The sequence below is a fragment of the Lissotriton helveticus genome, chromosome 12 (assembly GCF_964261635.1).
Source record: "Lissotriton helveticus chromosome 12, aLisHel1.1, whole genome shotgun sequence".
Taxonomy (NCBI): Eukaryota; Metazoa; Chordata; class Amphibia; order Caudata; family Salamandridae; genus Lissotriton; species Lissotriton helveticus.
Genome location: NC_136073.1, coordinates 309,547,687 through 310,701,119, shown reverse-complemented (window position 1 = coordinate 310,701,119; position 1,153,433 = coordinate 309,547,687). Strand labels below are relative to the sequence as shown.

At 44.2% G+C, this 1,153,433-nt stretch overlaps 2 protein-coding genes across 2 annotated transcripts; both read right to left on the bottom strand.

Annotated features, from left to right (window-relative positions):
* Positions 1-58,541: 58,541 nt before the first annotated feature.
* GCSH (glycine cleavage system protein H) lies at positions 58,542-180,572 on the bottom strand. Its single transcript, XM_078670465.1, has 5 exons — positions 180,265-180,572; positions 137,041-137,120; positions 79,229-79,292; positions 63,589-63,720; positions 58,542-59,314 (listed from the first exon to the last, which is right to left on the bottom strand). Exons 1-5 carry the CDS (start codon positions 180,446-180,448, stop codon positions 59,217-59,219), a joined length of 558 nt encoding a protein of 185 aa, XP_078526591.1. The 5' UTR covers positions 180,449-180,572; the 3' UTR covers positions 58,542-59,216.
* A 109,467-nt stretch (positions 180,573-290,039) lies between these two features.
* On the bottom strand, positions 290,040-1,139,733 carry LOC144798021 (polycystin-1-like protein 2). The gene is made up of 43 exons (XM_078668807.1): positions 1,139,343-1,139,733; positions 1,093,046-1,093,210; positions 1,051,432-1,051,617; positions 1,046,920-1,047,030; positions 1,045,110-1,045,254; positions 1,016,273-1,016,508; positions 1,011,402-1,011,806; positions 993,064-993,159; positions 949,529-949,563; positions 944,928-945,054; positions 915,955-916,162; positions 915,567-915,684; positions 907,234-907,375; positions 898,869-899,063; positions 820,376-820,521; positions 795,545-795,727; positions 790,227-790,352; positions 765,393-765,575; positions 727,728-727,852; positions 701,124-701,250; positions 694,246-694,377; positions 685,337-685,562; positions 664,426-664,619; positions 633,526-633,756; positions 622,855-622,956; positions 620,901-621,079; positions 602,374-602,520; positions 594,880-595,079; positions 501,639-501,862; positions 495,959-496,175; positions 445,883-446,111; positions 436,579-436,807; positions 391,926-392,022; positions 382,032-382,172; positions 369,439-369,624; positions 363,143-363,470; positions 362,256-362,389; positions 344,082-344,209; positions 329,794-329,954; positions 328,093-328,303; positions 320,077-320,178; positions 304,304-304,435; positions 290,040-290,497 (listed from the first exon to the last, which is right to left on the bottom strand). The coding sequence occupies exons 1-43, from the start codon at positions 1,139,731-1,139,733 to the stop codon at positions 290,363-290,365; spliced, it is 7,515 nt and encodes a 2,504-aa protein (XP_078524933.1). The 3' UTR covers positions 290,040-290,362.
* Between the last annotated feature and the right edge of the window lie 13,700 nt (positions 1,139,734-1,153,433).

Genomic DNA, 1,153,433 nt, shown 5'->3' with positions numbered 1-1,153,433 from the left:
ACTGTAACATTGGTACAAATACATATTGCTTTTTCATTTTTATAAAGAATATACAAGTTTGGATACATCTTTTCATATATTTAATAGATTTTCATAGAAGTCTAAAATAAAATGTTCCCCAGATATCATTAATGTACCAAGCTTGCTGCTTTTTTAAATTTTTTTATTAACTTTATTTAGCAGTTTAATGAAAAACAACATAGAGCAAGGCACTGAGCTGATTTAACATGGCATCTTGGTTACATACGTACAAAACATCTTCATTAAACGTTATTTGAGCATAGTAGTAATATTGCGATAGCACATCCAGCATTGTTAACACTGTAAAGGCCCAGCTTCGGTGTTATTGCTCAATCCCCTTGCATCAGCCCATCTGCACCCCACAACCCTCTACCCAGGAATGAAGCGTGCCCGACTGCTCGCATTGTGGTAAGTGTGGTAAGGTTCTAAGCATACTCCATCAATATTTTTTTTTTAAAACACATTCGCTTATCCCACTCCAGTCAGAACCAGGCCTTGTTCCCGCTGCGAGGGGTGGTCCTGCTGCTGTGCCGCAAGGTCCCTGTACTCCCTGTAGGGGCCCCAGATGTCTCTTGGTCTGGAGGTTGGGGGGGGCAGTGTCTGCATACTGCTTGCTCCTATTAGAGCAGGACGCCAAGCTTTGGAGCCAACTCTGCCTCGTGGGTGCCCTCCCAACTCCCCAGTGTATTGCTACTTCTCTTTTGGCCAATAGCAAGGCTATAGCGGCCAATCGTCTAACCTTAAGAAGGAGCTGAACAACATACCCCGAGTGCAATCTCGGGGAGTGGGTTGATCTGGAACTAAATAATCTTGCTTAATGTGTGATGAACCTCCACCCAATATGCCTGTATGCGTGGGCACGTCCAGGCCAGATGGGCGAAATCAGCCTGGGGGGATTGACATCTCCGACATTGGTGTGGTCTATTGGGGTCTATCTTGTGTGCTCTGTCAGGGGTGACATACATTCGTCATAGAAACTTGAAGTGGATCAGCCTGTGTCTAGTGTTTATGAAGACAGTTTTGGTCTCCTGGCAGCATGCCGCCCATTGTTCATCAGATATCTGGTTGCCTAGATCTGCCTCTCATGCACTCCGCACTCTGCTATCATCAACCGGGATCAACTCTGCACATGCTTTATAAAGTTGTGAAATCAAGTGAACCCCCCTGCTACTACCTATAGTCATTGTAAGTGATGGGAAAGAAAGAGGTTCCAGAGGGAAGTCGGGGAATCTGGCCCGTAGGGGCGATCGAAGCCTGGCAAGGACAAATCTATCCATGAACGTGGCATCTGGAAAAATGGACGCGTTTTCTGCGTCAAATATATGGCCCACAGGGAAAAAAATCTCCCAGCTTGGCAATGTTGAATTTGTTTGCGCAGGTCTTCTATATAAGCTTTCCCCCCGTTATCGGTAGTAGCTTAGTGTTGGGGAGTGGCATGTCTGAGGAATACACGATCTGGGTGTTCGTGAGTCACCCCAACTGTGCCCATGCCCAGCTAGTTGTGGAGACCGTCTGGATATCTGTACGGTCTCGCGGGATACCGACAGGCAATACAGCGGCCAGCGTGTCGGGTAGGACAAAGTCAGACTCCGGCTTCAGAAAAGTAATCCTGGCATCCGGATGGTACCAGGCCTGCACAAAGCTGCACTGCGCCACTAGGTAGTGTAGCCGTAAATCAGGAACACCGTACCCACCCCTGGCGTAAGGCAGCGTCATGACTTGCCACCGAACTCTGGGTGTCCTAGCGCCCCAGACCAGTCTGATCAACTGGGTACTGGGTGCGCTAAAAAATTTATTTGTAAGGGGAATCGGGATATTGTGAAATAAGAATATAAGAACTTTGGTAGGATTATCATTTTAATTAGGGCTATTCGTCCCGCCATGGAAAGTGGGAGTTTCAGCCAACGGTCAATTTGTGTCTCGAGTTTGGAAATAGCCACGCTATAATTGCGACTAATAATTTGGTCCACCTCAAGGTGTATGTGCACCCCAAATACTTCACGGAGTCTGAACACCACTCACGTGGAAATTCCATTGTCCATTGGGTCGTGCAGTTTGTGAAAGGAAAAATAACAGATTTATGCCAATTAATCCCTAGCCCAGAATGAGTACCAAAGGGCAGAATTTCTCTTATAAGGGGCTCTAAATTAGTCTGAGGATCATGGACATAAAAGATCGTATCGTCCGCATAAAGGGGGACCAGCAGCAGCCCCGTACGGAATCGCAGGGCTCTGTGAAGATGTTTCTCCTGGAAGTGCCTCACTAGTGGGTTCATTGCCAGTATGAACAACAGGGGGGACAACGGGCACCCCTGCCTGGTACCCCGGGACAGGGAAAAGGGCTCAGATAGGGTGCAATTAAGTCGGAGTCTGGTAGTGGGCTGACTACATAACAGGGCTGTGGTAGCTATAAAACCCTGTGGCATACCCATTCGCTGCATTACAGACAGAAAAAAGGGCCATTCCAGGGAGTCAAAGGCCTTCTCCATGTCTAGCAGGATGGCAGCAGCGGGGGTGTCCGGATCTACTCTATGTATGGTGTTAAACAGTGTACGGAGGTTGAATGCTGTGGAGCGGTGGGGTATAAAACCCGACTGAGCTGGTGATACTATGGATTCCATAAGGAGCGATAGACGGCATGCTAATGCCTTGGCCAGGATTTTATAGTCAAAATTGAGGAGGGACAAGGGACGATAAGAGCCACACAGCAACGGGTCTTTCCCGGGTTTAGGAAGTAATATAATCACTGCCTCGCGGAGCGTAGGCGGGAGGACCTGCTTTTCCAAGGCTTCAGCATACATATCCAACCAATGAGGCATCAAGATTTCCTTGTATGCCTTGTAAAATTCCCCAGTAAACCCATCAAGCCCGGGGGCAGTAGAAGTGTTCAAGGAGGAGATGGGTTCATCTATGCTCTCCGCCGTGATGGGGATCGCCAAGAAGTCCTGCATAAATTTCTCTAAGTAGACAAGAGCTACTTCTGCTAAATAGGCCTCTTGAGCTGTACGGTCCTGCCCCAACCTGGTGGAGTACAGCGTCTTAAAATAAGTGAGAAATTCTTGCTGTATGCCCACTGGGTCAGTGATGTGTTGTTCCGCCTGTGACTGCAGCTCAGTGATGTAGGTTTTCGTGAAAGGGGTCTAACCATTTGTGCTAGAAGCGGTCCCTCTCTCCATATACCCTAGGATTGTGGTATTTCCCCATGTATAGAATTTCCCTCTCCGCCGTTTCCCTGTATTCCAAAAGTAAAGCTGCCCTCTTCTCGCTGTGGGTTGGGTCTGTGGCCGTCATCTTTGCAGCGTCTAGGGCACCAATCTTGCCCTCCACATGCGTCAGAGTACTACGGATAGCACTCCAGAGCTTTTGGCCATGCACACGCCCCTAATGTAAGCCTTAAAGCCCTCCCATAATACTGCCTCCGTGTCCACCGACCCAGTATTAAGCGTAAAGTAGTCTTCAATCGCGTCCTGGACCTCTTTCCTAAAAACCTCATCTTCTAGTGCTCGGTGGGGGAACCTCCACTGCCTCTCAAAGCCCCCGGGCGTGGGATCATCGGGGAGAGCAGCACTGGGGAGTGGTCCGAGTATGTTCTGGGTAGCGTTTGGATTCTATGGAACCATCTGGAAATGTCTGGGGTAGCCAACCAATAATCCAGTCTGGTCCAGGTGTCATGGGAAATGGCATAATGGGTGTAGGTGGTGTGGCAGGGGTCACGCATCGGGCCGATGTCTAGGAGGGAGAAGTGTTCAATGATTGAGTACAGAGTCTTACATGCTCGGGGCTTGGGATCTGGGGCCCTAGAGGTACTGTCAGTGGGTAGGTGCAGGGTAATATTGAAGTCACCGCCTAAAAGATGTGGTATGGGCCGAGCTGTAGCAGTTTGGATAGCAGCCTATCATAAAAATCAGGGGAATCAGTATTCGGGCCATATATACAAACCAATGCTATACTGTGACTTAGCAACATTCCCACCACTATCACATACCTGCCGTCGGGGTCATGGATGACAGAGTGACATTTAAAAGAGAGTCTCTTGTGTATAAGGATGGCTGTGCCTCTGGCGTAGTTGCTGTAGTTCGCAAACAATCTATTCGGGCCCCAGGAAGCATCAAACCTGGATTGATCACTGGTGGGAAGGTGCGTCTCCTGTAAAAAGGCCACATCTACCCTGTGCCTGAGCAAATAATGAACAATCTCACGTTTTTTCCAGGTATCATTTAAACCGGAACATTCCATGTCGCTAATATGACACTCGATGGGCCTGAATTATAACCTAACTGTGCCATCCAGAAAAAGAAAATGTTATGGACAAGAGTAACCAAGCACAATACCCAGATAGACTGGACACAAACAGAGGATTCACAGCATCAGTACAATGCAAAACGAACAATATCCCTCCCCGCTCCCCCCACCCAGCCTTCCCGCCCTTCCGGAGAGGCAATACCAACATTCCAAGAACTTGTAATAGTACCGATGGCCTTTTAAAAATAACCAACAATAAAACCAAAGCAGACAGGAGCTCTACTAAGAAGCTCCGGGGCTCGGGATCACTACTCAGTGAAAATCCCTACCTAAGCCCCTTCACCCAGTCCACGGATCGGCACCTTTACAACGGTATTCCCCCCCCTCCCTAGAAATACCAACGGAGTTCGGCTAAACCCCAGGGATCGACCCATAGCCTCTTACCTGGCGCCTGCTGGTCTCCTCGTCGCTGCTGCTCTGCTGTTGTCTGAGCCTGTGTTGCCACGGTGCCGCAGTCATCTGCCGATGTGCGAGGGGGTGCTGAGGGTGTTGCTCTCTCCGCTGGTGCTGCCTTCTTGACTATGCGAGGGCCCCGGGATCGTTCCTGTCTCGTGTCCCCGGCCCTGGGAAATAAGTGAGGTCCTGCCTTCTCTGGCGGATGTTGTTGTGCGGCACGTCGTCTTGTGGCGGTGGTCTGGTTTAGCGTTCCTGATCCCGGATCCGAAGCTCGGTGCTGCTGCCCTCGGTGGTGCCCCGTTCTCCGTCTCTGTGGCGACGCTGACTCTGCCGAGCCTGGCTGTGCTGGCTGTGGCGCTTTGATTGCCCCGCGAAGGGCGGTGAACGCTCTTCCCTCCGTCCGTACAATATTTGCTCCTGTGAGGTAGTTGATCCAGGCGACGGCGGCGAGTGGAGCTGGATACGGGCACCCTGCCCCCCTGAGTCTGTGGTCCCGGATGTCCTCCCCTGCCTCCTTTGTTTCACGGGGAGCATTTAGAGGTGAGCCAACCGGCCTGGGCAATCGGGTTTTTGGACCCCTGTATCCTCTGGAGGGCTGAGCTGCTGGGCCAGGAGGACCTGGTCGCTACTTGGAGCTGGCTTCCCTGATCGCCCTTTGGTGTTTTTGTCTGGTTCTTGGCTGATCTTCACTCGGCACCCCACGCCGACTGTATGCTCTGGTCCAGCTGGGATTGTCAGCTGATGCGCTGCTACACGCTGGTTCTTTGAGACTTTGATGTCGCTCATGGAGCAGCTGGTTCTTTGGGTTCTAATTGTCTGCTTCTGTCTGGTGGTTACCGATGAGATTGTTACCTGTCTTTCTCTCAGGGGCATGTACGCATCTGACACTGTATTCTGGAGGCCTTGGTGGATATGCCATTGAAAGGGGACCCCTGAGCCTGAATTTCTGCTGAATCTACGCGAGACTTGCCTGTCTCCGACGGGGCTGTTGTGTTCAGTGTCCACGTCTGTAGCTGTTCCCTATATATTTTTCACTGCATTGTGTTCCTAGCCTTGAGAGGGAAGGAGATGGAGTTGTTTCCTGGTCGTCCTTTTTCCATCTCTCCCTGGCCATTCATTTTATTACATTGAGCTCACTTTGGATTTGTCAGAGTCTCCATTTTGTCTCCATGTTGTCCCTCTGCTGTTGTTGTTGTAGCTCCATTAGACATGAAAATAAAAATAGGACTCTCCAATCTGCCCCACACTGGTGGCCATATTGAGAATGACATTCTCCCCTCCCCACTCGTAATGAGCTTTCTGAGTCTATTGACCTGTCGGGCCCACTTCTACTACTACTCTTTACTGTTAATTGCACTTCCTTCTATTTTACTCCATATTTTACTGCTAATAACCTGTAAATCTTTTTATCTATCTACTGTCTAGCTATACTGCTTATATTTTTATGTTTACACAGTTTGACCCATGCTCTTTACACTTTGTTTTTACTTTATATGTGGTTTAATCGACTTGTCTCTATTCACATCCAGTATTCCTCTCCTTTTGCACTTTTCTTCTATTCTACCTCAAATTCTACTGTCAATTACCTGTGAATTTATTTATTTTTCCATTGCCTAGTTCTACTGCTTATATATGTATATTTACATGGTCTGACTCTTGTTCTTTACACTTTATTTTCACTGTATATGTGGTTTTATCGATTTGCTTTTATTCCCATTATCTATTCCTCTCATCGTGCACTTCTCTTCTATTTTTACCTCTAATTTTTTCTGTTAATTACATGTGAATTTACTTATTTATTTATCCATTGCCCAGTTCTACTGCTTATATATGTATGCTTACATGGTGTGACCCATGCTTTTTACCCTTTGTTTTCACTGTTTATGTGGTTTAATCGACTTGTTTTTATTCCCTTTCACTATTCCTCTTTTCTTGCCTCCCCTCACACTTTTTATGTGACTCTTTTCATTTTATGCTTACGCCTTTGAATGTTCCACCTCTAATGTTAAATTGTTACTGCTTTAGCCTACCCTAACTTTACCCCCCCTTTCTTATGCCCACACCTCATACCCCGGTTTCCTACTGTTTACGCAGATTATACCTTTCTGTTTTCTATTTCCATTCACTCTTCCTCTCACCTCCGCCCTCGATTGTTGAATCTCCAATCTCTAAAATTGGCCCTAAATCCTGGTCCATCCTTTACCCCCCCATCTCTCCAAACATGGTAAAAAAAACTTCAAACATAAACTTCTTTCTCTTCATCAAGAAACTTTATTTGCCGACAGTTACAATAGCCTCACCTCCTCCACTATCACCAACTACATCTTCTTCACTAAACGCTCATCCAAATGGAAAAGCATATTTCTCCGACACCTTCCTATCACTAACTCCCGCAACATTCCATATGGTACGAAACTCTCCACCTCCCCCTCTTCCACCTTTCCTGGTGAAATAGACATTTCATTATTCAAATCTGGAAACATACTTATTCAAGCATCAGAAAAACACCTATATATTTTTGAACACCACTTTAGCTCACTATCTCAGAACCTCACTCCTACCCTGAACCCCTACCTCCAGCACCCCAACACCTAGATGTCTTGCTACCCCCGCACCCCCAAGTCCCCCTCTCTCCTCCCCCTGATACACCCACCTCTTTCCCTAACCATCCTGTCTATACCCAAGCTCAATCGTCTATGCTTGCCCTCAATGCGATAATCAATAATGACACCCCCTACCCTCAATCCCAAACATTGACTACCTCCCTTACATCCGCACCCTCCTCAGACTCTCTCACTTCCCCCTTTGCCTCCCATACCCTCCCCCTGTCTTCCACTCTCTCCATGCAACCCCCTCTTCTCCCTTGCCCCCTCACCCCCAGACCCATGCACTCCTTCCGCCGGACTTTTCTAGCCCTCTTGAAATTCATCTCCTCCGCCCCCATACTCTGGCATCCCCTCTAACCCACAAGTCTATAGACTCTATTGTTTGCCCTTCGCCCTGTGATCCACCCCTGAACTCTTCTCCTCCTTCTCTCACCTCTTATGACTCTTCCTTAACTCCACAAGCCTCCCAATCTTACCCTCCCCCATTATCACCTTCTCACGATCGACGAGTCACCATACCCCTCTCCCCTCCTTGTTTCTGCACTATAATGCCCCCAGCTGCACATAATCCACTACCTTCTCTTGTAACTTCCACACTCACCCCCCCACGGCTCACCCTACCTCCCCTTTGCCTCCCCAGCCAACTCCATCACACACTCCCCCTATCACTCCCCTGATACCCATTATACCGCCCTACATGCTCCCTCTTCCTCATGCCCTTACCAACACTAACATACACCCAAGAATCCCAATATCTAACCCCCCTCTCCGACTACTCTCCCCCTCTGTAACTCCCCTCTCACCCCCCCCAAGTTTCCCCCCTCCCTCTCGTCAATCACCCTCTCCCATTAAAAGGTGACACCTCTCACCTCCTGAACCCAGTTGACCACCTACATTCCTCACTCCTTATTCAATCACTCCTTAATATCGAACTACACCTCTCGACCCTTGTATTAGAACTCCCCTCCCTCAGAAGTGATGTCTCTCTCCTCTCCAGGAACTACTCTCTGGATCTCACCCACCCCACTGTCTCCCCACATAATTTCAATGTGCCAGATTTCATAGCGCCTCTCATTTCCCCCTCATTCACCTCTCCTTCTGTTGTTCCTAACAATAATATTCCGCACAGCCCACCCCTCCATCAGACCAACCAGCCCTCTCCAGACCCTCTAAAACTCACCAATTTTTTCGCCCCTTACACCACTACGTTGACCTCCCCCTCTCTTCATACTTCCTGCCCAGTGTCCTTGGGAATTAACATGACCACGACCTCCCCCGTTTCTCCCTTGATTGACAATCCCAGCCCACTCTGCCCTCCACCCTCCTCTATCCATCCATCCCCACGTGACCCCCATGACCCCCCTGATCACCTCAATACCCCACCTCCCCCCACCTCTCTTGTGATCCCCCAACCCCTCACTCTGCCATCCCAGTTCTTCTGGGAACAAGCAGATACCCCCTCTACCCTTCATCACCTAGGCCCCCGCAACAACTAACATCTATCCCCCTATGTCCCTCCACCTTATTCACCGACATCCTACCCCTCAGCTGCATGCTGATTAACTGCAGATCTGCCTACTGCCATGCTACGGAATTAGTGGAAACCATTCTCAGCGAAAGTATCGATATGCTTTCTTAACAGAAACATGGCTCAACCCCCACTCCACCTCCATCCTTGATAGGCTCACCCCTCCTGGTTATTCCATCCTTAAGAAAGATAGAATTGATCAAGTTGGAGGAGGCCTTGCCATAATCTTGAAAGACGAACTAAAACTTGTGCAGGTTCATCCCCAATACCCAGCCTCCTTCGAATATCTCTTTGCTGATCTTACCACTCCTGGTTCCCCTACTATCCGCCTACATACCATCTACCACCCCCCCGGTAATCCTATCCACTTCGCCGAGGAACTATCTGACCTCATCATCCAAGCATCGCTCTCCAACTCCAGGAATCTCTTCCTTGGGGACTATAATATTCACTGGAATAAAACCAAAGACCCTGCTGCTAACCTCTTTAAAGAGACCATGGACATCAGTGACTTGTCTCAACTCTGCCAATCTCCTACTCACTCTAAGGGTGCAACCCTTGATGCCATTATCTCTAGTAAAGATCTGGCCTCCCTCTCCAAGATCATTCCCGTTGACTGGTCTGACCACCACCTTATCCTCTTCATCAGAAATAGCTCTATTACTCATCCAACCCCAAGCTGCAGAATACAAATGAAACAAACTTGTAATCTTCACCTCATTCCTCCTGGCGAGCTGGATTCTATAATTAAATCTCGTTTGTCACTCCCCCCTCTCTCCCATAGCACCACTGACCTAACTGATCATTACAACAATTCCATCCTCAAAGCCCTTGACCAAATTGCCTCAACTAAACTTAAACCAATAAAAAGCATCCCATCCAAATCCTGGTTGAACTCTGACCCAAATAACTAAAGACGTGCCCTCAGGCAGTCTGAACGTGCCTGGAGGAATCAACCTTCCTCTTCCAACTTGACAATCCTCAGAAATGCCAGAGCCAACAACAAAAAGCACATCTTCAATAAAAAAGCCTCCTTCCTTTGTTCCCAACTTGATAAGGCTAGAAACCGCCCCAGAGAACTGTTTAACATTGTCAAAAAACAAACCTCCTCAGGCCCTCCAAAACTATTAGCTACCGTCAAAAGATGTGAAAAGATTGCTAGCTTCTTCTCAAATAAAGCCAACAAGATCGAACTATCTTTCTCCACCCCTCCAACACATACCCCACCTCCCCTCTGCCAACACACCCCCCTAGCACTCCAACGGTACCTCGGCCCACCTCCCTCCCCTCACCTAACCCCCCTCAAGCCTCCCTCTCTCTACCCCAGGCTGACACCAATCCCATCATCCTCCTACCTAAAAACAATGCCTCTTGGAGTGAATTTTGCCGTATTTCTGAACACGATGTTCTCAAAATCATCTCCAAACTCAAACCCTCCTCACATACCAAAGATCCTCTTGCCGCTAACTTGGTTCAGGAACTTAAGAACATCATTGCCCCTCTTTGGACCAACATTATCAACTCCTCCCTAGTTTCTGGCAGTGTTCCCGCTTCCCTCCAACTTGGCCAAATCACCCCTATCCTCAAAAACTCAACAGTGGACCCTAATGACTTAAACAACCTTCCCTTCCTTTCCAAAGCCCTTGAAAAATGTGTTCTGTCACAATTGGATAATCATATTGTTACATTCAATCTCCTTGACGCTTTCCAATCTGGTTTTAGAAAGGGATGCAGCACGGAAACTGCGATGCTCAACATTACCGATGACATTCACCGCTCTCTGGACAGAGGCGAATCCTCCCTCCTCATCCTCCTTGACCTCTCCGCGGCATTTGATACTGTTAATCATTTCACCCTTCTGAAAACTCTCAAAGACCGCTTCGGTTTCAATGGCACTGCCCTCAAATGGTTCACCTCCTATCTCCACAATAGAACCCAACAAATTAAACTGAATGGTTGCCTCTCCAAACCACAACCTGTCTCTCTGGGTGTCCCACAAGGCTCTATCCTCTCTCCTACTCCTTTTAACCTCTTCATGGAACCTCTCACTACTATTCTCAAACAAGCTAAAATCAGCTACCACCTCTATGCCGATAACACGCAATTATACTACAAAATCAAATCACACGACATCTTATATCTTAATGATGCCTTGACCAAAATTCAAACCTGGTTCCATTTTAACCACCTCAAACTAAATCCCCCCAAAAAACTGAAATCATCCTTTTTGCTCCCAAAAACAACCCTCTGCCTATCCAACACTGGATTGACGATATCAAAGCACTTAATTGCGCTCTCACCACTTTCAACTCTGTCAAATCACTTGGCATCAGCGTCGACCAGAATCTCAATCTTATCCCACATACTAAAAACGCGGCCAAAGGTGCCCTCTTCACTATACATCACCTAAAAAAAATCAAACCCTTTATTACAACTGATGACTTTAAAACCATTGTTCAATCACTTGTCCTTTCCAGAATTGACTATGGCAATGCCACCCTTGCTGGCACCCCCAAAGTCCATCTTGCCTCGATTAAATCTGTCTTCAACCTGGCGGCCAGGCTTATCTCTGACAGTAAGCGTTATGAACACATCTCCCCGGTCCTCAAAAATCTCAAATGGCTCCCAATCGAAGGCAGATCTACCTACAAGATTGAGTGTATCACTCACAAAGCCATTCACCAAAACACCCCCTCATACCTTTCTGACAAACTCCAAAAAGCAGGGTGTACTAGATCTCTGAGGAGCACCAACGCCCTTGTCCTAATCACCCCTCAGACCAAAAAGAAAAAGGCTCAATCATGTTCTTTCTCAGGGAATGCCCCATCTATTTGGAATTCTCTTCCCAAAGACCTTCGCTGCAACCCTTCCTACCCACTTTTCAAGAAAAACCTCAAGCTACTGCTTCTCAGCAAAAATTGGGGTCCTTAATTCCTATTGATCCATCGGTCCATCTACCCTTTGCTGTCCTCTACACTCTCCCTTCCAATACCTTTCCTACTCTCGCTTTTTTAGAAAAACCTCATGCTGCTGCTTCTTAACTAATATTGGGGTCCCTAATTCCTATTGTACTATCTGTCCACTTACTCGTGGCAGTCCTCTACAATCCCTCTTCCTACCATTCTCCCTACTCTCGCTCTCCTTTCTCCCTCTAACTAACTAATCTACTTATTTTTTTCATCAGCCCTCTTCTCCTTTACTTGTTCTCTTAATTTACTCTTTCTTTTTCTAATACACTTGGAGGACTTTATCCTCTAGTCCATGTTAAAAAATTTGCCATTTACTGACTTTCTTTTTCATGATGTGTTAAGTACCCTGTAAAGCGCTCTGATACTCTTGGGTCCAATAGTGCTATATCAAACATTTTAAATAAATAAATAAATAAAATAAATAAATACGACCTTTTGGGTGTACACCAAAGTGGGGGTGCATCGGCTTTCAACAGTAGATTTCCAAATGTGAGGCGTAGTATCAGGTATCGAAAGCCCAGCAATCAGCCATGCCCAGAGTTTGAAAACAAGTCCACACTTGCCGAAGAACCACTGTGCGGTGGTGAAGCAGTGTCTGTCTCAGCTGGGCGTTTGTTGTTGAGTTTATAGTTGCGACAGAATTCCTGCACTTCTGTAGGAGTGTCAAAAATTCGAACACGACCACTTACCTCCACTCTCAGCCTGGCGGGATAAAGCATGCCATACTTCAGTCCTAATTGTTTTTGTGCAGCTTTGACCACTAAGTATTTCCTCCTTGCGTCTTGGACCATGGTCTTAAAGTCTGGATATAGCGACAGTCTTGAGCCCTGCCAGGAGAGTTTGCCTCGTTCACGAGCCAGCCGCAGTGCAGTGTCTCTTTTGCGAAAGTTCATTATTAGCGAAATGATGAGCCTGGGTGGGCACCCTGGGTTGGGGCGGGGGCCTAAAGACCTGTGGGCGCGCTCCACCACAAAGCCAGGAGTAAAAGCTTCTTTACCAAACAGGTCAGTGAGGATCATCTCCACTAAATTATCCATGCGCCCTGAAGCAGTGGACTCCGGCACACCCACCAGGCGGATAATATTGCGATGACTTGGCACTTCCAAATCTTCGTTCGTAGCAACCTCTTGTAGTATCCGTTCCATGCGGTCTATTTTTTTCACTGCCTGCGCCATTCCATCTTCTAGGTCTGATGTACGGGACTCAACGATATCCAGTTGGCGATCGTGCACCTGGAGTTTCACGGCAAGATCCGCTATGTGTTTGTCTAAGGAGTCGAAGCGGACATCCAGAGCCTTGAACCCCACTCTCATTTCCAATAGCAACGGGTGCAAGTGGTTTGGGTCATCCGTGGGAGCATTAGGAGGGTGCCCACCGTCCGCCATGTCGCCTAGTTGGTCTCTAGAAGATTCCCCTCGTTTCTCAAAGGGGAGGACGCGCTGTTTAGGGTCTCTGCAGCCCATGCCGCAGCCACTCGGGCTGGTGGACTTGTGAAGACAGGAGATAGTTTAGGGCGATAAGCAAACTGTTATACAATGCCAGGGAAGCCCCCCTTAGATGTTGCAGGGCCTAGAGTCTCTCCGCCGCTGCTCGCTGCTTTGCCTTACCGCAATATGTGGGGGCCGAGGAGGTAGTGTATCAGACTGGTGGTGTCCCTCGCCACCGCGGGCCCCAAGTTGACAGAGGGGGGCAGCGGCTTGATCATGCCACCCAGTCCAGCGGATCACGGCACAAGGCAACAGGCGATTGCCCCCAGTGAGCAGGGGCTCCAGGCGCCGGGGGGAGGAGGTGCTGTGTGCAAGCCAAAGCGCTGGGGCTCCGCTGAGAGGTGCCGCCAAGTCCCGGGTGCACCGCGGTATGTACAGTCTTACCGCACCGTCCCCCTGCCGCCAGCCAGGATCGTTGCGGCCGCCATCTTGCCCCGGACGCTCCGGACAGGATCTGCTCAATCCGATGTTTGTTCACCCCCGCCATGGCTTCTGGGACCCCCGCCGAGGTCATCCGCACCATCTGCAGGGTTTCACCAAACTTTCCCGGAGTTTGTAGCCTCATGGATGTCCGGGTTGATGGAGAGTGGGTGCAAGTGATGGGAGAGCTTCAGCGCCGCGCGGCCATCCCGTATGCCGCGTAGCCACGCCCCCCCACCATGCTTGCTGCTTATTCCTGAATGAGACCTTCTCCACACCAGCCGTTGTCCCCTCCTCTTGCAGCAGCAAATCCGCAAACCAATTTTTTTTGGACCACCAGTTCCTCAGCACCAATAGCTTTTCTATCCTCAGTCCTCTCCTATCAAGGACCAAGACCTTTTTCTAGCCAGCAAACTACAGGATACTGGCAGAATATTTTGTCTGCTACCCAATACCATACCATGCCATGTCAATGGCAGACATTTACCCAAATCTTTTTCACACTTCAACATCAATTTTACTAATTTCTTCATCCTTATTTGTAATCATTACAATATCAGTATGGAAGCAGAAAACGTATAAAATATGACATAAAATAAATAAAAACTTTACACAAATATGCAAGCCTGAATTTACAGCACTACTATTAACCCTAAACCGTAATCCCTAAACCCAAAAGCCTAAAACACTACCTCTTCCTCAACCCTAAGCCCTAAAGCCTAAAACACGACCATATACTACTTCCTCAACCCTAAACCCTAATCCCTAAAACACCACCCCCCACTACACTCCCTATCAACTACCTTAAACCCTAAAACACTATGGGCCCCCTTAGGATGTTGGCGGATAGCCTCCGCCACCCTGGCGGAGGCAATCCGCCCGACAAGCACTCTCGTTTTCCCCTCCGCCAGATTAGGATGGCGGAGGGGACAGCGGCGGAGGGGACAGCGGCGGACGGAAAGACCGTCCGCCGCTTTACCGCCGCGGTAATAGATTAATATGGTGGCGGTGTCCAATGGACACCGCCAACCATATTACAATGGCAAAAAGTAGAGGCCTTTCCGCGGCGGCAATGCCGCCACGGAAAGGCAGGTGGAGATTGCTGCGGGGGCCCCCTGCAGGGCCCCCAGGTTGCCACCACTGTCGGGGGGCACATGGGGGGTACCTATGGTACCCCCCACATTTGCATATGCAAAGCGGCAGGCACCGCGCGGTGCCTGCCGCTTTACATATGCAAATGCAAAAAAGCATTTTTAACATTGTGGCGGCGGTGCAGAGTGCACCGCCCGCCACAATGCTAAAACTACAGTATGTGCCCGCCACTGTGGCGGGCACATCCTAATTCCCCCCACGGGACCCCCGCCCTTATGGCGGGCGGTCCCGTTCTACGATAGGGTGGCGGGCGGACAATGTCCGCCCGTCATCCTAATGGAGCCCTATGAGTCCAGCGTCGTCCTTACCTGTCTCTTGTCGTGGTTCCAGCGCTGTCTCCCGTCGTCTGTGTCCCGGCCCACGACCTTCCCGGGGCCCGTCCCAGCACACGATCTGTCCATTGCATGCGCTCTAAAAGCATGCATTGTCAAAGCGCATGCGATGTAATGGCGTGCGTAGTGAAGTGAACGCACCCGTCGTAACGTCGCGTACGTTGTGACGGCACACGATGTAAACGCATGCGTTGTAACACATGCGTTGATGGTTGTCTCCCCGTTCTCTAACATTCTCGCAGTGAAGGACACAAATACTATTCAAAAATAGAATTATACCTTAATATGACTAACATCACTGCAAAAATATTGAGGAACAGAACATAGACGATAAAAATATTGTTTTTAGGTATATCATATTGTTTTTAAAAATAATGTCATATTGTTTACTTTAATACAGTTGTGTTTAATCGTTTTTTAAATTATATTAATACATTAGTCATGCAATTTCAATATTAATGTAATTGTATATTTTTTTAATGATACTTTGACATTTCTATTGTGCAATTAAAATTGTATTCAATTGCTAATTAGTTATTTTTTATTTTCAATTTTTTAAGTTAAATACTCAATTGGTGATTATTTATGCAAACTGCTTATTTGTTAAGTGTGTTGTCATTTTTTATTTATATTTTATTTTTATGGTTCAATTAATAATCTAAAATTTTGTTGCATGTTGGGACCGGGTCGGAAGTTATTGAAATTATAATTTAAATTTTTTATATTTCATGTTAAAAATTGTTTTTTTAATTGTTTAATTATTTGTTATGTAATTTATTTGTATTATTTTAATTGTTAATTTACTGCCAAGTGTATTTATTAAAAACAATGTTATACTTAAGTTTGATTTTAATTAAATGTATTTTTTTTAATTCCTATATTGGGTATTAAGAACTTATAATTTTGGGGAAGGACTGTGGGTTTTTTCACGTTGTATGGAAGGAAGCGTATTTTAAACGTATTTGCTTGGTTTTCTATTTGTTAGATTTCTATTTTTTATGTATTTAATTTATTTATTTATAGGTTATGTATTTTTTATTTTGAATAATTGTATGTTATGTATTGAAATGTGTTCAAAAATCGTTAGATGTTGGTATGGTACATGTAACCATTTCCAAGTTCATTACTTTTTGTTTTCACTTACTTTGAAGAGAGAACGGTAAGCCTAACCCCTCCAAAGTTCAACATTTTCCCTATTTTTGTGTAGACTTGAGTGGGAATAGTAAATTGAACCCCTCCAGAGTCTACACTTTCTCTGTTTTTGCTAACGTTTGAGTGGGAATATTACATTTGACCCTCCAAAAGAACACTATTTCTACTTTTAATAAAACTGGAGTTAGATTAGTAAAGCGGAGTCCTTTGGTGGTGGTGTTTACCGTCAATTGTTGTAATTTTTTTTAATGTTTTTTTTAATGTATATATTTTTGAGAAAATGTAACTATTTAATTTAGATTTTTCTTTTACATTGATGTTTTTAGTTTATTGCGAGGTGTTAACATATTTTAATGCTTAAGAGTATTGTAACTTAAATTATAAATATTGAATTTTTATATATTTCACAGTATTAATTAAAACTTTATTATATTTAATTAGGTTATATATGTTGAATTTTAAAGTATAAGTTATTTTTAATATACTTAAAGCATTGTATATATTGTTTTCTATATTTTTGAAGGAAACAATATATGTATATATTTTATCATTCATTAAAACTATTAATTATATTTGTGTACAGTAATTAAAAAAAGACTTCTAATGCTATATATATATGAAACATTTTGATATACTTATTTTCAGGAAATTCTTTTCCCTCAAATTGTTGACAATATTTTGGTAGTTGACATTCAAAATATGTTAACTTTTGACACAATATTGTGGTGTGTAACAATGCTGTACACAATATTGTCATCCAGCTATTCTCTGCATAGAATATGAGATGAACTGACAATTCGCCATAGTCGGTAATACCACAACTCTTATAGTGAGCTTACATGTCATTATTAAAAGGCACCAACAGGAAGTGGCTACCTAATTACCTACAACAAACAAAAGCTATATTACCAGTAAAGAGCATAAAATCAAGTCTTTCATCATCCCATATGGTACTGCCTTAAACATAGAAAAAAACACTGCTAAAATGAACACTTTCCAACTATTAGTTCTAAAAATATATACTTACAAAAGAAACATTTTTTAAAGAATTTGTATCCACAATACATTGAAGTAAGGACAGTCCTAGTGGAGTTAAGGGTTAAAGGGCAGCGGGTATTAGTATAGGGTTAAGATTAGGGGGTTTGGTTAGTAATTAGGGGTAAGAACACTGGGGTTATGGTTAAGGGTTTGGGAATATAGAGTTTAAAGTATATGGCTACTGGGTTATGGAATATGAGTATAGAGTTGAGAGTTAATAGTTTGGAAATATGGTTCAGGTTATGGGGCTAAGGGTTGGGGTATAGAGTTAAAGGTATAAGGCTCAGTCAGGGTTTACAATTTGAGGATTAGGGATTTGCTGTACAGTGGTCATGAGAGTTTAAATACAATGTGCATGATAGATGCATGGGTGGAGGTTGGAGCTTTGTATACTGGGTGAATAATAAAACAATGGTTTGGGGTATAGGGTTAAAGAAATAGGATTGAGGGTATTAGATATAAAGGTTAGGGGTATGTGGGTTTAGTTACAAAGTTATAGTTACAGTTAAGGACACAAGGTTGAGTGGGGAGGTAAAGGGCTAACTGTAATGATTGCATTTTTAGTGTCACCGTCGGAAACATGTTTGAGGTGTTAATGTTTGCACCCACTTCAGTTACTTAATGAAATCCTTGATACAACAATGTATGTAATCGATGTTCAATTGTGTGCAGTCTCTCCAATTATTGTTCCACACAACTTTGAATACAGCATAAACAGTTCACCATAAAGGTAGCCTTTATGGTTAAACTGTTTTATGTTGTGTGCAGAACAATAAATGGAGAGACTGCACACAACTGAACATCAATTATATACATTGCCTAATCACAGATTTCATTAAGTGAACTGTGTGTGTGCTTTGGTGCTTTTTCTGCAATTTATCAGGACTTCCTACACAGTATTCACACTCTAGGTGGCTGGGGGCAGTCACAATCAGCACCCCTAAATGGACTACCTGAATTTTCTCTTTATCAAGAACTTTCGGGAACACCTATGTATATACGCTTAAGATTAATACTCCAGACATAATTTGGTTACTGATGTGCCGACAAAAAGCTTAGCCACTTTAGTGTTCTTGTTTACTGTTAATTATTATTGCAGTAAGTTTTGAAATTGCTGTTGAAAATTAAAAACAGAGGGGCTGATGGGGGTCGGGCGAGCGTTCGACTGCCATCGTTGTGGAAACGGGACTGGCCGACAGGTAGTCGGCAGTTCCGCCTGCCAAATTATGATCTGACCGCCGTGGAGGCAGTCAGAAACATGTCTCTTTGCATTGGGGCTTGTTCTGTGGCACAGAAAAGGGCTGCAGAACAAGCTGCAATGCCAAAAGACATGTTTGTAAACATCCCTGCACCCTGTAGCAGGCACCATGCAAGGATGGTTAGGCGAGCACCACAGGTGCCCCCCACGGACCATAGTGGAGGACCACAGGGGACAAGGGCCCTGCTAGGGGCCTCAAAAGAGTATTTCCGCCAGCATTTTCATGTCGGGAGAACCAACGTAAAATGGCTGGCAGAAAGGTGAATCGTAATTCCCCTACATTGTGAGGAATGCGATCCGACCAACCGCCTAACGGGCTCCTTGAGCCAGTCGAGAGTTGTTGGTCGGTCCCTGGGGCAATGCGGTCTGGCTGACTACATAGTACAAAGTGTTGCTTTTCAGAGTAACACTGCACCTAATTTATTCTGATAGTGCCCACTATAATTTCAAATTGATGTGTGTTACAAATTGGTGCTATTTCCAAGTTAAAAAAAAGCAAGTTAGCAAGGTACAATCACCACGGTTCTGGATGAACAATTTCAGCAGTGCATCTCCCATCAAGAGAGGCCAAAAGCAGCCTGCCTTTCTCCAAGCTGACCTATTTCATGACAAACAACTAAAAGCATTGCTCTAAAATCAAGTCATGCACTCTAAACTTTGCTTGACAATGGATAAGCACTTCATCAGGATAATGCTATAATATACTTGCCAGCACTTTCCCAAAAAGCTTCTCCACCCCTTTCAACAACCAATTTGACCACCACCTGCTTGCTAGCATTTAGATTTCTTTTTTGAATACAGGTGCCTAGATTTCATTTAGCCAAAAAAGGGCTAAATTGTAAATAGCAGCTGTTCCGCTAAATAGGCGGCATTTATTTTTTAGTTTACACTTCAGACACATTTTTAATTATGTTTATTTTCGTTAAAATTAATTTAATTGTGCAGATTTTTTTCATTGTGTTCCAAATTCAAAGTAAATATATAAAATAAATCTATATCATTATTCAATATAAAAATATTTTATTTATTTCAGAGTTAAATACATATTTGAGATGGAGATTGCCGCATAGTGAAGTACAGAGAAAAATAAACTTTATTTAACTTGAAAATAAATGTTAAAAATATTTATTTTAAATATTATGGTACATTGATTTTGCATACGTATTCTGAATGTAGAATAAACTAAAAGTGCTACAGTGCTAGTAAATCTGAATTGAAACATCAATGTAAATATATTCAATTAAATGATTGCCTGAAGTTTAAGTTAAAAAATAAATTCCAATCTAAAAAGAAATATTTGTATTGTGCCTTAATAAATATTCAAAGTGAATTTTAGAATAAAATAAAATAATGTAATTTTTTTATTAACATGTATTGGCACTTTTTTAAATTCAAAATCATTGTGATGCAATATGTACTATTTTTCATATATTTTTATCATTAATTTAAATGTATTTACATTTTTAACCATTTTAAATAATTTAATTTAGCATGGTTTTCTATGAGGTTTTATTTTAAGTTCCTACCTCCATTATGTATATGGGAGGGTGTTACAATACCAGTGGTTTGCCACGTCTAGTGCCGGACTTAGTATTTTTGTTGTTGTCAAACTTCTGTTTATTAAAGGTTTTACTTTCAACATACAACAAGGCTATAAGCCTTCATAATTCTCCCACTGCCCCCTGCGCTAAAGAGAACAGTTTCTTACGTAGCAGGAGTTACAATCATATAACGCTCATCTCAAGCCCATTTTGTACCTGTAGATCGAAATTACAACTTTATAACACAACCCCCCACCTCTCTTGTGGTGGAGAAGCCCTAATTGTCCATTTTACTATCCTCTGGGAGTGTCCTGATTGTGGAGTAATCTCCTCCCTTGTGGCCTCAAGGCCGCCCCCCTGCCCCCCAATAGTAGATATTTTCCGGGAACCCTCCCAATAACTACCTAAAATTGGAACAAGTGTAGACTCCTCAGTGTGGGGGGGCATAGCGGCAGCCCTGTTGTGAGATAGGACACCAGTGGGCCCCATTTATACTCAAAATTCGTATAGTCATCGTGAAAAATATCAGACATTAGTTCCATCGAGAGTATCTTCCAAAGGCGTGAGTGCCACTGTGCCAGCACTGGGGCCTCCTTCCTCTTCCATGCGGCCGCTACTGCCTTCTTTGCTGCAGCTATGCACACCCACATGATTGCTTTATCTGCCCTTGTTTGGTGTTCAAAGGTTGCATCTCGAAGGCCAAGAATAGTCGCGTCCATAGAGCAGAGCATGGGATATCCCAATATCTCTTTATTGTGGGCTAAGATCTCTTCCCACATTGGTTTAATGATTGGGCAATCCCACCAAATGTGGCGAAAGTCCCCTAGTAGGCCAGAACCCCGCCAGCAAAGGTCGGAGGACTGTGGAAAATCAGCTTAAGTTTGGTGGGAACTAGGTGCCAATCGAACAATATTTTGTGGTGGGCTTCACTCAGGTCTAGTGAGTGATTGTGCTTGGCGATGTCAGACGATAGGTGTGTCTACTCCCCCTCCCTCACCTCCCTTCCCAATGTCTGGGCCTAGAAATGGATATATCTTGAGGCTTCGGGGCTACTGACTTAGAGATCAATAGCTTGTACAGGAACGAGATTACCCCTTTCATGGAGCCTTCCCTCCTCACAAATGCTTCTATCGGTGTTAACTCCCACGCTGCCGCCTCCCTCACCCTCGGATGAAGTGCCCAATGTTTACGCTCGAGGTAGTGGAAGTGTTCTGAGGGAGCAACTTGAAAGTCCAGTTGGCAGTTTTCAAACGTGAGGATGTCATGATTGTGGAATAAATCAGAGAGGATCAAGCATCCCCCTTCCCTCCAAGCATCAAATGGACCGGCCTGCAGGCCCAGTGGGAATTCAGGATTGAAATGTATTGGGGTGTATGGTGACGGGAAAGTGGTTCAGCCCTGACCGGGTGTGACTTCATCCCAAACCCTGAGGGTGGTCCGGGTGGGAGTGCTGAGGTATGCGTTGAGGGGTCTGTCCGAATTGGGTTTCCACACAACATCCCAGATTGTCCTGCCCACAATGGCTCGGCCCATGTGAAGCCAATGTTTGTCCGATTCCCTCAAAGACCATTCCGCCACCACTCGTAGCTGGGCCCCTCATAATATAACCCTAAATCTTGGAGTGCAACACCCCCCTCAGCCCTTGGCCTCCTTAATACATGAAAGGGTAAATGCGCTCTCCCATTTTGCCAAATATAGCTTATGATGATTGAGTGAACCCCTGGTAGGAACACTTTCACAAATGCGAATGGGAGTGCCTGAAAAAGGTATTGCAGTTTCGAGAGGATGGTCATTTTGATTTTGTTTATGCATCCCAACCAGGACAGGAACAGAGGCTTCAAACGTTTCAGCTCAAGTTGCACTTGTGATAGTAGTGGTGGGAAATTGGCCTTAAAAAGGCCCTCTAGTCTGGGGGTGATCTGGATTCCTAGGTATTGAAGCTTATGTTTAGCCCAAGTGAAGGGTGTCTCCCCCTGCACAGATAGCTTTTCTCTATCTGATAGTGTTAGGTTTAGAACACATGATTTCGCCAAATTGACTCAGAAACCCGCGACCGCTTCAAAGATCTCCAGCTCCTTCTGCAGAGCTCATAATGAGGATCTGGGATAGGTGAGGGTCAATAGGATGTCATCCGCAAACAACGAAACCTTGTGTTCTTCCCCCCAAATCTAATCCCATGGATGTCTGGGGAAGCCCATAGCCGAATCGCCAGCGGTTCGATACTCAGAGCAAATAACAGGGGGGACAGTGGGCACCCCTGTCGGGTGCCGCAACTGGGCTCAAATGGCCTAGAGGACCCTCCGTTGACCTGCACCCTCGAGCTGGGGCACGCGTAGTTAGCTGTAATCATATTAATAAAGGCATCCCCAAAGCCTAGGCTCTTCAGAGTGAGGAAGAGAAAGTGCCAATCCACCCTATCGAAGGCCTTTCTGCATCAAGACCAACCAGCACCACCGGCACCCTGAACTTGTTCACCATCCTGCGGATGTAGTCATGTACTTGCCTTCCTTTTATGAATCCAGATTGGGCAGGGTGAATGATATCTGGCATAAGGTTCACTAGGCGGGATGCCAATATGTCCGAGTAGAGTTTGGTATCCAGGTTCAGGAGGGCAATTGGTCTATATGCCGCGCACTGTTGAGGGTCTTTCCCTGGCTTGTGAATTATGGCAATCAGGGCCTCTGCCATAGAGGGTGCCACCTTTTGCCCTGTCGCTATTTTATTAAAAACACAGTCAGATGGGAAATCATTTCTGATGCGTAGGTCTTGTAAAAATGCACTGTTAGACCATCCGTCCCTGGCGATTTGTGGGGCTTTAGTGATGAGATTGCCAGCCTCACCTCCTCCTAGGAGATCAAGGCATCCAGCTGATCCCTAGACGCTGCTGAGATTTTTGGGAGCTCAAGTGCTGCCAGGAAATCCATCTGGGCTGGGATTTCGGGAGTGGTGGGGGGGAGGGTTGCCCTCTAAAGCTTTTGGTAGAAATTCCCAAAAATATTTGCATTCCCCATGTCATCATGCTCTATCACCCCGTTCTCTGTCCTGATTCCCCCAATGCGTTCCTGTTCCCTTTTTTCCTGCAGTTGTCGTGCCAAATGTGTGCCTACTTTATTTCCCTGAAAAGGAAAAACAAGAGAACCCTACTCACTATGGAACCAGGGTGCTTAAGTATTTATAAGCAAAACAGTGGTTCCTGTGGAACATATACTTAATAATGATTGAAAAGGGTAAGCGAAAATTGCATGTAGCCAGGGGTTACAGCTGATGTCAAAGAGAAAGGAACACGCATACACTGAATCTGTTTTTCTGTAGTTGTATTTATAAAGTAAATTAGAAGAGAATATTCAAAATGTATAAACATAGGAAAAAATTATTTACAGTTGTGTATGGTGTCCCAAGTGAAATATGAACCTAAATAACATAAGTGACGTTATGTGACAATATTTACAAGGTTTCAAAGGCTTTTTGTTTTCAAAAGCGACCAAGTTTCCATATTTTTCAAATACATAGTCCCTATACAATGATAGAGTACAATTTCAATGGTTCGCTTTTCCTTTTTCTGTCGACGGCGTTTCGGCCCTATTTTGGGTGTAGGGTCTCTTGAGGACCTACAATGTTAGGGACAACTAGGGAAACAAGGAATAGGTTTTTAGAATTTGGCCCATATTGAGGCTCAATTGCTGTATTCGGAGTTGTATAGAAGTATACCTGGATGGAGAATTGCTGAGGTACAGTGGGGTGATGTGTAACCCGTGTTTGAAGTGGAAAGAAGGTACTCACTAGGAAACTCAGCCGGGTTCTGTTTGAGAAGAAAAGATAGTTGTATTAATATTTTTTCTCATGGGAAGGGGGTGGTGGGGGAGAGACCATATTTTATAAATAACTAAAACGCTTTAAGGATATTAGAAACTTACCCTTAGTGAGGGTGCTGACTTAGCAATCCAAATTAATTGTAGCTCAGTGGCTCCTTTCTCTGCTTCAAGGTTTAGAATTCTATGGAAGGATTAATTGGTATAAAGGCGCTTACTACTGCGTAGGGCAAGGTGTAAAATATAAGTCAAAGTTAACTGCTTTATTGCTTACCAGCAGTTGCTGATATTTATTCGAAATTGCGGGTGCTCCCTGGCAGTATACGTCAGCAATCGTGGTGATTTCTTCTGAAAAGAAACCAGGGACGGTAATTAGTTTTTAATTCTGTTCCGATCAAATGGGTTTGGTCAGTGTCCAAAATGGTATTAAAGCACCCTCCAGCGACCATAGTTGAAGAAAATTACTTTTTACCTTTTAAAACGAACAAGGGGATTAGACCGCTTCCGTCAGTCCTTTCTGGTACAGTGTCAGCGCCTACGAGTGCTTGGGCCGAATATATGTCGTCTTCCAGTACCGGTTGGAAGTGCCGCAAGTGCCGCGTACAAGAGGTTGCCGCATCATAATTGAAATGGGAGCACGTATAACGTATTGCGTTACCGCACATGGGAATAGTGGAATTTGCATGATTGGGGCTAATAATATTACAGTGAATCAATAAAATAATTAAATACGAGAACATTTATAACAATAATAATTTTGGAGATTAAAAGAAAAGGAAAAAAGACTCCCATGCTTTTGGGAGGGAGAGTTTGTGCAGGGCTCCATGATAGTGTTGTATTCCAGGGATAGTAAGGCTACAGGCTAGAAGTAGCCTCGCGACCAGCTGCATTTCAAGCTCATTTATTATTTTACTTTACGAAGGGAGAGAAGCATGTCACACCGTATTATTTAATATGGTGATGTCTTAAACAAAACTACTTGCCAGTGCGTTGTCATTGTGTCATGGCAGGCTGACTGTAAAATCGCAGCATACTGTATGACGGAGCCTTAACATGTGATGTTACATTATCGTAGCTAGATGCAGGCAAGGTGTCTATTTAGCACATATTTTGAATTTATGTTTTATATTCTATATTCCATGGATGGAGGTAGGGCATAGCGTGTTGCAACCACCGAACTATTTACCAATGTGCAATCTTGGTGTCATTGCTTGTTAATTAGCAGGTGCAGCATACTTTATGAAAGGGGACTTAACATGTATTTCTACATTTCCAGAGCCATTTACAAGTATGTAGTCGTGATGATTTTGACAGAATTATTTACCAGTGTACAGACATTTAGTTAGAAAAACGGAGTCAGTGTATGCAGTCCTGCCAAGTATCACGCATCAGACGTGACACTAGAGCTTTTCAATGCGGTGGTCCGCATCACCACACTGAAATGCAAAATCACGCATTATACCGCCTACTCTGCTGACAAGCAGAGCGGTGCTATAACGCATGACTGAGCTGCAGTCAGTGATACTCCCGTAGGCTAGAGGGCTGTCTCTAGATCTTCCCCGCAGCTCTACTCTGCTTGCTGCAATGTTTTTATTGTGGTGAGAACCCCCCGCCCCGGAGTCCCGAGTTTGCATGCGCATTACTGCCATCGACCTTACAGGAGTCAGTGCTCATGGTTGGCTATGTGAGCGCATCGGAGACAGACACAGTCTAAGGTGGGGGATGAGTCACAGGTTCCCCATTGCGCTGCTGCCCGCAGTGCGAGCAGGCAGCATTTTATAAAGTTTTTGCTGCACTTTAGGCTGAGCCGTAATTCTGAACTGCGCAGCACCCTGGGAGCCCGCTTCAAGCTGTTTGACGCTATTGCGCTGGGGATCTTGAGGATTGTCACGATTTTCGTGCCACTCCGGGACAGCCGGGCCCAGGCAACGCCGGCCGCAGCTGAATTGTCTTTGTTAATAGAGTAGGAGGCGCTGATCAAAGCTGCGCAGGAAGATGGGATCTCGCCAGCCCACTGACTGAACCCCTTGACCCCAGGCCTATCTGTGCTTTACTCGAGTGATGCACCTGGCAGGCCTCATGATTAGCCGGCGAAGCAGTGCAGCAATAAAGGAGCAGAGCTTGCTGGCATCTGACTTCCTCAGGCCGGATCCGATACCAGCTTGCTGCCGCAGCACGTGCAGTTGGGCTCAGCTGCCACAAGAAGTCATTGGTCATCAGAATGAAGTAAGTACCAGAGAGAGAGAGTGCCGGTATGTTTTAAAATTAAGACTTCTGTGCCATATGTGTGTTTTTAGACAGCCTGCATGACACGCATTGGTGCAAGTACTCTTAGGTAAAGGTGGTGACATACCAGTGAACCATGGCCAGGGCTGACGGCCGTGCAACTATTTATGAATATTACTGCTCACTCTCTCAAAAAGTTTATTTTTTAGATAATACAGCTTACAGACGGGCTCTGAACTAGGCTATGTGTACTTCAGTGAGCCTCTCCTCCTGAGGCTTGCCCTGCCCCCCCCTCTCCCTGTCCCCCCCTCCCTCCGATGCCTTACTGCGTCGTATGGTAACGGCTTAGAATAGCAATAACATGTATTCTCAGCCTCAGGTAAATAATAAATAATGAGCGGGGCTGCGCACCCTGCTATAATCCGCAAATTGATTTTTATTAAACTGCTCATTGTGTCTTTTTGAAATAAAGTACAGTCTGTGTCCGCGTTGTGACCCCTATGGGTGTAATTTCTCATATTTATGTTTCCCTCGTTCTAATTGCATGGTTTTGCTTTGCAGAAAAAGTGTCACTCATAGTTTTTGACATGTCACCCATATTTACGCTGAAATTATGAAAATGTCACACAAAGCAATCTGAAACCTTGGCAGCTATGTGTATGCGTGTTCCTTTCTCTTTGACATCACCTGTAACTCCTGGCTACATGCGATTTTCGCTTTGCCTTTTCAATCATTATTAAGTATATATTCCATAGGAACCACTGTTTTGCTTAAAAATACATTATTTTCCTGCGCATATGCGCTCAGGCGCATCCTCAGTAAAGTGAACTTCACTCTGTTGGTATAGATTTCGCTGAGTTTCCCCTTTAGCGCACTTATCTGACGCTTCAAAGGTCGCATGGGGTTCTTTTTAAATTCACCTTCTGTGGTTCTCAGCGTAGCCTCGAGCTCTAGCCTTTCTTTTGCTCTCAGTTTATTCAGAGCGGAGAGCATAGAGATACATTTACCCAGCACCACCGCTTTGAATGCATCCGTTATTCAGATGTGACGTGGCTGTCATTCAATCGGAAATAATCCTTGATCACTGCCCTTAACTCGTCCCTTATCCTATCCCGGGTAAAGAAACCGGGAAGTACCATCTAGTTTTTCCCAGCCTCTTCCCTCCCCACTGAAGGCTTACCCTGACCGGGCTGTGATCTGACAGTGTGAGGGGAAGAATTTTGGCTTCTTGAAGTATCCCCTGCAACCCTTGGGAGACAAAGATATAGTCCAACCTGGAAAAGGTCTGATGACGTGAGAATAATACGTAAAGTCTTTCGTGTCTGGGTGAATGATCGTCCAGGCGTCCAGAAGGCCCAACCCCTGGAATGTATGTTTCAGTGTTTTAGGGAAACTTTCTCCTGTAGATCTATGGGGGTGGGTACTATCTTCTGACGGGATCCAAGTAAGATTAAAGACCCCCATTAGAAGTACCGTTCCTTCAGCAAACCCCCCTATCGAATCCATTAATAAGCTCATGAAGGCTGCCTGACCTGTTTTGGGGACATATGTTGATACAAAGGTGACCGTTCTCCCCCTAAGTTTACCTCTCACCATCACCACCCTTCCCCTCCTATCTGCTTTTATCCCTACTGGTTGGAATTGTATATTGTTATGGAGCAACAACGCCACCCCATTGCGTTTTGTGCTGGCTGAGGATCTATATATAAGAGAGTAGTTTTTGTGTCATAGCAGTAACTCACCCTGTCTCTTTAGGTGTGTCTCCTGAAGTGGCACTACATCGATCTGATAGTCTGCAAAACACTTCAAAATCTTTTGTCGTTTTAAAGGGGAGTTCAGAGCTTTCACGTTCCAGGTTGCATTCGATATCATCGATCTGACTCGCTGACCTGACCTGCTTGTAGTCCCCCCTGGTGCGACTCTACCCCTTGTCCCCACTGTCTACGCTTCGGGTGCCTCATCTCACCGACCCCAACGCTCCCCCTGTTATCGCAAAGGATTCTTTTGATCCCCTTACTACACCCGCTTCTCCACCACCCTAAACCCCCCAGTGAAAACATGTAAACAAACAACAAAGAAGTTAAACCTGGTTAGCGGGTCCCCCTGAAGTCCCGCCAAGGTGGCACTCCATGTTACAAGCATGTTGGCTGGGGAATCGGCCCAAGCCCGTCGCCCAGCTGTCTCTAGATCAAAAACAACGTATCTTTTTCCTGATAGGTAGTCGGTTTGCTTGGAAAACGCCAGCATTCCTTCGTGATGACATTCTGTCACTGTCAAAGCTCGAGGGACCAGTCCATCTATATTCGTGGAAACCTCAGGCTTCCAATGCCTTGGGCTTCGGTTCACTGTCCCCTTTGTAGCAAACCCTATTTCTCCTGGTCACCAGGGCTTAAGTCTTCGTTTGGTGACCCTTGGATATCACTTTCCATTGTGGTGCTTTCATCCGTGTAGACTCTCGTGAAGTCGTAGGCCCCGGGCCCCATTCTCTTTAGGAACTGGTAAACCCAAAAGCTCCAGGCCTTCCCTGAGTTCCAAGACGTGGTGTTGCTTGTTCTGGAATTTGAAGGCTAGCCCAAATGGATAGGTCCAACGATACCTCACCTGTTCAGCCCTCAGTTTTTCTGTAAGTATCCGAAAGGAGTGCCTGAACAGTAGGGTCACCTGAGCCAGGTCTTGGAATAGTGAGCACGTGAAGCCCTAGAAGGAGATCGTATCTTTCTGCCTTGACTCCTGTAGCATCGCCTCCTTGACCTTAAATGAGTGCAATTTTACTAGAATGGCTCAGGTAAGTCTTCTCTCTCCAGTTGCGGCTGACCCATACTTGTGTGCCCTTTCTATTTTAATCCTCATCTCGGCCAGAGGATTTCTGCAAATAGTCCTTCAACGAAGGCCTCAAGGTCGGGCCCCTCCACCCCCTCCTCCAGGTCCCTGATGCAGATATTGTCTCTCCTTGACCGGTTTTCCAGGTCTTCATTCTTTAATAGGACCATCTGGAACTGTGTATGAAGACTGAACGTTTTTGTGGACAACCGTCACTCTCTTATCCAGTTTGTGCGTCTGCGTCTCCAGCAACGTGCCCCAATTGAGTACCCATCCTGTTGGAGCGCAGTCATCTTTTCTGAGAGGTCCACCTTCAGTTGTTCCATAGAGGCCTGGAGGGCTCCTTTTAACTCTGTGCGCAGCTCCATTTTAAATTATTTCAGTGAAGCCAACAAGTCTTCCTTGGTCAGTGCCATGCTGGCTCCGGCGTTCCACTGCTCAGGTACCCATTTCTTCTCTGCTGGAGTGAAGAATTGGGAAACTTTAGTTGTGGCCTTTTTTGGTGGCATAGATGCACTTTCCTGTCCCCCGCTGCTTGCTTGGGCGCCTGAGCCTTGTAGCGCTGCTCCGTTGGTAGCCCCTTTTTACACCTTTGCACTCCTCTGGCGTGGGAGAGAATTAACTCCACGTGCCAGATGTACCTAGTGGCGGCCATCTTAGAGTCAGGCATTGGCCATCGCTCTGGTTCCTCCTTGCATCAGGTCTACCCTTTGCTCCACTGGAATCCCAGGGGCCTCTGTTTGTGACCTCTCCCTTATCGGGTTCCTCCCGGGCCTCCAGAGCTTAAGTTTCCCCCTTTTGGTGCAGGGGCTGTCATCTTAAGATCGGGCGCCCCAAGGAGGGAGTCCGCTCCATACCTCCTGCTGTCAACTTGCCTATGACTTCACCACACTAGCCTTGCGGAGCGCAGACAATCACATCTCAGCTTATGGGCTATGCACTCACCCCCTCCGGCTCTCCAGTAATCAGCCCTCCATGGCAGACGAGAGCCCGGGGCATCCAACTCCATGTCCCATCCGAGACTGCACAGTCGTGTGAGCCAGTAAGTCCATCTGCTGGCAGCCGATTTACCGCATAATGCCCCTCCAATGTCGTCCCAGCTCCGTTCTGGGCAGCGCCCTGCCACTCTCGTCCGTCGTTCAGACGCAGTGGCTTCAGGGGTTTGACGCCATTTTGATCACCTTGGACGCGTCAGCAAAACTGGTGCAAAACGCTGAAATCCCTGTGAGAAAAACACTTACAATGGGCTACCGCAGTTCCCCACCTTGTCCGGCACCGTTTCCTGCTTCTCTGTTACGTTGGAGCTCCAGAGCAGCTCCCGACAGCAGGCTGGCAGCAGAGCCAGATTGGTTCACGATTGACCGGCCATATTGCTTGGCCATGCCCCCCCTATTTATTTTTTTTATAGTAACTTACACTCTGACTTTGTAAATACCTAAAGCAGTAAACTATTTCAAAAGTGTAAGCTACTTTTGTGAATCGGGCCCAGAACATGTGATCTGAACTGACGAACCCTCAACAAATGCCCATTTAATGCAAGGTACAGAACTAGACTCACCCATAAAAATCAATGAGTTGTAGGTTGAGAAATCCAACAGCGTATATTCTTTCCAGCCGGTCTACCCCTATTGGTAGTTGTGAGAAGTTGGCTTGGTATATGATGTCCACTAATTAAAGTGGGCACCTTGCATCAGTCCAAACAACCCTTATGGTGATTTAAGAGGTCAAAGATAACCTTAGAAAGCAATCCAAGTGGTAGCTGTGGAGAGCAGCCTTCAGGCTTAGTCTTGAAGGAATGGTAAGCAGCTTGTTTTACCAGAATGCAATCTTATTGTAGTGGTTAAATGAAAGGAGAACCACACTGTAGTTTTAAAAATATGTATTTATTATTATAGCACACCTTAAATACCTTACAGTATCTGCTATACACAGATTAACACAAGGAACACAATACTGTCGCATAGAAACAATCATAAGAAGCACTAATACACAGTGGACTCCAGGGGGAAACCAAACCATATACTAAAATAGTGGTATAAGAACCACGAGTCAAGACAGTGTCTGGAGGATGTAGAATCGCTGGGACCCCCTAGTGAGGGACCCTACAGAACACGGATGCAGTGTGAGAACATGACCGCGTGCTACGTACAATTCAATGGGTGAATCGCAGTTTTAGTGTTTAAGGACCCTGCCCAGTAGATTACGAGGAAACCCTTTGGAACATAGAAGGTTGGAGAGCCACCCCACCTGTGGAAACCTAATTACCAGAATTACCTATCCCTGGGGAGCCGGGCGAATAGGGCTGAAGTGGCGTCGGAAACCGCCATCGTTCTCAATGGTAGTCTTCAAAGAAATGCCACTGCTGGAAAGAGGAAAAGTGTCCGGTGGAACCCACAGGTGGATTCTTGATGGCAGGAACCTGAAAGCAGAGGGGACTGAGTCTGGGTCACTCAGGAGTGACCAGGGGCTCGGTAGATGAATGCCCACTGATCTCAGGTGCTTCAGGTGTGAAGAGGGAGACCTTGACTCTTCAGCCAAGGGGACCAGGAGATGTCGAGGAGAACCAGGAGATGGATACGAGCTGTCCCACAAAGGTTGTTGGGTGCCGAGAGGTCAGTGTCCAGTGGGAGCACCAACAACTCTTGGCAGCGGCAACCCACGAAGGTCAAGGACGGTAACGGTCTGGCCCAGCAAGAACCAGGAGACTCACCACAGCAAGGGGAGTCAGGGCAGGCCTGGGGCAAGCAGGGGAGCCCAAGAAAAGCAGTGTTGTCCCTCAAATGAACCCATAAGCTGAAGGAACAGGGCTCGCTAGGGCACCTCTAGCAGTTTCACAAAACGAGGCCGAAGTCCTTTGTACAAAATGTGCGCAGAGGTTGGGGCTATCTATAGCCCAATGCACTAAGGGGGTATATTAACAACAGCTGCCGTGCTTAGCGATAATTATATTATCGCAGGCTATCTCTGGTATTTATCGCCCTGGTAGCGTGTAATTAACAACGCGTTACTCCAGGGTGAAAAAAATTCCAGAGATAGCGAGGCTATTGCCCTTTTGCAGGGAACATTGCTGTTTTTTCAGTGATGTTCCCTGCAAAAGGGCGATAACCTTGCTGATACGACCCACAGGGTCGTATCAGCATTATTCACCCCCTATGTTAGGGATGGCTAAGTCAGGATTTTAGCAGAAAGATTTTGGTGAAAACTGCTGTTTTCGCCAAAATCAAATGTGTGCTAAAATCATGTGGGCTGCCTTGTAAATATCGTGATGTAAATATCAGCGATATTTGCAAGGTAGTCCATCTGGGGTACGCCCAGCAATGCCCACTTTGCATCTCATTGGAGATGCAAAGGGAGGCATTGGGAAAAAGGGTGCTAACATGCGATTTTGCATGTTAGCATCCTCTTGTCAATAGGGGGCTGGTTTTATCTCTGCTTTTTTGGCTTTGTAAGCCAAAAAAGCGGAGATGAAGCCCTTGTAAATATGCCCCTTAGTTGGGGAACACCAACAAGCATATGAACTTGGAAATGTACATGGTGCGCAGAGGTTCGGGTTATGTAGTCCCCACAAGGGATACTGGCCTCAAACTCTGTGAGAAGGCAGCTCGACCTCAAGGAACATAGGAACCCACCTCCTGTGTTGCTGGAGTCTGCAGGAGCTCAGGATCAGCAGACCGGTCAGTTGCGTTACAGTGCCTGCAAAAGCAGGGGAGTGATTCCTTCACTCCAAGGCAGATACTTCAGTTGTCCTTGATGCCTCATAGGACCTGCACAGAACCTGTGGTGCACGGGCACAGACTAGGCTTTGGATGGAGAGGGAGACGAAGTCAGGCCCAGTCGAATGTCAGAGTGTCCAGACGGTCGAAGGCTAGTGGTTTCTGGTTCAGAATCTTGTCCACATCGAATCTAGGGTCCTACAGCCAGGTAAGCCCTTTTCTACCCACGGGAGAGGGTTGGGCAGATTCTGGGGAGCCTCCCAGGGGAAGGTCAGGACAGTAGAGATGTTACTCCCATGTCCTTTGTCCAGTTTCGTGCCAGAGCAGGAGCCAACAGCTCCCAGGACTGGTTTGAACTGGACTATGCATATGGACACCAAATGTGCCCCTCATGCAGACTTTCAGGCACTTTGGAAGTGCACCCACCCAGCTCCAATACACTAAATAATGTCTGGGAGGTGGTCACACCTCCCTGAGACAGGATGCCTATTGTGCTGCCGTCCTCTGCTTGAACTTGGCTCAGCAGCAGGAGGGCAGAAATGTGTCTCTGGCCAGCAGCAACTATTTTGTGCTGTCTGGGTCGAGAAGCCTGGTACCGGGAAGACCGGAGGCCCCACAAAGCTTGCTTCTGAAGGGTGGAATAATATTTCCCACACCGGTTACCGGTGTGGGAGGTATGAATCCAAGGTGTTTGATACCAAACATGACATGGTTTTTTGTAGCCGGTTTAGAGATAGCATTTCACGCAAGCATATAATGCACCTCTACCTATATGTCCGGCGGCGTCACCAACAACCCAGGAGAATGGTCTCCGAAGGCTGCAGGGGCACCCTCTCACATAAACCCAGCACCCTGCCTTCAGGATTGTCAAGGCCTGCTATAGGGGTGACATAGGTTTTAGGTGTAGTGACCTATAGATATAGTAAACCTATATATAAAGTAAGTGGTGCATGCACCATCTTACACAGGCTGCAATGGCAAGCCTGTAGTTCCATTTTGCATGGCGTCATGAGTGGCATAATACATGCTTCAGCCCATGGGAGGCCTCTGGGGTACCTATGCCTTGTGTACGTGTATACCATATACTAGGGACTGACAAGGGTACCCGAGTATTCAATCTGGAGTGTACCTAAGTACAAATAAACAACAAAAGAGAGGTTCATATAAATATCAAAAGAACCACTGAAAGGAGCAAAGTACTGGGGGAACACATACCCAATTTGGGTGGTATAGAAGGCCCTCACACACTGACCTGGTCAGTGTCATGCTTCATCATCGGGCCCCACAAAAGAGGCCGAGTGCCTCTTTCGTGTGCTGCGACGCCAGGAGACTGCGGAGCTGGTTGTGTGTAAAAGGGCGTGCAGTGAGTTATATAGATAAAAAGTGCCTAAAGGGTATCAAAAAATTAATTTTAATGTGTGATCCCTAAGACACAGATAAAAAGAAGAAATATGTGTCTGAATAGGTTGCCAAAGGTAATGGTTTGGTTAATTCAGATTTCTATTTAAGTCAGTCAACATGCTTCTGCCGTTAAATGGTTTTAGTTTACCTAGGCATTCGTCAGGACTAGTTAAACCCCGGCGGTATGGACTCTCTAATCATCCACTCTGACCTGGGGACGTGAAAGTGAAAAAGTCAAAAAGGTGATAAAGTGCATAAAAAAGTGAGGAAGAGCAAATGGCTCATTCCAAAAAAAACCTCCAGGTTCAGGAGTGTATCTGCACCTGTGAATAAAGAAGTACAGACAAACACAAAGAGGACATACATACAATTAATCATTTGTATAGGTCATAGCGTTTGTCCAAGGTGCTCCATAGTTGTGGCATAGATCGTGGTCTCAGTTAGATACTAATGTTAACACCATCCATATAGCCCTGCAGGGATATTACCACTAACTGGGGTTGGTGACGTGGAGAATCTTGTGCCTATAACAAAATAGTGAGGCTAGAAAGGGTTAAAAACATGGTAAAACACTCCATGGGAGGGATCAATGGACCAAAGGTCTGTGACCCCACCGCGAAAGTCAAGAGTATTAAGCACATCTCACTTTATAGAATGGCGCTAATTGCACCATGGGTCTCGGGAGGGGGGTTGAAGCATACCTGGCACATCCTGAAAAAATGAAAAACGAAGGTTATTTTGCACGCGATCAGATTGTACTTAGCTCGATCGTGTTGCAGTTGGTACTGTTAGAAGGATCAGCACTCACGCCCTCAACGCCTTCAGCCCGCTTCTGCCACCTAGCATACCCTCTGGACCGGACCCCGACGATGGGAAGCGGGGCCGGTCACTGATTGATAAGCGTTTACTCGCTCGGAAACGCTCTTCCGGGTGGGCGTGTCCCAAACCAGAATGAGGCTTGGGGCGCGCCGGCCCAGGGGAACTGGGCGTGTTGTGCCTCGGAACGAGGCTTAGTTCCCCTACGTGGTATGTTGCCATAGTAGCGCAATTCTCCGGCGGTATGCTTTCTTTTCTAGCAACACGATGCTTCGTGCATTGTAAATGTTAGGAACAGGACGTGTTGCACGGATGGGGGAGCGACAGTATGGGCGTTTCTGTTTAAGGAACACCGATCGATGGGTGATGGGTTAGTTGGATTACAAGGACTGATCAGAGGAGTTATGAATTAACTTCAGAGGGGTTGTAACTTAATCAATATTAACTAGGAAAGGTTCGGGCGGTTGGGCCAATGCAACTCAGAGGGGCCAGGAATGGGAAGATAGATTTTGATCAAGAACAGTATTTGCACTGGTATTTATTATTTAACAAGCTGTTAGAATAATATTACAAATATAAAGATAATTTGAAGTGACAGTTTTTTCATCATCTGAATTACCCCAGGACAGTATTCCATGGGATGTCATCATTTAAACCTGCCGTATTTGTACCTGAACGGTACACCCAGCGCTGCTCCTTCTCAAAGAGTCTCCTAGTGATGTTCATTGTACCAATAACTAATTCGATAATGGTCCATCTCATGTCGTTGGTGGTGTGGTTGTGGTCCAAGAAGTGGCGACTAAGTTTAGTTGTTACCTTTTTGCACCGGATGTTACTTCGGTGCTCGCAGATACGCTGTTTTACCTTGCGTGTAGTCATCCCCACATATCGTAAACCGCAAGGGCAAGTGATTAAATACACCACATTCATAGAGTTACAATTAGTGTGTGTGACCTGGGTCCAGATTTTTCCTTCCTCCAATGAAAGTGTTTTTGAGGCCTCCGTGAGGTGACACACACTGCAATCCGAACATGGGTAATGGCCCGTTACTTTTGGTAAACCCCAAGCAGCCGTTACTGTCGGGAAATCCAGTGGAGTTTTTTCTTTGGGCAGGGTATGGACAAGAGCATCCTTCAGACTGCGGCCCTTTTTGAAAGAGAAAAGTGGTTTTTCCCAATCTTCCTTGGAAGATTTTATTATGCTCCAATGTTTATTTATTGTCTTTTTCATGTAATTAGACAAGCTGTTGAAGGTCGTGACACAAGTGAGAGGGATTGTTGCCTGGATCTTGGTTCTTTCTTCCAGTAAGGACTCCCTTGGCTGGTTCCTTGCTCTCTTGAACCCTTTGTTTAGGATTGATGTCGGATATCCTCTCTCCCTCAGTTTGGCGGTCAGGTCAGAGGATTGTTCTTTGAAATCAGTAATCGTACTACAATTTCTTCTCAGTCTGAGAAATTGCCCGTAAGGAAGATTCTCTTTAAGGGGGCGTGGGTGGAAGCTGCTGAACTCTAATAGATTGTTCTTGGCTGTCGGTTTGTGATGAGTCTTCGTGCTCAAACATGTACCTGATATAGAGATCACCACGTCCAGGAAGACAATGTCTGTTTTGCTCGTGGTGTGAGTGAACCTCAGGTTATTATCAAGAGTGTTAATCCATACTAAGAAAGACTCAAGTTCACTGTCACTTCCTGTCCAAAGCAACAGGACGTCGTCAATATAACATTTCCATAGTAATATTGACTGGGAGAAGTTCGTGGATGGTGGCAAGATATGCTTGGCCTCAAAATCGGCCACAGAGAGTCCAGCCACGCTTGGGGCAAACAACGTCCTGTTGCTTTGGACAGGAAGTGACAGTGAACTTGAGTCTTTCTTAGTATGGATTAACACTCTTGATAATAACCTGAGGTTCACTCACACCACGAGCAAAACAGACATTGCCTTCCTGGACGTGGTGATCTCTATATCAGGTACATGTTTGAGCACGAAGACTCATCACAAACCGACAGCAAAGAACAATCTATTAGAGTTCAGCAGTTTCCACCCACGCCCCCTTAAAGAGAATCTTCCTTACGGGCAATTTCTCAGACTGAGAAGAAATTGTAGTACGATTACTGATTTCAAAGAACAATCCTCTGACCTGACCGCCAAACTGAGGGAGAGAGGATATCCGACATCAATCCTAAACAAAGGGTTCAAGAGAGCAAGGAACCAGCCAAGGGAGTCCTTACTGGAAGAAAGAACCAAGATCCAGGCAACAATCCCTCTCACTTGTGTCACGACCTTCAACAGCTTGTCTAATTACATGAAAAAGACAATAAATAAACATTGGAGCATAATAAAATCTTCCAAGGAAGATTGGGAAAAACCACTTTTCTCTTTCAAAAAGGGCCGCAGTCTGAAGGATGCTCTTGTCCATACCCGGCCCAAAGAAAAAACTCCACTGGATTTCCCGACAGTAACGGCTGCTTGGGGTTTACCAAAAGTAACGGGCCATTACCCATGTTCGGATTGCAGTGTGTGTCACCTCACGGAGGCCTCAAAAACACTTTCATTGGAGGAAGGAAAAATCTGGACCCAGGTCACACACACTAATTGTAACTCTATGAATGTGGTGTATTTAATCACTTGCCCTTGCGGTTTACGATATGTGGGAATGACTACACGCAAGGTAAAACAGCGTATCTGCGTGCACCGAAGTAACATCCGGTGCAAAAAGGTAACTACTAAACTTAGTCGCCACTTCTTGGACCACAACCACACCACCAACGACATGAGATGGACCATTATCGAATTAGTTATTGGTAAAATGAACATCACTAGGAGACTCTTTGAGAAGGAGCAGCGCTGGGTGTACCGTTTAGGTACAAATACGGCAGGTTTAAATGATGACATCCCGTGGAATACTGTCCTGGGGTAATTCAGATGATGAAAAAACTGTCACTTCAAATTATCTTTATATTTGTAATATTATTCTAACAGCTTGTTAAATAATAAATACCAGTGCAAATACTGTTCTTGATCAAAATCTATCTTCCCATTCCTGGCCCCTCTGAGTTGCATTGGCCCAACCGCCCGAACCTTTCCTAGTTAATATTGATTAAGTTACAACCCCTCTGAAGTTAATTCATAACTCCTCTGATCAGTCCTTGTAATCCAACTAACCCATCACCCATCGATCGGTGTTCCTTAAACAGAAACGCCCATACTGTCGCTCCCCCATCCGTGCAACACGTCCTGTTCCTAACATTTACAATGCACGAAGCATCGTGTTGCTAGAAAAGAAAGCATACCGCCGGAGAATTGCGCTACTATGGCAACATACCACGTGTGGGAACCAAGCCTCGTTCCGAGGCACAACACGCCCAGTTCCCCTGGGCCGGCGCGCCCCAAGCCTCATTCTGGTTTGGGACACGCCCACCCGGAAGAGCGTTTCCGAGCGAGTAAACGCTTATCAATCAGTGACTGGCCCCGCTCCCCATCGTCGGGGTCCGGTCCAGAGGGTATGCTAGGTGGCAGAAGCGGGCTGAAGGCGTTGAGGGCGTGAGTGCTGATCCTTCTAACAGTACCAACTTCAACACGATCGAGCGAAGTACAATCTGATCGCGTGCAAAATAACCTTTGTTTTTCATTTTTTCAGGATGTGCCAGGTACGCTTCAACCCCCCTCCCGAGACCCATGGTGCAATTAGCGCCATTCTATAAAGTGAGATGTGCTTAATACTCTTGACTTTCGCAGTGGGGTCACAGACCTTTGGTCCATTGATCCCTCCCATGGAGTGTTTTACCATGTTTTTAACCCTTTCTAGCCTCACTATTTTGTTATAGGCAAAAGATTCTCCACGTCACCAACCCCAGTTAGTGGTAATATCCCTGCAGGGCTATATGGATGGTGTTAACATTAGTATCTAACTGAGACCACGATCTATGCCACAACTATGGAGCACCTTGGACAAACGCTATGACCTATACAAATGATTAATTGTATGTATGTCCTCTTTGTGTTTGTCTGTACTTCTTTATTCACAGGTGCAGATACACTCCTGAACCTGGAGTTTTTTTGGAATGAGCCATTTGCTCTTCCTCACTTTTTTATGCACTTTATCACCTTTTTGACTTTTTCACTTTCACGTCCCCAGGTCAGGGTGGATGATTAGAGAGTCCAGACCGCCGGGGTTTAACTAGTCCTGACGAATGCCTAGGTAAACTAAAACCATTTAACGGCAGAAACATGTTGACTGACTTAAATAGAAATCTGAATTAACCAAACCATTACCTTTGGCAACCTATTCAGACACATATTTCTTCTTTTTATCTGTGTCTTAGGGATCACACATTAAAATTAGTTTTTTGATACCCTTTAGGCACTTTTTATCTATATAACTCACTGCACGCCCTTTTATACACAACCAGCTCCGCAGTCTCCTGGCGTCGCAGCACACGAAAGAGGCACTCGGCCTCTTTTGTGGGGCCCGATGATGAAGCATGACACTGACCAGGTCAGTGTGTGAGGGCCTTCTATACCACCCAAATTGGGTAGGTGTTCCCCCAGTACTTTGCTCCTTTCTGTGTTTCTTTTGATATTTATATGAACCTCTCTTTTGTTGTTTATTTGTATAAAACCGGGGACTAAGAGAGAGTTCCTTATATCTCCCTGCCTCTACCATTGTTGTTTTGTGTACCTAAGTACGTCATAACATTTTAGGGAGGAAGCAGAGATACTGGGATCGATCCCAGTCAGACTAGTCAAAAACAGTAACATCAATCAAAAAGTGGGGGTAACCATAAGAAGCAGATCCTGCTGTCCTACAATAATCCATTTTGTGTCAGAATAGTCTCTCGTTTCATTTCCCCTCTCCTCCTTAACAGAATATTTACTCAATGCGACAAAGTCACAAAGATCAGACTCCATCTTAGTTGATGGAGATCGCCATCTTCCCTCACTTAGACAATGGCAGCAGCCATATTCCCTGAATCATGCAGAATCAGTCATGTCTGCCTTCAAACCCCAATGTCACCAGACCATATCTTTTTAGGAACTGTGATAGTGTCAAGTTCTTTAATTAATGACATAGATACCATATCTCATATGACAGTCGTCTGGGCCAAAGTCTAGTCTTCACCATGTGAGGGTCAAATAAGAACACATACACACATAACCAAAATAATGTAGTCTGCATTGACTTCCTTTTGCTTCATGTGTTCATAAAGAAATGTCTGGGATGCATAATCTATGTCAGACATTCCTAAACTCAGGTCAGAAATTCCAATTTCTGATCAGGTTTAGGATATAAAGGACTGACACCTGACAAGAGAGGCACCTTCGCCCAGATTATCACCTGAGATTCTGCCAGAGATGGTCGCACCTGCTATTCTCTCAGAGATGGTCTCACCTGCTGCAGTGCACTTCACACTTGGCAGAGGATACACCTTGCCTGAAGTGATAACGCCAAGTCCTGGAGGAAGACAGAGCGACTGCTACCACAGTGGGTGTTTCCCCTTCGCAGGGAACACGTTCTTCATGCCTTCGCTGATAAAGACAGCCTTTGCTGTAAACAAGGTACACAGTGTGTCTCTTTTCTCTAAGAAACTCTAAATCGCAAGTTGCTCTGACTTTCATGCTCGCATGGGATAGCGTAAAAAACAAGGCATTAGGGTGTTAGACTCTAGATATTCTTTTAAATTACATTTTAAAAATGCTGGAAACGTTCCTTTTATTCATAATGTGTCTTGTTGCTGTTTTTATAATATTTTGAGTAGTTTTAGATGTGCTAAGAAACAGACTGTTCCTGTACAAATAAATATGTTTAATTTAAAAATTTTCATTTTTCTTAGTAGTGTGTGCGATATTATGAATAATGAAATATGGTTGTTGCTGTTTCCATGGTGCTCCTGATCCCTTTTATGGGATTGTAAGTAACCCACAAGCAATGCTTCTATGTCCATTACACATTTAATAGCATTTTGCGGGGCAACAGTCACTTGGCTTTCACAATAATCACTGGTGCATTGAACTAAGTTCACCGGTGACATCTGTGGGTGGGAAAGGACACCTTGGAGAGTTACGCAAAAGTCGCATCTTACACAACAAATGTACAGAACTGGAATAAGATCACTCATCTGCGGTCATCAGTGTAATCTTGGGTCCATGTAGTTGTTCCCATTTCTGTATCTTCCTCTTAAGTATTTAAGGCAAAAATCGAGAAGACTAGGTTTGTCACATTTTATGAAGCCAGGTTGTATCTGCTGCCTATTTTGCATCTCTGTCACTTACTGCTTGCAAAGATGTAGGTTTTTCTACACATCTAGGATGTCATTTCTTTTGTCTCCAATTTCTCCAGTAAGGTGCGGAGTTTTTATGTAAAACTGTGATGCAGTCCACTGCAGTGTTCATTTTCACACCTCTAGAGTCCGTAAAGCATAATGTATTAGCATCTAGTATCGTCAGTTTCAATGGGAATAACAGCATTTATCTGAGTTACAGGGCTCTCCATTTGTGCTTACGCTCTAAGGTGGCCCTTCTTTGCTATTGTACCACAGACATATACCTGGGAACTGGAGTTCCAAGCTATTGTTTACATGTATTGGTCTAGACTGACATGCTCCGTGTACCACATTATTTAGGTCCCCAAAGCTCAGCATTCACCAGGACCCTTTACTCATGAAGAATTGGAGACCTGTTAGTGTCAGCTGTGATTTAAGCCACTCCTTCAGAAACATGCTATGGCCTTCTATTTTCTTTGGCAATTCTACTAATCAGCACATTATTTGGTCTTTGTGAGAAGCTGGCCTGGTATATGTCCACTAATGTAAGTGGGCACCTTATACCAGTCCAGACAAACCTTATCGTAATTTAAGAGGTCTTAGACAACCTTAGATCGCTCTTTAAGCTGTAGTAGTGGAGAGCAGCCTTCAGGATTAGTCCAGAAGGAGTGTAAAGCAGCTTGCTTTACCAAAATGCAATCTTATAGTATAAAGTGAAAAAAAGTATTTATAAAAATATGTATTTATTATATAATACTGTCTAATACATAGAAATATCTACTACCTGGAGATATGCACAATACACACAATACTTCAGAAAAGAAACAGTAAATTGCACGAAATACACAGTGGACACAGTGGGGGACCAAACCATATACTAAGAAAGTGGTATAAGAACCACGACTCTGGTCAAGACAAGGTCAAGAAGAGGTAGAAGTGCTGGGGACCCAAGGATTAACCCGAGGGGACTAGACAGGGACCACACGGAAAGTGTGTGCAGTGTGGGAACACGACTGCGTGCTCGGTACAACTTTACGTGTAAGTCGCGGTTCGATTTTTAAAGATTAAGGATCCTTCCCAGTGGACCCTAAAGAAATCTCATGGAAGACAGATGGTTGGAGAGCCATCCCACCCGTGGATATATATCCTAGTACCCATGTAATCTATACCAGGGAAGTCGGATGCATACGTGTGAAGTGGTGTCTGGAACCGCCGTCAAACCCAATGGAGAACTTCAGGAAAGTGCTGCTGCTGGAAGAGGAGAAAATGTCCGATGGAATCCCAAGCTGGAACCAATTTGAGAGGTACCTGCAGGCAGAGGGGATAGAGTCTATGTCACTCAGGAGTGACCAGGAGACTTGGAAGACGAATGCCCTTCGATGTTGGGTGTTACAGGATGGATGCCGATGACCTTGACTCTGCAGCTGAGAGGACCAGGCAACGCCGAGGAGGACCAGGAGCTGTGGATGAGCTGTCCCACGAAGAATGTCGAATGCTGAGGGGTCGGTGTCCAGCAGGAGCACCAACAAGCCTTGGCAAATGCAACTAACATAGGAATCAAAGAAGGAACAACGCCGGAACCAGCAAGGTTCAAGAGACTCACCAAAAGCAGGTGAGCCAGGGCCGGCCCCAAGCAATCGGGGAAGCCGAAAAGAAACAAGTGTGACCCTCAAGTGGACCCACAAGCTGGAGGCACTGGAGTCACAAGAAGACCTCAAGCAGCTCACCAAAAGATGCAGGGCACTGTGCACAACGATGCGGTGTGGCTGAAGATTCGGTACTCTGGAGATGGTCGAGGTGGGGCTACTTGGAGCCCGAAGATCTTCTTGGAAAGAAGCCAAAAACCTTTGCAACTGCAAGTTGGATGCAGTTCACAGGGGTTCTGTTATTGCAACCCCACAAGGGGTACTGGCCTCAAACTTGGTGAGGGGGCAGAGCAGGCCTCGGGAGCTGTGGAAAACAACCACCTGTGTTGCAGAGCCCAGGGAGTCCGGGGGAGCTCAGGATCTGCAGACCAGTCGATTTAGTTGCGGTGCCTGCATATGCAGGGGAGTGACTCCTTCACTCCAAGGGAGATTTCTTCAAGTGTCGTTGATGCTTCACAGGCCTTGGAAATGTTCTGTATGACACACAAGCACAGGTGATGCAGCAGACTGGAAGGGAGACAAAGTCGGGCCCAAACAAAGTCCAGAGCACCCAGACGGTAGAAGTGCAGTGGTGTCTGATCTGAATCTTATCCCACGACGAATCTACGGACCTGCACCCAGGTAAACCCTTAAGTACCCTGGGGAAAGGGTTGGGCAGATTCAGGGGACCCTCCAAGGGGAGGGTCTGGACAGGGGGAGGTTACTCCCATGCCCTTTGTCCAGTTTCATGCCAGAGCGGGAGCCAACGGCTCCCAGGACTGGTTTGAACTGTACTATGCACAGTGACACCAAATGTGACCCATATGCAGACTGAGTGGTGCTGGCAAGTGCACCCACCCCATCCCAATACACTAAATCCTGTTTGGGAGGTGGTCGCACCTCCCTCTGACAGGATGCCTATTGTTCTGCCTTCTCCTGCTCGAGCTTGACTCTGCACAAAAATTTTCTGCCCTCCTGCTGCTAACGTTCGTGAACTACCTTTCGGTGGTGTTGGGCAATGTTCTCATTGGTGGTATGTAAAAACATTGCATGGGATAAAGGATTTATGTAAAAAGTGATGACCATAATGTTGGTAACAGTACATTGTGTCAATCAGTTGTGTTCTCTAACATTTCAATGCTTGAAAATGTAGCAGATTATAAATCGGACAACATTATTTACAGTTTCAAAATCCCAATCAGCAGAAAATGTACTGGAGGTAAGGATATCATTTAAAGTCATTTTAAATAGACAAGATATGTTCAAAGGTTTTGTAGGACCAAATACATCACATGAAACTCTGTCTCAAACTATACCATCAGGAATTGGAACAACTGTAATGTTCATGAAGGACATGTCTCTTTGTTCACAATGAGATGACGTATGAGGTTTCAGGGCCAAGTTCACATTTGATACTGCAGAGCGTTCTGGGAGATAATTTCCATTCAGGAGTAAGCAAATGACAGTCACTAGGCCAATTCAGAACAGAAGAAACAATATTCCTGTTATTATCCAGAGCTGTAGCCATGGTGAGACCAGGTAAGTCTTTTTCCAGAAAAAAGTAAAAATCATGAAGTTGTTGTTTACAGGAAACTGGAGCAGGCGTTGTTTGAGGTTCACTGGGATCAAGAGAAAAGGTATCAAAAATCGATGAAGGAGCCAGATGCAGTTTGATCTATCTTTGGTAGCTCAGCAGGTTTTGTTGAACTGGCAGATATCCCTGGTAGAGGCATATTTATGTAGATATCGGTGGTAGGCCAAATTAATATTTGTCTTTCATTTGTGTTTTAGTGTTTTGTTTCAAAAGGAACAAGTTCCATTTCATTGTTGTAAAGTCAATCATTTTGTATTGGTGACACTTCAAATGTTATGAGCCTTTCTGCCTGAATTTCCTGTATGGTAGCGCGAGGAGCAAGTCGGCTACCCAGGAGCCCACGAGGCCTACTATTCAGCATCAGCCACATAGTGAGGTTTGATTAGCTCAATGGAGACATGTCTCTTTTCTTTTTTGCTGGCAAGAGGTGGAAGAAGTACTGATCCTTCGACGGCCAGGGACAGGTACAGGCTTTCTGTATGATGGTCCAAATTCTTTCTTGTTCACATTCTTTTCTAGGACCAGATCCCCGATTTTTAGGATCCAGGCAGGTCTTGCCATGACTGATTTGACTTCCCCCAGTGGCGGTGCATTTTACTTGCACGTTACTTTGTAGTGCCAAGAATTCATTGAGATCCTGTAAAACAGCCAAACGTTTTTTGATGTCAAATGGTTTTTCATCTGCCACTGTGGTTTCATAATAAAGATCAGGTAGCCACATTCTCATCCCAAAAAGGACTTTCGTAAGGAGTGACACCTCCAAGGGAACTTCTTGGCATACTATTTTCTCTGTTCTTTTGTTATTCATTATTATCCCATTCTTCCTTACAAGAATCAGGTGCCTGCTTGGTGTTATCTTTATCAGGACCACCCATGAGTTGGGTTTTTGTTGCTCTAGCTCCCAAACTAACTCTACCTAATTTGGCATAGTTCTCCTCGATCATTTTACGTAATTCATGTTCCTTTTGTAAAGGAGTGAAATCCCTCATGCGTTTGCGTACTGCCACTGCTGCTGCCTACCTTTTTAGGTCGAGCCTAGCGCAGCACGCATGCGCTGATCTAGGTAAAACGACCTCTTGGAATCAATCTGGACTTCCGGCCTAAGGCTTGCCGTTACAAGCAACATGAGCACGCGCACCACTCGCAGGACGCTGTAGCTGCATTCCTCGCTCGTGTTGCTCGTAACCGCAAGGCTTAGGTCGTAAGTCCAGAGGACACTGCAGCGCTTTCACTCCATCACGCCGACGTCAGTAAAGTCCAGTTATAGCACTGTGCTCCTGGAGATCATGTAAGAGAGAGGTGTCCCTTGTCTATTGCTCCTAGAGTTGTACGAGGTCGTGTGTGGCAGGGAAGTGGTGTATTTCCTTTTTAATGCAGATCTTTTTAGTCTGAAGGTGCGGAACTTTCTAGCCATATATATATATATATATATATATATAAACGGTCAGCAAAAAGAGACGCACAATCTTTCACTAAAGGCAGCCGCATACAGTAAAAACAGACACTCTGGAAAACATCTTCTCGGAAATGACACCCCATGTCACAAATATTCAAAACAGCCTCTCTCGCCAAAGAAGTCATCAATGCGATCAGAGTCGTAGAAGAAGCACAACACCCGCCAGACATCTAGCAACACATACATAAAACAATCATTGGCATAACCAATAGTTCTCGCCTTTGGGACCTTATAAGTAAACCGGTCCGGTCCTCGGATGCTTGATTCCGTTCTGGGAAGGACATGGCTTTTGTAGTTCGGACTGGACTGTTCCCATGGGGCAACAGGGTCAGAGCTGATTTGCATATCGCCATTGTCTAACCCAGGGTGGTTTGGAGTGCAAAAAAACGATGGATTTGGGCCCAGATCTTTTGACTGGGGGAGTGTGTGGCATTGATCCACATTCAGTCCATCACTTGTTGTTTTTGCAATTGCCGCCCTAAGTGCGCTGGGGATGCCCAGACGTGGGTCCCAGGCACTCCACACCACTTGGAGTCAAGCTAGCCGGGCTGAAGAGAGGTGTTACCTCGAAACCGGTCCGGTCCTCGGATGCTTGATTCCGTTCTGGGAAGGACATGGCTTTTGTAGTTCGGACTGGACTGTTCCCATGGGGCAACAGGGTCAGAGCTGATTTGCATATCGCCATTGTCTAACCCAGGGTGGTGTGGAGTGCAAAAAAACGATGGATTTGGGCCCAGATCTTTTGACTGGGGGAGTGTGTGGCATTGATCCACATTCAGTCCATCACTTGTTGTTTTTGCAATTGCCGCCCTAAGTGCGCTGGGGATGCCCAGACGTGGGTCCCAGGCACTCCACACCACTTGGAGTCAAGCTAGCCGGGCTGAAGAGAGGTGTTACCTCGAAACCGGTCCGGTCCTCGGATGCTTGATTCCGTTCTGGGAAGGACATGGCTTTTGTAGTTCGGACTGGACTGTTCCCATGGGGCAACAGGGTCAGAGCTGATTTGCATATCGCCATTGTCTAACCCAGGGTGGTGTGGAGTGCAAAAAAACGATGGATTTGGGCCCAGATCTTTTGACTGGGGGAGTGTGTGGCATTGATCCACATTCAGTCCATCACTTGTTGTTTTTGCAATTGCCGCCCTAAGTGCGCTGGGGATGCCCAGACGTGGGTCCCAGGCACTCCACACCACTTGGAGTCAAGCTAGCCGGGCTGAAGAGAGGTGTCACCTCGAAACCGGTCCGGTCCTCGGATGCTTGATTCCGTTCTGGGAAGGACATGGCTTTTGTAGTTCGGACTGGACTGTTCCCATGGGGCAACAGGGTCAGAGCTGATTTGCATATCGCCATTGTCTAACCCAGGGTGGTGTGGAGTGCAAAAAAACGATGGATTTGGGCCCAGATCTTTTGACTGGGGGAGTGTGTGGCATTGATCCACATTCAGTCCATCACTTGTTGTTTTTACAAATATTCAAAACAGCCTCTCTCGCCAAAGAAGTCATCAATGCGATCAGAGTCGTAGAAGAAGCACAACACCCGCCAGACATCTAGCAACACATACATAAAACAATCATTGGCATAACCAATAGTTCTCGCCTTTGGGACCTTATAAGTATTTAGTTATGCAGCAAGTCACAAAGGCGAGACCTCTTGGCTATGCCAATGCTTGTTCTGTTTGCTAATATAATAGTTGATACCTGGGCAAAATTACCTAACAATTACATCCTCATGTTCAGAGCAGGTTCTGCTCCATACTCATTCTGTATTTGTCTTAATACATTTGGTATTACTGCTATTGAAGGGATACCATGAGTTCTGATATATATGGCAGCAAAAACTGTACCCCAAGAGGCATAATCCTCTAGCTGGGGAGCTATCCCCATTGGCAGGCAAATTGTTAGCATTCTATGTTTTTCTTGAGGGCTTGCATGTGAAAACACCGCCTCAAACTGTTATTTTCTGAGCTATCCAGAATGGCATTTGTGCAAGTCTAGTGGGCATTTTACCCATAACTGCGTGTAGCGTTTGTAGAGTTATTTTAGTTGTAGATCCCTGAATTTGTCCTGTAGGTGTAGCCCTTGCTGGCTGAAGTGTGAGTGTTCTGATCACAAATTGTGTCAGGTTTCTGTAAAGTTTTATTATCTCTTTGTGAAGTAGACGTAAATCTGCTACTGGTATTGTGTCAATGTCTGGATGCGGTGTGTAAGCCGCTAAGACTGGCCAAGTTGCTCCATCTCTTCCGAGCGGACAGAGTCTCACTTTTTCTTGTGTGTGGGAGGGCACCTTTAAACCAGTGTATGTGCTCCTGGTAGGTGAGCGGAATTTAAATGTCCTCATACAGACAGTATTCATCTGGTGTTTCATCTTCTGTGAAAGAATAAAATGTATTTGTGTGTGCATCCGCTGGTAGGAATTTAACCCATGAATAGAATACCTCTGTTCTGTATGATTTGTGTGCTTCAATCATGAAAGTTACTCTCCCACCCCTAGCTGTGACTCCATAGTCAGCTAGTTTTAAAGTAAGGGCAGTTCTGACATTTTCTAAAATGTTTATTTCACCTTCTTGTTCTCTTTCCACTACTGCGTTCGCTGGAGCAGCGGCGTCTTCGTCAGCCATTATTGAGAAAGGAGATGTTTCAAGGAAACGGAGATAAGGTTTTGTGCACAACAGGGAACTATTTGTCCTTCAATACATAGGATATTCCTACTTTGTGGGTATATGCAAGTAGGGATTTCTGAGACCAGCACGACTGAACTACTCAGATTTCAACGTTATATAAGTACCAAACCAACGTTGGCGGTGCCATGTCGTATAGCGAATATGCTACTTACCAGTATGCATCTGTTTTTGGCATGTAGGGCTGCTGACATTCATATCTGTTGCATAGATTGCCGCCTAGTGTTGGGCCCGGATGATTGCACATTGTTGTCCTGGAAGAGTCTTCGAAGTATCACGAGATAGGTGGCTCCTCCCCTGGACTACAGTGCGCATGGGCATCGACTCCATCCCCAGATTGTTTTTAGCCATTGTGGCAAAGATGGAGTGTAACACTGTGAGTGATGACCATGCTAAGAGTAAGTGTAAGTGCTGCAGCCGCTACAGGCGCCGGGGAGGAGGGCGGGCGATATGAATGTCAGCAGCCCTACATGCCAAGAACAGATGCATACTGGGAAGTAGCATATTCGGTTTGAGGCATGTGGGCTGCTGAATTCATATCTGTTGCATAGAATACATAGCAGTCCCTCCATTAGCGGCGGCCGCCTGTGCCAGCTGCAGCAGTTTGAAAAAGTGTTTTTAGAACAGCCTGCCCTACAGCTGCCTGCTGTTTGGAGTGCACATCTACACAGTAGTGTTTTGTAAATGTGTGTGTGATAGACCATGTGGCTGTTCTACAAATGTCTTCTAAAGGAATATTTCCAAGGAAAGCCATGGAGGCCCCCAACTTGCGGGTGGAGTGTGCCTTTGGGGGGATTGTTAAAGTGCGCTTTGCTTTTTGATAGCAAATTTGAATACACTTAACGATCCACCTGGCTATACCTGCTTTGGAAATGGGGTTGGCTTTGTGTTGTGCTGAAAAGGCAACAAAGAGTTGTTTCGTCTTCCTAAAATCTTTGGTCCTATCAATGTAATACATTAAAGCTCTTTTGACGTCGAGAGTGTGGAGCATTCTCTCCGCCACCGACTCAGGATTTTGGAAGAACACAGGCAGTTCAATAGTCTGATTGATATGGAACTGTGAAACCACCTTTGGAAGAAATTTAGGGTTAGTGCGCAGCACCACCCGGTTGGAGGGAATTTGTATGAATGGCTCTTGGATAGTTAGTGCCTGGAGTTCACTAACTCGTCGCAGAGATGTAATTGCTATCAGGGAAGTCACTTTCCATGTTAAGAACTGAATCTCGCATGAATGTAGAGGCTCAAAAGGTGGACCCATCAGTCGGGTGAGGACCACATTAAGGTTCCATTCAGTAGCTGGTGGGGTCCGGGGAGGAATGACTCGTTTGAGTCCTTCCAGAAAGGCTTTAATGGCAGGCACTCTGAAAAGTGAGAGATGCTGCCTGTTTTGGAGATAAGCTGCTATGGTGGATAAATGTATCTGCCTGGAAGCATATGCCAGATTGCATTTGTAAAGATGTAACAGATAACAAATGATGTTGTGCGTAGACGCGTCAAGCGGATTGATGTTGTGGTCTGCACAATAAATTACAAACCGCTTCCATTTTGCCGCATAGCATGCTCTTGTGGTGGGCTTTCTTGCCTCCCGTATGATATCCATGCAGTCGGGAGGCAAGTTGAGGTAGCCAAATTCTAAGACCTCAGGAGCCAGATCGCCAGGTTGAGCTGTTGCGGATCCGGGTGCTGAATGTCGCCATGGCTCTGCCTCAAAAGCCTGGGAGTGAGGCGCAGCCTTTGATGCTATACCACGGAAAGTTCTAAAAACGTGGTGTACCATGGTTGGCGTGCCCACGTTGGAGCAACCAGGATGAGCGTCATCGAGTGTTGCTTCAGCTTGCGTGCCACCAGCGGTATTAGAGGTGCTGGGGGAAAAGCGTATGCAAATTTGCCTGACCAGTTCATCCATATCGCATTGCCCTGCGACTGTGGGTGCGGGAACCTGGCGGCAAAGCTTTGGCATTTGGATGACCCCACTGCTGAAAGTACGGGTGGAGTACTGATGGATGTATCTCCCACTCGTGCATTTGGTGGCTGTGCCTGCTGAGCAGGTCCACCATCTGATTGTCCTTGCCTGGGTGGTGTTTCGCCATGAGGAAGATGTTCCTGTGAATGGCCCACTTCCACATGCTCTGAGCCAGATGAGACAACTGTGGAGAGTGTGCACCTCCCTGCTTCTGAATGTAGTACATGGCCATCATGTTGTCCGTCCGGATCAACACGACCTTGTTGCACAGATGTACCTTGAATGCCTTCATTGCCATGAAGATTGCCATCAGCTCTAGGTGGTTGATGTGCATCTTCTTTTGCTGCGTTGTCCATAGTCCCTGCACTGTGTAGTGGAGTACATGAGCTCCCCAACCCTGAAGAGATGCGTCCGTTGTTAGGATGATCTGTGGCACAGGCTCCTGGAACGGTCAGCCCTTGCAAAGGTTGTGTGGATTCCACCAATGTAGAGAGTTGTATGCACGACCGGTCACCAACACTAGGTCTTTTAACTGTCCGTGAGCCTGATTCCACCGACGTGCTAAGCACTCCTGAAGCGGACGCATATGTAGTCTCGCGTGCGGGACTATGAAGATGCAGGAGGCCATCATGCCTATCAACTGCATGAACACTCGTGCTGGAAGCGAGTTTTGCGGTCTGAATTTCTGTATCAGCAATTGAATGCTGTTGATCCTCACTGAATTTGGCTGTGCTTTGGCTGCCAGAGTGTTTATTGTTGCGCCCAGATACTGCCGCACGTGGGCGGGCTGAAGGTGTGACTTTGGGTAATTCAGGGAGAATCCCAGATCGTGAAGAAGGTGAATGATGTGGGACATGTTGGCGGCGCACTGCTGGGCCGACTGTGCTTGGACAAGCCAGTCGTCCAGATAAGGGTAGACGTGAACGTGTTGTCTCCTGAGGTGTGCAGCCACTGTCGCTAGGCGGTTTGTGAACACCCTGGGCGATATTGTTACTCCGAAAGGGAGGACTTTGAATTGGTAATGCTGATTTTGAATGGTGAATCTGAGGTATTTTCTGTGTGACGGATGTAGCGGAATGTGAAAATATGCATCCTTTAGATCTAATGTGGCGAGGAAATCTCCCTGACTGAGCAACGGAAGAACCTGCTGCAGTGTTAGCATGTGAAAGTGTTCTGATAGAATGTACTGGTTTAGGGGTCTGAGGTCCAGTATGGGTCTGAGGGACCCGTCTTTTTTTGGGATTAAGAAGTACAGGGAGTACACTCCTGTGCCCCTTTCTTCCACCGGCACGAGCTCGATTGCCCCTTTTTGCAGCATGACGAGTACCTCCTGCTGCAATAAGTGCAAATGCTCTGTGGACATAGGACGGTGTTTTGGGGGGTATGTTGGGTGGAGTGGATGTTAACTCCAGACAATAACCGTACTGGATAAGCTTTATGACCCACCTGTCTGTGGTGATGGATTTCCAGACCGGCAGGAACTGTTGGAGTCTCCCCCCGACCGGTGTTGTATGGTCGGAGGGCAGTGACAAGACGTCACTGTTTATTGGCGGCGGAGGATCGGGAGCTGTTGTTTCCACGACCTCTGCCTTTGGCGCTGTTTCCGCGATAGCCACCTCTACTTTGTTTGGTGTACGTGTTTTGCGCGCCACCCTTATTGTACTGTGTTTGCTGGGACATCTGGCCTCTGGAAACACCTCTATTGCCTGAGCGACTAAAAGAACCACCCCTGAACTGCTGCGACTGGAGAGCCCCCATAGACTTCGCAGTTTCAGTGTCCTTTTTGATTTTTTCTAGGGTGGTGTCCACCTCAGGTCCAAATAAGTGATCAGGGTTTACAGGCTGATTTAGGATGGTGGTTTGTATCTCCGGCTTGAACCCGGAGATTCTCAGCCAGGCCTGCCGCCGTAACATTACACTGGTATTAATGGCCCTGGCCGGGGTGTCTGCTGCGTCCAGTGCGCACTTAATAGAAGCATTTGAGATGAGCTTCCCTTCCTGTATGAGCATCTCTGCTGCCTCTTTATATTCATCTGGCAAGTGTTGTAACAGGGTCCCAAGTGTATCGTAATGTGCCCTGTCATATCTGGCTAAGAGTGCCTGAGTGTTTGAAATGCGCCAGATATTGGCCGCTTGAGCCGCCACCCGTTTCCCTGATGCTTCTAGCACTTTAGATTCCTTGTCAGAGGGAGGAGCATCACCAGTAGTTTGTGAGTTTGCCCTCTTCCGGGCATTGGAAACAACCCGAGAGTCCAACGGCAACTGGCCCTTGATGTAGGTAGGGTCCCCAGGCGCCGGCTTGTACTTCTTCTCAATCCTGGGGTTTATAACCCTGGCCCTTGTGGGCTCCTTAAAAATATCTGCAGCATGTTTTAGGACACCCTTTAGCATTGGCAGAGTCTTTACAGTCCTCTCAGAGGTGAAAAAGGTGTCAAACAAAAAATCCACCTCAAAAGGGTCAGCATGGAGCTGGACATCATGATTATTGGCTGCCCTTTCGATAAGCGCATTAAATGCCGCTGAGTCCTCAGTAGGCGATGTTTTCACGTTATACACCTGAGTGTCTGGGGCAGTTTGTGGATCGCCTGGGTCAGCAGCATCTACCCATGTGTCATGTTGATCCTCCGGATCAGTGTTGGCAGGGTAGTTGTACTTATCATAGTCACCTTCCCCAGCCTCCACATCTGAGTAAGTGGGCGAGATAGGAGCAGTGTCCTGTCCTTGTGGAGCTATCAGTTCGACAAGAACGGGTGAAGCCGTGGAATCCTTCTTCTTTAATGGAATTGTGTAGGACTCCATAGGCTTTGCCGGGAAGATTTTCCGTTTGTAAATAGAAAGTTTACCCGTGTCGGCGTCGAATTGTTCCGACTGCTCCTCAAGCAGGGGTTGTCGATGCTTTGTGCCCACAACGGCAGGTGTAGGCTTCGGCCCCGTAGACACCTTCATGGACGCCTCGACGACCGCCTTAGGTGCGAAGGCCTTCGGCACCACTTTTGGTGGCAGCGTAAACTGAATGGGCGCCGGTGACTTTTGAGGTTTGGTGGCAGGCTTCGGCGTCGGAGTATCCTTCGGACCGACAGCGGAAGCTTTCTCCTTAATGCGTTTCAACGATTCCAACACCTGCTTCGAGAAGGAGGCGGACGGCTGCGTCGACTCGACTGGCTCCTTCGACTCGAGGGTTGTATTGCTTTTGGCCTTGTCCGGCCGACGCGCAGGATCGACAAGTTTTTGAGGTCTGAGTCCTTTGTGTCGACGGCCTTTGGTGCCGATTTCTTCGGGTCGACGACCTTGACCAGTGTTTTCGGTGTCCCAGTCTTTGGCTCGACACCCTTTAGCGACCTCACCGGGTCGATAACCTTTTTAAGCTTTGTCGGCGCCGATAGTTCAGAAGACTTCGAGCCGACCAAAGCAACACGCACTTTCGGTTTCGATGGCGCCTCTAGTGCTTTCGGTTGTGTAGACCCCGAAGCTTTCTCTTTCGGTTTCGATTTCACCATTTGTGGCTCGTTAGAAGTGTCCAAAGCCGGGCCTGGAGGCGAGGCTGTAGAACCCAGTGTAAGATCTTGGGTAAGGCCATGTTGGGCATAGCTCCTCGCTTGAGCTATCTTCCATGGCCCCATAGGCCTCATCGTCGTCTCCTACCTCGTCGACGACTTCTTCAGTATCGAGCATTTCAACATCAGCGTCGTAGCTGGAGTCGATCTCCACTGCTGGATTGGACATCGGCTCTTGATCTTCCTGCTCGTCTGCCTCTTGTTATGTTATGTTATGTTATTTATTTTCTTCTATAGCGCACGGCCACTCCGAAGAGCATCCCGGCGCTTTGGCAAAGAGAACTATATGCAGAGTAACAACACTACAACTAAAAGCTGAAAGAGAAAAAAGAAAAGAAACCAAAAAAAGAGCCAAGTCTTTAATTCCTTCCTAAAGGCAAGGAGGTTACTTGCCCTTCGTAACGCCTTCTTCCTCCTCGGTATCGAAAATGTTCACCGGGTCAGGTGCCGTCTGCTGGGCCTCCTGGCGCGCTGCGCGCCTAAGTCGAATCGTCTTCTTGGAGCGGAAACGAGAACAAGCCATACAGTCGGCTTCATCGTGATCCGGCGACAGGCACTTGTTGCACACCGGGTGGACGTCGATGTGAGGATACTTCGAGTTGCACACGGGGCACCTTTTGAACGGATAAGACCTCTGGCATCGAGCGGGCCTACAGCGCCGAAGAGCCACGCGACTCCTCTGGATGGTCCGACTCGGGAACTGAGCTGGAACAGAACTGGGCACCGATCGCAAGACAATACCGACGATATAGTAAAGGCCTTTGGGCCAAAAAGAAAGGTTTCTATTGATTCCGAACTGGAGTGATCAAATAAGCATCCGAACCCAATGGCGGAAAAAAACAATCTGGGGATGGAGTCGATGCCCATGCGCACTGTAGTCCAGGGGAGGAGCCACCTATCTCGTGATACTTCGAAGACTCTTCCAGGACAACAATGTGCAATCATCCGGACCCAACACTAGGCGGCAATCTATACAACAGATATGAATTCAGCAGCCCACATGCCTCAAACCTCCTATAAACCTACATCGGATCTGAACGTTTAGACAACATAGACTGTGGGATTGGTGTCCAGACTGATTCCAGACACCCCCGCTGGGTATGTTTGCCTGTAAACAAGCTAGCTCACAGTGCCTCTGTAAACTCCTCTTACTGAGGAGAGAATAGTTCTTGGAAACTATCGAACATGACAACTCTGTCCCATCAGGGATTGTTGAAACAGTACAGTACTTTTTGCTCAGTCACTCGTGCTCATTTGGTCTCAGGGAGATAGATACACGGAATAAACGGTGGGGATGTTTTCAATAAGCATTTATTGAACCAGCGGCAATGTAGTGTAAAATAGGTGTGCTAAACAGCAACCATAAGACAGAAACCAATATAAATGATTATAAGCATCAACAGAGTAAAAGGATGGTAGATTCTTACCATAGTGCTAAAACAATGAATACAGGCAGGCATATAAATACAGGACAGTAATAATGTGTACTCCAAAGATGCAACCCTAACTAGCTGTACCTACGTGTACCTAGCATGTATGCAGGTGTCGAGCAAAGAATGCCCCTAGGCTGAAGCCAACCCCTTTACCTTAAGTGAGAGACTCTGGGGCCCAGTCTTTATCTCGAGATGGACACCCCGATAGGGATGTCAGACCACTGCGAGCTAGAGTGTCTGCGTACAGGAACCTCAACGTCGTGCGGCCGTGTGTCAGCATGGGAGTCCTTTTTCTCCTATCCCTGACGCAGCAATGATATGGTGTTTATATGCCCAAAGAGGCACCGTCAGGGGATCTACCTTGCTGTGTTATGTCGGACTAGGATGACGGAAGAAATGGCCCTTATAAATAGTTACTATGAAGACAATGGCAGTCCTGCTGAGATTCCAAGAATCCCCATGCATAATGAATGAGGCTAGTTTTCAGAGAAAACCCCACGTCATTTAAGCAGTACCCCAGCTAGGTAAAAGGTCAGTACCAAGAACCGTTATGTAGTGTAATGGCAGGGCAGGGAAATGAGGTGAAAGGTTTAGTTACTACCTAAGCCTATATCGGGGTACCTGTATGAAACATAACATGGTTGCTTACTAATCCATTTTGCTTCTATTCATATGCAAACATTCAGAACCGCTGCTGCAGGTGGCCCAGGGCAACAGCAGTCACCCCATGACTCCTTTGAAGCCCCTTTCTAAGCCACAGTGCTGCAACTCTGCCTCAATTCAACAATTTTGATGCACAAACAGGTCTGACAGAGGCCCAACATGCTCAGGGTACACAAGGTTGGGTTGAGTTACTGCTCTGTTCCCCGCTAATCAGCTATCATCTGTTTGGTCAGGGTCCATGGAATGTGTACTGCCCTCAGTTACAGCGTGACATCTGTCTAGCTTCCATTGTCGCCCTCTTGGGTGTTGCTCCTCAATCCCATTCGGTTCAATCTACTACCAGCTCCTGGTGTTGCATATCTCTCATTTTTAACAGGACTGAGGGGTCTACTGTTTGCAGTTTCATATTTTTACCTGGAGGTTGTCTGGATGTCATTGGATTAGGATGTACTCGGGGCAAAGGCTTACAGACCAGAGTTCGACAGCATAAATTGTTGGCTACTCCTCCAAGGGCTCGAACTTTGATTATACGAATGACCTCTACAAGAACTACCACATTTTTAGCCCATCTCACGTGGTTACAGGTTCCGCTCACTTTGCTGTGCCAAACCTCCTTTGCTCAGCAGTATTCATGCATAAGAATAGCATTACAACACTTACCCGAATAATGGCTTATTATTATTTTTTTGCATACAAACAGGAAAATAATATCACCGTAGTGATCATTCTCAGGAGGAATCAATACACTAGAGTTTCTTGGATACATCACAAATGTGGGGGGGTGTAGGTGCAGGAGTGTCAGCATCACAGTTGGAGTGGGGTTCAGGACAAGGATGCACTCATAGCGCTGAAATAAACATCAGCATGCTTTTAGATTGTGCACACACCATTAAACATACACCTGATTCACAGACAACTGTGTACTTTCAGGCAGGGCATTCAACACAGAAGGTGGAAGCCAACTAGGCTCACATATACATCTGTGTCATTTAACAGAACCACAACCAGCAGTATGTAGATCGAGCGCTTGGAGCTGGTATGCTCTCCATGGTAGCAGCAGGCTGAAGAAAGTGGGCTCAGGTTGTCCTTAGGGAATCTTTGGTATGGCTGAGCAACGGACAAACTCCCAATCTATGCAGGCTTAGGTTTGCTCACAAAAAAGACCTTGGGACCCTTCAACTCAGCATTGGTTCAATAAGGCAAGCACTGCACACAAGCCAGCACTCTTCTCCTTCAGATGCAGCAGCAATTTATCTTCATATTGGAGTATAGTTTGTACTCTGGAAGTGAGACAGGCAAAGATTCTGCATCTTATGCCAACCTTCCATGACAGAACTGTGGAAAGCTCTTTGAAGAAGAAAGGGAACCGTGAATGAGCACAGAGTATAAACTTGCACACAGTGCTAGTGCCACTGGTCTGCAACCAAGTGTCCAGCAAAAATACTTTTGGTGGGGGTGGAGTTTCACAGGGAGATATTAGGAGAGAGCGCTTTCTTTTCATGTGTGCTACAGCTCCAAGGCAATGAACCACATTGGAGTAGTCAATCTCAATTTGTATTGCAGATACTGGTTTTGCCTCTTAACTGTTCAGGTGTTCTTTTAGTCAGGCCACGAAGTGGTCTGCAAGGATTAGTCGTGTCCATGCTCAGTTACCAAGAAAAGATCATTACTGCTTCATTCACTGGATATGAATCAGAGCTCCAATAGATGCACTTGTCTTAATGATTCTGCCGGGAGGGAGGATGTGAGGAGCAGTGAACGGGGACATATGGCAGAACAGGACAGCCTTAGAGGTTCTATCCAACCAAGTGAGGCTCAAGCTTGGGGTGGGGAGCAGCGTGCATGTAGACAAGCTCTTTCATGCACACAATGTAAAATCAAAGGGCCCATTCATGACACACTATGAGGATTAATTAGGAAGCACAAGTAAGCAGTCTCCGCAGAGGAATTCGTTAAAAAGGTCTGCATCCAACTACTACAATAAACGGGCACTATCAGTAGTGTCATGGCTTGGGAGTCAGCCATTTTAAAGGGAGTCAACCTTTTTAAAAGAAGTCCCACTCTAGGTGTACCCCATCAACCAAAAGAGACTAGTACTGATAGTGATCAGCATAAATTGAGTGTAGAGCACTTGCAGAAGCTTGGGAGACAGGTCTCCTGAATAAGAAAACTTCCCAGTTATGCCAGAAGGGCAAATTTAGGATCTGTTCAGAACATGGTACAGGGCCATTGACCTTCACCTCTACAGTACTATTTTAAATGTTTCTGCCTTTGGGAATCATGCACTGCTCAATTACGTTGGCCTTTAAAAATAAAAGGAGTCAAATTCTGTTTAGGGAGGAGTAGGTCTTATTGCTTTAATGATTACACATTGTGAAAAGCACTACAAGACGAAACGTCAACAGCCTTTTTAAAATTAAATACTGTTACTTTCTTTTCCGTCATCAGATAACAGCTTTCATAAATAGCAGCAGCTGAAGCAGTTCAAACCAAAACAATGATGCTGTGCAAACTAAACACAACCATCACAGTAAATGGTAATGGGGAGGCCGAACTATTTCAGCCATTGAACTATTCCAGCGATCAAACAGTCCTTTCCGTGTAATTTTGTACAGTACTCTATAGTATCCAAAAAGAAAAAAACAGCCACCAGTCACCATCGGTCTACTAAAATTAAGGCAATTGTATTTTAGTGTTACTTTTAAGAACAAAATATTAATAACCAAGGTATTTAACATTAAGAGTTGAAAATGTCATAATTAGACACAGTAGTCTAAAATCCACACTATCAAAAAGGCGTGCGAAGTGCCAGCCTCTCAGGTATAATCAATTCTCTCCGCAGAGAAGTTTGGTCCTCTTACCAAAAACATTACAGATGTATTTTCATTTGTCTTCAAATCACACTATGTGATATGCAGCTTTCAGAACTTCTGTACATTATTTTTTGACGAACTACACACAGCTAAGTGCTTCAAAGATTTTAGTTTAAAATGTCCAAGATTTTGATCAGTCGTCAATAGACTTTATATATTTCTCATATGCGTCTTCGCTCAGCAGGTCGTCAAGTTCAGAAGGGTTCTCCACAGTCATCTTTATTAACCAACCTACAATGAAGAGTTGAAGTGTTAAATAAAAATAGAAGTTTGTGTTCATAAGAGTTCTAAAAGTAGCAGTTCTTTTATAGCAATTATAAACATAGTTGTAAGCCCCAGGGCATTTCAAAACATGTCAAATGAACGGAATGATAAAAGTAGATAAAGAGCATGCTTTTCAATTTGCAGTATATAAATATAAATAAATATAGTGGCCACATGTTAAAACAGGGGTGTGGAATTCCTATAGCCCGAAGCCCTGTAGATATTGTTTGGGGTCAAAGACAACAGGTTTTCATGCAAATTTGGCACTTGGGATAAATAGACCCAACCCCTGTAGCACAAAACCTTTGGCAGTTTACAGTACCACATTTTGAATCAGGGAATGGCACTATGCGCAGTAAAGAGAACATGTGTCTCTATATGTTAATGCAGCTCAAGCTTGTATTTATGCTTCATTAATGCAAAGCCTCTATTATTAGGGTGAGGCTGTAAGGAAATGTTGTAAGCTTGGACTGCCCTACTGACAGTAGTTTGAGTATAAAAATGAGTACACACGTTTCCAAAGTTTAATATGAGGCTATGTATAATGTTCCTAGAATGCTCTCTGATTAGATGCAAATAGTTGCAGAAGCTTGGAAGCAAGATTGAAGAATTTCTGATTACAAATAAAATGTTCATAAATAAATGCAACAAGGAAAAAAAATGTTTTCCTAAACAACTGCAACATTTTAGGTACCATTTCTTTGGAGTATCATATAGTAAAATGTGTTGCTGCATGCTAGTATTTCCAAAACAAATTCATAATGGAACATCAGTGTAATCAGTTCAACAAGATTATGGGAAACATGAAAATAAACAAGTATTGGCAATTAGCCTTTTCGTTTTGCTAATGTGGGTCTTGTTTTGAAATGGTTTTGTAAAACCTTATTGTTGGAGCTACCGGGGCCTCACCATTATTACAAACATTAGCAAAAATATATTTGTGGTTCCAAAAACACGGATTGTCACAGTAGTTCCTTGCACTGAACATAACTACTTTCATTGTAAGTTTTTTTCTTAAATCACGTAATGCAGATGTGTTTTAAATGTATGATTTTATTACAAAAATCTAATAGAGCTTGTTTTGAATTCATTTGTGTGCGGATGTGCTTCTTGTGACAGAGCAAAATGCCAGCAGATCCGTCGATAATTAAAAAAAAAAATGCCAGACCTTATTAGGGGCCCAATTCTTAAAGAAAGTCACAAAGGTGCACCCATGGTATATACCCTTGCATTAGTGTACACTTACATCTTTAATGAAGAAATTACGAAAGTAGGAAGTCATACTCCTAGAAAATATTTGTCAACTGCATTTTAGCATGAGCAAATATGCATGTGTAAATTTGTTAATGCTAAAATCTGTTGAGCGTTTACAAGTACACTTTCGCTCCAACTACCTTCTACCCAAGCCTGGAAGTGTTACTTCTGCCCTCGTTAGGAGTACATTTCCAACATTTCTCAGTACGGGAAAAGATTAGAGAACAGCTGGTGAAAACTACTAAAACATGCAAGTTAGTAGGCTTGCACACCTCAAAAGGCATTTCGCCCCTGTAACTGTTGCTCATCGCTACCTCCAGCCCCAGTATGTAGATCTGCGGAAAGGTGGCAAAGTAAGGGAATTGCTAGTATTCAAACTCCACTATAGTTTGAGCCCTGGCATAATCAGAGAGGCCATTCTTGAAGTTCTTATATATATTGAGATTGTTGTAAAAATTTGTCGCCGCACTTGGAGGCACCAAAGAAAAAAGTGGATTATTTTTAAAGGACAAGTAAAATTATGAAACAACCTGTCCCACGGATAAGGAGATATATAAAACATTTAAAAGACCTTGAACAATTAAAAAATGGTTGCATATCAAGTACACAAATGTTAGACCTATGAAATATTGTATGAAAATCTTCAGACCATCGCTGGATTTTAAGTTTTGTTCAGTCCCAGGTTTATCTGTCATTCATTATTTAAACCAAACATGCAGAATAGGTCCGATATGCTATTTGGCACTAAATATATATTGTTGAATACATATGGGAACCAAACAAAATAAACACTGAACAAGATCAGAAGAACCTCAGCCAAGCAATTTTGAATTATATGAACTGTTCCTTGCTAAACACTACTATCTACAGTTTTAAAAGATGTTGCTTCGCATGTAATGGACCCTCTATCCCCCTCAAAAAAAGAAGGCTAGGACATTGTGTAGGCAAACTAAGAACAAGGATTTTCTATAAAAACAAAACCTGAGCTGTTTCTTTGTATGTGAAATTAGCATAAAAACAAATATTGATTATGCTGTTACTCATTCCAAGTTTCTCCAGCTAGGCTTAACATTTTGAAGCAAAAATTCTTCTAGCAGGAAGAACTAGGGCTTGAGGACCTCACCAATATTGTATATGAACCCCAGGGCACACAAGACATTTACTGTAGATGTTTCTGAGTGAGAATAAGTTAAGGCGCTTTGAATGGCCAGCAAGAGGATGAAAATACTTATGCAGACCCTGAAACCGTTCAAGTAATAAATGCTCAAAATATAAAGTATATTCCAGCAACTTGTTCTGGGGATGAGCAAAAAGCAAAGTACAGATCAGTAGGATTGGATTATTTGAAAATTTGAAGTGCCGATTTAACAAGTACGTCCATCAGCTCTTTGTGACCACTCTCCGCACCCATATATGTAACTGGTCTGGAACAGGCCCAAACTTTTTTGTTTAAAATATGGAAGTATTTAACACCTCTCATTGCTAGAGACATGCAGAAAGTCAAGTCCGTTACAAAGAGTATTGGAAAAACATGCTGATTAAAAAAAAAAAAAAAAAAAAAGGATTCACTGTTGGAAATACAGCCCTATTGAGACTCCACAAAACGTGTGGCATACAGAAAGAAGATGATGAGAACATGTAGTCATTACAGGAGTGGAGAAAAGAAAATAATGTAACAACCCCTCGAGTAAGATGGGTTACTGAAGTCTGCAGTAGTGTACAGAAACGTCAACAATTTAATTTGAAAAGAAGATATTCCAGATATATTATGTTATTTCATGGTCTAGGATGAAAACTCTAACCTTTCTAACCCATACTTCCCAGCAGCAACCAGGTGAAATCATGGGATTCAGTAAGAACTCGCCCCATCAGAAAAATTCGACCTCAGCTTCCAAAATACAGACCCTTAAAGTTTAGAGAGCCCGTCCCTTCACTTACAAAAACTTCCGTATGAGCACTGGTCCAGTATTACACCTATTCCATCAACACAATGCGGTCTTAACCCGTTTTTTAGGGGGGACGGGGAGACACCAGTGTCAGGGTTTCCCTTAGCCTCAGACTTGAGATCCCAGCTTTAATAATTAAATCAATGCCTTCACTACGGTAAGATATTTAGGCTTATTTTTGGTACACCTAGGACCAATGTTATAGAAAATCTAGCGCGTAGCAGCTATCAAAATATTTGGGTATTCATTTGGGAGCAAATCATCACCAGAAGGTGCTGAATCCTCAGGTATTGTTAACTGCCTGTAAATGAGTTGTGTTATTCTTTGGAAATAAAGCAATGACTAAGGTGCCAATATTCCTCATCGACTGTTCCTAGATGGGCTTATTGCAATTTTATTAAATACTCCTTCTACAACTGCTTCTTTGCCAACAAAAGAAGTTTTAGATTGCCAAAACCTAGCTGAAATCTGCAGAAAATTTTTGAATTTAAAACCAACATTTATCGGGGTAGGGTGAATGGCGAGGTACTGGAAAAATAATGAAGACTAGACTCCCAGGCTTCAATAAATGCTAAGCACTTCTGGATTTCCTCGGATCTCTGCAAATAGTTTAACACGCCAAATTACGGGAGACTCTTCTGAAAGAAGACCTGGAGATGTGTTGCCACGTAGCTGAAGATGCTCCCAGCTGACAAGATAGCCTTGGAGGTGGGCAGGGCCTACATTGTAAATGGCACCAATAAGACACTGCTGACCCAAACATCAAAAAAAGAAGGCAAAGTAACGGGACCCAGTTTTGTCATTTCAGACACAGAGGTTCTAGTTTCTGATATAAACGTTCAAGTCATGTCACTCAAGTCATGACTTAAAAAAAAAATGTATATAAAAAATTATTGGGCATTAAGGACAGTTCATGCAGTTATGTTTCTCGAAGTATTTCTCAAGCGAATCCATGCACCAAATTTAGCAATGATTCATTCAGTGCGGCCACAATCTGAATATTAATTTTTAGTTACATAGAAGAAAGCAGAAGGATTTTACCGTCTTCGTAGCAGGATTTGTTGACTAGGCCTGGAGTTTCTTCTAGGGCTTTGTTAATTTCCGTAACTTCACCTGTAAGGGGTGAGTAGAGTTCACTAGCAGCCTTCACACTTTCCAATGCACCAAACTCATCTAAGTGGGAAGTAAAATACACAGATTTTTATTAACAAACCACCTGCTACAAAATGCAAAATAATGAAAGGAAACATTAAAAGTGTTTAAAAGAGGTATCAAGCTGAGCTTTTGTTCACTTTTTGTAGAATGCATGCTCCCGCAGTGTTCTATGCAATCAATATTACCACCACCATTGGTACTTAAGAAGTATGAAGGCTAAAATATACTCATCCAGTGTATATATTTAAACAGATAAATATTTCCCACCCTGACTAGGCAAAATACAATTGTAATTAGTTGGCTGACTTAGAGAGGAAATTACTTTGCCTTCTAAAGTCAAGACTGGCAAACATGTCACAAATTACCAATCTCAAAACTGTTGAAAATTAGGATGGGTGGCACAGATTTATAGATTCCTACCTTAGAACAGATACCCCAGCAATAGCAAACCCGCAGGTGGGTCTGCGAACAAAGATCAGACCAGAAAGTCACGGAGAACAGAAAGGTCAAAGAAGCTGTATCTCCGGACTTGACTGTCAAGGCAATTATGCTTAGTAAAAGTGTGCAGCGAGGCCCACGTGGCTGCCTGACAGATGTCTTGCAGGGGGACACCAAGTCCCAATGCAGTAGTAGCTGCTGTCGCCCTGGTAGACTGGGCGCGCAATCCCGTTGGAGGTTCCTGTTTAGCCAGAGAATAACAGGCCTTGATACACAGGACCAGCGGGAGATAGTCCTCTTGTGTACAGCCTGGCCATTCTTGGTGCCCACGTAGCCAACAAAGAGCTGGTCATCCACCCGGAACTGTTCTGTGCGATTGAGATAAAAGGAGAGCGCACGTTTTGGGTCCAGACGGTGGAGCCTCTCTTCCCCTCTGGAAGGGTGCGGAGGTGGAAATAAAGTGGGCAAGGTGATAGTTTGCCTGATGTGGAAGGCAGTGACAACCTTTGGCAAGAAGGAAGGACGAGTGCAAAGCACAACCTTGTCCGGATGGACCGACAGAAAAGGAGGCTTACAGGAAAGTGCCTGGCGGAGGTGATGGCAACCAGTAAAGCAATCTTCAAAGTCAATAAATGAAGAGGACCGCTGTGAAGCGGCTCAAAGGGAACGCACATCAAATAGGTAAGAACCAGATTCAAGTCCCACTGAGGCATTACAAACGGAATAGGAGGGAAGAAGTGAGTCACGCCTTTGAGCAATCTACGCCTTCGAGATCATCTGCAGCGTACCCCAGGGCTCCTCCCTCAACCCAACGCTGTTCAACATATACATGGCTCCCCTCGCCTAAGTCGCCCGTCAGCACCACCTTAACATCATCTCCTACACAGATGACACCCAGCTGATCATCTCCCTTACCAAAGACCCTCACACCGCCAAAACCAACCTCCACGAAGGAATGAAGGCCATCGCCGAATGGATGAGGAACAGCCGACTGAAGCTGAACTCGGACAAGACGGAGGTCCTCATCCTCGGCTCCACCCCTTCAGCCTGGGATGACTAATGGTGGACGAAATCACTGGGAACAGCACCGACACACACTGACCACGCACGCAACCTGGGGGTCATCCTCGACTCCACCCTCTCCATGACCAAACAGGTCAACGCCGTCTCCTCATCCTGCTTCAACACCCTACGGATGCTCCGCAGGATCTTCAAGTGGATCCCCACCGAAACAAGAACAGTAACCCAGGCCCTCGTCTCCAGTAGGCTGGACTACAAAATGCCCTCTACGCAGGAACATCAAACAAGCTCCTGAGACAGCTGCAACACATCCAGAACGCCTCTGCACGACTGATCCTCGACATCACCCGCCGCAGCCACATCACACCCCCAACTGAGGGACCTACACTGGCTACCCGTCAACAAGAGGATAACATTCAAGCTCCTCATCCACGCGCCCAAGGCCCTCCACAACGCCGGGTCAGCGTACCTCAACAAACGACTCAGCTTCTACGCTCCTACCCGCAAGCTCCGCTCCGCCGCCCTCGCCACAGTGTCGCGCATCCAAAGAACAACCGCCAGTGGCACATCTCCCCCCCTCCGCCGCCAAGACCTGGAACACCCTCCCAACCAACCTACGGCAGACCCAAGACCTCTTGGCCTTCAGACGACTTCTCAAGACCTGGCTCTTTAATCAGTAGCAGCACCCCCCCTCCCCAAGCGCCTTGAGACCCTCACGGGTATGTAGCGCGCTTAACAAATGTCCTGATTGATTGATTACTTACCACAGGGGACTTGAAAAGAGGGCTGATCAGGGAGTCTGAGAAAGGCTGAAATAGCAGAAAGATATCCCGTAATAGTGCCCAGAGCAGAGCCCTGCTGGGGCAGAGAAAGACGGAACAAAAGGACTTCTGAAAGAGAGGCAGAAAGGTAATCCACAGCCGTTGCTGTGCACCATGCCACAATTTTTTTCCACTTGCAGGCGTATACCGTTTTAGTGGAGGGACACCTGGCTGCCAGAATGATATCACAGACTTCAGAAGGCAAGTTAAAAGGAATCAACTGTCGCTGCTCAATCTCCACGGATGTAGGTGGAGGCTGGACAGGTTCATGTTGAGGACCGTCCCCTGCTGCTGCGACAGAAGATTCTCCGAAAGAGGCAGTCAGATCGGGGGATCCATGCTCATACTGAGTAGCTCGAGATACCAAACTCTTCAAGCCCAGTCCGGAGCCACAAGAATGACTTGGGCCCGGTCGCGCCTGATCTTCTTCAGCACTCTGGGTAGAAGTGGTATAGGCAGAACAGCGTACAATAGACCGCAGCTCCACTCGTTATGAAAAGCGTCACCCTGGCGTTCAAAGAACCGTCCAGGTGTTGAACCGTCAATGAAATGCCTTGACGTTACAGCAATGTCCAGAGGCGCTGAGCCTCTTGACAGATGGTCTACGACCCCACCCCGCCTGGTTTGTTGCAAAACCACATGGCGGTGGTGTTATCTGTGAACACCTGCACGACTCTTTGACAGAGGGAAGGAGTGCTTTCAGTGCAAGTAGAATCACCTGGAGCTCCAGAAGGTTAATATGGAGCCTGGACTCTGCCTGAGACCAGAGGCCTCTGATCTCCGCCTTTCCCATGTGTCCGCCCCATCCCAGGAGGGACGCATCCGTAACCACTGTGTGCTACGGTTGGGGAAGGGAGAGGGATCTGCCACTGACCCAACGCTGGTTTGTGAGCTACCACTGCAACTGCTGGGCAGTGCCCTCCGAGATCTGGACGTACTCGGACAGGTCCCCTTGATGCTGCGCCCACTGGAACTTCAGGTCCCACTGCAGAGCCCGCATATGCCATCTGGCATGATTGGTCTGCAGGAGGCCATGAGGCCCAGCAGCCTCAAGGTCATCCTGACCGAAACCCAGGAAAAGGGCCGAAAGATCGGAATCATAGCCTGAATGTCCCGGACTCACTGTTTGGGAGGATAAACCCAAAACGTCACCGTGTCTAGAACTGCTCCGAAGAAGAGGAGCTTCTGAGAGGGAATCAGGAGCGACTTCTGCACGTTGATGGAGAACCCCAGCAAATGCAGGAGATCGGCCATAGTCTGGAGGTGGGAGACGGCTGCCTGGGGCGAGCCTGCCTTCAACAGCCAGTCGTCGAGATAGGGGAAGACTGAAACCCCAGATCTGCGCAGATGAGCTTCGACCACCGCCATCACTTTCGTGAACACCCGAGGGGCGCTGGTAAGGCCAAAAGGGAAAACGGTGAACTGAAAGTGCTTGTGGCCTACAGTGAACCACAGATAACGCCGTTGGGCCGGCAGGACAGGGATAAGAAAGTAAGCGTCCTGCTAATCCAACGCTACCATCCAGTCTTGCGGGTCTAGGGCAGACTAGACCCGAGCAAGAGTGAGCATCTTAAACTTCTCCTTCTGGAGGAAGCGATTGACATTCTGAAGGTTTAAAATGGGACGCAGGCCCTTGTCCTTTTTCAGAACCAGGAAGTAGTGGAAGTAGCAACCACAACCTACTTCTGGCGTCAAAACGCGCTCAATGGCCCCCTTGGTTAAGAGGGCCCCAACTTTCTGCTGGAGAAGTGCCAAGTGATCCACTGACATGTGGTGGTACTGAGGTGGCATGGCTGGAGGGGTAGTTTCGAAGCGGAGGGAGTAGCACCGGACTATCTGCAGAACACCCCTGTCCGAAGTGATGGTGCGCCAGTGGGGGAGGTGATGGCGAATCCTGCCACCCACTGGCCTCTGGTGGGCCTGAAACACCCAACTATGAAGGTTTGGAGGCAGTGGATGCAGGGGAGGTGGTGGACTGACCCGCCCGCTGGCCCCGTGACCCACCTCTGCTGGTTCCACGTCCGCACTGAGACTGTTACTGCGCAGGCCTGTGGCTCTGATACTAAAGTTTTTGGGCACCCCTTCCTTGGCCACGAAAGGAGTGAAAAGCAGAAGCGGAAGGAGTGCGCTTGGCCAATCTGCCTTGTCGGCAAAATGTGCCATCAAAGGGCATGTCCATCAGAGTGTTCTGGACATCCCCGGAAATGCCAGTAGTCCTCAGCCAGGTGTGGCGGCGTAGCGCCACTGTTGAGGAAATCCGTCTGCCCAGCGAGTCGGCGGTGTCAAGGCTACAACGAATCATGAACTTGGCTGCGTCTCTCCCCTCAGCAATAGCTTGGGAGAGCACCGTCCGGGCCTCCTCCGGACACTTAGGCAGCACATGCGCAACCGTTTCCCATATGGAATAGGAGTAACGGCCCAAGAGGCATGCAGTGTTCACAGACCGCAAGCCTGAACTGGCGGAAGTAAAAATGTTCTTCCTAAATTGCTTCAGTTTCTTGAATTCCCTGTCCAGAGGTGCGGAAGGGATTGCGCTTGGGGACGCAGAGGCTTGGACAACCAAACTCTCAGGGGTAGGGTGTTGGGAGAGGAAAATGGGGTCGCCCAGGGCCGGGAGATGGCGTTGGGCCACGTTCTTATCCACAGGAGCCCCAGCAGCGGCTCCGCAGATGAAGACGCCGGCTGAAGCACTTCTGTCAGGAGGTTAGTCCTGATGGCCACCATAGGGAGCTCGAGGTGGAGAGCCTCGGCCGCCCTACGCAACATCACAGAATATGTACCACCCTCCTCCGTAGCCACGGAACGAGGAGATAGTATGGAGTAGTTTCTTACCGGTAACTCCAGTTCTGTAGTAGGGGTATCTCTGTTATAGTCATAATCTAGTGAATAGTCCCGCTCATGTGCGGGGACCTCGGAGCAATCAAAAATAATCTCTTAAACTGTCTTCTTTGCAGCAGTGCATAGACACTTAAGAGAGAATTAAAGACAGATAATGCAGCCTATACCTGCAAGGCTACACTGTCCAGTACTTCAACTAGAAATGCAAAGGATATTCCACCAATATCACATTTAAACCTGTCTGCCAGGTTTCACCATGGAAAACACCCCCCCTTCCATCACCAAATCCTTGGAATGATAGAGAGGAAGGACAGGACAGACAAGCCCCCATAGGCTGCCATTATGTGGCTTAAAAAGGGATACCGTGCCTTTAAGGAAACTTTCCAGAACTCTCCAGGTATCCTAGAATGCACAGCAACTCCCTCCACTTTCAGTTCTTTTTGGAGGTATGTGCAGCTAGACCTGTAGCATTCATCATCTTATCCTTTTCTCCACTGGGAAGGAGGGCGGGCGCTTATGACTAGAACAGAGATACCCCTACTACAGAACTGGAGTTACAGGTAAGAAACTACTCCTTCTGTAGTAGGGGATCTCTGTGTATAGTCATAATCTAGTGAATAGAATGGCAAGCCCATCCAAAAAACAAGCCGGCGGTGGAGGAAAATGGCAATACCACTACTGTGCAAACAGATTTCTCAATGAAGCCTGCCCAACCTGAGCATCTGCTCTGGCATCAGAGTCCAGACAGTAATGCTTAGCAAAGGTATGGACCGACTTCCAAGTGGCAGCCCTGCAGATTTCTGCAATGGGAACATTAAGAAGCAAAGCTGTTGTAGCCGCTTTGCCCCTGGTGGAATGAGCCTTAGGCTTACCCCCCCCCCAAGGTCTTATTCGCTTTCTGATAACAGAGCTGGATACAAGACACAATCCACCTAGAGATAGATTGCTTCGGAGTAGCCAGACCAGTCCTAACCGACCCATAGTTGACAAACAATTGGTCGGATCTACGAATGTCTTTAGTTTTATCCAGATAGAATTTTAACACCCTTCTGACATCCAGGGAATGAAGAGACCTTTCCGCTGGAGTAGAAGGATTCTGGAAAAAAGTCGGTAAAGTTATAGTCTGATTCACATGAAAATCAGAAATCACCTTGGAAAGGAACTTCGGGTGAGTACGCATAACAACCTTAGCAGCATGAAATACAGTATAAGGTTCCTGGCAACACAATGCCTGAATTTCACTCACCCTGCGGGCCGATGTAATGGCCACGAGGAACACCGCCTTCCAAGACAGGTGCTGCAGCGAAGCCTTATGAATAGGCTCGAAAGGTTCCTTCATCAACCTGGACAGCACCACATTCAGTTCCCATGAAGGCGAAGGAAGCCGAACAGGAGGGAACACCTTCTTCAACCCTTCCAAAAAATCCTTAATCACAGGAATCTGGAAGAAGGATGTCTGCGAAGGGCATTTTCTGCAAGCAGTCAATGCATCCAGATGAACCTTAATGGAATGGAAATTAAGGCCAGACTGAGCTAGATGCAGAAGGTATGGAAGGATAACATCCTCCTTGCAGGTAGTCGGATCATAGTTCTTAGACATGCACCAGATGCAGAATCTCTTCCACTTGTAAGCATAAGAGGTCCTAGTAGACGGCCTCTTAGCCTCCTTTAATATGTCCATGCAATCCTCAGTAAGATTCAAGTGCCCATATTGGACAGGAGCCATGCCGCCAAACTCAACGATGAGAGGTTGGGGTGCACCATCTGCCCCCCGAACTTCGTGAGAAGGTCCGGCCGACACAACAGCCGACGATGAGGCAGGATCGACCGGTGAAGCAGGTCCGTGAACCACCACAGTCTGGGCCATTCCGGAGCAATGAGGATCATCCGCGCCCGGGTTTGGGCCAGCTTGATGAGCACCGCCGGAATCAGGAGAATGGGTGGAAAAGCGTACAGAAAGCTGTTCTACCAGCTGCTCCATAACGCGTTCCCCAGAGTCCCCGGCTGATAATACCTTGAGGCGAAGTTGCGGCATTTGCTGTTTTCGGCGGTGGCGAACAGATCCACGTCTGGAGTGCCCCACATGGCGAAGACGTCGCCTAGCACCTCGTCGTTTATGACCCACTCGTGGTTTTCCTGAAGCAGTCTGCTGAAGGCGTCCGCTTGAACATTCTGCACACCGGGCAGATGAGTCGCCGTTATTGTCAGTCCTCTGGCCAGCAGCCAGTGCCAGATCGCCTGCGCTTCCTGCGACAGTGTGTGCGATGTTGAGCCCCCTGCTTGTTGAGGTAATACATCGTGGTCGTATTGTCCGTTTGTACAAGCAAGGAGTCGGTCTGGAAGGACGGATGAAAGGCCTTCAGCGCCAAGTGAACCGCTCTGAGTTCCAGGAAATTGATGTGATACGTGGACTATGCTGGAGACCACGTTCCCTGGATCTGTAGATGGTCTGAATGCGCTCCCCAACCCTGGAGAGACGCATCCGTCACAATAGTCTGAGTCGGGATTTCCTTGTGGAAAGGCACCCCTCTGAGTAGATTCTCTGCCGAGCACCACCATCTCAGGGACTGCTGGGCATGAAGAGACAACTGGATCCTGTTGTCCCAGCACCCTTTCCTCTGGTCCCATCGATCCTCCAAGCATTCAGTCAGTGGCCTCATGTGCAGGCGCGCATGTGGGGTGAGGAAGATACAAGAGGCCATCGAGGCCAGTAGAGAAGACACCGTCCTCACTGTTGTAGATGGAGCAGCTATGAGAGCCTGAGCCTTCCGAAGGAGTGATAAGCGTCTCTCCTCCGAAGGAGACACGCTTGCTGACAGCGTATTGATGGAGGCTCCCAAGTACTGCAGGCACTGGACCGGAGTCGGAACAGACTTGGACATATTTATGTGCAACTCCAGCCGATTCAGAAGGACGGCCGTCCTGTTGAAGTGCAATAGTGCTTCCTGGAAGGTGGAGGCTTTGATCAACCAGTCGTTCAGGTATGGGTAGACAAACACCTTGTTCTTGCGCAGGTGCGCTGCCACAACTGCCATGCACTTTGAAAATGTCCTGGGTGCAGACTTCAGCCCAAACGGTAGTAAGGTGTACTGATAGTGATTGGCGCCGACAAGGAAGCGCAGGAACTTCCGGTGTTTCCGTGCAATGGGCACATGGAAGTACGTATCTTGCAGATCTATCGCACAAAGCCAGTCTCCCCTTTGCAGCTGAGGGTAAATCTGGTGCAAAGACAGCATGCAAAACTTTTCCCTGCAAATCCACTTGTTTGCTTGCCGCAAGGCCCTTTCCCCTTTGAGACAGAGGGACGTCTTCTATTGCCCTTTTTCTTAACAGGGTGTCGGCCTCCGCCTGGAGCTCACGCAGCTGGAACTGCGAGCCCACCGGTGGAACAGCTGGAGGCGGACTGGTGAACCGAAGACTGTATCCATTGCAAACAATATTCAGCACCCACTTGTCTTGAGCAATGTTTCTCCACTCTGCCAGGTAATGTTGGATGCTTCCCCCCACCGGAGCGGGTAACGGATGGGGGGGAAGAAGCACCTCAGGGCCTAGACCCAGCCGGGCTTTTGGTCGCGGATGATGACTGCTGACCACCTCGGCCCCTCTGGCACTTTTGGAACGGGCGCCGCTGGAACTGTTGTTGCTGCTGCTGTTGTCCAGCCTGCCGACCTTGCCCTCTACCTTGCGCCCCGTACCGTCTCTGGAACGGGCGGAAGGTCTTCTTCTGTTCCTTCGGCTTTTCCAACCCGACCGCCATCAAGGTCTCAGCCTCCGCCTTCATGCGGGCCATGTCCTCGTCCGCATGTTTTCCAAACAGTGTCTCGCCAGAGAAAGGTAGATTGGCAACCCTCTGCTGCGCCTTGGGCTTCAAGGACGTCAGACGCAGCACCTCAGGTTGACCCCATGACAGTACCTGTGGGCTGCCAGGAGGTAGGAGTCCGCAGCAGATCTGATCACTTGGTTGGAGACCACGAGTCCTTCATTCATGATCTCTTGGAAATCCTCCCTGTTGTCCCGGGGAAGGAGTTCCACGAACCGTGTGAGGGACTCCCATAGGGACCGATCATAACGTCACAACAAGGCTGAGGCACTAGCAGCCTTCATAGCCGTGGCGGCCGACCCGCAGACCTTCCTGCCCGCTGAATCCATCCAGCGGCTCCCTTTGTCAGGAGGCACTGTCGATGACAGGGTGGTGGCGTGTTGTTTCCTCGCCGCCGTCACAATCACTGAGTCCGGTGCAGGGTCCAAGCGCAGAAACGCTGGGTCCGAGTCGGGGGCCCGATATTTCCTTTGGAGCCTCGAGGGCGCTGACCTCATCACCGCAGGGCTGAGGAAGAGCTTCATGGCGGGTTCCACCAACCCTGGCACCAACGGCAACAAAGGGCTAGACAACTACTTCTTGTGCAGTGTCTCGAATATGACTGACGTCGAGGGTGTGGGCACCGTGAGTGTGATGCCCACCTTCGCTGGTCCTCGCAGCAATACCTCCTGGAATGAGACAATGTCGTCTATCACACCCTCGTCCAAGGGGAGTCAGACAGGGTCGGTGAATAGTCCCTGGCACTAGACGAATCCGTGTGGCGGGATCTAGACCTGTCCCTGCTATGGCGCCGTCTGGATTGTGTAGACGAGCGATGGCGACTCCTGGACCTCTCTCTCCGTCCGGAGCGAGATCTCGATCTCCGCGGCCTCGGCCGGACCGCGGGCCGGACAGGAGGGCGCTGTGGAGGCCTGACCGAGAGCCTAGGTTGAGAGAGCCCCGTAGGCGGCGTCGGCAAATGCAGCGAGACTGACCTTGGCGGAGCCGGTGGAGGAGGCAGAGTAGGTCGATGAGGCGGCACCGGTGGTGGTGGAGGCGTAGGGGGTGGAGGCAGTGGAGGAGGTGTCTGGGTACGTGGAGGCGGACCCCTTGGTAACGGAGGCGGTGTAGGCAACCTCGGATGGGAGGATGAGTAGACTTGAGAGTACTCCAAGCCCGGACTCTTCCCCACTCTCCTTCTCTGCCTCTTCTGACCAGAAGGTGGTGATCTCGAGGCCCTATCCCTCGTTGACGAGCGACGTCGCGACCGTGGGCTCGCTGAAGTAGAGGACACCGTCCTGGTCCTAGAGCGTCTAGGCTTCTTCATCGACGCTGAACGTCCTTTCAACGTCGATGAGCGCCTCCTGGACGTCGACGAGCACCTGCTCGGCGTCGATGCTCGTCGCTTCGATGTCGACGGTCGGTGCCTCGACGTCTATCTCAGCGTCGATGACTTCCGTCTCGACGCTGATCTTCGTCTCGACGTCATTGAATTACGTGTCGATGGTGACTGGCGGTGTCGCCTCGGCGGCGAGCGCCGGCGACTTGACCCCTCACGAAGTCGATGTGGGCACGACGACGAATCAGTCCTCGACGTCGACCTCGTCGGAGGTCTCGACGTCAGTCCCCTCGACGTCCATCGTCGACAGCGCTTCGACCCAGAGCCCTGGGGAGACGGGGAACAGACTGTGGTCATTCCTTTCGACGCCGACGTCGAGGCTATCGACGACGGAGACCGTGGCGTTTTCTGGCCTTTTCCTTCCTGGGGAGCCCCCCCAAAGGCCTGCGCACGGGCAGAGGAAGGAGCCCCTTCATGCCCAGACCCACCTTGTCCTTGCTGCCTTCTCTGCTCCAAGCCTTGGAGCCTGGTCTTCTCCCTGTCCTTCAGGGTCCTTTTAGGGAACTGGAGGCAAATATCACACTCCTCAGGAACATGGAAAGGCAGGCACAGGATACAAACCCTGTGAGGATCAGATTTTGCCTTTTTCCTGGAGCACTCAGGACATTTATCAAATAAGGCAGGCATATTTGATAAAAGAGTAGCAAAAAACACCAGAAAAACTCCAGCAAAGATAAGAAAAGGCAAAAACAGTTCGAGTGAACACACTCTAACACTTTAAAAGTGCACAAATTGTAGAAATAAACCCAAAAAAGGGAGAGCTTAATGCTCCAGGGTCCTGCTAGCAGGAGCCGGAAAAAAGAACTGAAAGTGGAGGGAGTTGCTGTGCATTCTGGGATACCAGGAGAGTTCGGCACGGTATCCCTTTTTAAGCCACATAATTGCAGCCTATGGGGGCTTGTCTTTCCTGTCCTTCCTCTCTATCATTCCAAAGATTTGGTGAAGGGGGGGGGGGGGGGGGGGAAGTGTTTTTCATGGTGAAACCTGGCAGACAGGTTTAAATGTGATATTGGTGGAATATCCTTTGCATTTCTAGTTGAAGTACTGGACAGTGTAGCCTTGCAGATATAGGCTGCATTATCTGTCTTTAATTCTCTCTTAAGTGTCTATGCGCTGCTGCAAAGAAGACAGCTTAAGAGATTATTTTTTATTGCTCCGGGGTCCCCGCACATGAGCGGGACTATTCACTAGATTACACAGAGATCCCCTACTACAGAAGCCAGGTTCTAGAGTAAATTCCAGGTCACCTGCCTCCTCCATTTCCTCTTCCCAGTCTGGGTTTAACTCGCACTGGGCTGCAAGAGGGTCCTCAGACCCTTCGCAGTCCTACCCGTCCTTCACAACCTGCTGGGCAGTCAGAAAAGGAAGTGGATGGAGAAGGGGGTAGAAATCACCCATCGGCGTCGGGATCTATCGACACCGGTCCAGCCCCCTCCCCACGTCTGGGTGGAAGCCGGGGATGGCGCCGGTCGGGGAGCCAGCCAACGCCGGCAGCAGCGCCGTCAACGGAGGTCGTACCAGACCAACAGACATCGGCTGGGATCCAAGCACGGATCCATGGGGGTCTCTCGACGTCGAGACCGGCGTCGTCGTTGACGCCGGGCCGGAGCCGACGACGAAAAGCGAGGAGCCCCAGTCCGACCCGTGGGGCCCGACGGGCCAAAGACAGATAGGCCTGGAAAGGGCGGGTAGGCCACCCACACCCCCAGCCCTGTTGTGCGACAGGCTAGGGGAAGGCAAAGAGCCACATCGCTTCTTCGAATTTTTGTGCTTTGCCTTACCTGACTCAGAGTGTGAAGTTTTCGGAGACAGGGTCTGGCATTCGGGGCACGACTCGGAGTCGCGGCCGTGCCCCAGACAGTAGAGACACTCACAGTGCGGGTCCGTCACAGACATCATGCGGGGACAAGCCCCGCAAGATTTAAAACCGGGCATCTCTATACACCAGGAGTCAAAGCCTCAAAAAAAGAACAGACAAAAGTCCCCAAAAAGTCAGTCAAAAATTGACTGGGGGTACCGCCCTCTCCGGATCTGCGCTTGCTGGTGCGGAAAAAGAAAGAACTGACATCAGCGCGCGTCTAAGTAGCTCCAGCGACATCATCTTAGCGACTACGACGTCAACGACGTACGCGGAGCCATGGGTCGACACCTACCGATGCACAGGGGTACTGCTGACGAAAGCTTCCTGGATCCGGTCTGACACCTGGGGGTTATTCTAAGGTAAGGAATCTATCACTAACGTGTTTCTTTCAGATTCTAAGAATTGTTTGGGGGGGGTTTGCAAAAGTGGGTGTCTTCAGAGTGTTTTCATTTGACCTTCCTCAGTGTCCCTGAGTTTTCAGCTGAAACTGAATCCTGCATCTGCAAGTCTGGTGTAGTGCTCCAATGGTTTTGTTTTGCCTACCCTAGCAGTGGACAAGCCTGAGAGCAAATTTCTTGTGGACTGGGGTATGCTGTGTCCGTAACAGACATTGCCTAAAGTACCCTCACACGGCTAAATGGAGGCCCACTTCTGTTGGCAGATACTAGTGTTAGACACAAATGATTTTAACCACACCTCTGGGAGACAAAACATACACTAACCTCCTGAAAAATATGCACAGCTCTCATAAATAGAGTCCTTTGGTAACCCATGTAAACGTGTGGTGAGCTACGACATGCAGCCTGTGTGGTGAGCATGATTGGTTTACAAGTTACATGGCAAGGTACACGTGCTTCATGAGTGATGTCCTTCAATATGACACAGAAGCAGGCGATGGGGTTTCACTGCCTTCTAGTTTTCATGTAGCTTTCCAATGCACAGCTCTGTATCCCATCTAAGAATATTTGTGGATTCAACATTCAAGCCCACTGCACGCCTGAGCCTATTGGCAAATAAGGCTCTGACCAAAACCATTCTGCCTGGAGCAGATGAGCTTTTCCCTTCTTGGATTTACTGGCAGGTTATCCACTGCTAGCCAACCTTGAGACCATATGTACTCAACCTGAAGCCTCCTAAGCAAAAAAAGTCTCCGGAAGTCACATGGTCCACACGGTATGTATATGTATATGTATATGTATATATATATATATATATATATATATATATATATATATATATATATATATATATATATATATATATATATATATATATATATATATATATATATATATATATATATATATATATATATATATATATATATATATATATATATATATATATATATATATATATATATATATATATAATATATATATATATATATATATATATATATATATATATATATATATATATATATATATATATATATATATATATATAAGCTCCAAAATCCCAGGAAAATCAATCCTAAAGGAAGGTAGCACACTCAGGGGAGGTTTCACAAAAGATTTAATCAGGAAACCAACAGCAACGACGCGTTTCGCCTTAGGGCTTCGTCAAGTTGTGCCTTAGGGCTTCGTCAAGTTAGGCACAACTTGACGAAGCCCTAAGGCGAAACGCATCGTTGCTGTTGGTTTCCTGATTAAATCTTTTGTGAAACCTCCCCTGAGTGTGCTACCTTCCTTTAGGATTGATTTTCCTGGGATTTTGGAGCTCATTTGTAACTCGGGTACACCCCCGATTTGGCGTGCACCCACTCGTGTGTGCAACTGGCTGGTGTTTGAAATATATATATATATATATATATATATATATATATATATATATATATATATATCCTGTAATCATTTGATACCTGCTCTCAATTTTTTGCAAGAAAGCGTGGAAAACGTTGTGTGCTTCAATGGCCCTGGAATACAGGCACACTTTTGGATTGCTATGGATGCATGTCTGTCCAAATTAACTAGATTACATCAGACATTCTAGGAGAAGACCATATTAATACCCTTCTAGCACGAGAAGGACACTAATGTTTTTTTTTCCTTTCACCTAAATGGGCCAGATCTGTGCTCCTTGTACGTTTCACAGATACTGCTGTCTAAATATACATTATGACCCTGCCTTTAAAGACCAGTTCCCCAGTTACTAATGGGAACCTGTGAGTCAAGTGGGTGCACCAAGTCCTGTCTGTGTCCCCACCGACAAACTTCTCAATCATGCTACACCACTTGAGAAATACAGGTTCCTAAGTTGTTGGACCCCTCCCAGAGAAACCGCTGTTGCTGCTAAGTCCATACCCTGCCATTGTAGTGTATGATCTTGAACACTGACAAGGGAGACAAGCTGGAGCGGAATCTAACCCCACCCGCCCACCTCCCAAATGTATTTGGTGCCCCAAGCACGTTGTACTGACCACTCCATACCTTGGACTCACTTCTGTATTACAACATTGGAAGTTTAAAAAACAGTTCTTGGGAATCTGACCTTTGCCTTTTTGTGGGCTGGAAACCCCAATTTTCTTTTGGAAGGGAGCTTTTTGAGTGTACACATTTTTGCAGATTCACATATGTTTACGCACATCACTTTATAATTAGGGGCGCAGAGAAACCATGGCAAAGAGAAAATGTGTCACAGCAGATCTGATGAGCAGATAGCAGTCTGTCGGAACGGCGAAACTAGTTTAAGACAACTGAGAAGTTGCGATTTGCCCCCTTTAGGAGAACGCTGTCCATGGTAGACTACTCTGTTACTTCGACCGTAGCGTCTTTTAGCTATACACAACACTAGCTTGTTGGCTTTATTGATCATTTTAATTGAACTTCATTGCCTATTTATTTGTGGAGAAAGACAAAAAAAAGCAATAGCTTAGCTGGACGCTTAGCCTGTTGTGTGCACATACAGTCTCATACAGTATCGGAGTTCCAAACCTACTACTATAGCTAGTAGTAATACCTCCTGCCTAAACTCAAATAGCTTTATGGAGTCAACAGTAAAAATGGGGTAACTTTACTTGCTAAACTCTGCTAGTATGGGGCATTTTAACGTTGGCATTTTTTTCTTTTTAAAGAAAGTTTGTGCCATGTACATCTTTTGGACCTCTGGTAGATACAACTTTAAATGATGTCAAGTCACTGTGGTTGGTACATTGAACTGGACAACGAGAATAAAACGGCAAGTCTCTTCCCTTAAAGAAAACAAACATAAGCTATGAAATAACAGTATGCCTGTTACACTGCTAGATTTTTATGGCATACAACCCCAGCTGCTAATCAATTTACCAGTTCTACAGTGTACAAGTACACCAGAATAAAAAATGTTTATAGCCGGTCTTAAACACTTACCCTGTTTATTCAATTTTGTTCCTACTTCAGGAAGGCCACAGTACACCACATCTCCCAATTTTTCCTGAAACGAAAAAGTAGAAGGAAAAAAAAAAAAAGTTGTCAAGCTGTGGGCCAGTTCATTTGTCAACAAGATAAAGAAATGTACAGCCTGCGTGACTTTCCTACATTTTACGAAAACGACATTTCCTTATAGCAAGCCCTAGTTTTCCATCGAGGGTATATTTTTCAGCTCATAAACATTAGAAACTTGGGTCCATGCTTAAGACGCTGTCTGTTGTCCTTGCCCCGCGCCGAAATACGATACGATAATAAGAAATTCTATTAACAGTACTGTCCCATCGACTCTTGCCGGTAAAACTGTCTTTCTACCTGAATTCACGGAGAAGAGGGTAAGGTGCTTATGAACTCAACATTAGAGAGAAAGACCTCTGTAACAGGGGTCGTCTCCAACTATTAAGATATATTAATTAAATGAAACTATTTATATCCACCTATATTCCACATAAATTTGGAGGACACGATTATGACTACTGTCAGGGTTTAAGAATATCACAGTGATATCAGCAGAATGATTTGTATGTAAATGTAAATGTATTTCGATTTATATAGTGCACTAATCACCCAGGGGTCTCAAGGCGCTTGCTTAGGGAACCCGTCCTGGTATTCCCCTGTGAGATACCCCGGCAGGGTATTCACAAGGTGAAAGCCAGGCATCCCGCCGCGAGGGGCCGTAGTGGAGATAAAGCAAGCTATTGCCCAGAGTCGCAGAGTGTGACCCCGTGAGTCGAGTAGGCACCGGAGCGAGAATTGTCAAGTCCGTGGAATTTTTGAGCCCGAGACCCGCCGGGGCGGGGAATCGAAACCTGGTCCACGGCTGATCTCAGCTTCCGGGTCTGCCGCCTCTAACCACTGAGCCACGCTTCTCCACAATATATGTATGTCAACATTTTCATCCATGTCGTTATTAAGATTAGAAAAAAAACTTTGTACATGCCTAACCAGTCAGGTTTTTTTTCTTGTAAGGTGTATACATGCAAATAAAAACGAAATCAAAGAATACATAATTACACTTGAACTACTAATGGTACAGTTCTCTAATCATGAAGCGATTCATAACAAATATCCCATCTGAGATCTTATACGTTACAATATGAACCTAACCCAGTAGACTATTGTCTAGCCCTACACCATTGCACTTTCATAGCTAATTCAAAGGTCAACAGGATGGAGAACTAGTAGTGCACATTACTCTCCTCTCCCACCATGGAATTTTCTTAGGGTACAGTCAAAGACAAAAAAAAATCAGAGATATTTAATCAGATAGAATAATGACTTATCCCACCACTGCGTTTGTCGTAGCATCAGAATCATTACTTCGAAGTGGATTCTTTAGAAACCTCAGAAATTCCTATGTTTTTTCTGAAAGCAGCAATGGCCGTTTTGCTCCGACAATGGTAACTAAAGAATTACTGAAATCCGGGAAAAAAAGAATTCCTAGGAAGGGTTTTTATGACACTATACACAGCTAAGTGTACTTTTTTAGACTGAAGGTGCAAATCAATCATCATGCCAATAAATAAACAAGCATTGGCAAAGTCAATATGGCTTGCTTATAAGCGAGCTAATGTCTTTGGCATTTGGGTGGGGGTGGTGAACGGGAGGGCGGTTTGTCGGTGAATGGGAGGGAGATTGGGGGTAGGTAACAGGGCGTGGTTCTCCCTGCGCCTACAAAACAAGCATTTGACATGCAATAGGTCTCGCAATGTTGAAAGTTAGAGCAATTGGTGTAGTTACTCTACTTAAGAAATGGACGCCGTACCTTCAGAAGCGTTGCTTGTGCATGGTCAGCTGAAATTAGAGCTGATCTGCCCTCCCTTTACTGTGTTGCCCCTGCTTCCCGCCGGGCCAAACATTTATTTTGTTATAGGACTGCAACAGGCAACAGTGCGCCTGCGCCGGGTGTGTAATGCACAAGCACCTACCAAGGGGACTGGTGTTGTGTACTGGCCAGTGTGAGTAAGAACCCAAACCGCCCAAAAAAACAAACAGGCAAGACAGCATTGTGGGTAGTGCTCCTGCTGCTGAGACTTATGAGAAACCCCCTGGTGAATGGTCTGAAAGTGTCAGGCCCCTATATCACTATATTCTTTTTCTGAGATTGATACACTGGACTTTTAGGCTGTTGAATAATACCTGCTACATGTTGCACGTATATTGCCTTTTAATTTAGCGCACCTGGACAAGGGCAGCTGAGAAGATAACATAACAACAGCCCCATCTTTTGAGTGAACGTATTGTAAAATGTAGCAAGTTATTCCAGCCATCTCCAAGTGGATTTGGGGGGCACATTTAATAAGTTTGTAGGAGAAAATCTCGTGTTCCTTAAGGGCAGTTTGCCAGACTGGACAGCCCATGCTCCACTTCGAAAAGCAGCTCTCGCTGGCCCTCTGCAAAGGGGGTTTCTCCTGCGTCTTGCAGTGCCAATCTAGCCTTGCACCTGGAGAATGTTGCCTTTGCAAGCACATTAGATACGTGCTGACTGACGAGACACCGCTCAGGAGTTTACCAATATTTCACAGGCACTGTTTCGTGCCTGCGGTACGAACTGCTAGGTCCTTCCTCAGAGGACACAACTTTGTCCTTGGAGGACGTGATCCTACAAGAAAGAAGATAGCGTTTGCTGAAGTGCTGAAAATGCGAAATATTCATGCCTGCTGCACTACAGCAGAGATCCCCTTCAGCAGGAAAGATTCCTGGCTGCTGTGCTGAGGAAGAGCTGGAGCAGCCGGAAGTAAATTAAAACCACTAGTAGTGATTGTGTGTGTGAGGGCTTTGGTGTCTGGAATTGAGTTTGAGTATGTGCGGTGGGGTGTGCGCTCATTTGTGTGCTTAGGCGTCTACAGGATGTTTGTGTGCGTTTCCTTAGGTGTCTTTGTGGGGAGTCGTGCGTGTTTGGAAGTTTATGGGATGTTCGCATGTGTTTGTGCGAATGCTTGCTACGGTGTCTAGATAGGGAGATCGTGTGAATGTGTTTATTTAGGAAGCGTGTGTGTTTATTTAGGGAGCGTGTGCATGTCTGCTTGAGTTTCTATTTAGCGAGTTAATGGTGATTGTATGCATAGTTCCGTGTTCTTTGTGTGAGCGTGTAAGAGTACTAGTGTGAAAACTGTGACTGTGGGTAGATGGGTGCTGGTGTGTGTGTTCGTAACAAGATGTGCCTAAGTGTATAGGTTGTCAGTGGGAGTTTATTGGGGTTGTGTGTGTAGTGTTTCCTTTTTGTCAGGGGCATGTGTGTAAGTATGCTTGTATGTGTGTAAGGCTGCGGTTAAGGAGGTAGCGCCTCACAGTGATCACTAACAGGTACATTAAGGAAGGCGGTAGCTCCTCAGTCATCACTGACAGACACATTAAGGATTGAGGCGCAAAAGCAGCGCACTCAGTGATGGGCATTGAGACATTTAGGGAGTCATTAGGTTAGCGGGCGGATCGCCACTGCCCGTATGGCGGTGGCGATCCGCCCGGCTAGAATTTACACCCCGCCATATTACCATGGCCGGGGGGGAAAGACCGTCCTCCGGTTTTCCGCCTGGCCGAAGAGTCGATCGGGCAGAAAAGCAGCTAACATGGTGGGGGTGTCTGGGAGACACTGCCATCCATATTAGCATTGCAGCGGGGACATGGCTCGTTGCCACCACAAAAAGGCAGGCGTTTTTCGTCATTGGGGCCAGGGATTCTGGGGGGTGGAGGGTTGCACCTGGGGCTACCTATGGTACTCCCCTGCAGTTCCATGCACAACATGGCAGGCACCGCGTGGTGCATGCCACGTTGTGCATGGAAGTGCACAACATGCCTTCTTGGCATTGTGGCAGGCGGTGCTGAGAGCACCGCCCGCCGCAATGGCAAGAATGCAGGATGCGCCCACCAGTGTAGCGGGCGCATCCTAATGTCACGAACGGGACCCCGCACCAATGGCGGGCGGTACCATTCCACGAAAGTCCGCCCGCCATCCTAATGACCCCTTAGTCTTGAATGGAGGCTTACAGTCAAAACCCTACAGTAGAAATAAGATAACGCAATATGTCATTACCAAAGTAATAAAAAATACATTCATCATAGGTACGAAGCAGCAAAATACTAATAACAGTCGAATACAGACTAGCAGCATTTCTACAGTAAACACTCCAAATGCATACCAAGTTCACACTGTGCATAGGTAATGTTTTCTAAATATAATAAAACACTTAACTACAAAGCACATGGAGTTAAAGTAACTGCAAAATGGACCATATGTACCAACATGACAACTTCTATATAACTCATCGGGAACCCCTAGCTTTACAGGCGAGAAGGGGGAAAACCGTGCGGTAGGTGAAACCGAACTCTACCAAATGAGGGCGCAGAACACGCTAAGTGCACAGGACCCAAAAATGCCCAGGGAGGTGACAATTTACTGCAGCCCTTTAAACATCCCTCCTGCCGATATGGCTTCATTGACAGAAGCTGGAAGGCCAGCAAGTTTTACCTGAGCGGTCCAGAAGGCTCTGTGCATCTGCTCTGCTTAACAGTATTTAAGTTAGTTTCCTGGCAGGCTCCCCTACGCCCACCGCGAGGAAGTACATTAAATACTTTGTTGCTTAATACCAGACAGGGTAACTGTAATGTTTTTACTTTGTCGCCAGACTCAAAGGGTGCTGCCTGCTAATGAACAGAAGAAAACATGTAAAACACAGAAAGGCAGGACCTTTAGCACCAACTGCAAGCTAATTAAACCAGTTGGGCAAGCTGCGCAGAAGAAAACAAAGGCGCCCTGCAGCGAATTTCATTGAAAAGACATACACACCAAACATACAAATGTGTGATGACGGGTATAAAAAGTGACCCCTGACCATGATTCATGCTCTCTTTACCATTTTATTTATTTATTTTTTATTTTGAAGGTTTTTATAGAGCGAGAACAAGATCCTTGCGGATATTAGAGCGCTTTACAGTGATCAAAGCTGATTATACATAATGAATAGCATGACACATTATATATGCAGTAATATGAGGGAAAGAACAAGCATGGGATATAAATACGAATACACAGGAAAAGTCGTAAGGTAGAGAAGCATGGGAGAACAGGACAAAAAACACAGTAAAGTCGTCGAAGAACATAACAGGAGCGTCTCGATTGAATAAAGTCCCGGGCAGGGTAAAGTAGTCAAGTAAATTTGTGCCATTAGAATCGCTTTTACTTCCTTTTTGAAAGAGACGGTAGAGGAATTCTGTCTGGTTTCTGGGGGAAGAGTTTTCCAAATCCTAGGCGCCAACCCGGAGAAGGTTTGTTTATATGTTTTCATTTTATTGAATCTTTGAGGTTTCAAAAAAGTAAGTTGTCTGCACCTCTAGAGGACCTTGAGCCACCAGATATTGTCAATTTCTGTGCGAGGTGATAGGTGCCTTGTGGTGTAAGGCCTTATGTGTCATGCAAGCTATTTTTAGATGAATTCTTGCTTCAACCGGGAGCTAGTTCAGGGATTTTAAATCAGGGGAGATGTGGGAACTTCTTTTCAAGCCAGTGAGGAGTCTTGCTGCAGAGTTTAATGAGGCTCTAAGGGGAGCAGTAATCGCTTATGAAAGGCCGCATAAAGAGACACTTCCATATTCCACACAAAGGGATAACTAGAGCACCATAAGGATTTAGCCTGAGCCAAGCAACGCTCCCACCTGTGCCCACTGTGGCACACTCAAGCCAAAGCATTCCCAAGGAGCCATAAACGAACAAGCAACCATCCTTTCTCCCATGTATACCAACTCAGCTCACTAATCTTAAAATTGATCCCAATAAAGGAAGGCCCCCACTATACTTCTGATATGTAAATTGCCTGAGCTGAGATACATTTTTCACAACAGATGGCACCAAATTGGTTGTCCTTACCTCAATGGATTCCTATACAGTTGCATGCAAATAAGTAATTGTGGTTGTCTTATAGGAAAAACAAATTGGCTCACAAATATGTATTTTGTTTTTCAAACATACCACATCCCCCTACAAGCTCCATAAGGATTTAGCCTGAGCCATATCATGGTTCCACTTGTGCCCACTGTGCCACGTTCCTGGAAACTGCCTCAGAGCTGCTACTAAGGGTTCTTGAGGCCTCCCTTCGACCCTTGACCCTGTTTGCAGGTTAGGCCGCCTGTGTGTGCCTGCCTCTGTGCCCACTGCCGCCGCTCCGTAAGTTTGCCTCCCCACCTTCCCTGCGTGTATTCTTCTGCATTGCACTATATCCTTTGTGTTGACTTGTTGACTGTTTTGTGCCCTTTTAAATTACTCTGTTGCCCCTTTGCTAACTGTTCGTGCCGCTAGCACGCCAAAGACAAGGCAAGTCCGTCCGCGCCTGTCCGCGCCTAGACTGCGCCCAGCGCCAGAACACCTGGCCCCTGTGAACGCCACAATGACCGTGTAGAAAATAACTTCGTGTGTACAGACTGAAGAGCTGCAAATTAGCTTTACCTGAGGACGCTCTGAGTGGCTGTAAGTGGAGCCTTCATGCACACAGTGCAACTTTCTCCAAAAACAGCGGCTAGCTTCTGTCACAGGAAACAACTTTTCTGTGACCTAGGACCAGGCGTGCAAAGCATTGGCTTGCGCATGCATGTAGCCTTGGTACGCCGCTGCTCACAAGGAGTCCAAGTGTGTTAGAAAACACCAGCACTACTTGGGAAAGTGAAAACAAATGGGCTAGAGCGCCTTTCGCAAGACAGTGACATCTACCGTCAGCGACGAGTATTGCATCGTACGGCTCATAGTGAAACTTCAACAGGCACCATGCCTATTGGCATTCCCTATTCGCACCCTCCCAAAACAAATAGAAACTACCAGATTCAAGAATAGGCTATAAAAGTATATCAAGATTATTTACATAATCTATCCAGGCAACTATGCCCCTTGCAGGAGGGATGAGCACAGGCAGAGCTTCCCTGAGAGCGTGGCCATTTAACAAACATCTGTAGCTGAGGGACAGACTGCCACGCCCTTGTGTGGGTGTGAGGCACCAGGGAATATGTGCGGACGCCGGCTAAACCTATGAGCTGTCTCTGGGCAGCAGCAACCGGTGGCTCAGTCGTGCAGCAGCCGGGGCCTGCGCTCACACAGCTTTATTTTGCTTTCCTGTGGCAGTCCTGAGAGATTGCAATCAGAAAAGCTGCAGACCTGGGTGGAAACGTGCAATAGCCAAGGGCTGCCTGATGGCGCAGAGCCAAAGAGAAGGGCGGAGGTAAAACACCCAGGATAATATTGCTCGCTAGAAGAGTTGCTTCTCTTCTTCACATGCATAGGGTCATCTGCAGCTGCTGAAAATGGTATGTGTACTACTGCCTGAGGCGCGTGAATGTACCTGCATGTTTAATGGCTTATGGAACGAAGCCAGGGAAGGACGAGAATCCTTGCTGGTTCTTTGTCATGAGTGATGCAGGATAGGAACAAGCATCCCTACCCTACCAGGTTTACAGGCAGCCATAGAGAAATGCTATATATTGAAGCAGGCCCGGGAGAATGAAGTTGAAAATGCACCCACTGAAACACAAGCTGGGAACAAAGAAAAAATGTATTCCCCTTAAAAACCAAAGTGTAAATCTACAATACTTGGTCCCAGCTCCATTGGAGGAGCAAAAGAGAACAAGTAATAACAAGCATTTGCAATGCAACAGGTCTCGCATTTACGCGGTTTTGCGCTATTGACATTGTAAATGACAATGTCTTTTATGTATGTTTTGGTTTTTGAAACATAAATAAAACGTATTGTCATTTACAATGACAATAGCTTAAACTCGCATAGATGTGAGATCTATTGCATTGCAACTGCTTGTTGTGAATAGTTGGCTCAGAGCAATTTTACAACTTTGTGAGTATTCATAAATATCCTCAATGCTACCTCCTGCACTAAATATGCAGTTAAATTTATAATCAGAGTAATTGTGTGTTTAGCCTGAAAATATATATATATATCATAAAAGGATCTATCTTAATACTGTGGACACCATCTATTGATTCTAACCAGTACACCCATGCATATCCGGCAGACCAATTGTTCCAAGATCAGAGCAGAAAACAATTCAGCTTGTTACATCTCTTAAGCAGAAAATGAGAAGGCAGCACCATCTTATCGCTACCTTTTGTCAGCGCCTGTTTTACAAAAATAACATCCACACAAGTATCCTCAGGCCTACACCTATCTTTCCTCAATACCAAAAGCACATATGGGCAAATCACCAAATCAAACATCTTATCAGCATCTAGTGAAAGTGGCGCTTTTGGTTCTTCCACTCACTGCCTCCCCTGCAATTTCTGGGCAACTAGTCTTCTCAAATTCAATCTGGAGGATCATGGCCTCCAGATGAATTGCGGTACAAAAGGGGGTGGTGATGGACGGAGCATATGAACCAATCAAACACTCACACCCAGTCAACAGATCTGGGTTTAATCCATCCCCGTTCTTTAGCCCACTCTGCCACCCCAGTTCAGACATGGCCATATGCAAATCAGTCTGACCCTGTGCCTCATGGGTACATTCCAGCCCGAACTGCCAAGCCATGCCTTCCCTGGACCGGAATCAAACTTCCTAGGACTAGTTTCTGGCATTTCAGCCGTCTTCAGCCAGGCTTGCTTGAATCCAGTGGCAAAGTGAGCAAGGGACTCACGTCTGAGCATACCCTGCCAGATCTGTTGACTGGGTGTGAGTGTTTGATTGGTTCAGATGCTCCAGATCTATAGCTCAAACTCGTTTTTTCATTTTCTGCAGGTTTCCACATGTGGGAGACTGAGCTCAAAGGTAATATTGTCATTTTGAGTTCTTACACTATTCTTGGGGCCACTGCACTCAGCACCACATCTCTGAAACAAAAAGCTCTGCCTCAGTCATTGCCTGCGTATGATCTATCCGAAAACAGTATAACAATTAATAAAATCAACATAGATTCATGCAATGATGATATTGGTGTTGTACTTGGGCTGTTTCTGTAGGGTAGCTTTGCAATGCTACTACCAGCAATTTGCATATACCGCATTTTGTTTAGGGAGCTTGTTCGATCTCTGCACAGCTTATGCATGAGCGTAGCTTAATAAAACCGTTTCACTATAGATGTGAAAACCACTGTCAGTTGCTTGCGAAATGTATGAAAGAGTATGATTTCAACAGAACACAATACTGTCCTGTAAATGGAACCTAAAGTTTTAGAGGTTTTTGCTAGCATCGACGGCATAGCTGATTAGGGAAGTCTAGTTCAAATATATACCATAAAGATATAAAATATACTTGAAGGTACACAAACATTCGTGCAGCATGTGGATTAAACCAGCACGCTGCATTTCTCAAATAAAAGCCTGTAACAGAATGCACACAGATCACGGCAACTATCTCACTGAACTAGAGCGCGGTTAACCTGCAACCTACAGTCTCCGTGGGATGCTCAACTCACACCTCTATTGCTGTGTTTTCTAGAGCTATTTTCTTACAAGTGCTAAGCCTTGAACGATAGGATACATACATGTAAAGGGATTCAAGAATGTTGTTTACTTTTCAAAAGTCATGGTCCCTCCTACTTGAATCTCTTAAGACCCTCCTTACGACCAACCCTCCGGCAAACTCCTCTGCACCGTTTCTGCCATCCCACTATCTTTTTTTATTTGGGTCTACCGCTAGGACCGTCGATAAGTTAAACACTTGTCTCCCATCCACCTGTCCCTCACTTTAAATCTCATTAGGATAAACTCTTCCAGAAAGCAGCATTGACAAATAGGTCATTAAGGACAGCGTGACCAATGCCAACACAGTGTATTATTGATATCCATGTACCGTCCCTTCACTCTTGGTCACCGTTTCTCACCTGGAGGCACCCGCCGGAGCTCACATTATATCATGGCTCTTCGGAACAGAGATCCAGCCAGGGCGCCGCCATCTTTAGCGACGGAAAGAACGCGTGCATCAACACGCACATCCGGTGTTCTGACAGACACTGCTTCTCGTCAACAAGCTGTTCCACTGTGAAGCGCGTTCACAGACCTGAGTCGGCTCGTGCCCAGGTCTGGATCGGCTCGTGCCCAGCTCTGTCTCCCTTGGGGGGGAGCAAGGCGACTATAAGTCTCGTTGGCGGCAGCGCTTCGCGCTGCAACGCCAGAGAGACCTAAAAAGGAGGGGCAGGACTGACCACTAGCAAACAAGGACTTTAAAAGGACACTGAAACAAACAAATGAAAAACAGGGGATGGCGCTAAGCCCACAAATAGTATATACAAGAGGTCTCGAATGTTCAACCTAAAAAGGACATGGCACGTTTTCAAGTTTGTACTTTTTTTCTACCCAACAGATGCAGGACTCCTTCCATTTCAAGGCACAGAAGCCAAAAGGGTACATGGTTTCCTTCAGAAGTCCCACAAATTCTTTGGGCAGATTTAACTGGACACTTGAAATGTACTCAGAAGCCAGACCACCGAGCAAAGCAGAGAAAGTGCAATATCTTACCAGGTATCCTAGACAGGAGATCTATGGGTTTCTGTTGAGGTTCCTGGAACAGGATAACTATTTGGATAAAACCACTGATGGAGTTCCAACACAGGCAAGATGGAGGAAGTAGTCTAATCACAGAGCAATGCCCCTTCGAGCTGTAATGCATCTCCCATCATTCTCCTCCTCTTCCATCGCCTCCACATTGATCCTGGCTGTTGGAGTTCCCCTGTGTGCATGCAAGTGTCCGGAGTCTCCAGAAACTCCAGGGAAGGAAGATCAACTATGCTGGGTTCTCGCTGGATGGACTCTACCTACAAACAGGGTGAGCAGCACCCAGAGGAGAAACAAGGAGACCCTGCAACAAAAGGCAAGGGGACTGGAAGTGAGCTGCAGTATAGCAGTAGAGTAGTTGCACAACATGACTGCTGGCAGCAGCGCTGGGCCCAGTGTGCAGCATGAAGGAAGGGATTCAAAGCCTTCTGAAGTTTGGTGCTTGGGTTGGGTACCATTGGGGGGTGGGGGGGCCTCGCTGACCGATAGGAATTTGGTCCCCATCAGATGACAGGCACTAGGGTGGCAAGCAGTTTTGTGATGAGGAGAACAATTAATTTATGGCCCAGATTGGCTGATCTGTCCTGTTGGATGTCATCTTGCCATTGGGTCAAAGCTGCCTTGATTATGTGGCCCACAGGAGTGTGTGTATTGGTGCAGCATCTGTTAAAGGACACAGCATTCATGTCATTTGTTTGCCTCAGGTGAGAAGCTTTAAGATGCCCTTTTAGGACACTTACACAGCTTTGAATCACGACATCTACTGTGTATAAGGCGAGCTGACTTCGGGCTGAACCTTTAGGGCCTACTCTGTATGCTTAGTGGGTGGACCTCAGACTTCCCAAAATGCTGGGGTTTCACAGCTTAACAGAACTTGGGTATGCTTTCTGTAGCACCCAGAGTGCATGGCCTTCTAGCAGTTACCCAACCAAAATGAATTAACACAGATCTTTACAGAGAAAATACAGGTCCGGCTTGTGTGCTTTTTGCAGGCCCCCCTTACCCCCTCCCACACACACTTCCCCCCTTCCCCCTTTGGACTACTAGATGCTGGTGTTTGACTATGAAAGTGCACTGGATAGTTCTAACCAGGCCCCAGTGAAAGTGTTCTCTCCCTAAAACTGAGACACATGAATATGTAACCCCAATTGGCAAGGACATCAATCCCCTTATAAGTCCCTGGTAGATGGTACCAGTGGTACATAGGGCATGGGAAGTAAAGGGGTCACCAGAGCCTGAAGCACTGTTTGTGCCACCTTGAGTGGCTCAAATAAATAGAGGACAGCAGTAGTGCCATTGCAGGCTGCAGAAGCTCGAACTCTACTTTGCCTCACCATGTGCGACTTGGTCAAAGCACTATTATTAATATATGCCAGTCACCGCTACGGAAGGCCTCCTGAGCTCAGGATGCAGGGTGCATTATATTAAAGGTATGGACATATAAGTGCAAGCTTATATGCCCCTATAGTAGCCTCTTTCCATTAAGAGCTACTTTAAGTGATCAACGGGTCACAGGATAACGTGCTGGCACCCACGAGGTTGCCAACTCGTTATAGTACCGCAGAAATATGTGAGGTTTAGTATCAAACAACTTGCCTCATCACCCCTGACATGATCCCTGTGTCAAAGTCGATGTGGCATGCACCTAGGTGGCTACCTTATAGGTTACCCACCTGTTGGCCCCAGCCTTTCCTGTGCCCTGGCTGACAGCCCGCAGCTGCTGCAGCCAAGACAGGAATCTTACCCCCTGCCACGAGGTATGAACTCTCCCAGGAGTCAGAAACAGTGGACTGGATGGGACGGAAATCACACCTGCCTCCTTGACAGTATAGCTAGTTAAGTGGCACAGCAAGGTGGTGAGCTTCAAAGCTTTCACTGCCTCGGATATGCATCCAGGCTAACCCCCAGAGGAGGACCCAGCCACCCCCCTTCCTCCAGGCACATTTGCACCCGGGCAGGCAGTAATATTATGAAGTCCGGAGGTATACACCCCCAGATGGCAAACCTGGTCTGAAAAGCCAAGGAAGGTTTCTGCCATTTGTAAAAGTGGCAGACTAGAGGGTTCTGATCAGAAACGGAGACACACCCATGGATGTCGTCACCTCAGGTGCGGATTAGACGCGGGGCTAGTAGCCCACTGGCCACTTGCACCCACACCACTAACGCCCCTAAATCTAGGAGTTAAGGGGCAGCCCTAGCATGAGAACATCAATTCTGATTTGAATTGCAACAGAGGACAAAGAAGAGACCCAAGTCTGCGACTTCAGACCTACACAAAACAAATGTGCGATACTCTGCACCTGTGGCAACCATCCTGATACTGCACAACATCGACTCGTCCCGGACCAAAGACTGGCTCCCCCAGACAAAGGGACCCCTTTGTGTGCCAAAGGCAACCCCAGACTCACTTTGACTAGTGGCACCAGTCCCATGCTGTCCACAGGTAAAAACGCTCCAGAACCAAAGAATCGCTAGCCATCAAGCCCTCAGAAGGATCGCCAAAATGTATATGGTCCAGTGCATTGTGGGAAACTTAGTCCTGACCCCCCAGCAAGTTTCAGGTAGCTACCAATTTACCCCAGGTTTCCGGACATTGAAACTACTTCTTGCTGACCTTACCACTGCTCGTTGGTAGCCAGTCCGGCTGCCACTACCTTTACTCAACACTGCAACACAAGAGCACTCCACCGCACTTTCATCCGACCACTACAGTGGCCCCTTTGTCGACTTTTTGCACCAGTTGCCTCATCAGCACTAAGCGCTAAAACCAGCTCCCACGTGGCTCTGGCTTCAGCACCAAGGACAGCCAGAGCAACTCTGCACCTGGGCCCTACGAGCCGGGTAAAATTGAACTGACTGCCGTATATTGCTCCTGGAACTGGCATTACCTTAACCCCCAGCCGGTTCTACACAACTCGACCTGCAAGTGATCGACTATCACTAGTGCCTTTTACAATTGACCACAATACTAAAGTTTTGCAGTACTGATTTGACAGATTCATTTTTTCCTTCTAAAATTCATAACTCCGGTTATACAAGTCAGTCAGTCAAATTTGCTTTATTCGAGGTAAAAAACTCATAAAAGCATAAAACATTTAAAACCATTACATCCACAATAACAAGTTTTTAAAACATTTACAACCTCAAAAAAAGTTTTTAAAATGATAATGCATCGAGACATCAGTAGTGTTAAAATTCATCAGTAAAACCTAAAATTCATACAGTTATTTAGCCAGTATAAGCACAAGAAAAAGAGCGGGTTCTCATTAGCTGGGAGAGCAGACAATGGCCTAAGTTCATTTCATCAAGCCTACTATTGTACAAGAGATTTCCTTCTGATAGCCCATGCCCAACCCAAGAATTTAGCAACTGCCACAGCAATGATTGGCAAAGAACTAGTGCCGATAATCCTTAGGGCCACATCACTCTCTCTCGTGCCTAGCTGTTTGCACATAGCCCTCAGCCAGACACGTCGAGGGACTGAGTAAGCCCCGCACACAAAGAGTAAATGGGCAATGGTCTCAGTACTGGTTTTGCAGGCTGGGCAGACATGAGAATAACCCTCTACCCATCTTCCGGTTAGTGATCTAATTGGGAGAGACCCCACTCTAAGCTGGAAGTATAGCTTCCTGTCCTGGGGTTTGGTTATAATGTCCCAGTAGGACTCGGGGGTGGCCCAGATACGCCGCCAATATAAAATGTGTCTTAATCTAGCCATGTCTGAAATGGCTTTCCTACCCAACTCGCAACGCAGAGGCTTCATGGGTGTACTTTTAGGGAGGTCGATGAGATTTCGAAGGAATTTGTTCTCGGCCAGCGTTAGTGGTGCTAGATTGCCGTAACCCCAGAGCTCTGTGCCATAAAGCGCCGAGCTAATGGCTTTGGCCTCATATACTTGAAGTGCAGGCGCAATAGGTTTGGTCAGAGACCTTTTGTGTTCGGCACTTATAACACCAGTGTTTTGGCGGAATTTGAGAGCCGCTATTTCTGTGTGTTTCCCCCACTTTGCGCCCTTAGCTATGTGGATACCCAGATAAACAAAGTCCGAAACCATTTCTACCTTTTGGCCATCCATGAAGAAATTCCCTCTGAAGCTGGAATGGGGGTTAAATGTCATGAGCTTCGTTTTGGCTACATTTACTTCAAGCCCATGATCAGTGCAAAAACCCTCGAAGATATTCAAGGCACGCTGCAGGCCGCTGGGGGTTTAAGATAGTATGAGCGTGTCGTCTGCAATTAATAGGATTGGCGTTTTCAAACCATCCAAAGTTGGAGCATCTACAGAAGCAGACAACATACGCTCCACTACTCCATTAATGTAAAGGGAGAAAAGCATCGGGCCAAGGCACAGCATTGGCGTACCCCCTGTTCTACCGGGAACTCGTCAGTTACTTGCCCATGTCTCCCCACTGAATCTTTGCAGAGTTTGACTCATGCAGTCTCATCACTAACGATAGAGTTTCAAGTGGCATACCCATCTCGGCTAGGACTTTCCAAAGCAGGGAGCGAGGGACTAGGTCGAAAGCTGCACGTAAATCTTTAAAGGCAGCATAAAGACTGCCCTTCGCCAACTGCACTGTCTTCCAATGCAGCAGCGTAAACCGAAAGATCTGGTCTGTCGTGCTGGTCAGTTTACGAAAACCTGCTTGATAAGAAGATAGAACATTATTTTCTTCCTCCCAGGTTATGATTTTTGCCAGGGTCATTTTACCTACGACCTTCTGCACTGCGTCTATAAGGCTGATGGGCCTGTAGTTCCCTGGTGAGGTTTTGTCCCCTTTTTTATTTACAGGGATTATTACCGCCCCAGCCAAGACTTTGGTACCGATGCCCCTAGCGCTACTGCATTAGCCAGGTTCAAGATGTACTTGCCCCAGCATGATTTCTCATGGAGAAAAACATCCGCAGGCACCCCGTCTGGACCTGGAGCCTTGCCCCGTGTAACTGAGTCCAAGGCCACTGCTACATCCGCGTTGTTGAAAGGAGGAGCTTGAAATGCAGCAGTGGCCACAGACTCCCTGTTCATGTCCTCCGGACGGCACCTGTATTGGGGCCCGAAGTAGTCCAACCAGCTACTCTGGGAAACATGGTTAGAGGGTGGTTCTGGGACACCCCCTCTTAACAATGTTCCAGAATAATCTGGAGTCTTTGGCAGAACTGGCAGCTTTGAGATCTTGCCAGTGCTGCTCGTCCCATTGCTTCTTGGCTATAGATACACTGGACTTGTACTTCCGCCTTGCTTCCCTAACGGCGGTTAGGTCTTTGCTCTTGATGCCATCCCCAGAGAAGTTCTAGCTGCCCTACATGTAGCGTTGTACCACCCCGCTGCATGTGGTCGACTTTTCTTGCCCGGCTGCGAGCGTACTACCCTGTAGAAATGGCCCTTTATCGAGCTAAAAAATTCACAGTGCAGATTAGGGATCTCTTCCATATCTGTTCTGCTCCCCGATCCAGACTTCAAAATTACTTCCATAGCAGAAGTGGTGAGATCCAGATCTTTGCTGATACTTTGTAGCGCCTCATGGTTAGCCACAATTTGGGGCCACTTAACCCGCCTCATATCGTTCGTTGGGACGATCTCCGCTATCGCTTCTATTATGATATTTTGCCCCTCAAGGTCCCACCCCCACAACAGGTGAGTAATACAAAGGGGGTTGTGATCACTCTCTTGTCTACTGACCACCCTCATGTCTTTCATCAGATGCCAGATCGTTAAGCTGCAGATAACAATCATTCCGGCTTTGCCAACGGCCATTATCAAAGGTGTTTGCCCCTTGCCCATCACTCGGTGTCCTACCATTCAGAGCTCTAAGCCCCCTTTCACTACATAGGGCGTTCATCTGTATTACTTCTGTTGGCCATCTACTCACAGGTTTTAGATCCAGCTTAGGAATCCCCCATTCAGTGTCTGCATCTTCTCCTGATTGCCAGTCTTCTACAGAAAGGGGCTCGAACGTCATATTCATGTCCCCGGCAATTAATATGCTGTTCTCGCTTAGCTGGGCATCGATCAGTTGGTCAAGTGCAGCCAAGACCTGTGATTTCCCCCCCCATCAGGACGTCTTCTATACAGGTTATAAATGTCTAGGGGTTCCCCCGAAGACATACTAAGCCTAATGAGCTGAATGTCATTATTGCCTGTAGGGAGTTCTGTTATCTTGTCAAAGAGTGCCTGCCGAGCCCAAATGGTTAGACCCCCTTTCGGTCTTCCCTTAGGGCCTTTGACGGCCGGGACAAAAAAATTAAGGAAACCCAAGAGATACAAAGGCTCACAGGCCCACATCTCTTGGAAGATACAGACGTCAAAGCCATTTATAAACTACGCCCATTCTGGTAAGTGCATTCTGGAGCCCAATCCCGCAACATTCCACGAGACTATTCTACCCCCAACCCCGCTAGAATCACACCCCAATGCTGCGGTGGCTAGCGGCTGGACCCCTGGGCCACATACGCTTCGCGGATCACAACCTCCTACTGGCTCCTTATTGGCTATGCCAAATTCATTCCTCCCATCTAGGCTGGCCACATCGACTTCTGCCAGGGGAGAGCCTACCGAGCCTGAATGTTCAGCCCCCTCTACCCTTCTACATGTATTTAGGTGGTTCCTACGCTTGGGCCCCTGTTGGACAATTGACAGCTCTCCTGTCCCGCTAAGGGGTAGTCAATCGATGGAATTAAGTCTGGATCTATGTGGCCCATTCCTATTCTCTCTTGGAGGCATAGCTATTGCTAATGAGAAAGGTAATGGGGGGATTTTCCTCAACTGGATGCCCGAATTGGCTGGGGGGCTTGATCTATCCTCCATCTTGAATAAGTTCTCTGCTAAATTATCAGACACCAGGGTTAGTTCAATTACATCATGCGTGGCCCCGGAGTGGCTGACTCTCCTAGCTCTGACAATGTCTTCTCTAATAATCGACCGGCACCCTCTAACATGCCTTAACCAATGGATGGCCTTATTCGTCAAAGAATCTACCCCCTCCCTCATTCCATTGGTTCGTATTTGGCACTTGGGCACATTAGTCTTATATATATAGTGTTCGTTGCAAAAGTACCCGTTGCGTGTAAAGGGTGCTCAGATGGTTCCATACTATGACTTGTTGGTCTTTTAAGGGAGGTTAGAGTAGCATTGAGCAGGGCCCCAGGTGGCATTCCTGGCCCATTCCGTGGTTGCAGCCCTGTGGGTCCCCCCTGGGTCCTCTTGGCGCTGTCATTGTGCCTGCTTGCCACCTTGGATTCAAGGTGTTTGCAGTCTAAGTCGGAGTAGGGGCAGTGCTTGTGAGGATTGCTCCCCCTTCAACCTGAGCAGGCCGGGGCAGCTTAGTGTTTGTGATGCCATTTTTCCTAGCTACTTGTTTAATACCCTGGGCTTTGGTTGGATATGCAGTGAGTATGTTGGGGGAGGGCAAGTGTTGTTGACAAGTGGCACATAAATTGCCATTTGGAATGGTAGTTACATTTAAAATTAATTTTTTCATACCCTCTATCTCATCTCTTAATAGGGAGACCAAGTTGGCCAGATCGCCAATAGCGCTAAAGTTTACAGCTAGTGGCTGGGAACCCTCCATTCCATTCTTAATGGTTTCTCCTTCTGGCTCCTGCTGGATTTCAGCCAAAACTGCAAACCTATTGGCGCATACTATTGGATCGTTGGAAATAACGGGTACAACCTGTGGGTTAACCGCACTCATCTCACTCCCTTCACTTAGGAGCGAGTCACCCCTTCGCCCCTTTGGCCGGCTGTCTTGGCCAAACTGGTCAAGAGCAGCCGCCTTTTGCTTAACACTTGCTCTAAACATTTCGGGGATTACGATAGCTGGACCGGCCACCTCTTGTGCATTAAAATTTGTATCCCCTACCACCTCATCAGTTTGTGGGAGCCCCACGTCAGCAGTTAAAATGTCTTGGCAGTCCTCAATGATAGTGTCAATATTATCGATTATGCAGTTCAGCCCCGCATGGTTAGGCGCTCTCTCTGCTTTCTTCTTTTTGATCTGTTTTTGGCGTTTAGCAGCCTCTGTAGCCCCCCCCCCTCCCTCCATGGATTTGCGCTTGCCCATTTCCACTTCACAACAGGCGAATGAATCCCAAACAGATAGTCAATGGTACGACACGCTGTACCTTTATAGATGATGGGGCAGAACAAGGGGGGCAATAGGGGTGTTAGAGTAGAGGCCCGTCCCCTGTCGTCCCCGGACGGCCAGACGGCCCGCCCTTTGCCCGGGCTTAGCCCGGCGCAGATCCGCACGCGGTCCCGTGACCGGTGGCAGGTGGATGAGTGGGCGGTCCTCCGCTCAGGTGTGCATGGCACGGACTCCTGGGCAATGGAGTCCCGTGCAGTTGGCAACGAGCGCATTCCCGTGTCTGGAAACCCCTCCTGGGGCAGCAGAGAGCTTAGGGCAGCAAAGCGGGACCCATGCCAGCGGGTTCCGTGAGGTCTTAAAGGCTGCCAGTGGTGACGGTCGTTGGGTGGGCGGTCCTCCGCTCAGGTGTGCAGTCCCGTGCAGTTGGCAACAAGCGTATTCCCGTGTATGGAAACCCCTCCTGGGGCGGCAGAGAGCTCAGATGTCAGAGAGCTCAGGGCATCAGGTTGTCTTCATTTTGGTGCCTAACTATATATAAAAATCAGCTTTGTTGTTATAAATTGGTGTCCGATGTGTTTCGAGTCGTGCCAATCACTGATCATCCATGTTGGGACTCTGAAATACTTAACATATATCTCTCTAGAGAAGCCCGACTGCTCTTTGCCACTCTACCAGTACTGAGCTAAGGATTTATTATTGTAAATCGTATTGCCAGAGGGTTACATACGGGAGCCTAACCAGCCTCGCTGCATAACATTCCACTTTTCTACTGCTTGTATAGACACACTGACACTGCACCCAACTTGGCCTTGGCTACACAAGCCACCCATCAGGGTGAAAGTAAGACCAGGTAAGACAGAACCTCAAATCCTGGCTATCAAAAGTACTGAGTGAGGCAATGGATGCTACAATGAGGAAAGCATTATCCTTGGCTTGGTCAGTCCATCCAATCACACACACAGCGATGCAGGGGGTGCAAGAAGGCTGCTGCTAAACCCATTTGGGTGGCAGAGATAGTTGCTGGTCGTTCAAGTTGACCTACTCCTTAAGTGCCTCCCTGAGGGGGAAGAATTTTGTGAACAGGAATGCAGATGGGGAGCACTCAACATCAAGTGCATGTTAAAAGATGCCTCCTGCAACTGATATTCTTCAATACAATAAGATAGGTTTGCATGAGTTGGCAGGTGTCTAAGCCAAAAAGGGTTATAGAACCATTTTTGCATGGGGCTGTCAAACAGAATTATCCTCAGCACCCCAATAAGTGATTAGGCCCACCATAAAGTTGAACAATTGCAGAAAATTAACCAGTAACAAAAGGTTTTATGGAAAGACTCTAAGAACATAAAGGAGGGCATTCTCTCTGTCAAAGCTGAACTCAAGGAAGGAGTTCAATGAAATGAAAAGTGGCTTCTCGGAGCAACATAAGGCACACCTAAAGCTCACACCATCCGTCTGGAGGAATAAATCTTACACAAGAGGACTTGGAAAAAAGGTTGATATATCACAAAATTCGGTTTAGGGTGCCCCATTGGGCATGGATGGTTTAAGCAATAAAATCTAAATACAGGGCATGTCTAAATCGGGGCAACGAGGTCTCCCTAAAAGGGCTGTAAGGAAAAATCAAGAGAAAGCACAAAAACGGTTAGTGATAGCAGAAGATTTGAATTTGGTCATGGCCCCAATCATGGATAAGACACCAGGAGTAACCAGAGCTCAAGTGTTCATTCAGATTGGAGTAAGGAATGGTTAGAAAGCCTGGAGTTAGTTGACCTCTGGAGTTAGAGACCCTATAAAGAGCAAATATTTACACTATTTGGTGCCCCACCACTGGTATATGAGGCTCAACTTCTTTCCTACAGATAAATTTGAAGAGGTGGACAAAAGTCCAATGATGGTCTCAGATTGTGAAACCTTTACAGTTACTCTCTGCTGGCGTGCAGCAGAGGTAACATTTAAGAAGAGGTTGTTGATGGCTAAACACAACTTTGCTTAGCGACAACATAGTCTGCAAGGCTATATTTAAATGCATTATGGACTACCTGGTGCATAAACCAGATGTTTAGATACGAAAGGCAGTCTTCTGGTCTGCCCTGAAGATGGTAGTGAGGTCATTACATACTGGAGGCAGCCCAGCTTAAGGTGGAACTAATTTAGGTTCTGAAGCCGGAAACAGCAAGAAGATGCCAATCATACTTTCTAAACTGAAGCGCACTGAATCAGATTGGGCTGACAACTTACTTGCTAGACTCAGAACAAGTACCATGAGGAGGAAAACAAAGCTGGCAGGCCCTTTGCAACTAAACCAGAGGGAAACAAGCTAGAGACTGCATAGAACTTCAAGATCATGATCATAATTATGCATCAGGTAAATGGAGCAAGCTAAAGTGCTTTCAAAACTTGTCACACCTTTTTATTAATCAGACCAAGCATTGAGGGAGTAAAGGCACTCCTAGGTATCAGAGGTGTTTAACCCCGCAATTTTGTACAAAGAGAGCTCCCAGAAGCATCCATAAGTAAGCAGGAGTTACTGACCATAAATGTCCTCCAAGCCCCTAAAGCATCGGGCCTAGGCTGCTTTCAGCAGGGTTCTGCAGGATATTTAGACACTCACTTTTACAAACTCTAAAAGACCTGATTAATTAAATTGCAGCTACAGAAGTTCTCACCCTATGAATGAGATATAGCAATCCAACTAGTCTACATTGGAATTGAAATTAAGCATCAATCTTTTTAATAGGATACTGGCCACCTGGCTAGATTGGGCTTATGCTCGAACTTATTCTCTAAATCAATCAGGTTTCTACATGTAATCAATGATTCCGAGTACACCCGCTGGTTTGGCTGTGTACTTAGAACCTTTCACCCCTGTCCTGAGTAATTGGTATTTTACATGGGTATGGATCGTAAGTGATTTGTGGCTTGCACGGCGTGCAGTGATAAAGGACATTACGGATTCCAAACTATTTCATTATTAGCAAATTCACCAGTAGGTGCATAATATACCGGTGCACGAAGCTGGGAAACACAAAACCTGCACCCTTTGAGATGTTGGTAAAATCAAATACATCCTACACTCACAAGACCATCCGTCAATATTGCAGTCTTTAACCATCCACCTCGCATACAAAACTACCATCCCATAAACAATGAGAGTCTTATGAATTTACCTAGACGTATACAGTAGGGAGAAATCGGTTCCAGCATAATCTCATGTGACTAGTTCAAGAGAAGGAAGAACTATTTAAAATATTGTATAGACTGCATTACAAATCAGTCCATTATACACCTTGGATTACAACAGTGATCGATTCTGGGGAGTTCTGGCTTGAAGGTTGCTGTGAGAAAAATCCCTTTTTTGTGCGGTCACTCAAATTTGTTGAATTTTGAAGTTCTTTTTTACTCTGCACTCTGGGACACCAATGTCCAGTGCCCAATGTATGTGCTAAGACCCCTTAAAAATGGTTGCAATTGACTAAATCTTAAATGGCCTAACTAGCTATCCAATAAGGCCAGTGTACACAATGTCAAATGCCATGGCATAGAAAGTTAATTATTACCTATTGATCACAGTACTATTGTGCCACCCACTAGCGAAACACCGCAAACATGACTCCAGACTGCCACTGCTGCCTGGCAGCTGCAGTTTAAACCTGTACCCTGGCCTTTCAAAATAACTTCTTTAGGCAGGAGAAAACATTCCTTTTAAATATTAAAATGTCACAGCACTTTGGGCCTTGCATCCCACAGGGTAGAGTGCATGGGATTTAAAAAATGGAACATGTAGAAATAAAAAAAGAACGTATCCTTACAGTAACTAGCACCCAAAAGCTGTAGGAATGTTGGCTGGCCCATAGGGAAACACTTAAGCTGCCACGTGAACTGGTTTGGAGTGACCACAGAAGACGGGCTACTCATTACCCTGGTCACAACTCTGGGTGGGCACAAAGCCTTTACACAAGAGGGAAGAGTTTCTCCAGTTGGATTTAGTGAGTGAGGGGTACTGTTGGATTGCTTGCAGTAAGGCACACAGGAACTGCTGCCAAAGTTGGAAGGGTTATCCTTTTGAACTTTTACCCTAATGGTTGGGAAGGGGCCAGGAGTCACGCTCACCCACAAGCTAGTGCCAGATATCAAGGTGGCACCCCAAGACCCCTTCATCTGGAGCAGAGGAGGTCTCATCTGCTGTTTGAGACCTGTGAGGGAACATGAATGGCTGGACCTGCTCCCACTTGTACCAGGGACAAAGAAGTGGGCTCCAAAGGTCCGTTGGCTGACCTCCTGTGTAAGGCTACAACAAGCTCAAGATACCTTTTTAGGTTTTGCCTGTCGAAAGCTGCGCAAGCAGCGTTTCGCCGAGGCAAAATCTAATGTTAGAACACTATGGGGGACTTGAACACGCCCCTTCTTCCATTGGCTAGCCCCATAAATGGAGGCTAGCCATTGGAAGACATCGTTGTCAATCACTTTTTCCCAGTCAGAACGCGAATCGTGGGCGTTTTTGACTCTTTTTTTAAGTTCCGCCCTCCCTCCCGTTGTCCTGCCTTCTCCCTCACGCCCGCCCATTGTCCGTGCCTCCTCCCTCCCGCCCGCCCACTGTTTGTGTTCGATCCCGTTGTCCTGTCTTCTCCCTCCCACCCGCCCGCTGTCCGTGCCTCCTCCCTCCCGCCCGCCCACTGTCTGTGTTCGATGCTGTGAGGAAGGCCCTGCCAAGCTGCCCAGGTACAGACTCGGCTGTCATAGGGGGGGGCTGTCACAGGGTGGAGGGGATATCGAGAGAAAGGGAGGGCGGTCGTGATGAAGGCAAGGATGGCGAGGAGTGAATGGAGAGCGGTGTAGGGGGTTCGAGTGATACCGGGGCTGGAGGGAGAGCAACGGGGGCGAACACCGACGTTTTAGGTTTATTTAACTTTAATAAGCGCGGCGCACGCTAGGCACACTGTGCTAGTTTTCTACTCTGTGTTTCTCTGACAGAGTCCTGCAGGCAGACTAATGTCTGCAGCCCTCTAGTGATCGCAGCACCGCACTGCCCAGACCGTTTTGCCTCTTCCAGCTCTCTACTTCCCCTGGGGGGGGAACATGCCCGCTGCAGCCCGCCTTTGATCACTCCTCAGGACTCAGTGCGCTCCTCACCGCCCGTGAGCGCTGCCGCCGCCTCTCTGCGCAAGCCCAGTGATGACCAGCATCTTTCACACCCTAGTTTTGGACATGCACTCCACACAGATGACCTCCAGCAACTACCACACCCTTCACAAGCCGCAGGAGCTGCCCACGCTACTGGTGTCTACTGCCATGGACAGCAGCTTCTACACCAACCAGCAGCACTGTGAGGGCGGGGGCTCCCCCGTTTGGGCAGCTGGGCTCCTACCAGTACCACCCCGGCGGTCTGAGCTCCGTACCCTACCCGGCCAAGCCCTACGAGATGGGCTACAGCAGAACTTACATCTCCTACGGACGCTACGGGACGAGCCAGCCCCCGCCAACAACGAGCCAGGTGAGTGCGCCAGGAAGTGCCCGGAGACCTCTGAACTCAAGCCTGAGGCTGGCCCACTCTCACAGGGCCACGGATACCCTGCATTTCTAGTTAAAGAAACTGTTCCAAGCCCCGTGCATGCGCTGCACGTCGGGGTCTGACCCATGCGCTAGATTACGTGTCTGCACTGCACCGTGGCCCCCTTGCCCCAGATCCCAAATGTACTCCCACGCCCCGGAACACCAGAGTACTCTGCGTGTCTGTGCTTCACCCACATTTCCAGACCCCACGCTGATTCAGGACCTCTGTCCGACCCACCCTCCTGTTCCTATGTTTTACTCTCCATCTGTCCGATTTAGCCACCCAGACGGCAGTTCCGTCTGCTTGTTAAATTGGCCTACATTCCCCGAATCCTCTGTAATCGACCCGCCTCCGACATGGTCTGTCTCTGGGCCATTGAGCAGTCATGCTGTAAAGTATTAACTGCGTGCATGTTAAGAGCAATATATCATGCACAAGTTACTGCATTCCAAGCCTGCACTGAATACCTGTAATACCCCTAATCCAGGGTATTCCACATGCCCTTTGTAACTCTGTTACTCCAGCCTTGCCTTTGTTAATCCACTGTCTATTCTGCATGCCTTTGTTAGTTACTCTGTCGCCCGGTATATTTTGCATACCGGTGCTACGCCATCCATGCATATATTATTACCCACCCCCAGTCAAGCAGGCATGACCGTGTCATCCCTCCATGCCTGTTATCCCGACCCGAGTCTATCCCACATGCCTGTGGGGCCCAAGCCATGTCTGTTTCACATGCACAGTCTCACTTTCTGTGCTCACCTCCCCCCGCCCCCTCCAATCAGTCAGCAGGCTTCAGCACGGCCAGGCGGACAAGAGGGAGCCAGAGCTGTGCCGCAGCCTGCTTCAGAGCAGGGGCACTGCTGTCTGTGCCTGTCCTGCTCTTTGCAGCTCCCCTGGCCGTGGACTGGCTCTGGTCTCCGGGGAGAAGGGCAGCTCTGAGGTCTTTCCGTCACCTTTAAGTTTCTAGCAGCGAGGCGCCCTCACGCCTGTTTGTTTTCAGTCTCCTGTCTCCCTCTCCTGCTCCTTCACCCCACTCTCTCTGATGTCACTCCCCCCTCTCAATCAGTCAGTACTTTGCAAAACTAATACACTGTCATTGTTTTCTTGTGATGAACTTAACTGCTGCTGTCACAAGTAATCAGCTCCCTGTATTCCAACCCTTGCCACTGGCCTGCGGCCCCCACTGCTCTCAGAACAGACCTCACTAAAGATCTAGGATCAGCTCCTCCCCGGACCTCCCTGCTTCAGTCTGTGGAGCGGACAAGTTGAAATAGTAAAGGGGTGCGCTGGTTGTGGTGTCTCATGTCCCTCGGCTCTCTCTGCCATTGCCCGCCCTGGCGCTCAGAAGGAAAGCAGCTTTTTTCACCCTCTCTACTTGAGGTAAAGCAGCCAAACTGCATACTCGCAGCAGCTGTGAAATAAACCGTTCTTGCAGGGAAACATTACAAATGCAATAGGTTTCGCCTTTCATTAAGTTAAAGCCATTTGCTTTGCTATACAATACCATCAGCAAAGCAAATGGCTTTAACTTTATCAAAGGCGAGACCTATTGCATTTTCAATGCAATAGTATGTATTGTATATTTTACCTCATGGTTCGCGGAGTGTGGGGCGTAGAGGGGGCGTGCGAGGCCCCGCCGCCTGTTCTCGTTAGGCTCTCACAGTCTTGGCTGTACACTGTAATCATTTTTTTTGTTGCAGTTTTATATAACGCGAACTCCACCCTAAAGTATCGGAGCGCATAACACGAGCACCAGTCACATTACATAAGGACACGTTCCTTTTTAGTAGGGACGGGGAGATTAAGTGATTTGCCCAGAACACAGGATGTTGAGCGGACGCAAAGACTCGAGCCTGGTGGTAGAGGTGTGGCGCAGTGGCCAGGGTGCCCGACTCCGGACCATGGGGTTCAGGGTCCGCTACCCACGACAGGTTAGCCCAGTGAGACTCTGGGCAATAGCTCGCTCAATATTCCCGTGGGCCCCCAGCGCCAGGGCACCTCTCCGGAGGTAGCTGTGCGCTTTACAAATGCTGGTATTTCATTTCTCCAGTTCAAAAGGCGGCAGCTCTGGCCCTTACGCCACCTCAGTGCTACTAGGAGCAGCTCCTCTACTGTGGGGAAAGCCAGCGGGCTGTTATTAAGTCTGTTAGAAGCTTCGTCTAGGAGAGAGTGTGAGAGCCACGGAAGGAGGCTGAGGTGGATCCGTGATCCTATGAGAGAGAGCGACAAAAAAAGCTGAGGTGGATTTAAGTGGTACCCGTGAATAGAGCTAGAGACCTCACTGCTAAAGTCCCGGCGCATTCACATAAAAGAAAACACCACTGTAAGAGGTGCCCTCAGCAGGGAAGCCTACCACTGAATGGGCATACCCTGTCCCTATACAAGCTGCAGGCACTGCGGGAAGCGCTTTAATTTTCGAAACACTCAGGTCAGCACATTCTTATGTGGTGCGAGTCTGGCTTCCAAAATTCCCTCCAGCGCCTAGAGGCGGCCCAGCTAACAACACTCGCTATATTCCTGCTATCTCATATCTTTTATTATGGGTTCTATTCGAACGCCTGTACCATTTACTTAAGCAGCGTGTCGCTTTCTGATGGTATGCTACTTGTAATACCATGAGTTGCCTCTTATAGCAACTTATTACAGCTGAACTCTGAGTCACAAATAAATGCCGGCCTCCGTAGCTGGCACAGGCTGCTAAAAGTGGACCCCTGGGAACAATAAGGCATGTAGATCACACATATGAAGGAACAGAGAGATAGTTAAATGTCTAGACATATAGGCATCAGGACATCAATTGAAGTCATATATATCAAATGTATTACCCAGTCAGTAACATGTTACTAACATAACATAATAACAGTTGGCTTATACCCTGCCAAACCACATTTGACCTATCTTGTCAGAAATTTGCGAACAATTAAGCTATTGACATTGTAAATGACAATGCCATTTATTTATCTGTTTTCAAAACCAACACATAAATAAACAATTTGTCATTTACAATGCCAATAGCTCTAACTTTGTCAAAGGCGAAACCGTTGCATTGTAAATGCTTGTTCCTTAAGTTTCCAGCGGACTAGTACAAACTGGACCGGTAGCTTTCTGGTGACCTTTGCAGGAGTGAGTCTTGACTCCCAAATGCTGTTCATGAGGTCCTGGGAACACTTTTTTCCGACTAACGGGATCTTTAATTGCCACCAGAAAACCTGGGACTTTGTACTTCAAGATCTACAGAGGACCCGGAACAAACAGACAAGCCAATCTGCTCAAGGTGTGACTTGGCTGGGCTGAATAAACAGGACACCCCCATCCCGAGCATCTTAGCAGCACCAATTCCATTTCAGCACGACCGCCGAAAAAAGATATCTGGACTTGTGGAGCCTTTGTCTGACACAGCCCATAGACTTGTCCTGTTGGAGGGCTCTGAGCTATGAAAAGGAGACTAAATCCCAAAATAAAAATCTTGACCAGGTTAAGGAGTCCAAAGTATCTGTCCAGGTAAAGGACTTCGCTGGGCATCAAGTTTCCCAGATCCAAGCTCTTCCCGCCAAACGAAATGGCTTCACCAGCCCCTTGCCCAACACCAATTTTACTTTGTAGTGCCTCCTCAGATACAGCTGGCTCCCTACCCCATTAAAGGATATGGACTTCCAGAAAAAGAAAAAAAAAGAGTAAGCCCCAAGGTAAACCCTCCGACAGGGTCAAACATGGTTGGTGCATCCGAAACACGCTCCATAGGGGTCGGCCTGAAACTGTATCTAGACCTTAGCGTAGTTCTTGATTTTCTGGGCACTCATTTTACTTAACCCTTTTGCTGCGGCGGCAATTCCGCCGCAGCGCTAAGGGGGTGGGGGGGCGCGCGGCGCTCCGACACTGGTGACGGAACCGCTCCGTCACGTCCCTCGGGTGGGCTGTGCTTGTGACGGAGCGGTTCCGTCACGGCCCCGCCGGCTCAATATAACGTGCCACGCAGGCGCAAAATCAGCGCCGCACAGGTGCAGCGAGCGGGCCATGACAGAACCGCTCCGTCATCAGCACATCCCACCCGAGGGGCGTGACGGAGCGGTTCAGTCACCAGCGTGGGAGGGGTTATATCTACGGTTCCCTTATTGGATTTGTCGATTTGGTGTCATTTAATTGATTAAATTATTCTCTATTCTTAGGTTTCACCTGAGACAACACATGTGCGGTTGCTTGCGAGACATTTTGTTAACTTAAGAAGGCTTAGAGCCTGCCCACTGACTACCATTTGTTTCCTTCATAGTTAATCTTATTTTCAGACTCCTGTTTGGTCAGTTTGTCCAGGCCTATTTCTTTCTTCTGCTTTCAGCAGTTTCCTAGGAGTTTGTGTTTTTACATTACTTTCACCCGGTCATTTCCCATGTTTGCTATTAAGTAACCGCTTGTTTAGTTTGTGGAAAAGTGCTATTGTGGTTAATGTTGCCTGATTTATGGGTTATTTTGTGCATGATTAAAATGTTTATGCAAAAAACAGTGTTTTAAATTGGTTTATGCTTGCAGGACTAATGGTTGGATAGAACCTGCTCAGTTGCTTTCGACTCCTTGTTTCCTGTGTTCGTTCCTTTTTCACTTTTCATCTTCTCCACTTCAACCCTTTGGTGCAGCAGAATGCCAAAATTGTAATGAAGCTCCTGCTAGAAGCAGGAGAATTATTACAATTTATATAGGTATAATATAGAAGCACAACGCTTTTCTGACCACCAAAATTAAAGCAGCATGACAACTTGATCGTTAAAATGTTATATAAGTGGGGGAATGTTGAATGAATGTATTTGCACATGACATTTTTATGAGCACACTGCCTCCCTGATTCTTAGGGAGCGGTGATTTATTTCCTGTATTCTGTCAGCTTTCAAAATCTAATAAAATTTTGTTCTGAAAAAAAAAAATGTTATACAAGTGTTTCATAAACAGTCTTGCTACCTGTGACATCAACAGGCAAGAGATTGTTAGTGTCTCTAAATTTTAAAATACATTAATGGCTTTGCGCTATCGTGATTATGTAATCACTTGTTTAGTTTGTAACAAAGTCCTTTAATGGTTCATGTTTCTTGATTTAAAGAATGTATTGGCAATATTAAAATGTTATAGGCAATAACACGGTTTTAAATTGGTTTATGCTTGCACGATTACGAGGTTGGACTGAACATTCTAGATTGAAAATAACATTACTATCATACCATGAAATACGACAGGTCATGCCATACAATAGAATGACAGGCCACTCCATGCCATACCATACAATACAATAACAGGCTATTACCATACAATACAATGCCATTCTAAACTATACAATACAATGAGGCCACAGCATACCATGCCATAGAACACAATGAAGACCACGCCATGCCATGCTATACAACAGGGGACGCTATACCATATGCCAGGCCACTTTATGCCATACCATACCAAGAGCGGCCAAACCATACCATACTATACGACAGACCATGCAATCCCATACATGGACAGGCCATGCAACACCACACCATGACAGGCTACAACATACCATACTATACAATGAAAGGCCAACCCATACTATACCACATTATACAATGATAGGTCATACCACACAATGACAGGCCATATTTACTATACAATGACAAGCCATACCGTACCATGCAATGAGAAGCCATCCCATACAAGGACAAGCCATACCATAAAATACCATACAATGACAGGTCATATGCTATACAATGACAGCCCAAATCATACCATTCTATACAATGCCGTACTAAACTCTTCTATACAATGACATGCCATACCATTCCATATGAGAGAAGACAGGCTTATGCCATACCATTACCTACATAGACTGGCCATACCATAATATACAATGACAGTCCGTACTATACAACGGCATCCCATATCATATCGTACCTCACCGTACCATACAATGACAGGCCACACTATACTATAGAATGGCAGACTATTCCATTCTATACAATGACAGGTCACACCACATCAAGCTGTTAGACCTTACATCCTGGGCGGAGTATTCCCCCAAGCGTTTTGCCTTCACCCCTTCTGTTTTTGTTGGCATTAATACTTTGTGCACTTTACCACTGCTAACCAGTGCTAAAGTGCTTGTACACTAAAACATAGTAAAATGTACTTAAAATTAATTTAATTTACTTGCAAGTCCCTAGTATATGTACTACATATAACAGGCCCTGGAAATTAAATGCTACTAGTGGGCCTGAAGCACTCATTGTACCACCAAGAGAAGCAACCTTTAAAAATAGGTTTTCAGGTCTGCCACTGCAGCCTGTAGTGCAGTTTTAAATTTCCCTTTTAACCTGGCAAAATAAATCTTCTGCCAGGTCTAGCTCTTTTGTTTTAATACTTATTAGTCACTCCTAACGTAGACCCTAAAAACTCATAGGGCAGGGCGCACGGTATTTAAAAAGTAGGACATGTGGGCTTATGTTTTCCATACCCTCAAAGTGAAAAAATTTACATTTGATTTTTACTACTGTAAGGCCTTTCTCTACCACCAACTAATATGGGGCAGCCTTATTACATCTCATATGTGGTAACTTTGGATTGGGAGAAAATAGAGCATGTCATGTTTAGACTCAAATGAAATGTAATTTAAAATTCTCTTTAACGAGGAGCCAAATTTTAGGTTGGGAGCGAGACAGAGTGTTCTACGCACACAAAGGGTGGCACTAGGTAAAAATACTGGACCCTCAGAATAACTCTTCAGAACACTTGTGGGCCTGTGGAAGTTACAGACGAAGGACTGCCCCGCTGGCAAAGGAGTGCTCTGCTGCAAGAAGGACTGCCTTGCTGACTGAGAAGGAATATTAGACTAGCTTACCTTCATACCAGGCTAACCAGAGTGACTTCAAGGGTATTTAAGTGACCACCTGTGTGAACTACAGGGACACAACAAGCCTCAGAGGCCTCCCTGCAACTGCCCAGCTGACCTGCTGAACTGGAACTGCAACTCGACCTGCCTGAGCCCGGCTGCTGGTCTCTGCCTGGAATGAGTCCTGATCTCCAACAGGTACTGAACCCTTGACTGGCATCAGAGTGTGCTCCTCCCTGTCTAAGAATGGGCTCCATCAAATACGATGCAGCGCCAAGCAGGACCTTGCACTTCAGGCCCTCATCAGAACTGCTGCAGCATGACGCAACTAGGTGCAGGACCTCGGATTGTAGCTCCTGATCGGAAAGACGCAACTAGATGCAGGACCTCTCACTGCAACCCTCACAGTTCCTGATCGGAAAGACGCAGTGCGATGCAGGACTTTGCACTGCAGAACTGTGCAGCTCCTGATCAGAACCAACACAGAGCAACAAAAAGCCTTGCATCAAGGACATAATGTACAACTTTCAGTAGGATTAACCTGGTCCCTGGGGCTGGCCCACACTCCATAGTAATCAACCTGAACATGTGACTTTTTCCCGGTCCAACACATCCAGATAAGCACAGTTAGCGCTTTGTGCTTTTAGGCACTATTGTCACTTAAAACTATGAAATTGAACATCTCTGGTTCTACAGATTCGATGTTTGTCGTCCTGATATTTTAATAAAAGCTATTCTATTTTTCTAAATGGCTTGGAATTTCGGTTATGTTTTAGCTTTAGTCCTGTTTGTGTGCTGCATACATACTTTACACAAAGCCTGGCTGCTTAAGATACCAGATGGTTAATTTAGTGACTTTTGTGGTTCACCTTGACCAGTACTATAGGTGTTACCCGAGTGGGGATTCCACCCCCCTAAACCAATAACTATATTTCTTACACAAACAATACAATGACAGGCCATACCATACTGTACAATGACAACCCATACTGTATGTGGCAGGCCATTCCAAACCATACTGTACAAAGACAGGATATACCATATCATACCACAAGCCATTCCATGCAAAGACAGGCTATACCATACAATGACAAGCAATATTCCATACTATACAATTACCGCCCATATCATTCCATACCATACGATACAATGATAGTCCATGTCACACTATACAATGGTAGGCCATACCACACCATACCTATCGATATTACATAAAAAAACCATGATCGACTATACCATACAGTGACCAGTCATACCACACTATACGATGACAGGTCATACCACACTATACAATGACAGGTCATACCACACTATACAATGACAGGTCATACCACACTATACAATGACAGGTCATACCACACTATACAATGGCAGGTCATACCACACTATACAATGGCAGGTCATACCACACTATACAATGACAGGTCATACCACAATATACAATGACAGGTCATACCACAATATACAATGACAGGTCATACCATAATATACAATGACAGGTCATACCACAATAGACAATGACAGGTCATACCACAATAGACAATGACAGGTCATACCACAATAGACAATGACAGGTCATACCATAATATACAATGACAGGTCATACCACACTACACAATGACAGGTCATACCACACTATACAATGACAGGTCATACCACAATATACAATGACAGGTCATACCACAATATACAATGACAGGTCATACCACAATATACAATGACAGGTCATACCACAATAGACAATGACAGGTCATACCACAATAGACAATGACAGGTCATACCACAATATACAATGACAGGTCATACCACACTATACAATGACAGGTCATACCACACTATACAATGACAGGTCATACCACAATATACAATGACAGGTCATACCACAATATACAATGACAGGTCATACCACAATATACAATGACAGGTCATACCACAATATACAATGACAGGTCATACCACAATATACAATGACAGGTCATACCACAATATACAATGACAGGTCATACCACAATAGACAATGACAGGTCATACCACAATAGACAATGACAGGTCATACCACACTATACAATGACAGGTCATACCACACTATACAATGACAGGTCATACCACACTATACAATGACAGGTCATACCACAATATACAATGACAGGTCATACCACAATAGACAATGACAGGTCATACCACAATAGACAATGACAGGTCATACCACACTATACAATGACAGGTCACACAACACTATACAATGACAGGCCACACCACACTATACAATGACAGGCCACACCACACTATACAATGACAGGCCACACCACACTATACAATGACAGGCCACACCACACTATACAATGACAGGCCACACCACACTACACAATTACAGGCCACACCAGGCTAAATAATGATAAGTCATACCTTGCTATACCATAACCAGCCACACCATACTTCACGACAGGCCACCATACTATACTATACAATGACAGGCCATCCCATACTATACAATGTAAGGCCATAACATACAATACAATGACAGGATGGCTATACCATGCAATGACAGGCCGGCCATACCACGCAATGGCAGGCCGGCCATACCATACTATACAGTGGCAGGTTGTACCATACCATACAATACTTATTTATTTATTTCACTTCTAAAGCGCACTGTCACCTGACAGGCATCCTGGTGCTGGCAGACTCATAACAGAAGGAGGATCAAGACTGGTGAAAAAACTAGGACTTCGGGAATAGCCAGGTTTTTAAGCTCCTCCTAAACGGTAGGAGGTCAGTGGTTTGTCTAAGCTCGACCGGAAGAGCACTCCACAGTTTCACTGCCGCCACACCAAATGATCCACCACCTGCTTTGGCTTTCTTAAACCTTGGTATCCTCACCAGTCTAGCCAAAGAGGAACGAATACAATGACAGAAATTAGCATACAATACCATACTATACATTGACAGTCCATACCATATTATACAAAGACAGGACACATCTTACCATACATGGACGGCAAACCATACTACACAAGGACAGGCCATACCACACTATGATAGGCTTTAGCACTCCATACCCTACTACACTATACAATGACAGGCCTTACTATACTATACAATGGTACAATAGGATACAATTACAGGCCACAACATTCAATGACCGGATACACCATTAATTGGCAGGCCATACCATGTTATATAATGCAATACAGTGACAGGCAATACCATACCGTACAATATCAATCCATACCATGCCATACTCTACAATGACGGGACAAACTGACTGTGAGAGACCATACCATTCAATGACAGGTCATACCATTCTATACTATTCAATGACAGACCATACCCCATATACGCTTTCAAACAATACTTCTCTTTTTAAAACAATGACTTCTTGTTTCAGAACATTATTGAGCCTCATGAAAAGCATAACAATAGTTTGCTTTTAGTGGTTTTCTTTTGGACTACACCAAAAGCCTAGAGAGGGCTTAAAGCACGCCCATTACTTACAGCTACTTTGCATTGCTGTCACTTTCACTTGTTTGCTTATTAGGTTACACCTACGACAGTGAATGCAGTCGCTCACAAGATGTTTTGTTAGCTAAACGGAAGCTCCGACCCCACTCATTGCTTACCATTAATTCTCTTCTTCTTGAGCACCACGCTCAGAAGCCCTTAGCAAGAACGGCTTAAGGACAACAGGTGCGCGAAATTCCGTCAGATAACTGGGTAACCATACCCTATTTGGCAAAGTACCGCTTTCTTGGTGATGACAGGGAACCAACATGCTGGCAAAAGTCCCCTGTGAAAGATCTCTACAGGCACTCGATCATCTTATGGATTAAGGATGGGAAACCCAAATAGATAATCTAAAGGTAAATTCATTTCTACAGTACAATCTTACCACACAAACATTGGAAATATAAACAGGCCACCTAAGTCTGAAGCATTTTCTCCCATACACCACTCGACTATGTTGATTTGGGCTATTAACTAAACAAAGTGAAAGGTGGCTGAGTCCTGTTGAGAAACAAATCAAATATATTAGTTAATCTCTGTTTCAGAGCCTCACTAGCGTCACCCCCATTTTCTACCAGGCACACAGAACAGCAAAGCAGACTGTGAGAGAAGGTATTTGCAAGAAGTGGACACATTGGTCTCAAACGATGAGGTGCTTTTAGACGTCCTCGGCTCATGGGGTAAGACAGCTATAGATTCATTCAGACAAGCAAAAAATGTGAAATGCAGAATTTCACCAACAGCATCTCTGAACCCCAAGATAATGCCCGGTGCATACACTAATCAGAGAAACCTTTATATACCTTTCCAAAATCTCCACTTATTCTCAAAACCATACTGAAGTTTAAACCTCACAAAACAAGATTTCTTTTCAGTTTAGACGGACCACACTATTGGTTTTAAGTTTCAGTATGTATCTGCATTTATCCAATAAACAAAAAAAGGTAGTAAACATTAGCTCTGTGAGCTCCATAAAAAGCACAAGTCTGCATTTCCGGGACTTCGGCATAAGCCATTTTCGATGATTTGTACTGCAAAACAATATACTAAAAATGCAGAAACAAGCATTCATCAAACACAAAAATGATTAGATATTCACAAATAAATGTAAAAAACTAATTTTATTGGGAAGGATGGATCTTTTCTAAATTCAATTGAGGGTAGTCATCTCTAAATTCTGTTTGGTGCACTTACACTGCTTCCGCACATCAATTTGAGGATGCAGACAATTTTTAACCTCCAATTTCAAATTCCTTCATATTACAGAACGTTTATATTTAACTGCTTTATTTATATGCAATTTATTAATCTGTTAAGATTATTTAATTTTCTAAACAGTCACAGAAACCCGGAGTAGGCTTTGCGCACCCCCAGGGTTCCCCGAACCACTAGTTAAGAACCACTCCTGTAGATCAAGAACTGCAAGACTTTGCTAAGTGACATCTGGCTACATTGTATTCTAAACACGTTTGCCTTATCTATCAGTATAATTCAGGAGTGCTACACAATTACAGAATCCCTACTGCCAGATGTCTATTTACTTGTTACAAGCATCTCCTCCAGATTTTGGGGGCGGGGGGGGTGAATCTTGTTAAACCATTCCGGTCATCTGAACTGGCTCACTGTTAGAAAGCAAGCAATGGAGAATGATTCATACTGTCAGTGGATTCTCATTGTAAAGGAGAGCTATCGCCCACTTAATCAAAGACCATTTCGAACAATAAGAGAAGTGTTAAATGTGATAAAGGAAGAATAGCATTGGCCTCAGTATTACAGAAAGCTACACAAACCAAAAGAATAAAAATGAAGTGCAACTTGATGTCTGACAGACACAACATATGTGAATGGTCCCACAATGTTACAGGGAATTGTCTAAGAAATGAATAGTGAAGCATTGACCACAGAAACCTCACAACCAAGCTAAGTTGCAGGCCTTCAGACTTCATCAAAAATTAAAAAAGGACACATCAGGCAAATAAAAAGTAAAAAAAAAAAAAGACAGTGCAATTAAGACAAACATGGTAAAAGGTTGTGGCTCATACAAAAATCTATTACAAATTATTTACAGGTAAAAGCTTAGGACCTGTAGTAACCACAACCAATATTGTTTATCCTTTCATGAGTAATAACCGTTCCAAGCCTGCAAATCTAACAGATTCAGAGAACGATTGGAGAGGCGACACCGTCTTTAGCTAATTAATTATTGTGCTTAAGAGAAATCACCTTCCGAATTATTAGGCTAAAATGTGTCCAACAGCTTCACGAACTATGGCAAAAGAAACAGCTCACTGGTTGATTAGATTTCAATAATCGTGGTCAAACTAACAAAAACAGCCCCCCAGCAAGGCTCGTTTAATAGGCCACCAGCCTTACAAAATCACAATTTAACAATACATCTTAGAATACTAGGCAGCAACCTGAAATATTATTGCAAAGTAATGAATTCCAACCAAGCAAATACATTAAAAGCAGACGATAGCACAAGCGAGCAATAAACAATTGTCATCGCAAACAGAAAGAACTTATGATTTGGCATTGACTCACTGTAGACTGAAAAAGTATCCTACTACCACTTTATGACTGCACTGTTTCTAAAGTTAAGAGGATATCAAATGCCACCCTGACACATAGGGCACACCAAGACCAGGCTGTTCCTGCATCTTTGACTTGATAATGTAACCAGTGACATGCAGGCTAAGGCCTCTCTATAAGGGCCACTGAAAGAATGCAATTCAGTAGCTCTTGCACTTTCCACATCATTTTGGATTTGCCACATTTGTAACATAATGCATCATCTTCTGTATAATGTGTAGATGAAAAAACAGAAAGTTCATTCCAACTCAAAAACATCAAGTGTTACTACATATCCGTTACACATGTTGCTGCACAATGACAAGTCACCTTTCCTTGACTACTACACTCAGGTGTAAAACTGCTATTAATGAGGTGAAACCTTTGCCCAGATAGTGTTAAAATTATAACACAAAAATGACAAAATAGTGACAATACAGTCAAAAATGGGCCACATTACGCAGCACACTTTGTCTCTTCGTGCCACACCATTTTGTTAATCCTGCTGCAAAATGTGTTTATGCCCGGACGTATAGACTCCACCAAGCTACGACAATACAAAACAGTTTTTTTATTGATCGAATGCAAAATTGATCGAACCGCCAGCCCCCAACGTGATATTATTGTAGGAATATTAGATTATATGCTCGAAATATGTCCATTCAAGCCTGCCTCTCTTATTATATGTAACATTGACTTACTCTGAAAGCTAGAACACGCAGTGGCAAAGCAAACAGGTTTAGTTTCTACTAGCTTTGACACATTTTCTTTACATGGTGTACAGCAGCGTGAGCTGCTGTGCAACATGGCTTAATAAAAAGGACTATGAAGCAGCCAAAGTCGACAGCGTCATATAGCTTTTTTTTAGATGGAGCTTTCGAGACCTCTTGTATATACTCTATGGGGGTTTTTAGGTCAAGCTTTCAAGACCTCTTGTACATACGCAAGTATATACTTCTATGTGGGTTAACTGCTTTTCATTAGTTTGTTTCAGTGTCCTTTAAAAATCCTTGCTTGCTATTGGTCAATCTTTCCTATTTGTCCCTCATATTCAATTCAGAGGAGCAGTGCCCCAGTACTTGTACCCTTCCGCTTGTCTCATTGTCAACAAGGAGCTAACCCATTAACTCAAATCCAATAATCTGCTTGACCCTACACAGCACGGCTTTAGGCCATGCCACTCCACTTAGACGGCCCTGATAACGGCAAAAAAGGAGATACTGAAAGTGATGGATGGGGGGGGGGGGGGATTAGGGGCAGAGATGTTCTCATTCTCTTAGATTTATCGGCAGCATTTGACACCGTGAACCACACAGTGTTAGTGCAGCCGCTGACGGACATGGGAATTGAGGATACAGCTCTGGCCCTTCTCTCCTCCTTCCTAGAAGCAAGGGAACAAAACTTAAACTGGAATAGTTTACAGTCCGACTCCTTTCATCTCCTGTGCTGAGTACGACAAGGTTCGGCCCGGTCTCCAACGCTTTTTAATATGTATGTCACCCCCTCTGGCCAGACTCATCAGAAAGCATGGCTTCACCTTGGTGTCGTACGCTGATGATTCCCAGCTCGTAATATCTGTGTCTAAACAACCAGAGACAGTCGCCACTAGCTTTCATGCATGTGACAGAAATCATGAGTTGGATGAGACAAAACTTCCTCAAGATAAACACCGACAAGACGGAGGTTCTGGAGTACGGGAAGGGCCTGTCACTGTGGAATAAAACCTGGTGGCCGACAGAGGCAGGCGACTGTCCTTGTCCCACCAAGAAGGTCAGAAACCTAGGAGTGATCCTCGATGATCAGCTCAACTTCTCAGCCCAGGTTAATCGTCTGACCTCTTCCGGTTTCTTCCTACTAAAGTGTCTACAGAAGATTTTCCCTTTCATCCCAGGGGAGCTTAAAAAAAACTATTGTAGTAGAGCTCTTTCTTTCGAAATTAGATTACTGCAACGCGCTCTTTATGGGCATTGATAAGTCTCATCCCAGGAAACTACAATCATTGCAAAACGCTGCGGCACGATTGCTATTAAATATTCCCTTCGGCAGGCATAAGGTCTCTCCACTGGCTCCCTGTCCAGCAACAAGTTACATTCAAGGCCCTCTGTCTGGTGCATAAGGCTCTCTATGGAGAAGGGTCGGTGGAGATCCAGAAGATGTTCTCATGGTACTCTCTAATCAGAACTCTTAGATCTACAAACACGGGCCTCATCCATACACCTAAAATCTGTAGTGTTAGGGGGTGGGGGGTCAGGGCCTATCACACTGTGCAGCCAAGCTATGGAATCAATTGCCTTCTAGCATGCAACTTCAACCCCATTGGTTGATGTTTAGGAAAACGCTGAAAACCTGGCTGTTTCCTCCAAGCTAAACCTTTCGGTTCTACTACTTGGTCTCCTCCCGTTTCACTCCCAGCGCCAAGACACCGCGGCATTTGAGCGCTCTATAAATGACTATCCTATCCTATTGTAGTATCTGTTTAGGGACTACTTTTGTATTACTCCAAGAGCATTTGACCTGAGTGCTTGAAGTTTTCAGTTGCTCTGAGCTCAGACTTTTGTTTATTTAAACAGGGTTGTATTCTTGTTGTCTCCTCGCATCTGCTGAGCCCTACTCCCCCGTGTGCCTGTTGAGGCAAAACTCTCCCTGCTGATCCTCTCCAATCATGCTGACCCCCTCACCCAACCCTGCTTTTTTAGGTCTCGGGACCTATAAGCTGCGAAGCAGCTTCCGGTCCGGAGATTTAATGTTAGTTAGTAGGGCAGTTTAGACCCGCCTCTCAGCTCCGTTCGCTTCCATTGGCTGGCTTCCTAAACAGAGGCCAGCCATTGGAAGAGAAGTGAGTCACTCCAAACAAGCCCCGTCTTTTTCCGGATTTGGGGGCGTACGTTTTGCTGTTCTTTAGCTCGTGACGTCGTCCGTCACTCAGGACAGCAAAACACGCCCCCAAATCCGAAAAATTTCGGAAGCTTTGAGGCAGCCATTTCTGCCCGACCACCGCCGCCGCCAGAAGAAGTCCCGGCGTGGGGATCCCCCCATCGGGTGCTCACCCCGCTGTATATTTCAATTAAAGAGGGAGCCTACCCGCAGCCGCGACCCGGAAGTACAGTGGGCCAGGCAGGAAGCAGACGGGAGGTCTCCCTGTGCTCCTGCTCGGCAAGGAGAAGAAGCCCGTCCCCAGCCGCCGACGACCGGAGAAGCCCAGCAGCCCTGCCCGCGGCAGAGAGGAGCCGCCGCCTCCCCAAACAGCCGGTGAGTTGTAGTTTGCCAGAGGGTGGTTGAAGGCCGGGGTCCGGTCTGAGATGCTGCCCGACGGTCCCGGTGTGTGAAGCCTTTCTGAAGCGTGCTCCCGCGCCTCGCCACACCAGCCCGAAGCCTCCCGGCCACGGCGCCTCTCGCCGCCAGTGACGGTGTGGATGAACAGAAAGGCGGCGACAGCTGCAGCGCTATTGTCTACGGGATTACGTTAATAGTTTATACACCATCAAGCTATTCAAAGACTTTGGGCGGCCGTTCTAAGTGGAACTCAGGAGACGCGAGAGTGACGGTAGTACAGACCGGGTTGTTCTCAGTGGCGGATGGTGAATCAGAAGCTGCTGCGAGGCGGAGTTAGAGTCCAGTCAACTCAGGCCGCCTTGGAGAAAAATCTTTACACCAACACCAGTCCGGTTAACGCAGGCAGTCGGTGTTTAAGGTGACCCACCAGATCAGATAGAAACTGCCTTTTAAACTTCCCTGCCCATCTGTTAGGTTGTAAATCTGAAATGCTAACATCGCGTTCGTCAACGCTCTTGACAGCTGGAGGGAAGGTTGGTAATGAGGGCACACCTGCCAGAAGAACATTGTTAGCTCATGTGGATGTCCCAGGCTGTATATTGTGTTCGAAGGGTCTTTAGTTTTATGGAGCCTCTTTTGCATTCTCTAGATTAGGGGACAGAGTTGGGCGGAGGCAGACTACAGCGCCAGACTGGATGCAGATGTCGGTGTGTTAACTGATTAATAGATTAAGCCCCCCACCTTGGGAGCCACTCAGCAATTATCCTACGAGTCCAGGGACCACGCTCAGGGCCTTCCCTCGTAAAGTACAAGCTCTGTTTACGCAAGCACGCTGGAGTGATTAAGGAACTGTTGAGCGCTAGTGATGTGAAGCGCTAGGCAGCTGTTTGATCGTAGCTTTATGACGCTTAGTAAGAGTTTGCCCTTTGGCGCGTAAAGCAGGAGATGGACGGGGTCGTTATTTTGGTTGAGTAGTGATGCAGTTGAGAATATTTTGTGCCACAGAGCACTGGAGCTGCATACGCGTTTAGTGAAAGGCGATGCAGGTTGGCGGCATTGACGAAGAACTATTGAGCGTTAGTGTGGGGAAGCTATAGGTGTTATTAAACTGTAGTTTTTGTAGTGCATAGCCAGTTTTCTTGGCACAGAGCCTCAGAGCAGATAGCAGAACATAGGTGGGGGCCACAATTTTGATTGCTGCTATGAGTCTTGAATTAGTAGTCCTCCCCTGTTTGGCAGTTATTGGCCTGAAACAGCGTTCAGCAATTATTAGCCTGATATGTGGTGTGATTTGGATGAATTGACAACAAACTGTTGAGCACACGTCACGTTCGTCAACGCTCTTGACAGCTGGAGGGAAGGTTGGTAATGAGGGCACACCTGCCAGAAGGGTAGCATCGATGCCACTGCGGCGAAGGTCACCCGACGCGGCCTCTCCTTCTGTGCCCTCGCCGATCTCGCAAGCCACATCTGCCCTTCCTGTCGGCTTCTTGCTCTCTCTGCCCTGGTTTCCCCCGCCTCTCTCGCTCCCCTTCTGAGCCCCCTGTATGTGTAGCGCTCTCCCCTCCGCCCTTGCTTCCTTCACCCCTCTCTGTCTCGTTCCACTTCTGATCCCGTTTGCACATCTCCCTCCTGCTGCCCTGTTTTCCATCAGACCCTCTATTCCGCTCCACTTCTGACCCTGTGTGTGTGTGTGTGTGTGTGTGTGTGTAAGTCTCCCTCCCCTAGTTTATGTCTCCCCCTCGCTATCTTGCTGCACGCCTGGCCCCCATGCATGTCACTTTATGCTTGTTTCCGTCTCCCCCTCGCTTTCCCCCTCGCTTTTTTCTCCCACTTCTGAACATCTGTGTATCTCTCTCTGCCCTGTCTCTCTCTGCCCTGTCTCTCTCTCCCCTGTCTCTCTCTCCCCTGTCTCTCTCTCCCCTGTCTCTCTCTCCCCTTATGACCTCCATGCGTGTCTCCGCCTCTGCCCTGGTTACCCTCCCACTCCTTATCTCGCTCCACTTCCCTGTGTGTCTCTCCCTGCCCTTGTTTTAAATACATTCTCTCAACGGGTTTACTAAATGGAAAGGGATACAATCTTTATAGCTCATCACACACGCCTCAATGAGGCATGGCACCACTGTCCAGAGCTGCAAGACCAGGTCTAGATTCTCCACGCACAATGCGGTTTCTTCAGATCCATTGCATTCTGCTCATAATGAGTGTGAACCTGAAAGCCTGTCTCCCTCCCATGGCTAGCCTGTCTTAAAGGAACCCCAAATTACTTCATGTCTGTAACACGCTGCATCCTTGCAGGGGTCTCTCGTCACTGTTAGACCATCATGGATGGGGCAAACACGAAGCCAGTGACGATGGGCCCAACCATCAAAGGAGTTCCCGCCTCCCTGCAGGCCAGTGTGCCTCTGCTCATTAATGCGCACTAGAATGTGCCACTCCGGCACGGCGTGGAGCAGGGTTCCAGCTCTCGTGCATGCAGCCCAGCACCATACACAGTAAACAGAAGCCAGTCACATCAATGGCACGGTGGTTGAATGAAGTGCCAGGCCTGCTGAGGAGATCCGAGTGCAAGCAGCAAATCTCAGGATGAAGCCCAGAGAGGCAGATTCAGTCTTTCATCCTTTTGAGATCGTAAAATGAGGCGCCCCCCGGGTACTCCGACCCAATGAAGGTGAGGGGAGTGTGTTATTACGGCATTTATAAAGCTTTTTGTACATATGCTGTGAACTGTAGGGCTGACCTTTAAAGTGTTGTGGCATTATAGAATGAATGCAGCGATGTGCAGAGCTTCAGGAAGGCGTGGAGGTTGTGGTAGCGAGGTGTTTGCATCGCTTGTATGATGTGAAAGGCACTCACTTTAAAGTACATTCGTGTAAGGCAAAGGCCGGTTGTGTTGAAATTGTATACCAGAACTATTAAAATACTGCGGCGGCACGTTTGTTTGATGTAAAGCCCCCCTCCCAAGACTACCAAAGCTGTTTTCAGGCCCTGACGAATGAGACGAGTAAGAGCCGTATTATTGGATAATTGTTGCTCACTGCCAAATGCCATCACATTGTTGTAGATTCCTAATTATACGTTTGTATCTCACCTCCTGACATCCTAGCGCCACCATTTCCTTCTACATTAACGTTTTTCAGTTCAACTGTGCAAATCCAGCATAGAGTTAAATAATTTCAAGCATGTGTTATAAACCCCATCCTTTCATTCACAACCGGGTTGTGTCTGTTGTTGTTATTGTTATTGTGCTGTACCTGTGCTTGATGGTGAAGCTCATGCAACCTGCTTACAGGCTCACTTTCACTGCTCACAGTTCCATGTGCTCCTCGGAGTCTCGTGGTGATCACAAATTGTGACAATAGAGACCGTGTTTGCCATAATAAGACAACCCTTTGGACCCACAACAATGTTATTAACGAGTCTCACGAGCCCTGTAAATAAATGTTGAAACGACACAGGTTGAAAATACAAGAGCGGGGAGGTGGCGGCTCCGGTGCTGGGTGGGCTTGTTGGTACCCCCTGTTCCGTATGTTTCCTTTCCTCATTCCTCATCCTATGCCCCCTGCCCTATTTTGCCCCTGACACCCCCATCAACTCCCCTAAGGAAGAGTTGCTGATTGTGCCTTCTGTCCTTTTATCTAAAGGTTCCTCTGATGTGCCCCCGCACACGAGGGGTTAGGTCAGCTGGTAGAAATTCACAACTTTGCTTGAGGGGGAATGTGGAGGAATTATCATTCCATTGAATCTTTCATTGGATTTGTTAGGAGACCAGGCTGCTGCCTGTCCCGGAGGCTGGAAGGGGGGTGGGGGCTTTTGGAGCCAGTGATAGTAATTAGTGTGCGGAGTGCATTAATGAGGCTTGTAAATGCTTTGTGTAATTTATACAATCTCTATACCCTACATCGCAACATCACCTCCAGAATCAAGCAAGCATCTCCTCAAAACACCAGTTAAACAGAACTCAGCGCCAACCACAACACCACCACCTCACCATACCTCACTACCACCACAGCCTCACTATGGACTACAATAGCATCACTCAACACCACCTCAACATCAAAGCACCACCTCAACTTTAGTGTGTGTGCGTAGCTCTGTGTGTGTGTGTATATACATAGCTCTGTCTGTGTGTGTGTGTGTGTGTGTACATAGCTCTGTCTCTGTGTGTGTGTGTGTGTGTACATAGCTCTGTCTGTGTGTGTGTGTAAGTGGCTCTGTGTGTGTGTGTGTGTGTGTGTGTGTGTGGGGCTCTGTGTGTGTGGCTCTGTGTCCGCGAATACTCTACTACTCTCTAATGCTCACCTATTGCCATTGTAAATGACAATACCATTTATTTATGTTTTTAAAAAAAATGAAAACAAATGTCATGAGCAATGCCAATAGCTCTACCTTTAATAATGCCGAGACCATTGCATTGTAAATGCTTGTCTTCCATTTTCTTAGTAAGCCCCGGTGTTTCAGATGTCAGCAGCTCGCCCTTCCGTTAACTCTGCTTGGTGTCCTCCGGGCCTGCTCCTACGATAGGCTGGTGCCTGCGCCTTTAAATCTTGACTTCAGTGGTCTGGCTTTGTATGACATGATATCCTCTTTCACCCTAAGAGGTACCTCTGTCAGAGCGAGACAGGTCAGGCGTGCTTTTTATAAGCATGTTCTGCTACTGTAGTGCACGTCATGCTAAAAGGCCCTGGAATTTTACTGGTAGAATAAAACTGGATTTCTTCCTCATGTAGTCCATATGCAACAGTAAGCGGGTAGACTTAGCAAATTCCCCTCTAAATACAAGAGGCAAACATTTGGTTCCGCTTTCGGTTTCTTTCACGTAGTTAAAAAAATTGTGCATGCCAAAATAACAAGAACATTAAAACTTAGATAAAACAGATATGAAGGCATGCATTAGCAAGCAAGTCGGGAGTAAAGGAAAGGGAAGTTTAGACAACCCTCAATTTCCTCCTAAAAAGGAAAGTGCATTAGCCAGGACTCCGGTCGCTGCAGCTGAACCTACTAAGCTGCAGGCAGGAGTGATTTGTCGCCGCGCTAAGCGGGGGTTTTGTTCAGAATAAATTGCATGTAAAGATCACAGACTTTTCTAAACCACACAGATGTCTAATCTGTATCCTTTAAAAGCGTCTATCATTTTACTCATACACAAGAACAGCAGAGAGAGTACAGTCTCTCGAGCACAGGTGAAAGTGTTTTTACATTTTATTTTTCAGCTGAAAATCATCCAAGCTACCATTCCAGTGCCTGACATGAACATGTTAAAGTGCCAGACTCTCTGTCTCAGATAACCTGTCTGTCGTCCTCTTCCACTACCCTGCTGCATCCCTTCAGAGAAGTGCTGGTGCACTTCCTTTCATATTAAAGGAAAGCTGATCTCAGTACCTGCAAGTACCACGCCATTTATAGGACTGCCCTTTTTTAGGTCTCGTGTTTGTCAGCGCATGCGCTGCATGCACTGTGTCAGCGAGACTAAAGTAATCTCTATGTTGGGGGAAACTGTGTAATTTGTAATACAGCTTGTGATTCGTTTAACTGTGGCATTGCTGTTTACTTGATTTCTGTTGGCCCTATGGTAACTTCCGTGTAGTCCCAAGGCAGCGGCGCCTAACTACAGTTTCTTTCCACTCACACTTATTGCGTGCAGCCATCTGGTTGGGGGCGTGGCGCCCCTCCTCTCCCACGTTCCGCGCGGCCACTTGTTTTACATTAAGTAATTCTATCAGTTTAGAAAGTTTCCCATACTGCCTCTCGGTATGAAGCATGTCAGAGTGCGTCACTGACTACTCCCGTGTGTTTCCGCCTCTGTTTCACAGGAGATGAGGCGCAGACGCAGTGCTTGGAACGTGAGTGATAATGCATGTGCGTGGAACACACTGGGCATGTTTGTGTTGTTCGTTTCGCGCCGCCCTCTGAAGATGATTCTTGTTATCGCGCATAGCTCAGCTTCTCCTATTCTTAGTTTGCGGCGCTTGCCGAGGGCCGAATCCTTTTAGTATTACTTGCCTGGATGGTGGTCATTGAATCTCCCACCCCGTACCTTAATCTCCCGAACCGATTTTCTATTGCAATCACGGATGTACGCATGATATTCCACAGTGATTTAAACTCTAACGATCTGTGTTAAAATGAAGTGGGCAAGCGACTGCACACTCGCGCGTCTGGCGACAGGCAGTTTCGGAAGAGGAAGCATTTTTAGAATTAAATGAAGGTTTGGGGGCAGAGGAGGTACGTGGAAGATTCTGCACATAGGAGGCGAGCATGCAGCCAGGCTGCTCGGGAGGACACGCCTGGAGGCGTGATCAGCTGTGACTGTTACCTTGTCAGGTCAGAAACTTCAGCAGGCAATGAGGTGAGGCGTCAGGATTTAGAGATGCAGGAGCCGCTCACAAGAGAGCACTGCTACAGCATGCAGAGAGCGCTGGTCTGCCAGCACACGCCTCCTTTGGCCCCCACCACCACCTTTTCCAAAAAGGGGGGCTCGTCAGTGCACACTGGCGCCTGGGTACTGTTCGTCTCCTTGAGGGTCTTGTACATCAACTTCCCCTTCTGCGACAGGCTCCAGTCGGCCTCACGCGGACCTGGCTACTCCCGGGCAGCAAATGTACCCCTGTCTGTCCGGCTCGCAGCAGCGCACCCCTCATCTCAGTGGTTGCTGTGGTTCACACGGACTGTGACTAGGTACAACACTCTGTCTGTCTGGGTTTTTAATGGAGAAAGCTCCACTCTCAATGTTGCCCAAATCTGTATGCGGCAGCGTTAATGTTAATATTGGCTCATTTTAAAGTAACCAAAAAGGATAACACACCTGAAAGCAATGATTTGCTATAGTCAGGCTCTGGTCCTTAACCAAGTGTCCCAGGTAACATGGGGTCATCTAGTAACCTTACTTTTGCTCAGCTCGGACGATAGAAATGATTAACTGCGGCATCTAACGCTTTTGTAAGAAAATTGGATCGTAGTAAAAGAGCACCAAAGCGCGGACCTACCCGCATATTGAGAGAGCACAAATGTATTTTGCTTTGGTGCCGAGCGCTATTAATACTTGTTGTATTTTTGTCGCTGCCATGTTTCACCTCTCAAGTGGTCAGCAAATCGCCTTTGAGTACAAACTGCATGAGCCCTTGCGGTCAGTTCCTGATTCTTTGGGTTCTGCACTTTCTGCTATGTTTCGTGTGTGTGGGGTTTCTTCTTGCTAATTAGCATAAAGAGTGATCCAAGCTCTTGTGAACCTAAGAGCCTCCGATTCTACTTTAATCAGTGTAGCAAGCGCACCGACCCACTGATATATGTTAGGCCGTTCATTTAAATAACCCCCTCACGCCACGCTTATTTTTGCGTCTTTGTCAGGCTTTGTGCGTTTTAGCCTCACATGGAGCGACTGCTGTTCCCAGATAGGTTATTGATGTTTCTGCACAATTTGTGCTTGAAACAATGAGCCCTGTTCTCTTGGGCGGAATACTCCCGGGGTTTAAGGAGGCTCTCCAGGAGGTGTTATGGCCAGCATCCCCCCTGGAATCACACGGTCTCTCGGGGCGAGGGGGGGGAGTGCGGGTGACTTTGTAGGGGATGGGTGGTAGGGGTGCGTTTAAAGCGTCCCATACATAGAATAAAAAAATCCACACATAGTTTGTGATGGTGTTTACAACAGTTTTTTTTTTTTTAAGTATAATTTTACTAAATTGGAATATAGAGAGACCCCACCCCGCCCTGGGTAACATTGCTGTCTTCAGTTTATAACCAAGTAGGAGTTAACATATTTCGAGAGACTTTGACCAAACCCACCATCATAGTTGACACTGCCAGGCCAGTCTTGGCTTCGTGTCTTGGAACATAGCAGGAATCGGAAAGCAACTGGATAATGAGGACTGGCTGAACATATTAGTAAGCATGACACGGTATGCGGACAAGAGACTTGGGCCCTTGAGGATTTTTATGTTGATGGGTTTCGATCCTTCTGCGTGCCCGCCACACTATCAACGTCAGGCAGGGAGAAGGGGGAGGGGGTTAGGTGTACTAATTTTTATTAGAATAAGCAATTTGAAAGTTGAAAATGTTTGTGTACCACTGGTTGCCAAGTTGTGCGAAAATGCCATTTCCTGGGTGGTTGGATGTTTTATTAATTAACTTGTACATTTTTTTTTTCGTTTTTACAAATTATCCTGCCTATCTGATAAGTCAACTGGACTAATTTGTTATCTAATTATTGTGAGGTACCCAGATAGGGGGGGGGGAGAGCAGTCTCTGAATAGGTGATTTTAACATTTCTACTTGCCCTTTCAGAGGTGATCGGGTTGTGAGGTTATGGATTTGCAAGAGGAAAATGTAACATTTTATTCAAACGCAATAAAGATCTGCACTGAACCAGGTGATATCCAAACATTCTACTTTTCAGTTCAGATTATTTTTTAAGGAAGGTGATTTTATTCTGCCAATTTATACAGGGAAGCGATCTACAATAGATTATGTGTTCTCCCCTTATATAGTCCATACTTTCAGGATTCTTCTATTTTTTCCTCCATAATCAGTGACCATTATCCTATTGTTGCTAGTTTAAAATGTCCTTTGTTCAAATCTCAAACGTGCAGTCTTGCCCCTGATCTTCAGTTCTCTCAAATTATAGTATTCGTCACAGATGGGCAATTGCATATCATGTAAAATTCTTCGAGCGCTTAAACACACTAAATCTAGAGGAAAGTGGTGTTCTGTCCATCTGAGGAGGCATTGGTTGGGGAAGTTCTTGAGTTTTAAAGTTCTGTAACCACGCTTCAAGCTTGCTGGCTGCCAGGAAAAAGCAAATGGCAACCCCTTCCCCATTTAAATGTTTTCATGCTTGAGCAGGTTCTTTAAAACAGCAAAAAAAAAAAAAAAGGTTTCCAATGCACCACCCCGCAATGTTGAGGTTAGATATGCTATGGCCACATATAAATCCACTCTAGATAAGCGGGAACAGGAGGTCGGCATGGGAGGATTTGCAAGCCGTTTCTGGACTTAGGGACTCCAGGGCCTTTTTACAAAGTGATGACAATCAGCCAAAAAGTGAATGTCATACCTCCGAAGCAGAGTGGATCTATCACTTCTCTAAAATATTTGGCCAATACTCTCCACCTTACGTTCCAGGTGACCCCTCCCTTCTGTCGAAATTCTAGCACCAAGTAATTCTACTGAAGTTAGCGTAGTAACTAGAGGTCATGTGCAGGAAAGGCGCCAGGGCCAGATTGAGTGCCCGTTGATATTTTCATGCAGAATCCTAATTTTTGGGTAACCCTGCTGACCAAGGTTTATCATGCGGTGATAAGAGGTGATATCCCCAATTCCTGGAAGAAGTTGATTATCGTCCTAATATATAAACAAGCCTTTGCAATGCAATAGGCCTAGCATTATTAAAGTTTGAGCTATTGTTGTTGCATTATTTAGCAATGCCAATAGCTCCAACTTTAATAATGCGAGACCTATTGCATTGCAAATGCTTTGGTTTTTTTTACGACTATCGCTCGGTTGGCTTGCATGCAATTCTAAGGGACTAGTACTATCATTTTATACCTTGATGAACCTAAAAATAAACCTGAGCATCCTGGAGAGCACGGGAAAGAGTGTTACAAACCGAAAGAGGTATCCGTGCGTCTCAAGGGATAGCTAGAACAAACAGCTCTAATTCAGCTGAGAGCTTGCATATATGAGCAAACACCATGTGACCTGATCAATAATTAGTCTGATAAAAAAATAAAGTTGATGAATCTTTTACAAACTTAGGCCCAGATTGTGAGTGTGGGGCTCAAACTGGAAGGACCGAAATCTCCAGACCTGCCTGGTATAATTCCCCACACCAAATTCTGGCAATTACAATTTTTACCGGAATGGGGATTGACTGTATGGACCTGGCAATATTGGGTCCTCTTCTGTGCAGTTTCTGCCGGTTCCAGAGAAAACCACTGACAGTCAGGTGGAAAGTGTCTGTGTGAAGTCACAGGTGGAGTGTAAGGATTTCAGCTCCTAGTTAATGAAACTTCTTAGCTATGGACCTGCAGGGTTTTTCAGGTTGAATGGCGCAAGATATTCTGGTCTAATCCTACTCTTAATGCACCTAAAAGAGAGTGTCGCACTTTACTCACACTTACACTAAATAGAAGGCAGTCTTAGCTACCATGGAGAATATTGGTAAAACAATCAGTTTTCTGTCGTTTTTTAGTGGTGAGTCTGTGGACACAACGCTACCTGTTCTAAAATTAGAGAGGTTCAAGTGAGAGCCTTTCCTTAGCCACTCATTTACTAAAACTCAGATACAATGCATAAAACACACTTGACTACCAAAAACAAACATTTTGTAGTCCCGTTACTGCTGAGGTTATTAAGTGTACAATTTACTAAGGGTGAGGAGACCCCGTGATTGTGAAGAGAAACGGAAATCCAGCCATCATCCATTCATCCACTCATTCCACCTGTCCATCCATCCAGCCAATTACTCTTTCACTTTTCATCCATCCTTTCACTCATTAAGCAATCCATTTTTTCCCTCATCATCCATCCACCTTTTCACACATCAATTCATCCATCCTTTCACTCATTCATCCATGCATGTATGTATGTATCCACCCACCCATTCACTCATCCACCCACCCACCATTTCACTCATCCGTCCATCCTTTCACTCACCATCCCATCCTTTCACGCAGCTATGCAGAAAGAAAAATTATTTATATTAAAAGCAACTTTGCTGTTTTCATTAGGTGACAGTGGACACCTGGAAAATGCAGGAGTTGGCTACTGCGAGAAGTACTAAAAGAACTATTACTATACAGAGGCACCCGATTATGTCATTGGTGGGGAAAGAGTTAAATGTTTGTTGCCCGTGTAATTTTTAACACCCAAACCCCAAATCTGGAGCTTTGCTTCTACACATTTGTTTTTTTTTGTCACCAAAAAAAGCAAAACTATCCACTCAGTTCAACGCCACACAGTTCAACAGCCAACCACATAATTAAACTCCACTACATAATACTACACAACAGAAAAAACATTTCACATAATTACATTCCATAACACACAATCCCCTTCTACATAATTCCAGTACTCAATACCAAATAAATACTATCCACAGAATCCACTGCACACCATGCTACATAATTCCACTAGACAAATTCAATCCACACCACTGAATTCCATGCCAAACAATTCCACAATTAACACTTCCAATCCAAACCACGTAATTCCACTACACACCACATACATACACTCCATAACACATAGGTAAAAAACATTGTCATTTACAGCGCCAATAGCTCCAACTCAACCAAATGCGAAACCTATTGTATTTTCAATGCTTGCTTCTTTAATAAATCTTACACTGCAGCTTGTGCCCCTTTGCAACATGCAAAGAAGAGAAAAAAACAGCGCAGGGGTTGGGAGAAGGCTAGCGACTTGAGGAGGGTGGGGGACAACAGACAGCTGGAGAAGGGTGGGGAAACAACAGACAGCAAGATGAGGGAAATAAACTGAAACTGTAAACTCTATAGGAATGCATGTGAAAAAATCTTAAAAAAACAAGCAGCACCTGCAGTGGTGGAAGTACACCTGCTGCAGGCAGGAAGCTGTACTTGGGCCATACATTCTGGAAAATGTTTATCCAGTCTCATTTGAATAGGATTTGAAAGCTACTTTGTGCTTGAACAAAAGACTAACACTACATACTGGGCAGAAACCTCTTTATGTGATTAAAAAATATATTTATACACTGTATATACACCATTACCTACACAGGGTTGTCGAAGGAATTTAAGGATAACACAATTACTTTGATAGGAGCTTCTACACAACTGTTAATGCCCTCATTTTCAACTTCCAGGATCCTCCATGATGGCAAGAAGATTCCCTCCGGTCCTAGATTCACTGAGATAAGGTTGTTGGATCTCTTCGTGCTGAATTGAGATTTTCATTTCTGCTGGTTTGTTTTTTCCCAGCAGACTTGGCTTCTAAATGGGTCACTTAGGTCTTGCACAAGTATATTGATTTTTGTATCTGCTAAGGATTCTGCAAGGTCTGTTTTTAAATTTGATTTCCCATAAAAACGTATTGCCATGATATGGCCATTAGGGGCCCTACTTCACAGCCTAAATTCAGATCCTAAATTCAGATGATTTCAGATGGTCTTTCATGTTAGGTTGCAGATGCTTTCCTTTTGGTGCAGGTCTTTCAGGACATGGGGCAGCCCCCTCAAAGATGTGTCCTCTTTGTAGCCTCAGATATAGCAAGGATGATACCTGCGTTCTTTGCAAAAAGTAGAAAGCTTAGCACGATTGTCTACTTCATGAAGCAGGCACTGGCATCAGTGTTTAAAGATGTTTACCGCTAGCTTAAGTTACGGATCTGTAATTTGTTATACTCTTACTCTTTATATAATGGTAAATAGTATAGACAAATGTGCCAGGATACTGGTCTGTATTGCTCAATGTTTGAGAAATGTAGTCAGAGGATTAGAGGAGCAGATTTTATCTACGACTAGCAAAGGTATTCAGTGGTAATTAAAGTTCACTAGGAGAACATTTGAGGTCAACCTTGTTGGAGCAAACATCTGTAATTTAGTGGACTCTTTTTCTTGCCCACAAGAAAGTTTGCCATGGCTGCCTGTGCATATTTATTTATATTGGTAGCCAAAACATTTAGACCAGAAATACAGAAGACTAAGAATGTTGACGGTACACAGAGAAAGTGTGGATGGTTAACAAATCTAATAACAAACACTAGAAATGAGGGTCAAAGATGCTGAATAGAAAGACAGACAAATGATCAACATGCCTTTATCTAGTATGATATACAGGAAGGAATGTGTTCTTATAATGAATAAAAGCAGTGTTTGGTGGTAATCACTGTTTTCATGCCAGTTTCAGGAGAGGACTATTCGGGACTGTTCAAGTCCTGGAATGAGATGCTTACTCAGATGACCGGGGGAAGCAAATTCCAGTGTTGATGTTCTTGAGGGAAAAACTAGCAAATTCTAGGTGTGGTACACGGAGGCTTGAGTGAGATTAGGAGAATTTGATTGGTGCATCTTTACAGTGATGGGAGTGTAGCATCTAGCAGACACTCTGGTGACAAGTGAGGAAGAGCCATGAATTAGTATCATTAGTTTGCAGCATCCCTGTTCAGGCAGACAGAGATAAGAGGTTATTAGTGGTGTTTCAGAAAATAAATATGTACACAAAACCCAGAAGCTCTCATGGGATGACTGTGAGAGAAGCTCCTCAATAGCATTTGCCACTAGGTGTGGAGTCTGAAAGTGGGAGCTGGCATCCCCCTCAAGATTGGTAGCACCAATACTTTACAGAACTTTATCATTCAGCAGCCTTGCCAAAAGAGCCGTGCAGCAGAGTTTGAAGTTCTGAATTTCCTTAGACCAAGTCTGTGCAGCACTCAAAACAGTATCCGTTTTGAAAAAATGGTCTTTCTCCAAATTCTTGACCTAGGACTAATGCCAACTCATCTCAAAACATACAATCAGCTCAAACGTGTTTGTCACTCAATACAACTTTGCCTGAAACTTCCATCATCCAGAAAACCAACCACCTACGACTAGTTGAGGCTTAACCAAACTGTGCCTCCACAGTGGTTTATGTAACCTATGGCCAATTTTTCCATATGGCTAATCCTCCACTGGCAGGCTCCTTACTTCTTACTTCCACCTGGGGTTGTACCTTGATACAATTCTAGCTAAAAAGACCAATAAGTACACTTAAATACTTTTGCCCATTTTCAGTTTTATATTGACTTGAATTAGCCCTGGTAATACATTTTTTACTATAGGGCAAGTGCTTTATTTAAAAAAGAAAACAAAAAAGTTGTCTTTTTTATCCGGCCTGCACACATTTTCATTTTCTATCTTTCAATGGTTTATATATAATGGCTCACGCCACTCGATCAAAAAAGTCAAAATCACTTATCCACAGTAGTTACCAAGTGAAGGTATAGAAACCGTACTTCACTGACAGTTTCCGTTTATGGAATAAAGTTAAAATATACCATTATAAAACATGTTATAAAACACACAACAATACATTGACATTTCTAATGCAATGAATAGTTCTGAACTGAAGTAAACTTATATGGTAAATGTGCATACATGGAAATATGCTGAAACAGCAGCAAAGATGTCTTGCATTATATATGTGCGGGAGTTTTTCTTTTCCCATTTTAAATGCATTATAAACTGAGGGTATGCGAATAAAAACTGTGTTTACACTGTCCGCCATCTTGCATCAGTGTCTTAATATACCACGTGACGATATTTTGTAATTTACTAGTTCTAAATCAAGGATCGTGGTTTTCTCTATCATTTGTATAGCGCACAGCCGCTTCCGAAGAAGCGTCCGGACGCTAAATAAACTTGTAGAGCAAAAGAAACACACTTAGCATTCCCTGAACAAGTATGTTTTTAATGATGCCTTGAAAACCTTTTCCACATCTAGATCTCTGAGCTTTAGGGAGCGAATTCCAGTTTTTAGCGGCCAAATAGGCAGAAGACCATCCTCCTAGCCTCTCTTTAGGCACGTAGAGCCCTAATGGGATATTTCTTAAATCTCCTTTGTAGATAGAAAGGTACAGTCTGATGTAGAGCCCCATGGGCAACTGTCAAGGCCTTAAACAATATCTTCTGTTTAACTGGGAGCCAATAAAGAATCAAAGAGTATGCATGCATAAACAGCCACTAAATTCTAATGTAATATGTAATGCTACTGTAAGATAATTCTCAGATGTATTCTATAGTAGAATGTTTCTTCTAGGCTGTTTTCCATTGGTGCATATCCTGAAAGCCATGTACTTGTGTAGAATGTATGAAAGTCTCTATCTAAAGTCTTGTATAAACTCCATATCCCGGAACCCCTATTTCCTACCTTTAGAAGATGAATTCTTGCCAGATTTCATACAGAACTTTACTGAATTCTTAGTACCTTAGGATTGTATGCTTACCCATTAATTTCTTATACAAAATTTCAAACTATTATCCGGTGTCTATCAACCTTGACGAATGTCTCAGTATTGATTATTGAGCTTAATCACAAAATGTATTAGTGGTGTGTCCAATCGGAGAGTATCAAAGTTCGTATCAGGATTACATCGCTCCCCGTCCTAGCCATTGGATTGATTTTGGTATGATCATTGAGACAAGTGTGCAGGCCGACATATGTTAGATTATAGGGAGCTAGTAAATATTTTGTTTAGGATGACTATCTTACACCAGCATTTCTTAACTGTTTAACTTCTGAACACTTCCACAGAATCGTTGCTGGAAGCCCGGGACTCAAGGAATAAGCGACTTCAGCAATTAAAACCTCAATAAAATGCATGAAATCATAGAAACAAGTATACATCAAACAAGTACTTATATTGTGAAATGTTTTTTGTAATTCACAAACAAAAAAAACTACATCGAAATTTTGAATTGGAAGGTTGGGACTTTTCAAAATGTTATTTCTAAAAGAGAAAGCAATATGCTAGACTCTAGAATATCACTATTTTTTGTACTCCAAATGCAGCTTTTCTTTTTGTCTCCGTTTTTAGTGTTTCAATTGAGGCCATAAATCGTCCAAACTGCTGTTTACTATTTATTTATTTATTCAAAGTTTTATATAGCGCGAACAAGATCTTTACAGATATCAGAGCGCTTCACAGAGACAGGGGTAGGGGCAACAGAACTGAACAGACATAATGGGAGCAGTATAATAGTCACTAACATAATAGGATAACAGTAATGTACAGAAAACATACCGATATACAATCAGGTAACAAATAATATAAGACGGCGCAAGTCATTGATCCCGCTACAATAGAATTCAGGTAAACATTGGATGTAGGGATGGCTTATACCAATTTCTTAGGATAGGGAGAACACAGGGTGTGGGCATCGGGAGGGTGATTCAACCACCTAAAGTGTATCATATATTGGTCGGTAGTAGGAGAGTAGCATAGTAGTGTCACAATCAGGTAAGAATATAGTGCCAAGAAACAATCAGGTGAACAATAATACAGAGCGATGCAGAGTCTCTGGTCCAACATCTATAAAGTTCAGGAGATCTTGGCCAGAAGGATGGTTTTCACCTCTTTCTTGAAGAGTGCAGTGGAGGAGATAAGCCTGGTTTCAGGAGGGAGCGCATTCCAGATCCTGGGTGCCATTCCTGAGAAGGAGCGCTTGTATGTTTTTTCTTTCCGGAATATACGAGGTTTCAGGAGTAGATTTTTTGTACTTCTGTTGGATCTCGAACCTTCCGATATAGACAACTTTTGAGCGAGGTAGTTGGGTGCCTTGTGGTGCACGGCCGAGTGTGTCATAACGGCAATTTTTAGCTGTATTCTGGCTTCAAAAGGCAGCCATTTTAGAGATTTTAAGTCTGGGGATATATGCGAATGTTTTCTTGAGCCAGTAATGAGTCTCGCGGCAGCGTTCAGGGAGGCTCTTAGGGGTGCTGTTGTGGATAGCGGGAGTCCGCTGAGGGCCACAATTCCATAGTCTATGCGAGGGATGATTAAAGCTTGTACAGCAGTTTGGAAGTCTTTGGCTGGGAGGAAGGGTTTAAGTTTCCTCAGTGTGTTGATTTGGAAATTAGCTCCTTTTGTGGCTTTGCTAACGTGCTGTTGCATGTTGAGCTTGGCGTCGAGTGTGATGCCTAAGGATTTCGCAGAATCCACGATGGTCGGTTGGACATGGAGTGCTATAGTGCTGCACTATACATGCACTGCTCCCACAAATCAGCTATGGATTCAAACTTAATTGTTTTCCTCCAATTTTAAATTCCTTCACATTTACAGATCATTCAGACATTTTCAATTGTAAAATGGAGTTGTTTTATGGGTCTAGACTTTATCTGTCAATATTATTTAATTTTCTATACAGTCATCACACCCCTCCCCCTTTAGTAGGTATCACGGTCCCCTCACACCTTTCCTAGTATAGGTTAGTACCCAAGTAATCAGCATTTTGAATCTAGCAGGTGAATATAAGGAGTGGTGTTAGGCTTTCTACTGGATACCAGAATTCACAGGATAAATTGTAATAACATGTTAAACACTGGAGTGCAATCTGCAGATCACTTATTAGCAGTTTCAGATAATAAATGCACATATATATATATATATATATATATATATATATATATTATATATACATATATACATACACACAAATATATACACACACAGTGTGTGTAAGCATGTTAATTAAGCAAGTTCTACAGAATAAGGGCAACTTGAACAAGGTTGTCTTCATAAGGCAAGGTACAAACAATCAAGTAGTGATTAGGAATGCTAGCACAGCAGAGTTAGTACCACAAAAAATGGAAAAGATCCAAGTCCACAATGTGCTACACAAGCTATAACCATAAAAAAAGGTTAAATAATTGCCAAGATCAGATAGGCGCTCATATAGATTTGCAGCAATATTGCAGAACTGAAAAGCAAACAAGTCAATACCTGTGCAAAACTGCTGATTCCTACGGTTCCAATCCCATTTTCCACGGATATCCATTCATGCTTGTCTGTGAATTTGCGAGCTATAATGAGAGAATTAGAAACTTTATACTGGTTCAGAGACAGATATATTTGAAGAAAGTGTCTCAATTATACTAGCAATTTATAAAGCACACTTCACAAACCGAATGACTTAGTATGGGTTAATAGGCTATTTAATGTTACTCTTTTAACCACCCTCTAAGTAGTGAAAGTCACCCACCTCTATGAGGATTCACGTTTGTGGCATATGCACATTATCCACAAATCTTCAATTTATTTTTAACCCACTCATCTATCTTATGAGTGTCTTGGTGGTGGGTGGGGAATCACTAACATCACAACTTTCTTGAACGGGATAAATGTTGAATGAAAATCAAAAAAGGCAATAGGCTGAAAACAAATAAAAATCACTTATGAAAACGTATTTCCATATTACCAAAGTATTACTTTCTAGCAAATTTCAGTGTTTCAATTATGCAAACTGCACTAATCGAAAGCAAATAAATGAAACCTGGAAATAGAAAAATATATTTTTTTTAAAATGTCTTTTAACAAGAATGTTTCCATTAAAATAATTTGGTTAAATAACAAAAGAGCATCAAACTATTCACTAGTTTCAAATTAAGTTGTCTGGCGATGGGGCAGTTAGGTTCATAACGCTTAACTGCTGGGCCTTTCCCACCTGTGCGGAGCCCTTTTTTGACCCAGGGTTTGTTGGGTTTCCCTGCAGGGGACCGAAAAATTAGGCAAAATATAGCAGCATTTTGAATTTTGGGGGAAAATAGGAAAAAAGGGCTCCGTATAAAAGTGTGTGTTTTCCCCCTAAAAAAGGCACCAACAGTTTGCTGTGCTAAAGTCACCATCACCTCTCGGTGTCCTACCTTAATACTCGGTCTCTGGTCAGTCACCAACTAGATATTTTTCATCTGCTGGAGTCCGAGCAGCCAGACAACTTATTCTTGACCGAGACCTGGTTAACAGATGACTCTGCGCCCGATATCTTGGCTGCCATCCCCCCCGGTTATTATATACTACAAGCTAACCGTGCCTCCGGCAAAGTCGGAGGGGGGGTTGCTGCTGTCATCAAGCACCCGATCCGCTTCTCTAAAGTGCCTACTACCAGCATCCCCCTGATAGACTGCCTGATACTTAGATTGGAACTGTCAGGGTCCTCTCTTAAATGCGCTCTGATCTACCGACCCCCTCTATCTATGCCCAACTTTCCTGCTCAGTTTGGTGACCTCATTTCTCAGCTCACCATCAACAATTCCAACATTTTGGTTTTGGGCGATTTTAATTATTGGCCTTCGGACACCCACGAATCCCCTAGCTCACTGGCCTTCTCAGACCTCATGTTAGGTCTGAATTGCACTCAGCATATTCATTCGCCCACGCATATAAAAGGGCATATCTTAGATCAGGTGTGGACATCCGGTTTGGATATATCCGCCCCTCTCGTCCTGCCATGCCTATGGTCAGATCATTTTTTAATCACATTTACACTAGGGATACCTAGGCCTACCATCAAGCCTCGAGAGACGAACTTCCTGGCCCGCAATTGGAATAGGTCAGATTTAAATGCTTTTAGCTCTATTCTTAGCTCCTCAGTCCCCCCTATCTTTGATCCACCTATCTCTATTGACACCCAGTCATTACAACTTACCCGTTGGCTTACTTCTGCTGCCGACGTAGTAGCTCCCTTAAAACTAGTCAGAGCCAGACGATGCCATGACGCTCAAAGGTGGTTCACCGAGGACCTGAGAGCTCTCAAATTAGGCCTCCGCCAAGCAGAACGACGATGGCGCCGGGGGTATTCCCTTGAGAACAAGGAGGTATTTTCCTCCTTGCTCAAAAAATATAAAACCGCTATAGCCCTGGCCAAATCTACTTATTTTTCAAATAAAATCATGGACTCCACAAATAAGTCAAAGGACATATTTTCTATTGTAGAAGAACTATCCAACCCAGCTAGACTTACATTAGGGCCACTCCCCTCCCAAACCCTGTGCGATTCCCTGAACGAATTTTTCATTGAGAAAATAGCAAAAATTAAATCCAGTATTGCTGCCCAAACTCAGTCTGTCCACCCTCTAACTACTGAGCTCTCTAAATATTCTAATTCTCACACTCTTACTGTTATTCCTCCTATTTCGACGGTCATTTTCTCCTCGCTTCTGCACAAAATTTCTTCTGGTTCTCCTCGTGATTGCTGCCCCCCCTCGGTCCTTCGAGCAGCCTTCATCTCCTGCCCCGAGCCCCCCTGGCCCTCATAAACAACTCTCTGGCCACCGGGGAAGTTCTGTGTTCCTTTAAACAGGCCGAGGTGGTTGCCATTCTAAAAAAACCCTCGGCAGATCCTTCCATCCTGAGCAATTACCGCCCTATATCCCTCCTCCCCTTCCTCAGCAAAGTCCTGGAATCGCACGTTACTCACACACTCAGCTCCTTCATCGAGGACTCGTGTGTTTTAGATTCTAAGCAGGCAGGGTTCAGACCTGCGCATTCCACGGAGGCTGTCATTCTCTCCGTGATGGATGAACTGCGCAGAGGGGCTGATGTTAACACCCGACAAGCCCTTGTCCTTCTGGATCTATCGGCCGCCTTCGACACGGTCGACCATGGGATCCTGGTCGACCGTGTCGGAGAGGCCGGCATCCGAGGGACCGCTCTCGACTGGGTTCAGTCCTTCCTGACGGAACGACAACAAGCTGTCAGGCTGTCTCAGTTCTCCGCCACCCAGGTTGAGTTGTCCTGTGGTGTCCCCCAGGGCTCCTCACTATCCCCTCTCCTCTTTAATTTGTACTTAGCCCCGTTACTCCGTGCTCTCCGCGGGTTGAGCGTTACCACGTTCAACTACGCGGACGATATTCAATTGATTTTTAACATCGATTCTTCCGAGGACTCTATCTCTACATTCCAAAATACACTCTGCTTCATCAGTAACTGGATGAGCCTAAACCACCTGAAGCTTAACCCCGACAAGACTGAACTGCTTCTTGTCGGGGGAGCCTCCAACCCCTGGCAGCCTTCCATCTGGCCTGCCAGCCTTGGAAACCCTCCCTCTCCAGTCAACTCTGCCAAAAGCCTGGGTGTCATTATTAGTAATGACCTTTCTATGACTCCCCAGATCAGTGCAGTGGTGTCCGCCAGCCACTTCCAACTCAGGAAACTCCGGAAAATCTCCCGCCTACTTACTACCGAAGCGCTCACATTAGCACTCCTGGCGTTAGTGATCAGTCGACTCGACTATGCTAACGCGCTGTACGTCGGCATCCCCGAGTACCAACTGAGAAGACTCCAGCTGATACAGAATCAAGCTGCCCGCCTGATCTACCACCAGCCAAAAGATCAGCATGTCCGCCCACTCTTAAAGAGTCTTCACTGGCTGCCGGTATCCGCCCGCTGCAAATTTAAGTTAGGCTGCACTATCTTCAAGTCCCTCTCTGGCCTAGGTCCCTCCTTTATTTTTTCCCTCCTCCATTCTTATACCCCGTCCCGCAACTTACGTTCATCCCAAATGGCCCTGTTATCCGTCCCCAGGTTCAAGAGGAAAAAACACGGGGGCCTGAGGTTCTCTCTTCAGGCTCCATCCCTCTGGAACTCCCTTCCACTTTCCCTTAGACTTGCACCTTCATACTCTGGTTTCAGATCACTCCTTAAAACCTTCCTCTTCACTATCTCATACCCTTAGATTCTGTTTTTCATCCTTCTTCAGCACGCCCCAGCACAGCGCCAAGAAACCTAATGGTGTTAGCCGCGCTTTACAAATCTTTTTCAAATCAAAATCAAATCAAATTCCCAGCATTCAGGAGCCAGTTTTGGCATTTTCAAAGAGGTAGCCCATGTACTCAACCTACTTCCAGTTTGTGGTGGAAACTAGTGTGACACCCCGGATGATCAAGAAAAGCTATACATTTCCGAAAAGTATACAAAATACTGAATTCAGCAAGGGGTCATATGTTTAGATCACCTACGATTTTCCCAAAGAAACAAACTGTTGAAATAAAGAGATATTGAAAACGAGTCGATAACAGACATTGACAATGTTTTATCTGTAACTTTTAGTCACGATGATCGATTTACAAAAGCAATATACCATTACATCCGCTAGACCCTTCTTGTTGCGAGGAAATATAGGGTTTATGGGTCTTCAAGAACCCATGGTACCCAGAGCCATCAACTGAGCAGCACCGTACAAGGATTGTTCATTGTGTACCAAGTATAGACCAATTCACATGATGAAATATGTAGAGTGAAAAAATGGATATAAAGGAAACAGATGTATTTCTGAAATGGGCACACCATATGGAGTTTAGGAACAGTGATTATTTGTACATCACTGAATTTGTGGGTAACTGTACCAGCATATGCCTTAAACTGCATTTTCAAAAAGCCTTCTTTCTTACACACTGGCATAAATTTGAAAGGCACAAATACAGCAAAATCCATTTGGTAATAACAAATCTTCCACTTGTCTAAGCTCCCACATGTCTTTCGATAAAAACAGTACTTTACTTGTGTGGGTAGGCCTAGTGCCCACCACAGGAAACGGGCCAAAACACAACATGGACATCACATTTTTCCACTGAAAACTGACCCTTTTTTGCTAAGTGGGTCTCAACTCAGCCGGCACCTAGAGAAACATTGCAAACATGCACATTTTTGAAAATTAGACACCTGGGGGAATCTAGGCTGGGGTAACTTGTGTGGTTCTTATCAGTTTTTTTTACCCAGAATCCCTTGCTGACCTGAAACTTTGACAAAAAATAACATTTTCCTCACATTTCTGTGACGAAAATGTGTGGGGAGCAACAATTTCCTATCACCATGAGTTGCAACATATCCCCCGATAAGAATGGTACCCAACTTGTATGGGTGGGTCAGGAGAACATGACAAAAAATACATTAATGTGCTACACTGATAGAGAAGCAATAGGTGTAGCAGCTGCATTAAGGGCTGTGCTGTGGTGCCACCCACAGCAAACCTACGAACCACAAACATTTTTGAAAATTAGACAACCCGGGGATTCCAGGGTGGTGTGTCCTGAAGAAATCCCATAACGTTTTCTTACCCACCCTGCCCTGCAAGCCTCAAACTTTGCCTCAAATCATTAATTTTCCATATATTGTTTGTGATGGAAACACCTGGAATCCGCAGGAATTAAAAAAATGCTACCAACCAGAATTACCACACTTGTGGCAATAAAAACGCTGCGCCACTTGTGTGGCTGGGCCTAGTGCCCACCACAGGAATGAATCAAACTGGGTAAAAAGAAATATAATGGCTCTCCGTGTTCTCTTTGCATGTGTAAGGAGCCCCTAAAATAAGCGCAGGCTGTCACGAGAAGTCCGTGGCATAATAGATCACTCCTCTCCAGTCATTAGCAAGTCACCTCACCGGTGCAAGACAGAGGTGAGAGCGGTGACGTTCTAAACAGCAGCCATCTTTCCCCCTTGGGACAACCACTGACCTAAATTTGATCCATTTGAGCCCTATTTAGGGGTGCAGGGGATTGGTGGCAGCCCCTGCTCCAATGTGTTTTCCCTTATGTCTAGTGTACTTTCTGCCTCCCCCCTGGGAGCAGACTGGGAGTAAGCACCCCCATCCGTCATCCAGAGGGGCAGAACGACTGTATACGCCCTTTCTGGGGTGGGAGGGGTATGGCCAGGCTACTGGTGAGCAGTCTCCACCCTGTGTTTAGTTTTTTTTTTTTTTTTATTATACCCTGGGGTCTCGTGGGATTTCTGCCCCACGGGTGGGGGAGGGGGGGCCAGAATTTGGGGTAATCATCTCATCTCCCCTCGCAGGGGGCGGGGGGACACAAAGACTGCTCCATGTTTATTGGGGGCATGGCCATGTCCTGGTGATAAGATAACTAGATAGATTGATCTCCTACTCCGCCAGTAGGTAGGTATAGTTAGGACCAAAGATTCCATAGGAAAATATTTTTTTGTTTTGCCAATAACTTTGGCACCATTTGACGAATAGTCACGAAATTTTCAAAAAACGTCCGCTCTTTGGTTCAGCTACTGTGTTTGAGGGTGATCCTTAAGCGGGGGCGGAAAAAATGGGGGTCTCAAATTGCATTTTCCCCATGTTCTGTCTGTAGGGATTATTTTTTTTTTTATAAACAACTACAGACTGAACTGCTGAACGGAATTCCACTAATTTTGGCAGAAAACTAGATGTTGGTCCAGAAAAGCGTGCTTTTTGTGATTTTATTTCAGAGATATATATGTTTAAATAATATAGATATCTGGGAGTCCAACAGCTCACTGAAAACCTACTGAAATTTGATTGACTGCCAACACTTCAACCAGGAAGTGTTGGCAGGCATTCTTGGGACTCAGTTGAACAGAGTCCATCAAAACAACGTAAACAAAGAGAAGGGGGCAGGGTAGAAACACCCTGCCTCTTACCTGTCTCTTGGGGGGCCCAAAAAAGCATTATGTTTAAACATTTCAGCGGGATGCGCAGATCTGGCCAAATTTGTTCTGTTAAACGATGTGCGGGGTCCCGGGCTTTGTTCATTATCAGCCCACGAGTGGGTCAGGTCCTGGGGCCATTGTTTTAATAATGGAGGGGGTTGCACAGCCCCCCTTTCTGCGGCTCATTATGCCACGAGTACCACCAGCTCGCCGGGGTTTATATTTTTATAAATGGTAGGGGGCCTCTTGGGCCCCCACAACCTTCGGGACAGCCACCTACCTGGGGCTTTATGTATTAAGAAAGCAGGGGGGTGCAAGGATCTCCCCCGCAGCCCCGTGGTCCGCCACCTCCCCAGGGCTTTAATTTTAAAAAATACGGAGGGCCACACGGACACCCTCTAAACCCCAGGCCCCGCCAGCTCCCCACGGCAAATATTTAAAAAAAGGCCCCTCTCACGGAGCCATAGGTTGCCCTGTGGACCCCCACCCCCCAGGGCCAGCTCCAGAAACGTCCGGGGTTCCCACGCAGGACATTGCAATTTGCTGTGGCTTGGCAGGAGACACCATAGCAAGCTCTGTTCTGTGCAAGCGAGAGCAGAAAATGCTCTTGCACAAATCTGAGCAGAATTGCTTTTGGGGAAAAAGGGAGCTGCATGTTAGCAAAAGCAATGCCGGCTCCCGCAGGACATGGGGAACCAGCATGAACCGCGGGGGCCTTCAGGCTCACCCGCGGTCCCCAACGAAAATGACTTGGTGCCCTGGGTTGGAGCAAGGCACCCAGTAGAGAGGCCAGGCCATGGGGTCCCTGGGGCCAAAATCGGCCCAGGTGGAGGTCGCGTGGCACCCATCGCTTATTGAAACAAGCATTTACAATGCAATAGGTCTCGCATTTGCTAAAGTTTGAGCTATTGGCATTTGTAAATGACACTGCCTTTTATTTATGTGTTGTTTTTTTAAACTGATAAATAAAAGGCATTGTCATTTACAATGCCAATAGCTTAAACTTTTGCAAATGCAACACCTACTCCACTTATCAGTTTAACTTACAGCAATATTATACTAGTTTTTTGCTTCCGCACAAATACAGATAAATTATCATTTTAACTTGCAAAGCTACATATTAACGTGTGCGTGCGGCGCACATCTGTAAACGCACGTTCACCCCAAAGGGTATCTTGGCGCTGAATAACATATTTGTTACTCAACTCAATGGAACTTATTTCATCAACCTCAAAAGGATGACAGGCTTAGTGGACCCGTGGGAATTCGAACCTGTGACTATAAGGTCAAACACAGGCCCAGCCAGTGGATGAATTAGTCCACAAAGCCTTCAGACCCAGACAATGCAACATTCTCTTGAACATGCTCGTTTTAGATTGTCTCTTTAGAAATAAACAAAGAGGTTCGCTACTACATGCTAGCAAACCATTATTCCAGGATAAAGGATTTTAATAACGAGCGATTCGAAATGTAAAGAGATGTTATCCTAGAAAATTATAAAGAGGTCTAACTGACCAAGGAGTGTGCGTCCACCTAATTTGTTCATGGCATGTAGTTAAAGTCACAGATTCAATGCAAAGGGACAAACAGAAGCGCTTGCCTGCGCGGCTTTAATTATATAACAAGCATTTACAATGCAACGGTTTCGCCTTTGTAAAAGTTAGAGCTATTGGCATTGTAAATGACAAATTTTGTATTTATGTTTTGGTTTTGAAAACAGATAAATAAATGGCATTGTCATTTACAATGCCAATAGCTTAACCTCTCACAAATGCGAGACCTATTGCATTTGCACACACACACAGAGCACAAACACACACACAGAGCCACACAAAAACACAGAGCCACACAAACACACACAGAGCCACATAGACAGAGCTACACACACACAGAGCCACCTACACAGAGCCACCCTCACACAGACAGAGCCACCCTCACACAGACAGAGTTGGGGGGGGGGGGACACCTGCACAACGAAGTGGGGTGGGGGCGAAGGACACCAGCACAACCAGGAGGAGCAGGGGCGGGGGGTGACGGACACCAGTACAACCAGGAAGAGCGGGGGGGGGGGGGGACACCAGTACAACCAGGAATAGCGGGTGTGGGGGGTGACGGACACCAGCACAACCAGGATGAGCGGGGGTGGGGGGTGACGGACACCAGCACAACCAGGATGAGCGGGGGTGGGGGGTGACGGACACCAGCACAACCAGGATGAGCGGGGGTGGGGGGTGACGGACACCAGCACAACCTGGAATAGCGGGGTGACATATCTTTTACACGAAGGGGGCCTGAGGCTTTAAGAGCAGTGTGACCGACTGAAGGACAGTGCACAAGCGGCCATTGTTCTGCTGGGAAGCCATCTCCACACTGCTGCCCATCACAACCAGGAAGAGCGGGGGTGGGGGGACACCAGCAGGACACCACACTTGCACCAGGTTTGAAAGCACGGCCCGGCCCTTACAGCAGTCTCAGTAGAAGGGGTGATGTTTTACTTTCCACACCTACCATGATGTATAAAACTAATTCCTAAAGGTAGTCGCTGCTAAAGTAGTTCCTATTTTGTCATTCTATATTGACCTAAGCATCAGAATACTTTACATGAGCCACACATTACATAACACGATTCCAGGTGTGTTAAGGCATGGAGGAGAATGAAGCTATTTGCCCAGAATCACAGGACGTTGAGCTGACGCTGGGACTAGAGCCTGGTTCTCCAACTCCAAGGTCGGTAGCTCAGGCCATTGGGACACTTCTCACCCTATCTGTCTCTGAGGGGACGTGAAGGGTTGCTGGCAGAAGTATTCTTACCCGACCGGCAAAGAACTGCTCTTTGCAGCCACGAAAGCGCTGACATGTTCGCAGCGGACCCAGCCGTAGAGGTAGCTGCGAGGACAGGACACCCGGTGTTCAGAAACAGACAGTGGAAAAAAAAAGACTACCTTCTGAAACTGTTCAGCCGAGTTTATAGCGGCCAAGTTGGAACGGGTATCGTGACACACTCCAGTTTGGCCACCGAACGCTTAGTTAACATCTAGGATTGAACATCATTCTTCATTTTTTAAGTTCCGAGACACTTTCAATACATCTACTACACTCAGTCAAATCCACACGAAATAATGCTGCTTTCACTTTCAGTATTGGCCAAAGAAGGGCACTGTGTGCGTTGCCAATGTGCGTCGCAGTTCAGGTGGAGCAGGCCATTAAACGTGGGGGTATATTTTGAGTGCATGCCGTTCTCACCCCTTCTACCAGAGCCGAAGTAGCACTGTCCTCACGCACGCTGGTCAAAGATTGGGCTCCTAGCCACCGAGACAGCTAGGAAGACACAATGGCTCGGCTTTGGGGTTAGTGCCACTAGTTGATTTCAAAGCATCGTAAAAAAGCCGCGCGGGCCACGAGGGCGTGAACTGTGCTGATCACGGGCCCCTTACGCTCGGTCCTCAGACGCGATAACACTGCCAGTAAATTTCATTTACACTAGGACGCAGTCCTCAAACGCGATAACACTGTCCCAGTAAAAATCATTTACACTAGGACCGATGCCTCCCTGCGTCCCCACCAAGCAACCTGCCCAAATCGCGCCGTACCGGGTTTTTCCTGTTGCATCATGCTACTTGTTTCCCAAGCGGTCGGAGCAGAAGGGAGCCTCTTACCTACTGGGCAACGCACGTGTAGATGCATGAGACAAAAGCTGCAGCCACGTTTCCCTGGTCACAGAGGTACCTCCCAGCCTTCCCATGGAAGTGTGAAAGCAGAGCACGCTGTAAGGTGAGGCTCCGGGGTCTTACCTGCAGCGTTGAGCCGGAGGACCGAGGAGGTCAGCAGCAGTCCGACGAGGACAGCCCCCAGGAGACCCCCGAGGCTCCTGCCTGTACGTCAGCCACGAACAAATCATCAAAACATGCCGTCCCAAAAAAAAAAAAAACATCCGCCCACCGCCAGAATGACGTCTACAAAGGGGCGGGATGAGTAAAAATCGCCGGAACGCCCACGAATCTGCTCGGGGAATGAGTGACTCATCTCTGTTCCAATGGCTAGCCTCCATTTATGGGGCTAATCAATGGAACAGAGAGGCGGGACAAAGCCCCAGACTGTTCTCAAAAGATTTCGCCTGCGCGAACGCTGCTGTGCAGCGGACGCCAGGCGAAACCTAAACGATGCATTAGCAACCGTGTGCAAGAATGAAGACCCTCTCTGCTGGACAGCCAGCTTCTGGTTAATAGCTCATACATGACAAGTTCTACATTTTTTCTAGCCACCCTGTGGAAAAGTAAATTTTGCCATGTTGTATGTGCCTACGTGTTCCCCATATTTTGTTATATGTGCATGATCGATATGCATGTATTCCCCTCTGATCGATTAAAGACGCAATTACAGTTGTGTCCATCTCTAGTATGCCAGTTTCCAGTCTTCGTGAAAGCAACGAATATTAGGCCTATGTAAACCTACGTTGCCACATTTTACAGTGTGCACGTTAATTCATTGAATTGTCCCCGTTTCTAGGCCTCAAAAGGGCCCGGACTCAGATTCAGCTCCTGTCTCCTGAACCCTCTCCAAGGAGCGATACAGCCCCCACCTGCATCCCTGACCCTTAGCTTACTTCCTGCCTCGCAGTGCCCGGCCCGGCCTGGCTCTGCCTCCCAGTCTGCCAAGAGTATGTTATGTTTCTAGTTATCAGTCCAGCCCTCCTCCTCTGCATTCCTAAGCTACTGAATCGCATCAATAGTTTCCGTCATGGTCTAGCCTTTATGTCTCCATGTAAGAGAAATACTGTATTAATATTCATAGAATATTCCTCACACACGCACTACATATAGAATTATGCATGCACCAGTCTTAGAGTCCATTAGCCTTTGCCCTGATAACTTTTGGATTCTATCAACATGTACTCTAAACACCAGATACTAGATATGCCTGGGTACATGTCGCTCTGACACTCCAGACTTTAGTCTCTCCTCTTCTAGCGCAGAAGTCATAGCCCCCAGTTCTCCCTGGTAACACGTCATTGCCCATTTGCGCGCACCACTAGGTTAGAGGTCCCAGCTGCTCAGGTAGCCCCCTCCATGTTTCCGCCCCGTTAATGACATATTCTGTTACGTTTACATCACATGTCTATGTATACGCCCTGTACACGCCTTCTTGTTACATCATTTTGCCCTTATCTTTCGCGACTGTTATGAACCACGCCTACTGCTACGCCTACTGTATTGAATGTAATGTATTTGTTTAACTATAAATATTGTGCACTGTTATTAAAAGTTAGCGCATTATTCCCAGATCCTGCCCCCGGCAGCTGCCATCCTATTCTCGTACAGGCTGTCCTGTTCCTGTCCTTTATGCCTGATTAAAGCCTGTAAACTCCAGCTACCTCGAATTTTGACTCTTATTTATTGAGCTATCTGTTTATATGAGTATCCTGAAAAATAGAACCGGTAATTAATTATTTATTTACCACATAATGGCGCCCGAACAGGAACTTGCCCTTCCCCCACGCGCCGGAGAAGCCACGCAGGCCCCCTGATCCTCTGCAGCCGTGACGGAACCATACCGTGCACGTGCAGATATTTCTGCTTCAAGTATCCCTCAGGCCCACGGAGGAGACTGAGGTTGCGGTCCAGCATCCAGACGAGGCGGTGGAGGAACGCGGCGAGTCCCGACCAGAGCCCAAGCCGAGAGTCCAAGGTCCGAGGTATCCGGAGGCCCACCTGTAACTGAAGTCCGAAGTTCGTAGTCCGTCATCGTAGCCGTCCAGTCCAGTCCGAGGCCTTCCGTTCTTGCTGCCCGGTGAGTACCGTTGCTGGGGTAGTATCTAGACAGGGTCAATTAATTTGTCTCTGGTCCGTGGGTTTGGGTACACAGATCCAACACGAAGTGTCCACCTAGGTGGATGCGGGTCCTGACGTGTCTCTTTATGGGACCGGTAAGTTTCGTACTGTTTTAGCAGTGCATCTAGTCATTCTAGTAAGTTTCTGTTCCAGTAAGTTCTGTTCTCGAGAAAATTCATGTATTCTGTCCGAACCGTTATTTTTTAATGTTATTTCATGTGTTTTCAATGTCGTGGTATGAGTGATTCGTTTTTCAGTTATTATTGTGTTTATTGTGTATTGTATTGTGTCCAGACTCCAGCCTAAATTATGCCTTTGTTCTCGAAATTACGTCAGTTAAGAACTAGAAAAGGTCTGCTCGAGGAAGCAGTTCCTGTCCCGCCTAGGGACAGTCCAGGTCATTTTATGTATCATAAGCATGGCATAAGTGCCATATTATATCTAGACTTATGGGTGGAGTACACCAAGGAATTAGAAGAGAAATATAGATGGCCCATGTCAGGTACATGGGATGCCGAGTGTATCATGCGAGTAGAAGAAGCGTTATGGAAAAAGAAATCCAGACAGTCCCAGAAAGATGCCATCGAGTTATGGCGCAAAGAATCTCATAAAAGAACAGGAAAAGAAATCAGAAAATCAGAATTAAGTAGGGAATCCTCAGAAAGAGCCCAAGAAAGGGAATTAATCGAAGTAGGTGAACGAGTTAAAGCCGAACAGTCAGACAGACAGAGAAATGCCCTTATTAAGGGTATGTATCCTCTTCTTGCCGAGGGCTTGCCGAAAGCAACCCCGGAAGCACCATGTAATTTTACGCCGCCATTAGTTCCGATTAAGCTACGTCACAAACCGACCGCAGCTGATATTTTTCTCTCGTCCTATTTGGACGATACAGTCCCAGAATATGCAAATCCTGTTCCGCCAGCTCCCGTAAATAATGTAATTCCTGTTCCTCCAGCCACCGGGGCACCCGTTACAGCACCTGTTACAGTACCCCCGGTCCAGCCCACAGTACAAGTACCCGCTACATCAGTCACTCTGCCAGCCCGTACGATACCCGTCGACGATTCCAGTTTAGGAGCCGCGGGGGGGGGGGGGGGGGGGGGGAGTCCTCCTTGTACCCCGCCGCAACACAGACGTGTGACATTAATCGAGTTACATGAACGTGCGTTACAGCGTACGCCCAAACCCCAGTCCGTTGCAGATATCAAGCGAGCTCTCACCGAATGCCGTTATGATCCAGTCCCAGGCGACAATGATATGGTCATATATTCATTGCGTGTAAGACGGGTAACCGAATATTTGGACACCCTACCGAATATGAAAGAATATCTAGACAGAATGTATCGTTTCATCCGTACAGGAGTAGATCCAGAAAGTATTGGCGAAGCCATGTCTCAAAGGAAAGCTGAGACTCAGCTCATGCTTTTAAAGTTTCTAATTAATTGTTTAATAAGGGAACAAGATTATCCAGATAAAGATCCGACCGAAATGAAAGTTCTGACAAGGTGGAGTGACCACATAGCCGAGGGAAGACACAAGACACTAGGTAGTATAGAGAGTATGTATAAGAAAATTCGTAGGGAAATAAAGTTACACGAGAAACGAAAAGCATCACAAGTAAGTGAGAAAGAAGACAACTCTTCTACTGAAGAGGTAGACAACGAGAATCCCACCAGAATAGCGTATGTAGGTAGTACTAGACTTCCCGACCGACATTCACGCCTAGATCACAAGAAAGTTGTTCCTCTTCCAGCACCAGAACAAGGTTCTCTTGAGCAAGTATTTCAAGATACCGATCACATTCTGAAATCACGAATCGGTTACAGTGAACTTAATACCATGCATGAACAAGAACTAGCCCGATCAGCAGTCCGATGGATTACTGATTCTACCACTTTTCCAGACGAAATAGTGGCACAAATGTTTCTGAAACTGCCCCCAGCCGAGCAGCGACTGGTGGGTATGTATATGATCCAGCACCTCATTACACTGTATGAGGGACAACATTCTGATCCAGGTCCGTTACATGATGTTCTGAACGAGTTACTCCAGTATAGATGGAAAGGTTTAGGTACCGATTTAATTAGTGTCATTTTAGAACAGCGCCACAAATATAGAACGTTTTTGAATCCGCATTTTGTTCATGTCTCACCTCCAGAAAGTAAATCATTTTACATAGATAGACAGCATCCGTTACGAGAAGTACACCCAGTTAGGACAGCGGGTGGTGAAATGCAACGAGTATTTGTTTACACCCCTATCACAAAGATGGAACTCTTAGAGATGAAGAAATTAATTCCCTGTCACGACAAAGATCCAGCAGGGTTCCATCGAGAATTAAAAGACATGCTCCGTATGGGGGAATACACATATCCAGATATCATTAAAATGTTAAAGGTCCTGTTGCCCGCAGGGGTATATGAGAAACTCAAGGAAAAGGAATGGGAGGTGGGAGAGAAAAAGATTGATTGGACAGCTCTAGAAGCTGAAGATAATATACGAGTACCAGGTACCGGTCTTGGGGACAAGTGTAAAGAATTGCCCGAGTTATTGATACAGGTTTTGCCAAGATTATTAGCCACGAAAAAGGAAGATTGGGATGCAATCTCAGCATGTAAACAGAAACAGGATGAAGACACTAGTGATTTTTATTCTAGATTTGAAAAATGTTTTATTATTAACAGTGGTTTGAAGACAAGTAGCGAGTCGTACCCTCATCTTTTTGTTACCAAACTAGTCGAGAATTCAAGTCCACAAGTTAAAAATCGAGTTTTGAAAGTCGAAAGTACCTGGCAAGCTAATACTCCGTCGCAAATGCTCCAAATGCTCCAGTATCACCAGAATAGAATCAGGGAAGAGCAAGAACACGAAAAGAGACGTATGAAAGACACGAAAATGAAAGTATTAGTTGCACAATCTGTTCCACAAGACAGTCAGAAGAGGGGTCCGAATCAAGCCAGTCATCCTGCAGCTCCCGTTAAAGGGACTTGCAATTATTGTAAACAGCCAGGTCATTTTATAAACGAGTGTGCAGTTCTGAAACACAACATAGCTACTGGTAAGACTAAAGAAAGACCACGTCCGCCTAGGCAAGAACAAGTTTCACAGACTTCTCAGTCACCACAGAATGCACAACAGACAGTTCCAGCACCGCAGCCTATTGCTGCAACACAGCATGTTACACAGCAAATGTACCAGTATGCTCAGTCAGAGTATCCAGAGTATCAACAGTATTCATGAAACAGCCTAGAGAGGGAGGTAGGCTTGCCTCTCATCGAGATACCTGTAGATCAAGAGGGTCCCTATGTACACAGTCAAGTATTAGGGAAAGACAGAAAGTTTCTGATTGATACAGGGGCAAGTAGGACTACTATCAGTCATGACGAGGTTCCAGGGGCTCGGCTCTAAAAATGTTTCCCTTGGATTTTCAGGAAAGCCTATTGTTAATGAAATTTCGAAGCCAGTTTCCCTAGAAGTTGGTCCATTGTCCCGAATTACTGATTTGTTACTTACGAAGTCATGTCCAGAAAATTTGTTAGGCATTAAAACACTGAAAGAATTAGGTGCAGTAATTTGCTGCTCCCCAGAAGGAGTCCGTTTGTTTTTGAGAGACTTTAAAGGTCACTATGTATTACGTGATTTTGATCCAAGGTTACTAAATGTTCCGCAGCATTTATGGGCGCAAGGTCCAACTGATGTAGGCTGTATGCACATCACACCCCATCGTGTGACTCTCAAACAAGGTATAGTTTTGCCACGAATCAGACAGTACAGATTGCCGCCTGAGGCTGTAGCAGCCTTATCCAAAATTATTGACGAGCTTATTGCTCAAGGAGTGGTTGTAGAAACTGACTCCAATGTATGTAATTCTCCTATCATTCCAGTCATGAAACGTACTGATCCAAATGCACCTCCAGTATATCGATTAGTGATTGACCTTCGAGAGCTTAATAAATGTATCATACCCCAGTATCCAGTAGTCCCAGATATTTCTTCCCTATTAACAGCCATTGATTCTGAAGCTACATTTTTCACTGTTATCGACCTCAAGAATGCATTTTTCAGTGTCCCGATTCATCCAGACAGCCAGTACCTTTTCGGTTTTTGTTTACATGGAAGGAGCTATAAATTCACACGAGCTCCTCAAGGTTTCACAGAAAGTCCTAGTATTTACAGTCAAGCACTTAAGAGACAACTAGACAATGTTCACATGCCAACTGACACTGCCCTGCTCCAGTATGTCGATGATCTACTGATCACAGCCCGTTCTGAGCGTGACTGCGAGCGTGCGTCACTTACCGTCCTGTATTTCCTAGCCGAGATGGGGCACAAGGTGTCCCCTTCGAAGCTCCAGTTCTGTGTCCAGCAAGTGATCTACTTAGGCCACTTACTGTCCAAGTGGGGTAGGCAGTTGACACCAGACCGTATCCAGTTAATAGCGAGTCTTCCACAGCCCAAGACACAGAAGGAGGTACGAGCTTTTATTGGCCTTACTTCTTATTGCAGACAATGGATTCCTCAGTACGCATTTCTAGCCAAGCCACTGATACAGTTAACGACACAGGAGGCAGCCGTATCGACTGTCCTCCCTTGGACCCAGGAACATACATTTGTTTTCAATGAATTAAAGAAAGCCTTATGTCAAGCACCCGTTCTAGCAACACCGAACTACAGTAAGCCTTTTACACTTTTTGTCACTGAACGTGATGGTACTGCATTATCTGTTCTCACACAAGATCAAGCCGGACAGTACAAGCCCTGTGCTAATTTCTCGAGCACATTAGATCCAGTAGCCCAGGCTCTGCCTGCGTGCCTCTAGGCAGTTGCAGCCACAGCTCTAGCAATCAGACAAAGTGATTCCATAGTGTTAGGACACTCCCTGACAGTACAAGTTCCACACTCCGTGGAAGTTCTTTTAAACCGAACACAGACTCAGCACTTGACAATCGCACGCTTAACAGGTTATGAACTGACACTGTTCCAGCCACACATAGAAATCAGACGCTGCAACATTTTAAATCCTGCTACACTGTTACCGTCAGTTACTTCAAATCCTGCCACACATGACTGTGTGGAAGTTGTTAACACTATGACTAAGCCAAGACAAGACCTGACAGACATTGCATTACCTAATCCCGACCTGACACTTTATGTGGATGGTTCATGTATAAGAACAAGTACAGGAGAACTAGTAGCCGCGTATGCAGTGACTACTGACACAGAAGTTATAGAAACGCACCGTATTGACACCCTGTCTGCTCAAGCAGCAGAGCTAGTTGCTCTGACCCAAGCCTGCATACGTGCCAAGAACCTGAAAGTAAATATATATACAGATTCACGTTATGCATTCGGAGTCGTACATGACTTTGGAGTACTCTGGCAGGAGAGAGGTTTCATGACTTCTCATGGAACCAAGATTCAGCATGGTCTCCTCATTCAAGCTCTGTTAGATGCAATACATTTACCGACAGCTATCGCTATCATGAAGTGCAAGGCACATACGAAAGTTACTGACATTATTTCCCAAGGTAACGATCTAGCAGATCGAACAGCCAAGCTTACAGCTCAGACTCCAGACATTCCAGTTAACACAACACAGACACTCACTCCAGATCCGACTACTTGTATGACTGTCAAGGACCCTACATAAGATGTCATAGACATACAGTTACATGCTACTCCCGAAGAAATCAAGAAATGGTCCGAACAAGGAGGGGTCCAGACAGATCAAGGATGGGTGACGAAGGGAAAAGCCACATGGTTTCTCCCCGACTCTATGGTTCAAGTCATTATTAATACCGCACATAGTCCAGCACATCTAGGAGAGAAAGCTATGTTAGACAGTATTCAGAACCTTTGGTTCAACAAGCACTTACGAGCTGCAGCCAAGCAGAAAGTCCGTACCTGTATGATATGTTGTCAATTCAATCCAGGTAAAAGTGTCCCGGTGGAACAAGGTGGATTCCAACCTCCTGACCACCCTTTTGAAGTCCTCCAGATGGATTACATTCAGATGGAGCGATGTCGAGGTTTCAAGTATGTCCTCGTAGTTGTATGCGCTTTGTCCCGGTGGACAGAAGCATATCCAGTTCCAGATTACACAGCAGCGACCACTGCCAGGCAGTTGGTTCGTGAATTCTTTCCCCGCTATGGACTCCCTAGGGTCGTGTATTCTGATAACGGCCAGCCATTCTCATCTGAGTTAATGAAACATGTTTCCCTTCTGTTAGGGTACCAGTGGAAGTTCCATTGTGTGCGCCATCCTGAAGCAGCCGGTCTCGTAGAGAGACATAATCAGACCCTGAAAATTCGTATTGCCAAGACATGTAAAGAGAAAGGTGTAGACTGGCTAGTTGCCCTGCCAGTTGCTTTATTCTTCATGAGGATGGTTGCACATTCCAGATCAGGTCTGTCCCCTTATGAGGTCGTATTCGGCCGCCCCCCAAATATGTGGGGTACACCTAGACCCCGAAGTATTACAGATGTTTCCAGTAAAATGTTGACAGATTACCTAGCTTCCTTGATGTCTGCCCTACACTCTTGTCGTTCCCAGGTTGCCGCTGCATTTCCAGACAATACTGAAGTGAAACCGCATGAGGTCATTCCAGGCGACCTCGTCCTTGTAAGGAACTTTGATCGTTCAAGTCCGCTGGAGCCTCGTTGGAAAGAGCCGCGACTTGTCCTCCTGACCACCCGCACGGTCGTGAAGTTGGAAGGCCACAAGGGGTGGGTCCATCTGTCCCATATAAAGAAGTTCCATGGAGTTCGAGAAAAAACATTTTCAAAGAACTGTTCCATTTCTGAAGACTGCCTGAAACCAGACTCTAATCTGAATCCTGAACTGAAAGCTCCTCTGTTAGAGAAAACTCCGCAACAGGAGTATAAATTGAAACTCCGGTCTAGTAAAATAAGTCAGCCAGTTTAATTGTCTAAGTCCCTCTCGGGTGAAACGGTTAGACAGGTCCCTGACATGTATGAGATAGACCCCCATAGTGAGAGAGTTAGTCAAAACTCTATAAGATGTATCGTTTTTCTAAGTTTCCTATTGTTTCTAAGTCTAATGGTTACCTGCACAAGTTATGCATTACATTTATGTTTTCCAAGTTCACATATAAACAAGTTTTCTAATGCTACAGTAGAGCACACATTTAGTGATCTGCCTCCTCACGAGCTATCCTATCGTCTTGCTATGCGAAATAATACATTTATCAGAATGTTACACTATTCACACCAGACCAGCAATGCTACTAATTGTTGGGTGTGTGGTCGACTCCCCCCTTTCCAGACACCGAAGGGAGTTCTGCCACTTTTTCCTTATCCGTTTTCACATAATGGTTCGTGTGGAGCATGGTCCACGCTAACGTCATCCTCAAATGATATGTCCCTTTTGAACAAGACATGTTTTCCAGACAAGCAAGGTCTCTCCCGTAGAACAGGGTTAGATCTAGAAAATGAAGTATATGATTTAGGTAATTATTCTTCGAATTTTATGGTCCTGAATGTTCAGTCTGATACTACTCCAGATTTACCTGCTATTTCAGTACTACCAGTCAAAGGCGAATTATGTGTCAGAAAGAATGGTTCCGCACATGTAGGACATAGTGATTGTACTACTATTGTCGAGTATAGTGACAGTGGGAAATCTATTTTCAAAGCCTCACGTCATTCTTATTTTATTTGTGGTCAGACCGCATATGTTCGTCTGCCCCTCGATTGGGATGGAACATGTTACATTGCCTTCCTACTGCCACCAGTTTTTCTAGCCCCATCTGATTATCACAGAAACACACATCTAGTACACGTCAGACATAGAAGGGAGATCGAGTCCCCAATTGTCGATCAAACTGAAACTACTCTAGAACAATATCAAGACTTTAATAAAGGTTTCTTCTTCTTTATGGCCCTATCCAGAATAGTAAGTTAATACGTAGGTTAACCAGAACCCTTGAAGCAGTAGTAAATGAGACTACTTCTGCTCTAGGTAACTTAACCGAAGAGCAATCTGCTATGAGATTTGTCGTGCTCCAAAATCGTCTCGTTCTTGACGTCATATTGGCCGATAGAGGAGGAGCATGTAGAGTCATCGGATCTAGTTGCTGCATTTTCATTCCTAATAACGCGCCGTCTGTTTATTCAGCTATAACCAGACTTCATAAAATTGCCCATCAGTTACACCAGAATCCAGGCACCTGGACATGGTCCGGTTGGCTCTGGAGTATTATATCTGCCTGGGGATGGAAAGTATTGTAATTTCTAGGTATTGCAGTAATGATCATATTCAGTTGCTGCCTCTGTATACAATGTGGCCCTGCGATTTGCGGCATTTGTGCTACCTCTTGTATTCCTAGTCCTAAGTCCCGTTCCAAGACAATTCGAGACGAGCAAATGATGCTATATGAAATGATAGATGGTATCATGAATATTGATGTTTCCTGATGGAAACGTAGGCCACAAGGAGGGAATGTGGAAAAGTAAATTTTGCCATGTTGTATGTGCCTACGTGTTCCCCATATTTTGTTATATGTGCATGATCGATATGCATGTATTCCCCTCTGATCGATTAAAGACGCAATTACAGTTGTGTCCATCTCTAGTATGCCAGTTTCCAGTCTTCGTGAAAGCAACGAATATTAGGCCTATGTAAACCTACGTTGCCACATTTTACAGTGTGCACGTTAATTCATTGAATTGTCCCTGTTTCTAGGCCTCAAAAGGGTCCGGACTCAGATTCAGCTCCTGTCTCCTGAACCCTCTCCAAGGAGCGATACAGCCCCCACCTGCATCCCTGACCCTTAGCTTACTTCCTGCCTCGCAGTGCCCGGCCCGGCCTGGCTCTGCCTCCCAGTCTGCCAAGAGTATGTTATGTTTCTAGTTATCAGTCCAGCCCTCCTCCTCTGCATTCCTAAGCTACTGAATCGCATCAATAGTTTCCGTCATGGTCTAGCCTTTATGTCTCCATGTAAGAGAAATACTGCACACGCACTACATATAGAATTATGCATGCACCAGTCTTAGAGTCTATTAGCCTTTGCCCTGATAACTTTTGGATTCTATCAACATGTACTCTAAACACCAGATACTAGATATGCCTGGGTACATGTCGCTCTGACACTCCAGACTTTAGTCTCCTCTTCTAGCGCAGAAGTCATAGCCCCCAGTTCTCCCTGGTAACACGTCATTGCCCATTTGCGCGCACCACTAGGTTAGAGGTCCCAGCTGCTCAGGTAGCCCCCTCCATGTTTCCGCCCCGTTAATGACATATTCTGTTACGTTTACATCACATGTCTATGTATACGCCCTGTACACGCCTTCTTGTTACATCATTTTGCCCTTCTCTTTCGCGACTGTTATGAACCACGCCTACTGCTACGCCTACTGTATTGAATGTAATGTATTTGTTTAACTATAAATATTGTGCACTGTTATTAAAAGTTAGCGCATTATTCCCAGATCCTGCCCCCGGCAGCTGCCATCCTATTCCCGTACAGGCTGTCCTGTTCCTGTCCTTTATGCCTGATTAAAGCCTGTAAACTCCAGCTACCTCGAATTTTGACTCTTATTTATTGAGCTATCTGTTTATATGAGTATCCTGAAAAATAGAACCGGTAATTAATTATTTATTTACCACAACCCGACCCCTTAATCCACCCTCCCTTGGTGCTGTAACTGCGTGCCCCCTTTAACCCCACTTAATGGAACGCTGCTCTCCTGGTTTTTTGGGTCTTGACCTGAGAAAATTTATGTGTATATATATATGTATATAGAGATTACTCTAATCACTAGTATATGCAGAGCGGACGCGCGCTGCACCTTTCAGTTAAGTGTGTGTTCTAGGCTGTTTGCTGGGGGCGATTTGCACCATGTTAACCCTGCTAAAGCGTTTTTAATTAAAATTGAAATTTCTAATCACTGTACCTCACCTTGCATTGACCCGCACTGCTCCCCAGTTCACCACGGGCCCTTATCCCGGTTGAAGTGGAGGGAGTACCGGCCACGATATTAGCAAACTTCCCCTCTTCCGGGTTGGAGACCGGAGAGGGCGGAGCCTCGCAACACTACTTAAACTAATGCTTTCTCTACCGCGCAGGGGGCGCGCCAAAGGCAAGCCCGTCTGCGCCCGTCCATGCCCGGCCGGGGCCAGGGGCCATACACTATGCCCGTTTTTTAACATACTCATCACTAGAACTTAAACAATGGCAAGGAGCTGCGGACATTAGCCCTTGTACCTAGGATAGATTAAACTCTCTTGGGATTTACTCGCAGAGGACTCCCCCTCCTGCTCTGTCTCTGGAAACTATCGACCATAAGCCTCCCTCAAACAACAAATGCCTAACAGCTCCACCTTGCCCTACACATTAGGTGGAAAAAGGACTGCTGGTATGTTACCTAAACACGCCCCTCTATGGTGAAACACCAGTATGAGATATTTCACCTGCTGGACACTGTTAAGCCAGACATCCTCCTTCTCTCTGAGACATGGCTGACAGAGGAATCTGGCCCTGACATCCTTGCGGCACTTCCCGACAACTAGCTCATCCTTTAGGCTGATCAACCTAGAGGGAAGGCAGGAGGAGGGGTGGCAGCCATAGTCAATCAGAAACACACATTTACCTCCTTGGTCTCCTTAGGCATCCCCTTAGTCGATAGCCTTTCACTTACATTTGAATCTCAGGACCTCTCATTTATTTGTGTGCTACTCTATAGACCCCCCTCCCAAATACCCTCATTTCCCCAGCTGTAGCCGACAGGATAGCCGAGCTGGTGGTCAATAATTCTCGTGTCTTAATTGTTGGGGATATCAACTACTGGCCCAACGATGTACATGAAAGCCCGTACTCTCTCGAATTTTCAGAACTTTTAATGGAATTGAATTGTATTCAACATATAAAAGTCGCCACCCATATCAGAGGGCATACCCTTGACCAGGTCTGGGCCGCCAACTTGGATAATTCCCACCTACAAGTGGCTCCTTGCACTTGGTCGGACCACCACCTGGTTACCTTTGCCATCCCCTCTGTCCGCTCTGACACCATTTCCCCTCCAGGCAACTTCTTAGTCAAAACTTGGAGCAAGGTGGACTTGGAAGACCTCTGCTCTTTGTTAACTGCCTCGGCCCCTATTGCCTGGGAGGAGTCCCCTCATAATCAAGCGGAAAAAATCAATACTTGGCTGGATGGGGAAAGGTGGAATTGAGGAAAGTTAAAATAAAGAGACCCCATGATGCACAACGCTGGTTCTCAACAGAGTTGAAGGCAAAGAAAATAATTCTTAGGCAAGCAGAACATAAATGGCGACACAATTATTGCCCTAATCTTAGGGCCGCCTTTACGTCTCTATTCAAAGACTATAAAACGTCGATCCTTCAGGCCAAGGCTGAATACTTCTCGTCCAAAATATTAAACTCAGCCAATAAAGCCAAGGAAATCTTCGATAGTGGACGAACTCTCTAAACTTGATAGAGCTATTGCGAAACCCACTCCCTCCCAATCTATGTGCGACTCACTCAACAATTTTTTTATTGAAAAAATAGCTACTATTAAGGCAAGCATCTCTAAACCTACAGACCCTCAGCCTTATTTATGCTGTGACTCAAACATCGCCTCCTTGGAGCACTTTCCTCCTGTCACCAAAGAAACCTTCTTTGGTCTCCTTAAGTTGGCTCTGGCTCCCCTCTCGACAGCTGTCCTTCCTACATCCTCCAAGAAGTGTTCTTACACTGCCCAGATCCTCCCCTATCGCTTGTCAACAACTCTCTCGCGCAAGGGATTGTTCCCGATCTATTGAAGATGGCTGAGGTTGTTCCCATCTTTAAGAAACCTAGCTTAGACCCGCAGGTACCTTGCAACTACCGCCCTATTTCTTTGCTACCCTATTTGAGCAAGGTCATGGAAGCCCATGTCGCCTACAACCTCAGCTCCTTTGTAGAAAGGACCCACTACTTGGACCCTCATCAAGCTGGCTTTAGACCAGAACATTCCACAGAAAATGTTGTCCTGTCAGTTTTGGACGAGTTAAGAAAGGGAGCAGACCAGGTTACCACCCAGGCCCTAGTGCTCCTTGACCTGTCGGCTGCTTTCAACACGGTCAACCATCAGCTTTTGGTCGACCGTGTCGGCAGCGCTGGGCTACAGGGTTTACCACTGAAATGGATCACCTCTTTCCTTAGTAATCACTCCCAATCCGTCCACCTCGCCAACTTCAAGGCAGAACAATTAAAACTGACCTGCGGGGTCCCTCAGGGATTCTCTCTGTCACCCCTTCTTTTCAAACTGTGCATCCTCCCCCTGATCCTTGCCTTGCGTAAGAGAAAGGTTGTGGTGTTTAATTACGCTGATGACCTACAGTACAGGGGTGTGGAATTTTTTGAAATATGTACTTGTCCATGGGACAAGTAGCTTCATAAATCTACATGTCCTGTAACAAAATCCACTTGTCCCTTTGGTGCCATGTAGTGCGCCGTCAAATAATGTCTGCAATCTCTTTATAGAAGACCTCTGATAATAGCCTCTCTGGTTATGTCAGGCTATTACTATATAAGGATTTGAATATTGGAGTTTTTCACCAGCTCTTCTCTAATCTTTTCCCATACTGAGAAAGGTCGGCAATTTACCCCTGACAATGGCAGAAGTAAAGTTTCTTCCATGGCTGGGAAAAATGTTGTTGGAGAAAAAGTGAACTTGTAAACCGTCAACAGATTTCCGCTGGGGCATATTCATATTTGCTCATGCTAAGATGCAATTCACAAATATTTTCTAGGACTACAGTTTCCTGGCCTACTTAAGGAAATTCATGTGAATTCATGAAAAACGTAAATCTGCATTAATACAAAGATACATCAGGGGTGCACTTTTGTGACTTTAAACATTTGAGCCCCTAATTAAATCTGAGTTAACCAAGACCTTGTGTTTTTATTAAAATGCTATCTCTTCCTATCTGTGAGCTGGCTTCATTGTGTGTCACAGCATTCTGCTCTTTTACAAAGTAGTTTTGTTCAGTGCCAGGAATTTCTATGGCAATATGGCCTTTATGAGACCAAATACTAGCAGTCTAGTAAGAACGCGCTGGCATACAGCACCACGCCTCCCTGATAATCCCAAGGTAGAGAAACGAGCATAGTGTAGGCCAAGTGAGTAACCAGAAAATTAAAATACCCACCAAGTTGATCCAAAGTTCTTATGACACCAAGCAAGCGAAAAAAGTGATTGGAATCCTCGCCAGAATAGCTTTCTTGTCTCTTCCATCTAAGCATCTATCCATTCATCCTTTCACCCACTGATATCTAGCATTTCACCTTTACATTGGCACCCATTCATTCTTTTATCCATTAGCCTTTCACCAATCTGTTCGTCCGTCAGTCCATCCGCTCATCCATTTCCAAACCTACCCATCCATCTCCAAACCTATCCATTTCAACCCTCCATCCATCCTTTTGCTCATCCATACACCCTCCCTTTCACTCATCTATCCACCCTTCCTTTCACTCATCCTTCCACCCACCCTTCGACCCATCCATCAATCCATCCTTCCACTCATCCATCCATTTATCCTTTACACTCATCTATCCTTTCGCTCTATAATCCTTACACCCTGTAACCCATCCCCCATCCCGGTCACTCATCCATCCATCCATCTAGCCAGCTACACTTTCACTCACTCATCCTTTCACTCACTCATCCTTTCACCCACACATCCATTCATCCTTTCACATTAATTACGAATCTTTGTCTGCCGAGCTGCAGACAGAAGAGGCCTATCAAGAGCTCCACCTGTACTGTAGCTGCTAAAGTGGAGCGTTCACGAAGCCCCTGTTCAAACCTATCCTGCCATCTCCAAACCTATCGATCTAACGGATCCATCCCGCCTTCCTTTCACTCATCCATCCTTTTGCTCATCCATCCACTCCACACATCCTCCTCTTCACTCCTATTCATCCATCCTTTCACTCATCCATCCATCCACCCATCCATCCTCCTTTTCACTCATCTATCCACCTACCCTTTCACTTCCTCCATTTATGCTTTCGCTCGTCCATCCACCCTTTCACCCGTCCATCTTCCATTTCGCTCATATATCCATCCACCCTTTCACTAATCCCGCCATCCACCTTTACACTCAACTGTCCACCCATCCATCCATAAACCCTTCCACCCAGCCACCCACCCATCCATCCATCCCGCCCACTCAGCCATCTATCCCCACCCACTCAGCCATCTATTCATCTACTCTCTAATCCATTAATCCACCCTTTCAATAAGCCGTCCATCCTTTCACTCATCAATCCACTTTCAACCTATCCATCCACTCACCCATCCCTTCATTCACCCATCCCATCATTCACCCTTGCACTTATCCTACCATTCTTTCAAACATCCATACTTACACCCATCCACTCATTCATCCATGTATCTAACCTTTCACTCCACTCATTCATCCATCTATCCATCCAGCCTTTCACTCATTCATCCATGCATCTATCCATTTACCCTTTCACTCATTAATGTATGCATCTATCATCCACTCTTGCACGCATTCATCCATGCATCTATACATCCACCCTTTCACTTATTCATACATGCATCTATCCATCCACTCTTTCATCCCTGCACCTATCCATCCACCCTTTCACTCATTCATTCATTTATGCATCTAAACATCCACCTTTTCACTCCACTAATTCATCCAACTATCAATCCAGCCTTTCACTTATTCAACCATGCATCTATCCATTCACCCTTTCACTCATTAATTTGTGCATCTATCATCCACTCTTGCACGTATTCATCCATGCATTTATATATCCACCCTTTCACTTATTCATACATGCATCTATCCATCCACCCTTTCACTATTCATCCATGCATCTATTCATCCACCCATTCACTCACTCTCCCACCCACCCTTTCAAGTCCATTATGGGCCTTTGTCTGCAGACTGAAGAGGCCCATCAAAAACTCTACAGCTGCTGTAGTTGCTACAGCGGTGTGTTCACAATGCCCCTGTTGCAGGCACAAAGTGAGATGAGAGGCCTAGTGCAAGGACAGAATTGGGGGTGGCCTTAGGCCTGCATGAAAGCCCATGGGGAAACTAATGAGCTTTAATGTAAACCCTCAATGAAGTAAGATATAAGAGGCCAAGGGGAGCGGGTCAGGGATGTCAGAGAGTGCAGGAGGGTGGAGTGGTGGGGTTAGCAGGTTCAGGCACTGGGTGTAACAAAGTGTACAGGAAACGCAAAGTGGCAAGGAAGGGGTGCATGAGAAGGGAAATCAAAACGAGTTGAAGATGAGCAGGGATATTGGAGCCCTATGAGGCCCAGGAGTGGAGCAGAGAATACAAGGTAGGGGTCATACAGTTCAAGTCAGAGCAAGGGGCCAAGAGGCACAAAAAGCAGCCTCTTACATGCCATTGCTGCGAGTGTACTGGAGCTGCAGAAGCTTGATGTGTCTCTCATGCTTGAAGAAAATAAAAGGACCAGGGGAGGGCCTGGCAGCCACACGAGCTTATCGAGTTGGCTCCAACTTTGAGCTCTGCTTTATCATTTTGTTGTTCTGCTCTGGGGAAATTAAAGTGCAGGCCCCAGCTTTTGCATTGACCCTTTCACTGCCAATAAACTGCTCAGAGCAATTTATTTACTGGCTGTGACCTACAGGGTTGAACAGCTGTATATTGTAGTACTATAAAACTGTCTACTTGTCCTTTGGACAAAATGCAAATTAAAACCTCTTGCCCTTTTAAGAAATCTAGATGTCTCGGGCGTCGGGAGATAGGAATTCCCCACCCCTGCAGCCTACAGCTGATCTTTAACATCGATCCATCAACTTCATCCATCACCAACTTTCAATCTATAATGAACTTCATTAGCAACTGGATGAATGCTAACCAACTTAAACTAATTCCAGATAAAACAGAATTGATTCTGACCGGCGGAGCAGCTAACCTGTGGAATTCCAGCTTCTGGCCCTTATTTCTGGGGAGCTCCGATCAGCAACGATCTTACCATAAAGGTCCAAGTTAGCTCGGTGGTCTCAGCATGCTTTTTCCATCTGCGCAGAATCCGGGAAATCAGCAGATTCCTTTCCACCGAAGCCTTGACCCAAGTGGTTCTCGCCCTGGTCATCTCGCGTATTGATTACGCCAATTCCTTGTACGTAGGCATTCCTGCGTACCAGGCACATCGCTTACAACGGGTCCAGAATCAAGCAGCTAGACTCATTCTGGGACAGCCTAAGCACTCCCATGTGAAGCCACTGCTAAAAAGCCTTCACTGGCTCCCTATTCCTCAACGCTTCCTGTTCAAGCTGGGTTGCACTACACATAAGGCCCTGTCAGGACGCAGCCCTGCTTTTATCGCTTCAAACATTCAGCGGTATCTTCCCTATTGTGATCTACGTTCCGCCAAAAAGAACTTGCTGGTCTCCCACTCCTTCAAACAGAAGAAACACGGTGGCCTCAGATACACGGTCCTGGCGCCCCAATTTTTGAACACCCTCCCTTCCCACTTACGCATGGTAGAATCCTACACTCAATTTAGGAAGTCCCTTAAAACTTGGTTCTTTTCCCACGCCTACAACTGATACTCACCCACTGTCTGGTGCGACGACCGTTCCTGCACACAGTACCAAGAAACCGTTTGGTGAACCTGCGCTTTAGAAATGATTTTTAACATAACATATATGCAGTAGACCTTTGTACTCTCTACCATTCCTATGGGACTCTTAGAGTTTATCCATTTGTATCTCTTCCTTGAGTGACTTTACTACTTGTACATTTGCAATTTTTTCTGTTTGTATCTTTTATGTAACACATGTAATCCTAAGTCCTTATGTTTTGCAACTGGTTTTTATGTAAAGCGCTCTGACACCTTTGGGTAAAGTTTGCGCTATAGAAAAATCGCATTAAATAAATATATTTTAAAAAAACGAGCAGCATGTGAGGTTCAGGTGAGGGGCATGTAACGGGCTCACAGCGGCTCCTTTGTGTTCGGAGGTTCTGAGCGTCCCTAATGCGAACACGGTCACTTGGCAGGGGGTGGGGTCTGGCAACAGGAGTCCGACAAGAAGCTGGGGACAGGTACAGGGAAAAGCACAGGAGGGGTAAGCTTTAAAATACCAGGCACCCGTGTCCCACAGGGTGCGGCTGAAAACCACCCGGTAATTGGAAACCTCGCGAAAGCAGTGTTGGCCAATCAACACTGGCAGAAAAGATGGCCATTAATATCATACACTGAGGAATGAGGCTAGAATCAGGACAAGTTGTCTGACGGGTAAGATGATACCAACAGATCGGGGTGAGCTGGAAGGGGTGAGGAGGAGGGAAGGGGTGATGTTGGTGAGAGAGACTCCCTGCTTGGCAACCATAAGAGGCAAAGAGGCAGAACCCCCTTCCACCAAAATCTGAAAATTGCGCCAAGAGTCTTCCTGAATGCTCCATTGATCTGCAAGCTGCTGGAATTGCATTCTAAGAACAAGCAGCTGGATTCAAGAGGACGGTGGTGTGGATGTGCGCGCGCAGGGTATTTAGATCTTTCTCTATTGGTGCTGAACTGTACAGTCTGCTTCCGGATCACGTGACCGAGCAGGGCCAGTGTGATAGCGGGGGCATTTAGGATTGGTCGAGCCAGTTGCTTGTCAAGCGCATGCCGCACCGAGGAAGTGTAGAGGAAAAAAGTGGAAATTAATGAGCAAGAGGATTTCTGTACTGGATGACGCCACTAGAGTCTGATGCAAAAGTATATGAAAGAGGTAGCTGTGTTTTTATAAGAAAGGCGACTGGCCTCCTAAAATTGCTGGCATGCCAGTAACCAGAGTCCTGTGTGGCTGCAGACCTCAATGGATCGAGTGAAAGAACAAGGGAGAAAGGCAGGTGGGGTGGCTATGGAGACATGACGCGCCTATTTATTTTATTTATAAAGTTTTATATAGTGCGAACAAGATCCCGAAGGATATCACAGCACTTTACAAAAGAAGGAGGGAAGGTTATCACTCACACATACATAAACTCACATATCCACTCACACACCCATACAGCTACTTAGACGCCAACTGACAGACAAATAGAATTCACACAACCAGTAACTCATACATTCACTGAGACACCTAATCACTCATTTATACAGTCAGTCAGTCACGCATCCACTGAATCATCCAAACAAGCACTCATACACCCACTGATTCACCAATACACCTTGTTATATATATATTTAGCACACAAACTTTTTAAAACACTCACAGCCCCTGGATGATGACATCATTGAAGTCATTTAAGATGTCATCATTGATGTCACTGACCAGCTCATGAGTGATGTAATATGTGAGGGCATAAGCAGTGCATTGCGGGCACGAGTTATAGTTAGCTCGCTGGTACTGTATGCGTGAACCCTGAGCCTAACTATAAACGTCCCTGTAACATTTGTTTTTTCAGAGAATATATATATATACACACACACACACATGGGCAATCTGCATCCGGCCCCTGCCCTATTGAGCAGCTTCTATATGCTACTCTACCGCCCCCCCCCCCCCCAATATTTTTATATGCAAAAACAATCCCTAGTGTCCAGTGGGCTCACTGACCTCCCGCTCCCCTCCCCCACCCCCGAGGTAGGGGAGGGAGCAGATTATTGGGTAATTGCCCACATCTGCATCTGCATGCTTTCTGCCCAGGGGTGGGCAGAAAGACTTAAAATGAAATATGCTGGGGGGGGGGGGGGAGCACAAGGGGCTACTCCTCAATCTGCGGTGTCTAATGGGTGGATCCCTGCGTGGGGATCGCTCTCCCGTGGAGAGCTCCAAGTAGAGATCCAACGAGTCGAGGACCCATTAGAAAGGAGAGATTATCCACTTTCCAACAATACCTCTCAGAAGAAGCAGTGCTTGTTTTACTTTCACCATTGTAATGTAATGACGTCCTGCGCACTGATCGTCATTACAAAACAAGCATTTACAATGCAATGGTTTCGCCTTTGGAAAAGTTAGAGCTATTGGCATTGTAAATGACAAAATTTGTATTTATGTGTTGGTTTTGAAGACAGATAAATAAATGGCATTGTCATTTACATTGCCATTAGCTTAATCTCTCGCAAATGTGAGACCTATTGTACCCTACGGACGAGCTCAGCAGATAGCAATTACTACCACACACACACACACACACACACCCAGAGCCACACACACACACACACACACACCCAGAGCCACACACACACACACCCAGAGCCACACACACACACACACACCCAGAGCCACACACACACACACACACCCAGAGCCACACACACACACACACACCCAGAGCCACACACACACACCCAGAGCCACACACACACACACACACCCAGAGCCACACACACACCCAGAGCCACACACACACACACACACCCAGAGCCACACACACACACACACCCAGAGCCACACACACACACCCAGAGCCACACACACACACACCCAGAGCCACACACACACAGAGCCACACACACACAGAGCCACACACACACAGAGCCACACACACACAGAGCCACACACACACAGAGCCACACACACACAGAGCCACACACACACAGAGCCACACACACACAGAGCCACACACACACAGAGCCACACACACACAGAGCCACACACACACAGAGCCACACACACACAGAGCCACACACACACAGAGCCACACACACACAGAGCCACACACACACAGAGCCACACACACACAGAGCCACACACACCCAGAGCCACACACCCAGAGCCACACACCCACCCAGAGCCACACACACCCACCCAGAGCCACACACACCCACCCAGAGCCACACACACCCACCCAGAGCCACACACACCCACCCAGAGCCACACACACCCACCCAGAGCCACACACACCCACCCAGAGCCACACACACACACTCAGGAGAGCAAGCAGAGCGAGGGGGCAGGGAAGCAAGCACAGCCAGGGGGGCAGGGAAGCAAGCACAGCCAGGGGGGCAGGGAAGCAAGCACAGCCAGGGGGGCAGGGAAGCAAGCACAGCCAGGGGGGCAGGGAAGCAAGCACAGCCAGGGGGGCAGGGAAGCAAGCACAGCCAGGGGGGCAGGGAAGCAAGCACAGCCAGGGGGGCAGGGAAGCAAGCACAGCCAGGGGGGCAGGGAAGCAAGCACAGCCAGGGGGGCAGGGAAGCAAGCACAGCCAGGGGGGCAGGGAAGCAAGCACAGCCAGGGGGGCAGGGAAGCAAGCACAGCCAGGGGGGCAGGGAAGCAAGCACAGCCAGGGGGGCAGGGAAGCAAGCACAGCCAGGGGGGCAGGGAAGCAAGGACAGCCAGGGGGCAGGGAAGCAAGGACAGCCAGGGGGGCAGGGAAGCAAGGACAGCCAGGGGGGCAGGGAAGCAAGGACAGCCAGGGGGGCAGGGAAGCAAGCACAGCCATGTTTCCAGTGCTTGGCTATTGTGAACAAACCATTGGTATCCGGCCTGCCACTCAAACGAAAATAACTCCCAGAATACCTTAAATAGCTAATTGAAACCTCAGAAGTAGAAACATTATGTCCTGACTACACGAGAGAGGCTGCAATTGTAACTGCGAGGGACAAATACCTCTGAACTGGGAAGAAGACGGCGTACAACTATAGTAGAGGAATAACAACCTTGTACACTACTGCATACCACTGTGCTTTGGATCCAGGAAAACTACAGGCCCAGGTTTGGACGCTACTTCAGAAATGCCACAGCACAGAAAGAATAACATTACCTAATGTACTTGTGTAATGTAGTTGGTGCTCATGTAAAGCACTCCAATACCTACTTTTGCGGTATTTAAAACTGCCCAAAAATAGAAGCAGGGTTGAAGTCCTGGCAACATGTTACAAATGCAGTTCATTAAAAAACGTTTTTTCTTGTTATTGAGGCCGCAGAAACAGCCAGCCTCGAGGAGCAGCTTCAAGCATGGGGAGTAACTGTGACGGTGAGTAAGCTGTTTTCTGGGCTAGTTCTTTAGATGCTTACCGTGCCGCGGGGACGGGGCTTCGTGATACGAGAATAAAGACTCTTCAATGGACAGAGGCTGGCAATCTATAAGAGCGGCATACATGGCATTGTGTGAGGAGTTGGGCACGAGGTGACTGACTTGGTGAAGTCAGTGAAGGGAGCAGGACTTTGTGGCCATTTGAGGATCGGAAAATCGAACGCCATAAGTGGACTGACTGGGGTTGTAATAGAAGGCTTTCGGTGCTACAAAGGGGAACATACTCAACGGGGCATTGGGTTAAGGAGAAGTGGACTGTTCTATGAAGAAAGCGGGGTTGGGGAGTAGGTGAGACGAGGTTTTCAGGCTGTGGGCTCCCTGGGGCAATTGTTTGACGTTATCGTTAGCGAGAGCGTGACTGAGAAGAGCTGCGCAGAGGAGAGCTGCGGGCAGAGGGAAGGGGGGCCGCGCACGACAACAAACCGAGACCACAGGACACCCAGATGACAAAGACAACAGACACGAAGAACAGTACACAGAGACGACAGGACACGGACAAGACCTACAAAGTAAACAACCAGAAAACAAAGGCAAGCCACGGACATACAAAATGCCGCTTACCTGCTAGCAAATCAAGGAAACTGAAATCGCGCAACCCACCCCTGCAAAATACACGTCCAAAATGGCCAAAACATGCAGAGAAAAAAAAAAACATCCGCCCACCGCCGCATGACGTCCTAAAAGGGGCAGAATGAGAAAAAATCTAAGGAACGCCCACGAATCTGCTCGGAGAATAACGGACAGATCTCTCTTCCAATGGCTAGCCTCCATTTATGGAGCTAGCCAATGGAAGAGACAGGCGGGACAAAGCCCCGCACTGCTAAACAAAAGATTTCGCCTGCGCAGTGGACGCCAGGCGAAACCTAAAAAGAACGCTCAAGTTGCTAAGAAAGTTCTTCCTGAGCAGCCCGAGCCGCAGGAGAAAAAACTAAAACCCTCAGGTGCAAAGCACCAGAGGGCTCCCTCTAACCTCCCCAGTGTTTGGTCTATAGCTGACAGACGCACTGGGGAGGGCATGCAGCCATTGGCAGTACTTAAGGACTTAAACTTCATCATTAGTAAATCATAAAAAGTCCATTTTTGACATCTGTAATATCCAACTCCATTATCCCTTTCAGTCAAATGTAGGAGCTGCAATAATAGGATCAACATTTATTTCACTTTGGTTTCAGAGGATCTGTGGCAAGGCAGCAATACTGCAAGAACCCCTGTTAGAAGGTAGTTCTGACACTACGGGCCGCCCGGATTTTTCCACTTTTTGAGCACCTAATTGTTGAGCTTTTACTGTGGGGTAGCCTCATAATCTGGGACTCAACCACAGTGAACTCATAATGAAGGAGACTGCATGGAGATTTGGCTGGTGTACCCGTGGCTTGACTAGGCCGCTGCGCAGCAGCTAGAGTATGGGACACCGTGCTGGTTACATGCAGACACGGGGGTAGGGGCTGCGCACAGGAGATTCCTAGCGTGCGCAGTCCAGGAGCAGCTACAGAGAGAATGGTGTGGCAGGACTTATGCAGAATTGGGTGGTGACATGGAATAGGCTTTATACCCTGGGAAGGAACAGGCCAGGGAAAGTGAGTGTGTTTTACTGTGTTTTTACTTCATTATTCCCCATAGGGGGGTGTGGGGCCCATGGCTAAAATGACTTCCACAAAGCCTACGGATTCCAGACACGCACGAATGTCCAGTGTAGCAGATGGGAAAATTTGTATCCTGCAAAGTCCAAAGTCATATTTGTGCTGCTTTTGGGTCGTCCGGAAATGTCATATTTCTCCGAGTCCCTGGCTGGGATCTGGCCATGGCAGGTTAGATTAATGACCTTTCTTCCCAGAGCAAGATCTTCCCTTCAAGGAGAAAAGATAGGTGGAGCTAAAGCCAATCCATCAACTGCTGTCGCTGGGTGCCAGGCACCAGTTTGCACCCAGGAGAGAAGGCAGTGAAGGGGGAAGGAGTTGGGTTTCAGAGGCCATGTGGCCAGAGACACTGGACGACTCCATTTTGAACAACCCAGAGGCAGGACAAGAAGGAGGAGGGGGCAGGGAAGTGATGTGTCGCTGTGTGATAGGGGACACAGAGACTTCCTGCGAGCCCCCTACTCAACTTTTAAAAAGTACTTGCACAGGAAGAGAAGCTCTCTCTGGGGTGTGGTCTGCGGAGGCGAAAGGTGCTGGAGCCTGGTGCAATGGGCAGTTGGAAGGAGGAAACCCCTGACTGCCCCCCAGGCCCCTAACAGCGCCAGAAGAAGAGCCCAGGATCGTGGCGCAGAAGAGGAGGCCTCTGCGCAGGGAGAAGAGAGGCGCAGGGAGCACGTGAAAACCGCTCCCTGCAGAATGCACCCTCTTGGAGACCCAGAGGACGAAGGAGAGTGCTCCCAGTGGCTGGGGGACGCCACCAAGAGCGAGAAGACGCGAATATGGGGCAGATCAGACCCCGAGGGGCTGAGATATGGCCCCCGGAAGGTGAGCAACCTTTGACTCCTAAGAAGACAGACGACGAATCGCGTGGGGCTCCGCCGCCGGTCTCAGAGATGCCCCCGGGGTGGGTCAGGTCCTGGGGGCTGCCCCCCAAAGAAGTAAAGCCGGGGTGCGCGACAAGATGCCCCCGCGGGGTGCCAGGAGTCCATCCTGGCGCCCCGCCGAAACCTGCGCTGGGGAGCGCCGTCGCGCTCCCCCTGAAGCGGTGCGGGAGTAGAGGGGCCCGGGAGCCCAACTCCGGGCCCCGAGGTGCCTGGGTGAGGGGGAGCGCCGTCGCGCCCCCCCCGAACGAGTCCGGGGGTCCGGGACCCCATCCCCGGGCCTCGAAGTCAGGAGGAACGTGGGGGGGGGGGGAGGGGAGTGCTGCTGCACTCCCCCGAGGCCAGCGGGAGCCGCGCTGGTCTCCGTGTCTGCCCCCCGGAGCGGGCAGACGAGAACTGAAGGGCCGGCTCCCGTGGTCGCACACAAGGGTGCGGGCCGAGCGGGGAGCCGGTGGGGCAGCCAGGGGTGGGCTCCCTGGACTGCCCTCCAGCATGGAAGGCGGCGGGGGTCCCGGGTGGGACCGGGGCCCCCAAGAAGACGCAAAGGAGGTGTCAGGGGCCCGGGTGGGACCGGGCCCCAGAAAACCGGCAGATCGGCCGGGGGTGGGCTCCCCGAGCCGAATAACTTACCTGGGGGTCCGGGTGGGACCGGACCCCCCACCGAGGGCCCAGGAAGCGGCGAAGCGCCAGCACGGCTCTCCCTGGAGCAGCGGGAGAGCCGCTCATCTAATATGCGGCGCGGCCGATAATGCCTTGCAGGCCAGGACCGGCCTGCAAGGGCAATACAGCGTTTGCTTGGCTCGTGGTGGCCCCAGAAGAACGGGGTCACCGCTATACAGGTGCAAAGGTGCTGGGGGAGCTGCAGGAGAAGCGCAGTCTCCCCCCAGCACGAGCAAAGTCCCACCCCAAGTGTCTTGGGGATTCCAAGGAATCAACCACTCCAGGGCTCGTCTGGCAGTTAACACCTTCTGGGCTGGAACTTTTGTTCTTCAGCTGAGGGTGTTGTGGATAATTGCATCAAGGAGTGAAGGGCTGAGGTGGGGATGTCTAGAAGGGCGGTGAAGAGGTGTAATTGCACTGAACTGCGATTATTAATGGTTATTTCTTGTAGAGGGACTGAATTTCACCTGGTTAATGTGAAGTGCTGGTGCAAGGTGCAAGGTGATGCCATAAGAAAAATGGATTTAAGTGGCTAGACATTCCTGCTAGGGTGTCTGACTGTAGATACTTAAACCTGTGATTTTATCTGTGATGCCTTTAGGGGCTGTAATTGCAATGCATTCTAATGATATCCAAATGTGCCGAGTACTGTCATTCTAAAGTGTGCGTAAACATGTATTCTTGCTGCTGCGCTTAGGTGAAGAACCCCAGACTGTTAGCCCTTAAGATGAAGAGGCGAATACTGTATGGTCAGTAGGAGATGCTCAGTCAGGGTCATGTGTCACCAAGGCAGGTGTAGCCTGTTTAATGCTTGTTGAGGTAACGGGGGGGGTCGCCACTGGGATGGTGCCAGTGCGAGGGCCCTCGCTCCAGGTTAAGACCAATTCACTGCATTGGGGGCAAGATGATGTGCATACATGGGAGTGGTGGTACTAGACCCCACCCTCCCACCCCGCGGGAGGGGTGGAGATGTTATGCAATGTCACAAAGTAATTCCATCAGCTTATGTATATTTGTAAATTGGTGCATAGTATTGAGTGGTGTGTGTGTTTAATAAATGTAGTCTTACTTTTATAAAGCAAAGTACAGACTGGACAATCAATTATTGAGTATTATTTTTGCGCACCTGCAAATGGCGATTACTAGCCCACACCACCTCCCTTGAGTAAGCCTCAGACTGCTCTGCAACGCTACCCTCTGAGAGTCAGGCGCTGCCCTAGGGTGTTTGGTTCCCAGTGAAGGACAAATGTGTCATGTTATTTGTGCAGGCCTCACAGATGCTGCCTCGTTTTCCAACAACCCCAAAGTGCAATGAATAACAGAGCCGGCTGAACAATGTACAGCTATCGACTGGTTTCTCAGGTTCTACTTGCAGCCTGTTGCCTTACCAGATTGATGAAAAAAACTATTTGTTTAATATGTAAACAGGTTAGAACTGCATGTACCCTTTGTTGTGTAACTCTGTACACATGTTTTGAATTTGAAGGAAACTAAAAGCTGTATAATATTACATATAAAAAACTAGACAACAGCTATTTAGGTGTGCTTGAAGCCTCGAATGTTTAGTGCATTTTGCAAGACTTACTTTTTTCTTCGTATTTTCCTCAAACAAATCCCATGTTGTCTAAAATGGCCATATTTATATGACAAACGTTAGTTAAAAGACATCACCTTAAAAACAATTGGAATTTATTTAAAATCAAGACGTTATGAGCAACAGAATCCAATTTATGTCGCACAACATCAGAATTGTAAAAGTGTGTAAAATACAGACTGCAATGACTTTGAACGTTCCCATGTCTTTGGTGGAGATTGTGATAAACAGAAATTCTGTCCTTTAAGTTACTGCTTGGTGTTGGGGGTGACTGAAAGCTAAAGGTTGCCCAGTAATTAATTAAAGAAGCTTCCTACTGAATGATTTCTCTCTCGATATTTCAACCAGGCAGAATGAATGATCTCCCGCACAGTCACAGGTTGCAAACCTGTGCTTTGACAATCAATACTTGTGCAGCAGGTCATGTCTATGCGAATGCCCTTCGACTGTTTTTGCTGGGTTACCTTGGTAAGCCGGTGCCGTGCAACACGGTATTTGTGCCCTGCATTTAGGAGTACAGACCAGTGAAGGTTTTTTTGGTAATGTCTTAACACACTGCCACACCATGCAAGAGCAGCGTGCTTATGCACGCTATATTTGTATGTTTATAAGGGCCAGAATATTCGCTGGTTTCAGTGCAGGAACAGACGAGAAATGTGCATGTACATCTTGATAGCAGATGTCTATGAGAGTAGCATATTATTCTGTGTGGTGCAAGTGCACACACAAAGGAACATTTCTTGAGTTTCAAGTAGTTGTGGGTGAGAAAAGCATTGTGAGAAGTGGGACTTTCAAACTGAGAAGGTTAGAATGTGCAAATTGCACAACTGTGCTGATACATCACGAAAGCCACTAAGGTGCCCAGGAATCGTCCATGAATGTCATGGGAGAGGTCTTCTTTCAGCATCAGAGGGCTTATTTAACACACTTAAGTGGATACCCACCTTTGTGACTGTTAAAACGGATAACTTTAAGAGTGGCCAGAGATCAATATATTCTATTGAATCAATACCATGGGCACAGCAAAATACATTGCTGTGGATTCTTTAGAAAGATGTCCCTGCAAGTGTCTTTGTGGTGATTGGAAAAAGAAATGGACAGCAAGTCGGGTTTGACTATGAAAAGGTATTCAATGTGCTGCTGTTTACTTTCACAAGGAACACATTTATTAAAACAAACAATAATAACTAGGACCTCTTCGGAACCTGATGGATCACTAAAATTGTTGCAGGTGCAAAAGTAAAGACAAGCAATACTTTCAAAAGATTTGAATGCAGATGGCCAAATCAGGAAGGAAAGCATGTGATGATGTGTCGTGAACGTCTGGCAAGAACGCATAGTGTCACTAAGAGCGACCCTTTTGAAACAAGCATTGGAAATGAAATAGGTCTCGCATTAGTTTGAGTTAGAGCTGTTGACATTGTAAATGGCAATGTCTTTTACCAATGTGTTATGGAGTGTATGTATGTGGGGAGTAGTGGAATTATGTGGGTTGGATTGGATTAGTTAGCTGTGTAATTGTGTGACATGGATTTGTGTAGAGGAATTATGTGGCATGGTCTGTTGTGGAATTATGTGGATGGTATTTATATACCATTGAGGATAGTGCAATTATGTGGAGTGGGATTTTGCGTTATGGAGTGTGATTATATGGAATGGTAAGAGTAAGCTCCAGCTCTGAGTGTTTGGGAGTGTAAAATAAAAGAGAGTTAGAGCTATTGGTGGTGTAAATGTTTCTTGCCCATGTGTTATGGAGTGGAATGAATGTATGTGGTTTGTAGTGGAATTATGTGAATTGGATTGGAATGGTTAGTTGTGGTGTTCTGTGGCATGGAAGTGTGTGGTGTGGAATGGATTTGTGCAGTGGAATTATGTGGCATGCTGTGCAGTGGCCAGAAGATCCCAGCACATGTCAGCGGCAAGCGTTTACCTGACTAATCTAGGAAGCATCAGACAGGTCAGTGTGTTAATCAGTGGACAAAGAAGCACGTCAAGGAAGAGTGAAAACTAGGAATGCATTTATACAGCAGCTGCTGTTGGAATCTGTGACAGCTCAACCATGGCTAACCGAGCTCTAAATTGAGGATTACATTTATATTCATTATGTCGCAACAAACAAGCACGTATTCTACAGGACAATGAATAAAAAAATCTAATAGCTTGAGTACCTGCTGCATTTTCATATTGTATATGGAACAAAGTACATTTAGTTGTACGCACATTTGTTTTCTATTTTATGTTGCTCTTATTTTGATGTTCATTGTTAGGTGCTGGGTACCAATGCAGTGTTTCACCCCAACTATATGGAGCATGAAGACTCACAAACCAATTCACCCATTCACAGATTTGACGCCAGTAGTGCACTCATCCTTTCATCCTCCTATGGTCCAGAGAACGAGTGCTGGTAGGTGCCCGATGACGCTAGCATTGAAAGGAGCTTTACAAAATGCACGATAATAATTGAGAATTTGATGCTTCATGCCTTATCGTACGTAACTTCTGTGTATTAGTACTGTTGTGTATTAACCACCTAATTTGTGTTTTGCCCTTACACTTTTAAAATGAGAGCATATATCCTGTGAGAAGAAACAAATACCCACCATAGTGTGTGCCATAGGGAGTTAATTGAAACAGGAGACCCGCGTAAGAATCCTGCTTACTCTAAGTGTACAAATTGTATGACTTTGTGCAGGTCACTATCTCTGCTAGTTTCACAGTTGCCTTACTTGCAAAAATGTTTGCACGCCAACCAGAGCGTCAGTAACATACAGTGCTTCACATCTTCTGTTTATTAGAGAAGGTGCGCACAACACACAAACAAGCAGGGCACATGTGCCTGCGGTGCAATGTGAAGAGAAGGAAGCTGGCATTGCAGGCTGAGCCGTTATAATAATAATAATCCACATTTGTAAAGCGCGAACCATAACCCGTTAGGGTCTCTAGGCGCTGGGGGCCGTCGGGAAGATTAAGCAAGCTATTGCCCAGAGTCACATGGTGCTGGACTAATCTGTCGCCGGCGCCCAGGGATCGAACCGTGATCCCCAAATTCCGGAGTCAGTCACCCTGGCCGCGGCGCCACACCTGTCTGCAGCCAGGTGCCTGCAGCTGCCTATTGACGTGGGGTGGGCTAGGCTGGCAGAGCGTGGGGAGCTAAGAGCACCAAGCATAGAGGTGGGGCCAGGGCCCACGCCACCTCTCCTTTCCCTAGCATGCACACACATACCAACAAGCATGAAGGAGACGTATCATCACCAGGTGACTGTCTATCAACCAGGGACCCCACCATCTAGCATGCTGCAGAGCAGGGGAGGCGGATCAGCTGCTGTGGGGGAGGAAGGGAGGTGGGCAGGTCCGATACCTGCGCAGCGGAGGATCACAGTGGCCACTGTGGCTCTAGAGCTGATCCTGAGAGAGGCTGAGCCCAGACGACGATGAATGTGCGGTCTCCCTAAGCAGGCAGCGGTGCTGGGAGGAGCGTAGAACAGGCAGGCAGTTTTTTGTGGTGGGAGGGAGGGCACTAGAAAGGGAGATGCAGCGCCAAAACGGCAAGTAATAGATAAAGAACAGCGCTCTTGAAACAGGCACCACGCTGACAGTAAAAGTATGTTGCAAGGTGTTTTAACAAGGATTTTGGTCGTGGCTTTACAGTGGGCGTGTTTTATGGGACCGCCAGATCACGCACGCACAGCCAGTCAGGGGCCGGTGTAACCAGTGGTGCGCGCACACCACAGAGAAGAGGGGACGAGGGAGCCTGTTGTCTGTGCCGCGCTAATGCACGTTACAGACACCAGTTGGACTGGGCGAAGCAAAGGCGGGACATGGGCCCGCCTTTGCCCAATTGCGTGCCTCATTTTTTTTTTTAAACACGCTAAAGCCAAGTGAAGCGGGCGAAAGCAAAACCACACGCACGAGCGGGTGGTCAGCTTTCAGAACCCCGTACAAGATGTCTCGTGCTGCACGAGCACTGCAACACTAGGCGCAAGACCTAAAAAGTAGTCAGTGTTTTTCTCTTCCTGGACGAGTTGGTCTGTGCACTAAATTCAGACCTAAAACACCCAGACACACCAAAGGACCGTGTTTAGGGGCTCTTTCTATTATCAATTGTCCAAAATAAGATTTGCCACTTTATCACCTATGGTATCCTGCTTCTCAGGTTACCCAATTATGTCACGGAATGTTAGGGTTATGATGGGTCTCTGAAGTGCGGTTGGGCCAGGCAGACCAGGTCTGAGCATCTATCTACATCTGCTCCTGGTGGGGTCATTTATGTATCCATTCACCGACAATAAACTCTGTCTTAATCAACTGGCGGCGTCTAAGTATTCCTACATGCATCACCACATCACCTCCAACACTCCAACTCTGACTACTTGTTACGTTAACAGTGTTTTAAATGGGCAGGTACCAAGTACATGCATTTTTATTACTTTGAAAGAGAGAGTACCTGGCTTCTCAGTACCTGTGCAATACTTTTAATGGAAAAGTACCGCCACTTCCCAAGAAGTACTCCGGGGTTGCGAGTACCTACATTTTTCTATTTCCATTTAAAGCACTGATTAATAATATCTCCCAGGAATGCTCTCCATGGAATCACACAGGTATAGGATGTGGTCTCACGGCTAGAGCTGCCGGCTTTGGAACTGGGGAACCAGGTTCAAGCCTCTGCGCCAGCTCAATACTCTGTGATTCTGGTTATTGAGCTGGCGCTTAATCTCCCTGCGCCTACCGAAAAATAAATTTGTCCTTGTGTAACGTAACTGGCGCTCATGTAAAGCGCTCCAATACCTTCGGGTCGAGTTCATGCTGTATAAATCTGCAAAAAAACAAAAGAAAACAAAGTACGAAGCTGGCGCTGCATTTAACTAGGCTGTGCGCCTGTGACCTCGGGCTGCGCAGCTGTGCTGAGCCAGAAGCATCTCTAAGAAAACAGAATATCACGTGCAAGAAGTCATAACCCACTGTTTTGCTCCACGCTTACGATGCTGCACTACCGTGGCGCCTTCACGCAAGTGCCCTCACTCTTAACTCCTCCTTAGTGCCTAGGGGCATGCAATGCCTTCAGGTGCCCTTCGAATCTGACCCTCAATGCAGCTGTGCACCTGCGCGCCCCCTCCCCTAAGAACTTCAGAGTAGTTCACTTTCCGTGCCGTGCATGCGAACCTCACCGGAGAGCAGCAGTGGGGAGGTGGAGAAGCCCCTGGCTGCACAGAGGGGCTGGAGAGGCTTTCGAGCAGCTGCGAGGCTTCGCATGGAGAGGGCAAAGGTGGCCGCGGTTCCTGTCCCTTTCCCGCTGTGGCAGCACAGAGTCCTGAGAGCTGCTCTCGCGGTCACCGCTACTTGCGCCGCCATCTTTGTCGTGCACGCGCTTCACAGTCAAGGCAGAGAGTAGACTGAGCGTGCCCAGGGAGTGAGCGTCAGTCTGCGCATGCGCCAACTGCAAATTTGTCCTGCCAGGTTGCGTCTCAGCAGCTATTCACCAGTAGGAGGTTCACATACACCACTGAAATAATTTTAAACCATCGAACCTGTCAACTTTTCAAGCCATAAAATGGGTGTTGTTTGTGTGGTGTTACAAGCACCCTCTCTGCTGGCGTGAGGTTGTTCCCAAGGTGTCAATTTCTAAACTTTATCAACGCAGAACCATTGTTAGAACTAGATTAAAGATTGCTATCCTCCATGCATTCCTGTGTAAATAGAATGGATAGCCGCACATGGACTGGCCGCTACCACTACCAATAATCACTACATCTATTACCCCTTGGGTACGTTTAATAGGAAAAGGAAAATGAGGGGAATGAGAAGTAGAGGATGTGGTTTAAATCGTGATGTCTGTATTTGACCTATTGTGTGATCGTGGGCAAATCTCGTTCTGTTTCAGATACCTTATCCTATTGGTAGTGCCTAGAGGTGGTCCTGTCTGATGTTGGTGCAAAATAAGAATATAAATTTAGAGTCAACACTATTTTAGCCCACCCAGCAGACATAAAGATGAAAAAAGCATGCTCAAGAAGGAAAGTATATGAATCATTAATGAATGGTTGTAATCGAAGATGATGCTGCCGATTCCTTCATCTATGACTTCTCATTGCTCTTATTTGTTTTGTAACAAGAAAGTGAGAAAAACAAACGGGGGTTTCTTCTTAGAAAAGGAGCAATTCTCTATTCCTTTTCCTAGTGGTACTGACGAGCAATTATAGTCCAGCACAGTCACACGTTTGTGGATGAGGCTAGACCAGCTGGCCCCTGAGGCGCACTATAGGCTCTAAGAGTATCATAGCGCACGTGCTAATAAATCACTGCCTCTACACTGGACCTTGTCAGTTTGTCACTCTTGAGGAAGTTGTGCACATGTTAAAATGACCATTCCTATTCGGTTCATAAACTTAATTCGGCTAGTTCGGAACAGCCACAAAAGTACATAAAACTTATAATAAGAACAATATAAACATCTCCCGATGACAGACATAATAATAAAAACATTATTTGGCAAATCCAGGAAAAAAACACATTTTAAAATAGGTAGTCCATCATCACCATACAATCCTTATAGAATTCTAAAATCAAAGGACCAGCTAATACATGAACCTTTTCCTCAAGATAATGACCTTCAAGTTAAAAGAAGCAACATTAAAAGACACAAAGAGTTCATTTAATTCAAGCAAAAAAACTTCAGGGAATCTTTATAAGATCTAATGTCCTGGGCAACAAGAATAGGTTTAAGATAAAAAAAACACATATAGTTCAGATAAAAGTTACAAAATAACAGAAAGTACAACATGCATTGTTTGCGCTGACTATCACATGGGCAAATGGTCATATCTGAGCGACAAGACCTCGTGGTAGAAAAAGTCACCAAATGATACATAATAGCAAATCTGAGTGTTGTCAAAACAAAACGGTGCTGCATATTAGTAACACAGGATAAATAACTTTTACAACTCTCCTCTGGTGCGAGTGACATGTGGAAAGCAACCGTCGATTTCATAATTTCAATGCCCATTCGCTGTAAATACCCCTCTAACCTTGTATATTTCTATCATTTCCCAGTCGGGTTGGCTACCTAATTTGGATGAAAACCTGAAGATCCCTTGAGAATTCCTGCTCATTTTGGCTTTAACATTTAATATCTGTTGAGCCCAAGAACCACTACTCATAAATAAAAAAACAAAATGGCAAAAAAACTTAGCTTTGCATTTGGAGTATTATCAATAAAAAAAGTTCTGCATTTTTTAGGTTTGTGCCCGCAAATCATTGTAAAAGTTTTAGATTTGCTAATCACCATTTTTTAGAAGACATAAACTCCCAAACAGCATTCGTAAATTTCTGTAAACTCGACCAGGGTCCTAGATAGCAAGGCGGCGTCATCAGCGTACAACAACACTGGTATAGAACGCCCGGTGGCACAGTTAGCATCAGTTTGCAAAACCTGCAAAAAATTATCCACCCTATTAGTAAAAAGTGAAACAATAAAGGGGCCAAATTGCAGCCTTGTCGGATGCCCCGCCCCACTTTAAAAGCGGGCGAGCATTCACTCTGGGATCCAAAACAGACATTACTGTATAAATTCTTATAAAGGCATGCGCATAATTGGCCTTGGGACACCAAGGGAAATCAACGATGACCAAAGAATGGAATGGTCAAGGAAATCAAAGGTGCCTCTTAGTTCTGCAAAGCAGAGATAAAGAACACCTGATTTTGATCTGGTGTATTTCCAATCAACAAATCCAGATTGATGCATTTCTAGAGGGTTTCTAAGCCCTTTCTTAAACCAACCTGGACAGGAGTTAAGATCGAATACTCTTGTCCCCATACCTCCAACCTCATCAATAGGATCATGCTCATCACTTTCACCGGGGAATCCAAGAGCGAAATGGGGCGATAATTTATAGGGAATAATTTATCAGCCTTTTTATAGTAAGGTGCAATTATAGAGGTACCCCAGGAAGGTGGGATCATATTGGCAGCGGCTACATTAGACACTCTTGTAAGGATAGGCTTCCATAATTCAGTGACAGATTTGAATGCATCCACCAGCACTCCATCGGTTCCGTATACCCCCCCCCTGCCCCCTTCCAGCACTAGCATGCAAAGCTGAGAGAACCTCGTCAATAGTGATATCCAGTGGAAGGGGTTCCTATCTGTGCATCACCTCAGAATCTTCTACTCCACTGTTCCTATTGCTCTGTTTAAAAAAATCAGAAACATATGCCACCCAAGCATCACAGGAAACAAAGGAACAGAACTTAGGCATGGTGTCATTTTTTAAAAACGGTGCATTGACCGTGTCCCAGAATAACTTATTGTCATTAGTTTATGCGGCTAGGATCAATTTTGTTCACGCCTCTTCCTGAAGTGCTTTTTTCCTTGTGGCAAGGGCCTTTTTATACTGTATATGAAGGGGCCTGATAACCATAATATCACAAGGGGCGCTACATAAAGCCTGTTTCAAACTCCAGGATGCCTGGGAGCAAGCATGATCAAACCATCTCCTACTGTTTTTCCTAGTAATATTTGATAAACGGATCATAAGTAACTTAATTGAACAGGTAATATGATTAAAACTATCCATCAGCAGATTAGAAGTCACATCATCCTGTAAACAGTAATATACTTCAGTAAGATTTCTTGTTACCAGGCGCGCAACACCCATTGGGCTCACCGTTCTTCAGCCCCCCCCCCCGTCGTCTTCTTCAGCCCGGGCTAATTTGACACGCACTGAAATGACTGCGCATCGGAGCTGAGAATGTAATTTTTATGATGCTTTCTGAGAGGCCCAGCAGCCCGAGCCAGCCAGCCTCTTAACAGTTTCAGTGAACCCCCTGCCCCCACCTCTTGTTTTCCTTTTCTGGGCTGAGGTGATATCCTTGCCTGAAGGCAGGGATTTCACCTAAGCTCTTGATGTGTTCAGCATGGGGTGGGAGTGGGAAGATGCAGACAGCAGGGGGAAAGGGATGGCCAGTGCAGGTGATGCTTTTCCTTTGTAAAGTAATTCCTGCTGGCGTCATAGCCCAGGGTTTGCTGTCTGTGCACTTGTATGGATGTGTATTCCATACAAGTGCACAGACAGCAAACCCTGGGCTATGCTGCCAGCAGGAATTAATTTACAAAGGAAAAGCTTCACCTGCACTGGACATCCCTTTCCCCCTGCTGTCTGTGCACTTGTAGGGAATTCACATCCTGGGCGCTGCTCAGCAGATAAATGGTGAACAGGGCCATGGATCTTTCTCTTTTTGCATCCGAGGGCACCAACGACGCAGAAGTAGAGGAGAAACCAGGAAACATTTGACCCACACCTGTCCACACTGTGAGATCTTCGGGAGGGGCTGGATGTCAGGACGCAGTGCTGCTGATCAGCCCAACTCAACTGAATAGTGTCAGAAGAGCAAGCAGCTGTTTTTTTATGCAAGTTTCAGTAACTTTAATGCATTCTTAAGCACAGCATTACCTACTGCTTGCATATCTAGGTTACTCTAAGTGAATGTTGTTTTTGACTTACATACATGGAAACGTCAAAGAGGAGAGTTCCCTCCGAATATGCAAATGTAGTGTAAGTTTGTAGTGTTCATTTTTTGGGGTGCTAGTGGGTAACTCTAGGGTTCAGGGTGGGTGTGGGTTTTAGGGTGCCAGGGTGTAATTTTAATGTTCAGGGTGGGTTACAGATTGGGGTGCCAGGGGGTAATTTTAGGGTTCTGAGTGGGTATGGGTTTTAGGGTGCCAGGGGTAATTTTAGGGTTCAGGCTGGGTTACGGATTGGGGCGCCAGGGGGTAATTTTAGGGATCAGCGCGGGTATGAGTTTTGGTGCTCCAGGGGGGTAATTTTAGGGTTCAGGGTAGTAATGGGTTTTGGTGTGCCAGGGGGTAATTTTAGGGTTCAGGATGGGTATGGGTTTTAGGTGCCAGGAGGGTAATTTAGGGGTTCAGGGTGGGGGTGGGTTTTGGGGTGCCAGGGGTAATTTTAGGCTTCAGGGTGGGTATGGGTTTTGGGGTGCCAGGGGGTAATTTTAGGGTTCAGCGTGGGTATGGTATTTGGTGTGCCAGGGGTAATTTTAGGGTTTAGGGTGGTTGAGGGTTTTGGAGTGCTATGGGGTTAAATTCAAACCCATCGCCGACACCATAAAAAACTATCACTGGTTTACAGTCAAAAATAGGATAAAGTTCAAAGCACTCTGCATAGCCTACAAAGCCGCGCCCAAACAAGGCCCGCGCTTTCTCATTGACCCTTTCACGTTTCATGTCCCCAGTCGATCACTCCGCTCTATGAACAATTTCAACATGACAGTTCCACGCACTAGAACTGTTGCATGGGGTGATCGTAGTTTCCACGTTTCAACGGCAAAACTCTGGAACTCCCTTGATTTAGATGCTAGGTCCGCTCCTACTTTGACCATCTTCAGAAGAAAAATAAAAACATGGCTCTTTAATCAATAAACCAATCCCTCCTTGCACTTTCTGCCTCATCCATAGCGCCTAGACGCCCTCGGGCAATTGTTCGCGCTCAACAAATCACATAAATAAATAAATAAATAATTTTAGGGATCAGTGCGGGTATGGGTTTTGGGGTGCCAGAGGAAATTTTAGGTTTCAGGGTGGGTATGGGTTTTGGGGGGTAAGGGTGTAATTTTAGGGATCAGCGCGAGTATGGGGTTTGGGGTAGGGGGATGATTTCAGGGTTCAGGGTGGTAATGGGTTTTGGGGTGCGAGGGGGTAATTTTAGGGTTGCATGTTTTCTCCGCTTGACTTGAGCATTAATCGATCCTGATTATCTGCCATTTTAGCCCCGCCCCATTGATTAACATTAGTCACGCCCCTTCATTTGCCATGTTAGCCCCCCACAAAATTAAGACCTAGTTGCGCCCCTGCTTCTTACCATTGTTCGTAGCATGCTTTTTGGGTTAATACCTGCCCACTTAATTCACACAACAGTAAGCCTTTTAGGAGTGGTATTATTAATTAGGGAGAATGATTTATATTTCTTAATCCAGAAAAGGAAAGGTAATAAGATGGGGTCATGGTCACTTAATACGGACTGAACAATACTAGGGGTACCACATATACCACTTACAGAAGCAGACACCAGTGCATGGTCAGTGACTGTAGAGACGTTTCTTCTGGTAAAGGATGGAATTTGCTCCCCATTAACATCACATCCACACTTTAATACCTGTAAAGCATACTTAAAAATGATGGAATTCCGTGCATCCCCACATTCTTGTTATGGCAAAAAGGAACGAGGCCCACCCCTTCTTGATTAGTATATCCAATTACAAGTGTTGCAGGTAGAGAGTAAACCTGAATGTTAAAATCGCATTCTCATAATAAAACAAAACAAGTACTAATAGGGCTAATAGGGCGTAGAAAAGCTTCAAGGCCATGATCAAGTGCTTTGGCTACTCTACTGCGTGTAGTGTCAAAAACATTGCTATAAAAATTTACCAGCACCAAATCTTGCCACCACTCCCCCCTCCTACCCCCATAAGAGTTAACCAAAGCGATTGAGTGTGGACTCACCGAAAACGATTTTTTGACAGTTACAGGGAGTTTGCTGGAAATGACCATTCATTTCCCATGTGATGTCCACATTTTTCTTGTGGAAATGTTTTGTGGGCGTAATTCACTCTCTGGACTACCACAAGATTGCTCTGGGCTTTTATTGCTTTCTGTCATTTGCCCATTCCTGTAATCCTGATAGTTTGTGAGGCAGGCTATTATACAAATCACATTAACCGACATGAAGTCACGTGTGGTGCCAGTCTCCTACTCCTACCATCGAACCGTGATTGGAGAACATTAGCCACCCTAGCAATTGTCGGCGTCAGCACATCTGTGGGTGAGAACCTAAATGTGTGGAGGTGCCAACGTTTGACCCAAAATGCAGGTGGCACCCGCAGTTTGCGTGTGACTTGACATGTCTGGAAACTCTGGCGTTCAAGTGTTTTCATTATAAGAAACATCTTTAGAGGTACAAAAAGAGAAATAATTGTTTGAAACTGAAACATTAAAAGCTAGTCATATGTTTTAAGAACATAGTTGGGAGCCCTGAGAAAGTTGACCCTCTTATTTGTTATTAGACCAAAATGAATGAGCTTCAGGCTAAACACTGAGAGTTGACAGCTTGGGGTAGGGAGGGGTGGGTAGCCCAACCATCAGGTGGCAGCTGCAGCTAGAAAACAAGGATTTGCAATGCCAATAGGTTTCACCTTTTGAAAATACTTACTTTGCCAATGAAGTTTGCAAAGCAAAATGCTTTTTGCTGATACAGCACAGCATTTTTAAACAAAAAGAAGGATCATTAAAAAGGTGCTTTGATGTGACCTATGTTGCCCGGTTTGTTATTGTGTCGGCACAAGCATGCGTCACCATTCATGCGCACAGTTACAGAATGATGCGAGGGAGAGAGCAACATTAGGGTGTGCGTGAGGGAAATGCACTTGAAAAGACATACACTCTTGTGGAGTGCTTAAACAAAAAGAAAAAAGAAGTTCCCTGAAATTGTGCAGTGGAAGGACACAAGTAAAAGGAGTATCATCTAGGAGAGGAACAAACATAAGAAGTGGAAGGCAAGCCAACGAATGAGAAGCAACCAAATGAGAGTGACAATAAAGCCAACCAATGGCAAGGAACAAGTGGGATTTAAGCCCACTCTATGTTAATAATATGTTATTCGCAACCAGACAGCTTGTGCTGTCTGGTAGGCTTGACCTAATGAAAGGTTTTCTATATGCTTCAAGTTTTAGGATGCTGCTTTTTTCTTTTTATTATTTCCATAATTCCATTTCTGATAATATGTAATGCAAAGACAATCTCACTGCGCATAAATAACTGCTCCCTATGAATGAACACAAATCACAGCTAGACTATTTCTACAAGTTCATCTATATTGTTCAGGTTTGAATGCCAGATATATATATTTTTTCTTTTTAGTTAAAGAGCAGGTTGACTCCATCTATGAATAAATTATTGCAAAGACATCAGCACTGTGTTGCCTCATTTCATAAGTATATGGGTCATTGCTCAGTAAAACCCTTGGTGGCATTGGTCTTTTTTCAATGCTCTGCTATGGCAGAATCTTCGTCTACATCCAGCTTTGTGGTATTGGCGTCTAATGGGGTCTGCTGGTTTCTGCTCTAGGATCACTACTACTCCATGTATTGGTTGTCTAACACTGTATTTCCATTCCTGATCTTCAATGTAATGCATCAATGCAGTCTGTGGGTTGTAGTCGTAGCTAATTTCAACAAAACCAAAGAGACTGATGAATATGTTACAAACTTACCAAGGCAGCAAAAAGGGCACACTCCAGATAGTTGGGCTCGACAATTTGCAGGCTGTATATGCTTGAATCTTTGGGCTAATATCATGATTTTAAAATTACAAATGCAAACATTCAGTCGCCAATGTCAAGTATTCTGGGGAGACCGCAGCATCCTCTTCCAATTTCTATTGTTTCCACAACTCCACTGGAAGCGTCCAAATGTGACACCAGCAATCCATAGGCAGTTTACACATGAACATCAGGGAGGCACCTGCCAGGTGGTTCGGCTGAATGCAGTAAAACTGGAGCCTGACCAAAACGCGTTTAGCATCTTGGTTTCCAGTTTTTCAGCCTTTATGTGTTTTTCATATGATGGTACGCGGGATTACCAGCTCAATATATCATACTCACCTGGGCCCATAAACATTCACACTTTGAACCGGTAATCCTGTATTTACTTACTGCCGAACAGGATTTAATTTCTTAGGACTTATACCTGTACACCATGACTTACCAAACCTTTGTCACCTATGCTATAAGTCCTTGGGATCAAAGAGGGAGTTAGCATAATAGGTAACAATTTAAAAATGTACCTTTCCTGAAATAATAACAGACTCAAGAGAAGTTTTAAAGACTTTATCTATGCAAGTTTTGTTCAGTCAGCGGCCACAATACAGTGATCATAAATTTTACAAGTAAGAAAATAATCAATAGGACGTAAAGTTTGTAACAAATTATAGCAACACCTATAGACATTGGTACCTTATCTCCTGAGGCGGAAGCCGGGAGAACGCTCGTCATTATTTTAAAAATTGCATTGTGATACTGTGTTTTTACCTGTTCATACCTTTTTCCCTGGGCACTTACTCTGCTGTCACCACGCACTGGGCATCCCCGCGCAGCGGATCTTATCGCTGCCGCGGGTTTACATTCTTCTTGCCGCCATTACCCCTGAGCCCACAGGCCACGTCCCCTACCGTCAGGCCACGACCCCTCCCGCCGATGGTATTTAAAGCGTGCTGAGCACTAGCGCGAGCTAGAGGTTTACTTATCTCCTGAGGCGGAAGCCGGGAGAACGCTCTTCGTTATTTTAAAAATTGCATTGTGATACTGTGTTTTTACCTGTTCATACCCTTTTCCCTGGGCACTTACTCTGCTGTCACCACGCACTGGGCATCCCCGCGCAGCGGATCTTATCGCTGCCGCGGGTTTACATTCTTCTTGCCGCCATTACCCCTGAGCCCACAGGCCACGCCCTCTACCGTCAGGCCACGACCCCTCCCACCGATGGTATTTAAAGCGCGCTGAGCACTAGCGCGAGCTAGAGGTTTACTTATCTCCTGAGGCGGAAGCCGGGAGAACGCTCGTCATTATTTTAAAAATTGCATTGTGATACTGTGTTTTTACCTGTTCATACCCTTTTCCCTGGGCACTTACTCTGCTGTCACCACGCACTGGGCATCCCCGCGCAGCGGATCTTATCGCTGCCGCGGGTTTACATTCTTCTTGCCGTCATTACCCCTGAGCCCACAGGCCACGCCCTCTACCGCCAGGCCACGACCCCTCCCACCTCCCTCTTCGATAAATAATGTGCATCCTCCGGACGCGCAGCGGACGAGCGCAGTGGGCGCGCCTAAGGCAAGCCCGTCTGCGCCCGTCCGCGACCGGTCGGGACCAGGGGCCATGCACTCTACCCCTGCTCTCGTCTATTCCTCAGCCCAGCTGCTTTCTTTGAACGCGATTCGGCCCATTTCTCCCTCCCTGCTTCAGTGTATTGCCGCTTTGGGCATTTCTGCCCCTCTGCCCCCTTTATCTGGCCTCACTCTGCTTACTTCCCTGTCAACTGTTTCTTCCCTTCCTGCCTCTCCTTCCCTTTTTCCACCCACCACGGCTACTGTCTGCCTTCTGAATACTCGATCGGCAGGCAGACACCAGCTTGAGCTTTTTAATTTACCGGACACTGAAGCCCCCGATTTTCTGTTTCTCACAGAGACTTGGTTCTCTGCCAATTCCCTCCCTGATCTATTGTCCACCCTCCCCGACTCTTACTACGCCCTTCGGGCGGACCATTCTGATGGTAAAGCCGGTGGGGGTGTGGCGATGATCACTCGCTCCAATTTTCAGTTTCAGCTTCTTCCCTACCCTCCCATACTTGGTGTTGATTATTTAGTTGCCCGCTCTCTTAATCTTTTGGCCCCCCTTACCATAGTCCTTATGTACCGTCCCCCTCAGAATATGTCCTACTTTGTGCCTGCCTTGCAGGAACTTCTGGCCACGCTTGTGGTCAATAATTCGTCTGTGCTCCTTTCGGGAGACTTTAACTTTTGGCCGGGCGACCCTAGGGAAGATCAGTTCTCTAGGGATTTCTCTGCCACTCTTCATTGCCTCAACTTCCTTCCCCACGTTCACTCCCCTACCCATACTCATGGCCACATTTTAGATCAAATATGGTCGGCCAATCGCACCATCCTTTCCCCCACCATTCTCCCATGCACCTGGTCTGATCACTTTTTGATTTCATTTTCTCTTGAGCTTGGCGCATTAGAGAAACCTCTCTTACCCAAAAATATTTCTGCTCGTTATTGGAATCGGGTCGATGTTAACTCTCTCTGTGCCTCCCTCACTTCCTCTCTCCCTGATCTTTCCAACCTCCCTCTTGACCCCCAAGCAGACGCCGTGAACCGCTGGCTGTCTTCCTCCTGCGACTTGGTCGCCCCCCTCAGGAAAGTCAAGATCTGTCGCCCCCATGATGCTCAAAAGTGGTTCACGGATGAGCTGAAAATTCTTAAATTGGACCTTAGGCGCTCTGAACGCCATTGGAGGCGTAACTATTGCCCTCTCTTGCGAACTAAATACAAATCCCTCCTAGTTAACTATAAGAGGGCCATTCTCTTAGCTAAAACCACCTATTTTTTTGAGAAAATCACATCATCAGCTAATAAGCCCGAAGAGATTTTCTCCATAGTTTGTAACTTAGTCGCTTCTGATAGGGCCAATCTTAATCTTATCCCCTCACAAGCTCTCTGTCTGTCCCTGAATGAGTTTTTCATTGAAAAGATTGTGAAGATCAAATCTAACATTCCCTCAGTATCTTCACCACCTTTTTCTCCTGCTCTTTCCCCGCCTTCTTCCTTTCTTGATCAGTTTCCCCCTATCTCCATGGATTCCTTTTTCGCTCTCCTTCAGAAAGTGAAGTCAGGCTCTCCGGCTGACTGTGCTCCAGATCGCATTCTAAGAGAGCTATTCATCCACTGCCCCGACCCCCCTCTTTCCCTTCTCAACGCCTCTATCTCCTCCGGCCTAGTCCCGAAATTCTTCAAATCAGCTATAGTTTTCCCCATTTTAAAAAAGCCTGGCTTAGACCCCTCCCTTCCATTTAATTTTAGACCCATATCCCATCTCCCATACCTAGGGAAGATCTTGGAGAGTTACATCAAAACCTGTCTCTCTACTTTTATTGAGGACAATCATCTTTTGGCCTCCCACCAAGCGGGATTCCGCCCGGCACACTCTACTGAGTCGGTGGTCCTGTCCGTTCTAGACGAGCTAAAGAGCAAGGCTGATTCCAACCTACCCCAAGCCTTGGTGCTCCTTGATCTGCCCGCTGCGTTTGACACGGTCGATCATTCCATCTTTCTCGGCCGTGTCAGCGCAGCGGGCGTTCGAGGCACTGCCCTCTCTTGGCTCGCCTCTTTTCTCAAAGAACGGACTCAGGCGCTCCATCTTTCTGGCTTTTCTGCCCCCTCCCGCTTGGTCCCTTGTGGGGTCCACCAAGGCTCCTCCCTGTCCCCTCTTCTTTTTAACCTTTATATTCACCCCCTCATTCTCTCTCTCCTTGACATGGGGGTCTCCGTGTATAATTATGCATACGACCTCCAGTTAGTATTTGACCTTTCCTCCCCCTTGGACTCCTTGCCTAAATTCCACTCTACCCTAGTTTTCATCTCTGAGTGGATGAATCATAACCAACTTAAACTCAATCTGGACAAAACGGAGTTGGTCCTGACTGGCTCTACCGTCTCCCCTTGGTCTGCCGCCTTCTGGCCTCCCATCTTTGGCCCCTCGCCAGTACCGGCGGCCTCAGCAAAGACCTTGGGCATTAAAGTCAGTCGGGACCTCTCCATGCATGCCCAGATTAGTTCCGTTGTCTCCTCCTGTTTCCTCTCCCTCGGGATCATCCGGAAAGTGTCCCGTTTCTTTTCTCCTGATGCTCTTAAACTTATTATTTAGGCAATGATTCTCTCCCGTCTTGATTACGAGAATAGCCTCTACGTGGGCATTCCGGCCTACGAATTACGCCGCCTTCAGGCTATTCAGAATCAGGCCGCCCGCCTCATCTATCACCTCCCCAAATTCCACCGTATCACTCCGGTTCTGAAATCCCTCCACTGGCTCCACCATCTGCCAGAGATCCCTTTTCAAGCTGGGATGTCTGGCCGTCATGGCCGGTGCCCGCACTGCCCCGGCATTTATTAATTCCCTCATCAGTCCATATACCCCCAGCCGTGCCCTCCGCTCCTCCACTCAGGCCCTCCTCATTGTTCCTCGTGTCCACAAATCCAAAACTGGAGGTACTAGATTCTCCGTACTGGCCCCTCGCTTTTGGAACAGCCTTCCCCTGTCTATTAGATCTACTCCTGTTTATTCCCACTTCCGTAAGGCCCTTAAGACCTTTCTGTTTTCCCAAGCGTACTCCTGCTGATTCTCGCCTCGGTAGATGTTGTGCTCCTCAGTCCTAAACCTTAGCGCCAGGAAGCCGCTTGGTCACAGTGCGCTCTATTAAGAACTTTTTAACTAACTAACTAACTACCTGGGAAGGGTGAGAAAGGGAAATAGCACAAGGACATACCACATGTATTAGATTTACCTAGAATGGTGTGAGGACCAATCCTGGCCACGGGCTGGGGCAAAGAAAAGGGCTCCTGACTAATCAGGTGCCAACAGGACAGAACAGGTGTACATCAGGACAGGTGTTCTCAGCTAAGTGCAATGCCAGCATCACACCCCTCTCTAGCAATCAGGTACCCCGACTGGGTAAATCCATACTTCTCCCTCAGCACACCCTGATTCTCCTGACAGAGTGCTTCGCCAGAACCTCTGCTCTTGATTCCCCTTTAGCATACATTGGGTCAGTGACAGGTCTGTGACAAGTCGGACAAATTAACTAACCAAGCCTACCTTAGTTATACTATTTTCTGGGCAATGTACCACCCCTGAATGTTGCAAATTCTATGTGTTCCTTTTATTTGATTGGTCAGAAATACGAGGAGAGGTCATCACACCATACTAAGATGAGGTAATTTTCATTGACTTATATTGATCAAGTTCCCGCCCACAATTGATTTTCCCATGCACTTTTATTCCACCCAACAATATTGTTTTCAATCCGTATACATTGTATTTGTTACAGTTCATATTTCTTCCTCGCCTGAGGTCAAATGGTCTGTTTCCCAGGAACATCATGGGTAAGATGAGTATTGGCAGCCATTCAACAACAGTGACTTCAGGGTTTTCTGGGATCAACTGCACAGACGCAGTCTTTCCAATATGGAGTTTATGTCACCCTTCAGGCCCAAATAAGAGCTAATAACAAAGACACAGATGAACATATTAGAATACAAAAACAAATGAATGCACTGTATACCACTTATCTCTACTCTAACTCCATTACTTTATTTTAACTATAGCATTATTAGTTAAGCAGAACAAACAAAGTTTAATTGAAGCAGTAGCAGGTGCTTTATTGTGTGAGACATGAAGCAGCCATCTTGGCACTAGTGCGCAGATGCCAGAAATTCCCACCAGAAGCGAAAGATGTCACAGCACGTAGATGTGTCCGACGCATGCGCAAAAGAGTTCCCGCGGTGGCCATTTTAGGACACTCGGGTTACTGTTAGTAAAAGCACATAGACAAGCTTCTCCATCTTACTAAAAATGTTGTGTAATGCAAATATTAGTAAACAAAACATATTGATTAATTAGTTACATGTTATTTTGAGAAGACTGAGTCCAAGCAAGTTTCTGTATATATGAATTCTTGCTCCATCACATATAAGATACATTGTAAATAAAGGTTACTGACAGGTTTATCTTTCTTCAAGTAACTCACCTTCACTACAGGACTGCATAAATGCCAACCTAAACAAAAATCTTACAGTGTGAGGAGAAGTTGGGCCTTGTAGGGGGCGGGGCCTCATGCAGAGAAGTACCTAAGAGGCACTTCTGAATCCCAGGCCACCTCTTCCCATTCCCCTCCTCCCCAAAAAAACAAAAGCTTGCTGAGGCTGGTGCCGATGTCCTGGGGTGTTTTTACACTCCTTAATGGACGTCAGCTGTTCAAAGCCTAAGAAAACGAGCTGAAAACCACTATTTACAGTAGTTTTCAGCTCATTTTCCCTGCCACCCTGAGATATCGGCTCCTCACTGGGAGACTGTGTGATAGGAGCCGATATTGTGTGCCACATGGTGGCACCGTGTGAGTTGGCAGGTATGGGACTGTAACCAACTGAGTTCTGGGAGTCGCAAGTAGTAGGGCTGAGATCCAGCACGGTATGTAAGGGTCATAGGCTGTGAGATGTTAGGGGACTCTGACTCTACCATTAGGGGAGGTATTTTCTCGCCCTGCCCGCTCACCTGATGTGCCCCACTTGCAGGCTGTCCCAGTGACTGCTCCTCCTGCACACCTGGCAGCTGCTAATCCAGGGGTCCTCGCGTTCCAAGGCTCCTGAATGTTTGCAGGGATGATGCCTACTTTCCAGGTAACTTTTTTACCCCTACAAACCGCCTAGCGACAGCCAATGGAGTTTATTGAGTAGTATAATTGTTAACCGCCAAAGATTATGGATATATAAATACAATTACTCCTGTTGAAAGTAAGAAAATTGGTGAGGCTGCGTAACTGTTCCAGTAACGTAATGTGAATGGGTTGCCTCCATATAGCTGTGTGAGTTCAGACTGTGAGTGGGTGTTTCTAACGGGGAATGTTTGAGGAGTTCAGGCTGAAGTCAGAACACATTTCTCACAGTGCCTATAATAGGCTCCTTGCAGTGCCTTGAAGTGCTCATACTGTCCTTGGCCCTTCTGCAGATCACACAGAGCAATGGATAGGTGTGCCAGTTGTAAATGTAATTCTATGCAGAAGTGTGTGAGGGAGGCATAAGGCTGTCACAATATTGCCAAGGTGAAAGAGGAAGAAAAGGCAGTGCTTAAGGGTGAGTGGGTGTGTTATGTGTGCTGGGGCATGAGGGGAAGGAGATGCAAGAAAGTATGTGCAGGACAAAGTCAAAGGAAGTTGCTGATGGGGAAAGAGATTAGGTGTGAAATATGTAGATGGAGAGTTTCAGAAAGATATCAGGAGAAAAAAAGTTTAAAAGTGTAATCGAGACGCTGCAGTAGAAAGTGGTGTGAAGAGGAAAACTGGAGTGATTCAGAGACTCTGAAGACCATCTGCCCTTAAACAGAACTTAGTAATGTTTAATTCATAAACTACATAAAATATTTAAATTACTTTGTATGTGTTTCTGTGAATGTGCATGTAACTATATGTATATATGTATATATAAAATTTTTGAACACCGGTTCCACCAACCGCCGCTCCGCTTAACCACGGGTGCCTCTTACCGCACAGTGGAGTGCGTAATATTTGTCCAACACTTTAGTCCCTCAGTTCACGGGACTAATTTTCAAAGAAGAGCACTCAAAGTCACTCCAGCGTGGCTAGCCATATTTATTCACAGCTCTGCAGTTTAAACAAGGGTTAAACTGCAGAGCTGTGAATAAATATGGCTAGCCACGCTGGAGTGACTTTGAGTGCTCTTCTTTGAAAATGAGTCCCGTGAACTGAGGGACTAAAGTGTTGGACATGTATACATAAATGTATATATATAAATGTGTGTGTGTGTGTGTATATATTGGTTACACACCAAGATGCATGCAGGCACAATGCAGAGAAAATGGACTCTTAGATACGCTGTAAGTTGCTGGTTAAGATATAGTCTTTATTTAAATTAAATCAACGGTGCAAAGCAGTCATGCGCATTTCGGCGATCCCAGTCGCCTTGATCAGAAGAACGCCAATCAAGTGAATTGAATACATTTAAAAAAGTCCCAGAATACCATGTGATATGGTGTCAGCTGACCAAAAATAGACTTAGTAAAAATACTACCCATATTTTAGATGCTCAAATGCGGGGCACTGGCACCACAAATGTAACATTATAAATAACACATAACAAAGGCGCGTAATAATTGTTCAAATACTTCATCCAGGTTGTATGATCCTGAGTACACCTGGAATGAATAAGTGTGAACAAACAAGATTACAGTACAAATACTTGATATAATTGAGCAACGCACATGTGCAGTCAAAAACATCCACTACATTTAAAATGTATTCTGCAGATGTTAAGTATAACAGCTGAAAACATTGGTTGCCCTGCCTCAAGTTGACAGCCTAAATGTGAAATATATATATATATATATATATACAAAACCAATGCCCACTCAGAGGAAAGAATTAACCCGACATATGCTAGGGCAACACCAGGATTTATTCCAAGTAAATTAAGGCACAAGGCATGCAAAAGAGTCCCAATTGTGCTGGAAACGCCAGGCAGATGCGTTTCAGCATTCCGCTTTCATCAGTGCCGGTTTTAAGTTTCCAAGCAGAGTCTCTGGCTTGGGGACCTGCTAAGAGTCCTGTAATGCTCTCATTGGCTCTTTATTTTGTTCCGTCCCCTGCTCACAGATGTAGTGCATCCTTCATTCCTGATTGGGACCAGAGGCATGCTGGTCAATGGAGTCCAAGCGGCAACCCATACCGTGAGGGGCTGACTAACACTCCTTTTTCTTTACTTTATCACTGGCATCTTTCAGCCCAGCCTAGGTATAACCCCTTTCTCTAAATAGTGCAATTTATTTTTCTCAGCTATCTTGTAATCTGATGGGAAAGAACATGAATTGTTTGGATCTTAACAATTCACCATAGGGAATGCTGTTTATCAGACACTGTGTATGTTGACTGTGCACATGCAGAACAGTGTTGCCTGCCATAGGTTTTCTAAACAGCTTTGTACATAGCTTGTTATGATCAACAAAAACAGTAAGATCTAAAAATGGCACTTCTGTCTTACTAATTTCACTGGTAAATCTCAAGTTCAAATCATTTTCATTCAATATCCTAATGTACTCCTTGGCTTCTAATTGGGTACCTCGCTATACTAAGAACAGATCATCTATATATCTCGCCCATAGGGCAATCTTTCTCACCCATTTTTCATTTGATTCCGCCCAGGCCATATGCTTCTCCCACCAGCCTGTGAACCAGTTTGCATAGCTGGGGGCGAAGCACATGCCCATACCCGTTCCTAGTTTTTGCCAATACAGCTCCCCTGAAAAAAGGAAAATGTTATTTCTAAATCAGAAAGATGCCATCTGTAATAGCATTAGATTATGCTCCTGGAATTTCAACGGTATACTTTTAAAAGAATATTCTAATGCGGCAAGTCCTTTTTCATGTAAGATACTTGTGTATAGAATGGCTATGTCCATGTTGATTAATATAAAGTCCTCTTCCCATTGAATATCCTGTAATCAGTCGTGTCCTGGATAAAAGAGCTTAGATCCTCAACCATACAAGTCCAAATACATCGAGGCCTTCTCTGAGAGACATCCTTTCGATGATACTATTGGACACACTGGTTAGGATAGTTCTCTATCCTTGTGGACTTTGGGCAAATAATAAAATGTGGGTAATACTAGATAGTCCACCTTGATGAACTTGTACTCATTTTCCTCCAAGATTCCTCTGTCCCGCCAGATGTCAAGAAAGTTATAGAAATCCCCATTACTCGCATTGTAGGTCGTCCTATTAATTCGTACATAACTTTACGAGTCACCCAGTAATCGTAGTGCTCCCTCCTGATATTGTTTCTTGTTAAGTAGCAACATGTTGCCGCCTTTGGCTGATGACTTGATTACTATGGTGGCATCTTTTTGTAGTAAGGTAATGGCAGCATGTTCTTCTTTCGTTAAGTTGATATATATATTTATATTACCTACTGGTGGTCGCCAGTAGGTAGTTATGGTTGGAACCTTGATTCCATAGACAGAGCAATTTTTGTTTTGCTAATAACATTGGCGCCCGTTGACAAATCTTCAAGAAGTTTTCAAAACTAGTTTGCCACTCACTTCAACTGTTGTTTTGAAAGTTTTGGGATGATTCATCAAGCTGGGGCTAAGAAAAATGGGGGGGGGGTTCCCAAAAAGTATTTTCCCCACGCAATATCCCCTGGGGATTTTAGACATGACTGCAGCCCGAACCACTGGATGGAATTCCTCTAAATTTGGAAGAAAGCTTGATCTTGATCCAGAAAGATCTCTTTTTGTAATTTGGTGAAATCTGTTCAGTAGTTTCGGAGTTATTAAGGAAAAAATATTTATAGATATCTAGGGACACTGATCCATCACGGATCCACTGCAGTGTAACCACGAATCCACGTGCCACCAGCAATGTCGTGATTGGCTGCCAAGTGCTGGCAGCAATCCTGGTACTTCCAAGAAAAACGTTAAAAAAAGATAAGGGTGCAGGGTAAGAATACCCTGACCCCCTAGGGTTGATGATAGGTTCCCAAAAGTAAAAAAAAACAAAAAAACTGCAAACTAGCAAAACAAAACACAAGTGCAATTTCCTGCGCTTGTCTTTTACGAGACTCTGGGTGGGCCAGGTCCCGGGTAAATGAATTTTATATATACAGGTCGCTTTTGGCCCCAGGGACCCCAGGGACCCCAGTGCCAGAGCCTGGCAGAAAAAATAATAGGAGAGGGACCTTGCAGCCCCCCTGCCCTAGGCTAATTTTGGCCCTGGGCCCGGCCATGTTTTAATGAGAGAGAGGGCTGCACCCCCCTCCTGGAGCCATTATGGGCCTGGGAACCCCATCCCCCCAGGTCCAGCTCCTGCTATGACCTGGGGTGTCCACCCCTGGGACATAGCGGGTACGTTGCCCGTACTGCTGCAAGCAGGGGAAAATGTGTTTGCTCTTGCTTGATGTGAGCAGTTTTAAAGTTCCCACTATGCAAGAGCAAACACTAAGTCCACTTTCAGCTGGGGGGAACATTAAAAATGCTCCTGCAAGCTGGGAGTGGATTTTTCATCTGTTGCTCATCTGTTGCTCTTTTGCCTTTTGTTCTTCTTCACTCTTTGCTCTTCTTTGCTTTCTTCACCTCTTGCTCTTTGCCTTTTATGCTTTTCTCAGACTTTTGCCTCTTACCCCTTTTTCATGCTTTCCTGTCTTTTCCTTTTTTCCTCTGCAGTTTTTGTAATCTCTTCTACCATCTCGTCGGTGCTTCTTTCCTCTTGTGCCCTTGCCATGCTCCTTTTTCCTTACTCCCGCCACCTGATCACCTCCCCTTACCTGTTCCTTCCTGTGGTCCTGCTAAGCCCTATCCACTGGCCCTGCGCTCAGAACCAACTTAATGGCGGCCATAGTGTGGATGGCGCAAGCCTGTCTTCAATCATCTGTGCCTGGACAGTGCCCAGCGCCACGAACCCTGGTCCATCTGCTACCCCGAGGTACTCCGCAGAAACCCTCTGGTCTCTCAACCCTGGATGCCATTCCCCCTCCTGCTGCTGCGCCTCACTACACAGAAGGAGTCTTTGCTTGCACCCAGTGCTGTTTTGTGTGCAGCAACCCTTCCAACATGCTAGCACCACCCACACAAACCCAGCCTATGCACAGCACATCTCTGATCCCCACTAGCATACATGCACTCCGGGACAAATTATCAAGCATGCTCGTTAACACCCACTCTTTCAGCAAATATGCCATGGAAATCTAGGCCAATAATGCCCTGGACCTCCTCTTCTTCAAGAAAATGAGGCTGACCAATGTCTCAGCACCCAACTTCGCCATGGCCATTCTGGGAGGATACAAGATTGGACAACAGGATCTCCAATGCAAACCAGGTGGAGGAATAGCATCATTTTCAAAGAAACCATCAGCTGCACTACAGGCACTGAGAACCCGGCCCCCTTCATGGAGTCCCTACACAAACTGCGAATCTCAGAAATTTCACCCTCAACAGAACCCTCATCTGCTGTCCACCTGGACCCTAAGCAAACTTTACTGACATCATCAAAGATTTTGATGCCCTTCTCTCCATTGATTCCAAAGCCTACATGCACGCAGGTGACCTCAACCTCAAATAAAACCCTGCCACCACCAGCCTGGCCAGTCACAGCTGAAGAGGTATCAGAGAATCAGACTGGCACACAATGCATTAACCAGTCCCAACTTCATCAGCAATTTAAACAGCAACATCAAACAAGACTGCGTTGGCTCCCTGGCACTCCCAAAAACAACCACCAGAAGAGAACCAAGAAGCAGGCTAACTGGTACAGAGGAACTTCGATCAACCAAACAATAATGCAAACAGCTGGAAATAAGTTGGAGAACCAATCACAAAGAAACTGACAAGAACACCTTCAAAGCAGCACTAAGACGCTACCTCCATTATATCAGAGAAACCAAGAAGAAGGCCCTAGCCGAATGCATAGAAAACAGTTCAAATAGCTGTAAAGAAATCTTCGCAATGGTCAAAGATTTCACCTCACCTACAGCATCATCCCTTCCTAAGACCTTTGTGACAACCTTAGAATTCTTTAGCAACAAAATCGAAACTATCAACAGCAAGTTTGACCCTCAACAAAACCACTGCTGCCTCACATTCAGCCTACTCTCAAAAATCCTTGGAAGCACCCTGACTGCAAGCAAAACAATCACCATAGAGGAAACATCAAACATCATGAAAATCATTCACTCTGGGGCTCAGACGGACCATTGCCCCCACCACATCTACAACATGAGTGCTTCTCCCTGATCAGCAAAACACTTACCCACATCCTGAACAACTCCATCACCAAGGCCACGGTCCCTGAGGTCTGTAAACATGCAACATTCCATGCACTACTAAAGAAACCTTCGGCAGACTCCACCCAGCTAGCAAACTACCATCTGATCTCCCTACTACCATACCCAAGTAAGATCATGGAGAAATAAATCAACAAGTGACTTGCCAACCACCTCGACTTACACTAGCTCCTAGAGACCACTCAATCAGGCTTCAGACCCATTCACAGCACCGAGATCGCCCACTTTACAGCAACTGACGACATCAGGATGACCCTCAACCGAGTAGAAACAGCGGCCCTCATCCTGCTTGACCTCTCAGCAGCCTTAGACATGGTCTCCCACTCCACGCTGATCAAAAGAATTCATGAGACAGGCGTCCAGGGCTCTGCTCTCAACTGGATATGCTCCTTCCTCAAGGAAAAAACACAGAAAGTCAGCATGCCACCCTACACATCGGAAGCCAGGAACCTTATCTGAGGAGTGCCCCAAGGATCATCTCTGAACCCCCTCACCAACGACCCCGCCACCCCTCACCAACGACCCCGCCACCGCCAGAGCCAACCTTCACGAAGGGATGAAAGAGGTAGCCGAATGGATGAAGAACAGCCGCCTGAAGCTGAACTCGGAGAAGACGGAAGTCCTCATCCTGGGATCTTCACCCTCCACCTGGGACGACTCCTGGTGGCCCTCCGCCCTAGGCAACGCACCCAAACCAACAGACCACGCACGAAACCTGGGCTTCATCCTGGACTCCTCCCTCTCCATGACCGGACAAGTCAACGCCGTCTCCTCGTCGTGCTTCAACATCCTGCGTATGCTACGTAAGATCTTCCGGTGGATCCCCACCGAGACAAGGAAGACGGTCACCCAGGCCCTCGTCACCAGCCGTCTGGACTACGGCAACGCCCTCTACGCCGGAACCACCGCCAAACTCCAGAAGAGACTCCAGCGGATCCAGAACGCCTCAGCCCGACTCATCCTGGACATCCCCCGGCGCAACCACATCTCCAGACACCTGAAGGACCTGCACTGGCTCCCGGTCAACAAGAGAATCACCTTCCGCCTCCTCACCCACGCACACAAAGCCCTACACAACGAAGGCCCAGGATACCTCAACAACCGCCTCAACTTCTACGCTCCCAAACGCCAGCTTCGATCGACCGGCCACGCCCTCGCCACCGTCCCCCGCATCCGAAGAGCCACCACAGGGGGAAGGTCCTTCTCCTACCTCGCCGCCAAGACCTGGAACTCCCTCCCGACTCACCTCCGCCTGACCCAGGACCACCTCGCCTTCAGGAAGCAGCTCAAGACCTGGCTGTTCGAGCAGTAGCGGACCCCCCCTAGCGCCTTGAGACCCCCAGGGTGAGTAGTGGGCTATATAAATGCTTTGATTGATTGATTGATTGATTGATTCAAGGGATGACTAATGTAAAATTGTATGCTGACAATATTGTTCTTTTCTTAAATCCTAAAAATGAAACCCAAGAGGAAATCACGAGGATTTTCTCTGATTTCCAGGCAATAGGAGGCTATTAAATAAATAAATAAAAAACGGGTATGTGCCTTTTTCTGTGTACGCGCTATTGCTAGGGGCTTTATAAATAGCGCATCTGCTACTTTTGTTGGCTGTTTTTACTCCCTGTCCTGACAAGTTAGCCACTTTAGAGACAGTGTCATCTTAAGTATTTTAGGGGCCCTGGGCAATAAATATTTTAGGGCCACGGTTTGGAACACCTTTCAATCTTATTTCCAATTTTTTTGCTAATTCAAGCCTTATGTTGCTTACCAATATTGAATTATACATTAAAGATTAAGTGACAAAAGTGAGCTAGAGAGATAGTTTACTTTTGCAGTGGGCCCCTTGGAATGTGGGAGCCCTGGGCAACTGCCCACTTTGCCCAGTCATTAAAACATATCTGTTTAGAGGCTGCATCGACTTCTGATAGTAGTGCTGTGGAACCCTATCTCGATCAAACAAATGCAACATAACTATGCATTTGGATTCAGGGTTCGGTAAATGCGATAAACACAGACTTTACTGCATGAATACAATATGTCATGTACAGGTAGAATTTGTTGTCATGTTTGATGTACATATTTTAGTTGTATTACTTTTGAGACATGGGCCTGTTTTATGCTCTGTCCAAACTTCTAAGGACACACGCAATTCCAGAGTAAGTGAGGGCAGAATTAACATGAGCCATATTTACCTGTTCATTTATTATACTTTTTTTTTAATGGAGTTTTATATTGCGCGAAGTAGACAGGAAGGTATCAGAGGGCTTTACATAAGCACCAGTTACTTTACAGACGGACACATTAATTTATGTTAGGCACAGGATGATTAAGAGATTTGCCCCGAATCACAGAATTTTGAGCGCCCCGTCGAGACTTGAACCCGGTTCCCCAGCTCCGAGGTCCACGGCCTTAGCCGTTAGGCAACGTTCTCTCTGAATAGCTCTATTGGTTCCTACCTTCTTCTAAGCAAGGTTGTTCAGATGCTCACCTTCTCCCTTCCAGCAGAATATTCTGTGATAGTGCCAGTCAGCAGATAAGAATACCTTCAAGTAACCCTGTTCATATTACTAAGCTACGCTTGTGGAGCATGCATAGTTTGCTCTACTACGCACTACGCGAATTGCACGTAGCACAGTGCAAAAAGGGGTAGCATAGCGGGCATTTTTTGCTTGCTCGCGGTCCTCAACGTCAAGTTGGCGAACCCGAGCGCGCAAAATCAACATCCTGGTGAGACTTTTTCCTCGTTCGCGATCAGCAACATCAAGTTGCCGATCGCCAGCATGGAAAATAAACCTCCCCGGTGAGATTCTCAACGCGGGGAGGTCAAGTTTCTCATTGAGAGTGGTCGCGTGTGCTCGCGACCGCTCATGATGAGAAACTACTAGTCCGCGCTGAGAAAGCTGCCGCTCGAGTACAAATCTACTCGAGCGTCAGAAAACGACTGCTTGCACTGTGCAAGATGCAGTTTGCAATGATTGCACAGTGCTGACAGGCATCCGGCACTGTGCAATCAGTGCGAACAGCATTTCCCTACCGCACTATGCAGTTAACGTAGGTACGCGTAGCGTGCGTAGTGCAAAGTGCACTTCGCGTAGCTATGCGTAGTGCTACTACGCAAACCACGCCCAGAGTTACCTTTATGGTTAATTTGCCTGCACTGAGGGGAGTTGGGCTGAACTGGAAGGAAAGTGAGGGATTCTTCAGCAAAAAGGAGGCCTCATCAGTTGAAACGGGGCAGTACCCTGACATTTAGATTGCTTCCACTTTTTTACTTTATCTGAAGCTGAACTAAAAGTATTTGTAAAGCGCTCTATGACCAAGCGGTTTCCTGGCGCTGGAAGGATGATAGTATCAGAAGGGAGAGGAAGCCAGGGGATTAGAGGTTAGTAAAAGCTTGGGCATACAGATGGGTTTTAAGCGCCTTACGGAATTGTAGATAAGCAGTGATGGACCTGATGGTGGGGGGGAGACTGTTCCAGAAGCGGGGGGCAAGAATGGAAAATCTGGTGCCGCCGGTTCTGGATTTGCGGAAGCGGGGAATGCAGAGGAGGGCCTGGCTGGAGGAGCGAAGATTGCGGCGAGGGAGATAGTGGGTAATCAAGGAATTAATGAAAGCGGGGGCAGTGCGGTCCCGGGCCTTGAAGACTAGGCATCCCATCTTGAAGAGAGATCTATGTAGGATGGAAAGCCAGTGAAGGGATTTGAGGAGAGGGGTGGTATGGTGGGACTTGGGAAGCCGATGGATAAGGCGGGCGGCCTGGTTCTGGATGGTCTGAAGGCGCCGGAGCTCGTAGGCAGGGATGCCCACGTAAAGGCAATTCCAACCGTGAGAGAGTCATGGCCAAGACAATTATTTTGAGGGCATCAGTGGAGAAGAAACAGGAGATCTTGCGAATAATCCTGAGGGAAAGAAAACAGAGCTAACCTGGGGACGCATGGAGAGGTCCTGACTGATTTTGATACCCAGAGTTCTAACTGTCCCTGAAGGAGCCGGAGGGGGGCCGAAGGTGGAAGGCCAAAAGGCAGACATCCAGGACCTGTTGGCACCACCAGTCAGGACCAGCTCCGTTTTGTCAGGGTTAAGCTTGAGAAATTTTGGTTCATCCAATCAGAAATAAAAATAAGAACAGATTGGAATTTGAGAAGAGAATCAGGGGCAGGGGCGAGGTCAAAAACAAGCTGAAGGTCGTCTGCGTAATTATACACAGAGACCTCCATGTTGAGTAGGGAAATGATGAGGGGGTAGATATAAAGATTAAAAAAAAGAGGGGCAGGGACGGGCCTTGGGGGACCCCACAGGGCACAGACCGGGGGGGGGGGGCAGAGAAACCGGAAAGACGGACGGCCTGCGTTCTGCCCTGGAGGAAAGAGGAGAGCCAAGAGAGGGCGGTGCCCTGGATGCCCGCTGCCCTGACACGGCCGAGGAGGATGGAATGGTCGACCGTGTCAAAGGCAGCGGAAAGATCAAGGAGCACCAATGCCTGGGGAGAATTGGAATCCGCTTGCTCTTCAACTCGTCAAGAACGGAGATGACCACAGATTCGGTCGAGTGGGCTGGAAGAAAGCCAGCTTGTGGGAGGCTAAGAGATGACTTTCCTCTATATAGGTCGACAGGCACGAAGTAATGTGGCTCTCCAGAATCTTACTTAGGTAAGGGAGCAAGGAAATGGGTCTAAAATTAGCAGGAAGGGTGGGGTCAGAACCTGGTTTTTTTAGAATGGGAATGACTGCAGCTGATTTAAACAGTGAGGGAAGTTTACCTTGGTAAATAGATGCGTTGAGGAGGGATAAAGGGGGGGTCGGGCAGCCAGAGAACAGCTCCTGTAAGATACGAGCCGGACCACAGTCAGCATGGGAGCCTGACTTGACCTTCCCAAGAAGGGCAAGGAAGGATTCCTGCGAAATGAGAGGAAAATGGTGACGGGAGGAAAGCAAGGGAGGAAGGGGGCAGCGGGAAGAAGAGAAGATTGCGGGGGGATGTTCCGTTTGATATTAGCAATCTTTTCGAGAAAAAAGTAATTCAGGGAAAGGCAAAGAGATTGGGAAGGGATGGGATTGGGATTAACTCTGTCTGATGCGGCCAGATTATAGACAATGGAGAAAATCTCCTTAGATTTGTTAGCTGCTGACAGAATTTTGCCGGAGAAATATTCCAATTTGGCTGAGAGAATAGCTCTCTTATAGTTTTTAAGAAGAGACCTGTATCGGTCCCTCGGGAGGGGGGCAATAGTTGCGCCTCCACTGGCGCTCTGACTGGCGAAGGGCCAGTTTGAGTGCTTTGAGGTCACCAGAAAACCATTTATTGGCTTCGTGGAGGCGACAAGCCTTGACCACCCTGAGGGGGGCGACCAGGTCGCAGGAAGAGGACAGCCAGTATTTAAGCGTGTTGACTTGAGAATCGAGGGGAAGGTCACATAGCTTGGGGAGAGAAGTTGCCAGGGAGGAGTAGAGGGTGTTAAAATCCACTCGGTTCCAATTCCGTGCTAAGATGTTCTTGGGAAGAGGGGGCCTGTCAACGACTGAGAGATCAATAGAGAAGGAGATGATGGAATGATCCGACCAGGTACAGGGGAGAATGATAGTGGGAGATATGGTTCGACCAGCCAACCATATTTGATCGAGAATATGGCCGTGGACGTGAGTCGGGGCATGAATGTGGGAGGTAAAATTAAAACAACGGAGAGTATCGGAGAAATCTTTGGAGGTCTGATCTTCCCTGGGGTCACCAGGCCAATAGTTGAAGTCACCCAGTAGGAGAACAGACGAATTGTTAATGGCAAGAGTGGCCAGTAAATCTTATAAAGCGGGCACGAAGTGGGGCATGGTTTGGGGGGGTCGGTATAAAAGGACAATAGTAACAGGTTCATTGAGCGGGCAACTAGGAAGTCCACATTAGGTATAGGAGGGTAGACCAAGGGTTGGGATTGGAGGTGAGACCGGATAATCATGGCCACCCCTCCACCAGTTTTCCCGTCAGGGCGATCTGCCCGGAGGGCATAGTAGGACGCAGGTAGTGCGGATAGAACGTCGGGCGCGGAGGCAGTAGAGAACCACGTTTCCGTCAGGAACAGAAAATCAGGGGACTCAGTATCGAGGAGATTAAACAATTCAAGTTGGTGTTTGCCAGCTGAGCGAGTGTTGAGAAGGTAGGCAGTGGCCGAGGAGGGAAAGGGAGAGGGGGGAGTGGAAGGGCAGACCAAGTGAGGAACAGGCTTGGGCTTAAGTGGTAAGATAGTGACAGGAGCGGGGGAAGAGGTCAAAATTCCAAGGGCTGCTATACCCTCCAGCGTAGAAGGACTGACGGACCAATTACCCTGAAGGGCAAGAAGCTGCGCGGAAGTGTACATGAAAAAAGGCGCAGGGTCAGTGGCCCCTGGTCCCGGTCGGTTGCGGACGGGCTCGCATTTGGCGAGCCTTAAGTGCGCCGCCGGCGCGACCGCTGCGCCCGCCCGCTGCGCTTCCGGGGAGGAGGTGCCATTTTTTAGTGATCAGGGTGGGAGGGCCGAGCAAGTAATCTGCTCGCCCTCTCACTCACCCAAGATGGCGGCGATGTTGCACTGAGCAGCGTCGAATCGGCTGCTGTGGCCCCCGCTGCAAGCGCAGGTCTGAACCGGAGGTAGGGGGTGCTCAGGGGGTAGTTTCCAATAAAGTGACACGAAAAAATACAATTTTACAATTTTTTTAAAAGTTTCGTTTTCGTCTTAAAAATTAACCTCTGTTCCCGGCTCACGCCTCAGGAACCATGCAGTCAAACTGCTAGGAACTTTGTCCATTTCATACTCTGACAGATCCTGTGTGGACATCAGGCGCGCCCCTACTCATTTCCCTCAAGCCTGTGAGCAGACCTAGAGGCTTGTCTTGTTCATGGAAATTTGTGGGAGAAGTGCCCGCGATACACACTGTGATTGGTTGATTCACGTCCGAATTTAACCACAAATACTGAATCAGCATCTTAGACTGACTTTTGTATTCTTTGCGCTGTTACAATTTATCAGCTAAGAAGTTCTTCCATTTTTTTTTCTCCTCGGAGATATGTGGGGCACTCAGCGCCCCACTCTACTCCGTAAACCAAGTGAACTCACAGTAGGGGTCCTCTTGTAAGTGTACGTTTGGGGGAGGAAAGGAGGAACGCCTTGGAACAGACTCACTTTCATGGACCACTAATTCAAGCACACAAAATGGCTTCCACCCCAGTGATACTCTTAAGGCCTCAGCTGCCTCTGCCCAAATGTAAGATTTTGCCTGTGGACAGGGTTCTCACCCTGCGTTCAGATATTTTAGTCTAGTATTTGCTCTTCTAAACAACACCACCACCACATGCCCTGCTGACATCTGTGCTCCCTCTGCTGAGCATGGCACTGTAGCACAACTCGTGAGCAGTGCCTGCAGGTGAACTTTGAAACTGGCAGGACAACGGTTCCTGTCCCAGAATTATATTTAATGAGTACAGCGATCAAACTTGCCCTCATCCAACAAGAATGGTTTGTCAGTCTTCTGCAAAGAATAAAAAAAAAACATACAAAAAAAGACCCAATAATTAATATGACATGATCAAGGTTTTCCTGGCGAAGCATTCATGAAGTATTTACTGTCTGCCTAGGGGACCCAGTCCTCCGCAGGGGTGTTTGGGGTCGAGGTGGTCTCCACAAACCATTATATGTGAACAAATAGTGCTCAATCGTGCATTTAGCAGCAGAAGGCCAGTTTAAAGTCAGTTGTAAAAATCTGAGCATGCAGTGTAACTCAGACTGCTGTATTTTTCTCTTCACTTCTACCATACACTTGGCATTTCCCAGCACACAATCAGTTATATCACATGTTGAGCAGTTACTTTGAATGGAAGGATTGGGAAATGATAAGGAAACACGTTGCACACAACCTAAGGCTTTTGACTCCAGCACTACCTTTTGGATTGCAGACACCGCACAGGTCTTAGCAAAAGACATATTCATAATAAGCCATACAAATAATACATACACAGATTTCAGACTTCAGTTTTAGAGTATCTACATTTTCATAAAGCAGACATTTTACTTAGGGTTCCCCGATCTTACAGTCCCAGGCCGTGGAGAGTAAATGTGTATAGACATAGTAATTTCATAAAATGATATGACTTCATGAAATAAACAGCTGAGGGACACTGAATAATAGCGAGATTCACTGCACGCTACGCATGCTCACCAGATATCAGGAACGGTCCCTATATACCAAATGTATTCTTCCTATGACTGCTAGAGATGCCGAGCTCTTAAGATGACATGGAGTGCTGCCTCGTGCCAAGAAGGACCAGCATATTCCAGAGACATCCAACATTTGCCAATAACAGCCTTCCCTTGAATGAGATGGCTCCCCATACCAAAATTGGCCACTCAATGGATGGCCACCAGAGGCAAGGCAGGTCACGAATGGCCACCACTTGCCAGAAATGAATATAGGACCACCGGTGCACAGTCTAAATATCGAGTTTTAAATATCGACCTACAAAAATATTGAGTTGAAAATATCGAAGGTACAGAATATCGAGGTCAAGAATATCGTTGGACAGAATATCGACCCTAAGGTAAGTAATATCGATTTTTTTTATATCGATGTAAGTAATATCGAAGTTAGTAATATCGATAGCATATATATCAATGTAACTAATTTCGATGTTACTAATATCGATATTTGTATTATTGTTATGTATTTTATTATGTATGTGTAATATGTTTTTTGTTAAGTATTTTACTTGTTTTAAATTATATGTGTACTATTTTTATATATTAATAATGTTATTTTTAAGTAAATGTTATGCTTTAGTACCGGAAGGGGGTTGTGGGTTTATAAGGGAATAGGGTGGGAAGTAATTTAAATACACAACGTTTTTTTTTTTTAAGAATTATAAATTAATTGTGTTTATTTTTGTAACGGGTTGTGGGTTTATAGGGGAATTAGGTGGGAAGTAATTTAATTGTAATTAATTAATGATTTATTTTTATTTATTGGTATTGATAATTACTATATTTTAATTAATTATTAATTGACAATTAATTATTTTAATTGATAAATAATTTTTTAATTAGTAATTCATGTTTTTAATTGGTAAATCATTTTTGTAATTGGTAATTAATGTTTTAATTGGCAATTAATATTTTTAATTGGTAATTAATTTTTATTAATTGGAAATTATTTTTAATTATGGGTAATCAATGTTACATAAAAAGTATTATGTGGTATGAAAAATAATGTTATTGTTTAATATTTTTTAATTGTGAATTAATTGTAAATACTTAATATTTTTGTATAATAAAAAATGTTTTATGGTTCAATATTTATTATTTGGTGACTAATATTTATTAATTAATATTTATCGGTATTTATTGTTCATTTATTGTTAATTAATTATTCAATTGTTATTATGTTTTTAATAATTATTAATGGGTATTTGTAAATGATGTAGAGTTATTTAAAAATTAAATAATTTATTATTTTAAATACAAAAATTATTTATAAATATGTTATATTTAAATTCAACGCTATCCAATGTTTTCCCTACTGTTTCACTCTCTGGAGTTGGAATAGTAATTTTTACCCCTACGCTATCCAACACTTTCCCAATTGTAGCACCCTCTGGAGTTGGAATAGTAATTTTTACCCCTACGCTATCCAACGCTTTCCCCACTGTTGCACCCTCTGGAGTTGGAATAGTAATTTTTACCCCTACACTATCCAACACTTTCCCTACTGTTGCCCCCTCTGGAGTTGGAATAGTAATTTTTACCCCTACGCTATCCAATACTTTCGATACTGTAGCACCCTCTGAAGTTGGAATAGTAATTTTTAACCCTACGCTATCCAACGCTTTCCCTACTGTTGCACGCTCTGGAGTTGGAATAGAAATTTTTAACCCTATGCTATCCATTGCTTTCCCTACTGTTGCACCTTCTGGAGTTGGAATAGTAATTTTTACCCCTACGCTATCCAACGTTTTCCCTACTGTTGCATTTTCTGAAGTTGAAATAGTAATTTTAAGTGTTACACTATCCAATGTTATCATTACTGTAGTTGTTTTTGGACTTTGAATAGTAGTTTTATTAATTCAGCTATTTAATATTTTTATTATTATTTTTGATAATGTAGTATATTATTAATTTTAAAAATTATTGAAAGTATATTTAATGTTTTAAATGTATTAAATATAATTATTTACTTTTTATTTATGGTATTGTTTTATGTGTGTAGATGTATTGGTAATTCATAATATGTTTTAATAATTTCTAAGTTAATAAATTAATTATTATAACTTATCATTAAGTAAGTATATAATATATATGTTATGTATATGTTTAATTAATGTTATATTATTGTATATGTAATATTTATTAATTTTAAAAATTATTAAATATTTGTAACTATGTTTATTTGGTTTATAAGTATTATTTACTTTATTTGACACTTTTTTAATTCAAAAAAACCCGAGATTTTTTAATTACGGTATTTTTAACATTGATATTTTGGGTTTGATATTTTTGTACTTACCATGTTGTAGATAGGATGTCGATATACTTGCCTTCGATATTCCAGCGTCGATTTTTCTGTAGGTCGGTATATTGTCTGTCGATATTCTGTCAGTGATCCAGGACCATCACCATATATTAAACAGGACCACCATAACCATAAAGCACTGATGCACAGCATTTTCAGAAATTACGGTCATAAGTGCTACCATTCTTTCAAACATTCAGCACCTACAGTCAATCACAGAAACACTGTCACTCAGGCATCCACCCGGCATAAACGACTGCCCCAAAGGCACACATTCCTAACGCCTTAAGCGAGTGGACTAATTCACAGGTACAGTGGTGTCACAATGAAAGACATCTTCTGCAGTGATGTCACAGCAATATCATATTCCAGACTTTAAGGAGAATGGGTTAATTTTCCCCTCTGTGATAGTTTATGATAGTTTAATATTATGTGTATTAATCTAGGAAGAGCTTTGTTTAGTCACCAAAATAGAAATTGTTTTAAACAAACCATAAACTGCTTTTCCCATCCTGTTTTTTAAATTTAATTGGTAGTAGAATTAAAAGCTTACCTACACGTTTCTACTTAAATTCCTGCCATGACCAACTTTGCCTTTCATTTTTCCATTCTCAATGAAGTGGGTTCGGGGCATAAGATGACAACAAGGCAACAATTGCCTGAGAAATGTTCTACAGAAAGCACTTATAAAGAGGATGATTTAAATATTATGAAATAAGGTGTCAGTAGTGTGGCAGCGACAATACGATGCTTTCCTTGCCTCTTGGTTTTCTTTTCCCATGTCAAAAAACACAAAAGCACACGTTTCAACACATTAGACATGATGAGTTTTGTTAATGTCTTTATGTAACAATACCCATTGAGATGTGACATACTGTAATGTCGGGAAATACTTCACAACTGGTAGACACCACCCACCCACTCATTTATTTATTTACTTATTGCATATAGTGCAGGTGCACTGACAGATATTGATGCTCTTTACTTAGTAACAACAATAGCAGGCATGAAGGTCACCCAACAATAGAATGAGAGGAGGAATGGAAGAATGAACAGAAGAAGACAGGAAGAAGTTAGAAGGTAAAAGAAGAGAAGGAGCAGGATAGTAAGAGATTAGAGCAGGGAGGCACAATGGGAACAGGGTCGCAGGGTAAGAAGGGTGAAGTGAGTGTGCCACACATAATACATACAGTGAGGAATTTTGCCTTCGTTGGTGGGACGATGTGAACCAGGAGGTATGCTTTTGAAGGCAGAAATGACAGAAGCCATTGAGGCAGCAAAATTAACAGCATTCATGTTATCAGTACTTCTGTATGCCATTCAGGTTAGCTTCAACAGTTGCGGTATTCTAGAAGTGATGTACAATTTTTTTAAGAACACCACGGGACTTTGGGCCAGATGTAGGTAGCCTAATACCGGTCGGTAACGGACGAAATTACCAAATTTCGTCTGTTAACGACCGGTATTAGGCTTTTCAGATGTAGTAGGCCAAATTGAAAGATTCGGTCATTTACTGAATCGGTAATTTAAGGAATCGGTAAATTACCGAATTCTTAAAATACCGATTCGGTAAATTACCGAATCCTTAATGTAGGGAGCACTCAAATGAGTGCTTTTCTCATTTCAGGATTCGTTATTTACCACCAACTACAAGGTGGTGGTAAATATCGAAAACCGTTAAAAAAGCAATTTTTTGGCAATTTTTAACAGTGCCATGTGGCAGACATACATGCCTTTAGGGCATGTGTGTGTGCCACATGTGCACCCATGCACTATTCAGGGGTGCAACAGGGTGTCAATGTGACACCCTGCCACCCTTGTAAGTCTTCCCCCTATTACCGATTCGGTATTTACCGAATCGGTAATTCTCATTTATTCCTTTGGCCCATAGGAATGAATAGGAATTACTGAATCGGTAAATACCGAATCAGTAATTACCGAATTTTACCGACTCGGTAACATTTACCAAATTTTTTCCTACATAGCATTTACCGATTCTAAAATACCGAATCGGTAAAATTAGGTATTTTAGAATGGGTAAATGTAGATTACCTACATATGGCCCTTTGTGTTTCCAGAACAGTACTTTAGAGATGGGAATATGCAAACACAACAAGATGAAGGCTTAAGGAAGTCGTGGATATCCTTATGGAGCGTGGATTGATTACAGAATTTCTGCAATGTAAATTTACAGTCCAGAGTTTGAACTATTTGGACCATGAGGTTTGTAAAGACGATGAGATAGCGTAAAAGCTGATAATTTTTTTCACAACACCCAAACCGATTTTGACAACGAAAAGTAAAATGTGCACTTTGCACACGTCTAGAAAAACAACACTGAAACTTAGAAAAGTTAAAGTACCAGCACAGTAAAAGTGTGCTTGGATAGGTGGCAATTGCAAGATTAATCAAATAATGAATTTAACATTTTTATTACCTGATTACCTTATATTTTCAACAACATTCTACCTACTGTCTGTTGTCCCGATGGTGTGGTAGTTAAGCTGTGCCTCAGAGCTCCTGGAGGCGCCGCTGGGGATACTACACCTCCCATCAACCCCTATCTCAGCTCCAGACTATCGCACATAAAAGCGTGCCAGGTTTACCTGTAGGGTGTATCTGCTGTCTGTTGTCCCGACGCTGTGGTGGCCAAGGCCTGCCTCGGTGTTCCTGGAGGCACTGCTGGGGAGACTACACCTCCCATCAACACCTGCCTCAGCTCCTGACTATCTCACATAAAAGCGCGCCACGTTTACCTGGAGGGTGAACCTGCTGTCTGTTGTCCCGATGCTGTGGGGGCAAGCTGTGTCTCGGTGTTCCTGGAGGCACCGCTGGGGGAACTACACCTCACATCAACCCCTGCCTCAGCTTCTGACTATCGCGCCTAAAAGCACGTCATGTTCCCGCAGCACAGGATGTGCCCAGGCAAAGCCCGGGCCAAGGGAGGGCCCATCCACGCCAGTTGGAGCCCGGAGGAGTCTGGGCTGGCCCCCCCTTATGTCACCAATAAAACTACCAGGAGCGGTATGGGTAACAGGAGGTTGAATCAAGCATCCACCTGGGAGGTAACTAATAACTCGTTAGATACCTTTTTGGTTAAACCAACTAATGTTTTAGAAAAAGCGATTGCCCTTACTGAAAGGAGTCTCTCAATGGGGCCCAGAGGGGGTGTGAGAGCGGGCCCTTACTCCCCCCAAGTTTGGAAGCCGCACTCCCACTATCTGTAGAGGACAAACCAGGAAAAGCTTCCCCTCCCTCCCCCTCCCCCTCATCCCCCCGGTTTTGCTCCCCTCTTCCCATTCTATTGAAGAACATCCATCATCGCCGGCTAGTGATTATGCTGCCAAAAGAAAAAGAGGCCCTTGTGAGAAGTTGGCCTGGTATATGATGTCCACTAATAAAAGTGGGCACCTTGCACCAGTCCAAATGACCCTTATGATGTATGAGGTCAAAGATAACCTTTCTAGTGATAGCTGTGGAGAGCACATGCTCGGGGTTTCAGGTTATGCAGTACCCACTAGGAATACTGGCCTCAAACTTGCTGAGAGGGCAGATCAACCTCAGAGGCCTTGGTAACCCACCTCCTGTGTTCCTGAAATCTTCAGAGTCTGCAGGAGTTCAGGAGCAGCAGACCGGTCAGTTGCATTGAGGTGCCTGCAAATGCAGGGGAGGGACTCCTTCACCCTATGAGTGGTCCTTATTGCACCACAGGTCCTGCATGGAGCCTCTATGGAGCAAGGGCACAGACAAAGCTTTATACGGAGAGGGAGATGAAGTCGGGCCCAGTCGAAGTCCAGCGAAGCCCAGCTTTTCCAGATGTTTGAAGGTCAGTGGTTTCTTCTTGAAGAATCTTGTCCACGTAAAATCTAAAGTCTTACAGCCAGGTAAGCCCATTTGTATCCACAGAGAGGGTTGGACAGATTCAGGTAACCCTCCTAGGGGAGGGGCAGGATAGAGGGGAGGTTACTCCCATGTCCTTTGTCCAGTTTCGCGCCAGAGCAGGAGCCAATGGCTCCCAGAACAGGTTTGAGCTGGACTATGCACAGGGGCACCAAATGTGCCCCAGGTGCAGACTTTCAGGCACTCTCAGAGTGCACCCACCCAGCCCCAATACACAAAATCCTGTCTGGGAGGTGGTCACACCTCACTGTGACAGGGTGCCTATTGTGCTGCCTTCCTCTGTTCGAGCTTGGCTCAGCAGCAGGAGGGCAGAAATTGTCTCTGGTCGGCAGCATCCATTTTGGGCTGTCCGGGTCAAGAAGGCTGGCACTGGATATGCCAGTGACCCCACAAAGCTTGCTTCTGAGGGGTGAATCATACCTCCCACACCGTGATTCTGGGCAAATCACTTAATCTCCCCATGCCTAACAAAAATGAATGTGTCATTGTGTAAGCAACTGGTGCTCATGTAAAGCGCTCCAATACCTTTGGGTCGAGTTCATGCTATATAAAACTCCGGGGAAAAAAGTACCCAGGGGACAATGAAAACTTAGGACATCCATGATTGAGGTGCAGTGGGTCCCTCACAGCCATAGGCCCTTTCCTACTCTGCGTGTTGCACCATTGATAGCTGCACCCCAGCCTTTGCCACAAATGGCATCCATGGCTAGTTTATAGGGGCGCTCCAGTGTATCTTTAGCCACTATTTAAGGTCATAGAGCATTGCATTTCAAGCACCAGTTAATTTTCAAAAACAGCCAGATATTTGTTACCTGCTTTTACAGTTATAAAACTGTGTAATCCATGCAGGTGTACCAAAAGAATATAACGTTTTTCACAATGACTCACAAAAATATCAAATGCGGAATATGAACTATTATCATATTGTCAATATAAGTGTCTAAGTGCAGATTTACTCTTCTTATCTCCACGTCTACGTATCTTGCGGATAGGTATGTCAATATTGTCATGACCTTGATATTGACATGTAAACTTTATGTATAAGTAACGTCATAGGAAGGCTCTGTGGAGATCAAGTACACGGCTCTACAGCGCCATTTTGTTTTGAGTTCGAACACAACAGAACCAAGTCCAACATTGAGGGTCAGGAGTAAGTGTGATTGCTGTAGTAGGAGGAACAATATTTAATCCCTAGTAATCTGCTGTGGCCTCCCTGGGGTGAGGCGGCACAGGCGGGGGGGGGGGGGGAGGTATTACAGCTATTGTCACATGCTCACTGGCAGCAAGTGAAAATGTAGGCATTTCTCAGTTCTAACTTAAAAACACTGCAAATGCGTGCTGCCTTTTCCTGCCTATCATAAAGCTGGCAGGATGCCCAGACCCACTGTTGATCCTCTTATACGGCATGTGGGCTATTCCTGTCACGAGGCTGCAATCCAAACATGAAAAATATTGATTCAGCAGAGAAAGGGGGATAAAGATAGTGGCTGGGGTGTTCAGTTAAATGATGATGAACGCAGAATATTACATTCATTGTTTACAAGTTTATCTGTAGTTAGGAGGTGACTTTCTCGGTTTATTCTAGGTCACTCACACATACCAAATTTACATGCTTGTTCTGTAAAAACGTTATGAATTATATATGTGCATCGAGCAAGGCTGAGGTGAGTTGTAGCCGCAGCGTTTTCAAGGGTACAGGAGAAGATCTAATGCGGAAAATGAAAACGAAAACCGGAATCTCAACCAAACACAGAACTCCTTGTCAGAAGTGTAATATCAAAGATATAACGGCGAGCACTAGTATCTTAGTAGAAAGCCGCCGAGAATCATAATAATATCTGCAGAGCTATAGATAGGAGCCACAAATATAGCTCACACATAACATGGCGGTTGGAATAAGGTAACGATGCGCTGACCCCTCACCCTTTCGAGGGTCATGTGCTTGAGCTCAATTTTGATAGAATGCTAACAAACCTAACAAACCTAACAATGCATAGGGATTAAAACATGTTTGTATATTGACAGATCCTTCTCCTGTTGTTTGATACATACACTTGCCCAGGCTTAGGAGTCACCAAATAGTGATTCAAACTATTTTACTACCAGTGAGTGGCAGGCTAGTGACTCCAAGCATAAGTGCAAAACAACCATGGACCAGGATGCGGCCCTGAGTAATTACCAGCGGCTCAGATTAATTCAAGCATTCCATCCATCACTTTTTTTGTGTACTATATGTCACCCTAAGTGGGATGAGTATGCCCAGACACGGGTCCCGTGCACACTGTCTCCCTGGAACCAAGCTGTTCCTGTCTGATGAGCTCATAAGAAGGGCAAAACTGGTCCTGGGCTGCTTGTGTTCTGGCTCTGGGAGGACCTGGTCTGGCGATTCGGGCTGGATTGTTTCCATTGGAGCAGGGTCAAAACTGCTTTGCATACGGCTGGATCCAAACTGAGGTGGCATGGTGTGCTAAATTGCAATGGACTGAGATGCATCCCTGAGTAATTACTAGTCACTGAGATTAATTCAAGTATTCCATTCCTTACTTTTTTTGTATACTCATTATTATTCAGTCAGTTGTCATCAGGCATCTGGTTGTCTACATCTACATTAGTTAGAAAACTGCTCCACACATCGAACATAGTCATTTTGAGTGGATGGGGAGGAACCAGCAATTCTAAATCACACGTTCCACTTGCCCACGCCTCGAACACAATGACACCTATAATCATTTGCATCTCCTGATTCGGGAGACAGCCTGGATCCCACCAAGAACCTAACACCCCAGAGCATCTACTGAAAGAGGTCCCCTGCCACTCATTGCAATGAGATGGTTGTTTATCTTTCCTATTTGTCTTCCACCTTATTTATATCTCAAACTGCCAGGACTCAGTCCAGGACACTGGCATGTGTCAGGGACTCTGGCAGGGACTGGTGCCAGGGAAGACCAGGTAGGCAGAATACTGGGTACAGAGCTGCTCAATTTCACACAGTGAGTCAAAGGAGAAAGTGAATCCTAAGAGGAAGCTCTGTACAAGAGAATAAGAGAGTTAGGGCTCAGAAAGGACAGGCCCTCAAAGGCGATTTAGCATTCAGAAAAACTACACACAGGACCGATATGCAAGACATATATATAAAACAACATTAACAATAAAGAGAATGTGGGGTAAAGCACTCAGGAGCCCCACACGGTAAGACTGAAGCTCAGTAAGTTCCTCACCCACAATTGCTGTTACAGATACTGACTGCAAATACCCACATATAGGATATGCATGCAAAGGCAGGGTCTGCGGAGCTGATATCCATGGTGATGTTATAAATGTAACTCAAAGACAATACTCACAGTGAACAAGAAACACCAACTAGGTAGTCAGCTGTGCCAGGGATTCTGGAGATCAAACAGGAACAAGCAAGACAGTAACAGTAAGGGGGTAGAACTAAACTCACGCATGATAGACAAGGAGCTAGCCAAGAGGAGTGCTTAACAGGAAAGGAAGAAATCACAGGACACACTTGGCAGAAAGCAAGTAACACACATACAAGGTAATTAGAAGCAAGACAGCAGGAATAGAAAGACAGCAAACTAGGAACCAAGGATATGGGAAGAAAGGCCGGGACTGGAAAAGGATATACAGAAGAAGAGGCTACAAGGGTATACTAGAATAGTGCAGGTTCAGGAATCAAGAAAACAAAGTAGCATTGAAGGCAGTGCTGGGGCAGGAACAAGCATTGAGCTAAGGCTCAAGAGTCAAGGTAGCACTGCAGGCAGTGCTCGTTCAGGAACAGGGAATTACTAAAGCACAGGAATCAAGGTAGCACTGCAGGCAGTGCTAATTCAGGCACAAGGAATAGCTATTGATCAGGAATCGCAGTACAAGGATTAACTATAGCTCAGGAATTAAGGAATATCAAAAGCTCAGGAAACAAGGATCTGTCTCACCGGAACACAATTACAATGACCAACCTTGTCCTGAAGGGAGCTGGGGCTTAAAAAAGCTCACAGTAATCACATGCATCAGGTGTGAGCAGGCTAGCAGCAGCCAGCCACAGGTGAGCTGAATTCCTCCACCCATCCCAGGCCTTCAGGGGTGGAGACGAGTGAGAAGGGAATTCTAGGTAATTGAGTGTCAAACATGAGCAGGCTGGCTTCAAGCCTGAGCAGGCTGGCTTTCACAAAACCTGGCATGGATTGGGAATGGATGACAATTTGCAAGTAGAATCCAAATGACTGGAAGTCAGTATATGCATGAAGGGGATGGTCGGGAAGCTTATTAGAACACTGGTGGGCCCCACAAGTCAGCCCCCTGGTGATGAGCACAAGAATGCAGGAAGCATTTCGTGACACAAACAGAGCTACTCCATCTCACATCACAGCAGCTTCTTGGGTATCACAGATGCAGCAGCACATTCTACATTTCATGGCGATGAAAGGCTGCGGCAGTTTCACCCAGAATTGGTGTAATCATTGACAGACATAGAAGGCAGTCTCATTGCCAACATCCAGACATCCTTACAGATGACACATACACAGAGGAAAGACGGACACGGTTACACTATCATGTTTCTGATATCTTAGTGGACACCCACATCAGTTGTTTAGTGACTGAAGCACTGTCAGAATCATTGAATCAAATGGGTGGATATCCTTTCAAATGCACAGAAGCAGGAAAAGTGTTATATTTCCGTTGTCATCAAAGGCATTTGTGAAGTGCAATAGTGTGCTGTGACTGTGGTGTCACAGATGCTGCCATTTGTGATGTCATATGTGATGCAACATGGGATATTTTCCATGTCTTCTGTAATGCACTTTATGAGGCCACGAGTTGCAAACTGGGGATGGTATTGTTACATAGCTTACAACATGTTTGTTTTTGTACCTTTTCCATTTCAAACCTTGACTGTTTTTGAGGGAATCATGTTTTTTATGTTGGTTAGTTGCTAATCATAGTAGACAATCATAATCTCTGTTAAAAGTTTGTTTAAGTGGAATATTTGATGTATTGCCTTCCTCCATGCACTTAGTGCCTGTTGAGAAATGCCTATGGTCATGCTCAGGGTTAGGCTAAAGCATAGGCTTTAGCCACACCTTGCTCCACAACACCTAGAGCAATGTGCACAATCGTCTTTTAATTCCAGTGAGCTATGAACATGCTTTGGGCCGTTCCATGTGCCATTACCCCAGAAGTGGTATTCAAGAGACAAGGTCAATGGCTTTCCTCACCATAGAATAGTTCCAGAGCTGGTCTCCAAAGCAGGCCCCTGTGCACAGTGCTCCTCTGCCAAATACCCAGTAGGTCATACTTAACCCCCCTCACCTTCTCCCAGTGTGGGAATAGTTGTTAGCTGCATAGAGCAGGCTCTAGGTACGGGTCATGGAATTAAGGCGTAGCCTATACCCAGTACCTCTCACCAAACCCCTTAAGCAATGCTCAGTGGGACCTCACTGCAGAGCATTACTTTTGACCATGTCCTTCACTGAGTCATCCAACCATCAGAACCCACAAGGCATGTCCCTTGGGCATGCCCAGCATGCTTTTGGAGCAATGTATGCCCCTCGGCCATATCAGTCTTCCAGCACAGGGAGCCTGTTTGATGGGCTTGCGGCATAAGGCTTACATTTCTCCCTGTGCCCTGCACTGAATTTTTGAGTCTTTCCCTTCTCTTGGACCTTCTTATGCCACTAGCGTGAAAGGAATTTTATGGAGTGGTGCATGGGTCCATTGTCTTACTTCTGACTTTTTGTATTTAGAAACACTAGGTATTTTGCACATCTCTCAGGCATGCCCTAATTGGAGTCTGTTCAGCCTCACAGACTTAAATTAGCAGATAGCCAGAAGAAGCAGCTGCTACTCGGCGGATTGCCTTTCTCTTACCAATGGCACTTCCCTTTCTACCCCTGATCTCAGGTGATAAAAGACAGTAGCACTAACAGAAAGTAGGGAGGGTTTTTAGAGGCCTATTTACATTTTGTAGTGTTTACCTGTGGCCCTGTACATGACACCTTAGCTGTAAGTAGGACACTGTTCATGAGCTAAGGCGAGATAAGGGAATTAACCTGGGCATAATGTGATTTCAGCAACCCATGGCATTATAGTGAATTGCTGCTGGGAAGGCTAGAACCCTCACTCCTAAATTATTTGACTCAATGGTTCTTTGTATGCAGCATGAGAGGTAAAGAGTAAACTCCTTTCACAATATCTACATTTAAGAAAGTCCACATTACCACATAGGAATTCAGGTTGACAGGCAAGTTCAAGTTAGTTTGTTTAATTTAAATCCTGAAACATAAATATACACCAATCTGAGCATTATGGTGTAAAAATACAGAGTAAACAGGATGAACCTGAACCTCCGGAATCTGTTCAGTTTGTATAACAAAAAGAAAACAACTAACTCAATCACCACAACATATGCTATCAAAAGGCAAAAATGCATGTTGGATTCCATCAATATTTCAGGTAAAAACCCTACTAGTCCCTCACTGTCCCTAAACTATCTTGAAGTAAAAATCCTAACCTAAAGAAAGTTTAGCATTTCTCCTTCTCAGGCCACTCTATCTACTAGGGACAATAACTCTTTCTCTCAAATAATGAAACCTTGTCCACCTTCAGTGGGAACACAAGATGCATGCAACATCCCAAAATGCAAGCAAAAATCAAATTTAAACGTTAGCTAGAAAATATATTAGAAATGCAATTGAGGCCTACAGTTGGGCTAAATTAACAATGTACAAGTTACATTATGTGCGCACTTTTAAAACCAGGTAAGATATCCATTCAACATATACTTCAACAATTATAATTCAATCCTACTGTAAATTCAAATAGAGCCCAAACTACTCTTCTCCAATTCCCATGCTCACTGTGCTCTAGAGAGCCTTGAACAGTTTCCTTTTAAAGCCTGCTCTTAAAGCTGCCTTATGATCTGCCAACAGGAACTGTTTCACAAAGTGCGCTTCTTAAAACATCTTAAAACTGAGCCTGACTGGAAACCAAAATTATTAAAATCAGCCCCACCTTGCAACATGCAAGGCAGTGAAGCAACCAAGTCGACTGTCTGCTTTGGGTTTTGGGGAGAGTGGGAAGGGTGGATTTTCCTCCAACAAAGATAATGCCAGAATGGGCAATAGCAGGGGGCCAACCAGCCCTGATGAGCTTCTCTCTCTTGCTGCCCATTGGAAAATACCACAATGTCAACTGACCTGTTCGGCCATGATCTCAAATGCCCCTTTCACCCTTCATGGTTACCCCAGGTGCCTCCAGGGCCTCCCTTGCTAATATCTGGGCCAAACAAAGGGACATATGTACAAGGGGATTGTGCCACTGGAATGCCACTTTTACCGACATTCCGGTGGAGCAATACCTTGCTCCATAATTACAAAGTGGCATAAAGCCACTTTTTGTGGTTTAACCAGCCGCGGTCGGTAGGGGAGTACCTGCTGGGGCGGTGACGTGGGGAGGGGGAGGGGCAGGGTGGGGGTTTGTAATGTATGGATAATGGAGGTTTGCAGGTAAGTAAACATTTAAATAAAGCAAACGAATTTCGTTGTACGCACTGCATTGCATTTGGGGATGCAGTGCACACAACGAAATTCGTTTGATTTATTTATATGTTTACTTATCTGCAAACGTCCATTATCCATACATTACTAACCCCCACCCTGCCCCTCCCCCTCCCCACGTCACCGCCCCGGCATGTACACCCCGACCGACCGCGGATGGGTTTTACGCCGCTTTGTTAACTTGCTACCCTTTCATGCAGGTATATGCGTCAAATGGACGTGCAATTGGTGTTGCTGTGGGTGTTCCACCTCAACCCCCATTGCTTTTGGACGTTGCCTCAGATTAACAAGGATGTGTAAATGTGAGACAGTGTCAAAGTGTAAGGAGTTAGATTGGCGCAACAAGAAGAACTACTTTTATTTCTTCTTGTGTTTGCTCTTTCTATGTGTGTTGCATTCTGCAGCACACATAGAAAGAACAAATTGTCTTTAAAGATTATTTATGTGCAGGAAGTTGTCCCTTCCTACACATAAACAATAATTCCCTGCAACGCAGACACCTTACACCATGGTGCAAGGGTGCCTGTGCTGCAGGAAATCAGCCCTGCAACTCAGACACCCATGCACTATGGTGCAAGTGTGCCTCTGTTGGAGCTCGGCAGCTCTTTTTGGTGCCAGAGCAAGGTAAAACACAGGTATGTGCCGTATTTTTATGAATACGGTACATCCCTAAATGTTTTAAATGACGCAGTGCAGCACTGCAAAATTTACCGCTGCGACATTACCTTGTGAATATACACCTTAGTTTTCATGAACTGCGAAATAGGGAATCAGGGAAACATGACTCATCCAATCTGCTTTAACTTCAGATTCAAATCTGATTTACTAACATTTTGCGCCATGGTTGCACCACTTCTGTGGTGCATTCATGAGGCAAAATGCTAGTAAACATTTATAAAGCCACACAAGGTGCAATTTGTGCTGCCATGCATGGCTTTGTAAAAAAAAGTAACGCAATGCTACACCTTGTGCTGCATTGTGGTCCATTTAATTCTGGGAGGCATTCCAAGGGCAGAACATGGGCTTTCCCATGCATCCACGCATGGATTTCACGCAATACTAGATTTCCAAAAGTTTGTAAACCTAGAAGGCATGAAATCGCTATGCCTCCCAGAGGAGGGAGTAATGAGGAGTAAAAGCTTTTTTTCTGCTTGTTATTTCCTCTTTCCTCAGAGAAAGAGGAAAATGCCTTGAGACAATGTTTTTCTGCAGGAATGTATCCCTTCCTGCACAAAAACAATTCTCCTTGTAATGCAGGTACCCTTGAACTGTGATACAAAGGGTACCTGTGTTGACGCTAGGCTGCCTGAAGTGCGCCAACGCTATGAGAGATCAGAAGTAGTGCCACGTCTTAGTGGGCACAGCACATTTCTGCTCTCTCCCTTTTGCGCAACGCAGCCCAGCAAGTTACCTTGCTACACTGAATTGTGTGGAAAGTCAGTAAATCTGGACTTTAGGTTTGTTTAAGTTGTTCACAAACCCTGTCAATAAATGAATAAAATAATTAGGGGCATATTTATGAAATTATCACCCAACACTCTGCGTGATAGGGTAAAGGGCAGGAATGCGCTCTACTAAACAATATACAGTGCATGTCAGGCATTTTCCAGTGCTGGCACATAATGTGTTGCCTAGAGCCAACGCAGGCACCCGTGCACCATGGTGCAAGGGTGCCTGCGTTGTAAGCAGGAATAGTTTTTTTATTTGGTCAAATTTTTGCAGACTAGCCAAACACAGCCAAAGGTTTTTAGTAATCACAACATGTTATTTGCATAGACTAGTGGTCTCATCCCTTTTTGCGGATCTTCTATTGCAGACGTAGTATACCTGTAATACCCATATTCTAGCTTGCGCATTCCATCCTTTTTATAAGACTAGTTTTTACATTACTAGTTACTTGGAATAAATAAGCGCCATCTTTATCGATGTTATCAGTTGCTTTATATGTATTGCTGAGTTGTGAGGTCACAACGCCTACTGCTAGAGTCGGATCAGATTACTAAGGGTAACTCCCTGCGCACAAATAACAATTCCATAACTTAATTGAATACTCAATCTTTTCCCTAATCCTTTCCTGTGAGCTTTCTTTCTTTGACGGTTTCCAGTCACTGCTGATAAGAAATGATGAATGGTGTTTTGATTTTTAGTGCACTGCCGGAAATTAGACAGCACAGCGGGCGTCCATCTGTATGTTTCCGTGGTCTTTAAATCAGAGGGAGCCAGTTTTGAAAATGATTTACAATAATCTTCTTAACAAATGTGATAGAATTTGCTTGGTGAATTTTAAATTGTTTTGAAAAGTTGTGGAAGAGGAATGCCCTACATTACAATGAATCAATTAACTGGCAACCTATACAAATGTTTGCAGCCCCTCCATTATGTGTGAGGGAACATGGGACTCTGAGGGTAAGGGAGAGTAGCGATCTATAGGTTCCTCTGACTAACCGCTCATGCATGAATGTTGATGGGACTCAATGTCTGATCCATTCCCCTAGCTCTCAGAGGTACAGTGAATCCTATACAGGAACTGGTCAAGTGGAAGTTCAGGTCCCATCCTTTGGTCTTTAGTGATTCTGATTGGCTTCTTGAATGGTGTTCATGTACCACTCTGTTTAACCATTGCCTTGCTCCCACATTGGAGTGATTATGCAACGTAGGATGCTGTAGACTCCATATACATCTGAAATTCTCACCCTACAGACAGGGACGTATTGTCTCTCCTTATCTCTTTGAAAATGAGAGAGCACAAGTTTGAAAAAAATGTATAAGTACGCCATATTTACAAGCACGTAGTTAGTTAACATGTACTTTGCACCAGAGTGTTTATATTTAGGAGTGAAATACACCGAGTGTCTTATATTCAGTGGTGAAATGCATAGAATGTTTAAGTAGAGTAACAATAATCATAACTGTGTGAGACTAATGTAGAAATGTTCGGGATGAATATGAAAACCTCACGTTCTCATGTTAAAGGAATAATGTAAGAGTTGAATGTAACTCTAAAACCCAGTATTTTGTGTAGGCCTCATGGCAATTCACAAGCAAATCTAAACGTGCTGCTAAAATAATGTGAGACAAGGTTGACATGGTTCTTCTAAATGTACTATTGAACTTAGGGTTAAAAGTATATGCTTTATAGATGTGTTATTTTAGAAACGTATGCTAGTTAAGAATGTTTGCTGTTTAAATCAAGTTAACGTTTTAAGAGTGCAGGAACCTGCTGCATGTAAATCAAGTAGGCCAGAACAGATAATGTCATGTAGTTTAAATCGTCATGTGCTCGTTAGAGGAGAGGTCGTGAGGTGTCCAGTATGGAGCTCTGAGAGTGTTTTATGGCATAAGATATGGTGAAGTCTGGAATTTGAGGCCCACTGCAGGACGAGCTGTATGCAGGTGCGAGGGTCCTAATCAGCTCGAATGAAAGGGACTTTGTTCAGTGGCGCCTTGCGCAGGCCTGTAGGAGTTTCCAGGAATTTCAGGGGGTATCAGCGCACTGAAGAAGCCGCCTGGGAACCAAGGCCAACTTTAACGAGGGTCTTCAAGAGTACCATCATGGAGTTTGCCGCGGAAAGATGTACCACGTGAGGGGCGTCCCAAGGGGCGTTTCTATTGGAAATGTGATTTGGTATTAGGGAAAGAGACCCGGGAGGAGAGCAGAGCAGATGATTTTGGGGAGCCTAAGGAAGCGGATGGGTAGGCAGATAGGCTGATCAGGAGAGACCCATTATCAGAGAAGAGACAAAGAGAAGTGCGTGATCTTCTTAGGAAATCACCACGGCTGACACCTAGAGGGTTAAGATCTTGCTAAGTAGGGATGTCATTTAGTGTAGTGTAGGGACAGACTAACCTTAATTTTCTTTTCTGTAATGACTTTGAGGTTGCAACTTGTATCCATTTTAGCAACCCTGATGGTTTTCGAACTTGTACTTATTATTTTGTTCTTCAGACTCAGACTATTCAAAAAGTTCATGTTCATAGTGATACCGATCTACCTCTTGAATCTCATTTTGAGAAGTTTGTATCTTCAGTTATCTTTGACTTTATATTAAATCTTTAAAACTTAATTTTGGTCAGTGGTCATTTAGAGTGGTGTAAGTTCTTAAATTGATTGTTTACTGCGAGATTACCTTTTACTCAAGACAGGTACCAACGATTCAGTCGACAGGAAATGGGATTTGGTAAGATAATTAGTAACCAGTAATCCCGCGTTAGCAGTTGGTAGCAGAGTGAGGATGGTTATCTTCTTGAGGAAGGTAATCTAGAGAGGTTAGTTTACCCCAAGGCCCGAGACGTCGAGAGACGAGCAGCGGAAGAATCGTGTGCCGAAAGGTGCAGACGGTGCGAGAAAAGCAGCAGTATCGGAGAGTGAGTATAAAAAGGGTCATGCGTGAACAGATTGCGGTGTTTTGTGTTGTATTTGTATTGTAATGTCTTGCGGAGTTGAATGCCTGTAGTGTGAATGAGAGAAGGTTGTGAGCGCGCGCAACCTGGTAAACTGGTAACCTGGTAAACGGGTTAACTGGTGAAATCTTAAGTTCAGGCCAGAGCTTAAGTGGTTTTGGGTGTATCGAACATCCAGGGTAGTTGTCGACCATAGTACGGAGGTCACGAGGTACCATTGACCGCCGTGGATCCAAGATAGGGGGAGTGTAAGAGTGAGTGTATGAGTAACGGACGCTGGTCGAAAGTTACTGCGTGTGAGTAACCTATCGGAGAAGGCGATTGTCTGGAAGTAAACGGAAAGACATTTCGCCAAGTTAGGGTGACAACTACAGAAAGACTGTGGGCGTACAGTCAAAGAAAGGTGATCGCTTGGACGGAAGTAATCATTTTTCAGAGTATGAATGGGATGCGTGCATGACCGAGGAGACGAGCTGAGAAAGGAGGGGAACTGCTGCGAAGGGGGACGGGTGACGTCGGCTAGAGCCGCGCTCTGATTGAGCGGTTGGTGTGACGTTAGCTAGAGCCGCGCTCTGGTTGGGCGGCTAGAGTGACGTCGGAGGAAAGCCGCGTACGGATAGGCCAGTTAGTGAGAACGGCGCTGAGATTGGTGGAATATCATCAGGAAGTAAACAAACGCGGAGAAAAGAGAAATCATGAAGTGTTTTAAGTGTTTGAAAGGGATTTTTAAACATAAACGAAGTGAACATTATTACGGGGAAGAGGCTCCCCCAGAGGGTACGCCAGCTCATTATATGGCAACGAATGTGGGGCTGCATACGATATTGTGGATTGGGGCTTGGAATAAGCTTACGGAAGGAAATGAGGAAATGCAGTTCCCGAAGTATGGAACGTTTAAGTTAGAGGTGTTACATCGGCTAAAAGCAACCATGTCCTCATTGAAACCCTCACCTAGACCAACACAGTTTGAGGCTCTTAATGCATGGATTAAGGCTGCACACGACCGAAATTTGAACAGGCGTCAACAAAGGCTGACGCGATCGGTAAGGGCAGTGCGAGATTCCAAATGGGATGAGGAGGAAAAGCGTTGGAGGGTACAGACTATTGAGGTGGAGAAAATGTATCCGATGAGGGAGGTGTCAGGAGGAGGAAACCTCATGGAAGAAGACGAGGAAAGCGAGTCGGAGGACAATCTGATAAACAGATTGTTAATGGATAGACCACCTCCGAGAGTGGGATTGATAGAAGATAGAGGGCTCGCAAGGGAAGATGGGAATGAGATAGAGGGATATACACCACTCCCTATATCGGAATGGACACCTAGCAAAGGCGGAGAAACACCTCCAAACAACACTGTACAGAGTGTAGTGGGAAGGTTTGTGGTGCAGAAAACGCCAACCACAGAAAGGGTTGAGTCTGTGGGATTGCCAGACGCTCTTCAAGTGCCTGTTACCATAGGACCCATAGTTTCGATCTATAATTCTGAGAGAGATAGAGGGGAACAACCAAGGCAATTGGATAGGGAAAGGATTGAGATGGAAAGGAGGAATAATGTGACGAATGCATGGAAACAATTACCAGGTTCGGTAACGTGGAACACCCCATTAGACACAACTGTCGGTCCCAATTCAGAACAGGGAGGTCCGAGAGGACCAATGGATCTAAGGGGACCGCGGCCAAGATCTTTTTCAGAGTTAAGAGCTGATTTGAGGGAATGGGACGGGTCCATAGTATCTCCGAGTAACAGGACAAGAACGGAACCAGAGTGGGAAAGCAGGGGTAACGGGACTGTATCTCATTGTGGGGCCAGCGAAAGCAGTCAGGGCCGGGAAGGCCAAAGTCAAGAGAATAGAGGGGATGCATGTCCTACAAATCAGAGAGAACAGCCGGAACAAAATACTAGGATTGTAGAATGTGAGGAAATGTCCCGTCTCTGGGGGAACGGAGGAGATGAGGCGGTACGGGCTTTCCAGAATAGGTTTAGGTGTCTTCATCATACACTTGGGGAAGACGTTCAACATTGGAGAAAGGAGAACAGCGATAGGTCCCGCCACGCCTCGAATAATCAGGAATCACAGGGAATTAGGGAAGAAAGAGGGAGTAATGGAACATCTTACCCTGCATCCTGTGAAACTAGCCCGGAGGGGGAGAGAGGGGCCAGGAGGCATGAAGGAGTGTTTCACCACCCACCCCGAGAAGATGGAAAGGCATGGGACTTAGAGAGATGGGAACAGGGGAGGACTCCCTATAATTCACCAATACCTAAACGTAGATCTCGGAGCTGGGATGGGAGAGATGCGGATGGAGGAGCTAAATTGAGTGTCTTGAAAGCTGAAATAAAGGCAAAAAGGCTTGATGTTACCAGTTTAAAATCAGATGTTGATGAGATAATAGATGGAACATTGCCTTTGGAAAGGATAGAATTGTATGAACAGGATGAGTTATTGTTCATGGCAAAGGATATTACTAGGAAAGCTAGAGCGTTTCATGAAAAACTGACTGATTTGGCAGACAAGTATGCCGTGGATTTGTCTAGGACAAGGGCATTGCAGAGCAACCACAGATTACAGTACGCAGACCAAGATCTAGATGAGAAGAGAACTACTGGATTAAAAACACACATAAGAGAGCTGGTAACAGGGATAAGAGTGTGGAGAGAACTGGATAAATGGGAAGAAAGGTGGTCAAAAAAGGGCACCGTTAGGCGAAGTACAAATGTGATGACCCCTGAGGGAAGGGTAATGCAGATGGAGGCATTCCCTTTGCGAGAAATATCAAATGGAAATTATGTACATGTGCCCTGGAGTAGAGGAGACTTAGCCGCATTTACCAACTCATTTCCGAAGTTGCGGGACAATCCAGTCGAATGGTATAAGCAGGTAGAGAGGTTCGTTAAAATCTCGAAAGTACTGTGGATAGATTTGAACACGTTGTTTGACATCGTGGTCCCATCTGATCTGTGGACCCCTTGTAAGACTAGTGTCGAATGGCCAAATGCTGAACCATTGAGGGATGTTCGAACAAATGGACCATCTGAGATTGTCATGCGAAAGTATGAAAGGGTAATAGCATGGCTGAAAGATAAGGTACCACCACAGGATATAGATTGGGTAAAAATAGACCGAACAAGGCAGGAACCCAAGGAAACAGTTCACGAGTTTTATGAAAGATTGTTGAAAACATTCAAGCAATACAGTGGACTAGATGTAATGGATCCCAAAGACATAGGGCAGTTCGTGTCAAAGTTTGTCTTGGGGTTGAGACCTGATATTTGTTTGATGATACAGCAACATTTAATCTGTTGGCAGAACAAACCACTAGATGAGATTTTACGATATGCGAGGTACTGCAGTGACGAGATAGATTCTAAAGCCAAGAATCTAAAGGAGAAATTGATGGTGGTGCAAATGCAGTCCGCTGGGAAGGGTGGCCAGCAGAAGCAGGGGATGGGACGAAAACCAAATGGTCAGAACAAAGATAATGAAGAAGGGCAGAGACCTAGGATAGACTTTGCCACTTTAAAGAAAACGACAAAGTGTCATCTGTGTCATCAGGTGGGGCATTGGCGACGCGAGTGTCCCTTTAACCCTGAAAACGGAGAGCTAGAAGTAGAAGAGCAGGTCCAAGAAGACCCAGTGCAAAAAGTGACAGTCCCAAGCAGTAAGGTGGCCAAAGGGGGGACTTCGGCTCCACGGGCCCAATTCCCACAGCCACCGAAGATAGCAGCTGGAGGAAAGGTCTTTAAACAAATGCCTCTGTTTATCAAGGAAGAAAAATGTTATTACATTGATCCATTGACAGGACAACGGGTGAGCAGTGAAGAAGACTGTACCCTCGGGGCAGTTCTAGAAGTGGATCAGAGAGGGCCATTTGTTGAGGCAGAAGTGGCAGGGTGTCCCACTACGTTCTTAGTGGATACTGGGGCTACTCGTTCGACTCTGAGATCAGCGGTAGTTCCAGACTTGCCAATGTCAGGGGAAACAATTCAAGTGGTAGGAGTCGCAAATAAAAGAATGACTAGTCCCTTGACAGAACCAGTGTCTGTGAAAATTGGAAACCACATGAACGAACATCAGTTTGTGGTTTGTGACTCGAGTCCGGTATGTCTGTTAGGAAGGGATTTGTTGTGCAAATTGAACTGCACCATATACTGCACCCCACAAGGAGTGGAGGTACAGACTACCGACGATGATGCTACCTTTAAGGTGGCCAATTCAAAATTCTGTGTAGAACTATATCCTACTCTGACTGTAGAAGATCTTCCACAAGACTTAAGAGATGCAGTGGCGTCAGAGGTGTGGGATTTCACAGGAGAAGATATAGGATTGATTAAAGGGGTAGAACCGGTAAAAATTCTGGTAAAACCAAATGTTGAGTTTCCAAGAACGCCTCAATACAAATTGTCCCAGGAAACGATTGCGGGAATAAAGCCTGTGATCGAGTCAATGATACAGCAGGGAATACTGAAGGAAATCGTGGGCAGTCCTTGTAACTCCCCGATTATGGGTTTGCAGAAACCTAGCGGGAAGTTTAGGATAGTTCAGGATTTACGAAAAATTAACAACATAGTCGTTTCATGTTGTCCCGTGGTACCGAATCCATCAGTAATATTGTTTCAAATACCATGTCAAGCAGAATGGTTCACAGTGATAGATCTTTGTCAGGCTTTCTTTTCAATCCCATTGGATGAAGAGAGCAGGTACCTTTTCGCGTTTAAAATGGAAGATCGCGTTTTAACATGGTGTCGAATCCCACAAGGATTCACAGACAGTCCATCCATATTTAATCAGTTGTTGAAAAAGAATCTTGAGAATCTAGTACTGCCACAGAACTCGGTTCTGGTACAGTACATAGATGACCTACTTGTTGCGTCAGAAACAGAGGAAGCTTGTACAGTAGATTCAATTGCCTTACTGAATCATTTAGCTGAAAATGGACATAAGGTATCTCCGAGCAAGTTGCAGTATTGTCTGACAGAGGTACAGTATCTAGGGCACAGGTTAGAAAAAGGGAAACGTAAGGTGTCCCCAGAAAGGATTGAGGCGATAATGAAAATGAATGCGCCTACAACACAGAGAGAAGTTAGAATGTTCTTAGGAATGGTGGGTTACTGCCGACAGTGGATAGTTAACTTTTCACTGAAAGCAAAGCCCTTACAGAAACTGACGCACAAGGAGGTGAGTGATCCGGTACCATGGGATGAAGAATGTCTGGTGGCGTTTTTACAGCTGAGAGACGATTTATGTCGTGCTCCGGCTCTGGGAATGCCAGATTACGAAAAGTCATTTTCACTCTATTGCTGTGAGAGAGAGGGATGTGCTTTGTCAGTTTTGGCACAGACCCACGGTAATGCCCGTAGACCAGTTGCATATTTTTCGGCTACATTAGATCCAGTAGCCGCAGCGTTGCCCGGATGTCTCAAATCCGTTGCTGCAACGGGTGTCAGCATTGAAAGGAGCGAAAGTATTGTGATGGGACATCCAGTAGTGGTGTATGTACCACATTCAGTTGAATTGTTAATGACCAGGACGAAGACGCAGCATCTGACCAATAGCAGGCTCATGCGTTATGAGCAAGTTATACTTGCCGCAGAAAACGTGACTCTCAGGAGATGCTCTGTCTTGAATCCTGCTACTTTGATGCCATTACCTTCGGTAATAGAAGGCGAAGGATGTGAAGACCACGATTGCCTTGATGTGACTGAACTATGCACGAAACCCAGACCAGATATAGTGGATGAGCCATTGTCTGACCCCGATGAAATTTACTTTGTTGATGGCTCATGTTTAAGAGACGATACTGGTCGGTTGAAAGCAGCTTATGCTGTTTGTACTATTACTGGAGTTGTAGAAGCCGCTTGCCTGGAAGGAGTACATTCCGCACAGGTAGCAGAGATTATTGCCCTAACTCGTGCCTGCATAGCAGGAAATGGAAAGAGAGTCACCATCTACACGGACAGCCAATATGGTTTCGGTGTGGTTCATGATTTCGGGCAGTTGTGGTCTCAGAGGGGTTACATGACTTCCTCTGGTTCGCCCATTCGAAATGGAGAATTTGTGCGATTGCTGATAGAAGCATTACAAGGTCCTGTTGACATCGCAGTAGTGAAGTGTGTAGCTCATACTAAGAATACAGATTTTGTGTCACAAGGTAATAGATATGCTGATGAAGTCGCACGCTATTGTGCGGAACAAAGTTATTCTTTCTCAAAGGTGGAAATAGAAGGTGCAGAAGAAAAGACTGAATTAAGTATGATGTTAGAAACTGTAGACACTTGGGAGGATTTAAGAATAATGCAGGAGAACGCACCTGAAACAGAGAAAAAGGCATGGGAAATAGCAGGCTGTGTGCGAAGTGAAATGGATTTTTGGGTTTCAGCAGATGGGAGAGCTGTGTTACCTGAAGAATTAGCTAATCCCATGGCGAGAGAAATACATGGTCCAGTACATCTAGGAAGGGATGCTATGATGAGAGTTTTTAGGCAGACTTGGTATTGCCCGAAATTCAGAATAGCAGCAGAATCAGTATGTAAGCGATGTGTTACCTGCCAACAACTGAACGTAGGCAAACGAACACCAGTCACACTGAGTCACATTGGGAGGTCGGGGGGGCCTTTCAATAGAATGCAACTAGACTTCATCGAGATGCCAAGAGTCAATCGCCTTCGGTATGTGTTGGTGATTGTATGCGTATTTTCCAGATGGGTTGAAGCGTACCCTACACGTAGGTGCGATACACTCACAGTGGCTAAATTGTTGCTCAGGGAGTTGATACCGCGCTTCGGGGTGCCTGCCTCTTTGGAATCGGACAGAGGAAAACATTTTAACAGCGAAATAGTGAAGATGTTGTGCTCCACACTGAATATCGATCAAAAGCTGCATTGTAGTTATCGACCAGAAGCTTCAGGAATTGTGGAACAAGTGAATGGCACTTTGAAGAATAGATTGGCTAAAGTAGTGGCATCCACATCCTTGAGTTGGCCAGATGCTCTTCCATTGGTGCTCATGAGCATGCGCAGCACGCCTGATAGGAGGACAGGTCTCTCTCCCCACGAGATCCTGATGGGGAGGGCCATGAGACTTCCTACAGTTCCAACTACTGCTCTATTGAATATTACAGATGATCTGATCTTGGATTATTGTAAAGGACTGTCTGACGCCATCCATTCTGTGTCCCTTCAGGTGCATGCGGCTGAAGTTCCAGCAGCGAGGAACCTGTGTCATGACCTGAACCCAGGGGACTGGGTCCTGGTTAAAAAACACGTCCGGAAGAACTGCCTAGATGTTCGCTGGCGTGGGCCCTTTCAGGTAATCCTGATCACGAACACCGCGGTGAAGTGCGGGGGGCTGCCAAATTGGATTCATGCATCCCATACTAGAAGAGTTCCAGCACCTCTAGAAGGAACAGCTCCCATCCCAGACGAAAGCCCGGAAGTGGAAGAAGAGTCGCAAGAAGGGATTGGGGCAGCTGAGGAGGTGTCGGAAGAAGTTGGGAACGCATCGGATTCAGAAGAAGAGCGAAGGCAGGACGGCAGTGAGACAGAAGACGCAACCGAAGGAGAGAGCAGAAGTGAATACGACTCAGACTCAGATCCGTATCGGAGCGACCAAGAACCAAGTGGGAGGACAAGGAATAGGAGAATAAGGCTTGGAGCTGCCACTTGGCCAGCAAGAAGAAGAAGGCTAAGTTTGAGGTCGGCCCAAGAAGAAACGCTTACTCCTATATCCGAAGACTCAGATCCAGAAGAAGATATCCAGGATCAAGCCGAGGAGGGTCTTAGAAGATCAAGTAGGGTGCGAGTGCCTAGCAGAAGATACTCTACTCCCGATTGGACCTACCTCGTTGCAGATGTCTGGGAGACACAGAACAGGGAGGATCAGGGAGGTGGAACTGATCAGAACTGACCCGATCATCACAGTGCAAATAAAGTTTCTACTGCCAGGAGCGGAGACCGAAAGGTTGCTGACACTCAACATCGTTCATCCTGCTCTCCTGAGTGGAATAAGAAAATTGCTTTTAGAGACAGTTGAGTTTCCAGTTTGCTGTTCACGATATCCAATATTGGAGGGAACTCTTCTTCGTTTGGAAATGCTTGAGCGAGTAGTAGAAATGCTAGGAGCGCTTATTGTTGTGGACTAATACCATATTGTGAATGTCTTCAAAGGGGCGCAGAACTGGAAAGGTGAAGAAAGTGATCTTGATTAGAACGGACCCCTTTGTAACTGTGGATGTAGAACTGATAGTACCAGGAGTGGAGATTGAAAAGACATTAACTCTTCATTTTGTTCGTCCCCTGGTCCAGAGTGAAATAAGGAGAATAATCCTAGAGACAGTTGAATTCCCGTGTTGTTGCAAGAATTGTCCAGAACTTGAGGGAATGTTTCTTCGTATGGACATCTATGAGGATGTAGTGTCACTCCTTGAACCATACATAACTTCAGACGAAAATAAGACTGTTGCAAAGAAATTGTAAACTTGTTGCAAGATAACCTAGCGCCGAGTGGAAGAAGAAAAGTGATAGGGGTTTCATTTTAGTGGATGGAGAAGGGCTAGGGTTGTCTGTTTTCTACTGGACTTTGAATTGTTTTGCGGAAATAAATTGTCAAGCTTCCAAGTGTTCCAAGAAAGACATTGCAAGAGAGAAAGACTTTGTTTGAAAAGAAGAGGAAGTGAATGCTGGAAGATAGTCGAAAACTACACTGTTTGAGAACATGGAGGCTGGCAACCCGAACCGCAGGGCAAAATGTATAGCTGTTACATTTTTAGGAGTAGTGGTTTCTCTTATAATTTTAGTGGTAACTGTTTCATTCTTAGCGGGACACGAAGGGGATGGAACCACAGTTAAGGAGGATAAGGGAGTGTCAACACCGAGAACTACCATTATTAAGGAGAAGGGAAACATCAATGAGAAAGACAAAGCGTTGTTAGATGCAGAAGTAAAAAGGTTACACATGGATGAGTCACAGGGGAATTACAAGTCAAATGCTTATGCTAAATTGCTTTATGAATATGTTGATGCCATGGAGGTAAAGGATTGTTATGTCTGTATGCAATTACCAATTTCGGTGGAGGAGGGTATCAAATACCATCATCTCCCGTTGACATATGGGATAACGTGCAGTTTATTGTTAAGTATGTTTTATGGACGAGACGGATTTGAGTATTACTTCTCGAATTTCGACTCGACATTGCCAGAGGTTCCGAATTTCAAGCATTTGAACAAATGGGACTACTACAAAAGCGAAGACAGGTTACACAAATGGTTTATTCCATGGAGAACGTTAGATACTTCACATGCTCGAATAAACAATCTGACTTGTCAAATATCAGAAGTTGAGAAAAAGTTTATAGCACAGGTAGATACTAGATACAGGAAGCAGAAGGTATTGAAGGCATCAGGACAAGGAGAAACAGATTGGACCAAGGAGGAAAGGGCACAACAACGAAAAGGTAGTATTGGTCCAATTGCTTTGGATAAGGAGAAACGGGGGAAACTGTGCATACACAGGAGTTACTCCTATTATGAAAACGTTTATGTAGGACAAGTAAATTGTGAACATGCCTTTCAATTGGAGTACTACTCTAAGAACTTCATGAAAGGGATGCAAGCAATACCAAATGTATATTTTGTATGTGGAAGATATGCCTATGTGAAGTTACCAGATAATTGGTACGGATCATGCTATTTGGCTGTTGTCTTTCCTAAAATATATCATGTTGAGAATTTAGACACGCCTAAGAAAGAAATATCAACTAGATGGAAGCGAGGGCTGGGTGCAGCAGAAGTAGTTGGAGATGTAATAGGTGCTGCATTCCCTTTCTTAGGATTGATAATGAATGACATTAAGATCAGGAGGTTAGCTACAGTCGTAGATAGACTGTCTGCCAGTACTGCAAGATCCTTGATGCTGATAGAAGGGGAGATGCAATCGATTAGGGCAATGGTTCTTCAGAACCGACTTGCTTTAGATGTTCTGTTAGCAAAAGAGGGAGGAGTCTGTAGGGCCTTGAAGGTACAGGAATGCTGTACTTACATTCCAGACAATTCAAAGCCTCTAGAGAAGTATATACAAAACATCACTGCCATACACTACGAAATTGAGGACCTGGCAAAGGTAAATGTGTGGGAAAAAGTAGGTCATGGAATGGGTAAAGTTGGAAGTTGGTTTGCCAACTTAGGAAAGGGTATCGTTTGGTACATATTGAAACCCATCATCATAGTAGTGATTTGTGTAATCACTTTGTGGGGATTGGTGCGTTTGTATCAATGGTATAGAACAAATAGGTTACAGAGAGCTATGAAGAAACAGGAAGAAGAGTTGACAGCGATGCAGGACACTCAATATAAAAGTCTGAAAGCATTAGAGAGTATGAAAAGAAGTGGTACTGTCCTGACTTCACTTTAAAGGTTCTACATTTTTAGTGTCTTGGTGATGATGACCCCTGAAGGTCATCAAAGGGGGGACTGAGAGAGCACAAGTTTGAAAAAAATGTATAAGTACGCCATATTTACAAGCACGTAGTTAGTTAACATGTACTTTGCACCAGAGTGTTTATATTTAGGAGTGAAATACACCGAGTGTCTTATATTCAGTGGTGAAATGCATAGAATGTTTAAGTAGAGTAACAATAATCATAACTGTGTGAGACTAATGTAGAAATGTTCGGGATGAATATGAAAACCTCACGTTCTCATGTTAAAGGAATAATGTAAGAGTTGAATGTAACTCTAAAACCCAGTATTTTGTGTAGGCCTCATGGCAATTCACAAGCAAATCTAAACGTGCTGCTAAAATAATGTGAGACAAGGTTGACATGGTTCTTCTAAATGTACTATTGAACTTAGGGTTAAAAGTATATGCTTTATAGATGTGTTATTTTAGAAACGTATGCTAGTTAAGAATGTTTGCTGTTTAAATCAAGTTAACGTTTTAAGAGTGCAGGAACCTGCTGCATGTAAATCAAGTAGGCCAGAACAGATAATGTCATGTAGTTTAAATCGTCATGTGCTCGTTAGAGGAGAGGTCGTGAGGTGTCCAGTATGGAGCTCTGAGAGTGTTTTATGGCATAAGATATGGTGAAGTCTGGAATTTGAGGCCCACTGCAGGACGAGCTGTATGCAGGTGCGAGGGTCCTAATCAGCTCGAATGAAAGGGACTTTGTTCAGTGGCGCCTTGCGCAGGCCTGTAGGAGTTTCCAGGAATTTCAGGGGGTATCAGCGCACTGAAGAAGCCGCCTGGGAACCAAGGCCAACTTTAACGAGGGTCTTCAAGAGTACCATCATGGAGTTTGCCGCGGAAAGATGTACCACGTGAGGGGCGTCCCAAGGGGCGTTTCTATTGGAAATGTGATTTGGTATTAGGGAAAGAGACCCGGGAGGAGAGCAGAGCAGATGATTTTGGGGAGCCTAAGGAAGCGGATGGGTAGGCAGATAGGCTGATCAGGAGAGACCCATTATCAGAGAAGAGACAAAGAGAAGTGCGTGATCTTCTTAGGAAATCACCACGGCTGACACCTAGAGGGTTAAGATCTTGCTAAGTAGGGATGTCATTTAGTGTAGTGTAGGGACAGACTAACCTTAATTTTCTTTTCTGTAATGACTTTGAGGTTGCAACTTGTATCCATTTTAGCAACCCTGATGGTTTTCGAACTTGTACTTATTATTTTGTTCTTCAGACTCAGACTATTCAAAAAGTTCATGTTCATAGTGATACCGATCTACCTCTTGAATCTCATTTTGAGAAGTTTGTATCTTCAGTTATCTTTGACTTTATATTAAATCTTTAAAACTTAATTTTGGTCAGTGGTCATTTAGAGTGGTGTAAGTTCTTAAATTGATTGTTTACTGCGAGATTACCTTTTACTCAAGACAGGTACCAACGATTCAGTCGACAGGAAATGGGATTTGGTAAGATAATTAGTAACCAGTAATCCCGCGTTAGCAAAAATTCTGTAAGGCGGCATAATCCATTTTGGATGTGTGGAGGCAGGGGCGTAGCTTCAGGGGGTGTTTGGTGTGTTACACCCCGCCCCTAACAAATGTATTCTGTAGTTAATAGTTGGTTACAAGTGCTTTCAGTCAGGTATGGTGAGTTGTCTGTCAGATTTCACCCTAGATGTTTACCTGCACACACAGACAAAAACTCATGCATATACACACACATCTCTCTAATGTCTGCCTTTTTTGGTGTGAAAACAATAGTGTGTCAAGTAACCCTAACAATCCGCACTGCTCTCTCTTTTGCCTGCCTCATAAGCCCTCCTCATGTCCAATTTCTCATGATGTAGTTTAACAAGATTGGCCAGCGTGATTGTTGGGAAAAACGAAGCTCACACCCACCCAATATTATTGATCAATCTACGCCCCTGTGTAGAGGGGGGGTGTGTGCACAGTGGATCAATAAAACAAAGTACAAGTCATTGTAATCCATGGGCGCATGGATTGGCTGTCCAGGGAGGTAGATCTGAAATGTCGAGTATGGCAATTGTTTCCTTCTACTTCCAGTTCAATGTATTTATTTATTTTTACTTGACAAAGTAGAAAATATACAATAAATAAATGTCATGTTCTACAATATTATTTGATACTGCCTAAAGCCTACCAGGAGTTCGATAAATATCAATTGAAAAGTATATGTATTCAAAATACTTCATCCCTGTTCACCTAGGAAACATATGACCCAATTATCAATCCATTACACCTGGCACCGAGGTCCTTTGCCCTGTAGATTTCATTTTCGGTTTCTTGTGTGTTAAGGCATCCTTGCCACCCATTATTTAAAACTAGTTGGTACAAAATCAGTCCAGAGGGGAGACTACCCACAAGGACCCGTTGGGGGTCCAACCGAGCTCTTTGAAGTGACCGGTTTTCGGCCGATTGTGTTACAGATCCGATTTTGCAGCTATGCTGCAAAAATGGCCCTGTAACAAAAACGGCCCCCAGGGGCCCAAAACCGCCCCCCACCCTTGCAGCGCACCAGGGGATTGCCAGGTGCCCGCAACGGCCAGTCCGGCCCTGCTTCCTTTTTGCAAAAGAGTTACACCTCCTTTGAGGTATTGGCAAGATAGTAATGTTTTCAACCAGCTTTTGTCCGCAAAGCATTGATACTTTAGATGCTGATTCGGTATTTGGAAGGGATGCCTACAACTAGCCCCTTCCAGATACTTTAGGAGTCAGTAAAACAATGTGGCATCCTAAAATGCAATTAATACATAAGAAAAATAATTTTAACAGTTTCAAACGCCAAATAGCTGTGTTTGTGTCCAATAAAATGATTACTATATCTGGACCGGAGTATTTAATTTCTATAATAATAATTGTTAAAATATTTTGTGATCTGAAGTTTAAAGCTTTTCATCCATCATGTCTATTTTTTTATTTTCCATGGTGCCTCATTAGTAGCCCTCTTTGTAGAAATGCACCCAGAGCGTAAGATCTTAGTTAATCATCATAGTCTACCCATCAGTTTAAAAATTCAGTGAGCTTAAATTGCTCGCTATTTTAAACTTGCTGTCTCATAGCTCGTAGTGGGAATATTTCCTAAATGACCTAGAAGGAAATCACATTTATAAATAAGAAGCATACTTAACCCTTAGAGTGGGAATGCATACCAATTAATTACAATTAAGCAATAGTGGTTGATCTCAGAGAAAGTGGTCAACATAAAACTTGTCAATGAAAAAATATAATCATCATCAAATCATTTCCTGATCTTGTGCATGACATATACAATCTAATTTACTAGGACTTAGCTCTATCGCAATTCTCCATCTCTGTTAAAACCATAACCAACATGTCCTTATTAATGTATCCAGACGCAGTCTCTTCTTCTTAATTGACACTCTTCATCACCTCCTCTCCAGTTTGAAGTGGCATGTTCAAGACCATATGAGTTTAATATCTCTGAGATCCTTCATTGCATGCCAATTCTGAAATGTTTTGCAAAAGGATATTGTAGCTTAGTGGGTTCCACCAATTTGATCCCAAATGGTTTTATAAATGTTTTGACTACCCATTTTAGACCTTTACTGTGAGTGAGTCTCACCATTCGATTCTTACTCACAGTACATTTTATGGAAATAAGCTGAGAGTGCTAAAGGCTAGTGTCATCTTTTAAGATAATTATGTTGTGGTGCAGTTAGAGGCTCTGAGCGGGTTACAAGTGTAAGCTGAGCATGTGAGACTACTGTCTAGCTCTGCCCAGTGTCTGTGCACAGGTAGCCAGTTGCAGACGGGATGCTTCAGAGATTGGTGCTGACCTGGTGTAGGCCCTTAAAAATAGTGTGGATGTGTAGTGCTTGCTGGAAAGGCTCTGTGCTCATTGCTTTATACCTCATGGGCAAACTCTGTGCCATTGCAATTGTGCCACACCTAGAGATACCAGTCAAGTAGGAATGTTAGGATAAACTTGTACACCGCGTGCAGATCCACTGCCACTTTTGAGATAACTGTTCTCCTTATGGTACTTTAAGAATTGTCATATTTCCCTTACTTAGCCATAACAGATTCCAGACCTTTGTCCCCGGCCCTACTGGACCAAGTAAAGTACTTTTCTCAGGCCAGCATCCAGGTAAGAACAGCAATTAATATTTCTTGGTACTGTTCCTGAGAAAGAAAGAGGCGGGGATGATATCTGCATCTTATAATTAACTGTTCACATTGTACCTGGCCTGAATAAGCCCAAACCCACAGAAAGGCCAGACGTCTGGAGCCAAACACAGGAGGGGCTCTCCTTTGAAGTTTTGATTGGAAAGCATGAGACATCTGTGTTAGTTGTGGATGGGGTTGAGGCTCCCAGGGAAGATTTTTCTATAGACCACTGGAAGTTACCATGTTGTAATTTCCCACAATGCTGTGCAGGAGTCGTGGGGCAGGTGTTGAGTGATGATGTGGCACCCTGGGAATGGCCACGGGTGCTTGGATTCTAGAATTTTCCACCCTCACTTAAAACCCCTGCTTAAGGAAAGACTTTTGAGAAGACGCTGGATCTGGGAGCCACAACAGCGAAAGAATGGCCAGCTGGAAGGAGAAGCCACCTAATGTCAATGCAAGGATGAACTAGAAGGACTTTAACTCCAACTCGCACCCAGGACTTGGATGGCTCTCTCCAAGGCCAGTGGTGCTGGTCCCCTTGTGCCTTCTGAGAAATAGTTGGGGAAAATGCTGGAGTACCCTGGATGGGGGGGATTTCTAGGACTTCCGTTTGTTGACTGGCCCTTGACTCTGCTGACACAGAGATGCCCTTCCAGTAGCCACGAGGATGTGGGACCTGGGAAGAGTGGCAGGGAGGATATTCTACTTGTTGGCAGTAGTAGACACTCTCCAAGTAGGAGAGAGCATCATGAGCCCAGGTAGGAAGACGCCATGTCTAGCAAGGGAGCAGCAAAATCAAGCTCCCTAAAAACATTACCCGTTAGAGGCCAGGCATGCTTGAAGAAAATGCTCTCGGGCGGCTAGAGCTGGCCAGGATGAACCAAAACAAGACAAAATTGTGACCCCTGGGTGTAGGTGCATCCTCCAGTATGTAATTTGTAACTAGGGAGCTGGTGTGCAGGCAACCCCCTCCCCGAGATCACATATGGCCCTGGGGTCCCCAGGGCCTGACACATATAGGAATTGTTCAGTGGGACCCCATCCCCACAGGGTAGAAGAAGACAGATGGGGAGGCAGCAAAGGCACAGCCCCCCAGCTGTGCTGACTGAGGCCAGGGGGGAGACGTCCTTACCTTCTCCCGCCTCTGACTTCAGAGTGCAGGCAGGATGCAAGATGATGCCAACTCTGTCTTGGCACCCACCAGCTGTGCCAATGGTGGGATCCATCGGGCCCCGCCAGAGTGGGCTCCCCACCTGGCCCCAGGAACAGCACGAGCCGGCATATGGCCACTAGAAAATGAAATGGAAAAACGTGCCACAAAGGTACCCCACAGCATTGCAAATTGCAAATAAAGCGTTAATGCCCGGGACCATGAGCACCTCATAAGTTATTGCTGTGGCTCTCGAATTGCATATCTTTTTTAGTGCTGCCCCAGAAAGTGCAGGGACACCAGCAACATTGTTTTTTTGAGTATTTAGGGGGCTACAGGGAATGCAGACTTCCTCCCTAAAAATGTTTCCCTAAAAGTAGGGGGTTAAATTGATGCGCGGGGAGCAGTTTTTCCTTGTTTAACCATTCCTGGAGCTGAATCTTTTCCTCATAGACTATGGAATGTAGGAATCCCTTTTAATTGGTCTTAAAGCTGTAGAGATAGCATGGTTAAAGGAGAAGAAGGACTCTTGCACTCAATTGGTTGTTTAAACATCAGTTATTGGCAATGACAATATTGACATTGCAATGGTATATGCTTTAATCAAGGTTTTGCAAATACTTTCTTGACAACGAATACGTTAACAGTCAATCAACACATGTTTTATTTATGGTTATTGAGATAAATGTAATTGCTTTATTGACAATCTCAAGGTTAACAGTGAGTCTTGACAAGCCTTATTGAATGCTACTATAAGATTGTACAATCCCTAATAATTTCAATGGTGTTCTATTGGATTAGTATGCCATATTTCTACTTTTATCAAAGTGGTAAACCCCCTTAAAAAGTCAGTGGGCCTGCCATATTGATAATGATACCCCCTTATATTGTGATACTGCATCTAGTGCAGGTAGGTGTGGGGGATCTTTTGGGGACGTGAACTGTCATGAAGGTGTCATCAAAGATATTTCCATCTACCTGATTAAATATATTTAATATTGATGCATAGTATTTAGCAGTGTGCACATAATACAACACTTTTCCTTTTTATAAGAAAAAGCACTGACTGGACAATGATTTATTGAGTGCTGTTTGTTGCATACCAGTGAGCTGGGGTACTGGCCCACAACACCTTCCCTGAGAAGGCTTTGGACTGCTCTGGTTCACACCCTGAGAGAGTCGAGTGATAGAATGGGGGTGTTGGTTCCCAGTAAATAGCAAGGTGTGGACCTATTACTTGTGAATGACTCACATCCTTCACAACTAACAACCAATTTTCTTGCAGACAGTTATCAGCAATTTTGATAGATCTAATGTGTTCAAATTATCTTGCTTTCAAAGCTCTTATTGTGGAATCACCAGCTTCCTTTTGCCAAATGCTTCTAGTCCAACATATACAGAATTTTGTATTACAAATATCAAATTGAAATGATACCTTTTTTCTCTGTTTTATTTTTAAATTCAGTAGTTTCATTCTCTGTATCTTTTCATGTTATGTTAAACACATTTATAGAATCCCATTGTTTGATTGGAAGCCAAGTGGTTGAATTGTGTTCAGTCAGTATTAAAACAGCTCAGTCTGTCACTAGGGCTTAATATTGACTTCAAAGTTCTTGCTTTTTGCATTTTATTTTAGCAGAGTCTCAAATTTGTTTTTTTTCCAGCTGTGTATCTACTTACAACAATATTAGGTTGTTCTATATCGACCTCTACACCAAACATTATAGTTGAAGCGTTAAAAGTAATTTCTGTTTGTTTGATACTGCATCATTTTTCAGTAATTACAGTTCAAAATCTGTCAAACTTATCAGACTTTTATTTTTTTTATATTTTTTATTGGCAATTGGAATATTGTACAGGTTGACAGTCGTAACAATTTCACTTATTGACAGGTTGCAATAGTAGCAGGTTACACAGGAATAGTGATCACAAATAATGAGGGGAAAACAATACTTTATTGGCGCATAGATGCACATGTCCAGGTAGGAAATTATATCATATGAAAGACTCCAAATAAATAATCTTTGTTTGGTATACTGGGTCTGTTTCCTATTCGGTGCAGGGTAACCTAATTCTGCATCCTACTCTAGTGGTATGTTGTGATCCGTAGCACTCAGCCAGGTTAGAAATGGGACCCCAAATGTCTTTTGGGAGAGAGGCCACAGGCATCAACTCCCAAAAAGGAGTGATTTGTTCCTGACAGAACGTAACATCAACAATCCAGTCTTTGAGCTTGGGAGGGTGCAGCCTATCCCATTTAATAGAAATCATACGTTTTGGTAATCATAGCAACATAGCCAAAAGTCTGCGAACACCCACAGGCACACTCTTTACTTATCCCAATTAGCCTATCATTACCCCTGGTGCTATTTGTATAATGAGTATCTCGCTAATGGTTTGGAAACTCTACTTCCAATACTCTATTGGCGGGCAGCTCCAGGCAAAGTGTAACAAAGAGGCTTGATCTGTACGACAATTCCAGCATTCCGCGTTCGGCCTAGTGTTCGATGTTATTGATTTATATATTTAAAATTAATTAGCCTGAGCTAATAATTGCGGGACAGTTGTTCTAGCTGCGCGCAGCAGAACTTCCATTCCTCCTGTCGCTTGTGGATGTAGCTCAGTGATCCATTGGTCTCTATGAATTGACCTAGCCACTGGATAATGTGTCTGCATGGAGGAATAGAGCCTAGTGCTAAGTTTTTTAGCTGAAGGATTGGTAAGTATGTTTTCCAGAGTGTGATGAATAGGTGGTGTATTTGGAAATGTGTCATGGGTTTGCCGGCAGACTGCTCGTATGTGTGATGGTACAGCAGTATGTCTGAAACGAAGGGGGAGGTGTATCAGTTGGAGCCGGAGGTTCAAGAAAATCTTCCTTTCTATACAAGTCCACGTATTTTTGATTACCCATCCTCTGAGCTCTCGCTATAGCTCCCTTGTCTTCCAATGGCGGCATTTGTGGATTTTTTGCCAGTTGTATTGAGGGGGCGTAAAGTATCTGCATATTGGCATGTCATCACAAGCCATCCCAGGCCCTTCGTAGTGTTTCTGTAGTGTCGATTATCCGTCAAGGGCGTTTATTTGGACTGTATAGTGCCACTGCCAAGGGGTTTTGCGCAGCTATGTCACCCTCCACCGCTACGTGGGGCTGAAATGGGATTGGATGTATCCAAAATTGCAAATATTGCGCCTGAGTGAAGAAAGCATACAGTTGGAAATCTGCCCCGCCCAACCCACCCTGACATAGTGGGAATGTTAGTGTTTCCCAGGCGATCCTAGCTTGCCCTCCCGCCCACACCAATGATATCAAAAGTGAGTGTACCCTAGCGAAGAAGATTTGGGTGAGTATAAGAGGAACGTTAGCTAATATGTAAAGGTATTTGGGAAGAACAACCATCTTTGCTATCGCTATTCGTCCTGCCAGGGTCAATGGTAGTTCAGCCCAGAATTTGATTTTCCCCTCCAGCCAATTGATAGTATGCCCTGTGTTCATATTCCATAGCTCTTGGACATCCCTGCTCAACCATACCCCCAAATATTTCACACGGCCTTCTGCCCAGCAGAGTGAGTAGTCTATCTCAGACAGTACAGTGTCATCGGTCAGTGGAAACAAAGTGGATTTTTGCCAATTTATTTGTATGCCCAACATGCCCCCAAATCGCGTAAGTTCACGAAGCACCGGTGGCAAGTTGGTGTGAAGCTGTTTAATCTATAAGGTTATGTCATCCGCATATTGTGAAATTATTATCCCTCTAGATGTGAAGCAGAGCCCTCTCGCTGCATGATGTTGTCGCAGCCACGCTGCCAACGGCTCCATTGCGATCGCAAATAGCAGGGGTGAGAGAGGGCACACCTGCCTCCTGTAATTGGAAAGGCCTCAGTGGTCTGTCCGTTGACAAACAGGCGGGCAGTGGGGTCGGTGTACAACAGTCATATCTGTTTCATAAAGGAGAAGTGTGGCTCAATGGTTAGAGCAGGCAGACCTTGATGTAGAACTCTGGCCAGGAACCAGGGTTCGATTCCCACCTCGGCAGGTCTCCGGCTCATTAATTCCCCAGACTGGATATTCTCGCCTCAGTGCCTGTTCTGATCATGGGTCCCACGCTGCAACTCTGGGCAATAGCTTGCTTAGTCTCCACAACGGCCCCAAAAGCGCTGGGATGCCTGGCTGCACCTGGGGGGTGCCCAGGAGTGGACATTTCCCAGGAAAGCCAGAAAGGGTTCCTAAGCGGTATACGGACAGCGCCGGGACACCTCCGGTGGAGGTAGCTGTGCGCTTTACAAGTTCCGACATTTTAAAGAGAGGGCTAAATCCTAATCGTTGTAGAACAAAAAAGAAAAACGACCACTCCAGAGAGTCAAAAGCCTTGGTGGTGTCTAATAGTGCAGCTACTACAGGAATGTGCGGGTCTATTTAGTGTAGTATTGTGAAAAAGGTACGCAAATTGTGAGACGTTGATCTCTCAGGAATGAATCCTGATTGATATGGCCTGGCAATGAGCGTTAGTAGTGGCTGGATCCGGTTTGCCAATAATTTGACATACATTTTATTGTCAGTGTTTATAAGCGTCAACGGACAATATGAATCACACTTGTTCGCGCCTTGTCAGGTTTAAGTTGCAACAGGATAGTCACCTCTCTGAGAGTTGGAGGTAGTCTGCCATTATCTAGGGATTCTTGGTACTTTGCCAGGAGGCGAGGGGCAAGAATGGAAGCATAACTTTTATAGACTGATACTGGCAGACCATCTAGCCCAGGGGCTTTCTCTGGTTGCAAACTTTTAATGACACTAATGACTTCTACGCTGAATGGTTCATCCAGATATGCTCTATGAGCATTACTGAGCCAAAGGAGCTCTACAGAGTAAAATTAGGATTGCATAGTCTCTGCTGGTATGTTGTGCTGCGATGTGTCTAGTTGCGAATAGTATTCTACTATGTGAAAGCATTTTGTCTTGCAGTTCAGTGATGAAATCTGTTGTGTGCAGTGGCCTGAGCCGAGCCGCTAATGTTTTCCCAGGTCTGTCACCCTCCCCATATTTCTTGGCTTGTGCGTTCCTCCCCAAGTATTGAACCTCCCTTTGCACCTCCTCCTCATATTCATTTAGTTTACTTCTAATCTGCGGCAGCAATACATTACCCCGCTGCTAAAATAGTTAAGTTCCAAATCACAAATTTGCGCTTCTAGGGTAGACAAGGTGTGCTGTGTGGCCTGAAGCACCCCAGCTTGGCGAGCAATGCATTTGCCACGAATTACTACCTTGAGGGCCACCCAAAGTGTTGACTGGGAGGACACTGAACCATCATTTACTGCAAAGTATTTTAGGATGTCTCGCTTTATTTGTTCCTTGAATGCGGCGTCTAAGAGGGCATGCGGTGGGAGCCTCCAAGTAAAAGCACATCTGGGCATAGTTTCTACTTGGAAGTAGTTGAGACATGGCCCGTGGTCTGAGAGGGTGCGGGGGAGGTGCCTAATGTCTACTGTCCATGTGGCTATGTCTTTTGATATAAGCCAGAAACCTATATGTGACCAGACTGAGTGGTGTGCAGTTACACATGTGCCTTCCAAGTCGTCCGGATGCCACTCCCTCCAAGTATCCATTAGCTCTCCATCCTTCAGTATCCTGTTAAGTGTAGCGCTGGTGTTGGGGGGTAGTGTGCGCGATGTTCCCTTGCGATCCCGGGAGTTGTCAAGGACGGCATTATGGTCACCTCCCCAAATGATTGTATCACATCCAGTTTTCTGTATTTGAGCCCAGAGGTCAATATAAAAGTCAGGGGGATCTGAGTTGAGACCATATACTGTGACCAATACCACCTCAACATTCCAAGTGTGCCTTCCAGTAGGATATATTTTCCCTCTGGATCAGACCTCATCAAGGTCTGGTTCCAGCCAATCCCTATATGAATTAAAATTGCAGTACCCCTGGCATAATTAGAGTAGGCCGCTAAGTAAATATTCCCCCAGTGCCTGTGTTTAAGCAAGGTGTTTGTCGTGCTAGATACATGTGTTTCTTGTAAGAAACCAATATATATGCGATGTCGGATCAGATAGGATTGCCCCAACCGAACCTTCCTATTCTCATTTAATCCGTTAATGTTCCAGGTTATGCAATTGTATATTGTCATCACATATACTGTACAGTTCCATCCCTGTTTCCCCCTTCACCTGTGCCACAGTGCAACATGCACGTCAACTGTGTTTCTTCACATGTTTGCCATTTTGAATTTAAACTTACAATACCGACCCTTAATACCCCCCACTTCAACCCCCAGACAGGTTGACCTAACATATCCCTCCCGCTATACTATCTTAACAAAGGAAAACAAAAGAAAACTAAGCACCTGGTAACCAAGTGAATACTCAGGAGATCTCCCTGAGGGGGGGGGGGCAACCGGCATACACCCCAGTTTGAGAACCGGGTGGCCGAGGTGTATAATCTATCTATGCAACACGTACAGAGAATTATTTATAACAAGTAACATAGCACTGCGTTCACATAACATATCACTGCGCTAGTGTGTCGTGAAAGTTGAGGGCAAGGTAAAAACACTCACCAAACAGCAGCATAAAATCACCTGGGTACATCTATTAATCATTGTCACTTAGGTTATGGCCTGCACTACGTTGTCTATCAGTGCTTGCCTTCTGTTTCTTTGTCCCACCAATGTGTTTAGCAAACTTAAACGGCGACTTAGCATCTGTGAAAAAGTGTGTGTTCTTGTCGTGTGTGACCTTTAGCTTATCGGGGTAGAGCAGTGCATATGGCACGCCAGTTTGCTGCAGGATCTTCTTGACTTGGGTGAATTCCCGCCTGCCGTCTGGACACCAGGAGTAAAGTCAGGGTAGAATGAAACATTGTTCCCTTTGTAAGAAATTTGACCACGTTCTCTGGCTCCACTGAGTATAGCGTCCCTATCACAGTAGTTTAATATTTTAGCAAGGATTGGTCTGGGTGTTTCGCCTACCGGAGGCCTAGGACCCAATGCCTGTTGGGCCCGTTCCACTATAAACACTGGAGACAATTCTGACCCAAAGACGTCCTTTAACAGTTCCTCCACAAAGGTTTCCATCTTTCCAGTAGCCATGGTCTCGAGCTCATCTAACAGAAGTTTGTGAGTGTCTACTTGGGTCTTGACCTGGTCAAACCGAACATTTAGGCCATTTAGTTTGGAGTCAATAGATTTGAGGCTAGACTTCATTTCTAGTAAGAGACTCCGGAGGTCAGCACCCCGACTCTCAGTGTCATCCAGTGGGCCATGACCCGCGTCTGGGTCACTGTTGGCATCTTCCTAACGTGTTTGTCTTTTATTTTCAAATGTCAGATTTGGTTGCTTTGCATCTGTTTTCCTTCATTTTATTCTCACAATGGTGCTGTTCGAGTAGTGCCAGATAAACTACGGTAACCTTGGACACCCCGACCAACTTGATTCCTATGTACTCTAGCAGCGCTTGAGCACCCTTTACTCACGACGTGGTCTTTGCAACGTTGTAAAGTGGTGCCGAACGAGTGGAGTGCCCTGTCCTCTCCTTTCCTACAGCATGCGTGACCCCAGTTCCAGGGCTAATAGCTATTGTGATCACAGGCGCAGGGTATCACCAGGGTACAGTGGTGTGCCGACCCAGGGGGTGCCACTTTTTCCGTTATGATCCGCTCTTTGTTGACCACCTTTGATGCAAGTGTTCCCAATGCGTTCTATGGGCCAGCCTGGTATTTCAGTAGGATCCCGTGTAGCTCCGCCTTTGTCAGGGCAATTCTGGCCACATGTATTGATGCCACCCTCTGTAACCCAGAGGAAATGTGCCTCCGACCGGGGGGGGGGGGGGGGGATTATCAGCGCCACGTGCACCTCTCCCCACGTGTCAACACAAAGATCCTAATATACTGTGGCAACTCCAACTCCGCTCCTCCTGTGGGAGCGTGGCCTCAGCTACTCCCTGCGATCTGGAGGCGGCACACTCCACTCCCAACCCGTACGTATCACCAACTGAAGGGGGGAGCGGAGCGCTAGTGTCACAACTTGTAGTGTCTACAGAGCGGCCTATTGTGGGTCGTAGTCTTTATTTGAAATGGAAGCGTGGCCTCCCCTGATAAAGCACTTTTGGAGCCTCTTGCCTACGTGGAAGGACAGCGCTCCCCGTCCCAATGCGAGTTACGACTATCCTCAGGGAGCCCGTTCACCAGTGTCTCTCTCCTAGTGGTGATGCACACAGGTCTCCCAGTTGCCGGGTCCAGTATGTCTCAGTAACAGCGCAATTTTACCTTTAATGGCGCTTGCCCTGCACCCTTGACTCGCGGGTCGGCATCGCACCCCAGTCTGCAAGCAAATCCCCCCCCCCCCGGGCTATGGGGGTTATATTGCCAGTGTCCGCCATCTCTGTTTGTGTTTCAGCAGTGCAGCATGTTCTTGAGGCTCAGCTCGCTGTCTCTCGGGCCACACGACCCTGCATATGGTGGCTCAGTCCAGGCCTAGCTAGCTCCCACTACGGTGGCTCTCCTCTTTTGTGGATCGCACAGGTCACTATCAGAGGGGGTCAAATATCTAGTGCTTTCCGCTCTGTCCCTGCCTTTCTTTTTTTCGAGGGTCCGCTAAGGGGCTCCAACTCTGCGCCAGTCCTCCTCATAGCAGGCGGCCGCCCACAGCGATCTTCCGGTCTCTGGGCTACGCAATCAGCGGGGCTCGGGTCCAGGCCCGACTAGACCTGCTCCTCCACTGCAGATGGCGTCCCAATCCGAGCCTTCAGGGTACCACAGATGCGTTTTTTCCGTAGTTTGTCAGGCGCACAGCGCATCAGTGGTTCAAGCAGCGCCAAAAGTGTTCATGTTCTGTCAGTGTATGGCCGGCAGAGCCCTCTCACCGAGCGGCCATCATATCTGAAAGTCATCTTCTTCCTCTTGGCAGCACCTAGAATAGCTAGTGTGGCCAGAGCATCCTTATTATCAGAATTTGGCTCTGTAAATATTGGATGTAAAACTCTGATACTGGTAAACCTTGGTCCATAATACAGAATGCCCTTAATGGGAACCTTATCGATGTTGAAATCAGTCTTATTTAAAAACAATCTCATATTTGCAGATATGTTTAGAACCTGCCAATCAGTAATGCAAACTCTGCTAAAATATCAAAAAAAGTACGCTGCGCCTCGTTATGAAAAATGTGGCCCATATTCACTGATCTGTGTCGAGCTGCAGAAAAAAATGTTGCAAAAAAAACTGGGCAGTTATGAGTCACATCCTAAAGGAATATATCTATTTTATTTTTTGATCTTGGGCCTCTTGCTCCATGGCTGCCATGTATGCAACCCAGTTCTTACAACTTTGAATCTGACCTGTTTGAAATAATAAGGATCTGAAAACCTTAGGAAATACTCATTGGCTTTAGACCTCAAGCATATCTGATATATGGTTGAGCCCCCTAGTCAAAAACATTAGTAATAAAAGGAGACATGTGTTTCCCCTAGCAGCCGAGTAATAGAAACAAAATCAGGAGCAACCATCTTCCCTTCAGAGTCAATCATTTAAAAAAAATTGATGGCCTAGAGAACCACTTAAAGCTGCTATCACTGAATGAAACCGGTGAAAAAATGCATTAGACACAAGTAATGGGATGGATCAAAAACAAACCTAAAAGTGTGGCTAGGATGATCTTTGTCACAATACTGCACCTCCTATAAAGAGGATTAGGTAGTCTACTCCAATAATGCACCATTGTGGAGCACGTTTCCAGCATAGGCTTGTAATTGCCCTTCACTGTATTACCAATCTTATTAGTCATTCTGACTGTCACATATACAGCGTTGGTGACTATATGAAAATCTTTCTAGGCTACATTAGAATTAATAATTATCTGAGTTTTGGAGACATTCAAATAATACCCTGAAATACATCTGCATTGTTGTGCGAGCCATTCTATAATTGCGATGACGATTTCTGAATTAATACAGAAGACTGCAACATCATCGACGTATGTTGCTCCTTTGATTTCATCCCCTTTGGTTTCAACTGATTGGATAACCTTCGTATTTATAATTCGTCTAAGATAGGGTTACAGATATAGAGTGAGCAATAAAGAGGTTATCAGACACCCGTGCTGCATACCCACAGCAATCTTAATCAGATCCAAAATCATTCACTTAGATAGAAGTTTTGCAGGGAGGGGTTCATTTAAAGCCTTTGCACAAATATGATAAACTTCAGACCAAGTGGCATTTGTTTCCTAACTGTCCTTAAGTATCACCAGGAGACCCTATCAAATGCTTTTACGGTATCGCAAAGGATCACACTTACATTCCTTTGTAATACTTCAGCCGGATCAAATAATATTATGGCCATATTTATATGTGCTGTGGTATTATGGCCAGTTATAAAGCGGTTGTGGTGTTCTGATGCTAAACCTTCTATCACTACAGCAAGTCTAGTGGCAAAGATCTTCGAAAAATCCTTGTATGCAGTATGCACCTCCTGTAAATAAGCGATCACGGGCTAATATTCAGCCACCTCTTCCTGGATCACTCTCACTTGCCTCAACTAGGCATTTTCACATTCCATCTGCAAAGCCAGTATGCTATAATAATCAACGGAGGTTCGTCCCCTGGATAAGATTTGCTTAAGATTACTAATAATAACATTTTGTCAGGAGTCAGGGCCAGTGAAGACATTGAAGCAGGCACAGGACTCATCAGGTGTGGAGCTTATGGCAAACATGACAGTAGAAAGTAAAGAGACTATGACCACTGGACTGTTAACTTAGTGACACCTTAGATACTCATGTCCTGGTTACTAGCAAACATCCAGTACACATGTAGCAGAGACAATATTTAAGGCTTTTCTTTACATGAAGTCTGGGCCGGGTGACATTTCATTAGTTGTAGTAGCTCTCTGCTGGAAACCAGTTCCCAGCCATTTCTTGTCTTGCATTTTTGATGTTTGTTCCCTTCTCTTTACCTTGTGTTGGATTTCCCTCCAGCAGAGCCAGCTTTAGGGCAGTGTGACATATCTTTTATGTGCAGAATTCTCCGCCCTGATGTCGGAGTCTCTGCAATCGTAAAATTTAGTCAAATTAAACTCGCAGTTTGTGAATGCCCAAAAAATTATGAACCTTTGTGAATCAAACCCTTAGTGTTCCTTCCTCAGGAAAGATCAGTGAATCTGGGATCTCTTCTACAAGAACCTTATGGCAAGAAGGAAGCCCCAGCCCGATTTTGGTTAAAGATCCAAGATGCATGGAAGCATGTATCTTCACAGTGCTGTGGGCTCATCTTCACATGTATCCAGTGCTAAATTATATTCAAATATTCTGAAGCCCGGTATCTCAGAACTACAACCAATTGATTCCAGTGAATGAGGAGGTCTGGGAAGCATTCGGTTGGTGGATGTTTCTGGAGTGTCTAGAAAGACGACTGTCTCTTCGAATGGAACCCCAAAGGTCTTTAGAACAGAAGCCACTACAATTGAATGTGGTGCATGACTGGACTTGCCTAACCTCAATTGTCTATATTGGACAGTGAAAGATCCTGCAGTTGTAAGGAAGTGAATGCAAGTCTCAATGCATTAATCTCCTTCCTTCGAGAGGTGGATGATCACCACGTCCTAGTGAGATCGGACAATAAGATGGCTGTTACTTATATGAATCACCAGTGTGGGACAAGACATCCTTGGTTGTAATCACTGGCAGCAATAGTTAGGAATATGGTCAGAGAATCACTTACTATCCCTAAAAGCAATCTTCAACGAATGGGAGATTATAGGGGCCAGCTTCCTGAGCAAGATATCGCCTTCTTCTCAGTCAATTGTTCTGACTCAGGAAGTGTTTCCAGCCATATATCACAGGTTTGTGGGTCCATATCTAGACCCTTTTGCAGATCAAGCAAACCATCGCTTACACATATTTTTGTTCCCGGACGTGAATACATGAGATAACGGTGGGGGTGGATACAATGTCAGTAGAGTGGCCTCTGGAGCTGATTTATGCCTTTCCTCCCATTCCAATGATTCACAAGGTTCTGGCATGCCTAAAAGAGTCCAACTGAACCATGATTTTGAATTTGATAGGTAAGCTCTGGCCCAGAAGGTCATGGTTTCTCCTCTTGTAGAGGTTATCCGTTTATCAGAGTTAGAAGATTTCCTTGAATCCCTTCCGTCTAAGTCATCCAGTAAAAACGGTGAGGCCATTGATGCTCTCGGTTTGGAAGAAGAGAAGAAAGAGTTAGAGAGGAAAGGTTTTTCTTCCGATTTTGCAGAAGCATTTAAAAATTCTAGAAAGCAATTGACTTTGAAGTATTACCCACATCATTGGGGTTCTTCTAAAGGTAGTTTAAAACATTCTTTAACTCCATTAGATTGTGAGCCTTTGAAAATCATGGTGTTTTTCTGGAATAGTTTTTAACCTGTTTACCGCAGCAGACATTCCGCCACGGTGCGGGCGTGCTAATGGGTGGACGGGGCTGCTTCGGCCAACGGTTGTGACCAGTAGTGCTCGCGTCAGCACGGAATGGTTAAAATAAACCTAGTTATGTCTGCCCTAAGGCCAGAGTTGTCCGTAATAAAACCTATTAGACTTACTTGGAAACAGTTCACCCTATATATAGCTCCTTTGGATGATATAGTCTTATTACTTAAAACTCTTTAGAGTCACCCATATGAGCCAGTGGAATAAATTGACTTAAAACTTCTGGAGACATTTCTGATGAGAATAACACCAGCTAGACGGATTGGGGAATTAAGAGCAATGACATGTAAACCTCCTTTTCTGGCTCTAGTGGATGATGGCACAGTGTTAAGAACAAGTTATTTTGTATTCCTAAAGTGGCTTCAGTTGAGAATACAAGGCAAGAAATGTTCTTGCCAGTATTTTTTCTAGATCCTTCATCAGAAGAAGAGAAGAAATGGCATTTGTTGAACATAAAAAGGGTTATATTGATATAAATACAAAGAGTGAAAGACTTTTGTTTTACAGATTATTTTCTTGGGAATTTTGGCTTCTCAAAGGACAGAAGCCTTCTAACTTTGGCTTGAGTAGGTGAGTAAGGTCAACAAAGGCTTTGGCCTATTCTTTGTTGTATTCTTCTCTCCCAGAAGGTATCCAGGGTAGATCCGCAGTGAGTCTGACCACTTTATGAGTGGTGGGACAGCCATGTCGGTCACAGAGAATAGTACAGTTGCAACATAGTCTGCTGCAAACACTTTTGTTCAACATTTCAGACTTAAGAAGTGTGGAGAAGTGTGGCTCAATGCTTAGAGTGGCAGACCCTGATGCAGAGGTCTAGCCCAGGACCAGGGTTCAAGTCTCTGCCTCGGCGGGTCTTGAGCTCACAAATTCCAGGGACCTGATAATTCTCGCCTCGGTGCCTATTCCAATCATGGAGTCCCACTCTGCAACTCTGGGCAATAGCTTGCTTAATCTCCACAACGGACCCCACAACGCTAAGGATGCCTGGCCTCCACCTTGGGGGTGCCCAGGAGTGGACACCTCACTGGGAAAGCCAGGATGGGTTCCACAGCGGTATTCGTACATGCGCCTTGAGACCCTTGCGGGTGAGTAGTGCGCTATACAAGTATCAATTTACAATTTACATTTACAAGAAATGTGACACAGACAAAAAGGCTGATGGTGTGGGGATCTTGAAATCATTCAGCCCTATCTTAATCACCTAGGGCCCGATGTAGGTAATCCCAGATTACCGATTCTTAAATACCGAATCATACCGATTCGGTATTTAAGAACTGGCAATCGGGATTTAGGTAATTTTACCGATTTCATTACAGAATCGGTAAAATTCGGTAATTACCGAATCGGTATTCACCGATTCGGTAATTGCCATTCATTCCTATGGGCCTGTAGGCCTGTAGGCCCATAGGAATGAATGTCAATTACCGAATCGGTAAATACCGATTCGGTAATTGGGGGAAACATTGAAGGGTGGCAGGGTGTCACTTTAACACCCTGTTGCACCCCTCAATTGTGCATGGGTGCACATGTTGCAGACATACATGCCCGTAGGGCATGTATGTCTGCAACATGGCACTGTTTAATAAGCAAAAAAAATGCTTTTTAAAGGGTTTTCATTATTTACCACCAACTTCTAGTTGGTGGTAAATAACGAATTCTGAAACCCTTGTAGCACTGAAAACAGTGCTACCTACATCTAAAATTACAGAATCTGTAATTTTACCAATTCGGTATTTTACCGATTCGGTAAAATTACAGAATCGGTAAAATTACCGATTCTGTAAATTAAATGCAACCTACATGTCAATTCCCAAATTACCGACCGGTAATTGGCGACCTACATCGGGCCCCTAATGGCTTCAGATAGATCCTTGGGATGTTACATTAAATGGGTTTATTTTTTAATTATTAGTCGAGGCCCAAGCAATTACATTGGTATTCCTCATAAGTAATGACTGGTATGAGGACAATGGGATGTAGAGGTAATGGCTAAATTACTTATCGTTTATGTTCATTGCTCTTAGTCTTACTAGTATTCCTATCATTAAAAACACGGCGCCCACCCTCCCAAAAGTTTAGGGCCTTTCAGAAATGGACCCTAGTATTCCCAGAGGATGACTGGGATTCATCCCCTTTTTATAGGTTTTGGATGAGAGTTGGGCAGGGATCAGTTTAAAGAATTCTTCCTCCTATTTTTCCTGTCTAGTGGGGGGTTGTTTCCACTTCATACGTAATGACTGGTACGAGTACAAGTAGGACTAAGGGTAATGGAGATTATAGGTAAACATTCGATTCATCATCCAGGAAGCATGTCAGGAAAAGCAAACAAATCCAAAATGAAAAATAGCTAAAATAATAAAGAACAAATATAAGCAAATCCAGGCATCCATCGGAATACAAGGAACTCAACTGATAAAACTGAACAGAAATTAATTAAAATAAAAACACAATCAAGAGACCCAGGCACCCCTCGTGGTTACAATTACAAGGAAACCAATTAAAGAAGAAAAAATAATGAGATGTGAGTTTTTCTACTTCCACTGAAATTGCAGTTTAAATTAAATGTAGAACATGGATGTGAAAATGTCTTAGCCCTGCAACCTAGCTGGACATCAGAGGTCTCTTCTTCTGAGAGAACATGACCATTGACTGATCACCCCTCCACGCATTCTGTTGTGAATTTCTTTTCAATTGATTGTTGACCCTTTTTAGGTTTGGTATGCACCATTCATGGCAAACGTAATCAATTCTTAAAATAATACACACATATTCAGTAAAGGGGTTTTAGGGCCATATGTATCAAGTAAAATTGCATTCGCAAACGCTGAAATTCGCAGAATTTCAGCGTTTGCGAATGCAATTTTACTAAATGGTATGTATTAAGGCAAAATAGGGAATCGCAAAATTTGCGATTCCTTATTTTGCAATTGCATTTAAGGAATCGCAAATTACCACCAACTTCAAGTTGTGGTAATTTGCGATTTCTTTCACAAATGCACTTTTTGGCATTAGTAAAGGTGCCATGTGGCGCACATACATGCCCTTAGGGCATGTATGTGGGCCATATACGCACACATGTAAATTTCAGGGGTGCATCAGGGTGTCCTTATGACACCCTTGCACCCTTGAAATTATTCTCAATATGCGATTCTCAAATTGCGAATCGCAAATTGAGAATAACTTCCCATTCATTAATATGGGCCTCCAGGCCCATAGAAATGAATAGGAAAGTATTCCTTAATTGCGATTCGCAATTTGCTAATCGCAATTAAGGAATATTAAGAAATCCCTAAAAAATGGCTATTTTTTACATACATCCCAATTTGCAATTCTCAAATAGCGATTTCTAAAAAATCGCTATTTGAGAATCTCAAATCAGGATGTTGATACATATGGCCCTTAGACTTTCTACATCGGCAATTGGCTTGTCGATGTGTCATGTCCATTTTAGATCAGCCCATTGATTAGCATACACTTAGAGTAGGTTAGCCCTCTTTAATTATTGGATGTCATTTATGTTTGGATCAACGCATTGAACATGAATTGGCTCTTTAACATCTGGGGGCGTGAGTGAGGGCATTTAGCTTCTTTACTGATTGGTGGAGTGTGCCTCTGGAAGTGGCCGCGGCAATCGCAGAAAGTAGTCCCTTTTCAGCCTTGTTAGCTGCATGGCACAGCGGGGCTGTAGTGAAAAACAACAGTAAAACTAAAACATGTTCAATCTCCCAAATAGACAATACGGGGCTTATTTATAAGCTCCTTACCCCACCGGTACGCCACTTTTAACCCCTTCCACGCTGATGACGAGCTGGGCTCGTCATGGCGTAGCCTCCTCGCACGCTGATGACGAGCCCAGCTCATCACGTAATATGCGCTTTTAAAAATCTCCGCGTACGAGCGGAATTCCGCCCGCACGCATGCGGTTAATATGGGGAAAAGTGACATGCCGGCAGCGCAAGGGGCTTGTAAATGAGCCTTGTCATGTTTTTTTGTTTATTTTAAACAGTAAAAGCCCTCAGCAATTTTTTATTAAGAATTCCCGCCAAAATTCTATTGCAGCCTAAACAGTGCTCCTTGGTCAAACACCTGGAAACACTCATGTTTTTGAATCACCTTAAATAAAATGAACATAATTCTGACCATTAAACAGATTTCTTTCATGGCTTTGACCTTGTGCCTCCCGCTCCTTTTGAGATGTATATTTTTTTAATTATCTTGCCCGGCCCTTTGAGTGTGTGTTTGTGTTTCTGTTTTGGTGTGACTGTTTTGTGCAATACCAATAACTGGTTCTAGCCAGGTACTTGGGCACAGTGTGTGATTTCATTCAGTTCAGTTCTGTGAGCCTTAATGAGGCCTGTGTGTGGGGCCTGCAGGCCACTGTGTTGGCACTGCACACACAGACTGGCAATAAATGCTGCTTCCAGTGCACTCGTCTCTTTCTATGCCGGGCTGCCAATATGCAGGGCTGCACAAGTGACTCCTGACTTTCTAGTGGAGGGAGGGGCGGGATGATATTCAGAAGTGGGCTGGAGCAGCATCTGGTCCACAGCTGCACATACCATCACAGTCCGCCATGGGGCATGCCAGAAGAACTATTTCCTGAGCATTTCTGTGCAATATTTTACTTTTTTATAGAACTTTATTTATTGAGTTTTGACCAAGCATAGTACAGTTCACGTGTGTAGTCAACATACCACCCCATCAGCGTGCTCTGTTACAACAGAATAGTCCACCCCTCGTGTACTCTCAGATATCGATGGCGGAGATCCTGATCTCCAGTGAAATGCTGCATCCATTTTAGCGATGTAGAGCCCTATTGCCACTAGGAGTCGTGTATCGACTACCCCCCATTCGTCCATCAGCCACAGCAGGACTACTTTCGGTTCCGGTTGCACTTGCCAGCTACTTTAGTGAGAGTGTTGCAAATAGTATGCCGTAGTGTTGTATTATTGTATGTAAAAAGGTCCCCTGGTTTGTGTTGCATCTCAGGCAGTGTGGGCCTAGACTGTTATTCATGTTGTTCATTCTTGTGGAGCTATACCATATCTGGTGGAGATATTTTACTTGGATTAGTTGTAATCTCATGGAGATTGCCAATACCCTGGGAGCCATTTTAGCCTCAACCCAGTCTACATTTTTAAGTGTGCATACATCTCTTTTCTAGCGTTTCTGCAGCACCCCCATAGGGTCAGGTGTATTCATCCACAGATGTAGAGTGCACCGCAGTTACAGGTTTACACAGTAAATCAGTCCATACCCTCCATACTTTATATCATGAATTCTTTAATTTTCACTGAAGTAGATTAAAAACAGCCAAGGCGTTTCGTCCACTGCCTGTGGACTTCATCAGGGCGTTGGTGTTGGTTACTCCAATATATCACCAAAACATCACCTCAAACCATGCATTTGCCAGTTGCCAGTTGGTGGTACGTCCCTATGTTTTATAAGGCCCTCATATTTCCAGGATTACTTGGAAGCCCTTATGCAGATATTTATTGATAGAGCTTGAACACCTTGATAAGCATCAGTTCCCGCTCCGTATGTCTACTATGAGCTAGTGGAGGTGCACGCTACGTGGCTCAAAACTTCTGGTCTTTGGATTTTTTGGGGATATTGCGAGGGAGTTGCGGCTGCTATATAGACTCGCTGTTTCATTGTTTTTTTCAGGATCTGGTGTATTGTTTACTGGTGCACGGTATAAAGTGGATATCTGTTTCGTCCCTGTTCGAAGTCTGTTATGCATGCCTTTAGGGATCTGTAACATGGCAGGGTTTACAGTGGGGTAAGAGAGGCCTCTAGAGCATGGCGGAGCTGTAAGTATCTGTAAAATTGTGATATAAGCATGAGCTGTATGTCGGGCAGGTGTTTTAATGCACATAACTCAGCTTGGATATCCATATGATGTCCCATGGTTTGAAGCCCTTTAGTTGAACTCCATGCTTCAACCAATTCATTGCCTATAGTGTTGTTTCAGCTGTCGGTACTCTGTGTCATTTAATCCATTGTAGTGCTTGGTGACTGATCATTATTGATGTTCAGGTCACTTGAGGAAGTGCTAGGTGGGACTAGCCTCCTTTATATGCTGACAAGACATATTTCTGGTATGCGATACACTCTTCCCCCCTGCCCATAAGAATTTCACGATGGCTGCTTGAAGGGTGTTGAAAAGGGTGGGTGGCATGCTATGAGGGTAATTATGCAGTGTGTAGAGGTGTCTTGGGAGGGAAATCATCTTGCACAGGACACCCATAGCTGATATGGTCAGTGGGAGGCTCTCTCATATATCCAAAAGTTCCTTGTCCTGGCTACCAGGGGTGCAATATTGAGGTCCCATGCCTGCTGTGTGGCGAGTGCTATGTGCGTCCCCAGGCATTTGAAATGATGAGTTGCTCAATGTAGGAGAGTGGTGGCCTTTATATCATTGTGTGTGCCTATCAGAGGAATGTAAGTAGATTGGGACCAGTGCATGAATCCCGATGCATCAGCATATATCAGGAGCATGGATATCAGCCTGGGCAGAGAAGCTTTCGGGTTGCTGAGGTAAACTAGAAGGCCTTTGGTTTTAAAGTGATACCCTATCTTTCAGGTCCACTCGCCAGCAAAACCCAATGAGTTGTGCATCTCTCCTCAAATAAACCGGTAGGGGTTCAATGACCAGCGCGAAGAGAAGGGGCGATAAGGGGCCTCCTTGTATGGTACCCTGCTCAATATTAAAACTAGGTGATGTCGCACAGTTTACCCTGACTCTGGCCCATGGTTTACACTAAAGTATTGAGACCGGATCTGCGGAGAAGAGCTCTGAAATGCATATGTTTGTAGAGGCAGAACATAAACTGCCAACAAACAGTCTAAGGCGTTTTCAAAATCTACGGAAACCAAGGCTCTGCGTTCGGCCATTGTGTCAGAGAGTGCTAATATATTATTAAGGCAACACATACAGTGACGAGTACTGCATCCATGCATGAAGCCATTTTGCTTAGGGTGAACCACGGTCATAATTGTCTTTGCTAGCCTGTTTGCAAGCACCTTTGCTAAAATGTTAGTCTTCATGTTAAAAATAGAAATGGGCCTGTTGCAATCCTTTACTTAAGTTTGCCTTTTGACTTTGTACACAAGAGAATGTAAAATGTGATTGGACAGCTGCCAGTCAATATGAGGCTGCAACAAAAAGAAATCACCCTTGTTCAATGATTGTTATAGTCCATTAAAAAGGAAATATAGTGAACAAATAGTTAATATTGAGGATTGTTGTGTTAGAATACCAGCAAATGTATCACACACTTACCCATTTATAGAGCATCTAAGCGCTTTCAGGAACCAGTGGGGGGTTATTTCTTTTTTTTATAATGCCTTTTTGACTTTTAAGACTTCCAGTGATATTATTCACTAGGTTAACTATTTAAAGTCACTAGAGCACAGAGCATCATTGCTGACTGAGTCTGGTTCTTATGTTAAAAATCTTGAAACGTCACATTTGTAGAGATGACATTCTGTGTTCTTCTTCACCAACTGGCCTGCATTTGGTTTAAAATGACTATGACGGACTAAATAACAACTTGTGTAATGCTCTCACTGTGGGGCAAGGTGGTGCACGCTATGTATGAGTAAGCAACACGTCTTAACGAGTTGGCTTTTGTAGCCTAGTATGACCCAGTAGGTAAAGTTTACAACTAAAAGATTATTCATCAGAGAATAATATTCTAGGACACTGTTTTTATTTACTTTCCTTTACAAAAGAGAAATTGCGCTTGATTTTCAATTTGGTTGTCAGTGCTTGTGACTTTTGTAATACACCTGGCTTACTCTTGAATTTCAGGAGTAAGCCAGGGGTAAAACAGTAAGCTATGAGTTCTAACAAGAGTAAGTGTTGCTAACTGTAGTGGCAGCTACCCTATATAAAAAATTATGGGGCGCTCAGACGCTCGACTTACCATATTTTCGGGAGCACGACTGAAGCTGCACTTGTCTTTGCTTTCTATAAGCAGGAAAAAGAAGTACTTCCTTCCTGCTTACAGAACGCAACTCCAATCAATCCCGGAGCTGCTCTCATGCTATGAAAGCAGCTCCAGAATTGGTGGGTCAAAAGGGGGTGGTGATGGACGGGTCAGGGAAGACATGGCTTGGCAGTTCGGGCTGGACTGTTCCCATGAGGCACAGGGTCAGACTGATTTGCATATGGCCATGTCTGAACTGGGGTGGCTGAGTGAGCTAAAGAATGGTGATGGATTAAACCCAGATCAGTTGACTGGGGGTGAGTGTTTGAGTTGCTCAAACGCTCCGTCCATCATCCCCTTTTGTATCGCCCAGAATTGGTGGGAGCAGGCTCACCCAGCACTCATTTTGAGGCTGGCGGCCAATGTCAGCAATCCCCAGGCTGTTTCACAGCCTTTGGATTGCTGGGTCTACAGTGCGCATGTTGGGCTGGCTGTCGCAAGACATGCGCGCTGTAGACCAGTGCTGTCATCCTGTATTTGCTGATTTCAGCCCCACCGCCACCCCCATGCTCTGCATAGCGAGACCAGGTCCAGTGGCCAATAAACAAAATGGCATTGACATGCCATTTTATTTATTTGTGTTTGCCTGCTGAGCTCACAGCAGACGGGGCGATGCTCCTCCGCTCCAAGCGAGGAGTCACCACCCCAACTCACAAATTTTGGGATTTAGGGCCGCTGTTTACAAAAGCCTAAAAGTGCTAATATTTTCTGTTGCATGTTTGTGTAGCTCAGTATGGCCCCACCAGAAACTTGAGCAATATTCTTAACATCACACTGGAACTTCCATTATCTGTATGTGTTGAGATCATATGGCCCAATGAGGCCTCATTGAAACGTTTTTCCATTTGAGAAGTGGGAATGTTTCTTACCAACTTTGCAGTGGCGGCTGCTTCTGAACTCGGGTGGTGGCGGTTGGGAATGAAAAAAATAAATAAAAGTACCTCATTTTTCGCCGCATCTGCTGCATGTCTCTCCTCATCTTCTTTTCTTCTTCCTGGCTGCTTCCTGCAGCTTGCAGCCTGCACTGGAAGCACAGAGGATTCCGACTCTGCCAGCCAATCATGACGCTGCAGGAAATGAGGCGTGATGGGTCTGAGCGCCCTGCTTGGCCGCTCAGTCGGTGCCTGGGGATGCTGGGCATGTTCTCCATGGGTTGTGCAGCACAGCCCCATGGAGAACATGCCAACTACCCATGACTGTTTGGCCGGCCCTGCGGGGCTAGTCAAAGCGTCTTGCGCATGTAGGGAGGAAGTGCAAGCCACTCCTGCTCCCTCTGCGTCAGCCAGCCCCGCCCCACCCGCAGTCACATGGGAAAATAGAATGATAACAACTTCTGGTTATTTTCATTTTATTTCTATTTTCCACTGTTCAACTAGGAGTGGGGCAACACTGCTCCACCCTAGCGGAGGAGCCACCACTGCAACTTTGAGCAGCTTTGTCAATACTGGTGCACATTTGCTTAGTGCAGTTTCACTTATCATGCTCCTCTGTGAGGTTGTATGTGGTGAGCCCTTGTGGTCAGCCGATCTGCTGCATGGGACACTGTGAGGAAGAAGAAAGAAGAGGCTGCAAAAGCTTGAAGTTGTGAATTACCTCCTCGTCCTGTCTCCCCGTCCCATTCCTGATGAAGTGAGCAGCTAGTCTGCTCTACAGAACCCCTACCTAGCTGAGCTGTTGGCACTTCCCCCTAGGATGACGTCACCATCATGTGACTACAAAGGGGGAAGTGCCGGAAGAATCATCCTGTTTTTTTTCATTCTGCAGTCTACGACCGCATTCCTGGATGTGCTGTTTGGAGTCTTCCTGTGTTCTGGTAAGTCTCCATGCTGTTTTATTTTTTATTTGCGGCGGCCTGCTCTAGCGGCCGCCTGTGCTTTATGCGCTGCCGTTTCCCCCGCGCTGGCTCCGTTTTGGGGCTTCTTTGTTTCACGCGGCTCGCGTTAGCGGCCATCTCTGTTTTGGGGGCACTGTTTCACACGCGGCTCGCGTTAGCGGCCGTTTCTGTTGCTTGTGCTTGCTGGTGCTCACCTGGCTTGGGTTGGCCAGCTCCAGCGGCCGTTCCTGGGCATTCTCCGGTCCGTTTTTCGCCCTGCTCTAGCGGGCAGGGGCTTTTCTGTGGAGTTTGGTGTCCTGCATCCTTTAAGGGGGCGATTTTGGCGGCTGGCTGGGCTTCTTATAACGGCCCAGTTTTTTTCTCCTCCCACAGGCGTTCGGGTCCTCCTCTATATCTGGGGTCCTTGTTGGGATGTTTTTTGTCCTTGTTTATGCCTGTTGGGAGTGTTGTTTGGACTTTTTACTTCCGCAATGGATTTGGATGTTTCTTCTTCTGCGACCCCTCTGGATGCCCTGCGCCTCATTATTAATGAGGCTGTGGCTGCTGCTTTCCTGGCTAGGGACGCGGCTGGGCCTCCTCCCGAGGTGCCTCGTGTTTCTTTGGATGCGCAGGCTGCTCCTGTGGAAGACTTTGGTCCTGATGAGGATGAGGGTGTCCGTGGTCGTTTTGTTCAGGGTGCTGAGCTCGCTGAACTGTTTGCCCATGTGAGGTCCAACTTGGATTTTTCTCCTCCTGCGGATGCTGCTGTTGAGGATGACTTTTTTATGCAGTATGTCCAGCCTGCTCCGGATTCTTTGCCTTTGCATGGTGCAGTGCGCAATGTGCTGTCTCACGAATGGAAGGAGGTGGACAAGTCTTCTTTTCCTCGTTTCCTGTCCAGACGTTACCCTCTTGAGGGTTTTGCTGATGAGTTCCCTCAGGCTGTGAAAGTGGACAATTTAATGGCTGGCCTTTCCTCTCAGGGTTTGGTTGTTTCTGAGGACGCCCTTCCTGCAGACGCTGTGGATAAGCGTGTTGAAGGGGTGGTGAAGCGTTCCTATGCTGCTTCTAATTTCTCTGTCCGGGCGGCTGCGTATTCCAACTATATGGTTCAGTCGCTCCTTAAGGACTTCCAGTCTCTGTCCGTTCTGCTGAATGACGGCGAGGATGCCACGCCTCTTCTGTCTTTGATGGAGTTGCAGGTGCGTTACCTGTCGGACATTTCCTTCGACAATTTGGGGGCGGCGGCCGCAGCTTCTGGTGCGTCCATTGCTGCCCGTCGTCATATTTGGATGCGTTCCTGGAAGGTTGACTCTTCCCAGAAGTCGGTTCTCCTTAAGTTGCCTTTTGAGGGTTCAAAGGTGTTCGGTCCTCAGCTGGAAGGGTATGGTCAAGCAGTCTGCTGAGAATCGCAAGCTGGTGGCTCCGGTCCGCCCTCCTTCTCGGGGTCGTGGATTTGGTTACCTTCGCGCTTTTGGGCCTCCTGCTCGTGGCGCTTCTCAGCCCTTTTGTGGCAGGGGTCGTGGCCGGGGGCCCCCTGGAGGTGCCAAGCCCCGGGCCGCTGCCGGTGTTGCCACCCCTGCTTCCTCCTCTTCTCAATGACTGTCTGCCCTTGCCAGTTGGTGGTCGCCTCCAGTCCTTCCGCGCCCAGTGGTTGTCGGTTCCGGATGCCTGGGCAGTTCAGACTGTTTCGGAGGGTTGCCGGATCGAGTTTTCCTCTCCTCCTCCTCCGGGTTTTGTTCAGACTCCCCTGCCGCGTCTTCCTCTGCGCAGGGCTGCTTTGTTGGCAGGCGTGCGACTCCTGTTGGAGAAGAGGGTTATTGTGGCGGTTCCTCCTCTGGAGGGGGGCAGGGGTTGCTATTCTATCCTCTTTCTGGTCTCGAAGAAAGACACTTCGGATCTTCGTCCTGTTTTGGATCTGAAGCGGGTCAATCGATTCGTTGTCCATCATCCGTTCAAGATGGTGACGCTCCAGTCCATCCTGCCTCTGGTCCTGCCGGGGGGTTTCCTGGCGTCCCTGGATCTCATGGATGCCTATCTTCACGTTCCTGTACATCCAGAAGACCAGCGTTTTCTCCGATTTGCTGTGGGGACCCCTCACTATCAGTTCCGGGTGCTCCCTTTCTGCCTTTCCTCGGCGCCCAGGGTGTTCACCAAGCTATTGGCCCCTCTGGTGGGTATCCTTCATTCCAGGGGTCTTCTGGTTTTTCCATACCTGGATGACTGGTTGATTGTCTCTCCTTCTTTTTCACAGGCTCTGTCGGATGTGGACCAGGTGTGTCTTCTGCTGGGGTCCTTTGGGTTCCTTATCAACCACAGGAAGTCCTCCCTGGTGCCCTCCCAGTCCCTGAAGTTCCTGGGGGCTCTCTTTTGCATGGACTTGGACATGGTTTTTCTCTCGCAGGAGCGCCAGTTGACTTTGTTTCGTCACGTTTCCTGGCTTCTGTCCCAGTCCCGGGTGTCTGCCCGTCTCTGGCTGCGGAGTCAGGGGGAGATGGCTTCCACTCTGCATCTCATTCCTTGGTCCAGACTCCATCTGTACCCCCTGTTGCATCATGTCCTGTCACACTGGGATCCTGCCTCCTTAGACTACGAGACTCTGATCCCTGTCACTCCGGGGATTCGGGCGGATCTCCAGTGGTGGTTGTCCCCTCTCTCTCTTTCCCGGGGGTTCGATCTTCTTCCTCCTCAGTCTGTGGTCGTTTTGTCCACGGATGCCAGTGCTCTGGGGTGGGGTGCCGTTCTGGGTGCCTCCAAGGCTCAGGGTCGGTGGTCCAGCTTCGAGTCCCTCCAGTCGTAGAACTGGAAGGAGTTGAGGGCGGTTTGGTTGGCTCTTCTTTGGTTCGCTCCTCTCCTTCGGGGTCAGGCGGTCTCTGTGCAGACCGACAATCAGGTGGTTCGTGCTTATGTGAATCACCAGGGGGGCATGTGTCGTGCCCTGTTTCTCCTTTCCCGGGAGATCGGCCTGTGGGCCGAGTCGAATTTCTTGTCTCTGACGGCGGTCTATCTTCCGGGGAAGGAGAATGGGCCTGCGGACTCTTTGAGCCGGGTGTTCCCGTCCTCGGTGTCCATCTGTCTGTCCCCGGATCTGTTCGATCTGCTTGTCCTCCGGTTCGGCCTTCCATGGCTGGATATATTTGCCTCGGAGGAATCCGCCCTTTTTCCTCGGTTTTGCAGCTATATGGGTGCTATATGGGTGAGAGGGGGGATCCCTCTCGCTTTGACAGTCTTTTTCTGTACAAAGCCTCCTTGGGTCACCTGGCAGAGAAAGAGACCGAAGTTGCCGGTCTGGTTCCTCCTTGGACCTGTCGTCCTTCTGCGGTGCCCGAATGCCCGACAGGTCCAAGGAGGAACCAGACCGGCAACTTCGGTCTCTTTCTCTGCCAGGTGACCCAAGGAGGCTTTGTACAGAAAAAGACTGTCAAAGCGAGAGGGATCCCCCCTCTCACCCATATAGCACCTTAGGGAGTGCTACACATAGCAAAAAATAAACACACTCACTATAATTTAGTCTATTTATTTAATTCACCTTTTACACATACTCACTTGGTCCTGAGGAAAGCCTGTTTCAAATTAAAAAGGCCAGGCTGAAACATGTAGACCACACAGGACACTGGAGGTCATAATCCATACTCCAACGCGTCTGTCTGCCTTTTAATATACCAACAGGGGCCCAGTAAATTAAAATATTGTTTTACCCTCGGGTACTGGGACCACCTGTATGGTTTTTTAATTTTCACCTTCACACTCACTACACTGCACACTCAGCAAGTATACTAGCTCCGCAGTAATCTGGCGTTGAAGCACACCCGGGGCATATTAGGTGTCACTGTGGTGGGCCCGATGATGAAGCATGCCACCAACTAGGTTGGTGGGTGAGGGCTTTCTGAAAAAACCTACTGGTTTGTCGACACACGTACTCCATTGAGTCCCCCTCTATGTAACTTAGCTAGTCCTCTTTGATTTTGACATATAAAAGTGGGGATCCGGACTAGCTTACCTAGTCCTCACTCTCTCCTTTGATTCAATAATCGTTTATGTCTAGACATTTAAAAAAAAATATTTTTCTAGTGGTTTGTAATATTATGTATAATTTTAAACCTCTTACAAATAACAAAATGCTTAAAACCTTTTGAATTTCAAAGACTGTGTCATATTTGTTCAAAGCTTCTATTTCATGGCTCACGTCAGGGGTCCTTTAATGGCTCGCCTAGGACCGTAGGTCTTGGGGCCAAGCCAGAACCACGGCTCAGCGCTAACTAGCCTCTCCCTTTGAATCATGTGGCTTGCAGATCTCCACCCCCACACCAGGCTAATATTTATAAAATAATGAACCACAAGCATCATGTAAGGAGCTCTGTAGGGAGAAAAAAAATTATGCTCTTGTATTGTTTTACATAAGTTAGCATTTGCGGCGCCATTTTATGTACAGGCGCCATTTTGTGTCATGATCAAAACTAATCCTTTGCCATTTCTGAGAAACAGCCTTCTCTAGGTTATGTATCCTTGGAGCTGAGTTTTTCCACACTAATGAATGCACTGTTCTTTTTGGCACATACCTTTCCCACTAAATAGAGACCCTCTCCCACCAGTCTAGCGGTAGGCACCCACAGAACGACCTTGGCACTGAGATAATGTGTGCCTGGTCTGAGAATAGAAACTCATCCTTCTGTACTTCTTTGTTCCAGCTGCATTTGCTTATAGAATTCCATTTTGGGCAGGATTTCCTTGGTTTAGAAATGTTCATAATGTATATCTATGTTGGCTGAAGTCGGTCCCTCCACAGCAATCCTAGGAGGCTTTTCAGACTGGATTCCGCTCAAGTGTACCTGAATAAAATATACTTGGTTTGTATTCTCTACTGTCTGACCGACTCTTCATTTGTATGGAAGGCTGAGAGGTGGTCTTGAGTGACCCGGGTGGCCCTAATCGGGTCACGTCCTTCGGTTGGCGCCCGAAGAGGGACTCCATCGGGTGACCCATCCTCATCCGCGGATGAGTGTGGAGGTCAGGGCCATAGTCGGGTCGGACGGGCGGACCAGGGATCCCTGCACGAGAGAGTCCAGAACTTGCAGCTGCCTCGCCTGTTTGGCCGGTCGTTGCCTTGCCCAGCGGTCATCCTGACTGGGGTCCTGAACGGCGAAACCTTGGAATTGACTGTTTAGTCCGAAGAGTTTGGCAGTGGATAATACATTAGTTTGACCCGTTTGCACCAGGTGAGTTTGTTTTGGTTCTTTGTGGATATGGTACCATTTTGGTTTGTCTTTGGTACGGTCTGAGGACTGATTTTGGTTTGCATTTGGTACAGTTTGAGGACCGATTTGGATACAATGGGTTTGTGAACACTTTGCCTGGCAACATAACGAATTTGACTTACTTGTAAAAATGCAGTGTTCAGTCGCTTTTTGGTTGCTTGTTGTCGTTGCTGTTCTGCTGATGCTCAACTGGAAGAAAGTCATCCAGCACCTCCGGAAGGCCCACCCAAATTTTGATATGTATGTAAAACATGGCCTTGGCCCTATTATGTGTAGTACGTTATGGCACAAATATACCAGGGACAATGCTGGGTTGCAGTGGCCATTGACGGGCACTTTTGATGAACAAAGAATTGGGCTTTTACAGAAAATGTTTGTAAGAAGAAGTAGGCAGTCTATGTTTGATTACCTCAGAACATGGCAAAAAGAGGCTAAACAGAGGTGAATGAAAGCAGAGAAAGAGGCCTGGAAGGGGAGAATGCAAACCATGACTCAGAAGGCTGTAGCGCATGATAAAGAGATACAGGAGATAGGAATTGAATGTGAAGATAGGAGGTTTCGATTTAATAATGATAAATCTTATGTAGCCCAAGAAGAAAAGGATGCTTTTGTGGAAGAATTGCTTGATACTCAACCCTCCGCCCTATGCCCCGCAGACGATTTATCCCGCTCTTTCCCCACAGGCCCAGCTACCCGGTTCTTCTGACTCGGCTGTTTCTGCTTCTGTTACTGTTGATCAGGCTGCCTTGGCCATGGCACCTCCTGTCTTTTCTTTGTCTTCGCTGTCTGTGACAACTATGACTGTTAGCATTCCTGCAATGACCCATCCAGCAGTGATGGTAATGGCCACTACCTCTGTTATCACTCTCATTGTGTTCCTCCATTCCCCGACATTACAGAGCGGTGGGACTCCAGTATGTGGTCCTGAGTATAGAGACTGGATGAAATTTAAGGAACGATTGAGGCGAACGTTGATACGATCTGACATGGGGGAGGCAGAGAAACAGGTAGTGGCTAATCAGACTGCCCAGTCGGCCCGAAACCCCATTTATGGTGTGGAGGATGTGTGGAGTGCGATGAAAGATTATGAGCCTTTTGTACAACACCATGCCCTTAAGCACATGTCGGCTACTCTGATTGGACTTTTGGGAGCAGTGTTTCAATGATGCAGCACCGCAGATTATCTATGATATTAAGGATCATGTATACATTGCTAATATGGCGTCGGTCAAGTTTTTGGTAATATCACGGCGTTGGTTGCTTATTGGAGTAGGCTGCTTGAGAAGAGCCCGACGACAGTATCTCAGTTTTGATGAGGGAGGTCCACCCCGTATATCACTCTGAAATACCAGAGCTGCGAGATCAGTATAAAGATGTTACTAGACCAGGATTAGTGGCCCGTTTCCATGAACAGTGGGTTTATTCTCCATGGAAAAGGAGTGAGGTTTTGTCCCTAAAAACTCAGTTACCTGACCCTAGGAAAAATCCTTCTTTATATTATAAAGAATTGACTGAGGCAGCCTCTCTAACTGTAATGACGCTTGCGGATGTTGAAATGTTCTTTGGTTTGTTGGTGCCGGTTGATATTTGGAGACAAGTACACACACACGATCATATTACGGAATCGGGTGGTAGCTGGGATCAAATTAAAGAATGGGACCAGAAGAGGAAGCCTGTTGAGAAGCCTAAAGCAGAAATACTTGCTTTGCCTGGTCGTATCATTACGTACATGCATTCTCTTATCCTGCCCAGAAAGGTTGATTGGGACAAGCTCTTGGCTTGTCGTCAAAAGAAAGATGAGAGTGTGTCTGATTTTTTCACTCAATTTGAAGGTGCGTTTCTGGATTATAGTGGGCAGTACTTGTCGATTGAAGGTGGTGTGCATTTGTTTGTTAATAGATTTGTTTCAAACCTGCTCCCCGAGATTGCAACTCGATTACAGGCTTCCAAGAGTACCTGGTCCACCTCTTCCCCTTTTGTTATCTTGAATATGGCGTAGTATTATGAGCACAGGGACATTGAGGATAAGGCGGAAAAGAAGCACAAGGATTTAAAGATGAAGGTGTTGTTGCAGCAGGCTTCTCGAGGGAATGGTAGAGGACATGGTGGTTTAGCCCGATAGGGCCAGATCAGTGTGTTGTATTGTAAGGAAGAGGGACACTGGCGCAGCGAGTGCCCTGTGCTTTTGCAGAAGGTAATAGTCCCAAAAGGACGAGGGTCTCGTGGACGGGAATGTGAAGATGGTGGCCAGGACAGCGCTCAGAACGCTGTGGCATCTCAGGGTCGTACTGATCAGAACTACTTTGACGACCCTCAGGGCAAACAGTATTATCATGACGACTACGATACGGATGAGGTGACTGGGATGTCTTACAGCTAGGACAGCCGGGGACCGGGTGAGGGAAGTTTGTTACCTGTAGACTAGCGAGGTCCGTATGTTAGTGCGGATTTGACTAAGGAGTTTTTGGTGGAACAGGTACAACAAACAGCTCTATTTCTCGTTCCTTGGTCCCTGGGGTGACTCTGTGTGGCCATAATAATGTTTTGGTAGGATTTTCTGGTGTACCGGTTGTGAGCCTCATTTTAAAGCCTCTTGCATTGACTATTGGTCCTTTCACTGTGGATTCACCATTCGTATTGACGTCCAATTGTGGAGAGAATTTGATGGGCTTGAACTTGTTAAAGAAATTGCATGCTACAATTTACTGCTCCCCAGACAGCGTTTATATGACGATGGGTCCTGATGTGGTGTGCGCTAAGCAGTGTCTGTCCAGAGAACCGTCCCACCCTGCTGAATTTAAAGATGTGCCACCCACATTGTGGGCAACAGGCGACACAGATGTGAGTTTGTTACAGATATCGCCTGTTTCGATTTGTGTCAAGGAAGGTGCTATTTTACCCCATATTCCTCAGTACAAGATACCGCAGGCGGGTGAGCAAACTTTGATAAAGATTGTGCAGGATTTGATTAAGAAAGGAGTGGTTGAGGAGATGACTGCTAAAGTTTGCATTAGCCCTATCTTTCCCATTCTTAAAAGGATGCCTTCGGCTCCCCTTGAGTACCAAGAAGATGTTTATCATTTTGTGATTGATTTGCATGAAATAAACAAAATAGTGATTCCCCAGTTTCCAATAGTTCCAGATATTACTACTCTCTTGATGATGATTCCTTCTTCTGCTAAATTCTTTTCTGTCTGACTTGAAAAATGCATTCTTCAGTATTCCCATTCATCCTGATAGCAGATATCTGTTCGGGTTCAGCCTCGCCGGAAGAATTTCTAGGTTCTGTCAAGGCTAAACAGAGAGTCTGAGTATCTATAGTCCGTCTGACCCATCCTACCCATCCCTACAAGCACGCAACACTATTTCCCAGAATTCCTTCCCTCTGGGCCCACACATCCACCACCTCTCGACTATACCTTGCTACCACTAGCTCTCTACCTCTGCAGGGGCCCCTGAACCTAGCCTCCTAATCCCATCCCCTCACTCCAATGGAAGGCAGACTGGACAAGATAGCACTCTGCCTACAACAACTTAAGGCAGAAGTTCATAGCCTATTACATATCACTGAGGAACTATCAGCTAACTCCAGACTAAGTTGCTACACTAGGAACGATCACCATCTCCGCATACTCCCAGCTAACTGGTTCCCTTTCCCACACTCCCCATAGTTGGGCCTCCACTCCACACCCTAACAACCCTTCTCGCCCCTCCAGATGTACAGCCTCCTTGTCTGATAGTGATATCCATTCTCTCCCACTTTCATATGATCCAACACATCCCTACACCTTAACAAACCTCCAACAAATTGAATTCATCCCCACGGATCCCTTTAGGGAACCTAGGCCCAACACCAGAAAATTAAATGAGAACAATCTCATGATAGTCACCTCCACACTACCTGCGCCAACGAACACCAACATAAGTCTCAAATGTGGGCTCCTAAACTGTAGATGTAAACATGCTGCGGATATTGCCAACCTCATCCTTGCCCAGGACCTTGACCTCGTAATGCTAGCTGAAACCTGGCTAAATGACTCAGCTGCTCCCATCCTGGACATTTTAGTGACTCCCAACTACGATATCATTAGGTTTGACAGAACAAGTGGAAAAGGAGACGGCATCACATGTTTGCTTCGTTTCAATCTAACAGCGAAAGTACTTCAATGCGACCTCCTGCAGTCTTGTGAACACCTATGCATTGAAGTGACTGGTAGCAACAATCAGTCATGCAAACTTCATACATTCTACCACCCCCCTCGCCACAAACTTTCCTTCACAGGACAGATCATGGACATTATCTCGACTAATGCTGATATCCATGGCTCTCAGATCTTCCTGGTAGATTTCAATCTCCACTGGAACGATGGGAATGATGCGGTGGTCAATAGCCTTAAATCCTTCATACTAGACCTCAATCTAATTCAAATGGTGCACAGACATAATATCGACTCCAAAATATCGTCTGGACAGAATATCGAGTTTTAAATATCGTTTGGAGAAAATATCGACTAGACAGAATATCGACAGCCAAAATATCGTTTTTAAGGTAAGTGAAGTAATATCGACTGTAAATAATATAGACAGTGAAAATATCCAAGTATATAATCTAGATAGTAAAAAATATAGTTTTTTAAATAATATTTAATTATTTATAGTGTGTTTATGTTATAATATGTGTGAAAAGTGTCAATTTATTTTATTATTTTTTTTAATTAATTATTTTTTTAATTATTGTGTAATTTAATTCTGTAGCGGGTTGTGGGTTTATAGGGGAATAGGGTGGGAAGTAATTTAATTATAATTAATTAAATATGTAAATTTATTAATTGGTAGTAATAATTAATTAATTGGTAATTAAATAATATATGTTAATTATTTAAAATTTAATTGGTAATTAATTTTATTTAATTGATTAATTGCTAATTATGTCAATTAAAATAATTTATTTTCTCTAGCGGGTTGTGGGTTTATAGGGGAATAGGGTGGGAAGTAATTTAATTATAATTAATTAAATATGTAAATTTATTAATTGGTAGTAATAATTAATTAATTGGTAATTAAATAATATATGTTAATTATTTAAAATTTAATTGGTAATTAATTTTATTTAATTGATTAATTGCTAATTATGTCAATTAAAATAATTTATTTTCTCTAGCGGGTTGTGGGTTTATAGGGGAATAGGGTGGGAAGTAATTTAATTATAATTAATTAAATATGTAAATTTATTAATTGGTAGTAATAATTAATTAATTGGTAATTAAATAATATATGTTAATTATTTAAAATTTAATTGGTAATTAATTTTATTTAATTGATTAATTGCTAATTATGTCAATTAAAATAATGTATTTTCTCTAGCGGGTTGTGGGTTTATAGGGGAATAGGGTGGGAAGTAATTTAATTATAATTAATTAAATATGTTAATTTAATAATTGGTAGTAATATTTAATTAATTGTTAATTAAAAAATGTTTGTTAATTAATTAAAATGTAATTGGTAATTAATTTTATTTAATTGATTAATTGCTAATTATGTTAAATGAAAGGGGTATTTTTAGGGTTCAGGGTCAGTTTTTAGTTTTTGGGTAAAGGGGTATTTTTAGGGTTCAGGGTCAGTTTTCAGTTTTCGGGTAAAGGGGTATTTTTAGGGTTCAGGGTCAGTTTTCAGTTTTTGGGTAAAGGGGTATTTTTAGGGTTCAGGGTCAGTTTTTAGTTTTTGGGTAAAGGGGTATTTTTAGGGTTCAGGGTCAGTTTTCAGTTTTTGGGTAAAGGGGTATTTTTAGGGTTCAGGGTCAGTTTTCAGTTTTTGGGTAAAGGGGTATTTTTAGGGTTCAGGGTCAGTTTTTAGTTTTTGGGTAAAGGGGTATTTTTAGGGTTCAGGGTCAGTTTTCAGTTTTTGGGTAAAGGGGTATTTTTAGGGTTCAGGGTCAGTTTTCAGTTTTTGGGTCAAGGGGTATTTTTAGGGTTCAGGGTCAGTTTTCAGTTTTTGGGTCAAGGGGTATTTTTAGGGTTCAGGGTCAGTTTTCAGTTTTTGGGTAAAGGGTTATTTTTAGGGTTCAGGGTCAGTTTTTAGTTTTTGGGTAAAGGGGTATTTTTAGGGTTCAGGGTCAGTTTTGGGTTTTTGGGGTACATATACAATATTGCCTATTATTTAATTAAATGTTGTTACTATATATATATGTTTTAAGAAATATGATTAAAAATATATTTTTTTTTACTTTCATTAAATATTTAATTATTAAAAGTTATTTTAAGTATTGTTAATTATATTTTAGTAATTAATTTTTTATATTAATGTAATTAAACATTGTTTTTAGTAAAGTCGATATTTTTTACAACGATATTTTTGTAAACGATATTTTGTAGTCGATATTTTTGTACTTACCTGTTTGTACATACAAACTCGATATTTTTGTAGTAGATATTTTCACCTCGATATTTTGGGTACTCGATATTGTGGTAGTCGATATTCTTTCAGTGATCCAATTCAAATATGTGATTGCCTTACTTATATCAAAAGAGCTACCTTAGATCTTGTCACTGGCAAGCCCAACTCTATCCTTCTGGATTTGATCCTACAGTGTGATTGGTCAGACCACTATTGCATCACCTTCCTCATCCTGGAGTCGGTAAGAGCCAATAGAGCCCAACCTAAGAACCCAAAACAGTTGAAAAGATATCTACGGAACATCAACTCAGAAGATCTGACTGCTCTCTGCAAGAACATCCTGCCCCCTCCCTTGAACATGTCGGATGCCCACGACCTTACGATTCACTACAACCACTGAATGCTCAATGTTCTAGACTAGGTTGCACCACTACAGCTTAAAAGAATATCCTCTAAAATCTCCAAACCGTGGTTCAATGATAGTCTTAATTCCGAATGAAGAAATTTAAGACTTGCAGAAAGGTTGTGGAGATCCTATCCCTCCCTTGAACATCTTTACCATCTGAGATCCCTAAAAAGCATATACAATAAAAGCATCAGACGCTCAAAGGCCACCTTTTTCAGGAATCAGTTAGAGCAAGCAAAACAACGTAAAAAATAACTGTTCGAACTCATCAAGTCCCAAGCTAACAGTCATCCTAATCTTTCGTCACTGGTCAAGGGTCACTGCCGAACTGCGAAGAATTCGCTGATAAGACTACTAAGATTATCATTAGCTAGCTTGTAAAGTGCCTGGTTACTCCATCGGAGTATCCCCGCGCTAGAACATCAAATGAAAAACCCAGCGACAGTCCTGACCTAGTGACCAACCTGCACATATGGCTGATAAAACAATAGAAGGCAGGAATATTACTTCCGTCCACCAGACGGGTGTCGGAAGAGCCACGTTTTTAAATTTTTTCTGAACAGAGACTCCGAAAATTTAAAAAAAACGTATTGATGCTCTGCCCTTGATCACCTGTCGATCAGTCCACTGAACACCCTCCTTCTCCCAGGGTTTGATATCACTGTCCCTGCGCAACACCACCTCCCCAAAAACAACACATCCTGGAGTCTTTTCCAAACTTTGGATGAATGCACTATATGCAAAATACTGTTGACTCTGAAACCTTCCAATCACTACAACGACCCCCTACCATCGAACCTTTTCCTGCGAAGTCAGAACCTCCATACTATCACTTTGGACTACAATCGTCAATGCATCACTTTGGCAAGGTGCTATTCCAGATTGCCTTAAATTGGGTCAAGTTTCCCCACTTCTAAAGAAACCATCTGCTGATCCCACTGACCTTCACAACTTTCACCCAATCTCTAACATCCCCACCTTCGCAAAGCTCCTGGAGAAATGTGTGCTCGCCCAACTCTGTAATCACATCGACCATTTCCAACTCCTGGACCAATGCCAATCTGGTTTCCACCCGGGCCATATTACAGAGTCTGCGCTAACGCACATTGTTGATGATGCGCTAAGAATGTTGGACCATAATGAGTTGTGCCTATTGATCCTTCTAGACCTTTCGTCAGCATTCGATACTGTTAAACACTATAACCTAATTGACCTCCTAGAACACAAGATGGGGTTGTCTGGGCCTGTACTAAGCTGGTTCTCTTCATTCCTGCATAACAGATCCCAAAGCTTCAAGGTGAACCAATCCCTGTTCCATCCTACACCGGTCACTCTGGGGTTCCCCAGGGCTCAGCGCTTTCTCCCATGCTATTCAACCTGTCCATGGAGCCACTGACAGAAATTCTGAAATCATCCAGCATTCACTACCACATGCATGCGGGTGATCCCCAACTATATCTGAAGATTACCTCCACTGAGGACATTCAGACCCTCAACTCAGTCCTTCTTGAAACACAAAGCTGGCTGACACGTAACCACCTGAAGTTAAATGGTCTCAAAACGGAATTCCTCCTAAACTCACCCCACACGCAATCTACGGTCATGGAACAATGGTTGAATCAGCTTACTGCTCTCAACTGCAGACCTCACCTCGTTTATTCGGCAACCTCTCTAGGTATTGTGTTAGACATAAGTTTGAACATGCAGAAGCACATCAGTACCCTCACCGAAGGAGCGAACTTCCAACTCAGCATCCTAATGAAATCAAACCCTATCTCCCTGCTCATGACCTAAAGGTTGCAGTGCAAGCATTAGTGATCTCAAAGCTGGACTATGGTAGCACAACGCTTTGAGGTTTTCCTAGAGTGAAGATGGCTCCTCTTACGGTTGCCATCAATTCTGATGCTAGGCTCATAACTGGCACTAAACAATTCAACCATATTTCTCCGTACTTGTTGGCCCTGAACTGGCTTCCATATGAAGCTCGGATACAGCTAAAAATCGCATGCATGGCACACAAAGCCATCCACTTCAATACCCAGCTATAACTCGCTCAGAAACTGGAGCTCTCTTGTCGTTCAAGAGCCTCCAGAAGTGCCAGCACCCTATTGCTCAAACCACAAAAATTCAAGAAAAAAAAGACCTATAATCGAGCCTTCTCAGGGATAGCTCCGAGGATCTGGAACACCCTTCCCCCCGAAATCAAGATGAACCCTTCAACTGTCCTCTTCAAAAAAGAAGTCAAAGGGTTCCTAATGAAGACATTTCTGCCTCAGTTGGGCTACACCATTTGATATGGGGAGTTTGCAGTGGACTTGTAGCCCTGCTACCTGGTTCACAAGAATTTCAAACTGTATAATACTGTACATTTTTCGCTTTGTTGGCTATGTTTTTGTTTGCTTGTATCCTTTTCTTTATGTATAAACTGTAAAGCGCTCTGATCCCTTGTTGGTCATGTTCGCGCTAAATAAAACTTTTAAAATAAATAAATATAGTCATGCATTGAAAGGTCAGCTGGATTCCTTGTCGCTCCCTACAGGTAATGTATTGCTTCAGTACGTCGATGACTTGCTCATCGCCTCGCATACAGAACACGGTTGCAAGACAGTACAGTCAAATTGTTGCTACATTTAGCTCAACATGACCATAAAGTATCCCTTTCCAAATTTCAGTATTGTCGACAGGAGGTCACCTACTTAGGTCACCTACTGTCGAAGGAGGGTAGGAGATTGACCCCTGAGTGCATCAGTACCATTGTTAAAATGCCTGTCCCGCAAACTCAGAAAGACGTGGGTGCTTTCACTTTTTTTTCCAGATATTTGATGAGTTTTATATAGCACTGGCTAGACCCGTAGGTATCAGAGCACTTTATATGGGGATGGCATATTTACACACGTTACAGCTGTTACATGAAAGAACATTGCAAAGAGAAGAAAACATAATTACTTCTTTTATTAGCTTATTACAAACAGAGACAGGTACTATGGTATCACAGGAGTGGAGGGGGAAAATCACAGAGGAAGGGATGAGATTCAGGACTGGAAGGAGCGGCCAAGGAGAATAGTATGAAGAGGGAACGCAAAAATAGAGAAAGCGAGTCAACAAATCAGTAGGGTCCAGTAGATCAACAAAGTCCAAGGCCAGGCCTCCTACCCTGCTTCAGGGAGCGTTAGGAAGGAAACGGGACAGGAAGAGGGGGCAAATGGAAGCATCCCGGTGAAATAGCAAGGAAGGGGGGGTGAAGAGGTCCAAGAGGTGATCAATAAGGGCGATGACGAGTCTAGGAGGGTACAAGGTGTGGATCGGCGGCCGGATTCAACCTGAGAGTCTGTAGAGACGACAAGATGGCAGATCTGGTCAAGGACCCCAGACATAGTGACAACATGGCAGGAGGACGAGGAGGAAAACAGTCAGTTCAAAAAACCAACAAGGGAACCAACCCCTAAAGCAAGGTTGGCAGGGGACGAGCAGTCATCAGATCTTGCGGGGAAAGGCTGCGGGATGCCGACCATAATCGGGTCGAAGCAGACAGGAGGCTCAGAGTGGGCCCCCAGGTAGCGACCTCGAGAGGGGAAGGCAGCAGCCGGATCAGAAGGGCGGGCAAAATCAGAAGGGAGAAAGGAAAAAACAAGTCCAGGGACAGTGGCGAGCAGCTATTTTGGCACCCTTGATGCTAATCAATCGGGGTGACAGGTACCATGCATCCTAGCTGCGGTCCATAAGATGGAGAAAGGTGATGCCAGGTGGCCGCGGCTCAAATCCGGAGGACGGGCTGCTACCCAATCATTGCCCCCAAAGCATCCAAGGCAGCCCAGCCGGACATCAGCATAGAAGATCAAGGATCCGTCATCAGCAAACCCCCAGTGGTTAATCGGACGATGAAGGGATTGAAGATCGAGGTGAAGGGAATGAGAAAAAAAAGAGTCCAGTCCAGAAGAAAGGCGAGGCCGAGGAGGCTATGAAGGCAGCAGCTGAGACCAGGCGGGCACGCTTCTCAGGGCTCAGAAGGCAGAAGCCAGCTCAGGGTCACCGCGCTGAGTCTAGCTCCATCAACGGAAAATCATCAGTGAGGGGGACGGAAATAACAGCGGGTATATGACAGCAACCGTGTCCCATGTCTGGCTGGGTAGGAGACGGCCGTAGGAAAGAACCCGAGCCGGTCTCCCCTATAGCTAAACGAGTAGCTCCACCGGGCATCTGCCATATTGATCAGGATGTCCGCGGTCAGGACAAGGATCACTGTTCATCCATGAGAATTCGAGACAGAGTCCCAGGAGTTGAAGAAGACAAGGTCTGCTGACCACACAGTGCAGGTGAGCAGAAAGGATCCAATGAGGGGGTGAATTTGTGGGATTTGAGCCAAAAAGGCGATCCCTGGCCGGGAGCTCCCGGATGGAGCTCCTCACCTGTCGGCCATCTTGAAGCCTTCATAGATATCACTTCCTGTTGCAAGCAGTGGACACCTGGCTACTCGTTGCTTATTAAGCCCTTGCTTGTGCTATCACTAAAGGATGTGCATGAACCCTTGCCTTAGACGCCAGAGTGTCAGCAGTCTTTTGAGCAATTAAGAGAAGCGTGGCTCAGTGGTTAGAGGCGGCAGACCCGGAAGCTGAGATCGACCGTGGACCAGGGTTCGATTCCCCGCCTCGACGGGTCTCGGGCTCAAAATTCCACAGACTCGACAATTCTCGCTCTGGTGCCTACTCAACTCACGGGGTCACACTCTGCGACTCTGGGCAATAGCTTGCTTAATCTCCACTACGGCCCCTCGCGGCGGGATGCCTGGCTTTCACCTTGTGGACACCCTGCCGGGGTTTCTCACAGGGGAATACCAGGACGGGTTCCCTAAGCAAGCGCCGGGACGCTTACGGGCAGCTGTGCGCTTTACAAGTCCAGCACATTTACATTTACATTAAAAACTGCACTTTACTCAGCTCCAGTGCTTGGTACCCCTAATTACGCTAAATGCTTCGTATTGTACGTCCATGAGCTGGGTGGTTGTGCGCTTTCTGTTTTAACACATAAATTTGGAGATAAGCAACGTCCGTGTGCTTATTTCTCTGCTGTGCTTGGCCCTGTCGCCCGTGCCCTCCAGAGCTGTCTAAGAACGGTCGCGGCTGTGGCCATCTCAATAAGACAATCGGCGGGACTTGTACTCAATACAGTTATGGTACCCCTTGCTGTGGATACACTTTTGAATAAGACAAGGACACAGCATCTCACCAGTGCACGTCTGACTGGTTACGAGCTAACGCTCTCTCAAAAGCACATTACGATCAAACGCTGTGCCACTCTGAATCCAGCCACGTTACTACCCCTCCCTTCTGAGAATGAGGAGATTGACATACATGATTGTATCTTCCAGACGGAAAAAGACGAAAGGACTGGTAGACCTGACTGATATTCCCTTAGCTGATCCACAAGGGGAACTATATGTTGATGGCTCTTGCTTTACGTTACCAGATGGCACTACAACTGCTGTGTACGCTATTACAACACTGCACACGGTAGTTGAGACATCACAAGTTTCCTATCAGTCAGCCCAAGTTGCAGAGCTAGTCGCCCTTATTCGAGCCTGTGAATTGAGCGAGGGACTGCTCGTTAATATTTATACTGACAGCCTGTATGCCTTTGGGGTCATGCATAATTTTGGGCTACTCTGGCCAGAGAGAGGTATTCTTACTTCCAATGGGACAAGAATACAGCACAGCCCTCTCATATATAGGCTTTTGTCTGCTTTGACACTCTCCGAGAAGTTGGCAATAGTGCAGTGCAGCACCCATTAGAATATTTCTGACGATGTGAGTAAGCGGAACGCTTTTGCAGATCAGACAGCTAAGGAAACAGCACGAACTAAGATGAAAAGAATGTTTGTAGCAGGTTCCACCGGGTGGGTGCCCGAGTTCTCCATGTTTGAGGATACACTTGACAGCGTGAATGAAATACAGAGTGAGGCCACAGTGGAGTAATTAGCGCTGTGGCAAGTAAGTACAGAAAATGTGAATGTTGGATTGACAAATCAGGGAAGCAGAGATGGATGTTGCCAGATGCATGTGTTCTTCATGGATTCACTATGGCTCACGGGCCAGCTCATATCAGTGCTAAGGGTATTTGCAAGTTGTTAGACCCCGTATGGCTGAATGTTAATATTCCAAAGACAGCAGCACATTTAGTGAAATACTGTATGGTGTGCATGATGCACAATCCTGGCAAGGGAACCCCTACACCACCCAGTAACCACCCAATTGAAAATAGCGGCTGATGATCGCCTTTGAACATCGGCTTCGAGGAGGGCGACGCTTCCAGGCCCTGGGTTCCCCATCATCGACTCCCGCACCCGAGGTGAGCCGATCTCCAGAGGGGACATCGAGAGGCGCTACCTGTTTTGCTGCGAGGGGCTCGTCCGACGGGGGTGCCATGTGGTTGCCTGACTCTGCAATGGTGGCGCCTGTGACCCAGCAGCGCTGATAATTCTCGCTGCTCACTGTGTGGACTCCTGGGAACTGGTGTTGTGTGGAGGGCCCTGGGGGTGGCAGCGCGACTTCCACCACGCGCCCCTGCTTGCTGCTGTGAGCGCGTCATATGGCTCTGTCACATGGAACCCATGCCTGATTCTAAGATAGCGCCTACAATACACAGCTACCGCTGTCCCTGCCTGCTCATCAAGTGTGCTTTTACGACTGTTGCTTCGCCTGGGGGGTCTTGTGCTGCGGGCTAATCCTGGAGGGGACAGACATCTTGCACACCATGCTCCCCTGTGCCCTGCCCTAGCCCAGGACCCGCAGCCCTCCCAGACATCGGAGCTCAGGATCGGAGGCCCGAGGCCCGAGGCATGACCCCCCAGCTCTCCCAGACATCGGAGCTCAGGTCTTTCTTCCCTGACCCCTGGTCTCCGGATTGAGCTCCTCATGGATGATGAGGCTGTGACTTTACTGCGGACTGCCTTTCTCCCCCACCCCCGGACTTACTGGCTATGGCAGCCCTCTTCCTGGACTTTCGGACTTGGACCTTTGTGCTCCTCGCCATTTTCTTTTATGACTCGCTTCTTCTTCTACCTTTCTCCTCCGCCATTTTAGTGATCTCTGACCTCCCCCCTCTGTCCTTGCGACCTTTCTATTGTCTCTCCTGTTGCCTCTGACACATTCCTCGCTGTCTTACTTGTTACTATCTGCTTCCCTCTCTCGTTTGTCTCACTTTCCTGCCCTTCTCTGTCCCTCCCTTGGTGCTGTGACTGCATCCCCCCTCCGACCCCACTTAATTGAACTCTGCTTTTCTGTATATAGAGATAACTCTAATCACTAGTATATGCAGTAGACCTTTGTATATCTACCATTCCTACGTGACTCTTAGAGTATATCCAGTCATATCCCTTCCCTATGTATATAGAGATAACTCTAATCACTAGTATATGCAGTAGACTGCTGTGCTCTTTACCATTCCTATGTGACTCTTAGAGTATATCCATTTGTATCCCTTCCCAATGTATATAGAGATAACTCTAATCACTAGTATATGCAGTAGACCTTTGTACTATCTACCATTCCTATGTGACTCTTAGAGTATATCCATTGGTATCTCCTCCTTGTGTGACTTTACATCTTGTACATTTGCATTTTTTTCTGTTTGTATCTTTTATGTAACGCATGTAATCCTAAGTCCTTATGTTTTTCAACTGGTTCTTATGTAAAGCGCTCTGACACCTTCGGGTAAAGTTCGCGCTATAGAAAATCGCAGAAATAAATAAATAAATAAGTAATTTTGCACCTCCCACTTTCCCTTTTGAGGTCCTACAAATGGACTTCATTGAAATGGAAAGGGTCAATAATTTGAAGTATGTGTTGGTGGTTGTCTGTGCGTTCAGTAAATGGGTTAAGGCCTACCCACCAAAGAGAATACAGCAATTGCGACTGCAAAGATACTCCTGAAGGAGTTCTTTCCTCGCTTCGGCTTGCCCCGTTTTATCTTGAGTGATAACAGAAGTGATTTCGATGCCAAGGTTATTCAGTTAGTTTGTGAGGGACTACATATCGGACAGAAGTTTCATGCTGCGAATCATCCCCAGTCAGCAGGTTTGGTTGAGAGTACAATGGTACTCTCAAACTGAAATTGGCGGAGATTCAGGAGACCACCGGGTTACAGTGGCCAGATGCTTTACCACTAGCTCTTTTGTCCACAAGAACAACAGCACATTCTAGGACAGAATTGTCACCCTATGAGGTTGTGTCTGGACGCCCTGCGAATGTCTGGGGCGTCCTGCGACCGCATAGGTTCTCAGAGATTGAGTACTCTTTATTGACCGATTACCTGTGTCAGTTAACTGAAAATGTGCGTTATATTCACCAACAGATCCAAGAGTCGCTTCCACCCATACCAGAGGGGCCTGGTCATAACATCCAGCCGGGGGACTAGGTGTTGCTTCAGACTTTTCAGCTGAAGAAGAGCTTGGAGCCCCGTTGGAAGGGGCCTGAGTTAGTCCTCCTCTCTACCAGGACCGCTGTGAAAGACGCTGGCTGAAAGAATTGGATTAATTCCAGTCACTGCCGCAGAGTACCCTTGCCCTTACCCTATGACCAATGGATGAGGGATGGTATTGGGGATGCTGAGGGAGATGCGCAGCTTATATGGACTCAAACAGATGAGAACGACGATGTACGACAATGTACTAAATGCAGCAGTCCCCCCTGAGATACAAGCAATAAAAGAGCCCCTCTTCGCTGACCCCTCTGTACCTGGAGTTACCAGGTACAATTTGCGCCCTCGGTTGAAGAACGGTGCACCAAAAGAGATGTCAGATTCATTAGGGATGGACTGTGCAAGTCAGGGTGTACTTTGTCATAGTACCAACAGTGTTAGTTAAGGGTGAGGCGAGATTGGTGCATTGTTCTGACATTGGACAAGATAGATCGAACATGTTCCCTTGGAGGGGGTACATTATCCCGTGCGACGTGGGATTCTTTGAAAGCTAGGACTAAACAGCTCCACCGCCGGTGCTCAAGAGCGCCAACATTGATAAAAAATAGGAGCCTGTACCAGTGAGCCTCTGACGGACACTGGGAATTTGTACATTCCTTTTATTGGCAATTTACACCCCCTTGCTCTCTCATTCGCTATGCACCCCTTTGGCAGAATGGATGCCGACAAGGAGCAGTTGGAAAATCCTTTTGTTCGTACACGTGAATTGTGGTCTATGAAGCAAAAACTGCTGTGTGCTGTTCTTGTGTTACTATTGCTGTTAATTTTGGGTGGAGTGTCCTTGGTTTTGGAATGTGATCAGACTACACTATCATGCACTAAACACAAGGTTGTTTCCCAAGTTCGCACAAAATGCACAGACCCGAGTAATATATTTTTGGATATGCATAAAAGATTTTTTGAGACAGGTATAGCTTGTTACCGTACTGAATCTGTTACAAGTTTATGGACTACATACCCATTGTCACTTGTTAATTTTATGTATACTTGCCCAGCCCACTTCATAGAGGTAAGGGGTAAGTTTGGTATAGGATATCCTGGCCCTTGTCTGTATTATCAAAAGCCACGAGGGGAAGGGTACCCGGGGTGTGATAATACCACACATTGTGAAAATATGTATATGGAAGAACAGAATATTACCCTAATGGGCTGGCATTACCAAGAATTGACGGTTACTCAAAAGGCTGGATTTATCTGCTTGTTGCCTGATCATTAATAGTACAGACACATGTTTGTGTGTCAACTGTTCTGCAGTAATACTGTTTACAAATACCATGTCTTTAGCACAAAAGGAAGATCCAAATACCTCCAGAATGAATACTCGATGTGCTCCTGTGGATTATCAAGGCCCAATATATGAACATCCAGGAGTTTATTTTTTGTTCAATGGTACGTACTCATGTTCATAATGGTACAGAGGATGTTGATTTAGGAAGGGTACTTCCCCTAGGTGTACCCTGTAAGTACAGTAAGCCTAATACAAGATGGGTAAAAAGGACGTTGACGGAAGTGTTTTGGGATGGAGTGACAGACTTGGAAGTCAATATTTATAGCAATGGTATCACTTTTGGATATAGTCTTTCTTCTATCATTACCTTTGGTGGTACTGCAATGGCCAGGGGTGAAAGAGCCAGAGATTATTTTGGATGTAAACTGCAGATATTGTCCAACTCCACAGTAGCAGCCTTGCATAATATCAGCACTTAATTGGAAAGTATGTGGATATATTTCGAGCAGACTAGATATGCTGTTGATTTCATTCTAGCTAAGAATGGTGGTTTGTGTAGTGGGAGACCAGTGTGTAGTCGGGATCAATAATATGGAAAATAATGTTAACCAGCACATTTTGGACATCCTGGAAAATGTTAAAGGAATGGAGAGTGGGAATTGGAGTTGGTCACTCTTTGGCGGGTGGGGCTGGATTCTTGAAAAGGTGATCTATTTCATTGTGATTCTGATAGTTTGTTGTATTCTAGTCCAGTATCTTCCTTAATATTGCTCTTATTGCCCCACCATCCTTGCTCCTAAGAAACTATCAATTCATGATACTAATGCCACTAGTGTGAAGGAATGGAAGACCTCATGCAAATAAATGAGGGTATTTTTGCGACTTCCTCCCTCCTTACCATTTAACTCCTCGAAAGCGACACTGATAATATGGTGTGCTGCTAAATCTTTTGCTATTACACCTTTTTTCTTAGCTGATGCTAAAAGGAGGGTACGTAGGAAAAAAGAAATATGCTCTTGTATTGTTTTAAATAAGTTAGCAATCGCTGCACTATTTTATGTACAGGCACCCTTTTGCGTCACGATCTAACCTAATCCTTTGCCATTTTGGAGAAATAACCTTCTCTAGGTTTTGTATCCTTGGAGCTGAGTTTTACTACACTAATGAATGCACTGTTCTTATTAGCGCATACCTTTCCCACTAGATAGAGGCCCTCTCCCACCAGCCTAGTGTTGGGCACCCACAGAACGACCTTGACACTGTGAGAATGTGTGACTGGTCTGAGAATCGAACCTCATCCTACTGTACTTCTTTGTTCCAGCTGCATTTGCTTGTAGAATTCCATTATGGGCGGGTTTCCTTGGTTTAGAAATGTACATAATGTACCCATGCGCTGGCTGAAGTCAGTCCCTCTGCAGCAATCCTAGGAGGCTGGTCAGACTGGACTCCGCTTGAGTGATCCTAAATAAAATATACTTGGTTTGTAATCTCTATTGTCTGACGACTCTTCACTTGTATGGAGGGCTGAGAGGTGGTCGCGAGTGACCCGGGTGGCCTTAATCGGGTCACTTCCTTCAGCTCTTACGTTATCATCAGGTGTCGGGTGTTTAGAGAGTCCTGGCTTTTTAAATAAAATCGATATGCATTCTGGTACTTGTAGTACCTCTGCAATCAAACCCAAGCCAGGGCTTATTGGGATGTGAGCAGAAGTGAACGAAAGAGCTGACCATGTCACTCCTCACAGTGGACAAGTTAACAGGTGTGAATAAACCCACAGTAATGATCTTAGAAAAGATTGTTGAAATTAAAATCTTATTGACAACTGCCCCATTTTACGTCGACCCCCTCAGACAAACTGGACTGCACCACTTTCCATGCTTTCTGCATGTCAATACTTCTAAAGGAGCTGACTATGAGATTAATGTAATTGTAATTGCATTTATATACGCTTGCTACCCCTGACAAAGCATCATAACGCTTTTCTGGCATGTAGCGCGCTACTCCGGAACCCATAAAGGATTAGTGGTGAATTGGTATAGTGAAATATGAAAGTAATTTGAGTGGTGGATATGTTAGTCAAGGGGAACATCCTTTACAACGCAACTTTTACCCCGCACTACCATTACGACGCAGCTATAACAACGGAAGTCGTTACAACGACTTGCGCTGGAGGGCGCTGTAGGATAGGGAATAGTTTAATTTTCTATCCAACACCTTCCCTACTATCCCCGGGAACTGGAGTTGGAATAGAAAATTAAACTATTCCACTATCCAGCGCCCCCCAACGCAAGTCGTTGTAACGACTTGCGTTGTAAAAACTGCGTTGTAATGGCATGCGGAGTAAAAGCATGCGTTGTGATGTCATACATCCGTTAGTCAATTATTTGGATTCAGAAGGATAGTGGAGGGATAGAAGAGGGCAAAAGATATGCATTTATATAGTGCTTGCTACCCCTTGAGGGGTGTTGAATGGCTTTTTCGGCGAGTAGCACGCTACTCCGGAATCCATAAAGGACTAGTGGTGAATTAGTAAAGTGAAAAATTTAATTTAATTGAGAGGTGGACTTATGATGCTATTCCCCGTCCCACCCACTCTTGAAATATTTTAAAAACACCACAACATCATAGTTTACCTCTGATGACAATTTATATTTGTTTATGACAACAGGATATTCACTATGTATATTGCAGGGAACAAAAGATGCAAGGTAGAGAATCTGCTTGAATGACATCAGTTTTAAAATCGTGATTGTAGTACTTCCATAATAACAAAAGTGATAAACTGAATATTCTGCTTTTTACACCCTTTCACTGAAAAAAGGCAGACACAGCTGAACACATAACTAACAATAGCACACACAAAAACATTACAACTGCTTCTTTTCCTCACATGAGCTGGAATGAAATGATCATTTAAATGGACATAGCTCTCTCTATATAAACATCTGTCATTTGCTTGAGTCACTGGATTGGTCTTTGGGTTTGTTCTCAGTTTTTGGAACTACTTCCTTCTTATATTTAACCCCAAAGAAGCTGAAGATCTTCATTAACATCAGATCGACAATCTCTTCCTCTTCAGAGGCCTGGAAAAAGAAGAGTGACAACATTAGACGGATAAGTTCCCTTCAAATTCATATTTTTATTGTGACGGTTTCCCTTCGTAATTTAAACAATAATTAGTCTTATTGTTAGATGTACAGCGGGTTACCTGCAGAGGGTCCATCCTTTACATATCTGTACGCGGCTCTGATTTACACATCTGGCAGCTTTAGCTCCCTTGTAGAGCCCACGCACTCTCTACAGCAGTGGTCTTCAAACTTTTCAATGCCGTGCCCAACCCCCCAGGTGGAAAAAAATCATCGGGCCCCCCTCAGAATTTTCCACAATTATTCTATTAAATTGTACCTATTAAAAGTATGCTCAGTGTGTGGCTGAGGTTTTTGAATAATATCTGGAGTCCCTTCTTTTCTGAGACATACCCCCAGATTAGGAAACAAATGACAAACGATGTTAGTGATGACCCATTAGAGAGCATAATGATTCTTTTGGCCAAAGCCTGGAGCCCCTGGGATCACTTAGGGCCCCCATAGGCCCCCTCCTCCTCCCCAGTTTGAAGACCCCTGCTCTACAGAGAATGGCCTTTTGCTCAGCACCCTTCAGCCATTAGTGGCTGCATCATTCTTCACCTTCATTACCTACTGGCTGACTGTAACTGTCATTCAAGATGCATGGAGTTTTGCCATTGCACAAAGACATAAGCCTTGTCATTGATGTAGCACTGATTTGACTCCACATGGGTAGAAGGTATGCAGAGGCTCTCAAATCTGATTCCCTTGTATTGTATAGCCTTTTTCTGACTTGAAAAAATATGCCATTTTCGGTATACAAAGCAGTAATTGTAAGGATTGGCACGTTTAATATTTCTTTCTTAATATGGCTGATGTTCAAAACGCTCTCCTCATTTCATCGACCCTTGTTAATTCGCCGTTGTATTGCTTGGTGTGCAGTTTAGAAGTGGCACCATGCCTTTTGGAAATCCAGTTTTATTGAAAGTTTGTGATCATAATAAAACAACAGGGTTACACGGCAGAATATCAGGACCTGCCTGGCATTCCTATGGATTCCTATCTTTCACAAACTAAGGGGTATATTATCAAGGGCCAGCGATAAATATCGCAAAGCCCGCTTAGGCTTGCATATTTATCACGGGCTATCTCTGGAATTTATTGCCCGGTTAGCAAGTTATCAACAACGCGCATCACCGAGGTGATAAAAATTCCAGAGATAGTGGGGATATCGCCGTTTTCCATGGTGGAAAACGGCAATATCCTAGATGATAGGGCCTGTGGTCTTAGCCACACAATCCACCCCCCATGTTAGGTATGCCTTAGTCAGAAATGTAACAGACGTTAAATTCCTACGTTAAGGCATACTTAATGCGATTTTATATATCGCTAACCCTCCTTGATAATATCGCGAAGCTGCCTTCGCGATATTATCTCATGTTCTTTTCAAAGTCACGCCTCCTTTGCATCTCATTATCGCTGCGAAGCGAGGTGTGTGAAAAACGGGCGACGAGTCAAGGAATCACACGCTAGCAGCATGTCCTTGATGATAATGCGATTATATTATCGCCGCTTTTCTCCCGAAAACGGGCTCTAAAGCCGTGATAATACTATTGTCGCCCCTTGATGATATGCCCCTGAGCTGGCAACAAATGCCATAGGGATAGCGTGCATTTTGGGGACTCTGGAGAGTGTGTCATCAACAGTCATCAGAAGGGTGGAATTCACTCCACCAGGAGATTCAGCCCATGAAGAGGGGACTGGCGTTTCCGAGACCTGGAGTCCCAGGTTACTTCAGAATATCTTCTTTAGTTATAATTGCTAAATTATGAAACATAGAACTTCTCCCCTCATTTAAGGTCGAGAACTATTTTAAATAACGCCAACCTTTAAAATATTACACTGCTTGCTGCCATAGTACTGGGGATACAAAGAACAGGAAATAACCCAAATTGCCCAGACAGACAGGGATCACTTTATCCTGCAGGGATTCGAACCCGTAACGTGGACGTTTGAAAGAGATATCAGTGACAGATGCTTTAAGGCACTGAGTTATTTTATCAGCATTGAAAGTCAAAAGTCCTTCAGGAACACAAATTAGGAAAGTGGTTTTATACTGCAGAACACAGAAAAGCCGAAAAGCAGATGTTCTAAACAAACCTAAGGTCTGTGTATTGTTAATGGTGGCCATTCATTTTGTTTTCCAGTTTCCAGAGATGGCAGGCTATGACTGTTGACACTTACTTTTGTCGTCTAGCTGGCCCTATTTTACAGATGTATCTGAAAGATGCGCTATCAAGTAACATAGTTTACTTTAGTTATTTGTAAAATGCACACAACAAAACATATAATAAGTTCACAGTGTTGTCTGTGCACCTGTAGTTTTGTCTGGACGAGCATGTGGGCCGGTCCGTGCATTTAAGATGTATGGATGTGTGTGAACATTTATCTTGCCTATATATGCCTCCATTGTTGGCCATCAGCGCATGCCTAATGACAGATTTGGCTTTTTCAATGTTTTTTTAATTTTAGATATCTTCAACTCACTAGATATATTGTTATTTGTAAAGGTTTAGTTACATTGTGATTAACCAGTGGAAACTGACGTGGACCATCACTAATTCACCCGGCTTCTTTGCCCCAGTCCTTACCTAACGCAGCGAATTGGTCATAAAACAGACTCACTGGTATTGAAATTGCTTACCCTTTGAACTCTGCCCACTGGGAGGATAAAAGTAGCTCTTACTTTCCTCCCTATCTTCCTCCTTTGCCTGTACAGATGGCTGGTTCCTTGAAACGTCGCTTTCTGGGGAGCTTGTTTTGCTTCTTCCATCCTATTTTGGCTATGGGTTACTTAACTTTGTGATCTTCTGAAGCAAGCTCATCTGTGTACTCCATGGGATGCCCAACCGTCTCCCACAGCATGAGACATGCTTCTTACAAGGTCTCCCACAGCACGAGACATGCTTCTTGCAAGGTCTCCCACAGCACGAGACATGCTTCTTGCAAGGTCTCCCACAGCATGAGACATGCTTCTTGCAAGGTCTCCCACAGCATGAGACATGCTTCTTGCAAGGTCTCCCACAGCATGAGACATGCTTCTTGCAAGGTCTCCCACAGCACGAGACATGCTTCTTGCAAGGTCTCCCACAGCACGGGACATGCTTCTTGCAAGGTCTCCCACAGCATGAGACATGCTTCTTGCAAGGTCTCCCACAGCATGAGACATGCTTCTTGCAAGGTCTCCCACAGCACGAGACATGCTTCTTGCAAGGTCTCCCACAGCACGAGACATGCTTCTTGCAAGGTCTCCCACAGCACGAGACATGCTTCTTGCAAGGTCTCCCACAGCACGAGACATGCTTCTTGCAAGGTCTCCCACAGCACGAGACATGCTTCTTGCAAGGTCTCCCACAGCACGAGACATGCTTCTTGCAAGGTCTCTCACAGCACGAGACATGCTTCTTGCAAGGTCTCCCACAGCACGAGACATGCTTCTTGCAAGGTCTCCCACAGCACGGGACATGCTTCTTGCAAGGTCTCCCACAGCACGAGACATGCTTCTTACAAGGTCTCCCACAGCACGAGACATGCTTCTTGCAAGGTCTCCCACAGCATGAGACATGCTTCGCAAGGTCTCCCACAGCATGAGACATGCTTCTTGCAAGGTCTCCCACAGCACGAGACATGCTTCTTGCAAAGTCTCCCACAGCATGAGACACGCTTCTTACAAGGTCTCCCACAGCACGAGACATGCTTCTTGCAAGGTCTCCCACAGCACGAGACATGCTTCTTGCAAGGTCTCCCACAGCACGGGACATGCTTCTTGCAAGGTCTCCCACAGCATGAGACATGCTTCTTGCAAGGTCTCCCACAGCATGAGACATGCTTCTTGCAAGGTCTCCCACAGCACGAGACATGCTTCTTGCAAGGTCTCCCACAGCACGAGACATGCTTCTTGCAAGGTCTCCCACAGCACGAGACATGCTTCTTGCAAGGTCTCCCACAGCACAAGACATGCTTCTTGCAAGGTCTCCCACAGCACGAGACATGCTTCTTGCAAGGTCTCCCACAGCACGAGACATGCTTCTTGCAAGGTCTCCCACAGCACGAGACATGCTTCTTGCAAGGTCTCCCACAGCACGGGACATGCTTCTTGCAAGGTCTCCCACAGCACGAGACATGCTTCTTACAAGGTCTCCCACAGCACGAGACATGCTTCTTGCAAGGTCTCCCACAGCATGAGACATGCTTCGCAAGGTCTCCCACAGCATGAGACATGCTTCTTGCAAGGTCTCCCACAGCATGAGACATGCTTCTTGCAAGGTCTCCCACAGCACGAGACATGCTTCTTGCAAGGTCTCCCACAGCACGAGACATGCTTCTTGCAAGGTCTCCCACAGCATGAGACATGCTTCTTGCAAGGTCTCCCACAGCATGAGACATGCTTCTTGCAAGGTCTCCCACAGCACGAGACATGCTTCTTGCAAGGTCTCCCACAGCATGACAAACAGTGAAGGTGGGAGGGTGCACAGCTTTTGATGGATTAGTTCAGGAAAGAAACTACAAAATTCTGGGTGCTCCCCAAAGGGTGGTGTTGTCCGTCTAAACACCAGTAGATATCAATAAAGTTGTGTTTGCAGAACGCTGCAAGTACATCCCCATTTGAGGCACTCCGTTATGGGTCACAAAAAATGTGATTCAATGTTCGATTGCGAATATCATTTATTGAAGTTCAATCCATGTTATTCCTTCTGGAATTTTTAAGCTGATATTGACAACATATCAGAAGACAACGTTAACGTATGAACTTTAAGCTCCAATGCATTTCGGGCATGGGTGCCCTTGGTCACGGAGAGCTGAGGAGGAAGAAAACAAAAACGGGTGTGAGGGACTCGATGGTGTGGACGGGTGGGGGAATATACAAGTGCTATGGGTGCATGGGTTCGGTTGACTAAATAATAAAGTGCTCGATACTAATGTGAGGGTAAAGGGTATGTGAGATAAAGGTTACCGCCAGTGAAGATTAAGTTGAACACAAGTTACCGGTTACTTGATATAATACCGAACTCTTACTTCATAGTTACTGGAAGCGCGCAACGACGCTATCTGCCGGTGGTCCGCTCGCTGTCTCGATTACTAGTGCAAACAACTGTTACTTATGTTAACTAAATGAAAAGTGATGATGGACTCATGCAAAGAGAATGCGTCGGCCATCTTGGAATGACTCGTGGACTAACGTGAAGTATGACAAAAAACGGGTGCACATGGGGTTGGGAACAGGGTGCATGCGGAATAAATGTAGTACAAGGAAACAGTAAAACAGTTAAACAGTACATCATGGATAATTTAAAGGTAACAACTATATTCAGTGCGGTCATTAAGCCCATGAGGCTTCAATGTTTGTAGTAAATAAATCCATTCAAGTTCTCTCTTTAACAATGTTTTGGTGTTATCAATGCCTTCTTTCTTGGATATAATCTCCAAGACTATGAACACCGGCAGATAGCGTTGTTGCGCGCTTCCAGTAACTATGAAGTAAGAGTTCGGTATTATATCATGAGAAAAATTTATTGAACTTCAATAAATGATATTCGCAATCGAACATTGAATCACATTTTTTGTGACCCATAACGGAGTGCCTCAAATGGGGATGTACTTGCAGCGTTCTGCAAACACAACTTTATTGACTCCCACAGCATGAGACATGCTTCTTGCAAGGTCTCCCACAGCATGAGACATGCTTCTTGCAAGGTCTCCCACAGCATGAGACATGCTTCTTGCAAGGTCTCCCACAGCACGAGACATGCTTCTTGCAAGGTTTCCCACAGCATGAGACATGCTTCTTGCAAGCTCTCCCACAGCACGAGACATGCTTCTTGCAAGGTCTCCCACAGCACGAGACATGCTTCTTGCAAGTCTCCCACAGCACGAGACATGCTTCTTGCAAGGTCTCCCACAGCATGAGACATGCTTCTTGCAAGGTCTCCCCCAGCATGAGACATGCTTCTTGCAAGGTCTCCCACAGCACAAGACATGCTTCTTGCAAGGTCTCCCACAGCATGAGACATGCTTCTTGCAAGGTCTCCCACAGCACGAGACATGCTTCTTGCAAGGTCTCCCACAGCACGGGACATGCTTCTTACAAGGTCTCCCACAGCACGAGACATGCTTCTTGCAAGGTCTCCCACAGCATGAGACATGCTTCTTGCAAGGTCTCCCACAGCATGAGACCGGCTTCTTGCAAGGTCTCCCACAGCATGAGACATGCTTCTTGCAAGGTCTCCCACAGCACGAGACACGATTCTTACAAGGTCTCCCACAGCATGAGACGTGCCTCTTGCAAGGTCTCCCACAGCATGAGACATGCTTCTTGCAAGGTCTCCCACAGCACGAGACACGATTCTTACAAGGTCTCCCACAGCATGAGACATGCCTCTTGCAAGGTCTCCCACAGCATGAGACATGCTTCTTGCAAAGTCTCCCACAGCACGAGACATGCTTCTTGCAAGGTCTCCCACAGCACGAGACATACTTCTTGCAAGGTCTCCCACAGCACGAGACATGCTTCTTGCAAGGTCTCCCACAGCACGAGACATGCTTCTTGCAAGGTCTCCCACAGCATGAGACATGCTTCTTGCAAGGTCTCCCACAGCATGAGACACACTTCTTGCAAGGTCTCCCACAGCACGAGACATGCTTCTTGCAAGGTCTCCCACAGCATGAGACATGCTTCTTGCAAAGTCTCCCACAGCACGAGACATGCTTCTTGCAAGGTCTCCCACAGCACGAGACATACTTCTTGCAAGGTCTCCCACAGCACGAGACATGCTTCTTGCAAGGTCTCCCACAGCACGAGACATGCTTCTTGCAAGGTCTCCCACAGCATGAGACATGCTTCTTGCAAGGTCTCCCACAGCATGAGACACACTTCTTACAAGGTCTCCCACAGCACGAGACATGCTTCTTGCAAGGTCTCCCACAGCATGAGACATGCCTCTTGCAAGGTCTCCCACAGCATGAGACGCGCTTCTTGCAAGGTCTCCCACAGCATGAGACACACTTCTTACAAGGTCTCCCACAGCACGAGACATGCTTCTTGCAAGGTCTCCCACAGCACGAGACATGCTTCTTGCCAGGTCTCCCACAGCATGAGACACGCTTCTTACAAGGTCTCTCACAGCATGAGACACGCTTCTTGCAAGGTCTCCCACAGCATGAGACATGCTTCTTGCAAGGTCTCCCACAGCATCAGATGTGCTTCTTGCAAGGTCTCCCACAGCATGAGACCTGCGTCTTGCAAGGTCTCCCACAGCATCAGATGTGCTTCTTGCAAGGTCTCCCACAGCATGAGACCTGCTTCTTGCAAGGTCTCCAACAGCATCAGAAGTGCTTCTTGCAAGGTCTCCGTGCTTCTTGTAAGGTCTCCCACAGCATGAGACCGGCTTATTGCAAGGTCTCCCACAGCATCAGACCTGCTTCTTGCAAGGTCTCCCACAGCACGAGACATGCTTCTTGCAAGGTCTCCATCAGCATCAGACGTGCTTCTTGGAAGGTGTCCCCCAGCATCAGACGTGCTAGTTGCAAGGTCTCTCACAGCATCAGACATGCTTCTTGCAAGGTATCCATGCTTCTTGCTAGGTCTCTGTGCTTCTTGCAAGGTTTCCCAGAGCATCAGACGTGCTTCCTGTAAGTTTCACAGCTCGCTGCTTATGTAAAAAATCTAGACCTCTCAGTGGCAGAGGTTCACAGGGGTATTTCCATCACGATTCTTTGTAACAAAATTAAGAACAACTTTACCAGGGAAGTTCAGGCTTCTCCTCCAAGAATCTTTTTGTACAAGCGTGAACCAAATATTTTTAAAGTGAGGAGGAAAGGTGTTCTGATATTTAAAACAGTGTGCTGTTGGCATGAAGGTGAGTGTGTGTGTGGGGGGTTCGCACACACCTTAAATGTTTCAAACAGCTGATGAATATAGTCATAATTTACAAGTTCTGGACTCACTCAAGGATACTATTAGACAAGTTACACACATCCTCAGGTTATAGCTTCTCCCAGGTGAAATAGGCCTTAACCTGAGGACATTGAAGCTATCTCTCATGTTTCAGGATTGTGACGTGCTCAAACACTTAGGGAGAAACGCTGACTCATCAGTAGAGGATTTGACTTTAGGCAGCAGAGCTATCCTTAAGGTCACAGAATTTAAGAACGGTCTCTCAGGCTACACAGATTTGTTTCCGGTCCAGGGAAGGCATGGCTTGGCAGTTCGGGCTGGACTGTTCCCATGAGACACAGGGTCAGACTGATTTGCATATAGCCATGTCTGAACTGGGGTGGCAGAGTGGGCTAAAGAACGGTGATGGATCAAACCCAGATCTTTTGACTGGGTGTGAGTGTTTGATTGATTCAGATGCTCCGTCCATCACCACCCCCTTTTGTACCGCTTTGGTCGCCATAAGTGTGGCAGGGTATGCTCAGACGTGAGTCCCTTGCTCACTTTGCCACTGGATTCAAGCAAGCCGGGCTGAAGACGGCTGGAATGCCAGAAACCGGTCCTCGGAATCTTGTTTCCGGTCCAGGGAAGGCATGGCTTGGCAGTTCGGGCTGGACTGTTCCCATGAGGCACAGGGTCAGACTGATTTGCATATAGCCATGTCTGAACTGGGGTGGCAGAGTGGGCTAAAGAACGGTGATGGATTAAACCCAGATCTTTTGACTGGGTGTGAGTGTTTGATTGATTCAGATGCTCCGTCCATCACCACCCCCTTTTATACACAGATTTGACAGCACAAGGCATCTGACCGCAGACAAATCCCTCAGGTTACAATGTGTGTAGTATTGTATGACTCATTACACATAACATACACAACATTGATCCACTAAGACAGTTGCACCGGAGTCACCAAGGGGCTAGAAAGTTCTCATTCCGGGACACATTTATGAGGTTTTGCCGTAGATCAGTGCCGCAAGGAATTTAGCTGCTCTGCCCTATGTCAAAAGAAAAGGGCAGGAATGTGCTGTATCTATAAGATATGGTGCATTCCTATCTTTTTCCCCAGCGCCGGCACACAATGAGCTGCTGTGCGCCAATGCAGGCACCCTTGCACCATGGTGTAAGGGTGCCTGCATTGCGGGGCTGATTGATTCTGTGCAGGAAGGGTCACCTTCCTGCACAAAATCAATCAATTCAGGCGATTTCCTCTTTCTATGTGTGCTGCTAGAAAAAGAAAAAAAGTATATAAATTAAAACATTTCTCCTCGCTGCGCCTCCCTAATGCCACCCCTTGGTTGGCGTTAGATTCTTACGCATTCCCTGGTTTACGATTTCTCATAAATCTGGGAATGTGTCAGATTCCATGGGTGTTGTCTGGGAACACCCTTGGAAGCCCCAGGAAATGAAAAGCCATGTAAAGTGACTTTATGTGGCCTTGTAAATATGCTGAGGTACACTGCACCACCGAATGTCAAAAAAGTGAAGTTTCGGTGCGGCAAGAGGCCCTACGAGTCCAGTCACCGAGTTATGTCTGTTCCCCCTCTCGCCCTTACCGTTCACTTGGGTTATTTTTTTTGATGACCTTTTGTAACTAAAGCAAAAGGAGCAAATCTAGTTCTTCCATAGTATATTAATACCCCGCCTTCATGCAAATCTTTCTCAATCCAGCTCTTTTTTTGCATCTCTCCTACCCTATTTCCCTTTCTTTTACTTTTGCCTCCATCTCTCTTTGGATTATTTCTCTTTATTTCTCACTGACTGACTTTGGAGCAGGATTTAAAGATGACTAAATGCATTGTCAGCAGCAAACAGCATGTAACTGACATTTCAATCTCCCCCTTAAAATATTCTTTAGTTTTACAATGTTTCGACCAATGCTGCTGACCTAATGTGCTTGCAAACACACAATCTTTTTTGCTAAATCAACATGTGTGCAGTGTGCAGTACTGTACACACAGTTTGCTAATACAGGCCTATATGTCCTTGAGCTCTTGCCACTGGGAAGGGAGAAAGCTCCGCCCCCCCTCCCCCAGGTAGATCATTGTTGATGGGGGAAGGAGCAAAATGCCATCGACACCCTCTTAAAGTGACAGATATTACTTAATTTGTAACGTCGCAAAGGTCCTATCGTCCAAAAAAAATATGGGTTCGAAACGAGGTGACCCATTCTCAATTTTAATCCTCTCTTGCACCAAAATGGATAATTTTCACCCCTCTAAAACTCTTTAATGCACATTTCCTAAAATGCAAGAAAAGCGAGAATATTAATCTCTAGGAGAAGGGAAATAAATAGATCAGTTCAATCCCACCTTGAAATCCTACTGAAAAAAGGGACGATCATCCTGTCCCAGCGAGAAAACAAATACACTGCAGCTTATTTACAAGCCCCTTGCCCCGCCGGCGAGTCATTTTTAATATGGGAAAAAGTGAAGCACCGGTGGTGCAAGTTGCTTGTAAATAAGCCCCGTTATTTTTATTCTTTTCAGTTTCTTGTCAGGGAGGTGTTTGGGGGACTTTTAGACTAGTGATCAACCGAAACAAGATCAATGAGGTAATTGACTCAATCTCATCCAGGATGCAATGTATTCATTTTAAAAGTCCGCTAATGATAATAAATGTTATCGTTGATCAAAATATTAGATGCTTAGCTTCACTTTCCCATTAACCTAAACATAACATAGATTTTCGTCAGGGAGAGCAACTCAAATCAATTTTGAGTTTCTGGTTCGAACTCAAGTCTTCATTATGTATGTTCAACAAAATCAAGGTGCCAATAGGGGCCTCCAACCTGTCTGTAATAAGAGCTACTTATGATCAATATGAATTATCCCGAGCTACTAATATAATTTGTGCTGTAATAGTGGTTACATCAGACAAGATTACGTTAGTGATTACCCTATGTAAAATTACCAGCAGTGATCACCTCTGCGTCTGGCAGGATTGCCAGCAGTATTGTAAAAAAGGGCTTTGCAATTTCAGAATGCCTTTTCGCGAATAATGCATAACAGCCATAGCTTAAATGCCCCTGGCACCAATGTAATAATATTTAAAATAAGCCTCCCTAATGCCACATGATTTGTCATTCAGATATCAGCTTTATATATATTTTGGAAATTCAAATATCAGTCTTTCAGTTCTGAAAATACACACATTTTCATCTCTAATCTACACTTTCAATGTTAGTATAAATATATGAATTCAGTCAATCAAAGCTTCTAATTTAGTATGCTGGACTGGACACATGAGAGCTACTTACAGATAGCCAGAGAGCTACCAGTAGCTCATGAGCTACTTGTTGGAGAAGCCTACTGCATTTGAGAAGGCCAAGAGCCACCAATAAATGGATGGTTGGCTGCCTCATTCTCCATCGGACAAGCTGGCCATGTTTCAAGACCTTCCTGAGTTAGCGATGTCCTGTGGAGTTTCTGCATGGTAAGAAGACTTAACCAGTCACCTGGATACATCCAGAGTACTGGAGTCTAAATGTCAGTTTTAGCAATGAGGATTGCAGGGTATTATTTCCTCTCGATACAGCTATCAGGCCCCAGTCTGACCTGAGGGCTCTTCTATTGGTGAAGGGTCCTCCAGCACATCATGGACATCAACCTCTGGGTAACATTGTCACAGTCTCTTGCTCCAGTTTGCACATGAAACCTCTTATACACCACAGCCTCTGTCAACAGGCCTCAGACTCTTGGAAACGGGAGGTCCAATCTCAATGTCAGGCAATTCAGTGGAATCATGGCTGGATAGTTATCTTTTCTAAAGGCCTTGACTTGAAACATCAAGAGCCGCAAGTTATCTTGAAGGACAGCATTGAGGCAAGCTGAGGAGTGATTCTAATTCTAATTACTAAATACACACATGGCTTTTGGTAAGTGACATGGGTGAACAGAGCATCCAAAAGAAGGGAATAATTATCAAATATCAGCATCCTCTTTTGAGTTCTTTCCAAATTAATTTGGTGATGGGTTGTTCTTCGAACAGTTAAAAGAACATGGAATGCACAGCCAGACCTTGTAGTCACGATAACTTGATTCGTATAAAGGTAGTGGAGCCAGGTCTAGTGGCTCAGTGGACTAATGCTGCCACTGCAGGGGCCTGTGTTCGACCTCATGATCACAGGTTCAAATCCTGGTTGGTCCACTCAGCCTTTTATCCATCTGAGGTCGATAAAATGAATACCATTGATTTTAGTATCAATAAACATCTGTTATTTAACACCAAGATACCCAAGGGGGAACATGCGCTTTACAAATACACATGTCATGTTATCATCTCCTTGAAGGTAAAAGTATTCAGCCATAGAAACTCAACATTTTTGCTCACTTCAAGAAATGTCTCCTTAGAGAGTCATAAGCACTAATAAGAGCTTGTCTGCTGCACATTTTTCCACCCTTAGATGTGCACTGCTGGGAGGAATGACTGGTTCTGTTCTGCATGTGTAAGTGTCCCGAGGCTAAGAAAATGAATGTTAAGGGATGAAATAGCTTTATTTTGATTAGGCAAATCTTTCGCAGCGGATCTTCAGTGCTGAGAAGCACAGCTAGTCCATTCAGTTGGACGCTTGACACCTCCAGTGCCTCTATTGCTATTTCTGATTCCATCCATTTTGGAGTATTCAATGAGTTCAATGGTGATCAATTTCTACTGCAGTCATAGTTCCCTGGGCCCTCCTCACCAATCAGGGTGGTTTGCATTACCAATATTTTTTTTATTTCCTATTGGTTAATCTGACTATGTTAAACAGTGTGGATGTTCAAGGGATCTCATTGTCCCCTCATCCTTAAAGTTTCAGGTTGACTGAAACTTTAAGGATGATGAGACAATATGGTTAATCCAAGACAATGTTATAGCTTCTCATACATCTAACTCAAATACCCACATGTTATTCAAGAGCTCACATAATATTTCGGTTCAGCCCACGTGATATGACAATTGGTGAGATAAAGACAGGCCCAAGGATGAATCATGCTACAAATTGTGGCGGATGGCTATTCTATCTCCCCAGAAGGATGTGGACGTACACCTTATACAAGCAAGAACTGGTTGCTTTTGCTTCACAGTGCCTTTTACATGATAGTGATAGTTATGGAGGAAGCATTGGAGAGCTCTTCATTTCCTCTCACTCCTTCTATTTGTGTATTTGACTGGTACTGACCATCTCGCTTGCTCATTCTTACTATTAAGCACATTCATAATTTCCATGATCAACATCAACAATAGATAGACAACTGCCACTCTGGCAAGTAGTAAGAAGATAATGAGGTGGATTCCCAATGAGCAGGAAGAGTATTAAGAGAGGAGAAGATTATTTGGATCAGAGATGTGCATTTGGGTTTGCAGTGGGGACTCTCATTGTAAGTAATGTGGTGAAGGAGAATGATTATGCATCAAACCTTTCTATATGGGTTGGGGGTTGAGTCTGTAATGCACATGATGGGGCAACTGTTACACAACTAACATGCAAATTATACCCTTGGGTGTGAGGGCCATTTATTTAGAAATCTAGATAGATGGATGAGATGAGTAAGCTTGCTGGCTCCCTGAACAAGCATGCTATATTGGCCCTCTTGTAATAGCACATATTCAGACAATATTGGTGAGTGGGGAAGTCAGCAATAAAGAGTTTTCTGTATCCAGCTCACTTTGAACATATTAAAAGTAAGCAGAAGATCCAGGTTTTTAACTGAACAGATTCTTCCATTACCCCCCCCCCACCAGCCGTGATCCAGGGTTCTTAGAAGAAACGTTAAAGTTGTTGAGAGAAGAAGATTTAAAATCAATTGTCCATACCACCAACACCAGAGTAATTGATTTGGCACTATTACCTGATAATTCTTTTGTTCCTCACTGAAAGCGACAAGAATGACTGAAATAAATAGATTCAGCACGACGAATGTCATGAAAATGATGCATGAACCAATCAGGAAGGAGCCCAGAATCGGATTATAGTCCAACACCTGAAATGAGAAAACAATGAGAAGGCAGTATTAGAACTGCATACAAAAGCAATCACCTTTGAATATAAATGGTTATTTTCTACTTTCTTAAGGAGACAAATGAAACTGCATTTTCTAGACTTTCTTTCAAATGATAAATGTGATTGTCTGTGGATATTAATTCTGAGGTATCTTGGGTCATCTTCTTTTGAAGTTTATTGTTTGTGCCTGTGGGTATAATGCAACATTTCCTGTACAATAATAATGCTTTTTTGTAAATTCACAGCCAGAACCTAATCCCTGCAAGTGAAGCTCCAGCTCCTACCTGTGACCTATCTTTTTTATTAATACCTTTGCCCCAGGAAGAGCAACCACCCCCCCTAAACCCAATGTTTTTTTACCCCAGGCTCTATTTCTGCTGACTTGTCCTGCATGGTCCCTCCTTAGTTTCTTGTCTGCTTCCTTTTATGGATATTGTCAGAGGTGGCTAGTGACATACTAACTAACCCTAACTGTGGTCCTGGGGTCCCCCTGTGACACTGATAGGGCCAAAAAGCACTTTATAAAAATAATTTTGCAATGGGAACATGATGGAGCAGCAAATCAGTGGCAACATTGGAAAAAAACAAGCACCTGTCGCCCGTGCTCGTTTACAATATAGCCCCAGGGTGGGCCAACTCCCGGTGGCATGCAGGGTTTTTTGTTTTTTATAAAGAGAGGGGCGCACGGAGACCCACTCCTTGGGCTTAATTATGCCCCAGGGACCACCACCTCCCTGGGACTAAATACAAAGAAATGGAGGGCCTTACAGACCCCCCTGGGGTACCACCACCTCTACGGGTCTAGGTTAAATATGGAGCAGAGGCTGCGCGGACTCCTGGGGCCACCACCTCCCCAGGACTTTCTTTTTTTTTAGAAGCAGGGGATCCGCAGCCCCCCCAGCCATTTTTTCCCCCAGGGACTACCACCTCCCCGGGGCATTCCCTTGAAAATCAAAGGAGGAAGGCTACTCTACTAGAGCCATCCATGGCCCTGGAAAGTACCACCACCCAGGGTGCCCACCACCCGGGACATAGCTGTTTGCTTTTGCTGTGCTTTCAGTGGGTGGTAGCTGTCAAAGTGCTCTCGCCTGCTGGAAGCAGAAGTTTTATCTCTTTCACTGCCCGCAGACATGTGGGCAAAGAAAGAGATGAAACGATTGCTCCTGCACGGTGGGAGCTGCCTTTGCAGCAGCTCCCTCCATCCAGCAGCAATCCTGGCTCCTGCAGGAGGTGGGGAGCTGGCTGGGACCACAAGGCCCTTGAGGCTCCCTCTACATTCCCGGGCAAAGAGGCAAAATAAAGTTCCAAAATGAGCAGGAAGAGGCACAATAAAGGTGAGAAACAAACATTAAGAGGTAGAATAAATGTCAGCAACGAGCATTAAGAGGCAAAATAAAAGTGAGAGACAAGCAGCAATTGGCAGAATAAAGGTCAGAAGGGAGCAGAAAGAGGCAGAATAAAGGTGAGAAAAGAGCAGAAAGAAGCAAAATAAAGGTGAGAAATTATCAGAAAGAAGCAAAATGAAGGCGAGAAACCAGCAGAAAGAGGAAAAATAGAGGTCAGACACCAGCACCAAGATGCAAAATAAAGGTGAAAAACGATCAGCAAAAGGCAAAATAAAAGTCAGCAATGAGCAAAAAGAAGCAAACTACAGATGAGAAACAAGCAGAAAGAGGCTAAATAAAAGTCTGAAATAAGCATAAAGAAGCAAAATAAAGGTGAGAAACGAGCAGAAAGGGAAGAATAAAGGTCAGAAATGAGCAGAAAGAGGCAAAATAGAGGTCAGAAACGAGCATCAAAAAGCAGAATAAAGGTCAGCAATTAGCAGAAAGAGGCAGAATAAAGGTCAGAAACAAGCAGCAAGAAGCAAAATAAAGGTGTGAAAAGAGCAGAGGAGGCAAAATAATGATTACTAATGAGCAGAAAGTGGCGAAATAAAAGTTTGAAATGAGCAGAAAGAAGCAGAGTAAAGATCAAAAGGGAGCAGAAAGAGGCAGACCTAAGGCCAGAAATGAGCCAAAAGAGGCAAAATAAAGGTGAGAAATGTGCAGAAACAGGCAAAATAATGGTCAGCAATGAGCAGAAATAGGCAAAATACAGTTGAGAAACAAGCAGAAAGAGGCAAAGTAAAGGTCAGCAATGAGCAGAAAGATGCAAAGAAAGGTGAGAAATGAGCAGAAAGAGGCAGAAAAAAAGTCAGAAGGGAGAAAAAGGAGGCAGAATAGAGGTAAGAAACCAATAGCAAAAGGCAGAATAGAGGTCAGAAACTAGTAGTAAGATGCAAAATAAAGGTCAGGAGTGAGCAGAATGAGGCAATATAATGGACAGAATGAGTAGAAAGAGGCAAGATAGAGGCCTTTCCAGCAGCTCCCTCCATGCAGTAGCAATGCCGGCTCCTGCAGGAGGCGGGGAGCTGGCGGGGACCGCGAGTTCTTGAGGCTCCCTCCACGGTCCTGGGCAAAGAGGCAAAATAAAGGTCAGAAATGAGCAGAAAGAAGCAGAATAAAGGTGAGAAACAAACAGTAAGAGGTAGAATAAAGGTCAGTAATGAACATTAAGAGGCAAAATAAAAGTGATAAACAAGCAGAAAGAAGCAGAATAAAGGTCAGAAGGAAGCAGAAAGAGGCAGAATAAAGGTGAGAAACGAGCAAAAAGAAGCAAAATAAAGGTGAGAAATTATTATAAAGAGGCATAATAAAGGTGAGAAACGAGCAGAAAGAGGCAAAATAGAGGTCAGAAACCAGCACCAAGATGCAAATTAAAAGCGAGAAACGAGCAGAAAGGGAGAACGAGGCTAAATAAAAGTCAGAAATAAGCAGAAAGAGGAAAAATAAAGGTGGAAAACGAGCAGAAAAAGGAGAATAAAGGTCAGAAATGAGCTGAAAGAGACAAACTAGTGGTCAGAAACGAGCAGCCAAAAGCAGAATAAAGGTCAGAAATGAGCAGAAAGAGGCATATAAAGGTCAGCAATGAGCAGAAAGAGGCAAATAAAGGTGAGAAACGACCAGAAAGAGGCAGAATAAAGATCAGAAATGTATTTTCTTCTCCGGCCTTAGGTAAGAAAAATTACATTTTGATTCTTTGTCATAAGAAGTTTCATGTTTCAGTTGTTCATCAAGAATCCGACTCTGATGGTCGTTGGGTTATTGTTAAAATTCTTCTTGATAAAATACCATTAGTTGTTTTTAATGTATAAGGCCCAGTTTCCGTTGATAAAATTATTGGGACTCAGATCTCTGATAAACTACTTTTGATTGATGATGAATATATTGTTTTTGGTGGCGACTGCAATCAAATACATAACCCCATATTGAACAGACACCAGTTCAATTCATCAAAACTAAGATGCGCTCACAGTTTACTTCCACTATACGCCGCAAATCTCTAGTTGATATCTGGAGGCTTTGTCACCCAGATCTCCAAAAATACAGTTTCTAGTCACCCCCACACCAATCACAATCCCAAAGTGACTACCTCTTTTTAAGTAAATCCTTAACTCAACATGTTCTTCAGTCTGTGGTAGGATCTATCTTAATATCAGATCATGCCGCGGTTTATGTTGACTTTGATTTGATATCTTTTACTCCACATGCTGATAGGTGGCGTTTTAATAATTCATTACTTGCTGACCCTAATTTCTCTAGCCAATTCAGCTCTTTTGTCTCTGAGTTTTTCGCTCTTAATTCCACACCAGATTCTTCCCCTGTAATGATCTGGGATTCTTTTAAGGCGGCCACTCGAGGTTTCATAATGAATTTTGTTTCACAAAAGAAAAAATAGTTTTGAAGTACAAACCACTCAATTACTCACTAATATTAAACAACTAGAATATACTTATTACCATTCTAATACTGAGTCTTCTTTAAAAAAATGTATTGATGCGAAGCCCACTTTTAACAAAGTAGCCACGGAAGCCGCTTCCTCCTATCTTTTAAAAAACAGCTCTCGATACTACGGAGGCCAAAATAAAATGGGGAAACTACAGGCTAACTACTTAAAAATAAGGTGAGAAAGAACTAGAATAGAATCTTTGCTGAACCCTGCTGAAATTCATTATTTAAAGACAATGATATCTTAAATGAGTTTGTTTCTTTTTATAAAACTTTATATACTCCAGAGACGAAACCAATTCCATCAGATCTATCCCCTTATTTTCAATCTATTAATTCCCACCATTTCAACATATCGATTTTGATTCAGTGGAATCTCATGTTACTCTAGAAGAAATTATTCAATGCAGTATCTGTATTATGGCGAGGGAAAGCACCTGGACCTGATGGATTTACCGTTGAGTTCTTTGAACACTTTGCTAAACTTCTCCTTCCAAATCTATTACTATTATTTAATTCTTTTATTACAAATGGTTCATCTCACGGCACTTTTCAGGAAGCCATGATATGTTTAATCCCTAAGAATAATAAAGATCCTTCCCTTTGCAAAATGTATCGCCCCATCTCTTTAGTCAATACAGACTATAAGATTTTTGCTAAAATTCTGCCTCTTTGCATTGACCCTATCCGACCTGAACTTAGTGGCCCTGAACAATCTGGATTTGTAAAAGGTTGGTTATTCTCTGACAACTCGAGAGTCTTTTTCAACATTCTTAGTAAGGCTTCTTCCCTAGACTACCCTATTGCCGCGATAGCTTTAGATGCTGAAAAAGCATTTGACAGGATCAGGTGGGATTTTATATTTCATGCTTTAAAATGGATAGGTTTTCCCTACAAACTGATCTCCTTAATTTCTTTACTATACTTGGGACCCAGAGCTTCTATCTTCGTTAATGGTAAAAATTCAGATTATTTTCCTCTCTTTAGGGGAGTGAGACACAGGTGTCCTTTATCACCTTTATCATTCATAGTAGCATTAGAGCCCTTCTTATTTAGACTGGATACTCAGATCTCGGGTTTTCAACTCGAGTCACACCAGGTATGTCTGTTTATGCAGATGACATATTGATCTAATCCTGCAACTTCTCTTCCCTCTTTTGTCCATCAGGTTAATATTTTTTCTCAACTATCAGGCTACTGCCTTAATCCGGATAAATGTGAGGTCTTCTCATTGTGTTGTGCCTTAAGCATTATTTTGTCCATACTTGTTTTTCCTGGCAGCCTTCTAAGCTAAAATACCTGGGCTTGTGGTTCTCCTCGACTATCCAAGAGACTTTAAAACTAAACTTTGATTATATTATAAAGACATTAAATTATTCTTTTGCACGTTGGCACCCCCTTTTCCTCTCTTGATTGGGTCGACTAGATTCAATTAAGATGATGCTTACAACTCTGATTCTTTATATTCTCTCAATGATCCCTGTGCACATTCCCGGATATTATTTTAAGATAATTGATTCGCTTTAAACAAAATTTCTCTGGAAAAGCAAGCCCCCTCAAATAGCCTTGTCCTCCTTAAAAGAAGACAAATCTAGTGGTGGCCTTAAATTCCTTGATTTCAAATCTTATCAATATGCTTTCTCTTTACAACAATCTTCCTGTTGGCTTTCCTTTGACCCCCCCCCCCCAGTATGGATATCTATAGAACAATCTCTTGTCTCTCCTTTTGACTTTCAAGAAACCCTTGCCTTCACTAATAACATATCCTTTTTTTGTCCTCCCGGTATTTCTCATGCTCGTAAAATTCTAGCTCCTCTTCCACCATCTTCTTATCCTTAACTGCTTCTCTCGATCAACAGCCCATTTGGCATAATAAATTACTACGTATAAAAAATCAGACCATTTACTGGAAATCTTAGAGATCAAAAGGGTTGCTTTTCATCTCACAACTCTTAACTAATAACTTTCCCCTATCCTTTACTGATCTTCAAGCCAAATTTTCATTGCCTAATTCGTTAAAATCGCGATATAATCTTTTACTTCCCTCTCTTAATCAATATCTCCTCTCACTATCATCCGCCCCCAAACCTCCTTTGACATGTTCTATACTTTTTCCCATATTAAATACCTCTCCCTCTGCAGCTTCTGTTTATAAGCACGTATTACTACCTTCTGACAGACATAAGTCAAAGACTGAATTGGCATGGGAAAAGGATTTAGCACAATGCTGGCCAACCTCCATCTATGATACATTATGGCTTAAGATTCATAAGACATCAAGGACTGCAAATACTTCTGAAACCCTTTATTTTGTTTATCAACGCCTATTATTTTCTCCTGCAACACTAGCATCCTTCTCACCTAATACTCCATCTACCTGTTGGTCCTGTCCCTGTTCGCATGCTGATTTAAAACATATGCTTTTCGATTGTCCAAGTATTTTTTAGTTTTGGCAATCAGTTTGGTTCCAAATTTTTAAAAATATTTAAGTTAAAACTTCTTTCTCTCTACCTAACATTTTCTTAGGCTCCTTATCACCTCAATGGCCCCAGTCACCATCTAACTTGAAGTTATTGGATCTATTACTAGCAGTAGCTTTACATTTAATAACCTCAAATTGGAAACAAGCAAGCAAAGTCAATTTTAGAGCCTGATGGAATGCCGTGTGTTTTCCTCACAGAATCAATACTAATTATGTCACCCCCAGCCCTATCAATTAAAAGAGATCTTTTATGGCTCCCTTTGACTACATACTTAACCTGGTCCACTTCTTCTACTGTTGTAAATACCTCGGATGATGTCCGGAAATGACCATAAATACACCAAGCTATTTTTATTCTTCTAAATTATTAAGACATTATTGTTTCATACTTATGTCTTTATATTATAATATGTTATTTATTTCCAAAGTGTTTATTATGCTTACAGTGATTAATTCCATATATCGAGTTTCTTCTGATGTTATAGAGTCATAATATATTTTCACCCCTTTTTTCCTCTTCCTTCCCCCTCGTTTCCTTTCCTTCTTCTTCTATCTTTTAAATGTATTCCCTTTCTACAAGGAGCTACAATCCTCAGGTCTGCTCCTCCACTCATGAGCAGACCTGAGGATTGTAGCTCCTTGAACCATAGGATTGTAACCATGGTGATGTTAAGATGATGTTGGATAACCGCACTTAACTACCTAAGCAGCACCGGAGGAAACTTGGAACCCCCAGCTGCATTCTTTTGGATTTGTCCTGATTAGCCACTTTGGCAACAGGACTAGGTTGCCCCCCTTCTTGTCCTGAAGAAGACTCGCCGCGGAGGTTGCAAACTACCCTCGCAGCACAAGTCGAGTCGAAACGTCAACGCCTCTCCATTCTGTAGACCTGTACCGCCTTTCCCAGACTGATCCATAAATATGCATTATATGCAGGATATGTGAATTTACAGATTATATGTAGATTTAAAAAGCGTGCATTGGACAGGCCTTGTCTGACTGGATTATAGTACCAGTTTGTTAAAATATCCGATTATTATTTTTATAATTTTTCCTTTGATTTATACCTTTCTAATTCACCACTACTATCCTTCTTCCTTCTCTCTTCCTTGGCAACCGTTTTACATGTTCTTAAATTGTGTAAATAAATTAAGCATAAGTAATTACTTAATTGCCTTGGCGCTTTTCTACTGTGGTCATTTTGAATGCATGTACTCCTTAAATTGTGAATTGAGTACATATGCTCTCAACAACTGTTTTGGATATGAATTATCAGTATTGTAGCTTACTCACAATACCGAATCTCTCTTCTTGTAATTAATTTATTTCCTAAATTACTGGTTACGGACCATTATTGTATTTTTGTATGGGTAGGTGAGTAGATGTGTGAGTAACTGTATGGGTGAGTGAGTGGGTGTCTGAAGAGCTGTATGAGTGAGTGACTGGGTGTGTAAATGGTTGAATGAGTGAGCAAGTGGCCATTTGAGTGAATGTTTGTTCAAGTGAGTTGGTGTGTGAGTGGCTGTACTGGAGAGTGTGTGTGTGGATGGTTATATGAGAGAGTGAGGAGATGTGAGAGTGCTTGTATGGATGCGTGATTGTGTTTGTAAGTGGTTATCTGGGTGTGTGTGACTGGTTGTATGGGTGTCTTGCAAGACCCTATAGGTGAGTGACTGGGTTTGTGAGTTGCTATATGGGTGAATAAATGGGTGTATGAGTAGCTGTAGGGGTGAGTGTGTGGCTGTGTGAAGTGGCTGTATGAGTAGCTGTATGAGTGAGTGCACAGTTGTGTGAGTGGCTGTATGAGTGAGTAAAAATTTTAAGATTGCATTTTGTAGGTCTTTCTCAGCTGGAGATAACTTTATTAAATTTAATATTGTATCCCAATGCTTTTGTATGGAACAGCCACCCCTGCTACAGTGAAAATTACTTTTAGGACCTTTTCACTGTAAGGACATGTTTAACATTAAACTTTTACGTGTCCTAATTTAAAAAACATACACCCTGCATTTTGGGCAGTAAAGCGTACTTGGAGGGGTGACTTATTAATATGAAAAAAGTAGGTTTATGCCTGTCAAAAAAGGGTTATTTTCACAGGTTGAATTTGTAGTTTTAGGACTGCACAGCTAGGCTAAAAGTGGTATGTCTGCAGTCATGTTTACACTGTCACTGCAGTGGATGGCACAACCAGTGCTGCAGTCCACTTGTGACATTTGGCTTACAAGCCCTGGTTACACCTTGTTACCATATGCTAGGGACATATGGGTAAGTTAAAGTACCAATTAGGGATATGCCAATATCATCACGTTAAGGTTTGTAGGGTGAAAGTGCACAGTGTTCTAAAGTCAGCAAAAACGCGCAAGGCAAAAACCTAGGGGTACACCACGCAAAGGACGGTCATTTCCTACAACTTCCTGTTGCTTGTTCAGAATAGCTTCATTTGTGGAGTAGATGTTAAAATTGTTCACCCCCCGTTCCATCTTATCTTTGCTCAGTGCTTGTCTCATATCGTATTGAGCCTTCAGATGTTATCTTTCTTCATCATTTCTTGAAAGATTGCTGCTATTTACACTCTATGTTATACATAAGTATATAAACATTTCATGTTGACCTTCAGAAAATATTGTAATATTTCCCAACATATACAGGCATCCAAAGAACATTCTTCATCAACCTGATGTTATGTTATGTTATGTCATGGTAATAGGAACTTTTATAGCGCACATTCACAAATGGTTTCTTGGTGCTGGAGGAGGTACTTTCCATAAAGAGTTACTGGTAAGAAGGGTACTGGTCTAACTGTAAGCTTGGGAGAAGAGCCAGGTCTTCAACATCTTCCTAAAATGAAAGAGGGCGGACTCAAGTCTCAATGGGGGTGGAAGAGCGTTCCAGAGTTTGGATCCTAATATTGAGAAGCGTGAGACTCCTGTTCTTTTACGTCTAAAAACTGGGGCCTCTAAGTAGTTCATGTGCATAGATCTTAAAGTACGGTGGGGGATGTACTTATGAATTTTTTATGAAATGTACTTAGGGCCAGTCCCATGCAAGGCTTTAAAAAGAATACAGCCAGCTTTGAACTTGGAGTGTTGCTCCACTGGAAGCCAGTGCAACTCTTTTAGCAGCAGCTTGATGTGACATTGTCTGCCTTGTTGGAATATAATTCTAGCTGCCTGATTTTTTATTAGCTGTAGACAATGTATCTGATTGCTCTGAAGACCTAGGTATATAGAGTTAGCATAATCAATTCTTGACAGAATCAAAGAGATGACAATTTGGATACATGCCTCTCCACTGAAGAATCTTCTAATTTTCCTCAGTTTCCGCAGTTGGAGGAAGCAAGCGGAGGTAACTGCTCCAATCTTCGTGTTCATATTTAGGTTTGAGTCAATATGCATGTGATGTAAAGTCAGAGACACAGCAGATGTTGAAGTAGAGGTTTATTGAGACCCAACAGGGAGGCAAGTTGATCAAACAGCGACCAGGGAATAACTGACTTAACTTCCACACAACACATTCTACAGCAATGACATAGGCACATTCTAGGCAGGGGATGTGCATTATTAAAGGAGAAACTACAACACATCTCCCTTATTATAATAACAAAAACAAAGAAAGGAAACAAAGGAAAACAAAGAATGCAAAACAAGAAAAAGGCAAAAAAAAAAAAAAATCACTTGGGACAGTAATCTCGAAGATACAGGGGAGACCTTCTAACTCTTGTACTTGTGCTGCGGGAGGAAACATTTTGAGGTAAGAAATTGGAAGAAACATTCAGAGGAGAATGACAGGAAGAGGAACTTGTGGAAGGAAAAGATCCGCCAGCAGATCCGCTAGAACCAGATTCCACAATACCATCCCCCTCTGCACACCTCGATAAACGAGACATACTCCAAACATCTCCACCAGCAAGCATAACAACATTTTTCATGACCTTAACAATTCGTCTAGGCCCAAAATACCTTGATTCACCCTTGGGTGACCAAATTGCTTTTTTAATGTAAACAAAATCACCAACTTTCCAGGAAACACTCTTTGCACCTTTTAAGGAATCATGAGTGATAGATAAATCCTTTAGGAAATCGGACATTTCCTGAGAGGTGAACTGAACACCGTTATCCGAAACTAAAATGTCGGGAACACCTTCACAGGTAAAGGCATCTTTTAAAAATTCAATAACATTTCTACTCAAAACAGAATTCCTGCACGAAGCAGATAACCATTTCGATGTGTAATTAACCAGGACAACCACAAATCAGAAGAGAGAGGGTGATCTTAGGGAATGCTTTGAAAATGGATTTTTGTACTTCAGGTGGACAGACATCATTTGGGGAGCCCGAATTTATTACGTTTAGGTACTACAAGAAAAGATCTTGGTCTATGTATGGGAAGGTAGTCAGGCTGTCAGTGATGGTATTTACAACTGATCTATCCATAACTTTTCATTATATATATATATTATATTTTAACTGTAAGTTTTTATGTGTTTTTTAGGAGGATTGGAAGATCTTTATCACTCCTGTCACGTTTATCTCACGGTCCTTGGACCCTTTTGAATCTTGGATGAGAGACACAAAGCACCTGTATGAAAGTAGATTCTTTCACTCTATTTTATAATTTTCGTTGCACCGTTCCCTGCAGAGTATATGCATTTGTACTTTATTCAGCTCCTGTTTTAAATAGAGGATTCCCATATGGAGTATTGATTATGGGCACTAGACCGACATAATCGTTTCAGCTCTATTAACTGAACTTATGTTAAGTATGGACAAGCCATTTTTTGGCGTCCGGTATTTTCACTTCCTTCTTGATCATGGGCACTTGTCCTCATAATTGTTTCATTATCGAACAGTTTTATTACCGAATACTTGCATTGTCATATCCCCTTTAGAGGCGTTTACAGGTTAAAGGCACTAGACCGCTAGTATTTGCTCTTTTGGAATATGAAAAGAACCAGATAAGGGTCAACTAATCTGAAATGATCCTGCATGTAAATGAAAATGTTTTTGTGTGGAAATACATGTGTAAACATTAGAATGTACACTATTCAAAGATGGCGTCTAAACACACAACTCCTTCAGATTTAGTAATGAATGTCAAGAGCAACCATCTTCTATGTTCATGAACATGTCTGTATGTGTATATTATGCTTTACCCTGCAGGGGTTTATTCACGTGTGATCAAGACAAACGATATTGTCGAAACGCGTAGCAAGTTAACTGGGCAATAAATTCTATCTGCTGCAGTATTCCTGAGTGCGTCTTTTGCCTTTTAGTCAAACTGGTTTTTGAATTCATTTTTCGGTCGGCGTGGTCCGCCGAAGTTGAGACGCCACCTGACGCGGGAGGAGATCCCGGAAGGACCTCGCTTTTGTTGTTGAATATATATAAATAATATATGTATTGCAAATGTTCCCAGCCTTTCTTCCGACCACTTCCACCAGGCTGGGTTGGTGCTGACAGGTGGGCGCTGCACCCGCTATTGTATTAAAGTCCTTACATCCTGCGTCCATAAGGCAGAGTCGCACTCAAGATTCAAGGAAACAAAAACTTTATTGACTGATGCGTTTCAACCTAACGGTCTTTGTCAAAGTCACTCCGTAACCCAGAAGTGGCCGTGCTTAAATGCATTTTTAATGAACAAAGAAATCATATGCAAACAATGAAGTCTTCAAATAATAGAAGACACACTCCAGTCACGTGATCGACAGGTTGCATTTTCAGTGTCAATCTTAATTCATCAAATTACCATAATTGATGTAAAATGATATTGCATATATATATGTGACATTTATGGGGGTGTCATGGTTGCAAAACTGATAGTGGCTCACTTAAGCATGCGATGCCACAGCGTGTGCTCAGAGTCAACAAAGCGCTACTGAGTGATTATCCCACTGCCTTTCCAAAAGGAGTCTCAAGGATAATCTTCTGGCCCCAGTCAATCCATTCAATGCAGATCACCATTACCAGAGAACCATCTTGGTGATATCCGGAAGGGATTGAGGAATACGAAGATTAGACCGTATATGTTAATGTGCCCTACCCATGCCTCATAGAGTGCTAGGCGGTCCTCTGTCACCATTCCCCAGTCAAAACCCCAGCGTCACACCTGACCCAGACCACCAATGGTCTATGGCTAGAGCAAATATGAGGGGGGCATAACGGACACCCCTGTCAAGTGCCCCGGCCAACGGAGAATGGAACTGAAAGAGTACAATTGACCCATCCTGTGCACTTGGGTGCAAGTATAGGACCCGTACATACAACAGGAATTTGGGTTCAAGACCATTTTCAACAGAACTCCCACCATAAAAGACAAATAGACCGAACCAAAGGTATTTTTGAAATCAATAAACATTAAAGCAGTAGGGTCCCCCTGTTCGTAAAGATGTGGTTACGCCACCTAGACTCTGCGGTTACAGTGTCTGGTGCTACGATGGCATAACCCCACACTGGTCTGTAGAGACCAAGGGCGGCAGTGCCCTTCGGATTCTACTAGCCAGGATCTTAACGAAATTGTTGAGCTCTGTGTTAATGAAAGATCTTGGTTGATAAGACGTGCATCAGTCGCGGTCAGGTTGGCCTGATTTATGTAACACTACAATGGTGGCCAAGTGGCGTTCTGCGGGGATTTGCCTATTTCTTATTGACTCTTGCTACAAGGGATGGGGGGAGGCAGGAGGAGCTACGAGAGTCAACGGTAGCACTTCCCTGGGTTTCTGTCTTGGCCTTTGAGTTTTACCAGAATTCATATCTTCTAGAGCAAGCCTTATTTCATCTTGTGCAAGAGGTTGCCCAAGCACCTGTCAATCACAATTCTGGTAGAGTGAGATACTTGATAAGTGGTATGGAAGTTTTCAGTAGGGAACTATTGCATGTCTTAAAAGGCATATTGGAAGACGTCACAAATGCAGCTGCAATGTCTGAGGCCTTAGACAGCTATTGACGCAATCATTCAAGAGGCTGTATCTTTCGTCACTATCCGGTATAATAATTTGCCAGATTTATGGCCCCATTCATACTTTCTATGCGCCTAGGCCATCTAGCATTGGCAAGCCTCATCAAGAGATAATTGTCACTGTACCTGTTCGGTGCGGCAACCTTGGCTAGTCTGCTCCAAGGCCATAATACAGCCCTCTAGGTCTATTATGTCAGTATTTCTTCCTCTCCTTGTGCCCCTAAATTGGATCTAGCTTTGTTCTGCAGTGTGGCTTTCCTAGCAGCCTACAATGTACCAGGCGAAGCACACAAGTGTTTATTGAGTGTCAAATTGAGTTGGATTTCCAGAGCCAGAAACTGTGTAAAGTGTCCTTCTATTATTCTTAAGCAATCCTAAAGTACATTGGTGATTTTTTTTCATTGGAATTACATTCCATGATATTCTGAGGGTATTATATCACAATAGTGAAATTGTAATATCAACTTGTACTTATATCAACAACAAACAAATGCTCAAGGTCCTTGGATGTGGCATGAAGAACAGTAATTCTATAACTCCTCGTATGTGCTGACGTTCACAGTATGTAGGCAATCGTTACTGTGGATATAAATGTAGTTTGATATTGTTGACCCCAACAGTATGACACATGATCCATGTGCAGTTATGTTTAAGCTGGTTAGTGTTAGGAACATCAAACATCATTGATGTGGATTCAACAATATTGTGGATTCAATATATGTGCAGTTCAACATCGTTGGCCACAATATTGCAACATATGATCCGTATGCAGTTATGCTTATGTTTTTTGTTGCCCTCCTTGTCACCTCAGATAAGACCCAACCAAATGTAAATCAGCCTCGTCCTCCTCTAGTAGGAACAACTAAGCCTGAACTGTCAAGCAAGGTCTTCTCAGAACTAGAAACCAAGCCACCCAAGACCAGTTTGAACCTATTTGCCCTTTTCAATCAAGTGCAGCTTGGTTCCAGTGACATATTGAGCATGGGAGTCCCATCTTGGTATGCACTCGCCTATTAGGGGCATTCCAAAAAGCACACTGGCAATTGGCCAGGGTAGCATTCCAACCCATCGATTTTTTATGCCTACACTGTCCACCATGCATACTGCACTACAGAACTACGGATCCTTGCCCTTATCAAGGAGGCCACATCATTTGCATTACTTTGCACCTGCTAGACAGACACATCTTGCAACAACCACCACAAGCATACTCGAGCAAGCTCGCATCACACTTATTACAACACACGGGGACCTGAAGAATATTTCTCTTCACCGTCCTAATAACTACGAACGCCCTGAAGACGTTCGTTGCTTAATGAACTAAACACGTTGGCTGGAACTTTCTATTGTAGGATGACATTGAAAATAAAGGATTTATTTGATACAACAAAATAAGTCAACATAATTTATTGAGAATGACACCTGGGTAGTGCATCACTCCTACTTTTGGTGAGCATATATTTTTGTTTATGCTGGTGGGCACAAATTATTATTATGGTGATAAAGACCTGAGACGCTGTTATGTCTTTGTGATGGAAAAGAAGTCCCTTTCCTGTGAAGTCTCTATATCTGCCTTGAACCACTCTAGTGCATTATCTGGGTTAGGTGAAAGTCGTCATCTTGTGTGGGACTAAATGCCTCTATACATTCATCTCTTGCAAGCATCTTCCCATTGGTAAACACATCTCCCAAGAGTGTAGAGATGTGTGAGTTCCATTTTTAAACCTACTGTGCATCAATGTTGTCAGAAGTGAGGGAAATTTTGTTGCTCAAATGTTTCTGGAAACATGGTTCCAGTATTCTAACAGGGTGATTGTTGACTTAGAGAGGGTGGGGGTTTTAGGTTGGTGTCTGGGAGGGAGCCATTAAAGATAGCGCTGAGAGGTGGGGTAGAAGGTTTGTTCCAGAACACCCATGGTTCGTGATGGGTAATAGATTCAGACTAATGATAGGCATAGTAAGTAGGACTGCACAGATGTATCTTTCAATGTTAAGGAAGCGTAAACGTCTCCCTCTTGAAATAAAATGGTTCTTGCTACTCGTGGAGTCTTACCATCCCAGAGGAATGTCAGGAACTTTCTCTAGATCTATTAGGAAGCCTGAATAGTAAAGTTTGTATTGCCATGTTTGCTAATTGTAATAATTGCAGAAATTGGAAAAAACGTATTTTTGTAAGTATTTTTAAAGTAAAGCTTCTTTTATAAATGTATATATCATGCACACAAAAATAGATCGATATAAAAAAATTCAATATGCATTTTATATATTGGTTTTTGTAAAACAGAATTTATTTGATATATTCATATATTCATGCACACAAAAAATTTTCTATATCAAAAAAGTCTGCAACTGTACCTCTTCATAGTTGAATATTCCAAGCTGTAGGCTAACCATTGTCTTAGCAGAATCAAGTACTGTTTTGTAAGAAGAAAGTTTCCAACCAAATATTAAATTTGTCTAGAATAAATAACAAGAGAAGCATGTCAGTAATTGTTAGTAGAAAGTGGTACAAAGCTCTGATTATGGAATTGAATTACAGTAATATTTTCATTGAGGAAAATGTAGAACTTATATTGTTAAATACAAATGCAAAATATCAAAAGTTTGGAAACCTATTTTTAGGTTTCGCCTGCCACAGAGCATGAGCTGCATGTGTTTTTGCTTGTGAAAGATATTATATACAGCAAGGAGCTTTGAGCCCACCCATTGCTTAACATTCGTTGGTTTCACTGGCATTCTTATTTGCTGACTTCTAATCATACAGAGCGGGCTGGCTTCACTTCCTACTCATTCAGCAGGAGCAAGGACTAAGTACTGATTACTTTAGCTTGATTGCTGTCTTTCAGCTGATCACGCAGGGGTTGAGGCACTACTTTTATTTTTTCTTCTTGCCTGTCGTCCTTGATGAAGCTCTTGCCTTATATAGCTATGTTTTACTATGCCACACACACTTCAAAGTAGCCCTTTTCTTCCTATTGAGGAAATATGTTATATTCTTCCGAATGTATTTTCAAGAAGACATGGGCGCAATTGCTTTCTTTATGCAATAGGATTTTTTGCCAAATGCCTTGTTTTTTATTTTTTACACATGGGGAGAGTAAGTGGTTTGCTCAGAATCGCAGGGGTGTTGTGCCAAGACCTAGCAAGCATTGGCAAAGCCAATAGGTCTCGCATTTGAGACTATTGCCTCTGCCTTTGCCTTTTGCTCATGCTGTACAGCATGAGGACTGCCGACTTTGGCAATGATTTGTAGCCATGCTGTATGGCTACTGTGCGGCATGGCCAAAAATAATAAAAAAAGGATTATGATGCATCCAGGACCAATGTACTTAAAAAAAAAACAAAGTGCATTACCCCTGCTTGCATCACAGCCCTTTTTGAAATTAGTTTGAGCCACACTGTAACATCCATGCTGCTGTACGGCAAATCTACAAAACATTGCCAAAGCTGATAGCTCTCATAGGGAGACCTATTTGCTTTTGCAATGATTGATAAGTTAGTAACCAAGTGCACAAAATAGTGCACACAATAATTCTGTGACGTCAGTTGACACATCTGAATAACATCAACAAAGTATCATTATTTCAGTTATTGTGACTAATGAAGTTATATACATTGGTTCCTGTTATGTGGTGAAATAGGTAGTGTCATGAACACTAAGGGCCTGATTATGATGTTGAGTGGAGCCTTTCTGCTTGACACCGTCTCGGATTCGGGATCCAACTGACTTGCGGTTGGCGGTTCCACACAACCATTTACGATGTCTCCGATCACCGCTCAGTCGGACTCCCATTGACTCCTACGGGAGCCCATGTTCCGACAGGCAACATTGCCTCATGTTTCATACGGGTACTCCAATTTAGGCTCAGGTAGTAACCAAACCTCTCATCTATATTTCCCCAACCATTACATAACATAACAGTTATTGGTACTAACCTTTTACCTAGTTACAGTACTGCTTAAAGGAAGTGGGGTTTTCCCTGAAAACTAGCCTCATTCATTATGCATGAGGATTCTTGGAATCTCAGCAAGACTACCATCTCCTGCATAATAACTATGTATAAGGGTCATTCCTGCCTTCATCCTAGTCCAACATGATACAGCAAGGTAGAGACCCTGAGGGTACCACTTTGGGTATATCAACACCATATTGTTGCTAAGGCAGGTAGAGGAGAAAAAGGACTTCCATGCTGACACACTGACGCAAGACGCTGAGGTTCCTGCATGCAGGCACTCCAGCTCGCAGTGGTCTGACATCCCTCACGGGGTGTCCATCTCGAGACCAAGACAGGGTCCCACAGTCTTTCACTTCAGATAATGGGGTTGACTTTATCCTAGAGGGATTCTTGGCTCTACACCTACATACATGCTAGGTACATTTAGATACATCTAGTTTGGGTCGCCTTGTAGAAGTACGCAATATTACTGTCATGTATTTATATACCTGCCTGTATTCATTGTTTTAGCACTATGGTAGGAATCTACCATCCTTTTACTCTGTTGGTGATTATAATCATTTATATTTGCTTCTGTCTTATGGTTGTTTCAGCACACCTATTTTACACTAGAATGACGCTGGTTCAATAAATACTTATTGAAAACATCCCCACTGTTTATTCTGTATATCTCTCTGAGACAAAGTGAGCACGGGTGACTGAGCGAAAAATACTGCACTGTTTCCACAATACCTGATGGGACAGAGTTGTCATGTTCAGTAGTTGCCAAGAACTTTTCTCTCCTTGGTAAGAGGCGTTTACAGTGGCACTGTGAGCTAGCTGGTATACAGTCGAACATACCTGGTGGGGGTGTCTGGAATAAGTCTGGTCAACAAACCCACAGTCTATGTTGTCCAAATGCACAAATCTTATATAGGTGTATAGGAACTACTCGACACTCCCATGGGAAACATTAGTGTCTGCAGAAAACCCTGCACCCTGTCACAGGCCCCCCATTGTGCCTGCCACAGAGTGCACAGTTTTAACCCCTTCAGTGCTGCGCGAATTTCTCTGCAGTGCTGAAGGGTCATAAATCACATTGACTCATGACGGAAATGTTCCGTCATCAGCACCGGAGCACCGATGCTGATGACGGAACCGTTCCGTCATGAGCATGGAAGGGGTTAAAGGGGGGTCCCTTGGGTACCCACATGGCCCCTAACCGGAGGCCTCAGGATGAAAGGGGGCCTGCTAGTAGCCCCCAAAATCCGTTTCCGACAGCCTTTTTGTTTCGGACAGACCGAATTGGTAAGGCTGTTGGAATCCGACATCATAATTGATCGGTCAGAAACGCTGTCTGTAGAGCTGTGCGATTCAGCTCCGACCGACATGGAATCTCCTAGATCCGGTCAGAACTGATTCAGAATGTCCGAGCAGTTTCCCTTCTGACCGTGAACATCATAATCAGTTGGGCGGATTGAATTTCAACTGAGTCGGGCAGATGGGTTCCGACATGGTATTGGGGAATCCGACTGTTAGTCGGAGGCTTTCCAGCCGACATCGTAATCGGCCCCTAAATACGAGTGGTGGCTTGAAGTGGCGGTGCCTAATCCCCTGCCCCAAATTTGACCCAGTAATCTAGAAGCTGAGACAAAGTTTCCTGAGCAGGGTTAGATGGGGGTTCTCCATTCAAGACAATTTTTCAAAGTACAGGGCAAAATGGTCCATAGTCCACCATATTTTCCTGTTGAAATTGGTTAGAATGCAACAGGTTTACAAAGCATTCCAGAAGGGAATCTCCTCAAAATACTGAAATACTCAATAACGTGGCTAGGGCACAAACGAAACAGGTTTGAATTATGAAAAAAATACACGCAGTGGATCTTGTTCTAACTTCAGTGTTAATACATGTTAAGCCAAATACAGGCAGAAAGGGGTAGCCAGCTCCTTGTGTCCTCTTGTGGTATGCTCCAGTCATTCTTCTTCACACTTCCAAAAGAAAATATGAGAGCAGCGCATTAAGACGGGGTGCAAGCTCTTTATCCTCAACACTTTCTCAGAGTCCCAACACAATTTATCCTCAAAGAAAAATGTAAAAATGGAAGGTTGGAAAAACACATTCAAGCAAAATGGGTTGGTTTAAGTTGTATCAAAGCATGAGCGTCTCACTATTACCTCTAGCTCTTCACTTCCTCAGCTGACTGGGAAACTGCTGCCTCTTTCCTTGGTTTTCTCTCCCTGGATTCCCTTATGTTCTTCACGCTCCCTAGCCTGGTCTCAGGCTGTCCTTGCTGCAGACCCCAAAGTCTCTGCAAACTTCCATAGCTTATCTTTTTCACACAGATTTTTCTCTGAAATTGCAGATTGCGCTCCCTGTCCCCAAAACCCGTGCCGATATAATGCTTCATCTGTTTTCACTCTCTTTCCATCCCAACTACTCCCTAGCTTCCCATGCCCCAGCCTCGCTTTACCTTTCCATTTGTCTTTACCCTGGCACTCCAATCACTTTCCTTCCCCTGACTCCCGGATACCCCAGCCTCATCACTTCTAATGATTGTTGTGCTTAGGTTGTGCAACCCCAGCTTCACCGCCCAACACCCATTCCAATGTTCACGCCTTCACCAACCTTTATTACAGGCTTGCTCGCCATTTGGTTTCCAACTATGTCACTTTCACACTATTCTTTCCTGACTTCCCAGATTCTTCCCTGCTGGTGGCCTAATCATCTCAAAATTGCCCGGCTATCTCAACATTCTCCCCAAACACTCTCCCTTTGCCTAATTCTCCAAACATATCCCATTTCCATTGTCCCTATCATTTTCTCACATCGACCCACCACCCCATCTCTAATCAGCAGCTTCTCCCCTTCTTTTGTTTCCCCAGCCCACACAGAGTTCTCTAAAAATATCTCCCTCTTTGGTTTTCACTGTCCCTGCCAGACACTTCCTAATCCCACACACACCTTTCCCTTTCCTCTCTCTTCTACATCCCTGAGTATCATCCTCCTTCTGCTGCAACAACCTTGACTCTTTCCTCCTCGGCATCTATCTATTTCCTTAACTGGTCAGTCTCTTGCACGTCTCCTAGTTTCTCGCCACCACCACATCTGCTTGTCGTTTACCTGCTCCCTCTCCAACAACTATCAACTCCCCTACTGCCCTGGCTTTTCACCTACATCTCTTCCATACACCTCATCTTCTCACCGGCCTGTTACGCAGGAGCCTCTCACCGTACATTTGTGCAGGAATGGCACAATGGATTGGTTTGTGGAACATATTCCTTGCTGGCATCTGCAATGTTGATTTAATGGAGAGACCTCTGGCTGAGATGGACTGTGCAAAATGGCCCGCTAGTGGTGGGACACTGACAGCCCTGGAAAAGCCATGTTCTACAGGTTGAAGAAGTACTTGTGAAATATGGAAACACCATTAATAGTGGCACTGCATAGATGTCAAATTAGCCATGTCACATCTAGCATACAGCCAGGTTCTGAAACTGGGATGGTGCAATGAGCTAAAAAACGGTGTTGGATATAGCCCTGATCTCTTGACTGGGTGAGAGTACTCTGCTTAATTCAGAGACTCTGTCCATCACCACCCCTTGTTGTAAATAATTTTGTCCACCCTAAGCGTGGAAGGGTATACTCAGATGTGAGTCCCTTGCTCATTGCACCATCAGGATTCAAGCAAGCCGGGCCGAAGACGCCTGAAATGGCAGAAACCGGTCCCCGGAAGCTTGTTTCCTTCCCAGTGTAAGAATTGGCTTTTGTAGTCTGGTCTGCCCTGTTCCCATGATGCACTGGGCCAGGGACAGACTAATTTGCATACAGCCAGGTTCTGAAACTGGGATGGTGCAATGAGCTAAAAAACGGTGTTGGATCTAGCCCTGATCTCTTGACTGGGTGAGAGTACTCTGCTTAATTCAGAGACTCTGTCCATCACCACCCCTTGTTGTAAATAATTTTGTCCACCCTAAGCGTGGAAGGGTATACTCAGATGTGAGTCCCTTGCTCATTGCACCATCAGGATTCAAGCAAGCCGGGCCGAAGACGCCTGAAATGGCAGAAACCGGTCCCCGGAAGCTTGTTTCCTTCCCAGTGTAAGAATTGGCTTTTGTAGTCTGGTCTGCCCTGTTCCCATGATGCACTGGGCCAGGGACAGACTAATTTGCATACAGCCAGGTTCTGAAACTGGGATAGTGCAATGAGCTAAAAAACGGTGTTGGATCTAGCCCTGATCTCTTGACTGGGTGAGAGTACTCTGCTTAATTCAGAGACTCTGTCCATCACCACCCCTTGTTGTAAATAATTTTGTCCACCCTAAGCGTGGAAGGGTATACTCAGATGTGAGTCCCTTGCTCATTGCACCATCAGGATTCAAGCAAGCCGGGCCGAAGATGCCTGAAATGGCAGAAACCGGTCCCCGGAAGCTTGTTTCCTTCCCAGTGTAAGAATTGGCTTTTGTAGTCTGGTCTGCCCTGTTCCCATGATGCACTGGGCCAGGGACAGACTAATTTGCATACAGCCAGGTTCTGAAACTGGGATGGTGCAATGAGCTAAAAAACGGTGTTGGATCTAGCCCTGATCTCTTGACTGGGTGAGAGTACTCTGCTTAATTCAGAGACTCTGTCCATCACCACCCCTTGTTGTAAATACATCTAGCACCCAGCTCTTTGGCCATCAACATTTTGGGCCGATCACAACCTGTTCCTATCAATTCAATTCAATTCAAAAGACCTTTATTCGAATTTCATAAAATTCATAAAAGCACATACAATAAAAACAGTCCCAATCTCTATACAAATCTATTTACAGTCATCATGATTCTTAAAATTAGTTACAGCTCTCATAAATCAAATTTTCAGGGGTTTTCCATCATTTTACGTACACGAGTTATCAGTCTCAGGAAAGTGCTAGTGCGAAAAATCAATTTGTCTGTATCCAAAGAAAGCAACATTAAATAAGACTCCCCCAAAGAGAGGGGTCTTCGTTTTCTAAAATATGGTGATAAAAACCATCTAATATACTTTAAATAAAATGTACAGAAGAATAGGAAATGCAAATCATTCTGTGTGCTTATCCCGTCACACAGGCATGGTTTGTAGTGTGATGTCTGAAGATAACCCAGAGGGAAGCCCAATAAAAACTTCACAGAACCCGCCCTTAGGCGGAATAACAACGATCTTTCCCAGTTACTCATGGGGAGAACGAGATAGGATGGAAGTGGTTGCCTATTCAATTAATTCCCCATATAGGTCACAACTGATGATTTAAGTGACTCCTTTCCCATTCTTTCCGAATTATATAGTGCATATAATGCATATTTTACCTCGTTTTTATCTTTAGGCTCTATTCTGGATGGGTCAGAAAAAAGATCTCCCCTGCCCACAGCCCGCAGAGTCTTTAACACTCCCGCAAGCCAAGGGATTGCTAAGCCCTTTTCACATTTGAGACAGTCCTTTATAATATCCTCTGTTAGGGCAGCCGAGTTATTACTCCAGATCCTAAACCAGAATAAAGCCGGTCTTGTCCTAATAAAATCACATGTATACAGGATATTTAGTTCCTTGTGGCAAATAAACTCGGAGGATGAGATTGGGGCACCCAAGGTTTTTCTGCAGAATCGGTTTTCTTCTCGTTGGATGCTAGGATTATTTCCCAAATCCCTAACCTCTGCCCCGTATGTAACTACTGGTATGCACTGTAACTTAAAAATGTTTAAAAATAGCTTTGGTGGCACCTATTTTCTTTGGGCGTGGCAAGCTCAAGAAGGAATTGATGGCTTTTGAAAACTTGCCCGTGGCATGGGCCAAATGCCCACTCCATGAGCCGTTTGCAGCAAAAACCAACCCCAGATACGGGAATGTGCTCACAGATTCTAATTTATCTAATTTTTAACCTGTTCCTATCATAAATGGCTATTTCTGACTGAAACAGCATTTTACATTTTTAGATTTTAGTGCACAAGAACAACGGTTGGGGTAAAAGTAGGGGGATTTATGGCAGGTAAATGGTGAAGAATGCTGAGACGCACAGTCATTTTGCATCATGCATGCTGTTCCCTGTTACCGGTCGTAAAACTCATAATTCCATGTTAATGGTGGGGTGATAATGCACGGATACAGCAATTTCGGGTGTAGATTTACCACTCCAACTTTATTACACAATGTATGATCGACCCTTTGAATTCTGGAAGTGGAAATTTCAGTTTGTTCCCATCTGTAGGTATTGGCCTGCATGTCCCCTCAGTCAGGGGACTGTTGGCTTACAGCCAGGGCTTGCACCAAGTGCCAGACATGCCAGCTGCGGTGATGGACTCTACGGTGGACAGTAAAATAAATCAATGCATGTGACTTGCTAATCCAAACATGAAATTTATTTATAAAAAGGAAAGCTGTTTTACTGAAAGCAACAAGGAGCCAACAAAGAACTACTCACAGCAATGGAATAAGCAAGGAACATGACCAAAATCACAGTGATGAACCCCGAGATGTCGCCCCAGGCTCTCTGCAGCGTTGAAGTGATCATGTTCAGCTTCGGGTTCAGCCTCAGCAGGTGCCAGAGTTTCACGGTGGACAGGAGTACCAGGAAGGCGATGAGATACCCCAGAACTGCGTCCGCAGTGGCCGTTTCATCAAAACTTACACACCTGCAACAACAGCCAAACAATCACCTTCAAAGTCAGATTAAAGCATATATATATATATATATATATATATATATATATATATATATATATATATATATATATATATATATAAAAAATTAAGTTAATCAATTTACTGTATTAGGAACATTTTATCTTAGAAATAAAATTATGTAGTTGAATACTCATATTTCCTGAGTGCGGAGTGCAGTGTGTTCTCGGACTGAAAAACCCCATAGAGGAGCAGGGGGTTAACGGTACCACCACAAGCCCCTTGTTACGTGTACCAAGGTAATCGCGATGGGGACGGTAACAGGAGTTGGTAGCCATGTCATGAGTTTAGATCGCTACAATCATTCCATTTCACCTGGGGGCTTTGCCTACTGAAAGCAGATAAAATCTACAATTGAAAAAACAGGTCAAAATGGTGCATTATTGGGGCAGGCTGGGGGAGGAGGAAATTCTGGTTCCCCTGCTAGTTTTTCATTATTAAGCGTACCCTATTGGTTCACCTCATAATCCCCTGTATTTGTGCCCCTAGCAGACACACAGATGCCAGCTGCACTGATTATTTTGGGGGCGGGCAGGATATCAGTTTAGAATGTGGGACAATCGCAATGAGTTCCTTGTGCTGGACTATAGTTAAAATCTCTTTTACTTTTGTCATTTACAGCTGCCAAAGCTGAGAACCCCTGATTAAAATAAATGTATACGTTTGATCTCAGTGGGTTTTCACCAGGTAATGGGGTTTGGGATGGAAAACACAATGCTACAAGATCAGTTTGAAATGCCATAACATTTATGTACTGAAACTTATCTTTCTGAGTCTGAAAAATGGGAGATTATTGGGCGGAGGATCTGTGTCTGTGAAGCTTATGGGTGGAGATGGTAAGTAACAATGGCAGAAAATCTGCCGGTTGGTTAAATTTTCTGCAGTTGCAAATATAATAAAGGAAACTGAGGTTCTCAGAGGAGGGTTGGGGCGGGGGGGCGGCATTATGAGTGGTGGTAACACCCACAAAGCTGAATCATCTACATTAAATTAAAAAATAATGGTTGCAGAATGTGCGAATTTGAGGTGTGTCTTAAATGCCTCCATTTTCATTTGGTGTAGAGGAAGAAACAGCATCAAGTGCACAAGTTTATTTTATTCAGGCTTGGCTAAGTGCACAAGTATTTTGCTATTTGAGGAATGATTAGGGAAAATACATTTGCACCACAAGATTGTACTTGCAAATGTGTATGCATTGCTTAGTCTCCACAGGCGCGTGACTTAGGTCTAAAGAAGTGTGCCTCAGAATCTTTGATTTTTTGTAAATCTCTGAAAATACTGGGCGCCATTCTGAACATCACAAAAATAGTAACTCTTTGCAATTTACAAGCATATTTTTACACTTTGTCCTCCCACCCCCGCGTGAATCATGCGATTTCAAACTGAACAGTATCAAATAAATAAAGTTAAAGGGGATCAGGATAAAGAGATTTGCACTGACTCATCCTTGTGTTCCTGGTAGTAGTAGATGTCCCGCGCGCCAAGAACTGTTCTTTTCACAAACACCGACAGCGCGCACCAGCTTATGATGATAATGGCCAGTTCCACAAGGTTCCACTTGCTGCGAAAATAGCCCCATTTCAAAGATTTCATTAGCTTCGCCTGTGAACAGAGAATTATCAGTTTTACTTGCATGTGGTGGAGTGCTGAGCGCTCTAATTTTGGAGAACGAGTTTTCCCATAAACCCAGAGACGTCTTACGCCAAAGGGCAAAGTGGACAACTGCCCAGGGACCCCCCCTCCCACGGCTCCCCGGTTAAATGTTTATAGGAGTGTTATAATTTTCATTGTTACATCAAGAATGCCATCTGTGATGTGTGATATCTTTGTAAATATGAGTATACTGCAATTAAGCTACAAGTTAAGAACTGTGAGCATGTGTTTTATTTTTATATTATGTACATCCACCCAGCTGTGATCACTGTATCTTTTCTACAATAGGAGGAGCAGGCTGGTTGCACACTGTATTCCACATAAAATATTGTAGTTGCAAGATAAAATGTATAAATCCAAACAGAAAAATAATTTTGGCTTCATCAATACTTGTTTTCATTTGGTGGCATTAGACTGACAGACGCCAGGCAGATTGAGGCTGCAGCTGATGTTGCATGTCCACTAAGTGGCGCAGTGAGCAAGGGACCCATGTCTGGGCATACCCGTCCCATTTAGGGCGAAAAGTGTTACTGCAATGATGGATTTAACCCATCATGGCATCATTAACTTGTGACTGGGGGTGAATGTTTGCATTGTCCAGCATTCCGTTCATCAATTGTTTCTTTTGCATCTTCAGAAAGCGCAGACTACTTTGTGCGCTGTTCACTGTCTGTGGGTTTTAAGTATTCGTGTATGATTGCAGTGATTTTAGTTTTTAAATCACTTTTATACAGTTCGATGTTGACTTATTACCGTACAAGTAATCCCTGTCAACCCAGTTCCACAAAATCAGTTGAATGTGTTTAATAGGCAACTCATGTCTTTTAAATAAGTGTCTGTGCACAGTGACTTTTTTATTGTGTAGTGCTATACTATAGTGGACGCTGTTTCAGGGAACTTTAAGAGCTGATTCCCATTGGTAATTCCTCATTCTAAGTCTTCTAGGCAGTGCTGCAGCTGTGTCTCTGGTCACAGTGGTTATTCCTCATTCTGAGTCCTCTAGGAAGTGTTGCTAGCTGCTTCTCTGGCCCGAGAGGTAATTCCTCAATCTAAACCCTCTAGACAATGCTGCTAGCTGCTACTCTGGTCCTGTTGGTAATTCCGCATTCCAAGTCTTCCAGAGAGTGATGCTACTCTGGTCCCATCAGTAATTCCTCATTCTAAGTCCTCTAGACAGTGCTGCTAGGTGCTTCTCTCGTCACAGTCGTAATTACTCATTCTAATTCCTCTGGACAGTGCTGCAGCTACTTCTCTGGTGTCATCAGTATTTCCTCATTCCAAGTCCTCTAAGCAGTGCTGCTAGCTGCTTCTCTGACCCCAGTGTAAATCCCTCATTTTCAGTCCTCTACGCAGTGCTGCTAGCTGCTTCTCTGGTCCCATTGGTAATTCCTCATTAGAAGTCCACTAGACAGTGCTGCTATCTGCTTCTCTTGTCCAGATGGTAATTACTCATTCTAAGTCCGATAGACAGTTCTGCTAGCTGCTTCTCTGGCCCAGTTGGTAATTCCTCATTCTAAGTCTTGTAGGCAAGGTACTCGAGCAGTCCTGTGGCAGAGGACTTGCTCGCGGGTGGCATTTGACTTTTGATTTTAAAAATACCTTTGTCTCTCCATCGCTGACTACAAGCAGCCCAGCCCAGCCTCGCCGTCCTGCTGATTACGAGCGCTGGACGCTACTCTCTTTTTAAAAACCCCTCCCAACCTGCCCTGCTGACTCCGCCCACCCTGGTCATCAGCCTATTTAGGCTCCGCCCCCTTTTTCGCCACTGTACTCGAGCAGTCCTGTGGCAGAGGACTTGCTCGCGGGTGGCATTTGACTTTGGATTTTAAAAATACCTTTGTCTCTCCATCGCTGACTACAAGCAGCCCAGCCCAGCCTCGCCGTCCTGCTGATTACGAGCGCTGGACGCTACTCTCTTTTTAAAAACCCCTCCCAACCTGCCCTGCTGACTCCGCCCACCCTGGTCATCAGCCTATTTAGGCTCCGCCCCCTTTTTCGCCACTGTACTCGAGCAGTCCTGTGGCAGAGGACTTGCTCTCGGGTGGCATTTGACTTTTGATTTTAAAAATACCTTTGTCTCTCCATCGCTGACTACAAGCAGCCCAGCCCAGCCTCGCCGTCCTGCTGATTACGAGCGCTGGACGCTACTCTCTTTTTAAAAACCCCTCCCAACCTGCCCTGCTGACTCCGCCCACCCTGGTCATCAGCCTATTTAGGCTCCGCCCCCTTTTTCGCCACTGTACTCGAGCAGTCCTGTGGCAGAGGACTTGCTCGCGGGTGGCATTTGACTTTTGATTTTAAAAATACCTTTGTCTCTCCATCGCTGACTACAAGCAGCCCAGCCCAGCCTCGCCATCCTGCTGATTACGAGCGCTGGACGCTACTCTCTTTTTAAAAACCCCTCCCAACCTGCCCTGCTGACTCCGCCCACCCTGGTCATCAGCCTATTTAGGCTCCGCCCCCTTTTTCGCCACTGTACTCGAGCAGTCCTGTGGCAGAGGACTTGCTCGCGGGTGGCATTTGACTTTTGATTTTAAAAATACCTTTGTCTCTCCATCGCTGACTACAAGCAGCCCAGCCCAGCCTCGCCATCCTGCTGATTACGAGCGCTGGACGCTACTCTCTTTTTAAAAACCCCTCCCAACCTGCCCTGCTGACTCCGCCCACCCTGGTCATCAGCCTATTTAAACATCTCCCCATGCGTCAGCGCAGCGGACGAGCGCAGCGGGCGCGTCGGTGGCGCGCCGGAGTCGCGCCAGAGTTAAGCCCGTCTGCGCCCGTCCGGGGCCGACTGCGGCCTAGGGCTACTACCCCTGGTCGAAAGATCTACTGGACTAGGGAACAACTACTTGGTTTCCGCCCCCACACTGCCTCCTCCTGTATGCACGGGATGATGAGCTGCGACAGGGTATGCCCTCATTGCAGCTTTCGCATGACTACTATGCCGCGGGACACTACGGAGCAGGCACTGTCCTGCGGCCTCCTGAATGTCAGGTCGTTACGTAAACACAGGCTCGATGTGTTCGAGCTGATTACGGAAAAAAAACTTGATTTACTGTTTCTAACTGAAACGTGGTTAGATCAGTTTTCCGACTCTGACATTATTGAAGCTACACCGGAGAATTACTCCTGGGTCAGGCAAGATAGGCCTGAGGGGGTGGGAGGGGGGATTGCGATTATTTTTAAGGACACTTTGGGTTGCTGCTTAGAACGCACGCCGATCATGGAGAGTGAGGCGGGTCTCTTCTCGATTAAAATTAATGGGGCCATGACGCTTAATGGATGTCTGGTATATCGGCCCCCAGGGGCCTGCACTAAGTTTAGGGGGAGCCTGTTAGAAAGCCTCATGGAGTCGACCCTGCGCAGGGATAAATTTCTCCTTTTAGGAGATCTCAACCTGCACCTCAACTGCCCTGAGGCTATCGGGGTTGAGGATTTTGGTCGGGACATGCTTGCCCTGCAACTGGACCTGAAACTTAAGTCGCCTACGCATCGACTGGGACACCTCCTGGACCCGGTCTATGCTAATTGGGAAGGTGTGGAAGTGTCAGGTGTTGAACCCTTTCCCTGGACCGACCACTTCCTGGTGGCATTCTCCATACAGAGTAGAAACTCCAACAAAACCAGCCAGGTACCCGCTAACTATCCTAGGAGGAAGTGGGCCAAATTCTCGGTGGCAGCTTTTAACCAAGCCCTAACTAGGGACGGTTTGCCAGGGGGTGAGGACATAGAAACAGCTGTCCTCAATCTGAATCAGCGCATTACGGCAGCGCTTGACCAGACAGCCCCACTCTGCCGCCCTACTACTACAGGCGCTCGGAAAGATCGCTCAGCTCCTTGGTTCAGTGCTGAGTTGAGACTGACAAAGGCAGACTGTAGGCGGGCAGAAAAAGTCTGGAGGGTGTCTTATGACAACCAGGCCAGGGATCTATTTCTGGAAAAAAGGCGCATTCACCACAGGCTGATAAAAAAGTCTAAGGCAGCCTATTTTGCGGAACAAATTCAGGGGGCGGAAAACTCTGCCAAGGAACTTTTTGGCATCTATAAATCCTTGACGTCGGTGCAGGCATCTACAGAGCCGGAGAGCTGCTCTACGGAGTCTTGTGACCGAATTGCAAACTACTTCTCCGCTAAAGTAGAGAAGATTTATTCAACTTTCCCTATTCGGCCTATAGGGCTGGACCTAGAGGAAGCAATAGGGCACACAGAGACGGCAGGGCATATTACACGCTTTTGCACCCCTCCTCCTGAGGAATTATTAGTGGTGTGCCGCTCTGTAAAAACAGGTTCCCCGTGGGACCCGGTGTCGCCTAAACGCTTGGCAGACAGTCTGGTAGTCCTGGAGCCTTATATAAGGCATATCCTCGGTGTATCTTTCGGGTCAGGGAAGCTGCCGGTCGGATGGAAACAGGCGGTGGTGCTCCCGCTCAGGAAGAAACCACATTTAGGCTTCGAGGTATTAGAAAATCTGAGGCCCATCTCCCTCCTGCCTTTTCTGTCAAAAGTGGCGGAAAAGGTGGTTAATATCCAAATTATGAAGCACGTAGAGGAAAGGGGACTGCTCCATGCGACGCAGTTTGGTTTCAGGCCACGTCATTCCACTGAGTCCGCCCTCCTCATGGCAACGGAACATCTGAGAGAGGGCGTGGATGCAGGCCAAACTATGGCTCTGATCTTGTTGGACCTCAGCGCGGCGTTCGACACTGTAGCACACAACATCTTGCTACAGTGTCTGAACAGAGGTGGCATCTCTGGCACCGCGCTGAGATGGATCCAAGACTTCCTCAATGAGAGAAGTTTTCAAGTCAGGCAGGGAGACTGCTATTCTAGGGGGGTGCCTTTGGGCCAAGGCGTGCCGCAGGGCTCGTCCTTGAGCCCTACCCTTTTTAATTTGTACGTCGCGCCTGTTGCATCGATCGTGGAGAGTCATGGCCTCCAACTAGTCTCTTATGCCGACGACACGCAGCTGGTAATCTCCCTGTCGCAGGCGCCCTGTCTTGCTGCCGATGGCTTCCGTTCGTGTATGAAAGATCTTGCCGAATGGATGGCCAACAATTGCTTGAAGCTGAACGGCAGCAAGACAGAGGTGCTGGTGGTAGGGAGAGCCCAGTCTGCCTGGTCGCCGGCATGGTGGCCCTCCTGCCTTGGCCCCACCCCTACCCCGTGCCTAGAGGCGCGCAATTTGGGGGTGTGGTTTGACGTAGGGCTCACCTTTGGCCCCCAGATTAATCGGGTGGTGGGAGTCTGTTTCGGGATTCTGAAGAAGCTGAGAAAGGTCCTGGACTTACTCCCGCTGGAAGCACGTCAAACCCTGGTTCATGCCCTGGTAACAGCTCGGGCGGACTATGGGAACCTGCTGTACCTGGGAGCGCCAGAAAAAAGCATGGCCCGGCTGCAAGTGCTGCAGAATGCGGCTGCACGGCTGATACTCAGACTGCCAAAAAGGGCGCACTCTAAGGCGGCCCTCCAGCAGCTACACTGGCTCCCTGTAAGGAGAAGAGTGGAGTATAAAGCCCTATGTACCTGTCACCGTATTTTGAATGGCAGGGCACCCGTCCCCCTGACGAATTTGATCGAAGCCTACATACCAACACGGGCACTTAGATCAACAGGGGGTGGCTTACTGAGGACCCCAAGAATCAAGAAGGCCCGCATGGGAGGCAGGTCTTTCAGATATTTGGCGGCAACTTACTGGAACAAACTGCCAACGGACCTGCGTCTGGAACTAGATGAGGCCAGATTCCGGGCAAAATTAAAAACCTATCTTTATAGCAAATAAGGGCCCGTGATGTTTTTGCTCCCTGTCATCTGTCTACTCCCACTCTCAGCGCGTGGACACGCCGGTGTGCGTAAGCGCAGCGCTCAATAAATGTCCCAATAAATAAATAAATAAATAAATAAATAAATGCTGCTAGCTGCTTCTCTGGTCCTGTCAGTAATTCCTCATTCTAAGTTCTCTAAGCAGTGCTGCTAGCCGCTTCTCTGGTAGTAGTGGTGATTCCTCATTCTAAGTCCTCTACATAGTCCTGCTAGCTGCTACTCTGGTCCCATCTATAATTCCTCATTCTTGTCCTCTAGGCTGTGCTGCAGCTGTGTCTCTAGTCACAGTGGTAATTCCTCATTCTTAGTCCTCTAGGCAATGATTCTAGCCGCTTCTCTGGTCACAGTGGTAATTACTAATTCCTAGTCCTCTAAACAATGCTGCAGCTGCTTCTTTGGTCCCAATGGTACTTCCTCATTCTAATTCCATCACCTGCGGCCTTCCGTGTGTATATTCAATGTACACCTGTACAGCTGTGGTCCCCACAAGTGTAGAGTTTGCAGCAAATTGTACACACATGCATGCTGGTCTGGCATCCCTTTGTTTTAACCCATCCTTCAAAGTGCAGAACTCAAATACATATGCAGTATTATCTCCTTGTATTTCTCCTGTTTCTCACACCGTTGCCTCATGTGGTGGTTCTGGAGGTGTAAAATGGAAAAGATGTCTGGGAGGGACCGTGGTGTGGTGCTCGTGATACCTTGGTATAGCCACCCGCCTCCATGGGCAGAAATACAATGCTGGTTCACAAGTGTATCTCGTAGCCGTCCCTGGTGTGCGTTCTATTGGGTGAGATTTTATCATTTTCACGTGACCGGAGTCCTTAACACCTTGCGTGCTGGTGGCGGAACCACTCCGTCACCAGCCACGGACACGCTGTGCTGGTGACGGAGTGGTTCCGTAACGGCCCGGCCGCCGCACCTGCGCGACGCGTTCTATTGAGCCGGCGGGCCGTGACGGAACCACTCCGTCACAAGCACAGCGAGCCCGTGGCTCGTGACGGAGTGGTTCCGTCATGAACATGGCGTCCCCCCCCCCCCCCAGCGCCGCAGCGGAATTACCGCCGCGGCCAAGGGGTTAAAGCAATCAATGACAGAAGAGATTCATAAGTGGTCTGTCATCTGTTTGAACTCATTTTTTATTCCTCCACTCCAAATCAAAACACATGGGTAAAAGACATTGTCATTTAGAATGCCAATAGCTCTAACTCTCGCAAATACGAGAACTATTGCATTCCAAATGCTTGTTCAAGTGCTGGTAAAGGCAGGTTTGTTTTCCGTGCAGTTTCATATAGCACGAACTCGACCCAAAGGTATTGGAACGCTTTACATGGGCTCAAGTTACTTTACCCAAGGACCCATTCATTTTTGGTAGGAATGGGGAAATTAAGTGATTTGCGCAGAACAAGATGTTGAGACGATGCTGAGACTAGAGCCTGGTTCCCCAGTGCCAAAGTCAGAAGCTCTGGCCATTATGCCACATCCTCTCCTCATCCTCTTTATTAATCCACTCAGCTTTCCGCATAAAATACAGATCTGTTCTTTGCATTTGACATATTAACCATCCACACTACTTTGTGGCAAATCAAAAATGCCACTAGACAAAACTCCGATCTCTCTCTCTAACAGGAATTTTAATCACAAGAGTCATCTTGACATTTTGCTGCCTAAAAGCTGGACGCACAAGCAACTCTGCAGCAGGTGCTTTTAAATAATGAGTTATTGGTAAACACAGCCCCCCCCCAAGGGAAGTGCCCCCCCCCCCCCCAGGTCCGTGCCCACTGCAGCCATACCGGTCGCACAGCTCTAAAGCCGACCCTGCTTGCAATTGTAGCTAAAAGTGTTGTATAACAAAGGAAATACAGAGTAGCTGTAGCCACAAGGGATAGCTTGTGTCCCCCTGGTCTCAACATGGGCCCCTACAGGGGCATAAAACAGGCCCCCGCAGCCCCCGCGGTGCGGGCGGCCCTAGCTTCAAAGGGGCCCCCTCGGCACTGCACTCTGGCCGGAGAGCTCCTGATTGAGCCCTGAGGGGGCCCCTCTAAGTACCGTGCAGGGTGGCCCCCTCACTTTTCGTTACGCCAGTGGGCCCCTAAATCGTTCCTCTCCACTTGACCCTGCACTGTTCAGCAGACCCCGCAGTGCTCCTCACCTCTGGTCCCTGGGCTGCTTCCCATCTCATCCCATCTTTTGGAACACTGGCCCTGCACTAATTCCTTCCCCCTTAACCTTATACAAAGCCCTACCCCTTCAGACTCTGTACTGCTCTTCCCTGATAGTCTTAAGGTTGCTCCACCCCAGTTTGATGTTGTTGGTGCACCTGATTTTGATATACTGTAGGGCATCTTCTGGTTAACAGGGCCATCCTGTGACGAGAAAAGAACAGCTTTCTTTAATGATTCCTGCATCACTTGCAATCACAACAATAATAATTCTACACTTTTCCCTTATTTAATGTATCTGCTTCGGGTTTGAGACCTATTGTCACACCATTCACCGGATGGTCCCTTTAATATTTGATAGATTTTAGGTCTAATAAAAATCTATTTTCTGTGCTTGAATCTGTCCAAATATTTGGAGAAGTGTCTTTGGAATAGGAAGATGTTGGAGGGCCAAAGTCCTTTAGGAACCAGATTAATAAAGAGAAAAATCACAAGGTTCCTGCTTCCAGTTGAATATTAAGAATTTCGACATGTGCTCTCTCCTAACAGAGCTATTTTTCCAAAATGTCCCTGATAATTAGGGGCGGTGGGGCCACAATTAGGTAGCTACTGCTCTTTGGGTAATTCTACCCCATTCTGCACCCCTTCGTTTGGGTTGCTATTCTATTCTCTTACCATGATGGAGGCTGGCCTACTTTGGGTATCTAAAGTGCTTGTTGTTGTTATTATTTAAGTGCTAGGTGATGGTGTACTAAGAGTGATTACACATCATGATCAGCTACAGTGAAACTGACCTATGCTGACCTACAGAAAGAGTACTTTGAGATCACAGGTCATTTACAGAGAGGTTCCATGCTTGGTGCATTGCTCTCCAAACTGATGTTTTATTACTGCAAACCTGTGGTGGTCTTTTGCCCTCACTGAGACACCTTTGATTCTGTGTTGTGAATGTCCATTGTAATGTAATGTAATGTAATGTATGTATACTTGTAAAGCGCACTGTTACCTCGTTACGTGGTGTCCTGGCGCTGTATACCGCTGGGGAACCCGTCCTGGCTTTCCCTGTGAGAGGGCACCCCAGGGTGAAGCCAGGCATCCCCGGCATTGCTGGGGCGGTTGTGGAGATTAAGCAAGCTATTGCCCAGAGTTGCAGAGTGGGACCCATGGTTAGCGTATGCACCTAAGCGAGAATTATCGAGTCCGCGGACATTGACCCAAGACCTTGCCGCGTCAGGAATTGAACCCTGGTCCCGGGCCGACCTCTGCTTCAGGGTCTGCCGCTCCTAACCAGTGAGGCACACTTCTCCCTTGTCCCTGTGAGAGGTTGCTGAGGATCAGTGGATATAAAAAAAGGCCCTCAATTGAAGAATCCCATTTTTAGAAAAATCTCTGGAGCTTTACCTGATGTGCAGCTAGTAAGGATTTGGATGCAGCACTAGATTTAGGTAATCCTCAATCCTGGAATGAACCAAAGGGACTCAGGACTCACTTTAAAGTTTTATGGGATGTGTGCATGTTAGTTCCAAGAAGGTTCTTTTTTTGTCCTTTATGACAGGTTTTAGATGAACCAGCACATGTAGGGTAGATTCCCCGGTACAGATGACCTTAAACCAGTGAGTGGCTTCTCCTTGGGGGTATCAAGAGGTCTACCAGATTCTGTGTGTTTCAGTGGTTTGAAATTCTTTTGTTACATCATTGCTGCCCAGAATTATAAGAGTAATCTCTGAAATTGATTAGGAGTATTTTCACATACATATTAATTGTGGATATCTTGGAAACATGATAAGGTTTTACTATTTGGTGGATCGACTAGATCAGTGCTTAATAAACAGGAGCTTTCTATTTCAGGATTTCTAAATAGTGGACTCCTCGCAGTTTTTTTTACTGTGCTACATTGCATTCTAGTCCAAGTCCAAGTTAATTATTTACACTCATTTCAACATATGATCTAATGCACACCAGAGTCACGATTACAGATAATACCTTGTCAAGGGTTGGGCTAATCATTGACTGTTCAACTTATTAACTAACACTTTGCAGGAACATCAGTCTAAGCAAAATCAAGCGTTAATTTTCAAAGTACACTTTAATTGCATTTTTGTGTTGCACAACTTTTTCCTGCCATTGACTGTGTAGGTGTTTGTGAGCTTCCAAGCTGCTTCATTATGTTCTTGAGCATTGGACAGTATACTTTGGCCTACATTTCAGAAATTGGCATAGAAATCTCGTCAGTGAATATTCATCAGGTTCCCGTGTTTTCAGTAGTAGGGATTAAGGCACATTTCCAGTATTATGCAATCCTGAGCAGAAATTACGGAATAAGTAAATACCCTGGGCCTTATTTATGAAGGCCTTGCGCCGCCGGTGCGTCACTTTTAACATGGGAAAAAGTGACGCACCGGCGGCGCAAGGCCTTCATAAATAAATCCCCCTGTACGCGGGTTATGCTGACTGGGTTTTCAATGCAGCATTGACTGTTGATATCCCTTATCCCCAGTTTCAAGGCGTGCAAATTCTGCATGTAGGCTACCTGGCCGCATGCTTTGCGACTGGTTTTTACAGACACTTGCAACTGAATTGAAAATTGCACCCGACTGGAAGTGAGGGATCAAGTGGGATAAATGAGCAGACATCTTAGATCAACTTAAGTATTTCCATGAAACTGCTCCATCATGTGGCTCCATCATCATACTATGGAACTAAATCATTTTATTTTTTTTTGGGAGTTTTTATATAGCGCGAACTAGAACCGAACCGAATCAGTTATCAGAGCGCTTTACATAGCACCAGTTACGTTACAAGAGGACACACTTTCATTTTTTTAGGCACGGGGAGATTAAGTGATTTGCCCAGAATCACAGGGGGTTATTGGCGTCGTTACCGAGACTCGAACCCAGATCCCCAGGTCCGAGGTCGAGCGCCTTAGCCGTTAGGCCAACCTCTCTCCCCTTTAGAGTTTGTATTGTTTTTCTTCCATTGCATTTGCTGGTATATACATTATACCTCCATGCAAGTAAATTACTAAGTAGGTATTTGAAGCCTATTTCCTATTTGGTGGCGTTTTAAGACCCTGTTTCCATTATTTTCTATGTAAGGTGTATACAGTAAATATCAGAGGCCATGTATGTTTCTGGACTTACTCCAAGGCTGGGTTGAAGTACAATTAGCACTGATGTGGGGCCTTTTTAGCTGTAGTAACATTAGATATGCAGCTTGCGAACACCAATGTGTTTACTCTCCTGTCGGAGGGGGTTTATCACATCCCTCACTAAATCCATACTTAACCCTTCATAAGCCCCTCCTTACAGTTCCCTACTCCCTTCCCATTTGGTAGTAATTATTCCTCATTTTCTAGCCACTCCCCCAGATACCGCCGACATTTACTCCTAAAAAGTATACCTAAGTATAAGGAGTTCTCCTCACACGTAGCTGACACCTATGTATAGAAAAGATAGGAGAGGGAGTCAGGTGTCGCTACACATGGGTATGGTAATAGCATTTTCTATTATGTTAGTAGTCCTATTGTAGTACTACTAAACATACTACAATGTGCAGTTTGTGAATAGGCCCCTGAATGCATTACGTTGGAACAATTCTGTAAATCTCATAATCCTCAAACAAAATCTGCCTTATAGGAGAAACTATATCCCACTGATGTGTGTGAATTAATGGAAAACAAAAACTGAGAAACCACTTTGGAGAAAACCAAATTATGATTTTTTTTTAAAGAAAACTCAAAAAAATCGAAAATTGAAGGAAAGATAATTTTAAGGAAAAATCCAATATTGCATTAAACTTGGGTGGAGTTTAGGACTACTGTGAGGTTTTTGTGTTCAGGGATCGGTAATGTTTAGGGTGATGAGGGATTTTTAGGGGTCAGGATTAATTGGGGTTCGGGCATACAAAGGGGGTTGCAGGGTTCAGAGATGGGTAGAGTTTAGATGTGGAAAGGGGTTTCTAGAGTTCAGGGATGAGTAGTTTAGGGTGATGAGGATGTTCTATAGGTCATGGATGTCTGTGGCCTTATTTATGAAAGCCTTGCGCCACCGGTGCGTCACTTTTTCCCATGTTAAAAGTGACGCACCGGTGGCGCAAGGCCTTCATAAATAAGGCCCCTGGTGTTTAAGGGAAGTGAGGGTTTTTTAGGGATCAGGGATGGGTTGAGTTTGCTTGTGCTGAGGTGTTTTAAGGGTATGGGATAGTTGGGGCTTAGACATAGAAAGACGTTTTAATGGTTCAGTAATGGGTGGAGTTAGGGATAGTCAGTGATTTTATGGTTCATGGATGATGGAATTTTGGGGTAGAATGGGCTTTTAGGCTTCAGAGATAAGTGTAGCTTAAACGTGGTGAGGAATTTTAGGGGGCAGGGATTGATGGTGTTTAGAGGTTGTGATGGAGTCAGCGATGGATGGTGTTTATGGATGGTGATGCATCATCAAATTAAAATTATCCAAAGTAACAGTTTGAAAACGTGAACGATATATACATTAAATATTGTCCCCTGAAGTAAAGCAATGAAATAAAGATCTCAGACAAAACTATTCCTGAAAGTAAGATCTTCAAACCATTGCATTTACAAGTTAAAAAAAAGTGTTCAAAAGCCATTCAAAAGTGGAGAGGTGTGGTGCAGCGGCCTTAACGGCTGACTCTGGAATGCGGGCTCCCAGTTTGATCCCAGTGCTGGCAGCGACTCAGTTCAGCACCATGTGACTCTGGGCAATAGCTGACTTAATATCCTTAACAGCCCCTAGCGCCTTGAAACCCTTAAGGGAACGTTATGTTTGCACTTTGCAAATAGGAATTATATTATATTATATTATAATTTCGACCAAAATACAATCTGCAAATAGGGTTCTATGAAAAAATAAACGAAATTCATTCTTAAAATTTCCATTAAACAGTTTAGTTGAAATGGTTCATCAGTAATCATATTCCATGAAATCATTTTTCTATGAAATCACATACAACCATATCCAACACCCTCCAACATATGACCTGATTAAAACTGCACTGATGCGGTTGCAAAAATGATTATACCCAATAAAATCCAACAAATGAGTGTTCAAAATGTATCTGTTGAGATCGTTATTGTCCATTCTGAGTTTGCCCCAAAACACTTCCCGCAACAAATCCACGTGTTGATGCATATCAGGCATTTGTCACCCATTAAATTCCAACAGTTTTTACCTGACAAAATTTATTGGGGGTGAAACTTTATCACACCTGCTAAGTACCCAGTGCAATAAACATCACACCACCTATAATTGCAATTCCTGTGCAAAAATACATTTACACAGGGAGCACAATGTAATGGACCACTTGTAATGAGGCCCACATACTCTAAAATGCATCCAGATACAGCTGGGAACCGGTGCACTTGGTGGACTTGTCAGGGCTATGAAGTATTATACAAATAGAACATTACATTACAATGCACACCTTTTCTAAACATTGAATTAAGGGGCATATTACCAACAACTAGCGATAATTTTTGTCTCTAACTTGTTTAGAGACAAAAATTATCGCCGCACATCGGCGATTTTTATCGCAGATAAACCTTGCTATTAGCAAGGTTTATCGCAAATGCGATAAAAAACGGCCGCAATGCATGAATATCGCTGAAAAGTCAGTGATATTCATGCATTATCGAGCAAATGCTCTTAGCCATGTTATCCACCTCCCATTGGATAACATGGTGAAGAACTGCTCAGGGCAGGTGTTAGCTTTTGGAGATATTCGCGCTTAGCGCGAATATCTCCAAAAGTTGGTAATAGGAGATAGCGATGTTAGCGACTGTTTCCAGTCGCTAACATCTTGGCACGCCCACTTTGCATGTCATTAGTGATAAATATCACTGACATGCAAAGCGGGGCCCAAGATGGTCGCTATCTCCTATTAGCTGTCACTAACTGGTGTTAGCGACAGCTTGGTAATAGGGAGATCATTTTATCTCCGCTTTCTTGGCTTTTAAAGCCAAAAAAGCGGAGATAAACCCCTTGATAATATACCCCCCAATTCCTTGAAACTGATTCCCCTGATAGTTTATCATTAGCAAATGTTTCAGTGTTTTCTATGTGATAGACTTTTCTTTTACCTGCAAGACCATGTAGTAGATGATGAAGAGAAAATAAATTACTTCGGCTGCAACAACAAAGATGTGTAGTCCATCTGTGTAGGGGTAAAGTCGAACACTCTGCAGCTCCGAATGCGTGAAGAAAACCCCTGCATTAGAAAAATTATTTCAGTTTTTAAAATATGTTCACCCCATTTGCCGAAGGTTAAGATATCGGAGGCCAAAAGAAGAGTCTACGATTGTTATCTTCGAGTGCACAATGTTTTAAATAACTTTATGGTGCTCTGCTTGATTTATAGTTTGCATGAGATTCATAATTATATGCATATGCAATTTAAGAGTGGATCATGAATATCGAATAGGAAATATTGTGGAACCTTTATATCAAGAACAAAATATAGAGGACCAAAATATTGAAAGCTAAGTATGTATAGATTTTCTATACTTAACTCCACATTTATGTAACTTTAAAAAATATATATTTATTCGTTTTGCAGTTTCCAAATGAGGCATGATTTCATTCCCTTTAAAAAAAATATAGAATTATTCTATATTTTAAATACCATTCAAATGGGCATAGTAAAGACCCTGCTACATTTCCTTACTAGAAGGCCCAAATAAATACTTAGGGCCTAGTTACGACTTTGGCGATCTGAGACTGCATTTGCAATCTGGCAGTCCCACCCCCACATACCTGGTGGTTCACTCACTGGATTATGATGCTGGCGGAGAGATTGCCGTCAGACCGCTGCAAGACCACCAACAGGATCTCGGGTCCCGGGGCGGCGGCGGTGGGGAAAGCGCCGTTGCAGTTATGACCTGCCTTTCCACCAAGGTCTCAATGGCGGGGACACCGCCATGAAAAGTCAGCAGAAAGGCAGGTATGGGGCCAAAATAAGGGCTCCAGGGCAATTTAGCCAACTGGGACTGTGGCTGGGAGCACAAGTTCTGCCCCTATATGTTTGCACCGTTGTGCGTGCACTGTGTGCCATACACGACATGGTGCATGGCAACAGTGTGCCCGATGTGCGAGAGGCGCTGCACTGTGGCGGCATTTGCTTAAGGCTCTCTCCATGAGCCGTATCATGCAGCTGCCTTGGCACCCCCACTGCAACACCGCCAGCCATGTGGTAAGATAGTAATGTGTCGGTCAGTTGCGGCGTTCTCCAGGCCATCAACCTCCAAATTCAAAATAAGGCCCTTCGTCATGATCGACGGTGAAGTGCATCAAACAGTGCGGTTTAACATGCATTAAAAGAAAATGGGCAACTACCAATTAACCCTAATTCATCCTGTAAAAGTGGATTCCATGTGGCATATTAAGTAATTTAGACCCAAAAACTATTGAGTTGAACAGGTTTACTAATTCATCTTACTAAAGTGATTCCCATATAACATGTAAAACATTTCTAAACTTTTTAAAACGTCTTGCACCTCTCCACCCTTTCGGTGTATAAATATTCTTTAATATAGACAGTATGAAGCTTGTACAGCCATATTTGAAAGTCTGGTGGATCCCCTGAAGTCCAATATCTAATTTTCCCTGAAAAAGCTAGTAGAGTTGCTATATACCACCAACCTTACTGGTTTCTAGACTTTACATCCAGATGTCTAGAACTTTCTAGAAGTACTGACTTAGGGTCCGCACGACCAGGGATCCTAAAATCTCCTCAACACGTTACAACCTTATCCCAGAATCCTCTTAACTTCTGGCAACTCCAGATCATGTGTTCACAGGGTGCCCCCCTGATTACATTCCATTCATGCAGTTTCTTAGGGGGTATGATAACTATCCACAATAAATACACCTGCATGCATTTAAAATGTGCCTCACTCAAGAGCTGGGATTGAAAAAACGGATATTTCTGACCAGTCTCCTGAGCCAAATTCACGCTAACATCCTTTCTCCATTTATTTTGGGCATTATGAAACATTTTATCAACATCACTGTGACAAGTTCGAAGCCTTCTTACCCATTGCCCAACATTCTTTGTTATATATTGGGGATTGTATAGTTCCATCTCTCTTTCCCTTGACTCCTCTATCTGAAGGGGAAGGAACTTTCTTTGGACTTGCAAATATTCCAGTATGTTCTTGACCTGGGCTGAGGATGATCTTGTTTGACCCCGTTCTCAGGATATTAATTCATTATTACTTATCCCATTGCCTACCCTTCCCAAGTTAACTTTTTCCCATCGTCTAGCTCTTTTTTGAAGATCTTGGCAGTATAGGAGTTTGAGAGGCGTTGCAGCATGTATCCCCAGAATATTGAGGTATTTATATGGCTGCTTTTGCTTTTCTTGAATAAAATTATTGTCTTATATATAGATTGGGATTTCTCTGATAAGACATTGGGAGGTTTGGGTAAGGTGGAACCTCTTCCAGCCTTCTTTCTAAATAAAAAGAATCCACTATTGATACCTTACATATATTATGAATCTTGGTATGCATAACCAAGAAAGCAGCCAGATAATACACGGCTCAATCTGGGAACGCCATCCCTGCCTCTTCCCAATGAAGATTTAGCTCCTGCAGACTTAGCAGTGGGTTGGTTTTATTCCAGATGCAGCTAGTAGTTCTGGCATTAATTTTTCAGAAGAATGTGTTTGTTAGGTGCACTGGATTTGTCATGAATAAAAAATGAAACAAAGGCAAAATATGCATTTTGACCATTGCCACCCTACTGACAATTTAGATTGGGAGCTTTTGCTGCATATCCAATTTATCCTCAATCTTCCTTATGAGGGGGATATAGTTTAACCTTTAGAAAGTAGTCAATTTTAATTTTAACACTTATCCCCAGCTACCTAATGGGCTTACTACTGTGGACCTACTGAAATACTTCTGGTAAGTGCTTCACATCGGTATTTAAAAGCAGTAGCATTTCTGCCTTGGCAGTATTTATTGTATATCCGGCCACAGCTTTAAAAGCTCAACAAGTTTTTCAATAACTGCAGGGTCTGGCTGAATGTTTAACACCAAATCATCAGCGAAGAGTTTTAGTCTGGGGGAGCCTACTACTGGTGCTTGGATAGTGTCCTTTCTCCTCAAGGCACAGGCATGGGGTTCAATGAAAGCTGCAAACAATAATGGTTACAATGGGCCTCCATGCTTAGTGCCCTGAGAGATATTTATTGTAGCTGAAGTTTTCCCTTTTTATGCCAGTTGAGCCATGGAGCACTGATATATTTGGGTAATTGCATTGATCAGCATCTACAAATAACACCACAACAGGAATCTAGTTAACCGTATAGTAATTCATGGCTTCAATTAAAAAATATATATTCAAATATAATGGATGGGATGGGACAAACCCATTCAGGTATGCAACTACTAAGCCAGTTTTTACCTCTGGAATTCTCCTAGATAATATCTTCTTAAAGATCTTATAATCTGTGCTAAGTAAAGTGGTGGAGCGGTACGAATGAACCTGGTCTGGATTCTTATCCTTTTAGGAAAGCATGTTAAAATCCCTCTTTTAATGAAGGGGGGGGAGCCCCCCTTTAAGAATGTAATTAAACAGTTCAGTAAGGAGTTTCTTAACATAAGTAATCCTTATTGAGTACCACTCGAAAGGATACCCATCACACAAAGCATTACATCTTGGGAGCTCCTTCAACACCATTACCACCTCTTCTATTTCTATAGGGTGAATAAGCTTGATAGCAGCTTCTGCTGCCAGTAATGGAATTTGGGCTCACGCCAAGAAATGTGTAATATCTTCGTCTGACAGGGTCTCGGCTTTCTTAGTATACTCTACAGAAATGTCCTATAAAAACATACTCAATTCCCTCTCTATCCCCCTCCATTTTTCCTATCCTGGGATTTTCTATTTTGGTGATATTATTCCTGACTGCTCTGGTCCCGGTACCCCACGCCAGCAATTTTACACTAACTCCCCTCCCTTCATATAGCTGTTTGTCGTATGTCTGCACATTTATGATCTCCATCCCAAGTAAAAGAAGCTTGTACGCCTCCAAAATGTTTTACGTGATGCAGAACCCCTATTCTCCAAAAACAAAGTTGAGTCTCAATCTCACAGCAAGTATGACACATAGAGCAGAAAGTGGCAGAGCAGAATGATACAGTTACCTCAGTCTTGATATGGGGAAGAAGGAAGTCCAACCTCTTTCATTCTTATCTCACATCTTCTCACAACATTTCATAAACAGGGGAGTGTTCCATACCTCCTTCTTTGTAGCACCTCTTTACTTCTCTTTCACCCCCATGGCCAGGCTTGTCTTGAACCTTCCAAAGTCTTTTTTCCGAGGGGCCTATGGGCGGGTAGGGGAGCCATTATTGCTCTGGGCTGTTATACGTTCTGCACTAAATCCGGTTCCAGCCCCTCAGCATATCAGAGGTTTGGCTTTCCCTCTGGATGTCTACAATTTCACAAATTTTAGAAGAAAGCAATTGAATGGCAGCCGTAGACCAACGAGGGATGCACTATACAGGGTTGTGCGCTGCCTCTCCTCTCCAATATCTAGCAGTCTCTGTGACTGCTGCTGCCACAGCAACCATGTTGGCGGGAGGAGTGCCCCACTGGGTGAGACCCACTAGGCGGAGTTGCGCATCATCCGACTCTCCAGGGGTTTGACAATTGTTGAAAGCGACAACCACAAATAGGCAACCAGTAATGGAAAACCACCCACATATATGTAACTTGATGATAAATATATCATCAAGGTATGTAGGTGTGGAGTTAAGAACAGTAAATCTATACTTCCTCTCTGTGCACTTAGCTTTCTGTATTCTGGCCCTCGCTGTTTTATCCATGATATTAAGACATTATGATATTCATTTTCTCGCACTTAACATATTTATAGGTATTTGAGTTACAACATACATGTGTCATACTAACACCAACCCATTCCATATTTTTGGCAATTTCATATTGTCCTAAGGTAAAAGCTTTGGGCATCACTTTTTTCCTTCTTTCCTCAAGAACTTTTTGGTATCACTCAATCCCTGAGTTTCTTGCCAGAACCTGCTTGGTTCCCATTTGCACTCATCCACAAAAATTGATCCACCCTCATTTATAAATCCTGCCTTCCACCTGCACTTATCCACTTGGCGCGCAACACACTAATTCAATACTGAATCAGAGGGCTGGTGGAAGCATTTTTGTCATTTTAAGTAGACAGTCACTTTGTGAATCCTTGCCTCTGGCATTAGGCTCACCTTTGCTTCTTGTAAGGCCATCTTGGTGTCCCCTGCTTGTTGCAGAAACAGAAAAGCCTAATCTTATTTCAACAAATAATTGGCTATGGGTCTTCTGAAGAATCCAAAGACCAACTTTCAACATCCATTTTCTTTTAATGCAGGAACTTTGGTGCAGGTGAGAAACTGTCAGTGTACTCAGTTAAGTCTAACTGCCAGACCTCATTCAGGAAAGCCACAGGACAGACATGGGCTCCTAGGTCCCAACCATGGAGGGTTGAGACCAATGTGGCCTGGGGTCTGTCATACTATGACTCTACAAACTGGACCAAGTACAATCCCTTCCACACTTGGCTCTCGCTGTAGTGAGGGAGAGCATTCACATGCGCTTCATGGAGGTAGTGTGGGAGTGATTGAGATCAGAACTCATCAATCAATCAACAGATACATTAGCTTCAATATCCAGCCCAGTGCTTGCCTTTTAATAAAATGAAGGTATTTTTAATCACACAGAAGCAATAAATACTACACATTCCAACTTAGTATACAGGGCACAGAGACCCTGGGTATGATGCACCCTTGTATTGCTATATCTGCCAAGTTCCCTTGCTAATCCCACCCCGGGGACTTTTTGTGGTTGACCTCCTCTCTAAAAGTCAAATAAAATTAAGAATAAGGCTCAGGTGCTCACTCAGTTGACAGTTGTCCCAATTCTTAAGCCCTGCTGGTCCAGCAGATAGATGGTAGTCTTTTCCTCTCTCCTTTATAGTAGGTCTGGAAGCCCATCTGCACTCCTGTAGGTGGGGGATGCTAACAAATGAAGGTAGTCCAAGAAAGCCATGTATTGGCTGCATCTCGGTTTATGTGCCTGCTCAACTTCGTCATGTCCCACAGCAGTCCTAGTGCAGGTACGGTACTCTGTGCAGCAGCTTCCTCTGCCAGTAGGTAGGTTGTGGGCCCCACCCGAGCTGACATAGGTTGCTGCAGCTCCAATCAGGCTGATGCTGGGACTGCAACAGATGCAGCATAGATCGGGCCGATGCAAGGCAGGAAGCACTAATCTATTTCCAAACTCACGTTACAAGCACAATGAAGTGTGAGACTTCTATACCTGGCTGTCATCAGCCCTATTGAAGCAGTAATCACTGATAGACAACAAGGCAGACCTAGAAACTGAAACTGGAAATTAGATTTCCTCTCTCTAGTCACTGGAATGTAGGCAATATTAATCTGCTGTCCTGGAGAACAATCCTCACCCTTTGTCTTGTACTATGCAATGCCAGAGGCACACAAAATGGATGCCACTGGCTTCAGCACTCAGGCTCATACACACACACAAGCTTGCTAGAATGATGTGCTAGACACACTGCACATATGTACCACTCAACATACGTACAGGATACAGAATGAAGATCTAGGCAAACACATAGCAGAGCGTTGGCCTGGTAGGCCTCGGTGAGTTGGGCTGGTAGGCCTCACTCCCAGTGACACAGGTAAAAGGGTTTGGTGACACTATTGATCCTTCCAAAACATTATATGCTGCCTCCACTGTTTTATGCGCTATGCACAGGAAACTAACAGTCCTTCTCCAATTATGAATGCACAATTGGTGCACCCCTTCAGGTCACAGAAAAGTCCAAGACCTTACATAATAAGGGTCAAGCCTAGGAATATGAGCACACACTTGGTTAGCGTTACACCAGGGGTAAAATAAAAGTCAGAATAGCTGAGCAGCACGCTTGGCACCAACTAAGATGGCAGCCTAGCTCAAAGCTCCGTACCGCGGCGGGAAATGCTGCTTTGAATTTCGCGGCTCCTGCCTTGTCTTCGCTCTGAAACAGAGCTTTCCACACATCAGAAAAGCACCCTGAGTGGGTCTGTTCCACTGGTATGGCTTTCTTCCTCTTTTGCTGCGAGGAACATTAATAATTGCAGCAGCAACTAAACGGCCGCCATTTTGGATTCCCTTTGATGGTGTGTTTATTTCCTCAGGCACAATATTTGTGAAGAGTCTTTCACCACTACAAATAACAAGGGGGGGACAGATAGGGGGTGGATTCCTTCTCCCAGGTAATATAAATAAACAGTAAGAATCCACCGGTTTGGGTGAAGTGTTCCCTACTTTGGTTGGGAGCACATAGTGTTTTTAAAATACCCCTCACACACCAAAAGGACCCTTGGTGTCATGCTTCATCATTGGGGTCTTCGCACCCCTCTACGGGATGCCGGTAGCTGCAACCTACGACTATGCGGGAGCACTGATAATGCAGACTATGCGTGGTGCATGTGGGGGTTGGGTGTGAGTATGTGGTAGGGTAGTGTGAGCAAGTGAATGTTTAAAAAGTGCCTGGCTCGTGGGGTAGGTCAGAACTATTTTAATGAGCCCCCGGGCTGGTACTATTAAAAAGGGTGCAGATTGAGGTGATTATGTGATATTAAGCACATCGCCTCTTGGGTGCGTCGACATGTTTCGGAGATCAACTCCTTCTTCAGGACAGGGTGCACCACACCCCACCTTACTCACGTTTTCTTAAGTAAAAAAGTGTATTTACAAAAGAGTGGAGATGTAGTACTATAATGTGCCTACAAATTGAATAAAGTTCTCTGCCAATATGCAATTAACCTGAAAGGAAAAAAGGGAAACAAGAAGACCACAAATGTAGTGCTCCACTCCTCATTGTTGTACATGGTGCAGTGACCTGTAATAAATGTATAAATGGTGTGGGGACACTAGACAAAATTATGTCATGCTACTTGTGCAGGTGACCCTGTAAAAAAGAGGACAAAATACAGTACAAACACACACTTAAACATCAAACACACACTCTAGAGCATTAAGTTCCTTGTGCCCTTAGGACATAACTTTATAGAGTGAGAAAGTCAAGTCATAGAGGATAAGAAAGGCATACTTCTTGTTCTTGGTACAGTGCCTCATGAGCCTCCAAACATTGGGGGTAGCTCTGGCCCAATGGCTCCTGTAAGGGATACATAGTATAACAGTTGTAGGTACTTTCAGGATGGTGAAAAACAATGGCCCCTTCTTTCTATGTGCATTTACTCACGAGTTACAGCAATCGTAACGTCCTTGTTCCCCCGAACGCGGCTCCGCGGTGACTGTGGTTGAGCGCCCTGGAGGGAGTATTTATAGCGATTGAAAACCTCGCTTTGTCAGGTTAATTGGTGATTTAATAGGCGGAAGGGCCTAATATGGGTATTCCGCTTGCCTAGTAGGTCCGGAGTCTTAGTGGCTCTTGCGCTAAAGCTTAGAGTGGCAGTGTCTATGGAACGAGCATGCACGATAGCTAAGTAGTGCCGCACATGCGCGAGATGGAGACGTCTCTCTTGCGTTTCATTAGTTGATGTTCCGGTGACGGTAGGGCAGGTGATCGGGTCCTTTTGGAAACTATCCCGGATAGATTTTCAATGTCGATACCGGCTGCATATTAATTGTTACATGATTATAACACGATAATTATGAGAAGAGGCTTTTAACCATGGGTAGTCCAGGATACCACTGGATAAAAAACAGGTCTACTTTGCTAATAAATACCTGTATGGTAAAAGGCAAAAAATAAAGGGGGTGAGTAATCCCTTATGCCATCCGCAGGTAGTGGTAGTTAATGTAGGACTGTAGATAGAAATACAGGTGATATATCCTGGATAGGTTTTCAATGTAGATACCGGCTGCATATTTATTTTTACACGATTTTCACAAGATGATTATGACAAAAGGATTTTTGATCATGGATAGCCCAGGGAACTACTGGATAAAAAACAACTCTATTTTGTAATAAAGAGCTGTATTCTTGAGTTTATAAAATGTAAATAAGGAAAGGGGTGAATAATCCCTTATGCAATCCACATGCAGTGGTAGTTTAAGTAGGACTGTAGATAGCAATTCAGGTGACATGGCCCCAAGGAATTTCATCATTAAGTCCGTCAATGTGTGTTCCCAGACGGAAAACCCAGCGTTGTTCCTTCTGGAACAGGCCCTTGTCCGTTGGTAGTTATTCAATTATTGTCCATTTGATGTCATTTACACAATGTTGTGCTTCCAAGAAATGCGTTGCCATTTTGGTAGTACCTTTTTTTACACCTGATATTGCTTTTGTGCTCATTCATACGTGTTTTGATGGCTCTGATTGTCATTCCCACGTACTCCAATGCACAAGGGCATGTGATCATGTAAATCACATTTTTGCTGTTACAGGTGGTGAGACTCCTTTGTTCCCATGTTGTTCCGTTTTTTAATGTTAGGTGTGTGCTCTTGCTGGTGAGGTGGCAACTGCTGCAGTTACCGCATGGGAAATGTCCCTGTATCCCATGTAAAGAGGGTGTGGATTGTTGGCACTCTTTTGGGCGAGTGTGGACTAATATGTCCTTGAGATTCCTCCCACGTTTGTGGGCGAACATGGGTTTTTCAAGAGCCAGTTCGCCACAGGTCAGGATTCGCCAGTTTTTATTAATGATTTTGGTGATCTCATTAGAGTGTGTGTTGTATGTTGTCACACACACTTGTCTTTTATGGTCATTGTCTGTTTCCATCTTGTCTTCGAGGAGAGCATCTCGGTTATTGTTCCTTGCCCGTTTCATCGCAGCATCAATTATGGGGTCTGGATATTGCCTTTGTTGTAATTTTTTTTTTAGGTCCTTTGCTTGTGTCTTGAACTGGGCAATGTCGGTGCAATTCCACCTGCGGCGGAGGAATTGGCCATATGGTAAGTTCGTTCGTAGGTGGCGAGGATGGAAACTGTCAAACCTCAGTAAGCAGTTCCTGGCAGTTGGCTTAAAGTGGGTAGTTGTCTTGAGCGTGCCAGCTTCTGGGTAAATGTTCAGATCTAGGAACACTAAGGACTCATTAGACACAGCGCTGGTGAAACAGAGGAAGGCATTCTGAGAGTTGAGCCATGTCATAAAGTCAATAACTGACTGTGAATCACCTTCCCAGATTACAAAGACATCGTCTATGTATCTCCTCCAGATGAGGATTTTGTCTCTGAAGGGGATGGTCAAATTTAGAATCTTATTGGTTTCCAAATGGTGGACGTACAGGCCCGCTATGCTAGGAGCAAAAGTACTGCCCATAATGGTCCCATGGCTTTGGAGGTACAGGGTGGTGTTGTATCTAAAAAAGTTTTAAGTGAGTGCCATTGAAATGCACTCCAGAACCACACTTCTGGGTGTCTGATACTTCCAAGGGTTACTAAATAGTACTTCCTCAATGATTCATTGTGTTTCGTCATGTGGCAGACTGGTATAAAGGCTCTCGACGTCTAAACTGAGCAATAATTGAGTCTTAGGGTCGAAAGGTATGTCCTTCAGTTTAGACGTCGACGTAGCATGACATAATTTTGTCTAGTGACCCCACAACATTTATACATTTTTTACAGGTCACTGCACCATGTACAACAATGAGGAGTGGAGCACTACATTTGTGGTCTTCTTGTTTCCCTTTTTTCCTTTCAGGTTAATTGCATATTGGCAGAGAACTTCATTCAATTTGTAGGCACATTATAGTACTACATCTCCACTGTTTTGTAAATACTCTTTTTTACTTAAGAAAACGTGAGTAAGGTGGGGTGTGGTGCACCCTGTCCTAAAGGAGTTGATCTCCGAAACATGTCGACGCACCCAAGAGGCGATGTGCGTAATATCACATAATCACCTCAATCTGCACCCTTTTTAATAGTACCAGCCCGGGGGCTCATTAAAATAGTTCGGACCTGCCCCAAGAGCCAGGCACTTTTTAAACATTCACTTACTCACACTAGCCCACCACATACTCACACCCAACCCCCACATGCACCACGCATAGTCTACATTATCAGTGCTCCCGAGTAGTCGTAGGTCGCAGCACGCCGCATCCCGTAGAGGGGTGCAAAGACCCCAATGATGAAGCATGACACCAAGGGTCCTTTTGGTGTGTGAGGGGTATTTTAAAAACACTATGTCCTCCCGAGTCTTTCACCACAACATTATGCATTGCTTGTTATTTCATGCATAATTAGTTTTTAACTCCCTTTTTCTTCTTTATTTTTGGACCAGTAGATTTTAGAGGCTGTTCAACTTCACTGAGGATTTTTGTGCAACTATTTTTCTGAGGTACTGCCTTTTCTCTACTCATCTTTTTCAATTATTTCCAGCTGTGATTTATTGAACTACTGTTTTTGATATTCTTGAATAACTTTAATTTGACTAGTGGTTTCTACCTTGAGAAGAATATTTTTGGAGTGTTTTAAAGACTTTATTGTACATGCTGGTGATTCCTTTTGCTCCTGTGGATTTTCTTCTGCCTTTGACTTATGGGTAGGAGTAAGAAACTGCTGCTTACTAACCAGAAATTTACCGCTCATGCTCCTGATTCTGATTCCTCCCATACTAGTTCCTCCATCCATAACACTAGCAGTATGGCGCACTCTGGTTGTTCGCGTTCGGTGACTTCGCCAACCTCTTCAATCAAATTGCAAACACCATCTTCTGCCAATAAGCGTCTTAAACAGGACTCTCCTTCTCCCCTGAAGTCTGTTTCTCCGGCATCTTTGGTCACTGTTTTAGAGGAAATACGTTCTCTACTTCCATTTAGTGAGGAAAAAAATTCCCGTCTGCAAATTCTGGATACTAAATGGTCGTCTATGGAAACCCATATATCCATGGTGGAACAGCATGTTGATAAATTACAGGATAGATCCCTCAAATTTGTCACATTACAAAAGGAGGTCTTCCTGGTAAAAAAAATCTGCTGAAGATCTTGAAAACAGAAGTAGACGCAATAACCTCCACATTTATGGTTTTCCGGAGGGTTTGGAAGTTGATGACCTCGTTCATTTTTTCACTACTTTTCTTCCAAAGCTTCTGATCTTCCTACATTTACAAACTTGAATAGTCAACATGCTCATAGATTAGGTCCGCGCTTGTCTTCTTCATCTGCTCCCTTGAAGCCCCGGGGTGTGATCCTTCTAGTTCTGAAATTTACCAACCTTCTATAAGCCTTATAAGCAGCTAAACTTAAAAAACAGCTTGTTTGGTCTGGGTCTAAATTATTTATCTCCCAGGGCCTTTCTTCAGCAACAGCCAAATGATGGAAGGAATTTCTTGAACTTCATCCTGCTCTACGCACGCTGGGTGCACGCTATGGGTTATTTCACCCATGCCTGTTGAAGGGCACTTTTCAAAACAATACCTCTACCTTTGAAGTTCCGGTAGACCTGAGAAAATGTATCCATTGACACTCCACATCATTGATGGAAACTGCTGGTCCTTCTGTGACTTTTTAACCTTGGTTTTTCTCTTTCTTATTGTAGCCATGCTTGATTTACTTAGATTCCTTCACTTTTTTTTCTTTCAGGTTGTTAAAAATAATAGTCTCATATCTTGTTAACCTTATTCTTTTTCCTTCATATTCTTACAGATTTTCTATATGGAACTTCTTATTTATCCGTTTCCTGCTCGTGTTATATGGTTCCCTGCTGTGGTACGTTATCCCGGTTTGATGGGTCATCTTTATTTGTGTGCCGCCACTACTTGTCTTTTTCTTCCTGTTCTCCCCTGAAGGTACGTATCACAGTCATCAGTCCTCTTTTATTTTCATTTACAGTCATATACTTTGTCAGCTGTGGGCATCTCCTGTCTTCTCTTAACCTCTTATCTTTCACCCTTTCTTTTTTCCTATTCTTCTTCTATATTACCTTTCTTCTCACAATTCTCTCTCCCTTTTTCCCAGTTTCACTTCCCTTTATTTTTTATTGTTGATCATGTTGTTTCATATATTGTTCAGTATATCTACATTCAGAGTTCTTTTTTTGGAATGTTAAAGGTTTTATTAACCCCATAAAAAGGCAGAGAATACTATCTTATTTAGCCTCCTATATCTCCGATTTAGTTCTCTTATAAGAAACTCATTAAACGGAGTTGGAGGCTTTGAAGCGCAAATGGTGTTGGGTTGGCCTAGTCCTTGTTTCCCCTACTTCCAACAAGAAAAAAATTGCATAATTATTCTATGTCACAAAAAGTTGAATTGCTCTGTTGTTTTTCAAGGCATGGATTTGGAGGTTAGATGGTTATTAGTTAAGTTACTTATCAACAATATATCTTTGACTGTATTTAATATTTACAGTCTGACTCAACCGGACTATTTTTTGGGGCCTGATATTGCAAAACAATGTATTCAATATAAAGATGATTTTTTTATTCTAGGATATGATTGTAACCATATGATAGATCCATTGATTGACCGCCAATCTCAAGCTCCTTTTATCCACATAAAGCTCATAAACAATTTCATAACACAATCTCCCAGTCACATCTTGTTGATGCTTGGCGTTTATGTAACCCGGATGTAACAGAATGTTCTATTTTATCCCCCCCATGGCTCTCTCACATGGTTAGATTACATTTTTCTCTCCAAACCTTTATCCCAGAATCTCCTTTATTCTTCAATTGAACCTATTGTAATTTCTGATCATGCCTCAATTATTGCGGATTTTGATTTGCTCCAAACACAGCCCAGATCTTCTAGATAGATGTTTAATAATTCCCTCTTACAGAATCCGACTTTCTCTTCTTCCTTGATCTCTTTTGCTGACTATTTTTTTTTCTTAAATAAAGATCCAAATTCTTCCCTTTCATTGATATGGGATACATTTAAAGCTGCTGCGCATAGTGTTATTATAAATTTTGTCTCCAGGAAAAATAAAAAAATCATTTAACCAATATAATAGTTTACTAGCCAATATCAAATGTCAAGAACATCAATGTTATTCTTCCTCCTCTGACTCGACCCTACAGGAACTTGTTCATGTGAAGCTAGATTTTAACAAATTAACTACAGATAATGCATCATCTATTCATCTACGTAGTAGTGCCAGTTGTTATGGTGGACAAAATAAAGTAGGCAAACTTTTGCCTAACTATCTCAAAGCTCAAAAAGAGTGTGTGTTAATAGATTCCATTCAAACATCAGAAAACATATTTTTTAAAGAACAAGATATTTTAGAAGAGAAAGTTATAACACTTTATATACACTGAATCCCCTGCTTTCACTTCTCTAATTGATACCTATCTAGCTCAATCTAACCCCTCTTTACATGGAAATACCGATTTCAATGCTCTTGAGTCGGATATATCAATTACAGAAATATCTAAATCCCTGAATGCACTTAAAAAAAGAGCAAACTCCAGGCCCAGATGGGTTTACAGTAGATTTTGTTTACACTTTTCAAACTTACTACTTCCAAAACTGTTGCACCTTTTCCAACACTTTTCGACTACTGGTAAAGCAGATGGTACTTTCTTAGAAGCCACAATATGCTTAATACATAAGGAAGGTCGCGACCCTAAATTTTGTAAAAATTTCTGCCCTATATATAAATGTTGATTATAAAATCTTTGCTTTATGTCTCGAACCTCTTCTATCTACTTTAATCGGCCCAGAGTAATGCAGCTTCACTAAAGGTAGATTAACTTCTGATAATTCTCTGCTGTTTTTTAGCATCTTAAATAAGGTTTCCACACTTTCTTATTCTCTAGCTGCAGTCACTATTGAAGCGGAGAAAGCATTTGATAGAGTTGACTGGTCATTTTTATTTAAAGCCCAACATTGGCATGGGTTTGGTCCTAAATGTATCTCTCGTATCTCTTTGCTTTATAGCTCCCCTAGCGCTTCTGTCTAAATTAATGGTCTTATTTCTCAATTCTCTCCACTACAGCGAGGTGTATGTCAAGGATGTCTCCTAGCCCCTCTTTTAGTTGTTTTATTTATAGAACCCTTCCTGTCACGTATCTATCAAAAGGCTTCTATGTCTGGATTTATTTACAGAGATTCTCATTTGAAGTTGTCAGCGTATGCAGACGATGTTTTACTTTTCATTTCTAATCCTGAAATCTCTATTCCCTCTTTACTGTAAGAGTTCTCAGATTTGTCTCTGGATTCTGGGTAAAAAAGCAATCCTGATAAGACAGAAATTCTGCCCATTATCAAATTTTGTCTTAAGCAGCATTTTGATTTTACTGGCTTCCGGTGGAATAATTCTAAAATTAAATACTTAGGAATCTGGTTCAATAATTCCATATTGGACTGAAGGAGGGTCTTGACCATATTTCTAAACTTCTCTCCTACTGGAACCTTCTTTTCCTCTTGTGGTGGGGTCGTCTTGACTCTATTAAGATGATTATTTCTCCTATTGTGTTATACATTGTTTCAATTATACCCATTTGCATTCTGTCTATGTATTTCAAAAAATGTGACTCTCTTCTCTCTAAATTTTGATGGCATGATAAGAAGGCTAGAATTTTCTTGAAACACCTCAGGAAACCAAAGTCTAAAGGAGGACTGACATTTCCTGACTTTTGACTATACCATAAGGCTTTTTGCATGAAGCAAGCATCTAAATGGCTTCTTACAGACATCTCACCCTTTACACATTTTTCTGTAAAAGAAATGTGTGCCTTTACTGCAAATGCTAATAGCACGTCTCTTCCATTATTTTGTCAATCATGCTCATTATTAAGACCTCATTGTCAACTGAAGATCTCTACTAGAGATTCTTTCCTACAATCTCCTCTTCAATATAACTGTATTTTTACTATTAATAATAGACCTTTTGTATTGGAAATCTTGGAGACTCCCGGGAATAGTTTAGGTCCAAGATATGTTTGAAGGTATGACCCCTTGTTCTTTCCCTCATTTTCCAGCTACTTTAAATGTCCACGCTGAAATTTTCAACTCTTATGGAGATAATTCTAGATGTTTTCTATTTCTTCCCTTCTGTTGCCTGTACATCCTCAGAAGATCCACTTTAAAAAATGTTGTTGTTGTTTTCAAAGGCTTCCCTGATTTATAAACTCCTTTTCACCCCTGACCCGGTCCGCTCGAAAACAAATTTGAAATTGACCTGGGAAGCAGATTTGGGCTGTGTTTGGAATGTTGACTTCTGGAACAAGATCTTGGCAAGATTGTTAAAAATGTCTAGATCCACTTCTACTATTCAATCTATGTTTTTTCTATATTTAGTTATTTTAAGGTTTTATAGTGCGCAAACCAAACCCGTGAGGGTATCAGAGCGCTTTACGGGTTTGAGGGTGGTATACAAAGCGTTGGGAAGGGAGGGAACAATTGGGTAAGATGGGGGATACATTATACATTATACAAGAAAAGCACACAGTTTAAGGTCCCGGCTACAAGCAGGATAAAAAGTTAACAATAGGAAGAAACTTATGAAAGAAGGCCTGCAGTCTCAACTCTTGGGTGGGATGCCCAGGAGTGCAGTATTAGGTATCCTTTGCAGAGCAGTGGATGATGTCAAGGTGGAGGGTGGAAACAAATTGCTACGGTGATTGCGATGTAGTCATCAGACGAGGTATTTGCCCATTAAGAAGGTTTTGGTTTCCTTTTTAAAGTGTACCAAGGACGGAAGTCTTCTAATGGCGGGTGGGAACGAGTTCCAGATTCTTGGAGCGGCCCCAGATAAGGCCCGATTGTAGTTTTTTTTCTTGCAGAAGCGGGCTGGTTGCAGCAATAGGTCTTTGGCAAACCTATATCATACGTTGTATCTCACCCCCTATCAATATCAACATTTTCACATACTTTTAATGATTCCTGCTGGCCCTGCAAATTCTTGTTAGCTGATTTATTTCATCACTTGTTTTCCTGTTGCAATGTAGTCTCCTTCTGGGTGGATATAGAGTCTCTTATATGCAAAATGTTTAATTTACATACTCCTTTATCTACTGATACTCTTTTTTTGCAGGAAGTTTGATAGAGTCTCTGGGTTCATCTTTACATCAAAAAGGGCTATTTGACCTTATGTTGGCTTTAGCTTTTCAGCAAATTACACTAAACTGGAAATGTTCAACTAAGCTCTCAGTTAAGTCTTAGTGGAATAATGTTTGTCATTATAAAAGAACCGGACAATGCCTTTGCCTCCTCTTACAATCCACTTGCTAATAGAGATTTGTATTGGTTACCATTAACTAGTTAATTAGATAATGTTGCAAAAAACAGGTATCTTTCAAAGGTCCCGAAAATTTTAAACCTCCGTAAATTGTTATTTTCTCTGCTTTTTACTCTGCATTATTTCTTAATGTTATATTGTTTTTAGGTATGTTAATTATTTCTTTATTTAGTATTAGTGTACAATGAAGATACTCGATCTTCAGTTGCAGAATTGTATCTTTTTTTCCCCATCCCCCCAAGGATATTGTCAAAATGTAAACAGCTTTCTACTTTGTTTAGTATTTGCCTTCTAATCTTTTGCTACTTTAATTTAATAATCTGTATGGTTTATTCTTTTTAATTGATTTTGTTTCAAATAAAGCTTTTTAAACATAAAAAAAACTGAATAGCTGATGCATGCAGGCACTCGGACAGGGGAATATGTCTGTATACCATGCAGAGGACATACCCACCTCAACACTAACATACACTCAGATTGTGTACATTGTCTGCTCTTCCCACTTTTACTTTCACTTTATACCATCTTTCTTCTCAAGAGCAACAACTCCAAGCAAGCCACAGCATATTGTTAGCCTCACTAGTGCTGATCCCAGATCTCTACTCTATTATTTCACTTGGCCAAAGCCTTTACGGGAATATTAAACAATATATTTGGGACTAGAGAATTTCGGCCCAACTTTTGGGAACTGACCATTTTGTTCCTTAAATGCTACATACAGTCACCTACTACCTCACCCATAGTGTTTTATTACTGTAATCTAGGTTTTCATCTGTGGCGTGGACATCCCTGGTGGTGGATGAAGTATTTCACCAAAATGTGAAAATTACCGTTATTCAAAATTCATGATATTTTTGATTATTTGTGAAACTGACATCCTCTATCTCTGCACACGACAAAACAAGCACCTCAAAATACGAAAATCTATACAAACGTAAGAAATGTTTCTATTTTCACAGATGGAAAAAAAGACAGTTTGATGTGCATTTTGAGTATTGGGGGGAAAAATATCGCCCAGGAATAAACATCCGCAGAGTAAAATTTTACTAACTAATCGTTAGCAGATGACTGTAATACAGGTTCTCACCTAGGGCATTCGTCTCAAATGATATTCTGATAATACAGAATAGGTTCACATTAGCATTGTAGACTGTGAACTCAACGAAGACCGCTCTGGTGTAGGTGTCCAACCAGACATTTCTATAAAGGTACTGGATAACTCTGAAAAAAAATAATAATGAGAGAAAAGACAGACAACGTTGTTTAACCACAAACAGTTCTCTGGTGTAACCTGTGGTAATCTGCAAACCTCTTAGAAATCAGTGTCTGCATTAAGGAGCTCGCAGTCATTTTTCCTATGACAGAAGCATGTTCAATTGATTAGTAGTTCTACAATCTACACTGCCAAGACAAGGTGGCTGAAACTAGCACCATCCAAAATGGACAAGTGTTATTTTTACGTCTGGAGTTTGTTAAGTCCTTTTGACCTCCCACCACAGCATACAGTATGTGGCACTGAGTCAGTCCACTTCGGACATGGCTACCTTCACTGTGAGTGATGGCATTCTGCCCTTTCACAAGGAGCACATCTACACACAAAGTAGCCCCCTTCTGCGCCAGAGACTACTACCGCAATACTGATTTTTGAGACTAAAATATGTTTGCTTTTAGCTCTCCAAACAGTAACTTTTTGCAAAAACCAAGTCATAACAAAACAAAACATTGATAAAGCCCAAAATCAGGCACTTAATACCTGACCTATTGGCTTTGCCAGTGCTTTTTTCTCAGTGTTCTTATGAAATATGATTTTATCTTGCAAAAACAGGGTTAACTGTTGACCTGCTTGTATTTTAATGTGTTATGTATATTTTAAATGGCAAACGTTTTGCCACATTTTCAATGGCCACTGAAATTCAACAAGAACAAAACAATACCTACAAAGGAACCTAACAATTTGAGAGAGTTTAAAACTACCTGGACGCATTCTTAGCATTGTTCCCTAAGTACTCCACATATCCACCACCTCGGTACATGGCAAGCTTGCCCCAGATCGGATGGCCCCTGAGGGTGGATTGGCTCTGATAATTCCAGGCAGAATTGCTATCGGATGAATTGGTGTCCACTGTAAAATTCCAGCGCTCCCCATAGTCGGCCATGTCTTCAGCGTCCAATGAATACGCTGAGTGGCACTCTTTTACAGTATTTCTCAGCATCTTAGCTATTGGGCATGTATCCTTCCTCACTCGAACCTGTCGAATCCGGGCACTGCCAACAAGTTTTGAGTTTCCATCAGTGACAAATCCTATAATTTAAAAAAGAGAAGCACACTATTGTCATGACTTTATTCTTCATTGAAAGCTGTTTGCTTTCTATTTTTCTAAACATAGAAAGAAATGTGGCTCAAGTCATCATTATAAGTTAAATTCGGTCTATAGAAAATCATACAACACAATTGGACACATTTAAAAACAATAAGTAAAACAATAAAATAGATAAATCCTTAAATTGACAAGTTCATGAAAATGATGTAGCCTATGTAAGTGATTAGTTAATTAGTACAACAGTTCTTTGTTTGCCAGAGGCACATATTAAGCACTGACCAAGCCAATGGGTTCTGCCCAAGAGAGCTATTGGCCTTGGTAATGTTTTGTAGCCATGCTGTACAGCAGCGCGGCTGCTCTGCAGCATGGGTAAAATTAATGGAAAAAAGCACTATCATGCAGCCAACTCTAATGTGTCTTTTTTAAAAGTGCATTAGCTGTGGCCTGTCATAGAGCTTTTACAAATGTTTTTGCAGTGTGGTCCTCTGAGGCAACACAGAGGGAGGGAAGGTGGGACAGAAGGACGCAGGTGAGGAGAGAGGGCAGGCAAGAGTGGATGTGGAAACACAGACAATGGACGGTGGGCAGGAGGAGCTGGGGTGGGTGGTAGGGGCTGGGAGCAAGCACACACACAATGGAGGGTGCATGGGAGGGGTTGGGGCAAGCACACAGTCAATGGAGGGTGGATGGGACGTTCTGAGGCAAGAACATGAACAATGGAGGGTCCGAGTAGCTGGGGCAAGCAAACAGACAATGGCGGGACAGTGGGCTTTAGGGACTGGCAGAGGAATACAGAGTAGAAGTACATGAGTGAGACAGCTGAAAAACAAACACATTCCCTTAGAGAGCTTAAACAAAGAAGAAACAGTAGAGCCAGAAAAAGCGAACTGTGGAAGTGCACAGTAATGTGCCCATGCTCCAGGGGAGGAACAAACACACGAAGATGAAGGAAGCCTATAGAAGGCGACGACTAAGAAGCAAGCAAATAAGAGTGACAATGAAGCCAACTAATGGTAAGGAATGGGCAGCCTCTAAGTCCCCCTTTAAGGTAATAAAATATCTCACTGTCTTAGATGATTCCTGAAAAGTGTCTCACAGCTTAATAAACTAAAGGGCGCATTGGAAAAAATCAAGCAAAAACAGAAAGAGGACCCCTAATAAATCCGATCAGGGACAGGGGAAGAGTATGCTGAAAAGATGGAAAGTCCCTATGCACAGAGAGCATAAATTCTCAAACTAACAGAAAATGATGTCCATGCCATACTATTTATTAACCCACTGTGAAGTCTAAACAGATCAGAAAAATAACTTGTTAGCTTATTTATACCAAGGTATATTCTTACATTTTATTAGGTACAATACATATTAAAAATAGATTGCGGAACAATAAAAAACAGATTAAAATCAACTGTTAAATTTCAAAACATGAAAAAACATAAAGGCATTACATTATACAGGTTACGTTATTCATAAAAAGTAGTTTATCAGATCACAATATTCATACAAAGTAGTTTGTCGACGCAGCGTTTCAGTATATTAAAAAATTCTTACACCTTCTTCAGGACAGTTTCTCAAAGAGCGAATACTTTAGGAGATTTTTCTTATATAAGACTGAAAGGGTAGGTATGATGATGAGCCCTTCGTTGGATGTGTGCCAGAATCAGCTACTCACATCTGGGGGTTCTGGTCCTACTCAGATTATAGTTATGGTTTCTTTGTTCATCCAAGGGAGCCACCATTCTTTATGGGTAGATTCAGAATAAAATCAATTGAAGATCAAACAATGGTATCTATTGCCGCAGCCTTAATGATAATACTCCTTATTTCAACGGCATATGGTACTTCTTAATTGTACACTAGGAGTGTGATTGTTAATTTCATGCCAGAGGGAGCAGGGAGGCCGTCAATCTGCATTACGATTGGCTATTAATTAACAATCACACTCCTAGTGTACAATTGAGAAGAACCATATGCCGTTGAAATAAGCAGTATTATAATTAAGGCTGCGGCAATAGATACCATTGTTTGATCTTCAATATCCCCTTGTCATTTTACATTGATTAAACTAGTGTCCGGCTGGGCAAATGCTTCCTTATAGTACAGACTGTTGTCTATAATTGTTATTTTTGGTTAACTACCGTACATTAAGGACCACTGTTGCTTTATATGATATCCAGATATAAGGCATTGTAGTAGTCAAGCCGAGAGGTGACTAATGCAATGATCCTGGGCAGATGCAGTGCTGCTGGAATATACGGTAGCACCTTTCTGAGAGTCTTCAGAATGTAGGAGCAAGCGGTGACAATGCGGCTGACCTGAGACTTGAAGGTCAAGCCCACGTTAAAAATGACCCTCAGGTTTTTGACTGTCTTGGCGGGAGCAGGAAGTGGACCGCTATCTTCCTGCCACCAGGCATTCAAACAGATTGAGGTCTGGGGACCAAAAACTAGGAACTCCGTTTTCTTTGCATTGATCTTAAGGGAGTTATTCTGCATCCATCTGATAATGGTCGCCATGCACTGGTTAAATTTCCCTGCTGCCAACTGCAGATCATGGGAGATAGAAACAATGATCTGCATGTTGTCAGCAAAGGAAATCACCTGGAACCCAAAAGATCATAGTAAACGTACAACTTTACAATGCAATTCACGGTTTCAAATAGTTGTAATCCGGTTTCTTCAATGAGACACTACATCCTTCCAGCATCCACCTCCTGATGACTTACCTAGTGTCTGCAATCCCTAGCGGATAACAGAGCACAGTTGACTCGAAATACTCTAAAGCGTAGATGCGCACAACCATTCAGTTCGCTTTCATCAATTCAAGTTCAACCAGTAAAAGTCTTAAATTCATGGGGCAGAATTCTTATGGCTCCTCTGTCTTTTCACTTACAGCTTTGGCCCTGCTATTACCTGTGTTCTGTAGATGCAATTCCGGCAGTGGAGGACTGGCGTGTGCAAAGGGGCTCTTACTTTAATGTGTGACAACTTGGGTCGTAGAAAGAGGATTCATGCTTCAGCTGTGTGGCTGTGCAAGATATTAAAAAAGGGGAGTGGCCTTGAGTCATTTTTCAAATACTTCCTTATTTCCTTACTTCCTGGGTAAAACCAATAACAAATCTGTCTCTTGCTAATTAGAGTCCTCAGTAAGTGGGTCTTGTACACCCATGGTGTGGTCAGATCCATGTAAATGGGTCTGCATCTCCAATGCCAGGAAAACTACTTTCAGTATGTCCTTCTTGTTTTGACTTCACACCTCCAAACAACCAAGGCCCAAGGACAAGCAAAGTAATTGTCAGGGCTAGACAGGGATTGACTAACCACAACCTTTGACCTCTCACTGTATTATTGAAGCTATATGAAAATAAAACCCTATTTTGTTTTATAACTGACTGGAAGTTTAAAATATTGTGCAATATTATGTTTGCAATGCCTTAGTTCCTAAATTTGAATTTTGCTCCAAGAACAAGCTTTGACAACCCATACTCACTGCCTTAAAAACTCAAAGTCAAAAGAGAATTCAACGAGTTGGGCAGTAGCTCCAGGTCTTGAGGTCTAGCGATAACAGATGTTACTTCTTACAAGCATTTCCCAATTGCTCTGAGTCTTGAAATTCTGCTGAATGAATGAGATCATTTTATTGCACAACAAATTGATATGCTACTCTTCTTACCCATCTAAGTTGGTACCTTGGCCAAGGCTATTGGTGAGAGCAATAAGGGGTCAATTTCGATGTTGTCAGGAAAGGCTCCAAATGACATCCGATTCGGGAACCTTGTTTCCCACCGTCACGGACACGTTTCCCAATGAGAGAGTATGATGGCTGGAAAGCGTCCGAACTGTCCGACTCTGTTCCGAAAGGCATTGGGAATAACTGAGTCTTTCGGAGCTGAATCGTTATGGTCTACGGACCCCGTTTCCAGCCGAGCGATTAGGATGTCAGATTTGGACAGCCTTTCCGATGCGGTTGTGCTGACATAGATCTGCTTCCGAAATCTGAATTTGGGGGCCCATGGGAGTACCCATGGGGCCCCCCTTCCCATGCATGCACAGTGTGGTAGGCACCATGGGGTACCCACCACAGGGTGCCCGGTTATCCCCACCCACCCCTTTTTTCAATGGGAGCCTGTGTTCTCGTTCGGAACACAGGCTTACATTGAAGTCAATGAGAGTCCGACTGAACCATATCCGGAAGCATCCGGACACATCGTACTCAGTCTGTAAGTCTGATTTGTATGGAAACCATTCCGGAACGGAATGCCCCTAAGTAGGAAAGCAGAGTATGATAGCATTCAAGTTGGATAAGGTAATCAGTCTGACTGGCCTTGAAGAGGCTGAATAGGATTTTTTATTGGAGTGGAAGAAGTTGGCATTGGTTTGTATGGACATATTTGGAAATATCAACAGTTGTATGAGTAGAAGCGCTCCATAAAAGTTTTGCTTGGTCCAGGAGGAACATAGTAGGTTACTGCTTTATGTAATCATGGCCACAAAACACAGCTTGTTATGAAATCCTATGATTTAGCAATTTTTGTAGGATGGGAGAGATGAACATGGCAAATAGTAAAGATATTTTTGCTCAATTGGTCACCACCTTTGGGGTGCTGTGATGCACAAGAATGTCCCCAAATATTCGAGGGGAGCCATATGTGAATCGTGTAGACTCCTTAAGGTTATATTATTGCTCAAGTGATACGATTGTGCCCATCATAGGCATGTTGACTGGTAGACTTGTCAAATATAACAAATAGTAGTGAGTTGACTGTCATTGCTACGTCCATTGTACTGAGATGTATAATAGGTTAATGTTAATTTGTTTAGAAAGGCAAATATTTTTTCCTATGTTTCACAGATTACAACAGATTACACAGATTACACAGGAACAGTGAGAGGTATTTTGTGCAGGAAATTAGATAGCATCCATTTTTGTTCACTGAAGTGTATCTGGAGCAGTGTTTCTGAGACAGGGTCCTAGTTGTCTCAAATCGGCCAAACAGGAGTCACCCTCAGAGGAGACTCTTGGACTGGATGCACAAGGAGGCCTGGTTAACAAGAGAGGGTCCCTAGTATGTGAGCTATCTCTATGCTTCCAAAATTCTCAAAAGAAAAATAAGTTGATGGGAAAATGTTCCCTCGGTGCAGAAACAATGAACATACATTCACAATCTACAATACAAAGAACTGTTCTGCAGGTATTACAAAAATATGCAACTGGGGTTCTGACCTCAGTTAGTGGATAGGAGTGGAAAAGAGTATTCTGTTGGAGAGGCATGCCTTAAAAGTATGGACTAAAAGTATGCCTTTTCATGCTTGGCATGAGCCTAGGCCTTTTTGTTTCCTGCAAAATATTTAAAATAATTTGTATATGATGGCTCTGGATCAGTGTCCTTCCGCTTTTCACTTCTCTGGCCCAGGATCATCGTTTTGAGACAATGGCAAACACATCTTGGATCAGTCCACTAGAGTATTTTAGTCCTACTGTCTTTCTATTGGCTGCCTGTGTCTAAGCTGCCATCTCCATTGGGATGCATGAGGGTCTTTTTTCACATATGAGAACTAGGCTCAGTCACTACACAGTTTATCACTTCCAGTTCTTTATCTTTGCATACAGTGTAACATCACTCATGCTCTGCCACCTCATCAGTGGAACTGGAACTGTTGACTTTCTAATACTTGTTACCTACACTTGAAGAATTATGCTGCCCTCATGAGAATTCGAGTGCTTAAAGCTTGCCATCGTATGTTAAATTGTGCTTGATATGCTTTATATGGAGTTTCTCTACAGATACTTGCATGCACTGCAGATGCCTGTCTGACATGCCTTTGTATTTACATGCTTGCAACCACTATGACTTTCTGTGGTTCTTAAACTGGATCAGTTCAGTCCAATTATGATCTATACATTGCAAACGATGCAGAGTTGCTGGAATAGTGATGGCAATCTGAGTACCTGGATAACTTCCATATAAATTGCTGATAAGTGTTGTATTTGCCCATGTAAAGAAATGTTGATAGCTGTTGACATCTTGCAACCCATTGGAGAAACTGCTCTGCAGGTGCTTGTTGAGGTAATAGGAGTTTGGATCTCGCTGACCGTAGGCCACCAGCAACAGCATCCATAGGAACCCTAGATAAGCTGGAAAGAAAAGAGATACAACATGATCCTAAATCATTTAACTGAGCTATCATTATCTTATTTTGTACTTTATAACAGAAGCCAGCTCCATATTTTAAACTCATACAGTATTGCTACTGTAATATGCTGCTGAAAAGGCACAAAATGTATCAAAAGAGTGAGAACATATATTGTCAGCTCTCAAGCTAGATCATAGTACAGTGTGTGATAAAATGACATGCATACCGCTCTAGTTAGAACATGAAAAAATACACGACAGTATCATAGGCACTAAAATCGGATACTTAGGTAAGCTAGAATTTAGTGGGTGCGATATGTACCACCTACTCCGAGTTCAGCCATAAAAAATGGGGCATACCATGTCGAATTACGTGCTTACCACACCAAAATCCAGATATCCCAGTATGTACTGGGTCTTTTCCTGCAATTTTGACCTGCTGAAATTTAACGAAGAAATAATCCAAAGTTGCGATCTCTATCACTCCCCTAATCATTGGGTGTGATTAACATTGCGACAATTGTAACTGTGATCAACAGGCAAATGCATGTTTGTTCAAGGATCCTTATTTCACGGGGAACTCATAATCGAAGGCTTTGTATCATGGAACTCATGAATGGAACTGGTATACAATCAAAGAGTGAAACAAAAAGGTGCAGCCACACAACTATAGCGTAAATACATGCATGAGAAGTTGGCCGGGTATATGATGTCCACTAATTTAAGTGGGCACCTTGCACCAGTCCAAACAACCCTTATGGTGATTTAAGAGGTCAAAGATAACCTTAGACAGCTATCCAAGTGGTAGCTGTGGAGAGCAGCCGTCAGGCTTATTCTTGAAGGAATGTTAAGCAGCTTATTATGCCAGAATGCAACCTTATTGTATTGGTTAAATGAAAGGAGAACCACACAGTAGTTATACAAATATGTATTTTTTATTATAATACACTCTAAATACTTCACAGTATCTGCTACATGCAGATAAACAAAAAGCACACAATACTGTAGCACAGACACAATCGTAAGTAGCACTAATACTCAGTGGGCTCCAGAGGGAGACAAAAGCATACACTAAAATAGTGGTATAAGAACCACGACTTGAGTCAAGACATTGTCTAGAGTTGTAGAATTGCTGGGACCCCAAGGAACCACACCTGGTGAGTAAGTAGGGACCCCACGGAGGACGGGTGCAGTGTGGAAGCACAACCACGGGTGCCGTACAATGCTATGGAGAGTCACGGTTGCAGTTTTAAAGTTTAAGGACCGTTCCCAGTGGATTATGAGGAAACCAATTGGACCTTAGAAGGTTGGAGAGCCACCCAACCTGTGGATACCGTAGTATCAGAGTTACCTATCCCAGGGAAGCCGGGTGCATAGGGCTGAAGTGGTGTCAGAAACCGTAGTCAATCTCAGTGGAGGACTTAAAGGAAATGCCACTGTGAGAAAGAAGAAAAGTGTCAGTCAAAACTCAAAGGTGTATTCCTGTTGAAGAGAACCTGAAGGCGGAGAGGATAGAGTCTGGGTCTCTCAGGAGTGACCAGAGGCTCAGTAGACGAATGCCTACCGATGTTGGGTGCCTCAGGTGCGAAGAGGGGGTTCTTGACTCTGCAGCCACCGGGACCACGAGATGTTGAGGATGACCAGGAGCCAGATACAGTCTTTCCCCCAAATTATGTCGAGTGCTGAGGGGTCCTTGTCCAGCTGGAGCAGCAACAAGCCTTGGCAGCAGCAACCTATGAAGATGGTCAAGAAAGGTTACGGTTCGGACCAGCAAGGTGCAGGAGACGCACCAAACACAGGGGGGTTGGAACAAGCCAGGAGCAACCAGGAGAGCCCAAGAAAAGCAGTATTGACCCTTAAGAGGACCCACAGGCTGGAGGCACAGGAGACGCCAGGGGAACTTGAGCAGAATTACAAAGCAACAGCCCACGGAGCACTTAGTGTGAGGAGGCCAAAGTTCTTTGGTGGAAATGGTGCCAGAAGTTGGGGCTACTCGGAGCCCAGTGCACTTGTTTTGGGAACGTCAACAATCATATGCACTTGCAAATGTACACAGTGCACAGGGGTAGGGTTATTTCAACCCCCACGAGGGATTCTGACCTTAAACTTGATGAGAGGGCAGCTCGGACCTCCTGTGTTGCTGGAGCCTTGGGAGTCCATAGGAGCTCAGGAGCAGCAGACCGGTACATCTTGATGGATGTATGACGTTACAACGCATACTTTTACAACGCATACCTTTACAACACAAGATTTTACAACGCATATACCTTTACAACGCATACCATTACAACGTAAGTATTGGTAAGTATATAATAATTTTTTTAATTTAAATTAATTAAAAATATTGTAATATAATTTAATTTTATTTAATTTTATTTAATTAATTTAATTTAAATGTAATTTTATTTTATTTATAAAAAATACCCCTGTACCCCAAAAACCCAAAACTGACCCTGAACCCTAAAAATACCCCTTTACCCAAAAACTGAAAACTGACCCTGAACCCTAAAAATACCCCATTACCCCAAAAACTGAAAACTGACCCTGAACCCTAAAAATACCCCTTTACCCAAAAACTGAAAACTGACCCTGAACCCTAAAAATACCCCTTTACCCAAAAACTGAAAACTGACCCTGAACCCTAAAAATACCCCTTTACCCAAAAACTGAAAACTGACCCTGAACCCTAAAAATACCCCTTTACCCAAAAACCCAAACGTATAACATTTTAAAAATAATTATATACTTACCAATACTTACGCTGTAATGGTATGCGTTGTAAAGGTATCTGCGTTGTAAAAACATGCGTTGTAAAGGTATGCGTTGTAAACGTTTTTGCGTTGTAAAAGTTTCGTTGTAATGGTAGTGCGTTGTAAAAATTGCGTGGTAAACGTTGCATACCCATCTTGATGTGGTGCCTGCGGTTGCAGGGAAGTGACTCCTTCGTTCCAAGGGAGATGTCTCCATTTGTCCTTGATGCTCCACAGGTCCTGCATGGAGCCTGTCTGGTGCACAGGCACAGATGATGCTTCAGACTGAGAGGGAGAAGAAGTCGGGCCCAAACGAAGTCTAGTGAAGTCCAGAGTGTCCAGACGGTCGAAGTTCAGTGGTTTCTTGATCAAAATCTTGTCCACAGCGAATCTAGGGTCCTACAGCCAGGTAAGCCCTTTTGTACCCATGGGGGAGGGTTGGGCTGATTCAGGGGACCTTCCCAGGGGAGGGCCTGGACAGAGGGGAGGTTACTCCCATGTCCTTTGTCCAGTTTAATGCCAGAGCAGGAGCCAATGGCTCCCAGGAGTGGTTTGAACTGGACTATGCACAGGGACACCAAATGTGCCCCTCATGCAGCCTTTCGGTCACTGGCAAGAGCACCCACCAAGGCCTAATACACTAAATCCTGTCTGGGAGGTGGCCAAACCTCCCTGTGACAGGATGCCTATTTTTCTGCCTTCCCCTGCTCAAGCTTGGCTCAGCAGCAGGAGGGCAGACAGGTGTGTCTGGTCGGCAGCAACGCTTTTGGGCTGCCGGGGACTAGAAGGCTGGTCCCAGGAACACCAGGTATCTCACAAAGCTCGTTTCTGAGGGGTGGAATCATACCTCCCACACTGGTTACCGGTGTGGAGGTATGATTCCACAATGCTTGATATCAAACACGATAGGGTTACTTTCAGCCGATTTATAGTTGGTCATTAAGCGGTCACATAATCCACTCTAAATGTCATAAATGGCGGATACACTGATAACCTGGGAGAATGGACTCCGTAGGCTACAGGGGTGTCCTGCTCATGCAGTGGTACCCTCTCACTTAGAACCAAGCACCCTGCCTTCAGGATTGTTAAGGCCTGCTGTAAGGGTGACTTATAGGTTATAAGTGCAGTGATCCTTAGATATAGTAAACCTATATCTAAAGTAAGAGGTGCATGAACCATTTTACACAGGCTGCAATGGCAGGCCTGTAGTTACATTTTGCATGACCTCTCATGGGTAGCATAATGCATGCTTCAGCCCATGGGAGGCCTCTGGGGTACCTATGCCCTGGGTACATGGGTACCATATACTAAGGACTGACAAGGGTACCCCAGTATCCAATCTGGAGTGTACCTAAGAACATGACATAACATTTTAGGGAGAAAGCAGGTAGACTGGGGTCCTGATTAGCAAGATCCCAGTCAGATTAGTCAAAAACAGTGTAACATGAAGCAGAAATTGGTGGTAATCATAAGAAGCAGATCCTACTTTTCTGCAGTATGCATGTGAGAATTCACATTCATAGGATGACGATGATCATCATACATCACATTCTCCAATAAATTCAGATAAGACTTGAAGGAGAAGGCAAGGGATCACCAAATTTTGTGACAATTCATAAATAAAGTATGGGCACAATATTTTCACAAACTATCCACCAGCAACAAATTACACTTGTTGGAGAACACCCACCAAAGTCATGCAATGACACAGAGCCATGTCACAAAATGGAAAAAGAATCACATAAACAGGACAGACAAGATTGACCAGCATAATAAAAACAACACCATTCATTTTGTAGACACAATATCTAAATATATAATAGTGTGCAGAGTTCAGAGAAGATCTAGAACCCAGTAGTATATAAATGGACATTTGTATTTACTGTTTTCTCTGTTTTAGTTTCAGCTTATAGCATGAATGTTTAACAATTTTTCAGATATTAACTTGTCCTATCAATAAGTAAGAGAGTTTCTCCCATTCTTTTCACCAATGTCATACTGACGATTGAAAAGTCAAAATTTGTTTCGGATAAGTGTAAGGCACAGATACCGGGCCCGGTGCATAAGTAGTTTGTTGTTCCATTCGAAGGGGCCAGAGAGTAAAACTTGTGTTTTCTAGGAATTCGGCCTGTAAGTGACATCGTGCTCAAATGCTAAAACACTTGTTTCTATCGCAAGAAGTGATTTGAATGGATTGCTCATGTAGACTGCCACATTGTCACCTAAACCGTTGTCCTGATGGCAGACATAGATACAGGCAGTTACACACAGTGAAAACAGAGAAATTCCTTCCTCTCCTGCACAACACTCCGCTGCAAGAGTCACACTCTGTAAATGCGCATACATGCACTACTGTTATTCATCAGTGTTGAGCAACAGACAGATCAGGACGTCTTGTGGTTCCAAAGGCATTACATCCAGTGCAGCTATGAAGCTGGTAGCACTGGTATAGAGTCAGTTGTATGCAGACCCTCTTCCACAGGAACATTCCCTGCATTCTTCAGATCTTGTGCTTTGAGATCCTCCTGGGCGAGTTGGGCACTCTGTAAATCCTTGATTGATTGATCCTAGAGAAGTCAGCCTGTTACGTGACTTCACCTTTTGCCTTCAGTACTTGTCAGAGGTGTCCTCGAATGTTACTGACTGATCAACCGGTAACACTGGGTAGTGAGCCTGAGATTTGATTGAATGTTTTAATCTTGAGTAATCCTCTCGAGTTGAGCCTGACATCTGACCCTTAACCAGCTCTAATATCCTGTAAGAGGTAAGCCTGAGATGAGTCACTGTGATTTAGGCAGTTTAAGGCCAGTCTGTAGTCTCGGCAATTCCAGTCACCAGTGGTAGAGAGTCAGACTGGAGCAAGTGACTTCTGCAGCTTCTCTGTTTAAAAATGTATGTTTAGAAATCCTGAGTTCTAGGCCCCAAAGTCTGCTCCTGGCAAAATAAAGGAAGTGTCATCATCCCAGAAGGCTCTTTGGAGCATGGACAACAAACTAGAGGAGGGACTGAAGAGGCAGGACCAGGAGGGAATGTGCATGAGGTAGTCACTACTGCCTGCTCATGGCCCAGCTCTCACTGCAGCCGGCCTGGTCTCTCCTCTCATTTGTTTAAGCCATGCCTAGACAGCGCTTGCGCTGTTTCTATGAGACATTGCTTTTTTATTTGTTTCTTCTAGTGTCCTTTAAATAGCCTTACTTCTGAGTGGTTACTCTTTCCTATTTGTCTCTCCTTTTTGTGGGTTGTTTCCTCCCACAGCCCATCACCCCATTACTTGTAGCCTTACACTTGTCCAATTTGTGCAACTGCTTTAGGAACTTCTTTTTTCTTTATCTAAGAGCACTTCACATGAGCACTTGCTCCAAGCTTTTCTGTAAAGAGGGCTGTAATTCTTGTCCTTATCTCGTCACATTCGCTGTTCTTTCAAAGACAGAGATCAAATATCAGATGCTGTTTCCCCGAGGGTGCCTGCTCTTTCTCTAACTTCAAAGTGAGAGAATCGGTCCCCCCATGTACTCACTCATTGTTGCTTGCCCTCTTCTTGCTTGTTTATTACTTGTTGTAATCAGCAATGCATGGGCGCATTAGTGCTTTTTTATGGCGTGCACTATGGCTCACAGCTTCATACAAGCTCAGATCTTTGGAGGGGAACTGCTCATGCTTGGCTTTACCAACGTCATGACACAAGTGACAACCTAAGAGGGAATACAGGGAACTGCGCAGTAGCTGGGGCCGGAAGAAGTCGGCCTGTAGCAGTTGCACTTCTGGTGTGTTCCTGATCAGAGCATCTGTTTGTAAATTGCTAATTGTAAGTGGAGTGAAGTGTAGATAGGAGAGCATGTGGTAAAAAATACAGTATGAAGAAAAGTGGTGTGTGGCACTGTTGGACTTGGCCCTTTTTGCAGGGTCATCCCTGAACTTTTTGGCATCATCCTGTATTTTGTCTGACCTGTTTTTGTTGGTTTTATGACTCTGGGCACTTTACCACTGCTGATCAGTGCTAAAGTGCATATGCTCTCTCTATGGTAAATTGATGTATGGATTAGTGACTCCATGATTGGCTGATTTGGTTTACTTGTCAGACCCTAGTACAGTGCACTGAGTGTGCCCAGGGCTTGTAAACCAAATGGTGCTAGTGGACTTGCAGCACTGTTTGTGCCACCCACAGAAGCAGCCTGTAAAAGTGTTTCTCAGGTCTGCCATTGCAGAGCCTGTGTGCAGTCTGGTACTGCAATGTTGACTGGGCACGTGCACCCACTTGCCAGTCCCTAAACTTTCCCTTTTCTTCATATCAGACACCCCTACGGTAGGCCCAAGGGCAGGATGTATTTTAAGTATAAGGTAGGACATGCCCTGGTGTGTGTGGCATGTCCTAATAATGAATTACAGCCGTTTTAGTTTTTCACTATTGCAAGGCTACTTGTTCTCCATGGGCCAGAATGGGCAGTTAGATTATTACATTTTATAATCCTAACTGACTCAGGGAACATGGTGGAAATTCGAGTTTAGTATGCCTGAATGATAAAATGCATCTTTTAGCGAAGTTGTTTTTAACATTCTGTGTTTGAAAATATCACTTTTAGAAAGTAGGTATTTTCTTGTCTAACTACTCAAGCCTGCCTCTGCTAGGTTGTGTATTCCTTGTCTGGAGTTTGAGTGACAGGGCTGGGGGATTCCAGGAAACAGGATGAGTCAGCCCAGTGGTGAATAGAGGGATCTGCATCTAGATGGGTGGGAGGAGTTGCACCTTAGACCTGAATAGGAATGTGCCTGCCTTCCACAATGCCGGCTCCAGCCCCTGTGGTGCGTCTGATGTCTCTGCTCTGCACTGTGAAAGGAGAGAAGGAGTCATGTCAACAAAGTGCTCCAGGGCTGTGCTTTCCCTCCACAATGCTGGCTCCACCTCCTGTGGGGCGTCTGATGTTTCTACCCTGCACGGTGAAAGTAAAGAATGAGTCATGTAAGTAGAGTGCTCCAGAACTGGTTTGGACTAGGCAAAGGCCCCTCTGCCCTCAGAGGACAAAGGATTGTGGGGTATAAGTATTGGGACCCTGATCCCAAGAAATTAGATCACTTTTGGACAAACAAGAAGAAACCTTTACTGAGAAGAGGAACCTGAAGAAACTGTGGAGAGACTATCCCTAAGCTGAAGTGCTGCTTGCAGGATTGGCCTGCAGTGGTTGCCTGACTGCCAAAGAAAGGAGAAAGAACTTTGTGTACTTTATTTCAACTTGTAAGGCTCTCCAAGGGCTTGGAACAGAGCTTGCCTCCTGCTGAAGTCTCAGGGACAACAGACTTCAACCCCCAGCTCCCCAAGAGTTCTTTGGATGTGCCTGCTGCTGTTTTGGGCCTTCTGAGAGACTACGTGTTGCAAGGAACTGGAAGCGCGACTCAAGAGGAAGAAGCGTGTCGCCGTCGCAGCCGCTGCCGTCGCATCTCTGAACAAGGGTGACGCCGCTCTAGCTGACGCATTGCAGCGCATCGAGAGAAGCGTCTTGCACCGAAGAAGAAGTGTGTCGCAGTCGCAGCCGCTGCTATTGCATTTCTGAACAAGGATGTCGCTGCTGTAGCTGACGCATTGCACCGCATCGAGAGAAGCGTCTCCCACCGAAGAAGTAGCGTGTTGCCATCGCAGCCGCTGCCGTTGCATTTCTGAACAAGGATGTTGCCGCTGTAGCTGACTCATTACACCGCATCGAGAAAAGCGCCTCGCATCCACAGAGAGGCGTGCCGTCTTCGGAGCTGCTGCCGTTGAATCTTGAATGTCGCCGCTATAGTTGTCGCATTGTGTGGAAGCGTCTCGCAACGTTGGAGAAGAGTGTCGCAGCCGAAGCTGTTGTTGTTGCATCGCGGAACAAGGGTGTCGCCGCTGCAGCTGACGCATCGAATCAAGACTTCTCGCATCATCGGAGAAGCGTGCTGCATCTAGAAGATCTTCACGTCTTTATTTCTTTGCACCGGAACTTTGCCGCATTTACATCGCTGCAACACTTTTGTTGTGGAAGCGCAACACATTTAAGGTACATTGACTCAAAGGGTCGCATTTTAAGAACTAAGCTAAAACTACCCTTTTAAGTACAGTAGTGTGGATTTTTGTCGTTTGTGGTCTTGTGTTAAGTCTATATAAAGAATACTTATTTTTAATATACAACTTGTGTGGTGTCCATCTGTAGTGTTGTCACTTGATTACTGTATGTGTTCACAAATGCTTTACACACTGCCTCTGAGATTAAACCTGTCTGCTCGTGCCAAGCTGCCAAGAGGTTGAGCACGGGTTATTTTAGGTGTGTACCCCCTTACCCTGACTAGAGGCAAGGGTCCCTATTTGTCACAAGTACCTACCTGTGCCAACTAGAGACCCCCAAATTTAACAGGCACTCAAATGCATAATAAATATTAGCACATCCCTCAATAAAAGTGAAACCTTGGTAAACTGCAGTCCTCAGTACAAGGCCAACTCCCTTCTGGATGCAGTGTTTTTCTACATCCAACTGTGCCCAAAAATTGCACCGCTACGTAAAAGCAGTTTAAAAGCATCTACCCTGCGATACAAATGCTCCTCAGAAGAGAGAGAGGGCCTCCAGTGGAAACAATGCACCTCAAACGTACCAGTGCCACAAGGACCAAAGCCCCTCCAAACTACTTGTGCCTATATTTATACTCTCCACAAAGGAATCATCCAGAAAAGGCAGCTCCCTGAAAACTAAGTTCAGAAATTCTTCAGAATTTCTGCTCCTGATCATTTATGAGAAAACCTGTCTGTCCTCGAGATCTCTGTGTAGTGACTCAGTGTTCGTTTGCCCTTACTCTGAGTCAGCTAAATTCACTTACGTATCACATGTCAATGCTTTCAGTGCACTTACAAGTGACAAAGCAGTTATGGTAAGTTATGTTCATACGAGTATCGGAAATCATCCCATTTTTGTTGGAATGTAATGGCTTGGAAATTGCCTTAAAAACAGCACCTACTTTCCTGAAGTGCTTTTGCAAGTTTGCACAGTTATCCCTTTCCTAACTTGGTACAGCAGGCCTAACAGTAATGGTACCTAAATGTTGTTCCCACTGTGTTTCTCTTATCCGCCTGCTGGTGAGAGAGTTTAGGCCGGGACTGATGTCGAGTTAGTCATGGCCTATCCCATTCAAACACAGCAACAGTCAGCCATGGATTGAGCTGGGATTTGACATGACTATCCTGTTAGCCCTCGGCACTGCTTGGGGAGTGGCCGTGTGTCCCTGATCTGCTGGTGCCATAAGCGCAAGGCAGGAGCAGACATAGAGAGACTGAGTGGGGAATCTTAACTGCATGACCGCGGATCCTTTCTGCAGTGCTGGAATACTAATGAAATGTATCAATCTAACTCAAATACTTGGCACTTCGTAGGACTGCCTGATTGTAACTTTTAAAATGCCCTATGCTACCTTTGTGTGTGGCGTGCTGCAACCGTGTCAGTTTGACCTCTGACCCTGTGTGTGTACTTAAATTTTCTTAGGCGTTGATTACAAGTTGTGAGGAATATGTTGCGGGATTTACCACCCCATTAATTACTATTACCCTGGGTAAGACTTTTACTGAGTGTAGTAAAACCTTCTTTTATTCATATCCAAAGCACATCTTCATCATAAAAAATATATGAGCTCTCTGCATCTTTCACAAGTAATGGATTGATCTGCATACAGAGTAATAGAACATGTTAAATAACTAAACCTTTTGATTGTTTATTTTCGGGATTTCTAGCAAGTTCCATATGTACCTTAATCTAGCTCTGGATCAACAAACAATAATTGTAATACTAGCTAACTTACAGGTTGATCATTGTAAGAAATACGATTATTCATTGTGGTGGGTGGCTTTACACCTCAGTGAATAATCACATCCCTTGTCATGGTGAACACTCAAAATCCCTAAATTCACCTCAGTTTAACACTGGTAGTAATGGCACATAGCAGACAGGCTTATTCTATGGCAATGTGTAAATTACTTATTCAGTACCAAAATAGTAATAAAGTCAAATGCAAAACAATAAAAATCCAAAACCGAATTAGAAAAAATAGAGTTGCATCGGTGAGACCTATTGGCTTTGCAAATGCTTGTTTCAGATTACTGCGGCCTGTAAAGTGCCTGGCCTCTTTGTCACTATCTGCTCCATTCCTACCCTTTCCCCTGAACTTCCTCTGTCTTGGTGTCTACGCTCAGACTCTCAGACACAGCAGAACTCAGGAGGTGGACTGCTGACAATAATCACTTTCCACCTCCTGAGACCTGCTGAGGTCAAGCAGCATGTGGCTTTTCTCAGTGAGGTCTGCACCACCCTCCTCCTGCCACCTGCTGTTGATGCCCACACCTGCACCTAATGAGTATGAGGAGATGCTGCCAGGTGGAAACTGATTGAGAGATGGTCTTCTACCAAGAGCCAGGATCCACCACAGCTGCCTGAAAGACATACAGAAAGGAAGACTGTGACAGAGTTGTGTGTGTAAATGTGTGTGTATGTATAAGTGAGTGTGAAGGAGCTTTTACTTGTGTGTGTGCATGTACGTATGCCCACTTCAGTAGGTGTGCGAATGGTGCATGGCTATGGGTAGCTGAGATGTCCAAGGGGTCGTGGCTCAATGGTGCACTGCTGAATGGCATGTCATGATCCCAGCATAACCTGCCATCTGTTGAGTGCATTCTGAACACCATTTTGGTTGTCTCTGCCATAAGGTGAGCATCTATTGGGGGAATCCAATGCACTATTCTGACTGGCCCTCACATGATAGTGACAAAGTGGGCATTCAGGATGACATTCTAACAACAAATGGCATAATTGGGGTCCGCACACAATATACGGTGGGCATCCATGGCAACATTCTTGCTATCCTTCACACTATAGGAGTCCATCTATAGGATGATGTGGGCATTCATAGTTACATTCTGACTACACAGCATAATAGGGCCCATCTTTAATATACTTGGGCCTTCTTCAAATAATTGTGGCTATCCATTGCCTACAGATGGACCTGGCACAATGATATTTATCCTTGACTAAATGTGGCCATTCTTTTCATACTTCTGAGTGGAGAGGTGTGGTGCAGCGGCCAGGGCAGTTGACATCAGAACACAGGGTTCACTGTTCAATCCCCGGCTCTGGCGGCAGCTCAGCTCAGCACCATGTGACTCTGGGCAATAGCTCACTTAATCTCCACGATGGTCCCAGCGCCTTGATACCCGTAAGGGTGATTAGTTCGCGCTTTACAAATACGGATTTAGATATATATTTTTTTAGTATCCCTGTTACAATGGTGATCAAAATCTCTGCAACACTATGAACTTCCCTTTAACTCTATATTGGAAAAAATAAAAAATCTGTATGTTAATAACCCTATCCTATTTACAGGGTATTTTAATACAGTACCTTATTGTGGTACTGAAGAACGTATATGTCGGTATCCTGGCGTGCCACCAGCTGCTCCTCTTCCTTGAGCCGCCACCAACCGTTCACCTCCGAACCACTCCTCGAGCATGGAACACACGAGCCTGTGTTCCATGCTCGACATTCCACACAAAGCTCACTGAGGTGAAATACTACACATAGGAAAATCATAGCAGCACAATATCACACAATATTTAATTTACGAGGTTGTACAAGAGTACTACAAATTACAATTTAAAAAGAACCAACCTAGTATTTCTCTAAAAAGTGCAAACACTTTCTGCTCCCGTATATAGTTCTTCTTCATTCTTTCAATGTCTGTTGGAGGAGGCGGTTGATAGATGTTGCTGTTGCTGTCTCTCCGGGCTCCGAATAAAACAGATTTATCACCTGTTAAATTAACACAGTAATGTATTAGCAATGCCATTTACAAATGTCTCTCATTCTGGTTTTTTTTCAACTTCTTACTTCATTTTAAAACAAGAGATCATGACACATTTTGTTGTGGTTTGTTATGTTATCAGTGTTTTCATAGTGCTATAATCACCCATGAGCATATACAGGTGCCCTGTAGCAGGTGTGGAAGGACAACCCTGAGGCCTTCCTCAAAAAATCAGGTGTTCATCTTCTTGCGAAAGTCAGATAGGGTTCTGGTGAGTTGTGAGAGGTTATTTCAGGCTTTACGAGCAAGGTACGAGTATGTGCGGCCCCCTGCTCTGCTTTTGTGTGTGTGTAGGGTGTGTGCTAGTGAGAAATTTGCAGAGTGGAGGTAGTTGGAAGCTTGGTGGAAGTGAATGTGGCTTTTTAGGTAGACAGGGCCAGTGTTGTGGTGGGCTTTGTAGGTGTTGGTGAAGAGTTTAATGTGTGTGCACTTGTGTATCGTCTGCCAGTGGAGTTCCCTGAGATGTGGTGTGATGTGGGCTTGACATGGTAGGTTGGGGACTAGTCTGGCTGCTGAGTTGTGGATGGACTGTAGAATTCTTGTGAGCTGGTCGGTAATCCCTGAATACAGGGTGCTTCTAGTCTGCTGGTGAAGAGGGCTTGGGAGCTTATTTTCCTGGTGTTGCCTGGTAGCCACTTGAAGATTTTCTTCAGCATCCTTAAAGCAGGCCACGACCACTAGTTTGACTTGGGTGGTCATGTCCAGTTTGCTGTCTATGATGATTCCAAGGTTTCTAGCTTGCGAGCAGGGTGTGGGGATAGGTCCAAGATCTGTAGACCACCAGATAGAGACACATGGCTAGGTGGTTTTCCGAAGGCTACCACCTCACTCTTTTTTTTTTTTTTTATCCTCATTTGCGTGCATAGCTCCAATCTATCAAAACCAAGGAAAAGACCACCACAGAGCAAAGAGAAGAATGGTCGTGTTCTGTGCAACTCAGCATATAACTGGTATGGGAGTTCAAACGATAAGGAGGAAGACCAATTCCCGTAAGCACCATACACACAAACCAAACATGGACTCGCTTAGGCGATGCCTTAGTGGATAGTGCCCGAATTATCGAGACCCCCTTTCGCACCAAGACTGTTAGTCATGGTAACTAGGATAGGCAATGCACACAATAATCATAGGACCTGGGGAAAAAAAAAAAAAAAAAACCAGGTATTGTCACTGCTATCCAATCATGGCCCAAAAAGCCCTCCTGTTGGGATTTCCTACTCTGGCTACATCAAGTTTAGAGATTTGAAGGAGTGACGTTCGCCATTCGTGTACTGTGGGCGGTTGAGTATCTTTCCAGTGTCTACATATCTCCCTACGTGCAGCTAGAATGGAATAAAATATCAAGTTGGATGCTGCATTGCGGGTTTTACTTTTAAGACCAAAAATAACCAGAGCGAGATCAATGGAGACATATTCACCCAAAGATTGTGATAACTTGTTCCTGATGGCTTCCCAATAATCCGATAGATTTGGACATTCTAAAAACATGTGAATATCCGAGGCTGCGATTAACCCACATCTAGGGCATAAAACTGGTCCTGTTAACGAGAACTTAGTTAACCTATGTGGGGAATAGTATGCCCTATGTATAGTGAAGAGGTGGTTCCTACGAAGCCACGAGGGTTTAACTAAGTCCCAAAGCGTTGAACAAGAAGCAGTCCAGAGCTCTTCCACATCCAAGCCTGGCATTAGCTCAGCCCACAGTGTTGTTGGTAGCTGAAAGTTGACATCTATTTCATCTATTATTTTATTGTACCAGCGCGAGATTTCTTTCTTTGCCGCTGGGCTGTGTAAGAGGCAAGTTACCAAATCACTGTAGCCACCTATAGGCTGCTTGTTGCTTAATGTTGGCTGCTCTTTATATGACTGTAACCAGCTGGCGATCTGGATATATTTAAATCTCGACAGACTAGGGCCTACTTTATTAATTAGATAATCCCATGAAAGCAAAGACCCGTCCACAAACAAGTCATCCCAACTATTGATACCAGCTTCTTTTAGCGGATTATTAAGGGCATCTGTTGTCCACATGGGGGGAACGGGTAAGTTCCATATAGGAGCCTTAGCAGAATAGTATCCAAGCTTTATCGCTTGCCTAACTTTGTACCAAGTAGATACAATCCCTAGTAAAACTTTCAACTTTATCTTCTTAAAGAATTTGGGGTCCCCAAATTTAAACAAAAAAACAGCTTGATTTACTCCTTCACATTCCAACAATGTAGAAAAAAGAGGGCCCATCCCTGTTAATGTAGGGATTTTAAGCAACATACGCGTATGTGATAACTGAAACGCCCATGCGTATATTTGCAGGTCTGGTCCAGCCAGCCCTCCCTTCTCCCTGCGACGCCTAATTTTTTTCCACGAGATTCTAGGACTTTTACTGTTCCAAATAAAGCTAGTAATCGCGCTCTGTAGTTTTGAGATTAATTTTGGTTCAAAATAAAGTGGAATTGAGTTAAACAAAAAAGAAACTTTCGGTAGGATACTCATCTTCACCAAATTTACTTTACCTAAGACAGAGAGCGGAAGATGAGACCAATCTCTCATAAGTTTCCTACACTCTGCAGCTACTTTGTTGAAGTTAAGAGAAGCAACCGAATTGATATCCTTAACTATGTTCACCCCCAAATAACGGATTTGGGTTTTGGATGTCCCGTTATTATCAATTGTATTGATATTCCAGGACATTGACTCTGTCTTTAGGGCGTTAATTTCATACCCAGACACTTTGCCAAATTTGAGGGCCTGTTCGATTATCTCTGGGTATGCTTCATCATAACTCGTAGAAAAAATCATAATATCGTCCGCATATAGTGCCGCCTTTTTATCCCAACCACCATAAATAAAAGGTTTAATGAGTATACTGTCTCTTAGTGTTTGAGCGAAGGGTTCGATATATACATCAAAGAGGAGGGGGGACAGGGGACAACCCTGTCTAGTTCCTCTCGTGACCATGAAAGGCTCCGTCAAGCCTCCATTTATCAACAGTGAAGCGGATGGGCTTCGATATAAAAGATTTATCGTTCTCCGAAATCTGACCCCCACGTTGAACCTCCCCAAGGCCTCCGACAGGTACAGCCAATTCACCCTGTCGAAAGCCTTGGTGGCATCCAACGTGAGGACAACCAGAGGGATTGCCTCCTTTATAGCAATATCTATCGAGCCTAGTAATTCATACGTAAGCTCACAAAGCTGTCTCCCTTTTATAAACCCTTTTTGGTTCGGAGCTATAATATCAGGAGCAACCCGGCCCAACCGAGTAGCCAATATAGATGTAAAGATTTTATAATCGGCGTTCAATATAGAGATAGGCCGGTATGAACCACAGTCTGAGGAGGGTTTGCCAGGCTACCACCTCACTCTTGTCTGAGTTCCATTTGAGGCAATACGTTTTTCATCCAGGTGTTCACTTCTGTAATTCATGTTGTGAACTTGTTTGTGGTTGCCTGTTTTGTCTGAGGGAGACAGTATCAGTTACATGTTGTCGGTGTAAGTGAGGATGTTTATGTTGTGAGCTTGTATGACATTGGCCAGTTGGGTCATGTAAATGTTGAAGATCATAGGGCCGAGCAAGTAGTCCTGAAGGACTCCTCAAATAAGATCTTGAACTGTAGAGGTGTGCATGTTGACAGAAGATCCATTTGAGATCCCTGGATACCTGCTTTGTGGAGTCTTTGGATTAGAAAGGGGTGGGAGACAGTTTCAAAAGCTGCTGATTGGTCTAGAAAGATGAGTGCTGTGGTTCCCCACTTTTAGGATCACCCAGATGTTCTCACCCAGATGCCATCCATTGCTGCTATAAGGGAACTTTCTGTGCTATGGTTGGGTCTGAATCTTAATTGTGTGGTATCAACAAGCTGGCATTTGGCAAGGTGGTTGGAGCGGTGCTTGTTGATGACTTTTTCCAGGACTTTCACTGGGTTGGGGAGGAGAGATATCAATCAGTAATTGACAAGATTGGTTGGCTCAGCCAAGGGTTTCCTTAGGAGGACGTTGACAGCTGTATGTTTCCATGGTTCCGGGAAGATGGCTGTACTGATGGAGGTGATGTGGATAGGGGTGAGAGCCTTGCTGATAGGGATGAGAGATGTTTTATGGCATGGGCAAAGTGGGCACTGGCCCAGGGCCCCAGCCTTTCAGGGGGCCTCCTGATAGAGCCCGTTCTGTTCTAAAGACAGACCTGTCCTGATGACCTTTAATGATTCTAATGCAAAGCTCCCTCCACTGGGAGGAAGACTCCCTGGTGCACAGCGCAAAGAGACACGAAGTGTCTTATAAACAGTTCATCTAATTAAATCCAAATGTTAAATCCAATACTCAGAGAGGTTCCATGATTGTTTAATTCACATCAAATCAATAGTTCATCAATGTTTCGAGGGGAGGTATACATTATCCAACTTAAAGGGTCATCCAACAATTAATCCTCCCAATGCATTTCGGGCAGATGACTGGCCCTTCCTCAGGGGACAGCTCTACAAACAAAAAAGAAAATATTCAGATATCATAGGTGTTCAAATATCATAGGTGTTCAACTGACTTCTCTCTAAAACACCAATAGGTTCCAAATATGGTGTGGTGAACCTTATGCGTGTAAAGTAAACCATGAAAAACTAACCTGTGTCAGCAGAAAAAAACAGCGTGAATGCCCGTGCAGGATTTATGGACAGTGAACAAAACTAAACCAAACATCGTCAAAGCTCAAGACATCACTAAATGCAAAGTGAACGGAAACGAAAAAGAAAGGATAGAGTGCCAGACAGTCTCAAGCCACCAAGGTTACCCAAAAATGCCGAATCACCGCGGGATTCATGAAAACACACAGTTCAGTACTCACGGATCGATTACATCCGTGGTTGATCGTTACGCCAAATCTGCGAATAAACGCATACCCATAAGTATCACATCATTAACGTGAGCGGACTTGTATGCATGATAAGTCAGGTCCCCCGTGGGGAGTACTTACAGGATAGCCGATATGTGATAAGTCTCTATTCAGCGCGGTGACTAGGAACCCCGAGTATACTGGGTCCCGGTGAGTTTAAAGTCGGCGTGTGACGCGCACATGAAGATAGAAAGTGGACTAAGGGTGCAACGCCAAATGGGCGCCATCTTGAGGTAACAAAGAAAGATGAACACTGCTAATGAATAAGCTGAAAAGAAGTTCCAATGTCAGATAGAAAGCCAAAACGTAAATGCAATGTATCAAAAACATCACAATAATAAATCTGATCTGTGTCAACGTATTATAAAAAATAAACATAAACAATGAAACTGGAAAGGTGATATCACCATAAATGTAAGACCTTTAATGATTCTCAAACATAGATTGTTTCAAATACTGTTTTCCTTTAATGTATTTACAATATGGGTAATTTGTGGTATTTTGTCACAGAAATTTTGCAGGGAAATGTGTGTTTTTGTTTCTCACCATCATGCAACATCCGTAAAAAAGTTTATTTTTGATAGAACCAGGACCTCACATATGAGAAATGGGAGGGGCACCACAGAGATTATTTGCAATACCATCAGTAATCAGTCGCTGTATTATACTATTGAAACACAAATTACAGTCCCTAAATAATAGATGGCAACACATTTAGAATTTGGACCAGAGTGAATGTGTACTGTCCATGACCTGGCCAAAGAGGGCATGAAAGAGCTGCATTTGGATCATAAATTCAAAGCTGTTCCGAACATGGTCCCCAAAATACGTTTGGCTCAGAGCCCCCAAAATCCTTAAGATGTCCCAGTTAGGGATTGCTCCTTTGTCGAAGGCATGGTGGTGGCAGGGGTCTACTGGGCCCGAAGTGAATGGTCTGCATGAATGTTGTGGTTTCCTCTGTGCTATTAGGGTCCTTTGTGGTGATTGTGTTGGCTTCCTTCGTCACTGGGAGAATTCTAGCAAGGGCCAGAAGATCTGGTTCCAGGGGCACGTTGCTGAATATAGCTTCAGTTTTGCTGTAGAAATAGTTTGAAAGGTCATTGCACAGATCTTGTGATGAGTTGATGTTTCCGTGGCAGCTACAGGTGTTGCAAATATTTTTTTGCAGCTGTTGGAGCTGGCATTTATTTGTTGGACAAGAACCATCCTCTTGTTTTCTTGGATGAGCTGGTAGTAGCTGATCTTGGTTTTTTTGAAGGCGTCATTTTCAAATTCCCCTTTGCTGGTTCTACATTTCCGTTCCCGTTGTTTGCAGTGTCCGCTGGTCATTTTGAGGTCTTCTGTGTACCAGCTGGCGTGTGTTCTGAATTTTTCTGTGTTGCTTTGTTTTTAATGGGGGTGAAAGTGCTGGCACATTTGGTGATCCACTTGTTGAAGTTCTCGATGCTGCAGCCAGGATGCCTGAAGGTTCCAATTTGTTCTTGTGTTGGACTGTCATCCAGTGGGCCTCTATTAGGTTGTTCCATTGTCGGTGTGCTGGACCAACCGTGGGGTCTCTTCGGGGTTGATGGATGTAGATTGTGAAACTGAGTATGGCGTGGTCTATACAGGTGATGTGTCTTAGGTTTTTTTGCAAATCATTTAAGCAAGTTAGGTTTCAATTATTTTATTTGGATATCCCCCACATCAATTGGTGTGACTGATAAGTGAGAAGTGAATGTCCTCATGTCTGAGATTTTGCAAATATAAAACTCCCACATCATCCCCTCATATGAATTGGCCCATGTAACTTGTGCAGAAAAAATGCCCTTGATAGTGTCAATGTTTTACTTCCCATCATACAACCGGGGTGATCGAACCAAGAAATTAACAGGGAGAGCCGACCCAGAGTTAAACCAAAGGTCTGCTTGACTTTAAGAGCCTGTGCACAAGCCGAGACCTGAAATATTTTGGCAAGTAAATCATGCAACAAAAGTAATATAAAAATATGATAAAGTCCCTTAAAATTTCGAACAATTCAATTAACAAACACTGAAAGCATTTCACCTTAGTACGTCAGATCACATTACTACATTGAGAGACATTTATTAAAAGTGATTGTTTTTAAACATGTACGTAGATGTCCCCAACCCTGATAACACTGCTGTTGGCAAGTCACTTGTCATTTGCGCCCTATATGTGGACTGGATTTATATTATCATAAAGTCGTTTGTTGACTGTACATCCTGAACTCACATATTTGAAGGTGTTACTTCAAGGAGACTTGGTGAAATAAAATATCTGTCAAGGATCACAAAGTTTGGTGAAGCGAGGAAGCTGGGATTGATCCCAAGTTTTTTGGTTCCACATTGTGCAGTTATTTCTTTAATCGGGTATCTATGTCTCTCGCTCATTTTACATCAAAGGTCACGGCGTTGTGTTTAGAATGTGGGTGCTAGGGAGAAGCCACACAAGGGCTCGGCTCATTTTGGGTTCGAGGCTCCAAGACAACCTGGAGCAGAGCCAGATTTAGGCATCTGGCTCAAGCCTGGCTTGAGCTTTCAGTGGTTCACCTACCTCTACAAGCAACTGACCCAGATATTAGCTACGTTTTGACTCCGATATCAGCCTCAGTTTGTCCCAGATGTCATCCCGTACTTAGCCTGGGTGTCAGAAATCTATCTAGCAAACTACAACTCACAGTTGCCTTAGTTTTTAACTCATGAGCCTACAAATATCAGCTCATAATTATCTCTAATCACAGCTCATTGCTGCCCCACACCACATAATAGTTGCCCAAATTACAGACCATTTTCACTATAGGTCGCCATATAATTGCTTCAAATGTCATGATTGCTCCAGATGTCAGCCTATAAGTGTGCGAGATGTCCAGCCAAAGTTGTCCCATATATCAGCCAATAATTTGTCAGTCATCTCATAAATGCTCAGTATAGACATCATAACTAGGACATGTGCCCTCATCACCCATACTATGTCCAGTGTTGTCATCAAATATGGATGTGATCAGTGATGCATCAGTGATGTCATTGAACATGTCATAAGTGATGCAATCTGTGAATTCATAAGCAGAGCATGGTAAGGGCATACGTTTAAGTTAACTCATTTGTCTATAACATGAATTTCAGTGTTTTTTTAGTTGAAAATGTTACGTTAGCTGACATTTTCACCTAACTTTAACACCACTTCAACCTTTGTTTTGTTCATTGAATTTCTGAGTTTGTTTTGAATTCAAAGTAAGATATTATTACCATACCTATCTATAAAGTCACTTTAACCTTTGGTACTATCAGTGAATTTCTAGGGTCCTGCTACCCAAACTGTGGGTCAGGAACTGATTTTTGGTGGGTCGTGAAAGTCAGAGCACATTTGCTAGTGATTCAGAGATAGAGGTCAAATGTCAGGCTGCTTTATTCTTTTAATATGGGGGTTCTTTCACTGACTGCACAGTGAGAGGAGGTTTTAAAGTTAATTATGTGACAATGTAGGATTCTGTTTTTGCAATACACAACAAAATATAAGTACCTGTAAATGAACTGTTTGACCCCAGCAGTTACGAAAGCAAAATTGAAGCATTTCTTTGTAATTCTGAAGTGTACTGGAAACAGTGTTTTTTTAATTTCAAAAGTTTTTATTGGAAATTTCAGGGTTTTGTAACATATATAACATAAAACAGTGTTTTTAATAGGATCAAAACATGTCAAGATACTTACTTGGTGATGCACAAATGATGAATATTCACAGAGACCCGATTTTCACAAATTATCATTTGTGTGCTATGTAGTTTTATCAATAAAACTGTATGTCTGTGTAAAAATAGTGGACATTTCCATGGAGATTGTGCTGTTTGTAAATGACAATGCACTACCACAGGATACTTTGGTTACATTAAAAAAAAAAAGCTTGAGGAATGTGCAGCCAATGTATGGGGGATTTAAAAACCCAGTAATTGGACATTGGCTGTTCAGAGTGTCCAAAGACGAGCTAGAATGCTCGAAAACCGCTCAATGCAGGAGTATCCAGCTCCCTTCCCTTTATCTGTGTGATTTCGACCCTTCATCGGGTGACTGTGTGAAACGATCAGATATTGTGTGAAACAAACTGGCACAGTGTGACTTTATACATATACACCAGACAAATAGAGGTAGATTTTACATAGGAATGTTTTTGAGATCATGCCAAACAGTCAATCTGCCATTGTTTGTTTGCTATATATCTTTCAATTAAATGGTTTACTATGTGTTCCCTTGTTCTCTGTAAAAAGAATTTATTTGCAACTCTAGTTTAGAAAGACACTTCTTTTTCATGTTTTCCAATGTAAATAGTGAACTCTGTGTTGAAGGTAAAAGGCAGAATCTTCATACAAGAGTCTGAAGCTACTAAGGTAGGAGGTATGCTCTTTATTCCATGTTAACCCCTTAGGGCACAGCAACAGCAGCTAGTTCCTGTCAGGGCTCCATCCTCCCTCCAACTGGCCCTGCCTCCAGCTTCCACTCCGGTCCACACACCAACATTCTATTGAGTCATTCAGTCTCAACATTCTAGACACCGGATCGGACATACAGCGAATGGGCCCAAACAGGATACTACACTCTAACCTTGATTTTCTTTGCATCCTGCTACATGTATTTTTCTCATTATGAGTGCATGTCTACAAGAAACATTAATACACTGATTAGAAAGGAATACTGACTGAGTTGGGAACGGCTGGTCTGGGATACGTTGCGATGTTTTGGGAATTGCATTTGTATTGAACACCATGCACACATCATTGACCTATTATGCAACTGAACTGGAAAGAACATAATACAAAAGAAAATACCTGGGCAAGCGAGGGGGCCTTCAATTGCTGCCTCATCTTCATCTTCCGGTTCAACCTTTTTCAAAACCAGTGCAAAGAACGCAGCAAAACCAAGGACCTTTAAGACAAGATTTGAAGCAAACATGGTTAATCACTCATTTTTTGGTCCATGTTGTTGTTCTGTTCACAGACTCTTATATGAAAATTTCTATATGCATTGTGAATGGGATTTAAGGGAATTTGTGATATTGCCTTATTTATTCATTTTGTAGTTTGTATTATGTTTGCTAAATTGGCACCTCGTAGCTGGGATTGTAGCGCGATCTTAAATCAAACAATGCAAAACACAGATCTTTTCCAGATAAGAAAGGTTACAGTGGGAGTAAGTGCACAGGTCATTCATGTATTTTTATCACTGTGAAACTGATCCACTTTAGGCTATAGGAAGGGTTTATGGTTTGACTATTGCGATTGGAAAGTGCTAGAGTGAAAATCATTGTGAACTACTAAAGGCTGACCAACTTTTGCATTGTTTCCAGAGTCACCCCCATGCCTAGCTCCATTGACTAATGGGCCTCTGGAGAGAAAGATCTGCCCATTTTGTGTAGGCAATGAACAACCTGAAACCAGAAAACTTGATATGAGTCTTCGCTTGCCTGTAAAACAGATTGTGTGATCTTGACCTTTGCAGTAACTAGCTAAATAGACTAAAATCATAGGAAATTACAGTGACAAGCAAAGCTGTGCAAAGCTACCAACATACTGAAAACCATCAATTGCACATCTGTCTTTCATACCTTGTCATCTTCCACACTGCTTCATCCCATTACATGGAAATGCACCTCGAACGTCATCACACATGACATAGAAATGTTTCCCACATAGGATCAGAAAAAAATTAACACCATTTCAACCACACACCCTACATGGCGGAGCTTGCTGACCATGTAGGTAAGTGCTTTAGTGCCCCACAAAGGGGTAGTAAGCGCAATATAAATGCTGCAATCACACATGACCGAACCTTGAAATGCTTGAGTTCAGGGCGTGCACTGTACACTGTACAAAAATCTCCCCAGCCAAACTATAAAGTTGCTCCAAGGAAGTCAAAACCTATGCGACATGTATTGAATACATGACTTGCCTCTTAGTTCATTAATGTAACAATGTCATCAGGGACTGTTGGAGTCCATGACTGTTTCACGTTTCAAAACTATCACTTATAAAAATGCCCCTCAATGTACTGATATCATTGGATGTTTTGATGAAATGGTTCTGCATGTTGGAGAAATAGAAGTTGTGAATTTTTTTTTAAAAGATACAATTTTTGTATGACTTTTGTGTTGCAATATTTTCAAACCTGTGCTCGTGCAAGGATGGGGTCATATACCTAAGCTTGGCTCTTGTCTCAGCTTTCACTGTTTATTGGCCTAATTTACACAGAAATATGTAGCCACTACAGGGGTCAGGTACAATTTTTTAAATAGGATACATTTAAAGTAATGTGTTAAGCCTTATATTCATTGTTTCATAAAATTAACATTTAATTTTAAATTCCTTCCGTTATTTCATTAAAGGATAGCAGCGTTTTATAGGGATTTAAAAAAAAATAACGTTGCAAGTTGTCCCTAGGCACAAACCTGAGCCAAGAACCTATTTGACATTTCTCTCAATATTTCATTATAATTTAATGAAAAGAAATGTAAAAGGATGTTCCAGGCTCCGGTTTCTGGCCAGGAACATCTTGCAATGTACTTTGTTTATTGGACTTAAAAACAAAAAAACAAATCTCTCACATGTTGATGCCTTGAATATTCAAAAGGAAGGGGGAGAAAGAGGAAAAAGATGGCTAGGCCCACCCTCCAAAAGTTATGTAGATCTGCAAATCCCTGAATCTAGGGATCAAGAACATATCCCTTGGATGACTGGTATTCACAACAATCGCTGGAGTTGTAATAGTTAAGTGTCAGAAAGAAAAAGTTTTCTTTCTTGAGTCTCCTCACTCACCAGGGTTTCCCCACGGTGACATGCTTCATCATTGGGGCCATCACAGTCCTCTTCGGACTGAGGCATGCTACAACTTGCAGAATTACGTAGGAGCTCTGAAGAGATGGACTATGTGTAGTGCAGTCAGTGTAGTGTAGTGGAGTGGGTTTAGAAGTGAGTTAAAACGACCTATCTAGTGGGTGACGATGATTTATTCTTGCTCCTAGAAGGTATGATTAAAAACGGGGTAGAACACTAGGGGTCCTAATTACAATGAGTTAAGTGCACCTGTACCTCAGATTCCAGCTACAATTGCAACAACACAAAACACAGAAGATCAAGGGGAGGTCGAATGAGAAACAGAGGAGGTTTTGGGTGGCCCCCTTTCCAATGGGCACAACCATATGGCCCTCCACCACAGTTCTTCTATGGACCACCACCATTCCACCAGCCTTACCAACAACAATCCTACCCCTATTGGGAGAATACACAACCCCAGGAACAGCAACACCAGTTTTTCTTAGGGAGAGGCAAGATGCCACAATGAGGGAAAACAAGACGAGGCCAACAGGTGCAATGAGCACAGCCACTGGAAACCGCCAGAAGCCACACGTGCACACGGGCCCACCGAACATCTCGTCAACCAGCAACCACCTAGTCTAGTGGTTAACCTTTCTGATACCACTTTGACACCGGACCAAACCACCGTACTAGAAAAGGGTTTGGGTTTCGTACCAACTGCTAGTTTGATCAATTTAAACTATGTTTTGAATTGAAGGAGGTCATTCGCAAAATCAAACTGTAGGTATTCTTCAAGGACAAGGAACCCATAACTATTGCCAACAGTGACACAGTGCTCCACAAGAAATCAAGGTTTACCCCACCTTCAAGTAGCATGCCAGTAGAGCTTCTAGCAGGTGAAAAAGCAGTCCTGAAGGAAGTTACCAAAATAGACCCCAGAACTATAAGGATTTTTCATAACAACAGCAAAAGGGAGATGGAAGCAATCCAGCAACTATCTAAAGAAACAACAGTGACAATCAAACCAGCGGACAAGGGGCGCTCCATCGTGGTGCAGAACACAGCAGCCTACAATGAGGAATGCCTACGACTTCTAGCGGATTAAAAGAACTATGAAGTAATCCAGAATGACCCCACGGAAAGCTTACGCATCGAAATTGCCAGTCTGTGGAGGAATCATTGACAAATGACTGGATATCCAAAAAAGAAGCAGATTTCCTAGAGAACAAGGACCCTACTATCCCCTATTTTTACACGATTCCGAAGATCCACAAGACCATGGAGAAACCACCAAGCAGACCAATTTTCTTAGGAATAGGTTCTATCTTGGAACCATTGTCTAAGTTTGTGGACGCATTCTTATGACCCTTAATTGATTGATTGATAGGCTTTATTTCAGTATACAAATGCCATAAAAGCAGTACAAAAATACATTTTCCAGTAAGTGTCGTTGTGAGAAGTTGGCCTGATGTGCAGTGTTCACTATTCTAGTGATCACTATATATCAGTCCAAACAACCCTTATTGATGATTGGTTGTAAGTCAACCTTATAGACCAGCTATCCTAGTAGCATGGATACGAGCAGTCTAAGGCTAAGACTCTAGAGGGCGTGTTAAGCCAGCTGTTTTACCATCACATTACCCCTTGAACACCCAGTGAAAGGACACCACACAAGTGTTATGAAAATAAACAATGTATTTATTAGAATCACAACAACCCTGTACTCTTTATGAGGACAGGGTGCTAAGCACACAACAAAACTCTTACGAAAATACTTTTAAGTTAGCACGTTACACAAATGCCCGAGGGGCACGAAAAACCATATACGCTAAAAGTGGAATGCGAATTACTAGCAGGTAAGTAACAGTTCTAATAGGCTTTGGAATCGCTAGGACTGGACTAGGGAATCGTTAGATTACTACTAGGAGGCCCAGGGGACTCGGGTGCAGAGTGTGCACTCTCACGCGGGATGCGGGACAAAGTCTATGGAAGCTAGAATTCACAGAGTTAGTGTTCACGGGCGAACCCGACCTGGTAGGGAGAAAACGACAGTGGATCCTGACCCTTGGATAGTGAGGCTATGCTGGGACACCGGAGTGCCGAAGTTACCTAGCCCAGGGGCTGCAGCTGCATAGGTCTGAAAAGACGTCGGGGATCTCGTTGCCGGACCAGGAGCCTGGAAGGAAGAAGTTGCTGGCAGGCGACCAGTGAAGGAAAGTTCGATGGATCCAAGCCTGGATCAAGGAAGAAGAAAACCTGAAAGCAGAGGGGACCAAGTTCTTGAATCACTAGCCAGTGATTAAGTGGGCACCAGGATGGCACCGGGCGAAGTCACCGCAGTCAGGTGAGTGGGCACTGCTGGGCTCTGCAGTCTCTCGGACCAGGAGGCGTTGTCGGCGACCAGGATGGAGGTGCGAGCTGTCCCACGAAGGTTGAAGTCGTCGGCGTCGAAGTTACCCAGGAGTGGGCAACAAGCCTTGGCTAATTCAAGCCCACGCGGTGGACTCAAAATGGCGTCTTGAGTGGACCAGGAGGGTCCAGGGTGCTCCTCTTCTGGAAGGGAGCAAGGGCCAGTCTGGAGCAACCAGACCAGCAGCAGAAATGTCGTCGGGCGTCGTCAGGAAGGCCACAAGCCAGCGGGCTAGTAGCCAAACAACGCGGTGAGCAGTAAAAAGCAGAAGGGCCCCACGCAGATCGTGGAGATGCTGGGGGGCTGCTCTTCGGTGCTGGAGCTGCTCAGGGTGGGGGCTTCTCGGACCCCAAAGCACTCACCAGGAATTCACTCGGCGGGCTTGCTGGAAAGAAGTCGTGCAGTCTTGCAGATGGCCGGTCCCTCGAGGTCTCGTCGCACCCACGGTTCTCAGCTGGGCTGTAGAGGTGGGTAGAGGTCAGAGGTGCCAGGGAAGCCGGTTCTCGTCGAGCTGGGCAGTCGGATTCCGGAGGAAGGACTTGCAGCAGACCGCAGTGTTCTTAAGATGGTGCCTGCGGATGCAGGGTGACTACTCCTTAGTCACAAGGGAGAAATCTTAGGAAGAAGTCTTGAGTTCCTTTCGTGGAAAGTAGTTTCAGGATTCAAAGATGATCTGATTTGGAAGGGGGCCAGTCTCTACCTTTATCCTGTAAAAAGGGGCTGGCACGCGACTAAGTCCTGCCCTATGGGTGGGACTAGGAGGGGGGTGGTTACACCCACTTCCTTGGCGGGCTTTTCCCCAGCACAGGGTCTGGAGTGACCCTGGAACTGGTTCCAGCCAGCCTATGCACAGTGAGCACCGGGGTGCCACGTGCAGTCACCTTCCTCTAAAGCCCTGCCTACTTATAATACACAAAACCCTGTCTGGGACGGTGCTGGCACCGCCCCTGGCAGGAAACCCTTTGTCCTTATCTCCTGCTCTGGGAGGACTCCCAGCAGCAGGAGGGCAGACTTGTGTCTCGGTGGCAGCATCCATTTTGTGGATGCTAAGGCTCTGTCTGACTTTTAACCGGGTTATAGGTTACAGGCATGTCGTGTCCCTCTAGAAGGGTGGAATGCTAACCCCGTCGCCAGAATTGGCGAGGGGTTAGTATTCCAATTCGTATGACACCTTACTCGACATGTTTTGATAAAGCGATACCAGAGTTGGCACATAACCGCGAGGATTATAATGCACTTAAGAGTATATGGTATGCGATATCATGGAAACGGCTAAGGGATGGATCCCGAAAGCCGCAGACAGGCTCAGCTCATGCTAGAGCACCATCTCACACGATTCCAAGCACTCTGCCTTCAGGATTGTTAAGGCCTGCTATAGGAGTGACTGATAGGAGATCTGTGTGTCCATTTTAGGGTTAGATATAGGTATACTATATCTAAAGCAAAGGGTGAGTACACCACCTTGCCCCAGCTGTCAAGCAGCCAGTTGTGTCAGATTTGGATGGCCAGCCAGGGGTGGCATAATACATGCTGCAGCCCCTGGTAGGCCCTGGGTACACCTATGCCCTGGGTACCTAGGGTACACTGTACAGGGACTGATAAGGTGGCTCAGTATCCAATGTAGATATGTACCTAAGGTACATGGAATCCATTTTACAGAGAGAGCAGTGGGCCTGAGGTCCTGAACAGCAGGGCCTCAGGTCAACTAAGTCAGAAAACCAGCAAAACACCAGGCAAAAAGTTGGGGGCAACCATAGTCAGGGGTCAACCTTCCTACATAACCCCCCCCAAACGAAAGGAGATAAGGCTATCCTTGTCCAGGTAAGCCTATATTGCCTAAGTGGCCATTTAAGGAAGTACCAGCACTGGCATGGTTAACCCCTATGTCATGGTCCACTAAGCAATCCCTCACCCTAAGGGTGTCTGAGGGTCTCCACCATAGGGAATCTCTACCTGTGGTGTGTTTTGTCAAAGAAAAAGGCTGGTGCTGAAATGGAGTACTGAAGTGAGGCTCCACTAATTTTGGGCTCAGCTTCCTCCAATCATTTTCCACCATATAGGCCTTTCTTTCCAAGACTGAGTTGTTTTGGGCTCTCAGGGTCAACCTCTGGCTACCTACAGCTGGAGGTTGGGTCCCTTTGTTTGGCTTACTGGAGGGACAGGTCAGGTCTGGGGCCCTCAGGTCCCAAGTTTGGCTGTGCCCAACAGTGTCCATCTGTGGGAGGTCCCTAACTAATTTTAAGGGGGATCCCTCAGGAGTATGTTTTATTTTCACTTGGCTAGGACTACTAGCTTCAGTGCCCTTAATCTGCTGATTGGGAAATTCTTTTGGACAGGGGGCCCTTTGGGGCCCAACACTGGCCTCCCTGACCTCTACAGCCCTGGGCTGACTGAGGCAGGGTAGAGAGGGGCAGGTTACCTGCTCCAGACTGGGTCCCACCTTGGAAGGGTCCACTGACATCAGGGGTTCTGCCAGGCTAGGCCTGACTACCTCTGTGGCAGTTTCTTCACAAGGGGTCAGATCAGTTCCCTGAGGAGGCTGATCCTTTCCTAAAGTCTGGTGGGAGGGAGATTTCTCTTCCTCCTCAATACTCTCTGTCTGAGTGGAGTGATCCATAGTTTCAGGCTTCACAACACTGTCATCTGTCTGAGTTTGAGCTGTGGCCATCACAACTCTCCCAACCTTTTCAGGAGGGGGCTCAGTTTGGGTGTGGGCTGTGACCATCACAGCCTTGACAACCTGTTCTGGGAAGGAAGTTGTCTGAGATTGGGTTGTGACTGGCACAACCCTCCTGACCTGTTCAGGGAGGATATCTTGGACTGGGGCTGTGGCTACCACTGCCCCACTAACCTTACCATGGATGTTCACCATTCTAGAATGGGTCTCTTGCTCTACTTCAGCCCAGGCTGAGAGCTCTAAATCATTCCCCAGTAGGCAATCTACAGGCAAGTTTGGTGACACTGCCACTCTCTTGTGGCCAGTGACACCTCCCCAGCTGAGATTGACCACTGCCATGGGATGATCTCTCTGTACTCCATCAATATTGGTCACCTGGTATGTGGCACCAGGTAAAAGTTGCCTTGAGGGGACTAGACTCTCAGTCACCATAGTGATGCTAGCCCCTGTGTCTCTATAGGCCTCAACTTTTATACCATTGATGAGGGGCTCCTGTCTGTACTTGCCCAAAGTGTTGGGACAAGTTGTGAAGTTGGCAAACCCCATGCCAGTCTCACAGACAAGAGTATCTAAGTTTGGGGACCTGGTTAGGCCAGAGTCCCCAGGAACTCCCAAAGTAAATGCACCCAAATTCTTGGGGGCACTCCCACCACCTGGGGGATTACTACTAGTAGTAACAGGAGGTTTGGGAATGTTACTTGGGGGTATGTTTTCCTTATTGTTATTCTTTGGGCAACTGCTGTCAGTTTTTAAATGACCCACCTGTTTACAGGGATAACAATAAGGTTTCTTCTGGTTGTTGGAAGGATTCTGGGACCCACCCCCCTCAGAGGATTTTTGGGGCCCTGATGTGGTTTGATCTGTAGATTTATTCCCACCCTTCTCTTGAGGCTTGGTTGATTCCTTTTTCTGGTCACCACCTTGGTTCTTGGGCCTAATCCTGGTTCTGACCCATTTGTCTGCCCTCTTACCCAATTCTTGTGGAGAGGTCAGATCAGAGTCTACCAGGTGCTGGTGTAATAACTGGTTCTGACAATTATTTAAGACTTGCTCTCTCATAATTAGATTATACAATCCTTTGAAATCAGTAACCTTACTACCCAGTAGCCAGCCTTCCAAAGCCTTAGTGGCACAATCAACAAAGTCTGACCAGTCCTGAGACTGAGTTTTCTGGGTGTCTCTGAACAGCAACCTGTACTGCTCAGTGGTTAAACCAAACCCATCAACCAGTGCATTTTTCAGGACCTGGTAATTGTTAGCATCCTCCACTCTTGTAGTGAGGAGCTTATCTCTACCTTTACCATCAAAGGAGAGCCACAGTATAGCTGCCCACTGACTCTGGGGAATGCCCTGCACAGTGCAGGCCCTCTCCAGAGCAGCCATCCATTTCTGGATGTCATCCCCTTGCTTAAAGGGGGGCACTATTTTAGTCAGGTGTTTAGTATCTAAACCCTTCTCTCTATCTCTTGGGAGATTGCTGCCACCAGTGGGAGCTAGCCCACTCATCTGCTGCTCTCTTGCCAGGGCAAGCTTCTCTTTGGCCAGGGCAATTTCTTCCCTTTCAATCCTCAGTTCAGCTTGTCTCATCCTAGCCTCATGCTCCCTTCTCTGAGGGGAAGTAAATCTCCTCTGTGGAGGATTCCTTCTCCCCTGAGAAGAGGCATTAGAGTGCAGAGATCTATTGGAGTCCCTAGAAAGAGATCTATCTCTCCTAACTCCAAGGTTAGGCCCACTTCGGGTCAGTACTGGGGGTCCCCCAGATCTTAGCCCAAGTAAGTCTAAGTTGGTCTTAGTTAGCCTTCTGACTACCTCAAGACCTTTGTCTACCTCATCCCCAGAGAGTTCCTCCTGATCCTCCTCCTCCTCAACTGCAGTAGCAGTGTTGGGGAGGTCTGGATCCCCAGAGGTTCCCTCTAAGGCTGGCATGCTCTCATGTAACTGAGAGAGCTTTCTGGCATCATATGTCTCTAAGAGACCTATCAGAAAGGGAATGGTGGGGTTAGACCCCTGCTTCAGTTTCCTGGAGACACAGAGTTGCCTCATCTCCTGAAAATTGAGAGCTGCATATCTTGAAGTGACCTGTGGAGGGTCAACACTGACCAGGGGAGTCTCAGTAGAGTCCCCCTGAGTCGACATGCTTTTCTAGTGAGGTGTAAGTGGTGCACTTACCTACACTATATGTTTGCCTACTGATCCCTTGCTAGAGTTGTAGTTTAGGGTGTGCTAGGCCCTAGGAGCTACAACAGCTGGTTCAGTAGAACTCAGAGTATTCTAAGCTAAGTTATATGTACCTTTAGTACTTATGTGATCTTTCACAAGATATTCTTAGGGCATGTGTGGTAAAACAACAGCAAGCTCAAATCCCAACCGCTGCTCACCAATGTGAGAAGTTGGCCTGATGTGCAGTGTTCACTATTCTAGTGATCACTATATATCAGTCCAAACAACCCTTATTGATGATTGGTTGTAAGTCAACCTTATAGACCAGCTATCCTAGTAGCATGGATACGAGCAGTCTAAGGCTAAGACTCTAGAGGGCGTGTTAAGCCAGCTGTTTTACCATCACATTACCCCTTGAACACCCAGTGAAAGGACACCACACAAGTGTTATGAAAATAAACAATGTATTTATTAGAATCACAACAACCCTGTACTCTTTATGAGGACAGGGTGCTAAGCACACAACAAAACTCTTACGAAAATACTTTTAAGTTAGCACGTTACACAAATGCCCGAGGGGCACGAAAAACCATATACGCTAAAAGTGGAATGCGAATTACTAGCAGGTAAGTAACAGTTCTAATAGGCTTTGGAATCGCTAGGACTGGACTAGGGAATCGTTAGATTACTACTAGGAGGCCCAGGGGACTCGGGTGCAGAGTGTGCACTCTCACGCGGGATGCGGGACAAAGTCTATGGAAGCTAGAATTCACAGAGTTAGTGTTCACGGGCGAACCCGACCTGGTAGGGAGAAAACGACAGTGGATCCTGACCCTTGGATAGTGAGGCTATGCTGGGACACCGGAGTGCCGAAGTTACCTAGCCCAGGGCTGCAGCTGCATAGGTCTGAAAAGACGTCGGGGATCTCGTTGCCGGACCAGGAGCCTGGAAGGAAGAAGTTGCTGGCAGGCGACCAGTGAAGGAAAGTTCGATGGATCCAAGCCTGGATCAAGGAAGAAGAAAACCTGAAAGCAGAGGGGACCAAGTTCTTGAATCACTAGCCAGTGATTAAGTGGGCACCAGGATGGCACCGGGCGAAGTCACCGCAGTCAGGTGAGTGGGCACTGCTGGGCTCTGCAGTCTCTCGGACCAGGAGGCGTTGTCGGCGACCAGGATGGAGGTGCGAGCTGTCCCACGAAGGTTGAAGTCGTCGGCGTCGAAGTTACCCAGGAGTGGGCAACAAGCCTTGGCTAATTCAAGCCCACGCGGTGGACTCAAAATGGCGTCTTGAGTGGACCAGGAGGGTCCAGGGTGCTCCTCTTCTGGAAGGGAGCAAGGGCCAGTCTGGAGCAACCAGACCAGCAGCAGAAATGTCGTCGGGCGTCGTCAGGAAGGCCACAAGCCAGCGGGCTAGTAGCCAAACAACGCGGTGAGCAGTAAAAAGCAGAAGGGCCCCACGCAGATCGTGGAGATGCTGGGGGGCTGCTCTTCGGTGCTGGAGCTGCTCAGGGTGGGGGCTTCTCGGACCCCAAAGCACTCACCAGGAATTCACTCGGCGGGCTTGCTGGAAAGAAGTCGTGCAGTCTTGCAGATGGCCGGTCCCTCGAGGTCTCGTCGCACCCACGGTTCTCAGCTGGGCTGTAGAGGTGGGTAGAGGTCAGAGGTGCCAGGGAAGCCGGTTCTCGTCGAGCTGGGCAGTCGGATTCCGGAGGAAGGACTTGCAGCAGACCGCAGTGTTCTTAAGATGGTGCCTGCGGATGCAGGGTGACTACTCCTTAGTCACAAGGGAGAAATCTTAGGAAGAAGTCTTGAGTTCCTTTCGTGGAAAGTAGTTTCAGGATTCAAAGATGATCTGATTTGGAAGGGGGCCAGTCTCTACCTTTATCCTGTAAAAAGGGGCTGGCACGCGACTAAGTCCTGCCCTATGGGTGGGACTAGGAGGGGGGTGGTTACACCCACTTCCTTGGCGGGCTTTTCCCCAGCACAGGGTCTGGAGTGACCCTGGAACTGGTTCCAGCCAGCCTATGCACAGTGAGCACCGGGGTGCCACGTGCAGTCACCTTCCTCTAAAGCCCTGCCTACTTATAATACACAAAACCCTGTCTGGGACGGTGCTGGCACCGCCCCTGGCAGGAAACCCTTTGTCCTTATCTCCTGCTCTGGGAGGACTCCCAGCAGCAGGAGGGCAGACTTGTGTCTCGGTGGCAGCATCCATTTTGTGGATGCTAAGGCTCTGTCTGACTTTTAACCGGGTTATAGGTTACAGGCATGTCGTGTCCCTCTAGAAGGGTGGAATGCTAACCCCGTCGCCAGAATTGGCGAGGGGTTAGTATTCCAATTCGTATGACACCTTACTCGACATGTTTTGATAAAGCGATACCAGAGTTGGCACATAACCGCGAGGATTATAATGCACTTAAGAGTATATGGTATGCGATATCATGGAAACGGCTAAGGGATGGATCCCGAAAGCCGCAGACAGGCTCAGCTCATGCTAGAGCACCATCTCACACGATTCCAAGCACTCTGCCTTCAGGATTGTTAAGGCCTGCTATAGGAGTGACTGATAGGAGATCTGTGTGTCCATTTTAGGGTTAGATATAGGTATACTATATCTAAAGCAAAGGGTGAGTACACCACCTTGCCCCAGCTGTCAAGCAGCCAGTTGTGTCAGATTTGGATGGCCAGCCAGGGGTGGCATAATACATGCTGCAGCCCCTGGTAGGCCCTGGGTACACCTATGCCCTGGGTACCTAGGGTACACTGTACAGGGACTGATAAGGTGGCTCAGTATCCAATGTAGATATGTACCTAAGGTACATGGAATCCATTTTACAGAGAGAGCAGTGGGCCTGAGGTCCTGAACAGCAGGGCCTCAGGTCAACTAAGTCAGAAAACCAGCAAAACACCAGGCAAAAAGTTGGGGGCAACCATAGTCAGGGGTCAACCTTCCTACAGTCGTATACAATCTATTTACACACAATTGATAAAACAGGGGAAAAAAATGATTAAGAAAGTTAAGACAAGGATTACATTGACAATAAAAGCCTTCTGTTACGAATCAACCAAGCCCATTTAAAAATTTTTGACACAGCACATACAATCACAGGGGATGTGTCAGTCATTAAAATGCGCAATGCCACTATACACTGACGAATGCCCAAGAGTCTGCAAAGTGGTTTTGTAGTGTAGTTCCTATTATCCCAATAGGCTCTGCGCAATGGAATAATACCTTCAATAGTATAGACCTAGGACGGAGGTTAACTAGGCCTTCTACTGACGATATTAGACTTAAAGTTTTGGGTTTGCCAGCTAGCTCAGAGTTCACTAGAAACTTTCTCGAATAGGCAAGGAGGAGTTGAACCTCCCTGGATAGACAAGAAGGGATTTAGTTTCTGACAACCATAGAACATGACAACTTTGCTCTCCCCTAATCAAGAGTGTATCTCTAGAGTCGTGTGAAAACAAAAGACAACTTATTTTACTCAGTCAGTTCAGTGCATTCTTAGTTTCACCAGATTGTAGAGAAAAGGAAGAGACGGGCGTGTTCAATAAAAGATGTTATTTATTGATCAGTCTCTTTTCTCGTACAAGAGAAATGAATCGATATTATTGCAATACTTATGGTTAAGTAAAGTGCATACAATAAAAGCAGAAGTATAAAATAATACTGTAAAAACATTTATATGGTTTCTAAGCCATATGGTGGTTTAAAATGGATAACATAGATACATACATATATACATTTGACTAATCGTACTCAACTGGTGCTTCTAACTACGCCTACCCCGGTGTACCTGACCTAAGCCTAATACGTGGGCGGGAGTAGATAAGTAGCAGTTTAAGTTAAGTTTGTTTTGCCAAGTGACTGACTCAAGAATTCTCTGTAAGGGGTTATTCAGTTCTGTACCTGAGATCTAGAATGGTTGAGGGCTGGTATCTCTCGTCTTTGGTCTCGATATTCCAGGCTGCCTGCGAGGGCTGCTTGGAAGCGCCAGAGCTGGATTTCTCGGCAGGAGAAAGCAGCGTCTCGTTCTCAGCGCGTCAGGAAGGCGGGGCAGCGCCAGCGGGGTCCGCTCTGTGCTGGCCTCTTCGGCAAGTCTCGCTGCTCCGATCTCGTCACCACCGCGTGTGTTTGCTTAAGGCAATGTCGGTAATATTTATACCTGTAAGGTGCCGAGATTGACGTAAGAATGGACATAGATACGTCAATAAGGATGTCATACGAACTGGTCGTTAGCACATTCTTTACTGAAGTTCTCGGTGAAATCAAAACAATGGCCGCAGGGATTTTCCCAGGTTGTCATAGGTTTGATTTGTTTTGAGAACTCCGTATGCCTTATCAGGGGCTGGAGGAATATTGCTTGCCTAATTAGATGGCAAGCGTTATGACCTAATCAGATAACGCGTTCCTGTGCCGTAGTGTGGCTTAATCAGATAACGGTTTTTGCATCATGGGATGGCTGCTAGTTAATTGTTAACCAGAACAGGGTCAGGAATAGGGGGATCGATACAGAACCTATAGGAATACATCACACCCACTCCACGCTAACTATGTCCATGTTTACAAATCTAGGCATAGTAAATATACAGTGACGTATGTGTATACCGTACCACCCCAAAATACATCCATATGCATTTTGAAATTATGAAATTATGTAATATACGAGAAAAATATAATCATATGCACTATATGCACATAAGCAGTAGAGGAATGCTAATTAATCACGCATATGTATACATCAATATTAATAAGATAAGAAAATGACACATGAAATGGCTCTTAATACAGAAGAAAAAGTGCGAGACCATTCCATCACACAATAAAATATCCATGAACATGCCAGAAGACAGCTAATGTCTCTAAAGTTCCTAAAATAGAAATTTAGTTCTCTAAGAATAGTTTCTACTTTAAGCAGAAGATAAGTGTCCCGAAAAACTATAAAAATATTTTGGGGATTGTGAAAAAATCTGCTGTCCGTAGACTGGAGAAAAAATTGTTCATGTTACTTTATCATTAAAGTTGAAGGCCAAATTCAGGGTGATGGGAATGCCGTGTGCTAGCTTGCTCAAAAGTCATTATTTCTGCTCTGGTGAGAACATCATATCATTATGTTGGCTTTTTAAACTGTCGAAAAAGCTGTCAACAGCTTCCTGTGAAAGTTCCACTAACTCGGAAAAAGTGGTCACCATGCATTCATGAGCATGATTGCCTCCATTGATGTTTTGATCAGCATAGCTGACAGAAGGTCGTACCTGATCGATGCTGCTTTCATCTTGAACCTCACTACCCCTCAATCGTAGTGGTGAAGTTTCCACGAATGCCGTCATCAGGATTGGTAGCCGCTGGGGACAGCACAATGCATGAGCCGTGAACGGACCCAACAAAGTTTCTGCATCAATTGGCGCATCCGATTGTAGCGTCAGACAGGTGTCCAACACGCATTCTTCTCCGCATAGCAAGCACCTTAATACAGGTAAAACACATCTTTGCCACATTGGTCGAAATGAAAGAAACCAAGTCATGTTCAGGTCTCTAAGCCGGGATAGTCCAAGGATCTTAGATATCCGGTCCCGGTATCCAATGGCTAGGATTGTTTCTTCCCTTGTCGCAGGTGTTTTGTCTGTGACTCGGTCTGCCATAGCGAAATAACAGGATCAAAAATAGGATTCCTGCCACTAGTCCCAAAAGGAGAGGAAGTCCACCAAAGATGGAATGGACAAAGTCCGGAAAAATACCCAGAATGGCTTTAAATGGTGTTAAAGCCCCCGAAAACACTGTCTTAAATACATTTGAGACTCCACTGGTATCAGAAATATTTAAGATTTCGTTCAGGATTTCTGCGAAATGTATGGGGGAATTAGTTGATAACAATGAATGAATCTCTGCCGTTGTCCTTGCAACTTGGAGATCATACGTTTCTTTTGATGACGTGAGCCTGGTCGGCGTCTGAAGAAGCACTGTTTTCATTCTGCTTAAAGTATCAATTCGAATAGAAGCAATTTTCAAGTTCGGCCATAACCTTGCCTCCCTGTCTGGCATTGCGCTGGGGAACAATACTTGTTCACAGCACATGACCTTCGCAGTCATAGTTACGAGATAAGGTACTCCGGGCACCAAACTACAACATCTGCGGTCTACAATTACAATGTAACTCCCGTTCGATAGTCTCCTAAAGAATGGTTCTATTTGTGCTGCAGGTGTGCCTAGCTGGTGGCATGAAAGGTTATTTGAGGACCCTTCACAGGCTCCGTGTAAACTAATTCCATTACACAGAAGTGTACCGCTTAGTGACATCGCACAATTATTGCCACTAAGAAACACTTTCTGGCCTTTATTACTGACACATGCATGTGAATAGGGCAAGTTCCATGTTCCATGTTGACTTAATGTACCCTTTACCCAATTTTTCGTACATGCCAGCCTGTATATATTTTTGGCAGTATTGAAACCTGAAAGTAGATATTGGAATATTAATTATCCCATGTATTATCCATTCACTGACAGGTCGTTCTGACATTGTCACTGGTAATCTCTCGAGTTTCTCAATGCTCAGGATTGTATAATCAGCACCCTTCTGTGCCATACTGATTTGTTTATCAGTAAGGTTAAAGATATCGAATAGCGACGTTGTGTTGATTAAACGCCAAGGCACATAGCCTGAACGCAGATTTTGTAACGTCCAGCCAAGCTGTACAATAGAACGCAATTGGGACTGACCGTGTTGTAACAACAGTAAGTCTTGCGATAATATGTCGATTGCTGAAGACACAATGCTGTCCAAAGAGTATATTCTGGAGGACAGAGTCATTAACCCATTGTCCACTACAGAAAGTGATTTTTCCAAATTAATACGGTCAATTTCCCGTATTCTCTCTGATGTTTCAATTTGAGTTATTTTCCAGGCTTCGTTATAAGCTGCATATACAGAGGCTGCTATGAAGCGTTTTTGACGCTGTTTGCGCGGTCCCATAATGAAATCACGCAAGTCAGCACCATCAGTAAGTAAAGTTAGGTGTTGCTTAATTTCTGTCAGTGTGGATGTTTGTAGCCATTGAAGGCAGAGCTTGCCCACACTGTACGTGGTAATTATCCCTGGGTGTTGTCTTTGGGAATATCTAGGGTCTGGCCTGGTCAATGTGAACCCCTGTATTTTGTTCAGGAATCTGTCTTGACAGTTATTAGTATCTGTGGGCCAGATCAACCACTGTTTCCAATCAGGACGTGTTCTGTTTTGGCTTAATATATGGTTTACGTCTATCTCCTCATCTATAGAGCTATTACTGTTCATTGTTGGCTTTGGAATAGACGGTTTGTTTAAGTCTTTGATTTTGGCTAGGCCAAGACAGGTAGTTTGTTGAACAGTGTCATTCAAAAATATAATTTGTTCTGGGATCATGCAGGCTCTAAACAATGATTCTATACCTTGTACTTGCCAATCTTTTGTACCCCAAACACTTTTTACTTCAACATTTTTGTCCCAATAATCAAAACCAAATGTACTCATTTGCTCAAAAAATGAGTCTGAATATATCAATTTAGTGTTTGTAAGCATGGTCTTCGTACCTGTCTTATTTGACAATTTGAAATAAAATGTTTCTGCATTACTTGTGTTGAACCCTGAAAAATATGAATATTTGTCATAAAAAGTTCTTGAGCTACCTTTTGGAGGGGTTGCACAGTGTTCCCATTGATTATAATTTAAAACATTTCTAGGTTGTGCAGATTTATGCAGATAATGGTTGCCAAAGTGATTATAGCAGAACATCTTATCATAATTAGACGAATCCTGCAAATAATCATGTTTTGTAAATTTAGCAGACATTACTAGGTCAGACATCATATCATTAATACTTTCAAAGTCCCAATCATCGGCAAATGAGCTTGGTTTTTACAAAGTCACTCAATGAGATCTTGATTTGATGTGGATACTTCAGGATTTCAACCGGACCATATATTTCATAATCAGTTTTGTCCCATGCTACCCCACCGGGTATAGGATTGGCTGTGAAGTTGACTGAAGAAAGTTCTCTTTTCTCGACGTGTGAAGACGTGTTTGGTTTGAGGACCAAGTTGATTTTCTGGCTTGCTGTGTCCATTTTAGCATATTTTCCCTCAATGAAATGTCCCAAACATAGTACCATGATGAGCCAAAGTATGAGGATAAGTGCACCTAAGGCCACCCAGAATTCAATCCATGGAGAAATCAGATAGGTTTCTTTCAGTTCTTTAAAAAGTTCCTTAGCTTTATCTTTAAAGGTTTTTGTTGATGTCTGTTTCTTTGATTCACTCAGATCTTCAGATGAATCATCGAAGTTGATGAAGTAGCCGGATGCCGTTCTGTCTATTGTTCCAATTGCTTCAGGATTACTGTTTGCTTTATTAGTGTATTTTGTTGCAGCAGCATAGTCATTTGTTACTTCATTGTAGATTGGTGTGTCTCTGCTAAATGTTTTTATTTGGGTTTTCAGAGGTTTAAGTTCCATAGCATTGTTGCATAGTCCTTGTCATTGTTCTGTAGGCATTTCAAATGTGAGTAGCCTATTAGATTGAACCTCTGTGTTTGTAGCAAACCTTGGTGTTCTACTACTTATCGGGAGTCCACTTGGCCTACTGTTTGTTATCGGCCACATGATTGTGGTTTTACCAGGTCGATTGATACAACTCTGTTCTCCTTTTTACCAGCAAGGGGCGGTAGTACTACTGATCTTGTCCCGTTGATAGACAAGACAGGAACTGCTTTTCTGTAAGAAGGCCCAAATTCCTTCTTTACCGCGATCTTTTCTCTGATTAGATCCCCGACTTTTGGAATCCAGACAGGTCTTGCTGGGACAGGTGGTTTTTTTTCAGTGGTTGTTGGCTGTTGTTTCAACTTTATGTTGCTCAGGTCTTTCCTTGTTTCGTTTAAGTCCTGCAAAATAGCCAAACGATCTTTGATATCAAAGCTTTTTTCTTTAACCACTGAAGTCTGACTGTCAAGATCTAAGACCATCATTCTAGTCCCAAACAATAATTCGTACGGACTGAATCCCCTCAGAGAATTTCTTGGCAGGTTGTTTAGACTACGTTGGACACTTATTAGATGTTTGACCCACCCAGCTCCCGAACCTAATACCTTCGCTGTTATAGATTACTTTATGCCTTTGGTTTTTTCTTTACACCATCCCGTTCCCTCAGGTAGGAAGTGAGAAGAGTCCCGCTATGCTATGCTCATTTGACCATGTTTTTCACACGCTTTAGGGCAAGAGGAAAAACATTAGCCAAACGTAGCATGCTTCTAGCGTATATGCCATTATAGACTCGTAAATCTTTTTATAACAGTTCAGACGTCAGCCGAGTGCTGGGGATCTACATTACAAGTGGAAACTAGTCTTTATATGTTAATTAGACGCATTAATTTTTATTGTTGATCCATTCTGGAGTGAAACGCCATGGTAATATACCGTTTCTCTCGCCACTGCGTTCTCTGTTGCAGTCAGGGCATTTCTTTACAAAAATGTGATGCTGCAGGCTCCTGCCTGGCCACCAGTATTTTGATTGTAATTCTTCCAGAGAATCTTTTAGCTTGAGGTGTCTGAGACCCTCACCCATATGTGCGTCTGCTATTAACAAGCCTCTCCTGTCCGTGTTTGGAATTACTCTGTCCCCCACTCCAGGGATTCGAGCAAAAGGAATGGAGTTTGCATCGATCATGTATGTATATTTGAGTGGATAGTTGATCGGTAGCGCTGAACAGTCGCCTTTTGATGACGTTTTCACCGCCAGCACTGTTTCACCGTCAATGTATTTTACTGCACGCTTTTTTCTAACTACGGAAGCCGATTCAGTTGCTACCGTTGTGGCCTTCTCAGCCAATGAATTCCCTGCAACGTGAACGCCATCACGCTGATGACTCAGTGAGTGTATCACGTGAGTTTTTGGTAGTTCTTTCTGCAAAAGAACTATTTGTTTCCAAAGCACTTTTTGCTTTATTGTTGCACCTGTGTCATCTTTGTAACCGTTTTGAATCCATTTCTGCAAATCGTTGTTATATGATTTGACGCAGTAATATGAATCGGACACTATAAGTGTCGGGAATTCGCGATCTGCATTATCTAGCGCCATTTTCAAAGCTATTATTTCAGTTTGTTCTTCTGAATTAGTTTCTACTGAATGTGTTTTTATTAGCAGAGGTCTCAGTTTCCCTCCGTGCCACACTTCTTTTGTGATTTCACATGTGGGGTTATATGCTTGTTTTCCCCACCCTGGTGGTTGAGCATGGCCGTCTGTGTAGATTACACAGGCGTACTGTCGTAAGGGCCGAATGTCGATTGGCAGAGGGTATGTCATTTCATATTCTAGATATTTTAATTCTTTTAATTCTGGATCAAAGTAGTATTTTACTCTGTCCGTTGTAATTGAATTCACCCATTGTATCCATTCAGGATTCAACGCTGTTGTTGGTAAATTACATGGGGTTGTTAATGCCTCAAAGGCTGATTCTGCTGTTCTGACTGTGATACGTCCACCGTCAGCGTTGTCTTTTTCTCTTGCTATAGCCGTTTGAACTGCATGAACAATCTTTTCTTTAATACTGAAACTCTTTTCAGCTTCTGTGTACAAGTGTGATTTATATGCAATTGGTACCTTTTCTCCCTCATTACAGGTCAGGTATGTGAATCCGCATCTTCCTGGGATGACTCCAATCACAAGATTGCGTGTGTTGTCACGTGTTTCTAATTTTGTTTTAATTAACATGTCTGTTTGTAAGGATCTCAAAATTTCTGTGTGTATTTGAGTCCAATTGATTCTTTTAAAATCTGGTTTTATTAGATCATAAAGGGGTTTTACCCTTTCTGCGTAATTTGCAATGTATGTTCTTCCGAAATTTAGGAAGCCTAGAATTGATTGTAGGTTTTTTAGTGTTCTAGGTGCTTGGAGTACCGCACATTTCTCTAGGAAATTGTCAGCCAGGCTTTTGCCTTCACTTGATAATTCATATCCTAAAAACAGGACTGTTAGATGGGCAATTCTAGACTTTTTTTTTTTTGTTCAAATCTGTTTTTATTGTGAACACAGCGATAAGCCTACAACCCCTCATCGGGGCCGGCCGCGCAGATAGAAATCAATAATAGGAGTAGGTAACCAGGTGGGGTGGAATCCTTAAACACAGCGCCCTGCCTACAACCCCCAGGGGGCCGGCCGCGTGGCCTAAGGGAGTAGAAAGCAAGAGGTGGCCATGTGCTGGCAATGTGCCATAGTACGGGGGAGGCGCGTATGAGAAGGAGAGCAGCGGTGTCACATTAACAAAGGCCCGACAGGGGCCAAACTGCCCCAAAAGGGGGGCGAAAGCCAGAGTGGCAAGGCAAGGAAAAAGAGAAAGTCGGAAGAGGGAGAGCAGGGGTGAGGTGGAGAGGGGCCAGGGAGGTGTATCTGCGGTCGCCCATAAGAGGCATAAGACGCAAACCAGCATTGAGGGAAGTGACTATGAGCCTAGTCTGCTTGGGTCGGCAGGGATGAGGGCGTCCTCAAACAATTGCAAAGCGCGGAGCCTGGGAGACATGTGGCGGGCATAGCTTATGGAGCACAGGTGGCGCACGAGGGGTTCCCACACTGCCTTGAATCGCACCCCCCTTGATTGTATCCGTGCCGTGAGCAGCTCCATGGTCAGGACCTGCCAGAGGCGCACGAACCAGGAAGCTATCGGCGGTGCCTCAGTCCGCTTCCAGTATAGTGCAATGAGTTGTTTGGCGGCGCCTAGCATGTGGAGGGTGAGGATCCAGTCGCTGCGCGTGAGTGCTTTAAGTGTGGGGGGTCGTATACCCAGCAATAGTGTGCAAACCTCCTCAGGGAGGGGAAAACCCAACACCTCCTTAATGTGACTGAGGACCTCCTTCCAAAAGACAGCCAGGGCAGGGCACGACCACCAGATGTGTATGAAATCGCCAGTCGCAGTGCCACATCTCCAGCACAGCGGTGAGGAGGCAGGGAACATTTTGCTTAGTCGCAGGGGGGTGTAGTACCATTGTGTTAACATCTTGTATGCATTTTCCCTCTGCGGGATGCTGCGGTAGGATTTGGGGATGTCGTTCCAGAGCCTAGACCACTGAGATGGCGTGATCTCAGTGCCAGTTGCCGTCTGCCACTGCCTTTGGTAGGGATGCGCAGGCGGAGTGGTGGGATGCTGCAAGATGTTGTAGATTTGGGAGATGAGTCGTTTCAGTCCCCCGAGGGAGCGTGCCAACTTTTCAAATGGAGTGTGCGCCCTGGAAGCGGCCTGGTACATGTCATCTCCCGAGGTCCAGTGGCGCAGCTGCGCGTACTGCAAGCTAGCAGTCGAGGGGAGGTTGAACTCCTCTTTGCAGTCCAGCCACGATTTAGGCGACCCACAAAGAAAAAGATCTCCTGCAACCCTGCAGTCTCCTTGGGTCCAGCTCTCGAACGCCCGGGTCTGAGCAGCAGGGGGAAAGTGCGGGTTGCCGGCAATGGGGGTATGCGGAGAGGGGAACGTGGTCAGACCTTTGGACACTGCCACTCTGTCCCATACTTCAAGAACCGTCCTCGTGGGGACCGCCATGTATGCACTTCTGGAGCGCGCCACCCGCGGTAACCAAGGCAGGTCCCATATGGTGCGCCCCGTAACCACTCGGTCCATGTGGAACCAGTGCTTGTCGCTTTCGCGTGCACCCCATTCTATCACGAACCGGAGATGCGCCGCCCAGTAGTAGTGGAGAAGATTCGGGCAGGCGAGGCCGCCCCTGTCCCTCGGCTCCATGAGGACTTTCTGTGAGAACCGGGGTCGTTTGCCTCCCCATATGAAAGACGTGAGGTCGCGTTGGAGGGTCTTGATGCAGTGAATCGGTATCGGGGTGGGGAGGCACTGGAAGACATATAGAATGCGGGGGAGGATCGACATCTTGACCGCGTTGAGCCGCCCTAACCAGGAAATCATCAGGGGTTTCCATTTCCGCAGGTCCGCCAGGACATCCTTTCGGCAAGCAGCCCAGTTTTTCGAGGACCACGAGTCGAGGCGAGGAGTGAGGTCCAGACCCAGGTATTTGATGTGTTCATCCGCCCAACGGTAGGACGTGACCTCCCTCAGTAGGCAGACCTCCTCCTCGGGGATGGTGAGGTTAAGCGCCCAAGATTTGGTGTGGTTAATTTTAAGGCCAGACGCCCGCTCGAACAGTGTGAGGGCGTCGTGTACCGCTGGGAGTGAGACTCGAGGGTTCGTGAGAGTAAGGATCAGGTCGTCCGCAAACAGCGCTACTTTGTTAGCACGCCCCCCGTGGGGGATGCCATGGATGTCAGGGGTACGTCTAATCAACTCCGCCAGCGGCTCGACCGCCAGGGCGAACAGGAGCGGCGAGAGCGGGCATCCCTGCCTCGTACCCCTGTGGATCGAGAGCGGCGGTGTCAGGTGGCCGTTGACCCGGATTCTAGCCTGTGGTCCAATGTAAGGGGCCATGCACCTGGAGATCATGGTAGGGCCAAGACCCAGTTTCTCAAGGACCGCCCTCAGGAAGGTCCAGTCGACCCGGTCGAAGGCCTTTTCCGCGTCTAGCGAGAGGAGGCAGGCCGGGATTTTCCAATGGTGTACCTTTCCCACCAAGTGTGCCAACCTGCGAACATTATCGGCCCCCTGGCGGTCTCGTATAAAACCCACCTGGTCCGGGTTCACCAGACCCGGCATATGCGGATCCAGCCGTTTGGCCAGGATCTTAGTGTAAATCTTAAGATCGGTGTTAAGGAGGGCGATGGGGCGATAGGAAGCACACAAGTCGGGGTCCTTCCCAGGTTTGGGGATCAAGGCTATTTCCGCCATGCCCATATCGGGGGACGGGCCGATAGCGTCAGAAAAGGATCCATAGAGGCGCAGTAGATGTGGGCGGAGCTGGGTCAGGAACAGGCGATAGAAGGCCAATGGCAGGCCATCCGGCCCCGGGGTTTTCCCCACGGGGAGGTCCCCTATAGCCTCTGTCACTTCCTCCTCCCGCAGGGGGTCCTCCAACGTGGCTGCACACGCCGGGGACAGCGGGGATCCCTCAAAGTTCGCGAGCACGGCCTCCCGCGCCTCCGCAGAAGTGGGCTCCTCGGCGTATAGAGAGGAGTAATACTCAATGAACGCAGCCTGTTTGGCCCTCTCAGAGGTGGCACGGGTGCCATCCTGCCGCATGACATTAGCGATGTGGGCCCTAGCGGCGCGCGCCCACAGTCTGCCTGCCAGTAGGCGACCCACTTTGTCCCCTCCCTCATAATACCGTTGCTTGAGCGCCAGCAGGGAGAATTCCGCCTTGTTAGTGCGCAGGGCGCGAAGTTGTCCCCTGAGATTGGCAAGGGCTCTCTTTGTCGCCCGAGTGGGGGCGTCCCGATCCTGGGCCTCCGCCAGCTTGATCTCGCTGGCCAGGTCAGTTTCCAACTTGAACACCTCTTTCCTCCGTGCCGCCGCCAAGGAAGTGATGTGGCCCCGAATGGTGGCCTTGAAGGCGTCCCACACCGTGTGAAAGGGCATGTCAGGGGTGTCGTTAACGGTGAAATACGAGTCTATGGCGTCACGGATGCTGGCAACTTCATCCGGGTCTCGAAGGACTCTCGGCGGGAGCACCCACCTGCGTTCGCGAGCGGCACGAGCCTGGGGGTCCTGCTGTAACAGCTCCACGTGGGCGTGGTCCGACAGGGAGATGTCGGATATAGCAGCAGCTAAGGAGTCTCGGGTCAGTTCAAGAGAGGTAAACAGATAGTCGATACGGGAGTACGTCCGGTGGGAATGCGAGTAGAAGGAGTAATCTCGGGACCCCGGGTTATGGTAGCGCCATATGTCCACGAGACCCAGGTCCGTAAGCTGCGTCTTGAGGGTAGAAGACATCGCTCCCGCGCCGTTAAAGGGGGCGCCCGCGCGATCCAGCTCGGGGTCCCAAACAAGATTGAAGTCACCGCCCAGGATTGTATTAGCGTCGCCCATTGGGAAGTGTTCCCGCAATAATGTCTGGAGGTACTTGTCCTGCGACTGGTTGGGTGCATACACACACCCTAGAGTGAACTGTGCACAGCCTATCTGTACCGTGGTTCGGAGGAAGCGCCCGTCAGTGCTTTTAAAGGGTTTCACGGGTCCCCGCCTAATGCCAGCCCTACAGAGGATTGCCACCCCCGCCGTCTTGGTGTCAGAGGATGCCCAGAACTGTGTGGGGTATCTAGGGTGCGTCATGCGTTTGATGTCTCCCCTGAGGAGGTGTGTCTCCTGGAGGAGAACAATGTCGGGGGAGTGGTGCAGGAGGTAGCGCCATACCTGCCTTCGCTTGTTGGGAGAGTTGAGCCCCTTGACGTTAAGGGAAAGGACCTTCAAGGGTGTAGGGATGTTTGCTGTCATAGCGCTAAGGGGGTTTGGAGTCGCGCAGATCCCGGCCTAGCAGACCTCCCCGCGAGCGGGACAGCAGAAGCGTCAACTCGTCGCCAGCGCGGCAACTCCCGCAGGACCCATCATGCCACCCCCCCGCAAGCGCGGGGAAGGAACAGGAAGAGGGGGATGTGCAAGGGGGAAGTAGGAAGAGAGGAGAGAAAGAAAGAAGAAAAGGCGCAGAGGGGGAAGAGAACCAAAACAGGCCAACGGGCCCAATGTACAGTGTCCCAGGTACCGGACATCCTCTACCCGAGGGTTAGGATGAACTCAGGAATGTCACTTCCTACGGGACAAAGGGAGGGAGCGGAGATCTGGGAAAGTAGTGTTCAAACAAGTCGTCTCAGAGCCCGTCTACCCCGCTGCTTCAAGGTAGTTCGGGGGGTGCGCCGGGCCGTGGGGTCCATTCGGCCCGGTCAGGCACCCACAGGGCGCTGGAGCTCGGCGATGCGGTGCTCGGCCTGGAAGAAGCGAAGAGTGTTGTCCATTTCTAGAGCAGTGGGATCAGGCCACCGTGATGAAAGAGGGCAAGACCAAGCGCCCAGCTGGCAAGCGAACGCCCAGGGTAGCATGTGATACAACAGCAGCGATCAGCAGCCATCCGGCGTTGAGGGGCGATCCCCACCCTCCGAGCCAGAAGCGAGGAGCTGGGAGGCCTGCCCCTCGCGGTCGCCCTCAAGGGAGCGGATGTGTGCGATAATGTCCTGTTTGGACTGAGAAGTAGAGAGCGCGTCCACCGGAGGGGACCTTCGTCGGGGGCGCACAGTGGACCAATCTGGGCGCGGGGGGCCCCTCTCCGAGCGGGGGAGGCGAGTCGGGCTGTGGTCCGGGGACTCTGGCATGCTTAGCAGGTGCGCCGCTTCTCGGTAGGACCGGAGAGCCCTACGCTTGCCCTCCCACTTGAAGATGAGAGCAAAAGGGTGGCCCCACTGGTAGGGGACGTTGAGGGTCCGGAGCCTCTCGGTGATTGGGCGAAAGACCTTTCTCCTGTGGAGTGTTGTGGGGGCCAAGTCTTGGTAGATCTGGATTTTGTGGCCTTCGTACCGCAGGTCCGGATTGTCCCTAGCTACCTTCAAAATGGCCTCCTTCTCAGTAAAGTAGTGGAGTCTAGTGACGATGTCAGGCAAGAGGCCCGCTTTTCCTCCCGCTCCAAAGACCCGGTGTGCACGGTCGAGGCGCGGCGGGGGGGCGTCCTCCTCGCCCCACACCGCTTGCAAGAGCAGGGCCACATAGGCCATGGTATTAGTCCCCTCTTCTCCAAGTGGCACGCCCCGTATGCGGAGGTTGTTGCGTCTTCCCCTGTTTTCCAGGTCCTCCTGCTTAATCTGAAGCTGGATGTGTTGTTCCTCAAGGGTCGCCACTCTCTGCCAGATCTGCTCCAGGTCTTCGGTGCGGGAGTCGACCGTTTTCTCCAGGCCGTCGACTCGATCTCCAAGGTCAGTGACTTCCCTGCGCATTTCTTTGACGCAGGTGTGGACCTCCGTTCTGAGGGATCCAATCTCCGTCTTCAGATCGGCCATGAAGGAGGTCATGAAGGCCTGCGTCACCGGTGGAGAGTCGGACGGCGGCGGGGGTTTTCCCCCTGACGTCGATGAGGGGCCTCCGGAAGACGGCGGGGAGCCCGCCTTGCCCCACATAGAAGCTACTGATGCCCCTCTGGTCGTCGTGGGCGGGGGTTCCAGCTTGGTCCCCTTGCCGCGAGTCATGATCCACTCAAGGCGGCACGGGGCAGTGAGGGACAGGATCGGCTTCCACGCACAGTCGCCGGGTCGAGGTGGGGGTTGCTTCGAGGGAGGACGCACTGGTGCCCTGCGGCGTAGCTGCCCGGGTCCCACGATCTAGGGCCCAAGGTCACGGTGCAGGAGATGGCAATGCGTGCCGCTGCCCACGCTGTCTGTAGCCAGGTCCGTCCTCTAACAAGGCGTGGGGCGCACTCAAGTTGAAGGAGTCCAGAATGTGGTGGGGCCGCCGGAGCGGGAGCAGCGACCGGGGAGGCAAGGTAGCAATGAGGCAGGATAGACGTTAGGTGCGTGATGGCTACAGGTGTCCCACGGCAGATCGCGTCTGGGGCCCACAGGCGGGGGGCTCCCGAAGAGTCCCGGCCAGGCTCAGTCCCCTCGTCCCACCAAGGTCAGGGCCTGTTCCCAGAGCAGCGTCCCGCCAGCCCCTCCACAGCAGTCGAGGAGCATCCAGGAGGGCCCCCCAGGCGTCACAGCTCCCTAGCTGCGGGAGGCCCAGCGCCGGGAAAAGCAGAAGGCAAAGGCTCCCGGGGTCCCCGTGTGGTCGCGGCAGGTGTGCCCAGTCTGCGGCCCACCAGGCTTGGCGGGGCCTTAGCAGGGAGGCGGTCAGAAGATTTGCCCAGAAGATATGGGGCTCACCAAGGCTCAGGGTCCGCTTGCACACTGCCAGTGAGTCCAGGGCAGCCGGGGGCACTCCAGCAAGGATCGTCCGTCAGCGGGATCAGCGGGATCAGCCCTCAGCCGAGGGGGGAAAATGGCGGGTAGGCCAACCGCCAAGCCCCGCAACCGCCGGACCCCCCGGGAAGGCAGCAGAGGGGGGGGGAAGGAGGTCAGCGCGCTGCAGCTCACCGGGTGGGTCCAGCGACGGGCGATGGAGCAAGGGCTCGTGGGCAGGGTCCGCCGGCAAGTCCTCGGGTCTGGGCCTGTTCTTCCCGCCGAAGCCGGGGGCTCGCGTAGGCTCGGCGTCCAGGCCGCCTCCGTGTGCTCCGCTCGTGGCAGCCCGGCTCCAACAGCTCCGGCGCGACTCCGCCGGCGACAGGCTGGTTCCGCTGGTGCAGGGAGCCCACGGGTGGGAGCAGGGGTGCTCCGGAGTCTCACCCGGGACGCAGGGTCGGGCCTCCCCCCGGGCGCCAGGCCAGGCGCGTGAGCGGGGGCAGGTAGTGCAGCCAGGGGGGTGTTGTAGCTAGTAGGCCGGAGAGGCGTCAGGGGGGCGATGGCGGCAGGTGTCCCACGGTGGGCCGGGCTTGGTGCCCAGTTGGCCGTGTCAAAGAAGGCCCCCGGGATCACCCCAGCTGCAAGAGTCCCAGGAGCAGGGGAGGGTGACGGTGGAGGCCCCCGGAGTCCCCGTAGGTGCGCAGCAGGGTCGCCAAGTCAGCAGCTCACAAGGTCCGGCAGGGGCGGGCCGCGTCGAAGAGGGAGCCAGGGGGCGAGGGCGGCTGTGCTGAGGGCCCCCAGGGCGCAGGCCTTACCGGTATGCAGCGGCGGGAGTTCTTTTCAGTTCATCCACCCCGGCAGGGAACTTCCGTATGCTGGGGCCAGTCCCCCACCAAGAGGGCAGAATGGCGGGCAGGCCCGCGGCCGGGCCTCGATGTCCCCAGGTCCCCGGGAGATGGTGCTCACCGGAGGAGTCCGATGGTGGGCGGGGGAGCCGCGGCCAGGGCCCGCAGGCGGGAGGTCTCCGGCAATCCCTCTGGGTCGGGCCTGGTGCTCCGGCTCAAGCCGGGGACTCGCGTGGTCTCAGTGCCCGGGCAGCGGCTGTGTGTCCCGCCTTCGGCAGTCCGGCCCCGACAGTGCCGGCACGTCCCCTATGGCGTCAGGCTGGTTCCGTTGCAGTGGAGCCACAAGAGGGGTCAGGGGTGTACCGGTGCCTCACCCGAACCACAGTGTTGGTCGTTGCCGTGGGGACCGATCCAAGCGGCCCGGCAGCAGGCCCCGTTGTAAGATGGCGGCTAACGGCCGGTCTCAGGAGCTCCGGAGTTTGATGCCGCTGCCGCGCGTGGACTTCCAGCCGCAGATCACCACCAGAGAGGGACCTCAACAGGTCCAGTGGTACACAGAGGGTCACCAGGAGTGTGTGCCCCCCGAAAACTACGCTAATACAGGCTCGAGAAAGCAGCGGGGCAACGGAGCTCGCTCGAGACACGTCTTCTCACATCGCTGTCTCGGCCACGCCCCCAATTCTAGACTTTTTAAAGTTGAATTTGTAACCCTCTGATGCGAACCCAAGTATTATGGTGTTCACTCTCTTCAAGTGAGTATCCAAGTCATCATCTGTTAGGTAAATGTCGTCGACATAGGATAATGCCTCGTCATCATATGTTTGTAGTAATTCTGTTACTCTCGCTGAGAATAATCCTGGGCTGTTCTTGTGCCCCTGGGGTAAACGGCAGAAACTTTTTTGCGAGCCATTTACCGAGAACGCAGTCAAATATCTGCTCTCTGGTGCTATATTTTGACAAAAGAATCCATTAGAGATGTCTGCCGATATTCGTGTGCCTCAATTACGAATATGACTGTGCCACCTCTAGGTGTCAGTCCATTTTCTATAAGTTTTAAAGTTACAGATTTCCTTTTGTTGACCGGGATGAGTATTATATCCGGGTCTGCTTCTTGCATAGTATTATCAGCTGCTTCTAGATCAGCTGCTATTCTAGCTGTCTCTCTTTCTTCTTCACTGTCTACCATTTTACCGACAGGAAGGTTATTCCGTTTGTTTGCAGATCAGGTTTCTTATGGAAACAAAGATTAGATGCGGTTAACTAGGCCTTCTACTGACGATATTAGACTTAAAGTTTTGGGTTTGCCAGCTAGCTCAGAGTTCACTAGAAACTTTCTCGAATAGGCAAGGAGGAGTTGAACCTCCCTGGATAGACAAGAAGGGATTTAGTTTCTGACAACCATAGAACATGACAACTTTGCTCTCCCCTAATCAAGAGTGTATCTCTAGAGTCGTGTGAAAACAATAGACAACTTATTTTACTCAGTCAGTTCAGTGCATTCTTAGTTTCACCAGATTGTAGAGAAAAGGAAGAGACGGGCGTGTTCAATAAAAGATGTTATTTATTGATCAGTCTCTTTTCTCGTACAAGAGAAATGAATCGATATTATTGCAATACTTATGGTTAAGTAAAGTGCATACAATAAAAGCAGAAGTATAAAATAATACTGTAAAAACACTTATATGGTTTCTAAGCCATATGGTGGTTTAAAATGGATAACATAGATACATACATATATACATTTGACTAATCGTACTCAACTGGTGCTTCTAACTACGCCTACCCCGGTGTACCTGACCTAAGCCTAATACGTGGGCGGGAGTAGATAAGTAGCAGTTTAAGTTAAGTTTGTTTTGCCAAGTGACTGACTCAAGAATTCTCTGTAAGGGGTTATTCAGTTCTGTACCTGAGATCTAGAATGGTTGAGGGCTGGTATCTCTCGTCTTTGGTCTCGATATTCCAGGCTGCCTGCGAGGGCTGCTTGGAAGCGCCGGAGCTGGATTTCTCGGCAGGAGAAAGCAGCGTCTCGTTCTCAGCGCGTCAGGAAGGCGGGGCAGCGCCAGCGGGGTCCGCTCTGTGCTGGCCTCTTCGGCAAGTCTCGCTGCTCCGATCTCGTCACCACCGCGTGTGTTTGCTTAAGGCAATGTCGGTAATATTTATACCTGTAAGGTGCCGAGATTGACGTAAGGATGGACATAGATACGTCAGTAAGGATGTCATACGAACTGGTCGTTAGCACATTCCTTACTGAAGTTCTCGGTGAAATCAAAACAATGGCCGCAGGGATTTTCCCAGGTTGTCATAGGTTTCATTTGTTTTGAGAACTCCGTATGCCTTATCAGGGGCTGGAGGAATATTGCTTGCCTAATTAGATAGCAAGCGTTATGACCTAATCAGATAACGCGTTCCTGTGCCGTAGTGTGGCTTAATCAGATAACGGTTTTTGCATCATGGGATGGCTGCTAGTTAATTGTTAACCAGAACAGGGTCAGGAATAGGGGGATCGATACAGAACCTATAGGAATACATCACAGTTTTAGCCAACGAATCCTCGGGGCACAATAGTCCGGGCATTCAAAGAAGATGTGGGCAACAGACTCTACACAAGTAGAACAGGATGCACAAAAAGGTGAAAGTTGATAGGGCCGCTTCCGGCGGGCGACTAACTCCCCTACTGGTAGTGTCCCCACACGGAGCTTGAAATACAGGGTGCGGTCAAACGGAATGGAGATAATGTCTAGATAGGGTTCGTATGCCACCACATCCTTAATTCTCACAAAAGCTACAGTTGCGTTGCAATGACGTGAGTCAAGATGTAGTTTCGCAGAGACCCAGTTCCAATACAACTTTTTAATAGTAGCCTTTGGGGGGGCAGTTTTCTGAGACCAAGCATCAGGAAACCCTATCTCCATTAATAATCTTTTACCGTCCCTCAACCATTTGATCCTAGACCACCCTGCCATGTCCATAACCTCAGATAATGCTTCCGCATAAGAGACCAATTCGGGCACCCGCCATAACCTTGCCCAAAGAAGCAAAGGGCGAAGCTGTGCTTGATCCCTGATAGGTCTACAACCTAAATCCAATAGCACTGGCACAGTTGGAGTGCTCCGTGGCAGGCACATCAGGTCTTTCAAGAACTTGTTCTCTGATTTGGCTAATGGATCGAAGTTGAAGGTACCCCACAGCTCCGCCCCGTATAGAGCGGCGCTGACCCCTCTCACTTTATATATTTCCACTACTGGGGCGATGGGTTTCGTAGATGAGGAGCGTTGATTCTTGAGAAGTGAACCTCCTACCCTTTTGTGACCCAGTAGCATTTTGTAGATGTGTGAATTCCAGGAAAGGGAGTCATTAAGGCGGATACCCAAGTAGTCAAATTCGGAAACTCTCTCTAAAGGCTCGGAATTCAGGGTCGGAAGTCTGCCAAGTTTCCTGGGGGGGTTCATAACCAGAAACTTGGTTTTATCTGTGTTAATTACTAACCCTCTCAACAGACAAAACTCCTGAAAACTATTTAAAAGACCTTGCAGACCCAGTGTAGGGATCCGTTTACCCGCCAAGGAGGGAGCGTCCGAGGGAGTTCCAAGCAAATGGTCAACCACGCCGTTTACATAAAGCGAAAACAGGGTGGGCGCTAAGACACATCCCTGTCGGACACCCCTTCCCACAGGTATCCTTTCTGTTTTTTCACCCTTCGTGCCCCAGCGCACCTGTGCAAAGTTGCCATCGTGAAGTTTTACCAATAGGGAGAGAATATACGAGGGCAACCCTAAGTCCAACAAGACCTTCCATAACTTCTCCATGGGGACCAGGTCGAAGGCAGTCGTTAAGTCTATAAAGGCCAAATAAAGACTGCCCCCTCCCAGCACCACCACCTTCCAGCGAGAAGAGTTAGTCTAAAGGCCTGCTCGATGGTCCCAGTGCCAGTACGGAACCCAGCTTGGAGGTCCGACAAGATGTTATTGTCGTCCATCCACTCGAGCATCCTTCGCAGGATCACCTTCCCCGCCAATTTTTGGGTGGAGTCGATAAGACTTATTGGCCTATAGTTGGCAGGGTTGTCCCGACACCCCTTCTTGAATATCGGGATAACCTCGGCCCCCTTCCATGATTCAGGAATGGGCGCGCCCTCACTGGTGGCATTTAACAAAGATGAAACAAGAATCCCCCACTCCCTGGGGCTTGCCCGTAATAGATCTCCAGGTAACCCGTCGGGCCCTGCTGCTTTCAATGGTACCAGGGTTTTAATTACATCCATCACCTCTCTAGCAGTAAAGGGAACATACTCCAAACCCGCTGTGCAAATTCCTAGTAAGGGAGCATTATTAGTAAGAGAGTCGCTTGCAACATAGAGGGATGAGAAGTGATTGAACCAGCTCTGAGGATGGATGTTGCACGTCATCAATGTACTATCTGGCCTGTCCCTAGATCTTATCAGGTTCCAGAAACCTCTAGCATCCCTTTCCAAACTTGCTTTCCTCAGATCCTCCCAGAAGCGACCCTCCCATTCCCTCTTTGCTACGATCACAGTCAATGAATAATTTTTCCTTGCCACTCGTATATCGGCAAGGGACTTGCTCTTCACAGCGAGAATCAAAGAGCTTTTCATCTCCCTACATTTTTTCGTATACCATCCATAAGGATTCGGCCTAGGTTTACACTTATCAACACGAAGGGCCTTATTGGGGAGATAAAAGAGTTCACTCAAAGCCTTGGTGGTAACACAAAAAAACAATGATACTTCCTCTGGATGTAACGAGGATTCAACTAACTTAGACTGGGCAGTGGCCGGAAGTGTTGAAATGGATAGGACTTTCTCTTTATCCATGCTAATATTACTCCATTTTAAACGCCTACCACAATTGGAAGGATGAAGCTCCTGATGGGCAAGCGTTGAGAGGGACGCATGTGCCCCCGAGTACTCTGTCCAAAAAGGACGAAGAGCAAGGGAGAGTAGGTTGTGGTCGCTCTCTACTGAGGGGAGGACCTCCATGTCCAGCAAGTGGCCCCAGGAGTTTACATCGAGGAGGATGTAATGTATTCTAGACGTGTGATCCACCCTATTGTAGGCATGCGCTCCAGAGGGGTCCAGGGACGTCCTATCATTCACTGCCCTAAGATCGAATTCCAAGGTTAAGGAGTAAATTTGGACTGCCACTTGAGACCACCTTCTAACAGGAGGTAAGGATAAAGCTGGTATACCTCTCCTGTTGTCATCATCAATAGTCCCCAAGGAGTCCTCCAATCCAAGAGGCTCAAACGTGCAGTTAAAATCACCTGCGACTAAAACATGAAAACGATCAGAGCCCCTTCTTAACCGGGATTCAAGCTCTGAAACAGTAGATGAGAATAAACCTCCCATGGTGCCCCTAACGTAGATATTGAAAATGTCTAGGGCTGGCCCTCTCTTGGGTCCCTTGAGAGAAATGCTCAAAAGATCAAGTGAATCGGTCACACGCTGAATAACCTGACAGCCGAGTGAGATAGCGACCCATATAAGAAGACCTCCAGAGGGCCGACCTTTCCCAGAAGGGGATGGGACTGCTGGCAGGAAAAATGATGAATTTCCTACCTTATGGCAAGGCTCCCTGCTCCAGGTTTCTTGGAAAATACAGATGGAAAAACCCTCCACTAGAGTATTCCAGTCCGGAACAGCCAGCTTCCTTGTAATCCCAGCAACATTCCAGCTGAGAATCTTAATAACAGGATCGGCCGCAATTGGCTCTACATGGGGAACAAGGTTAGATGCTTGCTCCCCCTCAGGGAATGAGCAAGGAGCACTGGTTCCCCACTTAGTCCCGCTGCCAAGATTTCCGCCCTGAGGCTGGGGGCCACCCTCAGTAGGGATAGATGTCCCACTAATGTTAGTGGTCTCCAAAAGACAGGGATCTAACCGAGAACTCAGGCCCGGGGCTGAAGGGACTACCCCAGAGAAGGTATCGTTTCAATAGCCTGAGGTCCTTCCATAAGTCCCCAACCATGGTGTTTGCTGATAGGGCACAGAGAAGGGGTCAAATCCGGGGAGGGCAAGGTTATAATAGCATCTGTCAACCGGAGCGGTACCAAAGCGGTTGTCGACTGATCTCGGATAAAAAAATGTCAAGTCAACTACTCCAATGCCAGTACTACTAGTACCTGGATTCTGATTTGAAATTAGCTGAGCTACCCTGGGATCCTTGAAATTAACTACCACACAGTCCCCCTTGAGGCGCTTATAGCCGCTACCTACCCACCCTACCCTTCTGACACCAAGAATCAGCCCATCAAGTTCCCTGGGCAATGGTCTATTAATCCTTAACCAGTGCATGGTTTTATTTTTTAGAGTCTGGAAGGATTCTTGCTGCCCAACCAACAAGGGTGGTACGTTGGTAAGGATGGCAACAAAGGGATGGCAGTCAGGGGGCAAATCCATGGGAGGTATTCTGCGGGCCATTTTCGGAGGAAATGTATCGGGCTGGCTAGTGAGGGGAGGAACAGAGCTAGTCGTTCCAATTTGGGCTAGGTCGTGGCAATTGATGGATCCAAGGTACATCGATTTAGAGGTATTAATAGTGCCAGTGGCCTCGGTGGCTAAGTGCTTCTTGGGTTTGGATTTATTGGTCCTTAATTGGTCTGGTAGATGGGGATTGTTCTTATGAGTTTGACCTGGATTACGAGGCCCCTCTTTAGCAGTAACAACAGGAGAAGGAAGAGACTCTGGCACACGAACCCCACTCACCAATCCACTTGTGTTGGAGGAATCTTGTGGAATGGTAGAGGTCGTCCTAGCCACTTGAACCCCCCCTATGTCACTATCCCCAATCCTAGAGTGTGATTTAATTAAGGATTTAGTTGGGAAAAAGTTATCTAAAGTTGCTTGTTCAAAGCTGTCCAAACGATCCGCTAACCTTTTGACTCGTTCTACAATAGGGGTCAGTAGAGATTTCATCAATTTCTCTATCTGGGTGATTAAGGGTGTATCTGGTGGTATAATCACGGCAGAAGCCATCGCCGGAGTGTCGCTTGGTTTAACTAGTGACTCTCCAGGAGACACCCCGCCGTTGTTGGACTGAACACCGCCTAAACCCCCCCCTTTGAACTTATGAGAAGCTCCTATTCCAAGTTTCCTAATTTTCTTGAGTGGTATGGATGACAACCTTTTCGGGGACTAGAGATCCTTTTCCTTTTAGTATGGGGGATTTTAGGAACAACCTGGGGTAACACCACTGGTAAAGCAGTAAATTCCTCATTAGTAGAAGTAGAATTTTGTGTAAGCATGGGGGGAGGAATGTTAGTAGAGACTAAGACCGAGAGCTCATTTCCGGGCTGGGGATCTAGATCTGACATACTCTCCACCCTGACCGGACTGAGCGACATGAATGTTCCATGGAGCTTTTCCAGGGGAGGACAAACAATCAAGTCTGGCACGGTTACTGGTGGAGATGAGGGGACCGATACCAAAGAGCCCAAGGGTGCCCGCTTCTCTAGGGGAAGTTTGAGAAGTTCGATAGATTGCCTGCGCTCAGCGCGTCTCTCAGCTAAGGCGATCTCTCTATCGATATAGCAAGTAGCCCTAGTGAAATACTTGTCTAAAGGACCCAAGATTGCAACCCCTACCGAGAGCGGGAGAGGATTCAAAGGGGGAGTAGTTTGAAGTGACGACATATTTTGTGGTCTTTACAGCACGAGGATGGAGCAGGAACGCTGTAAACCACAACTGAGCCGCTCAAGAAACAGAGGGGTACTTATGCTACAGTCCGTATAAGAAGCTCCTCAAGAAGACAGCTCACGATATCTTTACACAGACTAGTCCGATGGTTTCACGCTGGTTATCAGAGAGTGGGCCCAACCCATCCTCCTATGGCCACAGACGGCCCGCCCTTGTCCCGGTCTTCTCCCGGGACGCTCCCGCGCAGCGGGGATGTCGATTGGTTAATGTAGTGACCTTAGTTGGTGGGGCGGGGCAAGCAGGGAGAGCGGCCCAGGTGCACGGATTCCTGGGAGATGTAGTCCCGGTCCCGCCGCTCACAGCCCTGCTCCAACCCACGCACCCACAGCAGTCACCGAGGGGCCAACCTTCCTTAGGTCCACAGGCCAGGGATAGCAGACACCACGAAGCGAGACCAGCGGAGCGGGTACCGCGAGATGCAGCGCTTGTCAACAGCAAGCAGAAGTTCAAGGTCCCGGCAGGTAGGAAGAGTTAGGCAAAGCGTCCCAAGTGCAAGCAGGAGGCAGGGGTTTTTAAGCTTGTTGGTGGGGCGGGGCAAGCAGGGAGAGCGGCCCAGGTGACACGGGTTCAGGCTGGCGAGGACTCCTGGGAGATGTAGTCCCGGTCCCGTCGCTCGCAGCCCTGCTCCAACCCACGCACCCACAGCAGTCAACGAGGGGCCAACCTTCCTTAGGTCCACAGGCCAGGGATAGCAGACACCACGAAGCGGGACCCGCGGAGCGGGTACCGCGAGATGCAGCGCTTGTCAACAGCAAGCAGAAGTCAAGGTCCTGGCAGGTAGGAAGAGTTAGGCAAAGCGTCCCTTAATACAACAGACAGACACATACCTTCAGGACACCAAAGCCGTTCTCTGTCTTCTAAAAGATCTACAGTTCAACCCACTCACCCACATTCTTGTAGGGTTAGATGTGGAAAGCCTATATACAAGTCTCCCCCACAAAGAGACTTTAGAGATCCTAGAAGAGGTCCTCTTCCAAGAAACATGGCAGTACCATACACCCAGACATGTGGTACTAGAATGCTGTCGACTAGCACTGACAGAAAACTTCTTCCAATTCAACCACACTCTATACTGTTAGAAGCATGGTACGAGTATGAGTAGTACTTTCGCGCTGAGTGTGGCTGGACTGTACGTCCACCACCTTGAGAAGCAAAAAATCTTACAACCAAGTAACCCACATCTGAACCATGTCCACCTATGGAAAAGATACATAGATGATGTCCTACTCATTTGGGAGGGAGATGAATCTGAAGCCACTCATTTTCTAGATTGTTTAAATTTACAAGACCCTTTTCTGAAATTCACAGTAACGATGAGACGGTCCCACCTCTTTTTTTTTTAGACCTCAACATACAAGTACATGAGGAGACACTTATCACAACCACGCATTTCAAACCTACGGCAAGAAACTGTCTTTTGAGGTACGATAGTTTCCATCCCAGACAATTGAGGGATAACCTCCCTTTGGGCAGTTTTTGCGTCTCAGACAAACTGCTCAGAGAAAAGGGATTACAACACACAAGCAAAGGATCTGAGCACCAAACTGCTTCATAGAAACTGCCCCAAACATATTGTGTCACAAGCTAGAAAAAGGGCCTCGAATAACAACAAGGATGCCCTGCTAGAACACAAGACGGCAGATCCAATTACCAAAAGCAAAAGACCTATTTGCGTAACAACTTTTAACGTAGCTTCAGACAAAGTAACAAAAATTGTCAAAAAACACTGGAGAACCTTGAATAGTGGAGGTTTGAACTTACAACAGCCCATGTTAAGCGACCGAAAAGGAAAGAATCTCAGGAACAATGTTGTTCACACACAACCCAAAGACATACAAGGCTCAGAAGGCATAGTTTGCCTCCTACACCCCCTTCCTGAAGGACACTACCCATGTACAAACTGTAGCGTTTGCCATCTTACCGCAGCAACTAAACAAGTTGTTTGTAACAATGGGATAATTTGGGATCTGAGACCCTTTTCCAACTGCAAAACAACAGGTGTAGTCTACCTAATCACCTGCACATGCAACCTGCACTATGTGGGAATGACCAATAGGACGGTCAGTACAGGCATAGTAGAGCACCGCAGCAGTATTAGGTGCAAACGATCCAACACAAAAATAACTATGCATTTCTTGGAAAAACAACATACCCCGAATGACATGTGGTGAGTGGTGCTCGAAACCATTCAGAATCGCACACACATTGACAAGAAACTGCTTGATAAAGAGCAATGTTGGGTTTTCAAATTGCGCTCTGATACTCATGGCTTAAATGATGACATACCGTGGGGACAATTCTCATAAAAACAACCATGATACACTGTCTTGCTGCTCCTCACAAATTACCCTTGACACTCATCTTTGGTCAAAACCTTCAGTTTTGGCAGGATGGGCCACATGTTTACCAACTGGCTATCCAGCAATAATATGTCAGGCCCTGTGAGTGTGTGTCTTTTAATGTCTTTTAGTTTTGAAATGATTCCACGATACGAACTAAGGCCATGAATATGGTGGTGCTATCTAATTTCAGGGGAGAGTGCTTTTCCAATGAGAGGGGTCATATATAGAATGTATTAGGCAGACATGGATTTACTAGACCATGTATATATTAATCTAACGTTTTTTCAGATTTTTCAGTAAATTTTCAAAATTAACTTTTTAGGAGGGTTTCATTCACGACACCTCCCATAAACTAATTTAATGAAAACATTAGCAGTATTTGCACACTTATCGCCCAGAAGAGTGTGTGACATACTCCCAATATGGCCGCCGCCATTGCCATAGGCTGACGACCATTTTTGATACCCCCAAGCAGACTATGCCTTCCGCATTGACAATGCGGAAATGATAGCTTATAAGCAGGAACCGGACCTGCATTCACCACTATGCGGTCCGGAGGTTGCAGTGTAGGTGACTAAGCCAGCGTATTTTATGAGCAAGTAAGTGCCCGTTTTCACTCCCATAGGTCCTGAGAGACGACGGACTGCAGGCAGAACCGGCAAAAATCTGATTTGAGTTTCTACCTAAATAGCCACTAACACAGCAATATTTTTCCCCACATTTTCTCCCTCACAACTAGATTCAAGAGACACCAACAACTCTCTGCGACCATGGGGCAAAGCTAGGTCCCCATTAATGTATGTAATTATCTGTTTTTTGCATTGTGTGTGTGTTGTGTCACGGAGTGCCAGTTTCACGGTTCTTAACTAAAGACACTTTTTCCTAAAACACGCCAATCTGCATCCTTTATTATAGACTAAGGCACAGGGAATGCTTTAAAAAACCTCACATTCTGTGTCTTTTGTGTGCAGAGATTAAGATTACAGAAATTACAATGTAAATTCGAAGGGGCCCTTGGAACCCCTTAACCATATTGTGTGTGTTTTCTACCCTACAGATACTACGTGACTATCAATATACGTATGTACTAACGCATGCTTTACTGTTGCAGCATTTAATTATTAAGACTTTACCTCACTTGAGCACAACTAGGAGTGGCGAACACAGGGCTGGTCCCTGTGTAGTTCTCACGAAGAGCTTGGGCAATGCTCGAAACATGTTGACTCGAATTACTAGGTACACTTAACTCATTGTAATTAGGACCCCTAGTGTTCTACCCCGGTTTTAATCATACCTTCAAGGAGCAAGAATAAATCATCATCGCCCACTAGATAGGTAGTTTGAACTCATTTCTAAACCCACTCCACTTCACTACACTGACTGCACTACACATAGTCCATCACTTCAGTGCTCCTACGTAATTCCGCAAGTCGTAGCACGCCTCAGTCCGTAGAGGACTGGGATGGCCCCAATGATGAAGCATGTCACCATAGGAAAACCCTGGTGAGTGAGGGGACTCAAGAAAGAAAACTTTTTCTTTCTGACACTTAACTATTCCAACTCCGGCGAGTGTTGTGAATACCAGTCATCCAAGGGCTAGGTTCTTGATCCCTAGATTCAGGGACTTGCAGGTCTACGATGCCTTGAATATAACATTTCCCAGGTATCTTTAAAAAAAAAAAAAAGTTTCTTTCTGCCACAAACCTTATGCAATGCAGTGTATGCGATTAAATGCCCATGTGGGATGCTTTACAAACGCAAAACTGAGAGAAAGGTCAAGGTCAGAATGACTGAACATAAGAGCAAAATCCAGAACAACATTGCAAAGGCAAGTCCTGCCACTCATTGGCCAGAACGCAGACACACCATTGCTCAAATCAAATTGCAGATCATAGAGCTTGTGCAGAACGTCACAGGAATAGACAACAACAAACATTTACTACAAAGAGAAACCTATTGAATTAAGAGACTCAACACCTTGAAACCAAAGGGGCTCAACGATAAATTAGAAATTAGCTGTTTCCTATGAACAACTGATAGATACCAATGGCAACAAAATCAAATCCTAAAACGTACATACATTGAAGAATAGACGCATATTACACCTTGGGATAACTTACACATAAAGATACTTATTCACACACATGCTCTATCAACATTACCACCATAGAGATTATGATACATAGGATGAGAATCATGTGTATGCTGTTCTTGTATATGTTCTGTAATACTGGCCACTCATGAGTGCTTTCTGTTAAGAGTATATAATTTGTTGTTTCACATACCATGATCATTGTACAGTGGACATGCTATATGAATTTCAAACACAACTAAACTGAGGACTCTGGAGCCATCATGATAACTTCATAACATTATTGCATGACTAAGAGGACTCTTTTGTATGACATTATATGATTACAATCATAACTTGGTTGTATGACTATGAGCTTTCACCTCTAGGATTAGAATGCTGGCATGACCATTGAATTTACAATTATTGGGACTTTAAGTGCGCCTGCATCATTTTCACATGCTTACTATATTGTTCCACTATTGAAGAACACTGTGCATAGTCCCTTCAAAGATGGCTCGTATTCATGGATTGAACGGTATTCATTCAAAAACAAGTGACACTTATCGTAACTCTGTTGTATTACTAAGAGGCTTCACCTCTAGGATTAGAATGCTGGCATGACCATTGAATTTACAATTATCGGGGCTTTAAGTGTGCTCGTGTCATTTTGCTACATTTTTTCATGTTTACTAGATTGTTCCACTATTGAAAATCACTTTGCACTCCATTATAAGATGGCGCGTATTTGCGGATTGAGCGGTTTTCATCCGAAAACACGTTATCGTTCACGTGAAATGTAGGTTCCAGGTGATCTTTTTATAAGATGGTCGCTGAGCATTTCAAGTAAAAAAAAAAATCCTGGGAGGCTCGGAGTGTTAGTGTTTAACGGTGAGTTGATTGTGTGATTTGTTAGAAGAAACTGGGCGTAGCGAGATTGCGCTTTGGTAATATTCAAAGCCTGGGTACTTTGCATCTTGCAGGGAAAGCCGTATAGTTGCGTCGGTGGAAGATTGTTGGTAAGCTTGGTTGATCAGCACACAGTGCTTAATTCTAGTAGTGTGTGTGCTATACTGAATCTGATATTGATATCTGAGAAGTATTAACTGTGATCCATCACATTTACAGGCAGCAGAATATATTCTAAGACCTTCTGGTATGTTATACATAAACGCACAGGTGCACAACACAAGTTTAAACAGTAAAAATATGGTTCAAAGTCCAATAACCACAGGAATAGTGTTCCTTAGTTTCGATTCCTTTTTATTCCAAAATACGTGAAGAAAAACGATTGTACAGCCGACGCGTTTCGTCCACTAGGGACCTCTTCAGGGCTGTCATGAAAACTAACATATATACATACAATTAAAAACAGATTCTATGCTCAGCCGAGCATTAAGAACCAACATTTAAAAGATCTATTCAGCAACAAGGTTATATATAATGAATTATTCATGGGATGTCAAGAACATTAGAACAGGAGCTAATTTCAGTGATAGATATCAAAAACCCTATATGCAGTGATAGATTACACACATGTTTAAAAAGATTTTACACATTATAATGATTTCATATTTTAAGATCATAACATTTTGTTTTCTAGTATTCATAATGCATGTCTTTCATTGTTAGTAACATACCTGGGAGAGCTCTAGGGGAGAAAAAAGAAAGCAGCGAAAGAGAGAGATATATATCACCGCATATAGGGTTTTTGATATCTATCACTGAAATTAGCTCCTGTTCTGATGTTCTTGACATCCCATGAATAATTCATTATATATAACCTTGTTGCTGAATAGATCTTTTAAATGTTGGTTCTTAATGCTCGGCTGAGCATAGAATCTGTTTTTAATTGTATGTATATATGTTTCCATGACAGCCCTGAAGAGGTCCCTAGTGGACGAAACGCTCCGGCTGTACAATCGTTTTTCTTCACGTATTTTGGAATAAAAAGGAATTGAAACTAAGGAACGCTATTCCTGTGGTTATTGGACTTTGAACCATATTTTTACTGTTTAAACTTGTGTTGTGCACCTGTGCGTTTATGTATACTGTTTAAAAGTTCTCTTTTGAACTAGCATTGTGATGGTGGGTGCCAATCAGTGTGCACACAAATCCCTTCAACTAATACTTAGGGAAATTTAATAATGTTGAGTTATTTGGGTTAGGTGCTATAACCGGAAGGCTCCACTATCTTCTTTTGGTTTACACCTTCCGGTATGTTATTGACCTATCAATTTCCATGTAGTGATTCACTTGGTGATGTCTATTTAAACAATGCATTCTCATTGTGTTGCACAGTATTATTCAGCTATCTTGAGGCAACCGAGGCACTTGCTTCACCATCATCTTGATCTTCCTGCCTTATGTGTGAGTAGTTTTATGAGGCAATTTTCTCTACATTGGTTTATTCGAATTGGGACGTTTTGGACTATGTTTTCAAATATTGTGGTGATGATTTCACAACTACACATTGTTCGGTCGGAACGTTTTGACAATGACAATGATTGCGGCATGTCACAAATGGTGAAAGGATAGCCACAACATAATGAATAATAAGTATCATCACAATTAGGATTGGGTTGTTGATGAAGAAAGTAAAAATCATGTATTGATCCACTACTGCACTCATATATATTTTTGTTTGTATATATTGTTTACAGATATGCCCCTGACTAAGGGACGAGGGTCCTAAAATGTATTGGGCTCATTTCGACAACATTTCAGGACATGGATTACCCAAATGTTTAATTGTTTGTTGACAATTGTATCTACCTTTTTTTTTAAAACATATAATTTTGGATAAACTGTCAGGAGAAGTTAAATTGCTTATATTTCTGTGAAGCTGTATTAAAACACAGATAACAATTAGATGTTATTGCATTAAATTTGTAAAAACGGTTGTATACCATTTTTGAAGTAGTGCACACCTTGTCCTAGAAGCCAGGTGTTTTCTAGCCTCATGTACATGCCATACGGTGTTTGGTAGACACAAGTGAAGGTGTAGCACACAGATCATTCAAACTAGTTCCGATCTCAGCCAAAATTGGATTTGAAAATAAGAGGGAGTGCATGATCTACTCGCACAGTAAAAACCTTATGCCGGCATTCTGATCGTGCCTAGAATGGCGAGCCTTTCACCTCCTGTGCTGTGGCCTCCAAGGCTGCCGCGTCGGCCACAGAAGTCGCGCAGGATCAAAGTGCGGACCCAGACAGCAGAAGGCAGGTGTTGCAGTTTCCCATGGGCAGTCTAACACGTTATCTGCTTCGCCTCATCCCTCCCCTTCCCAGCCAAGCTTAAAAGCCAATGGGAGCAGTTGGATTATGTGACAGTGGGCAAGAACTGATATGAGGCCAAAAGACGTAAAAATAAACAAAATGACAATGACAGGGTACAAATGTGGCCATTGGGAGGCTAGCTACTGACAGGTTGTCGGTGAGCTACCGGTAGCTCGTGATTAACTAGTTGGAGATCCCTATGCTAGACCTATTCATAGGAGACAGATTCCCCATATTTCAGCAGTGGAAACTATTTAGACACTTCAGAAGTTTGTGTCAACTCTTCGCTGGCATGCTCTTTGCTCCTCCAATCTCTCTCTGCAGTGATTCCGTAAAGTGCTGCCACATCTGTTCCAGGTCTGATGACTAAGCATGAGCGCAAAATCCGCTCCGATCGCGGATTTTGCGGATTTTCGGTAAATCCGCGGTCCGCGAACTCTCGCGAATTCACCGAAAATCCGCAATCCGCGATCGGAGCGGATTTTGCGGTCAAAAGTTCAAGCCTAATGCCTAATTTACGATGGCGCCGGCAAGCTGCCAGCGCCATCCTCAAATGGTTACTTAATTAGCTTCAACAGGAAGCTCTAACAGATAAGATAAAGCAGGGGCTCGAGCGCCTGCTTTATTTTATCAGTTGGAGCTTCCTGTTGAAGCTTATTAAGTAACTTTTGCAGGATGGCGCTGGCAGCTTGCCGGCGCCATCGTAAATTATTCATGATGGTGACAAACGGTTCTGTCTCTTAATCTGCTGCTCTGATCGGTCTCTGACCTTTTATACACACAAGAGGCATGTGCGCTCGCATGGAAGCCCCGTCCGTTTGGCCCCGCCCACACACTCGAGGAACACTTGCAGATATCAATAAAGCATGTGCCCTAGTTGAAGCTTAAATTCAGTGACTCATTCATCAGCCCAAAAACAATCGTGAGCATTGTGGGTGCTGGGCAGGTGTGCCTTCTTCCCAAATATACCATCGAAAATCCTCTGTGATGCTGGCCAGAGGCATTTGCATCTTTGACTTTCACGAGCGCAATCCCCGTGCTGTTCCTGTGACCAGGAGCTTCTGTCTCTTAATCTGCTGCTCCGATCGGTCTCTGACCTTTTATACACACAAGAGGCATGTGCGCTCGCATGGAAGCCCGTCCGTTTGGCCCCGCCCACACACTCGAGGAAGCCCCGCCCCCAAATCCGCCGATCCGCATAATCCGCGGATTTTGCGGATCCACGATCCGTGAATCCGCAAATTCGTGAATCGTGGATCCGCAAAATCCGCCCATGCTTACTGATGACCCTTAAAGGTAAGAGAATGAAGCAAGAGGTACCCAGCAATAAAAAGATATGCAGTGGTAAGAGTGACAAAGGAAGCATGTGTAAAAATATTTTCAGAGCAATTATTTGTTGAAGAGTTACTTTTAAAGGCTGGGTGATGAACAGGCTCTCAAAGAATGAGATTCCCATGGTGATAAGCCACTTGATGGAGCTGTCTTTGCCGTAGTGGAGACCATACAGCATGGTGAAGAATCCAGACACACCGCTGGTGATCGCTATGAGGGCCCAGCCAATGAAAACAAACCACCAGGGCAGGCCCTTGGCAGAGCTCTTCTTGCTGTCTCCTGAAAGGCTTGGGGTTGGGGAATATCTGCAGAGCAAAAGAAAAGGAATGTGTTAACACAGGCTTTAAATAAAAGTAACTAGCAGAGGAATTATGCAACATAGAGGAAGATTTATAGAAAATAGTGCAATACAGTGCAGTAACCAAAGTTGCTAGGGGAAGAGAGGAACACTGACCCATATTGTAAGGAAATGGATTCTGCCCATCAAATCCGCCCAGATTTTTTGCGTTTTGACCACCTGTTTTTTGACCTTTTTACTGTGTGTGACCCTCACAATCGGTGACTCACCCACAGTAAACTTATGGTAAATGGACTGTGCGTGTTTACCGCTAGTGTTTGCCTTTTAAGCTAAGGCTGCTGTGACACAGCAGCGGTAGGGGGCACAGCCCAGTAACTGCACACAGGTAGCCTGATGACAAGGGAACTCTGCAGGATTGGATATTGACCTGGGGTAGGGCTCAGAATGTTGGTGTACACTCATAGGTAAAGTCAGAGTGGTGTACTGTCTTGTTTGCAGTGACACTCCATTTACTACTGCTTCCGTTTGGCCTACAAAGACCAGTGACATATTGAATTGGGGCGTAACCTGTGCATGAAAAACAATTCTGCAAATTCCAAAATGAAATCTGTACAGTTTCTGGCTCATCCAGGATTGTCATATTTCTCTGGCTCAGCTCAGGATCAGAGCCCAAGCCTATTGCGACCCTGACGTTCCTAGTTAATAACATTTCTCTCTAGTAGCAGGAACAAAGGCCTCTCTTGGTTGTGATTTTGTGCTGGACACTGAGACTGGAGGTGGCAGCCATGTACAACTGGAAGGAGAAACCCCCTGATATCCATCTGAACCAAAGACTCGGACTAACGTTGCCCCAGGACCAGTGGGGCTCTTCCCAGGATGAAGGGAGTTAGTCTTCTTATACCTCCTGAGGACTTGCTGTGGGAAAGACTGGTTTTCAGTGCCAAGGAGGAGAGAAGCTCCAGAGGAAACAAATCACAAAGGCTGTTGCAGGAAGCCAGTAGAATTAGCTTCCTCCCAACTTGAAGGCCTAAGAAAAGTGCTCCAGGTGGCTAGGGCTCTCCGGCAGCAGCAAAATTAGCCCACAAATGGACAAAATGGCCCAACTGGCCAGAGATATAAGCAGAAGAAAGGTTTGACATTTGACCCTCCCCAGCGATCACAGGGAGCGTGGAGCTCCGTTGCCCAGCTGCTAAAGCACCCCTCAGATGAGCCAGGGCCCAGAGTTCACCGTACAGAGAATTGTTAATTTTCTTTCTGGAGGGAAGGAGCATGTGTGGGTCCTCCTTCCCCAGAATCCAGTAAGCCTGGGGACTGAAATGCCCAAGCTGGTTTAAAGATTGGGCAGCCCGGGTTCCCCAACTCCAGACCCCGGATGTATGTCAGTACAACGCGATCTTTTAGATCGCGGTACTTGACATCGCAGATTTTACAACGCAAGTCGTTACAACGACTTGCGTTGGAGGGCGCGGATTTAGGAATATTTTAATTTTATATTCCAACACCAGTCCCCGTAACAGCAGGGAAGGTGTTGGACTATAAAATTAAAACATTCCTTATCCCACAGCGCCATCCAGCGCAAGTCGTAGTAACGACTTGCGTTGTAATAGCTGCGGGGAAAAGGTTGTGCGGTGTAAACACCGCGTTGTAAACGACGTTTCCCCCAGACCCCTGATGGCAGCAACAACAAGGAGTGTTGTGGCGCTTCCCCTGAGGAACACAAGAAGGAGGCAGGGCTGAGGATCCCAACTCTGGGCCTGAGGAAGCCTGGAGAAGGATGGAGGAGTGATGCAGCACTCTCCTTGTCCATGATGAGTCTGCCCTGTTCCCCGTGCTCATGTCTGGGGTGTGCGGGCGGCCACTACAGTGGGCAGGGGAGAAGAGCTGCCGGCTCACACGGACAGCGGGAGAAGTGCTGCTCATTTGGGGAGCTGACTGGTGGCAACTAGGGGTGAGCTCCCTGGGCTGCTTCCCCTCCCCCCACAAACGAGGCACGCAGGGGTGCCCAAGTAGGGGAGGGCACCCCCTCCAAGAAAAGAAAATGCATGCCCCAAAGCACAAAATCACTCTGCTTCAACAAAGGCAGCAGCTTTCCATGGCTCAGCTGGAGAGCCACTAATAAAATATTCACCCCATAATGCCCTGTGGGGCTTGAAAGTGCCCAAAACTTTCCCGTGATTTGTGGTGGCCCCAGGATGGCGGGGCTACCACCAATTAATTAAAAAGATTTTAGGAGAGTTGCTGGAGCGTCACAGCTCACCCAACGAGGCTCATGGTATTTTAACAAAAGTTTTTAGGTATTTCTAAGTAATGCAAACAGCACAAAGCACTATTTGAGTTAGTTTATGGCAACTTTCCAGCTCAAATACCGTTTTGCTCTGGAAAGTAAATAAATTATCAACACTTTGCCCTGCTTTGTGCGATTTTGTGTTGGTCAATCTGCCCCTTAATGTGTTACATGAAAATGTACTACATTTTCAAAATAGCATAAACAAGTTCTTACAGACAGATAAAGTGTTGACATCATCTGTCACCCTTATGGTCAAACCTAGTAATTGTCTTTTATACTTTCCAGTTTGCCTCCTTATTACATTGTACTGAACGCAGCGTAGTCATTAAAGGAGTTTGAATGTTTGTTCCATTCTCAACAAAATGTACCCATCTTGAAATTTCTAAAGATCTTCACGTCTAGGTTGGTTAAATTTCCTCAGTCTATATTTTCCCAATGAACTACTTCTCCTGAAACGTTTTTGCATGTGATCAGTTCTTCCCATGGTAAGTTTCCTGGTGGAATCCTTTGACCCCTTTCACCCAATCTCAGGCACATTACAGCCTGCATGGAGAACAAGCCCAGGCCTCCTTCCCTGGTTGAGTGTCGAACTAGGACGCTCAAAACCAATCACTACGCTGCACTGCAGCGTTGTGATTGGTCAGGGCAGCCTGGGTGCTTACCAATCACAACGCTGCATTGCATCATTGTGATTGGTCAGAGGTGGCTGCTTCCTGTTCCTTGAAGGAGAGGAGAGGAGAGCAGAAGCAGACGCGGGACCCGGCGGCAAGGTAAGTTTATTTTACTTTTTTGTATTTATGTTATTGCACAACCCACTCCGTCCACCACCCCGCACTACCTCCCCCCTGTTCGACTCCCACCCCCGTGCGACCCACCCTGCCATCCGCGAGCCATGCCGGCCGCCACTGGTAAATGTTCTTTGTGAATTCCCAAAGTTCTAATCTTAGAAGTCTGGTCTAAGTTTAGACCAAACGTCTAAGTTTACCTTTGTTAATCGGGCCCTTCATATTTAGATCCATGCTCAGATCCTCAGTCTTAGAGACGTGTTTCTCTCACAAATGCATGCATAATGCCTCTCTATTCTCGCCTACAGTTTATACATATCAAAGGATTTGAATTTCGGTTTGTTCAGGAAGCCTGTCTATTTACTGTATTTAGTAAAACACAGTCATAATGTAGCTTTAGTGAGATCCATCAAACACCTGGGCCCCGGTGCCACTGCTCCTTCTGCACTAATGCTAGCTATGACGCTAGGCCTTCACAGCAAATGTTCTGGATAGATGCTTTAATCGTATGTACAGCAGTAGCAAAATGCCTCGTGGCATTATCAGGACAGCTGTGCCATCTGATGTTAAAGATAACCAATTAATTAACACATCAATCAACCCGGGGAGTCACTGTAGTGTATGACTTGGCTGTAAAGGGAAAGATGACAAATGAAAAAAGACAAATCCAAAGCCACAAATAACAATGTCATTAAAACCAGGGACACTGCTGAGGTTTGATTCACCGTTCTGCCACCTCTAAAACGTAGATAGCCATCTCAGATGGGTCGTATCACTGTTTTCATATAATGAGGATTAAGTGTAACATTAACCATCATAAAAAAATACATGCTTGCACTGCTAAACTCAATAAGCACTGCTTACAATTACACTTGTGACCATGTGACGTTATTGCTCCCCCTGCTGCCAGGAATTGCAATTGCTGGTTTCAGCGTTTGTCTGCTAGGAGGCCAGTGGGAGTGTCCTGCTGGAAGTGTTCAAGCCTATTGATGTTCAACATCATGGTCTACCTGGAAAGATTTGGGGGCAGTGGGGCTCACCTGAAATATCCTGGGGTTCTAGCATAGATAAGAAGCTAGGTGGTAAAATCTCCCCTCATGTATATTATACGCCAGGAAACCAGAGGATAATGTTTCCAGGTCTGCAGACACATGGTTTGTCTCTAACAAGAGATACAACAGCTAGTTGACATATCCCACTACCTAGTGTTGACCATACCAGATAAACCAATGTACCCTTACACTGTGCAACCTGAAGTGGCAACTTCTCTTCCACCCCAGTCTGGGGAATCTTGATTTCCTAGATTGCGGTAGAAAAGGTGGACTTCGCAACAGTGACAAAGTGCTAGCAAATATAGTTTGGTTAGAAATTATGAATGTTTTGTGTTTTTTCTTCATACTGACATCGGATTTTAATAGAGGTGCTTGTTTGAGTGACTTTGAGATAACCCCTATGTACTCCTATTGGGGTGTAGTGGCAGGAGATAGAAGAGGAAGCTAATATTTATTTGTGATCATTTATTCATGCCTGTTCTCTTAAGGCTATTGATAGGTTCTCTTTTCCTTGATAACATTACTTCACATAGTGGCCTGTCTATTGGGCTTTCCACTTATGATTTTAAGGTGAGAGTGTGAGTAGGTGTGCAGACCCTGTTAAAGGTGCATATGTAGACCCTGAAAACCTACAGAACCTGGGACCGACCTCGGGGCAACATCACCAGAGCAGTTCTACAGGGGAAGTGGAACAATTAATCTTGGCAGTAAATAACCTCAAAAGGAAGGTGAAAATATATCACAACCTGTAATGTACCAATGCCGCAAACACTCCAAAAAATCCAATGCAAACCTGTGAACCCTTATGCCCTTATGTGGTGCACTGACCATCAGCTTGAACAACATAGTTCCCTCTTACTCTCATTGCCCATACTCTCCACTTCTATCTCCAGAAGGAAATTCTCACTGAACCCATTCTCACATACCTGATTTGAATCCATAAACCATACTCTTCTCTGTCAACTACATTGCTCTTACAGATTCATTCAATTCTCATAAATTCAGTCAAGATACCCTTTAAAACACCTTACCGTCTCTGCACCTACATTCCCCCTGCTTCTGGCATGTAACCCTGGACGCTTTCCAAGCCTTACATCTGCCCTGTAGCTCACCAGTGTCACTTACACCCAGACACTGCCTTCATGCAGCTCTCCATCGGTTCTTTAGGACACTGCATCCCTCCTACTACACTACTTGCAATCCAGGAAAAGAATGTATCTTTCCTGAACATTACTTTTCTACAATCTAACTACCATGTGACAACTCTCATGTTAAATAATCTACACTGTCTGCCCTGCAATCTCAGATCATCTTCACGATCAGCTACATCACATACAAAGTTCTCTACAATAATACCCCTGTCTAACAAGTTAACAATGTCATCTTGAGGTCAGTGCCAGACAAGGCGCTTCAAAGTCGCCAGATTTGAAGTTAAACACTGCAAGAGGAAAAACAAGAAAACAAGTCTTCTCATCCTACTTCCTAGGACCTGAAACAACATCCCTCTGACATCAGATCAGTGCAAACATCCTTACAATCCTGGAAAATACTGAAAGCCACTTCTTCAAGGCACACTACCTCAGAAAGGCTGACTTCCCTTCACCAGCTCTACCACTTCCCTCTATCCCTGATCCCTATTTATTTACACTAGGGCTTGGCCCCTGCTCAGCACTCAGTTACTAGCCAGCAGAGTTCAAACTTTAGAAATACCAAAATATACATATATATAAATAACTTATTTTTTTGACAACCTAAATGATCTGACTGTTCCACCGCTCTCTATACTCCCTATTTTCATTCACCCAACCCAAGATCATACTCTCTTTCAATACACTCCACTCTACTTCAGAAAGTGTGGTTTTCTAATTTATGTACATTTTAGAAAAGGCTTTTTTTGCTTATCACTTAGTGGAGCCTAACATTGGCAATATGGTGACTATTCCCCCAAGTCAAGAAAAGAAACTATCAGATTTAAAGTCGACACCCAGCTGTGGCAGGGGAGAGGACACAGGGTCTGATGTGGGAAATCATTAACTTGAAAGCTCCGACTTCTTATAATTAATTTATAGGTATGCAGTCCTTGTTTTGTTCTTTGCACCTCTGTAGGGGATTTAGCTTCTCAAGAGAACCTCCCCTTCACTATTCTGGCTGCAGCGACATCTCAGAGTGGTAATTTTAAATGATTGCCACGTTTTGGAAAATATGTCTTCAGGACTTTGCTACATGTGATTTGGAATTTGTTGTGTATTGTCTAAATTGAACGGCCATGTGATTTATATTGTGTGGTGAAACAATTCCAAAAGGATCACCCGGTGGAATGTACATGAATGAACCATACATGTACATTTAAAAGACTTTCAAAAGACATCAAAGGACACTTTGTATTTTCGAAATGACCCTTGGGCACAACTACTTAAAAACACAAAACGTTTCCTCATCTCCACTATCCCCAGAGTTGACTTCATCAGCACCACTACTGTAAATCTAATAACTACTATTTGATGTCCCCACTTTGTCTTGTAAATCCTCATCCATCGTCCTCGCATACAAGTACAGATTTCTCTTTACTATCCACCCTTAAACCTTTATGTAGCAAAGATGTTGACATCTTTTTAGGATGCTCAATAGCGGAATTTAAGCAAAAAGAAAATAATCCCATTAAATCAATCAGGTAAAACACAATAAATGTGATGGGATTGACAATGTTTGCATGTCGCTTATTGTATGGAAATCTAGACTACGACATAGATGTATCAGTTAGTTAGGATAAAACATCTCTGGTGTCCAGATGAATGTGAGACATGACTTCAAGGACAGGATAGGAACGTGTTTACACTTTATTGAATTTTGTAGAAGGGATGAGGATGACTCAGTCAACTCTGGGTTCTGACGTGCTCTAATAACTAGTGGCTGAAGCTCCCAATGCAGTGAATGTAGTTAATGGGCTTGCATTTGACAATCAATGTTTTTACGAGGTGCTAATCTTACATCCCCAAAAAGGGTTGACTGGGAATCTAGCATAAGTAGTTAAAGCATGCACAGTATCGCTGGCAGGCTCTGGCTTTATGGCTTAAATCTTTTTATTGATTAATTTGTAGACAGACAATGCACAAAGAACAAGGCTCTCAGCTCCGTAAGACTGTGCATATGTGACCACAAGGTCGCAAAGATCAATATTACCTAAAGTAAAGGCATGAAGCGGGCCCTCAAACGGAGGAGAAAACAGAAACATACTCCAAAACAAGAAACACAGAAAAGAACCCCCCACCTTCCCACCACCCACTCCACCCTATACCCACCCTCATCCACCGTATCAATAAAAAAAAAAGGGAAGGGGGAGAGGAAGGAAAAAAAGGAAAAAGAGAGGGGTGAATAAGGGAAGGGAAAGGGAAGAGAACGTAGACTAGTGCTCAACGCTTGGAGGGACGTGTCCCTTTAGAGGTAGCATTTGGAATTTGCATGTCCAGAAGGCAGAGGAGCCGCAAATATCGAGGGCATGTTAATTCTCGGAATTCCGACACCAGCAGTGTAAGGAAGGGTCGCAACACAGGCTCTGGCTTTAGAATTACGCTTATAAGGGGAAACAACCTTTACAACGCAGTCACTACATAGCAGTCATTACATCGGAACATCCTTTGCATCGCATGTCATTACAATGCAGTCATTACATTATATGTCACTACAACGCATGTCATTACAATGCATGTCACTACAATGCCGGCCTTACATCGCAAGTCATTACAACGCATACCATTACAACGCATAGTACCCTTACACTATCCAACACTTACCCTACTGTTGCACTCACTGGAGTTAGAATAGTAATTCTTACCCCTACATTATCCAACACTTACCCTACTGTTGCACTCACTGGAGTTAGAATAGTAATTATTACCCCTATACTATCCAACACTTACCTTAAATGCAATGTAATGGTATGCTTTGTAAAGGTATAATGTGATGTAATGGAATGCGTTGTAAAGGTAGTTTCTGAAAATGCGATGTAATGGCCTGCTATGTAAAAGAATGCGTTGTAAAGGATGTTGCGATGTAAAAACTGCATTGTAAAGGCATGCATTGTAAATGTATGTGTTGTAACATCATACATTTGCCTTTAAGTGTTAGATTTGCCACTTGTAGCCAGGGCATCTTTATGGAATGCACTGCTTAATTTAATAAAAAATGAGTGCAAAGTATTTTAAGAGCCTGTTGCAAGTGCTGCTGAATTCCAGAGTTGCCAGTTACCAAGACTGCCTAGTCTTAAATCTATCTGTCCCCTCTTTCATAAGCCGCCCCACTCCATTTGTCACTATTGTCCTATTTGTCTTTTCTTCTTTCTCTCTTCTCTGCTATTCTCCCTCCTGCTCTGGATTAGCCTAATGATGGAAATTAGGCCTGATCCCCAAAAATGAGTGGCGGTACCCACAACCTGCAACTTTCTGCAAAAACGAAGCACTGGGTAACCCATGTCCTCTTTGTTCCTCTGCTGGCTGATTAGAAAGTTACAGTACCGACAAGTACATCGAGGTTACTTACACAGGGTACTGTGTCAAAATTGTCATTTATAGAAACTCATTCTCTTTTCAGAGTCAAATGTGTCATAATAGTTTGAATCACACAGAAGTAGCACTTTGCATACTTACAGCTATTTTTGTGCTGTGCAAAGCCTTACTTGCTTGTACTACATTTCACTTTCGTCATGTCTTGTGCTGTTGTTGAGCGTATGACTGGAAACGAAGCTTGGCAGAACGGTGACAAGACAGAAGAAAGAGAAGAAACACTCACCTCTCACTTGAGGAGCCTGATGAGAAGATCAGGTGTTCCAGAAAGCCCTTCAAGTACTGCACCTGGTGCACAGCCTGGTTGTAACTCTGGGGTTTCTGGAATTTGTCGGGTCCTAGTATCAACAAAGCTTGGCAAAATGGTGACAACACAGAAGAAAGAGAAGAAGCACTCACCTCTCGCATGAGGAGCCCGATGAGAAGATCAGGTGTTCCAGAAAGCCCTTCATGTGCTGCACCTGGCGCACAGCCTGGTTGTAACTCTGGGGTTTCTGGAATTTGTGGGGTCCTAGCATCTCCAGCTCCTTCTCCACGTGCTGCAGCTGCATGTACAGGTAGCGGTTGTTGTCACTCCGCCGCTGCCTCTCACTCATTCCTTTATCAGGCGTTGGACTTCTTGTTTTTTCTACAAGAAGAAAAGAGGTGCGCATTACCACAGCACTTTTACACTGATGTTGTTTTTATCAGCGCTCTACTAAAGAAACCAACGGCGGACCCCACCGAACTCAAGAACTACCGCCCCATCTCGCTCCTACCGTTTCCAGCCAAAGTCATCGAGAAGACCATCAACAAGCAACTGGCAGCCTTCCTCGAGACGACTGGATCCCTCGACCCATCTCAGTCAGGCTTCCGGACCAACCACAGCACCGAGACCGCCCTCATCGCTGCCACCGACGACATCCGAACCCTGCTGGACAACGGAGAAACAGCGGCCCTCATCCTCCTGGACCTCTCCGCGGCATTCGACACTGTCTGCCACCGCACCCTAGTGCAGCGCCTCAGCAACGTCGGAATCGAGGAGAAAGCACTGGAATGGATCACCTCCTTCCTCGCCGGAAGGACACAGAGAGTCCGCCTGCCCCCATTCAGATCAGAAGCCACGGAAGTCATCTGCGGCATTCCCCAAGGCTCCTCGCTCAGCCCCACCCTCTTCAACATCTACATGAGCCCCCTTGCAGCCATCGCACGCCAACACAACCTGAACATCATCTCCTAAGCCGATGACACCCAGCTGATCCTCTCCCTGACCAACGACCCCGCCACCGCCAGAGCCAACCTACACGAAGGGATGAAAGACGTGGCCGAGTGGATGACGACCAGCCGCCTGAAACTGAACACAGACAAGACGGAAGTCCTCATCCTGGGCTCCTCACCCTCCGCCTGGGACAACTCCTGGTGGCCCCCCGCCCTGGGCAACGCACCCAAACCGACAGACCACGCACGCAACCTGGGCTTCATCCTGGACTCCTCCCTCTCCATGACCAGACAAGTCAACGCCACCTCCTTGTCCTGTTTCAACATCCTGCGCATGCTACGTAAGATCTTCCGGTGGATCCCCACCGAGACCAGGAAGACGGTCACCCAGGCCCTCGTCACCAGCCGACTGGACTACGGCAACGCCCTCTACGCCGGAACCACCGCCAAGCTCCAGAAGAGACTCCAGCGGATCCAGAACGCCTCGGCGAGACTCATCCTCGACGTCCCCAGACGAAGCCACATCTCCAGACACCTGAGTGACCTGCACTGGCTCCCGATCAACAAAAGAATCACCTTCCGGCTCCTCACCCACGCACACAAAGCCCTACACAACCAAGGCACGACCTACCTCAACAGCCGCCTCAACTTCTACGCTCCCAAACGCCATCTCCGCTCGACCAATCATGCCCTCGCAGCCGTCCCCCACATCCACAGAGCGACAACAGGAGGAAGGTCCTTCTCCCACCTGGCCGCCAAGACTTGGAACTCCCTCCCGACCGACCTACGCCTGACCCAAGACCACCTCTCCTTCAGGAAGAAGCTCCAGACCTGGCTGTTCGAGCAGTAGCGGACCCCCCCCCCCCCAAAGCGCCTTGAGACCCTCCGGGTGAGTAGTGCGCGGTATAAATGCCTATGATTGATTGATTGATTGATGAGTGGACTGATGTGCAATGTATTGTAAAAGATACATTGTATGATCAGATCCTATTTTATCATGTCTGCATGTGATTTTGTGTAAATGTATATATATTTTTAAGTCTCTGGAGTGTAATTTTTATCAGACTTTGTAGTGTTAACCACATGGGTATTGACGTGGCATGTTGAGATTCTTTCACCTTCAATTTCCCTTTCGGTACATAACATGATAATGTTGGTTTAAGAAAAATAAAACTGATTTGCATCAGAGCACTTCCAATCACACATTTATCATGATGTAATGGCCTTGCTGATCCTTTCAAAATCAGACAGACAATGCCCTAAGGCCCTCCGCCAGGATGGGGAGAGCTGCCATTTTGGAGGGCACTGCACGGCCGGGTGCAGCAAAATGGCAAACCAGCAGGTGATGCCCCTACATTGGTCCTGAACCACTATCTTGACGTCCAGGGAACCTGTGCTGCTGGGCAATCTCGTGAGAGCTTGTGGTGGTGGTGGCGATGGGCATGGAAGTAGTGGCGACACAGATAAAATGTGTGGCAAAGTAGGTCTCAGATTCACTTATGTTTTGTAGCAAAAACGAGGCAAGATTAAACAACTCTGACAGAAGCAATGTCTTCAATACATGGGCGTGGCCTCATTAACATTTAGGGGTGTGTACGTCTGAGATTTCTCAACAAACAACGTAGTACTCAACTTAAAAGGACAAGGTTGGACTGGGTCATGGTTTGAGGTGGGCGGGAAAATAGGACTACATTTGGTGTTTGCCACATTAGGAAAATTCTTGGCAGCATTCATAAATAGACAGAAACATCCATTTGCAAAGCAACACCTAACACACAACATGCTACAAAGCCCAGATTTGAACAATGAACAAAAGCTATGGACAGGGTCTGCCTGACAACCACCTGGAACCAGGGCCTTAACGCCCAATATAGAACTGTGGTTGCTCTTGAATAGCTTAATAAATCAATTATTCAATATAGATGAGAATCAATAGTAATGCAATTAAAAGAGTCAAGAAATGGTAGCAATAAATATTGAGATCCTCGCACAACTAGATCACATTCCACGCCATCACGGAACTCCATTCGGCGCGTGCAGAGCGGCAATACCTTCATGTGAGGGGAACATGCGTGGAAGCATTTTTAAAAAGTGCTCGCTATTCACCGCCAAACTCGGGCAGCTGAGTTCATAAATAACTTTATTTCCAGGCTGGCAGCGAAAAACCATAGAAATGCAATGTAGCAAAATATACATAGGCAATAACTATGTGCATTGCCTTGGGGAAGGAGTAGCGTGTGCAGATGCCAGATGCTTGGAAACAACTAGTCCCTGCAGTCTAATACAAGCTTTTTGTTAAATAAATAGCTACTGTGTACAGAGCATGTGGGAGTGTTGCGCGGCGTGTTTTCTTTTTCTGTAGTTCTTGTATTTCTCAAATAAGGCCCACAACGGTATACACACGGTGAAAAATAGGGTCACCAAACACCTGCTGTGAAATTTCTGATATAGCCAATAAAAGCAGTCGCGGCCGGCATGGCGGCGGGTGGGGATGTCGCGCGGGCTCGCGGGGGGAAGCGGGATAGTAATTACAATTTTAAAAACGTACCTTCCCCTGGGTCATGCGCCGCTGCCTCAGCTCCTGCTGTTGCTGGCCGGGCATGCAGCCTACATAGAAAAAAAGGGAGAGTGTGCATGTCTGGTTTGGTGGCCCCAGAAGGCGGACCAAACAGTCAGGGCCTACAACAGTGGGCTAGCCACTCTCCCACTGCCCTCGAGCAGGACCGCCCAGCCCCAACTACGAACTTCTGCTTTCTCGCAGTGCGAGAAGCAGAAACATAAAATGGTGGTTTTACCATTTTATGTTTCTTCCTCTCGCACTGCAAGAAAGCAGTGGGGCGACGTCCCTCTGTCCTAATGGAGGAGTCACCCCTGCACAAAGCCCTCCACAACGCAGGACCAGCATATCTAAACCATCACCTCTCATTCCAGGTACCCACCAGACACCTCAATCAATCAATCAGTCCTTTGTTTAGCGCACTACATACCCGTGAGGGTCTCAAGGTGCTGGGGGGGGAGGTGGGGGCGGCTACTGATCGAACAGCCAGGTCTTTTGTATCCTCCTGAAGGTCAGCACGTCTTGGGTCTGTCGTAGGCTCAGTGGGAGGGTGTTCCATGTCTTGGCGGCGAGGTGGGAGAAGGATCTCCCGCCGGTGGTTGTTCTTTGGATGCGCAGGACGGTGGCGAGTGAGAGGTCGGCGGAGCGTAGCTGGTGGTTGGGGGTGTAGAAGGAGAGCCGTCTGTTGAGGTAGGCTGGGCCGCTCTTGTGGAGTGCCTTGTGTGCGTGGATGAGGAGCTTGAAGGATATCCTCTTGTTGACGGGGAGCCAGTCTAGGTTTCTCAGGTGGGGGGTGATGTGGTCGTGTCATGGTACATGGAGGATCAGTTGTGCCGAGGCGTTTTGGATGCGTTGTAGTCGATTGATGAGCTTGGTCGGGGCTCCCGCGTAGAGGGCGTTTCCATTGTCGAGTCTGCTGCTGACGAGGGCCTGGGTGACTGTCTTTCTTGTATCTGTCGGGATCCATCTGTAGATCTTGCGGAGCATGCGAAGGGTGTTGAAGTAGGAGGAGGAGACGGGGTTGACTTGCTTGGTCATTGAGAGCGCTGAGTCGAGGATGATTCCCAGGTTGCGTGCGTAGTCGGTGGGGTTCAGGGCTGCCCCCAGTGCCTTTGGCCACCAGGAGTCGTCCCAGGCTGACGGGTTGGAGCCGAGGATGAGGACCTCCGTCTTGTCCGAGTTTAGCTTCAGACGGCTGATCTTCATCCAGATGGCTTTCATTCCTTCATGGAGGTTGGCTTTGGCGGTGATGGGGTCCTTGGTGAGGGAGAGGGTCAGTTTAGTGTTGTTGGCATAGGAGATTATGTTGAGGTCGTGCTGTCGGGCGACGTGTGCGAGCGGGGCCATGTAAATGTTGAACAGTGTCGGGCTGAGGGAGGATCCTTGAGGTCCGCCGCAGATGATCTTGGAGGCTTCGGAATGGGGGAGGCAGACGCTCTGGGTTCTGCCAGAGAGGAAGGAGGTGGTCCATTCCAGAGCCTTGTCTCGGATCCTTGCGGCGTGGAGACGTGCGTGTAGTGTGCGGTGGCAGACGGTGTCGAAGGCGGCGGAGAGGTCTAGGAGGATGAGTGCTGCAGTCTCCCCGTTGTCTAGCAGGGTCCTGATGTCATCGGTTGCAGCGATGAGGGCGGTCTTGGTGCTGTGGTTGCTGCGGAATCCTGACTGGGAAGGGTCCATGATTCTGTTCTCTTCGAGGTATCGGGTTAGCTGTCTGTTAACTATTTTCTCGATGACCTTGGCCGGGAAGGGGAGCAGAGAGATGGGTCGGAAGTTCTTTAGGTCTTTTGGGTCTGCCTTGGGTTTTTTGAGTAGGTTTCCAGCTCTCTGGGAAGGTCGCGGTCTCAAGGGAGAGATTGATGACATTGCGTAGGTGGGGTGCGATGGAGCTGCTTGCTTTGTTGAAGATGTGGTGCGGGAATGGGTCTGACAGTGAGCCGGAGTGGATTGTGCTCATGGTCTTGATGGTGTAATCGACGCTCACGCTGTTCCAGGCTAGCAAGGGGATGTGGTCAATGGTGTGCGGAGGGTCTGTTGTGTTGCTGTCTGTTGGGGCTGTCTGGGTGTAGAAGGTGGCGAGGGAGTCGCACAGGGCTTGCGACGGCGGGATGTCGTTGGTGTTGGAGCTGGGGTTGAAGAGTTCCTTCACGATGTTGAAGAGCTCCTTGCTGTCGTGTGCATTGTTGTCGAGGCGGTCTTTGAAGGAGGTCTTCTTGTCAGCCCTGATGAGGTGGTGGTGGTTGCGGACGGCGTCCTTGTGTGCTGCGTGGCTGTTCGGAGTTTGTTCACGTTGCCATTGCTTTTCTAGTTTCCGGCAGGCTTGCTTGGAGGCTAGTAGTTCTGGGGTGAACTAGCTAGGCTTCTTGCTGGTGTCTCTGTGGGGGGGGTTCTTCAGCGGGGCGAGGGTGTTGGCGCAGTCCTCCAGCGTCTGAGGTTGTGGGCAACGACATCGGTGTTGGAGGGTTCGGTGGGTGGACTAAGAGCAAGGTTTGCATGTAGTTGGTCTTCGGTGATTTTGCTCCAGCAGCGGCGGGGTATCTGTTGGGTACGGTGGTGTGTGGTGGGTTTCTGGAAGGTGAAGTGGATGCAGCGGTGGTCGGTCCAGAGGAGTTCGGTGGTGTGACTAACGGAGACGCGCGGGCTTGAGGAGAAGACGGGGTCGAGCGTGTGGCCGGCTAAGTGGGTGGGCGTTGTGACGAGTTGTCTCAGTCTGAGGTTGGCGAGGTTATCGATCAGGGTTGTGGAGTTGTTGTCGTTGTTGTTCTCAAGGTGAAAGTTCAGGTGTCGAGGGGGATGTAGTCGGTGGAGGTCAGGGCGTGCGTGCTGATGAAGTTGGCGATGGAGTCGCTGAACTGGGGGCGGGGTCCAGGGGCTCGGTAGACGAGGATGCCTCCGAGGGCGGAGTTGGGGTCTGTGTGGATCTGGAAATGTATGTGTTCGGCGGTGCTGAGCGCGTCGTCCCTGCTAGTCGAGACCCTGATGCTGTTCTTGTGGACTATGGCGATTCCTCCTCCGACTCCGTTGGTGCGGTCTCTGCGGGTGATCTTGTAGCCGTCTGGGATGGCTACGGCGATGTCAGGTGCGAAGGAGTTGTTCAACCAGGTCTCTGTCAGGTTGTGACGACTGGGGAGGTTGTGTTGAGCAGGTCCCAGAGCTCGACGGCGTGTTTGCGTGCGGAGCGGGTGTTCAGTAGTATGCATCGGAGGTGGTTGAGGTCTTTCTTGGCGGGTGGTTTGTCGGCTCTGTGGCTGGTGTAGCTGCAGTTCCGGCAGGTGAAGGGACCGTGTGTGTTTCGGGGCAGCCTTGAAGCAGTTGTGGGTCCGTGTGGGGTTGAGAGCATGCAGAGTGCTGGCGTCGTAGTGTTGGCGGGTGCGGGGGCCAGGGGTCCTGGCACTGGGTGGGGTCCAGGAGGGGCATGCGCTGACAAGCTTGTCTCGCGCCAGCGGCGAGACCGCGCAGCGGCGGGCATGTGTGGGGAGGTGGGAGTGAGGAGCAGCTGGGAGGCGGGAGGTGGGAGCAGCGAATGGGCAGTCAGGGGGGCGGAGCCGCAGGGGACGCAGTTGCGGGGGCAGTGAGAGGCGACGAAGGAAACAGAAGGCAAAAGGGCACAACAATTGAGGGGGAAACGAGTGGCACAGAGGGCAGAAAGGTCACAAAAAGGGCAAAAAGGTCACAAGAATGCATGGGGAAAGGAGTGGCACAGATGGCAAAAAGGTCACAGGAAGGGCAAAAGGTCACAGAAAACGGGGGGAAACAAGTGGCACAGAGGGCAAAAGGTCACAAGAAAGGGCAGAAATGTCACAAAAAACTGGGGGAAACGAGTGGCACAGAGGGTACAAAGGTCACAAGAAAGGGCAGGAAAGGTCACAAAAAACAGGGGAAACGAGTGGCACAGAGGCAGAAAGGTCCCAAGAAAGGGCAGAAAAGGTCACAAAAAACAGGGGGAAACGAGTGGCACAGAGGCAGAAAGGTCACAGAAATGCAGGGGCAGCTAGGCAACAGAAGGCAAAAACGGGCAGAGAGACACGGGGATGGTGAGGGGAGCAGAAGGAAAAACCGGGCAGAAAGAAATGGGGGCAGCGAGGGAGAGAACGGGCACGGGCGGTGCTGTGCGGAGGGGGAGCGACCTACCTTGAAGGGTCAAGGGTCGCACCTCTGTTCTGCTCTGCCCAGCTGGCCCTCGCCACCATCCCTCGGATCCGCAAGACCAGAACCGGAGGAAGATCCTTTTCCTACCTTGCCACCAAAACTTGGAACAAGCTGCCCCTCCACTTCAGACAATCCCCGTCGCTGACCCAAGTCAGGAAGGATTTCAAGACCTTCCTTTTCAACTGAACCCCTGCACGCAGACAGATCAGCATCCTCCTCCCCCACAGCGCCTTAATACCCTCACAGGTGAGTAGCCATGCGTTACACACCCCCTAATTGATTGATTGATACAATGGATGGCTATCTTGTGGGCTGGTCCAAAATGTGACTGACACTTGGACAAAATTATGACGGTTGGGGCTGACTCATTGAAACTTCTGTGTATTGTTCCTGTGCTCCAACTCAGAGTGAGAATGACAGAGACAGAAGGGTACTTGCTGCTTCATGCCACTCCGTGTCCAACATGAGGAAACTGCAATTTGTCCATTTGGAAACAAGTTAGGCTAATGCCATTTGGTTAAAACTTAGTGTCATTAAAACACTTTTACAGGGGGACACAAATAAATGTATTGCTTTGGGCCTCCTGCTACAGTGAAAAAAATATGTGCTATGTTTGCAATTTCTGCACATTCATTATGAGCAATTTCTGCAGAGATGCAGCATGTAGTATTGTATATACATTTCACAAATGCAGACATAACAAGCATTGCCACTTATAATAGGTCTGGTTTTAAAGGAATGTTGTATAGGAATGCGAAATAAATAGCATGGGAATAAATATGTGTTGGACTTGGCTCTCTCTCCCGGGGCACTCCCAAACATTCTGCCTTCACCCCTCCTGTTTTCTGACCCCGTATTTTTTGACTTTTAGGACTCGAATAAATAATAACCAGGGCTAAAGTACTTGTGTTCTCCCACTGTAACATGGTACAACTGTCTCACACCTGATTGATACTTTAATTTACTTGCAAATCCCTCATATATGGTAATACGGGTATCCAGGGCCTGTAAATTATATTCTACTCGAAATTGAAATTGAAAAAGGGGTTTTATAAAGCGCGTGTATGCCAATGGCGTCTTAGCGCTGGACTATCAAGAGTACCAGGAATAAAAGTGGGGGGGAATGAAACAGAATAGTGCAGCTGGGTATTAGAACAACCAGGTTTTAAGATCCCGCCTAAATTGGGATAGGTTTTTTTGAGTTCTAAGATGTATGGGCACGGAAATCCATAACTTTGGGGCTAGGTATTGGAAACTTCTACCACCCCATTTTAACGTCCTTATCATACGGACTCTTAACAAGGATGCTGAGGCAGAACGAAGATTTCTTGGTGGGACATACCACTCAACGTATTGTCTAATTTGTCCTGGTCCATTACTGTGTAAAGCCTTTTGTAGAATACACATCGACTTGAATTTAATCCTAGCAGTTATCGGGAGCCAGTGAAGTTGCTCTCGAATCGCCAGGCTGATGGAACTGAATTTAGGTAGGTTCAACAGTAGACGCGCCGCTGTATTCTGTAGAATCTGTAGTTTGTTTGTAACACTTTGTTTGGCACCAAGGTATAATGAGTTACAGTAGTCGATTTTCGACAGGATCAGCGCAGTGACTACCCTCTTCCTGAGAGACATCGGAATAAAGGGAAGAATTTTCCTAAGAATCTTAATCGTATAAAAACCGGAAGACATAATATTATTGACCTGGTCAGCTAGGGAGAGCTGATCATCTACTATAATCCCAGGTTCTTTACCTTTTTTACGGGGCTAGGGCAAACTCCTGCGGTATCGGGCCACCAAGTTGTGTTCCAGAGAGAAGTATCCCCTCCAAAGGTCAAAACCTCCATCTTTCCAGTGTTAAGCTTTAAGCAGTTACTCTGCATCCAGTTTATAATATGGGCCATGCATGAATTGAAACAAGCTGCTACATCCTCCAATGGGTCAACCAAGGAGACGTCAATTTGTGTGTCGTCTGCATAGCAAATTGTTGTAAAGCCAAAGGAGCGAATAAGTTTTGCCAGTGGGGCTACATATATATTGTGGCCATACATATAATACTAGTGGCCAGCAGCACTCATTGTGCCACCCACTGAGGTAGCCTTTTAAAGCATGTCTTAGGCTTGCTGCTGCACCGCTAGTGCAGTTCTGGACTGTAATTTCAACCTGGCAAATTAAAACTTTTGGCAGACCTAACTCTTTCTTTTTAATACATATAAATGACCCTTATTTTAGGCCCTAAACCATCCATGAGTCAGAGTGCATTGTTTTTAAAAAGCATGATATATCGTGGTGGTGAAGAACTGCTACATTCGTTTTTGACTATAACCAGGCTGATTTCTCCCAGTGGATAACATTGGTTACCTTGTTACATTTAGTAAGTGATAACTTTTGATTGGGGTGCAGGTAGGAATGCCATGTTTACACTCAGATGAATTGGACTTTATTGGTAAAGTCAAATCTTAAGCCACAATTCTGAAAATGATACAATTAGAAGGTTGGCTTTTCCTTCCCCAAACCATATGGTGCCTGCATCATGGGTCACGTGACTGGGTGAAGTTGGCAGTTGGCCTTTGTGTATTCCTACTAGACAGTGAGACAGAGGGGAACAAGGTGTTTACAGTATGGGCCATGCTGACAGGATAGGAGGGACAGAGCAGTTTACTGCCTCAATTACATTTTAAAGGGGCTTCCTCCAGCACTCTCACAAAAATCTTGACACCAAACCATTGTCACGCCAGACCCTGGAGCCTGGGCAGGGGAAGGAAACAAATTCAAGAAGCAGATGAGGGAGAAGTCTAGAGGTTTCTCCCACTTCAAACCTGGTACCAGGTATAAATATTGGACTCTCAGACCAACTCTTCAGTACTCCTGGAACTGTGGACACTACAGAAGAACAACTGGACTGCTGCCAGAGGACTGTTTTGCTGCTTGGGGTTTGCTTTGCTGTGTGAGGCTTGCCCTGTTCTTTGAGAAAAAAGACTGGACCTGGTCCCGTCATCACAGGTGAGTGATTCCAAGGGTGGACCACCTGTTCTGAGCTACAGGGATACAACAAGCTCCAGAGACTCCCTGCAACTGCCCAGCTGCCCTGTTGCACTGGACTTGCAACTGGACATGCCTAAGCCCTGCTGGCCTCTGCTGGAGTGAGTTCCTGATCCCCAAGAAGTGCCTCCTGAAGGTTCCATCAAATCTGGTGTGAAGTGATGCGAAGTCCTGTGCAGCCTCGCTGCACAGCTTCAAGTTTCTTCAGAACCAACACTGACTGACTAAAAGCAGAGCAAAGTGTCACCGCACATCCACAAGCTTCATCGGAACTGGGGCTGAGCAACACAAAGCCTCACTACACAGCTACAAGCTTCATCGGAACCAGTGCAAAACCCCCTTAAACCCGCGCCGCACAGCTAAAAGCTTCTGTGGAACAGATGTAGAGCAATGCAAGGCCTTGCAAAACATCGCCACGCAGGCCTCACATCAAGGACATAGGGTACAATCCTCAGAGTGCCAAACTTGGCCCTCTGCCCAGACTGCTTTGCCCTTTATCGCGGTTGGCCTAAGCTTGTGACTTTATCTCAGTCCAGCACTACCCGATACCCTCAGCGTTGCTCATTTTGGCGCTACTTTTATCTAAAATTTTAAAACTCAATCTCTCCAGTTCTACTCATTGAATTTATGTAATTTTGGTCTCAAATTTGTTAAAAAAACATAATCTATTTTTCTAAATTGGTCTGGGATTTCTAGTGTATTGTGTTCTCAATTTATGACTGGTAGATCTCATAATGCCTGTTGACGCTGTTTCTTGTGTAGCGTTTCTGCTGAGGCAGGACAAGGCCGTTAGAGCCTGTGAGGTGGTGCAGGGAGGTAAGGCCATCTAAGGTGGGGTGCTTCCTTCAACTGTTGGTCCTCACTGCTTTTCTTCCTGTTTTCTGCCTGGCCTCCCTCCAGTGTACGGCCCTTCACTAAACGAGCATAGGGGGAGGGGGGAAGGAGTACCATAAGCACCAGCATACTTCACCAGAGGACCCTGGGGACCCAGTGTCTGCCTCCAGCTTTCACCACCTCGCGCTCGCTCCCCCACACAAGCGTGTCAAGGGTTTGAACGGGGTCAAGAGAGTTCCAGCATCTGGCTTAGTAAAGGAGAGGATGTGCCTGTTTAAGATCTCCCTCCAGATGAAGTGGGTCCTGAGCCGGCTTAAGGAAAGCTGATAAAGAAGTTGAGCCTGCGAGCAATAACCTTGCACAACTCTGCACCAAAATCCTTGCATAAGGAAATAAAGTAACAAGGCAACAAAGCAAGGCAACAAGCGCAGAGAAGAGGGCAGTTCAGGCAGTGTAGGCTAGAACCCACTGCATTGGCTGAGCCCCGTGATCTGCAGAAGCAGGCCGCTTTGGGTGGGCTTGACTTGCTTGCCGGGTGAGCTCCCCCCCATGCATTGCCCACTGCCTTTTACAACTGAGCAGGGCTTCCAGCATTAAATTGCATCTAATTGCCTCACAGTGGGGGACCAACAAGGGCCCTACAGTGTGCTTAAGCCCCTCCTTGGCTTCTCCGACCTTCATCAAGCTCCAGGGTCAGAGTGGTGGTGTTGTCCGGAAAATCCTCCTCTTAGGCACCTCAACCGGTTGGACCCTCCCAGCCCAGTATCCACCTCAACCTAGAGTAAATCAAGAAAAAATTTAATCTAGGGGGCTCAGCGCAGAACTGATTGGCATCTGGGGAATTCGAATGGTGTAGGAAAGACCAGATCATTGCATGTTGCCATGGCAGAAAAAAGAACCTAGGACTATTCAAGACAAGCCATTTACCTGCAGCTCCTAGCCGGTAACCAGGACAGTAATCAACAGAATCCTATTAAAGTCACACAAGGTTAATCACATTGACAATGCTGAGAAGGAAGATGCTATCATGTAAAAAGGAACTGGTGGAGTACCCGTACCTGCTGTCCTTGATTTTTGTACCTGCTAAATCCCTTGTATTCGAGGGCACGGACTCAAGGAAATGAGATGTTGTCCCAACAGCTCCTCCTCAATGACGACATCTTCCTCAAAGGGTACGATTAGGCGAATGTTCCACAAGCTACTGGAGGATAAATCTTCAGACAGCACAATACTTAACATCATATCAAAAAGCTGTAGCCTAGTCAGCAGTCTTCACATTAGCACTCAAACCTTAAATTATAAAGCACCGTTGGCCACTGGGACAAAAATCCACAGGTCACATTCATGCCGAAGGTTAAGCGCAGAAGGGTTAATAACAGCGATATTATCTCAATCATGCATGTCATCAATATCTCCAGCCCGCAAGAGTTGTAGCACTTAGATGCACAAGTAGGCACCAGTCTCACGCCATCAACCATTCCGACCACTAGTGGGGATTTAACAGTAGCAGCACCTATTCAAATCATGGCGATGGCAGCCGCCCAAGTCCACTGAAATCCAAAGCCGACGAACCCACCAGCTACAACACAGTAGAGCGTAGAAACGCCACCAATCGCAAACAACACGCAACTCATGACCGGGAGGGAAAGCATAATCGATCTGAAATTGGGTAATCTGTCAGACCACTTACTTTCCACCACAGAGGCTCAAATAAACAAGACACAATGCCAAACCCCAATACTGGGAAGGGGCGCATAGAAAAGGATTTTGTCTCCTAGACTCACGGTCTGGTTCCAATAGCCCTTCGCTGGCCTCAGTAAGTGCCTCGCAGGACACAATCGCCAAGGCACTTCTCTGGCAATCAAATAAGATGGAACTTCAGATTGGCCTGATACAATCACTGGCAACTCACCTGGCAGAATTAGGGATCACATTGAGCAGCCTGGAGGCCAAATGAGAGCACTAGGTTAGGACAAATCTTGCCAATGTTTCCCTATCATTAACAAGCTAAGCTCTCTACCTGAGATCTTAGAGGCACTAGTGGATAAGGTCAAGGCTAATGGAGTGAGTACCGAGTGGAAGGATCAGAAAACAAGCTTTAATGTGGGCAGTCTCTTACTTCACAGAATCCGATACTGGGCGCGCAAGAGGGAATCTCAAACATTGTCTCTGAAGTCGTGACTGAGCCGCTCGACTCTCTGAGCCGCTCAGAAAACATTTTGGTAGTCTCTCCCTCCATTGAACACCTCGCTGAGCCCAAGTTGATATGAAAAAAATCTCCCATAGTACCATTCGTCACAAAAGGGCAACATAAAGATGCCGTAAACTCGACAGAATCCGACCCCCCATTAACATCTAACCTGTCGAAGAGGACAAAAAAAAGATTAAAGAAACAGATGAAGAAACAGGGTCTATCAAAAAGAAACTTATTGTCACATAAGATATCCACATCTACCAAAACCCAGGTTGGATCTAATTCAACAAATCTCTTTCTCATATTTGTTCAACCTATATAGTCCACAAACTTTCCTCCAGAGCTTAGTGACAACGCTGTCAAAGCATGGCAACCTACTCTTCCACTAAACAGGGAGGGCATAGAGAAGAGTCCCATCAGGTAGGCCCTGGAACTGGGCACACTGAGGGACCCCAACTACTACGTTTTCAAACGTGGGTCACCGTAGTGCTGCTGCAGCTGGGCCGCGGTCTACCGCCACGATGTAGGGAGCACAGGTGATCAGCCCAGTGTGGCTCCATGGAGCTCCTAGAGTCGTCATGAATAAGGGCACTCAGTCTGATAGGAAATGTTGAGACATTTGAAGTGCTAGAGGCACTCCTATATATTTAAACCAAGTGATGATCTTTGACTACCATTATTTTAATTGACTTTTGGTGTTTTACTTTACCCTAGCTTGAATGTACGACACCATTGTTCCGGCGTGTGCACTTTTCCTTGTAGATTTCTTTTATGTCTCCTTGTAGCAGGGGGAGTGCTTTCACAGAGTAGAACTGCCTTGCCAGGAACAGAACGTGTGAGATGTGCATTTGAAAGCATGAGAGAGAGGTGTGGAATGTACTTCTTGGTCTCGGAGTGCAGTGTTACAATCAGTGGTGCTTAAATGTGCATTATGTTGTACATTGGGAGATGATTGTGTTGTGTCTGGATTCCCTTCCAGAAGCGCCGGGACGCCCCTTTGCTGGGGCATCTGTGCGCTATAGAAGTGTTATTAACATAACATAACATAACATAACAATTGTGCAGTGCTATAGGCAGTGCTGCACAAATGTACATTCTGTTATACATTGGGAAGTATTATGAAGTTCTTACTATTGGTTTTTACATGCCCTCATGCCATCTTGAATTTTGACTCTGTCTAGTTTGAGCTTTTGTGCACACAGGCAGGCCCCCAGATTACTCAAGTTGTTCAGGCTATTCATATTCAAGGTTGTTTTAGGCTTTTGTAAGCTTCGCTGGGATAATGTGTGGAAAGTGTGCTTCGTACCTTTCAGAGCAGAGACTGCTGTTGCCAGTGAAATGTGTGTAATGTACAGCTCTGTCTCGGAGTCAAAATACAGGGGCCTGGTCAGCTTCTGTCTTGACCTTGACTCAGACCTGTATGTCAGCTTGTTTTTTTTAACAGAAGAAAGGGGTTGAGGTTTCTAGAACTTTCACTTCAGGTTGAGTAAAGGTATTAAAGGCGAGGGATCTTGGCACCCACATGGCAGCTCGCTTGTGGGGCAGAGGTGTCGTCACAAGGGAACTTGGGTCCTGATCGAGAATACTGCCTTGACTATCAAAGGGCTCCTCCAGCTTGAGTTGGCAGGGATGTCGAGTGAATGATCAGTGAGGTGTTTCATTTTTGATTATTGACATTGTGATGTGTGTGTGACAGGATGCACATTCAAGTCTCCAGTTGTATATTATCATCTGAGGTGTTTAGTGTATATAACTTTCTGATTCCTTGCAGCGGACATCCATATTATTATCTGCTTGTGTTTCATTTCATATTATTATCTACACATTTAACAGTTGCATTTGCCTACTTATAAGTGTGTTATTATTGCACAACCAAGACTAAACACCACTATCTCAGTAGTCTCAAGGAATGTGGCCAGCCTCAAAAGTGTCACCATGAGCTGACAAGCTATGTCCTACAGTGGCGGCTCCCCTATCAGGGCGTGGGGGTATTGACCCACTGCTTTCTCGCAGTGCGAGAAGGCAGAAACATAATTGGTAATAACTACCATTTTATGTTTCTTCCTTCTCGCACGGTGGGAAAGCAGAAGTGCCTGGTTGGGGGTGGGCGGTCCTGCTCCAGGGCAGGGGGGGAGTGTCTTGGTCACTGTTGTGGGCATTGACTGTTTGGTCGGCCATGGGGCCAACCAAACAGCTAATACCCACAACAGTAAGCAATCCACTCCCCCATGCCCTCGAGCAGGACCGCTCACTCTCCCTTTTTCTCTATATAGGCTGCTGCATGCAGCAGCCTACATAGAGAAAATGGCCCGGCTGGGGCGCTCTCCGATGCGCCTCACCAATCACAACGCTGCCATTGCAGCATTGTGATTGGCGGAGGGGAGGGAGGCTGCCATGACGATGCAGGAATTGAAAAAGGCAGGATGGCGGGAGCCGGACCCATCCAGAAGCTGAGGTGGCAGCAGCGCAGGATGGTAAGTTGCATTTTATTTGATATATTTTTTAAATTAAACCAACCCCTCCCACCTCCCACAAGGACGACCCCATTTCCAGCCCCCCTCCCCTCACCCGCCCGTCATGCCGGCCGCGACTGCTGCTCGGCACCAACCTACAATAACTTAACCATGTGCATGAACGTGTCCAGCAAAGTTAGATTTGTGAACTTATGTATTTGACAAACACTTAGACATTTCGATCAGAAATGTTGGTGCTAAGGACCTCAGCACAACGACATTCAAGCAGTGAGGGAGTGAGTTTGCATACCATAAAATATCCGGGTTTGTGCATAGCAAGATGGCCCTCTGCATTTACAGTGAGGTGATCCGGGCTGTGCCTTCGTACGCACTTGAGACTCTGTGCACACACTATCACTGTAAGTTATTAAGTTCAGAAGGACTTAGGCGGGCAGTGGTTGAAATGCGGACTCGTTCACTTTTCAATGTGTCTTCCATTTTTTCCCCTCTCTGATTCCCCTTATAATAGGTCACGGGGTCCAGAGTCGGCCTTTGCTAAGATAGCGCCCTGGGCGTAGAACGCAATGTAATTTAAAATAGATTTATAAGGCACACTGCTGTTTGAAAGGCAACCTGGCACTAAAGGAGCAGTTAATCCCATCAATACACATAAAATAATGTATTACATGTTTTTTTTTAGAGAACTGCTTAAAAAAATGTATTATTGCATAAACTCTTCAACATCGTTAAAGAGCTCTCCAACCCCAACGCCGGAAACAACAACATCACCCCTTCGCAAGACCTCTGCAACTCCCTCGCCTCCTACTTCCACAACAAGATCGCGGACATACACAACAGCTTCAGCACCCAACCGACGCACGCCACGACCGAACCACCGCCCCCCACCACCACCCTCCGCGCCTGGACCCCGATCAGCACCGAAGACACCGTCCGCACGATGAACTCCATCCACTCTGGATCTCCGACCGACCCTTGCCCTCACCACGTCTTCAACAGGGCCGACGCTGTCATCGCACCCCACCTGCGGGACATCATCAACACCTCCTTCAACACCGCTACCTTCCCGGAGAACTGGAAGCACGCCGAACTCAGCGCCCTACTAAAGAAGCCATCAGCCGACCCCACCGACCTCAAGAACTACCGACCCATCTCGCTGCTCCCGTTCCCGGCTAAAGTCATCGAGAAGACCGTCAACAAGCAGCTGGCCGCCTTCCTCGAGACGAACGGATCCCTCGACCTCTCGCAGTCTGGCTTCCGGGCCAACCACAGCACCGAGACCGCCCTGATCGCAGCCACCGATGACATCCGAGCTCTGCTCGACAACGGAGAAACAGCGGCCCTCATCCTCCTAGACCTCTCCGCGGCCTTAGACACTGTCTGCCACCGTACCCTAGTACAGCGCCTCAGCAACGTCGGAATCCAGGAGAAGGCACTGGAGTGGACCATCTCCTTCCTCGCCGGAAGGACACAGAGAGTCCGCATCCCCCCGTTCAGATCAGAAGCCACCAAAGTCATCTGCGGCGTTCCTCAAGGCTCCTCGCTCAGCCCAACCCTCTTCAACATCTACATGAGTCCCCTCGCAGCCATCGCACGCCAGCACAACCTCAACATCATCTCCTACGCCGAGGACACCCAGCTGATCCTCTCCCTCACCAACGACCCCGCCACCGCCAGAGCCAACCTACACGAAGGGATAAAAGAGGTAGCCGAATGGATGAAGAACAGCCGCCTGAAACTGAACTCGGACAAGATGGAAGTCCTCATCCTGGGATCCTCACCCTCCGCCTGGGACGACTCCTGGTGGCCCCCCGCCCTAGGCAGCGCACCCAAACCAACAGACCACGCACGCAACCTGGGCTTCATCCTGGACTCCTCCCTCTCCATGACCAGACAAGTCAACGCCGTCTCCTCGTCGTGCTTCAACATCCTACGCATGCTACGCAAGATCTTCCGGTGGATCCCCACCGAGACCAGGAAGACGGTCACCCAGGCCCTCGTCACCAGCCGACTGGACTACGGCAACTCCCTCTACGCCGGAACCATCGCCAAACTCCAGAAGAGACTCCAGCGGATCCAGAACGCCTCAGCACGACTCATCCTGGACATCCCCCGTCGCAACCACATCTCCGGACACCTGAGAGACCTGCACTGGCTCCCGGTCAACAAGAGAATCACCTTCCGTCTCCTCACCCACGCACACAAAGCCCTGCACAACCAAGGCCCATGATACCTCAACAGCCGCCTCAATTTCTACGCTCCCAAACGCCAGCTTCGATCGACCGGCCATGCCCTCGCCGCCGTCCCCCGCATCCGAAGAGCCACCACAGGGGGAAGGTCCTTCTCCTACCTCGCTGCCAAGACCTGGAACTCCCTCCCGACCCACCTCCGCCTGACCCAGGACCACCTCGCCTTCAGGAAGCAGCTCAAGACCTGGCTGTTCGAGCAGTAGCGGACCCCCCCTTCCCAGCGCCTTGAGACCCTCCGGCTGAGTAGCGCGCTATACAAATGCCTTGATTGATTGATTGATTGATAAAGGGAAAAGCAGTGGCTTTCTAGCTGATCAGCTTTTTTATGGATGCCTTTGTACGTAGCTAAACGGAGTTCACTTGTTCAGACCAAGGTCCATGACTGAGTCGATTATGCATTGCTATCGCTGAAGGAATCCATGCTCCAGTGGAGCCCCATCCCGGGTCAGCGCTCTTGAGGTCTGGGTAAGGCCAGGGAATGAGTAGCAGAGCAGATCCAGCAGTAGAAAGTCGATATTAATTACAGCCTTTCTTTCCCCATGCTGGCCTAATCACAGCTGACTAACTCCTTGAATCCATTTATGGGGAAAAGACTCAACAAGCTAGCACCCACGTTCAGTCATCTTAGACCCCTCATAAGACTCCCCTCTCGAGTCTGCTGCTGTCCCTGCACTCGTAATATAGCTGTGAGACACATACACGCAGATGCCACCAGGTGCAAGGAACATGGAGTGCAAGGCCGCAGTGCCCTCCGTTTCTGCTGAGTGCACATCATACTCCTTAAGTGGCAGAGCCTGCTTTCTGGCTCAGCCCTTCATACTAAAATGATGATGTATTTCATTAGTGCCTAGGCCGCTGGCATTTGCTGGATTTCCCTTGCTCAGAGGTGATGGTTGTATTTCGAGGCGTCTGTGCTGCTCTTGTGTCTTTGAGGCACTGTTGTCGGTATGTGGAGCGGATTCAGTATATTTCAGTTCCCTTCCTCTGGGCACTTGATATGTGGATTACTGAGTACATGGGCCTGTGTAAGAGAACCTCCTACTTACAGCTAAATACGTCTTAAATGACTACAAATGTCTCCTCCTCAAACCCATCCTCCGCATGTGATAGCAGATGACTTTCTTGTCAGACCGCAAGTATTTCAAAGGAAAAAAGTCCCCACATGTGTGTCACGACGGTGATGATAATTAGAGCAACTATGATGAAAGAACTAGTAGGGCACCTCTCACTACCTGGATTGTGCACAGACAGGTCTCAACAGAAAGATTATTGTTTACCCTTCATTTTCAAAACTCAAATTAGGAACGCACAGTCCTATCTGACATCTTTAAGTATGTAGATGTGTCTCCAAACTGCAGCAACTAGAGAGAGGATGGGAGGGGGTTAAAGAGAGAGAGCGTGGAAAATAGAGGAGGGAGATAGAGGGTTGCTAAGAGAGAGGGAGGATAAAATGGGAGAGAAGAGGGGGAGAGAGAAGGAGAGGTGTGAGCAAGACTAAGGTGAGGCTGAGAGAAAGATGTTCGAGCTAGAGGCAGAAGGGATTGCAAGAGAGGGAGAGAGAAGAGGGTGACAAAGTACGAGATCGATAAAGATAGAGAGTGGAGAGCAGAAAACGAGGGGCGGGTGCGAGAAAATGGAAGGAAGAAGGTGAGACAGTGGGAGAGGTGGAACGATAGAAAATGAGCAATCGAGGGAGAATGCAGGAGAGAAACAGGGCGAGAATGAGGGAGAAGTTTTAACTGCAGAGTTCTGGGGTAGAAGTAGTGCCCGCCATTGTTGTGATGTAGTGCGTGGGATCGGTCTGTGTGTAGCGTGTGGTAGTAGCGGAAGGCCTTATCTTAATGTAGGGTGGGTGTGGTCTCTGTGTTTTGTTGCAGGGCATCAGTAGTAATGATGAATATGAGGCAGGAGTCCGAATAGTGGGATTGCACTCTCAAATTTGCTTGAAAATGCACCATTTGCCCACTCTTTTTTTCAAAATGTTCTCGGGGGGAAACCCCCCCCCGGAGCCCCGGTAGGTGGTTCAGGCTCGTTCACTACGCTCGCTCGCCGTAGTGAAGTACAACAATTGTTTTACGCCTCACCACTTTAAAATGTCACCAGCCGCCACAGATGTCCTATCTAAAGACAAATGGTATTCTATGCCTTCAGGAGACCTGGGTGCTTGCCTCAGTGGCAATGCAAGGGTCTTCACACTAGAGTTCAGTTCAAGTCTTTTTGGGCATCCGTTAGACGGCCTTTCTATCTTTATTAAGCACTCAATCAAATTGGAGGCCACTGCACTGTATCTTGGCTTCACGGGGACCCAAGCAGTTTCCATCAATGGCCTGAAACTCAACTGGAAAGCAATCGGCCTGATACTGTTTAATTGTTATTTTAACGCTCCAAAAAAGTCTGATGGTCTTGAGTTGCTCCTTTTAGACCACCCTTGACACGAAATTATAATTGTAGGAGTCTTTAACATGAGAGGCCTGGAGGCGCAAACTGACAGCACTGACCGGCCGAAAGTGGGGCCCATTATGCAGGACATCCTGGCAGTCTACAAATGTATGTCGGCACAATGGGAGACTGAGGCGAAAGGGATTGAACGGTCAATCCTTCCAACTTGTGAAGGACTATCGACTATCAACTACGTCATTCTTTCTGAGCACCTAATAGGCCAGCTGTCAAATTTTGAAATTGCAGATAGATCGGAAAACAGTCTGGGAACAAAAGAACCAAAAAGAATTGGCTATTATCTCCCAGTTGCTCAAAGATCAAAACCAAGCGCTCTTCTGGGATCACATCAACAAATTCTAAAAAACAACAATGTAATCAGAGAAAATGGTGTTCCAGAAGTGGCCTAGGTAAGGCACGTAACGAAGCTGTACATGGATCAGCCCTCAACTTCCCAGTTTAGCAAACAGCCCGTGGCAACGGACGACAAGCAAAATTCCACCTCAGACTCAATACCCAGAGAGACAATGGCCAGGCTTCTGAACTGAGCTGAACCAGGGCAAGATTTAGGTCTTCATCATGTCAAGACCCAGAAAACTATTGCTGAATTAACAAGCATCAAGAAGGTTGAGAGTATAATCAGGCACCTGAAAAACAACAGAGCACCAGGCCCTAATGGCCTCCCAGTGAGCGTATTCAAATGTGCCCAAGGCAACTGGGTGAGGTTGGTAACTCAGCTCTTTAACCTTGCCTTCCAAATTGCAACTGTCCCTGAAGTCTGGAGAGGGTCTATTCCCTGTCATATATATCAGAAGGGGCATAGGACAATGGCTTCAAATCGTTTGATTGCACTTCTGGACATTGAAGCTAAAGCCTATGCCTATGTACTGTGGGAACAGCTAGAGGCCTGGGTATGAGAGCAGGAAGTCTTGCGTTCTTTCAATCAGGCTTCCGGGTTGAGGCATCTACCGTAGATAACGTCATGGCATTATCCTTCCGGAGACATCAAGCCGTACAAAGCAACAGGTTTCTGCTTTTTTTTCTGCGGTGTCATCGAATACAGTGCAGCTTTTGATAGGGTTGACTGGGCAACCCTATGCAGGAAGCTTCATGCCTGTGGAATATCCCAACGCCGCTAAGAGCAATAACTGCTATATACTTTGGCACATGGGTTTGAGTGAAAACTGGGATTAGCATGGTCACACGTAAAATCGACACCAATTGAGGGTTAAAGCATGGCTGCGTCCTGGCCCCTCTGCATTTTAATCTATATACTGATGAGTTTTAGAAATCTTTGGAGTCTGGTTGCCTCGTTCCCCCGAGTTAGGAAGTACCAAGTTGCACATAATTCAATATGAGGACAACATTGTGATTATGAATCACACCAAAACAGTTATTCAATGGGCAAAAACGCACTGAATATATACAAATTGGCCAACCACCTCCAGGTAAATCAAGACAAAACAAAAGACCTTACATTTGGGAGATACCGGAACAAACAGAATGCATCCTGACAGCTGGGCTGCAAGATAATTCATACATCAAGGAAATATAACTACCTCAGTGTCTGGTTCAGTGAAAACAGCAAACCAGCAGTTCAAACAAGGTCTCTCAAAAATAAATGAGCTGCCATTACCTATGGCATTGGCCCACTGATTTGGCTACAAAGTAGTGCCCTGGCAGCCCTTATATTCAGTGTAATGGACATGACTCTCCTCCCAGCCTCGTAGTATGTCCACCATGTTTACCCAGGTGCACTAGTCTCAGCCTTGGAGCAAATTCCATGCAGATCGTACAGAAAAATCTTCCAAGAACCGCGCTATATATGCCACTATAATTCGGCCTCATGATTCAATCATTAGACTGCAAAGCCTCCATATTGAAATTTTACATCAGGTGAAGGAACGCTTCGATCAATTTACTAAAGTCCCATTAGAAATTCACATATGAGTTGCCAGGCAATCCATAGTTCAGTCAAGTAAGGAGTGCTATATTGTCCTTCCAGACAGAGGAAGCAGCGCTTTGAGCAGGGGACGTCCCATACTCTGCCTGGAAAAATCAATCAATCAGCAATTAAAGGAGACCTCAAGGGAGCAAGATCTACAAATATTAGATAACTCGGTACAGGTGCAGCCCCCGAATAAAACTTACCAGGCAGGAAAGCTGCAACCTTATCTTTAGGAAGCCATAAACGTGCAAAAACGTAGACAGATTCTGTATTTGAGATTTCTAGTTCTTCCAATAAAAGATTTTAATCCAGCCTGGGAGGGCCGAGGAGGTACAGGGGAATGCAAGCTAGGTGAAATATAGACATGAATCGTGGCTCCACCTGTCATGCTGATGTCCCTCTTTAGACCTCCAAAGGAAATGACTGCACAAACCAGTCTTCTTTTCTCAAGGGGTTCATACGTGCCAGGAAGCATCTTCAACTTGCTTCAGGAATATTGCCCAATTGGCTTTGGCGAGAATCGACGAATAGGTCAATGGACTTAGGCAACAGCTCTTCCCAATAACTGTGCCACACCCAGCCATAAGCAAGAGCAAATGTTAATAACAAAGTATGCTGTCCGAATTGGGCAGGACAGATGGCTGGATGTGGAGAAATGAAGTTAAACAGAGACCCTCAACTCTGGGGGTAAATGACTGTGGGACATTTTAATACAACCTCGTAGATATCCAGCAACTTAGGACTGGACCTATCTTCGTGAACTTGGTAGCTGTTGGCTCCATTAGTTTTAGGTTTCAACTCTCTCAATAATGTACATATTGTTCCCAGTAACTGCACATTGGTATATTACACACTCTAAATATTTAATTGCTTTTATCTGTCTTAATCAAGATGTGATGGTTTTTATTAACTAAACAATACGACTTACTACTACCACTTTATTACTGTTGGTGTGCTGCATAAATATTTAACACATTGCCCTTATGTTAAGCCTGACTGTTGTGCCCAAGGCCGGACTGGCTACTGGCCGTTTTGGTGTGCTGCCAAGCTGGGGGCTGATTTTGTTTATGGGGACCTGCGTGTGCTTAAACAATTCGTTTTGCTTTGTTTATTTAGAAGCACACGCAGGTCCCCATCAACAAAATCAGCCCACACCTCAGTGAAATCAGCCCCCAGCTTGGAAGCACACCAAAACACCCGGTAGCCAGTCCCTGGTTGTCCCAAGCTACCAGAGTGTTCAGCACAGCTTAATTTAGTGACTCTTGTAGTTGAAATGTATTTCTGTGGAAGCAAAGAACTGTACAATAATATTGTTGTAGGTTAAAAGGTAAGGTGAGAGTTGCATTGCCAAGCCAGCCTCAAACATATATGAAGGATAATGACTGCCCTCCTCCCACATGTGCTGCTGCCAGAGAAAAACAACATCAATTATCTAGTTATCTAAGCCACTGTAGGAGCATGCAAATGTCATTTATGCGCCCCTGAATGTCCAAGCTTAGACAGCTGGATAAATAAATAAATAACTTATCACAGCTGCATGGAGGGCAAGCACATTTTTGTGGAAGCACACAACTTCTGCCCAATCAAAACATGTATTCCTGGCTCCCAACATGTGGGTGGAGCCACAGCCCTTCTCGAGTGATGCTCAGATAATTGTCTGCTGCAGCTGCTCCGTCAAGCCAGACCATAAAAATGTCCTGGTCACTTGTAGAGGGAAAGTCAGGCTTCTTTCCTGTGTCTCGCAGCTTACCCGCTTCACTTACCACAACACCAGCCAGGCGCGCAACACCCATTGGACTCACCGGGCTTCAGCTCCCCCCGTCGTGAGTGGCAGCCCGGGATGAGACAGATCCCGGGCACACACACAGCCACACCCGAACGTTTCACAGGTCTTTAAAAGACCATTTCAATGTTAATTAGGCCTTGCTGTTGTTTCACCCCTTGTTGGAGGCCCTGCAGCTCCACTCTGCCTACTGATTAAAAGTTCACCCCCCCCCCCCCCCCGAAATTTTTTCTTAGCCCCCGCCCCCGAAATTTGGCTCTAGTTGCGCCTCTGACACCAGGCACAAATCTTTCAATGATTTGAAACCTATTACTGTGACTTGCCTGAACATTAAAACTTTGAGGTCTATTCATAGAATCTGTCAAATCTCTCGAATATCATACAGAGACACGACTTATTTCGTAATTAAGCACGCAAAAACGTCCAGTATTCAGCCCTTGCTACCCATGCTCTCTCCTCTGAAAATGCCTGTGCTGCTTGTAAATACTTTATGCTTGTGAATATTTGATTCAAACCCTAGCAACTTTCATCTGTTATTTCAATCATTTTTGTTACCTACAATATGCCCGTTCGTATCCATGAAAGCTGTTTGGGGAATTTTATTTTCTGTGACTAGCTAGTTACTTTTTATTGGGCTCATCTTGTGTTATATTTATCTAGTGATTAACCACATTCCTTTGTTCGCTGGAAAATTGTACTCTTCATGTGTTTATTTCAACACATTCCGTGCTTTAGTTAATATTTTAACCATCTTTTGCATTTCACAATTCTGCACTGCACAGTTGTTCGTTCATTACCCCTAAACCATGGCCGCCACAGATTCATGTTATGTCAAAACAACAGCCTGTACATTAGCAGGCTGTCACGCCACCTTCATATAATGCAGCGTGGCACCTTCGTAACACCGCCTACAGCTAGAGGGCATAATCCTAACAATGGTTCAAGAAGCAATTTGCTTACAAATACAATGTTTACACACAAATCCAGATCACAACAGGACAGATAAGCAAATGTAGAAAGAGTAAAGAAAGAGAATGCCCATACGCAAAAGACAATTTCTGAAAGATTATAACAAATGTATTACATATTATAAAACAATTAAGATAGTAGCGCTCAATACAGTATGCTGGTATACAAACAATACATATCACAAACCAGACAGGTGGAAAACGAAAAAATACACGTCACAATAAAGGAACACCATGAACAAAATGAATGTGTCCTTCGTTAGTTTTATGGCCACATAAGCGTCAACGGCGTTTCGACCACTGTAGAGTTACACGGTCATCATCAGGACTATGGATTCCATTGAGCGTCACAAACAGTTCTATTTAAAAGAGCAATCCAACCATATTTACTTGAGTTGGTTGAAGAAGAATTCCGAAATATCATTAAAATGGGCGAGTATGAGTTCAACCCGTCCCAGAGAATGGTTAATTTCAAATTGGCTGCATCTATCCTTATGGTTAGGAAGATTATGTCCCGAGCCAGGTGAACAAATCAAAAATGTGCTTACACACAGCAATAGGCGAACACGTCCGTACTGCAGCAGCAAAGTCAGGAAGCCTCCAACAGCTAGAGGGTGGCACAATGCTGTCCCGTAACCCTTACATCTATAGATCAGCACACTCCCACTTACAACTCTTTACAGTTTAGGCTAACAAACAGCCACATATTATCCCATACTTATAAAGTGTACAGCACCCTGGCAAACATCAGATGGTGTGACTGGCTAGGGTTAAAGTTTGCACCTCTACACTTACCCACTCCTCCTACAGCTGTAGAGTACTATTCTGACATTGCTGGAAAAGCCAAGCTAAAGCACATTGATCCTCACTCTAGTTTGGTCGTATTTCTGCACGGTCTTCCACCCATTCAGATATCGTTGCAGAGGGCATCAATAACTTGGGGGGTGGGGGTTGGGGGGGGGGCAGGCTGGAAACTCTCAGATTCATGGGATTTGGGAAAAAACAGGCTTCTGGACCGCTTTCTTCTTTATGCTGGCCTTTCAGTTAAAGTGCCTTGACGAAACCCCACCTCTCGTAATCCTGATGGGGCTGGTATTGAGGGGAGCTGTGTGAAATTACTCCATCTAATCAGCAGTAATCACCTATAGGGCTAGTTCATGGCTCACATACCCCTTTCTCCCTCTGAGCATTGCTCTGCATTATGGGCTAAGTAGACCACCGTACACATCTTCTGTTTAATGTGAATCCATTCCTTGGTTGAGTAGGCAGTTCCCTTGCATCACAGTCATTACGGTACTAGTTTTTGCAATACATCTTTATGCACTTCTCAATACATATTTCGCTATATCTAGTGTTCTTCAGAGGAATGCAGCAATGGGGACTTTAACGCAGGTGAAATTGCACAGAACCTTCACAGCGCCTTCGCCACAGTGACATATGCCCTGGTCCACCTCACCTGCCCTTAGGAGCTGTAATGGAAATACCAAGCCCTTAACTCATCGTATGGGAGTATACCATCATACCAGCTGTAGTCATTTACTTGTGAAGTTCATCGTTCAAATACGCCTTTTCTAGATATACAGTCTTCCTTTACATTATGGACTTCATAGTTCAGAATAATACCATTCATCATATGTTTCCTGCTTGGTTTTTCCATGATTAAGGACCCAAAACAGAAGGTCTGACTCGCTTTAACTGGAGGCATAGAACCTAGCAAGGACTGTGCTTTTCCAGTTAATCAAGCAAAAGCAATATTAAAGGGCCAATTACGATTGCGGATTTCCCGCATCCACCGGGCCGGCGGAAGCCACCGCTGGCCCGGAGGATGCTCGAAAACCGCCGCGGAGGCTTAGAAGACCCACCGCCAAATTCGGATGGCTGGTGGGTCTTGCAATCTGTCCTCCGCATTTCCACCGCGGTCGCCTTCCGACCGCGGCGGAAAAGCATTAACATGGCTGGCGGTGTCTATCAGACACCGCCAGCCATATTAGGATGGAGTAGAAAGTATGCTTTGCCACTGCGGCTTTTCCGCCGTGGAAAAGCATCCGGACCTTCACTTGGGGGCCCGTTGCAGGCCCCCTGGGTGAAGGGGCGGGTGGGAGATGCACATGGGGGGTACCTATGGTACCCCCCTGCATTTGTGTGAACAAAGCGGCAGGCACCGCGCGGTGCCTGCTGCTTTGTGCACGCAAATGCCGGGCATGCATTTTTAACATTGCGGCGGGTGCAGCTTGAAGCTGCTCCCGCCGCATTGTTAAGGATAGAGGATGTGACCGCCACCCTGGCGGTCACATCCTAATCTGCACGGAGGGACCGCCGCTGCCCCTGCGGACGGTCCCTCCTACTCTATGGTGGCGGACGGACTCAGGTCCGTCCGCCATCATAATCGGCCCCTAAATGTTTATACAGTGCTGAGCTATGGGGGTGAGGTTGGAGTAAATGGATAGATGGGGAAAATAGCAAATTTCTAAGTACTATATTGTGGGAAGGCAACAGGGAATGTCTGCCAAAATATCGAAAGACAAAAAATCAAGATACAAAAATATCGGAGCAATAATATTGATGTCAACAATATCGACATCTTATCTACAACAAGGTAAGTACAAAAATATCGGAAAAAAATATCGATGTCAAAAATATTGTTTGTAAAAAAATATAGTTTTTTAATGAAAAAAAGTTAAATAAATTAAATAATACTTGAAAATATAATAAACATAGTAAAAAATATTTTATAATATTTAAAATTAATAAGTAATACACATAATTTAATAAAAATGTATTAAACATATACATATATTATATAATATACTTACTTAATAATCAGTTTTAATAATTATTTTAATAACTTATAAATAATTAAACATATTATAAATTAAAGATTCATCGATACACATAAAAAATAACATAAATAAAATTGAATAATTATGCAAAATAAATAAAAAATATGAAATTTACTTTTAATATTTTGAAATTAATTATATACTACATTAACTAAGACAATACAAACAATATTAAGTAACAGAGGGAATAAAATAGTATTCCAACTCCCCAAAAAACAACAGTAAGGAAAATGTTGGATAGCGTAGGGGTAAAAATTACTATTCCCACTCCAAAGAGTGCAACAGTAGGGAAAGTGTTGGATAGCGTAGGAGTAAAAATTACTATTCCCACTCCAGAGAGTGCAACAGTAGGGAAAGTGTTGGATAGCGTAGGGGTAAAAATTACTATTCCAACTCCAGAGAGTGCAACAGTAGGGAAAGTGTTGGATAGTGTAGGGGTAAAAATTACTATTACCACTCCAGAGTGTGCAACAGTTGGGAAAGTGTTGGCTAGCGTAGGGGTAAAAATTACTATTCCCACTCCAGAGAGTGCAACAGTAGGGAAAGTGTTGGATAGCGTAGGGGTAAAAATTACATACTTATAAATACATTATTGTTTTAAAATATTTTTTTTATTATTAAATAAATTCAAACTATTTACAAATACCAATAATTAGTTATTAAAAACATAATTATCAATGCATAATTAAGTAACAATAAATTAATAATGAATACCAATTAATAATAATTAATAAATATTAATGACCAATTAGGAAACATTGAACAATAAAATATTTCTTATAACGAAAGCATAATTATTCAAACGTAATATTGAATAATTAAATAATTTGTTAAACCAAAGATATTTATTATCAAACATTAATTGCCAATTCATAATTACTTATTAATATATTAATTAAAAATATCAATACATATTTTTAGTATTACTTAATTACCAATTAATGATTAAACAACAATAAATTAATTATCAATACCCAACTATACATGTAATAATTACTTAATTGCATATCAATTACTTTACACCTTATTCCCCTATAAACGCACAATAAACTCCAATAATAAAATAATACACTTAACATGTTTATCAATTAATAAATTAATTAAAATTAATTACCAAATAATACAAATTAATTACCAATTAATAATTAATTTATAATAATATAATTACCAATACCAATTAATAAAAATAAATTATTACTTAATTACGTTGAAATTACTTCCCACCCTATTCCCCTATAAACCCACAACCCGCTACAGCACTAAAATACAAAATTAACTTAAAATAACATTAAAAAAAATAAGACATACTTATTACATACATAATAATATACATAAAATCATATAAAAATCGATAAAAGTAACATTGATATTAGTAACCTCGATATTACTTACATCGATATTAAAAAAAACGATATTGCTTACCTTCGAAATTCTGTCACTTCGATATTAAAAAAATCAATATTACTTACCTTCTATATTCTGTCCCTTCGATATTTTTACATAGATATTATTGTAGGTCGATATTTAAATTTCGATCTTTTGTCTGCCTACTGGCAACAGGACCCTGCTCATTGCCCTGGGAGGAGAGCTGGGTGCGACGTCAATCGAGGATATGAGCAGACTTTTTCTCTGTAAGACTCTATGCAGCTTTTGTACATACAAATTCATTTATGATTATTGCTTATGATTATAGATAGATTATAGATAAATTCAATTATATGAGGAAGCTAGAAAAGAGGTGCACATGCTGTTGATTGCAATTAATTACGAATGGGTTGACAAAGCTTGTTTTAGAAGGTTAGCAATGTTTCACAGGGCATTTGGCAAAGAAAGATTTTGTGACATTTGAGAGGAATAAGGTCAGCAATTTGGAAAAAGATCTCTGCAATGAAGGGACAAGTCAGACATATTTAGTATAGTTGTACGGCAAGTCCGCCGCAAGATTTGAGGCTTATCTAGCTAAAACTGTCCCGGTCAACATGAGGCATGAGTAGTGGGTGATATTTAGACTGTGCCAGTTGCCACATGCTTCAGTGCTTGGTGGATCACCTTACTGCCCAGAAAAAAATACCATATTTTAGTGTATTCACTTCTTCCTTTCTGCCACATTATAGGAGGCTGTAGGGGTGCTGTCAACAATGGAATTAGGACAGTATGAGAGGTTGAGAGCAATATGTCGAGGTAGTGGGCAATTGAATAAGTAGAGCATCGCACCAAAGAAGGGGGCAGTGAATACGATGAATTAGCCATCTCGGTAGAATCTGCCGTACCTATTGTCCTCTGAATGATGTTGAAGATTAAGTTATTTTCACAACATGCACCTGTTCTTGTTTGTTCTAATGGTGATATATATCATGGATATGTATTTATTATGAATAATATTGTGACTGTTTGAGCAATCTAAGTTCCCACTAAATAGAGTTGGGTGAATGCACTGGAAAGGAAACACCGGTCAGGAAGACGGAAAGGAAGCCATGATGGAATGTCCTCACCTTCTACGGCACATTTACTAGTCACGATAATGAATGAATGGCTCAAAGGATAAACAACCATTTTCAGTGTCACCGTTTTTGGCACAAACGCCCACTGCATAACTTGAAAAGGTTTTAGGGGTATGCTCTCTAGGTGCCCTGGGGACCACCAACCCCCGGGGCTTTGGAAATTGTGGTTGGGGGGCCACGCGGCCTCCCTCCTGGAGCCTTGTTGAGGCCCTGGGAACCGCCAACCCCCGGGGTTGGCTCCTGCAGTGTCCCGGGTTGCCCACCCCCGGGACACGGTAGTTTGTTATGGCAGGGCGGGCACCTTTCTGCTCCCGCCCTGCCGTAGCAAACTGCTTTGATATTTACAAATACCAAAGCAAATTGCTTTTCCACATGGGGTGCTGCATCTTTGCATGTGGAAAAGCAATGCCAGCTCCCACTGGACGAGGGGAGCCGGCGGGCCCGGGAGAGTGCCCCCTTCCTCAAATATGCAAAATTGAAAAATAAAAGGCCGGCCCTGGGGGATGGGGTCCCCGGGGCCATACATGGCCAAAGGAGGGGGGCAAGGAAGCCCCCCTCCAAAAAGAATTAAAAATAAATAAAAAATGACCACGCAGCGGGGGATGTGGTGCCCGGGGCAAATTATGGCCTCGGAAGGTGGGGGGGCCCTTCTTAAAAGAAAGCCTGTCACGCCTCCTCATTTCTGCACTCTGCAAACACGTCCTGTGCACGTTTGAAGATGGGGAATGAATTCCCCTCGAATACTGGGGGTCCCTGGGGGCCAACTAGCCCACATCTTCAAACGCCCTAAGGCACGTTTTAAGTTGGGGAATTAATTCCTCTTCAATCCCGAAGTACTCTGGGGGCCAACTAGCCCACCAGGTACCTCCAATAAGCGCCACAGAGCTGCATTGCAGAGTGTTGTAAAAAGGGGCATGGCCTCTAAACATCTCTCTGCAACACAGCTCCCTAGCTCATATTGGAGGTACCTGGTGGGCTAGTTGGCCACCAAGGAGCCTCAGGATTGAAGAGGAATTAATTCCCCAACTTGAAACGTGCCACAAGGTGTGTTTGCACATTTGTCACCTCAGGCCACGCCCTCTTCCTTCACCATTGCGCAAACGCCCCCTCTGGCGAGTTGTAAGTTGGGGAATTAATTCTCTTTCAATACTGAGGGCCAACTAGACCAACAGGTATGTCCAGTATGTGCCAGGGAGCTGCTTTGCAGACAGGTGATCAGAGGCCACGCCCCTTTTTACAACACTCTGCAATGCAGCTCTGTGGCGCTTACTGGAGGTACCTAGTGGACTAGTTGGACCGTAGGGACCCTTAGGATTCAAGGGGACTTAATCTCTCAAATTAGAACGGCCACAGGGCGCGTATACACAGTGGTGAAGTGAGGGGACGGGGCCTGAGGTGATGTGTGCAAACATGCTCTGTGGCGCATTTTAAATTGGGGAAATAATTCCCTTTCAATTCAGAGGGACCCTGGGGGCCAACTAGCCCACCAGGTGCTTCCAGTAGGCGCCACTGCGCTGTGTTGCAGAGAGGTGGTACTGGCCGTGCCCCTTTTTACACCTCTGTGCAATGCAGCTCTGTGGCGCTTACTGGAGGTACCTAGTGGGCTAGTTTGACCCCAGGGACCCTCAGGATTCAAGGGGACTTAATCCCCCAACTTAAAACATGCCACAGGGCGTGTTAGCACACATGTCACCTCAGGCCCGTGGCACATTTTAAGAGGTAGTTTTAATCCCCCTGCCCTATTATATAGTAGGGGCTTACAGAGGAGGTCATGCTAATCACAGGGAGACCCCAACGCATAGCGTTGCCTAGTGTATGTAGGTGTTTTCACTGTATTCTAAGTGTCTTTTAACATAGCACTGGTTCTAAGAATGGTTAGTCAGAGTCAGCTACCACCAGTACCCGTCTGAAAAAGTTGAGGGTACAAGATGATTTTGCAGCAAGGCTTCTTTCTGCTTGTCTGTTTGTTCTTTTTGCACGTTTTCCTTCTTCCTGCACTTTTCTTCCTTTTTGTTGACTTCTGTTACTTCTTTCTGCATTTCTTTTTTTTCTTTCTGTGCGTTTTTTCTTCTTTCTTCACATGTTCTATCTCAGTACGCATAGTTAGAAATTAGCATTTAAAAAACCTTTGAAATTCACTGAAGAAACGATAGGTTTCAGGCACGGTATAGTTGCATCCTCTGACACGCTCCCTGGGTTCACACACTCTCTTGCCTGGTCTCTTCACGGTGAGCCATAATGGTCTGGTAGATAACCGAAAGTGTCACCTCACCAGGAGGTAGCTGAGAGGAATTAACCCCATTGCCGCCCCCTGAGTCTATGGGGTTGCCTGCCAAAAGAGAATGTTCGGAGAAAGAATAATCCCAGGCTATTGAGCCCGTATTCAGGCTTGACGACAAATCCCCCAGTTCTCTGACCGCCTTCCGAACTGTGCGAGGACCGTGAGGTGAAGCTTCAGACATTAGTGATTCATTGGTGCGCCAATCACCCAATTCACTGTCATCATCTGTCCAATCCTTGTCTAGGCCTACATCTTCCTCCTCAGATGTGCCAGACTGCTCAGACAAGGAGTAGAATTTGTCACCACCTTCAGTTTCTCTTGTATTCCCATTTAAATTTGCCACAGTACTATCAGAAGACTCTCCGTCCTCTGCACCTGGGATGATACTACTTTGCGGAGGCATCCTGTCAGGCCTTTGACCCAGAGAAGCTTGACACATTCGGGACTACAACTCCCAGAGTTCTATTGGGTGCCTTTGGATGAGCTGCGGTATTGAGAGCCGAGTGAGCAGGATTGATATTGTTCTCCATGCTCCGACCCCCCACTCCCCCGTTCTCGAATACCACTGCAGGCTCAGGCTGGGAGGCATTGACAACAGATGGAGCTGCTACATCCTTTCCTGTCGGAACACCCGTCGATTTCAAGGATGCATGTACCAGCTGGGGAAACAACCTTTACAACGCAACTTTTACAACGCATTACCATTACAACAAAACTTTTACAACGCAAAAACTATTACAACGCATGTATTTACAACGCATGTTTTTACAACGCAAGTACCTTTACAACGCATACCATTACAACGTAAGTATTGGTAAGTATATAATTATATTTAAAATGTTATATGTTTGGGTTTTTTTAAGGGGTATTTTTAGGGTTCAGGGTCAGTTTTCAGTTTTTGGGTAAAGGGGTATTTTTAGGGTTCAGGGTCAGTTTTCAGTTTTTGGGTAAAGGGGTATTTTTAGGGTTCAGGGTCAGTTTTCAGTTTTTGGGTAAAGGGGTATTTTTAGGGTTCAGGGTCAGTTTTCAGTTTTTGGGTAAAAGGGTATTTTTAGGGTTCAGGGTCAGTTTTCAGTTTTTGGGTAAAGGGGTATTTTTAGGGTTCAGGGTCAGTTTTCAGTTTTTGGGTAAAGGGGTATTTTTAGGGTTTAGGGTCAGTTTTCAGTTTTTGGGTAAAGGGGTATTTTTAGGGTTCAGGGCCAGTTTTCAGTTTTTGGGTAAAGGGGTGTTTTTAGGGTTCAGGGTCAGTTTTCAGTTTTTGGGTAAAGGGGTATTTTTAGGGTTCAGGGTCAGTTTTCAGTTTTTGGGTAAAGGGGTATTTTTAGGGTTTAGGGTCAGTTTGGGTTTTTGGGTAAAGGGGTATTTTTAGGGTTTAGGATCAGTTTTGGGTTTTTGGGTAAAAGGGTATTTTTAGGGTTCAGGGTCAGTTTTGGGTTTTTGGGTAAATGGGGTATTTTTAGGGTTCAGGGTCAGTTTTGGTTTTTTGGGGTACAGGGTAAAAATAAAATTAAATTAAATTTAAATTAAATTATTTAAATGAAATTTATTTAAATGGGTTTTTGGGGTACAGGGGTATTTTTAGGGTTAAGGGTCAGTTTTGGGTTTTTGGGGTACAGGGGTACAGGGTAAAAATAAAATAAAATTAAATTTAAATTAAATTATTTAAATTACATTTAAATTAAATTAATTAAATTAAATTAAATTAACTTAAATTAAATTAAATTAAATTAAATTAAATTAAATTAAATTAAATTAAATTATATTAATTTCAAATAATTTAAAATAAAAAAATTAATATATACTTACCAATACTTACGTTGTAATGGTATGCGTTGTAAAGGTACCTGCGTTGTAAAAACATGCGCTGTAAATACATGCGTTGTAATAGTTTTTGCGTTGTAAAAAATTCGTTGTAATGGTATGCGTTGTAAAAGTATGCGTTGTAACGTTATACATCCACCAGCTGTGCACGTATATTTTTAATCCCTTGCTGCGGAGTCTTAGCCTTACTGACCTGGTTTTTAAACATTGCGGGAAGAACTACCTGGTTTTTGCTAAGGCAGATACAGTTGATCCCGCAGGCGTTAGCTGGCTGTGAAGCGCTTCTCTGGCGGCAACCGATGCACTTCCCAGCTTGCCCACCGACTCCCCCTCCGCATCGACCAGCTTAGCCAAGCCAGCTCCGCGGACCGAGGAGACGCGACTCAATGCAGCCGCTGGCGCTGGGTTCCTTCCCTGCCCCTTAGGAGGAATAGTGCTGCAAGAAGACCCGGGCGGGTGAGATGAAGAACGGCGGCCGAAGTAGCAAGCAGAAGATGCTGGCCAAAGACAGAGGATCCTGCTGGTAAGTCGACTCCGGGATAATGATAGCCCCCACAGCATCAGATTCATGAATGTATGGAATGAATTTAATTCTTAAACTATGATTAGTCATATTTCAGTGAACTGTTGATCATATTATCTGTTTTAACATTCAAGTTCCTTACTGTATGACACTTTCCAACATATCTGCCAGTTCTGTGTTGATTAGGACGAATTTTAGGTCCTTTGTTTATTTTCATACTTTGCACACAGCTTTATCAGTATGGTTTTTGCATGCACTCACTTACGTGAACAAGGATTCCACAGAAGCTGAACATGTTGTAGGTGAATAAACACCCTTGGACTTTGGAGTGCCTGGCGTTATCTTCGTGGCTGAGAGTGTAATTACTTGGAACTCTCTGCTGAATTGACTACCGGCGTGCTCAGCCGGTGCGTGCGCCACCTCCCACAGGGCCAACAGCAGTTTAAACTGAGCAATTTGGGGATTTATATATATATATATATATATATATGCACTTATATTCAGGAACTTGCTTGTGAGGATATTAGATTGATGGACTACCCATACTTGAGCTAGAACTACCTCCCAGTACAACTGTTTTGCTCTTAGGGCATAAGCTTCTACTATTGATTCTGGGGCTATCCAAAGCTCAGTAATGCCTATTTTGAGTGTTGTTTCGAGGATGTATCAGCCAAGGTGTGTTCAAATTTCCATCCACAGCCAAAAGTTCTTTCACACTTTCTCTGTAAGGTGTCAATTCTTGCGTGGTCCATACCCTGATCCAATATAATAAGGGTTTTAAAACAGCTGTTAAGTGGATAGGATCAAGAGTCAAATCGAGACATAGGGGGGTAGGAGGAGAGCTTTGGGGAAGTTTAAATAGTGTTTTGATGAATCTATTTTCAACTTTTGTTAACCGTTGAGCATCACCATAGCCCCAGATCTCGTCTCCGTATAGTGCTGATGTCACAACTGAGGCTTTATATATAGTTAAAACCAGGGTAATGGGTCCTCCTGAAGCTGTCCTAAAACGCCTCTCTAAGGCAGAGGCTTTCTGATGGAGAGTGGTTTTACTTTTCCCATCTGGGGTCCCCATGCTTGGGTGTCACTTAACCTCACCCCGAGGTAGTTGAAATGGTGAACTACCTCTAGGGGAGATCCCTCTGCCATCACTATGCCGCTGTACCCCCTGTGGGGGTTAATCAACATAACTTTAGATTCAGACAGGTTCAGTTCTAGCCCTCTTTCCCACAAAAGTTAACAAAGGCATTTAGTTCTGTTTGGAGGCCCGTGGGAGTTTGAGAGATTAGCAGGGTATCATCTGCAAACATAAGTATTGGGGTCGGTATTCCCACAATTTTAGGGGCATCATGTTTGCATGCCTTCAAACTCTTTACAGCTCCATTGATAAAAAGACTAAATAGAGTTGGGGTAAGGACGCATCCCTGTCTAACCCCTTTCGAGATTACAATTTTTCCTGTCAAATCCCTAGTCACGTTCCATCTCACCCTTGCAAAGGTGCTTTCATGAAGGAGCCTAAGTATTCCTAGGAAGTCTAGAGGGATGCCATATCCATCTAACACCTCCCATAGTGTATTTCTTGTTGCCAGGTGAAAAGCTGCTCTTAGATCGATAAAAGCGACTTAAAGGTGATCACGCAACAAGGTGATATACTTCCAGTTTATCACCTTGAAGTGGAGTCTAGTGTGCTAACTTTTATATGAAAACCTGCTTGCGACTTCTCCAAGATGTTGTTTTGTAACATCCACTCATTTAGTCTATTTAAGACCTGTCTACAGAAGATTTTTTGAGTGTTATGGGCCTGTAATTAGAGGGGGTATTGCGCTCACATTTTTTATAAATAAGTATGATCACAGCGCCTTGCCATGACAGAGGGATCTTATTATTTTTTATTATGTTATTTGATAAAGCATTCAAATATGGGGCCCAGATGTCGGGTTCACAGTGGTGAAGGTCACATGGGATGCCATCCATACCTGGGGCCCTGCCCTTATCGGTATGTGAAATTGCCTTGTTAGTCTCCTGTAGAGTAAATGTAAGGGGAGAGTGGACAGCTGGCATGGAAGATGGTGTGATCACATTAGGTGTATAGGAACCACTAGCCTCCTCTGGGGTAGTGCTCTCTACCACTTTCTTCTGGGAACATTCATAAAGACTACTATAGTGAGTTTCCCAGGTTTCAGGCGTTATCACTGAGTCTACAGGGTCACGTAATATCTGGCCTCAAGCTCTTTTTGATTGCGCATAGTAGGTGTGACTTTCCTTGGCGACAAGCTTTATTATACCAGTTAGGTGTTTCTTTATGGATGCTCGTTTCCTCTGTTCCCTCATCAAACACGGTCTCAATGTATCCATGAGTTCGCAGTGAAGGAGGATAAAATTAATATCATGAACATTATGTGAGATGGTCCAGGTAAGTTTGGACACAAACAGATAATAAATATAAATGAGTTTGTTTTCGTCTGCTAGCAATTCTGCCCACTTGATGTTTCTCATGTTGTTTGAGGTTGTAATTAGAGGGGTAGATTTCACTGCCTACAGCATTGAATCCCTAAATTTACTCATTGAAAACGATGCACTTAGGGTCTGGTGGTCACTGTCTGGTCTAGAGATCACTTACATATCCAATAATTCTTGCCAGAGGTCAATATCCAATAATATGTGGTCAATTCTGGAGGTACTATAACCTCTCTTAAAAGTAAAACAAGGAGGAGAATCAGATTTGGTGTTTCCCTTAACTAGTCTTAAGCCATGATCAATGATAAGGTCAGCAAATTAGGTGGCCACCTTAGATGTTTTTTCATATTCTTGTACTCACGGTGGGGTGAGGTTTCTACATATCTAGACCATACTGATATAGGACTGCAGGTGTTGGTATCTCCTGCTACAATTTTTGAGCTATTTTGGGCAGCCTGTCCTAAGAAATCATCAAGCTTAGTTACTGTCATTAATTGCATATTTGGTGGTGCAGACCTAATGTACATATTAACTAAAATTATGTGTCTAGGGCCAGATCTGGTTTTAATGGTGATTTGTTGGGCAAGTAGATCTTTAGAATCAATTGGAAGCATTTTAGTTACTGGGAACAAGTCCAGCCTGAGCCAGGCTAGGAGGCCACCTGATGGTCGCCCTGCCTTTGATGGGACTGCGCTTTTGCTAAAAGCAATATAGCCTGGGCGAGGTACTGGTTCCGTAGCCCTAGTTTCTTGGAGCAGGATGATATGGTGCATGTCAATAAATGTTTAGATCTGATTCCCACAACATTTCATGATAATATTCTTAGATGTTCTCCTTCCGACACCCCCATAGATCTTGTGATGAGCGTAATCGGCTCTCCCTGGGTTGCTATGGATTCCCATTTATCATAGCCTATGTCCGGCCCCCTGTACCATCCTGTCCCTTCATCGACTATTGGGAGCCCCTTGGCCGCTTCTGCACAAGGGGATTGGATTGGGATGGACAGTTCGGACAGGTTAGTTAAAAGTCAATCAATGTCAGAAGTGTTAGAGTTTCTAGGATTTTTGCAGGAGTTGGGCTTCAATGAATTGTAAGACTGATTATATTGAGTTTTAGCGGGTCTATCCAGTATGTGAAAGGGAGGTTTGATTTTTAAGGTTATCTGTAACTCTCTACATGGTCTAAATCACAATTCCAGTGCGATCAACCCTTCTGCCAAAACCACATCCCTAAAAGCTACACCTATGTAATCCCTCTCAGAATTATCTGTTGAGAATCTCCTGGCGTTTATTTTGTCCTCCTTAATGATTGAGCTACAGCCCCTTTTGTGGCGGATCCAATGGATTACCTTGTTCGCTAGGGCCTCATGTGACTCAAAGTGGGAACTCTGAGGTTTTGGAACATTGATCATGTATACGTCAAAGCTTTGCATGTTGGGCGTTCCATTGCTATTGAAACCACTATATATATTCTTTAGAGGAGGAGTGTAGAATTTGTTATTCGCAACAACGTTAGGCAAAGTAACAGGTTTGTTCTGCCCCAATTCCCTTGTATGGGGGCTATAAAATTAGATAGGTTGTCGACATGCATGGTGTTTTTGCTGCATTGGGGGGATCGAATTTGGGAAGTTGGCTTTGTGTATTGCTCGAGCTGGGGGATATTTGGCTCATCAAAGGTCCTTTTGTAGCGCTTGTTGTGTACAGGTCTATTAGAGACAATGTTCTTTCAAAATCAGAGGGTCCCCAAGCTGTTACAGTGTCAAAGAGGGAGTTCCATTTTACAACTAGGAGATCAGCCATTTTTTCAAAAGTCACCTTTAGGGATTTGATTTTTTTCCTTTATGGTGTTTAATTAATCCATAAGTCCTGAAGCAATGAGAGGTGGAGAGGCTGCTGTTGCCACCTCCTCACTGGCTAGTTGGATAGTGTCGGTTCCTGCAGGGTTACAGTTAACCAAGGGTGAGTATTTGTTTGAACAGTCCACATTGATGACAAAATGGTCTTCCCTAATGATCACAGGATCTACTGGCAAGGGAAAAGTTGTTGTTGGGGCACTGTGGGTGGATTGGGATTAGGCGAAATAGCACCTACGATTAAAGCAGAAGGGGTCCCAAAATAAGAGGCTCTTGGGTATATTCATAAGAACCTGTGATAACAACCGCATGAGTAGCTTAATGCAACTTTCAACATCGCAGCCTATCGCGGTAAAATAACCCTGTGTCAACGTGGAATTCACAACAAGTCAGAAGCATGGAATAGTCACCAGAAAATGTGTCAAATGTCTGCGCGAAAATCAACACCATGCTGCACAAATGAGAAACGCGAACGCAAAAAAACATGCAATGAGGCAAATTGCAGTACAAAAATCAGAGAAAAACAGCCACAAGCCTGCAAATCCAGTGCGTCTGGTGGTAAACAGCACTATAAAAGAAAAAAAAAATTCAAACTGCGCTGCAACATGGATGCACCTGGACCGAGTGCAGAGGACAAGCTGAACCCCACAAGCCCCACGGATGTACTGCCAGGAACCCCGTGTTTAGGGAAGGGCAAGAGGATTACGGATCATCGTTACTGAGGTGATAGAACACCATCAACAACTGTTCCGCATCTCTACTGCGGCACTGGCAATCCACACGGAAATATGGCAGGCCATCATCAACAACGTCAATACAGTCGGAGTGTCGAGGAGGTCACTGGAGGAGTTCAAGTGGCGCTGGCATGAAGTGCACAGCCAAACCAAGGAGAAGCTCTCCGCCAACAGGAAGGCAGCAGGGGCGACTGGAGTTGGGAGTCGTGCGACACAGGAGGAGATTGATGAGCTGGAGGAAATGGTGGCCACTGTCAGCAGTGAGGAGACAGTGGCAGGAACTGGGGGCATGGACACAGAATGATCCGACCGGACCTAACAGCAACAGGGTGAGTAACGACCATGATCAGGGGGGACAGGGGAGACGGGCACAATGACACACCTGCACAATTATGTGTAGCACACTGTACACCCACAATGATCGTGGAACATGTCACTGATAGCCTTGGCACACTGCAGCTGACATAGAAACACCAAGTAGGCCCCGTCCACAATGTGCACAAAGGGGCCCCCTCCATATCACCATTTTCACAAGCAACCCATGCACATGTGCTGAATCCAGCAAAGCAGCGGCTCTGTGACCCACATTGACTATGCAAGTAACAATGCACACCCAATAGAATGGCAGCAGCCCAAAAACATGAGATGGCCTACGAATCGATGTGGAGGAAGCCCAGTGCGGATCACATCCATAAAGGAGCAGGTCACACTCTGACATGTCCAAGTGCACACACAACCCATGCCGTACGGAACACGCAGCAGACGAACAATGCACAAGGCCACAAAATCTGTGCGAGAGCACATATGACTCAAGTCTAAAAAAAAATCAGGCCCGAAAAGCACACAATTTAAAGGCACTCTGCCTCGAAGGGAAAAGGCTACACAAACTCAGAGTTGCTGGGGCAACTCCCCCACAATGCAGCAGACACACATAGCAATCATAGAACATCATCATTGACGGCAATGAGGTACAAAGTACAACACCAACACCATAGGACACCATCAACAACTGTTCCGCATCTCTACTGCGGCACTGGCAATCCACACGGAAATATGGCAGGCCATCATCAACAACGTCAATACAGTCGGAGTGTCGAGAAGGTCACTGGAGGAGTTCAAGTGGCGCTAGCATGAAGTGCACAGCCAAACCAAGGAGAAGCTCTCCGCCAACAGGAAGGCAGCAGGGGCGACTGGAGGAGATTGATGAGCTGGAGGAAATGGTGGCCACTGTCAGCAGTGAGGAGACAGTGGCAGGAACTGGGGGCCTGGACACAGCATGATCCGACCGGACCTAACAGCAACAGGGTGAGTAACGACCAGGGTCAGGGGGGACAGGGGAGATGGGCACAATGACACACATGCACAATTATGTGTATCACACTGAACACCCACAATGATCGTGGAACATGTCACTGATAGCCTTGGCACACTGCAGTTGACATAGAAACGCCAAGTAGGCCCCGTCCACAATGTGCACAAAGGGGCCCCCTCCATATCACCATTTTCACAAGCAACCCATGCACATGTGCTGAATCCAGCAAAGCAGCGGCTCTGTGACCCACATTGACTATGCAAGTAACAATGCACACCCAATAGAATGGCAGCAGCCCAAAAACATGAGATGGCCTACGAATCGATGTGGAGGAAGCCCAGTGCGGATCACATCCGTAAAGGAGCAGGTCACACTCTGACATGTCCAAGTGCACACACAACCCATGCCGTACGGAACACGCAGCAGACGAACAATGCACAAGGCCACAAAATCTGTGCGAGAGCACATATGACTCAAGTCTAAAAAAAAATCAGGCCCGAAAAGCACACAATTCAAAGGCACTCTGCCTCGAATGGAAAAGGCTACACAAACTCAGAGTTGCTGTGGCAACTCCCCCACAATGCAGCAGACACACATAGCAATCACAGAACATCATCATTGACGGCAATGAGGTACAAAGTACAACACCAACACCATAGGACACAGCTCACAACATTTACCGCATGTGCAGAGCAACTGTCCACTCACATCTGGCATTGCCTGACACTGTGTGATGATAATGCAGGGGTACTACCAGACATCCGTCATGTAGTCGTAACACACACTGACTGCCATCAAATAGCCAGCTACACCAAAACAGTGACAATGTACATTGGCATGCAGTCTGAATGTAAACATCTGCACACCTTCAACATACATGTGTACCTCTGTTGACCTACATCTCCCCTTCCACATTGCAGAGGGACAAACAACACCTCCTGCACGGCACACCACACTTCACATCATTGATGATGAAGAGGACAACCTGCACATATGTCAAGACACCCTCCAACGGATAATGGACAGCCTCCGCACACCATCCCCAGGAGCAGGGCAGGCCAGCTGCCCCGAGGTGAGCCCACTGCCTGTACAGACCACACAGCAGGAAACACAAACCACCACAGCTGTCTCCCAGCACCCACGACCAATACATGGAGTTCCTACAAAGTGTGTGGCGTTGTCAGGTGGAGTTGGCTGACCAGCTGCGGGTGGGTTTTGAACTCATGGCAGCCAAATTCGATGCCATATGTGGGTGTCTGAGTCCCATCAGGGACCACGTACAGTCCCTATCAGACACCCCCTGTATGCACCATGCTCCGCCACCGACCTTGGCTGACCTCACTGGGGTCATGAATTGAATACAAGAACTGTCTGGTGAGACAGGCTCCAGCGATTACAGCACAGAGTTGGCAGAGATGCGGAGGTCAATGGAGACCATGGAGCAGATGCAGGCTGGAAGTATGTATGCCACGACTGAACACCAGAGAGTAGTATCTGGGAACTTCAATGCCCTGCAGTACTTCATTTTGCCATTGCTGCCACTGAGCACATCGACACACACAGGCTCCGACCCCTCATGTGTCCGTGGCACACAGTGATGCCCCGTCATCTTCTCAGTCTGTTGTGTCAGTGGCACACAGTGATGCAGCCATCACCCCGCCACACACACCGGACACACTGGATACAGAACCCATATCAGGCGAGTAAGAAGGGGATGGGAATTACTTTGTGAGGAAGGAGGCAGTAGCATCCATCACTGCCATATGCCCTGTCCCTGCCTGGTTATGACCTAGGCATCATGCCCTGGGAAATACCTCCTACTGACCCCCGGAACACTCTGCGACATTCACCCAGACCCCGACACGGACTCCCATTTCATCACTGCTGGCCAATCACACAGCAATCTAGCTGCGGACTGCACTCTCCCACTTCCTAATCACTTCTCAATCCCCAAAGGTCTCTGGTTGGCCCACCACTGGGCTTCCATGTGATGTGGGCTTGGATGGCCATGTACAGCTCCAGCTCCGTCAATCATCTGAATGTGAATAAAACATTCTAAATCACACAGATGTGTCATTACTATGTTCACTCACGTATGGAAGTATGGCTGGATGTAAGGACAATGATTGCACCTGAAGGTACACCCTGGTAACTGACATCTATGCGCATGTGTATCCCTGAGAGACACATGGCAAATTGGATGACTGGGAAGGTGAGTACTAGCTGTGGCCCCCCTGTCACATCAACAATAATCTCACAACCCCCCATGTAGGCACACGTTCGTGTGTTGAATAGGGCTGTGTGTAGGTGTGACCAAATCAGTAGCAGGCAAGGAGTGCTGTCCTACATCACTTGTGTCAACACAACTTCACGACTCATGCCTACTTACACATATCTGTATGGACACATCCTGTAATGATATATGACATTGCTCCACATGGTCCGAGGTTGAACACCATACTCACATTGCTGAAGTCACGTAAATGCACATGTCAGCCAGCACCTATCCCAAAACAATGTCCGGCTCACAGAGGTTGAGCTTGCAAAAGTGGCACACCCCCATTGCACATGTGTAAGTCAGTTCCTCCCTGTGTAGTGAAGATGCTCATTGTGGCACTCAAGTGGACAATCTAATGAACACACCTCACAGTTAGACACCAGTGGGGTGGCATAGATTTTATTGGCATGTGCGTGTCAGTACGGACAAGGCAACGGACACAACAGGCAGGGACATGCTTAAAACTCTTACATGCAGCATGGGTACATGTTGAGGTTCAGAAAATGTTGATGCGAAAATGGTAAACTATCATCACAAATGGGAACGCCCCACCCCTCTTTGCCATGCCGGATGAGTCATGTGTTGTTTGGCGTCTGCTCATTGCCCCGTGTGAGGGGACATGACTCACTGCCAGTGGTATACGCATCGTGCTCTGCCACTGGAGTGTGCCGATTGTCTGCTCTGCTGACAGTAATCAGGTGAAAGGGTCCGACATGTTCACATGTTGTGCTAGGTTGCCATGTGTGTGCTCTCCCCCAGCAGTGTGTCCGAATTGGCAACGTTGCAAAACAGCAATGTGTTGCGCCGATCATGGACCTGCATCTCCTTGCACAGGTATGTGTACACACGCGTTGTTCCACGCACATTCATCCAGAGTCCGGACGATGGCAGACGTGTCCACTCTTGTGGTGGGCTATGCGAGCAATCGCCTCAATGCAACAAGTTGTTGTGACCTGTGCTGTGTGTATCAATTGGATGTGGCTGCAGAAACGTAGTTACTCATCCATGAATGCGAGTGCAGTTTCATGTGCCATGTGTTCCAATAGTACGTCACTGTTGTGTTAAAGGAACACCAGGGTGAGCCAATCCATAAACTGGTCCGAGCAGGTGTGTTCTGCCCATGCTGTTTCACCAATCTGCAACACAGCCCAAGTGAGGAGCACCTCGATGTGGTCACTGCACACGAGGAATTGTGCAATCTCCCATGCACAACTGCCAATACATACGCAGTATGTCAAGGCATCCCATGCACAGCTGTCTTGGTTACACTCCTGTGCATGATCCAACACATACGACATAACTCATAGTCCAATTCATCTATGGTTGTGTTAGGCAAACTTCCATGGGACACTTGAATGTGCATGTTCGGCAGTGGAACCAGGGCTGGAGGCAGGTGAATTAGGCAATGAGGAAGCTGAGCCGATAACTGATCCGCAGCACTGCCAGTGGCACTGTGCCCAGTAAATGCAGCATACATGCACAGTAGTGTTCCACGGGACAGGGGTTGTACATATGCCCGGTATGGCCTGCCATTGCCTTGGTGCGTCTCGTGGAAATGGCACTCTCCTGAACTGTGGCAGTTGTGTGGAGGATATGCCACAGCTCTGGGCAATGATTCGAATGTGTATGCAATGTCTGGCTGAATGGGTTGTTGTTTCCATGAGTGTCAAGGGCATCCCAAGCGGGGGTCCATCAGGCAGGGGCTTCTATGTGTGGGGTGTGGATGAGTCAGATAGTTCATTTGTGGAATGCGTGGTGTGGGAGTCATCCACATCTGCCAATGCATCTCTCTCAGTGTGTTCCAGGCACGTTCTGGACCAATGTCAGAGGTGCAGGTGTCATCCCGCCTTCTGCATTGGGACAATGGAGCTTTCATCCCTGTTGTTTGTCTGACTGCTACTTGCGTTTTCGTTATGTGATGTGACTTTGGCGCTGAGATTGGGACACGGCCTTGGGCTCATGGGGTACGGATGGTGATACACACAATTGTTGGCATGTGTAGCCAGGTGCCATGCAAGGCCTTGCGCTGCTTGTGCACTCTCACTCCGTCTCTCTACCTCGCTCTCTCCCTCTCTATCCTTTGTTGGGTGCATGGCACATCTTCTTCTGTTGGATTTAGTCTTCCAGGCTGTGTCCTACGGATTGTCCAGTGAGGACCCGCTAGGACTCATCCGAATGGTTGTTTTGGCTTTTGTTTGTATGGTGTTTTGTGTTGGTGGTTGCATTGCTGTATGACTCATTCTCCATTTTCTGTCCACACGTGTATGTTGGTTTTCCTGGTTGTGCGACATCAGGCGAGATATTTGTTTTGTGATTCGTGGTGTTGGAGTGCAGTTTCTTGGTCCGGGTTTGGGGATGGGAACGGAGGGGGATGTTGCGGGCCCAGTTGTGGTGTCGGTGGGTGTTGTGGCCCTCTTGGGTGTCCGTGTTGCATGTTCAGTTGCTCCATGGCATCTGTTTGTCTTCAGGTGTGGCTGTGGGCTGTGCTCCCTTTTGTGGTGCAGACTGTGGTCAGACTTTACACCAGGTCAGAGCCGGGGTAAATTTCCTGCCGCTAACGCGGCTTATCGCGTGATTTGTGCTTTTTTTGTGGTTCTGTCTGGTTGTTGTGAATGTCTAGGTAGGGTGTTGTCACTGGTTTTGTCACGGGAACGCCTACTATTAGTGATATTTGCAGGGGTCCTCTGTGGCGATGTTTTTTGCGGCTGCTATCGAGGGAAAACTGGTGCTGTGGGCTGTTAGCACCTGCTTGTGAATGGTGGGGTAAATGTACCACGACTTTGGCGGCGATAAAGTGCCCTTGATTTGGCGATAGCTCCTTGTGAATTTGCCCCTATGTTTTTTTGTGGTGGTTCGGCTCTTCTTATGGTGATTTTCCTTCCTCTTAACCTTGGAGCCTAGCAATCTTGACTGAGGGGCCAGAAGGACCGTCACCTCTTCTATCTGCTCATCATTTTCTGTTAAAGTGCAATTTTTGGCAGCATGATGCAGAATTTCCGTATGCTCCCTGCACCTATACCTTTATCCGCTGCTTTCCTTTTTCCCATTTTGGTAAGTGCTCTAAACAGGGGGCACGTAGGAGCAAGCTAAAACGTTCGCAAAGACCAACACGTGGTCGACAATGGTAAAGTGAGGGATAGAATAAGCCAGAAGGTGCCAATAATGATGCAAGAAAAGAATTGTATTGTGGACTACTCACAGTTCGAAAGTGCTGCCAATGTTGTGACCAAGGGGGGTAGCCCTGCCCTACCTCTTTCTGTTGCTGACTGGCGCAGATGGGACCGCCCTTGGCCTGTGCACGGCCTGGGTACGCCTTTGCACGTACCGAGCTGTGGGAGGTTCCGGTGGATTTTGAACACCTCCGGGCGTGCAGGAATCACGACGGCGGCTCTCTGGCAGTGGAGAGTACTGGGAAATGCAGTCCCCCCAGCGCCGGTGTCAATTACACTCTCCCGCGCCGCGGGAGGCTCCGTTGGATTTTGAATGCCTCAGGGAATGCAGGAATCACGTCGGTGGGACTCTGGCCACGAAGAGTACTGGGAAAAGCAGTCCCCCCAGCGCCGGTGTCAATTACACTCTCCCGTGCTGCGGGAGGCTCCGTTGGATTTTGAACACCTCCCAATGTACAGGAATCACATCGGCAGCTCTCTGGCCATGAAGAGTACCAGGAAATGCGTTCCCCCCACAGCGCCGGTGTCAATTACACTCCCTCATTCATGAGATTGTTTTATGAATTGTGCAGAAGTTTATATATTGAATTCATCATAGATTTATATAATAATATAGACATGTTGGTGTGTAATTTGAAAATAGGAATGGATGGAACCTTGCAGCATCAGATGCTTCTTTGGAAAATATGGCTATGCAAACAAATGATGGACGGAATGCTGAATGAATCATACATTCACCCCCAGTCAAGAGATCTGGGTTAAATCCATCATTCTTTTGCTCACCATGCCACCCCAGTTTAGACCCAGCCATATGCAAATCCGTCATGACCATGTGCCTCATGGGAACGGTCAAGGCTGATTTGCATATGTCTTTGTCGAAACTGGAATGGCATGGGGAGCAAAAAAACAATGGATTTAGGCCCAGATCTCTGTACTGGGGTGAATGTATGACATTGTTCTGCATTCTGTCCATCATTTGTTCTTTTTGCATTAGTCACCCGAGTGGAACGGGTATGCCCAGATGTGGGTCCCATGCTCTCCTTGCCACTGGAGTCAAGCTAGCCTGGCTGATGAGGGCTGAAAGCCCGAAACCTGTCCTAGGACACTTGTTTCTAGTCCAGCTACATGATGGAAAAAGCACCCAAGAGAATTTAAATATTCTGCCTTGCCCTCGTCATTTGTGGGAATTCTGTCAGAGGGTGCAGTGGGCTCAATGGTTGGGAAGAGCAGTTATCTATCTATCTATCTATACATCTATCTATCTATCTATCTATCTATCTATCTATCTATCTATCTATCTATCTATCTATCTATCTATCTATCTATATGCAAAAAAGAAGGGGAGAACTCTGTTACAAAGTTTAGGTGGAGAGCAGCCACTGTATAGAGCACCCTACAACACCAGCGACACTCTGAATCTGCTCACCTCAAATGTCTGTTATTCTAGCAAAGTTTTTAAGCATAGGAGTAACACAGTGCCAACCATACTGAGCTAGATAGGGACAAAGTATTTTACCATTCCTACAACAGAGTGATTAAGCCTAGATTTAGCACAGTGCCATCCAAGCCAAGATGTAAAATTACAAAAGCCTTTTACCACTCTAGGCACAGTTTTACAGCATTGCATTGGTAAAATAACATTCAAGCCAACCTGCAATAAATAAAAGCAACCCCTGACATGTTTCGCTACCATTATAATTAGTGATTTATCAATGGGTAAAAGTGAATGAACTTAGATGTTTTTCACAAAAGCATTCTGCGTGACATCAGAGAAACAATAATAGTGAAGGCGAGTTGTCCATGATTTCACTCAAAACCATAAAAGGAAAAATAGTCCCCTTATTTACTTTTTATTCATCTATAATTTTATGTTACAACCAACATCATCTGCCCCTGATTCCAACAGCTATTTAAGTGCAGAGGAGTAATGGGGTGACCTATATAATATAGCATTTCCTCCCAGCTCCGAATGTGAAAAAGATATCTGGCCACCTGTCATCCCTTCCCAAGGCTGAGCTCTCTACTTCCCAGCACTGCTTTAATGGGCAATTTAAAAGCCCTGTTAGAACAGCTTGGAATTCCTTGATGACGCAACAAAAGTTGGAAACAACATTTGTTCCCCACTGTTTCGGTCATATCAGTGAAAAACAGATTCAGAATAAGGTAGTATGATGTGTGTAAGTATAACAGATGAATGTCAGCATCTAAAACGCCTCTATCCTCCCCTTTGGGTCAGCATTACCATTAACATACAGCAAGGAATGCGTCACCCTCACTCTGTTGGTCCTAACTAGGATAAGTCAACCTAAGTTCTTTAATGTCTGAAACCAATATTAAAGAAAGTATCAATGCAGTTAACTAATGCATATAAACAACAAATAAATCATCAAAGTTCTAGTGCGTGTCTAAAAAAGCGGGAAATGAAAACTAAGATTGAATTAGAATAGAGAGTTTATTATGTTTGATAAGCTTCTCATAGCGGTTTCAAATCCATCATGTTTGTTATTTATCGTATGTTTAAGCCCTTGGCTGCGGCGGTAATTCCGCCGCAGCGCTAGGGGGGAGGGGGGGCTGCGCGGTGCCGTTTCTCATGACGGAACCACTCCGTCACGAGCCGCGGGCGCTCTGTGCTTGTGACAGAGTGGTTCCGTCACGCTCAAAAGAACGCACCGCGCAGGCGTGAAACCAGCGCTGCGCAGGCGCGGGGGCCGTGACGGAACCACTCCGTCACCAGCACAGCGCGTCCGTGGCTGGAGACGGAGTGGTTCCGTCACCAGCATCGATGAGGTTAAATACCACAATAAAAAAAATATTTAAAAAACAAATATGTTGTCCCACATTTCCAGTTGAGCAACTGTAGTTGTATGATGGCAAAACTACTCACCCTGCAGATTTACCGATCCTAAAGTGAGAATGAGAGGTTCTTCCTTTTTCTTACTCTCATCAAAAAGATCTTGCCCAGCCCGATTTTGCTGACGAATTATTTCTTCCATCAAAGCCAACAGTTTGTTAATGTCAGTAGAATTTCCAAAATCTAAAGCTGAAGAGGGCAGTGGAGATTTCATAGTTTTAAATAGTGAATTGGCAATTCTTCTAATGTCCTATAAGAAGAAAAAATGGGTTCATGAAAATACGCGTGGCTGCAGTACTAGTACAACAATTTCTTGCTATTTTGGACACAGGAACAAAAGTACTAAGACCATATGGGAATTTCGCTTTGTACTAATCTAGGTTCACCTGCCAGATGCAACCTGTAAATAGTCTTCCTTATTCCAGTCCTTAAAATCTGAGTTTGTTTCCACCCCAGATACATCGTTTTACTCTTTTACCAAGGACTACAATTTTTTTTAGTCCTATTACTATGTCTAACCCACCAGCCTACCCATAAATGCCCCTTGCTTTTTTGTTGTAGTCCTATAACTATGTCTAACCCGCCTGCCTACCCCTAAATGCCCCTTTTTGTCATGAGCCGGACATGCTTTTCTTTACCAAGCCAAAAAATGGCAAGAGGGTTCTGGGCAGTGACAAGAAAGAGCTAGCATAATAAAAAATACTAGTAAGTGATCTAAGAATTACCTCTTGGTCCCGTCTTATTTCTCACAGTCTTTACAATCTAAGGATGTGCCAAGCCCAAATAAGGTTGTCCATATATCATTTAGAGAATTTTTTTTATTATTATGCTCAGTAAAAAATATTTTTTATTCATAATATTCCAATCTCTAAGAAGAAACAAAACATACAACAGTATTTTGGATGGAAAACTATTACATCAGACTGAAAAAACATGTAAAGAATACATTTAAACAAAGGTTTTAGATACAGTCTAAATTGTTACTTTACATATATCAATAAAACCAAATCCTCTAGCTTCCCCCAAGAAGTTGCCACTACCCTTGTTGATTTTCCAATTAAGCCTGACTAGATTTCCTGATCCAACGCTTCACAGACATGAGAAATCACAGATTTTACCCCCTAACTTATAATAGCTATGGATGCCTTTTTTCCCTTTGTTACTTTCACCATTGGAGTCTAACAAGGACTGAAAAGCCGTAAAGTTAGCGGATCAATCAATGCAACTCAGTCATAGAACTATAAAGAACCTTTAGACTAAGACGAATCAGGGAAAATGTAGGACTTGATAAAAAAAAGTAGGAGGTTGTCTCTTGGGTGGACACACCCTCAAATTTTAAGGACTGTGACAATAAAGATGGGACCTAGAGTAAATGGGCAGTCGAGCTAAAGATATGGTTAATACATGTTTTGTATACCCGGTATAGAGAAACACTTTGAAAAACTGGATGTGCCTCGCAGCTCCTTCCTGTCATAACATTCTATGTTTCTAGAATATATAAGGTAATACTCACTGAAATCTTGGATTAGTTTACAAGAGAAACAAAAATCAGGAAAATAACATTACAGATAATTCATATTTTCGACATTAAATATTATTCAAAAGTTGCAGATCACTGGATTGTTTTTTTTTTAAGTTTGAAGTTTATTGAAGTATAAAGAAGCAAAGACAGAAAATGAAAAAACAATCATATGTTACGTGAAACAAGAAAACTCTCTTACAAATGGCAGAACTGATGAATATAACTATACATAAAAAGAGGATAAGTAACAATGCTCCTAAACATAAGGAAATGAAGGAACAAGCTGAGTAATAAAAAACGTATAAGTGATATGAAATAAGTAGTTAAAATATTTAAACACATTGAAATTAAGTAAGAAAAAATGCATTTACGGTGGTTTTTGAACTTCAACATTGCGTACGGAAGAAATGGGAGGGAGGTTGGTGATTCTGGATAAATATTCAGTAAGGGGGATCCATAAGAGATCACGCTTAATTGCTAAAGAAATAGGGGAAACAAAGTTAGTGTCTAAACGATGGTTAAAACAAACTGCGTTCCACCAAGCGTTAAAGGAAACATCGTTAGCCTGTTTCCAATGTGACGTAATATGGTGTAATGCAATGGCAAGGAAAAGATCAAGTAATTTATGTTTCTGTGGTGAATCAATGAAAACAGGGGAAAGTGAACCTAGGAAAACATGGACAATGGAGAAGGAAAAATTAAAGTTAAAAATCTTTTGAAGTTGGGACCAAACCAAATGCCAGAAATGCAAAATGGGAGGACATTCGAATAGCATATGTTTCAGATCAGCCAAAGGGCATGGACAGGACCAACAAGTGGAGGGGGTGTCTGAGGAGAAAGATGACAGAAGGAATGGAGTAAATAGAGTACGGTTGTAAACAAAAAATAAGGTTTGGGTAGTGTTAGCAGCTCTGGATGTACTGTGAAGTTTAGACCAAAACTTATCCCACAACCTGAAGGGCCATGTTTGAGACAAGTCTTTTTCCCAAGCCAACTCAACCCTAGATTTAGTGCGATCTGTAGAAGATTGCATGGATTTATAGAGAAAGGAAGCAGAGAGTGAATGGTCGAGGGTATTAGAAACCGAGAGATGAGTGACCGGGATAGGGTTGGTGGTAGGAAGTGAAGAAAGGTATTGAGTAAGGGAGGGAATTAGTGATAAATATTGTTTACGGGAAGATGAAGGTAACGAAAATTGAGTTTGGAGATGGTGGAAAGGGAGAGGTTGAGTATCAGAAAGAAGTTGAGAGACCCATTTTAATCCAAGAGAATGCAAGGATTTCCAGTAAACTGAGCGATTACGGATTTTAAGATGCTTATTATGCCAAATAGGTTGAGTGTGAGTAGAAGAGGTAGAGGGATAAGAAGATAATAAATAAGGTTGAAGAAGAGCTCGGGAGTGAGAGATAATGGGGGAACGGAGAGAAGTAACATTAGAGGAGAAGGAAAGAACCTCACTAAATTCATAAGGGGAAAGGAAAGAAGATTCTAATGTTAACCATAAAGGAGGATAAGAAGGAAGATCTGAAGAGAGCCAACGTAGTGCTTGTTTTAAGGAAAAAGCGTTATGATAAAGTTTGAAATTAGGAAATTTAACGCCACCAAGGGATTTATCTTTTTTCAAAGCAGAGAGGGCTATTCGAGACTTCTTTCCCTTCCATAGAAATTTTAGCAGAATAGAATCTATCGATTTGAAGTAGAAATCCGGGATACGAATGGGAATCATTGAAATGGAGTAAAGGACTAGAGGAGCTAGCATCATTTTTATGGAGTCCAGGCGACCCCACCAAGAAAGAAAAAGAGGGTTCCATCTGTTGATAGATACATTAAGCTTATTGGTAAGGGCTTCAAAATTAAACTTAAGGGTGTCAGAGAGGCGAGGAGCGAACCACACACCTAGATATTTAATCTTAGAGGGTTGCCAAGAGAAGCCAGAGGTATCAAAGAGATGTTTGTGACAGAGAGGATTTAAAGGCAGAATTTCGCACTTGTCCGTGTTGAGACGATAGCCAGAGACAGTAGAGAAGGAGGAAACTTGGTTAAGAAAGGAAGGTAAGGTAGTGTGAGGATTTGAACAATAGAATAAAATATCATCAGCATACACCGACAATTTGACTTGTTGGTGAGAACCAAAGTGAAAACCCGAAATATTTTCATCCAGTCTAATCTTAGTTAAAAAGGGTTCTAAAGCTATAATAAACAAAAGGGGAGATAGAGGGCATCCCTGGCGGACACCTCTTTTAAGGTGAAAATAAGCGGAAGTTACACCATTAGTAAAGATTGAAGCATGGGGGCTAGAATAAAGTAAAGAAATGAGGGAAATGAATTTAGATGAAAAACCGAACCAACGAAGAGCTTGAAACATAAAGTCCCATCCTATTCTGTCAAAAGCCTTCTCGGCGTCGAGGGAGATGGCAGCTAGAGGGGTAGAGAGGGAGGGGGCTTTGCTCAAGATGTTAAATAAAACACGTGAATTGTCGGATGATAAACGACCTTTTACAAAACCGGATTGCTCCGGGCCTATGAGTTCTGGTAATAGAGGGTCTAATCTAAGAGCTAAAATTTTGGCGAAAATTTTATAATCTGTATTTACCAGGGAGATGGGGCGATAATTTTTACACAAAGTATGGTCTTTGTCTGGTTTGGGGATTAAACAAATTAAAGCTTCTTGGAAAGTTCCCTGAGAGGATCCAGAATTCACAAAGGATTGAAATAACAAGAGTAGTTTGGGTAGGAGAAGGGAGGAAAAATGATTGTAGAACTCGATGGTGAAGCCATCAGGTCCAGGTGCTTTTCCACGACGAAGGATTGAGACAGCATGAGAGATTTCAGAGAGAGAGACATCTAAATCTAATGAAGTAAAGTCAACATGAGAGGATTGAGGGGAGGGGATATCTTGAAAATAGGCCAAAAGATCAGTAGGATCAGGGCTAGATTCAGGAGTATATAAAGTTTGGTAAAAGGAAACAAAGTGAGATAAAATGTCCTTGTCTTTAAACAGAGAAATACCAGCCGGACCTTGCAGAGAGTCAATTTTGGTTCTTTCCTTTCGTATCTTGAGATAATTGGCTAAAAGTTTACCCATTTTGTTTTGACCACCATAATAGCGAGAGTTACATTTCAGGAGAGAGTTTGAGGCTGCATTGGTGGTAAATTTATTAAAAGCAAATTTGGCAGTAATAAGTTCGCGAAGAGAAGATTCAGAATTAGAATGATAATAGGCATATTCCAATTTCTTAATTTTATCCAAAAGTTGAGTTGACTTGGAAATAGACTGCTTTTTCTTTTGAGAAACGAAATTAATGATAAAACCCCTGGCAGCCGCTTTAAAGGAATCCCACACCATGACAAAGGGAGAGTCAGGAAGGTGATTGAGTGTAAAAAATTCAGTGGTAAATGCTGTAAATTGAGTGCAGAAAGTGGGGTCGAGGAGTAGAGAGTTGTTAAATCGCCAACGTCCTGAGTGAGGAGAGAAGGGGATAAGGTCAATATCTACAAAGACGGGAGCATGGTCTGAAATTAAAATGGAACCTATTTCTGAGTGAGTGGCAAGCTGTGCCAGGGGTTTACTGAGGAATAGGTAATCAATACGGTATTGGGAATGATGGGTGGGGGAATAGAATGTATACTCTCGAAGATCAGGATTACACAATCTCCAAATGTCAACTAAAGCATTATTTCGAATAGATGTAGTAAATTGAGAATGCATCTTAGAGGGAACAAAAGATCACTGGATTGTTGATGGCATGAATGGATAACCTGGTCTCAGCACCAAAATTCTGAAGAACATTGCAGTAGGAACTTTCATTACTGAGGCCAAAGAATACCACATGTACCAAGACATAAAGAGTTAATTTTAAAAGTAAAAGAAATTCATCAGACCAAAGTTTGCCCTGTTGATAAACTATGCTTGCCAAAATGATTTCACTTTTCACCAGATATCTATACACACACTTCCACGTCTCTATGTAAAAATCCTCGACCAAATGGCCACAAAACTACATGTAAACGCCCTATATAATACCCACATTTTGGTATTTGAATAATATATAATCAACCACATAATAAATCAGTTGTCAACTTCCTTTTCTATAATGTAAGTAAAAAGGCAAATAATGGTCCCTTGACCACTCGGAAATATACATTGAGAAGGTTGCATACAAGAACATTATTGTGGTTGCATAAACTTGCCTTTATCACAGATTCCGGGGTCAGAGTGGCACACTGTGTGTTCCGCAAGGCGGGAGACATAGTCGGCGACACCCGGCCGCTTTTTCCCTGTTTCTTCTCCTGCTCTTTGGTTTGCCGCGGGCGGATGTTTCTAAAGATCTGGACGATGAGCAGGTTAATGGGGAACATGAGGATGGAGCTTTCAAACCCAATCATCACTTCCTGCCAGGTGAATTCTATCCGACCTATAGAGGTTCAACAAGAACGGAAGGAAGGCTAATTAGTTACATTTTGAACAAATTTATTCAACAAAGTTAATTTCTTAGCTCTAGTTTGCAAAATATAATTTGGAGAAGGGTTTAGGGAATACAACCACGCATTGTTCAAAGAATGCATGCAAAACAACTGCTTGAGTCAGAATATTTGCAAGTGTAAAGCACAATCATTGGTACTGAAGAAGAGCACTAACCTCCGTGCTACAATGTGGCTCCTTTGCCATTGAATTGTCTTATGCAAGATGACAACCTTTAACTACATCGCTCTTAATTGAAATACTTTAAAATTTAAATATATTAAAGAGCTGCAATGCGGAACAAGATTTGGGCATTACTATTTCTGACGATGTCTGGCAGAGGTTGTGAGGACGGGCAGCCAAGAACTCTATCTGTTTCCAACACAAGGCCAATGCTTATAAACTTCTTACCCGAAGGTACTTCACTCCAGATCGGTTGTATGCCATGGTGGGAACTTCTGACCTTTGTTGGCGGGGCTGTAATTCTAAAGGCACATATATGCCTATGTTGTGGGAATGTATACATATCAAACGCTTCTAGGCAGAGGTGCTTCTTCAGATCTCCCAGATTTGTTCAGTGACTCTACCAATGGACCCTTTGGTGCTGTCATTGGGAGAAGCTGGGGAGGATTCTGTCTATCCATACACAACCCCTCGGGCAGATTACTCACCTTCTTTTTATTAGCAGCTAGGCTTACAATAGCCTAATTTGGCTGTGTGGTGAACTAAGATATGGCACATTTATGCTATGGCACGATCAACTGCATTGGTTGCGGATAAGTGGTCTAAATTTGAACTCATTTGGACACCTTTAAGATGTATGTCAAGAGAGACAGAGAAAAGGTGAACCCCACCATTGCTGCATCCACTCTCCTGCGGCGACCCCGTATGGAGGGCCTGTCGTTATCCAATGGAGAACTGGAGCATGAGGACTGATGTGTGACCATAACCAATCCCGCCACCAATGTTATGTCGTCATGTTGACTAATTGGCTTGATGGCTCTCATGTTTGACCTACTGATTGTATTGCAGTGCTCTATGTACCAATGTGACTCTATTACATTTTATGCTCACACTTTTTTGCTTGCTTTTTATTGGTATTGCGATTACCCTGGACTTTCCCTCCCCATCCCTCCCATCTTTCCATTTTTTCCCTTTGTTATTTTTTCCCATGTTTGTAATGTTTTACAAATGAAAAAAACCCAATAAATTAAGTCTCTAAAACAATTTTTTTTTAAAGCTGTAATGCTTGTTTTGTGGAAAACGAGAATACCATGCTGGAAATGTCATATCATTGCTGCATCAACCTTCTGAAAAAGTACGCTTTTGGCCGGAGAGGGCCACGCTGCGTGTTTTGAAGATGAGTCATACTTGTAGGGTACCCAAAAAAGTTCCTTCAGGTTTGGGATGATGTGATCATATTTCTGTATGATCCGGCTTTTGCGGCTCGGCGTGCAGGAGGTTTACGGCGCACGTCCAGCGTGGACAGGACACCACGATACTGGTGTCTGGAGCCCAAAATACCAAATGGAGTGAGTTTTACCCTTCAGTTAGGTTACCACTAGGATTGACGGGAATTCACGCTCGCATCCATGAAGTGTGGAAGGTAGGAGTCTCCTTTCCCACCACCACGTGTAGATAGTATAAACAATAGGTCCTGATGAAATGCAATGGATCTGTATTGACCACAATGCATGAAACATGTTGACCACACTGTGAGAGATGAGCTAAGCTCCACTGGACCATAGAGCCAGAGAGCGGCCACTCTGTTTGCTTTTAAGAAGGTGGATAACCACCCTAATAAAACGTTTATTTGGATTATCCAACCTTTTTTACGTCACCCACCCACATCACATATACACTGTTTTTTAGGGCCCTCACACCCACGCACCATATGGCAGGAACAGAAGATCTCCGCTAAAGAGCCACTTTACTGGTGCCCGTCTGGTATTGCAGCTCCGACACGACGAGGAGCAAGTCCATATGATGAAGCATAACACCTAGCTTGCTGGGTGTGTGAGGACTCTAGTTCCGACAAGGAGGATTCCTTCCCCCAACCTCCTTAATACGTTGTCTGCCCTGGGGAACAGCATACTCTTCATGTAATGTATTGACTGGGCACGTACGCTGGATCGCGTTAACAAGCCCTACAGTCCCCCTTCTTTGCTAGACATATTTCTATCAGCCATTGATGAGTTTCGCTGCGCACGATCAGTGCTCTTTGTTGCAGCCATGTATGTGATACACAATGGCATCTTGAAGATTGAACCCTGGAGGAGATATTTTAGGGGGTGGTGTACAAACAACTTTAAATGTATCACCCATTTTTACTCACTTTTGCCAAACAATAGTGAATTATACAGAAACTTTTCAGAAAGGCGGGGCCTACAAAGACAGCCGGAAGCACAAGCTGTCTGAATTCTAGATCTCCGGTGTACCGCCACAGGCCTCCAGATCTACAGAGCTTGGGGAGGCAAGATGGCGACCGTGTGAGACGGTCGGCAAGCAGCTCGTGTGAGGAGGAGCGCTATGCAGGTCTAAGACCCCGTATTTCCCCAACAAAGATAGATTTGGCAAAATAAAATAATGTAAAATACGAGTCTCTTACAAACTCAGGACGGAGGAGATCGGGCAGAAAGAATTCCCATCCAAGCGAACGCGGCTGGATGAAGCTGAAATTGACGTGCAGTCAGCCGCTGAAGCGGCTGCTCCTGGAGATTGCTCAGCTGATACGGCGGCTCAGAGGCGGAGCTGTCATCCGTTCACAAGCGGAGGCGGAGGAGTTTACTGAGTTGGTGTGCACCTTAGGAGCATCGCGGCGCCTCGCCCAGAAACGGCGTATTCAGCGCGGAAGGGAGCTCTACGCCGAGAAACAAGTAAACACGGCTTTCAGCCGCCCGTGTGGCAGGGAGGAACTGACAAGCTACACTCTGGAGGGCGGCGGTGGAGCTCTGCAGGCTAAGACGGAGACAGAGATTGACTCGTCAGCCGGTAAGGAGGCTTTTGGGCTAGAGGAGAGGCGGAGGGCAATCATGGCTCCAAAGGCAAACGCCAGCACTAAGGCAGCGGCTAGGAGGAAGGCAGCAGCGGTACTGGCGGAGGCATTGGACAATGATGGCGGTAAGGGGAAAAAGCAAGGCTCCCCTCAAGTTAAAAAAACAGCACAACAGGCCACCAGTAAGGGAAACCTGGATAATGTGGGTACTGTGCCAATATCGGATATTTTTCAAAAACTAAACAAAGCCAAAGACTCTCAAGATCTAAAGGAGGATTATTTACAGGCTGCCCCTAGTGCTGTGGTTGATGAGGCATCCCCTGACACTATAGTGGATGCGCTTGCTGAGCAATTGAACCCAATAATAACGGTGGAAGGTGAAGATCAACAATCGGAGACCCCAGTAGCAGGTTGGTTGGGGGATAGCCTACCATCCCAAGGCATAGAAAAGGTCCTGGAGGATGACACAGGGGGGAGTAGCTGCAGTAAAAAAGAGACACCGAGTGAGGCATTTTTCTCGGTTTCTGAAGGCGGCGAATGGTCTGAGGAAGGAGAGGATAGTTTGGGGCAAGAAACCAGTGATATAGAAACTGGCAGTGACTTAGAGACCGAGGAAACCAGCCCACCAAATACAGCAGTTAAAATGGTGGTGAGAGCCCAAGTATCTAACCAAAAAAAAGAAATATCACAATTGAATGCCTCAGCAGATATCCCGGAAGGAGACTCAGCTCAAATGTCACTCTTGGAGATCATTCACCAGGAGATATTGGCTCATAGAGAAGAAACAAGGCAAGAAAGTCGGAAATCACAGGCTGCCGTTAGGAAAATGCAAGGGGTGGTGAGGAAACTGACTAAGGCCTGCGTGAACCTGGGTGAACGGGTGACCAACTTGGAAGATCGAGTGGTATCTACAGAAGCTGACGCGGCAGCAGCAGTGGATAAAGTTGACTCGCAAGCAAAGCATCTTACTGATATCCAATGGAAATTGGAGTCGTTAGAGAACAGATCGAGGCAAAATAACCTGCGCGTCCTGGGTATCCCGGAGGGGGCCGAGGGGACGGACATGAAAGCATTTATCGTTAAACTTTTTGTGTCCGCCTTCAAAGAACTGAAAGACTGGGATTTCGATAGGGAGATCCAGAGAGCGCACCGTACTCCATTCAAAATCTATAAAAAGGCTAAAGAGGGAGATAAGCCCAGAGCGATATTAATCTTTTTGGGCAATTTCAATTTAAGACAAGTAATCTCTGAAAGGGCAAGGCCTGATAGAAAAATGACAGTAGATGAATACACCTTTTTTGTCCGTCCAGACTTCTGCCATATCACAGTTGAGAGGCGTTGGAGGTTGCGGCAAATGATCAAACCTTTTCAGGACAAGGGCATGCAGGCATATTTGATCAACCCCGCCCAGTTGAAAGTAATTCAGGGTGGAAAAACATTTTATTTCTCCTCAGAGATTAAAGCCAAAGAGTTTTTGCAGCTATAGATGGAGTATCGGGAGTGTCAAATGTATAAATGTACCAGTAAGGTGTAATGGAGTTACTGAATTATCTCTAAGGGGAGCGATCAATTTTTGGGGTGTGAGAAGTTTTCACTGCGGGAGTTCCGGGGGAAAAAAAAAAAAAAAAAAAAATGAGGGGAACAAAAAGGAAAGAAAATGGTAAGAAATATAGCAAAAAAAGGTGAGAGATGTATATAAAAGGAAAATGGTTGAAGCATAGCCACTTCTCCTCACACTAAGCTGCATCCATCATGTGCACAGACCAGCGGTCTGAGCGCCTCTAGACAAGCGGGGGGGGTGTGGGCGCTGGAGCCCAGGAGGGGGAGGGCGAGAGTGCAGAGGGTGGAGTGGGTGGGGGGTGGGAGGGAAGGGGGGGCGAAAACAATGAAAAAGTATGAGATGGAAAAGAACAGGGTTCAGGATGATATCAGATATCTGGATATGAGGTATTGTGGGAAAGGTAAATTCGTAAAATATGCCAGACATTAGAATTTGTAGTATCAACGCAGGGGGGCTAAATGACTGGAAGAAGCGGCAGAGATTGAGCCATCTGGTTAGATCGAATAATATCGATATAGTATGTGTTCAGGAAACCCATATCCCCTGGAATAAAAGGAAGGTCTTGGAATTGTATGGGTTTACTTTGATTGGGTGTTCCACCCAGACATCAATGACAAGAGGAGTGGCTATATTAGCCAAGAATCATCTGGGTGCTGCGAAACGCATAAAAACGGATGGCTTGGGGAGATGGGTATTGGCAGAAATGAGTTTGGGGTTTACACTATGTGTAATATATGGTCCAAATGAGGATGATCCTATGGTGTTCAACAAATTAGAAGAGGAATTGGCCAACTGGACAGCCCCAATGATAGTATGTGGGGACATGAATATTTCGATGAACTGGCAAAAGGGGGCTAGATACACAGGCCGCAAACGAAAAGTCAATGTAGCGATAAGTTCCATGATACAATCCCATGGCCTGTCAGATGTATGGGAAGAAAAGATGCCAGGGGATTGTGGGTACACGTACTTCTCTCATCCAGCACAAAAGTATTCCAAGTTGGATTATTTTTTTATTACACTAGGGGAGATAGGTAAGGTTAATATTCAGAAATTACCTAGAATAATTTCTGATCATAACCCTTTGATACTCTCTTATAAAGCTCCCAGTGTCCTAAGAAAAATATCCAGATGGACCTTCGATAGAAAGCTGTTAAATGACGAAAGGTTCTTAAAACATATGAAAAGATGGGCTAAGGAATTCTTTGATTGCAATAGATATAGTGCCTCCAGAAATGGAGTTTGGGAGTCATTTAAAGCCGCATTAAGGGGGGAGACGATCAGCTGTTCATCGAGAATCAGGAAAGAGGATAAAATCAAGACAGATAAACTTACAGCAGATCTGGCAGAGGTAGAGAGATACCATATTGATGAAATAATAACTGGTAAAGACAGTAGAGAGACCACAAGAAATATGGCCAAGATTAAGGGGGACCTTTTAAAAATAATTACCCAAAAGGAGATTCGCGAATATCAGACTCAAAGAGCTAGGCGCTACGAGACAGGAGAGCAGGCCGGGAGAGTATTAGCTCTGCAAATAAGACAGGATTTGAATAGAAATAAAATCAGTAAGATGAAATTTAATGGGAGAGATTATAATGATCCGAAATCTATAGTACAGGTGTTTCAAGAGTTTTACCAGAAACTGTATGATGAGGAGCCGGGGGTGGTACCGAATACACAAGACCAATTTTCTATAACAGCTAGGCTGGGGGAGGAAGACAGGGAGCGATTGGAAGAGAGTATAACAAGGGAGGAGATAATGAAGGCTCTATGTGAATCGGCATTGGGTAAAGCAGCAGGCCCAGATGGGATTCCAATCGAGGTCTATAGAGCTCTGAGCGAAGAAATTCTCCCAATATTTGAGGATCTTTTTAATGGAGTCATATGCTCAGGTGTTATACCCGATACATGGAAGCAGACCAATATTGTGGTATTTCACAAAAAGGGTAAGCCAGAGGATAACCCCGGTTCATATAGACCGATATCTTTAATAAATACAGATGCGAAATTATACTCAAATGTTTGGGCTAAAAGATTAGGAGGGATTATAGGGCAACTGGTGTCACCCTGGCAGCATGGGTTTGTCCCAGGGCGAGGTACCACTGAGCATACAGCCAGGGCTATTACTTTATTCGATGCTGCTAAGGCTGCAGGGGGCGACATGGCTATGATTTTATTGGATGCCGAGAAGGCGTTTGACCGGGTTGCCTGGAGCTTTATGTGGGAGGTATTGGAGAAAAGGGGCTTCGGAGAAAACTGCAGGAAAGGTATTAAGGCTTTGTATACGAACCCGGTGGCCAGAATTACCACTATGGGGCTTCAATCAGAAGAAATAATGATTAGAAGGGGTACACGTCAGAGTTGCCCGTGCTCACCCATTTTATTTGCACTATATATAGATCCTTTGATTAGGGAAATTATGGCGTCAGAGAAAATTTCTCCTATCATATCTCATGGTCATACTACTAAGATATTAGCGTATGCTGATGATTTGGCAATTGTTACAAATAAGCCGGATACAGCAATACAAGAATTAAATAACCTGGCTCAGCAATTTGGGATATATTCAGGATACAAACTTAATTCTGATAAAACTATAATAATTTGTACAAAGAACATTCCGAAAAGAGATCAAAGATATGTTGACGATGCAACTTATTTAGGAGTTAAAATTAATGCTGACGTGGGTAAAATAATTCAGGATAATTATGTGCCAGTATTAGCGGCGATTGAGAAAGATTTAAGGAGGATCGACGTTTTACATCTCTCCCTGATTGGGCGTGTTAATGTACTCAAAATGAAAATGTTCCCTAAATTGCTGTATTTATTTCGTGCTATCCCCTTGTTAATTGATGAATCCCTCATGAAAAAAATGGAATCAGTTTTCTCACAGTTTCTCTGGCAATATGGGAAAGTAAGAAGGTCATTAGATAAATTGTCACTACCAATAGAAAGAGGAGGGCTAGCAGCTCCCAATCTAAGGCTATATCACTGGGTATGCTTACTGTTACATATGAAACACCTACTATGCTTCAATATCTCTGATGATTCCCCTAGGGTCCCTACAATTTATGAATTAATATTAGGTGAAAAAGCTAACGGAGTTATAACCCGGGAAGTAAGTGTTCAATTTTATAAGAGAAGCAAAAGTAAGGTGATGCTTGGTGCGTGGGGGGTCTGGAAGCTAATGTTGAAATTTCTTAAAATCCCCAAGATCAATGGAATCACAGACTTGTGGGATTCATCCCCATTCTTACATCTGGGACAGAATAGAAACAGCGTTCTCTGGAAAAGGTTGGGCATTCGCTATCTGGGGGATGTTATGAATAAGGATAAGATGTTGGGATTTGTGACCTTACAACAAAGATACGGTATCCCAGCGAACCACTGGATGTTGTATAACCAGATAGTGCAATCAGTGAAATCAATAAGACCCAGGATATATATTCAGGAGACTAACCCGATTGTGCAGTATATAAGGAACGGGGGTAGGAAGATTAAAATAGGATACGGTTTTCTATTACAGGCCATGGTAGAGGATGTTGTACATGTGGAAAATGCTTGGGTTCGTAAAATTGGGGACCCAAATGTAGATGTGGATTATGCACTGGCACTCAACAAGAAAATTCTAAGAGCAACTAATTTAAAAGCTCAACATTATAAGATGATCTTTAATATATACTACACACCCGCGAAATTGTTTAAATGGGGTAAAAGGGATACAGACAGATGTCCAAGATGTGATCAAGGCCCAGCAGATTTAATTCATATGTTTTATTCATGTACAAATCTGAAACCGGTTCTAACTGAAATGGAGAAGTTTTTATCGGGGCTGCTAGAGGACCACATTACTCTATCCCCAACGACGGTTTTAATTGGCAGGGATGAAAACCTTAAAATAACAAAGGAGGCGGAAGCTCTTGTGTTCTTGTGTGTTGCAGTATTAAGAATCTTAATAGCGGCAGCCTGGAAAGATCCGATAGCACCCTCATTCCAGATATGGTTAACTAGACTGCTTGGGATTCATAATATTGAGGATTGTTTATATAATTTTAAGGGACAAAAAAAAAAAGAATTTGGGAAAAAAATTTGGGCACCCCTTAATAAATGGAGGGAAACAAGAAGGTAAACTGTTGATTCCAAATCGGCATCTAAAATCCGTTTTAGATAAGGGGTGGTCACTGCCTTTTGCAAGATCAGAGGTACTTTATCAGTATGTGAACGTGTGTAAATAAGAAGTAAGTGTTTAGACTGTAATGGACCTTTTAAAACCTCCGTGTATATATATCTCTTTTATCCAGCTGATAACCTAAATGTATGTATGTTTTTTTTTTTTTTTTTTTTCTCTTCCTTTTTGTATTCTAATCCATCTCAATGGAAGGGGAAGGGAGGAAAAGAAAAAAGAAAAGAAAAACTGGAGAGAAACTAGATGATGAAGAACTTAAAGATTCACTTATGAGAGTGAAAGTACCCCCTTATGTAATATTGATTGCAATAATTTTGGCTTTTTTGATTCCTACGATTCCTACGATTGTATTTATAAAATGTCTTTTGTACTTTCTTAAACCTGATTTTATCCTGTTAAATTATGAATTTGTGTAATACCCGGAACCATCTCAATAAAAAAAAAAAAAAAAAAAAAAAAAGGGAAGCTTGGCCAAGCAGTGGTAAAGAAAGTCCTGTGTGGTTGAATCTTAATTTTTAGGTCTCAATGTATTAATTCTTTATAAACGTTCGAGTAAAATTACTGCAAGGGCGTGGGTTAGTCCCTTCCGCCTCTGGCTTTCATCTGTTTTGTTCATGCTTTGCTATTTTTAGCAGGTCTGTCGCTCAAACCCCTGTCATTCTGAGGATTGTTCCTTGACAGCTGCGTCCCACAGGAGAGGGCCGCACTCCGGAACGAGCATTCATTGCAGACACCATCTGCGAGGGAAAGCAGCAGCAGAGTGCAAGCGTTTCTCATCACATTAATTACTGGAAAAGAAATTGTGCAAGAAAATGGAAATAAGGAGGAGTCGAGATAGGGGACGGAGCCAGTGAAAGGAAAACAAGCGCCAGGTGGTCCTAAAATGGATCCTGCAGAAAGGATTACGAGCGCTCCCCCTATTGGTAGTCCATTCCGCAAGACCCCTGGCCTGACTGATATATGCTGCCGGGTGGCGCTGGAAGTAGATGTCTGGATGGGTGCTGCAGCCCCCCTTACACCCGCAATGAGGTTCAGATTGGAAGATTAATAATCAAGGGATTTTTATTTATTAATCTTGGAGCTATGTTTTCAAGTGAAATCTGCCAAATGACAGGCAACACCTTTGACAAAATGTAGCCAATTCTGTGTTAACTGTCCCCTTCAGTGGAAATCTAAGGTATTTTATCTTTTTATTTTTTATTTTTTTTATTTCTGTATTTCTTTATTGTATCCTCCACTCAGGTATTTTATCATTTTAACCAGCGAAACTCTTACTAGGGAAGTAGAAAGCAAATCTATAGAGCTACTGTGTTCCAGGGGTTTTCTCTCACATATATGTTTCTGGGATTTGTAGCACGCACAGCTACTCAACAGAGTGTCCCGGCGTGAGCCAGTGGAGAGCGGAACAGAGAAGAGAGCAGAGGGGAGAACAGATTAGATAAACAGGAACGTTCTAAGTCCCTTTCTAAAGAGGTTGAGATCCTATATAAATAAAGACATGTTGCTTGTTTTATAAAGTAATATATAAATATTTCAACATCAATGCCAGTGGTATTGAGACTACAAATGAGGCACTTAAGTTTCACATGATGTTGGTTGGCCAGCTAAACTAGTCTGAAAACTATTCCAGTACCACTGATGCTGGCATTGAAAAAACATAAGCATCCTGGCGAAATCCTTGATTAGATTCCAGTTCCCTTGAGCAAGGTTGAAATGAAAGTCGAGTATTCAAGTGACCTATCGACAATAGTACTCCATAGCGTCAAAGAAAATGAACTTATTCACTTCAAGTTATATCAGGATACCATACTCTCAGCGGGACTACGTGATTGCACTTAAACAGAGAACCCTTGCCACGTCCAAAGGGTTCACTATCCATGATAGGTTTGATTTCTTTACTAACTGTTATCACATTGGGGTCTAAATAGTTTTGCTATAAAGTTCAGAATTTCTCTGCAAAACTATTATTGCTTATGGCTAAACATTTTTAATAGAAGTCCTAGGGGTGATTTCATGGAAAAACACTTTACAAGTTTGTTGATTTTAAATGCAATTGCATACTTAATGGGTTGGTTGAGGTGTGTTCCTTTGATAAAATAAGAATATGATTTGTGGAAAGCAATAATCTCTGGAAGGAGAAACAAGTCCTTGTATCAGGTGTGAGACAGTGGGATATTAGTTGTGGTAGATGGTACTCCTCCATAAGGAAGTACATCACTGTTCTTGCTTCAAAGATTTCAGTAATTTACAACTTAGCTCAACCACTGGTAGCTATGGCACAGGGCAGAACAGATTTACTTAGGAAAAAGTGTAATCCATTACAAGTATCAAACAGTTAAGAAGTTGAAAACACAACGCAGGTCTAGTGGAACGGGTCAGCTGACGTCCTCTAGCAGCTTGTTGTGTCTCTGTAGCTTATCAGGAGGTCAGTCATCTGACGCTTGGAATCCATTTCTTTGCCCTGGGCATATGTGTAAGCACGTCCAGCCTAACAGATCTTCCCAAATGTCTCAAAAGCAGGTACAGCCTTTTTTCTGTCTTTCACAGAACCAGTAGCGTCTGAAGAGGGTGCCCAGTGATGCCACATTTATGCCTGGTGCTAGCCTTTGGGTGGGGGTGCCTCCTGGCCCATTACTGACCAATAGGGATAATGTTCCCAGGGGAACCCCACCCACTTTTCCAGCACGTCAAGTGTGTCCTACTGCAAACAATCCCACAGTGCCCCTCTCTACCTAAAACCAAAATGCCATAACCTCCCTTCCACTGTGCAGAGCTCCTTTGCCCACTACAGAGGTGTGGCCCGGGAAATAAGAGACCTCTCTTCTGTGGTCTCTTCAAACCAGTTCTGGTGGTAGCTCCTGTTCCATTGGGATTGGTGTCTGCCTTACTAAGTGAACAAAAGAGGGCCCTGCCCAGGCGCGAGCTAACATCTGCCTGTGAGAGAGTAGGCCTCTTTGAAGTTATTTAAGTTCCTGGGCACAGCCCATATGGCTATCCTGCTAGAAGAACAGAACACCTCAACATACCATAACTTTGTCGCAGCTCTGGGAGCACATTGACACCTCATCAAGGTGCTTTCTACTCCTGGATGACAGTTGGAAGCTCATGCCAGTGGGCTTCTAGAGGATTTAGGCAGGGAAAAAGTGACTTTCTAACAGTACCTTCCCTAAAGATATTTAGTACAAATCCGATTGTACCACGGAATTGGGCTTGGAATGAATATTTTAAAAAGTTCAAGAATTACCTTTTAGATCTTACTAGGCGGAGATAAAATTATTATATGTAATATTGTATCCCAATGCTTTCCTATGAAACAGCTAACCTTGCTACAATGAAAATAGCTTTTGGGATCTTGTCACTGTAAGGACAAATTTAACATTAAACCTTTACAAGTCCTACTTTAAGATACTGTGCACCCTGCCTTATGGGCGTTAAGACCTATTTAGGGTGACATTAACATTTAAAGGAAGGTTTAGACCTGTCAAAAGCGGTGATTTTGACAGGTCGAATTTGCTGTTTTCAAACCTGCACAGACAGGCTACAGTAATAGGCCTGCAGTCATGTTTGCATTGCCACTGTAGTGAGTGGCAAAATGGGTGCTCCATTTCAATAATGACATTTAACTTACAGGCCTTGGGGACAATTTGTACAATATACAAGGGACTCATAGGTAAGTTAAATATGCCAATTAGGAGTTTAGCCAATTTTGTCATGTTTTAGGGGTCAGAGCACATGCACTGGGGCCTGGTTAGCAGAGTCCCAATGCACAGAGTCAAAATACAACACCATCTGTCCATACAAATGGGGTGATCATGCAAAAGAGGCCTTTTCCTACAGGTGTACTACAAATATGTTTGATAGTAAATTGATGGTTAACTTGAGATTTTTTACTTGTGAAAGGATCCTGAGGATACTACATTGTTCCATGGGTGTTCCTGTTAGAGTTTGGTGATAAGGATCAATTGGTCCTTTTATTCGATGGCAGATGTGACATGGCCTGTAGCATCTACTTGGGAACAGGTGTGTGTTCTTTTATGTATTTACTTTGCTGGCATGATTGCATGTAAATTGCTGATTTATGTTCTTGTTTTTTATGAGGGAAGATCTTACTTTGGATGCTTGAGAACATGGATATTCAACGTACAGCCCAGGGGAGCTTGTGGCCCTCCTGACCTTTACATTCGGTGAACATCAGCACTAGAATGCTGTTTACTTGACTGAGCAAAATGCTGTTAAACGGACATCCATACATTTACACATTAACTGGAGTAAGGGAAAAGAAGCAAAGGTGTCTAGTGCCACTTATGTTTAATAACACATTCATTTTTAAAGAAATAGTGCAAAAATAATGTAAAAATTAGCAGAAGCGTTTCATCTGAGTAGATAAGATTATATCCCTGCATTGAGAGGCATTTGTTATAGACTTATAGCCCGCCGTAGCAGGCTATCCAGCCATTAACGGCCTGCTCCAGTGTTAAAGGCCCAAGTCAAAGGCGAGGGACTTTAACAAGGGAGCGGGCCTTTAATGGCAGGTATAGCCCTGCTACGGTTGGCTCTATGGCTATTGGAACATTCCACCCCATTAGGGCAGAATGTCCGAATTTGTAAATCAAAGACCTCACAGAGACCGAGCGGGTTGAAATCCACTCCGGTTCCAGGAGGCATTTGTTCGTAGCTTTTTCTGTGAAAGAAAACATTGGAATGTTGGAGCTCCGGGCTTTTACCCTCCAATAGAAGCCCAGAATTACTCCATTATCTTCAGTGGAGCACTTAACATTCTAGTGTTCTAATAAAAATGATAGTTTACAAACATGAATTTAAGAAACAATCATGCAGGGGCGGCTGGTGACATTTGAAAGTGGTGAGGCGTAAACTAATTTGCATCTTGCACCGCAGCGAGCGCAGCGAGCGAGCGCAGCGAGCGAGCCCGAACCACCTAGCATCCATCCATACATCATTCATGCATCCACCCATCCATCCATCCACCCACCCACCCATCCATCCACCAATTCTGCATCCATCCTGCATCCATCATTCATTCATGCATCCACCCATCCATCCAGCATCCATCATTCATTCATGCACCCATCCATCCACCCTGCATCCATCATTCATTCATGCATCCGCCCATCCATCCATCCACCCATCCATCCTGCATCCATCATTCATTCATGCATCCACCCATCCATCCATCCTGCATCCATCCATCCATCATTCATTCATGCATCCATCCATCCACCCATCCATCCACCCATCATCCATCCTGCATCCATTCCTGTGTCTACCCATCCATCTACCCATCCTGCATCCATCATTCATTCATGCACCCATCCATCCTGCATCCATCATTCATTCATCCAACCATCCATCCATCCACCCATCCAGCATCCATCCATCCATCCATCATCCATTCCTGCATCCATTCCTGCATCCACCCATCCATCCTGCATCCATCATTCATGCACCCATCCACCCTGCATCCACCCTGCATCCATCATTCATTCATCCACCCATCCTGCATCCATCATTCATTCTTCCACCCATCCTGCATCCATCATTCATTCATCCACCCATCCATTCATCCACCCATCCATTCATCCACCCATCATTCACCCTGCATCCATTCATATGTCCACCCATCCACCCATCCATCCACCCATCCTGCATCCATCATTCATTCAAGCACCCATCCATCCATCCTGCATCCATCATTCATTCATGCATCCACCCATCCATTCATCCACCCATCATTCATCCATCATCCATCCATCCACCCATCCTGCATCCATCATTCATTCATGCACCCATCCATCCACCCTGCATCCATCCTGCATCCATCATTCATTCATCTACCCATCCACCCATCCTGCATCCATCCTGCATCCATCCATCATTCATTCATGCATCCACCCATCCATTCATCCACCCATCATTCATCCTGCATCCATTCATGCATCCACCCATCCTGCATCCATCATTCATGTATTTTTATGACCATACAACTTGCACACAGCTTGTCAGTGTTTAATACCAGTCTCCAACCTTGTACTCCAGCACCAATGATACATGATTAATATTGTTTTTAAAAACATGTATTTATTCGTCACCAATTTCACACCTTAGTCGGAACATCATTTTTATTTGTTTTTTAAAATATCTATTTATTTAACACCAAAGTAAGTCATGTATACATTTTTATGGTTCGATAAGAGGCTCGAACCTGGTTTCCCAGCACCAAAGTCGGCCGTGCTATCCGTCAGGGGTTATGTAACCGGGCTATGTAGTGACCAGCCAATCCTGCGCCAGGATTGGCTGGGAGGGCACCATGACTCCTCGCCCAGTCGCCCTGTGTAACCCCGGGGGCTGCGGCCCTCCCCCTGGTCCTCTCTCTAAGGGGGAATTCACAAGAAAACGATCTGCGCATGCGCGGGCATGCTTGTGCCCAAAAATACACTTGCGCAGCTGCAGCAGCCCGATCCTTCAAACCCCCCCCCCCCCCCCCCCCTTGCGCACTCCGGGAAGGTCGGGTGTCTCCCGGTTTCCCGTCCGGCAGATAGCGCGATTTTTTAAAATAACTGTGTTTGGCTTCTAGTGACGACGTGGTGGGTCCATGGGGCTTAGTGGGGCTTCGCCCCTACGCCCCAATGGACGCACCGCGCCTGCAATCATGCCTCCCCCGCCATGACAACAATGTAATTAGTGAAACAAGCGGCAAACCATTTGTCATGCGCACCCTCTGGGTATCCTAGGTTGGTATTGCACAATGAACAACATTATAGTTTATCAAATAAAACACAAGGGATGGTTTTGTATTCCACCCATCCTGGACTCATGTATTTTAATATGGTCTCATATGTGATAATGAAGAAAAAAAAGCCGAAGTGAAATAAAGGAATTACATAGGGTCACACAATTTGGTCAAGTGGAAGAGCCAGGATTGATCCCACGTTTCCTGGTTTCACATTGTGCAATTCAGTCACTAGATGGGTAATGCTTTCCCTCTCTTGTTTTACATCAAAAGTTAATGCTTTGTGTTTAATTGTTGATGCATGAGGTTATAGTGTTGTCGGCAAACAGAAATCACATGAAGGCTCAGCTCGTTTTGGGCTTGAGGATCGGAGAGCCCAAAATGAGCCAGAGGCAGACATCTCCAAGCATTCAGTGGCTTGCCCACCTCCATCATATAATGGAAATTAGGTAGACAAAGGCACAGGAAAGATACAATATGACTATCATCAAACAATTTTGTGAAGCAGGAGTACAACACCACTGTGCAGTATTCCTTGTTTCAAGATTCATAACTTTCTCCATATTTTAGCGAGTGGACTATGAGAGTGGGTGCTCTCTTCTCATGGATAAATAAAAAACGTGATGGGTTACAGTCCTGTTTTATTCTTTTATGCCTGCAAGCTTTAGTTTGATTTACATTTTTTCTATCTCTGTTTAAAAAGGAGCAGACAAATATTTTCAGAAAGTGAATACCTATAGCACACAATTCATCACAAGGGGCGCCGAGATAAAGAAATAAACATGCCTTTTGGTTCCAAAGCTTCCATCTTGCTCATTAAACAACAACTGGGCTGCAATCGGGTCTGATGGTGCGACTTAGAGACTACCCTCACCAAAGAAATACCAATGTGCTGTGGAATGTCCGTACTTTATAAGCAGAGTCCATAACCATTGTATTTTGGTCAAGTGGTAAAGCCAGGATTAAACGTCAAATCTCACGGTGCCATGGCTAAAACTCTCCTACTGTTCCATGTCGATCAATGGAGGTTGAGTGTTTGTGTCTGTCCACCTCAGTAAAATGCACACCTTAGTGTGTGTGTCTTGGTCAAGACGATTTTAATGCACTTGGTGCCAAATGTACAATTTTTTTGTGAGTCAGTAATCAGTTGCAAGCTGATTGCCAGTCACAAAAACACCAGTTTGCTATGTGAGAAATCCATTCGCAACTGTACATTTTGGGGCACATGCAACAATATTGCTTTTTGCGATTTCTTAATAGCGAAAAATAAGGAATCGCAATTAAGGAATCGCAAAATGCAATGCATCAAGAAATCTCTAAAAAAATTGCGATTTCTTAAAATTCCTTAATTGCGATTCTCTAATTGAGAATCGCAATTAACCGCATGCGTGCGGCCGCGATTTTCGCGCTGTGCGGCTTTTTAAAAAAAAAAAACGTGTTACATGACGAGCTGAGCTCGTCATGAGCATGCGAGCGGCGCACCTCATGACGAGCTCAGCTCGTCATGAGCATGGAAGGGGTTAAGGAATACCTCCCCATTCATTCCTATGGGCCTAGAGGCCCATAGGAATGAATGAGAACACATTCTCAATTTGCGATTCTCAATTAGAGAATCGCAAATTGAGAATGCAATTTCAAGGGTGCAGGGGTGTCCAAAGGACACCCTGTTGCACCCCTGAAATCTGCCTATAAGTACATCTTGCACACACACATGCCCCAAGGGCATGTGTGTGTGTAAAATGGAACTTTGAAAAATGCACTTTAGTGCATTTTTCTACGTTTTCACAAATTACCATGAAGGTCAACTTCATGGTAATTTGCTCCCCTTATTAGCGAAATCGCTAATTTTTTAAGTTTGATGCATTGCATTTAAGGAATCTCAATTTGAGATTCCTTAAATGCAATCGCAATTTAAGAAATCACAATTTTGCGATTTCTTAAATTCCGAAAAGTACAAAAATGAAGATGCATCCCAAAAGTTCAAATTGCATTCGCAAACGGCCGATTTTTGCAATTCGCACCATTTGCGAATGCAATTTCCAATGATGCATGTGCCCCTTTGTGATGCAAATGAATTAAAAATCGGTATTTTACCGCAAATTTTATAGCGAATTAGTATTTAGAAATCAGTAATAGTAGATAGCTATTCATATGGTCACTGCTTTTCAAAATAGCCAAAAGTCTCAAAAACATGATTTTCCACATGCAATTTACTACTAACTCAAACTAAATCGAACTGAAGCTGCCCCAGAATTCATCTGCACTTCTTCAAAATGGCTGCTCTGTATGTGATTGCAAGGAGAATATGTATATCCTCTGGTTTGCAAAGAAGGAGGAGAAGAAAGGAGAGGACCTTCAGACTGAGGATTTCACTATTTGATCAAAAAGAGGAAGAGATATGAGTAAAGTACAGTCTAAGTAGCACTTTTATCCTGGAACTCATAGCGGATTGAAAATCTCGGCTTGAGAGACACATCATTTCCACATGTGAGGGTGTTATGTAGTTTGCATCTCTTAGCCTTTGGTAGCTACCCAAGGTCGCATTTCAGCAGCTGGTGGTGTGTCACCAAGTACTCTTTCTCGTTGTATTTATGCGTTTGTAAATGCTATGTAAATATGTATTAATACCAATATATATTTGCCTAAGAATGCACAGGTTTTGCACACTACCAAAATAGAATTCTAAAGAATTGCCAACTTTCCGCATGTCACAGGATGTGTATATGGCACACATGTGCCTATATGTCCACCATAGGGCGTATTGTATTTGTTCAGGAATAAGAAAAATACACATTCATTGAACATTCAAGTGGTGTGTGGAAAAAAACATTTCAAAATAGATATTGTCCCCTGATTTCTAGGGACTCTTTCATATTCCGGCATAGTGGAATTTACCAATGGCTACAAAACGAATTTGATGATGGACATTTATTTAGTACATACACATAGAGCTTAACATAGAGCTCAAATGGGATTTTTATTCCATAACTAAATATGATTTGTCTGTTTGTAGGTGATAGTGCATATACCTTATGGACCATATCTGCCCCCCACTACTTGCAATACGCATTGCTACAATGAGGCACACCGTAGAACCAGAGGTGTCAAAGAACACACATTTGGACTACTAAAAACGTCATTTTAGATGTATGCATAAGAGAGGTGGTACCGTGCAATAATCTCTTAGAGATCAGCTGTAAAACTGTAGCAACATGTGCCATTCTGCACAATATTGCAACAAATAAAGGAATCGCTGTTACATTGTCAAATTGTGACTCAGATGAGTAAGGAGATCCAAATACATCACCTCCCACACATGATGAAACCCACGCTGCAGAAGGGTGTTTGAGACATGCTAATATAACCAATTATTTCTTTTCACAGTAAGTATGTACATGCATTCTATCTTACTTAAAGAATCAGTGTAGGTTATATAACTAAATATACCTTTATTTTATATCTGAAAAGATGCTCTTCTTTCTGGACAGTTTTTTGAGAAACAAAATAATATGAACCTGACATGCAATGCTAGGGTGTAACAGCTTGCCCTTTCTAAGGCTTGAGTGTGTTGCATGCTGATGTTTTAGCTCCAACAATTTCAGCAGCATTACTGTAACTCCTACTTTGCTGCAAATGTAAACTGTCTGTGGCTGACATGCTATTGGCACTTGATTGGCACTCACTTTCTCCCACTTCAACTTGTCTGTCACTTACAATGCTAGTTATTTGCATTGTCTCTAGTGCATGTGTCCCTTTTATGAGGCCTCTTACCACATCTGCAATGTAGTGCCCCATTTCCGCCTGTAAACTAACAGTGCGGCGAGATAAGGTAGTTGTGGCTTGTGCCAGGAGATCGATAGCACAAGTTAGCCCATCAATGTGGGATGACATATGGCGCTCACTAGACCTTTGCTGGATGCTTTAATGGTGCCGTTTGTGACATAAGGTCTTGATGGTGTTTGTGAGAGTTAAGACATTGTCTTTCATTGTCATCTGATTTGCAGCTAGGGCTTGTGATTCTTTCTAAGTCATTTGTTATGTTTTTGTCTAGGGTTACCAGTTTTTGGTTAATCATTTTGATCTGCTTCTGTTGCAGGCACTGAAAATGGAGCATAGAGGTTTCTAAATCTTCGAAGAGTTGTTGGTTTTCAGGACTTCTCCCATTTGGAACAAGTGGCTGGGCTCAGGTGTGTTCAGGGTGACGAGTGCCAAGTCAAAATCTTCCCCACAGTTGACATGGCCTCACTACAGGTTCCTGTGCTGGGGTAAGCAACATGCATGTTTAGGTCTTCTGGACATTCCCCTTCTGAGTTGTCACTTTCTGAAAGTGCATTGTCTTTGTAAAAATGCCTTGACCTTGGTGATTTCTATTAGGTTGTATGTTGACTACATATATGACATTTTTTATTAAATATGCTAGTCTTTCTAATTGTTGTTCACTTTTTTTAACACTACCTATCCCATAATGCACTTTGAAAGTACAGGAAAGACTACTATTGCATATCTAACATTTGGACTTTAGGTTTTTGATTTCACAACGTTACGTGCACTAAAACCACTGATGGCTTCTGGTTTCATGGTGCTGTGCACAAGCTCCTCAATGACAGTTGGTGGTGGGACGGTGGGGGGGCCCTCCTGGTCCTCGTGACACATGCAGATGGCTTGCCACCATCTTCTTGGTACCAGATCTTCCTTATCGCTTTAATTGATCTCTGGATGACTCCATCTGAGTTGATCTTCTCCTGCATCCCCCTCCATATTCCTTTATTCTGGGACTCAGGCACTGTTAGGGATGACTTGCCAAATAGTTGGTCATGGTGACTAACACAATCCTCTGTGAGGATTACAAGTTTTTTTTTCTCCAGAAAACTTCAGTTTTCTTTTCCTGCTGCCAGCATCCATCTCACTGTACTTATGTGGCACATTGTTTTCCTAAAAGGCTGGATGGCAAACATACACTGGAATACAAAATAGAGTCTCCTACCGAGCTGTTGCACCAATTCTACCCAGCTCCAGAGGCATGCTTCCTGGTTCTGATGTAATAACTGTATGCCAAGAGTGACTGTTGCTATTTGTAACTCCATTGGCTATTTAGGAAATCATTAAATTGATTTTCCTGAATACTGACTACTTAACATATTGCTATTTTTGTGTGATTCTTTTCGTACATACTGATTAGTGATTACCAAATAGCAATTTGCAAGGGTTCTCTTTTAGATCATCGCTATTCAGTATTTGTGTACATATGGCCCTTGCTTGCTTAGCAGGGTCATTTCTAGCACTCCAAACGTTTCCAGGTAAGAGACTAAAGGTAAAAGGAAATTGTGAAGCATAAGATTCTATTTCATTCCAATTCAATAATCAAGTTACTTTCTTTGTACACTTCACTCACCAAAAGTAGCGATATCAAGCACAGAAAGCTTACTTCAGGGTGTGGTAGAGGAATAGCTACTCAGTGAAAGCATAAGACAGTATTTTAACATCTATCATTCTTTTAGAATCTCTTAATTTAGAGAGTGTATGGAACAAATCCCTCAAATTTGCACTGTGACCATGTATATACTTTGCTTCTCCTATGCCCACCAGACACCACTTCAACACCTCAGACCGCCCACACTCCGCATTTCCGGCTAACTGCCGGGGATCTACGGCAGGCCACACCTTCTCTTGAGGGGAAAAATTTCTCCAGAAAGAGAGCAAGCCAGCTTGCTTGGTCACAACCTTCTGTCTATGGGTGGGATAGCGATCCCTTCCTCGTGCAGGTGCCATCGGGTGCCTCAAGGTCTAATCCAGGTAGACAAAACTAAGTAACAGTTTATTCCCATGTTAGGTGGTTCTGACCATCTAGTCAACAGTTCGCCAGCAGGAGCAACGTGTATGATTGGCTGGTAGAGTTGAAAAACTGAGGGGCTGGGTCATCATGAGGTGCATTCATAGACTAATGACTATTTGACCTTTCTGCAATGGGAAAGCTCGACAATTTACATAACTGTAAAGTGTACATACAATGTGTATCTCAGTTTGATTTAAGTGCCTGTGTGTAATACAAAGACAAAGTTTTTTTTATAAATGCGTTGTGGGGTCTTTTAGTGATGAAAGCAGTGTGTTGCGGGGCGGGGTGTAATGCCAACACTTTACACTCGTGCCTTGAGGATAAAGCCTGGCTGCTTGGTGCCAGCTCCCAGAGGGTTACTACTGGTTATCTTACTCATCCTACGGTGGGTTGTGACTGGCTTTGATGAGTCTTAGCAATCCTGACACAGCTGGGTCTAACAAAGGTTAATTTTTATTATTAGCAGTGAATGATATCTCATGGTAAAAATAGATAATGTGGTGAAAGAAGACTTACATTGCCTTCATTGTTTTGGCTAGGGCAGCAGCATGGCACCATTCTGGCACTTCTTAATGTGTTACATTTAAACCCATCTCTCTTCTGACATGTGAGCCTTGTGAAAAACACTTTTCGTATGCCTTGACAAGGTAACTTCCCTTCTGAGCGCCTTTGTTTGGCCACACTACCCCTCAACTGCCCATTAACTCTGCTCTCACCTTTAGCTTGATGTCTTCGTGTGTCATTTTCAGGCCTTGACAATTCCTAATTCAATCATTCTGAGTGTTTGTTCCAGACAAGCAAGTGTGTTAATTGAGACTATTGGATACTACAGCTTTGGTCTGTTCTGGGAGAGCAGAGCCTTTGACTAACTTGTTCATTTAAGACATCTGCAGACATTACACAGTGAGACAAATACCAACATTCTCTTAAAGTTGGTGTTTCCCCCTCAGTGATTGCTGCTTTTTTAATGGGATGGGGCTGTTTATTTAAACACTGCAGTTCTGACAGTGAAATGTCCGTCTACATGATTAACGTGGGCCAACATCCCCATACCCATTTAAGAACTCTGGTCTTAGGCCATACAGGCACACTGCCGGGAATATTAGACTACCCCTTACTACTTTAATGCCAGCTCCTAGGGCTAGCCTCACTCATTCCTGGTCACTAGGCAACATCCTGCATTGCACAGATATGACTCACATTCTGCCTTTCACACCATTAGAAGATGCAAGTATGCTGAGCCCTGCCAGCTTGAAAAAATGAAGCTACCACCAACCACAATACGGCTGGTAGCAGTATCTCAGATTAACCTTTGTGAATACCAGGGAATTAGTTAAGAATTCCTAACACTTCCCATTGGGAAGTTATGAGCCACAATATGCCTTAATCTACATTAGAAGATGACTGTGTGGTGAGCCCTACCAGCCAGGAGAAATCAAACTACTCCCTACCACAATAAGGCAGTTTGCTATGTCTTGGCCTAGCCTTGCTGATTCCTGGGGGCTTGGTCCCATCATTCTGACCTTCTGCATTGTAGAGATAAGACTTGTCATCTGTCTTATGCAGCATTAGAAGATGCAAGAACGCTGAGCCCTAGGAGGACATTGAGGTGGATGTAACATCTTGGGCTAGCCTTCCTGAAACCTAGGGAGTTGGTCCCACTCTGCTGACTCTACTCATTGCGAAGATATGACCTACAATCTGCCTTTCTGGGCATTAGAAGATGAAAGTATGATGATCCCTTCCAGTAAGGAAAAATCAGTGGTCGCCCTCTCTCGTCCGACAGAGGAAGTTTGGCAGCACTGTCTCGGCAGAACTATTGGGCATGTGATATACAGGGTGGGGAGGCTCCACTGGTACTAACCCTGCCTTCTCTTGAGGAGGTCCTTTACTGAGGCAGCCACAAGCTCCTCTCGGTAATTTGGACTTCCGGCCCGTGTATCTCCAGATCACTCAAAGCTGATGTGGTCACATGTGCAGCCAAGCCAAACCCACAGAGCTGAGAAGGCAAAACACAGACAACAGACTAGCCACAGCCACTGGGCAGCCAACGGTCATGCCCACGTAAGCTCTATAGCAGTAGAAGATAGCACTTCACGGCAAACTTCGTTTGCTGACACCCAGAGTTCTGCAAGACCTGCTTCAATCTTTGCCTGATCGTCTTGACTGCAGCAAAAAACACAATCTCTCCAGCCTGACCTCCAGTTTAGTGGCAGAGGTCAGACAAACAATCACACAGCTGCCCTGCTCTGACAGCAAGGCCCAAGGGTTCCAGCTGTGCTAGAACCACTCAACCGCCATCAGTACCATGGTTATTCAAGTAGGTAGAAGGTGCTCAGCAATGTGTTGTACAAGTTGTAAAACACTTGCTATCATTACAGTCACTCTGTCTGTTCTTTTCTAATTAAATATTGTGTTTGTGTATCCACAATAAGATCTCCCATTGGCTATTACAGTAGAATATACTTCTATTTCTAGGTTTATGGTGGAAGAGTTAACACATCTCTACTCCAGGTGTGACACTTAGAACTCTGTTTCTGCTCTTGTTTCTGCTTCTTTACAGGCACATTATTCTCACTACCCTTGTGCCCGCTTTCTCATTTGCTGTCACTCTCACAGTCCCACGATTGGACCCCTTGTCTTTCTCTTATAGTTTTGCTCCCTGCCCTAGTGATTTCATTGTGCACTGTTTGCCCGTTGCTCACCAGCTCCATGCTGCCTCTTCTCTGCACCTGTGCCCCTTGGCCCTGAGTGCTGGGGTCCCCCGTCCTTTCACTGGTTTGAAGCCGTATGTTCATCCCGTTTCCCCGGCTGCGGACATAAATAAGGGGTCTGTGCATTTCTTTTTTTTTTAAAGAACATTTTCATTAGAGTTTTATCACACACAGAAACAAAACACACCATTTGCTGATCCACGCAGTGAACCTGCAACAAGGATCCATGACAAGCACTGTCGACACCTTTGATCCTGCCTCACCCCTCTAACTTACAAATTCCTTCAAATCTATAATAGGACCAACGTTTACTCCACATCCTGGCATGTATCTTTGGGCATCCCTTTGTGATATAAATAGAATCCTCCTGCTTTGCACCATGGCCTATACCCGCTCTCCATTCTCATAGCAACGGGCTGCCGGTCTCTTCCAGCATTTTGCAGTGTCAATTTTGGCCAAGATCATCTCTATTCCCACCAGGATTGTTCTATCTTGAGACCCCCCCCAAATTTTCAAGAATCCCCAGTGATGTAATTTTAGGTGAGGCTTCAATCTGTTGCCCCAAAACACCAGAGAGAGTTTGGAAGATGGCGAGCCAATATTGCTGAATATGAGGGCATCCCCACAACATATGGAAGAAATCTCCATGCTGTCTTGACATCTGGTGCAGGTGAGTTCAGGGATTCTTTCCGCCTTCCACTGCCTTCTGGGTGTGATATAGGTGGTATAAAAAATGTATCTGCATCAGGCATAATCTAGCAGATATTGCCTGGATACGTGGTGCCATACAGGCTTCAGTACATTCCGCATCTTCAAAAGGTCCCACCTAGTCCTCCCATTGGGCTCTCATATGTGAAAGGTTACAGGGCGATTGGTTGACCAGGGCTCTATATACCTGAAAAATGCCGTCCTTCTCTGTTGGTACCAGGATTAGCTGATCCTTGAGGGGGTTGTACTCCAGGAGCGATATAAGAGCTTCCAAGTGGCATACCAGGCATGTGTAAGTCTGAGATAACAATAGAATTGGGACTTGTGGAAAGAGAACTCTGTTTGAAGGGTAGCAAAGGATTTCAAATGATCTCCATCCCACACATCGCCCAATTTCGACAACCCTTTTCTATTCACTCTTTAAAGCCTTCCAACCTTGTCACCTGAGTCAGCCACCTACCAGTTCAGAGCGGCATCTCCAGTATGTTCTTGCGATCCCAACCCGTCCAGCGCAAAGCAGCCATCCAGGTTTAGAGCACCACCCTAGTCACTTCCAAGAAGGACTGTGGTATTTTCGTCTTGTATAATAGGCCTGATAAGTTGTCCAGACCTATCAGTGCAATTTCAATCCTGAAGGCCGGGTCCGCCCACCCTCTATGCACCCAGTCGTTCACCACCAATGTATGTGCTGCCCTGTAGAAGAGACAAATTTCCACCATGGCAGACCACCGTTGAATGTCAATCTGACACTCTTAGTAAAGGAGATCCTTTGGAGCCCATTTAAAGTTGTGGGCTTTGGCATTGATGGTGGTCAGCCAATGATTTGGGATAGAAAAGGGGCAATTCTGGATGGTTTAAAATAGGCATGGAAGGATCATCATTTTATACAGGACTACTACCCTCTCAAGCAGATTGAGCAGTGGCCTGGTCCACCTATCAAGGTCCAACTCTACCGTTCGGTCTGGGGGTCTGAGATGAAGGTTCCATGCTAATTCTTGTTCCCAGGACATTTGAATTTCCAGGTAGAGGAAGTGAAGTCTCCTTATGGGATGGCTTGGGTGCCAGTTCTCATCTACCTTGTCACCCCGCAGAGGGATTAGTATTGATTTAGACCAATTTACTTTTAACCCAGAAGCAGGCCCAAAGGTGTCCAAAATAGAGAAAAGGCGGGGTCTGGTCTCCACTGGGTGGGTCATAAATAGGAGAACATCATCCGCATGTAACGCTATTCTGTCCTCTAGGGCTAATCCACAGTCAAACACCTAGACCTGAGCATCACAATGTATCCATGTGGCTAATGATTCGATTCCCAGGGTGAACAGGAGGTCTTACAGGGAACAGTCCTGCCTTGTGCCTCATCTGATCAGGAACTTGGGGGATACTATGCAGTTAACCCGCACCTGTGCTTGTGGTTCAGCATATAAGACAAAGATTTAGGATTAGAATTGCACGCCAAAGCCCATTTTAGCGAGGACCTCCTGTAGGAAAATCTAGTCCAATGTGTAAAAGTGTTTCTGGAAGTCAAGACGCAACAGGGTTGTGGCACATTGCAATGAACGAAAGTGAGCCAATGGGAGATGAACCCCACTGATGCAGTGTCTCGTTACCCGGTGGAGGATAAAGCAGCATTGGTCAGGGTGGACCAGCCGGGTCAATACGTGGGCTAGTGGGCATGCCACCACTTTCATGAATAGTTTAACTTTTGTGTTATTGAGATGGGCTGATGGGAGTTGCACCGGTCTGCCGTCTTGCCAGGTTTCAACACCACATTGGTGCCTCCCTTACTGGGTTTGGTCTGCTAACTGTAGCACCACCGGTGAGTGATTTTAAAGACCCCGGGCCAGGATGCCAGAGCCCCGTGCATGAAGGAGGCACAAAGCTGGCAACAAAAAGAGGTCAAGGCGGGATAGGGAGCTAAACACTGTTTATGCGTAGGTATTTTCCCCAATATTTGGGTTCCATACCCTCGAGGCATTACAAAAACCAAGGCCCAGCAACCCGATGCGCAGCCCCCTACCCTCTCTGCTCTGAATGCCAAGGGTGCACAGAGAATCCAGAGGACCCAGGATATCATTAAAATTGCCTCTATGATTGTCCTGCCCGGGGGTGGGGGTGGGGGGGGGAGATTAAACAGAAGATCCCCAAGCATCGGCAGAGTGGGAGTGTCCAACTGTGGAGGAACATAGACACATAAAAATTTGTAGAGGGACAAATTTAACAAACCTTCTAATAGCACATATATCCCCAGGACATCCAGGGTCACCCAGGAGATTACCAGCGGCAGGGACCTATGGACCATGATGGTTATTCCCCTGGACCCTCAATTAAACCCCACATGGTACAAATTATTATAGCATATCTTGTTAGGAAAGATGTGGGTTTCTTGGAGCATAACAAGTCAGGCCCATGACTGGTTAGGAATTGCATGACGGCTCCCCTCTCAGTATGATTAAGGGGGTCATTGACCTTTCACATCAGAACTGTAAAATTGGTCATTGTGGCCTAAACAGGAATGCAGAAGTAAGGCTGTGAGGTTTGGGTGGGCAGGGCCCAGCCCAATGGACCTCCTGCGTTGTTCCTCCCTTCAAGCGCTAGCAACAAAAATAGAGAACTGCCAGGACCCTGTCTGACATAAGCAGCAAAGTGTGTGACTAAAAGACTTAAACAAAAACAAAAAGCTTAACAAACCAGCCATTTCCAAATCCCCCCAAACCACCCACCCTGTACTTTTCCCTGTAGAAGCATCTGTCGCCTGAATTAAGTCCCCTTCTGTGCATTTCATTTTTGTATATTCAATGTAAACATTAACTTGAAAAATCTCCAAGTTTGTGCACGGGCTGTAGATAGCAGAGCTCAGAAACAAAAGGCAGTAATTGTCTCTTTGTGTTCCACGTTCTGAATGCAGCACAACAAGAAAAGAGGAAGTATCATCAGTAAAAGCTGGTTATCAGCAATTTTAAAAGATGTTCAATTTAAAGGACTGATTCAGCTTTCCCAACTATACTTAAACACAGCCTGTAAACTAAATGAGACCCATGTTACACTGCAATTTAATTTATGACCTGGAGAATCATAGGTGCGGAATGGCACTACTTTCTTCTATCCTCCACGCTAAAGAGTCTTCTGATGAGGATGGCATGATCAATCATGTTGACAGTCAATATTTGATCAAATAAAATCAGCACTTCAGCACTGTTGTCATCCATCTGAATTCTTAGCTTATTGAGAATGGCTGTATGATATCAATCTTGTCTGTTTGGTTGCTTGTGGTGTGTTGATGGAATGCATGGTGCATGTGTTATATCTGTTTGGCTGTGAATATGAGATGTGGCGTTGAATGGGGAATGTGCGGAGATATCAGTTAAATGATGCAGAGAAGAGTGCCATAGCATCTCCACCCTGCTCTTCTGTATCCACATCTTACCCGAAATTAATTGGTATGGATTGCCACTCAGCAGTGGTTTGCTTTATTGCTATTCTCACACTGACAACAAGGATTGAATATAAACACGCTCATGCAATTCACAATGCAAGGCTTGCAGAGAAATTTAAGGGTTTTATATTTACAGTCAAGCATGTAGATGGGCCAAGCAATGGGCACGAAGACTGCATGTCTCAGTTGTCGTTTCAAGTAAATCAGTTGAGTGATGATGAGTTTGAGTGTGGACAATTTTGAGTGTTAAAGGTGGATATTTCCGGACCCATTTCTTTTACCTAGAAAGGATATTTATGCATTGGTAGCTGTAGCTTATTTCTCCAAATGACCATAACCCAGGGTAGGGAAGAATATTATTCCTTACCCAGTAAGTAATTTTTAGAAGCCAATTTTATTGCGTGACATTTGTACCTGAGTGTCTAGTAACAGACAATGTGCTACACTGTGTAAGTATGAAGATGAAAATATACTTGGGGCGGTGGAGTCCCACTTGCTCTTTCCTGGTTGCTGGGGTGGGACTCGGTGCCCCAGCACTCTCAGCGGCGGCGCGGGAGGCGAGGCCAGTCCTCCCGATGCCTGGAATCCGGCTGGGCACTCCCGCAGCGTGGGATGCTTTACCAATTGGGACAGTGGAGCACCATTTCTATAGTGGCAAGCGGAGCGAGTACGAGAGCAGACACCCACCTCTGAGAAGGAGAACTGCAGCAGGAGAGGCTCGCAGCGGGAGCAAACCACCGCGCATACCAGGCACGCCACCGCCGCTCCGGGACTACAGATCCCGGCAGCCTTTGCGGCGGAGGCGCGTTCCCTGTCGCGTCACCAACGCGCCAGGAGGGGCTTGTAAAAGCAGGAAGCCCTCGGTGAAGCGGTGGGAGCACCATTTCTATAGTGGCAAGCGGAGCGAGTACGAGAGCAGACACCCACCTCTGAGAAGGAGAACTGCAGCAGGAGAGGCTCGCAGCGGGAGCAAACCACCGCGCATACCAGGCACGCCACCGCCGCTCCGGGACTACAGATCCCGGCAGCCTTTGCGGCGGAGGCGCGTTCCCTGTCGCGTCACCAACGCGCCAGGAGGGGCTTGTAAAAGCAGGAAGCCCTCAGCTACGCGGGACGCCCGGGGCTAAGCCCGGGCAAAGGGCGGGCCCTCTGAGGCCCTCCGAGGCACGGAGAGGCCAGGCAGGCTGTCTCCCTGAAAACTACAGCGTGGATCTGAGGTTCTGTTTTCAGGTTCTTTTTGCAGGAGTTTACTCCAGGTATTACTAGCCATTATTACAGTTAACAGCTATTACCACTGAGCCTACAGTATTACCTGCTGAGACCAATCTGATACCCGACTTAAGCCCAGCGGGGAGCGTGTATTTGTGACCTTGGCTAATACAATTTCATAGCATGGGGAAAAAACAGGCTCCTCCCCTTACTGAGGCCGCGAATACTATTGACTCATACCTAGTGCAAGTGGTATCCAGTATCAACAGTAAACGAAGGCAATCCCTGGGCCTAAGCCAATCACCTGTGTTGCTTATAGATAGTCCTTCTACTAGCATTGCAAGCACTGCCATGTCTGATTCCCTGACAGGGAACGCACAACCTAATCTAGCGGACCCTGACTCTATTTCTTCAGCCAATCGCACTGAAGCCACCGAAGATATTGAACACGTAAGGGATAGAGAAGATCTCATCGATCTAGCCGATGATGATGCCTTCACAGAGACAAGTATCCAGTCTGAAGCCATAGATGAAGGCCCTCAGTATCAGTCCCCACCTAATCGCGCTGTTAGAGCATGCAGGAAAACAGCAGCAAATCCGGGGGGAAACAAACGGGGAGAAAGAAGCCGGCCACCCCTCCCCCAAGGCGGCAAGGCAGACTTACAGTCCATGAGGTCGACCTTGAGTCAAAGCGTATCATCGACGATGATCTTTTCAACAGGATTCAAGACATGATGGATATTAAAATCAAGACCATCATCAAGCTCCTGATCGGGAAAGTGGACAAACTAACTGCTGAAGTTAGGAAGTTGGGTGGAGCTCATAGCAACCTGACCAAGGAGCTAGAAAACTTATCTTCCCTCGTCGCAGATTTGATATCCACGGACGAGGAGGCACCTCCCATTGATAGTAACACGCAGCCTACCCAATTAGGGTTGTTACACCCGCCTTTATCTTTATCATTGCCCGCCCCGGATCAGAACGCCGCAATTGGGGCCCCCCATACTCATACTATTCCAATTGATGCAACTGTGGCAAATCATCAAGAGGACAGCCCAGTTCAATTCATAGTGGAGGCCCTACCGGTAGTCTTGGTACTAGCCAATGTGCCAGCTCTGTCACAAGACAAGCTAGAATCCAATCAGGATCTTAAAGATAAAGCCCTACATTGGCTTTCCAATAATATGTACATGGCGCAAGAAGGGTTTGATAAACTGGCAGGAGACATAGTCTCGACTAGGAGGGTTCCCTGGATTGGCAGCAAGCAGAAAAAGTTCCAAGGTGATTGCGTTATTATAAATTTTACTAATGCCGAGGTCCTTCCTGAGATTTTGAACAATGTCTTTCCACCTCAGAAGCGTAACGGCACTATAGTTCCACTGACTCTTAGATTTTTTAATAATGAGTCTCAATCCGCTACCTTGCCTAACACCAACAGGTTTAATATGCACAGGAATAATAATAGTAGCTGGGGAGGTACCACAGGCTCGCTTTATGCAAACGATCGGTTCTTGACGGTAGCACAGCAAGTGCCAGGAAGACCAACTCACCCGCACGAGCGAATCATTCAGCCGGCTCACCCACAGGGGTTGGGAACAAACTGGTGGGGGAATGGAGCTCCAGGTTACGATCATAGGGCACGTGGCTTTAGGCCAACACGGTGGCAGAGCATGGACCCGGCTCTGGGCCACCCAATCACTCCACATCCCCTGTGGAATATAGCTCACGCCGGTCAGGCTCACTTAGCCACCCCGCCTGCATGGGGCCTCGCCACAGGTAATAGGTTTGGTCCCTTAGCTGATCTCAACACTTGCGATTGACTCGAACCAAGAACTGACCAAAATAACGCTGGTTTGACGCTCTTATCTGCGTGTAGTAAGGGCTTTAGCACCGATGTCTCCCAAAGTTCTTATACGTCTAACGTTGTCACTGAGCCCCAGCTGCCCACTATCTCAGGCCAGCAAACTATCATACCAGGGACTGAGGCTGGCCCTAACTTGGGTATGTTTAAAGAGGCAACAAAGCATTGTTGCCACGCGAACACAAGTGGAGCCCTTTTAGCTCATGCAACAATGGAAGGATATCCGGCGAGCAGCACCAACCATATGAATAGCAATGAGTCATGTAAGATCTTAAGCTGGAACGTGGCAGGCCTAAACACTAAGCGCCAGGACCCAGAATGGTGCAGCTTTATCTCAAAGTTCCATATCATCGCGTTCCAAGAAACTTGGGACACATCGAACAACATCTGGTGGGACGGGTATACTAGCTTCATAACACCTGCAGTTTCTAGTAGAATGGGTAGGGCCAAAGGTGGCCTGGTGCTCTTATTCGCCTTGGACCTAAAAGGTAGTCTCAGGCAGATTAGGCCCGAATCTGATAATATATTGATTGTTGAAAGAACTATCAACAAAACTAGTAGGACCTTATTCGTTAATTTCTATAATTCGGGCAATCGCGTCTATGACGGTCGAAATATTGCCAATTTAGATTGTATTTTAAATTCAGTCTTACAGAATATCTCATTCGCATCCGAGTCAATTTTATTAGGTGATTTTAATTTACATCTATGTAATTTAGCCTGTAAGGGAAGAGAAGCAAGTGAGGACGACGAAGCCGCTCCAGCAGCGCCTCATTTCGAACATTCGGCAGAGGGCCAGGAGCTCGAAGATCTACTTGCAAATTATAATCTTTACGAACCCAATTTCGGGCCGAGAACGCCGACTTTTACAGGCGGTCAGCACGGGTCCGTGATAGATTACATTTTTGTTTCTCTTGGCATTTTAACCTCTACCACTGATTACAGCACGGTTGCAACCCACTTCAGTGATCACAACCCTGTACAACTTGAAGTGGAGTGGGGCAGTCTGATGGGTGTTGCGCCATCTACTGTAAAACCAGCACACCCCCTGAGGACCAAAGATCAAGACAGAAGATTAAAATGGGCGAAGGTGATTCCAGAAATTTTTTACAAAAAATGCCTCCCTAAGATTAAAACCCAAGTCGAGCTGTGCCAGAACCCGGACACTCAAGGGAGCCTCATGGTATCATCTTATGAGGATCTATGTGCACAAGTCTCCAACGAGCTTCTAACTAAACCTTTTCAGGGGACAAAAGGCCATAAGCGTTGGTTTGACTCTGCATGTTCGAAGGCACATAGAGATTTGCTGGCGGCTCTAAAAATTGTTCCTAGAGATAAAGAGGAAATTGTGAGACTAAGGAAAATCTACAAAACCGCAGTAAGGAGCCGCAAAGATTGCATTAAAAGTGAAACTTGGGATGACCTCCTCTCAGCAGCGGTACTGAAGGACAGTAGAAGATTTTGGTCAATCATTAAGCAGCCCCTTTTTTCGGAGGACAATAACTCACCAATGGACTGTGTGATCACCGAGGATAAATGGCTGTCTTTTTTCAAAAATGTATATGGGGGGGATGTAGCCGACGAGGACATCAGCAGGTGCCAACTGCCCAGCGGGCCTGCACACCCCATTGTCTTCAATCCCCAAGAGGTAGAAAGGGCGCTCATGGAAACCACCAAACACAAGGCACCTGGCCCGGACGGAGTTCCGGCCGATTTTTTTATGTTTTCTCCTAAAATGTGGTCGAGGGTGCTGTCAAATGTGTTCAACGCAGTTAACTATAATTCAGCGCCAGCCTCATGGGCCAAGTCCACCATCGTCCCTATTTACAAAAACAAAGGCCAGCGGGACGACCCAGCATTTTACAGGCCCATATCCCTCCTGGACTCAACTGTAAAAATTCTGGGGAGGGTTCTCTTATTTAGGTTGAGGGAGAACGTTGAGGGCTGTGGTGGGTTGTGTGAACTCCAATATGGCTTTAGAGAGAGTAAGGGAACGATCGAGCAATGTATCAACCTGTATCTACTCATCTCTAAATACACAGTGGCTAAGGAGGGCTCAGTGTTTTTGGCTTTTATGGACCTTTCGTCCGCATTCGACCTTGTTAACAGGTCCAAATTATGGTTGATTCTGTTGGATCTGGGAATTGATAAAGCCCTGGTTATGTTCATGGCCTCATTACACCAGGAGCTTTTTGCAGCTGTACGCGTGTCTAACAATGGTAGGTGTACCCCTTCATTTAGATCCCTGAAAGGGGTCAGGCAAGGCTGCATTTTGGCCCCCACGCTTTTTACCATTTATATTAATGGCCTGGGAGCGCACCTGCGGGGCTTGGGCACTGATGTTCCACGTGCAGGGGATACATATATTCCGGCACTCCTGTACGCGGACGATGCCGTGTTGATTGCTCGCACGGGAGTTGGCCTGCAGGTCCTCCTTAATTCTTTTGGTTCCTTTATGGAAAATTTGGACCTAAAGGTCAATGCGTCCAAGTCCCACACAATGATAATGGGTAAAGAGTGCGGGAAGAGAAGACATAAATCATTCTTTTGCAGCGGGATCCCCGTATCCGAGGTATCCACATTTCCCTACCTGGGAGTGTTGTTCGATCAGAAAGGTACCTGGGGCCCACAGTTAAGCGCGAAGAGGTTGGCAGTCACTAGATCTGCCTCCGCACTCTTGGGTTTTGCAGGTAAGCTAGGCGCCAGGCCCATGGAAGCGATGCTGAAGATTTATAAGAGCAAACCTGTTGCCATCGCCTCTTATGGATCTTCTCTGTGGGGTTACGTTAACCTCGACCCCATTCAGAGAGTAGAGAATAGATTTATAAGATCTCTCCTCTCCGTCCCTCAATCAACCCCAACCTACTCCATCCACAAGGAGGTGGGATTGCCTTATCTGTCGGATCTTCTAAATGCCGCACCACTGATTCTGTGGCTGAAAATGTGGTTAAATGCTGATCTCCCATTAAACCACAAAATCTTGAGGGATGTTCTATCCTTGGACCACCACAGTAAAATTCCCTGGCTGGCCTATTTAAGGAAATCCTTTACAGAACTGGGTCGACCAGAACTTTTCTGTTGCCCAGAGAAAATCATGGCCCAGGATATAGCTTATACAAAAAAAGCCTTTAAAGAAAGGAAGGAAGCACGCCGCGAGATAGTCGAGTTACAGAAACCTTCAGTAAGGGCTCACTATCTACTTGTTAGCGAACCTCATTTGGCCCCCTACCTCCGTTTTGTAACAATCCCTTACCATAGGTTTTTATTAACTAAACTTAGGTTTAACCTAATTCACTTTCACCTAGGTTCTTTCAAGGGGTGGCAGAAGCCAGAGCTAGCCGCTCCCTGCAGTTGCGATCATTTTTCGGTGCAGGACACAATGCACTTCGTTATGTTCTGCAGTTTATATCATGAGCAGAGGAAAAAACATTTGCTCCCCATACTTAAAGACGCAGGGTTCACACAGGTGCGCCCCGCGCTGCTTTTCCTACAGCTCATGACTAATCCACGTACAGCATTTAGTCTTGCTAATTTTCTAGTCGCAGTAGCAAGGGTGAAAGCTGTTGGCCACGTTCCGCCCTAAGAGATTATTAACTGCAATGATTTTATATGTATACCCAAATGTACCTTTTTAAATCGTGTAAATAGTATTTATAATGTACACTGGGCTTGAAGCTTTTTTAGATGTTAGGAATTCTAAGTATATTTTGTATGTCATGTTTTATTGTTTTTGTTTCTTTGTATGACTTTGATTAAGTCGAATAAAGATATTCTGACTGACTGACTGTGTGACAGTGGAGGCCCGCTTGCTCTTTTCTGGTTGCCGGGTGGGACTCTGTCCCCCAGCACTCTCAGCAGTGGTGCAGGAGGCAGGGCCAGTCCTCCGGACACCTAAAATCCAGCTAGGCACCCCCGCAGCGCAGGATGCTTTACCTCTTGAGCCGGTGGAGGCCCGCATGCTCTCTCCTGGTTGCTGGGGTGAGACTCGGTCCCCCGCACTCTCAGCGGTGGCGCAGGAGGTGGGGCTAGTCCTCCTGACGCCTGATATCCAGCTGGGCACTCCCTCAGTACGGGATGCACCCGGGCACGCCCGGGCAAAGCGCAGGCCAAGGGCTTGCCCGTCTGCACCCATCCGCGGCAGAACAAGGTTGGGCTGGGCCACCCCCCTTGGTATTCCTGCTCCCAGTCTACACAACACTGTAAGTCTGCCCATATTATAAGCACCTGATAAAAAGTTTCTCTCTCATATGAGACTGTGACTTCTAAAATAGCCAAATGGAAGTTAATGGGAAACAAGGAGGGCACACCCCTGGTAAAACTGGAGAACTTTCAACAGGTGCTAAATATGGAATGTGCCAGGGGTCATAAATTGGAATGGTTTGAAGGCCTCAGAGTAAAACTAAAGAATTAATAAATCAAGCTCGATCAATCATCAAACGACCCTGGAAAGGGGAGCAAAATGGTTCACTGTGGAATGTATGAAAATGAAAAGGGTGATAAGGAGAGAAGAAAGAAACCTTAGAGTTAAATACGACCAGGGTAGATATTCACAACTTAATAAGCTAAGGAAGGAATATAAACTGTTAGTAAGGAATCAGAAAAGGATCCAAAAAGAGAAATGCTGGGAAAACCTGCTGGAAACCATTGAAGCTGAAAATGTACGGAGGTTCTGGAAGCTGATACAGGAAGCTTCAGGACAGCTCCAAGGGGCCATGAGTTGTGTGGTAGAAGAAGCAGCTTGGGAGGAATACTTGTGTGAATTGAATGTTACATGTAAGACGCCTGAAGATAGCAAAAAAGTGCACTGGGGAGGGGTAGTTAAAGATATAACAATGAACTTCACAGTAGAGAATGTGAAGAATACCATAAAGAAGCTAAAGCTAACCCAAGCAACAGGACCTGATCACCTTCCTGCTATCATAATAAAGACACAGTGAAATTGGTGGGCCGAATTCCTATCACATATGTTCTTGGCTATATTGGGCAAAATTCCAAATAATTGGAGGGTAGTTGTAATTAGACCGGTACATAAGAAGGGAGATATGAAAGCCCCGAAAAGTTATAGACTGATTCATTTGCTGGATGTTGGTGAGAAAGTATTTCCCAAAATAATTCTGGGTAGACTGAAGGACTGGGTGGAGCAGCGGTCAATTGTGCCTGTGGAACAGGGTGGCTTTAAGGAAGGCCACTTCACAATTGACCACTGTTTTGCCCTATGGGCGGCTGCGCGGAAGTCAATTTAGCAAAGAGGGAAGCTGTACTACTGTTTTGTAGACTTCCGGGCAGCATTTGACCTGTTAAATCGAAATGCCTATGGGAGACCTTGAAAAAATATGACATCCCAGAGGGCTTCTGGTCATAATACAGGAGCTACATAGAGGGAATTGGGCCAAAATAATTAAGAATGCGCTGGGGACATTGACTCCGAAAAAAGCAATTAGTAACGGTCTAAGACAGGGCTGTGTGCTGGCCCCCCTATTCTTTGCCATATTCCTAGCAGATCTGCCATCTGTGCTGGAGGTAGATAGAAGCGCAAGTCCGAAAATGAACGAAAAACAACTATCGTGTTTATTATATGTAAATAATTTAGTAATCCTTGACCAGACAGATTTGGGCCTACAAAGGAAGTTAAATGCATTTAGAGAATATTGTGTGGCAAAGCATTTAATTGTTAATATGGATAAAACCAAAATCTTATGCTTTGGAAAAAGATATCCTAAGTGCAATTGATATTTGGGCCCCTTAAAACTAGAAATCGTGAATGAGTACAAATACCTTGGTGTCTGGTTTGATAGGACCCTAAAATAGCACATGCATCTAGAGGCGCTGAAAGTAAAGGCCTTTACATCAGTGCGTTAGTTGAAAAAATGTAACTGCGTCTATGGAGATATAAAATGTAAATGTCGGAATTTGTAAAGCGCACAGCTACCTCCACCAGAGGTGTCCCGGCGCTGTCCGTATACCGCTTAGGAACCCTTCCTGGCAAATGTCCACTCCTGGGCACCCCCCAGGTGCAGCCAGACATCTCAGCGCTTTTGGGGCCGTTGTGGAGACTAAGCAAGCTATTGCCCAGAGTTGCAGCATGGGACCCATGATCAGAACAGGTACTGAGGCGAGAATATCCAGTCAGGGGAATTAAGGAGCCGGAGACCCGCCGAGGCAGGAATCGAACCCTGGTCCCTGGCCAGAGCTCTGCATCAAGGTCTGCCTGCTCTAACCATTGAGCCACACTTCTCCACTGATATATCCCATAGACCGCTGATAAAGGCCTACAGTGTGATGATACCCACTCAACAACTTTACGGGGCAGAAGTACTCTACCTAAGTGGTAAAAGCAGATGGGATTTTAAGGAAGGGATAAATAGTTGGGAGAATGAAGCCTGGTACCCATACCTGGATACATTACCTAATCGTTGGAACCAATGCGAAGTATTAAGATTGAGAATTGGTATCAACCCCTGGATGATAAGTGAGAGAATAAAAATAGAAATGATGCAACTTGATGGCAATTTTACATGTATGATAGGCACAAAATGTGATATCTTGCACATATTAGTGGATTGCTCAAAAGTATTAGCTCTGTGGAAATTGTTTTTACGTTCCATTGTTTCCGCCCATGAGGGGACATTATTGGGTGTCCAAGGGGAAAACGCAGCTGGCGGTCCTCAGATTCCACCTCATAGACCTGGCAGATCTGTACACCTTGCTAGGATAATGGGCAAACAGCATTTCTTATGCACAATCTTTTCAGGACAGGGCTTCATAACATGGCCATTAGTAGGTGCAGGTAGGAGTGAGTGCAATACAAATACAATAAAATAAAATTCTGTCAAAACTGCCGAGATTTAGTGGGTTTTATACTGTAGTTATCGAAGCTGACTAACTCACAAAACAGTAGTGTATCTGTAACTCTTGCAGCCAGTTTATTGCTAATATGCAGAGGTGTGTCATCTTGAGTTGGAGGAGTTGTCATTCGAGGCTGGTTTGCCATAGATCAATGCCTGCATATACTTTTTAGAACGTCCTTATGTCACTATCTCCCATATACTACAGGAAAGGAAAGCAACTGACGTCACTAACACCAAATTGAGACCTCATTGCTTTTTGTGCGGCTAATTACCAGAAACCTTTCACATTATTCAAGTATGCTTCCTGACCTAGCTAGGATGACAGAAGTTACTAAAGCTTGTTACATTATGATCAGCTACTTGCAGAAAGGCACATAGACTAAGTATCAAAATATATTTTCTGTGATGGATAGAAGAAGTTTATATAAACACAACAAATATAAAATAAGGCAAAAACTAAGGGCCTCATCTCATTTATGAAAAGTGACGCATGGCTGTGTGAAAACAGCGATGTGTCACTTTTCATTGCGCCCTCCTTGCGACACCAATGATGCGTCATATTTACAGTATGACACATCATTGCGCAAGGAGTTACAGATACGTCAGTATTTCTGACGTATCTGTATGGCGCAAAAGTGACGCATTGCTGGAGAGTGTCACAAAAGTGACGCAACCCCAGAAATGCGTCCTTTCACATGGGGCAAGCCCCATGTGAAAGGGCCTGCGTCAGTCTTACGCCTGCTGTGAAAGATATTGACGCATTTGCATCCTAGTAGTGGCGCAGTGAAATCTTATAGATTTCACTGCGTCACTTCTATGACCTTTTCTTCCATCAGAACGCCCCCCTTGCATACATTATTCCTGGCGCAGGTATAATGTAGCGCAGGGGTTTACAAAGTGACACATCTACCTAGATGCGTCACTTTGTAAATATGGTGCAACAAGGCACATTTTTTACGCTGCTGGTGCGTCACAAAAAGTGACGCATTGGCGCCGTAAAAGTGACGTTATGAGGCCCTAAATGTCTTCAAGGCACATCAATCAAAATTCATAAAAATACACATACGGATGATTCCTACTTCCTAGTTATCGCTCTTTATCCAGAAAAGTGTCTTTCAAGTGTATAATTGGCAAACTTATATTTCTTGTATTCCTGTTTCGTGCTTAGACATCTATTCAGCGGACTTTTGAAGGGCACCTTTTCCAATTATTGGAGAGGGTAAAGGTGGAAATGTAGGATGCTAATTAATTGCCCATAGGCTCCTGCGTTCTAACTCCCAATTCTAGGAAAACACTTTATTACCATATTCCATGCGTATTTTGACCTTGTCTCCTACAGCTCTGGATTCTTATCCCGTTTCGTCATCTAATCCAAAATGTTGTGTCTGTGGACAACTCCCTGTTTTCCCCCTGTGGTCAAATTGTACAATTGTGTAATGAAAAAAGATGTGGATCGTAAACACTAACTGTATGTTGCGCCATCTAATATTGCAGTTTCATTTTGCTTTCCCCAAATCACTGTTACATTCTGTTTTTGTAATGAGATTTCATCTGGATTGCACACACTTCTTTCTGTTCGATGTACAATACCTCAAATTTGACATAATCCTACTGACATAAAATGTTCCATGTAAGGCACCCTGCTGCTCCTTGAAATTAGGTTCATGGCCATTCAGACGCTTAACAAAACGCACAAATACACAAATAACCTTGGGGCGTGCACCCAAAGACATACAGACACACCTTCACAGAGACACACAGTTGGGCAGGAAATACATTAACCCAATATGTACTTTTGCTAACATTGGAACTTGCAGGTAACATACGACCACTGTGGTGGTGGTGATTGTATGTCAGAATATCGATAACTGAAATCTGACATAAATATTGTGGCCTATCCTAAATGTCATTTACAAAAATATTGTCTCATTGGGTGTAGATTTTCTGTTAATAACTCCAAAGGGGTGTCATTTTTGAAAACAGTATTTAGGATACAATATTTTAGGCAGACAATTTTGAGGCCACAACATTCTGGTACTATACCATAACAGCAGATACTCAGCCTCATGAGCTATATCATTGGAACTGGATCCAGAAACCATTAGATAATACAGTTTAATCTACAACCCATCTCACGGTTCTATTTATTGACAGCTCCGCTCAGGATCCTTTCATGCCACACTGCTTGAATAGGGCTCATATTAGAACACCTATGACCCCTCTATCCTTATGAAATCCTTCACAGATGCATGGAAACTTATCCCCCCATTTGTCATACAATCTCTTTAGTGGATATAGGGCTGTAATTGTTGGAAAATCACACACCCACTCTTTCAACAAATCACTAAGATATGTCCCTGGTTAGACCCCCATAGACTTCTATTGTGCTTATTGTTTCAGGAAGCTATGTCTGCAAACGGTTGTACTTCCATCGCTCCTGGGAGAACACAAAATACTTCACCTACACCTGGTGATTTGTAGACTTGTGCCTTCCAGTGGGATGCAACTCTATGGCTCCCTGGTGAACCCATAGATTTCAGCTACACTTGGTTAAATTGGGATGCTGCTTCTGCAGTGCTTTGCACCTCCACTATTTATGTCTGAACCCCATAGACTTCTCTTGCTTGGTGATTTCAGAAGCTGCCTCTTACAATGGATTGCACCAGTGCTGCTCCTACAGTTCTATAACCCTCTGAGGCTTGGAGCAGTGACTACAAATAAGATGTCACTTCTAGGTGGATCAATAAATTCATATCTGCTGGGTGCCTTGAAAGACACTACAGCTCATAAGAAGCCCACACTCGCATAAGAAGCATAGTGGTTGGGAAGATTACCCCTGAGGAGGTTACATTGCCTGCTGTTGACTTTCTCCAACAGGTGCTCCATTTCTCAGTTTGTCACTCTCTAGGAAAATCATATACTTTCTTCACAATGTTCCCTCATGTAATCTTGCTTCCCAGAAAGATCATTCCTTACCTAAATTCTGCTCTCTTCCTCTCCTTATATCTTCCTGTGGCATCCTCTTCCCTGTCTCTCCCGCCCCTTTAATTCTCTTCTCACTCAACTCCTTCTACCGCTATATATTCACCAACTACATCTCTCTCTCTCTCGTTCTCCCAGTCTGCTTACTTCTCGATGACTTTTTCCCATTGTATCATCTCTTTAATTTCCATACTCGGCTTGAACATCCTTTCAATTTTGCCTTTAAATCCGCTTCCTCTTTTAACGTCCTTCTGCCTTTCAGCTTCAACTCATTAATCTCTTCGTAACTCTACTTATGCTCAACCCTCTTGTGTTTCCTCTATATTCTCCTTTAGATCCCTAGACATTACCACTCTTGGCACCTCGACCTTGCCTTCACCCACACCACACCCAACCAACTACAACTCAACAGGCGAATGCTCCTGTCCTCACCTTCTCATTCTCCGTCTACCCTGCCTTCTCCATTCTTTCTCTCATTGTGTTGCTTTTCCTCTTAACCCTCTTCTTTTGCAACTCTGATCCCCATTCCTTTATATAGCTCTTAGTCCCTGCTGGTCTAGTTTGTCAAATAATGGTTTAACTTCTACTACAACACTTGCTCTCCAAACCCCGTCAGAGAACATCTCCACCTCCTGCGCATGACAATGGCCCTGTCATCTTTTGCCTTCCCTGATTCTCCCTCTCCATACACCCCTGTGCTACTCATAATCCCTCATCTGCTCCCTCCCTATCTTCTTCAATGCAGCATCAATGAACAAAAAGAATTGACTACTGGCAATAGACCGCACTTTTAATTCATCATTGAAACCTAGTAAGGAAGCGAAGGTCCTGAACTACAAAATACTGTCCCAAGAAGACTGGCAGAGGAGTAGCTGTGGTCTTCAGGAACTCCTCAACTACAACCACCTTCTAGCATTTTGTAGATGAAGGAATGCCAATTACCATTCACTGCTTACTTTCTCCAATATGCTTATACTCCATGACTTACAGTCCACCGCCTAATAACCCCGTATTCACATTTGCCTTCTTTGATGCCATCACAGACCTCATCACTAGCCACAACAACTTCAGCACCTTCATTTGGTTTGAAAATCACACCTGCCTCATATCAGATTTCTTCCAGTATAACGTGGAAGCTCTCAGCTTCCTCTAACTGATCTCTGGCATTCAGTGAGTCACATCATCTATGCAATCTTCGCAACTTCAGGACATAACCATAATGGCAAATCTGCCCATTGTCCAGAACAACTACCATGTCATCTGCTCCAACAGGAACCTTTACCCTTGACCTACTACAACAAAAGCACTGACTGAGAAGTCCCAGCAGAGGTTCTAGAAAAGACTGAACCTCAGTATTAAAGGGTTTCCTTCCAGTACAAAACCTATGTTTGATGCACATAACCTGGCACTATGGTGCAAGGGGTGTGCGTTTGTGCATGGCAGTCTCTAATGCGCCTGTGCAGAGAGAGAGGAAAACAATGCCAACAGTAGATGTGGCATCTTAATAGATATGGCGGTGTCCTTCTCTCTACCTTTCACACAGTACAGTACAGCACAGCACAGCAAATTTAGTTGTGAAAAGGTGTGTGAAAAGGTAGCAAATATGTCCCTAGGAGTTCCTGAACTCAGAGTGTGTCTCCTAAGCTGTGTGAATGGAGAAACTGTCTTCTTTATAGTGGAGGCTGGTGGGTCAAGGACAGAGTATGCCTTAAACTGTATGCATAGTGAAGGATACGTTTCACACCCCCCCACAGAAAAATGGACATGCTTTAATCCTTCCCCCTAACAAAATATTGTACTTTACCATCCTTTGGCCATAGAAATGTGGTGCACTAGACTCTTCACAAAACAACAACGGGAGTATATGAACCCCGTTCAGCAGATGCCATACTCATAAAATAATGTGACTGTAGGAGGCCTACTCTCCATCAAAGGTTGTTGCTGATTACAGCTATTGCAGCAGCCATATAGAATAGGTCGGCTGTGTGCGGCATCGCCCAAAAATAATAAGTCAATTTTGCTCAGTAGGGGCCTCAGTCCACAACCACTCACAAACAATGAGTCCGCTGGTGGCCTGCTACTCCAACACAAAAAAGAGATCCATGCTCAAGAAATACATAAATACATAGGCAGCCCGATTGTCTTAGCCACTGCATGTTTATGATGAAGTTCTCAAAATTGGACAAGACACCACTTGGCAAAGAAAAAAAGAGAACGGACCCTGCTTTCAGGATCGCCCCTTCTCATACTAAATCCTCAAGGTCAATTCTGCTAGACTGCACTGGAACATATGAATCTAATTGTACCTCTAGTTGTACGGATGTGATTCTATTCAAAATGGCGGGTGGCCCGTGTAAAATGTAATTCAGCGTACTAGAAATGCTATCACCTCCAGTATAACTGTCCAGCTGCCAGAAGCGATTAGTCAGCCTCAGCCAGGACTATTTCAGATTTACAAAGCCCATAGGCTGAACGGTGTCGGTGCCTGGGCGTGCATTTGCCAAATGGCCTTGTTGACTTCTTGGATGTGATGGATAAATATGTGAGAAAGGTGAGTTTCACCTTTTACAATTTCACAGTCTGAACGTGGACACTTTCAAATTATTAATTCATGCACACAACAGGCTATATTGACACATACTTATGCACCCCACACATATGCAAACACACCCATTGAGGGCACATATTGTTCATGGCACATACCTGCCTCCTCGATGCAAGCACGTATCATTATACGTTTAAATTTATGTTGTATATGTATATGTTAGGACACATATAGAACCTTATAGTTACAGCATCACACTGGTTAATTTTTTTGCTCGTGAGTGTTGTACCAATTTTACTATTCCTTTCGGCTCCTCTTCATGTTTACCTCAATCCGTTTGATTTCCACTGCGCGCACTCTCCAACCCTTAACTCATCAGAGATTTTTTTTTTTATTGGAGGGTCAGAGGGTGTGAGTGGAGGAGTTTTCCGTCGGTTTCTGTGAGGCGACTCTCCATGGCCTAGGAGTCACCTCATTGAAACAATCAAGAGGCACTTCCTTGCAATGCATTCAGTTAGCTCCTGACCTTTTTGTCCCCTTTGCTTCCCTAATGTGGGGATTACTCATTGACTGGAGTCACTTTCACTTCCTGGAACTGCCTTCCATTGAACCATTGACAGCTCAGCTCACTGGCTTAGTCCCCGTTGTCTTTTTTTCCTGCTGCATTTTGCATTCATTTTTTTCTTACTCTATGTCCGGTCTCTTTCTGTTTTATTACTTTTTTGACCTTTGTAATGGGTATCCGGTGTTAACCTTCGGGCACTTTTTTGATCGGGCTGTATGAGTTGTCAGGAAAGGTCAAAACCATCAGTTTAGAACTCCGATGAGCAGAAAAAGAGCAAATCGTTCAGTCAACAAATCTAGGAAGTAGAAATTACTTGCTCCCATGACGCTCTTGTGCAATTACAACCTATGTTATTTCCACCGGAGATAGAGCAAAATAAAACACATTTGAGCTCTGCAAACCACTGACAGCTTCCAAGCAACTATCATTGTAAGAAACATTTACATCAATTCACTTTTGAAGAGTAGGTTTGTAAAGTCCCTGAGTAAACACAGGCAACCTGTAGTTGTAGTATAACTTCGTTTATTATGGCATATCATATCTCTATCCGAGGAGCGCCGGCCGGCGCTGCTCTCCGCAACAATTCTCGGCGCGCAATGCGATGCGCGCGCATCGCCGCCAACATGGCCGCCGCACGTCACGTCTACGTGACGTGCATAAACTAGAACGCTACATATCTCCCCCTTTTACTGAACTTTAAACAGTCACTTGCGATCATTGTCCAATTCAAAGTCTCGATATCTGGAAAGCCTCACCACCTGCCTTCCGCTCCTGGTAACCCTGACGGGGTTCCCCAGAGTCCCTTGGTACTGCGTACCAGTTCCTTTCGTTTCTTCACTCGCCACTCCATCATCGTTCACACTTCTCCCTGGCCGGTCCATCTCAGCTCCTTGACTCTCACTCAATTCTTCACTTTCTCTCACCTGCTCTGTACTTGCTCCATCGCATTGCTCACTTCCTTCTTGTCCCCTTTCCATATTCTATTCGTCCACATCTTCCCCTTCCATTTCAGGTTGTTCCCATCTCAATACCTTGTTGCACCTGGCCATGCGGTCTTGGGACCACACGTTTCCGTCGCTCAGCAGGGCCGCTCGATCATACACTTCTCTGACTTGCATGGGCTTGCTATACTTGCTGTCTCCTTTCTTCTGTAGAGTGGCTAGCTTTACTCTCACCCACTCTCCTTTTTCCAGGCCTGTCCCTTTCACATTTCTTCGTTTGTTGTAGTGGTTGGTGTAGATTGTCTGTGCTCTTTCCAGATTGGCCCGTACCACTGCAGGGGACCATTCGCTGGTGACGACCTTTTCCTTCCAGATCCTGTTGTCATGCGTGAATGGTTCTCGCCCCCTCAATATTTGGAATGGGCTGTACCCCGTGCCAGTGGGGGTTATTCTGTAGGCCAACACCATGTTCTCTAGTGCTTTCTCCCAGTTTTGTTCGCTGGATATGGCGGCTTGTATGGCTCCCATCACTACCCTGTTAAATCGCTCCACTAGGCCGTTACCAGCTGGATGGTAGATTGCTGTATGTTTGATAGTGATGCCATTTCTTTGCATAAACTTGTTCCACCTTTCCGACGTGAACTGGGGGCCATTGTCGCTCAAGATGGATTTGGGGATTCCCTCCCTTGTGAAGGTCTCTGACAGAAACTTTAGGATGTTCTCTGTGTCCATGGACTCGTCCACTTTCAACTCCGGCCACTTGGAATATCGATCCATGAGTACACACACGTATTTCTGTGTGCCCTGGTCATCTAGGACGGGTCCCAAAATGTCTACGGATAGTTCTTCCCACGGATTTAAGGGGGGATCGAACTTCCCTAGCGCTGGCCTCAAAGGTTTTAGAGTCTTGTCTGCTCCTTGACATTGTGGACATTCCCTGACATGCCTTTCGGCCCTCATGTCCATACCTGGCCACCAGTAGTTTTGTTTAGCTCTTGCCTTGAGTTTTCCTATGCCCAGGTGGCCCTCATGTAGCAGGTCTAAGAGTTTTGTGGTGATGTTCCTTGGGGGGATCACCTTGTCTCCTCTGTAAATGAATACCCCCTTGTCTCCTACCGACAGTTCTTCCCGCACTTCGTAGTATGGCCTGAGGCTCGCCCTCACATTTCTTTTGTCTGGCCATCCTTGTATGATGTGCATCTTTACTTCCTTCATGTCGGTGTCCTCCTCGTATGCCTCTGCCCATTCTTGTTGGCTGATTAACTTCTCTTGGTCTTCTATGAGAGCTACCAACTCCCCACTAACTGCGGGGTCTTCCTCTCCAGGCTCCATGGCGGCTGCTCTACTCAGGTAGTCCGCTACTCGGTTCCGGTTCCCAGGAATGTACTCCACATCATATCTGAACTCGAGTAACTTTAGAGACATTTTGGATATCCTGGGTGTGGCACTGGCGTGGCCGCTCGATGTTAGTACCTTTACCAACGGCTTGTGATCTGTTTTGAGTAGAAATCGGGTTCCCCACAGAAATTGCCGGAATCTCGTCATGGCCCATACCACCGCCAGCATCTCCTTCTCAATCACGCTGTATTTGCTCTCTGTATCCGTCAATGCTCTGGATGCAAAACTGATTGTCTCCATTTCCCCTCTTCCTCTGTCTTGCATGAGTACAGCGCCCAGGCCCTTGTCGCTGGTGTCAGTCGTAAGTACAGTGGTGCCTTGTGGATCATAACCTTTGAGAGGTACAGCTCCTGTGACGTCCTTTTTGATGGTTTCGAACTCTGCTTGGGCTTCCGGTGTCCACTGGAACGCATTGCTCTCCCTGGTCAGCAGCCTCATGTTGTGGGTCTTGGAGGCAAAGTGTACCACGAACTTGCTGTAGTACTCCGCCATCCCCAAGAACGACCTGACCTCTTCCTTGTTCTTGGGGGGCGGTGCTTCAGCGATGGCTTTTACGTTTTCCACCTTGGGTGTGACGCCCTGTTGTCCAATCTCGTGGCCCAGGTATGTTACCGATTGCAGGCCCAACCGGCACTTAGTCCACTCCGCTGTAAGGCCTTTGTTCTCCAGCGTTTGTAACACTTTTCCCAGCTTCTGATCGTGATCCAGCCTGTTGCACCCCATCACCAGGATGTCATCCTGGAAATACTGGACGCCCTTGCAGTCTCTGAATAGTTGGTGCATCATTTTCTGGAAGACTGCAGCCGCCGAGGCCAGCCCAAACGGCATACGACAGAACTGGTAGCACCCAAACGGAGTGATGAAGGATGTAAGGCTTTTGCTGTCCGGATGAAGTGCTATTTGGTGATAGGCCAAGGTCAAGTCAATAGTGGAGTACCACCTTACTCCTCTGGTCTTGGCCAACATTTCCTCAATTCTGGGGAGGGGAAATTTCTCCACCACAATATTTTTATTCAGTTCTCTCAGGTCCACACAGAGCCGGACCTTCCCATTGGGCTTCATTACGACCACTGAGGGCGCCAGCCATTCTGCGCAGGTGATCGGTTCTATTATTCCCTTCTTTTCCAATTCTTGGAGTTCCATCTGGACTGCTTCTCTTACCGCAATTGGTACGTTCTTCACTTTGTGAGCTACCGGGATGGCTCCTTCCTTGAGCACGATCTTGTGTTGGAATTTTTCCATCCTTCCCACTGTGCCTCCAAACACTTTTGGGTACTTCTCCTTCCATTTGTTCAGGTCCGGCCATTCCTCTTGCTCTGTGAGCAGTATTTGCTCCTTTCCTCCTGGATCCAGCTTTATTCCTAGGTCGCCCTGGTCTAGCCATCCTAGGACGGAGGGTCCTCTCTCTGCAATGTACAGCTTGCACCATGCTGATCGGCCCCTGAATTCGAACAACAGGCGTCGGAACCCCACCATAGGAATGCGGTCGCCATTGTAGGTGACCGGCCGAATGTCTAGTTTCTCCAACTCTGGGCCCAACTTGGGTCTGAACGCTTCTTCCCACACTGCCCGTTGGACAATGGTGAATGGAGATCCGGTGTCTGCCACCACCGTGATGGTGATCCCGCCTATTGACATGTCCAGGACGGGTTTCGTTGACTTCTTCCCTTCTACGCTCAGTACCTGGTCATATATGCATAAGACGGTGACCACCTCTTCCTCTGCAACCTCCTCCAGGTCTTCTTCGCCTTGATCGACACATTTCACCATGCCCTTGGGTTGTTTCTTCCTACACACTTTTTCATAGTGGCCTAAGATGCCACAGTGTAGGCACTTGGCTCGGAACGCTGGACATCTTCTATCACGTGCGTCGTGGGACCAACTTCCGCATCTGTAGCACGATTTCTTGCCGTCATTGCCTGTCTGCTTCCCTTGCCATCTGTTGGTTCCTTTGGCCACTGGGTCCTTGCTTCTCTGGTCTATGCGGTGGTCTCCCTCTTGTATCCTGTTCACCATGGTTGGGGTGGCTCCGTCCTTCTTGGTTGCGTCAGCACACCTCCGTGCGAGTTCCGCCCTCTTTACAATGACCATTACGTCTTTGAGTGTGGTGTCGCCGCTTGCCCATAACTTGTCTTGAACATTTGCGCTCGTGGTGTGCATCACGATCTGATCCTTGATGAACTCGTCTTCCCACAGTGCGTATTTGCACGGGGCCGCCAGCTTCCTCAAGGCCGCTACGTATTCTTCTATGGTTTCTCCGGCCCGTTGTTTTCTCTGCTGAAAATTAAATCTGTCCACTGACACACAGATAGTGGGACGATACCGTTCATCTAGGTCTTCCACTGCATGGGCATACACGTCGTCATCGGTGTCTTCTCTCTTTTTGGGCACCAGACTCTTGTAAATCCTGAGTCCCTCCGGTCCCAGATTCAGCAACAGGATGCGTTTCTTTCTTTGGGGGGTGAATTTTTCCTCATTCTCGTCCTCCAAAACCCCTATGAAATTATCAATATATTCTTTCCAATCCTCCCACTTCATCAGTGGTTCACCGGATTTCGGTAGAAATTGCACTGGGGCTATTGCATACCCCGCCGGTGCGCTCATTTTCACCTCCCTGGTGACTTTTGTGTTGGCGTCTTTGCCAGAGGGGCTGCCTGGGGTGCTGTCTTTGAGCCCTGTGCTCGTTTCTCTCTGGGGGCTCCTGGTGTTGGTCCCCACCTCCTCCCCCTTGGTAGCCAGCGCTGTTCCTCCCTGGCGTGGTTACTCTGGGGTGTCGTGCGTGTCCTTGCAGCTGCGGGGGTTCCCGCCGCTGCTCTGGCCTATTTGCCGCCTCTGTGGCTATCTGTGGCTCTGCCGCGCTCCTCGGATTCGCCGTACCTCATGGGTGTCCTGCCGTGGCCTGGTGACTGGTCTCACTCAGCAGGGCTGTGCAGGGTTCCTTGCCCCAGTCTGGGCGGGCCCCAATGGCTGTGTCTGGATTTGTGTTTCTTTCCTCGAGGTTGCCCACGTGGAGGGTCCGTTTTTTTTTTCTTTATGGTGGTCGTATGGTAGAGCTTCCCGACCTCGTCGCCACTGTAAAGTCCCTGAGTAAACACAGGCAACCTGTAGTTTAGTATAACTTCGTTTATTATGGCATATCATATCTCTATCCGAGGAGCGCCGGCCGGCGCTGCTCTCCGCAACAATTCTCGGCGCGCAATGCGATGCGCGCGCATCGCCGCCAACATGGCCGCCGCACGTCACGTCTACGTGACGTGCATAAACTAGAACGCTACAAGGTTGAACACTCAGGCTCTCATTACAAGTAGCACGAAATTAATGTGCGGTACAATTACTCTGGGGTAAAACCACTACTGCACCTTATAGTATAAATTTGGGGTGATGTTACTGTCCCATTCTGAGGTAATAGGATCAGAATAGTTCAAACTGTGCAGCTGTGATATTATTGCACACAAAATCCGTACCTTTTTTAGGTTCCCTGTGCAAATTTGTGTGGGAAAACACCAATAATGCAGTCATTTTACACAACTCAGAATACAGTACAGTAAACAGTGCAGAGAGGACATACAACTAAAAAGGTATTTGTCCAGTGGGAGAATCATATATCTACATAAGACATTAGTCGTGGGTCACTGACTCAAAGGAGTTTAATTTGAAAACGATTTGTGAAATTGTATTTTTATTCTGTGATTATAATAAAACAATCTTGCAACATAGTATATCGTTTTTCTGCCTTGAGTACCACAATACTTGCTCTCAGTTCTACTGTAAAATATATTATAAGTCAATGATTGTCAGCTCCTCTGAAGGTCAATTCCATTAGGAGTTTGGAGAGAAACAGTTACAGCAACACTCTGTGAGGATTGTTTTATTCTGCACTGGTAACCCAAGGTCAAACAGACATACCTTTACATAAAGAACTGGTGAAACAGATAAACGTTAGTCTTCTCAGAGATTGATAATCATACTGGTCCCAAAAGCAATCTATATTTGAAATAAGGTTCACTTGTGCATGACTGTGTACTTCCACAGTGCTGCAATATATATATATATATATATATATATATATATATATATATATTCACTGAAAAAACCATAGGTTATAGACCATATATAGTTAGGAATTTGCATTTACAAAACCTTGAAAATTCACTGAAAAAACCATAGGTTAGAGACCATATATAGTTAGGAATTAGCATTTACAAAACCTTATTTTACTCACACAAAACCATTGAAATTCGCATATATAGTTAGTTGCACTAACTATATATCGCGCACCCGCAATCCACTGCTGATGATGTCACATATTACATCATTCATGACATGGTCAGTGACATCACTGATGACATCACTGATGACATCTCAAATGACATCACTGATGACATCACTGATGACAACATCCAGTGACTGTATGTTTCTGTACAGTTACAATATGTCTTACATATTGAAGAATGAGTGGATTTATAAGTGTCTGGATGAAGGATTTAGTAGGTGCATGACTGACTGTATGAGTGAGTGATTAAATGTGTCTCACTGAGTGCATGGGTTAGTGACTAAACTGTCTTAATTTGTGCATCATTATGTCTGTTGTTCTGTAAACTGCTGCATGTGTTGATCAGTAGCTATATGAGTAACTATATGGGTTATTGATTGGTTGCCCAAGTATTTGTATGGGAGACTGAGTGTGTGTGGGTGGCTGGGAGGTGTATGACTCTGTGCATAGATGTGTGAGCAGTTGATTCACTAGATGTATGGGTTCAAAAGTGCATGTGGAAACAGCTGTATGGGCGGTTGATTGTGTGCATGAGTGTATTGGTGAGTGAATGGATATCTCAGTGCTACATGTCAAAGTAAGTACATATGTAAAACACAGTACATGTGAGAGTTGACATATATTAATAACTGTGCATGAGAGCCAGTGAATGTGTGAGTGGCTGTATGGATCATTGTGAACTTGTATCCGTGATTGTATAAGAGAGTAAATAAGTGTTAGTATATGTTTGAATAAGTAAGGTGTGTATAACTGTATAGTTGAGAAAATGGAGGTGTGATTGATTCTTTGCATGACTGACTAGGTGTGTGTGTAACTTCATGGATGAGTGACAGTCTGTGAGTGTCTGTTTACACTGAGTGTATCTAAGGTTATATTAGAGTCTGAAGAGGTTCATCGTATTATCACATGAATGATGTCATCAGTGATGTGATCAGTAATGTCAACTGAGATGTCATCAGTGATGTCATCAGTGATGTCATTTGAGATGTCATCAGTGATGTCATCAGTGATGTCATTTGAGATGTCATCAGTGATGTCATCAGTGATGTCACTGACCATGTCATGAATGATGTAATATGTGACATCATCAGCAGTGGATTGCGGGTGCGCGATTTATAGTTAGTGCAACTAACTATATATGCGAATTTCAATGGTTTTGTGTGAGTAAAATAAGGTTTTGTAAATGCTAATTCCTAACTATATATGGTGTATAACCTATGGTTTTTTCAGTGAATTTTCAAGGTTTTGTAAATGCTAATTCCTAACTATATATGGTCTATAACCTATGGTTTTTTCAGTGAATTTCAATGGTTTTTTAATAGCAAATATCAAAAGCTTTAAAATGTATTCTTCTTTAAATCGAAAAATATATTTTATATGTTTTTAATATAATTTTTTATGTATATATTTTTTTTTTTTTTTTTTTTTTGTTTCACTACCGGTCCGCGCACCGGGTAGCTTCCCGTTAGCTCAATTTGGTGCCGCAACCTGGTCCGCGAACCGGTAAACGTTCTGTTTGCGCAACTGCCGCGTTAGAAAACAACATCGTGACGCGTCGCGTAAGCGTGACGTATCGCGTTGTCGCGTAATGTGTCTTATGACGCGCCGCGTTAGCGCACCCGGAAGTGCTCTGGAGCGCGAACCGAGCCGCGAAGCGCAGCTCCCCGGAAGCGATCCAGGGCGCGTCGCGTAAGCGCGACGTATTGCGTTGCCGCGTAATGCGTCTTATGACGCGCCGCGTTAGCGCACCCGGAAGTGCTCCGGAGCGCGAACCGAGGCGCGAAGCGCAGCACCCCGGAAGCGATCTGGGGCGCGGCGCGCAGCGCGTAACGTAAGCGTAACAGGTCATGTGACTTGTTAATAAAACTTTTCATTGGTTCATTTCACTTTTGGTTTCCTAATGATGTAAGGCTAGGTCATGTGACCTACAAATAACACTTTTCATTGGTTTAGAATTTTTTTTTTCCCAAATGATGAAAGCCCCCACCTTTTTTCTCACTCTGACTTTCAACTTTGTGAGAGGAAGACCTATTTTGATTAATAAGAAATGGCTTCATTAGTAGCTGCAGCTGGTGCACCCCCACCACCACCACCACCTCCTAGGAAGGAAGGACCACCTCCTCAGGTCATCCTTAATCAAGAGGAGGAAGAAGAGGAAGAGGAGCAAGAGAGGAGACAGTTTTTGCCTGAAGAGCCAAGGAGGTCCCATGTGAAGGATAGTTATATCTGGCAATTCTATACATTTCCCCGGGGCCAAAAAAAAGTAAATGCCCGCTACGTCACATGTCTGATCTGTGACAAAGCTCTGTCCAGAGAGACTGATAAAAAGTACAGCTTCGGGAATTACACCATGCATCGGCACATGGAGAGGTGGCACCCTATAAATTATAGTGCTGCGCAGGTACGTGACCTGCAGGAAAACCCCCCTCCTGTGGCCAGTACATCAACCGAACAGGCAGTGACGGGACCAGAGGCGAGGGAGACGGTCCCAAACATACAGATGAACTTCGGGGTCGTGAAGCAAGTCTGCATTTTTTGCGGCAAATTAATTTGCTATAGGGAGAGTAGCATAAATCTAATTAACAGAGCTATTGAAAATCATAAATGTCCAAAACGCCCCAGAAAGTAAATTATCTTTTTTTTTTGTTGCTCCTGTTGAGCCCTTTATAATGAATGATTTTCGTTTCCCCCCCCCAAAACAAAAAAAATATAAAACCGTTCAAAAAATACAAAAAAAGTAAAAAAAGTTCAGAAAAATAATAAAAAAAATATAAAACAACAAAAACAATAAAAAAAGTTCTTTTCAGAACTACCTCCCATTTATAAAAAATTGCTAGAATGTTTAGCACTCTGGCAACCTCTATTTCTTTTGATTCGCTTCCCGGTTCGCGCGCCGGTACGCGAACCGGAAGCGAAACGGAATTTAAAAAAAAAAAAAAAAAGGAAGAGTGAGTATAAGGGAAGGAAACAGAGAGTAATGTTAAAAGAAAGACAGCTAGACGGAGTAACACAGAGATACTGTTTAATAGATCTATTTACCAAAGAAAAGATATAAGAGGTTATAATTGAGAAAAACAAAATAGATAAGGAAGTGAAAGAAAAAAAGGAGAGTAGAAGAATAATAAACAAGAGTTTCTTAGAGAATGTGAGTGAATGTTCAAATTAAGAAGAGAAACAGTAAAGGATGTGGAATGAGAGGTAGGGATATAACCGGACTAAAAGAACAACCCTGAGGGAAAGTGTTAAGAAAACAGTGAGCGAAAGTAAATAGGAATAAAACAAGATGTATGACAGTGACTAAGGTTAAAACATGTGGAATAACAGTGAGAAAAAACAGAAAGCAGAAAAGAAGAAGTGACAGAAAAGGAATAATTGAAACAGCAAAGAAATGTAAATAACATAGTGTGCTTGAACTACAGGGAGAAAGCATAATGAACAAGTAGTGAAAGAGTGATGAGTCAGAGACAGTGAGAGTAATAGAGACGGAGTGAGTGAACAGGAGTAAGGAACTATGAGAACATAGGGACTGAGAAAAGGAGTGGAAGGAGTAGAGTAAGTAAGTAATAGAAAAAGGAATGAGGGAAGTAGCAAAGGCAGGAAACTGAGGGTTAAAGAAATGAAGCAGTGGAACTAATAGAAGTTAAATGTGATAGAAATGTAACGAAAAGAGTACAAAACACTTACCTTATAATTGTCGTTAACTTAGTCACTTGTTATTTTTATACTTTCAATCTGTGAAAGAAAGAACAAAAATTTGAAAAATATTAAAACATGTTTTTAAAAATTTGAAAAGACAAGGGAAAAGATTGAAAATCATCCAATTTTACAAAGAAATAAAGTTAGAGATAAACATGCAGAAAAAAAGAGAAAGAAACGGTGATAGACAGTCAGAGACAAAAAGAAATTGTAATAGAGTAAATTACTAAGAGAAAAAAAAGAAGATACTTTCAGTGACAGAAAAGAAGGATAGAAGAGAAAACTAAATTGAAGTTGTGTAAGCTACTAAAAGAAAGTGAGTAAGGTAAACTATATAAGGAAAGGGTGAATAAGGAAAAGAGAGTGAGGGAGAGAGGAGACAGAGGAAGTGAAGGAAAGAGTGTCAGATACAGATTGAGTGAGGCAACAAAGAAAGATAATTGAGTGAGGGTGAGTTATAGTAACTGATTGCACCAAAAAAGGAGAACCCAAAAATATTTAATTTAGAAAACAAAGGGAGGAATCATGGAAAAGACAAGCGAAGCAGAAGGTCTAAAAGCTGGAAAATGGTGCAAGGGAGAAAAGAAAAAAGCAGAGTTGGAATAGGGAAACAAAGGTTGAGAGATAAGTGGAGTTAGAGAACAAGGGTGAAAGAGAATAAAACAAAAGGCAATGTGAGTATGTAAAGAGGATTGATAGAAGGTAGTAAAAGACGAGTGAGCATGAGACAAGACGAGTACAAATTAAAATTCACTATACAAAGTACAGAATTAATTATACATGTTAAATGGTTTATTTTTGCTGTTCTCAGAATATATCAAATTTCACTAAAAACAGTGAGTTGAAGGTATTCATCATATAACAGCGGGGAAAAAAAAACACAATCAAAATGATTGTGTTTAAAAAACCCATATAACATAACCAATCAGAAATCAGAACTCCTCAAAAGTAACTTACTTTCCATGACGTCGAAGGATGTCCTATGAACAGCTTATACTCTGTTGTGCTGTTATTATTTTCTGCCCGCCACTTTCTGAAAGAAAAGCTCCATCGTTTTGACAAATATGTTACATACAATAAATGACTTCTCGCTCTCTACCGCACTTCTCCTCAAGGCCAAATAGTGTAAAAGCCATTTATAACTCTTGGAATTCTTCTAAGCAAATCCCGTCATTTTCTTTTTCCACAACTTTCAGAAAGAAAACGTTCAAGATCACTTTAACAATCCTGTACTAGTAATATCTCACCCTTCTTGCTCACTCATGTTTCACATTTCCTATGACACTGATACTGCTTACTATGAGGCACACTTACACTACCTCAATGACTACTACAATTATTTAATTCTCTTGATCACTGTTAATCACAAAGCAATTTAAAACAGTACATAAAATGATATCAAGTCCTAGAATCATTATAGGCCAGTTACCTACCCTAAATTCTCTCTTCTGAAAACACAAAGTAAGAATATTTTAAGTCAAAAGGCAACATTGTTTCATAGTCAAATGGGAATCATTTCCGAAACACCAGCTTTTTTTTTACATTTTAAATAAGCTGTGTAATAAGCGGATGTTGTCAAAGGACCATCATGTCATATAATAGCTGCAGTTACAAACGTTCTTCCTAAAATCAACGACTGTGTAGCCTCAACATTTGTAATTATAGTTGAAAACTTACTTTCATCAGGTTTATATAGTTGGAATTTTAAAATGACATTATAACCAAAAGTTTGTACAAATAATGTGGACAGCATTGCAGACTTACATTACCTCTACTCCATGTTTTGATTGGCTGCTTGAATTAGCTTATTAAAAGAAACAGTTTTTCTGAACTCATTCAAAGTGCAGTTATTTTTCCATGACGTCAAGTGTTATGGTAAGAACACCGTTTGCTTTGGGAAATACTCTGTTGTCCTTTAACTAATCCGTGCCCACCACTTTCTGTAAGAAAACCTTCTTTTTTTTCAGGAACTACTTAAAACTCAAAAATAACTTTTCACTCTGTACTACACTTATCCTCAAGGCCAAATAGTGTACGAGTCATTAGAACCTCTTGAAATTCCTCAGAGCAAATCCCGAGATTCCTTCCCTAAAATTTTGGTTGTAAAAACACCAGGTAAGAATTTTTAAGGTCAAAAGGCAATCTTTTTTTGAAAGTTAAAACAGAATCATTGCAGAATGACCAGCCGTTTCCAGACTTCAAATAAGCTGTGTAATGTCCTGATGTTGTTGAAGGACCGTCATGATATATAATTGCTGCAGTTACAAAAGTCCTTCCTGATATTGACAACTGCGAAGCCACAAAATTTTTAATTAAAGTTGTCAATTTTGTTCCATCAGGCCTACATCGTTGGAACATTAAAATGACATACTGGCCATATGTTCGTATAAATAATGTGGACAGCATTGCAGACTTACATTGGCTACACTCCATGTTTTGATCGGCTGCTTTTACTAGCTTATTAAAGGACACTGATTTACTGTCTGGCAAAGTTAAATATATAAATCTTTCTGAGTCTACACTAGTAGTACTTGATACCCTACAGTTCTCGCAGTCATGCTGCCATTGATAAGAAAGGCCAAACAGATGATCTACATCTACACCTTCATCTTGCAATACATCAAGCATATACATTAAAAACTCCTGACAATCTTGCTGAATATTTTGAGAGAATTGCGTTTGACCTGAACATTTGTCTAACAGATTTCGAATTTCAGACACACTTTCTATTTTTCTTCTATCAGTGCTACATTTCTCTAACACAGAATTCAACAAACTGCAAAATCTTTGATCCGAATTGACCACAATCTCTTCTTTTAAAGTTTCTAGAGAAAAGACAACATTAACCACTACATTAGCATAGCAGTTGACACCAGAACTATTTTCAAATTGAAAACCAACAACATCTTCAACAGAATCCATTTTCTTTCTGCTTATAATTTCGGGTTCATCGACTTTTCGTCTTTTTGCTACAACCTCCCTACTATTGGTCACATTTCTTCGTTTCCGGCCTACCACACGTTTCTCAAACAAAGGATATTGAGGCAAATGTGGTGCATACTCTCTTCTTAACCTATTGTATTCCTTAACACAATCTAGATCCGCACAAATGTTTGTGACATCACACTCAATCAAGTACAATCCCGATAAAGTTCTGACTCGTGACAATACCACATATGCCATACCCTCCTTGAACACAGAACTGCCAATATTCACCAATGCACTGTCTACACTTAAACCTTGCGATTTATGGATTGTCACTGCATATGCCAAGCAAACAGGAAACTGCTTACGGCGAACATATAAGTCTTTTACAAGCAAAAACCTAGCAGAGCAACGAACAATTAGCTGTACTTCCTCAATGCCATCAAATTAAATTTTTAAAAATTCAATTCCATCTCTATTTCTGTATTTCTCAAAATCAACAACATTACCCATTGATCCATTTACCAGACCTCTTTCAACATGTAAATTCCTTCTCAAAATGATACGGCAATTTAAGCACACATTCAGAGTCTTTTCAAAACCAGCAGTTTTAGATATAGTCTTCTCTAATGAATCCAATTTAGATTTCAAATTCTCAGACAAAATAATTGTTGCTCCCATATGCTCTATTCTGTCAATAGCTTCCAGTTTCACAATCTCTTGGTTTTCGAAATTCAACATTTTGTTGTTGAAGATGGCACATTCTGCAAGAGTTGGCATCAAACATATTCCAGATTTCTTCACAGTAATTTTCCGAAAAATATTCTCTGGCAGAACGTCTTCTTCTGGATACAAATTTGACAGTAATCGTGCATGTAAAGCTTCTTTCCCATGCTCGGTGACTTTTCCGATTCTAACATCTTGTAGAATATTCTTATAATCTTCATCCTTCGCTTGACGCATATTTTCACGCAGTTCAGCATAATTGAAGTTTAACCATATATTAACGTTGCCAATGCTCCCTAGGCACTTCCTGGTATCTTCATGTGTAAGTAGTTTAAACACTGGTTGTCCTTTCACTGGTGTCAGCTGCAGAAGATCACCGAAAACAATGATGTGTTTGCCACCAAATAACACATCATACTCTGTTTTAAGAACTTCTTGCATTCTCAAATGCACAAAGGCAAGCATGACATTGGAAACCATGCTTACTTCATCAATGATAAGAAGTTTCATTTTCCTCAAGACTCTTGAAACTTCACAACAAGCATCTCCAGATAACTTGTGGTATTGTAATTTGTTATCATGCTCCACTGGCAGCATCAGTAGACGATGCAAAGTAATACCTTTAATGTTATGTGCTGCCAGTCCAGTTGGAGCGGTGACAACACAAGACAGCGATGACTCAGTCCTTTTCTGCAAATAACATGAAATTGCTTTAATGAGGAAACTTTTTCCAGTTCCTGCTTCTCCACTCACGTACAGTCGGACAGGCTTCAACGACGTACATGAGCACTCTTTCTTCTCATGTCTTAATCCATGATCAATTTGGTTGGTAACTTCGTCATATATTTTCCTCTGCTCAATGTTAAGTTGTCTTTCCAAATCTTCTAAGTTAACCGCATCCTCCTGAGCATGTGCCATGGCTCTTTCCACTTCAATCATGGCAGTGGCAGCTTCATTTTCAATAACTGGTCCTCCTAGTGGATCCTGACTCAATGAAACAGAACTCTGACTGTCCTGAGAACTGTCTCTAGCAATCTCGGCTGCAATTGTTGCTTCCTGCTCGATTTCCGCATTCAACATTTCTAGATATTTTGGAAAAACAGGACATTCTATGGTCTCCTTGGCTGCATTGAAAGAGTCTTCGTAACAGAGGAAATCTCCAAGCAGTTCTTCTTCTGCACGCCAAGGCTTGAAAAGTTGCAAAAGAGCTAAATAGAAAAACTCTTTTCTTTCAGGAGATTCGCCACTCAATTTTCGATGATTTACCAATTGGCATTTTCTTTGCTTGACCAGACATCCCTCACTTCCAATTACAGCATAGACTCCTTTATCAATATCTTCTTTGATGTTCCTCTTGAATATGTAATTTTGTAGAACCTCATACAGACAAACATTCTCGAGGTGACTGCTTCTATTTGGATAATATGTATCCAACATGATGGTCTTTAAAATATCTGTACTGTTTGGCTCCTTTTCCGCCAAATACTCAATTTCCCGTACAGGTTTCAGAACTCGATTACGCGTTGCAGCAAGACCAAGACTCGCCCAAATGATACTCCTAGATTTGGCATAGAGACTTGCTGAAGATAACCGGTCAGAACATTCATAAGCTCCGATTTCTCGATGCGACAACATCTTCAGACTGAAACTGTACAACTTCTTACTGAGGCTCTTTTCATGGGAAATGTCCTCCCACATATCCTTCAATTCTGTCTTTTCTTTTTTTGTGATGTAAGATGTCACATACCGAGCCACAGCCATACAGTTATCAGCCACAAACTGTATATCCATGTTAGCATTCCACATGGACAAAATCACTGGGTTGTAGTCGTTGATGTACTTGGACTCTTCGTTTCTTTTCAAATTGTATGTATTTTTGGGTGATTTCCTCGTCACATTATGTCGCAGCGAAGACATCAAACTGTTCACTCATCCTTTAGAAATCACCGGTCGTGGAAAGCCGAAACAACATTTTGTGTAGAACTTGTCCTTGTTTCTGAATTTACGACGACAGTACTTTCCACAACGACGGCTTTGAAAGCGTAAAACTTGTTCTCTTAGGCTTTTGTCTTCCTTTGTCTTTGGAACAGCACATGTAGAATACTGTTCTATGAAACTCATCACTAAGTCATCCGGATCTGTTCCAAATTTGGGTGCATCTTTGATCCATAGCAGCATATGTATATGAGGAGCACCTCTTGCTTGATACTCCTTTCTCCAGAAGAAATCCAACACCTCTCCAAGAGGTGGATTTTTCTTGTTCATGATGAAAGATATCATAGCTTCAAATCTATGATTGAAGTACCTGCATACATTCACTGGATCCAAAGAGCACAGTTCTCCGGGTGTCTTGAATTCGATATTTTCAATGTTTCCATTTGCCTCTCGTAGAAATTCAAGTAAGTCTTCCCAGCCATACTCGGCACAGCTGAGAGTGAGGAACCATGTGGGAGTTCCTAAGTTCCTCAGCATACATTTTAAATCACCATGACGACGGTACCAGTACTCATTAGTACCACGCTGACATGCCATGAGATTAATCAGGTGAGAATCCAAAATACTGTCTTGCACATTGACTTTATCCATAAAGTCCCTTGTCAAGATATTTTGCATCTGTACACCACTTTTCAAGATGTGGTTCACTGCATATGACAGTCCAGACAGATCACTTTCAAACAGTAGATGAAATAAATAGGGAATGCATTGACGAAACCTAGGATCTTCTGCATACAATCGTAAAGTCCGGTATTCAGAAGCAGGAATTTGATCAGGTCGCTCATCATATCTTTCTCCTTGACCTGTTGGAAATAGCTGTGGGAAACACCGAGCTTCCAAACTTTCCTCCCAAACACTAATGGGACTCCCTTTGGCTTGTTTCATTTGAAACAACTCAATAGCATTCCCCATGACTTCCTTGGAATGCAAAGGATGAACACTATAATGTTCATATATTTCTTCATTTTTAGAGGCTTCTACTTTCTCAATTTGTCCAGCACACAAATCGCTGTCCTCTTCTTCACTTACTTCCTCTTCTGCAACACATACATTCTTGTAGTGCTTATTGTTTTTCACCAAATACAATGTTGCCTTTTTGACTTTCCTAACATCCACTAAATCTTGCCAGATTTTCTTACTCTTTGTCGGAACCCCATTAACTAAGATAACCAGAGGTTCCTCTTCCACTTTCTCTACTCCAATTGTATTAATGTTTTTCTTCAAATCTAGAGGCAAATAAACAACTCTTCCCTTTAATCCTCTCTGTAAATCTGATGGAGGCAATTTCCCTGTCTTTGGCTCCATTCGTACAATAGCCTGAAAGGGATGGACACTTTGAATCAAAATAGATTCATAAGTATTTAAATCCTTCAATTCAGAAGGAATGTCAACCAATTCCAGATTATTATGAACCGCTCTAGCAGGTATCCGGTTTTGATTTAATTTGTTACAACAATAAGTACACACACGTTGATCCGATCCCAAATCAAAACAATTTTCTACCATCAAGTATGTTGCGAAATCCTTCCATTCACTATTATTTTCCCTTTCACTTTTTGCATATAAATCCACTAACTTAGTCTGATTCTTATAATAAGTGCGTCGACAACACACACAAGTGAAATTAGGCCTCTCACTTGATTTCACCTGAAACGTGGCAATTTCCTTCTGAAAATTATCTGTACTGGAAATCTGTACACTCTTTTCCACATTACCTTCTTCTTCTGGGTCAATTTCAACATTCTCCTCTTTACTTGCAAAGTAACAAAACTCAATTTCTTCACAAATATTCTTCACATCTACTTCAGAACCATGCAAAAGAGCACTGCTTAATTGTTTAAGCTTAATTGCTGGACTCTTAGCAAAATACAACATTCTCACTAATTTCCTCACTTTATTATGATGGACTGCTAGCATCCTGAAATGATGAAAAACACTCTGGCATACTCTCCTGGAAAGACAAGCCAGTGAATGACCATGTAAACCTGTCAATTCTCTCACTCTGCATGGATCTAATTCCTGCAACAACTTCATTGTCTGTTTTAAACTTTTCTTATTAAATGTCCGTACAAAATCACAAATCAAATTGATGGAATCCTGTCGCACACTGCAAATACTACTACACTTCCAGGTGTACACTGGACCCTTAGGACGTCTCCCTAAAACTTCATCACCTAACACCTCTTCTGCCTCTGTTGACACAAGTTTTTCTTTTTCAACTGGACAACCGTCTTTCACCTCATATGCTCGACCACTGGTGTCAACTGCATGCACCAAATCATTGTCCTGGAAGTAACTCTCCTCATTGAAAAATGCCTCACAACTTGAACTATGCATCCATTCTCCTGAAAATACTTCACAAACATTTGTACGATTAACTATTCTCTTCCATCTACTATTTGTTTTGAATTCATAAATTGCCTTGTTTAGTTTCCTAATTCTATTGATTACCAAAATAAATAACTTTCGCTTCATTTCCAAACCCTGATCAATACTTTTCTCAAGATTTTTTTTTTCTTATAAAAAGCCAGTTTCTGTTGACCTTTCTTTACATTTTTCATCAAATTTACAATTATCCTGTTGCGGAACATTCGTGTACGAATGTCCCTAAATTGATTGTGCCTTCTACCGGCACTCACAGAGTTTTCTCCTGCTCTACCACTAACTTTATTAAGGGGCCTTTCCTTCCTGTTTAAATTGACTCTCTTCTTCTGGACTAAAACATGTTCTGTAGTGATACTTTTTTTTCTGGAAATGTTTCTTAGGAAAGATTTCGTTGTCTTAACCGGAGCTTGTTTGCTGACTTGACGAGTTTTTATTGTAGAGGACTGCTGCAAGCATGTAGTAAGCTGCTGTGTTTGACGTTTTGTAGCCTTTCTCCTCCTTTGCCTCGAAGGCATGTTTTAATTTTGAAATGATCTGCAGTTGAATCTGTGGTAAAATATAATAAAAAAATGTATTAACCACTATTACCAAACAGTAAATCAATAACAGTCGTCAAAAAATTAACACACTACTTGTCAATTCTACATACAATAATTTTTAGTGCATTGACAAATTTAAAACTCACAAATAGTAGCAAAGAAATGGAATGCTTCTACATTTGACCTGTGCTCTTTTATATGTGAATCTGAACTAATTTTATTAGCATATTTCACTATTTTATTAAAGACACTTCACACAAGCTGTTTTTGAAGTTGTATTTAAATTTAAATAAAACGGTTAACATGGTTACTTTTCATTTCCAGTAACTTAAATTTATTTTTAAAAGTCTTTATAGTTCAATAGGCTCGAGCAGGTCAGCTGCCCACCCTATGTCATACAATTCTGACAAATCAGCATCCTCGTCATATTCTTCATCATCCACAGGATATAAATCATCCAAGGGATCTACTTCCACTGACGTTTCAATGACAAGTTCAATGATAAGATCGAGATCAACAGATTGCTCATTATCACTCATGGTTGATGTTGTCGTTATCTTTAAAGAAAGAGAACAACAATGAGATGTTGCAGAGTAAGAGACAAATCTCAGAGACTATAATAGTAAAATTGTTTAACAAGAGTAACATTTTGCAGATATTATTTAGCCATGTCCAGCGATGCTGAGGAGGTGAGGCCTATGTCCAAGTTTTCAGTGAACAGGACTCATCTCTTCTTAACCTTGGATAAGCCTCACCGACTCTGTGTCCCCTGCTCATACTTAAATGTAAAGGGGCAGATTTATGTTAACTGGCGCATCCCCAGGGATGCACCAGTTAACGTGCGCCGCTGCTCTGCCACCCATGGTGTGCCGCATTTACAATGCGGAGCACCATGGGGCAAAAACAGCACAGATGCGTCACGCATCTGTGCCGCAAAAGCGGCGCATTGCAGGAATCACATCGCAAGCGCGACATGACTCCTGCAATGCACAGGGGCAAGCCACACATTGCATGGTGCGTCACTCCTTATGCCTGTTTCAAACAGGCGTAAGGATTTGATTCAGCAATGCCATAAAGCTGACTCAGTGAAATCTTGTATATTTCACTGTGTTAGTTTTACAGGGCTTTCATGCAAGTGAACGCCCACCCTGCAACAAAACGCCCACATGAAACCTGACGCAGGTTTCATGTGGCACAGGACTTTACAGCGTGACACATCTGCCTAGATGCATCAAGTTGTAAATATGTCGCAACATAGCGCATCTTTTGCGCCGCCGCTGCGTCACAAAAGTGACGCAACGGCGGCGCAAAAGAGGCGCACGGCCATCATAAATCTGCCCCTAACATTTTAAATGATTGGTTCAGGATGCCGATAAGGTGTGCCCTATCCAGAGGTTTGTTTGAGGTGAGGCCTACTCAGGGTTGCAGATGAAATTTAGGCTTGTTGAAGAGTACAGAGGAGATAATACATGTGCAGACCTACCAATGAAGTGAGTCATGTCCACTGCACTCTTGAACAAAGGCCAGACCTCCTCTGTCTCCCTGGACAGGCCTAAACCTCATCTGCACAATGTGATTCGTAATGTTAGGAAACACAGGTGATGTAATTGAAAAACGTGCACATTTTTTTGCTCATTTCACAATCACATCACCTGTGTTTCCTTTGCTTAGGTATCTCATTGTGCAGATGTAGTCTAGTATATCAAAGAGTACGCAGAAGGTGAGAACTGTATGCAACAACTTTGAAACTTACAGAAGCCTCAGCTTCTCCATGCCCCCTACACAGTCCTAAATGTATACAGTTTAAACTGACGGTATCTTGATGCAGATGAAGTGAGGCCTATCTTGCAACTTGGTGTATATTTTGCACCGCTGCTGCGTCACAAAAGTGACGCGACAGCGGCGCAAAAGAGGCGCACGGCCATCATAAATCTGCCCCTAACATTTTAAATGATTGATTCAGGATGCCGATAAGGTGTGGCCTATCCAGAGGTTTGTTTGAGGTGAGGCCTAATCAGGGTTGCAGATGAAATTTAGGCTTGTTGAAGAGTACAGAGGAGATAATACATGTGCAGGCCTACCAACGAAGTGAGTCATGTCCACTGCACTCTTGAACAAAGGCCAGACCTCCTCTGTCTCCCTGGACAGGCCTAAACCTCATCTGCACAATGTGATTCGTAATGTTAGGAAACACAGGTGATGTAATTGAAAAACGTGCAAATATTTTTGCTAATTTCACAATCACATCACCTGTATTTCCTCAGCTTAGGTATCTCATTGTGCAGATGTAGTCTAGCATATCCAAGAGTACGCAGAAGATGAGGACTGTATGCAACAGAGCAATGTACATTACTCACCTCCCTTGACACTTACAAAGCCTCAGTTTCTCCATGCCTCCTACATAGTTCTAAATGTATATCATTATCATCATAGTGACTATCAAAACTCTAGCAGTACATATTGTGAAACCTAGATGTCTTAAATTAACGATTTTTTAACCGACAAACAAGCAAATTAATCTCCTAGATTGATGGTGAGAAGTGATATATTCATTTAAAGAAGCAGACACCTTTTTGTCATTGTCATAAATGTAAAAAGCATTCCTTTTCTTTATGAACCATTTTCATGTCATAATTTGAAAACACAGCACAACTCCTATGTACAAGTACACCCTGTCAGTACTTAAATTTGCCAAGCACACATGCGGGCGTATTTACAAGAGCCTTGCACCACGGAGAAATGATTTAAATTTACCAAGCACTCATGAGGGCTTATTTACAAGGACCTTGCACCACCTTTAAAGTCACTTTTAACATGGGGAAAATGACGTGAATGTAGCTCATAAGCTTTGTAAATTTGCCCCCATGTTGACTATGAAACTCTTGCAGAACATATTGTGAAACCTAAATGACTTCAAGAAACGAGTTTTTAAACCGACAAACAAGCAAATTATTTTCCCATATTCATGGTGGGAAGTGAAATATTCATTTAAAGAAGCAGACACCTTTTTGTCCTTCTCATAAATGTAAAAAGGATTTCTTTTTTAAAAAAAACGATTTTCTGATCATAATTTGAAAACACACCACAGCTCCTATGTACAAGCACACCCTGTCAGTACTTAAATTTGCCAAGCACACATGGGGGCGTATTTACAAGGACCTTGCACCATGGGGAAATGACTTAAATTTGCAAAGCACTCATGAGGGCGTATTTACAAGGACCTTGCACCACCTTTAAAGTCACTTTTAACATGGGGAAAATAACGTGAACGTGGCTCAAAGGCCTTGTAAATATGGCCCATGCTGACTATGAAACTCTATCAGTACATATCAAGTAACCTAAATGATTTCAAGAAACGTTCTTAAACACATCAAGTAACCAAATTATTCACCCAGATTCATGGTGAAGTGACTTAAAATGCCCTAACAGACATGGGGGCGTATTTACTAGGCCTTTGCACCACTTTTGCGTCACTATTAACATGGGGAAAATGACGTGAAAGTGACTCAAAGGCCTTGTAAATATGCCCCAAGCAGGCTATGAGTTTTTCTGAACTCATTCAAAGTGCAGTTATTTTTCCATGACGTCAAGTGTTATGGTAAGAACACCGTTTGCTTTGGGAAATACTCTGTTGTCCTTTAACTAATCCGTGCCCACCACTTTCTGTAAGAAAACCTTCTTTTTTTTCAGGAACTACTTAAAACTCAAAAATAACTTTTCACTCTGTACTACACTTATCCTCAAGGCCAAATAGTGTACGAGTCATTAGAACCTCTTGAAATTCCTCAGAGCAAATCCCGAGATTCCTTCCCTAAAATTTTGGTTGTAAAAACACCAGGTAAGAATTTTTAAGGTCAAAAGGCAATCTTTTTTTGAAAGTTAAAACAGAATCATTGCAGAATGACCAGCCGTTTCCAGACTTCAAATAAGCTGTGTAATGTCCTGATGTTGTTGAAGGACCGTCATGATATATAATTGCTGCAGTTACAAAAGTCCTTCCTGATATTGACAACTGCGAAGCCACAAAATTTTTAATTAAAGTTGTCAATTTTGTTCCATCAGGCCTACATCGTTGGAACATTAAAATGACATACTGGCCATATGTTCGTATAAATAATGTGGACAGCATTGCAGACTTACATTGGCTACACTCCATGTTTTGATCGGCTGCTTTTACTAGCTTATTAAAGGACACTGATTTACTGTCTGGCAAAGTTAAATATATAAATCTTTCTGAGTCTACACTAGTAGTACTTGATACCCTACAGTTCTCGCAGTCATGCTGCCATTGATAAGAAAGGCCAAACAGATGATCTACATCTACACCTTCATCTTGCAATACATCAAGCATATACATTAAAAACTCCTGACAATCTTGCTGAATATTTTGAGAGAATTGCGTTTGACCTGAACATTTGTCTAACAGATTTCGAATTTCAGACACACTTTCTATTTTTCTTCTATCAGTGCTACATTTCTCTAACACAGAATTCAACAAACTGCAAAATCTTTGATCCGAATTGACCACAATCTCTTCTTTTAAAGTTTCTAGAGAAAAGACAACATTAACCACTACATTAGCATAGCAGTTGACACCAGAACTATTTTCAAATTGAAAACCAACAACATCTTCAACAGAATCCATTTTCTTTCTGCTTATAATTTCGGGTTCATCGACTTTTCGTCTTTTTGCTACAACCTCCCTACTATTGGTCACATTTCTTCGTTTCCGGCCTACCACACGTTTCTCAAACAAAGGATATTGAGGCAAATGTGGTGCATACTCTCTTCTTAACCTATTGTATTCCTTAACACAATCTAGATCCGCACAAATGTTTGTGACATCACACTCAATCAAGTACAATCCCGATAAAGTTCTGACTCGTGACAATACCACATATGCCATACCCTCCTTGAACACAGAACTGCCAATATTCACCAATGCACTGTCTACACTTAAACCTTGCGATTTATGGATTGTCACTGCATATGCCAAGCAAACAGGAAACTGCTTACGGCGAACATATAAGTCTTTTACAAGCAAAAACCTAGCAGAGCAACGAACAATTAGCTGTACTTCCTCAATGCCATCAAATTAAATTTTTAAAAATTCAATTCCATCTCTATTTCTGTATTTCTCAAAATCAACAACATTACCCATTGATCCATTTACCAGACCTCTTTCAACATGTAAATTCCTTCTCAAAATGATACGGCAATTTAAGCACACATTCAGAGTCTTTTCAAAACCAGCAGTTTTAGATATAGTCTTCTCTAATGAATCCAATTTAGATTTCAAATTCTCAGACAAAATAATTGTTGCTCCCATATGCTCTATTCTGTCAATAGCTTCCAGTTTCACAATCTCTTGGTTTTCGAAATTCAACATTTTGTTGTTGAAGATGGCACATTCTGCAAGAGTTGGCATCAAACATATTCCAGATTTCTTCACAGTAATTTTCCGAAAAATATTCTCTGGCAGAACGTCTTCTTCTGGATACAAATTTGACAGTAATCGTGCATGTAAAGCTTCTTTCCCATGCTCGGTGACTTTTCCGATTCTAACATCTTGTAGAATATTCTTATAATCTTCATCCTTCGCTTGACGCATATTTTCACGCAGTTCAGCATAATTGAAGTTTAACCATATATTAACGTTGCCAATGCTCCCTAGGCACTTCCTGGTATCTTCATGTGTAAGTAGTTTAAACACTGGTTGTCCTTTCACTGGTGTCAGCTGCAGAAGATCACCGAAAACAATGATGTGGTTGCCACCAAATAACACATCATACTCTGTTTTAAGAACTTCTTGCATTCTCAAATGCACAAAGGCAAGCATGACATTGGAAACCATGCTTACTTCATCAATGATAAGAAGTTTCATTTTCCTCAAGACTCTTGAAACTTCACAACAAGCATCTCCAGATAACTTGTGGTATTGTAATTTGTTATCATGCTCCACTGGCAGCATCAGTAGACGATGCAAAGTAATACCTTTAATGTTATGTGCTGCCAGTCCAGTTGGAGCGGTGACAACACAAGACAGCGATGACTCAGTCCTTTTCTGCAAATAACATGAAATTGCTTTAATGAGGAAACTTTTTCCAGTTCCTGCTTCTCCACTCACGTACAGTCGGACAGGCTTCAACGACGTACATGAGCACTCTTTCTTCTCATGTCTTAATCCATGATCAATTTGGTTGGTAACTTCGTCATATATTTTCCTCTGCTCAATGTTAAGTTGTCTTTCCAAATCTTCTAAGTTAACCGCATCCTCCTGAGCATGTGCCATGGCTCTTTCCACTTCAATCATGGCAGTGGCAGCTTCATTTTCAATAACTGGTCCTCCTAGTGGATCCTGACTCAATGAAACAGAACTCTGACTGTCCTGAGAACTGTCTCTAGCAATCTCGGCTGCAATTGTTGCTTCCTGCTCGATTTCCGCATTCAACATTTCTAGATATTTTGGAAAAACAGGACATTCTATGGTCTCCTTGGCTGCATTGAAAGAGTCTTCGTAACAGAGGAAATCTCCAAGCAGTTCTTCTTCTGCACGCCAAGGCTTGAAAAGTTGCAAAAGAGCTAAATAGAAAAACTCTTTTCTTTCAGGAGATTCGCCACTCAATTTTCGATGATTTACCAATTGGCATTTTCTTTGCTTGACCAGACATCCCTCACTTCCAATTACAGCATAGACTCCTTTATCAATATCTTCTTTGATGTTCCTCTTGAATATGTAATTTTGTAGAACCTCATACAGACAAACATTCTCGAGGTGACTGCTTCTATTTGGATAATATGTATCCAACATGATGGTCTTTAAAATATCTGTACTGTTTGGCTCCTTTTCCGCCAAATACTCAATTTCCCGTACAGGTTTCAGAACTCGATTACGCGTTGCAGCAAGACCAAGACTCGCCCAAATGATACTCCTAGATTTGGCATAGAGACTTGCTGAAGATAACCGGTCAGAACATTCATAAGCTCCGATTTCTCGATGCGACAACATCTTCAGACTGAAACTGTACAACTTCTTACTGAGGCTCTTTTCATGGGAAATGTCCTCCCACATATCCTTCAATTCTGTCTTTTCTTTTTTTGTGATGTAAGATGTCACATACCGAGCCACAGCCATACAGTTATCAGCCACAAACTGTATATCCATGTTAGCATTCCACATGGACAAAATCACTGGGTTGTAGTCGTTGATGTACTTGGACTCTTCGTTTCTTTTCAAATTGTATGTATTTTTGGGTGATTTCCTCGTCACATTATGTCGCAGCGAAGACATCAAACTGTTCACTCATCCTTTAGAAATCACCGGTCGTGGAAAGCCGAAACAACATTTTGTGTAGAACTTGTCCTTGTTTCTGAATTTACGACGACAGTACTTTCCACAACGACGGCTTTGAAAGCGTAAAACTTGTTCTCTTAGGCTTTTGTCTTCCTTTGTCTTTGGAACAGCACATGTAGAATACTGTTCTATGAAACTCATCACTAAGTCATCCGGATCTGTTCCAAATTTGGGTGCATCTTTGATCCATAGCAGCATATGTATATGAGGAGCACCTCTTGCTTGATACTCCTTTCTCCAGAAGAAATCCAACACCTCTCCAAGAGGTGGATTTTTCTTGTTCATGATGAAAGATATCATAGCTTCAAATCTATGATTGAAGTACCTGCATACATTCACTGGATCCAAAGAGCACAGTTCTCCGGGTGTCTTGAATTCGATATTTTCAATGTTTCCATTTGCCTCTCGTAGAAATTCAAGTAAGTCTTCCCAGCCATACTCGGCACAGCTGAGAGTGAGGAACCATGTGGGAGTTCCTAAGTTCCTCAGCATACATTTTAAAACACCATGACGACGGTACCAGTACTCATTAGTACCACGCTGACATGCCATGAGATTAATCAGGTGAGAATCCAAAATACTGTCTTGCACATTGACTTTATCCATAAAGTCCCTTGTCAAGATATTTTGCATCTGTACACCACTTTTCAAGATGTGGTTCACTGCATATGACAGTCCAGACAGATCACTTTCAAACAGTAGATGAAATAAATAGGGAATGCATTGACGAAACCTAGGATCTTCTGCATACAATCGTAAAGTCCGGTATTCAGAAGCAGGAATTTGATCAGGTCGCTCATCATATCTTTCTCCTTGACCTGTTGGAAATAGCTGTGGGAAACACCGAGCTTCCAAACTTTCCTCCCAAACACTAATGGGACTCCCTTTGGCTTGTTTCATTTGAAACAACTCAATAGCATTCCCCATGACTTCCTTGGAATGCAAAGGATGAACACTATAATGTTCATATATTTCTTCATTTTTAGAGGCTTCTACTTTCTCAATTTGTCCAGCACACAAATCGCTGTCCTCTTCTTCACTTACTTCCTCTTCTGCAACACATACATTCTTGTAGTGCTTATTGTTTTTCACCAAATACAATGTTGCCTTTTTGACTTTCCTAACATCCACTAAATCTTGCCAGATTTTCTTACTCTTTGTCGGAACCCCATTAACTAAGATAACCAGAGGTTCCTCTTCCACTTTCTCTACTCCAATTGTATTAATGTTTTTCTTCAAATCTAGAGGCAAATAAACAACTCTTCCCTTTAATCCTCTCTGTAAATCTGATGGAGGCAATTTCCCTGTCTTTGGCTCCATTCGTACAATAGCCTGAAAGGGATGGACACTTTGAATCAAAATAGATTCATAAGTATTTAAATCCTTCAATTCAGAAGGAATGTCAACCAATTCCAGATTATTATGAACCGCTCTAGCAGGTATCCGGTTTTGATTTAATTTGTTACAACAATAAGTACACACACGTTGATCCGATCCCAAATCAAAACAATTTTCTACCATCAAGTATGTTGCGAAATCCTTCCATTCACTATTATTTTCCCTTTCACTTTTTGCATATAAATCCACTAACTTAGTCTGATTCTTATAATAAGTGCGTCGACAACACACACAAGTGAAATTAGGCCTCTCACTTGATTTCACCTGAAACGTGGCAATTTCCTTCTGAAAATTATCTGTACTGGAAATCTGTACACTCTTTTCCACATTACCTTCTTCTTCTGGGTCAATTTCAACATTCTCCTCTTTACTTGCAAAGTAACAAAACTCAATTTCTTCACAAATATTCTTCACATCTACTTCAGAACCATGCAAAAGAGCACTGCTTAATTGTTTAAGCTTAATTGCTGGACTCTTAGCAAAATACAACATTCTCACTAATTTCCTCACTTTATTATGATGGACTGCTAGCATCCTGAAATGATGAAAAACACTCTGGCATACTCTCCTGGAAAGACAAGCCAGTGAATGACCATGTAAACCTGTCAATTCTCTCACTCTGCATGGATCTAATTCCTGCAACAACTTCATTGTCTGTTTTAAACTTTTCTTATTAAATGTCCGTACAAAATCACAAATCAAATTGATGGAATCCTGTCGCACACTGCAAATACTACTACACTTCCAGGTGTACACTGGACCCTTAGGACGTCTCCCTAAAACTTCATCACCTAACACCTCTTCTGCCTCTGTTGACACAAGTTTTTCTTTTTCAACTGGACAACCGTCTTTCACCTCATATGCTCGACCACTGGTGTCAACTGCATGCACCAAATCATTGTCCTGGAAGTAACTCTCCTCATTGAAAAATGCCTCACAACTTGAACTATGCATCCATTCTCCTGAAAATACTTCACAAACATTTGTACGATTAACTATTCTCTTCCATCTACTATTTGTTTTGAATTCATAAATTGCCTTGTTTAGTTTCCTAATTCTATTGATTACCAAAATAAATAACTTTCGCTTCATTTCCAAACCCTGATCAATAATTTTCTCAAGATTTTTTTTTTCTTATAAAAAGCCAGTTTCTGTTGACCTTTCTTTACATTTTTCATCAAATTTACAATTATCCTGTTGCGGAACATTCGTGTACGAATGTCCCTAAATTGATTGTGCCTTCTACCGGCACTCACAGAGTTTTCTCCTGCTCTACCACTAACTTTATTAAGGGGCCTTTCCTTCCTGTTTAAATTGACTCTCTTCTTCTGGACTAAAACATGTTCTGTAGTTATACTTTTTTTTTCTGGAAATGTTTCTTAGGAAAGATTTCGTTGTCTTAACCGGAGCTTGTTTGCTGACTTGACGAGTTTTTATTGTAGAGGACTGCTGCAAGCATGTAGTAAGCTGCTGTGTTTGACGTTTTGTAGCCTTTCTCCTCCTTTGCCTCGAAGGCATGTTTTAATTTTGAAATGATCTGCAGTTGAATCTGTGGTAAAATATAATAAAAAAATTTATTAACCACTATTACCAAACAGTAAATCAATAACAGTCGTCAAAAAATTAACACACTACTTGTCAATTCTACATACAATAATTTTTAGTGCATTGACAAATTTAAAACTCACAAATAGTAGCAAAGAAATGGAATGCTTCTACATTTGACCTGTGCTCTTTTATATGTGAATCTGAACTAATTTTATTAGCATATTTCACTATTTTATTAAAGACACTTCACACAAGCTGTTTTTGAAGTTGTATTTAAATTTAAATAAAACGGTTAACATGGTTACTTTTCATTTCCAGTAACTTAAATTTATTTTTAAAAGTCTTTATAGTTCAATAGGCTCGAGCAGGTCAGCTGCCCACCCTATGTCATACAATTCTGACAAATCAGCATCCTCGTCATATTCTTCATCATCCACAGGATATAAATCATCCAAGGGATCTACTTCCACTGACGTTTCAATGACAAGTTCAATGATAAGATCGAGATCAACAGATTGCTCATTATCACTCATGGTTGATGTTGTCGTTATCTTTAAAGAAAGAGAACAACAATGAGATGTTGCAGAGTAAGAGACAAATCTCAGAGACTATAATAGTAAAATTGTTTAACAAGAGTAACATTTTGCAGATATTATTTAGCCATGTCCAGCGATGCTGAGGAGGTGAGGCCTATGTCCAAGTTTTCAGTGAACAGGACTCATCTCTTCTTAACCTTGGATAAGCCTCACCGACTCTGTGTCCCCTGCTCATACTTAAATGTAAAGGGGCAGATTTATGTTAACTGGCGCATCCCCAGGGATGCACCAGTTAACGTGCGCCGCTGCTCTGCCACCCATGGTGTGCCGCATTTACAATGCGGAGCACCATGGGGCAAAAACAGCACAGATGCGTCACGCATCTGTGCCGCAAAAGCGGCGCATTGCAGGAATCACATCGCAAGCGCGACATGACTCCTGCAATGCACAGGGGCAAGCCACACATTGCATGGTGCGTCACTCCTTATGCCTGTTTCAAACAGGCGTAAGGATTTGATTCAGCAATGCCATAAAGCTGACTCAGTGAAATCTTGTATATTTCACTGTGTTAGTTTTACAGGGCTTTCATGCAAGTGAACGCCCACCCTGCAACAAAACGCCCACATGAAACCTGACGCAGGTTTCATGTGGCACAGGACTTTACAGCGTGACACATCTGCCTAGATGCATCAAGTTGTAAATATGTCGCAACATAGCGCATCTTTTGCGCCGCCGCTGCGTCACAAAAGTGACGCAACGGCGGCGCAAAAGAGGCGCACGGCCATCATAAATCTGCCCCTAACATTTTAAATGATTGGTTCAGGATGCCGATAAGGTGTGGCCTATCCAGAGGTTTGTTTGAGGTGAGGCCTACTCAGGGTTGCAGATGAAATTTAGGCTTGTTGAAGAGTACAGAGGAGATAATACATGTGCAGACCTACCAATGAAGTGAGTCATGTCCACTGCACTCTTGAACAAAGGCCAGACCTCCTCTGTCTCCCTGGACAGGCCTAAACCTCATCTGCACAATGTGATTCGTAATGTTAGGAAACACAGGTGATGTAATTGAAAAACGTGCACATTTTTTTGCTCATTTCACAATCACATCACCTGTGTTTCCTTTGCTTAGGTATCTCATTGTGCAGATGTAGTCTAGTATATCAAAGAGTACGCAGAAGGTGAGCACTGCATGCAACAACTTCGAAACTTACAGAAGCCTCAGCTTCTCCATGCCCCCTACACAGTCCTAAATGTATACAGTTTAAACTGACGGTATCTTGTTGCAGATGAAGTGAGGCCTATCTTGCAACTTGGTGTATATTTTGCACCGCTGCTGCGTCACAAAAGTGACGCGACAGCGGCGCAAAAGAGGCGCACGGCCATCATAAATCTGCCCCTAACATTTTAAATGATTGATTCAGGATGCCGATAAGGTGTGGCCTATCCAGAGGTTTGTTTGAGGTGAGGCCTAATCAGGGTTGCAGATGAAATTTAGGCTTGTTGAAGAGTACAGAGGAGATAATACATGTGCAGGCCTACCAACGAAGTGAGTCATGTCCACTGCACTCTTGAACAAAGGCCAGACCTCCTCTGTCTCCCTGGACAGGCCTAAACCTCATCTGCACAATGTGATTCGTAATGTTAGGAAACACAGGTGATGTAATTGAAAAACGTGCAAATATTTTTGCTAATTTCACAATCACATCACCTGTATTTCCTCAGCTTAGGTATCTCATTGTGCAGATGTAGTCTAGCATATCCAAGAGTACGCAGAAGATGAGGACTGTATGCAACAGAGCAATGTACATTACTCACCTCCCTTGACACTTACAAAGCCTCAGTTTCTCCATGCCTCCTACATAGTTCTAAATGTATATCATTATCATCATAGTGACTATCAAAACTCTAGCAGTACATATTGTGAAACCTAGATGTCTTAAATTAACGATTTTTTAACCGACAAACAAGCAAATTAATCTCCTAGATTGATGGTGAGAAGTGATATATTCATTTAAAGAAGCAGACACCTTTTTGTCATTGTCATAAATGTAAAAAGCATTCCTTTTCTTTATGAACCATTTTCATGTCATAATTTGAAAACACAGCACAACTCCTATGTACAAGTACACCCTGTCAGTACTTAAATTTGCCAAGCACACATGCGGGCGTATTTACAAGAGCCTTGCACCACGGAGAAATGATTTAAATTTACCAAGCACCCATGAGGGCTTATTTACAAGGACCTTGCACCACCTTTAAAGTCACTTTTAACATGGGGAAAATGACGTGAATGTAGCTCATAAGCTTTGTAAATTTGCCCCCATGTTGACTATGAAACTCTTGCAGAACATATTGTGAAACCTAAATGACTTCAAGAAACGAGTTTTTAAACCGACAAACAAGCAAATTATTTTCCCATATTCATGGTGGGAAGTGAAATATTCATTTAAAGAAGCAGACACCTTTTTGTCCTTCTCATAAATGTAAAAAGGATTTCTTTTTAAAAAAAAACGATTTTCTGATCATAATTTGAAAACACACCACAGCTCCTATGTACAAGCACACCCTGTCAGTACTTAAATTTGCCAAGCACACATGGGGGTGTATTTACAAGGACCTTGCACCATGGGGAAATGACTTAAATTTGCAAAGCACTCATGAGGGCGTATTTACAAGGACCTTGCACCACCTTTAAAGTCACTTTTAACATGGGGAAAATAACGTGAACGTGGCTCAAAGGCCTTGTAAATATGGCCCATGCTGACTATGAAACTCTATCAGTACATATCAAGTAACCTAAATGATTTCAAGAAAGGTTCTTAAACACATCAAGTAACCAAATTATTCACCCAGATTCATGGTGAAGTGACTTAAAATGCCCTAACAGACATGGGGGCGTATTTACTAGGCCTTTGCACCACTTTTGCGTCACTATTAACATGGGGAAAATGACGTGAAAGTGACTCAAAGGCCTTGTAAATATGCCCCAAGCAGGCTATGAAACTCTTGGACTTCTATTGTAATGTTCTTCGGAGTCCTGGTAGTCAATTTTATTTTATTTTATTTAATTTTTTGAGCACTGCACTTTTTTCATTCATATCACCTCAGGGTGTCACAACAAGACTATGTTCCTGTCAACCTTTCCCGTATCGACACTACATGGTCGAACCTGGGATGGGAAGATTAGTGATTCCCATATGACGCAAACTCCACCACATGGGTGGTCTGATGGGAATTACTTTAGCCTGTTTGTGACCAACAGTTTACAACCCTTTGTCTCATACACTCACCACCAGTGCCTCACGGATGCCATCGCAGCTACACACCGTTTTTCATATTTTACAAGGCCCTTGCACCACTTTTGCGTCACTTTTAACATAGGGAAAATAACATGAAAATGGCTCAAACATGAGAGTGTATTTACAAGGCCCTTTCATCACTTTAGCGTCACCTTTAACATGGGGAAAATAACGTGAAAGTGGCTCAAAGTCCTTCTAAATATGCCACATGCTGGCTATGAAACTCTAGCAGCACATATCAAGAAACCTAATTGACTTCAAGAAACGTTTTTAAACACATTAAGTAAGCAAATTATTCACCCAGATTCATGGGGAAGTGACTTAAAATGCCCTAACACACATCAAAGCGTATTTTTAAGGCCCTTGCACCACTTTTGCGTCACTTTTAACATGGCTATGAAACTCAAAGAAACAAAATCTATTTGTAAAACACTTGACACAAAGCAACATTTTAAATACACAACTTTCTTCATAATTTTCTCCCTAAAGCATACTATTCTCTATCTAAATTAAATGAATCTTTTCTCACCTTAGCAAATACTTTTTGAGTTTCAAAACAGTCTCAGACACACACCATGTTTTCTTTAGCAGAGCAAAGGGTATGCACTCCAGAGGCTGCAACCAACAAAGGCACAGAAATGCTGTAATTCATCACACATATCTCTCATGTCACCCAATCAAAACTCTTCCCTCACTTTTTTCAAATCAACACCCTTCCCCCCTCTGCCCTTTCTGCCTTTTTTCCATAGCAACCACCTCCTGAAAGACCTCTCATGTTTACAAGTTCACACAACAATGTTTCAATTGAACTCTGAACTCTCAGTACACCTGCGTATCCAGTGCAATCTTTCATAAAATGATTTTTTCTTGACCACTCAAATTACATCTTTCAAAGAACTCATCCATGCACCCTAACTTTCTGTTTTCAGCAATCAAAATCCACCAATCACTGCTACTGAATCATTAGCACTGAAACTCCACAGTTTTTTTCATTACAAACTCCTACTGTTTCAACTGCCATTTCATTCCCACACTTCATCTGACTGCAGCAGAACCTCCTCTCACCATGTTTTCTGTCTGGATTGTTGGATATAGTTACATCCACTGGGCTCAAAGGTATGCTGATAACAGAAATTTACACAACCTCAATTTACAAAATGTGGAAATCAACTGGATTGGCCACAGAGGATTAAGATGTCACCAATTGATACCATTGGTGAAAACCTTTTTGCATTTGCCAAAACCTGACCTGTTAATTGTGCACTGTGGAGGAAATGACTTGGGCACTTTGACTGGGGTAGGTCTGGAAATGCTTTTAAAGGACACCTTTGAGCAATTGATGGCACTTTTTCCTCAAACTGCCTTGGTATATTCAAATATATGCCAAAGACAGAAATGGAGGTGGTCCAACCAATTTTGTCCACAAATTGAGAAATCGAGGAAGCATGTAAATAAGTCTGTTTCAGCTTACATGAGAGACCATGGAATGGGCTCCATCTACAACAATAACTTGCGTTACTACATGCAAGATATCTACAGAGGAGATGGAGTTCACTTCTCAGATGAGGGGAACAGAGTTTTCATCCTGAATTTAAGACTATGTATTGGTACCTACTTATAAGTACCTAAATCTACCACAGACCCAAAAGCTCTTCTCAGAGCTACCCTAACTATGATCACTCTAAACAAATTTTAAATGTAACTTTTTTTTAAACTAATTTTCACGATTTACGCTTTCCGGAGCGCTACCCGGTTCGCGCACCGGACGCTAACCGCGTGAAAATTTGAAAAAAAATGTTTTTTTTTTCCCGCACATATGGGCCTCCTCAGCCACCCTCAGAAAACCTAGGGGGTCAGGATACGTCTCCCGTGCCCCCTTATACCCATTTCCCACATTGTTTTTCCTCCATCTTGTGATTAAATTCGACCGAAACACAAGATGGCGGACTCCCGTTACGCTACCGGTTAGCTACCCGGTTCGCGTACCGGGTAGCGCCTCTACCGCGAAAAAACAGAATTTTTAATTTTTTTTATTTTTTGCCCCGCGGGACCCTTTAATAGCCCCCTCATCAATCCTAGGGGGTCAGGAGGGGTCTACCTTGCCCCCTTTCATTAATTTCCCCCTTTGTTTTTCTTCACCTCTTGTCTCTCGATCCTACCGAGAGACAAGATGGCGGCCGCTCCGGACTGTTTAGAATGTTGACAGACACCGGAGAGCCAATCAGCTTCGCTTCGCGAAGTTCCGTTACGCGTCAGGTACGCGAACCGGGGCGCTAACCAGAGCGCTGTTACAGATATATATTTTTTTTGAACGTTAATTTATCAAAATCCACTGGAGCACATATATTGAGACCTAGCAAAGGCACATCGGGCAAACAATATCTACAATTTTGCCAATTTTCGTGGAAATCCATTCAGCCGTTCGAGCTAAAAGTGAGTCCAACCGCCCTATGGAAAATTGCATGGGAAAAACGTGTTTTGGGACTCCCCTTTTTTCTTGGCCCCCCTTGACGAAACCCCCCCAAATGTTCAGGATTTTTTCCCTATGGGAGTTTTGAAAATTCTATGTCTAATAACTTTGGCGTTTGTGGACGGAATTGGCTGAAATTTTCTGGAAAATGGAACATATTGTTTCTGAGCAGCCCCTGGAAATTTGGGGGGGGTTCGTCCAGGGGGGGTCGAGAAAAAAGGGGGGTCCCAAAACGTGTTTTTAACATTGAGTTTTCCATAGGGCGGTTGGCCTCACTTTTAGCCCGAACGGCTGAATGGATTTGCATGAAACTTGGCAAAATTGTAGGGACTGGTAGCCCGATGTGCCTTTTGTAGGTCTCAATATATGTGCTCCAGTGGATTTTGAGAAATTAACGTTTAAAAAAAGATATATATCTGTAAGCGCGCTCTGGGCAGCGCTCCGGTCCGCGGACCTTAAGCGTACCGGAACTTCGCGTAGCTAAGCTGATTGGCTCTCCAGTGTCTGTCAACATTCTAAACAGTCCGGAGCGGCCGCCATCTTGTCTCTCGGTAGGATTGAGAGACAAGAGGAGGCCAAAACAAAGGGGGAAATAACCATAAGGGGGCATACTAGATCCTCCCTGACCCCCTAGGTTTAATGTGGAGGTTTTAAAAGGGCCCCGCGGGGCAAAAAAAACTATTTTTTTTTTGTTTTTTTGGCGTGGGGAGCGCCCGGTCCGCGAACCGGGAAGCGTTCTGGGCAGCGTACTGCAATGAAAAATGAATGATAGACTTTTCAAATGCTGTATGTTAATTGATTGTTGGTTTTGTTGATTATTTTTTATTTTCTTTATTTTTTAAGCATTTTTTTTATTGTGATTGTGTTTCATAATTTATTAAACTTTCTAACATTTCATTGTCAGAAATTTCATAATTATCATTGAATATACATTGTAGTCTCTGAGGGTGTAAAATGTCCTCATTTTCAAGGAGGTTATCTACTGCTTGTACACATTGCAGTAGTTCTTTGTCTAAAGTTTCATCGAAAAATTCAATATCATTTTCATCATTGATTTCTTGGCTGCTCTCTTGCAGGACAATTTGAAATTCAACTTTCTGTTCGCCTTCCATTTTGCCTGAAATTTAGATTAAAAAAATATATATTAGTAGAGATAGGGCACTGTTGGGATTAATTTTGGGCAGTGTATAGTATCAGAGTGGAAGTAGGAATATAAAAAAGTGTATGTGATTTAACGTAAGTAAATTCATAATTATACAAGAGAAGCCTAACTCCATCCATAACTATAACAGAGAAGTCTATCTAAATCTATAACTACTACAGAGGGATAGTATATAACTATCAGAAAAAGTTTACCATATTAACTTATAGTGCACAATATACTTCAGTTTTAAAAATAAAAACTTACCTTTAGAAAGAAGTTGAAGGAATTAGTGAAAATCCTATTGAAAATATATATTAGTAGAGATAGGGCACTGTTGGGATTAATTTTGGGCAGTGTATAGTATCAGAGTGGAAGTAGGAATATAAAAAAGTGTATGTGATTTAACGTAAGTAAATTCATAATTATACAAGAGAAGCCTAACTCCATCCATAACTATAACAGAGAAGTCTATCTAAATCTATAACTACTACAGAGGGATAGTATATAACTATCAGAAAAAGTTTACCATATTAACTTATAGTGCACAATATACTTAAGTTTTAAAAATAAAAACTTACCTTTAGAAAGAAGTTGAAGGAATTAGTGAAAATCCTATTGAAATGTACACCAAGAAGTAGTAGTCAAAATGGCTGTGTTTTCTTCTCTTCCTTTATATATATTCAGGTATATAACCAATCAAATGTCAGGTAAAAAAAGTAGAAAATGAAAGTAACATTTTAATTGGTTGTCAATTCCAACACTTCAGATGTGTTTTGTGAAGTAATTTACCTCATGGTATTTAGAGAGGTCTACAGGCTAAATGGCTAAATGGAATTCCAATCAAATTTGTGAAAATGGTAGGGATTGGTATGTAGTATGAGCTAGTCTATATTTGGTGAAATTGTCTCCAGTGGCTTTTCTGTGAACTACTTTCCCACCTTTTTTGATGGTGCGCTTCCCAGGGAGCGACCCGGTACGCGAACCGTTGAGCGCCCCGGTTCGCGAACCTTAAGCGTAACGGGAGTCCACCATTTTGTGTTTCGGTCGAATTAAGATACAAGATGGAGGGCAAATAATGTTCAGAATGGGTAGAAGGGGGCACGGTAGACTTATCTTGACCCCCTAGGTTTTGTGAGGGTGGCTGAGGAGGCTTATATGTGCGAAAAAAAAACATTTTTTTAAAAAATTTCGCGAGGTTAGCCCCTGGTTCGCGTACCGGGTAGCGCCCCAGGGAGCGTACTTTGTTGAAAATTAGAGAAAAATGTTAGAGTAAAATAATAATTGTGAGTGATCAGATGTAGGGTAGCTCTGAGAAGAGCTTTTGGGTTTATGGTACATTTAGGTACTTATAAGTAGGTACCAATGCACATTCTTAAATTCAGAGTGAAAATTCTGTTGCCCTCATCTGAGAAGTGAACTCCATCTCCTCTGTAGATATCTTGCATGTAGTAACGCAAGTTATTGTTGTACAGGGAGCCCATTCCATGGTCTCTCATGTAAGCTGAAACAGATTTGTTTACATGCTTCCTCGACTTCTCAATTTGTGGACAAAATTGGTTTGACCACCTCCATTTCTGTCTTTGGCATATATTTGAATATACCAAGGCAGTCTGAGGAAAAAGTGCCATTAATTGCTCAAAGGTGTCCTTTAAAAAGGTGTCCTTTAAAAAACAGTGCACAATTAACAGGTCAGGTTTGGGCAAATGCATAAAGGTTTTCACCAATGGTATCAATTGGTGACATTTTAATCCTCTGTGGCCAAACCACTTAATTTCCACATCTTGTAAATTGAGGTTAGGTAAATTCCTGTTTTCAGCGTACCTTTGAGCCCAGTGAATATAACTATGTCCAACAATCCAGACAGAAAACATGGTGAGAGAAGGTTCTCCTGCAGTCAGATGAAGTGTGGCAATGAAATGGCAGTTGAAAAAATGAGAGTTTAAAATGAAAAAAACTGTGGAGTTTCTGTGTTCATGAAGCAGTAACAGTGATTGGTGGATTTTGATTGCTGAAAACAGAAAGTTAGGGTGCACGGATGAGTTATTTGAAAGATGTATTTTGAATGGTCAATAAAAAATCATTAAATGAAAGAATGCACTGGATATGCAGGTGCACTGAGAGTTCAGAGTTCAATTGCAACATTGTTGTGTGAACTTGCAAACACCAGAAGTCTTCCAAGAGGTGGTTGCCATGCAGAAAAGGCAGAAAGGGCAGAGGGGGGAAGGGTTTTCATTTGAAAAAAAGTGAGGGAAGAGTTTTGATTGGGTGACATGAGAGATATGTGTGAAGAATTACAGCATTTCTGTGCTTTTGATAGCTGCAGACTCTGGAGTGCATACCTTTTGCTCTGCTGAAGACAAATTGGTGTGTTTCTGAGACTGTTTTCAAACTCAAAGTATTTGCTAAGGTGAGAAAATATTTCTTTAATTTAGATAGAGAATAGTGTGCTTTAAGGAGAAAATTATGAATTATGTGGCGCAAATTGCTTGTAAATATGCTCCCACCTGTGCATGGAAAATTTAGATTTTGAATGTTTGTGTTACATAGCCATGTTAAAAGTGATACTAACATGCTGCAAAGGCAATTAAAACACGCTTTTATGTGTCTTAAGGACATTTTAAGTAATTTTCCCATGTGCAGTGTTTTGAAATTATGATTTGAAAATCGTTTTTGGGGAAAAGGAATTGTTTTTAAATTTATGACAAGGACATAATGGTGTATGCTTCTTTATAAGGCAATTGACTGTCCCTGATGTTATTTTTCCCATTTTAATGTAAGACCTTTCTCTGTGGCGCAAATTGCTTGTAAATATGCTCCCACCTGTGCATGGCAAATTTAGATTTTAAATGTTTGTGTTACATAGCCATGTTAAAAGTGACCCAACCATGCTGGAAAGGCAATAAAAAAACACTTTCATGTGTCTTAAGGACATTTTAAGTCATTTCCCCATGGACAGTGTTTTCAAATTATGAATTGAAAATCGTTTTTGAGGTAAAGGAATGTTGTTAAAATTTATGTGCGCCATATGCCCCCAAATTTCTTTTTCAGGGGTGCAGCAGGGTGTTATTGAGACACCCCTGCACCTTTGGAAAAATTCCTAATTTGCAATGAGCTAATTGCTAATCGCAAATTGCACCTTCTTTCATATGGGCATCCTGGCGCATGGAAATGAATGGGTAATTTGCAATTAGCAATTTGCTCATCGCAAATTTGGAATGGTAAAGAATCGCTATTTATTCCTTAAAATTCGCTATTTTGGAAATGCAAAATAGTTATATGATACATATGGCGGTTGATGTCTAACAAGATAAGAAGCTTAGGGATACATTTATGATGACTGGCGCAATGAAGTGGACATCACTTACTTCATTGGTAGAGCTTTACATGTATTATGTCCTCTGTATTCTTCATCAAGCGTAACTTTAATCTGCAATCCTGAGTAGGCCTCACCTTATACAAACCTCTGGATAGGCCACATCTTATCGTCATCCTGAATTAATCATTTAAAATGCTAGGGACAGATTTATGATAGGTGTATGCCTCTTTTGCGCCACTTACAAAACACTGTCCATGGGGAAATGACTTAAAATGGCCTTAAGACACATGAATGTGTTTTTTTAAAGCGTTTGCAATTTTTTTGGGTCACTTTTAACATGGCTATGTGACTCAAACAGTCAAAATCTAAATTCACCATGCACAGGTGGGAGCATATTTACAAGGAATGTGCTCCATGGGGAAAGGTCTTATAATGTAATATGGGAAAAATGACATCAGAGACACTGAAATGCCTTATAGAGAAGCATACACCATTATGTCCTTGTCATAAATTTGCAAACCATTACTTTTCCCCAAAAACGATTTTCAAATCATAATTTGAAAACACTGCACATGTGGAAATGACTTAAAATGTCCTTAATTCAAAATTTGCTATTCCTTATTTTGCGATTGCACTGAAGGATTTGCAAATTTTGCGATTCCTTAAATGCAATGTATCAAACAAAAAATATGTAAAAAATGACATTAAGGATTTGGAAACTACCACCAACTTCTAGTTTGTGGTAATTTGCGAATTCTTTTCAAAAAGCATTTTTTTCCAAAAAACAAAAGGTGCCATATGACGCCAATACATGTCCTTAGGGCATGTATGTGTGCCATATGCCCCCAATTTTCTTTTTCAGGGGTGCAGCAGGGTGTTCTTGAGATACCCCTGCACCCTTGAAAAAATTCCTATTTTGTGATGAGGTAATTGCTAATCGCAAATTGCAACCTTCATTCCTATGAGCCTCCTAGCCCATGGAAATGAATGGGTAATTTGCAATTAGCAATTTGCTCATTGCAAATTAGGAATGGTAAAGAATTGCTATTTATTCCTTAAAATTCGCTATTTAGGAAATGCAAAATAGTTTGATGGTACATATGGTGGTTCATCTGTAACAAGATAAGAAGCTTAGGGATACATTTATGATGACTGGCAAAATAAAGTGCAAATCACTTACTTCATTGGTAGGCCTTTACATGTATTATCTCCTCTGTATTCTTCATCAAGCGTAACTTTAATCTGCAATCCTGAGTAGGCCTCACCTTAAACAAACCTCTGGATAGGCCACACCTTATCGTCATCCTGGATTAATCATTTAAAATGCTAGGGACAGATTTATGATAGGTGTATGCCTCTTTTGCGCCACTGTGCGTCACTTTTATGATGCAGCGGCGGTGCAAAAGATTTGCTATGAGGCGACAAAATTACAAATTGATGCTTTTAGGCAGATATGTCATGGTGTAAAAAAAACGTACCACATGAAACCGATGCAGCAGTGATGCAAAAGATGCACCATGTTGCAAGACAGGCCTCACTTGGGGCCATATGTATCAAGCTAATTAGCATTCGCAAAGATCAAAATTCTGCGAATTTCGGCCTTTGCGAATGCTAATTAGACAAATGGTATGTATCAAACAAGTTTGATGCAAAATAAGGAATAGCAAAATTTGCTATTCCTTATTTTGCGATTGCACTGAAGGATTTGCAAATTTTGCGATTACTTAAATGCAATGTATCAAACAAAAAATATGTAAAAAAATGACATTAAGGATTTGGAAACTACCACCAACTTCTAGTTGGTGGTAATTTGTGAATTCTTTTCAAAAAGCTTTTTTTCCAAAAAACAAAAGGTGCCATATGACGCCCATACATGCCCTTAGGGCATGTATGTGCGCCATATGCCCCCAAATTTCTTTTTCAGGGGGTGCAGCAGGGTGTTCTTGAGACACCCCTGCACCCTTGGAAAAATTCCTATTTTGTGATGAGCTAATTGCTAATCGCAAATTGCACCTTCATTCCTATGAGCCTCCTAGCCCATGGAAATGAATGGGTAATTTGCAATTAGCAAATTGCTCATTGCAAATTAGGAATGGTAAAGAATTGCTATTTATTCCTTAAAATTCGCTATTTAGGAAATGCAAAATAGTTTGATGGTACATATGGTGGTTCATCTGTAACAAGATAAGAAGCTTAGGGATATATTTATGATGACTGGCGAAATAAAGTGCAAATCACTTACTTCATTGGTAGGCCTTTACATGTATTATCTCCTCTGTATTCTTCATCAAGCGTAACTTTAATCTGCAATCCTGAGTAGGCCTCACCTTAAACAAACCTTTGGGTAGGCCACACCTTATCGTCATCCTGGATTAATCATTTAAAATGCTAGGGACAGATTTATGATAGGTGTATGCCTCTTTTGCGCCACTGTGCGTCACTTTTATGATGCAGCGGCGGTGCAAAAGATTTGCTATGAGGCGACAAAATTACAAATTGATGCATTTAGGCAGATATGTCATGTTGTAAAAAAAACGTACCACATGAAACCGATGCAGCAGTGATGCAAAAGATGCACCATGTTGCAAGACAGGCCTCACTTGGGCCCATATGTATCAAGCTAATTAGCATTCGCAAAGATCAAAATTCTGCGAATTTCGGCCTTTGCGAATGTTAATTAGACAAATGGTATGTATCAAACAAGTTTGATGCAAAATAAGGAGTAGCAAAATTTGCTATTCCTTATTTTGCGATTGCACTGAAGGATTTGCAAATTTTGCGATTACTTAAATGCAATGTATCAAACAAAAAATATGTAAAAAATGACATTAAGGATTTGGAAACTATTGTGGTAAATTGGTGGTAATTTGTGAATTCTTTTCAAAAAGCTTTTTTTCAAAAAAACAAAAGGTCCCATATGACGCCAACACATGCCCTTAGGGCATGTATGTGTGCCATATGCCCCCAAATTTCTTTTTCAGGGGTGCAGCAGGGTGTTCTTGAGACACCCCTGCACCCTTGGAAAAATTCCTAATTTGTGATGAGCAAATTGCTAATCGCAAATTAAACCTTCATTCCTATGAGGCTCCTAGCCCATGGAAATGAATGGGTAACTTGCAATTAGCAATTTGCTCATTGCAAATTAGGAATGGTAAAGAATTGCTATTTATTCCTTAAAATTCGCTATTTAGGAAATGCAAAATAGTTTGATGGTACATATGGCGGTTCATCTGTAACAAGATAAGAAGCTTAGGGATAGATTTATGATGACTGGTGCATCACCAGAGATGTGTCAGTCATCCTGCGCCGCTGTTCCGCCACCCATGGTGTGCTGCATTTACAATGCGGGGCATCATGGGGCAAAAATGGCACAGATGCGTGATGTATCTGTGCTGTAAAGGTAGTGATTGCTGGAGTTGTATCGCAAGTGCGATGCAGCTCAAGCAAGGCTCAGGGGTGCCCCATCTCCACAATGTTGCGTCAAGACCTATGCCTGCTTAAAGCAGGCGCAGGGTTTTGACGCAGCTTTCTCCTATCTGATTGTAAATACGGCACACCATGGGTGGCAGAGCAGCGGTGCACGTTAACTGGTGCATGCCTGGGGATGTGCCATTTAACATAAATCTGCCCCTTTACATTTAAGTATGTGCAGGACACACAGAGTCGGTGAGGCTTATCCAAGGTTAAGAAGAGATGAGTCCTGTTCACTGAAAAATTAGACATAGTCTTCACCTGATCAGCATTGCTGGACATGGCTAAATAATAGCTGCAAAATATTACTCTTGTTAAACAATTTTACTATTATAATCTCTGAGATTTGTCTCTTACTCTGCAACATCTCATTGTTGTTATCTTTCTTTAAAGATAAAGACAACATCAACATGAGTGACAATCTGCAATCAGTTGATTTTGACCTCATCATTGAACTTGTAATTGAAACATCAGTGGATGTTGATCCATTGGATGATTTAAATCCTGAGGATGAAGAAGATCGTGATGAGGATGCAGATTTGTCCGAATTATATGACATAGGGTGGGAAGCTGACCTGCTTGAGCCTATGGAAATATAAACATTTATTTTTAAAATGTATAATTAATAAAAAGTAAAAATGTAAACTGTTTAATTTAAAAATAAAGACACCTTCAAAAACAGGTTATGTGTAGTGTCTTCAATAAAATATTAAAATATGCTCATAAAATTAGATCAGATTCACATATAAAATAGCACAGGTAACATAAATATAAATGTCATTTCTTTTCTGCTATTTCTGTATTGTAAATTTGCCAAGGACTAAAAAATCTTCTATTTAAAATGTCAAGTAGTGTGTTAAGTTTTTGATCATTGTTATTGATTTACTGTTTGGTGACACTTTTCTGAGACAACAGCAATGCAAAAGATGCACCATGTTTTAAGATAGGCCTCACTTCATCTGCATCAAGATACTGTTAGTTTAAAATGTATATCTTTAGGACTGTATAGGGGGCCTGGAGAAGCAGAAGCTTCTGTAAGTGTCAAAGTTGTTGAAAAACTGTTTGTCCTTCAATCTTTTCCCTTGTCTTTTGTAATTTTTAAATACATGTTTTAATATTTTTGAAATGTTTGTTCTCTCTTTCACAGATTGAAAGTATAAAAACAAAAAGTGAGTAATTTAACGTCAATTATAAGGTAAATGCTTTGTACTCTTTTCGTTACATTTCTATCACATTCACCTACTATTAGTTCCACTGCTTCATTTCTTTAACCCTCAGTTTCCTGCCTTTGCTACTTCCCTCATTCCTTTCTCTATTACCTACTTACTCAACTCCTTCCACTCTTTTTCTCAGTCCCTCTCTTCTCATAGTTCCTCACTCTTGTTCACGCACTCCGTCTCTATTACTCTTAGTGTCTTTGACTGATCACTCTATGACTACTTGTTCATAATGCTTTCTCTGTGTAGTTGAAGCACACTAAGGGGCATATTATGAATACAGCCAATAAAATTATTGCTCTTTTTATTGGCAGAAAACTGGTGCAAAAGTGGTTTTAGCGGCAGTTTTCTGCCGCAAAAGCAGCTTTAGCGACACATTTCTGCCAATAAAAGCTGCAAAACTTTTATTGCCTATGTTGATGATATGGCTCTATGTTACTTACATTTCTTTGCTGTTTCAATTAATCTTTTTCTGTTATTTTTTGTTTTCTGTTTTCTATTTTTTCTCTCTGTTATTCCTCATGTTTTAATCTTATTTTGAACATTCACTCACATTCTCCAAGAAACTCTTCTTTGTTAATGTTATACTCTCTTTTTTTTTTCTTTCACTTCGTTATCTATTTTGTTTTTCACAATTATACCCTCTTCCGTCTTTTCTTCGGTAAATAGATCTATTAAACAGTATCTCTTCTTTACTCCCTATAGCTGTCTTTCTTTTAACATCACTCTCTGTTTACTTTCCTTATACTTACTCTTTTTTTTATTTATTTTTTATTTTGGGTTAGCTCCCGGTCCGCGTACCGGGAAGCTAACCCGGGAGCGAACCAAAAGAAATAGAGCTTGCCAGAGTGCTAAACATTCTAGCAATTTTTTTTGAAAGGGAAGGTAGTTCTGAAAAGAACTTTTTTTAAAATATTTTTGTTGTTTTATATTTTTTTTTTATTTTTTGAACATTTTTTGTTTTTTTTGTATTTTTTGAAGGATTTTATATTTTTTTTGGTTTTTTTTGGGGGGGGGGAAACAACAAAAAACAGGCGTTGAAAAGGGCTCAACAGGAGCAAAAAAAAATTACTGGGGGCGGTTAGGGCAATCATGGTGTTCATACGCCAGGTTTATAGCGTTTATGCTCATGTTGCCACATGCTAACAACGCCCGACAGTGCATACAAGAGTGTATCATGTGGCCAAAATTTTCTTGTATATTTGGCACTGTTTCCCGTGCCTCTTCTGGTGTTAATGAAATTGGTAATCTTGGTCTGGCCACAGGAGTTGGTCTTGGATTGTCCTGCATATCCCTTATTTCCGCCCGGCTGTAATTTAGTGGATGCTTCCTTGTCATGTGCCTGTGCATTGTGTGATTTCCATAACTATATTTCGTGTCCGTCCCTCTTGATAATTGTTCTTTGCATATGCGGCAGGTGACATACCTCGCATTGACTTTTTTTTGGCCACGAGGGATCGAATAAAACTGCCAGATGAAACTGGCTTTCTTTCTGGAAACCCGGGGCACCTCTTCTAAGAACTGTGGTTCTTCTCCCTCCTCATCCATTTCTTCATCTTCCTCCTCAGTGTTGGTAATGACCTGGGGAGGTGGTCCTCTCTTCCCATGAGGAGGTGGAGGTGGTGGTGGGGGTGCACCAGCTGAAGCTACCAATGAAGCCATTTCTCATATAGTAGTAAAGGTCTTCCTCTCACAATGATGAAAGTCAGAGTGAGGAAAGAAGGAGGGGTTTTCATCATTTGGGAAAAACAATACTTCTCAACCAATGAAAAGTGTTATTTTTAGGTCACCTGACCTAGCCTTACATCATTATGAAACCAAAAGTGAAATGAACCAATGAAAAGTGTTATTAACAAGTCACATGACCTGTTATGCTTACGTTACGCGCTCCGGTCCGCGCCCCGGATAGCTTCTGGGTCGCTGCGCTTCGCGCCTCGGTCCGCGCCCCGGGGCACTTCCGGGTGCGCTAACGCGGTACGTCACAAGACGCATTACGCGGCAACGCGATACGTCGCGCTTTCGCGACACGCCGCGGATTGCTTCCGGGGAGCTGCGTTTCGCGCCTCGGTCCGCGCCCCGGGGCACTTCCGGGTGCGCTAACGCAGTACGTCATAAGACGCATTACGCGGCAACGCGATACCGTCACTATGTTGATTTCTTACCGGTTCGCGGACCGGGTCGCGGCATTAAATTGAGCTAACGGGAAGCTTCCCGGTTCGCGGACCGGGAGCGAAACGAAAAAAATATTTAAAAAAAATTATTAATAAACATATAAAATATATTTTTGGATTTAAAGAAGAATACATTTTACAGCTATAGATATTAGCTTTTAAAAAACCAATGAAATTCACTGAAAAAACCATAGGTTATAGACCATATATAGTTAGGAATTAGCATTTAAAAAACCTTATTTTACTCACACAAAACCATTGAAATTCCATATATAGTTAGTTGTACTAACTATATATCGCGCACCCGCAATCCACTGCTGATCATGTCACATATTACATCATTCATGACATGGTCAGTGACATCACTGATGACATCACTGATGACATCTCAAATGACATCACTGATGACATCACTGATGACATCTCAAATGACATCACTGATGACATCACTGATGACAACATCCAGTGACTGTATGTTTCTGTAAAGTTAAAATATGTCTTACATATTGAAGAATGAGTGGATGTATAAGTGTCTGAACAAAGGATTTAGTAGGTGCATGACTGACTGTATGAGTGAGTGATTAAATGTGTCTCACTGAGTGCATGGGTTAGTGACTAAACTGTCTTAATTTGTGCATCATTATGTCTGTTGTTCTGTAAACTGCTGCATGTGTTGATCAGTAGCTATATGATTAACTATATGGGTCATTGATTGGTTGCCCAAGTAATTGTATGGGAGACTGATAGTGTTTATCGGTGGCTGGGAGGTGTATGACTCTCTGCATAGATGTGTGAGCAGTTGATTCACTAGGTGTATGGGTTCAAAAGTGCATGTGGAAACATCTGTATGGGCGGTTGACTGTGTGCATGAGTGCATTGGTGAGTGAATGGATATCTCAGTGCTACATGTCAAAGTAAGTACATATGTAAAACACAGTACATGTGAGAGTTGACATATATAAATAACTGTGCATAAGAGCCAGTGAATGTGTGAGTGGCTGTATGGATCATTGTGAACTTGTATCCAGGATTGTATAAGTGAGTAAATATGTGTTAGTATATGTTTCAATAAGTAAGGTGTGTATAACTGTATAGTTGAGGAAATGGAGGTGTGATTGATTCTTTGCATGACTGACTAGGTGTGTGAGTAACTCCATGGATGAGTGACAGTCTGTGAGTGTCTGTTTTCACTGAGTGTATATAAGGTTAAATTAGAGTCTGAAGAGGTTCATCGTATTATCACATGAATGATGTCATCAGTGATGTGATCAGTAATGTCAAATGAGATGTCATCAGTGATGTCATCAGTGATGTCATTTGAGATGTCATCAGTGATGTCATTTGAGATGTCATCAGTGATGTCATCAGTGATGTCATTTGAGATGTCATCAGTGATGTCATCAGTGATGTCATTTGAGATGTCATCAGTGATGTCATCAGTGATGTCACTGACCATGTCATGAATGATGTAATATGTGACATGATCAGCAGTGGATTGCGGGTGCGCGATATATAGTTAGTACAACTAACTATATATGGAATTTCAATGGTTTTGTGTGAGTAAAATAAGGTTTTTTAAATGCTAATTCCTAACTATATATGGTCTATAACCTATGGTTTTTTCAGTGAATATATATATATATACAAAAGGCATGCGTATTTCGGGCCAAAGGCTAGATTAGGCCTCAGCAGCCTGTGTGTCGCAGGGTGGCATTCACCCTGAAGGTTCCCCTTGATCGAAGTAAAACCTTACTATTGGACATGTATAATTGATACATAGTGTACCCTCATTGATATACGACTTTACAAGACTTTAGAAGTAACTTATTTACCAACATCAAGAATGTGCAATACTGTGCAATCAACAACATGTTTAATCATTTGTGAACTAGTCTGAAAATACTTGAACGTGAATTTATTTCTACACACTTTATCTGAGTGTTATGCTACCAACATGCAGAAAATCAGTAAGATTACCTAAATCCATTTTTTGTTCGGCTGGGTCTGTGGGTACTCCCCAAAACATTATGCTGGTAAGCATTGTACACAGCAACAGAGAGAAACAGCAGGACACCCTCTGTGCTCGTGTGAAAGGGCTTCTAGGAGAGCGGCTGAAAACAGAATACCAGATATGTCCATCTCTGAAACCTTTTGACGTCTTCATGAAGAAGATATTGCTAGAAAAAAGAAAACACATATTATTGGTATATACGTTTATCATAATCTACCTGAGTACAACCCTTACTCTGCATACCCAAGAACAATACTTTGCCTCAAATGTCTCTGCCATTTTACCAATAGTAGGCCTTGGAGTTTCATCCCTGCAAGGCCACTTCTTCCATAGTGTGCAGTAAAGAGCCACTCGGTGCCTTTCAATTACAGAAAAGGCCCCAAAATGGCCTTTATTAATCATGAGACAAAAAGCAATAAAATGACAAATCGCTATTTTGTCTGCAGTGCTGACCTTGCTCCTGATTCGATGCCTGATTGGTCAAAACATTCACATGAGATACATAAAATACATTTTAAAGGGAGCAGTTTTCTTATCAAGTAGCCTAAAATGTTGCTGCTTGTAGACCAAAGTTGAATAATATTTGCTTATGATATATATTTTTTGTGGAATAACTAATATATGTTAGGGGTAGGCGGAATGTTTCATTCCACTTGTGAAATTGGAGGAATTTTGGTCACTCTGTGTTGCTCTTTATTGTGCAGTTCTGGCCACATTTTGCCAATAGCCTCATGGCAGAATATTTCTCATCCAAGGCTCCAGGATATGTGAGCTGGCGAGAGTGACTGAGATTTGGCATCCCCTAGCACGATTTTCTAAAGCAGACGGTCACTGGTGTTTGAGAGTGGTTAGAGGTCTGCCATTCAAGTATATTTATTGCCACTCAAGAAGTTGTTCTACTCAAGAGGCAGCAAAATCAACTTGAATGGACCTACACTCTTTCACAAAGCATGTGACCGTTTGTGCTGATTTTGAGCGCTGCTCATGTTACGAGAGTAAATTGCATATTTTCCGCTCATTGTGGGATTCCGCAAAATGTTGTTGAGTTTTTCTGTAACTCTGCAAATTCAGTGGAGTGAACCTCCATGAGTTCCTACCCCTCAAGTACATACATGCTGCCTCGATTTACAAAGGTAGGTTTGCATGTGTAGATCAACTCAAGTGTTGTTAAACGCCTATGCCTTGGTGTAAATCTTTATTTTTTGCTAGTCACCATTTACAAGTGGAGATTTGTACCAAGGTGTAGACTTAAGAGTCTCCACCCTCTCAAATGAGGGGATGGGGACTCCTACAACTGAATTTACACTTGAAGAGTTACTATTAGTAACCTTCCACCTGTTTTTGTTATCTCCTCTCTCCCTATAGAAAAATGTGGGGAAAGTTTATTATTTAAACATTTTTATGGAAAATACATTTTTTAAATTATAGTAACCTAAGACTACTTACAAAAATATACAACATACTACCTCCTAAAACTAATTTTGTATTAAATATTCAAATCATTGAAATATATATTTTTATTTTTTGAACAATCAGTTAAAATTATAATCATCCACCCTGAGTAATATTTATATTTTTATGCAATTTGTAACACATCTGGTTATACGTTATGTCTTTAATTCATTTCAATAATTTTAGGGCCTGATTACGATTCTAGCGATCCGAGGACTGCCAGACTTTTGGGGGTAAAGATGTAGCAATCCAGCCACCACCGCACCAGAAGGCAGACTGCCCTATTGCAAGTTGCGCTGTTGGAGTGCCATCGCACCGCCGCAACCGCCAGGAATCAGAGATTCCTGGCTGTGGTGTAATGGTGTTGAGGCCACAATATGCTTGGCGGAACTGCCGTGGTCCCACCAAACATATTATGAGTTTGCTCCCTGCCATGGTTTTCAAGGCGGATCCTTCTCCATGAAAACCGTGGCAGTGAGGAAACAAAGAGGGCCCTACAGGGCCCCCTTTTGCCTCTGGGCAATGAGGTGCATGCAGGGAGCATGTTGTGCCCCCTTGTGTGCATGCACCCAGTACCTGCACAGCATGGACTCCACCAGTCCATGCCATGCAGGTATTGCCTATTCACAAATCTACAAGTGTAAATCTCCACCATCTCCTCTCCTGCCTTTTCTATAAGGAAATCCTCACACATGTAAGTTTACTACCGAATAATACTTGTGGTAGGGACCAAGTAGAGTGGCTGGAAAAAGGAGCATACTTACTATTAAATAGAAGGGCTTTAGTGATGAGTAAGGAAGGCTTTAGGAAGGGTTAAGGGGGGAATTTAAGGTGGGACCCACAAATGAGTAAGCCCATTACTATTCACAAACTGCACTTCTAAAGTTACTACAGCCAAAAGGATCCCAAAAAGAAAGTAAATTACTCCAGCTCAGAGCTGGAGTAACACCAGCACCACACATGGCCAGGTATACTGCAACACCCTCCCATAGAAAAGAATGAGAGTACGGAATTTAAATAAAACCCAATAGGAAATATTGTTAAATTAACTTAAGTGATTTAAAATAGTCAAAATATAAATAAGCTTAATTAAATGTTTAAAATAATCTAGAAATAAAAAACTTTAAAAAAAATATTTTATCATTCTTTTTGCAATTTATAAATTACTGTAACATTATCATTTATCAAAATATATTTACTTTACATTTAATAAATCATATACATCACCTTCAATGAGTATTGATGCATAATAAGAAAGTGTAAATATTTACTGTAGGGTGTAATTAACTTTTTAATTTAAACTTCAGAAACTATTTGTATTCAATTTACTTTATTTAAATTAATGAATGATTTAATTTAACATTTTGTTAATAGTGCTATGGCTTTTTTTATTTTGCTCTACATTTAAAATGAATATAAACAAATGATTTACATTGATATATAACATAACATTATTTGTAATATGTTTTGTGTGTTAACTTTTCCCTATACTTTGTCAGAGAGAGATCCCACAGTCAGGGTGGAGACTTCCCTATGGTACAGAACACAGAAAATTATAAAACAGTATTAAACTTTATAACAAATTAGTAAAAATATTTTTATGTTAAATAATAATGTACATTCATTTTATATATTTTAAATGTAGAACAAAATAAAAAATGCTACAGCACCATTAACTTAATTTTTAATTAAATCATTCATTTAAAATGTACAAAATAAAATTTAAATGATTTTTTAAAGTTTACATTAAAAAATAAATTCTCACTTAAAGTAGAAAAAATGATGCATTACTAATTATTAAAACTGATATATGGAATGAATGAAGAATAACGTAATTACATTTTATTAAAAAGTATTGTTACATTCATTTATAAATTCAAATATGTTTATTAAAATATTTATAATGAAATAACAAATATGTGCTATATTTATATTTCTTTTAACATTACAGTGTATTTATTTATATTTTAACTACTGTAAATAATTTAATTTAATTTAACATTATTTTCTATGGGATTTTAATTTAAGTCACAGTCTCCATTATGGGATGGTGTTGCATTATCAATGGTTGGCAATGAATGGTGCGGGACTTACTACAGTTTCTTTTTTGGCAATACTAACTCACACTTGTAACTTTCGCTCCACCCACTTTTTCATGGGGTAGCTATGTATAAGTCTACATTTTGAGTAACTTTACACTTAGAGTTTGTGAATAGCCAAAGGTAGTAAAGTTGCTCAAATGTCTCAGAGTAAATTAAACATGTAAATTACTCAGAAGTGTAAGTTACCTTTGTGAATAACACATTTTAGCTTTCAGTTTCAAACTCCTTCACATTTACAGAGTTTTTTTTAAATGAACAAGTTTACATTTTGCTTTTAATGTGGGTCTACTTCATAAGAATGCTAATATTATTACATTTTCGAAACTGTTGTGGACCCCCTCCCGTTTAGGTGTCGCAGACCCCCCGGGGTCCATGGACCATAGGCTAAGAACCGCTGTCCTTAGGGGTGTCAATGTTATAGTATGCTTCTATTGATTTCTATGAGAGTTTGCTGTACTACCAGTGGTTGGACATGTGTGGTACTTGTTTTACTCCAAAGTTTAGTTGAAATATATTTAAGCCTGTTTTGTTGCTTGTCACTATTGAGGCTCTAGTAGAATTAGAAGTGTATTTTGTGAATAGTAATTGTCTTAGGGCTAGATGTATCAAAAAAGCATTTTGCGATTCTCAAATAGCAATTTTACCGAATGGCTATTTGGTAATCGCAAAATGCTATTTATGTAGGAATGGCCAAAGATTTTGCGTTGCTTAATATTGCATAATAGCGATTCGATACATAGTGAATCGCTAATAGGTAATAATACTTCATTTGTTACTATGGGACGAAAGGCCCATAGGTGCGAATGGTTTTGCATTAGCTAATTTGTGATTGCCTAACTTATAATCGTAAATTAGCTAAGGCAAAGCGAAGGGTGCCTGGTGGCCTAAGCCCCCCTGAAGCACTCCAAAAAAAGAATATGTGCACATGTAACGCACACACATGCCCTCGTAAAGTTTGGCGAGGTTTGTGAATTGTAGTACATGAAGTAGTACTACTGGAGTACTACATTTTTTACTCCAAATTGCCATTTGTGAATCAAGCCAACTGCGTGTCTTTCTAAGGCATTCCCAGTACTGCTTTATTTTTCATGGTCTCTGTTTGTACAGTGTTTTGCTTCCATTCTGCCTCTGTCCCACCACGTCCTGCCCATTCCAATCAGTGTTGATTCATTATGTGTACTTGTATCTGTTCTGTACTTTGTCCTACCATCTGACAATCTGATTGTATGACCCCACAACTAAAAATGTGCAAACAGAGCTCATACAAAATACATTGTTTTTTTACTTTGAATTCACACTTTTTTATGAGGAACCATTTGCAAAGATTTGGTGGTGAACACATGCTACACGACTAAAGCATGCAGGTCCAAAAGAATGTGAACCAAGCTATACAGGTAAAACATTTCTTTGTGAGGTCTCAGTTTGTTGATAAACTATGTGATACGAAATATACATATATGTATATAAAAAACCTAGCAGCTATGAGAGTAGAAAAGGAGGTAGCATTGTTGCAGAAAGATTCATAACCAAGTGAGAGCGACTACTGTCCATTTTTCTTTTTACAAATGAATGTACCCAATCCATGCTGGTTTAAATGGGTAGCCACATACATTGTTCTAATAACTCTGTTTCATGACTGTCGATTTTCTTCCTTTTCTTGTGTCAGGATTAGGATTAACTTTATGTTTTGCTGCCTTCCGAGCCATCACTCATCCCTACAAGAAGCCTACTGTGTCTCCTTCCTGTCTTCAAGTGTGTCACCACAAAAAGGCTTCTGCTTTATTTCACCTTATGGAAGATCGTGCCCTGACTCACCCACCCTGTCGTTATCATTTCCACTAAAATATCCAAGGAAAACCAAGGACATAACACCAAGGACACAAATAAAGGACTGCGACTCCTCATCCCTTTGACCAGAGGAAGGCACACACAATGTTACTACTAAGCCAAGGTTTCTAGCCCAAACTGACCTTGTCTTAGGTGCTAGTCACACCTACAAACAGCCAATGTTTGGTGTTGAGTTTGGGCATATCACTAGAACCCTGAGATGGCATTGTGATCCCACAATTCAATGTCACTTTCTATGTATCCTCGATATGTTCAATGATGAATGCCATGGTTAGGCGTAGATAGGTAGACGAGGCATACACATACAACACTGTGTGGAGGAATGTATGAAAGCAGAACGACATCCCCCAAAAGTCCTAGGGAGAGGCTGGCCGTCTCGCCTTACATGCCGGTACATAAGACCCGCCCTTGTTTTACTCTGGGCTTTGTCACTCGAGTAAATCCCTTCCTGGTGAACCCTTGTGAAGCTGCATCTGCTGTCAAGCAGCAGAAATCTAGACCCTCGAGAATATGCGGCGCCTACCTTCCAGGAGGCCGTTTTGGATACAAGGAAGAAAGCGCCACTGAAAAAGGCTGCACCGCGCTATCAAGTGCCCTTGTTTAAACCCCCTTTGAAATTAGACGCCACACGCGCTGTATCCAGTGTGCGAGGAAAGGCTCGCACGGCGGGTTAAGTGCCGTTGTTTCATCGCCCTCTGAACTTGGGCGCCTCACGCTCAGAATTCCGTTTGCGAGGAGAAGGCTGCAGAACTATGAGGCAGCCTCGCCGCAGCAGAGTTGAATTCCTCTGCTATTACAGAAGCCTCCCGAGTGAAGCACAGTCACTGCTATGGAAGTGTTCATTTCCCAACGACCTACTTTGTTTGCCTTGTGTACTCAGGAGAGGGGGCTTGACCTTTATCTGTGGAAGGCATTTTTCCCGAGAACTGTTTAGTGGCTTGGAACACTTATCTGGATATTTTCTTTGTTTTATTAATCCTGAAAGCAACGAGGATATCTTTCAATGCGCAGACGCCAAGCAGAAAGAGGATTCCTCTGTGACAACAGAACCACTCTGCGCTACCAGAGGATTATCTGCAGTAAGACAAGTGCCTCTCACTGTGACCATATGAAGTAGTGGTTGATTCCTTTACTACAAACACGTACCAGAATATTCCCAGGTGGAATTGAAGTGTTTTTTCTTTTTTTTCTTTATGGTTCTCTTTTGTGCTTTTTTTGTTGGGAGATGTGTGGCTGCATTAAAAGTAAGTACATTACACATAGAGAAATATTGTGCTTGGAAGTATAGGGGGTAACTTCTTATATGTGTGTTGTGTTTTACTTGCAGGACAGACTGGGTGGATCGTAGGAGTGAGGTCTACAACTCGCGAAGACATCCCTATTCTGTGTTATGCGGCTGCAACTTTTTTGTTTCTTTTGTCCCTTTTTTCCCTTTCCCCTATGGTGGTAAGATCTGTTGAGGTATACATATATACTCACAGGTGTTTCCATATAAGGGGAATGGGTTACCAAGCCTCAACCATTGTTCCTACTGTATCCGGCTGTAAAAGATTAGTGGTTAACCTTCCTCTGTTGTGACATAAATATCTGCCTTGATGTAGGGGAACACCATGGGACCCTTGGCCTTAGACAAAGCATGATTTATATAAGAAGTGTGCTGTGCCACCAGGAATTGGGACCAGGTTCCTCTAGGACTGAGCTCACTTCACCAACGGCTTAATGCCTGTATGTAATTCTCTCCAGACAGTCAAACTGCTCTAAAGACTGTGATTAGCCTTTATTTCTGACTTTTCATTTTTATAAATCTGTCAACTTTCTTCTTTGAGCTTCTCTCTATGACTATGTATTGTGTTTATGGATGCTATCAAGATATAATTATCTCTGTTTTTGTTTAATGGAGGACCTTTTTTATTTGTAATTCTTGAGTAAAGAAAAATATAAATAGGGGGAAATATACGTAAACATAAAAGTTATGGATCACATTTCCAAGCTATGGTAGCTTTACATTATAGCCCTGTACATTAGTAGCAGTAAAATTGCACAATTCATGATTGATACCTAAATTGTCGCATGTCCTCTTCAGTTGCTATACTGAACACCTTATCCAGGATACACTCGCCCACATCAATGGACAGCCAAGAGTTACAAAGGAAATACCATTTTTCATCCAAAGCCACATCGTGAACCAGTACACGGTTAACATACCTGGAGCAAAAAAAAAAAAGAAAATGGTTAAGGTTCAATACTTAAACAAATACCATTTGGGTTTTACTTGTGATGTATAAACCTCTTCTCCTAGAAAAAATGGTTCTGATTGAATTTGTTGCTGCATTGTGTAAGAGATGCAACTTGAACGCGATTATGTTGATTCTGTGACAAGTAAACATACACGTGGAGTACACTTGTAAGTGTAAATAGAAACTGTTTAGTGGCTTGGAACACTTATCTGGATACCGTGTCCAATTTTGTACTTTTTCATAAGATGCAGTTTCTATGCAAAATATCTGCAATATTTATTGAATGCTGAATCTACCAGAGGAAACTTATCCCTCAGTGAAACTGACTAGGGAACCCTAAAGACTAAATAATTCTCAGAAGCACCAACTTCCAACATCTAATCGAGGTGAAAGTAGTATTCAAGGCCTACTTAATTCTCAAAGCTTCCTCCTTTTACATCTGGGTGAATGTGGCATTTCATATTCCTGGGTGAAAACCACATTGTAATCTGCTATGGCCTCCAGTCCTGTGTGGTATCACTGCTATAAAGAGCAACTGCTTCAACCATAGCCCTACACTCCAGCCTGGGGTCAGCTGAGCTGTGTCAGTTAAAACTGTCCAAAGAAGAATTGGCTAGGTGCACTGCTGTAAGTTAAAGCTAGTTTTTTGCAAAAAGTTTAGAGATAGTTGAGTTGAGGTTAGGGTGATCCACAAGTGGCGTAGCCGACCTACTACGCTGAGTGAATGAATACTTGAAGAGCGCACTGACAAATGTTAGTGCGTCCCTGTGGGCACACCATGTGGTTCGTATGAACTACAGACTCCGTTGTAAATGATGTGTCAATTTATTATTATTCATAAATTTAACAGTTCATTTGAGTTGCGGTTTACTTCAAAGGTAATTCATTTCATATCAATTGCGATGGTTGAACAATATATATTCATCAATGTGAGCAAACATGCTCCAATGCATTTCGGGCGTGGCCCTTTCTCAAGGAGCTCTGAAAAACAAAAAATGATACAATGTAGACTGATTGCAATGAATCAAGATGTTCATCACACAACTTAATATAACTTAATGACATGTGACAAAAAACGTGCATATTGAGTGAGGCGAAGGGTAGGGTGTGAGGATTTGGAAAAAAGGCAGTGGTGAAATGAGACGGAAATAGGGTGGTTTACACAAAACGATAAACACGGGTGGTTTGGGTCGGTAAAACACGTACCGGTGATTGTTGAATGGCGGGATCAGGTTAAATATTGCTGTGGAGAAAAATAAAATTAGCTATGGGCTTCTCATGGAGGAAACAAATGTGAGCGAGTAGAGGTACTAACTCGCGTTATAACTTACTTCAAACGCTGAAGCTAAGAGTCTTGAAATGGGATCAGGAAGCTCCTCGACGTGGAGGCCAGTCAAGGAGTGTAAATCATGGGTTTGTAGCCCGCGGCGTTAGCTTGTTTAAATCGGCTGGGTGTTGCGATGTCTCATCGTGTTTGTTTGGGCATAAAAGAAGGACTGTGGGATGTCGCCAAAAACTGTGGCGGCCATCTTGGAATGGTCAAAAGGGGTTGGGAATGACTGGGTCCGCACTGGGGATAGGGAAAAGTGCAATGGGAATGAAAAAAGTAGATAAGAAAAGGTGAGAAAGAAACGGTAAAACTGTGCCTATCCCCTCAGCCAGATTCACCCTCAACACCATCTTTAGAGGTTATCTAATAATAGATGTCTAGGGCAATAAACACCACCATGGAAGTACCACCATGAAATCATGTTCACTGTTGCAACACTGTCCCAGCACAAATCAAAGGGGTACATGGATTTGGAAAGCAATGATGCCCTGTATTAGTTCCCTTGAGTTTCAGGTGTTTCCTACCAGTGATCTTTACAATCATGTGAACTACTGAGGCTTCTCTCTCCCTGTTTACTAATTTGAGAACACATAACTATGATCTGAGGTTGAGAGGGCACCAGTTCAGAAGAGACCCATGTGGACCATGTGCCCTAACATGGTGTGAATGGAGGAGCCATCCACCAGAGTTCAAAGATTACAAGACAGTTGATTGGCCAGCTCTGACTATAATTACTGGCCATTTTGACTAGTACAACTTCCTGGCTTTCTCTAAATCCAGCGTAGAGCTACACACAAATGTAGCTGAGAAAACTGCAATCCAGAGATTGCACTGTCCTGGTGACTACCTTTCTTAAAAGATAGGATAGAGGCAAATTATATCCAATGACTCAAGAAAAAGCAGAGTGCATATTTGCTGTTCAAGGAGAGACTGCTGACATAGAAAAGGACACTGGGCTGAAAGAATGCTCATTTGCCAGGAAATCCACAGAACAGAAGAAACCCTGCAGCAGCCATAGTGGGTGTACAAGTTCCAGGACACATGGTCCTCTCTAGCCAGTTGGTTTGAAACATTATCTTCATTGGTTTGTATGACTTTATAGAAGGGTTGATAATATCGACTGCCATACATATTGCATCCAGTGCATCGCCGATCACTGAATCAGCAAATCAAGTATATAATTAGTAGTCTTATCTTTGCATCTAGTTACCTAGTCTTACGTAGAGGTCTTATGTAGAGGTCAGGCTAATACAGTGGATGCAATATTTTTCCATGCAATGTAATATGGTGGTGGTATATCTAGAATTGTGAAGGGCTTAGGGGAATAATCATAAATGATTGCACATATTGCTGAGGTTACTCTGTCCCTGACACTGTCTGTGCTGCAGGATATCCTGTATTGGTCTGCCAGAGGCTTTGAGGATTACCTTGGTTCCAACCCTTAGTCAGAAGAGCTAGAGAGGTAGTGGGAAGAGGGCACCCTGAATTGGAACAGTCAACACCATATTTCTAGCTTGCGTGGATCCATATATATTCACATTTGAACCCCTTGGCCCATGGTTTTCAGGCTTGTCTTTGCTGTTGTTATTGACAATAGTCCATTCTCGGAGATCAGAGGTCAGCTCTGGCACTGCAGTTTCTCAACTATGACAAAGGTATATGGTGCTGAAACATCTTGTGTTTGTAGTGGGAACTCTGGGGTACTTGCACCAGAACCAAAGGTGATTCCTTAACTACTAATCGTAGGCTAATGGACTCCGGTTGGTTGTGTTCGGTCACAGGACCTTCTCCTATGGCCCTAACATATGATAATTTGGCTTACCAGGGCAGACAGTTTCTGAACTGGGAGGTAAATCCACAGGTATTTTTTTTCGCTGACATGTGCCACAGAAAGCTTCCTGAATCAGCAAGCAAAATTAAATCACTGCTGTGGAAATAAACGGATACATTTAATTTGGATGTGTGGCAAGGAGAACTGTTACCCTTTGGAGATTATCTTTAAAATTCTGTAATTCATTTGTCGATTTTTGCACAGCCTTTGTCTCAGGGCCCCTGATGGTGTTATGACGCTGCAGACTCAGGTATCGCGGCCAGTGTATATTGGATAATGTTGTCAATTGACTCTAAGTTACAGATTTTTTTAGCGTTTAGCACATAAGCACAATATTGATGTTTGTAGATGTATCTGTGGCCATGTAGTTGCTATAGACCTTTAGTTGTCTTTGACTATCATCATTTCATATACCTTTTGTTATCTTATTTGAATTAAAGTACTTTTCTTTTGCTACAGCAAATTACTGACTGGATAGTTAGTTATTAGGTGCTATTGATGTGTTCCTATTATGTGTTTGAGTATCTAGCCCACATCACATTTTTGGGTAAGCCTTCAATTGCTCTTCCTTGTTTCCTGGGCAGGTCAAGGAATAAAGAGGAGTAACTGGTTTTCCAGTTTAGGGTCTAATAGTATTGTGGTCCTAGGACACCGCTGCTAAATGACTCCTATTGATACAGTTGCAACCAAGTAACCTCAGGCTTCCTTGAAACCCCCAAGACAAGGTCTCACACTATATATATGTCTTAGAGTGCTGGGACATGTAGAACAACCACCTCATAACTAGGCAGACTCAGCTGCCTGACAGCCTGCCAACTCAATCCATGCACACCTTCAAAACCACTGCCCGTTCAATAACACTGCCTTGTTAAGAACATTAAAAACTGCCAAGCAATTCACAAAATACCTTGCTAACCTTAAAACCACAAAGAAATCCCTTAAGAACATATAATGGAACAGCACAGAGTTTTTCCAATGCCACATGAGACTTTATTGGGGAAACAATCTAGAAATTCTCTCTGCCACAGTGGTTTCATCAGCTTACCTCTATCCACTGCAGCCCCTAACTTCACCCTCCACCTATGTGGCCACCTTAGATACATACCCCTAAATTACACCTTCTGGTTTCAAAGATAACATTGAGCTGTGTCAAAATTCTGAATCAGTAGTAGAATTTTCAAGGACATTCTGAGTACTCACCTAGCTTGTATATTTCACAACCCCATCATTTGATTTGAAATCTATTAACAGGACTTCCATGTCTCATACATCAAACCTGTTCTATATTTGCAAGGTTTCGTCAACAAGGGATCATCCTTAGCCTTGTTAATAAAAAGAGGGGCCTGCCTTAGGCAGGTGGAAGCATTTAAAACAACAACCTCCTTAATGATGCTCAAAACTTCTCTGGTCACGTCTTAGGACAGAGTACACTCTCATCGTCATCTGTGAAAAACTCAAATCGAATTGAATTGAATTGAAATGGAGTCATTGCGATTATACTACTGGATGTGTCAATAGCAAATCCCAACATCAGGTACCGCTTCACTATACGTATAGGCAAGGGCCTTGCAATTAGTCTCCCTTTTGCTTTGAGAGTGCGTCAAAATCATTTCTTTCCCCATAAGTCTTTTTCCCCATTTCTATGCTCCTTCTAGGCTCCATATTTGCCCACTCCTGTTTAACATGTGGCTCAGAACTTCTTCCTCTCCAGATCCTATCTTGCGACCCTGATTAAATACAAAGACAACATTTTAATCATCATGAATCTACAGCACTCATCTGACTCTGATACGTTCATGCTGGGAGCTTAGCTCCTCACAGTCGGCAATTAAGCGCCAGCAAGATGGAAATCTTGACATCTGGCAACCAGCATAGTACTCAAACACCTTTTCCTTTATTAGTTATCATCGCTATACAAGGCAGTTTAACTTGCTAAATCTTTTATGTTGAGCTCTGTTCAATTCGACGATCTTTCTGCATGTAGTGTGATGTTATTTGAAAAGTACAATAATGACAGCAAAATCAACTCATAATAAATAAACAAATCCCGCAACAAGAGTAGGGAGAATGTAAGTACAGACTTAAAAATGTGAGTGTTTCACGGTGGTATTGAATACTGTCTGGTGAATCTGTCAGTTCAACCAATGATAAATTCAAGCTGCAAGGGTTCAGGTATTACACAGTAAAAAAATATTGCATATTCATGGATCACTGACATAAATTTACAACAATTTGTTGTCAGACTTAGGGCTGGAACTAATAGTAAAGCGACAGAACCCCGTACTGTTTTGGGTTATCCAGCTTCGTACCAAAGGCATCTTCAGTTTGTGCCCCTTGTATAGATCGCAGTTCCATGACTACTGCTGATGTTGAGGGGATTTCCATTTATTAGCTATAGCCCATTTGGCTAGGATCATTACTGAAGGGCCTGATTACGAGTTTGGTGGTGTGGGAGTGGGCGGCCACGCCACTGCTCCGCTCCCACATCGCCAAACTCATCCGCACACCACCAGACAGATTACGAGTTAATTTGTGGTCTTGCGGGCGGTGCTTTGGAAGTCCCATGGCAGTGCCTGTTAGAAAGGCAATGCAATCGGAGCGCCAAAGCACATTCCTGCACAGCATAGACTGTGAGTTCCATGCCGGGCAGGAACTAGTAGTGCATGCAGACATAGAGGACACCATTTGCCCCCCTGCATGCATCCCCTTGCCCAGACGCAACAGCGCACCTTGTAGGCCCCCCCTTAGTTTCCTCACAGGCTCACGACCATGAAACTGTGGTTGTGAGGAAAACTCATAATATGCTTGCCTGTGCTGCAGCAACACTGCCAGTATATTGCTGGGACAGACTGCTGCGCCACAGCTGAGGGGTCATGGATCCCTGGCGGTGGCGGCGGTCCTGTGGCGATGGGACCGCTTCTCTCGTAACGTAGCAATCGGACTACCAGTGCAGCGGTTACCTCCACGCCACCACGAGTTTTGCAGTCCAATGGACCACCAAGCTTGTAATCAGGCCCTAGGTCTACAAACATACTGTTAGATTTGTCAGCTTTGGTTCTCAGCATCAACCCCAGTAGAGAGTCATCTACCATCTTATCACCAGCTTGTCCAAGAAAGCTGAGCTCTACTCCCATCCCAATCACCTCTTTGAGTAAACTGGGACTCAACCAGGGCCAGGGCCAACGCGTTACCTTGGCACCTCCAGTCAGCACAGTGGGCAAGTCTTCTCTCCATTTTCTTTCCTGTGATTCCCATCTGCAAAGCACCACAACCCTTTCATTTCCTCAACTGAACTGTGCAAATGGGCCCATCTCAATACACAGTAATTCTGTGGTCTCATCAGAGTCTTTCTGCTCTGCACAACCAGGATTCGAAATGACAATTGCTTATACAACAAAAGCTGAAAGGCTACTTTTAGAGGCACCACATATGTTCAAGGACCCAGCCATGGATTAAAATTTGTTGATACTAAAATTATCCTTTAAAAACATTTTATACACACCAGTGACAATACGCTATGGTACAAACAGAGTTTATCTCTGGCCTTTATGTACCATTCCCAAGTATTTCTATTCAGGATACCCTCCAATCACACCTCTTCTACGAGGCATGCAAGGAGGTGCAGGGAAATTTCAACACTTATCGTAGTTGTGCGATACACATATATCAGAACATTTAACAAAACAAAACATAGTACGCTATCTTAATTTAAAATAATCATAGATATGCTTCTTCCCACCCCCTTCTTCATCCAATAGGTACATATTGACTGTTGTTGTCAGTTATAAACTCATAAAGATAAAAACGGAGGTTGCCAAACTACCTGAGTCTAAAGCTACTAATGTAAATATACTGAAAGCGACAATTATATTTGACTTCCTCAGTCTAGGCTGCAGTAGGTTAAAGTCCATTTTTTGAAGTAGACCTTGGTCTGCAAATCAATATGTGGCGTAGAATAACAGATAAGTGATTGAATAAGCAGGAAATCGCAGTGTTGGTAGAATTCATTGTGTGTTTTTTCGAGAGGGTCAATAAATTAGGAATGAACAAACTCCAACACCAAAGTTATTGGCAAGGTATGAGGCATCTTGGTGAGTAACCAATTGAACAATATCTGTAGAGGAATGGGAGCGAGGAGGATAACTAAAAAAAGAAGATGGATTAACTTTTATTATTGACAGACAAGCAGTGGCTTAATGCCAATTGACGACCCTTTCTTGCTAAATAAATTGAGTGGCCCTTGCAATTTCTGTTAAGCTGGCTTCCATACGGAGGGCACTCTTGCACAGCAGAAGTGTTCTGATCTGAATAACATAAATTACATCCTTCCATATAAAACTACCACATGCAGGACTCTGACTATTTTTCTGTTGGATGTTTATTGTGTGCATTTCAGACACAAGAAAGTTTGTCTAAAAGTAGGACCTATTTGCCTTTGGACATTATCGCAGTAAGTCCACCCTCATTTCATGGTAGCACCCGTCTTCAATAGTTCAGCAGCAGCTGGTGGAATTGAGCTTGAATGAATTTTTAGAGCTTGCTAGGACCACCACAGCCGGGTACTCCCTGTCGACCAAGAAGGTCATACACAATACGTGCTTATGAATGTCGGATCATTTGATCAACTCAACACCAATGGATAGATTCCCTGCGGTGTGGCTTGGCGAGGTGCATCAAAGTGGATCGACACAATATTTTAGGAGTATTGTGTCAGCACAGATTGGATGATATAAAGTGGAAAGACTGCGACAATATGGTCATATAAGTGACATTCAAGAATTTTATACTTTGTGTGCATGCCCATTTCGAGATGTATGGTATACTGGGCGTTATGTTCTATATCAACTGAGAAGTGTGAACACAAGTATCGTTAGAACTGTCATGTTAATATGGCGGTCTAGAAACAACAATAAGTGACGAGGCAGCTGCAAGCCTCCGCTCATTGGTCGCTCTCTTATCCATTGGGAGTCATTCCTGGGACTGTTAAAACATCGTACAACTAGTGTTGATTTCCATGAAATTACCAATAAAGGTAATTGATAAAGGTACAGAGCCGAAACGTGTCGGCTGTGAATAAAATATTGCAAATTACCCTGTTTGCTGTTGCACATTATCTCAGTTAGTCCACCCACCCTTCATGGGAGCACCTGTCTTCAAGAGTTCGGTAGCAGCTGGTGAAATTGAGCTTGAATATATATATATATATATATATATATATATATATATATATATATATATATATATATATATATATATATCTATATATATATATTTCACTTAACTGAAATATACACTTACCATTTCATTGTAAAGGCATGAATTGTAAAACGTATATGCATGGTAAAGCCTTGCATGGTAAAGGCATTGCATGGTAAAGGATGTGTGGTAAAGGCATGCTTGGTTAGTTGTAATGTCACACAACCGTTTCTGAATACTCCAGGGAGGATGTTTTAAAAACAGTGCACACTCACACTTACAGTGTACAATATTTTTCTGTTTACTCTGACTGTTGGTGTTTTTTTAATTCAGCAGTTGATTCTTTTATTGATGTTTATGTTTCCTATGCATCTGAGTCAGTATGAAGCAGAATGTTGGCACTATATGAAACACTTCATGACATGGATGACAACAGTACCTGGGATGGGGATGTTCTCAAACAAAAAACTGTTATATAGAAGTGTTAAGTTAATTAAGATAATAAAAGAGAATGTCAAATATATTTTTTTTTACCTTGCTTCTTTTCAGTGAATGAAATCTTGTTATAGAGACATTTCTCATAAGAAGAATAAAATAACATGGAATACCCTAATTGCTGATCTTTGATTATTTCCAACAAAAAATCTGAAGTCCGTATAGGGACAAATATTCCCGAGTGTCTGAATTACAGTAATGTGGAAACTACCAAAGGGTACACGTTTTGTTTCACTCCTGTGGTGGAGTTCTTCATATATGGCAGAGAATCTACAAAAGCCAAGTGAGATGGGGAAATACATAATTTAAATGGAGAATATTCTCAGCATTTTTTCTGCTGATCAGTATAGCTGTTTCTCTTGGATTGGGAAATAATTCCTCTCTCAAACAGTTGACACCTGGGGACGTTTGGGTGTGTGCAAACATCCGGTGTCATAGAAAGTGAGAGGTGTTTGACTCCCCAAATAGCTCATGATAAGGTTACGTTTGATGACATCTTTAACACCTTGAACGCTATGGGGATTTTTCTCCTGTGCTGGAACTCCATGAACACCATTATTCATGACGAGCTGGGCTCGTCATCAGCGTAGCAGGAGGCTACTGCATGACGAGCCCAGCTCGTCATGAGCGTGGAAGGGGTTTTAAACATCATACTTCGAGTGGTACTCACCTGTTGATTTCAGTAGCATGGTTATAGGAATTCATCTTGAAATCGCGTCATCAGTTTTTGCTAGTTTGTTACAGAAAATTAAAATTTTTAAGGGTACGTTTTTTCATGAAAGGACGGGAGAGGGGGAGGGTACACATTGAATGGTTGCTTGCATACCACATACAAGTATCGGATATTGATCATGCTATTGGTGATAAGCACGCATCTGAAGATGGTCACACCTACAAGGGGTTCAAGAGATGCAACTATTGACCAAACTATAAACATTTGTCTATACCGCCTCAATTCTGGTCAGAACCCCGCTCTCACATGGACTGGTTCTAGTCCATTTCTGTGTAGCTCCCTTCGAGAAGCTTGTATTTCTGGATTGTGTGCTTCAGACCATGACTATAGTGTTTGCTTGATGCCTGATTTTTGGCTCTGTAAATATGCCATGTATGATTGATTAATTTACAGAATGCTCTCTTCGCTGTAAATGACAGGGACCTCTAACTCTTACATCTGTAATTTTTTTAGCTCAATCATCTAATTGCTGTGTATCAGTAGCTTTTGTGCGCCGAGTCTGTTTGACCTGTGTTTTCAGGGCCTGGCATCCGAGATTGCTAATCCTCACCGTAGAATCATTCTTATTATGATAGTTAACTTCTTAGACTATTGCAGCCAGCTGCCATGCAGTACCAAAATAAATGGCAGGAAAGTTCCGTATTGCAAAAAATGCCTTCAGAAAAAGGCCTTGTTTTTAGAGAAAAGAGCGTGCCCAACTGGCAAAATATAATTTTGCCTTGGATTATAAAAAAACTTGCACTGGAACATTGCTGGTTTCTCAACGTCTGCGTGCTTCTGGGATGGTTTATTTTGTTGGTGAAGAAGAGTAGAGCCAGCAGGGGTGGCTTTCAGTGGTGGCCGGTAAGCTACGGGGTGATGGTAGGGATTTGAATTAAAAAAATAAATATTCACTTAACTGATCTTGGCGTGTCTCTCCTCTGTCTCTCCCACATCGAGTGAGCCTCTTTTGGGAAGCACCCAGGCTCCCCACAGCCAATCACATAGCTGCAATGCAGCGTTGTGATTGGTCTGAGCGCTGTGGTTCAGCGTTCAGTCAGGAAATGGGGACCTGGAGCATGGAGAACATGTGAAGTGTGCATGACTGTTTGGCCAGCCCAAGATGGCTGGTCAAACATTCATGCACACTTTACAGAATGCACAACCACTTCTCCTCCCCGACGTCAGGGCACCCAAGCCCCGTCCCACCCTAGCCCGATGATACAAAAAATAAAAAGATAATCACTTCAGTTATTATCATTATATTTTTTCGTTTACACTGCTCTGTGAGCAGGGGAGCGTCCCCCCACAAAGAAAAGCCCCAGTCCAGAGTTGATAAATAAAATGGTAATAAATGTTATTACCATTTTATTTTTCAGCAACCGACCCATCCTGAACTGAGTGACAGGACGGGGTGGGGCTAGTGCTACCGAGTTACAGCAGGGAGCTGCGCACTTTAAAATGTGCATGTCTCTTTAGCCGTCTGTCTTGCGAGGGCCAGTTAGACATGCGCATTTTAACCATCTCTAACCTAGCTGTCTTAGACAGCTGAGTTAGAGAAAGAGCAGGCATCCAGTGCTCTTGAGATTGCTGAGTAAGTCTGCTTCTTCCAAACCAGGTGCTGCTTTTGTGCTTGGGAGAGCAGCACCAGGATTGGTTAGGGGAGTTGGCTGTGTCTCACGTTGAAGCCTGCCTTCAGAGAAGACCAAAGGAGGAGGACGTTGCGCAGGAAGGTAAGTGTGTTTTATATTTATATATAGAGAGCCAGTGTAGTATGATGTTGTTGATCCCTAGTCGTGTTGACCGGATGTTAATAAGAACTTAATGGAGAACATTATTTAAGGTTCTGGAGAGATTAAAAAGAACCAGAAGGCAGGGGTCACTATTGCATGCGACATGCTGGGTGTTCTTCAATGACCAGGATAGTCATCACAACAGTAACACATCTCGGATTGAAAGCAGACAGGTAGCTCTGAAAGTTCTGAGTGTTGATTCTTCAAATCATCCTCATTGTCTATGAATTTTTGAGGATCCTTTGAGAATCCTATGCTATTTACTTGATCTTTGTTACATTTCTACAACATTACCCAGGGCTCAGGAGCACTGATAAAAACATGCTTTTATTGAGTGTTTAATACTACAGTTTTGCCTTTTTGAAGTGTAGTTACATTTTCCCCACGTGAGCATGACAACCAGGCCTCAATAAGTGTGGCTATCTAAGAATGCCCTAAAGGTAAAGGGTAACAGACTGTTATTGTGCTTTTTCTCATCAAAATAAATTCTTGATTTTTTATGTTTTTAATAAATTGAATGTGATAATTTGTTTTTAGAAAATATTAATGAATGTACAGCATCATCATTTGTTATAATAATTACAATAAATGTGATAATTGTAATCATCAGAACCTCTAGTATTGGATTACTTGACCTCTTGTCTCATCACCTATGCAATTCAAAATTTCGTTAGCAATGCTGTAAAATTGTATTACTTATACTCACTAGTCTTCATGTGTAAATTTGTTACCGTGTGGGGTGCCTCATACCTGATTATACTCTTAGCTGTATAATGAATGATAATCTGATAGTAGGACTGCCCGCAGTAGTCTGATCTATCACTTAAAACCAGGGAAAGTGAAACCTTCTTTTTTATTCTCTAAAGGTAAAGGAAGACAGTGCTGCAAATGATACATATGGGCTGTGGCTCGAATGTCTGCCATTATTTGTGGGTGCCTGATTGCAGCAGTTCTTGTGGAGACAATGCTTTGAGTGGTTTTTACTAAGAGGAGTTAATTTGCAGGAATCCTAAACCACGAAGCTGAATGCCAAATGGCTTCTAAATGTCACCAAAACCCTTAGATGGCAATACAGGACCATGTTACACAGGTTAACAGCAATGTACTGGTTCTTTTCCCTATATAGTTTTTATGAAGTTTTACCAGTGTGAACAGTGCAAGTCCAACACAATTAGGGCCATATACACATTTTGACTAAACAGCAAACGACTCTCCCAACTCCTCCCTCCTCTCTCCACCTCCCCATCCTGCTCTTGTTGCTGAACAAACATGTTGGCGGTACTGAGCCAGTAATAGCATCCATCTCCGTTGTGTCAAACCCTGGACAACCATGTAGCACAGTCACGGTGCCCGCCATGGAATATGTTGTCAGAGGAGCATAATCCCATCAGTGTTCGACTGTAACCTTCCCTATATCCCCTTCTGCTCTAAAGATACGGTCCATCATAACTCACTTCATGCATTCCATTCCGGCTCCACCCACTCACGGCGATCGGGTGTCAGGGGAGTCTCTCAATGCTTCAAACATAGCCTCCCATGCTCTCAGATCATCCTCAGATCATCCTCCACCTTGTTGTCTCTTCTAGTCTGTTTCATGTGGATTTTCTCCATCACCTCACACTTTGACATATCGCTGCACCAGTATCTACAGCATGGAGGTCCGTGAGCCACCCACCCAAAGTCAATGCACCGTTTAGCCAGTACCAGCCTGTAGTGCTAGAGGCACTCCTATGGTTTGAAACCGTGTGATGACCTTTGACGGTCATCATTTTAATTGACTTTCGGTGTTTTACTTTACCCTATCCTGAATGTACGTACATCCTTTTTCCCTTGAAGATTTAATCTTGCAGTTTTTAAAGTGGGAGCTGTCATAGTGTAGAACAGCATGCCAAGAACAGAAAGTGTGGGATGTGCATTTGACAGCATGAGAGAGAGAAAGGTGTGGAATGTACTTTTTGGTCTCGAAGTGCAGTATTATGAGCAGTGGTGCACAAATGTGCATTATGTTGTACATTGGGAAGTAGTATGAAGTTCTTACTATTGTCTTTGAGATGCCCTCATGTCATCTTGAATTCTGACTTTGTCTTGCGAGAGATTTTTTGAGCGTGCAGGCAGGCCCCCAGAGTGCTCAAGTTGTTTGGGTTATTCACGTTCAAGGTTGCTTTGTTTTTGGAGAGGAGATTGTAGAATGTACTGCCAGAGGCTTTCGTAAGCTTCGTTAAGATAAAAGCTGGAACATATGAGAATGCAGAGGGAACGTGGGAACTCCTTTTGCCTTCGGAATGCTTGCATGGAAGGTGGCCAATTCCAGTACGTTTCCTTGGAGCAGAAGGAAGGCCTCTCAAACCTTCTAGTGTGTTTTGAGATTATAAAGCAGGGGCTTGTTGATTTAGAGACCGGGATTGTTTGAGCCTAAACGGTGGATGCATCTTCAGTGCAGCAGTTGCCGGCTTAGCTGAGTCTCTTGTCCCCAGCTGTGAATACCCAAGTCTGCAGTGGGCCAAGATGAATTTTGCAGCTGTGGTGTATCTTGTTTTTGATTAGTGCCATTGTGATGCGTGGCTGTTTTTGTGTGCATATTCAGTTTCTAGTTGCTATAACAGTCACCGTGATGCATGATTGTCAGTGTGCACCTTCAGTTTCCAATGGCTGTAATCATCTGAGGTGTTTTCTTTGAGTATTGAGTTTGTGATGTGTGAGTAAGCCTGAGTGTGCACATCCAAGGTAATCATCTGATGTATTTAGAGTATATATCTTTCTGATTTCTTGCAGGACGTCCAGCATTATTTGCTGCTTGTTTATTATTATTATTATCCATGCATTTAACTGTTGTATTTGCTAAGTGTGTTAATATCGCTTGTATATATATATATATATATATATATATATATATATATATATATATATATATATATATATATATATATATATATATATTACTGTTTGTATGTTTTACAACATGATTTGGTGGGGGAGACGGTCTCCGCTTTTGGAAAAGGGGGGTGGTGATGGACAGAGTTTATGAATGATGCAGAATACTCTTACCAAGTCAAGAGATCATGGTTTTAATCCATCACCATTTTTTAGCTCACTGCACCATCCCAGCTCAGAACCTGGCTATATGCAAATTAGTCTGTTCCTGTCCCAATGCATGATGGGAACAGGGCAAACCAAACTACCAAGCCAATTCTTATACTGGGAGACGGTCTCCGCTTCCTTTCCTCTCTTGCCACTTTTTTATTCTAATCCTCTTCCTTTATCTCAACTCTTCTCTCTCTCTCTCTCACATGATACCACTGATATATATGGTCACTGGACCATGAACCATTAGGAAATGTTAAATCTTTGGGGTGACTTTTGCTCCGGGCGATAGAAGGGACAATGTAGAGAATTCTTGTATGTGCACTTGGAATTCCCTTCTTACTGTATATTTTTTCACAATTTTTCACTGTGTATATACACATTAGTATATGTTTATATATTTGTCTGTTAGGGTGAGGCACCCTCTTATCCTAATTTGGGACAAAATTATTCTTACTTTCTTTTAAAAGTTTTTGACTTGTATAGTTTTTTTTCTTTGTGATTGATGAATTGGCATTTTTCTGTTAATGCCCAAAGTATTTTTCCCATGTTTATTGTTCCCTCCACTGTGTCTCACTGTATGTTATTAATACAATGCCACAAAGTATGATCCCCAGCTTTGACAAAGAACTGCTGGTCGAAATGCGTCAGCTACCTCAATAAAATCCTTTGGACTTACTTGGAGCGCGGGCACCTTTCTTTGCAGTGCGGTGTGGCTGCGTTTGCAAGGACATTCAAGCACACACACACATATATATATATATTTTTTTATTTTTTTAATGTTGTTAATTTGACATCTGGGAAAGCCTTTCTGTTACAGAGCATTGCATAAATAAAAGCCAAAGCCTTATTATGAAAACAGTCTTTGATGTGCTCCGTTTTATAAAGTGAAATCTCTTTTTAGGGAATGGAGTGTAATGTTCATTGCTTCGTTGTGTTTGAGCCATCATGTGGGAGAGTGGTATTGTGTTATCTGACTAAGGGTGAAGCAAGACACAGCCCCAGGAGCAAACATTTCCAACTCAACTTCCTACCCTTCATCCTCAGGAGCACTCCCAACAGAACCAACTTAACGTTGAGCTGCACCATCCAACCAGTGGCCTCATTAAGCCTTTCCACCACCTTTTGTGAGAACAGGGCAATGGATCGACAGGTCCGAGCCAAATGTACAAAGTCTGCCTCATTCTCCCCACAGTGCAAACAATTTTCTGTACTGCATCTGCTTAAACCATGCATTGAAAGAAACCATATGCCCAACACCATGCACCTTCTCCCACTCCATCACCATGAGTGGCTAGGACAACGCGTCTGCCCATTTTGCCTGGATTTTTATCTGTGGCGTAGGATGGTCATCCTACAGTACCCTGTACAGGTGTGATATCAGTCGCCTATCTCCCATCAATGCCAATACTGCCACTCGGGTATACGGTGGGACATAGCCAGCGCGAAGCAAGACCATAGATCATGCACCATGTCAAAGAGTTTAGCATACTACAGATATTGTCCCAGCCCCAGTGTGAGAGTCTCAGTGGCAGCCTGTCTTGAGATCAATCATCCTTCTGTATAAAGGTCCCCCAAGGGGTTGCAGCCACCTCTCAACCATTGATCCACTGACATGGCATGTGCAATTTTTACAAATTGTTGAAGTACCTAAATAGGAAGGTCAGGCGTATATGGCGCATGTTTGATCACCTTTTATACTACCCAAACTCAAATTTCGCAGGTTAATCACACCACATACGGTGCATCTAGTGGCACTCAAGCCCCTCTCATCAACAGAGTGGTAAGCGGCCCTGTATCACAAGAGTCCCTAAGCAGTTGTTTTTACCAGTTCTCATCTGGGTCAAACCAATGGATCGCATGTTGTAAGTCAGCCACTATATAGTATTACTCCTTGTCGGGCATCTTCAGGCCCTCCGGTGCAAGGTTTGTTTAACCACATCTGTTTACCCACCCAGAGCAGTTCTGTAATCAGCCAATCTATATTAATGAAGTGTGAATGTGAAATCTCGTATAGTGAGCCCTGCAGAGTTTAAAGGCACCATTGATACCAGAGCAACCCTACCCATCATTGATAGGGGAAGCGTCTTTCAGAACCAGATCGTTGGACCTAGACTCTCCACCACCCTCCCTATGTTCAGGTCTGTAAAGTAAGGCTCCATGGGTGCAGTCCTGATTCCCAAATATCTCACACGTTTTGTCTCCTAGGTTAGCCCCATTGCTGGTAACTTATCCAGGTTGACTGCCCTCAGCATTCCAAGGGAATGCACTGATACAGTACAAGGCTATTTAGTGGTAATTAGCTTAAAAGAGTGATTTTAAAACAGGGAAATGTTCATTTAAAACAGTAAGTGAAGTTCTGGAATGCATTGTTTGACTGTCTGCAATAAAAAACATAGAAATTGTTGTATTTAATAGTGTATAATTTTGTACTTAAGAGTGTAGAATTTAGAACAAACACGCTTCTAATATAGCCGCTATGAACCAGACCCCCATTTTAGGTGTAGGCAATTCCTGAGTTGTGAAGCCCGCATCTTTTTCCAGTTGTTTGGGTTTTAACCTAAGGGAGGCCCTTTGAAGTTCCCCCTATTGTGGACGAGGTGTGCCAATCCTGCCCATTGTAGGCCATTTCATGTTTAAATGCAGAAAACAGGGACTGCATCCCTAGCCCTGTAATGGTTGCCACCTAAGTATTTTTTCTCTGGCGGTAGTCAATCAGATCTTTAGAATAGATAGTATCACCTATGAGGCCGCAGATCCGAAAGTGAATGCGGGAGAAAGGACTCCCTCACATAAAAATGTTTTTTTAAATTCCCATACTAATGAAGTATTCGTGAGTCCCAACCAGCAGTGATTTATAAACGTGTTAAGCCCTTAAATCCTGCTAGGACACTCCCACAGCCCAAAAACAACTGAAAAGATTTATACCAAACCAATGAAACTACTCTTTCTGAATGAAGTTCTACTTTCATGCCAAGTTTGGTGTAAATCCACTCAATGGTACGGGCTGTAGATATGAGCAAAATGTCCTAATGGAGTTAAAATAGGAACACACTTGCTTTTTTATCCCCCTTCTAATTTTATTCCTTTGGATGATTCTCCATGATACTTGATATGCTGAACTTTATTTGACCGAGTTAGTAGATTGCCCGTGTTCATACAAATCTGTTCACAGAGTGAAAAGTTAATCACAAGAGGTATTTTCGATGATAATACTGTCAGAACCACATCTTCATTGCAATGACTGCCACTCTGTATTAAATACATGTATACATATATCTACATAACAATATAACATAATTAAAACCTAACACATATCAAATCAAAGTAACTAATTCAAGCCATCTACTTATCTTGGACACCATTATATTGCATCCAATGGTTAGCATCTCCTCAGGCGTATATACAGTAACGAAAAAACTAGCTCGATCCTAAAGCAGCACATCCATTTTAGCCGCTTCCCAAACAATGATACTGCCTCTATACTATGCAATAGGAGTGAAGCGTATTAGTAATTAAATCAATCCCAAAGGGCCAGCCCTATCATATTCATCATTTGTGTATATAAAAGTCATTGAACACTGCCATCAGGTTTCAAGGGGCAATTGTATATAGTACCTCAAGGAGCTATTCTCAAAGTGACATATCAATACACTATGAGGCACTAAAGTTTCGAACACATGATACTGGTCTACAGGAATGTTCCTATATAACTGTAGAAAGGAGCACATATCTTGTCAGATATATTATTTTGGCCATTTCTCTTGCAGTCAATGTCATTAAACAATGGCATATCAGTTCTGTGCTGTGAGCTGAGGATTAGATTTCACATGATCTCAAATCTATTCCTTGTTTTAAGCTATATGCATATGAGAATTTACTATATCTATCAGTGCTATGTCTTGCTTACCACGATGGACGTTCACCCGAATTGTCATGCCACAGTCTGATACTCTGCAGATCCCCAAGTGGAAACAAAGTGGTCAGAACAAAAATGTCCACCCCTCCACGTTCAAATACTGGCTTTTCTGGATCATAGAGGTGGTGAGGCTCACTCTCGCCTTCGGAGCCGTAGAGGGTTATAGTCACCTAGAAATGTAAATGGATATAAAATATAATTTAGGATAAGCCTGTAACTTTAATTTATATAAATTTGCAACTGTTTTATATTTTTTAATTGCTATTCATCATAGTGCATATGTACGTCTGACTCATCTTAACAAAACCCACCAACCACATTTACTTGTAGAAAAAATGTGTGTATCTTCTACTTAAATGTCAATGGGACACCTATGCAGTGTAACATTATTTGGATTTTGTCTGATGGTCACCGTAAAATCTTATAGCCAACTAAACAAACAGATCCAAACGTTAATGTAGAAAGATTAAATTGTAGACATTAATTTCAGGGAGACTGTGGGACAGAGCCGTCCTCCTACAATCGAGAATGTGTCACTCAGAAACAGCATGGCTGTACTGTTATATTTCAGTAGTGGCTGTTACCAGGCAAAAGTGGTTACTTTAAAAAAAAAGAGAGAGAAAAACGAAAAAGAAATAAAACTTACCTTACCAGCCTCTCCTCCATCCTGCTTGCAGACACAGGAACCGGAAGCAGCCAGGCTCCCTCCCCTAAACCAATCACAACACTGCAATACAGCGTTGTGATTGGTCTAAGTGCCGTGGCTTGGCGTTCACTAAGAGAATGGGAGGCTGGGGATGTTCCTCAGCAGGCTGTGTATTACAGCCTGGTGGGGAACATGCACAGTGCACAAGACTGTTTGGCTGTCAGAAAATGGTCAACCAAGCAGTCATGCGCACTTGGGAAGTCCCACCACTCCTCCTCTGCTCTGTGGGCAGTCCAGACCATCCACACCCTGCCTGCACCAGGAGATTTCTAGGGAAAAATAAAATGATAATAACCTGGCACTATTATCATTTTATTTTTCTTGTGTGACGACGCTCCTCCCCATTGTGCACACTGTTCTGTTTCCCACCCAGGGAAATACATTTCAACGGTGTGCAGATGAACTAATATGGAGGAAAGAGTGCCGCTAGTGGCTGAAAAGAACAATAATGAGGCTATGCACAAAAACATTGCACTGAAAAAGGTGTCAATGTGAAAACACTAAATGATCTGACCCTGAAAGTGTTATCAATATCAGAGAGAACCATAGTAGTTTAAACTACTGATCTAGATTTACTCTGGTAAGATGGCCTATAATCATATAGAAAACATATTTATGTGAATACTAATCATTCTTGAAATTTAGGAGGTTTATTATTCTTTACCACCAATCTGTTTAATGGTCAACTGAATGCTAAAATCCTGCCAGGTGGAGCAGATGTCCACGATTAGTATATCCGAGAATGATTACATATCATGAATTTAACAGACATTATCTCCATATTTTTTCAAATGGACAATCCTTGTACCTGTCTATTTGTGTGGGATGATACTCATCTGAAATCTTTTAAGTGAATCAAATCTACATTGCTTGGACGTTGTCATTGGTCCCCAGGGATGGAATTCTTGAATCACTGTCTCTGTCTATGCAGTGTTCTTCCACTATTTTACCATGAGTTGCTGCTGCCAGGCTGTCCAGATTTTAACTACTGCTTTATGAGTGCCGTAAAAAAAGAAAATCACAGGAGAGGCTACCTCTTGATATGAAGTGGAAAGGGATGTTAGGCTCTTAAGGCTGCCCCTTTTAGTCAGTCAAATTTTCATTGCTATCCTGACTCCCAATTGTGCTCTTGTTCCACCTTGTTACTCTCTGTGTGTATGTGCACTCAGTTATCCAGCTAATATAACATAGTATACAACCATATGCATACACTATGCAGGATCGCCAACACGCCAATACCTTGGAAGTTGTAGCTGCTCCTCTTCGATGTCCTGTATAAACTGTAACGAAGTAACGATACTGAGCAAACGGGTCATTGTCTTCCAGGACTGTAATTGACACCTATACAAAACAATGATATAAGTAATTAATTTACTGTTTTGTGAACCTCTATGGGCCACCAGAGTCATGTGTCTTTTTTTATCATTATGGTGTATATTTATGTATACTTGTGGAGGAGGGAAGAGGGGAAATCTTTGCATGCAGTCATATATCTTTGCAAGCATGGCATTCATTTGAATCCCGAAAATGAGGAAGGAGGTGGGGAAAGAGATTTTTTTAAAATAGGGATATAGTATACCACCCCCCTTAATACATAAAATGCTCCACAAACATCCTAAACCCCAAACGAGATCCCAGTGATGGGAAATGTGTACCTGCAACTGAATAGTACTATTTTGTTTTTGAAGCCCCTCACCCACTATAATAGTAACAAACTCCATCATCGGTTCTCACCCTGGTCCCAAATACCAGGATGGGCTCAACGTTGTCAGAGGGAGCACTTTTGCTATTATCCTTTGAGGTCTATGAAGCTAAAAATATCTAAGGGTCACCCCAGTTTCGCTTTATTTTGATGGCCTTCAGTATGGTTTAAAAGAAATATATTTGAATATTGTTGTCAATACATCTCCAGGATAGTTGGCATGCTTTAGCCTGTTCACTGGCCACAGGGTGCTAGTCTTTCATAGGGACAAATATTGAATCCCTATTATTTGTTTAAGTCCAATCCTACCCCTGCTCTGCTTGTAAGTTTCATAAGGAAGGTATACATAAAACATGCATACTTGCTTAGCCCGTAGGCATAGTGTCTTGTAGTTCTTAGCCTATTGCACTCAGTAGTGCCCTAGAATTATTCTATTATGCTTTGTAGGAACAAGTAGTGGCATGCCACTGCACTTACATAGTCATCAAGGGTGCCATATTGAGGATTCACCTACTATTTGCCATCATTGTTCCCAGCTGTGATCATGGATCCAGAACATGGATAATTTTTATTTGAGTCACAATCCACACCATTCACTTGCCACTCAACCTTTTCCAATCGTAGATAGGATGCTAGTTTGTAAAGATGTAACTTTATCATTTCTTTTATTGTATTTCTTTTCCAATAAAGATCCAAATAATGTTTCGGTAAATTTTAATTTAACACAACAGACATGCCTGGTGTACAGACAGAATATTGAGTTAGAAATGTCGACATACACAAATATCAAGTTGGAAATATCGTGATGCAGAAATATCCTTAGAAAAATCTGGGGGTCAAGAATATCGACTCGAAGGTTAGAAATATCATTTTTGAAAATTTCGAAGTGATTCATATTGTTTGCAAAAATATAGTTGTTTAAAATATCGATGTTTTCATTAGTATTATGTATTTTAGTATGTATTTTAAAAGTATGTGAACAAATGTATGCAAATAATGTTATATTGTCATTATTTTGCAAACGTTGCTAATGATATTATTGTATCGGTTTTGAGTCTTTCTGTTTTTCATTGTTAAATTTGTCTTATGTACAATTTAATTTATGTATATATATATATGTATATTTATGTGATTTTTGTTACAAGTGTTACAGCCCTGATGAAGTTCCCGTGGCACTAGGGAACGAAACGCGAAAATGTATTGGAAAGCAATAGAATATAATAATAGTAATGTTAATGGTATTAGTAATATAAGGTGATAGAATAAGCATAGTAGTTATACCGAAAGCTTTCCTTAAAGCAGCTGAAGAAGTTAATTACAATTACTTGAGGGATGTTTTTTTGATTGGATAATCTGCTAAGATTAAATATAAATATAAACGTATATAATATAATTAGAAAGTAATTTACATACAGACATTGTGATTATGAAATTGAATTTAAGCTAGCTCATGCTGGAGGAATCAGAGGGCACTCACAATACTCCCCCGACAGGGGTGATCACCTGTAGTATAGCAAAGAGATAGCACAGCAAATTATTGTAATAAACTTTGTAGAGAATGGCATTGTAATCATACAGAATGACACATTTACCAGTGTTGAAAAAATTCATACACACCATCCCTTCAGCATCTGTTTAGACATATTTCTCTCTCTCTTATTTCTACCATTTTCACAGTAACTTGTGCAAAATCAGGGAAGATATCTGGGATTATGAGTTACAATTCTTACTGAGAATTTAACCATGGAGTGAATCAATGAAAACCAAATCCCTCACTCAACGCTAGTCCCGCTTCTGAAAGCATATATATGTAAAATTAAATTAACGTTAAATTAATGTGCAGCTAACATGCCTTTAATAAAAAAGGGAAATTATGTAAAGCAAAATATAGCTGCTGTCATGCAGGATACAATCACTAATAATGTAATGAACACATTATTGTAACATTCTCTGTACATCTGATGATGAAGAGAAAGAATAATGGCCAGAATAATGGACATTCTTAACCCTTATAGGCAAGTATGGATTAATTCTTCTCTTGATTTAGGGGGTCATTATGATGGCGGGCGGATTAGAGTCTGCCCGCCATCGTGGTGGGGATCGGGACCGCTGGCCATGCATGCAAATTAGGATGCGACCGCCACCATGGTGGTCGCATCTTGCAATTTAGCATTGCGGCGGGTGCTGCTGACTGCGGCGAGTGCTGTTGACTGCAGCACCCACCGCGATGTCAAAAATGCAGGTTGTGCATTTCACTGCACTATGTGGCAGGCACCACACAGTACCTGCCACTTAGTGCAGTGAAATGTAGGGGGTTACCATGGGAAGCTGACCAGTGCACCTACACCTCCCCCCAACACAAGGGGGCCACAACGGGCCCCCGAAACCAATCCTCTCCAGCCTTTCCATGGCGGTTTCGCCGCCATGGAAAAGCTGGCTATAGCCAGCATCGTAATTTGGCGAACGGTGCCTGCTAGACACTGCCACCATTTTACGTATGCAGACCACTCCATCAGGCAATCATCATGATTGTCTTGGCGGATCCGTGGCGGGCGATCTTTGCGCCCACCACGGTCTGGATCCGCTCCCCATTTTAATCTGGCAGGCGGTGAATCGTCGTTCGATGGCGGAGGGATCGCCACCGCACGGCTGGCGGTGGCGGTCCTTCCGTCATCGTAATGACCCCCTTAGTCTTTAATAAGAGTGCTATTTGTTCCATGCCTTTTTATCATTTTAAGGACTTTTTCCTGAATGCAACAGTTATGTGCAAGAAACGTGTTGGCCGCTTCTCACATATGAGACACAAAGATGGCCTCTGCAGGTTCATTTTATGTAGCATAATGGAGATGTAAGGTCCCATTAAGCACTGCCTTTTTTTTTTTTTTTTATTTGAACCAAGACAGTACATTGGATGCACATCATTTCATAATAAAAAGAGAGAGTAGGAACCAGAAGAAGAATAGTAGCAAGAATAAAGAAAAGAAATAAAAGAAAAACAAATCTATAGGTGTATTTCCACATACATAAAAAGGTACAAAGGTAGGAAGAAATGGTATCAGTACAATGCGGCATGAATAAAAGGTTTGCAGCAAAAGAGAAAGAAACATTTTTAACTAACTCTCATGGTAGGATTTATGCCTTCCCGCCATAGCAATATAGGATCCCAAATAGCCTCGCCTAATTTCCTAGCTTTCAATCCTCTGGTAGCATAAATCGATGTCTCGTAGTTACAAACCGCTAGGAAGCGAGCTAGCCACATTTGGAAAGTAGGGGGGGCAGAATCTTTCCAACAAGCTGAGATAATTATTCTAAGTATAGCCGTACCAATAAAAACAAGTCTTTTTTCGTTTCTGGTAAATGTTAAGGACCCATCAAAACCCATTAAATATAAGCAGTCAGATTCGGGTAGTCTGTGCCCGAATATGACAGACCAATAATCTGCAATCATACTTTTTACTAAATCAAGCTTACCACAGCTATTAAACATGTGAATATTATCCGCCGGACCTATTGCACATCTAGGACAAAGGTCATTTTCTCTTTTCCCCCAGGTAAATAATTTAAGTGGGGTATAATACAAACTAAACACAGTTTTATATAGCTGGGCTTTAAGATTGCTGGACATGAGCAGGCGATTAGATAGTTCTATACATTTATACAAATCAACATCAGGGTTTTCAAGTTTCACCACCCAGTTTAATTCTGTTTTCTCTAGATCATCACGAATTTCGCGCATAAGGGTATCATAGAGGGTGCCGATTCTTGTATTAGGTCTATTCAGCAGATCAAATAATTGAATATTGGAGAGATCTAAGGTTGCAGCATTGGATTTAAGTTTAGTAAATAATTGAGCATACTTAAGAAAATCACCGTTGGGCAGGTTATATTTCGCTTTTAAGTCAGAAAAGGAAGTTTCAGTCCCATTAATCAAGAAATCGTGAACCGTTAAGATACCCATGAGTTTCCATTTTCTAGCTGTAGCATCTAACCCAATGTTAGAGGTGATAGAGGAATGCCACAAAGGTGTATATCTGGTGAGCTTACTAATTTGCATATGTTTGAGGATTCTCTTCAAAACTTTAAAAGCATTAGTGATAGTTGTAAGTTGTCTAAATTGTCTATAATAGGAGGTATCTGTGTAGCGAAGAAACAAGCCGTCAGCATTCCTCCCCAAAAGTAGCTCATAAATAGAGGGAATGGAGTCAGTGACGCTGTGGCCACAATCGCTTTTAGTTTTAATCAGAGGGGTAAAGATCTGCATAAAGGCAGACCAATGATACAGAATTGTGTTAGGGATAGCTAAACCTCCTCTATCTAATGGTAAGGACATTAATTTATGAGACCTCCTGATCTTGCCATTTTGCCAGATGAACTTTGACATAAGTGAGTTTATTGTTTTCAAAATCTTATCATCAATGGCTAAGGGGATAGCCCTAAAGAAATAGAGAAATCTTGGTAAGACATTCATTTTTTTTTTATAAGAAGTTAGCTCTCCCTATAATAGTAAGATATAGGCTGTTCACGCGATCAAGATCCTTTTTAATTCTATCTAGGAGAGGGTCGAAATTAGTTTTAACAATAGTTTTAACGTCTGGACTGATCATAACTCCCAGATATGTGGCATTATTGGTCACCCTGGGGTCATTGCAGACTATGTTGTTGGTGCAAATAATTAAAGTTTAACCCTTATTAAGGGAATACCCCGAGAATTTACCATATTCGGTGGTAAGGTTTTCAATGGTGATAATAGCCTCAGAAGGATCAGGAGTGACAATAGCTATATCGTCTGCGTAAGCCAATACTTTTGTTTGGTATTGGCCACAGACCACGGGTTTAATTGAACGAGACTCTAAGCATTTTAAACCCGTCCCATTAAGCACTGCCAATCAACCTGCTTTAATCTACTATTTCTAGAGACGTGTCTTGAATGCCTGCATGCCTAAGCCCATTCTGCCTCTGACATCTGTACTCTAAAGCACACCTTGACACTTGCATCTTATCCTATCAATTAAAGATCCTGTCATTGGAAAATTTTAAATTCACCTACCCCTGTTACTTAAATACTTTACAGCTTTATTTTCAGGATGCAAATCGGGAAGCATCAGGAGCCCTTCTCAGTGTTCATCCGGTTTCCCTAATCCCCAACTTCCAGTAACACAATAAATGAGAGCCCAATTTTTCGATTACCACCTTATAACACAAATCGCAACAGGAAGAAGCTGTTTTCTACGGTGAACAACCTTTACAACAAAACTTTTACAACGCACTACCATTACAACGCGGTCATTACAGCGCAAACTATTACAACGCATTGCTCTGGGGGGCGCTCTAGGATAGGGAATAGGTTAATTTACTATCCAATAACCTTCCCTAGTGTCCACGGGGACTGGAGTTGGAATAGTAAATTAAACTATTCACTATCCAGCGCCCAAAAGCACTATGCGTTGTAATGGAATGCGTTGTAATACTTGCGTTGTAAAGGCATGCGATGTAAATGCATGCGTTGTAATGTCATACATCCAATTTATTCCATTACCCATAATTGGAAACTCTGAAAAAATATTAACCTTATCTCATTTAATTATCTATTTTAGGCTATTAGGAGGATGTGTACCATTGTTGTTAATGTACTGCTTTTGCCCTTATTCATCATACATCACATCACCCATTCTCAGACCAGTTATATTTTCGTTGCTTGGTGTAATCCACCCTGACTACTATATGGATATCTGATTTGTAGCAAGGCAACATTAACCCAGATATCAAATTAGCAATGCTGTTTTTCCTATACGGTAGCTATATCCGAGGAATTGTAAGTGTCCCTGACACCTTACCTCAAAACAAGTTATACAATAGTTTGTTCAATTTTGCACATAAAACCATAGGAATTATTATCTGCATCGCCTGGAAAATATTGAGTTGTCTAAATAAGAAAATCATTTTGGATATTGCAGCCTGTCCACAAGAGGCACTGGGAATCTCAGGCAATTTATGATCAACAACGGAGATTCTACATTTTGATACATTTATGTAACCAATGTGCCCCAGCTAAACAAAATGCACAAAATATGTAAGGGACTTTCAGGAACTTTGAAATGGATATTCATAAAACTTCCTGTGTAACCTACGAGCAAAGAAAAGAGCATTTTCTTAAAATTGATTATCGGCCCTGATAGCAAGCCACATTTTTATGCTTGGTCCGAAATCATTGCAAAAATCATTAAGGTGTTCTCTATTTGCAGGTATTTTAGAATAAAACATGACTGCTCTCGAAATTGGAAAATAGGCTCAAAAGATGATGGGAGGAATATTTTAGGTGACAATCGTCAGTCATACCTGGGATGATGGCATGAACAATAACTACATGCGTGTTAATTATTAAGGGTAAACATTTTTTGTAAATGCTATGTAAAACCAAGTGGCATTCACATTACAATATACTTGTAGTGACAGCGAGAATTCCAACCACCATTCACACCCATCCAGTCTAATCCTGTCTAAATTTGAAAGACCCCCAGTGTGAACAGACAGCTTGCAGACAGCTCTGCCAAATGTCACGCATCTTGGGTTAAACGAACGCATATGAGAATATTTTGCGCATCACTGCAAGGTCTGAATTGAGTCACACATTTAAGGTAAGTTCAGCTGACAGCATGAAATCACATTCATGCTCACGGTGTTAACCTCTCCATGCCCCCTGCAAGGTGCATTTTCAGTTTCCTCATGCAGGGGCTGCATTGTATGACCATGCCTCCTTAGTGGGCCTTGTGCGCCGCTGCTTACAGCGAGTTGTGTTTTGTTAGTGTTACTGTCCGTGCCTTCCACCAAATAGGACCTTACCTCAGAGCCCATTCAGCATCACATACTGCAGCAGCTCAGGTGAACCTTCTCTGATCTCTCTGAGAAACATGTTGGACAGCTTAGCTAAAATATCACATTCTGGCTCCTGACAGTTAGATTCTGGATCAGACTGAGACATGGCTGTCCTTTCACATTTGAGTGTTTGGCCCTCTTGACAGATGCAGACTTACTCTCTACTGGTCAGAACTGCAGCAGGCTTCTTCTAGCTCACTGTGCCAACCACAAACACCTATGCCCTTCTCCCTGTCAGCTTGTAGACAGACATGATCGTTTTGAAAAGGTGGGAAATAAGTAAAAAAAGATCAGCTGCCACATTCAACTTATCTGAGGAGGAGGGCTAGACTGTCGAGAGTAAAAAGAACGTGATGTAGGATGGCAAACTGAGGCGACATCTCTGGAGTCACTTCAATTATAATAGCTGCAAAGTGACTGTATTGTGTTAGACAACATTCACCCAGGCCTGCACGGGTTTAGCAAGCATCATAGTAGGAAAGTAGAGTATTATGTGGGGTAGGGATTAGGGTTCACCATGTAATACTATCACGATACCCTAAAAATGGTCCTTGGACTTTCACTAATAAATCCTTAGCTCAGCCCTGGTAGTATGGCAAAGAGCAGTCAGGCTTTACTAGAGGAACACGTGTTAAGCATTTCAGAGTACCATGTGCCATAATGAGTCCGTCGACCTGTATACAAATGTTTTTAATGATGCCGGGGGTGGGGGGGGGGGGAGTGTTTTATTTTGTATTTTGCAAAATTGAAAAATAAAGTTTTTAAAAAAAAGCATTCCAGAGTACCAACATGGACAAATAGTCATTGACACGATTTGAGAGAAAAAAGACACCAATTTATAAAAATAGAGTGTATTTTTATCTCAATTTAGACACCAAAGCAAATAAAATAGCATACATATAACCTGAGTTATAGATTTTTGAAGCATTATAAAATCATTGCAAAATAATACAATGAAAATTTAGCATTGCGGTAATTCAGCCCTGATGCCAATCAGAGGCAGTGCAGCCTTTGAAACTCACTGCCTTGATGTGCCACTTCACTAGCCTGCTTGGGAAGTATGATGGTATGAGCCGAAGGACAGGTTATATGGTTGTAACTGTGACATGATGTATGAGGGTAGAGGTAGTTGATTTGGGACAAAACCAGCCCTCAGCTGACTACTGCAATAGAATGCAGAAGCCGTTTTGTTATTAGCATTTTAACTGCCATGAGCTTGTGTACTAATAATCTGAAAAATGATCATTATTTGCGACTGTGAATATATGTATGGCCCTAAGATAGAAAGTGGTCAACTCGACTGGTCAGGTCTCCATGTTTGGACAATCTAGGGTGCACGTCAACAAAACCATCCCATCAAAAGAGGTGTACAGGTACCCCAATACTGAAAGATTTCAACTGCATAAGTTACATTTGTTGTTGTAATGTTTGCTGTGGCAAATCTGATCTTGTACGTGTTTGGAGCAGCATCATTAGTGCTGGTGCAGTATTCTGGCGACCAGTGAGAAATGGCTGCCTGTTTGTCTGGGTTATTGTAAAAACCAGTGCTGGGCATGTCCCTGTGAAGTATAAAAAGGAAGTTTTTCTAAAATTAGTCACTAGGGCCTAATTTGATGTTTTAAAACTAATTATTGAATTACTACTTTGCCCTTGTTTTGGCGTTCCTCCTGCGCCAGCCCATAGCCGTGAAAATAGATGTATGAATGAGATATTTCAAGACATATCTAACTACTGGTTTCTACCAAGCCACATAACGCTCTGCAGTAGTAATCTGGTGTTATTAATTCCACAATACTTTAAGAGGTGAAATGATTTACAACTCATTGTGGGGCATATTCTAGTGTCATCCCACAAAGGAAGACCCCAATTATTACACAGATATTTTATGCGAAGAAACATTATACTCAAAAACATTGTTGCGCGAATCCTGATGAGGCGTCTGGACCATCTGATCAGACACTACTGTAAGAAAATCCAAGTGCTAGCCCTCTTAAATAGACATGAATTGTGTACTCAAGATGCCATCTGCTAGTTTTACACTTACATGTTGATAGCATCCCTAATAAAGGGCTATGTAGAATTTCCTTCGATAATTTAACAAATTATCATGCAGACACGTTTCAGCCATTTGATTTTAGTTCGCTTGTGCTCAGCTGTTACTAAATCCTTTTGAATATGCTAACTGTATTTTTTTTATCTGCACTGATGTTTTTTGACAGAGGCATGGTTTACGAGGAATATGCTGCAGTTTTAAACCGCTGGTCATTGGAGGATCTCCAAGGACCAGCCATGGGTAGCAAGGCGGTAGTCCAGGCCAGTATGTATCTATTGATGTACTATTAAAGCTATATCTTAACTATACACCTGTAGACAAAGGAGAAATTCAGACTTGGGAAACTCTTAAGTCAGTTAAAAGGGCGTAGTTTATGACTTGGTTTGCCATGGGTTAAGACTGTCTTTCCTGCCATTGGACATTCTTGAGATTGGTAAGTTCATAGTGAAAATATAGGATTTGTATGGCTTCTCTCTCACATGCGCAAACCCTGCCTACACACACATGCCCACATATCTGATGCGCGTCTCCTAGGGTCGTGCAAACTGGAGGATGGTTTGGAAAAACACACAGAGCTATGTCAGCGATGAAAGAGGTCAGACATACATTGCCTGCCTTCACTCTCCCGAGTTTGGTGCAACTATGCAAATTAGCTGCACTCCCCTCTCCAGCTATTCTCCAGCGAGTTACCCCAATAAATCGGTTTGCTGCATACACCGATGGCAGAGGGCTCTTGACAATATACTCTCTAACAGGCTTTTACTTGCTAGCCCTTGCTTAAATAGGTCTAAGAAGTTTTCGGAAACAATTCCAGCCGAGGTGCAGCCGGACAACCGAAACTAATGAAGAGAGTCACCAAAACAAATGCAAGAAAGTGTGCTACTAAAGGCATACAGGTGTGTTGCTAAATTCTCCATTGAAAACAGGTTTTCGTTTTGTTAGGTTTCTGATTTACATACAGAAAATATGCTATCCAAACATGTTTGCAGTGTACCTCAACCATTTCTCCTTAGGGTGTTTTTATAAATAGCAGAGAACAGAAACAAATGCTGACAAACCGGATAGGTTGATGAAGAGCCGTCTTTGAAAGTACACGGCTAGTTATACTTTATGATTCACCCACGTCGAGTAAAAAGGTGTATTCCCTGAATTTAAATAGTTAACCTCGCTTGTTCTCACAAGCAGACTTCTGAGAGAAGAAAGGACAGGAAGGTGAGCAATCAGAACAGGCAGACTGCAGACAGTTCTTACAGACAGTAAACAGTTCCAGCAGAAAACATACCTTGGCGTTGTCTTGAATGTCTTTTCTTCTTGCCCAAATAACAACCAAAACATAAATGACGACGATGCAGCCAACAGTGGTAACTACCACTGGGTTATCCACAAAGGTGGCAAAGAGTTCTAATGTTTTGGTGACGTCAATAGCGTTGGGCATCACAATGAAGGAACTTCCAAAGAAGGTGAGGTGGGTGCAGAGGCACTGGGTGCTGCTCGGAGTAGTTTTTGGGCCTACCTAAAAGTCAAGAAGTTAGAATAATTATGTAAGTAACACAATTGTTTTTTTTATTTTTTCATTCTGTACTTCATATTTTCGCCTGTTGTCCATCTTGGACACTTTTGAGTCAGTCAGTCAGTCAAGAAACACTTTATTCGATTAATTAAAAATCATAAAAGCAATGACAGTTACAGTAATTCATCTCTTCAATTAAAAACAAGTAAAATTCCAAATTCATCATAAAAATAGATAAAACTAATAAAAATACCATAATAAGGGTTAAATACACACTTCAGCAGAAAAAGAAAGATCACATGGGGGGATCACTGGCCACTATTCTTTTGGCTTTGTTGCGAACAGCGGCCACCAGAAAGCTAGCCACCCCAAAAATTACCCGAGTACTGCTTAACAGTTGTAAATAAGTAAGGGCAGGCCTAACTTGAACAAAACCTGCTTCTCTCAGTATTGGAACTAAAAACTGTTTCCTGATATCAGCATAATGTTCACAGAACATAATAAAATGCAATGTATCCTGATTAGAAAAGTTGTCACAAATACAAGGAATAGAGGATTCAGGTTTGCCCCATACTGCGAAATGACCCAGAGTGAGATAAATTATGTTAAACCTGAATCTAATTAAAAGATGACGATGAAAAGGGATTGTGACAATCTTTAGGTATGGCTCGATGAGTAGTGAGGTGGAAAGAACATAGTTGGCTCTAACACAGGGTTTCCTCAACTTCACTTCCTCCCGTTCCAATGCTAGAGCGCCCAAAAAGTTGTTCTTAATCCAGCTCACATCGTCCTTTCTTATCAACTCTGGAGAAGAGTACAATTCTGGGCGCCCAAGTCTTAAAAACATCTCTTTAATGTAGACTAACCAAGAAATCTTCTTAACCTTCTCTAGTGCCATGCAGTCTCCTAAAATAGTGTGGTTTAATGTGATCTCATTGTTCAACCAGGTTTTTGCCCAACAGGTTAATGGGGGCAAACGCAGTTGATCAGTGATATACCCCAAGCCTAGCTCAGAATGCAATGAGAATGTGGGGGTAGATTGTGGGACCGCTAATAAAGATCTTAAAAATGTATTTTCAATGATCTGTTAGTTCATCCTGGGGTAAGAAACCCCACAGAGAAGCACCATAGGAGGCTATGGACAGACATTTTGATTTATATACTGTTAAGAGGGCTTCTATGGGTCGGAACCCCAGCCGCTTCGCAAAGCCCAATAATGCAGAGGTTGATCTAGCTACGGAAATACATTTAGCTTTCAGTTTGGGACCCCAGGTGCCTTTCTCATAAAAAATGACACCTAGGTATGTGAAAACCTGAACCCTAGAAACCTCCGCCCCACTACAGGTAAAACGTTTTATTTTTTGGGCCCTGGGACGTTTACCCACAACCATAACGTGCGACTTTTTATTATTAACCTTTATTTCTAGCGATCCCATGAAGTCCCCAAAAGCGTCCAACAGACTCTGCAGCCCCCGTCCGGTACGGGCCAACATCACGGCGTCGTCCGCGTAAAGGAGGACTGTTACTTCAGAGTCGCCTGCTCGCGGGACATCTAAAGAAGCCCCCTTCAAGGATTTATCCAGTGCATTGATATATAGCGTGAACAAAAGGGGTGCCAGGATACAGCCCTGCCTAACACCCCGCTTGGAGTTAAAATAACTGGTACAACCCCCCTCCTTATTAACCCTAATCGAAGCTAAAAGACCTGATGAAGGGCGCTAAAAAATTAACTAAGGATGGGTCTACCCCTAAATTCAGTAAGATAGTCCAAAGTTTTGCCCTATTGACCAGGTCGAAGGCCTATGATAAGTCCATGAAGCCCATATAGAGCATTCCATCCTTTGCCTGGGTATATTTGCTTATTAGCAAGTGCAGGTTTAAACATTGATCTAAGGTGCCTCTTTTTGCACGGAACCCATATTGAAGATTAGAGAGGACCCCTCTCTCCTCCAGACATTCACTGAGTTTGTGCAGGATGACTCTGCCCAAGATTTTAACGGCAGAGTCAATCAGGGAAATAGGTCTGTAGCAGGAGGGGTCACTCCTCAGGCCCTTTTTAAAAATGGGGATTATAATAGAGGTCGCCCAAGATAACGGAAACCCACTGATGCTTGAGGCGTTGAAAACATTTGTTAGGATCTTAGCCCAAAATTTTGGTAGGGTCCCATACAGGTCCGCGGGGACACCATCTGGGCCTGGGGCCTTGTTTTTGGACATCTCCTCTATCGCCCTTTGAACCTCATCCGGAACAAATTGTAATGGTGGGGCTGAATGTATTAGAGCCCCACCCTGCTCAGTCAATGCACCCCCCTCACTATCATAGATCTTGCTGGAATGTGTGAGCCATTCAACATCAGGGATAACACAGTCTAAAACTGAATTATCTTGGCCAGAGAAAAAGGGGTGATTGATGGTAGCCCAGAATTTGCTGCTATCCCTTAAAACATCGGCTGACAAGAGGTTGTCCCAAGCCTCGGTTTTGATGGCCTTTTTCCGATTGGCAATGGCTAACTTATAGTTCTTCCTCAAGCCAACAACTAGTTCTCGATTTCTAGGTTTCTGTTTTAGGGCTTGTAATAAGGCCTCATGGGCCTTTGAACAGTTACCATCAAACGACCTAGGTGAATTAACAATGTTCCGTTTGTTTTTTGCCTTCAAATCCTGGTTAATTTGAGTACAAACGGCAACGTAGGCCCTAATTATTTCGCTGCTGGAGGCAGAACTATCTAGGCAGACAGCAAGATCCGCATCTGCCTTGGCCAAGAGGCCCTCCATAAATGTAGCTGGGACCACCCTAGTCCACTTAAGCCTCCTGCCTTGGTCTTTGGGGATTAGGGTATTGTTAACCGTGGAGCTAACCACCCTACTGGTGGTAACAACCTCCAAGTCCAAGGCCAAAGCTAATGGATTATGATCACTATGGACCGAGACTACTACTTCATAGAGGGAAGCCTTCGTTAAAACCCAGGCTGAGACAAAGATAAAATAAATTACAGTATCTGAGTCTCTGCCTTTAAATGTTGGGACCCTTTCCTCCCCCCAATGATCATCAACCTCAAAGAGGTTCAAATTAGCTAAAAGGTCCTCCAATGCCTCGCCCTGTGGACTGTGTTCAAGGTGCGCAGTAATAGAGCCCGGGGGACCTAGATCGTGGTCCGCAAGGCAATTCCAGCTACACTGATGGATATTAAAATCTCCCATTAATATGATTTCGAACAAAGTGTTGTGTGTTGATTTGTAATTATCTAAAAATCCCGCTAGAGAACTTAAATGTTGGTTCCGCAGATCCTTCTCATAGGCGTTATAAAAATTGATCAATAGTGTGGTGGGGAAATTGGGACCAGCCCACTCCAGAATTAGTATGTTATTTGAACTCACCTCAAGTTTTTTAAAGGAACCACTTAATTCCAGCGATATTAGCAGGAGCAACCCGCCTTTGGGTCTACCCCCTAACCCCGGAACTGCCTTCACAAAGAAATCGGAGTACCCCTCCAGTCAGAAGCTATTTACTGTGTCCCAGGTCTCTTGTAAAGCAATAATATCATATTGTTTCACAAAGTGTAACCAATTATCATTGGAGCATTTTTGTCTGAGACCCGCCACGTTCCAGCTAAGAATTTTGCAGGTGGAAACTTTCCCCAACACCCTAGTAGGTTCAGTTAAGTGTTCATCTGTATGCAACAGTCAATCATTATCATCCATGCTGGGTAGGGGACTAAACATGATTGCCAACACTAGATCGGAAGACCATAGAGTGGGGAGACTAGAAGAAAATTGAGCCCAGCCCTCCACTCTCTGGGTTGTCTGTCGTTCTAGATTGTTGTTGTGTGATGCCGCTCGGGCGTGGGGTTGTCCAGTTGGTTTAAATTCCTGTAAATGAGATGCTCTACGTAAGGTGGCTACTGGAGGATAAAAGTAGCCCAGGGAAAGTGGCCTAATTCCATGACCCCCAATATCCGAGGTATCCCAAAATAAACTATCTGCAACATTTGGCCTATTAAAATTAACCACAACACAGGCCCCAGCTATACACTTATTGCGCTTCCCCACCCAACCCACCCGTCTTACCATATTGATATGGGAAGAAATATCTACGCCCCCACTGCTAAGTTCGGTACACCAAGTTTTGGCCTTGCCCATAAGATCTTGTACAGACTCAGCAATACCAATATTTAAAGGGGGCACCCCAGTTAGTACTGCCACCAGGGGTGCGGCACATGGTGGAGGTCTAATGTGAATCCACTAAAAGTAACAAGCTTCTTGTTACCAAGGCCGAAGGATTTAAACCCATTAGCCTCCCTTCTGTGCTGTGCGACTGTGCTCTGCGCAATTCCGAGCTCAAGGATCCCTGCCTCTTATTACTAGGTACCTTAATGTGGGATTCATCAGGGAGGATCGATGCAATCGGGGCCTGGTGCCTAACATTAAGCTTATTTCTGTCATGTACCTCCCGAGAATCATTGGTCACGAAGTGACGCTCCCTATATTCCTTAATAAAGTGATCGATATGTTCGCATTTCTTTAACAGGCTAGCAACACAAGAATTTAATGTGTCCACAATGTCTTTGACAATACTCGCGAGTGCGGGCTCCAGTCGTGATTCAAACCGTCCCTCCACAAGTTCTGCCAGCTGAGCCGGAAGGCTTGGGTCGGAGGCTGGGGCGGCACATACTTTGGACTTGTCGCAGGACTCTCTCAGACGTCTACGTTTACTATCCATACCCTTTGAGACTTGAACCGGCGTCTGCTCCACCTTTAGCACTGACTATGTCGTGAGTCAACAGCGCCTCAGTGGAGCGAACCTGCGGCGGGTTAATAATCATCACAGCAGGCTCAAGTGGGATAATGGATGTAGAACCCAAGGCCGGCATATTTATTTTGTCCACGCTAGTATTAAAGGGTGTGTCAAAGCCAAGTTCTTTCTCAGCATTAGCAATTTCGACGCTTAAAGCACCCACCGCTGAGGTTAGAAATGAGATTATGGAGCCAGACTTCCTTGGGACTTTCGCCTTCTTACCTTCCCATTCTCCATTGGTGTCTTTCTTGCGTTTCCCCATCACTGCAGCCAAGGGGGGTGGCCCGGCCCAGCCTCCTCTTGCCCCGGACGGCCACAGACGGCCGGGCTTAGCCCGGCACCTGCCCGTGCCAGTCCCGCGTTGCGGGGGACGGCGAGTGACTATATCTTCCGGTTTGCTGGAGGAGGGGCGTGATGTCAGGTGATGCCCCCACTGGCTCCTGGATCCTGTGGTCAGTTCAATGGCCCCAAAATCGGCAAACAACAGCCGCGACGCGTCTCCCGCAAAGCGGGAGGCGCAAGATGTATTTCAAGGGCTCCGGTTCGCTGGGGGAGGGGCGTGATGTCAGGTGATGCCCCCACTGGCTCCTGGATCCTGTGGTCAGTTCAATGGCCCCAAAATAGGCAAACAACAGCCTCGACACGTCTCCCGCGAAGCGGGAGGCGTGAGAGGTATTTAAAGGGCTCCGGTTCGCTGGGGGAGGGGCGTGATGTCAGGTGATACCCCCACTGGCTCCTGGATCCTGTGGTCAGTTCAATGGCCCCAAAATCGGCAAACAACAGCCGCGACGCGTCTCCCCTTTTGAGTCGTTACAATTAATATTCATACCATCATCTAAGGAATTGGGTGAAAGCAAGAGATGCTGACTTTCTAAGGAGTCCATCAGGTACCAAACATGAGAGTCATTTTGGATGTTCACTTATTCTCATGTCTCAAAAGTTCTACCTTATTTCTGCCTTTCATTAATGTGCTACAATGTGATTGGAAAAGGTTGTGGTGATTGTGTCTTACACCGTTACACACCGATAAAGGGATGTATGTCATTACTACGCATGCTTTTACAACGCATGCCTTTACCACGCAAGTTTTACAACGACTTGCGTTGGGGGGCGCTGGATAGTGAATAGTTTAATTTACTATTCCAACTCCAGTCCCCGTGGATAGTAGGGAAGGAGTTGGATAGTAAATTAAACTATTCCCTATCCTACAGCGCCCCCAGCGCAAGTCGTTGTAACACTTGCGATGTAAAAGTTGCGTGGTAAAGGTACTGCGTGGTAAAAGTTGTGTTGTAAACGCTGTTCTCCCCGATAAAGAGGGGGAGGCAAAGCCACCACACAACCTCCCTGAATTAAACACTCAAACACAACAAGGTACGGTAGCTCAAGCAGGATAGGAACTTTTATTCTAATTTGAAGTTGAAGTCAGAGCCCTAGTTGGACGTCACAGGAATTCCCTCAGATTACATGGGAAGACCAATCTTTCGAAGAAGAACACCTCACACATATTGTGTCATGCTTCATCACAGGCAACCATTCCCCGCCCTGGTGGGACAATGCCACCAAGGCCGACTCCCCTTCCTGATGGACTTAAAGGAAAGGAGGGAGTTCTTAGATAAAGGTTCAACTGGACAGATGGTGGGTTCCAGATAAGTTAAAAAATACCATCTGGAACCAGGGTGTATCCCTTTAATGTTGGGGACCTTGGGTATATCTAAAATCATCAAAGAAATGGCCAGTGAGGACAATGGCTCAATACATATCCTAAGCCAACATTTGTATGCCTCTGTAGTTTTCCTACCCAGGTTTTGGGCATTATTCAGGGTCAAGGATCCCTAATAGAATGGCATATTTGCCTAAAGCAAACCTTGGTGAAACCAAGAATGCAGGTGAATCCTACCTTCAGGTAAATATATCACACCCTCATTTTAGTGGATACCAGCTCCCTGGCCAGGGAGGGTTGATGTCCTCTATAGGCACACTTGCATCAAGAGGCCATCCTGCCTGTTAACCTGCAAAGACCCACTGACATTACGGGTTATAATACCCAAGAACATCTTTCTGTTTTTTAACCCTGCCAAATGATCTCAATGTATAACGGAGTTAGGATCCAGAAGGCAATTTTAATTTACACAAACAAATCCTTCATCCTTAATCAAGAGCTCCGCTTACAAACTGGGTCGAGCCCACCCATCCACACTAGATATAGTGGGTGAGGATCCAATGATGAAGCATGACACAGGTAGTACCCGTGGGTGAAGATCCTTCTATAATATCTAAGATATGCTTGGATCCCATTAATTTACCTGGGTGTGGATCCTACAAATATCTCAACATATGTAAGGAACTGCAACTGATCTTTCAGTAGAAAAGGATCACAACAGAAAAGGTTAACCCTCCTTTGTGTAGTTACTGATGGTGATATATGGACAGTGGCAGTACGTGTTAAATCTGGGACCATTTACATTGCCCATATTCTTTTTTCTCAAACAAACCATAACAACATGGACATTGGAAGAAAACAGTCTACTTGACTTGTTTTATGAGTGCCGGGACTTCTTGTAGTGAAATGGATATAGGTACAAACTGGGCTGTAGTGGGAAAACAAAATCAGCTCCGGCAAAAATGCTCAACACTGGCTCCACTCCCTACCCTCTCTCTCCACGCTCTAGCTCTCTTTTTCTATCCATCCATTCTAACTCTCTCCTTTTCACCTTTCTCTACTCCCTCTATGATCTTTCTCATCCTCTACTTCTCGCCACTTTTCTCTCTCTCTTGAAACACCCCAGCATCTGCTGCAATTAACCACAGGGATCTGGAGAAAGTGACAGGGGAACCAGGAGCGGCTTTGCACTTTCAAAACTGGCTTTCAAGGCTCCAGCTCACTATGCAAATACCACATGGAATAGAAGGCCTGTTTGACCCTTCCTTTAGCACTTAAGTCACAGGCGACCAATATTGGACCGTATCATGGTCTGACAGGTCTGCATCTTACTCCTGGGAAGGAACTTTCCCAGTAAAGGCCACTGCTGAAAAGATTAACTTTCCAGCCTTCCAGGGAGTCCAGGTATGAACCTGGGTGAGTTTGTTAAACTTGGCTACCTCAAAGATGTGGGACAGAGACATTCTTGGCATATGACCAATATAACATTTAAGTTTAGTCGGGAAAAGTCCTTGGATGATGAGCCGACAGGTTTCTGCGTCAATGTTCCTGAGGTTAAAGTAGCTGAATCAACACCAGTGAACCCTTCCTGGCCATGTTATGATTGGTGTAGAGTAAAGCACATGGAACCCTCACTGTTCTCTCGGGACAATTACGCCCTGAAGTTATCGCAACTGTCAATCTGTTACTTTTGTTAGGAAGTGCCTCAATGGTATAGTATGCATTCTCTTCGGAAACGAGTAGCATATGAGACCTCCTTTCTTAATTGATTTCAATACTTACAATATAATTGCTCTGGGCTTTATGTCCATCTGAGGCTTCGGATGATAAGCCCTTCTGAGCTTGAAATGCCAGAATAGAGGACTAGAATGCAACCATGTGGTGAGTCGTTGACGAGAGTGCTCTGAGAACAACATCCAGCTGTGCCATTTGTCAACACCCATTCTTATTTCTTGCTTGTATTTGGGACAACTAAGCAGAAACATCACCAGATGTTTGGTCTGGCTGGTCAAGAAGCAGAGTGTAGCAAATGCCAATGCAAGCAGATGGCCAAACACACACACAAACAGACACACACAAATGCATCCACACACACGTGCTGAAGTTGCCATCAGAGATAGTGTTTCTCGTTACAAAGAAGAGAAACTTAGAAAACAGGGGCGTGGTCTCACGCCACGAGAAGATGGTGACTCCTCAGTGAGGTCCGTGTTTCCACGGAGCTTTTCAACTGTTTTCAGCCTCCTTTAGCGGCCAACGAGAGTCGTGCTTGCCGGATTCCTGCTGGTGATTATGCAGGGAGTTTCTCGGATCGTGTTCTGCGTCTCCGGCGCCTGAGGGAGACGCTGCGCAGGTACCGGAGACTTTTCCCAGCACTGGCGTATGTCGCGGCCGCCATTTTAAATGGGGGCCGCGTTGCGCGCCTAACCATAAGGTAACCAGCGTTCTTCGAATTTCTGCACAGGTCATTTATCTAACCTTGCGGAGCAGCGACTTTGTCAGGAACAAACCTGCTTTTAAAATGACAGTACCTCGCACAATATTTTATGTGGTGTTTCAAGGCTTGGGCTGAACTTGGCTTCCTCAATCACTTCATTACCTGCTCATTTTAGTCAGAGAGGTACTTATGATTGAATTTCAGCAGTGTTTTTTGAAGTATTTTCTACACTAATTAGGCTGAATGTGAAGTTCTAGGCACTGCTATGTTTTGAAGATTCTACGGGACAGATTATTGTGCTTGCCTGATATTCACTCTTGTTGGATACGTTGGAAACCACGTCTATTTTTTTACCGGCTGCAAATCACGCTATATTCTGAGGTAACCGGCGTTCATATTGATAACGCGCGGCAACGTACACTTCTTAGCTCCCCGTCAAATATGTATTTACAGTGACAGATGCTGTTAATGTTGTCCTGAAAGTGTCTTTGCCAATAATTGTAACCAACATGTTTTTTCTCTTTACATGCAAGCACTAAATATGCAGTTTGTGTTCTTTCTTTGGCTGCTATTTCATGTTCCTCATTCTCCAACCTTATGAGAAGTGGAATATACTTGAATGCCTTGTGCTTTTGACGCTCTTGTAGTGTATGGCAATATTATTCAAGCATTAACCAGTCTAATTCTTTTTTTTTTGTAATTCATTTGGTCACTCCCGTTAGCCTCATGACAAATTGGCTTGTGATTTACTACTTGCCGTATCGCTTCTGATATAACATATACATAGCGATTATTTGAGTGCTGACAGGAGGGTGAATTTATCCCTTTTTATATATTTCTTTATGCTGGTGCCCTATCCAGCCTTGTAGTACTTTTGTTTTATTCTCGGGCATATGGGCAGATTGAAAACTTTATTAAAAGGTACCTCTTGTCCACCTCAACATTTCAAGATGGCCAGTGAATCCGCAATCTCTGTCAAAGCCTCTTCAACTGGTACCAAGCCCAAAGGATCCAAGAATGATCCTCCCTCACCTATTCTATCCTCTCAAAATCCTGTCCTTGATAATATCCTTGATGAAGTTAGAGGTCTTAAATCTTTCATGCCCACGACTAATGAAAAGCTTCAACAAATAGAGGACCGATGGATTGGTATCGAGGCTAAGGTGTTGGACATGGAGCAATGCATCAGCGATTTACACAATGTTTCTATTAAAATTCCAGTTCTGGAACAAGAGATCCAACAATTAAAGCTCCATACAGAGGACCTTGAAAATAGAAACAGACGGAATAACCTACGTCTTTATGGTCTGCCAGAAAATATTGAAGGCCCTGATATGCTGTCGTTCCTGAAGAAATTCTTGTGAGAACTTTTGGACCTTCCATCTGGGACAGCATTAAATATTCAATGTGCCCATAGACTTGGTCGTCTACAACCTCATGCCGCCAAACCTAGAGGAATCATTATGTTATTTTTGGAGTTTACAGATTTAATGCATGTCCTCTCTAAAGCCAAAGCAAGACGTCAACTCAAGTGGTCTGGTCACAACATCTTCATATCTCAGGATTTATCTAATGCTACTAATGCCAGAAGGAAGGAGTTTTTGGCCCTACGTCCCCAGATGAGACAATTGAATATTCGATATGGTATCCTGCATCCATGCTTGTGTAAAATTACTCACAATGGCTCCACACGCTCATTTGAGGACCCTCTCAAATTTAAATCTTTTCTTCAAAGTATTTCCACTAATTTTGCAGCTGGTTCTTCTTGTAATCCATAATGTTCCTGTCCTGCTTCTTATTATCTATATGGTTCCTGTAGATGTTTCTTTCTGTTTTTTTTTCTTTTATATTTCTAAGGGTTGTTTCTCACTCTACTTCAACAAACTTCACTCTAGCACTTATTTCTCTTTCTTTGTCGCTTTATCTTTTGTCGTTGCTATTGCAATTTCGTTCTACTTCTGGTTCTTCCTATAATTTTCTGTACTCTTGTTGCCTTGTTGGTATTTCTCACTTGTTATGACTGTTTGTTCTTTTATCTTTTTTATTTCTTTTCACATCGCTCCTTCTCTTGCTTCACGCAGTTACGCCCCATGCACCTGTCTCCATCACTTTTTCTTAGATCTGGACTTTGTTCCTTGATCTATCTCTTCTTCTTTTTATGTCTGTTCCCTTTTTCTTTCCTATCCTCTCCTATTTTGTATGTTTTTCCAGTTCTATTTCTTTTTCTTCCACTTATTTAATGTGGTGCATATGTTTTTCAGTTATGGTTGCTTTTATGCAATGCATTTCCTTTTTGATTTTATATGAGGTGTCTTTTCCTTTTTAGACTTATCCCTGATGTGTATCAACCTTTATGTATAACCCTCCCATCCTTCCTTCACGTGTAAGTTTGTAACGTGGAACGTACATGGCCTTGGACATCCTGTCAAGAGACAAAAGGTACTCTCTCACTTATCCAAACTTAATTCTCAGATATCCTTTCTTCAAGAGACGCATTCTACTGATGTGGAATCGCTCAAATTAAAACGGCAATGGGTGGGTGAAGTTGTTTATTCACCTTCTCCTAGCAAAAAAGGGGGTGTTGCTATATTGTTTCATAAGTCACTATCGGTTCAAATTTTGTCTACACAAAATGATGATGATGGACGTTGGGTAATGGCCAAGGTTGTTATACAAAACAAAACTCTGGTTTTGCTGAATATTTATGGCCCAGTAAAATCAGACCCTACATTTTGGAATGATATTAAAGTTTTACTATCCTCTATTGATTGGCCTAACATTATTATTGCAGGTGATTTTAATCAATGGGTTGACCCCTTTACTGACAGACAATCTAAATGTAAATTTAATCCTGACAAATCCCACAAAGCATTCCAGTCGGCCATTGCATCTCGATCATTATTTGATGTATGGAAAACCTGTAACCCTGATTCTCTTGAGTATACTTTTTTTTCTAATGTTCATCAAACTCGGTCCATGATTGATTATATTTTGGTTAGCACACCCTTACTCCCATCTGTTCATTCCTCCAAAATAGGATCCATTTTCAATTCTGACCATGCACCGGTTCATGCTATCTTAGACTTATCCATTAATTCCCCAAAATTCGGCCGTTTGAAACTGAATAACTTTTTGTTATCTGACACTGTTTTTATTAAAGATGCCACTACTTTTATTAATGAATATTTCACTCACAATAACCCATTAGACACTTCCTTTCCCAATAATTGGGATGCATTTAAGGCTTCTTTTGGTGCCTTTACTATTTCATATGTCGCAAAGAAAAAAAAAACGAATTGAAAAAGATATGCAGATCAATTGCAACAACTTAAATTATTGGAACATACATATTTTACGTCTAAGTCCCCAAATACTCTACATGAGTTGATTAAAGCTAAATCTGAACTTAATAAACTTGCAACAGTTGAAGCTTGTAATATTCTTCTTAAAGTAAAATCTAAGTATCATGGAGGTCAAAACAAGGCGGGTAAAATGTTAGCCAATTAGTAGAAAATCAAATCGGAACGTAAAAACATTGGACCCATTTTGAATTAATCTACTAATACCTTGATGACCTCTGATGATGATATTGCTGATGTTTTTCATGACTACTATCAACTACTTTATACTGATGACATACATCCCTCTAAACAAAATCTGGATACTTTTTTCATGGGTCTACCTTCTCCCCCATCCTTACCTGATGAATTCCGTTTATTGGAGAGTAATGTTACGTTTCAAGAAATTACTAATGGCATTAACTCTCTGAAAAAATCAAAAGCGCCAGGACCTGATGGTCTTTCCGTTGAATTTTACTCTACCTTTGCCTCTATCTTTGCCCCCAAACTCCTACAACTATTTAATTCTTTTATTGTAGATGCTAGAGCCTCTGGATCGTTTATGGATTCTTTAATAATCCTCATCCCCAAACCTGATAAAGATCATTCACTCTGTAAAAATGACAAGCCTATATCATTGATTAACTATGATTGTAAAATATTTGCTAGAATTCTGGCTTCTCGTCTCGAGCATATTATTCCATTGTTAATAAAGACTGATCAAGTCGGATTTGTGAAGGGCCGGTTAGCTTCGGACAATGCCAGAATGTTTGCAAATATCATCTACTATGCAAAGAAATTAAAATCCCCCTTGCAGCGTTATATTTGGATGCCGAAAAGGCTTTTGACCGTATTAATCGGCAATTTATGTTCAAAACTCTCCAATGGTTTGGCTTTGGACCTACATTTATTTCCTATGTCAAACTATTATACTCTTGCCCTCGAGCCAGTATTTTTCTAAATAACCGCTTCTCTAGATTATTTTCCTTATCTAGAGGTACACGACAGGGTTGTCCCCTATCTCCCTTGCTCTTTGTTTTATGTCTTGAACCCTTTCTTGACCAATTACGAATCAATACTCATATTTCTGGTTTCTCATATAATTCTATTGAAACCAAAATATTCGCATATGCCAATGATATATTGGTCTATATGTCTAATCCTCTTACTTCCTTGCCCCCTTTTATGGATGAGGTTCGGTTGTACTCCAGCATTTCTGGATATAAGTTAAACCTCTCTAAGACATAAGTCTTACCCCTAAATTTTCTATGTTACCAGTATATGTTTTCGGATATTAATTTTGCTTGGTGCCCCACTAAAATCAAATACCTTGGTATTTGGTTTTCTGCCTCCCTGGCTAACACAATTAAATCTACCTTCAATGTATTAATCACTAAAATCCAATCACTTCTGCTTACTTGGTCTCCACTATTTCTTTCATGGTGGGGTAGATTAGACACCATCAAAATGATGACTGCACCACATGTTCTATATACAGTTTCTATGTTACCCATTCGCATTCCCTTATCTTATTTTTCTAAAATTAATTCTATTTGTTCACAATTTTTATGGAACAAGAAACACCCCCGTATTGCCCTCGCAAAACTTATGCGTCCTAAATCTGAAGGTGGGGTATGTTTTCCCAATTTTAAAGTTTACCATTCGGCCTTCTTAATTAAACAATCATTTGCTTTAGCTTATGATTTTGCTGATTGTCCTATCCCCAAGTGGATTGCTTTTGAGCGTTCCTTGTTAAAAGATTTTTCTTTTCAGAATGATATATATATGTCAAATTGTACTTTTACATCTAATAACCCGATTTTAAAATATTGCCAGAATTTATTATAAAATACTTTCACCAATGGTTTTAACTCCTTACCAATGGTTTTTATCCTCTACAATCTGGTATAACAAGTTTCTCAAATATAAAGGTAAATCATTCTATTACAAATACTGGAAAGAGAAGGGAATTATATATGTGCACCAATTAATCCATCAACACTCTGTTATCCCTTTTGATGAATTGCAGTCCCGTTTCATTTACCAAGTTCTTGTTGTAATGATTATACTGTAATTTCAGATGCTTTACATTTACAGCTTGCCTCTTTTGACTTTCCTGATGTTACACCCTCTCTCACTCCACCTACTCGCTATATAGTTTATTTCAAACTCAAAGACCTAAAGCAGCTATAGTATACAAACTATTGTCGTTTCACGTTACTGAAAGACCTAGGTCTCCTATAGAAATTGCGTGGGAAACAGACTTGTCCATTTCTCTGTCTATCTTGAATTGGGACAAACTTTGGTCTAAGTTATTTAAAGTTTCTGCTGCTGCTCGTATAACCAAATCCTTGTATTTTATTTACAATAGAGTTGTTATTACACCTGTGTACATTTCCAAGTTTTCCCCTTCCTCCTCTCCATTATGTTGGTCATGTTCTACTGCTACTGGCTCATTGTGTCATCAACTTTATGCGTGTTCAAATGTACTGACATTTTGGAAATCTGTATGGACTATTTGTATGAACATTTTTTAATGTGATTTTACATTTTCATTGCAAAATATTTTTTTAAGGTTCTTCCTCTCCTGATGTTGATGACTCCTTTGAAGTAATTCAAAGCATTGAATATTGTTTGAAAGAATATTTGAGTTAAGTTTCCTTCATAGCTCACCTCTAGTATCTACCACACGATGGACATAAATAATGTAATTTCAGGGAATGCATTTAGATGTAGCTTGTCAAGTTGTGCTGGTCGAATTTGACCCAGCTACTTACTGTAAAGGGAATTTTGAAAGACTTTTACTTTGATCTAATCAGAGTTAAACATTTTGTGTACTTGTCACCTACTCTACCATGACAGCCATAATATTCCACTCTCAGTTTAGCCTGGTCATATCAACAATATCATATTGATAGTGATTAATGGAGTCCTCTAGGTTTCTCTTCTTTGTAACGAGAACCACTATCTCTGATTGCAACTTTAGCACATGTGTGTGCGAGTGTGTGAATGCAAGTGTGTGTGCATGCTTGGTAGTTTGCTTGCATTGGCATGTGCTACACTCTGCTTTGTGACCTGCCGGACCAAACATCTGGTGATGTTTTCGCTTAGTGGCCCAAATGCAATCAAGAAAAATGGGCACTGATGAATGGAGTAGGGTGCACAGCTGGATGCTGTTCTCGGGGCACTCAAAACAACAACTCACCACATGGTTGCATTCTAATCCTTTATTCTGTCATTTCATGCTCAGAAGGACTCACCATCCCGAAGCCTCAGATGGATATTATGCTCAGAGTAATTATATTTTAAGTATTGGCATCAATTAGGTGAGGAGCTTCCATATGCTAAACCTTTGCAAAGAGAACGCCTACTATACCGTTGAGTCACTTCCTAACGAAGGGAACAGATTGACGGTGGCAATGGCTTCAGGGCATAATTGTGCTGGAGAACAGTAAGGACTTCAAGGTGCTTTACTCTACAACATGCCAAACATGGCCAAGAACAGCTTACTCGTGTTGATTCAGCTTCACTAACCTCAGGAGCATTGACACAGAAAACTGTTAGCTCATCGTCCAGGGACACTTCCCTATGAAACGTAACTGTTATATTGTTCATAAGCCAAGGATGTTTCTGTTCCACATCTTGGGGGTAGCCAAGTTTAACAAACACACCAAGGTTCATACCTGGACGGGAAACATCCTTTTGTACGCGGTAATTACACTGCGTATCATTACTGCGCATGCGCTATAACACTGCGTAGCTTTTAGTACGCATGTTATTACTTCGCATGCGCTGTTACAATGCATGCGTAGTAATATGGGAGTCGAGGAGGCAGCGATGACGGCTCCGAGGAGGCAGTGAAGACGGCACCCACCAAGGAGATACAGGTAAGAAGGACTGTTTAATTTTGTAGAGTTTGTGTTTGAGGAGAAGTGTTTTTAGTTTAAGGGTAGTGTTGTGGGCCATGTAGGGTAGTGTTTGTGTGTAGGTACAGGAGTGGGGGATGGGGTAGGGTCATGCAGGGGTTAGCGTTTTAGGGCTTAGTGTAGTGTTGTGGTGTTTGTGTAGTGTAGGGTAGTGTCGGGGGGTTGTGCAGGGTAATATTTAAGTGTAGGGAGCGGATTGGGGGTAGGAGCAGGGTCGTGCTTGGGATTTTGTTTTAGAGTTTAGGGTACTGTAGTAGTGTTTGTGTAGTGTAGGGTAGTGTTTTAGGGTGTAGGGTAGTGTCAGGGGTTTTTGTAGGGAAGTGTTTGCGTATATGGGTAGGACTGGGAGTAGGGGCAGGGTCGTGCTTAGGGTATTGTTTTAGGGTTTAAAGTAGTCTTGTAGTGTTTGTGTAGTGTAGGGTAGTGTTCTAGGGTTTAGGGTGGTGTCGGGGGTTTATGCAGGGTAGTGTTTCAGTGTAGGGGATGGACTGGGGGTAGGGACATGGCCGTGCTGGGTTAGTGTTTAAGGATTAAGGGTAGTGTAGTAGTGTTTGTGTAGTGTAGGGTACTGTTTTAGGGTTTAGGGTTGTGTCAGGGGGTCGTGCAGGGTAGTGTTCAAGTGAAGGGGACGGACTGGGAGAAGGGGTAGGGTCGTGCTGGGGGTAGTGTTTTAGGGTTTAGGGTAGTGTAGTAGTGTTTGTGTAGTGTAGGGTAGTGTTTTAGGGTTTAGGGTAGTGCTGGGGGGTTGTGCCGTGTAGTGTTTCAGTGTAGGGGATGGACTTGGGGGTAGGGGCATGCTCGTGCTGGGGTAGTGTTTTAGCATTAGGGGTAGTGTAGTAGTGTTTGTGTGGTGTAGGGTAGTGTTTTAAGGTTTAGGGTAGTGTCAGGGGGTCGTGCAGGGTAGTGTTTAAGTGAAGGGGACGGACTGGAAGTAGGGGTGGGGTTGTGCAGGGGGTAGTGTTTTAGGGTTTAGGGCAGTGTAGTAGTGTTTGTGTAGTGTAAGGTAGTGTTTTAGGGTTTAGGGTAGTGTCAGGGGGTCGTGAAGGGTAGTGTTTAAGTGAAGGGGACGGACTGGGAGTAGGAGTAGGGTAGTGCTGGGGGTAGTGATTCAGGGTTTAGGGTAGTGTTGTTGTCTTTGTGTAGTGTAGGGTACTGTTGTAGGGTTTAGGGCAGTGTCAGGGGTCGTGCAGGGTACTGTTAGGGAGTAGGGACAGGACTGGGGCTAGGGGCAGTGTCGTGCAGGGGGTAGTGATTTAGTGTTTAGGGTAGTGTAGTGGTGTTTTAGTAGTGTAGGGTAGTGTATTTTTGAGGGTTTTGGTAGTGTTTTTAACTGGGATGTGTAGTGTAGTGTATTTGTATGTAGTGTTGGGTTTTATTATTACTAAGCAAGTTTTTAGTTTGCATGCATTAACACTTTCTATGTAATGGTATATGAACTAAAAACTTGCATAGTAACAGTTTTGCTAAGGAAAAAAAGCGTAGTAATGGCATGCGAACTATTTGTATACGAAATAACGAGTCATATTCTACCTGGACTCCCTGGAATGCTGCAAGGTTCTTCTTTTCAGCAGGGCCATCATTGGGGAAATTCCTTTCTAGGAGTAAGATGACTGAACCTTCTGTTACCTAAGAGCTGGAGGGTACAGCACTGGGCTAGTTTAAGCCATGGTCTGGCAGATTCCCCCAGTATTTCCTACCCTCAAATTATTTCAGCATCTGAGACTGATGCTGGAAAGGCACAGGAGTGCTACAATTTGGAACCACTGGGTTCAAGCAAGCAGTAGGCGACCCATAGTTTTGAATGTTTGGCTATCACCCCTTTTGAGAGAGTTGGGGCACACATGGAACTCGGCTCAGAGATCAGGGGATTCAGGCTGCCGCGTTTAAAGCACCCAGCAGGTACTGAGCCATACAAGAAACACATATATATGCACCAATCAATTCACTCAACCTGTGACTTACAAAAAAACTCGAATTCCACACACTGCCTCATGTGGCCTGCAAGTGCCTCACTTTCTTGTTGACAATCACCCTAGTTAAGGTGAGATATTGTCCTTGGTCCTGAAAAGCAATGTGACATAAAGCTTCTATACCGCTATGGAGAGTGGACGAGTACCCAAATCTCAGTGGATGGGAAACACATTAATGAGGAACATCAGAGGATTACATTCTTAAATGGACTCTCACTCCTCATAACTACAGGACTTCTATTGCCCGATTGAGTATGGTGGTGAATGTCAGACCACCATGGTAATTAAATGCATTTGTGAGATCCAGCTATCCAAATGGTCATGGTAGAAGCTCTTTGATTTCGCATGGCATTCACCTAGCATATGGAGAATCTTTATTTTGTAATGTGGAATTAGATTCCTGAACTAACAAAGCCAAGTGGTGGCACTAATGTAAATAGCTTACAGTATGTTCAGGTGGGCTCAGCACATCCCTTCACACACCTTCACTTACACATCTACAGACCCTAATTCAAACATATTAGCCTCGTCTTGTTAAGGGTACATGCTTGAGACATTTTCGTTATTTCTCACCATCCCTTGCCATTTGAGTGGTCAGGTTCCAGACAGTGGTGAGGAGAGGAAAAGAGGCTAAATGTGGAGGCAGCATAAACCTAGACCTACTGGAGATGGTCATGGGAAGTCAGAGGTTAGAAGGAATGAGCCTTAGGCTTCTTTCCTTTGGAGTGTGTGTATGTGCAGAGAAGATCTCAGGCCCAGATGTAGGTAAAATAGATTTACCGATTTTTAATTACCGAATTTTACCAATTCGGTAATTAAAAATCGGTCAATCTAAGGGGTGGATATGTAGGAACATCCAGACGTTCCTTTTACCGAATCGGTAAATATCTGTATTTACCGATTCGGTAAATACCGACCGGTAATGCCCCATTCATTCCTATGGGCTTTGAAGCCCATAGGAAGGAATGGGGCATTACCGGTCGGTATTTACCGAATCGGTAAATACAGATTTTGACAAGGGTGCAGGGGGTGTCACTTTGACACCCTCTAGCACCCCCAAAAAAGATTCGGGGGCCATGTGTTAGGCATACCTGCCCTAAGGGCAGGTCTGCCTGTCATATGGCACAGGTGTGCATGCACACATGTGCATGCACACCGGAATCGGTATTTTACCATCAAATATATTTGATGGTAAAATACAGATTCGGTAAGGGTTGTGGGACTCAGAAGAGTCCCACCTACATATCAAAATTACCGATTAGGTATAAATACCGATTCGGTATTTTACAGAATCGGTAAATTTACCGATCAGTAAATTTACCGATTCTGTAAAATATGTGGCCCTACATACCGTTTACTGGATACCGGTCGGTAACGGCCGAAAATACCGATTTTCGGGCGTTACCGACCGACCTACATCGGGCCCTCAGTTTCTCTACAGTATTGGGAGCACAGTTTTCGTGCCGGTGCATTGTTGGGTACCATGGTTAGTGTGCCTTGGCTGTGCCAAGTATAATGTTGTCAAAAGTGTGATGGAGAGGAGTGCCCCCAGTATGTTCTTGGGGTGATTAACAGTGCCTGCTGCTGGTGGATTGTTGTGTGCCAAAATGTTCGTGACTGCATGTGTGACTTACCTCCCTAAGTATTTATTGGGTAATACATATTTCACCACCATTGTAGAGCTACCCATCTATGTACCAGAGACAGGGCATAGGTGTGCTTTTACTTTGAAATGAAGAATGACTCAAACCTGGCATTCAGCCAGGTACCACTTTTCAGGACAGTCAGCTCCTCATGTTGGTGCATGTGCCCTGACATTGCCTCAGTATCTTATTGGCTGTCACCCTATAAGAGGTGAGGCATAACCCTACTCCTCCAGGCTTCCTTGCAGCCAATGGGAGAGCATGTTGAGGTTCCTCCATACCCGGGACCATAGTTATAATACCTGTCCATGGACCGTCCCCAACCATCCAATCAGTGGACTGGAAGTTCTCATTTGGTAATGTACAATGTGATCAAGGACCATGAAAGGCATGCGGAGGCACTGATGTGCAAAGATTAAAGTGCGATTGGGGTTTGCTCACGGAATTCCTTCATAAACCCAAATCCATGCATGTTGGCCTTCTCCTTCTGGGAATACAATTTAGTGCCAAATATGTTATTTCTCATGTACATTTGAGAGGATGAGGTGACAGGTCATTATGTATGGGGAAGGGGGCTACCCCTTACACATATTCACAGGTCAAGCTCAGGCAGTGCAGTTGCAACACCCCTGCACACCCAAACTGGGGTGGAACTACAAATGTTCCACCTCACCAAACCTCAGGGCAATTTGAGGTAACTATCACTGGAACGCTACTGAATGTCACTTCCTCCTCTAAATGTTTCCATCTCACCTTCTTCACAATTGTCTCTTGTTCAGTGATTTGATATCCTAGAGGTTAACTTTATGTGAAAACCATGGCACTAACTTTCATGTGTGAATTCAGCTATAGAAGTTCTATCTCGGATGGGAAAGTAGTTTAAATTGTACACATGTACAGACTGTTCTTTTCTCTCAGACTGTCCTCATGCATATGTCATCAAGTTGTGGTATATAAATAAATAATACCGGATCTAGGTTTTACTGGATATAGTCAATAACAGATAGCTCAATAAATAAGAGTCAAGATTCGAGGTAGTAGGAGTTTGCAGGTTTAATACAGCATAAAGGACAGGAACAGGACAACCTGCACAGGAATGGGATGGCAGCGCTGCCGGGGGCTGGATCAGGATCGGCGTAACATTTAATAACAGTGCACAAGTATATATATTAAAACAGTTGCATTACAATGAATACAGTAGGCGGAGCAGTGGGTGTGGTCAATAGCAGTCGCGAAAGATAAGGGTGAAAGTAGGTGTAACAAGAGGCGTGTACATAGACATGTGATGTAAACGTAACAGAATATGTCATAAATGGGGCGGAAACATGGAGGGGGCTACCTAAGGAGCCGGGACCTCTAACCTAATGGTGCGCGCAAGCTGACAATGACGTGTTACTAGGAGAAGCTGGGGGCTATGAACTCTGTGCTAGGAGTAGAGACTGAAGTCTGGAGAGTCAGGGCGACATGTACCTAAACCCTATCTAGTATCTGATGTTTAGAGGACATGTTGATATAAACTAAGAGTCAGGAGGGGAGAGGCTAACGGACTCTAAGACTGGAGCATGCATTATTCTACATGTAGTGCGTGTTGAGGAATATTAAATGACCATTAATACAGTATTTCTCTTACATGGAGACGTAAAGGCTAGACTGTGACGGAAACTATTGATGCGATTCAGTAGCTTAGGAATGCAGAGAAGGAGGGCTGGACTGATAACTAGAATCATAACATACTCTTGGCAGACTCAGAGGCAGAGCCAGGCTGAGCCGGGCACTGTGAGGCAGGAAGTAAGTGAAGGGTCGAGGATACAGGTGGGGGCTGTATCGCTCCTCAGCGAGGGTTCAGGAGACAGGAGCTGCTGGTGTCCGGGCCCTTTTGAGGCCTAGAAACGGGGACTTTTCAATGAAATAACGTGTACACTGAGAAACGTGGCAACGTAACTTTACATAGGCCACTGGTACCCTAACAAAAGGGAAACATGTTTCATCAACTCGGATGAGAATGGCTGGCCGTTATCAGAATATACGACTCTAGGGAGTCCATAACGGGGGAAGAATTCACGAACCAACTGCTTGGCAGTGGTCGCGGCTGTGTAATCTGGGACTGGATATGCTTCTGTCCACCTGGACAAAGCGCATACAACTACAAGGACATACTTGAAACCTCGACATCGCTCCATCTGAATATAATCCATTTGGAGGACTTCAAAAGGGTGGTCAGGGGGCTGGAATCCACCTTGTTCCACCGGGACACTTTTACCTGGATTAAACTGACAACATATCATACAGGTACGGACTTTCTGTTTGGCTGCAGCTCGTAAATGCTTGTTGAACCAAATGTTCTGGATACTGTCTAACATAGCTTTTTCTCCTAAATGTGCTGGACTATGTGCGGTATTGATAATGACTTGAACCATAGAGTCGGGGAGAAACCATGTGGCTCTTCCCTTCGTTACCCATCCCTGATCTGTCTGGACCCCTCCTTGTTCGGACCATTTCTTGATTTCATCAGGAGTAGCATGTAACTGAATATCTATGACATCTTGAGTAGGGTCCTTAACTGTCATACAGGTAGTCGGATCTGGAGTATGTGTCTGTGTCTTGTTAACTGGAATGTCTGGAGTCTGTGCTGTAAACTTGGCTGTGCGATCTGCTAGATCATTACCTTGGGAAATAATGTCAGTAACTTTCGTATGTGCTTTGCATTTCATGATAGCAATAGATGTCGGTAAATGTATGGCATCTAACAGAGCCTGAATAAGGAGACCATGCTGAATCTTGGTTCCATGAGAAGTCATGAAACCTCTCTCCTGCCAGAGCACTCCAAAGTCGTGTACGACTCCAAATGCGTAGCGTGAATCTGTGTAAACATTAACTTTCAAGTTCTTAGCGTGTATGCAGGCTTGTGTCAGAGCAACTAGCTCTGCTGCTTGAGCAGACAGGGTGTCAATACGGTGTGTTTCTATAACTTCAGTGTCAGTAGTCACTGCATACGCGGCTACTAGTTCTCCTGTACTCGTTCTCATACATGAACCATCCACATAAAGTGTCAGGTCTGGATCTGGTAATGGAATATCTGTCAGATCTTGTCTTGGCTTAGTCATAATATTAACTACTTTCACACAGTCGTGTGTGGCAGGATTCGAATTAACTGATGGTAACAGTGTAGCAGGATTTAGAACGTTGCAGCGTCTGATTTCTATGTGTGGCTGGAACAGTGTCAATTCATAACCTGTTAAACGTGCAATTGTCAAGTGCTGAGTCTGTGTTCGGTTTAAAAGAACTTCCACGGAGTGTGGAACTTGTACTGTCAAGGAGTGTCCTAATACTATGGAATCACTTTGTCTGATAGCTAGAGCTGTGGCTGCAACTGACTTGAGGCACGCAGGCAGAGCCTGGGCTACAGGATCTAATGTGCTCGAAAAATAAGCACAGGGCTTGTATTGTCCTGCTTGATCTTGTGTGAGAACAGATAATGCTGTACCTTCGCGTTCTGTGACGAAAAGTGTAAAAGGCTTACTGTAGTTCGGTGTAGCTAGAACAGGAGCTTGGCATAAAGCTTTCTTTAACTCATTGAAACTAAGTGTATGTTCAGATGTCCAAGGGAGGACAGTCGATACGGCTGCCTCCTGCGTTGTTAACTGTATCAGTGGTTTAGCTAGAAATGCATACTGAGGAATCCATTGTCTGCAATAAGAAGTGAGGCCGATAAAAGCACGTACCTCCTTCTGTGTCTTGGGCTGAGGAAGACTCGCTATTAACTGGATACGGTCGGGTGTCAACTGCCTACCCCTCTTGGACAGTAAGTGGCCTAAATAGATCACTTGCTGGACACAGAATTGAAGCTTCGAAGGGGACACCTTGTGCCCCATCTCGGCAAGGAAATACAAGACTGTAAGTGATGCTCGCTCGCAAGCACGTTCAGAACGGGCTGTGATCAGTAGATCATCGACATACTGGAGCAGGGCAGTGTCAGTTGGCATGTGAATGTTGTCTAGTTGTCTCTTAAGTGCTTGACTGTAAATGCTAGGACTTTCTGTGAAACCTTGAGGAGCTCGTGTGAACATATAGCTCCTTCCATTTAAACAAAATCCGAAAAGAAACTGGCTGTCTGGATGAATGGGGACACTGAAAAACGCGTTCTTGAGGTCTATGACTGTGAAAAATGAGGCTTCAGAATCAATGGCTGTCAATAGGGAAGAGATATCTGGGACAACTGGGTACTGGGGAATAATACATTTATTAAGTTCTCGAAGATCAATCACTAATCGATATTCTGGGGGTGCATTTGGATCAGTACGTTTCATGACTGGAATGATCGGAGAATTACATACATTGGAGTCAGTTTCTACAACTACTCCTTGAGCCATGAGCTCGTCAATAATTTTGGATAAGGCTGCTACAGCCTCAGGTGGCAATCTGTACTGTCTGATTCGTGGTAACACTACACCTGGTTTGAGAGTCACACGATGGGGTGTGATTTGCATATAACCTACATCAGTTGGACCTTGCGCCCATAGATGCTGCGGAACATTGGACAATCTCGGATCAAAATCTCGTAATACATAGTGACCCTTGAAGTCACGTAAGAACAGTCGTATTCCCTCTGGGGAGCAGCAAATAACTGCACCTAATTCTTTCAGTGTTTTAATACCTAACAGATTTTCTGGACACGACTTTGTAAGTAACAGATCAGTAGTTCGGGACAATGGACCTACTTCTAGAGTAACTGGCTTAGATATCTCGTTTACAATAGGCTTTCCTGAAAATCCAAGGGAAACATTTCTTGAGCCTGAGAGCGGAGCCCCTGGAACTTCGGCGTGACTAATGGTGGTCCTACTTGCCCCTGTATCAATCAGAAACTTTCTGTCTTTCCCTAGTACTTGACTATGAACATAGGGACCTTCTTGATCTACAGGAATCTCGATGAGAGGCAAGCCTACCTCCCTCTCTAGGCTGTTTCATGAATATGGCTGATACTCTGGATACTCGGACTGTGCATACTGGTACATCTGCTGTGTAACATGCTGTGTTGCAGCAATAGGCTGCGGTGCTGGAACTGTCTGTTGTGCATTCTGTGGCTGAGAAGTCTGTGAAACTTGTTCTTGTCTAGGCGGACGTGGTCTTTCTTTAGTCTTACCAGTAGCTATGTTGTGTTTCAGAACTGCACACTCGTTTATATAATGACCTGGCTGTTTACAATAATTGCAGGTCCCTTTAACGGGAGCTGTAGGATGACTGGCTTGATTCGGACCCCTCTTCTGACTGTCTTGAGGAACAGATTGTGCAACTAGTACTTTCATTTTCGTGTCTTTCATACGTTTTCTTTCATGATCTTGCTCTTCTCTGATTCTATTCTGGTGGTATTGGAGCATCTGTAACATTTGGGACGGGGTATTAGCTTGCCAGGTACTTTCGACTTTCAAAACTCGATTCTTAACTTGTGGACTTGAATTCTCGACTAATTTAGTAACAAAAAGATGAGGGTATGACTCGCTACTTGTCTTGAGGCCACTGTTTATAATAAAACATTTTTCAAATCTAGAATAAAAATCACTAGTGTCTTCGTCTTGTTTCTGTTTACAGGCTGAGATTGCATTCCAGTCTTCCTTTTTAGTTGCTAATAATCTGGGCAAAACTTGTATTAACAGTTCTGGTAATTCTTTACATTTCTCTCCAAGACCGGTACCTGGTACTTATCTTCAGCTTCTAGAACTGCCCAATCGATCTTTTTCTCTCCCACCTCCCAATCTTTTTCCTTGAGTTTTTCGTATACCCCTGCGGGCAATAAGACTTTTAACATTTTAATTATATCTGGATACGTGTATTCTCCCATACGGAGCATGTCTTTTAATTCTCGGTGGAACCCTGCTGGATCTTTGTCATGACAGGGAATTAATTTCTTCATCTCTAAGAGTTCCATCTTTGTAATCGGAGTGTAAACAAACACTCGTTGCATTTCACCATCTGTTGTCCTGACTGGGTGTACTTCTCGTAACGGGTTCTGTCTATCTATGTAAAAGGGTTTACTTTCTGGGGTGAGACATGAACAAAATGCGGGTTCAGAAACGTTCTATATTTGTGGCGCTGTTCTAGAATGACCCTAATTAAATCGGTACCTAAACCTTTCCATCTATATTGGAGTAACTCGTTCAGGACATCATGTAACGGACCTGGATCAGAATGTTGACCCTCATACAGAGTAATGAGGTGTTGGATCATATACATACCCACCAGTCGTTGCTCGGCTGGGGGCAGTTTCAGAAACATTTGTGCCACTATTTCGTCTGGAAAAGTGGTAGAATCAGTAATCCATCGGACTGCTGATCGGACTAGTTCTTGTTCATGCATAGTACTTAACTCACTGTAACCGATTCGTGACTTCAGAATGTGATCGGTAGCTTGAAATACTTGTTCTAGAGAACCTTGTTCTGGCGCCGGATGATGAACAGTTTTCTTGTAGTCTAGACGTGAATGTCGGTCTGGAAATCTAGATTTTCCTACATACGCTATTCTAGTGGGATTCTTGTCGTCTACCTCTTCAGTAGAAGAGTCATTCTCTTTCTCGCTTACTTGTGCTGCTTTACGTTGTTCATGTAACTTTATTATTTCTTTACGAATTCTCTTGTACATACTCTCTATACTACTGATAGTCTTGTGCTTACCCTCGGCTATATTATCACTCCACCTTGTCAGGATTCTCATTTCGGCCGGATCTTTAGTCGGGTAGTCTTGTTCTCTTATTAGACAATTAATCAGAAACTTTAATATCATGAGCTGGATCTCAGCTTTCCTTTGGGACATGGCTTCACCAATACTTTCTGGATCATCCCCTGTACGGATGAAACGATATATTCTGTCTAGATCTCCTTTCATATCTGGTAGGGTGTCTAAATACCCGGTCACCCGTCTTACACGGATGGAATATATTACTGTACTATCATCACCTGCAACCGGATCATAGCGGCATTCAGTAAGAGCTCGTCGGATATCTGCAACTGACTTAAATTTGGGCGTACGTTGTAACGCACATTCATGTAACTCGGCCAACGTTCTACGTTGGTGTGGTGGCGGGGTACCAGGAGGACCTCCTCCTGCGGCCCCTATGCTAGAATCGTCGACTGATACTCTTCGTGCTGGCAGAGTGGGAAATTGTAATGCAGGCTGAACCGGGGGTACCGTAACAGGTACTCCGGTGTCTGGAGGAGCAGGATTTACATTATTTACAGGGACTGGCGGAACAGGATTTGCATATTCCGGAACCGTGTCGTCCAAGTAGGACGAAATAAAAATATCAGCTGCGGTCGGTTTGTGACGTAGCTTGGTCGGAACTAATGGTGGCGGAAAATTACTGGATGCCTCCGGGGTCGCTTTTGGCAAGCCCTCGGCAAGAAGAGGATACATACCCTTAATGAGGGCATGCCTCTGTCTATCTGACTGTTCAGTTTTGACTCGTTCACCTATCTCGATTAGTTCCCTTTCTTGGGCTCGTTCTAAGGATTCTCTACTTAATTCTGACCTTCTGATTTCTTTTTCGGTTCTTTTATGAGATTCTTTGCGCCATAACTCGATGGCATCTTTCTGTGACTGTCTGGCTTTCTTTTTCCATAATGCTTCTTCTACTCGCATGATGCACTCGGCATCCCATGTACCCGATACGGGCCATCTATACTTTTCTTCTAACTGTTTGGTATACTCTACCCATAAATCTAGATATAATATGGCACTTATGCCATGCTTCTGATACATAAAGTGACCTGGACTGTCCCTAGGCGGGACAGGAACTGCTTCTTCTAACAGACCTTTTCTAGTTCTTAACTGACGTAGTCTGGAAAATAACGGCATGACTGAACTGTAATCTAGACACAATACAATACACAATGAACACGATAATTACTCCACATTCATACCACGACATTAAAATACATGAAGAACATTTAAAATATCAGTTCGAACAGAATACTACCTGGAATACTGAAAACAGAATACATGAATTTCTCGAGAACAGAACTGACTAGAACAGAAACTAGATGTACTGCTAAAACAGTACGAAACTTACCGGTCTCATAAAGAGACACGTCAGGACCCGCATCCACCGAAGTGGACACTTCGTTTTTGGGTCTGTGTACCACCAACCCACGGACCAGAGTCAATTTAGATTGACCCTGTCTAGATACTACCCCAGCAATGGTACTCACCGGGCAGCAAGAACGGAAGGCCTCGGACTAGACTGGACTGCTTCGACGCCGGACGGACGAACTTCGGACTTCTGTTACGGGTGGGCCTCCGGATACCTCGGACCTTGGACTCTCGGCTTGGGCTCTGGTCGGGACTCGCCGCATTCCTCCACCGCCTCGTCTGGATGCTGGACCGCCACCTCCGTCTCCTCCGTGGGCCTGAGGGATACTTGAAGCAGAAATATCTGCACGTGCACGGTATGGTTCCGTCACGGCTGCAGAGGGTCAGGGGGCCGGCGTGGCTTCACCGGCGCGTGGGGAAAGGGCAAGTCCCTGTTCGGGCGCCATTATGTGGTATATAAATAAATAATACCGGATCTAGGTTTTACTGGATATAGTCAATAACAGATAGCTCAATAAATAAGAGTCAAGATTCGAGGTAGTAGGAGTTTGCAGGTTTAATACAGCATAAAGGACAGGAACAGGACAACCTGCACAGGAATGGGATGGCAGCGCTGCCGGGGGCTGGATCAGGATCGGCGTAACATTTAATAACAGTGCACAAGTATATATATTAAAACAGTTGCATTACAATGAATACAGTAGGCGGAGCAGTGGGTGTGGTCAATAGCAGTCGCGAAAGATAAGGGTGAAAGTAGGTGTAACAAGAGGCGTGTACATAGACATGTGATGTAAACGTAACAGAATATGTCATAAATGGGGCGGAAACATGGAGGGGGCTACCTAAGGAGCCGGGACCTCTAACCTAATGGTGCGCGCAAGCTGACAATGACGTGTTACTAGGAGAAGCTGGGGGCTATGAACTCTGTGCTAGGAGTAGAGACTGAAGTCTGGAGAGTCAGGGCGACATGTACCTAAACCCTATCTAGTATCTGATGTTTAGAGGACATGTTGATATAAACTAAGAGTCAGGAGGGGAGAGGCTAACGGACTCTAAGACTGGAGCATGCATTATTCTACATGTAGTGCGTGTTGAGGAATATTAAATGACCATTAATACAGTATTTCTCTTACATGGAGACGTAAAGGCTAGACTGTGACGGAAACTATTGATGCGATTCAGTAGCTTAGGAATGCAGAGAAGGAGGGCTGGACTGATAACTAGAATCATAACATACTCTTGGCAGACTCAGAGGCAGAGCCAGGCTGAGCCGGGCACTGTGAGGCAGGAAGTAAGTGAAGGGTCGAGGATACAGGTGGGGGCTGTATCGCTCCTCAGCGAGGGTTCAGGAGACAGGAGCTGCTGGTGTCCGGGCCCTTTTGAGGCCTAGAAACGGGGACTTTTTAATGAAATAACGTGTACACTGAGAAACGTGGCAACGTAACTTTACATAGGCCTGATATTCATAGTATTCACGAGAACTGGAAACTGGCATACTAGAGATGGACGCAACTGTAATTGCGTCTTTAATCGAACATGGGGAATACATATGCATATTAATCATGCACACATAACATAAGATGGAGGACACGTAGGGACACAGAACATGGCAAAATTTACTTTTCCACAAAGTGAGACTTCTTCCTGTAGCTTCCGGTGAGTGGGTATATGTGTCCTTGGTGACAGAGTGGAATTGCTGGTCAGCGCATCACTTAGGAACTATTGACCAGCCACCAGGTTATAATGTTCTGAATTCTGATCAATGGCTGTGTTGATTGAATTTGATCAAGCAAATTTGTGTGTGTGGCTTTCAATCCTAGTGTCAAACTTGTTTGCTGTGACAGCTACTTGTGATAAGTTTGCCTTGGTCTTCCCAAAAGTAACATGATAATGGGCGTGGCAGCCTGTTGCAATTTCTACTGTGTCCCCGGTAGATCTGTCCACTTAAGACCCGAAAACTACTGATATTTAGAAATATTGTTAACCTGGCAGCATATGAAAAAAATGGATACCAACCTGGGGCTGTATTACGATATGGGTACACTTTCCATGTTAGCACATCTTTCAAAAGGTGCTCCCAACGCTAACCAGGAAAATGCACCACATTATAGTGAATGCAGTGCCCCCAATGCAGCCACGAACCTACGCTGCACTGGGGGGAGCACATTCAGGTGAAAAACAGAGCTGCTACTTTGAAACCTCTCCGTGTTTCACAGCGCAGGCGACAACCTGACTGCACTATTAAGGGGGATTAAAGATACCCTTGCAGGCGGGTGCAGTGGGTGACTACACCCGCATGCAAGCAGATGCCTGAAGGGGTTCATAGGACCCCCTTTACCCCCTCCAGAGGCCTGCTATCAGAGGGTGCACTGGGTGCAATACCTTTTAGGTGGTGCACTGTCAGTGCACCTCCCGACAGCTTCTTTGCCTCTGTGCCCGCCTCTGTAATATGGCACAGGCGAAGAGGCAAAGGGATTCCCTCATTTGCATGTGTCCATGCACTCATGCAAATGAAGGAACACCCTCTGATGATAGCGCTGGCGTTCACGTGCGCCAGGGCTATAGGTTTTACAGAAGGGGACGCTTCTGTAATACCAAAGTGCTGCTGGGGCACACAAAGCAGGTGCAAACGCCTGTTGCGCCCCATGGGCCACCCCGGTACTACTGACCCTGGAGTTGTTTCTGGTGACTATTCCAATCTAAACTATTGTCTTTTTTCAGTGGAATCAAGCTGTTTAACAGCTTTGAGTTAGACAATGCAATCATGATACAACCCCATCATGTATGTAATAAATCAGCAAAAATGCAGAATTGATTTTCTACTTACATGACACCCATAGCTGCTCCAGTTTCCATGGTCGTCATCCCAATACACACACTGGGAAATGAAGCATGTGATTCGTACTGATATATTGCTGCGTTTTGCAAACTCTGATTGGAGTTCTTGTTGTACCGTCAGGTAGTATGTTCCCTCTCCGAAGAGCAGGTCATCTGGGCTGAGGATCCAAGTATACAGCTCCTCTTTAAAAAAAAGTAGAGGTATTGTTATGAGACCTCTTCTAGAAACTGGAAGCAACACACCAAAATCCACATGGAACAGTAAATACCATATGTTTTCCCTGGTTAAATTTCAGCAGGTTTGGCCTGCTGAAATGTAATGAATTTTGAGTTATTTAACTCATCCAATAAATATCAGATGTGTTAAATATCTTCAAACTCGTATTCCGACCCATGCGCGAACAGGGGTTAACGCACGTGTTGGAATATTACAAGCAATTTGTAACCAACCTATAATTGCATTACCTCTCTATGCATTCGCAACTTATTTAATTACACCACACTTTCAAAGGGATCTACTTGGATCTGACAACTACATCTAGCTCAATCCAATCTTGAGAAAGCTTACCTCAGCAGATTTCAAACAATGGAAATAATACATAATATCAATGAAATATATATATTCTCATGTCCTCTAGTTTGTGTCTTAGAATTTAATCGACAAATGGAAATCTTCGCGATTATCCGCCATGGAATGCATAAATCTACTTTTCAACCATGTCTTACCAATCTTTGTACTGCGTTTCAGACAGAAATGCTATTTAGGAACGAATAAACCAACAAAGTAATTGGACAATTCATCTCAGCCATATTGGCTGCTGCAGAAAGAGCCATGCTAAAGGCACTCGGCTATTTCCTGCACCTTTATATTCACCAACAGGCCTCTACTGGCTAGTCAACTGACCGGTGGTGAGTATTTTGAGTGCCCCTTGGTTCACCCGAAGTGTGTGCGGTGCGAAATGTGGATGACAAAGGTCATGATGAGACCCGACAAGTTGACATGGGTCAAAACATCGATACCCCTCCCTTGTTTGTTAGCATTTGTTTCATAACTGCTCTAAATCATTTTGCATCCATGGGGTTTGTACAGTGTCTTGTTGAACCTATTTGTATATATATTCGCTGTCTGAGAACTGCATTGTCTGTACTATCATTACACTGTATATATTGCACTTTGTTCCTGCCAAGCAAATTAAGAGTTTGTGGAAACAAAGCGAAAAGTATCCTGTACTCATTTTGTGATATTACCCAGTTGATGAGTGATTTAACTACATTGTATACCTCGGAAGCATATGGGGGGTATTGATAAATGAGTCCCACGTAACAATTGTTACATTCTAACATGGTTACTCTAGTCCTTGTGGGCAGATATGGTTGTCCGTGTACTGTTAACACGAGTAACTATCCTCCAACAAAGGTGTGTCTAGCATGCACCTGTACTGTGGCACTCAACACTCAAATGCCAGAGCTTGAATAAACTTAACTTGTTACAGTGTGGTATTGTTGAGGAAGTGATTTCTTAGCTTGCGTAGTTTCCACTTGTACCAGTCCTGCGGCAATCGGGGGAAGATGCTTCAACCCTATATCTCCGCTGGAGCAGCGCTCTTCCCTTCTAATGCCTTGATCTGTGGCTCTGTATATCTAGGGACTACAAGTCCCTTGAACACTGGGTCTCATTTCCGGTTTTTGATCATTTTGTGATATGAAAGGGGACATAGGTTAGGATGCTGCATGTGCTCATCGCTTAAGGATATCATGGTGGGAGCACCAACCTAAATGATTTTCTCGCAGAAACCAGTTTTGTGAGAGTTTCTGTTTTAACTTGGATTTTAATTGCAGCAGCAAGGTACTTGCTGGTAAGATGGCTTGATTTAGCAGTGACAGATAGCAACATGAAATTGTTATATTTCTGCAACCTAATTTTAATTTTTGATGAATAATCAAGACATTTTACTAAGGTACAATTCAGAGAAAAAGTGCTCCAGCACTTTTCCAGTGCATTAATGTTTGGGGTGGACAAGCTAAACAGACCTGTTCACTGGGACTGCATGCTTTTAATTATTAGCAAGGCTCGAGTCGGGGTACCACGTGGGTGGACGGCATCCCCCACTTATTTTCCAGGGGGGACGCCATCCTCCCTGCTTATCAAAACGCCGTCCACCTTGCGCTGGCATGCTCCTTCAAAATGCGATAAAGCGCGCACAGCGCGCACCGTCCAAACCACGCATTTCCGGGCGAAGCCTCGGACTGCTTGCTGATCACCATGTCCCTGCACCTAGGGTTAGGTTAACTACGCCTATCGCAGCTATTGCAACCCGCCCCACCCCTTCTTAACCTTGCCGGGGAGTCGGACCTACCAGTAGAACAGAGACATCTGCGACCAATCAGTGGTCATAGCAGACGTCACTGGATGGGTGTTTCTGCAACTCAGCAGTCCCGCCCTCGTGCTCCATGCCCTTTATTTTTCTGGCTTTTCTTGCTCTGGCTCCTTTCCTTTTTGGATGTGACCGGATCCGGATAGCGGCGCGGCTCGCCCTCCCTTCCTGGCCTTGCCTGTTGCCTGACTTGCTGGAGACTTCCCTTCCTGCATCTACAACCATTTTCGGCTTTGCGACGTTGGCGACAGTTTCCCATTTAAGGTAAGTGTTCAACACAACACGCCAGTGTGCAACATTAAGCGTTCCTTATTATTTTGTATTTACATATGTTAATTACAACATTTAGAAAGGGCAGAAATATTTTTTGTGGGGGTTTTAAACACATACACACTGAAATCATGGAAATGTCACACATAAGTAGGGCTCCCCGTTTTATGGTATTTATTTCTTTACCATTTCCGTCTGTACTTACCCATATTTATCTTTTGGCCATTTTATCTGTATTTATCTATAATTATTTTGTGCTTTGCACATAAATGAGGTTGTCAAACTGTACATTTCCATATTTATTTCACTGATTGACGCACACTAATACTTTGCTGTCTGTCGAGGTTTAGCTATTTAAGCTGGCAATTATTACATAACAATCAATCCACTGTAATACCAGCATTATACCATGAATGTATGTTGACATATGCCATTGTTTAAAGAAATGTCATCCTGTTTTTTAATGTCCATGCTGTCCAGCTGCTGGCCTATAATTCATGAAAGACAGCATGGAGAGTCACTTAAAAGTAGGGCAATTTTCTGTATTTATCCACTTTTAAAAATAAATGCAGGCAGAAAACACATTGTTTTCTGCCTTTATTTATCAGTAAAAAATCCTTAAACTGAACACGGGGAGCCTTACACATAAGCATCCTGAAAACTTGGCAGCTATTTGTATTAATTCGAGTTATGCACTATTATCCCATCACTTTGTGACATGGAGGGCCAGCCTAACTGAAGTACACCATACCTACCTTGCATGAGAATCATTTCAACCCATTTTGTGCAGCTGCACTTTACAAGCCTGTAACATAGCTTGAGGGACTGAATTTTTTGCTTTGCTCTTGACCAATTCTCCTCCACACATCATGCATGACCTTTCCAATTGACTTTCCTCTTAGTTCCCTAGTGGAAGTGTTGTTAGGACAAGGAAGCATGGTGGTTTCTAAGTTTAGGGTTAAAAATGATCTCTTTTGAAAGGTCGCAATGCAGTCAATAATGGCAACCTGCTGTGCCGCCAACATCCATAAGCACTTTAACCTCTTCAAATATTAAAATTTGGGTGCTCAAGATTGATTGAAATCTATGGAATGCCTCAGAACCGTTTCTAAGGAATGAATGACCATGGCAGCAGGATGCCACCATTCCTTCAACTATGAAAATGCTTAGTGTTGCCTAATGTGGAATATTTTATTTGCACTACAGCTTACAGTATCTTTGGAGCCATCCTATTCAACAGCCTTGCCTTGCCTTGCATTTGTCCTGCTCAAAACTGCAATGGTCCATCCTCCAACACAACACCCATGCTCAGCCAGGACACAACACAGATCACCAGGAAGTCGCACAGCCAGCTGCTGCCAGGCTGGAAATGTTACCTTCTACCCCTAGCACTGAGGATGCAATAGTGGTAGCCAAGAGAGGTAAAAAGCGCTGGTACTCCTTGCCAGAAAACGTTTGGTTCATTTACGACCACAAATCATTTTAATTTAATGTTCACACAGATTCCAGAACTTTCCACCACAGAAATGTGAGAAATATGAGTTTTGTTGACAATTTTTATGGGAAACGAAATGAGCAATAGCACACCGGTAAAATTGAAGATCATCATTTGCTAATTGATGGAATTTTTCTTTTTTAAAAGGGCATCGTATGACTTTCTCTTTTTTTTAAAATTGTAATACCACCACAAACCGGGATTGGTGGCTCATTGGACCACAAACATTTTCCTAAAAGCCAAAAGTAATACAAAAATATTTTTGCCAAGCAATTTTTCAATTTTTTCTCCTCACCAACCATCAGTGAATATGAGAGCGACCAATGCAAAAAATATAGCTGACACAATGCTTTCTGCTTTCTACAGAAATAAGCAAACGCAAATCCAGCATCATGGATTTCTTTGCAAATGCGAACAAGAGATCTCGGTTCAATTCGGAAAGTAGACTAGTACAGCACAGTGCGTGCTTGAAAGATGTACCTGCACAACATACGGAGAGTATGATGCCAAGCCAAGGATCGGATCAACCTTCTCCACTGGAAGACTCTTCAAAAAAGATCCTGGATGCGGGCGCCAATTTTGAAAGGGATACCAGCTTGCCAGCGTAATGGGACGACAATCAGAGGGCTCAATTTAAATAAAAGTATCCATGGTTAACCAGTGAAAATGGCCGCCTTGGCTGCAACATATGCAGTGAGGTTAAGCTACTTGGAACATCACAGGGTGTGGCTATGGCTAGAGAATGGGTCACTGCTGCATCTGGCCCAGCAAAAGTGAGCAAGTTAGGCTCACTGCGGAAAGAAATACATAAGCATAAAATTTCAGAAGCACATTGTAACCAGCCGCGGTCGGTAGTAGGTGTTCCTGCAGGGCGGTGACGTGGGGAGGGGGAGGGACATGGTGGGGGGTAGTAATGTATGGATTATAGAGCTTTACAGGTAAGTAAACATATAAATAAATAAAACGATTTTCGTTGCGTGCACTGCATCGCTTTTGGGGATGCAGTCCACGCAACGAAATTCGTTTTATTTATTTATGTGTTTACTTACCTGTAAATCTCCGTAATCCAAAGATTACTACCTCCCACCCTGCACCTCCCCACGTTACCGCCCTGCAGGAACACCTACTACTGACCGTGGCTGATTGTAACGCATATGATATCCGATCTGCATCCAAGAAGGAGGTACTGCGGTCAATGATCCTGGAGCAGCAGAGGCATTGTTATGCTTCAACGGTAAAGGTGTTTTGCACGCTTTACTTTTGTGCAAAAAATAATTGCCCCTTTTCAGACTTTCCAGGTCTAGTAGCCTTGCAGGTTGCTAATAAGTTAGATATGGGCTCGGTTCTACACAGAGATTTCACTTCAGCACAGATAACAGATTGCATTGCTAAGGAAATGCAGAGTAAGCTTTGCATCAGCATCATTGAACAGGCTCCAAAAATATCTGTTTATATTGATGAGTCAACAACCCATTCTTCCATGACTGTTTTAATTAGTTATGTGCGAGCTGCAATCAATGGAAAAGAGCCCCTCACCCTTTTCCTTGACTTGCTTGAGTTGCCTAGGGGCAATGCAGAGTGCATTGAGTCCTCACTGTTGAAATGTCTTGAAAAACATGGGGTTTGCAACAAGTTCCTTGCAGACAATTGGATAGGGGTGTGCAGTGATGGTGCCAGTGTAATGGTTGGGAGAAACTCTGGTGTTTTGGAGAGGCTATGTTGTAAATACCCTCGCCTTGTAAAATGGCACTGTCTATGCCACCGGCTTGTGCTCAGTGTAGCGGACACGGTTGATACAGTGCCTGGCCTTAAGTACCTTGCATCATTATTCGAAAAACTGTATGCTGTGTACCACCAGTCTCCCAAAAATCAGCGAGAACTCTCTGCATGTGCGAAAGAGTTAGAAATTGCAATACTGAAAATTGGGCGAGTATTTTCAATCCGGTGGATTGCTTCTAGCAAAAGGGCAATACGAGCAGTGTGGGAGTCATACCCAGCCCTTCACCAGCATTTTGTTCAGTCCAGCTTGAGTACTTTTCGTGATGCCAAACACTGGGCTACTTTCAGCGGGCTGAATAAAATCCTGACATCATCTGATTTTTTGCTGAATCTCGCCAGTGTTGCAGATGCGGTTCATGAAATTGGAACACTGTCAGAAGCACTTCAAAGGGATGAAGTAACTGTCCCACGAGCGTACCAGCTCATCAATTGTACAGTAAGGGCAATTGAAAAGCTTAAGGAGTTTCCAGGGACACACAGGAAGGAGGCTGAACAAGCTATTGAGAGTGGCTTATTTAGAGGAGTGCCAATCAGCTGGGAGGACTCAAGTGGGCAGGTAAAAATAAACCCCAGTTTTATCAAAATCTGGCAGAACACTTGCGCTCCAGGTTGTATGCACAGTCTGCAAGCAATATGTCAGCCACATCATCTCGGACAGATACATTTTTAGCTCTTACATTAGAGATAAATGTTATCAACCCACAGAAGTGGCCAAACAACATTAAGAGCCCATGGTATGAATGTGAGGAGAAACTACAAAACCTGTGTAGGAGATTCGCTCTTAATTATAAAGGCATATCTGAGGGCTTCAGAGACTATGTTGATAATGGTGGTAATGAGATTCCAGAGCAACTGCAACCTGTTTTGAGGGCTGTAAATACACTTCCTGTTACTTCAAGTGACTGCGGAAGGGGTTTCAGCACAATGAACTTGATAATGTCACCCATACAAAACTGCCTTGCTATCGGACGTCTTTCCTCATCAATGTTCATAAACCTCATGGGCCCTCCTCTGCCTCTTTGGAATCCAATGCCGTATTTCAACAGGTGATTGAGTGCTCATCGCCATGCAGATGATTCTCAGTCTAGAAAGGTAGATCCTACAGCCCAGCACAATAAAAGATGGGCAGACGCATGGACGTTTTTTAATTGATGGTTTTCAATGCTATAAGCGGTCTCACAAATTTTCCATGGTCAAACATCCTGTGGCAGTATAACATGTCCCATAATGTCTGCAATAACAGATGTACAGAGTATCAGCTTGAAACCTTACAGAGTGCACCTTGCATTTTTTTCTCATGTTCCCAGTGTAATAAACTTGTCAGTATATTTAAATGTGGTTTTCTAGGTAGCATACTACATTTTATAGTTTTGATAATCACTATTGTAGTTTCTAGCATGTGGTTTTCTTTGGGTTTTTTTCAACGCCCAAACGCTGCTTTTGTTCATGGTGCCATGTTTTAGTATGCCTCACTTACAGCACGTAATGGCTTGACTAATGTAGTTGTATGTCAAACTTCATCCATATTTGAGCTGTTAATTCCTCCACACAGGGACCTTAAGTCACAGGCTTAAGTAATGAGCAGCTTCCTGTTGTGATGTCACTTCCTGTCATGATGTCACTTCCTGCTGTGATGTCACTTCCTGCCGTGATGTCACTTCCTGTGACACAACCTAAATTGGAGAGTCCCCCCACTTCTTTTTTTAGGACTTGAGCCCTGATTATTAGAATTGAACAAGTAAAGCATGTTCAAAGCATGAAGGAAAAAAGTATTCTCACAAAGCCAAACCCTACGCAAAACATTCAGATGTTATGGTTTGTCTGGTGCCTGCAATTCCAAGATGGTGGCCTCTTCCATCAGACTCAATAAGGAGAGCCCAATCAGTGTGGCAAAACACTTCCTGTATCACAAAAAAGTCAGACAGCAGTGATGTTAGAAACAAAAGAGTATAAAAGGAACAGGCGAAGAAGGACTTAGGGTTTAGAAACTGGATTTGTTAGACCATGGTAGTGCCCCTGTTTTTTACGTCATGTTAAATATAAGCTTATCCTTTCCGTGATGTTTTTCAGGGGCGTTGAGTCCATTAGTGCAGCAGTTGCAGTGTCACCAGGGCCCAGAGTCCTGAGGGACTTTCTGAACTATGATTATTGCTGTATATCACAGTTCAAATTGAGGCCATAGGGCCCATTTCCTTTCTTGCACAATGGCTTCAGCACTAATGGTTTTGTTTCTTATTTTGCAGCGGATGGCACATTTGACCATTTTAAGAGAAGCCTTGTCATGGTTTGAGGAAAGGGTAACACTTGTTAGTTGCATGTTTGCTGACACTTTCTCATTATGTTCCCTTGCAGGGTTTCCGTCTTTGTAGGTGCCATTCATTGTGGCAGATGCATCTTAAACACCTTGTGTTATCGAAAGACTTCCACATTGCCTGTGTTGGTATTAATGCAATCTCCAGTAATCCTATAGTCCATGGGCAACAGTTTGCGAAGATCTCATTGAATCCCCAACATCACACAGATACACTTCCAATTACCTTCATATTCCCTTAAAGAAATGAAAAACAGGCAGGACAAGAATTCCCATGTTCAAAGCAACCTAATTGCAGCACAAGGTCCATCAGAGGCTTAGTTTGTCAGAAAGCCTCATTCTCAATCAATCAATCAGGATTTGTAAAGCGTGGCAAATCACCCATGAGGGTCCTGTGGCGCTGGGGTTGCTGCTTGACTTGTACCTCGTGGAACAGCCAGGTGTTGAGTCTTTACTGAATTGCTAGAGCATTTGGGTGGTCCTGAGGTGCAGGGGAAGGTCATTCCAAGCATTGGCCGCCAGTTGTTAGAAGGAGCGACCTCCGCTGTTGCTTCGGCCAGTTCAGGCGGTGTCTGCAAGGATAGGGAGGTGGATGGTAGGTGTCTGGTTGGTTGGTTTGTTGATGTAACTTTGTCCTTTGTTGTGCTGGGTTTTGTATGTGTGGGTCAGCATCTTTCACTGTTAGCTTTTCTGGATTGGGAGCCAGTGCAGCTTCTTGAGGTGGGATGTGATGTGGGTTCATCTAGGGAGGTCAATGATGAGTCTGGCTGCTTAGTTTTGTATTGGCTGTAGTCTCTTCAGGAGGCGTGTGGTAATTCCTATGTAGAGTGGGTTCCCGTAGTCCAGCCTGCTGGTTACGAGAGCCTGCATGATGGTCCTACTGGTGTTGACAGGGAGTCACCTGAAGATCTTGTGAACCATTCGTAGGGTGTGGAAGCAGGCAGATGGGACAGCATTTAGCTGTTTCTTCATGGACTCATTTTTGGAGCCTTCAGAGCTTGGTTCTGGTAACTTGAACAACATGATATCTTGATTTCTACAGCTCAGGAGGAGCATGCTGTGAAAGTCTGGAGACGAAAAATCCATGTGTTCTTGAGATATTAGGCAAACCCAAACCAAACCTTTATTGTCCTGTGTAGCTTACACGTTATGAATTGAATGCTGCTGATGTGATAACATAGCTATTAATTTATTCATACTCAGGTCATGTTCCTTTCTTTCTAAACCAGAGAGAGCCTTATACGTGCTCTACAGGCTTCTTCCCAGATCACCCTTAGACACTTGCATGCACATGCACTGTAGTATTGTTTCAAAACTAACTTGTTCTTCCAGCCAAATAGACCAAGATAAAAGTAAAGTGGTACTACATTAGGTTCAACCATTCATTATATGTTGGGGTAAGGAAAATATCAATTCTAGGGTGCTTTGGCAGGAAGGCTTGGATCCTGGATCCTGTTTTGTCTACTCAGTAACATCTTTATCTACTAAGCGACATCTACCATACAGTTTCTAGCAGAAGGGTGGCCATTAAGGGAACTCTAACTAAAGAATCAGCTAATATGGTTTGAGAAAGAAGAACAATTAATCACTGGAAAATTGATGAGCCAGTTGCTTCCCTGAGGATTAAACATCACTAGTCCATTTTTAAGGCCTGATTTTATGCCCCAATTACTTCTATATATTCTGAGAGCACCTTAACATAAACTTGTACTTTAGGGAGAAGCCTGATGTCAGAAGACAGATATTGCTGTTAGGGGCTTCTAATTATAAGAATAAGATGTGGGCTGTCTCAAAGCACGTCTAAGAAGATATAAAATGTTATGTTTTTGCAGTTTCTTGGTAAAGGCTGAAGAAGTTAGACTTATATTTATCAAACTTTCCTGAAATTACCTTTATAATTAGGCTTTCTTGTACTCACTGTGTTGTAAAATTAATTGATATATTATCAATTGTGAATGTTATCTTTTAGCTTTTTGTTGTAATCTTATATGTTAAGTATGGAGTGTGGAGCACTGTGCCTAGTGTGTTCCACATTCCTAAGAGGCTGTAAGGGTTCTAAGCTTTGGCAGTTGCCGACCGACTAGCCAGAGGGAGAGCCACACATTTCCACTCGGAGGAGCTTCATTTAATAAAGAAGTTATTCATCACAACAAACTCTTTCTAATGAAGCATTATTTTACTTACCACACTTTTCAAGCGAGACTACATGGAGATTTTATATGAGTTTATATTAAAAATTGATAGGGAATGTATCATTCTTGTGCGAAAAGTATATAGAAAGAAAGCATTTAAATTAACTGAACTCTATCAGCACAGACTGCTCCAAGCCAGAGATAGCTCCAGGCTGGTTTTGAAGCATTATTTACGCACTATCTGTGCTGACCAATCTCACCTGACATCATTGGGCCTGATTCACAAAGGTAACATGCACTTTTGAGTACGTTTTCACTTTTGAGTAAGTTTACTACTTGTCGGCATTCACAAGCTTTGAGTGCAAGCACTACCAAAAAAAATAAGAAACTGTAGTAAGTTAGGCGCTACACATGGCCAAACACTGTTACTGCAGCACCCTTCCATAGAAAACAAGGGAGAAAGGGGCTTAAAATAAAACCCCAGAGGAAACAATGTTAAATTAAATGACATTATTTAAGATAAGATACAAATATAAATAAAAATAAATAATGTTAAAAAACACATATGAATAGTATGTTCATTATAATTATAACACGTTTCACTAACCTAATTAAAGTGTAAAAAAAATACTTAGCAATACATTTTATTAAAAAAATTATTAAACACATTTTAATTAATTCTATACATCACTTTTATTAATTATGCACAATAACAACTTTTTTCTTTGTGTGGGAATGTATTTTTTAATTTAAGCTTCAGAAAAAAACTTTTATTTTAATATATTACCATTAATTCATGCGTTTCTTGCAAATTAATTTAAGTGTGCTTTGAGCATTTTTTATTTTGTTGTAAATTTAAAGTAAATGCATAAAATTAATTTACATTAATATTTAACATAAACATATTTTTTATATTTATTTTAGAGTGAAATAAAGTTCTTTATTTCCCTATACTTTACCATGCTGAGATCTCTGCACCATCTGTAGAGTTTCACTATGGTACGGTATAAGGAAATTAAATAGCAGCTCACAAATGTGCTGCTATTGCTATGCAGACTTCTGTCCCAGACCTGACTACTCTAGGGAAGCTGACCGGGAACTGCTGCACAACAGTGTGGCATCTTTACAACCACACCTTCGTCCTTGGCACCACACCCATCCGAATACCTGAGGGTAGGTGCTGCTCATTCCTGTGAACAGTCTGTCATGTTGAAAATGCTGATCTATTCTTAGCAGCTGAAAAATGTAAGCAGTATGAAACATCTCTTCTCACAGGAAACAGCTTTTGCACCTGCATTGGATGCTGGAAAGGTCTTTTCTAAATCTGCACAATGAATACCTTCTCAAACTCTCAGTCAACATACATGCAAGTGTCCACTTGCAAATTGACCAATTATGAACCATAAATGAACTGTATTTAAACCAAATATATACCAGCTGCACTGTCTCGGAACATACGTCACTGATCATAAATGGAATTTTTTGTTCCTAGTTAGCACTTAAAATAATGTATTTGGAACCAGAATGTGGTGCATTTTGAGCAGAAATATTTATGTCTGAAAAATTCTTTAATTTGATCCCTAAGGTATCTTCCCTTGAAATGTATTTAGCTTAAGTCAATAAATAAATGTAGTATTGCTACTAAAAATATCTTTGAGGATACGCAACTAAAAATCTCATGCATAGGAGAGCAGTGGGATGTGGACCGGTGTTTTCTGCTGTATTGCAAATGCAGCTTGACTCGTGTAAATGCTGCGACTAGGTGTCGCAGGCACTTTGGGAAGTTTGAGGGATCTAATATAAAGGTCTTTAAGTAGGGACAAATAAGTGTGTTAGGCTACTACATTCTGCACTACAGATCAATGTGCCTCAGTACTCACATCCACTCCTATCTAGAACGATTAACATTATGTAGCTATAATTATTTTCGGGTTGTTTAAATTAAAATTATACTACAATTGGTACTGCTATTACTAATAATACTGATTACAACAATATAAAATAATCCTTTTATGTACAGTACTTTAATCAAACTTTTGATAACTGATGTTGTGACATTTGTCATCAGTTTACTTAAAGCAAGATACAAGATTGGCAAGTTATTTAATTAGCTGCCGGACTGCTCCACCAGCCCAGCGCCGCTCCTGCTGGTCCAGTGCGCGAGTTCGCGCCCACTGCCTGCCCGATCACCACCGTGACCTGGGTCAGGCCCGTGCTCTGCTTTGCCTCCATCTTGCTCTGTATTCTGCATTTTCTGTGTGCCTTTACTGCACTTTCTTCCTTTCTGGTTCTATACTTGCATTCTTTGTGTGCCTGTTTTCTTGCCCCTGTTGCGCTCCGCTCGCCCCGAAATGCACCTACGGACCCTTCTCCTGCCACACCTGCAACTTCACCTGCGACAGAACCACCAAGCCCCCAAGGACCGGACCCAACCACCTTCGATGCATCCTCCTCAACCCCCGCTCCGCACGCAAACACGCCGTCGAGCTCTGGGACCTGCTTGGCACCTCCGCCCCAGACGTCGCGTTCCTGACCGAGACCTGGTGGAACGACTACTCGGCACCAGACATCGCCATAGCCATCCCAGACGGCTACAAGATCTTCCACAGAGACCGCACCAACTGATTCGGAGGAGGAATAGCCGTTGTCCACAAGTCCACCCTCTAGGTCCATACCCTCGCAGACGACTCCCTCAACTCCGCCGAACACCTCCACTTCCAGATCCACACCGATCCCAACACCACCCTCAGAGGAACACTCGTCTAGAGACCCCCCAGGCCCCGGGCCGTGTTCAGCGACTCCATCGCCGACCTCGCCAGCACCCACGCACTCACCTCCACGGACTACATCCTCCTCAGGGACCTGAACTTCCACCTCGAAAACAACAACGGCGCAAACTCCGCCACCCTGATCGACAACCTCGCCAACATCGGCCTCCGACAACTCCTCAGCTAACCCACCCACGCTGCCGGCCACACTCTCGACCCTATCTTCTCCACAAGCACCCATGTCGCCTTCAACACCACCGAACTCCACTGGACCGACCACCGCTCGCTGCATCCACTTCACCTTGTGGAGAAGTGTGGCTCACTGGTTAGAGGAGGCAGACCTGGAAGCAGAGGTCAGCCCGGGACCAGGGTTCAATTCCCGGCTCGGCGGGGTCTTGAGTCCTAAAATGTCCATGGACTCGACAATTCTCACTCCGGTGCCTACTTGATTCACGGGTTCACACTCTGCGACTCTGGGCAATAGCTTGCTTAATCTCCACAACGGCCCCTCGCGGCGGGATGCCTGGCTTTCACCTTGCGGATACCCTGCTGGGGTTATCTCACAGGGGAATACCAGGACGGGTTCCCTAAGCAAGCGCTTAGAAACCGCTCGGTGATTTGCGCTATATAAATTCCTGTACATTTACATACACATTTACCTTCAAGAAACCAACCACACACCACCGCACCCAACAGCTGCCTCACCGCTGCTGGAGCAATGTCACAGAGGACCAGCTGACCTCCACCCTCGCCCAGAACCCACCCACCGACCCAAACGACGCCGCCCATAACCTCAGACAGTGGATCAATGACTGCGCCAACACTCTCGCCCCGCTCAAGAAACCCTCCTACTACCACCCGAGCAGGAAAGCCGCCTGGTTCACCGAAGAACGCCAGACCTCCAAACGTACATGCCGGAAGCTGGAGAAGAAATGGCTCCATGACTGCACACCAGACAGCCACGCAGCCCACAAGGACGCCATCCGCAGACATCACCACCTCATCACCAAGAGATCTTCCTTCAAAGCCCGCCTGGACAACAACGCACACAACAACAAAGATCTTTTCAACCCCAGCGCCAACACCAATGACATCCCGCCCTCGCAAGATCTGTGCGACTCACTGGCCAACTTCTTCCATCGCAAGATCGCCGACATCCACGACAGCTTCAACACCCTGTACGCTCTGACCACGACAGACCCCACCCCGAACGCCACCTGCACCAACCAGCTGACCTCCTGGTCCCACGCCAACGACGTCTAGACACGCAAGGTCATGAACTCCATCCACTCAGGATCTCCGTCTGACCCCTGCCCGCACCATGTTTTCAACAAAGCAGACGCAACCATCGCACCCCAACTACGGAAGGTCATCAACATCTCCTTCGACACAGCGACATTCCCGGAAAGTTGGAAGCACGCCGAAATCAACGCCCTCCTCAAGAAGCCCAAGGCAGACCTCAAGGACCTCAAGAACTTCCGGCCCATCTCTCAGCTCCCTTTCCCGGCGAAGGTCATCGAGAAAATCGCCAACATACAGCTGACCCGCCACCTCGAGGACAACAACATCCTAGACCCATCCCAGTCCGGATTCAGACTCACCCACAGCACCGTGACAGCCCTCATCGCCGCCACAGATGACAATGGCAAAACTTCAGCCCTCATCCTCCTTGACTTGTCAGCCGCCTTCGACACGGTCTGCCACCGCACACTAAGATCACGCCTCCAAGAAGCCGGAATCCAGAAGAAGGTCCTAGACTGGACCACATCTGTCCTCTCCGGCAGAACCCAGAGAGTCCGCCTCCCACCCTTTTGATCCGAAGCCACTGACATCATCTGCGGCGTACCCCAGGGCTCATCCCTCAGCCCGACCCTGTTCAATGTCTACATGGCCCCCCTCACACAAGTGGCACGCCAGAACAACCTGAACATCATCTCCTACGCCAACGACACCCAGCTCATCCTCTCCCTCTCCAAGGACCCGCACGCCACCATAATCAACCTCCACAAGGGAATGAAGGCCGTCGCCGAGTGGATGAGGAGCAGCCGCCTGAAACTGAACTCGGACAAGACGGAAGTCCTCATCCTCGGCCCCACCCCCTCTGCCTGGGACGACTCCTGGTGGCCGACCGCACTGGGAACAGTGCTGACACCCACAGACCACGCACGCAACCTAGGATTCATCCTCGACTCCTCCCTCTCCATGTCGAAGCAGGTCAACGCCGTCTCCTCCTCCTGCTACAACACCCTCCGCATGCTTTGTAGGATCTACAAGTGGATCCCAACCGAAACCAGAAGAACGGTGACCCAAGCCCTCGTCAGCAGCAGGCTGGACTACGGCAACGCACTATACGCAGGAATCCCGACCAAACACCTACAACAGCTGCAACGCATCCAGAACGCCTCCGCCCGCCTGATCCTCAACATCCCTCGACGCAGCAGCATCACCTCCCACCTAAGAGACCTGCACTGGCTCCCCATCAACAAGAGGATCACCTTCAAGCTCCTCACCCACACACACAAAGCACTCCACAACACCGGACCAGTCTACCTGAACAACAGACTCAACTTCCACACCCCCGCACGCCAACTCTGCTCCGCCAGCCTCGCCCTCGCTGCCGTTCCGCTCATCCAACTAACAACCTCTGGCAGCAGATCCTTCTCCTTCCTCGCCGCCAAGACCTGGAACACCCTCCCCACCCATCTGCGGCAGACCCAGGACCTGCTCACCTTCAGGAAGCCCCTCAGCGCCTTGAGACCCTCACGGGTAAGTAGTGCACTTTACAAATCCAATGATTGATTGATTGATTGATTGATTTAATTATCTGCAGGAGTGTATTTTATCCATCTCTCTTGAAAGGCAGATACAGAGATGCTGGTGAAATTATCGTTGGGGGTCACCATATTGTAGTTGATATCAAAATATTGCATTCAAAATAATGGTTACCGCTTTATCATCAATGTAAGTATATGTGAGGTTAAGAATGATAAGTCTATACTTATCTAAGTATATTTACTTTGATAGCATAGTGGCAGGCAATATAGAAAAAGACAATATTTTTGTAATCAAATTTCGACCACAGTGTAGTCTTATTTAGTCTATAATGGTGTCCGCTTGAACTAACTAGTTACTACCTTAGGTTGAAGAAAAAAAGTCATGTTGCACAATACCACGAAAATATTCGAGGAAGTTAGAACAAAAGCAATCAAAGAGGAAGTGGCAGGAAGAGAGAGAGCAAATAGATAGATGGAAGAGACAAAGGGTCAGATGTACGACCAATTTTTCTGGTTACAAAGGGCATTTAGGCCTGTTTGCGACCGCAAAAAGCGTGTGGCCCATGTACCAACCCCATTTTGCGAGTCGTTAATCAATTCCATGGGCGTCCCTTCCTAATGGTGACTCCAAAACCTAAAACACTTGTAGTTTACCACCCTTCTCAGAAGGGTGGCAAGGCACTTGCAAAAGGTAACGGGTCCCCTGGGGACCCTTTTCCCTTTGTGAATGAATGCACAATTATTTTTTAAGGGCAGGCAGTGGTCCCAGGGAAATTAAACTGAAAAGTTTAATTTCTATTTACTAAATGCATTCCGTTTCCTTTAAAGAAAATGGGCTCCATTAAAAAAAAATTGCTTTATTTAAAACTGACCCCAGCAGGCCGCCTTCCCTGGCAGTGCTAGCCATTCCCAATGGGGTCGCAAATTGCAACACCCTCATTAATATTCATGAGGTATACAATTTGCGACCCCATTGGGAATCGTGAACAGTGTCTCAGACACTGTTGTACATAGCATTTTGTGACTCGTAAATTGCGACTCGTAATTTGTGGCAATTTGCGAGTCGCAAAATGCTATGGTCATACATCTGGCCCACAGAGCATGAGGAGACAAAGAGAAAGTGGATGGTTTGAGCATGTTTGCCAGGGCAGATTTTGGTTCCCCAGTCCAGCCCTCGTTGTGCTCGATTTCACATGTGTTGTGCCATTGGGTACTGCTGGGTCTGGTAACCGCAGAGACATTACCTCCAGAAGTTGGCACATCTGAGTTAGTGAACATGAATCTGTTTAAACAGAGGCATTGCAGTTCCAATGGTCAACAGTGGGGAGAAGCTGATAGCACCCTTAATTTGGTCTGGAAGAAACTAGTAAGACATTCCCTCCAATATCATAGTAATTTGCCCATTTTGTTCAACGGTGACATGGCTGATCTCAAAGGAAATTTAAGACAACGGAGTTTCTTTTCTAACAATAAGGGGAAAAATGAGCTTATATTGTAATCAGAAAGAACACTTGCTTTCCATTTTTAATGAGCTTGCTTTCCAACAGTTCCCATGCAGAGCTTGGCACCGTGAAAATATAGACATAATCGAAGAATGATACAGACAATATTATACATCCTTTTACACATATATCTTTCCCGTCACAGTTATCCCATTGATTTGAGTACAGAGACTTCAGAATTAGAAGCAATTCACCCAAATCAATACTATATAGTATCAATTAAAAGACCAAATTAACCATTTCACTGATGGGGTGTTTGTGCACCTCTGTGCTGTACCATGTTTGAGGAAATCAAAGTTATGTTCTTCAAAAACATGTACTTGACTTGTCTGTATCAGTACAAACTGTGTCATTTCAGGACATTCGTGCTCATCTATTTATCCAAATCCAGCATCAATATGATATCGCAGTCTAAATATATAAAGAAAACAAATTTGATATTTGTATTTTTACATCGAATTTGCTCAATATTTCGTTAAATGTCTCATATGGATAAACAGAACCCCCTGAACAGTAATCAAGGAAATGTCCACTTTAATGTCTGGAATATGGCAGTAGCAATTATGTATTGCTTTTCCTAGGCAATTGAGACTGTACAATCATATATTCAATATTAGTACAAATTGCTAAAATGTGGTACAATGGATCCTCTTTATGGTGCCCTGTTCATTTGATGACAGGCATTAACTTTGATCGACCTAAGAAATATATTGGTATAAGCAAGACCTCCTTTGCCCTGACTGGCTTACCGGTTGAATCAGATGTATACAGTGGCGGCTTTTCCACTAAGGCGGAGGAGCGTCGCCCCACTGCTTCAGCTGCAAGCTGAATACAAAAAACAAAATGATAATAGCGTTCCATTATTATCATTTTGCTTTTTGAATTGAGCTTGCAGTTGAAGGGGCGAGATGGGGCTGGGCTCCCCACACCTCACAGGGAGGAGGAGTGGTGACAGCACCAAAAGTGCACATGATGTTTTGGCCAGCAGTCTCAGGCCTGCCAAAGCGTCATGCGCACTTTTCATGTTCTCCACCCAGGCAGGACTACAGCCTGGGTGGAGAACATGCCCAGCCTGCCAGCCCCTGTCTCAGCGCCCAACCAAGGCACTCAGATCAATCACAACGCTGATAAGGCAGCTTGAGATTGGCCAGGCGATTCCGGGAGGCTGTGTGCTACGCTTACTGGTTCCAGGTTGCTCCAGAGAGGACGTAGGAGAGTTGGCGGTATGAAGGTAAGTTGTTTTAAACAAATGCATTCCCCTTCCCTCGGACCCCCTGCTCCACCACCCTTTTTGGGTAGCAGCCGCTACTGGATGTATAGTGTTTTTGTTCCTAAAAATGTCATTTCCTTCAAACTCTCTCATGAAAGAACATAGCCCTTCAAATGCTTGACCCACCACCTGTGGTCGTCTACATCTCTTAAATGTGGGGGATCACAAACATATGGGTTTTCTGTACGCTCAAAATGCCCACAGGCAATGAACCAGAGCAGTGCACTTAGGAAATTTGGAAAGCAACTGAAAGCAAAATGCAGGTTAGTAGTACCTGTCTTTTGGTTGCAAGTATTACCCCTGGGCGCTGTGGAAACATACCCACCTCCTGTATTTTCTGCATCCTAAGGCTTCAATCTTTTGTGCCAGACTGCCCTCGCCCTGGTTGTGTGGTGAGTAGCAAAAGCTGAACCCTAGAGGTCTTTGTCTTAGTTGTTGATGGTGAGGAGCTCCAGAGCTTTCAGTGGGGGCAAACCTGTGTTGTCAGGCCAAGTTGTGGTACAATGTCTCCAGCTTGACTCTTGTTGTCAGTGCTGGTCTTCTTCCAGAGCTTTTTCACCAAACTTGGTTAATAGTTCCCAAACATTCAGGTGTTCTTCTCTGAAGGTTTATTGCTCTGGTTTGCCTCTTGGGGGGTCTGGGACTCCAACTCCCACAATGCACCTTCATAGTCCAGGAAAATCCAGGTGAAGCTGGTCAGCTGGAGATGTCTTTATAGTGGATGTTGCACGTGCCTTCTTCCAGCACTTTTCTACCTGTTTCTGGTCAGGGCAATATTTTATTTTGTGGACATGCTAGTACAGTAAAATGTTAGATAAAATCTTATTCCCTTGCTTACTCAATTGTGAATTCTATTTGCTTTCCAGTGCTTATTTTGAATCGTTTGGCATAAAAAATAGGGGCCTCATTAACGGTGCCCCTGTAAAATAATGGCGTAATTCTGTATAGGTTTTACCAATATGGCAAGTGCAGTATTTACTGTGTCTAGTGTTACCCCATCATCATGAGTTTTCTAGCTCAAAATGAGGCATAACTGGTGGAGTTGGGGGTTTGTGTACTGATTTTCCCACATTTGCCTCTATCCAAGCACTGCTGTTCACATTTGACCCGATTTCTCCTGCTGATATTGTAATGGTGAAAAACAGAGATGCATACAGTATGGTTTCGGTTTAGGAAAGCGGATTGCATGAAAGTTAAGGTTTGGATAGGGTGAGAGGATTAGGACATGGTAAAAATGTAGTCATAGAAAGAGAGATAGGAATAGGATTTTGCAGAGGGTGATAGTAAGAGTGAAATTTCCCATAAAGGTTGAAGATATGAAAGAAAAATAAAACAACACAAATTCATATATTAAAATACCTGATTCGAACTAATGTTCATTTCAATGCAAGTGGGTATTTTTTATGTCTCACCTAGGCAGCGCTTGAGCTGTCTCTGCGAGACATGCTGTATTCATAATATGGGCTTTAAAAGGTCCACCCATTTTCAAGGACCATCCTTGTTGCATGTGTTGTTACTGAGAAATTGTGAACACTATTTATTTCTTTAAGCTGGAGCACTCCAGACCAGTGCTTGTGGTTTACAGAGCTCTGTTGTAAACAGGGCTGTAAATCTTGCTCTTATCTTGCCACATATGCTGTGCATTCAAAGACCGAGGTCTGTTTTGGCTGCAGATGCCTCCTGGCGTCATGGTCCCTGCCTTCATATGGCTGTTGCTGCCTCCATATCAGAGCTCACAACCATTTTCAATGCAATAGGTCTCGCAATTACGAGAGTTTGAGGTATTGTCATTGCAAATGACAATGCCTTTTATTTATGTGCTTTGAAAATCGGAAAGTGAGTCCGGAAGTAACTGTGCCTCTTTTATTGCCAGCCTTGCTTCTCACAAGCAAGGACTATCAGTACAAAGTGAGTGTTTACGCACTGCTTGCAGGTTTTCAAAACGCATAAATAAAAGGCATTGCCATTTACAATGCCAATAGCTCAAACTCTCACATTTGGAACACCTATTGCATCGGAAATGTTTGTTAACCATTTCCATTCACAAAATTGATTAAAAACAAATGTTATTCAAACTATTTCTGGGAGTGATTCATATAAAATCGCTTCTAGTTGCTTTGAGGGCTGATCCTCCTTAGGTTTCTTTAAACAACTCTCAGATTCTATTACCAATTCGGAATTACACGTCGTTTTATGAGACAGCATATAGTTCCTCATCACATACCTCCATTGCTCTGTGTGTAGGGCAGCTGGGTTTTGATGTCATAGTTGGTCTCATTCGGATGATAGCCATATGACAAGTAGAGCACTAGGGGGAGCTCTTCTTCGGGTTCCACATGAACCACCAGAGAGGCGTCAAATGAAGTGACATTAATCTGCATTACTGTTATATTCCCCACGGCCAGCAGGGCAGTATTCTCCGGTGATGTGGACGGCCTCGGCAGGATTATCTAAAGGTAAACACATACAGACATTATAGACATATTTATAATGGCTTTCATTTAAATCCAAAGCCACATAGCTCCAATAATCTCTAAATGTGCCTTATATGCTTGGCCAGCAATGACGTAGACGAGGGAAAATAACATTAAAAAAAGAAAAACATTTACCTTGGCCTCATCTCCGGTTTGGCGATGCGGCAAACGCAATGTAAGTGGTTTTCTTTTTTTTTTTGTTTAAATTTGTTTTATTGATTTCCAACGCAACAGGCACAATACAATATAACAAAACATGGACCCCGATGGCAACACTGGAACGCAAAGCCATACCGCCCTCCTGTATCAGTGCGACCGCTCAACGAGTTACTGGGTGATAGTATGTGTCCATGCAAGCAAGTAGCAGAAAGCCCTCGGTCAGCAGTGCGTCCATATGCCCCATAAACGAACAAACAAACCCCCACGCCCGATCTCCCACCTCCCTCCCACCCCGCCCTTCCGGTGTGTTGCTACCTTCCTCCTGCTGGCAATCAAGGATCCTGCCTGTGCGGGCCCTGACTTGGGGAGACATCCCTTTTGGCAGGCTCATCCGTAAGTTGCAGCAATCTGAGGTATTTCGGGCACGTGAGTGCATTGAATTCCCCACCTAACAGTGTAAGGAAGGGTTGCCATATAGTGGTAAATGAGTCTGAGGTTTGAGTTAAAGTCGCTTGAATCCGCTCCATCCCCAGTATATACCATAGGCTATGAAGCCAGCCCATGCGTTTAGGTCTCCTTGTGGTGCCCCATAATGAGAGGATGTGATGTGCTGCTGCCTCCACGGCCAAACTCATTTGTCGTCCCCTGATCGATTTAAGTGGAAATGTCAAGGCGTTTGGGAGGCCTAATCAATCAATCAATCATATCATTTGTAAAGCACACTACTGACCCGTGAGGGTCTCAAGGCGCTGGGGTGGGGAATGCTGCTACTGCTCGAAAAGCCAGGTCTTGAGGAGTTTTCTGAAGGTCAGCAGGTCTTGGGTCTGCCGTAGTTGGATGGGGAGGGTCTTCCAGGTCTTGGCAGTGAGGTGGGAGAACGATCTGCCGCCTAAGGTCGCTCTTCGGAAGCGGGGGACTGTAGCGAGGGCGAGGTCGGCGGAGCGGAGCTGGCGGGTGGCGGTGTAGAAGCTAAGTTGTCTGTTGAGGTTCGTTGGTCCGGTGTTGTGGAGTGCCTTGTGTGCGTGGGTGAGGAGCTTGAAGGTTATCCTCTTGTTGACCGGGAGCCAGCGCAGGTCTCGCAGGTGGGTGTGATGTGGCTGCGGCGAGGGATGTCGAGGTTCAGGCGTGCAGAGGCGTTCTGGATGCGTTGGAGCCATCTCAGGAGTTTGGCCGAGGCTCCTGCGTAGAGGGCGTTTCCATAGTCCAACCTGCTGCTGACAAGGGCATGGGTGACTGTTCTTCTCGTTTCAGTGGGAATCCACTTGTAGATCCTACGGAGCATGCGGAGGGTGTTGAAGCAGGAGGAGGAGACGGCGTTGACCTGTTCAGTCATGGAGAGGGTTGAGTCGTGGATGACCCCTTGGTTGCGTGCGTGGTCGGTGTGTGTTGGAGCGGTTCCCAGTGCGATCGGCCACCAGGAGTTGTCCCAGCCCGAAGGGTTGGATCCAAGGATGAGGACCTCCGTCTTGTCCAAGTTCAGCTTCAGTCGGCTGTTCCTCATCCTTTCAGCAACTGCCTTCATTCCTTCGTGAAGGTTGGTTTTGGTGGTGTGGGGGTCCTTGGTGAGGGAGAGTATCAGCTGGGTGTCATCGGCGTAGGAGAGGATGTTGAGGTTGTGCCAACGGGCGACTTGGGTGAGCGGGGCCATGTAGATGTTAAACAGAGTTGGGCTGAGGGATAAGCCCTGGAGTACGCCGCAGATGATCTCGGTGGCTTTGGAGCGGAAGCGGGGAAGGCGGACGCTCTGTGCTCTGCTGGAGAGGAAGGAGGTGGTCCAGTCCAGGGCCTTCTCTTGGATCCCAGCATTGTGGAGGCGTGTTCGTAGTGTGTGGTGACAGACCGTGTCGAAGGCGGCTGACAGGTCCAGGAGGATGAGGGCTGCCGTTTCTCCGTTCTCCAGCAGGGAATTGATGTAATCGGTGGCGGCGATGAGGGCAGTCTCGGTGCTGTGGTTGCTGCGGAACCCGGACAGGGAAGGGTCCAGGATGTTGGTCTCCTCGAGGTAGCGGGTCAGTTGTTCTTTGACGGTCTTCTCGATGACCTTTGCCGGGAACGGGAGCAGGGAGATGGGCCGGAAGTTCTTGAGGTCCTTGGGGTCCGCCTTGGGTTTCTTGAGTAAGGCGTTGATCTCGGCGTGCTTTCAGCTCTCCGGGAAGGTTGCTGTTTCGAAGGAGGTGTTGATGACTTTCCGGAGATGGGGTGCGATGGATATGCTGGCTTTGTTGAAGATGTGGTGTGGGCATGGATCTGACGGAGATCCAGAGTGGATGGTGTTCCTGATCTTGATGGTGTCATCATCGTTGATGTTGGTCCAGTAGAGCAGGCGGTTGGTGCGGATGGTGGTCGTGGTGGTGGAGGTCTCAGTGGTTGTCGGGGCGGTCGTGGCCTTGAAACTGTTGTGGATGTCTGTGATCTTGCGGTGGAAGAAGGTGGCCAGCGAGTCGGACAGGTCTTGAGAGGATGGGATGTCGTTGGTGTTGGAGAGTTCCTTCACGATGTTGAAGAGCTCTTTGCTGTTGTGCCCGTTGTTGTCTAGGCGGTCTTTGAAGGAGGCCCTTTTGGCGGATCTGATGAGGTGATAGTGTCTGCGGGTGGCATTCTTGTGGGCGGCATGGCTGTCCGGTGTTCGTTCACGGATTCAGATCTTCTCCAGCTTTCGGCAGGTTTGCTTGGAGGCCCGGAGGTCTTCAGTGAACCAGCTGGCTTTCTTGTTGGTATGATTGTTGGAGGGTTTCTTGATCGGGGCGAGGGTGTTGGCGCAGTCATTGATCCACTGTCTAAGGTTGCGGGCGGTGGTGTCGGGGTCGGTATGGTCGGCGGGAGGGCTCTGGGCAAGGGTGGTGGTTAGCTGGTCTACGGTTACTTTGCTCCAGCAGCGGTGAGGCATCTGTTGGGTGCGGTGGTGCGTGGTGGGTTTCTTGAAGGTGAAGTGGATGCAGCGGTGGACGGTCCAGTGGAGTTAGGTGGTATGGTTGAAGGAGACGTGGGGGCTTGCGGAGAAGATGCAAGCGTGTGACCGGCGGATTGGGTGGCTGTTGTGACGAGTTGTCTGAGTCCAAGGTTGGCTAGGTTGTCGATCAGGGTGGTGGAGTTGGTGTCGTCATTGCTCCCGAGGTGGAAGTTCAAGGCCCTGAGGAGGATGTAGTTCGTGGAGGCGAGGGCACGTGTGCTGACGAAGTCGGCGATGGAGTCGCTGAACTGTGGTCGGGGTCCGGGCGGTCTGTAGATGAGGGTTCCTCTGAGGGTGGTGTTGGGGTCGGTGTGGATCTGGAAGTGCAGGTGTTCGGCGGTGCTGAGTGTGTCGTCGGTGTTGGTCGAGACTCTGAGAGTGTTCCTGTGGACAATGGCGATTCCTCATCCCGCTCTGTTGGTGCGGTCCTTGCGGGTGATCTTGTAGCCTTCTGGGACGGCTGTGGCTATGTCGGGTGCCGAGGCGGGGTTCAGCCAGGTCTCCATCAGGAAGGCGACGTCTTGGGAGGTTGAGTCGAGTAGGTCCCAGAGTGGCATGTTTTCGGGCGGAGCGGGTGTTGAGAAGGATGCATCTGAGGTGGTTGGGTTCTTTCCTGGTCGGCAGCATGGTGGGGTGGATGCTTGTGAAGCTGCAGTTCGGCAGGTGAAAGCTCCGTGGGTGCGCTTCGGGGCGGCCAGGAAACAGGTGTGTGATCGTCCGGTGTTGAGTGTGTGGAGGGTTCTGGCATCGTAGCGGTGTCGGGCATTGTGGCGTTCGTGGTGTCCAGGGGTCCTGGCACTGGGCGCGGTCCAGGCATGGACGGGCACAGACGGAATTGCCTTAGGTGCGCCAGCGGCACGCCCGCTGAGCGCGGCCGCGTAGCGGCTTCCATATGAGGGGATGTGGGAGGGAGGAGCAGCTGGGAGGCGGGAGCGGTGCGGCGAATGGGATTGCAGGTGGGCGGGGACGCAGGGACGCAGAGGCGGGAAAAACGGGCGGGGCCGCAGGAGAACTGGGCACATGAAGGAAAAACAAGTTTTGGCAAGAAAACAAGTACAGGCACAGAGGAATAAAAACAAGTCTGGGCAAGAAAGTAAGTTAGGCACAGGGGAATAAAAACAAGTCTGGGCAAGAAAGCAAGTACAGGCACAGGGGAATAAAAACAAGTCTGGGCAAGAAAGCAAGTTAGGCACAGGGGAAAAATACAAGATTTGGCAAAAACAATGCAGGCAGAGCCGTGCAGCAGCGTGGGAAGCGACCTGCCTGCGAGCAGGGTCATAGGTCGCCTAGTAGCGTATAAGCAGGGAAACGGGGGATCTCCGTCTCAAAATGTGCGTCAATGTCGTCTAATACTTCCTTCCAGTAGTCCGCCACCTCCGCACATTCCCATAATAAGTGGGTCAGTGTCCCCACCTCACCGCATCCCCTCCAGCATACAGAGCAACGCTTTGGGTTACCTTGATGCAACCTAGCCAGGGTCGAATACCAGTAGTATGCGATTTTAACTGCAAACTCCCTACTTGCCACGTTCATAGCAGTGTGATGGGCCCTATGATAAATATCACACCACTCTTTATCCGAAAGACTCCTTCCGAGCTTCGCTTCCCAACGCTTCTGGCCAGCAGAGCGTGAAACAGGAAGGGGCGGGCCTAACATATTATATAGGTCTGTGATCGCTTGCCTGTCGGACTGTTTCGTGAAAAGCATTTCTCATATGTCGTGAGACGACGGCTCACCTGGGGTAGCATATCTCGTCGCGTCAGCCAATGATGGATTTGAAAGTATTGAAACCGATGCGTCTTTATCAAAGTATACATCTCCTGCAAAGTGGCAAGCGGAATAAAGCTGTCCAGATCAAACAGGTGACTAGCTGACTTGTATTCCGAGGCACATCATTCACCAAACGGTTGGAACTCCAACCCGGGGGGAAACGCCAGGTTATCAAACAGCGGTGTAAGGGGAGAGGGGAAAGTAGAAGTCCCCTGCTGACCGCCACCGCGTCCCACACCTTGAGTAGCAAACGAGTAATAGGCGACTTTTTAAGATAAGGCGGTCTGTCTGACCGATTCAGGAAGGGGACCTTCCAGAGCGTCATTTGTGCCATCGCTCTGTCCTGGAAAAGCCACATCTTTTCCGACTCTGGACTGCTCCACTCCAAGAGGTATCTAAGCTGCGTCGCTTGGAAGTAACGAAAGAGGTCCAGGATGCCCAAGCCGCCCTCCGCTGGTGCCCGTCGTGCCAAGTGTCTGCGAAGCCTCGGGTGCTTGCCCACTCAAACGAGCTGCCGAATGGCGTCCTGCAGCTTCTGAAGCATCCCTATCGGCGGAGTCACTGGAATGGGTTGGAATACGTAGAGGATCTTGGGTAACAGGGACATTTTTATCGCTGCCACTCACCCCAACCAGGATAATGGCAACTGCCGCCATCTCTTCAGATCCCCCTGAATCTGAGCCAGTAGCGTTGCATAGTTGTGATATACCGTTTGTGCTGTGCTGGTCATCAAGGAAATCCCCAGATACGGCAAATACGACCGGAAGGAGAGTCCCCCAAACTGCTACGGGCCTCCAGCGGCTCTGCGAGCATTACGACCCAGAGGAAGAACCAGGGACTTTCCCATATTCATTCTGAACCCCAAGACCTTCCTAAAAGCCTCCGAGTCAGAGAGAAAAGCAGGCACGGAGCGCATTGGATTGTCAATCTCCACCAGTATGTCATCGGCATAAAGGCTTATGGTGTGTGGCTCACCCCCAAACATGATACCTGTGATATCCGGATTATCGCAAATTTTCTGAGCAAACGGTTCTATGTATAGCGCAAACAAAAGGGGTGAGAGGGGGTACCCCTGTCTGATGGCCTGTCGAATATCAAAGGGCTGCGAGCCAACACCATTTACCCTAATTTGCACTTGAGGGGTGTCGTAGCAGCTGGCCACCCACGCGTGGAATCGTTCCCCAATGCCAAAGCACACCAAAGTCTTGTCCAAGTATCCCCAGTTAACTCTGTCGAATGCCTTCTCCGCGTCAACAGATAGGAGAGCCGCGTCGGAATGGTTAAAGTGGGCTTTATCTATGACATGTAGGATACGCTTGGTGTTATTTCTGCATTGCAGATTGGGAATGAAACCCGATTGATCGGGCTCTATAATTCCCAGCAGGCATGGCCCCAGCCTCGATGCCAGAATACCCGTGAATATTTTAAGATCCAGGTTAAGCAGGGAAATAGGCTGTTATGCAGCACACTGTGAGGTGTCCTTGCCCGGTTTGGGCAGGACGATTATATCTGCAGCGAGCATGTCAGGCGGAATGGAGCCTGGCCCCTGGAAGGAATTATACAGTCTGGTGAGGACTGGCGCCAGTAATGGGCAGAAGGCTTTATAAAAGCTGGCTGAGAAGCCGTCTGGCCCAGGTGATTTCAGAGGCTTGAGGCGTGCTATCGCTGAAATCACTTCCTCTGTCCGTATTGGGGCATCCAGGGAAAGCACACCAGCCCTGTTGAGTGCCGTAACTGCTGCCTCTCGGAGGTAGCTTCCCCACCTTCAGGATCAGTGTTTGAGTCTGCGGCCTACAGCGAGGCATAAAATGCCCGAAACGCGTCCGCTATGTGCTTCTCTTCAGTAAGCATTTGCCCCCCAAGGCCTTGTATACTGGAAATCTTAGATCTTTGGACCCGTGCTCTAAGCTTACTGGCTAATAGGCGGCCCATCTTATCCCCTCCCACATAATATGTATGTCGTAAGCGTAGGGCAGTGTATTCTGCACGATCGAGGCTCGCAAGCTGCGCCCTAGCCGCTTTAAGCTGTCGCCAAATCCTAGGGGTCCCGGTCCGGCTGTGTACCCGTTCTAATTCCCGCACTTGCGCCGATAGAACCTGTCTTTTATCTTTACTTTCTTTTTCTTTTTTTTAATGTTATGTTCCCTCATCATCGTTAGTCAACTCCCCAACACGCCCCACCACACTTACCTGCAATAGCCGCTCCTGATCTTTACTATAACATGCTGGCAATGTATGACGTTCACTAACTTCACAGAGGTTTGCGCTGACACTGTTTCACAATATCTGTCAGCTCTATAAGTAGTGGTTCATTTAAAACCAGTTACTAGAAACTTGCTGATTTGCTCCCTTCCCACTCCCAAGCTTCGAAAGGAGCACACTATGTGAACTTTTCTCCCTGGAGTACTAAGAGAGGAAGAGGACAATACTTGGTACCAGGATATCCTGTTCACTCACATCCTTCTGCTTGGCATCTGTCTTTCCCTTAAGACTATTTTCCCACCTAGCCCCTTCCCGCTTGTGGCCAGAGCTTATTTTCTGTAAGTGACATTTTAAGGATTTGTGGGGCTTTGGGCAAGACATATTTTGGCGGGCCCTGCTCAGAACAACTTTGAATTTGATTGTCCATTTTCTCTTAATTCAAGTCCCCAAGATACCACGTCTGAGGTAGAGGTAGGCAGGGATGGGTTAAGAAATTGAGATAGTTAAATAGAGGTGACATAGAAAGAGAAATCACTTTCCCTGGGGGGCCCTGGGCAATAGGCCACTATGCCCATTCCTTGAAACGTCTATGTCTGAAGCCCCTCTGCTCTGTGTAGTAGAATGGAGTTGGGAATTCAATTTTACTGAATTTCAAATTACCTGTATTTTTATCTATGCAACTCTGCTGAAGTGCAGAAAGGGTTTTCCCACAGACACATGAGCATCGAAACAGTGACCCCCAGACTGAACTGCTCTGGAAAAGACAGGGCTTCTGCCTGCGAGATACCTTGATTACAATAGTCATGTACACGCATGAAAAGTTGGAATACTCTAATGCTTCTTCAGCATTTTCATTATAAGTGTGTGCACCCTGAATATCGACCCCAGAATATAGATGGAATACAGTATTCAGGACATAAAATAAAAAATCAAAAAAGAAATATTGACAGGTAAGTAAGTCTAGATTTTCCATGCCTAACTCCACGTCTGTGTACCTAAGTGGTACATATATCTTCAAGGTATGTAAATGTGAAGCAATAGCTTACCTATATGCACTTACCTTTTGATTTCTTGTCCCTAAATATTCTGTCCTGAATATTCTTCCATTTTGATATTCTGAGCGTCAATATTCAGTAGTACAAATCCTTTATACTACCTAATTTGTCATTAAAATACATCTATTTAAGTAGGGCAAAAAGAATAATGTTAATGCGAAATTTAGATTAAGAAAATCCTTTGTGCATTGCAGGACTACACAGATCTGCATTTACCTCACTTGGAGACATGTTTAAGGTTGCAATGATGCATCATCCTATGTTGCCTCCCTGTAACCTCTGCATGGGGCACCTTGTGTCTCATGTCTGGGTTTTCAAGCTTTGCTCTTACAGGGCCGCTTATTCAAAAAGCATATCCATGGGAGTTCAAAATGAGCTTCCATTGATTAGTGGAGAACAAGGGCATACCGCCACCCAACCTCCACCTCCCCATATTATTAAAGTCACAGGTTCGGATATTTTAAATCAGCATTGATATCAAAATCCACACTGGAATGAGCAATAAAGATCAACTGGTCTTTACCTCTATGGGCTCCTTTAAGCCGTTAACAGGTATAACTTGTCCGTCTGTGCTGGTAAGACTCAAACCACCCACGGCACCACTTATCTCAAAACCATCACTCGCGGAGAATGGGTTCATTGTAAAGCTCATCATCTGAAACAGAAAACATTTATATTTCCAGTTTAATTTAAAAAATAATTGTAATGAATTGAGTGATTAGCTGTGAATGATGTGAGTGCTCCTCAAGTAAAAGGTCTGCACCTTTCTCTTTACTGGGAACCATATACTCCATTGTAGCACTAGGCTCTCATAGGGTTACAAAGGAGACCAGTCCAAAGCCTACTCAGGGGAGGTGATGTGAGTTAGTACCCCCAGCTCTCTGGCACATTACCAACCCAATAAATCATTGTTCAATCAGTACACTTTCTTTTCAAAAAGAAAAGTACACTCACACATACTACTGAATACTACTCAATTTACACATATGTACAATTAGGTAGAGTGAAATATCTTTGGTGATACCCTCACAACCCCAGCAAGCCTTAACCATAATTTACAGTACTCCTTCATATATGCTTAGACACAATATCTCAGGGAGCAATGATAAACAATGGCTGGTCAACTGGTTTTCTCAGGGTACCACCACATTAATTAAAACAAAAGCATGTTATAATGAATCAATGCACTCCTTTGAAACCAATAGAAATGGTACCATATTTCAATAACGTTCACTAAAATGTATACTGTTTCATTGTCAAAGACATCCTTGATTTCTATACTAATATAATAAAGAGAGAGCCCAAACCTTTGAGGCGGGTAATCTCAGGAACCACAGGACCAATCACAACACCCAATGCAGCGTTGGAAAGGGCAGTTGCAGCAGAAGGACATAGGCTATGCAGACGCCCACCATATACATTTAAAAGGTTAAAGAACATTGCCAGCAAAGTAGTCCCTTGTGGGCGTGTCTGCGTTGTGCTGTGGGCGTGTGCTGGGGGCGTGATAAACGCTGGGAGCGTGTGGTACGTTCCGCCCTTCATGCCATGTCTCATATCGTGTGCTAATCCCACCCTGCTCCCTTTAAATACCCCTGCACCCCATAATCATAACCCACCCTTACTCCTTAAAATACCCCGACACCCTTAAACACTAACCCATCTTAACCCTATAAATATACCCTGTACCCCAAAACCCAAACCTATCCCTAAACCCTAAAAATACCCCCGTACCCCAAAACCCAAACCTAGCCCTGAACCCTATAAATACCCATGTACCTCCAAACCTACCCCTGAACCCTAAAAATACCCCTGTACCCCCAAAACCCAAACCTAGCCCTGAACCCTAAAAATACCACGGTACCCCAAAACTACCCCTGAACCCTAAAATGCCACTGTACCCCAAAATCCAAACCTAGCCCTGAACCCTTAAAATACCCCTGTACCCCAAAACCCAAACCTACCCCTGAACCCTAAAAATACCCATGTACCCCAAAACCCAAACCTAGCCCTGAACCCTAAAAATTACCCTGTAACCCAAAATCCAAACTTACCCCTGAACCCTAAAATACCCCTGTACCCCAAAACCCAAACCTAGCCTTAAACCCTAAAAATACCCCTGTACCCTAAAACCCAAACCTAGCCCTGAACCCTTAAAATACCCTTGTGCCCCCAAACCTACCCCTGAACCCTAAAAATACCCCTGTACCTCACAACCCAAACCTAGCCCTGAACCCTAAAAATAACCCTGTAACCCAAAATCCAAACTTACCCATGAACCCTAAAATACCCCTGTACCCCAAACCCCAAACCTAGCCTTAAACCCTAAAAATACCCCTGTACCCCAAAACATTGCCCTGAACCCTTAAAATGCACCCCTGTACCTCAAAACCCAAACCTACCCCTGAACCCTAAAAATACCCCTGTACCCCAAAACCCAAACCTAGCCCTGAACCCTAAAAATACCAATGTACCCCAAAACCACCCCATAACCCTAAAATACCCCTGTACCCCAAAACACAAACCTAGCCCTGAGCCCTTAAAATACCCCTGTACCCCAAAACTCAAACCTACCCCTAAACCCTAAAAATACCCCTGTATCCCAAAACCCAAACCTAGCCCTGAACCCTAAAAATAACCCTGTACCCCAAAACCCAAACTTACCCCTGGACCCTCAAAATACCCCTGTACCCCAAAACCCAAACCTAGCCTTAAACCCTAAAAATACCTCTGAGCCCTAAAAAAAACCCTATACCCCAAAACCCAAACCTACCCCTGAACCCTAAAAATACCCCTGTACCCCAAAACCCATACCTATCCCTAAACCCTAAAACTACCCCTGTACCCCATAACCCAAAACTATATCTGAATCCTTAAAATACCCAAACATGCCAAAACATATACCTCAGTACCCCAAAACATATATCCCTATACCCATACTTACCTTATCCAAACATAAAAAACAACATGCTTTCACCATTCATGCATTTACAACGAATTTAGTTGTAAATGTATGCGTGGTAAAAGCATATAAAATGGAATGCCATGCGTTATAATGGCATTGCGGAGTCATGGTACTTTCGTAATGAAAGTATGCGGAGTGATGGTATGCGGAAAGAAAGTTGCGGAATAATGGGTGTTTACCCTCCCCCAGTAAGTACATTGGTGGCACGGCGGCCCACATCTCCAGCAACATAATAATATTTTTTCACCACCCATTTGAAAAATGCACAGGTCTCTCTCATTGATGGCCAGCACCGACATACACTTTTAGACACACCTCCCGCCACAAGTTCTAGAATTGCGAACTTTAGAGCTGGGGAGCTACTTTTGAATCTCGGCATCAGCTAAACATCCTGTGATTCCAGGCAAATCGCTTTGTCTCCCCGTGCCTACCACAAATGAATGTGTTCTTCTGTAAAGTAAATTGTGCTCATGCCATGTTGTCGAGTTTGCGCTATATAATATTGCAAGGAAAAATAAAGTAGGGAAACTCGAGTTCACACACTACAGAACGCGCACTCCTAAGTGCATCAGCAGTGCACTGTGAATCGGAGCGTTTCACAGGCCTGTCACAGATAAGAAATGCTATCAAAACGAAATCCTACAAAACAATATACTACTGGCCGGCAGCATTTCATACCCAGACAACGTCGGGACGGGCTGCTAGTATTCAATAAAATGCATGCAAGAGTCTTTGCATCACTTTTTTTATGCTTCCACTGCAAGTTTAACCAACAGAAGTACCAATGATCCAGTGCCTTTGTCAAAAAGAAAAGCTCTAGGAGTGCTTGAAAATATTCATAACGTCTCCTTGGGGCATAAATGTAACCTCCTGCATATCTTAGGATGGCAAATACATACCATTGTGGGCTGCTGGAGCAGCATTGCCACAATGCTGGCAGATCACCAGAACACTTGGAAATTCATTGGTGGTGTCCCAGCACTTCCTGGAGCACACCATGATCCAAATATGCACCATTCTGGGTTCACAAAGATGCTAATGAGACACTCCTTTGCTCTGAAGGGTCAATATTAAATGAGCAGCCTTGCCATTTGTGGAAATGCTTTTTTCCTGGATAATGTAGTTCATGCTTTACACTCCCAAGTGTTCTCACCCACTTGGGCACCTGTGTTGTACTTTGCTGGCAGCTAAGGGAGGAGCCCCTGCTGCCCCTGCCGGCTGCATCTTCAGTGTTCCCGCCCACTGGTGTCAATGACTGCAAGAACAGGAGCCATTGTGCTTCCTGCCATAGTTGGTCGCAGGTGGGATGCTTGGTGTGGTTGTGCCCCCAGATACAGGTGTAGGGGATGGGTGGAGCACTCTACAGTCTCTATGATCACTTCTGTCCCGGGGGGGAGGGGTCCCCTGGGACCCTCAGAATTGTATTACTTCGCGGAATGGGTCCCAAAGGTCGTAGATGATCACAGGCAGGGTGCTCTATTAAACCTGCATCCTCATCAAATATGTAATGTTGGTAGTTGCAACAGCCCTTCTGGGCTTAACCCTCCACATGGGGAATTTGGGGCTATATGTACAAATTTTAGGGATTGTGATTACCTAATTGGGATTCTTTGGAATCAAAATTCCTTCCTAATGTATGAAACCCATTGAGTTTCATTGAACAATACCTAACGGAGGTCATATTTAATCTACTTCATGAAAGGTAATTAGGTAGGTCACAATTTGCAAACCATAAGAATCGCGACCATAACAGAAATAGTGGTCTGCTGGGGTCAGCAGACAACCATGTCTGTGATTGTTTTCTAATAAAGCAAACTTGTTTTTTAAATACAGCCCGTTTTCCTTTAAAGAAAAACAGGACGCCCTTAAAAAGAAAAAATTAAGCTTTGAGGTTTCATTTTTTGAAGAGCAGGCAGTGATCCCTTGCCCACTGCCTGCTCTTCAAAAAAAATTCTTTCGACATCCACAAATGGGAAGGGGTCCCCTTTCCACTTGTGAATGATTATCGCCACTCTTGAGGTGTTGGGAAAAAATGAATGCTTTGCAACTATTATTTGGTTGCACAACATTTATACATACCATTGCGATTCGGTATTAAGAAGGAATGCCCTAAACACACCCCTTTCAAATACCGAAACACTAAACACAAATTTCAATTCTAAAACATGTTACTGAATCGCATGTTGTGCTCAGTACATATGGAAAAGCGTTTTTGCAGTTAGTAATGGTCCGATTTTGTGAATCAGACAGTTTCTGACTGCAAAAATGCTTGTGTACATGTGGCACTTATAAACTTGCAGCAGAGAGATATCTGCCCCATTCGCCACCTGAGCACTCCGGAGGACCAGGCGCCGCATGCATTTTTCTTCATCCCCAGTGGGCAAATTTTCACAATCCTGGACGCATTTTACTAATGGTTGAGAGTGCTAACTTCCTGAGTACATTTGTCTGGCCTCCTGATTTCTACACTTTGCTTTTCATTGGAAATTGATTTTGAGGACTCCCATCACCAGACTTGTCCTCCACCTAAGTTCTTGATAATCTCTCCTGCTTTGGGGGTGTCTCTACAGCCCCTCCACAGTCGACACACAGAGCACCCTATCTGACACAGCTGCCTGATCCCTTCCCTCTACAATTTTAAAGAGGAACCCCTCCTGTGTCTGACCTTCCCCCTTTGTTTCTGTGATCTTGGGCTACCCTAGGCCAGCTGCAGTGTAAAGAGGTAATCAGCACACGAAGTGTTCCTCTCCACACATTCCTTTTCCAGGAACTCGGCCAAACACTAATAAATGGCTCTCTTGTGTGGGGAGGCACTTGATCCTCCTGCTGACCAGCAGAGTAATTAACCTGGCCCAGTAGGGGGAACAAAGGCCACAAATCTGATTATGGCTGTGCCAGGAAAATATGATCATGTTCAAAGTGCCATAAGGAGTACAGTTATCACAAAAGTGACAGTGGGTCTGCACACGGTGAACCTGTTTACCCATAAATTGATAAATGACCAGTATCTCTAGGCCTAAGTTTAGCAAAACTATTCTGTGACGCCAGTTCCACCCATAAGGTATAATGCAGTGAGCGTGCAGCCTTTTCAGTAAACCACTACAGACCTACCATATGTATGCCCACTCACATTATAAGGCCTTAACCTTCACACATGTGCACATGTTTGTATGTAATCAGCTCAGATCCTGTTTCTCCAGCTGCTAAACAGAGACCTGCTCTTAAAAAGTGGGCACTGGTGGTTAGCACTCACAGCCCATTTCCACAGAATATACTGTGAGTGAGACCCAGTTGGTTAGACTCACTCACAGTAAAAGTCCAAAACTGGGTAGTCAGAAACCAAAAACCTAGGGGATTAAATGTTCAGAAACTATTTCCTAAAATAATTTAAGCATGACTATAACTGTCAATGTTGCATTTATTTTCCAGATGCATGTAAATGGACATCTAAGTGGGAGCACAGACTTGATGAAATAGTAAAATTGTCTTTGACATTTAGTTGTATGCAATTTTATTTAATGAGAAATCAAAACCTTGATCTTCAAGTGTCTATCGACTAGGTCTCCTTTTTGTAATTCCTCAAGGAAATCACCAAGGTGGGCTAGGATATGTGAAGAAGTTTTAACAGCCTAGTCCCTTTAAGTATTAACCCAGGTATCGAGAGAGGCAGTAATTATGTGTGTACTAAAATGTGTAATTGCAAGAAGAAATAAGAATTGCACAGTCCCTTGCCTCGTTGATTAATGTGAATATAAGGACCAGGGGTGTGGTCCTGGGGAAGGCCGAGGCTGTACGATTTGAAAGACTGATCATGACGAGACTGGATTAACTCCTAGTAGCAATATGATGTTAAATCAGAGATGCACTTCTTAGAGTAGACTGTTACCTGTGACCGTGCTGAGTAAGAGAAAGGGAAATGGGATGGATTGGGATACACTAGATGGACAGAGGCATAAATATACCAGTATAGCGAGTGAGATGAAGTCGTGGGAGAAGAGGGTAGAGACAGAGATGAAGTAGAAGACAAACAGGAGACAATCTCTTTTAAATATACATTTTTTGAATAATGTGAAAAGTACCTTGAGCACCAACTGAAGGGTGGAATGTTCTCTACTTACTTCTTGAAGTGGTGAAATCCTTTCCAAGCTGTTATTGGTTTGCTCTTTATTTTTTTGTGTCTGTCACGCTTTAATGTACAGCCTGTGAATTAATTCTGAGTTGGAAGCACTTAATAAATGCCGGCTTGTCTGTGAGTGCTCATGTAGAATATTAAAACTGACCAATAATCCCCCCGGAATGTTTTTTAAAATGAGTTTATTGGGGTGAGCGATGAAAACATTTTTAAAACAGTGCTAAATGTAAATATTGTTTATGATGTGTGAAAAACATAAATAAGAACATCTGATTGACATAACATGAAGAAAAACGAGTCCACTTGCCCTTAGATCCACCGTTTCTTCACTTTCTCCAGGAATACTGAAGGAGGAGACAGAGGGCAAAGAGAAACTGGCAGAGCTTGAATTGGCAATCTTGACTGATGTCTTGTCCAGATTTTCGGCCTGCAACCTGCCAGAGACACAGCACACAGACTAATAAGAGTAGAGTTCAGTATCTGCACGAAATAAGAACACTTTTACTTCTTGAGACAAAGGTTTCAGGTGGCTGCGGTTTGAAATTGTGTGTGTAATGCTTCTGCTTCTCCAGTTATTATTGATTTTGGCTTTTAAGTGCTGTTTAAGGCCTTCATGTGCCAAGTCGTTTGTAGATATGAAAATGGGATTTTTGCAAGCAGTTGCTAAATGTAAATGTAAATGTAGTATACTTGTAAAGCGCACAGCTGCCCCAGCAACGGGGCTTCCCAGCGCTGTATAACTCTGGGGAACCCGTCCTGGCTTTCCCTGTGGGATGGTCCCTTGCTGGGAGTCCCCAAGGTGGAGCCAGGCATCCCCGGAATTGGTGGAGATTAGACAAGCTAATGCCCAGAGTTGCCGAGTGGAACCCCTGATTAGAGTAAGCACCGAAGCGAGAATTATCGAGTCCGCTGACCCAAGTCCACGACCCTGCCGCGTCGGGAATTGAACCCTGGTCCCAGGCTGACTTCTGCTCTCAGGCCTGCCGCCTCTAACCAGTGAGCCTACTGGCAAGGCCATGATACATTTCTCCACGTACGAGGCATGTGTATGTGGGAATGGTGCATGGTACTGCGAGCTGGGAGCGTGTATGGGTCCTCTGGCTGTGGGCATGGTGGAACTCCACACTCTAACTTTGCAATTGGTTGTGATGCCAGACTAATGCCTAGGAATAGGAAGTGTAGTTTTAGAACAATATCATTTCAATGGTAGTTGGTTTCATTGGTCAATGATTATACGGAATTCTAGTCTTCACAGACGCCATTCAGGTTAGGCAGTGCATTGTCTTATCATCCTGTGACAGCGACTGTTTTAATGAAACACTTCCTGTCTCCATTGAAATATGTAAACAATGGCAATGCAAAAATATGAAAGGTGGAGGGCAAACGAAAATTCAGAAAATTATTGTAAAGACAAGCTTTTAGTTTTGAATGCGTGCGCCAGAAAAGCAGATAATCCTTAAAAAAAAAAAAGGAAACAAATAACTAGTCAAATATAAAAACATGATGGACAAAAAAATGTATGATTCACCCTATTTCCCTCCGTAGAGGCTTAGAAATATTAGCCAAGTGCTGCTCAGCAAAACTGACGATCAGTTAAAGGTGTCACACATGACATATATTCCTGCACGTTTGCAGGCGTGCATGTCGTCATGTATGTGAACTGTGCTGGCCTTCTCAATGTTCCTGGGTGATATCTACAAACATAGATCTGTGTAGAGAATATATCTACCTAAAATATCATAAGGGATACCTTGTGAGTAAAGCAGATGGTGTAACATCGGGGTCAATAAATGCATTTTCTTGTGTGCATTAGGGCTATAGCACCCTTGCTTTGTCACTGCAAACAGCTTACTGTCTGTTGCTCAAATGCACTTGAAAGAAAAGCTGAAAGTGCAATACTGTGTATGCCAAAATGTCACGTTATTTGGGCAAGCAGTCTTATTATTCATTTCTGTGCATCACTGGTACTCTCCTGGTGCAGGTCGTCGTGTGCTCCCCTAGTAAACATCACCACATGCTTCTTTGCTCTTCTTCACCTCATTGTCCTCTGATGTATATCATGTTTTGCTCACTGTTGTGTATCCTCCTGTGCTCTGCAGGTGCACTTGTCCCTGGGCCATCTCTTGCCACAGTTATGTATAACTTTTGTTATTTGTTCATTGATGTCTATATGTATTTTGATTAGTGTGTATGGATGCATACCTATTGGCTTGGTCAAAGCTATTTTTTTTACAGGTTTACATGTTGTGGCAGGATGGTCCCTAGCAAGATTAGCAGATGTTTAAACCCCCCTTCGTGCATTTTTGTATATTTTTCAGCCTCAGCGCACACAACAATCATGCAGGTAAGCACAGGATCTCTTTTAGTTGGTGACATAGAGATCCAGAAGGTGCCTTTGGGGTTTGGAGGGGCGTACCAAGTGTGTCCTTATTGGCAAGAGATACTATCATCAGCTCGATAGATAAACTGAGCCTGGCCGGTCCCAGGATTTCTGTTTCCGGTCCAGGGAGGACCTGGCTTGGCAGTTCGGGCTGGACTTTTCCCATGAGGCACAGGGTCAAGACTGATTTGCATATGGCTAGGTCTGAACTGGGGTGGCGAAGTGAGCTAAAGAATGATGATGGATTCAACCCAGTTCTGTGACTGGGGGTGAGTGTCTGAAAAGTTGCAGCACTCCGTCCATTAACTCCTTGCGTCTCCTTGCATTTGCAGTGGCGATAGCATGCAATTGGTAGTAATGGGACCAGCCTTTTTACCTGTGACTTCCGAAGGGTGAGCAGCCTACTGGCAAGGCCATGATACATTTCTCCACGTACGAGGCAGGTGTATGTGGGACTGGTGCATGGTAGTGCGAGCTGGGAGCGTGTATGGGTCCTCTGGCTGTGGGCATGGTGGAATCCGGTGTGGCTTGCCACTGGAGGCATACTGCACAAAATGGTTGTGGAGGTAGCCTGCATGGCCAACAATGTGTAAGACTTCAATTCCTATCATCTTTGTGTAGGAGTGATGGATACAGTTATCTCATAAGAAACACAGGGGCAGTCACTGGACATGTCCTGCTTCTGTCCTTCCTTAATGCCACACTCAGGTGTAAGGAGAGAAATGTAATATAAAAGGAGTCATGTATGTAGGTGGATATGCTAGGTGGAATTGCAAGCTCTCTGATTGGTGCAGCAAAAATTAATACAAGTGTCAGGCAGGAGAAGTAGTATTTAGCTGCTGCACTATGTTAGTCTGATAGCTCCTATTTTCATTAGACGGACTGCTGAAAATAAATATTGTCTTTAAAAAATGCATTTGAGCAAAGGTATTTGCTATAATAGCTTGTGTGTATACCACTGCATTGTATGCACTGCACTGAAATACGTCACTCATTTAAACCTGGCTCAACATGTGTTTATAGGATATTTCCTGTCTGGCGAGAAATGTAAGGCAAGCAGAATAAAATAATTTGTATCCTAGTGACTTTGCTATTTTCATCTATTATTTCTTAAATGCTAATATAGGAAAACAGCTTAGTTCTCTGACAGACTGGCTGACTGATAAGATATTTTATGCACACTTTACAACTCCTTTAAAAGCAGAAAAACTCAAGTATGTGTAATTGTCAACATAATAAAACCAATTGCATGTGTTGTTTTAAGAAAATGAAAAGGTTAATACATACAAGTTTCCACGTAACTTAAACTACCAGATTACTCCATATACAACAAACAACGTTTCAAGACACAGTAATTCAGTTAAATAAATCTGTGAATTCAGGGAATATTTAATTGCTTTATTAGAACCAATTGGATTAGCACGTGTAGTGACAATGATGGGTAAAAAGAAGGCCCGAGGTTATATTCATGGTGTTTGGTTTACTTGGAACCTCAAGTATGACGTGTTAGCATGGATGCAGTACTGCTTAGTATAGTTCATTCGGCAAATACGCTTTAGATGCTAACAGTAATAAGCATTTTATAAATAGGAACTTGGAAATGGGAACATTAGGAGTGGAAATTAAATATAAATATTTATAAAAGTAAAAAGAAGAGAGGTTGGGACAGGAAACTGATTGTAGCTGAGAAAAAGGGAGGGGACTGAGGAGAAAAGAGGACAGGATGCGGTTATTGAGTTGCAGTGCTGTGTTGCTGTATGTGTATAATTATACCAAAGAGGCCAAGGATGGAAAGGGCATGCAGAGAGCAGGGTATTGTCTCCTACAGGTGATCTTTCAAAAGAGGGAAAGATTGAATGTGTATGAGGTCTAGACGGTTTCATCATACAATAAAAGAAATATCTCCAACGAGAAGCTATGGGTGAATGTATGTGTTGATGGCATTAATTACTCTATTTCAAAGTCACTTTTCTTCTGCACAGAAGTTCAAAATTAAGCCTGTATCTGTGCATGCATCTACCAGTCCCTTCTGGAATCTTCCATCCGTCCATCAGATAGTCAGTTCACACATCTGTCATCCACGTGTGCCTTTTTGTATGTGTATCTATGTGTGCGTCTGCAGCTGTGTAGTTAGTGTCTGTAAATATGCCTCTGTGTATGTTGTGGCTGTATGTACGTTGTTATTACGCATAGGTGCCTGTACATCTGTTGACTTGTGTTCATGTGTGCCTGTAAGACTGCTGGCATGTGCGCTTGTATGTCTGTTTACCTGTGCATGGGAACTCGAATGTCTGGTGACCAAGTCTGTATTTGTATCGGAGATTGGCTGCCCGTTTACCATTCATCTGTGCCTTGGTTGTAAGTGTATGTGTTTTTATCCGTGCTGTGTGTGACATACATGAACCTCTATGGGCGTGTATTTGTTCTCTGCCTGTTGTGTGTCCACACATAGCTGCTGCCTGTATTTATCTTTGTGTATTTGCTACTGTCTGTACGTCTGTTGATCTGCACGTTTGCGTGTTTGTGTGTCTGTGGATGCATGTGTGTCTATGTGTGCCTGTGTGCCTATTTTACTGTTTAGAGAGGTGTTTGGAACTTGTTCATTCGTGGTTTTCCCCAGTAGGCACATACATGCCAGCAATTCTGCTCTGCATACACGTATGATCTAGTCTTCACGCCTGCACATATCTTGTCTATCTTTATTTGCGTGGTATACAAACATCAAACATTAACCTACTGGCTTTATCAGTGCTTGACTTTTAATGACGTGATCTCTGAAAAAGCGAACAATGCAGGGTGATGGTGACTGTTCAGTGACGCGTCAAACCCCTCTGCAATGTCACGGTTCTGGTCATTCCAAACTGCACGCGCGTTTTAATGTCGCATTTTCTTAAACAATAAAGTCTCAAAGCCGTGACTCAAACGATTTCATTTGTAGGCATCAAATGGGTGGGATGATGTATATCACCCATCAGTACTTCAGTCATCCCGCCCACTGTCGACACCATATATTCAATGAACTGTGCACGTTCCTGAAACAACCCACTCGCCGCCCTCACACGCCTGCACGCCTCATTCCCGCCCCCACACAGACGTACACGACACAATGCACGCCGTTACTAATCCGACCAGCCGTACAAGGCATCCCGTCATCAAATGACTGAGTTCGCGATTGACATTCAGTCGAGTGTGTCACTCGGCCCCATCTTTCACGATCAGTTGTCACTGCTCAGCGCGTTTATCCACTGTTCAGAAACACCAGCGCGCGCTGAATCTTGCAGGTGACCCCGGCGTGTTCTGTCTTTGTTTTTTCCCTGCCCTCCCTTCATTTTGCTAATTCTCACCTCATTATTCGTGTAATACAATACATTTATGCCTCTTTCATTTGCTCTTCTTCCCTTACTGTCTCAATCTGTCTCTTTACCCTAGGTGGAATATTAGCATGTTTGGCTGTCTTGAAAGCTAAATAAGCCCTACTGTCCACTATTTATGACAATGCCAGAGGTTAATGTCCTGTCCATGCAGTGTTAACTGATGTTAATGACGCACGCCGCAATTATGGGCCTAAAACCAGGGAGTGGGTGCTGAAGGAAAGGAAGCGCAATTAACAGCTCTTAACCTCAAATTAGCATTAGCACCAACTCCCCCAAATCTCACTCAAAATAGGGAGACAAAGAGGCCAATCATTCTTTGTCATGTATGTCCCACTGAACCAATAGCGTAGTCTCAGAATTCTGATTCGCTTAACCAAATCCCTCCCAAGTGGGCAAGTCTCTTGAGCTCTCCGGCCCATGTATGCACCCCTGCACCCACACTTTCCCTGTGCTCACAGATAATTCGGTGATGGTGCAAAAGGCCGCAGCTTTTGTTAACATATTTAACATATTGTCATACAAAACAGGCAATATCTATTTCAAACCAGTAGTTCACGCCTCCTCATTTGGAGTTCCTGTCCAGTCCATATCCTTCTCAGCACAGCCGTTTTGCCAACGCCCGGAGCCAATGCCCCTTCTCAGCAGGTCTAACGCTTCTTTTGCGGCCTCTAGGCTACACCTTGCTGCTGAGTATTGTGGGTGGCCCTCATGCCTGGCCCGTTCTGCAAGTGCTGTCCCCTCCCTCTGCTGACCCCATGCTGACCCGTAGCCTGCTCCCTGTGCCCCTGCCATAAGGCATCCCAAGAGCACAGGTATGAGTGGCTCCTCTTTGGCTATTAGGCTCTGTCTGCTGTCCCTCTGTGCTGTCCCCCGCCTTGCCTGAGCCCATCCCTTGACTGCGGCTGCGACGCCCGCATTGTAGGTTTGGGTGGGTTTCACTGCAAAGGCACATGTCCTGGATGGGGGCACCCCACGCCCTTACGCAGGCCCTTTACCGGTCCGGCTTCGCCTCCCCGGCCCGCGTGCTATCTCAGAGTTCCATAAGGATTCTAGGGGCATATTAGCAACGGCCAGCGATAATCGCTGGCCGTGCTTAGCGATAATTAGATTATTGCAGGCTATCTCTGCTTTTTATCGTAATGGTAGTGCGTAATTAACAACGCGTTACTCCAGGGCGATAAAAATTCTAGAGATAGCGAGGTTATCTCCCTTTTGCAGGGAATATCGCTGGTTTTCCAGCGATGTTCCCTGCAAAAGGGCGATAACCTTGCTGATACGAACCACACCCCCTATGTTAGGGTTGGCTAATTTAAGAATTTAGCAGACGTTAGTTTTTAGAGAAAACAGCAGTTTTCTCCAAAAACTAACGTCTGCTAAAATGCTAGGGCATCCTTGCTGATAGCGCGAAGCCGCGCTATTGACGTCCTGACATGTAGTGTATGTCAGGAACGCCCACTTTGCATCTCATTAGAGATGTAAAGGTAAGTGTAGTGCAAAAGGGTGCTAACATGCGATTATGCATGTTAGCACCCTCTTGTAAATAGGGCGATATTTTTATCTCCGCTTTTTTGGCTTTGTAAGCAAGGACACGAGAGGCACGTGAGTCTACTAACAGTGTACAGGCATTGGTCACATTTCCTTAGCTCGATTCTGCTAAGTAGGGAACAGAGGAACTTGATCCCCAAATGTATCCTTAGACCCTTAGACTGCTCTTCCCTTTATAAGTGGATTATTTGAGGTGTACACGCAACAGGGCATCTGGGGCCATGATGCTGCTCTTCTGCACTTTTGCAAACAGCTGGTTCCAATTTGCTTAATGTTGTTGCTTGCCTAATACAGAACGGAAAATATAAAGATGTGATGCATGATGACATATTAAAGAAAGTTTTTGTTTCAGCCAAAAAGGGAGAGGAGGGAATGCAAGACTATTTAGAATTTTGCAGTGTTTGCTGTTCATCTAACACAAAATAGAACAAGACGCATTTTTCTTTACCCCAAAGTATGGACACATTTCCTATGTGAAAAGTCATGAATATGATTTTATTGTGCCAAGCTGCGTTGTTTTCTCTTGCGAAATGCGGATAATTCGTGCTGGGCTACTAAATGAAAATACGATTTTGCAAAGTTTTTCCACGTGACACCTCGATTTTTAACCTCCATCAGTTCACAGAACCCAAATTCGATATATAATATAAGGTAAAAGAGGTGTCCAAGAGAAGTCGTTATGCTTCCCGCATCCACTTCACTCTTCAGTCTCGGCATTGTTTTGTTTTCTCCTCCCTTTTCCTCACACTCTTTCCTTTCCTATGTCTATCTTTCTTCTATTTTCTTTCCTTCTCTATTCTCCCTTGCTTTCTTTTCCTTCCCTTCTCCCCATTTCTCATTTAGTCATTCTTTTTCCTTATCCACATTTCTCATTAACTTTACCGTTCTTTTTTGCCCTATCTCTTCATGTACTCTCCTTCCTTTCCACAGCAATGACAAACCAAACCACTTCCATGCCTGGATCCTGGTCGCACTGGAGCCTGTGGGGTGTGCACACACTGGCAGTGGGCAGTGTCAGTAGTGAAAATGGATGGCCCCATCATTAGGGATGGAAGGAAGGGACCCTCCTGAGAAAAATGGGAGTCCCTTGTACTTATCTTTTAAACAGTCAGCACTGGATTCAGGAAAAAGGGCAAATTTATTTGTGCCGTAGTCAACACACAACTTGAACAAACAAGAATAGGTGGAAGATCTGGACATGAACAAAACGAAGACATAATTTAGACATATCCAGGGACCCAATCCTGTCTGACATCTGGGACACTCATATAGTTTACCTACTAATACTCCATAGCATTCTAATCTTCTAGTCCCCAGCCAACTTCAATTCAGCCTGTTTTCCATTTGTTTGAATGTGGAACCCAAGTACACTTTGGGTAAAGAACTAATGTGTTTGAACCATTCTTGTAGATCACACTTTCCAACACTACCTCGTCAGAGTATTGTGTGCGGGTTGTCTGTTAGGATACTTACACACACCCCTTCTCTTCATGGCTGTCACATGGTGGACCTCGTCTGTCATTGCGAATCAAATTAGAGTTTGCCTGAGACACCATAAACTACCTCTCATGAGCTTAAACCTATTCACCACCTCAAAAAGTGTTCATCGCATATTCCTGTTTAGTAACAAAAGGACTAAACTCGAGTTATTTTGAAATGTATATGGCAGGATGAAGTTAAATACTCTCTGTGGGCTACTCATGGCAGATTGGCCATGGTATCTAGATGGCATGATCCATCTAGTTCACCAAGCAGGAATGAAGAAGAGGGGGATTGGCGGACACCAGAGATCCTTTCATGATGAAGGGAAATTCAACATAAACACCACAATCTTCAAAGGAGATTTCAAACCGTGGGATTTTTCTCCAGTGCATCTATTTGACTGAGACTTAACTCTAAGAGGTTCTTGGGATTGTTAAAGGATTCCTTCAGATCATGGGGTCAGAAAATCTCACAGGCCTGTTTCTCTCCCCTCCATTTTCTGTAGTGTTATTCAGAAGCTCAGATACAGACACAAATGTATTAGAATTTCAATAGCACTGATCTGGACTTCTCAAATGGGCTGGACTTTGTTGGCAATGGAACATGAAGGAAGATGGAATATTATGTGGTGATGCTGGTTCGGCTTCACAATGCAATACTCTCAGAATACTCCACAGATGGTCCCCGTGTTCACACTAATAAATCCTCATCTCAGTCCTGGTAGAGTGGCAAAGAGCAGTCAGGCTTTACTAGATGAACGTGTTAAGCATTTCAGAGCACCAACATGGACGATAAGTAATTGACACAACTTGAAAGAAATCCAGCACCAATTTATAAAAATAAAGCAGATTTGTATCTTATTTTAGACACTAAAATGAACAAAATTCAGATACATATAACCGGAGTTATAGATTTTAGAGTCAATATAAATCAGCGCAAAATAATACTGTGAAACTTTATCATTGCAATCAATGGTAAAAGCCACTGATGAAAATCAGTCACTTGCAAGTCGAGTTGCGTGGAACTCAAGGAGGGTAAAGGTCATGTGGGTTCTAGGACCAAGCCACGTCAGAAAGTTCAATTTTACCTGGCTCGAGAAGCCTGGGTGCAGAGCTGTCCTGGCTGTCCTTGGTGCTGATGCGTAGCCCCAGGAGAGCGGGTTTTTACCACTTACATGGTGCTGGTGTGGAACAGGGCGCAAAATGTCAACAACAAAGCCATTACTGACGTCAAGTGAAGGTTTTGCAGAGTTCCCTTGAGGTGCAGCATCGAGTACATGTGGTGGTTGCCAGATTGGTGACCACTAAGCCTTACTGCCAACCTCAGATTTGCCTGGGTGCCATCCCATGTTATCCTATAGACCGCCTATCACTTATAATGTCCTTTCATGGTAAAGGCTGCTATAGGGACATATGAGTTTGCACTTACATGGCCACACCTTTAAAAGAATGCACCCTGCCTCCTGGGCTTTAGAAGTCCTTCCTTCGGGGTGACTTACATGAATTGGAGGTAGTCCTTGTGACTGTGCCACATATGATGAGGGCATAGTAGAGTTTGAGCGGTTTGCATAACACCTGCAGTCTGCAATGGCAGGCCAGCTGTCAGTAGTTTACCTGGGTGACCCACAGTGGCACACACAGTGCTTCAGGCACTGGCGACCCCTTTAACACATATGCCCTGGGTACCACTGGTACCATATACTAGGGACTTTTTAGGGGATTAAATCCCTTTGTTAGTTGGGATTACCAATTTACATTTACCAGTTTTAGGGAGAGAGCACTGGGGCCAGGGCAGCAGGCTCCAGTGCACTGTTAGAGTTGAAAATCAGCATCCAGTAGTCCAACTGGGGCAAAAAGTGGGGAACCCTGGGAGACTCAGCCCAACCCTGGGAGAGTCTTCCTTACTTGTCAGCAATGAAGAATGGAAAGAAAACTGGCTGAACTGTTGCAGGGCCTGCTCTGCCTCACATCCTCCTGTCAGGGTCCCTACCACTGGGCAGTCGGCCCAACTCAACAGCAACAGGACCCAATGTAAACTGGACTTTAACTGCAGCTGTGTCTTTACCTTCTTACCCTTTTACTTTGGGTAGAGAGGTGCCCACCTCTTCTAACCCTATTGTTGTCAGGGCAACAACTAGCTTACCCACAGAGGTTACCCACCACTTGAGCAACCCCACCCTAACTAGCAGGGTCAGGAGACCTCACCTACTTTTGTCCATGGGGTCTGCCTTCCATGCCACGAAGGCTAGCACCCTGGAGAGGCTACTCACATCTGTCAGAATCCAAAACCACACACTGAACTCTACACTGACAGATAGGCGAGCTATCTTAGGGGTAACTGTAGGTTCTTGGTACCTCTCTTGCTGTTGAGAGTGGGGGCTACCACCTCCTGTGGCATAACCCATTTCCCTTCTGTTAGTTCAGGGGTGACACCCTAGTTCTGAACAGTTGCCTGAGTTTTCAGGACTTCTTTGGGGTCAGGAGAGGCCTTATTATTACGTAGTTTGAGGGGTACTAAGGCTACCGGTCTGGTTGTGACCTCCCCTGGGACTACCCTCACTCTTCTTGTTTCCTCTGGCAAATACTTATCTGGGGTAACTAACCAGTAAACCACTATGTTATGACTTGCACCTATGTCTCTCAAGGCAGTGGTAGGGATCATATTTGCCCAAATGGAGTGGAAGTTCTTACAGCTTATCATCTGGCCCCTTCTCTAAGTTAAAACCTAAGAGGACCGTCTCATCAGAGGTGTATTCCTTAATGGCTACACTGGACATCCCAGTTATAGCAACCCCTATGGGACAGCCTACATCCCCTCTGTAGTGCCCTGCATGTTGGAACTCAAAGCACAGTCTATTATCCAAGAGAGTTTTTTTGCCGTGGGTCCCCCTGCCTCTGCTTGCCAGAGTTGAGCTGGGTGTTATCCTCCTATTTTTTGGGTTGTGGTGCCCTGAAGTAGTATCTTTGGTGGGATTATAACCTTCCTCATTTGCTTTTGTGGGCCTACCCCCCTTTCCTGTGGTCACCCCCTGGAATTTCGTGAGTAATCTTGTCCTTACCCACTCATCAGCCTTCTTGCACAACTCTCTAGGGCTAGAACGTTCTGATTCTACCAGAGGCTAGTGTACCTTGTCTCAGGTGCAGTTTGTTAAAATGTGCTCTTTCATAATGAAATCATACAGCCCATCGTAACTGTCTACCTCATTGCCTTTTAACCAGCCTTTTAGTGCTTTGACTGAAGATTCCACAAAGTCCACCCATGTTCGTTTTTCACCTTTATTGGTGTTCGTAAACGTCAATCTAAACTCTTCTGTGGTGAGTCCAAATCCTACTATCAAGGTCTCCTTCATATGCTGATAGTACTCAGCTACCTCCTTATTAAGGGTCAGAAGACTATCTCTGCCCTTCGCTGAGAACATCTCCCACAGTAGAGAGCCCCAGGACTGGCAACCTGTCCTCCTCATTTTGCAGCACCTACCAAATGCTGCAAGCCATTTGTTGATGTCATCACCAGCATTAACCTTGAGGACTATCCCTTTGGGGATTTTAGGATCAAAAGATTTCTCTTTCTGCCTGTTAGTATTGCTGCAAGAATTTTTGGGCTTGAAGCCCATCTTGACCCTTCTTTTTCAAGGACCAGTCTCCTTTTCTCAAGTTCAAATTTTCTCTCCTCTAATAAGAGGAGGTTGAGCTCTTCTTCAAGGCCTAGTACCACCTTACCCATAGGGAGTCTGCTAAAGTGACTTCTGTCACTTCCCACTAATGAATGAGATCTCGGAAAGGGTGGAGAGTTTTGGTCTTCACCTTCCCCATCATCATCAATTTGGGTTAGGGCCACAACCTCACCCTCTTCAGTGTCTTCTTCTTAGGAAGGCCCTCCCTCTCTAGTCTTCATTTCTCATAGGAGCTGAGGGCTTTTTCAAGTTCTTCCTTTTTAGCTGTAAAGATCCTTACCAGCTTCAATGGTGCCTAGCTTTTTACTTGGAAGTTGGCACTTTTTAAAATTGTAACAAAAACTTTAAAACCTTTTCCTAACTTACCCACGCCTTTTTAATGCCCTATTGGAATGGATGGTGTACACCGTGGCCTAGAATTCCAATTAAAAAAATCAAAAACATTTTGAAAAAATACTTTTTGAGTCTTAAGTCATTTTAATGAATTTCGTATATTAAAATCACTTATGCCTGAGTGGTACTGCGAAACACACGTTCAGGATCCCCACTGCTGCAATACCAATGTAAGAAGGTGGAGTACTGTGTGGTGATGCTGGTTAGACTTCACCATGCAATAACCTCACAAACCCGAAAGATGGTCCTTCGATTCACAAAAATAAATCATTAGCTCAGTCCTGGTAGAGTGGCAAAAAACAGCCAAGCTTTACCAAAGGAACATGCGTTAAGTATTTCAGAGTACCAACATGGACAATAACTAATTGAAATGACTTGAAAGAAATCTGACACCAATTTATACACCTAAAGCAGATTTTTATCTTAATTTAGACACCAAAATTTATGAAATTAGCCACATACAATTGGAGTTATGGATGTTAGAAGCAATATAAAATCAGTGCAAAATAATACTATGAAACTGTAACCTTTTCCACCCAGAACACACTATTCTAACACTTTAAAAAAATGGCAGGTCTTCTTCAGCTGTGCGGACCAGCTAGCCCACCCTGGCAGGGTGGCTAGCCTTCTGGGGTGTACACCTCCTGTGTACCTAATTTTCCCACCAGCCTGGGTGCAAATGTGCCTGGGTGCAGTGGCAGGGCTGCTTCCTTCTTTGGCAGCCAGTGAGGGTGCATATCACAGTTGGTGCAGCCTTTGAAGGTCACCGCCCTTATGTGCCACTTCAGTAGCCAGTCTGTCAGGGAGGGAAATGTGACCTACTTCCTGTACAAGTCATTGTTTCTGACTCCTGGAAGAGTTCACACCTCTTGGCAGGGGCTTAGATTCTTGTTTTGGTGGCAGCAAGTGCGGGCTGGAAGTCACACCTCAGGCAAGGCTGGGGCTTCTGGGTGGACAATCTCTAAGGTCACCACCTGGGTGCATGCCACATTGTCCTCGATTCAAGTTTAATGTCAAGGGTTAGGACGTCTGTTGTTTGATACATGGCCTATTAAGGAGGTGCTCTAATGGAGCTGCTAACCTCTGGTTTGCCTGGATGCCAGCCCATGATATCCTATGGACCCTCTATCACTTATAGTGTCCTTTAATGGGAAAGGACACAATAAATACATATACGCTTGCACTTATATGTCCACACCTTAACATAATGCACCGTGCCTCCTGGGATTTAGGAAGCCTTCCTTAGGGGTGAATGGTATATATTAAAAATAGTGCATCGACTTTGCCAGTCATGGTGAAGTCAAAGTCTAGTTCGAGTAGTTTGCACACTCCTGCAGTCTGAAATGACAGACCTGCTGTCAGTAGTTTGCTTGGGTCACTCAGGGTGGCACAAACAGGGCTTCACGCACTGGTCATTCTTTTTATACACATGCCCTGGATACCACTGGTACCATATACTAGGGACATATAAGAGGGTTTAAGTCCTATGCTAATTGGGGTTACCAATTCTCATATAATAGTTTTAGGGAGAGAGCACTGGCACTGGGCCAGGTTAGCAGTTTCCAGTGCACTGTCAGAGTAAAAATCAGCATCTAGTAGTCCAACTGGGCGCAAAAAGTGGGGCACTTTTTCTTTAGGACTCTAATCTTCAATTTCTTTAGGTGTTTTGTAATGGCAGCACTTTTAGGCCAATTTAAATGGATATGTGTCTGTGCAATTTATTCTATTGGGAAATGAGATATGAGATTTCCAATAAAAGGTCATTTTGTCAATTGAAACAATTTCCTCGCTCTCTCTAGGTACTTCTGGATATTTCACATACCACATTCCTATGAAGTTGGCAACCACACCCGTAAACAAGTACAGGTTGAAAGTAAAAGTTAGCAAATGGATGTGCAGATTACATGTGGGTCTCAGTGGTATGAACCCTTGACAATAACAAACATATGCGCCTTGGGGGACTATTATCACTGAAGTGCTCATGAAGATTTTCTTTTGTATTAATATATAGCCTTAAAGCGTAGTGGGCTCTACCGACCATTAAAGGCCTGATCCAGCGTGAAAGGCCCGAACCCGAAGGCCTTTAACAAGGAAAAAGGCTTTAATAGCCAGTAGAGCCCCCTACAGAGGGTTCTAAGGCTATTAGAACATTCCTCCCCCGGAAGACAGAATATTCTAATTTGTAAAACAAACGTCTCACAGAGCCCCAGGGGGTTGAAATCTCCTGGGGCTCCACAAAGCCTTTGTTCACAGCTGTTGCTGTGAACAAACATTGGAATGTTGACGCTCCGTGCTTCTAACAGCTAATAGAAGCCCGGAGCACTCCATTGTCTTCAATGAAGTGCTCAGCATTCCAATGTTTTAATAATCAGAATTACAAAACATTGGATTCTTTTAAACATTTTTCTATATGGTATACATGCTGTTTTCCACTGAAACATGCTTAGTTATTTGAACTTCAGTCTATACGCCACGATGGAATAATGCTTTCAGAAAGAACCTTCAGTAACTATTTCCTTGCTCTTTTGAAAGATGGATGACAAAGCACCCGTTTTTTTCTTTGTTGTTAAATAGCAGCCATTTCAAACCAGTCCGTCAATTGTTGTTGCGAGACTGAATGTCTTGTAAAGGGGGGCTCTGGGTGTTCTGGTGGAGGGCTCCTGTGTTTTCTGGCTGAGAATGCTTATATTAATTCAGGGTGTCATGTAATGTGGACGTTAGGTTGTGTTATATTATAGTTTTTATGTAACACAACATCCACCATTTCTAAAAGCCAACAGACATGGCTAAATCATATTATTATTCAAATGAGAATTTTTGTTGTGAAATTGTGTGGTGGTATATAGTGTGTCTGGATTGGTTTGGGTCATGTAACTAGATCACTGTGGCACAATGTGTTTTGCATGAAACAGTGTAGTGGTATGTGATGTAATATGTAACAAATGAATTTGTGTCTGTTATACTAAAATGTTGAGAATTGCGTTGCATGCAGTTGTGAATGTGGTGAGGAAAGCTGTGGGTGGCTTAGTGGGGCACTGAAGTTGTGTGGTGTGGTCGGTGGTGCTGGAAGGTAAAGTGTAAGTAAGTCCTTATGCTATCTTGTGAGGTGTTTGGGGAGGTTGCTAGATGTGGTGATGGAAGGAGTAGTCAGGCATGATTTACTGAGATGGTTAAATGGTGCTCTTTAGGTACTGGCAGAGAGTGTAGAGATATGGAATAATATGACCACTAATGGTGCATTGGGCTTTCGAAACAGGATCATTTTTGCATGACACCCTTCAAATTAATGTTGTGAAATATTGTGCCTTGGGTATGTTGAGGTGTTGCGTATATTGTTGTGTTATGATATATAGTTGTGAGGCACTTGCTCCATTTGAATGTGTGAGCCTGTGTGAATTTGAGGTCTAACAGTGTAGTGGTACAGCATCATAGGCAATGAAGTGGCTTGCTCTTGTTTATTGTCATCCATGATGTTGTGCCATGTGCCATATTATGGTTGTCTGTCTCTATGGGGGCGTGGCTTAGCAAGCCACGATGGCGGCCGCGGTCTACTGAGGCTCTGCAGCCGGGCGGCCCAGAAGTCCTTTTATCCTCGTTGCCCAGGGGGGACAAACTCCCCCCGGACAGCGGAATTCTAGCAGCGCCGGGGGAAGTCGGTGAACAGCGGCACCCCGCACTACCAGGGCAGTAATCAGTGCCGACATCGCCCCGCGGACCCGGGCTCAAGATTGCGGCCACCCGCTCCAGATCGGGACGGACCACCAAAACGCGGTCTGCCCAGGCATTACCCGACTACGGGCGCACCCGACGGGTGCACAAGTCTAGGACCTCAAAATGGCGACCGCGGAGCGGTAACACCAGGGCACAGCAGCCGGATCCCCCCAGCGGACCCGTGATATGGCTACCTAGGGGTGAGTGCCGCGCGACGTTGGCCTCGCCGCAGTCCTCCGAGACCCCCCACTATTCCAGGTGCACCAATTGAGGGCCGGTCATCACATCGCCACTGCCTGATCTTAAGATGGTGACCAAGGCCCAGTGACCAGGACGGAGCTTGGGGCCTACCTCCTCCATTGACTCAGCGAGTAGGCACCCCAGGTTCTCTCAGGAATAATATCGCCAGGCCTGGGCTGGATTGCTCTTTGTGGGTGACCTCCCTTGTGTGCGGGGTTACTGGGTGGATCAGAAGAGGACCAGCAGCATATTGTAGGCACCACCCGACCAGCACAGCTGGCGGTGTGGCGGAGTGGCCCCTGCTGGGGTGCTGGAGATCTGAGGGCGCACTACGCCCCCTACCACAAGAAGGCGACAAGCAAGACGGCCACCACCAGGGGCGCGACACCTCAACCTCACCCCCGCGACCGACGTAGCACAGAGCGGGAACAACACCTGGGGTCAGCACCATGGGGAAGCCGAAGGCCACTCAGCAGACGTCGGTCACTTAAACAGTGCCAGAAAATCAACCCCGCACCAGCACCAGTACCCTTTCTAAAACACCCGCACCACAGCCGGACCCAACTATCTCTGACACGCTGGACCGGGTCCTAGCGGCCATAGAACTTTCCATGGCCTCCATGGAGGAGCGCCTGGGCACTCTCACTACGGACATAAACCTCATCCGCGACGATCAACGGAAGCTGGACGATAAGGTGAGGGAGGGAGAGAGGTCCCTCGCGGATATGCAGCCCGCCCTGAAGACGCAGCAGCAAACACTTCGGACAGCCATGGATCGCTTGGCAACAATGGAGGAACGGGTGGACGATTTGGAGGGACGCTGCCGGCGCTGTAACATACGCGTGCTGGGTCTCCCGGAGGGGGTCGAGGGAGTACACCCTATTGAATACGTGGGGGTCTGGGTCCTTCACTCCAACCAAGGACCGCACTGCCTTTTTCTCTATAGATCGAGCCCATCGGGTCCCATCCGGAAAACCGCCACCCGGCAATGCACCTCGCCTCCTGCTCGCGAAATTCCTTCACTTTCAGGACAGCGATGCGGTGTTGCGAGCTGCCAGGCGTGCAGGCCCTCTGCAGGTCGAAAAACAGCACGTCATGATTTTTCCCGACTACACCAAGGCGGTGCAAAAACTCAGGGCGTCCTTCCTGGAGGTTAAACGTCGCCTACGGGCAAATGACATTCAGTACTTTCTGCTGTTTCCAGCCCGCCTGAAAGTCATCCATGCCGGTACCACACACTTCTTTTCCGCGGTGACAGAGGCCTGCGACTGAGACGTGCCTCGCAGCAAACAGAGCTGGAGAGAACCCGCAAGACGTCATGAGGTTGATTCTCCGGACCTAGAACAGATCATGCAGGAGCGCCGAAAGGCCCTTCAGGTCGGAGCTGATCTTGGGGCTCCCCAATCGGAGGAGGACGTCGAGGGGATCCCCCATCTCTTCTCCTCGAGTAGTGAAGAGGACAGTAACACGGCCCAACCCATTGCTGACTCTATTACTATGCCCCCGGTCACACTGCAAATTGCTGATGCCATCCACTGAAAGTACCACAAGTTGTTACCCGGCAGCGCGCTGCGCTGACAAGCTCCTGTGAGTGGGGACTCCCAGCTGGGAGCTACCCGCCTTATGCGTCAGGACCCACTGGACGCACTACACCTGCACCGATGACCATTTCTCCTGCTAACACCCCGAAGGGAACACACCTCGCAGACTGGACCTGCCACCCCTACGTATTGACTGTTCGCTCCCTGGTTTTAGGAGCGCAGGTTTGGACGTATCGGGCTTGCCCAGGTATTGGGATTGTTCTCCCACTCAGTTACATGTTGCCCAGGTATTGGGATTGTTCTCCCACTCAGTTACATGTTCCGTTTACCCTGTTATCCCACCCCTTATACCCCACAGGAGACATGAACATCCGGGCAGCCGACACATATGGAGGGAGGTTTACGAGGGCTCTCTTCGAGCACAGCGCAACCACATCATCCTTTGCACCGGTGCATCCTACAGCCGAGAATGCGCACCAGGGCGCAGATGGTATTTCACCAACTTCCCCATGCAGCACGCAGATATTAGTATACTTACCCTGAATGCACGGGGCCTCCGCACGCCGTGCAAGAGATATACGACATATGCATACATAAAACGCCAACACCGCCACATCGCGTTCCTGCAAGAAACACATCTCACAGCGCCTGAGACAGACAAACTGCGATCCTGCAGACGGGGCATCCTATGCGCTACATCATACTCAGCGTTCGCACGCGGCGCAGTAATCTGGGTTTGCCCAGGCACTCCCTTTCAGGAAACGCGCAGAGTAGTGGATAAGGAGGGGAGGTATGCCTTAATGGAAGGAATACTAGACAGACAGCCAGTCCTGTTAGGCAGCATATACGCGCCAAACGTCGAGCAGGATAGATTCTGGGACTCCCTCATGGGCGTGTTAGCTCAATTCACTTCTATCCCATGGATTTTAGGGGGCGACTATAATTGTGAACTCGATGTTGCACTCGACAGATCCCACCCACCGCCGCCACACTCTCCTGCCCTTGCACGGTCACAACGATTCCGCCGCTGGGTCAGCCACTGGGCGTTGGTGGATGCGTGGAGAACTCACCATCCCCACACGCGGCTATACTCATTCCACTCCATCCCCACAACTTGCGAACTCGGTTAGACAGATTTTTATGCACCCCGTCTCTAATACCTAAGGTACAACACACTGACTACCTAGGCCGAGTAGTCTCAGACCACGATGCACACATATTGCGTGTCCGATGGAGACCACCTCACCCACCAGTGCCCACATGGCGCCTCCCGCGGGACTGCCTCACAGACCAGGTATTCCGGCACGATCATGCACAGACTGTCCAAGATTATTTCACTCACAACACAGGGTCCACCACCTCCAGGCTAGTAGAATGGGATGCGTTTAAAGTGGTGACCCGGGGCACATGCATTAAACAGATAGTGGGGGTCTGCCGCACACTTGAGCAAACGCTCGCCGACACAGAACGCACGCTAGCGACACTCACCAAAGAGGAGGATGCCCGGTCAGCAACGGCGGAACAGGTGGCCGAGGCAAAAACGAAATACGCTACTGCCCTAGCTCACTTGCGTAAATTACATTTTCGAGCTTACGCCGCTTGGGTACACAGAGAACGCGACAAAACAGGTACGCTACTGGCGTTGTTGGCGCGCTAGGACACAGATACCGCACCCATCACCGAGATCCGAACCCCCGCAGGCACTCTGGTGCGCGCCCAACAGGACATTCTAGACACATTCCGGCACTATTACGCTGTGGTTTACAGCACCCAGACATACCATCGGCAAGAAGCGGTAACCCATTTCCTAGACCCGCTGTCGCTCCCCCATATCGCAGAGGCAACCATGGTTTCCCTGGATACGAAAATATCAGAAGCAGACATCTCCTGCGCGATACGCTCACTGGTGCGGAATAAAGCTCTGGGCCTCGACGGGCTACCCCTTGAGTACTACAGTACCTACTCCACCCTGTTGGTTCCCCGGTTGACCGCCATGTTCGCGGACGCATTCGAACGGAGAGAACTCCCAGAATCGCTACGGGAATCGGTCATCGTGACCTTTCTTAAACCGCATAGAGACCCCCACCAACTGTCCTCATACCGCCCCATCACGCTTCTATTAGCCGACTGCAAAATCTTGGGGAAAATACTAGCCACCCGGTATGAACAAATATTGCGCCCCCTGGTTCACCCAGACCAAAACGGTTTTGTTCCCGGCAGGAATACGCCTCAGAACATCAGACGGGTTTTCCATGTCCAGGATCAGGTGGGGGACGCCTTTCCCCGCGCGGCCTGCATCATACTTGACCTCGAAAAAGCCTTCGATACTGTGACCTGGCCATACCTATTTGCCGTTCTCCGTCGGACAGGCATAGGCCCAACCCTGCTGCAATACACTCGGCTGCTATACACCAATCTCACGTCTTGGGTCAGGCTTGGTCGGTACATTTCGTCCCCGCTGCAGGTTGAGAGAGGCACCAGACAGGGCTGCCCCTCTTGCCCTTGATTTTCGCCTTAGCAGTGGAACCCCAGGCGATCCGCCTACGCCAGGAGGGAACCGCCTGGGGCATTCCTATAGCAGATAAGGTCCACTGTGTCTCCATGTACACGGATTACCTCCTTCTGTATATCCGGGAAATCAGCGAGGACCTGAACCCCATATGGACAGTCCTGTCTGAATTTGCGGAGGCGTCGGGCCTCCAGGTGAACTGTATAAATCCGTAGTTTACCCCCTGCATCATTCCCTCGCTCCACGGGAGATACGGATCGGCACGCAGAGCCTACCATGGAACACGGGCGCTACCGGTTATCTAAGTGTCTGCCTCTACCGTTCTCCCATCGACATCTACGAGGGCAATCACTGCAAGGTACTCGCCAGCATTCGTTCATCAGTGGGCTTCTGACAAAACCTCCCACTAGCCCCTATCAGTCGGGTAGCTCTAGCAAAAATGGTCATCGTTCCCCGACTATTGTATTACTGCACCAATTTGCCGGTAAAACCACCCAGAAGCTTCTTCCTCGAATTGGACATGCTCCTTCGTGCACTCGTGTGGGGAAACGGCCGAAATCGAATAGCCCTCACCAAACTGCAGTTGCCCACTGCAGAAGGGGGGTCTAGGCGTCCCCCGCCTTCGAGTCGTACTTTGATCGCAGCACAGCTTCAGTGGCTCTCGTATTGGACAGCGGACAGGCATACCGGGGAGACATGCACAATGCAAGGCCCTATCCCCATCCCCGAGCTCTGTCGCCTGCTACTTCCTGGCACCCGACCCCACCGGACATACCCCCTACAAGTGTCGGTGGCCCGCCAATGCATGCAACAAATTCATCGCATTGCAGCAGAGGCCCCATGCTATTCCCCACAGCTACCGCTGGTGGGGTGGCCACGGGGGGACACTTATTTCACAAGCGCCATGTGGACGGAGTCTGAGGTCACGGAGGTGGAAGCTCTGTTTGCGGAGGGGCAACTTCGCAGCTCATGGAGGACCACGGCCTCCCCCCAGGGCAGTTTCTGACCCACCGACAACTCATCGACTGCTTCCGCCCACACAGCGACCTTACAACCTGCGAGCCGGCAACACACCCTGTTGTCCACACTGTCCTACACATGGGCATTGGCCGACACCTTGTCACATGGCTATAAAAGTCAATTAGAGAACTCGCACACAAGCCTTGCTCACCCTGAGAGCCACATGGGAGGACAAGTTTGGGCGGCAACTGCATGACCGGGAATGGGACAGAGCACTAGAATTTCTGAAGAAATTGTCTAGAAATCCAAGGTTCAAAAATATACAGTACTACATCTTACATAGAGCATATCAGACTCCGGCGCGTCTCCAACGGTTCTACCCCGACACACAGTTCTTATGTCCCAGATGTCGCTCCTCTGATGCAAACTTTCAACACATGGTCTGGAGCTGCCCAGCCCTTCAGTCCTATTGGTCAGCCATACTCGACTCCATCTGCACTCTCACAGGTCTCACAGTGCTACACTCCTGGGAGGCGGTTGCTCTGGGAATCTTTCTCAGGCCAAAGACACGCAAGGTACAGGTCTGCTACGCCGCTCTGTCCCTGCTCCTAGCCAAAAGAAACATCGCCATGCAATGGCGAGCGATCACCGGTCCCTCGTTTGAGACATGGGTGGGTGCAATGCAGAAATGGGCGGCAGCGGAGGAGGAAGCCCTGAGGGAGGAGGAAGCGAAAGGTCAGCGTAAACACCCCTTATCCTTAGAATGGGCCGCGTTATCCCACCAGTTTAAGCAAGCTCAAAAGCACGCTACCCCAGCACTTCCCAAAGCAACGCTACAACCCCGGCAGCGTCAACGCCCCATTAGGGTGTGCATGAGGTGATCCCCCGTCTCTCCCCCTCACCCCCCAACCTCTAGCAGATGTGTCCCGAACATTCTTCATGATCCTTCTTCCCTGGCTCAGTCTCCACCCCCCCTTTCTTGTTCCCCCACTCTTATTTCCATCGTTATGGTTGCCTGTTTCTTTCTTCCCACACACGTTTCCCCATTCCTCTCCCCCAGTTCCCCCCTGAACTCACGTTGCGTCAGAGACTGATGGACCAATCCCTCCAATATGCATATCATATGAATATCGTTTACATCCCGATGGCATGTTTGTACCACTGTAATGTCACCAGTTGCATTAAGATGTACTGTGAGAGCTTTTTGAAAAAAGGTTAATAAAAATATTTAAAAAAAAACATGGTTGTCTGTCTCTATGACCAGTCTCTGTCTTAAAATGCAAGTACCTAACAGCGTGGAACAAGGTTATATGGTGTGGTATGCAGGGGGTGGGGAGGAGTGGTATTATATTGAGGGATAAAGTATAATAAATAATGTGACACAGTATTAAGTGATGTGGTGCTCGATGGTGTGATGTTGAGAGGCATTGTGTAGTGACGAGTTGTATATTCTGATAGGTTGTATTGTAGCTGGGCCACTCGATGTTTCAAGGCTAGCAAATCCTTATCCAAGTTCAGGGGCTAGACAGTGTGGTTAATGTGGTTGGTAGTCGTTCTCGTGGGTAGTACTAAGGTCCTCAAGGTTAAGGCAGCAGTGTTGTAGGTATTTATATTGATTAGCGGTGAGTCATTTAACTAAAATAAAAACATTTTGTGTAGCACATTATTGCCCTTGTATTTGGCCTCTCTGCAACGGTGTGTAAGGGAAAGTGGGGACAAGGACAGAGGTGACTCCAAAGGGACAGGGAGCAGTGGGAGAGTGGTAAAGGGAGGAGGGTAGAGGGAAATGGTGACATAAGAGGCAAGAGGGTGTTCAGAAATATAAAAGAAAGAACAGGGGTATATGTAGCAGAAGACAAAGATGGGAGATTTAAAGGGGAGGTTAGAGGGGATGTGGTTGGTGTGACAGAGGTAGTGGTGTGAAGGAATGAAGTTGAAAGGAGGAGAGATTTGAGAGGACAATATAATGAGTAGGTGTGGCAGCGATTAGCTGGTAAAATGGAGATCGGAGCAGTGAGGATGTAATAATGGAAGTATAGGATGGATGAAGAGTAGAAAGGTGGAGGGCAGTGAGGAGTGGGGGTAAGAGGTGATGAGGCATTTATGTATGAAAGATGTGAGTGGGGATCTGTGACTTTCTGTGGTAAGGATGAACTGTAGGTAAGAGGGGGCAAGGACCAGGAAGCCGAGGCAGGGGATAATACAGTAGTGAGATGGGAAATGGAAGGGATAAAGAGGTGAAAAGGTTTGTGTAGAATTGGGGAGAAGTGGTGAGAAGAAAATGTAATGAAGATGTGAGGAGCTGTCAGAGGTTGTAGGAGGTGGGCAGAAGAGTGCAGGGAAGGGGGATCTACTATCCATGCTGTGAACACAAGATCAGGTCAGGGTGTCTTTACTAGAGTGAAAACTCATTTTGACCCTCTAACTCCTCCAACTGTTTTTCTTCTTACTTAAAGTTTGGCTCGAACTTTTATTGCCTTATTACTCTTCTTTCTTTTTTTTCTATAACATCCTTTTTTCACTTCACTCATCTTTTTGTCTCCAGTTCTTCTGCACGGACACTGTTCTTTTCATTCACTTCCATTCCAGTGTGAATATTGTGCATTGTTATTCCAGAGTCTTCCAGTTCCATGGTCATATTGAGAGCTGGTGTGCTGTATGTGGACACCAGGAACTTGTTCAATAGTCATTACCTTCTTTACCTACCAATGAACTGCATTTGATATTTAATAATCTATGTCTATCTTCATTACATTGCTCTACAAATGTGACAAATCCTCACTGTGAACCGAGAACCTTTTGAAAATAAAGACTGTGGTTTGAGGATTAGTGTCACCTGCTCAACAGAGATTCCACTAGCTCATGACAAGTCTGTATCGGAGAACACATCATTTGATCATGACTAATAGTAAATAAAAAACAATTCCTCTTTTATTTAGATAATCCATGCCCTGGAAAGCAACAACTAGCATACAGGGTAGGTAGACTTTGACAGGCTAAATAAAATAACGCGACTTGAACCTGGATCTCATAGATCAAACTCATATTTAGTATACATGCTCCCATCTCCAGAAATGCTGAAGGAATACCATTTGCTTGTTAATTAGTTTATTATATTTTATCCAGGAATGTATGTCAACCTCAAGATTGTTTTATTTTCATTGTCTGTTAGCCTTTGCCTAATCATTCCAACAATTTATCGTTTCTAGAACAAACAAAAAAACTCTATCTAGTGATGTGCTTGCAAACTCCTTTTTTGAAGTTGCATAACCCACAATAAAAAGTGCTTCTTGCCAGGATGGAAGAGGCCTCTGAAGAATTTTCAAATAAATCAATAAACCATCAAACCACCCATCTTGCCCTGCACCTGTTTCTGAAAATGTTACAGAAAGCAGAATCCCTCTTCCACTGATGTCCATATGAGATAAATAACGTGCATATAAACGAGGGCAGTGTCTCTATTAACTGGCCCCTTGCCCAAGAGATAGCCAATCATCACATCTGTTTTACCTATTTATGTAAAAACAAATTTCTCCTGGGAAAACTTGAAATGTACTAGAAATAGTACTGTTAATGAATCTCAACATAACAAACTTTTTCTCTAATCTGCATTCATTCACACCACTCGTGATATTAACATTTGCCACCAATAGGGTCCCCGACAGTCAATTATGTAAAACAATACTCTAAAGCACCAATATGCAAAAGTGAACAAATTTCATTTTTAATAAAAATACATTACATATAGATCATACAGTGTTTAAAAAGACCTCTTATCAGCAAATTTATAATGTACACACACAATTAAAAAAACAAATTCTTTAACAATTGAAAGATAAAAACAAGAGAGCAGCAAACAACAGTGCAAGACTATAACAACATCCTCATTTTCGTTACTCCACATAAGATACGATATATTATTGCAAGAGTGTCCATGAATTATATCATCAATTAAACACCCAGTCAGATCCTTGGATGTAACATCATATAGTGCGTCGACGCGTTTCGGTGGCGTTAATATTATTGTGAGCTACCTTCTTCAGGACAATGTAAATAGATAGCTCTCTCCCAAAGAACCACGAGTGTATCCTCCTGAAATTTCTGAGGGGGTCCAAAGGATGGTTATAAAATGTAAAATTTTAGCGGGGTCCTTCAAACCTCCAATGGCTTCTTATTGCTGGTACTCAGTGATATCGGATAAATATTTCCTCCACTGGTGACGGTTATTCGCGCCATACGGAGGGATCTGTGACTCTTTTGCACACAAAGGTTTCGCCCTTTTATCAAATAAAAGAGTGGACGAGCATAGGGGAGAAATATCTGCGAATTACCATGCCCATGCTCATATAACCATTGAATCTTGACAAAACAGACCATTGTTTTAAATTATTGGGAAAAGAGAGGATGCTGGCTTCTCGCCCATATTGACATATGTCTATCCCTCCGATATTGGACCAATAACACCTTATCTACCGTGTTAGTATCAAGAAGCGTTTGGAGCCTTAAGAGCCCCGCTCATTTTTTATTCACCAGTGGAGGAAATATTGATCCGATATCACTGATTCGACGCACTATATGGTGTTACATCCAAGGATCTGACTGTGTGTTTAATTGATGATACAATTCAAGGACACTCTTGCAATCATATATCGGATCTTATGTGGAGTAACGAAAATGAGGATGTTGCTATAGTCTTGCACTGTTGTTTGGTGCTCTCTTGTTTTTATGTTTCAATTGTTAACAAATTTCTGTTTTTTAATTGTGTGTGTACATTATAAATTTGCTGATAGGTCTTTTTAAACACTGTATGATCTATATGTAATGTATTCTGATTAAAAATTAATTTGTTTACTTTTGCATACTGGTGCTTTAGAGTATTGTTTTACATAATTGACTGTCGGGGACCCTATTGGTGGCAAATGTTAATATCACGAGTGGTGTGAATGAATGCAGATTAAAGAAAACGTTTATTAGGTTGAGATTCATTAACAGTACTATTTCTAGTACATTTCAAGTTTTCCCATGAGAAATTTGTTTTTACTTACCTGTGGTACCCCTTCTCTTGGGTGTGGGGTCGCTCCCGTTTCTTGTTTTTGAACTTACCTGTTTATGTACATGGTAACAGATGGAGCCCTCAGCACAGTGGGTTCATCGTCAGGCATTTTCCCCATCAGAAAAGCACTCTGTAGGTTTTCTACTGTACTCAGCAGCTGCTGGGACACCATACTCTGTAAGAAGGAAAATGTAATAGAGCACCATTTAGAAGTAGTTACATTACAAACAGACCCTATAGTCCCCTAATACGCTTTACATGTTATGTTATTTTAGTTGTTTGGTAAAGCGGCTGGTTACTCCCGAAGAAGTGTCACCGAGCTAGATGTCTTGCAAATAGCTTCACATACTCTCATCCAATGCTTCGAATTTCAAGTGATTCCATTGGGAAGATTAACCAAAATTGTGCATCAAATAATTAAGTGAATTAAAGTATGCAGAGTACATTGTCACAATTTGCTCCCTGTACTCTCGTGCCCACCACCAGAGGGGTGCATAGTGTCACTTTCCTGTGTTCTAATAAGTTTCCAGATACTCCCCTACATGCATATCCTGACTTCGATACATTTGGTCACTATTTGGGAATTGACATCCATTACCAATCCATGCCGGGTTTTGTGAACGCCAGCCTGCTCATGCTTGAAGCCAGCCTGCTAATGTTTGACACACTGTTACCTAGAATTCCCTGCTCACTGCTTCGTCTCCACCCCTGCAGGCCAAGGATGGGTGAGGAATTCAGGCCACCTGTGGTAGGCTGCTGCTAGCCTGCTCAAACCTGATACATGTGATTACTGTGAGCTCTTTTAAGCCCTGGCTCCCTTCAGGCCAAGGATGGTCATTGTAGCTGTGTTACGGGGAGACCGCTCCTTGTTTCCTAAGCTTTTGATATTCCTTGATTCCTGAGCAGGGCTAGACTGGGAACATAAACCAGCCTTGGCAAACTGCTCAGCAGTTGAGCAGTTTGCGAGGGCCGTTTTTGTCCGATTTTGTTACGGGGGACCGATATTGCCAACCCCCGGTAACAAAAACGGCCCCCACCCTAGCGGCCTACTGGGGAAACGCCCGGTGCCCGCAATTGCAAGTCCGGCCCTGTTCCTGAGCTATAGTTAATCCCTGTTCTTTGATTCCTGAGCTATAGCTACTCCTTGGGCCTGAATTAGCACTGCATACCATGCTACCTTGTTTCCTGAGTTCCTGAGCTATACTTACTCTTTGTTCCTGTTCTTGAGCTTCAGCTATTTCTTGTTCCTGAATTGCACTGCTTGCAGTGCTCTCTTGACTTATTGTTACCTGAGCTGTTGCTATTTCCAGTTTCCTTGAACTAGCACTGCCTGCAATGCTACCTTGACTCCTGAGCTATAGTAATTTTCTGTTCCTGAACTAGCACTGCCTGCAGTGCTACCTTGGCTCTTGAGCTTTTGCTCAATTCTGTTTTTTGCTCCAGGGCAGCCTTCAGTGCTACTGTGTTTTCATGACTCCTGATACTGCAATATCCTAGTATACCCTTGTAGCCTCCCCTTCTGTAAATCCTTTTCCAGTCCCTGCCTTTCTTCCCATTTCCTTGGTTCCAGTTCCTAGTTTTCTGTCTTTCTATTTCTGCTGTCTTGCTTCTTTTAACTTGTATGTTTTGTTACTTGCTTTCTGCAAAGTGTGCCCTGTGATTTCCTTGCTTTTCTGTTAAGGACTCCTCCTTGCTAGCTCCTTGTCTATTGTGCTTGTGTTTCGTTCTATTTCTCTGCTGTTACAGCCTTGCGTGTTCCTTTTTGATCGCCAGGATCCGTGGGCACAGTTGACAACCTAGGTGGTTTTTCTTGTTCACTGTAAGTATTGTCTTTGAGTTACATTTATAACATCACCATAGGTATCAGCTCCACAGAGCATGCATATCCTATATGTGGGTATTTGCAGTCAGTATCTGTAACAGCAATTGTGGGTGAGGAACTTACTGAGCTCCAGTCTTACAGTGTGGAGCTCCTGAGTGATTTAACCCCACATTCACTTTATTGATAATGTTGTTTTATATATAAGTGTCTTGGACATCCATCCTGGGTGTAGTTATTCTGAATGCTGAACTGCCTCTTGAGTGCCCATCCTTTGAGTCTTTGCCATCTTGTTTGCTTGTACAGGCTTCCCCTTTGGACCCTTCATCCCCTCTGATTTCCTGTGTGATCCTGGGCAGCGCTGTATTCCTCTTTCTGTATAAGTTTTATGCCCACTTCTCAGTCCTTGCCCAAGTTCGACTGTGATCCCGACGTAGTCCCGTAAAGTCCCTGACATACATATCCTGTCCAGAAAAGCTAAGCCCTTGAGAAAATTGAAGACCTTAAATATAAATGTTGAGAATGCCAGCACGAAAAATATTGTCATTGGGTCCTCGATATAAATGCTTCACAACCATGTTAACATTTACAGATGGGTACACAATTAAACGTTAAGCAATGGATGGTAATCTTAGAATTTCCAAACGTTAGGACTGCTCAGGTGTTATATTAGGTGAAACATTGGACTGGTGTGTAAATAACAATAAGCTGCAACAATGCAATGAACAAAAAGACATCTGGCATTGTATTAACTAGCATTGGCACTCAAACATTTTTGGGGAGTTTCCTCTGTGTTCTGAATGTAGGGAAGATTTCGATGTGGCATTTTCAATCTTGCAAACCTTTAAAGACTGACTTTTTTTTTATAAACCAGCAATGCTAGCTAGTTACAGCCTAAAGTTCAGATTTTAGAGAGAAATGAATGCCATATGGGTACACATATTCACAAAAACAATTTCGAAAAAAATTATTCTGTAGTTTGTCACTTGTTTTTGTCAGAATGACCCACATTAAGTCAACAGGCATTAAACAAGGATCATTCAATCCATATAAAGTTTTGTAAAGTACACATATATTATTAAGTTGTAAGTATTCAAAACACAACACATAACTAAATATCAATAAAAAGCAACACCCTCAAATTCGTTAGTTGCATAGTCATCCCTTTCCAGATGGAGGTGTGAGGTTCCGTGAAAATCGTTACGACGTTTTGGGCATCGCCGAATATGGACGAGTGTGGTATCTATGAACCGTAAATGACGAGTTTAGTAAGTGTACGCGGTATCGCCATGCTACTCAGAAGAGTTCGTCTCATTTACAGGTTTTTTCCAATGAACCCTCGGGTTCCATTTTAGATACGGCATCCATTTTGTTTCTTGCCCTCACGTAGTCAGCGAACAGGCAACTGTCCGCATCGTGACCTTTTGTTCCCAAGCTTCACGGAAGAAGCATATGCCTTTTCATGCGTCTTTTATGAGTAGGGGGAGGACACTGCTAAAGCAGTTGCCTCCGCTCGAAGGTGATTCTGCCGTGCCGGTCTGTTGTTTCAGCCTCGCACGTGCTGGGATCAAGCCCTTTTAAGCTACGATTACGCATCCAATATTATCCTCACACTCTCTCCTCCCTGTTGTCTGACTTCCTTGCAGCTGTTCTTGTCTCTTTCTCTTGCTTATTTACAACTCAAGTGGAATGTACCTAATGGTGGGAAGATGTGCTTTTACAGTTGGAACTGGTGATGTTAATGTAATTATGTTCCGGCGTTCTGAATACATGAAAGCGATCCTTTTGAATTTTACTGTGGGAACTGAGCTATAACCTTTTGCTTACATATTGTGCAATGACAAGATCTTGTATAAAAGAGAGCGACCCACAAAAATACAATTTGAAGCAGACTCTTGGAACCTACACTCTGTTGTACTTCCCATGACTTTTGCATCCCTGCAGTAATAAACGCTGATCTTTGACGCCGAAGGAAGTCTCCCGTGTCTCTGTCTTTAGTGCGCCAGAACAGGTATCCCACGAAGGTTCTAGGTGTTGTTCCCTGGCACCGCTGGGCCTTAAATAGTCCAGTCCTTCAGTTGGCGCCCAACGCGGGGCTGTATCGGCGGTACCGGTCCAAAGCCTGACGATTGTGAGGAAGTTCGTGTGAAATCTCCGAGGAAAAGGTGCACCCCGCTTCATCGATCCTGTTGTCGAAATAAGTGGTCCGAAGATTTTTCCCGCGAAGATTCCCGCCTCCTGACGGCTGCGACGGACCGATGCCCTGACTGTCGACCTGTTTTCGACGCCTGGCGTAGACCTTTCGTACAGCGAGACGATAGACGGGCCTTCCTGGTGACGCCATTGAAGCTCTCAGTTAAGTATTTGTGGGTCGCTCCCAGTCCTTAGTTGTTGTTTCAGCTTGTTGAAGCTTTGTTGTTTGCATGGTTCCATTGCATTTGTGGTTCTTAGTTGTTGGTTCTTAGCTGTTATTTGACAGTTGCAAATGCCAAAAACCGAGGGTTTTGTCTTTCACGAAGATTCAGTGCTTCGGTAACCCTTGAAGTTTGATACTAGGTTAGTGTGCACGATGCCTAGCCATAGTGGTTTTCTTGGTTTCTTTAAATGTTGCAACAAGGATTCCCGGTTGGAGGACTCGTGTCCGATACCTCCAGTTGGAACTCCGATATATAAGCTCTATAGTCGACATGGTGTGGGCCCTATTATATATATTAAATATTGGGCCCGTTACACAAAGAAAGATGGTGTCCTTAGTTGGCCACCGCACGGAAGTTTTGAACTTGCGATTTTAGATAATCTTGAAGCTAAATTGTTTAAAAAGAAAGCTAGGCCAGCTATGTTTGATTCCTTTCGGTTGTGGCGTAAAGAGGCCAAGCAGAAAGAAATCAAGCAGCTTAAAAAGGATCGAAGAGACGGTATCGTTCCGATAATGCAAGTTGTACAACAATGTCAGCGAGATAAAGAAGAAAAAGAAATAGAAGTTTCTACTAGATTACATCATATGAGGATAGACAAATGTTATCCGGTTTTACCAACTAGTCTTGATAAGAAAGAAGAGGATTCAAAGGAGGATCCCCTGTTAGCGTATTTGATGAAATCGCCACCTCCTTATGCACAGGGTGCTACAGCCCCTGTAGTTCCTCCTATAGTTCCTCCTGTTGTCCCTCCTGTTGTTCCGGCGGCTGCTGGTCAGCCCGTTGTTGGTCCTACGTTTGTCCCACCACCTGTCTCTATTCCTACTGCTCCTTTGCCTGTACCTTCTCAGCCTCTTGTCCCTGCCACCCCGACTATCTTTCCTGCTTCTGCTGTGTCTGCCGTCACTTCAAACGTGGTGGCTCCTGTTCTCCTTTCTCCTTCTGTTCGTAATCGTATCCCTAACACTGTTGCTACCCTTTATTCACCGCTTTCTGGTCAGTTGTTTCCATCCGATACTTCTGAAACGCCCCAAAGACGGAGTCAGATCCCTAGTGGAAGGGAAAAAGAGAAGTTAGTGACAATGGCACATAGGTGGATAAGACATCCTGCCAATTACCCTCCACGCATGGTTTTCGAAACGTTTTCTCAGTTTAATGACCTGACACAGAGATTCGTGTTCGAAGAAATGTGTAACTTTTTGAGGGAACAATGGTATAATGACAATTTAGATAACGTACCGCCCGATATGATTGAACTTCAGAGTCAATTTTCGAGCGGTATGATTGTAGGTGGCGATGTACGACGTGCCTTAGAGCGATTGTTATCCTTTAGATCCACAGTGCCTTCTCGCGTGTCATTTAATGATGACGACTTAGAAACTTGGAAAGCGGCTCCTGGTCAGTATCCTATGAGAGAAGTTCCGCCAGTATGGATGCCAGGTGCTCCTGCTGCTAATCCTCCGATTCTTCCACATTTCCAAAGAGTTTGGATACACCTCCCATGGAAGCGATCAGAAGTCTTGCAGGTGAAACAATCTTTGCCTGATCCGCGTAAGAATCCAGCAGGTTATTATAAGGAGTTGTCCCAATTGGTAGATGCTACTATTATGAACCTTGCCGACATTGACATGCTGTTCGGTAATGTTGTACCGCAACCGGTTTGGGCGAAAATTCGCCAGGAAAACCATGCGAATGAGTTAGGTGGTGACTGGGCTGCACTAATAGCAGCTGATGGCCGACAAGTTGGTGGGGCTAAGCCTGAGCAGTTAATTACGGATCTACCTCAGAGAATAATTACACTTATGAAAACTCTCATGCCAGCGATGAGGGTGAACTGGGATAAATTATCAGCTTGTAAGCAAAAGAAAGACGAGAGTGTCTCGGACTTCTTTACTAGGTTCGAGGAAGCATTTGTCGATCATAGTGGTCAGGATATGAGCACTGAGGGAGGTCAGCGGTTATTTGTTGATAAGTTCGTGTTAAATTTGTTACCTGAACTATGCAACAAATTGAAGAATTCAGAAAGTGCATGGGCTGTCTCAACCACTGCACAGATATTAGCAACGGCTCAATATTATGAGAATAGGGAAAAAGAAGAAAGTGATTGTGTAGATAAGAAAACGAAGGAGCTCAAAACGAAGGTTTTGTTGCAGCAAGCGTATCCTCCGCGTTCAAATCACACTGATTTGCAACAGCAATATAGACCACAATCGCAATCCTCCAGAATACAGTCACGTCCTGACTCCTCTGACTTTAGATCTATGCTTGGGTATAATCAATGTGCATATTGTAGAAGAGAGGGACATATAAAATATGATTGTCCGGCTTTGCGTGACCGCCTTAATGGTGTGTCGGCACGAGGGGGTCGTGGTGGTCCTCAACAAGCATCTCGAGGTAAAGGCCGCGGTACCTTTCATAATCAGACTGAGCGCCCTAATACGTCCTCGGACGCGAATAATTGTTTTGACCAGCGAAATGTAAGGTCCGATAAATCAGCGCAGTATTATGCGGACGACTATTACGTTGAACATGAGACTGTTGTAAACGATCGTTACTAGGACAGCCACCGACAGAGAGAGGGAGTAGTATCAGTTCCGGTTGATCAGAGTGGGCCTTACGTCGCAGTTGCTACATCTGGCGTAGTTGAGCCTTTTCTGCTAGACACTGGTGCGACGAAAAGTTCCATCATGCATTCGAAACTCCCTGGCGCACCTTTGTCCGGCTTAACAAATGTTTCCGTTGGATTCTCTGGCGCCCCTGTTAGCAATCCTGTCTCTAGCCCTTTGCCCCTTACAATTGGCCCTCGTGAGCTGGAGGCTCCATTGATCCTATCTACTGGCTGTGGTGAGAATCTTCTGGGCTTGGATTTGTTAAAACGGTTATATGCGACATTGTATTGCTCTCCTGAAGGAGTGGAGCTTACATTAGGTCGGAGAGTAATCTCTCCTATGTACTTGTCGATCGATAAACTCCCGCCAGAATTGAGCTCCCTTCCTGCGTCTCTATGGGCCACAGGTCCCAATGATGTGGGTCTCTTGGACATCCCACCCTATATGATCAAGCTGAAACCAAATGTGCGATTGCCACGTATACCACAGTATCGTATCTCCATTGAGGGAGAACGGGCGCTATTAACGATTGTACACGATCTGATCGAAAAGGATGTCGTTGAAGAAACTCGGGGAAATGTGTGTAATAGTCCTGTGTTACCCATTTTAAAACAAACTGATCCATCTAAACCTCCTGTGTACCGTTTCATAATCGATTTGAGAGAAGTAAATAAAATCGTGATTCCACAATACCCCGTGGTCCCTGATATCACGACTTTGTTGACCCTGATTCCAGTGTCTGCCTCCTGGTTCACGGTGATCGACCTAAAGAATGCCTTCTTTAGTATCCCGATTGCTGAGGAAAGCAGAGACCTATTCGGATTCTCATTAGGTGGACGCAGTTTTAGACTGAAACGCGCACCACAGGGCTATTGTGAGAGCCCGTCGATCTACAGTCAAGCCCTTAAAAGTCAACTTGATTCATTTGTATTACCGGCAGGCGCAGCCTTGATTCAGTACGTTGACGACCTGTTGGTAGCTGCTGATACCGAAGATATTTGTAGAACTGCTACAGTATCATTGTTGCGGCATTTATGTGACTTACATCACAAGGTGTCACCTTCCAAGCTGCAATATTGTTGCCAAGAAGTAACCTACTTAGGTCACTTATTGTCAAAAGAAGGGAGAAGGTTGACCCCAGAGAGAATTGCAGCGATTACCCGAATGACTGTGCCAAAAACTCTGAGAGATGTACGTGCCTTTCTAGGTATTACGTCATACTGCAGACAATGGATCCCAAATTTTTCACTATTGGCGAAACCATTGTTAGCTCTCACGTGCAAGAATGTTCCGACTCCTTTGCCATGGACTGAAGAGTGTCAAAAAGGTTTTTCTGAATTACGTGATGCGTTGTGTTCGGCTCCTGTGTTAGGTACTCCAGATTACAGTAAGCCATTTACACTGTACGTTCACGAGAGGGATGGTTGTGCGTTGAGTGTCCTGACGCAACAATTTGGTGGCAAACAGCGCCCATGCGCATATTTTTCTTCGACCTTAGACCCAGTAGCTAGAGCTTTGCCGAGTTGTTTAAGAGCAACAGCGGCAGCTGCGGCGTCCATTCGACAGTCCGCAGGTCTGGTCATGGATAATATGCTTACGGTGATGGTTCCGCATGCAGTTGACACTCTTTTGAACCGAACGAAAACTCAACATTTGACGAGCGCAAGGTTGTCTGGGTATGAGCTGACGTTACTGGCTAGTCACATACGGATAAAACGGTGTAATGTGTTGAATCCAGCAACATTATTGCCGATCAACACGGAGTCAAGTGATGTAGCACCACATGACTGTTATCTGAGAACTGAAGAAGAAACGAAGGGTCATATTGACCTAAAAGATACTCCATTGGTAGATCCCGATGGTACTTTGTATGTTGATGGTTCCTGTTTTAAGTTACCGAATGGTGATGTGACGACTGCGTATGCTGTAGTGACGTTGAGTACGATTGTGGAAACTGCGAGATTGAGTCAGGATTCGGCTCAGGCAGCTGAGTTGATCGCCTTGACGAGAGCGTGTGTGTTGTCTAGAGGAAAACGGGTGAATGTGTTTACAGACAGTCAGTATGCTTTTGGTGTGGCGCACAGTTTTGGGCGATTGTGGAGAGAAAGAGGATTTTTTACGTCGCATGGTACGAAGATTCAGCATGGACAGCTTGTGAATGACCTTTTAGATGCACTTACATTGCCTAAGCAGGTGGCCATAATTAAATGTAGTGCGCATCGAAAAGTGACAGATGATGTTGGTCATGGTAATGCGTTTGCAGACGAAACTGCTAAAGAGACAGCTAGAGATCTGACAAATCGAATGTACGTTGCGAATTCAGTAAGATGGCCAGCAGAGACTAGCATGTGTGAGGACACGGTTGAAAGTGTGAAGGAAATACAGAATGAGGCCACTGAAATGGAAAAGACTAAGTGGAAAGAAAGCACGGGAAAGTTAGACGAGAATGGATGTTGGGTTGACTTGTCAGAGAAACAGAGATGGATGTTACCAGATGCATATGTGCTTGCTGTTGTTACAATGGCCCATGGCACAGCACATATTAGCTCGAAGGGCATATGCAAGTTATTGTCTCCTGTATGGAAGAATGATGGGATTACTAAATGTGCAGAGAGAGTGGTTAAGAATTGCATGGTATGTTTGATGCATAATCCCGGTAAGGGCACCCCCACTCCACCTGGTCATTTTGCCCCTCCTACATGTCCTTTCGAAGTTATCCAATTGGACTTCATCCATATGGAGAGATGCAACAATTTGAAGTATGTTTTGGTCGTAGTATGCGCATTCTCCAGATGGATTGAGGCTTACCCTCTTAAGGATAATACTGCCCTATCCACAGCTAAAATTCTGCTCAAAGAGTATTTCCCCAGGTATGGCATGCCTCGGATTGTATGGTCGGACAACGGAAGTGAGTTTATGGGAAGTGTGATGAAGAGTGTGTGTCGTGGTTTAGGAATATCCCAAAAATTTCATAGTGCTAATCATCCTCAGTCAGCAGGTTTGGTGGAAGGATATAATGGCACCCTGAAATTGAAGCTTGCTAAAATCCAGGCAACGACTGGTTTATCATGGCCCGACGCTTTGCCTCTAGCTCTCTTATCGACCAGGGCTACTGTACACTCTCGAGTAGGGCTTAGCCCCTATGAGATTGTGTTCGGCCGCCCTGCGAACATTTGGGGGGTTCCGAGGCCTAAAGAGTTTAACAGACTTGAATATCCAATGTTGATTGATTATCTATATGATCTGACTGCTAAATTGAGTTTGATTCATCAACAGGTCTTTGAGGCTCTGCCGTCACAAACAGAGGGTCCTGGTCATCGGCTCCAACCAGGGGACTGGGTCCTCACCCGTAATTTCGGACGAAAACATCACCTTGAGCCGACATTTGTGGGACCCTTCCAGGTGCTACTAGCCACGAGGACGGCGGTTCGGCTGGAGGGACGAAAACACTGGGTGCATGCCACCCACGCCAAGAAGGTTCCGCTTCCTCTGCCGGCAGACACATGGATACGTAAAGGTTTTTCCTCGTCTGAAACTGACGTTCCCCAGCGCTTTGTCCCATTTAGCGAAGCTCAGCCTATAGGGAACACTTCAGTTTTATCTGACACCCCTGTTGATTCCTCTCAAACAATTTCCTTTCCTTCAACATTGGAGAATTCAAGTGCTGAACAATTGCCTGAACAATCGAACACTTTTTCGCCATCCAATCCACTGTTTGAAGATCAGACTCGACCCGGAAGAAACCAATACTTTCTTCGTACACGCAATAAAGATGAATACATTTTTATTATTTTGATTTCAAAATACCCCCTCACATTTTTCCTTGACCAGTGTGGACATTTTATTATGTATGTATTTCTTTTCCAGAACAGCTAGGAGACGTATATCAAATTGATTATTTAACTGATTAAAACCTGCCATCTGGGTTGGCCGTAGGGCCGCACGGGTACTTCTTTCTGTTTAGCAGTTATTGACATTAGGTCAATTTCTTTTGTCGATTTCTGGGAACTCCTGGAAATTGATAATCGCTACTCAGAACGAAGTGCGTCAAGAACGTTGCGGACGGTTGTTAGAGGATGGAGTTCTCCAAGCTGTCGAAGCTAGAGGAAAAGACGGCGCAAAGATCTAAAATGTAGGGCACATTTCGAACAAAATGTTTTTTATTACAGGTTTTCATGTTGTTCCTAACTGTTTCTATGCTGCTGGTGGGTGGAGTATATTTTGGTTTTCAATCATTACTACCTTCTGCCTTACCTACCCCTCCTTCTCATGATCTAAATTTCGTCTCTACTATTTCTCCACATTCTTTTCACCTACTGCCCCAACATGAGCAAGTCAGACGTGCGGAATTTAGAAACAATTCCTTTGTGCAACTTTTGCATCAGCATCAGTTGGTGGTAAATACTACAAATTGTTGGGTGTGTGGGCTAATGCCACATACCATGGACAGGGGTATCCCATATTTGGTTCTTCCGTGCAGCCCCCAAGGGTCAGCTCGGGCATTCCAAATCATGTTCCGTAGTGCACTAGATTCCTACCCCCATCGAGAGCCACGCTCAACAAGCTCTGGTCCTGGCCCGTACCATAAGTCTCTGGCGACAGCGATTGCTGATCTAGATAGAGACATTTTTGATGCTTCGCTTATCCCAGAGGAGGAAGTGCAGGCCTATAAGTACCTTAGTGAGGCCGAGTAAAGTATATCAGTGGGTGATAGGCAGCTTAAAAGCTCATCTCAAATCTGGATTGTACCTCACCTAGGCCACTTTTGTCTGCAAGGTCGTGGCCGAAATCCAAGAGCCCAGCTTGGGAAGAGTGCTTGTGTGGATACTTACGTTCTACCGATGCTCTCTTCCCCTGTCTTTCTGACTGCCAAGGGTACCTATTTTGTATGTTATGACCGAGCATATACGTGGTTACCTCATGACTTCTCAGGTACCTGCTATATTGCAAATCTCTTGCCTCCGGCTTTCACTGTTGCTGCCGACTACCACAAAACCAGAGTTGTGAGAGGTGTCATTAGTAAAGAGGATACTTCCGGTCAAGAAGCAGGAGACTTCTTCAAGGGTTTTCTACCGTTTTGGGGCCCTATGGTCAATAGCAGAAATCTGAGACAGTTAACTCGTGTAGTAGAGTCAACCGCTAACATAACTGCAAGCGCCCTTGGTAATCTGACAGCAGAGCTTCAAGCGGATAGGCTTATGACGTTACAGAACCGTATGGTTCTAGACATTGTTCTAGCAGATAGAGGTGGTGTGTGCAAGGTCATCCATTCAAGCTGCTGCATATTCATACCTGATAACGCTCCAACGGTTTATCAAGCCATCTCCAAGTTGCACAAAATCTCGGAGTCCATACACGTGGACGAGGGAGATTGGACACTTCTAGGATGGTTTTGGGGTCTAATGTCGACTTGGGGTTGGAAGATTCTGATGGTTATAGGGGTTGTTGTGACGTTTCTGTTCACGTGTTGTCTTTGTGTACAGTGTGGTCCTGCCTTATGTGGCCTTTGTGCTACAACGTGTATAAGAAGGCCATCTGTTACCAAAGAGACATTGATGGATAGAATTATGTTCCAACAACATCTAAATGATCTGATGAGAATCGAGATTGACTCCGGCTTCAACTAGTTCTTGCCTACATGAGGGCAAAAGGAGCGTCTGAGGTTCCGTGAAAATCGTTACGACGTTTTGGGCATCGCCGAATATGGACGAGTGTGGTATCTATGAACCGTAAATGACGAGTTTAGTAAGTGTACGCGGTATCGCCATGCTACTCAGAAGAGTTCGTCTCATTTACAGGTTTTTTCCAATGAACCCTCGGGTTCCATTTTAGATACGGCATCCATTTTGTTTCTTGCCCTCACGTAGTCAGCGAACAGGCAACTGTCCGCATCGTGACCTTTTGTTCCCAAGCTTCACGGAAGAAGCATATGCCTTTTCATGCGTCTTTTATGAGTAGGGGGAGGACACTGCTAAAGCAGTTGCCTCCGCTCGAAGGTGATTCTGCCGTGCCGGTCTATTGTTTCAGCCTCGCACGTGCTGGGATCAAGCCCTTTTAAGCTACGATTACGCATCCAATATTATCCTCACACTTTCTCCTCCCTGTTGTCTGACTTCCTTGCAGCTGTTCTTGTCTCTTTCTCTTGCTTATTTACAACTCAAGTGGAATGTACCTAATGGTGGGAAGATGTGCTTTTACAGTTGGAACTGGTGATGTTAATGTAATTATGTTCCGGCGTTCTGAATACATGAAAGCGATCCTTTTGAATTTTACTGTGGGAACTGAGCTATAACCTTTTGCTTACATATTGTGCAATGACAAGATCTTGTATAAAAGAGAGCGACCCACAAAAATACAATTTGAAGCAGACTCTTGGAACCTACACTCTGTTGTACTTCCCATGACTTTTGCATCCCTGCAGTAATAAACGCTGATCTTTGACGCCGAAGGAAGTCTCCCGTGTCTCTGTCTTTAGTGAGCCAGAACAGGTATCCCACGAAGGTTCTAGGTGTTGTTCCCTGGCACCGCTGGGCCTTAAATAGTCCAGTCCTTCAGGTGACCTATGTGCAAAGATCAATGGAGGTGCAACACTGTGCAGGTGAGATCCACTCAAGTACATGGACTATTGCTTAATCAAGGAACATTTCTCAGTCCCTAACTGCTAGAGAGGTCATTATTAATCATAATCATGTGACTTAGTTTCACAGTCAGGCAAACAATGCATATGGATTACATTTGTTATTCCTCACACAGTACCTGTTAGATATTCCCTGAATTTTGTTGTAATGTTACCTGGTTATTTTAGTAGCTAAAATGTGGGTATTTTAGGGGTAGCTCTAAAGGAGAAACAAAAAACGTATGATCAGAAAAATGAATGTATGAACATAAAAAGTGAATAATATAGACGAATGAGACGAACCTTGGAAAACGTATCTAAGTAGATACTCTGGTGAAAGAGTGGAAAGATTGGAAATAGAGATAGCTGCATGTCTATGTGTCAAAAATAAGGCAAACCAAAACAAAGAAGTGGTTCTGTGGTCATGAACGTCAATTCACCAAAACGCCAGAGGTGGCGGAAGTGACATTACAAACCCTGATACTCATTGTCACTCACTCACACACACATGCTTACACATACACACATATTCACACTTACACACACACACTCTCTGTCACGTAAACACACACTAGCACGCGCAGAACATGCATTTAGAAGCATGTAGCTTCAGCTTGTATGCGTATGCTGATAACACCCAATTTATCATCCGGTTGTAAGACGCTGTGGCATCAGCTTCATCCTTTTAAATCGTTTGAGGCAGGTCGTGGAGTGAATGTGGGCCATTGACTTAAGCCAAATCTGTCTGCCATTGTCTCTCAGGCGGGTGCAGGATCTTCTTACCTTCAGGAAGCAGCTAATAACCTGGCAATTCCAGCAATAGCTTTCTGCCCTTGCCCCATCCTGTTATAGTGCCAATTGTCTATCTCGAGGTCTTTCAGCGCCGGGACACACTGTGGAGTAGCCGCAGACAGACTTTATAAGTACCTATTTACATTACATTACATTACAAATACTGCCAAGACTGAAAAAATTGTAGGTGACAAGGCTGACTTTCCTGGCATGGAACAATACTGTCCTCATGAAATGTAGTTCTGTTCTACTCAGCTCCTTGATTCGCAACCTGAGAGATAAACATTTTTTTAAAACCATACTCTGTTCGCATAATCATCCTCTGTAGTTTTTTTCACATTATTTTCACATGTGGCACCTTATAATTGATTTCCGTATATCATAACATTTAGCCATGACAGCCATTGTGGGTTTGTGCCCAAATATGCCAAAGCCATGTACTTTGCTTACCTACATTTTTAACCCATTGTCTACAGGTCATCCAGAACAACTCTGCCAGCAGGTTTCTGGCTCTCTTCATTGTGCCATATAAAACTGCTCCTGCCTGTGCTTTACTAGTTGCTCATCAAACATTTTGTTTTTGTTTGAGGGTTTCTGTGTGGTCCTCCATGCCATTTACAGTCACTACTTCATTACACGGCATCAGCTCTTGATCAATGTCTTGTAATTAGGCCATAGGAGCCTCAGCCTGATAGAGTTTTGCCAAAATTTAAGCTGGTAAAGCCAGAGGCAAGACTAGTTTTTTGTAGGGTGGGTTGCACAATAGTTATAAATTAAAAAGTATGTGTTACAAGGGGTTTCCCGCCTGCATCCGATAAAGATTGTAAATGAGGAACACCTTCCTTTCCTACATTGTAAGCAGGGGCGGCTCTTCTGCTAAGCAGAGGAGCGTCACCCCACCGTTCTCAGAGCAGGAAAAATAAAATGATAATAACATAGTTATTATCATTTTATTTTTCGGAGGTTTGGGGCTCGGTTAGGGCGAGTCGGGGCTAGAGGCACAAGAGGTGGAGTGGTTTGCACACTCGAAGTGCGCCTGACTGCTTGGCCAGCCGCCTTGGCCCAGCCAAACAGTCATGCACACTTTGCATGTTCCCCACCAGGCAGCATTACACAGCCTGGTGGAGAACATGCCAAGGCCCCCAGTCCCCATCTGAGCGTCAATCCACGGAGCTCAGACCAATCACAACGCTCCATTACAGCATTATGATTGGCTTGGGGTGGCCTGGGTGCTTCTCGGTTCCAGGACTGCTGAGAAGTGGCGGAGAGGTATTTTTTTTATTTTTTTATTTTATCCACCATGCCCCTTCACTCTCATTCCCTGCCAGCCGGTACTGATAGTAATGAAGATTTGCTAAAAGTGACAAAAGCAACACTCCAATAAAAATAATGAAATGCAAGGAGAGAAGCAAATTTCAAACAGAACAGTTGGTTGAATCTGTATATTGTTGTCCAAGACAATTAAACGGGGGGATTTGGAACATTGTAGTGTGTGGGAATTCATTGAATGTCCCAGGCCTATCTACCACTCTCTAAAAAGATCAGTGATCTGGGAAATTCTCATCACTTTATGCTTCAGATGAGGCCCCAGTTCTGTGAAATCCATGAAGGCTTGATCTAGCAGAGACAATCAAGGGGCATATTATCAACAAATAGCGATATTTATCGCTAAGTCGGGTTAGCGGCAATTTTTTTTATCGCTGAGCATCACGGGATTTTATCGCTGAGATAACGTGCTATTAGCAACGTTTATCTCAAACGCGATAAAATCCCCAGCGATAGCGGCAAAATCCGTGAATATCGCTGAGAATACAGCGATATTCATGCATTATCGTTAACAGGGTCTTAGCCATTATATCCACCTCCCATTGGATATAATGGCTAAGAACTGGTCTGAGCAGGTGTTAGTTTTTGGAGATATTCGGGCTTAACGCGAATATTTCCATTGTTACGCCTGTGTTGGTAATAGGCGATAGCGATGTTAGCGAATGCTTTCAGTCGCTAACAGGTTGGGTACGCCCACTTTGCATGTCATTAGCGATAAATATCGCTGACATGCAAAGCGGGCCTCAAACCGCTCGCTATCTCCTACAAGCTGTCGCTAACTGCTGTTAGCGACAGCTTGCTGATAGGGCGATGGTATTATCGCTGCTTAGCGGCCGAAAACGGCCGCTAAAGCGGTGTAAATTGCCTATCGCCCCCTTTGATAATATGCCCCCAAATCTTTTACAGCAGCAGAAGTATGTTATGTTTTGACTTTTCTTTTTTTAAAGAAAAGAGTAATGTTTTCAGTATGGGCTGCATTACATCTGATCGTTATAAACAAAAGCCTTTGGAGTCAAATGCCTTTGTCCTCTGAGTGGCGAGTTAATTATTACACCTTGTTTAGGTCTATCCTCAAAGAAGTTAGACATAATTGCAGACAATTATAAACATTAAAAAGGGATCTGTACTCTAAGAAAGCTTGTATATGATTTCCAGGCTGGCTTCTGAAAGGCTAACAGCAACATTGACCAGGCATTTTATTTGTTTACCATGAAAATGATGTTTGTAAACCTGAAGGAAAGCTGCTTTATCTTTTCATCCTTAGATGTTAAGGGTGCATTGGATGCAGTAGACAGGAGAAAACATTTGGGACTGTATTGGTTATGGGTGATTGTCTGAGGTTAATATAGTTTATCATATTAATGCAAACTCATAGCATGGCAAGGGTGACGTTGGACATGGATGGCAATCAAAAAGATGAATTACCAAAACAAAAGGAGAAAGGCAATGGCGTTTATCAGCGCTACATATTTTAATGCCTTTGTTAACAGTTGGCACATGCTCCACACCTACATTTTGACACCATTCATTTTACATGCAGATGGCACAGTTTATGCAACTATACGAAACATATCTGTGGGGCTCTCATATCTGGTTGTGGGTCATTTGTAGAACTAAGAGTTTGGTGATTAATATCCTCAAGTTTAAGATAGTAGTTCTTTTAGAGATGTGTATTATATCTATAGAGACACTCTATTCTAGTAAACATTAGTAGAATTTAGAACAACCTGTCAGGGTGACAGTGGAAGAGGGCGGTACCTTTGATCACCTAGGGATCTGCTGCTCTGTGTGAGGGATATAGAAAGGTCAGATCTTCAAATTGTTGAATCTATTAGCAACATACCCTGGTGACCTGAGGTTGTTCATCAAAGCATTTGCAGGCTGCCACAAATATGTACAATGATAACTCTTTTGCATGTGTCTTCCATGTCATACAAATTTGGGATTTTAGGAATGTGGACTGTTTACAACTTATTGATATCAGTTATTTAAAGATCATTCTTTCCAGGCCACGATCAACTACTGTCTCGATTTGCATACAGTTCTAGATCTACAAGGAAGATAGAGCTAAATGCAGACTCCTCCTATTTTGTGTCGGAGTTTGGCTCAATGGTCATCTGTATAGAGACGCAGCTAAGACTTTCTGACCAGAAAAGGCTCTGTCACTTGGAAAGGTGCCACATATGAAGAGTACTAGAACCGATGAAACTGCTCCAGGAGGATGTTGAAGTATGGGTGTCATTGTTTGACCAATGTATGGCTCCTGAGGGAATCCTCAGTGAAGAGGATTTGGATTCTGACGAATAGAGATGTGGTAGATCCCACCCGCTGTAATGGAGTTCATTGCTTGCCTTGAGGTTGTGCCTCCCTGGTACCCCAATGCCATTGTGCGTTTTTAAATTGAACATGTGTCTCCTATGTGAAGTACGGTTCCTTGATTGATGTGAATTGTAATGAGTGGCAATGTTTAATGGCACTCCTATTCAATTTTTTGCTGCACCAAAGTTTAATCGCATTGCATAGTGAAGTTGTTTGTATATTATCTAATTGAATAAAAAAGAACTTCAATGCATAGTGGCTGTGGCACGTATCTGGCATAATCCAGAGTGTATATTCAAATCATATGGTAGGCTACTGTCATTAACGTTTTGGGAAAAAGATCGAAGCTACTGACTTGAAGTTCACACTCTTATCTAGCAAAGTCTGGGCCCAATGTCCTCGCCCATCGCCTAGTGCCCAAAAACAACTTACCATGGTTGTGAACCTGTTTTGTAGGGATAACGAAGAATGAGCTAGGCTTGTAATCAAGGCTTATTATGCCAGTGACCGTAACCGGAGCACGCTAGAGAAACACTTGTTCCCTTTTTAATATTTTGCTCATTATGTATGCAGGCTAGGAGGTGGGCGGTCCCCCTTTTTTATGGCAACATCAGAAGATTGGCAGCGGCTGCATAATATTGTTTCCTGAATGAGTACTCTACTATGATATTTGCTGAGGCAAGGTTTATTCAGCTGTAGCAAGGTTTATTCATTGTGTTTGGTCTTCCAATCAGAGATGATTAAACAGGGAGACTGCCTAAATCTAACATGAGAGCTGTCTCCTGATCCAGGTTGAATATTCATAACAATGAAAGCCCTAGGCGTTTGAATAATTATGTTTGACTTATATTCTGCTTTTATTCACTCATAAAAGTATTATTGATTTTCCCATGCATCCTCATTTAACTGAGGTGATGCTGTTATTTTGAAGTTCTGCCCTCTGTGAATGTTTTTATTATGATAGCTGTATTTATGTTATTGATCAGTAGATTGTTTGTATTGAATGTACTATCTGCTGAAAACGTTTATCCAAACAAACAGTTTTAATACTGAAGGCCACGCTCCTGCGATATCACCCTACCAGGTAACCTGAGATCTTCCTAGTCCCTTCTAGATTCCCTAAATTTATTAGAGCTAGGATTGGTGGACGCTCGTTCTGTTTTGGTTCCTAGCATGTGCCAATTAATTACAGGAACTGCAGCATGCTAGATTATAGACCTGGCATCTTTTGGTGTGGTTTCCCCTAACTTTTTGCTTTCTGACCTCCTGTTTTTGACTTTGTTTTCTCCATTGACCAGTGCTAAAGTGCATGTGCTCTTATCTAAAATGTGATGACAGTTTGTTTACCCTGAGTGGTATGTTTGGTTCACGTATACGTCCCTAGTAAAGTAGTATACCATATACCAAAGGCCTTTAAACCAAATGCTATTAGACAGCCTGCACAACTGATTGTGCCACCCACAGAAGTAGCCTCTCAAAACTGACTCAGGCCTGCCACCTCAACTTGCCATTTCCAGCTACTTGCCGAGCCGTAAACTCCCCTTGTGTTACATATCAGTCACCCTAAGGTATGCTCTAGGTATATCTAAGGGCAGGGCGCTGTGTAAGTAAAAGGTATGGCATGGACCTTTTTGTTTTCCATGTCCTAGTAGTAACAACCACCCAAGTTTGTTTTAACTACTGTGAGGCCAGCTCCTATTATAGGTTAACAGTGGGAATTCCTTAAATAACCTTTTTAAATGTAATTCCTGATTTCAGAGTCGCTGCTTTTTGTTTTAAATAATTGGATTGGCAATGACAAATCCTCTTTAGTGGTAAAGTTAGATCTGGTATTACTAATCTAGAAATGCTACTTTTAGAAAGTGTATATTTCTCTGCTCTCTCTTAGCTCTCTTGGTGTGTGCCTTATAGCCTGTCTCCAATACACTTCTGGGGTGGGGTGACAGCTCCACTTTGTGCATTCCCTCTAGACAACCACAAGCACAGGACACTCAGCCGCATCTACATTCATCTACATACTGTCGGTCTTCCTGGGCAAGAGGGAGGGGAGAAGCTGAATAGGTATTGGCCTGGCCTCATACAAAACATGATTTATCCCCCCACAAATAGGCTGGCAGACACAGTTGGAATGCGAGGAGACTCGTACACCACAAAGGCTTTGCTTTTAGTCACCTCCACTCCAAGGACACATTTGGGTATAAGTATGGGTCTATGACCCTTTCTCACTAGTTCCTTTTGAGGTTCTAAGGAGGAGCGGTGCTACGGGAGGGATTGCCATTTTGCTAACTATTTTGCTGTGTTGGCCTGCTGTCTACTGATTGCTGGGCTACAGGAGAGACTGCCACTTTGATGCCTGCTCTGCTGTGTTGACCTGCTGCCTCTGGCCCAGACGGTGAGGACTGGACCTGTTCTCTACAACCTTTTGCAACCTAAGTAACTCCATGAGCTTGTTGGCTTGCCCCCTGGTCACGAAATCTCAGGGCCATCAAAGATTTCATTTGCACAAACGAACACTGCTAGGCTTTGCTAATTTGCAGTCTGACTGCCTGACTTGCCCTCAACCAGTCCTGGGCCTTCACAAAGTGTCAGCAGCTGCTTTTGAGCATCAACACACATCAGCGCGGTGCACCGATCAAGAGCTGCTATGTCTGCCTGATCAAGCGCAGCCTATCGTTTTTGTAGACTTTGCCGAAGCCGCAGCACCCGAAGGCAGTCCAGTGCAACTGGGCACACTTTGCATGAATCAAGAAAATACAGGTGCCTGCCTTCTGTAACTCCAATCAAGGCATTGTATCCAGCAAGGGGAGACTCCAGCAATCTGGGTCCTGAACCCGAGGCCGACGGCACCGCTGCAATCCCACGAGATAGGTATGGTGCACTCCGGGACTTAGGAAGGCCCAGCCACCCACCAGCTCTCTTGCCGGCGGCCTTGAACAAAGTGAGTAGATCAGTCTCCGGCAAGCTTGACATTGCATTTTAACAGTAATAACTTTGCAAGCATTGTTTCACCCTGACCCGGGGAGGAAGTCTGTTCCAGATCCACAGCATATATCGCTGTCATTGCCCTAGCGTAACAATAAAGAACCTATTGAAAGTGCAAGGGCTCTTTCAGGATTGTACATTCTTGAAGTATTCATAACTTCAGATGCTTTCATTGGATTTTTATGATTTATATCTTGTTTTGAATAGTAAAAGAGATACTATTTTCATACCTCATTGTGGGGTCTTTTTAGGGTGTTTTCACTGTGTTACTTTATCCTCATATGCACAACTGCTTATGTGACTGCTCTGTGCCAAGCTACTGCAGGGTGAGCACAGGCTGATTTAAGTGTGTGGCTGACTTACCCTCACTAGAGTTGCGGTCCCTACTTGGACAGGGTGTATACCTCTGCCAACTAGAGACCTGATTTCTAACACTACTTCTTAGGGTAGATCTATTTCTTTCCATTAAATAACTTCTTTTGGCCAGCGTATGGTACTTCAGTTATTAATAGGGTCTCATAATCTAGTGAAAAAGAAGAAGCCATGACCATGCTCCATACCAAATGGGAGCAAGCATTGCAAGCATTATACAATTTGAGAGAAGATGCCCTCTAAGAGTAATTGGATACCAAACCTCTCAGTTTCACTGGTGCCTGGCAGGGCCAATCAAAGAGGTGAATAGGCTACACACAATGCCTTATTAAATGTTTTAATTCTATTAAAGTTGTTTTGACATTTCTACCTGGAATGTGCAGCTTGATAATTGGAATTAATGCAAGCTGTTGAATATATGAAGTTTTCAAAGCTAGAGACCCTTCCTTTGCATGGATAATTAGTGCCAATACACAAGAGGTGGCATAATACCCATCCTTCAGAGTAAGCAGTAAGGGCTCCCTCTTCTATAACCTGTAGTTCAGTGGTATTCAGTGTGTAACTTGTGAGCAACATGTTGGTCAAGAGACCCAAAATTGTTGCTCATTAGGTGATCTACGTCTCTATCTTTTTGTCCTATTGTTGCAATGGCAAGCATCTCTTTTCTTTTGAAGGGAAAGTGAAAAGGTTTTCCTGATTGGTTGTCCTGCTATTTCCTAACACTTTTTCACCAAGAATGAGGCACTATGGGTGGATCCTCTTTAATGGTGGATTTATTCTCAGAAAGGGAGATGCAATCTTCCTGCTGATGGTGCCACTGGAGGCAAGAGCAGGAGGCATCTAATGGGCCGCTGATGAGTACAGCATCTGCCGGAGACTAAAACAGACCGGATACCTCTACTATATACGTTGCGCTCTTGCGATTGGACCAGACCTTGCCCATGGCCTCTCAATGCTTATGCCTTCTCCTTTGCAAGCAGATCAATCAGTCATATATGTGACACCGTCCCCAGCCCGGGAGTATGCATCAGACCATGCCACACACAAAGCTCTGGTTCGCACATCTTTATTCTTTAGCATGCAACAGTTAACTGAGCATTATGCATCGCAAACTGTATTAACCATACCAAGTCAAACCTACCAGATAATGTAATACTTGTAAGTAATCTGCCGAGGACCGCTAGAGGCAGCATACATACAAACACATTAAACAACATCTCCCCCCCCTTTGTTAAATAAAAAGTATACACATTACAACTTTTCGATGAGTCTTTGAGGTGCTTGCACCAGTCTTCCAGATCTAGTTGTACGTGATAGAGGAGGGGCACCTTCATCTGGCATCTCTGAAGCAGAGTTGGATGCTTGACTTGGGACTCAGATGGACTTGCCTCACATCATGAGGTCTGGAGGTGACGAACATTGAGGATAAGTCCTAAAGTGTGAACAGTATCTGGATTTTTCAGGTCGTTGGGCAGTTACCATATGTCCTTTGCTCGCCACAACTCTTAGTGGTTCAGCATCAAATTGAGCGTTAGTCTTGCATGTCAGCTTATGCTTGACAACAACTTGGTCTCCTTTTTTGAAAATCAGTTTTCAACGTAAGACTTAATTTTGCATTTGCAAGAGGTGTCTGTGACCGAAATCTCGTCAGGGTCTATTGATCGACTGGTGGTCCATTGTGGTATATTTGTTCCAAGAGCTCTCCCAGACAGCAAGGTGGCAGGACTTTCTCCTGTTGCGTAGTGAAGAGTGGAATGGTAGGCATGGAGGACTGGGCATAAAGCTGACTTGTGGTTTAAACCTTTCAGAGTAGCACACTGAACCACCCTTTTCAAAGTACTCATAAATAGTTCAACTGTGGAAAAGTACATTTTGCTATGTTCTGTGTCCCTACGTGTCATCCATCATATGTTATCTGTGCATGATTAATATGCATATGTTATTCCCCATGTTCGATTAAAGACGCAATTATAGTTGTGTCCACCTTTAGTATGTCAGTTTCCAGTTCTCGTGAATACTACGAATATCAGGCCTATGTAAAGCTACGTTGCCACGTTTCTCAGTGTGCACGTTATTCCATTGTAAAATCTCCGTTTCTAGGCCTCAAAAGGGCCTGGACATCAGATTCAGCTCCTGTCCCCTGAAGCCTCGCTGAGGAGCGATACAGCCCCCGCCTGTATCCTCGACCCTTCACTTACTTCCTGCCTCGCAGTGCCCGGTTCAGCCTGGCTCTGCCTCTGAGTCTGCCAAGAGTATGTTATGATTCGAGTTATCAGTACAGCCCTCCTTCTCTGCATTCCTAAAGCTACTGAATCGCATCAATAGTTTCCGTCATTGTCTAGCCTCTACGTCTCCATGTAAGAGAAATACTGCATTTAATGATCATTTAATATTCTTCATCACGCACTACATGTAGAATAATGCATGCTCCAGTCTTAGAGTCTGTTCGCCTTTACCCCGATAACATTTGGATTCTATCAACATGTTCTCTAAACATCAGATACTAGATACTGCTTAGGTACATGTCGCCCTGACTCTCCAGACTTCAGTCTCTGCTCCTAGCACAGAGTTCATAGTCCCCAGCTTCTCCTAGTAACACGTCATTGCCAGTTTGCGCGCACCATCAGGTTAGAGGTCCCGGCTCCTTAGGTAGCCCCCTCCATGGTTTCCACCCCATTCATGACATATTCTGTTACGTTTGCATCACATGTCTATGTATACTCCCTGTTACACCTCTTTTCACCCTTATCTTTCGCGACTGCTACGCGTCACGCCTATAGCTCTTCCCACTGCTACGCCTATTGCGATGTAATGCTATGTGTTTGCGTTATGTATATATGCTCATGTACTGTTATTAAAAAGTTATCCTTCCGCCGATTCCGATCCTGACCCCGGCAGCGCTGCCAAGGCTTGCCATCCTATTCCTGTGCAGGTTGTCCTGTCCCTGTCTTTATGCTGTATTAAACCTGCAAAACTCCTACTACCTCGAATCTTGACTCTTATTTATTGAGCTATCTGTTATTCATTTATGCATTCAAAAAGAGAGGTATTATTTATTTATCTACCACATAATGGCGCCCGAACAGGGACTTGCCCTTTCCCCACGCGTCGGTGAAGCCACGCCGACCCCCTGACCCTCTGCAGTCGTGACGGAACTCTTCTGCGCACCGGCAGATATTTCTGCTTCAAGTATCCCTCAGGCCCACGGAGGAGACGGAGGAGGCGGTCCAGCATCCAGACGAGACGGTGGAGGAACGCGGCGAGTCCCGACCAGAGCCCAAGCCGAGAGTCCAAGGTCCGAGGTATCCGGAGGCCCACCCGTAACAGAAGTCCGAAGTTCGTCCGTCCGGCGTCCAAGCAGTCCCGTCCAGTCTGAGGCCTTCCGTTCTTACTGCCCGGTGAGTACCATTACTGGGGTAGTATCTAGACAGGGTCAATTTAATTGACTCTGGTCCGTGGGTTGGTGGTACACAAGCCCACAAACGAAGTGTCCACTCCGGTGGATACGGGTCCTGACGTGTCTCTGTATGAGACCGGTAAGTTTCGTACTGTTTCAGCAGTGCATCTAGTTTCTGTTCTAGTCAGTTCTGTTCTCGAGAAAATTCATGTATTCTGTTTTCCGTATTCCAGGTAGTATTCTGTTCGAACTGTTATTCTGAATGTTCTTCATGTATCTTGATGTCGTGGAATGAGTGTGAAGTAGTTATCGTGTTTATTGTGTATCGTATTGTGTCCAGACTATAGTTCAGTCATGCCGCTCTTTTCAAAACTGCGTCAGTTGAGAACTAGAAAAGGTCTGCTAGAAGCAGCAGTTCCTGTCCCGCCTAGGGACAGTCCAGGTCATTTTATGTATCAGAAGCATGGCATAAGCGCCATATTGTATCTAGATTTATGGGTCGAGTATACCAAACAGTTAGAGGAAAAGTATAGATGGCCTGTGTCAGGCACATGGGATGCCGAGTGCATCATGAGAGTAGAAGAAGCATTATGGAAAAAGAAAGCCAGACAGTCACAGAAAGATGCCATCGAGTTATGGCGCAAAGAATCTCATAAAAGAACCGAAAAAGAAATCAGAAAGTCAGAATTAAGTAGAGAATCCTTGGAACGAGCCCAAGAAAGGGAATTAATCGAGATTGGTGAACGAGTTAAAACCGAACAGTCAGACAGACAGAGGCATGCTCTTATTAAGGGTATGTATCCTCTTCTTGCCGAGGGCCTGCCAAAAGCGACCCCGGAGGCATCCAGTAACTTTCCGCCACCATTAGTTCCGACCAAGCTGCGTCACAAACAGACCGCAGCTGATATTTTCATTTCGTCCTATTTGGACGACACAGTCCCAGAATATGCAAATCCTGTTCGCGCTCCGCCAGTCCCTGTAAATCAGGCACTCCCCGTTTCTCCAGACACCGGGGTACCCCTTGCAGTACCTGTTACGGTCCCCCCGGTCCAGCCCGCCATACCAGTTCAGCCCGCATTTCAATTTCCTGCCACACTAGTACGAAGAGGATCAGTCGACGATTCTAGTTTAGGGGCCGCAGGAGGAGGTCCTCCTCAGACCCCGCCGCCACATAAGCGTTTAACGTCAGCCGAATTACATGCACAAGCGTCACAGCGTACGCCCAGACATCAGTCTGTAGCAGAAATAAGAAAAGCCCTTAATGAATGCGGCTATGATCCAGTCCCAGGCGAGGATAATATGGTTTTATATTCATTACGTGTAAGAAAGGTGGCCGAGTATCTAGTCACCCTACCGAATATGAAAGAAGATCTAGACAGAATATATCGTTTCATCCGTACAGGGGATGATCCAGAAAGCATTGGCGAAGTCATGTCTCAAAGGAAAGCCGAGATCCAGCTCATGATACTAAAGTTTTTGATTAATTGTTTAATAAGAGAACAAGATTACCCGTCCAAAGATCAAGCCGAAATGAGAACCCTGACAAAGTGGAGTGATAATATAGCCGAGGGTAAGCACAGGACCATCAGTGCTATGGAAAGTATGTACAAGAAAATCCGTAAAGAAATAATAAAGTTACACGAACAGCGTAAAGCAGCACAAGTAAGCGAGAAAGAAAGTAACTCTGATACTGAAGAGGTAGACGACGAGAATTCCGCCAGAATAGCGTATGTAGGAAAATCTAGATTTCCAGATCGCCATTTACGCCTAGAACACAAGTCAACTTTCCATCATCCAGCACCAGAACAAGGTTCTCTAGAACAAGTGTTTCAAGCTACCGATCACATTCTGAAATCACGAATCGGTTACAGTGAGTTAAGTACTATGCATGAACAAGAACTAGCCCGATCAGCAGTCCGATGGACTACTGATTCTACCACTTTTCCAGACGAAATAGTGGCACAAATGTTTCTGAAAATGCCCCCAGCCGAGCAACGACTGGCGGGTATGTATATGATTCAGCACCTCATTACATTGTATGAGGGTCAGCACTCTGATCCAGGCCCGTTACATGATATCCTGAACGAGTTACTCCAGTATAGATGGAAAGGTTTAGGTACCGATTTAATTAGTGTCATTCTAGAACAGCGTCACAAATATAGAACGTTTTTGAACCCGCATTTTGTTCATGTCTCACCCCCAGAAAGTAAACCATTTTACATAGAGAGACAGAATCCGTTACGAGAAGTCCACCCAGTTAGAGGAACGGGTGGCGAACTAGAACGAGTGTTTGTTTACACCCCGATCACAAAGATGGAACTCTTAGAGATGAAAAAATTAATCCCCTGTCATGATAAAGATCCAGCAGGGTTCCATCGAGAATTAAAAGACATGCTCCGTATGGGAGAATACACGTATCCAGATATAATTAAAATGTTAAAGGTTCTGCTGCCCGCAGGGGTGTATGAAAAGCTCAAGGAAAAAGAATGGGAGGTGGGAGAGAAAAAGATCGATTGGGCAGTTCTAGAAGCGGAAGATAAGGCACGAGTATCAGGTACCGGTCTTGGAGCGAAATGTAAAGAATTACCTGAATTATTGATTCAAGTTTTACCCAGATTGTTAACAACGAAAAAGGAAGACTGGGATGCAATCTCAGCCTGTAAACAGAAACAAGACGAAGACATTAGTGATTTTTATTCTAGATTTGAGAAATGTTTTAGCATCAACAGTGGCCTCAAGACAAGTAGTGAGTCATACCCTCACCTTTTTGTTACTAAATTAGTCGAGAATTCAAGTCCACAAATTAAAAATCGAGTTTTGAAAGTCGAAAGTACCTGGCAAGCTAATACCCCGTCCCAGATGTTACAGATGCTCCAATATCACCAGAATAGAATCAGGGAAGAGCAAGAACACGAGAGAAAGCGTATGAAAGACACGAAAATGAAAGTACTAGTTGCACAATCTGTTCCTCAAGACAGTCAGAAGAGGGGTCCGAATCAAGCCAGTCATCCTGCAGCTCCCGTTAAAGGGAACTGCAATTATTGTAAACAGCCAGGTCATTTTATAAACGAGTGTGCAGTTCTGAAACACAACATAGCTACTGGTAAGACTAAAGAAAGACCACGTCCGCCTAGACAAGAACAAGTTTCACAGATTCCTCAGCCACAGAATGCACCACAGACAGTTACAGCACCGCAGCCCATCGCTGCAACACAGCACGTTACACAGCAGATGTACCAGTATGCACAGTCTGAGTATCCAGAGTATCAGCCATATTCATGAAACAGCCTAGAGAGGGAGGTAGGCTTGCCTCTCATCGAGATACCTGTAGATCAAGAAGGTCCCTATGTTCACAGTCAAGTATTAGGGAAAGACAGAAAGTTTTTGATTGATACAGGGGCAAGTAGGACCACAATTAGTCACGCCGAAGTTCCAGGGGCTCCGCTCTCAGGCTCAAGAAATGTTTCCCTTGGATTTTCAGGAAAACCCATTGTAAATGAAATATCAAAGCCAGTTACTCTAGAAGTAGGTCCATTGTCCCGTACTACTGATCTGTTACTTACTAAGTCATGTCCAGAGAATCTATTAGGTATTAAAACACTGAAAGAGTTAGGTGCAGTTATATGCTGTTCCCCAGAGGGAATACGATTGTTCCTGCGTGACTTTAAGGGTCACTATGTATTACGAGATTTTGATCCCAGATTGTCCAATGTTCCGCAGCATCTATGGGCGCAAGGTCCAACTGATGTTGGTTATATGCAAATCACACCCCATTGTGTGACTCTCAAGCCAGGTGTAGTGTTACCACGAATCAGACAGTATAGATTGCCACCGGAGGCTGTAGCAGCCTTATCCAAAATTATTGACGAGCTCATCGCTCAAGGAGTGGTTGTAGAAACTGACTCCAATGTATGCAATTCTCCGATCATTCCAGTCATGAAACGTACTGATCCAAATGCACCCCCAGTATATCGATTAGTGATTGACCTACGAGAGCTTAATAAATGTATTATTCCCCAGTACCCAGTTGTCCCAGATATCTCTTCCCTATTGACAGCCATTGATTCAGAAGCCTCATTTTTTACAGTCATAGACCTCAAGAATGCATTTTTTAGTGTCCCCATTCATCCAGACAGCCAGTTCCTTTTCGGATTTTGTTTAAATGGAAGGAGCTATATGTTCACACGAGCTCCTCAAGGTTTCACAGAAAGTCCTAGTATTTACAGTCAAGCACTTAAGAGACAACTAGACAACATTCACATGCCAACTGACACTGCCCTGCTCCAGTATGTCGATGATCTACTGGTCACAGCCCGTTCTGAACGAGCTTGCGAGCGAGCATCCCTCACAGTTCTGTATTTCCTAGCCGAGATGGGGCACAAGGTGTCCCCTTCGAAGCTTCAATTCTGTGTCCAGCAAGTGGTCTACTTAGGACACTTACTGTCCAAGAGGGGTAGGCAGTTGACACCTGACCGTATCCAGTTAATAGCGAGTCTTCCTCAGCCCAAGACCCAGAAGGAGGTACGTGCTTTTATCGGCCTCACTTCTTACTGCCGACAATGGATTCCTCAGTATGCATTTCTAGCCAAGCCACTGATACAGTTAACGACACAGGAGGCAGCCGTATCGACTGTCCTCCCTTGGACATCTGAACATACACTCAGTTTCAATGAGTTAAAGAAAGCCCTATGTCAAGCTCCAGTTCTAGCTACACCAAACTACAGTAAGCCTTTTACACTTTTCGTCACAGAACGCGAAGGTACAGCATTATCTGTTCTCACACAAGATCAAGCAGGACAATACAAGCCTTGTGCTTATTTTTCGAGCACATTAGATCCTGTAGCCCAGGCTCTCCCTGCGTGCCTCAAGTCAGTTGCAGCCACAGCACTAGCTATCAGACAAAGTGATTCCATAGTATTAGGACACTCCCTGACAGTACAAGTTCCACACTCCGTGGAAGTTCTTTTAAACCGAACACAGACTCAGCACTTGACAATTGCACGTTTAACAGGTTATGAATTGACACTGTTCCAGCCACACATAGAAATCAGACGCTGCAACATCCTGAACCCTGCTACACTGTTACCATCAGTTACTTTAAGTCCGGACACACACGACTGTGTGGAAGTAGTTAATATTACGACAAAGCCAAGACAAGATCTGACAGATATTCCGTTACCAGATCCCGACCTGACACTTTATGTGGATGGTTCATGTATGAGAACAAGTACAGGAGAACTAGTCGCCGCGTATGCAGTGACTACCGACACCGAAGTTATTAAGACACACCGTATTGACACCCTGTCCGCTCAAGCAGCAGAGCTAGTTGCTCTGACACAAGCCTGCATACACGCTAAGAACCGGAAAGTTAATGTTTACACAGATTCACGCTACGCATTTGGAGTCGTACACGACTTTGGAGTGCTCTGGCAGGAGAGAGGTTTCATGACTTCTCATGGAACCAAGATTCAGCATGGTCTCCTTATTCAAGCTCTGTTAGATGCCATACATTTACCGACATCCATTGCTATCATGAAATGCAAGGCACACACGAAAGTTACTGACATTATTTCCCAGGGTAACGATCTAGCAGATCGCACAGCCAAGCTTACAGCACAGACTCCAGACATTCCAGTTAACATGACACACACTCCAGATCCGACTACATGTATGACAGTTAAGGACCCTACTCAAGATGTCATAGATATCCAGTTACATGCTACTCCCGAAGAAATCAAGAAATGGTCCGAACAAGGAGGGGTCCAGACAGATCAAGGATGGTTAACGAAAGGAAAAGCCACTTGGTTTCTCCCCGACTCTATGGTTCAAGTCATTATCAATACCGCACATAGTCCAGCACATTTAGGAGAAAAAGCTATGTTAGACAGTATCCAGAACATTTGGTTCAACAAGCATTTACGAGCTGCAGCCAAGCAAAAAGTCCGTACCTGTATGATATGTTGTCAGTTTAATCCAGGTAAAAGTGTCCCGGTGGAACAAGGTGGATTCCAACCTCCTGACCACCCTTTTGAAGTCCTCCAGATGGATTATATTCAGATGGAGCGATGTCGAGGTTTCAAGTATGTCCTTGTAGTTGTATGCGCTTTGTCCAGGTGGACAGAAGCATATCCAGTCCCAGATTACACAGCCGCGACCACCGCCAAGCAGTTGGTTCGTGAGTTCTTCCCCCGTTATGGACTCCCTAGGGTCGTATATTCTGATAACGGCCAGCCATTCTCCTCAGAGTTAATGAAGCATGTTTCCCTTTTGTTAGGGTACCAGTGGAAGTTCCATTGTGTACGCCATCCTGAAGCAGCAGGTCTCGTAGAGAGACATAACCAGACCCTGAAAATTCGCATCGCCAAAGTATGTAAAGAGAAAGGTGTGGACTGGCTAGTAGCTCTGCCAGTCGCTTTGTTCTATATGCGCATGGTCGCACATTCCAGATCAGGTCTGTCCCCGTATGAGGTCGTTTTCGGCCGCCCCCCTAACATGTGGGGTACACCCAGACCCCGAAGTATTACCGATGTTTCAAGTAATATGCTGACAGATTACCTAGCTTCCTTGATGTCTGCCCTCAACTCTTGTCGTTCACAGGTTGCCGCCGCATTTCCAGACAATACCGAGGTGGCACCGCATGAAATCGTTCCAGGATCCATGGTCCTGGTGCGAAATTTTGACCGCTCAAGTCCGCTGGAGCCTCGCTGGAAGGAGCCCCGACAGGTCCTCCTCGCCACACGTACAGCCGTGAAGTTGGAGGGACGCAAAGGCTGGGTGCATCTTTCACATATAAAGAAGTTTTATGGACTGAAACCGGTCTCAAAGAACATTTCCCAGGATTTGAAGGATTACCAAAGTACTATTCTTAAGGACTGTCCCGCAAAGAACAATGATACTGCACCCTCCCCGTTAGAGAAAACTCCGCAGCAGGAGTATAAGTTGAAACTCCGGTCTAGTAAAATAAGTCAGCCAGTTTGATTGTCTAAGTCCTCCCCTAGGTGAAACGGTTAGACTGTTTCTGACATGTATAAAATAGACCCCCATAGTGAGAGAGTTAGTCAAAACTCAATCCGATGTATCGTTTTTCTAAGTTTCATATTATTTCTCAGCATTATGATTTCCTGCACCAGTTATGCATTTTATCTGTATTTTCCAGTCTCTCATGTAAATAAGTCTTCTAATGTTACAGTAGAACACACGTTTAGTGATCTGCCTCCTCATGAACTCTCTTACCGCCTCGCTATGCGAAATAATTCTTTCATCCGCATGTTACATTATTCACACCAGACCAGCAATGCCACTAATTGTTGGGTGTGTGGTCGACTCCCCCCTTTTCAGACACCGAAGGGAGTTCTGCCACTCTTTCCTTATCCTTTTTCACATAATGGTTCGTGTGGAGCATGGTCCACGTTAACGTCATCCTCAACAGATATGTCTTTTCTTAACAGTACATGTTTTCCAGACAAGCAAGGTCTCCCCCACAGAACCGGGTTAGATCTAGAAAATGAAGTGTATAATTTAGGTAATTATTCTTCGAATTTCATGGTCCTGAATGTTCAGTCTGATACTACTCCAGACTTACCTGCTATTTCAGTACTACCAGTCAAAGGTGAATTATGTGTCCGAAATAATGGTTCCGTACATGTAGGACATAGTGATTGTACTACTATTGTCAAGTATAGTGACAGTGGGAAATCTATTTTCAAAGCTTCACGTCATTCTTATTTTATTTGTGGTCAGACCGCATATGTTCGTCTGCCCCTCGATTGGGAGGGAACCTGTTACATTGCCTTCCTACTGCCACCGGTTTTTCTAGCCCCACCCGACTACCATAGGAATTCCCACCTAGTACATACTAGACACAAGAGAAACCTCCCGATTGTCGATTATACTGAAACTGCTCTAGAACAATATATAGATATCAATAAAGGTGTCTTTCCTTATTTAGGTACAGTTGTGAATAGTAAACTGATACGTAGATTAACCAGAACACTCGAAGCAGTAGTAATTGAGACTACTTCTGCTCTAAGTAATTTAACCGAAGAACAATCCTTTATGAGAATTGTCGTGCTCCAGAATCGTCTCGTCCTTGACGTCATATTGGCCGATAGGGGCGGGGCCTGTAGAGTCATCGGATCTAGTTGCTGCATTTTCATTCCAAATAACGCGCCGTCTGTTTATTCAGCTATAACCAGACTTCATAAAATTGCCCATCTGTTACACCAAAATCCAGGCACCTGGACATGGTCCGGTTGGTTCTGGAATATAATTTCCGCCTGGGGATGGAAAGTCTTGTCCTTTCTAGGTATTGCAGTAGCGATCATATTTAGCTGCTGCCTCTGTATACAATGTGGCCCTGCGATTTGCGGCATTTGTGCTACATCATGTATTCCTAGTCCCAAGCCCCGTTCTAAATCCCGTTCCAAGAAAATTCGAGACGAGCAAATGATACTGTATGAAATGATAGATGGTATCATGAATATTGATGTTTCCTGATGGAAACGTAGTGACAAGGAGGGAATGTGGAAAAGTAAATTTTGCTATGTTCTGTGTCCCTACGTGTCATCCATCATATGTTATCTGTGCATGATTAATATGCATATGTTATTCCCCATGTTCGATTAAAGACGCAATTATAGTTGTGTCCACCTTTAGTATGTCAGTTTCCAGTTCTCGTGAATACTACGAATATCAGGCCTATGTAAAGCTACGTTGCCACGTTTCTCAGTGTGCACGTTATTCCATTGTAAAATCTCCGTTTCTAGGCCTCAAAAGGGCCTGGACACCAGATTCAGCTCCTGTCCCCTGAAGCCTCGCTGAGGAGCGATACAGCCCCCGCCTGTATCCTCGACCCTTCACTTACTTCCTGCCTTGCAGTGCCCGGTTCAGCCTGGCTCTGCCTCTGAGTCTGCCAAGAGTATGTTATGATTCGAGTTATCAGTACAGCCCTCCTTCTCTGCATTCCTAAAGCTACTGAATCGCATCAATAGTTTCCGTCATTGTCTAGCCTCTACGTCTCCATGTAAGAGAAATACTGCATTTAATGATCATTTAATATTCTTCATCACGCACTACATGTAGAATAATGCATGCTCCAGTCTTAGAGTCTGTTCGCCTTTACCCCGATAACATTTGGATTCTATCAACATGTTCTCTAAACATCAGATACTAGATACTGCTTAGGTACATGTCGCCCTGACTCTCCAGACTTCAGTCTCTGCTCCTAGCACAGAGTTCATAGTCCCCAGCTTCTCCTAGTAACACGTCATTGCCAGTTTGCGCGCACCATCAGGTTAGAGGTCCCGGCTCCTTAGGTAGCCCCCTCCATGGTTTCCACCCCATTCATGACATATTCTGTTACGTTTGCATCACATGTCTATGTATACGCCCTGTTACACCTCTTTTCACCCTTATCTTTCGCGACTGCTACGCGTCACGCCTATTGCTCTTCCCACTGCTACGCCTATTGCGATGTAATGCTATGTGTTTGCGTTATGTATATATGCTCATGTACTGTTATTAAAAAGTTATCCTTCCGCCGATTCCGATCCTGACCCCGGCAGCGCTGCCAAGGCTTGCCATCCTATTCCTGTGCAGGTTGTCCTGTCCCTGTCTTTATGCTGTATTAAACCTGCAAAACTCCTACTACCTCGAATCTTGACTCTTATTTATTGAGCTATCTGTTATTCATTTATGCATTCAAAAAGAGAGGTATTATTTATTTATCTACCACACAACAACACCATTTGCCTATGGTCAGAGAGGTGTACTTTTCTGATGTTTGATGTTCAAGCCATTAAGAACATCTTTAAACTCTCTACTAACGAAGTGGGGACAGTTGTCAGATTTGAGTGGTTGTGTGGTTGATGATAAGCCTTCCACTACAGACAAACGTGAGTACGCATCAACAACCACCATGAGATGATGACCATTTCTTGTGGGGTCAGAAGAAGTCAACCTCAATCTTCTAGGAAGATCAGATATGCTCAGTGGGCGTTGAGCCATTTTGGGAGATAGACAGTTGCACAGATGACAACATTTGAGCTGCCTTTCAACCCATTGATCAAGGCTCAGAAACCACACTCGATCCATGAGGGCTCTTTTAGTTGCGGCAATGCCACAATGTCTTTCGTGTGCCAGTTCAATAACTTGTTGTCTCAGGCTTTCAGCAATAACTATTCTTGCCCCTCTTAGTATGAAACCATCATGTGTAACAGAAAGCGCTTCCCGGATATCTTTGAATTTCTGGTACTCAACATCATCTGTAAGAGGTCAAGTATGTTTTCTCCATGATTGCTTTGTGATGATTTCTTTGAGCTTAACCATGTCTTTGTTAGTATTAGTAGCTGTCACAATCTGTTCAATAGAAATCTAGAGCTGCAAGCGCACTTGACTTTACTATGAAGTCGATGTAGGCCTCAGCCGCTTTGGACGTTTTACTATGATCCTGTAGCGGCACCCATGAAAAGTAGTCTGCAGGGTTTTGAACCTTCCCTGGTTTGTGCATGCTAGTGGAATCAAATTTCTGCTGATGCACCTCCACCTCTCAGTGCAATAGGGGATCTTGGCATTCGGATTTCTAAAGATGGTGAGCAATGCCTGATGATCTGTGACATGGGTGAAATGGTTTCTGTACAGAAGCACATGGAAGTGTTCACATGCCCATACTACACCTAAGCTTTCTTTCTCAGGTTGAGAATAGGCACTTTCACTCTGAGATAGGATCCGCTGAGCATAGGCCACAATCTGTGTCTGAGCTTTGGGCTCTCCATTGTGTTGGGCAAGGATTGCACCCAACCCCACCGGGCTTGTATCTACCACAATCTGTGCATGCAATTTTGGATCAAAGTAAGCAACTTCAGTTGCATTTTCAATCGCGTGTTTTTTTGGGTTTTTTAACTTTGGTCATATTCAGATGACCACCAAAATGGAAAATCTCGCTTTGTTAGGTCTCTCAGAGGGGCACTCACAGTGGCAAAATCACAAATGTACCTAGAGCAGCATCTGGCCATGCCTAAGAAGGATCACACCATGGTCACATCTTCTGGAGAGCAAGTAGATAACAATGCTTGTAGCTTTTCAGGGTCAGAAGTCATTCCCTTTTAGAGCAAATATGCCCAAAGAATTTAAGTCTGTTTTTATGAAACTCATACTTCTTTGCATTTAGTATGAGACCTGCATCAGCAAGCAGACAGTATACTTGCCTGAGTGCTTTATCTCTTGCTTTCATGTAGCCCCAAACACCGGTATATCATCACTTTAGTTAAAGTCATGTAGTACTGGCTGAATAATTCGACAGAAGACATCTTGAAAGATTTCTGCAGCTCACGACACACCAAAACTGAGTCTTTTATATCTGAAAAAATCAACATGAGTTGAAAAAGTAGTAATGCACCTATAGTTTTCTTCCAGTTCAAGTTAATGTTAGTCTTTGTTCAATTCAAGGCGGGAGAAAACGTTGGCTCAGTTCAGATGCGTGATCATGTCCGCTGTGTGGACCTGGATGTGTTTGTCTTTTGATTGCTTTGTTGGCCTGTCGCATATCAACACAAATGTGCAATAAACCTCCACTGTCCTTTTTGGCACCATTGCAATGGGTGAAACCCACTGTCTCGGACCATTAGAGTGTTCGATGATGTCATGCTTTAACAGCGTTTCTAGCTCTTTCTCAATGGCGTCCTGTAAGTGAAAAGCATTTCAACGGTGTCGCTGTGCAACGGGGCGAATATCTTCATTTATGTGACGCTGCACCTTCATTGTCTTAAGTTCCCTAAGTCCATGTAACAGTGCCCCGAAATTGACTAACTATTTCAGAATGGGCATTCAAGTTGTAGTTAATAGAGATCAGTCCCATGTCATCAGGTGTATCGAAGTTAAATAAGCATGCGCTTGACAAAAATTGGCGCTTGCACTGTCATTTTCTCATGCTGCATGGTGGCTACAATGGACCCCTTGCTTTGCAAGGGTTTAGAAGCTACCCAAGTGTACACCTGTGTTCTCAAAAGTGTGAGATGTTGTATCGAGACAGTTTTTTGTACTTTTCTGCTGGCATGATGTTCATTGTCTATAATAAAATTTGTTGGGAAACCATTCAACTTGAGCATAATTTTGGGACAATGACCACATGACTTTTGTTGCTTCTTGTTGCGATGCTTTTTACATTTGGTTTCATCTTTGCAAGCGGCCAATCTTACATGCGCGCGTCGGTCTATGACTGACATCACTATCACACATCCATCTTCCTTACTGTCACTCGATGATGACATTAACAAGCCTTTGGAATAACTTGGGCATTTTGGAAAACTGCAAAATGTGTTGGCCAGGAACTTTCAGAAATTTACCGAGCTAATTGACACACAATGGACGTTTTCAAAATGTTAACTGAGACAATAGGAAATTCCATGTTTAATGTATTTTTCTTCCTGTTTACTCTTTGTTTTGGACCCTGCAATTGTGGCTCCTGCTAAGAGTGCTGTTATAAAATGGTACACCTTGATTGTTCCACTACAAACTCTGCTACTGTGTGCCTGCCAACCTGTTAGGGTCTGAGACTGACATTAGGAATTAATATCATATTAAAAACTAACAAGTGAAAGTGCAAACCAGCCGATTTGATCTAGATAAATTGCATTTCATCCAGACAGTTCTAAGTCAATGACATGCATCTTACAAAGCTTCAATGTCCCCTGACAGTTCTGACACACAACCTGTAGCAAAACAGATCTAAAATTGGATAACAGAATGGTGGAGTCTGCGAGAGGATATCCCTCTAGCCCTATTATGGAATTTGAAAAGTCTGACATTTGGACGAATTATGAAAGCAGAGCACTTGGATTTTGGCAAGATCATTGCCATGGTATATTTATAAATCTTTGCAATGTGACATATTTATGACAATTCCTTGATACCAGCCTACACCCACTGTGCCTTGAGTTTTACATTTGTTCAAATTTGCTCTCCAGCCATTGGCTTATACTCGGCTCAGAAATGCAGGTTGTCTCCTCTTTAACCCCCCCACCCCCCATCAGTACAGTGCCATCACCGAGATTATCTAATTAATTCATCTCACCTGTGCTGGGTCTTGGCCAATGGAGCTCTCAGTTGTGTTTTGAGCACTGGCCTCCAGCACACTGTTCACAGCATTGAACAGATAAGTTGCTGCATCCTTTCGCTTCTGTTCCCCCTCCTCTTCTTCACCCCTGACCTCCAGTAAGGACCTACTCACATCTTCCAGAGTACTGCTGGCTTCCACCTCAGAAAGAAAGAAGATACAGTATTTCACTTTCGACATCCCTGACATCACTGGATACAGAAATCTACACACCAGTGTCTTTTCATGTGTCTCTGCATTTTTGGAAAGTGAGTAAGTAAAATATGCATGCCAAATACCCAAGAAAAAGTACTTTTTGCTCTTTATTTACTTATTTAATTTCTGAACTATTCTAAATGACAGTGGCACTCAGCAGCTTGGTGTGCATAAATAATGCTCTTGACCTTTGTGCAGCATTGTTGATAATTTGTGTAGTATTGCTGCACTTGTATTTCATTCTGCTATGCTACAGTACTATGTATAGTATGCTGTGGTGGGTGCCCATAGTATCACTGTCTCATGTGTGGTATTGCTGTTCCAAGCAGTTGTGGTGTCTTAATATTGCATGAGATGTTTCATGACACAGCATCGCACCCACTTCAGTGACTACCACAACATCAACAAGAAAAGTAGATGTGGGTTTAAGAAAAGTAAATGTATACTTACCTTGATGTTGGAGTGATAGGCAGTGTAATGGAAGTGATGCGTTTCTAGATCAATAAAAACATCTTCAATATAGTGACATTCAGTCCACCCATATCTATCTATCTATCCTATCTATCTATCTATCTATCTATCTATCTATCTATCTATCTATCTATCTATCTATCTATCTATCTATCTATCTATCTATCTATCTATCTATCTATCTATCTATCTATCTATCTATATATATATATATTCACTGAATAAAACCATAGGTTTGACACCAGTTATAGTTAGCTGGAAATTTTACTCGCATAAAACCATTGAAATTCCCACGTTATAGTTAGTTGGACTCACTATAACTTGCGCGTGCAATGCACTGCTGATGACGTCACATATTACATCACTCATGACATGGTCAGTGACATCACTCATGACATCACTGATGACACCATCCAGTGAATGTGTGTCTTTCTGAAAAAATAAATATGTTTTATATATGTATATGTAAAAGTAGATGGAAGAATAAATATTTAAATAAGTGTTTACATGTTGATTGGTTAACTGGCTTATTAAGTGTATCTTAGTGAATACATATATTAGTGAGTAATGTTTAAATATTTAAATATATGTATTAGTGTTTCACTTTGTGTATAAGTGGCTGCATGGGTTGGTGAGTAGCTACATGTGTATGTATATGGGTTATTACATGTTTTTCTTAGTATCAGTATGAGTGTTTGTATGGTTTGGTGGGGGTATTACTTAGCACATAGATGCATGAGTGACTGACTCTCTGTTTGTATGTGTTTTGAAGACAGCATATGTGCAGGACTGTATGGGTGGATGAGTGTATATATGTGTGTGTTAGTGAGTGAATGACTGTCTCACTAGTGTCTTTATCAGTAACTACATATGTTTCAATCTAATATATGTGAATATTGATGTATATAAGTGAGCATATGTGAGAGTAAGAGATTGTAAGAGTTTCTGTTTAAATAAGTATGTGTTTCTATAAGTGATTGTTTAAGTTTCCTTAGAAGTAAGGTGGTTGTGTGTGTATAGCTGTATATGCAAATAAATGGATGTTCAATACTTTATTTGCATGTGTGAGTATGTGTGAGAGTATCTTTTGGATGACTGTCGGTGTATAACAGGATGTATAGGTGTATCACTACATATGATGAGTGAGTATATTTATGAGTGACTATATAGAACTGTTGGTCAATGAGTGGATGTATATATAGATGGTGGAATTATTGAATTGGTTGTTGTAACTGGTATGGGTATCTCCATTTGTTTGAAAATTTAAGTTTCTATTTTTGAATATGTATTTCAAGGGTTACATTACAGTGAAAGGAGGTCTGTCACTCTGTTACAAGGATGGTGTCATCAGTGATGTCATGAGTGATGTCACTGACCATGTCATGAGTGATGTAATATGTGCCGTCATCAGCAGTGCATTGCACGCGCAAGTTATAGTGAGTCCAACTAACTATAACGTGGGGATTTCAATGGTTTTATGCGAGTACAATTTCCAGCTAACTATAACTGGTGTCAGTGAATTTTATAGGTTTTTTAAATGTTAATTCCTAACTATAACTGGTGTGAAACCTAAGGTTTTTTCAGTGAATTTCATAGGTTTTTTAATAGCAAATCTCTATAGGTATGAAATGTAATATTTTTTATAATGAATTTTATATTTTATAATTATGTAATACTATTTTTTTTATGGTTTTTTTTTTTTGCCCCGGAGCGCTCCCGGGGCGCGTACCGATGCGCTCACCGGTGAGCGCATTGTTACGGCGCGCCCTGGGGCACGTACCGGTGAGCGTCCCTTTAGCGCTATTGCCGCGAATGAAAACAACATCGTGATGTATCGCGTAGCCGCGATAATCACCCACACAACACAACAACTCTATTCACAGCTACCCTACCTCTAAGCACTTTCAATTATTATTTTACTGTTTCACTGGGTTTTCCCCTTGGTACGCTCCCTGGTACGCTCCCCGGTGCGCGTACCGGGCACTCCCCTCGCGAAAATCGAATTTTTTTTTTTTTGCCCCGCGGGGACCTTTTATGGCCCCCACATCAAACCTAGGGGGTCAGGAGGGGTCTACCCTGCCCCCTTATGGTCATTTCCCCCTTTGTTTTTGCCACCTCTTCTGTCTCGATCCTACCGAGACACAAGATGGCGGCCGCTCCGGACTGTTTGGAATGTTGACAGACACCCGAGAGCCAATCAGCTTTCCGCGCGCGAACTCGCGTTACGCGCCTGGTGCGCTCCCCGGTGCGCGTACTGGGGCGCACTTATGGATATATATATTTTTTTGAACCTAAATTACTCAAAATCCTCTGGAGCACATATCTTGAGACATAGCAAAGGCACATCGGGCTACCAGTCCCTACAATTTTGCCAAGTTTGGTGGAAATCCATTCAGCCGTTCGAGCTAAAAGTGAGTCCAACCGCCCTATGGAAATTAACATGGGGAAAACACGTTTTGGGACCCCCCTTTTATCTCGGCCCCCGCTTCACGAATCCCCCCAAATTTTCAGGGAAGGAGCGGAGCGGAGCTGGCCACCTAAATTTGAGAAATTCGCGAAAATTCGTCCACCGGCGCCAAAGTTATTCCCAATAGAATATTGCGGATTTCCTATGGAAACTAGGTCCTAACTATAACTACCTACTGGCGACCGCCAGTAGGTAATATATATATATATATATTACCTACTGGCGGTCGCCAGTAGGTATATATAGTTAGGATTTTTTCTCTATGGGTTTTTTGAAAATTCTATGTCTAATAACTTTGGCGTTTGTGGACGGAATTGGCTGAAATTTTCAGGAAAATGGCACATTTTGTTTCTGAGCAGCCCTTGAAAATTTGGGGGGGGTTCGTCAAGGGGGGGCCGAGAAAAAAGGGGGGTCCCAAAACGCGTTTTTCCCATGTTAATTTCCATAGGGCGGTTGGCCTCACTTTTAGCCCGAACGGCTGAATGGATTTGCACGAAACTTGGCAAAATTGTAGGGACTGGTAGCCCGATGTGCCTTTTGTAGGTCTCAATATATGTGCTCCAGTGGATTTTGAGAAATTAACGTTTAAAAAAAGATATATATCTGTAACAGCGGACCGGGCAGCGCTCTGGTTCGCGGACTTTTCGCGCAACGGAGCTTTGTGAAGCGAAGCTGATTGGTTCTCCGGCGTCTGTCAACATTCCAAACAGTCCGTAGCGGCCGCCATCTTGTCTCTCGGTAGGATCGAGAGACAAGAGGAGGTCAAAACAAAGGGGGAAATAACTATAAGGGGGCATAGTAGATCCTCGCTGACCCCCTAGGTTTGATGTGGAGGTTTTAAAAGGGCCCCGCGGGGCCAAAAAAAATAATAATAATAATAATCGAACGGCTGAATGGATTTGCACGAAACTTGGCAAAATTGTAGGGACTGGTAGCCCGATGTGCCTTTGCTAGGTCTCAATATATGTGCTTCAGTGGATTTTGAGAAATTAACGTTCAAAAAAAGATATATATCTGTAACAGCGCACCGCTTCGCGTACTTTTCGCGTTACGGAGCTTTGCGAAGCGAAGCTGATTGGCTCTCCGGTGTCTGTAAACATTCCAAACAGTACGTAGCGGCCGCCATCTTGTCTCTCGGTAGGATCGAGAGACAAGAGGAGGCCAAAGCGAAGGGGCAAATGACCATAAGGGGGCATAGTAGATCCTCGCTGACCCCCTAGGTTTGATGTGGAGGTTTTAAAAGGGCCCCGCGGGGCAAAAAAAAATAATAATAATAATAATCGAACGGCTGAATGGATTTGCACGAAACTTGGTAAAATATTAGGGACTGGTAGCCCGATGTGCCTTTGCTATGTCTCAATATATGTGCTTCAGTGCATTTTGAGAAATTAACGTTCAAAAACAAGATATATATCTGTAACAGCGCTCCGCTTCGCGGAGATAAAATTATATCTGTATTACCTAGCTGTTGCTAACACCAGTTAGCGACGGCTAGTAGGAGATAGCGACCATCTTGGGTCCCACTTTGCATGTGAGTGATATTTATCACTAATGACATGCAAAGTGGGCATGCCAAGATGTTAGCGACTGGAAACAGTCGCTAACATCGCTATCTCCTATTATCAACTTTTGGAAATATTCGAGATAAGCGCGAATATCTCCAAAAAGTAACAGCTGCCCTGAGCAGTTCTTAGCCATGTTATCCAATGGGAGGTGGATAACATGGCTAAGAGCATTAGCTCGGTAATGCATGAATATCGCGGAGTTTTCAGCGATATTAATGCATTGCGCTCGTTTTTTATCGTATTTGCGATAAACCTTGATAATAGCAAGGTTTATCTGCGATAATTTCTGACGGTAAAAAAATCTTTGCAATGCATCGTTAGGGATAAATATCGCTTAACTTTGGTAATATGCCCCAACGTCTGTTAACGTTCGATTCGAAGGAAATCAGGAATTGTTGAAAAACATTGTGTGCGCCATCTTGTCTTTTTTCAAATGCCACACTTTTGTCGTGCACGGCAGCCATTTTAGATGCCTTGACCAGACCCACTCTGTGCACGCTGTCGATCCTTAGCATGGCTCCCCACCCTCGCAAGCATCTCACCCAGGCAGTGGTCACCCCCGCTCTCTGTCTTATGCATGGGTAATAAACCTCCCCCCATCTGCGCTGCTCTTCCCTGAGAATCACACCCTGTGCCCGCCCGACACCTCCCTTTCGCCCTATTCACTACCGCACCCTCTGACACTCCTTTTCCTCTGTGTCCGATTGTCCAGGCCGGTCCTAGGCTATCAGCTAGCCCTGCAGATGTAGTTTATGGCCACAGCTGTAAAGAATCACCCCTCTTCAAAGGAGTTATAGTAGATCAAGGCCCACACTCGATGAGATCCGTCACAGCAGAAGCGTTGCTATTATCTGAAAACCATCCTGTATTGTGATTGGGGAGGGGACCGAGCGTGAAGCGGAAGATTCCAGGGATGACTCTTTGTACATCAAAGTTTTTACAATTATGTGTCACATTAAAAATATATAGCACTCCGACAAAGTAGTAAGATTATAAAACTTTAATAATTTATAAATATATACAAGAAAACAAAAATAGTAATAACATATAAACATTTTTAGAGAAAAACAACGAAGTAGCGGTCGGCTGTGCGAATAGTCCCAACGCAGCACAACGTCCAGATTTCCGGCGTGGGGCGTCGCGGGGGGTGGGTCATCAGTAGCAAACTGTTGTGCGAATAGTTCCAAGGCAGCAGAACGCGCCGAAATCTAGATGACACGAAAGTGATGTCTAGTAAGTTGCCACCCAGCAAATAACGGCGTGGGGCGTCGCGGGGGGTGGGTCATCAGTAGCAAACTGTTGTGCGAATAGTTCCAAGGCAGCAGAACGATGGCACCAAGGTGATGTCCAGTAAGTTGCCGCACTGGTTTTGGTATCCTACAATGCTGCTCCGAATAACGGCGTGGAGCGCCCCGGGGGAGGCGGCGTGAACGGGCCTCTCCAGGTGGAGTCTCATCTGTTTTAGTGGGGCGCCCCTTTACCGTTTCAGTTGCCATTCCGTCCGCTTTTGGTCCACTGTGTCAAAATCCGCCATTCAGCTGAGTTGCACCCACTCTTGCGGTGCAGCGATAGGCGGCTGCCACAGGACTCTCAAAATGGCGGCAGGCTCTTTCCTTTTTGGGCGTGGTCCACTGAAATGGCCCTGGGACACCTTGGAAATCGGACGCTTGTCTGCTAGGTCTTGGACCCCATTCTCGAAAGCGTCCCCTCCGCCTTGAGAATTCATCAAAAGTTTTGGGGGCCCCGACTCCTGCAGGCTTCTGGTGGGGAGCGGCTGCCATGATTGCTCGCGGAATGACCACGACGGAGCTACGAGATGGTGGTGCTCTCATGCTGACGCCAGTTTAGTCTGAAACATCCAGAAACAAGGTGGGGCTTTCATCGTTTGGGGGGAAAAAAAAGTTTTCATCCAATGAAAAGTGTTGTTTTTAGGTCATATGATCAAGCCTTCCATCATTCGGAAACCAAAAGTAAAATGAACCAATGAAAAGTTTTATAAACAAGTCACATGACCTGTTATGCGGCATAGGGTATAAAATGCGGAGAAAATACGTTGGCACGTGAGGCGGCGTCAGTAGCGGACCGATGTGCGAATAGGCCGAAGGCAATACAACGCGCCAAGATCCGGATGGCACCGAGGTGGTGTCATAGTTGAGAGTTCTGAGCAGCGGTTGTAACACTGTCTGAAGCTTATTTGCAGCTGCTGCAGCTTCACTACGCGCCAAGATCCGGATGGCACCGAGGTGGTGTGTAGCAAGTTGCCGCACTGGTGTGGCCATCCTACAATGCTGAAAGTCGGCGTGGGGCGCCCCGTTGGCCTGTGAGTTTGCGTCAGTAGCGGACCGATGTGCGAATAGGCCGAAGGCAGCACAACGCGCCAAGATCCGGATGGCACCGAGGTGGTGTCTAGTAAGTTGTCGCACTTCTGTGGCCATCCTACAATGTTGAAAGTCGGCGTGGGGCGCCCCGTTGGCCTGTGAGATGGCGTCAGTAGCGGACCGATGTGCGAATAGGCCGAAGGCAGCACAACAATATTTTCTGACTGACACCACAAGGCGCTGAGATGCCAAGATCCGGATGGCACCGAGGTGATGTCTAAGTTGCGGACTGATGTGCGAATGGGGCCAAAGGCAGCGTAACAATATTTTTTGTATGGAAGATACCACTAGGCGTTGAGATGCCAAGATTCGGATGGCACTGAGGTGATGTCTAGCAAGTTGGTGTGGTCATCCTACAATGCTGAAACTCGGCGTGGGTCGCCCCATTAGCCTGTGAGATGGCGTCAGTAGCGGACCGATGTGCGAATAGGCCGAAGGCAGCACAACGCGCCAAGATCCGGATGTCACCGTGGTGGTTTCATAGTTGAGAGGCACTTCATCTGCAGTGGGGCGCCGAGATCCGGATGGCACCGAGGTGATGTCTAGCAAGTTGCTGTACTGGTGTGGTCATCCTACAATGCTGAAACTCGGCGTGGGTCGCCCCATTAGCCTGTGAGATGGCGTCAGTAGCGGACCGATGTGCGAATAGGCCGAAGGCAGCACAACGCGCCAAGATCCGGATGTCACCGTGGTGGTTTCATAGTTGAGAGGCACTTCATCTGCAGTGGGGCGCCGAGATCCGGATGGCACCGAGGTGATGTCTAGCAAGTTGCTGTACTGGTGTGGTCATCCTACAATGCTGAAACTCGGCGTGGGTCGCCCCATTAGCCTGTGAGATGGCGTCAGTAGCGGACCGATGTGCGAATAGGCCGAAGGCAGCACAACGCGCCAAGATCCGGATGTCACCGTGGTGGTTTCATAGTTGAGAGGCACTTCATCTGCAGTGGGGCGCCGAGATCCGGATGGCACCGAGGTGATGTCTAGCAAGTTGCTGTACTTGTGTGGTCATCCTACAATGCTGAAACTCGGCGTGGGTCGCCCCATTAGCCTGTGAGATGGCTGTTCTTTGGATTTGGGCCTGGTCCACCAAAATGGCCCTGGGACACCTTAGAACTCGGACGCTCGATTTTTTTTTACTTTCCTGTACATGCAAAAAAAGGTAAATGCCCGGTACGTTACACGCTTCATCTGCCACGATGAACTCTCCAGAGGAACCGAAAAAAAATATAGTTGTGGTAACTATACCATGCATCGTCATATGGAGAGGTGGCACCAATTAATTATAGTGCTGCATAAAAGAGAGATTTGGAGGAGAACCCCTGACCTGCTAGTACATTCATCAAAGAAGTGGCACTGAGAGCTTCAGAGGCAAGGGAAACGGTCCCAAATATTTAGAAGAACTTTGGAAAGATTAAAATGACATGTTTAGATTGTGGCAAATTAATTTCATGTGGACAGATGAGTGTTACTCTAATAAATACAGCATATGAACATCATCATAGTCGATGGTTGGTAGAGACATTTTGACTATATCCTGGACCTGCCCGTCCTCGCCCAAAATGGCGCCGGAATAAATGGGACTCGTAACTCCTTGTTGTGTACTGGTTGCAGAACCTTGAAATCACGAGATACGTATGCAGTTTTGAAGCACATGGCGGGCGGGGACGAGAATTGATTGAATATTTCGACATCCCTATTGATATTAAGTTCTGATGCGTTATTGATTACTGTACTGTTGAAAGTTCGAATTAACGTCACCCATGGTACTTGCCCGCAAATGTATATCTAGATAATTTTATTGTAACTGGCCCTGTCGTATTTTAATTATAAAATGTACGTCCACCGATTCCGTAACTGTTAGACACCTTAGTTCTTGCAACCTAATGGCCCGCCCGTTACGTTCCTCTACAGTGTAAATGTCTATTCATCATATACGATTACAGTTTGCTCTGTGGCAGGCCCACGTGGTTATAGGCTCGTATTTGTATAATGAAATTTTCACAATAAAGGTTTTTAAAAGAAAACATGGTAGTAGTATATACATTGGTAAAGTTTTTAATAATAGTGACTGTTTTAGAATCATTAAAAGGCAAGTGAAATAAAGCAGACCAATTACATGAAGGGTAAAAGGTATAATACGAAGGAACGCAGTAAAGATAAATGGTCAAGGGCTGTTGTGTTTTCTATTCCTGCAACATAAAGTGATCGATAAGAATCTCATATTCAGGCGTATCGGCGACTAAGACAGCAGGTCGACCCTCTTTTGCTCAACGGCTCCGTCATGGGACGAAGAAACGCTCTTTTTCTCGAAAAAAGAATATATTTTACTTGCAGGACAGTTGTAAAATTTCCGGGAAAGTACATTAGCCTGGAACATTATAACATATATTTAAGAAAAAATAATGTTCGGAAGTAATGAAAAGCGTAATTTTTAGGTCATATGACCAAGCCTTTCATCATTACAATAAGAAAAGTAAAATGAACCAATGAAAAGTTTTATTAACAAGTCACATGACTTGTTATGCTTACGTTACGCGCTGCGCGCCCCGGATGACTTCCGGATGCGCTAACGCGGCGCGTCATATGACGCATTACGCGACAACGCAGGTACAGAATATAGTCAAAATGTCTCCACCAACCAGCGGTCGGAACACAACCCCTTTCAGCAGGCTAAATAGTTCTGTTAAATGACAACAGAAGGGACAGGCAACAAGAACCATCAGTCAAAGAGGGGAGAGCTAGTTCTTCTCTACCGGGTTACATTGGGGCGCTACCGGAACTGATCGAATTGGTAGTCTACAGTGTTTCTGGATGTTTCAGACTGAAGCTGGGGTTAGCATGAGAGCAGCACCATTTCGTAGCTCCGTCGTGGTCATTCCGCAACCAATCATGGCAGCCGTTCTTTATCGTTATTTTGGGCGGGGTGGGTGGCGGAGCCGAGCTGTTTTGCAGCCATCATTGTGTGGAGTTCAGTTCATCTCACTAGTTTTGTATTTGTCATGAGGGGTTGTTCCTAATGTTTCTATTTTAGCGAGGTCAAAAAGAGATCCCATTAGTGGCCTACTGATTTTGCTCGATTCCTTTTCTTTTTTTTTTACACGATTTTTCGTTATCTGCAAAGACTAAACAGAGTATTGCGACTCTGTGTTTGTTTGTAAATAGAGAATGAACCAAAGAGAACTAATTCTAAAACAGTAAATACTTGGATAACAATCAATCAAATGGAGAGAGAAGCAGGCACGACGGATTACAATGGGGGCAAAGACCTGCGTTAACTACCTTTCACTATCTGCAAAGAGAGAGTACTCCTAATAGAAATGAGGGGGGGGGGGGGCACCATTCAAAGCAGATCAGTGTGCATAAACACGAAAATGTTTTCACTTACCACGTACTTGACATTCGACAGCTTATGATATTTGCTATTAAAAAACCATTGAAATTCACTGAAAAAACCATAGGTTATAGACCATATATAGTTAGGAATTAGCATTTACAAAACCTTGAAAATTCACTGAAAAAACCATAGGTTATAGACCATATATAGTTAGGAATTAGCATTTAAAAAACCTTATTTTACTCACACAAAACCATTGAAATTCCATATATAGTTAGTTGCACTAACTATATATCGCGCACCTGCAATCCACTGCTGATCATGTCACATATTACATCATTCATGACATGGTCAGTGACATCACTGATGACATCACTGATGACATCTCAAATGACATCACTGATGACATCACTGATGACATCTCAAATGACATCACTGATGAGATCACTGATGACATCTCATTTGACATCAATGACCACATCACTGATGATATCATTCATGTGACAATACAATGCATCTCCTCACATTTTAATATAACCTCTGTTTCACCCAGTGTTAAATACAGAGTATAATTTTTGAAACCATTGACACACCAATACTAGTTACTACATACGTACTCACTGATTCCTACGTCTACACACACATTCACTCATTCACCCATACAATCATTCATACATACAATCACTCATCTTTACAACACTATCATATGCACTCATACACCTATACAGACACTCACACTCTGCCACTCATCCATGGAGTTACTCACACACCTAGTCAGTCCTGTAAAGAATCAATCACACTTCCATTTTTTTTGTCTATACAGTTAAACATAGAGCACCTTACATTTTCAAACATATACTAACACATACTTACTTTCTTATACAATCATTGATACAAGTACACATTGATCTGCACAGAGTCACACACCTCCCAGCCAGCCACACACACACTCAGTCTCCCATACAAATACTTAGACAATCAATCAATAACCCATATAGTTAATCATATAGCTACTGATCAACACATGCAGCAGTTTACAGAACAACAGACATAATGATGCACAAATTAAGACAGTTTAGTCACTAACCCATGCACTCAGTGAGACACATTTAATCACTCACTCATACATTCAGTCATGCACCTACTAAATCCTTCGTCCAGACACTTATACATCTACTCATTCTTCAATATGTAAAACATATTTAAACTTTACAGAAACACACAGTCACTGGATGATGTCATCAGTGATCTCATCAGTGATGTCATTTGAGATGTCATCAGTGATGTCATCAGTGATGTCATTTGAGATGTCATCAGTGATGTCATCAGTGATGTCACTGACCATGTCATGAATGATGTAATATGTGACATGATCAGCAGTGGATTGCAGGTGCGCGATATATAGTTAGTGCAACTAACTATATATGGAATTTCAATGGTTTTGTGTGAGTAAAATAAGGTTTTTTAAATGCTAATTCCTAACTATATATGAACTATAACCTATGTTTTTTTCAGTGAATATATATATATATATATATATATATATATATATATATATATAAATAAAGCTCCAGTTGTACCAAACAATCCCAGGGCACTCATGGGCGGGTGCTCCAACACGCCGGTACCGCGTGTCATAGATCAAAGCTCAAAAACCTCGTTGTTTCTCCAAAACAAAGTAGAAGCACTCCGTGGCGGGCGGTCAAAGTTATTTATTCAGCAACAGCAAAGTGTGCACAGACGCGTTTTGGATGTCTAGTCCTTCGTCAGTGTTTACAACATGGCGTGTGTGAGGTGGCTGTAATTAAGCAAGTCATCACGACATATACATTGAAAGCGATGACGGCTTCTGCACTCGAGTTTTGCATGTGAATTGCGCGGCCATGATGAAATTCTAAGTATATAAACATTTCGATATTTGAAAGCGCTAGAATGCAGCGTCAATCCCACAAAACCAATTTCACGCCGTATATCGGCAGATTGGCCGCTATGAGCCGGTATTATTAGCAACAATAGAGCCGTGTATCGGCAAATGCCACCTCACACACGCCATGTTGTAAACACTGATGAAGGACTAGACGTCCTATGACATGTGGTGATATTTCAATACCTATGTAAGTTAGTCGGTGTTCAAAGAATGTCAACATGCATTGACATAAAACAAAAATGAGCTGAGAGTTGACACACAAGTGGTAAGAAATTTAGAGGAAACTGAAAAGAAATCATTTCCATCTGTGCATTGCTAAATTTGGCGAATGCAAAGGAAGAAACTGAAGGAGTAGTACACCATCTGCTCATTCACTGTAAATAGCTATCTGAATATATGAAATTATTTTATCTGCTGGTACTTCATTAATATTGAGAACCTGATTCCCATTTAATCATGTGCTATTTTCAACAGTTGAACACACAGATCTGATTCCAGTCTTTGAAATGTAGCTTGAATGTTCATAATTTTCACAATAAGACTAAAGACACCCTCTATAACGAGGCCCTGCCATCTTCAAAACCCTTAATACGAAGTGTATGCTGCAACCAGTTACTCTTGAAAATACAACAAACTGAAAATCAGTACTCCTTTAAGAAGTAAGCTGGGTAAAGACAATGGAATACTTGCTGAAATACAGTTGTGGACAAAGGCTTACTCAATGGACCTCATTCAGGAACCTGTAGAAATCTTGAGATGGAAAATAGCTGTGATTGTGGTAATTACCAAAGCTAAAACATAAGGCTAGTCTCCCTCCTGAATTATCCTATAAAGATATTGTAGAAACAGGTAAATCAAATGCTCTCTCTTATCTGGACAAAACTCAGATCCTCAATCCAATTCAGTCAGACTTTCAATCATCTCACAGCATAGAAACAGCACTTTAGTCAGTCCTGGACCGCCTGCGCCTATCAGCAGACAGAGCTATACCAACAGTACGGGTGCTGTTACCTCTTGTTAGACTTGTTTGCCGCATTTGATATGGTGTCACATGCTTTTTTGATCAAGAGAATGAAGGAAGTTGGACTGGTGAGAAGGCAGTTGAGTGGCATCTGGAAGAAAGAACCCAAGCAGTCTGTCTACATCCATTTATGTCAGACCTTTAGGTTCCAAAACAAGGAGAAACTCAAGGGCCAACATTAAGCCCTACTATTTAACATCTATTTCAAACCGCTGGCACATCCGATGCGATCCTTTGGTATTAGATGCAAGTACAATGAAGACAATATGCAGCTGATCACTGCCATGGACAAGCTGGGCCCTAATCTTTGTTTCAACAATGTAAGTAAGGTGTGGCGCCGCGGCCAGGGCGACTGACTCTGGAATCTGGGGATCACGGTTCGATCCCCGGCTCCGGCAGCAGATTAGCCCAGCACCATGTGACTCTGGGCAATAGCTTGCTTAATCTTCCCGACGGCCCCCAGCGCCTAGAGACCCTTACGGGTGATTGTGCGCTTTACAAATGTGGATTATTATTATTATTATTAAGTCCACAGTATCCTTTTGACTTAAGGGCAATTCCTTAGAATTCAACTCAGATAAGACTGAAGTACTCTAGTCAGACCATTCCATTCCATCCAGACTGATTGAAGCCAATGTCTGGTCACCCTCTTGGGCTACGTCGCCTGTTCTGGGAAAGATGGAAAAAATCTGGGATTTTATTTAGATTTTTGGATAGGAAAATCAAACATCTTGCCTTCACGTGCTTCTATCTGCTAAGGACTCTGAAGAAAACCCTACCACTATTGCCCAATTTAAAACATAAAATCGTTCTTCAGGCTACCATCCTTAGTCGCATAGACTACTGTAATTTTCTGTTTCATGGCCTACCGGTAGGATCTATTACTCTGCTCCGGCTCTTGATCTCTTCATTGGCTTGCAGTGCATAAGTGATAAAAATGTTATTCTCTGTGCATTGTCTTTAAAGCCATACATGGGCAAAGCTCTCCATATCTGAGAATTAATTCCAATATGTACACAGGTTTTTGTCTTTTAAGATCAAAAGATTCATACCTGCTATGCGTCCCGTGTTTTAAACGGTCACGGTGTGTAGGTAAGTCCTCAACAGTTGCAGCAAAACTTTGGAATGACCTATGGAATCTCTTTGTAAAACACCAGAACTGTTTTGCTTTAGGAAAGCTTTGAAAACGTGGTAATGAAGGAATTAACAGCCTTCTGTTATCAACAGTGGTCCTCTCTCATCACCAGGACACTCTTTGTAGGTGATTACACATTTGCCACACTCTAAATACTATTAAAAAAATTATCTCGAGTTTCCCTGCAAATACTACATTCACTGGTTTCGCCACATAATTTTTGCCAGGTAAAACCTGATGGAGTTCACCCGGGAAAAAATGAAAATATTCTGAATTTTAGAGCTCCAAGCATTGGAAAGCGCATGGAATTCTGATCTTAGGGCTCCTTTGTGAGACATGATGCTCATCCCAATTCTAAAATGTGGCACTGGGAGTGAATACTGCACCCAGAAAAACTGAACCATGCAGTATTGGTAACTCAAGGAGTAGTTTGGCCACATCAGTTTACTACCTCACTCGTAACCAGCCCTTGTTTGTTTTCTTCCTATACCAAGATAATTATTTTAACAATGTTTACAGTCAATGTTGTTTTTTACTTTCTTCTAAAGCTACGCTGTTTTTATTTCCATTGTTATTGAGCTGGAGAAGTTTGCTACTTTTGTTGCCGGGGACTCATGGGTTTCTCAACATGGCCCCCGAGTTACTAGCATGGTTGCAAAACTTTTTTTGCGCAGCCGCAAAGCAAAATGGTTGTCGTGATTTACCAAGCAACATTTGAAGATTTTTTTTTTTTAAAGTAACAGGTAGAGTAGACCATTATTTCAACTAACGACGTGCCACAGAGAGCACAATGAAAGTTTCCCCATTAATCAAAATAATCTATTTGATATTATTTAAAATGCAATTATTTAAATGAAATGGGGCAAGGAATGATACAACGAATTTATGACTAACATTTGATAGCCTGCTCATTTTAATATGAATTGGAAATAAAATATAACTGAAGCAACACATTCAGTTATAAAACACAACCTATTTAAAACGATGTACATATTTTCGAAGTATAATAATTAAATGAATGACATTGCAAAATCGGAATCAACATAAAAATAAAATGATTACAAGAATGTGCAGTAGGGGTTTTGGCAGGCCGGTGTTTTATACATTTATATAAATAAAAAGTAGTACATTCTTGGTAATTACAAATTATAGGTAATTCCAAAATAAATACAAGATAAAGGGTAATACTAGTATTAAGGTTAAGGCACTCTCAGGACTTGCGTTATTGCTACTATTAGGAACAAGGACAGTGTTAGGGTTACTTGAACCTAAATTACAGGGTTGGGGTAAGCGTTATGGTAAATCCAGAAACAGTCAAAGTAATGGTGCATGTCAAAGAAATATGGAGAAGTAAAGATCATTACAATGCAAAATATGGGTGTTTTAAGCGATGATGGGTAGCAGTGAAGGAGTAAAAGGTGTATCATGCCAAATATAGCCTTTGAAAATATATCCCTCACAAAGCATCACTACAGTATAACAATTGTGGGACTTTGAAATGGGGATTGGCTTTAGTTATCAGACATGTGTGACTTAAAGAGCACTGTTGCCTCAATATTGAAACTGGTAAAGGTAATGAGCAGTACCACATGTAATTTTGCTCTTTTCCTTCAAGGTCTGTAGCTGGATTTCAGGCACCTGTTGCCATCTAAAGAGGAGTACCCTATTTGACAAGGTACAAGCCCGATAATTCAAGGAGGGTGTGATGCAAATATCTCCTGCAGAATACAGCAATGTACTGTACTCGCTTCTTCCGCCTAGGCGAGATGCCATTGGCTGAGTAAAGAAAAATACTCATCCTCTTCTTGACCTTGAACATATACACAGTATCTGCACCTTTCAAGATTATATTACTACAACAGATAATCCCTTTGATCAGTCACCAATAAACCTGGAGAAGGCTCATTTCTAAATCTAGTTTTACTAGTTGCTCATTCTTTGCGTTCAAAGCATTACATTTTCAAATGTTTGATCTCTCGTCTACCCTGAGTGAATATGCAGGTTCTAGAACTGATGGTTATCGCACTACAGTATGGGGTTAATCTATGTCCATATCTTGATGATTGCCTAATCTAATATCCCCCGTTTACTCAAGTTGTGTCAGATTCCAGACTGATATGCCATGTGTAGGAAAGTAGAATCTGCTTCTTATGGTTACCCCCACTTTTTGCTTCATGTTACACTGTTTTTTAATAGTCTGACTCGGATCCTGCTAATCAGGACCTCAGTCTATCTGCTTTCGCCTTAAAATGTTATGCATGTACTTAGGTACACGCCAGATTGGATACTGGGGTACCCTTGTCAGTCTCAAGTGTATGGTACCCCTGTACCCATGGCATGGGTATCCCAGAGACCTCCCATGGGCTGAAGCATGTATTATGCCACCCATGAGAGGCCATGCAAAATGAATCTACACACCTGCCATTGCAGCCTGTGTAAGTTGGTGCATGCACCACTTACTTAAGATATAGATTTACTTTATCTAAGGGTCACTACAATTAAAACCTATGTCCCCCTATAGCAGGCCTTGACAATGCTGAAGGCAGGGTGCTTGGTTCTACGTTAGAGGGTGCCACTGCATGAGCAGGACACTCCTGCAGCCTACTGAGTCCAATCTCCCAGGTTGTTAGTGCTACAGCCATATACAACATATAGAGTGGCATTATGCGACCGCGTGATGACCAACTCTAAAACGGCTGAAAGTAACCCTATCGTGTTTGGTTTCAAACATTGTGGAATCATAACCCCACACAGGTAACTTGTTTGGGAGGTATGACTCCACCCCTCAGAAACGAGCTTTGTGAGGTCCCTGGTGTTCCCGGCACCAGCCTTCTAGTTCCGGGCAGCTAAAAATGGTTGCTGCCGATCAGAGACACATTTCTTCCTCCTGCTGCTGAGCCAAGCTCGAGCAGGGGAAGGCAGAACAGTAGGAATCCTGTCACAGGGAGGTGTGACCACCTCCCAGACAGGATATAGTGTATTAGGCCTGGGTGGGTGTGCTTGCCAGCGACCTTAAGTCTGCATGAGGGGCACATTTGGTGTCCCTATGCATAGTCCAATTCAAACCAGTCATGGGAGCCATTGGCTCCTGCTATGGCGCAAAACTGGACAAAGGACATGGGAGTAACCTCCCCACCGTCCTGACCCTCCCCTGGGAGGGTCCCCTGAATCTGTTCAACCCTCTCCAGTGGGTACAAAAGGGCTTACCTGGCTGTAGGACCCTAGATTCGGCGTGGACAAGATTCTGATCAAGAAACCACTGAACTTCGACAATCTGGACACTCTAGACTTCGCTGTACTTCGTTTGGGCCTGACTTCGTCTCTCACTCTGGCCAAAGCATCGTCCATGCCCGTGTACCATACAGGCTCCGTGCAGGACCTGTGGAGCATCAAGGACAACCAAAGACATCTCCATTGGAGTGAAGCAGTCAGTCCCCTGCACCCGCAGGCACCGTAATGCAACTGATCCTGAGCTCCTGCAAACTCCGAAAGCTCCAGCAACACAGGAGGTGGGTTTCACGCCCTTCGAGGTTTGAGCTGCCCTCTCACTAAGTTTGAGGTCAGAATCCCTTGTGGGGGCTGCAATACCTGTACCCCTGTGCACCACATACTTTTGCAAGTGCATATGCTTGTTGGTGTTCCCAAAACAAGTGCACTGGGCTCCAAATAGCTCCAACCTCTGGCACCATTTCCACCAAAGACATTTGGCCTCCTCGCACTGAGTGCTCCATGGGCCATTGCTTTATAAATTCTGCTTGAGGTCCCCTCGTGACTCTTGTGCTTCCGGCCAGTGGGCCCTCTAGAGTGTCATCTTTGCTTTTCTTTCTTCTCTCCAGGTTGATCCAGGCTTGCCCTGACTCCCCTGTGTTTGGTGAGTCTCCTGTCTCTTGCTGGTCCGAACCCTAACCTGTCTTGACCATCTTCTGGGTTGCCGCTGCCAAGACTTGTTGGTGCTTCAACCAGACACCAACCCCTCAGCACTCAACATCCTTTGTGGGACAGCTCGTATCTGGCTCCTGGTTGTCCTCAACATCTCCTGGTCCCTGTGGCTGCAGAGTCCAGAACCCCCTCAACATACCTGAAGCACCCAACATCGGTGTGCATTCGTCTACCGAGCCCCTGGTCACTCCTGAGTAACCCAAACTCTATCCCCTCTACTTTCAGGTACTGTTCGACGAGAATCCACCTTTGGATTCCAACGGACACTTTTCTTCTTTCCCGCAGTGGCCTTTCCTTGAAGTACTCCATTGAGATCGACTGCTGTTTCTGACACCAATTCAGCCCTTTGCACCCGACTACCCTGGGATAGGTAACTCCGATACTACAGTATCCACAGATAGGGTGGCTCTTCAACCTCCTATGATCCAAAGGGCTTCCTCGTAATCCACCGGGAAGGGTCCTTAAACTTTAAAACTGCATCCGCGACTCTCCCATTGAATTGTACAGCGCACGCGGTCGTGTTCCCACACTTCGCCCGTCCTCCGTGGGGTCCCTACTTACTCACCTTGGGTGGTTCCTTGGGGTCCCAGTGATTCTACATCCTCTAGACACTGTCTTGACTCGAGTAGTGGTTCTTATACCACTATTTTAGTATATAGTTTGGTCTCCCCCTGCAGCCCACTGTGTATTAGTGCTACTTATGATTGTTTCTGTGCTACAGTATTGTGTTCTTTGTGTTTATCTGTGTGTAGCAGGTACTTTGAAGTATTTAGAGTGTGTTATAATAATAAATACATATTTTTTATAACTACTGTGTGGTTCTCCTTTCATTTAACCAATACAATAAGGTTACATTCTGGTAAAACAAGCTGCTTAAAATTCCTTCAAGACTAAGCCTGAAGGCTGCTCCCCACAGCTACCATTTGGATAGCTTTCTAAGGTTATCTTAAATCACCATAAGGGTTATTTGGACTGGTACAGGGTTCCCAATGTAATTAGTGGACAGCATATACCAGGCCAACTTCTCACACCAGGTTTTACAGATGTTTGTATGGCACTTAAATTGCAGGAGGGTTGAGTTGGTATCCTTAGCCAAGACATTCTCCTGAGAATTTGTTCTGACAGACGTGCACTGACTATTCCTGCTGTCAGATCATTTAGTGAAACACTAGATTCATCTACTTTATCTCATCAAGATGCCATTAGCATCATTCTAGGAATGACTGCCAATGAATCTTGCTGTGTCTGTCACAGCATGTGTGGTGCCATGGCCATGATGAACCTCAAGCTCTAAGTCCATCATGCCCTGTCCCACTTGACCTGGTCCTTTCTTGACTATGAATTTTAACAAGCTATCCAGGTGACTCAGGAGGTCGATGTTTGGTCCTGGCCTTCTTTGAAACTAGGTTGTTAGTTGGATAGAGCAGAATTTGATGTCTCCAATCAGAAGAATGATCAAAAGAGTCATGTTTTGCCATAGAGGGACGTCTATTTGGAACAAAAGCTATTTCAGTAAGTCTATTAGGAATTTGGCCGTTGTATGATGGATCTGTTTGCTTTAAGGGTGAGTATCTCTTCAGCTTTTGAATGGTGGTGCTATCTACTCAAGCTTGGAAGATGGCTATGCTCCCTTTTGATTGGTCGCACAAACTCCTGTTCCTCCTTTGCTGCATTATCTTCATTCCCTTGGGTCACTCAAAGATTGAGAGGAATTGGGTGTCAATTATACTAATAGGGCCTAACTACCCAAGACCATTTTTGCTTGGAAAGGATGCTTGGAAATTGAGAAGCTATGGTGCTAGAGTCAGTGTTGTTTCAGGGAGGCGGATTTTTTCTTTTCCACAGTTTAGGTGATTTTCCTCAATGAAGGCTTCCTTTAACCATTGAGCTTTTTTCTTGTGTTGGTGTAGATTGAGAGATCTCCATTCCTGGCATCTTTTCCTAACCATGCAATTTATTAAGGATAGCTTTTGAGGTATTCTGTTTGTTCCTTGCATTCACTATGTTGGTGGTGCAATGGTTTCAATCCCTTAGAATGATATATACCAAATTGGTCCTCTGATATGGTTGATTTGGAGTTTTTCCACTTACCTACAAGTCTCAAGGTCCACTCTACGGTAGATAGAACTTTTTTGCAGCCATGTTGCCCTTTGGTGTCACCTTCAAACCCCTAGATAAGATGTACTTGAATTTCATGATTCTTTTGTTTGTGGCAGTTAAGTTTTCTTCAAGGTGCCTTTGGCCTTTCGTAAAGAAAATCATATTACCATCCCGTCTTTTTTCCTGGCCCAGTCTTGGGTGATGGGTATGTTTCAGGCCTGTAAGAGCATACTTTTTCTTTCTGGGTGACTTATCTTTCTGTTTGTCACATTTGCTTCAGCTCTTTTGGGACGTGGCCCATGGGGACATTGTCGTCTTCTCCAAGTTAGCATGAGCATGCTGCAGACAGTAGACTTCTCTGCGCTCGTTACTACATGGCTTTATTTTTGCATCTGCTTTATTTTTGATTTTCACATGAGAACCGACTGCTGTGTTCACTCTCTGCGACTTCCTGGGATTTAGTCTGAATAATGTGAGCAAGGTCGATAAACAATGCCCCTTGTTATTCTGTTCTGGTCAGGCCCTAGCACCTAGGCAAAACATGCCAATGCAGCTGTTTGCGAAATCATACTTTGGTATTATTGGGATACATGCATTGGGGGCACACACTTGTAGAGGGACCTTTCCAGGGAGAAGAGCAACACAGCACCTATGATGTAGATCTACCATCCATAGTCTAAGGTATGGGGTCTGCAGACACAACCCAGAGATCTTCTAATATATAATAATACAGCTTCTAAGCAAGGGGAGCGAGGTTAGGGTATATTGTCTTTTCATAAAGACATCCACTTTCATAATTTAGGGACTAACTGCTATTATGACCATATTTGTATTATGCATTGTTCTGCTTGTTGTGGCACGTATACTGCATAGTAGAGCACATTCGTTAAAATGAATATTTTTAACTTGTTCGTGACTCGGTCAGATCTTCTTGTGGACAAGTACAAGAGTAAGGGAGAACTGCGATTCCTAAGAGAGACGGGAGTGTTGTGTTCTGATTTGTCTAATCATTTGTTTCTATGTGAATGAGTAGGACAGAAAGTGAGACACTATAGCTAGTCGTTCCTGGGCTCATGGGTCCTAAGGTGGTAGGATGACCCAGTACCTATGCACTAAGGTCCAATAATCCCACGCATAGTTCTGCATTTGTGCGGAATCCCAGCAACAATGTGACAACTTGGAGTATTTGATTTGGGCTGTCACATTAGCTTCCCTTATTTGATGTGTTTTTGGGACTTCTCTGGCTTATGAGACCCGGAATGGCAGCATCTCCAAATGCCATGCAAAGATTTTTTCACCACAGGGGAAACAGCGTTCATCGATGAACATCATTGACTGTGATATTGAAAATACTGTCATTTAGGCTACCACCCAAACCGTTACTCATTATAAGAAGATCAGGGTATATGGCATGATTGCAAAGTCAGTGTGTTTCAGTTTTCTCACTGTTGTGTGTTAGTGAAGTCTTTGTGTTGTAAACAGTAATAAAAATAGATGGAGCACCAGGTCAGTGTGTTTTTATTTGGTTTTCAATAAGACCTATTTTGAGGAAGAAGGGCAGGGGGTAGTAATACAATTACATAGTGATAATCTTAATTTCTTCCTATCCAATATTCCTGACCATATTCCAGGTCCTTATCTTCACTGTCCCCATGGCCATGGGGGCAGACTGCTTCATATCATTAGGGTAAAGTATACAAAAAAGTGATGGATGGCTTGCTTGAATTAGTCTCAGGCTTTGGTAATTATTCGGGCCACATCTCAATCCATCGTTATTATGCACACCAGGCTACCTCAGTTTGGACCCAGTTATATGCAAATCAGCCTCAACCCTGCTCCAATGGAAACAATTCAGCCCGAACTGCCAAGCCAGTCTTACCTGAACTGGAACACAAGCCGCCCATGACTAGTTTTCCCTAGTTAGGCCTCTGCAGCCAGGTATAGCTTGGTTCCAGCGACACACTGTGCACGGGACCCATGCCTAAGCATAAGTGTCTCACTTGGGCCGACTCACTAAAGTATACAAAAAAAAGTGATGGATGGAATGCCTGAATTAATCTGAGCCACTGGTAATTACACGGGCCGCATCCCAATCCATCACTGGTTTGCACACCATGTCACCTCAGTTTGGAGCTAGCCATGTGCAAATCATCCTTGACCCTGCTCCAAAGGGCACAGTCCTAGTCCAGCCTGCAGCCAGGCCAGATCCTTCCTGGACCAGAACACAAGCAACCCAGGCCCGATTTTGCCGTAGTTAGAGCTCACCCACCAGGTAACTGGGGCAAAACCGGTTCTAGTTTACTTGTGTTCCGGTTCAGGGAGGACCTGACCTGGCAGTTTGGTCTGGACTGTTTCAAATGGAGCAAGGTCAAGAATGATTTGCATATGCCTTTGTCCAAACTGAGGTGGCAAGGCGTGCAAAACAATGATGGAAAGGGATGTGACCCGAGTAATTACCAGTGACTGAAATGAATTCAAGCATTCCATCCACCACTTTTTTATATGCTTTTGTGTATCACCATAAGCGGGACGGATATATGCCCGGATGTGGGTCTCGTGCTTACAGTATCACTGAAATCAAGCTACAACTGGCTGATGAGCCCTAACTAGGGCGAAATCGTTCCCAGGTTGCTTGTGTTCCAATTCGAGGAGGACTGGCCTTGACTGTTTCCATTGCAGCAGGGTCAAGACTGATTTGCATGTGGCTGGGTCCAATATGAGGTGGCATGGTGCGCAAAATAATGATGAATTGGGAAGCAGTCTCGAGTAATTACCAGTATCTGGGTTTAATTCAAGCATTACATCCATCACTATTTGTATGCGTTATCATATTAATAGGGGGCATGAAGAGGGTTGTAAAGTTCTATCTATAGGCACAGGGAATAGATTTTAAATTTAAAACATTAATATAATGTACTTATTTGGCTACAAACCTGGGAGTAAACACATTGCCAGTTACAAGAGAAATACTGAGGTCATTAACAGATTTATTTAGCCTTCTTGAACTTTGTTTTATTGTGCACGATAGCCCACCACAGGCTTCTTTCAAAAGAAAAACAACGAGTTTTAGAACTTAGTGGTGTCAAAGCTAATGACAAAAAAATGTAAAACTGCTCTATTCCTTCCGCTCCCTTTTAATTGCTTCAGTTCCTCCAATAGTTCATAAATGACTGAACGAACCCAATCTCCAAGTTACACTCTTAAGAATTCTGACTCAGAAAGCGAGTGCCCATCTCTCAGAAAGCAATATTGTGCTTTCAGCACAAATATAATACTCACACATTCAACTAAATTTCATTTGAAAATCCTTAATTACGTCTAAATGATTGACTACAAAGTACGGGTTTGTAAATCTCACTGAAACCTTTGAGGGATGTACTGTTGTTGAAAATGGGCAGCATAAAAAGAATCTAAATATTGAGCTGGAGACGAGCAAATCTTCCCCCTGTCTCTGGAATCCGAAATCAAGCTCACTTACCTACATAGAAGGCAGGGCCAAGTAACGACGGAGAAGCAGTTCTGAAAAACATCTTAAGGAATGGCTCATGATATAGATTTCTTAATATGATTAAAATGCATTAACATTACCCCTTAAAGAAAACCGGCGTAGGAGGCCTTCTTTTCCCTTACTATACCAGAGTTCCGCAACTCACTAGTGGCACACTCAAAGATCATGAAGGAAAATCAGAGAATGTGACAGCATTCAGAGGGGCAACAGTCTGAGCCATATACATTTGATTTCCTGTCTGTCCAGCTAATAAAGTGAGCGAGTAGAACTATTTTAGAGAATTAAATCCTATACATTTTAAAGACAAATAAAATGATTATTAGCACAGAGTTTCTTATGGGTCAAGAACGTAGCGGGAATATGTCAGGGTAATGAAGGCCTTTATTCAGGACCTGTTGGTCTATGAGGTGCCTAGTAAAAGTTTGGTGGAATAATATTAAAATAATAACGTTGAAAAAAGACCCCTAAGAGCCAATACGCATAAATAGGAATGGAGTGCTGGGTGAGGAGGAGATCATGGTTCTTCCCATTGCCATATGAGCCACAAAAATGTTCATGAAAAATAACTTAGTTTTGCACATCACTAAATCTATCATCAAGATTTTCACATGGAACCATTTAATTTTAAATAAAGGCTTTGCTGAAAAGTGAAAAATGCCTTGGATATTTTGTATGGGTGTCCGTTGTGTTTCAAAGTCTAGTTAGGCAGCACACAACCCACCACGGTGCAATTTCCTTTGCTCCTTCCTTACCTGTGCCGAGGTGGAGAGTTCCTCACTCTTGTATGTAATTTCCTTCAGTGCCTCGGACATCACAAGAGCCGTCTGCATGGAGGTCACAGTCACATCAGACAAACTTGCCAGCATGGCCTCTCGCAGCTTGGGAGGACAGGGACAAAGAATGCAGATATCATGTTTGTGCCTTAGGTATTGTATAGCATAAATCAACAATTGTTAGTGTCTTGTTGGTAGTTACAGATGTGTACAAGGCATGGGACCCAAAGATTAGAGCCTGGTTCCACACTGGTGAAAGTAATGGGTCATGAAGGCATTGGAAGCTTCAAGGATTTTTTATGTGAATCATCCAGCGTATTGAGTTCCGTGGAAGGATTCTTCTGAACATCTTGTATAAACAACTGGTAATAGTAGGAAAGTGCTTAGAATCATTGGTTCCATAATAAGGTGAATGGGACAAACAAGTCAGGGAAAATAAGATCAACACACAAATTGTATCAATGACTTGCATCCCGCCACTGCCAACTAGTAAGGACATGGCTACATATCTATTTCAATAAAAATATTGAGACCCAACCTTCGATGCACATGATCTATTCACTGTTTATTTCTGTGTATCATGTTTAGTATGATCAATATAACCAAAAGCTGCCTATGTTTAGAGGTAGCCACTAAAAATACACATTGCTATCTGGCCAAGCAATCCAAGCCTTGTCCGAAACTAACCATTTACGGACACGACAGAGGAGTACCAATAACTACATACCAACCACGAGCTTAAAAGACTGGTAAGCCATAGAGTTTGATCCTTCTGCATCATCCAACCCTGTGCACCCAGCTGAGGATAACCTCTATGAAGTCTTCACATTTTCAAGATCCCACATTGTTACGGAAAATCTTCCCCATAACTGAGCAATCACCATGCTATCCACTTACAACTTAATCTCCTACTGCTTCATCCATGCCAATCATTCCTAGAAACGTTGGAGCCGTGGGAGAGATCAAAGTGACTTTTCCAAAATCTTCAAGAAAAGGGGACCCTTGATAGATGCAGGAGGCAGTGTCAGAGAGGGCAGTCTCGCCTTGGAGCAGTGACTCGAGCCCCCTAGAACAAAGTACCAGGAAGTACCATGAAGATTGAGTGCACCAGCCTGAAATGTAACATATCCTGGCCCTGTAGTCTTGCCAGTTTGATGCAGAACATGTTGATTGTACATATTCCGCATTTTTGCCTGTTTTCATGCACGAGACATATCCAGTGTTTGCTTTTGTACTAAAATGTACGTTTATAACAATTTTGTTTCTATAGTCATCGTGTTCACTTATTTAAATGTCCACCACTTTTGTGTGCGTTTTTTCTTATTAAATGTTTCTTGATTATTTTAAAATGGTTTAGGGTTTTTTGGGTTTATTTTCTCGACTTCAATGTTGTCAGCTAGTACTAGAAGCAAGCACACATTTCTGTGTGGAGAAAAGACTGCTGCTTGTGTCGCACCGACCGAGAATTGAATAGAGTTTTCTTAGTAAACCGTGCTTGGTATCAGTGGAGGAGGGAGCTGGACTCAGGACCAGTTTGGGAGTGGTTGAGTAGGATGGAGCTGCTCAATACTCTCTGTAACATGTGTGGAGAAATGTAGTGCTGGGCCTGCTCCCACCTGTAGCCAGGAATAAGAAGTGGACTCCAAGGGACTGTTGGCTGAGCTCCATTGTGGATACTTGGACATTAAAAGCTGAAAGAGACATTTTTGCTGGAGTGTCCAGTTGACCAGTTACAAATCGACTTGGACTGGTTGTTGCTGGTGACCTCTGCTATAGTGTGTTCTGGCACATACGTGCTGTCTACTGGGGCCTTAGAAGTGATTAAGATGAACTGCTCTAGAAAGTCAGAACATTTAGGATTTAGAAACATTTTGAACTTCCAAGATCTTCAAGAGGACCTCATGGCAAAGGAGTCTGATTTTTATAGGACTTAATCAGATGTTGCTTCAGGTTTGCCCTGCTGGAAGGTTTCGAGCTTCAAAAACGTGACTGAGTCCGAGGGTAGACATCTCGAACAGACAAAGGCACAACAAGTATCCGCCTGACAAGAGAACTTCAGTGCCCATGATATTTGGATTTTCCTTCTCTGAGCTTTTCCTGGCAAAACATTGGCTTCAGCGACTCCTCAACCAGCTGCTATCCGACTTTGAAACACTATTGTTGTTTTTTGGATACAGGCTTTAATCTTGCCCCACTGAAGTATTTCAGCTTCCATAAAAAAGACTAAAACATTTATAATTTGGCAGACAGGGTTCTTTTGCAAACGTGATGGAGTACCTTTTCCGCCAAGTCCTCGGTATACCCGCCTCATTTAGAGATGGATGGGTTTTAAGTTTACCATAGACATAGCCAACAACTGCCCGATAGAGTTTAGGCTGTCAGATAAAGGATATTAAACTACATGCCATTTTTGGGGTGGATAGTGCAATTGTTTTTCCTGTCCTCCCTAACTAACATGTACATTGTTATGTATGAGCTCTTCAGTCAGTACTGGAGTTTTCCACAGAAGCATGAAATGTATAGCCCAACCTTTCTTAATAAAAGCATTGTTAAACATGTCGCAATAGCAAATTGTTGCTGGCTAAAACACTGCAAATGGCCCACGGTATCACATATGACAAGGGGAACGTCTGTAGGACGTCCAAGGGAAGAAATGAACTGAGCTTCAAAGTACTGTTTACTCATAGTATTAAATACAACACAAATGCTTTATCTTTGTGAGAACAAATAGGATTGTCTCCATATCGATTTTTAATAGCTCATCAGTGCAGAAGCTTTATTTCAGCATTCAACTTGAAGTTCCTCAATTCAAAATCTCCTTTGCCACAAAACACTCAAAGTCTAGTGCAGCAACCTCTCCTTGGAACTATGGGCCAGATGTAGGTCGGTCGGTAACGCCGAAAATCGGTATTTTCGGCCTTTACCGACCGGTATTTCAGAAATGGTATGTAGGGGCATTATTTTACAGAATCAGTAAATTTACCGATTCGGTAAATTTACCGATTGAGTGAGGCGGCAATTATTTGAAGAGGTAACTATCATGTATAGGGCACTTTTGTTCTACTCAATATCGATTTCCAACAATGAACCTACTGCATCCTACATTTCATTTGTAAAAACACCAACTTCTGGTGTGCCAACCGATGGCTGCTTGGACTCACTTTAGCCTCTAACTGGATATTTTTTCATATTTTAAGGGTTGTTTCTTTGCTACAAGGTTCCTGCCTTTCATACTTCAATCATCAGTCTGCACTCGCCCACTTCTGAGCCAGTTGGTCGATTTGTATGTTGCAAGTGAAGCCTAGTTTACTTCTACAAAACTGTTGTCTCTGATCACTGTCGCAGTGGAACACCAACTGGTTGGTACTCAATGAGAAGTTGAGAAAGAGGTAGAAGAGCAGTTTTGTGTAGCCATTCCACTCCAAACAGAACTATGCCACATTGTTGATATGACAAAGGATTTTCACCTGGGCAATATGGTCACCAACAACACATGCCGTTTGGGAAAAATAAACTACAGAACTTTGGTATTATATTACCTTACAGGCCAAATCACAATGGCTGACGAGTTCTTCTGCCAACTGGCCACCTGCTTTCAACCTTCTGCGAAACTGTTCTGTTGCAAGGAGGTGATTGGAATAAAGTTATTTACTCTGTGACTGATAGCACCATTGTTGCATGATAGGAAGCACTTGCTGCCAGAACAGTGCTTAGGTGACTGCTTAAAATGTATTATTTGGCTGAACTGCTGTGCCCTAAACATCAAGATTATCAAGTAAAAACCCCAAAGCATAGTATATTCTCTATAATTGACTGCATATTATTACCCACCCCTGTGCAGTGCTGAGAGTCTCTGCCCATGCTCCAATCCCACAGTGCCTTGCAACATTGGCAATGGAAAAAAGGCAGGTTGTACATTTTATGAGGGGTAACAAAACAGGATACCTGCTTGCCTACCTCATTAAACGACATCAATCTGTGAGGGTGATTATAGCCACCAAAATGTGCAATGGTGAGGCCATATGAGAGCCAAAATGCAGGGCAGATGATTTATATGCCTTTTAGTCTGATCTCTATGGTCTCAAAGTCCAACCTCCAAGACAGGTTCAGAAGCTTTCTACAGTCCCTTTTACTTGTCAAAACATCATGGGAACGATTGGAGCCCATTAGGAGCCATGTTACAGAGGAAAAGCCTACCAACAGTACTGAAGAAGTCAGGAAACCTGGAGCTCTGATGGAGCTCCCTCAGAATGTTACCTGCAATTTTTAGACATACTTATGTCCTGGCTCAAAATGCTATGCAAGGCTTTCTTAAGTCAGGGGATGCTCCCTTAATGCCTGGGTCAAGGTTTCATTTCTCTCATCACAAAGAAGGGAAGAGATTAACTGGGATGATGTAGCTACCACCAAATATCCTTACTCATTGTTAACTTTATGAACCTCATGAAAATGTTGAATATGAAGATTCAGCTTCCCCTTCAACTTCATAGTCAACATTTAGCTCAACACGATTAGGTGTCTTTAATGGCTTTGAGGTTATCCACTGGTAACTTGAGGTGCTTTATGCAAGTAACCCATAATGCTCCTAGACTGAGTACCAACCAGTGTGTGTATCTATTGACATTAGAAAAGCATTAAGTAGAGTCGAGTGGTTCTATCTACTGCACACACAACAGAGAAATTCTTACTTTCTTATTGCACTTGGCTCCTAGTTAGGTGCCATGTATGCATCGCCACAGACAGGGACCCTGTTTGGCCAGACATTGTCACAGCTCTTCATCTTGGAGAGGGAGTCTCCATTCTCACCCTTGCTTTTCCTACTGTCATTCAAGCCTCCTGCATGTTGAATATGAGAAGAAGAGACTGTCAGGTGCACACCCATCGGCACAGTCTGGAGCAAAATCTGTTTATACGCAGATGATATCCTCTTCAGATGTGGAACCTGGCAGAGGAGGTTCCCCAAATCCTAAAGATGATGTCACACCTTGATTCTATCTCCGACTACAAGACGCTTTGAGTTCTGAGTGATGCAATAATGATACAATGTATCACTCAGACCCCCTTTGTGGAAAATATACCTGTTATTCACTGTTACTCGTCTATAATTCCACATGCTTTTCTTGTCAGGCAAAAAGCACCTTGAAGCCTTTAGTTTACAAGCACTATATTAAATAAATAAATACATAAAATAAATAAGGAGAAAGAGAACATGTATCCCTTCTGTATCCTCTGTTTATCTAAGGCACCCAACTCAGAAAGCATTACATGCACAGGTATTTCATTAACACGTTGCATACCTCTCTCTTGTTGCCTGTTTGTAGATCATCCTCTTGATCGGCCTGATTAAGTACGGAAGACACTGACTTGTAGAGTTGGATGAGTGAGGCACTGCTGTTCTCTCCTTTTGATATGGTGTTCACTCTTTCAGTTATAGATGCAAGGAATGTCTGGTTGCTGCTGTTGAAATCTTCAGGTTTTACCTACATGAGTGGCAAAGAATAGGCAATGGGCTTAGATATGACTGAAGCCGACCCGTCAAATGAGCATACTTAATTCCTGTGTCATTGAAAGGATCAGGCAGTGCCATGATTGTGATACTTACCACAAGGTTAACATAGCTATAGCTCACTAAATGTACATGGCAATGACCACATGGAACCTATGAACCCATTCACCGATATTGAACTAACAGATCACAAAACATTTTAAGCTCTTAGCAGAGAGGAAAGTGACAGCCCATCCTGCACTTTTTGCTCCACACATTCTATCAATTTCTACCTATGACCCTGCTCACAAAAAGCCAAGTTAAAACATTTCCCTAGTATTTGATAATGGCAGCACAGCTCTTGGCATAAAACTGGACAAACACTTCAAGCTGCTTAGGCCAAGCGAAAAATTGAATCGTTGGACCAACAAGGACACTTTGAAAAAGGATAATGTGGGCCCAGTAAAGCCTATGCAAAACATTATACTAAACTTCATTTCTAAGTGAAAAATATACCCAGGCCTACAAAAGGAAATCAAAAGTAGGGGAACTCATGATGTGAACCTTCCTGAGTTCACAAAAGAAATTGATGACACTATAGACTTGTGCATAGGTTACCTAAGCCTGACAAAATGAGACTAGCACAATTAAGATTAGAACTTGTCTATTCTCCTACAGATTCTGTGGGGCACAGAACCTATCACCTCCTGAAATCTTACCCTCTAGGACTGATAGCCCCTTTCAAATGGGAATGGATCTTTGGAAGGCAGATAGCAGCCTTGGAAACTGCCGCATGGGCATCTGTGTACAGGAGTAAAGACACATAAACTCTCTCCAGAGTGCATTGACTAAGACAACTGAATTTGATTTTGGGACCGTTGGTGCCCAGCCAGCTAACACTCCAAATACCAAGGGTGAAATGACTTCAAGGGGCTTTACTTTCCTCAAATCAAATTAAAAATGAAAAGACCATGCAACACAGTCAACGTGATCTAGAGGTTGTCTTTGCAACAAACAACCACCCCACAGCATATCCAACCCCTATAAAGATGTAATGATCCTGTCAAAGCGGCACTTGCTAAGGTGAGATTACCAGACTTAATAAATTCACTGAAATGCTGATACTGGACAGAAACGAGCAATAAGAATGACCTCAGAATGGGGGAGGCTTTATTACTACTCAGCTCATGGGAATATACAATCTAGAAAGCCACAGAAGTCCTATGGATAAAGCATGCTATGGAGGTAGAGATGCTGGTAAAGTCTGCATCCCAAGGTGGTGAAGCAAAAGCACTACAGATAGAACACAAACAATTGCAGGAGTACCACAGAAGTAAGGAGGCATCAACTTGCTTTTTTTTTACCTCGTTTGAGATCAGAATCTTGCAAGACATACATGTTCACAGGAGGCTTGGTCTATAAATTCCTTTCATACTGATGGATATTGTTGGACCTGACAGCCTTAGGGTGGTTCTCCTCCAACGTTTTGCCTATCTCTCTATTTGTCTGTGTCGGTTTTGATGGTGTTAGGACTCTGAGCACTTTACCAATGTTCACCAGTGCTAAAGTGCATGTGCTCTCTCCCTACACCTTTTTGATATATTAAATGTACCTGTACGTCCCTTGTCAATCGATATACCATATACCCAGGACCTGTTTAATGCTACTAGTGGGCCTGCAGCACTGATTATGCTACCCACAAAAGTAGCCTTTCAAATCTGCCTCTGGCCTGTCATTGCAGGGCCTGTGTGTGCAGTTTACTGTCACTTCGACTTGGCATTTAAAACTACTTGGCAATCCTTAAACTCCCCTTTTATTACATATAAGTCACCCTTAAGGAAGGCCCTTGGTAACCCAATGGGCAAGGTACTATGTAAGTAAAAGGTAGGACATGTTTTGCATGTCCTAGTAGTGACAAACAGCCTATTTCATTTTTTCAAAACTGTGAGGCCTACTCCTCCCATAGGCTAGTATTGGGAATTCATTAATACACTTTTAAGCTGTAATTCCTGATCATAGAGTAGTTGCTTTTTCATGTTTCGTATGTTTGGAATGGTCCTAACAAATCCTCTTTACTGGTGAAGTTGGATTTAACATTACTGTTTTCGAAATGCCACATTTCTCTGATCATAATTGTTTTGTGCCTTGCAGCCTGTCTCCAATTTACATCTGGGTTGGGTGACAGCTAAATTTTGTGCATTCCTTCTAGACAGCCTCAAACACAGGATGGTGAGGCACATCTGCATTCTTACACTTCAGTTGGTAGTAATCTGCCCACACACAAAGCACTGATTTACCCCCTAGGGTTAGCCTAGCAGACAGATTGGGCTGAAAGGGATTGTGGGCACTTCAGAGGCCAGTCTTTGATGTCACCTCCACTTCAAAGGCACTTTTGGGAATAAGTACTGGGGCCCGTACCCACACAAATCAGACACTTCTGGATCTACAACTGGACTCGGTCAGAAGATCTGCTGTGGTGCTCAAATGACTTAACTGGACTGCAGATCTTGAAGGTTTGCTTTTCAGCTTGTTGCCCTGCTGCCTGCTGCTCGCTGACACTGCTGAAGGAGAACTGGTCCCTGCTTTCTTCCAAGTGATCTTCAAAGGCTTGTTGGCTTGCCTCCTGTTGCTTGAGACTCAGGGAAATCAAAGTATGTACCCCTGCTTATATGCTTGACTCACTGGAGTGGCCCAGGTACTTGCAACATGGATTACGATGCATCTCCTGTCTGCGGAAAAAGTAATGGATTCAGGGGGAACATGGCGATTGCTAGCTAACTGGCCCAAAGCTCGCTGGGAGGAGTGTTCCGTTTTCCCTTTGGCGTCGGTGCCTCCCCTCCATTCCTCCTCTCATGCCTCTGTATTTTCCTTCTTCTTTTTCAATCCCACTTGTGGCTGCTGATTGAGGCTTAGATGGTGAGGCTATGTCAGGGATCATCCTGAAGCTCTCCTCGAGGGAGCGCTGCTGGGAGAGCGCAGCAAGAGAGCTGCGCCGCTGTAGAGTTGCCGGTGAGTTGTTGTTCCGGGACTGCAGCAGTGGAGTCAGCACAGGCTGGAAGGCAGCCAGAGAGGACTGCTAGCAGCCTGTAGTGACTTTTGTTCAAGGGGACCAGCACACATGTCAAAACTTAAAATGGAAGGTAGACATTTTATTGATGCTCCCATTATGAGGGAAGAGATCAGGGTAAGCCTACTCCAGACAAGGAATGGTAAGGCTTAGGGCCCAGATGCTCTGCCTGTAGAAGTGTATAAACTTTTGATTGAAGAATTGATTCCAGAGTGAGAGGCTCTTTATAACTCAATATACTGGCAGGGAGCCCGGTTACGTGAAAGGAGGCCACAATAGTTTTGGTTTTAAAACTTGCTAAGGACCCAAGGAAGGTAGACTCCTAATGGCCCATCTCCCTGTTGAACCCAAACTATAAAATCTTGATGAGTATTTTAGCAGGGAGATTGGCCAACCATTCTCCCCAGCTCATCCATATAGATCCGATAGAGTTTATCCCAAAGTGACAGATACAGGAGCTTAAGCAACAATTGATTGGCTCAATAGATCTTGCCACTACCCACTTGAGCGACTGACGAGGCTAAGGCCTTTGATCGGGCATGCTGGACATTACTTGTGGGAGGTCCTGGGTGCAATGGGATTTGGCCAGGGCTTTGCTAGTACTCTCCAAATATTGTATGAAGGGGTCTCTAACTAGAGGTTTCAGCATACAAAGGGGTACAAGGCAGGGTTTCCCCCGTCACCTTTATTGTTCGATATCTACATTGAGCCTTTTGCACAGCAATTAAGGGAAGATAGACAGATAATCCTCTTTTACTTGCCAACTTCTAGTAGTAAGGTTGAATTGTATGCTGATTATTTGTTAATTTACACATCAGACCCTGCTACAACTGTTCAGAGAATGGAGCAGATAGTGGCAGAAATCGGAGCCGTTTCAGGATACTCTGTGAATCACTCTAAAACAGATATAATGTGCTGGAACGTGGAAGGATGGAAGGAGGGGGTTAGCTCTGAGATAAAATATCTGTGGATAACGATTGTAAATACTGTGGAGGAAATTCCATTGCATAATTTAAAAAGGGTGACTTATTGCTATCTAGGTGGAGGAATCTGCCCCTAACAATATATGGGTGTGTAACTTTAATAAAAAAGTTGATTCTCCCAAAATGTACTTATCTCTTCAATTGTATCCCCCTTACATTCCCAAGATTAAGTATAGGCAAAATCCAGGAGAAAATAGTTAGTTTCGTTTAGGCTTCGAGGGAGGCCAGAGTGACATGGAAAAAGCTTAGGTATAGGCTAAAAAATGGCGGTCTGGCTTTCTCAGATTTAAATATATATTGCTTGGTGTTTCAGCTTAAGAATATTCAGATGCTATTGGGGAAACCCGACAATTCTACCTGGGGAATGCTTTTAGGGGAAATAACCAAGGAGGTGGGCGCTGATGAGTTTTTGTATAAATGTGGTGCTCCAAACAACTGAAAGTCTTAAAGTCTGCACTCAACCTTTGGTGTTAAATGAGGAGAAAGATCAGCATTGGATTTTATTCTGACTTTGCACCAATATGGGTCTCCCCTGGAACCCTAGAATGTATGAGGGAGGAGCTGAGTCTTCCTCTAAGGTGGGCTGGGATGGCCACCTTGGGAGATTTAATGACAAAGCAAGGGATACTACCATGGGAAGTTTTAAGTGCGATAGTCGGTGACAATCTATCCAGGTTCTAATATGTACAACTAATCTCCTGGTTGGCGGCCTCGAAATTCGAGACAATGGAGGACTGGGATTTCGAGCTCTCCTTTCAGTACATAAGACCTAAAAGAACGGAGATCGCTAAATGGTGCTGGAAGTTCCTGGTAGCGGAAGATGAGAACTTAAAATCATCATATGCGGTGTGGGAAGACACTTTCCAAGGGGAGTACTTACAATCAATCTGGTGTGACTCTTTGAAATTGCTATATTCAATTGTTAAGCTGGAAAATTTAAACCATAACCATTTTTTCTACAATTAATATGCTGTACTGGATGCCTGCAAAGATGGTCAAGTTTGCCCCAATACCCATTCCAAGGTGTAGAAGATGTGTCTTTTTAAAAGCTAACAACAAACACATTTTCTTTTCATGCCCCAGAATAAAAGTGTTCTGGAGTGGCATAGAGTCTATCCTTAAAGACATATTCGGGGTAACTATAATTGTAAACACAGTGCTAGTATTGTTAGGTGTAGATAACATCTCACATAGTGTAATGTGCAGGCAGCAGTCTGTTATCTTGTTTTATTTGATATTATAGCCAGGAGAGAAATCTGTTAGCTGTGGGCTGACCCATCGCTCCTGAAGGTGACAGATTGGATGAAAGCAGCCACCTGGGTATGGCATTCCGATTTGGAATGTAAAACAGGAAGCATATTCGAGATGTGGGCAGACTTCTCCAGATGGAGAGGAAGTTAGGGTAACATCCTAATAATGAGTACCTATGATTACACCGAGGCACCATCCCTGGTGAAGGCCCGCTTGGGAGTTAAGAGTGGTAGAGCAAAGAGCGAATGCAATTGCCCGCGAGGCATAGAGCTAGAGCAGTCGCAGACTTGCAGACACTACGGTGATATGAGGACAAAGGAGAAAAAAAAGCATCTCCTGTCTGATGGTAGCAGAACTGCCGCATCAACCCAATTGTGGGAGTAAAACTAGCGCATTGCTTAAGAACCAGCGCTTTGCCTGTAGAGATTGAAGCATCGGACAGCGTATCACTGCCGCAGCAGCTTGGTGACATCGGTGCATCCCTGTGTGGCAAGAACCGGCGCATTGCTTGACGCCTCTCGACTCCAGCACCCGTCTTTGGAACTGACACATCGCCTTCAATGCATGGAGAAGATCAACGCATCTTGCTGCTTGCAACCAGGAAAGGTACTTTGTTCACCAGGGCCTGCGTGGGTCCTGTAGGCGGTCAGTGCTCCATCGAGTTTGGCCCAAACTTTGACTTTGCCCCAGTCCAGCATGACCTAAAGTAACCTTTTTAGCGTTACTTGCTTCTAAACAATTTACTGCATTTATTTCTTCAAAATTCAATATCTCAACTTCTACACATTAGATTTTTGTTGTTTTTATCTTATTATACTCATTTAAATATTCTCTTTTTTTCTAAACTGCTGTGGAGTATTTTTTTAGTGTTTTCTCTGTGGTACTGTATGATTTATTGCACAAATACTTTACACATTGCCTTCTAAGTTAAGCTGCCTTCTTTGTGCTTAGCTACTAGAGTGTGAGCATAGGATCAATCAATCAATTAATCAATCAATCAGGGACTTGTGAAGCGCGCTACTCACCCTGGTCTTGAGGCTCTTCCTGAATGTCTGCAGTGTGGGGGAGCATCTGATGTTGGCCGGGAGCTCGTTCCAGGCCTTTGTCAAAAGGTAGGAGGAGGTTCTTCCACCCGCTCTGGGTCTGCGGATGTGCAGGATTTCTGCTAGGGCGAGGTTGGCGGAGCCGAGGTTTCTTCTTGGTACGTGGAAGGAGACTCTTTCGTTGAGGTATTTGGGTCCGGTGTTGTGAAGAGATTTGTAGGCATGGGTGAGTAGCTTGAATGTTACTCTCTTCTCGACGGAGAGCCAGTGGAGGTCTCGTAGGTGTTGGGTGATCATATTGTGGGATGCCAAGGACGAGTCTGGCCATGGTGTTCTGGATGGTCTGAAGTTTTTGTAGCAGGGTTTCGTTGATTCCAGCGTAGAGGGTGTTTTTTTAGTCCAGTCTGCTTGTAATGAGTGTGTGGGTGACGGTCTTTCTGGATTGAGGGGGGATCCATCTGAAGGACTTCCGCAGGATGCGGAGGATGTTAAAGCAGGTGGAGGCGATGGCGTTGATGGTGGGTCATGAAGAGGGAGGGGTCAAGTATGATGCCAAGGTTCTGGGCATGGTATGTTGGGGCTGGGGGTTGCCAAGGGTGATGCGCCACTAGGTGTTGTCCCAGGATGAGAGAGTGGGTCCGAGGACGAGGACTTCTGTCTTCTCTGAGTTGAGCTTCAGACACCTGCTGCTCATCCAGGATGTGATGTCTTTCATTCCTTCCTGGAAGCTGAGTCTGGTGATGTTGGGTTCCTTTGTGAGGGAGAGGATGAGCTGGGAATCACCGGCGTAGGCTACTATGCTGAGTCCATGCTGTCTGACGATGGTGGCAAGGGGGGCCATGTAGATGTTGAAGAGAGTGGGATTGAGTGATCATCCTTGGGGTACTCTGCAATTGATCTCTGTGGGTTCGGAGAGGATGGGCGGAGTTTGATCCTTTGGGTTCTGCCGGTGAGGAAGGAGCAGAGCCAGTCGAGGGCAGTTCCCTGTATGCCGCCATCATGGATTCTGGCTGCGAGAATGCAATGGGAGACGGTGTTGAAGGCAGCGGAGAGGTCCAGTAGGATGAGGGCCGCGGTGTGGTCTTGGTCGAGGAGCATGCGAATGTCGTCTGTGGCGGTGAGGAGGGCGGTCTCGGTGCTGTGGTTGCTGCAGAATCCGGATTGGGAAGGGACGAGGATGGCGTTCTCCTTGATGAAGTTAGTTAACCGGGGCATGGACGACCATCTCTGTGACTTTGACTGCAAATGGGAGAAGAGAGATGGATCGGTCGTTTTTCAGGTCCGTCAGGTGTGCAGAGGGTTTCTTGAGGAGGGGCTTGACTTCTGCGCATTTCCAGTCATCGGGGAATGTGCCGGTTTCAAAGGTGGTGTTGATGGTGCGTCATAGCTCGGGTGCTATGGTGGCAGCGGCTCTGTGGAAAATGTGTGGCGGGCAGGGGTCAGTGGGTCTCCCAAGTGAGTGCTCTTCATGGTCGTGGTAGTATCTTCAGTGGAGACCGAGGTCCAGGCGGTGATGCTGGGCTGGCTATCGTCGCTGGAGGAAAGGGTGATTTATGGAGTCTGTTCGCTGAAGTTGTCGTAGAGGGTCCAGATTTTCAGATGGAAGGATAATTTAAGATTCTGTTGTGACTTACCCTGACTAGGATTGTGGTCCCTACTTGGACAGGGTGCATACCTCTGCCAATTGGAGACCCAATTTCTCACATTGGTGTCAGCAGTGGGATAGGAGTGGTGTTTATGCCCTTCAAATATTTCTTCATTTTTCTTTACGTTGCATCTTTGATCTATCCTATATATCACGTCTCTGGCTGGTTCTGCAAGTGGAGCCATGGAGTAAACCAACTGAAAAACATCTGCAAGGAGATGGGGGAACCTGCCTGAGGAGCCATCAAAAAGATTTTCAAACTGTGCTGAGGGTCTGAGCAGAAGCCCACTCCAAGAATGATCAATTGGAGGAGCATAAGATGTGCTTTTCTGAGAAGATACCTGCAGCAGTTGAAGGGGAACCTCCTGGATTTCAGCCTCCTGGGAGAGCTGTAGCAGTGTCTCTTTCCATGACCTATTTCCAGAAGAGCTGGATGAAAGTTAGTAGGAGAGAGAATTCAAGCAAGCTGCCGCTGGCAAAAGTAAAGAGGGAAGCTAATGATAGGAATGCTGGGGCTGACAGAGGCTTAGCAGAGAAGACACCTTTGTTGGCTCATGAACTGAGTCTGAAGGAGCTGGAGATCAAGGCCAGGCAGGCTGATTCCAGCAGCGATGGTAGCAGCATACCTGCAGTACCTGATGGAGATAGAAAGTTCCTTATACCCAAGGATCTGGTGCCCAATTATGGGATGGGGGATGCCACTGATAAATGTTTTCCTGCTAATGAGGTTGCATTCAAGGCACTCAGCGTTCCAGAGGAATACTGTATCGTTTCTGTGGAAACATATGCCGGCACTCAGGAGGGACCCACTTCTGACATTAGATATTGGGGACCAAATCAAGTATACTTCTATGAAAGCTATTTTGATTGCCAAATGTGGGTTGACCCCAGAAAAGTATTGTCAAAGATTCAGGGACAGCCAGAAGCTCCTCAACCAGTCCTGGGTAGATTATATTGATTACTCCTGTAAGGCAGCGAATGGCTGGGTGAGGGACAGTAAGATTTGTGATTATAATGGGTTGTATCATTTAATCATGTGAGAGCTCATTCTCAGTATCTCTTTTCACAGAATTCGCCAGCACTGAGTTGCTGACTGACCGCAGGAAGCTTGCTGAGGAGGCAGGCCTCCGGGCTAACACCAGAGTGTCCAAATCCAAAAAAGGTATTTGGAGGGGACAGCCACAAAGGTAGTCAGGGTTGTTGACAGAAGAAAGAGGGGGTAGAAAAATGTAAAACCAAGGAATTCTCAAAAGACCCCCCAAATAATTCCCAAGGAAGTAGTGCTAATCAGTCCCAGTCTGATTCTAAAAAGAAGCATGTCTTTGACCATAAGACAGGGAGGTTTGCATCCCAATGAACACAGTGCTACAAGTATGGGCACATACAGGGTGACTCCAACAGTCCCAAGACGCCACAGTCTTCCATTGGTGAGCCGACACCAGCGTTGGTGAGTATGGCGCTTGGGGAGTAGGTAGTCCCAGTTAGTTTTGGGTGACCGGCAGAGATTACACTATTTTCCCTAGGGGATAGAGAAATGGTGCCAAAAGCCCACATGCCTCCAAATACTTCTAAGTATAGGTAGTGGGTCACCATTAATAGGGAGAGAGTGGAGGCTCTGTGTTAGAAATGAGATTCATGGTTGGCTGAGGTATGCACCCAGGCCAGGCAGGAAACACCACTCTAGTCGGGGTAAGCTAGGTGCACACTAAAAGATAACCTGTGCTCACCCTCTGGTAGCTTGGCACTTTTTTTAAGAGGTTATGTGTAAAGTATTTGTGCAACACACACCCACACACACAAACACACACCCACACACACCCACACAACATTTAAAAGCTTTAATGCTTTTGATTATCTACCTGCAGGTCCCATTTGAACTCCTTCCCGTGCTGGGGCATGAAATTGAAACCTCACCTGCACAGACGCAGATTTGAGATTTTAATCTCTCCTCTTTCACACCCCTTTTTCCCGACTCTATCACAAGTTAGGAAAGGGGCGGGTGACAGTCTGATTGGCGTGTAGCCATGGGCATTACAGGGCTTAAGCCTGCAGCGCCTGTGTCTACCTTTAGCCATGACATACAGCACGTCACAAATCAAAGAGGAACAGAGGCATGCCAGGGCTCCAAGGCCAGGGATGGAATTTCTCCAGCCCTGGTCATCTCTCTCCGGAGGCTGGTGGAGGTGCCTATGTGCGCTTGGGCCAACCATCAAAGAGAGACTCTTGCTTGACCAAAGGAGGTCGGCATTTTGAATATACCAAGAGTGAATAATAGGTTATTTTTCACTCTTGGCATAAAAAAAAACTAAATGGGCCAGAAAACAAGGAGGCGCGGCCTCTCGGCCCATTAAGAGGAGCCACCACTGGGGCTGGTACTAATTTTCAGACATTTAAAGAAAGCAAGAGAGGGAAAAACACACAAAGTGGAAAGATGGAGGAAGAGAAAGATTGAAAGAACTTCCCAAATGAAAAAGACAGAAACCTGAAAGAGTGAGATAAAGGGACAGGGAGCGCCTGATAAAGGATTGAAGAGGCAGGAGGTGGATTCAGGACTACGCAGCATCGGTATTAGGTGCTCTGACATTTAATAGCACCAACCGTGATCTTCCAGGCAGATATTTGGGCATCGGTACTAATTCTTTTAACAAATGAACCACTAAATATATATAAGCGCACAAGATTGGAGTCTTTCCAGATTTTTTATCTGTTGTTATCTAATATATGTCAAAAGCTCTGGGCCTGAATTTGTGTTCTTTATACATATTCGAACTTAGCTCAACCCCAGAGCATTCGGTCTTTTATAACTTTCTCTGTAAGTAAGCCTTAACTGTTGCCATGTTTTTAGAACTTTAACTGTTTTTAGGAAAACAACTTATGTTGAAAACCAATAAATAAAAATAAAATCTAACATGTCTGCTATGTCATGTAATTCTTAGAAGTTGTCATAAATGTCACTTTTCATCAGAGTCAAATCCTGTCATGAGTGCCCCGTCCAGTCTTGTCGCTCTCGAGGAGTGCCATGATTGCTGTATCTTGGAGCAGTCACATGCTGTCAACTTCGCAATGTCATGCCACTGTCAGATGCTGTCATGATCCCTCATGATAGCTATATCACTTCTTTGTCAGATGCGGTCAGGATTAATATGTAATGTCACTGCCAAATGTTGACATCGTTTTTTCATGTTATATTCAGAGTTCACGGTTGCCATGTTCTGGCACTGTCAGGAACTTTCATGATTTCTGTATATCCACCTTCAGATGCCATCAAAGTGGGCAAGCTGTTATACTTTGTGTGGCGTCAGTATCAGATGCCTCCATGATGGGAATATGATGGCACTGGCAGATGCTGTCATATTGGTATACCACCTCCGTGTCAGGTAATCGTCTCATGGGCATGCCAATGCTCGGTCAGATGATGTAATCACTGGTGTGTCATACTTGTGGCTGATGATTTCATGGTCAGTATGTGCCAGTACTACCAGATGCTGTCATTATTACTATACGTAGAACAAGCATTGAAAATGCAATAGGGCTCGCATTAGGAAAGTTTGAGCTATTGGTGTTATAAATGATTTTTTTTTATTTATGTGTTATTTTTTCAAATAGTTAAATTAATAGCTTTGTCATTTGCAATGCCAATAGTTATAACTTTCGCAAATGTGACACCTATAGCATTTGTAATGCAACATGTTTTGTATTTACGTGACTTAGATGTATTGATATTACAAATAACAATGCTTTTAATTTTTTTAAATAATTAATAATTAAATAATTTATTAAATTTGTAGTGGCAATAGCTTACATTTTTGGAAATAACTTTTGTGAAGATTATGTTCAGTGTTTTTTATTGTGACGAAAATCCAAGAACAGAAGTGAAATAGTAACATCTTTTTGTGATTTGTAATAAAGCGTGAAAGCTTGAAAACAGCTTGAAACATTGAAAGAACATATTTTAACCAGTGATGCTGTGGTGGTGCTGAGTGATGCTGTTGTTGCGCTGAGTGATGCTGTGGTTGCGCTGAGTGATGCGGTGGTTTCGCTGAGTGATGCTGTGGTTGCGCTGAGTGATGCTGTGGTTGCGCTGAGTGATGCTGAGGTGGCACTGAGTGATGCTGGGGTGGCACTGAGTGATGCTGGGGTGGCGCTGAGTGATAATGTGGTGGCGCTGAGTGATGCTGGGGTGGCGCTGAGTGATAATGTGGTGGTGCTGAGTGATAATGTGGTGGTGCTGAGTGATAATGTGTTGGTGCTGAGTGATGCTGAGGTGATGCTGAGTGATGATGTGGTGATGGTGAGTGGTGCTGAGTGATGCTGGGGTGGTGCTGAGTGATGCTGTGGTGTTGCTGAGTGACGCTGTGGTGGTGCTAAGTGGTGCTGTGGTGGTTCTGTGGTGGTGCTGTGTAGTGCTGTGGTGGTGCTGAGTGGTGCTGTGGTGGTGCTGAGGGATGCTGTGGTGGTGCTGAGTGATGCTGTGGTGGTGCTGAGTGATGCTGTGGTGGTGCTGGATGGTGCTGTGGTGGTGCTGAGTGGGAGATGGGGTGTGGGTGCAGTGTGTATGGGTGCAGAGTGTGTGAGGGTGCAGAGTGTGTGAGGGTGCAGAGTGTGTGTGGGTGCAGAGTGTGTGAGGGTGCAGAGTGTGTGTGGGTGCAGAGTGTGTGTGGGTGCAGAGTGTGTGAGGGTGCAGAGTGTGTGAGGGTGCAGTGTGTGAGTGGATGCAGAGTGTGTGGGTGCAGCAATGGTAGTTGTACAGAGTAGGAAACCTTTGAAAGTGCATAGGAAAGGCTCCGTGTGAATGTAAAATGTTTAACGTAATGCGTGCGAGACAGGAAGTCTGTGGCTAAGATGCAACCACTTTGTGATGCTGCTATGTTTTGTTATGCGATGCTATGTTTTGTTTTGCTATCCTATGCTTTGTTTTGTTATGCTATGCTATGTTTAGTTTTGTTGTGTTTTATTATGCTATGCTTTGTTTTGCTATGCTATGCTATGTTTTGTTATGCTATGCTATACTTTGTTATGCTATGTTTTGTTATGCTTTGCTGTTTTGTTGTGTTTTGTTATGCTATGCTATGATATGTATTTTTTTATATATGCTTTACTATGCTATGTTTTGTAATGCTATGCTATGTTTTGTTGTGTTGTGTTTTGTTATGTTTTGTTATGCTATGTTTTGTTCTGCTATGTGCTTTGTTTTTTTATGTTATGCTATGTTTTGTTATGTTATACTATGCTTTGTTCTGCTATATTTTGTTGTGTTTTGTTATGCTATGCTATGTTTTGTTATACTATGCTATGTTTTGCTATGTTTTGTTATGTTATGCTATGTTTTGTTATGCTATGTTTTGTTGTGTTTTGTTATGCTATGCTATGTTTTATTATGCTATGTTTTGTTTTGTTGTGTTTTGTTATGCTATGCTATGTTTTGTTATACTATGCTAGGTTTTGTTTTGCTATGCTTTGTTATGTTATGCTATGCTGTTTTTTGTTATGCTATGTTTTGTTTTGTTATGCTATGCTATGTTTTGTCATGCTACGCTATGTTTTGTTATGCTATGCTATGTTTTGTTGTGCTAAGCTATGTTTTGTTGTGCTATGCTATGTTTTGTTGTGCTCTGCTATGTTTTGTTGTGTTTTGTTATGCTGTTTTTTGTGTTTTGTTATGCTATACTATGTTTTGTTGTGCTAAGCTATGTTTTGTTGTGCTATGCTATGTTTTGTTGTGCTATGCTATGTTTTGTTGTGTTTTGTTATGCTGTTTTTTTGTGTTTTGTTATGCTATACTTTGTTTTGTTATGTCATGCTATGTTTTGTTCTGCTATGTTTTGTTGTGTTTTGTTATTCTAGGCTATGTTTTGTTATACTATGCTATGTTTTGTTTTACTATGCTTTGTTATGTTATGCTATGCTTTGTTTTGTTATGCTACATTTTGTTATGCTATGCTATGTTTTGTTGCATTTTGTTATGCTATGTTTTGTTGTCTTTTGCTATGCTATGTTTTGTTTTGTTATGCTATGCTATGTTTTGTTTTGATATCCTATGCTTTGTTTTGTTATGCGATGCTATGTTTTGCTATCCTATCCTATGCTGTTTTGTTATGCTATGCTATGTTTTGCTACCCTATGCTTTGTTTTGTTATGCTATGCTATGCTGTGTTTTGTTATGCTATGCTGTTTTGTTATGCAATGCTATGTTTTGCTGTGTTTTGCTATGCTATGCTGTGTTATGCTATGCTATGTTTTGTTATGCTATGCTTTGTTGTGTTTTATTATGCTATGCTTTGTTTTGCTATGCTATGTTTTGTTGTGCTATGTTATGCTTTGTGATGCTATGCTATGTTTTGTCATGCTATGTTTTATTATATGATGCTTTGTTTTACTATGCTATGTTTTGTTATGCTATGCTTTCTTACGCTATGTTTTTATGCTTTGCTTTGTTTTGTTATGCTATGCTATGTTTTGTGATGTTATGCTATGTTTTGTTGTGTTTTGTTATGCTATGCTATGTTTTGTTGTGCTATGCTATGTTTTGTTATGCTATGTTTTTTGTGTTTTGTTGTGCTATACTATGTTTTGTTATGCTATGCTATGTTTTGTTTTGCTATGCTATGTTTTGCTATTCTGGTGTGTGTGTGGTTGTGTGTGGTTGTGTGTGTGTGTGGTTGTGTGTGTGTGGGGTTGTGTGTGGGGGGTTGTGTGTGTGGGGGGTTCTGTGTGTGTGGGGTTGTGTGTGTGGGGTTGTGTGTTTGGGGAGTTGTGTGTGTGGGGTGTGGGAGGGGGCAGTGTGTGAGGGGGCAGTGTGTGAGTGATCTGTGTGTGAGTGGGCAGTGTGTCAGTGGGCAGTGTGTGAGTGGGCATTGTGTGAGTGGGCAGTGTGTGAGTGGGCAGTGTGTGAGTGGGCAGTGTGTGTGTGTGGTTGTGTGTGGGGGGTTGTGTGTGGGGGTTGTGTGTGTGTGGTTGTGTGTGTGGGGGGTTGTGTGTGTGTGTGGGGGCAGTGTGTGAGGGGGCAGTTGTGTGAGGGGGCAGTGTGTGAGGGGGCAGTGTGTGAGTGGGTTGTGTGTGTGTGGGTGTGGTTGTGTGTGTGTGGGTATGTGTGAGTGTGGGGTTGTGTGTGTGGGGGGGTCGTGTGTGTGGGGGGTCGTGTGTGTGTTTGGGGGGGTTGTGTGTGTGGTGTTTTGCATGTGTGTGTGGTTGTGTGTGTGTCCTGTTGAGTGCCACTCACAAGGCTGGGAAGCACCACATATACTGTTGATGTCACCTCTGACACAGTTAGAGGTGTCCGGTGAGATGTGAAGCGCTAGATGCAGTATCGCCATGCAATATGACGCAATTGCAATAGGCTAACAGGGTGGCATGAACTGGATGTATATATTTATTTACATAGCGCCTTACTATTCCTGTCGAGATGTTGACTTGTGCTGTAAAGCACAGGCGGCTAAAAAAGCACCAAATATGCCTCTCAATTGAAAGTCCGACTTCACTATTTTTTGCTATTTATTTATGCCTGTCAGCTCTTGATAGCATCTGAACTATCTTAGTAGAAAGTGAGGCTGAGATTTTGCACAGTAGGTCGCGTGACGTAAAGCGACATATACAAAAGTGTTGACCATAGGGTTTTTTTGTGTCAAAAATCTATACCAGCGCAGTGCTAAACATCATTGTGACATGAAGCTCAAAACCACTAATAATGTATGCCCAGTGTTCGTTCTGTAAGGCAAATGCGCGTAGCACGATCGCAAAACAAACAAAACAAGATATTGGCATTGCTGTGTGGGGGGTAGGGGAGGGGAGCAGGGCAGCGAGCGAGTGGGAGGGAAGGAGCATATGGCGAGCGGCGGGGGAGCAGCTTGAAAAGTATTGACCATATTTCGCACGCAAAGGGTTTATTTAGTGTCAAAAATCTATACCAGCACAGTGCTAAACCTCGTTGTGACATAAAGCTCAAAACCTCTATTAATGTATGCCAAGTGTGCGTTCTGTAAGGCAAATGCACGTAGCACGATCGCAAAACAAACAAAACAAGATCTTGGCATTGCTGTGTGGGGGGCGAGGGAGGGGGAGCAGGGCAGCGAGCGAGTGGGTGGGAATGCTTTGTATAGTGTGTTATGCTCACAAACATAGGAAGCCTCATGTAGAGACGGCTTAGAAACAGAAGCGTGGGTGGGAGAGGCTCATTAATATGGAAAACTAGTGCGAGATGCTAGCAAATGAGCCATGCATTCGAGATACTGAGTGTGATTTTACCACACATGAGAACCCTGGTGTGAGGTACTCACAAAAGTGTACAGTGTGAAACGCTCACAAACATGAGCAGTCATGATGTATAAACCCAGATAAGGCAGCGTTCGGATGTGTAGGTGCTCTGGCTGGGGTTGGGATGGGGCGGGTGGGAGGGTGAAAAAGGCGGAGTGAGTGAAAACACGAGCACAAGTATGGACTGCTCAAACACAAAGAAAACAAGCGAGAAAAGCCAGAAACACCAGGGGGTCGGGGAAGCAGATTGCCTTCAAGCATATGGGGAAAGCGAGGCACTACAGAAAGGCGAGCGCGCGTGAATAATTAGGGGAGGACAAATGCAGACACGGCCTGGGGGAAGCTTGTGGGAGGGAGGCTGGTGGCATTGTGCACGCGCTCACGTGCACTGCATCAAATCGCCAGTGGTTAAACTCTCGTTAAGCCACAATATAGCTCGCCAGCTATGAGCAAGCGCATTAGCAGGCGAGCCCTAAAAAGGGGGGGTGCCCGAGCTTCAGTTTTTCATAAGCTTTTTAACTTAGCGCTTAATGGCCAAACACATTTCTTTTTGTTTGTCTAGGTATTTTATTTATACCTTCTTCTTCATACATTTATATCTTCATTACCTTTTTTTAAATAGTGTGAAGAGGAAAAATGATCCAAATTTTTAACAATACATACAAAAACACTTCTACGTAAAATTACACCAAACATTTAAAGCCCACATATTCATTATGACAAATTAGACCAAGTACATCACAGTACACAACTTTACACAAAAAAATTGTGAATAGACCAATTCTATTCAATTCATTCACAATTTCTTTTTGTGTAATTTTTTTGTGTGTAAAGTTGTGTAATTATGGGTTTGCTACACCATCCACCATTTGCCCCATAATCTTCAGATTTGTAAAACAAATTATGGTTGTACCTCAAACAGACCAAAAGTTATTAAAAACTTGGCTACACTTTTTGCCTTGAAGTAGAAGACCCTTTACAAAGGTTGTCTGGTCACCTATTGCTATATGTTGGTGTTAAACTGGTACTAATAAGGTGAAACCTTCAACAGACAGTGGTCACATGTGTAAAAAATAGCGTAATAATAATGTAATATTATCACAAAATGTGCTGCACTAAGCTTCATAATGTGCTTTTCCTAGCTGCATAGTTTAGTTAACCGTGCCACATAATTTGCATCGCTGCATAATTCAAATGCCCCTGGCCATAGTGCATTTGGCCACTCTCAGCTTCTTTCTCCATTGTGCATAACCATCAAGTAGAGTCTTCCATAAACAATTAGGAAGGTGTTCCCCCTCCGCAGGCTCACTAGACCAAAACAGAATAGACTAAAGCACACGCAAAAGAAATATTTTCCCTGAGGGTGCGCTAGGTGGCGTACGACAAAGATGGCCGCACGCCTGTGAGGCAACAGCCGAGCCGGAAAATATTCATAATGCCTATCCTGCATCACCAATAGGTGCTTTACAGCCCACCACGTGAAACAGCTTCCCTGCTGATATCAACAGTACCAAACTTGTGAATTTTGCTCCAAGTGTGGCGGAGGAAGAGCGAGCTGACGATAAAGGCGGTGAGCGTTGTGAAGCCCCCGGTGCCATACTGTGGGCCGTCGGATCAGGAAACCGGGCCAGAGGAGCAGGAGATCATTGATGGAGGGGAGCTGCTGCGTTGGATCGTCGGCGGAGCGCGGTGGTGACTAGCGGCTCCTGTGGTGAGTGCACCGGTACGGAGCTCGCTTACACCCAGTCTCACTGATTTGCGGCGGTGGTCGTGCCGTGGAGTGAGGGTGCACCACAACCCGCCATTGCTGAATTGCCCGGCGACTGGAGGCATTCGGGGCCACGCAGGAGTACTTCATCGTGCTTTTCCTGACCCGGGGTGCCGCGCGGCTCCCTCCCCCACTATAGACGCGCCACGGCCGGCACTGCCAATAGCCCGCTGACAGAGACGGCCGCCATTTTGGACATTGCGCGAAGGGCGCCTGAAGCTGCCGATTACACCACTTGCTGCCTGTGGAGATCCCTGCCGACCGGCATCAGCTCCAACGCCTCTTCCTAATAGAGGGCATACTGTTCACCTCCAGCCCTGGAAGCTTCTGGAGCTGCTCGTGCAATGTCAGGGGCAGCCATTTTGTGAAAGCTGAGTGGGCCACCCAGTGGAGGGGAATGCTGAAGGTTGCTGCGGTGAATGGATGCGCATCCATGAATAGAAGCGGACCCGGGACCATTGCAGGGAGTGTGGTGGAGTAGGTGCCTCCTCTTGATTGTTTCTACACCCTCCTTACCTGGCCTCAGGACTCCTGTGCCTTTGAAATTGGGATCCTGCTTTTGTTCTATGCCCATATCAGCATGCGGAGCGGAGCCAAGGGTTACAATACTGGTGGGCCCTGCCTGTGCAATACCTCATACCACGCAGTTCCCATCGTGCTGCCATGACCCACGACGTTGCTGCTGGCACTCTTGCCTCCTCCACAGGTGTAAACTGATCTGCACCTCCTGAGTCCTACAATCTTGCCTCCTCCACAGGTGTAAACTGATCTGCACCTCCTGAGTCCTACAATCTTGCCTTCCTAACAGTTAAATAAAGGTAACAGGTACTGACGGACATTGTGCTGCCCTCCACTGTTCTGCTCGCCAGCTGGTGCCATGGGGCGCACTGATACCAAACAGACGAAAATCCAGTTTGAAGCGCGCAAGACTCCCAAGTCGCGCTCTGAGGAACATGAAGGCACGGATGACACTGACCCGCCTGAGGAGGATTGGAAGGTGATCCTACTTGGCATGCAACAGAGTCTTACATCTATTGATGCTAAAATAGATGCGATGAACGATGGAATCAGTGGTCACCAAGCTGGGGCAACATGAACCGCGCCTCAAGGAGGCATAGACTAGGGTGTCTGATCTGGAGGATGGTGCCACAACGAGCAAAAAACAGATGTCACCGATGGACAAATTACTAAAGGTAGTTGCTGACAAAAATGAGGACTTGGAGGCATGTTCCCGAAGGAACAATGTTCGAATTCTTGGCCTGGCGGAAATCCACACACACGGGGCGCATTGAGGACTTTATTGAGAAACTGGTTGTGGAGCTCTTAGGCAGAGAGGCTTTCTCAGCGCATCTCACAGATGAGAGAGCCCATAGGTCTCTTGTGGCCCGCCCGCCTCCAGGGTACGGCGACACGTCCTGTGATAGCCTGCTTTTTATACTACCGCAACAGAGATGCGGTGCTACGCCTTGCCTATGAAAAGAAACAGGTGCTATACGAAAACACAACATTGTCCTTCTTCCCAGACTTTACACAAACGGTACAGGACGCCAGGCGAAAGTTTGCAAAAGTCGAGAAAAAACTAAAGTCGCTGCCCCCCTACACCATGTTGTACCCGGCGAAGCTGAATATAACCCATCATGGATCGCACCATTTCTTCTTGAATAGACAACAGGCTAAAGACTACCTTCGACTCCACTGCCGCTCGGCTACTACAGAGTCAGAAACTAGAGATCGCAGGTCCCCGTCACCTGGGTCAGACCCCAGCTGAACTGTATAATGGACAGTGACATTTGTTGGAACTCTCACTACTGCTTTACTCAGGGCGAAATGAGCTAAGTTGGTGATGTATTAACATATTTTCTATTTGGTATGATGTCTGGCTCTGCTACTTGCCACCGTCCCGTCGCAACTGCCCGCCTACGGGTGGTGTAGTGGATGGGTGAGAGTATGAATGGAAGTGGGCAGGTTGTGAGCCCCTAGCGTGTTCCAGAGAGGGCAAACCTCCAGAAGCTTCGTTTATGGGAAATGCAAGTAGTTCCACTATGTTGGGGTATTGGGAGGGGGGTCCTGTACCCGGCAAGTGGGGAGAGGCGGTGTGGGTGGAGGGAGGTTGGGAGGGAGGGAGGTATTTGTTTTTGACTGCATTACAGTTTGTCCAGTCCACTGGGGTCGTCACTGCATGGGTTTATGCTGAATGTCACACACTGTACAATGGCTGACAACACACGAGGCATTAATAGCATTATTGTAGCATCGTGGAATATACAAGATCTAAACAACCCTGGGAAAAAGCGGCAGATTCTGAGTTACCCCGATAGGCACCACATTACGGTAGCTATGTTGCAGGAGACACACTTAAGTCCTGGCACTACTCCCCAGTTCGCCTCGAGGTGGGCTTTGCACTGCAGTTTTGCATAATACTCTACATATTCCCGGGGAGTAGCTATATTGGTTAAGAGAGGGGTTGCATTATTTCCCAGTGGGTCAGAAGCTGATGCGGAAGGCAGATTCTGCCTGCTTTGGGGAAGATTTCACTCCCACAATGTGACCTTTGCTAATTACTATGGACCCAATACTGACAACTCACAGGCCCGCCTTCGTTTATGTAGCAGAATTCAGGAAATAGGCTCCACCTACATTATCTGGGGTGGGGATTTTACTACTGCTCTGTGCCTCCGTATGGATAGATTCCGAGATTCCCCAACACACTACACGACCACCCAGAGAGTGCTGTGAGACATTATTGATGAGAACTACTTACTTGACTCCTGGAGACATATACACCCCACACAGCGGGAAGGAACACATTTTTCGGCATTCCACTCATCTTGGGCCAGACTACACTATTTATTCGTATCCAAGGGTATGGCGCACTGGCTAGGACGGGCGACCCATTTAGCTCGTACTCACTCTGATCATTCCCCGGTCGTCGCTGAGTTGCATGCACCCCTCAACCATTCCCCATATAATAGTTGGCGCCTCAACCCGCTGCTCCTTTGAAATGCGGTGTTCAGAACTGAGTTAGAACAGGACATACGAGATTTTTTTACTGCAATCTAGACTCTGTTCCCAGTATCACAACTGTTTGGGAGGAGTTCAAAGTCACGATTAGGGTCTGGTGCATATCCAAGTGTGAGGGTATATTAAGTTGCTGTGCACTAGCTTGTCCACATTAGAGAGAAAACTCAAACAATTGGAAAGTGGACTGGGCTCTGAACCTGACGGGAAAGACATTAGAGCCACCATAAGCTGTAAACTTACAGAATATGAAGAACTGGCTGATAGAGAGTGCACATTTCGGGGAAAACACCATATAGCGAGAGTTTATGGCGAGGGATATTGCCCAGGGAAGGCTCTGGTGGCTGCGGTCAGACCACCCAGATTCTCCAATTATGTGATGGAATTTCTGGATTCACAAGGCGACGTGCATAGACTCCCTGACTAATTGCGTACGCTTAGAGACTACTATAGTGCCCTGTACTCTTCCCATAGAGCCACACCTCTCGACTTGCCCGACTACTTTGAAGACACTGCCCTTGCCTGGTTAGGGAGACACCCAATGGAAATTTCTTAGTTTAAATTTGGAACTTGAAGAAATAACGGACGCTATCATGCAGATGAAGTCTGGACGGGCCCCAGGGTCTGACGGCCTGCAAATAGAATTGTATAAAACATTTGTCTCCGTACTAGCCCTGATTCTGAATGGAGGTATACTACGCAGCGCTGGAGGAGGGCGGTCTGCCTATGAGGATGCAGGAGGCGCTTATAACATCCTTATTAAAGCCGGGGAAATCCTCACACTGCTGTGATTCATATCGTCCCCTCTCTCTCTTAAATTGCGATACTAAGATACTAGCTAAGGTTCTGGCGACCCAGCTCAACCTACTAATGCAACGCCTGGCACTACCTGACCAGGCTGACTTTATTCCGAGCAGGGCGACACCGCTTAATCGCCGAACCTTGGCCGTGGTATTACAAGACATTGACCTGAAGTGCTCGGCAATAGCTGTATTCCTTGACTCTACCAAAGCGTTTGTCTCCCTAGAGTGGGACTACCTGCTGGGCACTCTGGGATATATTGGGTTGCCTACTGCGTTCCTCCAGTGGATCCAATTATGATATACTCGCCCGGTGGCCTCAGTACTCCTGAACGGGACCAAATCCTCTCCTTTCCCTATATCCAGAGGCACGAGGCAGGGCTGCCCCCTGTCTCCCATCCTATTTGCCCTGGCCATTGAGCCCTTAGCCGCTAAACTCAGACATCATAATAATAGAGCGCTAGTCTACCAGTCTAGGCAACTACTCATCTCCCTATATGCAGATGATATGATGCTATATAATCATAAACCCCAAGATAATCTAAACCCTGTAGTTCGAGAGATAACTAAATTTGGAGCCATTTCCGGGGTACAAATCAACTGGTCTAAATCTGCAATCTTCCCCCTTACCGACATTACTCCCCAGCACCAGCTGGATTATCCCCTGGTTTGGGGAGAAGATGAGGTGAAATACCTGGCCATACGGTTCACTAGGGACCGGGATGTTCTCATGCGGCTAAATTATGGCACAACAGTAGACAAAATCACAGACACCATCACAAATTGGTTGCGCCTTCCACTTTCCATGGCATGGAGGATTTCCTTATTTAAAATGGTCATACTACCCGAATCACTGTACCTCTTCATTAACATACCTTATCATCCTGGGGCCTTTTTTTTTTAAAACGCTGAACTCGCAACTTACGAGACTTATATGGGACAGGAAAAAGGCGAGGCTGAGCCTGACCACCTTGACGCTGCCATACCATCAGGGAGGGTACGATGCCCCTAATTTTGAGCTATACTACTACTGTGTGCAGGCTCATTTTGCCATGTATTGGTTTAACCCGCCACCTTTTATGCCCCACTTGGCGGTGGAGGATGGCTATATGGCCCTAACACCCACAGCGTGCTATCTCTTCACGGCAGTGAAAAAGCACAAGCGCGACCCATCCACCGTGGACTGTACTATAATGGCATGGCAGTGTATAGCTCGCAGGCTAGAGATACCCATGTTGTACTCTCCCAAGAGGCCCCTACTGCGAAACCCACTATTGCAAGTCACTTATGAGGGGGTCTGCCGGAAGGTGCTAGAGAAACTTAAATACAGCAGCTGGGGGGATCTTTATGTGGAAGGGCAGTTCCGCACCAAGAATCAATTTTTTTAGACCTGTGAGCCGAGGACAATGGACACATTCATGTATACCCGTATTCGGCAGAGTGTGAAGGCTGTAGCTCCCTATTTTCCGAGTGAACCAGATACATTAGTTCCACTAGATGCCTTATTGCAGGCAGATAGCCCTCAGCACATCAAAACTCTCCTTTATCAACATACACGCAATTCGCCGTCCCCCAGCCAAATACGTGCTAGGCCGGAGTGGGATACTGACTTAAATATTACTCTGACCGATGACCGGTCGAGCTTAGCTGTGCGCAAATGGAGGCAGTGACCGGCAACAATAGGTTACACCTCATCCATTTGAAGTTTCTGGACAGCCTATATCATACCCCAGTCAGGCTGTATAGGTTCTGCCTTCGGGACAGTGATGCATGTACACGTTGTGGTTGGGAGGGTGCGGGGGATTCTTCCACCTGGCATGGGACTGACTCCAAGTGATGGCCTACTGGACACAAACGTTTCAGAGATTATCGGCCATGATAGGTACCCAGATAGAACCATGTCCCCTCATGGCCCTTCTGGGCTTGACCCAGGGAACCCAAACAGTACACAAGAAGTTCCTAGCAATGGGATTACTGATAGCAAAACGTCAGGTGGTGTGTAGGTGGGGGAGGGGCCGTGCTCCTAAATTTAAGGACTGGATTCATACCATGTCCATATGGCAGGATCATATGCAACACTACGCAGATATGCTTACCATCAAATCAGGCCCAAAGGACATTTGGGGCCCGCTTACCACATAATTACTTGCGCAGGAGGCAGCTCGGGAGGGGGAGGAAGATGCACCTGGGGTGGGAACCTGCACCCAAACCTCGCGGGAGCATTCCGAAGGGACATGTCTTAACACAGCGGAACAATGTGGCATCTTGACAGGGAGCAGGGAACAACGAGTTTCTAATTGCCGCACTCAGCAGGGGGTGGGGAGGTGGGTGGCGGGATGATGTGTGATCTGTACTTGTAATGCTTGGTTCCAAAATAGTGTGGTGACTTCATGCAAGGCATAACGTATTGCTACGCTTATATTTGCATATTTGGACAGTAATGCCAAGGACTGGACGGTTCTGTTTTATTTATTTTTTTAAATTTGAGCTGTTTTGCAGGATGAATGGAGTGGGGGCAAGTTTGGTTCGTATATATAATTGCATGTGAAATTGTGCTACATATATCAATGACATTTGTACTCGGATTGTGATATCTCTCTTCTTTGCATTGTTACACTGTGCATAAAGACAATAAAGGTTTTTGACACTTTAAAAAAAAAAAATATATATATATATATATATAAATATATATATATATATATATATATATATATATATATATATATATATATATATATGTTTTCCCTAAAAGCACTCGAATGCAGCAATACACACTACCACTTATCCGTATAATGCAAAATAAATCAAACTTACTTACCGTGACAGTAGCAGTTGTCCTGGCTATATCCCCAAAACTGTTTTGAACAGTAACTGTGATATTTAACAGGAAACTATTTTTCTCCTCTCCAAGCGGAAGATACACAGATGGAAGTTCAGGTTTGGGGCCGCAATGCAACAGGGAATCTGAAATACCAGATTTAAATATAAGTCAATATCTGTAGAAGACAAGCAAACATTCAGCTGTAACACTCTGTCAATGGGATTCAGGGTTTTGCACTAGTAGACTCTGGGGTCCCCAGTTGCTTCATAGATGATACATTTCAGACAGTGGTACACATTCCAATCACCTACACTTCTACCTCTGGGGAGAATCAGGGAATTCACAAAACACCTTTAACATCCGGAGCAGATTTTAATGAAGCATTACTACTTTTGATGGCTATAGAGACTGGTCATGTGGACCATCTGTGATTTAATCTTATTGGTGAACCTGCATTTCCCATAGTCCTGGGAACAACATGGCTGAGGCTGCACAATCTTGATATCCATTGAGAAACCCTGGCTGTTAGATTTTAATCTACTTATTGCTGGTCATTGTATCCAAAACGTGACCAAAGAGAAAACTCAGTCATTATCCAGCTTTGCTCTGCACACATCATCTCCTGCAACTAAAGAGGACGCTGTAAATGAAGATCATCTTATACTACTACCCTATGGGGATTTCTAAAATGTCTTCAAGAAGAAAAGAGCTGACATATTGTCTTCTCATAAGACGAATGATTGTATGACAGATTTAATTACAGGGGAACATATTCTATGTGAAGAATATATCTGTTGACTGTGAAGAGAAATTAAATATTGTGTTGATTCCTGCAAGAAAACCTGGAGAGGGTTTTCTCTAGCTTACACCCACCTCAACATGAGCTCTGAAGTTCTTTGTGGCCAAAGCAAATGGAGAATATTGATTCTGCACTGATAATCAACAACTCAATGCTATTAGCATATGGAACCGTTATCCTTTCCTTCTCATCTCAGTCTTCCTAGATCAGATAAAGACAGCAAAGATCTTCACTAAAATTGATCTGTGAGACACTTACAGCTTGGTGAGACCATGCATGGGATGTGAGTGGAAGACAGCCTTCAATATTCAATAGGGACATTTCACACATCTACTGAAGCCACTACTGAAGTTCTTCTGCATTTGTTAAGCTCCAGCCACCTTCCAACACTTTTTTAACAACATCTTTTATGATCTTTTGGATATTTGCATCATGGTCTACTTAGATGCCATCCTAACATATTTGGCTTAGTTTGTTCGGCTTGTTTACGAACACTTAACTCGCAAAGGGCCATATATAGAACGGTGTATACCTACTGGTGTACACAGTCAACAAAACAACGCCTCCTAAAATAAATCGCATGCCCTTGCGAGACCAGTCCTCTATTAGACAAAAATAAATCAGCGTAGGTCTGGTGTCAAAATTAGTTAGTAGGGTATAACTTAGAATAGGTTTGTAGAAAGTGTAATGTAGAAATTGTAATGTGAAGTGTTAATGTATATTTGTATTTCAATTGTCTTTTTTGGTGTGAAAAGTGTATATATAATTGTATGTAGTGAATTTTTGTTTCTGTATGGCAACATGTAAAACCTCTGACAACTTGAAAAGTTTATAAAGTGACGTAACTTGTACACGACAAAAATACTCATAACACCCAAGGATTAAATCTTTAGGGTGCAAAAATCTGCTCAGAATAAAAAAGTGGCAGAATTGAAACGGGACCGGGTTCCCTTATTTATAAAATATTGCTACGTTGTCCTACTCGGCCCCGGAAAGGACAGAACTCCACTCTTTCCACAATCCTAACATATTTTGGCACATCAGAACAGCATTGTTTACATGTTTGAAAAATTCTCACCCAACTGAGCAAATATTCATTATAGACTAAAGTAGAACAATGTTTGTTTGAATTCACCAATATCACCTTCTCAGATTTAGATATTTCAGGACAAGGAATCAGTATGGATCTTTCCTAAGTGAAAGTAGTTCCTAACCCCAGCCTAAGTGAGGCCAATCCATCAATCGGTCAAGGAGGTACAAAGGTTAATGAGGTGTACTAATTTCTATCAGCAGTTCATACAAGAGTTCTAGACCATCATCCAGCCCACTGTCCACCTGCCAAATGGAGTTTTTTTGTTTTGCTGGGGTGAAGAACAAGAGCAATCCTTTCAAATACACATCTGCCCTAATACATAGATATCCAGATTTGTTCCTTCCTTTTGTTGTAGAAACTGCTGTCTCATGGTTTGTGATAGGAGTGGTATTATTTTACCAAGATTATGAGATTAATAACAAGTCTTCTAGCTTATTATTCCCAAACACTTTCTGAAACTGAAAGGAAATATGTGACCTATGGCAGAAAATGATTAGCAATTGAAGAAGTTGTCACTTGTTCCGCCCCCACTCACCTGTAGAACAGCCACTGCAGGAACGAAGAACGTCCTGTTCCTCTACCCGTGCATTAATCACACCTGCCCAAATATGTACAGGCAAAAGTAGAAGAATGCACCGGGAGAAGGTGGGTAAACAAGGGAAGAGAAAAAAGAGGTGTGGACTACCAGTCCTATGCTCCCCTGTCTGGCTGACGATGGATACCAGGTTAAGCTCTGGCAGCTTAGAAAAGGAGAAAAGAAGAGAATCATTATCACAAGGGATAGAAAAGAAAAACCTTTTACACAGCACTAAACAAATAGGCACAGTAGCAGTGTTGTTTGTGTTGCTTACCCCTCTAAAAGCAACACTCAGTCCATATAGGCCAGACAAAAATAAACAAGGCTCATTCCCAGAAGAGTGTTATCATGATTTGAATCCTTTGTAGTCCACCCTTTATCCAAGTTCCACCAAGGCTCCTTGCGGGAAAAAATCTAAACGGCAAAATACTCGCACCTCCTATACTAGAAATAAGGGATCCCTTAACAAAAAGGTATTATTCAATGTGCTCCATGAAAAGCACCAAAATACCCACAACGAAGTAAAGAAGTTAAAAAATGAACCACTACTCCAGAAAGCGAGAGACGGGAAACAAAAAGCCCTGTTAGCTCACAAGCTCTAATCTCGACTAACAGGTCCAACGAAGGGCAGAAGAGAGTTTCCAGTAGATTTAGCAAGTCAATCCACTTGAAGAAGAAGTGTGATCCAAGATTTCAGCCAACAACGTACACACTCGGCTCAGCAACCCACTGTGGTTTTAATTTTTGACAATTTCAGGACTGTGTGCCAGCTCACGGTAGTGGTATTGTGGCAACTACAGGTTCCAGCAAGCCATGCGAGTGGCAACGCCCACTGGGGGCTGGAATTGGCCTCAAAGATAGGTGTGCCAAATGGTTGCGCTAATCCAGGTCCTTTGAGGAAGTGAAGAGTCACAAAACACGCCAGGTTTCATGAACATGCTGTGGAGTGTTGAACTGTCTGCAATGCAGCCTTGATTAAAAGTTTGAGCCAAAGAAACCTGATTGAGGACTCTTTTAATTGTGGGTAACTATGCGGAATATATATATATATATATATATATATATATATATATATATATATATATATATATATATATATATATATATATATATATATATGTGTATATATATATATGTGTATATATATATATATATATATATATCTGTCTCTCTCTCTGTCTCTCTCTCTCTATATATATATATAGCTCTATTTTTTCTATAAAAATTAGTGTTGACCGAGTTTCATGGTATTTGCATATTTGCACATGTTTATGCTCGCTATATGTTCTGTTTACATGTTAATCAATTTTTGCACGTGTCTTGAAATATTTCAGCGTCTGGTACTGTAGTGATTATATTTTTTCTATGACTATCTGCTGAAATTTTGCATGTGGTATTGCACTGTCACTTTAAATTTGTGGTTTCCTGTCACAACGTCATGTGATCGAGGCCTCCTAAAGGCCGAAACGCGTCATGGCGGTGGTGCGTGGTGTTTGGATACAATAAACAACTTTGCAATGAACTTCCGGGTCCGTGTCCATCTTTCCAAAATGAATTTGGAAGTTCCATTTATATATATATATATATATATATATATATATATATATATATATATATATATATATATATATATATATATATATATATATATATATATATATATATATATATATATATTGCCACCACTCCCGTCTTAGTGAAAAACGGGTCTGACACATGCATGAGCTTCACTCGGGAAATTTATTGCCACCATACAAGCACTGTAAACATTAACGAAGTCCTGTCCCCCATCTCATGGCAAACTTCTGGCAGACGCGTTTCAGCATTGTGCTTTCCTCAGTGCCGGTTGCAAGTTTGAAGGGAGAAAATCTGCAAAGACTTTCGCAGGCAGTTCAAATAGCCAGGTGAGTGACCCCATTGGACGGCCGGTGTTCTCACAGAGAGAGGACAAGGAAAGTTCCACACAGCACAAGTACTTATCCCCTCTCTGGTGCCGAGGTTTCTCCAGTGCATACATCGTGCTTAAAAGGAAAATGTTCGCTTAGGACTCGTGAGTTTAGATGCAGTGATCTCCTCAAACATAAGTTATGCCCCGACATCGTCAGCCATCCAAGCGTCCTGTTTCCTTTACGTGAAGCACAATATTATGGCGGAGTATCTCACCCGAGTTTAGCTCACCAACAGAAAACTGTTGCTCTTTCCCCAGTGCCTACACTTCCATCCAGGCTGGGGGGGCGCCGCATTTGTGCAGTCCGTGCACGAAAACCACTTTTCCTTTGTCGGCCATATGCGGAGCTCCTGAACAAGAGGCGTGTCAGTTAAGCAGAGCCGACCTCCGCTTTTACACATTGCCACCACTCCCGTCTTAGTGAAAAACGGGTCTGACACATGGGGGAAGATCTTAACAACTTTCTGTAAATATTTTATCCCATCATATGCATGATCCTTTTAAATAGATTTTATACCTATTTATATGGTTTTAATCTATTTTATTCATGTTGAGGATGGTTTAAGATTAAATGTATTATTATTACTCTGTGATTTGGTTATAATGGATGTCTTTATATACTATTTTACAGTCTAGCTGTGTTGCTATGATGATTTTTTAAGGTATGCCCGATTTCTTGCTGCCAGTCATTGATCACTTTATCCCCCCCATACAGATATATGTACTGCCGTACTTTGAACCTTTTTTTGCACTATGCACTTTATCACATTTGTTTACATCTTGCCCCAGGTTTTTACCTGGATATATATTGCTCTCTCCCAAACTTTGGGATAATGTATTTTGCACTATAACTTTTGCACTAAAATTTTTTTTTTTTATGTGGTTTCTACTCCTATTTACTGGTTTTGCCATGACCCCATGATACCAGTTTACATTGCTTAGTTATGAGGCCTAGTTCATACTGTGGTTGACCTTTGGGCACTCGCCCTTCATGTACCAAACAATTTATTTCAATTTTTAATTGAATGTTTGATATTTTGCATTTTACGCATAAATTTGTATCTGAAATGTATAGTGGTTGACCTTAGTTGAGTTTTGAAGGATATTTCTTCTATGTTAGTTGATTTATGGGAGGAGTCTCGTCATTACCAGTATTTAACCACGTAAATCTCTGGGTTTTGCCATGTGATCAAGTCCGGGTTTCCCGGACGAAACGCGTCATGTTGCCGTCCCCATCTATGGAATAAAGCACATCATTCACTTCAACTCCTCGTCCTGTGGTCTGTACCTGGTTTGTGTCCGTACGCTGTTTCTGGCACCTCAGGATTGTGAATTCTTATTCAATTGACGAATTGGCTGATTTCGTCCTCTACAGACCCTCTCGTTCTTCAAACAGTGGCTGGTTTGCAGTTTTTTGGCCGCCCTCGCCTTTGGCGATTGTTTCTACCCGGAAGGAGCATTGCGTGTGCCAGCCCCCCACGACCCGGAAGTGAACACGGACTTGCTACGCGTCTCGGCTCGCTGGAAGTTTGCTGGTTTCCGTGAGGAATCATTTGGTTCGGAGGACCCGAGTTTTTCTTCGCTGGCAGCATTCTTAGGTGAGCCGTTGTACGTTGTTGCTACCGTTGGGACATACGTGGGTTTCACGAGATTTAAGGAGATATTTGTTCATCTTTTCCAGTACGTGGAGAATATTACACGTGGAAAGACTTTTTGAACTAGTGCTAATTTCTACAAACGTTCCGTAATTAAGATGGCGATGGCAGCTGGCATTTTCAGAGATAGGGAGCAAGCATTAGATGCTCTTTTTTTAAATTTACCGGCAGTCCCTACTCATGGGGGGAAATCTAAGGAGAAAACCATTGAAGGAGACAATGTAAAGTCTAAACTGAAAAAACTTGAAAAGCTGCTCCGGACGGAGCTTACTAAATGGTGGGAACAAAAGAGTCTTGAAAAATACAAGGAAGCTAAAAGGGTTCCTCGTGGCTTGAGAGTTCTGATTGCACCATCCTTCGAAAACCCCAATCCCCTTATGTTGAAGGAGTGGGCACAACATAACCTCGATGCATCCATGGGTATGGTTTGCATGCTAATTAAATACGCCGAAATCGATAGAGGCGAACTAATGTCCCAGATTGAGAAACTCAACCTCGAATTAAATGCCATGGAACAACAGAAGCTGATAATTAAAGGGCGGGAAGATATCAAAAAACGTCTTGATAAATATGAGGAGACCATCAAAACCTGCAAAGCCTCTAAATTTGCTAGAGACAAGGCTGACTACGAAAATGGGAGAATATTCACTTTCTCAAGGAAGTTCGAGTCGGCCAAAAGACAAGCACTAACTTCATCGGTGCCGGTGGCAGCAACAACATCTCAAACTCCCCAAAACCAACAGGTGGGAGCCCCCGAAGGATCAGACACTGATATGAGTTCTATCTATAGCAGTGGGGGTTCCGATGATGAAGCAAATGGACGGCAACTTGGGGTTAGCAGTTTTACTTCATCTGAGGAATTGGTTTTTATGGTGGAAGATCGGCGAAACACCTTAAGGTCGAGAGGGACTCAGCCAACAAGAGGAAGAGGCGAAACAAATCCCGTAAAGAGAGGAGGAAACGCCAACAATTACGGGAAAAAGAGAAGAGGAAGGGGGAATGCCCAAACGAAATCATAAGCAGAATTATGAAGCTACCCACCATATCAACAAGTGATGACATAACTTCGTCTCCTGAGACCAACGATGGTAAACATGATAATAATGGAAAATTCGTAATGAATGAATCAAATACAAAAGGAGAAAAAAATACAAAAGAAAATGAAAATGAAAAATATACAAAAGAAAAAAACACACAAGAAAAAGATAAAACTTCTATGAGTGCTACTTACCATCAATGTAACTCCGATGAAGAAAATACTGTGATCAATTTAACTGAACTTGATCTTAATGCAGCAGAAACCCATCTTCTTTCATTGGGTCTTTCCTTTTGCCCTAACAATGGATTTAAGTATGTGCAAGCGAGAATTGACACTTTTAAGTTTATAAGAAAACTGAAGCTTCTCAAATTTCATACTACTAACAAGAAAAGTGAAAAAGCCAAAATCATTTTGAATGAGTCTCAGAGTCATAGAAATTTTTCAATTGCTGACACTAAGGCTTTAAAGACTGCTCATTCTCTTGCTAATGATGACAATGCCCTTATCAATACACAGGATGTACTAAATTCTATGGGAATCAGCAGTGGCAGTGCTGGTAATAGTCCGTTTTGCCCTAAATCTACTTTTGTCCCGTTGATGCCCCGGGATGCCATTGACATTTTTAGCGATAGGGTCGTGGAAGACCTAAAGGAATTGAACAAAACTGTGGCAAAAAATAAAAAATTTAGAAGCTTTAGAGATAAACAATATTCTCTACTGATGCGAAAAATCAAATCCAAAGGCGATATTATAGTCAATAAAGCTGACAAAGGTGGAAATATCGTCCTATGGCCACGTACTTTGTATCTAAAGGAAGCTGAAAGACAATTAAGTGACCCTGCTTGTTACAGGAAGGCCTCATTCAATGAACTCAACAAAGTAAAATTACTTGTACATTCTAACTTGGCATCTTGGAAGAGGGAAGGATTGATTAATAAGAAAGAATTTGATTTCCTTAAAAAGGATTTCCCTATCACTCCGACTTTATATCTGTTACCCAAGATCCATAAAGGTACTACACCTATACCGGGGCGACCAATTATTTCCGCCCAAAATGGATTGTTGGAACCCCTCTCAAAATATGTTGATTTCTTTTTACACGATTATATGGAGGCCTTACCTAGTTACCTAAAAGACACTGGTGACTTTTTGATGAAATTGAAAGAAGTTGTGTGGAAACCTAACTATTTATTTCTAGTCATGGACATTACATCCTTGTATACCTCTATTAATCATGTTGATGGTTTAAATGCGATCGAATACTTTTTGTCTAAAAGAGACATCAGATATTTTGAACATAGCAAAATGCTTATCAGTATGATTGATCTATGCCTTAAAAACAATTTTTTCCTGTTTAATAATGAGATCTTCCAGCAGTTGCGCGGTGTCGCCATGGGTGCGTGCTTCTCCCCCAGCTACGCGTGTTTACACGTGGGCTGGTGGGAGAAGCACGTCCTGGGTGGGATTCGCGATTGCTTGGATGAAGACGAAACAGGCATTGTGAAAATGTGGCGCTTCATTGACGATGTTTTCATAATCTGGCAAGGTTGTAAAACGTCAGCCGAAGAATTTGTTAGTAACATCAATAACAATTCTTTAAATCTAGAATTTTCTGCCAACATCAACAATGTAAGTGTTAACTTTCTCGATGTGGAGGTTTACATTAGAGAAAATAAGATCATGACTAGAATGTACAGAAAGTCCACAGCTGGAAACTCTATATTACATGCTCAGAGTAACCATCCGCATCATCTTATCAAAAGCATCCCTTATGGGGAGTTTTTAAGAATTAGACGCATATGCAACAACGAGATTGACCTCATGAATTGTCTTAATGGATCTTATCAGAGATTCTTACGTAGAGGCTATGATGTTAATACCCTCACCAACTCTCTCAAAAGGGCTGTGTCTAATTAGACAGTGGTAACGGCAGAGCAACCCACTATAGTAACATCAGAGGAGGTTGTTGTTACATCTGAGAAACCTACCATTCGTCTCATCACTACTTTTAATAATCAACAAAAAAAGATGAAACAAATCATTAAGTCCAATTGGCCCATCTTGAAAACTGATATTATCTTAGGCCCATTGTTGGAAGATATGCCCAGCATCACTTTCCGTCGAGCACCCTCGATGAGGGATGCTCTAGTTAGAACTAGTCCTGAGACCATTACAAAACCTAATTGGTTCTCTAATAAAACAGGTTTTCGAAAGTGTAGTTCATGCCGGGCGTGCAAATTCGGTGTGAATACCACCGAATTTGTTGAGGGCTTGACGGATGCTGTAATTCAAATTAATAATGTGTACACTTGCAAAACTGACCATGCGGTCTATGTGTTAAAATGTACATGCGAGTTGCAATATGTTGGCAGCACAAAGTTGCAAGTGTACAACCGCATTTTACAGCACCTCCGTGCCATAGTAAACTCAGACCCTAATTACCCTGTGGCACGTCATTTCAAGTTGGTACACAATAACAACCTTAATGACTTACAATATTTTGTTATTGATGCAGTCCCTCCACACAAAAGAGGTGGAGATAGAGAGAAAAGACTAAGACAGTTGGAAAGCCAATACATCTTGAGGTTAAATAGCAAGATTCCTAATGGCCTCAACATAGGGGAAGATCTTAACAACTTTCTGTAAATATTTTATCCCATCATATGCATGATCCTTTTAAATAGATTTTATACCTATTTATATGGTTTTAATCTATTTTATTCATGTTGAGGATGGTTTAAGATTAAATGTATTATTATTACTCTGTGATTTGGTTATAATGGATGTCTTTATATACTATTTTACAGTCTAGCTGTGTTGCTATGATGATTTTTTAAGGTATGCCCGATTTCTTGCTGCCAGTCATTGATCACTTTATCCCCCCATACAGATATATGTACTGCCGTACTTTGAACCTTTTTTTGCACTATGCACTTTATCACATTTGTTTACATCTTGCCCCAGGTTTTTACCTGGATATATATTGCTCTCTCCCAAACTTTGGGATAATGTATTTTGCACTATAACTTTTGCACAACATTTTTTTTTATGTGGTTTCTACTCCTATTTACTGGTTTTGCCATGACCCCATGATACCAGTTTACATTGCTTAGTTATGAGGCCTAGTTCATACTGTGGTTGACCTTTGGGCACTCGCTCTTCATGTACCAAACAATTTATTTCAATTTTTAATTGAATGTTTGATATTTTGCATTTTACGCATAAATTTGTATCTGAAATGTATAGTGGTTGACCTTAGTTGAGTTTTGAAGGATATTTCTTCTATGTTAGTTGATTTATGGGAGGAGTCTCGTCATTACCAGTATTTAACCACGTAAATCTCTGGGTTTTGCCATGTGATCAAGTCCGGGTTTCCCGGACGAAACGCGTCATGTTGCCGTCCCCATCTATGGAATAAAGCACATCATTCACTTCAACTCCTCGTCCTGTGGTCTGTACCTGGTTTGTGTCCGTACGCTGTTTCTGGCACCTCAGGATTGTGAATTCTTATATATATATATATATATATATATATATATATATATATATCTGTCTCTCTCTCTGTCTCTCTCTCTCTATATATATATATAGCTCTATTTTTTCTATAAAAATTAGTGTTGACCGAGTTTCATGGTATTTGCATATTTGCACATGTTTATGCTCGCTATATGTTCTGTTTACATGTTAATCAATTTTTGCACGTGTCTTAAAATATTTCAGCGTCTGGTACTGTAGTGATTATATTTTTTCTATGACTATCTGCTGAAATTTTGCATGTGGTATTGCACTGTCACTTTAAATTTGTGGTTTCCTGTCACAACGTCATGTGATCGAGGCCTCCTAAAGGCCGAAACGCGTCATGGCGGTGGTGCGTGGTGTTTGGATACAATAAACAACTTTGCAATGAACTTCCGGGTCCGTGTCCATCTTTCCAAAATGAATTTGGAAGTTCCATTTATATATATATATATATATATATATATATATATATATATATATATATATATATATATATATATATATATATATTCACAGAAAAAAACATAGGTTATAGACCATATATAGTTAGGAATTAGCATTTACAAAACCTTGAAAATTCACTGAAAAAACCATAGGTTATAGACCATATATAGTTAGGAATTAGCATTTAGAAAACCTTATTTTACTCACACAAAACCATTGAAATTCCATATATAGTTAGTTGCACTAACTATATATCGCGCACCCGCAATCCACTGCTGATGATGTCACATATTACATCATTCATGACATGGTCAGTGACATCACTGATAACAACATCCAGTGATTTTTTGTTTCTATAAAGTTTAAATATGTCTTACATATTGAAGAATGAGTGGATGTGTAAGTGTCTGGACGAAGGATTTAGTAGGTGCATGACTGACTGTATGAGTGAGTGATTAAATGTGTCTCACTGACTGCATGGGTTAGTGACTAAACTGTCTTAATTTGTGCATCATTATGTCTGTTGTTCTGTAAACTGCTGCATGTGTTGATCAGTAGCTATATGAGTAACTATATGGGTTATTGATTGATTGCCCAAGTATTTGTATGGGAGACTGAGTGTGTGTGTGGCTAGCTGGGAGGTGTGTGACTCTGTGCAGATCAATCTGTACTTGTATCAATGATTGTATAAGAAGGTAAGTATGTGTTAGTATATGTTTGTAAGGTGCTCTATGTTTAACTGTATAGACAAGAAAATGGAAGTGTCATTGATTCTTTACAGGACTGACTAGGTGTGTGAGTAACTCCATGGATGAGTGGCAGACTGTGAGTGTCTGTATAGGTGTATGAGTGCATATGATAGTGTTGTAAAGATGAGTGATTGTATGTATGAATGATTGTATGGGTGAATGAGTGAAGGTGTGTGTAGACGTAGCAATCAGTGAGTGCGTATGTAGTAACTAGTATTGGTGTGTCAATGGTTTCAAAAATTATACTCTCTTTTTAACACTGGGTGAAACAGAGGTTATATTAAAATGTGAGGAGATGCATTGTATTGTCACATGAATGATATCATCAGTGATGTGGTCATTGATGTCAAATGAGATGTCATCAGTGATGTCATCAGTGATGTCATTTGAGATGTCATCAGTGATGTCATCAGTGATGTCACTGACCATGTCATGAATGATGTAATATGTGACATCATCAGCAGTGGATTGCGGGTGCGCGATATATAGTTAGTGCAACTAACTATATATGGAATTTCAATGGTTTTGTGTAAGTAAAATAAGGTTTTCTAAATGCTAATTCCTAACTATATATGGTCTATAACCTATGGTTTTTTCAGTGAATTTTCAAGGTTTTGTAAATGCTAATTCCTAACTATATATGGTCTATAACCTATGGTGTTTTCTGTGAATTTCATTGGTTTTTTAACAGCTAATATCTGTAGCTGTAAAATGTATTCTTCTTTAAATCCAAAAATATATTTTATATGTTTATGAATAATTTTTTTTTTAAATATTTTTTTTTCTTCGTTCCCGCTTCGCGAATCGGGAAGCTTCCCGTCAGCTGACCTTGATGCCGCGAAATAGACCGCGAGCCGGTAAACGTTTCTTTACCGCAAGTGCCGCGTTAGAAAACAACATCGTGACGCCTCCCGTCCGCATGACGTTTCACGTTGTCGCGTGATACGTCATATGACGTGCTACGTTAGCGAACTGGTACGCGAAGCGAGTCGCAAAGCGCAGGTTTCTGGAAGCAAACCGGGAGGCCCTGCAAAGCGCTTAACGTAAACACAGCAAGTCATGTGACTTGGTAATAACACTTTTCATTGGTTCATTTCACTTTTGGTTTCCTAATGATGTAAGACTAGGTCATATAATCTAAAATGAACACTTTTGATTGGTTGAGAACTCTTGTTTTTCCCAAATGATGAAAATCCCTCCTTCTTTCCTCACTCTGACTTTCATCATTGTGAGAGAAAGACCCTTTGTGATCACTGAGCAATGGCTTCTTTAGTAGCTTCAGCTGGTGCTTCCCCACCACCTCCACCACATCCAAGGAAGAGTGGACCACCTGCTCAAGTTATAATTCAACAAGAAGAAGAAGAAGAGGAACAGGACGACAAGCACGAAGAGAGGCAGTTTTTGCCTGAGCAGCCCAGGACGTCTCACCGGAAAGAAAACTTCATTTGGCAATTTTTTAAAATTCCCAAAGGTCAGAAAAAAGTAAATGCAAGATACGTAACTTGCCTTATATGTCAAGATAGACTGTCCAGAGGAACCGAGAAAAAATACAGTTTCGGAAACTACACAATGCATCGCCATATGACTAGGTGGCATCCTAACAACTACAGTGCTGCACAGTTTCGGAACGACCTAGATAATCTCCCTATTATGGCCAGAAGATCTGTTGTACCGGAAGTAACGGGACCAGAGGGCAGGGAGATGGTGCCAAATATACAAATGAAATTTGGTGAAGTAAAACACACCTGCGTATTTTGCGATGGATTCATTTCCTACGGAGAAAAAAGCATCACTCTGATCAACAGAGCTATTGACTATCATATGCAAGTTTGTACGAAACGCCCAAAATAATAAATACTTCTTTTTTTGTTTTGTTGCTCCTGTTGAGCCCTTTACAATGAATCGTTTTCATTGCCCCCTCCAAGAAAAACCCCAAAAAATATAAAACTTCAGAAAAATTCAAAAAAAGTAAAAAAATGTTCCGAAAAATAATAAAAAAAATATAAAACAACAAAAACAATAAAAAAAAAAGTTCTTTTCAGAACTACCTCCCCGTTATTAAAAAATTGGTACAATATTTGGAACTGTGCCAACCTCTTTCTCTTAGTTCGCTTCCCAGTTCGCTCGCCGGTACGCGAACTAGAAGCGAACCAAAAACAGTAAGTATAAGGGAAGGAAACAGACACTTATGTTAAAAGAAAGACAGCTATAGGGGAGTAAACTAGAGATACTATTACCCGTAATCCACTGCTGATGATGTCACATATTACATCATTCATGACATGCTCAGTGACATCATCAGCAGAGGATTGCGGGTTTTTTGGCAACGTGCCTTATCCACGGTTTAATAACGCTGCCTTTTGCTTTATATAAGTTTTCAAATTGTATGAAATATATACCAATAGGTCGTTATGAACCTTTAGGTAGTGCTTTTCTTCATGAGGTCTGGTCGCTTCCATACACATACAGATGTTTCAAAGATGATCAAGAAGTTTATCTGAATGGAGAGGAATGCACTGAGACGCCAGATCATTCACTAATGTGTAGGCACATACAGTTACACGGTTCATGCAACAAACACCGACCAAATATGGCTTGCGTGTTGCAAGGCACGCCAGTTCCTGCTATCATCCCCACGTTCAAGTTGTTGGAAAATGGTAGTTATTTGATGCTCAATAATGAAGATTGTTCTGAGTTAATTGAAAAGGGTCTGCACCTCTGTACGGGTGTTCGCTATGTGAAGCACGAAAGTTTCACGGGCCGAACTCAAGGCCACCTCTCTCTGAGACAAAAGAGCTCTTATTCTTGCCATGCCGTTGAAATCTGTCCCAAGGTTGGTATTTGTGGCCAGATTGAAAACTCCCTATGTTCATGTGTGGGAGGAAATAGAACATTTCTGCAGCAAATAACCCGTTCACTTACTGTTACGATAAAAGGAATACTTTTAATTCAGATTTGCCTTTCAATTTCAGCAAGATGGTTCCGACTATCTTTAACGCATCCTCCACAAAGACCCTGGCGCACTTTTTTAAAGTTGTTACCAGTGGTCTCGTGACTTCATTTGAGAAAATCTTTGGAGTCATCCCTGCTTCCTTTCATTCTATTTTCTCCACTCTGGTTCGTGGATTGGCATTTTTACTTGCATTACCAGCGGACGCTCTTGTGCTTTTTTACATTTTTAAATATGGATGTCCCTCCTATGCAACCTCCCACCCTGCAGCTGCTGACACTGTTCCGCAATCGCATGCTAGAATATTATGGCACAATGCCGTTGGCGATATTAAGCACGGCATATGGATTATCTTTTCGATTCTCCTACTTCACCTGTGTCCAGCCTGTATTTCACTGCCTGACCTGTGATTTCGATTGGGCCATTGATTTGTGTCTCTGCGGACCGGTTTCTCCTGACGTCGACTTTAATCAGCTGATGACTCCTATCATTACTCACGAGTTGGTTTGTCCTGGCGAAAGGATTATGGCTGTGGCATTGATGCATGGACTACTTGGTCCCTGGAATTTACTGGCGGCAGCACAGTCTTTCTTGGAACAGAGCTTTCTTGAAAACCCACCGAGCTGTCCTCTGATGGTGATAGAGGATCCGGTGCTGGGAGAGCACGTATGTTCTTTTCCGCTTTTAAATTGGATGGCTGAACTGTTTTCGGATGAAGACGGTGACTTCCTATTGGAGGCTGTTGCAGCTTATTTTGCATACACAGTTATGTCATAGACCTTTTTCATGTTTGATATGCTGAGTACTAGCATTTCATTGACAATTCATTGACTTATTTGTCAAGTTTTTATTATTTACCTTGCCTATTGGCTTAAGACTCGATAAAGTACTTGGCTGTTTTATTTTTCTTTAGCATTACATTTTCCTAGTTTTTAATGCTTTACCTTGCGGACCGTCCACATATAAACTTGCAATCTGCTCTCATGAGATGGCACTTCTATTATCTTATTCAGTTCGTTTCCGGATCATGGGGAGGTGTCATCTAGGTCCTGGATATCTTTACACCGTGTTAAGTTAGCATGGGCTCATTACCGGTTTAAACGCCATTTTTCCTTTTTTGCAACTTCTGCACACGACACTTAGTTGTTGCTTTAGCTTTCCACCTAGTAGTTCATCGTGGTTTACATGAGAATAATATGTTATTGCTCTACTATCTGCTTTGCTTGTTAAACTATATCTGTACAGCGAGTGCTAAAGTTTCAAGAACAACACGATACAGAATTGTTATGAGGTCTGATCTCCACGACTTCATACTCATAACATAAGTGCAACTTCTGCCAATTCTGGGCATGAGGCGGGTTTTATATTGCTTTGCCGAACACACATACACAACAGTTGATGCGGTTCACATGAAGAGAGAGCTGGTGTATGCTGATGTGATTCCTTCAAATCTAAGACACTAAAGTATGGGCACGCCCTAAACCAACACAGAGACCTTCTTAGCAAATAATATAATATGTGTATTAGGGAGGGTGAGATATAAGCAGCCGCGGGCCGTGGAGGGAGTTACGGTGAGGCAGGGAGGCGGGGAGGGGGAGAAGCAGGGTGGAGCCCTCTCTACCTTGCCCCTCCCCCTCCCCGCCTCCCTGCCCCACCGTAACTCCCTCCACGGCCCGCGGCTGCTTATAAGTGTTGCTAACTCTTATTCATTTACAGCATGTTAACATACTGTCACCATTCGCTTTTTATGTACTAGTAACTATGCTGGTAATTTTGCTACTGATAATATGTGTACTTGTATTCTCCACCCTGCTTCTCCCCCTCCCCGCCTCCCTGCCTCACCGTAACTCCCTCCACGGCCCGCGGCTGCTTATAAGTGTTGCTAACTCTTATTCATTTACAGCATGTTAACATACTATCACCATTCGCTTTTTATGTACTAGTAACTATGCTGGTAATTTTGCTACTGATAATATGTGTACTTCTATTATCTAAGATACTACGCCTGAGAAGACGGCATTAGTAAATAAACATTTCAAATACACATGTGTTCTTCTTAACTCCATGTTCTGGTTTCTAAGAAATATATAACGACCGACTGTTCATGAGTTCCACGTATCCTGAGGTACTATAAGTTCATATTCTGGATTGTCTAAACATTGAGAGTTTGTTATATCCAATGTGACACTGTACCTAGCTTGCTAAGGAGTTTTTGATTACTAACGTGAGTTTTGGGACACCCTAATTCGCCGAGGTTCCAATCCTCTGTCCACAGTTCTGTGTGAGAACAGAAACCCTGCGACAGGGGCACCCCCGACCCTTGCTGGAGCTTCATTACACTTGCGATACAACTCCAGCAATGTGCCACCTTTACGGCACAGATACATCACGCATCTGTGCTGTTTTTGCCCCATGATGCGCCGCATTGTAAATGCAGCACACCATAGGTGACGGAACAGCGGCACAGAATGACTAACACATCCCTGGTGATGCGCCAGTCATCATAAATGTATCCCTATGCTTCTTATCTTGTTAGAGATGAACCGCCATATGTATCATCAAAGTTTTTTGCATTTCCTAAATAGCGAACTTTAAGGAATAAATAGCGATTCTTTACCATTCCTAGTTTGCGATGAGCTATTTGCTAACTACAAATTACCCATTCATTTCCTTCATTTCCATAGGGCGGTTGGACTCACTTTTAGCTCGAACGGCTGAATGGATTTCCACGAAACTTGGCAAAATTTTAGGGACTGGTAGCCCGATGTGCCTTTGCTATGTCTCAAGATATATGCTCCAGTGGTTTTTACGAAAATTAACTTTGAAAAATATATATTGGGCTACATTGGCCTATATATATGTTGGAGCCCAAATGTAGCCCAATGTAGCCCAATGAAGCCCAATGTAGCCCAATGTAGCCCAAAGATGGCCGCCAGACACACAAAAAAACAAATGTAGCCCAAATATCAGCCAGATGTAGCCCAACTATAGCCCAGTGACAGAATGACCAATCAGCTTCGCAAACCTCCGTTACGCGAAGCGGAGCGCTGTTACAGATATATATCTTTTTTTGAACGTTAATTTCTCAAAATCCACTGGAGCACATATATTGAGACCTAGCAAAGGCACATCGGGCTACCAGTCCCTAATATTTTGCCAAGTTTCGTGCAAATCCATTCAGCCGTTCGATTATTATTATTATTATTATTTTTTGCCCCGCGGGGCCCTTTTAAAACCTCCACATCAAACCTAGGGGGTCAGCGAGGATCTACTATGCCCCCTTATAGTTATTTCCCCCTTTATTTTGACCTCCTCTTGTCTCTCGATCCTACCGAGAGACAAGATGGCGGCCGCTACGGACTTTTTGGAATGTTGACAGACGCCGGAGAACCAATCAGCTTCGCTTCACAATGCTCCGTTGCGCGTAAAGTACGCGTCCTGGGACGCTGCCAGGTCCGCTGTTACAGATATATATCTTTTTTTAAACGTTAATTTCTCAAAATCCACTGGAGCACATATATTGAGACCTACAAAAGGCACATCGGGCTACCAGTCCCTACAATTTTGCCAAGTTTCGTGCAAATCCATTCAGCCGTTCGGGCTAAAAGTGAGGCCAACCGCCCTATGGAAAACTCAATGTTAAAAACACGTTTTGGGACCCCCCTTTTTTCTCGGCCCCCCCTTGACGAACCCCCCCCAAATTTTCAAGGGCTGCTCAGAAACAAAATGTGCCATTTTCCTGAAAATTTCAGCCAATTCCGTCCACAAACGCCAAAGTTATTAGACATAGAATTTTCAAAAATCCCATAGATAAAAAATCCTAACTATATATACCTACTGGCGACCGCCAGTAGGTAATATATATATATATATATTGCCACCACTCCCGTCTTAGTGAAAAACGGGTCTGACACATGCATGAGCTTCACTCGGGAAATTTATTGCCACCATACAAGCACTGTAAACATTAACGAAGTCCTGTCCCCCATCTCATGGCAAACTTCTGGCAGACGCGTTTCAGCATTGTGCTTTCCTCAGTGCCGGTTGCAAGTTTGAAGGGAGAAAATCTGCAAAGACTTTCGCAGGCAGTTCAAATAGCCAGGTGAGTGACCCCATTGGACGGCCGGTGTTCTCAGTGAGAGGACAGGGAAAGTTCCACACAGCACAAGTACTTATCCCCTCTCTGGTGCCGAGGTTTCTCCAGTGCATACATCATGCTTAAAAGGAAAATGTTCACTTAGGACTCGTGAGTTTAGATGCAGTGATCTCCTCAAACATAAGTTATGCCCCGACATCGTCAGCCATCCAAGCGCCCTGTTTCCTTTACGTGAAGCACAATATTATGGCGGAGTATCTCACCCGAGTTTAGCTCACCAACAGAAAACTGTTGCTCTTTCCCCAGTGCCTACACTTCCATCCAGGCTGGGGGGGCGCCGCATTTGTGCAGTCCGTGCACGAAAACCACTTTTCCTTTGTCGGACATATGCGGGGCTCCTGAACAAGAGGCGTGTCAGTTAAGCAGAGCCGACCTCCGCTTTTACACATTGCCACCACTCCCGTCTTAGTGAAAAACGGGTCTGACACATGCATGAGCTTCACTCGGGAAATTTATTGCCACCATACAAGCACTGTAAACATTAACGAAGTCCTGTCCCCCATCTCATGGCAAACTATTGGCAGACGCGTTTCAGCATTGTGCTTTCCTCAGTGCCGGTTGCAAGTTTGAAGGGAGAAAATCTGCAAAGACTTTCGCAGGCAGTTCAAATAGCCAGGTGAGTGACCCCATTGGACGGCCGGTGTTCTCACAGAGAGAGGACAGGGAAAGTTCCACACAGCACAAGTACTTATCCCCTCTCTGGTGCCGAGGTTTCTCCAGTGCATACATCGTGCTTAAAAGGAAAATGTTCGCTTAGGACTCGTGAGTTTAGATGCAGTGATCGCCTCAAACATAAGTTATGCCCCGACATCGTCAGCCATCCAATATATATATATATCCAAAACAAGAAGTTGCCTGTTGAAGAAGGGGCCCACAGCAGGTGATTAATGGCTAAAACATCTTTATTGAAGGTTTTGCCGTGACAGAAGAACCAAGTGTTGCCTCGCATGCAAATGACCAGCCCGACGCGTTTCGTGCGTGAGCACTTAATCATGGGCAGCTGGCTGGAACTGATGAAAGGCAACAGTCTTTTTTTAAACCCCACTTTTTCAAGTTTACAGTCACCGCCCTAGTGGGCGTAGCCCCTCTCGGAGCATTGTGGTCTTTGTGGTTGATGAGTATTACCCTGGTGGGTCGCCGTGCCATCTCATAGTGAATTGTTATCCAATTGTTCCCAAGTGGGTCGCGGTGCAATTCAAAGACTGCGCACAGCACCGTATTCACCTCCAATTTAGCTCCTGCTCCATAAGCGGCCTCGTAGCTTGACGTTGCCGCTGGACTGGAAAACAGCGGGGCTCCTTCTGCGACTCAGGCCAGCCGCTAAACATCCAATACAAGAAGTTGCCTGTTGAAGAAGGGGCCCACAGCAGGTGAGTAATGGCTAAAACATCTTTATTGAAGGTTTTGCCGTGACAGAAGAACCAAGCGCTGCCTCGCATGCAAAAACCCAGCCCGACGCGTTTCGTGCGTGAGCACTTAATCATGGGCTGCAGGCTGCTGGCTGGAACTGATGAAAGGCAACAGTCTTTTTTCAAACCCCACTTTTTCAAGTTTACAGTCACGGCCCTAGCTCCTGCTCCATAAGCGGCCTCGTAGCTTGACGTTGCCGCTGGACTGGAAACCAGCGGGGCTCCTTCTGCGACTCAGGCCAGCCGCTAAACATCCAAAACAAGAAGTTGGTCCATTGCGCTCGAGTGATTCCGTTTAGCTGGTATATTCATTTTGTTCCAAGTTTGGAAACCAACTAGTGCGTGGACAGGTTGGAACTGTAGCGCTGTGCTGGGCAAGAGTTGGTGTTTACATCCCTCACTTCCAACCTCGTAGTTCCATTGGTGGCAGGTCCAGAGACGTCGTTGAAGTAACACCATCTCTCCATGTAAATATGGACTGCAATGGCAGCATGTCCGCTGTTTCCTTTGGAATACTCAGTGGTCTGGGATAGTGCCACTGATTCCCAGGACTCTTATGGAAAGGCCTTCCTCGCGTGTCACTGGCATCAGCAATATATGCAAAAATCACCTCCTTCTGTTGAAGTCGATTGGGAGACACGGCGGGGCTTGTAAAACCATTTATTAAAATTTAGGCATGACGCAGTTCGGTATTTAAACCTCATCAGATGCCGTTGTATTTTGAAAATGCCTCTTGTCCTCACAGTTCCAGAGTGAGTCTTTATACTTGGCCCCACTTCCTAAAGTAGTGTGGAGCGCACCTGAAGCACGTTGCACGGAATCACTCAGGCAGTACGTTGCTGAGGACTGCACTCCCCAGAATGCAGTTGGTCCATTGCGCTCGAGTGATTCCGTTTAGCCGGTATATTCATTTTGTTCCAAGTTTGGAAACCGACTAGTGCGTGGACAGCTTGGAACTGTAGCGCTGTGCTGGGCAAGAGTTGGTGTTTACATCCCTCGCTTCCAACCTCGTAGTTCCATTGGTGGCAGGTCCGGAGACGTCGTTGAAGTAACACCGTCTCTCCATGTAAGTATGGACTGCAATGGCAGCATGTCCGCTGTTTCCTTTGGAATACTCAGTGGTCCGGGATAGTGCCACTGATTCCCAGGACTCTTATGGAAGGGCCTTCCTCGCGTGTCACTGGCATCACGCAATATATGCAAAAACCACCTCCTTCTGTTGAAGTCGATTGGGAGACACGGCGGGGCTGGTAAAACCATTTATTAAAATGTAGGCATGACGCATTTCGGTATTTAAACCTCATCAAATGCCGTTGTATTTTTAAAATCCCTCTTGTCCTCACAGTTCCAGAGTGAGTCTTTATACTTGGCCCCACTTCCTAAAGTAGTGTGGAGCGCACCTGAAGCACGTTGCACGGAATCACTCAGGCAGTACGTTGCTGAGGACTGCACTCCCCAGAATGCAGTTGGTCCATTGCGCTCGAGTGATTCCGTTTAGCCGGTATATTAATTTTGTTCCAAGTTTGGAAACCGACTAGTGCGTGGACAGCTTGGAACTGTAGCGCTGTGCTGGGCAAGAGTTGGTGTTTACATCCCTCGCTTCCAACCTCGTAGTTCCATTGGTGGCAGGTCCGGAGACGTCGTTGAAGTAACACCGTCTCTCCATGTAAGTATGGACTGCAATGGCAGCATGTCCGCTGTTTCCTTTGGAATACTCAGTGGTCCGGGATAGTGCCACTGATTCCCAGGACTCTTATGGAAGGGCCTTCCTGGCGTGTCACTGGCATCACGCAATATATGCAAAAACCACCTCCTTCTGTTGAAGTCGATTGGGAGACACGGCGGGGCTTGTAAAACCATTTATTAAAATTTAGGCATGACGCATTTCGGTATTTAAACCTCATCAAATGCCGTTGTATTTTTAAAATGCCTCTTGTCCTCACAGTTCCAGAGTGAGTCTTTATACTTGGCCCCACTTCCTAAAGTAGTGTGGAGCGCACCTGAAGCACGTTGCACGGAATCACTCAGGCAGTACGTTGTTGAGGACTGCACTCCCCAGAATGCAGTTGGTCCATTGCGCTCGAGTGATTCCGTTTAGCCGGTATATTCATTTTGTTCCAAGTTTGGAAACCGACTAGTGCGTGGACAGGTTGGAACTGTAGCGCTGTGCTGGGCAAGAGTTGGTGTTTACATCCCTCACTTCCAACCTCGTAGTTCCATTGGTGGCAGGCCCGGAGACGTCGTTGAAGTAACACTGTCTCTCCATGTAAGTATGGACTGCAATGGCAGCATGTCCGCTGTTTCCTTTGGAATACTCGGTGGTCCGGGATAGTGCCACTGATTCCCAGGACTCTTATGGAAGGGCCTTGCTCGCGTGTCACTGGCATCACGCAATATATGTAATAACCACCTCCTTCTGTTGAAGGTGATGAGGAGACACGGCGGGGCTTGTAAAACCATTTATTAAAATGTAGGCATGACGCGTTTCGGTATTTAAACCTCATCAGATGCAGTTGTATTTTGAAAATGCCTCTTGCCCTCACAGTTCCAGAGTGAGTCTTTATACATGGCCCCACTTCCTAAAGTAGTGTGGAGTGCACCTGAAGCAGTAGGTAATATATATATTACCTACTGGAGGTCGCCTGTAGGTAGTTATAGTTAGGACCTAGTTTCCATAGGAAATCCGCAACATTCTATTTGGAATAACTTTCGTGCCGGTCAATGAATCTTCGCGAAATTCTCCCAGAAGATGGTTTGCCTCGCTCCGCTTTTTCCCTGAAAGTCTGAGGGTAATTCGTGAAGCGGGGGCCGAGAAAAAAGGGGAGTCCCAAAATGTGTTATCCCCATGCAGTTTTCCATAGTGATGTTTAAGACGCGCTACAGCCCGAACTGTGGAACGGAATTACACCAGATTTGGCAGAGAGGTAGAGTTAAATGGTGTAAATCCGTGCAGTAGTTCCTGAGAAAATCAAGAGTAAATTCATAGATATATATATGGACGAAGTACCGTCCGAGGATTATACGCGTACCCTTACGAGCACGAGCTGCATGCTAATTGGCTGTCAACTGTTTGTCAAGACTCCAAACTAGGAAGTGTTGGCAGCCATCTTGTGTGTCAGTAGTACCGAGGCACAAGACAACTGAAAAATAAGTGCGCAAAAGACGCAAAGGGGGCATGGTAGAAACACTCTGACTCCCTATGCGTGTTCAGGGGGTCCCACAAGGACCCCCAATGCCCCAAAAAAAATGTTTAAAAAAAAAAAAAATCACGGGATTATGAGTCATGCATCTAGGGCGTGCACAACAGGGGTCGGCACTGAGCTGGGTGCACAACTTTTACTTTTTCCGTGAAAAAATTAGCCCCTATGAGAAGTTTCTAATATTCCTAGGGATCGTATCCTCCGAATCTTATAAAAAATGTTGGGGAGCGTGAGGGGAGCCGCTATGCCCCCAGGGTCCTACCGGCTTCCCGCGTTCTTCGGGAGCCAGCATTGCTTTTACACATGTGGAGATGCTAACTTGCATGTGAAAATGCAATCTTGTTTTTGATTTTGAAAGTTAGAACAGATTTCACTGCTCTGTCTTTCAAAATGCAAACTAAGGGGTCCATTAGGATGGCGGACGAATCGCCACCGCCATGCAGGCGGTGGCGATCCGTCTGCCATCCCTGCCCGTCCGCCACCTTTCTTCCCCCGCCATATTACGATGGTGGGGGGGACCGTGGCGGAGGGGAAGAGCGTCCGCCACTTTTCCGCCGCGGTCGGCTTGTGACCGCGGCGGAAAAGGCCTGATATGGTGGTGGTGTCTATCAGACACCGCCCGCCATATTAGGATGGCCTGGGAGGAATGCCTTTCCGTGGCGGCAATGCCGCCATGGAAAGGCATACGGTCTTTGCTTTGGGGGCCCGTTGCGGGCCCCCAAGGTGAAGGAGGGGTGGGGGGTGCACATGGGGGGGTACCTATGGTACCCCCCAGCATTTCAGTGTACACCATGACAGGCACCGCACGGTGCCTGTCATGTTGTGCATTGAAATGTACAACGTGCATTTTTTGCATTGCGGTGGCCGGTGCTTCAAGCACCTTCCGCCGCAATGTAAAAAATGCGGGATGCTCCCGCCACTGTGGCGGATGCATCCTAATTGGGGGCACGGTTTCTCCACCCTTGTGGCGGACGGTACCGGCCCCCGACATCCTAATGGACCTCTTAGTTTGCTATGGGAGGGCGGGAGCTGTAGGACTTCCGCCTTCTCATTGCAAACAGCAGTGTCCCGGGGGTAGGCACCCCGGGACACTGCAGGAGCTGGCTGTGGGTGTGGCGGTTCCCAGGGTTCTCAAGAGCACCAGGCGGAGGGCCACGCAGTCTGCCTCCCACAATACAGAAATCTTCCCGGGGTTTGAGGCGCGTCATTGAGGCCCACACACTTTTAATTTTGTAGGGGGGTCTTAGACGTGAAAGTGGCACAAGGGGGTTGTAAATCTGGTACACAGTGTTTTGTTTTAGTTTGCTTTCCCTTTTGTCTTGTAGAGGATCCAGGGTAAATATAACGGATTTTGTACAGCCATTACCTTTCAACCCTACCTCCAAACGGTTTTCTGCCGTTTCCATAGTAATTCAAATTATAAATATTATTTTTATTGGGGACCGCTACCCTCCCCCCAAAAAAAGACGTATATACTTTTTTTAAATGAACTTTTATTAAAACAATAAATAACTGGAAACTTAACTTAAAGATAACAATACAATAAAGAACTAGAAACATAACTTTAATAAAACAATATAATAAACAAAATGTGCTGTGGACTCCAATAGAAGTATGGTAGGTAATCTGCAAAACAAAAAAGAAAATTTGTGTTTAAAATTAGATCGATGTGACTAAATGTGGTCAAACATTACAAGTCAAGGTAACACTAGGATTTTACTAGTACAGTGAGCCTGGTACATTTTTTTTGTGTTATAGGCCCGCGTTGGAGCGGTGTAGGTATGAAAGTGCCTACTGCGTTAGTGACGCAAAAGTTGCGCAACGGGATTGTAAATAAGATCTTTTATTTCTAATGCATTTAATCGGAGGCATTGTATATATAGGCCGCTCTGCTTACCTTGTGTAAACACTGTGACCAGCAGAATTCACAACTTCATCTTAGCTTTGGTTCTACATGTCAGAGTAGACAGCAGCGTCCATAACTTTAAAAGAGAAAGAGAAATTATGTGAGAGAGAGTGAAAAAGAGAAAGAGAGAAAAAACGACATTAAAACGTGGGAGAGAGAAAGTTATAGTTGGAGCAGTAAATACTGGAGAAAATACTCGAAGCTCACCTTTTGCCTCCGTTGTGTATCCAAGCACGTGCTGCTTCAGTTTAGTGATCTGAAAGATAGTATAAAGAATTAGTAATAGCATAGTCCATACAACTGCACATTTTTTTTCTTTATTTTTTTGTACACTCAGGAAACTATATTACAACAAGTTCCACTGTAAGGAGGTGTCTGTGCGCTGTTTTTCTTCCAAAGTAATATATCCCATGCACTCCCACTGCATACCGGCAAGTTGTCAATATTGCGTCCCTAGACTGTTGCACCCCATTGATTCGTAGAGTCTGGAGGTGAGTGTTTTTCTTGAGAAATCAGCGGCAGATTTACAAGCTCCTTGCGCCACTTTTCCCATGTTAAAATTGGCTCAAAAGTGGCGCTTGAAGCTTGTAGATCTGTTCTTCAGACTGTTGTAACCTATCTATTCTCACTGCTCAGAGATAATTGTATATTTCTACTCAGTGAAGCTGCTGCAGACCAGGCGGGCAACTAGAGCCAAATTTCGGGGGGGGGGGGGGGGGGGGGGGCTGAAAAACATTTGGTGGGGGGGTAATTTTTCCAACCATAGACAGAGTGGCTGTAAGAAGGAGTGAACACACAACAAAAGCCTCATTTACAAGTAAATAGTCTTTTAAAGACCTGTTAAGAACTCGGCTGCGGCTGCAATTAGATGCTCGCCAGTCCGCGGAGCTGTCTCTGCCCGTGCTGACACACACGACGGGGGGGGGGGGGGCTGAAGCCCTGTGAGCCCAATGGGTGTTGTGCGTCTGGTGCACACTACCCACTCTCTCCTTTCACAGATAACTTGGCGTTGTTTCGGAAACAAGCTTGTTTGCTCACCTTGTGCCATTGGCTTGATTCAAAGAGGGTGCACTACGTGTCGAAGCAGTCTTTTCAGACGTTGTTACAATGGCCACGCATCATCGCAGAATACACGAACCTAGAGCTTTCTATTTTTTTTTTGGGGGGGGTGACGCCAATTTGTGAAACACAACCTGTAAGATAAAAAGGAAGTTAACATTGTGTGTAATTTTTTAATCAAAGGAGAGAGGAAGTGAGAGATTGACTGAAAAGAATACTCGCAGCTCAACTTTTTGTCACCAGTATGTTTTTCACTACGTGTCAGGACATAATGCACCCTGAAGCATTATATCTAAAAGATAGTAAAAGAAAGATGTTATGACAGGTAATTGTTACTATCTTAATGTGGAGTTGAATAACATCGCCCTTTCGCACATGTTCCTTCTCACATTTAAAATAACTATTTGTATAGTTTATATTCCGGACGTTTGAGCGTTCCTGCTATTGAAAAAAATATATATACATGTAATTTGATACACTATATAGGACTGCGTTCGTCTAAATCGCTGCGTCGCTTTTTGTATTCAGTCTGGTACAGCCCTTCGACTCCCTCCGATGCGCACCCATGACTCACTGCTCACCTTTTCGTCGACAGGACACCTTCTACATCATGTAGTCCCGATCTGCCAGCAAGAAGTCTGATATATGGTGCAGAGTCTTGATATCGATATGGCTAACGACATACTCGTGCTCCCATCATCATCATTGCAGGTTCTTCACCCGTTCAGTGCTTCGGGTACTACTAACTCAGTGATCAAAGAGTCCAAGGCACGTGGTAGTGGGCCCCCTTGTTGGGTAGTTTGGGCCTACATGAGGCGTCCGAAGTACTAAGACGGAGCATCACAGCGGTGCAGATGGTAGCAACTCTAGAATGGCGAAGAGCACGTGCGCCCCGTCTTTTTAATAGGTAGGGTCACATGTGTTGTGACGCATGTGCTGGATGGGTGTGGTGTGGGTGTATACCAGCCATGAGGGAGTGTGTGTGCCATTCTGACAACTAGACCTGGAACTAAGAAATCACTACAAATGGAAATCTGGGCCACGTAGTGTTGTTGTGTTTTCCTGGTAGCGTAAGCGGAGTGAGCTGGCCTGACGTACACTAGTGCTGCACAAGGCTTTGAAGCATGATTCTGGAGCTATGCGTGGTCACGTTGTGAGCTATCTGAAAAATCATGTGATTTGTGTGACATGACGTATTTCTGCGATTATGAATGTTTTTTGTACATTCAGTGGAGTGTTGTAGTAGTAGTGATATAGGGCTGTGAAACGTTTAAGTTGTAGTTTTTGGCACATGAAAGGCAGCTAATTTATATACGTATGTTCTCATTCAGGTACACTGTACAACTTGATTGTGGAAATGAATGTTCGAGTGTCGGAGTTGCATGCACATCCTGTTATTGTAGAGTAATCACATAATGTATGCGTACCACGTGAAAAAGAAAAAGAAAAGTGGGCCCGCTTTATTATTAATTAGCCTCAGGGGGGCCAAATCCAGGGGGCAATGTAGTTATTTATAATGGGGGGCTCAGAGGGGCCCCACTGCCCCGGGGACCACCAACCCCCGGGGCTTCTTTTTTTTTATAATAATGGGGGGCCTAGAGGGGGCCCCCCAGCCCTGAAGACCACCACCCCGAGGCTTTGACATTATGTATGCAGGGGCTCATGGCACCCCCGCAGACCCGGGGACCGCCACCCCGCGGGGCACTACATTTTTAAATTCGGGAGTCCGTGACTGACCCCCCAGACCCATGGACCACCACCCCTCAGGGCTTTTGAATGTTGGGAGGGCGGCCGCGCGACCGCCCTCCTGGAGGCTTGTGGTGGCCCTGGGAACCTCTGGTGTGCATGCATTGGGTACGCGTACCGTACCCTGTATGCTACCTGGTAAGGCGTCCCGTACGCGTATGCAAGCAACAAAGAGAAAAATATTTTTCAGATATCTATCAAGTTTATGTGTTTAGATGTTGGGTGGTTCTAAAAAGAGCCCTTGTGTTTATTGAGAGATTTTAGTACCTACAAGTAAGTACCGATGCTGAGTCTAAAGTTCAAGAGGAAGACTCTGTTCACTTCATCTGTAAAATGTACACCATCTCTCCTATGGATGCCATGCCTATTGAAACGCAGATTGTTGTGGTAAATGGACCCCATTCTATAGTCTCGTAGAAAAGCAGAAACAGATTTATTCACATGTTTTCTAGCTTTCTCAATCTGTGGACAATATTGGTTGGACCAGTTCCATTTGTGCCTTGGCATATATTAGAATAGACAAAGGCAGTTTGGGCGAAAAGTGCCATCAATTCTTCATAATCATTTCCAGACCTACCCCAGTCAAGTGCCTAGGTCATTGCCACCACAGTGCACAATTATGAGGTCAGGGTGTTGGAGATGTAAAAAGGATTTAACCAATGGTATTAATTTCTGCCATTTTAACCCTCTCTCTCCAATCCATTTAGTGTCACCATTTGGTAAACCTAGGTCTTTGTGAATTCCTTTCTGTTCTGCGTACCTTTGGCTCCAGAAAATATAGTTGTGTCCTACAATCCGCACTCTAAGCATGTTAAAGAGAGGTCTGGATGCACTCAGATGGTCTCTGAAAATGAAATGGCAGTTTGAAAACTAAGATTGTTCTAAAATGGTGGATAAGATGCAGTTTTGAAAAAAGATAAGAAATGATTGGTTGTTTGAGAACATTCTACACTGAAAATTAGGGTGCATGTTTCTGTTTTTAAAAGCATGTTTCTTATTGGTTAGCAAACACTGATTGAAAGGTACATTACATAAGATAAGGTGGTATGTTGAAAAGTCAAGAATACTTGCTGTTTTGATTAGTAACATTGTGTGATGAACTTTTGACCTGTGTGCTCAGTTAAGTGTTTCTATGGTAACAGGCAGAAGGCAGAATGGGGGTAGGGTTGAAAGTTATGTCAGTTGGTTAGGGTTCAAAAATTCAACCAATAGAAATGTGTGTTTGGTTTTGAATTAATGTGTGAAGAAATGTCATTTGGTATTTTCATGTATAGGTGAGTAGTATGAGAGGGAAATCTTCCCATTTGTTGGTTTTCTTAGGAACAATGAAGTATAGAGATTCTGTATAAGAATATCTGCTGGGTGACTGACATTCTTCTTAATCTACAAATCAATTTGAAAGGTGAGTTGTTAACTTGTAAGGGGATGTATATGGTGCATTTTCTTTTCAATAAGAGTAATGTGTCAGGTCCTAGCCTTCGCGCCTGCATTGCGAACTACATTTCCCAGGGACTGCGGGCCAAGAACTACATTTCCCATGACCCTCTGCAGCCCTCGCGATATAGCGTTGCCGAGCGGCTTGCTTGGGGCTAGTGATTCTGGACATCCCCGCGGGAGCGGCTGCTCTCGGTTCCGGTTCTCCTTCCTAGGAGAGAGGTCTGCGTAGGTGTCAGCGTTGAGGACGTTCCTGGATAGGTATCGTTATCGACACTGTTCCCTGATTGCTGGGCTCATCGTTTCTTAGGAGAGCCAAGTGTATACTCTGGCCAGGATCTGCAAGTCGCATAGAGCTGGCACTGTACTGTGTTGTTGTACTTTCAGAACGTCTTTGGATAAGGCGTGACTATCGAGTGTTTATTTTATTTATGTTTCTTTCTGGGTTTGGTGCTTCAAGTGGCGGAATGAAGGGGGAAGATAATCTCCTCATTGCCGTCATGAATTCTTGACGTGTGTTTGTTCTTCGAATTCGGATTACAATTCCCAAAGCGGGAGGCAGTGGCATTGTGGCTACACCTCACCGTGTTTGGTTGGGTTTGCCTAAAAGGAGGTTTCATGTTCCAGGCAAGGATTTCAATGCAGTAATTGATATCGCACTTTACGGAAACTGGCCTCTGCAGTTTAGCCTCCTGTTGCTTGCATACCTTGATCTGCTGGATAGCAGGAACATAGCAATGTGCAAGACTTTCTTGGCTGTAGGATTTTCAGGAGGAAGAGTGTTGCCACTCTGGGGGTGTGTGAAAACAATCTACCAGTGATAGCTGATGTACATGGTGTTGTCATCCTTGTATGTGTTAACTGTGTTCCTTGTGTTGTATAGGGATTGGAGGAAAGGGATGAAGGCCGTCGAGCGGAGAATGATTCTTGTTTGATGCAGGTGATTAGTCCTTTTAGCGAGACTTTAATGAGAGTAGTTATAAGGAAATGTACTAACCTGTTCTTTTGTTTTACAGCTTCCTTTCCCTGCTGTCCCCTCCTTTCCTTCCTTGGGTTTTCCCCGTTTACGGGGTTTTTCCCTCACCGTATCACTCGAACACCCTATGTATTACAGTCAGGGTGTTTGGGAGGTCCGGAGGTGGAGCTTATTGCTGCAAACGAATCCTGCAGAGTGCTGATCCTGACAGAATCACTAGCCCAAGAATTACACTCTGCCCGGTTCGTTGGTAGCAATAATGGCCTCCATGGAGGACGTGCTGCATGCGTTGGTGTTGGTCCAGCAAGAGCTGGCCTCCTCAAAGGCAGAGACAGCTGCCTTAAGAGATAAGGTTGAGCAGTTGTCTAGGAATCCTTTTAACGCTTCATCTCCTGCCTCGAATGTGCAGGTGACTGTGCCCCCACCCATTCCTTTGGCCACATCAGACAGGTGTACAGGAGACCCCCGGAAGACACAGGTCTTTCTGACCCAGATCTTGTTACATTTTTCTTGCAAACCCGCGTCTTTCCCTACTAATCATTCTAGGGTGGCTTTTGCCATCTCCTATCTAGCGGGTGATGCAGCTAATTGGGCAGTCCCGCTGGTAAAGAATAACGATCCCCTTTTGTCTGATTGGGCGGCTTTTAGAGCCGAATTCGAGAAAGTATTCGATCGTAGGGCTGCCTCGTTCACTGTGGATAGGGAACTTATGGAGTTGAGGCAAGGAAGGAATGAGTTGATTACTTATCTAACCTCGTTTAACAGATTAGTGGCAGAGGCCGAATGGCCTGAGGAAAAGAGAATGTCCCTTTTTTATCAAGGGTTAAAGGAGGAGTTAAAAGATGTGGTGGCTCAAGTGGACCCCCAGCCCAAGACCTGTGTAGACATGATCAAACTCGCTTTGAGGCTAGATGGTCGTTTGTCAGAAAGAGGGGGTTCTAGGAAAAGATGGGATAGAGGTACATTCCATTTCGATCGCACCTCTTCTAAACCCACTGGAGGGCCTGAAAGTAGTGCAGAGCCTATGGAAATCGGAGCTCTCAGATCCCCGTTGTCGAGGGTAGAGAGGGAAGCCAGGAGAACCCAGGGGCTATGCATGTACTGTGGGGAAAAAGGGGCATTTTGTGAGAGACTGCCCCTCTAAGCCCAAACCCTCTAGTAACAGTAGGTTCAAAAGAGTAGCTGTTTCTGCCACGACACCCAGCGATGAACAGGGGGAACATGCTATTCTGGGGATAGGTGAGAAATCAGAATGGAAACTGACTTCCTTGTCGACCGTTGAGGTGGGGGAAACAGAGTCCCATTTGGTAATTGGAATGACGCTGGAATGCGAGAATGAGCGTCATCAAGTGCTGGTTATGTGGATTCAGGGGCAACGGGCAATTTTATCGATGAGGGATTGGTGTCTAGATTAGCCTTACCTCGCGTCCTGAGAGAGAACCCCGAGGAGGTTCTAGCGGTGGACATTAAGCCTTTGATGTCAGGACAAATCACCGAAAAAACAAGTGAGGTAGGGTTGTCGGTGGTTCTGCGAGGTATTATTCACTCCGAGCTGTTGTCTTTGAATATCATAGCGGCACCACAGTATGAGGTAATTCTGGGAATGCCCTGGCTAAGTAGACACAATGCTGTGATCAATTGGAAACATAAAACCTTTGAGTTCTTGCCTGAGTTTTGTCAGGATCACATGGTGTCCGGACCTTCTGTTCATGTGGCAGTTTTATCCACTCCTTATGTAGCAGCCACAGCAGCGGAAAAGAATGTACAGCTCCCTGCCGCGTATAGCCTATACAGGGATGTGTTTAGTGAGGTGAAAGCGGAAACCCTTCCTCCGCACAGGGAGTATGATTGTTGCATCGATCTGGTGGAGGGGGCTACAATTCCATCTTGTAGGATATATGCATTGTCCGTCCCTGAGACTGCTCACTTGAAGGAATATATCGACCACTACCTCCGCTTGGGGTTCATCAGACCTTCCCGCACCCCGGCAGCCTCTCCTCTGTTCTTCATAGCGAAGGCCAATGGGGATCTCAGGGCTTGCGTGGACTATCGCGTCTTGAATAAGAATACCATCCGGAACCGTTATCCTCTCCCCCTCATTTCTGTCGTGCTTGACCAGGTGAGGGAAGCAAAGATCTTTACCCGTTTGGACTTGCGGGGGGCTTATCATCTGGTCAGAGTACGTGAGGGGGATGAATGGAAGACGGCATTCAAGACGCGATTCGGCCTCTATGAGTACACGGTGATGCCCTTCGGGCTTTGTGATGCCCCTGCGGCGTTTCAATTTTTTATTAATGATGTGCTTAAAGACTATTTGGACCGCTTTGTGGTAGTGTATATCGATGATATACTGATATACTCTCAGGAGGAATCCTGTCATGCTGAACAGGTGAGAGCGGTCTTGGACAAGCTGAGGGAACACCGCTTGTATGCGAAATTGAGTAAATGCGAGTTTGGGGTTAAGGAGGTGGAGTTTCTAGGAGTGAATCTCAGCTCGCAGGGGTTACAGATGTCGGACCGGAAGGTCCAGGCGGTGCAGGAGTGGCCAGTCCCTAAGAATGTGCGGGAGGTGCAAAGCTTTTTGGGATTTGCTAACTATTATCGCCGTTTTATCGATCAGTTCTCGCAAAAGGCTGTCCCTATCACTAGGTTGTTGAGGAAGGGAGTGCGCTTTGTATGGAATGATGAAGCAGAGGGGGCTTTCCAGGCTTTAAAAAAAGCGTTTGTTACGGCTCCTGTGTTGGCACACCCTGTTCTGGAACATCCCTTCGTAGTGGAAGCGGACGCTTCGGATGAAGCAATAGGGGCAGTTTTGTCTCAGAGGAATTCACTCACAGGACAGCTACATCCCGTAGCGTATTTATCAAAGAAATTGAGCCCTGCTGAGTACAACTATACAATAGCAGAAAAGGAACTACTGGCCATTAAACGTGCCTTCCAAGAGTGGAGGCAATACTTGTGGGGGGCCTGTCATCCGGTTACTGTGTACACAGACCATAGAAACCTCCAGTACATGACTTCGGCCAGGCATTTAACACAAAGACAGATGCGTTGGATGCTTTTTTTTGCGGAGTACAACTTCGTGGTTACCTTTAGGCCTGGCATAGACAACCGGAAGGCAGATGCACTGTCCTGACAAATCATGCCCAAAGTACCGAAGGAGAAAGAACAACAAGCCATTATTCCGGCGGCCAAGGTATTATGTGTGGTTCGTGCTGAGCGGTTCCTGGATGAAGTGCAGAACGCACGATCTAGACAGGCCTGGGAGATATGGGCTGGAAAAAAATCAGGGAGGTCGGTGAGAAAAGGCCTGCCGTTTCAGGGGGATAGTCTGTACCTGCCCACAGTTGAGATACGGAAGAAAGCCTTCGACTGGTGTCATATAGCTCCTATGGCGGGGCACCCGGGTATAGCAAAAACCTTGAGATTGCTTCGGAGATACTTTTGGTGGGATACATTGGTTAAGGATGCCACTCTGTGGGTCAAAGGCTGTGAGGAGTGTGCAAGAGCAAAAGGGGAGACTACCAAGAAAAAAGGTCAGTTGATGCCCATGCCCACGCCCGCACAACCATGGCAGAATATTAGCCTAGATTTTGTTACGGGCTTGCCTATGGAACAGGGGTGTTCAGCTATTCTGGTGGTTGTTGATAACTTGACTAAAATGGGCCATTTCATACCATGCACGAATCTTCCAACAGCTGGGCAAACAGCACAGTTACTGGCTTCCCAAGTCATCCGATTGCATGGTGTTCCCAGGGTGATTGTTTCAGACAGAGGGCCTCAATTTGTTGCTCGTTTTTGGAGGATGTGGTGTAAGGCTTTGGGGATTGAGGCAGCTCTCTCCACAAGCTTCCACCCTCAGACAGATGGGCAGACGGAGAGACTAAATCAAACCCTGAAGAAGTACCTACGGTGTTATTCTACTGCTGCACAGGAATCATGGGTGAACCTGTTATGGATGGCTGAGTTGGCATACAACAATGCTTGGCATAGTTCAACCGGCCTGTCTCCTTTTAAGGCTAACTTTGGGTACGATGCCAACACTCTGCCTATAACTCTTCCCTCGGAAGTAGGAGATCAGCCCACTGTTCTGGCTCGCATGCGTACATTGTGAAGAGTGCATAGCATGGTGCGGAAACACTTGTTGAAGGCCAAAAATGTATACAAAAAATGGGAGGACAGACACAGAATACCAGGTCCTCAGTTTCAGGTTGGGGACAGGGTGTGGCTATCCACCAAGTACATCCGTTTCAAGCTGAGAAGCATATTCCATCCTAGATACATTGGCCCTTATCAGATTGTAAAAAGGATCAACCCTGTGGCCTATAAGTTGCGGTTGCCTGGCTCCTTGAGAATACATCCGGTGTTCCATGTTCATCTGTTGAAAGCGGCCCTCACCTCTCAGCGGAGGGCGCCTCCGCCGGTGGATCTTGTGGATGGCCCTGAATATGAAGTCCGGTCCATTCGAGACTCCAAGATGCGCAGAGGTGTGTTGTGGTATCTGGTCTCATGGAAGGGGTATTCTAGTGAGGATGATTCCTGGGAACCGTGGTCCAATGTTCATGCTCCCAGGGCTGTTGCTTCGTTCCATCGGAGATATCCTTCAAAGCCTGGACCTAGGAGGCGCTTGGGAGGAGGGCGTACTGTCAGGTCCTAGCCTTCGCGCCTGCATTGCGAACTACATTTCCCAGGGACTGCGGGCCAAGAACTACATTTCCCATGACCCTTTGCAGCCCTCGCGATATAGCGTTGCCGAGCGGCTTGCTCGGGGCTAGTGATTCTGGACATCCCCGCGGGAGCGGCTGCTCTCGGTTCCGGTTCTCCTTCCTAGGAGAGAGGTCTGCGTAGGTGTCAGCGTTGAGGACGTTCCTGGATAGGTATCGTTATCGACACTGTTCCCTGATTGCTGGGCTCATCGTTTCTTAGGAGAGCCAAGTGTATACTCTGGCCAGGATCTGCAAGTCGCATAGAGCTGGCACTGTACTGTGTTGTTGTACTTTCAGAACGTCTTTGGATAAGGCGTGACTATCGAGTGTTTATTTTATTTATGTTTCTTTCTGGATTTGGTACTTCAAGTGGCGGAATGAAGGGGGAAGATAATCTCCTCATTGCCGTCATGAATTCTTGACGTGTGTTTGTTCTTCGAATTCGGATTACAATTCCCAAAGCGGGAGGCAGTGGCATTGTGGCTACACCTCACCGTGTTTGGTTGGGTTTGCCTAAAAGGAGGTTTCATGTTCCAGGCAAGGATTTCAATGCAGTAATTGATATCGCACTTTACGGAAACTGGCCTCTGCAGTTTAGCCTCCTGTTGCTTGCATACCTTGATCTGCTGGATAGCAGGAACATAGCAATGTGCAAGACTTTCTTGGCTGTAGGATTTTCAGGAGGAAGAGTGTTGCCACTCTGGGGGTGCGTGAAAACAATCTACCAGTGATAGCTGATGTACATGGTGTTGTCATCCTTGTATGTGTTAACTGTGTTCCTTGTGTTGTATAGGGATTGGAGGAAAGGGATGAAGGCCGTCGAGCGGAGAATGATTCTTGTTTGATGCAGGTGATTAGTCCTTTTAGCGAGACTTTAATGAGAGTAGTTATAAGGAAATGTACTAACCTGTTCTTTTGTTTTACAGCTTCCTTTCCCTGCTGTCCCCTCCTTTCCTTCCTTGGGTTTTCCCCGTTTACGGGGTTTTTCCCTCACCGTATCACTCGAACACCCTGTGTATTACAGTCAGGGTGTTTGGGAGGTCCGGAGGTGGAGCTTATTGCTGCAAACGAATCCTGCAGAGTGCTGATCCTGACAGAATCACTAGCCCAAGAATTACACTCTGCCCGGTTCGTTGGTAGCAATAATGGCCTCCATGGAGGACGTGCTGCATGCGTTGGTGTTGGTCCAGCAAGAGCTGGCCTCCTCAAAGGCAGAGACAGCTGCCTTAAGAGATAAGGTTGAGCAGTTGTCTAGGAATCCTTTTAACGCTTCATCTCCTGCCTCGAATGTGCAGGTGACTGTGCCCCCACCCATTCCTTTGGCCACACCAGACAGGTATACAGGAGACCCCCGGAAGACACAGGTCTTTCTGACCCAGATCTTGTTAAATTTTTCTTGCAAACTCGCGTCTTTCCCTACTAATCATTCTAGGGTGGCTTTTGCCATCTCCTATCTAGCGGGTGATGCAGCTAATTGGGCAGTCCCGCTGGTAAAGAATAACGATCCCCTTTTGTCTGATTGGGCGGCTTTTAGAGCCGAATTCGAGAAAGTATTCGATCGTAGGGCTGCCTCGTTCACTGTGGATAGGGAACTTATGGAGTTGAGGCAAGGAAGGAATGAGTTGATTACTTATCTAACCTCGTTTAACAGATTAGTGGCAGAGGCCGAATGGCCTGAGGAAAAGAGAATGTCCCTTTTTTATCAAGGGTTAAAGGAGGAGTTAAAAGATGTAGTGGCTCAAGTGGACCCCCAGCCCAAGACCTGTGTAGACATGATCAATCTCGCTTTGAGGCTAGATGGTCGTTTGTCAGAAAGAGGGGGTTCTAGGAAAAGATGGGATAGAGGTACATTCCATTTCGATCGCACCTCTTCTAAACCCACTGGAGGGCCTGAAAGTAGTGCAGAGCCTATGGAAATCGGAGCTCTCAGATCCCCGTTGTCGAGGGTAGAGAGGGAAGCCAGGAGAACCCAGGGGCTATGCATGTACTGTGGGAAAAAGGGGCATTTTGTGAGAGACTGCCCCTCTAAGCCCAAACCCTCTAGTAACAGTAGGTTCAAAAGAGTAGCTGTTTCTGCCACGACACCCAGCGATGAACAGGGGGAACATGCTATTCCGGGGATAGGTGAGAAATCAGAATGGAAACTGACTTCCTTGTCGACCGTTGAGGTGGGGGAAACAGAGTCCCATTTGGTAATTGGAATGACGCTGGAATGCGGGAATGAGCGTCATCAAGTGCTGGTTATGTTGGATTCAGGGGCAACGAGCAATTTTATCGATGAGGGATTGGTGTCTAGATTAGCCTTACCTCGCGTCCTGAGAGAGAACCCCGAGGAGGTTCTAGCGGTGGACGGTAAGCCTTTGATGTCAGGACAAATCACCGAAAAAACAAGTGAGGTAGGGTTGTCGGTGGTTCTGCGAGGTATTATTCACTCCGAGCTGTTGTCTTTGAATATCATAGCGGCACCCCAGTATGAGGTAATTCTGGGAATGCCCTGGCTAAGTAGACACAATCCTGTGATCAATTGGAAACATAAAACCTTTGAGTTCTTGCCTGAGTTTTGTCAGGATCACATGGTGTCCGGACCTTCTGTTCATGTGGCAGTTTTATCCACTCCTTTTGTAGCAGCCACAGCAGCGGAAAAGAATGTACAGCTCCCTGCAGCGTATAGCCTATACAGGGATGTGTTTAGTGAGGTGAAAGCGGAAACCCTTCCTCCGCACAGGGAGTATGATTGTTGCATCGATCTGGTGGAGGGGGCTACAATTCCATCTTGTAGGATATATGCATTGTCCGTCCCTGAGACTGCTCACTTGAAGGAATATATCGACCACTACCTCCGCTTGGGGTTCATCAGACCTTCCCGCTCCCCGGCAGCCTCTCCTCTGTTCTTCATAGCGAAGGCCAATGGGGATCTCAGGGCTTGCGTGGACTATCGCGTCTTGAATAAGAATACCATCCGGAACCGTTATCCTCTCCCCCTCATTTCTGTCGTGCTTGACCAGGTGAGGGAAGCAAAGATCTTTACCCGTTTGGACTTGCGGGGGGCTTATCATCTGGTCAGAGTACGTGAGGGGGATGAATGGAAGACGGCATTCAAGACGCGATTCGGCCTCTATGAGTACACGGTGATGCCCTTCGGGCTTTGTAATGCCCCTGCGGCGTTTCAATTTTTTATTAATGATGTGCTTAAAGACTATTTGGACCGCTTTGTGGTAGTGTATGTCGATGATATACTGATATACTCTCAGGAGGAATCCTGTCATGCTGAACAGGTGAGAGCGGTCTTGGACAAGCTGAGGGAACACCGCTTGTATGCGAAATTGAGTAAATGCGAGTTTGGGGTTAAGGAGGTGGAGTTTCTGGGAGTGAATCTCAGCTCGCAGGGGTTACAGATGTCGGACCGGAAGGTCCAGGCGGTGCAGGAGTGGCCAGTCCCTAAGAATGTGCGGGAGGTGCAAAGCTTTTTGGGATTTGCTAACTATTATCGCCGTTTTATCGATCAGTTCTCGCAAAAGGCTGTCCCTATCACTAGGTTGTTGAGGAAGGGAGTGCGCTATGTATGGAATGATGAAGCAGAGGGGGCTTTCCAGGCTTTAAAAAAAGCATTTGTTACGGCTCCTGTGTTGGCACACCCTGTTCTGGAACATCCCTTCGTAGTGGAAGCGGACGCTTCGGATGAAGCAATAGGGGCAGTTTTGTCTCAGAGGAATTCACTCACAGGACAGCTACATCCCGTAGCGTATTTATCAAAGAAATTGAGCCCTGCTGAGTACAACTATACAATAGCAGAAAAGGAACTGCTGGCCATTAAACGTGCCTTCCAAGAGTGGAGGCAATACTTGTGGGGGGCCTGTCATGCGGTTACTGTGTACACAGACCATAGAAACCTCCAGTACATGACTTCGGCCAGGCATTTAACACAAAGACAGATGCGTTGGATGCTTTTTTTTGCGGAGTACAACTTCGTGGTTACCTTTAGGCCTGGCATAGACAACCGGAAGGCACATGCACTGTCCCGACAAATCATGCCCGAAGTACCACAGGAGAAAGAACAACAAGCCATTATTCCGGCGGCCAAGGTATTATGTGTGGTTCGTGCTGAGCGGTTCCTGGATGAAGTGCAGAACGCACGATCTAGACAGGCCTGGGAGATATGGTCTGGAAAAAAATCAGGGAGGTCAGTGAGAAAAGGCCTGCCGTTTCAGGGGGATAGTCTGTACCTGCCCACAGTTGAGATACGGAAGAAAGCCTTCGACTGGTGTCATATAGCTCCTATGGCGGGGCACCCGGGTATAGCAAAAACCTTGAGATTGCTTCGGAGATACTTTTGGTGGGATACATTGGTTAAGGATGCCACTCTGTGGGTCAAAGGCTGTGAGGAGTGTGCAAGAGCAAAAGGGGAGACTACCAAGAAAAAAGGTCAGTTGATGCCCATGCCCACGCCCGCACAACCATGGCAGAATATTAGCCTGGATTTTGTTACGGGCTTGCCTATGGAACAGGGGTGTTCAGCTATTCTGGTGGTTGTTGATAACTTGACTAAAAATGGGCCATTTCATACCATGCACGAATCTTCCAACAGCTGGGCAAACAGCACAGTTACTGGCTTCCCAAGTCATCCGATTGCATGGTGTTCCCAGGGTGATTGTTTCAGACAGAGGGCCTCAATTTGTTGCTCGTTTTTGGAGGATGTGGTGTAAGGCTTTGGGGATTGAGGCAGCTCTCTCCACAAGCTTCCACCCTCAGGCAGATGGGCAGACGGAGAGACTAAATCAAACCCTGAAGAAGTACCTACGGTGTTATTCTACTGCTGCACAGGAATCATGGGTGAACCTGTTATGGATGGCTGAGTTGGCATACAACAATGCTTGGCATAGTTCATCCGGCCTGTCTCCTTTTAAGGCTTACTTTGGGTACGATGCCAACACTCTGCCTATAACTCTTCCCTCGGAAGTAGGAGATCAGCCCACTGTTCTGGCTCGTATGCGTACATTGCGAAGAGTGCATAGCATGGTGCGGAAACACTTGTTGAAGGCCAAAAATGTATACAAAAAATGGGAGGACAGACACAGAATACCAGGTCCTCAGTTTCAGGTTGGGGACAGGGTGTGGCTATCCACCAAGTACATCCGTTTCAAGCTGAGAAGCATATTCCATCCTAGATACATTGGCCCTTATCAGATTGTAAAAAGGATCAACCCTGTGGCCTATAAGTTGCGGTTGCCTGGCTCCTTGAGAATACATCCGGTGTTCCATGTTCATCTGTTGAAAGCGGCCCTCACCTCTCAGCGGAGGGCGCCTCCGCCGGTGGATCTTGTGGATGGCCCTAAATATGAAGTCCGGTCCATTCGAGACTCCAAGATGCGCAGAGGTGTGTTGTGGTATCTGGTCTCGTGGAAGGGGTATTCTAGTGAGGATGATTCCTGGGAACCGTGGACCAATGTTCATGCTCCCAGGGCTGTTGCTTCGTTTCATCGGAGATATCCTTCGAAGCCTGGACCTAGGAGGTGCTTGGGAGGAGGGCGTACTGTCAGGTCCTAGCCTTCGCGCCTGCATTGCGAACTACATTTCCCAGGGACTGCGGGCCAAGAACTACATTTCCCATGACCCTTTGCAGCCCTCGCGATATAGCATTGCCGAGCGGCTTGCTCGGGGCTAGTGATTCTGGACATCCCCGCGGGAGCGGCTGCTCTCGGTTCCGGTTCTCCTTCCTAGGAGAGAGGTCTGCGTAGGTGTCAGCGTTGAGGACGTTCCTGGATAGGTATCGTTATCGACACTGTTCCCTGATTGCTGGGCTCATCGTTTCTTAGGAGAGCCAAGTGTATACTCTGGCCAGGATCTGCAAGTCGCATAGAGCTGGCACTGTACTGTGTTGTTGTACTTTCAGAACATCTTTGGATAAGGCGTGACTATCGAGTGTTTATTTTATTTATGTTTCTTTCTGGGTTTGGTGCTTCAAGTGGCGGAATGAAGGGGGAAGATAATCTCCTCATTGCCGTCATGAATTCTTGACGTGTGTTTGTTCTTCGAATTCGGATTACAATTCCCAAAGCGGGAGGCAGTGGCATTGTGGCTACACCTCACCGTGTTTGGTTGGGTTTGCCTAAAAGGAGGTTTCATGTTCCAGGCAAGGATTTCAATGCAGTAATTGATATCGCACTTTACGGAAACTGGCCTCTGCAGTTTAGCCTCCTGTTGCTTGCATACCTTGATCTGCTGGATAGCAGGAACATAGCAATGTGCAAGACTTTCTTGGCTGTAGGATTTTCAGGAGGAAGAGTGTTGCCACTCTGGGGGTGCGTGAAAACAATCTACCAGTGATAGCTGATGTACATGGTGTTGTCATCCTTGTATGTGTTAACTGTGTTCCTTGTGTTGTGTGAATGTTTGCGATGAAAACGTGTGTGGTGTAGTATTATAAATCCACAGTTTCTAGAGTAGTAAATGTGTTTTGGTAAAATGCAAGGTCTAATATTTTTTGTCTAGAATAACACTGTGCGTCTGTGTGTATTTACGAATTATTCTGAGAGAAGCATTTTTGTATGTGTTGTGTTTGCAGCCACGTAACTGCTTAAAAATCTATCCTTTTTTCTAGTTTTCATAGCATTAGAAACCAGTTATTGCTTTTGTATTTGCAAAATGACTCATGGTTGTACAGTGAAATGCAGTATTTATATTTCTGGAATGTGTGCAGTCATATTACCCTTCAAGAGTAATTAATAGTGTTGCTTGTCTAGAATGAGACTTGTGTTTCAAATCTACAATTCCCCAGTTAGTATACATACACTGCTGTAGACAGTCTGGAGCAGATTTGCAAGCCCCTTGCGCCTCTTTGTGGTTGTATTGTGTTACTTTTTTGATGTAATAGTGCAGCAAATTGCTTATGTATTTGCAAAATGAGTTAGTGTTGTACCGTAAAATGCAATAGTTAGATATATAGTAAACCTTAGGGTATGGACTGCTTCAAATCCCTATGCACTATGTATGCAGTCTTGCATCTCCATGCACACTCTGTATCCTTAAACTTTCACCAAACACTCTGTCATAGCTGTTGCACTATTGTAGTGACCCATTCAGCAATATGTGCTTATCCATTCACTGTGTTAAAACTGAAGCACTTATAAATTCAGTTAGGCACTGTCCTTTCAGAACTGTAATCATTCATTCAGTATCCAAGTACTCGTGTAGCAAAGTAGGTCTTAGGGCATGGAATGCTTCAAATCGCTATACACTATGCATGCAGTCTTGTATCTACCTGCACACTTGTGTTTCACATCTTCAATTCTCCAGTCTGTATCTTTACACTTCCACAAAACACTCTGTCACTGCTGTTGCACTATTGTAGTGATCTATGCAGCAGTATGTGCTTATCCATTCACTGCGTTAAAACTCAAGCACTTATAAATTCAGTTAGGCACTCTCCTTGTAGAGCTATACTCATTCAGTCAGTACCCAAGTACTCATGCAGCAAAGTAGACCTTAACGCATGGACTGGTTCAGATCCCTATGCATTATGCATGCAGTCTTCTATCCACTTGCAAATTTGTCTTTTGTGCCTTCAATTCCCCAGTCTGTATCCTTACACTTTATCCAAATACTCTGTCACTGCTGTTGCACTATTGTACTGACCCATTCAGCAGTATGTGCTTATCTATTCACTGTGCTAAAACTCAAGCATTTATAAATTTGATCAGGCATTCTCCTTGCAGAAGTGTAATCAATCAGTCAGTACCCAAGTACTCATGCAGCGAAGTAGGCCTTAGGGCATGAACTGCTTCAAAGCGTTATGCACTATGCTTGTAGTCATTTATCTACCTGCACACTTGTCTTTTATACGTTCAATTGACTATTCTGTATCCTTACACTTCCACCAAGCACTCTGTCACTGCTGTTGCACTGTTGTAGTGACCCATTCAGCGGTTTGTACTAATCCATTTACTGCACTAAAACTCAAGCACTTATATATTCACTTAGACACTCTCCTTACAGTACTCTGATCATTCAGTCAGTACCAAAGTACTCATGCAGCGAAGTATGCCTGAGGGCATGAATTGCTTCAAACCCCTATGCACTATGCATGTAGTCTTGTATCTACCTGCACACTTGTCTTTTATACCTTCCATTCCCTAGTCTGTATTCTTACACTTCCACCAAGCATTCTGTCACTGCTGTTGCACTGTTCTAGTGACTCATTCAACAGTTTGTTGTAATCCATTCACTGCACTACAACTCAAGCACTTATAAATTCAGTCAGGCACTGTCCTTGCAGAACTGTAATTATTCAGCCAGTGCCCAAGTACTCACACAGTGAAGTAGGCCTTAGGGAATGAACTGCGTCAAACCCCTATGCGCTATGCATGTAGTCTTGTATCTACCTGCACACTTGTCTTTTATACCTTCAATTCCCGAGTAGATATCCTTACACTTTCACCAAGCAGTCTGTCACTGGTGTTGCACTGTTGTAGTGACTCATTCATCAGTTTGTTCTAATCCATTCACTGCACTAAAAGTGAAGCGCTTATAAATTCAGTCGGGCACTCTCTTAGCAAAACTGTAATCATTCAGTCAGTACCCAAGTACTCATGCAGCAAAGTAGGCCTTAGGGCATGGACTGCTTCAAACCCTTATACACTATGCATGTAGTCTTCTATGCACCTGCAAACGTGTGTTTTACACCTTCGATTCCCCAGTCTGTATCCTTCCACTTCCACCAAACACTCTGACACTGCTGTTTCAGTATTGTAGTGAGCCATCCAGCAGTATACGCTTATCTATTAACTGTGCTAAAGCTGAAGCACTTATGAATTCAGTCAGACACTCTCCTTGCAGAGCTGTCATCATTTAGTCAGTACCCATGCAGCAAAGTAGGCCTTAGGACTTGAACTGCTTCAAACCCCTATGCAGTAAACTTGGAGTCTTGTATCTACCTGCTCACTTGTCTTTCACATCTTCAATTCCGCAGTCTGTATCCTTACACTTTCATCATGCACTCTGTCACTGCTATTGCACTGTTGTAGTGACCCATTCAGTGGTATGTACTAATCCATTCACTGCATTAAAACACTAACAGTTACAAATTCACCCAGGCAGTTTCACCAGCAGTGCAGAGGGAAGGCTAGACTTGTAACATATGTATGTACATATGTTACATTCCTGTGCTTCGGAAGTACTACAGTATACTGTAAGTAAACACCTTATAGAGTTATGTTGTAACACTTCCTTATAGTTCTGCACTTTACTTTCACCATACACTACTAATGTATTCTTTCATTCATTTATACACTACACATTCATTCAAAAAAACTTTTACACACTATCATATTAATGTAGCTCTTTTTTTGAGCAGTGAAGTTAGTTCTTAAAATAACTTTTTTTTGTCTTTTTTGTAGTTTTGTATTCTTTTCTGGATTTTTTTAACAGTTTTTTAATTTTTTTGTTTTTTTTCAAAGAAAAAAAGGGAACTGCACAAACAAAACAGTCTGCAACGGAAACAAATAAACAAAAAAAATTAACGGTGGGAGTACCGGCGCTGCTGTTTGCGCCTGCAAATCACATCAATAGACTGTTCTCCATAACATAATATGGCTTTGCAAAATTTACATGAAATAATGAGGTCTGCAAAATCGGGACGGATGTCCGGATGTGGACTAGATGGTGCTGTGGAAGTGCTGGCTACAGCTGGTGGAGGGTCTTCCCGCAGCCTGCCACATGCAGCTCTTGCATAATTGTGGGGATGAAGATTCTTCACATGTTGTTCCAAATTAATATTTTTTTTTCGGATCACCTCTAGAAAGCATGGTCCCACACACCATGCAGGTGACCTTGGCTGCATTCACTTTCTTTTCTCCGCATGGAATTGAAAAAAAATTCCAGATCAGAGCTTCCTTCCTTTTTGGCTGTGCATCCTCAGCAACAAATTCTTCTTCTGAAGAGTGTTCAGATGTATCTTCATCCTGGCGTGCAGCCATATTAAAGATGTCTTCAAAAACACAGAAGCTTCAGAAAAGAGATGGTTCTTCAGTGAAAGTCAAAGAAGGATGATTAAAATGGGTGGGGTCCTTCAACAGTTAGAATAGGAAGTATTATGAACCAATCAAATCTCTTGTTTTGAAGTCACGTAGGGTGTGCTTACGATGCGAGTACGTATGACGTACCCTGCGATTTGCGTAATTGCTTTTTAAAGTAATATACGCTAATTAAAAGTAAATAAATACTATTTTCATGATTATCTCACATAATGTCTTGCCTTAATATTTACATTAAATACATAGATATATCTTTTTAAACATTAAGAAACTTTCGCGCAGTAAGCGAACGGTGCGCCGTGCAAATGTACATGATGTGACGCGGAAGCGCCGATGCAACGCGAAACGTCAAAACTTATTTGTAACGTATGAGCGTGTACGCGTACAGTACGATTATAGATACAAAGGATAGTGCGAGGACGGTTCGCGTACGGTACTTTTACCAGAAAAATGCAAAAAAGTTATATACAGATTATTTTTAATATATTGAAAAAAATATATATATATTTTTGAATTGTGTTTTTTTATTATTTTACATTAAACATATGTAATGTCATTTTTAAAAAAAAAGCTAAACATAATTATTATAAAAAATGTTGTTATTTAGTATCAAAAAAATAAATATAACAATCATTATATTTAAAAAATTGCATTTAAAAAACCTATGAAATTCAGTGAAAAAACATAGCTTTCAGCCACGTTATAGTTAGGAATTAGCATTTAAAAAACCTTAGAAATTCACTGAAAAAAACATAGGCTTCACACATGTCATAGTTAGCTGGACATTCCACTCATACAAAACTATTGAAATTCCCCCGTTATAGTTAGTTCAGCTAACTATAAGTCACGCGCCCGCAATCCACTGCTGATGATGTCACATATTACATCACTCATGACATGCTCAGTGACGTCACTCATGACATCACTGATGACATCTCAAATGACATCACTGATGACATCACTGATGACATCATCCTTGTGAAAGAGTGGCAGACCTCCTCTCACCCTAATATAACCTTTGATACATACATTGAAAAATAGAAACTAACATTTTCAAAACAATGAAGATACCAATACTAGTTAGAACAACCTATTCAGTAATTCCAAAATCTACATCCACATCCACTCATTTGCCAACAGTTCTATATAGTCACTCATACATGTACTCACTCATCATATGTACTCATACCCCTATAGATACTGTTACACACCTACACTCATACGTAGAGTTACTCACACACATACTCACACAGGCAAAAATAGTATGAAACATCCATTTACTTCCATATACACCTATACACACACCAATACACTTACTTCTACAGAAACGTTCACATACCTATTCTCTTAAACAATCTCTTATAGAAACACATACTTATTTATACAGGAACTCTTCCAATCTCTCACTCTCATATATACTCACTTATATACATCAATACTCACATATACTAGTTTAAAACATATGTACTTACTCATAAATACACTATTGAGACAGTCATTCACTCACTAACACACCCATAGACACACTCATCCGCCCGTACAGTCCTGCACACATGCTGTCGTCAAAACACATACAAGCAGTGAGTCAATCATTCATGCATATATGCGCTAAGTAATATCCCCCACCGAACCATACAGACACTCATACTGATACTCAAAAAACCAACTAATAACCCATATACACACTCATGTAGCTATTCACCAACCCACGCAGCCACTTATACACAAAGTGAGACACTGATACAGATATTTAAATATTTAAACATTACTCGCTAATACATGTATTCACTAAGATACACTTAATAAGTCAGTTATACAATCAATTTTACAAAAAAAACATCCATTTAAACACTTATTTACCCATTTATTCTTCCATCGACCTTTAGATATACACATATAAAAAATATTTATTTTTCAGAAAGACACACATTCACTGGATGATGTCATCAGTGACGTAATTTGAGATATCATCAGTGATGTCATGAGTGATGTCACTGAGCATGTCATGAGTGATATAATGTGTGACATCATCAGCAGTGGATTGCGGGCGCGCAAGTTATAGTTAGCTGAACTAACTATAACGGGGGAATTTCAATGGTTTTGTATGAGTGAAATGTACAGCTAACTATAACATGTGTGAAACCTATGGTTTTTTCAGTGAATTTCTAAGGTTTTTTAAATGCTAATTCCTGACTATAACGTGGCTGAAACCTATGTTTTTTTCAGTGACTATATATATATATATATATATATATATACACTAAAAAAAACATAGGTTTCACACACGTTATAGTTAGGAATTAGCATTTAAAAAACCTTGTAAATTCATTGAAAAAACCATAGGTTTCACACAAGTTATAGTTAGGAATTAGCATTTAAAAAACCATGCAAATTCATTGAAAAAACCATAGGTTTCACACATGTTATAGTTAGCTGAACATTTCTCTCATACAAAACCTTTGAAATTCCTCCGTTATAGTTAGCTCAGCTAACTATAACTTGTGCGCCCGCAATGCACTGCTGATGACGTCATATATTACATCACTCATGACATGGTCAGTGACATCACTCATGACATCACTGATGACATCTCAAATGACATCACTGATGACATCATCCAGTGAAAGTGTGTATTTTTGAAAAATAAATATGTTTTATATATGTATATCTAAAGGTCGATGGAAGAATAAATGTGTAACTAAGTGTCTAAATGGATGTTTTAAAAAAAAAAGATTGTATAACTGACTTATTAAGTGTATCTTAGTAAATACATGTATTAGCGAGTAATGTTTAAATATGTAAATATCTGTATCAGTGTCTCACTTTGTGTATAAGGGGCTGCATGGGTTGGTGACTAGCTACATGAGTGTCGATATGGGTTATTAGTTGGTTTTTAGAGTATCAGTATGAGGGTCTGTATGGTTTGGTGGGGGGTATTATTTACCGCATAGATGCATGAATGGGTGACTCACTGTTTGTATGTGTTTTGAAGACAGCATGTGTGCAGGACTGTATGGGTGGATGAGTTTGTGTATGGGTGTGTTAGTGAGTGAATCACTGTCTCAATAGTATCTTTATGAGCAACTGCATATGTTTTAAACTAGTACATGTGAGTATTGATGTATATAAGTGAGTAAATGTGGGAGCGAGAGATTGTAAGAGTTCCTGTATAAATAAGTATGTGTTTCTATAAGTAATTGTTTAAGAGAGTAAGTATGTGTACGATTCTGTAGAAGTAAGTGTAGTGGTGGGTGTATAGCTGTATATGCAAGTAAATGGATGTTTGATAGTTTATTTGCATGTGTGAGTATGTGTGTGAGTAACTCAATAGATGAGTGTCGGTGTGTAATAAGATGTATAGGTGTATGAGTACATATGATTAGTGAGTACAGGTATGAGTGTCTAAATAGAATTGTTAGTGAATGACTGGATGTGTATGTAGATTTTGGAATTACTGAATAGGTTGTTCTAACTGGTATTGGTATCTCCATTTATTTTAAAATTGTAGTTTCTATTTTTGAATGAGTGTATCAAGGGTTATATTACGCTGAGAGGAGGTCTGCCACTCTTTCACAAGGATGATGTCATCAGTGATGTCATTTGAGATGTCATCAGTGATGTCATGAGTGATATCACTGACCATGTCATGAGTGATGTAATATGTGACGTCATCAGCAGTGCATTGCGGGCGCGCAAGTTATAGTTAGCTGAGCTAACTATAACGGAGGAATTTCAAAGGTTTTGTATGAGAAAAATGTTCAGCTAACTATAACATGTGTGAAACCTAGGGTTTTTTCAATGAATTTTCATGTTTTTTTAAATGCTAATTCCTAACTATAACGTGTGTTAAACCTATGGTTTTTTTCAATAAATTTCAAAGGTTTTGTAAATGATAATTTATAAATGTATTAATTATTATGTCTTTCTTTTTATACTAATATAATATATTTTTAATATAAATATTTATATTTATTTTATTTTTTAGATTATATTTCTTATTATAAAATAATAACAAAAATAAATTGCAAAGTCATTTTTGGATTTTGGATTAATTATTGCTTGACTTCGGTTGCAAGTATAACACAGTTCCAGCAATGCTCTTGGAGCCCTATGCTCACAATGCTGTCTCAATCCTTACACCTGCTTCAAGCATGTGCAAGGTTTTGACGCAGCATAAGCTCAAAAGTGACTGAATGAAATGTTATACATTTCACTCAGTCACTTTTAGGAGGTGTTGCTGCACTCCCTTCTGCTCAGGAAAGCCTCTTCTGGCACAGAGCTTTACAATGTAATGCACCCTCCAGATGCGTCACATTGTTATTAGCACACACCATGGCACATCTTTTGCACCACTGCTGTGTCACAAAAGTGACGCAACGGCTGTGTAAAAGAGGCACAAGGTGATTGTAAATCCGCCCCTAACACATACAAATTCACCCAGGCAGTTTCACCAGCAGCGCAAATTGAAGCATAGACTTGTAACATATTTATGTACATATGTTACATTCAAGTGCTTCGGACATACTACAGTATACTATAGGTAAACACCTTATAGATTTATGCTGTAGCACTTCCTTATAGTTCTGCACTTTCACATTCTCCATACACTAGTAATATATTAATTAATTCATTTATGAACTACACATTCATTCTGACAAACTTTTACACACTAGCATAGAAATTAAGGGGCCGATTATGATAGCGGACGGACCTGAGTCCGTCCGCCACCATAGAGTAGGAGGGACCGTCCGCAGGGGCAGCGGCGGTCCCTCCGTGCAAATTAGGATGTGACCGCCACCCTGGCGGTCACATCCTGTAATTTTAACATTGGGGCGGGTGCAGCTTCAAGCTGCACCCGCCGCAATGTTAAAAATGCATGCACCGCATTTGTGTGCACAAAGCGGCAGGCGCCGCGCGGTGCCTGCTGCTTTGTTCACGCAAATGCTGGGGGGTACCATAGGTACCCCTCATGTGCACCCCCCACCCCACTTCACCCAGGGGGCCCGCAACGGGCCCCCGAAGTGAAGGTCCGTATGCTTTTCCACGGTGGAATAGCCGCCGTGGAAAAGCATACATTCTACTCCATCATATTATGGCTGGCGGTGTCTAATAGACACCGCCAGCCATGTTATAGCTTTTACGCCGCGGTCGGAAGGCGACCGCGGCGGAAAAGCTGCGGACTGAAAAACAATCCCCCAGCCATCCTAGTCTGGCGGGGGTCTTTTTCAGTCCGCAGCGGTTTTCCCGCATCCTCCGGGCCGGCGGTGGCTTACGCCGGCCCTGAGGATGCGGGAAAACCGCCATCATAATCGGCCCCATAGTTCTTTCTTTGACCAGTGAAGGTAGTTCTAAAAAGAACTGTTTTTTAAAGTTTTTTTAGTTTTGTATTTTTTTGTGTTTTCTCAACAAATTCCAAGCGGAAAAAAAGAATGAAAAAAAAAAAACCTATTGTCGAGGACCCAATGATCCTGCATCCTGCGTTTTATCAGGTCCATAGACTGTTCCCCATAAGACAAAAGTTTATCGCAATAAATGCATGCTCTTATTATGGTGATCTTCCTTCTATTAGAGAAGATTCTCAGAAGAAATATTTCTTCTTAGAAAGTCAAAGTCGAATAATTATAATGGGACGCAACTTTCAATGGTCGCAATAGGAAAAGTTACGAACCAATCAAATCTCTACTTTTAAAGACACATGGCTTTGCGTACGCTTATGATGCGCTTGCGCAGCTCTTTCGATACGAGTATGCATGATGTTCTACCACGATTTGTGTAATTGTTTTTAAAAGTAATATATGATTGTTAAAAGTATAAAAAAAATTCATAGTCATCCCAAATGTCTGCCCTTAGTATCTACATTAAATACATAAATAAATGTTTTAAACCAAGTAGAAACATTGCCGCCTTTCGCGTACAGAACACTACATGACGTCACACGGAAGCTTTAATGCGACGCGTAACGTCAAAGCATATTCGTACCGTATGCGTGGGTACGCGCTGAGTATGATTAGCAGTACAAAGTATGGTGCGATCACCCTCTCACTGACAAGTCAGAGCTCAGGGTGCGCTAAGGAGAATGATTAGAAGTGGTCACTCATTGCAGATCCGATTCTGGGCCTGCCTCTGCGCACAATATAACACCGCCCCCATATCTCTCTGTTGTTAATTGTTAGTGCACACCCTCACACTTGCACATGCGTGGTGTCAATTGAGTTTGCAGAGTTGTCAGCATGTTTCCTCAAAGAGTCTCATCTTTGTCTATCTAGTACCTTCTGATAGTGTTCAGTTTTGGGTGCCTGCCGAGGCGATTATGCCGTCAGACAGTGAAAGGGTTTTAGTTGCCTGTCGAGGCGATTATACCGTCAGGCAGTGATGAGTTTTGCGTACCTGCCGGGTGTTTGCCTTCAGGCACTGATGAGTTTTTGGATGCTGCGTTGCTGTTTCAGTTTCACAAGGTTAGCGCTTCGATGGGCTGCGGGTAGCAGTCAAATGGGTTTGTAGAGATGTCTGCGAGTTTCCTGATCATTGGGTTTTCTTTTTGATCCAATCCTTTGTAGAATACCCTGTTGAGTTTGAGGAAATGGTCGTCTAACATCTCAATGCCTAGGTCTCTGTGGAGGTCTGCTGTTCGTGAGATCATAGGAGACCCTGCTGCAATCCGTAGGGCCTTGCTCTGTAGTCTCTGTAGGTCTTTCCGAAGCTGCGAGCGGCACTACACCAAACTGGTGAAGCGTATGTCATAGTTGGTCGAATTATTGCGGTGATTGCTCGCACCTTGCTCTGCATAGGCCTCAACTTGGTCTTCAGGAGTGGGTATAATGCAGCCAGTTTGGCTGTTGCTTTCTGGCAGGTCTTCTCTATGGTTTCTCCAGCTGAGTTTAGAGTCCAGAGTCACCCCCAGGTAGGAAGGCACATGGTCCTTTTATACCCACACAGGGTTTCGGAAAATAGGCGGCACAAACAGAAGACGAATTCATGTACATATAAGGGTATTTTCGAAGCACATTCAAAAAGTGGAAGGACCTGACGATTTAATCAGTTTGGAGTAAACACATCTCAACAATGGTTTATCAGAAACAGATGTGGCTCGATAGAGCATGCGCATATTTGATAGAAAGCAAAAAAACTTGTTGCTAAGCAGAATACGTGAGCAAGTAATCAGAGAGGTAGGACAAAACACATGGCGAGCACGAGGCAATGGAAGGCATACAAAATGGTGGATAGTAATACAAAATGGCCTCTGAAAACGGGCAACATAACATTGAAAGGTGCATTAACTTCAGTGAATGTTAACCTATTCGTTGTCAATTTACGACAACGAGGTCCTCCAGACCTCTATTTTTAAAAATTCTCTGTGTATAAATTTTGCTTTCGTATTTTTGAACTGTCACGTGCCTTAGCCTGTATTCATATAAATTGTGCGTTCATAATAGTATTATTTTTTTTAATCCGTCACGTGGCACTCCCAGCTCTGTTTTGCTTTATTTTTGTGCAATATCTGCTTTCTAGTTCATCGTATTTGCCCCCTCCTAATTCTCCCATTAGTTTTAATATTTATTACTGCATCACGTGACACTCCCAAGCTTGTATTCTTTTAAATGATGAGTACATGGTTGTAATAGTTATTGCTGCGTCATATGGCCCTCTCAGACCTCTATTTGAATTAATGTTTAAGAGTAGAATCGAGTAACGTTTAGAAGACTATGACAAATGTAAGATGTTTTTTAAACTTTTTCAAGGGAAGATTGTTTATTTTGAAAATATATTCATTAATATTCACTTTTTTGAATACTTGTAAGTCTAAAGGAATGTAATTGGGTTGTAATGTAAAGCTATTAATGATTGCATTTTAACTCTACAGGTACCTTTTGAGAAAATGGACATTCTTCTTAGTCCGACAAATACTGCCAGTCATTGGATACTTCTGGTAAGTGCAAGTTTTTCAACATTTATTAGTCCGTTTTCAAAGTTATTCTAGGAAAATATAACTGGTTGTAATAGTTTAAACTATCTAAATTTTTATATCAAATAATTTAAAGGGTAATCTTTTTAAATCATTTTGTAATGTATCTAATGTAGACATCTGTACCGTAAAATGTAAACTCTCCATACTAAAAATCATATTTCTATAATATTTTCTATAGACTTCCAAACCTTTAACAAAGACAATCGGTCATGATTCACGGAGTAACAAAATACAGACCTATTAAGAGTTTTTACTAAATAGAAGATAACTTTTCCCTACAAAAAATGTTCCTTATCTCTTTATTATAGCCTTATAGCCCGCCGTAGAGGGCTATACCGGCTGTTAGAACATTGGAATGCTGGGAGCTCCATTGAAAACAATGGAGTGCTCCGGGCTTAAAATGGCTGGTATAAGCCTGGAGCTCCAACATTCCAATGTTTCTGAGTTCACAGCTCCGGTTTCATGGATTTACATGCATAGTCTTTCAGGTCTGTATATCTGTAATGTAAAACAATCGTACTTGTTTTTCTTTTGTCACTGACATATTAGTCACTCCTAGGTCAAGCTTTTACAATCCTGAATACTACGTTTTCTGTGAAAAGTTGCCCATGCACAACAATGCTAAGTTTTCTTTAGCTGCATGCACACGTGTAGTGTAACCTGTCAAACACTTTAACATGCTACCCTCCCACTAGTTCTGAAGGCGGATGTAGAATTCAACCGTTCTTCACAAAATAGAATTGGACGTCACTAAGTACAAAGTCACTAAGTACAAAGTGTTTCTCTATTATGAAAGCTCTAATGTGCTAAGATTCCAGCAAACTCCAGACACATACTAACTGAAACACACCAACCATTAGTAACCTGTTAAATTTACCAAACAACTCTTTCAAGGTGTGACCAATCCCAAAAATCCTCATTTGGCACAGCAAATATAGTGCAAGACTTAAACAACTTGCACCCCAACAACTTTGCTTCACTGCAACAAAGAGATTGCAGAACAACCCACTTGCTGCTCAAGCACATCAACTACTGCAACAGCATCTTCAGCAAACAGTCCATACTCACATATTAATTTTCAATTTGGTAAACTTAAATTTCTATGCATTTATTGCGAATAAATTTTGTGTTACACGAAACAGTCTATCAACTTCATCAAAAACAACAAACAGAAGCGTCACTGTTCTTAACGTTAGTTATTAGATATTTATCAAACTTTTTTGTTGTAAAAACTACCCCATCCAAAGGCAGTGGAAAATGTGCACACTTGCTGTCTTTCTTGGCTGGAGTTATGAATTATTCTAAAATTAATTCAAATTCAAAATGCAGACCCTTTATTCAGCTTAATTTTATCGCCCAGGCTTGATAATATGGCCCAGAGTGCGTAGTGTACAGCAGCTTCTCTGTAAAATCTACAATTACCTCCAAGCAGTGACAACAGATAGGTTACAACAGTCTGACAAACAGATCCACAACCTTATTACGCCAATTTTGAGTCACATATAACATGGGTAAAGTGACGCAAGGAGCTTGTAAATCCACGTCTGACTTTTCAAGAAAAAATCTCAAATCCAGACTCTGCGACACAGTTTTAATGTTGTTTTCTCTCTCTTTCTCTCTCTCACTCTCCGTGACATCATTTCTCTTTCTCTATTAAACGTATAGACACTGCTGTCTGCATGGACGTGTAGAAGAATTGGTGAAAAGAAGTTGTGAATCAAACTGGCTGAAGTGTTTGGCCGCAGTGTTTATACAACGGTAAGCACAGAGGCCTAGATCTACAAGGCCTTCATAGCAATGCATTAGAAATAAGTCGGCATAGCCATATTTACAATCCCGTTATGCCACTTTTGCGTCAGTAACGCAGTAGACACTTCCATATAGACACCACTTGAACGCGGCACTATAACAAGTGAAATGTACCAGGTACACTGCACTCGTAAAACTGTAGTGTTACCTTTATTTGTGAAAGGAGAGAGTGCGTAGTGTACAGCAGCTTCTCTGTAAAATCTATAATTACCTCCGAGCAGTGACAACAGATAGGTTACAACAGTCTGACAAACAGATCCACAACCTTCTTACGCCACTTTTAACATGGGTAAAGTCAAGTGACGCAAGGAGCTTGTAAATCTACGACTGACTTTTCAAGAAAAAAACTCAACTCCAGACTCTGCGACACAGTTTTAATGTTGTTTTCTCTCTCTTTCTCTCTCTCACTCTCTGTGACATAATTTCTCTTTCTCTCTTAAACTTATAGACACTGCTGTCTGCTTGGAAGTGTAGAACAATTGCTGAAAAGAAGTTGTGAATTCAACTGGCCGAAGTGTTTCTCCACAGTGTTTATACAACGGTAAGCACAGCAGTCTACATATACAATGCCTTCATAGCAATGCATTAGAAATAAGTCGGCATATTTAAAAAGCCGTTATGCCACTTTTGCGTGAGTAACACAGTAGGCACTTCCATATAGACCCCACTTGAACGAGGCACTATAACAGAACTGAAATGTACGAGGCACACGTAAAACCGTAGAGTTACCATGACTTGTAATGCTTCAGCTCATTTACTCACATCTACATAATTCTAAACTCTAATTTTCTTTTTTGTTTTGCAGATTACCAATCAGACATCTTTTGGAGTCCATTTAACAATTTGTTTACAATATTGTTTGTTGTTAAAGTTATTTTTCTGGTTGCTTCTAATATAGTTATAATTGACTTTCATTTACATTTATTGCTTTAATAAAAATTCATTAAAATAAAACTACATACTTCTTTTATTTTGTGGGGGGGTATGATGTCCACAATAAAAATAATGTTGAAATACTATAGTAAGATATTTAAGACTAGGATTGGAAACTACTGAGTTCTAAGTAACAGATATAATAAAAATAACGGTGAAAAACTACTAAAATGGCGGTGGACGGAGTAAGTAATCAACATTTGGCGCCTCGGCACTACCTTTCAAATAAATATAGAAAAAATATGATTATTAATATATTACAAAAGTACAGCAGCGGATGACACACACGACCCGGGAAAAGAAAGCGACAAATTTACTACCTGAAATAAAGAAAGGTTTGCTTGTTGAACTTCAAGAAAAAGAAAAAAACGTGGGCTTCCAAACGAGGCTGCGCATGCATAGAGAGTACAACTGCTACACAAAAAAGGAAAGTTTTACATACTATCATAGAAATGAAGGTGCATATTATCAACAAAAGGCAACACATTATCGCCGCTTTTATCGGCAGGAAACTGCCGATAAAGCTGCGATAATGGGCTTGATAATAGGCCCTTGTAAATTCCCATAGCAGCCCAGGTTCTGATGTTAACCTGGGCTGCTATGGTTATTCACAAGGCCATATTATCAAGCCCATTATCGCTACTTTATCGGCAGTTTCCTGCCGATAAAAGCGGCGATAATGTATTGCCTTTTGTTGATAATAAGGCCCATTGCTCTTTTTTTGACCAGTAAACTTAGGTGCATATTATCAAGTATATTATTAAGTGTTAAAATTATGGTCGTTTTATTGGCAGGAAACTGCAGATAAAACGGCGATAATGAGCTTGATAATACAGCCTTGTTATTTCCCATAGAAGCCCATGTTAACACCAGAACATAGGCTTCTATGGGAATTAACAAGGACGTATTATCAAGCCCACCCTCCCAACATTAATAAAAAACCCCGGACAATGCAGGTACCTGGAGCTAAAAGGTAATTTTACATATTACTACCCCAGAAAGGTGGCGTTCCCCGTGACGTGTATGGAGAGAGAGAGAGGGAGAGCTCAAAACATATTTTTTTTTTAAATGACCCGAGGGGTCCCGCTACCCGAGACTGCGGGGAGTAGGACCGTAACCCCCCCGCATACTTCAAAATAAAACCAGAGGAATCCCGTTCCCCAGTGCTTGGGGCACCTTACAAGCCCCCATTATGCAAAAAAATTGCCCCCGTAATTTGCCCCCCCCTCTCCCTGGGACCTAATGAATAAAACGGACTTCTAGGTTTTTTTCACCTTTTCCACCGCGTACAAGTTCTGCACGAGCACACCGCCATTTTTTATTTAAATAAAAATAAAAATTGAGCCTAAAGATCCATGTACCACCCCCTGACCAAGACTATAGGGTCAGAATGTTTCTACCCTGCCCCTTTCCTTATTTCTCAACTTTGTTTTACTGTTTTCTTGTCTTCGGTTGTAGCGACGAACAAGATGGCTGCCAACACTTCCTGGTTTCGAGTGTTGACAGACAGTTCACAGCCAATCAGCATCCAGCGCGCGCTCGTAATTGAACGGATCTCCGTCCGCGTGTAGAACTCCGTCTCTAGATATCGCTATGATTTTACTTGTAATTTTCTCAGAAACTACTGAACGGATTTACACCATTTAACAAAAAGCACAATCTACGAACCAAACTCTACCTCTCTGCCAAATTTGGTGTAATTCCGTTCAGCCGTTCGGGCTGTAGCCCTGGCTAAAGGTCCCTATAGAAAATTGCATGGGGAAAACACGTTTTGGGACCCCCCTTTTTTCTCAGCCCCCACTTGACGAATCACCCCCAAACTTTCAGGGAAGGAGCGGAACCGAGCAGGCCATTTTCTTGGTGAAATTCACGACGATTCGTCCAACGGCGCCAAAGTTATTCCAAATAGAATGTTGTGGATTTTCTATGGAAAGTAGGTCTAATATATAGTTATAGTTAGGACCTATTTTTCATGGAAAAAGTTTTTTTTCTTTTCCCAATAACTTTGACGCCGGTTGATGAATCTTCGCGAAACTTTTAAAACTAGTGGCCCGCTCCGGTCAGCTCCTGTCTTGAAAGTTTCGGGGTGATTCGCCAAGTGGGGACCGAGAAAAAAAGGGGGGTCCCAAAACATGTTTTCTCCATGTTATTTTCCATAGGAAACTTTAGACACGGCTACAGCTCGAACTGCTGGACGGAATTACACCAAATTTGACAAAAAGGTAGCCCTCGGTTCTGAACAAGCCCTTTTTGTTGAATGGTGTAAATCCGTTCAGTAGTTCCTGATAAAATAAAAAAAAGAGGTTAGAATAGCAATTCCCCTAGGAAACGTTAGACATGGCTACAGCTCGAACTGCTGAACGGAATTACGCCAAATTTGGCAAAAAGGTAGTGCTTGGTTCAGAAATCATGTAAATCCGTTCAGTAGTTGCTGAGTAAATAAAAAAATAAAAGTTTCGATATCTAGAGGCGCAGTGGATCCGCGGACCCTCCCGACCACAACCTTTATTCTAATTGACTGTCAACACTCCAAACCATGAAGTGTTGGTAGCCTTCTTGTGACTTGGTAGAACCGAGTCACCAGAAAACAGGAAAACAAAGGTGAAAAAAAAGAAGAGGGCACAGGGTAGAAACATCCTGTCCCCTAGGCCTGCTCGGGGGGGTCCCATAAGGTCCCACAGGGCCAAAAAGATTTTTTTTTTCTAAATCATCGAGATTCGCGCAGCCAGCGCGACTTTCGGGAGATAATTAAAAAAACGAAGCGCGGCCACCCGCGCTTTGTTTAATTAGGCCCTCGGGTGGGCCAGGTCCCGGGGCAATTCAAATTTATATAGATCCGGGGACCGCCACCTCCCCGGGGCTTCATTTACATAGGAGGGCCTTGGGGCCCCCCAAGCCCGGGGACCTCCACCTCCCCGGGGCTTAATTAATATAGGAGGGGGGCCTTGGCCCCCCAAACCCCAGGGACCGCCACCTCCCCAGGGCTTTATTTACATGGGGGGGCCTGGGGCCCCCCAAGCCCCAAGGACCACCACCAATTTTGGGAGGGAGCCGCACGGTCTCCCTCCAGGAGCCCTTGATGACCCTGGGGACTGTCACCATCCAGGACTGGCTCCTGCAGTGTCCTTGGGGGCATTTAGACACCAAAATGAACGGAAAAGTATTCATATAACCGGAATTATAGATACTTCAAGCAATATAAAATCAGTGCAAAATAACAGTGAAACTTCATGATTGCAATCAATGGGAAAAAACACTAGTGACATTTGGTCACCTGCAGGCCGAATTCCATGGAACCCTTGCAAGGTAAAGGGGATGCAGGTCCCAGGACCAAGCCATGACAGTCAGTTCGATTTTACCTGGCCCGTGGAGCCTGGGTGCAGAGTTGCCATACCTGGTACTGAACGGGAACCGCAGAGAAGCTGCTTTTACTGCTCCAATAGTGTTGCAGGGGAAAAAGATGGAAAAACAGGCCCCCGCTGATGTAAGATGAACATCAGATTGAGTAAGGTCTAGGTGCAGTGTCAAATGCAGGGGTCAGTTGCTGGACTGGCATCCAACAAGCCTTGGCAGCGGTAAGTGGAGCAGAAAGTTACTTCAACATCTGGTGTTTCAGGGGAACGCGGTTGCTGTGTTTAACTTTGCCAGAGGCAGGATTACTGTTCCTACAATGCACTAGACTATCTAGATTTAGGCGATCCCTCAGAGGGCCCAGCGCCCAGCGATTCTCTGGATCTGGAGCGTTGTTTTACCTGCAGTTTGCAGGGGACTAGTGCCACTGGTCCAGGAGAGTCTGATGGCGCTTCAGGCTTCCACAGGGCTCCCTCTGTCTGGGGGAACCAATAGTTAGCCTAGGACGATTCTCGATAAGGCAGTTCAAGGAGCATTGCCACAGATGCAGAGTATCCCTCTTTTGCTTTGTGCATGTCTGTTTGTTGCAGACACAGATCTCTTCTTTTGTCCTCTTCGATGCAGGTTGTTCAGAACTGAGGGTTCTGATGTAAGAGGTGTCCCTTAAATTCTAAATTTAGGGGAGTTAGAGATGTGGCAAGTAGCTAATGGGCTGCTAGTCCCTCCAGCTAGTTCGCCCCTAAGATGACCACATACAGGAGTGTGCATCACCATTTCTACCCGAAACCCTCCATTCTACAAAGTTCTAAAAATGGCAAAACCCTTCCAGTGTGCAGACCAGGCTGCCTTTCCTGAAGGTGTGGCTATCCTTCTGGGGATGTATACCTCCTTGACTATCTAATCTAAAGGCTGACTGCCTTGATGTGCCACTTTTGTAGCCTGCCTGGGAGGGAGGAACTGTAATCACCTTCCTGCCTAGTCCTCGGTTCCTGACTCCTGGGAGTGATCAAACTGCCTGGTAGGATGTCAGAATCCTGTCTTGGCGGCAGCAAATGTGGGAAGCGCAGGCTTGCCAGACAGAGCACAGAGAAGCTGGGCAGCCAGGTGGGCAACCTCTAAGGTAGTCCCTTGGGGCATGCCACATCGCCCTCAACTTGAGATTCAAGTAAGGGTGAGAAGCCACGTTGTTTGATACCAACTATGACATATTTAGGTGGTACCAAAATGGAGCTGCCAACGTTGGTTTTGTCTAGGTGTCAGCCCATGTTCTCACTTGGACCCATTATCACTTAAAGTGTCCTTTAATGGAAAAGGACACTATAGGTGCATGTAAGCTCACACTTGCATGTCCACACCTTTGATTTAATGTACCCTGCCTCCTGGACATTAGGAGGCCTTCTTTAGAGGTGACTTGAATGTATCAAAGATAGCGCACTGACTTTGCCACACATGGTGAGGGTAAAGTCGAGTTTAAACAGTTTACACTGCTCCTGCAGTCTGCAATGGCAGACCTACTGTCATTAGTTTGTTTTGGTCACTCAGTGTGGCTCAAACAGTGCTGCAAGCCCTGGGGACCATGTTACCATCCATGCCTTGGGTACCACTGGTAACATATAGTAGGGTCTTATAAGGGGGTAAAGTCCTTGTCAATTTGGATTGCCAATTTACACATAACAGTTTTAGATGGAGAGCACTGGTACTGTAGTCTGAGCAGCAGGCTCCAGTGCACTATCTGACCCATAACCATCAGCATTGTAGCAAAAAGTGAGTGGGTGAGTCCTTCGAAAAAAAGGCACTTCTCTATAACTTATATTACTCAAAGAAGGTACAAATGTGTTTTTAAGACAAATGAAATTGCGTATCTTGGACTCTGACTAAGAGACTTTTTTGGCAGATGCGACATCATACTCATCAGGACAGCCTCCAACCCCCAGAATATTGATATGATGGAGCATTTCAGCAGGCTTTTGATGAGATGTGTCTACGTAGCTCATGGTAGTAGAATGGATGTCATAATGGCACTGAAAGAACTCATCTTGTCTTGTTGTACCACTTCCCACATGTCCACTGGGAAAACGAAGTTTGACCTGATGGAAGGCGTCTTATGAGTTGTGTCCTTTTCAGAACGGTCAGCAAACCAAGGAAGTAGAGAAAGGCAGTGGCTTATGGAAAACTGACAAGAAATCACTGGACCTGGTGTGGGACACTCGTGCTGGTAGTGGTGTACAAAATGTTTGTCACCAGTTGAGAGTTGGGAATTTGGCATATGTCATGACTGACTTAGGTTCCTGAAAAAGAGAATCAGGGAATAATGTTATTACAATTGGTGCAGGTATAACAAGGCTCAACCCATGAGGCCAAATAGGAGTTTGGAAGGAGTGCTTTGCAGAAGAAGTTTACTTATCACAAGAAGATCTTGCAGGTTCCAAGATCTCATTATGTAGCTTACATTTACATTATTTGTATTGAATATTTTACCTTTGGAATGTGTTTTGGTTTTATGTTCATTATGATGTTCCTGTAGTTTTTATTTGTATTGTTTGCAATACGCATGTTATTTATAATGTATAATCTAATTTTATTTTGTGAGAAGAAAGGTGTGGTGACACCTTGGGACATCTATGATGCAGTCTGCTCATGATGCATGATGGAATTCCAAGGGCGACTACATCCCAAAACTGTCACTTGCCCTTGTACCCCTATTACGATAGAACTGTTCTACTAAATAAAAGCTATTTGGGTCAACTGCTATTTGACGCAGTGTGTCTCCACACCACGAGATCTCATGACAAGTCAGAAGTTAATCCTGATTTTAACACTATCAGAGGTTACTGGACAAACAGTGATTAGGAATAGTGCACAGATAACACCAGAAAAATCCTGACGAAAAGTGTGGATGGAAGATACCATGTATGTGGGAAAACATTTCTGTGTTCCTACATCATTGGAGGTCAAGTCAGTGAAACTAAATTAACATGTTAAACAAATGAGATTATTGGGGGTTAATTCTTTGTACATTATACTGAAATCTGAGACTAAGTCTTCTCTTGTACTTTTTAATTATTTTAAATTGGTAAGTATAGACAAGAAAGTGGGGCCTGGCCTGAACAATGGCGGAGAAAGACTCATCTTTGGTGAGCTCCCCCAGGAGCCATTTATCCAACAGTAATCCTACCATTTCCATTAGAAACCTACAGCCCCCAAGTGGTACAGGAGGGCTGCGACCTGTGGTCGATTACCTGGTTGCCACTTTTGGCCTGATCAGCGGGCTGAGATGGATCCAGCGAGGCATATTCCCCGGCGGTTGGTGGCCAAGATGGCGACCGCCCTTCAGTAAAAACAGTGGAGGAACTGCCCATTGTGACACCGGTGAGGTTAGGAGGCAAGATGGCGTCCGAGTCGGACGTGTGAGTTTGTTGCTCCTGCCGGACCCCATAGAGATAAGGCAATGCGGCGAGAAAACTGAAAATTGAGAGGCTGAAATTTTCTTAAAATAAGTTAAATAGTATTTACCTGGGCGTGGCAGCGGCTTTGTCAGCGGCTTGGACAGCGAGCACACGGCGTTCGGTTACAGCCCCATATCAGATACCAAACTCTGCGCACCTGGTGGAAGGTGGTTTCCCGCTCGAAGCAGGACAGAGCGGCTTTCGACATCACGGAACCTGCGGCCGCGGTGTTAAACGCTGAGAGTGGTGCTCCTAGCAGATTGGATGAGATGCGGCCGAAGGGAAGAAGGGAAGAAGAGCGCGAAGATATTTTGCATTTTCTGATAGCAACAATAATACAATTAAAATATACAAAAATGCAAATCCAGAAACCTCGGTTAGTTCAAAACACTTCTCTTTTGCAAGACTTTTATGGCTGACCCCCTTTTCTCAGCCATAAAAGTCTTGCAAAAGAGAAGTGTTTTGAACTAACCGCACAAAAAGAAATTTAGTTGGAATGTTTATCTTTATGGCTACTAAAGAATGTTGTGTATATATAAAAATCTGAACTATTGTAAATATTTCTGTTTCTGGATTTGCATTTTTGTATATTTTAATTGTATTATTGTTGCTATCAGAAAATGTAAAAAGTGATAAATAATTTCTCTAAATATGCATGAAGTTGAATAAATAGATATCTGATTTAATCGGACCAAATAATAGTCCACCCCATTTTTTGTTTCAACTCAATTAGTGGTAGGTAATTGGGTTCTGAAAAAGTAGTTTGCAATATTAGCAATTTTTGTTGTTATTTAGTGTTCAAAGGCTTGGCCTTACTGTTGGGAGCCAAAACCCAGTAGTGTTGTTAATCAAGGCCTAATCCCAGCAGAGACGGCTTGGACACCCTGAGCTCAATGAAGGGCCTCTGTAACACAACAGAGATACTCTCTGTTTCAACGGTTCAAGTGGATCAGATAGGAAATTGGTGCTCATGTAACATACACAGAGTCACAAATATCCTGTGCCCTCATAGAAAACCCCAAGCTACAAGTTGACTTAGGTAAAAATCCAAAGCCACCTGACCAGAGAAAGCTAGACCATTTCCCAAAGCTCATGAACACAACGTCAAAGACTGCAGAGACTACACCTTCCCAACCAGATATGGTGGTTCTGCTCCAAGCGATCCAGACTTCAAGGGAAGCCTTGGAAAAGAAGATAGGGGAGGTGTGCTCGGAGGTGAGACTTTCACGCCAGGACCCTCGCAAGATGTCAGAAAGGGTGACAGGGGTTGAAACACGGGTCTCGGAGGTGGAAAATATTGTCTGTGATCTTCAAAAGAAGCTGTCGGACCTCCGCAATACTAACGCGGTTGGCATACGGCATCTGGAGGATACAGAAAACAGAGCACGAAGAAACAACCTACCTTCATCGGCTTCCTTGAAGGGGTGGAGGGAACTAACTTTCCCCTGTTCCTGTTGACTTGGCTTAAAGACATCATCACCCCAAACACTTCTCCACCTGCTTTGTTATAGAACAAGCACATTGGGTGCTGAACGTAAGGCCACCTCTGGGAGCACCCCCAGAACGATAATAGCAAAATTCCTCAATTTCTTGTACAGCGATATGATACTATGAGAAGTGCGCAAAAAAGGCAAAGTCAGACTTGAAAACGCAAAGATAATGGTATTTCCGGACTATAGTAGAGAAGGCTAGTGCCAGAGATGCTCCTTTGACTCAGTCAAGGCGATACGTAAAGCCCTCCAACTACAATACATGCTTCTCTTCCCCGCAAAGCTAAAAGTAATATACTCAGGAAAGACGCATTCCCTCCAGACGCCTGAGGAAGAATGGGCCTGGGTAGAGAAAAGACCAATCCTCCACTCCCAAAAGCCATCAGGGCCAGCAAATCACCCTGCACAACTCTTGTTAGATGGATCTTACACCTCGAAATGAAGGAAGCATGGCAGAAACTGAAGCCTTGGTCGTGTAAGGGGAGGAACGCCCGAAGTCCTGAGGGGCAACTCCTGGGGTAAGAGGCAAATGTTGAAAAAAGACACAAAGACACAGATGGTTGGCCACACAACTGGAACTACTTCTCTGGAGACCCACTCAGACCTGGAAGAGTCTGGAATGTACTCAGGACCAGAGAGCATACACCCCATGGCAGCCAAAATCACTGCCATGGAACAAGACATAGAGACTGACTTACAATTGCCACCGGGTAAATCGATGGACTTGGAAGCAAACAAAAATGAAACAGACAACAAGACACCGGTGGGAGGACCACCCAATACCTGAGATATTTTGCAGGCCACCCCTTCATGAGGAACTGAGAAGATACATCAATGAACACTGTTCTATGATTTAATTGTTCGTAGGAACCGCATTGTTGGGAGATGTCTAGTTCCTTCGGGGTGCACAAACAGACCTGTCTATCTTCTCCGGCACACTGCTGTTTCTCCTGGGAAAGGTGGTACAATGCAGAGGGGAGGTGGTGGGGGGCAGGGAGGGGGATTGATTGGGGTATAAATAAGTTGGGGTTATGTTACTGTTTTTTGTTTTTCACATGGGATGCATCAGGGCACAGATTACACCGGGCACAAACAGATTCCAAGACCTCGACATCTGAGGGCAAAAGGTTGACATATTATCTCCCATGGCTTAAGATACGTCTAATATAGGGAATACTCTTACAGTATTGACGTGGAACGTCAATGGCCTGGGAGACAAAATCAATAGAGGTCTAGTAGTACAAAACAATAGGAGACACCATCCTGACGTGATAATGCTCCAAGCGACATCTCTGGAGCGGATCCATTGTGGATTTCTGAGCCGAGGAGCCTACAGGATGTTGGTTCATGTTGGTTACTCCACGGGCTCACGCGGAGTGGCTATACTGAGCAAGAAATCCCCCCTATCACGATGTCGCATCGATGGATAGATTCCATGGGTAGATATGAGGGGGTCATGGGTAAATGGGGCAGACAATTGGTAATTTTGCTATGCATATATGCACCACTGAGGCTCCAGGCACCTACTCTGGAAAAAGTTGTAGATATCCTACTGGATACACCATCCTCCTTTCACGTGATTGGAGGTGACTTCAATGATGTTATGAACCTATCGATGGACCGCTCTGGGGTGGGTGGAGAACCAAGGGGCATGACACCACTTGCACACATTGCTCACTGATCTATGGAGATACTATCACCCCCACGCATGTCAATATTCCTACCACTCTGGTCCGTATAACATACTCTTGGCTGGACTCAGTTTTTATCTCAGGGGACGAAATGAAAGTGGTTGGGCAAGTGGAGTCTCTCGCCAGGGGACTGTCAGACCATTTCCCTCTCCTAATACACTTGGGGATGAGGAGACATGACTGACTCCCTGAACAGCGCCTTAATGCATGGGATCTCTGGGAGAGCAGAGTGCTCAGAGGTATTATTGTCTGATACAGAGGTCTACTTCAATGAAAATGAATCTAGGGTCACCGTATTGGAGGCTTACAAGACCATCCCGCAGGACGAAACCCAAAAACGGATTGTCTGGGACAAAAATAATAGATTTATATAGTTAGAGCAACTAGTACATAATTCTATGTAAGTAGGATTGTGCACCGCTGTTTTATCTAAATGCGTTTTTCGTGCTCCCGGGCTCACTCCCCGTCTGGAGTGATACGTAATGAACCTTGCTGTAGCCTCTATACCTGATTGGGTATAGTTGTCCCCCTGGGCACTGATTTGTGCTGTGTACCAGCTATGTGTTTCAAAAATTTCCCAATTTTAGTTGGTTCGACCAAAATTCCTTATTAAAAAGTAATAAGTCGGTTATTCCATTGTTTGTTTACTTTTCTTTTATTTTCCTTTTAGTTCCAATGCATTTCGGCAAGGTATAGGAAAAGTAGTAAATGTTACAATTAATACAAAATGAGGTTAAACAACCAGAATAGCAATGGAGAAATAAATTGTTATAATGATTGATTGTTTAAACGTTTAGAATGTATTCTTAGATGGTGTTTTCTTTGATTGTCCACAGATTAATTATTTCCCTGATGAAGGCAACTAGTACATAATACACTGGCCCTTGAGAGATGGATCATAAGAGCTGGAGACCCCGGGCTCACCCAAAGGCTAGACGCTCTACGCCAAGAAAATAAACATTTGGCCATGGATAACACAAAAAAGAGACTGGAGATATTACACCGACTCTACGAGGTCAGAGACCAGTCAGGGAAACTACTGGCATGGCTTCAAAAGAAAGAGACACAGGCCAGGTGGGTCCAGGAGGTCAGGGTCGACCGGGGGAGAACTCATGCCACCGACACTCGTATTGCCTCAGCATTTGCCTACTATTATGAAAGCATCAAAGAAGCATGCCCCTTGAGAAATAATGCTGAGATAGTCCGATACTTGGAGATCATACCGACCCTAGTGCTGAGTGGTGAGGGAATGGCAGAATTAGTAGCCAACCTGACACTAATAGAAATTCAGGACGCAGTAGCTTAATTAATAACTGGCAAAATTCCCGGCAGCAATGGCCTACCGGCTGAGCTATATAAGAGATACATAGAGCTGCTGGGGCCACACCACTGTGCCTTTTTCAGGACACACAAAGGGAGGAAATTCTACCTACAGACCTGTGGTTTGCCGCAATTGTAGTGATACACGAAGAGGGCAAACCATGAGACTGATGCGACTCCTATCGCCCCATCTCCCTTTTAAACACTGAAGTTGAAAATCCTGGCCATGATTCTAGCAACACAACTTCTAAACCACATAACTACCCTGGTGCATGTCAATCAGTCGGGATTCATGCCTGGCCGCGCCACTAGATTCAACCTGCGTAGAACACACAACTAGTTGATGAGGGTCAGGGACCGCCCCAAACCACATGTATTTCTCTCCTTAGATGCAGGAAAAGCGTTCAATGCTGTACATTGGCCCTTCCTTGACCACTCGCTCATTAAATTTGGCATTGGGCCTCACTTCCCCAGCTGGGTCGCACTTCTTCACAGAGTACCAGTGGCCATGGTCAGAGTGAACAGGGTGTCCTCACAGGCCTTTTCCACTGGACAGGGAACGAGGCAGGGATGCCTACTTTCCCCGCTTCTCTTCGCACTTACCCTGGTGTCACTGGCATGTGCCATCCATTTTCATCCACAAATACGAGGCTTCTGATTAAACCCTACCGATAATTGGGAAGAGAAAATCTCCCTTTATGCAGACGATGTACTCCTTTATGTCACAGAACCAGATAGTACTGTCTCCACCCTGTTCGACACCATAGAGAAATATGGGAAGTACTCTGGATTTAGAATCAATTGGCATAAATTGATGATATATAGCCCAGGTGGAATCCGGAGCTGCCCATGCCCGGTGAACTGGGAATGGTTTCTGATGGATCCCAATACCTGGATATATTTATCACCCAACACAGGGGAAATATGCAGGCAACTCAACCTGGGCAAGGGTTAGCCAACTTTAAAAGAGATACAGAGAGATGGAGAGACCTCCCCCTCACTCTGATGGGAAGGGCAGCTCTCTTTAAAATGATAACTTTGCCACAAATATGATACGCCCTCCAAAGCATACATCATCCACTTCCGTGGATGCAGTTGGCTGGACTAGAGGGAGATATCCGGTCCCTACCATGGCAGGGAGGGCATTCACTAATAGCTTTAAAAACATTGCAGTGTAACCCATAGAACGGCGGTATACCATTGCCAGACATTGAGGCATATTATTGGTCTGTACACCTCACCCCCATCAATGAATGGATCCACAGACGATGGGACCACCCCACATACAGGGTGAAGAGGGAGGTGATAGGGCTCAAAAAACAAGTACACTATCTATATGCTGCCAAGGGGCGATACACATTGTTTCCGGCACAACGGGTCACCTTAGAGGCATGGGAAAAAGCCAAGAAAGCTGTGGGCTGGACAAACTGGACCACTAAAAGCACGCCTATATAGACGGGGGATGGTTTCAAGAACTAGGCTAGCTGAAAGGCTTTGGGACGTCGGACTGGCTAGGCATCTCCTTGCTTGGGGACGTGATTGAAAAAGGAGATTTTAAAACCTGGCCTGTACTAAGCAGAGAATATGGGTTGCATAGAACCCAATTCTTCAACTACACACAACTACACCACGCAAGGCAACCAGAGAGATTACTGTGTTCCAGGCTCCCCGAATATGCCAATCTTGAAGCAAGACTATTACAAGAGGAGTTGGTGGAAAAGACGATCTCTTCCATATAAAAAACAATAAACCTTAACATTCCAGATAACCTTGGGAAATTGTGAGAGATGGGAGGAGGACATAGGAGGCCTGGAAGATGTCGACTGGGAGGCCACTCTGATGCACCCCATCGAGTGGCCATCAAAAAAAGACTGCGACTGGTCCAATACAAAATCCTACACTGGATCCATAATGATAGAGATAAACTGCATAAGATGGGGAGGGCCGACACGCCACTCTGTCTTAAATGTAGGACAGTAAAGGGACATTTCTACCATACAATATGGGGTTGCACCAACATCCAATTGTATTGGAGGAAAATAGTGGGAGAGTTAGGGAAGATAGTGGTGGCACCCATACCTTAGACCCCAGTTTTATCCTACTGGGTATACCAAGCAAGGTCGACATAAATAGGGCTCAGCTGACTTTTGTGGCACTAGGCCTTGTTGTGGCCTTGAGAGATGTTGCAAGATGGTTGGGCTTTGTGGAGACTCCCACGATGAAAGAGTGAAAGCGGGGCATGGACCTCTATATGACCGCTGGAAGTACGACATATTCAATCAATCAATCATAACATTTGTATAGCGCACTACTCACCCGGAGGGGTCTCAAGGCACTTGGGGGAAGGGGTCCACTACTGCTCGAACAGCCAGGTCTTGAGTTGTCTCCTGAAGGCGAGATGGTCCTGGGTCAGACGAAGGTGGATGGGGAGGGAGTTCCATGTCTTGGCTGCCAGGTAGGAGAAGGATCTTCCTCCGGCGGTGGCTCTTCGGATGCGTGGTACGGCGGTGAGGGCGAGGTTGGTAGACCGTAGCTGGCGGGTGGGCGTGTAGAAGGTCAGGCGGTCGTTGAGGTACTTGGGGCCCAGGTCGTGGAGAGACTTGTGTGTGTGCGTGGGTGAGGAGCCGGAACGTGATGCTCTTGTTGACGGGGAGCCAGTGCAGGTCTCTGAGGTGGCCGGAGATGTGGCTGCGTCGGGGGACGTCCAGGATGAGTCGGGCGGAGGCGTTCTGGATGCGCTGGAGTCTTTTCTGTAGCTTGGCTGTGGTTCCGGCGTAGAGGGCATTTCCGTAGTCCAGTCGGCTGGTGACGAGTGCCTGGGTGACCGTCTTCCTGGTCTCGGTCGGGATCCATCGGAAGATCTTGCGAAGCATGCGCAGGGTGTGAAAGCACGATGAGGAGACTGCGTTGACTTGTCTGGTCATCGAGAGAGAGGAGTCCAGGATGAAGCCCAGGTTGCGTGCCTGGTCTGTTGGCTTGGGTGCGGTGCCCTGTGCGGGGGGCCACCAGGAGTCGTACCAGGCGGAGGGCGATGGTCCCAGGATGAGGACTTCCGTCTTGTCTGAGTTCAGCTTCAGGCGGCTGTTCCTCATCCACTCGTAGACGTCTTTCATCCCTTCGTGTAGGCTGGTTCTGGCGGTGTCGGGGTCTCTGGTGAGGGAGAGGATCAGCTGGGTGTCGTCGGCGTAGGAGATGATGTTGAGGTTGTGTTGGCGTGCGATGGCTGCAAGAGGTCTCATGTAGACGTTGAAGAGGGTGGGGCTGAGTGATGATCCTTGCGGTACGCCACAGATGACTTCGGTAGCCTCGGATCGAAACGGGGGGAGGCGGACTCTCTGTGTTCTTCCGGCGAGGAACGAGATGATCCACTCCAGTGCCTTCTTTTGGATGCCGATGTCGCTGAGGCGTTGAACTAGGGTGCGGTGGCAGACAGTGTCGAACGCTGCAGAGAGGTCCAGGAGGATGAGTGCCGCTGTTTCCCCGTTGTCGAGCAGGGCTCGGATGTCGTCGGTGGCTGCGATGAGGGCGGTCTCGGTGCTGTGGTTGGCTCTGAAACCAGACTGCGAGGGGTCGAGGGATCCGTTCGTCTCGAGGAAGGCGGCAAGCTGTCTGTTGACGATCTTCTCAATGACTTTAGCAGGAAAAGGGAGGAGCGAGATGGGGCGGAAGTTTTTGAGGTCTGTGGGGTCCGCTGTTCGTTTCTTCAGTAGGGGGCTGAGCTCGGCATGCTTCCAGCTCTCCGGGAAGGTGGCGGTGTTGAAGGAGGTGTTGATGATGTTCCGGAGTTGGGGTGCGATGGTGGAGTCGGCCTTGTTGAAGACGTGGTGGGGGCAGGGGTCGGTCGGAGATCCGGAGTGGATGGTGTTCATCGTGCGGGCTGTGTCTTCGGAGGTCACCGTGGTCCAGGTGCGGAGGGTGGTGGTGGGGGGCGTTGGTTCGACGGTTGGGTGCGTGGATGATGCGCTGAAGCTGTTGTGGATGTCGGCGATCTTGCAGTGGAAGAACGAGGCGAGGGAGTCGCAGAGATCTGGTGACGGAGTGATGTAGTTGTTGCCGGTGCTGGGGATGCACATGTACATTTCACAAAATATGTGGCCCATGGAGATGTTACTACAGGCTAGACCTACTAGATGACACACCAGTGTCCACACCTCTTAATTCCAAACATATTGATGTTATGGTTCAGGGTATGCATCGTCAGACTAGTTAACCATATGTCAGTCAGTCAGTCAAAATTTCTTTATTCGATTAATTAAAATCATAAAAGAACGAGCAATACACGGTAACATTTCATTATGACACATAGTAATACATATCAATTTTTTTTTTATAAGAAACCCTAAAAACACATTATACAAGAATAAAATTATACCATAATCTTAAAAAATATAAAATCAATAAAATATAGAGGGTAATCGTTAATCAGGGACAGAGTGCCTAGTGCTAAAACGATACTTATTTATACGTGCACCAGCAACCAAAAAACTAGCAACATGAAATGCCACTTTTAAATTGGGTAAGAGTTGCAGGAATAGCATAGCTGGTTTTTACCTGTGTAAAACCCATATTGCGCAGTATAGGCAGCAAGAATTTTTTTCTACTCTCTTTGTAATGACCACAGAACAGGATAAAGTGCGTCGTGTCTTGAATAGAAAAATGATCGCAATCACAAAGATCAGCATTTTCAGGTCTAGACCATTTTTTTAAATTGCCCAGAATAAAAGGAATTAAATCAAGACGAAATCTTGTTAGGAGGAAACGATGGTATGGTTTGTGTACCGAAAAAAGATATGGTTCCATACCTAGAACAGATGTTATCGTACAATGTTTCCTAACCGTGTGTTTGTTCAACTCTGTGGCTTCCCTCTCCAGGACATAGCGATCAGTCAAAAGATTTTTGACTGTCTTTACGTCTTCTAAATTTATCAAATGTGGAGAGGAAAAAAGTTCGGATCGGCCAACTAGAGTTAACTGCATCTTGACATATTTTAACCAAGGGATGTTATGAACATTGTCCAGGGCTAAACAATCTTTAAAAATATGATGGTTTAGAGTGAGCTCCTGATTGAGCCACACTTTCAACCAACCAATAACTGGGGCTGCCTTCAAAATATCGGTAATGTAGCCCAGACCAAGCTCTGTATGTATTATGTATGTAGAAGTTGACTGGGGGACAGAAAGCAGGGTTCTCAGGAATTTATTTTCTACTTTCTGAATTTTATCATACTCATGATTAGTGTACCCCCAGATAACAGAGCCGTATTGGGCAACCGATAAGCATTTGGATTTATAGACCTTTATAATGCTTTCCATGGGGCGAGCACCAAGCTTTTTAGCAAAACCGAGCAGCCCAGCAGCCGCTCTTGCTACTGCGTTGCTTTTGGCCAAAAGCTGGGGGCCCCACTTGCCTTTTTTGTCAAAGATCACGCCTAAGTAGGGAAAAGATGGGACTCTCCTAACCTCCTTCCCTGAACAAAAGAAAGTTTTAGTCTTTCTTTTCCTGCCTGCGGCTCCTGCTATCATTACGTGGGATTTTTCTACATTAGTTTTCATGTCCAGCGAAGACATGAAATCCCCAAAAGCTGAGAGTAGTTTGTTCAGTGCCACTCCAGAGCGTGCTAAAAGGACGGCGTCGTCCGCGTACAGGAGGACAGGTATCTTTATTTCTCCTGCGCGCGGAATATCAGTATGGGACGCAGCCAAAACTGCCTCAAGACCATTTATATAAAGTGTAAAGAGAAGGGGTGCAAGGATACATCCCTGCCTAACCCCTCTCCCTGATTCGAAGTGACAGGTACATCTTCCTTCCCTGGTCACTCTGACCGACGTCTTGAGGTCTCTATGTAACTCTGCCAAGTATCCCACCAGTGGGGCATCAAAGCCCATGGCCAAAAGGACCCCCCACAGCTTAGCCCTGTTGACCAGGTCAAAAGCTGAGGAGAGGTCCATAAAGGCCATGTACAGAGAGCCCCCCTTGGCAGCCACATATTTACTTATGATCAGTTCTAAATTTAAACACTGATCTAAGGTTCCCCTTTTGGCTCTAAAGCCATATTGTGCATTCGATAAAATGCCCTTTCCTTCTAAGAGCTGAGTCAGTCTTCCTAAGAGGACTCTTCCCAGAATCTTGACACTTGAATCGATTAGGGAGATTGGCCTATAACAGGCTGGGTCTGTTCTTTGTCCCTTTTTAAAAATAGGTATGATGGTAGACTTCGACCAGCTAATAGGAAAAACAAAATCTCTTGTGGTATTAAAAATGTTGGTAAGAATTTTGGCGCTTAGTTCAGGGGCACTCTTAAAAAAGTCAGCGGGAACCCCATCGGGGCCCGGAGCCTTTTTAGAATGTGTGTCGCTGATAGCTTTTTTTACCTCCTCTATGCTAAAAGGGGAAATGGGAGAGGCTGCTTGTGTGGATTGTAATCCACAGCCTGAGATATTATCAGGACAACTGTAGATATTACTGAAGTGTGTGACCCACTGATCGTCCGGAATGATGCAATCTGCTCTCTGCTTATCTAGATCGACAAAAAAGGGATGATTTATTATCGCCCAGAATTTTGAGCTGTCTCTCTGTATGTCGGGCGACAACAAGTCGTTCCAGGCCTCAAGTTTAATCTCTGATTTTCTCTTTCTGATAGCGTCGTTATAGTTTTTCCTTAGCAACGCTATCTGTGCTTTATCTCTTGGCTCAACTTTTAAAGCCTTTAGGAGAGTTGAGTGGGCCTTTGAACAATCTGTGTTAAACCATTTTTTGCCCCTACATATCCGGGCCTTATTCCTTACAGTCAGATCTAGATCAACCTGGATACAGATGATGTTAAATGCTTCTATCAAGGTAATAGACAGATTATTATTATCCAGGCAGATTGCGACCTCACCCTCAACTTTGGACAAAGTGTCCTGTATGAAAGTGATCGGGGTGACTTGATCCCACTTCAGCCTACGGTTCTGATCTCCCAGGACTAAGTTAGTCGCACATAAGACTGCAGCCTCTCTCTTTCCAAAAACTCCCTGAGATAAAATCTCTAAAATTACTGGGTTGTGATCACTGAAGACTGAGGTTACTACCTTATAGGTTGAAACCTCAGACAAAATACTAGACGACAAAAAGATATAATCTACTATTGTGCCAGAATTGTTACCCACAAATGTCGGTAACCTCAAGTCTCTGTTGCTACTAGAAAATTCATAAAGGTTAAAAGTTGCTAAGAGTGATTCCAATGCCTCCCCACGCGATGAGTGTTCAAAGGGCGGAATACATAGGTAAGTGGGAAAATCTTCATATTCCTCACGGCAATCCATATTGCATGGGTGGATATTATAATCTCCCATGAGAATCACATCAAAGCCGTGGGCACTATTCTCGCTGTGGGTAGACAGGAAATCCTCTAAAGTTACCAAATGCTCGTTAAGCAATTGACTGACAGGAGAATTATAAAAATTAACTAATAAAATAGGCTGTGAGTTAAATGTAGTTAATTCAACCGCTAGTATGTTTGTTGAGTTAGATTTAATTTGTCTTGGCTTTCCCTGGACATTTAAGGAAATATATATAGCCAAGCCTCCCTTTGCCCTTCCAGATGTGCTAGAAACAGCAGGTACAGAGAACTGGGAAAAGCCGTCTAGAGCAAATCCGTCGGACGTCTCCCAAGTCTCCTGGAATACAAGAATGTCATATGATCTGACCATTTCCAACCAGTTCTTATTACTAATTTTAGAACTAATACCAGCGACATTCCAGCTCAAGATACTACAAACCCTGTTACTTATAATTTTTAAGTCTGAAAGTACAGGGACGGATAAAGAAACAGGTAAAAAACCCTCATTGTTGGTATCTTCTGTAGGAGCGAGTCAGTCATTCTGATCCATGAAGGACAATGGGGCATAGCGATTAAATAACTGAAGAGGTTCAACAAAAGAGTTATGCTGTGGTAAAAGGGGATATTGGGCTACAGAATTATGCCTTATATCCTGCCCCCGTCTGGGATTAAGATCCCAGGGTCTATCCCACCCCAACGCTGGAGTCCTTGGATACGTGACATTTTGTTGCTCCCCATAAAAGAACTTCAGGGTTAGAGGAACAACAGTGCCTTGTCTGCATTGGGGGGGGAATAAATTGGCCAGTATGTTAGGGAGAACATCTTGATTCGAGAGGGTCACTGCCACACAGTCCCCTTTAAACTTTTTCGGGCGGTTTCCCAACCAAGGGACCCTGGTCGCAGACTTAATGACATTTGCCAGATGATGTTTCCCCCTGGGGCTAACCGCATGTTGTTGGTTAGCCAGTGCAGAGCCTTGCTTGTAAGGGAGGTAGGGCTTTCCACTGTTCCCCCTTCCAAGAGGGGTACGTTTGCAAGCACCAGGACCACTGGGGTGGCCTCAACTAAAAATTGGAGGGGGACCGTAGTATGGGTAGTTGCTGGGGGTGGTCTAGCAGAAGGGAGATCATCTGTTGGGATGGTAACTAAAAGAGGGCCCTCAGTGATGGTAGACAAAGGTATTAATGGCTGGGGCAATAAATTGTCAACAGGTAACTGAATCCCTTCATTATCACGAAAGACTTCATTAATCACATCTCCCCCTATGTTATTGGGCAGATTAGTGACTATCTTGGTGATATTTTCCACCCCATCTGCAACCATAGTACTTAAGCCACCCAACCTCTTAACCTCTGCATGCAATTTGTCTAATTTAGATATTAGGGGTTTAACAAGTGCGTTGATTTTTTGTTCAAGAAAGTCAGAGATCCTTTCGAAAAAAGCATCCTCGGAGATATGACTCTGATTGTCCTCCACGACGTTTGCTTGTTTAATCTTTGGAGTAGTGACCCTTTTCTTTCTTGCCCCTATACGCGGGCCACTCAACTTAGGAGGATTCTTAGTGCATAAACGTCTTGGCCTTGTTGCACGCCCTTTTGGTGTCATCTCCTCGGGTGCAGCTTGTGCATGTCTCTCTTGGTCAGAGTCAGTGTCAATATCAATACCACCCTCGACCTGTATGTTAGAGGTCTCAATAGCCATAACTGCATTATCCGGTGCACTACTTAAATCTAGGAGAATGGGGCCGCCAATTACATTCTCCTGACTGGTTTCCTGCAGAATAGTGTCATCAATCATAGTGGAAGCAGTAGGTGACAAACAGCGAAGGTCTGGGGATTGACTTAACCCAAGAGAGTCTCTCCTTTGTGTGTTGATTTTCCTAACTGTCTGGACAAGATAATTATCAAGGGTGTTCTGTGGGGCTTCCTTCGTTTTCGCAGGCATACTTTTCAATGTACTCACAGCCAAAGTTGTTAAAACTTAAGATACTTAGTATATATATAGTATTCAACAATATAGCTTACTTGGGTTTAAGTCCTGTAGAGTTTCTGGCCCTGCCCTGCCTCCTCGTGCCGATGAGGGCCGTAGAGGGCCCGCCCTTTGCCCGGGCTTAGCCCCGGGCGTCCCGCTCGCGTCCCGCGTCGCTGGGGTTCTGCCGGCTTTATCCTGGTCGTTGGCGCTCTCTGGCGCATTTCCCGTCACTCTAGACGCGCCGCCGCGAGGCCTGCCGGGAGTGGTAGTCCCCCGGAGCGGCGGCGCGGAGTCCGGTCTCTTTGTGACTCTTGGCGGTGGCGGCAAAGTCAGGTAGGCTTTCTTGACCCCTGCGTGACTCTCGGCGGTGGCAGCGGTTTCTGCTGTCTCTCCCCCGCTCTGCCGGGGTTCTGCCGGCTTTATCCTGGTCGTTGGCGCTCTCTGGCGCGTTTCCCGTCACTCTAGACGCGCCGCCGCGAGGCCTGCCGGGAGTGGTAGTCCCCCGGAGCGGCGGCGCGGAGTCCGGTCTCTTTGTGACTCTTGGCGGTGGCGGCAAAGTCAGGTAGGCTTTCTTGACCCCTGCGCGACTCTCGGCGGTGGCGGCGGTTTCTGCTGTCTCTCCCCCGCTCTGCCGGGGTTCTGCCGGCTTTATCCTGGTCGTTGGCGCTCTCTGGCGCGTTTCCCGTCACTCTAGACGCGCCGCCGCGAGGCCTGCCGGGAGTGGTAGTCCCCCAGAGCGGCGGCGCGGAGTCCGGTCTCTTTGTGACTCTTGGCGGTGGCGGCAAAGTCAGGTAGGCTTTCTTGACCCCTGCGTGACTCTCGGCGGTGGCGGCGGTTTCTGCTGTCTCTCCCCCGCTCTGCCGGGGTTCTGCCGGCTTTATCCTGGTCGTTGGCGCTCTCTGGCGCGTTTCCCGTCACTCTAGACGCGCCGCCGCGAGGCCTGCCGGGAGTGGTAGTCCCCCGGAGCGGCGGCGCGGAGTCCGGTCTCTTTGTGACTCTTGGCGGTGGCGGCAAAGTCAGGTAGGCTTTCTTGACCCCTGCGTGACTCTCGGCGGTGGCGGCGGTTTCTGCTGTCTCTCCCCCGCTCTGCCGGGGTTCTGCCGGCTTTATCCTGGTCGTTGGCGCTCTCTGGCGCGTTTCCCGTCACTCTAGACGCGCCGCCGCGAGGCCTGCCGGGAGTGGTAGTCTCCCGGAGCGGCGGCGCGGAGTCCGGTCTCTTTGTGACTCTTGGCGGTGGCGGCAAAGTCAGGTAGGCTTTCTTGACCCCTGCGTGACTCTCGGCGGTGGCGGCGGTTTCTGCTGTCTCTCCCCCGCTCTGCCGGGGTTCTGCCGGCTTTATCCTGGTCGTTGGCGCTCTCTGGCGCGTTTCCCGTCACTCTAGACGTGCCGCCGTGAGGCCTGCCGGGAGTGGTAGTCCCCCGGAGCGGCGGAGCGGAGTCCGGTCTCTTTGTGACTCTTGGCGGTGGCGGCAAAGTCAGGTAGGCTTTCTTGACCCCTGCGTGACTCTCGGCGGTGGCGGCGGTTTCTGCTGTCTCTAACCATATGTCTAATGTCTTAGGAACATTCAGATAGGACCTAATGTCGTGGTTATTACAACATGGCGATGCATGTAGTCACTCAATAGTTTTCATTGGCATGAATAATATATGGTCTTTCCAGAATGTACCTCATGCAAAATAAGTTATTGTTTTTGCTGTTATTATGTTCTTTCTGCAGTATCTAAGATGCAAAGTAAGAAAATTGACTAATAAAAATATAAGGATAGACAAGAAAAATCAAATACATAAAATGTACTTACTTGTTTTGGGATAGAAGCAGTAGGTTAGTGATCCATGCTGAGAAGGACAAGGCATTGCAGCACATGTCGAGCAGGAGATTTTGAAGCTTGTGAGCACTGATCCCTCCTTAGGCTGTACAGCACAGACTGGAGACTGTAGTGCAGATAGTGTGCTCACTGTATAGGGCTCCTCTCCATAATCTTGGAAATTTATTGCTGAAAAGACAATAATATCATATTAGAAGAATCAATCAATAAAAAACAAAATACTTCTATTTCCCAAATGCAGAGCAACATTCTTCTGGAGCCTACTAGGGAACAAGTTGCAAAGAGTTTCCTTCCTCCTATAAATATTATGGGATAATTTTCTCTTGTGGAGACTGTTTTTGGAATCTACTCTGTACAGTCATGATAGCAATCTATGAACTTGTTTGTTTCAATGTGGACTTTCATTAGAACCTTTAATTAAGGCTTAAAAGGGTAAGATTTGGTACATTTTGCCCTTTATGGGAACGACATAGATGGCCTAACATCATTCCCCCTTCAGTCTGGTAGGAAAATGTCTCAAACCTGATTTAGGTCTTACTCCAGGGTCAATAATCTCTTCAAAAAGGTTTGAATTGTTGGCTTTAAAGTCTATGGCAGGAATTTGGCCACTGCCTGTCTTACTTGAATCATATTGAGTCTTGTACAATTTCAGACTAGCATTTGTGGGATCTTAAAGAAAGCAATCATTTTTGGTGGTCTCTGTTAAACACTCTGAATGATTTGTTCAGGAGAGAGTAAAACAGGAGCTTTGTGAACGATAAATGGATGTTTCCTTCAAAAACCCTTTTGAGAAATTTTATGGGAGATTCTTGAGTTTCTGTTCAAGCAATCTTTCAATATACGTTCTTAAATATTACCTTTGAACACTTTCTTGATTGTGCTAATTCAAAGAGATGTTACAATTTGAAATTAATACCAGCTGGCAAGTTAAGAATCTGATGATGGCTTGAAAGATAATAATTGCAAAAGCATATGTGGATAGAAATAAATAACAATGTGTACCTGTTGCATTGACATGTATGTTGTTTCATCATTTTAGAATACAATGTTTCCACCTAATATTTTTATATTTCAAGACACTTTTATACATGTTGCTAAATGTGAAAAGTTGTAAGATTGGTACTGCCTTGTACCGCTTTCTGAACCCAATTACGTTTGCTGAACTATGAAGTAAACAATAATACATATGAGCAGATATTTAAACATGCTTTTGTCATTGCTTTTTTTATTGTGAATTGGTGTAGAAGGTCTTATTTGAGATCCTTTAATATTAAGGTACTTTAATATTATTGTAAAATAATGTTCAAATTCTATTTCTTGAGAATGTTTAGATCCCATTTGATACTTTCATAATTTATATGAAATCTAGACTTTTAATGTCACTAAACTATCAGGAGAGGGGTATTTGTTTATATTAAACCAAAACTTGGTTTTGTTATGGTATGAATTTGAATTTGAATTTTAAAATATTTATAGAGCGCTCTTATACCGGGTCGGTTTCATGGCGCTGGATAGCCGAGGGTCAGTGAGAGGCGGGCTAAACTACAGCGGATCTGGAGAACAGCAAGGTCTTCAATTGCTTACGGAATTCCAAATAAGAGGGAGACATCCTGAGAGCGAGTGGAAGTGAGTTCCAAAAAGATGGAGCCAGCACTGCAAATCTCGCTCCCCCGGCCTTTTGTTTCCTGAAGCGTGGAACTGACAGGAGGGCCAGATGAGAGGAGCGAAGTTCTCTGGACGGGAGATAAGGGGAGATGGCTTCGCACAAGAAGGCGGGGGCGGTCCCAGCTCTAGCCTGGTAGGTGATGCATCCCAGCTTGAAGAGCGCCCGCTCCCTCACGGGAAGCCAGTGGAGGGACTGCAGCAAAGGGGTCGTATGATTGAACCTGGAAAGCCCAAAAATCAGGCGGGCCGCCTGATTTTGAATCAGTTGGAGTCGGCGGATGAGATAAGCCGGTGCACCGTTCAAGATAACGTTCCCATAGTCAAGGCGCGAGAGCACCATGGCCATGAGAATGAGTTTGAGTGCGGAGGCAGAAAAAAAACGTGAAACCCTCCGGATAATCCGGAGGGAGAAAAAACAAGCAGACACAACAGAACTGGTCTGAGTATGGAGGGTGAGCAATGGATTGATGAAAATACCCAGAGTTTTGACTTTGGGAGCTGGGAGAGGGGGAGGACCAAGTGAATGGGGCCAGAAGGAAGGGGACCAGGGACTGCAACCACCCCCCGTCAGGACCAGTTCGGTCTTGTCCGGGTTTAATTTGAGGTGGTTGCAGTTCATCCACCCTTGGATAAAAAGCATAACCTTCTGGAAATTGGAAGAAGAGGCAGGGGAAGACGAAAGGTTAAAAATGAGTTGGAGGTCATCGGCGTAATTAAACAGCGAGACCTCCATCTGCTGTAAAGAAAAAATGAGGGGTGAGATGTATAAATTAAATAGTAAAGGGGATAGGGAGGAGCCTTGTGGGACTCCACAGGTCACCCTCCTTGGAGGGGCCGTGAAGTTAGCAAGATGTACGGCCTGCTCCCTGTCGGTCAGAAAGGAGCGGAGCCAGGCGAAGGCCGTGCCCCCAATGCCCGCCGCTTGGACACGGGTTAACAAGATATCGTGGTCCACCGTGTCGAACGCGGCGGACAGATCTAACAGGACTAGGGCCTGTGGTCGGCCGGTGTCAATCCCCTCCCTTAATTGATCCATCACCGACACCACTACCTTCTCGGTCGAATGCAGCGGGCGAAAGCCCGCCTGACGGGCGGAGAGGCAGCCCGTAGATTCGACAAAGGAACTGAGAGACCTGGTGACATGAGCCTCTGAGACCTTCGCGAGGAAAGGGAGAAGGGAGATAGGGCGGTAGTTGGAGGGCAGGGAGGGGTCCGCCCCTGCCTTTTTCAAGATAGGGATGATGACTGCCGACTTGTGAGCAAGGGGGACAGTGCCAGTGCTGAGGGAGTGGTTAATGAGAGTAAGGGGAGGAGAATGACAGTAGGAGAAGAGCTCTTTTAGAGCGAATGCAGGGCCAATGTCCTGAGGGGAGCCCGATTTGATCCGGGCCAGGAGGGGGAGTAGGGAATTTCGGGTGAGGAGGGGAAACTGAGTGAGTGCGGGAATAGGGAGATTAGGGGAGGCGAAGGGAGGTGTCGGAGGCAAGGGGGGGATATTGGCCTTGATAAGGGCAATCTTCTCGAAAAAATAAGAATTGAGGGAGTTACAAAGGGTTTGAGATGGGGGGATTTTAGGGGTCGCCCTGTCGGAAGCGGCAAGCTCATGAACAGTGGCGAAGATCTCCTTTGGTTGGTTATCTGCTGTCAGGATTCTACCGGAAAAATACTCCATTTTGGCTTTTAGTATATCATGTTTATACTCTTTCAAAGACAAACAATAGTTTGCTTTGAGAAGGGGACAGTAGGCACGACGCCAAGCGCGTTCGGCTCTGCGAGTGGCGAGCTTTTTGTCCCTTAAGACAGGGGTACACCATCGATTGGCCGCATGGGCCCGTTTAATGGCCACTCTCTTAAGGGGGACGGTGGAGTTGCACGCCTTAAACAGCCAGTTGTTTCTGGCAGAGAGCTGAGTAGGCAGGGAAAGGTCGTTTAGCTCCGGACTGGTTGCCGCAAGAGAGGAGCAGACCGCGGGGAGGACCGCCTTATCCCACTTTCTGGCCCAGATGTTTTTGGGCAGGGGGGGTTTGGGCGGCCGTCCGAGGTCGGCGGTAAAGGAAATGAGGGAGTGGTCTGACCAGGAACACGGAGAAATGATTGGGAGATCCATGGGAATGTTAAATGACCAGATTTGGTCAAGTTGGTGACCTTTGATGTGAGTGGCCGTACTGAGCTGAGGGAGGAAGTTTAGGCTGGTGAGCAAAGCCGTAAACTCCTTAGATCTTAAGTCTTCAGCTTGGTCGTTCGGCCAATAGTTCAGATCTCCGAGTAATAGCATAGCGGAGTTGTTCACCACGAGAGTGGCCCAAAGGTCCTCAACAGCAGGTAAGAAGTCAGGGGTGGGCTGAGGCGGACGGTAAAGGAGTACACAAGTTAAAGGTACCCCAAAAGAAATAGAGCGGACTACTAAGCAGTCCACAGCCGGGATCACAGGGGACGGTAGGGTTTGGAAGAGGAAGTCCGTGCGGGTGATTAGGGCCACACCCCCCCCAGTCTTCCCCCCTATGCGGTCCCTCCTGATGGCCGAGTAAGTAGGAGGCAGAATGGACAACAGGCTAACAGGTATGAAAGTTACCATTCAAGTATCATCGATTAGGCAATGTCTGGGACAAAAGAATTTGTCCACATGGCCTCCTTGATGTATTTCTTCATTTAATATCCCATGAGTAATACTTTTCATCTCATAATATAGAAAGAATAAGATGTTGCCATACAAGTGCTATCATCATAATGTCCATGGTAATAAAACAGGAGGTGTTCATGAGAGTAAAACAAGATTAAAAAGCTTTCAAGCTCTGGTTTACCAAATAATATTGACTAATATTAGAAAAACTGTAAAGGAATCTGATAGTATCTCCTCAGAATATGCCACTTATAAAATTCATGAAGTACTCATACCAGTGTTATCTTTAAATGCATCTGAAGAACAAAATACTGATCTGATAATGGAATGGTATGAAAGGATGTTCATGTATCTAAAGCAGTGTTTTACAAGAGAAACTTCCATATGCCATCCAACTGTAAGGACGCATGACCATTATGACTCTGAGGGCCGAACAGCAAGGAAAGCTTTAACTTTGGTATTGCGGATGGGGGAAAGCTACAATATTGGAATGCAGGGCAAACTCCAAATAGATACACAAGTTAGCCAAAGAAAACTGTAATTGTAAATACTGTAATGATTTGTTAGATGCATCCAAAGAAAATGATACAAAGGTTTTTTGACATATCATAGCCCATGGCGAACATCATCAAAAATCTAAAATTTTGATACAGCAGCAAGAGTGGGTTTATTATTTTATTGGTTTATATTGTACCGTGTATCTGGCAGAACTCGACTGATCTAATATTTCGCAATGTGAGATTTCAGATCAAACTGAAAATTTGCCAATCCAATTTACTTTGCCTGATAAACTGAAAGACATAAAAGTAAAACAAATCCTAACAAGCCTCGACAAAATTGCAGTAGATCTTTTTAGGTTTGCGCCTATTTCATGGGTGTATATATAAACAAACTGACCAACGCCACAGCATCAGGGAGTCTGGTCCCTAATAGTTGGAATGGTGGAGAGATCACTGTATGTAAAAAAGACTCTTGAACTAATCCTCAGAATTATCATCCCATCTGCTTAATAGATAATCTGTGAAAGGTATTTTCCAAACAATTACTATATAGGCTAAACTTGTGAGTGGAGGAAAATCAAATTCTTTCTCATATTCAGGCAGGCTTTAGGCCACAGATTATCATTGTAGAGCAGGTCTTTCGCTTTCTTCTTGTAAAATGGAAAACAGTTGATTTAACCCAAGGTAATCTCTATGTAGTCTTTGTTGACTTGAGGACTGCCTTTGACCTAGTGTCACAGTGCAAACTCTGGGAACTGTTATAGAAGGGGTGGGTTCTACCCCAGGATTGTTTACACTTTTAATTCAAATTCACATAAATAATTATGCTCAGGTCTGAATGGGAGCACACAGTGAACTAACAGAGATAATTAGGGTTAATAGAGGCATTCAGCAAGGTTGTGTATGTGCTCCAACACTATTCCTTTTATATATGTAAATGAATGTTGTACTTCCTGTTGGAGTGCAAAACAGATTCCCATGTATCACGGCCATAAGGTGCCAGCTCTTTTATTTGCAGATGACAAATGTTTGTTGTCTGAAACCTGAATGGACCTTAGAGTGTTGTTAGAAAAATGTAGCATGTTTTGAGGTGAATATGCATTGGAAATAATGCTTCTAAATCCAAATATATGGCCTTAAATCTTACATTTTGATAGTCCCCATTTTTAAAAAGGGCGATACAAGTAGCGCTAGTTGCTATCGCCCATTATCCTTGCTCGACTCAACGTCTAAAGTCATGGGACGAATATTTCTGGCCAGGTTAGAGCAATGGTCATATGACAATAACATTTTATCAAAGGCTCAGTATGGCTTTAGACGAGGTGTTGGTACTATAGAGCAGTGTCTGAACTTGGACCTAATAATAGGAAAACATACCCTTGCGAGGGAGGGCTCCCTTCATCTCTGCTTTGTGGATTTATAAAGCGCATTCGACTTGGTGAACCATTCAAAGCTATGGGAGACATTAAGAGGAATGGGCGCCCCGGATGATATTGTTAGTTTCCTATCACAGATTTACGCTCGGTTATCTGCAAGGATACGATATGGAATACATGGGGAATGCACGAAGCACTTTAAAATCACCCGTGGTGTAAGACAGGGCTGTACTCTTGCCCCTCTACTGTTTTCATTTTATATAAATGGTGTTGACATTTTATTACAGAACAGTGGGGTAGATGTCCCAATGATCGGTAAATGGGCCACACCCCTATTACTGTACACCGATGATGCTGTCCTGATATCCAGAACAGCAAACGGCTTACAGACCCTGATGGATAATTTTACCGGTTTTATGACGGAGAAACATTTGAAAATTAACCTGAGTAAGACGTTGGTAATGTCCTGTGGTAAAAAGAATATTAAAACTAAATCCCATTTTATCAACGGGACACTGATAGAAAGAACTGTTACATTTTCTTACTTAGGGATTCTTTTTAATAGTAAGGGTAATTGGAATAAGCACATAACCCAAAGCAAGCTGAAATTTGTGAAAATAGTGGAGGCCATTTTTAGATTCTCCCAAAAGATTGGGAACAAACCTGTTCAGGAGATTCTTAAATTGTACGGAGCGAAGTGTATTACAGGGAGCTGTTATGGGGGGGCCCTATTGGGTCAGATTGAGACTTCTCCATTACAAATCCTTGAAAACAACGTCCTAAGACGCTTGTTAGCTGTCCCTGGTGCCACACCTTCAACTATCGTGCATAGGGAAACCGGAACTCCGTATATAAATGATTTAATTAGTATGGTCGCATTAAATCTGTGGCATCGTATCTGGGATAGGGAAGAAACTCATTTTACCAGGGATATTATTTTAGATTGTATGTCTCAAGAGGGTTGTAAGAAAATTCCCTGTTTAAGCCATATTGCCAGTCTTCTAGAGGATTGCAATTTAACTGTAAATTATTTTACCTCGGGAGATGCACGACACCCTAGTAAGGCTGAATTAAAAAGGAGTTTTCTGAGTGTAAGGGCCGTCCGTAGAGATGAGGCCTCAAATTCTAAGAAAACAGTTATTTCTTACCTTGAGGGTCCCATGGTTACGGGTTTACATCCATGTCTCGTTTTTGCTACCAATGTACAACATAGATTCTACCTAACCAGATTACGATTGTGCACTTTACATTTCTTATTTGCATTTCCTAAAAGGGTTAAGTGGTGCGCCTCCATGCCGAATTGCCCGTGTGATGGCAGGTCCAAACAAAGTACCCTTCAATTTTTATTGTTTTGTAAGTTTTATATAGAAATTAGAAAAAGGTGTCTCCGTCCTATTTTTAAAACTAATAGCCTGTTTTCCTATGAAATTGCTTTTAATAATTTACGGTACTTGGAAAATATTTCAGTATGTAACGCAGTTCTCTGTTATATAACGATGGCAATGAAACAAAGGAATGAACTAGTTCACTTAGAAAGTTTGAATTATGAAGTAACGTAAGCATATTTGTTTAGCGTGGTGCTCATTTAACCCATGTAATGAATTGATGTTCTCTGATGTTTTTTAACTTCGATGTGTTTCTTTTTTAACTAAAAAAGGATTTTAGAATTTATGTATAGAATGCTTTTGTGGACAGTTTGTATGATCCGAATAAAGCTTGTTTGACTTGACTTGACTTGAAGTGCAAGTCACCCTGGATAGGTCGGAAGAACTGATAGAATGGTAAATTCTCATTATTGTGAGATTAGTGTTAGGGATGGGAAAGTGGGTGCTAAAGGGCAGGTGGCTGCAAAATGCAAGTAACACCCATAAACTCCTCGCAGGGCAAACCTGGCATACGTTTAAACGCTTGAAAATCTATGTCTTTCCAGCAATACTTGAGGGATTCTTAGTGAAACGTATAACAAATTTAGGAGTAATTCTCGACGTTTCCATGCTACCCTAAGGATTATTTTGTTTGACTTTAATTGACAATATTCCTAAATATATTTTAAGAAAAATCAATCTGTGCTACAAGAACATATGCTTGCCCTGAGAGAGTTTTGCAAAAACAATATTTCAGTACTTTACCAATTTAATTGCACACTCGGCCGGAATGAAAAAGCAGTGAGCACACACCTGTCACTCGGATGCGAAACGCCGCTTCCTGACTCTTCAGGAAAGAGCTGTTTAACGTTAGGAAGGAAGAATTCCTTTCCAGCAAAGTCAGCGAACTCTGTCTGAAACCCTGGAGGCTGCAAACTGCTGGAAGGGAAGAAACCTGCAAAATACACAGACAGCAGGGAAGTGTTACCACAACAGGATGAAAGCCATAAAATGCATCGATATGGCCTGCAATTAGATATTATCAGAGCCTGAGACCCAGTAAAGAGCGAAAATCATCATTTCATTCAGAACAGGTTTCACACTTCATTGCTTTACTTTTCACTGCTAATTATAGTGCATTTAAAAGCCCATTTCAGATCTTCGAAACAGTCAGCCACTACATTGATAAGTGCAAAATCAGAGGGCGTGACATCTCAGAGAATAATTAAATACATGCTCTTTGTGAAGAAAAAAACATTACAGTAACTTTCCCTTTACTAGATTATACAACTTTGTTAATCAATGAATGATACAATCCTAAATATTACTAAATCTGTGCGGGAATGGATTGTCCAAGCGCGCCTTATGGATTTAAAATATTTCTGGCTTTGCCAGGTAATTTAATCTCACGTTGGATCGTGTCCTAAGGCTGTTGCCTTACTTTGCATAGCAAAGGGCCTTCCATGATCCTGTTATATTTAATCTTACAACATAAGAGTGCCTCAAAACAGTTCTACAGGTTAGCAAGGGAAGGTACGCCACTAAATAACAGGGCTTTTGTAAGATTATGTTGCACCAGTTTGTTTGGGTTCCTGACCTGTATCTGAGTGGTATGTGCCCTCCGCAACGGAAGGAAAGAGTAGAAGCTTACAGTAGCAGCTGGCAGGGAACAGGGGCGGGGGAAAGGAGAACAAAATGGAATAAATAGAAAACTCCTCCGTCCTCACAGGCAGCGGTTGCCGTCTCTCCTCCGTTGCTTCGACCCGGAAGCAGGAAGCACCCAGTCTCCCAGGCTCCCCAAACCTCTTCGATGCATCGGACGGCCCCATGGTGGGCGTGTGGGGAGTGCGGTTAGGATGGTGGGGGGGGGGCGTCCGAACCGCACTTGCATCAATTGTTTCAGCACTGCATGGGGAATTCCAGTCGCAACGAAGCGGTTAAACCAATCACAATACTCAAATGCAACATTGTGATTGGTCTGAGCACTGTGGTTCGGCACTCAGACGGGGACAGGGAGCATGGGCATGTTCCACACCAGGCTGTTTAATGCAGCATGGTGGGGAACAAGCTAAGTGCGCATGACTGTTTGGCCGTCCCTAAGCAGTCAAGTGCATTTAGTGTGCACAAACCACTCCTCCTGCTGTGCCACCAGCCCCGCCCGTTCTAAGCCAGCCTGACACTACGAAAAATAAAGTGATAATAACTATGTTATTATCACTATATTTTCCTGCTCTTAAAGCAGTGAGTCATGGCTGCTTTGCCTTAGCGGAGGAGCCGCCCCTGGAGGTGCAATTTTCAACGGTGCAGTTGGTACAGTGGCGCCAGGGCCAAGAGTTGTGAGGGGTCCATTGAACCCTGATTATAGATATATTTACAACTTAGCAGGGGAATAGAGTGCCAAGTAACATGCTTGCATTACCCCACATAACACCCCTGGGCTTTCTAGATATATAATGAGGCTATACTCAGCAGGCGGTGGTGGCAAAAGAAGAACGTAATGCAGGCCAACCAGTACCTTAAGTTCCTCCTCATTGTTTGATAGTTGAGTGTAGGAGAGTATGGCTCCTATGTGGTGAGATGTGTATTGCTCCCAGAAAGTGGACAAAGGGCTTTGGGTGTGGGGGGAGTAGTCTCCCTTGACAGGATGACCTGAATGTCCCTCCTGAGCTTCAAAGGATGTCTACACTGTCACTGGCAAATGAAGCTCATACCGAGGCCTGCCTTCATTTTGTCTCTTTAGTGAGGCTGGCTTTAAACCCAGTGGGAGGGGAGGAACTGACCAGTACTGGTTTAAGGGATTGACAAAAGATTGAACTCCACCCACAGGCTGGCACTGGACATACATGTGAACCCCACATAGCTCTTCTCAGAACACTCCTGGACCAGTGAAGAATCAGAAGAAGAACTGCCCTGCTGTCTAAAGAACATTAGGGAAGACTGGACCTGCTAGCCTTATGCTCAGGACTCCTGAAGTGACCGCAAGGGTCAGTTGTCTAACCTCCAGAGCTCTATTTTCCTGCAACTTCCCAGCTCATAAGTTCCAATTGCACCTGCCCTAGACGCTGCTGCTGGCCTCTGTTGGAGTGAGTTTTAACCTGGTAAGCATTGACTCCAGGGCTATCTCCAGGGTAAAGGAGGCATTTCAGTATTGGCACAGCAGAGCCCACACAGCGGCCTTTATAATTTGCTTGTAAACTGCACTTATAATCCAATCAATTTGATACAGGGTTGTGGTCCTGGTTTCCGAATGGGAACCTCTGGTTTCATTTAACACGGCTACGATTCAGTCTATTACACCTGAAAGTTCCTTTTCCTAGAAATATAGTCTGGGGAGAACCACTGCCTAGATGTCCGTGCAATATCACTGCCACTCAAAGCACATTGCACTTTATTGTATTTTGCACTCTGTATGCTCATGTTAGGAAGCCATTTCTGTGCCCTATTTTTTGCTCTTTTAATACGAACTTCCATAAGGAGGCTTTTGAGCAGTTGCAAATGCTGGAGAATGAGAATATTAGCATGGCAGTGGGAAATGTTGTCTGCCTTTTACTGGGAGTTAGAAAAACATATGGCTCAAGATAACTACCACATCCATATCTTATTTGTATGTTAGAATCTGACCTCATATAAAAAAAAAATGTTTTAATCTTTAGTCTGAGACCCATCAGCCCCTTTTATATATGTTTTATGCAACCTATCATAGATAAGCACCCTATGTTGTGTCTTCCTTGAAACTAACTGTATTATCCCTGCATGTGTCTTGAACCTTGAAATCCTGCTTCATTTATTTATCAAATGTTTTTTACTATCTGTACTTTTATGGCTGCAATTGGGTGAGTTTTTGTAACTGTGACTGACTGTGAGTCTTAACCCCCAAATGATACTCCTCAATTCCTGGACCCTTGATTGGTATTTAAGTGTATTCCTCCTGAATTTTCTGCCTATACAACTGATGGAGCCAAGGGTCAATATCAAACCTAGAACCGTCGATGTCAAATTGCTGGTTCTTCTTTGACCGCTTGGTTCTTTCCCACTTTGGTCGACGAGTGCCCCAGGACACTTGACCTCAGAGACCTGCCATTGCTTAGCTCCACCTCAGATCCAGCTTGCAGACTGCCCTGCTGAGGACTTGTCTAGGATGGCTTTTTCTTTATAAAAGTTTCTAAGTCAAAAGGTAAACTTCCATGAGGACGAACCTGGTCCATGTGTCTGACCGGTGATCCATCATGGTCGGCTTTAACTTCTGAGTTTCGCATGGTCCAACGCAGGCTGGCAACTTGGGCTTTTTGCCGCTATTTGTAAATTAAACTTTAAAAAGTCCTATCTCTGGTTCTACTTATTGGGTTTTTGTTGTTTTGGTGTCATTTTACAAATTAAAATATTCTCTATTTGTCTAAACTGGTTTCAGAGTTTCCTCATTATGTTTTCACTTCATTGCTCAAGTATTATTGCATAAATACTTTGCACATTTCCCCTGCATTAAGCGCTTTGTGACAATCTACCAGAGGGTTAAGTATAAGCTTATTTAGTGACTTCAGTGTTTCACCCTGACAAGGATTGAGACTATTATTTGAAGAAAGTTCTCATCCCCTCCAAATGATACTCTAATTTGCCACAGTTTTCAGCTCAGAGTATGCTCAGATATCTTGGCTACCCGAATATCAGGGAACTGTCATCTGCATTCAAGAGGTATTGAGGTTTTGTTCAGATTCAATCAATACCCTGAGGTGCTGCCAAATTCAGCCACAATTTGTTCTTTGGTCAGGCACGGCCCATGCTGAATTGGGGGAGAAGATGGCTCTGGGCTTAGCCTAAGCTGCATGTTTACCAGGAAGGCACTACACTTTTATTGTTTTGATAATCATACCCATAAGAAGCAATCTGAAGAGTAGTTTCAAACATGAACTGATGGAGTTAAGAGGCAAACCTGTCAACATCACTGGAGAGAACCCAGGAAGCCTGAAAGGAGACAAGGAGTAGAAAAAAACGGACCCTGAGTTGGGCTTTGGATAATATGGCTAGGAGGCTAGGCGTTTAGTATGCACTCATCAGTACATTGAAACTGGCTGCCAACAGCACCCTCCAGTCCACACAGGCTCGGTTATTGCATTATGTTATGTTACAAGGTTTTATACAACATATTTTCATTACTTGCATGGTCAATGAGGAACATCCACCCTTGCCTTGAATTGGAATATTTACTGGTTATGTATATACAAAAATCAACAGGAGCACACTGGTACTCCAATTAAGGTAATAGAAAACTGCTCAAGTATTACATGGATTGTTCCTTAGAGTGAACATTTTTGTCTTTAATGGGCTACATCAATAGAAATGAGAAGTAAACATAATGCACGTGTTTTAAGTTATGCCCACTATCTCAGTGGGTCATGTCAGAAAAATTAGTTAATTTAATATCTCTAAGGAACTATTCCTTTACAAACGCAAAGTAAATATGTGTTTAAAGGGGCCTGAACCACGATCAATAGGTAGATTCAGACAAAAGCTAAGCTGCTTACTTCCTGTTTGGCTACTTGATAATCGCTATGGAGGCAAATCATTTGCTCAAAATAGAAAAATGCAGGTATAACACTGGTACAAAAAATCACTTGCTACTCACTACAAGTTATATTCAGGAAAATATCACCATGCGCACACGTGTCTAAACAACAGGGTATTAGTCAAACCAACCATTCTACATCCTTAATTTATTCATTATCCATGTGTTCACTAATCAGCAGTGATAGAAACAAAGACAGCCTGATCCCTCATTCATAGTCCAGCTATATATTCGCTCATTGATTTGTGTATATGAGCTTGAAAAAAAGTCTCTGCATTATTTCGACAAATATGAAAGTCACAACATCCTTCTCCAGAACATCATTTATAAGCTGTGTCTATCAACAAAGTATCCAATAATGCAATTACTCATTGAGAGGTCTAAAACATAAATGGTGAGGTTTTTTGGGAATTGTGTATTAAATGGACTCTTTGCCAAAATCAATGCACCCTATGCTTTATAAATCTCAGTCTGAGATTGGTCGGCAGTGCCATAGGAGAGTAATCAGCTTGCATTATTTTGTTCTCATTGCTATTCATTTCAGGGCTTCATTGGCAGACTCCCATTGGTACATCATTAATAAACAGACACCTACATGTTTTCCATGCTAGTTCACAGAGATTAAGGAGAATCAATAATTCATATTGGGTGGGATCCTCTTAAGGCTGTTAGTTAAGAGTTGATGACGGTCAGATGATGGCCAGAATTTCAATGATCCTTCTCAATGTAATTAGTGATGCAATGTTAGCGCTAGAAGCCACTTTGTTTCGGGGATCTGAATTGTAACCATACACCTGTATCCCCTATTTCCCTATGTTCTGAGCACCCCGGCCCCTCACCATCCTTTTTGTTGATTTTGTAAATTTCTGCGCTTTAAACTTTTTGTTTGTTCACCACTGTATACCGTGTAAAGCGCTCTGATACCCTCACGGATCAAGTTCGCTCTATATAAAACACAAAATTAAATAAATAATAAATAAATAGGAGATTGATCCTGGGCTAGCAGCCACCATCTAAGAGACACACACTTAAGAAGTTCTATATCTGTGACAAGAGTCCTTGCATGAATTAAACGCCTACTTTCTCCTCATTAAATGTTATACTATTAAAAGGAGCTACCAGTCAATTCTGGCATAAACTATGAGTGAAACGTCCTAGATATGAAACAAGGTCTAGATGAAATGTACTTGTCGGCCGGCTCTTACTTGTATTAACATTGAAACTGTGGGTATGACATTGCTGTTGTATGCCCCTTCCAAATTGATTAGTTGTCTCTTTGTTGAGCTGAGACCCTTTTAAGCAGTCATATTCCAAGAATTTATTTTTGGAAAGCAAATGGGTTAAATATTCTCTCACATTGGTTTCGGGAGAACAAAGTGTATTTTTTTATTCCACGGTCCTATAATGTACTCTGCCTCACAACATAAAACATACTTCCATCTTTTCATTTACAAAGAATAGCAGACAGCCAAAATTAACTCTTTAGCTTCGGGCCATTGGGCATGAAGATGACTTAATAAATGTTCCCAGCCTGACCTCTCGCTCCTAGATCACAGCATATATCCAGTTTCTCCCACTAGCAAAAAGGCTGCAGCGAATGCCATAATGTTGCATATATGTGTCACCAACAGCTTCGTAAAACCGAATGAGGATTTATTTATACCAGATTCACAATGCAGCAACAGCACTCCTAGATGGATGTATGACATTACAACGCATGCTTTTACATCGCATGCCTTTACAACGCGGTTTTTACATCGCATACCTTTACAACGCATAGCGTTTTGGGGTGCTGGATAGTGAATAGTTTAATTTACTATTCTAACTCCAGTCCCCGTGGACACTAGGGAAGGTGTTGGACAGTAAATTAAACGTATTCCCTATCCTGGAGCGCCCCCCAGCGCAATGCGTTGTAATGGTTTGCGTTGTAAAAGTTGCGTCGTAAAGGCACTGCGTGGTAAAAGTTGCGTTGTAAAGGATGTTTCCCCTCTTAGATTGGTCAGGTGCATCAAAGAAAAGAACCAGGAATCAATTAAATGTTCCAATTGCTATTACATTTCACATCATTATAGGAGGACTCTCAATGATGTGCCATTAAGAAACAGACACTTCAATCCCATTCACATTTTTTTAATTAAAGGGAATCAATACTTCATATGAGGGGGGGGTGCTACCGAAGACTGTTAGTTCAGAGTTGATCAAAACATGTGTTTGAGTGAAGAAGAGACCTCATGTACTTGTAAGGTACCAGCCACTGGAGCTACCTCCCCTTTCCAGCATGATTCTAATTGAAGTTTTTTTTATTGAAGACACTATAATTAGAGAGGATCATCAGAGCTCCCAGGAGAGGGTTGTTGTTTCAAAGTGACCCCTGTTGGGTGGCCACCTTCATTTTAATTTTTTAGGGAAACAACTGTGGCAGGCTTGACCTCTAACACTGGGACACTGCCATCCAGAGCCCAGTGTATGAGGCATTACCTCTAATGCATGCCAAAATTGGCTTAAAACCTGATTAGCATATTTACTTTTTTTATAACAGCAAAGTATGTGAAACAGAAATTCACCCTTCACCCTGAAAAGTAAATGCCACTTGCAGACTACGCAAAACTAAAGGCACCTATTGTGCCATGCAAATGGTGGAAATGAAAACATGACTTCAGATCTAGTCTGCATAGCCAAACAGCAACAGCTTGAAGCCAGCTGCCCAGACCTGTCAAAACCATCCTACTGAACAGTGGAAAACCCAATTGAAAGATTAAGTCACCCCTAAGCACATCTTGTTGTCCATAAGGTAGACTGCATATTATTTAAGAGTGAAACTTGAGTAACATTAGAAATGGCATGTTCCTCCAGTGGCTAGGCCCAAAATCACATTGTCACTGGTCAGGCTGTAGTTGGCAAATAGGAAAGTCAAAGTATAGATTACACACTTCAATCTAGGACTCTTGACCTGTACCAGCTACAGATTCTATTCAAAGTCTCATTTTTATCGTTTAATAAAAATCCAAATTAATGGTAACGTCTGAATTTGATTAAATATATTGAAAATGTACATTTTAGAAAGTTACATTTACCCTACCTGAAGCTGCTGGAGACTCATTTGCATAAGCCCTCCAGCAGCTACCTAGTCTGTACTTGGCCTAAATTAGGTGTGAAAGAGGTCTGAAACTTTCCTACAGTTGCTTCTTGTGTAACACTGGGGGTGTTATGCAGTATCACCAAGAAGGCTGATTACTCATCTTTGAAACAACAGCACAGCTTTTTGAGTTTTTAGAAATAGATCACCAATATCATGTTTAAAATGATGTTAACCTAAATCTCTTTCCATTTGTATGTACTGTAAAGGTCGTTTGCTTTAATTACTATCTTATTAACATGTTTGGAAATCATTCTGTGTAAAACATACACCTAAAAAGTTATTGTATGTAACCATTCATTATCTTCCATTAAGCCATTCTTCTACACAGTATGTCCTTACAACAACATTTCTGGAATTATCAGCATCAAATACAAGTATTTAAGCTTTTCATTCACGTCGGTCATTAAGCTTTTTTTTTTTTTTTTTTTTTAAACAGATTAACCTCACCTTCTTAGGGAAATTGTTGTCTATGTACCACTGGAACTTGGCTCCAGTGCATTTTTCACAAGTGACACTGAATGACATGTCTTCATGGATGTTAACAGGCTTGCAGTTTTTCTCACACCTTAAAGAAAGTTGTAACACAATTAATTCTTATGGCATATGATAGCAGGGACAAAATTTGAGGCAAGGCTGTGCTGTTTAGGAAAAAGGCTAATACAACTGTGATATAGCACAATACATTGTCCATAATGCAAACCAAGAATAGAAGTACAGAAAGGAATATTTAAGTATTGAACTGCACCTTTTTAACAACAAATAATATTGAGAAAGGAAACAATGTTCTAGAGTCAACTGTATTGGACTCGCATTAAGTGAATAAAGAGTGACATACCTAATTTTTAGGGTCAAACGCTGTTTGGCAGTCACATACAGGCATTGTTCATCATGTCCATCTTCCTTCCCATTGCTTTTCACTGCAACCTTCAAGGTGACTGCTGCGTTTGGAGGAGGCAGGCATTCTGCAGGAATCCTCAGCTCAGGGGAGTTTGGCAGGATGTGATGTTGATCCACACATTCACTCCACCTTGGCCAACAAGACCCTAAAGAGAGATTATAGATACACTTAAACGATTCCCAGTTAGAGTAAAGGATTGTACATAAACTGTCATGACATGTGTCAGACCCGTCTGCTTCTGAGAGTCCCCTCACCACTATGATTTCTTTTGTTCCCCTGTACCTCCCAAAATTTGTCGCTTTTTATTTGTCTACCAGGACTTTTTATGTGTTGTTTCATGGGGTTAGATGTTCCTTGACGCCCAGTTGCTCACAAGGTTTGTGGCACCTATTTACAAGGCGCCTGGCCCAAACCTGTGGCATTACAAGCTGGGGTTGTCAACCTGTGTAAATGAACTTAAAATGGTGGACACCCTTTTTCCTCATGTGAAGTGACTCCCATTGGAGCCTTCATGAACCCTGGCCTTTTGAGGTTTTGGCGCCCTTTGTTTGGCGCGCATTTCTGACAGGAATTCCTTTATTTTCCTCAGGTACACAAAATGGCTGCTCTAGAACCCCAGTACGGTGGCTGTGAGTGTCCTAAATACCCCTCAAGAGTGCCTTGTCATTGTCACAGCCAGAGAAGGTTCTAGAACCTTCTGGCTCGTGCCAGTACCCCAGGGCACTGGCTATATAAGGCCCAGTCCCTGGCGGCCATTTTAGATGATGGAGATTAGTTCAGACTAGAGAAGAGATTCCAGACTTGACACCAGATTGACACCTGCCCTGTTGACCCCTGAGGTGGCTGGTAGCGCAGGCAGTAGAGCAGCAAAGGGTTGCTGGCGTTGTGTCTGACTGGCGTTCCAGTCAACTACGTGAGAAGTGACCTAGCGCCTACAGCGCCTGCCCAGCGAGTACCTCATTGCCCCCAAAGACTGTGGCCAGATTCGTGTGCCTCTCCGCCCCCCCGGTGGTGAACTGTGATCGATTTATCAAGTCGCGAGGCGAGAGCAAGTTCGCCGCGACCGCGATCGTCAGCTGTGCCCCCTTCGCGACAGGTGCCTCCAGAGGGGAGCTCGGACGTCTCCGAGCCCCACCAGCGTAGAGCGCTTCCTGCGCAGATTGAAGGTGAGGTGGTGCGCCGGGGCGGGGAAAGGCCGGCCTTCGTTGGGCGGGACTAGCGTCTCTGCCACTCCCCAGTGACCCGGGAGCTGTAGCTGTGGGCGGGAACCACCCTGAATGCGGAAGTCGGAGGGAGGTCCGTGGAGCCCCTGAGAGCCCCGTCGCTAACGAGAGGAGTGCTGTGCCCGACTGAATCGTATCTTGATTGCAGCCGATGTGAGGTGGGCCCGTTTCCTCATAGTGAATGCAGCGTTGTGAAGGAACTGTGAACCGGCATTTACTTGACTGTGCGCGAAGGTTGTGTGACCTCTCCGGCAGCCTGTTCGTCAGTCTAATGACTTTGAACTGGTGCCGCCTGTGCTCAAGTGGTGCTAAAGCCCGTAGGCGCGCATAGACTTCACCGGCAAAGCAGAGATCCTATCCCGGTGACCGCCGAGTGCAAATGATGTATTTACTGTGTTTCCTTGCCTTCTAGATATACGCGCATATGCCTTGAGTGATTATTAAAGAGTCCCAAACCTTATTTTGTGCTCAGAGAAGCCGTATACCTGGTCATTGAAAACAGCATAAACTGTAAGAGTTATCTTTCCCATTTGAAACGTATTGCAGATGTAATGATTCTAAAGTTTTTAATTGGTGGCAGCGATACCAGAAGAAACATGTGGTTGTTTATTTAAATGAACCAATATTTATTCTGATATTTATTCTGATATTTATTCTGATATTTATTCTGATATTTATTCTGATATTTATTCTGATACTCATTCCTGAAGTTATTCTATTTATTAATACTATTTATTACCAGAACTGTATGACCAAAAGAAATGTATATGTGCTTTCCCAGTCAACCCTATTTACAACAAAGAACTTTTATATAAAGGAATCGTATTTTTCTACAGCAGTGGTGTGGTGTCCTTCTTTTTGGTGTGGATGTACAAGGAGTTATTGTTGGGTCAGAGCCGGCTTAACACTACAGCCTTCACTTGCCTTGTCACTTGAGCCAAGCTACCCCCTTTGTGCTGGGCTTGCCCATCGCAGGTCCAACATAAAATTGGTGCTCAGCGGGTGGGATTGCGAGCCGTGCTTGTTTTGAACCCCATAATAATTCAGTGTGCACCACAGGTACACACCCGGAGTTTTCTCCTAGCGGCCCTCAAATTCAATGTTTTGCTTTTTCCAAATTCTTTCCTGGAGGTGGGTGGAAGTGACCCTCAAAGTTCTTATCCTGGTCACCTACTTCGGGGTGGTGGTCCACACTTTTCACTGACAAGATGGAATTCGAAATGTCAGAGCTGGAGACCTATACTGTGGCACAGCTCAAGGATTTCTGTCAGGAGAGGGGAGTGTTTGTCAGGCGAGGGGCCAAAAGAGAGGAGCTCCGTACTAGTCTGCGAGCATGGGTGGAAGCACACACGGAGGGAACGGTGGAGGAGGAGGAATCGGACAGAGGTACTGTCATTGATAGGACTGCGGAATGTCCCCCGGGGGTGGGTGAGATGTCAATCAGCCCCAAGGCAACCTCACGGGAGGGCAGCAGTGTGTCATCGAGAGGGTTGTCAGAAACCGAGTAAGCTGACAGGAGAGAGGAAAGACTGTTAAGGTGGGAAATAGCAAAAATGGAGTTGGAAGAAAGGAGGGAGGGGAGGAGGTTGGAACATGAGTCCAAGCTGGAGATGGAAAGGAAAAGGATGGAACACAAGCTCAAGCTACCAGAACTCGAATTCCAGGCCCCTAACATCACTCCGAAGGGTGTCGAGTCAAAGGGATTTGCCAGGGAGCCTAGGCCCCATTTACCCAAGGACGTAGTCGCCAGGCATACCGCTGGAGATGACATAGCCAAGTGGCTGGCAGCCTATGAGGTCTCCTTAAGAGCCCATGGGATCCATGAGAAGCATTGGGGTGGTGGATTATACCGGTACATGCCTCCGACAGGTAGGGATGCCCTATTGGCCCTAGACCGGGAGGAACAGGTTAATTACCCCGCCATGAAGGTGGCGCTCCTCAGGAAGTTTGGGTTGACCCCCGAGAAATACCGGCAAAGGTTTAGGGGCAGCCACAAGCTGAGCTCACAGAATTGGGTTGACTTCCTGGATTTTGCCAAGAAAGCCCTGGATGGGTGGGTCCAAGGTAATGAGGTGGAGGACTATCGAGGGTTGTACGACTTGATACTCAAGGAACATCTACTCGAGAAATGTCTTCCCGAGCTGAGGCAACACCTGGTAGACAGCAAACTTACTTGCCCCGTAAGCTTGCTGAGGAGGCGGACATTTGGGCAAGTACCCGAGTGTCCACGAAGGGGACGGGAGGAGATTATCAGAAGTCCGGACAGAGCGCTCCCCAGAAAAAAGAGGGGGGAGATAACAAGAAGCAGGAGTTCTCCAAAGGCCCCCAAAATACCTTTAAGGGGAAAAGTTTCTTCTCCACTTCTAAGGCTAACCCGCAGAAGAACCCTAATCCTGGCCAGAGTCAGCAGCCAAGGGTTATCCATTGCTATGAGTGCGGTGGTATTGGACATTATAAGGGAGACGTGAAATGCCCAAAGAGACCACCCCCTCCCACTGGAGGAAAGGCCCCGGGAGTCGCTAGTGTAGCGCTCGGGGAGGAGATGCCCTTAGTTAAGGGGGGGGAGTGGGCGGGTGTTACCTTAGTGTCCCTGGGTGATCGGGCGATGGTTCCAAAGATCCAGGTGCCCTCAAATACTACCAAGTATGGGCAATGGGTCACCATCAATGGCCATAGAGGGGAAGCTCTGAGAGATACAGGAGCCAGTATGACTATGGTAAGGAGTCATCTGGTGTCCTCAGAGCAGGTGATTCCAGGCGTACTTCATCCAGCCGCGATGGCTGACGGCAGAATGGGCCACTATCCTGTGGCCGAGGTTCCCTTTGAGTGGGGAGGGGTTGCAGGTTCACTTCGAGTTGCCGTAAGCCCCGCCGTGCCAGTTGATTGTCTGCTAGGCAATGATATGGAGCACAATGCTTGGAAGGAGGTGGAATACCGGACTCATACTGAGATGCTGGGTACACCTGATTGGGCCTGTGTGAGTACCAGGTCTGCGGCTGCTCGGGAGGAGAAGTCGCGTGGGTTGGAGCCTGGAACAATGGCCCCCCCCAGCTGCTGATGAGGGAACATTTCGAGGACAGGAGGAGCCTGCCTCGATGTCCATGCCCCGTGAGACGGATAGGCCACCTGTGGAGGTGGACCCGGAGTCCGCGGAGGAGGACATGGTTCCGTTGGAGGACTTGCCTATCCCCGCTGAGTGGCGAGTGGAAGGAGGACCATCCAGGGAGGAACTGAGCAAGGGACAAAGGGAATGTCCCACCCTCGAGGGTCTGAGGCAACAGGCTGAAGCCCAGGCAGCAGGTAACGAGTCTGGGAACTATCGTGTTTACTGGGAGGATGGTCTCCTCTACAGTGAACCCAGGGCACCAGTGCACGGATTGTCACGGGCCCTGGTAGTCCCATAGTGTTACCGAGCCTTCCTATTAGAGTTGGCTCATGAGATTCCCTTGGCAGGACACTTGGGTCAGGACAAGACCTTTGCCCGGCTTGTCCCCCACTTTTATTGGCCTCGAATGAGGGTGGCGTCTGACACATACTGTCGGTCGTGCGTGTCGTGCCAAGCCAGTGGGAAAACAGGGACGAAGCTGAAGGCTCCCCTGGAACCACTTCCCGTCGTTGGCACCCCCTTTGAAAGGGCGGGCATCGACATTGCTGGGCCCCTAGATCCACTTACATCATCCGGTCACAGGTTTATCCTGGTCCTGGTGGATCACGCCACAAGGTATCCAGAGGCAATTCCTCTGAGAACCATTACTGCACCAGTAGTGGCCAAGGCCCTGATGGGGATCTTTACCCGAGTGGGATTCCCCAAGGAAGTTGTGTCTGACAGGGGGACCAACTTCCTGTCAGCATATATGCGGGCCATGTGGAAGGAGTGTGGAGTGACTTATAGGTTCACCACTCCTTATCACCCACAGACCAATGGTCTTGTGGAAAGGTTCAACCAAACCTTGAAGGGTATGATCAGAAGTCTACCCGAAAGCCTGCGGAGGAAATGGGACGTCCTCCTACCCTGTTTGCTCTTTTCCTACAGTGAAGTGCCGCAAAAGGGAGTGGGCTTCAGCCCCTTCGAGCTTTTGTACGGGCACCCTGTACGTGGACCTCTCAGCCTGGTGAGGGACTCCTGGGAAAAGTCTCCCCGGAAAGTTCCCCAGGATGTGGTGAGCTACATGCTGGCCTTCCGAAGCCAAATGGCTAAGTTGTGGAAGCAAGCTTCTGACAACTTGGAAGCCAGTCAGGCAGTTATGAAAGCGTGGTATGACCACAATGCTCACCCAATGGAGTTGGAGCCTGGCCAGAAGGTGTGGGTGAAGGAGCCTGGAGAGCTGAGTGCCCTCCAGGATCGTTGGACAGGCCCCTACGAGGTATTGGAGAAGAAGGGCAAGTCTACCTATCTGGTGGACGTAAAGACCCCTCGGCATCCGCATCGGGTGTTACATGCCAATCGCCTCAAGCCCCACTACGAGAGGCCCGAAGTCATGCTGGTTATGGTGACTGACGGATCGGAGGAAGAGGACACGGAGCCTCTCCCCGACCTTTTTGCGTCTCAAGAAAAGGATGGGTCAGTGGACGGAGTGAAACTCTCGCCAACCCTGACTCCTGAGCAGCAGGAGGAATGTCGCCAGGTCTTGGGGTCATTCGCTCCTCTGTTCTCCCTTGTCCCGGGTAAGACCCACTTGTGTACCCATGACGTGGACACAGGGGACAGCCCACCTGTGAAGTCAAAGTCTTACCGGCTGTCTGACAAGGTGAAGGCCAGTATCCAAAGCGAAGTAGCTAAGATGCTGGAGCTAGGAGTCATCGAACCTTCAAGTAGCCCTTGGTCTAGCCCGGTGGTGTTAGTTCCTAAAGCTGCCCCACCTGGCACCACACCAGAATTGAGATTCTGTGTGGACTACCGAGGACTAAATTCGGTAACCAAAACGGATGCTCATCCGATCCCTCGGGCGGATGAATTGATTGACCGGTTGGGAGCTGCCCAATATCTCAGTACCATTGACCTCACTGCAGGGTACTGGCAGATTCCCATGTCTAATGGAGCCAAGGAAAGGTCAGCCTTCTCCACACCTGATGGACACTACCAGTTTTGCGTCATGCCCTTTGGGCTCAAGAACGCTCCTGCCACTTTTCAGCGGCTGGTGAACACGATCCTCACCGGGATGGAGTCATTCTCTGCTGCTTACTTGGATGACATAGCTGTCTTCAGTAGCAGCTGGGAGGATCACTTGCAGCACTTGCAAGCCGTTCTCCAGACCCTGGAACGGGCTGGCTTGACGATCAAGGCCAGCAAATGTCAGATTGGACAGGGGTCGGTAGTGTACTTAGGACACTTGGTGGGCAGAGGAACGGTGCAGCCCCTTCAGGCGAAGATTGAGGCAATCATGGCCTGGAAACCCCCCAAGACCCAGACTGAGGTCCGAGCCTTCCTGGGCCTCACAGGTTACTACAGACGATTCGTGAAGGGGTATGGCACTATCGTGGCACCCCTTACAGAACTCACGGCCAAAAAGCAACCGAGGAGAGTCATTTGGACGGAGGCTTGCCAGCGAGCCTTCGACACTCTGAAACAAGCATTGTGTAAAGCTCCAGTCCTGAAGGCTCCAGATTTTTCAAAAGAGTTCATTGTCCAGACAGATGCATCCGACATTGGCATTGGGGCTGTGCTATCGCAACTCAATGAAGAGGGTCTGGATCAGCCCGTGGTCTTTCTGTCACGAAGACTGCTTCCCCGGGAACAGAGGTGGAGTACCATCGAGCGGGAAGCCTTTGCGGTGGTCTGGGCACTGAAGAAGCTGCGACCATATTTGTTTGGTTCACACTTCCTTGTTCAGACATACCACCGACCCCTTCGTTGGCTCATGCAAATGAAGGGGGAAAATCCCAAACTGTTGAGGTGGTCTATCTCCCTACAGGGAATGGACTTTCGGGTGGAACACCGGCCCGGAGTTGACCACGCCAATGCAGACGGTTTCTCCAGGTATTTCCGCCTTATTGTTGAGGACTCCCAAGGGGTTGGGTAGCTCTCCCCACTTTCAGATGGGGGGACGCGTGTCAGACCCGTCTGCTTCTGAGAGTCCCCTCACCACTATGATTTCTTTTGTTCCCCTGTACCTCCCAAAATTTGTCGCTTTTTATTTGTCTACCAGGACTTTTTATGTGTTGTTTCATGGGGTTAGATGTTCCTTGACGCCCAGTTGCTCACAAGGTTTGTGGCACCTATTTACAAGGCGCCTGGCCCAAACCTGTGGCATTACAAGCTGGGGTTGTCAACCTGTGTAAATGAACTTAAAATGGTGGACACCCTTTTTCCTCATGTGAAGTGACTCCCATTGGAGCCTTCATGAACCCTGGCCTTTTGAGGTTTTGGCGCCCTTTGTTTGGCGCGCATTTCTGACAGGAATTCCTTTATTTTCCTCAGGTACACAAAATGGCTGCTCTAGAACCCCAGTACGGTGGCTGAGAGTGTCCTAAATACCCCTCAAGAGTGCCTTGTCATTGTCACAGCCAGAGAAGGTTCTAGAACCTTCTGGCTCGTGCCAGTACCCCAGGGCACTGGCTATATAAGGCCCAGTCCCTGGCGGCCATTTTAGATGATGGAGATTAGTTCAGACTAGAGAAGAGATTCCAGACTTGATACCAGATTGACACCTGCCCTGTTGACCCCTGAGGTGGCTGGTAGCGCAGGCAGTAGAGCAGCAAAGGGTTGCTGGCGTTGTGTCTGACTGGCGTTCCAGTCAACTATGTGAGAAGTGACCTAGCGCCTACAGCGCCTGCTCAGCGAGTACCTCATTGCCCCCAAAGACTGTGGCCAGATTCGTGTGCCTCTCCGCCCCCCCGGTGGTGAACTGTGATCGATTTATCGAGTCGCGAGGCGAGAGCAAGTTCGCCGCGACCGCGATCGTCAGCTGTGCCCCCTTCGCGACAGGTGCCTCTAGAGGGGAGCTCGGACGTCTCCGAGCCCCACCAGCGTAGAGCGCTTCCTGCGCAGATTGAAGGTGAGGTGGTGCGCCGGGGCGGGGAAAGGCCGGCCTTCGTTGGGCGGGACTAGCATCTTTGCCACTCCCCAGTGACCCGGGAGCTGTAGCTGTGGGCGGGAACCACCCTGAATGCGGAAGTCGGAGGGAGGTCCGTGGAGCCCCTGAGAGCCCCGTCGCTAACGAGAGGAGTGCTGTGCCCGACTGAATCGTATCTTGATTGCAGCCGATGTGAGGTGGGCCCGTTTCCTCATAGTGAATGCAGCGTTGTGAAGGAACTGTGAACCGGCATTTACTTGACTGTGCGCGAAGGTTGTGTGACCTCTCCGGCAGCCCGTTCGTCAGTCTAATGACTTTGAACTGGTGCCGCCTGTGCTCAAGTGGTGCTAAAGCCCGTAGGCGCGCATAGACTTCACTGGCAAAGCAGAGATCCTATCCCGGTGACCGCCGAGTGCAAATGATGTATTTACTGTGTTTCCTTGCCTTCTAGATATACGCGCATACGCCTTGAGTGATTATTAAAGAGTCCCAAACCTTATTTTGTGCTCAGAGAAGCCGTATACCTGGTCATTGAAAACAGCATAAACTGTAAGAGTTATCTTTCCCATTTGAAACGTATTGCAGATGTAATGATTCTAAAGTATTTAATTGGTGGCAGCGATACCAGAAGAAACATGTGGTTGTTTATTTAAATGAACCAATATTTATTCTGATATTTATTCTGATATTTATTCTGATATTTATTGTGATACTCATTCCTGAAGTTATTTTATTTATTAATACTATTTATTACCAGAACTGTATGACCAAAAGAAATGTATATGTGCTTTCCCAGTCAACCCTATTTACAACAAAGAACTTTTATATAAAGGAATCATATTTTTCTACAGCAGTGGTGTGGTGTCCTTCTTTTTGGTGTGGATGTACAAGGAGTTATTGTTGGGTCAGAGCCGGCTTAACACTACAGCCTTCAATTGCCTTGTCACTTGAGCCAAGCTACCCCCTTTGTGCTGGGCTTGCCCATCGCAGGTCCAACAACATGCAAATCAGCAGTATCCAGGGTCAGACAGATCAACAAAAAAATAGGAATACATTCTGGTAAACGAGTGTGACTAAGGACATTCGAACATTCCATTTTATCTATGATATGTTAAGGCAACAAACCTCAATAATTCATAGTTAACTCAAATATGGAGCTGAGTCTGTGAAGATAACAAGATCCCTAACAAAAAAACCTTCTGATGTCAGGGGGGAAATGGTGCGCAATCCAGGCATATTTGCAGATATCAAATTGTATTATGAAAATTATTTTATAGTTCTTGTTTCGATAGAAAAAATGCAAATTTATATATGGCAGAAGATGAGGCAACTTGGGGTAAAAAGCAAGAGCTCTGTAGCCAGTTTGCAGCTGGCATGGAGCAACCCGGGAGGCATTCACACAATATGTGTTTTGTAGAGAAAAGTCTCACTGATAGATTTTCTATTCTTCAGTAATCTTGATTGCTCACATGTTATTCAGGATAACATCAGTGATAGTAATTTTAATTACCAAAGGATATATACAGTATTGAGAAAAATATTTTTTACTATTTTAAAGTGGTCTTTTGGAAGGATGGTGAGGTTTGCATCTAAGGTGACTTAAATTGGCATGGCATTCAATGAAATGGGGAGTAAATTGGTAGCTTCAGTTACTATGCCCCTCGTGTACATATTAGTAGTTGGACAGTGAGCATGAGATGGATGCATGCTTCTCACAGACCCAAGTTCGTGAGTTGGCCTGTTGGGAGGGGAATAACTGATAGACATTCTCTAGGAAAGCAATATTGGGCAAATGGTCTTCACAGTTAGGTCCTGGCTGCCCATGAACCTTGTGAGAGTGTGCAGTTAGTCAAGTGGTGGATGGACATGCCTGGAGCTCGCCTCTGCTTGTATGTGAACAAGTCAGTATGGAAAGAATTTTGTTGAGGGTGGATGCTTCTAGACATTAGCTTAGGCAGATGATCAATAGTCTAAGGGGTGCAAATCCAGGTAAGGTCCTGGAATAAGAAAGGATGCAACATATTCTGACCTAAAACAAATCCCAAGATGAAGGTACGGGAGCACTAGACCTATCTAGATTTGTTGGTGGATGACCCTTTAAGGTGCCTTGTTCCCCAGAGTGATTCAAAAGAAAGACTAGACAGGGTGCTGGTAAAAAGCCAAGAAAGAGAACAGTAAGTGGTTAGATGTAAGATCACCAAACCATTGCTTGGGTCTGACACTGAGGCTGTCCCCTATCCTAATCCTTTGAGAGTGTTGGAGGAGCCTGAAAATGGGTTTAAAACTATTGCGCAAAACGGCTACAGGTAACACATCCAATACATTAACAAAGAGTTTATAGTTTTTTAAGTTCACTATATAAAACTTTATAAATAAATAAATAAAAAAGAAGAAGAATTTATTATTACATGGAATTTTCAAATCTTTGACTGGAAGCTTATGTGCAGGTAAGCAATGTTCAATGCCTCGTACAGCGCTTAGTGGTAAGTGAAAAATACATAACAAGCAGACATCTTTTAACCTAAGAAACAAATGGCCAGAAAATAAACTGTAAAGACCACTCAACAGTCTGAATTAGTGAAAAATAGGATGGAAAGTGTTTGATCCGACATTTATTGTTCAGTTAGTTGGGACCAGTAGATATTTTACCACTGGCATCTATATAAAGGGGTCTTTATCAGGTTAGGAAAACATATTTTGGAGATCTGGGTTCAATATTGTCAAACAGTGAAACAGACCTAAAAGTGCCCTAACAGAAGCAATTAAGGCTGGATCTGAAAAGATCCTCGACAACTAAGAAGAGAAAACCTAAGGGAAAGAGCAATGCAACAACTGTTAAAACAGTTGAAACCTAAGAGTAAAATTGAGCTCGCCACCACCTGTAATAAGGTACACAGCTATTTCCTTGAAGCCACTATCCTTAATTAGTGCTTCTATGAAACGAGTTTTACATGTTTAGAGGGGGCCTCCGAATCATAATCCACTTAAGCGTAGATGTGGTAAAGATGTCACAGATAAGTTTCCTGACATGTGATATATCTGGTTGGGCTGTGTGACTGTCAGTATGGATGTGTGAGGAAGTGACTGTGGGCCCTTGGTTTATTTATTTATTAGTAGAGTTTTATATAGCGCAAAGTAGACCCGAAGGCATCAGAGCGCTTTACAAACATTGCATAGAAGTAGTTATAGATATACACATTAGGTTGGCATATAGTCAAACAATACCGGTACGCAACGAGACATATGCGCACATGGTAATCAGTAGCTGGCACAGTTTTTGAGATAGAGACAGTACATGAACAACATTTATGGAGAACATTAGGATCAGTAGCTGATACATTGATTCAGTTGATTCAGAAATCCAATTCTAGAAGACAAGTTTGGGATGGCCAGAAATATCACAATGAAACATGAATATGAAGCCACAGAAAATCCCCTGACCCTTACTTAATCTAGTAGAATATTACAAATTACTCCATTTAAACTGGTCCTAGGTTTGAGGTTATACACAAATGAAATCTTCTTCACTGGGTTATAATTTAGGCAACATGGGTAAACGCACTACGATTAGATGACAAAGATAACAGCCTGGGTTCTGTGATCAATTTAGAGCAGCCACAAACTATTTTGAAAGAGGTTGCCCCATGTCCATGTACTTCACACAAATACAAAAGAATGTTGCAGATCTTTTGTGACCGCTTGAGAACGCTGCAGATGTGTCATTGTGCTGACCTGGGTTAACAAAAGGCTAACCGCACATAACTCAAAAATGCTTTTTATGACCTTTTTGTAATAAGGTGATGCTAGCTGAATAAGTGCAGGGTTCTGATCAAAGAAAATGCACCATCCAGGACTTGATTGTAGTGTCCTCCTCATAGCTTATGTGTATCAATGTTTCTGTGTAGATGCGGGGACAAGGCAGCAAGAAAGTGCAATTGTTTGACATTAGAGACATTTAGGCTTACGAGGGAGATGGACCTCCCATCAAGAGTGGCATCCACTAGTATATATCTGCCCTTTGGATCAATGTATGCATGCAATATAGTAGTTGGGGCAAAACGTGAGACCCATATTAATACGCGCCCTAGCACATACAGAGTAACCAGTGTGAACAGTTGTCCGCACCAACATTTCAGCAACTAACAAAGCTCAGAGATTGTCTTGTGTGTCTACTGTAAGATGGGTACATGTATTCTGCATCTGCGGAGAAGGCAGAATACCTTGTGGCATTTTGCCGGGGAACCTAGATCTCTATCGTTCATTTGATAGGAAGTTGTATCCGTCCACACATTAGAATACAGGGCATAGAGCAGCGGCACCGTATATGCGTGAAGGAGGTGCGGGGGAAGACATTGAGAGCTTCCTGTGGGAAGTGTCATAGAAGGGTCTCATGGGAGTAAATGCAGTCAGGCCATGAGTAAGTATCCCCCCTCCCCTAATCAAGTTGGAACATACCTTGGCCAGTTGAACTATTAAAAACAAAAACAAAATAAACAGTTTGAACATGAACCTGAAATACTTGCGCTGGGTGCTGTAGGGGGCAAAGTCTAGAATAAATACAGCTTAAATATAGTTCTTCCCTAGTGCCATTAGGAAAGGGTTATATCCCCAGGTCGTCTGACTGATCATGCCTCAAGTATCAGGTGAGCCAGCATGACACCGTGAAGTAGGCACAGAGATGTTAGATCAAGTCATGTGCAGTTCTGGGATGACATGGGTGCTGCATCGAAGTTGCATTGAAGTCCCCCTTGGCGGTCCCCGTGTCACTGTTCCCCAGTGAAAATAAGGGCTACCTCCGAGCCCGGATGTTGTTTGCTCCTTCACTGCACATTCCCTCATGGGGGCCCCTGGAGGTGGCCACTGGCATCTCCGCCTGTCCATGGGGTATCTCTAGGTTGGCCCTCCAAGCATGACATATATCATGTCCCTGGTCCTCCAGTCATGACCATACATCGAATGGGGTAGTGAAAAAAAGTCTTATTGTTTGCCATAATATGGAGCTTTGCAGAGTAGCTTAGTCCATAGGTGATACCCAGGTAGTTAGCGATACAAAAGGGGATGATGGGCAAGCAAGCCGGGCTGAAGACGGCTGGAATGCCAGAAACCGGTCCTCGGAAGCTTGTTTCCGGTCCAGGGAAGGCATGGCTTGGCAGTTCGGGCTGGACTGTTCCCATGAGGCACAGGGTCAGACTGATTTGCATATAGCCATGTCTGAACTGGGGTGGCAGAGTGGGATAAAGAACGGTGATGGATTAAACCCAGATCTTTTGACTGGGTGTGAGTGTTTGATTGATTCAGATGCTCCGTCCATCACCACCCCCTTTTGTACTGCTTTTGGCCGCCATAAGTGAGGCAGGGTATGCTCAGACGTGAGTCCCTTGCTCACTTTGCCACTGGATTCAAGCAAGCCGGGCTGAAGACGGCTGGAATGCCAGAAACCGGTCCTCGGAAGCTTGTTTCCGGTCCAGGGAAGGCATGGCTTGGCAGTTGGGGCTGGACTGTTCCCATGAGGCACAGGGTCAGACTGATTTGCATATAGCCATGTCTGAACTGGGGTGGCAGAGTGGGCTAAAGAACGGTGATGGATTAAACCCAGATCTTTTGACTGGGTGTGAGTGTTTGATTGATTCAGATGCTCCGTCCATCAGCACCCCCTTTTGTACTACCCAGGTAGTTAAGCATGAGCTTGGGCCCTGAGAATCTGAGCTGCTTCTGTATCTGGGCAGTGTAATCAGGATAAAGGTGCATTTTGTGGCCTTTGAGTTCCGAAAGGGCCATAGGAGCATGTCCACTACAATATGTTGTCCCAGTCCTGATAGTTGAACAACCTGACCAGCTTTGGCCTCTGGGAAGCACGGGCCAACTGACGGAATGGTAACCTGTAGGCCCTTTCAATTGTGAAGAACTGCATATTAGGAAGCACCACCATCAGCAGCCAATCCTCGAAGAACAGTTCTACCATTCTGGCAGTCCCACTATCCTGATGTTATTGTTGCATGAACGACCCTCGCATAGCTTTTATCTGTTGCTGTAGAACTGAAACCGTCCATCCTGAGGAGGTCCATGTCTATCGCTATGGTATCGATCTTTTGCTACAATGCCATTCGGAACTCCACAATCCCTGGGAGGATGGCCCCTGTGTTGTCGTTCTTTGAGGTGCCAATCCATGCCTCTCTGTGCAGGGGCTTAGGGGACCTGGGAGGTCTCTTTTTGCTTGCCACTGAAAATCTGCATAGTAGTCAGTTTGCCCATGTCGCGGGCTCCCTTGGGATAAGAGCATTTTCAAAGGACGTCCGGCAGTGTGTAACAGGAGTGATGAAAGTCGTTCCATCAGGTGTCTTCTGTCAGCAGGGGCTCACAAGGGCTCAGGCCAGCAGGAAAAGTTCCAGGAGATTGTAGAGCAAACAACCCCAAAGCCACTGCGAGACACATGGGTGCCCGCACCATCAGCAGCAAAGAGTGAGACAGAGCCAAGGAGGGACAACAGGTGTCACATGGTCAATCCAGAACTGGCCCCTCACATTGGCCAAAGAGGCTCCTGTCGGTGACCCTGCTCCCACAGCGATCATGTCCTAAAATTTCCTGTACCTCCAATCACCAACATTCCACTCCCAGGAAGCGCCAGTACACAGGCTTGATCATCGCTGACTAACAGGCCCTTGCTGGCCCAGCACAGTCCGCTGCCTTCTTCTCCACCCATTCCCGTCAGCAGCCTCCTGAGCTTCAGAGCAGGGTCCCAAGCAAGGGAGACCCAGGTCAGGCCCTTGGAGTAAGGGTAGGCGAGTCAGAAAATTCCATGCACTTCAAAGAACCTTTACAAAAGCTTCTCCCACCTTCCATAAGATGGGCACCAGGGTATTAAAATAGGACCTTCAGCCCCACTCTTCAGTTCACTACTGGACCTGCGGAAGAACTCTCAGAGGACTGCCTGCTGCTGTGACATGATGTGCACTCTGCAAGACTGCTGCTGTACCTCAAAGGACTGCTTTGCTGCCTGGAGCCTGCCTTGAACCCTCGGAGGCCAGCCCTGCTGTTGAGCCCTGCATCTACACCTGCAGTCAGGACTAACAGAAGTGGCTCCTTGAGCTTTTTTTCTCACCTCCTGTCCAGAGCCACATGGCCATAACAAGGTCCCACCATTTTGAACTTGAAACTGGATCAAGCCTGAATGAGTACTGAACCCCAAAGAGGTGTCCCACTAGTCCTGGATCCTAGGTTGTGGTGGTAAAGGAGCCCTGGTGGCCTAGTCCCAAATCTGAGGACTCAGACAAAATGTGTCCAAAAAGTGTCCTGAGAACCAGGAGGAGACCGGGATCAGCCTGCTTGCCTATCCGCCCAAAGTGCATTGCTGGTCGGATTGAGTTTGCGATTCTCACGATACGTTCTTTCTCCATAGCAGCAAATCCATCCCAGCGGTTCTTCACCAAAGGGGTATCTAACCTCATGGAACTGTCTTCGGCTACAGCCTTTTGCCTTGTCCCACTAGATTTTTTCGACTTCCATTTCAGAGACTAAGTCCAAATGTAAAAATCTTCACTATGATTTCGATCCAAGGCCATCTTACGATGAAGCTCCCTCCTTGGATACTCCCTGCAGCCTTGCCCCGCTGAAGTTTACCTTCTCAGACATTTTTCTTCAAGAATTTTTCAAAGGTCAAAGATAAGCGCTGACCAGGCCCAATCCACTTCTCGTTTCCTAACAGCGCTCCATCGGGGTCGTCCTTAACTTTCAACTTTGACCTGGTCTCGCACTACTAGATGTATGCGGTTGGCACTTTGATCTTTTAGGCGCTATTTTGAACCTTAAAATTTAAAACTGTTTAACTCTAGTTCTACTGATTGGATTTTTGTCATTTTTATGTCAAATAATTTACTAAAATGTACTTTATTTTTCTTCAAATTGGTTTTGTGATGTATTCCTATAGGTTCTGAATCGATCCCCCTATTCCTGACCCCATTCAAGTTAAACAAACCAAACAAGTTAACTAGCAGTCAGCCCATGAGGCAGAAAACCCCCATGATGCAGATACCGTTATCTGACGCAGTCACACTACGGCACAGGAACGTGTTATCTGATTAGGTCATAACGCTTGCGATCTAATTAGACAAGCGATATTCCTCCAGCCCCTGATAAGGCATACGGAGTTCTCATAACAAATCAAACCTATGACAACCTGGGCAAAACCCTGCGGCCATTGTTTTGATTTCACCGAGAACTTCAGCAAAAGAATGTGCTAACGAGCAAGTCGTATGACATCCTTATTGACGTATCTATGTCCATCCTTACGTCAATCTCGGCACCTTAAAGGTATAAATATTACCGATATTGCCCTATGCAAACACACGCGGTGGTGACGAGACGGAGCAGCCATACTTGCCGAAGCGAAGAGCAGAGCAGACCCCGCTGGCGCAGCCCCGCCTTCCTGACGCGCTGAGAACGAGAAGCTGTTTTCTCCTGCCGAGAAATCCAGCACCGGCGCTTCCGGGTAGCCCTCGCAGGCAGCCTGGAATATCGAGACCAGAGAGAGAGATACCATCCCTCATTCAACCTAGAATCCAGGTACAGAACTGAATAACCCCTCGCAGAGAATTCTTTAGTTATTCACTTGGCAAAAACAAACTTAACTTAAACTGTAACTTTCTATTCCCGCCCACGTATTAGGCTTAGGTCAGGTACACGGGGTAGGCGTATTTAGAAACACCAGGTGAGTACGTTTAGTCAAATGTATATGTGTATGTAATATATTTTATTCATTTTAAAACATCTTATGGCTTAGAAACCATATCAATATTTTTACAGTATTATTTCTTACTATTGCTTTTAATGTATGCACTTTACTTAGCTATAAGTATTGCAATAATATCGATCCATTTCTCTTGTATGAGAAAAGAGACTGATCAATAAATAACACCTTTTTGTTGAACACGCCCGTCTCTTCCTTTTCTCTACAATCTGATGAGACTAAGAATGCACGTACTGACTGAGTAAAATAAATTGCCTTTTGTTCACACGACTCTCGAGATATACTCTTGATTAGGGGAGAGCAAAGTTGTCATGTTCTATGGTTGTCAGAAACTAAATCCCTTCTTGTCTAATCAGGGGAGTTAATTCTTTCCTGAACATTCGAGAAAGTTTCTAGTGAACTCTGAGCTAAGCTGGCAAACCCAAAACTTTAAGTCTAATATCGACAGTAGTAGACCTAGTTAACGTCTGGTCTAGGCCTTTACTGCTGAAGGTATTATTCCAATGCGCAGCGCCTATTGGGATGATAGGAACTACACTACATGGCGCCCAACGCGTTTGGAAAGGGCGATAAAACTAACGTAAGACATTTAGAGTAACTCAGTCGTGCTTTCTCACTCAGACCCCTTTTCCCATAATACTCCAAAGACGTCTGGAGTGGGTGAAAGGTTATATCCGCCAGACCTCGCAGGAGGGAACTCCTATGTATGGTTCTTGGTATAAGTCAACGTTGAAGGATACACTGTTCCAAAATATTGTGCATCTAATCTTTCGTTTCCATAAGAAACCTGATCTGCAAACAAAAGAAATAACCATCCTGTCGGTAAAATGGTAGACAGTGATGAAGAAAGAGAGGCAGTTAGATTAGCAACTGAACTCGCAGCAGCTGATGCTACTATGCAGGAAGCAGACCCGGATATAATACTCATCCCGGTCATCAAAAGGAAATCTATAACCATAAAACTTATAGAAAATGGACTGACACCTAGAGGTGGTACAGTCATATTCGTAATTGAGGCACACGAATATCGGCAGACAGAGGTATACTATTCATGGATAAATTTTCCAGCAGCAAATGCTGTAACAAAGTACTTCCACTATTATAAAATAGAGGAACTTCCTGAAACGTACACTCCTTTCGAGGAGGTGGAAGTACCACTCAAATTTCAAGAGCATTTGCTCTTATTTGATGGCGCCCTAAAACATAATAATCACATCACCAGGCTCGGTCCTTTAGGTAGACCAGGAGCAACGTGGCCGGTCCTAGCCGGATACACACCACATCCAGACATCGACGGGATGTCTGCAGCTAACCTGTTAACACAGCTAAAACAATTAATAAAAATACATAGACAATTAGTCCAGTATGTGATGCGGACTTCAACAATTCAGCCAGCGATTAAACTCCCACAGCTGACCCCTCACCAGGGGAACACAAATAAAATTACACCACAGAACATCCAGTCCTGCCTAGGTAAAGTACCGGCTAAACGGGAACAAATACCATTCTGGTTGGCACAGAAAATCACCCAAATAGAGGCGGTGTTTCCTGACACCACCCCATTAGAAAAACACAGGATTCTGACTATCTGTCTTCCAATGGGAATCGCACCACACATTGAGGACTGTGACACTTGGGGTACAGTCTTTGCTTCCATCTACACAAAAACACACGGTGTTCCATCCATTTCGGTAATACCAGATGTGCTAAAACAAATTCAAGATGAATATGGTCCAGAACCCGCTTTAACTCTTGGTATGAAATTACTAAAAGACTTCAAGCAGGTCTCGACTATATTATTAGCCAACATAAAAGGTGAAGCAGCAAACGTGGCGATCCGCCAGAGGTTAAAAGAGACAGATATAGCAGACCAACCAGCTGAAATTGCCAGAATCATAGTAAAATCCTATGAGGAACTAGGTAGGGATAGTTTAGGTGGAATACCAGTAAAACCACAACTAATTGAAAGTCCTGGAAAAATATTTTTTTATAATAATTCTGCATCACCAAAAAAGAACTGGGATGGAAACAAACAATCCAATCCTAAAGAAAAGAAATTCCAGTCCAGACGAAGGTCTCCTAGGCGAAGAGGAAAATCTCCGAACCAAAGACACAGGTCACCCCAGAGTGACCCCTCTGGGAAAAGATATAACCTTAGAAATAGGGATAATATAAAAAAGCCTGATAGATATCAAGACATTGATACACGTCCCTCTCAATCTTTTCAGACTTCCTCGCAGAAATCGGAAAGAAGAGGACGATCAGAACAAAGAGAAGAGCACGCCAAGTCCAAAGACAAGGAACCTGCTCAGCTAAAAAAGAAATTACAATTTCCAAAGAAGAAGGTAGCCAGCATTAAAATAGTTAACAATGCCGAGAATTCTGAGGACACAACTGAAAAACGGGGAATGGGCTCAGACAATGCTAGACAGCGCAGCAGAAGTGAGCATAGCTCGCAAAGTCCTTATGAATCATCTGAAGACAGTGGACACGAATTAATATCTTCAAGTGGAAACTGCGGATACCAGAGTTAGCAAACCTCACAAAATATACGAAATACCATTGCGTATAGAGGGGGATAAGACTAGAAAAATAAGGGGGCTATTTTGGGATAATCTCTCCAAGGGCTATGATATCCTTCTAGCTGAAAAAGACTGGCCACCAGAGTTTGTCAGGGATTGCCCTCATGGCGAAGAAGTAATTATGCCTGCCTTCTCAAATCACATCCCAATTCATAAAAAATACACACTTGCTAGAAAGTGGGCAGTAGCTCTAGCTCCTGCTTTATATAAAAATCATGTAGGATGGGATGAGGACTCTCCTCCTCACAAAATCCAGTTAAAATCACAACCTACTGCACAGAGGCAGTACCCAATTAAGCAAGAAGCTAAAAAACAGGTAAAAGAAATCCTAGATCAGCTAGAATACCAGGGGGTGATTGAAACTTGCACCTCACAAATGAACAACCCTTTGTTTCCGGTCTCCAAACCAGACAATTCATATCGTCTAGTTTTGGATTACCGACACCTTAACACATGTTGCAAAACTTTTGCAGTGCAAAACTCACATAGTGCTGCACTAATGAATAACATAGTGCGCAAAAAATACAAAACAACATTAGACATCTCTAATGGATTCTTTTGTCAAAACATAGCACCAGAAAGCAGATATTTAACTGCATTCTCAATAAATGGCACTCAAAAACAATTCTGTCGGTTAGCCCAGGGGTACAAGAACAGCCCGGGGGTATTCTCAGCGAGAGTAACAGAATTACTACAAATATATGATAACGAAGCATTATCGTATGTCGACGACATATACTTAACAGATGATGACTTAGAGACTCACTTGAAGAGAGTGAACACCATAATACTTGGGTTCGCAGCAGAGGGTTACAAATTCAACTTTAAAAAATCCAGAATTGCCCATCTGACAGTCCTGTTCCTAGGATATGAATTATCAAGTGAAGGCAAAAGCCTGGCAGACAATTTTCTAGAGAAATGTGCCGTAATCCAAGCACCTAGAACACTAAAAAACCTGCAGTCGATTCTAGGCTTACTAAATTTCGGAAGAACATACATTGCAAATTACGCAGAAAGGGTCAAACCCCTTTATGATCTGATAAAACCAGATTTTAAAAGATCCAATTGGACTCAAATACACACAGAAATTTTGAGATCCTTACAAACAGACATGCTAATTAAAACAAAATTAGAAACACGTGATAACACACGCAATCTTGTGATTCGAGTCATCCCAGGGAGATGCGGATTCACATACCTGACCTCAAATGAGGGAGAAAAGGTACCAATTGCATTCAAATCACACTTGTACACTAAGGCTGAAATGAAATTTAGCCCAACGGAAAAAATTCTAACTGCAACACAAACAGCTATAGCAAAAGAACGAGCCCTGGCACAAGGTAAACGAATAATAATCGTGACACCGATACCAGCCCTAGAGGCGGTAACAAAGGCAAGCATTCCGAATGCTAAAGCGCTCCATCCAAGATGGATACAATGGGCTAACTCTCTTGCTGCAACAGACGTGGCATACGAATTTGATCCTAACTTAAAAACACAAGAATTTCTCCAATATGAATTTGAATGTCCTCCGCCAACCGAAATTCTGCCTCTAGAACATTACGGCTGTATAATATATACAGACGGATCAGCACAGCCCGCAGTAGGGGGTAAACAAGCTTACAGTGCTGCGTGCGCGATTGTTAAAGGTCGCTGGCACGAAGGGAAATTTAAACCAACACTCACTAAAACACAATCTTTAGGAGATTGTACAGCTCAGCGAGCTGAACTATTGGCGTTCAAGATGGCGCTTGAAAATACCGATCGAGAATTCCCCACACTCATAGTGTGCGATTCGTATTATTGCGTTCAGTCTTACAATGAATACTTGCAGATCTGGCTTCAGAATGGTTTCAAGGATGCGAAAGGTGGCACAATCAAGCATAAAATGCTCTGGGAACAAGTAGTTCTTTTGCAGAAAGAACTACCAAAGACTCACGTGATACATACACTGAGTCACCAACGTGATGGCGTTCACGTTGCAGGGAATTCATTGGCTGATGAGGCCGCGAAGGCAGCTGTGCAAACGGCTTCCGTAGCTGCCATCACACGGTCAAAAACAAAAATAGACAGCGAAATATTACAAGCTGTCAGCGCTTCAGAAAAGGATTCGATAGAAACACTCCCGAAAGGCTTTCCAGTAAAATACTCATACATAACTGATGCAAACAATGTTCCTTTTGCTCGAATCCCTGGAGTGGGGGATAGAGTAATTCCAAACATGGAACACAGGTTAGGACTGATAATAGCGGCACACGAAGGGCTTGCTTCTATACATGCTGGCGTCTCAGCCACAGTATCGTTATTAAAACAGAGATACTGGTGGCCCCAAATGAGAAGACAAACAAGGAACTATGTTCTAGAATGTGAAATATGTCAAAGAATGAAAGTATCAACGGTGAGACGTCCAGCTCAGACGCCCCTTCTAATCTCGGATAAACCATTAGCTTGTGTTTACCTAGACCACTGTGGTCCCTTACAAAGGGATGGTAACTATAAATATATCTTGGTCGCAGTGGATTCATGCACGAGATTCATATGGATGTGGCCCCAGCGAACGGCTGACGCCAGAACTGTTATAAAAGATTTGCGAGTCTTTATCGGCACATACGCAATTGGCATGCTGCATTCAGACCACGGTCCTGCTTTTAGCTCTCGGGCTTATAAGGAGGCCATGGTCAGCATGGGCGTGACATTGCGGTACTCTTGTCCATTTCACCCTGAGGGGAACGGAATTGTTGAAAGAAAAAAACGTGACATAAAGCAATCTATAACGGCAAAGGTATTAGGTTCGGGAGCTGGGTGGGTCAAACATCTAATAAGTGTCCAACGTAGTCTAAATAACTTGCCAAGAAATTCTCTGAAGGGATTCAGTGCGTACGAATTATTATTTGGAACTAGGATGTTGATCTCTGACATTGATAGTCAGACTTCAGTGGTGAAAGAAAAAAGCTTTGATATCAAAGACCGTTTGGCTATCTTGCAGGACTTAAACAAAACAAGAAAAGACCTGAGCAACATAAAATTGAAACAACAGCCAACAACCACTGAAGAACCACCACCTGTCCCAGCAAGACCTGTCTGGATTCCAAAAGTCGGGGATCTAGTCAGAGAAAAGATCGCGGTAAAGAAGGAATTTGGGCCTTCTTACAGAAAAGCAGTTCCTGTCTTGTCTGTCAACGGGACAAGATCAGTTGTACTACCGCCACTTGCTGGTAAAAAGGAGAACCGAGTTGTATCCATCGACCTGGTAAAACCACAATCATGTGGCCGATAACAAACAGTAGGCCAAGTGGACTCCCAATAAGTAGCAGAACACCAAGGTTTCCTACCAGTACAGAGGTCTTAACAAAGAGGCTCATCACATTCGAAACGCCTACAGAAGAACAACAAGGACTATGCAACAATGCAATAGAACTCAGACCTCTGAAAACCCAAATAAAAACATTTAGCAGAGACACACCAATCTATAATGAAGTACCAAACGATAATACAAGAAACAGTAATCCTGAACCAATTGGAACAATTGACAGAACTGCATCCGGCTACTTCATAAACTTCGATGACTCCTCTGAAGGCTTCAGTGAATCAAAGACACAGCCATCATCAAAAACCTTTAAAGATAAAGCTAAAGAACTTTTGAAACAACTGAAAGAAACATATCTGATTTCTCCATGGATCGAATTTTGGGTGGGTTTTGGTGCATTTATCCTCATACTTTGGCTCATCATGGTACTTACTTTGGGACGCTTCATTGAGGGAAAATATGCTAAAATGGACACAGCAAGTCAGAAAATCAACTTGATCCTCAAACCACACACATCTTCACACGTCGAGAAAAGAGAACTTTCTTCAGTCAACTTCACAGCCAATCCGATACCGGGTGGGGTAGCCTGGGACAACACTGACTATGAAATTTATGGTCCGGTCGAAATCCTGAAATATCCACACCAAATTAAGATCTCATTGAGTGACTTTGCAAAACCGAGCTCATTTGCTGATGATTGGGACTTCGAAAGCATTAATAATATGATGTCTGACTTAGTAATGTCTGCTAAATTTACCAAACATGATTATTTGCAGGGTTCTGCAAATTATGATAGTATGTACTGTTATAACCACTATGGTAACCATTTTTTACATAGATCTGCACAACCTAGAAATGTTTTAAATTATAATCAATGGGAACATTGTGCAACCCCTCCAAAAGGAAGCTCAAGAACCTTCTATGACAAATATTCATACTTTTCAGGTTTTAACACAAGTAATGCTGAAGCATTTTATTTCAAATTGTCAAACAAGACAGGAACTAAGACCATGATAACAAACACAAAATTGATATATTCAGACTCGTTCTTTGAAAAAATGAATACTTTTGGTTTTGATTATTGGGACAAAAATGTTGAATTGAAAAGTGTTTGGGGTACAAAAGAATGGCAAGTACAGGGTATAGAATCTTTGTTTAGAGCCTGCATGATCCCAGAACAAATTATATTTTTAAATGACACTGTTCAACAAACCACCTGTCTTGGCTTAGCCAAAATCAAAGACTTAAATAAACCGTCTATTCCAAAACCAACAATGAACAGCAATAGCTCTACAGATGAAGAGATAGACGTAAATTATGTATTAAACCAAAACAGAACACATCCTGATTGGAAACAGTGGTTGATCTGGCCCACAGATACTAATAACTGTCAAGACAGATTCCTGAACAAAACACAGGGGTTCAAAATGACCAGGCCAGACCCTAGATATCCTCAAAGACAACACCCAGGGATAATAACCACCAACAGTGTGGGCAAATTATGCCTTCAATGGCTACAAACTTCCACACTGGCAGAAATTAAGCAACACCTAACTTTACTTACTGATGGTGCTGACTTGCGTGATTTCACTATGGGACCACGCAAACAGCGTCAAAAGCGTTTCATAGCAGCCTCTGTATATGCAGCATACAATGAGGCCTGGAAGGTTACTCAAATTGAGACAGCAGAAAGGATACGGGAAATTGACCGTATTAATTTGGAAAAATCACTTTCTGTAGTGGACAATGGGTTAATGACTCTGTCCTCCAGAATTTTTTCTTTGGACAGCATTGTGTCTTCAGCAATCGACATATTATCGCAAGACTTACTGTTGCTACAACACGGTCAGTCTCAATTGCGTTCTATTGTACAGCTTGGCTGGACGTTACAAAATCTACGTTCAGGCTATGTGCCTTGGCGTTTAATCAACACAACGTCACTATTCCAAATCTTTAACCTTACTGATAGACAAATCAGTATGGCACAAAAGGGTGCTGATTATACAATCTTGAGCATTGAAAAACTCGAAAGATTACCAGTGACAATGTCAGAACGACCTGTCAGTGAATGGATTATACGTGGGATAATAAATATTCCAATCTCAACCTTCAGGTTTCAATACTGCCAGAAATATATACAGGCTGGCATGTACGAGAAATTGGGAAAGGGGTACATTAAAACAACATGGAACCTGCCCTATTCACATGCATGTGTCAGTAATAAAGGACAGAAAGTGTTTCTTAGTGGCAATAATTGTGCCTGTGAAGGGAATTCATACAACCTTTCATGTCACCAGCAAGGCGCACCTGCAACAGAAATAGAACCATTCTTTCAAAGACTCTATAATGGGAGTTACATTCTAATTGTAGACCGCAGATGTTGTAGTCTTATGCCCGGGACTCCTTATCTCGTAACTACGACTGCGAAGGTCAAGTGCTGTGGACGCTCATTGTTCCCCAGCTCCTTTCCAGACAGGGAGGCAAGGGCATGGCCCAATTTGAAAATTACTTCTATTTGAATAGATACTTTAAGCAGAATGAAAACAGTGCTTCTTCAGACGCCTACAAGGCTCACGTCATCAAAAGAAACGTATGATCTACAAGTCGCAAGGACGACTGCAGAGATACATTCGTTGTTATCAACTAATTCCCCCATACATTTCGCAGAAATCCTGAATGAAATCTTAAATATTTCTGATGCCAATGGGGTCTCAAAGGTATTTAAGACAGTATTTTCGATGGCATTAACACCATTCAAAGCCATACTGGGTATTTTTCCAGATTTCGTCCATTCGATTTTTGGCGGACTTCCCCTGATCTTGGGACTAATTGGAATCCTATTCTTAGTCCTTATTTTTTGTTATGGCAACCCATGTCACAGACAAAACTCTTGCGACAAGGGAAGAAACAATCCTAGCCATTGGATACCGGGACCGGATATCAAAAATCCTGGGACTCTCCCGGCTTAGAGACCTGAACATGACTTGGTTTCTATCATTTCGACCAATGTGGCAAAGATGTGTTTTACCTGTATTGAGGTGTCTGCTATGCGGAGAAGAATGCGTGTTAGACACCTGTCTGACGCTACAATCGGATGCGCCAATGGATGCAGAAACATTGTTGAGCCCGATCAAGGTTCATGCTTTGTACTGCCCTCAAAGGCTACCAATCCTGATGACGGCATTCGTGGAAGCTTCACCACTACGATTGAGGGGTAGTGAAGTTCAAGATGAAAGCAGTATCGAACAGGTACGACCTTCTGTCAGCAATGCAAATCAGAATGTCAATGGAGACAATCATGCGCACGAATGCATGGTTACACCTTTTTCCGAGTTAGTGGAACTTTCCCAGGAAGCTGTTGACAGTTTTTTCGAAAACCTAAATGATATGATGTTCTCACCAGAGCAGAAATAGAGACTTTTGAGCAAGCTCGCACACGGCGTTCCCTGAATTCGGCCTTCAACTTTAAAAATAAAGTCACATGAACAATTTTCCCTCCAGTTCACGGACAGCAATTTTTCAGCAGCCCCAAAATATTTTTGCATATTTTTCGGGACACTATCTTCTGCTTAAAGTAAGAACTATTCTTAGAGAACTAAGGTTTCTAAACTTTTAGATAGCTTATAAACATTAGCTGCCCGCTGGTATGTTCATAAATATTTTATTCTGTGATGAAATGGTCTCGAACTTTTTTCTGTATTAAGAGCCATTTCATGTATAAATTGTAATATACCAATAGCAATAATGTATACAAATGCGTGATTACTTTGGCATTATTCTACAGCTTGAGTGCATACAATACATATGACTGCAATTTTTCCGTATATTTGAAAAATTTCAAAGTGCATTTATGTATTTTGGGGTGGTAAGGTATACACTATACTCTATAGTATGTTTTACTATGCATAGATTAGTAAATATGTACATAGTTAGCGTGGAGTGGGTGTGATGTATTCCTATAGGTTCTGAATCGATCCCCCTATTCCTGACCCTATTCTAGTTAAACAAACCAAACAAGTTAACTAGCAGTCAGCCCATGAGGCAGAAAACCCCCATGATGCAGATACCGTTATCTGACGCAGTCACACTACGGCACAGGAACGTGTTATCTGATTAGGTCATAACGCTTGCGATCTAATTAGACAAGCGATATTCCTCCAGCCCCTGATAAGGCATACGGAGTTCTCATAACAAATCAAACCTATGACAACCTGGGCAAAACCCTGCGGCCATTGTTTTGATTTCACCGAGAACTTCAGCAAAAGAATGTGCTAACGAGCAAGTCGTATGACATCCTTATTGACGTATCTATGTCCATCCTTACGTCAATCTCGGCACCTTAAAGGTATAAATATTACCGATATTGCCCTATGCAAACACACGCGGTGGTGACGAGACGGAGCAGCCATACTTGCCAAAGCGAAGAGCAGAGCAGACCCCGCTGGCGCAGCCCCGCCTTCCTGACGCGCTGAGAACGAGAAGCTGTTTTCTCCTGCCGAGAAATCCAGCACCGGCGCTTCCGGGTAGCCCTCGCAGGCAGCCTGGAATATCGAGACCAGAGAGAGAGATACCATCCCTCATTCAACCTAGATTCCAGGTACAGAACTGAATAACCCCTCGCAGAGAATTCTTTAGTTATTCACTTGGCAAAAACAAACTTAACTTAAACTGTAACTTTCTATTCCCGCCCACGTATTAGGCTTAGGTCAGGTACACGGGGTAGGCGTATTTAGAAACACCAGTTGAGTACGTTTAGTCAAATGTATATGTGTATGTAATATATTTTATTCATTTTAAAACATCTTATGGCTTAGAAACCATATCAATGTTTTTACAGTATTATTTCATACTATTGCTTTTAATGTATGCACTTTACTTAGCTATAAGTATTGCAATAATATCGATCCATTTCTCTTGTATGAGAAAAGAGACTGATCAATAAATAACACCTTTTTGTTGAACACGCCCGTCCCTTCCTTTTCTCTACAATCTGATGAGACTAAGAATGCACGTACTGACTGAGTAAAATAAATTGCCTTTTGTTCACACGACTCTCGAGATATACTCTTGATTAGGGGAGAGCAAAGTTGTCATGTTCTATGGTTGTCAGAAACTAAATCCCTTCTTGTCTAATCAGGGGAGTTAATTCTTTCCTGAACATTCGAGAAAGTTTCTAGTGAACTCTGAGCTAAGCTGGCAAACCCAAAACTTTAAGTCTAATATCGACAGTAGTAGACCTAGTTAACGTCTGGTCTAGGCCTTTACTGCTGAAGGTATTATTCCAATGCGCAGAGCCTATTGGGATGATAGGAACTACACTACAGTTTGAGATTTTTCTTGGTTGTGTTTTCACTTTATTATTGTTTGTGTGCTGCATAAATACTTTACACATTGCCTCTAAATTATGACTGACGGTTTATCGTGACAAGCTACCCAGGGTTAAGCACAGGATAATTTAGTGATTTTTTGTGGTTCACTCTGCAAGGGATCGTGGCTGATGCTTGACCAGGGCTCACACCCCAGTCTCAATTAACAACCCAATTTCTCACACACGTCCAGACATGGCACACTTATTTTTCTGAGTCAAATAGATCACATCCATTGCTCTATTTCTTGTAAAAGCATGCATATAGTTGTGTGCACAATAGGGCATACCTACTTTCATGTATCAGGCAGGGTATATCTAGCATCGTACAACTAGTAGGCATGTTTGCATGTTAAGTAAGGTAAAACTATCTTTAATACTTTCCTGCTTTAAATTATGCTTCTCTAGTGCACAATTTTTTTTTGTCAGCTACATCTTGTAAGAATTCAGTACATCCACCCCCCTATTGAAAATGTTATTGATTTCTTTTGATTGACAACATAAATAGATGAGTTTGGGTATAAAAATGTCACTGCAAATAAATACAAATCGCAAATGTGGTTGTTTAAGCCAGAATGTGAATTAAAGGTGACTGCCATGGGCGATTGTAATTAGAAGAGGAGTACCCACAAAGATCAGCAATTGGTGTGACAGAAACACAACACACAAATACCTACCACATGACCAGGTGAGGTTATAGTGCGTATTGTCAGGCCAGCGAAGGGTCACAGTGGTGAAAGGGTCAACATGTCGTCTTGGATCAATATGTATTCTGTGCCTTATTGTGGTTCCATCTTTTTGAGCCTGCAGTAGACAAATATCCACAAGAATTTGACCTTTTGATCTTGGAATACCACAGCCTTAATTCAAGTAATGCCCCACTTGACACCTTTAGAAAAAATCTAGCTCTTTGGCTAAGTGATCTCTCTTCATACATGTCATCAAAATGCCAAGTGTTGAAGGAGCAACAGTACATATACACTGTGTTGCTGATTACATGAAAGGGTTTACACCTTTTCCCATCCTTCACCCCTTAAAAACCTGGTTTGTGCTGCCTTGAATGGGTAAGGAGTGCAAACAGCGGAAAGAAAATGGAGAAGACAGGGCGGTGCCAGGGGTGATAAGGGCAAAGCTAGGGTTTGAGCACCTTCCTGTGGCTATCCTTTATTGGAATACTTCTACCACTTCCCATCCCAAGTAGGTTCCTTAAACTCAAGTGACCTAAATCCTAGGAGAAAATGTATCTCGCTGCACCCCATGACAACCTTTTGCATAACATATACTACTAAACAACTATACACTCACACACACAACATATATATTAAAAAACACACTCCACTGGGCATTGCCCGAAGATGTCAAATTTGGACATGGAAACTAAACCATATAACAATATTAATAAATACAGCACCTTTTTTGTCCTCCACCTAAACCTCTTCTCTATGACTACAAGTTTCAGCTCTCTCCAAGTCAAACCCGGAAGCAGTGTCTTCATCCACTTTAAAAGTAAACCCTACCAAGATTTTAAAAAACGAAATAACTCTTAAATCCATATTCTTGCCTGTAATTAAATATACAAATGGTGTTGTGTGATCTTACATGACACAAAACCATATGACAGATAATTAGATATGTCATATTGATGTAAATAGATCCATTTCTGTTAATTAAGAATAATAGAAAAAAAGCTGTATTCATTATTTTTTTATTCTTAAAGACAATTTGGCGTAAATAAAAAATGACCCAACTGACATTGTATGATTGGTTTCTGCTAACTTAAACAACATGTTTATCTTTTTAGACTGATATTCAAATGTTTCTAAAATGGAAGTGGGTTAAGTCCATCTATGTGTTTGCGGTTCGTGAACTCATGTATCTGAGCACCACTTCTAGTCATAGGCCCAGCCTCTTTCGGAAAATGATGTGTGCCATTAGACACCTTTATACAACATTCAACTAACTCAATTGACTATGACCTGCCTAGGTCTTTTTGTAAGACAGGAGATCATAGACTATATAAATTGAAGATCCCGGATCCTTCCTCAGTGTTGATGCTGGTACCGGCCTCTTCCCATATATGCTCAATTCCTTTGCACTTGTTGAGTTAGAATTAATCTATACTTTGCGTGACCTCAATTTCTGCCCAAGAATTAACATAGATTGTTGGGGTCTCGCTGAGGTCCTATCTGTTCCCACAAATCATCTTTGCATTTATGCATGCCAAGCCGGAAATCCACTAAATTGCCCATGGGTTCTCCATTCGGCTAAATAAAGATCTCAAATTACATTGGTCCAGCTCTTGGGCACAAGCTCTCGCACTGATGTCCCACATTGCTGTATGCGTTAGTAATCATCAAATCAAAATTAAACAAAAATGTGCATAATATTAGCATGAAAAACATACAGGCTATGGGTGCCTCTACCAAATGGTATGCTCAGAAATAATGGCTGAAGGCTCTGATAGCTAATGTTCTCTTACCAGGACAAATTTCTATTTCTGCAGAACCCTTCTGATAGTTCATAACATATTGTATGGTCAGAAATGGAGCATCCTTTTTATCGTTAAATATTAGACGATAAAACCCATTGGAATAATCAGCTTGCGAAAAAAACTGCTATTAAGTTATAGAAACAAAATCTTTAGCAAAATGTTCCCACTGGGCTACCCCATTAGCGTCACTGGGACTGTATTAAGCATGCGTTGGCTTAAACTGAACAGTTCATTTGTAGCTAGAGCAGGAGTCACACTGACTAGTTTTTATGCCTTCTCTTGAGACAGTTTTAGCTCTCCTGCCAGGCTATTTTTTTTGGGAAGAATACTCTATAGTATACATACAAAGAGGGGCTTTTGGTCAGCAATCTTCATCCATTAGCCTGTTAAATTATCATTCACACTTTGCTTCCACCCATTACAGCATACACGAGGCAGAGGGTCAACGCACTTCAACCGTTGACTCTCCTCTGCTTGAGTAATGGCCTTTGGGTTGTGCACAGTGTGCACATCCAACATACATAGAGACTCTTCAGTTCAGTACTGGTGGGACAATGTGAGCACTCTCTTCCAAAAACCTTTTCCCCCCCTTTCAAACATAATTTTTGGGGTTTTGCAAGGGTCTGGCAGTTCTCCAGGAATTGCTCCCAAATCACTGTGGCTGCTTGAAATGCGCTGCATTCCCCATCTTCACTGTTAGCTGTGCCATCTTAAAATTAAGCTCATCATTATAGTTAATAGTAAAGCACATCAAAAGCCATTCAGCGTGGGGTGCGTGCACATGAACAAGCAGGTATTTTTGAATGGAGTTTTAAATACTGTATTTGAATTGGAGGCCACCTGTCTGTGCACACTCGCCCGTAGCCATTTTTAAAAAAAGGTTTTGCAATGCTATATATTTTTTTTTTTTACCATTCAAGATGGTCAAAGGTCTGCTTTTATGCACCGGCCATTTTTGGATTGATAAATAATTGTAGAACACTCCAAAACATTTAAAGATGGGCACCAATGTGTGTACACAAGTGGGAGGCCATCTTTGAATGGTTTTGATCTTTGTTATTAACACACACAGCACTGCTAAAGCCAGTAGCTCCATGGTTTGCCATTAAAGGCCAGGTCGATTGACTTTGCTAATGGTTCTTCAAAAGTGCAGCTAACCGGGTGCTATTTTTCGTAAGTATTTTATTAAGAAGGGGGCATAGTATAAAAAGTGTGAAGACAACTGTTAAAATCGAAATATACATTTGGAAATACTAATTGTAAAGGTTAACTTTAAGAGCAATTAAAATATGTAAGTCTACAAAAACATTGAATAGTTAGCGATTTGCGTTATAATTCCTCAACTGCCACATGAACAGCTGATTTCAATAAAATAAACATTTTGCAGTGCCATTACGACCGTTACAAGCAAGGCAGTCACTCACCACATACCTCACACCTTTTTCGTAATTTTGTTAGGGAAGAACAAAGTTCACGCCTATCTACAACTGTGAATTGTGAAAGAGTGCTTATGGGCAATTAAAATGTACATTAGGAGAGAATAAAGATGGCTATGAAAATAAATAACAGGATAATAGCAATTATCCTTAATTATCATTAATGTATCCATTTAGGCAGGAGTAAAGCAGATTATCAAATCACATTATTTAGGCAGTTAATTCTGGAAACACTATGAGGTCGATTTCGATGGGCAGAATTGCTTCCGCCCGACACCAACTCCGTCCTGGGACCGACCGACCTCTGGTCGGCAGTCCTGACCCCCTCATTAGGATGCAATTGTTCGGTCGCATTCCTGCATTTCCCTATGGGAGTATACATTATGGACGTAAACCGGCAGTAATACATGGTCCCATAGGGAAATGGGAGGTGCTGTTCATCACTGCACACCATGACAGGGACCTCAAGGTGCCTGCCAGGGGTTGCAGGGATCAACAGGGGTGCCCCTCGGCCCCCAACTGGAGGCAGCGCACCCAAGGGGGCACTGCTGGGGGCCCCCAAACACACTTTCCGACAAGATTTCCATGTCGGACAGGCCGGCATGGAAGCTATGCCGTAAACCGTGCATCTTAATCCCAAGGGAGGAAAGGTCCTTTGGGATTACGAGCCAGTTCTGAATGGTCGACGGGCTCCTTGAGCCTGTCGGAAGCCAGCCGGAATGACCGGCTTGTTTAGTTTCTGACCACCAGCATTGTAAGGTGGCGGTGGGAAAGTAAACCAAGCAGCCCATTATGATGCGGCCAGGAAGGCTCCGTCCGTTGGTCAAAGCCTTTCCGGGCTGCATCGTAATTGGCCCCTTAATATCCTAAAACATTCAAGCCGACCAGCTTGCCCAAAAGAAGATGTAATTATTTATTTGTATCTATTATAATGAATGACATATAAAAAAGAAATTAAATGGATTGCCATATAAAGTAGCACCCACTGATGAATACATTTATTGGCAGCAGAATTGTACAAAGACTGTCAAATATATATTCTGTCTGTGCCCTAGAAATTAGCACTATGTGCTGCATAATTTCACGGCCTGTGTATCATTATTTCAAATTCAGCAAAATAATATAAATTGCATGACCACATTTATAGACCCCCCCCCCCAATGGTGTAACTATATATTCTTTTTCTAAAGTGCCGACAGGTACATCTATAAACACAAATAGACAGACAGACAGACGAACACACAAAAACACACACACAGCCATGTACAATACATTTTTTATAACATTAAAATGGCTCTCATTCATTACTGCATTGCTACTTTTTCAGAGACCAACCTCTAATTGTACTCACACTGTCCTTGCTTTCGCTGGAACTGTTTTGGCTACCTGGAGAGAATGTAGAATAAATAAAAAATGATCAAACTGTGCAGTTTATAAATTATGCAAAGTTATACAGACGATAGACCACAGAACACTAGGTATGCAGCATGAGAAAAGACAGGGTCACTCACATTTAAATAAAACTCATCGAAACCGGCATGATTCCAATGAGATATTTCAGAATCACTAGCCAATCCCATGGGCCTCATTTTGAAACAGGCAGTGGGACTTTCCCAGTGGCTGCAGGAGGCCACCGGCTCCATACCCAACCACATGGCCCATAACGTGTGGTAGCTGCCTATGGGCATTATATGTTGAACATTAAGGCAGCTGTGATGCTAGCGGCAGCAGTATTTCCCTCTCACCACCCCTCACCTCACTGTGGCAGTTTGATGCATTTTCTGCCTTCCATTGCACACCATGAGGGACTACTTTATATCTGAAAATTACACTTTCATCACACATTTAACTGTTTACCTCATACATTCAGTGTAGAGAGACAGTCTACCTGCCATATATAATCTATCATACCTACCATAGCTAAACTACAGTACCTATCTACCAGAACCAAGCTAGCAAACTTAACTACCATCCCTCCATACCTAACCTACCATAAAATAAATAACTTCAATACCTAATCCCAGAGACATTTTAAGGCAGGGGCAAAGTGGGATCTCGCCCAGGCCCCTGCCATTCAGGGGCCCCTAGTTTGAGCCAGTTCTGTTCTGCAGTGAGACTTGCCCTGATGACATTGAATAATTCTTAAACAGATTGTTTTAAATGCTGAGGGCACGAAAGAGCTAAAGTTGGATCAGAAATTAAAAATTATCTCGAACAGGGGCCCCCAAAATATGTTTGGCCCATGGCCCCAAAAACCTTAAGAGGTCCCTGCCTAATCTACGTACAACACCTTTCATTCCATATCTACCTATTGTACCTAACCTACCATACCAACTATATCTACTTACCTAACCTACTAGATCTAACCTTTAATACCTATAACCCCTACCTACCTACCGTACAGACTAACAAACCTCGCTGAATACCTACCTACTACACATACCATGTCTAACCAACCATACCTAATTGCCTGCCATACCCAACCTACTTTATCGAACCTAGCATACCTAACCTAGCATGTCTGCTGTACCTGAACTACTGAACCTACCTACTACACTTAACCTACCATAACTAGCCCACAATATCTCGTCTACCTGCAACACATACATCCCTTATCTCTTGAACATACCTACCTAACCTACTATACCTAAACTACAACACCTAACTACCCTGCTCACAACATGCTTCCCTACCATACATACCATGCTTAACATTCTATATTTAATTGCCTAACACACCTTACCTATCAAACCTACTGTATCCTGCTTAAACTAGCACACCTACCAAACTTACCTGCCCAGCATACCTAAACTACAATAACAAACTACCACATTCATCTATTATACCTACCCAGCATTCATACCTCCTTACCATATGTGCATATTTGCACAATTAAAACAAAAGTAGGACCATTTTATTCTTAATTATAAAAATACATGTTCATTTGCTTTCAATTAACAAAAATCTTACAATCCATTAATTATTTCTATGCTAATGTTGCATGTCAATACATGTATCTATTATATTCTAACCATATTGTACAAATAATTAACATGCAACACAAGATCATTCTCTTTTAACATTAAAAAAAACAACTAACAGTTGTACAACATAAATAATAAGCAAGACCTATTGGCATTGCTAATGCGTTTTATATTCATTGGAATCATCAGACCTGCCATGTCAAGCATTCTACCATTAATGTAACATGGTTTTCTTTTATCTTGGCATGCATCATGAAATGTGCATCTCAACATCAACTCACTGAGTGATGATAGAAGCATAAGGAAGTGGGGCTGTGTGGCACAGATTTAAAAAAGCTAGGCCCGAGTGTGAATGGATTAATTGGAGTAAGTTAGGTAATTCCACATTACTCCTTGACACAAAAATACCGATATTAAAGCGATTAATTATGCCTCCTCTATGTATGTATGTAGTTTGACAATCTTATTTCTATAGCACAGACCTAGCCAAAAGGCAGCGAGTTCTGTACATGGTCAAAGGGAAACTTAAATTCAGCGAGTAACCGGAAAGGAAGCTCACTTGTGAATAGTTAATGCATTGTGATGTAGTGTCCTTTAAAGAGGTAAGTCTTCTACACTTTGCTATATTGGTGCAGTCATTATGGATACAGGGAGGTAGTTCCAGATTGTGGGTGCATAGATGGAAAAGGCATGTTGTCTTGTTTATTTATTTTTTTACATTTCTTAGTCTGCAGTCTGATAGTGTGCTCACTGCGGGTGTGCCAAGAACCACCAGAGATGGTAAGCTCATCTGCAAGGTAATTGGGGTGCTGTTTTGATGGATTTTTTAAATGATGCTGTATGACTGCTCTCAGCGTCCCGAGCCTACCTCGGGTGAGAGGGACGCATGGCTTCCGCAGAGCTGGGAATCTGTGAATGGGCCTCTGTGTTCTCAATCTAAACTCTCCCTTGGGAGGGCTCTATCTGGAGACACCATCAGCGACTCCATATTTCCAGTCCTTTCACTCTCCCAGAAAACCTTGCGAGGATTTGTGAGGAATAATATTTTCCCAAATTCAAGATGGTTGTCACAGTATTGCAGTCTATAACCTTTTCCTCAAACCAACATGGGCTCTTAAGTATTTCCTATTCCTTTGGCCTATATGAGGAGAGGAATTGGTTCATCCCTTGCTTTGCAAGATGCTGTGTACACCTGCAGTCCTCCTCCAGTGCTCCTAATTGAGTGGCAGTTCTCACCTGGGGCTTTGCGAGATCTCATCCAATCATCTTACTTCTGGATTGATGTGCTCCTCCAGTCCTCTTCAGGTCCCTCCTTGGAATTCTTCTGGAGGGATCTTTTCTTCTCCAGTGGTGACTCTGGCCTCGAGTCCTGGTCAACATTGGGTAGCGTTCAAGTCTGGGACTTCCATGTCCACTCTGAGTTTTTTTGCCTTCAGACTTTTTTCTCCTTTCGGGCCTTTTTTGGGAGAAGCATTCTGATTAGCCGCTTCCTAATGTCAGCAGCAATGTGGCTCCTGGAAGGGGTTGCCCATATCTCTGGTAGACTAAGACAATAAAAACATGGGCCACTGGACTGAGTTGCAGCCAAAAACTCTCCATGAGTCATCAGCTTCATGACAGATGCAATTGGTTTTGATGACAGTGTGGGCCGACAAGGAGAGCCACTGGAGGTCCCTCAGGATGCAGGTGATGTGTTCATATTTCTTCAGGCCCTGGATGAGATGTGCTGTGTTCTGTAGAACGCTACTAAGGGGTGCCAATGTGGAGTCATGGAGGCCATGGAGTAGGGCATTACCACCATCCAGATGTGAGAGTACAAGTGCTTGAACAGCAATTCTGAAGTCGCTTTCTAGGAGAAATGGTTTGATTTTATTTAGAAGAGAGAGCTGGTACCAGGTCGCCTTTGTTTTTTGGCAATGTATTTCTTGAGAGACAGGCTGATGTCAAGAGTGAATCCAAATAATTTGGCATTCGGTGAGAGTTAGGGTTAGAAGTCATCAAGGTTCACGTCATTCAGCAAGATTTGTATTGTATCTTGTTTGTGGTTCTTGGCAAATAACAGAAATTCTGTCTTAGTTTGGTCAAGCTTCAGGTGTGTGCTTCACAGTCAGGTCTGGCTGATTAGTAAGCACTGTTTGAGGTCTTGGATGTTGAAAAGAAGTTACCTAACAGATGTCTGAAGAAGAGGAGACTTTCAAGTCAAGTTGTGTATCATCACCATATTGGTCAATTTTGATGCTGTCATATGTGAGTAGAGCACCAAGCAGCTTCATGTAGAGGTTAAAGATGGCATGAGAGAGTATGGAACCCTGGAGGACTCTACATGAAATAGGGAGCTTTTGAGACCTGGAGGTGCCCATGTGAACAAACTGACATCAGTTGGAAAGATAGGAGAAGAAAGAGTGAAGGACACTGCTGGTGAATCCCATTTGCGACTTGAGGTTGTGTATGTGGGTAGGATAGCCGACTGTGTTGAAGGCAATTAAGAGGTCCACCAGGATCAGCAAAAAGGGGACATCTTCATGTGCGGTAAGAGGGCATTGTCTATGATATGTAAGATGGCGTTCTCTGTGCTGCAGCATGATCTGAAGCCAGACTATTAGTTGTTCATGTGGTGGTTAGCTTCGATGTGATCTTGGAATTGAACATAGACTGCTTTTTCAACAATAAAGGTTTACGAGAGGAATGACAAAACAAAATGCTATTTGAAAGGATGTATCTAGTTAATTCTATGTGTGTTCTTCCCATGAATTCCAACTTTGGTTGTTTATTTACACTATACCTGTTTACAGACCAATAGGGCAATCAAGCAATAATGTTAGGGCTGGGCAGACAGGTCAGCGTGCAGCCCTTTTCTTGCTGTGTGTGGGACTGTTTTATGGTGTAGTGGTCTGTTTTTTGCTTTTGAGTTTCCTGAAATTACCAGCAATCTCAAATCCATGCAGTTTTCCATACCTTGCAAAACACTTACACAACATGTTTTTACAAGTTCAAACCTGACCCATTTTGCAAACATGGGCCTTTTTTTAGCTAGCTGATTCACTAATGGGAGCCACTTTTATTTTGGCGCCCGGGCCTATTTTCTGACCCAGTCCAACCCAGCTTGTATATTCTGACTTACTGCCACCCGACCATGAGTTCTGAACGCCAGGCTCTACTCGACCAAGATGTAACATACATAGTTTGGCATTTTAAATGAGTGTAAATTCCGCCTTTCATAATGTGCTGCCTGTGCCCTAGTTGATGCAGGTACATTCATTTCCTTAATGTGTTTCCAGAAAACTGAAGGCACTACCGAGCGCCCGCGGGGAGTCCTGTGGCAGAATGTACTGTGCTTCTTGACTTTAATAAAGGGTAGTAATTCAGTTTCAGAAACTCTTAGCACACCAGTTCTGTGAAATGAGGGAGGCGCTGATTCTGTGCACCGGCTAACAACGATATAAAGTATTTATACCGCTATCAAGAGACGTGCTCCAGTTCTCTCTGCTGCGAAAACAGCATCTTGAATGTCTGACGGTGCTAACAAGGATTATTTTGCTTGTATTTAATCCACGTCTTATGTCATGTTTCTATCATGTACGACTCCTCATAATCAAATAGATAACATTTCGAAAACTCTAGGCCTGTTTGCTGCTAGATCTAAGTGCTCTGATACATTCTCTAAGTGAAGCAATAAGTACGTGTTTTATCTCTAATATTAACAACTTTGATTTGAATTTGAAATGTTATTAGGTGTTTACCTACGTTCACAAATCTGCTTTTAGGGAAATTGCAACAGTGATGGAATGTGCTGAGCTTAATAGGGTCTGCTGAAGTAATGGTTGAGGCTTATCTCTGCCTAGTAATTTTGAGACACTAAAAGGCTTTTTTTTCTTTTTGCTGGCAAAATATTTTTCTAGATTTCTACCAACAGATGGTGGTGGTGGGGGCGGCGGGCGTGTGTGTGTGCGTTCTTGTGTGCGTGCGTCCGTGTGTGTGTCTGTGTTTTACTGGGGCGTGGACCTGCACATGAGTCTGTATGTATGTTTTTATACAAGTAAAATACTCCTATATAAACACCTCACGTTCTTTAGGGGAGAAGAAACATATATATTTAATTGTGATTTCTTTGCAATATAAGTTTTTGGGGTGCATCAACACAGCGCTCTGACACACAGTGCTTTAGTTACCAACAAATAGTATGCCAAAGTGTGTGTGCATAAGAGACTGTGCGCACACATCTCTGTGTGTTGAGACCTAAAGCAAAGGTGCTGGGACTTAGATAACTTGCCTGGGGACTCACATTTTAGTAACTGTTCTTGATACATTGTTGGCATCATTAACAAATAAGTTTGTGCACGAGAGTATAATTTATATGCGCAAAAAGCAATGAAATTACTCATCCTGATACAAAGAATTAGGATTTGGGAAATGAATTACATGGCTGATGGTCGATTGCTGGAGCAGCAGCTTTTAAAGGTATGTTTACATTTTTTGAAGCCAGTCTCAGGCATTATGGTCCGACTGAATACCTTTTTTTTTTGTTTTGTTTAAGAAAGTTTTATTAGCATTTTGGATTAAATACAATACATATGTCATAAATAGGTGGATGAATAAAAACATGAAGAAGGATTACAAAACATATGCAATGAGTAATCAAACTAATATTAAAAAGGTTATGGAGAGAAGGAGAAAGGAAAAGGGGGGAGATATGTGGAATAGAAAAGAGAAGAGGAAAAAATAAAAAAGAAAAGGAAGAAAAGGCAGAAGAGGGAAGGGGAGAGGAAAGATAGGGGAAGGTAGGAGTGAGTGGGAAAACTAAGAGTCATTCAAGGAAGAGAGTTGGAAGAAAGATAAGAAGTAAAAGGGAGCCAAAGGAGATCGGATTTAATTTTCAGGGGGATAGAAGAGGATGAAGCGATAGCAATCCTATGTTCATCGCAAACAAAATTCCACCAAGTGTGAACTGAGATTTTAGAATTATCTTTCCAACTGAATACCTAATGGTGATCAGTGTGATGATTGCCTTACACAGGTTTATATATGTATTTTTTAACATCAGTATGAGTGCGGTCCAAAATGTTTTAGTTTATTCTTCACAGTATCCACTGTGACTGATAAAAAACCTCAACAATGTGTGTCTGCTGGGGACTAGAGCACTGAGGTCATGCTGAGGTGCAGTTGCCAGTCTCAGGGAGTCCCTGAGAATTGCAGTGTTGTCACTGAAGATTTGCATCAGGTTGTCGCATAGTTTTTGTGAGAGTGCCACATTTGGTACACTAGTCAGAAACATGTTTACTGGTAACCAGTAGAGTTTTAATGCCTTCAACAACGCGTTTGTGCAAGTATCACTTTTTGCTCTGCATATAGCTAAGTTGTAGCCTTTATTCTGAAAGTGACATGCAGTTCTATCAGAAGCCACTTGCAGTGGCTTTAAAAAGTTCTATATCCACATTTCAAGAGCAAAACATCTTGCAAGCACCCAGAACCATTTGTTGCGCCTTTCTTTGGATGGTTTGTCTTTCTTTTTCAACCTTGTCCACTACAGCAGTAGTGATTAGGAGCTACAGTTTCAGGATGGCCAGGGTTCTTCAGGGGTGGGCAGGCTCTTATATTTAAAGGCATAAAGGAAGTCATCCTCTTGTTCGATTCTTGACTAAGGAACCTGAAGAATTAGGAGATGTTTCGTCCTTTTTATGGTCAATGTGTTCTGTGTGATGAGGTTCCTATCTAACCTATAACGAGCTTGCCCCCTGATGATATAAAGTTTAGGGATTTAATGGGGACATCAATTTGAGGCGCATGTAAGTTTTTAACACATATGTACGTTTGTAAAACATATGTACGTTTTTTACAATTGTGAGTAGCTCAGATTGTCTATGCTTCCTACAATTCCTTGAGCGTAGGTGTTCTGGGAGTCCCCTCTCCAGATGGTTAAATCTAGTAGGATTATGGAACAGGCCGAGGTAAAGTCCAAGAGATCAGTAGGATATCACCAGATGAGTTTCTAAAGGGGTGGAACATGACTGCAGTTAAGTAAATCTTCAAACCATTCAATATGTGGACTCATGAGTTCTTTGCAGGTAATAGGGGACAGGCCAGTTAGTGCTATCGCTTTCACAAAGCCGAGTCCCCGATTTTTAAGCTGAGGTTGCAACCATCTGGTGGGATATCCGATATGGCTGAATGGACAGGTTTTTGACCCACGTTCCCATTGCAGCAGGGAGATGATGTACATGTTTGACAATGATGTCTTGAGAGTTTATGAAATGTTGACTAAATAATTCGGAACTTTACTTTTGATCTCAAACATCACTTACACGTGACTCTGAATCACTTATGAAATGTAAAAGTTCTGTGGTGGGTAATCTAACCTATACTGAAACATTTGAGAAACATACAGCAGAAGTGACAAATAACCTAGGAGGCAGAGAGTGGAATGTTTTTCGCGACCTTAGTAAACTCTTGCCTCTTTTTTGGAGTAATGAACTCTGTTTCAAAGTGGCAAACAGGTATTTTATGTTTAACCTAAAGCAGTGTGTAAACCACCCAAAGAAATGACCACAAGTGACCGTACACGATTTCATGTCAGGATATTTTTCATAGAAGCGTTGACTGACATAAATGTTGCGCCCTAAATGCCTTTTGCAAAAATATTGTCCAATTAGGTGTTCCTTTGTCTATTATTGATAGTACGTGAGATACATTATTAATGTCAGAAAATATTCTGACAATGATATTCTGCTACCACGCCCAGTACAATTGGACTAGAAATGGCACTGATGATTGTAATCAAAGTAGAGAAGCAGCAGGAATTAATAACAATAATAATGACTTGCTCTATCTAATACATTTCCATATTTTCAAACTTTCCAAAATGTCATCCTAACATTGATGCCAGTAGGGATATAGAGGTTTTATGATGATAAACTGCTTGAATCAGACCTTTCTGACAGATTTGACAAAACCGAAGATGTCCTTTTTAAGCAATTTTGGCATTTTAATGCAAGGAAAAAGCAGGTACTTTACTATTATTGTTAATAGTATTAAACACCCCTGACACTGCATATAAATCTACAGGCACCCACCCTGTCAGGGGCCTTATTAGATATGGATCTATCTTTTGTGTCTTCTACCTCTTGGAACGTAATAGCCACAGCTTGAGGGAAGTCACCATCGTGGATACATCCATGAGTCAGATCTCCCAGTTGCTCCACCTCATTTCTGTCTAAAACGTACAATTGGCTAAAATAATCCACCAACCAATTTTCTTGCAATTGGGCCTCCTTTGGTACAGCAATTTTTGACTTGCACCACTATTTTTAATGCTGTGATGTTCTCTGATGTGCCTGCTGCTTCTTTATACTTTGTCGGGTAGAACAACCGTCAGTTGAGGATACTTTGAATGCAATCTGAAAATTAAGCTCTCAAACACGCATCATATGAACAAGTGATCAATACTTAATTATCTTGGCACTTAACGAATAAGAACTGAGATGGATGGTTAGGTGATGTTATTTATATCAGAATTACTTCATTCAATGATACATACATTACAATGGTAGACTGTCAAGGTCAATTATTTACAGGAATATAAAGTGTGTAGGGGTGACAATTGTGCACGGTGCTCAAGTGGTGAACAATATGTACAGTGTAAGCAGGTTAGTTTATATATACAAGTGTAGTATAGGCCAGATGCTGATTTCAATCCAGAGATTCCTATCTTCTGTGGTATTGAATCCTGGTAGTACTGGACCTAGCGTAAGCGTCGATGTTTCAACCCTATGGTGCCCCAGTTGGTGGTCACGGCGGTTCTACCTCAAGACAGGTAGGGGGGGTTGTTCGATGACAGTCTAAAATAAATGGCGATGCATGTATAAGAGAGACTGAAGGTGCATAGAAGTATTACACCATGTAAGAGGGGCTGAACTACTCGCCCTCCTGAAGGCCTGAAAATTCTCAGCCTGGAACGATGGGGCGCGAAGAGGTTCTTTGCGTGTCCCTAGGAATAACAATCTGTGGGAGAGGGACGGTTCCCAGTTGGGCGCTAATCGGGCTAATCACATATTGGAAAGTCAGAGCGTTAATGATGGGATGCTTAACTCAGAGTCTGCCCACAGCAGAAGTGGTTATGTGCTGTAGCGCAGTTGTTTAAGACAAGACTTGCGCTGAAGTACGTCTGCGCGTGTATTGCAAAGATGTCATGCGGGAATCTGCAGTGAATTGTTTAAACAGGGGGCATGTCTGACCTATTGACAAAAGGTGCATGCTGAGATCTGGGCGTGTAATACACAGATATCATGCGTGAATCTGAGGTCATCCATTTAAGAAGGGGGGATATCTGACCTATTGACGAAAGGTGCATGCTGAGATCTGCTAATCCCAGACCGATCCGGAATGGTTAAGTCCTGGTTCGGTGGTGATACATGAAATTAAGAGCAAACACATGCGAGGATCCAAACATGCAGATTAAAAGAACTGGAAAACAGCAAGATTGATTCCGATTTATCCTCACTGTGAAGGGGTGCAGCGGAGTGATTAAAAGTGCGGGCCTGGTTCAGTACAGAGCATGGTTCAACAAGTGATGTATTTATAACTGGCGCCGTGAGTGGGTTGATGTGGTTAAAAAGGGGGATCTATTTACGAAAATGCGCAGTGAGTTACATTTGTGGAGTCGGTTACGTTAGTTAAAAAGAGGTGCAGTGGCTAGTGCGCTAGTCGCATATAGGTCCCGATCGGGGTGGGCAATCCTGGCCAAGGGCTCACCTTAATTTTGGAGTATTCAGAGATCGGAAAGATGGTCCATGGTCCCATCCATCTTCTGCTACGAGGGGATACCGTGCCATGAATGCCTAGTAATGTACCCGAAAGGTGACGTGGCCGCGAAGACGCGTGTACGTTGCAGCCGGGATCGGTTGCCTAGAGACGACGTTTGTGTCCAGTAGTGTAACACGCAAGCTGCGTGAGCACGGGCGCTGAAAGTCAGTGTGCATTTACAAGGTTTCAATTGGGAGTTCACAGTCTAACCCCGTATTCTCGGCTATGGAAAGTGGAGATTGCCTAGCAATCGAGTATGAGACAACTAAAAGGACTGCATCACCTTCGTGGGTATAACGCATAAACCTGAGTTTTATCTGTCGTGTTGTCATTGCATTAAAGATTAGTATCAATGTCAGGGTGGCATAAATATTAATGGGTTATTCTGGCCACAGAAACGATACAATATGTACAGCCATGGTTTAAGTACATACAATTTCTCCGTGAGGGTATTTTGATCACAATTTATCTAACCATATAGGATTGTAGAGTAGGTTGTATGAGTGTGGTAAAGAACAACAAAAACATTGCTAGAGTATTTTGACCACAAAAGACGATACAAATGATACAGCCATAAATTAAAGTGTATGAATTTCTTTAGAAACCACCAGTATGTTATGTACACACATGCTATACTGTAACCACATAATGGCAGGTGTTAGTAGCCATGTATTAGGATTAATTTACAATGTTCATAACAGAATAAATAAGTAAAAGGGAGGTCTCCTCTCAGATCCAATCAGGGACGAGGAGAAAGCAACAAGGAAAACAAAGGAATAGTCCGTAGTAGGCCTAGATTTTAGGCAGAGAAAAGGAATATTTTCCTTTTAGATGATATGGACAAAGAATGAAGGGGAGTGAGCCGGCAATAAGCCTATAGATGCCATAACCACATGAAAAATACATCACAATAACTGAGGGAAAAGGTACAAAAAACAATTCATAACACAAGCTTTAGGAAATTGTACAATATTTAATTCACGAAATACAAAAAATAAATATATAGTGCCAGTAAAATACAATTTAAAAATGTACTTTGAAATGTACATGAATACACAAATGAATTAAAAAGCATGAACACAAGTTGTCGACGCAGCGTTTCGGTGTCTAAGATGTAACCTTCATCAGGACAGGGTTCTTAAAATGGAGAAGTATAGATCCTCTCTGTTTGATTCAGTGTTACTATTGTAACTTCACACCAGGTGGTGGCACATTCCTTTCACGAACAGAGAGAGGCGAGGTAGCAGGGAGGCCGGAGCATTCTTGAAAGCCTGGTGAACAAACCTACCTGATCTGGAGACAAATGATTGCGTCGCACCAATTTAACGCTGCGATAATCCAGCACAAAAGGGACTAACATATCCCTACAAACAGGAATTCAACTAAACCTACATGACCTGATACTAACAGTAAGCTGCTTATCAACGGTGGCTACCTCCACTCTCCATCTCTGCTTCTTAATCTTGAGGAGACAACAGCACCATTATAGAAAATTACCAATTGATTAAGGTAATACTATATAGAATAAATTGAACCATTTCAGCGGTGTTTCTAATTCAAGCGTACACCAAGAGACCCCTTTTTAAGAACCGTCCTATCACCCAAAGGAATGTGCCACCACCTGGTGTGAAGTTACAATAGTAACACTGAATCAAACAGAGAGGATCTATACTTCTCCATTTTAAGAACCCTGTCCTGATGAAGGTTACATCTTAGACACCGAAACGCTGCGTCGACAACTTGTGTTCATGCTTTTTAATTCATTTGTGTATTCATGTACATTTCAAAGTACATTTTTAAATTGTATTTTACTGGCACTATATATTTATTTTTTGTATTTCGTGAATTAAATATTGTACAATTTCCTAAAGCTTGTGTTATGAATTGTTTTTTGTACCTTTTCCCTCAGTTATTGTGATTTATTTTTCATGTGGTTATGGCATCTATAGGCTTATTGCCGGCTCACTCCCCTTCATTCTTTGTCCATATCATCTAAAAGGAAAATATTCCTTTTCTCTGCCTAAAATCTAGGCCTACTAGGGACTATTCCTTTGTTTTCCTCATAACAGAATAAAAACACACAACAGGACATTCCTACAGTAGACCCATTTGCTTGGCTATCTCTTCCTGTTCATTCAGTCCATTGGCCACTGAGTTCAAAATGTGTATCCATTTACACTCCTTACGATTGAGAGCTGCTGCAATGGAACCACCCCTTGGGTTGGCGTTGATCTTTTCCATCACCCTCCATCTAATACTCTCTGGTGTGCGGTTCAGGGTAAGGAAGTGTTCTACAAGTGGAGCTCCCTGTACTTTGCATCTGATCTTACTCATGTGCTGCAGGACTCTTGTTTTGACCTTCTTGGTGGTCTGACCAATGTATGGTGTGTTACGACATTCACACTGTTACAGTTAGTCAAGGAGGGCAACTTGTAGGTTTTGTTGTTATGCCTAAGCGTGTGACCTTCCATGCATGAGGGGCAGGCTTTACATGTGCAACTTTTGAAGTGTCCCAGTAAGGGCGGAAGTCCAAGTTGGCCCCGTAAGTCTGATTGTTTTGGAGGTTCCAGCTAGGCTTTAACCACAATGTCCTTCACGTTCCTTCCCCTCTTAATTGCAAATAACGGATTCTCATTGATGTTCAGTTCAGATGCAACCAGGTTCCAGTATTTTGTGACAATCTTCTTTATGTCATTGCTTTTTGAATGGAATGTGGTAACACACACTATGTTGTCCCTGCCAGTTTTCTTTTCTTTAGGTATCAGTAGTTGTTCTCTTGGGCAGTACCAAGCCCTTTCTTTGGCACCTTTCAGGAGCCCTGATGGGTAGCCACGTTCTCGTAGTCGCTTTGTCAGGACGTCCGTCTCTCTGAAGAAATCCTCCCTTCTTGTGCAATTTCTCCTCATTCTCAAATATTGTCCATAGGGCAAATTGTCTCTTAGGTTGCGAGGATGATGTGACTCATATTTCAGCAGCGTGTTCCTTTCTGTTGGTTTCCTGTAAAGGTCACAATAAAGCGAGCCATTTTTCACTTTGAAATTTATGTCTAAAAAGTCTATGATTTGGCAATTCGCCTCAACATCCTGAAAGAGCTCTCCAACCCCAACGCCGGAAACAACGACATCACCCCATCGCAAGACCTCTGCAACTCCCTCGCCTCGTACTTCCACAACAAGATCGCTGACATACACAACAGCTTCAGCACACAAAAAACGCCCCCCAAGACCGCACCAACGCACCCCACCACCACCCTCAGCGACTGGACCCCAATCAGCACCGAAGACACCATCCGCACGATGAACTCCATCCACTCCGGATCTCCGACCGACCCCTGCCCTCACCACGTCTTCAACAAGGCCGACGCCGTCATCGCACCCCACCTGCAGGACATCATCAACACCTCCTTCGACACCGCCACCTTCCCGGAGAGCTGGAAGCACGCCGAACTCAGCGCTCTACTAAAGAAACCAAAAGCGGACCCCACCGAACTCAAGAACTACCGCCCCATCTCGCTCCTCCCGTTTCCAGCCAAAGCCATCGAGAAGACAGTCAACAAGCAGCTGGCCGCCTTCCTCGAGACGAACGGATCCCTCGACCCCTCAAAGTCTGACTTCCGGGCCAACCACAGCACCGAAACCGCCCTCATCGCTGCCACCGATGACATCCGAGCCCTGCTGGACAACGGAGAAACAGCGGCCCTCATCCTCCTAGACCTCTCCGCGGCATTCGACACTGTCTGCCACCGCACCCTAGTGCAGCGCCTCAACAACGTCGGAATCCAGGAGAAGGCGCTGGATTGGATCATCTCCTTCCTCGTTGGAAGGACACAGAGAGTTCGCCTACCCCCGTTCAGATCTGCAGCAACAGAAGTCATCTGCGGCGTTCCCCAAGGCTCCTCGCTCAGCCCCACCCTCTTCAATGTCTACATGAGCCCCCTTGCGGCCATCGCACGCTAACACAACCTCAACATCATCTCCTACGCCGACGACACACAGCTGATCCTCTCCCTCACCAACGACCCCGCCACCGCCAGAGCAAACCTACACCAAGGGATGAAAGACGTAGCCGAGTGGATGACGGCCAGCCGCTTGAAACTGAACGCAGACAAGACGGAAGTCCTCATCCTGGGCTCCTCGCCCTCCGCCTGGGACGACTCCTGGTGGCCCCCCGCCCTGGGCACCGCACCCAAACCGACAGACCACGCACGCAACCTGGGCTTCATCCTGGACTCCTCCCTCTCCATGACCAGACAAGTCAACGCCGTCTCCTCGTCTTGTTTCAACATCCTGCGCATGCTACGTATGATCTTCCGGTGGATCCCCACCGAGACCAGGAAGACGGTCACCCAGGCCCTCGTCACCAGCCGTCTGGACTACGGCAACGCCCTCTACGCTGGAACCACCGCCAAGCTCCAGAAGAGACTCCAGCGGATCCAGAACGCCTCAGCGAGACTCATCCTCGACATCCCCAGACACAGCCACATCTCCAGACACCTGAAAGACCTGCACTGGCTCCCGGTCAACAAGAGAATTACCTTCCGGCTCCTCACCCACGCACACAAAGCCCTACACAACCAAGGCCCGAGTTACCTCAACAGCCGCCTCAACTTCTACGCTCCCAAACGCCATCTCCGATCGACCAGTCACGCCCTCGCCGCCGTCCCCCGCATCCGAAGAGCGACAACAGGAGGAAGGTCCTTCTCCCACCTGGCCGCCAAGACCTGGAACTCCCTCCCTCCCGACCTACGCCTGACCCAAGACCACCTCTCCTTCAGGAAGAAGCTCAAGACCTGGCTGTTTGAGCAGTAGCGGACCCCCCCCAAGCGCCTTGAGACCCTCCGGGTGAGTAGTGCGCGTTACAAATGTCTTGATTGATTGATTGATTGTGAACTGAATGTTACTGCTTCTTTCATTCAGCCATTCAAAAAACTCTTGCAGCCGGTACTCAGTGCCAGACCAGATCATGACCACATCATCTATGTATCTTTTCCAGACTGCAATGCAGTCGATGAATAGGTTAATGTGTGAGTACAGGTGTTCTTCTTCAAAGTTGTCCATGTAAATATTTGCCAGACTCGGTGCATAGGTTGCACCCATTGCAACTCCCTTGCATTGGAAGTAGAACTGTTTTTTTAACACAAAGTAATTATTTTTCATGGCGATTTCAAGCAGATTCACCAGAAAACTCGTGGGTATCCATTGTGGTGCTAGACACCTGTCCAGTGTAGCACGTACAACATATATCGCCTTTGTCTGATGTATAGAGGTGTAGAGTGACGAAACATCCAATGTTACCAGGAATTGTGTGGTGATATCAAAAGGCTGATCCTCTAGCAGTTGTATGATGTGCATAGAGTCATGGACATTTGACTTAGTTTTTGGGACCGAGGGTTGTAAAAAGTGATCGATAAATTGGTTGGCTATTTCCAATATCGAGCCACATCCCGAAATAATGGGTCTACCGGGTGGTTTCTCCAAGCGCTTGTGAACACGTGTGTGCATACGTGTTCACATGTAATCAGCCAGGTGCCCTTACCCTTGCTGCGTCACAGCGGCCTTATCCTAAAAGGCGGACACTGATGGTAAACACATGCAGTCCATCTACCATGAGTGTATTGTGGGTGAGTCACCGGTTTTGACAAACAGTAAAATGGTAAAAAACCAGGTGATCAAAAAGCAAAAAATCTGGGCAGATTTGATGGACAGAATCCGTTGCCTTACAAGTACACATAAGGATTTTATACCTTTTTGGTTTTTCTTTCATTTTCTTTTCTTACAGCAATTCTTTACAATAGGCATTCTTCTGTCACTCCTTGTCATAATCGTTATATATTTTTGATTTCAGGTATCACCCTTCCAAATTATATATGTCCATTTATTTAGGTGTATGTTTGTAACATAAATTCACAATTATTAATGCCATTATTCAATGCAATCTGATAATGTAGCTAGCTTTAATAGATGTGTGTCCATTTCTGCAGCATTTACATTGCTTTTCCAGATATTGTTATTGAATAATGGACAAAGTTTAATAGAAGTTGTCATCTTGATTTCTCAGTTCTTGGTTTTAAACAAAAATAATGTTTTTCAGAATATAAGAAACGGAAAGAATAGAAAGGCTTTACTACTAATTTTTTATTTTGAAAATCGTTAAAAATGTTCAGAGAGAGTATATAAAGAGGAAGAAAGCGTTGATACAGAGGGACTTCGCTCCAAGGATACAAGACAGTGGGTCATGCAGTAGCCATGAACACCTTTCCCTGCAGGAGGCTGCAGTGAGAGTACATCGAATCATCCCCTCCACATATCTGCCAACTCTAGGACATAGCTGCTTTGTTGCAGAGACAAGAGCAGGAGCTGCTGTTTCTTTACTGAACATTACTTCCATTACTCAGAAAAGGTTTACGGGTGTGAACCATCTATGCAGCTCAAGTAGGTCTCTTTCATTGCTACATTTAAATTAGTTAGTCTCTGGAAGAATGGGATGTGGATATTGATGTAAAGAAGCCTTATAATACTGTCATAGTGTTACAATATTTTCTATTGTTCTGCCACCTGACAATAATCGTTGCCTCTATCTTATTATCTTTAAAATAGTTACTATTCATATTGTGAGCATTAGGATAGCATTTTGATTTTAATACATCTTGAAATTGTGTTCAAACTTTTTAGCGTTCTTGATTGTGCCTATTTAAGATTAAAGAGAGTTTGGGTTCCAATAACTATTCCTGTGAAATCTCACAGGACTGATCATCACCTAAAACGCACCTCACTCAAGAAATGCTCAGTGGATTATGGGTGGTAACATTCCACCAAGTTCCTCAGACTCCAGTTGTCACATTGACTAAGTTCTTAGGGTCAGAGTCTCTAGAAAACCCATGTACTGGCAGTGTTCTTAGGAGAAATCCAGGCAATGTATCACCTGGTTATTCTCATAAGTGACTGTGATAAGCACCAGTAGACTCTGCAAGGGAGTGCGGAGTCAGAAAATTCCTCATGTAGTTTGTGAATACTTAAAAATAGTAAACTTACACAAAAGTATGAGTTTACCTTTTGTGAATCACGCCCTGAGGGAAGTGCAATGAAAAAGAATACATCACCATTAATCACAGATTACCTTTAGGGACCAAACGAGGAGATTGGTTAGAAGGTTGCATTGATCGATTTACAGTACAGCACTTACATTTGAAAGCCAGAAATTCAGGAGTTCTATGGTGCAAATCTTTATGTAAAACTGACTATTCTAATATTGTGAAGCCTATGAAGACATCTATGCACTAATGAAATATGCTCATGCCTTTAGAATACATTAACCAGCTGAGTGGCAGCATTGCGCACTAACTCAATACAATGGAAAAGTCACTGGCAAGACCATGTAGATTGAATTTGTGTAGTTTCATCAATCTACTTACAACTGGAATGTATAGAAGAGTGCTAGAAGAGGGTAGATGTTGGTTAAGAAATCTCACTTCTGATAAGCAGGTTTTAGCAACTCTAGCCTCTTGGCTGTCAAAAGGCAGATTGCAGTAAACATGCATATCACGGTAACAAACTTCCTTGGCAGTTTGAGGCACTGTATGCATTACTAGAGGTCCACAACATAACTCTAGACAAAACTATCCTAGATGTTGAGCAGAATTTCTGTTTTGGTCATATTTAGCTTGCGGAATGTAGGAAAACTGGGCTTTTTACAGATGCCCCTCACTTATTGCCCCCAGTTGGACTACTAGATACTGGTTTTCAACTCTGACAGTGACTGGGATCTGATAATCAGGCCCCAGTGCCAGTGCTCTTTCCCCAGAACTGATGTGTGAATTGGTAATTTCAATTGGCAAGGACTTTACCCACCTTATAAGTCCCTATGATATGGGGGCAGTGGTACCCAGGGCATGGGTGGTAAAGGGCCCCCCCATGGTTTGTACCACTGTTTGTGCCAACCTGAGCGGTCCAAATAAATTACTGACAGCAGGCTTGCCATTGTAGACTGCAGGAGCAATGCAAACTGTTTGAACTTGATGCACTATCCTTGATATATGCCGGTCACCCCTAAGTAAGGCCTCGTAAAGCCCAGAAGGCAGGGTGCAGTATATTAAAGGCATGGACACATAAGTGCAAGCTTAAATGTCCCTATACTGCTCTTTACAGTTAAAGGACACTATAAGTGATAGACGGTCTATAGGATAAAATGGGCAGGCATCTGGGCAAACTTGAGTTTGGCAGCTCCATTATGCTACTGCCACAATATTTCATGTTTCGTAACAAACAAAGTGCCTTCTCACTCTTGACACAAATCATGTGTCATGGATGATGTGGCATGCACCCAGGTGGCTACCTTAGGGACTGCCCACATAGTTGTGCCAGCTTCTCTGTGCTCTAGCTGGCAAGCCCCCGTTTCCCATGTTTGCTACCACCTAGATAGTATTCTCACCTCCTGTCAGGCAGTGTGATCACTCCCAGGAGTCAGGAACAATGGCTTGGGCAGGAAGAAGTTCACACCTCCTTCCTCCCAATAAGGCTAGTGAAGTGGCACATAAGGAAGGTGAGCCTCAAAGGCTGCACAACCTCTGATATGCATCATGGAAGACTCCCAGTGGAGGAATCAGCCTCCCCATGCCCCAGGCACATTTGCGCCCAGACAGGGGGAAATTAGTTAGTCAAGGAGGTGTACATCCCCAGAAGGCTAGCCACACCTCCAGGGTGAGTAGCCTGTTATGTACACATGTTGTAAGCAGGGGAAACCCAATAAACCCTTGTAGGCTTGGGCACTGTACGGTTTAAGTCAAGGTATGCTACAAGGAATTTTGTTCATGTATAGATTAAACTGAGTTGTGAGTCGTACTAGGGTAACATACTCAAAAGAAATCCACAGGATATCAAACTTATTTATACATTTGAAATTAATCAATAGGAAGGTAAGCAATTGGAGCACACAGATGAAAGTTTCAAAAAATATATGTTTACTCAAATGATCAGGAAGACAGAAATACGAGATAAATCAAAGCAATAGTTATGAACGGAGGTAGACAAACGTTTCACTACAATTCATAACAGGAAAAACATCAACTCCTTGTGGATTAAGAAGACAACCAAAAATAATTAATAAGAAATGGTCGTGTGTTGGTGCCGAAGCAACGTGACTGGAGATGATGGATGAAGTGTCGACGTTTCGGTCTATAGGGCAATCGTCATGTAGACCATCATCAGGACAGAATATTTCATTGCAGAAAAAACTTCCTATATTAAAACAATGAATGTAAATTACTCATAATATATCTAATAAAATTATAAAAAGAACATACATATGGTATTTTCTTGGCAAAACATTATTAGACACCAATGCTCGATTTGTTAAGAGACAAGAGGGATCTCTCATTATTATAGATCACCGATTAAAACATAGCATGAACAAATCATTAAAAAAAAAATAATATAATATATAAATTTTTTTAATGATTTGTTCATGCTATGTTTTAATCGGTGATCTATAATAATGAGAGATCCCTCTTGTCTCTTAACAAATCGAGCATTGGTGTATTAAGTGTACCATAGATGTATATGAGCAATATGCACTGTGTCTAATAATGTTTTGCCAAGAAAATACCAGGAAGGGGTATTATGTCTTGTCGTGAGTTTTATATAAATTAGACACTAAGTTACAATTTGGCACATGGAGTTTATACATATGTATGTTCTTTTTATAATTTTATTAGATATATTATGAGTAATTTACATTCATTGTTTTAATATAGGAAGTTTTTTCTGCAATGAAATATTCTGTCCTGATGATGGTCTACATGACGATTGCCCTATAGACCGAAACGTCGACACTTCATCCATCATCTCCAGTCACGTTGCTTCGGCACCAACACACGACCATTTCTTATTAATTATTTTTGGTTGTCTTCTTAATCCACCAGGAGTTGATGTTTTTCCTGTTATGAATTGTAGTGAAACGTTTGTCTACCTCCGTTCATAACTATTGCTTTGATTTATCTCGTATTTCTGTCTTCCTGATCATTTGAGTAAACATATATTTTTTGAAACTTTCATCTGTGTGCTCCAATTGCTTACCTTCCTATTGATTAATTTCAAATGTATAAATAAGTTTGATATCCTGTGGATTTCTTTTGAGTATGTTACCCTAGTACGACTCACAACTCAGTTTAATCTATACATGAACAAAATCCCTTGTAGCATACCTTGACTTAAACTGTTATGTACACAAGCAATTCGATTTCTGCCATCTTTAGAAATGACAGAATAGAGGGCACTGGGTAGTAAAGGTGACCCAAACCCCCAAATGTGGTCACCTCAGGGGCGGATTAGCTGCAGGGACTAGCTGCCATTGGCTACAAGGCCCCATTCCCCTAACTTCCCTAAATCCAGGATTTAAGGGACCCCCTGAACCTCAGTTCTGATTCAACTTGCAACAAAGAGAACTCAGAAGGGACCTGTGTCCTAAACAACAGGAGCTTGAACAAACAAAGAGGTGGATACTCTGAACCTGTGGCAACACTTCTTGAAACTGTATTAACGAGGCTCATCCTAGGCTAAAGGTCAGTTCCCCCAGACCGAGGGAACCCCCTAAGAGAGACAAATGCAAACTCAGACTGCCTTAGACTAGTGGGACTAGTCCACTGCAGGTAAAATGACACTCAGGAATTGAAGAGTCATTGGCCATCCGGCACTACAGTGATTAACCAAATCCAGATGGACTAGTGCATTGTGGGAACTGGTCTTTCAGGAAGTTTTAAGCGGCTACCATCTTTACCTGGGCATCCAGATGTTAAAGAAGCTCCCAGCGGAGCGTATCGCTGCTGAAGCTGTTGGTCACCAGTTTAGTAACCAACCCCTTAACTCAACTCTGGATCAAGGGCATTTCACAATACCCACAATCGATGTCAGAAATGACCCCGATCTTGTGTTTTTGCATCTTGTATTCAGCAGCACTGTGTAAAGCGGTAAAAGCAACTCTACTATGGCTCCAGTTCAGCACCAGGGACAGCAAGGACAACTCTGCACCCAGGCTTCACAGGCCAGGTAAAATTGAACTGACTGCCGTGATTTGGTCATGGGATCCGCATCACCTTTACCCTGCAAGGGTACGCCGCAACTCGACTTGCAAGTGACTGATTGTCACTAGTTTTTTTTCCATTGACCACAATGTTAAATTTTCACTGTATTATTTTGCATCAATTTTCTATCACTTCTAAAATCTATAACTCAGGTTGTATGCATGCAATCTTGTTCATTTTGGTGTCTAAAATAATTTAAAAATGCACTTTATCTTTATAAATTGGTGTCAGATTTCTCTCCACACATATCAATTACTGATCGTCCATGTTGATACTTTGAAATGCTTAACCCATATACCTTTCTTAAAGCCTGACTGCTCTTTCCCACTCGATCAGGAATAAGCTAAGGCTTTATTGGTGGGAATCCAAGGACCATCTTTGGGGCATTGTGATAGTATTACATGGTGAGGGCTAACCCCCACAACCATGCACTAGTGAGGCACTTTGACAAAGCTTAGGGATCCTGACCGATGTTATCTATAGGTGAGCAATGCGTTAGACCAAGTATGAGTGTGGTGTCACCAACAGATGGGCTCTCTGAAAGGTTAAAAAGATAATCTAAAGTAAGGCAGATCAGTGTTCCACAGACCAATCAGACAAAAAGTATTATTAGTTCCAAGAATCATACATAAAGGAGAAACCCAACTAACCTAGGGAGAGGTTAAGAGCTACCAAACAGAAGAACTGTTCAAGAGTAAGCCAATAAAAAACACATCAATTGTAATTAGGAGAACAATAGAGAACCTGCATGCCTCGATATATTTTTTGAAAAGCAGGGCAAGATAAAAAAGCAGAGCAAATAGAAATGTTCCCACATACAAGAAGTGTAATCCAAAGTTATGAGCAATAGGCAGGCAGAGCCATACCCAGGTGAACAGAAGATAGAAATCAACCAACACACTACTCTAAGAAAATGTATCTAGGACCAATAATTGCCCTAAAAAGCACAGCCTTTATACAGTCCTGTACTCAGTTGGTCTCAACAATACAAAATGAGGTAACATGAGCATGTAAATCTTAGTTTTCAATGTAGAGCAATGCCATGTCATATGTTTCAACATGACTGCAATGATGCTCCAATAGAAAAAGATGAATCTCAAAGACTCACAGTCATAGCCACTTAAAACCCCTCCATTGTGAAACTACCAGAACCTGCATAGCTGGGAGCAACAACACTACCAGTGTTAAGTGAGCATGTTTATCAATAAGCATGGGCTGAAAATTTGTTTCGCTCGCGGAATTTGCAGATTTTCCGTGATTTCGCGATCCGCGAATCTCGCGAAATCGCGGTAAAATCCGCGAATCAGCTGGGACGAATGTTCAGCCAAGCACTTACAGGGTTACAGCAGCAGGTGCAAAAGTTGAAGCTAATTTTTTGTAACATTTTACAAAAGGGTTACAAAGAAATTAACTTCAACTTGGGCTCCTGCTGCTGTAAGCCTGTAAGTGCTTCCTGGCGCCTCCTTGCCTACTTGCAACTATTCTCTGACCCTGCTCTGACCCTTGAAGCAGGGTCAGAGAATAGTTACAAGTAGGCAATGAGGCGCCTGTCACGAAAATTAAACCTCAACAGGAAGCACTGACAGATACAAAAACAAGCATTTGCAATGCAATAGGTCTCGCATTAGGAAAGTTTGAGCTATTGGTCTTGTAAATGACAATTTTTTTTATTTATGTGTTGGTTTTGAAAATAGCTAAATTAATAGCTTTGTCATTTACAATGGCAATAGTTATAACTTTCGCAAATGTGACACCTATAGTATTTGTAATGCATCATGTTTTGTATTTACGTGACTTAGCTGTATTGATATTACAAATTACAATGGCTTTTAATTTTTTAAAAATAATTAATACTTAAATAAAAGTGATTTTAATTTATAATGGCAATAGCTTAAACTTTTGTAAATAACTTTTGTGAAGATTATGTTCAGTGTATTTTATTGTGACGAAAATCCAAGAACAGAAGTGAAATATTAACATCTTTTTGTGACATTTGTAATAAAGTTTAAAACATTGAGAGAACATATTTGAACCAGTTGTTGTTGAATGGTTGCGCAGATTGATGCTGGGGTGGCGCTGAGTGGTGCTGTGGTGGTGCTGAGTGGTGCTGTGGTGATGCTGAGTGGTGCTGTGGTGGTGCTGAGTGATACTGGGATGGTGCTGAGTGATGCTGGGGTGGTGCTGAGTGGTGCTGTGGTGGTGCTGAGTGATGCTGTGGTGGTGCTGAGTGATGCTGTGGTAGTGCTGAGTGGTGCTGTGGTGGTGCTGAGTGATAATGTGGTGGTGCTGAGTGGTGCTGTGGTGGTGCTGGTTGGTGCTGTGGTGGTTCTGAGTGATGCTGTGCTGGTGCTGAGTGATGCTGTGGTGGTGCTGAGTGGTGCTGTATTGGTGCTGAGTGATAATGTGGTGGCGCTGAGTGATGCTGTGGTGGCGCTGAGTGGTGCTGTGGTGGTGCTGAGTGGTGCTGTGGTGCTGCTGAGTGATGCTGTGGTGGAAATTATTAACAAAATGTTTTGTGACAGTGTCAACATCAAAAAACTAAAGGACGTGGAAAAAGGAAGATTTAGTAGGAGCATTTTTATTTGAGTGACATCTGGTGCATTTCAACTCCTCTGCATTTCCTATTCATATTTTTAATGGAACAGGAACTTGTGATCAAAATTCATAAACCTTTATTTGTTTAAGCTTACAATTATGTGTACAACCTAACATATTGGGTTTTATGAAGACGGGGATGACACAAATCATGGTGCACTCCAACACTATTGACCAATCTCTCATAAATTAAGAGAATATGTGGTATTCATGGAAGACAATATACCAAGTGATGATGATGATGATGTTCAACCAACAAATAGCAAAAATTAGTTGACAACTAAAGGAGATGTTCATCTAGATGACTAGTTTTCCATTTCAGGAACATGCTCTTGGGCTATAATTGTGATGCAATAGTTAAAAGTATGTTATATGTCCTCATCTCAAGCTTATTCTCAAAAGATCTTTTCAGAATGGAACTGAGATATTGATTGAACTTGAAATCTTGCCCAGTTGTATTTCATGTAGTCTTTAATATCTGATATCAAGATCTGGCACACATATTGCTTATTGTTTCCAAATCTCTCAAGCTACTCTTTCTTGAAATGTCTAGATGTGTTAGACTAGATTTTTGCTGCTTACAGCCCATACAAAATAAGGACTCATGAACTGTGATTTGTAAGCAATTTTGTTTGCAGGCCTCCTCTATGTTTTATGATAGCTATTGCACAGCCTCCCTTATCCTTCAGATGGTTTGTATTTATCTCCAAAAGACATCATCCAAGTAAAACATAGCACATATACCATATGAACTCCATACGAATACATGCCAATAAAAACTTGAGAGTCAAAATAAATTTGATGTTATCTAACATGGGTCTTACACATTTGTCTATCAATTGAGCACACGTGGTAATATTGAATAAATGATGTTATTCCGCGGGATAATATCCCGCATACCATTACTCTGCATTTTTGATAACGAAATTACCTTTACTCCGAGATACCATAACCCCGCAAACTTTTACTTTTTTTTTTTTTTTTTTTTTTTTAAAGTTTTTATTTTTCCTTTATCAAAGCGGCACATGTTGAATTACACAGTTACTTATACACATTTACAATACAATGCCTATTTTCACATTTTACATAACACGTTGAACCTTCTTTTAGGTTTAATACATCTAGTACATCTAAACCATAAATCAGTCGGGCTCTTACCCTTGATACTCAAGGAAAAAACAAAACCAAAGCATTATTAATGAGCCATTAACTGACGTGCCCCCCAGACTTTTCTCCACCCCTCACCTACTCAGTTTCTTTGTTTCTCTTTCCATTTACTTAATGGCTCCCATATTCTCTTCCCCAAACATCTTCCTCTCCTTCCTTTCCGAGCATATATCTTCTCTTCTATTTTATGGGCATACAGCGTGGTCGCCAACCAGTCTTGGAATTTAGGGGGGTTTTTATCTAACCACGCCCGGGCTATTGTCAGTCTATACACTGCCATTATTACAAACAAAAATTCTGCAAATTGTATTTGGTCCTGTTCAGCTACTCCTAACATAATCCAAGAAGGTGTAAGACGAATTGCAATCCCCAAAGATCTTTCTAGGAATCCCTCTATCTCCCCAATCAGTGAGTGTAGCTGTGGGCATGTTGCAAAGATGTGAATGCTATCAGCTTCCAACTCATTACATCGGGGACAGTTTATGCCTGTATTCCCACCCCACTTTGCTATTTTCTCGGGCGTATAATAGAGAAAGTACAGTGTTTTGTAATGCTGGGACTGCAGCGGGGCAGCACTTAAGATTGTGCAGCCTAAGTTTAAGGATTCTAGAAACAGATTACGCTCGAACCCCATTTTCTCTGCCCACTTCATACTATATTTCTCTAGATCATCCTGCTTTCCTTCCACCAAAGCTGCATAAAAAGACCTGATTGTACAGTCCCTCGAATTCGTAATTTTCTCCATTATATCTATCTTGTGAAATCCTGCTGGCCCTCCTGATTTATTCTTTAAGTAACTTCTGATCTGTAAATACTTGAAGAAGCCCCTATTCCCTATACCATATGCTTCTCTTAGATCTGCGAATTGCCTGAACCCTTCCTGGTCGACTAAGTCCCCTATTTGCGTAATCCCGCTCGCTGCCCAGTCTAGCATGGTTTGATCAGCAAAAATTTCCCCCGGGAGTGATCTATTATTAAGCAGCAAGACATATCTATTATATCTACCCAATTTGACTTTCTTTAGGAAAGCATTCCATATCGTAACTGCCGCCCTCACAGTTTTGAACCTGGTTCTTTTAAAGTAACTATAATCTAAACATTTTAAAAAACAATTACAAGCATTTGGCCCAAGTACAACAGTATAAACCTTTGTGGACATATCTTGTACTCTTACATCATCAGCTTTCCCCCCAATTAGCCCTTGTATATATTGCAAGACAGTCACCATATAATATAAGCGAAAATCAGGTGCACCCCATCCCCCTTTTTCCCTAGGTAGTGTCATAAACCTATAGGCCCTCCGGGTCTTGCCGTGTGCCCAAATAAACCTGTTACATATGGCTTCTATATTATTAAACCAGCTGGATTCAAATAGCAGGGGTATGGCCCTGAAAAAATATAAAAACTTAGGGAAAATCATCATCTTAATAATATTGGTGCATCCCACCAGTGATAAATGCAAGTTGTTCATTTTTTCCAAATCCCTTTTTACAGAGGTCAACAAGGGGTCGAGGTTGCTTTTAACGATGCTATCTATCTCTGCTGTGATTCGCACCCCTAGGTAAGTTGCTGCTTCTACCACTCTATCGTCATTACATATTGCCCACTGGTTTTTAACAATCTGGGTTTTAGTACTATTCAGGCTATACCCTGAGAGCTGTCCAAATCGCCCCGCTTCGGATTCGATTGTTCTAATAGCTGCTAAAGGTTGTGCAGTCAAGATAGCCACATCGTCGGCGTATGCCAACGTCTTAAATCTGCAACCGTTAAGAACCAGCGGCGAAATTTCATCATTAGCTTCTATTTTCCTTATGTAAGGATCGATATACAGAGCGAAAAGCAGCGGGGAAGATGGGCACCCCTGCCTTGTCCCTCTGTGAATTTTAATTACACTTGAATGCCCTCCGTTGACCCTTATTTTAGCAGTTGGATTAATATACAAAGACTGTAAGGCCTTTACAAATCCTGCCCCTATACCATTCCACCTCAGAACTTCCCATAAGTATCTCCAGGCAACCCTGTCGAATGCTTTTTCAGCGTCTAAAAACAAAGCAGCCGTAGGATCTTTTAGCGTGTTTGCTGCGTCAAATACCGTGATTACCTGCCTAGTGTGTTGAGTCGATCCCTTTCCTGGAATGAAGCCATGCTGTGAGGGAGCTACCAGTGCTTCTATTACCCTTGATAGCCTTTTTGCCAAGATTTTGGAAAACACCTTAACATCTGCATTCATTAGCGTAATGGGGCGGTACGAGCCCGGGACATCTGTGGGTTTGCCCTTCTTGGGAATCACAATAATATCTGCACACCCCCATGATTCTGGCACAGCCTCGCCCTTTTGTGCTAGTAACATCACATTAAACATTTCATCTAGCAACACTGGCTAAAAAGTTCTATAAAATTCTACTGGCAACTGGTCCGGGCCAGCTGCTTTCCCAGATGGTAAATCCCCCAGGGCCTCCACCAGTTCGTTCAACTGCAGTATATTTTCTAGGCTGTTTTTGTCTAGGTCGCCTAACACTGGAGACTCTACCTCACTTAAATAAGTTCTTATATCATCCCCATTCTCCTGGCCATCCTGTGTATAGAGTTCCGTGTAGAACTCTTTGAAGACCTCTCTAATTTGCCCAGCTTCCTTAACTATATCCCCTTGAGAGTTCTTGATTTCCTTGATATTAGCCAGTCCCTCCCTTTGCCTAGCTCGCACCGCCAGTATGTGGCCTACTCGTTCACTGAGTTCGTAAGCCTTTTCTTTATTTGCCAAATATTTCTCCACTGTCTTTTTCGCCATCCCATCCAGGGCTTCAGCTTTAAGGGCCACTATTTTCAGTAAGATCTGGTCAATGGGGGCTTGAGAAGATATAGCTGAGATAAGTGCTTTTTCTGCTTCCCTAACTAGATTAATATCTTCTTCAGCTTTTGCTTTTGACACTCGCTGTGCCTTAATGACAAAGCTCAGGGTTTCCCCTCTTACGCTAGCTTTAAAAGCGTCCCAGACTATCCCTGGTGTTGATGTGCCCTTATTTATCTCCCAATATTCCTTAATCCAGCTGTTCATTCTATCCTTGTAGCCCTGATCTTGCAGTAGTGCCCTATCAAATGTCCACTGACTCAGCTCTTTATTCCTCATTTGTCCAATAGTTACGGTTAGTACTAATGGATTATGGTCTGATATAATCCTCGGTTCCCTATCAATCCTTGCTCTGTCCATCAGGCTTCTTGAGATTAAGAAATAGTCCAGCCTAACCAATATTTTGTGGGGGGCTGAGAAGTAAGTGCTCCCATCCAGATTAGGATGGCATTTTAACCATGGATCTTCTAACGAATTATTCCTTACCATATCTGATACAGCTCTGTGGGTCCTTTTTTTCCTACCTAAGTAGTTCCTACCAGGATCTAAGAAGCTACTGCCCATGTCATGTATATTCAAATCCCCACATAGAATAATGGGTTCTGGCCATTGTGCTAACTCTACGTCTAGGTGTTGAAAGATCTCAGGGTCATCTCCTGTAGATCCGTAGACCGAGACCACCGTGATGGTTTCCCCTCTGAACACTAATTCAACAATAGCCCATCTACCCCATTGGTCTTCCCTCTTTCTTTTTACCTGCGAGTCGTGTCTCTTACCAAGGATGGCCACCCCCCTCGTTTTAGTATTTTGATTGGTTTTCGCTAATACGTTAAGACCAAGTTGCTCTAATAAATAACCCTTGGTGCCCTCAATGTGGGTCTCTTGAAGACATACTAAATCCGGATTCAGTGATTTCAAGTAGGCGGTAGTTTTAAGCCTTTTATTTAAATCGTTTAGCCCGCAAATATTTATTGAAACTATCCTACAGGCCATTACAAATCGGGCTTTTTCCCTCTCCATTTCCTATACTTGATTGCTTCATTATCTCTTTACCTTCACTTTTTAGAGCCGAGCTGATGTATATTTTATCCTTCCAGTCTTTCTTCTCTCTACTACGTGCATTGTGCTTCAACTTGTGCTTGTGCATGTGCCCTTCACCTAAGTGCCTACCTCCCCCCCCCAACCACCCCCCCTCCCTCCTGCTGTCTCCCTCCCCACTGGATCCCACCCCCCCTTATCACAGGCAAATAGGTCTGTCAGACCTATGTGTGACCCCTGTAGTCTGCAGAGTCGCTACTCTCTCCCACCCCGTTACCACGACTATCAGTTCTATACACATTTAATTACTATTAGCTTTACGGAGTTTTTGGTGGACTGGCTGTGGGGGATTTTGACGGTGTTCTAGGTCTGTTCTCTCTTCTCCTTCTATCTAGATCTGAGATCTCTTCGAGATACTCCCCCGCTTTTATCTCTGATGTAAACATCCTTGTATACCCCTTCTTTATCACTTTCAGCCTTGCCGGGAATAGTAGGTAGGCTTCTGCCCCTTGCTTTTGGAAGGGAGTTATCATCTGCCTTAACTTCCACTTTCTTTCCACGGTGACATGGCAGAAGTCCGGCCTGGCAAAGAAAGTATTTCCATCAGCAGTCTTTTTAGTATCAGGTCTGGCCTTGTCAATTATCTCTTGCCTTGCTAAGAAGTTCCCTAGGAAGACCAACATTGCCCGTGGTAGTGCCTTCTCCGGCCCCCCACGGCTTTTCTTTATGAACATAGGGTATCTATGGGCCCTCTGTACTTCGAGTTCCCACTGCCATTTTGAATCTGGAAATGCTTCAGACAGTATTTTAATCACATACCCTCTAGGGTCCTGGCCCTCCCGTCCTTCCTCCAGTCCCAAAAGTCTTACATTGTTTCGCCTTTGGCGATTTTCAAAGTCTTCCAACTTCCATTGCAAGTCCTCCACCACTTTTTCTTGTTCTTCCTTAAAAGTTTTCCAATCTGTCACCTCATCTTCCACTCTGCTGGTCCTCTCTTCCACTTGAGTTACTCTTCCTTCGACCTCTTCCTGTTTCCTGCTCACTCGCCTGATAGATGCTTGCAACTTCTTTGTATCCCTCTTCGCTCTCCTACTTTCAGCTCTGGCCTCTGAATGCATCTGCTTCAAAGTTCCAAATAGCATTTCCAATGTCACATTTTGGGAGTTCCCTAGCTCCCCGTTTTCACCCTCGTTTTGGTCTCTTTCTTCATATGTCTCTGAAGTAGCAGAGTAGTCCCATGACAATTTCTTGTGCATACTGCTTCTAGACCCTCTTCCATCTTTTCTACCTCCTGCTTTCTTTATGTTTTTTTTTCTTGAAGTTTGATCCCTGGAGCCTTTACTTGTATCAGAATCTAGAGACTGTTCTGTGCTACTTCCCAATTCCTCATTTTCTGGCCCGCTAATATCTGTAGCGTCAGAGCCCTCGTTGACTGAAAAGAACTCAGGTGAGCCCCCCCTGGCTCCTCTCTCATCTCCTCCTCCTCTGCCATACTCCTGACCAAATACGGGGTCTTGTTGGTCTCTTAGGCTCTGCATACTACCCCAGCTTGGATTAATATGCAGCAGAGCTTTGTTGTTAAATCCTAATTCAACATTCTTCAATGCGTCTAGCATTTGACTGTTATTGCGCTTTTCCAGCTGCTCTAGCGCGTTACCTTTGGCACCCGCGTCCTCCTCGCTCGCCTTGTCTCTCCCCATGCTCTGCTCCGCTTGTTGGACGCTATCTTCCACAGCCTTCCACGGTTGCCCAGCAACAGAGCCCTTGACGCAAGCGTCCTCGCGGTTTGCCGATTCTCCGTCATCCGCGTCGGGCCCGGGCCCGGGCCCGGGTGACAGACTCGTAGATCCCGGCTCAGTCTGCTTCGGGAGTGGAGCTTCTCTCGCTATGCGGGGCTGCTGGGGATCGGATGCCTGCCCTTGGATCAGCGGGAGTGCCTTCGCTGTGAAAGACTCCGGTAAAGTAGATTGCCGCAATTGCTCCTTTGTTGACAGTAGTTGAGCTCGCTGGCTTTTCGCTTCCGTGTCCAGCATTCCCTCCCTCGCTGCTTTACTCGCTGCGAGACGAGTCTCTGGCTTTGCTTCGACCTTCCTCCCGTGTTTATCATGTTTGTCTGTTTTTCTGAGCAAAGTGCTTTTAGCAGACCGGTTAATCTGTTCCATTTGTTTCTTGACGGCGGTGGCTGGCATCTTTGGGATTGCGCCTGGACCTTTAATCGGCGCCGGTTTATCCTTGTCCTTGTCCATTTTGTCCATTTTGCTTTTCTGCGACATTTTATAGGTTGATTTAGTAGCAGTTATTATTTTCCTCCAACAATTGAGAAAGACTGCCCCAGTGTAAGCAGAGGTTACCCAGTAGAAGCCTGCAGTAAAGCGGGGCAATAAATCCGCCAGCATCCACATCCCTGTATCTCCGTATCACCGTACATATCAGTCCAGATCCATCCTGAGGTAGGAGAGAGGAGAGCTAGCGACTGCCCTCTACAGTGCTACAGCGGCCATCTTGCCCCTCAACCCCGCAAACTTTTACTCTGCATATGCCTTTACCACGCATGACATTACAACGCAAAGGCATGCGTGGTGAAGGCATATACTTTGTAAAAGTACTATATATATTTATATATATATATATATATATATATATATATATATATATATATATATATATACACAAACATATATGTATATATTTGAAACAAAGCATCCTCGATGTGAAAGCGCACTCCAACACCAGAAATGTTTTCCAGGCAAACCTGCATTTATTCATGTACAAGGTTGGTTTCTGTTACCTTACGCGTTTCGGGGCTCCTGTCCCCTTGGTCACAGGCATTTAGACATGCAATGGGGCGGAATTTCATTTAAACAAGCATTTTCAGCACGTGACTTCTAAGTGATCTTCAATTGGCCACCTTTAAACACAGTAAAATGCTGCATGCTGGTAATGAGAGTCTGTGCTGCTTTAGTGATAAATAAAATGTCTTGTGGTGTGTTACCTATAGTAGGCTCTGCTCCATTTGCAAATTTGGATCCATTTCACAACCCTCCAGTGGGTCCTTGACACGAACTGCAGTCTTTTTTATAGCCAGCTGGTGTTCCATAAAACGGAGACTTCAAAAATTTTCTGTGTCTACAGATGGCCCTCAGACATCAGAGATGGTGCGTTTTTGCGGTGGAATGCCACCGCATTCCTTATTTTTGAAACAAAGCATCCTCGATGTGAAAGCGCACTCTAACACCAGAAATGATTTCCAGGCAAACCGGCATTTATTCATGTACAAGGTTGGTTTCTGTTGCCTTACGCGTTCCGGGGCTCCTGTCCCCTTGGCCACAGGCATTTAGACATGCAATGGGGTGGAATTTCATTTAAACAAGCATTTTCAGCACGTGACTTCTAAGTTATCTTCAATTGGCCACCTTTAAACACAGTAAAATGCTGCATGCTGGTAATGAGAGTCCATGCTGCTTTAGTGATAATTAAAATGTCTTGTTGTGTGTTACCTATAGTAGGCTCTGCTCCATTTGCAAATTTGGATCCATTTCACAACCCTCCAGTGGGTCCTTGACACGAACTGCAGTCTTTTTTATAGCCAGCTGGTGTTCCATAATCCGGAGACTTCAAAAATGTTCTGTGTCTCCAGATGGCCCTCAGACATCAGAGACGGTGCGTTATCGCGGTTGGAATGCCACCGCATTCCTTATTTTTTAAACAAAGCATCCTCGATGTGAAAGCGCACTCCAACACCAGAAATGTTTTCCAGGCAAACCTGCATTTATTCATGTACCCCCCACTGGAGGGTTGTGAAATGGATCCAAATTTGCAAATGGAGCAGAGCCTACTAAAGGTAACACACAACAAGACATTTTAATTATCACTAAAGCAGCACGGACTCTCATTACCAGCATGCAGCATTTTACTGTGTTTAAAGGTGGCCAATTGAAGATCACTTAGAAGTCACGTGTTGAAAATGCTTGTTTAAATGAAAGTGGAGTGGTGTGCCTCACTGGTTAGAGGCGGCAGACCCGGAAGCAGAGGTCAGCCCGGGACCAGGGTTCGATTCCCGACGTGGCAGGGTCTTGGGCCATGGTCAGCGGACTCGATAATTCTCGCCTCGGTGCCTACTCCAACCATGGGTCACACTCAGCAACTCTGGGCAATAGCTTGCTTAATCTCTACTAACGGCCCCATCAGCGCCGGGGATGCTTGTCTTCACCTTGGAGATGCCCAGGAGGGACCATCTCACAGGGAAAGCCAGGATGGGTTCCCCAGCGGTATACAGCGCCGGGACGCCCCTTTGCTGGGGCAGCTGTGCGCTTTACAAGTATACGACATTTAACATTTAACATTGCATGTCTAAATACCTGTGACCAAGGGGACAGGAGCCCCGAAACGCGTAAGGCAACAGAAACCAACCTTGTACATGAATCAATGCAGGTTTGCCTGGAAAACATTTCTGGTGTTGGAGTGCGCTTTCACATCGAGGATGCTTTGTTTCAAAAATAAGGAATGCGGTGGCATTCCAACCGCGAAAACGCACCGTCTCTGATGTCTGAGGGCCATCTGGAGACACAGAAAATGTTTGAAGTCTCCGGATTATGGAACTCCAGCTGGCAATAAAAAAGACTGCAGTTCGTGTCAAGGACCCACTGGAGGGTTGTGAAATGGATCCAAATTTGCAAATGGAGCAGAGCCTACTATAGGTATTACAGAACAAGACATTTTAATTATCACTAAAGCAGCACGGACTCTCATTACCAGCATGCAGCATTTTACTGTGTTTAAAGGTGGCCAATTGAAGATCACTTAGAAGTCATGTGCTGAAAATACTTGTTTAAATGAAATTCCGCCCCATTGCATGTCTAAATGCCTGTGACCAAGGGGACAGGAGCCCCGAAACGCGTAAGGCAACACAAACCAACCTTGTACATGAATGAATGCAGGTTTGCCAGGAAAACATTTCTAGTGTTGGAGTGCGCTTTCACATCGAGGATGCTATGTTTCAAAAATAATGAATGCGGTGGCATTCCAACCGTGAAAACGCACCGTCTCTGATGTCTGAGGGCCATCTGGAGACACAGAAAATGTTCGAAGTCTCCGGATTAGGGAACACCAGCTGGCTATAAAAAAGACTGCAGTTCGTGTCAAGGACCCACTGGAGGGTTGTGAAATGGATCCACATTTGCAAATGGAGCAGAGCCTACTATAGGTAACACACAACAAGACATTTTAATTATCACTAAAGCAGCACAGACTCTCATTACCAGCATGCAGCATTGTACTGTGTTTAAAGGTGGCCAATTGAAGATCACTTAGAAGTCACATGCTGAAAATGCTTGTTTAAATGAAATTCCGCCCCATTGCATGTCTAAATGCCTGTGACCAAGGGGACAGGAGCCCTGAAACGCGTAAGGCAACAGAAACCAACCTTGTACATGAATCAATGCAGGTTTGCCTGGAAAACATTTCTGGTGTTGGAGTGCGCTTTCACATCGAGGATGCTTTGTTTAAAAAATAAGGAATGCGGTGGCATTCCAACTGCGAAAACGCACTGTTTTTGATGTCTGAGGCCCATCTGGAGACACAGAAAATGTTCGAAGTCTCCGGATTATGGAACACCAGCTGGCTATAAAAAAGACTGCAGTTCGTGTCAAGGACCCACTGGAGGGTTGTGAAATGGATCCAAATTTGCAAATGGAGCAGAGCCTACTATAGGTAACACACAACAAGACATTTTAATTATCACTAAAGCAGCACGGACTCTCATTACCAGCATGCAGCATTTTACTGTGTTTAAAGGTGGCCAATTGAAGATCACTTAGAAGTCACGTGCTGAAAATGCTTGTTTAAATGAAATTCCGCCCCATTGCATGTCTAAATGCCTGTGACCAAGGGGACAGGAGCCCCGAAACGCGTAAGGCAACAGAAACCAACCTTGTACATGAATCAATGCAGGTTTGCCTGGAAAACATTTCTGGTGTTGGAGTGCGCTTTCACATCGAGGATGCTTTGTTTAAAAAAAAAAGGAATGCGGTGGCATTCCAACCGCGAAAACGCACCGTCTCTGATGTCTGAGGGCCATCTGGAGAAACAGAAAATATTAGAAGTTTCCGGATTATGAAACACCAGCTGGCTATAAAAAAGACTGCAGTTCGTGTCAAGGACCCACTGGAGGGTTGTGAAATGGATCCAAATTTGCAAATGGAGCAGAGCCTACTATAGGTAACACACAACAAGACATTTTAATTATCACTAAAGCAGCACAGACTCTCATTACCAGCATGCAGCATTTTACTGTGTTTAAAGGTGGCCAATTGAAGATCACTTAGAAGTCACGTGCTGAAATTGCGTGTTTAAATGAAATTCCGCCCCATTGCATGTCTAAATGCCTGTGACCAGGGGGACAGGAGCCCCGAAACGCGTAAGGCAACAGAAACCAACCTTGTACATGAATCAATGCAGGTTTGCCTGGAAAACATTTCTGGTGTTGGAGTGCGCTTTCACATCGAGGATGTTTTGTTTCAAAAATAAGGAATGCGGTGGCATTCCAACCACGAAAACGCACCGTCTCTGATGTCTGAGGGCCATCTGGAGACACAGAAAATGTTCGAAGTCTCCAGATTATGGAACACCAGCTGGCTATAAAAAAGACTGCAGTTTGTGTCAAGGACTCACTGGAGGGTTGTGAAATGGATCCAAATTTGCAAATGGAGCAGAGCCTACTATAGGTAACACACAACAAGACATTTTAACTATCACTAAAGCAGCACGGACTCTCATTACCAGCATGCAGCATTTTACTGTGTTTAAAGGTGGCCAATTGAAGATCACTTAGAAGTCACGTGCTGAAAAAGCTTGTTTAAATGAAATACCGCCTCATTGCATGTCTAAATGCCTGTGACCAAGGGGACAGGTGCCCCGAAACTCGTAAGGCAACAGAAACCAACCTTGTACATGAATAAATGCAGGTTTGCCTGGAAAACATTTCTGGTGTTGGAGTGCGCTTTCACATTGAGGATGCTTTGTTTCAAAAATAAGGAATGCGGTGGCATTCCAACCGCGAAAACGCACTGTCTCTGATGTCTGAGGGCCATCTGGAGACACAGAAAATGTTCAAAGTCTCCGGATTATGGAACACCAGCTGGCTATAAAAAAGACTGCAGTTCGTGTCAAGGACCCACTGGAGGGTTGTGAAATGGATCCAAATTTGCAAATGGAGCAGAGCCTACTATAGGTAACACACAACAAGACATTTTAATTATCACTAAAGCAGCACGGACTCTCATTACCAGCATGCAGCATTTTACTGTGTTTAAAGGTGGCCAATTGAAGCTCACTTAGAAGTCACGTGCTGAAAATGCTTGTTTAAATGAAATTCCGCCCCATTGCATGTCTAAATGCCTGTGACCAAGGGGACAGGAGCCCCGAAACGCGTAAGGCAACAGAAACCAACCTTGAACATGAATAAATGCAGGTTTGCCTGGAAAACATTTCTGGTGTTGGAGTGCGCTTTCACATCGAGGATGCTTTGTTTAAAAAAAAAACCAAATATATATATATTTTGTTAATTAAATTTTTTTCATTTACATTTAATTATATATATATATATATATATATATATATATAAATATATATAAAATATATATATATAGGGGCAGATTTATGTCGGACTTGCGCCACGTTTACGCCGCCGTTGCGTCACGCAATGGCGCGGAAACGTGGCGCATCCCTGCGACCTATTTACAACGTGACGCATCTAGGCAGATGCGTCACGTTGTAAAGCCCTGCGCCACATGAAACCTGCGTCAGGTTTCATGTGGGCGTTCTGTCGCAGGGTGGGCATTCCCTCGTAGGAAAGCCCCGTAAAACTGACGCAGTGAAATCTACAAGATTTCACTGAGTCAGTTTTACGACGCTGCTGGGTCAAATCCTTACGCCTGCTTGAAGCAGGCGCAAGGAGTGACGCACCACGTTATGTATAAGTGGCCTCTGTACATTGCAGGAGTTGCGTCGCACTTGTGACGCTACTCCAGCAATGCGCCGCCCGTACACCACAAGATGCGTCACGCATCTGCCCTTCCTTGCACCATGGTGCGCCGCATTGTAAATGCGGCGCATCTGTGGTGCCGCAAGGAGGGAATTGCGTGACGCATCAGTTCTGGCGCATCCCTGCTGATTTGCAGAGATGCGCCAGAACTCATAAATCTGCCCCTTTATATATATATATATATATATATATATATATATATATATATATATATATATATATATATATATATATATATATATATATATATATATATATATATATTTAAATTACCCTGTACACCCTAAAAAATAATCCCAACCTGGTCCCTTCAAATACCCCTGCACCCCATAATCATAACCCACCCTTACTCCTTAGAATACCCCAGCACCCTTAAACAGTAAACCATCCTGACCCTAAAAATAAACCCTGCACCCCAAAACCCAAACTTAGCCCCGAACCCTAAAAATACCCCTGTACCCCAACGACCCAAACTTAGCCCTGAACTCTAATAATACCCCTGTACCCCTAAACCCATACCTAGCCCTGAACCCTAAATATACCCCTGTACCCCAAAACCGAAACCTAGCCCTGAACCCTAAAAATACCCCTGTACACCAAAAACCCAAACCTAGCCCTGAACCCTAAAAATACCCCGTACCCCCAAACCCAAACCTAGCCCTGAACCCTAAAAATACCCCTGTACCCCGAAACCCATACCTAGCCCTGAATCCTAAAAATACCCCTGTACCCCAAAACCCAAACCTAGCCCTGAACCCTAAAAATACCCCCTGTACCCCAAAACCCAAACCTAGCCCTGAACCCTAGAAATATCACTGTGCCCCAAAACCCAAGCCTAGCCTTGAACCCTAAAAATACCCCTGTACCCCAAAACCCAAACCTGGTCCGGAACCCTAAAAATACCCCTGTACCCCAAAACCCATACCTAGCCCTGAACCCTAAAATACCCCTGTACCCCAAAACCCAAACCTAGCCCTGAACCCTAAAAAGAACCCTGTACCCCAAAACCCATACCTAGCCCTGAACCCAAAAAAGAACCCTGTACCCCAAAACCCAAACCTAGCCCTGAACCTTAAAAACACCCCTGTAACACAAAACCCATACCTAACCCTGAACCCTAAAAATACCCCTGTACCCCAAAACCCATACCTAGCCCTGAACCCTAAAAATATCCCTGTACCCCAAAACCCAAACCCACCCTGTACCCTAAAATTACCCTGTGCACCCCACTACCCAAACCCACCCTGAACAATTAAAATACCCCTGTACCCCAAAACATATACCACTATACCCCAAAACCAAAACCATATACTTACCTTAAACTTACATTTAAAAAAACATATGATTTTACCATTCATGCATTTACTAATTTCGTTGTAAATGCATGCGTGGTAAAAGCATATAAGATGTAATGCCTTACGTTATAATGGCATTGCGGAGTAATAGTACTTTCGTTATGTTAGTATGCGGAGTGATGGTATGCGGGAAAAAAGTTTTGTTGTAAAGGTCGATTACCGGTAATATTAGTATGTTAAGGTCCATTGAAACAAATGGCCACACGTTATCTTTGGCCTGAAGATGTCTCAAAATATCCATTATAATGAGCTCATCTATAATATATTGGCTCCAGGGTCAGAAGAAAGAACCACACTGTTAATGACAAAAGGGGACAATAAAAACAGATTGTCAAGAACTCTTTTTTCCTCCACAAAAATGTACTATCCAAGGTAGCTTTGACTGTTGCCATTAAATGAATTCACATAGATATCTTCAACTAGATACATTTGTTGCCATGTCAGTCCAATCTCTAAAAGCTAACACTCTCAAACTTGATAATTAATTTTTATTGGATTGACAAAAACTATATGCCACAGGGGGTATATGCAGAAAATGTTAAAAACCCCATCACCTTCTTCTTCGTGTGTGCCAAGGCATATGCCATTTCGACAAACACACTTACCACAGCTTTTTTTGGAAAATGAACTTGGATATGCATAATAAAGATCCATTTTGTTAATTGCATCATTTTAACCAGACTCTATCGATGCATGAGTCCATTCTTGAAGGGAAGGTTTTTCAAACATACTTTTGTTTTTAAATGATTGAAAGATCTTGGAGAATTTGTTTTGAATTGATCCAAAATAAAGAAAACATTCTCAAGGCAATTGTACAAGTTCAATCATATGGTAAGCATAGCCCCCAAAAAAGATTTGCAGAATATTCTCAACTCAACAATAATTCCCACATGCTCTTTAAAACAATGAATTCCCTACATAATTCCACTTGCACTAAAACTGAACTAGAGCCCATCCAGTGGATTCTCTATAAGTGTAGTTCATAGAAAAGATTTACCGCCTGATTCATCAAGCTAAATTGCACTCGCAAAGGGCAAGATTCTCAGAATCTTGCCTTTTGCGAGTGCAATTTTTGCATTTGGGATTCATCATCCCAAATGCAAAATTCGCTATTTAAGAATTCGCACATTTGCGAAGAATTGAATTTAAGGAATCTCTATTTGAGATTCCTTAAATGCAATTCATGAAGCATTTTAAAATTGCGAAATTGCAATTTTGGGCCGCTATTTACCGAGAGGTCAGACCTCTCGGTAAATAGCAAAAACTTAGAAAAATGCATTTAAATGCATTTTTCTAAGTTGCATGTTACACACACACATGTCCTTTGGACATGTGTGTGCGCAACACCAATGTAGATTACATTTCAGGGGTGCTACAGGGTGTCCTTTGGACACCCCTGCACCCTTGAAATCGCATCCTTATTTGCGATTAGCTAATTGCTAATCGCAAATAAGGAATAACTCCCCATGCATTCCTATGGGCCTGTAGGCCCATAGGAATGCATGGGGAGTTATTCCTTATTAGCAATTAGCAATTAGCTAATCGCAAATAAGGAACATGTAGGAATCGCAATATTTATTGCAATTCCTACATGAATCCCGTTTTGCAAGTCCTTAATAGCGATTCGTTATGAATCGCTATTAGGGCCTCGCAAAACGGGAGAATGATGAATCAGGCTGTAAGAAACTTAGGCCTAACCTCCACACCATCTCCCTACTCTTGTTAAGTGGCAGGTTCAGAAATAATTCAATCAAGTAGACATCACACCATTATGTTGTAGTGATGCTGCATAATGTAATAAAATCTAAATGTGCCTTGGAAAACAGTACGCCAAATGTGTGGTAGGATTTGCCACAGCTCATCTTCAAATCTTATAACAATAAGATGGTTCTGGGTGTAAACAGTCTTTACATTGCTGAAATGCAGGGCAATGGACTGGGATGCAGATTCCATTTCAGGTTGGGGTGAATTTGAATGCCATTGTAAGAGTATTTTAGTGAATAAAATCTAGTTTCAACAGGATTTGAAAGGACAACTTTGTTGGGAGTTGCTCTGAAGGCGAGGCCAGCCTAAATTGACTAGAGTCTGTGAGCAAACAATTAACAGCCAGTCATCTGCCATTTTGCTGTGTTGGATGACTGTTTTTCAAGTGGTTTGCAATCAGGTAGGAGAAGAGACTGCTCTTCACTTAGCCCATCACTGAGTGGCTCAGTTAATAGGCTGGATTTCCCCCTCCCTAAAGATAACAAAACCTGGTGTACTGGTTACTCCAGAGATGGGCAACGTTTGGCCCAATTACAAGAGGAACCCTGAAGGTCCGCTAAGAAATTGGGAATTATTGGGGCAATCAGCAATTCCAGTTCTGAGTACCCTGGTAATTCCTCATTGTGGGCCAGACTTTCATCCAGAGATTTTGTTTGCTTTTGACAGCTGAAATCTCCAGGTAAAATTTAAGAAATCCACAGAGTGACGCAAATCTTATAATTCCCATGAAGCCAGTACCTGCTTTTATTGGACAGTTCAGAAATAAGCGGCCACTCGTTATGTGGCCCTTAGACTTGTGAATCACAAACCTAAACCCAAGGACTCTCAGCCACCAATGACAGAAAACATTCAATTTTGGTTTAGATCACTAATCCTTTGATCATGCTTTGTCTGTGTGACGTATTGCCTACAGCCAGATTCCAATAAGACCAATTAAAGTCCCTCGCTAGTGATCACAGACCTACATGCCTGGGTCGTGCAGCATAGCTGTGTAACTATGGAGGCATCTGTTTAAGGGGCAACATCTATGAACCAAGATATGGGGAGAGTTGCATATTTGAGGTGGAATGTCTAGGAATAGTACATTTCTGTTAGTTTGATACTATTCCAATAATTATATTGGACAGAAGCCTTTGTTTAAAACCTGTATGGTCAAGTATGAAAGAAAGGGAATCATAATCATCACTTTCTGTAGGAGGATATGTATTGTTCCCCTGGCAGTAATAATAATAATAATAATAATAATAATAATAATAATAATACCGACATTTGTAGAGCGCACAGCTACCTCCAACGGAGGTGTCCCGGCGCTGTCCGTATACCGCTTAGGAACGCTTCCTGGCCTTTCCCTGGAAATGTCCACTCCTGGGCATCCCCAAGGTGAAGCCAGGCATCCCAGTGCTGTTGGGGCCGTTGTGGAGATTAAGCCAGCTATTGCCCAGAGTTGCAGAGTGGGACACATGATTAGAATAGGCACTGAGGCGAGAATTATCAGGTCCGAGGAAATTGAGCCCAAGACGCGCGGAGGCGGGAATTGAACCCTGGTCCCGGGCCAGACCTCTGCATCAGGGTCTGCCGCTCTAACCATTGAGCCACACTTCTCCACTAAGTATAAGTACTGCAGTATAATTTTGAACGACCTGCCCAATGTCAAAAAGTACTTTTGACTTTTCTAATAAAAAAAACAACACATAAGAGCATAAGTACAGGGTTTCCAAAACGCTTCCTTAGGAGCCCAACGCTGGCACTGCCAAATGCTGGGGTTTCTGCATACCAAGGCTGCCTAGTCTAGACTCCTCCTCATGATTCTTTCTACCACATCCATACAGTGGCTGCTGGTATGTTCTGAGGGTGGTAGGGCGGGTGGGACATTAAAAAAAACAATTAAATTAAAACTTACCTGCAAGCGGGATATCCTCCTCCTCGATGGTCTTCTCTCCTCGAGGCAGGCTCCTAACTACCTTCACCAATCCTAGCGCGCCTCTCACCAGCATGAGAGCCATGCTAAGATTGGTGGGAGCGGCTTAACTTGGCACTCCACAGAGCTCTTGAGGCTTTGGCTTTCTCAAACCCAGCTGTCTTAAGACAGCTGGGTTAGAGAGGTTTAACCCCTTGCGTGCTTCCTAGTGCTGCCGTCGGACAACGGCCGAAGGAGCCCCGCCCACCCTTTAGAACGCCTGCACCGCGGCGGAAAAACCGCCGCAGTTAAGGCGTTCAAGTACGCATCTGTGTGGCTTCCTATCGCAAGACGGCCGTCTAAAAAGACATGCGCACTTTAAACTGAAAGTGCCCTGCTCTCTTTGCTGCTGTCATTCAGCAGCTGCCCCTCCTCTGTCCTGATGCTCCGTTTGGGACGGGTTGAAGAAAAATAAAATGGTAATGAATTAACTTCATTACCATTTCATTTTTCTCTCTGTGGCATTTCAATGGGGCGACGCTCAAAGGGAGGAGCCACCCCTGCATCCATATGAGTCCATCCAAGCATTTTTCTTATGTCACTGTTTTTATATATTTCTCCTCCACCTTCATTTCCCTTTTCTGCCTCACTCATTTGATGATAAATAAGTCTTGGTCCCCAAAAATGTGTGATGTGTCCAACCTCCTTCAAATTAAGCACTGCTTTCACTCAAGTATTTCACAAATATTTAAATAAGAGCAGCAATCAGTATAACTATTTAGGAGGCCATTGATCGTAATATTGATCGTAATATCCAAGACCCTAATATCTTACATGTATACAACGAAAGTGACCTCAAGAGACAACAGCACCGTCACTGCTGCAATAGTAGCACAGGTAAGTTGTGTGCCACAAGTAATTGTATGCATTCTACTGGATTTTTCACACGATGTTTGTGCTACAGATTTGGAATGTTTTGTTGGAAACTGGCTTTAGTAAATACTCTTACAGTTTGGCTATTAGCAGGAAAGCTTCATTTCTTCAACGGAAGTTAACCAAGAGTAATCCGGAGTACTGGGCCAATCAGGTGAGGATGTGGCTGAGGATGCTGTCTAGGGGGCAGTGATTACTAATCGGATCCTGCCTCTCTTTCTTCTCTGCTCACTGCAATTACATAAAAAGTGGAGGCACTTGTCAGGAGCTGCCTGCATGACCAATTTAGGGAAGACTGTATTTGCTATATTATGCATACCATGGATACACAGTCACTGCTTCCTCCTTTATTCGCCTCTGTATAAAAGTGAACACTTTGCAAATAAAAAAGTACCTTTTGGAGAGGTGTCACGTAATACAGTGATGTTCCCGATGTCCTTGCTTATGTTGGAAAATGCGTTTCCAGCCAGAACCCTGACCAAAAAGGTGCCTGAAATAGAAAATGTGCCAAAAGCCTTTGAATTTGAATTTCAAAAGTCCCCATTTTGCTCACATGCAAATCGATGATAACTTGCTATAGGGCTGTTTTTGATCACAAACCATCAGCATTATTCATCAGGAAACATAATTTATTATCATGCAACATAATGCATTACGACGTAATAAACATCAAAAACAGTCAAAATGTGACATTTTTCTGGTTATTGGACATCAATGTGGAGTCACCCATCAAACACCGAATGCATTCACCCACATCTCATTGAAGATTAATTATTCTCCTAATCAACACCATCGGTCCTAGACCTCTATGCAGGGTCACCCTCAAAACATTTGCCTCCACCCCTCCTACTTTTCTGAATTTGTTTTTGGTGGCATTAGGACTCTCTGCACTTTAATCCCTCCCATGCTGATGACGAGCTCAGCTCGTTATCAGCCACGGTGATAATGTGCTGATGACGAGCTGAGCTCGTCATGGCCGTTAGAACGCTCATACGCTGGGATAATTCCCCCGCTGTGCTGAGCATTCTAAGGAAACGGGTGTGGCCGTGACGAGCTCAGCTCGTCCTCAGCACACAAGCACCGTGGCTGATGACGAGCTGAGCTCGTCATCAGAACCGGGGCGCTGTGCGTGCCCCCTGCCCACCAGCACAGCGGGGGAATAACGCCCGCATCCAAAGGGTTAATACTGCTAACCAGTGCTAAACTGCTTGTGCTCTCTCCCTAAAACATTAAAATCGGTCTATACCTGATTAGCACATTTAATTTACTTATGTATCCTTAATATATGGTACTACATGTACTCAGGGTCTGTAAATTAAATACTATGGGCCAGATGTAGGTAATCTCAATTTACCTTTTCTTAAATACCGAATTTTAACGATTCGGTATTTAAGAATAGGTAAATGGGATGTAGATAATTTTTCGGTAAAAATTACCGAATCGGTAAGATTTGGTAATTAAGAATCGGTATTTACCGATTCGGTATTTACAGAATCGGTAAATACCGATTCAGTAATTCCCATTCATGCCTATGGGCCTTGAGGCCCATAGGAATGAATGGGAATTACCGATTCGGTAAATACCGAATCGGTAATAGGGGGAACCCTTTCAAGGGTGGCAGGGTGTCCCATTGACACCCTGTTGCACCCCTGAATAGTGCATGGGTGCACATGTGGCACACATACATGCCCTAAGGGCATGTATGTCTGCCACATGGCACTGAATAAAAAGCAAAAAATTGCTTTTTAAAATGAATTTGTTATTTACCACCAACTAATAGTTGGTGTTAAATAACGAATCCTTAAATGTAAGAAGCACTCACTTGAAAGCTCCCTACATTACAGGTTCAGTAATTTACCAAATCGGTGTTTTAAGAATTTGGTTATTTACCGATTTCTTAAATTACCGATTCGGTAAATTACCGAATCCTGAAATGTGGCCTCCTACATCTGAAAAGCCTAATACCGGTCGTTAATGGCCGAAATTACAGACCAGTATTAGGCTTCTTACATCTGGCCCTTAGGGCCAGATGTAGGTCATCTCAATTCACCCATTCTTAAATACCGAATTTTACCGATTCGGTACTTAAGAATAGGTAAATGGGATGTAGATAATTTTTCGGTAAAAATTACCGAATCGGTAAGATTCGGTGATTAAGAATCGTTATTTACCGATTCGGTATTTACCGATTCAGTAATTCCCATTCCTACATAGGCATGAATGGGAATTACCAATTCGGTAATTACCGAATCTGTAATAGGGGGAACCCTTTTAAGGGTGGCAGGGTGTCACATTAACACCCTGTTGCACCCCTGAATAGTGCATGAGTGCACATGTGGCAGACATACATGCCCTAAGGACATGTATGTCTGCCACATGGCACTGAATAAAAAACAAAAAATTACTTTTCAAACGGAATTCGTTATTTACCACCAACTAATAGTTGGTGGTAAATAACGAATCCTTAAATGTAAGAAGCACTCACTTGAGTGCTCCCTACATTACAGAGTCGGTAATTTACCGAATCGGTAAATTTACCGATTTCTTAAATTACCGATTCGGTAAATTACCGAATCCTGAAATGTGGCTTCCTACATCTGAAAAGCCTAATACCAGCCGGTAACGGCCGAAATCCGGTAATTTCGTTTGTTACCGACCGGTATTAGGCTTCCTACATCTGGCCCTATGTGTGGACCTGCAACTATCATTGGACCATCCACAAAATTAGCCCTTTAAAACATGTTGCACACCTGCAGTTGTAGTCTGTAGTAGTTTTAAACTGCTGTTTTGACCTGGTAAAATGAACCTTTTGCCAGGGCTGAACCTTCTTCTATAATACATACAAGATAACCCTAAGGTCGGGCCAAAATGCCCATAAGACAAGGTGCATTGCATTTAAAAGGTTGGACAGGTGTGTTTACCTTTTACATGTCCTGGTAGTGAAAAATTCCTAAAGTCATTTTTCACTCCAGTAAGGCATTTCTCTCCCATTAAGTAACACTGGGTTACTGTTGCAGTTGGGTCCTAACCATTCAGTTATTTTTTTTGTGTTTTGGATCATCCAGTTTTAACTGTTTACTGTGGGTGAGTCTCACTAAATGTGTCTCACCATTGGTAATCACATGGCAAATGGACTGCACATGTTTACCACCGGTGCCTGCCTTTTATGATAAGGCTGATGCGATGCAGCAAGTGTAAGAGGCATTTGGTTGGTTACACATGAGCATGTACACACAAGCGGGTGGGCTGCTTGTGGGAGACTACTGTCATGTGCAACTTAGTAACTGTGCACAAGTACCCTGGCACAGTATGACCTTGCAGTATTGGATATTGACCTGGGACAAGCCTTATAATGTTAGTGTACACTAAAAGGGAAAGTCATTTGATTTACTGTTTTGTCTGTAGTGACAATTTCTAATACAGATAGGGAGGAAACTGCCTTAGAATGCAGTTTTGCTTCTCTTTGGCCTACAGAGACCATTGGGATATCGAATTGGGGTGTAAAATGTGCAAGAAAAGCAATCTGCAAGTTTCACAATGATATCTGTGCAATGTGGGGGTCATCCAGAATTGTCATATTTCTCTGGCTTGGCTTAAGATCAGAGCCTGGGCCTTTTGCCCCCCTACTGTGCCAGGTTAATTACAATTATCTCAAGCAGCAGGAACAAAAGCTTCCCAAGAACAAAGGGTGCATTTAACAGTGCTTCACTGAGCTCCTGAGAAGGAAAGGAGTGGGCGGAATAACCTGCATTAATCAATCAGCTGTCACACTGTACCAGGGATGGGCTTGTCCAAGTCCATTGAACAAAGGAGGGAGCCCAGAACTCTAGCTCCAGCATTGAAAATCTGGTCAGAAAGGCCCTGCCAATGATGTCAACAAGGGGTGGAGTTGAAGCTCCCAGAGGTGATGTGACTAGTGACTTCTGGATGACTCCATTTTGAACTGTCCCAGCATGCTAAGCCGGAGGGTTAGGATAGGGGTGGAGAGGTAAAGTGGCACCCTAGGATTGGTCAGGGGTGCCTGGCCTACTGAACCTACCTCTCCCTTTTAAAAACTCTAACACAAGGGGGAGACTTTCTCTTGCCTGGTGATTTCTCTTCGCTTCGCTGCCGGACCCTGGGTTCACCATGAACAACTGGAAGAAAGAACCCCCTGTTGCCCACCAAAGACTAAGAACTCTGCCCAGTTGACCTCTGGACCAGTGTATTTCCCCAAGGGTCAGTGAGGCTGGTCCTCTTACAACCCCTGAGGACCAGTTGGGGGGAAATCCTGGACGTTTGTACCTGAGACCAGGTGGAAGGCTGGCACAGGGAGCCAGGAGAATCACCTCTCTGAGGATTATACCTCTTTGGAGGTGGGGAGGCTGCCTGTAACTGACCCTGGTGGCTAGACCTCACCACCAAGAGTTAAATGAGCTCACGATCATCAGATTTGGCCCATCTGGGCCTGAGTTATGGCATTTTAGAGTGTAGTGACATTTTATTTCAGACGAAGCGCGTGGGGCTCCATCGCCATTCCTTACCTTACCCAAGGGGTGGGACAGGGCCTAGTGATTGGAGCTTAAAGGTCTTCATTAATATTTCCAGAGAGGGGGCATTTATGAAGCCCCCTCCACATAATTTTCTTTAGCCCAGGGACCCCACCCCCGAGCCACATTTTGTTAAAAAAAGGAGGGGCAGGACCTCATCCCTGACCCCTAAATGCCCAGTGTACACCATCACGGCTCCCCCAATAGCGGTGGGCCTGCACCTCTGCGCATGCCCGTGTCTAAGGGGAGTGGGTGGCCACTGCGCGAAAGGAGAACAGAGCTGCTAGTTCTTGTGGGCAGCAGAGGAGATGCTGCCCATGAGAGGAGCAGGTATGGAGAGCCAGGTGTGGGCTCCCTGTGCTCCCCCAACAAAGGAGGCATGCAGGGTAGCTCAGGTGGGACTGGGCACCCCAGGATAAAATTAAAACAGAAAAAGCTAGCTTCATGGCTCTCCAGTCACAGCTGAAGTGCCGCTGTTAAAATATTCACTGCTCCCAAAGGAGCACCCCATAATACCTTGCGGGGCTCTTCCATTTACATTTGTTTCTTCAGGATAGCAAGGGCACCACCAACACCACAAAGGAAGCATTGGGGGCTGCAGGAGCTTAGCAGCTTCCACCATAAGCATTTTTAATTATGACTTACCCTATGTCTGTGGAGGTCGAAATCCATTACCCCGCCAGGATTTTCTAACATTTTAAAGCCCTTCCAAGTCTAGAGCTTTGGTTCTACAGGTGGGAGTTCTGCACCCTCTAGGGACTTACTTTATGGTTACATTTAATGTGGCCTGCAAGTGTGTAAAGGAGATATGTGTACTGAAGTGCCTTCTAGAGGCTAAGTCCATGGTTGCATTTAACACACCCAAAATGTGATGATCTCTAAGGGTTGCTTTTATGATTAAATTTTCATGGTTGGAAAGTTTATTAAAAATACAAAGATACATGTCTTGCTGATTTCAGATGCTTTATTGAGATAATAATGTTGACAATGATTATTGATCACAGTTTATATGTTTTATGGACATTTACACAACACGTGATGTCTTTTACATGTAGTTTGTTGATCTTTAACCTTTGACCATGCAATTGACTTACCTTATATGTTTGCATGACCCATTTAGGGTGTCAAAGGTGATTGGGTAATGTCACCTATGGTATTTTCCATCTGCCAACGTATATATTTGTAAATTACTTTGTGGTATTTAGTAGTGTGTGTGTAATAAATGTGGATCTCTTTTTTCTAGAGAGAAAAATCTGACTGGACAACCATTTATTGAGTGTTATTATTGTGTGCAAGTGAATGGTGATTACTAGTCCACACCACCTTTCCTGAGTATGCTTTGGACTTCTCTGGTTTGCTACCCTGAGAGAGTTAAGCACTACAATGGGGTGCTTGGTTCCTAGTAAGGAGAATTGTAATTGTAATTAAATGTATATAACGCTTACTACCCTTGACGGGGTGTTGAAGAGTTTTACGGTGAGTAAGATGCTACTCCGGAGCCAAAAGGATTAGTGGTGAATTAGTATAGGGAAAAATAAGTTGTTAATTGAGCGGTGAATCTGTTAGTTTGATTGAATAGGATAAATGAGAGATAGAGGAGGAAATAGTCTAGATAGTTTTCTTTGGGAGTTCATATTAATTATATGAGGTTTGGGATGAGTCAAAGGAGGGTTAGAGGGGGTAAGAGTCTAGAAAGGTTTATTAGGGAGCTTATAGTAGTAAAATGAGGTTTCCCTGCTGATGATTCCATGCAGCAGAAAGCTAGAGTTTGAGGAGGGTTAGAATGCTGGGTCGCTCCATCTGATTGGCTAAACTTTGGGTCCTAAAATGAATTGCTTCTCCTTCTTTTGGTCTATGAATGTTTTCTATGTGTTTTTAATGACGATAGCTGTACTGAAATACTTCTACATTAATACTGAAAACAGATTTCCCAGCATGATGGCAGGAATAATTCAAGCATGTGGTTTTTGAAAGCGCTAATGATGGAGAACTAATTTATCTCGTGGGTGTGAGAGGTAACCTGAAGAGTGCAATCCATCCTTACACTACTTTCTATATTGAGGCTGTATTCTAACAGCAGCATTCCAGATAGAGCTTGAAACATCAGACACCACCAAAGTCAGCCCCACAAAACCAGTTTACTGTAGTGTTAATTATGACTATAGCTGCATCAAGCAAACTCTCCATCACATTAAGGGTTGGAAGGATGATTGTAACTGTTCTGGTTACAAAGTGACATCAGGCAACAGGATGCGTTCTTATGCTGAGAAGCAAAGACAAATGTCTCCTATCGGCACTGGAGCAATAAGGGAAAGGTATATGCACCCAAACGACATGGCATAGTGTTGAGGACAGAACAGGCTCACCCTTTTAACTGAACTGAACTGCTCGTTGACCAATATGTAGATTTAGTTTCTCCTGGGCAGAGTGACTGTTTTACTCTGGGCAGACTTTTCTTAGACCAGTTGGCACAACTGTCCTTAGTCAATAGTGCCTTGCTTTCCCTAACCAAATCAAAGCACTTCTAGCAGGCAGAAGGTAGGGAGGCAATCATGCCTGCCTTCTTTTTACTCGAAGTCAAGCAGAATCCAAAGGTTGACCAGACCGGGGTTCAATCTTGGGGGATCATGTCATCTACACATGCCACTCCTGGTTCAACAGAATTCATTTGTTGTAAGGGTGTGCAGCCTCCTCAATGTCAGGATGATGAGCCAATTACTGGCCAAGGCAGCCAGTTCTGTCAAAGGAAAAAAGGCAACACTCCATTTCAACCCTCAACATCCCTCCGACAACTGTTGCAGGTCAAACTCTTAGGATACACAGATTACAATATGTTACTTGTTACAATATTTCTGGCAAATTCCTAACCTTATGAAAACTCCTTTCAGGATCCAAACTGGCCAAGAAACTTTCAATTAGATACACATCAACACCGACTCCAGTGCCATTCATTGGTGCCAGGTGCCTGTAGTTGTGACTTCACCAGATAACATTGGCCAACAGCAAGTGCCCCGACCAATGTTCCAGATATTCATTCAGTGCCTCACTGAGGCTTGAGGAGAGTAACTGAGAATCCTGTTGGCAACAAATGCACCACACACTTGCATGCGTTCGGACCTTATTAATCCTGGCTCATCGGGGAGGAGGAAGAAAAAGGTTTCTTACCAGCTAATCATCTGTTTGCAGTTTGTAGATTAACAATAGGCCCCAGAGAAATTTTTAAAAATAGCGTAACTTTTCATCATGCTTTCTTTGTGAAATTATGCCATGTCAAACAGTTACACCACCGTTTGCAGTACAATTATAGCGAGGGAACAACTCAAGCAAGTAAAACACGAGCAGATGTTCATGGAAGTTGTGTTTTTCACAAGCACTCATACGAAAACTTAACACTCAATGACTGACTTGCATCTTGCATAATTTCATGTACCTTTCAGGATGTGGAACTGGGAGTCCTTGATTGTGAGGACCAACATGTGGTTTCCTGTGCTGACCGTAGTAAGAACAATACATGACTGACATTGAAATGCTCCCACAGGGAGGTATCGATTCAGTGGCCTGACTGATCATAGGCTGAAGGGGGGTACTGTACTTTTTGGAAACAAGATAGTACAGGGATTACACTCCTTGAACTTCCTATTGTGGGGGCACCTTTGCAAGTAGGTAGTTGTACTTACTCATGCAACACGTGCTTGTCTTCCAGGCTGTGTGCAGTTCAGATCAGATGTTTGGCAATGTGGAACTCTAAGGAGAATCCCTAATGAACAATGGATAGGACCCACTTTTCTTAGAGATAATTTCCTGCCTCTTTTGAAGGAATAACTTGATCATAGCCCATCTCCATTCCCCCACCACCCAGATAGCTATTTTGTGATACTGATAAGGCACCGATAGCAAGTAACTGCATGGACATTGAGATGCTCTTGCCATAGCCGCGATGACCCTTCCCTCTGCATTGCTGCGGTTACCACCTCAAATCTAGGCCTTGGAAGTGTGTCCTTCTTGAAAATATTGCTGATGCTTGAATACCCATGTACCGTATTGTGGTAGTAGTCATGTGTCTTACAGGGGAGTGAGTCAATTATGGACTGTGGAGGCTGGAATCAATAGTTAGAAAATCAAAGAAAGAGGTGCCTCCCAGACCATCAATCAAGTTACTCTTCAAGAGAAGATACCAAAATATTGTTCCTTCTATTGTCTTTGATTCCTGAATGTATAGAACCCCCCCCCCGTGAGAACAGACCCCCCCCCCCCCAGGAGGCGGCCTGTGACCTAACTTAAGCAGGACTCCAGATCATAAGGCTGGATGGTCCCCTTCAAAACACACCACGGTCCAACTTTCGTGCAGGACCCAAGATAAAACAGGAGTTTGTTGTAAGAAACCAGTCAGACGCTTCAAACAAGTCATTTATGAAGAAACTGGCCCGACGTGTCCATAAAGTCCCCAGCCCTGAAGAAGACCTTCCCCGAAATACACCACAGGTCGAAACTGAAGGTCAAAATTCATCGGTGCAATCACAAACGGGACCAAGAGCTACCACAAACGGGTTCATCCTGTGCACAAAAGCTGTGCACTACGAGAGATGGAATCCAAGACCTTATCCTGTTATTAACGCATGCTCTGACCCCTCACCATAATAGGGCCCAGTAGCATTGTCTAGCACTACAAATAAGAGGACTGAAGAGGCAAAGGTCCCAGTGATAATATAATGTAGGACACTAGACAGGCAACTTCATGTGTTTGTTTGTATGTCTGTGGATTCATTATTTACATTTATTTAAGAAGTGTTGCCATTTCTGTTTTGTATAAATCTTGTTCTGGATTAATCCTTTACATGTATTTAAGAAGTGTTGTTATGTGATTTGTGCTTTGCACAAGTCTTGTCCCTTGTCATTATGTCCATAAATGTACACTATGTTCCCCTAAGAGAAATTCAAATAAAACGAGCAAAGAAAAAATGCTATGATTTAAGAAAAAGGATTACTGATTTATTCTATGGAAAATTACAACACCCTTGTTGAAAAATCAAACGGTAACAGGCTAAATCAAAGACGATAGAAGGAACAATACTTTGGTTTCTTCTATTAAAGAATAACTTGATTGATGGTCTTAGAGGCACCTCTTTTTTGATTTTCGTAGTAATAGTCATGGCACCTCGTGTCTGCTGTTAATGAAACTCAATTTTGGGAGACAGCTTGCAGAGCCCTCTAGAATTTAGCAGTGTTGTCTTTTTAGGGCTCGGCCTACGTCACCACTTCGTCAGAAGTGGGGCGGAGCTCCGAGCCGTTATGTTATGGGGCTCAGAATAGTGTAGCAAAAATTCCACAGTGCGCGAGAATTTTCAGTATTTATTTTTGCCATCTGCATGGTAATTGGTCCTCGCGGTGCTGTGTTTGCAGTAGCCTTCACGCAATAGGCCATATGTATTTTAGTTTCGGCACTTCCTGCATATTCTGTGCGGTTATGCGCAGGGGAGTGTAATACATTTTCAATTACGAGCTGTCAGGGTGCCGCGGTAATAGAATCCAGATGGTCGGGGCGCGTTCACCAGTCTGCAGTGAGTTTGGTGGGCGCGCGTTCGTCTGCATCCTTTCATGTGTAAGTGTTGGCCTTTGAAGAGCTGGCTTGGTCGTGCGATAAGAAGTAATTAAGACGAAACAGATGTTCCCTTCAGTTTTATGAGGGCAGGAGGGCTTTTGTTTCTGTCAATATAGTTTCGTTTCTGCATTTCAGTTACTAACTTCACATGTTTTTAAAACTAAACATTTGTTGTGTTATGACTTACATCAATGTGTTCTTAGAACCATCTATAGACATAGGTCAGTCTAATACTGAAAACAGCATGTGGGAAACACATGCACAAGCATCACAACAACTTTGTGGCGCAGCTCTCCTTGTCAGTGTATATGTGTATCGCAGTGCTCTTTAATATTTATTTTGTTGTCCATTTACTGCAGCTAAAATGTTCAACTAACATTAAGTAGCCTATCCTGGCAGTCTAATACTGAAAACAGCATGTGGGAAACACGTGCACAAGCATCACAACTTTGTGGCGCCGCTCTCCTTGTCAGTGTATATGTGTATCGCAGTGCTCTTTAATATTTATTTTGTTGTCAATTTACTGCAGCTAAAATGTTCAACAAACATTAAGTAGCCTATCCTGGGGTAAACATAATCTTGCCAGCTGCTTTGAAACTTTTTACATTTTTATGTAACACCTGCAAGCTGGGCTGAAAGCTCTGGACAGGATCTCCCACTGAGTAACAGAAACGCTTGCTAGAGTCGCGTGACATTACATTATTTTAACGTATTGTGTATGGTTACTTTCACTAGTCTCATTCTATTATTTCTATCTCTTGTATTCTAGTAATCTTTGGTCGGTAACACAACCTAAGTTTAGCAGAAAGAAACAACAATTTCCGTAATACCATGGGAGATAACAGGTAACGAAAGTCAGTTTGTGTTCATCTAGGTAAATGAGGAAATAAAAGAGTGCGATGCTGCAGCACGTGCCTAAATCATTATTTACGTTGTTGATGGCAGCAGCTGGCATTTATATACTTTCCCTCCGGCGTTTTCCTGTTGACTGCATGAGTAATCTGTAATGTGCCAGTTAATACAAATTGGTGCCACATGCAACAGGATAAAAAAGACAATTTCATTCAAGCAACACAAATGATTTTTGAAAAATTTGAATATCACACACAGGCACTTATCACACACACATGCACTTCTTACACACACAGGCACTTCTCACACACAGGCACTGTTCACACACAGACACTGCTCGCACACAGACACTGCTCACACACACAGACACTGTTCACACACACAGACACCGGCACTGTGCGCACACATAGGCACTGTTCACACACAGGCAGTACATACACACACAGGCTGCTCACACACACCGGCACTGCGTGCACACATAGGCACTGTTCACACACACAGGCACTACATACACACACCGGCACTGCGCACAAACACAGGCGCACTTCTCACACACAGGCACTGTTCACACACAGACACTGCTCGCACACAGACACTGCTCACACACACAAACACTGTTCACACACACACAGACACCGGCACTGTGCGCACACATAGGCACTGTTCATACACACAGGCAGTACATACACACACAGGCTGCTCACACACACTGGCACTGCGTGCACACATAGGCACTGTTCACACACACAGGCACTACATACACACACCGGCACTGCGCACACACACAGGCGCACTGATCACACACATGCACTGTTCGCAGACAGACACTGTCCACACACAGGCACTGTTCACACACAGGCACTGTTCACACACAGGCACTGTTTACGCACACAGACACTGTGAGTGAGTGTAGAGTCATTGCAGAATAATTGCAGAAACAGAGTGAGTGCAGAATAAGAGAGAGTGCAGAGTAAGTCCAGAGTGAGAGTCATTCATGCAATACAAATGATTTTTGAAAAATGTGAATATCACACACAGGCACTTGTCACACACACAGGCACTTGTCACACACACAGGCATTTCTTACACACACAGGCACTTCTCACACACAGACACTGCTCGCACACAGACACTGCTCACACACACAGACACTGTTCACACACACAGACACCGGCACTGTGCGCACACATAGGCACTGTTCACACACACAGGCACTGCATACACACACCGGCACTGTGCGCACACACACAGGCGCACTGATCACACACATGCACTGTTCGCAGACAGACACTGTCCACACACAGGCACTGTTCACACACAGGCACTGTTTACGCACACAGACACTGTGAGTGAGTGTAGAGTCATTGCAGAATAATTGCAGAAACAGAGTGAGTGCAGAATAAGAGAGAGTGTAGAGTAAGTCCACAGTGAGAGTGAGTGTACAATCAGTGCAGAGTGTAAGCGAGTGAGTCCAGAGTGTGACTGAGTGCAGAGTGCGTGGATAAAAACACAATTTCATTCATGCAATACAAATGATTTTTGAAAAATGTGAATATCACACACAGGCACTCCTCACACACACAGGCACTTCTTACACACACAGGCACTGTTCACACACAGGCACTGTTCACACACAGACACTGCTCGCACACAGACACTGCTCACACACACAGACACTGTTCACACACACAGACACCGGCACTGTGCGCACATATAGGCACTGTTCACACACACAGGCAGTACATACACACACAGGCTGCTCACACACACCGGCACTGCGTGCACACATATTCTATGAAATCTAGGTGTCAATGGCAATCACTGTATAAGTTTGCGGGGAAATGTGAGTATCTACAGTGTACACAGAGTGACAGGAACATGAGAACAAAGTAAGTCCAGAGTAAGTGCACAGTGAGAGTCAGTGCACATAGTGCAGAATAAGAGTGAATGTACTGTGAGTGCAAAATTAGTGATAAATGAGAGTGAATGCAAAGTAACAGTAAATGCAGACTGAGAGTGAATATAGAGTGAGAGTAAGTACAGTTTGAGCTTGAGTGAAGGGTGAGAGTGAGTGCCTAGTGTGACTTATAGCAATTATAAAAGTGAGTGCAGAATAAGTGCAAATGTAAAGTACAATGACTGCAAAATTAGAGTGAGTGAGTACAGAGTGTGAGTTACTGCAAAGTGCATGTAAAATGAGTATTGAGTAACAGTGAGTGCAGACTGACTGCAGAGTGACAGTGAGTGCAGAGTGAGTGCAGAGTTACAGTGAGTGCAAAGTGAGTGTGATTGACAGTGAGTAAAGAGTGCGTGTGAGTGAACACTGAGTGCAGACTGAGTGTGTGCAGAGTGAGTGTGAGAGCAACAGTGAGTGCAGAGTGAGTGCGAGAGTGACAGTGAGTGCAGAGTAAGTGCTGAATAACAGTGAGTGCAGAATGACAGTGAGTGCAGAGTGACAATGAGTGCACAGTGACTGCGAGTGACAGTGAGTGCAGAGTGAGTGCGAGTGTCAGTCAGTGCAGAGTCAGTGCAGAGTGACAGTGAGTGCAGAGTGAGTGCAGAGTGACAGTGAGCGCAGAGTGAGTGCAGAGTGACAGTGAGTGCAGAATGAGTGCAGAGTAACAGTGACTGTAGAGTGAGTACAGAGTGATAGTGAGTGCAAAATGAGTACAGAGACAGTGAGTGCAAAGTGTGTGCAGAGTGACAGTGAGTGCAGAGTGAGTGCAAGAGTGACGGAGAGTGCAGAGTGCGTGTAGAGTGACAGTGAGTGCAAATGAGTGCAGAGTGACAGTGAGTGCATAGTGACAGTGAGTACAGAGTGACAGTGAGTGCAGAATGAGTGCAGAGTTACAGTGAGTGCAGAGTGGGTGTGTGCAGAGTGAGTGTGTGCAGAGTGAGTGTGAGAGCAACAGTGATTGCAGAGTGTGAGAGTGACAGTGAGTGCAAAGTAAGTGCAGAATGACAGTGAGTGCAGAATGACAGTGAGTGCAAAATGACAGTGAGTGCAGAGTGAGTGCAGAGTGACAGTGAGTGCAGAGTGAGTGCAGAGTGACAGTGAGTGCAGACTGAGTGCAGAGTGACAGTGAGTGTAAGGTGAGTGCAGAGTGTCAGTGAGTGCAGAGTGAGTGCGAGAGTGACAGTGAGTGCAGAGTGAGTACAGACACAGTGAGTGCAGAGTGACAGTGAGTGCAGAGTGAGTGCGCGAGTGACAGTGAATGCAAAGTGAGTGTAGAGTGACAGTGAGTGCAAAGTGAGTGCAGAGTGTCAGTGAGTGCAGAGTGAGTGCACATTGACAGTGAGTGCAGAGTGAGTGCAGAGTGAGTGCAGAGTGACAGTGAGTGCAGAGTGAGTGCGAGAGTGACAGTGAGTGCAGAGTGAGTGTAGAGTGACAGTGAGTGCAGAATGAGTGCAGAGTGACAGTGAGTGCGGAGTGAGTGCAAGAGTGACAGAGAGTGCAGAGTGCATGTAGAGTGACAGTGAGTGCAGAGTGAGTGCGATAGTGACAATGAGTGCAAAGTGAGTGTAGAGTTACAGTGAGTGCAGAGTGAGTGCAGAATGAAAGTGAGTGCAGAGTGAGTGCAGAGTGACAGTGAGTGCAGAGTGAGTGCAGAGTAACAGTGACTGTAGAGTGAGTGCAGAGTGATAGTGAGTGCAGAGTGAGTGCAGAGTGACAGTGAGTGCAGAGTGACAGTGAGTGCAGAGTGACAGTGAGTGCAGAATGAGTGCAGAGTTACAGTGAGTGCAGAGTGAGTGTGTGTAGAGTGAGTGTGTGCAGAGTGAGTGTGAGAGCAACAGTGAGTGCAGAGTGAGTGTGAGAGTGACAGTGAGTGCAAAGTAAGTGCAGAATGACAGTCAGTGCAGAATGACAGTGAGTGCAGAGTGAATGCTTTCACCAGGCACAAACACCAACAACCATCAATGTACGCTTTCACCAAAAACAAATACGACCATGCATCAGTGCCGCTAAACACCCACGCACACAACTAACAATGTCAGTGCAACTTTCACCAAACACACACACACACCAACAGCTGACAGTGCACCAGCCACTCTTTCAATTGGCACAATCATCAACACCTGTTAGTGCACCCTTTCACCAACCACACGCATTACCATCCAGCTCTGTACGCTTGACAGCCACACTCAGTAACAGATCTTACTGCACGCTACCACCAGTCATACACACCTCAAGCCACCACTACACGCTTCCACCAAACACACACACCAACAGCCATCACTGCACAATTCCTACAGGCACACACATCCACCACACATCAATGCACACACCAATTGATAACGCACCACCAATTAATATTGTACCTATCGCACTATGCTGCACTTTACCTTTTAAAGATAATGCGTTAAAGTGCAGCATGCCACCATTGATAACATTCCAATACAACACACATATTTCAAACACACACCACATGCTTCCACTCCAAAACACATGCCTAAAACACATTGCCATTTACAATGCCATTATCTCAAACTCAAACAAACGCGAGCCCTAATGCATTCCTAATGCTTGTTTTAATTTAGCAGACAGATTGTTTACCCAAGGTAGAGATGTTACCTTATCGAATGGTACATTGACCTTGTGCTGCTTAACCTCAGCTATGTATGAAAGAAAATAATGCTTGTCTTATCCTTCCTGATAGATGTGAGCTGCATCTAGGACACTCCGAATATAAGCACTGGGCATTATTTCGCCCTGCTGTGTAATCGCTCCATCTCTCTCACAGGGTACGCCTCTGGCAGGCGTTTAATCAGCTGTTCCATTTGTTCCCAGTAATGACTGTTGTAACAGGAGAAGTTAGCAATAAACCCCTGTGTGGTAGTAGGAGTCAGGATGCATGGAAGTGTCTGGCTGGTTGGTGAAAGGAGATGTGACTGTTCAGATATGTGGGGCCCAAGTTGTACAGTGCCTTGAATGTGTGAGTGTGGAGTTTGAACTAAGTGTGTTTGTATTGGGAGCCAGTGGAGTTTTTTGAGGACTGTAGAACAGGAGCTTGGAAATTAGCATTTTGCAAATTTAATGCCACCATCTAATCTCCTGGATGCAGGGCAGACGTTTGTCAATGTGTGCATTTTGAACTTGTCCTTCTACAGGAAAGAAGTTCAGAGGGCGAATATTTAGGATAGATTGGAGGCCTCCATACTTCTTCAGAACTAGGAAATAACTGGAGTAACAACCAGTTTCAATCCCTTTTTGCCAGCACCCTTTCAGTGGCTCCATTGGTCATCAGAGCTTGAACTTACCATTTGACTATACACAAGTGGTCAGTGGGAGGTGTTGCAGTGTGCATGGCCTATACGGAGATGTGACCAGACTGGTGGGGAGGTGTAAGTGTCTTCCCCAATTCAGAGCTCCCATTGGTTAAATGTGATACCCCTCCCCCAGGGAGGTGATAGATGATGCAGCCCATTACTTTTCCAGGCCACTCAACTAATAACCCAATTTCCTACAGTTACCTTATTACATTTAATAGGAGCTAACTTTTGATTGGGAGCAAGTAGAGATGTCAGGTTTAGACTCAAATACATTTTTATGCAAATTCTTCTTTAATTGTATAGTCAGATTTTAAGTCACAATTCTGAAAATGCCACTTTTAGAAAGATAACTATAAACGGGTAAATGTGCCTACAAGGGATTTATTTAGGCGTACTTAGGTAAGCAGTTCATGTGATAATACGTTCAGGTTCCAACTGGTAACCTGCAGTTGAGCAATCTACAATTCAATTGTTATTTTCTTCCTAAAGTATCTATAAAAGATACTGATAACACAGGTGTGAATTCTTCAAAAAACAAATGTATGCAATATAAATAATGAGAGTACACAAAGTAAGAGCAGCACATAAATGAGCGAGGTTTACAAGAGGATTCTGTACTGTCAACACCTCAGAATCATTTATGCGACCATCTATTCCAAACAAAAATACATTAATAAAGCAATGATTCTAACATGGCTGCTGTCTCTAACACTGAAGCGTAATAGTGATCTGGTCCATCTTCTACTTCGTTGAAAAAACCTTTATACATGGCCGTGTGCACTTGCTCCTATAGACGCCAACTGTATTGACAGCGGAGCGTTCCAGGAGCAATGCTCGATGTGTCTGGTAAGTCTGGGCATTTTGGTCACTCTATTAAGCATCTCAACAGTCTTTAAAGCTCGAGCAAGTCAGCTCATTAAATTGTGCTGTTTCAATCAATCAATCAATCATAGCATTTGTAGAGCGCACTACTTAACCGTGAGGGTCTCAAGGCACTGGGGGGGGAGGGGGAGTCTTCTGAAGGTCAGCAGATCTTGGGTCTGCCGTAGGTGGATGGGGAGGGTGTTCCAGGTCTTGACGGTGAGGTGGGAGAATGATCTGCAGCCGGAGGCCTCTCTTTTCGAATGGGGGGACTGTGGCGAAGGCGAGGTTGTCGGAGCGGAGCTGGCAGGTGGGGGTGTAGAAGCTGAGTCATCTGTTGAGGTACGCTGGCCCGGTGTTGTGGAGTGCCTTGTGTGCGTGGGTGGGTGAGGCGCTTGAAGGTTATCCTCCTGTTGATGGGGAGCCAGTGCAGGTCTCTCTGGTGGGGTGTGATGTGGCTGCGGGGTGGGATGTCGAGGATCAGGCGTGCAGAGGCGTTCGGGATGCGTTGAAGCTGTTTCAGGAGTTTGGCCGAGGCTCGTGCATAGAGGGCGTTTCTGTAGTCCAACCTGCTGCTGATGAGGGCCTGGGTGACCGTTCTTCTCGTTTCACTGGGGATCCACTTGTATATCATGCAGAGCATCCGGAGGGTGTTGAAGCAGGAGGAAGAGACGGCGTTGAACTGCTTAATCATGGAGAGGGTGGAGTCGAAGATGACCCCTAGATTGCGAGCGTGGTCGGTGGGTTGGAGCTGGTCCCAGTGCGGTCGGCCACCATGGGTGGGTCCGAGAATGAGGAGCTCCATCTTGTCCGAGTTCAGCTTCAGTCGGCTATTCCTCATCCATTCGGCGATGGCCTTTATTCCTTTGTGGAGGTTGGTTTTAGCAGTGTGGGGGTCCTTGGTGAGGGAGAAGATCAGCTGGGTGTCATCGGCATAAGAGAGGATGTTGAGGTCGTGCAGTCAGGCGACGTGGGCGAGCGGTGCCATGTAGATGTTGAACAGCGTTGGGCTGTGGGATGAGCCCTGGGGTATGCCGTAGATGATCTTGGTGGCTTCGCAGCGGAACCTCAACAGCTGAGTCACCTTCTACACCCCCACCCGCCAGCTCCGCTCCGCCAACCTTGCCCTCGCCACAGTCCCCTGCATCTGAAGAGAGGCCTCCGGCTGCAGATCATTCTCCAACCTCACCGCCAAGACCTGGAACACCCTGCTCATCCACCTACGGCAGACCCAAGACCTGGGGACCTTCAGAAGACTCCACAAGACCTGGCTTTTCGAGCAGTAGCAGCATTCCCCTCCCCCAGAGCCTTGAGACCCTCACAGGTAAGTAGTGTGCTCTACAAATGCTATGATTGATTGATTGATTGAAAAAGCACAATTTAATGAGCATAGATTTCTATGTTTTAACCACTGACAAGAGAAGCTAGCGACACATTGATTTCAACTAAAATTGGAATCAGGATCAAAATGTTTAGACTTGAAGAGAGAGTTTAAATACATTCAACCTAGAAAAACACACAGCATAAACACTTTAAAAAACAAATAAGGTTCTTTGCGCTGTAAATTAATGAGATATGCACACCATCAATTAAATAAAATAAAGAAAATAGGAACAATACCTTCTGAAGCCACTGGAATGTGGTAAATCTGTGGCTGTCCTTTTCGACCATCTTTGGAGTGGTGGAATGTTCCATTGATCCCTGTTATTTCAAATTTCAACTCAATGGGTGCACCTTGTTCTATGGATACATTGATCAGTAGATCTGTTCCACTTTCCACAGTTGAGCTATTGAGAGAGGCTTGTAGGCCAGTCACTGGTTCAACCAAATGAACGGTAATGTTCTTTGATGTCTCTGAAGCTGTTGTATTGCTTGTTGCAATAATTTTCAGTTGGTGGGTCCCTGGGCCAATCAGCTGCTGAGATGCCCTGTCCAGTGTCAGATTGTGGGGGGTAATTCCATACATCTCACTGGAAACAACAAGAGTAACATTTCCTGCCACTACACAGTAGGTGACATTGCGGCCTGCAAAGAGAAAGATTGTCATATACCAGAGATAGATTCAAATTATATACATATCAGTTCTTTCAAACATATCAAAAGAAGATGCAAAGAGAAGAGTTTTGTGTTACCGTTTCAAGGTGAAGGATTTGGACAGTAGAGTTTTCTTCAGAGATAAGCACTCTGCGTACAATAATGAGCAAATATTTGTGAATCTCCAAAAATAAACTCTCAAATCATATATTGTTAACAATATTCATCCAGGGCCAGTAAAAGTCTATTTGAGAAAGAATATGCATGTCCTTAGACATTCACTACTGTGCTGCAATGTGCCTATGCAAGGAAGACCACAACACCAAATAATTTCGCAGCCATGGTACAAGGAACTTCCAATCACTGTTTTTTCACAAAGGAGGCCTGGATTTAATTTCCTGTCCATTTACATTTAATTGATGGTCTCAAATTGATTTTGGTTAGTCAGCTTCAAACCTTAAAAGACACCTGTGGCCAATTGAATGCAAGTCTTCTCATTTTTATGTTTATGATAAACTCCTTTTATATATCTATCCGGCCCACAGCTTCATAAAGGAAACACTATTTAAAATTAGAGTTCTCCCAGGTCATGAGCCACACAGCGGAAAATCCTACTTGCCTTTAGAACATGGATGTTACCTGCAGCTAAGATTCTTCCAGGGCAGGGCCCTGTATTCCTGATCTTGAGGTTTGTCTAGTCTACAGAAAATAAAATTACTTCAAGGTTGGAACACTTTCAGGAAAATAGTTTTAAGAGATACCTTTTAAGCTCAAAAGTAAGATAAAACTATTAATAAATAACAGTGCATATATTCTCAGTCGCAGTTGTGGCTTTTTAATACAGGTATATGTTTTATGTTTAAAATCTTTACTCTCTCATCTTGTTCATGTTGTAGAACAACCATGGTAAAGCAACAGTCAACAAGTGTTTCCCTCTTTCCTGTATGTTTCCCTGGGGTTTTCTCAAATATATTTGTCTGTGAGAGTGGTTTTTCTTTTGAAAAATATATCTTACATTCGCTAAACACGTGAACTCACAGAAAGCATTTAATTCCCCAGAGGAAACAGACCACCGCGGCTATTCTCCTTTAACTTCCAACTTTTCCCACATCTGACTAAACTTTGACCATTAGTATAAGCTCATTGCACCAGCCTTGACGAACCATGTTTATCAAGAATATATACACTGTAATTTCTTTAATGTATTTGCTTTGATTTTTATACTTAAAACCTCTTTTATAAACTCTTGCCTTAAAATGTTTATGCAAAGCAGATTAATCAATACTGAGGTAACTATCACTGCAAAATACACCCACGACATCTTCTATAAGCCAAAAGCGGATAGAATTATTTACCCCTGGGCCTTTCTTTATACAAAGACTTTAATAATACCCATTGTTTACAAAGGTAGCTGTCAAACAATTTGCTGAAATCACTGCAGCTACATTCTAAGGGGCTGAGTACTCTGGCGGTGAACCGGCCACAGACAGGCTGTCGGTGGCAGGTTCACTGCTATCGTGAGGCCATTTTCCACCTGCCAGATTTTGATGGCGGGCGGTGTGCTGGCGGGCAGAAAGCTTGATCGTCACAGGTCCGACAGTAGCAATCATTCCGATTGCCTATTGGACCGCTCGGCATCCCCAAAATGTTGAAGGTGCCTACCGCCGTGGGTATTATGGTTGGTCCATCCCCGCCAGCCTGTCCAAGGCGCTTCACCCATCATGGAAAGGCTAGCGTGGATGGACTTTGGGGGCCCATAGCAGGGCCCCCTTAAGCAGGGGCACTCCAATTTTGCACTTGGTTTTCCCTGCGACATGTGGCAGGCACGCATGGTGCCTGCTACCAGGGAAATTAAAAAAGTGCTTTTTCACCCACCACAATGGAAGAAATGTCTCTTGTGCCTGCCGTGGTGGTGGCCGCATTTTAATCTCACCTGTGGGACTGCCGCCTTGTAGGCGGGTGGTCCACATCCCCGGGACGATGGCGGACAGACAGAAGTCCGTCCACCATCATAATCAGCCTCTCAGTTCCTGAAATTGATGTGTGCATTACAGTAGTCTTTTGGCCAAGTTAGCTTTTGTTGCCTTTTGTTTTGCAGTGAGTGCCTGCAACAGAATCAAGGACTATTGTTTTTTCCTAGTGAGAAAATGCTATCAACTAACTACACTTTCTTTCATTCCAAAATTGAATCTCATGTTTAACCTCAGCCAATATTCAAATGAAAGAATTTTAAGTGAGCTTTTTTCAATAAGTCATCTTGTAATATATGCATTTTAATTGTTAGATGAAGTTATTTATTGAGTTTTAAGGAGATTAAATAATATCAAGCACTTTATGATGCAAGACTGTTTAAACTATCTACCATTCTAGAATTACCATGACTTAAAAAAATGATTTATAGGTTTAGTGTGGAAATACTTAGGCTGGGATTTAAAGTGTTCCAAAGTTGTGGGTGCTATATATCACATCTGATCAAATCTAACTCCTGGAGTTTGGAATTTATTGAGTGCAACAAACTGCACTTATTCTGTGTTTTTGGGGAATAACATCTGGATTTTCATGCACCTGCTCCAAAATAGACATTTCAAAGTCAATACTGTTCTCTTTTCCCCTGTTAACTTTCAGTAGGTTTGAGGCTGCTGAAATGTAACGAAGGTTTCATACGTTATTGCACCCTGTAACTACCGGGAGCAGTAAGTCGGAATTCTGACCCACTCATAATCAGGACCTTAGTGTTCTATAAAACCTAAACCTCTTTTATAGATGCTAGCTTTGTTACCCGACATGTTATGGAGTACCTTTCCACCTAATAATAGAAATATCTAAATATCATTGATGAAAAACAAAAATTATGGTGAAGGGCCCTATATATTGTCTCTGTGAAAATTCTCTGCTGGCTTTCATATAATGAATATAGGGCCCGGTGTAGCAAAAGGTTTTATCCATTCTTTATCTAAGGTAAAATGCATTAATTCACAAGGACCATCATTCCAACGTGGCATTGAGCTCATGCAGCTTTTGGGGAAAGCTGGTGATGAAAAGAAAGAACGATGTAATGGAGGCCTCTAAAAGCACACTGTGTAATGTGCTTCAAACATTGATTTGGAGGGGACAGACATTTTCATCTGCTCTGATGTCTATTATGACAAATAAGTAGTAGCTGAGGCTAAATTGTGGGTCTACTTAAAGTGCATGTACTTGGTAAGGAGAAAAGGCTCTTTCCTTAAATGATGTTTGCTTAAATAGTAGCAATACACCTTAAAATCTTCAGGCTGGTGTTAGCCTTAAATCAAATTGATCAGATTACTGTTACAAAATAACTGCTATTTTGGTTTATGTTATGTTATGTTAATGACACTTGATCAAGCACACGTTTACTAAGGTTTCTAGGCACTAAGTAGATTAAGGGAGAAAAGAAATAGCAGCAACATAAGAAAACAATGGTCAGCAGGTATAAGCTTGTCTAAAAAGCCAATTTTTTTGAAGTTTCTCTAAAATCATTGAAATCAGTTTCACATTGCAGAGGATCTGGGTGAGAATTTCGGAAAGTGGTTGCTTGCACAAAGAAGCTTCAGCCTCCTATTAATTTCTTAATGTATCTCAAAATGATCAGATAGTTCAGCTTGGAGGATCTTAATACTTAAGTTGGAATACATTTATTGATCCTACTACAAAATGAGGAGGGTATACAACGTAATGCTTTGAAAGTAAGATAGTAGGTCTTAAACTGTACCCTTGTCTTATGGGTAGCCAATAGAGGTGATTTTAGATAGGAGTTACTTGTGTGTTTCTTGGAAGTTAACAAATACAACAGGTAGCTTCACTTTGCACAGTTTGTAGTCTATGAATGGCATTACTGGGAAGCCCTAAATAAATTGCATTTGTATCATCTAAATTTGAGATACTGGTCACTCAAGTAACCATTTTTAATGCTTCAACTGATAGGAAAGCGCTTATCTTCTTTATCAGTTTAGGAGGGAGATTGATATGGAGGTAACAGCTCCAGAGTATCATTGGCTAAACCCTCATTATGGTGTTTCTTGTGCACGTATTTCAAATATTAGGACCTTCAAATGCTTCTATGTTCCTAATCTTATATGAGGGTAATAAATATTGTTTCTTTTCCCTTCTGGGTATTCCCCTTCCGGAGTTACATGTGTTAATCAAACAAACAAAAGTGAATACCCGTGATTAATAGAATGCAAATGTAATTGATAATATTATGTTCTGCAGTGTGAAAATCATGTTTTCTTGAATATATCCATGGTATTTTATCTGGTAAAGACTATCCCTTTAATTTACTAACCACAATACAAAATGAACAGACATAAGACATTTTAATAAGTGAATGGCAGTATTGAGGCATTCTATCTGCCATACTCTTACTTCCTAGTGTTTAGCTAGTGCTCTGCATGTTCCAAAAAGGAGCCTGTGTACATATTCTCAGGACCCCTCACCTCCTCTTAGCTGTACTTGAATCCACAAGGTTTCTCCATATAGAGTTCCGCAGGGACTACTGTTCGTGTTACTTGATTCTTGCTTGCTGTAGCACCCATCAATGGCAAGTTCGTCCACACTTCCCTGGACGATGACTGTTTTCTGTGCTGTCACGTGCCATTCGCTGGTTGTACATTCCACAAATATGGTGTATTCGCCTGGAGCCTTGAACATGTGAACTACGCTGCTGGATAAACTTTAAACACAAAATACAGATGAGGATTTGAATGAGACACAGGAAAGAAAAAGCTCTTCACATGCAGCATCTTCAAAAGTATTTCTTAATGTGGGTTTCCTCAACTAAACACATTCAAATCGGAATCTGCATTATTTCATGACATCCTCTCTGCTGTTGCCAGTGACAATATAGTCCAGCATTTTAACAGCCCTTTAATGAAAGGGAAATGCAAGACTGACCTTTTATTTAGAGGAAAATTTGGATCCAAAGGTTTATCACTAGAAATTCCACCTTGGAAGGGAATAACCATATAAGGAGTGATGTAATGATCAACATGTGAGACAATTAGAGATTGATTTTGGCCATTTGAAAAAGTGTCAGAGGAAAGGGATCTAGAGGGGACTCACAACAATTGTTTTCTGTAGAAATACTAAAGTTGTAGGTACAAATTAGCAATTGTTACTTGGTCACACGAATGAAATGTGTTAACCCAGTGCTTACTCTGCAGAGGTGGCTGCAGGTGGAGGGACCAGCACTCATTTTTGGGGACAAGGAATTATGTTGCTCATACGGCTTGGACCCAAAGTAAGAGAGACAAAGGTAGAAACTTGAGAAAGTAGTAAGAGGAAGATAGAAGAGCAAGAAAAAAGGAGACATTGGGACGAAGAAGAACTAGTTAAGTGAGATAATGAAACATAAAATGTAGGGTTGTGGAAGGACAAGATATGAGGTAGTATCAAGAAGACGCAACTTGGCAACACTGAAATTCAGCAGCACGAGCAGAGGGCTTCTCGAAACACCTTATGGCCCTTGCTATTATTTTATACAAATGAAGGACTAGGTAAAACAAACCAGAACCCACATCCTGCAGGCAGATTAGGTGCTCAGAAATTCTGGGTTGGATCTCTTGGACAATGAAATGTCTTTTGTTAAAAGAACAAGGGAAGGCTTCCATAAACAATGTGTGGGAAGAACACAGAAAGATGAGAAGATGAAGACTGACAAAGATTGAGTCAAACTCCGTCAAAGATCTGTGAGATTTCTCTGTAACAGTGAAATCATCAGCGTGACCTGAGGTTTTCAGTTTTTGTTGCCTAGAACGCAAATACAGAGAGGCTGTTGAAGCTATTATCGGTTTAATAGAGGACGTCCTCATAAAGAATCCAGATTATAATAGGGGTGCGCTGACTAAAAACACTAATAATTGGAAATCTAAATTTAATAATGTAGCAGGGATACTTGACATGGTCCCTCAGAAAGACTTTTTGTGATGTGATCCAAGCATAAACAGTACACACATGGATCTTCTCTTCTCACTGCACACCACCACACTTTGTAACTCTTGCAACAAACCAGTCTAAGATAAACACTCTCACCTCTACTTCATTCCCTCCTACACACAACATACACTCTACTCATAAACACATCACCACCCCCTCTACGTCACAACCTCCTCTCACAAACAATACTACACAACCAAATCCGGTGCATGAAACATATACATCAGCACCCCTTTTCACTACACCTCAAAAGCAAAACATATCACAAACACCAGCACAACAAGATCTTCAGAGCACAACACCTCATAATACCATCACAAAATACATACATATACCCACCTTTCAAACCACACAAAGGAACAAACTTCAATGCCAAGCTTTCACTCTTCCACCACACCTAACACAAATACAGCAATACAGCACCTCTCTTCTAACCGCCGCTCATCCATTGGACAATTTAGAACATTACGACATGACCCACATGCTGCACCACCTCCCCTGATTCATACACCTTCTGCCTTAAACACACGCATAAAATATAAGCAACATGCCACACCTCACAACTTTGCTTCCCCAAGTCTACCTCACAACAATGTTACACCACAAAAGCAACACAGCACTCCAACTCACTCTCAAACACCATCTTCAACACATACACATGCAGACCCATCAAAATGTCTTCTTAGCATGCTGTATGAGGAACACGATACAGAACAGCTACACAATTGCTATCCTAATACAGCTAATACCATCACTAAAAACACACCTGCTACACACCCACACAATACTGATCACTCTTTACAAAACAAAGTCCCACTATCACCAAAGGCCATTCTCTACACTGTCTACTAATAAATGCTCGATCCCTCTCTAAAAACGAGCATCACATCTACGACCTTCTCACCGATGCAAAACCAGACATACTATTCATTACCAAATCATGGTTAGGAAAGGATATGGCTCCAGTCCTGCATGAAGCCATTTCTCTGGGCTATCAAATAATCACCCAAAATTGTATAGCCAAAAAAGGAGGTGGTCTAGCTGTTGTATTCAGGCAAACAATACATATCACTAAAGTTGACAACATCTCCATAAAGAATTGTGAGGCTCTTTTAACAAGATGCAATCCTACACCGTCCTCCACCTGTAACTTCCTGCTCCTTTACAGACCTCCACCTAGCAAGGCAACATTCCCAGATGCACTTCTAGACACAGTTTCAAACCTGATAACAAATCACTCCAACCAATGCTTTCTGGGTGACCTTAACATTTGGTTTGAAAAAACCAATATGACCCATCCAAAAACAATAATCACCGGCCTAGACGCATTGAACCTGCATGAGATTGTCCACAATCCGACACACACCGCTGTACATATCCTAGATGTCATTTTTGCTAATACTGAACTAGTTACCTTTCAAACTATAACTCCAGTCACATGGTCAGACCACCACATGCTTGCTTTCCAACATAAAACAACACTAAGCGACTCACCTAAAACGACCTTACATCCATCCACCTATCGGCCGTGGAACAAACTCAGTTTGGAACACTTGGAAACACAACTAACATCCAGTATAAATCTGGAAACCATAAATTCTGTTCAGAATCTATATGAGTGGCTACAGGAAGCTTTTGACATCCTGATACCACTCAAAACCACACAACAGAACAAAAGAAAAAAGCGCCTTGGAGAAACATAGAAATAAAAGACATAAAGCAACAAATTAGAAAGCTGCAACGTACCTGGCTCAAAACAAACGCCAAACAAGACAAACTTCACCTACGGAAATGTAACAGATTATATAAGTCGGCTATCAAAAAAGCCAACAAAAGGTACTATTCAGACAGAATTCAAAACTCTAAATGTGCAAATAAAGAATTCTATAAATACTCAATGAATTTCGAAAACCAAATTGCCTAGAAGGAACTCATCCTGTACTCAAGATTTCACAGACAAACTGGCAAATCATTATACGGACAAAGCAGACACGCTGGACTCATACTTAAAACAGAAACAAAGCACCAGCACTAACCCTTGTACAAAACAACTATCCAAGAATGCTCTAATCAAGTCTCTCTGTTCCTTCCAACACATCTCACACAATGAATTTATGGACCTGGTCAAAGCAAGCAGGCCTGCTGGCAGCCCTTCTTACCCCTGTCTGCCACAAACTTTCAAGACAATTCTTTTCACAACCTCTGCTGCCATTCCAGTAAGAAGAATCATCAATGATTCCTTAACTACTGGAATATTTCCAGAAGAACTCAAAAAGTCATACATACGCCTTTTACTGAAGAAAACAAACTTGGACCCGCTGAACCCTGACAACTACAGACCCATTACAAATGGACCTTTCCTGGGCAAACTGATAGAAAGAGCAACGTTCGCCCAGATGTCACAATAAATTGAAGAGAATGACATACTTTCAGATTTCCAAACAGGATTCTGTCCGGGAAGAGGCACTGAATCTGCCCTCCTTGCCATCTGGGATGACCTAAAGAATACAGTTGACCACAACTGGGTTGCTGCGCTACTCCTCTTGAACCTCTCAGCTGCCTTTGACATGGTTGACCATGACACTCTGAAACAAAGACTTTATGAAGCCGGCATAGAGGGAACTGCTCTAGACTGGATCGCGTCCTACCTTCGAAACAGAACTAATGTCATCCATGCAACACCTTTCCCGTCCAAACCGTAGTCCACAAAAGCAGGGGTCCCTCAAGATTCTATCATCTCGCCCATGCTTTTCAACATCTACATGAAGTCTTTACCAGTACTGATCAATAAATTTTACCTCACATGCTACAACTATGCAGATGACACGCAAATACTCCTTCAACTGGAATGCCCCAAAGACATTGGAAAATCACCAATTTTCAGCTGTCTCAGAGCCGTGGATCAGTGGATGACTTGGAGCCATCTCAAATTGAATGTTTCAAAAAGTGAAATACTCACGTGTGGCGACTGGAAAAATTAAAACCTGCTTGCCTCATGGCCTGATGAACTGGGATCACTGCCTAAAGTATCGAAGGATGTAAGAAACCTCGGAATGACCATGAACTCCAAGTTGTCGATGAATGCCCAAGTGGATAATCTAGCATGATCAAGCTTTGCTACTATAAAAACGCTGAGACTAATTTTCCCTCATTTGGGATTTCCACACAAGGTCCAAGCTACCATCTCCCTTGTTCTATCCAGACTCGATTACGCCAATAGCCTCTACCACAGATCACCTTTAATGACCATGAAAAGACTACAACGGATTCAGAACTCGGCTGCCAGACTACTCTTGCATATCAGTAGTATGGTAGTGACTAAAGATTTAACAAATATTGTCTTAAAGAATCCCTTTCTCGTTTTTTAAAAATTTGCAGGATTGTCACCCAAACAATTCTAAATAGAATCATCTGAACATAAATAATTTTGTAAAACTTCGCATCACAGAGATCATTAAGATTCCCAAGGACACAAATCAATAGGTAAGTCAGCATCATAGCAACCCTAGTAATCTGAATAAGAGCCAACAAGGGAACTAAATTCTACATTGCACCTTGGGAGGGCAAGAGGCATGTAACCATAGTTCCATAGTTCAGCTTTACTGTACAGAATAGGGATAAATACTGTAGTTATAATAAGATGTTGATAGACCAATGCAATAAGTGGATATAGCAGCTGATAGGACCATTGTAGTGTTATAAGTGTATTTTTCATAGGAGCAGGGTCTAAGTGTCCCAATATGTGATGTTTTATTCAGGCAATTCATCTTGTTATATAGATCATATCTATACTACTATTATAAAGAGAGAACTTTGAACCCTTGAGGCGGGTAAACTCAGGAACCACAGCACCAATCCAAACACCCGATACATCGTTGTAATTGTCAGGGTCTGCAGATGGACATAGGCTATATAAAAAATAAAATATACGTTCTTTAAAATATTTGCGATAAAAAAAAAGTAGTCCCTTGGAAGTAGCGCCGGCCGCAGATTGCTCTGAAAGCTGTCAAGGAGCGAGCAGTGAAATGGGTGCAAATAAACGTGCTGATCTGAACTTCGTGTGGCTTTGCTTTAATTTGGGGCTTCCTGTTTAGACTATATGGATATCGGCTATTTGCCCAGTCGAGAAGCGAGGCCCACCTTACGAAGGGTTCGTGCAGGCTCTGAGAAGGGGCTTGCAAAGACGGAACGAAGACAAGAGCAGCTCCAATGCAGGTGGTGCTGCCTTGAGCACGAATTCACTGCTGCAAAGCGCAATCTGAGGGCTTACAGCGCTTTACTTTACTCCACTTGGTGAATACTTGGTTCAAATTGCAAGGACTGTTGAGTGGCCCCACTGTGGGAAGAGGGCCAGCGTACTACAAGGCACAGAAGGCTTTGCGATTTAGCCACGCCCACTGTGGCAGGTGCCAGTGATTATATGAGCAGACGCGGCCAAAAACTGCTCTTCCAGCCCTTCGTGAACAATGCCTCTGAAGAAAGGATTATTTCCTGAAACGCGTCAGGCTTTACATGTTCAAAGATTGCTCTGAAAGCTGTCAAGGAGCTTTGCTTTAATTTGGGGCTTCCGGTTTAGACTTTATATATATATATATATATATATATATATATATATATATATATATATATATATATATATATATATATATATATATATCTCTATACTACTATTATAAAGAGAGAACTTTAAACCTTTGAGGCGGGTAAACTCAGGAACCACAGCACCAATTCAAACACCCGATACATCGTTGTAATTGTCAGGGTCTGCAGATGGACATAGGCTATATAAAAAAATAAAATATACGTTCTTTAAAATATTTACGATAAAAAAAAAGTAGTCCCTTGGAAGTAGCGCCGGCCGCGACGTGCGTGCTGACATCAGGAGCGCAGGGAGGAGCGGCGTACAGGAGCGCGAGGAGGAGCAGCGGACATGAGAGCCGGGAGGAGCGGCGGACAGGCGGGGAGGAGCGGTGAGGAGCGGCGGACAGGTGGTGAGGAGCGGCGGACAGGCGGGGAGGAGCGGCGGCTGGGTTACAGGCATGTGATCATTTTTTGAGCAAAAGACCTATGTGCTATCGAGAACATTCTAAAATGGTAATGGAAATGAAGCAATTTTGCCTGACTAACAACATTTTTTCCTTTAATGGCGCCCTCTACAGGCAAACTAATGGAACTGCCATGGGTTCTTGCTTTGCCCAAGCTTTGCTAATTTGTTCATGGGATATTGGGAGCAGGAAATTCGTAGCAGTAACACCTTAGCGAAGGACTTTGAGAAGGTCATCGTGTGGCTTCGCTACATTGATGACCTTTTCATCATATGGAAAGGCAATAAAAGTGATGCTGAGAACTTTATTACCAAGCTTAACTGTAACAAGTACAACATTCTCTTGTCTGGTAATATCAGTGGTACTCATACTGAATTTCTGGATGTGAGACTGGACATAAAAGATCTCAAGATATGCACCTCTTTGCATCGTAAGGCTACGGCAGGTATCAGTGTTCTCCATGCCCTCAGCGGCCATCCAGAGGCACTCAAATGGAGTATTCCTTACGGTGAGCTGCTGAGGGCTAAGAGAAACTGTAATACCTCAGATTCCTATTTAAAGGAGCAGGACATCATAGTGACTAGATTTGCAAGCAGGGGCTATCCTAGTTGGGTACTCAAAAAGGCCATAGAGAGAGCTAATGGAATTGAGAGATCGCGAACCCTAGAGGACCATCAGGGTAGTGATACTGAGGAGAATGATGAGGCAACAAGATTAATATTGACCTTCAACTCTGAGACAGACAAAGTCAAAAAAATCCTGACAAAGAATTGGGATATTTTGAAAACAGACTCCATTCTGGGTAGTGGCATACCAGACAGACCCTCTATCACCTACAAGAGGAATAGGAATATACGAGATCTAGTGGTCAAAAATGACATTACTCTATATCCCACAATCTCAGAACATGGGTTGGTGGGCTTCTACCCCTGTGGTCACTGTAAGGCCTGTAAATGCAGTAAATACAGGGGATCCGTTGAATATGGTGGCATTACTAAAAATCTGACAAAATTTCTTACATGCAGTACAACTTTTGTTGTCTACGCCATCGAGTGTACCTGTAAACTCTGGTATATTGGCAGCACTAGCTGTGCTGCCAAAAAAAGAATCCTCGAACACCTGAGGGCCATCACTAACCGGGACCCTAAGTACCCTGTCGCACGCCATTTTGAACAACAACATTTTTCAAATACTGCTGATTTGAATTTTTTCATTTTGGAACATGTTCCCAGGCATCCCAGAGGAGGCGATAGGGTGCTGAGTCTAAGACAGAGAGAATCCCGGCTCATAATTGAGTTCCAAACGAGATTCCCTGGGGGTCTCAACATGGACGAGGAACTTGCCAGTCATTTGAGATGCTCATGAGCTCTTTTCAATCTTAGCTCTATACAATTTCCATGTACTCGTCTACTCTTCTTCTGTACATATAACGTATTCTGTATATCTATTGATTTTAATTGTATTTGTCATGTTTTTCATTCCACAGGAGGAAAGGAAGGGGCCCATCACTGGAACTCACCTGCACGGGCGCACCTACCCTTTGCACTCTGGGAATCACTGCTCTCTACTAAGTCACATTTTGATTACCGGCGTGTAAGGTCTGATAATTGAAATTTATCATTATTTACAGCGGGAATGTCTTTACATACAGTATTTTCTTCTGAGTATTTTTTGTGAATTTTCACTGAGGATTTTATAACTATACCCATTCATGAGGAACAATGAATGCTGTGGTGACTACAAGAAACAGAACTTATACATTGTGTTAACCATGTGCTGATATCACCATATTTGTGACTGAGTTAATACCTCGCTCAATGAGAAAATCAAGTGTTGGGCTGTGTATTTTACACATATGTCTTACGCATGGAGTAAAATATATACTTCCATAATGATACTGTATGCCAGATTGCATGAGTGGGAATCAAATACTGCCTCGCTGGATATGTAACACTAGACTGGTGCATTGTCTGTAACTCTGAATATGTATTTAATATAGAACAGAAGTGGCAATGAATAGAATGTATTTTACATGAATTCAACATGTATTTTATTTTGAATCACTTTTGTGCCATCATTCACCATTCCAAGATGTCTGCCAACTTCATGCACTAGTCCTATTTCAGTTTTGATGTTTTTTTCAATCTTGAACTTTACTTAAATGCCGGTTTGTGTTTATGTTGGGTTACACGTGAACAAGGCTGTTTAGCTGAAACGCGTTGTGTAATTAAAACTGCAAATCCTACTACCGGGGTCCTTTGCCTTTTTTCCTGAGAGCGCATTACGAACTTTGTTTCCCTGGATTAATTGATTAACCGGATTGCTTCGCCGGTATTTGCGCCACCTTTCTCGGGGCCCAGCACTCCGGAAGAAGCGTTTCTTGTTTGTGGATATATATATATATATATATATATATATATTTTTTTTTTATTTCAATGGCCTCAGCTTTCCAGGGTGCACTCAACAGCGCGTTACCTCGAAGGGCATTAACATCTCTCGCCATCATCCGGGTAGTTACGTTCGCCTGACGCGTTTCTGTGGTCCAATTACCACTTCATCAGAGGCGTTCTCTTGCATTTAGTTGAAACGCGCTGTTGAGTGCACCCTGGAAAGCTGAGGCCATTGAAATAAAAAATTTGGACACGGGGGCCTTCCCGTGCAGGATGCACCGGCTCAAAGAACCGAGCGGCCAAGCCAGAGGAACTTTTCCATTCTGTCAGCACAGCGCGTTGTGTGTCAAATGACTCGCTTTCACGAATCGGATCCTACTAAGGATAAAAACACTATCTCCAATATTTGCATTAGCTGAACAAACAATGTAGCGCAAAGAACTACAAAGACCAGCATGCTGTGTGGATCAATCAAAAATTAAGTCAGTCCCACATATGGTAATCAATAAATGAGCATGCGTCAAAGAAGCGCGTTTCAACTAAATGCAAGAGAACGCCTCTGATGAAGTGGTAATTGGACCACAGAAACGCGTCAGGCGAACGTAACTACCCGGATGATGGCGAGAGATGTTAATGCCCTTCGAGGTAACGCGCTGTTGAGTGCACCCTGGAAAGCTGAGGCCATTGAAATAAAAAATTTGGACACGGGGGCCTTCCCGTGCAGGATGCACCGGCTGAAAGAACCGAGCGGCCAAGCCAGAGGAACTTTTCCATTCTGTCAGCACAGCGCGTTGTGTGTCAAATGACTCGCTTTCACGAATCGGATCCTACTAAGGATAAAAACACTATCTCCAATATTTGCATTAGCTGAACAAACAATGTAGCGCAAAGAACTACAAAGACCAGCATGCTGTGTGGATCAATCAAAAATTAAGTCAGTCCCACATATGGTAATCAATAATTGAGCATGCGTCAAAGAAGCGCGTTTCAACTAAATGCAAGAGAACGCCTCTGATGAAGTGGTAATTGGACCACAGAAACGCGTCAGGCGAACGTAACTACCCGGATGATGGCGAGAGATGTTAATGCCCTTCGAGGTAACGCGCTGTTGAGTGCACCCTGGAAAGCTGAGGCCATTGAAATAAAAAATTTGGACACGGGGGCCTTCCCGTGCAGGATGCACCGGCTGAAAGAACCGAGCGGCCAAGCCAGAGGAACTTTTCCATTCTGTCAGCACAGCGCGTTGTGTGTCAAATGACTCGCTTTCACGAATCGGATCCTACTAAGGATAAAAACACTATCTCCAATATTTGCATTAGCTGAACAAACAATGTAGCGCAAAGAACTACAAAGACCAGCATGCTGTGTGGATCAATCAAAAATTAAGTCAGTCCCACATATGGTAATCAATAATTGAGCATGCGTCAAAGAAGCGCGTTTCAACTAAATGCAAGAGAACGCCTCTGATGAAGTGGTAATTGGACCACAGAAACGCGTCAGGCGAACGTAACTACCCGGATGATGGCGAGAGATGTTAATGCCCTTCGAGGTAACGCGCTGTTGAGTGCACCCTGGAAAGCTGAGGCCATTGAAATAAAAAATTTGGACACGGGGGCCTTCCCGTGCAGGATGCACCGGCTCAAAGAACCGAGCGGCCAAGCCAGAGGAACTTTTCCATTCTGTCAGCACAGCGCGTTGTGTGTCAAATGACTCGCTTTCACGAATCGGATCCTACTAAGGATAAAAACACTATCTCCAATATTTGCATTAGCTGAACAAACAATGTAGCGCAAAGAACTACAAAGACCAGCATGCTGTGTGGATCAATCAAAAATTAAGTCAGTCCCACATATGGTAATCAATAAATGAGCATGCGTCAAAGAAGCGCGTTTCAACTAAATGCAAGAGAACGCCTCTGATGAAGTGGTAATTGGACCACAGAAACGCGTCAGGCGAACGTAACTACCCGGATGATGGCGAGAGATGTTAATGCCCTTCGAGGTAACGCGCTGTTGAGTGCACCCTGGAAAGCTGAGGCCATTGAAATAAAAAAAAAAAATATATATATATATATATATATATATATATATATATTACCTACTGGCGGTCGCCAGTAGGTATATATAGTTAGGATTTTTTCCCTATGGGTTTTTTGAAAATTCTATGTCTAATAACTTTGGCGTTTGTGGACGGAATTGGCTGAAATTTTCAGGAAAATGGCACATTTTGTTTCTGAGCAGCCCCTGAAAATTTGGGGGGGTTTCGTCAAGGGGGGGCCGAGAAAAAAGGGGGGTCCCAAAACGTGTTTTTAACATTGATTTTTCCATAGGGCGGTTAGCCTCACTTTTAGCCCGAACGGCTGAATAGATTTGCACGAAACTTGGCAAAATTGTAGGGACTGGTAGCCCGATGTGCCTTTTGTAGGTCTCAATATATGTGCTCCAGTGGATTTTGAGAAATTAACGTTTAAAAAAAGATATATATCTGTAGCAGCGGACCGGGCAGCGCTCCAGGACGCGTACCTTTCGCGCAACGGAGCTTTGTGAAGCGAAGCTGATTGGTTCTCTGGCGTCTGTCAACATTCCAAAAAGTCCGTAGCTGCCGCCATCTTGTCTCTCGGTAGGATCGAGAGACAAGAGGAGGCCAAAACAAAGGGGCAAATAACCATAAGGGGGCATAGTAGATCCTCCCTGACCCCCTAGGTTTAATGTGGAGGCTTTAAAACGGCCCCGCGGGGCAAAAAAAAATAATTTTTTTTTTGTTTTTTTGCGTGGGTAGCGCCCGGTCCGGGAACCGGGAAGCTTTCTGGGCAGCGTACTGCAATGAAAAATGAATGATAGACTTTTATTTTTTAAGGATTGTTTATTGTGTTTAATAATTTATTAAACTTTCTAACGCGGCGCGTCATATGACGCATTACGCGACAACGCAGGTCCAGAATATAGTGAAAATGTCTCCACCAACCAGCGGACGGCACACAACCCCTTTCAGCAGGCTAAATAGTTCTGTTAAATGACAACAGAAGGGACAGGCAACAAGAACCATCAGTCAAAGAGGGGAGGGCAAGTTCTTCTCTACCGGGTCACGTTGGAGCGCTACCGGAACTGATCGAATTGGTAGTCTACAGTGTTTCTGGATGTTTCAGACTGAAGCTGGCGTTAGCATGAGAGCACCACCATTTCGTAGCTCCGTCGTGGCCATTCCACGAGCAATCATGCTAGGCGCTCCCCACCAGAAGCCTGCGGGAGTCGGGGGCCCCCCAAGACTTTTGTAGAATCTTCAAGGATGAGGGGACGCTTTCGAGAATGGAGCCCAAGCTCTAGCAGACAAGCGTCCGAGTTCCAAGGTGTCGCAGGCCCATTTTAGTGGACCACGCCCAAATCTGAAGAGATGGCCGCCATTTTGAGAGTCCTGTGGCAGCCGCCTATCGCTGCGCCGCAAGAGCGGGAGCAACTCAAGTACATGGTGAGCGAGACGCTGTAGTCGAAAGAGCGGGCGGTAAACAGCTGAATAGCGGAAGAGGCACAGTGTAGCAAAAGCGGGCTGAATGGCAAATGAAACGGAAAAGGGGTGCCCCACTACAGCGTGTCTTTAGGTGAAACGGATTGTGGGACAAGGTGAAGAATGGAAGAGTCACCAAAAGGAAAAAAGTTCCGCTTGACCCCGGGAGCCGGCCACCTATGTCGGGGGCGATCTCAGGCCACACCAGGGCAACACGACTTGGGGAGGGGGCCGGAGCCAAGCGCCCCCTCCGAGTCCGCGACATGACACCGTCCCTCGGGGGCCTCCGTCAAGCGGTTCAGGGTGGCACCGCATCACAACAGCCCCCACTTACTTTAAGAATAGTGAAGATGAAGCAATTGCAAATAGGCTTCAGACAATGTTACAAGCACTCCTCAAAACTTTGAACTTTCAGAGTGCATGAGTTGGGACAGCGAGGGGTGATTTGGTTTCTCGGATTTGGTTTCTCGGACTGTTTTTCTGGTCTCTCACCACTGGCATAGTTTAACGTTTTCTTGTTTCTAGGACATTAATAGGTTTTATCATTACGTTATGTTATCGTTTCTTTGTTTGTTGTTTAATAAAAGTTCATGTTCATCAGTGGCCTACTGATTTTCGTTTTCCTATTTTTTTCTTTCCAGGTTGTTTCATGGTAAAGTTTCTGTTAACAGGATACAGTGATCACTTCGTTATTATTGCATATGTCCTTTTCACTAGGGGTGCTCTCTGGTCGGGCCAGATGACGTATCTCTAGTAAATGGTCCGGGTGAAAAAGGTGCATCAATCAGTGGGGAGTAGATAGGCATGACAGATTACAACGGGGGAGAAAGGTCCGCATTACGTACCCTTTCACTACTTGCAAAGATTTTCCTACGTTTATATGCAAACAGGGAATACCTCCAAAAATAACTAATTCCCAAACAGTCAATGTTCGGACAATCAATCAATCAATGAGGAATGAAATAGGTACGACGTGTTAAAGGCTTGCGTTACCTACCCTTCACTATCTGCAAAGGGAGAGAGAATATTCCTATTCTTCCTCGTTTGCAGGTAGAGAAGATCCTTAAGAGAATTAACTTCGAACAATTCAATGCTCGATTGAAACAATCAACAAGGGGTACTGTGAACACAAATGAACGCCGCTTATGTACATACGCATTGCTATTTTCAACAGGTTGTTCCTAATGTTTCTATTTTAGCGAGGTCAAAAAGAGATCCCATTAGTGGCCTACTGATTTTGCTCGATTCCTTTTGTTTTTTTACACGATTTTTCGCTATCTGCAAAGACTAAACAGAGTATTGCGACTCTGTGCTTGTTTGTAAATAGAGAATGAACCAAAGAGAACAATCAATCAAATGGAGAGAGAAGCAGGCACGACGTATTACAAAGGGGGCAAAGGGCTGCGTTAACTACCCTTCACTATCTGCAAAGAGAGAGTACTCCTAATAGAAATGAGGGGTGGGGGGCAGTATTCAAAGCAGATCAGTGTGCATAAACACGAAAATGTTTTTACTTACCACGTACTTGACATTCGACAGCTTATGATATTTGCTATTAAAAAACCATTGAAATTCACTGAAAAAACCATAGGTTATAGACTATATATAGTTAGGAATTAGCATTTACAAAACCTTGAAAATTCACTGAAAAAACCATAGGTTATACACCATATATAGTTAGGAATTAGCATTTAAAAAACCTTATTTTACTCACACAAAACCATTGAAATTCCATATATAGTTAGTTGCACTAACTATATATCGCGCACCCGCAATCCACTGCTGATCATGTCACATATTACATCATTCATGACATGGTCAGTGACATCACTGATGACATCACTGATGACATCTCAAATGACATCACTGATGACATCACTGATGACATCTCATTTGACATCATTCTTGTGCTAATACGATAAACCTCTTCAGACTCTAATATAACCTTAGATACACTCAGTGTAAACAGACACTCACACACTGCCACTCATCCATGGAGTTACTCACACACCCAGTCAGTCATGCAAAGAAACAATCTCACCTCCATTTCTTCAACTATACAGTTAAACACACCTTACTTATTGAAACATATACTAACACATATTTACTCTCTTATACAATCCCTGATACAAGTTCACAATGATCGATACAACCACTCACTCATTCAGTGGCTCTCATGCACAGTTATTTATATATGCCAACTCTCACATGTACTGTGTTTTACATATGTACTTACTATGACATGTAGCATTGAGATATCCATTCACTCATCAATACACTCATGCACACAGTCAACTGCCCATGTAGCTGTTTCCACATGCACTCTTGAACTCATACACCTAGTGAATAAACTGCTCACACATCTATGCATAGAGTCACACACCTTCCAGCCACCCCCACACAAACTCAATCTCCCATAGAAATACTTGGGCAACCAATTAATAACACATATAGCCTCTCGTATAGCTAATGATCAACACATGCAGCAGTTTACAGAACAACAGACATAATGATGCACAAATTAAGACAGTTTAGTCACTAACCCATGCATTCAGTGAGACACATTTAATCACTCACTCATACAGTCAGTCATGCACCTACTAAATCCTTCATCCAGACACTTATACATCCACTCAAGACATATTTTAACTTTACAGAAAAATACAGTCACTGGATGTTGTCATCAGTGATGTCATTTGAGATGTCATCAGTGATGTCATCAGTGATGTCACTGACCATGTCATGAATGATGTAATATGTGACATGATCAGCAGTGGATTGCGGGTGCGCGATATATAGTTAGTGCAACTAACTATATATGGAATTTCAATGGTTTTGTGTGAGTAAAATAAGGTTTTTTAAATGCTAATTCCTAACTATATATGGTGTATAACCTATGGTTTTTTCAGTGAATATATATATATATATATATATATATATATATATATATATATATATATATATATATATATATATATATATATTACCTACTGGCGGTCGCCAGTAGGTATATATAGTTAGGATTTTTTCTCTATGGGATTTTTGAAAATTCTATGTCTAATAACTTTGGCGTTTGTGGACGGAATTGGCTGAATTTTTCAGGAAAATGGCACATTCTGTTTCTGAGCAGCCCTTGAAAATTTGGGGGGGGGTTCGTCAAGGGGGGGCCGAGAAAAAAGGGGGGTCCCAAAACGTGTTTTTAACATTGAGTTTTCCATAGGGCGGTTGGCCTCACTTTTAGCCCGAACGGCTGAATGGATTTGCACGAAACTTGGCAAAATTGTAGGGACTGGTAGCCCGATGTGCCTTTGCTAGGTCTCAATATATGTGCTCCAGTGGATTTTGAGAAATTAACGTTCAAAAAAAGATATATATCTGTAACAGCGGACCGGGCAGCGCTCCGGTTCGCGGACTTTTCGCGGTACGGAACTTTGTGAAGCGAAGCTGATTGGTTCTCCGGCGTCTGTGAACATTCCAAACAGTCCATAGCGGCCGCCATCTTGTCTCTCGGTAGGATCGAGAGACAAGAGGAGGCCAAAGCGAAGGGGCAAATGACCATAAGGGGGCATAGTAGATCCTCGCTGACCCCCTAGGTTTGATGTGGAGGTTTTAAAAGGGCCCCGCGGGGCAAAAAAAAAAAAAAAATAATGATAATCGAACGGCTGAATGGATTTGCACGAAACTTGGTAAAATATTAGGGACTGGTAGCCCGATGTGCCTTTGCTAGGTCTCAATATATGTGCTCCAGTGGATTTTGAGAAATTAACGTTCAAAAAAAGATATATATCTGTAACAGCGCTCCGCTTCGCGTAACGGAGGTTTGCGAAGCTGATTGGTTCTCCGGCGTCTGTAAACATTCCAAACAGTCCGTAGCGGCCGCCATCTTGTCTCTCGGTAGGATCGAGAGACAAGAGGAGGCCAAAGCGAAGGGGCAAATGACCATAAGGGGGCATAGTAGATCCTCCCTGACCTCTTAGGTTTGATGTACCTAAGAAGGTAAATATCGCTTAACTTTGGTAATATGCCCCAACGTCTGTTAACGTTCGATTCGAAGGAAATCAGGAAGTGTTGAAAAACATTGTCTGCGCCATCTTGCCTTTTTTCAAATGCCACACTTTTGTCGTGCACGGCAGTCATTTTAGATGCCTTGACCAGACCCACTCTCTGCACGCTGTCGATCCTTAGCATGGCTCCCCACCCTCGCAAGCATCTTCCCCAGGCACTGGTCACCCCCGCTCTCTGTCTTATGCATGGGCAATAAACCTCCCCCCATCTGCGCTGCTCTTCCCTGAGAATCACACTCTGTGCCCGCCCGACACCTCCCTTTCGCCCTATTCACTACCGCACCCTCTGACACTCCTCTTCCTCTGTGTCCGATTGTCCAGGCTATCAGCTAGCCCTGCAGATGTAGGTTATGGCTCCAGCTGTAAAGAATCACCCCTCTTCAAAGGAGTTATAGTAGATCAAGGCCCACACCCGATGAGATCCGTCACACCACACGTGTTCCTACTATCTGAAAACCATCCTGTATTGTGATTGGGGAGGGGACCGAGCCTGAAGCGGAAGATTCCAGGAATGACTCTTTGTACATCAAAGTTTTTACAATTATGTGTCACATTAAAAATATATAGCACTCCAACAAAGTAGTAGGAATATAAAACTTTAATAACCTATAAATATATACAACAAAACAAAAACAGTAAAAACATTTAAACAACGAAGAGACCGTGGCAATTTCTTTTGAATTCCTGATGAGGACATGTTACTAGTTCTTTCAAATTATGAAAATTCAGAAGATGTTGCCTGGGGGTGGGTCGTCAGTAGCAGTCTGTTGTGCGAATAGTTCCAAGGCAGCAGAACGCGCTGAAATCTAGATGGCACGAAAGTGATGTCTAGTAAGTTGCCGCCCAGCAAATAACGGCGTGGGGCGCCGCGGGGGTGAGTGAGTCCAGTAGGCACCACAGCTATTCTTACCGGCATTGCAGAATTACTGCTGGGGACAATGCCTGTGCTGTAGCAGGGTCACAGCAGAAACAAAAAGGATTCTGTTGAAGATGTTGTTGGTTTTCAATTTGAAAACAGTTCTGGTGTCAACTGCTATGGTAATGTAGTGGTTAATGTTTTGTTTTCTCTAGAAAATGTAAAAGAGGGGGAGGCAGTCCAAAGTTCCGTTAAAAAGGCAAAGGAAAGGATCGGTGGTTTGAACTATCACTCAAAAAGGGGAGGGGGTGCAACAATTTTTTCTACCGGGTCACACTGTGCTTTCACCGGAACTGAGGTCTGCAGGATTCTAGTAATTCAAAGTGAGGCTGGCGCCAGCATGGGAGCGCCGACGTCCCGCGGATACAGTTTCGTCACTCCACGGGCGATCATGGCAGTCATTCCCCATCGGGGGTCGGAGACTCCTGCGGCTCCTCTAGAATCTTCAAGGTCGTGGAGGACTACGGTGGTGGAGTCAACCAGTGACCGGGCCATTTCTTCATGCTGGGCCCGCTCTTGCCAGTTCGATCGCCATTTTGAGAGTTCGGCAGCTACCGGCGATCGCGGGGTCACATGAGCGGACGGGCTCCACCCTGCCGGGCGAGACGTTGCAGCATCGCCACAGTGGACGAACCCTTTTCGGGGCGCCTGGAGCGCTGAGGGTGCAGCTGGGAAGCCTTCACCTGAGGAGGCCGGAGAGGCCTGTTCGCACTGTCTCTCCCTCCCAGTGCACCCCACGGCGCCGCGCTTGACATTTGTTATGGCCGGTGGCGATGAGGACGGGGGGGGGGGTCGGAGGCATGTGCAAGACATCCCCCCAGTGTTGTCAAAGCCATTTTTGAAGAAAGAAGTGGTGCCTGGCGTGTTGCCGCTGCTATTACGAAGGAGAAAAGAAAAAATGTCCCGTCCGTCTTTGGGCCGGGCTTCCGGTGGATGTCGGCCGGACGCCCCTGGCTCTGGCCCCATGAACGGGTTCCTTGGTTTATCGGCTGCAGCCGGATCCCGTCGGCCTCGGCCCCCCGACCGTTGGTGGCCGGACCGGAAGAGCATGTGGCGGGACTACCTGAAACTCTCAAGGGCCACCGCGGCCGGACTGGGAGAGAGAGGGGAGGGTCGATAAGACATTCCCCCCCCTGCAACTCTTCAGCGTTGTAAAGGCAATCCCCTGGCCGGGTCCCGCTGGCCTCGGCCTCTCCTCCGGCTACACCCTACGTTAGGATCTCCTGGCCGAGGCGTGGCAGCAGGACCCGCCTTATATGGGCTGCTCCCGGCTGGGCGTAGCCGCAACCCTGCCCCACCTTGGAAGTTTCCAGAGTGGGGGCGGATGTTCTACTGACTTGCATTTTCCCTAGTCTATGGATTTTTTTGGCGTGGCAGGCGGTGGGACAGCGAGGGGTGATTTGGTTTCTCTTACTGTTTTTCTGGTCTCTCACCACTGGCATATTTCTAACGTTTTCTTGTTTCTAGGACATTAATAGGTTTTATCATTACGTTATGTTATCGTTTCTTTGTTCGTTGTTTAATAAAAGTTCATGCTCATCAGTGGCCTACTGATTTTCGTTTTCCTATTCTTTTCTTTCCAGGTTGTTTCATGCTAAAGTTTCTGTTAACAGGATACAGTGATCACTTCGTTATTATTGCATATGTCCTTTTCACTAGGGGTGCTCTCTGGTCGGGCCAGATGACGTATCTCTAGTAAATGGTCCGGGTGAAACAGGTGCATCAATCAGTGGGGAGTAGATAGGCATGACAGATTACAACGGGGGAGAAAGGTCCGCATTACGTACCCTTTCACTATTTGCAAAGATTTTCCTACGTATATTTGCAAACAGGGAATACCTCCAAAAAGAACCAATTCCCAAACAGTCAATGTTTGGGGAAACAATCAATCAATGAGGAACGAAATAGGCACGACGTGTTAAAGGTTTGCGTTACCTACCCTTCACTATCTGCAAAGGGAGAGAGAATATTCCTATTCTTCCTCGTTTGCAGGCAGAGAAGATTCTTAAGAGAACCAACTTCGAACAATTCAATGCTCGATTCAAACAATCAACAAGGGGTACTGTGAACACAAATGAACGCCGCTTATGTACATACACATTGGTATTATCAACAGGTTGTTCCTAATGTTTCTATTTTAGGGAGGTCAAAAAGAGATCCCATTAGTGGCCTACTGATTTTGCTCGATTCCTTTTGTTTTTTTACACGATTTTTCGCTATCTGCAACGACTAAACAGAGTATTGCGACTCTGTGCTTGTTTGTAAATAGAGAATGAACCAAAGAGAACAATCAATCAAATGGAGAGAGAAGCAGGCACGACGGATTACAACGGGGGCAAAGGCCTGCGTTAACTACCCTTCACTATCTGCAAAGAGAGAGTACTCCTAATAGAAATGAGGGGTCGGGGGCAGCATTCAAAGCAGATCAGTGTGCATAAACACGAAAATGTTTTTACTTACCACGTACTTGACATTCGACAGCTTATGATATTTGCTATTAAAAAACCATTGAAATTCACTGAAAAAACCATAGGTTATAGACCATATATAGTTAGGAATTAGCATTTACAAAACCTTGAAAATTCACTGAAAAAACCATAGGTTATAGACCATATATAGTTAGGAATTAGCATTTAAAAAACCTTATTTTACTCACACAAAACCATTGAAATTCCATATATAGTTAGTTGCACTAACTATATATCGCGCACCCGCAATCCACTGCTGATCATGTCGCATATTACATCATTCATGACATGGTCAGTGACATCACTGATGACATCACTGATGACATCTCAAATGACATCAGCAGTGGATTGCGGGTGCGCCTGAATGGAGTTCAAATGGTCTCTGTAGTTCAGTCGAGTCCTCAAGAAGACTGTCGCCGATTTCACAATTTCTCAGCTTGTAGCTTGACTCCGCTCAACTGTATTTTTCCTTGACCTCGAATCAGGAATGCGGGAACGATGCTGCTCATGAAGTTGGAATGTCGAATAGCTCTCAAATACTAAATGACCATGACTAAATGTCTCTTTTATGACAGAAATGCTCAATACTACGAACTTACAACTCCCATTCTGAATACTAAACGCGGAGTTCCTAACCAATGATGTTTCCTCAGCTGAACTTCAGTTGAAGCGCGCAGATAGAATCTCGCGCACTTCAGAAACCTACTAGACTGTGTAAAGCGTTCATCTACCACCAAGGCCACTGCGGCGGCCATCTTGGGTGTGTGTGTATGTACTCTGTCTTACATTATACCAGAGGTTGACCAATTGAGGCTTAACTGTCACTCGAGTCCTGAATGATTTGTGTAAGTCAGTGTGCAGGACAGATGCAATGGTGTGGTTCCGGACAGTACCCCCTCTCAAAGACCGATTTATCGGTCTTGGCTTGGATGGGTGTTGAACATGAAACCGTTTTAACAATTTTGGGGCATATATGTTCTCACTTGGTTCCCAAGACCTCTCATCTGGCCCATAGCCCTTCCAATCTACTAAATAATGTAGTGTCCCTTTACGAATTTTAGAATCTAAAATTTCTTTGACTTCATACTCATAATGACCTGAGATGGGTAATGGTTCTGGGGGTTTGACTAACCTAGTCTGAGGGGCAACTTTCTTTAGCAGAGAGACATGGAAAACAGGGTGAATACCAGATTTAGCAGGAAGCTTCAATTTCACTGTGACAGGCCCCAAGACTTTCTCAATAGTGTAAGGACCTACAAACCTGGGTTGAAACTTTCGGTTTCCTTTCAAATGTAAATTGCGGGATGAGAGCCAAACTCGATCTCCCACTTGATATTGTGGTGCAGGTTTACGGTGTTTATCAGCACATTCTTTATAGGTCTTCTTGGCCTGAATTAATTTGTTTTCTGCTGACTTGTGGAGTAAAGCTAAATCTTTAAGTAGATTGTTCACTGCAGTAACTTCTAAATCTTTTCTTGTTTGGAATGGATTAGGATGACGGCCGTAATTCAGATAAAAGGGAGAGTAGCCGGTGGAAGTACTTTTCGCATTGTTACACGCAAACTCTGCCATCCACAATAAATCTGACCAATCCCCACCCCTATCAAGAAGGAACAAACGGAGATACTGCTCAAGTTCCTGATTCATTCTCTCCGTCTGACCGTCAGTCTCGGGATGATAGTTGGTGGATAATCTGATCTCTATACCTAGCCCTTTTAAGAATGCCTTCCAAAAATGGGAAATGAATTGGGAACCCCGATCTGATACCACCACCTTCAGAATTCCGTGTATCCTTTTATGTGTTCACTGAATAGTCTTGCAAGTTCTCGGGCAGTTGGCAACCCAGACAAAGGAATGAAGTGACTCATTTTTGTGAAAGTGTCTACAACTACAAGAATTGTGTTATGTCCTTTACTGAGGGGCAAATCAACTATAAGGTCCATTGAAACAGTGTGCCACGGAAGAGTGGGAGTGGGAAGGGGTTGTAACAATCCCTGAGGAGCCTGCCTACTAGGTTTACTCCGAACACATAACCCACAAGATTGGACATAATGTTTGACATCAGAGGATACACCAGGCCAACAATACTAACGTTGCACCAAATCCAGGGTTTTGGAAATTCTTTTGTGTCCTGCCAGGGGGGAATCATGACAAACTTGAAGAGCCTTTTGTTGTAACGTCGTAGTGGGAAGATACAAGGCTTCTTGGTAATAAGGCAACTGTTGCTGTATTTTCCGGTCAACTCCTTGGGTGGTCCATTCCTGAATTTCTTCAGATGACAGGCATTTCCGAACTACATCTTGGAAGCTATCAACAGAAACTGTTCCAATAATCTTAGATTCTGGGATGATGGGTTGTGGTTCCACAGGATGTTCATTTTCTTCTGTGTTGATTCGGGACAAAGCATCCGCTTTCCCATTCTTATTGCCAGGACGATAAGTGATAACAAAATCAAAATCTGCAAAATACAAAGACCAACGTAATTGTCTTGGGGTCAGAGTTTTCGCTGTCTTCAAAAACTGGAGATTCTTATGGTCTGAAAATACTGTGACTGTGTGTTTAGTACCTAATAAGTAGTGCCTCCAATCTTCAAAAGCGTCCTTGACAGCCAGGAGCTCTTTCTCAGCAATGGTATAATTTATTTCCGACGGACTCAATTTTCGAGAGCGGTAAGCTACCGGATGAAGCTGCCCAGTACTTGGATGTCTTTGAGACAATACCCCTCCTATAGCTTGGTCTGAGGCATCCGCCTCCACAAAGAATGGTTCCGAGGGATCTGCATGCATCAAGATGGGGGCTGAAATGAATTTCTTCTTTAGACTCTGGAAGGCTAGTTCCGCTTCATTGGTCCATTCGAATTTTACTCCTTTCTTTAGAAGGCGAGTGATCGGTACAATCGTTGAGAAAATCCTTGAATGAATCGCCGGTAGAAGTTTGCAAACCCCAAAAATCTTTGAATCTCTTTTACCTCTTTGGGAGGTGGCCAGGCTTCCACAGCTTGTACCTTTTTCGGATCCATGATTATTCCTTGCGGAGACAAGACAAATCCCAATAATTCAACGCTGGTTGCACTGAATACACACTTTTCCAGCTTTACAAACAAACGATGATATCTTAAGCGTTCTAACACCATCCTCACATGATCTGAGTGATCCTTTGGGTCTCTAGAATATATCAAGATGTCATCCAAATAGATAATGGCCACCTTATCAATCAAATCTCCCATAACATTGTTTTAAAGACCAAAGGGCATTACTCTGTATTTGAATAAGCCGAACTTAGTCCTAAAGGCTGTTTTCCACTCATGGCCTTCTTTCATTCTAACCAAGTGATATGCACCACGTAGATCTAGTTTCGTGAAAATCTGAGCCTCCTTTATTTGGTCGAGCAGGACCGATATTAATGGGAGAGGGTATCGATTCTTGATCGTCACCTGATTTAATGCTCGATAATCGATGCAAGACCGAAGATTTCCCTCCTTCTTAGGAATGAAGAAAAGGGGTGAGGATACTGGCGACTGAGAAGGTTGAATAAAGCCGTTTTTTAGATAGTGATCAAGATACTCTTTTAGATGATCATTTTCCGCCTCTGTTAATGCGTATATCCGACTACAAGGGAGGACCGCTCCTGGCTCCAAGTCGATGGTACAATCGTAAGAACGATGCGGCGGTAACAGCTCTGCCTCTTGTTCACTAAAGACTGCTTAAAAATCTTGATATTCTGTAGGGATACTCATCGAGTCAATAACTCCGATGGACTGTCCACCAAAGGAAAGCAGAGCAGCTTGTGAGGGTTCAACCAACTTTTCTCCAGTTGGGTAACAATGTTCCCTACAAAATTGTGATTTCATCATAACTGTACGATTCTCCCAATCAATGGTGGGATTGTGAACTGTCAACCATGGTAGTCCTAGAATGAGTTGGAACTGCGGGGCATCTATGAGATTAAATTGGATTATCTCCCGATGTCCATCTTCTTGAATTAACTCCAGACTTTCAGTGTGACTGGTGATTGGGCCTGAAGACAAATTTGTCCCATCGACAGCACGTACAGGTTCACTTTTCTCTTTGCGAATGGCTTGGAGCCCCATCCTTCGAGCGTATTTCAAGTCACAGAAATTCCCGGTGGCCCTGGAATCCAGCATTATTGCTACTCCCAATATCTCTTGATCTCTAAACCTTAAAGTTATATGTAAGATAACATGGGGAATCAACGTTTGTAGTGTATTCATTATTTGGTGGGAATCTGGAGTTGTCTTTTCATCTTTCGCCATCAGAGCGACCCCTTCTACTGATGGTTCAAGGCGTTTCCCTTAATCGGAGTCTTTGGTCGTTTGGGGCACTCTCTAACGAAATGCCCAGAGATTCCGCAATAAAGACATAATTTCTTCAATCTTCGTTGCTCTTTTTCTTCTTTACTTAATGGTCCCCGAACTGCTCCGATTTGCATCAGTTCGAAATCATTCTTTGCTCTTTCACCTTCTGCCCGCATCCTATCAAATCGCGGAAAATTCACCTTCCAGTCCTTTTTCTCTCCTTTACGTTCAGAATTACGAAAATCCAACTCCAGGACCAAATCTACGAGAGCTGATAATTCAGTTGGTCTATTGGGAATTTGCTCCAAAATATCCTTCAATTCATCATGCAGTCCTCTATAGAAAAGAGCAGCTCGCTTTTCTTCTGGCCAGTTGGTTTCTAAGATCAATTTATTAAATTGAGTCAGATAGGAAAGTTAATATTTAGATCCCTGACGAAGCTCCAGCAACTCATTATCAGTGGCCTGGGATACCCTTCTTCTGTCAAAAATCCTAAGAAATTCAGTCTTAAACGAGTCAAAGTTATAAAGAAAAGGATCATCATTAGTTACCAAAGGCATAGCCCAATTAGCAGCATCACCTCCCAAATATGACAGAACAAAGGCAACTTTGGACTGGGCGTCTGGGAATAGGGTAGGTCGACACATAAAGTGTAATGAACACTGCGTTAAGAATAATTGGGCCTTTTGTGGATCTCCCTGGAATCTTTCCGGGCGGCTAACGGGATAGGACGAGAAGCAGAATGGATGACCTGAGCCACTGTTTTTGGGGCCGTATCAGGTGTACTCTTTGTGGGAGCGGGAGAACTAGCGGCAGGGTTTCCCATTGCCAATCAATCTACCTTTTGTGATAATACTCGGGTTTCTTGGCGAGACGCTACCAATTCCTGTTTTAAATTTTTATTTTCCTCTCTAACAGCTCCAATTTCTCGTTGGATTCTGGCTAACATCTCACCTAAAGCTTTGAAATTGAACCCTTCGGCCATTCTGCTCAGGCAAAGAGATTACATGGGCACTTCAATCTGTCAGGATGCCAAGCTCTTTGCAGGAGCAGAAAGGACGCTGATCCCAATGCCCGCCCGCCGGTGCCGCAGCTCTAAGCGCTACGTAACCACTAGGGAGGAAAGGGGAATTGGAAAGAGAGAGAAGAGACACTCCGTCATAGCTACTCCTGCTACAATGAAGTTTCTTCTGTGTCGGAACTTCTGTTGCGTGGATGCCTAATGCACAGAAAAGAAGGGACATAAACAAGCAACCTACAACATTCAATACTCTATGCACTTTACCAGCAATTATCCTACCAGCTGTGTTCGAAGCATTTGCCTCTCTTCTATGTATATGTGTGTGGTTGTTTCTTGAAGAGAACTCAGCCTTCTATAAAAGAGAAATGTAATTAGCAAAGAGTTCGTGTAAGTCTTAATCCTCTAAACCTATACACTCAGAATGAGTACCTTGACTTCTCTTCTGCTTCACCTTGATAATTCGTAGTTCTTTGGTAATGTTCAATTATGTACAATTGCGTAGTCTATTACCAGTGATTGAAGAGAACGCGCAAAGAGGAACCAGGAAGGAAAGATAGGGAAGGGATAGAACAGGGTAAGCGCTGCGAAGGTAAGGATGCGACTGGATAGACTAGTTCGGTAGAAACGAGTCGAAGCTTTACAGTACCAGTTCTGTCTCAAAGGCTTGCGGCTGAATGGAGTTCAAATGGTCTCTGTAGTTCAGTCGAGTCCTCAAGAAGACTGTCGCCGATTTCACAATTTCTCAGCTTGTAGCTTGACTCCGCTCAACTGTATTTTTCCTTGACCTCGAAGCAGGAATGCGGGAACGATGCTGCTCATGAAGTCGGAATGTCGAATAGCTCTCAAATACTAAATGACTGTGACTAAATGTCTCTATTATGACAGAAATGCTCAATACTACGAACTTACAACTCCCGTTCTGAATACTAAACGCGGAGTTCCTAACCAACGATGTTTCCTCAGCTGAACTTCAGTTGAAGTGCGCAGATAGAATCTTGCGCACTTCAGAAACCCACTCGACTGTGTAAAGCGTTCATCTACCACCAAGGCCACTGCGGCGGCCATCTTGGGTGTGAGTGTATGTACTCTGTCTTACATTATACGAGAGGTTGACCAATTGAGGCTTAACTGTCACTTGAGTCCTGAATGATTTGTGTAAGTCAGTGTGCAGGACAGATGCAATGGTGTGGTTCCTGACACTCTATCAATATATTTAATCTAAATATACTTACTTCCTTTATGTATCTATATACTTTCAATGTACCTATGGATCTATATATTTATCACTTTCTTCTAATTTAGCATTTCCAATGCACTAGCCTATTTCTCAGCCTATACTTCGCTCAATATATCTTCTAGCCCAACCCTCTGACTCATCTCAAACTTCTTTCTACTACTCCTTCCAGTGTACTACCCTATCTCTCATCCTATACATCTATCAATATATCCTCTACATCCACTCTCTCATTTATCCCAAACCCCATACCACTACTATGATCGCCAAAATAACCCTTGCTAGGCTCTCTCCTGCTCTACCCCTCCTTGCATCATCTGACACCTCTTTTTTGATTACACCGATCCCCTAAAACAAACCTTTCTAAACTCTCCCCTCTGACCTCTCCCCTCCAAAACTCCTTTTCACTCATCCAAAAGTCTCTTCCTACTGCTAAGACCTAAAAAAAAGAAAATTCTTCACTCTTTTATCCCTCCACTATCCTTTTCAATCAAAATTAACAGACTAACATGTTCACTTCTCAAATTCCATATTTAACTATACTAATATGCTGCCGAAATAACTGAATAACATATCTACTACTCAAATTACTTCATATTTATACTATACTCATTTTCAACACTAATCCTTTATGGGTTCCGGAGTGGCATGCTACTCGCCAGAAAAGCGCTTCAACCCCCATCAGGGGTAACAAGTGCTATATGAATGCTAATATTTCTTCCCCTTTTATCCCTCCGCAATCCTTCTCACTCCAAGTAACAGACTAATATCCACCACTGAAATTACCTCATATTTCACCATATGAATTCACCACTATTCCTCTATAGGCTTCCTGAATAGCGTGCGTCAACAAGCGATAAATAAATACAAACCTTTGTCCTCCTCTATCCTTCTGCTATCATTTCATATCCAAATAACTGACTAACCTATCCACCAATTAAAATGTACTTGCATGTTTCACTATACTAATTCAACACTAATCCTCTATGGGTCCCGGAGTAGGGTGCTACCCACCGAAAAAGCGCTTTGACGCCTCGTCAGGGGTAGTAAGCGCTATATAAATGCAATTACAATACAACAATAATCAACTATGAACATATCCATATGCACACACATACACACAGACTCATAGGGCCCCACTAGGATACCGGGCGGATCGCCACCGCACGCATGGCAGTGGCTGTCCGCCCGACATCCGTCCTCGCCCGCCACCCATTTCCCCCCGCCATATTACTATGGCGGCGGGGACCACGGCGGACTGAAAGACAGTCTGCTGCTTTTCTGCATTGTCGACAAGTAGACCGGGCGGAAAAGAGTTTAATATGGTGGCGGTGTCCGCCATCCATATTATGATGGGGGGGGACACATGCCTTGCCGCCACGGAAAGGCATGCAAGAATCTCTTGCGGGGCCCCGTTGAGGGCCCGAGGGATTTTGGGGGGTACACATGGGGGCTACCTATTGTACCCCCCTGAATTTCAATGTACAATGTGGCAGGCACAGTGCGGTGCCTGTCACGTTGTGTATTGAAATGCATGACGTGCATTTTTAGCATTGCGGCGGGCAGTGCTTTCAGCACCGCCCGCCGCAATGTTAAAAATGCGGGATGCGCCCGTCAGTGTGGCGGGCGCATCCTAACGGCCCCCATGGGACCCCCGCCCTTATGGCGGTTGGTGGTCCCTTTTTTCATCGGGATGGCGGGCGGACTTTGTCCGGCCGCCATCCTAATGACCCCCATAGTCTCATGAGATCACAGATAAGTGTAATTCCCTTACATGTTTCCAACTCAGTTTGAAAATTTTGAGGATAAAATAATGTACCAACAACAACACCAAAACAGTGTGCTTTTCTTGGCAAGTAAAACCTAAAGCCATTGTTCTTAAAGCTCTCTCCCTTGAGTAGGAGTTCCTTTCTCTTGGAAATTCAGGAGAAAGCCAAGAGCTAAGTTAACAATACATACCAAATACTCATAGACAAATCTTCCGAATTTGAGCTTTAAAAGTTTATCTAACGACTTCAATTTGTGTTTGAAAATGACGGCTTGTCAATTCGATAGGATGAGTATTTGGCAGAAGCTGAGATTAAAAAACACAATCAAACATTTGGCAAACAAAATAAAAGTCAAAGGATGGAATGTCATTATGCAGGAGCACCAGTGTGGCTAATATCATTTGCCCAATGCACTATTTACTATTGTAATGGCGAATTCTGATAAGGTTTATCCATACCTTAAACAGATTGACACAGAAATGTAAAACTATACCAAAATTCAAGGAAAAGATGGGCTATTGTGTTGAACAAGCCTAAATCCATGTCATGCCCTGGATTTCCATGTAGTCACATTGAGATGCTGGAAGAAAGATAAAAAAGAGACATTCACACTTACTTTAGTGGTTGATAGTCGATGGTAAAGCCATCCCCAGGATTGATTATACAGGAGAGATTTCCCGTATAGGGTGACAGCATCCACTGCAAGGATATTGTTACATTTTCCAGCATTGAACACTCATCATCCACAGTTAACAGCAAACCTGTAAAAGATAGCATTGAAAGAGAGTTTGGTTGGTCAACTTTATCTAGTTCAGTAGATCTTCTAACAAAATAGTTTCAGACAGCTGGGTGAGGCTGAGTTCACCACTGAAAGTATACAAATAAAGGTAACTTGTTTCGGGGCCTTCCAGGGGGAGAAATTAGTGTCTGTGCAAGAAATATTTAGCAAAAATGAAATGTCCTCTACTGAGAACTACATGGCGGTGTTGTAAAAGATCAGCCAAAGATCTGAATCATTTGACTTAAGAGCCATCTCCACAAACCCGGTCAACTTCAGGATCACACAGCAAAGTTTTGATAGAATAAGTACACATTTCATTTGCTTAATAAAACACAAAATGTATCAATTGAAGCACCATGGAAGCCACTATGTCACAAAATAAAGGGTGCGGGGAAGGAAACAATGACCCAGAAGATCTTTTCCACAAGACATGTTAAGACAACCAACATTATACCCTCCTCTTGGGATTACAGAGAGAAACGCAAACACTGCATAAATACGCAGAGTGATGTGCAATGTTTTTGTTCATGATAACTGGGACAGGAGCTTTGCATCACCTCAGTGGCATAGCTGGCGGGGGCGGCACTGTTTTTGGGGGCGGCGGCGAGCGCAAGGTAAGTTTTCCTTTTCTTTTTACTCTTCCTCGTCGTCTGTCGCCACCATCAACCACCACGCTCACTTGTATTTGTAGGGGCAGTATGAGAAAACATTTGCAACTCTAGCCCTAACCTCGCACACCACGTCCTCAGTCCCTGGTTATACTGGTAGCGCCCCCTTCTTCTCTTTGAGTCAACCTTAATTTTTGCGCAATACAACCTCCCCGTACATGAGCTGTGCCACTCGAACTCACTAGCCCAAATATCAAAGCAGGCCTCACACTCTTCAAAAACTACCCGCAAATTCCTCCTTGTGAGTCTGGACAAAAGCAAAAGAAATCAAGCACTTTTCACCAAAAATTTTACTAAGTCTGTCGGGTTATTATACTGTGAATAATGCAATGATTGTGGTGTACTCTCTCTTAGTGTGTTGCTCTCTCCTCATTGCAAAACAGTTTATTTGTTCAAAACCTCAATCATCTCTCTGGTGTATGTGATCAACCATATCTGACTTACTTCATACCACAATTTGACTTTTGCTAAAATGTTATGCTCAAACTGATGTGCTGCACCTTCCTAAATAATAAATATATTTTTTTAATTAATAAAGGAATAAATACAAAAATAGTGAGGATAAGTGATCAGAATGGTCATTGAGTGGATGGTGGGCTCAATATGGATTCATCTAGAACTGGTTTGGGCTGAAATTTAAAATTCAAAAACTATCTCAAACTTTGTGAAAACTCACAAAAAACTGAGACTTTTATTATCCTTTATCCTTTCCTCTCTGTACATGGCTTCTGACAAAGATTTTACAGCACACTCGATGAAAGCCATGCCCACGGTTCGTGTCGCTTCTAGAAGTCCGTGGAATAAGGATGAGCAAAAAAATGTACATACAGGTCGAACAAGTTAATCAGTTACTTACATATGTACTACAAATGACCGAAAAAACATTAATTTTTCTGGGATTTGGATATTTAGACTGAAAAATTATGTAATCAACCAAAATTACAAACCAAACAATCATTAGAAAATGTGGGACTTACCTTCGATGCATTTGTATGTGATGGATAAGTAGCTGCCCAGTGCAGGGCACGGCTCTCCGAAGGTAGCTCCATCTGCTGAGACCTGGCATGCTTGCAGTCCATGGCATTGGCCTTTAAAACATCACAATATCATTTTGATCAGCAATGAAATAGATACATTTGTCTTCAACTTGTCAATTTAAATGCAAATGACAATATGGCTTGACTTCTAGTGTAGTGTTAATGCCCTTTGCTGGGAACAGTTGATAAGGGTTAATGAGTACAATGGCCAGCGCTTAATTTGTACAAATAAGTGTCAGGACCCTCGTCAGGAGGCCACTGCAGTTTGCACCACCCTTTGCCTCTGCAAGTGCTGCCAATGACAGTACCATCGCAACTCCCAACCATCACACTCCTACAAGTGTGACAATCAAAGTATTTCGAGCCCCCAACGCAATAGGAATGGCTTGGGTGGCAGGTATTAGTCATTTTAATGTATGCTGAATCAATAAAAAATGTTGTTGTGCTCATCTTTAAATTAGACAGGCAGCGCCACCATGTGGGAGACTGTCATCAGTGATAGTGTTGACTATTAAGTGCCGGTGCAGAGTACCGGAAACCCCCCACTCAAATTAAGTACTGACAATGATGCAATAACACCAGAACAGAAATTGTTGTAGTGACAAATGTTTCCTTTAAACAGGGTTTAGTTCAGAGGAATGTAAAACATTTTACTTTTATTTGCTGTTGGAAAAACGTGACTGCCCAAAGGTCAGGCCAACTTTTGACTATTGAAAAACAACCCTTTCGGAAGAAGACCCTAGAAGGGAAACTCGAGCACAGATCAATAATGTGAAAGCAAATAACACTGTCAAGCACCATAAACTGAGAATGTATCCAATTGGAGATTAATTTTAATTGGGCCGACAATCCTGATCTCGAGGGAGATTGGAGCCTGCAGTCAGACTGGGATTACACTTTGTGCATCTTACCCCACCTTGCACCAAGTAATACCTGGCATAATTTGAGAATAGAAAACACTGTACATTCTGAATTTTACAGCTTAGACTGTGAGAAATTAAGCAGCATTACCACTTTATTCGATTTCTGTGGGGTGAATCTCCTATTGGAGAGGTAATACTGCACCTAATAAATACCGCAAAATTCCACAGCTCTCAAAGGGAGGCCCACTATGCAACCAAATCCACTCCAGCCAGTCTCAGAGAGACACATTATTGTCGTTCAACTCTGGAATCCTGAAGCTCAACACGTTGGTACATATATCTCATTGGACTATGAGTTTATATTAGATTGCATGAGAAAATGGGATGACATCCCCAGATAGGACCTACAAAAGTGCTGAACTTTACTTTCAGACAAGAACAGACTAAATTTAAATGTCCTCCGGCATGAGCCAAATTTCATCACTTCAGCCTACACCAGCCACCTATTATCTGTCTAGTCTCATTATCTGTGAGCTGTAGTGTCTGACACGGTTACTCATCCTCTTATGATAAACGTTTCTACTCCTAACAGTGCCACCCACCGTTGTCACATTCCATGAGCCGATCATATGTAAAATCATCCATACGTCCCCTATCATACATCCATGTCCTTAATTAACGCTCTAGATGTGAACAAAACCTATCACTTCCACAGTGCCTTGATAGGACATCTACCTTGTTAATTGTGTCAACTGGACAAAGGCATACACCGTGTGCTACCAACATTATATAATCTTGTCATTTGCACTCCCAGTTCTGTTTACAGGCACCAAGTAGGCTGGTGTTCCAACTGGGCATCATGAATGGCTTGGATTATCCCCACATTTGGAGTTACCAATCCTGGGGATACTGTTATGTCCGGGGAGGGGAAAATCCGGGCCATTACAAGTGGGAACTCTTAGATTCTCCTTTCAAATTACAGAACTACAAAGGAACTGTTAATTCTGGGTCCAAGTCCTTGAGTAACGCCTCATTTTTTTACCTGACTTTCTCATAGAGTTTAGCAGCTGACATCTTTGTCTGAAAATAAAGAGTTCTGAGGAAACTAAACAGTTCTCATAAAGAGTACCTTGATCGTTAAGGTAATCCACGGCCCACACGAACATAACTCCTTCAAACCCTTGCCTAATATATTCTTGCATTCAAAACTTATATCTACAAATCAGAGTCCTCATAACCATGGCTCAACCAACCAGGATGCATCAAGAGTCAGGTACTAAGACCCGGTCTACCTGTCTTCCCAGAGGATACTTAACATTACCTCCCTCCCATTATTTAAGACTGATCTAACAGCTTACCCCGTTGACTCTAACATCAAGCTCACTGATGACTCCCCAACCACAATACACTATGCCAAGACTGCAACAGCAGCTGTTCAACGTCATAAAAGACGCTAAATTCATAAAGTACACTGTACATGGTGAAGCATATTAAATATATGCACTGTTACTCACCAGTTAACAACACAACACTTAGTTTGAACTTGGTGATTTTGTTTCCTTTCTTGTCCACAGGAAAATATTGTGCCCATGGAGGAACCCCTTATTCTACAACTAATTTAGAAGATGTTCTCATCTCATTAGCTCACTAGTTGGCAGATTCTGGCCTTGACATAAGTACATTTGTGACGACATCCATTGTTAGTTAGTGCCTTTGAAAGACACTTGCATGTTTTTGTGTTCATCTAGTTAGGCACGCATCCCATCTCTGGAACCTCCCGCATCTGTGGGCAGATTTGCTCACTTCCAAAATTACAACACACTGGTGTAATTTTTTGTGAGAATAAATAAATCTAAGAGCGTATTGGTTTGTGAATAACAAACATGAGTTTGCAGTGATGGTACGTGCGCAGATACGTTCAACATACTTTGGCAAATACCTTTGTGAATATGGTCCTATAACTTTTGGCACCAGGAGACATATTTACAAGAAAGTGGGCAAGTGTGGCATTAAGCCAAGAAGGCTAATGGCACGCTTGATCACTTCTGAAATGCAGTGCTGCACCATATGTACTAGAATATGGTGCAGCCCTGCCTTTCCCCATGCAATTAAGATCAATGGGGTCATCCTGTATCCCTCGGAACCTGGGTTAATTGTTATAGAGCCACAAGTGGTTCCGTTGGGTAAGTACCACAGGGTACTGGTTCAGAATCTGTTTTTATCTTTCACAATCAATAGTGATTTTGTACTAGACTTTTATAAATGTACGACACCTCAGTACATTTTTTATCAACAACAAAAAAATGTATTACATTATTTGTTTTGTTTCTCTATTTTTCTCACTAACTGTGTGAACAGTTTTATTCAAACAGATAATACCAATGAGGTCTGCCTGACAAAGAAAACACAATAACAAATACACAGACAATTCAATAGATGACTGTGTTGACATATAGTGCAAATGGGTGACCTTTCAAATTCAAACAATAAGCAAGACAATAACATAAATTCTCTGTCCTTTTAAGGTATTTTACTTTAACTAGTCCTATTGTTTTAAATAATTGCTATAGTGAGCCAGGACATGATATGGTTGTACGTCAACGTTTCGACCCTGTATATATATGTGTTTGTAGATACATCAAGTAGGGTCTTCTTCAGGACAAATAAGGAAGTGTGACAGCCTATTCAAAGGAAAATGAAATTCCTATTAGTATGGTTTGGAATACAAAATGTACAATGTGGCCCTAAATTTAGCTGCCTAGCGCCAACACAGGCACCCTTGCACCATAGTGCAAGGGTGCCTGTGGTGAGGGGAAGATTATTTATGTGCAGGAAGTTCCCCCTCCCTGCACATAAACAATTGCCGTTTTGCTGTTTCCATGTGTGCTGCCTTGGGCAGCACCATAGCAAATAATAAAATTAAGCATTTCTCCTTGTTTCAACTGTTTAAGACCAAGTTTTGCTTGGTCTTAATTTTGGGTCTGCCTCCTATTTACGCTGCACTTGTAAATAGGGGGCAGCGTCAAAATCAATGGGTGTTGTGTTGTAACGCCCACCTCAACACCCATTGCCCACCCATCTCACGCTAAGTATGACGTAAAAGGGTGCCTTATTCACAAGGTAGCGTTAAGCCAAGGTAAGTGGCTTAATGCTGCCTTGTAAATAAGGCAATGCTCCTATAGCCATCACAATGCCACTAAAAGTGACGCTGTGGTGGTGATAGAGGCTGTAAATATGCCCCCAGATGTTTACAATGCCTCGCATTTCTGACACAAATTGAAAATCATTTGCTTTATGCATCCATTTTGCCAATGTTGTTACCTCTTCAAAACTCTTCTGCACAAGTAACTGCCACCACCTGGAAGCCAATAGTAGCACCCTGTGCAAAATCTGGTGAAAGTGCACAAACATGCTCAAATGCTATTTACACCTTTTTGGCACAGACTCACAGACCTCAATGGCTTATTAGTGTCCCCCGAATTGCAAAATGTTATCAATCAATGCAACATTCATGCTTTCCCTGTGTTCCTATGGATACCAGCACAATATGCCATATGCGTCTTGTTTTATCACAAATAAACCATTTTACCTGATACTTGCTCCTTCACATTGACCCAACTGCAGCCTGCTGTCAACTCTGTTGGAGAGGTGCCCTCGAGGGTACAGTAGTGTGGACTCCTACGCCCATAAGTACTGTCGCTGATTTGCACTACTTCTCCAGAACCGCACTGGACAGTTGCATTGTAATAATCGCAAGCAATTGTCTGTCCTGATTCTAAAGTAAAAGGAGATTAGGAGAAAATGGTATTGTTATATTAATAATAGGCAGGATAACATAAAGGGAAACTATAAATGTTTTTACAAATAATATGTATATGCATTTACACACACACACACATACACATATATATATATATATTTTTTTTTTTTTTGTTTCAAAGTGACGTTATAAGTTGGTGAAAATGTCAGGTAAATGTTAACATTTTAAACTAAAAATAGACTGAAATTCACCAGTTAAAGTTTACTGAGCTAACTAGAACTCCCCCTCCATGCCCAGTTCAGTCATCAATGATGTAATTTGAGAAGCAATCACAAATGTATTCAGGACAGCAACGTCCTCTCATACGCCGATGACATGAAACTCATTTTCTCCCTCCCGAACAAGGAGGCTAGTACCTGGATCAAGTGCAAATGATTGAATGACTGAAATCGCCCACTTAATGAAGACCAACGGTCTGAAGCTGAATACTGACAAGACCAAAATCATGACCTTCAGGAAGAGCACTTCACTGTGGGACTTCACCTGGTGGTAAACAGAGGTAGGACTGACAACCACCCCCACCAACCTCGAAAAAAACCTTAGGGTTGTCATCAATCAGCAAACTCAACAGGACTGTCCAAGCCAACTCTGTCATCGCATCACGCTATCATACCCAGAAGATGCTGAGGAAGATTGTCAAATGGCTCCCAATCAGCACTCCATGCTGAGTCCTCCAGGCCCTGCATCCGCCTACCTATGCATGGCCAACCCCCCATGGATACTCCCCCACGCTTTTTTTGTAGTTCATATTCCCAGTCTCTCAGGAGTCTCACAGGATCACGACAGCCCCCCACAATTGTTTATTAATTTTAAGTCCAGGTTTGGCTCTTTTGGGACTCTCCCAGAAGAGCTAGGTAGTATAACTACTCTGCACCACAATGTGCTTTGTCCTGTAATTGCCACTCCAACATTTTTTGGGATGTTGAAGCTTGCCAATCAGAGCGCTCACTCTGAAAAAGCCTCCTCAACCATTCAAAAGGCTTAAAACCAATGGTCCAGATATCTATACATTTGGAACCTTAATTTCTCAAAAACTATTGAACTAATTTAAACCAAATCACAAAACACACACTTTCTGTGTACATATGCCAAATGTGTAGTGCTCTCTGAAATTCCCTGTGTAAATTGCATAGGGAAGTTGAGTTTTGGAAAAAGAAAACCTTTTCCTTGACCCCTTGTTTGATGGATCACTATGAATTTTTCCAGTAAGGAGCTGAAGGGAGTGAACTTTTTGTTGAAAATGTTGTGACAATTCATCAAATGGTGCTGAAGTTATTAGAAAAACAAAAAAACGTATTTCTTATCGTAACTAGATCCTAACTATAACTGCACAGTGGGTTGCAGGAGTAATAAGATTAAAAACTAGAACTGCACCACAAGAATTACATGAAAAGTTTAACTTGGCTCTTATGGAAAGCATTGGAGGGATGCATTAATCAATTATGCGTGTGTTGAGAGCTTGTCTATTATGATTCATTGGCTGAAGAAGTGCTTAATTTGCCAAAGAAAGGTAAGTACAGGAGCCCAATGTTTTACTTTGGAGCTGGCCACTAGTGCTGTTAAATGATAGACCTTTTGAATACAATGGCTGACCTAATCTTGATTCCACCACCCTTTCCTCCACTATCCTACATTTGCAGTCTCCTTAATGCTCTCTTTCTATGAACCAAAGTGTGATAATAAAAAATAAATCCTGTTATTGAAAAATGAATGGCTGAGTTGCCTCCCCACCCTGCCTGCAACCACCTGCACAAATTAAGCACCGTTTGAAGCAACTGTTATTAATAATAATGGCTATTGTCTTCTTTTACAGTTTTCCTAGATACCACGCTTTGCTGGGCATGGCAGGCATTGATCTCTATTCTTCGGTCAACTAGTGGGCTGTAGTTTACTAGCTTTTTCTATCTCAAGGATTTGGTCCCTAAACCTGCCACCCATGATCAGGGGCAAAGATTTGGGGGGTGGTGTTTGGGTGTTACACCCCCTAATAAATGTATTATTCAGTAAATAGTTGGGGACAGAACCATTCAGTCTGTTATGATAAAGTGTCTGTCGGATTTCACATGGGATGTTTACATACTCAGACAAAACCACACCCACTCTTCTGTTTTGAAGATCTTAAGACATGGGTATTTTACAAAATACTGTAGTTTTAATTACCCCTCACACTCTGCACTTCTTTCCCTTTCCATTGGCCCTTAAGCTGCTGTCAAGCGCTGTTTCTCATATAATAGTTATGAAATGCCATGATTGTCAGAAAATCTGAATCTCTCAACCGCCAGCCAGTCTTATTTACCAAGCTACTACGCCCCTGCCTATTATACAGCTTTGAGTCCGTTAAGGGAGTTGGCTCAGGCTGTCATTGGCCCCTTCCATTTTCACCTCGGACTCTTAGTTTTACTTCTGCCCTTCCCTATCAGAGATAAAGGCCTAGCAGCTACTAAGCCACCTAGAGTTTAAGCCACCTTTAGTATTAGTGTATCTGTTGTTTTGAGAACATCCAGAAGGGGCCAGAATAAATTCTTTGTCCAAGTGACTAGACAATTTTGCAGCCTCATTTACCCTAATTGGCCAAAGCAAAATAACATTTACCCTAATCAATCCCTAAACGAAATACATTTGCATTCAATGAAATCTACATTTTGCAACGGTCTGTTTTTCAAAATGCCACTGCGAATTTGTCAGGTCCAAGTAGAAAATTGCCAAGTCACCGATGCAATGGAAGCAAATTGGCGCTAGGTGTCAGTATAGTAGCGTCAAGCCAGAGCTTGTTACATCGCTTGTCCTGAAACTGTGAATGCTGCAAAATTTCCCGTTTTCAAGAAGGTACAGTTAAACGTATATTTCTGTGCCATGTCGCTCGCTTGTTACACATGTAAGTACATTTTGACAAAATGTACAGTGAATCAAAACCAAATGTATTCTAAAGCCAGCAGCCATTCTAAACAAAAATATCACCATGCCAAACATCCATACTTACAAAAATAGCTTTTTTCATTTTAGTTATAGGCCAAAACTGCACAGCAACGGGAAACCATGCCTGGCTTTCTTCAAATCATATCAGGCTAACCAGGTTGCATATTAATAACCTGATATTTAGTATTCCGTCTTGCATCCATACTACATACAATTTGCACTTTTGCCGAAAAAAACAGGGCTAATCTTTTTGTAGCATTTTCATTATTCTTGTAATAATGAATGGGAATCGGTACTTTTACAAAGACAAACTTAGGGCCCTATTAGGATGGCGGACGGACTTACGTCCGTCCGCCACCCCGAGGAAGAGGGTCCATCCGCATGGGCAGCGGCGGTCCCTCCATGGCAATTAGGATGTGACCGCCACCCTGGCGGTCACATCCCCTACCTTTAACATTGCGGCAGATGCTGCTTCAAGCAGCACCCGCCGCAATGTTAAAAATTGCATATTGACCTTTGCATGCACGAAGCGGCAGGCACCGCGTGGTGCCTGCCGCTTCGTGCACGCAAAGGCAGGGGGGGGGTACCATAGGTTCCCTCTAAAACTACAATAAAAAAATAACCTTCTGTTTGAAGAGTCTGCAATGGCTGGAATAATAATAAAAGAGGATTCTTTATACAATTATAAATATGTCTGTATTCCTTCTTAACACAGCTTTTCTTACGTTGTTTAGTTTTTAGCTATCTGTCATGGATCATTAAAACAGAAGTAACATTTAAACTGTGGCTAGATTGGTTAGCCTTCCTGAGAGGGGCCGATAACCCAACCCTACAATTCTCACCAGGGCGTGCCTCTAATAAATGTTGTGGAAATCGCTGGACGCTTCCTCCTTTTCATTTGACCCCCCGTATCTCAAGAATGCTGTGCAATTTTGTCTCTGAAGTTTGCAGTTAGCCGCTGACACCTTCACCGTAAATCGTACATTGGCACTAACGTATTGTACACCTAACCTGACATAGACATCACAACAAAACATACAAATGTGTATACAAATGAATATGTAAATGTATAGGTATATGCAATGACCGCACATATCCTAGTTTCTTTTTATTATTGCATTATAGTGTATTGTATTATATTGTATTGTAGTGTACTGTATTGCTTTGTTATGTTTCCGGAATCAGGATCTGGTATGTAGTAACACACATTTATTGTACCTTTTTGTATTTTATTACACCTTATTGTACTGTCATGTCTACCTCTTATTTTCTTTCCCTGAATAAAAATGATTTGAATTTAAAAAAATACAGCTTTAGACCACATTTTAAACTGTGTTCATCTTATGTTTATTGTTTGAAGTACATATTGATAAGAGGATGAAATACGAGCTTTAGGTGATTTTCATTATTTTTCTACCAGCCAGGACATTAAAATACCGGTAATGCTGGTTAAAAAAATGACCAGGTGGCAAACAGAGCCACATCAGGAGTTGTGGCCTTTGGGCCACTTTATTTAACCTCAGTTGCCCAGCCAAAATGTAGTGCTTCTAGTTTTTACCAATGTTTCTGGCTCTATGAGCTTTAAAATACGTAATTTATCCAACATTTCTCAAAAAATAAGCCTAATGAGACTAGCCAAATGCTGTTTTATAAACAGGTGTGATCCGGGAATGTGGGTCACTTTTTTGGGGGTTCCCGGGCCCGATCGTGATCCCAATCCGACCCTGATCCACACCCTCTGGGTGGGGGGAGGGAGAAGAACGGAGCACAGGTGACAAAAGACAGTGTGCTGTGTGTTATCCAGCTAGGAAAGTTTCAGGGGAGGGAGTTTGGGCGAAATTGGAAGGAGAGCCTGGATAGATGGCAAGACCCCAAGGAGTGGAACAGTGAAGTATGGAACAAGGTATGATAGCTTGGGGGATTGAAAGTTGGTGTGAGGTGTGAGTGCTCATGGGATGTATAGGGAGGTTTGTAATTGCAAAGTTGATGTTATATGTTGATTAAAAGTTCAATACGTTTTTGCAACCGTGTCCTAATAAATGGCCTTTTACGTGAAACCCTGGTCACAGTGTGTTTGTGTGGCACAATGTTTCTACATTTGATTTTCCCCATCTTGGCCCAGGTCCAAAACTTTCTTTAATATGGGCAGTGGCAAAATCTCTATTTCAGGTTACAAAAGCACTGAAGCAGTGCAATATAGATTTGCCCTGTGTTTTCTGCACTAGTGCAAAGTTTCCATAATATGAACCTTGATACACAAAGGAATTGTGCAATTGCAGAACTGTGCTGTATTAAGTGGCTCGACTTCTCCATGCAAAATCCCAAAATGCAATGCACACTAGTGAATACTTTTGGCTTTGTTATATTTCAGCTGTTCGAATTACATTTTCTTCTTGCAAGTGCTTGTAAGCCTATGGGAAAGGGGGTTGAGGGGCATTCCCCTTCCATTGTAACCCACAAACAAATGTATAAATGCTTAGCAACTGCTCCTATGGCCTCAAAGGATTAAATGGTTGATGTTCCCTTTACTTACCCGTAATCTTCAAAACCCCAATGAGGGTTTCTCTTCGTCCCAGTCCTAACATATGAGGTATGACCCTATCACGACAGGCTTCACATGTAAGTATTTCATATATATATAAATGTGATCAAGCCCAGTCAGTGGCCCAAATGCGTCATCAGCCATGTTCTGCACCAGCAAAATGAAATAAAGAATCATTACCAAACAGGAGTCCCTGTCCCGTCTGTTCGGGAGCAGTTACTGGAGCTTTGAAGTTATTACTCAATATATATATATACATATATATATATATATATATATATATATATATATATATTACCTACTGGCGGTCGCCAGTAGGTAGTTATAGTTAGGATTGATTTCCATAGGGAAATCGCAACATTTTATTGGGAATAACTTTGGCGTTGGTTGAGGAATCTGCCTGAATTTTTCCTCAACTTTGCCTCGCGGCTCTCCGCTCCTTCCCTGAAAGTATGGGGGGGATTCGTCAATCGGGGGCCGAGATAAAAGGGGGTCCCAAAACGTGTTTTCCTCATGTTAATTTCCATAGGGCGGTCGAACTCACTTTTAGCTCGAATGACTGAATGGATTTTCACCAAACTTGGAAAATTGTAGGGACTGGTAGCCCGATGTGCCTTTGCTATGTCTCAAGATAAATGCTCCAGAGGATTTTGAGTAATTTGGGTTTAAAAAAAAATATATATCTATAGCCGCGCCCCGGTACGCGCACCGGGGAGCGTACCGGGCGCGCTACGCGACTTGCGCACGGAAAGCTGATTGGCTCTCGGGTGTCTGTAAACATTCAAAACAGTCCGCAGCGGCCGCCATCTTGTTTCTCGGTAGGATTGAGACACAAGAGGTGGCAAAAAACAAAGGGGGAAATGACCAAAAGGGGGCAGGGTAGACCCCCCTGACCCCCTAGGTTTGATGTGGGGGTCATAAAAGGGTCCCGCGGGACAACATTTTTTTTTTTTTTTCGAATTTCGCGGGGAGAGCACCCGGTACGCGCACCGGGGAGCGTACCATGGGGAAAAAAGAATGACAGATTTTTTTTTAAATGTAGCTTTTTTTTATGAATTGGAGGTAGTTCTAAAAAGAACTGTTTTTTTTCTTCTTTTTGTTGTTTTATATTTTTTTAATGTTTTTTTGAACATTTTGTACTTTTTTTGGCTTTTCAAAACAGTTTAATATTTTTTTTGTATTTTTTATGGGGAGAAACAAAAAAAAGGGAATTGAAAATGGCTCAACTGGAGCAAAAAACAAAAAACGGAAAAAATTACTTTTTTGGGGGGCAATTGTGATTGTCACCAGCAAGGACGACGAGCTTTACGCTCTTTTCACCATAGGCGATGAGCTTGCCACATTCAATACATGTGATTCTAAAATCAGCAAATCGTGGCTGAATACAAGGCATCATCTCTGTTGTTTCTGGTCCCGATGGAGTGGGTTGTGTTCTTTTGGAGGTGGTCCTTGAAGACTGGGGGAGGTTACTGGCCAGTTCCCTGAGCTCTGCACGAGAATAGTTGTTAGGATGCTTCCGGGTCATATGTCGAATCATGGTATTATTACCAAAGGAATATTTTTTGTTTGGGTTGCCCCTTGAGAGTTGTTCGCCACAGATTAGGCAAGTTACCTTGGCCGCATTCACTTTTTTATGTGTGACTTGGGCTTGTATGGGGTATTTTGTTCAGCCAGCCATGTTCTCCCCTCCTCCTCTTCCTCTTCCTCCTCCTCGTCTTCCTGACCACCAATGTACTGTTGTGGTGGTCCTCTTGGTGGTGGTGGTGGTGGTGTTGGTGCAGATGCTCCAGCTGTTGCAGCTACAGTAGCCATTTGAAAGTACAAAATAGTTCTCTCTCTATTGCTGAAACAGGTCTTCCTCAGTCAAAGGACAAAGTCAGAATAAGGAAAAAAGGTGGGGTCTTTCATCATTTGGAAAAACAAAACTGTCCTGAACCAATGAGAAGTGTTATTTTCAGGTCATATGACCCGGGCTTTACTCATTTGGAAACCAAAACTGTTCTGCACCAATAGAAAGTGTTATTTTCAGGACACATGACCCGACGCGCTTACGCTACGCGCCCCGGGGCGCGCCCGTAGTCGCGCTCCGGGGCGCGCCCCGGGGCGCGCGGCATAAGCGCGTTGAGACGTTGCGCGATCGTATGCGCACGCGTGCTTCCGGGTGCGCTTACGCTGTGCGTCATATGACGCATCACGCATCTACGCGATATGTCACGATGTTGTTTTCGTTCGCGAGAATATCGCTAACGGGATGCTCCCCGGTACGCGCCCCAGGGCGCGCCACAATCGTATGCGCACGCGTGCTTCCGGGTGCGCTTACGCTGTGCGTCATATGACGCATCACGCGTCTACGCAATACATCACGATGTTGTTTTCGTTCGCGAGAATAGCGCTAATGGGACGCTCCCCGGTACGCGCCCCAGGGTGCGACCCGGGGTTAAAAATTTAAAAAAAAATAAAAAAATTGGACATAATTATACAATATCAAATTCGTTTTAAAATGTATTATTTTTTATACCTATAAAGATTTGCTATTAAAAAACCATTGAAATTCACTGAAAAAACCATAGGTTTCACACCAGTTATAGTTAGGAATTAGTATTAAAAAAAACTATTAAATTCACTGAAAAAACCATAGGTTTTACACCAGTTATAGTTAGCTGGAAGTTTTACTCGCATAAAACCATTGAAATTCACACGTTATAGTTAGTTGGACTCAATATAACTTGCGCGTGCAATGCACTGCTGATGACGTCACATATTACATCACTCATGACATGGTCAGTGACATCACTCATGACATCACTGATGACACCATCCTTGTGACAGAGTGACAGACCTCCTTTCACTGTAATGTAACCCTTGAAACACATATTCAATAATAGAAACTAAAATTTTCAAAAAAATTGAGATACCCATACCACTTACAATAACCAATTCAATAATTCCACCATCTATATACACATCCACTCATTCACCAACAGTTCTATATAGTCACTCATACATATGCTCACTCATCATATGTAGTGATACACCTATAATTCCTGTTACACACCGACAGTCATTCAAAAGTTATTCACACACATACTCACACATGCAAATAAACTATTGAACATCCATTTATTTGCATATACAGCTATACACACACTACCACTTTACTTCTAAGGAAACTTACACATACTTACTCTCTTAAACAATCACTTATAGAAACACATACTAATTTAAACCGGAACTCTTACAATTCCTCACTCTCACATATACTCACTTATATACATCAATATTCACATATACTAGATTAAAACATATGTAGTTACTGATAAAGACACTAGTGAGACAGTCATTCACTCACTAACACACACATATACACACTCATCCACCCATACAGTCCTGCACATATGCTGTCTTCAAAACAGATACAAAGAGAGAGTTAGTCATTCATGCATCTATGTGCTAAGTAATACCCCCACCAAACCATACAAACACTCATACTGATACTAAGAAAACCATCTAATAACCCATATACATACACATGTAGCTACTCACCAACCCATGCAGCCACTTATACACAAAGTGAAACACTAATACATATATTACATATATTTAAATATTTAAACATTACTCACTAATATTTATTTTTCAGAAAGACACACATTCACTGGATGGTGTCATCAGTGATGTCATGAGTGATGTCACTGACCATGTCATGAGTGATGTAATATGTGACGTCATCAGCAGTGCATTGCATGCGCAAGTTATAGTGAGCCCAACTAACTATAACGTGGGAATTTCAATGGTTTTATGCGAGTAAAACTTCCAGCTAACTATAACTGGTGTAAAACCTATGTTTTTTTCCGTGAATATATATATATATATATATATATATATATATACACATCCATTAGACACATTGATGGACTGAAAGCTGCAGAATTCTATTTGAACAAACGCCCCCTATATAATGTACATCACAACAAAATGATCATGGGGATGTTACGAATTTGTTTAGAACAAAATTTCTTTACATTCAATGGTCAGGCTTACCAACAACTAAGGGGTGTTGCTATGGGGTCCTGCTTCTCCCCCAGCTTCGCGTGTTTACACATGGGGCTGTGGGAGGAGCGGGTACAGCATTTACGGGCTATCACAGGGAAGGATCAGTCATACCCAGTTGCGAGACATTTCGAAAGCTGCCATAAAAGTGACCCGGGCTTGCTTCAGTATTTTCTAATAGACTCTATCTTACCACTGAGAAGGGGAGGAGACAGAGACGGGAAACTCCGTCTTCTGAAAACCTGTTATATTTTAGAGCTCAACAGCAAGCAGCCTGGGGGACTGAATATCAGTGAGGACCTTTATACTTGCCTTTAACCATCAGAAATGTTCGTGAATGATAGCAGTAACTAATCAAATAAATTAAAACACAAGTAAAAAGAAAAAAATGAACAACACAAATTGAAATGATGCCTGTAAGGCCTGATAAAACAGATTGGGCAGTTTGTAACAATAGGTTTTAATATATAAAGAAATTCTGTTACATTATGTAATGTTTATCACTTGCACTTTAAATTTTGTACTGTATTTTTCCCTCATGGGGAGGCATTTTGGCAGAAAGTAACCGCAATGAGATTGGTAGGCTGGTACACAACTTTTGAATAACCCATTGGGGTGTCATTGGAATTTAGATATCTAACAGGCATTTTTGGGAATCACATAGGCCACAATAGGATTGTCAGGAATGTGCATGTAGTTGGGAATTATAATCTTTTTTATGTGTAAATATATTAATTGTTGTTTTTTAATAATAGAAATGAAATTTTTTACTTTACAATGAGGGTATTTAAATATTATAGCCACATGGAGTATTTATATTCCTTTTCCCCTTCATGTTACTATATTTTCAGACACAACATGTTTTTTCCCAGTATTTAAAGGACACTATGTCCTATATTACTAAAACAATGTCTGTTAGATTCTGCATTCTTTTGAAACTGTATCAGTTTGCTATTGGTTACCTGCACTATAAATGCCGTTCTCTATCTCCTTGACATGACATGTGATCAAGCCTCGGCTGAGGTGAAACGCGTCATGGCGACTTGTGGGCTTATGACTATGCACAAATAAAGGCACTGAAAAGATCAGCACGGAGTTGGTGGTTCTATTCAACTTTTCGTCTTTCCTTGGCTCGCCTGGGTTTTTCGAACTTTTTGTATATATATATATATATGTCGCTCCTGTGTTGTGCACCAAACTCCCAGCACTCTCGAGCGGGTGCCCTTTAGCGGGTGGCGCCCCCGCCTCTATGACTGCTCCAAAGATTCCGTAGTATTATGCTACAAGAAACAGCACTCACGGTAGCGAGCTTAAGATTTTATTAAAGCTCACGGTGTTCAGACGCGTTTCGGCATTCGCCTTCCTCGGTGTTAACATGGCGCCGCCGAAACGGCCATTATTTATGTTCAAACATCAACGTTCATGGATACAGAAAAAGGACACCATTAAACAAATGCGGGCGCCATCTTGGAGTGGAATATTCCATCACTTTACATTTACGAAACAAAATCGTAATGCACACAGGTATCATCAAACTACTAAATGAGTTCACGACCCTCCCGCAATCAATGTGTAAATAACATTATTTTCATAAAGCCCTGAATGGGCTATTCGCATTTCATCCACATTATCCATGAGTGTAAGCAACCCCCACAAAACTCCACATTCCACATTTACCAAAGCTCATTCATATAAAACTACAATTCATTTACAGTTTCCTGTTATCCTTAAAGTCAAATCAGTTTCAATTAATTGTCCCCCAAATGTACCGCCAATTCCTCATGTGAATTCAGGCCTGCAGGTGTCTTAGTATTCAAATCAATGATATATCTTGACTCTAACCTTCTGAGAGTCGTCAATCTATCACCTCCCCTGGGGTTCTGTGGTACATGGTCTAAGCAAAAGTAAGTCAGAAGATTTCTATCCCCATTATGCCAGTCCTTAAAATGGCGAGCCACTGGATACGTAAGGTCCCCATTACTAATGGCTCTGGCGTGCTCTAAAACCCTGATTTTTGCAGGATGAATGGTACTGCCTACATATTTCAATCCGCATGGACACTGCAAGCAGTATACTGTGTACGGGGTGGTACATGTCAGAAATTTATTAATCATCCTAGGTTTACCCAACCCTGGTACCTGGAATGTCGAAACTTTCTTGCTGCCAGCACAGGCCTTACATTTTTTACAGGGATGAAAACCCTTGATCACATTCTCAAAGTTCTTCAGTTTTCTCCTTTGTACATAACTACTTGTTACGCAATCTCTGACTGATCTTGCTTTGCGGTAAGTTATGAGGGGTCTTTTAGGAATATCTGATCCGATAACCGGATCCATCTGTAGAAGTTTCCAGTGTCTGTTAAATATATTCCTCAATTTGGTCGCACCTTGTGAGTAGGTGGTGATCATTCTGAAGTTATTCACTTTCTCTTCCTCACCCACTCCTTTGGTGCTCACCTTCAGGAGATTCTCTCTCGTCACAGTGTCTACTCTGCGTTTGGCACCTTCCAAGACCTGAGTGCTATACCCCCTCTCTCGGAATCTAGCCATGCTCTCAGCCGCATATTTCTCATAGTCAATGCTCCTAGTATTGTTTCTCTTAATTCGGAGCAGTTCCCCATATGGGATGCTGTTCTTCAATCTAGGAGGGTGTCCGCTCTGAGCATGCAAAATGGAATTGCCCGCAGTGGGTTTCCGATACAGTTTAGTGCAAATCTTCTTGTCGACAACTGTGACTACCAAATCTAGAAAATTCACAGATGCCCCACTTATGTCAGCTGTGAATTCCAGATTATTATCATTCTGGTTCAAGGCTCCTATATACTCAAGAGCACTCTCCTTTGTCCCTCTCCATATGACGAAGAGGTCGTCAATATATCTGTGCCAGGTGACAATTTTCTCAGTCCAGTGATCTTTATCTACTGCCCAGGCCACCTGCTCCTCCCACCAGCCCACGAATAAATTAGCGTAGCTGGGGGCGAAGCAGGTTCCCATCGCAGTCCCGGACAGTTGTTTAAAGTGTTGGCTCTCAAATAAAAAGATGTTATTATGTAAACAGAATTCTAAGAATTCTACCAACATGGCATTGTGCTCAGTATACTTGGCTTCTCTATTTCTCAGAAAATACTGTACCGCTTTTACTCCTTGCTGATGTGATATGCAGGTGTACAGACTAGTAATATCCATAGATATCATTACATCTCCTTCTCTCCATACAACATTATCCAATTTGCAAATTGGGCAAATTGGATAATGTTGCCCCACGGCGCCCACGTGGCAGGTAAAGGTCAATAAGTAGTGCAGAGTGCAGAGTATAGAGCGCTGGGACTCATTTCCATGAACTGCACGCCATTGAGAAAGGGATTTCATTTTCCCAAAACGCGTCTGGCGTTCTACCAGTATGGATGTTTTTTCTGTGCCGGGGATCATTCAGCAAGTTGCAGAGAAATAAAGACGGAGCTGAATTTAACTTGCTGTGGCCTTTGTCGAATTGGAGTCCTGTGAAGATGGAATTATGTGCGGCTCTCCGGTCGCGTACGAAGGCTCATTGCTGCAGCGGGTCCAGATGAGCACCAGGCTGGTGCTTGAATTGAGGAAGCAAGAATGCTGGCGTCTTGCAGGGGGCGTTCAGTATGAGCTCGTCTCGGCTTCTACAAAGCAAGAATTGATGCCCGCCTGAATCTACATCAACCCACTTGGGAACATTAATGTTTTAATAAGGACTGAGAGACAGCGCACCCACTCGGGTGTTATGTATGCACTACACCTCCCACAAGGCCATTGAGTGGGCGGCGCCCACGTGGCAGGTAAAGGTCAATAAGTAGTGCAGAGTATAGAGCGCTGGGACTCATTTCCATGAACTGCACGCCATTGAGAAAGGGATTTCATTTTCCCGAAACGCGTCTGGCGTTCTACCAGTATGGATGTTTTTTCTGTGCCGGGGATCATTCAGCAAGTTGCAGAGAAATAAAGACGGAGCTGAATTTAACTTGCTGTGGCCTTTGTCGAATTGGAGTCCTGTGAAGATGGAATTATGTGCGGCTCTCCGGTCGCGTACGAAGGCTCACTGCTGCAGCGGGTCCAGATGAGCACCAGGCTGGTGCTTGAATTGAGGAAGCAAGAATGCTGGCGTCTTGCAGGGGGCGTTCAGTATGAGCTCGTCTCGGCTTCTACAAAGCAAGAATTGATGCCCGCCTGAATCTACATCAACCCACTTGGGAACATTAATGTTTTAATAAGGACTGAGAGACAGCGCACCCACTCGGGTGTTATGTATGCACTACACCTCCCACAAGGCCATTGAGTGGGCGGCGCCCACGTGGCAGGTAAAGGTCAATAAGTAGTGCAGAGTATAGAGCGCTGGGACTCATTTCCATGAACTGCACGCCATTGAGAAAGGGATTTCATTTTCCCGAAACGCGTCTGGCGTTCTACCAGTATGGATGTTTTTTCTGTGCCGGGGATCATTCAGCAAGTTGCAGAGAAATAAAGACGGAGCTGAATTTAACTTGCTGTGGCCTTTGTCGAATTGGAGTCCTGTGAAGATGGAAATATATATATATATATATATATATATATATATATATATATATATATATATTCACTGAAAAAACCATAGGTTATAGACCATATATAGTTAGGAATTAGCATTTAAAAAATCTTATTTTACTCACACAAAACCATTGAAATTCCATATATAGTTAGTTGTACTAACTATATATCGCGCACCCGCAATCCACTGCTGATCATGTCACATATTACATCATTCATGACATGGTCAGTGACATCACTGATGACATCACTGATGACATCTCAAATGACATCACTGATGACATCACTGATGACATCTCAAATGACATCACTGTGGTGGTGATGGACGGAGCATCTGAACCAATCAAACACTCACACCCAGTCAAAAGATCTGGGTTTAATCCATCACTGTTCTTTAGCCCACTCTGCCACCCCAGTTCAGACATGGCTATATGCAAATCAGTCTGACCCTGTGCCTCATGGGAACAGTCCAGCCCGAACTGCCAAGCCATGCCTTCCCTGGACCGGAAACAAGCTTCCGAGGACCATCGGGTGATGCAGCTGAAAAGGAACCCCTTTCAAAAGATGGTCCGAACCAGCCACCAGGAGAGATCCTGTGAAATCTGATCTGTAGAGGAATCATGAGTTCGTAATTCCTGGAGCTGGGATCACAATGCTTGAGGGTGTTATTCACAACTGGCTTTAAATGAAATTTCACCCATAGGACTATAGCTGTTGAAGCTGCCAATAGACCTTGCACGTTAAATCAGCATCTTGAAGAAGTCAGTAAACATGTTAACAAATCCTCCACACCCGACTGGACAGAAACAAGTCTGAAAAATGTTTGTACTTGTGATGGAGTGAGGTGTGACTTCAGAAGATTCAGCAGAAAGCCAAAGTTATTCAAGGGTTGAAGACCCAAATCCACATCTTGGTGTGCCTTCTAAAAGATGGGGCAGTCAACAACCAAATAATCTATTAACGATACAAGAAGACGCCTTTCAAATGCAAGACAGCAAAAAATGAAGCTAATACCTTCATGAATATTCAGGGAGATGTTGTTAGTCTGAATGGCAGAACTGGAACTGGAAATAGAACTCATATACTGCCAACCTCAGGAAGCTCTAATATATTTACCCGCACATGAAAGTAGGCATCTTCTAAGTCCGGCGTCGCCAGAAATCACCCTTCATGTTCAAAGGCATTATGGACAGAAGAGATATCATCCTGAAATGTTCTAAGAGAACAAACTTGTTCAAGTCCTTGAGATTAAGGAATCGCCTGGTTTTGATGCTAAAAACAGGGTTTAGTAAAACCACAAACCCCTCTGATCCACTAGCACAGGAATTATTGCTTGTTTCTGTAAGAGTTTTTGGATCTCAACATGAGACATTTTATCTTTAAAGGATCCCTTGGAGAAGGAGTAACTTGTAAGCGGGGTGGTGGTGCGCGCCCTTTGAATTAAGACTGACAGCCATGCTCCACTATTGAAAGGACCCATGAGTCTGTCACTTCCTTATCCACGTGGCATAAACAGTTTGATCCGACCTCCTACTGCCATATAGTAATTTCTGCTGCTGGACCACAGAAGTGCGGGGGGTTCAGGGTCAGGATTTGTTATAGAAGGTGCCCCCCCCCCCACCCACGGGCCCATCCTCCAAAGGGACGTGTTTCAGTAGATTGAAAAACATTGGGCCATATTATCAAGAAAGGACGCTACATTATCGCCGCTTTTATCGACAGGAAACTGCCGCTAAAGCAGCGATAATGGGCTTTATAATATGCCCTTGTGAATTCCCATAGAAGCCCAGGTTCTGGTGTTAACCTGTGCTTCTATGGGAATTCACAAGGGCATATTATAACGCCCCTTATCACCGCTTTAGCGGCAGTTTCCTGCCGATAACAGTGGCGATAATGTATCGCCCTTGCTTGATAATATGGCCCTTTCTTCATATGCTGCTTCTTCTCTGGAATCTGTCAAAAAGTTGGGGAATTTATTTCTCTTCCGCTGTCTTTTCCACCATATCATTTAGCTCAGGACCATATAAATTCTGACCCAGAAAAGGCAATTTATAGATTAAGGACCTCTGGCTAGCTTCCTATTTCCATGATTTTAACCAGCGAGATCTACAGCCTGAAATGGATGCACCTGCTGCTCACGTAGAGGCTCAAAGGCTGTAAAAAACTGAACCTGACAGAAACTGAGATAACATTTCCATATTTTCCAAAAGTGCAGTAGGATCTTCTTGTGCCTCAAGACAATCAAATAAAGAATGCAACTTCTTAAGCAGCATCTGTGAGGCATATGCTGCATAGGTGGTACCTCTAATTCCATAGTTAGAAGCAGCATATGCCCTCTTCAAAGCGTACTCCACTTTTTTATCTGCCGGATCAGAGAGGACAGCATCCTCCGAGATCAAATAGGATGAAGAGGACATGGACACCAAAATTGTATTAACATTTGGAGATTGAGGGAGCTGGTCTTCAAAACCCTCCAATAAATAGCACTTGCTGATAAAGTGTGGAATAGCAGTCTTATCAATATCCTTCCATTCCTTTTGAAGCATATTTTGAATAACCTTGTGAAACGGCAAACTGTCTTATTTATTATATCATATTGGACCAACAATTCCCCCTCATCCAAAACTGAGGAGGCAAAACCCAATTGTTCTCTAATTTGAGTTAAGGCCTCCTTAAGATGGTCAGACTGAATATATTTGCCCTTTCAGTCCTCAGGTTCCCCTGCATCCTCCTCCAATCTCTGTCTTTTTCCTTTTTGGCTGTATCAACAGCTTCCTTAATGAGGGACTGCAAATTCCCTCTAGGAATGTGCAATAATTCCTCAGCCTCCCCTTGATCAGGTGGCTTAGAATTCTTTCATTTCTCAATTTGCTTAACCATAGGTTCTCCCCTGGAAGCACTGCAACAGGCTATAAGCAGTGATTACTTCCTTGTTTTATAGTATAACTAGGCATCCAACTTTCATCTCGCAAGACCCGCCTGCCTAATAACTACAGAGCCATTCCCCTGCACACCCACATCAAATAATGACACCAGCAGGGGTTCCGAAAGCCATACACCATGGTCCCCAAGCAGCCCAAGCCAAGAACGTGACAACAGCTCTATGCCCCAGCTCAGCACCTGAGCAGGGAGCACGTCTGAGGCCGGCGGGAGAACAACAACCACGCGCTTCAGTGACGCGGTAAAATCAACACCGAGCTGACACAGGGCTTAGGGCACAGCATGAGAGTACAGTAAACACAGCAAGCCATAGAATCATTATGTGAAGAAAAATAAGTATGTGCTTACCTGCATCGTGACAGGAAAACAAACAGAAGGGGGGAAGGAGTTAATTTATAAATATTCATTGCGCAACCTTTCAACCTTCTTGCCAGTAGATTTATCTAGCACCCTCAAAATCCTGAAGGCTATGAAATCAGGCTCTCCAACTGATCCCTGAGCGGCCAGACTTTTGGCCACTGTCGCAGACTGTATCAATCCTGTGGTCAATCAGATCATCAACATGTCGTTGCGGGATGCTTTTGTCCCAGCGTCTTGGAAACAGGCGAAAATCCTCCCCCTCCTTAAAAAGCCGTCTCTCGATCCATCGATTCCCAGAAATTACAGCCCCATATCGCTTTTGCCTAGCCTGGCCAAGGTTTGTGAAAAGGTAGTCACAATCCAACTTACTGAGTACGTCAAGGCCTCCAGCCTGCTCCACCCGGCCCAATCGGGTTTCAGGGCCGCTTACAGCACATAGTCAGCAATATTGGAGGTGTCTGAGGCGATTCGTGAGTGCCTGGATGCCAGCGGGAGGGCAGCTTTGGTTATGCTTGACTTTTCTGTGGCATTCGATACAGTGCCTCATATCTTGCTTCTTGATAGCCTATCGTAAATCGGCGTATCCAGGTCCGTCTCGAGTTGGACCAGTTCCTTCCTGGAGGGCTGCTTGCAGCAGGTCTGGCTTCCACCGTGCGCCTTGGTCCCTCAAACAGTGGCTACGGGTGTTTCACAGGGGTCATCCCTTAGCCCCCTTCTCTTTAACATCTATGTCACCCTACTGGTTTATCTTGCGAGGCACTCGGGGCTAAGGTGATGACCTATGCTGATGACACCCAGCTGCTGTTTTCTTGGGGAAGAGATGAGGATGCAGTTGTCCCTGCTCAACACTGCCTATCTTTGGTCTTTCACTGGCTCGCTCAGGCACAGCTCAAGTGCAATGAGGAGAAATTGGAGATCCTTTTGTACGGCACATTCCCTGTCAACTTCAGAGAGAAGCTATGGCTCCCAGGTTTCCCCCTACCTGGCTTTAAGGGAGGCTGTGCTAAGAATCTGGGGGTCTGGTTCAATGAGAACTTTCTCATCACAGGTTAAGAAGTTGGCTGGCACCTGCTTTAGCATTCTGAAGAACTTGAGGAAGTTTCTTCCTCTTTTGCTTCATTCTGCAAAGGAAACTGTTGTCCGTGCTCTAATTCTTTCCCGTCTGGATAATGCTAACGCATTATATGCTGGCATTCCAAGTTCCCTTTTGAATAAGCTACAGGTGATTCAAAACTCAGCCGCCAGACTACTGCTGGGCCTCTCCAGCAGGTGCAGTGTGCGCTCTCATTTGCGATCTCTGCATTGGCTCCCGGCGGAGGCGCAAATAAAATGTAATATTCTATTTATTGCCCACGAAGCCCTCCATGGTCTGGGACCCATTTATTTGTAGAAGAGATTTGCTTTCTATACTCCGGTGGGACAGCTGTGTTCCTCCTCACAACTTTTGGCGCAGACCCCGCGGTTTAAACGCCAGAGATTTGGTGGAAGTTCTTTTGCCCGAATAGCTGCGTTGGCATGGAACGCACTACCATTGGCCTTACGAGGCGTCAAAGATCCTATGATCTTTAAGAAAAAGTTGAAAACCTTTCTCTTCTGCTCTGTCTTCTGACTCTGATTGTGACCCTTTTCAGGCTCGCGCTGGGACACTCCTTGGAGTTTCTGTGCGCGTTATAAGTTTATATAACATAACATATCTATATATATATATATATATATATATATATATGTTGGTGAGAAACATTATTGATAACATCGGGGTCTCATTTGTTAATCGGCTGGGCTGCTCTCTGCAAGGAACTATCACCTACCTGCTCTGAGCTTGTTGTTTGCGCCTGGGTCCACTTGCTGTCGGTCTCCCCTGTCGCTGCTGTCTGCACCATCGCGCGGCCGCCGAGGGGGGAGACCACAGCTCCCAGGTCTCCCTGCGGCCACACCGACGCCCACTTCCGCCCACTTCCGCGCCCGGAGGCGCTCAAAGGAGAGAGGCTCTTTCCGCGTCGCGGGACGCGGGCGGGTGGCGCCGGGAGAAGCCCGGGACAAGGGCTGGACCGTCTTAGGCCGTGAGAGGCCGAAGGAGGCCGGGCTGGGCCCCCCTCTAACAAGGTCTGGAACAGTGTATGAGTGATATCCATGAACTGACCCATTTTGGCCCACTGCTGTGCACGTGTGGCTTCTCCGCTTTTGATTTTATTATAACGTTGTAAATTTACTATAATAGTGTTATTGCATAACTTGTTGCAGGGGTGAGTCTAGGCAAATAATGGTAATGGCAAGGCGTCGCGCCAAACCACTACTCGAAAATGCGTGTAACACCATTGACACATACTTGGTAAAAGCCGTTAGTGCTCTTACTGAAGAAATCGATCGCACAGAAAGGCAACTTTCCGTAGGGTCTAGCGTCTTGATGGCTGACCAGGTCAACATAAGTAGAGCACCCAGCCCCACCAGTGAAGCTGATGTGGATATGGATTTAATTGAGAGTACAAATAACAATGGTACTAACCTCTCCTGCATCTCCAATACTCCCAGATTGTCTGCCACGGACATTAGTCCCTATCCTTCACCACATCCCCTGGTCAAACAAAAGGGCCGTAAAAAGAAAACATCAGGACAGGTTAATTCGAAGATGAAAAGGGATAAAAGAACTAACACAGCAGGGAATATGGTCACTACATGAACAAGGGCTAAGCAAAATTTAGACACACCCCTTGGTAATTACAACATAGAAGTGGTCTTTGACAAATTGATTGAGTTGATTAGGCCCTAACATGAAAAAGTGGATAACCTGGCTAGGGAGGTCCGCAAACTAAGCGGTAACCTGGATAAAATTAGTATGGGGTTCCATCAGGTAAGCAGATTAAGTACAGGGGTAAACAACAGAAACAAAGGCAAAAACGAAAAAATTAACCGAGCCACAGTTGTGATTAGTAATAGCCCCTCTATGGTATTAAGCCCGAGTAAAGCTTCCGTAGATAAGCAACAGGACAAACATCAAAGTTGTGGGGACCAGACAAAGAACTATTCCCCCAGATCAGGGCCTTTACGCAAATGGAAAATTAGCACCCACAGAACAAACTAGTAGAGGTAATAAAGATTCGATGACAGTTACTACCAGACAGACTCCAGCTGTTATTAACCTACCGCCCTAATGTGGCGCCTATGTCGCGGTGCTTGTAAATGTCCCTAAATTAAGGAAAGAACAAGTGGAAAATTACGATACACTTAAAAATAAAACCCTTCATTGGCTGTCTAACAATTGCGACTTTCCTATGGAGGGGGCTAATCAGATCATACTGGCGCAAAGGGTGGGATGGGTGGGTCCCCTTAGGAAAAACTTCGAGGGGGACTGTATAATTATACATTTCAGATCTCCCTATTGGACTCAGAATACCCTTGCTAATGCCCCATTTCCATCAGCATGGGAGTTCAACACAACCCTTCTTCCCCTAGGGTATTTCTACAGGCACCTATTGGAACCTAAACATCATGATAACCACAACTTCGCCATAAGCAAACTGATAACATCCTCAAGGCCCCGTCCCTGTTTTACAATCCCAACCCATAACAGATTCCAGGCTTTTGACTCCCTAGAGGACAACGATTGACTCAAGTTGCCTGTGGGTATAACTCAGGCAAATGCTCCTATAGGGGTCCCACAGAAGGTTCGAGATGAAGTAGGCAATGAGATATTGGCACACTGCCCACAGGCACCTTATGTATCGTCTATAGTAGTGACTGAGTTCTCTAAATCAACTGCATACATTACCAATATGGATGTTATATCCAGTGAAATAAAAAGGCCAACAGCCATACCAACACAATTACATTTAGAAACATTGTCTATGACCCCTCAAATAGAAATATTAGCACCGCCCCAACATTTGTTAATCTAGGCTTAGAAGTAGGATATAGCCTAGTTACTTGGAATATAGCAGGCCTTAATAGAAAACTGGATACACCTTTCTGGAGGGATTTTATTACTGCAGGCTACGATATTATCTGCCTCCAGGAAACATGGTGCAAGGAGCCCATTTTCATAGAGGGCTCACATTGGTTAAGTGCTGCTAATTCCGCAGCTGGTAGAGCAAAGGGCAGCCTCCTACTTTTAATATCAAATAAATTAGTCATTTGTAGGACCAAAAGTTGTACCCCAGTGGATATTTATAGCCAGGTGTTGCGACTAGAATTCACTAAAGGTAAAGATTAAATACTGATTAACTATTACAATAACGTTTTGGATAACAGCAGAAGGAAAATTTTTCATCCACTTGGAAATGAAATTAAAAGGGCTCTGGCATTATCACGTAAGCAGGCCATCATCCTTTGGGGAGGTGATTTTAACATCAAATCCTGCTCATTGGCCACGAGTAACTCGTGTGGCTTTAGGAAGGAGACTGGTATTGACGATGATGTCGACCATTTACATTTTCCTCACTGCGGTTATGGTACAGCTTTAAATAAATTGATAGTAAAATTAGATCTGGAACTGCTTAGCTGCACAAAGAATAAGGATAATATCAATTGTCCAACCTTTACAGATAGGAACGCTAACACCAATATCGACCATATCCTGATTTCTAGTAACACCGATTACTCCAACTTATGGATCACGGAGCAAGCATTAAGCGACCATAATAGTATATCCATATCGCTATTGTGTTGGGGAAATAAGCATTTCGATGAAAATGATTGCATTAACAACGCTGCTGCGTAAGACCTAATGGCATGAGGATCAAATGGGCTGGCATTGACCCTCAGAAAATGCATAAGGAGGTGGTAAGGAAATGTAGCATTGAGATAGACTATTGCCTCAGTGACGAAGTTAATTCTAACATTGTGTTTACCAGCTTTGTTAGGATAAATGAAATAATAGAAGGCTTATTTACCAAATAAATAGTGGGGATTGCGAGCGGCCCGGTGGCAGTGGGCTTGCTCGTGGGAGCTGAGGGCTGCGACTGAGCTTTTAAGTTCATTTAGCGCGCTGTCACGCCGATTAAAAGCGGTGACACGCACTTACTTTTAAATTGTATATTCTTGTTGACTAACCTGTACTGAACATCAACAGGTACCTTTTAACCTTCATCTTGCCTTTTCAGGGGCCCAGCGAGGCTGGCTGGCAGCTGATTCCACCTCAGGCGCCGAGCGGTAGTGGCCGCCATCTTGGATCAGGCTGGTTCGCCCGACCCCACCCACGCCACTCCCCCCACGCTGCTCCTCTATTTAGGAGTGTTTCACAGTCTCCCCAGCGATTGCGAGCGGCCCGGTGGCAGTGGGCTTGCTCGTGGGAGCTGAGGGCTGCGACTGAGCTTTTAAGTTCATTTAGCGCGCTGTCACGCCGATTAAAAGCGGTGACACGCACTTACTTTTAAATTGTATATTCTTGTTGACTAACCTGTACTGAACATCAACAGGTACCTTTTAACCTTCATCTTGCCTTTTCAGGGGCCCAGCGAGGCTGGCTGGCAGCTGATTCCACCTCAGGCGCCGAGCGGTAGTGGCCGCCATCTTGGATCGGGCTGGTTCGCCCGACCCCACCCACGCCACTCCCCCCACGCTGCTCCTCTATTTAGGAGTGTTTCACAGTCTCCCCAGCGATTGCGAGCGGCCCGGTGGCAGTGGGCTTGCTCGTGGGAGCTGAGGGCTGCGACTGAGCTTTTAAGTTCATTTAGCGCGCTGTCACGCCGATTAAAAGCGGTGACACGCACTTACTTTTAAATTGTATATTCTTGTTGACTAACCTGTACTGAACATCAACAGGTACCTTTTAACCTTCATCTTGCCTTTTCAGGGGCCCAGCGAGGCTGGCTGGCAGCTGATTCCACCTCAGGCGCCGAGCGGTAGTGGCCGCCATCTTGGATCGGGCTGGTTCGCCCGACCCCACCCACGCCACTCCCCCCACGCTGCTCCTCTATTTAAACGTCCCTTATGTGTCAGCGCAGCGGACGAGCGCAGCGGGCGCGCCGGAGTCAAGCCTGAGTCCTGCCCGTCTGCGCCCGTCCGCGGCAGGCCGGGGCTAGGGGCTCCCCCTTATGCCCTCTCGTTGCCTTATACCTTCTCTGAGCTTCTCTCTCACTGGATCCCTGGCACTATTAGCTCTTCTGTGGCTAATTCACTACAGCTCTTAAATCTCCTTACGTGCCCCCCTGCTGCCCCCCCCACCGTTATTCAAAGTTATCTTCTGCCTTGCGCCTCCGCGCCTTCTCGCCCCCTTTTGCTTGTCCCCCCCACGCCGTCCTACAACACTACTGCTACGCTCCTCAATACTCGATCTGTTGTCAGTCATCAGCACGAGCTGCACGACTTCCTTGACTCCCATAACCCGGATCTCTTGTTCCTAACTGAGACCTGGCTCAAGGCTGATTCCCTTCCCAATGTCCTAGCCGCACTCCCCCCTTCCTACTCCATCATTCGGGCGGATCGCCCGGAGGGTAGGAGAGGTGGTGGAGTAGCCCTGATATCACATTCTGACTCCCACTTTCAGATACTTCCCTCTCCTCCTATCCCTGAGGTAGACTGCCTAATAATTCGTGCTAGCTCTAACTTGACCCCCCTTACGGCTGTTCTCATTTATCGACCCCCTCATGCTACTTCCAATTTTGTCTCTTGTCTCCAAGACACCCTCGCCACACTGGTTATTAACAACTCCTCAGTGTTGGTGTTGGGTGACTTCAACTTTTGGCCCAACGACCCCGCCGAAACCCCCCTTTCTAAAGATTTTACTAGTCTCATGACCAGCCTGAATTTCTGTCCCCTCGTCCACAGCCCCACACATGTCCACGGCCACTCGCTTGATCAGGTCTGGACTTTAAATATCCCCACTACTCCTCCTGTCATTTCCCCATGCTCTTGGTCGGACCATTTTTCAATTTCCTTCTCCCTCGCGCTAGCCCCAGCATCTAAACCCCCTCTCCCTAAGAACACCTGGGCTAGAAAGTGGGGTAAGGCAGATATGCCATCTTTCTGCCTAGCCCTGGCCAACTCCTGCCCTGACCTCTCGGGCCTCACCGCCCCAGACCAGCTGACTACCATCGATGGCTGGCTGGCTCGGGCAGGCGACGACTTCGCCCCCTTGAGACGGATTACGGTGAAGCGCGCCCATGCGGCCAATCGTTGGTTCACCCCCGACCTCAAGGAGAAGAAGTTGGCCGCACGCAGAGCAGAGCGCGTATGGAGAAGAGAATACTGCCCCGCCAAAAAAACCACCTATCTCTCTGTGCTCAAAGTTTACAAACAAAGCATACTTGATGCCAAGACCCTGTTTTACTCAAACAGGATATTGGCAGCCGAATCTCAGTCCAAAGAGATTTTCGCCACAGTACATGAGCTTGCCTCATCTAACAGAGCCACGGCCTTGATCCCCCCCTCCCAACCACTCTGCGACTCCCTCAATGATTTTTTCATTGACAAGGTCGCAACGATCAAGGCTAAAATCTCTCCTCCCTCCTCGGCCTTCATCAACCCCTCCCCCCCGGTTATCACTTCCAAACTCACGTCCTTTCCCCCTCTGACCACAGCTACACTCTTCCCTCTGCTTCAAAAGGTAAAGTCCGGCTCACCCCTAGACTTTGCCCCCGCTCGTATCTTGCGAGAGGTCTTCCTACACTGTCCTACCCCTCCCCTCACACTCTTAAATGACTCACTTAAATCCGGAGTTGTCCCCACTGCCCATAAATTTGCGGCAGTTATCCCCATTCTAAAAAAACCTGGTGCCGACCCTTCATCTCCTTTAAATTACCGTCCCATTTCCCTTTTACCCTACTTGGCCAAGGTCTTGGAGACCCACGTAACCAGCACCCTGAGCACCTACGTGGAAGCCAACCACTGCCTCTCCCCCCGGCAGGCGGGCTTTCGCCCCCTCCACTCGACGGAGAAGGTAGTGATCTCAGTGATGGACAGCCTACGCGAGGGCATTGATACCAACGTCCCCCAGGCCCTCATTCTTTTAGACCTATCCGCCGCATTTGACACGGTGGACCACTCCATCCTTCTCACCCGTGTCAAGGCGGCGGGTACAGAGGGCCTGGCCCTCGCCTGGCTCAAGTCCTTCCTGAGTGACAGGGCTCAGGCAGTCCATCTTGCTGGTTTCACCGCTGCCTCTCGTAAGGTCGCATGTGGAGTTCCCCAAGGCTCTTCCCTTTCCCCTCTTTTGTTTAATTTATACATCTACCCCCTCATTTTTATGTTACAGCAGCTCGAGGTCACGGTGTTCAACTACGCCGATGACCTCCAGCTAATTTTCAACCTTTCCCACCCCTCCTCCTCTGCTTCAAATGTCCAATCCGTCATGTTATTCATCCAGGATTGGATGAACTGCAACCACCTCAAACTCAACCCAGACAAGACGGAGTTAGTCTTGACTAGAGGTGGTTGCAGCCCTTGGTCCCCTTTCCACTGGCCCCCTTCACTTGGTGTTCCCCCACCCCCAGTCCCCAAGGTCAAGACCCTCGGCATCCTCCTGGATCCCTCACTTTCCGTCCACTCCCAGGTCAGCTCAGTTGTTTCCTCTTGTTTCTTTTCCCTTCGAATCATCAGAAAGATTTCTCGTTTTTTTTCTTTACCCGCCCTAAAGATTATAGTGATGGCCATGGTGCTCTCGCGCCTCGATTACGGGAACATCATTTACAACGGCGCTCCAGCTTACGCCATTCGCCGTCTGCAGCTAGTGCAGAACCAGGCTGCCCGCCTGATTCATGGCCTGCCTAAATACCACCGAGCTACTCCCTTACTGCAGGCATTGCACTGGCTGCCGGTGAAAGAGCGTGCCTTGTTTAAACTTGGTTGCACCACCTTCCAGGCTAAAACAGGCACCGCCCCGGAATTCATTTGTTCTGCCATCACCCCCTACATTCCTGGACGAGAGCTTAGGTCCACTCATCAGGCTCTGCTAACTATCCCCCGCTTCAGTAAGAAAAAGACTGGTGGTACGAAATTTGCAGTACTTGCTCCTTCGTTTTGGAACTCCCTTCCTTCGGAACTCCGCATGTCATCTTCCTACATGGAATTCCGGAAGGGTCTCAAAACTTTTCTTTTCTCTCGAGCCTACAATGCTTAATCCCCCTCTGCTCCTGCCCGCTTCTCTCAATCCAACAGCGCCATGAAACCGCATGGTAAAAGTGCGCTATAGAAAAGTTTTTAAATTCAAATTCAAATTCAAAAAGGTACCAAGTCTAGGTTGGTTTGATAAAAGTTGTACTTTGGCTTTACACGAATTAAAACAAGCTTTGTGCACTAAACCCCGAAACAATATATTCATCAAAACTTCACGCTATAACTACAAAATAGCCCTTGCTAATAGGAAAAGAGACCTCCAAGAGAAGGCCTGGAACAAACTTAATTTAGCAGCAGACACAAACAATAGCAAACTTTATTTGGAGACTATAAACAGTCTATTTTTAAAGAATGATAGTGTGCCTGAAATAATTTTGCATGTAGATTGTAATGCATGGACCGAACATTTCACAAATATTTTTAACCCAGATAGGTCTGTTTTAGATATAACTATGTGCAATGATTCCATATGGTCGCCACTATCACTGCTAATAAGTCTAGATGAGGTATATGAGGGATTAACCAACAGTAAAGGAGGTAAAGCCCCCAGCCCTGATGGAGTTCCGGTGGACTTATATAAAACCGAAATGAACCTATGGGCCCCCATCTTAGTAAGGTTTTTTAATGTGGCTGTGGAAGGACGTCTCCCGATATCATGGGGCCAGTCGTTAATTATCCCCCTTTTTAAAAAAGGATCAAAATTCGAAGCGTGCAATTATCGCCCAATTTCCTTACTAGGCTCTTCTATTAAAATAATGAGCAGGATTATGCTAAAAAGGTTGGAAATATGGGCTATAGAGAACGACATTTTATCAAAAGCACAATACGGTTTTAGAAAAGGCCTAGGGACTCTGGAACAGTGTGTTGTTAACCTCGACCTCCTTATTAATAAATACACTACTGTTAAGGAGGGAAACCTGTTCCTCTGTTTCGTGCTTTTGATCTCATGGATCACTCTATTTTATGGCATTTATTACTTGATTCAGGCGCACTCAAGGAAATTGTAAATTTTTTAGCAAGACTTTGTGAGAAGCTATCATGTAAAGTACCCTATGGTCCAAATGGTGAATGTACCCCGTTTTTTAAGGTTACAAGAGGCATCCGCCAGGGTTGTGTTTTGGTACCTCTTTTATTTTCTTTATTTATTAACCAAGTCGACTCAACCCTAAGTCAGATACCAGCGGATGTCCCTCTTATTGATGGGAAAGCGGTTACAATTTTATTATATGCGGATGGCGCTGTTTTATTATCACGCACACATATCGGACTGCAGCGACTTATCGATAACTTCGCAATATTTATAGAGAGCAGGAAACTCATAATCAATAAAACTAAGACCTTTGTGATGATATGCGGGAAGATAGTTAAGTCAGCCAGTACCTTTCACATGGAAAACGCCAAGATGCAATCAGTTAAAACGTTCTGCTATCTTGGAATAACATTTGCAGGGGATGGGAAATGGACAAACGAACATGATAATGTGAGCTTCAAAATGAGCAGGAACACTAATGGTATATTTAGATTTTCAACTAAACTGGGGGATAGAAGAATAAAAGATATGATGGCCATTTATAACGCTAGGTGTGTTTCGTCTGCGTTATATGGGGCGGGAGTTTGGGGCCACCATTGCGGAAAGACACTCCAGCATGACGAAAACAAGTTCCTCAAGCGTTTATTGTGTGCTCCTCCCTCAGTATCAACAGAACTAGTTCATGAGGAAGTAGGAATTGATTATATTTCGGATCTAGCAGCGTTACGCCCTTTGAAACTCTGGCTTTCTATTTGGTCGAAAACTGAAACGCTATTTACACAAACGATCATTAGAGATTGTCTGAGGCTCAATAACTTTTCCCGTATTCCGTGGCTTAGTTATATTCACCACTGGTATAACCTCCTATTTGAATGCAACATTCTTTTGGAACCTGAGTTTGCAGCATCAATTTCAAAGAAGGAGCTAAAAGCAACGTTTTTATCACATAATAAAGAGGTTAGAGTAAGGCTGTCCAGGAAGCTACCTACTTCTGTTTTCTATCAGGAACTAAACCTAAGTAAAGGCTTCCAGGCATACTTAACCACAGTGACACGCAACTCCTATCGATTTGTTTTAACACGCCTTAGGTTGGGAATTGTCCACCATTTAGTGGCATTCCCGCACATGAAAACTAGCACCAATTCCGCATGCCCATGTGATAACATTTCGAGACAAAGTTGTTTCCATTTTTTAATGTTTTTTAAATTTTATTATTCATTTAGAAAATTTTATCTGAAACCTATCTTTTTAAAATATAATGTTCGTTCCACTAAAATGGCAATGAAGCTAATATCTTCTCTAGAAGGTGCAGATATCTGTTTTTATGTTGCTTCGTATATATTGAAATGTATAGCTGCCAGGAAATCTATAATCCTCTGAGTAACTACGTATAGCCAAACATAAAATTGTAAAGATACATTTTATTTCGCCATGATTGTACATGTGTAATTATGGAAGTACTTGACACTTTTATGCGCCTTGCACTTTAGCAAGTCTGTCTCTAAACTGCTTAGCACTTAACACTTTATTGCGAAATTTGCACACAATTTATTTCCATTCTTATATTAGTTTTAAATTTTGTAGGAAAGTTTGTTGCAGGAGAATTGTTTAAAAATGTTGCCCTTTTGCTCATCATGTGACTACGGAAGCACACAACACTTTATTGATGTCTTTTGCACCCAGCAAAGATTTGCACAAAATGCTTCGCATTCAACACTTTATTGTGAAATTTGCACGTAGTTTATTAACTAAAATACTATAGAAATTTTTCTTAGCAGGGGTACCGTATGGAATATATGCATAATATTAGAGAGGGATGTATGGCATACCTTGTATTGTAGATGGTCTCGTTTCGGTATCTAACGATCCTTCTTCCTATGCGCTGCAATTAGTTTTGTAACCTTGATGATTTTAATTTGCCATACCGACAAATGCACTGTTTTATTGTTCTGCTTATATGGTTGTGTTTGACAAACCGAATAAATCATTTTGAACTGAACTGATAACATCGACATAAATACATGTCCTCGAATTTGAATTATTTGCACTTTATTGCGACAACTGCCATTTTAAGCCTGTATTAATATCTTGTACTGTAATCTTGATGCATAAAGTTTTTAATTTACATGCATTTAAGCACTTTATGAAAGCAATAACTTGATTTTACGACAGCAACAATACTAATGCCATATTTTATTTCGCTGCAGTATCATTGTTAATCGGAGGCAAACTATATAGTCTGTTGTCAATATCCATGACTGTTTGTTTGAGCACCTGTCACTTTAAAAATGGGAGAACAACAACACAGCAGCATCATGTGATAAGGGCCTTCAAGGGCCAAAAGGCGTAATGGTTGACTGATAGTGAAATAAAAACAAACTAGCATGTATGTTGTGGTCCGTGTCCGTTCATCTGCACCAGAGAATGGTGAGCAAGTAGCGGACATACCTCATATGTTAAGACTGATGAGAAGGACTCCATGAGGAGGTAATGACTGCTGAGGCACTCCGTCCATGACCATACATGATACATGGTTTCCACAGTGGGAGGGACACTAGCTACATTAGGTGTGGAACTGGAGGGAGGAGACAGGAATACTTTGGATCGTTGTCAGCTTCCCTATATTATGGAGTGCTTTATTACCATTAATGTTGCGTCGCAGCATTATTTGTTTAACATGGGGAAACTAATAGTTCCTACAGCTGCTACGCATCCTTCTGTCACTATTGACAGTATGTTTAAGAGTGTGGTTGTCATTGTCACCAAAGAAATTGAATTAGGGGAGCATAGACAATCCTTGGAATGTGGGGCGATACAGACCTTACCTGGTTGCGATCCTATGCCTATGCCTGTCCTGACAATAGATGGGGGTAATCCTTTATATACTATGGTTTATCCCGAATCCCCCACGGGCAATATTGTTGGTTCTGAGTTTGGTGCTTACCTGACCCAACAGTCTGACCCTACCACTGTCTTCGCCACAACCGCGACTGTGGCTACTAAATGTAAAAAATTTATTGGAAAGCCCCTTGGTGCAAAAAGAAAACAGCCCCCACGTACTGGTACACCCCGAAGCGATGTAACTTCTTGGATAGAGCCGCAACCTGTATTAGAACCTCTGGTCCAACCATCAATGACTAATGCCACTCAATCCTTTTATTCTCACACTGTAGCTATTTTGGATGCAGAATTATCCCTCCTTGATGTCGTTTGGTCTGACTAGGGTTCCAGTTCCTCATTGTCCACCGCAGGGTACTTCTACACAAAGAACTGCGACTGCCAGCTGTTAAACACCAAGCAGCTCACAATTCTGTAAGCTGTGGAGACCTGCTTGCACTAGCATGGAATGTTTTAGCTACAACCCTTGACTCTAAACCTAAGTCTATCACTGCACCTAAAGCTACACCTGAATAAATTGGCAAGAGTGTTAATGCTAATGCTAGTGCTATCCATCGTTCTGTAACTGGGACCCGTCTCAAAAGTAATAAGGACATGCTAAATTTGGCCACAGCTGCCTGCCCCTATGTCCTAGTGTTGGCAGGAGTGCCCCAACTCAAGGATGACCAAAATGAATCATGGGTATTGCTGCGCAATAATTGTGTTGATTGGCTATGTAGGAACAAACAGTTCAACATTATGAATATGAACAATATCATCATGGAACGAAGAGTGGGGTGGATCTGTTAAGAACATCGAAAGGGATTGCATTGTATTAAACTTTTATAGACCATCTCTAGTTAGGGCCATTTTGAAACAGTATGGGGTCTCTTATTGTAGGAACACTAATATTTGGGTACTTCCCCTTTGTTAATTTTATAAACCATCTTCAGGGAGAGCTGCATTTGACTTATTTACCCTTGCTGACCAGAATACATTTGCAGTGTTGACCGACCTTGAGGACTTGGATTGACTGAGTCCAAAAGCAGCTGATAAGGCCGACCTGTCACCATTAAGATCACCGCACAAGCCCCTGATAGACATTCACTTGAGTGAAGAAGGGGCCCCTGTATGTGATAATCAGGCCCTGAAAATATTTCACTGGAACGTGGCCGGTCTACAATCAAGGCTAACATTAACTTACTGAGTACAACTAATTAGCCAATATGACATTTTAATGTGCCAGGAAACCTGGCCTACTAGTGACATATGTCTTGATGGGTTTGAGTGCCATAATATTCTTGCAGCATCATCCAAAACGGGATACACTGCCGGTGGTTTGGCCAAACGGGTAAATATTGCAGCGGGAGGTTGTGCTAAGGCCATATCCACACATGATGGAAATTTTCAGGTTATAAGACATAAAAGGGGTATGACCCTATACCTGATTAATTTCTATAACAAAAATTTCAAATCAAGACCTAACATTAACTTCATGAAGAATATTAATTCATTTGGCATATGTTTAGGAGGTGACTTTAATGCAATAGATCAGATGTTAATGCCAATCAGCTGTAACATAACTAGTGAGGCCTGGGAGGGGCATTTTGCTACTATATATAAGGGCCACATCATTAGCAAGAGTGATATCTTTGATGCCCATCCCTAAAGGGGTAACGATGTCCCTGGCAAAGTAATGGTGGCCATTGATCAGAGCATTGATCAGAGCATGGGTGATAAGGCCCCGGAACCTGACAGGGCACCAATAGATCTTATTACACATAACCCTGATCTTTGGGCCCGCTCCTGCTCAATGTTTTTAATAGTTTAACTTGCTCCCCCTTACCATGCACATGGTCAACTTCTGTTATCGTAACAACATTTTAAAAGGGTGATCATTCCAAACCTGGTTGTTACAGACCCATTTCATTGATAGACACAACATTGAAAATCTTGGGGAGGGTTCTCTACAACAAGATCAAAGACTGGGCTGAGGAGAATTCTATCTTGCCCCCTTGTCAATACGGCTTTAGGAACAATGTCGGCACAGTAGAGCAGTGTCTAAATTTAAATTAATTGTTGGAAAGTACACCATTGCCCAACGTTCACCGAACTACCTGGCATTTATGGATTTGACCTCAGCGTTTGACGGTGTCAACTGTTCAAAGCTGTGGTCAATCCTCTTAGAGAGTGATGTGGATGAGAACCTGGTGCATTTTTTAGCCCATTTACAAGGAGACATGAAGGCCAAGATCAGAATAAATACGTGGGGGGATCCAACGATATTGGTGTTTTTAGGGGGTAAGGCAACGGTGTGTTTTAGCTCCTTTACTTTTTAATTTGTATATTCATAATTTACATCCATTGTTAATAACCCTTACGAAGGACGTCCCAAGAATTAAAGGGTCCATCCTGACATCTTTATGGTACGCAGATGATGCAGTCTTGCTGGGTGCACCCCAAGAGCCTTGCACCTTTTTGTATGGGGTTCCACGACTTTTATGGCCTCCCTAGACTTATGCACTAATTATACAAAATCTTTTATCATGCCATGTTGGCCCAGGAAGTGTAAAATGAACGCCCTCTCTGCTGGTAGTCATAGTTTACAATGCACAAGCACTTTTCCTAACTAGGGATTGGTTTTTGCTGCTAACGGCCTGTGGACAGACCATGCTGTGTACTGCAGGAATACGTTGTCTAAGTCCATTAACGCAGTGCTTAGTCTAATGCAACCGAGGAAGGGGGCTATTTTACCTATTTTAGAAAACTTTTACGGCTCAGTGCACACCCACAGAAACCTATCGGGCTGAGGTTTGAGGCATCTCCAATTGTCATAACATTCAGAACGAACTTCTGTCGTAAAACTCTAGAGGCCCTGATTTCCTTGCCCTAGTATGTGTGTCATAGTGAATTAAATCTACATTATGTTGAAGATTATATTAGAGCCTGTCCTGCACTGTTTTGGCTCGCTATATGGAAAAATAAGGTTGTGTCTCTTACAAGAGACATCATACTGGATTGCCTTCATTGAGATAAAGGTATGAACATCCCATGGCTAGCTGGGGTGAGAACCAGTTTGTGTACAGTTGGCTACGGATACGCCTTTGATAAACCCAAGGATTTCGACACAGTAAGCAAAAAGTAGGTACGGGCAGCCTTATATAAGAGCTATCACGAAGATAGAGTGACCAAAGAGACCAGCAAATCAAGTATGCTTGAGGTTTGAACGTCGAGAATGATCACTCATTAGCTGGGTATTTGGCCAAACCCATGAAACACTTGGAAAGTAGCCTCCTTTTTCGCCTTAGGGCAGTTACAGTTAAGTACTTATTGTGCTTTCCTCTGGGTTTTTGCGCAAACCTTGATTCCTCTCCCTGCCCACGCGATGGACGTTCGGGCCAATCTTTATTACATTTTCTATTTTTCTGTGGGTATTATGTGCAATGTACAAAGTTCTTCTTACTCCTCTTTTTTAAGAAATGTCTTAATGTTGATTATAGAGAAGCATTTAGAACTATTCTTGAATTGGGCAATGATTAATTAATTATTCGTACAGGGGCTATTTTGAAAACTGCCAACGGAGCTCGTAACTCGATGAACACTGTATGATTGTATTTTAATAATCCTGTAAGTCTTTTCATTTTATGCTCTCTTAACTGTCTCGTTTCTGTATGTTTTATTGATTACACCATTTGTCTTTTATGGATACGTTTTATCCGAATAAATTCATGAAATGAATGAAAATGAAAATTGCGTCGCAGGACTGTCAGTTTGGGTACCTTTATAACCTGGTTCTCATGATTCCATTCCCAATCAGTCTGTTTTCTGTTTGAGTAGGATCTTCTGTGGTGTAGATGCGGTTAAGATGTGGTTAATATTTCATGTATGCGTTTGGTTGTAAGTTGTGTTGTTTGATGTGTGTAGCTGGAGATATTGGCTAACTCATTTGCGAGTGTCATGCTTGGGGTATGTGCATGAGAGAACTGAGAGATTGGTGTATTGTTAGGGTGTGCTGTAAGCTGATCAAGATGTGCGGTGTTGGTTGGCTGTTGGTTTAGAATGTTATGGTTTGTCTTCGATATGTATATTGTATTATGATGAAGGGAGTGCTGTTATGAGCTCAGTGAGGCCAACGCATGTAGTGCCTCGAACTGTGTTGGAATGATGTGCAATGTACTGAATAATGTGCCTTGTTGAGGTTGTGATTGTTTACTATGGTTGCTTCTTTTGTGACCCTCAAATCGATTAAATATCTGACCTTTATTTTGTGTACTCTGTGTGAGTTTTGCTGGATCTTGGCGGCTACTTTCTAGATAGATGGTAGTGTTGTATGCTCAAAGACTGCAAAGTATTAGTCATATTTGAATGGCTCTGCATTCCCATGTGCCGCTCTGGGAAGCGTGCACATTTTTTTGTGTTGCTTACTATTGTGTGTGCTTTTGTAAACTTGTTGCTAATTATTGACATATGCTGCTTAATTCCAGCATTCCCGCATTTAGTGCTATATCTGTATGCAAGATCTATTGGCTTTGCCAATGTTTTTGGCTTGTTTTTGGCAATTTTTTATGGCGCATCTAGGCAGCTCACATGCTGTCTCTTCGAGACATGCTGTATTCACTCCGATGCCTGTCTTGGATGGTTCAGCATTGACGCCCATCAAGTAATCTCCCTGTCCCTTCCAAATACCTAGATGAAATGTCAGACACGGCAGACGCAGTTTTTGAAATTGTCTCTTTAATTTTCTCTGATGCGAGGATTTCCCCTACACCCCTCCCGCTTCACTGGTTGTTGCTTAAGCAAGCCTCTGTCACTGGACCTTCAGCAGCCCAACCTTGCAGCACAGTTAAAGCAAGAATTGGGCAACTCCCATCGCATTTTCTCTGACTCTTTTTTATATAATGTGATTTCAAGTGACCCGAAGCTGTTGGAGTGCTTTACATGAGCGCTAGTTACATTACACAATGTCCGAATAACTTTTGGGGGCATTTTTGTAGACCATGAATTCGAGACTGACCCAAAGGTATTGAAGCACTTTACAAAAGCACAGTTGCATTACAAAATGGCAGGTAAAAATTTTTTTTTTAGGTGCGCGGAGATTAAGTGATGCCGCCGCCGCCCCTGTTTATTCATCATTTTCCCTCCACCTGACAAATGGGAGCAGCATTCATCCCTCCAAGTCGCTGCATTTCCACCCGCTGCCTCTTCATGTCGTCCTCTTCCTCTCAGAGCTCTAATTTCAAAGCACATTCATGGCAGCTCCCCAGAGACTGTGAGACATTTTTTAAATAAATAATCTGAATTTGAGTGACCTGAAGGTGCTGGAGCGCTTTACATGAGCGCTAGTTACATTACACGAAGGTCAGAATAATCTTTGATGGCATTTTTATAGAGCGTGAACTCAATTGACCCAAAGGTATTGGAGCTATTCACAAAAGTGGCACTTACATTACACAAGGTCCAGTTAAATGTTGTTGTTTTTAGTTGCGCAGAGATTAAGTGATGCTGAAGCCATCCTTATTTATTGATTATTTTCCCTCTACCGGACAAATGGGAGCATTTTGTTGTTGCTATGTCCAGTGTTCCTATGCCCGGGGGGCGGGGGGGGGGGACAGAGGGCCGGGGGATTGCTGGTTAATAGATGGTGCGAGCAGATTTTTCAATGGAAAAATCTGGAGAAGTGTGCCTAGGGAATAGAGGCATTGGGGAGGATGGATGTGAAGTCTCCACCATTGGAAAGTACTTCGCTGCTTTTTTTCATAGGCTGTACAATACCCTATTGATCCAGTCGCACCCAGAATGTTATAGTGCTATTGACTTGCATCAATGCTCTTGTTTTTCTGCCTGTGCATTACACAGCCTCAGGATGTGTCCATAAGGGTTTCCTGAGGCAAGCATGTATTTCTGAATCACACTGCATGACCAATATGTAATAATTGTATAGTGCTTCAATCCCTGGTGGCACAGCACCCAGGATAATGTGCTGCATGGCTAAACACTTATAAGGTCCCAAAGGCAAGACCTATTGGCTATGCCAATGCTTGTTTTACTTTTAACTAAGCTGCACAGCAGATTTGCAGTTGTTCAACATGCCAAAGAAAACATTTCAATCTTTTTAAGTCCAGTTGTACAGCTGCATGGCTGCTGTGCAACATGGTTGAAAATAAAAGAACAAAATGCTGACACAGGCAGCGTTGCCTGCATCATAGCACTTTTTTAAAATACTTTCAGCCGTGCTCCACAGCAGGTTGGCTGCTGTACAACATGGCTGAAAACACTGGAAAAGCCAACAGATCTTGTACAGGTGAGGCCTATTGACTTTGCCAATGTGTGTTCTGACTGCTTGGGGAAGAGCTTCCCCAGCTGCCCGAGGTTGTGTATTTTCTTAGTAATTATAATCAGTGTGAATAGCATGCTGACATTACTAAGTTTAAACTGAAAGTAAGACAAGTCAATTGGCTCATTTTACCTTCACTTGCATCAGTGCGTTGGGCATTTCTTGGCCTCCTGATCAACGATTGTGAAGCAAACTGTATTTTTGGAAAGGGCGATCCTCCCCTTTTCAATGATATCTCTCTCCAGTGGGTCCCTGCTAAGTGCTATGCCCCAGAAGAAAAAAACATCAAGCTTTCTGCCTCCCAGAGAGGGGCCATTTGGGGGTGCTTATCCCAATTGCCCATCCCAAGGGGGACAATGAGCCCACCAAATGGCAGGGAAATTAATTGGCCAAAATAGAGTGGTGGGCTCAGCCTATCAATATATCGAGAATGCCCAAACCCCAGAATAGATGGCACTGCCTTTTTTGCCCATTTGTAGACAGATCAGTTCAATATACCACCAATCTGCCCCTTGGAAAGGGGAGGCAGAAAACCCACTAGACATCAGTGGGAAAAGGGGGGGGGGACGATGATAATCGGGCAGTGCCCCAACCCCAGAACGCACTTAAGTATGCAAAAAGTGCTGGATAGAATGCATGAATTCATCTCAGCCACTGGTAACTACTCAGGCCATATCTAATCTCAACTGCTGGTAATTACTCTGGACATATCCCAAATGGTATTTTGCACACCATGCCACCTAGGTTTGTACCCAGCCATATGCAAATCAGCCTTGACCCTGCTCCAGTGGAAGCAGTCCTGCTCCAACTGCCAGGCCAGGTCCTCTCTGAACTATAAGCCAAGCAACTCAGGACTGGTGTCACTCTTATTAAAGCTCATCAACCTGGTACAGCTTGGTTCCAGTGGCACAATGGCACAACACCCGCATCTGGGTATACCCATCCTACTTAGGGCAACACACTGAAGTATACAAAAAGTGATGGATGGAAGGCTTGAATTAATCTCAGCCGCTGGTAATTACTCAAGACGCATTCCATTCCATCATTATTTTGCACACCATGCCACCTCAGTTTGGACCCAGCTATGTACAAACCAATCTTGACTCTGCTCCAATGGGATCAGTTGAGCCCGAACTGCTAGGCCAGGTCCTACCTGAACCGAAACAAAAGTAAGTCAGGCATGTTTTGCTCTTATTAGAGCTCAGCAGCCAACTATAGATTTGTTCCAGTGGCACAGCATGCATGGGACCCACGTCTGGGCATACCTATCCTTCTTAGGGTGACACACTAATGTATACAAAGAGTAATAGATGCATAAATTAATCTCAACCACTGGTAATAACTCAGTCCACATCTAATCCTCAGCCACTGGTAATTACTTTGGCCGCATCCCAATCCATCGTTATTTTGCACACAATTCCACCTCAGTTTGGACCCAGTCAGGTGCCAATCAGTCTTGACCCTGCTCCTATGGGAAGAGTGCAGCCTGAACTGCCAGGCCAGGTCCTGAACAGGAGCAAAGGGGCAGGTATGCCCAGACATGGGTCCAATGCACATTGTGTTTCTGGAACCACGCTATACCTGGCTGATGAATGCTAACTAGGGCAAAATTGATGATGCTTGTTTTCTGGATATTGAGCTGTGCCTTCATTCCAGAATGAGTCCAAAAATATTTTTGCTGCCTCAGGGCAGATTGGGGGTATGTATCCACAATATGCCCACGCCTGAGGGAGGGAGCAGAAAGGCCTCCAAGCACCCCAGATTTCTACATGGCTAAAAAATAAACTGTGAGGGTGGGTCACCCTGCCATCAGTCATGCCCCCATCCCAAAAAGAGCAATACAGTCTTTCTTGAAAGCCCACTAGGCACCAGAGATTTCATAGGGCAGAAACTAGAGCGCTGGGGTGGCTCACCCTGGCATTGGGCCTCGCCCCCACCCCAGTAGGAGCAAAACAGTTGCTCTGCCCAGCTCCCCTGGGTTTCTTATAGGGGGATTTTATGACCCCCCTCCCCCAGGTTGCAGAAAGCCTATTAAACACAAGGGACTTTGTCATGGTTGAAAACACAAGCGTTGGGGGGTGTCTCACTGTCATCTGGCCATACCTACTCCCCAAAATGGCCATTACAGTCTTTCTGCCCCCTGGAGGACAGATTGATGGGCTGTTTCCAAATTTGGAAGGGTGTTGAAAGTTCTTTAGACACCAGGGATTTTTTTAGGTCTAGAAAAGGTTTAAAGGTGAGGGTGGCACACTTTGGTACTGGGCCATGCTCCCACCCCGAAAGGGACAACAGTATTTCTGTCCATCTTCCTACCCCTCACGCCGCACCCCACCCCCCCCCCCCGCCAGGGGATGGAAAGTGGCTATTTACCCCAAATCAACCCCTTGGGCACTAAAAAAAATGGTACCCACATTTTGTGGTAGGGATTTTGAGGATCCCTGCAGATTCCAGGCCTTTCTCTCAAAACATTTTTTTTTTAAGTGTGTTTATAGCCACAGTTTGCATGACATTGTGTTATGGGTACAAAAAGATAGTGGCAGCGATGCAAACCATACCATTCTGGACTCCAGCTGGTGTCTACTTTTCAGAAATAGCTGGATTTGGTTGGTTTCTGTGGGTCGCAACCAAGCCCAAGCCTGAAATTCACAGCTTCCTACATTGCAAAATACAGTCAATTTTGATAGGAAACATTTGATCTCTCCTAGTTGCGTTTTGAGGAGTTTCCTGTAAGTCCACCCACACACATGACATACTGTTTTTATCAAGGGAAGTGTGGGAAGAGAGAATAATAGACAATTTGTTATTACCAATTGAATTCCATTCCATTGTTTGCCTCCTAACACAAGCCAATGCACAAAATGCCCTCTGAATCCCTTGATAGTATGGGTAAACCAAAATGCAAAGGTGTATAAATAACCACTGGTCCTAAACAATGTTTCTTGTGCAAATTTAAAAAATACATGGGTTCCTTCCATACCAGTTTCCCTTCTTTAGATTTTACAATCTGAATTGCTATATATTTGGTACACAATGAGAAATCATCAAGGGCTGCAGCTCAGTTGTTGCCTCTAGGTGTTGCATGTTTTTTTAACAATCAGCAAAAACGATATCCTAGTGACCAGAAGCCTCTTATAAACGTGAAGATGTGTCACTTTTGTGATTTGGTCAATGAAAAAAAATGTATAGATGAAAATGTTGTCTAATTGCTATTTTTCCCTAATAATTTTCATTTTTTCACATTTCAATGATTAGTTTCTTAAGGAAAACCATGAGCAATCTATACAGATGACAGCTTGCTGAATTAAAAATTGTATCTAATCCAGTTTTCAGTACTGTATAGTTTTTTTGGTTCTCTTATGCATTTCACACAAGTTTTCATGACAAACTGCATGTAGACTGATACCGCACGAAAAGTAGTAAAAATAGACCTGCAGTTAAAAAAATGCAAAAACTGTGATTTAGAAAGCAATTGTTCTGCATGCAAGTCATTTTAACAGCCTTAGGGGGGGGGGGCGCTGGTTTTTGGAGTAGTTTAATTTACTATTCCAACTACAGTCTGCGCAAAAGTAGGGAAGGTGTTGGGCTTTAATTCCAACACCACTCCAACATTTCACCCCCCCCCCCCAAAGCAATTCATTGTAACGGCTCGAGTGCAGAACGAATGCATGCTAAAGGCTCATTTGTTTTGCTGCCATTGCTGTGAAGGCAGTGTGATTGCCACTTCGTCCTAAAGGACATTTTCCGTACTTCAATGACTTCAGAAGTCTGCCCAGTTCCATTCTTACTGTTTTGTATCAGCTCAGTATGTATTGTATTGTATTGTATTGTAATTGCATTTATATAGCGCTTACTACCCCTGACGAGGCGTCAAAGCGCTTTTTCGTCGAGTAGCACGCTACTCCGAGACCCATAGAGGATTAATGTTGCATTAGTACAGTGAAACATGCAAGTACATTTTAAGTGTAGGATAGGTTAGTCAGTTATTTGGATTTGGATTGATAGCAGGATAGAGGAGGAAAAAGGTTTGTATTTATAAAACGCTTGTTGACCCATGCTATTCAGCAAGCCCATAAAGGATTAGTGGTGAATTAATATGGTGAAATGTGAAGTAATTTCAGTGGTGGATATTTAGTCAGATTAGCTTTAGGAATGTTTAGAGAATCGCTAATGTAATGTATAACTCATTTGGGAGCTAATGCAATAATCTGAAACTGTAAAGGATAAATATATCCATATCAAATGATAAATGCGCTGTGGAATAAGTTGTATATTAGCTCAGCGGAAATGCAATTGTAAATAGAATGAACTTATCCTTATAAATGCCTTTTTCAATTATTTATATGGTTTTTAGCATAATGATTGACGCCCCCAACCCATTTCCATTAATTGTTGATTCATATCTATCTATGGTAGCCGCAATATTGTAGACATTTTTATCTTCTTTGTGTGTAAATTTTTAATGCATCTTTTATGATACTGTTGTATCGAAATAAAGATTATGAATGAAAATAGTCAGATTATTTGGAGTGAGAAGGAAAAAGAAAGAGGGGACAGATGAAGAGAAGAGAAGTAGAATGAGGGATAGAAAGAGGAAGGGATGGAGGCAGGAAGAGAAGGAATAAGAGCAAGAGAGAGAGTGAAAATGAAGGAAACGGAGAATGCATAAGTCAAAACATACATATGGTTGAAAAGACGACTAGCTGACATTCACACTAGGAACCATAGGCTAGACTTACCGAACTCGCAGATGAAATAGAGCTCTTGACTGCAGTTGGCAGTGGCGCCCCAGCTGTAACCGGAGCTCTGCAAGATGTAGCCACACTTGTCAGAAGCCGGGGGGAGTTCATCGCGGTGCCACTTGCTGTAACTTATATTTGAGCCATCCAGCCAAGCCAGGGAACCTTTGGAAGAAAACACATTCTTTTTAGGAACGCCACTTCATGTTCCCAAGAATCGCACAGTTCTCTATTGTTTCTCGTCAAACGAGAGAGACCTCGCGTTTCCACATGTACAAAGGCCAGGGCGTAGAAGCAAATCATTATCTATTTAGGTAGATGTAAGGACACACTAAGGCCCATCTTCTCAGAGGTATCAAATAAACACAAAGTAGAGAAAATCATACATTACATTTGTTAAAATGTTTAAATGATTTGGAATATTATATATATGTGTATATTATGCAACATCTCTTCCACAGCACTTTTCATTCATCTACGATTCTCGCTACATATAGAAAAAAAATGCCCAGGCTGCTTCAAAATGTTTAATGGACAGTTTCCTTGGGAGGGCACTGGGTCAACTCATTGTCTATAGGAAGCAGGGAGATGTGGGAAAAATGCAGTATTTCCGATAAACAACCTTTACAACGCAACTTTTACCACGCAGTGCCTTTACAACGCAACTTTTACAACGCATTGCGCTGGGGGCGCTCTAGGATAGAGAATAGGTTTAATGTACTATCCAACACCTTCCCTACTATCCACGGGGACTGGAGTTGGAATAGTAAATTAAAAATTCATTATCCAGCGCCTAAAAGCACTATGCGTTGTAATGGTATGCGTTGTAAAAACCGCGTTGTAAAAGCATGCGATGTAAAAGCATGCGTTGTAATGTCATACATCCAGTATTTCCATAGGTCCTGGAAGTGGGAGTGCGAGGGTGTTGCAGCACCCCCAAAATAACCATGCTGGAGTTCCAAATGTGACTGAGCACTAAGGATAACTTTACATTTTGTTTTTATCTTGTCACATGTGCATTCAAAGACAGAGGCCAAAAGTCAGTCTAGTCTTCTCACAAATTGCTGCCTATTCTTTTAACGTGGAGACAGGTATTTCATTTTCTTATTCTACAGAAAAGTGTGATGATTTTGTAAAGTGAAGTATGTGACACTCTTGCTGAGTTGAAGGGTAAGGCTGTGGGATGTCATTTTCCTCTAACACACAATAACATTTAGATACCTATAAATGAACTGTAAAAATATGTCAAAATAAACAGTGAGGAAAGCACAAATGAAGGGCTTTTTTGTAATTTTGCAAATTAGATGGAATCAAAGATTTCATTAGGATCAAAACAAATCAAGGCACTTTACTTGGTGATGCGCAAATGAAAAGTATTCCCTGAAATCCAATTTCCACATGTTAGCGTTTGCGCTCTATATAGTTTTATCAGTGAGCTGTGCCCATTTAGTGGTCATTTCAATGGAAAATGTGCTGTTGGTAAATGACAGTGTGATTCCACACCAGATGTTAGTCTTATTAGAGAGGGTTTGCTCCTAAATGCTGCATCAGCTACGTACTACTCATGTACCACCCTCCCACGCCCTATGAGTTCAGTGATGTCAGCACCCTTAGTCTGAAAATTGTACCAGAGCCTCTGAGTATTTCAAAGGTTCTTGTGCTTGAGTTAAGGTGTTGGCATTTTAGAGCTGCAGAGAAGTCAAGCATCGCGTGAAATAAGCTGTGTGAGGTTGCTTTGTGATGTGTAGGCAAGGACTGGCAGCTGGCTTCTGTTTTGTTACTGCCAGTTAGGAAGGGCAGGCAGCACCCCAAGTAAAGTTAGGATGCAATGTGGGCTGGGAGGGGGAAAGGGGGATTAAGGGCAAAACACCTGAGAGGAGCAACTGTAGGAAGACCTACCAGAACACAACTAGGATGCTTCTGGCATTCGTGCCAACAATAGATGCTTGGCAGCCTGCACTGAGCACTCTGGGGCTAGACGCCTTGCAAATGCAGAAGGCATGCACGAAAAGTAGCTCCACCAGCAAGACAAGACACAACTATTCTGTGATATCTCCCATATTACTGTTTTGTGTATGCATTTGTCATTAACAGTAGTTGCTATGTTTATTAGCTATTATTTGATCTGTCTGCATGGTACTGCTTTTACCAGGAGAATGTGGAATGTTTTCACTTGACTCTCTACTGGCAGACTCTGGGCTGATGCTGTGCTGAGTGGATGGAGATTCGTTTTCTCTTAAATAAATCTACTTGTTTACACCCTGCGCCTCCTGGATCTTTCTGGTTTCCCCTGCTTCACAATGGCGGCCAGGATGGGATCCGGACCTACATATACAAAAGCACAATGGAGTATCCCCTACTTCACCCATTCATTCTAGGATGACCCTCAGATGCTCCGAAGACAGCCAACAACTTCAACGGGGTCTTGCAAAAGTGCCTCCCAAACTCCAGTAAAAGCAGAAGGGGCAGTAATACAAAGTCCTCACAGTCAGTTACAGTTAAGGTTCTCCTTTTGTTCAAGTTACAAATAAAATATAGCTAAGGCACTATATACATAACACAGCAGGAGGAAGACTACATCAATACTCCAAAACATGTTTACATAATACCTATTTGTCAAATCTAACCTTGTTCTGTGCTTAATTTGAGACATATCTGAGCAGGAGCAAAAACTTTACTTAAGAGCTCATTGTCGATATTGTGGAATGCTGGGATTGCGGAATACCAAGTCTAGTTTTTATTCCTCCTCCGCGATCTTTCTCCTACCACCCCACACTTCCTGACACTTTATCCCTACCTTGCTGGTTCTCTTTACTTTGTATGTTTGATACTTTTTTCTTACTCCTTCTTTCTCCCTTTCCTGCATTTCTTATGGTCTGGGACAAGGCCGAATATGAAAAATATGGAAGCCCTGTTCTCCAAAAATGAGAGCCAATGCCCTGCATGCACAACCAGCACAAAATAAGCACTGACCTCATTCCACTAAGGAACACAACCTACATCACACATTCTATGCTGTCCAACAGGAGACTCAAGCAAAGTACTTTCCTAACATGGAGAAACATGGGACAGAAACTCCTCTTCCTTACAGTTTCAACACAACTACAGTCACAGTTCTTTCTTCCTTTCCGCACACTATAGCAGACAAGCATTTACAATGCAACGGTTTTGCCTTTGTAAAAGTTAGAGCTATTGGCATGGTAAATGACAATTTTTTTATTTATGTGTTGGTTTTGAAAACAGATAAATAAAAGGCATTGCCATTTACAATGCCAATAGCTTAATCTCTCACAAACAGTAACAATGATTAATAATAACTAACCTTCTTATCAAAGGACCAAAAACCCTGCCTTGCCTTAAGTTGCAGTCATTAAAGAGTTGGCTGACAATTAGGAGCTCCCTGAGTGATGGTGTGTGTTTTGTAGGTGTGTGTGTGTGTGTGTGCACATGTGTATTGCTGACATGCAATGCTCACATTCAATTAGGAGCTCCCTGAGTGATAGTGTGTGTGTTTGTAGGTGTGTGTGCGCGTGTGCACGTGAGTATGCACATGTGCACGGGTGTGTGTGCATGATCATTGTGTGAATGAACGTTCACGAGTGTGTATGAATGTGCGCATGTGAGTGAGTGTGCATATGCATGGATCCACAAGGCATGAAAATGTATGTGCCACTCTAGTTCGTTGGCAGTACAAAAGGGGGTGGTGAAAAGGGGGTGGTGATGGACGGGGCATCTGAACCAATCAAACACTCACACCCAGTCAAAAGATCTGGGTTTGATCCATCACCGTTCTTTAGCCCACTCTGCCACCCCAGTTCAGACATGGCTATATGCAAATCAGTCTGACCCTGTGCCTCATGGGAACAGTCCAGCCCGAACTGCCAAGCCATGCCTTCCCTGGACCGGAAACAAGCTTCCGAGGACCGGTTTCATTGGTCTGCAAGGATTTTTTCATCATGCCCTCTGAGGCAATCATGGACCAGAAACAATGTTTACTGCATGTGTGAGTGAAAGCAAGTGAATGTCAGAATGCATATGTTTGTATCTGTGGCAATGTGTTGAAAGTGGTGCGTGCATGTGTGAGGGTAAGTGTGTGAAAGAGAGAGTGTGCAAAAGGCCTTGAAGGGCTGGTGTCAATATGCCACAAATGTCAGAAACTCATTCTCCTGCTCATCTATGCAATCATAAACCAAAATGTGCGTGTGTGTTCGTGCATGTGCACTCGTGTAAGTGTGTGTCTGTGCGCATTTGTGGAAGAATGCACAAGTGTATTACAGTTTGAATGTGTGAATAATGCGTACACCACTCTAGCTAGGTAGTCTGGCATATTCGGCCTCCCATTAACAAACTCACTGAAGCAAACATAAACCTGAGGTAGGATGGGGCCTTCCCACAGCCGCATTTAACCACAGTCCGGCTTCCAGGAAGAGGTGAGGTGTGTGGCACACGTCCGTCTCGTACCCGGGGAGATGCAGCTTTCCTTGGGTTGGTGAACCTGCGGGAGCTCTCGCAAGTCAGGCTGCCCTTTGACAGACAGGTGTTTGCCTCTGGAGGAAGACAGGCTCGGGCTCGTCTGCAGCGAAAGTGGAGGTACCGTTTTGTGGCCATGACAGGCGGTACACTGAAAGGCAGAGCGGAGGGCGGCCTCTGAAGACCAGCATGCCCTGCCTGACGTGTCAGCGGGGCCAGAGAAAGTGTGTGCCCCCCCCTCCCCTCCCCTCCCCAGGCTGGCGGCCTGAAGGAAGAGACGGTTGGAGTGGCGGGTTATGTGAGGAATCATTCACTCGAGTGTGCCGGGGGGGGAGGGGGGCGAGAAAAAACAAGGTTGGCGGGCGCACAATGGTGGCATGCGAAAAGGGGGGCAAGGCTTACCAGTACCAGCCGGCTGGAAAGAATGGTCCCGATGGAGCGGTCCCGGCAGTCAATGTAGGAGTGAGATCACGGAGGCACCTTACCGGTGGCAGAGCACATACTGGTGGACCGTCAAGGGGATCTGGGGAGGAAAGGAAACAAGTGGAGGCGGAGGGCTGGTGAGACTACTCCGAGTGTAGGGTAAGGGCATGCTAACCTGTTTGGTGATGAGAAGACACAATGGTCTGGTCAGTTGCGGTGGTTCCAACCACATGGGAGTATATAGAACCGGAGGGAGTCATGGTGATAAACGATCTAAGGGAAGGAGATGAGAGCGGGTAAAATTAGAATAGTAATAGGGCAGAGGGTCGGCAGCGTTGCACCGGGTGCATGGAAACAGACGCACTCACCTTCAAGGGGAGATCTGGCACAATGGACAGGAGCCGGTGGAACCACTTTCGAGGGAAGTAGACAGAGGTCTCATGCGGCGCAAGTATAAGTGCTCGTCAGTGGAATCGCGCATGTGTGCCATAACACTAAGGGCTAGACTGAAGTAGAAAATTAACGGGCTCCATCTTGGGCAGGATTTGCGGAATGGAAAGCAGGAAAGGAATAGAAGGAGAGAAAATAGAGAGGGGCATATTTCTCGGTATACCCGGTGTAAGTTAAAACACATTACTTAACATAGCAATTGTTATGTGATGCCCTATATAACAAGAAAAATAAAACAAAGCACTCACCTGGACTTCTTCTGTACCAGTAGATGCGAGAAGTCGACGGGGACCGGCGCCATCTTCAAAGAAATGCCCAAACCAAACCTTGACAAAAAAAAAAAAACATCCGCCCACCGCCGCAATGACGATTGCAAGGGGGCGGAGAGCGAAAAAATCGCGGGAACGCCCACGAATCTGCTCCGGCAATGACGGACAGATCTGTCTTCCAATGGCTAGCCTCCATTTATGGAGCTAGCCAATGGAAGACAGAGGCGGGAGAAAGCTCCATACTGGTAAACAAAAGTTTTCGCCTGCGCGATACAGCTTGCGCAGTAAACGCCAGGCGAAACCTAATAAAAAAACAACCAAGCAGCAGAGACAGCAAGGAGAAAGAAACAGATCACAAGTACATGTGACAGTGGAAAGTATGCACGAGTACACACATCCTCATATGCTGACAGGAACACTGCACTGCCATGTAGTGGTGGTTGGCATTCTTTCAGGGTTAAAAAATGACAATAGTTCCCCTGGAGCTATTCTCTCTGGGGTGACACACCTAGAAAGGGCAAAGGTCATGTTTAGTGTTTGGCAAATAAGGTACCCTGTCTCTAACGTGTCAGATCTACCATCTGCTGTACTGTACGTGTTCAACCGTCAAGGGCACTTGTAATAGGGCAGATGGAACTTCCGCCATGTTTGTGACAAAGGCCCTGAATGCCAAACTCTAAATGAGAACCTGAGTCTATGGAGTTGAGGTAATTGGAAATGAGATGCAGAATAAAGGTGTCTCCACTGGAGTTTTGAGACTACAGATCCCGACTCTTATGTTTTTGGCAAGCAGACAAGTGAGTTTCACGAGGGGGAGGGGGGTTTTTGGAGGACATAACAAGAGGTTATGCAGGAAAGCTGGGCATACCTGGGGGCGGGGAATATGTAAGAGAGTTTACACCACCTGGCCTTTGTACCTGATACAATAATTGGCCATGAACAACTCTGCGGAGTTGGACACTGAACACACCGCCTGCAAATAAACACTCCTTGAACTGAAACCGCATTTATCTTATCTGCGAACTGTAAAACTGGGTTAGATAAAATATATACACATATATATTTACGTGACCATGTGGTAGACATTAGAAGCAAGCTCGAAAACCTGTCTCTCTGCACACAGTCCCCGCAGCCCGCACCAAAGTTCACTTTGAAACGTATCCTGAAGGGTGAAGTTCTTGGTGTCGGTGTGTTGCTGATTTAACACCGGCGCGCAGCAGGGGTGTATCTTTGCTGGTAACTATAAGCCTCTGCCCCGCCTCCAGCCTATGTACAAGTATCAGCCTAGAAAGGCATCAGCGTCCTCGGGTGCAATTTATAAAAATATGCCACAATTTAGGAAATTAACCAGATATAAAGAAAAGGGCCTCCATTTTTTTCCTTAAGGGGATCCCCAATCAGGAGATGGAATGCATCAATTAAGGAAATAAACCGGATGTAAAGAAAAAAGCCTCCGTTTTTTTTCTAAGGGGTTTCCCAATCAGGAGATGGAATGCATGAATTATGGAAATAAACCGGATATAAATAAAGGAGCCTCCATTTTTTTTCTAAGGGGTTTCCCAATCAGGGGATGGGATACATGAAGTTAGTGTTCCTCCCTACCATGAAATAAATAGACTGATAGGACAGCAGGATCTAGAATACATTTGACTTGTGAGAAACTATATCATACACAGAATACACTCTGCATACAGAGACCATAAAACACTTAGGTTTGCCATTGCATTTAAGTCAACAGATCCTCATTAGAGATTCCAAATACTGGATGGTTTACCTCCTAAAAGTGGATTTCTAGATTCCAGATGTCCAGTCAGTGGGCACATATTTTTCGGGCCCATGCTGGTGGGTGATATGTTCACTAAAATGAGGGTTGTGATGAGTGAGCAGCTGAGAGGTCAAGCGTTTTTTATAGGAAAACAAGTTGATGCAGAATCATGAAATACCATGGAGATCTTTTAATAATCTAGAAGGGCGAGACACATGCCTTCTGTTCCCCACTTAATTTGAACAAATATCTGAATATCCAAGTACCTATTGCATGTGACAGTTAGCACAAAACCCATATGGTTTGTGGATCTGATGTACTATAACTCTTTATTACAAATTATCAGAAAATTTAAAAAAAAAGTGAATTAGTTTCTTATTTACATTAGGGTTTTATGTAACATCAAATCGATATGAACATTATAACTCATAAGATCATATATTGATATCTGATAAAGTTACATTCTAAATTCTCCCTACTTTTGCTCTTCTCGCCCTTACAAATGATCGGTGTGCCACCTCATAGTGTTTGCTCATTAGCGACTGCACTTACAGAGTGCATATGCTTCTGTGGCATCGCCCGACTTCAACCAGGTCTAACCCTAAGGTGACAAGAGTTAGCTTAAGCGTTTAGCACCCTTTAGACAATTAGTGCTTGACACAATATTCATTACAGTCTAGTTCTGGGGATATTTATGAGTGCGGGAGAAACCTTGTGTATCACACCCTAACAAAAAGCTCCCCATTAACAGATATCACCAGACTTCTCAGGTGGCCAGCCGGCGTCTTACTTGGGAGCATCTCCTCAGCATCTAAAATCTATGAAACGGAAGGCTTCATCCAGGACCTGTGGTAAGGAAGCTGTGCTAAGGGGGCTGTGGGAGTGCATTCCTCCCTGGAAAGGAGATTCTGCATGGGGATTTGGACCCAGAACTGGGCCCACTTGTTATTCCCCATTCCAGGGATTTTGGTGAGGGGACACTGCCCAGAAATGTTATGTATTCAGATTCCCCGCACCTAAGTCCACCTCACTTGTAACGGGGACCTAGATCCTTTAAGTGACTGATCAGCTCATTCAATGAAATTAAGAAATCATTAACAGTTAGTGGAACGCCTTTCCTTCTGCTGGCACTTACAAGTTGACAAATATTAGAAGCGCACGTTTAGCCAATCCTCCAAATTTACCAGGTGCACTATGTATAAAAATGTCTCTGTAAAATGTGAGAGAAAAAAGGTACTGGAAAAAAAGCCAAAACACAGATGAGTGATTATAGGCAGCACACTCCTAACTTTTAAACAGGCATTCATATGGATTCATATATAACTAGCTTACCTGTTGCGCGTTGCTGCGATCTCCGAAAAAAAGGAAATTCAAGGAAACTCGTTATGATAACATTCAATTTACATTGTGTCATTTTTATTGAAACGTATTCATTTTAATATGGAAAACATTTGAAAGTGTCGTTTTAATTCTCTTTATTTTTTCGAGTTCTTTTGGATACACGATTTTTTGTTTTTCCGTCTGGTGCGTACATCAGTATTCGAAAGATTCTGAGGGCCCTGGGGGGCCGATATTTAAAATAATTGTATGCCAAAAACCTTCGCGGGAGTGCACTCAACAACTTCCCAAAGTTCCCTGGCGATCGGATGAATGCTGTTTTAATTCTATTTATTTATTCGAGTGCTTGTGGATACACAATTTTTTGTTTTTCCTTCTTGTGCGTATATCAGTATTCGAAAGATTATGAGGGCCCTGGGAGGCCGATATTTAAAAACAAATTATGCCAGAAACCTTCGCAGGAGTGTACTCAACAACTTCCCAAAGTTTCATGGCGATCGGATAAATGGTGTGGTAATGCATAAAGGACAAACAGACAGACATACTTTCGTTTTTATATATATAGATTGGGTGTGTAGGGCCAAACAACGTATTATTATTGAGAAATTAAAATATTGTAAACGAGTGCGAACATGGTGCCCATGGATACCTGGGGTGAGATTGCTTTGATTTGATTGTTTCATTTACCAGGTGCACTATAGTTTAAAAATGTCTCTGTAAAATGTGAGGAAAAAAAGGTACTGGAAAAAAAGATGATTGATTATAGGCAGCACACTCCTAACTTTTAAACAGGCATTCAGATGGATTCATATATAATTGGGTGTGTAGGGCCAAACAATGTATAAATATTGAAAAATAAAAAATGTGTAAACGAGTGCGAACATGGTGCCCATGGATACCTGGCGGTGAGATTGCTTTGATCTGATTGTTTCCCTTTTCAGTCTGTCGCCTCGGCGGCCAAAGACTCTTAATCAGCGCACACCAGAGCCCCTCCAAGAGCATAAAGCGCCAATAAATCAGGAGAGCGCCATTGTTGCTTCTGCAGTCAGCTCTACTGAGGGCGGTGGAAACACATCAGCATCATTTGTGTGCAGTCACAAAGCAGCACTATTACGATAAGATAGAAAAACACCTTAATATAATAGAATAGCATGTCTGGCACACGCACACCCTGAGAACCTGAAATACACAAGTGTTAAAAGCCTTAATGGCAAAAATGTGTGAAGGGACGAAAATTGAGAAAACATTGCTAAACTTGTTTAGGTTTTAATGCCTTTATCATTTTAGTTTAATACCAGAGCTTGCCCATCAGAATAGTGTTTGCCTGTCCATACTCCCCTGCAGCTCGGTACAAAATTGAAGATTTAAGGGTCGAATAGCATGGCCCTTTGTGTATGAAAGCTGCCACAGAGCTCTCCCTTGCATGTGCTAGCCTTTACACTCGTTTAGGCTCCGCCAGCAGCCAATCTCCTACTGTCGCAGATGGTCAAAGGGCTACTGTCTCTTACTTCAGTCTCATACAAGAATCCCTTCTTTGCATTCTGGAGACAGTCCACTGCCTTCCTCTCCACCAGCCATGCCTGAATGCCCTCGCGCCTTTTCTTGATGCTCGGTAATCTGCTGCTTTCTAGACACCTGCACAGGGCCTGTTTTTTTGGGTTATAGGATAGTCTGTGGGTACTGGGCAGATATTGGGGTAAGTTTGCTCATTAGCCACTGGTGTTTCCAGGCCTCGGGTAATATGTTTCAAGGCCTCAGGTAATATGTTTCAAGGCCTCAGGTAATATGTTTCAAGACCTCGGGTAATATGCTTTAAGACGTCAGTTAATATGCTTCAAGGCCTCAGGTAATAAGGCCTCAGGTAATATGATTCAAGGTCTCAAGTAATATGTTTCAAGGCCTCAGGTAATATGTTTCGAGGCCTCGGGTAAAATGTTTTAAGGCCTCAGGTAATATGTTTCAAGGCCTCAGGTAATATGTTTCGAGGCCTCGGGTAATATGTTTTAAGGCCCCAGGTAATATGTTTTAAGGTCTCAGGTAATATGTTTCGAGGCCTCAGGTAATATGTTTTAAGGTCTCAGGTAATATGTTTCAAGGCCTCAGGTAATATGTTTCAAGACCTCGGGTAATATGCTTTAAGACGTCAGTTAATATGCTTCAAGGCCTCAGGTAATAAGGCCTCAGGTAATATGATTCAAGGTCTCAAGTAATATGTTTCGAGGCCTCAGGTAATATGTTTTAAGGTCTCAGGTAATATGTTTCGAGGCCTCGGTTAATATTGCACTTTGATCAGGTAAGAAAGTTGCTCTCTTTCTACTCTTCAGTCTCCAAGTGAGTCTGAGCACTCACAGCTTACCCCAGTACCCAGTAGGAGGTAGTAAATTAGAACTCAAATACAGTATGATACAGTAAGTGCACCCAAACTGGCAAAGCCAGCGGGTATAAAAGATATAGGGGCATATTAGCAAGAAGCTCATTAAAATTATCGCCGTTTTAGCGGCAGAAAACGGCCGCTAAAGTGGCTATAATGGGCTTGATAATACGCCGTAGAGAATTCCCATAGAAGCCCATGTTCACGCCAGAACATGGGCTTCTATGGGAATTCACAAGGGCATATTATCAAGCCCATTATCGCCGCTTTAGCAGCAGTTTCCTGCCGCTAAAGCGGCGATGTAGTGAATGCCGTTTCTTGATAATATGCCGCGAAGTTCTTATTTTACAAGCAGGCAAAGTATGACATTTACAAATTCAGACCAAAGAAAGACAGAGGGTCCTGGTCCCTTCTGGGGCCGTGATATGACATAAAACAGTAGTAGAACACTTACATGACAACATGCTACCACCTACATCACTATCTATCAGCAAACTTAGAGCGCAAATTATTCTGAAGTCAGATGTTACCACTGTTCATAACCCAGTCTCTGTAATGCAGAATCCGGACACTAATGCTTTGGGTATTGTGTAACAAGAAAATAATAAAATGTTGTTTAAAATTAAATCACAGCGAGAACGTGTCCTCAGCAATTTCCTCAAAACTTCGGTCTCGGTTCTTTACCAGGGACAATGTTTCTCAATATATTCTGTCGAAAAGAAACTCACAGATGTACCAAGTGCGTAATAATAGGCTGACCTTTGCCCCAGATTCTGAGTGGTGCGACGTGCAAAGGTCATTAGCTCAGACTGTCTGAGTCCAGGTTGCTGAGATGATCTTGCTGAAATCTCAGAAACCCGCCACCCAGAAGTGTACTAGGATGTTCGACCCACAAACGGGAGATTTCTGGTTGACGAGGAAAATGTGGTTCTAAATCTAAGATTCAAGCGTCCAGTTGGCAGAGCCACTAGGGATCTGGTGCACAGTGAATGTGGCACCAAACACCTTTCATGGATCCAGTTACAGACCCAACTGCCCCCACAGTTAATGTTACAACGGCGGAAGTAATGGTGCTGGGAGTAAACAATCTGTGCATAGTAATATTTCCAGGGGTTAGGGTTTTGTTTGACTTGAGCAGCTGATTATGTGTGCTCTCAAAATGTATCGGGCCTTTAACACTGGAGCAGGCCTTTAATGACTAGTTACCATGAAATGGGGGCTCTAAGGTTATAGTATCTCTTTGTCTGTCCTTAAGAGGTATAAATACATCATCATGCATATTGAAATTCATAGAAAACATGGAAGTGAGAGGGCTCGACCCATTTTTTCCAGTAGCAACAGGGTGTAGTATTGATATTGATATAAAGCAGTGGAAATCAACAGGTCCAGCAGTTCAGAAAGAACTGAAAAAAGAGATGGATGGTGCATTCTTTAAGAAATGAAGCAGAGCTGCGTCCTGAAGGGAACCACATTTATCAGTGTTGGATAATGCTGTTAGGTCATCAGATAAAATAGGACTGAAATTCAACAATTTGGAGCTATTGAAGATAATATACCACTAATAGAAGGGGCAACTGCATTCTTGACATCTATTGGGAAAGCAGTGTGGACATCCTAATTGTGTTGGAGAAGAAGCGGGTCAAGTCATTGTGTCAATTAACCTTGGGGTGGCGCACAGAGCTTTAAAGCTAGGGTAAAAAAATCTATTGATAATTGAAAATATCTCCTTGTGGAAAAGCACTTCAATTTCATTAAAAGTGTCATAAATGTATGCACCATATAATAAAGATGTGGCCATCTTTAAAGACAAGCTAAATTTCAAGCGGGTCCTAGCTACTATTAAATACTCCACACTCTAATGCATTAAAGTGACTGTTTCTGTCTTCATATCTCAACTGACCAATTATATCACTTACTGCCAATTCATATCCACCTCTAAAGTCTTTACAGGTAACATCAATACAGACTACTGAGTTTCAATTCCAAACCATTGCTCAACCTGCTCAACTACACAGTCTCTATCAAGTATCATCCTTTCTGACTCACAGCACAGTATGCATCTTTGATATAATCATTGCATCTCCCTACCCGACTAATAAATGGCCTTGTCCCCATGGAAACTGGTCTGATCACTTGTACCCTTCGTCATTTCAGCTACCCTACACCCACACATGAAACAGACAGAGTAAATCGGAAAGTAATCTTTGAAAAATGTCTTTAAACCAAACATCCAAGATCTACGACTTCCAGGCATAAGCACTATTTACGATGCACTCAACATTGATATCTGTGTCAGCACATGCAAAAATGCAGTACTCTCCTTTGTCAATAATCCAGCCCCACTCAAGATAAAATGTATCCCAGCTAAACCCAGAAAACCTTGCTTTAATATTTTCTACTCAAGTCACGAAGGTCTACGTGCAACTGAGAAAAAGATTGGTTAAACTTGAAATCTCTTATCATCTGTACCAAACGTAAAGCTCTATGGAAGTCCAATAAGCTATTTATCTAGAATTTTAAATCATGTTAGGTTCAGGAGCAGATTGAAACCATTTCCAGCCAGATTAGGTCTGTGTTTAATTTTTATCAGTGATAAGATCGTTCTGCTGAATACATTACTTCCTTCATCCTCACCAACAAGATGCAATCCATACTAATATTATAAAGAGAGAGCCCAAACCTTTGAGGCGGGGAATCTCAGTAACCACAGCACCAATCACAACACCCAATACAGTGTTGTAAAGGGCAGTTGCAGCAGGACATAGGCTATGCAGACGGCCACCATATACATTTTTTAAAAAAATTGTTTTTATTAACTTTTCACAATCATACAGTGCAAGACATACAATTGTACCGTAGGACACCATATACATTTAAAAGGTAAAAGAACCGTGCCAGCAAAGTAGCCCCTTGTGGGCGTGTCTGCGTTGTGCTGTGGGCGTAGGCTGGGGGCATGACTAACGCTGGGGGCGTGTGGTATGGCCATCACATCGTGGGCTGTGGGCGTGTGCTGGGGGGACAAACGCTGGGGGCGTGACAAATGCTGGGGGCGTGTGTCCACCCTTCATGCCATGTGAGTCGTACATACAAGCGCCAATTACGTTGCTGCGCAGCATCAAGGGGCACGCTGGGGGCGTGAGAAACACTGGGGGCGTGTGTCCAGCCATCATACCATGTGAACGCAATTGCGCCGCATCAAGGGGCACGCTGGGGGCGTGAGAAACGCTGGGGGCGTGTGCTATGTTCCGCCCTTCATGCCATGTGGGTCGTACATTAATCAGAAGATCGTCTGCTGTGGCCGTGTGCTGGGGGCATGACAAACGCGTTCAGCTGGAGGCCTGGTAAGTAACATTACTGCAGCCTCTCCTGCGCGCTGTTACTGAACTCTCTCATTCAACGAAATTAGATGCACCTGCTACCATCAACCAGGACTCTAGACGGGCTCAGGCGGCGGATCAGTACACTAATTACATGCGCCTGATAACATCAACCAGGGCTGCAGCTGGGCCTCAAGCGGGGGTACACGCACCTGCTAACATCAAACAGGCCTGCATCTGGGCCTCAAGTGGGGGAACACGCAAATGAGCGTGTCTGCGGGGACAATTACTGCAAACACAACAGTGATGGACAGAATGTGGATCAATGTCACACATTCACCCAAATCCATCGTTTTTCCACTCCACACCACCCTGGGTTAGACAATGGCGATATGCAAATCAGCGCTGACCCTGTGCCCCATGGGAACAGTCCAGTCCGAACTACAAAAGCCATGTCCTTCCCAGAACGGAAACAAGCATCCGAGGACCGGCCCGGTTTCGAGGTAACACCTCTCATCAGCCCGGCTAGCTTGATTCCAGTGGTGTGGAGTGCCTGGGACTCACGTCTGAGCATCCCCAGTACACTTAGAGCGGTAATTGCAAACACAACAGTGATGGACAGAATGTGGATCAATGTCACACATTCACCCCAGTCCAAAGATCTGGGCCCAAATCCATCGTTTTTCCACTCCACACCACCCTGGGTTAGACAATGGCGATATGCAAATCAGCGCTGACCCTGTGCCCCATGGGAACAGTCCAGTCCGAACTACAAAAGCCATGTCCTTCCCAGAACGGAAACAAGCATCTGCTGCAACTCCCCTTTACAATGCTGTATTGGGTGTTGTGATTGGTGCTGTACTTCTTGAGTTTACTCGCCTCAAAGGTTTCAGCTCCCTCTTTATAATAGCAGTATAGACTAGCGGCCCGTCCCGACGTTGTCCGGGTATGAAAAAGAATGTCTGCAATGGTTAGAATAGGCAAGGCAAATTTATTTCAAAGCTTTCTGAAGACTAACACGCTTTGTTTAGTTTTTTTTACCTGTGTAGTCGAGCAGTCCATACACGCTAACGCTAGGTGTCCATTGCAGCCAGTGTCAGGAAGCGCAACAGTGATAGGTGCCTCTGCTGCGCCAACGTTTAGCGCGTGTGGCTGCTGTTAAGTCCCTTGGCCTCACAGTGTTCAACAGCGGCCCCGCGATGCTGTGCATGTGGCAAAACCAGTCCGTGAATTTTGTAATAGCACCCCTGCAATGCTGAAGCGCCTCAGCATCCGCTGATGAATGCGCCGAAGTCCCGCCTGTGCGGCCACTCACAAGCCCTCTTTCGGTTGCGCTGAAGGTGAGCGTGTGCTCTGCGGTTTGTTGTCCTTGCCGCAGAATGCGAACGTGTATGTACGCTCCCGCCGACGTCCCTGATCGGTCCTGGCATGCACACTGAGGGTGTGTGCCTTAGTAGGTTCACGCACTCCCCAAACACGGCGCGGTGCACTTAGATGCCCCACATCGCGTCAACGCCAAACGCCACAACTCCAAAAACGCTATTCCCCCGCTTCTCAATGCTTCCGGCGTCTCCGAAGGCACACGCCCACAACAATGCTAAATGACACGCCCACTTTAAGACGTGTCAGAACGCTATTCTCACACAGAACGCTTTTCTTTCAGCACACGCCCATCGCTTTACAGCAGAACGCACACGCCCACAACGGACTACTTTGTCCCAAACATTCTTTTTCCGTTCTAATGTATATGTTGGGCTGGTGTATAGCCTATGTCCATCTGCTTATACTCACCTTTCCAATGCTGTAGGCGGTGTTCCGGTTGGCACTGTGGTTCTGAAGCTTACCCGCCTCAATGGTTTGGGCTCTCTCTTTATAACATTAGTATTGATAAAAGGATTTGCTGACAAAATGCTCTCCATCCACTCCATCAGGTACAAGTTTACATATAACCCTTTGATCACAATCAACCCCTTGCCTATTAACCAACTCACTGCTAAAACTCACAGCATTTGGATCTCATTCACCACAGTCTGCCCAAAGGAGTTGTCAGATTCATTCAAACACCTCAGAACGATAACGCTATCTATCTGAAATAAATCATGATTCCAAATTATAAATGCATTTAATCAATCAATCACTTGTTTGTAGAGCCTGGCGTGTCAATCCGGGGGATATCCAGGTGCTTACTGCTGGTCTCATTCGAACAGCCAGGACTTGAGTCCCTTCCTGATGGTGGTCAGCGATGGTGCAGTGCGTATGTGGAGAGGTAGGTCGTTCCAGGACGTGGCTGCGAGGTGGGAGAAGGAGAGTTTTCCAGTGCTGCTGCTTTGTATGTGTGGTATCTTTGCGAGGTGTGAGAGAGTGTGCATTACTCTCTCACTGTTTAAGTACTTTACAAATCAGCTAAATAACATCTTTACTCCCCCCAAAAATGTTAGACTCAAATTACAAACCACTATCCAACCTCACTTTTGTTAAGAAAAACTATTGTCCAACTCACATACTACATCAAGGAAAACAAGCTGGCTTCCAAATAGGCTTTTACATAGGACTAGCAACTCTTAAAGTTCTTAACAACATTTCTAGTATACTAGACAAAGTAATCTCCAGTCTACTAGTCCTATCAGACCTCTCAGCAACACCATTAACCATCAAAGGCTGTTGAATATCTTTGAACCTAGAATGGGTTCCAGAAACCAAATTCTAAAACGGTTTGTTTCTTTCATCTCCCAATGGAAACAAATAGCAAAGACTGACTTTCACACATTCAAAGCCTCCCATATTTCCTGTTGTTTCCCATGAGTATATACCCTCGTCCCACTGCTGTTTAACATTTACATGAGACCTCACAGTTTATTCCTAGCTGACTCCAAAGTTGTGGTTAATCAATATGCAGGTGATACACAGTTGTATTTAAAGATAACATTTGCAGAAGACATTCAAATGCTCGATTCTTCGTTCATGAGAATTCAACAGTGGATGTCGGACAATGTTGTTAGCGTCCAAAATTTGGGAGGGCAATTTGATGACCAGTGCTGATCCAAAGCACTTACAACAAAAGCTTCCTATTTTTGACATTCCTCTGTGTTCAGGCAAAAGGATCAGGCAAAAGGATCTGTCTCAGAATGGAGCTTTAATGAATTGCATTTCAAATATAATCATCAACTTTCAGTAATTCAGTCAATGATAAGAGGTTTGGAATAGTTTTAAAGCTTTATTTCTCATTAAGTGATTAAAATTGTTTTTGTCGTTTTTATTCAGGTTAGTCAATTTATAGAAATGGTAAGAAACTGTTTCATTTGAATCAGCATAATATAGACAGCGTGTTCCATAGTCCCTATTTTAGTCTAAGAATCCTAACCTAAATAAGAACCCATAAAGAGTTCTCTTGGATAAGATCAAGATTCTGGAGCATCTACTTAGTCAAAGAATGAACTCTCCATAAAGAGTATTTCGGGAAACTCAGCTGAGTTCCCTAATAAGTTACAGTAACAACTGTTAATTTATTAAAAGCAAGTTATTCACAGCAGTAGTTATGATCAGATGTAGAAGAAAGTCTCTCCACAAAAAGATCAGGATAATAGGAAATCACTGTTAGCAGTAGCACAGAGCAATCTGGGCAAGAATAAGAAAACAAAAACATGCAGCATCAAGAGTAAGGTAGCATGGAAAAAGGAAGAATGGCCTAATCTCTCTAACTAGGAACATGTACATATGAAAACATAAATATCTGCAACATCCAGTGGAAACAAGTCTTCCAATGGTCTGTCATCTCTCCTCCCATTTCTCATGGTAAACATTCACGTCGGTGAGTAGTTATCTAAAAGTTTCTAATATGTCTAGCACTAGATACATGAGGGAAAGGTTTTATGAGAACCCTTGCTGGCCTATTCTGTTAGGTCTTGTCAGTATCCAATTGTGTGGCCAAAGAGCTAGTCTAAAGCAATGAAACATTTCTGTTAGTAAGTTTTGATGATACCATGCAAACAAATATCTTCAACAAGTTCAACATTGCTAATATACTATTCATTATCAAATATAGCAGAATAGGGGGGCGTGGCTGAGAAACATGGCGGTAGACTGACGCCGTCCACGGGAGCTCCGGTACGGTCGAGCGAGTCCCGCTCCGTAATGCAACCTTGATACCTACGGTGAGCTTGCAACCTTGATACCTATGGTGATGCTTGTAACGCTTTCCTTCCTACATCCACTACACTAATAAAAATCCTCTCCTTCATTCCTTTTTGCCCCCCGACCTGTGCCTGCCTGCCCAGTGACTGACTTCGAGGATCCGACGTTTGAGTTCGGGAATCCGGCGGTTGGACCGCGTGGGGAAACCACCGCCTCTCCCTCCCTCCTCCCCTCTCGATGGTTGTGGCGGCTGCCACAGTATCAGTCGTATCGGCGGCTGCGAGTGGGAAAAATGCCAACACAGTTGCCCAAGGACGACAAGAGCCAGAGCAAGAGTGTGAGAACCAGCTGGAGTGCCGGGGAAGACTCTGGCGGAGGGCGAAGACGGCGCTTGCTAGATTCAGCCATCGAGCACCCACTGGAGGTGACGCCGCACGGTCAGTGAAAGGTGGGAGGGGGTCCACGCCACGAGGTGCTCATGAAGCAGGTCCTTTCTTGGGTGATTACAATTGTGAGTACGATTTTGGTCTCTGTCTCTGTCTAAGTGGTTCTTTTTGTAAGATATTAAGCCCTGTGACTGTCACTGCTCCTATACCTCTACAACTGGGGCTACGGAGGGTAATGGGATCTGACATTTTGCAATTATCAAATTCATTAAGAGCAGCCCTCCCCAAGGTGATAGAGACCGCACTTCCCTTAGCACCAAGAAGTGGTAGGGGGACGACACCTATACCCCCCCCCCCCCCATAGTCCCTGCAGTGGCAGCTGTTAAAAATAGATACCAGCTCAGATCTAATTCAGACCTGCAAAAAACAGGACTCCTGACACCCATTGTCACGGTGTGCTCTGGGATTGCTGCCTACTCACCTAGGAAAGTAAAAGAGAAGAAGGCAAAGAATTCAAAAGTGGGGGAACCTAAGCGGAGATTACAAAGAAATTGTCCCCCCCAAGGAAAACCTACTCCCTCACTGAGATCCTTTTTTAAAATAATGGAACAGGTAACTGGCCCCAAGGGGGGTAATCCTCCTACCCTCCTATCCACTCCTATGTCTACCACTGATGCACAGACCTTGGCTCCTGGTACAACATCTCTAATGGTAATTTCAAAAAATAGATATGCTGTCCTGACATGCGATCCAGACATATCGGGGTCGCTCCCAGTAGTTGAGGGTGCATCCAACTCTCTAACCCCTCAAGCTCCTATAGCCCTAGCGGCTGATTCGATTGTTCTAGAGGCTACAGACCGTGCAAAAGAGGGGGACGGCCACAATCAGGAGTCAGCTTCAACTTCAAATTCTGACCCCTCGGGAGTTGGGTTTTCACAACTGGAGTCTCTTCTACATACTCTGAGGGGGGACCTGCTATCCAAGTTAGCATCCAAATTCAACATATCGGAGGTCAACCAAAAAAGCATTCAGGATCAGTGCTCGAATATGGAAGCAAAATTAGACGATGTGTGCAAACGAACCAGCGCCTTAGAAGAAGAAGTCTCTTTGCTTTCGGGGCTTCCCAGCGTCATGAGAGGGCCCTTGAAGATTTCAGAACTCAAAATAAAACTCTCCAGATGGATGTCGAGAGACTCGAGATCCATTCCAGAAGGAATAATTTAAAATTCCAGAGGGGATGGAGAATGGAGATGTTAATGCGCTAATATGTAAACTCCTTAGAGAGGGGGTTCTAAAGGACAGACCCGATATAAATCTTGAGGCCGAAATTCAACGAGCCCACAGGGACCCCTTTAGATTACACAAAGAGAGGAAAGCACCAAGAAAGATCCTGGTGAACTTCCTCACTTACACAATAAAAGAGCTGATCTTGAGTAGAGCACTATCAGATACCACACATCAGATAGACTCTGCTAAATACTTAATTCGGTCAGACGTGGGGAAGGCCACTGCTCAAAGACAATGGGAGCTGGGGAACCGAATGCCCGAGTTGAGAAGTATGGGCGCACAGGTGCAAATGAAGTTCCCTGCATTCCTGAAAGTGGTTTGGAGGAATAAAACCCACAACTTCCTATCACCTCATGAACTTGATTCATTTCTCCTGTTAATGAAAGAAAATCCCCAGTAGAACCTATTGGTGGAATCTGATTGTTGCAAGTAACTGGAGGAGAGAGATATATTTTCTCTGTAGATTGATCTCTTGTAAACACATATTTAAGAAATTTTAGGGCTATCCAATGAGAAATTGCGGGCTAGTGGTGATATAAAATGAGTGAGGAAAGGGAGGAAAGGGATGTAGTAGATTTCAGGATCCAGGGTTTGAAATAATTAATTAAGGACCCCGAAATAAAAACGTTAAAAATAAATCAATAAATAAAGAATACATTTTTTTTTAAAATGCACACTAGATCTATATTAGGTGTCTACTTTCCAAGTGGGGATAACCTCGACCGGACCAGAAGAGCCCCCAATCGGTGACAAGATCGCCTTTAAAGGTATGGTGGGGGGGGTTCCTCGAGGGAGGTGGTCAGACAGTTGGGTGGCAGAGGGTAAAAAGGGAAAAAAAAATATTCCTCATATGCATAATAAAAGATACAGTGGCAATAGAAGGGAGACGGGTCATGATCCATTCGAGGAAATGTTGGTATGGCCTACATGACCAACAACAGAATTAAAATTATTAGTTGGAACGTCAACGGTCTGAGGGACAGAAGGAAAATGTCCAGGGTTAATGAATATCTGTATAATTCTGGGGCCCATGTGTGCCTACTGGAGGAAACCCATCTAGAGAGGCTAGAATGTGAGTCAGGGTTGGGTAAACGTGGTTGGGTCCAAGATATTCTGTGTTCAGACCAAAGTGGTAGCATGAGAGGAGTGGCAATAGTGATCAGAACAAACGCTGGGATCAGAGTAGAGAAGTATGACACAGATCGTTCAGGGAGGTAGTTGGTGGCATCATTATTATGTCATAATACTCCATTTATATGTGCAGTCTACTATGGCCCTAATCAAGATGCCCCGGCGGCCCTCAAGAAGTTAAAAGCTAGTCTGATGGAGTACGATGGGCCTGTCATCTTGGGAGGGGATTTTAATCTGATTCTAGATGAAAAACTGGACCGTATGTCCAGGGTCAAATTCACACCCCCCAAAAAATCCCGGGTTGAGCTTAAAAACATAATTAAAGATTTTAATCTTATAGATATTTGGAGAACCAAAAATAGCTCTATATTGGATTTTTAATTTTACAGCCATAGACATGGACATGGACACCACTCCAGAATCGACTATTTCCTGCTAGATCAGTCACCCCTCCCCTCAGTAGGCACCATCTCCTATATCCCAGCTATACTATCAAATCATTCGATTGTCGAGCTAGCAATCCATTTCAAACAGAAGGAACTGCAGAGGAGGTGGACTCTAGATAGAGCTCTGCTATTAGAAGAGGGGGTGAGACAAGATCTACAGACCCAGACAGAGGAATTCATTAGATTCAATAACGGCTCAGCATCGCAGCAGGTAATATGGGAGACACTTAAAGCCTTCCTGAGAGGCTCCCTGATGACCCGTATGATTAGTCAGAACAAGTTGAGGAAAAAAAAGAATGAAGAAGATCTGCTCATGATCAAATTAAAAGAACAGGAGCTCCAGGTAGCCTCAGTAAATCATTCAAACACCAAACCCCGCCTGCAAAAGGAGTTGGATAGTTTACGGGCTGACTACCAAGCAGGTCTAGATAAGGTTCTTAAAGATAAATGGGATACCAGCAAGTTGCGGAACTTCTCGTATGGGGAGAAATGTGGCCGTCTTCTTGCATGGAAATCCCGTGTGGATAGGACCAGAAATTAGATCAACAGTCTATCATTGCTAAGTACAGGTGCAGTCACCAATGACGACGATTTAATCAGGGAGGAAGCCTAATCTTTCTTCCAAACACTGTACACAGCCAATGTCAACTACTGTCCGCAGAGGGCAGACACCTGGTTAAGTAAAGTACAACTACCACATCTATCTGAGAGTGACAAAATCTACCTCTCCTCCCACATCAGAGAATGCGAAATAAGAACGCAGCTTATGAAAATGGACAAAGGGAAGGCAGCTGGTCCCGATGGACTGCCAGTTGAAGTTTATAGGATAGTTTTAGATCAAATTCTACCCACTCTAACAACTCTTTTTAATAAAATCCTCCAAGGCGGCGAGAGGGCCCCAGACTCATGGGCTGAAGCCACCGTCACTTTAATCCTGAAGCCACAAAAGGATCCATCTAAAATCGAGTCCTACAGACCGATATCTCTACTAAACACCGACTACAAAGTATTTGCAGGGGTTTTAGCAGCCAGATTAGCCAAAATAATTAAAACCATCATTCATCAAGATCAAAGGGGCTTCATCCCTGACAGGCAACTCAATGAGTTAACCTTTCAAGCCATCGCAGCAATTGATTTTGCAGTTAGCAAGAATCTCCCACTGACATTGGTAGCGGTCGATGCCGCTAAGGCATTCGACCAAGTCGATTGGCTATATCTGTGGAAGGCTCTGGCTGGCTTTGGTTTCCCAAATAACTATATAACAGCAATAAGATCTCTATATTCCTCAACGCGTGCAAACATTTTAGTTAATGGCTCACTCACTGGGTTACTATTGCTCGCGGGACCAGACAGGGCTGCCCTTTATCGCCTTTGTTGTTTAATCTATATATTGAGCCGTTTGTCTGTTTGCTTAGATCTGATCTCATATTTAAACCCTTTAAGATAGCTGAATTGGAGTTAAAGTTTGCGTTATACGCTGATGACCTACTTATGTTCACTCCAAACCCGGGAGATGCCCTTCCAAGATTAATAGATCTAGCTGAGGAGTTCGGTGAGGTCTCGGGATATACCATCAATAAAGATAAAACCGAGGTCATAGAAAGGAACCAGGAAATAGGGACAGTGGTAGCAAAGTCCAGAATGAGATATCTAGGGGTATATTTGGCCCAAAAAATCGAAGATATCTCAAAAATCAACCTAGAAAGAGTTTCAAAGGATGTTTGCGCCCTTCTTCAAAGATGGTCATCTCTCCCTCTAAACATCTTTGGGAGAGTAAATTTAATTAAGATGATCATCCTTCCAAAAATAACGTTCCTATTTAATTCTATCCCTTTATCATTTCACTCACCATCCATTAAAAAACTACAGGGTAAACTTGGATCTTTCATTTGGAACTCCAAATCACCAAGAATAGCTTGGGAAAAGCTCAGGAGGACCTTAAAAACAGGAGGGTTGGCCCTTCCAGACCTACTTGTCTATTGCCACGCCTTTCATTTTAAAAACTTTAGACCACTTGCTGGTAAAACTGATGCATCGTCTTTAGGGTTATTATTTAATGCACTATTGAAAGACATACCACAGGGTGAAGCTTATTTTCTTTTTAAGTACGGGGACCCAAAGTTCTTTAAAAAAGTCAGACTCAAGACCTTAGGGGCTGCCTTAAGAAACTGGGTATTTATCAGACAGAGACTGGATATTTCTAACTATGCAGCGCAGGCCCCCATTTGGGAATCCCCAGGAACCCCGATTTGTCTTGACGACCAGTTATCTCGGCCCCTAAGGATGGCCGGGTTAGAATGCTGGGGGGATCTACAGGAAGATTCGCAGCTTCTAAGCTGGGAGTTCTTATCTGGTTTAACTAGAGGAACACTTACCAGATTTAAATATTACCAGCTGTCTGGATGGTGGTCAACGAGATCATCGAACCTTAATAAACCCAATCTAAAATTCGATTTAATCTTCAAGAGTGTCAGGTGGAAAAAATCTAATTTCATATTGGTATACTGCCATGCTAGATGACGATAACATCACAGCGTCAGAGCTACAAAAACTTTGGAACAGTGTATCAAATCCTGACTGCGAAATTTCGGAAGACCTGTGGACTGACTCTTTCACCATCTTGCAGGCGGCGGTTAAGCCCGCCGCACTGAAGCGAAACCATCTCTATACGATGTATAGAGCATACATAACTCCTAAAAAACTAGTCAAGTTTTCCAACTTAGAATACTACTGTCCAAGATGTAGACTCCTGGCTGCAGATGATGTCCACTTGTTTGCTGTCTGCCCCAAGATAAGAGCTCATTTGGCCAAGATCCAGGATTTACTGAAAGATGTTCTTCAGTCACAGATGGTAATCACCACTAGAACTATTCTCTTTGGTCTGAGTCATGGCTATAGTGTTAATGACCCCCACACAAGATTTATTTTTTATGTCATGCTTCTTGCAAGGCGTGAAATATGCAGAGCATGGAAAGACCCAATCCCCCCTTCTTTTTCGAATTGTTTAAAACACATCATTCTTACCAGTAAATCTGACATGGCATGCGACCCCACAAGTCTGGTTAAAATCTGGGCGCCCCTCGTGGTTTGGCAAGATAAGTAAAAGAGGAAAGGTCTTCCTATGATTTATCCTGGGCCCTGTTGGTCTCCCGTATCTCCTAAGTAACACAGGGTGCCAGCTAAGGTGTGAACGGGAGTGGATTGGGAAAGCAGCGGCAATCTGAGGGACCTGGCATGTTCCGTTACGATATTGGTCTTCAAAATCAGGGCTGGATCAGACCGACCAAAATCGGAAGGAGTAGCCTAGTTTCCCTTCAGAAATTTCCAGACTGGTATTTGAGGAAAACCAAAAAAAAAAAAAAAAATATAGCAGAATACAATAATTTAGTGAAATGAGAAAAATCATGTGGTGTGAGGAAGCAAAAGAAATACATTTTAAAGTGATGAACGGTTTTACAGTTAGAGGATTTGATCAGCAGTTTCTGAAAGACATTTTCATTTTAATGGATTAGAAGTCGACAAAATATTTTTCAGGCCAGGTCATAGAAGTACATTAGGTATGAAAGCCTACTACTTATTTAAGCTGCACTTTTATTGTTACACATTCATGAAGGCATATTCTCCTATGGTTAAAGCTACATTAATTATTTATCACATTTTAAAAAATCTTTCTGTTTTTTGCTTTCTCTTCTACAGATATAATAAAGTTAAATGCATATTCTAATGTCAGGCACATTTTCTTCATCGTTAACCTAGGCAGATTTTATGATAAATGTAGACTTTAACAATGTATTGATGCTGAACTCATAAAAAGCATACTTCATCCTTGTATCTCTAAAACACCCAAACAGATTCAACCCAGCTTTAATGTCAGAGCTAAAACACTGTGGGCCTAATTACAACGTCGATTGGGAAGCCTCTGACCGACATTGTAGGTTTAAACTTCGACCGCCATATTACAATGTTGGCGGTCGGAGTTTAAAACGGCCAGGGAATCCAACTCGGTTCCGAGGGGATCAAAGGAGTCCGTCGGCCAATCGGAAAGGCCTCATAATCCCTTAAGGATGGCGTTTCCACCATTGGGATTATGATGGCACTTTCTGACAGCAGTGCTGGAGGCAAGCCCTGGGGGAGATGGAGGCCGTACCCTGGGAGGCGCTCCTGATGCATCCCTTGGAGGTGGCAATATGGGTGCGCTTACGTCTTCCTTAAGATCAATCACAGGCTATATTTGGACAGGGTCAAGTTGCATAACATGGGGAATATACCCCTGACTGGTTGTCTTAGCTGCAGCAACACCGAGGGCTCCTTCTACCATACTCTTTGGGGGTGCCAAGAGATCCAAAGGTACTGGGACATGATCCTGTAGGAACTCAGTGCAGTACTCGAGAAAGAGATACCACACCATCTCCAATTCATACTTCTGGGAGTGCAAGGATTCAGGATCACTGACATAATAGAGGATGTAGCCATACGGGTAGAACGGTAGACGCCGAAGATGGGGAACCGGGTACGAGTCTCGGCAGCGACGCTGAACATCCAGTAACTCGGGGAAAATCACTTAATCTCTCCGTGTCTAACAAAAAAAAATAATGTGTCCTTGTGCTATGTAAAGCGCTCTGATACCCAATCTTCGGGTCTAGTTTGCGCTAAATAAAACAAAAAAAATAAATAAATAATATTGATCATAACAATATCAAATATTGATTACAAATATATTGTTTCCCTATACTTATAATGGTAAGTACAAGAATATTGAAAAAAATATATTGTTTCACACTAACATCGTTAAAAAACATACAAAATATTGCTTTATTTAATATATATACATATATATATTTAAATAGTACATCTTAAAAAAATTTCATGTATAACAATGATATAATGTAAATTAAATAAACTTAAGTAATACTATATATAACTATATACCTATATAAACATAAACACATAGCTATAAATGTGTGTATTTTTATATGTACGTATATTTATAACACATTTATTAAAAACAAAAAATATATATTTTACATTATATGCAGTGTTCTACTTTTTTTAATTACTACTATAAAAATCATATATATATATATTTATATATATATATATATATATATATATATATATATATATATATATATATATATATATATATATATATATATATATATATATATATATATAAATATATATAAATATATATATATATGTATATCTATATATATATATTACCTACTGGCGGTCGCCAGTAGGTATATATAGTTAGGATTTTTTCTCTATGGGATTTTTGAAATTTCTATGTCTAATAACTTTGGCGTTTGTGGACGGAATTGGCTGAAATTTTCAGGAAAATGGCACATTTTGTTTCTGAGCAGTCCTTGAAAATTTGGGGGGGGTTCGTCAAGGGGGGGCCGAGAAAAAAGGGGGGTCCCAAAACGTGTTTTTAACATTGAGTTTTCCATAGGGCGGTTGGCCTCACTTTTAGCCCGAACGGCTGAATGGATTTGCACGAAACTTGGCAAAATTGTAGGGACTGGTAGCCCGATGTGCCTTTTGTAGGTCTCAATATATGTGCTACAGTGGATTTTGAGAAATTAACGTTTAAAAAAAGATATATATCTGTAACAGCGGACCGGGCAGCGCTCCAGGACGCGTACTTTTCGCGCAACGGAGCTTTGTGAAGCGAAGCTGATTGGTTCTCCGGCGTCTGTCAACATTCCAAACAGTCCGTAGCGGCCGCCATCTTGTCTCTCGGTAGGATCGAGAGACAAGAGGAGGCGAAAGCGAAGGGGCAAATGACCATAAGGGGGAATAGTAGATCCTCGCTGACCCCCTAGGTTTGATGTGGAGGTTTTAAAAGGGCCCCGCGGGGCAAAAAAAAAAAATAATAATACTAATCGAACGGCTGAATGGATTTGCACGAAACTTGGTAAAATATTAGGGACTGGTAGCCCGATGTGCCTTTGCTAGGTCTCAATATATGTGCTCCAGTGGATTTTGAGAAATTAACGTTCAAAAAAAGATATATATCTGTAACAGCACTCCGCTTCGCGTAACGGAGGTTTGCGACGCTGATTGGTCATTCTGTCACTGGGCTATAGTTGGGCTACATCTGGCTGATATTTGGGCTACATTTGTTTTTTTTCGTCTCTGGCGGCCATCTTTGGGCTACATTGGGCTACATTGGGCTTCATTGGGCTTCATTGGGCTACATTGGGCTACATTTGGGCTCCAACATATATATAGGCCAATGTAGCCCAATATATATTTTTCAAAGTTAATTTTCGTAAAAACCACTGGAGCATATATCTTGAGACATAGCAAAGGCACATCGGGCTACCAGTCCCTACAATTTTGCCAAGTTTCGTGGAAATCCATTCAGCCGTTCGAGCTAAAAGTGAGTCCAACCGCCCTATGGAAATGAAGGAAATGAATGGGTAATTTGTAATTAGCAAATAGCTCATCGCAAACTAGGAATGGTAAAGAATCGCTATTTATTCCTTAAAGTTCGCTATTTAGGAAATGCAAAAAACTTTGATGATACATATGGCAGTTCATCTCTAACAAGATAAGAAGCATAGGGATAGATTTATGATGACTGGCGCATCACCAGGGATGTGTTAGTCATTCTGTGCCGCTGTTCCGTCACCTATGGTGTGCTGCATTTACAATGCGGCGCATCATGGGGCAAAAACAGCACAGATGCGTGATGTATCTGTGCCGTAAAGGTGGCGCATTGCTGGAGTTGTATCGCAAGTGTGATGAAGCTCCAGCAAGGGTCGGGGGTGCCCCTGTCGCAGGGTTTCTGTTCTCACACAGAACTGTGGACAGAGGATTGGAACCTCGGCGAATTAGGGTGTCCCAAAACTCACCTTAGTAATCAAAAACCCCTTAGCAAGCTAGGTACAGTGTCACATTGGATATAACAAACTCTCAATGTTTAGACAATCCAGAATATGAACTTATAGTACCTCAGGATACGTGGAACTCATGAACAGTCGGTCGTTATATATTTCTTAGAAACCAGAACATGGAGTTAAGAAGAACACATGTGTATTTGAAATGTTTATTTACTAATGCCGTCTTCTCAGGCGTAGTATCTTAGATAATACAAGTACACATATTATCAGTAGCAAAATTACCAGCATAGTTACTAGTACATAAAAAGCGAATGGTGACAGTATGTTAACATGCTGTAAATGAATAAGAGTTAGCAACACTTATAAGCAGCCGCGGGCCGTGGAGGGAGTTACGGTGGGGCAGGGAGGCGGGGAGGGGGAGGGGCAGGGTGGAGAGGGCTCCACCCTGCTTCTCCCCCTCCCCGCCTCCCTGCCTCACCGTAACTCCCTCCACGGCCCGCGGCTGCTTATATCTCACCCTCCCTAATACACATATTATATTATTTGCTAAGAAGGTCTCTTTGTGTTGGTTTAGGGCGTGCCCATACTTTAGTGTCTTAGATTTGAAGGAATCACATCAGCATACACCAGCTCTTTCTTCATGTGAACCGCATCAAGTGTTGTGTATGTGTGTTCGGCAAAGCAATATAAAACCCGCCTCATGCCCAGAATTGGCAGAAGTTGCACTTATGTTATGAGTATGAAGTCGTGGAGATCAGACCTCATAACAATTCTGTATCGTGTTGTTCTTGAAACTTTAGCACTCGCTGTACAGATATAGTTTAACAAGCAAAGCAGATAGTAGAGCAATAACATATTATTCTCATGTAAACCACGATGAACTACTAGGTTGAAAGCTAAAGCAACAACTAAGTGTCGTGTGCAGAAGTTGCAAAAAAGGAAAAATGGCGTTTAAACCGGTAATGAGCCCATGCTAACTTAACACGGTGTAAAGATATCCAGGACCTAGATGACACCTCCCCATGATCCGGAAACGAACTGAATAAGATAATAGAAGTGCCATCTCATGAGAGCAGATTGCAAGTTTATATGTGGACGGTCCGCAAGGTAAAGCATTAAAAACTAGGAAAATTTAATGCTAAAGAAAAATAAAACAGCCAAGTACTTTATCGAGTCTTAAGCCAATAGGCAAGGTAAATAATAAAAACTTGACAAATAAGTCAATGAATTGTCAATGAAATGCTAGTACTCAGCATATCAAACATGAAAAAGGTCTATGACATAACTGTGTATGCAAAATAAGCTGCAACAGCCTCCAATAGGAAGTCACCGTCTTCATCCGAAAACAGTTCAGCCATCCAATTTAAAAGCGGAAAAGAACATACGTGCTCTCCCAGCACCGGATCCTCTATCACCATCAGAGGACAGCTCGGTGGGTTTTCAAGAAAGCTCTGTTCCAAGAAAGACTGTGTTGCCGCCAGTAAATTCCAGGGACCAATTAGTCCATGCATCAATGCCACAGCCATAATCCTTTCGCCAGGACAAACCAACTCGTGAGTAATGATAGGAGTCATCAGCTGATTAAAGTCGACGTCAGGAGAAACCGGTCCGCAGAGACACAAATCAATGGCCCAATCGAAATCACAGGTCAGGCAGTGAAATACAGGCTGGACACAGGTGAAGTAGGAGAATCGAAAAGATAATCCATATGCCGTGCTTAATATCGCCAACGGCATTGTGCCATAATATTCTAGCATGCGATTGCGGAACAGTGTCAGCAGCTGCAGGGCGGGAGGTTGCATAGGAGGGACATCCATATTTAAAAATGTAAAAAAGCACAAGAGCGTCCGCTGGTAATGCAAGTAAAAAATGGCAATCCACGAAGCAGAGTGGAAAAAATACAATGAAAGAAAGCAGGAATGACTCCAAAGATTTTCTCAAATGAAGTCACGAGACGACTGGTAACAACTTTAAAAAAGTGCGCCAGGGCCTTTGTGGAGGATGCGTTAGAGATAGTCCGAACCATCTTGCTGAAATGGAAAGGCAAATCTGAATTGAAAAGGGTCTGCACCTCTGTACGGGTGTTCGCTATGTGAAGCACGAAAGTTTCACGGGCCGAACTCAAGGCCACCTCTCTCTGAGACAAAAGAGCTCTTATTCTTGCCATGCCGTTGAAATCTGCTCCCAAGGTTGGTATTTGTGGCAAGATTGAAAACTCCCTATGTTCATGTGTGGGAGGAAATAGAACATTTCTGCAGCAAATAACCCGTTCACTTACTGTTACGATAAAAGGAATACTTTTAATTAACCCAGAACAATCTTCATTATTGAGCATCAAATAACTACCATTTTCCAACAACTTGAACGTGGGGATGATAGCAGGAACTGGCGTGCCTTGCAACACGCAAGCCATATTTGGTCGGTGTTTGTTGCATGAACCGTGTAACTGTATGTGCCTACACATTAGTGAATGATCTGGCGTCTCAGTGCATTCCTCTCCATTCAGATAAACTTCTTGAGCATCTTTGAAACATCTGTATGTGTATGGAAGCGACCAGACCTCATGAAGAAAAGCACTACCTAAAGGTTCATAACGACCTATTGGTATATATTTCATACAATTTGAAAACTTATATAAAGCAAAAGGCAGCGTTATTAAACCGTGGATAAGGCACGTTGCCAAAAAACCCGCAATCCTCTGCTGATGATGTCACTGAGCATGTCATGAATGATGTAATATGTGACATCATCAGCAGTGGATTACGGGTAATAGTATCTCTAGTTTACTCCCCTATAGCTGTCTTTCTTTTAACATAAGTGTCTGTTTCCTTCCCTTATACTTACTGTTTTTGGTTCGCTTCCGGTTCGCGTACCGGCGAGCGAACTGGGAAGCGAACTAAGAGAAATAGAGGTTGGCACAGTTCCAAATATTGTACCAATTTTTTAATAACGGGGAGGTAGTTCTGAAAAGAACTTTTTTTTTTATTGTTTTTGTTGTTTTATATTTTTTTTATTATTTTTCGGAACATTTTTTTACTTTTTTTGAATTTTTCTGAACAGTTTTATATTTTTTTGGGTTTTTCTTGGAGGGGGCAATGAAAACGATTCATTGTAAAGGGCTCAACAGGAGCAACAAAACAAAAAAAAAGTATTTATTATTTTGGGCGTTTCGTACAAACTTGCATATGATAGTCAATAGCTCTGTTGATCAGAGTGATGCTTCTTTCTCCGTAGCAAATGAATCCATCGCAAAATACGCAGATGTGTTTTACTTCACCAAATTTCATTTGTATATTTGGCACCATCTCCCTGCCCTCTGGTCCCGTTACTTCCGGTACAACAGATCTTCTGGCCATAATAGGGAGATTATCTAGGTCGTTCCGAAACTGTGCAGCACTGTAGTTGTTAGGATGCCACCTAGTCATATGGCGATGCATTGTGTAGTTTCCGAAACTGTATTTTTTCTCGGTTCCTCTGGACAGTCTATCTTGACATATAAGGCAAGTTACGTATCTTGCATTTACTTTTTTCTGACCTTTGGGAATTTTAAAAAATTGCCAAATGAAGTTTTCTTTCCGGTGAGACGTCCTGGGCTGCTCAGGCAAAAACTGCCTCTCTTCGTGCTCGTCGTCCTGTTCCTCTTCTTCCTCTTCTTGTTGAATTATAACTTGAGCAGGTGGTCCACTCTTCCTTGGATGTGGTGGAGGTGGTGGGGAAGCACCAGCTGAAGCTACTAAAGAAGCCATTGCTCAGTCATCACAAAGGGTCTTTCTCTCACAATGATGAAAGTCAGAGTGAGGAAAGAAGGAGGGATTTTCATCATTTGGGAAAAACAAGAGTTCTCAACCAATGAAAAGTGTTCATTTTAGATTATATGACCTAGTCTTACATCATTAGGAAACCAAAAGTGAAATGAACCAATGAAAAGTGTTATTACCAAGTCACATGACCTGCTGTGTTTACGTTAAGCGCTTTGCAGGGCCTCCCGGTTTGCTTCCAGAAACCTGCGCTTTGCGACTCGCTTCGCGTACCAGTTCGCTAACGTAGCACGTCATATGACGTATCACGCGACAACGCGAAACGTCATGCGGACGGGAGGCGTCACGATGTTGTTTTCAAACGCGGCAGTTGCGGTAAAGAAACGTTTACCGGCTCGCGGTCTATTTCGCGGCATCAAGGTCAGCTAACGGGAAGCTTCCCGATTCGCGAAGCGGGAACGAAGAAAAAAAAATATTAAAAAAAAAAATTATTCATAAACATATAAAATATATTTTTGGATTTAAAGAAAAATACATTTTACAGCTACAGATATTAGCTGTTAAAAACCAATGAAATTCACTGAAAAAACCATAGGTTATAGACCATATATAGTTAGGAATTAGCATTTACAAAACCTTGAAAATTCACTGAAAAAACCATAGGTTATAGACCATATATAGTTAGGAATTAGCATTTACAAAACCTTATTTTACTCACACAAAACCATTGAAATTCCATATATAGTTAGTTGCACTAACTATATATCGCGCACCCGCAATCCACTGCTGATGATGTCACATATTACATCATTCATGACATGGTCAGTGACATCACTGATGACATCACTGATGACATCTCAAATGACATCACTGATGACATCATGACACACCAATACCAGTTACTACATACGCACTCACTGATTCCTATGTCTACACACACATTCACTCATTCACCCATACAATCACTCATACATACAGTCACTCATTATTACAACACTATCATATGCACTCATACACCTATGCAGACACTCACACACTGCCACTCATCCATGGAGTTACTCACACACCTAGTCAGTCCTGTAAAGAATCAATCACACTTCCATTTCCTCATCTATACAGTTAAACACAGAACACCATACTTCAGTGACATCACTGATGACATCACTGATGACACCTCAAATGACATCACTGATGACATCTCAAATGACATCACTGATGACATCATGACACACCAATACCAGTTACTACATACGCACTCACTGATTCCTACGTCTACACACACATTCACTCATTCACCCATACAATCACTCATACATACAGTCACTCATTATTACAACACTATCATATGCACTCATACACCTAGTCAGTCCTGTGAAGAATCAATCACACTTCGATTTCCTCATCTATACAGTTAAACACAGAACACCATACTTTTTCACACATATACTAACACATACTTACTCTCTTATACAATCACTGATACAAGTACACATTGATATGCACAGAGTCACACACCTCCCAGCCAGCCACACACACACTCAGTCTTCCATCCATCCAGTCATTCTTCAATATGTAAAACGTATTTAAACTTTACAAAAACACACAGACACTAGATGATGTCATCAGTGATGTCATCAGTGATGTCACTGACCATGTCATGAATGATGTAATATGTGACATCATCAGCAGTGGATTGCGGGTGCGCGATATATAGTTAGTGCAACTAACTATATATGGAATTTCAATGGTTTTTTGTGAGTAAAATAAGGTTTTGTAAATGCTAATTCCTAACTATATATGGTCTATAACCTATGTTTTTTTCAGTGAATATATATATATATATATATATGTATATGTATATCTATCTATATATATATATATCTATCTATCTATCTATATATACAAGTGGACCGGACCGAGCTGGTTTTCCGCTTCCGTGGAAACATTTCGTTCCCAGGGTACTGGGATGGTCTGGCCCCACCCATGGATCCGGCAACAGAAACGGCAGTGCTGAGAGCCACTGTGTCCCACGTTGGGTGAGCTGAATTGCCAGTCCCACCCCTGCCTAAGAAAATGCTGGGACTTTGTGGTTTGTGCAGTACGGGGAGCAGAGGAGATGACAGCCACGAATTTCACAGGTGAAAATGGCCCGCTTAATTTCATCCACCCCCATTGGATTGTGAGACCAGCCCACAGCATTCTGGACATTGTAGTATTGACGCACTGAGGCGTCCTACAGGGAGAACTAACCAGTAATTAACAGCACATGCTGCTTGGGGGGCGGAGCTACTTTTTCACCGGACAGGAGGGGGAGAGGTATTTAAACCGATCAGATTGCCTGCCTCCTGAAAAACCATCTGGCGCTGACGAAGGCAAACCCATGCCGAAATGCATTCGCCCTGAGATTTGGTTTTAATTTTGGCATTAAAAGAACTCCCTCCAAAGACTCCCCTGTGTGGTCTCTCCCTTTTTGGTACAGAAAGGACTTTGTTCACATATATATATATAGTGGCAGATGGGGACCGGAGGAAGCGCATTCCAAAAGAATTTTTTAGCAGGACATTGGTTCTAATGTGCGGATATTTAGACCGTGCACCTCCGCGCAATGCCAAGATTCAATTGCCAAATACCCCTCACGTCACCTACCTGGTAACAAGATGTTGGATTCTGGGTAATGCAGTCCACAAGGATACCGGAATCACACCAGGTGAGCTGACACACAAGGGGCGGAGTGAACCTGAGACTATAACTAAGGAGGCAGGACTTACCAGCAGCTTGCCAAGAACCTCCTGTTATTTGGGCACCGAGGAAGGCTGTATCAGCAGCCGAAATGCATTCGCCATTCTAAGAGAGTAAAAGAAAATAAAGCTGCTTCCAAAGGTTTTCCCTGTTGTGGCCTCTGCTCTCTGTTCAGGAGGGGTTCTGTTCATAAATTCAGCGTCTGTCAGAGACGCTCTACAGAGGCCTCCACTTCCTAAAAAGACTCGGAGAAAAAACTGACACGGCTGTGCCTTCGTCTTCTTCCATGGTAATGGAATTTCCGAGTCTGCCTTGAAGCACTGAACCAAAGAGGATAGTAGTGCTGAGGTATTCAGACCTCATCCAGGACGGCGTGCAACGGCAAGCTGTCCCCTCTACACATGTCCGGACTGTAAGGTTGAAGTGGCAGACGGGGACCGGAGGAAGCGCATTCCAAAAGAATTTTTTAGCAGGACATTGGTTCTAATGTGCGGATATTTAGACCGTGCACCTCCGCGCAATGCCAAGATTCAATTGCCAAATACCCCTCACGTCACCTACCTGGTAACAAGATGTTGGATTCTGGGTAATGCAGTCCACAAGGATACCGGAATCACACCAGGTGAGCTGACACACAAGGGGCGGAGTGAACCTGAGACTATAACTAAGGAGGCAGGACTTACCAGCAGCTTGCCAAGAACCTCCTGTTATTTGGGCGCTGAGGAAGGCTGTATCAGCAGCCGAAATGCATTCGCCATTCTAAGAGAGTAAAAGAAAATAAAGCTGCTTCCAAAGGTTTTCCCTGTTGTGGCCTCTGCTCTCTGTTCAGGAGGGGTTCTGTTAATATATATATATATATATATATATATATATATATATATATATATATATATATATATATATATATATATATATATATATATATATTACCTACTGGCGGTCGCCAGTAGGTAGTTATAGTTAGGATCGATTTCCATAGGGAAATCGCAACATTCTATTTGGAATAACTTTGGCGCCGGTTGAGGAATCAGCCTGAATTTTTCAGCAACTTTGCCTCGCGGCTCTCCGCTCCCTCCCTGAAAGTTTGGGGGGGATTCGTCAAGCGGGGGCCGAGATAAAAGGGGGGTCCCAAAACGTGTTTTCCCCATGTTAATTTCCATAGGGCGGTCTGTCGCACTTTTAGCTCGAACGGCTGAATGGATTTTCACCAAACTTGGCAAAATTGTAGGGACTGGTAGCCTGATGTGCCTTTGCTATGTCTCAAGATATGTGCTCCAGAGGATTTTGAGTAATTTAGGTTCAAAAAAATTTATATATCTAGAGCCGCGCCCCGGTACGCGTACCGGGGAGCACTCCGGGAGCACCACGCGACTTGCGCACGGCAAGCTGATTGGCTCTCGGGTGTCTGTAAACATTCGAAACAGTCCGGAGCGGCCGCCATCTTGTGTCTCGGTAGGATCAAGACACAAGAGGTGGTAAAAACAAAAGGGGAAATAATCAAAAGGGGGCAGGGTAGACCCCCCTGACCCCCTAGGTTTGATGTGGGGGCCATAAAAGGGTCCCTCGGGAAAAAAATAAAAAAATCTTTTTTTTCCGATTTTCGCGGGGGGGGGGGAGCGCGTACCAGGGAGCGTACCATGGAGATAAAAAATGACAGACTTTTTTTTTTAAAAATAGCATTTTTTTTATAAATTGGAGGTAGTTCTGAAAATAACTTTTTTTTTTGTTTTTGTTGTTTTATATTTTTTTAAACTTTTTAAAACGATTTTATATTTTTTTTGGATTTTTTTCAGGGGAAAAACAAAAACAGGGAATCCAAAACTGCTCAACAGGAGCAAAAAAAAAGTGAACATTTAGGGACTGGGAGGGCAGCGGTGTTCCTGTTTCTTTCTAGCAATGAGTTCAACACTCTGCTCCCCATAGCAGAGCAGTTCGTCACACTGCGTGCAAAGAAATTTGATGCCTGCAAACACCGGTGTATGTTAGGGACCATTCTTCCACCGGGTGGTCCCGAAGGTGTTGCTCCACCAGTGGAGGTGCTGCCGCCATCTGTGGGTAAATTCCGTGCCAACTCCCTGACACTCTCCCTGGCAAAGTTGTTTGGGAGTCTTCTTTTGACATGCCTGATTAAATTGGCATTTCCGAAGCTATATTTTTTCAGAGGATTGCCTCTGGATAAAGTACTGCCACATATTTTGCAGGTTACTTTTGCAGCATTGACTTTTTTTTGGCCTTCAGGGATGTCATAGAATTTCCAGATGAAGTGGTTCTTCTTCTTTTGGTGAGGAGGGTCCTCACGCAAAAATTCTTCGGAATCACTGCTGGATGACTCCCTTGCAGCCATTGCTGAAGATCAGGAAAGTAGGAGATGAACACAGTACACAAAACAGCTCTTGCTCTCTCCAAGTACAAAGCAATAGTGAGAGAAATGGGTGGGTTTCTCACAATTTGGAGAAAAAAAAAGTTCTGAACCAATGAAAAGTATTATTTTAAAGTCACATGGCTTGACGCGCTGACGCTACGCGCCCTGGGGTGCGTATCATAAGCGCATCGGGGCGCTTACGTTGTGCGATCGTATGCGCTTACGCGGTGCGTCATAAGACGCATCTCGCGGCTACGCGATACGTGTCTTATGACGCAAGGCGTGGCGGCTACGCGATACGTCACGATGTTGTTTTCGTTCGCGGCAATAGCGCTATCGGGACGCTCACCTGAACGCGGCCCGGGCGCGCTGTAAAATTGCGCTTACTCATGCGTTCACCGGTACCGCCCCGGGAGCGCCCCGGGGTGAAAAAAAATATTTGCTTTAAAATGTATTCTTTTTTATAACTATAAAGATTTGCTATTAAAAAACAATTGAAATTCACTGAAAAAACCATAGGTTTCACACCAGTTATAGTTAGGAATTAGCATTTAAAAAACGTATGAAATTCACTGAAAAAACCATAGGTTTGACACCAGTTATAGTTAGCTGGAAATTTTACTCGCATAAAACCAATGAAATTCCCACGTTATAATTAGTTGGACTCACTATAACTTGCGCGTGCAATGCACTGCTGATGACGTCACATATTACATCTCTCATGACATGGTCAGTGACATCACTCATGACATCACTGATGACACCATCCTTGTGACATAGTGACAGACCTCCTTTCACTGAAAGGTAACTCTTGAAACACATATTCAAAAATAAAAACTAACATTTTCAAAAAAATGGAGATACCCATACCAGTTACTACAACCAATTGAATAATTCCACTATCTATATACACATGCACTGATTCACCAACAGTTCTATATAGTCACTCAAACATATACTCACTCATCATATGTAGTGATACACCTATACATCCTGTTACACATCGACAGTCATCCAAAAGTTACTCACACACATACTCACACATGCAAATAAACTATTGAACATCCATTTATTTGCATATAGAGCTATACACACACTACCACCTTACTTCTAAGGAAATGTACACATATTTATTCTCTTAAACAATCACTTATAGAAACACATACTTATTTAAACAGGAACTCTTACAATCTCTTACTCTCACATATACTCACTTATATACATCAATATTCACATATACTAGATTAAAACATATGTAGTTACTGATAAAGACACTAGTGAGACAGTCATTCACTCACTAACATACACATATACACACTCATCCACCCATACAGTCCTACACATATGCTGTCTTCAAAACACATACAAACAGAGATTCAGTCACTCATGCATCTATGTGCTAAGTAATACCCCCACTAAACCATATAGACACTCATACTGATATTAAAAAAAACATCTGATAACCCATATACATACACATGTAGCTACTCCCCAACCCATGCAGCCACTTATACAGAAAGTGAAACACTAATACATATATTTAAATATTTAAACATTACTCACTAATATATGTATTCACTAAGATACACTTAATAAGCCAGTTAACCAATCCATTTGTTTAAAAAAAAAAACATCCATTTAGACACGTATTAAAACATTTATTGTTACATAAACTTTTACATATACATATATAAAACATATTTATTTTTCAGAAAGACACACATTCACTGGATGGTGTCATCAGTGATGTCATGAGTGATGTCACTGACCATGTCATGAGTGATGTAATATGTGACGTCATCAGCAGTGCATTGCACGCGCAAGTTATAGTGAGTCCAACTAACTATAACGTGGGAATTTCATTGGTTTTATGCGAGTAAAATTTCCAGCTAACTATAACTGGTGTCAAACCTATGGTTTTTTCAGTGAATTTAATAGGTTTTTTAAATGCTAATTCCTAACTATAACTGGTGTGAAACCTATGGTTTTTACAGTGAATTTCATAGGTTTTTTTAATGCTAATTCCTAACTATAACTGGTGTGAAACCTATGGTTTTTTCAGTGAATATATATATATGTATATATATATATATATATATATATATATCCATACAGTTAATCTCGGCAATTAACATATTCAATAATCAATTAATTAATTAAGAGTTTTCATTTATTTAAATATACTTAACTTCTTCTACACCCCTACAAACCTAGCAACCTGCTACGAAACTATAATTTACTATTAGCAATTAACAAACAAATTATAATTCACTTAAAATTATAAGATATATTTAAAAATATTATTAACAATTATACAAACAATAATAAACTAAAATTAATATATAAATTAAAAAACACATAAAGATAATTAAAAAGTGAAATATTTTACAACTATATTATTGAAAACGCTATTAACAACAATTTGTTTGAAGACAATATTTATGTATCACAATATTTTTGTATCAAAAATCAAATACCCCGGGGATATTGACCTGCCGAGGAAAAACCTGATATCTTTTACATTTGGGCTGATAGTAGCGAAGAGAGATAATGCCCAGAACTCGAGGTACCCCACACAGTCAACGAGAACCCAGTGGGTTGCTGGGATGGATGTCTGCATGGGAGCGTAGAAAGTCGTATATCAAGCTAGGGGTTGCCCAAGAAAATTGGATCAGGTATGGAGTATGCGGAGAGAACATCATGGCCTATCACTGAATGACCAACAAGGCGCCATACATGTAGACTCTGCAACGGAGCCTTAATTCCGACCACACAAGTCATCTACTTAGAGCTGCCTGATGCCACAGGGGAGGATAGACCTAACTCACATTCCCCAGATGGGAGGGGCTCAATATAGTCGAATGAGGAACTCTAAGGGTCTGAGCTGGTCCACCAGGCCTGCCACCCACGATACAGACTCGTAATGTATCATATCCTGATATTGATGTATGCGTCATGTTGTGGGCTCACACTGTGTTTCACAGAAAAATGATTTCATAAAAAACATTTATTAAGAAAAAATAATTTAAGCTGATGCTCTCCATCCTCAACAAAAAGAAACTTTAAAAAATGCAAATGTTCCCTTTACCTAAATTGTTATGACAGACTTTTGACTCTGCAAACAATAATGGTACTCTAAAATCAGTTTGATATCCTTCGCACAATGCTATCACTAGTCAAAACATATACCATTCACTTGGACTGTAAGTAGCTGTCATGGGAGCAGTATTACGTCATGAAATGAAAGGTGATTGGCTATCATACTGTATCGTTTTTCTGCCAAAAGTAGTCTCATTATGTGTGACACCTTTAGCATTTACTGGCTTTTTTTTTTAACAAACAAAGGGTTGAATTCTCGGATTTGCAATTTTGCCTTTGGTACGATTTGTTTGACTAATAAAACAGAATGCTCTCAAACTGCAACACTTATCCGACTTTGAGGACAACAGCAGACACGTCAACGTCAAAGCAAGAGGCAACCCGAACTCGAAGCTGCTCTACTTTTCAGTATGGCTTTGGTAATGCTTCTACACATCAACAATCCGTGTCAAAGGCTGAGCAAAGTGGAAATGCAATGTCTTTTATTTCTACAAACAAAGGCTGATTCAGCCCTGCCAAATTTCCCAGGTCAGTGTGTGACTACCTACCCCAGTCAATATTGTTTTGCGTGCTGAAGCTTGCAGTTTTATTTAGCCCAGTATAAAATCTGGACTACAAGCTCCATAATTCCAAGAATAACCCTGGACTGGACTAACTTGTCAAGCATTGATCTAGGAAACCAGCTATGCTGGTTGTGGGCTCATTCATTCTCCAGCTTTCCAGTTCAGGAAGTGGCAACACACTTACAGCAGTGTTAGTGAACCACACACCATCATCTCAATACGGCAGCCCACCTCACCATCACCCACTCCTCTTAGCCACATGACTGAGCTATTGCACTGGAACATTTCTTATGAGTCATTTCTGCTGCTCAAGTGAGTAGAATAAGGGAATATGAAGAGTGCACAGTAATTTCATACAAACGTGTTCTGAATTCACAGATGCAAATCTCACAGAGTTAACAGTCATAGATAGGTGCAGATGAAGCAAAAGAATCCTTTATTTGTTCGGTATGCGGAAAAGGGTGATTTATGCTTAAGGAATTGGGTCTTGGGTAGTAATAGACAAGGGTGATAAGGCAGCAGGATGAAACCATGCTGTCTAGTAATACTGTATACCTGAGTTTGGAGTTGTAGTGTGCATGTAATGGGGTGTTTTCATGTTGAGGAGTGGACAGTGGGACAGAGTGGTTGAAGTGGGCAAGATCTGAGGAGCGTGCAATGGCCATACTTTCTTTTAAATTTTAGAGAAACAGTTCCCCTACTTTTTGGGGTAAGACAACCGTCTGGAGATGGTTAATTTCAACAGTTGAAACGCTTCAACTGAAATGTAAGACAGAGAGACTCCTGTGCTGTGAAACCGAGGGAGGGGCAGACAACTAAACAAGCTTCCTTACCAGGGTGCCTGTTTGCTTGAAAGAAATGTAAATGTGCACAACTGGTTCAATCAATCAATATACATTTTATTTGACTTTAGAAATAAAAATATAAAAAGTAAAACAAATCATTATATATATATTTGTTAAAAAGCCGAGCTCAAAATGTTACAATAAATGTTGTTTAAGAAATAGATAAAAACAAATACAGAAAAAACTATTTTAAAAACCACTAATACAATTGTAAAGGAAATGCCTAAAAAAGGCATTACAGAAACAGGAGTTGACCTATACACCCAAGGCTATTATTCACAACTATTTGTAAGCATAACAACAGCTTTTTTTTTAAACTAAGAACATTAAGTACAATATCTCCTGAAAGCCTTTGTAAGTAAATAAGGGCTGGGGGAACTGGTTAATCAGCAAATGTCAAGGGTGCTTGGAAGCCAGTATTGGCTTCAAGTGATGGAAACACTGGAAGCTTCCTCATTACACAGATGTATTATTTTTGAGTGGTATTGCAAGGGAGTTACCAGTTGAGCTGTGAAGTGAGCTTTTAAAGGCAGTTATACAAAATGATAGGACACCTCCGAGCACACAATAGTCTATATCAAGTGTCCAATCAAATCGGTCTTCGTAATATGTGGAGGTTCAGTCAAGACATTCCGATATGTAGTCTTCCAAATTGTTTATTACAAGTTCCAGTTTTAAACCCAAAGAAAACAGCTCCAAAATAAACTGCCAACACGTGTTTCGTCTTGCTAAATAAAGCAGTCGACTTCTTCAGGGCTGCAACCCAAATAACAGTGTATAAGTATAGCTAAGATCTTAACTTCAGCAGAATTAACCTCAACTATTTAAAAACATAATACCATTAAAGTTATACACCCACAAGCCAATGCCCATGTCAGACAGAAGAATAGAGGGAAAGTACCAAGTTCCAAAAAATTCATCACCCAAAGTATGTGCTCAAGTATATGTAAATAATAATTCCTTATAAGACAATAGCTACCATCCTTCTATGAGACTTAGGGCCAGATGTAGGTAGGATTTATTTACCGATTCTTAATTACCGAATTTTACCAATTCGGTAATTAAGAATCGGTAAATATGAAGGGGGGACATGTAGGACTATCCAGATGTTTTTTTTACCGATTCGGTAAAAATCGGTATTTACCGAATCGGTAAATACCGACCGGTAATGCCCATTCATTCCTATGGGCTTTGAAGCCCATAGGAATGAATTGGCATTACCGATTCGGTATTTACCGAATCGGTAAATACCGAATTTAACAAGGGTGCAGGGGGTGTCACTTTGACACCCTCTGGCACCCCCAAAAGAGGCTCGGGTGCCATGTGGCAGGCATACCTGCCCTAAGGGCAGGTCTGCCTGTCATATGGCATAGGTGTGCATGCACACATGTGCATGCACACCGGAATCGATATTTTACCATCAAATTGAATTTGATGGTAAAATACCGATTCTGTAAGGCTTGTGGGACTCAGAAGAGTCCCACCTACATCTCAATTTTACCGAATCTGTAAAAATACCGATCGGTAAATTTACCGACCGGTATATTTACAGATTCGGTAAAAATACCGAAAGAGCCTGTTTCTGTCCCCCTACATCTCAAATGCCAAATACCGGTCGGTAACGGCCGAAATCGGCCGTTACGACCGGTATTTGGCTACCTACATCTGGCCCTTAATCTTCAATGTAATGTTCCTCAATGGTATCCACCATCTTGGTACTATGTACTATGTAAGGTAATACTTACAGGCTCAGGACTATGTTGCCTGCATCTTCTGCACCCTGTATCAATTCAACCACATCAGCCTGGCCCGGATTGCATGACACTAGAATCTGATCAAAGAACAATCCTACTTTGAGACAACATGCCTAGTGCGTGAGGCGCTAAATGGAAGGCCTCTCAGCTACCTCACCGTGGTCAATGTTTACAGGCCAAAAATTTAAGGTTGTCTACCTGAACGATCAGCTTTCGAACTTCATGGAGACAATTTGACAAGAGGTAATTACGTACAGAAGGCTCCACTTTTTGAAATTCCACACTCCCATATCACGTTTGAAGATTTCCCGAGGTCTCCAGAAGGGTGGAAACTCACCTGCTTTCTAACTTCGCCACAATCCTCCAGAGACTCAACCTTCACAGTCTGGCTAAAAAAGCTTGCTTCTCTCTCTTATAAATTGCCAGCAAACCTACTCAACCGGTGTAAAAAACTGCTAACAAATGCATGACAAAAACTATACTGACTTGTGATGGTACAAAATCTCAATTTGAAAGAGCTTTTTAAAAACATAAATGCCATTTTTTTCTCAGTACGGAGAAGGTCGATACTAGAGCCTTGCAATTCACTTGGAATTTTGAAATATCATATTTTTTCTCAGTAGGTTTGCTATTTGTTCCAATGCTGCTGTGGCCAGGTGCTGCTTAGCACGTTCCTTATCATGGTTGCATTTTCATGTATTTTATTGCATGATTGATAAAAGGCCCCACAATACACACATACAGTTCATTACAATAATTTAAAAAGATCCAATACAAACAATTCTAATACCAAATAATCTTAGATGAAATTAATTTTTAAAGTATTTAATAGATAGATCATACTCTACATATTCAGCTATACCACTACGATATTTATGTTCGACCTTATAGTTGTGCTGCAGTAATGTGGAAATCCTGTGCTTCGGGCCATCTTGCACATGCCTGTGCCCTAGCTCTAATTCAAACAAATCTAACAGCATATGTTAGCATTAGTTACATATCCCGGGTCTACAAACAAGCATTCGCTTCATTAAAGTCAGCTTCAGCCACGAGGCAATGACAGGTGCAAAAAACACCTCGGTACAAATAATATTAAAGCTGTTTGTCAGTGGTGTGTCTTGCACCTGATTATATTCTCGCTGCTTATATTCCTTACATGCTGCTTTGCTTGAGCAGTTGCCCCTGGCAACAAGCTGGTGGCAACTATCGGTAACAAAACCTGAGCAAGTGCAATGTTTACTCAGTCCCTGATGGAAGCAAGTACTTAAACAGGTCGAAATGCGATCGCATATATTTTAATACTGAGGGCCCCAATTCAAAGTCCCCGGAGTTTGGCCAGGTCACTCATACCACCAACCCTGCCACTCCCCAGGTTCATTGGTACCATGCGCGATGCCCACAGGTATTCCTCATTCCCCCCATATTTCACCTGGGGATTTCTGCCTGCCATGGTAAAAGATGCAAGATTTGCAGAGTTCCTGCAGATCTCATAATTCTGATGGGGTTTGCTAACCTGTTGCTTTCTAAATGACAATGGAGGTCAAGTAATGACATCACAGGGATGCAGGACCCGGCAAATTTGCTTCTCCAGTAATAAAATCGGATTCCACAATACCAGCTTATATCGGCGTTTAGCATTTCACGCTGCTCGTTTCTGAAACCATACATTAGTTTTTGCTTTTTCACTCTCAGTGACATAGTTTTAGAACACCTGTTTAATTGTGTTTCTATAAACCTGCCTGACATTCTGAATTCAGATGATTTTGTCTATTGACTAAAGTATGGGTTGCAGGCCCCTGTATCTCCTGCATCAGTGCAGCACTGATGTTAATTGTGTCATTGAGAATGCACTGTACTAATATGCACCTCTTTTTAAACCGGGCCAGTGTTGAATCTCTAGAAGCTGTCCATTTGTCCATTCATGCCCTGACACCTGCACTGAGCACAGAAACACGATTCACCATGCGCACCCAACTGCCTGCCTTTCCCTGTTTCCCGATTGCCTAGATGTGGCCAGCACTTGAAAGTACTCTTTGCCCAAATGTTTGAGGACTGTTGTTAGAACATTAAATTATCATGTCCAGGAATATTTGGGTGTATTTCTGTCTCTCCTCTGATTTTCAATGGGCACTTGAAACTTTGCTATAAAAAAAGAAAACTCTCTACAGTCTGAATTTCTCTTAACACTCATGTCTCCAAGCATCTGGTATTTTGAGGCAATTTACTTTGTAAAGCTGCGCTGTACAAGTCTATTCATTAATTTATTATTTCATCCATCAAGCTATTTATTTACTAAATGCAATTGCCTAAAGCTTGGACATTGTTTATCTGCTGGTATGATGTCCAAATACCTTGTATGATCCATAAAGTAGGCAGACCATCAACCAAGATGGTCCCTGTTTCCACCGAATGTTGCCTGTACCATGCTAACAAGAAGTCACATCAGCCACCTGATTATATCACCTAGCTCATGCACATTTTCTACTTTTTTGATCAATTTATTCCCCAATTACCAATACTCATATAGAAAAACAAGACCTACCTTGAGAGGTGTCATTTGAGGCGTAGTGCCAGGCCAAACCGATCCACCATTTCCGGTCATCTGACACATGCATCTGCAGAAATTCCTGTGTTCCATTATCCTCAATGAAGACAAGGTGTCCACCTCCTCTTTCGCACCAGCTCTGGGCGCTGGTAAAAGAGCGCTCGAGCTTCGCGAACTCAAAGCATGAATTGTTGAACGCCACCTGATATTGGGAGCATGGCGGGCCCACAGCGGCAGAGTTTGCTTTGGATCGAAGTCCAAGAGAGCACAGAACCAGAAATGTCAGCCACATCCTGGTCTTTGCTAACTGATCCTCACCATCGCCCTGGTGTGCAAATGCTGGGTTGGGTATGAGCACCCTCTTTCCTTGGAGAAGATGGCCGGCCATCCTTCTCCATCACTGTCTCATACACAATGCAAGTAACAGAAGACAACGACAACAATACAGGTCATAAACAACAAAAGCATCTCATCTGAGCGACACATGTGTCACGGATTATTCAACCACAGGCCATTAAAACATTATCTGTTCAAGAGTAGAGAGAAGATAAGGCAGATGCGTGCGCCATTCCTTTTAGAACTGGAAACCTGCTGCAATGAGATAACGCTTGCTTTGTGCATCGCGGCTCTTCTGGTGCCACAGCATCTACACATGAACGGGGCCCGGGCACATGCTCTAATAAAGATGTTTTTTTAAAGACAGCAACATAGAAAGAGGAAGATGCCTCTAGGGATTGTTTGCAGGAAGGGACACCTTCCTGCACAAACACGATCCTGCCCATAACGCTGGCACCCTTGCACCATAGTGCTAGGGTGCCAGCATTGCTGCTGTGCAGCACACTGTGCCCCAGTGCAAGGAGAGCGCACAAGTGTGTCATATCTTTATAAATATGGAGCCACTCTGCTCTCTCCCTTTCACACAACGCAGCAAGTACACTTATTGTGCAACGTTGCAACGCAGCAAGTTCACTTATTGTGCAACGTTGCGTGAATTAAGATTAAATGTGCCCCGGGTTTTGCGTCAAATGTATCACCCATGGAATGCTCCCTTGACGCTAAGTAAGGCAAGGGGAAACATCACTTACAACAAAACTTTTACAACGCACTACCATTACAACGCAACCATTACAACGCAAACTATTACAACGCATTGCTCTGGGGGGCGCTATAGGATAGGGAATAGGTTAATTTACTATCCAATAACCTTCCCTAGTGTCAACGGGGACTGGAGTTGGAATAGTAAATTAAACTATTCACTATCCAGCACCCAGAAGCACTATGCGTTATAATGGTATGCGATGTAAAAACCGCGTTGTAACAGCATGCGTGGTAAAAGCATGCGTTGTAACGTCATACATCCTAAGGCAAGGCAGCCCTAGGCACTGCTTTGTGCTACTTTCAGGTGAATTTGTTTTGTGCTGGAAAGGAAATTAGGAAACTACATTTTGCACCGATCGACGCAAACACAGCGCAAAATAGTTTTAAATATACCCCTAAGACTCGTGTGGCTGGGGGGCAAATTTAGAACACTGAAGGTAAAATAATTGCTTCTATGATGTAAAATGGGAGCCATTGCGCACCTATTTGCGACAAGTCTCAGGTAAATGGAGGTCAGCTCTCCATTTTGTATATTTTTAAACTCCCAGTGCCTCTACTACGCGTTTACAAGTGTCAACCCTGCTGTCCCCGTGACATTAACTTGCCTCACAAGTAAGAACCTCTTGTCGCTCTGGTAGAAAGGCTTGGGGGCACATGCATCATTGGTTTTTGCATTCGCAAACGGTGCGAATCGGTAAAATCGGCCGTTTGCGAATGCAAAAACCATTTTTGGTATGCATCAAACTTTTCTTCTTAATTCGCATTTTTTTGCATTTCTAAAAAATGCGAATGCATTTAAGGAATCGCATTTGTGCGATTCCTTAAATGCAATGCATCAATTTTTGAAAAAATGCGAATTAAGAAATAGGAAGTGCAAATTAACACGAGGTTGACCCTCGTGTTAATTTGCGAAAATCTGTCAAAAAGGAAAAAAAATTCATTTTTGAAACTGTCATGTTACAGACACACATGTCCTTAGGACATGTGTGTGTGAAACATGCACTTTCAAATACATTTCAGGGGTGCAGGGGGGGGTCCTTTGGACCCCCCCTGCACCCATGGAATGCATCAACAAATTGCGAATTCTTAAATGCCTTCCCATTGACTCCTATGGGCCGAAGGGAATTGCGAAAATGCACTTTGGAATTCGCTATTTATTTGAGATTCGGTAAAAATTGCGATTTTTACCGAATCGCAAATAAATAGTGAAAAAAATGATGCATACCATTTTGCAATTCTTAATTTGCGATTCGGTAATTTTCGCAAATTAAGAATCGCAAAATCGTACAATGATGCATGTGCCCCTTAGTTCCGTCCATTCGACATCACTCTGCTAATGTCCGTATGGAAACAACATAAATAGTATCAAACTTCCTCAGCCGCTCGGAAGACATCTTGATTTTCATGTTTGCACGTCACAAATGAGCCGCCCTTGATGCACAATTGTACATACATTTTTTGGGCAGGATCTGAGGTGCGTAGAACGTAGTCCTAAATCGCAGAACGCAAATGGCATTCGTGAGGGCTCACGGAACTCCCATCTGCTAATTTTAGGGACGCACATCTATTAATGAGGCGAGCATCCCATGTGTGAATCCCTACTATAGTTTGTGAATCCCTGGTATAGTTTCTGAATCCCAACTATAGTCGGCCAAAGCAGATGGAGTCTTGGGGCTGGCTGGCTGACAGGTGATGGTGAGAGAGGATGTTGGAAGAACACCTTTAGGTTAGGAACGCATAGCTCCTGACTCTTGTGCCCTTCCACAATATAATCTCAAATATAACATGGAAGCCTACAATCCATCCAATACCATGGTGTACTTAATTTAAATTGACGACATTAGTCGCCTGTAATAAGAGAAAAAAATAGATAACCTACTGAAATAATTTCTTACAGCTGGATTTTTTTAGCCTCTGTCTGCTAACAGAATTAGCTAACAGCTTAAATAGCAATGTAAATAGCTTATTTATTTATTTATTTATTTATGTAACTTTTAAAGCGCTACAATTACCCGAGGGTGTCTCGGCGCTAAGAGCTATGTATGATACCAGTATCCTAAGGACAAGTAAATTCTGAGTCTAAAAGACTGAGGGCTCATTGAGAAAACAACCAAGTCTTAAGTTGCTTTCGGAAAGTGAGCAATGTGGGGCTAGATTTTATAATGAAAGGAAGGGAGTTCCATAATCTTGCTGCTGCAACACTGAAGCGTCTGTCTCCCCAGTTTACTTTCCTTGTTCTGGGGGTTTGAAGCAGGTGGGTTGTGTTGGAACGAAGCGTTCTGCGAATTGGGAGGGGCTTTAAGGAATTTCTAAGAAATTTGGGTCCCATGTTGTGTAATGCCTTGTACACAATACACAAGGACTTAAACTTAGTACGGCTTCTGACCGGGAGCCAGTGTAGTTGTAGAAACGGAGACGTCAAAGGTAAACTAGTGACATTAGGGGACACATGGAGGGCAGTTGACTTTTACTGCTGTGCGCTTTGCAGCCAAGTTTTAATCACAGGAGACTGCGTAAAACAAGATGAAAGGATGCCGAGACTCCAGTGTGAAAAATCTTGGACAGTATGCCCCACGCCTGTCATTTTACTTTCAGTTTGGGACCACAGGCAGGTCGTGGTTCATGGTACCGATTGACCATGGTATTCTGTGTTTGCTTGCTTCAGTGTGGTGCCTACCTACAATGTGTGTGGAACCAAGCGGTACCCGACTGATGAGCCCTAATAAGGGCGAAACTGGTCCTGGATTGCTTGGGTTCCAGTTCAGAGAGAACCTGGCCTGGACTGTTCCTACTGAAGCAGGGTCAAGTCTGATTGGTCTATGCCTAGGTCCAAACTGAGGTGGCCTGGTATGAAACCATGGAAGGGGGTGCAGCCCAGGTAATTACAAGTGGTTGAGATTAATTCAAGCATTCAATCCATCACTTTTCTGTATGCCTCTGTGCTGTGCCTGCAAGGGCACTGTGATGTCACTGATTGGCTGCTATAAGTTATTACAAACAGTGACCTGTTGTCTAATTCTAAACAAGTACTGATCTCAGAACTGTCTTATAAGCAAACAAGTGACAGGTCTTTTTGGAGAAATTACACTTGTCTGTGTATTCTGCCTTCCAACGTACTCACAAGCAGATGTTTATTAACTATCTTCAGAGTGGGGATATGCTCAGCCTCGAGAGAGTCATGATGTTCTTCGGCTCCCTCGACAACGATAACAAATAGCATATAACACTCGGTGCATCTGCATATATGGTTTATATGCCATACCGTTTCATTCCTTAGCAGCAGTTATAAACAAAGGTCTGTAGCCGTGTCCAGATCAAATGGGGTAAAACCTGTGCGGTGAGAATGAATCATGATGCCTAGACTTTCTGTGTATGGCTACAGTTGTTTTCTACTGTTAACTCATTCTAGAAAAGAATCTGGGAGGAAATACCCATTCCGTCTATCAGTCTGTCGGTCTATCTATCTATAAATATATATATAGATAAACAGACACACACATACATATATATATCTATCTAGCTATATATAGAGATATAATCGTCGGGGAAAAACAAAGGTTGAGAGGAGGTTATTGTTAAAAGTTGGAATGGCACATTAGCTAGTGTTTAAAAACCCATATATAGTTTAGTCAAAAAACTAAAACCTATGCCCCAACAAGCTCTAGTGCTTGGCTAGGCCCTGCACCCATCCCCGCAGAAACATCCAACCCACATTCTTTTCCCATTTTTTGTATTTTAACATGTTATATTTGTTGTAATTTCTGAGCTCATAAGCAGTGCACAATAATGGTGCAAGTTGTAGTTACCCTTGCCACTCATTCAATTTCCCAGGCCCTTTTTGGTGCCCCTAACTCCACTCACTGTTCTGTCCTGATGATGATTTCCAATTCGATTCGATCGAAGCATCATTTACAAGCGTGCCAACTGAGCGTGGAATGATTCCTTGATCAATTACCTATCTATGAACATAATCTAACAGAGCTTCCATAAAAAGCTAGTTCCCTCATTTTGCATACAACTATTTATCCCTTGTGATCTATTACATCGGGAATTAAATGTGCATTTTATATACAGTGTTGCTAATGAGAGAGCACAAGTTTGGGGAAAAAAATGGATAAGTGCGCCATATTTACAAGCACGTAGTTAGTTTAAACATGTTTTGCACACGAGTGTTTTATATCCAGGAGTGAAATATACAGAGTGTTTTATATTCAGTAGCGAACTGTATAGAATGTTAAGTAGAGTAACTATAATTATAATGGTGTGAGATTAATGTAGAAATGTTGGAATAAATGTGAAAACCTCATGTTCTCATGGTAAAAGAATCATGTCCGAAAAAATGTAATTCTGAAATCCAGTATAATGTGTAGGCCTCAGGGCAATTCACAGCAAACCTAAACGTGCTGCTAAAATAATGTGAGATAAGGTTGACGTGGTTCTTCCAAATGTATTATTGAACTTAGGGTTAAAAGTATATGCTATATAGATGTGTTATTTTAGAAACGTATGCTAGTTAAGAATGTTTGCTGTTTAAATCAAGTAAAAATGTTTTCAGAGTGCAGGGACCTGCTCCATGTAAATCAAGTAGGCCTGAACAGATAATGTCATATCGTTTGATGTGCCATGTGCTCGTTAGAGGAGAAGTCGAGAGGTGCCAAGTACAGAGCTTCGCTTATATTTTACGACCTATAGATATGGTGGAGTCTGGAATTTGAGGCCCACTGCAGGACGAGCTGTATGCAGGTGCGAGGGTCCTAATCAGCTCGAATGAAAGGGACTTTGTTCAGTGGCGCCTTGCGCAGGCCTGTAGGAGTTTCCAGGAATTTAGGGGGTATCGGCGCATTGGAGAAGAAGCCTGGGAACCAAGGTCAACTTTAACGAGGGTCTTCAAGAGTACCATCATGGAGTTTGCCGCGCACAAAGATGTACCACGTGAGGTGCGTCCCAAGGGGCGTTTCTTTTGGAAATGTGATTTGGTATTAGGGAAAGAGACCCGGGAGGAGAGCAGAGCAGATGATTTTGGGAGCCTAAGGAAGCGGATGGGTAGGCAGATAGGCTGATCAGGAGAGACCCATTATCAGAGAAGAGACAAAGAGAAGTGCGTGATCTTCTTAGGAAGTCACCACGGCTGACACCTAGAGGGGTAAAGATCTTGCTAAGTAGGGATGTCACTTAGTATAGCGTAGGGACAGACTAACCTTAATTTTCTTTTCTGTAATGACTTTGAGGTTGCAACTTGTTTCCATTTTGGCAACCCTTATGGTTTTTGAGCTTGTACTTATTATTTTGTTTTTCAGACTCAGACTATTCAAAAAGTTCATGTTCATAGTGATACCGATTTATCTTCTGAATCTCATTTTGAGAAGTTTGTATCTTCAGTTATCTTTGACTTTATATTAAATCTTTGAAACTTAAAATTTGGTCAGTGGTCATTTAGAGTGGTGTAAGTTCTTAAATTGATTGATTTATTGTAAGATTACCTTTTACTCAATGACAGGTACCAACGATTCAGTCGACATAGTTTGGGATTTGGTAAGGTAACTAGTAACCAGTAATCCCGCGTTAGCAATAATGTAGCAAGGAGTAAGTTACTCTAACCAGGCATCAAAGGCCAGCTAAAGAAACCCAAAGAAATGATTAGGGACTAGAAGGACATTAACTTAAACAACCAACTAGCCAACATATCCTAACTCTTCCATGGCACATCAACAGTTCAAGAGCTGAATACAACTACCAGTCAATACCTAAACCAAATAACTCTGATCATGAACGAAGATGCCCCCAAAAAAGTGAAGTGACCTAAACTCAAACCTTCAGCACAATCGTTATTGAAACAATCGAATTTGGCAAAAAACTCTTCAAAAGAGCAGAAAGGAATTGCCCACCTATAGAAATCCTTGAGAATGGGGGCGTGGCTTGCATGCTGCGGTGAAATGGCGGACCCCGTGTGAGCTCCGCTGCATCGCGGGACTCTGTAATGTATCTCGAACCTCTTATCCCGATTCTGCAAGTGTGGAGTGACGGAATTATCCTGCAGACGATGTGTTGAGTTTGGAAACTGCTATTTGGAAGGATTCTTGTCCTCTTCAAGCCGCTTTTAACTCGTGGTAATTTCCCCCTGTCAAAGACGCGAGCGGCCACCATTTCGGGTCGCTGCGCTCGCGTCTAACTCAGCTACCAAGCTCTACCGCTCCTAATATTAGAAATGCCATAATACCACAGAAACCGCATGCTTCCGTTGGTTTTACATGTTACAAGAGACACTGGAGTTTGAAACGTTCAGGAACACGTTTTTCAAGCAGATTTCAATTTGCGGTGATTTTCCCTTGTCAAAGACGCGAGCGGCCGCCATTTTAGGTCGCTGCGCTCGCGTCTATCTAAACTATCAAGCTCTACCGCTCTTGATGTTAGAAATGCCATACCATCACAGAAACCACTTGCTGTTTTAAATGGTACAAGAGACACTGATGTATGAAACGCTCAGAAAAATGTTTTAGGCATCATTTAAAACGTTTTCGTCACTGCTTGCTGCGAGGAAACTGTCTATGTATTGCTGGTGTTTGAAATGACCTACTACATAGCCAAAGGCATCAATTAAGTCAGTGCTCACGCTACTAACAGGTCGCCTCTAATTAGAAAATAGAACAGGCACAAGCAGCTGTGTTCAAGTGTATAGTATATGTACAATGCCGCAAGGTGTATCAGTAACAAGAAAATACGAGCTACAATAGAAGATTCACTTTTCTCCTCATATTGACTAGTTGAAATGGACCCTTATTGGCTCTGTACAGATTGATTACCTACAGTTTTTTTCATGCCTTTACCAATGTACTGAGGAAATGGAGTAACCTTCCTATCAAACAGTGCCAGCATTTGTTGTTTCTGAGGAACTTTAATTGAGTTTCATTGGATATTCTTGCATTTTGGAGGACATTTTTTACTCTTCGTCTAACTTTGAATGTATTATCATTATACCATACTATTTTTGATCTTCTACAGCAAATGTTGCGAATATCTTATCTTTACTCCAGCTTTTTGGTGATTTCTTTTACATATAAAAATGGCCAACGATATTCAATCTGCTAGATCTTCTGTATCTGGCAAAAAACCAAAAAGACACAAAAATGACCCGCCTTCTCCAATTCATTCTTCTCAGAATCCTGTTTTGGATTTTATATTAGATGAAGTCCGTGGTCTTCAACCATTTATGTCCACTACAAACGAAAAGATAAAACAGATTGAGGAGAGATGGATTGTCGTCGAAGGCAAAGTACTGGAATTGGAACAACGTGTAAGCGACTCACAGGATGTAGCTACAAAGATCCTAAATTACTAGAACAGGAAATTCACAAGCTAAAAATCCATACTGAAGACCTTGAAAATCGAAATCGTAGAAATAATTCACGTCTTTATGGACTGCCAGAAAACATTGAAGGTCCAGATATGGTATCATTTCTACAAAAACTCCATTCAGAACTCCTAGATCTTCAAGCTTCAACAAGTCCCCTCAGCATACAAAGAGCACATCGTCTTGGGCGTTTAAACCCTAACGCTACTAATCTAACGTGGAATCATAATGTTCTTTCTCGAATTCACTGAGCTAATGCATGTTTTGAAGGCTGTAAGACTTAAACATCGTCTCATTTGGTCTGGCCATAATCTCTTCATATCTCATGAAATTTCCAATGCAACAAACTCACGTCGCAAAGAATTTCTTGCTTTACGCCCTCAGATGAGACATCTTAACATCCAATATGGAATCCTCCATCCATGTCTCTGCAAGATTACACATGATGGTCGGTCACATTCATTTGATGATGCGGAAAAACTTAAACTTTATCTTCATAATCTTTCCTCTACTGTAATGGATACTAACATTTTACTTCTCTATTTTTTAGGAGTGTCACTTTGATTTCGCCATACACGTTTACTCCTTGTTCTCAGTTTATTTGTTTTTCCTTATATTCATGAGTTTCTTCTTTTCTCTTTTTCTTTGTACCTACTTCTGAGGTTCGTGCCCTTTGGCGTCACTATGCTCTTCCTCTTTCGACTTCTTTTCTTTTTACAGATCTGGATTTAATTCCTTGATCTGTTTACTTGCTTCTCCCTTCTGTTTCTTTTCTCTTCTTTCACCCTTCTTCTTCTTTAATTTTCTCATCTTGTCTCACTTTTAGTCTTATCTTTTGGTAACTGTTTCACTTTTAACAATACGTCACATTTTCTCTCATTTTTATCTTGTTTTTTAGCAACTACTTCTCTTCTAATAATATGTCTTTCTTATCATATGTTAAACAATATCTTTCCATTTTTTCTCTTGTTGATTATGCAGTTTCATGTCCCTGTTTCCTCCTGTACCCCACACTCCAAAGTCATGGTTAATGTGGTTTCGTGGAATGTTTGTGGTCTTGGTCATCCCGTTCAACAAACAATTAGGGAGGGTCTAAGGGCAAGTTTATCGACCAGCCAGATATAAGCCCCGAACTCAATACACAACAACAAATAATATCTGGGGGTCATAGAGTAAGTCAGTAAGTCAAACAAGAAGGACCACTATACCAAAGACATGCAAAACAGTATCACTAAGAGGTAATAGTAAGTGAAATGGCCAAGTCAAGGCTCAAGAGTATATGGAGAAAAATATTGTTCCCATCAGAAGCCACACTGTACTGCCCTTATTGTCATCATTTGGGTTCTCCTTACCCAGGAGACACGACGGCCGGTAGGTAGTTACCGTGACCGAGATGTGATGTGAGGACAGAACAGAAAGGTATGATAGTGGCTAATGAAAAAAGCAGTGTCTGGTGATTGGAGTGAAAAAGTGAAGGGTAATCCTAAAATTAGGTGAATTGGGTGGAATAAAGGAATTTTATTAATATCCCCCAATCCCTAAGATTAAAAGGCAGGTGTGGGTGCAGGTTTTAAATAATAACTGCACATATTGGTGGTCAACATGTTTCTGCATTCACAAGAAAGAAGTTTCTAATGCATTCTTCAGGACCTTAAAACAACACTACTGCTTTGTAAATAATAAATAATGAAAAAATATCACCTGGAAATCCAGGCGTACTCAACCGTATACTGTTAGTGCATAATGGTAAGGGATCCGACATGAAAAACAAACAAACAGACAAACAAACAGAGAAACAAATAGGACACTTAATGTTATTCACATTGTTTCTGTTTGTAATCATACTAGCAATGCTATATGTTCACCCATACTAGGATCTCATCTCAAGTATTCACTCACCCTTGTACGTAGGTTGAGAGGCTTCACCCCACCTGGCTGCAGCGCAGGTAAAAGGAGCACCGCTCTGGGGATAATCATAAGGTAATTACAGAGCGGTATCATGTTATGACACAAGAAAAAGAAAAAGAGAATAGAGTATACTACGAGTCAAAAGGCGGATTGGGCCTCTTGTATATCAAATTGTGACAGACTTCTAGGCATGCCCGCCCCAAACTATCAGATTCAATCAACACCAAAATATTTGAAAATGCAGAGTCCAAAAGCGCTTTGTCAAAGAACGGAGTCGCCATTAGTGGCGTGTGATTCTCCGTATGCGCGTTGGAGAAGTAGACCGCGTGTGCGAAGAAATCAGTGCGCACGGGCCGGGATACACTCACCTTTCCGTCGATGTCTCCAGGCAGTCTTCAGTACTGCTTGGGGGGGCACCGATCACGGATCACGGAACACGGCTTTTTTCATTAGCCACTATCATACCTTTCTGTTCTGTCCTCACATCACATCTCGGTCACGGTAACTACCTACCGGCCGTCGTGTCTTTTTCTTTTTCTTGTGTCATAACATGATACCGCTCTGTAATTACCTTATGATTATCCCCAGAGCGGTGCTCCTTTTACCTGCGCTGCAGCCAGGTGGGGTGAAGCCTCTCAACCTACGTACAAGGGTGAGTGAATACTTGAGATGAGATCCTAGTATGGGTGAACATATAGCATTGCTAGTATGATTACAAACAGAAACAATGTGAATAACATTAAGTGTCCTATTTGTTTCTCTGTTTGTTTGTCTGTTTGTTTGTTTTTCATGTCGGATCCCTTACCATTATGCACTAACAGTATACGGTTGAGTAAGCCTGGATTTCCAGGTGATATTTTTTCATTATTTATTATTTACAAAGCAGTAGTGTTGTTTTAAGGTCCTGAAGAATGCATTAGAAACTTCTTTCTTGTGAATGCAGAAACATGTCGACCACCAATATGTGCAGTTATTATTTATTTATTTATTTATTTATTTATTTGCTTGTTAAGCGCGTGACTCAATTCCCGAAGGGATATCTCTGCGCTGTTACTTGCTTTTGGCAGATTACTGTAAGAATAGAGCTGGGGATGGTGGATCAGACAGGCTTAATACAGGGTAAAGAGGTATGTCTTCAGTTTTTTCCTGAACAACTCCAAGGTCCTGGTCTGTTTCAGCTCGGTGGGTAAGGAGTTCCACAGGATTGGTCCTGTGTAGGACAGTGCTCGGCCACCCTGTCTGGCTCTTTTTATCTTTGGGACCTGAAGCAACAGATGGTTGCTGGAGCGGAGAGTGCGTCCCGGGATGTAGGGCAGGAATTTTTCTTTCAGGTACCTGGGGCTGGTACCAAACAGGCATCGATAAATGATGTTACAGACTTTAAACTTGATGCGTTGTTTTATAGGTAGCCAGTGAAGTTGATGGAGAAGAGGGCGGGAAGGCGTTCTGGGGGGGGCATTGAGGGCCAGTCTAGCAGCCGTGTTCTGTACCACCTGTAGTTTGTCTAACTGTTCTACATTAGCTGAGAGATATAGGCCGTTGCAGTAATCCAATCTGCTTATGATGAGGGTCTGAATGAGAGTTTTCCTATGGCTTTCGGGTAGGAAAGGAAAAGCACGTCTCAAAAGCCCCACCACATGGAGGCAGGCACCCGCCACTTGCGTGGTGTGCTCCTTAAGCAGGAGTGCCTGATCTAATTTGACGCCGAGATTTTTTGCTGTTTGTTTAGGGTTGGGTACGGGGCCCAACTCCAGAGGCCACCACTGCGGGGACCAAAGAAGGGTCGCCCCTCCAAACAGCATGACCTCGGTTTTTGATACGTTGCACTGAAGAAAGTTTTTTGACATCCAGCGTGCTACTGCCCTCATCCCATCAGCAAATGAAGACTGAATTGCCGGTGTTAGGGTCTGGAAAGGGAAGAGCAGCTGGGTGTCATCGGCGTACGATACAGGGGTAAATCCAAAAGATCTTATCAGATTAGCTAAAGGGGCCACATAAATGTTAAACAGCGTGGGGCTGAGGCACGAGCCCTGTGGCACTCCTTTTGCTAGTTCTCTCGATGGTGAGGAATGAGAGCCCAGTCTGACGCCTTGTGTTCGGTCTGAGAGGAAGCTATGCAGCCATAACAAGGCTGTGCCTCCCACCCCCACATCTCTCAGTCTTTCAAGTAGGAGATCTTGTGATACCGTGTCGAAGGCAGCGGACAGGTCTAACAGCACTAGAATCACCGACTCCCCCCTGTCCAGTGACATCCTGATGTTGTCGGTCACGGAGAGGAGGGCAGATTCAGTGCTGTGGTTGGGCCTGAAACCAGATTGGGATAGGTCCAGGCCCTCCGCTGCCTCGATGTAGTTCGACAGGTGGGTATTTACATGCTTCTCGGTGAGTTTACTGAGATAGGGTAGGAGGGATATGGGTCGCAGATTAGATAAATCCGACCAGGGGAGTGTGGTATTTTTCCTGATTGGATTTACGACTGCTTGTTTCCACTCAGACGGTACCTGCCCTTCGCTGAGGGATTTATTTAGTATAGTTTGTATGAATGGACCTAGGAAGGGGCAGAGAGTGGACATCATTCTTGCAGGTATGAGGTCGTTAGGAGAGCCAGATTTTATGTGGTTTATTAGGGGGGGGAGATCGGTATCAGATATTGGGGGAAAAGTAAGTAGCGATACTGTTCTTTGCTGTGAGGTCGTCCTAGTAGCGCTGACATTGGGGGCATGTCTGCCACTGTTAGTGAGGGTGGCATTCAGGATTTTGTCATAAATTATGTTAATTTTGCTCTCGAAGTACATGGATATCTCTTCGCAGAGTGGCAGAGAAAAATCGTCTGCGCTAGCACATGCAGTTGGTTTCACAAAGGATTCAAGAATTTTATATAATTCCTTCGAGGAGTTGCCTGCCTCTGAAATCTGCTGGGCCAAACTATTCTTGCGGGCTTTTCTGATATTTTTGTAGTATGTGGATTGGGCCTCGGAGAAGGCTATCCTATCTACGTTGAGGTGTGACTTCCTCCACTTCTTTTCCAATCTTCTACACCCTTGCTTCTCACTTCTTAGTACTTCTGTGTACCATTTCTCCTTCTTGTGGGTGGGGAATTGTTTGTGGAGTTTGAGGGGTGCTAGCTTGTCTATTGCCTTTGTTAGAGAACCCTTGAATTTGATTAGGGTATCTTCTACTTTGTCTGTATCAAGGGATGTGGGTATTTCCCAAACCTTCTGTAGTCCTTCTATGGTGACTTTATGCCATTGACGTCGCCATATGGGAGGAAGGGTTTTATGAGGTATCAGTTTATTTTTTGTTGGAAGGTGAAACTCCAGCAGATAGTGATCTGTCCAATCTAACTGAGTGGTGACTATACCAGACATAGTGGAGCAATTAGAAAAAAGTAAATCCAGAAGGTGACCCCCTTCATGAGTGGGGTCCGAATTATGAAGTTGGAGTCCAAGGGTGGACATGTCTTGAAGCAGGGACATGGATTCATTCAAATCAGGGTTATCTGCATGTATATTGAAGTCGCCAAGGAGGACAAAATCTTCCTTGGCTCTAATGTAAGGTGTCAATGATTCCATAAGGGAAAGAGAGAACCCTGCATTAGGCCCCGGTGGGCGGTAAATGAGTGCACCTTTCTTGGCGATTTTAGTGGAGAGATTAATCCTGAAGATTATAAATTCAATAGTTGGACTACACTTTTCCTCAATAATAGTTACTTTCAGGTGCTCTTTATGTATGAT

Excerpts from the sequence above, each read along its gene's own strand:
- LOC144798021 (XM_078668807.1), bottom strand. The coding sequence starts at position 1,139,733 with ATGGCCGGCCATCTTCTCCAAGGAAAGAGGGTGCTCATACCCAACCCA. Across the intron at positions 795,728-820,375 it reads GGACAACTGCTACTGTCACG|GTAAAACCTGAAGATTTCAA; the intron begins GTAAGTAAGTTT and ends CCACTCATGTAG. Across the intron at positions 501,863-594,879 it reads CGAACAAAAAATGGATTTAG|GTCGGATAGAATTCACCTGG; the intron begins GTAATCTTACTG and ends GAACCTCTATAG.
- GCSH (XM_078670465.1), bottom strand. The coding sequence starts at position 180,448 with ATGGCGGCGCAAGTAGCGGTGACCGCGAGAGCAGCTCTCAGGACTCTG. Across the intron at positions 79,293-137,040 it reads GAATCAGCAGTTTTGCACAG|GAAAAATTGGGAGATGTGGT; the intron begins GTATTGACTTGT and ends TTTTCGTTTCAG. Across the intron at positions 63,721-79,228 it reads AACAAAATTGAATAAACAGG|ATGAGTTTGGTGCATTGGAA; the intron begins GTAAGTGTTTAA and ends CTTCCCACTTAG.